The sequence below is a fragment of the Schistocerca nitens genome, chromosome 1, assembly GCF_023898315.1.
Source record: "Schistocerca nitens isolate TAMUIC-IGC-003100 chromosome 1, iqSchNite1.1, whole genome shotgun sequence".
NCBI classification, from domain to species: Eukaryota; Metazoa; Arthropoda; class Insecta; order Orthoptera; family Acrididae; genus Schistocerca; species Schistocerca nitens.
Genome location: NC_064614.1, coordinates 243844629 through 244998061, shown reverse-complemented (window position 1 = coordinate 244998061; position 1153433 = coordinate 243844629). Strand labels below are relative to the sequence as shown.

At 42.7% G+C, this 1153433-nt stretch overlaps 6 protein-coding genes and 5 non-coding genes across 20 annotated transcripts; 6 read left to right on the top strand and 5 right to left on the bottom strand.

The window, feature by feature from the left end:
* Positions 1-74727: 74727 nt before the first annotated feature.
* On the bottom strand, positions 74728-144632 carry LOC126246746 (mediator of RNA polymerase II transcription subunit 4). The gene is made up of 5 exons (XM_049948420.1): positions 144408-144632; positions 144054-144288; positions 120148-120319; positions 93869-93988; positions 74728-74989 (listed from the first exon to the last, which is right to left on the bottom strand). Exons 1-5 carry the CDS (start codon positions 144476-144478, stop codon positions 74817-74819), a joined length of 771 nt encoding a protein of 256 aa, XP_049804377.1. The 5' UTR covers positions 144479-144632; the 3' UTR covers positions 74728-74816.
* Trnal-caa (transfer RNA leucine (anticodon CAA)) lies at positions 115398-115472 on the top strand. The gene has a single exon. It is a non-coding gene; the product is annotated as a tRNA-Leu (tRNA).
* Positions 144633-144637: 5 nt separating the features above from the next.
* Positions 144638-187421, top strand: LOC126246720 (3-hydroxyisobutyryl-CoA hydrolase, mitochondrial). 2 transcript variants are annotated; one of them, XM_049948418.1, is made up of 5 exons: positions 144667-144789; positions 160345-160472; positions 182474-183488; positions 185946-186099; positions 187252-187421. In XM_049948418.1, exons 2-4 carry the CDS (start codon positions 160446-160448, stop codon positions 186074-186076), a joined length of 1173 nt encoding a protein of 390 aa, XP_049804375.1. In that variant the 5' UTR covers positions 144667-144789; positions 160345-160445; the 3' UTR covers positions 186077-186099; positions 187252-187421. The 2 variants fall into 2 exon arrangements, with proteins under 2 accessions (XP_049804376.1, XP_049804375.1); XM_049948419.1 differs by lacking the exon at positions 160345-160472 and having other exon boundaries at positions 144638-144789.
* An 18287-nt stretch (positions 187422-205708) lies between these two features.
* On the bottom strand, positions 205709-228090 carry LOC126246762 (GTP-binding protein SAR1b). The gene is made up of 6 exons (XM_049948421.1): positions 227945-228090; positions 227529-227579; positions 222492-222611; positions 220259-220324; positions 207104-207339; positions 205709-206795 (listed from the first exon to the last, which is right to left on the bottom strand). Exons 2-6 carry the CDS (start codon positions 227569-227571, stop codon positions 206679-206681), a joined length of 582 nt encoding a protein of 193 aa, XP_049804378.1. The 5' UTR covers positions 227572-227579; positions 227945-228090; the 3' UTR covers positions 205709-206678.
* Positions 228091-228326: 236 nt separating this feature from the next.
* Positions 228327-403791, top strand: LOC126246592 (uncharacterized). 9 transcript variants are annotated; one of them, XM_049948412.1, is made up of 9 exons: positions 228327-228512; positions 289138-289329; positions 303988-304105; positions 329433-329581; positions 356520-357402; positions 377571-377682; positions 387735-387854; positions 388221-388418; positions 402668-403791. In XM_049948412.1, exons 1-7 carry the CDS (start codon positions 228484-228486, stop codon positions 387770-387772), a joined length of 1521 nt encoding a protein of 506 aa, XP_049804369.1. In that variant the 5' UTR covers positions 228327-228483; the 3' UTR covers positions 387773-387854; positions 388221-388418; positions 402668-403791. The 9 variants fall into 9 exon arrangements, with proteins under 9 accessions (XP_049804369.1, XP_049804371.1, XP_049804368.1 ...); XM_049948414.1 differs by lacking the exon at positions 402668-403791 and adding an exon at positions 380028-380196 and having other exon boundaries at positions 388221-388238; XM_049948411.1 differs by lacking the exon at positions 402668-403791 and having other exon boundaries at positions 388221-388924.
* On the bottom strand, positions 399291-399710 carry LOC126239681 (protein enabled homolog). The gene has a single exon (XM_049947880.1). The coding sequence runs from the start codon at positions 399708-399710 to the stop codon at positions 399291-399293; it is 420 nt and encodes a 139-aa protein (XP_049803837.1).
* A 99483-nt stretch (positions 403792-503274) lies between the features above and the next one.
* LOC126246576 (uncharacterized) lies at positions 503275-1104179 on the top strand. The gene is made up of 6 exons (XM_049948405.1): positions 503275-503407; positions 841238-841298; positions 1005470-1005541; positions 1031377-1031513; positions 1057161-1057266; positions 1101803-1104179. The coding sequence occupies exons 1-6, from the start codon at positions 503320-503322 to the stop codon at positions 1101903-1101905; spliced, it is 567 nt and encodes a 188-aa protein (XP_049804362.1). The 5' UTR covers positions 503275-503319; the 3' UTR covers positions 1101906-1104179.
* Trnat-ugu (transfer RNA threonine (anticodon UGU)) lies at positions 997056-997130 on the bottom strand. Its single transcript has one exon. It is a non-coding gene; the product is annotated as a tRNA-Thr (tRNA).
* On the bottom strand, positions 997462-997536 carry Trnat-ugu (transfer RNA threonine (anticodon UGU)). The gene has a single exon. It is a non-coding gene; the product is annotated as a tRNA-Thr (tRNA).
* Trnat-ugu (transfer RNA threonine (anticodon UGU)) lies at positions 998304-998378 on the top strand. The gene has a single exon. It is a non-coding gene; the product is annotated as a tRNA-Thr (tRNA).
* Trnat-ugu (transfer RNA threonine (anticodon UGU)) lies at positions 998710-998784 on the top strand. Its single transcript has one exon. It is a non-coding gene; the product is annotated as a tRNA-Thr (tRNA).
* Positions 1104180-1153433: the final 49254 nt, after the last annotated feature.

Genomic DNA, 1153433 nt, shown 5'->3' with positions numbered 1-1153433 from the left:
AAAGACATCCAGCTGGAGACACGAACATAGGAGAACACTGATGAAAACACTGTAGCACACAACAGAGAAACACTGATGCACGGAAACACTGGTGACGATCATTGGCGAAGCACTCACAAACACACTGATGAAAGGGGGGGTTGGTTGGTTGCTTGTTTCGGGGAAGGAGACGAGACAGCTAGGTCATCGGTCTCATCAGATTAGGGAAGGATGGGGAAGGAAGTCGGCCGTGCCCTTTGAAAGGAACCATCTCGGCATTTGCCTGGAGCGATTTAGGGAAATCACAGAAAACCTAAATCAGGATGGCCGGATGCGGGATTTAACCGTCGTCCTCCCGAATGCAAGTCCAGTGTCTAACAACTGCGTCACCTCACTTGGTGAAAAGGGGAGCAGCCTGCCTCCAGGTGGAAGGGAGAGGGAGGAGGGCGGGAAGGATGGGGGTGGAGCCAGTGGGAGAGAAGAACGGAGGGAGGGAGGAGGGAGAGAAGGGAAAGAGGGTGCCCTGGAGGAAAAACATGGGAGGAGGAAGGGGAGGATGAAAGCTGGTAGGAGGGGTAGATGGAGGGGACAAAGGCATCATTAGGAGGAGGAGTTGGCGGAAGCCACTTTGGGCAAGGGTATGGAGTGTGGTAAGATTGAGAGTGGGTGGGATGCAGGTGTACAGTCGCGGCGGTGGACGGCGGTGGGAAAGGATGGGAGAGACAAGTGGGTGAGGGGGATCAAGGTTACGGGAGGTGTAAAGGATCCGTATCCATTCAAGAAAGAGGAGGAGGGTGTGGGAAAGGAATTAAGTCATAGAGGATCCGCATGGGGGAAGGGAGGCAGATGTGATAGGTAAGGCAGAGTGCATGGCGTTCCAGGATTTGAAGGGACTTTAGAAGGTAGGAGGGGTGGAGATCCAGACGAGATGGGCCTAACAGAGGATGGGGTGGATGAGGGATTTGTAGGTGTGGAGGATTGTGGAAGGGTCCAGACATCACGTGCGGCCAGAAAAGAACTTGAGGAGGCGGAGTTGGGAGTGTGCCTTGGCTTGGATCGTCCAGAGATGGGGGGTCGAGGATAGGCGACAGTCAAGGGTGACGCCAAGGTACTTGAGGGTGGGGGTGAGGTTAATAGGATGGCCATAGATGGTGAGATAAAAATCAAGGAGGCAGAAGGAAGGGGTGGTTTTGCCTGCAATGATCACCTGGGTTTTGGAAGAATTGACCTTGAGCAGCCATTGGTTACACCAAGTGGTGAACTGGTCAAGATGGGATTGGAGAAGATGCTGGGAGCATTGCAGGGTGGGGGTGAGGGCAAGGAAGGCGGTGTCATTGGCATATTGGAGAAGGTGTAATGGGGTGAAGACAGTGGCATGTCCACCGTGTAAAGAAGGTAGAGAAGAGGGGAGACGACGGAACCTTGGGGCACGCCAGCAGAGGGGGGGAAGGTATAGGAATCCGTTTTATGGACGGTGACATAGGAAGGATGGTGAGAAAGGAATGAGGCGATCAGACGGACATAGTTAATAGGATGGGCGAAGGTTTGGAGCTGGAAGAGGAGACTGGAATGCCATACACAGTCATAGGAACTCTCAATGTCGAGAGAGAGGAAGATGGCAGAGCGACAGGAATTTGACTGTTCAGAGATGAGGTGAATGAGGTGGAGGAGAAGATCATCGGTAGAGAAGGACGGACGAAAGCCACATTGAGTAGAGGGATGTAGGCGGTGCTGGTGGATGTGTCAGGTGAGGATGGATTCCAGGATCTTGCTGAAGACTGAGGTAAGGCTGATGGGAAGGTAGAAGGAGACAGCGGATGGCGGTTTATCGGGTTTGAGGAACATCGGGATCTGGGAGGTTTTCCACAGGTTGGGGTAGAAGCCGGTGGACAGGACCACATTATACAGCCTGGCCAGGGTGGAGAGGAAGGAGGCGGGAGCTTCGCGGAGGTGATGGTAGGTAACAAGGTCGTGACTGGGAACGGTGTTGTGTTTTGTGCGCAGTGTAGCTATGATATCTTGAGTGGTGATCGGGGTGTTGAGTTCAGTGTGTGGAATGTTGTCCAAGAACTGGAAGCCAGGAGCGAGTGGAGGGGCAGAGGTGTCAGTTTGATCACGGACATCAGGGAAGAGGGAGTAATCGAACTGGGGTTCATCAGGGATGGTAAAGATATCGGAAAGGTAGGAAGCAAAATGGTTGGCCTTACTAAGGTTATCAGGAAAGGGGTGGTCATCATGTAGGAGAGGTCATAGTTGTCAAACACATGATCTTATATGTGTAAGCCATGTAGAATCGACATTTGAGAATGAAACACCCTTGTACATATTTACAAGTTGAATCATAGTCATCAAAATTCCACAAATACATATGATGGGAAAGAACGATATTTTGTATGAAAGTAATGTTCTGCACCTTACTTGTACACCATATTTCGGGACGAAAAACTGCACTGCCAGCACTAACACAGTGCAGCGTCAAATGGTGGTAGGTCACTGTAGCATAGCCCTCCGACAGAGCACAGGCTGCTAGCTTCTACTGGTGGACAAAGTATTAATGCTACACCTCAAGAATGCAAGCAGAATTTAAAGGGAACGACATATGAAAGCTTAACCTACCACACAGTATCTCATAGGATTTGTACACACTGGCCACACCCCATGTAGCCCGTTGGGGAGGTGTTAGCATGATGCAAGCACAGACAGCGACCTTTAGGCCAGTGCACGCAGCTCTGCCAAACGCTCACACATAGATGAAACGGCTAGCCACATTTGCATCATGTCACAGAATTTTTATGGTGCGTACGTAACATCAGCCATCTCCATAGTATTTATAAATGGTGAAGGGAATCTTACATACAGCATGTTACTGAATTTTCACGTCAGTTTTATGATGAAATCAACGAATAACACATCGAAGGTGACATTATACAGGGTGGTGAACGAATACAGTGAGCCTTCCAAGAACGACATGGTATTTGCTAAGAAATCATGAGTTCTTTCATAATTCCCACATAAACATTTTGTATTATCCTCACGTTGTAACATCTCAGAAATCAACACCGAATTTTGTTGTGTTGGTCCACCACATTTCAGTATCACGGTTTTTTACATGGATTAGACAAGCTCTTGATAGGGAAGGATGTATGTTGTTATTCTGTCTCCAAAAAGAGCATAAAACTTAATCCACAACTGAACAGCCGGCTAGTGCTTAGCGATATAGCAGTTTGGTAGTATGAATCAATTCAATGATACTTCGCACAGTGTGTTTTACATTCCTGCTATACTTCAGAGTCAGTGAATAGGTGTCGCTCTGATCCATAGCAGCACTATCCATCGAGTTATCACGTTAAGGAAGTCACATTTCTGCTACAGATCTGAAACCACCACACTTTATAAGATGAACTTTCCACACACATTTCTGACGAGAAGTGCAATATTTGAACCAGTAGGCCATTTTATCGTCTTTCTCCATAAGCAGACATACAGACACGTGATGGTGGTGCAGAATACACACAAAGCGAAAATGCTGATGGTGATTTAACGCCATCCAGCAGTCCTTAAACATACATCCAGCTAGCAAGTTCCACACACTACAGTCATTAAGGGAGTGAAATTACTGCAATGGACACCAAATACGACATTGGTTCTGTCTGACACAACCCATTTATAGGTTCCTGAAGGTATCAACAGCAGCTGTTTACGAAACTCATACCCGATTACAATTCGTAAATTGCGGTGTGTTCACATCATCCACTATAAAATGACCGTCAGTAATGGTAAACGTATGTGATGAAACAGCAACGTCTTACGATAGTAACAGTCTGCTCCTTTCTTATCCACAACATTTCAATACTGAAAAACAGTCACCAGTGCTAGACCATGGCGCATTTAACCACGAACAACACTGTGTTTTTAACACCAACCAGAAGTCAGGAGCCCTGACTGTTTTCTAACAAATACTTGACAACATAATTGAAGAGCAGTTAAGATGTGTCCATCATAGATCGAATCTCTCCATAGCGATCCAAATTGTAGAGTACAAGTAACAGAGGTTCACCATAAGTGAACACTTAAAATACTGTACTTGGTAGAGGCATGTATTCGTTCTCCATATTCTAGATACGCAAGTGGAATTGCAAAAGGGGTCGACTAGTAGTGAGAATCCAAGACGGGGAACACTGGCACTGGTACCGGCTCTATGACATCACAATCCAGCTCATACCTGTTGGGCCATTTATAGCACTGTAGAATTGTGGCATACTGACCCAGACTTGAGATACTGACACAGGATCTGTAAAGTCTGAATCTAAGTTGCGTAATACTGGCACTTTACAGGAAAATGTACTATAATAGTTCATATGACAACATAATCGAAGAGCTGTTGTCCATCATAGATACTCTCTCCATAGCAATCCATATTGCAGAGTACAAGTCCTATAGGTTCACCACAATTTGAATGTTTACCTGTCAGAGACACATATTTCTTCACCCATTGCTCCATATGCAAGTAAACAGAAAAAGGACTAACTAGCATTGATATAAGATATCCTTCACAATGTTTTGTATGTAGGCTTACCACCCCTCAAAAATATATACTGGAGCAAGACAGCATCGAAGTTTTTAACACCACACACAACACACGCCAGAAACCGTATATCACACCTTTCATCGAAGAAATGTAAGGGTGTTTGTTCAAGAAAATGTGCTATAATAGTTCATACAGATGTGTTGGTCACTTTGGCTCAATTGGTACAGTACCATACTAACATTTGTAGTAGTAGATTCAGTAGATTCAAACAGTAGAGCCTGTCACAAATTCAGGTTGTCGTAGGTTCCCAATTAACTGTAGGATTCTCAGCCAGCAGCACCATAGCGACCCAGATAATCTTTTGATGGATAGCGATATAATTATTTTAACTGACGCCGAATTTCACTGTAGACATGCATTCATGTGATGGAAATTTGATATCAATGGAGATGGAACATTAAACTCCAACCATCCTTCCTATAAACAGAATGTGATGTAATGTCTGTGCTAACACTACATTTTTAAACGATTCCTTACATAAATTGTAAGTGTTTTACGTTTTACATAGGACATCCTAGATTTCCTGCGGATTTCTCTCCACTGCCCACCTGTAGCGTCCAGGCTTATTTCCCATTAAGAGTGAAGTGTGTGCTCTGAATTTCTAATATGTTTCTCTCATCTGACATTCCAACTTAGTAAAGCACTGAACAGGGTAACGGTATTTCCATGACAACAACCTGCATGACGTCTTTGAATATGTCAGAATCAAAGATGGCTGAGCTGGGAATATGAATGCAGTCCAAAATAGTTGCTCCATTTCCTATGGCGCTGCGATCCTTTCCCATCCCACTCACCCTCAGTGCAGGCTAATTAACCATCAAGCAAACCCACCACTTGTGCTCTGTACTCCATAGCGGAAGTTGATCTTCATCATCATGAACTGTCATAAGAGATCATGTCCAGGCAGAAGAAACTGACTCGCACAGTCGCTTGTAAAAATTAAATCATTCATTTTTCTCTATGTTTATTATTCACCATGTGTATGTACGCGTTTTTCAAGGTTTTGTTTTATTTCTCTCTCAGTTCAACAGTTCCATGATGTAGACCAGCGATTCCTAAAGTGGATACTGCGGAACCTAGGAGTTCCACGAAACTATATTTATCATTGAATCGTTCGATTATTTTAGGCTGTTAAGTAATTTCATAGTCAGGAAAATTACTTTGGAATGGCGTAAAAAAGTGTTGAGAAGAAACCACGATCGTAGTTTGTGAGCATTTGGTCCCAATGTACAGTGTGGGTGTGGCTGCGTTTGAATGATGTGAAAGTTTGCCACATATTAAAGATCGATGACAATACAATAATTTCATAACTTTGACTTAATCTCCTATACATGATCAATATGACAAATTTTTGGCATATTTGTGGAAATGGTTCGGTTACGAAAATTTCGGCTTGTACATGCCCCGGAACAACCGAGAATTTGGAATTGCGAATTTTTTCATTCGTGAAAAATTGGAGGAAAACCTGGGAATTTTTTAGAATTCTGGGAATTTTTCAGTGTTATAGTTTTCAGTAAAATGTTTTGTACTTTTTACTGGTAAGAACTGGCACTGCAACAAAGAAAATGCGCCTGTTAAAACAAAACACAGCAGACACACAAATGACTGCCAATAGTGAAATGTGTCAAAAGGCTTTAGGACGAAGACTATGCAATACTTCTAGCAACAAACTGCTTTTGACGAGTGTGAGTTCACAATTGTTTCTAGTCGGTGGTGTGCTTACATTTCTAAAGCCGTGTTTACACTACCACCAAAAACATGTTTATTTGGAAACATGTTCCCTGCTGTATTTTGCAACATGTTACCGACTTCGTTTCTTGTCTCCGTTTCTATCCACAATGGCGGCAAACATTTCTCGTTGTGGGTTCACATCGTCTACGACACATTTGTCGTATTGCTTTCGGATAGTGTGCTATGTTATGTCTAGAGCCGAGGAAACTGTAATGATATGTGGTTCTGCATTATTAATGCTCGAAGGTTTACGCTAAGAAAATGAAAGGCGTCGTCGTCGTTGGTGGACGGAAAGATACTATAAGAATTGGTGCGAATAATTTGCTTCGGTAGCTTTGTATGGAAGACGGTTCTGTAATTTTACTCGGATGTCACCCATCGATTTGGATTTCTGGCACGGGCGCATATTTCAAGAAAGCAGTTACAGTCAGCTAAAAACTCTCTGCTATTCTTCCTTCTTTGACAACAGTAAATGCATTTCAGAGTCTAGTGCATTTATGTCACATTTCAAAGAAATCTGTGATAGCCGACCTTATTTTATTTCTACACAATTTCTTTCCATTTATTCGAAAAAAAAAACTCAATATAGCTAACGAATATACAGTACCTAACAATTCTGTACAGCAGAGGACACAATGCGACTTTCACTGTCGCCTTGTAGCGGTGACGTGTGGTAGCTAGCCTGATTTGTCATTCCCTTTGATAAGTGCCGACATTGGTACGGATAGATGTTTCGAAACATGTTTCCAAACAGTAGTAATGGTCTAAACTGTGATTTTCCGATATCGGTGATTTCTGTGAATGCTACTTTTCAGTTTCTGTTATTCTTAACTGTGATTTGTCGCAGTTAAGAATCGCAGTTAACGAATCCAGGTCTTGTATCGCTCCGCACTCTATCACAGCAATTTCTGCGAATTCCGCGATTTCTGTTACTCCTGTGATTTCTGCGGTTTCTGTGACTCATGCGATTTCTGCGATTTATCACCTTATGAAAAAGTTACTCTTGTCCACACAGAAAATTGCATCTCAAAAAAACTGTCAGTAGTAAGTATGTTTTACATTAGTTCTTCCGCTGGTTTTAATTTTGAATTTAAGGAACAATTGTGAAAATATTAATAGTGTAATTAATATGTAAGTAGCCATACAGTACCGTAAGAGTTCGTGTTTAAAAATCGAATTCTAACGTATTGTTATGTTCACAGGTACCCGAACTAGCCTACATTTCAGTCTCACAGTATACCGATAATTCAAAATATCATTGTGAACAGATCTGGGGAAATTGCCACTGCGTCTTTACACTGTCTTCGTCAGACGAGAGGTTAGTTTCTAAGTGTTTCTATGAACTTAATTACTTAAGTGAATCGTTCTTGCAAACGTGAAACATCCCCCATTGAGTGTATTTCATTACAGAAAATATTAGCAAAACTATTCTGTCAATTACATTGCTTGTAACTAGTGATAGCAAAAATGTTTAATAATCCTTGTGATTTTGCAGACACAGTTCCGACTCTGATTACTGGTTGCTGTACGTATCTATCCACATCAAGGCTCTTGAGAGAGAATCATGAAAATTGAAGAAAACTCTTAGAGGATTTGCAGCTTAAAAGTGCATAATTATGAAATAAGTGTGCAGAATGAGTGATTGAACTTTGTTTAATTGAAGTTATTATGCGATTTTAAAGGAATGATAAATAAATGTTAAATACAGTGAGTGAATAATGAAAATCTCATTTTCCCCATGTTAAGCTGTCCTATACCCGTGAATTTTCCGCCATTTAGTTATTGCTAAAGACTTGATGGAGAGTGACTCCCCTCCCCCCCTTTCCACGCAATCTTGGTGTGGTGATGCTTACCTGTAACATAGCCCGAGGTCTAGAGTATGCGTTTTGAGGCTGTTGATATGAAAGTGGGAAGTACAGATCTTCCAGTAAATCAGGAATAGTTTAAGTGCAGTACTTGAAGGTAACACAGAAAAAGCTAACTTGTGCACGTGGTTGTAGTGTCGGCAAAAAGTTCTTGTGTGTGCAGTTGCCATGTAGAACACCAGATGTAAAATTTTTCTCCTAAGTCTTGAACTTTGTCGGAACGAAAGTGAGGCTGAATAATATTGTTTTCATTTCATTACACTTATACAGAAGTCTGAGCTCTGCTGTGTTAACATCACAAAGTCCTGTAGGCATGTGGAGTATTAACCGCAACTAACATACTGGAAGCAGAATCAAACACATTTTTTAGGTCACTTGACTCTAAATGATATTTTCAGGAGAAAAAGGCATGTTGCTTCTTATTGATATAATACAGTCAGAGTCATAGCTGTGTTTGACCAACCATAACTGGAGCTGAATGTGTATGTCGTCATGTGATATGCGCAAACAGTACTAGTGGAGGGCAGGAAATCGCGTATCTGTTAGAAATCACAGTGACTGAGAAGTCACAGATATCACAGTATCAACTTTACAGAATCTAACTGCGATTTCAGTCACAGTTTTATTTATTTAGCGTATGGCATTTAGACACAATTGTTATTACAATCAATATGCAAAATTGTAATAATTTGGCATTAGATATTCTTACAGTTATTACAATAGTTATACAGAATTATACAAAATTAAACAAAATTACACATAATACACATGTTACAGTAGTTATACAAAGTTATAGTAGTTTGGAAGTAATTACAAACAAACATCTAATGAGTTAATATATGCAATTGATTCTGGAGTCGCCATCAGGAAATCTTCTGGAGTCCCATCATAGGCTGTCCTGGGGCAGTCTTCTATTATGTGCTGGATAGTTTGATTTTCTCCACATTGACATAGTGGCGATTCTGTCATGCCCCACTGGTAGAGGGAATAGGCGCATCTGCCATGTTTAGTTCTAATTCTGTTTAACACGTTCGCTGCGGTCGCCAGTGCGAGCCGCTAACGCGCGAGGCGGACGCTTGTAAGCGCACGTGCGCTGAGAGCTGAAATCATAGCCCTGCGAAACCTGTAAGTTTGTGGCGAATAAACTAGATGCCGCCAGCTGATTCGTTTGGAGTTCGTACGCTGGCTACCAGAGGCGCAGCGTTCCACTCAGTCAAAACAGTTCGGGGCTAGCTGCCAGGAGCGCTGCAATCACTTCTCATTGCAGCCGCACGGCCTTCTATGATTTTTATTTCGAGGAAATAACTTTACATAGTTACCGACTTAGCTCGCCACTGTATCTTTTCATAATTCTTATGGATGAATAAAACTTTGTTCTGCAAGGGAAGTCAGCAGTTTCAAGTTATAATAAGATACTGCTGGAATTCATATTTCGTAATCCATACCTGGCTGAATACAAATTATGAACACGCCTAAATTTTGATCGCAAGACTAATGTCTAGTTTTGCGACAAATTCATGTTGTGCACGAACGTAATATTGGCAACGAATATAACGTCTGCGAAAGAGGTGCTAGATATAGAAATACAAGTACACTTTAGCTGCATGCCGATCATGTGATAAATGCTGCCTGCTGTCTGTCGCTTATAAGCGTTACATGCATTTATTGCAAACAATTCTAACAAAGCCCCTTATTTATTTATTGTATTGCTAACTGGACAGAAAATGCAATTCACACAAGTGACAAATCCACTCCATTGAAAAAGAATTAGTCGGAAAACACCAAAAGATTTATAAAACGAAGAAAAAGAAACAGGACTCGTCTGCAATGTGGTGCTATGGAAACCCAATCACAAATATATACATATTATAAAAATGACTGTATGTGTATGTATGTATGTTCCACATCTCCTCCTACTGGACCGATTTCAACGAAACTTGGTACACATATTCCTATTATCGGAAAACTATCACTGTAGGGGTAAGAACCACATACGACACATACGTCAGGAGATATGACGTCATGAACAATGTAATTCGTCAAAAACGGCCGCATCATGTGACGATATTCCACATCTGCTCCTAAACTAGTACACCGATTTCAATCAAATTTGGTACAAATCTTCTCTAAGGTAATGAATCATTTGCTATGGTAGCAAAAACTACTTACGATATATAGTTCAGGAGATATGACGTCATAAACAATTCTGTTCTTGAATAACCGCAACATCAGGTTTGTGATTTCTATTTATTATGTCATTACTACTAAAGCTATTCGCGACGAATTTTGCAGAGGATATGCATATATACCACTAAATGTAGCTTTGAAATTATATCATAGTATGACACGTAGTACAGGAGATATGACGTCAAAGCTATGAAACGCACGAAAATCCGTCCCACTATGCATGTGGTTGTAATGTATTACGTCTGTAATACCAACTCCATTCGCAACTCATTTTGCAGTTTCCTAATATTCTTCCCGGGGAACATGGAAAATCATATTCTTGTGGGACACATAGTACAGGAAATATTATCTCATGAAGATTGACCTGTGTGAAAACGGAACTGAGATGAATGGAAAATAGATAGCGATAGAACAGGAGGCGATGGACAGAGAGAGAAGAAGCAGATGGACTAAAATAAGACAGGAATGAATACACACCCGGGCAACGCCGGGCACTGCAGCTAGTAACAAATACGTTTTCAAGGTGTAGAGGTGATGTTTTTATAGCAAACCACAAATAAGTCCACATACGGTACTGTACAGAAACATCATATTCTGAGCAACCAATGTAACTATATTTACATGGCTATCAAATAAAACAAACACTTTACAAATCAAACACAAACAGATCTTCCTCTGTAGATACGACGTCCCATTACATTATGGATGTGTAATTGTGCAGCAGTTCAAACAGAATCCAGGTTGGTTTGGACACGTTATACACACGTATGGTGTATCCGTACGCTTGCCCCGTGCCGCGCACGTTTTACATCGCTTCCGCATAACTTGCTTCGTCCCTTCCGTTGCGTCCCGCTTTTGCACAACATGTGTGTCTTTACATTTGTTACGCACACCTTTTGTAACGTCCATTGGTGGAAGTAGTCCCTTTATTATTTGTATTCTATAATCATACAAAGTCATATTATGCCCTGAGTATTTATTATATAGGTAATGTGCATTGAACATTAGCATGTCAACTACATGGAAGAATAGTTTCTTTGGCCAGCGGATTGTCTTTCGTTCACATAAATAATAAGACAACATCTGGTCCTGCCTATCGGTCCCAGACATACAACTATTATATCTGATAATTGGCAGTGGTTTCGCGACTATTTGCTGGCGTGCATTCTGCACACGTTCCATTGTATTGGGGTATTCTGTGGAAATATAGGAGACCTCTCGTCTATCCTTCCATTTGCCGATCATTACCCCGTCCGAATATCGTGCTATGGTGTCCCCTTTCCCCAGCTTGGCGCATACCACGTCTTTAGGGGTATTTTTCCTATTTACCCTTAGTGTCCCGGTGCAATGTGTTTTTGCATTCAACAGGGTTTTAGCTAAGGCAAAGCTGTTGTAAAAATTGTCCATGTAAATGTGATGGCCAACATTCACCTTCTCTTCTAACAAATGCAATACTATCTTTTCAGCATGCCCTTTTCCCCCCATATCACCACGCATCCCCGTGTACACAGCGCATTTATTGATGAAGCCGTCTGGGTTATTTAGCATGTACAATTTGATGCCATACTTATTTCTTTTGTTTTTTATGTATTGTCTAAATGACAATCGTCCCCTCCAAAGAATCATTGATTCATCTAAAGAGAGATCCCTACCTGGATAATACACATTACACATTTTGTTGTTGAAATAATTCAATATAGGGCGTATCTTATACAGTCGATCATTTGGTTTCGGTTCTCCTGACTCTGGATTATTTGCAAAATGCAATGCGCGTAAGATCAGCAAATATCTGTCTCTGCTCATACTCATCGTTATTCCTTTATTTTCGAACAGCGGATCCCTCTTCCAGTAGTCTTGTAGTCGGGCACATTTGACATTACCCATATGTAATGAAATCCCCAGGAAGACAAGTATTTCTTCTATACTTACGGGTTTCCAATTACTAATTCTAGAGCCCTCTTGTGTATTTGCGCTCGCAAATATATTCCGTGCGTTATCATTTGTTTCGTCAACTATGAGCTGCAGTATGTCATCTGTAACCAGCAGCCTAAAGAAATCCATTGGCGTATTGCCAGCAGGCTTCATCAGCAAACATTCTGCTTTCGTAAACGGGTGATACTGCATCCCATGTGGTTCTTCATGCCACGTAACACCTGGTTTGCTTACCTCTGCGAGCGCTGGTTCTTTATCGTCGGCGATTTCCTCATCATCGTCGCCCGTATCGTCCGATTCCGAACTGTCACGAAACATACTGGACAGTTCTGCTTCCACACTGTCATCACTGTGGTCTGTTTCTGCAGTCTCCAAATGCCAGTCACCCTCATCTGGTTCGTCCTCTCTGAACTCTACATCACTATCTTCTAACACACGTAGTAACTCATGGTCAGTATATTGGTCACTCTTCCTACACTTTTTCGCGTTCGAAGGCCCCGGTGTCGGTTCAGTCGCCGCCATTGCAAACAATGCACAACACAGACGACAAAAAACGAAAACACACAACTGCAGACAGGAACACGTTACGTGATATGTCGTTGGTTACTTGAACTAACACGAGTGCACAGCCGAACAAACTAAACTGAGAACTCTGCTAGTGAACGCGCCGCTTATATGCGTTAGCCGCAGCGAACATGTTGACGGCGTAGCGTAATGGTCAAGCGCATTGCTCACGAAACAGTCGACCTGGAATCAATCCCAGGTGCTTCCTAATTTTTTTCAATTGTTTTCATTCTTATTTTCCTTGGTTTCGTCAGATTTTTCAACTATTTACCGTAGAATTTAAATACATTCAAGTAGTATATTTATATAACTAGGCGAAAGTTTTAATGAAAATAAAGATTTTAAAGATTCTTGTGATTACGTGCGCTACTTTTTATTCATTACGACAGTAGAAGTTTTGCCATTTTTATGGTGACATATCATAGAAACATGTGAAACATATATGTTTCACTCTAGGCACATTTTATGAAGGCATTGTTTGAGCAGTTACATTTCTCTGCAACATGCTTCATTGGAAAGCACACTTAATTCAAGTTTTAAAACTAAGGTGTTTCCTCTAATAGTTTGGATGCAAACCAAGCGTACTAGATCATAGGGGTGTCCACAAGAGCACTGAATTGATGCAGCACGGTCGAATGTATTTTAATTGCATCTTCTCTTGATGATACCTCTCGCTGTTGTTGGAGTTATTCAGGGGCACTTTGTAATCTTTTAATTAGATTTTTGACTTGACGATAGAAATATACATCTACCGTAAATAACCGAACACTCTGAAGATACGAAGTAAAATAAAAATGAGAAAAAAAAATCAGGACGGACCTGGGATTGATCCCAAGTCGCCTGTTTCGTGAGCAATGCGCTTGACCATTACTCTACGCCAATAACGACGAACAGAGCGCTAAATAGGGTATAGCCTCCTATAGTGCTATCGGAACAACTTTCGAGAGCATGTTCTCCTTTCCTATGGCCAACTCAGGCGAAATATTTCGGGCACGTTATGTGGAGTCCCACCTCTTTCTAGAAACAATTCGGACGAAATCGGCGTGTCCCAGTTGGCGACCTCCCCTAGTGAGAACTCAGCTAGCGACCGCACCGCTTATAAGTGTTACCCGCACTGGCTTGCTGATCGCGGCAACGCTTATGAGCGTCAGCCGCTCTGGCGTGTTGATCGCGGAAACGCTTATGAGCGTCAGCCGCTCTGGCGTGTTGATCGCGGAAACGCTTATAAGCGTCAGCCGCAGCGAACGTGTTAAAGTTGCCCAGGTTTTGCGTGATAAGTCAAAACCTGGAGGCTTCTGGGAGATACATGGAAGTTTGCTGATGTTCTTTAAGGACCATTCTTGGTGCCAGGCCCTGGTTATGTTGAATTCTTCCTCTGTTGCAGATGTGGCTATTGCGGTTCTGATGGGTGACCTTCTGGAGCGGAGGCGGCTTTGGGTGGCATCTTCAAAATTCTCATGGATGGGTAGATTCCGATTGCTCATTATCTTTTTGTACTCTCTTATAAGAGCGTTTGTGCGGCGTAGGTTAGGGGGTGGTATGTGGCTTAGTACTGGGAGCCATTCCACAGGTGTAGTCTTTATTACACCAGCGATCATTCTCATTGTGTTATTGAGCTGTGCATCGATTCTATGGGTGTGGGGGCTGTTTAGCCATACCGGCGCACAATATTCGGCAGCTGAGAAGACGAGACTTAAGGCTGATGTCCGTAACGTAGTAGCTGCCGCTCCCCATATCGTTCCACAGAGCTTCTGTATAATGTTATTCCTTGTTTTTAGTTTCTCTGCTGTTTTCATTAGGTGACCTTTGAAAGAGAGTGTTCTATCGAGGGTCACACCTAGGTACTTTGGAGTTTTATTGTGGGTAAGCCATGTGGTCTCGAATTTTATTCTGAGCTCCCTCTTAGCCGCTTTATTGTTTAGGTGAAAACATGATACTTCTGTTTTGTTGGCGTTAGGTTGCAGGTGCCATTTTCGGAAATATTCTCCCATCTTCTCCAAGTCAGCTGTTAGGGTCTCCTCTGCCCCTTCAAATGACTGACTTCTCGTTGCAAGGACCCAGTCATCGGCGTAGCCAAACTTCTTTGATCTTGTTTCCGGTATGTCTGCAGTGTAGAGATTGAAGAGGAGTGGTGCAAGCACCGATCCTTGAGGTAAGCCATTTTTTAATTTCCTCGGTGAACTAATATCTGAACCCATGGTGACTTGGATCGTTCTGTCATTCAGCATGTTGTTTAGTAGGCGAGCTGTTAGTTTACATGGGATTATGCGGAGGAACTTATAGATCATGCCTTCTCTCCAGACTGTGTCGTAGGCAGCTGACAGGTCTATGAATGCTGCAGAGGTTTTAAGCTTTCTTTGGAACCCAGCTTCAATGTACATCGTGAGTGAGAGAACTTGATCGACACAGCTGCGGTTTGGTCTGAAACCTGCTTGTTCGATTGGTATAGCATTGAGTATTTTCTGGCAGATTCTATTGTAGATGAGCCTTTCTAACAATTTATATATTACTGACAGTAGTGCTATGGGCCTGTAGCTCTTCGGTGAGTTTGTTGGTTTCCCTGGTTTTAAGATGGCTATTATTTTCGATCTTTTGAGGTCACTAGGCACATTACCGGTTTGGATGATGTCGGTGAAGAATCTCGCCAGCCAGAGTTTTGTGTATTTACCGCAGTGTATCAGGAGTTCTGGGTTAATGCTGCCGAGTCCTGGTGCTTTCCCTGGCTTGACCTCTTTGAGTGCTGTTTCTATTTCTTCGAGTGAGAAAGGGAGAGCGTATTCAGTTTCTGTCGCCTTATTCCTCAGATTCCTGAGTTCTCGTTTTATCTTGATCGTGTGTGCTCTGTCACTAGGGGCTCTGGACGTGGCCACTATATGAGATGCCATGGTGTTTGGGGAGACGTTTGCTGTCTGTCTTTGAATAGGTGCTCCACTTCCTAATTTCCTTAACAGGGTCCATGCTTGTCGGCTTGAAGTCTGGAAATTCAGGCTCTCCATTGCTTCTGTCCATTTACGTTGTCTTGCAGTATCAAGACTGTGGAGAAGGTCATCGGCCAGTTCTTTGTCGCCCGTCTTGAGGAAGCGCTGGTAGAGCTCGTCACTGTTTTTGGACCACCCTGGGACATACTCTCGTCGGTATCCCCTAGGGATGTGCTTCTTGGCAGTGCTTATTACTGCTCCGATGAATCTTCTATAGTTTTTATGGGTAGGTGGTATCCATCCTAGACATTTATCAAGGTCTCGAGAGTACTTTTCCCAATTTGCGTTCTTGAAATTCCATCTGGGGCAAGGCATGGAAGTCACCAGTGGGATTTGGCTGCCAATTTCAATAATGACTGGTCGGTGCTGGCTATGAGGAAAGTCGCACAGGACTTTACGGGTAGCTGGTAGTGGTTGGTTATTTCCGTCAGTTGAGGTGAAACATAGATCCGGGTTGTATTCCTGCTCCCAGGCAGCTGATCTGAATGTGTAACGGTCTTTCGCATCAAAGATAAGGTTAAGATTTTCATTTTCAGCCCATTTCACCAAGGTTTCACCATTAGCATCACACTCCTTATATTTCCACTGTTCGTGGTGGCTATTGAAGTCTCCCAGATAGATTGCTGGGTGAGGTTGAGCCTGAATTACTGATCTTGGCCATGGAGTGGTTGGAGGTTTATAAATATTTGCAACGGTTACGCTCCCAATTTTTACTGTGACATTATGGATTCCATCACCTGACGACGTGGAGATAAGGGAGGCATTTTCTATATCATGTCTGATGTAGGTTGCAACACCATGGGTATGGTGGTAAGTGGCACCAAGTAATTCAAATCCGGGTATTTTGCCCCTTTTCCGCAGTTGTACTTCAGTACTACAATGTGTTTCCTGAATGGCGATCAGATCAATGTTGTCTTTCTTCAGTAGTTTTGATAAGTATTGGCACTTAGAATAGCTTATGCTCTCTATGTTGAGATGGCAAATTCGGACCGTAGGTCCAAGTTTCCTTGTTAGCATATCCTTAGGAGGACGTTTTTTGTGTCTTCTTGCATAGTCAGGAGAACCTTTCACGGTTTGTCTGACTGCCATTATGTGCTAGCTCATTTAGCGTTACCCGGGGTGCACCACGTGGAGGCGAGCTAGCTTTACACCCCTCAGTCACAGTTAGCAGTCGCAAGTAGTATTTCACATTCAAAGACGTGAGCCATCTATTGGTCGAATTTAGCACTGCTTTCTGCGATTTCAGTGACAAGTCGCAACTAAGAGTCGCAAGTAGCAACTAAAAAGCGCGGTTAACAGTGGCATCTGTTGGTCAAAGTTCGTACTACGTCCATCTCTGCGGTACGCTATGGAGTCCAACTGCGATTTCCGTGACAAGTCGCAACTAAGAGTCGCAAGTAGCAACTAAAAAGCGCAGTTAACAGTGCCATCTGTTGGCCAAAGTTCGTACTACGTCCATCTCTGCGATACGGTATCGAGTCTAACTGCGATTTCCGTGACAAGTCGCAACTAAGAGTCGCAAGTAGCAACTAAAAAGCGCAGTTAGCACTGCCATCTGTTGAGCAAAGTTCATACTACGCTATTCGCTACCGAGTCAAACTGCGATTTCTGTGACAAATCGCAACTAAGAGTCGCAAGTAGCAACTAAAAAGCGCAGTTAACATACTTTTCCTAGTGTCATCTGTTGACCGACGTACGTACTTCGTTATGAGAACCTTGTGCCTCACGAGATCGATGTGCTGTGTGTGCATATGAAGGGCTTATTTCAATAGTGGTACAAGTCCATTTTTGTTCATTTTGAGATACAGAGTCGTAAAGTTAAATGAGCGCTGAAAAATCTGCAGTTGAGATACCAGAAATATTCAAGCATATGGCTTCTTGCTAGAGATGAACCTTTATTTATGTTTGTTTGGATCACTAATTTCAGAAGCATTATAGACAGAAAAGTGGAGATAATGGACTTGTACCACTATTGAAATAAGCCCTTCATATTATATGACGACATGCACATTCAGCATCAGTTATGGTTGGTCAAATACTGCTGTGACTCAATGTATTATATTAATAAGAAGCAACATTGCCTTTTTCTCCTGAAAATATCAAGTAACGTAACAAATGTGTTTGATTCTGCTTCCAATATGACAGTTTTGGTTAATACTCCACATGCCTACAGGACTTTGCAATGTTAACACAGAGGAACTCAGACATCTGTATAAGTGTAGTGAAATGAAAACAGTATTATTGGGTCATATGAATGCCTCACTTTTGTTCAGACACAGTTCAAGACTCGGGATAAAAGTTTTACACCTGGTGTTCTACATGGCAACTTCACACACAAGAACTTTTTGCCGACACTACTACCACCTACATAAGTAAGCTTTTCCTGTGTTACTTTCAAGTAATGCACTTAACCTATTCCTGATTTAAATGGAAGATCTGTGCTTCCCACTTTCATATCAACAGCCTCAAAATGCATATTGTAGACTTTGGGATATGTTACAGGTCAGTGTCACACCCAAGATTGTGGACACGGGCAGGGGGGGGGGGCGGGGGCGGCATGTCACTCTCCAACTAGTGTTTACCAGTAAATAAGTGGCGGAAAATTACGGGTGGGACGGCTTAAACATGTGGAAAATGAGATTTTCATTGTTCACTCACTGTATTTAACATTTATTATTCCTTTAAAATCGCACAACAACTTCAATAAAACACAGTTTAATCACTCATCTGCGCACTTATTTCACAATTATGTCACTTTTAAACTGCAAAATCTTCTAAGAGCTGTCTTGAATCTTCACGAGTCTCTCTCAACAGCCTTGATGTGGATAGATACGTACAGCAACCAGTAATCAGAGTCAGAACTGTGTCTGCAAAATCACAAGGATTATTAAACAATTTTTGCTGTCACTAATTACAAGTAATATAATTGACAGAGTAGATTGCTAAAATTTGCTCTAATGAAAGCCACTCAATGGGGTTTATTTCACATTTGCAAGAACGATCTCACTGAAGTAATCAAGTCCATCGAAACACTTAGAAACTAACCTCTCATCTGACTAAAACGGTCTAAAGATGCAGTGGCAATTTCTCCAGATCTGTTGACAATGATATTTTGAGTTATCACTTTACTGAGTGACTAAAATGTAGTTCGCGTACCTGTGAACATAACAATTTGGTAGAATTCATTTTATAAACACGAACTATTACGCTACTGTATGGCTACTTACATATTAATTACACTATTAGTATTTTCACAGTTGTTTCTTCAATACAAGATTAAAGCCAACGGAAGAACAAATGTAAAACATACTTACCAATGACAGGTTTGTTGAGATGCAATTTTCTGTGTGGACAGATGTAACTTTTTCATACGGTGGTAAGTCGCAGAAATCGCAGGAGTCACAGAAATCGCAGAAGTAGCAGAAATCGCAGAAGTAGCAGAAATCACAGAAGTCGCAGAAGTAGCAGAAATCGCGGAAGTAGCAGAAATCGCAGTGGCGGAGGGATACACGACCTAGGTTCCTTAACTGCGACTCTTAACTGCGACAAATCACAGTTAAGAATAACAGATACTGAAAAGTAGAATTCACAGAAATCACTGATATCGGAAAATCGCAGTTTAGCCCATCACTAAACAGTACATCGATCTCGTGAGGCACAAGGTCCTTATAACAAAGTACGAACGTCAGTCAAAACATGGCACTAGGCAAAGAATGTTAACAGCGCTTTTTAGTTGCTACTTGCGACTTCTAGTTGCGATTTGTCACAGAAATTGCAGTTGGAATCGATAACGAATTGCAGAGAAAGAGCGTAGTAGTACGAACTTTGGCCAACAAATGGCACTGTTAACTGCGCTTTTCAATTGCTACAAGGGACTTGTCACTGAAATCTCAGCTAATTCCATAGCATGACACCAGGTTTACAGAAAGCAATACGAAATTCGGCAAACAGATGGCACACGGCATTGAATGTGAAATGCTACTCGCGACTGCTAGTTGTGACAGAAATCGCAATTACATTCTATAAAGTTTTTATTGTGATACCTGTGGTTCTCAATGACTGCGATTTCTAACAGATACGCGATTTCCTGCCCACCACTACCAAACGGTGTTCACACCAAGTAGCCGGAAAAAAGTTTTGAAAACATGTTTCAAGCTCATTGTGTATGCGGTTAACAGGTCGTGGCAAAGTACTGCGGATTGTGGTTTTAAAAGCATTTTTTTTTCAAAATAAGCCCCCTTTTACGCAAGATGAATTGTGTTATGTACGAGAATGTGTGAAAAATTTCTTAAATTACGGATCGTTTGTTTCTCGTTCAGAACCTGCCACTTGGAAGAATTTAGGGCCCAGGAAACCAGTGCTATTAGTATTACTTATATTCGTGAGATATATCTCTGGTACATCTGTCAAAGAAAATTTACTGCTATGCTCATGTTTGAAAACCAATACAGCTGTGCAGGGTAGCCGAGTGGTCTGAGACACCTTGTCATGGTCCGCGCGGCTCCCCCTGTCGGAGGTTCGAGTCCTCCCTCGGGCGTGGTTGTGTGGTACTGTCCTTTTAAGTTAGTTTAAGTAAGATTAAGTATTGCATAATCTTAGGAACTGATGACCTCAGCAGTTTGGTCCCATAAGACCGTATAACAAATTTCCAAATTTACCAATGCAGCTGGGGAAAAAAATATTTAAAGTAATAGATTTTTACACAAATAAACACAACATTCCTTGATCTAAAGGAATTACATTTTCCAGGGGACACATGAGCCTTAATTTTATCTTCGCTAAGGATAAAACTGAAGTAATGAATTAAGATTCTGGAGGACAGAATTATAGGCCCCTATTTCATCGAAGGAAATCTTAATGATAATAAGTACATCACATTGCTGCAAGAAACATTAGGTCAGTTATTGGAAGAAATACCTTTAGGAGCAGCGAACAGAATGTGGTATCAACATGATGGGTGTCCAGCACATTTTTTGCTGATGGCTACAAATGAGTTGCAGAGACAATTCCCAAATCGTTGGATTGGACATGAAGGAGATGTGTCGTGGCCAGCTCATTCACCAGGCTTCATGCCTCTGGATTTTTTCCCATGCAACTTTTTTCCCACAAACTTTTCATTCCTATCATACTTTTGGATTTATTCTTGGTGCCAATAGTTAGTGACTCACTCTGTAAATGATAAAGTTTCTATCAGTTGTTAATATACAATTGATACTTTATGAACTGTGGTAAGTAAATCAGTATCATTACAAAATCATTCTCATTCTCTTTTTTCTACATCAACCTTATTCATCACTCTGTAATACCTTACAAATAATTATTTTTTGTGCTTCAAATTCACAATGTGTTCGTTACACTCCAACTGGAGCACTAGTAGATTTCAGAATTCCTTCTCTAAACTCCACTTCTACAGAATTTCTGTTTGTAGAAGTAATACTAGCAGACTTAGGTACAGCACACATACGGACACCTATACATACGGCTCTCGTCATTCTCATAATGAACTTTGTGTTCCAATAGATACTTGACAATATAATCATATCTTCACCACAGACTGAGTCTCTCCATAGGGGTCCATATTGCATTTTACAGATCACACAGGTTAGCAACACTTGGATGCTTTAAATATACACATTGCGTTGGGTCTTGAGATGTTAACTTCATAATATTACCCCCAAACATGTCGACAATGGATACATTGTTGCTGCAGAAGATATTGATGTCTCCAGGGAATGGATTGTTCTCAGCTGTCATGCAATCTTGATGTATTTCAGCTGGCTGCTCACCTGACACCACTCTATATCGCTGAACTGCATCTTTGTACCCTGTTTGGTATTCTCTACTTCCACAATAACTTTTAAGTCTATGTCAGCATAAATCAATATTGGCACACTTCGATCCATTGGCAGTCAGTTGATAAGTAGTGTTGAACAACAACCAATGGCAGATTTACAGTTTTCGCACCTCTAGGCACACCGTAATGTAAGCGCCACTCCAAAAACTTTTTTTAATAATAATTATATAGTTTTTAAATCACAGTTTGCTCTAAATTGCTAATAAGAACGACATTATAACCTGACATTTGTAACATTAATATGAAGAAATAAATAAAACTCAGTAGTCAGCAGAGTTTGCTTCTGGCTTTGATGGCAGAAAGCTCGTTAATGATATCTTCATATCTGAGATGGCGTCAAGTAGGAGGTCAGATTTAATGTGAAGAATGGACAAGGTGTTCAACATCGCCTCAGAAAGGTAGAACACAGGTTGATTTCAGCCTTTTAAGAGCTGTAAACCAGCGTTCTACCGATTTGTAAGTGTCGTACATACAAACATTCTAAGAGCACTGTCAATATTCAGTAACATAAATTATAACCCCCCCCCCCCATTTATAGAAAAGTACTAACATAGACGGGTACATAATTAATCTCATAGGATTTCAAAAGTGCTGCGAAATGTACACATTCTCTTGGGAAGGAAGTTCTAATTCAGTTTCACATGATGCTTGGAGTGTTCAGAAACATCGTCTTCTGAACTATTCGCAAGTTTACTGGAAACAATGAAGAAGTCTAACAGTTTCCAGAATGAGATTTCACTCTGCAGTGGAGTATGCGCTGATATGAAACTTCCTGGCAGATTAAAACCAGGAAGTTTCATATCAGCGCACACTCCGCTGCAGAGTGAAAATCTCATTCTGGAAACATCCCCCAGGCTGTGGCTAAGCCATGTCTCCGCAGTATCCTTTCTTTCAGGAGTGCTAGGTCTGCAAGGTTCGCAGGAGAGCTTCTGTAAAGTTTGGAAGGTAGGAGACGAGATACTGGCAGAAGTAAAGCTGTGAGTAACGGGCGTCAGTCGTGCTTCGGTAGCTCAGATGGTAGAGCACTTGCCCGCGAAAGGCAAAGGTCCCGAGTTCGAGTCTCGGTCGGGCACACAGTTTTAATCTGCCAGGAAGTTTCAAGTCTAACAGTGTTTCACCTCACTAATTCAGCATACAAAGTGTGGAGTATTGGGAAAAATGTTTCGACTCTAAATTTATCCCTATAAGTGAGAAGAACTTTTTTGGTGTTCACTTCTTTGACAATATGAAGTTTCCATTTCTTTAATCTTTTATATGTGTACTCGTGGTCCATATGAGTTGTAATCTCCATGGATTTATTTTTATAAGAGTCGAGCATGTAGCTAATAAACCCTACAAGTTATTCACATAATTCATGCGCTATTTCAGTATCAATAGATGCACTTTGCAATTTCGCATTTACACTGTCAAACCACAGGACTATGTCCTTCCAAACTGTCATCATGAATACCATTTGAATCAGTAAAGCTAAAGCCGCTATTTGCACCAATGGTTTCTCACAGATATTATTGGTAATATGTGTGAGTGTATTGATAATGCTCTCCCAATTTTCATTTAGACTTACACGTGCTTCCTCTCTTGCTGACCAATAAACTTCTAACTCTTTTGCTTTCTGGTTTCTTCATTGTGTAGAATCAGAGAAAAATTATAAGTCTTTTGTACTGAACTGAAAAATGAACATACTTCCTGACGACAGTTTGTGACACTAGTGCCGACTAAATTTAAGGACTGTGCTGCACAAGGCACATAATGCACTTTTCGGATTTCGTTCTTCAATGCTCACCTGCAAACCAGTGTAGTCTCTTGACCAAGGTCCTTGCATTTTCATATGACTGACCTCTACAGTCAATAATATCGATGGGATTTGTAGTCAGGCCTTTCAGTACAGCCTTGGCTATGTTTTCAGACTTGTGTCATGGGTTTAATAAAAACAGAAGGAAACGTTCAACAGGCTCACCATTCTTGTTCACTTATCTTAATACGAAAGATAATTGATCAATATGTGGAGTGTCCATAGTAAAATCTGCTATTGTAGAGAAATATTTTGGCCTGTTTGATGTCACTTATGATAATTCTTTTTGTTCGTTCAGAAAGCAACTTTATTACTTCATCACAGGTTGTTGAAGATAGATAACTTGCATGTCGTTGCCTCAGGTTACCATATCGGTCAAAGCGCTCTGTGAGAAAAGGATCGAACTGTGCTATAAGTTCAACAGATATCATACATTGACCATTATGTAATGAACTGAATTTTTCGTCCACTTAGGGACAGTCCAAGATTTGTTAGCTTCTTCATTGCTGGAAACTCCGTTTTCAACACATTGCACCAGTACATCTTATTTGTCTACACACATGACTTGAAATGGTTTTCTACCGCTCCCAGTGATTTTTTCTTGTCAAAAGTTATACTCAAAATTTTTGTGTTCAAGTGAATTATCATGCTGAGATAAAATATTAGAAACATTTCTCCTCTCAGAAATACCAACAGTAGCAATCGTGGTCTTACCTCCAAACATCTTACATGGTGCACGTAAATAGCACTGGTGCTACAGGAGTATATTGAGTAATCATTCAAAGTTGGTTCACAATTTTGCTCAAATATCAGGTATTACTCTTGACCTTCGTGTATTAAAACACTGTTACAAATGTGAGTAATGGTATGGTGTAAAAGAATACTGATTCATCAACACAGCATTTTGTAGGATCATTACTAAGGAGATCATTTGCTTTTGTAATATATTATTCGACACTTGGATCCTTATGAGACTTAAATGCAGGGACAATGTGTTTTTCTTCATTTTTAACTATATTTCGTTAGCATTTATGTCTTTCACTACAGATACAGTGCTAGACCTATCATCAACACTGCTTGAACTAGAAATCGAACCAACAATATTTTTTGTGAAAAATTTGTCTACTCTGCCAAGCATTTTTAGAACATTAGCTTCTCATTCTCGCTTCCACTCACTAATTTCCGAAATGCCGCGCCACTTAATTTTGCACATTTCTTTTGTCACTCTTATTTATGTTACAAACACTTACGAAATTGTCAGCCAACACCAACTCAAAGGAAAAGAAGTATGTAAATAAAACGTATCAGTTCAAAATCTTACCACACGCCAGAGGAGCACCAAGCTTCTTACTTTAAACACAACAATGATCAGCTGACTTGCTTGGATTACTTGACCGAATTCTGCTATGAAATAAAATTGTTGAGACAAGAACGGCGATGCAGAATAGCATAATTTCAACGTCGCCTCTTTCTCTATTCCCAATTAACAGAACTTAACAGCTGACAGCATTCTCGAAATAATAACGTTTCAAAGCTAGTATTGTTGATTGTTGTCCTGATAACTTACTTTAAAATATTATTGAACAACTTCATAAATCTGATTCCAGACAGAAATTGATTGTTTGAGTATCCACACAGTCATCAAGTAAACTAATAATATTTCAAAGCTTGTTTGGTTGATCGTCGTTCTTACAACTTGGTTAAATTACCAAGTTGTTTCACGATATTAATAATTTTTGTCATTAGTAAGTGCAGTTATTTTAAAAAGTAAAACATTAAATATAGTGCACAGATACCATGCTGTATAGCTACCACCTTGTGAGCCTATATGTAAATTCACCTCTGACAACAGAAGTCTATAGTGACTTATCTGATGCTCGATGGGTGGTGCAGACATTGGACACAGTGGAAAGTCGAAGACTGGAAACAATCCTGTGTCCTACTCCAATATATCACGAGTTGCATCAGGAAGTCTGTCTGGAAACAGTTCTGCAAGCTGACTTGACTTCCACGTCGTGAACTGCATCAGAGAGCTTGCCTCTTTGCGGACTTAATTTCTGCTGCCCGGATGTACCTGATTTCCCTTCCAGTGTGTTGGGAACTGTATCAGGGAGTGTGTCTGCATGGTGGCTTGATATCTGCTGTTGCTGCTCAACTGTACCAGCCATTCATTGTCTACATCATGGAGCTGTTGAACTGAGGGACAAATAAAAGAAAACTGTGAAAAACACGTACATGCACATACACATAAACATAGTGAATAATAAAAAATGAAAGAAATGAATGGTTTCAAACTTGCAAGCAAGTGTGCGGGCCAGTTTCTTCTGCCTGCAGGTGGTAGATCTCTGATGACGCTTCATAATGATGATGGTCAACCTGCCACTATGGAGTACAGAGCAGAAGTGATAGTTTGTTTGATGGTTAGTAAGCCTGCATTGTGGTTGAATAGTAGGCAGTAGACGATCCAATCATATCCACTTGCATATCTAGAATACGGTGAACAAACACATGCCTCTATCAAGTACAGTATTTTAAGGGTTCACTTGTGGTGAACTTGTGTGACATGTACTCTACAATTTGGATCTCTATGGAGAGCTTCAATCTATGGTGGACACATCTTGACTGCTCTTCAATTATGTTGTCAAGTATTTGTTAGAAAACAAAGTCAGCGCTCCTAACTTCTGGTCAATGTTAAATACATTATGTGCTGTGGTGAGGTTACTGTTTTACGTGTTGACGGGCACTCTCGTCTAGCACTGGTGACTCTTTTTATTGTTGAAATGTCATGGATAAGAAGGGAAAAGAGTATTACCCTGGTAAAACATTGCTGCATCATCACGTAAGTTTTATGTTGCTGACAATCATTTTATAGTAGATGACGTGAACACACCACAATTTCGAAACTGTAATCGGATACGAATTTCGTAAACAGTTGCTGTTAACACCTTCGGAAACCCATAAAAGGGTTGTGTTAGACATAATTAATGTTGTATTTGGCGTCTAAGGTAGTAATTTCATCCTCTTAAGTTTGCAACTGTAGTGTTTGGTACTTGCTAGCTAGATGTATGTCTCAGAATGTTGGATTACATTAAATCACCATCGATATTTCCGCATTTTGTGTATTCTGCACCCTTGTGAGCGTATGTGTGATTCTCAAGAAAGACGAGGAAATGATCTACCACTTCCAAAACTTGCACTGTTCGTCAGAAATGAGTGTGTAATGTCAGCTTCCTTACCTTAACGTGATAATTCAACGGATAGTACTACCATATGCCTGAGCTACACCTGTTATGTGAGTCTGAAGCTATACAGTAAAATCGCCTGGGACTAAAATAATTTTCCAAGCTGGACACGTTTCCGGATTACACAAAACTCACTGGGTTACGTAAAATTTCTCAGGTATCATGCCAAAAGCACAGTAAAAATTTTTAATTATGCATGTACTGTATTTACGTACCTTCACTCCAGCACAGTAGATGTTCATTTACTGTATAGTGGACAATATAACACGGGACTATTACACTAATTGATAAATAACACGGCATTTCTATACTTTTGCTCGAACTTTAAATTCTTTTACTATTGTATGCACATATGTACATATTATTCCGCCGCGCGCTCTAGGGTGCCTTGTCACGGTACATGCGGCTCTCCCCATCGGAGTTTCGAGTCCTCCCTCGGGTATGGGTGTGTGTGTTGTCCATAGCGTAAGTTAGTTTAAGTTAGGCTAAGTAGTGTGTAGGCTTAGGGTCCGATGGCCTCAGCAGTTTGGTCCCATAAGACCTTACCACAAATTTCCAATTTTCCATATTATTCCCATGATTATTTGCTTTACATTTCACGTTTTTCGTCACATATCAACTAGGGAAACTTGTTTTAATTTCCTGTTCAAAATTGATTTTCTAGACAATTTTTTGCACCATACAATAGTTCCAACAAGATGTGAGAATTTGGTGTGCTGCAAATTGCATAACATCATTTATGGATGCCATGGATTCTTCATGTGTATTAATTTTTCTAGGGACATCATTTTGCACCTCTACTTCTTCCTTTGTTTCTTCTTCATCATCCTCTGTGTTCCGGGTTTCTATTAAATCTGTTGATGAAGTGAGAGTGAAGTGAGTTGACAGAAAGTCATATTTCGAATGCAATCATCTGCACTACATGAAATGTTTCGCATTTTTATTAATTCAGCAATTGCTGCTGCATTTCTTTGAACTTCGATGGCCACAGAAGCGTCTTGTTCTTGACACCCAAACTCCACTTTGTTGGAGCACTTGGTGACAGTTTCCAAACTCCACTTTGTTGAAGCACTTGGTGACAGTTTCGGGTTTTATTTCCTTTACTGCCACGCCAATCCAAGTTATTGCACCCAGGACAGAAACAGACAGTGCAAGAGCAAAGGCACTTTCGGCTTCTTCAACACTGAGAATAAGAGATTGCATCAGTAATCGCATATAATGTCTCCCCCCTGGCCCAGGAGTTGTGTGAGGCTGGCTGAACCTGGAGGGAACCAAGCCAATATCACGTTTGATAACGTTACTTTCGAGTGGCAGGTTTCATTGTCTAGGAAAAGGAGAACTTGCTGATTTCCTATGTTCATTTTGGCAAGGAAAGAGGACATCCACTCTTCCATAAGACCACGCACCATCCACGGCTTTTTATTGCTTCGCCATGTGACTGGAAGCTTACTGACATCTACGTTTTTGAAACAACGCGATTTTGCCTCCTTTGCAACCAGCAGGGGCTTCTGCATTTCATCTGACATGTTTCCACACAGCAGTACAGTGAGTCTTTCCTTGGACATTTTTCCGCCGGTGCACCTCGAATTGCTAGCGATTCTGAAGGCAGTGCGCGATAAAACAGTCCTGTTTCATCGGCACTGAACACCTCTTTCGGGTCATAATTCACAATTAAGTTGGACAATATTGTCTTCCGTTCTGTTGCTACACTTTCCTGCACATCCTTAGCTTCCCCACAAACTTCATTCCACACGATGTTGTGTCTAGCTTTGAAACTGTCCAGCCATACTGTAGATGCCTTAAACACCGTAATTCCTAGCTCTTTAGCGACTTTCAAAGCCTCACTCTGCAACATGGGTCCAGATAAAGGTGAGTATTTTGCCCGCGCACTCACGAACCATTCCCACACTATTTCGTTAATTTCTTCATTTCCGCTCTTCTTCGCATTTCTTTTCATCTGCCTGTTACCTTTCATCCATCCGTCCCGAATCTTATCGTCGTTTCTTAAAAGTCTCATAAATTGTATTTTACCGCATTTGAAACGCAACGTAACTGCACGCACAAAGAGTTTGTCTTTCTGACTCGCCTCGATTAAAAATGATTCAAAAATGGCTCTCAGCACTATGGGACTTAACATCTGAGGTCATCAGTCCCCTAGAACTTAGAACTACTTAAACCTAACTAACCTAAGGATATCACACACATCCATGCCCGAGGCAGGATTCGAACTTGCGACTGTAGCGGTCGCGCGGTTCCAGACTGAAATGTCTCGTACAGTGGTAGAAACTAAATTTCGCTAGCCCTTTATGGTCCGAAAAATAAGGTATCAAATTTGAAAAACGATAATACCAATTTTTTTTTCATCCATGCTCTTCTAATTGAAATCAGGCACAAACTTCATTATAACTTCTTGCCACGCATTCGTTTTCGTCACTTTCTTGCTTAGTCATCGCTTTTCACATCCCAAATAGCAGGGCGACTTTCTACTTCACTTACAAAATCTTCCGTGTTAATCAAATCTAAACTCATGACTACAATGTGTACAGTATAATGTACAATGAATGTTTCGCGTCACTGTCTCAAAAATGAATGCCTGTCGGCTGGCAAATCTGCAGCGCTGTGTCTGTGATCTGTGTTCCAGTGTGAACACTCCAATTCAAACTAATGCATGTCTGGCGGTGACTGCTGTAAACACAGTTACCTCGTCCGTCACATGTGGCGAGGGTGAGTCACTGTTGGGTCACAGTGGCTCGGTGAGGCAGTGTAGTGTCCCGGTGTGAATGCTCCAGTTCAAACGAATGAGCCTCTGTCGGTGATCGTCGCAGGTGACCGCCACCAGTGTCCCAGTGTGAAACGGGCCGCTACTAGTCAACTGAAACTGCCAGAAAATAATGATCTTGCCGGGTAAAACGGTTGTTTAAAGGAACAATATCCATCTCTTTCACTGCGCACATTGCAGCAGTGTTGGTAGATGCGAAATTATGTTCCTGTATGCACCGACGACAAACAGAGCGCTGACGAACGAACCGTTTCCTTTGATGTACTGTACCGACATTGAGCGTAACTTATTCGTTGTTGCACAGAGCGGCGCAGTTACAGGTCCACACCAGCAGGGCCGCGCTGCGGTGGACCTCTTTTCTTGGTTTGGCACCGCTTAACAGAGGTGTTAAAAGTAACGTCCTTCTATAAACGCGAATGACTAATGAAATGTATACAGTAGTACTGTATAGGCTTTTTACCGCATTATACTAGGAATTATGAGGTATGTTCTAAGATTTGCTTTCCGTCTCCGCGTTAGGCACGTTCCGCTTTATACAAAAAAATCAGCATATAAAAGTGCACTGAATGCGTCGAGACTGAAGTACGTGTACGGTTTGGGCAGATTTCTGAACAAATTATACACGTGCCGATTTGAGCAACTTTTACTGTAGTAGTAATGTAAATTGTACTGTGTAAAGCGTATCAAGTTTATTCATACAACCAAATGTCTACATCGCCAGTGCTAGTGGGCTGTTCAGCTTTGTAGAATGCCTTATGTCCTTTTGGAGACATAATGACGTCACTCTGGACACACACTGTTCATGACCAGGCCCTGCTGTACTACCTGCTTGCACGACACTCCAGAAGTTGTTTTGCTCTCTTCTTAGCTGATGTAAGATGGAGTAGGTTGGGTTGTGCGGGGATAAGAGACCAAACAGCGAGTTCATGGTCTCATCGGATTAGGGAAGGACGGGGAAGGAAGTCGGCTGTGCCCTTTCAAAGGAGCCATCCCAGCATTTACCTCGACCGATTTAGGGAAATCACGGAAAACCTAAATCAGGATGGCCAGACGCAGGATTGAACTGTCATCCTCCCGAATGCAAGTCCAGTGTGCTAACCACTGCGCCACCTCGCTCGGTGATGTAGGATGGGTGCTGTAGTGTACTACAGAGGGGACAGCATAGAAAACTCTAGTATCATCAATTCTGGACTCTGATTTTAATAAATTTCACCAGTACTGGCTACACATCGTGTTGAACTTGCCACCTTTTTTCTCAATATACTTTGCAGCAAATGTGCAATACTCACATTTTTGAACAGCCCTAGCGTTTTAACTTATGTCTAAATGAGCTGTGGTTGTAGTGACATCACAAACAATAAACACTCAAAGACGAAAAAAAAGATGCATCATCAAGGAATTATCTGAATGGGTCAGAAATCAGTAGATGTGATGCACACGCAACAGCACAAAAAGCAGACCAACTGTGAATTCCAATATGTAGGCTGCACCTGACTGTATGCAAGCAACAGGGCACAGCTGTGTCGCAGATCCTCTAAACTCTCTACAGTGTAATCGTTTGAATATACACAGTCTGTACCATAAGAGACTACCAGAGAACACCGCTATTTAGGGCATTCAATCCAACTGTAAACCAGTACCATAATACAGCAAATATTAGAAAACCCAACACATAATTAGAGATGAGACAATCCTTAACACTTGTAAATTAAACTTCATTACAGTAAATAACACTTCAGAAGTCTTATCCCACTCATTAAATGATGTAATGATTTGTTGTTCGCAGTCCAAATCTGAACCCTCTGATCTCCACTAGGCATAAAGAGACGTAAATATCGAAATGTTCACCACTATCAATTTACAAGACCGAATGTCGGAATCTGGAAATAAATGACGATATGTTTAGCACTGCACTGGGAACCCCATGAATCTTGTATTGCCCCTGAGAAGTGACCATGAAAGGTACCTGATAAAGTGGAAAGCACAAGTGTGAGACGCCTTCAAGTAAAGTTGTGGTGACGGATGGGGAATTGAATCCAGTACCTATATGAATTGTTAACTAAGCACAACCAAACGCCAGATATTAAATATAGTCACCAACAGTTATATTGGAACCTGAAATGATGATGCAAATTACGTTTGTCTGGCACAGATTCGAGCCAGCACCTCTCGCTGTTACCTTATAGCTACAAATAGATGTTGTTGTTGTTGTGCTCTTCAGTCCTGAGACTGGTTTGATACAGCTCTCCATGCTACTCTACCCTGTGCAAGCTTCTTCATCTCCCAGTACTTACTGCAACCTACATCCTTCTGAATCTGCTTAGTGTATTCATCTCCTGGTCTCCCTCTACGATTTTTACCCCCCACGCTCCCGTACTAAATTGGTGATCCCTTGATGCCTCAGAACATGTCCTACCAACCGATCCCGTCTTCTAGTCACGTTGTGCCACAAACTCCTCTTCTCCCCAATTCTATTCAATACCTCCTCATTAGTTATGTGATCTACCCATCTAATCTTCAGCATTCTTTGTAGCACCACATTTCAAAAGCTTCTATTCTCTTCTTGTCCAAACTATTTATCGCCCATGTTTCACTTTCATACATGGCTACCCACCATACATATACTTTCAGAAACGACTTCCTGACACTTAAATCTATACTCGATGTTAACAAATTTCTCTTCTTCAGAAACGCTTTCCTTGCCATTGCCAGTCTACATTTTATATCCTCTCTACTTCGACCATCATCAGTTATTTTGCTCCCCAAATAGCAAAACTCCTTTACTACTTTAAGTGTCTCATTTCCTAATCTAATTCCCTCAGCATCACCCGACTTAATTCGACTACATTCGATTATCCTCGTTTTGCTTTTGTTGATGTTCATCTTATACCCTCCTTTCAACACACTGTCCATTCCGTTCAACTGCTCTTCCAAGTCCTTCGCTGTCTCTGACAGAATTACAATGTCATCGGCGAACCTCAAAGTTTTTATTTCTTCTCCATGGATTTTAATACCTACACCGAACTTTTCTTTTGTTTCCTTTACTGCTTGCTCAATATACAGATTGAATAACATCGGGGAGAGGCTACAACCCTGTCTCACTCCCTTCCCAACCACTGCTTCCTTTTCGTGTCCCTCGACTCTTATAACCGCCATCTGGTTTCTGTACAAATTGTAAATAGCCTTTCGCTCCCTGTAGTTTACCCCTGCCACCTTCAGAATTTTAAAGAGAGTATTCCAGTCAACATTGTCAAAAGCATTCTCTGAGTCTACAAATGCTAGAAACGTAGGTTTGCCTTTCCATAATCTTTCTTCTAAGATAAGTCGTAAGGTCAGTATTGCCTCACGTGTTCCAACATTTCTACGGAATCCAAACTGATCTTCCCCGAGGTCGGTCTCCACCAGTTTTTCCATTCGTCTGTAAGGAATTCGTGTTAGTATTTTGCAGCTGTGACTTATTAAACTTATAGTTCGGTAATTTTCACATCTGTCAACACCTGCTTTCTTTGGGAATGGAATTATTATATTCTTCTTGAAGTCTGAGGGTATTTCGCCTGTCTCATACATCTTGGTCACCAGATGGTAGAGTTTTGTCAGGACTGGCTCTCGGAAGGCTGTCAGTAGTTCTAATGGAATATTGTCTACTCCCGGGGCCTTTTTTCGACTTAGGTCTGTCAGTGCTCTGTCAAACTCTTCACGGCCGGCCGCGGTGGTCTCGCGGTTCTAGGCGCGCAGTCCGAAACCGTGCGACTGCTACGGTCGCAGGTTCGAATCCTGCCTCGGGCATGGATTTGTGTGATGTCCTTAGGTTAGTTAGGTTTAAGTAGTTCTAAGTTCTAGGGGACTGATGACCACAGCAGTTGAGTCCCATAGTGCTCAGAGCCATTTGAACCATTTTTGAAACTCTTCACGCAGTATCGTATTTCCCATTTGGTCTTCATCTACATTATCTTCCATTTCCAAAATATTGTCCTCAAGTACATCTCCCTTGTAAAGACCCTCTATATACTCCTTCCACCTTTCTGCTTTCCCTTCTTTCCTTAGAACTGTGTTTCCTTCTGAGCTGTTGATATTCATACAAATGGTTCTCTTTTCTTAAAAGGTCTCTTTAACTTTCCTGTAGGCAGTATCTATCTTACCCCTAGTGAGATAAGCCTCTACATCCTTACATTTGTCCTCTAGCCATCCCTCCTTAGCAATTTTGCACTTCCTGTCTATCTCATTTTTGAGACGTTTGTATTCCTTTTTGCCTGCTTCATTTACTGCACTTTTATATTTTCTCCTTTCATCAATTAAATTCAATATTTCTTCTGTTACCCAAGGATTTCTACTAGCCCTCGTCTTTTTACCTATTTGATCCTCTGCTTGTAACCTCCCCCTCTCTTATCGACCTTAATGGCAGTGGAAAATTAAACCGCGTGTACCTAATGGAAATTTGGGAAAAGCAATCGTCACTGAAGTTAATTTGTCGGTAAAGAGGGAGGATAGGGTTACATCTTAATGAAAGGAAAAATGCAAATGAAACTGGTGGAAATTAATTTTGAGAAAAGGGTAAAATTAATAAAGAAAGTAAATGTGCGGTCGTTACGTTAACAATTAATTGGCGTTAATTAGATATTTGCGATTTGGGGGAAATTACGGTCGCCATTCCTATGGACAATTACTATAGTAACTGAAAAAGAAAGGTTATTACACATATAATTAGCACTAGAAGCGTGGCAACTGAAGGTTGACACGTGTAGTGTGAAAACTGAAAGTTTGTCAGAAGTAATAAATTTCGCTACACTCTGACTTAATTTACCAAAAGAATTAATAAAACCGAAATATTGAAAGTTAGTTTAGTGACTGAAATTAATAGTGAGCTTTGTTTCTGAAGCACATCGAAATTCAGCAAAATACGGTTAGTCTTGGGCTACCTCAACAATCATTTCAAAAGCTACTTGAATCTACTCAGTTTAGAAACAAGAGATTTAACTTTGAACTTGAATTAAATGATTCTGAACAATTAAAAATAGTAAAATTTAGTATGTACCAAGCTGAGCTGCAGTCACAGGTAAGCTAAAATACGGTAACAAAACTCGCACTCTTAATTTGTGCTTGTGTAATCTAAATATTGTAGCCAGCTATGAATACCTTAACTGAACTTTGAAATTAAAAGAAGTGAAATCGAATGATACTACTTTAATGCTAGCGTTTGAATTTCAACGACACTCGGGTTCATTCCGGAAAAGGAAGGGACCCTGCTTGGTAATGCAATTGGGACAATGAGCAACAAAGGTTCATGCTACGTTGCTGTAATTTAGTGAGAAAAATTTAACTGTTTGAAAAGCTGAGGTCTGCCATACAGTTCTAAAACTTTACGTGCTACCAGTCTTCCTTGTTGGTTGATTGAAGGTTTGAAGTCGTCGATCGAGGAGGTGGCGACAGTCACTCATTGTCGGCCGTCGCTGTTGCAGAAGCTGGATGTTGGCGCGCCTTCTTCTCGACACGGTCTCCAGCCGAAACGGGCTCTTGATGTGTGCCAGCTAACGCTCCCGTCCGCGACACCGTGTCAGAAACTATCATAGCAAGCCGAGCGCAATTACATGCTGCCAAACCCCGAAAGCGCGAAAGCGCGGCAACTCGCGGTAGCGTCACACAACACACCTGCTCCACTGCCCTCCTCCAGCCAGACCCCTCTGCCCGCGCTACACGCGGCCGAGTTCACACTACCAAAGGTCCTAAACACTTTGGTTCTCCAGACGACCTATCAATGTATTCGTTCGATAGCATAGTTTTCCCTAGGCTTGACCCAGCGTAAAAGTACAAATAATATTTACAACACAAACAAATTATACATCGACATAAATGCATAGTAAATAAAACAGTAAAACAATTACAATACATATCTTCAGGTAACAAAATAAGGAAAAAATTTATAATACAATAGGTGAAAATAGGAGGATATGCATTTGCGGCGTTACACGTGCCCCACATTGTCTGAGGATGTTCGTGTAACCTAAACAGACTCAGAAAATGTCCCAGAAAGGAAAAAAAAAAAAAAAACTGCGGAAATGCATATGCTCAAAACATCAAGAAAATTTACCATTACGCTAATTATCCATAAACCAATTTTTAGACCATAATAATTGAATGGAGACACTCCTAATCCTGCCTCGGGCATGGATGTTTGTGATGTCCTTATGTTAGTTAGGTTTAACTAGTTCTAAGTTCTAGGGGACTAATGACCTCAGCAGTTGAGTCCCATAGTGCTCAGAGCCATTTGAACCATTTTGAACACTCCTAATCTTATTCCATTCTGTCATCTTACACAAAAGAAAACAGGTTGACAACATATTAAAATTCATAGAAAACATAGAAAATGGTTTAGCTATTGTAAAATCGTCAAAATTCCTAACAGTACCAAGAAATGGAATTTTATTTACAAAATTAACCAGAGTACATGGTCATAAAAAACAGATATATCAAAATACGCAAATTAATAATTAATTACATAGAATACACATTTCATATAACCTTTGCATAATTGATATTCTCGTCATGAGAGTCCACTTAACGCTAAACAAGAAAATAATATGCAGCAGATCGACAGAAACATAAATATTAACAGCAGAATCCTTTCATATCAGCCGTCCAGGAAGAAAAACAACTCCGCCTTCCGTACCCGCAAGTACAAAGAATGCCGACCGGCACAAGAGCCGACAGGGTCTACTCCCCGCCAGTACTGTTGCGCCCGCCTGTGCGGCACGCTTGGTCTCACTCGCCTGTGTAACGGCATTTCCAGAACGTCCGTTTCACTGAATTCTTTCGGAAAAACTCACTCCCGAGTAATCTCAAGGAGTCCATTAGCACTATCACAGTGGATAACTCAACACTGTCCATCATCACACGCATGTACTAGCCTGAAATTTAACACAGCGTCTAAGTACATCGGCAATGACTAGTAAAACACACATTCATGAAATCTTACAGCTAGTTACAAAATCATATTTACATTCCTTGATCTACTGTGACGCAGCTGAAAACTTAAACTAGCAGCTTGGATTTTTCGATTGATTAACAATCAGTTACTCTTAAATCATTTACTCAAAATTAATTACTTATTAATTACAACTTCTTTAATGTCCTCTTTGTCAGGCAAAAGCATGGCAATCTAGCAAATCCTTAAAATTTACACTATATTTACATACTGTACAAATTACCCATTCTGTGGTATTAATCAATCCTAGGTTGGTACAATTTCAAGTCTACAATGTTCCGTATACCTAATAGTTTTCCAGAGCTTGGATACTCTAAGCAATAAGCATTTGTGTGAGGTATACCAATGTCTTTATATGGTCCATTATAAACAAACTTAAATTTAGAGATTTCATTGTCTATCTCGCTCTATTTCTCATGAGCTTTTACAAGTACTAAGTCTCCGATTGCAAACTTAGCGTCATGACGACGTATGCGAGCATCGGCTTTTAGCTTCATTATTTCTCGCAAACGATCTTTTTTCACACCAATACTAATGTCAATCCGTGGAGGGAATTTGATTATCTCTACGTTTGACACACCGTCTACAATACTTTGCAATTCACTTTCTACACTATTGTCAAGGCTGAGATTCCTCTCGTTACAGTAGTTCAAATTCATACCTACGTCAATGGCATCCGGCCAGTTAACAATGTGTATAGGCTGGTATTGCCTATGCACACCGTCTCCTGCCTCGTCAAAACTAACTACTATTGTTTTATCTTGTGACGTACATGTTAAAGTTTTGCTTTCGCAATTTATCACTGCACGGTACTTTAATAGCCAATCTAACCCGATAATTACTTCCGTAGTTAAGTCTGGCACGACGACAAACTCTTGTTCAAATCGTGCCCCACATATCTCTAAGTTGACAGAAATCTGTTTTGTGACAGGTTTACTTGCCTTACCAGTAGCACCGATAATTTTCACTCCTGTTACTGGCATAACTATGATGCCAGGTCTGTCTTTCAGTAACTCAAATATTTTCCCAGATACGGCACTCAATTCTGCACCGGTGTCAATCAACACGTTTAGTTGTAGGACGTGCATATTAACAGACACTACTATCAGTCTACACTTGTCCTCGACTGTTTCTTTATTTTCCCACAATAAATCCTCGTCTATATCCAGGTCATTCCAGAAAAAACCATCAGGCTTTGATCCAAAATCCGGCTTATCTGGCGGCTTTTTCAGCCTCTGTTCACATACAGTTTTAATTTCAACACGTTTGTCCTGAGGCTTAGTCTGTAGCTTCGCCTCCAATACCGAAACCTTTTCCTGTAACTCGTCAACTAGTGAGTGTTGCTTTGCTATCAATTCACTAATTGTCACCTTCGTTGATTCCTCTTTGGTCAGATTGATCTCATCTGCCAATCTACCTGGAGGAATGTGCCCAGTAGTATCTGCAATTACTTCCTCTGGATCTGCGCAACACACACTGCTACCGTCTGACCGTATAACGTCAGCTCTAACCTCATACACGCTGTAATCTACGTGCTTTTCTACCAATCGTGTCCGGCTATCACTAAAATTTTCGTAATCTTTCTCCTTAATAATCTCGCAATGTTTAAACTGGAGGTTTGCGTCTACAACTGATCAACTACTTGTGGGCGCACTCCTCCTAACACTGGCACACTCTCCCGCCGTTGATTATTCCATATAGAATTTTCATAACGACGACACCTGGGTTTTCTACTGTTATTAGGCCGCCAAAATTTCTCCACGCCCGGTCGGCCCCTCACCGGCACAGCTAATAGTTTCCCTGTCTCGTCCCAGCAGATACGCTCCCCGGATGATGCTGAGGCGGCTGATCACACCCTCTGGCGTTATTACTATTCTGCGAAGCCCGTATCACGCTAATATGATACTGGTTTCCGTCATTCCTGTTATTATTTGCATTGTACCGATTGTCATTACGGCCCGAACCACTATTGTTATTGCTGCCAAGATTGCGGTATGCATTATTCCCATAGTTATCATTGTAGTGGTTGCTGTGGTACCCGTTGTTGTTACAACGGCCTCTACCACTGTCGCGATTATTGCGCCAATTGTCCTCGTCCTCAACTCTTTCCAGGAAATCATTGATTGTCCTGTAATTGCTTCCTACGTAGCGTTTTGTATCATCTGGAAGCTTCTTGTAGAGTTCCCAGATTATTTCGGATTCCGTGCGGCGATCACGCAAATATTCCAACTTGCGGATCCAGCCCTCACAAAACTCCTTCATCGACCCGCGCGAATTCGCATCGAAAGGCCTCGATACGACAAATTCGCGCCAGACACTTTGTTGTTTTTGCTCTGACCAGTATTCACCCAGAAACAAATTTTTAAACTCATCAAAAGTCAGGTTCGTGATGTTGAGGTTTAAGCCCCAACGCTTGGCATCACCAGCCAACACGTCAATAACCGCATTAATTTTTCTCTCATTATTCCATGATCTTGGTAAAACTCTTTCACAATTTTTAATGAAATCCGTCGCGCGTATACCGCCTTTATTCAAGGGGTCGAACCGCTCCTCTTTCGTCAACAATTCCGAACTATGTGCACAGATTGGCATATAGCTCTGTTTTTCGTCAAGTTTCTTTTCTAATTCCGACACTCTCGTAATTACATGGCAAATGGTTGTCGCAAGCGTTTCCACTTCCCTCTTTTTCTCTTCGCAGATATTAGCCTGCTTCCTCACTTTAATATCTACTTCGGACACTAAAGCCTTTAAAGTTTTCACCTTCTGTTGATCCTCTTTTTTCACTAATTGAATATGTTCCGTCGCCTTATTCTCGATGATCGGAGCAACTGCTTCTCCTACACTTTTCTCGATTCTGCTAATTTCGGAATTAAAACGAGTATTTATGCTCGCAATTTCCGCCTGAACGCCTATCATTTTCTGTTTAAGATTACCGATTTCGGTATTAATTACAACAATATCTTCTTTGATTTTATCAGCTTTTGTGTTAACAACTCCAACATCGTTTTTAACAACATTAATAGCTTTGTTCTGATTGTCTAGCTTCCGTTCAATTTTTTCAGACTGAGCTTCTTGCTTGGCAGACAGAACTTCTTGCTTGGCAGCCTCAGCTTTAATTTCTGTCGATCGACTCTTGATTTCGTTAATCAAAAGATTCAATAAATCAGTTAAATTCCGGGAAACTACCGGTTTTACTTCCGTAGCGGCTTCCTCTTTAATTGTCCCCCCGTATTCGTCATCAAGGGGTTCAGATTTGATTTTCACTTCCGATTCCGAAACATTTTCTAAAGTTTGGAATTCCATTTCTGCTCTTTGTTGCGTTTCGGCGGTCGCGTCTTTCATGCTAGCCGCCTGCCCATGAACAATAGGTTCCGCGGTGCGTGTTTCCCATTGTTCGACCGATTGTTCCGTATCCAAGTCTACCAAATTTTGGTAATTGTTGCCTTCATTCATATTAATAATTTTCAATATAAATGCCAAATCACAAATCTAATTTGGATTCGTCCCACTACTTATTCTCGCTGACGTAACTACCTGTTCGTAACCAGTACGTTGTTACGAGATTTGCACAATGCAAAATTCGTGTCCAGAACAACCTCAAATCCGAAGATTGTCCTGTCACCAGGTCGCCAAGTGTAACCTCCCCCTCACTTATCGACCTTAATGACAGTGAAAAATTAAACCGCGTGCACCTAATGGAAATTTGGGAAAAGCAATCGTCACCGAAGTTAATTTGTCGGTAAAGAGGGAGGATAGGGTTACATCTTAATGAAAGGAAAAATGCAAATGAAACTGGTGGAAATTAATTTTGAGAAAAGGGTAAAATTAATAAAGAAAGTAAATGTGCGGTCGTTACGTTAACAATTAATTGGCGTTAATTAGATATTTGCGATTTGGGGGAAATTACGGTCGCCAGTCCTATGGACAATTACTATAGTAACTGAAAAAGAAAGGTTATTACACATATAATTAGCACTAGAAGCGTGGCAACTGAAGGTTGACACGTGTAGTGTGAAAACTGAAAGTTTGTCAGAAGTAATAAATTTCGCTACACTCTGACTTAATTTACCAAAAGAATTAATAAAACCAGAATATTGAAAGTTAATTTAGTGACTGAAATTAATAGTGAGCTTTGTTTCTGAAGCACATCGAAATTCAGCAAAATACGGTTAGTCTTGGGCTACCTCAACAATCATTTCAAAAGCTACTTGAATCTACGCAGTTTAGAAACAAGAGATTTAACTTTGAACTTGAATTAAATGATTCTGAACAATTAAAAATAGTAAAATTTAGTACGTACCAAGCTGAGCTGCAGTCACAGGTAAGCTAAAATACGGTAACAAAACTCGCACTCTTAATTTGTGCTTGTGTAATCTAAATATTGTAGCCAGCTATGAATACCTTAACTGAACTTTGAAATTAAAGCAGTGAAATCGAATGATACTACTTTAATGCTGGCGTTTGAATTTCAACGACACTCGGGTTCATTCCGGAAAAGGAAGGGATCCTGCTTGGTAATGCAATTGGGACAATGAGCAACAAAGGTTCATGCTACGTTGCTGTAATTTAGTGAGAAAAATTTAACTGTTTGAAAAGCTGAGGTCTGCCATACAGTGCTAAAACTTTACGTGCTACCAGTCTTCCTTGTTGGTTGATTGAAGGTTTGAAGTCGTCGATCGAGGAGGTGGCGACAGTCACTCATTGTCGGCCGTCGCTGTTGCAGAAGCTGGATGTTGGCGCGCCTTCTTCTCGACACGGTCTCCAGCCGAAACGGGCTCTTGATGTGTGCCAGCTAACGCTCCCGTCCGCGACACCGTGTCAGAAACTATCATAGCAAGCCGAGCGCAATTACAGGGTGTTTCAAAAATGACCGGTATATTTGAAACGGCAATACAAACTAAACGAGCAGCGATAGAAATACACCGTTTGTTGCAATATGCTTGGGACAACAGTACATTTTCAGGCTGACAAACTTTCGAAATTACAGTAGTTACAATTGTCAACAACAGATGGCGCTGCGGTCTGGGAAACTCTATAGTACGATATTTTCCACATATCCACCATGCGTAGCAATAATATGGCGTAGTCTCTGAATGAAATTACCCGAAACCTTTGACAACGTGTCTGGCGGAATGGCTTCACATGCAGATGAGATGTACTGCTTCAGCTGTTCAATTGTTTGAGGTGGTGTTAGAACCCTTCTGGGGGCATTATACAGTAACCACTCCCGGGTTTTCATGGCGGTATGTTCTGGGTCGTTGTCTTGCTGGAAATGAAACACCCCAGTAAGGCCCAATGTCTGTGCACTAGCGTGTAAATTACATCGCAACACGTCGATGTATCTCATATGATCCATAGATTTCCAACGCCGGACGCCGCCATACAGCCCAAGACCATGATACCACCTCCACCGTGTTTGACTGTGGGGTGTATGTGTTTGATGTCGAGGTGCGTATTCGACTTGCGCCAAACTTTCTTTTTTGCATCAAATCCGAACACATTGAACTTCGATTCGTCGCTAAATATCACAGTGTTCCAAAACTCCATCGGCTTGCTGTTGTAGTCCTTGGCAAACTGCAGGCGTTTCTGACGGTTAATTTCCGGTACGTACGGCTTTTTCCTGGGAGAACGTCCATGCATGTCAGCCTCATTCAACTCATTTCGTATAGTTTGAACACTAACCGTCTTGTCGGACGTTGTCTGAACAACCTCAGCAATAGTTGCTGCACTTGTAGCAGATCATCGGTGTTTTTGTATGCAGCATAAGATACGAAAATGTTGACTTCCATTTGAGCTGTTGTGAGTAATCTATTCGTGATCGGTTAGTCAACGTCATTCAGTGCGAACACAAAGCTGTGAGATCAAACCCATCCTTTTCCTTTCTTTCTGAAGTCTTATTCCGTCTATGTGCTAAGTGTATCAGTCTGACAGAAGGTCAGACACAGTTTCGTCCGTTTTCTAATCAGGAAGTAATGGAAAAATCTTGCAGAAACATGCCTATGATAGGTGTCGTGGGTATCTGCTATGGTAAGACCAACTTCAGCGTCATCAGCCCGGCCACTTGATGCAGACCTCCGTACGCCCAAGTGATCGCGGCGCATCGGGCATAGAGCCTATGATTTCCATCTGACTTTTCTGCGCTCGAGTTAGCAAGTAAACATTATGTAACGTTGCGTATCGTATCACATAATACCATATTTAAGCATGCTACATGACGGGTTTTGCGTGGCATGTTTCTATAAGTGTATTTAACTATGGTCTTATTTTGTTCAAGTTTATGGTATAGCTTGTGCCATGACAACATGAATATTTCTCATTTTTGACATTGTGAGGAGTGTCGTTTATACACTAGAAAATGGAGTCTAAGAAAATAAAGTTCAGTATTTGTGACAGTGTATTCTTTTTGTGTTTAATAATAGGTGAAAGCAGTGGAGGAAATTCGAAACATTTGTGCCCAGTACGGAGTGTGTGCTGTCGAAACAATAAAATGTGTGAGGTTCTCCACATGAATACCAAAACAGTTCCGTTAAAGTTCGTTTACACGATAAATTTGTCTCATTTAAAGGTTGTCGACTCAACTAAATATCTAGGAAAGGAGTCGCCATTTTATATTTTTATTTTGACTCACAAAAAATATGAAATGCAACAGATAGGCATATATTATTGAAAAATCCAGAAAAAAGCTTATATTCAGTATTATTTTTTATTTTCACTCAGCAAATATTACATACACTAGATAGGAATATCTGTATTAAAAAATCAAAGGGAGAAATTGCCCCTGAGTCTTAAAGTTAGGTACATGTGGGGAGCAGTTTATGTGAATAGTGCGTCATCAAGGTGGGCGTCCCTTAGTCCTGAGTGATACTTGTTCTTCAAAAAATTCATTTTTGAAAATGAAATTTCACAAATATATGTTGAGCCAAACATAGCAGTCAGGTATATGCTGATTTTTTGCAATTTTTATACTTTTCTGGGACATGTTTACTCTAAAATTCTTCAGCGGATGCAGCTTTATACCGTTGTCTCTATTTGGAGTAAAGGCTTTGAAAGGCAGTACAACTTCGCAGCCACATCCGTCCATTCTGTCGCTGGAGAAACTTCAAAAGGCGATTTTTAACAATCGCATCAGCTTCTCTATCTATGAAACGTCTTGGAATCTTGCTGCAAATAGCTTCTTAAGATCTCATTATTTTTATATTAAAAATTGTTGGAAAGCGAAAAAAGTATTGACTTGCAATGTCTTTTTCAAAGGTATCCAGCTTTCGACAGCAAGAAGACACACTTTGTATCAAAACGCATATTAATTTCAAATTTCCTTGTAGCTAGCTATTGAGCTCATTTAAATTTTTCAGAGCGTCTTTCAAGAAAGCTGTAGCTAGCATACTGCATTCGTTTGCCGAGAACTCCAAATGGGCCGGCCGGTGTGGCCGTGCGGTTCTAGGCGCTTCAGTCTGGAACCGCGTGACCTCTACGGTTGCAGGTTGGAATCCTGCCTCGGGTATGGATGTGTGTGATGTCCTTAGGTTAGTTAGGTTTAAGTAGTTCTAAGTTCTAGGGGACTGATGACCACAGATGTTAAGTCCCATAGTGCTCAGAGCCATTTGAACCATTTTGAACTCCAAATGGTTTCTTGCCTCTTTTGAATCCAAATTTTTTAAGAAGGATGTTACTTCTTTTATTTTCCAAAAACCTCAGTCACGTGACTTGTACTTAGCCAACGAACATTGTTGTACTGCATTGCCGGCCGCGGTGGCCGCGCGGTTCTAGGCGCTTCAGTCCGGAACCGCGCGACTGCTGCGGTCGCAGGTTCGAATCCTGCCTCGGGCATGGATGTGTGTGATGTCCTTAGGTTAGTTCGGTTTAAGTAGTTCTGAGTTCTAGGGGACTGATGACTTCAGATGTTAAGTCCCATAATGCTCAGAACCATTTGATTTGTACTGCATTAAGTCAGAATGTGCCGAATCACATTCAGAAAGAAACTCTTTGAACTGTATGTGCTGAAGAGCAAAACAAGACCTCATACAAATCAATTTTATCAGCCCATGCATTACTTATTCCAAAGTCACACTATGTTTTTCACGAATGGCTGCACGATGAATTATGCACTGATACAGTATTAGTCCAGCATTCTTATCCTTGATTCTCTTTACTATTCCTTTTCCTTTGCCGAACATTGCTCCTTGTCAGTTAAAAGATACACCAGTTTATTATAAGTAATATCTGATTTTGTCATGACGTCATCAAAAGTCTTGAATAAAACTTCTCTTTAAGTCTTGCCTTCAGTGACAGTATTGTTAGCAGTTCTTCCCTAAATTATTTACTTTCAATATCCAAAAATCGCATGAAAATGCTCATTTGTTCTTCATCAACAACGCCGCATGACTTATCTAGTGCTATGGCGTAGCAAGGAGCCTTTGCAGAAGTTTAGGCAAACTACCTTTATTGTCAGCAACCAAAATTTCGGTTCTTCTTGTATTACTTCTTGCAGACAATGGAATACCTTCAATTGTGGCAACAACATCTTTTTCTCTTCAAAAATGCCACAGCCTCTTCCAACATACATTTTTTGACTAGCTTCTGGTGTTTATTAACTGTCCAGCAAACGAATCGCTGTTCCTGTAGCTCTTTCTTCTTCGCTATAGAGCGAACTAGGAAGGCCGTGCTTTTATGGAACTGCTGATGAGTTGTTTTTTAGAGTTGCTTTTGGCACATTGAACGAGAGCGACAGTTCTGTTGAACATGAAACAAATTGGAACAGCTCCAGGCCTGTCAGGCAGCGTAAAACAATATTGTTCATTCCATTCAGTCAAAAATTTACTGTTTCCATTACCAACTTCACGCTTTTTAGGATCCATATCGATGCAAAATAAACATTATAAACCTCGATAGTAACTAAACGCTCCGTTAAGAGATCGCAGCAACCACTGACGAAGTGGCGATAAAATTTGTGTACGTTATTTAGATCATTCTTTATAAATATTCCGGCGCCCGGCACACAGCACATGCCGACGAACAGCAAAGGAGACGCTTCCGTGTCATAATGTCTGCTGCCGCACACAAAGCACCTGGACCACAAAGGATCTGTATTGCAAAGAAGCCGCACTACAAAGGAGGCGCTTCGTTGTCAAATATCGCAGCTGCCAAGTGAACTCGCCCGAAGTTTCATGAAGTAGCTTTAAGCTGGTGTTTAAATGAGTATGCCTTTTCCGATTCAATAGATGCTTCCGGAGTCTGAAATCGATTTATAAAATTTCCTTGTTCATTAAATAAATTTTTTGTGTTCCATTTGTGTGAGCAGAGCATTTATGTGGATCGACATAACATGCTGCGCTGGCCAGCCAGCTTGCTCCAATCCACCCCCGCTCTTCAGCGCACTCACCTACGTTGCACAGCACAGCAACCATGTATTTAACCTACCCGAAATTAACCATTAAGAATTCTAATTAATCAGCAGTTAATTGTATCAAACTAGAGAAAAATATCGGGTAGCGCTCAAGCGAATAGTTATATACAGAAAAATAATTTTTAAACAAGTTGAGTAGGTAATTTATGCTTCCAAAATATTTTTGGTAGGTCAGTTTCTGACCTCCCGTGGTCCGGACCTGCACCGCAGTCCTCCAGTTGCCGACCGCTTATCTAGGAGCTGCGATCACCAACAACTTGGAACCGTCATATGGAAAATATTGTGGGGAAGGGAACACAGGCTGTGTTTTATTGGTAGAATATGCAACAAATCCCGCGTACAACACAGTTGTCCATCCTCTTCGTGAGTATTCCTGCACGTTACGGGATTCCTACAAGGTAGGATTGACACAAGACATCGAAAAAGTTCAAAGAAGGGCAGCACGTTATGTATTTTCGCGAAATAAGGATGATTGTGTCACGGATATGATAAACGAGCTAGGATGGAAGTCATTGATACGTAGGCGTTTTAGGCTGCGACGAGATGTTCTCACTAAATTCCAATCGCCAATCTCCTCTGCTGAATGCATTGATATTTTGTTTACCCCCAACAAACATAGGAGACATAACCATTGTGATATGAGATATTAGTGGTTGCACGGTGAGGTTTACTTGCTCATTCTTTACACGTGCCTTTTGAGAATGTAAGGTAGAGAAATAAAGTGACAGTGGGTCAAAGAACCCCCTGAAAGCACTAAATTGTGAATTGCAGAGTATTCATGTATATGTGGATGCAGACGTCAACTGAGGGGTAGCAGGAGGGAAGGAGGGATCTAGGACAGGATAGGAGTGCAGAAGTGCAAAATAAAAGAGTGAAAAGCTTACAAACTGTTCCTTACTTAGAAAGGAATGTTTCCAGAACGAAGAATAGATTATAGGTAAGAGGATATAAAAGAATACGGCTTCATAGATTTTGAGAGGGATGACAGAGGACAATAAAGAAAGCAGAAATTAAACGAGAATGTATAGTTCCCACAGTGCCTACCATTAACAAAGAAATGCAGTGTTAAGGGCAAACATGTATCTTCTCTGCACATAAAAGGTATTGGCACAGAGCATGGCTTCTCCGTATATTCCTGGGTTTTCAGGTACCGGAACTCCATCTGTTGACGCAATAGACACTGCGTGTTGCTGACGGTCCAGTCGCTAGTATGTTGCTGTATTGCGCGATAGTGGTCAGCATGGGGCCGAGGAAGAAGGTACATTCAGTGACATTACGTGAGAGAGTGGTATTACTCCATTCACAAGGGAAAAGCTATCGACAAATCGGAGCAGAGGTGTCTGTTAGCTACACCACGGTACGAGCCATCATAAATATAAAGAGACTGGGAAAACAGTGAATAAGTGCCGTCCTGGACGTCCATAAGTGCTTACAACCCGAGACCGTCGCCGTATCATCACACTTGCTCGGAAGGAATCTGCTACAAGTGCAGCAACTATTGCTGAGGTTGTTCAGACAACGTCCGACAAGACGGTTAGTGTTCAAACTATACGAAATGAGTTGAATGAGGCTGACATGCATGGACGTTCTCCCAGGAAAAAGCCGTACGTACCGGAAATTAACCGTCAGAAACGCCTGCAGTTTGCCAAGGACTACAACAGCAAGCCGATGGAGTTTTGGAACACTGTGATATTTAGCGACGAATCGAAGTTCAATGTGTTCGGATTTGATGCAAAAAAGAAAGTTTGGCGCAAGTCGAATACGCACCTCGACATCAAACACATACACCCCACAGTCAAACACGGTGGAGGTGGTATCATGGTCTTGGGCTGTATGGCGGCGTCCGGCGTTGGAAATCTATGGATCATATGAGATACATCGACGTGTTGCGATGTAATTTACACGCTAGTGCACAGACATTGGGCCTTACTGGGGTGTTTCATTTCCAGCAAGACAACGACCCAGAACATACCGCCATGAAAACCCGGGAGTGGTTACTGTATAATGCCCCCAGAAGGGTTCTAACACCACCTCAAACAATTGAACAGCTGAAGCAGTACATCTCATCTGCATGTGAAGCCATTCCGCCAGACACGTTGTCAAAGGTTTCGGGTAATTTCATTCAGAGACTACGCCATATTATTGCTACGCATGGTGGATATGTGGAAAATATCGTACTATAGAGTTTCCCAGACCGCAGCGCCATCTGTTGTTGACAATTGTAACTACTGTAATTTCGAAAGTTTGTCAGCCTGAAAATGTACTGTTGTCCCAAGCATATTGCAACAAACGGTGTATTTCTATCGCTGCTCGTTTAGTTTGTATTGCCGTTTCAAATATACCGGTCATTTTTGAAACACCCTGTAATTGCGCTCGGCTTGCTATGATAGTTTCTGACACGGTGTCGCGGACGGGAGCGTTAGCTGGCACACATCAAGAGCCCGTTTCGGCTGGAGACCGTGTCGAGAAGAAGGCGCGCCAACATCCAGCTTCTGCAACAGCGACGGCCGACAATGAGTGACTGTCGCCACCTCCTCGATCGACGACTTCAAACCTTCAATCAACCAACAAGGAAGACTGGTAGCACGTAAAGTTTTAGCACTGTATGGCAGACCTCAGCTTTTCAAACAGTTAAATTTTTCTCACTAAATTACAGCAACGTAGCATGAACCTTTGTTGCTCATTGTCCCAATTGCATTACCAAGCAGGATCCCTTCCTTTTCCGGAATGAACCCGAGTGTCGTTGAAATTCAAACGCCAGCATTAAAGTAGTATCATTCGATTTCACTGCTTTAATTTCAAAGTTCAGTTAAGGTATTCATAGCTGGCTACAATATTTAGATTACACAAGCACAAATTAAGAGTGCGAGTTTTGTTACCGTATTTTAGCTTACCTGTGACTGCAGCTCAGCTTGGTACGTACTAAATTTTACTATTTTTAATTGTTCAGAATCATTTAATTCAAGTTCAAAGTTAAATCTCTTGTTTCTAAACTGCGTAGATTCAAGTAGCTTTTGAAATGATTGTTGAGGTAGCCCAAGACTAACCGTATTTTGCTGAATTTCGATGTGCTTCAGAAACAAAGCTCACTATTAATTTCAGTCACTAAATTAACTTTCAATATTCTGGTTTTATTAATTCTTTTGGTAAATTAAGTCAGAGTGTAGCGAAATTTATTACTTCTGACAAACTTTCAGTTTTCACACTACACGTGTCAACCTTCAGTTGCCACGCTTCTAGTGCTAATTATATGTGTAATAACCTTTCTTTTTCAGTTACTATAGTAATTGTCCATAGGACTGGCGACCGTAATTTCCCCCAAATCGCAAATATCTAATTAACGCCAATTAATTGTTAACGTAACGACCGCACATTTACTTTCTTTATTAATTTTACCCTTTTCTCAAAATTAATTTCCACCAGTTTCATTTGCATTTTTCCTTTCATTAAGATGTAACCCTATCCTCCCTCTTTACCGACAAATTAACTTCGGTGACGATTGCTTTTCCCAAATTTCCATTAGGTGCACGCGGTTTAATTTTTCACTGTCATTAAGGTCGATAAGTGAGGGGGAGGTTACACTTGGCGACCTGGTGACAGGACAATCTTCGGATTTGAGGTTGTTCTGGACACGAATTTTGCATTGTGCAAATCTCGTAACAACGTACTGGTTACGAACAGGTAGTTACGTCAGCGAGAATAAGTAGTGGGACGAATCCAAATTAGATTTGTGATTTGGCATTTATATTGAAAATTATTAATATGAATGAAGGCAACAATTACCAAAATTTGGTAGACTTGGATACGGAACAATCGGTCGAACAATGGGAAACACGCACCGCGGAACCTATTGTTCATGGGCAGGCGGCTAGCATGAAAGACGCGACCGCCGAAACGCAACAAAGAGCAGAAATGGAATTCCAAACTTTAGAAAATGTTTCGGAATCGGAAGTGAAAATCAAATCTGAACCCCTTGATGACGAATACGGGGGGACAATTAAAGAGGAAGCCGCTACGGAAGTAAAACCGGTAGTTTCCCGGAATTTAACTGATTTATTGAATCTTTTGATTAACGAAATCAAGAGTCGATCGACAGAAATTAAAGCTGAGGATGCCAAGCAAGAAGTTCTGTCTGCCAAGCAAGAAGCTCAGTCTGAAAAAATTGAACGGAAGCTAGACAATCAGAACAAAGCTATTAATGTTGTTAAAAACGATGTTGGAGTTGTTAACACAAAAGCTGATAAAATCAAAGAAGATATTGTTGTAATTAATACCGAAATCGGTAATCTTAAACAGAAAATGATAGGCGTTCAGGCGGAAATTGCGAGCATAAATACTCGTTTTAATTCCGAAATTAGCAGAATCGAGAAAAGTGTAGGAGAAGCAGTTGCTCCGATCATCGAGAATAAGGCGACGGAACATATTCAATTAGTGAAAAAAGAGGATCAACAGAAGGTGAAAACTTTAAAGGCTTTAGTGTCCGAAGTAGATATTAAAGTGAGGAAGCAGGCTAATATCTGCGAAGAGAAAAAGAGGGAAGTGGAAACGCTTGCGACAACCATTTGCCATGTAATTACGAGAGTGTCGGAATTAGAAAAGAAACTTGACGAAAAACAGAGCTATATGCCAATCTGTGCACATAGTTCGGAATTGTTGACGAAAGAGGAGCGGTTCGACCCCTTGAATAAAGGCGGTATACGCGCGACGGATTTCATTAAAAATTGTGAAAGAGTTTTACCAAGATCATGGAATAATGAGAGAAAAATTAATGCGGTTATTGACGTGTTGGCTGGTGATGCCAAGCGTTGGGGCTTAAACCTCAACATCACGAACCTGACTTTTGATGAGTTTAAAAATTTGTTTCTGGGTGAATACTGGTCAGAGCAAAAACAACAAAGTGTCTGGCGCGAATTTGTCGTATCGAGGCCTTTCGATGCGAATTCGCGCGGGTCGATGAAGGAGTTTTGTGAGGGCTGGATCCGCAAGTTGGAATATTTGCGTGATCGCCGCACGGAATCCGAAATAATCTGGGAACTCTACAAGAAGCTTCCAGATGATACAAAACGCTACGTAGGAAGCAATTACAGGACAATCAATGATTTCCTGGAAAGAGTTGAGGACGAGGACAATTGGCGCAATAATCGCGACAGTGGTAGAGGCCGTTGTAACAACAACGGGTACCACAGCAACCACTACAATGATAACTATGGGAATAATGCATACCGCAATCTTGGCAGCAATAACAATAGTGGTTCGGGCCGTAATGACAATCGGTACAATGCAAATAATAACAGGAATGACGGAAACCAGTATCATATTAGCGTGATACGGGCTTCGCAGAATAGTAATAACGCCAGAGGGTGTGATCAGCCGCCTCAGCATCATCCGGGGAGCGTATCTGCTGGGACGAGACAGGGAAACTATTAGCTGTGCCGGTGAGGGGCCGACCGGGCGTGGAGAAATTTTGGCGGCCCAATAACAGTAGAAAACCCAGGTGTCGTCGTTATGAAAATTCTATATGGAATAATCAACGGCGGGAGAGTGTGCCAGTGTTAGGAGGAGTGCGCCCACAAGTAGTTGATCAGTTGTAGACGCAAACCTCCAGTTTAAACATTGCGAGATTATTAAGGAGAAAGATTACGAAAATTTTAGTGATAGCCGGACACGATTGGTAGAAAAGCACTTAGATTACAGCGTGTATGAGGTTAGAGCTGACGTTATACGGTCAGACGGTAGCAGTGTGTGTTGCGCAGATCCAGAGGAAGTAATTGCAGATACTACTGGGCACATTCCTCCAGGTAGATTGGCAGATGAGATCAATCTGACCAAAGAGGAATCAACGAAGGTGACAATTAGTGAATTGATAGCAAAGCAACACTCACTAGTTGACGAGTTACAGGAAAAGGTTTCGGTATTGGAGGCGAAGCTACAGACTAAGCCTCAGGACAAACGTGTTGAAATTAAAACTGTATGTGAACAGAGGCTGAAAAAGCCGCCAGATAAGCCGGATTTTGGATCAAAGCCTGATGGTTTTTTCTGGAATGACCTGGATATAGACGAGGATTTATTGTGGGAAAATAAAGAAACAGTCGAGGACAAGTGTAGACTGATAGTAGTGTCTGTTAATATGCACGTCCTACAACTAAACGTGTTGATTGACACCGGTGCAGAATTGAGTGCCGTATCTGGGAAAATATTTGAGTTACTGAAAGACAGACCTGGCATCATAGTTATGCCAGTAACAGGAGTGAAAATTATCGGTGCTACTGGTAAGGCAAGTAAACCTGTCACAAAACAGATTTCTGTCAACTTAGAGATATGTGGGGCACGATTTGAACAAGAGTTTGTCGTCGTGCCAGACTTAACTACGGAAGTAATTATCGGGTTAGATTGGCTATTAAAGTACCGTGCAGTGATAAATTGCGAAAGCAAAACTTTAACATGTACGTCACAAGATAAAACAATAGTAGTTAGTTTTGACGAGGCAGGAGACGGTGTGCATAGGCAATACCAGCCTATACACATTGTTAACTGGCCGGATGCCATTGACGTAGGTATGAATTTGAACTACTGTAACGAGAGGAATCTCAGCCTTGACAATAGTGTAGAAAGTGAATTGCAAAGTATTGTAGACGGTGTGTCAAACGTAGAGATAATCAAATTCCCTCCACGGATTGACATTAGTATTGGTGTGAAAAAAGATCGTTTGCGAGAAATAATGAAGCTAAAAGCCGATGCTCGCATACGTCGTCATGACGCTAAGTTTGCAATCGGAGACTTAGTACTTGTAAAAGCTCATGAGAAATAGAGCGAGATAGACAATGAAATCTCTAAATTTAAGTTTGTTTATAATGGACCATATAAAGACATTGGTATACCTCACACAAATGCTTATTGCTTAGAGTATCCAAGCTCTGGAAAACTATTAGGTATACGGAACATTGTAGACTTGAAATTGTACCAACCTAGGATTGATTAATACCACAGAATGGGTAATTTGTACAGTATGTAAATATAGTGTAAATTTTAAGGATTTGCTAGATTGCCATGCTTTTGCCTGACAAAGAGGACATTAAAGAAGTTGTAATTAATAAGTAATTAATTTTGAGTAAATGATTTAAGAGTAACTGATTGTTAATCAATCGAAAAATCCAAGCTGCTAGTTTAAGTTTTCAGCTGCGTCACAGTAGATCAAGGAATGTAAATATGATTTTGTAACTAGCTGTAAGATTTCATGAATGTGTGTTTTACTAGTCATTGCCGATGTACTTAGACGCTGTGTTAAATTTCAGGCTAGTACATGCGTGTGATGATGGACAGTGTTGAGTTATCCACTGTGATAGTGCTAATGGACTCCTTGAGATTACTCGGGAGTGAGTTTTTCCGAAAGAATTCAGTGAAACGGACGTTCTGGAAATGCCGTTACACAGGCGAGTGAGACCAAGCGTGCCGCACAGGCGGGCGCAACAGTACTGGCGGGGAGTAGACCCTGTCGGCTCTTGTGCCGGTCGGCATTCTTTGTACTTGCGGGTACGGAAGGCGGAGTTGTTTTTCTTCCTGGACGGCTGATATGAAAGGATTCTGCTGTTAATATTTATGTTTCTGTCGATCTGCTGCATATTATTTTCTTGTTTAGCGTTAAGTGGACTCTCATGACGAGAATATCAATTATGCAAAGGTTATATGAAATGTGTATTCTATGTAATTAATTATTAATTTGCGTATTTTGATATATCTGTTTTTTATGACCATGTACTCTGGTTAATTTTGTAAATAAAATTCCATTTCTTGGTACTGTTAGGAATTTTGACGATTTTACAATAGCTAAACCATTTTCTATGTTTTCTATGAATTTTAATATGTTGTCAACCTGTTTTCTTTTGTGTAAGATGACAGAATGGAATAAGATTAGGAGTGTTCAAAATGGTTCAAATGGCTCTGAGCACTATGGGACTCAACTGCTGAGGTCATTAGTCCCCTAGAACTTAGAACTAGTTAAACCTAACTAACATAAGGACATCACAAACATCCATGCCCGAGGCAGGATTAGGAGTGTCTCCATTCAATTATTATGGTCTAAAAATTGGTTTATGGATAATTAGCGTAATGGTAAATTTTCTTGATGTTTTGAGCATATGCATTTCCGCAGTTTTTTTTTTTTTTTTCCTTTCTGGGACATTTTCTGAGTCTGTTTAGGTTACACGAACATCCTCAGACAATGTGGGGCACGTGTAACGCCGCAAATGCATATCCTCCTATTTTCACCTATTGTATTATAAATTTTTTCCTTATTTTGTTACCTGAAGATATGTATTGTAATTGTTTTACTGTTTTATTTACTATGCATTTATGTCGATGTATAATTTGTTTGTGTTGTAAATATTATTTGTACTTTTACGCTGGGTCAAGCCTAGGGAAAACTATGCTATCGAACGAATACATTGATAGGTCGTCTGGAGAACCAAAGTGTTTAGGACCTTTGGTAGTGTGAACTCGGCCGCGTGTAGCGCGGGCAGAGGGGTCTGGCTGGAGGAGGGCAGTGGAGCAGGTGTGTTGTGTGACGCTACCGCGAGTTGCCGCGCTTTCGCGCTTTCGGGGTTTGGCAGCATGTAATTGCGCTCGGCTTGCTATGATAGTTTCTGACACGGTGTCGCGGACGGGAGCGTTAGCTGGCACACATCAAGAGCCCGTTTCGGCTGGAGACCGTGTCGAGAAGAAGGCGCGCCAACATCCAGCTTCTGCAACAGCGACGGCCGACAATGAGTGACTGTCGCCACCTCCTCGATCGACGACTTCAAACCTTCAATCAACCAACAAGGAAGACTGGTAGCACGTAAAGTTTTAGAACTGTATGGCAGACCTCAGCTTTTCAAACAGTTAAATTTTTCTCACTAAATTACAGCAACGTAGCATGAACCTTTGTTGCTCATTGTCCCAATTGCATTACCAAGCAGGGTCCCTTCCTTTTCCGGAATGAACCCGAGTGTCGTTGAAATTCAAACGCTAGCATTAAAGTAGTATCATTCGATTTCACTTCTTTTAATTTCAAAGTTCAGTTAAGGTATTCATAGCTGGCTACAATATTTAGATTACACAAGCACAAATTAAGAGTGCGAGTTTTGTTACCGTATTTTAGCTTACCTGTGACTGCAGCTCAGCTTGGTACATACTAAATTTTACTATTTTTAATTGTTCAGAATCATTTAATTCAAGTTCAAAGTTAAATCTCTTGTTTCTAAACTGCGTAGATTCAAGTAGCTTTTGAAATGATTGTTGAGGTAGCCCAAGACTAACCGTATTTTGCTGAATTTCGATGTGCTTCAGAAACAAAGCTCACTATTAATTTCAGTCACTAAACTAACTTTCAATATTTCGGTTTTATTAATTCTTTTGGTAAATTAAGTCAGAGTGTAGCGAAATTTATTACTTCTGACAAACTTTCAGTTTTCACACTACACGTGTCAACCTTCAGTTGCCACGCTTCTAGTGCTAATTATATGTGTAATAACCTTTCTTTTTCAGTTACTATAGTAATTGTCCATAGGAATGGCGACCGTAATTTCCCCCAAATCGCAAATATCTAATTAACGCCAATTAATTGTTAACGTAACGACCGCACATTTACTTTCTTTATTAATTTTACCCTTTTCTCAAAATTAATTTCCACCAGTTTCATTTGCATTTTTCCTTTCATTAAGATGTAACCCTATCCTCCCTCTTTACCGACAAATTAACTTCAGTGACGATTGCTTTTCCCAAATTTCCATTAGGTACACGCGGTTTAATTTTCCACTGCCATTAAGGTCGATAAGAGAGGGGGAGGTTACAAGCAGAGGATCAAATAGGTAAAAAGACGAGGGCTAGTAGAAATCCTTGGGTAACAGAAGAAATATTGAATTTAATTGATGAAAGGAGAAAATATAAAAGTGCAGTAAATGAAGCAGGCAAAAAGGAATACAAACGTCTCAAAAATGAGATAGACAGGAAGTGCAAAATTGCTAAGGAGGGATGGCTAGAGGACAAATGTAAGGATGTAGAGGCTTATCTCACTAGGGGTAAGATAGATACTGCCTACAGGAAAGTTAAAGAGACCTTTTAAGAAAAGAGAACCATTTGTATGAATATCAACAGCTCAGAAGGAAACACAGTTCTAAGGAAAGAAGGGAAAGCAGAAAGGTGGAAGGAGTATATAGAGGGTCTTTACAAGGGAGATGTACTTGAGGACAATATTTTGGAAATGGAAGATAATGTAGATGAAGACCAAATGGGAAATACGATACTGCGTGAAGAGTTTCAAAAATGGTTCAAATGGCTCTGAGCACTATGGGACTCAACTGCTGTGGTCATCAGTCCCCTAGAACTTAGAACTACTTAAACCTAACTAACCTAAGGACATCACACAAATCCATGCCCGAGGCAGGATTCGAACCTGCGACCGTAGCAGTCGCACGGTTTCGGACTGCGCGCCTAGAACCGCGAGACCACCGCGGCCGGCCGTGAAGAGTTTGACAGAGCACTGACAGACCTAAGTCGAAAAAAGGCCCCGGGAGTAGACAATATTCCATTAGAACTACTGACAGCCTTCCGAGAGCCAGTCCTGACAAAACTCTACCATCTGGTGACCAAGATGTATGAGACAGGCGAAATACCCTCAGACTTCAAGAAGAATATAATAATTCCATTCCCAAAGAAAGCAGGTGTTGACAGATGTGAAAATTACCGAACTATAAGTTTAATAAGTCACAGCTGCAAAATACTAACACGAATTCCTTACAGACGAATGGAAAAACTGGTGGAGACCGACCTCGGGGAAGATCAGTTTGGATTCCGTAGAAATGTTGGAACACGTGAGGCAATACTGACCTTACGACTTATCTTAGAAGAAAGATTATGGAAAGGCAAACCTACGTTTCTAGCATTTGTAGACTCAGAGAATGCTTTTGACAATGTTGACTGGAATACTCTCTTTAAAATTCTGAAGGTGGCAGGGGTAAACTACAGGGAGCGAAAGGCTATTTACAATTTGTACAGAAACCAGATGGCGGTTATAAGAGTCGAGGGACACGAAAAGGAAGCAGTGGTTGGGAAGGGAGTGAGACAGGGTTGTAGCCTCTCCCCGATGTTATTCAATCTGTATATTGAGCAAGCAGTAAAGGAAACAAAAGAAAAGTTCGGTGTAGGTATTAAAATCCATGGAGAAGAAATAAAAACTTTGAGGTTCGCCGACGACATTGTAATTCTGTCAGAGACAGCGAAGGACTTGGAAGAGCAGTTGAACGGAATGGACAGTGTGTTGAAAGGAGGGTATAAGATGAACATCAACAAAAGCAAAACGAGGATAATCGAATGTAGTCGAATTAAGTCGGGTGATGCTGAGGGAATTAGATTAGGAAATGAGACACTTAAAGTAGTAAAGGAGTTTTGCTATTTGGGGAGCAAAATAACTGATGATGGTCGAAGTAGAGAGGATATAAAATGTAGACTGGCAATGGCAAGGAAAGCGTTTCTGAAGAAGAGAAATTTGTTAACATCGAGTATAGATTTAAGTGTCAGGAAGTCGTTTCTGAAAGTATATGTATGGTGGGTAGCCATGTATGAAAGTGAAACATGGGCGATAAATAGTTTGGACAAGAAGAGAATAGAAGCTTTTGAAATGTGGTGCTACAAAGAATGCTGAAGATTAGATGGGTAGATCACATAACTAATGAGGAGGTATTGAATAGAATTGGGGAGAAGAGGAGTTTGTGGCACAACGTGACTAGAAGACGGGATCGGTTGGTAGGACATGTTCTGAGGCATCAAGGGATCACCAATTTAGTACGGGAGCGTGGGGGGTAAAAATCGTAGAGGGAGACCAGGAGATGAATACACTAAGCAGATTCAGAAGGATGTAGGTTGCAGTAAGTACTGGGAGATGAAGAAGCTTGCACAGGGTAGAGTAGCATGGAGAGCTGTATCAAACCAGTCTCAGGACTGAAGAGCACAACAACAATTTCAAAATAACTGAATTAAATTTTTGACGTTTACGGGGAGCGTAGTCGCTTGTCACTGATATTTCTTTTCTACACCGACAGATGGCGGGCGAGTAGTAGATTAGGGTTTGTGTCGTGTGAACTCACCACACCACATTTGCAGCGATCTTTTGCATGTACAGATATCTGCGCCGATTTTTGCGCAGACAGATCGTTGCGTGTGGACCGGGCTTTAACTGCACATCATTAAGCAGAGGCTATTTCATACGCATTCCTGCCAATTACTTTCTGTAAAAACTGTGAAATACAGCAGAAATCGTCATGGTAGATTGAATGCAATGGCTTCCAAAATCAACACAAATAATTCAAAGATCAAAACAAGGAACAGATTTATTTATTTTTTAAAAAAAGGACTCCAAATACATTTTGCATGGTTGCAAAGAAGGCAAAATAAAACAAAGCCGTGACGATTGAAATACATCACTGGACTCTAAGATCAATTTACTGTTTCGTAACGGCTGATATTTAAGGTGGTCAACGCACTCGGGCGTAAAAGCTAGAGTAACATTTTTAACGCAAAGAAAATTCTAATCAACATCCTCCTCCCCTACTTCGGCTCAGAGTATCACGGAATACAGCTCAACAAAGCACCTACATTTCCATTGTTTATCTAAGACGATGACATAGTGATAACATCCAAGTCTTGTAAAAATAATCTTACCTTGTTCACTGATTTGGTAATTGAATTTTCATTGCGTCATGTTCATGGCGTTGCATTCATAGGAAAAGACTTGTGTTTGTTTGTGGAAAGTTTATGTTTTTGGCTGGTAGTGGGGTACGGGCGTGGTAATTATGACGATAAATAATCATTCGTACTTCTGTCACTTACTATGAGCACTTTTATTCTCCCAGCATATGTAAGATATGTGTAGCGTACTACAGAGAACTGATCTGGCAAAGATACAGCTGTAGGGCAGCGAGATTATTGGCGCGTAGAGCTGCCCCCCCCCCCCCCTCAAAGTGCGGAGCACGGTGACTGGTATACGTCGTGATGCGTTGTCCCACTGGCGATGGCAAGGGCCGACATACCGTAGCCCGCCAGGTGCCTGCGGCGGTGTCGATGGGGCGCTGGCGGTATCCAGTGAGGTGCTGGTGGTGCATCGTCCGGTGTTTGTGAGGCTGTCGGTCCGTTGGCGGCGGTGTCCTGGGGTGTCAGTCGTCGTTATGAACTGCTCCGCAGCCAATACGACTAGGTAGCCGTCCAAAGAAGGAGTGGATTTCAGACTTGCTGTCTCAGTCATAGGCGGAAGAGCCGTGGAGTGTGACCTCCAGACTGCTGTAGCCCGACTGTCTATTGTCGAATTTGGCCACAACCACGAGCAGTCAGTCCTGGGAGGTAGTCTCACAGGTCTAGGCTGACCGTAAATTGGCTTAAAGGCCCTGGAGCTGGGGCTGGTGGAGGGTAAATAATGGGTGAGTCCACTAAAGTCTGCATTGGATTTAGGCGGTTCAGTGACACTGTTGTCGTTTTTCCAGTTTGTAATAGATCAAAAGTGTTTCGGCCTCGTTTCAACACCTTGTACGGGCCACTGTATGCAGGGTGGAGGATGGATTTGGCGGTGTCGGTTTTGAGTGAGACGTGTGTTCACAACTGGAGGTCCTTGTGCACAAAGATGGTCAGTTTGGCGTGGTGCACATGGTCCATGACATGTTTTACTAGGTCCAGCAAGCTGATGTCCACAGGGTCCATGGGATACGAATTCTGTTGCGATGGTGATTGGTTCCCCATAGTGCACCTCTGCCAGCGAGGCGTCCGGACCTTCTTTGTGGGCAGCTCGTATGCCCAGCAGCACCCAGGGTAGGGCTTCCGCCACTCCTTCACTCCTTGTCGTGGCATATGAGTGCTTTATTGAGTGTGCAATGCCATCATTTCATAAGTCCGTTGGATTAAGGATCATAGGCCATCGTGCAGAACCGGTGGCACACACAGAGGTGGCAAAGCTCGGAGAACATGGCTGACTCGAACTGCTGGCCCTGGTCAGTTGTCAGGGAATCTGGGCACCTGAGGTGTGCAATCCATAGTGTGATGAAAGCTCGAGCGATGGTGTCGGCCAAGATATCGGTCAGAGGTGTGGCCTCCACCCATCGAGATGTCCTGTCCATGGCTGACAAGATGTATCCGTCTGAATCTGGGAGTGGCCCCACCAGATCTAAGTGGACATGTTGAAAATGGCCCTTCAGGTTGGGGATTCTCCCAAAGGGTCGTTGGGCATGATGCACTGTCTTGGCCCATTGGCATTGGATGTTGGCTCTCGTCCATGCAACACAGTCCTGTTTAATGTTAGTCCAAATGAAATGTTCAGTTATGAGTTTCAGTGTCAGATGTACTCCAGTGTAAGACAAGTTGTGGGGGACATCGAAAATTGTCTTCCTGAAGTTCTGTGGGACAACTGGTCGTCGTCTACCATGGGATACGTTGCACTAAGCTTGTTTGGCTGTGTTTGCGATAGTGCACTGCCTGAGCTAGAGGCCCATTGTGTGTCCAGATAGCAGGTTTTGAAAGTTGGTGTCAGTTGATTGTGTCTCCACTAGTTGGTCGAAGTCAAGACGTGCCGATGTGGTGGTGAGTCGTGAGAGGTAGTCAGCCACCATGTTTTCTTCTCCCCATACACAGCGGACATCCGTCGTATACTGTGAAATCATGTCCAAGTGACAGAATCATTGAGGGGAGGTACTGGCTGGCGGCTTTTTAATAGCATCAGCCAGAGGATGGTAGTCTGTGTAGAAAGTAAGCAGCTGGCCTTTGATGTCATCTTGGAAGTACCAAACCGACTTGTTTATCGCCAAAAGCTCATGGCTGAAGTGTGACCACATTTTCTGGGAGTCGGTAAGTTCCCGTGAGAAAAACTGTAGGGGTTTGGTTACACTGGGGACTTCCTGCTGTAACACTGCCATGATCACCTGTTGTCGGCCATTACAACCATATGGGCGTCCAGTGATGGGAGTGCCAGGATGGTGGTCTGAGTGAGCTCGGTTTTGACGTTCTCAAAAGCTGCTTGTATATCAGGAGTCCAAGTGAGCATACGCTTCCCTGATGTGTTCTTGCCACGGAGCGACTCTGAGCGGCAGAAGTGTTTCTGCCACATGGGGGAGGTGTTGTTGGTAAAAATTAATTACCCGCAAAAGACGGCAAAACTCTTTATAGTCCATCAGGGGTGGTAGGTTACGGGATTTGTCTATCTTTTCCGGGGTGGGGCAGATGCCGGAGGTGCACTTGTCCTCATTGACCACACCACCACACTCTGCTAGACTGTTGAACATGGTTTGGAGGTGTTTCTCATATCTTGAGGTGTTGGTAAGAAGATAATTACATTATCCAAGTAACAATAGCAAAAGGGCACGGTAAAAAACAAGCCGCCAGTGAATCATTGCCAAATCTGGGCTGCGTTCGTTAGACCTAAGGGCATAAAGAGGAATTCAATAGGCCAAACGGTGTAATTAATGCCGTCTTTGGGATGTCCGCCACGGCCATTGGAATCTGCAAAAAAGCTGTTTTGCAGTCGATCATGCTAAAGGTGGTTGACCAACCAGATCCTGGGGGAAGCCCTGTATACAGGGCACAGGGTAACTATCAACGATGGCGTGCATGTTCAAATGTCTATTATCCCCGCACAGGCGCCATGTTTTATCTTTTTCATTCCCATAGTAATCAGTGCTGCCCCATGAACCATGGACCTTGCCGTTGGTGGGGAGGCTTGCGTGCCTCAGCGATACAGATAGCCGTACCGTAGGTACAACCACAACGGAGGGGTATCTGTTGAGAGGCCAGACAAACATGTGGTTCCTGAAGAGGGGCAGCAGCCTTTTCAGTAGTTGCAAAGGCAACAGTCTGGATGATTGACTGATCTGGCCTTGTAACAATAACCAAAACGGCCTTGCTGTGCTGGTACTGCAAACGGCTGAAAGCAAGGGGAAACTACGGCCGTAATTTTTCCCGAGGGCATGTAGCTTTACTGTATGATTAAATGATGATGGCGTCCTCTTGGGTAAAATATTCCGGAGGTAAAATAGTCCCCCATTCGGATCTCCGGGCGGGGACTACTCAAGAGGGTGTCGTTATCAGGAGAAAGAAAATGGGCGTTCTATGGATCAGAGTGTGGAATGTCAGGTCCCTTAATCGGGCAGGTAGGTTAGAAAATTTGAAAAGGGAAATGGATAGGTTAAAGTTAGATATAGTGGGAATTAGTGAAGTTCGGTGGCAGGAGGAACAAGACTTCTGGTCAGGTGACTACAGGGTTATAAACACAAAGTCAAATAGGGGTAATGCAGGAGTAGGTTTAATAATGAATAGGAAAATAGGAACGCGGGTAAGCTACTACAAACAGCTTAGTGAACGCATTATTGTGGCCAAGATAGATACGAAGCCCACACCTACTACAGTAGTACAAGTTTATATGCCAACTAGCTCTGCAGATGACGAAGAAATTGAAGAAATGTATGATGAAATAAAAGAAATTATTCAGATAGTGAAGGGAGACGAAAATTTAAGAGTCATGGGTGACTGGAATTCGAGTGTAGGAAAAGGGAGAGAAGGAAACGTATTAGGTGAATATGGATTGGGGCTAAGAAATGAAAGAGGAAGCCGCCTGGTAGAATTTTGCACAGAGCACAACTTAATCATAGCTAACACTTGGTTTAAGAATCATGATAGAAGGTTATATACATGGAAGAACCCTGGAGATACTAAAAGGTATCAGATAGATTATATAATGGTAAGACAGAGATTTAGGAACCAGGTTTTAAACTGTAAGACATTTCCAGGGGCAGATGTGGACTCTGACCACAATCTATTGGTTATGACCTGTAGATTAAAACTGAAGAAACTGCAAAAAGGTGGGAATTTAAGGAGATGGGACCTGGATGAACTGAAAGAAGCAGAGGTTGTACAGAGTTTCAGGGAGAGCATAAGGGAATAATTGACAGGAATGGGGGAAAGAAATACAGTAGAAGAAGAATGGATAGCTTTGAGGGATGAAGTAGTGAAGGCAGCAGAGGATCAAGTAGGTAAAAAGACGAGGGCTAGTAGAAATCCTTGGGTAACTGAGGAAATATTGATTTTAATTGATGAAAGGAGAAAATATAAAAATGCAGTAAATGAAGCAGGCAAAAAGGAATACAAACGTCTCAAAAATGAGATCGACAGGAAGTGCAAAATGGCTAAGCAGGGATGGCTAGAGGACAAATGTAAGGATGTAGGAGCTTATCTCACTAGGGGTAAGATAGATACTGCCTACAGGAAAATTAAAGAGACCTTTGGAGATAAGAGAACCACTTGTATGAATATCAAGAGCTCAGATGGAAACCCAGTTCTAAGCAAAGAAGGGAAAGCAGAAAGGTGGAAGGAGTATATAGAGGGTCTATACAAGGGCGATGTCCTTGAGGACAATATTATGGAAATGGAAGAGGATGTAGATGAAGATGAAATGGGAGATACGATACTGCGTGAAGAGTTTGACAGAGCACTGAAAGACCTGAGTCGAAACAAGGCTCCCGGAGTAGACAACATTCCATTGGAACTACTGACGGCCTTGGGAGAGCCAGTCCTGACAAAACTCTACCATCTGGTGAGCAAGATGTATGAAACAGGCGAAATACCCTCAGACTTCAAGAAGAATGTAATAATTCCAATCCCAAAGAAAGCAGGTGTTGACAGATGTGAGAATTACCGAACAATCAGTTTAATAAGCCACAGCTGCAAAATACTAACACGAATTCTTTACAGACGAATGGAAAAACTAGTAGAAGCCGACCTCGGGGAAGATCAGTTTGGATTCCGTAGAAATACTGGAACACGTGAGGCAATACTGACCTTACGACTTATTTTACAAGGGAACCTCCCCATCGCACCCCCCTCAGATTTAGTTATAAGTTGGCACAGTGGACAGGCCTTGAAAAACTGAACACAGATCAATCGAGAAAACAGGAAGAAGTTGTGTGGAACTATGGAAAAAATAAGTAAAATATACAAACTGAGTAGTCCATGTGCAAGATAAGCAACATCAAGCATGTTGTCAATTCAGGAGTGCCGTGGTCCCGTGGTTAGCGTGTACAACTGCGGAACGAGAGGTCCTTGGTTCAAGTCTTCCCACGGGTGAAAATTTTACATTATTTATTTTCGCAAAGTTATGATCTGTAAGTTCTTTCATTGACGTCTGTGTTCACTGTAATAAGTTTAGTGTCTGTGTTTTGCGACCGCACCGCAAAACCGTGCGATTAGTAGACGAAAGTACGTTCCTCTCCAATGGGGACCGAAAACATTTGATCGCAAGGTCATAGGTCAACCGATTCCTCCACAGGAAAACACGTCTGATATATTCTATACGACACTGGTGACGGCATGTGCGTCACATGACAGGAATATGTTGTCGACCCAGCGAACTTGTACACTTGGCGAATGGGTAAAAAGATTCTTCTACCTTGCCCGATTTAGGTTTTCTTGTGGATGTGATAATAACTCCCAAAAAAGTGTGAAAACATAAGAGTTTGTCACATAAACTGCAACAAATGAATGCAACAGATTCACAGTCATACAGATTTACCTGTGCTCTGTCAAAACATATGTTTCTAACATTTTCCAATTTTTTCCATGTGTAGACCGTCAATTCCTGCATATGTCCAAGCAAATCTGAACATGTCCTGGAATTTTCGAGAGCGAAGTTGATTGTGTGAGTGCCTGAACTTTGATAATTGACACACGTCAATTGCTAGAAAATAAAAAAGTTAAAATTATTACTCGAGGGAAGACTTGAACCAAGGTCCTCTCGTCCCGCAGTTGCTTACACTAACCACGAGACCACGGCACTCCTCAAACCACATTGTCCTTGATGTGGCTTATGTTCCACATCGACTACTCAGTTTGTATATTTTGCTTATTTTTTTCATAGTTTGACAAAACTTCTTCCTGTTTTCTCGATTGATCTGTGTTCAGTTTTTCGAGGCCTTTCCACTGTGCCAACTTATAACTAAATCTGAGGGGGGTGCGATGGGGAGGTTCCCTTGTTAGAAGGAAGATTAAGGAAAGGCAAACCTACGTTTCTAGCATTTGTAGACTTAGAGAAAGGTTTTGACAATGTTGACTGGAATACTCTCTTTCAAATTCTAAAGGTGGCAGGGGTAAAATACAGGGAGCGAAAGGCTATTTACAATTTGTACAGAAACCAGATGGCAGTTATAAGAGTCGAGGGACATGAAAGGGAAGCAGTGGTTGGGAAGGGAGTAAGACAGGGTTTTAGCCTCTCCCCGATTTTTATTCAATCTGTATATTGAGCAAGCAGTAAAGGAAACAAAAGAAAAGTTCGGTGTAGGTATTAAAATCCATGGAGAAGAAATAAAAACTTTGAGGTTTGCCGATGACATTGTAATTCTGTCAGAGACGGCAAAGGACTTGGAAGAGCAGTTGAACGGAATGGACAGTGTCTTGAAACGAGGATATAAGACGAACATCAACAAAAGCAAAATGAGGATAATGGAATGTAGTCGAATCAAGTCGGGTGATGTTGAGGGTATTAGATTAGGAAATGAGACACTTAAAGTAGTAAAGGAGTTTTGCTATTTGGGGAGCAAAAAAACTGATGATGGTCGAAGTAGAGAGGATATAAAATGTAGACTGGCAATGGCAAGGAAAGCGTTTCTGATGAAGAGAAATTTGTTAACATCGAGTATAGATTTAAGTGTCAGGAAGTCATTTCTGAAAGTATTTGTATGGAGTGTAGGCATGTATGGAAGTGAAACATGGACGGTAAATAGTTTGGACAAGAAGAGAATAGAAGCTTTCGAAATGTGGTGCTACAGAAGAATGCTGAAGATTAGATGGGTAGATCACATAACTAATGAGGAGGTACTGAATAGGATTGGGGAGAAGAGGAGTTTGTGGCACAACTTGACCAGAAGAAGGGATTGGTTGGTAGGACATGTTCTGAGGCATCAAGGGATCACCAATTTAGTATTGGAGGGCAGCTTGGAGGGTAAAAATCGTAGGGGGAGACCAAGAGATGAATACACTAAGCAGATTCAGAAGGATGTAGGTTGCAGTAGGTACTGGGAGATGAAGAAGCTTGCACAGGATAGAGTAGCATGGAGAGCTGCATCAAACCAGTCTCAGGACTGAAGACCACAACAACAACAGTAATCAGTGAGTCCCAAACGCTGTCTGATGGTGCCCTCGTGTAACATTTCCTCTACCACGGTCTTTGTTGCCTTTAGTTTGTGAGAGGAGAGGTGGTGTCCAACCGGTGGTAGTATTAATTCTGCATACAGTACCATCATGTACGATGTTAATCTTTATATAGGGCTGATGCAGAGTAGCAAGTGAGGAACACGATCCACTCATGGAGAGGATATCACTGTTTACACTCAACCTGCTCACGAGAGCAATATCACTGTTTTTGCGTGGCCCATTTGTGGGAGCATCGTCACCAGAAGTAAGAGGCACTGGACTGACTGACTGAAGGTGTGGTGGCATCTCGGATCGGTGGCTCTCATTGTTGCTGGTGTGATGACAGCTGTTGCCATTTGACGTGCAATTGTACTGTGAGCCCAGAGCAGCAGTTGTGGTTGTGTTCATTAGCTGCTCGTGAGCTGGCATTGGTGGGGCGAAGGTTGGTGTATGCAGTAGTCACAGTATTAAGCTCCTCAAACAATGCCTGGCACTTTAGCATGAAGTCCAGTACTGTTTCAGAACTAGGAAGAGCAGGTGGCGGGGTCTCGTCTGTCGGTAGGTGGTCACTCTTTACTCCACTGTTCAGTGTGCAGCCATCGCAATGTAGTAGTAAAGCCCTACACAGGTCTGGCAGAAGATTACAATGCCTCAAAAAATCTGATTGTAATGCCTAAAAAAATCTGCAAATAACACTGGCTCTACGGTGCCAACCAAAAAAATTTATGTGGGTGAGCGGTATGGTTGTCCAGTTGGACTGCAAGAGAGGCCGTGCTATGACGTGAGTCACTGAATTCTTCACAGTGCGTAGTTGTATATTGAATGGTGTACGTTTTCCAGGTGCCAGCATGCTAACATTGGTGCCAACTCGGAAGTACGCTCTAAGATGCTTGTCGTAGACAAAGTGCATTTAGAATGAAGATGTGGGATATGATGAGTATTGCCATGTTTTGTAGCGAAATGGCTTGAAGCAGGGGAGCGACCTGATGCGCCTGTGTCAGGTGGCTGTACTAGTTTGGGTAGCTGCAGGGTGGACGGCAGCACACATCGGCACCGAAGTGTGCATGGAACCCACAGGGGCAGTGCAGCCGATTGGGCACAACGTCCTGGCTAGGTAAGTTGTGATGGTTAGGTCAGGGTTGCCACAAATTTCCCCAACTGAAATTCCCTGCTTTCCAGCCAAGTTTTAGCGTTTTTTCCTGAAAAATTTTGAGATCTCAATGGGTAAGTAAAGACAGAAGTAGACAAAATATGAAAGGACTTCTGTATTTCTCCCCTGTGTGAGCAAAAATCCTACGTATTAACATCAACATCTTTTGTAATGAACTGTTTTTAGATGGAGAAAGCAAGGCAAATTGTATATGTGTTTCATTAAGACCACTGTTGTTATTTTATTTCAATAAAATGAAACACATTTGGTGACAAAAATATGCATTTTCTTGGAGTCGCATAACAGATTTAAAACAATTTCACCTATTCCTAAAACAACCTCATATAAAAGTAGGCCTCTTCAAAGAAGTGTAAAAGGTGGGGAAGAGTTCTGTAAAGCAACACTATAGGTGACCGCCAATAAAATGTTAGTTCGTGATTGTCAATTATTACTCACTGTGTTGTCTCGACTATTTTACAGGCATCGTGTGATTTTTCTTTCGAGAAATATATGAGTACATAGCATACTAACTGCCACAATTTTCTTCTTCTTATCGTCCATACTTTCTAATATATAAACTACTTTTGAAGTGCCAAACTGTACTAGAATAAATAAAATATCTATAAATGCTGCACTGTATAATGTACTTGCGATGAGACAGACGGAATTCCTGAAATCCATTGCACTTGGCCTCTGGCCAGCCCAGGAGCACTGCAGTCCGGGGTCCCTGGATGAACCACAAAAATCTGCCACATTATGTCACACAAAAACAGACCCGGCCTGCACACAGATCAGTGAGACTAGATCCGATGGGCAGGGCCTGCACATTAGTGGGAAACTATGGGCTTCAGATCCACTAGAAATACCCACAGCAATGACCAGTGAGGTTGGTATGTTGTGGAAGTCCATTCATGTGGCCAGCTATTCACATCACGGACACCATATTGATGAAATGAGAACACACTGATCAATCCATGCAACAGATAATTTGTGCAAATACTCAAAGAATCAATACTAATGAGGATAGGTAGTAACTCACCGTAAAGATGATCGCTGAGCCACAGATAGGCACACAGAAAAAGACTCGCTTTCACAACTAAATTTTCAGTCATAGCCTTTGTCAAAAAATAAGAGCACATACACATTCACACATCACTCAGACACAACTCATGTACACATAATCGTTGTCTTTGGCCACTGCTCTGAGAATCAGATCCAAAGAAACAACTCCTCACACCTTCCTGCCTCTCATCGGCAACTGCTAGGTTAGCAGCAGGTAGAGCGCCTGTATACAGAGAGAGTGGCCATAGGTGAAGTTGCCCGTGATTGGTTGATTAGCTCTGGCAGAAAAATGGTGCCAAACCTCTCACGCGCTTCCTATGTTCGCTGTGCTTTTGAGTTGAATTGAAGTTCAGAGGACTTTTGGAAACGATTAAAAGGTATTTGAATTATTGAGAGACTTGTTATGCGTTGTGCATGCATGTCTGATTTAGTTGTATCTCGTTTTTAGTACGTAATTAGTGTTTGCGACCTTAAATACGAGTTGAAATAATGAAGCATTTTGTCATGAAGTCGGTAGGCCTACATGTTTGAAGTAAACACATTAGTAATTGTACAGTATTGTTTTTGACATCTGTAATTCATTCTGCAGACGTTCGTAAACGATGCCAGGTTGTGCTGCATTTGATTGTTCCAATAGAGGCGAAGGTGGATTTCACATGTTAGCATTTCCACGCAATGAAGAAACACGAAAGCAGTGGGCAGTCGCAGTCAACAGGGCTGACATAAATCAAACAGGAGCCTCGTGGAAACCAACCAAGTACTCTTATCTATGTGAAGTAAGTCGTTTTTACTTTTAACTACATATAAAACAACTTGCAATGTACATAGTTAAATATGAAAACAGACCTGTAAATTGGCTGTGTGAAAATTATTATAACACATTATTCTTATAAACAAAGGCATTTAATGAATGATTTCGCCATATTGTCTTGTGCTTTTGATTCAGTGAGTGTGTACTTCACTACTGGCCATTCAAAAGTCCCGCCCGCAGTTTGGCAGAAAAATGGCCGCCGTATCGTCCGATTGGCCACTCTCTCCCTATACAGGCTCTCTAGCAGCAGGTAGTGGTGGCAGCACTGATTACAAGCGGAGGGGAGTGGTAGGAAGGGGAGAAGCGGTAAGAATGAGGGAGTAGGGAAGCGGCACATGTACTCAGGTGTGCCTGGCCAACAATGAAGCATGACATCTCAGTACACAAACCACTTCACGTGCTGAGAAAAAAACGAGATTTTCCAGTGTTTTTTTCAAGTTTCCCTGATACTTTCCTGACATGTTTGAATTTCCCTGATTTCCAGAACTTGTGCCAACCCTGTGGGTGAGGGCGGATGGTCAGGCGTGAATGCGGTAGGCGGTTGTTTACTTTCCACTACAAATATGGCGCCTGGGTCCATTGTGGTATCTGATTGCTGGTACCTTGCTGCAACGGAGTCTTGCGAGCCTGCTGTGGGCACAGCATGGAGGGGCTCGGCTGAGGCCAGAGCACCTCGGCAACTGTCAGTTGACCTGGCACTGCGCAGTGAGTGCTCCGTGGTGGTCTCCATGGGTACTGCCGGTGTGCAGGCTGGCTGTAGATGCAACCAGTGTTGAAGTCGGAGCTGGATCTGATATGAGTGTTTATCAAGGCGTGATATTGTGTGAGGGCAAGAATGCAGTCAGCAAGGTGTATCCGGGTTTCCAGTGGTTTGTCCTTGTGCATTAGCATGGACGTCTGTACATTATAAGACAGCTTGAGAAGCTGTAGTGACCAGAGAGCATGCTCCAGTAAGAGGTCTTGTGTCAACACAGAAGTGTAATCTGCACCTGAGCGCTGACGGGCTATTGTGGCCCAGCAGTGTCTCAGCAATGGCTAGGTGGAGTTCAGGTGAACGTGAAAGGTGCTGTAGTATGAGCTTCTTCACTGTCTTGTAGCTGTCAGTGGTTGGTGCGTGCAATAGAAAGTCACTGATAAGATCAGTGTTGGTGAGGAAGCGGTTCAAAAGCTCGAAAAACTTGTTGTGGTTGTCTGTGATCCCGGCCGACTACATCATGCACTATCAGAATGCGAACCATAATTGCGGAGAATCAACTTGTAGCAGCTGCAGATGTAACTTGCTGTGCAGCTGGTGGTAACCTGCCTGATGGCGGGGAGCAGGGACCAATACGAGGTTGTTGTAATCGTGCGAAGAACATGGTGCGGATTCATGAACACCATCTGGTGGCGCTGATAGAGGCGGCAGCTGGTGACGCAGTAGGTGTCTCAGTAATGCAGGTGTCATGACTGATTATCATGGGATGTGATGCGGGTGTCGTGGCCGGTGATTCGGTGTAGTAGTGGGGTACCAAGGAATGCAGTGCGGTGGTTGGTCCCGGTTGGTGGCAATTGTGGTGGGTGGCGCACTGGGTAGGTCACCCAATGCAGCGGCTATTGTAGGTACTCACTTGTGTTTCCACAGTCGTAGTTGCAGTCAGGCTCACCATATTGATATGCTGTGGTCGCAAGGTGTGAAAACTCTGCGCAGTTGCAGGTAGACACACTGTGCCTGGTTGGTGAGCGATATCACGTGGCAGGCATGGCCCGGAGCACAGTGCAGCTGTTGTTGGTGTGTGGTCATGATGACGTGATGCGGATCGCAGTACGGCCGTAACAAGTGTGACATCACCTGGGTGACGTACAGTATCGTGTGGAATGTAAAGTTCAGGCGTAGGCCGTGGAAAAACATGGTCTGGCACAGGGAGGTCACTTGTAGGACAGATTTGTCCATAGTAACTCATAAATACCAGTTCTCTGCAGTGGAAGGCAGTTGTATATGGTGGAGATTGTTTATCAACAATTGCGGTACTCTGGAGGGTGTACCACTTGGTACGCTGCCCACAGAATGTAGATACTCGCTGAGTCATTAGAATGAAAATGAGTGTGGTGTAGTTCATTAACACTGTCACCAATTGGTATATTAGTAGCACTGGTTAGGTGGGAGATGGGGACGGCGGCAGCCAGCCAATGTTCACCATGATGGTCACCATTGATGTAGCACTGTTAATTACGGGGGTGGCAGGTTCCATGTCACTGCTTCCACTGATAACATCCGAATTGACTTGTAATTTAGTGCATTTGTCCATTTGGCAACAGGTAACGATGCCCTGGTTCAGTGGTTGTTGAAACAATGGGAACATTGTCAACTGTTTGAGAACCACAGTTGCACTGGTTATATCGTTTGGGAATCGGCGAGCACACCAAATGGTTGCACAAGTAAATCGTCTGTAGTGATGCTAGGTGATGAAGCACCATCATTGGGCGTATTCTTCGTGGCGTTAAGTTTGTATCCCAGGTGATCGGCAGTGTTTTGGTGCAAGTATAACTCGGTATTTTGCGGTGCAGTTGAAAAGGACACAACAGGATCTCCACTGTAGATACTGGGGAGCAGGCTTAGTAATTACGGTGATAAATAATCACTTGCACTCCTATCACTTACTATGAATAATTTTATTCTCGTAGCGTATACACAACGTGTGTAGCTTAGAGCGTGTACTACAGAGAACTGATCTGACAAAGATACAGTTGTGCTTACTGTAGTAGGGCAGCAATATTATTATGGGGTAGAGCCAATGGTTCTACGTCCCCACATTTCATTTGTTAGTAATTTGGTGAATAAATTAACTCATATGTACTCTAGTATTGAGTTATACTTTGTTTAGGGATGATTGAAAAACACTGCACCCTGAAAATGCTGTGAACTTGTCCAACTGTGGGGGCAGTTCACATAATCCGTCTCTGTTACTGATGGTTTCTGTTGGGTCCTTCCATGTCGGAACGATGTAGGTGGCACTAGTCTCGAAAGAGTTGTAACAATAGGTTTGTTTAAGCAGCTGCCTTCAGGCTTTAAAAAACTGGCATTAGTGTGCATGCGCAGCTACGATAATGTAGAAACCGTGTTTGGTCTCTGCTCCGCTTGAACGTTTATCATCCAATTTCTGGATAGATTTCCACGCGTAGCGGTGGATGAACATCCAATATGCTTGCCTTAGTACTGACAATGAAGTGTACACATGAAATAGCGAAATGCGGGAACTACAATAGCTGTGAAACAATTGAAAAATGTGCCACACGTCATGTGAAGTGTAACCCTCACTCTAACTCAGTCAGCTGTGCGCATGTGCGAATCTGGTAGCATCTGAAAAATTTTCGGGGTAGAGTCTGGCTGGCTAGCGTTCACTGCTTGTACATCAAACAGCAATACTCTTAGTAGCAAGAATCGTGGGAAGGCACTGCATATACAAGATTTCAGCTCTGCGCATGCGGTTTGCTGTCTGGCAGCATGTCCTGTTTAAAAAACTGCTGTTGAAAGAATAATTCAGAACTGACGAAAACCCACCTTCCCTCTGAATTCGTATATTTTCGTGATTATGCTCTTTTTTTTTTTACTGAAAATCAGCATGTTAAAAAATCGCTACCAAGACAACCCAAAATTGTGTTTACAATTAACACTGCCCATGTCAAATCATCCACAGGAATTATCAACCATTATTACTAACAAAACATCTAGTACTTTTGGCAGATATTTGCAATTTTGTTTGTCAATGTGTATCTGGAGTAAGTCCAAACAAATGCTGCCCAGTGATGCTGCCTGTGTGATGCCCAGTGTTGATGGAAAGCATTGGTCTGTTTCCAGATACAAATAAAATTAGTTTTAAAGCATAATTTTATGTGCTCATTTGATAGAGTGGTTTCAGACCAATCTAGTGTGAGGTTTGTTTTATTGATATGTATTAACAGGGATCATAAAATATGAAGAATAACCAGTATCCCAGAATGACTGCAGCACTGCTGTACGGCGTAGCAGCCAGTGTGGACTAAGATGGTGCTGTCGCTGCTGGAGTACTGCTTATTCTTCAAGCTTTACCATACCTATTTCTGGTAGCGCCATTTCAAAAGTAAGAACCAATTCGTAATGGAGTAAGAGAAGCTTTATTTACGAACATAAATTGTATCACAAACAACAATATGCATATTTTTTTCACTTTTCAACATAGTCACCATGAACATTTACACATTTGTCAAGATGTGGCTCCAGCTTTTGCACACCAGAAGTCTGCCACCTGACAGTTAAACCAGTTAGTGACAGTCGCTTTCAACAACTCATCATTTCCCAAGCGCTTTCCACCACGAAATTTCTTCAGTTTTGGAAACAGATGAAAGTCTGATGGTGCTAAGTCACAGCTGTATGGTGGATAATCCCAATGAAACTTGTCCAGTTGCATACTTGTTCTTGCTGCAATGTAAGACTGACAATTTTCGTGAAGCATAAGAGTGCCACTACAGAGCAGTCCCCTCTGGTGATTTTGCATAGCATGCTTAAGCTTTAACAATGTTTCACAGTACCTCTCAGCATTTGTTATCATTCCTCTGGAGTACAGTGTGCAATCCACATTTCATCAGCGGTCAAAATGCGGCTCAAGAACTTGTACCCATCCTTGTGATAACAGTCCAAAATGGACAAAGAGCATGCCATTCAATTTGTTTTGTGTTCTTCTGTCAACATTTTCAGCACCCATCACACACACACTTTTTGGAGTGAAGTTTGTGATAACAGTGTGAAAAACTACTGAACTTGAAACTTGCGAAAATTTCTGATGCACCTCATCAACAGTGAAGTGCCTGTTTTGGCAAACTGCCTCATCAGCTTTTTGTGTCACATCTTCACTAATGACAATAGGCTGTCCAGATCATTCTTCATCATGGACATTTATTTGTCCTTCTTTCATTAAACAGCCAAATCCATTTACACACATTGCCATCATTCATTACACCTGCACCATAAACTTCAACAAGCTGCCGGTGAATTTCAGCAGGACAAACTTGTTTTGCATTTAAGAACCGAATAACCGAGAGCACTTCACAATCAGCAGGATTACTGATTGACATGGTGACAAATGAAGCAGTATAACCATACAACCAACACTGGCAGAGACGTGAAATGTAATGGTGGCGTACTGAGAAACTGGCCAGGAGTGGCACCGTGAACAGACTTCATGGGACAGGATGCACGGACATGATGCACTATTGGTTCTTAGTTTAAAAATGAGCCTCGTACATATCAGTTAAACAAATACCACAATAAACTAATCTGAGACCATTCTACTGAATGAGTACATAAAATTCTGCTTTGAAAATAATTTTGATTTTAACGGGAAACAAACAGGCACTTTCCATTGACACTGGGTGTCACATGAAAGACATGATGGGCAATATCTGTTTGGGCTGCTTCCAGCTATTCACAGCCAAAACATACAGAAAATGCATGTGATGACACATTATTTTTGGGCAAAGCCCGACTGGAGCTTGCCCTCTTTTCGGATGTGTTTTTCCTGTCATTGCAACGTACGCAGTTAACTCACAAATGCCTCTGTTCCCTGTACCACCAACAATGGAAACAAAACTGAAATAAAAATTCCAAGTTTTGGGAATTGAAGCACCAAAATTATATAAATAAGTAGTGATTTATTAATAAGCATACTATGATACTCATTATGAAAACAATTGTGACAATTGCATGAAAAATTACAACAATCACTGAGAATCACTTGATGAGCTGCTGCTCGAATCAGTAGACATCACTTCCACGTCTTCAGTCTCTTTATTATGATTTCGTGTGTCCATTGCTACACTTCCCTGACCAACAGACATATGAATTTCTCCAGATGGATGCCACGCAAACTGGCTTTGCTGTGATGCTGGAGGTTCTGGAACAGAAAATATATACTGTATTTTATATCAGAGCGGAATAAAAATTTTATGTTTTTTATTGACAGATCTTAGCAAGACAGATCATTTCATTTCATTATTATACCACTAACCCTAACGAAATGTTATGATTTCATTGCCACTACTGCCATTCATTTGAGAAATGTTTGGCTAGATATGATATTTTTATGCATTATTAAGGCCATTAGTGTTTCAATTTGTCTGATGGCATCCTCCATCCCTTTACAACCTGTGGTAACCTCTAGAATACAGCTGCATTTAACACCTAATTGCAAGTGTGCCATTTTTGATATTAGTGATAAGATGAGTTAGAGAACATGTCGTGCCTCAAGATATAAATTCGATATGGATGCAAGGCTTGTTATGTATTACAAGTTTGATAGTTATCTAGCCAATATTTTTAGAAGGTAGGTTACTGTTATACCTTAAAGGTAAACATATTTCATTAGTATATCCAACGCTTATAATTTTATATTATTAATATGAATTTGGATAAGAATGAACCATGGACCTTGCCGTTGGTGGGGAGGCTTGTGCGCCTCAGCGATACAGGTGCAACCACAATGGAGGGGTATCTGTTGAGAGGCCAGACAAACGTGTGGTTCCTGAAGAGGGGCAGCAACCTTTTCAGTAGTTGCAGGGGCAACAATCTGGATGATTGACTGATCTGGCCTTGCAACACTAACCAAAACGGCCTTGCTGTGCTGGTACTGTGAACGGCTGAAAGCAAGGGGAAACTACAGCCGTAATTTTTCCTGAGGGCATGCAGCTTTACTGTATGGTTAAATAATGATGGCATCCTCTTGGGTAAAATATTCTGGAGGTAAAATAGTCCCCCATTCGGATCTCCGGGCGGGGACTACTCAAGAGGACGTTGTTAACAGGAGAAAGAAAACTGGCGTTCTACAGATCGGACCGTAGAATGTCAGATCCCTTAATCGGGCAGGTAGGTTAGAAAATCTAAAAAGGGAAATGGATAGATTGAAGTTAGATATAGTGGGAATTAGTGAAGTTCGGTGGCAGGAGGAACAAGACTTTTGGTCAGGTGAATACAGGGTTATAAATACAAAATCAAATAGTGGTAATGCAGGAGTAGGTTTAATAATGAATAAAAAAATAGGAGTGCGGGTAAGCTACTACCAACAGCATAGTGAACGCATTATTGTGGCCAAGATAGACACGAAGCCCACACCTACTACAGTTGTACAAGTTTATATGCCAACTAGCTCTGCAGATGATGAAGAAATTGATGAAATGTATGATGAGATAAAATAAATTATTCAGGTAGTGAAGGGAGACGAAAATTTAATAGTCATAGGTGACTGGAATTCGAGAGTAGGAAAAGGGAGAGAAGGAAACATAGTGGGTGAATATGGATTGGGGGAGGGAAATGAAAGAGGAAGCCGTCTGGTAGAATTTTGCACAGAGCATAACTTAATCATAACTAACAGTTGGTACAAGAATCATAAAAGACGGTTGTATACATGGAAGAATCCTGGAGATACTAGAAGGTATCAGATAGATTATATAATGGTAAGACAGAGATTTAGGAACCAGGTTTCAAATTGTAAGACATTTCTAGGGGCAGATGTGGACTCTGACCACAATCTATTGGTTATGAACTATAGATTAAAACTGAAGAAACTGCAAAAAGGTGGGAATTTAAGGAGATGGGACCAGGATAAACTGACTAAACCAGAGGTTGTACTGAGTTACAGGGAGAGCATAAGGGAACAATTGACAGGAATGGGGGAAAGATACACAGTAGAAGAAGAGTGGCCACGAACCTACTACGGTGTCGTAGCAGGCGGAGAGGTGATACTCCGACGTGGCGCGTCCCAGGTGGCGGATAGGGGGGTCCTCACCGGTTTACCGGCGGACTTGAGCGAAATAAAATAGCTCTCGCGGACCAAACACTAAACAACCTCTATGGCTAACAACCGTAGTTGTAACTCGGAGCTTGCTCCATACAAGGTTGACTACCTTTGAAAGTCAAACATGGAAGGAAATCTTCCAAGGAATAATCCTCCGCTTGGCAATAACCAAGGAAGACTGCACTCGGATACAGTGGGCAGTCACCTGAAAGATAACTTGGATGAGTCGGAGCATCTGAAAATACCCAAAACGGACAGACGACCAAAACTCAAGACAGGACAAATAAACTACATTGCGACACACAATATAAATTCCCTCATACAACCAGGCAAACTCAAAATTCTGATGGATGAAATGGATCGCAAGGGGATTCTCATAACCGGACTTCAAGAAATGAGAAATACTGATCAGGAGCCGATAGAATCACAAGGATATAGGATTTATAAGGGAATACCAGGGAAAAGAGTCATGAAACAGTGTCCACAATTTGGAACAGGATTCGTGGTGAGTCTGAAAATAATAGAGTCCATAATAGAATTTAAAGCACAATCTCCCAGGCTCTCAACATTAACTCTAAAAGCTGCAAATAAAATGTACACAATAATAAATGCCCATGCCCCGACAAATGATAAAAATAATAAAAAAGAACACAGAGAAGAAGTAGAAAAATTTTGGGAGCTCTTAGATCAAACGACGAATAACATTAATAAAAATCACATCAAAATTTTAATTGGAGACTTCAATGCCCAGTTAGGAAGGGAAAAGAGATATAGAGACATAATAGGGAAATGGACAGCACAAAGAAGAACAAACAAAAATGGCATAAGACTAGTGGAATTTTGCAGAAACCATGACATGATCTCAAAGTCGACGTATTTTAAGAGAAGACCAAGTAAACTAAAAACTTGGAAACATCCAGACTGGAAAAAAGGAGAATGGCAACTGGACCATGTCTGCATGGATAAGAATTACCACAAGGAAATTTACAATGTGAAAGTACTGAGAGGGACAGATACCGGATCAGATCATTACATGATAAAAATTAAAATTAAATTAACCCCATTAGCAAAGAAAAAATCCCACCAGAAGAAGAAGAGAACCTATGACCCTCATAAACTGATACAAAATGAGGATTATGAAGCACAAACCAGGGATATAAAAATAACAGATGATCTGGAAGAAATAATTCCCAAATTGAAACAAATAGCTGAACAAGTTGCCCCTATAAATCCAAGGAAAAAACACCAGTGGTGGAATGATGAATGTGATGAAGCAGTGTTGGATCGACACCAAGCCTGGTTAAGGCATCAAAATGAAAAAACAGAAAAATCATATTTGGAACTCACAAAACAAAGGAAGACAACACAAAAAATAATAAGGAGAGTTAAACGTCAGTACCAAAAAGATATACTTCTAATGATAGAAACAAATAGTGAAAAAACAAACTCAAGAGACTATTACAAAATATTTGGCAGACAATTACAAAGATATGATCCTCCAACATTAATGTTAAAAGATAAAGATAATAACCTAGCCCATAGCAATAGTAAAAATACAGAAATTCTAGCAGAAACATTTAACAAGTTACTAAATTGTGAAGAGCCTCCAGAACTTCTTCAGATAAACACAGAAACCCCAATTAAAACACCAGCAGAAAATATAAATCCACCTACAATTAATGAGGTCTACAGAGCTTTGAAAGAACTCAAAAACTACAAAGCAAGTGGAGAAGATCAAACGTTTGCTGAACTTTGGAAATATGCAGCAGAACCAGTAAAGATAGCATTACACCAATGCATAGTAAAAATCTGGAATGAAGAGAAATTACCAGAAAATTGGACTACTGCTATAATACATCCATTACATAAGAAAGGAGAAAAATCAAATCCAGACAACTATAGAGGAATTTCCCTTTTGGACTGCGCGTATAAGATCATGTCAAGAATACTATACAACCGCTGTAAAGGTCAACTAGAACTGGAACTGGGAGAATATCAAGGAGGATTTAGATCCTGGAGAAGCTGCCCAGAACAGATAATCACCTTGAAGTTAGTTATGGATGTCTACAAAAGAAGGCAAAAACAACTAGTCATAACCTTTTTAGATTTCAAAAAGGCGTATGATTGCATCCATAGATCTTCAATGATGAAAATATTAAGGAATTTTGGACTTCATCCTAAATTAATAAAAATGATACAGTTAACCTTAACAAACACCAAATCCAAAGTAAAATTTAGAGGAGAAATATCTGAACCATTTACGATTAAAACAGGGTTGAGACAGGGAGATTGTTTATCACCATTGCTATTCAATTGTGCTCTTGAATATGTAATGAGAGAATGGTACAAGGAAAATCCTATGAATATTAAAATTGGAACTAAGAAAGATAAAATAAACCTAAATTGCTTGGGATTTGCTGATGACCTTGCATTACTAGCTAATAATATTCAGGAAGCCACGAAACAAATAACAAGCTTACAAAATATAGCACAAAAATTAGGACTCCAGATATCATTTGAAAAGACTGAAATAATGGTAACGGATCCACTTGTAATAGATTACATCACAGTGAACAATAGGGAAATTAAAATAGTGAAACAATTTAAATACCTGGGTGAAATTATAACACATAAATTGGATGAGAAACCTGCATGGCGAGCAAGAACTAATAAAATGATAAAAGCTCAAAAACTAACATGGTCTATGTACAATAAAAAATGTCTATCAATTAAAACAAAATTAAAACATTACAAGACGGTGGTTCAACCAGAGGTTACATACGGAAGTGAAACTCTTTTTAAAGTCACCCAGAAAAACAGAATTGACAAAATTTTAAAAGTGGAGAGAAGAATTGCTAGAACATGCATAAATAAGAAATATCAAAAAGCTGGGCAATGGCGGATAGTTCCAAATGAAGTGGTATACAGAGAACTGGAGCCCATCACTGATACTATACGAAAGAAAAGGATCTCTTTTTGTGGTCACATTCTGAGGACACCAGAAACCAGATTATCAAGGAAAATTATTGAGAAACTCTGGAAATTGAAACAACAAGGAGGATGGCTTAAGGAAATAAGAGAGGATATGGAAGAACTGGAAATAACTCTGGATGATTTGCAGAACAAAACGCCAAATTTAAAGAAGTTGAGGGACACAGAAATAAGATTTAAACCAAAAATTGACAAACAACATACAATGAAAAGGGTATTTACAGATAAGGAACGACGAAAAGCATCGGAACGAATGAAGAGATACTGGGCCACTCGGAAGGGGAAAATACCAAAGAAGAGGACCAGAAATGATTGACTGAAGTGGTCCAATGAGGCCGTAAAAGCAGAAGAAGAAGAAGAAGAAGAAGAAGAAGAAGAAGAGTGGGTAGCTCTGAGGGATGAAGTAGTGAAGGCAGCAGAGGATCAAGTAGGTAAAAAGACGAGGGCTAGTAGAAATCCTTGGGTAACAGAAGAAATATTGAATTTAATTGATGAAAGGAGAAAATATAAAAATGCAGTAAACGAAGCAGGCAAAAGGGAATACAAACGTCTCAAAAATGAGATCGACAGGAAGTACAAAATGGCTAAGCAGGGATGGCTAGAGAACAAATGTAAGGATGTAGAGGCTTATCTCACTAGGGGTAAGATAGATACTGCCTACAGGAAAATTAAAGAGACCTTTGGAGAAAAGAGAGCCACTTGTATGAATATCAAGAGCTCAAATGGGAACCCAGTTCTAAGCAAAGAAGGGAAAGCAGAAAGGTGGAAGGAGTATATAGAGGGTCTATACAAGGGCGATGTACTTGAGGACAATATTATGGAAATGGAAGAAGATGTAGATGAAGATTAAATGGGAGGTACAATACTGCGTGAAGAGTTTGACAGAGCACTGAAAGACCTGAGTCGAAACAAGGCCTTGGGAGTAGACAACATTCCATTGGAACTACTGACGGCCTTGGGAGAGCCAATCCTGACAAAACTCTACTATCTGGTGAGCAAGATGTATGAGACAGGCGAAATACCCTCAGACTTCAAGAAGAATATAATAATTCGAATCCCAAAGAAAGCAGGTGTTGACAGATGTGAAAATTACCGAACTATCAGTTTAATAAGTCACAGCTGCAAAATACTAACGTGAATTCTGTACAGACGAATGGAAAAACTGGTAGAAGCCGACCTCGGCGAAGATCAGTTTGGATTCCGCAGAAATGTTGGAACACGTGAGGCAATACTGACCCTACGACTTATCTTAGAAAATAGATTAAGGAAAGGCAAACCTACATTTCTAGCATTTGTGGACTTAGAGAAAGCTTTTGACAATGTTGACTGGAATACTCTCTTTCAAATTCTGAAGGTGGCACGGGTAAAATACAGGGAGCGAAAGGCTATTTACAATTTGTACAGAAACCAGATGGCAGTTATAAGAGTCGAGGGGCATGAAAGGGAAGCAGTGGTTGGGAAGAGAGTGAGACAGGGTTGTAGCCTGTCCCCGATGTTATTCAATCTGTATATTGAGCAAGCAGTAAAGGAAACAAAAGAAAAATTCGGAGTAGGTATTAAAGTCCATGGAGAAGAAATAAAAACCTTGAGGTTCGCCGATGACTTTGTAATTCTGTCAGAGACGGCAAAGGACTTGGAAGAGCAGTTGAACGGAATGGACAATGTCTTGAAAGGAGGATAAACATGATGAACATCAACAAAAGCAAAACGAGGATAATGGAATGTAGTCGAATTAAGTCAGGTGATGCTGAGGGAATTAGATTAGGAAATGAGACACTTAAAGTAGTAAAGGAGTTTTGCTATTTGGGGAGCAAAATAACTGATGATGGTCGAAGTAGAGAGGATATCAAATGTAGACTGGCAATGGCAAGGAAAGCGTTTCTGATGAAGAGAAATTTGTTAACATCGAGTATAGATTTAAGTGTCAGGAAGTCGTTCCTGAAAGTATTTGTATTGAGTGTAGCCATGTATGGAAGTGAAACATGGACAATAAATAGTTTGGACAAAAAGAGAATAGAAGCTTTCGAAATGTAATGCTACAGAAGAATGCTGAAGATTAGATGGGTAGATCACATAACTAATGAGGAGGTGTTGAATAGAATTGGGGAGAAGAGGAGTTTGTGGCACAACTTGACAAGAAGAAGGGACCGGTTGGTAGGACATGTTCTGAGGCATCAAGGGATCACAAATTTAGCATTGGAGGGCAGCGTGGAGGGTAAAAATCGTAGAGGGAGACCAAGAGAGGAATACACTAAGCAGATTCATAAGGATGTAGGTTGCAGTAAGTACTGGGCGATGAAGAAGCTTGCGCAGGATAGAGTAGCATGGAGAGCTGCATCAAACCAGTCTCAGGACTGAAGACAACAACAACAACAACAACATGAAGACAACCATCAAATTGGTCAGTACAACCGGCCCCTGAAAGCCTAGGGCTGAACCAAAATGGGTCTTGTATCTATTGTTTGGCACATTATTGTTTAGCCATGGTAGAGTACACAACTCATAACCCTTTGGCTGGATGTTGTGGCAGGTTGCATCTCATATACTTTAACAACAATAGAGTTTCAGAGGGTCCAAACACCTTTTCAGTTCTGATATTTCACAATTTACTTCATTCTTCCAGTTCAAAATTAATATTTCTTCTGCAGTTTGGTCTATATCTACTGTTACTTATGGTCTGGCATGATCGTGTTCTTCATATACTACTATAATTGCTATACTGTCTAAAACTGACTGGAAAGGGCAACAAGCCATAGCGGATCAAATGCAAACCTAATGTCGAGATTAGGGTGTGCAATGAGCAAAAGGGCAGTTCTTGGGGGAACTGGGAAAGAGAGAAAGAAAGAGAGAGAGAGAGAGAGAGAGAGAGAGAGAGAGAGTTTGTGTGTGTGTGTGTGTGTGTGTTGGGCAGGTAGACTGCAGCATTGCTTGCACTGTGCAGGATGTTGCAACTGTCCCTTTCTGTGGCTTGTTTGGTGTTGTAACAGGAAGCGGTGCAGTCTACATCAGGTACTCTATTTTGGCAATGTTCTGTAAAGGTTCACATCCCCCAAGTAGCAAAAATATGGTGAAACCAGCTCCAAGGCAAGAAAGTACAATTTCTCGTGAAGAAGCCCCCTCCCTGCAGATACCTACGCACATGACTATAAAAGTTCACAAAAATATGCCTAAAATTTAATAAATTTTGTATCAAAACTGCATTCCCAGAGGTTCCATTTCAATAATACTCATAAAATCAGTAGTAAAAACCCAAATTTACATTACAATAACTTAAATATACTTACTTTCACTGCCAGTGATCTCCTCGATAAGGCCACTACAAAAAAAGCCGCAAGTCAGTATCTCCTACAATCACGTAGCATAATCTCCACGCTGACTGCTGCTTTGACTGCTACAATACACTACATTCGTAGAAGTACAAGTGAGCTTTATGTGTCTCACCTTGCAGGACACGTAAGGTTGGTAGCACATTCAAGTCTCACCTACATATGTTCCGTACACATGCTGTGGTAGGGGTGGGTTACAAAAGTGTTGTGTGTGTGCTGCAGCTGTTAGATGTGTTACTGTACTGTTATTGTGTAAGCTGATTTTTAGTGAGAATGCTTACTATTGCACAGAGAGAATTTCTAGTGGAAGAGGTTTTCAGTGCAGGAGGAAACTTTACGGAGCATGTGAGGCGGCAATTTAGATTGCGTTTCCTGCTTGGAGGTGTCCACATCATGACACTCTATGTGATTTAATAAGCAAATTCCAGACAACATGTTCAGTTCATGATGCACCATGAAGTGAGAGGCCCACAATCTTCACAGAAGTGTCATTCCATGTCAAAGAGTCCAATATTAAAAAGTGTCCCCACTCTACCATCTCAAAATCTAATGAAATTTGGTGTGAAGGTTCTATATGGTCTTTGATGCTTATATACCAAATTTCAATCCAGTATCGTCAGTGGTTGAATTTTTGGGGGCTTGTAAAGAGAAGTTACTCATCTTCGCATCACATACAAAGATGCAAATGTGCCAAATTTACTAGGCTTTTTTAAAAGTTCCAGCACTTATTTGGTCATTTCCTTTAATATACATAGACAACTTTTTGTGTTGAATCACACTGTGGCAAAAATTTGGGATTTAGCCACACCTAAATATAGATACACGCCTCTGCAGTAGCTAAAAAATTCGACGTGCTATTCTGAGAGCCAAGGTTTGATCGTCTACTGCTGCTTTTCATATGAACTATCACAGCAAAACGTGAGAGGGTTATTCCTACCTGTGATGTCTATATACAGATCAAATTTAACTAACATTGGATGCCTAGAAGAAAAGACATGCATCTGCAAAGTTGGCCAAAATTTTCTATGTGCAAATTTTGGGGTATTTTTTGTTTAATCCTCTTTTTCTTGCCACAGCTTGAAAGAGCATGCTTTAAGCTTTCAAAGCTATACTGTTTAATTTCTGGACCTTGCATATTGATGAGTAAGAATACCTATTCAAAAGTAGGGAAAATGGATAATTGGTAAATACAAAAAATTAATACAATTTGAAATTGTAAATCAAATATGTGTAATTACAGTGTCTTTTAATAGTTTAAGATTTGCCTGCAGTTTAGGGAATGTAACTGTGCTAACCAGTATTTTTGCATTATTTTACAGTATAGAATATAAATATAACAAAACCTCTGAAAATGCTCTTAAGATCATAAAATCTAGATGATCATAATGGAATGCTATGTTGTTTAGAATGTTTTAACTTTAAATGCATGGTGGTGCATCGTCACTCAGTTTCCATCGAAATTATAAAGCAGCAGTAGTATTTTAAGGCTCTAGCCTTGCAGCAGTGGGACATTGCTGAAACATCACTTTCTACTGTTGCTTTCATTATTGCCAATTTTCACTGTGTCCATACAAGACTGAATCTTCTATGCTTCAAACATGGATATTCATAAGCTTTCAAAATTGATTGTTATAGATTAATAAACCATTGTATAAAACAACCAAGAGACCCCTTCACCCAGCTACTTTGGTGGATTAGATGGAGCTGATTGTCATAAGTCATCATCATCCTATTATGACAAAAGTCAACTACAATCAGTTATGGGCTTGATGTTACTGAAGGTGCCCAAATTTGTCCCTACCATAATGCCTTGTTGATGACAAAATTTCAGTTCCTGAAGAAGACTTGCTGCTACCCATTTGGTAAAGAAAAACATGTAATCAAGAAGGCTTTAAGAGCAATGACCATTGCAATATCCGGTAGGCTGAAGTTATTGACTAATGTTTTTAAATCTGGTCAGAAAATTTGTACCAAATGTAGACAAGAAGAGGCCTAAAAAGAATCATCCCACTAGATAAGCAAGAATCACCATCCACTGCAGACATGGGTGTCGTTGATGCTTGCTTTACTGCTAATACTTCATTATCATCACTTGTAGTGCCACCATTAAAGGTTCAGCAGATCAGCAAAAGGGGTTCAATGGGATATGTAAAGCACAAAGTTCTGAAAGCCCAAGTTAGCATTACTAAGGTAATTGCCACAGATACTGGTGTGAGCCAAGTAGATATTGCTCAAATACTACTGGAAGAGTGTTAAAAGTTTAAAGATATGGATATCTTAATTGAAGAACTTAAGCTCAAGGCTTCAAGAAATTGTAGTAAAGTTCAAATTTTGACACTGGCCCCAACTAGCTGGACTACTGAAAAAGTGGCTAAAGAATTTGCTGTTTCGAATAAAATGGATAGAAAGTCTAGAAAACTAAAGATAGAAGATGGGATTTTGGCAACATGTGCAAACCGAAAAGGGAAAAAGCTCAACGATTAAGTAAAACAAAAGGTTCTCACTTTTCTTGGAGATGATGAGTTTTCTTGTTTATGCTCAGGCTAAAAGGATTGTGTTGCAATAAAAATAAATGGGAAAAAGATTCACACGCAAAAACATCTGGTGCTTTGAAAAATTTGAAAGAAATGTTCATTGCTTATTGTAAGCAATATGGAAATCAACTGAGCTTCTCAAAATTTTGTAAGTTCAGGCTGAAATGGTGTACTGACGTTGGTGCTTCTGGACCACATTCAATATACGTATGTGCAATTCATCAAAACGTCAAATTAATGTTGGCTTCAAAAACATCCATCCAAGATGACTACAAGGTTTTGAGGGGGGGAAAAAAAAAGTATGCAGTTTGGAATCAAAAGATTGTATGCTGCAATGTTGTGAGTAACGTCTAGGAAAAATACAGGGTGATTCAAAAAGAATACCACAACTTTAAAAATGTGTATTTAATGAAAGAAACATAATATAACCTTCTGTTATACATCATTACAAAGAGTATTTAAAAAGGTTTTTTTTCACTCAAAAACAAGTTCAGAGATGTTCAATATGGCCCCCTCCAGACACTCGAGCAATATCAACCCGATACTCCAACTCGTTCCACACTCTCTGTAGCATATCAGGCGTAACAGTTTGGATAGCTGCTGTTATTTCTCATTTCAAATCATCAATGGTGGCTGGGAGAGGTGGCCGAAACACCATATCCTTAACATACCCCCATAAGAAAAAATCGCAGGGGGTAAGATCAGGGCTTCTTGGAGGCCAGTGATGAAGTGCTGTCACGGGCTGCCTGGCGGCCGATCCATCGCCTCGGGTAGTTGACGTTCAGGTAGTTACGGACAGATAAGTGCCAATGTGGTGGCGCTCCATCCTGCTGAAATATGAATTGTTGTGCTTCTTGTTCGAGCTGAGGGAACAGCCAATTCTCTAACATCTCCAGATACTGTAGTCCAGTTACAGTAGCACCTTCGAAGAAAAAGGGACCAAAAACTTTATTGGCTGAAATGGCACAGAAAACGTTCACCTTAGGCGAGTCACGTTCATACTGAGTTGTTTCCCGCGGATTCTCAGTGCCCCATATACAGACATTGTGACGGTTGACTTTCCCGTTAGTGTGGAAAGCTTTCTGTTGAGCGGTCGCCATCTTAGCATCAACTGACGCTGACGCCTAGTCAACAGCGCCTCAAGCGAATAAATGTACAACTAAATGAAACTTTATAGCTCCCTTAATTCGCCGACAGATAGTGCTTAGCTCTGCCTTTTGTCGTTGCAGAGTTTTAAATTCCTAAAGTTGTGGTATTCTTTTTGAATCACCCTGTACAACTAGTGGCTTTTCTCGAAGATGCTTTTAAAAACTATGACCCTGAAGAAACAATGTAATACCATCAATAGGTCCATACTGAGAGAGAGAGAGACACACACACACACACACACACACACACACACACACACACACCATACTGAGACACACACACACACACACACACACACACACACACACACACACATTGGAGACTTTGTCAGAGAACTGTTGAAGATTTCATGGAGACACTGATTTTGAAAATTACCGGTTTAAGAAGCCATCACTTTGTGACAAAACACTAGAGTTTATACCTTAAGCAGCTACTAATAAATCTTGCAGAAAATGAATCAATTATATTGGCGTGTTTTACTCAGAATTATTCATTTGTTGTTGACGATGCTGCACAAGGATTTCATTGGAAAAATAGTCAGACCACACTACTTCCATTTGTTATCTATTTTGATGGCAAGGAAGGTCACAGTATTAGCGTTTGTATGATCAGCGATTGTCTCCATGATGATACCATTGATGTCCATGCCTTTCAAATAAAGTTAATAGCATATTTCACATAAACAAGAAGATGTCCTCATCAGCTTTATGTACCCACCTGGTTCTGCTCGTTCCTTCCACTGGCTAGCTGCTAAAGACACCTGCTGGATTCCTGAGCAACATATTTTCATAACTTTAGAAGCACCATCACCAGCATCATCAGGAAGACAATAGTTTTCCTCAATCTGTCCTTGACAAAATTGTAGAACTATTTAACCAAAAATGGAACTGACTCTTTAGTGTTTTTGTTTTGCAAGTTTGCTGTGTTGTGTATTATACTTGTTTTATGGCATATGTTAAATTAATGCTTGAAACTGATTTATATACTAAAAAAAATTAATTGTGGAGCTTAATCAGGGTGTATACGCAGACAAGGAAAAAATTTCCCGGATTTCTCGGTTAAAAATACGCTTTCTCCTGGGTGAAAACATACTTTTTCCCTGACATTATATTTTCTCTCGGAACTGTATAACTTATCAGTCCTTTGAATGATTATGGTTTTATACTCGGGTGTAGAATTTCCTGGCACTTTAGAAAGCTAAACACAGGGAAAGAAACACCTTTTGGAAAGATCTTTGATGTGCAGCAACATGTACACTAGATATTTTCATATTACGAAAGTATAAATTCGAATTTCACCAAACACCGCATGTTACTTTCCAAAGCATTGAAATCGGGATTGCGATGCGCTTTTGTAAGCCAGTAATAGCTCATGTCACGTGAGCTCATCAGCTGATGACAGCGGGTATTCAGAGCTTAGGACACGTGATGTAGTCAGCCAATAGCAACATCACTGTTAAGTAGTGCGAAGACACAAACAGAAAAAGTTAATGGTTTAAATTAATATACGTAGTATTGCTATACGAAACGCAAAGCTTTCACATATAATATTGGTCTATAAAATTAATACGCTGCAAGACAAGCTAAGCTTCCACACATAATGTTGGTCTTTTATACGTGTATTACAATTTAAGATATATCACACAAATGTGCCAGTAAAATTTTTAATAACGACATAAATATCTGATCTTCTGGGCTCGAAATTCATCTAAATGGCTCGTCATCAAAGATCTGATTTTTAAATGAGAGTCAAACGCTCTGTGATTTAAGAAATTCATCGTACATTCTCGCACATAGTTCAACATCCGTAAAAGGAAATTTACTTTGATGGTAACGCTTTTCAAACCACCATTCGGAATATTTTCCCGCGACCTGTTAGAAACAGGTTAATTTCTGCAGTTGCCAGAGAGCGTCAGATGACAGGTGCCACTGCGCTTACACAGCTATGATGTTGTAGGGAGCCCGTATGTCCGTACGTGTAAAACATTAAAAGATCTTACATTATGTCATAAAAGAAACAAGACATCAGAGGATACTCCAAGAGGATCGGAATTTCGTGACCCATACTAAAATGTGCACATTTAAAATGCATATTTAAAGTGCACATTCGTATGTCTAGATTACCAGTGAAGTAGGCCACTACCTGACGATATACTTTTCAATGTGGTTTTTGGGATGTAAATTTTCTTGGAGTACCAGTGCTGTGTTATCTCATGTTTGGTTCTTTATTATGGCTTAATGCTATACATGCTAGAAGTTGAAAACGAGCACTTGAAATGCAGCGAATAGTGTGTGGAATTAAACATTTCGTTTCAAATATATTGTCTGTCTTAGCGGGAAAGATTAATAAAAGGAAATTTCTTCAGCTATCCGACAAAAATAACTTCATTGTTCCACAAGGCGAGGCAGAAAGGTGGAAATAAAATCTGCAACTAATAAAACATTTTAAAAAAATGGTTCAAATGGCTCTGAGGTCATCAGTCCCCTAGACTTAGAACTATTTAAACCTAACTAACCTAAGGACATCACACACATCCATGTCCGAGGCAGGATTCAAACCTGCGACCGTAGCAGCAGCGCGGTTCCGGACTGAAGCACCTAGAACGGCTCGGCCACCGCGGCCGGCAACACATTTCAGCCTTCCATAATTATGTGAATGTATTTTAATTCACTTGATACCTCCTGATCACAGAAATCTGTTTTGTTCTTATTTGACATGAGAGCACTAAACGAAGAGGAAACAGCAAAATCACTAAATGTAAACACGGGTCACGTGGAGACTACCCACTCCCTCATTGTAACTCAGACTGCTCTGCCCATCAGCCTCGGATCTACGATATTTCCGAACCTGGGCAATACACCGCCACTCCCTCGAGCATTTGAGATAGGACGTCAATAATTAGAAAAAAATCGAATTTCCAAAAATATGTTCATTTTGTACCACAGATCTTTCTGAAGAGTCTGATGCATAAAACATATGTGTTCGAGGAAATGTATGACATGTTATTTGGTGGTAAGTGTGCCAAAGTGCAGTGCGTTGCCTCCTCTCACAGCATTTTTCTGTCGCATGTCACTGTATTTCGCTCTTTGGAATTGAAACGTGTATTCTGTAATGGATGCCATCACACCATATTCAGGACAGTGGAAATTAAAATGTCCTGTGGTGCCTCTCCTGCTTATAGTTGGCCGGTTTGACATCCTGTCCCTCCTTCCCCCCCCCCCCCCCCCTCCCAAAAAGGAACTCTTCAGAAAATTTGCACTCTTTACTCCCTATCAGCTAACTACTTGCTGCTTTGTACGACATAATATTAAATATAGGTTACATAAACCCAATAAAGACATGAGACAAGCAAGACAATATACATTTCTTCAATCCTTAGCTCCTAGAATTTTTTCTCTCTAATCTTGCTACAGCTTTACATGGTGTGCTTTCCTTTCTACTAAAGAATCTATTACCTTATCAAAGTTCGTCAAACGTTTTGCTACATGAAAAATCGAAATATCGTTGTCTAACACTGAAAAAGCTGTTAATACAAAGACGACCCAAGACTGGTGTGGTTTCCCGATCTGATTACATCTATTTTGTCACTGTATGTCAGATAAAACCAAATAAGCCTTTCTAATACTGCAAAAATTGTAATACACACCAAATAAACAAGACTGTTTTGGCACAAACGGTCTTTTTTGTAACGACAAAATATAATTCACGAAGTACCAATATCAAATGCCTATTACGACTACTACAAGCAAAAAGCTTTACGTAAGGAAATAGTTTCACACTTCATTCATACACTCCAGTTTCTCAAGCATTAGATTGAAAAGTAGTAGTAAGAAATTTTTAAACTTCGAATCGTCATATTGTTCCATAATTTGTGTGATGTCCCCGCTTCTTCTCCTTCCTCATTCTAACAAACAGTCTTATTATGTTTATTTTGGGATTTAATTGCCGGTTAACTTAACTAACTCTGCCACAATCACCGGTTTAGTTATCCTGCGACTATTCTCCGGTTAGGTGTTGTTACATGTTCGTACAACGCGTTTTCCGTGCTTCTTCCAGAATAGAACTTAAGCGGCTGCTAGCCAGGCAATGTACAACTGGCCCTTACTAGTATAGCGATCTGGCCAAAAATTTTCGCTCAAAATTTCTTTTTCTTGGATACACCGAGAAGATAATACGTAATCTTTCTTACCTGTTATTCGTGGATTTCCACTCCGGTAGGCTGAATCTATGGATTTTGCTAGTAATTATAACAACGCTGATCATTTGCAAACCCTATCAACCACACAATCAGACAGTGGTTGGCATTCATCCGTTTGGCCTTACTCCGCTCAGCTCGTATAGCCCCTTTTGTCTGAAGGAAAGTTTGTTTCTACGTGCGACGAGGATTCCCCTAACAGAGACATCATGTAACTATGCACGCATTCACAAATCAACTTACGATTCACTCAGAAATCAACTTAGAATGTGTTCAAAAATGTTAAAAAACCAACAGGGATACGTTTCAAAGTCATATAAATAATCGACAGACTAACGTGCGCTGGATGCTAGTCGCTTTGTGAAACAAGGTTTTTTCCCCTCAAGAATATGAATATTATTAAAAAGACACTATAATTACACATTTTTTTATTTTTGAATAGGTATTCTTACTCATCAATATGCAAGGTCGAGAAATTAAACAGTATAGCTTTGAAAGCTTAAAGCATGCTCTTTCAAGCTGTGGCAAGAAAAAGAGGATTAAACAAGACACATTTGAGATATTGCCTCCCAAAAAATACCCTAAAATTTGCACATAAAAAATTTTGGCCAGCTTTGCAGATGCATGTCTTTTCTTCTAGGCATCCAATGCTAGTTAAATTTGATCTGTACATAGACATCATAGGTAGGAATAACCCTCTCATGTTTTGCTGTGATAGGTTCATATGAAAAGTAGCAGTGGACGGTCAAACCTTGGCTCTCAGAATAGCATGTCGAATTTTTTAGCTACTGCAGAGGCTTGTATCTATATTTAGGTGTGGCTAAATCCCAAATTTTTGCCACAGTGTGATTCAACACAAAAAGTTGTCTGTGTATATTAAAGGAAATGACCAAATAAGTGCTGGAACTTTTAAAAAAGCCTAGTAAATTTGGCACATTTGCATCTTTGTATGTGATGCGAAGATGAGTAACTTCTCTTTACAAGCCCCTAAAAATTCAACCACTGACGATACTGGACTGAAATTTGGTATATAAGCATCAAAGACCATATAGAACCTTCACACCAAATTTCATTAGATTTTGAGATGGGCGAGTGGGGACCCTTTGGTCCCCTTGACGTGGAATAACCCTGAACAGAAGCTTGACAACACTCCAACAGAGGGAAAATTGTGGAGCCCAGCAAAATCAATGAAGAAACATTCACATATGGCTAAAGTCTCTTGTACAACAGCAGCTAAAACAGTAACCAAAGAACTGTGGATATATCTGCATAATATTACTGCAGTGCAACAATTATATTGTATGGACCATGGGAAATGATTATTTCAGCAATTTGGTAACTGATGTGGAGTTGTATTTTAGATAGGCCTTTTTCACTGATGGGACTTGGTTTCACCTACCTGGCTAGACTAATTACCAAAATTCACAAATTCGGTCATCAGAAAATCCACATGCCTTAAGAGAAACCCCACTGTATGCAGAGGAAATCGTAGTGTGGGTTGCCATAACACGTGTGTGAATTATAGGCTGATCTTTTTTGATACTACCATCACTTCCGATGTCTGGGAAAACATAGACAATTTATCAATTTATTGCCCTGTTGAATGACATCAATCATTCTCTTTTCCAACAACACAACACTACTGCTCATACGGGGCACCAGTCCCTATGACTTTTAGATGAAATCTTTGGAGATAGAGTAATTACAAAAGGTCTCTGGCCCCTGCGCTCACCAGATCTGTCTTCGCCCGACTATTTCCTTTGGGGTGCATCTAAAACATTTGTATATCAAAATAACCCAACAGCAATAGATGAACTGAAGAGAGCAAAATCGATTATCTGCATATGATTATACGTGATACATTGATAAAAGGTGTTCACAAATAAATGTTAATGAGTTTGAACTATGCCTTCAAGAAAGAGGAAAACATTTCCAGCACCTTCTGTGATATTGGTAAGTACAATGTATTTAACTATAATTAATATAATTGTTTAATTTCTTTGTTTTAATTGTACTAATGATGAATCCCATCTCCCAACATGCCTGCAACCACTACCAGTGAAGCCTATGTCCGAGCTTATACCATGATATGAATGTGTTGCCAACCTTACATAAAAGGCTACAATCCATACAAATATCCTTGGTTATGCACAGTAACTGTGTACCTGACAAGTTCCCCTATGAGTATGGATACTACGTGACTTACTAACAGCAAAGGGAAGAGTGTGGTATAAATTACACAAATAGTATTCCAAGGATGCTGCAAGGAAGGGTCTCTGGCATGTGGAAAAAGGTCAAGGATGCACATTTTACCTAAGTGTAATATAATGAAGTGATTCAATGAAAGATTATAATACTGCAGTGACACTGTTAATTAGTAACACATTCAGTATTTGAGTAATGACAGAAACAAACAGAAACACGATTTTTTTCACTGCCTTACCAAGAAAAAAAGAAAATAATACTAGAACCGGTCCAATGATGATAACCTCTTAAAGGAAAGAGGACAAAATTGCCTAATTCCTGACTTTCTAATACTGATTTTACTAAGTATTTAATCAGTAATTTACTATGTAGCTTTGTTTATTCTTATTTCTATTTTTATCTTGAGAGATTTAGAGGATATTTAATCAGTAGTTTATTAAGTAACTTTAATTATTCTTATTCCTATTCTTATCTTGAGAAATTTAGAGGATAAATTAAATAACAAACTTTAACTACTATAATTACATACATTACTTATTGCGCTAAGCTTAGGATAAACATGTATATTATAAAAAGCACTTACCGACACCAGCTGCATGCGTTCCCCTGTGGAGATCAGAGAGACTTCCTTGTTGTTGCATAAGATGACCATTCATGGGTAGATCACTCAGTCTTCCAAGGAAACCAAGACGCATTTCTATATCTTTTTTTTCCAATAAAAATGTAACGTTATAAAATCATTAGGATTTATATTAACATTGAAACAATTATTTTCAACCTTAACTAAGAAAGTAATATTATGGTACAAACGAAATGGGAGTAAGAACCAAATGCTGGGAAGAATAAACTAGTAGACAATAACACTGATGCATCAACAGAAAGCAATTAATGCACAGTAATAAAATTTTGATAATACATTTGTCTAGGTAACATAATTAAGTAATTAAGATTGTAAGATCAAAGGTTAATGTGTGTGCATGATAAGCCATTGCAAATGTGAAACACAGGTACATTAATAACTGGTGTAACTGCCAGAATGTTGAATGCAAGCATTTGATGTGTTGTACAGGTGCTGGATGTCAGTTTGTGGGATGGAGTTCCATGCCTGTCACAGCTGATCAATACAGAGACGGTTAACACTCTTTGTGGATGACGCTTAAGTTGTCGTCCAATGATGTTCCGTATGTGCTTGACTGGAGAAGATATGGTGATCGAGCAGGCCAAGGCAACCTGTCAACACTGTGCAGAGCATGTTGTGTTACAACAGCAGTACATGGGCGTGTATTAACCTGTAGGAAAAAAACCCTGGAATGCTGTTTCTGAATGACAGCACAGCAGGGTCAACTCACCAGACTTACATACAATATTGCAGTCATCGTGCGTGGGATAACCATAAGAATGCTCCTGCTGTCAAATGAAATTGTACCCTAGGCCCTAACACCAAGTGTAGGTCCAGTATGTCTAAGCACACAGATTGGTTGGATGCAGGCCCCTAACTGGCCTCCTTCTAACCAATACATGGCCATCACAGGTAATGAGGTAGAACCAACTTTCATCAGAGCACACAAGGGACCCCACCCTGCCAATGAGCTCTCACTTGACACCATTTAAGTCGCAAACAGCAGTTGTTTGGGGTCAGTAGAATGCATTGTACACGACATCTGGCTTGGAGGCGTCTTTGAAGTAACCTATTTGTAACAGTTCATTGTATTACAGTGGTGCCAACTGCCGCTCAAACTGCTGCTGCAGATGCAATGGGAGCACCAGAGCCATCCATCAAACATGATAGTCTTCCCTTCTGGTTGTGCGCTGTGGCATTTTGGAGCCCAGCCTTTTTGTGACAGGACATTCTTATGACCACTGTTGCCAGAAATCATGAACAGTAGCTTTATTCCTGCCAAGTATTTTTGCAGTATTGCAGAAGGAACATACAGCTTTTCATAACCCTATCACATGACCTTGTTCAAACTCAGGGAGGTGTTGATAATAGCATCTTTGTCACCTTAAAAGCTTTCTTGATTAACAGCAACTCACCATGTCCAATCTCAAAGGTAACTAATGCTCATGACCATTTCTGTAGTGAGTACTTAAAGCAAAACTGATTTGTATCCTCATAGTGATGCTACTAGTGCCACTCTCATGTGACTAGAGTGAAATTTGAATAGACATCATCTTTCAGAAGTAGAAACGCACCTACCACATTTTGTTTATTTTGTGCAACTCCTTCCTGGTGTTGCTATTTCTTTTCCATCAGTGTATAAATATTATGAGATCCACGAGCAATAATGGATTAAGATTTTAGTCTCCAGCTTGCATACACTACACTGACAGGTAGTATCTGGTACAAGGTTTGTTACACCACCACAAGTTTTTGGTACAAACTTTGTTACATCACCAAATAATGAAAGCACTGACAACATATTTCATAAACATAGACTGAATAGGGAGATACTAATATTTAGTAAAGACTGCACTTAAATGTTGAATTTTTGAAACAACTTTCATTTCTAAGGGCATGGCACAGACGTAAGCATCTACTGCTAAACAGCATTTTGCAGGAAACTGGTCAATGTTATTTAGATCCTGAGTTATAAAGATAGCAAATATGTTCATTAATGTAGTATTTAATGTGGCTAGTGAGTATTAAAATAATCGGTACACAATTTAAACACATTTTAAACATACTACTATTTCTTTGAGAGAGAAAGATGAACAACTGAAGACAAACAAGTCAATCATGTCTGTAGCTGCAAGAGAATACAGACAAACAAGTCATCATGTCAACAGCTATGAGAGCAGCTCAGCTGAAACTGCAGAATAAAACAGAGATCTCAAACAATGTACACTTAATAAAGCAATAACGAAAACCTTTAAAATCTGAAAATTAATCACAAACAGCTACACAGTTCTGCTTAAATTCTGTATGCAACAGTAAGGTTATTAATGCTCCTGCTAAAACAATTTGAGTCGAATATGGTCAAAATGGAGGCAAGTGAAAAATATTTAAAAATGCAAACTCAGCTAGAATCGCAGTTACTCACTCTCATTTCCATTCATATCCACTGACCCATATGAATATCACACAGAATGTAAAACTATAGACATAGTCCAAATTCTACAACCCACATAAAATATGGATAAAGCAGTGCAGCAACCTGGTCCGGCCATGGTTACAGGTCAAAGAGCCCGGTTGGCGGAGTGGTCAAATGCTACACCAGTTGCATTTGTAACTCAGTGGTATCTGAAATAACATTTATTTGCCAAGATGGGTATCAGAGCATTAAAGCTGCCACGGTACATCATACTGCAGCTGAGACTCAGCACATGCTGTGAAGAGCTGCTTATATGCCTCATCAGCACGACGCACAACATGTCACTGCTGGTGCAGGTCAGTGGGCTGCATTCCATTGTGTTGTCATGTGGGGGGGGGGGGGGGGGCAGTGAGAGGACGGGCAAACAGTGGCCCCAATGTTGGTTGTCGCGAAGGATTGGCCCTGGTCACCCACCATGGGTCTACCAAGAAGTGGATGTTCAAGAGTTAGCCAAGAGCTGGGCGATCGCACCACGCCTGAATAGCGTGTAGATAACAGCTTGCAGATCGTTCATGAATGGCCCCTCGGTGGGTGGGAGGCTGGCTGCACACCAGTCTTCTACTCATCTGCGACATACCAGTAGGCAGCAATGGTGGACCACAACTATTGTAGATTGCATCAAGTTGACTGCATCTCGACACTGAAGTCAGCAAGCAGATAGCAGGCAGCCCAGTATTTATCAGCTTGTCGTGGCTTGTTTGGTTGGTTTGGAGATTAAAGGGCTATCAAGATATCTGTCCCTTTTTCTTCAGATTATCTGTCCCTTTTTTTTCAGTCACACAGGTCTCAGATTAAAACCATACCCCAAAGGACTCCAATCCCCTGAAATCCACGGAACGGACAAAATGCATAAAACTATGTATGTAACCACACTGAAGTAGAAAACAGAAGTATCAAAACAAAATTTAAAACATTAACTAAAAGGAAAAAAAGCAGTAAAAGTTGGTAAAATAATACAGCAAAGGCCTTGACTGGCTAACCGCAAGAATAAAAAAGGATGAGCCAGCCATTCTGCATCACACTAAAACCCCAGCGTAAAAAAACACAAAGCAAGAGAAACACTGATGGTGAAAGGACGGCCACCAAGGTGAACAGATAGCACCAGAAGGAGCAAGGAAGAGTTAAAATGCACAAAGGGTGAGGGCCTGGAAGATGAGGGTAAGGCACCCACCCTTCAATAGAATGATAAAGAAACCCTTCAGACGAAAAGTCCATTGCAGGGCACCTAAGTTAGGACAGTCCAACAAGATGTGGACCACTGTCAAGCGTAAACCACAGTGACACTGAAGTGGGTCCACGCAACGTCAGTGTGATTCAGGCATTAAAGAATGTGAAGGTGCTGTCAGTATTTTACTTAAGCTGACAAAGATGAGGAAGCCAAGTTAAGCGGGCATTGAAAACCAGTCCTGAAATTGATGAGTCCACTACATTAATGAGGTGGTCATCAAGATAAAGTTGTAAGTGCAGATGAACTGTCAGCTAAGTATGGCCGATGCGGAGCTGGCAAAGGACAATGAAGTTCTTGCAAGAGGTTGGCATGGGGAACCTCCACACATTCATTGTCTCCTTTACTATACGTAAGCTATGCAGCAACGCCAGGAAGCACCATTCTGTATTACAGAGGCCGAAAACCTTGCGGTGTGACACCAATCAAAGATCAGATTCCGGGATGACAATCTCCAGACTCGGTTTACAAGTAGCCTCTTTGGCTAGCCTGTTGGCAAGTTCATTTGCTGGGATTCCAACGTGTCCCAGGGTCCCTACACAGACCACTGACTATCCACATTGTTTGAGGACATGAACTGACTCTTGGATGGCCATTACCAAAGGATGGTGAGAATAGCACTGGTAAAGAGTTTGTAAGGTGTTCATGGAGTTGCTACAAAAGAGGAAGGACTCCCCGACACGGGAACGGATTTGCTCAAGAGCGTGAGGGACGGCTACAAGCTCTGCAGTGAAAACACTGCAGCCATCTGGCAAGGAGTGCTGTTTAGTATGTCCTCCATGAGCATAAGCGAATACAACGTGACCATCAACCATCGATCCATCCATGTAAACTACCTCTGAACCCTAGAGAGAAACACGCGGTAGAGGGCCGCAGGATGAACTGAGCCTTTTGGGACTTGTGATAGGTCCAGACAAAGCTGTGGTCGAGGTTGAGCCTTTTGGGACTTGTGATAGGTCCAGACAAAGCTGTGGTCGAGGTATGCACCATGAAGGTATCCGAGTGAACCCAGGGGAGAGGCAGTAGGGGGAAAATCTTGAGTTCAGTGAGAAGGGATTGGACACAGACTGCAATTGTAATCCCCACCATTGCGGGGAATGGATTGCCATGTTAGGGAAAAGGAGACAGTACTTCGGATGTTTCGGCAAGCTATGAATGTGTACAGTATAATTGGTCAGCAGTCGCTGCCACCCAATCTGCAATGGAGGGACGCCAGCTTCCACAAGTAAGCTGTTCACAGGGCTTTGTCTGAAAGCTCCCACTGCAGGTTGAATTAAGTTGAACTCCACAGTGGTGTATAAGTTCCATCATATGCAGTGCTGTGGACAATGCTGATCCACACACTAGACTCCAATTGTCAAGAAGGGACTGTACAACGGTGTTGTACAGCTGCAACAGTGTAGGGCAATCTGCACTCCAGTCAGTGTGACTCAGGCATCGAAGACTGTTAAGGTGCTGTCAGCACTTTACTTAAGCTGACGAAAATGAGGAAGCCAAGTTAAGCGGGCATCGAAAACCAGTCCTAAAAACTGATAAGAGTCCACTACGTTAAGGAGATGGTCATCAAGATAAAGTTGTAAGTGCAGGTGAACTGTACGATGGCAACAGAAGTGTACGACGCAAGAAAAGTGAAAACCATGGGTGAGGGCCCATGACTGCACCTTCAGTATGGCTCTTTGCAGTTGATGTTCAGCCACCCAAATAGTAGATGAGAAAAGGAAATGCAAAAGTCGTCAACAGATAAGAAGCGTTATACTGAGGACCCCACAGCCGGTGCCTGAACATTAATGACCACTAAAAAGAAGGACGCTCAGGACCCCATTCTCCTGGATATGGGGGCAACTGTGTGAAGCACTGATTCAAACTCTGAAGGTGCGAATCGACAAAAAGTTCCACATAAAAATCAGGAGTGGGTCCCAGAGACCCCATTCATGTAATGCAGTGAGGATGTGGTGTTGCCAAGTGATATCACAGACTTTTGTCAAGTCAAGAAAGATGGCAACAAGTTGATGATGGTGGAAGAAGGCCATTCGGATGGCAGACTCCGTGTATACTAAGTTGTCAACGGTGGAGAAACCTTGGCGAAAACTGCCCTGGGACGGAGCTGGAAGGCACTGTGACTCAAGGAGTCAATATATCTAGCGAGTCCTTAACAGGTTTTAGTATTGGTATGATGATACTTTCTTGCCACTGCAACAGGAATTTGTCATCGCTCCAGATGCAGTTGAAGATGGAAAGGTGGTGGTGCTGGTAATCTGTTGATAGATGTTTAATCATTTGGTGATGAATGCCATCTGGCCCAAGGGCTGTGTTGGGACAATGTGCAAGAGCACTGAGAAATTACCACTCACTGAATGGAGCATTATATGGCTCAGGATGGCATGTAGTAAAAGACAGGTGATGTCAATCCACCCACTGTTCTAGGGTATGAAAGGCAGGATGAAGAGGTTCGAAAACAATGCTCTGCAAAACACTCCGTGATTGCGTCTGCATCACTATATGCAGCTCCATGTGCGGAATCCCAGGTATACATGTAGAGGTCTGATGTCAGTAAAGGCACCTGAGCTTAATCGAAACCTGGGAAAGAGAGGATCGTGTTCCAATGGTGGAGACATACTGTTCCCAGCACTCCTGCTTCAATTACCTAACACACCCAGGCAAAGAGCCGTTTGAAGGCAATGACATGCTCCATCGATGGGTGCTGCTTATGAGGTCGAACGACTTTCCTACGATCTCTGAAGGCCGCAGCTACTTCCAGCAACCACTGGGACACCGTCTTTCCCATGGGCAACCTTAGGAACAGGGCACATTGCTGATTCAGCTGCAGAAATGATGGCTGTAGTAACAGTCTGAGTCAACACACTGAAGTTGGCATGCAATGGAGATCCAACGGTGGTGGAAAGAGGTGAAAGCGTCCCATTTAGCCTTGGTAAGAGTCCAACAGGGCAAGTGTACAGGTGAGAGATGCTGAAGGAGGAACAGGAAGAGAGGAAAGTGGTCATTACCACACAGGTCTTGCACTTTCCAGTGTATAAATGGTAGAAGGCCAGGACTGAAAACTGAGAGATCAATAGCCAAGAATGTGCCATGTGCCACACTTTAAACGATTGGGGGCACATGTATTTAGGAGGCAAAGGTCAAGATTAGTTAGCAGATGGCCTGTAATCTTGGTTCCACCCCGCAAAGGGTTAAGGGCCTTGATATCACCCAAAATCAGAAAATGTGGGGAGTTCAGAAATTAGTGTAGCCTCTATGTATTTCAGCATCTGGAGGAAAGTAGCCATTCAGATGGTAATTGCTTGCGTTGTCCTCACCCTGTCAGCCAAATCTTCTAAAGGTATATGAAGGAGCACAGGTTCACTACAGACAGAGGTAAGGACATATATAAATACTTCACCTGAGACCCTGTTACAGTCATTACCATTTTTATAATACACCTGATAGCCACAAAGGGTGTGGTCTGCATTGCTGAAAACCAGGTTTCCTGAAGGGGAACGCAGAAAGCAGGTGCAATGCTTAAGAACTGTCGTAACTCAGTCAGGTGGGGGGAAAAAAACATCGCAATTCCACTGGAGGGTGACACTTTCTGTAGTTTGGGAAGGCATGAAGGGACCAAGGAGACAGTTTACGCCTCATAGTCACCTACTACAACCTGTTGAGGGCTTGTAGTCTCTTTGTTGATTGGTTCTGAGGTTCCGGTGAGATCTAGGTCCTCGGAGGACACTAGGATCTCCACCTCAACCTCAGAATTGGAACTTGTAGGAAGCAGTAGTATGGCGGCCCCATGATCTCTTTCTTCTTTATCGTTTTCTCATTTTCTTTTTCCTGTCCTCACACTTCTATTTTGGTTTCTCTGGTGGGGAGGGCTGCTCTGAGTTTGTCTCAGGAACCAATGATCATTGTGAAGCCCTACATCCAGCAGCTTGTGGCTCCTTCAGCCAATGGCTGGTGTCCAGCTTCAAAGCAGCAGAATCTTTGGAAGGCAGCACCCTGAGGGACCACTTCCTTGTGAGAGGAGTTGTAGGAGAATGTTGCTTCTCCGTCTAAGAGATGGGGACCGATGTCCCCAATGGCTGGCGGGGTGTTGCTCCCAAAATAGATGTTTGAGGATCAACAGGAGGAGAAGCAACCCTAACCATCAAAAGTGCAGGCGTAGACAGGCCACCTGAGGACCCACTATACGAGGCACAGCTGGCAGGATGACCATCGCCAGAGCAGGTGACGTCCCTGTATTTTTGCCTCTGTGTAGATCAGTTTGTCCAGGGTCTTACACGCCATTCTTTTCTGCTCTTTCTGAGAAACAGTGCAGTCACAAACAGAGGAAATGGTGCTCTCCGCAGCTGACACAAATGGAAGGAGGAGTACAAGGAATGTTTGTGTGTGTTGGACGTCCACAGTCCCAACATGTGGGGCTGGTGTTACAAGAGAACATGTGTCCAAATTTACAACGTGCCCCAGGGAAGTGTGTTGGGATCCTTGCTGTTCAAGTTGTATATTAATGGTGTTGCAGACAATATTAATAGTAAAACCAGCCTTTTTGCAGAAATGCAGTTGTCTATGATGAAGTACTATCTGGGAGAAGCTGCATAAATATTCAGTCAGATCCTGATGAGATTTCAACATGGCACATAGATTGGTAACTTGCTCTAAATGTTCAGAAATGTAAAATTTTGCGCTTCACAAAACAAAACAAAAAGGCTATGATCATAATATCAATGAGTCACTGTTGGAACTGGCGTACTCATAGAAATACCTGGGTGTAACACTTTGTAGGAATATGAAATGGGATGATGACACAGATTCAGTCATGAATAAAGCATGTGGTAGACTTTGGTTTATTGGTAGAATACTGGGGAAGTGCAATCAGTATACAAAAGAGATTGCTTACAAATGACTTGTGCGACCCATCCTAGAAATTGCTTATGTGTGTGGGACCCGTACCAGAGAGGACTGACAGAGGATACTGAACACATACAGAGAAGGGCAGCAGGAATGGCCACAGGTGTGTTTAATCCACGGGAAAGTGTAACAGAGATACTGAGGGAACTGAACTGGCATACTCTTGGAGACAGATATAACTATCCTGAAAAAGTTTATTAACAAAGTTTCAAGAACCAACTTTAAACATTCACTCTAGTGATATACTACAACCCCAGTATATCGCTCACACTGGGATCGTGAGGATAAGATTAGAATAATTACTGTACACACACACAGAGGCATTCAAACAATCATTCTTCCCATTCTTCCTACGTGAGTGGAACAGGAAGAACCCCTAATGACTTGAATAGTGCACCTCTCTGCTGTATATTGGCGTACAGCTCGTCATCAGGCTGCAAGAGGAGACCTCTATGGAATATAATGTCCTGGACCATGTTAAGCTCTTATGGGGAGTGATGGAAACTGGCACATCACCCAGCTTGTCGCAGGCGAGCAATGCCCGCGACTGGGCAGGGGATGCTGTTTTCATCAATAATGACCCATTCTGCATTTTGTACATCCCTGCCACTATCCCAAATTTTTCCTCTCAGTTCTCTATAAAAAAAAAAAAAAAAAAAAAAACAGAGGCTATGTTGTTAAAAAGGATTCCTCATCAGACCTGGAACAAACAAAATGAGGAGAATACACCTGTCCGTGATCTTTAGCTCTCGTTCCTTCCATGGAGTAGCCAGGGAAGGGATCGGTATGCGATCTTATCTGTCATTATTGTACTGGCCTTTTTCTCACTTAGAGACTGCTGGGGCCATTCGACCACCAGCGGCAGACAACTTTATCCGCATCATAGTAGGTCATCCACCCTGATACCACCAACTCCAATCGGGGCTCTTGCCACGGGTGCCACCCAGCCACAGCAAAGGCCACCTGGCGTGATGGCCGTTGCTGAGAGTCCTGATGCCCCAAGAAGACGGGCATCTACTCCTTGGCATATGTGAGGAATTTGTAGCATAGGCATCAGCAGTGTAATCCCTCCCCCAACCAACTGGCTACCACGTTAGACATAAGGTACAAAAAGATCCATTATTATCATGGGTGTAAAGTATGCACTCTCCAAGACATCCTTGCCTAAAAGGCTGGATTACGGGTGCAATTAGATTTCCATTACAATAATATGTGCAGAAGGTGTCAGCCAAGTGTGTATACATGATGCACCGCATAAGGCATCCTTCTCCAGAAGTCCCGCACTTCTCTAGAATTTGGAAAGGTGGAGGTCGAACCCTCAAAGGGGACCAAAACTTTTTAGTCCAAAACGTAGGAGACTCCTTTTAGTCACCTCTTACAACAGGCAGGATTACCTCGGGTCTTTTCTAGGCCCCAAACCCGCAAGGGGAAGTTGTAGTTTCACTGATATTCAATAGATCGGTATTCTCTCTGCTTCTGGTGAGACGGACAGAATGATGGCACAACTAAATGTGTCCTTGAGCTCTGAAAGTCCCATTATTTAAGGAGCTGAGTCTGCACCTCAGGTGTGGTGGCTTTAGGGTATGAGCAAATTTGCCCTTGTTTATTGGTCTCATCAGCGCTCCCTGCCTCACTGTGGTGGTTCACTAATTATACTTGGTCACCGAGCTTGGGTCTTTTTGCAACTTTTGACTACTGCAGTGGTGCTCTGATGCTTAGAGGTACAGAATGTTGCTTCATACGGCCTGTTATGGTGTACTGAGGTGTTTGCTCTTTGCTTCTCTTGCTTGGAGGTTGCACGGCAGTACTTACCTAGTGCCTTGCCTTATGCTACAATGGTGGTACGCTATGTTGACATTCCGACTGGCACCCCGGCTTCAAGCTAACCTTCTTGGCTCTGAACTTGCCAGGTAAAATTTCATAGCATTTAGGCACGCACACCGAATTTATTCTGGGACACTCCCTTCTTCCAAAAAAATGGACACTTCTACACCTGAGACAGACACTTCTACGCCTGAGACAAATGTAAAGTAAGCAAACTGGTATCAGAAACATGGTAAAAATTGTGGTCTTAACGCTTATCGTTACAACATTTCGATGTTGGTTCTCCTCGTACTGCAGAATGTCTTGAAACATTTGAACAATGGAAATTTTCCCTTGCTGAGATGCAACTAGTTTATCTGAAGAGTATATGAGGTCAGGATTTAGGATGTTGTTAAGATAAAGGTATATTTTGTGCTGGCAGTACTTCCACTGGTTTCTCTGGTAAATACAAGTGGATTAGTTTGTGCACCGTGATACCAATGAGTGTGGCTGGGAGATGGGAGTTCATCCATGCTATCTCACATGTAGTACTGTTCAGCAAGATACTGTTGTCACCTAACTTGAACTTTACCATGTCCTTGGGTTTCCCATTCTCATAGCACTTCATGATCATGGTGTCTGTTGCAAAAACTGAAAATGAGATTGTGGGGTGAATATTTCCTTCTGGCAATTCGTTGCTTCTGCTTGCTCAAGGAACAGTTGTTGCATGTCTGCACAACAGTCTGCACCCTTCTGGCTGGACAAACGATGATTTTTTCCCATTGACACTCTTGTAGGTCCCCTAGTGACATAAGAGTGTGAGCATTTCCATGTTCAGAAATTATTAATACTTCTTGAGTCGTCACTTGTACCCAGTTACTCATCGGCCCCATCTTACAGGACAAGGGTAAACCATATGACACTGGTATCTTGTGTTCATTCCTACCACTGGTAGTTGGACCGATGTGTACAATCTCGCTCTGTCTTTACTCACTTCTATAGTTGCTATGTGGTAAAATAATGCCAAGCTCTTTTCCGCCACTTGAGGAAAGAAACTTTTATCACACCCTACCTCCTTCAGAAATGTGTATACAAAATAAAGCAACTATGAGATAACCTGTACCCAAAAATGTAATGACCTATGGTAAAGTAATGTAAATATAAAATCACATACACTTGAAGAGGAACAGACAAATGCATTAAATAGCACTTAGGAATAACATAATGAAACCCAAATGTTATTATCTGTCGCACAGTCTCAATATGTATGGTACTTTATGCGCATCACCCTCCACTGGTGTGGTAGACTGTAGTCGAGCTCATGGCTGTTGATTATATGTACCATGTACATCAATGTCCAAGGGTATCTCTGTCATCATTACCGCAGTGGTTCTCCCATTGAAACCTGCAATGGTCACTCCCTGTAGCATGGGAATACAGGATACATTTACCTAGAGGCTAACATGGGTGTAGTGCCTTCATACCAGAGAAGACATTTGTGCCCTTTCTTCTTTCATCGTTGATCAAGGTGTCGGTACAATCTGTGAATCTCTTCCCAGCAGAGGCACAATACAAAATTCTCAATGCTTTTGTGGCCACTAGTTGACAAACTGCTTCTTGGCTTCTGTCTTGTAAATTTCAGCTGATGTTTGTTTAATGATTTTTCTGACATTTTGCCAGCATGGGTGACTGGAAGAAGAAAGTGCGATTGATCGCTGTGATGGGGTGAGGGGGCCACAGTAAATTAGGCCTCAAGGTGAATGGATTCTGGATTGCCATGCTGTGGCAAGAGACTGTTACAGGCAGCAAGGGGAGAACCACAACAGTACAGACAATGGGAAAGCCCTTGGATGTTGGTGGGCCTAGTATATACAGTCTGCAGCCATGAGCTCATCTCCAGTCTGCCACCAGCAATGGAGGGTGAAGCTCTGACAATGCCAGCCACTCGTGCTGGTGGAATGTCAGAAAAAGAATCTGAGACAGGAGCCAAAAGGCAATTTGTCATAATAACTCAACATTTTAGAGATGGTTCTATGCACTCACTCCATTCTACCACTGGTTTGTCAATGGAATAGGCTTGTTTGTAACTTCTGGATACGAAGTACACAATGTAACTGTTTCATCAAGTCAGATATAAAATTCGTACTGTGATTTGTAATTGAGGTATCAAACACACCAAATTTAGGTATCCAGCTAACTAGAGTGTACACTACTGTACTAGTCTGCTGATCAAGAATCACCACCATTGCCAGGAACCTTGACAAATTATCTATACTTGTTACACCTTTTTTCGTGGCAGGCGTTCTACTGAATGGTCCCGAGATATCAAGTACAACAATCTGAAAGGATTCCAATGCCTCTAGTAGTCTTCGCAAAAGAATTGTTTGATGACTAAGATCAGCTCTTTGGACACAAGGTACACTGTCCATTACATATGGCTCAACATCACATTTTCTTGTTTTCCAACAGAACCTTTCCGTGACTCATCTGTCCGTCATTCTGCATCCTTCATGATATTTTTAACATATGGTCATGTGCATGTTGCAATACCTCACTGTCCACCAATGCCAGAACCACTAAGCATGGTCCACATTTCATCGTTCTGCAGAGGAAGCCCTCATGCAACTCTTACTGTGGTTGTGACCTGAATGCCTGACAGTCTTTGTCAGACACCTACACTTTCTGCCACTCCATTATACTTTTCCCTAGTGCAGCATTAAGTCTTTGAACAAGATCCCGAACATGGACTTTCCACAAAAGTTTGCTATCTATATGAACACCTAGAAATTTGAACTCTCTACTCAATATATCTGTGTTTGTGTATTTCCTACCCAGTTCATGAATCACCTCAAAATAAAACTCACAGAGTTTGAGTGCCCATGTTGTTATTTCTTTATTTACATGTCAAGTTCCGTACGACCAAACTGAGGAGCAAATCTCAAACGTCATTGAACTTGTCAGTACATGAAATTACAACATAAAAGTAATAATAGATAAAAATAAAATGTTTATGAACCCAAAAAAAGTCAATCATTAGTCTACGTAAACACAATCAACAATACAACAAGAATCAGCTTAACTTTTCAAGGAACTCTTCGACAAAATAGAAGGAGTGGCCCAAGTGGAAACTCTTCAGTTTCGATTTGAAAGCATGTGGATTACTGCTAAGATTTTTGAATTCGAGCAGTAGCTTATGGAAAATGGATGCAGCAGTAATACTGCACACCTTTCTGCACAAGAGTTAAGGAAGTCCGATCCAAATGCAGGTTAGATTTCTGTTGAGTATTAACTGAGTGAAAGCTGCTTAGTTTTGGGAATAAGCTAATACTGTTAACAAGAAATAACAGTAAGAAATATATATATACACTGAGAGGCTAATGTCAAAATACCCAGACTCGTGAACCGCGGTCGACAAGAGGTTCATGAACTTATGCCACTTATTGCTCGAACCACCCATTTCTGAGCCACAAACATTCTTTTAGAATGGGTACAGTTACCCCTAATATAATACCATATGACACAAGCGAATGAAAACAAGCAAAGAAGACTAATTTTCGTGTTGAATGATCACTCATTTCAGGTACCGTTCAAATAGTGAAAATGGCAGCATTAAGTCTTTGAACAAGATCCCGAACATGGACTTTCCACAAAAGTTTGCTATCTATATGAACACCTAGAAATTTGAACTGTTCAGTTTCACTAATCATATGCCCATTCTGTGAAATTAAAATGTCAGGTTTTGTTGAATTGCATGTTAGAAACTGTAAAAACTGAGTCTTACTGTGATTTAGCGTTAATTTATTTTCTATAAGCCACGAATTTAGGTCATATTTGAAACTGAGCCAATGTTGCACACAACATCCTTTACTACCAAGCTAGTGTTTTCAGCAAACAGAAATATTTTAGAGTTACCCGTAATACTAGAGGGTATATCATTTATATAAATAAGGAACATGAGTGGCCCCAACATTGATCTCTGGGGAACCCTTCACTTGACTGTACCCCACTCAGACCTCACATCACAGCCATTCTCAACATTGTGAACAATGACCTTTGCTGTCTGTTGCTAAAGTAAGAGGTGAACCAATTGTGAGCTACTCCCCATATTCCATAATGGTCCAATTTCTGGAGCAATATTTTGTGATCAGCACAAACAAACGCCTTAGTTAAATCAAAAAATGGGCCTAGCATTCGAAACATTTTGTTTAACCCATCCAGTACCTTGGAGAGAAAAGAGAATATAGCATTTTCAGTTGTTAAATGACTTCTAAAGCCGAACTGTAGATTTGATAGCAAATCGTGTGATATAAAAGGATCAATTATCCTTACGCACACACAGCCTTTTCAATAACTTTAGCAAACACTGAAGGCATAGAAATAGGTCTAAAATTGTCTACATTATCCTTTTCTCCCTTTTTATAAAGCAACTTTACTGCTGAGTACTTTAAATTGTTCAGGAAAGTAGACTGACCATTCCTAAAGGAAAAATTACAAATGTGGCTAAATACAGGGCTAACATGCACAGTACCTTAATATTCTGCTAGGCACTCGATCATATCCATGAGAGTCCTTAGTCTTCAGTGATTTAATTATTGACTCAATCTACTTGAATGGTCTTTCAGCACAGTCATTTTAATGATGTGTGATTGAACTTTCAGCCATATGCTACTGGATGTTTCTTTCCATAAATATTCTGGCTCACAGCCAAACCTCCAGGTGCCTGACACGCAGATTGGTACCAAATGTTGTATATCGACAGGGTATCAGCCAAAACTGCGATTTAGTTCGTACTAGGTGCTGTTGTCCTGCAGAATGGGTGTAAATGCTAATTAAAAGTAACACCAGAACTAACGAACACAGGAAAAGCATATCTGTGAGAAACTAATATTTATAGCTTCTGTACGGAAGTCGGTTGAGCGTCGTACCAAGGGTCCTGGGTTCAAATCCCAATGATGACAATTTGTTTTGCTGTGTTATGCGTAAAGTGTTATATGGGACAACATGTTCATACCATGTAAAAGGGCTATTTGGAGCACATAGCAATGTTCTCCTGGCAGAGTGCTTTCGCTTCATTTCTATGAAAGTAGAAAACCTATAGAGCACATTTGCAGTTTCACAGAATATACAGTCACAACAGAAAAATAAAAAAGCAACTGCATCACATGTGCGGAAGTAATAGTAGTAGTGGTAATTATAATAATAAACTATTAGCAGTTATAATAAACAAAATAATAAGAGCAGTAAATATGCACATAATGTTCAAAAATCAATGCAAACATGATGCCCCCCCCCCCCAAATCCAAACACACACACACACAACACACACACCACACACACACACACACACACACACACACACACACACACACACACAGTGCCATTCATTCAGGAAAAAAGGCTTTGCAATAATGGTTGTAAATGAAGAAGTGAGTGAAGCAAATTACTTTTGTACACCAAGCACATTTGATGAATCCCACATTTGCACATTCATCCTGTAGATTGCAGAATGAAAGTTTGTGTCTGAAACAGAACTTTGTTAAAGTTTCAAGGGGTCTGGTTCATCAATGGGTTTAGCCATTGTCCATCTGTGACAATGAGAATTATAGAAATGTGGAGAACACAACTGATTATATGTGAGGGAGTGAATCTTAAGAAGATTAGTCTGTTGTTGCAGACCAATCTCTTCCAAAGAATCTCCAGCAGCATTGGACATTTTACGAATTGTATGCCTGTACACACTGAAGAAATGAAGATCAAGCAATTGACAAATGTAGGTTGTGTTTAAAGGAATAATGGGAATTGTGATTTGGTGTTCTGGTAGGTTATTCTGAATGTGCAGGTCATGCAGAACACTAGCGTATTTGTGGGGGCTGTAAGGATCCAGTATTTGCAGGTTTCTCTCCACTGATTTGTTCCACTACCACTTCTTGTGGAAATGTCCTGAACAGTTCTTTGGTCATTTTGTCAGATGAGTGAGAGTGGACAATTAAATTTGGTGCTAGAAACACGGACTGAAGTGTGTGAGTACTCAAAGAACGAGTCTCCTGAAGGACAACAAACAGCCTTAAAGCAAGTTCGCCTGTCTGTGAAAGCAATGGAATAACTGTGTACATATGTGTTTTTGCATGAACACACCATACAACCACTACAATATTTTTAGAACCTCTAACTGCAAGAGTGTGGCCCACAATCATCTCCTTGCTGAATCCCTTTCATCGAGGCTGTAGATATTTGTCCTCGTGTAGGCCATCATGAGTGCGCGAGTTGCCTGTCGCCAGTCCTCTACCGTTTTCTCGATGTCGTTTCTGTTGAGGTACATTTTCACTGTAACAAAAGATTTGACTTTACAGCTTAAAAAGTTGTTTTTATGTTCTGGCAGAAGACCCAACTGTCACTGGCATCAAATCTTGGGAAATTAACTGTCTCGCTTTTGTTTCCACCCACAATTTGATGTCTACATCATGAACACATCGACCTTCCTGGTGATGGTGTTTGAAGGTCTCTATCACATGCATTGCAATCTGTTTGTACTTTTCCTTCACAGAAGTTAATTCTTCACTTTCCCACTGCCTTTTCCATTTGTACAACATACACCATGCATGACATCTAGTGCGAAATCTGTTTTTCATTGCAGGTATTGTATGACGTGCAAATGTTTGGGTTGGCTTTGGCTGCTTTTTGATGTTAAGCCAATATCTGAGCATTTCAATTTTCTTGTTTCTTGAATAAAACACTACCCTTTCCTCCTTCTGTGATATTTCATCATTTACATCGCTCGAGGACCTTCCTGGCAATGATATCGAAGACGTTGACTCTAAGAAACTTCCTGGCAGATTAATCATATCAGTGCACACTCTGCTGCTCAGTGAAAATATCATTCTGGAATCGTTTGCTCTAGCCTATTCACTTGGTCACAGATGAACGATTCCACTCCACTGGGTGTGCGCTCATCGATATCTAATGTTTCTCCTTCAGTGATGTTCGACACATTCCATTGACCAATTACATCCAGAACGAATTCTGCACACTTTCTCTCGTCTTCAGTTACTTTTGTTGCTGTACGTACACAACAGTCACTGTGCAACAGTTTGACAAAGATGTCAATAATGTTTCATGGATTCATGTTGCACAACAGCAGTACCAGTAGTGTACAGACTAGATAGCAACTGCAGACTCATTTGCCTGTATGCACAAACTCAAGACGAGCCAATGACCTGCAGTCAAATATTATTATTTTTACCACCACCACCACTTCTGTGAAATTACAAACGCACTAGCTGCTTCATCACAAGTGATGTCTGTTCTATCGCACTTGTCTGACAAAACCCACACCTATCTATACAGGTGTACTCTATAGGTTTGCTACTTTCAACTAATGAAGTGATAGCAAACTACCAAAAGAACATTGCTACAAGCTCTGAAAAGTCCTTTTACATGTCATGCTCCCAAAGTTCTCACATATAACAGTTTCACATGCAAACACTTAAAAGAAATTGTGCTCCATAGTTCTGGTGTTACTTTTAATTATCATTTACACATGTTCTGCTGGATGACAGCATGAGTTAAATTGGTGTTTTGGTTGATGCTCTATCCACATACAGTGTTTGGTACTGATCTGAGTGCCTGACATCTGCAGGTTTGGGCGTCAGAATAAAACAAACTATCCCACTGCTGGAGTCAAATGAGAGGATCAGTTCCTTTTCAAAATCAGGAAAGATCAGTAATGGATGCAATCTTCAATGTTTCAAACACCGCTTGATAATCTGCTCATCACTGGAATTTTACAGCCTTCCTCAACAACTGATTCAAAGGTTCTGAGATCTGTGCAAAACTCCTTATGAATCTGCAATGATAACTGCAAAACCCAGGAATGATAGCAGATGTTTCGTGGTCTGTGGCGTTGCAAAGTTCCAGTTTACTTCTGTTAGGTGAGGATCGGTTTGAACACCTTTCTCACTAATTACATACTGAACATAGTTCATCTATGCCTGTGCAAAAACGCTCTTAGCTACTAAGCATCAGATGTGCAGATTGTAGCCTGCTAAATACATCTTCCAAGCACTTCATGTGTCCTGGCATATCCTTCCAAAATACAAAACAGCATCCTCTGATACTGTAATTTCCAGGTGGAACTGTGAAAGTGGTCTTTGACCTATCTTCTGGGACCATTTGTAGTCAATGTTTAAATAATACTGGGAATGGGATTTGCATTAGTGACAGCTTTTGCACTCAAACAACAGTAATCTCAACAGAATCTGTACCTCTTAGTACCATCTGATGACTTTTTCAGAACAGGAAACATTGTCCCTCCCTTGTGCTCCATTATACGTAAAGCCAACTGTTGGTTTTTAAACTCCTCCATTATGGGTTGGAGATGGTTTGCTATGCAGTGGACTGGTACAATACTACCTGTAGATATATAGTGCTGGGTAACAGGCATCACTGGTAAGGGACCATTAATATTGAACAAATCCATAATCAGTATTAGCAAAGCTTCCATTGTCTCAAAGTCACTACTTGCAAGTGACCCTCTGTACACTGCTGCATCGATGCTTTGCTCGTGCTGGGTCATCGACATCCTCTTCATCTTATACCTCTCCCTCTAGACAGGCAATCATTCAAATTCATCATTAATACTACTTACACTTGGTATGCTTACACGCACAAAACAATGCATTTTGTCTAACTCTTCATTATCCACCAGTGCCTCTACCACTCTTAATGATTCATATGGTAAATCGGTATCAACAGAAATCCAACTAACTTACCATAGTATTTTCTCAAGGGAGCCAACCTTTAGCACACAGTCTCGCTTGCAATTATATTCCCCAATGGATACAGAATCCTACTGAGTTCTACTGTATACAACAAAAATTGATTTTAGCGCAATTCTTTGAAAAAATCCAACCCAAGAATCCATGAATATGCTTCACCTATATGCAGTAACTCTTCCATATGCTTACAAAAAATTTTAGCTCAAATATTAAAATTAAGCAGTATCGTACCTAACGACACTACATTATTGTTGCCTACTCCAGCACTCCCATTTGCATTTTACAGCTGCTTCTGCTAATGTCATTTCCTCTGCCTTCAATTACCAAAGTCCTGGGCACAGTGTCCAGTTTGTCCACACTTGTTGTATTCAGGTTGCCAACATTGCTTCTGTACATGACCTTTATGTCCACATCTATAGCACTTCACCTCTTAAGCAGAAACATGGTGGTCTGTACATACTTTTGTGGCAATGTCAATTGCTCCAGTTGTGTAGGGGCCTTAAGAGCCTTTCCCCACGACATCTTGGCAGAGATATTGAGAAGTGGCTAGTCCCTTGGATTCGCCTCCCTTTCATCGAACTGATCACAATTATGGGCAGCATGCAGATTAGGGCACTAATGTCACATACAGGAGGCACAGTGATCAATTCAATTAATCGTATAGAGGATTGATCATGATTAGGCACATGTTGGTGGTACTGTAATTTTTCATGCAGTATTTTGATGTGAAGGAATTGTGCTCATGTTGGAAATGTGTCTTCATAATGGACTGCTAAGGCTGCTGCTGGGGGCAACAGCAGCCACCAGTATAGACAGCACAGCAGCCACTTTATTGCTGGCAATTTGAAGAATTAAAGAATGCAAAGCTCTGAGCCCAGGTATACTGGGGCGACGGGTGAGGAGTCTTGGTCATCGATTCCCCCTGCAGGGAGGGGGGAGGGGGGTATGCGTGTGTTCAGCATGGATGTGCATTTAAGACAACACGGGCCTTTTCTGTGCAGAGGCCGGTGCCATCTGTGCATAGGCCGGTGCCAGAGTTTTTATGGCTCCTTTGCCAGATCACGACGGAACATGAAGCTAGTAAATTGATCCCTGCAGAGTAGAGAGTGCACCTCAGCTTTTCAGGCAGCCCTGACAATGTTTTTCTGTTAGCCTTCCCGAGAATGCCGTATCGACCTGTGAAATGAAACATTTCGCTTCGGGCGTCATAATGGGTCAGTATGGCATAATGTGCACTGCATAGGCATTCTAAGATCTGCTGAATCCTTTGAAGGACACATAGGCTCCCATGGTAGTGTTCCGATGTGAATTGTGAGTCTATGTCTTGATTTGTGAGCTGACTGTGATGTCAAGGCATGCACTGGAGGGCACCCATTTCGTGCCGAAATAGAGAAGACAGGTGGAAGAGGATCTGGCCATCTGCTGGAGGGAGGCAGTATTGGGTATAAAAAAAAAAATACGCTACTTGTGAAACGTACTGCCCACGCTCTGCCATTGGCGGAGTGTGCTTTTTGAAGGACCTACACATGGAGCACATAGTTTTTCGTAAAGTACTAATGAGGAGGGTGGCAGTAAGTAGCAGGAAGTCATGGTCAGACAACTGAAGCGAGACTTGTAATCAAACAGAAGTGTAACTGTTGAGCAGTAGCCACATGGCCCACCATACATTTGTTGATTTTTGGTTTTTTGCTGTGAGGCAATCTGAGTGAATTGTCTGACTGAGAGTCTTGGCTTGCATGGCATCACAATTTTGTGTCTGGTTTGGAGACACAGTTCTGTGACTTATATTGACGAATGGGCTACTTTGGTTGAGTCACAACTGTGGTGCACAGTTCACTGCACGGCAGACTCTACATACTGCATGGTAAACACTGGGCTGCTCCATCTTGATAGGAATTCTAGGTGAATTTCTCACTGCACACGGTGTTCGCCTCAGCAGTTGTAGTACCACATATATACAGAACATTAGCGCATAGTTTGTCTTTCACAATCTCTGTCAATCCAATGAATTTTCAGTCAGATAGTGTTATCCACATTTTAAGTGGGAAGTGTGGTGTATTAACTTCACCTATTCCTGAACTTTGTCAGCTGCAATGCAGCTCAACTAATTTCACCTCTGTGTAATCACACTTGATATCCATAATTTCATTAGAAGTCAGACTGTATTAATGCTGAAACTTCCTGGCAGATTAAAACTGTGTGCCCGACCGAGACTCGAACTCGGGACCTTTGCCTTTCGCAGGAGAGCTTCTGTAAAGTTTGGAAGGTAGGAGACGAGGTACTGGCAGAAGTAAAGCTGTGAGTACCGGGCGTGAGTCGTGCTTCGGTAGCTCAGTTGGTAGAGCACTTGCCCGCAAAAGGCAAAGGTCCCGAGTTCGAGTCTCGGTCGGGCACACAGTTTTAATCTGCCAGGAAGTTTCATATCAGCGCACACTCCGCTGCAGAGTGAAAATCTCATTCTGGAAACATCCCCCAGGCTGTGGCTAAGCCATGTCTCCGCAATATCCTTTCTTTCAGGAGTGCTAGTTCTGCAGGTTCGCAGGAGACCTTCTGTAAAGTTTGGAAGGTAGGAGACGAGGTACTGGCAGAAGTAAAGCTGTGAGTACCGGGCGTGAGTCGTGCTTCGGTAGCTCAGTTGGTAGAGCACTTGCCCGCGAAAGGCAAAGGTCCCGAGTTCGAGTCTCGGTCGGGCACACAGTTTTAATCTGCTAGGAAGTTTCATATCAGCGCACACTCCGCTGCAGAGTGAAAATCTCATTCTGTATTAATGCTTTTTAAATTAATTTATGTGGGAGATACTTTCAGCAGTTGAAAATCTGTTACATTACGTCCACTGCAATTTCAACACCAGGGCCAAAATATTGATTACAGTCAGATCTCCATTGTGCATAGTTTTATAGTGGTGCAGCTGAAGGTTGGTTCTGTCACATGATGTATTACTTAACAGACAGATGTAAGGAGTGGTATTCCATATTTATTACTCACCCCTCAGACCTTTTGTAGTATCATGCAGAAAAACAACCAATGTACAATTTTCACCCTGCTGCATTAATATTCTATCAGCTTTTGCATTCTGTGTCATTTCATACGCCTGCACATTGATCATTGGCATCCTATCTGAGAAGGACATCTGCAACTGATAATTAATTTAGAGAGATCTGCTTCAGCTGCAGTATATTTATTCAAACTACGGCTGGTTTCGAGACTTTAACATCGCATCTCCAGGTGTATGAAATTATATTATTTAGTAATAAAGGGCTATTCATTCAAAAAGAAGGAACAGATTTCAAACATTTATTGCTTCCAAATGACAAAAGATAGCAACACGTTCCTGGAAAGAGAAAAGTTCAAATTTTTATGCATTCAATGTGAGCACCAAAATGGTCACTCATTTCCTGCCACACACAAAGCAACTAGTCTCTCGTTATCAAATTCACAGCTTCAACAATGTGAAGTCACAGACTTCTAAGAGCGTCAGGCATAGGGATAAAAACACAGTCTTTTACGTAACTCAACAGATAAAAGTCACAAGGTATGAGGTCTGGAGACCTGGGAGGCCAGTGTCAATGAAGTTCATCTTCTGCTCCTCCTCTTCCAATCCAACGTCCTGGAATGGTGTCATACAGGTAATGTCAGAAGTGCTTAGAGAATTTTCTAAGTATTTCCAATGTTACCGGAATGACACCATTTCAGGATGTTGGATTGGATTAGGAGGAGCATAAGACGAATTTCATCACTGGTTGCCTCCCAGGTCTCCACACCACACACCTTGTGACTTTTATCTGTGAGGTTATGTAAAAGACCGTGTTTTTATCCCTATGCCTGATACTCTTGGAAGTCTGTGACTTCACATTGTTGAAGCTGTGAATTTGATAACGAGAGACTAGTCGCTTTGTGTGTGGCAGGAAATGAGCCACCATTTTGGCGCTCACACTGAATGCATAAAAATTTGAACTTTTCTCTTTCCAGGAACACTGGAATTGTGTTTCTACCTATCATAGTTTGGAAACAAAAAATATTTGAAATCAGTTCTTTCTTTTTGAATATCCCTGTACATAACTGTGGTCAGATCAGTCAATGCAAAAGTTCCAACCACTGCATGTTGGCAGAAACTGTCTACTTCTGGGCAGCCACATGGTACGAATGCCAACCGCTACTGTGTAGACAGGCATGCCAGAGCTCTGGCACTGCACTTCCAGATCTTTAGAATTTAATTACTAAAACAAATGATATGATGTACTCATCGCTGAAGAGAAGATAAAAGTCACAACAACAATGAATTAGTATGAATACAAGATTTGGAAAAGAAATTTGGAAGTCGTAAGGAACTTATGAGTAAAATTTTGTATCATTGAGCAATTTTTACAATATTATGCGTCATCCAAAAGGCCTTCTTTTGAATCAGAAAACACACACACACACACACACACACACACACACACACACACACGACCACTGTCTCAGGCTGCCGAGGCCAGACTGCGAGCAACAGTGCATGGTGGGAGGAGCAATCTGGATAGTGGGGGGTGGGGGTAAGTAGGAGACTGGGGGGGGGGGGGGGATAGGAGGTTAGGGGACGGTTAAGTGCTGCTTGTGGGAGCAAACAAGAATAACATGGGGAGAGGGTAGAGCAGCCAGGTGCAGTCTGGAGGTTAGACGGAGGGGTGAGGTGGGTGTGGGGATGGGGTGGGTGAGCAGAAAGGGGAAGAAGTAAAAAGATTGTAAATGCATTGATGAATTAGAAGGCTATGTAGTGCTGGAGTGGGAAAGGGAAGGCGATAGGTGGGTGAAGGACAGCAACTAAGGAAGGTTGAGGTCCAGAGGGTTATGGGAACATAGGATATATTGCAGGGAGAGTTCGCACCAGTGCTTTTCCGAAAGGCTGGTGTCGGTAGGAAGGATCCAGATGGCACAGGCTGTGAAGCTATCATTGAAATGAATAAAGTTCTGCTGGTGCCATCTGGATCCCTCCTACCAACACTAGCTTTTCCGAATTGCACAGGTTGGAATTCTCCATGTAATATATCCTACATTCTAGTAATCCTCCTGACCTCAACTTTCGTTAGTCACTGTCCTTCACCCACCTGTCCCCTTACCTGTTCTCACTACACAGCCTTCTATTCCATGTATGCATCTATAGTTTTTTTAATTTCGCTCATTTTCTGCTCCCCCCATCTAACCTCCAAACTACATCCAGCTGCCCTACCCTCTCCCAACCTCATCCCTATATGCTCCCACAAGCAGGTCTTCACTGTCCTCCAACCCCACCCTGCTATCGCTCCCCGTTCCTGCACCAGCCTCCTCCTTATCCCCACCACTAAGACTGCCTTTCCTAACATGCGTTGTTGCTGGCAGTCTGGCAATGGCTGGCAGCCAGAGACAGTGGTCATGTGTGAGTTGTGTATGAGTGAACGTGTGACGTGTGTGTGTGTGTGTGTGTGTGTGTGTGTGTGTGTGTGTGTGTGTGTGTGTGTGTGTGTGTGTGTGGGGAAGGGCGCGCGTGCATATGTTGTCTAATTCAGAAGAAGGCCTCTTTGTCGATAGCTTTGTTGTTTATCGGTCTTTTATGTGCCTGTCTGCAACTCAACATCTCTACCATATGGTGAGTAGCAATCTATCATTTTCACAATATTGTAATTATTCTATCCTGTGTTATTTTTACTTTCTGTTTGACTGGATTCTGTTTAGTGCAAAAAAATATTTCATGACAGAGACTGTTTGAATTTCCATGGAAGCCATAATGATTCTACACTAATTTTGAGCCATGTTCATTGTCAAGAGATATGTGAATATAACTGAGCTGGCAAAAATGCTTGAATTTGACACTAAAATTAAGTTGCTATAATACTCAGATCACTTCACTTACATTTGTATGTGTACTGCCTTACATGGTTGCTTTGACATAAATATGCGTACAAGCTATACGATTTGAATATGCAATTGTGAGTATGTAGATCTCTTGATATTAGTGTGATGCCAGTTAGGTATTCCTAGAGCAACAAAGCAGAGCACAACACACAAATCTATTTGTGACCTGTTATATGGGCAACTTATTTTATTTGTGTGCTTTTAGTTTAAATTCTCAAATTTCTTGCATTTTTGTGTATTTACAAGGCACAGTTCCACATTTTAGTAACTGTCTAGTGTATATTTCTACCATTTTTAACATGAATGTGGGCATTCACAGAAGGTGGGATTACTGGCAGCTGGAAACTTCAATGTTAGGTATATAATGGAGCTCAGTAGGGATGTGGCTGCCCTGGAGGGGACTGAGTCCATGGTGTACCCTGTGTGCATAACAGTGGGATGTCATCCCAGATGTGGAATGGGTGCTTCTGGATGCCACGAAGAGCACTGGGTCCAGCGGTAGCTCATGTCGGTGTTCATGATGCCAGTCGTTTTGGATTGTGATTATGATCATGTTTTGGATTGTGGAGCACTAAACTGCGCAGTTATCAGTGCCCGTACTAATTCCCAACTTTTACTCACTACTCTTTGGTACAGAGACACAGGGAGGGTTTGAAATGAGAGGGTTTGAAATGAGAGACTCAGGCAGTTTTGAAGCCCTGTAGACTGCAGATTTCTAAGACTTGAGACGTAAGGCAGTGGGGTTTCACATTCCGCTTAGTAGGAGTCCATTACACATAGGAGGCAACTATACCAGCACTGGGAGCTATGGGGAGAGGACTTGGCAGTTTTTCAGGTTAGAAAGTCTCGGGGAAACACTGCTGCTATCTACACTTTATTTTCAAAGTGGAATGAGTCACAAATGATGCCTCTCTATACTTTTGAAAGAGTATGAGTCACTGATTCGTACCGCAATAAAAGGAATATTATTTTCCAGCATCCTTTAGCATGTGCGCTAACTGACAGACTCATACTCCTTTAATGTCAGTTTGTACAGTTACAAATGTAATATCTGAAGCAATAGCACACTCATACTCCTCAAATAATGGATTGATATCCTTTAACGATTAAACTAAGATATAAGATGTACTAAGAGAATGTATGTTCGAGAATAGTAACTCCAGTAGTGATGCAATGTAGACACCAGTGCTGGAAAACTCACCTGTGGGATATGGTCTTCGGGGATCACCTTGCTGCCACGTCAATGGAGCGCAAACAGCATTTGAAGCACTAATTCGGTGAGCAAACTTTATTAAGTCCTCTGATGGAACAGGCCTTTTGTTGGCTCTTGCAATTGACTGCAGTTTTTGTTTTGCTTGAAATATAGCAGTGGCCTGTTGGATAAGAAAATAACACAATTTCAAATGAAAGGTATTATATTTACTTCTAAAAGACTGTAAATCAGTAAGCTACATAAAAAGTGAAAAGATGAAACATTCTCAACTCCTGTAAAACCTAAATACATCTATACTTCGAAAGGCACCTAACAGTGCGTAATGGTAGGCACTTTTGGTAAAAAAAAAAGAGGCACTCAACTGGATCCAAGTTAAGACACTATATCACAGTTATCAGACTGAAAACAGTTCATGGGAAGGGTGACTGTCAGTAGGCCTGTGTATGAAATCCGACAATATTGTGAAAAATACAGATTTTTAGTCATGATTTACAGGAGATATCGAGTCACAGACTTTCTAAACGAAAAGACTGCTAAAAAGGTGAGCTTTTGGAGAAATGGACTTCTAAAGTAGGTAAAACACACACACACACACACACACACACACACACACATGACCCCTGTCTTTGGATACTGAGTTCAGAGACAACGGCCATGTGTGTGTGTGTGTGTGTGTGTGTGTGTGTGTGTGTGTGTGTGTTGTCTACTTCAAAAGAAGACCTATTGGCCAAAAGCTCCCGTGTTTAGCAGTCTTTTTGTCGTGCCTGTCAGCGACTCCTCATCTCCTCCAACCTCAGCTGTTAGGCACAATGGTTGTGTGTGAGTTGGGCTTACGTGAATGTGTTTGTGATGTCTACTTTAGAAGGAAGCTCACACATTTAGCAGTCTTTTTGTTACGCATGCCTATGATTTAACATCTCCACATGGTGCGCAGAATCTACCCTTTTCATAATATTGTCATCATTCCATCCTGGATTTTTCATTGTTTGGTTATGTATGAGCTCTAATTACTCTGATTTTCCACCATAATCATTTTGTGAGTTGTCTATGAGGGAGAAGTAATATGGTACCTGACTTCTTGGAATGCCTATGTCCGAAATTTTAGCAGTAGTTTTGTGTGATGTGGCTTTTTGGTAGTTTTCGCCACTGAGTTTGATGGGCATTTGTGTGATGCTTTTCAACATACTCAACAAAAGCAAAAATGCCAAAATGCACCACTCTCCTACATATTTTCTCTATATCCTCTATTAATATTATTTAGTAAGGGTCCCAGAATAAGAAGTGCTCAAGACTTGGTTGAATGAGTGTTTTGTGAATCACTTCTTTCTTAGGTGAATTATACTTTCTAGGCTTCTTCTCTTGAATCTGAAGTTGGCATCTGTATTCAACTATTTTTGTGTATCATTTCTCTGTTGGTCTCGAAACATTACTCCCAGCATTTTACGGTAGTTGTTGTTTTCACTGGTTAATAACCAATCATGCAATCAAACACGAATGTGTGTCTGCCTATTTATGCACAATACATACATGAATAAATTTCTGTTGATGCTTAACTGCCAATCCCCACAACAAGCATCAGAGTTCTGCTCAGTTATTGGCAATGCAATTATTTCAATATACATCAGCACCATCTGCTAACAATTTCATCAGATTCCTGCACTGGCCTTTCAGAAGTCAAGGACTAGGCATCAACCTGGCCACGGTTATCTGGCCCTATGGATCTCATCAACCAATAAAGTGAGCAGAATTCCACGTCATTGTTTGTGGAATCAATGTTGATTCCTATCAAAAAGATCATAACACATGAACATAAAATATTTTTCATGAACTATCTGATAAAAAGTATCCGGCCACTAGTTCATGGACATTAATATGAGATATTTCCAGCCTTCATGATGTCTTGAACTCTACCGGAGACATTTTCAATGAGGTGGAGGAATGGCAGTCCAGTCTTCCTCAAGAGCTGAAACCAAGGAAGGCAGAGATGTTGGACAATGGGATCTGAAGTGAAGTCGACGTTCTAATTCATCTCGAAGGTGTTCCATTCGGTTCAGGTCGGGGCTCTGGGCAGGCCACTCCATTTCAGAGATGTTAGTGTCTACAAACTATTCCTTTCCAAATGCTGCTTTATGACAGAATGCACAGTCATACTGATACAAACAGTCATCATCGCCAAACTGTTCCTCTACAGTACACTACACACAATCCTGTACAATGTATTCATATCATTCAACATTTACCATTTCTTAAATGCAATAAGAGGATCACAAACCAAATATGACCCCCCTCCCCCCAATACCATAACACAAGCTGCTCCATACTTAAATGTTGGTAAAACACATGATGGCAATCAACTTTATCCAGACATTTGTCAAACCCAAACACTTCCTTTTGATTGCCACAGGGTATAGCCTGAATCATCACTCTTGCTTCCAGTCACTCATTGTGCAATGGCATCGCTCTACACACCACCTCAAGTCTTGCTTAGCAGTAACTCAGATGTGTGGTTTATAAGAAGCTGCTTGGCCACTACACCCCATTTGTTTTAACTCCCTATGTACAGACATTGTGCTAGCTGGACTGCTAGTAGCACTCTGGAACTTCTGGTGATTCCTTCTGCTGATTTCGAATGATTTTTTAACAACCTCCCTGACCGCCAGTAAATGAGTTCTGCCTACAAAGATAGGGGGTGGGGGTTGGGGGGGGGGTGAGATGGTGGAAGGTGGGAGGAAGGAGAAAGGCAACTGGAAAGGAAAGAAAGGAGGGGTAAAGCAATAACGAGGACAGGGAGGGTGGGACTGGAAAGAGGGGATGAGTGGATGAGAAGACAAAATATAGCGGATTATAAGAAACCATAAGCAGTATTACACAGTGAACCCATAATTAAAGTTAGTCAAAAGACCCTAAATAATCAAAATCCAATAGATGACTAGGACGTTTGGACAACATGGTTGTGGAGAAACAGCGATTGCTATAAATTAACTCAGTATTAAGGAAACAGTTTTAATCGGATTTTTTATTTATTTTGCACCGACCAGTTTCAGCCCATCGCAGGGGCCATCTTCAGGGCGAACATAAGGTCGACTGCTGCTGGCGTCACGTCTACCGAGGTGTGGCAGAAGACGACTAGGATGTTGAAGATATGTTTGATAATGGAGGTGTCTGCTTACTAACTCTTATAATCTGTACATCTTTTAAGTCTTCCAGTCTTTCGAGTAACTTTAATTATAGGATTGCTGTATAATTCTGCGTATGGTTTCTTGTAACAAATTATACAGTTTCTGTTTTCTCCTCCACTAATCCCCTCCTTCCAATATAACCCTCCCCTCTCCTCATCATTTTCTTCCCCTCCTTTTTTTCCCTATCCCACTCTCTCACAAACCATCACCCCCATCCCGTTCCTCCCAACTCCCCCTCAAATCTTTCTCTTATGTACTATCAGTTTGCGTCATATCCTGGTTCTTAGAGTTTGTATTTTATACATTTTGTGTAATAGTAAGTCTTTATACACAATGGCATATTAGTATCTTTTATATTTTTACCGTTATCTTGGCTACACAAATTTATAAATTTTTTTTATCTACTCTGTAGTAAGTGAGTCCCTAGGTCCAATCAGCGTACTGCTTTCTCAGAATCCAACAGTGGTAGATTGCACTCACGCCTCGCGCTCCTGTTGTTATCTGTGCACCACACTGGTTTACAGTGTTCAGTGGTCCACTGTTACCTGGACTCCACATTTCCACATTTCATCACAGAGGCTTCCTTTAACCCAGGAAGCCAATTCTGACAGCCTTACTACCATGCAGAATAAATGTTCATTCCTCACACACCAGTACCTTCTGATAAGCGTTCTCCTTAGGTCTTGTTTCCTTCATATTATTTATGATGGTGAGACACTTTGTCTCACAAAGACTTTCATTTTAGGAACACACCTACTATTTCTGATGACACATACATAGGTGTTGTCAAAATGGGAGCAGCAGACACTGGTGTATTCTTCGATGTCATCTCAATGTTCACATGTTCAACATTCTAGACAGTTTCACGTAGCACACGAGTCCAAGATTATTATTTTAATTATTCTTTCAGTTAGATCTACTTGTAACTCCTAGTTGACCTCCCTCACCCTAACTTTTATAACATTTTTATATTAGGGGCATTGGCACTCTCTGAATGTAAATTATCACTGACAACTGGCTTTATTCAGGTGGACTTAAATTGGTGGTTGTGTCAGTACTGCTCACTGCACTTTGGAATATCCATGGAGATATTTAGATAACATGTGACAATAGATTTTATAAGTATTTTTATAGTATCTGAGTGACTACAATAAAACTGCTAATGTGGGGAAACTGGCTCTCAATCAGTTTTACCAACGCAATTCAACGCCTCAGCATAATTTGATTTGTTTGAGTGTTCCTTTCAGTGTGTACAATTATTTTAGTTGTGGATGTCCTACTTATAAGACAATCTGCATCAAATATAAAATTAAGAATAATTTTTACAGTTGAAATCTTTAAAATTTAATTCCGTATATTTTAGAAATATGCTCAAGTACTAATGTCAGCCCTGTTTATTTCAAATAGTTTGGCCATCTTGTACAATGAGTGAGTGAGTAACCAGTCATGCACCTTAGCTTTGAAAATAATATAGGGCAATGTCCAAGCAAATATTGAAAATTTACAAGAAGCTGTGGGCATGTTATTTTGTGAGTTTGCAGTCTTTGTGAGTTCGTGTCTCGGCATAATAAAGTTCAGTTTACCTCTGGTATTGTGAGGGTGTATAGTCTCTCTACTGTTGAACTCACTTATGAAATAAGACAACACTGAGCAGATGTATAGACTAACAACAATTAATGTCTTGATAAAGAGTGGACAGCACTTTTCATTAGATTTCACTTTGCTCATTACTCTGATTACTGCTACTGCTACTTCTCCTCTTTCTTCTTCTTTTTTTGCTGACATGGTGATACGTTCCTCTCAGTTCAATTTCAAATCAATTTGAAAGCCTATCGCCTGATTTACGTTCCATAGCTGTAGCTAAGCCCAGAATTGATTCCTATGTTTTATTAAGATCATAGAGGAGTTCATTCGGAAAAAAACATACTTCATTGCAAGTTTTAATTTTTCCTGTTTTGCCTATTGCAGTTCTGCCATGTCATAGCCTGTTTTGAGCAGTGTTGCGTCATCTGCATAACACACAATGGAAACTGCTCCCACATGGTAAGTTGGATCATTAATTGCAATGATGAACAGGAAGGGACCTAGGACAGAGTCCTGTGGCACTCCAGTCCAATCTTCCTTCATAGAGGAGCATATATTTTTAACTGATTCAAAATGTGCCTCCTGTTGTTTGGATATAACTTGATTATAGTTAAAGTTGGCATGTATGCCATAAATGGTATACAGTCAAAGGCTTTGCTGGGACAACAAAGTGCACCTAATACCAGATACTTATGTTTAAATGTAATTAACACCTGGTTAACAACTTCAATGACAGCAGCAGTGGTATTTTTTCCATGTTGGAACACAAACTGCAGGCTGGAGAGGAGATCATGCTTTCCAAAATAGTTATTTAGCCGGTTGTACATTAGATTCTCAAAAACTGGAGAAAACTGGGACAATAGAAATACTTTTGGGACAGGTGATTATGTCCCTTTTGAAATATTGGTACCACTTTAGCAATTTTGAGTGCATCAGGGAAAACTCCAGATTCTAAACATACATAAAAGTGACGGAAAGAGGCTGACAGATATGATGTATTATTTTATTAAAATTACATTGTTAGAGAACCAATAACAGTCCTTACTTCTTGAGTTTGAGAACCTTGACACAGCTTTTATAATATCCAGGTGACAACATTCCAGTGGGAGGCATACATCTTATGAGGCTCGACACCTGGAAGATCTAAAGCACAAGTGCTTTTTGCTTAATTTTGTATTTCCATTTGTCCACTGAGGTTTGAATGTAAGCATCAACTTCTTCTAGGTCCAGCAATGCATATTGTGTGTGAGTTTGGGATTTTTCTGAGCTGATGATGTTCCATGCTGGTTTCCATTTGTTGGGAGCACCTTCAATGTAACGTAGACATTCAAGTTCTTTGGCCATGATCAGTTTGTCTTTACAGTTCTTTTTACACCATAAATAAGCTCTATAAGAAAAGCCATACTGCTCAAGACCTTATTTACAATAATTTTCATATATTCTGTGTAAGTCTGAGCATCTCTTCCTTACAGTGAGCCAGCTCAACCATACAACATTTTAGCTGTTTCTTTTTCTATTTATTCTTAGGGATAATTTTTATTAATGCAGAAGTAACATAATTGTGTGAGTTTCTGCGGGAAATTATCAAAAACTGCTTCTCAGTCACCCTTCCCAGGTTGTGTGTTCTATACAAACTCCCAACGAACATCTGCTACTATGTCAATAAATAAATTAATATAATCAAAAATAGAAAATTGAGGATGGAATGTAACAATATTATGAGAAGGAAAGTTGCTACTCACCATATAGTGGAGATGCTGAGTCGCAGATAGGCACAACAAAAAGACTCTCACAATTATAGCTTTCGGCCATTAAGGCCTTAGTAAACAACAGACACACATACGCACACGCACAAACACTCATGAAAATGTAATTCACATACAAGAATCGTGTGTGTGAGTTGTGTTTGCATGAGTGTGTGCATGTGCTTATGTGTGTCTACTGTTGATGAAGGCTTAATGGCCGAAAGCTATAATTGTGAGTGTCTTTTTGTAGTGCCTATCTGCGACTCAGCATCTCCACTATATGGTGAGTAGCAACTTTCCTTCCCATAATATTGTTAATAAATTAATCTATTCATATTTCTGGCTTCTTATCTGTGTAGCATTAGACTTGACGCTGGCTGATGTGTCTGACTTAGACAAACGATCACAGCAGAATGTTAAGAAATAGTGGGTCGTGATCCGCTAGTGCATCACTACCAAGTCTGACATCATCATACATATCTATAGAAAAATTAACTAAAATATCATCCAAGCAGGCACTATTCCCTGCAAATTTGTAATCGTAAAATTTAAATTTTGTAACGTGTTCATCATTTCAGTGTTAAACAACCACAGATAATGACTTTTGTTTTAGATTTTAAAATTTTCCTCATAAGCAGCTCAAATCTTTCAAAACATTTACATCTCCTTCTGGAGATCTGTACAAGCTATCAACCTGCATTAAGTCGTATACAGTTAAATTCTGCATCTAGTTTATCACAGTAAGAGATAAAACCTAGTGTAAACCATTTTAGAACCTCTTAAGGCTGGAGCTTCATCTGTGGTAATGCTTACAAGCTTGTGGATATGCATTTTCACAGTTAGGATGAATTGCTCCATGGCAAAAAAAAAAAAAAAAAAAAAAAAAAAAAAAAAAAAAAAAATCTTCTCTTGTATGATCTTCCAAATAAATCACTTTCAAAGGTTATTCTTTGACAGTAAATGTATTAAAAATCATCCTTACAGAAAACAGCAACTGAGCAGTGCCTGTTGCATTAGTGGACCCATCAATTGCATGAAAAACAGCAATACTCATCAAGGTCTCTTTTCACTTAGAAAAAACATCATTAGACATTGTTTAATCTCTTCTTATGACTGTTCTTAATGGAAGCTGAGGGGATTCAATGGCAGCCACTATTTCAGATTTGTTTTTGAAATTCAGAACAACTCACCAGCAGCTCAAAATGCTTCTTTTCAAGTGAATCACTTGATGTCTTTCTTCTGTTCAACTTTGCGCAACTATGTATGCACATTTGTGCATAGGCAATTTTCTCGAAATGGGAGGCTGTGTGTAAAAGCTTAGTGCTTCCTGGGTTTGGTGGGAATCTCTAGCACTATTTAGGGAGACGACAGGTGGCTGGGGACCATGTGTGTTTCATTTTGTAGTGTGTTTACGTTAAGTAGTGAGGTAATTTGTGTGCAATAATGACTGATGACTCCAAAGGAAGCATGCTTAAATTTATATATGACTACAGACATAGAGAAGTAATATGAAATGCCGCTTCTAAAGATTGTTTGAATAATAATTCAAGGTGTGATACCCTCAGCATCAAGGTTAGATAAAGAGTCTCCAGTAACATACTGTAAATTTTGAAGAAGGAAAAGAGAGAAGAACAAGCCAGAAATTCATGAAAACTGAATGTAAGAAGTGTGTGTAAAAAAAAGAGAAAAAAAAAACTAGAAACTGAAAAGAAGGACATTGATAATGCAAAAAATACAAAATTGGAAAACACAACCTCTATTCTAATGAATTCTGGCGTCAACGAAATTCCCAAATTTGTCGAAGCCAAGGGTGTTAATCGCAGTCTGGTCACTTTAATCCCCCAAACCAACCAACCAACCAAGGGTGTTAATCTACACATAATCTTTAATTATTAAAGTTGTGTAAACAACTTTTTGATAGAATAAAATACACATGACACGGTGAAACTTAATTAACCGTCACATAATGGATAAGAACCTCCCTCAAGTATTTCTCAGTTTCAGGGATCACTGAAATGCTTTGTTTTGAAATGGATAGTAAAAAGATCAAAATAGTACATAATTCACCAGTTACTAGCTACTGAAATGTTACTGTTCAGGTTTATTGCTGCAGTTTCTCAAGCAGCAAATCTGAAATTTGCAAACAAAACATTGTTGTCACCTTGTATTTGTTGTACCTCTGTTATTTAGACACTTTTTTACCCACAGTCACCTTTGAGTTTTCTTCTTCTGCTCTCTTTTCATCACAAAGTGCATAACACAAACTCCCAAGCAAAAAAGGGGATCCATAGCAGACTACCACTGCAATAAGGCAGTATAGGACAAGAGAATGTCCTTGGGTAAATGTGTTCTTTCCACAAATTTTTATGCATTCTCTTTTTTCTCATGCGTCTGCGATTGAACGTGAAGAAAAAGGTATCATGTGGACACGCCTTTGCAAATGCACCATCTTCAAAGTACTTCCTCCTTTTTGCCAGTACATTCAGAATATGATTTTAGGGAACAGCTCATAGGATTAACACAGAAACACAATAAGTCAGTAGAGGCGTTCTCTGACAGAAATCTTAAGTTATACCCGCAGAGTTACGAATTGATGCACAATGCGGAGATGGACAAAGTCTTCTTGTGGGAAGCAGAGAATAGGCCTTAGATGCTTTCGCTAGGAGTACAGTGAATATGTCAAACAGGTGAAGACGGAAAATCCTAGCGATTTTTCCTCAGGTATCAGAACTGAAACACAGCTGGAGGAGATCAATATTGCAACTGAGAAATGGAGTGCCGTGGTGTCTTCTCCTCTGAGGTCAAATGCAACAGATTTGGATGAGCGGACCACATGAAGAAGCAATGCTGTCAGCTACAATGCTTTGAATGTGATGAGATTAGGCATAGGGCATGTGACTGCAAATGTGGAAAGCAGGACAGCCGCAATAGAAAGAAGCACGCTTTAAAAGCAAACAGGGGTGCCCTGACCTGACCATCACAGGTCATTTAAAAAAGAGTACACTGCAAGGACTTGTGCAAAGACAGATTGTTGCTAGAGTCAAGACAGATTGTTGCTAGAGTGTTGCAGTGAATCATAAGAAACAAATTCTTGGTAGACACATATGCACATTTGTCAGTTTCAGTCTGGACCTGTTGGGTAGGAAGAGACTTCAGTCTCTACGGTACAGGTTAACATGGCGTATATGACAATGGCGTGAAATCAATGGGGACAAGATTGCTCACTTCTACCACTGGGTCTGAAACATTTAAGGAGCATACTGAGGTGTTGCCACATTTTGATGAGGTGTACTGGACAATTCTTGGACTTGATTTTCTAAATAAGCATCATGCGTATGATTGAGCTTGGTGGAGCTTTGTTTCCACTATGGAAGAGAGCTGATAGTGAAACAATGTCACAAGGTGCGCCTGTCATGAAGGTGTTGCCAGCTAAACTGCATACATGTATATCAAAGGTTAATTCATTGGATATCATACCAGTAGGTACAGGGAAATTGATCTAGGTTAGTGTAGGTAGTGTAGGTACCGACTCACCAAGGGAATTGTGCATGGAAGAGCCATCGGCCTGGAATGATGAGCTATATAAGTTGCACTGTATGGTGCGTAGGAGCATAGTGTGTGTTACAGATATAGATGGAGAATTTATGGTTCCTGCAACGGTAGTCTGCTAAAGGACCAAATGGTTGCCAGTTTGTCTTGGAATGGTTATTATATCATACAATGTATTACATACTCAAATCAAACAATGGAAAATCCAGGATGGAATGTAACAATATCAGAGAAGGAAAGTTGCTACTCACCATATAGCGGAGATACTGAGTCGCGATAGGCACAATAAAAAGATTCACATAATTAAAGCTTTCGGCCATTAAGGCCTTTGTCAGCAGTAGACACACATACACACACACTCACATAAATGCAACTTGCACACACATCTGCAGTCTCAGAGAGCTGAGACCACAGTGCGAGCAGCAACACGAGTGCATGATGGGAGTGGCGACCTCCTATAGAAAGATAACAACCATTTCCTCAACCGACTCTCCACAGTTCCTGTCCCTTTACCACACGGTGCCCTGCTCGTCACTATTGATGCCGTCTCCCTGTACACTAACATTCCTAATGCCCATGGCCTTACTGCTGTCGAACACTACCTTTCCAGACGCCCTATGGATTCCAAACCAACAACCTCCTTCTAGTCTCCATGACCAACTATATCCTCACCCACAATTACTTCTCCTTTGAAGGCATTACCTACAAACAAATCCGCGGTACGGCTATGGGCACCCATATGGCACCATCCTATGCTAACCTATTCATGGGCCATCTAGAGGAATCCTTCCTAAAAACCCAGAATCCTAAACCCCTCACCTAGTTCAGATTCACTGATGACATCGTTGCTATCTGGATTGAAGGTGAGGACACCTTATTCACATTTCTCCAGAACCTCAACAACTTCTCCCCCATTTGCTTCACATGGTCCTACTCAACCCGACAAGCCACCTTCCTAGATATTGACCTTCACCTCAGAGATGACTTCATCAGTACCTCCGTCCATATCAAACCTACTAACCACCAGCAATACATCCACTTCGACAGCTGCCACCCATTTCATACCAAGAAGTCCCTTCCGTACAGACTAGCTACACTTGGTCGTCGTATTTCCAGTGACGAGCAGTCCCTCTCAAAATATACTGAGGGTCTTACTGAAGCCTTCACTGACCATAATTATCCTCCCATCCTTGTACAAACACAAATCTCCCGTGCCTTATCTTTCCAGTCTCCCACCACCTCCCAAAGTCCCACAGTCTGGCCACAGAGGAGCATTCCCCTCATAACTCAGTACCATCTGGGACTGGAGCAACTGAATTACATTCTCCGCCAGGGTTTTGATTACCTGTCTTCATGCCCTGAAATGAGAAATGTCCTGCCCACTATCCTTCCCACCCCTCCTACCGTGATAGGTGTCGTCGTAACTGCCGTCTGCTGTGCAGCGAGCTACGTTAATTTAAGTATTAACTGTATTTTTCTTACTTGTCACTTCTTCTTCCGTGTGTTTTTGCTTTTAGGAAGCTTTAATTGTCGAGTGCTAGTAATAGTGTTCCATAGATTTTGTGTTTGTTTTGAATACAGTCAGAGAGAGTCCCTTTAGTCAACCATAGTGCAGTAGTGCTAGTGTTTGTTTTCAATACAGTCCAGAGACAGAAGTGTCTAGCAACCACAGTTTAGTCAACAATCAGCCGCCTTTAGTGAATTAGCAGTCTAGTTAATAGTTGATTAACTCTCTACAGTAAATTGATTTCTTAGGATGGATAGGCTGTGTGACTGCTGTGTACGGACGCAGGAGGGGCTGGCCACTATTCGCGAACAGCTGAGCGTGTTGATGGGCGCGGTCAGCCGTCTTCAGGCTGCTGCCTCAGAGTGTAGCGACAGTGAGGAGTCTGGTGCGTCGCATGGTACACCCCAGGTGTTACATGCTTCACCCACTGTCCCTGCTGTCGAAACATCTTCGCGGGTACCGGGTGCGGTTGCGCCACCCTCTCCCCAAGGGGAGTGGCGGGTTCAGCGGCGCACAAGGCGGAGGGTCAATGTGGAAACTAGCCGTGTGGCATCGCCCACCCTGGCTGTGAGTGGACATGTGGCCGCTCCTTCAGCAAGGTCCGAGCAGGCACACGGGGGGAGGGGTTTATTGGTTATTGGGAGCTCCAACATTAGGCGGGCGATGGAGCCCCTTAGGGAAATAGCGCAAAAGTCAAGGAAGAAGGCCAGTGTTCACTCTGTCTGCTTGTTGGGGGGTCTCATCCGAGATGTGGAGGAGGCCCTGCCAGCAGCGATAGAGAGCACTGGGTGCACCCGACTGCAAATTGTTGCTCATGTCGGCACCAATGACACCTGCCGTCTGGGTTCAGAGATCATCCTCAGTTTATACAGGCGGTTCGCGGAATTGGTGAAGGCAGAAAGCCTCGCTCGCGGGGTGGAATCTGAGCTAACTATTTGTAGTATCGTTCCCAGAACCGATCGCGGTCCTCTGGTTTGGAGCCGAGTAGAAGGCTTAAACCAGACGCTCAGACGATTCTGCGGAGATCTGAGGTGCAAATTTCTCGACCTCCGCTATCAGGTGGAGAAATGTAGGGTCCCCTGAATAGGTCAGGCGTGCACTACACGCCGGAAGCGGCTACAAGGGTAGTGGAGTACGTGTGGAGTGCACATGTGGGTTTTTTAAGTTAGAGAATTCCCTCCCTAGGCCCGACAATACGCCTCCTCAGACGCGGCAAGGTAGGAGTAGGCAAAATGTAACAGGGAATAACAATATTAGTGTGCTAATAGTAAACTGCAGGAGTGTCTATAGAAAGGTCCCAGAACTGCTCTCATTAATAAACGGTCACAACGCCCATATAGTACTAGGGACAGAAAGTTGGCTGAAACCAGAAGTAAACAGTAACGAAATCCTAAACTCAGATTGGAATGTATACCACAGACACAGGCTGGACAGTGAAGGGGGAGGCGTGTTTATAGTGATAAGAAGTGCAATAGTATCGAAGGAAATTGACGGAGATCCGAAATGTGAAATAATTTGGGTGAAGGTCACAGTTAAAGCAGGCTCAGACATGGTAATTGGATGTCTCTATAGGCCCCCTGGCTCAGCAGCTGTTGTGGCTGAGCACATGAAGGATAATTTGGAAAATATTTCGAGTAGATTTCCCCACCATGTTATAGCTCTGGGTGGAGATTTTAATTTGCCAGATATAGACTGGGAGACTCAAACGTTCATAACGGGTGGCAGGGACAAAGAATCCAGTGAATTTTTTTTAAGTTATTTATCTGAAAACTACCTTGAGCAGTTAAACAGAGAACCGACTCGTGGCGATAACATATTAGACCTTCTGGTGACAAACAGATCCAAACGATTTGAATTCTGTTCAGCAGAAGTGACAAAAAGCAGATTACAGAGTACCTGACGGCTCAACACAAAAGTTTTGTCTCAAGTACAGATAGTGTTGAGGATCAGTGGACAACGTTCAAAACCATCGTCCAATATGCGTTACATGAGTATGTGCCAAGCAAGATCGTAAGAGATGGAAAAGAGCCACCGTGGTACAACAACCGAGTTAGAAAACTGCTGCGGAAGCAAAGGGAACTTCACAGCAAACATAAACATAGCCAAATCCTTGCAGACAAACAAAAGTAAGCGAAGCGAAATGTAGTGTGAGGAGGGCTATGCGGGAGGCGTTCAATGAATTCGAAAGTAAAGTTCTATGTACTGACTTGGCAGAAAATCCTAAGAAATTTTGGTCTTATGTCAAAGCGGTAGGTGCATCAAAACAAAATGTCCAGACACTCTGTGACCAAAATGGTACTGAAACAGAGGATGACACACTAAAGGCCAAAATACTAAATGTCTTTTTGCAAAGCTGTTTCACAGAGGAAGACTGCACTGTAGTTCCTTCTCTACCCGATTGTCGCACAGATGACAAAATGGTAGATATCGAAATAGACGACAGAGGGATAGAGAAACAATTAAAATCGCTCAAAAGAGGAAAGGCCGGTGGACCTGATGGGATACCAGGTCGATTTTACACAGAGTACGTGAAGGAACTTGCCCCCCTTCTTGCAGCGGTGTACCGTAGGTCTCTAGAAGAGCGTAGCATTCCAAAGGATTGGAAAAGGGTACAGGTCATCCCCGTTTTCAAGAAGGGACGTCGAACAGATGTGCAGAACTATAGACCTATATCTCTAACGTCAATCAGTTGTAGAATTTTGGAACAAGTGTTATGTTCGAATACAATGACTTTTCTGGAGACTAGAAATCTACTCTGTAGGAATCAGCATGGGTTTCGAAAAAGACGGTCGTGTGAAACCCAGCTCGCGTTATTCGTCCACGAGACTCAGAGGGCCATAGACACGGGTTCCCAGGTAGATGCCGTGTTTCTTGACTTCCGCAAGGCGTTCGATACAGTTCCCCACAGTCATTCAATGAACAAAGTAAGAGCATATGGACTATCAGACCAATTGTGTGATTGGATTGAAGAGTTCCTAGATAACAAAACGCAGCATGTCATTCTCAATGGAGAGAAGTCATCCGAAGTAAGAGTGATTTCAGGTGTGCCGCAAGGGAGTGTCATAGGACCGTTGCTATTCACAATATACATAAATGATCTTGTGGATGACATCAGAAGTTCACTGAGGCTTTTTGCAGATGATGCTGTGGTGTATCGAGAGGTTGTAACAATGGAAAGTTGTACTGAAATGCAGGAGGATCTGCAACGAATTGACGCAAGGTGCAGGGAATGGCAATTGAATCTCAATGTAGACAAGTATAATGTGCTGCGAATACATAGAAAGATAGATCCCTTATCATTTAGCTACAAAATAGCAGGTCCGCAACTGGAAGCAGTTAATTCCATAAATTATCTGGGAGTACGGGAGTACGCATTAGGAGAGATTTAAAATGGAATGATCATATAAAGTTGATCATTGGTAAAGCAGATGCCAGACTGAGATTCATTGGAAGAATCCTAAGGAAATGCAATCCGAAAACAAAGGAAGTAGGTCACAGTACACTTGTTCGCCCACTGCTTGAATACTGCTCAGCAGTGTGGGATCCATACCAGATGGGATTGATAGAAGAGATAGAGAAGATCCAACGGAGAACAGCGCGCTTCGTTACAGGATCATTTAGTAATCGCGAAAGCGTTACGGAGATGATAGATAAACTCCAGTGGAAGACTCTGCAGGAGAGATGCTCAGTAGCTTGGTACGGGCTTTTGTTAAAGTTTCGAGAACATACCTTCACTGAAGAGTCAAGCAGTATATTGCTCCCTCCTACGTATATCTCGCGTAGAGACCATGAAGATAAAATCAGAGAGATTAGAGCCCACACAGATGCATACCAACAATCCTTCTTTCCACGAACAATACGAGACTGGAATACAAGGGAGAACCGATACAGGTACTCAAGGTACCCTCCACCACACACCATCAGGTGGCTTGCGGCGTATGAATGTAGATGTAGATGTATTCCGCCGTCCACTGAACCTACACAATATACTCATCCATCCTTACACAACCCCTTTCTCAATCCCTTACCTCGTGGCTCATACCCCTATAACAGACCTAGATGCAAGACCTGTCCCATACATCCTCCTACCACCACCTATTCCAGTCCGGTCACTACCATTACCTATGCCAACAAAGGCAGGGCTACCTGTGAAACCAGTCATGTGATTTACAAGCTAAGCTGCAACCTCTGTGCTGCATTCTATGTAGGCATGACAACCAACAAGCATGAACAGCCACCGACAAACTGTGGCCAAGAAACAAGTGGACCACCCTGTTGCTGAACATGCTGCCAAACATGGTATCCCTCATCTTAATGACTGCTTCACAGCCTGTGCCATATGGATCCTTCCCACCAACACCAGCTTTTCTGAATTGCGCAGGTGGGAACTTTCCCTGCAATACATCCTACATTCCCATAACCCTTCTGGCGTCAACCTTCGTTAGTCACTGTCCTCACCCATCCATCCCCCTCCCTGTTCCCATTCCAGCACTACACAGCCGTCACTCCACCGCCACACCCAGTCTTTTATTTTCCTCCTTTCCGCTACTTACCCCCTCCCCCCTCCGCACCTTCTCTCCTGCCCTCCGTCTCAACTACAACACTTGACTGTCCGTCACTCCCACCATATTATCCCTCCCCCTCCCCGCCTCCTCCTTACCCCCACCCAGTTTCCACTCCCATCATGCACTGGTGCTGCTGTTCGCAGTGTGGTCTCAGCTCTCTGAGACTGCAGATGTGTGTGGCAGTTGCGTTTATGTGAATGTGTGTGTGTACGTGTGTGAATCTTTTTATTGTGCCTATTGCGACTCAGCATCTCCGCTATATGGTGAGTAGCAACTTTCCTTCTCTGGTAATTTATTACATACTACCTGACTTCAGTATAAATTCAGTGCAGTAATGCAATCACTGTAAATGGATCATTCCATGTCAATTCAATGTACCTCTCAACCTGACCCTCTCAATTTTTTTTTTCAAATTTGGTGCATTCAATGACCCAGATAAGATATGGAAAAATGCCAGTTTGCAAATGTGTATTACAACTGTGAAGAAAGTTACAGGTCTGGAAAGTTTGGAATTTGTGCTAAATTTACATGTGTATGTCACAACATAAATGATGTAATTCTGGTTCTAATTCAGTTACAGCAATTAAAATGGTACCACTGGAAAGCTAACGAATAGATCTTTACATTGATATGCCACATGGCAGGTTTCTAAGAATTTTCATGCTAAAGGTCATTGACCTTGAATATCTCAAACACCTCATCTTAAATTTTTTTGAAAAAAAAAAAAAATTAATTGCTCCAGTATGTTACTATAAATATGGTAAATATCAAAACAGCACACCAAAGGCATCAGGCACAAGAAATTATTTTGTCAACTTAAGTACACCATCGACATGCAGAAAGCAGCTATGTATCCAGTTTTTTCTATAACACCAGCCAATAGCAGTTACTTTTATTCAGACAAGTTCTTTAATATTTCTCGCTGTGAACAGCCAATCAGAGAGATTTTTATTTCAGTCAATCAACATTACCAGCCTGTTTTAGTGAACAGCCAATCAGATAGACTCTTATTTCAACCAGTCATCATTAGTTCACTGATCTCTATATATTATGCAAATTTTGTTTCATGTGTTTTATGGCTGTGGCAGTGTAAATGTCTCATAAAGTAATATTTAGTAAAAAATGGATTTCAAGTCAAAATTGTATTGCTGCAATCCGTTTAGGGAAGAAGGCCATGCAAGAGTGCAGAAGAATTTAAGGAATGTTCAGGAGTGGATGATAAACATATATCCTAATGTATTGTAAGGTGGAAAAGTTTGCAGTAAATGTAGAAAAAAAAAATATATAGCAAAACCCAACAATCACTGCAGGTGTTGTCTCAGTTGTGCCAGATACTTCCGGAGAAGATTTAAGTGAAGATGAAGTAGCATCAGATCTGGCTTCAGTATTTAGGTGAATCTCCTGTGAAGAAAACAAGTCTTCTGAGTGAGAAAAAGTATCCAAAGTAAAACTGGAAAAAGAAGAGAGTGAAAATAGAGAAAGTGAAATTATCACCCAGCTGAAAGATAAGTTTCACAATTCAGACTGTATGTGTGACAAAACACAAATTGTAACTGCACTTCCAAAGAGCTGGAGTATAAGGAAAACTATGAAAGAATTTTCTGCTTCAGATTACATGGTACAGAGAGCAAAACAGTTAGTAGCAGTACATGGTATATTAGTGACACCAAATCCAAAGCCAGGTAAGACATTATGTGAGAAAACTGTTCATGAAAAGACTTCGCGTCTGTGTAAGAAAATTGTAATTACAATACATAAACAAAAGCAGCTAGTGTTGCACAACCTTAAGGAACTGTGTGCATATTTCAAAGATAAATACCTATATATAAATATTGGGTTCTCCAAATTTTGTGAGCTGTGGCCAAAGCACAGTGTTCTTGCCAATGCCAGTGTTTGTGTGTGTGTCTTGCACCAGAATTTCAAGTTAATGATTGAAGGTTGTAAACTTAAAGCACTAACATAGAGTGAAGAATACACATTACCATCGTACAAGCACTGTGTAGCATTTGTTACATGTAATTCTGCACTACCAGCATGTTTCTTAGGTTCATGTCCCTATTGTCCAGGTGTGACAAGACTAACTGATTATCTGTATGGTAAGAACTGCATTGACGAAATTGCATATAAGTGTTGGTTAGCTACAGGCAGAGTAGTTCTACAGGGCTATAACGAAGTCAACAGATGATTTCATTGAGGTGTGTGCACTGAGGTTACAACAGCACTCATTTATCTCCCAGCAGCAGTCACATTTCTGTAAAATCACTAAAGAAGGTCTCAAAGTAAATGAGTCTCTTGTTCTTTGTGACTTTGCTCCTTCACCATTCAGGATGAGGTACAAGGATTCCACTGGAATAATTCACAGGCTACATTTCACCCATTTGCAGCTTACTACAGAGACTCAGGCACTAATGAAATACAACATGTATCATACGTGGAAATATCTGATTGCCTTCGGCATGATACAGTGTGTGTTTATTCTTTCCAGACAAATTTCATCAATTGCTTAAAATGTCAGTTTTCAAATACAAAGCACGAAAGAACTTTATGAATCTGTCTTACCATCAAGAAGATTTTGATGTTACAGCAGAATGGCATTTTTCTGCTACAGTGCTTGGTAAAGAACCTTGTTATGGGGTAGCAGGGACTGTAAAGACATTATCAAGGCTTCCCAGCCTCAAGTGACCTTACGAAAATCCTATTTTGTCTGAGTGGTGCAAGGAAAATATTCCTTCATGTGTCTTCCATTGTACATCAGTTTCCAATCATGATGAAGATATAGCCAATTTGAAAATATTTCAAAAATGCAAGGACGATTCCAGGTGCCCATAAGTTTCACTGTGCAATACCTGCTAACAACGGTTTAGTAAAGACTAAGACATATTCTGCATATTCAGCTTCTTTAGTGAGTAGAGTAGAGTCAGTGATTGCTATGGTGAATGAAATGCTGTTAACAAATACACATGGATTTGTTGCCTGTCTGTATGGCAGTCATTGGGTGGGTTGCATATGTCTTACAAACATGTGAAGAACCAGGTGAAATAAAGGTCAACTTCTTGCATCCACATGGACCATCTCAGTCATTTGTTTCCTGCCAAACCAGACACTTGCATCATCAGAAAATGTGACATTATCACAAGAGTGGATACAGTGACACCAACTGGAAGGACATACAATCTCCCTGCATCAGATCTGGCAAACATTAACAATTTAGTTGGAGAATTGTGAGGAGTACTTATCATACAGACAGTAGGTCTCCCCTGATGAGTGGTTCTGCGTGACTTTCCCAAAATATACCTCTTTTCCTAGACCTTTCCAGTCCTTTCCCTTCACCCTTCTTCCTTCCCCTTCAACCATTCTGCCTGAAGAAGGAGCCACTGGCTCCGAAAGTTTGCCAACCACAACAATATTTTATGTATGTGTTCTGCCACCGCTTGGTGAGTAGATTGTTTATCCATCCAATTAAATAAATGCTGTAAATAAGAGTTGTAAAATAATATATGATGATTCATGGCTACAATAGCCCAAGAATCATCATATGTACATTAGTATACTGAACATTTACATGTATCATAACAAGTTTGTTGATACCTTTTAAATGAAGATGTACCTTTCATATATGATGTGTACCAAGAATGGAAAGATATTTGGCAGAACTTTGCTTCAGCATATTCTCGCCACATTACTGATCATACTAAATATGTGAATGGATTTGGTATTCACAGGAAATTGTGGATAACCGTGCATGAAGCCCGTACATGGCAGGGAAAGTGTGGGAATCTGTATGAATGGGAGTTCATGGACACTCCAATGTGTGACTGTAGGGTTGCTGTGCAAACTGCTCAAAACCTAACTGTAGAGTTTTTATTATCAAAATTTCATGGGGAACCCAGCAAACTGCCTTTGGTGACACTAACATGTGTGGGCTGGTTAAGACCTGTATCTTCAGTTATAAATTTTTTGTGTGTTTGCTTATAGTGCGAATTTTTAAATACATTTAACTATTTATTTATGATGAACCATGGACCTTGCCGTTGGTGGGGAGGCTTGCGTGCCTCAGCGATACAGATGGCCGTACCGTAGGTGCAACCACAACGGAGGGGTATCTGTTGAGAGGCCAGACAAACATGTGGTTCCTGAAGAGGGGCAGCAGCCTTTTCAGTAGTTGCAGGGGCAACAGTCTGAATGATTGACTGATCTGGCCTTGTAACATTAACCAAAACGGCCTTGCTGTGCTGGTACTGCGAACGGCAGAAAGCAAGGGGAAACTACAGCCGTAATATTTCCCGAGGACATGCAGCTTTACTGTATGATTAAATGATGATGGCGTCCTCTTGGGTAAAATATTCCGGAGGTAAAATAGTCCCCCATTCGGATCTCCGGGCGGGGACTACTCAAGAGGACGTCGTTATCAGGAGAAAGAAAACTGGCATTCTACGGATCGGAGCGTGGAATGTCAGATCCCTTAATCGGGCAGGTAGGTTAGAAAATTTAAAAAGGGAAATGGATAGGTTAAAGTTAGATATAGTGGGAATTAGTGAAGTTCGGTGGCAGGAGGAACAAGACTTTTGGTCAGGTGATTACAGGGTTATAAATACAAAATCAAATAGGGGTAATGCAGGAGTAGGTTTAATAATGAATAAAAAAATAGGAGTGCGGGTTAGCTACCACAAACAGCATAGTGAACGCATTATTGTGGCCAAGATAGACACAAAGCCCATGCCTACTACAGTTGTACAAGTTTATATGCCAACTAGCTCTGCAGATGATGAAGAAATTGATGAAATGTATGACGAGATAAAAGAAATTATTCAGGTAGTGAAGGGAGATGAAAATTTAATAGTCATGGGTGACTGGAATTCGTCAGTAGGAAAAGGGAGAGAAGGAAACATAGTAGGTGAATATGGATTGGGGGGAAGAAATGAAAGAGGAAGCCGCCTTGTAGAATTTTGCACAGAGCATAACTTAATCATAGCTAACACTTGGTTCAAGAATCATAAAAGAAGGTTGTATACCTGGAAGAATCCTGGAGATACTAATAGGTATCAGATAGATTATATAATGGTAAGACAGAGATTTAGGAACCAGGTTTTAAATTGTAAGACATTTCCAGGGGCAGATGTGGATTCTGACCACAATCTATTGGTTATGAACTGCAGATTGAAACTGAAGAAACTGCAAAAAGGTGGGAATTTAAGGAGATGGGACCTGGATAAACTGAAAGAACAAGAGGTTGTAGAGAGTTTCAGGGAGAGCATAAGGGAACAATTGACAGGAATGGGGGAAACAAATACAGTAGAAGAAGAATGGGTAGCTCTGAGGGATGAAGTAGTGAAGGCAGCAGAGGATCAAGTAGGTAAAAAGACGAGGGCTAATAGAAATCCTTGGGTAACAGAAGAAATATTGAATTTAATTGATGAAAGGAGAAAATATAAAAATGCAGTAAATGAAGCAGGCCAAAGGGAATACAAACGTCTCAAAAATGAGATCGACAGAAAGTGCAAAATGGCTAAGCAGGGATGGCTAGAGGACAAATGTAAGGATGTAGAGGCTTGTCTCACTAGGGGTAAGATAGATACTGCCTACAGGAAAATTAAAGAGACCTTTGGAGAGAAGAGAACCACTTGTATGAATATCAAGAGCTCAGATGGCAACCCAGTTCTAAGCAAAGAAGGCAAGGCAGAAAGGTGGAAGGAGTATATAGAGGGTTTATACAAGGGCGATGTACTTGAGGACAATATTACGGAAATGGAAGAGGATGTAGATGAAGATGAAATGGGAGATAAGATACTGCGTGAAGAGTTTGACAGGGCACTGAAAGACCTGAGTCGAAACAAGGCCCCGGGAGTAGACAACATTCCATTAGAACTACTGATGGCCTTGGGAGAGCCAGTCATGACAAAACTCTACCGTCTGGTGAGCAAGATGTCTGAGACTGGCGAAATACCCACAGACTTCAAGAAGAATATAATAATTCCAATACCAAAGAAAGCAGGTGTTGACAGATGTGAAAATTACCGAACTATCAGTTTAATAAGTCACAGCTGCAAAATACTAACGCGAACTCTTTACAGACGAATGGAAAAACTGGTAGAAGCGGACCTCGGGGAAGATCAGTTTGGATTCCGTAGAAATGTTGGAACACATGAGGCAATACTAACCTTACGACTTATCTTAGAAGAAAGATTAAGAAAAGGCAAACCTACGTTTCTAGCATTTGTAGACTTAGAGAAAGCTTTTGACAACGTTAACTGGAATACTCTCTTTCAAATTCTGAAGGTAGCAGGGGTAAAATACAGGGAGCGAAAGGCTATTTACAATTTGTACAGAAACCAGATGGCAGTTATAAGAGTCGAGGGGCATGAAAGGGAAGCAGTGGTTGGGAAAGGAGTGAGACAGGGTTGTAGCCTCTCCCCGATGTTATTCAATCTGTATATTGAGCAAGCAGTAAAGGAAACAAAAGAAAAATTCGGAGTAGGTATTAAAATTCATGGAGAAGAAGTAAAAACTTTGAGGTTCGCCGATGACATTGTAATTCTGTCAGAGACAGCAAAGGACTTGGAAGAGCAGTTGAACGGAATGGACAGTGTCTTGAAGGGAGGATATAACATGAACATCAACAAAAGCAAAACGAGGATAATGGAATGTACTCAAATTAAATCGGGTGATGCTGAGGGGATTAGATTAGGAAATGAGACACTTAAAGTAGTAAAGGAGTTTTGCTATTTAGGGAGTAAAATAACTGATGATGGTCGAAGTAGAGAGGATATAAAATGTAGACTGGCAATGGCAAGGAAATCTTTTCTGAAGAAGAGAAATTTGTTAACATCGAGTATAGATTTAAGTGTCAGGAAGTCGTTTCTGAAAGTATTTGTATGGAGTGTAGCCATGTATGGAAGTGAAACATGGACGATAACCAGTTTGGACAAGAAGAGAATAGAAGCTTTCGAAATGTGGTGCTACAGAAGAATGCTGAAGATAAGGTGGGTAGATCACGTAACTAATGAGGAGGTATTGAATAGGATTGGGGAGAAGAGAAGTTTGTGGCACAACTTGACTAGAAGAAGGGATCGGTTGGTAGGACATGTTTTGAGGCATCAAGGGATCACAAATTTAGCATTGGAGGGCAGCGTGGAGGGTAAAAATCGTAGAGGGAGACCAAGAGATCAATACACTAAGCAGATTCAGAAGGATGTAGGTTGCAGTAGGTACTGGGAGATGAAGAAGCTTGCACAGGATAGAGTAGCATGGAGAGCTGCATCAAACCAGTCTCAGGACTGAAGACCACAACAACAACAACATTTATGATGTCCTTAAACAAGAATTTAAAGTGGCCATGTAAGCCATACTACTACTAATAATAATAAATAAAATGAAAATATGATGACCTTTTAAAATATTCCACATTCATAACAAAAAATTGTCAAAACGATGGCATTAGTAAGCACAGTGAGTTAAATAAGCCAGGGCAAATAGAGAAGCAAAGTGGCGTACATTAATTAATCTGTGCCGTGTACTCTCACGACGCTCAAATGACAATCTCTTGAAAATGTCTGTGGCTGAAACCGGTCGTTGTGATTGAAAAAGTGGAACTGGTGCTGTCAGTTGGTTCCAGGCATTTAATTAATCGTAGTCAAGTTAGAAGGTCCTCAGTTGACGACCAACAAAGACAGCAATACAAAAAGCTGTCTGAAATCTGAGGAAATTTCAAGATTGTAACTCTACAACAAAGAATAAAATCTATGAAGGACTATTCATTGTTACTCACTAAAATCTGTTCAGCTTCTTTCAGTTGTCTCTGCAAGTTCTGAATGTACTGATCTTGTCTTTCCACTTCTGCTTTCAAGGCTTCCATTCTTTGATTAATTTTTGCTTGTTCTGCTGCCAATTTGAGCGTCTCCTTGAGCTGTTTGTCCTTTGCCAACAACAATTCCGTAATCTGTGCATGTTCTGAATTTGACAGCTTCTGGTGTTTCTGGACTATCGTATTTTCAATTAGCTCCCTTGAAATGAACAAATTATGAGGTCTACTATACAAAATTATCTTGATTAAAAAATTAACAATCTGATCGTTATTAAGGGCAGTTCTCGATAATAATTTATACACTACTGTGTTACATACTTTGCTATGATTTCTATGTCATCGATTAAAGCAAGTAAACTTTCCCCTGTGCTAATATTACAGGCAGTCATGACTGCTAACGTTTTTATGCCACTCTAACATCAACACCCACAACCTCATAACACCGCACTACCATCACAACATCAACAACACTGCAATTTGCACAATGCGTCTGTCGTCTTTCAAGATGCACTTTCTGCGCGTCCTACGCAGATGAAGATCTTTGGCGTAGCAAGCTGGTGGTGGGGAGATTGACGCCAACACCTACCACTACCAGATTGCCACTCGACGACTCGAGTATGAGCAGTTGAGTTCGAGGTGCACGTGAGAAGTTGGAATTGGAAAGTATACTGACGTGTAGTGGCAACGAAGAGCGAAGATGGTGAGGTTTTTTTGTGTTGGTTGCACAACTGTGAAATGCTTTCTGAGCGGCTAACAGTACTTATGCGTTTTGCTGCGGCAGTTGTTTGCGAAATTTTGTATTTGAAACGAATATCAGATAAACTGAAAGTTGAGATACTGTTTGTATAAACGTTTCAGTAAACCTTGCCCCTCATTCATTTCTGTGTGTGTTGTTGATGGCATGATGTGGCAGAAATTCGATGTTCGATATCCATCTGTCAACAGGAGTTGGACGCATCCACTTTTTCTTTGCTGAATGGGCGAATAGCAGCTGATACTATGTTTTTTTTTAAAGGGTGGTGGGGTGGTATGGTATGGTATGGTATGGTATGGTATCACCGTCACGTCCGGTTTATTTTTTAAGCCACGGTTTTGGCGATGTAATATGCCATCATCAGTCCCTAAACAACCAAATTACCAGCAATACTACCAACGCGAGTTATATAAAAAAAGGTACAAACTGTATATGCAAGAGAGTATATTTGTCATTAAATAGTAGTATCTGAGTAAGTGTGAAAACAAGGATACCACATACCGATATTCCACAAACTGTTTCTTATGTAATGTGATGGATAACAATATGAAAGTCTCTGAATGTGGATAAGCCGATAACGGAGTAGTTAAAATGTCCGTGACCATATAACAGATTTATGCAGGCAAGTTGACCTAAAAGAGTGTGCACTAATCAAACATAATAATTAGAACAGTGTACTGTGCACAGTGTTACACGAATTAAGGTCTCAAAATTACGTGCATTCCCAGCCACGAAGAAACGTTTCACACAGATACCCTTGTATTGTGGTTTAGGGCCCGATGACTGCGTATTATATCGCCGGAGCCGGCAGCCTATAAAATAAATTGGAGATGATCTTACAGAGCGCGGTGTTATTCATATTTTAAGGTAGGAATTTGTGCGGTTGAACGAAGCAGCCTTTGTGATAGCAAAGCACCCAACAAAACCATAAACATGACAGTAGAAAGCGGCACGTGTACAGCTCACGTAAAATTCAATTTTAAGAAGTTCGTATTACCCTTCTAAAAAACTGCTTGGGAGCAGTAGGATTGCAGATTTGTTTGCAGACCTAGCTAGCTCTCGCCACAAATTTTCACAAGAGTCCATAAACCTTTTACCCCAATTTTTTGTCGTTTTATTCGTTGTTGCAAATAAAATAATGTTTCATTTGTTTCTATAAATTTCATAAAATTGACCTTGTAGTGCCACCCTATAGCAATCCTATTGTTTTTGAGGTTAGATATGTGTGCATCAGTTTTGCGGTATGTGTATCACCGCAATTTATTATGAACATTCTTCAGCAGCAGTGTTCATTGATGTCATCTTACATGTTATGAACTCGGTGGAAAAGAGTGTGATCCTAGATAGATTGTGTACCTTGATGATAAACGTTTAAAAGCAATAAAGTCTGTAGTGTGTCAACAACTCTCTTTCACTTGAAGTTCTGCATTTTCAACTGAAATAAGACATTTAGAACAAAATATTAATTGAAACTGATTTACGTTCCTACATAGCCTTACAGTAGTTAACATTATATTCCTAGCAACAAAGGATTGACAGGTCAAAAACTTTTAGTTGGCTTGGTGAAACCGTTGACTCCTCCATATTATTATTGCACAGCAGAAAAATATTGTTGTGCAGGCTTAAACTTTAACCAAAATTCCACCAGGGAGCTTTGAACAGAGTACGTTAGCACTGGGCTAGAGTGCCAGTCGTTTGTCAACAAGGCTTACCACCAATGCAACAGACCTCAGAATGGGGTGGACAGTAATACAAGCACTGCTGTGCTACTTAACAAGGTACTGTGAGAAAACACTGTAACTTCTCCTCCCAAATGCCGCTACAAAATCGATCATAGGCAAAAACAATCGAGCTCAGCAACCTGGGATCATTACTGAAATTACCACAGCACTGATGGGTCTGATAATTAAAGACAACAGCACTCGTATATCCAGAGCCACTACGTCATAGGTCCACAGGTCAACCCATTAAATAGACAGACTTACAGAGGTCAAGAACGCATTCTGTTGTGCTGCCGTTCTGGCCATGTCTCTAGAACCACAGGGAGAAAGACAGTCTATTGAGTTTAAGTGAAACAACATAATACTGATCGATGATGGCCAGCTTGCTACATGCTTGCTGACTTCAGCATCAAGAGGCAGCCAACATGATAATTTCCGCAGCTGTGGTCTGCTGTTGCAGCCTGCTGGGTCATCGCAGGTGAGAAGATTGGTAAGTGGCCAGCCCTCCTCCACTACTGGGTCATCATGGATGCTCTGCAAGCAGCCATTTTTGTACCAGTGAAATGAGGTGCATCCGCGCAGCCTCCTGGCAACTTGCGAGCATCTGCTGCAGTCTTGGTCGATCAGTGGTAGGTGACTGGTGCCTAGCCTTCACGAGAACTGGAATCCTGGATGACAGTTGGCAATATACGCCTGAGGGCACAACAGGCTGTCATTGAGAGCACCTAGGTGGTAGCTGCACTGGGTCATCACAGCATGTCTGGGTGGGCAGCCCCTTCCTCACTCCGCTACTGTTACTAGCACAGCATGCAGCTATGGCACTAATCTGTGGCAGTGCTGGCACGACTTGCTCATAAGGCATCCTCACTCCTTCATGGCCCATGTCCTCACTGCCAACTTCAGCTCTGAAAACAGTTATAACTTTGTAAACTCAGCTCGGCCAATAAATGGTTTTACATCGCTTTATCACGGATGCCACGTGGTATGCACAGGACCACTTACCCTCGATGTTCTCTCGACATCCTGATCAGAAGACAATGGCAGCACTCAAGCTGCAACATTGGTGTCAGAATTGTCTGTCACCTCAAGACTACAGTGGCAGTGAATGTAAATCTACAGCTCTGTCTAGCTTACCAGCACAATTTGTTGTGGTTACTCACAATTTGTTGTGATGAGTAACCTTTTTTGTCATTGAAGGTATGTGGAGTGTTTTTGTTTTGGGCCATGTCAATTTACAGAGACAGCAGTAGCACCTTTAAGTTGTCGTTTGTTAAAGCACAAGAGCCTGCGGATTTGTGACTGTTTGAAGGAAATGTTAGGGAAAATGAAGAATTGGATGGAATACATTGCTTTGTGTGTAGAACTGTAGTGTGTGCAAGTTATATTAATCTGGAATTTATGGCTCCTGTAAGCCTGGTTAAGTTCAGCATGGACATGATTAGGCTGTCAAAGGGCCTACTGGTTGCCACATTAGAAGTATGAGATGAGGAACGTATTGGTAGATCATTTGATGGCCAGAGCAGCAAACTAACCATCAGTCCTGCAGTTTTAAAAGTAAAAGTGGGTCACTTGGAAGGCAGTGGTTAGCAGGTAATGAAAGTTTTATTACTGCCGTTTGTGGGTTTATTTCAAATGTAGGGTCCTTTACCAGTAACATCAGTACCCAACACCATATACCTAAAGGTAACAATGTGCCATTTCGTAGGAAGCCATACCACATAGCCAGGCACCTTCAGTCTGTAATAGAGGAATTTATAGGTCAGCAGCTGGCGTACAAGGTATTATTGAGTGCATTGACAGCCTATGGCGCCCAGATGTTTTCATTGTGCCAAAAGGTCAACAGATGTTATCAGAAAGTACAGATTCTGTAGCAATTACCGCTACCTAAATGCAAAGACCGTGACGGTTGCATATGTGGTTCCTAATAATACAGAAACATTAGATAACCTAGGAGGATACCTACCAGTACATTACAACAATGGATTTCAGAAGTGGTTACCACCAGCTGGAGGTAGTCTTTTAGGACAGAACCAAGATTACTGTCATGGCCACATGAGGACATTGTCAGTGTAAACAGATACCATTTGGATGAGGTTCTAAGTGAGTTGAAACTGAAAACTGTCATAGTATATTTGCATGATATCATATTCTCAAAGGATTTACCAGAGCATGTGAATAGCACAAAAGAGTATTCAACGGGCTGTGATCTCCACAACTGATGCTTAGTATAGATGAGTCCATTTTTGTGCAGATGCATGTAAATTATCTGAAGCATGTGATTAGCAGGAAAAATGTTGAAACCAATACTTGCCTAACAGAGGCAATCCGGAACTTCACATCACCACAAAGAACAAAACTACACTCATTCATGGGTTAATGCAATTATTATTGCAAATTCATAAAGGATTTTGCAGAGATTGTAGAAACCCTTGAATGATTGTTGACAAAGGGCATGAAATTCCACTGGTCAGCAGAATGTCAAGCAGTGTTTGAGGCATTGAAGGCAGTATTAATTTCTGATTTGCTAATAGTTTTTCCTGATTTTGAAAAGGAATTTAACCTCTCCCGTGACACCAACAATGGGGGGGCGGGGGGGCAGTTGGTTGTATTTTGAGCCAGAACATCGATGTGTTGAGGCAGTTGAACGAAGTGGAGCACAGCTGTTCCATTCTGGAAAAGGTGGTGTTGGTGATAATACGTGGGATAGTGTACTTTCAATGCTTCTTGTATGGATGGAAGTTGTCACAAACTACGCTTCATTAAAATGGTTGTTGGAACTAAAAGACATGTCTGGTAGGTTAACAAGATGGGCGCTCAAATGCAGCAAGTTTTATTTTGAGGTAGAATACAAACAGGACAAGAAGCACACAAATGCAGGTACGCTAAGTAGGAAAGTTGCAGTTATAATTTTAGGAAAATGTTCAACACACCTGCAGAGAGCACAAGTGACCAACAAAGACTGTCAGGCATTTAGGTCAAACCACAGTTTACGATACAAGTGAGCTTGCTCTGCAGAACAATGAAATGCGAACCATGCATAGTTGTTCCAACAATGTTCGAGGAAGTTCAAAGTGCTCAGCAGGTGCATGACCATGTGTTGACAGGTTGTGGAGGACACCAAACAACAGACAGACAGTGTAATGGAAAGATTCTGGCAGCAAACAAGGAAATGTGATGTCAAGCAATACATAAGACTGTATGTCTTGTGCACAAAGAGCTGATCTTAGTCCTCAAGAAACCCCACTGCAAATGCTACCAGAAGTATTTAAGCATTTTTTGATGATTGAACTTGATGTTTAAGGACATTGTAATAAGACACCTGCTGGAAATAAATATGAAATGACATTCATAGCTAATTTTTCAAGGCTCTTAATAATGGTGGCAATTCTTGATAAGAAAGCTAGTACAATAGGTAACAGCTGGATCTAAAATTTTGACTACCTAATACCGTAGTTACAGATCAGGACACATATTTTGGGGATTAGAGAAGTGTCCCATTCTACCCGTCTTTGACCCATGACATCATCAATATGATGGAAATGGTCATTCTAACAAGGGAACCTCCCCATCGCACCCCCCTCAGATTTAGTTATAAGTTGGCACAGTGGATAGGCCTTGTAAAACTGAACCCAGATCAATCGAGAAAACAGGAAGAAGTTGTGTGGAACTATGAAAAAATAAGCAAAATATACAAACTGAGTAGTCCATGTGTAACATATATAACAACAAGGAACGAGCATGTTCAGGAGTGCCGTGGTCCTGTGGTTAGCGTGAGCCGCTGCGAAGCGAGAGGTCCCAGGTTCAAGCCTTCCCTTGGCTGAAAATTTTAACTTTTTTTCAGTTTATGTGACAAACGCTTATGTTTTCATCAGTTTTTTGGGAGTGATTATCACATCCACAAGAAAACCTAAATCGGGCAAGGTAGAAGAATCTTTTTACCCATTCGCCAAGTGTACACGTTAGGTGGGTTGACAACATATTCCTGTCATGTGACGCACATGCCGTCACCAGTGTTGTATAGAATATATCAGACGTGTTTTCCTGTGGAGGAATTGGATGACCTATGACCTTGCGATCAAATGTTTTCGGTTCCCATTGGAGAGGCACGTCCTTTCGTCTACTAATCGCACAGTTTTGCGATGCGGTCGCAAAACACAGACACTAAACTTATTACAGTGAACAGAGACGTCAATGAACGAAGGGACAGATCATAACTTTGCAAAAATAAAGAAAATAAACCATTCACCCAAGGGAAGACTTGAACCAAGGACCTCTCATTCCGCAGCTGCTCACGCTAACCACGGGACCACGGCGTTCCTGAGCTCGTATTCTCCTTGATGTTGCCTATCTTTCAAATGGACTACTCAGTTTTTATATTTTGCTTATTTTTTCATAGTTCCACACAACTTCTTCCTGTTTTCTCTGTTGATCTGTGTTTAGTTTTTCAAGGCCTATCCACTGTGCTAACTTATAACTAAATCTGAGGGGGGTGCGATGGGGAGGTTCCCTTGTAAGCGTCTCCAATCTGGTGCCATGACGTCACTGCATACACACATCAACAAACTCAAAAATGCTCATAAATAAGACATTAACATCTCCCTCCAAAAACAGTCAAATTAATGGGACAACTGCAGGAAATTGGGGTATTAGGGTGGGGACATGCTAAATATAACAGTAAACACACACACACACACACACACACACACACACACACACACACACACACACACACACCAAGATCCGAAAACAAACAAAATGAGGAAAAAAAATTACAACATTCTGTTACACCAACAAAATATACAGGAATCGGACACTTCCCTTGACCTATATAGCTCAACCACAACTGTTGATACCACAAAAACAACACCTACATGTATGAAAATTGTAATTGGTCATTTCTCTTGGCCTCTATAGGTCAACCACAGCTGACACTACCAAAACACCAACACCTACAACTAAAACTACAAAAATGAACATTTCCCTCGACCTACATAGGGCAGCCATAGTTGACAGTACCAAATCACCAACACCTTCAACTACAAAAAATAAAATCAAAACCGCAACACCTCAAAAACCCAAAAATCAAACATTCCAACATGAATTAAAACACAATGAATACACCATAAATACGCAAAACAGTACAACTCGAAGAGAATAGACCCAAATAAACACACGCACACGCACACACACACACGACCCAAATTATTTTGTATCAGACTTGATGAAACAGGTCTGACATTACTTCATATCTGGATATTATGAACAAGCTCTTTCTATCCACAGACTAATTGAGCATGGAGCACTTACATAATATCATTTCTAAATTGTTGAGCTATTATGTGAACAACAGTCATACAGACTGGGATATACATTTGCAATACATAGTTTGCATATTTAACCCTTTAGGTTCATATCTGTACAGGTATCTCCCCTTGCAGGGAGGGGGGGGGGGGTACAGTAGAAAAATGCTGTCACTTTTTGATGTCATGATTCCGTAGTTAGGACTGGACAAGTAACTAATTAAGAAATTTGCTAAAAGAATATGGGAAGTATGGCAGAAAGAAAAGAAAGTCTATACTAAACCTTTGGAGTGACAGAAACAGTCAACACAGCATGCAAAATTATTGCAGTATCGAGTGGATCAGTAGATATTGGTCACGAACCCCAGCACACCGAAGGGAAAGATGACGAATATTTTTGATTAAGTATCAGAATCATTATCAAGTCATAGAGATGACTTCTCCAGTAAACATTTATTTTATTTTTAATTTATTTATTTATTCATTCAGTGATCATCTCACAATGATGTAGGAATTTTCAAGGTAATACAATGCCAGTCAATGGGCCAAAATAAAACAGTGTACATAACATGCTTTGAGAATAGGACAGTTGCTCAGCCATGGCCTTGATTAAAGCATCCTGACATTTGCCTTAGAATCCAGGAAAACCACCGAAAACTGAAATCGGGTTGGCTGGACAGGAGAGCTCCATCCTCCCAACAGCTGCACTACCTCATTCAGTAATTCTCTAATGAATACATACACACACAAATTGCTCTATGTAACTTGCCATACAAAACAATTTCCTCCTTCACCGGCCACACACTGAGGGCACCCGGTGATGACTCCTGACTGTTTCTAGTCACTTACTATGTAAAACATAAATGCAGTTTCCAACTAAAATGTCTATTTCCCACGTGAGTAGAGTTAAAACCTTTAGTTAAATGGTGGATACATTGGCACAAGTCATGAAGACAGAGTCAGGGTGCACAAAAGTTACTAGAGAGGTTCGGAAGCGTATACCAGTACACAAGCAGGATATGCGTAGCATACCCTATGTATTGTCATGTGACAAATTTTAGCATTTAAGTTTAGCTGTGTTATGTGTAAAAGTTGTTTTATTCTTGTCAAATGTATTCAGAGTTGTATTGTAGGTTGTTACAGGTCTGCAATTGCCACATATTATTTTTCTTTTATTTTTATTTATTTATTTATTTATTATTATTATTATTATTATTACTATTACTTAGGTGTTCTTGAAGAAGGGAGGAGATGATGGATGTTCCTTTTCGTAGCTGGTGAATCACTAGGAGCAACCTGATGGGTTGTGGTAATCCTAATGTTGCTTCACAATATGAATGCAGGAGCAATGCTTGCAGTTAACATTCTACCATTGGAGGCAGAGGTGTTATTTTCTTGACAATCATGTGTGTTGCTGACGAGTCACTAATGGGCATTGATATGTGGGAGATAGGGAATGATGTCTATAGATCGCAGGGAGTGTTCATACAGTTGCATGAGGAAGTGCAGGATAACAAACTTCAAAAATAGAAAACATTGTCCAAGTATGCTGTAGTCTGTTTATTATTTGTGCAATTAGCCAGTTTCAAATGTCAGTCACTTTCAAGCACATGTTTTAAGCTTCATGCAAAGTGAAGTGTAAAGCCTAAAAAATGTGCTTGAAAGTGACCCTCAGCTGAAATTGGCTAATTGCACAGATAACAAAATAGGTTACAGCTTACTTGGACTATGTTTTCGTTCTCAAATACAGCTAGGCTGTGGACTCCCTACAAAAATAAAATTTTAATAAAATCCTCACTGAGGCGCAGGGTGAATACGAGGAATTGAGGTTGTCATATTGCAAACTAAGAGTCTGACACAAATCACTCACATTGTACCACAGAAGGTAGTTCATAGGATGAGAGGGTGGTTGGACGCAGGAAAGAAAATATTAAAAACTTATTTCGAACAGCAGACAAGGATGATATCCAGGAGCTGAATAACATGTTTGGGCAGGTGCAAACTTTGGCAGGCACTACCAAAGCTATAGTAGGGTATCATACGATTAAGTTGTTGAACTTAGAGTGAGATGTTATGAACAACACAAAGATGGTACATGGCATTAGCCCAATACACCCAGATACAGTGAAAAACAGTAAACAGTGGTTTGGGAGAAATACAAAAACACTTGAGTTCGCTGAACAGCAAATTAGCAGCAGTCAGACTCTTACAAGCATCAGCAGATTGTCTCAATGATGCAGTCTACCATGCAGTAAACAAACAGTTGAGTTTGGTATTACTGAAGCCATAACAATTCTTGACAGGGTTGCAACTAGCAGAGAAAGAATTCCTTGCAGAACTATGACAAATGGCAAAAGTATTGGAGGAAAACTTAGCAATGTTTTACCACACATCGCACGTGGATGTAAATACAGACCAAGCAAAGTCAGCTCAGCTGCCAGAGATCCGAATGTACACGCAGTATTGATGTGACATGGTTCACCCTTATCCAAAAAGATGGACAGTGATGGGGAAATAGGTTCTAGTAAAGATATGAGAGGTGTTCCTTATTTCTGAGCACGGAGAAGCTCGTGCTTTTATGTCACTAAGGAACCTCCGAGAAAGTTTTAAGGAGGTCATCACCATTTTTTGAACCAGAGAAGTGTAGACTGATGCACAGACATGCAAGATGCAACTGTTTCTGAAGAGAACAAAGACAGCGGAATGTCAGACAGAAATATTGGCACCAAGCCAAATTTTCAAAAGATAGGAGGACATTGGATATACTCAGTTTTTGCACTAGAAACTATAATTATGGACTACTATAAGGAAAGGAAACTTCAGGACATTGTAAAATTAGAGTTACGTGATAATAGTATTTTGATGAAAGGCACAACTTGCAGGAAAAAGTTCTTGCTACCAGTTACACTCCCACAGGTAAGATTGTACTCCAGTTCATTCCCTCTGCATTGTGTTGCCCAGAGAAACTGTTTGAGGCTCTGCCAACACAAAATCTAACTTACCTAAAGACACCCTGAATCCTGATCTCGTAAATTTCTTGGACACACTGTTAGCATCTTTTGGGCAATTGTTGCAACATATTCAGCAATATCATGAGAACCAACTCTGAGATGATGTTGTTGTTGTTGTGGTCCTCAGTCCTGAGACTGGTTTGATGCAGCTCTCCATGCTACTCTATCCTGTGCAAGCTTCTTCATCTCCCAGTACCTACTGCAACTTACATCCTTCTGAATCTGCTTAGTGTATTGATCTCTTGGTCTCCCTCTACGATTTTTACCCTCCACGCTGCCCTCCAATGCTAAATTTGTGCCGGCCGCGGTGGTCTCGCGGTTAAGGCGCTCAGTCCGGAACCGCGCGACTGCTACGGTCGCAGGTTCGAATCCTGCCTCGGGCATGGATGTGTGTGATGTCCTTAGGTTAGTTAGGTTTAAGTAGTTCTAAGTTCTAGGGGACTGATGACCATAGATGTTAAGTCCCATAGTGCTCAGAGCCATTTGAACCATTTGCTAAATTTGTGATCCCTTGATGCCTCAAAACATGTCCTACCAACCGATCCCTTCTTCTAGTCAAGTTGTGCCACAAACTTCTCTTCTCCCCAATCCTTTTCAATACCTCCTCATTAGTTACGTGATCTACCCACCTTATCTTTAGCATTCTTCTGTAGCACCACATTTCGAAAGCTTCTATTCTCTTCTTGTCCAAACTGGTTATCGTCCATGTTTCACTTCCATACATGGCTACACTCCATACAAATACTTTCAGAAACGACTTCCTGACACTTAAATCTATACTCGATGTTAACAAATTTCTCTTCTTCAGAAAAGATTTCCTTGCCATTGCCAGTCTACATTTTATATCCTCTCTACTTCGACCATCATCAGTTATTTTACTCCCTAAATAGCAAAACTCCTTTACTACGTTAAGTGTCTCATTTCCTAATCTAATCCTCTCAGCATCACCCGATTTAATTTGAGTACATTCCATTATCCTCGTTTTGCTTTTGTTGATGTTCATCTTATATCCTCCTTTCAAGACACTGTCCATTCCGTTCAACTGCTCTTCCAAGTCCTTTGCTGTCTCTGACAGAATTACAATGTCATCGGCGAACCTCAAAGTTTTTACTTCTTCTCCATGAATTTTAATACCTACTCCGAATTTTTCTTTTGTTTCCTTTACTGCTTGCTCAATATACAGATTGAATAACATCGGGGAGAGGCTACAACCCTGTCTCACTCCTTTCCCAACCACTGCTTCCCTTTCATGCCCCTCGACTCTTATAACTGCCATCTGGTTTCTGTACAAATTGTAAATAGCCTTTCGCTCCCTGTATTTTACCCCTGACACCTTCAGAATTTGAAAGAGAGTATTCCAGTTAACGTTGTCAAAAGCTTTCTCTAAGTCTACAAATGCTAGAAACGTAGGTTTGCCTTTTCTTAATCTTCCTTCTAAGATAAGTCGTAAGGTTAGTATTGCCTCACGTGTTCCAACATTTCTACGGAATCCAAACTGATCTTCCCCGAGGTCCGCTTCTACCAGTTTTTCCATTCGTCTGTAAAGAATTCGCGTTAGTATTTTGCAGCTGTGACTTATTAAACTGATAGTTCGGTAATTTTCACATCTGTCAACACCTGCTTTCTTTGGGATTGGAATTATTATATTCTTCTTGAAGTCTGTGGGTATTTCGCCTGTCTCATACATCTTGTTCACCAGATGGTAGAGTTTTGTCATGACTGGCTCTCCCAAGGCCATCAGTAGTTCTAATGGAATGTTGTCTACTCCCGGGGCCTTGTTTCGACTCAGGTCTTTCAGTGCCCTGTCAAACTCTTCACGCAGTATCTTATCTCCCATTTCATCTTCATCTACATCCTCTTCCATTTCCGTAATATTGTCCTCAAGTACATCGCCCTTGTATAAACCCACTATATACTCCTTCCACCTTTCTGCCTTGCCTTCTTTGCTTAGAACTGGGTTGCCATCTGAGCTCTTGATATTCATACAAGTGGTTCTCTTCTCTCCAAAGGTCTCTTTAATTTTCCTGTAGGCAGTATCTATCTTACCCCTAGTGAGACAAGCCTCTACATCCTTACATTTGTCCTCTAGCCATCCCTGCTTAGCCATTTTGCACTTCCTGTTGATCTCATTTTTGAGACGTTTGTATTCCTTTTTGCCTGCTTCATTTACTGCATTTTTACATTTTCTCCTTTCATCAATTAAATTCAATATTTCTTCTGTTACCCAAGGATTTCTATTTGCCCTCGTCTTTTTACCTACTTGATCCTCTGCTGCCTTCACTACTTCATCCCTCAGAGCTACCCATTCTTCTTCTACTGTATTTCTTTCCCCCATTCCTGTCAATTGTTCCCTTATGCTCTCCCTGAAACTCTGTACAACCTCTTGTTCTTTCAGTTTATCCAGGTCCCATCTCCTTAAATTCCCACCTTTTTGCAGTTTCTTCAGTTTCAATCTGCAGTTCATAACCAATAGATTGTGGTCAGAATCCACATCTGCCCCTGGAAATGTCTTACAATTTAAAACCTGGTTCCTAAATCTCTGTCTTACCATTATATAATCTATCTGATACCTTTTAGTATCTCCAGGGTTCTTCCATGTATACAACCTTCTATCATGATTCTTAAACCAAGTGTTAGCTATGATTAAGTTATGCTCTGTGCAAAATTCTACAAGGCGGCTTCCTCTTTCATTTCTTCCCCCCAATCCATATTCACCTACTATGTTTCCTTCTCTCCCTTTTCCTACTGACGAATTCCAGTCACCCATGACTATTAAATTTTCGTCTCCCTTCACTACCTGAATAATTTCTTTTATCTCGTCATACATTTCATCAATTTCTTCATCATCTGCAGAGCTAGTTGGCATAGAAACTTGTACTACTGTAGTAGGCATGGGCTTTGTGTCTATCTTGGCCACAATAATGCGTTCACTATGCTGTTTGTGGTAGCTAACCCACACTCCTATGTTTTTATTCATTATTAAACCTACTCCTGCATTACCCCTATTTGATTTTGTATTTATAACCCTGTAATCACCTGACCAAAAGTCTTGTTCCTCCTGCCACCGAACTTCACTAATTCCCACTATATCTAACTTTAACCTATCCATTTCCCTTTTTAAATTTTCTAACCTACCTGCCCGATTAAGGGATCTGACATTCCACGCTCTGATCCGTAGAATGCCAGTTTTCTTTCTCCTGATAACGACGTCCTCCTGAGTAGTCCCCGCCCGGAGATCCGAATGGGGGACTATTTTACCTCCGGAATATTTTACCCAAGAGGACGCCATCATCATTTAATCATACAGTAAAGCTGCATGTCCTTGGGAAAAATTACGGCTGTAGTTTCCCCTTGCTTTCAGCCGTTCGCAGTACCAGCACAGCAAGGCCGTTTTGGTTAATGTTACAAGGCCAGATCAGTCAATCATCCAGACTGTTGCCCCTGCAACTACTGAAAAGGCTGCTGCCCCCCTTCAGGAACCACATGTTTGTCTGGCCTCTCAACAGATACCCCTCCGTTGTGGTTGCACCTACGGTACGGCCATCTGTATCGCTGAGGCACGCAAGCCTCCCCACCAACGGCAAGGTCCATGGTTCATGGGGGAAGTAGAGATGTGGCAACCATAAGTGTTATGACCACTGGTTATGCCATGTGATTGCTGTTTACATACTGTACTTTTGTCTTGGCCGTAGAAGTATAATCCTCCAGATTTACTGACCTATCAGATAACTGTCAAATGGTTAACTAGCATAAACTGAGAAACTTAGAAAAAGAGAACTGTAAATTAATTTAACTTGCAAGGAATGGAAATAAGCATGATGGAACATAACTGAAAAAAGGAGACTCAAACTTTAGAATGATAATGTGTAGTAAGGAGGTGGTCCATGTAAGTCAGCTTCAGAGAGCAACAAACTTTTGCATCATGTACAATTATGTAAGTAGATCTAAGAAATAGTGTAGAGGACAAACGGATAAAATTCAGGACGATTTTTTTGAAGTAGGGGAGTAGTGTTCCACAGCAGAATAATTGTACTGAGTAGGCTTAAATTTTTGTTTGTAAAGTTCCATCAGGTGAGCCCAGAACGGAGTATAGTTTACTGTTGGGGTTATGTCAATCACTATTTCAACAAGACACACCACAAATGCAGCAGACTTTGGAACAGGGAAGACAGAATTGCAAGCACTGCTGTGCTGCTGAAAAAGGCACTGTGAGGTAACAATATGTGACTGCACCACTCGGGCGCCACTACAAAATCAAACGTAGGCAGAACAAACCAAGTTCAGTGACCCAGAATTATCACAGCAAGGCCAAGGACCCTGATGGTTTTGGAAAGTGGTGACAAATGTGCTCATACACCCAGAGCTGCTATGTTATAGGTGTACCTCTTAAATAGATGGGCTTACAGAGCTCAAGAATGCATTCTGTCGTGCTGCCATTCTGTCCGTGTCACCATAACCAGAGAGAAAGACCGTCCGTTTTAAGTGAAACCACAACACGCTGGTCAACGGTGGCTAGCTGACTTAATGAGAGGCAGCCAACCTGATGCGTGCCACAGCTGTGTTCTCCTTCTGCTTCTTTTCCTTCTGCTGCTGCTGCTGCAGCCGCCACCACCACCTATTACAGGGTCATGGTGGATGTGGAGACTTGTGAGCGGCCAACCCTCCTCCAGTACTGGGTCATCATGGATAATCCGCAACGTGCCATCTTTGCATAGGCCAGACGAGGTGTGTCCAAGCAGCATCCTGGCTGAATTGTGAGCATCAGCTGCAGTCTTGATTAATCCATGGTGGATGACCAGAGCTTAGCCTTCATGACAATCAGAGTAATTGGATCATAGTTGGCTGTCCCCATGTGAGTGTATGATGGGCTGTCTTCCAGAGCACGGGAGAAGTATCCTCACGTGAGTCATCACAATACATTCGGGTGGGCAGCAGCGCAGTTGCTTATGCCCACCCCGCCAACTGCATCTCTGGTGAAGTTATACCTGTATAAACTCTACTCAACCAGTAAATGTTGTTACAGCTATTGCTGTATCACTAAAGTCCCCAGGCATGCACTGGACCACTCGGTCTCATTGTTTGCTTGATTTCCTGATCACATCACAACTCCAACTTCTCGAACTGCAACATTGGCATCAGGGAGTGGTCTTCTGATGACTGGATGCCACAACATTTACCACTTTGTTATATATTTATGCTAGAGGCAGAAGTTACCAGGTAGCCTTTCTATTACATTCAGTACTTTGCTTAAGAAACGACATAACAGAATATCCTAATACATCATGGAGAGCTGTGTCTGTGACAGCACATTATACAATGGCTCGGTTTTGTTCATTACTCACTTAAGTCACAATGTAGGATACAAATTATAATTTCATAGGGGTAGAAGGCTTCGAATGATGGTAGCTGTTTGGCTTTACATAATGAGAGCAATCAGACTGATCCTGAAACTGATCATTCTTGTTTCAGATTGTTTTACGTGCATTTCCAGTGAAATGATGGACTGATAAGCAAGATGTTTACAAGAATAGTACACATAAAAAAGGAAAAGAAAATTGAGGACTTGTTAGATGGAGTTAAGTTTGGCTTTTGGGAAGGTAAGATGCCGAAGAAGCAATTCTAACTTCTTGCTAGATAATTGAATCAAGAGTTAAGGAAAACCAAGACACCATCATAAGATTTGTTGACTAAGAAAAATTGTGTGATAATGTGAAATAGTGCAAGATGTTCAAAGTAACCTAAGACAGAATATTAAGAATGAAAGATAAAGAACTACATGCTCATATTAAAAAGGATGTAAGAAAGGGATGTAGTCTTGGGCCCCTACTGTCAGATTTGTGTGTTGAGGAAACTGTGCTAGAAAGATTATAAAGGTTCAATACTGAGATTAAAATTCAGAGTGAAAGTGTATCAGTGATAAGATTCACCGAAATTGAAGTAGTCTTGCAGACTTTTGTTGAATGGAATGAGCAGTCTAACGAGTACAGATTGTAAATGGAGATAAAACCCAAGAAAGATAAAAGTAATGAAGAGTAGCAGAAATGAGATTAGTGAAAAACTTAACTGGTGATCAAAAAGTGGGGCAAGATAAGGAATTCTGCTACCTTGGAAGCAAAATAACTTAAGACAGAGGAAGCAAGGATGGCGTACAAAACAGGTTAGCCCTGGCAAAGTGGGCATTACTGACCAAAATAATTCTGCTAGTATCATACATTTTATTTTTGAGGAAGAAATACCAGAGAATGCACACTTGGAGCACAGCTTTGTATGGAAGTGAATGATGGAATGTGGGGAAAATTGGAGAAGAAGAGAATGAAAGTGTTTGAGATGTGGTGCTACAGAAGGATGTTGAAAAATAGGAGGACTGAAAAGATGAAGTGTGAGGTTGATCTCCGCAGAATAAGCTAAAATAGGAAAATGTGGAAATCGTTGAAAGGAAGAAGAGACAGGATGATGGGGTGTTTGTTAAGATATCAGGGAATGACTTCTATGGTATGGTACTAGAAGAAGCTGTAGAAGGTAAAATGTTTGGGGGGGGGGGGGGGGGAGACTGATATTGGATTACATCCTACAGATTGCTGACTGCATAGGGTTCAATGCTACTCTGAGTTGGAGGTTGGCACAACAGGCCATGTCAAACCAGATAACACACACACACACACACACACACACACATATATATATATATATATATATATATATATATATATATATATATATATATATATATAACAGAGGGAAACATTCCACGTGGAAAAAATATATCTAAAAAGAAAGATGATGAGACTTACCAAACAAAAGCGCTGGCAGGTCGATAGACACACAAACAAACACAAATATACACACAAAATTCAAGCTTTCGCAACAAACTGTTGCCTCATCAGGAAAGAGGGAAGGAGAGGGAAAGACGAAAGGATGTGGGTTTTAAGGGAGAGGGTAAGGAGTCATTCCAATCCCGGGAGCGGAAAGACTTACCTTAGGGGGAAAAAAGGACAGGTATACACTCGCACACACACACATATCCATCCACACATACAGACACAAGCAGACATATATATGTCTGCTTGTGTCTGTATGTGTGGATGGATATGTGTGTGTGTGCGAGTGTATACCTGTCCTTTTTTCCCCCTAAGGTAAGTCTTTCCGCTCCCGGGATTGGAATGACTCCTTACCCTCTCCCTTAAAACCCACATCCTTTCGTCTTTCCCTCTCCTTCCCTCTTTCCTGATGAGGCAACAGTTTGTTGCGAAAGCTTGAATTTTGTGTGTATATTTGTGTTTGTTTGTGTGTCTATCGACCTGCCAGCGCTTTTGTTTGGTAAGTCTCATCATCTTTCTTTTTAGATATATATATATATATATATATATATATATATATATATATATATATATATATATATATATATATATATATATATATATATATATTTTCCACGCGGGAAAAATGTATATATCTAAAAACAAAAATGATGTGACTTACCAAACGAAAGCGCTGGCAGGTCGATAGACACACAAACATACACACAAAATTCAAGCTTTCGCAACCAACGGTTGCTTCATCAGGAAATAGGGAAGGAGAGGGAAAGACGAAAGGATGTGGGTTTTAAGGGAGAGGGTAAGGAGTCATTCCAATTCTGGGAGTGGAAAGACTTACCTTAGGGGGAAAAAGGACAGGTATACACTCTCTCTCTCTCTCTCTCGCGCACGCGCACGCGCACGCACACGCACACGCACACATCCGCACATACACAGACACAAGCAGACATTTGTAAAGGCAAAGAGTTTGGGCAGAGATGTCAGTCGAGGCGGAAGTACAGAGGCAAAGATGTTGTTGAAAGACAGGTGAGGTATGAGCGACGGCAAATTGAAATTAGCGGAGATTGAGGCCTGGCAGATAACGAGAAGAGAGGATATACTGAAGGGCAAGTTCCCATCTCCGGAGTTCTGACAGGTTGGTGTTAGTGGGAAGTATCCACATAACCTGGACGGTGTAACACTGTGCCAATATGTGCTGGCCATGCACCAAGGCATGTTTAGCCACAGGGTGATCCTCATTACCAACAAACACTGTCTGCCTGTGTCCATTCATGCGAATGGACAGTTTGTTGCCGGTCATTCCCACATAGAAAGCTTCAGTGTAGGCAGGTCAGTTGGTAAATCACGTGGGTGCTTTCACACGTGGCTCTGCCTTTGATCGTGTACACCTTCCGGGTTACAGGACTGGAGTAGGTGGTGGTGGGAGGGTGCATGGGACAGGTTTTACACCGGGGGTGGTTACAAGGGTAGGAGCCAGAGGGTAGGGAAGGTGGTTTGGGGATTTCATAGGGATGAACTAAGAGATTACGAAGGTTAGGTGGACGGCGGAAAGACACTCTTGGTGGAGTGGGGAGGATTTCATGAAGGATGGATCCCATTTCAGGGCAGGATTTGAGGAAGTCGTATCCCTGCTGGAGAGCCACATTCAGAGTCTGATCCAGTCCCGGAAAGTATCCTGTCACAAGTGGGGCACTATTGTGGTTCTTCTGTGGGAGGTTCTGGGTTTGAGGGGATGAGGAAGTGGCTCTGGTTATTTGCTTCTGTACCAGGTCGGGAGGGTAGTTGCGCGATGCGAAAGCTGTTTTCAGGTTGTTGGTGTAATGGTTCAGGGATTCAGGACTGGAGCAGATTTGTTTGCCACGAAGACCTAGGCTGTAGGGAAGGGACCTTTTGATGTGGAATGGGTGGCAGCTGTCATAATGGAGGTACTGTTGCTTGTTGGTGGGTTTGATGTGGACGGGCGTGTGAAGCTGGCCATTGGACAGGTGGAGGTCAAAGTCAAGGAAAGTGGAATGTGATTTGGAGTAGGACCATGTGAATCTGATGGAACCAAAGGAGTTGAGGTTGGAGAGGAAATTCTGGAGTTCTTCTTCACTGTGAATCCAGATCATGAAGATGTCATCAATAAATCTGTACCAAACTTTGGGTTGGCAGGCCTGGGTAACCAAGAAGGTTTCCTCTAAGCGACCCATGAATAGGTTGGCGTACGAGGGGGCCATCCTGGTACCCATGGCTGTTCCCTTTAATTGTTGGTATGTCTGGCCTTCAAAAGTGAAGAAGTTGTGGGTCAGGATGAAGCTGGCTAGGGTAATGAGGAAAGAGGTTTTAGGTAGGGTGGCAGGTGATCGCCAGGCCTCAATCTCCACTAATTTCAATTTGCAGCCGCTCATACCTCACCTGTCTTTCAACAACATCTTTGCCTCTGTACTTCCGCCTCGACTGACATCTCTGCCCAAACTCTTTGCCTTTACAAATGTCTGCTTGTGTCTGTGTATGTGCGGATGGATATGTGTGTGTGTGTGTGTGTGTGTGCGTGCGTGCGTGCGTGCGTGCGTGCGTGCGTGCGTGCGAGTGTATACCTGTCCTTTTCTCCCCCTAAGGTAAGTCTTTCTGCTCCCGGGATTGGAATGACTCCTTACCCTCTCCCTTAAAACCCACATCCTTTCATCTTCCCCTCTCCTTCCCTCTTTCCTGACGAAGCAACCGTTGGTTGCGAAAGCTTGAATTTTGTGTGTATGTTTGTGTGTCTATCGACCTGCCAGAACTTTCGTTTGGTAAGTCACATCATCTTAACTGAACACCACAGCCACAATTCCCTTATACACAAGAAATGTCTGGTATAAAGATATGACAACAATAAAAATTAAATTTGGGTAACAAAATACAGAAAAAGTGGAAACAGTGTGTCATGTTACTAACTTCAACAGGACACCTAACCCAGAAGCACTTAAAAATGAAATAAGTGGACTAATATATATAGTCAATTAAATTAGGCATTGCAAGATGACACATTCAGCTAATTCATTGTAACCATCTGTAAAGCAGAACACAGTCTGTTAAACAGGAGTATTTCACTCAGGGAGTCTTAATCGCAGGGCATGCAGCACAAGCTACAGGCACTGTCCAAGCACGTCAACCAGAAGATTTCCACAGGTACAGGAACAAAACTGACTGGAACCCTCCCATCGGCACTCCTTTCTCTATGTTGTCCTCCCTCTTTGACTGCCATTGGACTGCCCCATTGCTCATCTCATTCATCCTCACAATATGCCACCAGCCACCAAGTGTCTTCCCCGTGTCATTCCCTACAAAGTACAGCCCTTATTGCTGCCTAGGTGTCAGTCATTCTGCTGCTCTCTGCAAGACTTCACTCCTGTCTTTGTCTTGTGGACAGCAGTGATGCTAGCTGTGGGGCCTTTAAAGTTTCCAGTGCCTTGTCACCTACAGTAAGAAAACTGCCTGCTGATTTTTGGCATCATCTGCTGAACAGATTTGGACTTCCACTGAACCACAATTATCACGGGCCCCAATGAAACTAGTTTAGTGTCCCCCTTTTCCTGTTTTTAAACAAAGGAGGGCTGTCTCACTGTAATGCTAACATATCTCAGGTTGTTTTTAGTTCAGTTACAAATTACTTATGTTGCTATAAAGGTATAAGGAACTTTTCCAAAACTGCATCCAACATATGAATACACAAAGCACCTTACAACACATTCTATCAATCATCCAAGGTGTGTGCAAGTTTGAGCTGAGAAATATGAGCTCAAAACTTCGTTGCTAGTGCAGTTTCCTTTAGAACGGCCTGAACTGGGGCAATAAATCTTAGAATTTGGTAAGGCCCCCAAAACTATGGTAAGAACTTCTCCGACTTAACTAAGTCTGCAAAAATTTCTAGGGTAAACTTGATCCCCTATCTCATTTCTATTAGGGTATCTTCCTTTATTATAGTTCTTATATTTTTGCCATATGGGACCCTTAAATGTCTCTTCTGGCCTAATACCATTTCTCCAGACTCTCTTAAGAAAATATCTTGTCATGATCTAAAATCTGAATACTGGTTTGATGCAGCTTTCCTACACTAGTATATCCTGTACAGTCCTCTTTATCTCTGCATAACTATTGAAACCTACATCCTGCAAGCTACATCCATGTCAGCTGTACTGTGTTCATCCTTTGGTCTCCCTCTACAAATTTTACCCACTACACTTCCCTCCATTACCAAACTGACAATCCCTTGATCCCTTTAATATTTGTAGTATCAAATGGTCGCATCTTTTGATCAAGTTGTGCCATAAATTTTGTTTCTCTCTAGTCCCATTCAGTATGTCCTCATTAGTTATTTAATATTCCCATGACCCCATCTAATTTTCAACATTCTCCTATGGCGCCGCATTCCAAACACTTCTATTGACTTCTTGTCTGATCTGTTTACCATCCACAGTTCACTTCTGTATAAGGCTACTCTCCAGACAAATATCTTCAGAAAATACTTGCTAACACTAAGCTTTACATTAGATGTTAACAATTTACTCTTTTTCATAAATGATTTTCCTGCAATAGCCAGACCACAAATTAGATAGGGATTAATTAATCTGAAAAGCAAACAAAGCCCGATGGAGTGCCTCATGGTTGGCAGTGTTGAAGCCATTCATCAGTCACTGGAATGTCTCATCCTAATGAGTATGACATTGGCATTGGTAAGTGATGAACAGGTGTTTCAAACTGTGGTGACCTGGATGTTTCCATACGGGCAAATGATGATTTCCAAGTAGTATAATAACAAAGCTAAAACAAAAAAAGTTTGAATGACCCACGCAATACCGTCTTCTCACGTAAGGATAAACGAGAAAATTATGTCACTGAGATTACTAGTTTATTTTTTTGTAGTGAATAATATGTGAATTATTCTAAGTCATAAGCTGTTGTCTCTGAAGGTAATGTCTTGAAACAAACATCAAGTCCAAGTTCAACCATCCGAGGAGCTTAGTGTCTTTTGAGGCCGTGGTTGGTAGAGACAATGGCTGTGGTAGTGATTGCAGGCTGCTTGTTGCGGGGCTGCTGTGGATGTGGTGACTAGAACTATGGACATTGTGAGAAGTATACCCCATTGTGGCTCCATGAATATAACAGCCTTGCTATTTGCCCGGTGGCATCTTAAGTACACAGCCAGCGGACAGATAACCTGCTCAACACTCGATGTGGTGCACAAAGGTAAGGTAATTTTGTCAATGCAGTGCTGCGACAGTGATCTGCTGTAGGCTAACTTGTAAACTTTGTGGATAGTTGGTGTGTGTACACTGATCATATTTATTTACATTTAGCACATACTGGTCATTGTTGTGATTGACAAGCTGCACTTGCCAGCCCAAGTGAATCTATAGAATGGCAACCTGCTGGTATCGGCTATGTTGTCATGTAGTTGTAATCACAGGTGTGAGCCTGGGGATAGGGCATCCACTCCATCTTAGGGGAGAGATGGTGGAACTGCCTTGATGTTGGGGGGGGGGGGGGGCATCCAAATGGGACCTAGTAGGTGATGTCCTTGGGTCTGAGTGCCCTCATCGGTTGTGGCAATTACTGGACTAGTGGCCCTGAGGTCTTGAAGAGCCTTCCTACTATGGTCAGCCAAGATGTGGCCATGAAACTGAGGCTGGATTGGAGGAAACATATCAGAGCTGAACTGGGAAATAGAAAAAGTGCAGAATCATTGTCATCGAAGACCAAACCTTCCACGAAAGATTGCAACGGAGGCACTTCCTGGCAAGGGCCAGTGTTTATGCTTATTCCATGAGGGAGCAGCTGAAGGGCTGGGGAAATCATGCTGGCAGTCATCATATGTCATTGTGGTGAATAACAGTACCAACTCTGCATAATGTGAGAGGTGCCTGTGGTCGACCCAGCCGGTGTCGCAGGGTGTGAATTGTTGGGTAGCATGCTGTGTCTTGCAGAATCTTCCCCCTGAAAATAATGCAAGTGTATGAGAGGTGTTTGTTCATCAAATACTGTGTGACCTGCAGTAATGAAGTTGAAGAGCATTCCATGAATTTCTGCTTTGGAATGTCTGTAATAGAATCCTATGGTGACGAGGGAATATCCTGGAATAAGTTTGCTGAACTGTATTGATTCAATCAAAAGGTCCTTGGTCTGTTTGGTGAACATTAACTGAAGGAGTGAGTCAAGGAATGTTGGTCTGTGATAATGGAGGAGTGGGTAGGTGGGCACCACTGTTGAAAAATTGTCCTCTTCATCCCCAGTGTTACGAAGCATGTGCTTTGTTTCCCAAACAATGTAATATCCTGTAGTATCAAGTCTTGAATCTGTATAGTCATCACCACTCAACGCTGAAACTGACATTGGTAATGAATAGTCCTGAGAAGTTTCCAACACTTCGGTGATATGTAGGTCTGAGAGGCTATGAGAGCATAATTGTAACACTTGGCCATTGCTTAGTCCATGTCTGAAATGGCAGTCCTGAAATAATGCCAATTCAACACAGACATGGGCAGAATATCATCTGCAGGTGACAATAACAGTGTTATCAATAATGTCATTGGAGCCATCAAAAATTCTTTGGACCCAAGCGTATGAATCCATGAAAAGCATTCAGGTGAGCCATCTGATAGTGGAGCAACATCTAATATATTATGGAACGGGAGTTTCCATGGAGCCTGTGAGTACATCCACCATCATTGCTTCAGTGTCCATTTGGACAGACCCTAACCATTGGCTGTGTCACATTACACTGCAGGGAAGGCAGTAATTGGCACAGAAAATGAATCATCACAATTGATGGAAACTCCTTCCTCTGAGACTAATGTCTTGGAAGTGGTATCACAGGGGAAACATGGTTTAAACAATAAATGTGAGAGCCCATGTTAGTAGGAATTTGTAGATTTGTTCTGTCTGGAGGTGGATATGGTCCGTGTGGCAGCAGAAGTACCTTGGGCTTAAGAGTTTGCTGACAAATGTGAAAGACTTGCAGGAAATCCTGGAGCATCATGGATGGCATTACAGATTGTTTACTGTGCTTATGATCACTGAGAATGTGTGAAGCATAATAGGTGTTTAGTCAGGCCTTTAACTCATCATTTGACAGGTACTAGGATCTACACCAGGATTAAGTCTCTTAAGAATTTGATACATACCAGAGTGGGACTTGAACCCATATTTCATACTTTATGCAAGCACTCGCCTTAACCACTTTAGCTGTTTGAACAAGCTTTCTGGACTGACCCACATCTCCATATGTCACCATGTGTCCACCCCGTGCACTCACAGTTGCTGTGATTCCTGCCAAAGGAAAGACTTATTTGTTATTGTCACAACCTGTCTAGGCGTGTAATATTATTTTGTGATTAATATGACCATGCATGTAAAGTGGGATATCTGGGTTTGAGTCCCTGTCTAGCACAAATAAATTGTGCAGCTGAAGTCTAATTCTATTTGCAGTTGCGAATGCATTTCTTCTATTTCATGCATCTGCAGATTGTAGCAATGTCTGTTCCCTCAGATATGCATGCATGTCTGAGGGGCTTTTCATAATATACCATAAAACACAGATACTGAAAAAGAATAGGCTACTTGAAATGCAGAGGCAGTGTTGTCCTTACCTGGGGTAGGGTAATCTCCAGCTGGGTGAAAGTTTTCGGAAGTAGTTCCTGTTCTTGATGAAGTTGCTAGAAGGTGAGCAGTAACTGCATCAACATGTCCAGTTTGTGTTGCCATACTGGAATAAGAATATTTGATTAGTATAACTGGAAATTGTGCTGCCAAATTGTACTGAAGTTTTGAAAATGTCTTTGTATGAGCCATCTACTCTGGGAATGTATGTAAACATCGGAGTCCTAACAATCTCATCATCATTGAATGGTGGGCTGAAACTTCGGGTCCAGTTATCTTCATGGCCATTAATTGTAGTGACCTGATTGCAGCCACACTTGCAAATGATGATTCCCAAGTAGTGTAATAACAGAACTTTATTTCTGACACAAAGAAGGAATAGAAGTAATTCACTGTAAAATGCTCACAGTGACACCAAAAAAAGCTTAACTCCGTCCGACAGGCCTCAGAAGGCCCAACAGTACTGACCTAGCGTCGTGTCATCCCCAACTGTTAGGCATCATTGGATGTGAATAAGGAGGGGCATTTGGTAAGCACACCGCTCTCCCAGCCATTTTCAGTTTTTGTGACCACCACAAAGATACTAGTCTGTATAAATGTGAAAGACACATGCAATACAGCCTTTACAAATTGGGAGTCATAAGAAAATTATAAATCACTGAGGTTATTAGTGTGTATTTGTTGTAATGAACAACACTTGGATTATTCTAAGTCTAATAGGAAGGTATCTCTGAGGGCAGGACTTGACGCAAGAACCAAGTCTAACTTCTAAGTTCAACCAGCATACACCATCTAAGGTGCCCACTATCCATTGAGGCCATGGACAGCAGAGGCAACAGCTCTAGTAGCAATTGCTAATTTTCATTGCAGGGCAGCTGTGGAGCTTCTGTGGTTGGTGCTGCAGTTGGAACTCTGGGTGCTGTAAGTAGTAGATATCATTGTGACTCAGTAAATATAACAGCCTTACTAACAGCTTGGTGGCATCTTAAGTACACACCCAGCAGATGGATACCTGCTCTGTGCTGTCAATGGACACATGATCCACATAGATAATATGGAACTACAAATGCGGTATTACTGGTGCCAATCCAAGTGCCATGGATTATGATGCTGGCACCATTTGTTTCCAGGGAATCCGCTGTAGGCTGGTGTATAAACTCTTTCCTGGTTGTGTGTGTGTGTGTGTGTGTGTGTGTGTGTGTGTGTGTGTGTGTGTGTGTAGCAGTCTTTGCATCCATTTACATTTAGCGCACACTGGACAGTATTGTGAATGACAAGCTGTACCTGCCAGCCCATGTTGAGCTGTAGATCAGCAACCCTACTGGTCTCAGCTGTGTTGCCAAGTAGTCATAGTCAGTAGCTTGCAGATACAGCACAACCAACCAATGGCCACCTGCGGTGTAGCTGCATGGGTGGGAAACAGCTAAGAAAACCTTTAAAAGGCTTCCATGCAACGGACCAAGTTCTATAAATCTGTACCGTCACCAGAATCCATACCATTCCAAATATAATTATCAAGGATTTTGACAAGAGTTTTCTATACTGCTGTCAAAATAAGTTAGGCAGGGACTAAGAACTTCTGGCAGAGATCATTCCTGGTCATGCAATACAAAATTCCATCATTCAACAAATATGGTGTAGCCTCTTCTCCTCTGGATAACTTGTATGTTATCTGTCTCATAGTTTCGTCATTCTCTGATATCTGTTGGTTCATTCAAACAAAGCCAAAATGCTCCTAAAATTGGATTAATAATACGAGAATTCAGGAGCTGCTTCCTTCCCTTATGGCTATATCTACCTTAAAATCATCTGGTTCAGTCTTACTTTAGACTATCTGTAATTAGATTGTCAGTGACACTAACATGATTGACTTGCAACTGAAATTTTGAAATATGGGTAGTCTAGCTTGCTATCCTACCAGCACATGCATGGGTAAGCTCAAACCCAACTCAAGGCCTGATTAGCAGTTTTGTATGTCTGCAACTCATACACAATATTTTCCCTTAAGAGATGACAACCTAGAGGAGACATAGAATACAGTTCGCCCATCTTCTTGATTATCTTCAGTAGGAGAGCTGTAACATCAGTCAGTGAAACATTAGTCTGGTCACTGAATAGGGTGTACACCAAAGCTTTGTTAAGCACTTCAGAAGCATCTTTCTGAGACACCTTCCATTTAAACTTGTGCCCTTTTTTCCAATTCATACAGGAGCATGGCTTTCAGATTAAAATTTGGAATAAATTTTCGAAAGAGAGAGAGAGAGAGAGAGAGAGAGAGAGAGAGAGACTCATAATATTACTATTTTCTTTGGATTCATCAGCAGTGGGCTTACCCTTTATTGCCTCAGTCTGACTTAAGTCACCCTAACTCTGTCTAGGGCACCATATGACACAAAAACATCATCTATGTAAATGCAAACTCAACTTAAACAAGTTTTATCAATAAACCTGCTCTCACTTAATTGAGTAAACTCTTCCATCAGGTGATGTGTGTTCCCCCCCCCCCCCCCCCCCCCCCAAATTGCAGATGAAATTGCTCTATTGTCTAGGAAGCATATCTCAACATCTAAATTTGATATCCAAAGACACAAACTCCAGCAATTGGGACATAACAGAGGCTTTGATTGTGAGGCTAAAGTGTAATGGATTACATTTGAAGAGATCACAATTAGTAGTAAGTGTTGTAATATATTTGGATCCCCCATGAAGCACAATCTGATAGTAAGCTTGGTTGAGAGTCAAGGCAGAAACAACTTGTACACCCACAGACCAACAAAAACAGATGTGCATAACTGCAGTGGAATAGACCTAAGGACCACCTGCTTATTTAGCTCAGCCTTGATGTGCCAGAATCATTTGGCACCATGAAAATAGGCTCTGAACAGGGTGAGTTTGAGGGGTGGGTCATGCCCTATTCTAATGTTTCCTCTGTGACACACTTCCATTCTTTCATAATCGCAGGGGATAAATAATGAGGTCATTTTCTCGATGGAGTTGTATACATAAGCTCAATCATTAAAAAATTAGACTCAATAACCCCAGTTTTATCAGTCAGCCCATCTGTAAATTCAATAAATACACACAGCTATTTCTTCTAATCCAATAGCATATGATCCAACCTTACAGTACTATCAATACCTTCCTTTACCTAGGTAGAAACTGATGTTACCTAGGTAGAAACTGATGGATACTTCATATGTACGCAAAATAAAAAGGTGTGATCTTTGCAAAATTTAAATGTAAAGTAGTCCTCCCTCATTTGAGATTAACCTGGTATTGTGGATAACGTCTGAACCAAAGATGAAATCGGTAGACAACCCTTGAGCAGAGCTGTTTGTAATATAACAACACAGGTAAATTTTTGAATACGCAGTTTTATCTTCACCCAACCTAATGTGTGCACTGAAGTGGAATTAACTAGGACATATGAGACTGATGCTGGGTCCAACTTCGGCTAGCCACAGTCAGATTGGTGAATAAGAACAACTATATCGCAAGATGGGAGCAAAACTACCAATATTCAAAAGAGCACAAAGTGGCTTGTTATTAATTTCACCATATATGAATGGGGTCCAATTTTGCTGTTGAGCCTGCATCCCTTTACCCATACCTAGAGCTGTAATTGACACCCCTCATCTTAGTTTCATCCTTGATTCTCTATTATCTTGTCTCCCTTGCGGACAACACTGTCTAAAATGTCCCTGGTCTTCACACGACAAATAACTGACATGTCTCATGTACTGTAGGCAGGACCTTTCACCTACTTTACCCACAGTAGTCCCTACTCCCTGCCTGCCAACAATGACTGATGTACCTAATTCCATTCATTTTTTAAACCAAGGCTTCCAAGTACAATAAGCTCTTGGGAGGTTGGGCAATAATTAATGGCAACCTATTCAGTGTATAATTCCCCTCTCCACTGTCTAATGTTATGTCCTGTTCCATATATGAAAGACAAGGCACTTGCTGTGTATTTTACTCTGTTCATGTACTCACCAAAGTGTCCCCATCACATATTCACAACCATAATCCATAGCAATCAACTGTCATGTTGCACTTCTGGAAATTCCTCTTTGGAGATTTGTCTAGGGAACTTCCAACTGTTTCCTGTGATACAGTTGTCCTAGCCATTCCCTGGACTAACCTTTATTTTGGGTACTGTATCTGCAGGATTTCAATAACCCAAAGCCTGAACACTTCTTTATGCTCACTAAGTGGGGGGGGGGGGGGGGGGGGGGGGGGAAATCATCGTAACTGAAATAGCATCAACCAAAAATGTTTCCCCTTCCTTCATTATTCCCGAAAAGGACATGGTAATATTGAAAACTTCACCCCACTAATTAGTATCAACAGAAAGATCCCCTACTTCCTAATTGTGGCTATCTTCACCATCCTGCTCCATGTTTACCAAGGCCCTATTATCCTGTACTGAAATGATAGTATGCCATTTAGCATTAACTCTACCTGTGCAGCTGTTGCCTTGAGACACTGGGCTACATATCTTTGATTCCCCTCCTTACACAGTAACTTCAAAGCACACAAACATTCACATAATGTGCTATCCGACCTGCAACCTCCTCAGTTGGGACCACGAAGGCACTTTCCTTTCCAGAATGAATTAATCTCGCTCATGGCTAATTGAACAGCGGCACTGTTGTTCCACAGAGTTTAACCGAATTGATTCTGGCTAAGCTTACTGGATCAACTCAGGTGCCGTAATTCTAGGAGTCTGCCCATGAATTGATTGATTGGTTGATTGATTGATTTAGCCATGGAGACAAAACAATAGTGATCCTAGACACCTGTTACCCACACAGAAACTGTGTTTGTTGTACTAAATCTCTCTCTGTCAGTGGAGAAGAACCAACTAGTACCCTTAAAGAGTAGTGCAAGTCCCTTTCCTATATCTGTGTTAGCCACAATTTCTTCAGGAATTAATGACACAAAAATGTGGTGTCTTTTGGTCTCCAGTGCTTCACATCAGAAGATTAAATGTGGAGCAATTTCATCCCCCATACCATATAATTCACAGTTAGGTGCTACTTTTCTCTACCTATCAGGTGCAGATGTTTCCTGAAGTTCCCTCGGCCAGACATTAGACCTCCCATGAGTTTAATCTGCCTCCTGTTCAAGACCAAGATTTCAGAACTTCTCTTGAAACGTGATTTCAGCATCATTAGCTTGCTATATTTTTGTTTTTTCTGAGTTTTAGTGAAATATTTTGCATGCTACCTACTGATCCAGTTATGTAGCTTAGATTCTACCATCATCCTAGTGATAGTTAAGACAGGTTCTGGTTCAACAAATGGAGTTATTGCCCCTGTGCTGGCCCACCTATCAGCTTGTATGTTACCTGTAATTTCTGAGTGCCCTGGCACCTGCAGCAGGTTTACCTAATTGCTTTCTCCATCACAAGGATTTCATGGCATTCTACAATGATCTTTATTTAATTACAAAGGCTGATGGAGATTTCAGAGCTGCTTGGCTGTCTGAATGAAAGTAGATGCTATGATCCTTGTAATTTCTATGTAGATTCTGCTCTTCACATACTGTGATAGTGAATATCTCTACCTGGAATACTGTAGCCAGCTCCCCTAGGGAGATTGCACTCCATAATTGAGGCTGCACCTCATGTGCCTTTAGTCCAGCACTTTTGTCTGATTTTAACCCGTCAGTAAACCAGACCAAAGCTATCATGTATGTTTCACGGCTCCCTATTTAATATGGTTACAGAGATAGGTTTATTGAAGCAGCTGGAGTTCTTGTATAGCCTTGACCATGACCAGTGATACCATAGGCCAAGTCATTATCCCAAAGTCACTACATCTAAGGAACACCACTAACAGCCATATCTACAAGAGCACAGAGGCAGAAAGACACAAATTCTGCATTTAGTTTTACTCTATAGTTACACCACACACACACACACACACACACACACACACACACACACACTCACACTCACACTTTCCTTCTCTAAATATACCTGGTATTAATGTGTCACAATAATGACAATAAAATTTGCTCAAAGGCAAAAATTCAGGCAAAAAAAAAAAAAAAAAAGACAAGTGGAAGCAAGTTGTCATGCCACTAACTTCAGCAGGAAATCTGAGCCACAATCTCTATAAAATGAAATAAGTGAACTAAGATACATAATCATTTAACATTAAGCATGGCCAGATAGTGCGCTCATCTAACTCATTGTAATTGCAAAAAAAAAAAAAAAAAAAAAAAAAAAAGCAGGGAATTGTCTGCTAAACAGTAGTACTTCATTTGGATATCTTAAATACAGGGCACACAGCACAAAGGTACAGGCACTCCATTCACAAGAATCTTGCAGACACCAGGAACAAAATCAACTACATCATTGGTACTCTTCTGTGCTGTTGATGTTTTCTGCTGTTGCCCCCAGCTAAACTCTAACAGTGTAGGTGTCCAGTTCATTCCGTTGCTCTCTGCAAGTCTCCACTCAGTCGCTCCTGCCGCTGCTTTGTGGACACCCAGGGCACTAGGTGCAACCCCTTCTATATTTTACACTTAATCTCATCAGCAGTGAGAAAACTGGCTGCTGATTTTGGCACAGTGATTACAATAAGGATCCTTTTCCATCACCATGCAGGTATGGTATAGTATTTAAGTGATCTCTATATCATTGGAACTTTTGTTGGGTGACTCGAAAGTATGGGGATGGTGTTTTCAGACATCACTTACACCTCACCAGCATCTGCTGCAGGATGCGACATAATGGTAGTGTGTCTTGTAGACAGCAACAGTTCACAGAATAGCAACCCAGACTGCTGAATTCTTTGTGAATGTGGTTCTATGCATTTAGGTCAGTGGTGTTATACATTATCAACAATGTGCCACAATGTTGGAACATATTGGGCAGAGGAACAATGGAAACTCACTGAATAGAATGCTGTTTCGTTCTCTCATAAGTTCCAACTGTATCAGGAGACACACACACGCGCATTCATACACGCGCGCTCAGTACGATACAATACAAAACAATTTCTCATGTGTATACAGGGTAGTGAACTAATGGCATGGAAAGATAACTCAAAGATGTGCTTCCTGATTTAACTGTGTTCAAAATTGTTGTTTTATGACATAGATATTTATGCATAATAATATGTAACAGATCGTTCTGCTGTGTAATGTTATATTGTTCTGCTGTGTAATTTTATTATTGGCATTTCTTTCTTTCTAACCCCCCCCCCCCCTCTCCCATAAAGCTCAGTTAAAGGTGACAGTACCTCTTCTATTCTTTGACCAGATTACTCCTTGACATTCTGTCCAATGTGCTTTGGATTTACTGGGAGGATGCATTGCAGCTAGACCAAGTACTTCCATTACAGTTTCAGATACAAAGTCCCCACCGTAATTTGATTCCCTCACGAAAGGATACTGGAGTTGAATGTGGATTAGAAAATACAGGTTATTGAAATACACTGTTCCATTAATAGTTCTGTGTATTTATGGATTCATTTGTAGTAACAGCAACGCTCAAGCATTGAAGCTTCTGAATTGAACTAACATAGTTACACCACTCGATTAATACTGACATTTCAAAGCCACTCAAAAGGCTCACGAACAGATGGAAGGCCATCAGTTAATCTGATTATGTAAATTTGAATTCCATGTAAGATATGTTGACTTAATCTCACAATGTACTGTGGACATCCAACATATTGTTGGTGGTAAAAACATACCAGGAGACAAAAGGCCTTGGTTTTGAAGCCGTGGTCCATACTCAAGACGGAACTGATGAAGTAAAATCATTCCTTACTCCTACATCCTATCTGCAGCTTTGACAATTAAGAATTTCACTTAACAAATTCAGAACTGTATTGTGAGATTTCAGCTTTTAATAAACAACCATTTTTCACACCTCAGAGTAAAAGCAACCTCACTGTTGATAAAGCAAGCATTTGTTTAGCCTGACATAGACAAATTGTGGTCTACAAAGTAATATTTGTCAACAAAATGAGATACACCATCATGTACCAGCCCACTGTGGTATGTTCTTATGATTTCTTGCCAATCCAGCATTTTTGACCATACATGTGATGCTCGGCAGGAGTTGAAAATTTTTATATTTTTTGCATCAAGCCCATTTGATAGAAGACACCACAGACACAATAGGTGCTTAAGTTGAGTGTTCCCCCCCCCCCCCCCCCCCTCCCCTCCCATTGATGGATTGTGTGATTTGGTGTATGACCCGACTTCACAACAAATTGAAGTAGACTATTTGACTTCCATTTATCCGTAACTCTCAGAGAAATGACAAACTGCCTGTTGGTATCTGTCTTGGGGTTGTTCGATTGACGTGGTACTCTGGAGTGGACCTTGCGGCCCAGATTATATTTATCTGACCTGCCAATGCCCAAGGTCTTTTCTGTGGTCATTTCCACTGTGGTTGTTCCCTTGCTACCTGCAGTGGTTGTTTGCTGCAGCATAAGAATCCAGGATCCATTCACCTTGAGGCTTTCTTCTTTCTTGTTGAAATTGTTGGCACGTTTGTGTGTTTCTATAACTTCTCTGGAAAAGTGGGTGTGATATCTCATCTCTAAAGGAAAAATTTCTTTGTCTGCGAATTTTACTACGTGGTCAGTCTCTCTCAGCACGTGCTATGCCACAGTCGGTTTTGCACCTTGCCCAACCAGTATTGCTGCTTATGTTCAGTAATTCTGGGGTTGAGTGATCATTCGGTCATTTTAACATAGACTTTTCCACTTGTATATGGTATGCAGATATCCCCAACATTGAAATTTGGTCACTTTTCTTCTTTGCCAATCTGAGGCACTCTTTGATCTTCTTTATCAGTTAATAAATGGTTTTTATGCTGTGTTTGCACAATATACCATCGATTCTCTCTGTCACTTGGGAATATATGGCAGAAGGGCCATACCAGACATTTCTTTTTCCGATGTGTCGCTTCGCCAAGTGTTTGATTTGGGTGACTTCTTATGAACTGGTGGATTTTTTATACACACTGTCTCTCAAATTTTCGAAAGAGCCTGGTGATGCCATGCTGGAAAATGAAACTGATGCACTCCAGAGAGTTACTGAGTAGCACTTTGGTAAACAAGGAAATGGTGTCAAGACTGATCAGGGTGTTGTTTGGTCTAAGTTTTAGTTTCTTCAACTTCTAAGTGAAATGTCCTGAATTGTTTATGTATGTGTCAGTCTTTCCTATCTGTGGTTGGAGCAGAGAGGCTAAGTGTTTCGCCAGTTTATACATTGGTGAGCCAGGAGCACTAACAAAGTCTTAATGGGACATTACTCTTATGGATCTTTAGTAATCCATGCAGCTCAGGTGGTAGGGCTTGTATTTTGCACAGGTTCCTCTGTACGTTCACCAAGAGGAGGCACCTTCATTAACTAATGTGTATTCCATGTGGTCTGCTGCATCGGATCTGTGCTTAGTTTTCAGTATGTCATCAACTCTAATAGGTCTTGGATCTTATGCTCATAATCTTCGGTCTTCATTATGGCGGTCGCATTCCCCTTATCGGCAGGCAGTACCAGTGCACTCTTGTCAACATGAGGACCCTTGATAGCTTGTACCCCTTCTTTCTTCAGGTTAGGAGCTGGTGGTTTTGCTCAGCACTGTGTCCTGGCAGTTTCAGCGTGTGCTTTCTCAGCTCTTTCACAAGGAAGTGTCCAAATGGTCGCTTCGGTATTAACATGTCGTCGCCTGTAGGTATATCCTGAGAACTATATCACTTTGTCAACAAGGGGCCATGAAACCCTTAAAAATGTTGTCTCAGAAATATTTGGTAAGAACAGGATTTGAGAAATTTTCTACTATTCCACAACTGATAGCTTAGTGGAACATCTCTACTACCCATTAAAAGTTGTCCTCAGATGCCATGCCTTCAATTTCTGAACTGAAAATCTAGATATTGTCTTGCAGTTAATATGGATCTCTCTTGGCATTAACTTCAGTGCAGCATCTTCTGAACTGGGTATGTTAGCAATAACTATACCTTCTCAGGAGGATGTTTTTTTGATATGTGGAACAGTTCCATCAAAACAATATTGGTCCATTCAGTGCGACTACACAAAATGTGACAACTTCTGGCATAAGTGTACATGGAACCTTCACCACAATATGCAACAGCAGATGAATGTCTATTCTCACAGTGGAACTCGTGACTGAAATATATCGAAGACCATATGTAGGAACTCACCTATAGACAATCCTACTGAAATGCTGACAGGCTCCAGCCCTCCACTGAGAATGCTAGTGCTTTCAAAGTATTGTCCAGTAGTTGCATGCTCTGGATGGTGCTCATGCTTTGACCCAAAGTGTTGTTGGCAACTGAATCTACACATACCAAATATTGGCTTTGTCGTGTAAAGTAATGATGATGTGATGTCATTTGTGTATAAACAGAGAGAACAGAAGACTGTCAATATTTCTTTTGCATCTGTATTAGTTTGAGGAATGTAGGTTCTGGTGGCTGGTAGATCTACAGTGTAGCCCAAAGTCTAGGTTAGCTTGGAAGGTGACAGTTTTGTTGAGAGTTATCAAAGACAGCAAAAGTAAATACAAAATGTGAAATATGGCAACATACTCATTGTTAGTGTAGCCTCAGATTTTAATTAAGCATGAGCTGTCACATTCCACTGTTATCTTTAATTGCTTCATTGGAACTCCTCATTTGCACTTTGATGACAAATAAAAAAAAAGAATCTGCAGCAACACAGCAACTTCTATTTTTGCAAAATATGACTCTAAGTACTGCATATATTACCAGTATTGGTTGAGTGAAATGTTTAACTTCTTGTCAAATAGTACATTCTTGTGAATCCAATGGTAATGATATTCTGTGTTACTTGTGATTTTGTAGTCTTTAAATTTATTAGCCTTTGAACATTGATAGTAGGCAAATGCAGAGGTTGAGGTGTGTAATCTTGATGGATGGTAGAACAAAACAGTCTCCATATTTTAAAATCTCCTTGTTTTTAGCTGTTTTTGTTGGGCTACTGCTTTTAAGTGTGGGCTTGCCCCAGAATATTATCACACATGACATTGATGAAATAAAGTACACAGAATAAGCTCACCTCCTGATGCAGTCATTGTCATAGTCGGTAATTGCACGTATGGTGAATTTGGTTGAACTTCAGCATTTTAGAATTTGTAACAGCCAGTTCAAGTTTGTCAGTATACACATCAAAGAATTTTTGGACAAAAGGTTTTAGACATGTGCCGTCTGCCATGGTCTATTTTTAGCCCTGTTGTTTGTTATATCCTGCCTTGTGCAGAATTGAATGCATTGTGTTTCTACTGAGTGACACACCATTTGCTGAAAACAAATGAAGGCTTTTGATGAAAATTTCATTTATTATTTTATTTTGGTGCTTCTTTACTAGGCTTGATTGTGGTGCTTGTGTTATCAACAAACATAACTGTTTCAGCTATCAGAATTGGATGGGAGGTTATTTGTGTATATTGAGAGTGGGTTCGATTTAGAATCTCTAGGTGTAACTCATAATTAAGCCTATAGATCAAAATGGAATTGAATGATGAATAGTAACTGTTTTTATTACTCTTATTCACAAGTGAAAGCTATAACTTGACAACTAATAAACTGCTCTGTCAAAAACATTAAAACAAAATATAAATGAGTACAAGAAACTCATTATGTAAATTGGTGGTGGATGGATGAGAAAGGAAAGGGAAGGAACTATTGATGTCAGCTGCATCTGACTTTACGCGGAATCAGTGGCGACAAGTGAAAATGTTTGCTGGACCAGGATTTTAACCCAGGATCACCTGTTTACTATTCTGTGTCTGGGTGGTGTAGTGGTCAACTGCCTAGTAAGAAGAAGATCCCGGGTTCGAATCCTGGTCTGGCACACATTTTCGCTCATTGCCACTGATGCCGCATAAAGGCCTGATGCACCTGACATCAGTAGTTCCTTTCCTTTCCTCCACCTCCAACTTACATAATATGTATAACAGCTGCAGATTCTGCGTGGTATCTGTTCTTTTGGACATGCCAAAAGGAACAGACAACACATTCATGTAACAAAAACAAAGCCATTGGACCAAATAATAATTAATATTTCATTTGCTGTCTATAGCAGGTGTCTCCCACAAATCTATTGGAACACTAGGTGTTCCTCCCCCCCCCCCCCCCCCCCCTTGATGATACATTATGAAAACCATTTAACGTGACCCTTCGCGTCCTGTCAGCTTTTAAATATCGTATGAACCAAATACTCATTATACTTTGAAAGCCATAACTTTTTAAGTTTCTCAAAAAGGATCCTGCAATTTGCTTAGTCAGATGCCTTAAGCAAATCATTTGTAGTAGCCAAAATTTTGTTGTCTATCTGTTCCAGTGTCACTCAGTGATTTAGTGGGGTCAGTGTCAAATTAAAATTCCAAAGATCTCAAGTTGTCCTCAGTCAGTCCTTGATCTCCTCTGCTTCTTCCCCCCTGGCATGATTTATTTATATGAAGGATGCCAAGTTGTGTTGTAGTTCATAGTTGATATTGAACTGTAGGTTCCCTGTAAGTGGCTGGATAAGTCACTACAAAGCCTGAGGAATCATCTACAATAGGATCATGCCTATTAAAGCACTTTAACGTTTAAGCTAACTGTTGGATTGAGGACAGATTTTTAATTTTTAGTCTGTGAAGTGGTAGATAGCATGTTTGGTAGAATGGTCTTTTGGAATCCAAACTGTAGATGACTCAAAAATCATATTTGCAGATGTGTTGAATTATTGCTAAGAACAGTACTCTTTTGAAACTTTTGAGAAGGGCGTAAATAATTAAGAGAAGCGTTGCTACCTGTGTCAAAGAGGATATAGAACAAAAGCATACGTAAGCCTGTTTTGAGAAAGACAAAAAAAAAAAAAAAAAAAAAAAAAAAAAAAAAAAAAAAAATTCTGGGAAAGCAATGCATTACATGTGATTAAACACACCTATATCAGGAAAACATACTTTTTGAAATTTTTTGTGAAATGTAATCAACCCTTGAATACTTGGTTTCAAAAGCGTGAATGATTTTCTTGATGTCCATGGAAGATATTGGAGTGACCTTAAATCACTGTTGTCTGTGTTATATGAATTTGGACTGTTCTTTTTGCATTGCATATTATTGTTTATTCCACCAGTAATTGCTTGTTTCTTTGCTTTTCAGATCTGTACCTGCACTTTTCCCTTACGTCTCAGCAGGAAACACAATGCTATTCGTAAAATAGCATTGTGTCTGAGAAGACAGATGAGTTCTACAAGTGAAAATGATGTAATTATTGAATCTGTGGACGATAAAGGAGTCATAACACTTAATCGACCTAAAGCATTAAATGCTCTTAATTTATCTATGATACGAAAAATATTTCCAACTATGAAAAATTGGGAGAAAGAGAAGAGCTTAGTGATAATGAAAGGAACAGGTGAAAAGGCATTTTGTGCTGGAGGTGACGTAAGAGCTGTAACTGAAGCTGGTATAAAAGGTACAAACCTGGGAAGGGACTTCTTTCGTGAAGAATATACACTTAATTCTCTTATTGGCACATATCATATACCCTATGTAGCATTTATAGATGGCATAACCATGGGTGGAGGCGTGGGACTTTCAGTCCATGGTCACTTTCGTGTAGCTACAGAGAGAACTCTTTTTGCAATGCCAGAGACCGCAATTGGATTATTTCCCGATGTGGGTGGCAGTTACTTTCTTCCTCGATTAGGTGGTAAGTTGGGTTTGTATCTTGCATTGACAGGATATAGACTGAAAGGACTAGATGTTTTGAAGGCAGGCATTGCAACTCATTTCTGTGATTCCGGTAAACTTGTTGACTTGCTGGATTCACTTTTAAAGTGTCCAGGCACTCAGAATGCAGTAGAGGAGGTATTAAATAAGTTTTCAAAATCCAGCACGTCAAAGACATCTGAATTTAGTCTTACACCATACATGTCAATAATAGATTCCTGCTTCTCAGCACCAACAGTGGAGGAGATATTAGAAAGGTTAAGAGCTGAAGGTTCGGAGTGGTCTCTGAAAACAATAGAGACCTTAAATAATATGTCTCCAACTTCATTAAAAGTTACAAAAAAACAACTAGAAGAAGGAGAAGGCAAAAGTTTATTGGACTGTCTGAAGATGGAGTACAGACTTGCTGTTCATGCATGTGAGGGTCACGACTTCTATGAAGGTTAGTACCATGCTATGCGATCAAAGCAGTTCCGTTATATGAATTAAATGACAAATGTGTAGGATGTCATTATTATAATGCTTAATTCATAATAATACATCTTTTGTCCTTACTAATTTCTGCACACAATACAGCAACCTAATGCATGTATTAATCAGTTGCCTTAACAAGTGTACACCTTACCCAGTTGAATCCCACATTGTAAAACATGCACTATTTTCCATTTGCACTTTTGATTCTTCTCTGTTGTGGTATTAAATCCTCTGTAGCTTCATCCCATTTTCCATAGCACTCCACAGCCTTCTGAGGTATCTCTAGATAGATTTGAGCCCAAATGGAGGCTAACTGCAGTCGTTCCTCCAAAAACCATTCTAGATTTAGATGTAACCTGCTCCTCCACCTCTTTGGTAAGCCTCTCATCCACTCTTTGCTGTATCAGTCCTCACCTCTGCGGTGCCAGTTCCCAGAAGCTGGTCTGTCATTCCAGCTTGTAGTCTAAGTGTGTAGGCTGTGTTAGCCCATACATAATTATTGCAGCTTGCTGCTATACCTCATACATTCTATCATCCATATGGGACAATTATTAGAAATCAACATGCTGAAACTGAAGCACAACCATTGGTGACAACTAGCTTCTTTAAGTCTTCAACACCAGATTCCTCTTGACCTCTCAGGTCCAGATTCAACACCAGTTTCCTCTGTACCTCCCAGGGTCCAATTTTGTGTTGGAAAAATTGTGCAACTGTGTCACTTTATCAACATAAGAAGCTCTGAGATAGTTATGTGCAACCAGCTGCTAGTAGATATGCAAAAAGAATGCATACAATGGTAGGAAAGATCACTATGTGAACAGCCAGCACATAATGGGTAAGCTTCAAATTTCTGCCATATGTGGCAACTGCATAAAATTCAGAGTTTTATGAGAGAACAAGTCTCTCCCCGTAAGAAGTTGTGCATGGACAAAAATTTCTTACTCCCCTTAAAATTAGAGAAGACCTTGCGAGGTACAAACTTTCACAAAGATTTAAAGTCACTTACTTTGGTTCAGAATGGTGTCCACTATTCAGCTATACACATTTTCAACAACATGCCAGCAAACATGAAAAGTTTAACTAATAATAAAGTTCAGTTTGAGAAAAGTCTAAAGGAGTTATTGGTGGTCAACTCCTCTATTGATGAATTTCTTAGCAGAACTGATTGATGCATGTATGGTATTAATAATACCATAAAATGTGAATATTGCATACAATCTGACTTGTGTACGAATTTTGCCCAATTCTTATAAATAAGTGCTGTAAAATGTTTATTTTATTTTTTTGTTTGATGATGCATGTTTATGGTAGCCTAAGAATTATGATAGGCACCTAAATATATTAAATGTTTAATATTTGGTGAAAAGTTTTAGATACCTTTAAATAAAAAAGGCTCAAGGCCCCACCTTTTTTACCAATTCCCCAGCCACAGAGGCAATTTCATTTGGTATTTGTGGAATATACATTACTTTGTAAATATTTATTGTGTGCAAATTGGAATGAAAAGTACTTCTAATCTTTTCTCTCATTCTGGTGGCTCGAGAAGGAGGTTAATATTAAAGCCGTGGATTGACAGGAAGCTTCAGCGGAGACCACTAAAATTTTATTTTAAGTATATTGTGTGTTTCTGACCAACTTGTGTACACCTGAACGAAAAAAAAAAGGTCACCGACTGTACTTGACAGCACAGGAATAATTTGTGTTGAAGTTCAAGCTACCCACGATGATGTGTGAAAGCCAATCATGCTACAGAATAACCAGCACTGCCTGTAAAAGGGCGACACGTGTAACTGTGCATGTATTTGAATGAGATAATAGGGTTGCAGTTTTCTTTTTCAAACTGTGTAAAAAAAAACAAAGCATTCTCATCACTTTAAAAATGCCCTCCATTATACATAATACGGTTGTCCAATTGGTGAACTCAGGGTAGGAAATAATTTTTGCACTTATTGACAGTGATAGCTGGCAGCTCATCCCTAACATCATCAGATCGGATCCCTTCTGTGCACTTCATGTGCAGAAACAAGAAAAAATTATGCAGAATTATTCAAGTGAATAAGGTGCAAAACCAAGGGAGTCGCGCCAGTTTTTAGCCACAGACTGGTGCATGGTGACAACTGTTTGAGCAGACGTATTGTCTTGCCAGAAAATTGTTGCTCTTTTTTCCCCCTCTGATGCATTGTGTATGGTAATTGAAAAATGAAGTTATGTTTTACCCATTTGTCTTTGAATGTTTTTTGTTTATTTATTGTTTTTTATTTATGACAATTATTGGCAGCAAGTGCTTGCTTTCTATTCTTGGATTTCAGACAAATCTCTTGATACATCGTTTGATATTAGAGCTTTTGTGTTGGTGTGCTTTGCTAGGCTTGAGATTCTGAATATCACTATATATCTTTTATGGAAAATTTGTTATTTTACACAGGAGTAAAAGCATTATTGATAGACAAGGGACGAAAACCTAACTGGAAACCAAGCACTTTGTCAGAAGTTACAGATGAATTTGTAGATGCACAGTTTGCTCCATTATCCCCAGGTGAAGAATTGAAACTGTAAGATGTACAACACTTGTTTCACTGGTAAGTTTTAATTTGTATTAAAGTATACATACTTACGTGTGTGCGACCCCAAAACTATATTTAGGCAGTCAACATTATAGATTCAGTTCAATTTGCTGTGCGGTGTCAATTTAAAATAAGCAAGAGGGGCAATTTTAAGGTGTGTAGCAGAAATAGATGTAAACAGGTCCCATGAAAATGGTTAGCAGTGAGCAGAAATATAATAGTCACTTTTCTAATGTTCTGTCTTGGTGCTGTCAGAGATGAAAGATGACGATTTTCATATCAATTTTATTTCAGATTGATAGTATGCAATATATTGTTTGCTGAGGCGTCTATAGTAGAAAAAGTCTGACACTATGAGACACGTATCATGATGTACCATCAAGAAATTGTAATATACAGAGATTTTTTTATTAATTATTTGCAGAATAATGTTTGAATAAGTGGTCTCCTTTAATCTATAGGTGCTTGAAAATATTGATAAACATTTAACAGTACTGTTGCAAATCTCCCCATACTTAAGGATAACAGTAATATGTTAATAAATAATACAGCTGTATGTAAAGACTTGACACTGATATGTATTGTTTCATTATTTCTGCAGCCAGGTCTTCCTTTGTATTTTATCCAAACTAAATTCAATGTAATCTCACTCACCCAGGTCACATTTTTATGTTTATTTTTAGACTGTAAATATTAAGGAAACAGTCATACAATAGTTATGAAACAAGAAAAGACAGACCGCCACTCATCTAACAGTATTTTTTCCATTATTGGAACAATGAACCTCTAAAATTTACTTCAGGCAGTAGACTTGCATTCTGATGGTGTTGCATTTGCAGTGAGAAGCTAGGTGAGTAGTTTAATTGAAAGAGTAAAGTAATGAAAGAGATATATGAAAGTTGTTGGGATGCAAATGTGCTTGTAAACTGCAGTGGGCACCTTATGTAGAAATGTTCCAGATACAAATAACACATAAAAATCCTGAAAAATTTCATTTGTATTTGTTGCACAGCATGGAAATTTGTGCCTTACTTTGAATTGTACTCAGCTATTGTTTCGTTGATAAGCAAAATACCATTAAAAATTCATAGAGTACAAAAGTGTGTTCTAGTGGAGGAAAAGCACTCTGTTTTCATTCAGTGTATTTATGAATTTTTCTATTTGCAGGTGTGCTTATCTGAATGCAAATAACTGCAAGTTACTGGGGGCAAAAATGGGAACAGAAAATAAATGGTAACTTGCCATAATGCTGTGAGTGCCTCTGAAGAAATTTGTGTTGGCTTATTGTAAGCATTTTATGTATGTCAAAATAAATATATATTTTTACTTTTTTATAAGCGAGTTGTAGACTTTTTATTGCCTTACTCTCCAGCTGTTTTGCACAAATTGGTCCACGTCTGTGTATTTCTTTATACGGGGTGTTACAAAAAGATACGGCCAAACTTTCAGGAAACATTCCTCACACACAAAGAAAGAAAATGTTATGCGGACATGAGTCCGGAAACACTTACTTTCCATGTTAGAGCTCATTTTATTACTTCTCTTCAAATCACATTAATCATGGAATGGAAACACACAGCAACAGAACGTACCAGTGTGACTTCACTTTGTTACAGGAAATGTTCAAAATGTCCTCCGTTAGCGAGGATACATGCATCCACCCTCGGTCGCATGGAATCCCTGATGCAGCCCTGGAGAATGGCGTATTGTATCACAGCCGTCCACAATACGAGCACGAAGAGTCTCTACATTTGGTACCGGGGTTGCGTAGACAGGAGCTTTCAAATGCCCCCATAAATGAAAGTCAAGAGGGTTGAGGTCAGGAGAGCGTGGAGGCCATGTCATTGGTCCGCCTCTACCAATCCATCGGTCACCGAATCTGTTGTAGGGAAGCGTACGAACACTTCGACTGAAATGTACAGGAGCTCCATCGTGCATGAACCATATGTTGTGTTGTACTTGTAAAGGCACATGTTCTAGCAGCACAGGTAGAGTATCCCATATGAAATCATGATAACGTGCTCCATTGAGCGTAGGTGGAAGAACATGGGGCCCAATCAAGACATCACCAACAATGCCTGCCCAAACGTTCACAGAAAATCTGTGTTGATGACGTGATTGCACAATTGCGTGCGGATTCTCGTCAGCCCACACATGTTGATTGTGAAAATTTACAATTTGATTACATTGGAATGAAGCCGTAAAGAGAACATTCGCACTGAAATGAGGATTGACACATTGTTGGTTGAACCATTCGCAGAAGTGTACCCGTGGAGGCCAATGAGCTGCTGATAGTGCCTGCACACGCTGTACATGGTACGGAAACAACTGGTTCTCCCGTAGCATTCTCCATACAGTGACGTGGTCAACATTACCTTGTACAGCAGCAACTTCTCTGACGCTGACATTAGGGTTATCGTCAACTGCATGAAGAATTGCCTCGTCCATTGCAGGTGTCCTTGTCGTTCTAGGTCTTCCCCAGTCGCGAGTCATAGGCTGGAATGTTCCGTGCTCCCTAAGACGCCGATCAATTGCTTCGAACGTCTTCCTGTTGGGACACCTTTGTTCTGGAAATCTGTCTCGATACAAACATACCGCGCCACGGCTATTGCCCCGTGCTAATCTATACATCAAATGGGCATCTGCCAACTCCACATTTGTAAACATTGCACTGACTGCAAAACCATGTTTGTGATGAACACTGACCTGTTGATGCTACATACTGATGTGCTTGATGCTAGTACTGTAGAGCAATGAGTCGCATGTCAACACAAGCATCTCTTGACAGACAGCAAAAACAGAGATCATTGGAGGGATTATAGTAACTAGTGGGCTGAGGTACGAGGACTGCAGCCTCTGCAGCAGTGTCAGCAGCCTTGTTTCCTGGCAGACTGACATGACCAGGAACCCACATAAACGTCACAGTGGCTTCACCAAGGAGTGAGCAAGTGAGTTTTCCTGGACCCTTTGCACTAAGGGGTGGGCAGTGTACAGCGTACATGGACTCTGTGTCACCAGATGTACTCCGTGGCCTGATATAGGGTGAAGAGCTCTGTTGTAAATACTGAGCAGTATGCCAGAAGACAATATCGAAAGATGTGGGCACCAATGACAAAGGCACATCCAAAACCACGGTCAGTCCAAGAGCCATCAGTGTACACAAAGGTAATATCACAAAGTTCCATGCAAAGGTCATGAAACTGCAGGCAATAGAGTGAGGCTGGAGCAGTGTCCTTAGGCAGCAAATGAAGGTCAAGGTGAACACGGGCCAAGGTGGTGAAGGGCTCTCACCCACCGGGAAATTTGCAGGTAATGCGAAATGAAGCTGGCAGAACAAGAGCTGAAAGTGAACTCCAGGAGGTAACAGGGAAGAGGGCCGCACCCCATACAGGTGATCAAAGAGTCATCAAAGAAGTACACATAGGATGGGTGGGCACATTTGGTAGAAAAATGGCATGCGTACCTACCAAGGAGAAAGTCACGGCAGCAGGACAGTGGTAGTTCAGCAGCTTCAGCATAGACTCTCAGCCAGGCTAGTGTAAAAGGTGTCATTGGCCAAACAGTTCCCATGATGGTGGATAGTGTTGAGACAGCATAAGAGGGACAGATGTGCAGATGCATAAAAAAAAGCACGCAGTATAGTTTCAAACGGCCAAGGGAGCGGTACAAACGGAGAAGGGTGATTCGATCTGCACCCCAGGAAGTACCATTGAGAACACAGAGGACACTGAGGGACTGCGTACAGTGGGTTGCCAGGTAAGACACATGGAAGGACCAAGAGTGTTTCCTTTCGAGCACGAGCCCCAGGAATTTCGTCGTTTCAATGAATGTAAGAGCAACAGGCCCAAGATGTAAAGATGGTGGGAGAAACCAATTGTGCCACCAGAAATTCATACAGACTGTTTTGTCAGTGGAAAAATGAAAGCCATTATCAATGCTACAGGAGTAAAGGCGATCAAGACTATCACTGAAGATGAAGATGCCGGTCAGTGAGACAGGTCTGTGGAGAACTGCAGTAGATGGCAAAATCGTCAACAAAAAGGGAGCCACAGATGCCCGGTGAGAGGCCATTATAGGGTTAATGGTGAGAGCTAAGAGGACAACAGTCAGGACAGAACCCTGAGGCACACCGGTTTCCTGGATAAATGTGTACGACAAGGCAACAAGGCAGAACCCAAACACACCATGAAAACTCAGTCTTTTAAATTTCCTGAAGGAAACCAGGCAGGCAGCCACCAAAGCCCCATAAGTAAAGAGTATGGAGGATACCAGTTCTCCAGCAGGTGTCATAGACCTTGTACAAATCAAAAAACATGGCCACAGTCTGGTATTTGCGTAGAAAACCATTCGACGTGTGGACAAAGTAACAAGATGGTCAACTGGCGAACGCCATGCTCAAAATCCACACTGTCCAGTCATTAGTAAATTGCGAGACTCAAGCCATCATACCAGCCGGGCATGAATCATATGTACCATCACCTTGCAAACACAGCTGGTGAGAGAGATGGGGCGGTAGCTAGAAGGAAGGATTCCATCCTTACCGGGATTAGCTATGGGTATGACGGTGGCTTCATGCCAATGTCCGGGAAACGTGCCCTCTGCCCACATGTGGTTGTATGTACTAAGCAAAAAGCGCTTGCCTGCAAGAGAAAGGTGCTGCAACATCTGAATGTGGCCAGAGTCTGGGCCTAGGGTGGAGGGTTGGGATGAACTGAGAGCATGATCTAGCTCCCTCATAGTAGAGGTGGCATTGTAGCATTCACGATTCTGAGAAGAGAACAGTATCACTCGATCCTCCTCTGCTCGTTTTCGATGGAGGAAGGCAGGGTGATAGTGGGAAGAGTTCGAAATTTTTGCAAAATGACGGCCCATAGTGTTGGAGATAGCAATAAGGTGCATGATGACATCATCTGCTAATGTCAGGCTGCAAAAGTGGGGAATGGATCGTGGTCCCAGAGACCCGGCCAAGGTTGGCCCACACAACAGTGGAATGGGTGGAACCATTAAAAGAACCAGTGCATGAAATCCAGCTAGCTTTTTTGCTATCCCGAAGAATGTGATGACTCTTTGTACGCACCTGTTTATAATGAATGTAGTTTGCCATTGTAGGATGGTGGTTAAAAAAGCGGAGATCATGTTTCCACGCACAAATTGCATCGCAGCATGCCTTAGTCCACCAAGGACTAGGGCACGGCGTCGTGGTAGAGAGGAAGTGCAAGGAATGGAATGTTCTGCACCAGTAAGGATAAGGTTTTTGAGATATTCCACCTGGTCATCACAACTGGGGAAATCTTGTTCTTCAAAGGTCGCCAGGGAAGAGTAAAGCCGCCAGTCAGCCTTAGCAAGCTGCCATTTGAGTGTGCACACAGGTGGGGTAGGAGTCAGCAAATGGATAGCACATGGGAAATGGTCGCTCAAGTAGGTGTCAGAAATGACGGTGCACCACTCAAGATGATGGGCAAGCTGGGCAGTGCACAAGGATAGGTCCAAATGGGAATAGGTGTGTGAGGAGTTGATAAAGAATGTGGGTGCTTCAGTGTTAAGGCATCAGAGGTTGAATTGTTTAAGGTGGTCAGCCAAGAGGGCACCTCTCTGACAGGTTCTGGGAGAACCTTAAAGGGGATGATGCACATTAAAGTCACTGAATAGCAGAAATGCAGGACGTAGCTACCCAATAAGCTGAAGGAAGTCTGCCATGGTGACATTGAATGATGGAGGAACATAAATGGTACAGAGGAAAAACGTCAGGTGAGGAAGGAAAAGTCAACTGCAACAGCTTGATGGCAGGTAGTCAGGGAGACGGGTCAGCTATGAATGTCATCCCTTATGAGCAGCTCGATGCCCCCATGAGATGGAATCCGACCTCAGGGGGAAGTCAAAACATACTGGGAAGAAATGTGAAAGCTCAAAGCAGTCATGAGGATGCAATTTTGTTCCCTGAAGGCAGAGTACAAGGGGACACTGTGACGCTAAAAGCAGCCATAAATCCTCTTTGTGGGACCGAAGGCCATGAACATTCCATTGGAAGAGAGTCTTGATGAGGAAGAAATGAAAGTGGTGTCCCCCGGTAGCTGCCAAGTGACAGCCTGCGAACACTTGCTGCTGCACGGCACAGAAGCACAAGGAACCTGTTCCATGAGGTCCACAGAAGTATTGGCTTGCTTGTGCTGTTGATCTGTAGTGTTCAATGCAGAAAAGCTGGCAACACGGAGGCCAGGCGGGCTAAGATATCACGTGCTGTCGAAGAGGATCTTTGCGTCAGTGAAGGAGAATACCATTGGCCTTTGTTGGACTTCTTTTAGCCTTTCCAGTTAGTAGAAAAGACTCAGGTGATGGTTGGCTGGAAGGATGTAGGAAGTCTCCATGGAAGCACTCCTTCTGTTCTTTCCGGCCTACCAGTTGTGTAGCTGGTGGCTTCGTCCCTTCAGGTGATAGTTTGATGGCTTGCTGCACAGCTGGACAAGGGGATGATGATGCTACCATCATAGTAAGCGATTTCATAACCTCAGAGCTGAATCTGAGGTCGCACGTCTGCATGGTCATGTCCTCCATGTAGCAAGAGGTAACAAGACCAGAACTATAAGTGCCAGACGTGAGAACACAGGGTTTGCGACTAGTCAGTAACTTGCGAGCAACTGGGTAAGGCACTTTTTCCTTTACCCAGATCTCCTGGATAGCCCACTGCTCAAGATACATGGGACAATCCTGTGAAGTGGAAGCATGGCTGTCATTGCAGTTGATACAGTTTGGAGAGGGAGGCAGACAATCACACTCATGCACATCCCTACCACAGGTTACACATTTGGCTGGGTGTCGACAAGACGTTCGAGTGTGGTTGAAAAGATGACCCTGTTAGCAGCACATCAGGTTCGGAATGTACGGTCTGACTGTGATAATTTCATAACCTGCTTTGATCTTGGACAGAAGCACCACTCTATCAAAGGCAAGAAAAAGAGTGCAGGCAGGCACTAAAAAGGAATCTACCTTTTTCATCACCAGATGGATGGCAATGACACCCTGAGCAGAGAGGTAAGATTGGATTTCAGCCTTGGTTAGACCATCGAGCACCCTACTGTAAATAACACCACGGGAAGAATTCAAAGTTCTATGGGCCTCGACATGAACAGGATAGCTGTAGGGAAGCGAGGTGGCAAGCAGTTGTTGTGCTTGAGAATCAGAAGATCAGAAGTAGTCACCAAAAGCAAAGTGCCTTTCCGTAAATGAGAGCAGGATTTCACAGAGCTGGCAATGGCATCAACACTTTTCTGAATAATAAACGGATTTACCGTTTCAAAGGACTGACCATCTTCAGTACATAAAACCATAAGGAACCTTGTTGCAGCTAGAAGGGTCTTTGAATCGTTAGCCACATTCAGTTTATGTTTTATCGATATTGATTGTGTAGATAATTGGCTCATTGCAAGAAAATCCCCCATGATCGCATGTCTCCAATGAAGTGCTCCTTCCAACTGGGGGCCCCCTTCACAAGGGGCGCATTCGCCTTAGGTGATTGTTCACACCCCATGTCACACCTCCGAACATCTGAGACAGAGACCAGTTGGCAATTTGGGAAGGTAGCAGCTCAGGCAATCACCCCTCCCTGGGCCTGGTCTGTACCAGGGAGTACATGCAAACCCTACCTGTCTACCCAGGGCTGGGAATCAAGCGTTACCCAGTCACCTGTTAAGCATCAGAAGTGTGAGCCTGCTGTCAGTAGTGCACAGGGAGGAAGAAGAAAAAGAGGGAACTCAAACGTCAAAGCAGAGGAATGAGAGGAGAAAGGAAACAAAGAAAGGAAACTGGAACAAAAAACAGTGGTGAGACTATTCTTATGTCAGCGACAGACAATGCGGAACATCCAATAACACCCCAGACATGTTCCCCAAGGGAGGGGGGAAAAATAGCAAGAGGATAGACATGCAGCATAGAAGGGAAAAGATGCTGCAAAGGCTGGGGCCCCATGTTAGACAAGCACGAACCTGCCGATGAGTGGCGAGCCCCCTGAGGGGAGAGAAAGTAGTTGGATAACACAGGTAAGATTGGAATATCCCAAGAATGTGTATATGCTATCACTGCAATACTATGGTACAGACACCTGTTTGTACAGTATGGTGCCTCAAATGCTCATTCCTGACACGAAACAGCATTTTTAGCATGAGGGTAAAGGGTTTCCTAATAAGTCTGACAACTGATGAAAGCTGGTTTCACCATTTTGACCCTGAAAACAAGAGTGTCTCAATGGAGGTCTGCCACAAAAGTTTAAGACAATGCCATCAGCAGGCAAAGTCATGCTCACAGTAGTCTGGGATGTTCAAGGTGTGGTGCATGTGGAACGCACCACCATAATCTCTGCAAGGTTCAGTGAGACCATCAGAAAACTGAAAGCCCAAATTCAAAGAGTTCATCTACATGTGAAGGACTCTCTCCTTCAGCATGACAAAGCCAGACCACACTCAAGTGTTGCAACATCAAACACCTTGGGTTGACTGTCATTGATCATCTTCCATAAGGTCTTGACTTCACCTGTTTCCAAAACTTAATGAATACCTTCAAAGAATTTGCTCTGACTGATGAAGTGGTGCAAGCAGAGGTGAGGCTGCAACTCTGTCAACAAAATCTAACTTTCTACAAAATGGTATCAACAACCTGGCCTCTCATTAGGAGAAATGTGTTCTTTGCAAAGGTGACTGTGTTGAGAAATAAATACATAGATGTGAAGAATAAAGATGTAGAATATTAATAAACTTTATTTTAAATAAAGAGCTTTAAGAATTTTCACAAAAAAAAAACCAGAAGCGTTAATTTTCAGCATACCCTATTAACAAAAATGAAAAGAAACTGGATTGGACATATAATAAAAAAGGTGAGTCTCTGAGGGGTATGTGGAATGCAATATGTGGTGATCATCGTTTTCTGCCAAAAGGCATGTTTTCACATGGTAGTTCTCCAGGCTGTCCAGTCTTCTGCCATCCTCTTCAGGTCCACATTATTTCCTCTTCCCTTTATGTCGTCTATAATCGTGTATCTCCTTCTTCCTCTCAGTCTTCTCCAACAAAGCAGTCCTTCCAAAGCATCTGCTAGCAAGCACTCCCTTCTCAATGAATGTCCCAACCAGTTCTTTTTCCTTTCTCTTATAACTTTCAGCGGACATCATCTCTCACCAACCCTTTCCAATACTCTCTCTGATTACACACTCTTTCCATCCAGCTTATCCTCTCCATTCTCCTCCACATCCACATATCAAATGCTTCTAACCTTTTTTCATCCTCTCGTCTCAGCATCCATGTTTCTGCCCTATATAGTGCCACACTCCAGACATAACATTTGCCAAGCCTTTCCATTAGACCTTTATTTAATTTGCCACATAAGAGTCTCAACTTTCTGTTGAATGCCTCCTTCGCTATGGCAATTCGAATTTTCACCTCCTGGTGACATCTCAAGTCTTCAGTTATGTGCTTCCAAGACATTTAAGGGGCTCCGGAACGCCCTATACTTGCAATGTTAAAATAACGCTTATAAATTACATCTTTCCTCACAAAGTATTTGAGGTAGGAAGTTGAACTTTTTACAGATTATTTATTGGAATATGGGCTACAACTTAACACAGGGATTTTACAAAATTTTAGTTCAGTTATTAAAGATGATTGTTTTTCAATTGTAATGAAAATTCACAACATTTTTTTGCAGTTTTTTATTTATATATTCAAAAATATACAGTTTTTTGGAAAAAGGCTGTGTTAAATTATGCAGAAGGTACTGTGTAACATTTACTGAAAGTTTGAAACAAATATGTTTGGAAGATCCGTAGAAAACATGTAATTAGTATGAGAAAATAAAAGTTTTGGGAATCGAGTGACAAAGATTGGATTAACTTTTTAGTGCATTCCAGGTCCATAGGATGGATTATCTTCATCCTCTGCAAACTCCTCCTCCAGCTTCCTCTTGTTCCTCCTCCTGTTTACTCTTGCTTGTATTTCTAGACTCTTTACAGCCCTGTCTGCAGCCCAAAGGCGTTCCTTGTCTAAAGCAAGCATCGCTCGTACCATGTTAGAACCTATCTTCATTCCCATATTTCTAAATACCTTGCACCTTACAATGTTGCCATCATTGAAAGTCGCAACAGCATCATACACACCAAAGTGAAGTGTTTCTATTCCAACAAATACAGTCTTGGGGATTCTCGACCATATAACACTATTTACACTTTCATTGGGGTTTTGAGTTTTTCCGTGAATACACTTTTTCAACAGTTCAGGTGCTGCTAAGTCTCTGAAAATAGGTTTTATCACCTCCATTATTGCATGAGGCAGACTATGCTTATGAGTGTACACTTCACCAGTTAGCAATCCTTTGTTATATTTACACCAACTGTCTTCTTCTTTGGGACACAAGCTATGTTGGGGATTTTCATAGTCTTTATTGTTTACAGTAATAACACATACCTTTGGCTTTCCAACATTTCTCCTTTTCTTAAAAGCCTTCAGAGGATTTCTAATAACTTTACTTTTACTTATTATTATACTTCAACAAAACAGAGACTCAAGAAACAGAATTAATTACGAATATTTTCGAGATAACGACAGAGTAAATAAACATGAAACAATCGACAATCACACCAGCGATATATATTGAACCATCACAGGTTAGCCACAACACATACTTTATCTCACATCACTAAAATGTACCTGATGAACACGGATGTTAATAATAACACCATTTGACAGCAGTTTAACAGCGCCACAGTGGGTCACGCCCATGTAGAACACATTTCAAAAAAAATTTAAAAATAGTTGTAGTCTTCGGAATTGAATAAATTATATATCTATTAAAAGGTAATAGTCTGCAGATTCAGAAAACGCAAAAAAGTAAAAATTGAACTTTTCATGATTTTGAGCCTTTCCAGAGCCCCTTAAATGCACTTACTTGACTAATGGTAGCTTGTCCTATTTTAATACTGGACAGTCTGCATCTTGTAATGATGACCATTCTCTTTGTTTTTGCTGTGTTTATTTGCTTCCCATATTCCACACAAGCTTCATTCATTCAGACCTTTCAGCATGTTATTCACTGGCCGCTCACTTTCTGGCACTAATACCATGTCATCAGCAAATCTTATATTCTATTCTCTTTCCACCAATACATATTCCTCTTTTCCCATCTAAGCCATTCACAATCATCTCTTCAAGGTATGCACTAAACAACAGTGAGGAAAGGCAACAACCTTGTCTAACACCTCGTCCAATGCTTCTTCCTTCTGACATTTCAATCCCAGCCCTTATCCTTATTTTCTGGTGTAAATATAGATTCTGTTATCAGTTCTCTCTCTTTCCAATCTACTCCTTTCCTCTTCAAATTCTACTGAACTCTGTCAAAAGCCTTTTCTAAATCTATAAAAACAGCAAAGATTTCTCTACCCTTTTCCATATATCTTTCCCCTATAGTTCTAAACAGGCCAATAGCATCTCTTGTTCCTTTTCTTCTTCTAAATCCGAACTGCTCCTCAGCAATCCATCTTGCCATATAGCCTTCTATTCAACACTCTAAGCAACACTTTAGCTGCATGAGAAATTAAAATTATGGTCCTATGCTCTTCACATTTTTAGTGTTTCTCTATTGGTATAATAACTGTTGCAAGGAAGTCCTCAGGCCATTCTCCTTTGTCATACATCTCATTACAGAGGTAGACTATTTCTTTTCTTGACTTGTTTCCCAGACTCTTCAAAAGTTCTGCTGGCAAATCATCAATTCCACATGCCTTCCTATTCTTAATCTCCTTTTCTACTTCTGCTTCCAAGATGGTGAATCCCTGTCCATATTCTGGCACGTATTGGTCCTCTTCAACCTTAATTTTGCTTTGCATTTCATCCCCCTTATACAGACATTCAATATATTTTTGCCATCAGTTCAAAACCTCTTGTGGTTCTTCTGCTAGAGTACCATCCACTACTTCTATTTCCATATTATTCCTCTTTCTTTTATGTTCAGGGGACTGATGACCTCAGAAGTTAAGTCCCATAGTGCTCAGAGCCATTTTTTATGTTCAAAAACTATCTCACTAGCCAGACTATACATCTTCAGTTTCTACATTTTTCAACATTCTCCACTCTTCCATCTTTTTCAACAAGTTTTCTATTATCCTTTCTTTCCTGGTACTTTGGGATACTCTAATTCCTTGCATTTCCTTGGCAGAGTCCATGAGTCCTTCCCTTATTTTTAGCCATTTGCCATTAACACTTTCATCAACACTACCTCTTTCCCATTTTTCCTTAAATCTGTTTTCCAAATCTGATGCCTTTCCTACCTCTTTGAGTCTTTCTATTTTTAATCTTTTACCTCTCCAGACTTGCATTTCTTCCGCTGCTAGCTTGTGGTCTGAATTTATGTCTGCTCCTAGATAAGCTTTGGCATTTTAAAACAGTTCCTAAACCTTTTTTGTATCATGATGTCGTCCAACTGATATCTTTCCCCATTAAAATTCGATATCCATGTGTAATGTCTCCTTTTGTGGTGATCAAATTATGTGTTACCCACTGCTAATGAATTTTCTTTACAGAAACTAATTAGTTGTTCATCTCTCTCATTTCTTATTCCTAATCCAAATTTTCCTACTGTTTCTTTATCTCTTCCTTCGCCACCATTGCATTCCTATCACCCATGATGATAATGCAAGCATGTATATTTTCTTTCTCAATGAGTTCTTGTATTTTCTCATAATATTCCTCCACTTCCTCATCTCTACACTAGCTGGTTGGCATATATACTTGTATTAACACCAAATCTTTTGAATTACCCTTCAGTCGTATCATTATCAGTCTTCCATCAATATATTGTACCTTCATTACCTTATGTTCCAGCTTTTGCCCTATCAATATTCCTACTCAGTTTTCACCATTCTTGATTTCCCACGAGTGAAAGAGCTTATAATCTCCACTTTCTATCACCCCATTCTCTCCCCCATCTCATTTCACACAAACCAAGGGTATCTAATCTGTTCCTTTTCATCTCCTGTTTTGCACATATGGTGCGAGAGGAAGATATTTCAGATCTCAGATGATATGATGGATGGCAGCACGTAGTAGTAGTAGTAGTAGTAGTAGTAGTAGTAGTAGTAGTAGCAGCAGCAGCTTTATTCATCCATAGATATCTTTTTATATGGATATAGGCCATGTCAAAGTACTTACAAGTTCAGACCAATTTTAAATAAGCTAATTCGTATACCCATACATTTCCAGACTTCCAGTTAGAGGCAATCATTAGATTTACTGCTGGTATACAATACTTTTTTACAAATAACTTATTACATAATGTACCGCCACACTGTTCACTCATATCTCACTATTAGTCACTGCACACACTATACACACATTGTTTTGTAACACTTCACTCACTACACACGTGCACATCACGGTCGACGAAACTCTCCAGGCCACCGACTGCAGGAACACCAGATCCACCTCTTACAATGGCTACTGTAAGCCATCCATTGCCATGTGTAAATGTATCGTTCACATCAATACTGAAATTGAGTCTGCAACCACGAAACATACAGGGTCCTTCGAGAAGTTCACTAGCAGATATATTCTTCAACTTGTTACTCTTCTTGTCAGCAGCCGATGTTGTCATTTCAATGTTCTCGATAGTTTTGTAAACTGTGCGCGCGTGCGCGCGCGCACACACACACACACACACACACACACACACACACACACACACACTGGTGATCTCTGGGCCATTTTCTGTACCACAACTTCCCATTTGCTATCCTGAAAAACTGAGTCAGCATCCCTCCATAATGAGTGAGATGTTGAGCTCAGAAAGAGAAAGAGGTTTTAGTATACTGCTGCGCGTAGCTTGGAGTAAGTATTTCTAGAAAGGAAAAAAGAAGGGAAAAACAAAGTGAAGGTGTTATGTGGAAGGTTGGATGTTATAATTATTATCATCAATTTATTTGTATAACTTTTTTTATCAAACCCTTACTCTGTTTTATCTGCATAATCCTTAATGTATAAATGTATTGCATAACAGGTACTTTTTAGCAGCCTTTTTAAATAAGTGTATTTTTGCAATTTCTTTAATCTCTCTTGATAATTTATTGTAGTTTTATTCCTTGGTAGAAAATGCTGTTTTGAGTTTTATATTTATTTTTTCTAGGTGAATGTAAGTTGATCTGTCTCTTGTTGCACGGTCATGGACAGAGCTGTTTGTGCAGTAATTACCTATGTTATTTTTGATGTGTACAACTGACTGGTAAACGTGTTTGCATGAAGCAGTCAAAATCCCCAGTGATTTGAACAGATCTTTACACTGTGTTTGACTAGTATTTTTGGTTATTATTCTTATGGCTCTTTTCTGGAGTTTGAACATTGTGCGCGTTTGTTCCCCAAAAAAGAATGCCATAGCTAAGAATTGAGTGTGCATATGAATAATATGTAACTAAAAGACACTGCATGTTACCCACTGACGATAGGATTCTAAGGGCATAACACGCTGATGACATTCTGTTTGCACGTACCTTCGTGTGTTCACACCACTTCAACTGAGAATCAATATTCATTCCTAGAAATTTTGCATTTGTTACAGTCTAGAGAGGTGCCATCTACATTTAATTTAACACTGTCGTTTTTCATCTTCAAACTAAAATTCATGGCATTAGTTTTCTTTATGTTCAATGTCACTTTATTGCTTATGACCAGTCAAACTTCCATGAGAGTTTCACTTACTTTCTCTGCAAGGAGTTCTTGTGTTTTCTCAGTGACTATAATATTGCTATCATTAGCGAAGAGAATTTTTTCACCTTGAGTAACACTGCTGGGAAAGTCATTGGTGTAAATCAGGAATAGTATGGGTCCTAATATGCTACCTTGTGGAACCCCATATTAAAGTATTTTGGTTCTAATTAGTGTTTTACTAAATGTTTAGATGTATTTGAAGTATGTGTTCTCTACTCTTTGTACCCTATCTGCTAGGTATGATCGAAACCAGTCATTAGCTACCCCTCATATTCCTAATGCTTCTAATTTATTTAATAGACTCTTGTGGGTGACTGTATCAAAGGCCTTAGAAAGAAACAAAAATATGCCTGTGACACATTCATCTTTATCAAGAGCATCAAGTACAACTTCTGGGAATTCTGCTATGGCTGATCCATATTTTTGCCACTTTGGAAACCAAACTGTGATTCGCTTAAAAGATTGTATTTATTCATGTAATTCACTAATCTGTATTTCATAATTGCTTCTATTATTTTTGAGAATGGTGACAGGAGAGAAATGGGCTGGTAATTTTCTATGACATCTGCAATACCTTTCTTAAGCAAAGGTACAACTCTTGCCTGTTGTAACTGCTCTGGAAATGTCCCTGATGTGAAGGATTCATTTATTATATTTGTTAAGGGGCCTTGTATAACCTCTATGCATTGTTTCAGTACACATTGGTACTTCGTCTAAGCCTACTGACTTTATTTTTTAGTTTTTGAATAGTTTTATTGACTTCATTCTCTGTGGTTGGAAGTAACATCATTGTATTTAGTGCAACATTATTTACGGTGTTATATTTGTTTTGGGGAATTTTTGCTGTAACTTCTCTGCAATACTTGGAAATTCCTCATTTACATAGTTAGCTAAGTGTTGTGGATCATTTATTAACTTATCCCCCTCCCTTAGCAGTATGTTATTCTGTGTTTGTTTGCCTCTCCCCGTTTCCTTTTTTTTTTTTTTTAAATATAACATCCCAGACTACTTTGCTTTTATTCTCTGCATTATATATTATTTTGTCATTAAATTTCTTTTTTGCAGCAATCAGCACCTTTGTACAGATCTTTTTGTATCTCTGATAGAAACTTAAGATTTCTGGATCATTGTGAATCTTTTTCATGGAACTGAGGTGTTTAAGTGTTTGGGAAGACTTCTTAATGCCTGCTGTTATCCATCTGTTTTTGTGAGATGTTGATACAGACATGAATACTTTTGGAAATGCCTTTTCAAAGTTCAATTTAAACAATGTTGACAATTTAAAGAATTTCATATTCACATTGGTTTCCTTATACACTTCATCCCAGCTTTGTTTTTCTAGTTCTTTTGAAAAATCTTTTATTTTGATTTCTGATAGATGTCGTTTGTAGGCTTGAAGTTTCGGGTATGATCCGATGCCTGATTTTACCATTGTTATTTGACAGAGATAGTCTGATACTCCGAGATCTTTTACAACTACATCACATTTTTCCCTGTCCAAATTTGTGGCCACATGGTCAATTATTGACGCAGTCATTGTAGTAACCCTTGTTGCACTATTAACCAATAGGGACATGCCAAAACTTTGAAGGATATTTATGAAGGTGCTGCTGGATTCATTTATGACATTAGTGTTGATGTTAATGTCCCCACACAGAATTATGTTGACCTTTATACTTGGGACTTTATCTAGAACTTCTGTTAATTTATTGAAAAAAGTGTCCACACTACCACTGGGAGATCTACACACACACAAAATGATTAAGTTCTCGGTGATATCAAGCCCTTTTAATTCAATAGCATACAGCAACATTAAACTGGAAGCAGTGGATCACAGGAAATGGAGATGCAAGGAACCTGTTAACATGACAGGATACTGATTATATCTGTCTCTTACTTCCTTTTTTTAAATGTATTTTCTGAATAACTATTTTGGAAAGATAGTTTCAGATATTGACACAGCTTACTATGGAATGTATTGAATTTCACATTAGCATATCTTTCCACGTACACCTCATTCCATGCCAACTATTTTAAGAATGTCATATACATTGTTGGAGAATCTGTTCCAATGTAGCATGCAGTTATTTAAAAAATTAAAGATCCTTCCAAACAACAAATGAACTTTCAGAAGGCTACCAAGGAACATGATTGGCAGGTCATTTGTATGGCTCCAGATTTTAATGAGTAGCACTATCCTTAGTTTCTGCTTGAGTGAAATCAGGTAGGCAAGGAAAGTGTATAATTCAGTTGCTGTATATATTTTGTGTATGTGAGTACTAAAATGTGTGTGTGTTTCATGTCACATGGGGAATATGCTAGCAAAGCGATACAGCGGTGTTCTACCAACGCAGCTCTCGGAAATGCAAGTCACTAAAGGAAAGGGTGCCGAGAACATTGTGCTACCACTGTCACATCTGCTCTTCATTCTTATTAAACAGATGTTTGAAATTGATTTATAGAGGATGTATTAGTTCACAAGAGGTCTTTAACATGTAATGACCAATGTGTATTAAAGTGTTATCAATAAAATGTGTTAATTTAAATGTGTGTCAACTACTTGTGTTGAGTAGCACAGTGATCCTACCAAAAAGCATGGAAGAGATTTTTCAATTTTCCTGGTTTCTGAATGACAGTGAAAAGCCTTTGTATCATGTATATTTAAAGGAAAGGGCTTCAATTTTAACTTTTGTTGACCTGTTAACACTGCTTTGGAAGTTATTAGTGAGCAGTCTGTTTTGTAAATAATAGGAACACTGGAACCCATACTTAAAGTCATCCACGGACAATAAATGAAAACTAATGTGTTTGAATCATAATTCTAAAAAACAGAAAGAGGAAGGCCTTACTTTCTTTAAAGTGACTAAATTTGAACAATCCCTTGACATTGTTTCAATTAATTCCTTAAACTGAAAATTGACTGATGGTAACTCAAAATAACTTTGGAGAATAACAGACCATACATTCTCCCAAAAGTATTGATTGAAATTTTGTTAGAAAAACAGTTTGAAGTGATATACCTAAATAGTATCTGTGGCTGATAAGACTTCTATGGCACATCATTTTGTGACACAGCTAAAGCAATTCTTGGACTGTGGTGGTGATTTCCATGAAGTTTTCACAGCAGTCCCTTCTGTGCTACGAAGACTGAACAATCAGGTGGAGAAAAATTGTCATGAAATTTTAACCATGGATAGCTGATGCCAGGAGGAACCAAAATTACTAATGTTGTGTAGGTCAACAACGCACCATTTTTAAACTACGGAAACTTCGCACCACGCACTCCGATTGCCCTGTTGCCGGATGATCTGGACAACGTATGAGACAGGAATCTCTTTTTCCATCAAGAAGAACATACAATTAACACAGTCACTTATACCTACCAAAGAAGGTAGCTGAAGGACATTAACTCCATGGGATACTGAAGACAGGAAAGCATATAATTATTCATACGATCCAAGCAGTGTAAACAGCTGATGGAGTATATGATTGTGGATTATATTAGGACGGGATATGTCACATTCACCTTACATACTCACCAACAGAATAAACATGAAGCAGTGGACACGTATTTACTAAATAATCCTGATACACTCTGAACTCATTGGGGGGGGATCAGGAAATGAGCTCTCAGAGGTGCAGACACAAGTGGTGGCCATTTACCCACATAACTGACTGGAGCAGAATAAAAGAGAATTAAGAAATCACTGCAGGTAAGGCTATTCAAGATAAAGTAGTAGTCCACAAAGAACAGTGAGTGTAAAAATATTGTACAAGAGTGTGCAGAGATCTACTGTACGTAGTTAGTAGTGGGCGGAGGAGGCGTGAACAATGTAGAAGAGAGTATTCCAGAGGAATTCGCATAGTATGATTCAAAAGAGGCTGATGCCGAAGATAATTTAGCTTAATAATGGTTGAGAGATCAATTGTTGCGAATGACCATGTGCCGGTCACTTACAACAGTAAAGTCTTGATATCAAACTTTCAACACCAATGTACAAGCTTATATTAGAATATGCCTGGCAAGAGACAGATTTTGACCCTGTAATGGATACATCATCTGAAATATAGTTGTTTTTGATATTATATTCCTTTTGTACACAAATGACACTGCACGTGAAAAAAAAATTGCGTTGATCAGGTTTGTGTATTTATTTAGTTTCAAATTGGCTTCGATTACTTCACAGAAATCTCGACAGATAATGAATGGATGCCAAGGAATTAACTTAGACCTTTAGAAAAACATGCACAGTTCACAAAATTTTTCTGTTTTGTGATGAATGATGTAAACTGATTATATTATAACAAAACAGACATTTTTGTTCTGTTGTAGAGATATTTTGATGCATTTCATTATAAAAATCACAATTTTAAATTTTGAGTTAGGTTATAATTCAAATATCACTTGTAATAACCTGCACCATGTTGAAGCCTCACCAATTTTCTCCCCTTTTTCCCCCCCTCAACTGACCAGCTTAACACTTGTAACTTTCACATTTCATACATGAATTATGTCATTCAAACGGCATAGGATACATGTGTAACACTATCTTTAAAACATCTTCCAAAATCTGCAAATTTGTGTTTCCTGGCTTTAGTTTACCTTATAATGTATGAATATTGAAGAACTCCTTAGTTATTGCACAAAGCAACGTGACATTTTTTGCACTTTAGAATGTATGTACAACAAAGCTTTTTGTTATGTAGCTTCTCAAAATTTTTATCAGCTGTTTTCACTAGCCTTTACCTTCTGCAATAATGTTTCTACCTTACTGAGAAAGTAGAGTACACATTAGTTCTTTTGGGTTATTTCACCTCAACTATTTTAGTAAGACTAACATAATCATTCCAAGTCAAGACAAATATTCCATCACCTCAATGAATTTTACAACAACTTGTTACATTAAACAATTTAATATCATTCAGAATCTTACACATGCACACAACACAACAGTACTGCAACAAAATTTGAACTTTATCACTGATAAAGCTGTTCTACATGGAGATTTGGCCAACTATACACTATGGCATTTTACACAATTGTTACGCCTGTATAAAAAGTGATAACTCATTTGTTCTTGTTTAATGCAGAAGTATGTGTCAAAGTATGAACTACACATGAATGTTTTAGTATGAAAGCTCAAAGAACACTCCACAATACACAGGTTTGCTTGGGTACAAAAGAGAACTATATAAACTAACTAAAAATTTAACTTGCACTGTGACGCAGTACACTTGACAGCTGAGCTGCACTGTAAAATACTGTACATTTTTTCCCAAAAACATGTCTGAAAACTTTAATACTATACTAATGTCAGTAAATGTCAAACAGTTAGTGCAACTAAATGTTTTCAAGCTGACTGGTTTTTATTTAAGTTTGTCATTAACAATCCTATGAAAATCACATTGACAGTATATTTACCAGTTACAGCAAATGATAAAAACTGTTAATAGAAAATTGGTATATCAGTCATCACATATTCTCTACATTGATTAGTTTTACACATAAATAGTTACAACACACACACACACACACACACACACACACACACACACACACACGTGCACCCGCACCCTTTTTCCTTTACAAGTTAATGCAAAGTAACCTCAAATAGTTACCATCCTATCACACAAATTGGTTTGGATCAACAATTTCACAACAAATAAACATCAGCATCAGCTTAGAAATGATAACTGAGATGGATTTTTTTTTTTGAGCAGCAGATTCCTTAATGAAGCAACTGTCCACTTTAATGCAACTGATATATTACAAAATTTCACACGGTTTCATCTTAGAAATGAAATCACTATACTTCCCCATCACAAAATTTGCATGAACATTCCTTATCTGCAACTGCTGATTTTTCAGTCAATGTACTGAGCTAGCCATCTAAAGCCTTCTCCATAACCTTGTCTTTTCAATACAGAGCACATGAAAAGCTCCAAAGGGCGCCCAGGAAGTTCTGATCTGGGAATCTTAGCCTGTAAATAACACCAAATTATCAATTACTCTTAAATCACAAATAACATATGTAAATAAACAATTAAAAAAAATGGCTCTGAGCACTATGGGACTCAACTGCTGAGGTCATTAGTTCCCTAGAACTTAGAACTAATTAAACCTAACTAACCTAAGGACATCACAAACATCCATGCCCGAGGCAGGATTCGAACCTGCGACCGTAGCGGTCTTGCGGTTCCAGACTGCAGCGCCTTTAACCGCACGGCCACTTCGGCCGGCTAAACAATTAAAAATTTATAGTATTAGATCAGCAGTTTTTAAAATTTACCTTTCCTGTCGTCTGTCCATAAAGAGCAAACACGTTTCTTAACTCATCTTCCGAAGCAGCACCAGGTCGGTCAATTTTATTCCCTAAAATGAGAACTGGGCAGTTGCTTAACTGCTCATCAGTCAGTAGTGAATCTAGTTCTCTTTTACTTTCATTGAACCGATCTCGGTCACAGGCATCAATGAGAAAAACAATAGCATCTACAGCAGGGAAATAATCTTTCCAAACTCTTCTTGCTGGAAAATAAAGGTAAAGCAGAAATTAATTTTTTTAGTAGGCATTTGTATTAACTACAAGTGACTAATTTGTTTTTAGAATGACTGTTCCAGAACGTTACTGCACCACTATGGTACACAAGATACCATAAGAAGTGGCTAGGTAATTAAAGGGACCAAACTACGAGGTCATCTCTCCCTTGAGGAAGAAAACTTAAGATAAATCCAAATTAACTCAATTGTATCCAAGAACCAAGAAAACCAAGAAACAGAAGGAAGTAGAAGGGAGAAACGGGTAAAAGGGTGAAAGTGGGAGAGTTGCCTCACCCAGAAAGCGGCTGGAGGCCCCTGGGACACATTATGCAACTGGAAACACACCCTTTGCATCTGACCGGTGCTTCCACAACCATTGTTATCACAAAACTAGCTACACAGACAAGACAAAATTTCAGGACAGATAACAATGACAATGAGTCTGTCAACTACTGATGGATGTAAAAGAATAAGAAGAATTAAAAAGGTGAGAAGAGTAGGAGGCAGGTTGGATGACCGAGCAAGGGCAGTCTGCGCTCCTTGGGTCAGAGCAGGTGATGGGGGCACCCCTCCAATCCCTCATGCGGCCAACAAGGCTAATGTTCATGTCACAGAGAAGAGTAAAAGAACACTTTCACGGGTAAAATGTAAAATCTAAATCAGCCACTTTGGTGTCAACCAGAGGTACTAGTGTATCAGCAAGATTAAGGTTTTGCCGTAAGGTGACCAAATTAGGGCAGCCCAGTAGGTAGTTGGCCATCATTAGACGGCCACCACGCTGGCAGTGTGACGGCAGTGTGACGGATCCTCATGCCCGAGGATGTGGCTGTAGGTCAACCAAGTGGGGCCAATGCGAAGCTGACAAGACAGTAGATTTCCTGCAAGAAGCACAAATGGAAGACTGCCAAATGGTCTTGCTCTCTGTTATGGTTTGCAATCTATTTGTACAAACGATGGCCTCCAACAATTATTAGTATACAGTGGACCATAGGTCCGGTTCTGGTACCCCCACCATCTCCAAAGTCAACATCCTGGTAGCCAACTTGAACAACCGGTCAGCATGTTCATTCCCTAGGATCCCAACATGACCAGGCATCCATACAAAGACAACTGACCATCCAGCATGGTGGAGGTAATACAGGAGATCCAAGATAGTCACAACCAATAGGTGTCGTGTGTAGCACTGGTCGACAGCCTGAATACTACTCGAGGAATAACTGCTGATTCAGAACAACCTGCCAGTGCCAAGGACGAAGGTGGCCCAGGGCTCTAGCAATGGCCATCAATTCTGCAATGAATGCACTACATCCTTTTGGCAGGGAGCATCGTTCACTATATCCACACCATTTCATCCGTTTAACATATAGCTGTCAGTGTGTATCACATACTAGCCTGGAAATACGACGATGTCCAGGAATAGACTGCGAAAAACAATAGTGTCTACTGAGTCTATTGATCCAAAGGAGAGACTGCAGCAGATCTGAGGATGGGGGTACACAGCATGGGGGCATATGCAATTACTTCCTGACAAGAGGTGACAGTAGGGAAAGATGAAATTCAGAGCAGAGACTCTGTATGTGAACTGCAACAGTGACTCCAGATCTTGGCCTCTGTTGTGTGTGTGTGTGTGTGTGTGTGTGTATGTGTGTGTGTGAGAGAGAGAGAGAGAGAGAGAGAGAGAGAGAGAGAGAATCCTACCAGGAAAAAGGACACTATAATTCAGATGCTCAGGGGAGCAGCAAATGTGTACTGCACAGTGGAGCAGCAGTTGTTGGCACATAACCTGTAGGGAAGGGATGCCATCCTCCACAAGTATGCTGTTCACAGCGCTGGTCAAAAAGGCACATGTCAAGTCAGACCTCACAATGTTGTATTGGGGCCAGGATCCACAATGCTGAAGGCAATACTGAGCCAAACACTACACTCCCATAAGCAAGATGTGACATGATCAGAGCTTTGCAGAGCATTCTGCACCCCAGCCAGTATTACATAGACAGCAATAAGTATTAAGATGTGACCAGAATATTTGCTTAAGTTTGCCATGTCAACCAGGCATTGATGACAAATCCCAAAACATGATAAGACTCTACCACATTCAGCATTTGGTCCTCAAGACAGAGATCTGTTGGGGATGAACAGAATGAAGGTAAGACTAAAGCCAGGCAGACTAAATTGGCAGGAGTAGTGACACTCTCTCCCATTTTTGTGATAATAAAAAACATGCTGCCCTTCTTTGAACTTTGTCAATGTACTCCGTCGGTCCTATCTGATAAGCCAAAAGTCCCCCAACTGAAGGTACCAACACAGCTGTTTACTCACCATGCATTCGAGCAACTTGCAGATAATATTAGTGGGGTAACTGGATGATAGCTCAAAATTTAGAGCAGACTTCAATGCAAGATGCTTAAAACAGTTTCCACAGCGAAACTTTGTTTCGGAACCTGGCAGAAAATCCAAACAGATTCTGGTCATATGTGAAGTATGTTAGCGGCATGAAACAATCAATGCCCTCTCTGCACGATAGAAATTGAGATACTATCGAAGACAGTGCTGCCAAAGCAGAGTTACTACACACAGCTTTCCAAAATGCCTTCACAAAAGACAACGAAGTAAATATTCCTGAATTCAAATCAAGAACAGCTGTCAACATGAGTAACGTAGAAGTAAATATCCTCGGAGTAGTGAAGCAACTTAAATCACTTAATAAAAGCAAGTCTTCTGGTCCAGACGGTATACCAATTAGGTTCCTTTCAGACTATGCTGATGCATTAGCTCCATACTTAATCACATACAACCATTTGCTCAACAATAGATCTGTACCCAAAGACTGGAAAGTTGCACAGGTCACACCAATATTCAAGAAAAGTAGTAGGAGTAATCCACTTAATTACAGGCCCATATATTTAACGTTGATATACAGCAGGATTTTGTAACATATATTGTGTTCAAACATTATAAATTACCTCGAAGAAAATGGCCTATTGACACACAGTCAACATGTGTTTAGAAAACATCCTTCTTGTGAAACACAACTAGCTCTTTATTCGCATGAAGTGTTGAGTGCTACTGACAAGGGATTTCTGATCGATTCCATATTTCTGGATTTCCGGAAGACTTAATACTGCAACACACAAGTGGCTTGTAGTGAAATTGGATGCTAATGGAATATCGTCTCAGTTATGTGACTGTATTCGTGATTTTCTATCAGAGAGGTCACAGCTTGTAGTAATTGATGGAAAGTCATCGAGTACAATAGAAGTGATTTCTGGCATTCCCCAAGGTAGTGTTATAGGCCCTTTGCTGTTCCTTTTCTATATAAACAATTTGGGAGAGCAGCCATCTTAGGTTGTTTGCAGATGATGCTGTTGTTTATCGACTAATTAAGTCATCAGATGACCAAAACAAATTGCAAAACTATTTAAAAAAGATATCTGAATAGTGTGAAAAGTGGCAGTTGACCCTAAATAATGAAAAGTGTGAGGTCATCCACATTAGTGCTAAAAAGGAACTCGTTAAACTTCGGTTACACAATGATTCAGTCAAATCTAAAGGCCATAAATTCAACTAAATACCTAGGAATTACAATTACGAACAACTTAAACTGGAAGGAACACACAGAAAATGTTGTGGGGAAGGCTAACCAAAGACTGTGTTTTATTGACAGGACACTTAGAAAATGTAACAGATCTACTAAGTAGACTGCCTACACTACACTTATCCATCCTCTTTTAGAATACTGCTGTACCATGTGGGATCCTTATCAGATAGGACTGACGGAGTACATTGACAAAGTTCAAAGAAGGGCAGCACATTTTGTATTATCATGAAAATGGGAGAGAGAGTCACTGAAATGATACAGGGTTTGGGCTGGACACCATTAAAAGAAAGGCGTTTTTCATTGTGACGGAATCTTCTCACAAAATTTCAATCACAAACTTTCTCCTCCGAATGCGAAAATATTTTGTTGAGACTGACCTACATCGGGAGAAACAATCTCTACGATAAAATAAGGGAAATCAGAGCTCGTACGGAAAGAGATAGGTGTTCGTTCTTTCCGTGCGCTATACAAGATTGGAATAATAGAGAATTGTGAAGGTGGTTCGATGAACCCTCTGCCAGGCACTTAAATGTGATTTGCAGAGTATCCATGTAGGTGTACATGTAGATCTCAAGGGGGGTGTTCACTCAGTTACAGTACTGGTACAATCATGCTCTCTCGGTTCAGATACAGTTAAAAATGGCAAGTATATGATGTTGGCAATCCAGTGATGCATGTCTGAGCATTTGGTGTGGTATGGCTGTGGTGCCATGTCAGGGCAAAGGGCTAGGGCACTGGGGAATTCCCACTCACTGAAAGGAGCACTGTAAGGTTCCAGGTGATGTGCAGTAAATGGTAAATGACGTCTTTATGCCTGCTGTTCAAGGACATAAAAATGCGGGCTGATAATTCTCAGATGCAGAGCCTCAAGTGTTATAAAAAGCAAAATGTTTGGCAACAGTGTTTGGATCAGTGTAAACATCACAATTCACACAGATACAAGGTACAGCTACAGGATACTGGTGTCCATAGAGGCATCAAATCTTCATCCATAGAGGCGTCAAATCTTCATCCAAACCTGTGAAGGAGGGGTATATGGTCCAATAGTAGCAACATAACTATCAAAGCATTTTCATTTCTGTCATTTTGTGAGATGGTGGACCTGGGCACAGAGTCGTTTAACAGCAATGAGGTGTTCCATCAACAGATGTCACTTAATGGTGTTGGAAAGGCCGCCTGTGATTTCTAATAGTCCACCATGATTCGGCAACATAGTTTGGATAAATGGCTGAATCAGTCATGAAGACTGAAAACCTTTATTTTACAGACCGATTTCAGTCACTGTGTGACCATCTTCAGTACATATCCCAGAGAGCGGGCGTAGTTAAGTAGCCCGGATGGCCAGGTGTAGGACATGCGGAGGGCGATGGCACAGTCACTACAGAGGATGTCGTCGTCATAGTAGTAGCTTAAGTCATTGTCATATGTATAGGATGTAGATAATAATTCTTCTTCTTGGTTTCTTCTTTTGTGAGGCAGTGAAGTGTCTTGTGTTACTGGATTTTCTTTCTGCTATTTGAAAATGGTGCTGTCTGGTGAACAGGGAGAATCGTGCTCCCCACAGTTGAAATAGGCACAACAAGCATTTGTGTGCAACTGATGGACGCAATCCCTACAGAGGAGGCTACGAAGGCTGGACTTGCAATGCAAAAACGTGTCCAGATTGCATGCATTTGTAGCACTGCATGGGAGGGGGAATGTACGGTTTGCCCAGTGATAACCCATCACCTTTACCCTCCCAGGCAACAAGTCACCTTCAAAGGCCAAGATGAAGGCTCCAGTATTCACTCTGTTGTCTTTGGTCGCTGCTGGACATGACAAACACATTGCACACCTCATCATTCCAAATTAGTATCAACTTTTCATCAGGCTGTGAATTAAGATCTCTGTGGCAAATAATACCCTCTACAATATGCAGATTTCAATTGGAGGGGGGGTTTATAGTGACAGGAATATTACCAGCTTGTCACAGGTAAACAGTGTCTGTGACTGAGCAAGAGAGGCCATTTTGAGCAGAATGAAGCCATTTTTCTTTTTTTAAAATTGCTTGGTCACTTCCCCAAACCTGTCCTAAAGGTATTCAATGCAGAACAATGGCTCTGTAGTCAAATCCCTGTCTGTCCTAGAACTAATCAGTATTTGGAGAGAGGGGGGGGGGGGGGGATTATTTCTTGCCTTGTCTCTGAGCCCTATGTTTCGCCCATGGCATAACCTGGGAGGGGAACATTTTGGGGTCATACTTCTTCACACATTGTAATATGTCTTAGTTTCAAGACAATGCTGGTGCTGTGCGGCCACCAGTGGAAGAAAGTTTACTTCACTTTAGCTGCAAATATTCCATCTTGGTACCAACCACTCTAAACGGGGGTTCTCCCCTTGGGCACCTCCCACCCACAGCAATGGTTACCTGGTCAGTAAACCATTGCCTGGAGCCCCTGTGCCCCAGCCATGATGAGCACATACTTTTTGGCTTGCATGGGAAGTTTCCAGCTCAGGCAGTAACAGTGCAATCTCTGTGTGGTCACAGAGGGTTACCACTGCACAGGTATTTGACTGCCCCTCCCCCCTCACAATGGAATGCTGGGTTTTTGGCACAGTACCATTGCAAGAAAGAAAGATGCAAAGAGAGAAAGTCACAAGTCGGAATATTTGCCGCACTAGGTGACCTCCCCGCACAATCCACACTTACATAAAATTTAGAAAAAAAGTAGCAAGTCAAACCCAACAAGAGGACCACATAATTAGAAATGAAAAGTTTTAGAAGGCTGGAAGGCAGGAAAATGAGAGCCCTAAACACAAACCAGATCCAAGCACATTCGGCAATGAAGAGTAGAGAGGAAAAAAAATTGGAGGAAGAGAGACTTCCAGCATGGAAAGGAAGTAGTGATGCAAGGGTTGGGGCCTTGTGGGGTCCAAGCACGTACTCATGAAAGGTGGACAAGCACATACCCACAAAAGAGGATGTGACAGTTGGGATATTAACCTATGTCACTGTACAGACAATTTCTAAAAGTCACTTCCATCGCTGGGATCCTCTCACTCCATGATGTAATCTGGAATATAATTTACTAACACTGGAAAAAATCTTCCTCCTTTCAGCAAATAAAACACAATGAACAAGCAGCATAGGTCCCAAATTTGTTGAACTACATTCACCAGAGAACACTGATAGGGTGTATACATTGACAAGGAAAACAAATTCCTGGATTTTTCCCGGGGGGCGGGAGGGACAACTTTTTCCCAGATGACAATACACTCTTTCCCCCGATGAAAATATTTTTTTTGTATTAAATGACATAATACTTTCTCTCAGAACTGTAAAAACTATCAATCCTTTGATAGGTTAAGGTTTTATACACTGGCACAGAACTTTCCGGCACTTCAGAGAAAAACGTGTTTTGGGAAGATTTTTTAAATGTGCAGCAACATATAAGCTGCATATTTTTGAATTACAATTTTCTTTCGTATTACAAAAGTATAAATTTGAATGCCATGAAACACAACACGTTAGTTTCTGAAACACTGAAATCTAGATTGTTATGTTCTTTTGTAAGCAATCATGGTCATGTCACGTGATTTTGCCAGTAGATCTTCAGAGCACAGGACATGTGATTAGTCGGCCAATAGCAACGTCACTGTCAAGTTGGGCGAACACACAAATAGGAAATGTTAATGGTTTAAATTAATATATGCAGTGAAGCTACAAGATAAACTAAGCTTTACATACACTCCTGGAAATGGAAAAAAGAACACATTGACACCGGTGTGTCAGACCCACCATACTTGCTCCGGACACTGCGAGAGGGCTTTACAAGCAATGATCACACGCACGGCACAGCGGACACACCAGGAACCGCGGTGTTGGCCGTCGAATGGCGCTAGCTGCGCAGCATTTGTGCACCGCCGCCGTCATTGTCAGCCAGTTTGCCGTGGCATACGGAGCTCCATCGCAGTCTTTAACACTGGTAGCATGCCGCGACAGCGTGGACGTGAACCGTATGTGCAGTTGACGGACTTTGAGCGAGGGCGTATAGTGGGCATGCGGGAGGCCGGGTGGACGTACCGCCGAATTGCTCAACACGTGGGGCGTGAGGTCTCCACAGTACATCGATGTTGTCGCCAGTGGTCGGCGGAAGGTGCATGTGCCCGTCGACCTGGGACCGGACCGCAGCGACGCACGGATGCACGCCAAGACCGTAGGATCCTACGCAGTGCCGTAGGGGACCGCACCGCCACTTCCCAGCAAATTAGGGACACTGTTGCTCCTGGGGTATCGGCGAGGACCATTCGCAACCGTCTCCATGAAGCTGGGCTACGGTCCCGCACACCGTTAGGCCGTCTTCCGCTCACGCCCCAACATCGTGCAGCCCGCCTCCAGTGGTGTCGCGACAGGCGTGAATGGAGGGACGAATGGAGACGTGTCGTCTTCAGCGATGAGAGTCGCTTCTGCCTTGGTGCCAATGATGGTCGTATGCGTGTTTGGCGCCGTGCAGGTGAGCGCCACAATCAGGACTGCATACGACCGAGGCACACAGGGCCAACACCCGGCATCATGGTGTGGGGAGCGATCTCCTACACTGGCCGTACACCACTGGTGATCGTCGAGGGGACATTGAATAGTGCACGGTACATCCAAACCGTCATCGAACCCATCGTTCTACCATTCCTAGACCGGCAAGGGAACTTGCTGTTCCAACAGGACAATGCACGTCCGCATGTATCCCGTGCCACCCAACGTGCTCTAGAAGGTGTAAGTCAACTACCCTGGCCAGCAAGATCTCCGGATCTGTCCCCCATTGAGCATGTTTGGGACTGGATGAAGCGTCGTCTCACGCGGTCTGCACGTCCAGCACGAACGCTGGTCGAACTGAGGCGCCAGGTGGAAATGGCATGGCAAGCCGTTCCACAGGACTACATCCAGCATCTCTACGATCGTCTCCATGGGAGAATAGCAGCCTGCATTGCTGCGAAAGGTGGATATACACTGTACTAGTGCCGACATTGTGCATGCTCTGTTGCCTGTGTCTATGTGCCTTTGGTTCTGTCAGTGTGATCATGTGATGTATCTGACCCCAGGAATGTGTCAATAAAGTTTCCCCTTCCTGGGACAATGAATTCACGGTGTTCTTATTTCAATTTCCAGGAGTGTATAATACTGCTCTCTAAGATTAATAAGGTACAAGACAGACTAAGCTTTCACATATAATATTGATTTTTTTCTGTGTGTGTTACACATCAAGATACATCACAAAAAGGTGAGAATAAAATTCTAAATAATGACATAATGTCTGGTCTTCTGGCCTCAAAATTCTTCTAAGGGGCTGGTCCTCAGAGTGTTGAGTTTTAAATGAGAGTCAAACATTCTGTGGTTAAGAAAATCATCGCGCATTCTCGCACATAACATAATTCATGTTGCTTAAAAGGAATTTTGCTTCGAAAGTAATGCTTTTCAAACCACCATTCGCCATGTTTTCCCACAACCTGTTAGAAATACATTCTTTTCAGCAGTTGCTAGATAGCACCAGAAAACAGGCGTTACTGCCCACGTGCTGCTACTTTATGTAGGAAGCCCGTGGGTTGTTATGTATAAAGTATTAAGAGATCTTACACCACGTTATAAAAGAACAGAACATTAGAGGATACTTCACGAACTTCATAAACCATAGTAACATGCCTAATTTGTCTTAAAGTTCACATTCATTATGTTCAGATTCACAACGAAGTATGTCCCAACCTTGTATTAAGGTTTTCAGGATGTAAATTTTCTTGGGAGTACAAGTACTGTGTTATCTCATGTTTGGTTCTTTATTACAGCCTAACGCCATACATGCTAGAAGATGAAAACATGCACTTGAAATTCAACGAACAGTTGAAAACTAGCCAAATAAATTGACTGCCTAAGTGGAAAACATTAATAAAAGCCAAATTTCTTTAGCATACTGACAAAAATGACTTCATTGTTCTGCAAGGCAGTTAATGCTTGACTACCAAAAACGTGGAAATAAAATAAAATCGCATATTTTAGCCTTACGTAATTATGTGAACGTATTTTGATTCACTTGTAGCTCCCAGCCACAGAAATCAGATTTCTTTTCACTTGACGCGAGAGCTGTAAACTAAGATGAAACAGAAAAATTACTAAATGTAAACAAGGATCATGTAGACAGTACCTTCCTTCCCACTACAACCGATACTGCTCTGCGCACGCACAAATCCAGCAGCTTGGGTGCACCAGAAAAGTTTTTACAGGTAGCATCTGGCTGCTTGTTGTTACTACCGATACAGCTAACAGCCACACTGCAAGTAGCCAGAAGTGGGAAATCCAGCAGCTTGGGTGCACCAGAAAAGTTTTTCCAGGTAGCATCTGGCTGCTTGTTGTTACTACTGATACAGCTAACAGCCACACTGCAAGTAGCCAGAAGTGGGAGAAGGTACTGTTCATACACAACTCAACTGTGCATGTGCATGAGCCCACTGGCAACTCAAATAAACCTAATGTAAACAGTTATGACAAAACGCTCATCGGAAGCAGTTTGTTGTTATGAAGTCTTTGTCCTAAAGCCTACGACACATTTGGTTGGCAGACATCTGTGTGTGCAGTGCATTTTGCTGTTGTAAAAGGCATATTTCCTTTGAGATTTGAGTTTAATTTTTTTTCTCATGCATATTTTATTGTTGTTGTACTATTCTACAGTAGTGGACAACAGTACTATTTTTTTTGTTAGTGTATCAGTTCGTAGCAGTTAAAATTACAAAAATTTAACTGAAAACCAAAACAATGAAAAATTACCGGAATTCTAAAAAATTCCCCGATTTTCCCCAGGTGAAAAAATTCCCAGGTTTTTCCCGGTTGTCCCAGGGTGTATACACCCGCATGATAATTTACAGATTTAAAATCAACCATATGTAAAGTACCATGGTTTTTAAGCACTTGAGAAGCCCGGAATTTGGAATATCCAACCTCCACAAAATTTATTTCTAAGCATCCAAGGAGTCGATTTAGAAGAGAGAGGGGATCCGGTATTAGAATCGGAATTTAAAAGATCTTTGGAGGACTTACGGTCAAATAAGGCAGAAGGGATAGATAACATTCCATCAGAATTTCTAAAATCATTGGGGGAAGTGGCAACAAAATGACTATTCATGTTGGTGTGTAGAATATGAGTCTGGCGACATACCATCTGACTTTCGGAAAAGCATCATCCACACAATTGCGAAGACGGCAAGAGCTGGCAAGTGCGAGAATTATCGCACAATCAGCTTAACAGCTCATGCATCGAAGCTGCTTACAAGAGTAATATACAGAAGAATGGAAAAGAAAATTGAGAATGCGCTAGGTGACGATCAGTTTGGCTTTAGGAAAAGTAAAGGGATGAGAGAGGCAATTCTGACGTTACGGCTAATAATGGAAGCAAGGCTAAAGAAAAATCAAGACACTTTCATAGGATTTGTCGACCTGGAAAAAGCGTTCGACAATATAAAATGGTGCAAGCTGTTCGAGATTCTTAAAAAAGTAGGGGTAAGCTATAGGGAGAGACGGGTCATATACAATATGTAGAACAACCAAGAGGGAATAATAAGAGTGGACGATCAAGAACGAAGTGCTCGTATTAAGAAGGGTGTAAGACAAGGCCGTAGCCTTTCGCCCCTACTCTTCAATCTGTACATCGAGGAAGCAATGATGGAAATAAAAGAAAGGTTCGGGAGTGGAATTAAAATACAAGGTGATAGGATATCAATGATACGATTTGCTGATGACTTTGCTATCCTGAGTGAAAGTGAAGAAGAATTAAATGATCTGCTGAACGGAATGAACAGTCTAATGAGTACACAGTATGGTTTGAGAGTAAATCGGAGAAAGACTAAGGTAATGAGAAGTAGTAGAAATGAGAACAGCGAGAAACTTAACATCAGGATTGATGGTCAATGAAGTTAAGGAATTCTGCTACCTAGGCAGTAAAATAACCAATGACGGACGGAGCAAGGACGACATCAAAAGCAGACTCGCTATGGCAAAAAAGGCATTTCTGGCCAAGAGAAGTCTACTAATATCAAATACCGGACTTAATCTGAGGAAGAAATTTCTGAGGATGTACGTCTGGAATACAGCATTGTATGGTAGTGAAACATGGACTGTGGGAAAACCGGAACAGAAGAGAATCGAAGCATTTGAGATGTGGTGCTACAGACAAATGTTGAAAATTAGGTGGACTGATAAGGTAAGGAATGAGGAGGTTCTACGCAGAATTGGAGAGGAAAGGAATATGTGGAAAACACTGATAAGGAGAAGGGACAGGATGATAGGACCTCTGCTAAGACATGAGGGAATGACTTCCATGGTACTAGAGGGAGCTGTAGAGGGCAAAAACTGTAGAGGAAGACAGAGATTGGAATATGTCAAGCAAATAATTGAGGACGTAGGTTGCAAGTGCTACTCTGAGATGAAGAGGTTAGCACAGGAAAGGAATTTGTGGCGGGCCGCATCAAACCAACAGTAGACTGATTTTAAAAAAAAATAAATAAAAGCAGCAAGCATCTTGCTTGTAACAAGCTTTTGGCTTTGTTGGAACAAGCTCATAATACTGGCACAACAATGAACATTAAGTGAACACAGCAGTTTTACTGTCAACTTTTTTGCCTCCTGGGGGAGGAAGAATGTGACTTTCAATACAAAACCCTATCTTCCACATTTAAGCTCTCAGATTTTCAAATCTCATCCTGAGCAATATCCAACAATCAGACTTTCCTTCTCATGCCACCCGGTAAGTCACCCCTGACTCGGTGTTCTGGACCATTTTTCTGAATTCTACCCCTTTTTTTAAAAACTCTCCAGTCCTTTTTCTTCAATCCTCTTTCTTCCCCTTCAATCCTTCTGGCAGAAGAAGAAGAAGCCAATGGCCCCTAATAACTACAAATTCATGGAAAATTCAGTTAACATGCAATACCTGTTATATATGTGTTCTGCCGCCACTTGGTGAGTAGATTTTTAACCAACCCAATTACATTATAAAGCATACTTTAATGTTAAGGCACACAACAGCATGTACAGTGGCATAGAAGCAGTCATTCTTTACATAGCCCATCTCTGAATATGACAAAGACATCTCATGTAGAGAGTGCAAGAAGTATCCATGTGATGTACTTTGCAGCATCCACAGAGTGTAGATGTAAATGACAGGTGTGAAAAGGTACAATACTTGAATAATTAGTCATAACGACTGAAATAAAACTTAGTGATACACATCTCTGCTATCACTATGAATTTTTCCTCCAACACATGTATTCAGGATTTTTTAACTGGTCACTTACCTTGATGATGTCCACCAAGATCAAATGTTGTAAATCTCATATTACCTATGGAAAGTTCTTCTGAAGCTGAAAAATAATTTAATTATATTAGCTTTGTTGCATACACAATGGGGAATTTGCTAATTGTCCACATAGAAAAACAGAGGTTACACATCTAGCAATAGTTCAGTCCAAAACAGCAGCTAAGAAAAATGCTGTAACACGATTAAGCCATATGAAATCTAGAACTACAGTCAAGCAAAGAGCTATATGAAACACAAATGCTGTTACTCAGTGACAGATTAGTGATATATGAAATATATTCTGGAGGAAACACAAAAATATCAGAGCTAATTTCAATTTTGAACAATGGAATACAATAACTTACATGACAGTAAGTATTTTATTATCTTTACAATAATCTTGTCAATTTACAATAATCAGAGCCCTCTACCAACCGCTATAAATAACAGATACTAACATGACCTCTCCGGTTGTCTTCTGAAGCTGACACTATGCTATGAGTAATGCGTGCATTAAGTACTCTTGTGTCACCATTTTGAATTCCATGCAAACTCATAATGGCTGGCAAGAAAATGGCATTTGAGGTGGGTTAAAATGCTTCTCTTGTTCCAGAAAACAACTTAACTATCTTAGAGTTAATTGTAATCCCCAACATAGCTGAATGTTTACAAGTAAAACCAACAATAACGATAACCTTCCAGTCTTGGAAGACTGTGAGACTTTTACATGCAAAAATAGGCTTTTACACTAAGGTTCTCCATGTCTTTACCCTACAGATAATTATTGGGAGATTGAATCACCACCAAAGTATGTGTGCCTTCCATTCACCACTATTTTAAAGCATCACCATACTTTAGTTAATGCAGAAAAAAAGTCTGGTTTACATTTAAATGAACTTTTGTTACGTATCTAGCAGAATGGCTCAAATGTGAGTTTGTGTTTCACTTACAAGAAGTAAACTGTCCTCAGATACATATTCATCTCTCAACTATGGCACCTTAATGTAAGTCAACATCTGATGCTACTCCTGCACTTTGTCCTTTAATGCCTTTTACATCATCCTCCTCTTCTCCCATGTCTTTATGAATTGCATTCACACTATCTCAACAATCCATGGAGGGCAATTTCACAGTCCAAACACGGGAATTACATATCTTATTTTTTTGGTATTTCTGTGTTTACTTAAGAATGTATGTAGAATATTAACTACTTGCATTACTCTTGAAAACATGTTCACTGTAGATCTTGACATGATACCCATGCATCAAATCAAATGATCTGAGAACTTTTTCTTTCACTTTACTTATCCTTCTCCCCCCCCCCCCCCCCCCCCTCTCTTTTCAGATTACTCTTATTCACTTATTTCTCTATCCTCTCGCTTCTTAAAGGCTTGCTGATCAGCCTTACTTCTGTACTATTGTAGCTTTGTTTCACTCCACAGTAGGGTTCTTTTGAGCAGCTGACAGTTCCTTGAACCATCATTTATGCACTGGCCATTCAACACATAGCAAAAAGCAGTTATACACACACACACACACACACACACACACACACACACACACACACACACAAAGTGCACTCCAATATACTTCACACAGCTTCGTGCAATGAATTTATGAATGCCGCAATTTGCTTAATCGCTCGCTCATTCAGCTCTACAATCTGTGTGTAGGGTCTACATCAAAAGCTGTATATAGCAATGGAACAGTACAACTATTAGAATATTATTATTTAATTTCTGTTTTTTACAAATCATCATGACAAAGATTACAATAACAGTGTACCCAATTTACACGTAAGTGTTAGACAGTTCCAAGTTTGGTAACACCTATTGGTGTCAGGGAAAGAGGAGGAGCTTCTACATTTTGTTCCCTTTCAATGATTTAATAATTGTACTACATCTCTGATAGATTAACATGTAAGTCTATGCGCTAAATCCTTTCATGGTGTCCAGTAGACACTACAAAATTTATTACATGGCAAACAATTTTTACTAATCAATGTCTTAACATCAGTCAATACTATGAAAAAGAGTTAAATATATATTTCTTAGAATAAGTCACAATAACTATGTAGACCTACTGAATTTTAATCCAGCACATTAACTATTCTTTACTGTATTTGAAAGTGCTAAAGCAAACATAACATTTAAAAAATGAAGTAATTTATTTCTATTGAACAAAAACTTCAGTCTTTCCTACAGTTTCAAATAAATAAAGGAAGTTCTTACTTGGATGCAATGTGGGAACATGCTGAGCTAAACGATCATCCTTCAGCATGTGAAGAAGAGTGGTTTTACCAGCATTGTCCAATCCTAAGAAGAGCAGCTTGCCAGACTTTTTCCATAATCCTGTGAAAATGTTAATCATGCAGCTCTCATCATCTTAACAAAAATGTTCAATAAGTCAACTTACAGGTCAATGGAACAGGATCGACGAGATCTTCCTCCAACAACAGCTGCATTAATGTAGATTTCCCAGAGTTATCCAATCCTAAGACTGCATATATAGCCTTACGGCGGTTTAGGCCTTCCATTACACAAATGAAAAAGCACACCAAATAAAAATTGCAAGTGTAATTTTCAAAATGCACACCATTAAAATTTTATTAATGTTACAAATGACATACTCCATTTTAAATAATCAGGAGCAAAGAGCCTCCCTAAAATCAATACATTTCTTTGATGACAAACTTATTTAACTGCACTTGAAAACCAATTAGCTACAATTTTAAATTTATAGACAACTCCCTTAAATATTTCTCAGTAAGAACTCCCTCGCCCAACTCCCAACTGTAAGAAACATTTTGGAATCTAATCAATTAATTACAACATTAATCACACAAAAAATCAATTATCTATTTTTTTGTCGGGTGTGGCCTTATCTAAAGATATATTTCAAAAATTAGGAAGAATGTGTATCTAAGGTTAAGGATATACTAATTGTACATATTAAACTATGTATAAATTTTAAAATGACAGTATGTTCTTTCTTCCCCTGAAATACCTTTGTTCAGTAAACAAACATTGTTTCCAGAATAAATCATCTCTCTAAAGCAGAGCGTGCACTGATTTGTAACTACATGGAAGATTAAAACTGTGTGCTAGACTGGGACTGTTTTTAGGTTAGAATTAGGATTTGGACACTCTGTTTTGAAAAAAGTGAAAGCAACAGAGGAGCTGAAGAAAATGCTTAAGACTGCACAGGAAAGTAATGTTAGGTTGTTTCATCAAATTATTAGAGGATTGAGTAATAAGGTAGATGAGTTTCTTGTCTTTGAGGAAAACTCTGACAGCTCTGAAAAGCATCCTGTGCCTATCTGAGCAACAAATAACTGCAGGGTTAGATAAGTTGCCTATAAAAGGATACACTCCAGCAGCATACTCACGCAGAATATGGAAAAAAAAGAGGTGTTACAGATATTAACACACAACAAAAGCTCAATAACACTGAGACAGACAGATTTTGTGATGATCCGCACGTAGATGTGCGCACTTGCAAATTAATACGTACTGAAAAATAATTCACTTTTGATTTTAGTCGTATACAGACTCCCAGTGGGAAATTTTAAATTGTTGATGACAAATCTGGATTTGTTGATGTGCTATCCGTCAGATAGCAGCATGCAGTTGATAGTCCGATTTTCTGAAGGATTCTGACAGAAAAAAAAATCATCTGGAAACATTATTTGGTTCCTGCAATTTGATCTCAGTAATTAACTTTACAACACAGTGGGTAAAGACAACAGAACCCTACTTGATACTGTTTTCTTTGGTGAAGCTCAAAGCAAAAAAAATTAGTTTACCCTCTAGCAAATGCTCTCTCTGATCATGGTGCACAATTAGTTACGATAAATAACAGTGCCCTACAGTATGGGTACTCCTAAGTGGAAATTAGATAATTAATGACTCCACGATAAATATTTTTAAGAACAGTTTACAAGAGATGACCTGGGCTGAAATTTATAATGAACAAAATAGTAAAAGAAAATTTAACCTATTCCATGACAATATTATTTGAAAAAGCTATCCACATAAGCTAATCAGAAAGGGCATTTAATATCCATGCAAAAAATCATGGACTGCTGGAGGGATTAAAGTATCTTATGAAAGGAAAAGGGAAATATATCTGTTGTAGAGAACAAGCAGAGATCCTGCAATTATTACACATGATAAAAACTACTCAAAGTTACTAAGAAAGGTTATCAAAAATCAAGGAACATGCACACAGTGCCAGAAATCAGCAATTATGACAACAGACTTAAGGCTACATGCAATGTTGTGACACGAGAGACAGGACAACCAGCCACAGAACAGGAAAACATCACTACTGAACTGAATGGAATGGCTATAAATGAGGAGTCCCAGATAGCAATTATATTTAACAATCATTTCTTAATTTTAGTAGGAAGTATAAGGGCAAACAGTTCAAGAGAAAAATCACATCAGTATGCTGAAAAAGTAACTCATAAAATTCAACCATACGAATGTACCAGCAACTTGTCCTTCCTCAATAGGGTGCAATCTTAGGTTCGCTGTTGTTCCTTATACATGTAAACTATCTTACGTCTAGTATACAACAAGCAGAATTAGTTCTTTTTGTGAATGACACTCGTATTGTATCAATTCAAGCATACATAAGGCAGCAGAAGAAATTGTAAACAAAGTTCTTTATAGTGTCACTGCTTGGTTTTCTATAAACGGTCTCACTCAATTTTAATGAGACGCAACATATTAAGTTCTGCATATGTAGAGGTATTGTAGTACACCAATGGTAAGTGTAACATACAGTGAAGAAATACTAAACAGGGTGGAAACTTGAAAACTGTTAAGTGCCCATAGTGATGATAATGTGAACAGTTTAGAATTTAGTTCATCCACATTTGCACTTAGATTCATTGCATATGTTAGGGAGAGATAAACCAATAAGTTGACATATTTTGCATATTTTCATTCAATAATGTCATATGGAATAATGTTTTGGGGTAATTCATTTTTAAGAAATAAAGTCTTCATAGCTCCAAAACATGCTGTAGAATAACACGTGGTGCTTAGTCATGATCATTTTGTAGACATCTGTTACAGATTTGGGCATTTTGACTACTACTTCACAGTATATTTATTTCCTCGTGTAGTTTGTTGTAAATAATCCACTACAGTGCAAAAGGAACAAGGATGTAATAATTACAATACCACAAGGAAAAACAACATTTGTTAGTCCACATTAAGGTTATCTTTAACACAAAGAGTGGTGCATAATACTGCAAGTAAAATTTTTATTACTTATCCAGTGATATAAATGCCTGACAGAGCAAAGTAACATTTGTAAAGAAACTGAAAAAGTTAATTCCTGTCTCCCTGACAACTCCTATTCCATCAAAGAATTTCTGTTATTGTAATGTGTACGAGATGGTGTGTGTGTGTGTGTGTGTGTGTGTGTGTGTGTGTGTGTGTGTGTGTGTGTGTGTGTGTGAAACCTACAAAAATGACAGGAGGTAGTCATAGAAGTTAATGTGCAATGTGAATCATGTAAAACAAACTGTTCCACATCATTACAATTTATAGTGCAATATGATTTATGGAACATGAAACTAATTAACTAACTAACCTGCTACCTTTGGCTTTCGCAGGCAAATTATTTGATACTCAGCTGGCAGAACACTTTCCACAAAAGGCAATGGTCTCAGGTTCAAATCTATGTCTGGCATGTATTTTTCATCTGTTAGGATATTTCAACCTGATTCCCTCCTTTTGCAATGGAAAGATATATGGTGGAACATTTAAATTAAGACCATGGCAAATGAAATTTAACTCCACTTTCTAATATGACAGGACCTTTTTCAATTTTTAATTTGTGTATTGGGTGATACAGTTGAGAAACTTAATAATAAACTACGTCTACTGTTTTTATAGCATTTTAACTGTGCCAATATACACAATACACATTTTTAAGTCACAACATAATCACTGATTTCTATTGTTACGAAAGAGCCTTCACTGCTGTGTCAACGCGACAAACATTTACCTATGCAAGTTCAAGTGCATTCTTAACACCTATTCGTGAAAGCTTGCTGTAATATACACAGAATTTCAGAACAATATACATAGACTTTTGTTAAAACTTTTAATATATGGGTCTATCTGTGAATTTAGTGTACAATATGGATACATAAAAAATCAATTCAGCATGCAGTGGGGAAAACATGCCTAGTGGCTCCTCCTCTTGGCAGAAGGAAAAGAAAGAGGCATGAAGGGAAAGGACTGGTGAGATTTAGCAACTTAGAACCCGAGGTCAGAGGAGGCTTACATAGGTCCAGTAAATCTTCCCTGACCTGGTATTTAAGATGACTTTTCCATAGCTATCCCCATTTCATAAATCTAGCCAGCTCCTGTTCTTCATCTTTCTTCCTTTTCCCTTAAACATTCTGCCACAAGGAAGCCGCTTGTCTGAGAGTTTGCGCATTTCTATATCTTTTATACTGTGTTCCATAAATTTTGTATCTTTTGTATGGTTCACACAATGAAAAGCCTTAACCAATTTTATCAAACTCTTTGGTGGTTATTTGCTAAGTAAGTGTTCTGTCCTAAATTATCTAATTACCAGAAACAGATGATTAAAAGTTTTTAAATTTTGTAGTCATCTACCTTCAAAGAAATAGTATCAGAGCATTACTAGAAAAAGCAGGAATGAATTTAGGAAGGTTATGATTTAACATCCCATGGACTGTTAAGCCATTAAAACTCTGGTGTAAATTTGAATGAGACAAGGAACAGGCAATAAATTTTCCGCGGGTTATCCAAGAATCTATTGTGGAATTCACAATGAGTGATTTCGTGGTACCTTAGGAACTGTGAAGTGAAATGGTTAAAAAGAATTACTGAAACAATACAGTAACAAGTGTAGGCCTAAGTAGATTGACAAATCCAGACACTTTGAATGATGTTGCTGTAATCTATTTCCAATGTCAATTTCCATGTTTGTCAACATTTGGAATCATATAGCTTGGAACAGGGCCATTTAATTTTGATATACACCATTAATGTAAACAAAAAAGCAACTGTCATTGCATTACACCATATGCTGAGAGATTTAAATGTTTTCAAGTGACCCAGCTGCTACTTGAGGCTTAACAAAAAACATTATCATCGGATTCGAAGAGATTTAACTGACAATGCAGTGGTCCTCCGTTCTGATGATTCACCTCAGGCCTTGCAACGACACTACAGAAACTGACTACTATCAACATATAAGGTTTTTTTTTAACATACCTAAATATCCCAGAACACCAGTGAACCAATCCCAGAGAAACATCGCGAGTCCTGAAAATGAGCATATCAAATGTAAATTATACGAAACATTCATTTAAACGCCATAAAAATCATTAAATCGGGTAACACTGTTACACTACTTACTCACAGATTCTTTAAGTATATCGTTATTACAATGATCAATAGGATTTACAAAAAGGCGAAAAAAAATCAGTCAGCGCCCTGTCATTAATATTAACTTGGTATATACTAATACAATGCGTCAAAATTTGAATTACAAAAGTTCTTTAATCACAGGCATCTAAGTCAAGGGAAGAGTTTTCACGCATTGTCATTAAGATTAAATTAAACACGATAAAAAAAGAAAATGTAGAGGTATAACTCGTTGAAATACTGCTAACACAGGCGTGGCTTACCTAGACAATTTATTTACAAGTATAGGGAAATAATTTCAATAATTTTGTAACTAATCCGAATCAGAATAACCACGATCACGATGACTAGCAACCTCCAGAGGTGATGCTACAAGGTGCATGTCACACAGAAACAGTTGGCATGAGGATGACGTACACTTCCTGACGACATAAAATTATTCAGATCGCAGATTGTACAAACAACTTGTTTATTAAATATTCTATTTTTTAAAAGAATTAGATAATTATAAAAGGTTCAACTGAATGTCTGTTAATGGATAAGGGTACAATATAACATTTTAACCAGTCAGATATTTGGCTCGTATTTCCGGCGTGAACAAATGAATTACCAGTTGGACACCTGCGATGAAATCCTGCGAAGGCTTGCCCAGCTTCGGAAGAGATTGTTAGTAAACACGAATGAAAAAGCGATTTCAGCAGTGACAGTTATTAAGCCGGTGTAGCGAATATCTGGTCGTTTTAGAAGAAATGAAGACTGTAACATGCTTGTTGCGATCAGTTGTTAAACTGTGAATAATGCAATGTCCAAGAAGACGACGCGGCGTTTTGTGTAAGTATTTGTTCTCACTTCTACAATAAGGTGCTGAACTTTTGATACAGATTGGTAATGAGCTGACATTATTCGATGACCGTGAATGAAGCGATGTATTGTATAAACACGAAATTAAACTTCAGGATTTTGTGTCGTTCAATAAATAGCTTGATCAATCAATAATGCTTGCATTGTTTGATATTGTGTTTGCTATGCTGTTAACTAGTTACTAACCCGTGAAAGTCAAGTGATATCCGTCCAGCAGGGTATTAATTTCCCTCCATTATTTGAAAAAAAAAATTATTTGCATGTGCCGATTTGTTGAGAACTGGAAGGTAAGAGGTAGGCCTACTGAGAATTGTTACTGTGTGGATAGTTATGAAACAAACATCCAAAATAAAAGTGCCCCATTTTAAATGATTTCAGTTACGTGTTTAACTCAGTTTTATATTCTGCTTAGTGAAAAATTTTGCTTGTTTCGATTGAATGGAAATAAAGAAATGGGGGCTAACTTCTGTAACGTATACCGCGAGGTGTGGTGTCTGGGACCCCTATGTTGGAATCTAGATTTAAAGCGGCAGTCATTTGAAATTTTTAATTTAATTTGTATAACATTTATTTATACAGTTAGTTAAGTGTTGTCTAAATATTCCTTGTTGCATTTATTGCGCTAAATGAAGCCTGCAGTAGTTCACTTTGTGTCACACAAAATCACGTAGTACCTTGCGCCCCCCCCCCCCCCCATTTTTTGTACGCACAAATTTAATTTTTCGAGAACTGATTTCTACATTCTAAAAAATCATATCATCTCTGTAGTGACTAAATTTTCACTTGAAATTAATTTTAAAGTTTCACTTGAAATTAATTTTAAAGTTTCACATAAAATTGCATTTGATAGGTACAAAAAGAAAGTGCAAAACTGACATTTGATGCTGGGATTAATATTTGGTTTTAACTAATATTTAAATATTTTCCTATAGAAACAGAAAGGTCCACATCTCAATTGGCCTGAAGCTCTTTCTGTGCATGAATATCATGTTTGCTAGCATCACTGGCTATAGTAAAATTGTGAACTTATTCATCTATTTCTTGATCTATATCACCGACGTCGTCTTCCAGCCGCTGACCAACAGTTTCATCAGACTTAAGAAGTGTTAAAACTCTCTCGTTCCTGTGAATACATTTTGCTTTATATCAAAGAAAATAGGCACTTAGTTCAGGGAGGTGCAGTCTAGGAGACCCAACACATCAGTAACATGTGTCAACAACAAACAAAGAAGGGGATAATGCAGCCAGTAACAAAACATTGTAGGGTTGTCAATTTAAGGAGGATATAAAAGCAATCACCAGAACTAACCTTGGAGAGTGAATTTGAAAATTTTTGCATGGTCTGAGAGACCGCACCATGTGAGTTGAGGATTAAAAAGTAAATTCCAATAGTGAACAAATATGGAAGAGAATGGAGAAGCAGAGCAGAAAAATGAGTAAATCAAGACCAGGTAGACCATTACAAACAGATGATGCTAGTATTTCAGAGAATAGAATTTGAAAGTACTCATGCTAGGTGGAGAAAGAAAACTAACTGGAGAGGTGGAGGAAAAAAAAAAAAAAAACTAACTGGAGATTGGCATTGGTGAAGTAGTTAGTTTGTCAGTCATTCACACTGAATAACAGATTGGTAGGCCTAGTGGTATGCTGCTATAATATAAACAAAACTTTCAAGTTTATTGAATGTCACTGTTGTTGCCCCCTGTTATTTTGTATGTTTTGCCAGTGGAGCAGTCTGGAATATATGGTGCTGTAAGATATACAACAAAGCTTTTGTATGACTCTAAGAAATTAATAATTTTTATTGCCTTTGTTTTGCTAGATTTTACATTCAGTACCCAGTCATTCTAAGCTATGGCATGTGCCGCTGCATGCATGCTGAATCAATAGATCAAAGTCCAAGGGCAGTTTAGAGCCTGCACATTCTTTTAATGTCCAGTCAGGAGGCATTGGAGAGGGGCCATGTGACTGTTTGCTGCATCTGTCTGCAGAGGAGTGCTTGTCCACCCACTTATGTTGATGATAAGACTGACACATACAGAATGTAGGTTAACCCCAAACAATTCCTTTGTAATCCAAATCTGCAATAAACACAGTCATTATCTTTAAACATATGACTCCCTTTAGATGCCCACATCCTTCCACATCCTAACCAGGACCCACTGCAAGTCTTCACTTCGTTATGCATCTTAAACGTGGACAAGAACTATGATGGTAAGGAAGCATGAGAGAGAGTTCCAAGATTGCCAACAGGTGTATTATTGAGTCTGGACACTGGGTGAAGCTTACTTTCTTTACCATAATCCTTTAAAAGTTATCAATTATCAGTCAGAATTAAGATGTGGGAGTAAAGTGGAAATGCATCTTGGGCTGTTTGCCAAAAGGATTCTAGGGCATTTGCTCAGCACCAAGACATACATATGTCTCATATTTGTGCTGTGTATTATGGCACTAAAAGTGACAAGAATGATATTCAGTGTGATAACTAAATATTTCAGGATAGATAAAAATCTACTTGCCAAGCAGCAACAGGAAAACACACACATAAAAGATATTAAAATTTGCAAGCTTTTGGAGCTAATGGCTCCTTCTAGCAGAAGGGTTAAAAGGGAAGGAAGAAGGGCAAAGGAAAAGAACTGGAAAAGTCAACCAGAACCCCAGGTCGGGAGACTTACCAGATATGGTGAGAAGGAAAGACTGATAGTTGGGGACTGCGCCAGATGAGATTTGAAAATCTGTGGGCCACCTTTAAGGTGGAATATAGGTTAATATGCAAAGAATAAATTTCTCCCAAAACATTGTGCGCAAGTTAATAAATGCAAAAAGCTAAGTGCTTTGCATGTGATACAGGTGGGAGGGACGGCAAAATAATAGACTGGTCAGAAAAAGAAAGATATAGAAAACTAAAAGGGAAAGAGAAACCAGATGGCAAGTGTGGTGACACAGGCACCAAGGTCTGACTGTCACGTTGTACAGCAAGCTCTGCAACAGGGTAATGCATACAGCATACTCTCCTATAGCCATTCATCCTAACTGGCAACTTAAAAATGGTGGTCATGCCAATGTAAAAGGCCAAACAGTATAACACCTGGTATATGACGTTTCATTTCACAGGTGGCTCTCCCTTTGATTGTATATGTGTTGCCAGTTACATGAATGGTATAGGTGGTGGTAGGAGGGTGCATAGGGTAAATCTTAAAGCAGGGATGGTCACATTAATCTCTTTCTTGCATATGCCCTATCTTCCATTTTCAAGCTCTTCAGTTTTCAAATCTCATCTGGTGCAGTCTTTCCTTCTCATCGTGTCCCGTAAGTCTCCCCAACCTGGGGTTCTCGTTGACTCTTATGGATTCTTTCCCTTTTCCAAAAACTCACCAGTCCCTTTCCGTTGCCCCTCTTCCTTCCCCTTAAACCCTTCCTCTAGGAGGAGGAGCCACTAGCACCAAAAGCTTGCAAAAATTCGGCATTACAGAAGCGTCCGATTCCATCCATCTGCTTTGACCTATGACGTCACCAGTAAGGCAAAAACTGCTACTTCCAGCATGTACAAAATCGTAACAGTGATGTCACTAGATATGCACACCAACATACGTGGATAAAAATAAAAATGACACAATAATGTCTCACTCCAAAAATAAAATGAAACTAATGGACAACGTTAGAAAATTGAGGGTTTGTGGTGGGCACAAGCTAAATGTACTACAATAAAAAATACCACACCATCCCAAAACAAATCATGTAACAAAAAATTAAATTACAACATTCCGCTCCAAAAACAAAACCATGGGAACCGGACATTTCCCTTGACTAATGTAGCTCAACTGCAGAAATTGAGACAGAAACCAACACCAACAAGTCCAAAAAGTGGACTCTGACATTATCAGTACCAAAAAACCAGTACCTACAACTTCAAAAAATGGAACCAGAACCCCAACAACTCAAAAACCCAAATACATCAGCTAAAACGCAACCAACCTACCATAAATATATAATGGGCAAAACATCACTATTACTATAGAATAAAACAAAAACAAATTATTTACCAATAAAAGTCTCTGGTCATATCACCCAGGTTGGCCAACACACACACACACACACACACACACACACACACAAAAACCTTATTAACGCACCGAAAACTGTTCCACAACTCATGTTATTGCACCCGTTATCTAAACCCAAAACCATGTAGCACAATGCAACCAAAACTCAAATGAACCCAATACCACATGTTAAACTCAACATGTCCACATCCACCAGGGGGGCACCACCAAATACAACAACTCGGATATCCACAAACACAACCAACTCAAAATCACTGCACCGTGGTGACGTCACACACCACAACATGGGTCAAACCCGACAGGTGGAATTGGGCACTTCCACTGATGCCATACTTTAATACCTTTCGTGTGTGCTTTTTCCTGCCACCGCTTAATGAGTAGATATTTTTATCCATTTAGCTATATTATATTTTCAAAGATTGATTGTTATCGTTGAATGAAATATTTAAGATGTTCAGTTAATATTCTGAGGAAAGTAAGAGAGTTCAAGGGTTTATGGTATCTTCAGGAAGGGGTCCATTAAAAAAAGTTGATGCGAAACACCAAACTGGGACAATTGGGTTAAGATGATCTTGTAGCTCACGGGCATTGTCTCGCCACCCAGTATGGAAACATTACTTGCTGACAGTTCATGAGCCATCAAAATGTGTTTACTCAGCTGCCAGAAAGTGATGGGAAGTGTGATAAAATTGCATTAACTCACACTTTGCTAGCTCATGTGACAGTAATGTAGATGTTAGTCTCTATATTAAATGTAGGTATTAGGCAACATTTAGTTGCTTGATACCCTGCCCACCATGAATTGTGAAGAATTTTTCTTTTCAGGGTAGTTCTGCGGGAGTTTTCATTGATTGGCTTCACCAAGTCACATCCAGACACTCTCATTCTAATGTTACCTGGACTCCAGGTTTCGCTATTAGTCAGTCTTATCAGCACAACAATTTTTTTAAAGGCATCAAATAAATATGACAGGCAGTAAACAACCAGATCACTAAAAGTTACCTGACACTATCCATATCAAAAACAAATTAATCAAATCATATCTTCTGCTGAAATAAGTGATAAGATTTATGATAACATTAATGATTTGTCAAGATCAGCACTCAGCACACAATGTAAGAGTTTATGACATTGTAAGTGCGCTTTAGTCAACAGACCTTCAAAAACAGAGAACTTGATTGCTTTTCTTTGGGCTTGTACCACAGTGGCGCAAAATGTGTTGAACCTGATCATTTTCCTCCGTAGACTGTGATTATTATTTATTTTCTGCTGTTGACCAATTCTGGCTTGTGTGCATTTGAAGTAGTTAAATTATCACCATAATTGTAATGAGTGTCTTGCCTTGCATTATGAAACATTAGTTTGTAGACAAACAACAATTGGCTGTAAACAACGCAGAATGTTGGTCATTCAAAATCCAACTCACATTATTCTCACAACACATACTGAAAGCCGTGGATCAGGGCCGTCAAATAGTGCCTCAGGGAAGTATTTTGCACCCTTTGCTGTTCATGTTGTATTCTAATGGCCAAGTGGCCACTATTAATAGTAAATTTGGACATAATGCAGCTGTGTATAATTGATGTACTATCTGGAAAAGCAGATCTTAATTAGAAAGTGGCACAAAGACTGGAAACTTGCTTTACAAGTTCAGAAATTTAAAATTCTTCATTTAATGAAATACAGAAAAATAGTGTGCTACAACTATAACATCAATGAGTCACAGTTGCAGTCAGTCCATATGAAGTGATCCAATGAGGGTTGCTTGACCATTTTTAAATATTATGATTTTTTGTATGTTATTACCTTATAATTGAGAAGTCATTTGTAAGTGCGCGACGGTTTTTCAGTTTGGAGATGTTATGGTTAATTTGAATATCTCTGTGCTGGGTTAAGTTACAACATTGCAATTGACGTAATTGATTTTAGAAAAGTCTCCTCTACAACATTGTTTATTACACTGAATTCAAAAATAACATTTGAAATGACCTCCAAAGTTTGGCACTGAAAACTTAGAAAATCCAGAATGAGATTTTCACTCTGCAGCGGAGTGTGCGCTGATATGAAATCCACTATTTAGACCCAAAAATAACAACCAAGGAGTGATTTATCATAGTGTATCTTTTTCTGTAGTTAGATGTCATAAATTACTAGTCTTAAATAGAGTGAGAATGCTGACAATCGTTTCCTTAATTTTTTATAAATTTTTGGAATTTGAAAATCTTTATCTTTTGTAATGTTCAGAGCTAGTTATCTCCAGTGCACAGCTAGTTATCTCCAGTGGGACTGAATATAAAAATTTGATTTGTGCACCTATATGATAGCAAAGTACTGTAAAAATTTCCAACATTGATATTTGACTGTGAACAAAGACATGAATTTTTGAAAATGACAAAATAATTCACAAGCACATTATTACAGGTTCAAAATGTTGCAAGTAAAATAATAAAAATGTGAAATTTGTCAGTTGTTAAAAAGACTACAGTTTTGTGCATGACTTTAGTCCTCAAGACAAAAGTAACAGTAGCTCAGTGGACAGACTTAACAGATTTTAAAGTCTGCACAGGAGCCCAGTAGACAGTGACAAGTCTGTATATGAATTGTGCAGCACCACTACATTGGCTGGGTGTGGCATTGTTGTAAGCAGTTTGTTGAGAAACCTCTCTTAGAGCGGATGTACATACTCCATTGACAGTGCAGAATATTTTATCTGCTTTTGTTGTAAGTGTAATTTTTAATTAACTAAAATAATTTTAAAATTTAATAATAAATAAATTTGAAAGACTAACTGGAATGTGATAAAACGGATGAAAAGTGCTCTATTGGACATATAGTAAGTGTAGTGTGTCACAAAACAGTGTATGGTTCAGTTCCAAAAAATTAAAAAATGTTAATGACTTTGATGAAGATAGGCAAACTTTGTTAAAATTACAAGCAGTGTCCTCTGTTTCATCAGTTTGAGTATGATGAGAAAAATACACTCTGAAGTACAATCAGATTTTTGGAAAAAAATTCTCAGATACTCTCAAAGTTCATAAAAAGCCAGTTACTAAAAGTTTGAGGGAAATAAAACTTGAACATTTGTACTTGCTAGTTACAAGTAAAACTTAATTTGATTCCTGGAAATTTCCTGTGCCCAAATCGTTACTCAAAAATATTTATCTTGAATTCAGGACCAGAATCATGTAACCATGTTAATGTAACCTTGTTAATGTCATGTAGATTTGTCATGAGGGAGCTATAAGTAAATTGGATTTTGCTGGTTCTAATTTAGAGGTGTCTTCTGCTTCAAAAATAGGAAATAAGTAGCGGAAAAAGAAATGTAGTTACCAAATTTCAGACAAAATTAGAAGAGACTTAGAATCGTGCTTTAATAATGCAGATACCAATTGTACTTCAAGTAAGTGTTCAGTGACACCTAAAGAGGAAAAAGTGTGGCTGAGCGGTTCTATACGCTTCAGCCGGGAACCGTGCGACCGCTACGGTTGCAGGTTCGAATCCTGCCTCGGGCATGGATGTGTGTGATGGCCTTAGGTTAACTAGGTTTAAGTAGTTCTAAGTTCTAGGGGACTGATGACTTCAGATTTTAAGTCCCTTAGTGCTCAGAGCCATTTGAACAATTTGAGGAAAAAGTTAAAACACACACACAGTTCAAAAGTTCATAATTTCTGATTGTTTGGTTAGCTAAATCAAAAGTTAATGAAAGAGCAAGGCATTCTACCAGTTTTAAGAAAGAAGAAAGGAGTAGATGTAAGGGGAGAAATAACTGAAAAGATGCAGCAGTTTTTTCATGACAATGAAAGCAGTAGACTGCAAAGATAACAAAAGAGTTCTTATAGATGGAGTAAAAGTAACAAAGCAGAAACAACTAGTGCTGACAAATTTAAACGAATTTTAGGTAGCTTTCAAAATGCTCATCCTGAATGCAAAATTGGAAGGCTCAAATTTTGTGACCTTCTTCCTAAGTGGTGTTTTTGGCTGGTTCCTCAGGAGCCCACACTCTGTGTGTGTGTGTGTGTGTGTGTGTGTGTGTGTGTGTGTGTGTGTGTGTGTGTGTGTGTGTGTGTGTGTTTATATCGGCTTTGTTTATATCCAAATGTCAGACTGTTGACAGGAGGTGCAAAACTTGATGATGTGAACTACAAAGAGTTACTAGATTTAATGGTCTGTGGCACTAACAATTATGACTGCACAATGAGTGTGATGATAAATGCCATGGTGAAGAAACTGCTCTTGAATGGTTTAACAAATCTGAGGAGGAAATGCCCGACAGTGTTACCTTCAAACAGTGGGTCACAATGTACGGGGCTGAAATGGTATCAATGGTTAAATGTCAGGAAGAGTATTTCGAATCTTTGAAAATTTCAAAATCACTACTATGTTTCTAACATCCAAATACGTTTTTGGAGGACAAAAAGGCACAACTTTATGAAAGTGAATGCATAGCCCTAACAAATTTTTCAGAAAACTTAAAAGCTGAAATACGAGGGTACCACTGGATCTTTGACAAGGCAACAGTGCATCCATTTGTTCTGTACTTAAAAAATGAGAAAGATGAAGTTTGCAGTTCTTCAACTTGCATTCTAAGTGACCCTTGGAGCGCAACACTTCGGTTGTCCATGTGTTTCAAAAGTATGTAACAAATTACATAAAAGAAAAGTTGCCCAAGGTTGAGAAGCTCATATACTTTTCACATGGAATTGGTTGTCAATCTACATCTACATCCATACTCTGCAAGCCACCTGACGGTGTGTGGCAGAGGGTACCCTGAGTACCTCTATCAGTTCTCCCTTCTATTCCAGTCTCGTATTGTTCGTGGAAATAAGGATTGTCAGTATGCTTCTGTGTGGGCTCTAATCTCTCTGATTTTATCCTCATGGCCTCTTCGCGAGATATACATAGGAGGGAGCAATATACTGCTTGACTCTTTGGTGAAGGTATGTTCTCGAAACTTTAACAAAAGCCCGTACCGAGCTACTGAGCGTCTCTCCTGCAGAGTCTTCCACTGAAGTTTATCTATCATCTCCGTAACGCTTTCGCGATTACTAAATGATCCTGTAACGAAGCGCGCTGCTCTCCGTTGGATCTTCTCTATCTTTCTATCAACCGTATCTGGTACGGATCCCACACTACTGAGCAGTATTCAAGCAGTGGGCGAACAAGCATACTGTAACCTACTTCCTTTGTTTTCGGATTGCATTTCCTTAGGATTCTTCCAATGAATCTCAGTCTGGCATCTGCTTTACCGACGATCAACTTTATATGATCACTCCATTTTAAATCACTCCTAATGCGTACTCCCAGATAATTTATGGAATTAACTGCTTCCAGTTGCTGACCTGTTATTTTGTAGCTAAATGATAAGGGATCTATCTTTCTATGTATTCGCTGCACATTACACTTATCTACATTGAGATTGAATTGCCAATCCCTGCACCATGCGTCAATTCGCTGCATATCCTCCTGCATTTCAGTACAATTTTCCATTGTTACAACCTCTCGATACACCACAGCATCATCTGCAAAAAGCCTCAGTGAACTTCCGATGTCATCCACAAGGTCATTTATGTACATTGTGAATAGCAACGGTCCTATGACACTCCCCTGCGACACACCTGAAATCACTCTTACTTCGGATGACTTCTCTCCATTGAGAATGACATGCTGCGTTTTGTTATCTAGGAACTCTTCAATCCAATCACACAATTGGTCTGATAGTCCATATGCTCTTACCTTGTTCATTAAATGACTGTGGGGAACTGTATCGAACGCCTTGCGGAAGTCAAGAAACACGGCATCTACCTGGGAACCCGTGTCTATGGCCCTCTGAGTCTCGTGGACGAATAGCGCGAGCTGGGTTTCACACGACCGTCTTTTTCGAAACCCATGCTGATTCCTACAGAGTAGATTTCTAGTCTCCAGAAAAGTCATTATATTCTAACATAACACGTGTTCCAAAATTCTACAACTGATCGACGTTAGAGATATAGGTCTATAGTTCTGCACATCTGTTCGACGTCCCTTCTTGAAAACGGGGATGACCTGTGTGCCCTTTTCCAATCCTTTGGAATGCTACGCTCTTGTAGAGACCTACGGTACACCGCTGCAAGAAGGGGGGCAAGTTCCTTCGCGTACTCTGTGTAAAATCGACCTGGTATCCCATCAGGTCCAGCGGCCTTTCCTCTTTTGAGCGATTTTAATTGTATCTCTATCCCTCTGTCGTCTATTTCGATATCTACCATTTTGTCATCTGTACGACAGTCTAGAGAAGGAAGTACAGTGAAGTCTTCTTCTGTGAAACAGCTTTGGAAAAAGACATTTAGTATTTTGGCCTTTAGTCTGTCATCCTCTGTTTCAGTACCATTTTGGTCACAGACTGTCTGGACATTTTGTTTTGATCCACCTACCGCTTTGACATAAGACCAAAATTTCTTAGGATTTTCTGCCAAGTCAGTACAATGAACTTTACTTTCGAATTCATTGAACACCTCTCGCATAGCCCTCCTCACACTACATTTCGCTTCGCTTACTTTTGTTTGTCTGCAAGGATTTGGCTATGTTTATGTTTGCTGTGAAGTTCCCTTTGCTTCCGCAGCAGTTTTCTGACTCGGTTGTTGTACCACGGTGACTCTTTTCTATCCCTTATGGTCTTGCTTGGCACATACTAATCTAATGCATATTGGACGATGGTTTTGAACTTTGTCCACTGATCCTCAACTCTATCTGTACTTGAGACAAAACTTTTGTGTTGAGCCGTCAGGTACTCTGTAATCTGTTTTTTGTCATTTTTGCAAAACAGAAAAATCTTCCTACCTTTTTTAATATATCTATTTATGGCTGAAACCATCATGCCGTAACCGCTTTATGATCGCTGATTCCCTGTTCTGCATTAACTGTTTCAAATAGTTCGTGTCTATCTGTCACCAGAAGGTCTAATATGTCATCAACACAATTTGGTTCACTGTTTAACTGCTCAAGGTAGTTTTCAGATAAATCACTTTAAAAAATTTCACTGGATTCTTTGTCCCTGCCACCCGTTATGAACGTTTGAGTCTCCCAGTCTATATCCGGCAAATTAAAATCTCCACCCAGAACTATAACATGGTGGGGAAATCTACTCGAAATATTTTCCAAATTATCCTTCAGGTGCTCAGCCACAACAGCCACGGAGCCAGGGGGCCTATAGAGACATCCAATTACCATGTCTGAGCCTGCTTTAACCGTGACCTTCACCCAAATTATTTCACATTTCGGATCTCCGTCAATTTCCTTCGATACTATTGCAATTCTTATCGCTATAAACACGCCTCCCCCTTCACTGTCCAGCCTGTCTCTGCAGTATACATTCCAATCTGCGTTTAGGATTTCTTTACTGTTAACTTCTGGTTTCAGCCAACTTTCTGTCCCTAGTACTATATGGGCGTTGTGACCGTTTATTAGTGAGAGCAGTTCTGGGACCTTTCTATAGACACTCCTGCAGTTTACTATTAGCACATTAATATTGTTATTCCCTGTTGCATTTTGCCTACTCCTACCTTGCCGCGTCCCAGGAGGCGTCTTGTCGGGCCTAGGGAGGGAATTCTCTAACCTAAAAAACCCCCATGTGCACTCCACACGGACTCCGCTACCCTTGTAGCCGCTTCCGGCGTGTAGTGCACGCCTGACCTATTCAGGGGGACCCTACATTTCTCCACCCGATAGCGGAGGTCGAGAAATTTGCACCCCAGATCTCTGCAGAATCGTCTGAGCGTCTGGTTTAAGCCTTCCACTCGGCTCCAAACCAGAGGACCGCGATCGGTTCTGGGAACGATACTACAAATAGTTATCTCTGATTCCACCCTGCGAGCGAGGCTTTCCGCCTTCACCAATTCCGCCAACCACCTGTACGACCCCCCAGGGGCTCAGCATTCATTTGCTGGGTACGGGCTTGGCGACCCCGGGGTTCCTGAGCTGGGGACTGGTAAGCGCCGCCAGTCCCCTGTCACCGTAAGCTCTGAGCATACTTCAGCGACCACCGTGTGGCGCGGCGGTGGAACGTTGTGTGTCTCAGGGAATGGGGATCTTGGCTTGACCGCCCGGATCGCGAGGACGGAATAAACCTCTCTAAAAAACCCCTCAATCTCAAGGTGTGCTGCGCGCCGATGAGATGCATGGCTGTTGAGGTGGAACAGTCGTTAGCGGGCAACCTCTGGGGAGCCTGCCGCACCTCAGTTGTATAAGGCTTACCTAGGCACGCGGGGCTCTGTCTAGGTGGACTCCTAGTTCCCTAGCTGCTCGTGGGACCGAGATGGAACCCTCGAAGTTTTCTTCTTCTCCTCCCAGCGGAAAGGGTGGGCCGCTGGTAGGTTCTAACACCCAATCTCACAAGAGGGCTCGTGTAGCCAGTCCTCCTGATTCAGGTAGTAACAGAATGCATGCTGCTTCGCAGAATGTGTTTCTTGTAATTAAAAGAAAAGATGGGAGTTTCGAAAAAGTTTCGCCATTTTACATACAGAAAGGCTTAGAAGGTATTGCTGGTACATTAAAGTCTGTAAAGCGCTTGCGAAATGGCACCTTGTTGGTTGAAACATCTAGCTTCCAGCAAGTCCAGAACCTTCAGAAGGCACAATTTCTTGGGGAGTTTGCGATTGAGACTGAATTTCACAACACCTTGAACTACAGCAAGGGTGTTGTGACTTGCAGAGATCTCGTTGATATTCCCCTAGACGAACTGAAGGCTGAATGGTCCCGGGAAGGAATTGTCGACGTGCAACACGTTATGAAACGGGTGGATGGTGCTCTCCTGAAATCTGACTCGTTCATCCTTACGTTTAACAGCACCAAATTGCCCGAGCATGTGAAGGCAGGTTTCCTACGTCTCAGTGTACGGCCTTATTACCCCAACCCCATGAGGTGTTTTAAATGCCAACGCTTTGGACACACTACTCTCGGCTGTAAAGGGGAAGCCACTTGTGGGAACTGTGGTGGAGCTGCCCATGAGGGAGTTGGTTGCTCCTCTCCTCCCACGTGTGTCAACTGCTCTGGGGCTCACCCTGTGTGGAGTAGGGAATGTAGAGTTTTCCTTGAAGAACGGAAGATCCAGGAACTTAAAACCACCAAACGCATCCCGTACGGTGAGGCAAAGAAGATTTACAAGTCCCTGCAGCCGCCCACGTTCGCTGCTTCCTTTTCTTCCGTTCTGAAACAGCCAGTCTTGAAAACTGATGCCGCTACACAAACGGAGGTTGCTACTGTCAGCACTAGCACCTGCGTTTGTCAATGTACGTGTGCTGCTGCTGTTCCTGTGAAGCCTGCTGCTCCTCCCCGGCCTTCTGACCAGGCCGTGGTAGGTGACGTCGTGGAACTTCCTGCCCCTTCCCAGGTCCAATCTTGTGCAATGCCCAGCGCTGCTACACCCCCTACTGCTTCTGAGGTTTTGGCTCCACTGCCACCTCAGGCCCGAAAATCGAAGCCCAAACCAAAGGTGAAGACTCGACCGCTCAAGGAGACTGAAGTTCTACAGTCTGCTGATGTTGACGTCATTCTTTCTGACGTCTCTCTCGACTCCTCTTCAGAGGCGATGGAGGTTGATGTCAGACTGGGGCAATCATCTCGCCCCAAACCTGAGCCTCCACCTGTTGTGGGCTCTCCTCCCCGACAGAAAGTGAGAATGAAGGTACTCCCACCCTGATCAATGGCTCCCATTATACAGTGGAACATGAATGGATTCCGGGCACATGTGGAGGAACTGCACCTCCTAGCACGGCAACGCCCCCTGTGCTTGTGTTTACAGGAAACACATCTAAAACAATCTGATGCTCCTGTACTCAGGGGCTATACGTTGTATCGTAAAGATGACCTGACTGGAGACAGAGCCAAAGGCGGAGTCGCCGTGTTTGTCAATAATGACCACCACTCCTCTGCTCTCCCCCTGGATACTGACCTGCAAGCAGTTGCAGTTGAAATTCATTCCCGTCGAAGGCTTACTGTTTGCTCCCTTTATTTACCCCCTCTGGATGCAATGACCTTAGACGCTCTCACAGGTCTTATCGAACAACTCCCCCGCCCCTTTCTCCTCCTGGGAGACTTCAATGCCCATCATGTGCTGTGGGGCTCCACTTCTCTTTGCACTCGAGGTCGAATTTTGGAGAGCCTCCTAACATCTCAAGTGTTGTGCATCCTCAACACAGGTACTCCAACTCATTTCTCTGTTGCTACTGGTTCATTCTCAGCCATTGACCTATCTTTCTGCTCTCCCGCCCTCACCGACTCTGTTCACTGGGAGGTCATTGACGACCTTCATTCCAGCGATCACTTCCCCATCCGCATTCATCTCCTGGATGGTGTATTGCTGGAGCAGAGGCCGCCATCGTGGATGATTGGCAGGGCTAACTGGCCTCTGTTCACTCGATTGGCTGTCTTTGAACGCCACAACAGCGTACAGGAATGGGTGGATCACATCACACTTGCGATCCATCATGCTGCTGACCTGTCCATACCACAGTCTTCTGGCCCTCCTAAGCGGCGCCTTGTGCCTTGGTGGACGGAAGAGTGCCGTTCAGCCATCCGGGACAGGCGTGCGGCTCTTCGCCGATTTAAATGCCGCCCAACAGCAGCCAATCTTACCGCCTTTCGCATCGCGAGAGCCAGGGCACGCCGTGTCATTAAAGAGAGCAAGAAAAGGTCATGGCAGGAGTTCCTGGACTCCATAAACCGTTCCACTTGTTCCACAAAAGTATGGGAAGCCATCCGGAGGATTTCCGGTAAACGCAGCCGTCTACCAATAGCTGCAGTCCTGAACCAGGGATGCCTCCAAACAACACCCAGCGCCATTGCTCAGACGCTGGCAGAGCATTTTGCACAAAGTACTGCCACTGCAACCCAGGATCCAGCATTTCGTCGCTACCGTGCGACTGTCGAACGAGCGAAGTTGGACTTTCGGTCGAACAGTTCTGAGGCCTACAACTCCCCTTTCTCCATGTGGGAACTTGAATCGGCACTTACTGCGACTTCTGACACTGCCCCAGGCTACGACCGCATCCGGTACTCCATGCTTCGCCATCTGCCAGCGGTGTCAAAGGAAATCCTCCTCGAATGTTTTAATCTCATATGGCAGACAGGAGTGTTCCCCACCTCGTGGAGGGAGGCAATCCTCATCCCTCTCCTCAAACCAGGAAAGGACCGCACATGTCCCAGTAGTTATCGTAGTATCGCCTTGACAAGCTGTGTCGGAAAGACCCTGGAACGGATGGTTAACCGTCGTCTGGTCTGGCTGCTAGAGACCAGGCAGCTCCTTAGCCGCTTTCAGTGTGGATTCCGAAAATTTCGGTCCACAGTCGACAACCTGACACTCCTCGAGGCGGCTATTCAGCAGGCTTTCCTCCGTCAGCATCACTGTATCGGTATCTTCTTTGATATCAGTAAGGCATATGATACTGCTTGGAGACACTGTATTCTTGCACAACTGCATCAATGGGGCTTTCGTGGCCGCCTCCCCTTTTTCATTCGGTCTTTCCTGTCTCAGCGGTTTTTTCGGACCCGCGTTGGTAACACGCTGTCTGATCGCTTTGAGCAAGAGAACGGTGTCCCCCAGGGCAGTGTTTTAAGCGTTACCCTCTTTGCCATAGCCATCAACAGTATAACGTCTACAGTGAGGAGTCCGGTACAGTGCTCCTTGTTTGTGGACGACTTTGCTGTTTTCTGTTCCTCCTCCAGTGTTGCAACCGTGAGCCGGCAGTTGCAGCTAACAGTGCGGCGGTTAGAGGAGTGGGCTGCAAAGACAGGTTTTCGGTTTTCTGCCGATAAGTGTGTTGGTGTTCATTTTAATCGTTCTCGTCGTCTTTTTACTTTGCCTGCCTTGCATTTGGGGGATGCTGTCCTACATTTTAGAGACGCAGTGCGGTTTCTGGGCCTAATTTTTGACTCCAGGTTGTCATGGCTGCCACACCTACGTGACTTGAAAGCCAGATCCCTGAAGGCACTGAACATCCTCAAGTGCCTCAGCCACAGGTCTTGGGGAGCGGACAGGGCGCGTCTCCTTCAGTTTTATCGGGCTTTCGTGCGTTCACGGCTGGACTATGGGTGCACAGTATATGGGTCAGCGAGGCAGTCTTATTTGCGGATCCTTGACGCTGTCCACCATGCTGGGATTCGACTGGCCACGGGTGCTTATCGGACCAGTCCCATACCCAGTCTCTGTGCTGAGGCTGGCGAGCCGCCACTTACCATCCGGCGGCAGCTCCTTCTGGTGCGCCAGGCTTGTAAGTTTCTTGCGGCTCCCAGCTCGCCTGCTCACCGCCTTGTTGCCCATCCACCTCTGGACCGCCTTTTTTCCCACCGTCCCCGGGCTACGTTGCCATTTGGGATCCGTGTGCAACGTGTTCTAGAGTCGCTCGGTGTGGAGTCTGTACAACCCCAAATCCAGGGTTTTAACCGCCTGCCCCCCTGGTTACTGAAGAGGCCCAGAGTGATTTTAGATTTATTGCAGTACAAGAGAGGTTGCACTCCTGCCATCGTTTTTCATGCAGCGTTTTCTGCTGTTTTATCTGAGCACCACGACTATGTACCGGTTTTTACGGATGGGTCGAAACAAGGGGATTCCGTTGGTTGCTCAGTTGTTTTTCCGGATCGTGTCCTTAAGGTCCGACTGCCTCAGACTTTTACGGTCTTTGATGCAGAATTGTCTGCGATCTTGCGGGCGCTGGAGCAGATGAGACGTTCTTCCTCTCCTAAATTTCTTGTCTGTTCCGATTCCCTCAGTGCCCTTCAATCATTGCACCATTTGTATCCGGCAGATAAAGTAGTCCAAACCATCCAGGATGCCCTCCTCCGACTACAGCGACTGGGGAAGGTTGTAGCTTTCTGCTGGGTTCCGGGGCATGTTGGCATTGCTGGGAATGAAAGGGCAGATCTCGCAGCCAAGGAGGCGTGTCTTGATCCACACGTATCACAGTGTGCTATCCCCGTGCACGCACTCACCTCGCTGTTGAGCTCCCGAGTCATGTGTCGGTGGGAGGACGAGTGGCTGGAAGTGACTGACAATAAGCTCCGTCTAGTCAAGCCCACAACGCGTGTGTGGTGTACTTCCTTTCAGCCCCATCGACGGGACGAGGTTCTCCTCACTCGGCTTCGAATAGGCCACAGCCCTATGACGCATGGCTTCCTGCTCCGGCGAGAAGACCCTCCATTGTGTGGTGCTTGCGGCGTCCAGGTCACTGTGCGCCACGTTTTACTGGATTGCGTTTTATTTTCTGACCAGCGGGCCGCGGCTGACTTGCCAGCGGACCTGCCAACTCTTTTAGGCAACACTCGGACGAATGTGGATAAAGTTTTAAAGTTCTGTGCCATGTCAACTGTTTTTACAAAGATTTTAGGGAGAGGATTTTAATTTGCTCACTGTGTGACAAGCTCGCCCATATTTTATGTAAGTGGCCAGCCAATGACAATTTCCTGTGTCATTCTTGTTACTATATTTTCCCTTTCCTTAGGTTTTACATTCTTCTGTAGTATTTTCCCTCTTTTTCTGCTTTCCTTGAGTGTGTTTTTTCAGTTTTATTAGGTCTCTCCACATTCGTTCCTTTTCATGTGTGTCAGGGCGCTGATGACCTCGATGTTGAGCGCCCATAAACCCCAACACACACACACACACCTGTACGAACTGAGGATGACCTCTGAACCCAGACGGCAGGAGTCATTGGTGCCGACATGAGCAACAATTTGCAGTCGGGTGCACCCAGTGCTCTCTATTGCCGCCGGCAGGGCCTCCTCCACATTTCGGATGAGACCACCCGGCAAGCAGACAGAGTGAACACTGGCGTTCTTCCCCATCCTTTCCGCTATTTTTCTAAGGGGCTCCATCACCCGCCTAACGTTGGAGCTCCCAATAACTAATAAACCCCTCCCCCCCGTGTGCCTGCTCGGACCTTGCTGAAAGAGCAGCCACATGTCCACTCGCAGGCAGAGCGGGCGATGCCACATGGCCAGCCTCCACATTGACCCTCCGCCTCGTGCACCACGAATGCCGCTGAACCCGCCACTCGCCTTGGGGAGAGGGTGGCCCAACTGCACCCCATACCCGTGAAGATGTCTCGACAGCAGAGACAGTGGGTGAAGCATGTAACACCTGGGGTGGACCATGCGATGCACCAGACTCCCCACTGCCGCTACACTCTGAGGTAGCAGCCTGAAGACGGCTGACCGTGGCCATCAACACGCTCAGCTGTTCGCGAACAGTGGCCAGCTCCTCCTGCGTCCGTACACAGCAGTCACACATCCTATCCGTCCTATTTTAGAAATCATTTTACTGTAGAGAGTTAATCAACTTTTAACTAGACTGCTAATTCACTAAAGGCAGCTGATTGTTAACTAAACTGTGATTGCTAGCCACTTCTTATAGAAAACAACGAAAATAGCACTACCTCTCTCTGGACTGTATTGAACAAACACTAGCACTACTGGCACTATGGTTGACTAAAGGGACGCTCTCTGACTGTATTAAAAACAAACACGAAATCTATGGAATGCTATTACTATCAATCGACAGTTAAAGCTTCCTAAAAGCAAAAACACACGGAAAAAGAAGCGACAAGTAAGAAAAATACAGTTAATACTTAAATTAAGATACCACGCTGCACAGCAGACGTGAAGCAGACGGCAGTTAGGGCGACACTGGCACTATGGCTGACTAAAGGGACTCTCTCTGACTGTATTCAAAACAAACACGAAATATATGGAACACTATTACTAGCACTCGACAATTAAAGCTTCCTAAAAGCAAAAACACATGGAAGAAGAAGCAACAAGTAAGAAAAATACAGTTAATACTTAAATTAAGGTAGCTCGCTGCACAGCAGACGTGAAGCAGACAGCAGTTAGGACGACACTGAACAGGTACAATTTTTCAAATCTTTATAACATAAAGTAGGTTTCAGGTTGTAGGCTGAATGGCTCTGTTTTTGCCTCTTTACCGGTAAAAACGCATGCGGTGGAATAGGAGATACAACAAAATGTGAAGTGAGGAGAGCGAGCCTACAAAGAAAGACCACAGACCAAATTCTTACAATAGAGGATATGTATGTCTTTTGCAAGGATGATGTTAAAGGCATCACCTATTTTTTTTGTCAAGAAAGAAGAGGTAGTTCTTCATATCAAAATAACCCTTCAAACTAGATTTGAAAACTATACAGCAATGAAAGGGACAAAGCAATTTTATCGATTCCTTGACATTGCAGGAAACTTAGTTCGATGCTGTGTAACATCAGAAACCAAAATTTACGAGGATCATTGTGTCTGTAAAATTACCTGTCTGTGTAACACTGATTATTGATATAGTGGTGTGTGTGTGTGTGTGTGTGTGTGTGTGTGTGTGTGTGTGTGTGTGTGTGTGTATGATGGACAGTGTTGGCTAGCACAGGTTGAAAGAATAAGTTTGGGAACGATGATGTTTTTGTGCATATTTCCCACTCTGCTGGTCAAAGAACATCATTCAAGAAATCTACTAGTGACACCATCTAAATATCAATGAAAAATGTATTAAGGAAGCTTTCAGTGCTTGAACTTGCAACAGCAACTGGGCAGTCTTATTGTGTGTCAGTAAGAAGTAGTAGAAAATATTTATTTTAAATTTGTCAAGATAATATAAATGTTTAGTCGAGTAATTTTTCAAGTTTCTGCATATAATTCAGTATCTTAACTTCAGTAATAATTGATCACGTCTAACCAATATCACACTTGAATTAGGCAACAGTTACAAGATCAGTTGTAGTGTAATGTGAATTATTTTCTCATTTTGTAAAATTCATATCTATCTTTATACAGTCAAATATCAACATCGAAATTTTTACAGTAATTTGCTATCATATACATGTACAAAATGTGCAAAAATCAAATTTTTATATTCAGTCTCACCAGAGACAACTAGCCCCGAGCTTTACGAAAAAATAAAGATTTTTCAAATTTCAAAAATTTATGAAAAATTAAGGAACAATGATGGTAAACATATAATGTGAACTCAGGTCATGGTGGTTTTCTAATAATTATGGTCATCATCATAGCCACTTGATAGTTATACCTTTGACACTTATTGTGCCATCTATATCTGTCATGGGACTACTTTTTTCTAAACAAAGTTAGTTTGTTAGGCCCTAGTTAGTTAGTTAGTTAGTTACGTGTTCCATTGATCAGTAGCACGGAAAAACCGTTATGATGTGGAACGTGTCAAATGCACAAGAAATGTGCACAGGAAACAAGTTTTATTTTTTATTTTATTCATTTATTTTTTTAATTATAGTGTTATACTTAAATATTTCTATTATCTATCCCATTCCCTTAAATGGCACTAAACGCATATATTATATCTCCAGATTTATTTACGCATATTCAAGAATTCATCTATTGAAACTATTACTGCTGTCTGTCAGACATTTCGTTTCATCTGATAATTTATCAAAAAGGTTTATCACAGCATATTTTGCCCCTTTCTGTGCCAAAGATAGGTTAAGTAAAGGATAGTGTAGTTCTTTCTTTTTTCTGGTATTGTAATCATGACTGTCGCTGTTGATTTTAAACTGGTCCATGTTGTTGAGAAAAAATTTCATTACTGAGTAAATGTACTGTGATGCAGTTGTAAGAATTCCTAACCTTTTAAACAGATTCGTACAAGATGTGCGACTATGAACCCCACAAATTATTCTACCTACCTTCTTTTGAGCAGTGAATACCTTTTGCCTAAGTGTTAAGTTTCCCCAGAATATTATTCTGTATGACATCAGAGAGTGGAAGGATGCAAAGTATTTTAGCTTACTAATTTCTACATCCTCAAAATTGGCAATTATTCTGATTGCAAAAGTTGCTGAACGTAGTTGCTATAGGAGATCCAAAATATGAATTTTCCAATTAAGATTCTCATTTATATGTACGCCCAAAAACTTAATATGCTCTACACTACCTACTGACTTCTTTTGATGTGTCACGTTTATTGAAGGAATTATACTTTTTGCAACAGAAAATTGGATGTACTGTGTTTTTTTTTTCAAAGTTCAGAGCAAGCCCATTTGCAGAAAACCAATTAATAACTTTTCCAAAGACCTTATTTTTATGATTTTCTATCGGACTTTCTTTTACTGGATTAATAATTATGCTTGTATCATCAGCAAACAGTGTCAGTTCAGCATCTTGTTTCACATAAGGAGGAGGTCATTCACATATATCAAGAACAGGATCGAACCTTGTGGAACACCTAACGTAATTTCACTCCAGTTAGATGAGGTGGCAAAATCCTTTGAATCACTTGAAGCATATAAAGAGACTTTTTGCTTCCTGTTCTGTAGATATGACGTAAACCACTCATATGCTGTTCCATTTATACCTGAGAATTGTAATTTCTCTAACATAATGTCATGGTTCACACAATCAAATGCTTTGGATAAGTCACAGAATATTCCTACTGGTGACATTTTACTATTTAAAGACTATTATGTGGACAGTGAAATTGTATATTGCTGTCTCAGTGGAACAACATTTCTGAAATCCGAACTGTGATTTACTAAGTATCCCATTACTGTTGAGATGGCTAACCACTCTTGAGTACATTACTTTCTCAAAGATTTTTGAAAATGCTGTAAGCAAGGATGTTGTTGTTGTTGTTGTGGTCTTCAGTCCTGATACTGGTTTGATGCAGCTCTCCATGCTATTCTATCCTGTGCAAGCTTCTTCATCTCCCAGTACCTACTGCAACCTACATCCTTCTGAATCTGTTTAGTGTATTGATCTCTTGGTCTCCCTCTACGATTTTTACCCTCCACACTGCCCTCCAATGCTAAATTCTTGATCTCTTGATGCCTCAGGACATGTCCTACCAACCGATCCCTTCTTCTAGTCAAGTTGTGCCACAAACTTCTCTTCTCCCCAATCCTATTCAATACCTCCTCATTAGTTACGTGGTCTACCCATGTAATCTTCAGCACTCTTCTGTAGCACCACATTTCGAAAGCTTCTATTCTCTTCTTGTCCAAACTATTTATCGTCCATGTTTCACTTCCATACATGGCTACACTCCATACAAATACTTTCAGAAACGACTTCATGACACTTAAATCTATACTCGATGTTAACAAATTTCTCTTCTTCAGAAACGCTTTCCTTGCCATTGCCAGTCTACATTTTATATCCTCTCTACTTCGACCATCATCAGTTATTTTGCTCCCCAAATAGCAAAACTCCTTTACTACTTCAAGTGTCTCATTTCCTAATCTAATTCCCTCAGCATCACCTGACTTAATTCTACTGCATTCCATTATCCTCGTTTTGCTTTTGTTGATGTTCATCATGTTTATCCTCCTTTCAAGACACTGTCCATTCCGTTCAACTGCTCTTCCAAGTCCTTTGCTGTCTCTGACAGAATTACAATGTCATTGGCAAACCTCAAAGTTTTTATTTCCTCTCCATGGACTTTAATACCTATTCCGAATTTTTTTTTGTTCCTTTACTGCTTGCTCAGTATACAGATTGAATAACATCGGGGAGAGGCTACAACCCTGTCTCACTCCCTTCCCAACCACTGCTTCCCTTTCATGCCCCTCGACTCTTATAACTGCCATCTGGTTTCTGTACAAATTGTAAATAGCCTTTCGCTCCCTGTATTTTACCCCTGCCATCTTTAGAATTTGAAAGAGAGTATTCCAGTCAACATTGTCAAAAGCTTTCTCTAAGTCTACAAATGCTAGAAATTTAGGTTTGCCTTTCCTTAATCTATTTTCTAAGATAAATCGTAGGGTCAGTATTGCCTCACATGTTCCAATATTTCTACGGAATCCAAACTGATCTTCGCTGAGGTCGGCTTCTACCAGTTTTTCCATTCGTCTGTAAAGAATTCGCGTTAGTATTTTGCAGCTGTGACTTATTAAACTGATAGTTCGGTAATTTTCACATCTGTCAACACCTGCTTTCTTTGGGATTGGAATTATTATATTCTTCTTGAAGTCTGAGGGTATTTCGCCTGTCTCATACATCTTGCTCACCAGATGGCAGAGTTTTGTCAGGACTGCCTCTCCCAAGGCCATCAGTAGTTCCAATGGAATGTTGTCTACTCCCGGGGCCTTGTTTCGACTCAGGTCTTTCAGTGCTCTGTCAAACTCTTCACGCAGTATCATATCTCCCATTTCGTCTTCATCTACATCCTCTTCCATTTCCATAATATTGTCCTCAAGTACATCGCCCTTGTATAGACCCTCTATATACTCCTTCCACCTTTCTGCTTTCCCTTCTTTGCTTAGAACTGGGTTCCCATTTGAGCTCTTGATATTCATACAAGTGGCTCTCTTTTCTCCAAAGGTCTCTTTAATTTTCCTGTAGGCAGTATCTATCTTACCCCCTAGTGAGATAAGCCTCTAAATCCTTACATTTGTCCTCTAGCCATCCCTGCTTAGCCATTTCGCACTTCCTGTCGATCTCATTTTTGAGGCGTTTGTATTCCCTTTTGCCTGCTTCATTTACTGCATTTTTATATTTTCTCCTTTCATCAATTAAATTCAGTATTTCTTCTGTTACCCAAGGATTTCTACTAGCCCTCGTCTTTTTACCTACTTGATCCTCTGCTGCCTTCACTACTTTATCCCTCAGAGCTACCCATTCATCTTCTACTGTATTTCTTTCCCCCATTCCTGTCAATTCTTCCCTTATGCTCTCCCTGAAACTCTGTACAACCTCTGGTTTAGTCAGTTTATCCAGGTCCCATCTCCTTAAATTCCCACCTTTTTGCAATTTCTTCAGTTTTAATCTACAGTTCATAAATAATTGATTGTGGTCAGAATCCACATCTGCCTCTGGAAATGTCTTACAATTTAAAACCTGGTTGCTAAATCTCTGTCTTACCATTATATAATCTATCTGATACCTTTTAGTATCTCCAGGGTTCTTCCATGTATACAACCTTCTTTTATGATTCTTGAACCAAGTGTTAGCTATGATTAAGTTATGCTCTGTGCAAAATTCTACCAGACGGCTTCCTCTTTCATTTCTTAGCCCCAATCCATATTCACCTACTACATTTCCTTCTCTCCCTTTTCCTGCTGTTGAATTCCAGTCACCCATGACTATTAAATTTTCGTCTCCCTTCACTACCTGAATAATTTCTTTTATCTCATCATACATTTCTTCAAATTCTTCGTCATCTGCAGAGCTAGTTGGCATATAAACTTGTACTACTGTAGTAGGCATGGGCTTTGTGTCTATCTTGGCCACTATAATACGTTCACTATGCTGTTTGTAGTAGCTTACCCGCACTCCTAGTTTTTTATTCATTATTAAACCTACTCCTGCATTACCCCTATTTGATTTTGTATTTATAACCCCGTATTCACCTGACCAGAAGACTTGTTCCTCCTGCCACCGAACTCACTAATTCCCACTATATCTAACTTCAATCTATCCATTTCCCTTTTTAAATTTTCTAGCCTACCTGCCCGATTAAGTGATCTGACATTCCACGCTCCGATCCGTAGAATGCAAGGATACTGGCCGGTAATTATTGACATCTGTGGTTTCCCCCTTGTTTGTAGAGAGGCCTGACAATGGCATATTTTAACCTGTCCAGAAAAATGCCCTGAGTCAGTGATGCATTACATATGTGACTTAAAACATCAGCTGTAATTGCTCCAGATTGTTTTAATAACTTGTTTGAGATGTCATCTACCCCAACAGAACATTTATTTTCCAAAGATTTAATAATTTGCCTTATTTCACAAGAGGTTGTTAGATGAAACTTAATCTAAAATTTTTCAAAACTACCTCTTCCATGTACTGCCTGGCTTTTTCTTTTGAACTATTCTCATCCATTTTTTCTCCAGCACTTAAGAAGTGATTGTTATATATATTGGCTACCTGTGTACTGTTGGTTAAGGTGGTCTCATTCTCTTTAACATTAATACTAACTACCCTGGTGGTTACTTTTCCTGTCTCCCTTCTAACAACATTCCACATTGATTTGATTTTACTGCTGGAGTTGTTAATTTATTTTCTAACATACATATTTCTTGATTTCCTTACAACTTTTCTCAGTATGTTACAATAATTTTTATAGTGTAAAACTACTTCTAGATCTTTACTAGTTCTTGCTGTCTCATACAGTTTTATTTTTCTTTCTGAAGACACTTTAATACCTGTAGTAATCAAAGGTTTCTGTGAAAAGTTTGTGGTGTTACATTTAGTAAGTTTCTTTGGAAACAATGTTAAAAAAGAGATATAAATTTATCAAGAAATATGCTGCATTTATCATTAACATTTGGCTCATTATATACATCTTCCCAGTTTACATTTCCTAAACTTTCTCTGAAGTGATCTATAGATACCGGGTTGAGCACCCTCACACTTTTACTTAATGGTTTCTGAAGTGTACACCCTGTTAGGTTAATCAGTTGTGCATCATGGTCAGATAATCCATTTACCACAGGGAAAGCATGTGTTTGTTCTGCATCCTCTTGCTGTACAATTACATTATCTATTAGAGTACTACTGTCCTGAGCTATTCGTGTAGGGAAATTGAAAACTGATTCTAAGTTATATGTTGTTAACAACACTTCTAGTTCACTTTTCCTGTCAGAATTGCTTAGAAAGTTAACATTGAAATCACCACAGATTAATAACTTCTTCTTTTTGTCTGACAGACAGCATAATAGGGAGTCAAACTTTTTTTTATGAATAGCTTCCAATCTCTTAGTGGAGACCTCTCCACTGTTGCTAATATCAACACAACATTTTCAAGCTGAAGTTCACATGCACAAACCTCAAAGTGCTGATCAACACAAAATTTGCTTAATTCAACAGTTCTGTATTTATACCCTTGTTTTATGAAAATGGCAACTCCTTCTTTATCCATACTAGATGTACAAGTGTAAGATGCTAAATTATACCCATTTATACTGACATTTTCCATCCCCACAGTTGCATGGTGCTCAAACAGACAAAGTATATCGATCTCATTCTTATTTTTGAGATCATCTAAACACATTTCAACCCCTCCTCCTTTTTTTTATTCCCCTGAATTCTGGTGAAGTAAGTTGATACCACCCTTAGCGTTATCCCTATGTGGTGTGCATGAAGTTTCTTTTCTTCTATTTTCCTTGGTTGTTGTCTGTCTGGAATTTGGCTTTAACCTAAAAAACCTGTCTGCCTGGTCCCAATAACCACAGAGATCACCCCCTTGTGTGACTGTGCCCCCCCCCCCCCCCCTTACAGTATCTGCTAATAGAGAAGCTAACTTTTCTTTCCCCTTCCTATTAAGGTGCAGGCCATGTGTAGTGTAACCCCACCTGCCAATAGCATCAACTGGAACAACACTCATGTGAGACTTTGCCGGTGTCTGGTGCATCCCGTTCAGCTCAGTGTTGACACATCTTACAGCAGTGTTTACCCAGGGCTGATCATGGCGCTGAAAGACCTCCACAAACCCCATATTCGTGTGCCCAGTTTCTGCTCCTGTTTTATACAGGTCACTCCTAATACTATGTCTTGGATTCCTAGCCAGGCTGTTTCCTGCTCCCCCAACTATAATTACCTGATCTTCCTTCTCAGAGTCCTTGCATAGCTGACCTAAGTTTTCTGTAACCTAGGTAAGGCTAGCACTTGGTTTCACAAAACTTGTGACCTGGTACTCTGTCCCTAATATCTCCTGAAGCTGTTGGCCCAAACCTCTCCCATGACTACTACCTATAAGCAGAATTTTTCTTTTCCTATTCTCGTTTGATCCTGACCTGTCTTTTTTTTCTTTAAGCTAGTATTCTGCTTCAACCTACATTCAACTACATCTGGATGCGGCCCTTCCTGTACTACTTCAGACAGCGAGCCAAACTGATGTGCTAACTGAATTTCAGAAGTTTTGTCAATTGTTTCCCTTTTCGCCCTTTTCTTGCTACCTTTTCCCAGCACCCAGAGTCCTTTTCCTCCCTTAACTTACATAATTCCAAATTCGCAATTTCTAATTCAGCCTTAAGGGCACAAATCTTTGCCTCCTGTTCCGCAATTTTTCTGTCCTTTCTACATAACCTACACTGCCATGGAAGAGCCTCATTATCTACCCTCGTTTCCTCTCCGATGCACTCGCCCCAATGAAACCACAACCTACAGTCTATACAGAACACCCCCTCTTTCAAATTTCTACAGCAACCACCACACTTGTCACACATGGTTTGATAGTAAGACGTAACACAAAAGCAGAAAATAACTTCAACAACACAATAGTTTCATAACCCATACTAATACATAACTAAAACACTAATGTAAACAAACTTATAATCTTGCTTCTGAAACTTTTAACTAAACACACAAATTCTGGATGAGAGACACGAATTAATTTAACTTTGAAGTGCTAAGTCTAGTCAAAAACAAATATCTATGCTCATATGAAATTTACGCCTAAGTACTAAACAAACTCGCAACTGCCGGCCTTTACGAAATACTTCCTTTTCGTTTAGCAAAGCGAAACCTTCAATAGATAATTACGTGAAAAAAAAACCACGATGTATGAAATAAAAAATTCAAGAGAAGCATTTTGCATTTTACAAATACAACATACCTGTATTTTAAGCATATCGAACAAAATATAATCTGTTTTTCCTTCTCATCCCATTCTACTAACCAAGAATTCCGGGTGACTTTTCTGAACTCTAACCCTTTTCCTAATCCTCTCCAGTTCTTTTACCTTAACCCCTCTTCCTTCACCTTCAGCCCTTCTGCCAGAAGAACGAGCCACTGGCTCTGAAAGCTGCCGCCTCTTGGTGAGTGATCCAGTTTAAGACAGCTATTTTGCATTTGTCTTGAAAGTGTCTCTCCCTTAAGGATCATTAAGACATTAGACCCATTGCAGCATGCACAGAGACATTTAACCACTTATTCTTCCCACACCCTATGTCTGAGTGGAATGGGAACAAATCCTTGTATATGGTACAATGGGAAATACTCTACCATGCATTTCACAGTGCTTTGCAGAGTATGGATATAGATGTCAGAGAATATAACTTCAATATAATAGAGGAAAACATTCCACGTGGGAAAAATATATCTAAAAACAAAGATTCTATAACTTACCAAACGAAAGCGTTGGTACGTTGATAGAAACAATAACAAACACACACACAAATTTCAAGCTTTCGCAACCCACGGTTGCTTCATCAGGAAAGAGGGAAGGAGAGGGAAAGACGAAAGGATGTGGGTTTTAAGGGAGAGGGTAAGGAGTCATTCCAATCCCGGGAGCGGAAAGACTTACCTTGGGGGGAAAAAGGGACAGGTATACACCCGCGAGCGCGCGCACACACACACACACACACACACACACACACAGACATATGTAAAGGCAAAGAGTTTGGGCAGAGATGTCAGTCGAGGCGGACATCTCTGCCCAAACTCTTTGCCTTGACATATGTCTGCTTGTGTGTGTGTGTGTGTGTGTGTGTGTGTGTGTGTGTATACCTGTCCCTTTTTCCTCCCGCTCCCAGGATTGGAATGACTCCTTACCCTCTCCCTTAAAACCCACATCCTTTAGTCTTTCCCTCTCCTTCCCACTTTCCTGATGAAGCAACCGTGGGTTGTGAAAGCTTGAAATTTATGTGTGTGTTTGTTATTGTCTCTATCAACGTACCAACGCTTTCGTTTGGTAAGTTACAGAATCTTTGTTTTTAGAATATAACTTCAAATGAAATACTTTTAAGGTAATATTGGGTTCAGTGTAGAGGATGTGATATTAATATCTGGCATTCTCTAAGTATAACGGTTTGTGCTGACCAAGAAAATGTAAGTGCAGATTTGTCGTGTATTTGTTAGTTTTTTGTGGAGCGAGTTTGAGAAATACTTTTTCCTCAGATCTGGATCAAGAGCCGGAGTATAACATTAAGAACAATAACAGCAGCCAGTCATCATAGAAGATGATCTCATTTAATGCATGACCAATTTCAGGCTTGTGTCTATCTTCAGATAGTTTTACACTCAATTACATGTTTCAGTGCTCAATGTTGGAAGTCACTGTTAAAAAAAAGCAATGTGATGACTAAATAGATCCAACTGAAACAATTGGAAGTTGCTAACATGGATCTTCAAGCTGTATGTAATTAAAATAATGCTTTACGACATGTCACTTAGCCACTTTCAATTGTTTCAGTTGGATCTATTTAGTCATCATCAAATTTTGTTTTTTATTTAAACAGTTATCTCCAACATCAAAGCATTTAATGTAAATCCACTCGAAGATGGGCACAAGCCCGAAACTGGTTGTGAATTAGATAAAATTACCTTCTATTGTGAGTGGTAGTGGTTATTATTCTGAACTCTATAAAGAAACAGCCACTTAGTTCAACTGTGCCCATTATGGAAAAAATTCACTAAACATAATCATCATGTCACAGTGATAGACTGAATTGTAGCATAGCCGGTAGCCTAGGTTAGGTACGAAGGTGTCAGTTTGGTTGTGGGTTGATGAAGCCATTGCATGTTGTCGCAAGATAAAGCTATTTTTTGCTAAACGCTGTTTGTGGTGAGAGACGTGTTTTATAGACAGAGGCCTAGATTAGGTTGGAAGGTGACAGATTGATTGCGTGTTCATAAGACCAGCAAATGAGTCTGGACAATCTTTTACATACATTGCGCATTGTAGTTAAATTTACATCCCTAATGAGAACTCCTGTTTCCTCAAGCATTTAGTTATTTTTTTCAATTTTTTAAAGGCATTTACAACAAGAGCTTGCCTAGCCCAAAAACCCGTATTACTGTGGAGGTCCCATTAATTTGTTGGAGCCTATGTTAATACCGCTTTGTGTTGAGTGTTTTCAGCAAGGCTCCTACCACTGCCATGCCAGTGATGCCATCAGTCTGTCAGTGTAGTCTCACATTGTTAACTAATTCTGTTTCCTGTCTGTATCGACAAACTTTTGGTGTATTGTGGTTCACTTTCTGTTGACAAACTGGATCTTGGTACTTGTCCAGCCTTTACTAAAAGCAGTGATAACTGCCTGATTGTAACCACTAAAGGTAAAACAGTAATCAGCCTGAAGGTTGATTTGAACACCACAGTGCTTTATTAGGCATTGTCCTATTGGTGGAGGTGTGAAGTTGCCTACTTCCACCTTCTAAATTGAATTGACTTGCCCAGCGTGTTAAAGGGGAGCCTACAGTTTTTACATGTGTTCTGAGCCATGGTGCAACTTGGCATTTTTCACATGAACAAACATTTATGGAAGCAAAAGAAATGGTAAATGATGGAAATAATTGCTAGGACTGAGTGTTGATTGATTCTTGATTGCTTGCTTTATTTACGCAGGGATCGTCTTAGTGACATAGGATTTGTCATCCTAGTACAATGAAAATAAATAGCTCTACACACACACACAGTGTATATAAGCATGCTTTTATGAGGATGATACAGGGGTTTTGATGTGACCTTGATGAAGCATTTGCCTAAAATGGTGTAGGAAAATGATGGAAAACATAAATCAGGATGACTGGATAGAGAAAACACCTCTCAAATATGAGATCAGTCACTTAACAATTGTACTGCCTCATTTGGTTAATCCATATTGAACAATTTTCTCAGACTTTTGGATTTTTAATCTGGCATTTTATCACTGCACCACCAAGCACAGTACTTCACGATTACACTATGGTTACTATGGTCTCACCTACTGTGGAGTTGTGGCAGCAGCAGCATTTGTTGTTTCCATCTGTACCGCTTTAACAGTGGTGTTGCAGATGTCAGCTCAATATTTACCTGAAGTAATTTATGGAGTCCATGAAAGAACTAAATTGCAATGGCCGGATGTGGATTAGGGCCTCCATACTTCCAAATACAAGGTCAGTCTGTTAACAACAGCGCCGCCTTGGTCAGTTTATACCTAGTGAGCAGTTGGTCTCCTTTATACATTCTTACAGAACAATTATCTCGTCTTGTAAAAGGCTAATGCTACACTGTTAATGAATTTCTCTGTACCAGTCACTGTGCGCACCATCAGCTGTCAGAATCGTGACATTTAGTTTCCATTTAATGTATGAAAATTTACCATTTGCTTGTGTGACATTGAGTTATTATCCTTATATTATGAGTAAGATGTTGAGTTCACGAAGAAAATACGAAGCAGAACTTCAATATATGATTTTTCCGAGGGGGAAATAATAGTGTGTAAATACACTGTGAAATTCGGGGGAAATAATAGTGTGTAAATTCGCTGTGTAATAACAATTGTTTGACTGTCATTTACTGGGTTTAAATTTTTGTGTCAAACCCCCTACCATTTTGTTATTTTACTAATTCTTCATTGTGTAGCATGTATTGCTTAGCAGGTACTTTTAACTGCCTATTTAAATAAAATTGTTTCAGTAATTACTTTCATCTCCGTAGACATTTTAGTGTAAAATTTTATTCTCTTGAAGAAAGTGTTGTTTGTGTTCGTACATAATGATAAATGTATTTTCAGTCTAGATCTTGATTCATGAACATGGCGAGAACTGTGTTCTCTCTCTTTTTTTTTTATAAGGAAAATGTCAACAGGAATTTCCATTTCCTGTGAGATCAATATTTTTGTTGTGTTTAACTGATTCGTAGATGTCATTCCGTAGTGTAGTTAAAATCTCCAGTGTATTGAACATACCTTGACATAGAGCATGATTACTATCTATTTATTTTATTTTTTTTATTCTTTCAGTCCTTTTCTGTTGCTTGAAAACTATTTTCGTGTTTTGTGTATTCCTTCCCTAGAAAAGAATTCTGTAGCTAAGAACTAGTTGTACATATGAATCATTTGTAACTAAAAGGCTTTGGCCTGTACCGTATGGCCTTTTAAAAACCATGCTGAAGTGCTTACAAAAAGGCAACACTGTTTTGTTGGCTGCCTCAAAGCACATGCTGGATTACTTGTGTGTTTCGTTGTTGTCTTGTTTATTAGCTGAGAAATGAGAAGTTACCTTTCACGAAATAGCTCGTACTGATGACATATTTCTTCTGTGAACTTTGGAATTATAACAACTCTTTATTAACAATGAAGTGTAAGTATATTTATTGAAATTAAACTGTAAAATAATTGAATTAACAAAATGATGTGTTAGCTGTTAACATTTACTATCAGACTATTTTTATTGCACATGCTTGTAGCTTTAACGTAATACATTGGCTGATCTGATGCATCATGGTATGTATTGTATTTTTCGTTTTGTAGATGGCTCCAAAATATTGCATCCCAGGACGTTTCAGCAACTATGGAAACTCCATGAAAGAAACAGGCTACTGTATTCTGATTTGCAACTGATGAGGACAGGGCAGCTACATTGTATAAAGCTATTCCACAAAAAGACTGGAAACCTTCAAAATATGCAGTTGTTTGCATCAAACATTTTGGAGAAAGTGATTTCAATTATGTAGATGTATCTTGCAATGAGGAAGGAAATATTCAAGAAGTTGGTAGTAATAGGAACCTATTGCAACCCAGTGCAGTGCCAAGGATATTCTCAGGTTTACCAAAATGTTTTAATAATGCCAGTACTTCATCTTATGTTGTCATGGTATGAGAAGAGAGAGATAACTTAAAATATTGGAAGAAAAACTGAACCAGTGGTTGAAAAAGGATTCAAATTAGCAGTAAGATAAATGACAGCAGTGAAAATAGTTCCAAGTGAAAACTGCATGTAGAAAATTCTTTTGTGTGCTTTTGGGTTTTACGGTGTAAAAGTGATACCCCCCCCCAAAATTCCTGTTAGTGGTGGTATACAAGAGAATTTAAAAATTCAAATTTGTATTAATAATTAATTTCTTAGAGTATCACAGCTGTCTTGAATACTTCCTGGCCAGAAACAGCAGTGATGGTCCAGTTGCAGAACTGGTTGATTAGGTATGTTTGACACAGAAAATTTTGCTTCTAATATTTTAATATCTGACTTGGAAGGGGTGGCATTTGTATACAAAAAGATCCCATCTAGTGAGCAAACAACAGAAGAAAAACTATATAAGGAACTACTTTTTCTAGTGGGTCAAATAGTGCTTATCCTAAAAAAAAAGAGAAATTACACTTGTGAAACAATATCCTCGCATTCCTTTTGTATACACAGTCAGCCTTGTAATGTTTTAAGGCATACCATATTAGTTTTGCCACATCCCAAATACACTTTACAACATCCCAAGTACATGCAAAGTCTGCAAAGAAAGCTTTGTTTGTCTCCTAATGTTGCAAATGAAAACAGGAATTTAGAACCAACTTTCTAATACTAAGTGACAGAGATTAGCATGTTGTTGTCCAGATGGATGAAATCTATGTTCATTAGAAGCTTTCCTTTTGTAATGGCTCTATAATGGGGTTTGCTGAAAGTCAGCCTGTTTGTAGCACAAGAACTGTGTTGGCTTTCATGATTTCGTCTACATTTGGTCATTTGAAAGAAATTGTTAGTTTAATTCCAGTAAGATACCTCACACATTGTGAGTTACTGCAGCTTACATTAAAAGTACGTACTTTCATTTCAAGCTTTTGTTTCTGATAATTGCTTGAACGAAACATGTTTGTTATCTTGAACAATGAACCATCAGTTTAGGTCTGTATGCTTTTGATTTTGTACATCTATTCAGGTATATTAGAAACATCTGGTTATGAAAGATATTGACAAACAGAATCCAGTAGAAAATTTACATCCATATGCAAAGTTTCCTGCTATTAAAGACCTATACAAAAGTAAAAGTATTTATTTATTTAACATATGGCTAGAGATACAGCATCTGTCATGATTGAAAACTACTCTTGTATGTCTAGATTACGAATGTAGTCTATAGTTTGTGGAGTCGCGAGAGTAAAGTCACTAACACTGCCATTATCCTTTCTTGTCCTACATTCGGTGATGATGTGCTGGATCATCTGTTGTGTAGCCCCACAGTCACACTCAGGCATTGAACTTATGTTCCACTTGAAGTGGGAGGCTGCATAATTCACATGGTTAGTTTGGATTCTGTTTAGTGTCGACTATTGTCTGCGAGGGAGGCTGAAACCAGGTGGCGGCGTCTTGTTCACAGGCAACATTTGTCGTTAAGTCTCTTCTGCCACTCAATGGTAGTTTGGTAATTGCTGTTCCTCAAGTTCATGCCATCTCTTGTTGGTGGTTTCCTCAAATGCAGCCGACTAGCATTTGCGTTGCTGATGTCAGAATGTATCGATAGTTCTGGATTGTCCATTATTTTGTTGAATTATCTTAAGAGAATATCTTTATGTCTGAGATCTTGCGGAGGGGTATGACTTAGTACTGGTAGCCAGTGTATGGGAGTAGATTTGATTGTGCCAGTGATAAGACGCATTGTGGTATTTAGTTGGGTATCTGTGATATTTGTATGGGCACTATTGAGCTGGTAAGCAGCACAGTATTCAGCAGTTGAGTACACTAACCCTAGAGCTGAGCACCACAGAGTTGCGGCTGTAGATCCCCAAGTTGTTCCACATAGTTTATGAATTATGTTGTTGCGAGTTCTTATTTTTGTAGCAACATTTTGAAGATGATGATTGAAAGACAGCATTCTATCCAATGTGACCCCTAGGTATTAGGGTATCTGTTGTGTCTCAATTTATGGTTGTCCATGCACACCTTTAACTCCCTATTACCCATTTTGTTGTTGAGATGAATGCAACAAACTTAAGTGTTATTGGTGTTTGGTTCGAGTCCCCACTTTTTGATGTACTGAGTCAGCTTCTTGAGGTCTTCTGTCAGGATCTCTTTCGTTTGTTCAATGTTTTGTTTTCCGATAGCAAATGCCCAGTCATCTGCATGTCCGAATTTCCTTGAAAGCTTCTCTGGCATGTCTGAAATGTACAGACTAAACAACAAGGGAGCAAGAACAGACCCTTGAGGCAGCCCGTTGTTCAACGATCTTTTATTGCTTACATCTTTCCCCTTATACACACAATTGTCTTTGGCTCAACATGGATTTAAAATTCGTGCAGTTCTTCTACATGAGATAACTTTAAGGAGTGTGTAGAGTACTCCGTCTTTCCATACTGTATCATAGGGCGCTGTTAAATCTATGAATGCCACTGAAGTTTTGAGTTTTCATTGATAGCCTGCTCCTATGTAAGTTGTAAGAGACATAACTTGATTTGTTATATTCCTGTATGGTCTAAAGCCCACCTGTTACACTGGAATTATCTTGAGTATATCAGGACCAATTCTGTTCAGTAAAAGTATTTCCAGGAGTTCATATGCAATGCTGAGCAAGGCAATAGGTCGGTAGCTTTCTGGCTTTTCGCTTGGTTTATTTTTCTTCAATATAGCAATAATCTTTTTCAGTTTGAAGAGCATTGGTATCTGGTGTCTTTCAAGAATATCAGTGTAGAATTTGGTGGACCAGGCATGAGCCTGTTTTCCACAGTGAGCTAAGAACTCTGGGTGTAGGCCGTCCTCACCAGGGGCTTTACCTAATTTAGTGTTACTGATGGCGGTGTTTATTTCTTCCACATTGAATGGTTTGGGTTGTGTCATTGGAGAGCCACGTTTAAGGAGTTTCATTTCTTTCTTTATATCCTCAGTAAGATTTTTGCTCCTTTTGCTTTTGGAAATTATGACTATATACGAGGCAAGTTTGTTTGGATGGATTTCTGATGTCCGTGCAGTTGTTTTTCCATCTCCAAGCTTCCTTAGAAGAGACCAAGCTTCTCTGCTTGATTTTGTGTAGTCAAGTGATCTAACTTTATCTTCCCATTTTTTCCTCCTGGCTGCATCTAGGCTGTGTACATCTACATCTACATTTATACTCCACAAGCCACCCAACGGTGTGTGGTGGAGGGCACTTGACGTGCCACTGTCATTACTTCCCTTTCCTGTTCCAGTTGCGTATGGTTCGCAGGAAGAACAACTGCCGGAAAGCCTCCATGCACGCTCGAATCTCTCTAATTTTACATTCGTGATCTCCTCTGGAGGTATAAGTAGGGGGAAGCAATATATTCTATACCTCACCCAGAAACGCACACTCTCGAAACCTGGACAGCAAGCTACACCATGATGCAGAACGCCTCTCTTGCAGTCTGCCACTTGAGTTTGCTAAACATCTCCATAACGCTATCACGCTTACCAAATAACCTGTGACGAAACACACCGCTTTTCTTTGGATCTTCTCTATCTCCTGTGTCAACCCGACCTGGTACGGATCCCACACTGATGAGTAATACTCAAGTATAGGTCGAACGAGTGTTTTGTAAGCCATCTCCTTTGTTGATAGACTACATTTTCTAAGGACTCTCCCAATGAATCTCAACCTGGAACTCGCCTTACCAATAATTAATTTTATATGATCATTCCACTTCAAATCATTCCGTATACATACTCCCAGATATTTTACAGAAGTAACTGCTACCAGTGTTTGTTCCGCTATCATATAATCATACAATAAAGGATCCCTCTTTCTATGTATTCGCAATACATTATATTTGTCAATGTTAAGGGTCAGTTGCCACTCCCTGCACCGAGTGCCTATCCGCTGCAGATCTTCCTGCATTTCGTTGCTATTTTCTAATGCTCCAACTTCTCTGTATACTACAGCATCATCCGTGAAAAGCCACATGGAACTTCCGACACTATCTACTAGGTCATTTATATATATTGTGAAAAGCAATGGTCCCATAACACTCCCCTGTGGCATGCCAGAGGTTACTTTAATGTCTGTAGACGTCTTTCCATTGAGAACAACATGCTGTGTGCTGTTTGCTAAAAACTCTTCAATCCAGCCACAAAGCTGATCAGCAATTTCATGGTCATTGCTCTCAGTAAATCGTTGGTAAAGCTTTTCACTTTCTTCACTCCATCCAGGTATATATTCTTTGCGATACCCTCTAGGGACATGTTTATTTGCTGCAGATATCATAGCTGCTATAGATCATTCATAAGCTTCATTTGTAGGTGGTATTCAACATATGCAATTGTCAAGTTCTTTCGTGAAGCCAGGCCAATTGGCCTTATTGAAATTCCAATGTGGTTGAGGGCTGGATGTGATCAGGGGGATTTGGATGCCAATTTCGTGTATCACAGGTCTGTGCTGGCCATGAGGGAAGTCATTGAGCACCTTTCAAGTAGTTGGTAGAGGTTTGTTTCCTTCGTCTCTGGATACAAAGCATAGATCAGGACAGTACCCTCTTTTTCCAGGCTGCTGAGTTAAACGTGCTTCGGTCTTTGGCATCAAAGACTTGGAAGAGGTTGTTTCTGCCCATCCATTCCACTACTGCTTCACCATTTTCATCATTAGTTTTGTATTTACAATTCTGGTGGTGACGGTTGAAATCTCCAATGTAGACTCCTGGGTGTGGTCGGATGTCTACAACATGATTGGGCCACTTGGAGTTAGGAGGTTTGTAAATGTTTGAAACCTCAGTGTCGCTTACTCTAATGACAATGGAGTGGATGTCCTCCTCAGTGCTAGTAGACAGAGGAAAGGCTTTATCTATAGTATTTCGCACATATGTAGCATTACCATAGGCATGATGATATGTTGCTCCTAGAAGATCGCAGCCTGGTATTTTTCCTCTGGATTGCAGCTGCTGTTCCTCACTGGTGTGCGTTTCTTGTATGGCTACCAGATCAACTTCATGAGAGAGTAGCAGTTTAGATAAGGCTTCACTTTTAACACGACTAATACCTTCAATATTTAGTTGTCGCACACGTAGGGCAGAGCCCAGGATCCTACTGGTAGAAGGACCCTTTGAGAAATCATTCGTAACCGTCATAATTCCATGTTGTATCTTGATCAGGAGGTTAAAAGAGACTTTACGTCTGATCACATATTTGTTGTTGCTCCCTTAGCACCACCCAGGGGTCACATGTAGGTTACGTTAAGGTTAGACCTACGGACATGAGCAACATTGGACCCCCAAGTGAAAGGAATAAATTACTTAAACCTGCACAAAAATTTTGTCAGAAAACTTTATTCCAAAATACAGAGATACAGAAAGTTATTTTAGTAGATAATATTTTTCATGAAACTAACCTCTCTGCACTGAAATTAAGTAATGATGACTCAGGTACACTGATATTCCTATAAATTATTCACAAATGGTGGGAAAATTTTAATACGAGGGTAACACAGAAATTATCTGGACTTCCTTGGGGGAAAAAAAAACAATTTTTGCAGTAGTCGTACTGCATCCTGCAAATGGGTGCTTACAGTTGGTACTACTATGGTGACTGTGCACCTCACTTGACCTTCATCACAACAAGTGAGTCAGCAGTGGCAGTGTAAACATGTCCACCCTGCTAGCAGTTCGCACAAAGGAAGAGCAAAGGGCAGTGATAAGATTTCTTTTGTCAGAAGGAGTCAACGGGACAGAAATTCATTGCAGACTGTTAGCGCAGTCTTACTTACATTGCCATGGTCAGTCATTTCAAGTAGATCAGAAAGTTCAAAAGTGGCCAGACAAATTTGACACACAAAGGAAGCAGGGTCCCTTCATTAACTTACAAAATGTAGCAAGCTCAATTTATGGTTTTGCCAAATGAGCAGATTACCATCAGTGGCGTAGCATCTGCGTTGGTTCTGCCTGTACCATCATCCATGATGAATTTCGTTAAATTTGTGCATGATGAGTGCCACATCAGTTCACTGAAGAACACACTCAAACGTCTTGAGATCTGCCAGTGCTTACTAGGTGATTACAAAAGAGAAGTCAAATCATTTTTGGAAAGACTAACGACCTATGATGAAACTTGGGCTCATCACAATGAGCCAGAATCAAAACGCCAGAGTTTTTAGTGGAAGTACCCCAAATCACCATTGAAGAAAAAATTTAAGTCTGCGGCCCAGCGGGAAAGGTTATGCTGACTGTATTTTGGGACACAAAAGGGCTTATACTGAAAGATTGCATCGAGAAGGGAAAAACCATAAGAAAAGATGACTACTGTGAATCATTGACTAACGAACTTAAACCGGCAATTCACAGCAAACGGTGGTGTTTTTGTCATGGAAAGTGTTGTTGTTGTATGATAACACCTGTCCTCACACGGCTTGCTTTGTGCTTGAAACCATCCAGAAAATGAGTTTGAAGCTGCTGGAACTTCCGACTTACAGTCCAGATCTTGCTTCATCAGATGTTTGTTTGTTTGAACTGCTGAAAGATGCTTTGCGAAGTCACAAATTTTCTTCAGTGACAGAAGTGGAATATGCGTTGCATCGGTGGTTGCTGCAACCGTTCGAAAACCTTCATTTCAGTGGAATACACAAGCATGTGAACAGCTGGACCAAGTATATTTCAAAGAAGGAAGACTATATTGAAAGGTGTGTGAATCAAACTGTGTTTTTGAAGTAAATAAAGTGTTTTATGAAATGTCCGGATAATTTTTTTGACTTACTTGCTTTGCAGTCCAATGAAATGAACATTAAAGAGGAACCTGCTGGAACTGCCATTTTCATCTTCAGATGATGAAAGTTTCAAATTCACCAACAGTTTCCTAAAGTGGTCAGATGTGTGGAACAAAATGAGTGTTGCAAATAATTGCTAAGAAATTCTTGACAAGGGACACATTTTTTGCAATGCATGATGCAGCTAAAACAATTAGAGAAGCAATTATACACTTTTCAATTGAACTGAAAAGTCATGTGTTCTTCCATGTAAATTTAAAATTGATGGATTAGAAAACCACATCAGTTCATATTGCTGCATAAGAAGCTGAGTAGCACTGTGGTATAGTGGTTGTGATACTAAACTGTTGCGTGGAGGGTCGTGAGTCCAAAACTCACTTGGACTGTATAGTTTTAATTTCTATATTTGGTTCGAGTACATTCTAGAAGTATCCACAAATGTCAAGAATCATTGTACTGGAATGTTCTGTAGCTGTATATATACTGTATGTGTTCTGGCCGGAGGCAGTTCACTCCGCGCTCTTGTATGTGCAAGTGCTGAATAAACCTTCGTTAAGTGAAGTTAGTGTTCATCATTCATCTAATTACACCTTCCTCTACGTGACATTATTCTTCGCTGTTTAGAAGCTCCAGCTGATCACCTAGCCGCCGCAACTAAAAAAAAAAAAAAAAAAAAAAAAAAAAAAAAAAAAAAAAAAAAAAAAACTCTGCCGTTGATTACTACAAAAATGATAGGAAACTATGTTGATATCCTCATGGATGGCCGACCAGCCCAAGCTCTTGTGGACTCTGGAGCATCATATTCAGTCACTTCGGAGAAGTACCATCGCCAGTTACAAGAAACCGTATTTGTCGACAACAAAACATCACTGCTGAAGGTGGTTAATGCGAAATACGTAAAACCTACAGGAAGATGTACCATTCGTGTGGGTAGAAGTGGTCATACACAGCCCTTAGAATTCATCGTCTTACAAGAATGTAGTCATGACTGTCATTCTCGGACAGGGCTTTTTGAAAGCTGCTCAGGTAATTATAGATTGTGGTCGTTCGAAGATTATGCTAGACGAGATGAGATACTATTGACAGGAAGATGCGCATCTGAGTGTGTGGAGACTATGTGTGCTGGATGAAGTGATCATTCGTGCAGTCAGCGCTAGAAAGGTAACTGTCATGTGTCATGCCATGCATCAGCCCATGGATCTGGTAGTGGAATGTAAGAGGAACATACCACTGAAGAATAACTTGGTCATCCCAGCTTCTGTCATCTCGTTTGAGAATGGATTCAGTGAATTGTGGATAGTTAACTATCGACGAGAAACACAGATCCTTCCAAGATGCATGTGCGTAGCAAACGCTGAGCTGTTAATTGAAGAACAGCTGAGTGTCATTGAAACCTTCCATGCTGAGTCTGTGGGTGAAATTAGCGCTACCACTACGAGACAAGGTCTTCTAGCTCAACTATCATCAGATCTCACTAAGGAACAACAGAAGCAGCTACTTGCCATTCTTCAAGTTCTCTGAATGCTTCAATCTACAGGTGGAGAGCAAATTAGACAAATTGATTGTGAAGCACCGTATTAGCACTCAACCAATAAGCCAGAGAGCATACCGTTTGTCAGCAACGGAACGTCGAATAATTCGCGACGAGGTAGAGAAAATGATGAAGAATGACATCACTCATCCTTCACAGAGCCTATGGTCATCACCAGCGGTCTTCGTCAGGAAGAAGGATGGCAGTTGGCGCTTTTGTGTTGATTACAGGAAGCTTAATAAGATAAGTAAAAAGGTCTTTTACCCTCTTCCACGAACTGATGATACACTAGATTGTCTGAAGGGAGCTAAGTTTTTCTCAACCATGGACGTGTACTCGGGATACTGGCAAATCAAAGTAGATGAGGCTGATCATGAGAAAACTGCATTCATCACCCCTGAGGGCCTGTATGAATTTAAGGTAATGCCGTTTGGTTTGTGTAATGCACCAGCATCTTTTGAATGGATGATGGATAATCTTCTAAGGCACCTGAAGTGGACGATATGTCTTTGTTGTTTAGATTACATTATAGTGTTCTCAGAGACATTTGATGAACATATAAAAAGACTGAGGGCTGTTCTTAAGTGTCTCCAAAAAGGCAGACTGAAACTCAATCCAGGAAAGTGTCTCTTTTGGAGCAAAAGAAATAAAAATTCTTGGACACCTTGTGAAAAGGTGAGATCTATAACGGAATTTCCTATTCCTAAAAGTATCAGAGATGTGAGAAGCTTCCTCGGATTATGTTCTTTTTACCATCTTTTTATCAAACACTTTTGTACCAAAGCCAGACCACACCAAGAGTTGTTAAAAGCTGATGCTAAATTTATCTGGGGTGGTGCTCAACAAGATTCTTTTGATGTGCTGCGAAAAGCTCTGACGACAGAACATGTACTTGGTCTGTATGATGATGAGTGAGCACCTACAGAACTACACGCAGGTGCTAGCGGGTATGGGATTAGTGCTGTTCTGGTGCAGATTTCAGGTGGAAAAGAGAAGGTTATAGCCTATGCTTCTAGGACACTTACAAAAGCCAAGATAAACAACTCAACTACAGAAAGAGAATGTCTTGCTGTGATTTGGGCCATGTGCAAATTTCAACAGTATCTCTATGGAAGACCATTCACAGTTTTTACAGACCGTCATTCACTTTGCTGGTGGACAGGTCTTGAGGATCCAACAGGACGACTCGCCAGGTGGGCACATCATCTTGAATAGTATGACATTACCATAGTGTACAAAAGTGAAAGAAAACACCAAGATGCCGATTGTCTCTGAAGAAACCTTGTGCAAGACCATCAAGACTTTGAAGATAGTGACTGTCTCGCTGCACTCCAGGATATCTGTGCTGTGCAGAAGGAGGACGCCAAGATATCTCAAATTAGGCTTGCCTTAAATCGGTCAGAGGATGTGAAAGGACAATTTAAGGTAGTTAATGGATTACTTTGCATGAAAAACTTTGATCCTTTTGGAAAGAGGTGGCTACCAGGGATTCCTAAACTCATGCTCTTAGATGTTCTACAGAAATTCCATGACACACCTGAGGCCGGACAATTAGGATTTATTAAGACATGTGATAGGATTCACAAGAGATTTTTCTGGCCAGGATTATTTAGGAGTGTCCATCACTACACGTCGCACTGTTGAGAGTGTCAGAGGAGAAAGACAGTTCCTCAGAAACCGCCTGGCTGACTCATACCAATTCCACCAGCTGAAACGCCTTTCCAGCATGTTGGGATTGACCTCCTTGGGCAATTTCCAATGTATGCTAGTGGCAATAGATGGATTATTGTTTGCACTGAACCATGGACCTTGCCGTTGGTGGGGAGGCTTGCGTGCCTCAGCGATACAGATGGCCGTACCGTAGGTGCAACCACAACGGAGGGGTATCTGTTGAGAGGCCAGACAAACATGTGGTTCCTGAAGAGGGGCAGCAGCCTTTTCAGTAGTTGCAGGGGCAACAGTCTGGATAATTGACTGATCTGGCCTTGTAACATTAACCAAAACGGCCTTGCTGTGCTGGTACTGCGAACGGCTGAAAGCAAGGGGAAACTATAGCCGTAATTTTTACCAAGGACATGCAGCTTTACTGTATGATTAAATGATGATGGCGTCCTCTTGGGTAAAATATTCCGGAGGTAAAATAGTCCCCCATTCGGATCTCCGGGCGGGGACTGCTCAAGAAGACGTCGTTATCAGGAGAAAGAAAACTGGCGTCTACGGATCGGAGCGTGGAATGTCAGATCACTTGATCGGGCAGGTAGGTTAGAAAATTTAAAAAGGGAAATGGATAGGTTAAAGTTAGATATAGTGGGAATTAGTGAAGTTCGGTGGCAGGAGGAACAAGACTTCTGGTCAGGTGACTACAGGGTTATAAACACAAAATCAATTAGGGGTAATGCAGGAGTAGGTTTAATAATGAATAAAAAAATAGGAGTGTGGGTTAGCTACTACAAACAGCATAGTGAACGCATTATTGTGGCCAAGATAGACACAAAGCCCATGCCTACTACAGTAGTACAAGTTTATATGCCAACTAGCTCTGCAGATGATGAAGAAATTGATTAAATGTATGACGAGATAAAAGAAATTATTCAGGTAGTGAAGGGAGACGAAAATTTAATAGTCATGGGTGACTGGAATTCGTCAGTAGGAAAAGGGAGAGAAGGAAACATAGTAGGTGAATATGGATTGGGGGGAAGAAATGAAAGAGGAAGCCACCTTGTAGAATTTTGCACAGAGCATAACTTAATCATAGCTAACACTTGGTTCAAGAATCATAAAAGAAGGTTGTATACATGGAAGAATCCTGGAGATACTAAAGGGTATCAGGTGTATTATATAATGGTAAGACAGAGATTTAGGAACCAGGTTTTAAATTGTAAGACATTTCCAGAGGCAGATGTGGATTCTGACCACAATCAATTATTTATGAACTGGCAGGGGTAAAATACAGGGAGCGAAAGGCTATTTACAATTTGTACAGAAACCAGACGGCAGTTATAAGAGTCGAGGGGCATGAAGAAGAAATTGCAAAAAGGTGGGAATTTAAGGAGATGGGACCTGGATAAACTGACTAAACCAGAGGTTGTACAGAGTTTCAGGGAGAGCATAAGGGAAGAATTGACAGGAATGGGGGAAAGAAATACAGTAGAAGATGAATGGGTAGCTCTGAGGGATAAAGTAGTGAAGGCAGCAGAGGATCAAGTAGGTAAAAAGACGAGGGCTAGTAGAAATCCTTAGGTAACAGAAGAAATATTGAATTTAATTGATGAAAGGAGAAAATATAAAAATGCAGTAAATGAAGCAGGAAAAAAGGAATACAAACGTCTCAAAAATGAGATCGACAGGAAGTGCGAAATGGCTAAGCAGGGATGGCTAGAGGACAAATGTAAGGATGTAGCGGCTTATCTCACTAGGGGTAAGATAGATACTGCCTACAGGAAAATTAAAGAGACCTTTGGAGAGAGGAGAACCACTTGTATGAATATCAAGAGCTCAGATGGCAACCGAGTTCTAAGGAAAGAAGGGAAGAGAGAAAGGTGGAAGGAGTATATAGAGGGTTTATACAAGGGCGATGTACTTGAGGACAATATTATGGAAATGGAAGAGGATGTAGATGAAGATGAAATGGGAGATAAGATACTGCGTGAAGAGTTTGAGAGAGCACTGAAAGATCTGAGTCGAAACAAGGCCCCGGGAGTAGACAACATTCCATTAGAACTACTGATGGCCTTGGGAGAGCTAGTCATGACAAAACTCTACCATCTGGTGAGCAAGATGTATGAGACAGGTGAAATACCCACAGACTTCAAGAAGAATATAATAATTCCAATCCCAAAGAAAGCAGGTGTTGACAGATGTGAAAATTACCGAACTATCAGTTTAATAAGTCACAGCTGCAAAATACTAATGCGAATTCTTTACAGACGAATGGAAAAACTGGTAGTAGCGGACCTCGGGGAAGATCAGTTTGGATTCCGTAGAAATGTTGGAACACGTGAGGCAATACTAACCTTACGACTTATCTTAGAAAAAAGATTAAGAAAAGGCAAACCTACGTTTCTAGCATTTGTAGACTTAGAGAAAGCTTTTGACAACGTTAACTGGAATACTCTCTTTCAAATTCTGAAGGTGGCAGGGGTAAAATACAGGGAGCGAAAGGCTATTTACAATTTGTACAGAAACCAGACGGCAGTTATAAGAGTCGAGGGGCATGAAAGGGAAGCAGTGGTTGGGAAAGGAGTGAGACAGGGTTGTAGCCTCTCCCCGATGTTATTCAATCTGTATATTGAGCAAGCAGTAAAGGAAACAAAAGAAAAATTCGGAGTAGGTATTAAAATTCATGGAGAGGAAATAAAAACTTTGAGGTTCGCCGATGACATTGTAATTCTGTCAGAGACAGTAAAGGACTTGGAAGAGCAGTTGAACGGAATGGACAGTGTCTTGAAAGGAGGATATAAGATGAACATCAACAAAAGCAAAACGAGGATAATGGAATGTAGTCAAATTAAATCGGGTGATGCTGAGGGGATTAGATTAGGAAATGAGACACTTAAAGTAGTAAAGGAGTTTTGCTATTTAGGGAGCAAAATACCTGATGATGGTCGAAGTAGAGAGGATATAAAATGTAGACTGGCAATGGCAAGGAAATCGTTTCTGAAGAAGAGAAATTTGTTAACATCGAGTATAGATTTAAGTGTCAGGAAGTCGTTTCTGAAAGTATGTGTATGGAATGTAGCCATGTATGGAAGTGAAACATGGACGATAACCAGTTTGGACAAGAAGAGAATAGAAGCTTTCGAAATGTGGTGCTGCAGAAGAATGCTGATGATAAAGTGGGTAGATCACGTAACTAATGAGGAAGTGTTGAATAGGATTGGGGAGAAGAGAAGTTTGTGGCACAACTTGACTAGAAGAAGGGATCGGTTGGTAGGACATGTTTTGAGGCATCAAGAGATCACAAATTTAGCATTGGAGGGCAGCGTGGAGGGTAAAAATCATAGAGGGAGACCAAGAGATCAATACACTAAGCAGATTCAGAAGGATATAGGTTGCAGTAGGCACTGGGAGATGAAGAAGCTTGCACAGGATAGAGTAGCATGGAGAGCTGCATCAAACCAGTCTCAGGACTGAAGACAACAACAACTGATTATCTGACACAATAGCTGTGAAAACAGCCGAAGCATCCGAGGTAGCCAAATTCACTATGGAAGACATTGTACGAGGCATTTTTTAAGTAAGTACAGTTTTGTAATTAAAAAAAAAAAGGCGTGCTAAGATATCTCAATAATTTTATATTTACATGAAAGCTTGTATCTTAATCTACGCACTGACACCATCACAGTCTGATTCTTCGCCGACTGTGAAGTACAGGCTGTTATAAGCTTTCTTAGTGCTAAAGGCCTAAAAGCGATCGATATTCATTGTGAGGTGTGTGCAGTTTACGGAGAAAACATTGAGTGATGGAATGGTAGGAAAAGCATTTAAAGATGGCCGCACAAATGTGCTTGATGAACAACGGAGTGGGCATCCTTCGGTCGTTAATGAAAGTTTGGTGCAGTAAGTGTACAATAAGGTGAGAGAAAACAGACGCTTCATGATTTCTTCCTTGCGGGAGGACTTTCCTAATGTTTCTCGTAGTGTTTTGTATGGCATTGTGACCAAGCACTTGAATTACTGAAAATTGTGCGCACGTTGGTTACCAAAAATGTTGACGGATGTGCACAAAACCAAACGTTTAGACAGTGCATTGACTTTCCGTGAGCGGTACCACAACGATGGTGATGATTTCTTAAGCCAAATTGTTACGGGCGATGATACATGATTGGCCTATGTCACACCAGAATCAAAGCAACAGTCCATGGAAGTTGAGCAAGGGCATCGTTTTGATGCAAGACAATGCCCGTCCACAAGTGGTGAATCAGACCAAAGATTTCATCACATCTTTTCTATGGGAAACTCTTTATCATCTTCCGTACTGCCCGATCTTGCGCCCAGTGACTTAACATCTAATCCTGCACTTGAAGAAACACCTGGGCGGTCAGCGTCTTCAAGACGATGACGAAGTCAAAACAGTGGTCATGCAGTGGTTAACAAGTCAGGCGGCAGACTTCTATGAGGAGGGTATTCAAAAACTGGTACAACGTTATGACAGATGCCTCAATATTGATGGAAAATATGTAGAAAAGTAGATTAAGGTAAAGGCTTTAATGTAAAAATAAAATTATTGAGATATCTTGGCATGTCTTTTTATAATTTCAAAACGGTACTTACTTAAAAAATATGCCTCGTATTAAAACACGGTGCCCCAAGGTCGTTAATTACGTATCGTGGGAAAGTTTTTCAATTGAATTGAGATAAACCGTCAGTGCAACATTACTCATCACATGATGACTGCCTACCATCTGCAAACTAACAGGCTTACTGAATGCCTTCGTAAGACCTTGGCTGACCTGCCATCAATGTTCGTCAATGTTGAGCAGAGCAACTGGGATGAGGTGCTACCTTTTGTGATGTTTGCCTACAACACCGCCAAACAAGACACCACAGGATTTACCTCATTTTTCCTGGTGCATGGGCGGGAGGCGACTACGATGATGGACACTGTGTTTCTGTTATGTCCTGATGACGTGGACAACGTCTACATTGGCCACGTGTTAACCAGAGCTGAGGAAGATTGGCAGTTAGCTCTACTCCGCACGCTGCAGGCACAAGAAAATGATCGCTGAAGGTATGACACGAGCCACCACCCTGTTGTCTACCAGCCTGGCGACCTTGTCTGGATCTTTCATTCCTGTTCAGAAGGTTGGTCTCTCTGAGAAGCTCCCCAGGCACTACTTTGGCCCTTATAAGGTTGTAAGACAGTTGTCTGATGTTATGTATGAAATTGAAGATTTCGACCCTGACACAAGACGCTGAAAAATCAGAGATATGGTCCACATCCTTAGAATGAAACCCTATAAGGATCCTGCAACCCAGGGTAAATTTGAAGCTCCAGCGACAGGCAACAAATGGAAATGTGATGAAGAGTGTAGCGGCAAAAGAAGTTCTAAGAAGATCACCGCCAGGTTGAGAATCGGTCATCGGGAGTCGGAGTATGCAGGACCGATGACTCGTTCCCGGACTAGGATGATGTAACACCGAGATGCTGTTCTGTTGAGGAGGGAGCAGTGTAGCAGAAGAAGCTGAGTAGCTCCTGGACTGTACAATTCTAATTTCTATATTTAGTTCGAGTACATTCTAGAAGTATCCACAAATGTCAAGAATCATTGTACTGGAATGTTCTGTAGCTGTATATATACTGTATGTGTTCTGGCCTAAGGCAGTTCGCTCCGTTAAGTGAAGCTAGTGTTCGTAATTCATCTACTTACACCTTCTTCTACGTGATAATATTGACAGCTGTCAGGTGTGAATTACAGTGTTTCAGTTGAACTCTGAAAAGAAAATTAAGGTTAAAAAAAAAAAAAAAAAAAGCATTTAGGAATTCATTCTGCAGAGTATGGTAGATTGAAGTTTGAAGTCACCTTAATAGAATTTGTAAACACAGTGGAACCTAGTGAATTTGTTACCATAGAGCAAGGTTTTTTGGAGTCAACTGTAACTGAATATTTCGCAACAGATTTTGATGTTGATATGTCTGATGTTATTTGTATGAGTTGTTGTGTTGCACATAAGGTTGTACATTGCTAGTTGTAAAACTACTGCCAGCTGTTTCAGTTGTCTTAATGGAATTGGTTTGTGTTGTGAGCTATCAGAAGTGACATTGGAGTTTTATATATTTAAAGTATTCAGAGTATTGGTTAGACTACTTTTTAAATGCCCAGTTCTACAGCAAAATAATCATAAAGTGTTCTGAGCATGTGTTGTGAACTTATAAAAGTGGAAGAGGCTATACAAAATGATACTGTATGTATTTTCCATAACTCATCTTTCAGTGTTGTCAACGTGATGTTACCATATTTCAACAGTATTTTTATCTCAAATTACCTTAAGGTAATGAATGACAGTTGCAGGAATAAAAACTTGGGAAATAAAAGGAAACTTTCCAATCTGATGTAGTGTGCAATGTTTTTGATGTACAGTACTAAAATAAAAACAAATGTTACCCATTGCATTGTATTATTTATATATATATATCCCTTCTACTGTTCCCTTAATCTTATGTGACTAGTGCTGTAATTTAGAGCTAGAAATGTTTTTGCCCAGTGCAAACTGCATTGCAGCCACATGATGTTTGTCTGTTAAGTGCTTTATGGGTATTTTACAATTTACAAATATTGACTGAAATTGCTGATGGATTCCGTGCTCATTTTGGTGATGCTGGACTGTTACATCTTTTAACTCTAGTTCACACCCTTATTTGCAGTCTATTGTACAGGAAAACTTCAAAACACTTCTCTCCTCACACTATTAGTTTAGGTGTCATAACTTCATGCTTTTGATGTAGACTCAAGTAACAAGGAACTCTATAGTCTGGTAGATTTTTACACTGCTAGGATAAAATTTCTATTATTTTTCTCTTTCTCACAACTGGTATAAAACAGCAAACATAAAGTCAAGAAATAGAAAACACACACACGCAAATGTAAAATATGTATTGCTCCCCCCATTGTTGAGTGTAGGTCAGTGGAGCTACATCTTAAAGAATGTGTTTCAGGAAATACCAGAGCAGCCAATTTTGAAATATTTTTCTTAAAATGATGAGCATTACCAATGTGTATAAATGCATAAAAAGTGCTGGACACTATTACTTTTTAACTACTGGCATATTATTTCCAGAGGGTCTAATTTGTCTTGTCAAGTTTAAGAATTTCTCAGCATTGTACTTTCTACTGACGACCATGACAAGTGGCGTAGTAATGCTTAAATTAGATTAGTGGCAATGAATATTGTGATGTGAACTGAAAAAGACAAAAGTGGTACAAAGCTGTAAAGCTGTTAGTTTCTGCTTTACTGCTGGCTTAATTATACATATGCAATAAGTCGATGAAAATGTGGGATTGGAAAAATTATTTTGAAGAAAGAGGTTGGCACTGGTTATGAAAAACACTGCTTGGTATTTTTAAGCCTAATTGTACAATTTTGAGGCTAATGAACATTAATTAGAACTCCATTTATGCTTGATGGTGGTAGAGGGGTGTTGAAATTGGCAGTTAATTCTTTTAACATATGAATGTGCTTTAAATTACAGATACTAAAATTCAATAAATATTCAGCTGAAAAGGGACATTTGAATAAGTAGCGATAAGTACCCATATACCACAGCAAGTTTATTTGTATTTGGCAAATTCCCACAGTGATGTTTTCTGGCCACAGTAATTGGCCAACAAAAAGCAGCGAGCACGGCATTTCCCAACCAAACATTCCAGCCAATTAGTTGGAGGTGGCCATGTCTTTAAACACAATGCTGATGAAATTATGTTTCTAATAAGTGTCTCACAACTTTAGTTGACAATATTCATTCTTCGGAATTTTGCATTTGTCACACTGTGGGTAGCAATGGCATTTCATTCAAATGTAATTTTCCTCTTATAACTGAAATTCGTGACATATTTTGTTTTTATGTGTAATGTACAACAGAGCAAACTTCCTTGATTGTTTAATGTGTTTTTTGTTCTAGGAGTTGATTTTTTCCCCTCCAGTGGTTGTGATAATGTCCTGTAATCAGCAAAGAGAGTTATTACCTTGTGACCATGAGTGTTCGGGAAGTGGATTGATCTCTTATCACATTTAACGTTGCTTCTTATATGCTGAGCTGAGGAACCCTTACATTAAAAAAATATGGGACACAATTTCTGGCTAGCACTTCCCTTCAGGAGGCAAACAATTTAGTATAGTGCATGCAAAACACCATGGCTGGTAGATGCGCAGATAACAGGGCATGTGTGGGGAGAGTGGTGGTGGTGGGGGCTGCAAGTAGGTGTTGTAAGGGAAATGCTGAGTGCTGGAAAGGAAGTGCTTTTCTAATCAGAAGCCTACACTCACATTTTTTGTAAATATTACACGGGTCCCCTGCATAACCACATTTGCATGGTGACCATTCAGAAAGATCTGTCACAAAGTCTTTTGTTAGTATCTAAAAAGAATTCCACTGAAAATGTGGCTATTTATTTTCACCTGGTTCATTAACCATTTGCAACTTCCAGAGCAGTGCCATTTGTAATCTCCAGGGAAGTGTCACAAGTGGGGAATCTTAAGTAAAACCTATGCATTTCTGTTGTTGCCATGTTAAAATTTGCTTATTTTAGTGGAGTTTACACAGTCTCACCTCACTAACATGTTGCACAGATGCAATTGCAAGAGAATTCTGAAACAGTGGTTTATTACGTGAGGAACTGAGGAAAAGTAAGACCCGCCAGGGTAGCCAAGAGCGCTAATGTGCTGCTTCCTGGACTCGGGCGCACCGGCCCCGGATCGAATCCGACCGGCGGATTAACGCTGAGGGCCGGTGTGCTGGCCAGCCTGGATGTGGTTTTTAGGCGGTTTTCCACATCCTGCTGGGTGAATACCGGGCTGGTCCCCACGTTCCGCCTCAGTTACACGTGTCGCAGACATTTGAAACACATCTGCACTATTTCACGATTTACACTGGACGCAGACAGTTGGGATACACTGATTCCGTCCTGGGGGGTTCGGGCTTGCGGCAGGAAGGGCATCTGGCCATCCCTAAAGCTACCATTGCCAAATCTGTTGTAACCACGCTGACCCTGCGATCGCTGTGGGACTATGGCAGAAGCGAAAGAAAGAACTGAGAAAAAGTTAGGTCAGCATCTTATAAAAAAGCGTATCCTCAGTACAGAATAAACATTTAATGACTTCACTTATTTTGTTCCAAATCCCATAGCATTTCTCATATCATTAACTCTTTCCTTGGAAAAGTCAGTAGTTAGTGGAATAGCACATTAGGTAATGAAGTTTTGCATAATAACTATACGACAAAATACTCTCCTCTTTGTGTGCTATAATTTGCCAAAATCTCATTTCAATATCTCAAACTGTTTGTGAAATATGAGGAATGTTGTCGATATTTCAGTCTGCCTTTATTGCTGGTGCGGTCTGATTGCAAATGATTGCGCTACATCAAATCAACTTTATCAAGAATTGTGACAGACCTCCACACAGATCTAAAGAAAAATTCAATATGTTCGCTAAATTTAATATGCAGGAACACATTATGTAATACGTACCAAATGCAAAATCATACTGACACCTACTTTTCATTGTGAACTTTTTTGAATTACTTGCAGTGTCTTGCTTCCACATAAATATCACAATAACTATGACCAGTAATGAAATGATGGGCACATCATAGGGAACCTGACATATAAAGCTACAAGTAAAGCAAAAAAATTTTTTTTTACCCAGTAGTTTCCGTAAAATCGCTTGAGAAGGAGTGCAGGGCGTGCACATTGATTCTGTCATCTTTGACTGGCCAAAAGGTGGCAAACATGTGTCGGCCTCACCTTATGAACAAATGAATGAACGTGCCCAGCATTTTGGACGAAAACTGGGTACTGCGCATTGGCCACCATATCCTGTTTGACCTATACTGCTGTTAGACACACATATAAGTACACACATTGTTAGCCTTCTAAACTACTACCCTTCATTGTTGAGGAGAGAATAGTAGTTTAGGAAAGGTTAAAAAGAAAAGGCATGTCACTCAGACTGCAGAATGAGAGGAATCTGGTTGTTGTGAGGACCATGGGAGACAAAGAAGGGGGATTTATTAATGAGAGTAGGAGGTTGTAGATAGTAAGTTGGTGTGAATATTGTCGACTATTGTTCAGTGGTGGTGACAGAGAGGAGTAAGGATGGATTAGAGAAGGGGTGCTCAACCTTTTCAGGCTTGAGATGTTCTGCATGCAATCTGTTCATTTAGTGATCAACTGACTTAAAAATTCGTTAATGTTTAAGCACAAACCAACACGATAGACAAAATTAACAATTTTAATTGCACAAAATACATAAGTTAATTTTCTCTTCATCAAAGGTTGTAGGCCTGCTACTCAATTTTCAGGGTATTACACATGTGAAAAAAAAATAAAATGTATACCATCATAAATGGTGAAAAATGTTTAGTGAGATACTTGGCTATGCGTGTCATTGGCAAGTTTACAATAATCTCGTGAATAATTTGTCAGATAAAGTGTTGCACAGTCTGAAAGACGAGGACTGGTCTGTTTATTTCTTGCTATGTAAATCGTTGCCTCCCATAGGTATGCTGATCCAGAAAACAATAAAATGTATGATGGCACTTTTAAAATGTTAGGGTAGGTTTCTACATTCACTAATTTCCAGAAGATATCTTCATTGTATCGTGACTTTTAGGAAAAGTCATTTTGAACTGATTTATTTCCTTAAGGTTCAGTCTCACTGCATGAGAAAAGAGTACTCATTTCACTTGAAATATCTTCCACATCCAGTTTTTGGAAAGGTTGAGTTGTGAAAGCTAGAACAGATTCCACTGTCTCGAAATCTAAAAATTTATTTTCAGACTCTGTCTTCAGTGCTGTGAGGTTGGCCATATACTACTATGGAGACTTTTGCTCCAATGATTTTTGTTGATCTTTCAGGTGTGAATATATTTAAAGAAAGTGTGCACGTTTTATTTTCTGTAACTGTACTATTCGAAGGTCAACTTTTTGCATGAATCACCTTATATTTAGAATTATGATGGTTAAGTTTTCCCTTGAAGTTCTTTGTTTAACTCATTTAGCTAAAATGTTGTATCAGTTACAGATGGCAGGTCCAACAAGCAGCTCAACTTGTACAGTTATAAGTAATCTCCCTCTCTTTCAGACACAAAAGATTTTATTGCTGGCAGAAGTTCTCTAAATCTGTTACCTCTACTCAGCCATTAAACTTTGGTGCGGAGTAGCAGGTCTCCACATAGGCTAACCATCTCTTCTAGTAGCATTCTAAACTTTCTTCTCAGCAGTGATTGTGATCAAATTGAATTTACAATTTTTGCAAGAATACTCATAATGTGTGCCATTTTCAAAATGTCTCAGCAAAGCCCTTGCTGATGCACAGCACAGTCATACTTATAGGCTGTACAAAAAGTGATTGTTGTGATTGTAATTTACTTATAATATTAGAAAGTTTCTTCATCCTCAACTCACTACCAGCCGCTGCTTCCAGTTTGGAGCTTTTGTGAAGTGTTCTAAAATGTCATTCAGTGTTTCCCATTTTAGATATGACTAAAGCAGCAGTATGCATCTTTATGCACTGTAACAAAAAACTGTTCTCATTCCTCAGATAAGTGGTAAACTTTTCTGTGTTTAGCTGCATTTTCTTGCCAGTAACACATTACTAAGTGAGAAGTATAACTTGGCACATTGTAAAGCTCCTCACTTTTCTCATTAATGACTTTTCTGTTTATTTTTGCGCTGTCTGTCTGTCAGACTCAAGTATGGAAGGTTTAAGTAGAGATCACACGAAAATAACATGACCATGTGCCTTAAATGAAAATGTGTCACTTATACTTTTCAAATTTTATAGTTACTTAATTAAAGAAGAAAGAATGTCGCTTTGAAATAACAACAGTACAAGTCAAATTAGTTTATTGTTTCTTTTGCACTTAACACATTTCCCTAACAATGCCTACACTGATAAAGTCTCATTTAACAGTTATGTTTATTTTGCATTCACTCTAAACCATTAATTGCTGCATTGCATTTCCACATTAATGAAACATAGAAGCTTATTCATATACAGTTCGTTATCAATGAGTTTCTCTACCACGATGGCTGTGTTTCTCCATAACAATGACTGATCCTCAAATGTGAAGCTGTATCAACCATAAATCTCTAAATTATTCCCATGTGCTTTTCCATGAAATTATTGAAATACTTTGCTTCTATAAACCGATGTAACACTTTCAAATATACTGATGAATTCTTCTCTGGTTATCAGCTGGGTGATGGCGTCGTCTTGTTGCAACGTTTCAATGAGTTTTCCACCCATCACTTCGCCAGAAGATGATGGGTACGAAAGTCATTGAAACGTTGTGACAAGGCGACGCCACCATCCAGCTGATAACCTGAGAAGAAGTCATCAGTGGAATACGCCAAGAAAGACTACAATCGCATATACTTTCAAATATAAATTCCAAATTCTACTAGGTTCTACATGTTACTTATCTATGGCATGACAATGCATGACCACTCCATACAGAAGTTCGATACTATCTCTTCTCCCCATAAAAGATGGCACGTGACCCTCAGTGCTAAGGCTTTGTCTTTATCTAGCAAGACAGTGCTTTCACAGAGAAAAGGTGTACTCTGCTTCGAAAGTTCCAGAAGCCAGTGGTAAGTAAGTAGAATATCAATATGTTGTGCCATCAAAGATAGCAGTACTCCTTAAAGCGTAGACTCTCTATTTCCAGTCATTAGCATTAGGCAACGGTCAGGAGACTTCATGCTGTAATGGTTTGGAGATGTTCGTTGCCAGTTGTACAGCATACTATTTGCTGGTATTGATTGCAGTGTCGCTGAGCTGTGCTGGCATTGTGATGTGTATTGTACTATTTTGATCACAGTTGTTTTGAAAATGACCGATGAGGTGGTTATTTGGCATGTCAATACGAACAGCAATATCTATTTCCATAACACAAAGTATTTTACGCATCGCCACTTCCGTCATTCATATTGTTTGTTCATGTAAGATCAAACACAGAAGTTTGTGTTGCCTACTGGAGGCAGAGCTGCTTCCTTTCCTCCACCCCCCTCCCTCCCCTCCCCACCCCACCCCACCCCGCCCTCTCCCACCAGACCACCTTCCTGCACACTGCACCTCCTGACAGCAAACGCTGAATGCTTTCCCTGCAACCCTCACTCCCAAAGTGCCAAGTTTGTGAGTAGCAATCTTACCAAGCAGGAGGAAAGGCTGTTGCTTGGTGTGAGTGTTAAAGACAGTGAAATTCAGATGGAGATGAAAGAGGCAAAGACAGTGTTGTCAGTTTTATCTTCTCATAACATGTGCAAAATACATATTTTCAAAAAAACACTTGTTTTACAGAAGTAGCTTCTGCAAACAGAGTTTGGGCAAAGATCATGAAAGATCAGCTCATGAAGCCAAGCAGATTGACTGGTCCATTGTGATCAATGGGTTGAGCCGTTCTGATTTAGACGGAGGGAAATAAACTTGGGGTTTGCCACTAACACCATAGGACTTGGACGAGCAGTTCAATGACATGTATAGCATCTTCCAAAGGTGTTGTAAGATGAAAATCAATAAGAGTAATGAAATGTAGTTGGTGAGAGAATTAGATTGGGAAATGAGACGCAGAAAGTAGTAGATGAGTTCTGATCTGCTGAAAGCAAAATAATTGCTGGCAGAGGTAAAGATGATACAAATGATAATTTCGAATAGTAAGAACAGGTTTCCAAAAAAGAAAGACTTTTAACACCCAACATAAAGGAATTAATTTTGGAAATTTTTTGTGTGGAGTGTAGCCTTGTACAGAAATGAAAAAATGGATGTTAAACAGCACAGATAAGTAGAATGCAAAGTCCAAGAAGAAAATAGATGCTTCTGAAATGTAGTGCTATCGACAAAGTTTGAAGTCTTACCTTCATAACAGAGAACCTCATTGATTTTGTGTCACAGGGATGAACTCAACCTCAGAATGGGTAAATGTAAAATGGGGTCCCAAGAGAGTTGGTACAGGGCCTAGTCTTGAGCTTAATGTACATAAATTATCTTTCAGTGGCCTTAAGGTTGGTTCAAAAATTCTGTTTATGACAAAAACACACTAATCAACAGTGCAAAATCAGCTCTACCAGACAGCTCAGTGACAGCTAGAGAGACCAACAACTGGTTTACAACAGACTGTTTTAGTTTGGGCTGTCACATATGTACAAGTCTCAGATTTCATAATTACAGCGATGTTCTCAGACACGTTGTGACTTTAATCATTATTATTGGTAGACATTTGTGTCTCACAAATCACTTATCTCAGGTTTCTTCCAGTTCCAATAATAGCATTTCATCACCACCAGTATTGTAGTGTAGTGGCATTAAACATTTCTGAATTGCAGTCGTGTAGGCTGCAGCCTGGCTGTCTGACTGTGTGCCAGATGTTTGCCCACCTGTCTGCAGGAAGGTCTTGAGTCATTGCATTGCCTTGGCACTGCATCTGGACTGAAGTGATGACCTGTATGAGTTCCATATTGTAATGGCACAGGTCCAGGCAGTAGCCCATTGCCAAATTCAAGGCATTGGTTGCAGTCAACCGAAGCAGCATTTCAACATACTGACAAATTCCTCAGTGCCAACCCATTTCTCTGGTTATATCCAGCCTTCAAGAAGGTTCAAAGGCACTGAAGTATTCACGAGTACTTTTCTTCCCCATTAACAACCCCCTTTTCATGTATATATACTTCTAGGCTAGCCTAGTAGATCATTGATACAGTTGGGCTATGCAGTGACATCCATTGTGTCAGTCTCTGCTAAGGAGTCACTGACATTCTTCTGATGCATTTGTCATTGATGCTGCTGGTTTTCAAACTGACTGCTGCCTAATGGCCTAGCCATCATGTCACCTTCACATGGCTGCCATCTCCATGACACTGTCAGCTGGAGGTCCTCCGTCCACCACAGGTCCAAAGTATGGATGGAGATCATCCCAGTTCCATGCCACTGGGGTCCTATGATGCCAGATGCATCACCCCAGAGATCGGTCCAGGGTTTGTCATCTGGATGTTAATGCTGTCTCCACTAGGCTAGCCACTGGCCTACCTCACTCAGGACACCCAAGGCATGACCCTGTCATGCCATCTTGACTTGGTAACAGCCAGCTGCTCAGCATGCACTGATAACCAAAGTTGCTGGCTACCGGACTTACTCTTTGAGAAGCGCTTACAGGGGTGCATCCACACTAGTGTTCCTGAGTGCAAAGTTAAATGCTTGTTGTCTGCTTACTGCATGCGTGGTAGTTAACAATAAAGAACTTTTGACACCTGGCCCCTCCACCCACCTCCAGCAGAGAACTACTTGCCCATTCCATTCTCTGTATTAACTGTACGATATCAAACGGGAGTAGGCAATCAGAATTGAACAAATCAGCTGTGGTTTATTGCAGTATTTTATTTTGCCTCTTCTGTTGTTCATATGTATCTTCTGTTGTTCTTATGTAAATAAATGACCTGCCACTTGGCTTATCATAAGATAGCTGTTTCGTTCTTGAAGATGACACAAGTGTAGGAGTAAATAGTAGTGCCAGTCCTTTTGCTGAAAAGGCAGCAAAGTATTTGGAAAAAAAAAAATCTGCAAATGGTTCAAGTCAATTATTGATATACATACTCTGCTAACCACTGAAGATTATGTCAATAGAAAGCATCCATCATATCAAATACTAGGGCTTCTTCATATTCCAGTTTTATTTGGAGTGTGTGGGGAAAGATAGTTGAAATGCATTTGTGTGCTCTGTAAATTAATCTAATTTTGTCTGCAAAGTCACAGTGGGAGCAAACGATTCGTACCAGGAGGAATACAAGGGGGTGGGGGCTCTACTATATTCCTTGATTCTTCTGTTATTTATTTTCAGAATTGTGTGGATAGTATTGAACTTCTTCATTCACACTGTGAAAACCACTGTGAAGAGCATGACAGTGGATACTTCCTATTATCCCAGCAAGTTATTAAGGCTTCTTCCTGTTCCATTTGTGATGGAGCACAGGAAGAATGACTGTTGAAATGCCTCTGAAATTAATGCTGTTATTAATCCTAATCTTGCCATCACAATCTCTACTGCAGCAATACATAGATCATTGAAAGCCAGTTCTTGAAACTTTGTAAGTACTTTAGTGGGATAATTGCCGTGTACCTTCAAGCGTCTACCAATTCAGATTTGTGATCTTTTCTGTGAAGCTCTCCTGTGAGTCAAAAAACAAATTCTAGTTTTTTGACTGCTGCTTAACAGTATACACTAATGAACTAAAACAGTATAACCACCTGCCTAATAGCTTGTTTGTGCGTCTTTGGAATGAAAAACGTCGCCATTTCTGTGTATCAGGGATCTGACGGTTTGTTGGTAGGTTTGTGGAGGTATGTGGCAGTATGTGGCATTAGATGTCCATGCACAAGTCGTGTAACTTGAATAAATAACAGGCTGCTGATTTGCATATATGGTGATGGCACCTGGTGGTGACCAAGATGGCTTCAATATGACTTACATCAGGTGAATTTGGTAGCCGAGACATCAATGTCAGTTCACTATAATGCTCCTCAGACAACTGTAGCATGGTTCTATCTTCGAGACATGGACAATTATACTCCTGAAAGGTGATATTGCCATCAGGAAAGACACTGTGTATGAAGGGATGCAGATGATTCGCAGCTGTCAGCGTGTCTTCGATTACTACCACAGGTTCCATACAAGTGCAGGAGAATTTCTCCCATAGCACAATATTGGTCCCACCAGCCTGCATCGATGACGTGCTGTACGTTTCGAGCTGCGGTTCACCTTGATGATGACTTTTGTGGAGACAACCACCAACCTAGTGTAGCAAAAATGTGATTCGCTTGAAGAGCCGACATATTTCCATTGATCGGTGGTTGAATCCTGATGGTCCCATGCTGACTGCAATCGTAATTGACTTTGTCGTTGGGTCAACATGTCAACACATACAGGAGCTCCATGTTCAACAATGTACAAATAATGATGTGCTCCGAAACGCTTCTGTGTGCACCAGCATTGTGCTCTTTCAGCAGAGAAGCCACAGATCACCAATATCATACTTTATAGAGCAGACAAGTCTCTGAACCTCACGTTCTGTGAAGAGCCGTGCACATGCAATGATTTAGCGTCCAGTGGTAGTTTCAGTTCCTCCTACCTCTCACAGTAGATGCCACATTTGACGAGCTTCACTGTTTTCAAGATACTCATTCAGAGGCTCTGCGTAATAATTATCTGCTCTTGTCAAAGTGACTTGTCTCAGTGAATTTCCCCATTTGATGCCCATATCTTCGCTTGGGTTGTCACCTGCCCATGTCTGATCCACTTACAAACTTTTGTTACTGCATCTCGTTCCTGCAACGCCACCAAGCGGCATCCTATGTTGTGGTGGCAATGGTCATAAGGTTTTGGCTCATCAGTGTATGTATTCATTAATGCCATTTATAGTTACCAATATTTATATTTTCTCAAAAAATAGTGAAAAACTGTGATTGTAGTACTAGGACTTCAAAGAGGCTAACATTAAGAGAGAAAAGTCAGATACACATATACCGAGCGAGGTGGCGCAGTGGTTAGCACACTGGACTCGCATTCGGGAGGACGACGGTTCAATCCCGTCTCCGGCCATCCTGATTTAGGTTTTCCGTGATTTCCCTAAATCGTTTCAGGCAAATGCCGGGATGGTTCCTTTGAAAGGGCACGGCCGATTTCCTTCCCAATCCTTCCCTCACCCGAGCTTGCGCTCCGTCTCTAATGACCTCGTTGTCGACGGGACGTTAAACACTAACCACCACCACCATCAGATACACATATTCAATAATTTGCTGAAGTATATATGCCTTCTAGGGTTTTTTGTTGTAATTTATTATTGCTTGAATGTTTTGGCATTTGATTTACCATCATTTGTTTGTGTGAATAGTTTAAAGTTGGATTAAAAAACATTCTTTTGGGCACTTACAGTGGAAAGTAATTACTGATGAAATATTTTTTGCCCTGTACAGAACAAGTGAAAAAATTCAGCTTAGACACAGACAGCAACTTCCAGAACCAGTTGATGAAATGACAGCTGATGTTATGCATTATGCCTCGGATTCAAAGGATCCTTTCAATCTCTCTCATATGGCATTGTCAATGCCAGTAAATATTCATTATGGAAGTACAGCTGGTGCTAAACAAGAAGACAGTGATAACTCGTGAGTTTTATCTGCTTTCTTTAAATAATTAAGTATTAAAGCAAATTATTTTACCCGAGATATTGTGGCATGGAGCAAGTAAGTACACATTTTCTATGTGATCTGATGATAATTTTAAGTTGTTATGTTACTGCAGACCACACATTATTTTATGAAAAGAGTGGGTATTTGTGACTGTCATAGTTGCACTCCTGACAGGTCATAATTGCGCTGTTTTCTACTTTTAAATTAATTTATATTGTCATAATTTGACCACACAAATACATCTGACTAATAATGGAATGAATGAAATAACTACTTACACTGTAATTCATTGAAGTTGAACATAGAAGCTTAACATTCAAACTTGCACCCCAACCCCACCCACACCCACACCCACACCCACACCTACACCTACACCTACACCTACACCTCCTGACCCTTGGCTTCTGCCACTCTGCCCCTGCACATACTGTCCTTGTCCCTCTGCTCCTAGCTACTGTCTTACGCCTAACCCCCTCACCCCTAACTCCCACCACCATAGCCTCTACACCCCCAGTGTAGGTCCTACCCCTGCCACCATAGATCCTATCACACCCCATTGCCTCTACATCTACATAGATACTCCTCAAGTCACTGTAAAGTGCGTGGCGGATGTACCCTGTACTTCTATTTGTCATTTCCCCTCCTGTACCACTCACGAATAGAACAAGGGAAAAACAATTGTCTTTAATGACTTTGTATGAGCCCAAATTTCTTGTATCTTACCTTCATGCTCTTTACACAGAATGTGTGTTGGTGGCAGCAGAATCGTTTGGCAGTCAGCTTCAAATGCTGGTTCTCTAAATTTACTCAATAGTGTTTCTCGAAAAGAAGGACGCCTTCCCTCCAGGGATTCCCATCTGAGTAACCAAAACATCTCCTTAACACTTACATTTTGTTGAAACCTACCAGGAACAAAACTAGCAGCCCTCCTCTGAATTTCTTCAATGTCTTCCTTCATCCGACTTGGCGCGGATCCCAAACCCTTGAGCAGTACTCGAGAACAGGTCGCACCAGCGTCCTATATGCGGTCTTCTTTACAGATGAACCACTCCTTCCTAAAATTCACCCAATAAACCGAAGTCAACCATTTGCCTCCCCTATCACAATTTTCACATGCTTGTTCCACCTCATATTGCTTTGCAGCATTTGGCACAGATATTTAAATTGATTTGACTGTGTCAACAGGACACTAGTAATACTGCATTCGAACATTACAGGTTTGTTCTTCCAGCTCATCCGCATTAACTTACATTTTTCCACATTTAGGGCTAGCTGCCATTCAACAAACGCCAACTTTGTCTTGCATCTTCCTACATTCACTCAAGTTTGACTTCTTACCATATACCACGGCATCATCAGCAAACTACAGCAGACTGCTACCCACTCTGTCCACTAAATCATTTATGGATATAGAGAACAACAGCAGTCCTGTCACACTTCACCGAGGAACTCCTGACGTTACCATTGTTTCTGATGAACACTCACCATCAAGGGTAACATGCTGGGTTCTATTATATAAGAAGTCTTCGAGACGCTCACATATTTGAGAATTACTGCTATGCCTGTACCTTCATTAACAGCCTGCATAGGAGCACTGTGCCGCCCCCCCCCCACACCCTCCTCCTCCTCCTCCTCCTCCTCCTCCTGTCGTCACCATAGCCACTACCCACAATAGAGCATCTGCTCCTGCCCCTGTCCATAAGCACGTCAATCGTTGCTTCACTCTGCACTCATATGCACCACCCTTGTTGACTCTACACCCACCAAACCTCCTTGTGCCCCTAACCACCTCCTTGACTCTACACCCACCAAACCTCCTTGTGCCCCTAACCACCTTCTTGACTCTACACAACCTACCCCACCAATCACCCCTACAACTTTACTTAAATCTATACCCCCACCACAACCCTGTACCCCCACCACAACCCTGTACCCCCACCACAACCCTGTACCCCCACCACAACCCTGTACCCCCACCACAACCCTGTACCCCCACCACAACCCTGTACCCCCACCACAACCCTGTACCCCCACCACAACCCTGTACCCACACCACAACCCTATATCCTACTACCAAGCCACTACACCCCAACCCCTACTGTGCTGCCCAGCTGCTACCCCTCCTCCTACTTTCCCTGACCCAGCTACCCTCACCTCTCGCTACCCTAGCCCTTGCTCCCACCACTCGTGACCCCACTCCCCGCGCTATCGTCCCTGACACCCTCTTTCCCACCACTCGTGCCCCTCTGCCGCCATTGCCTCTGATGTCATTGTCCCTGCCGCTATCCCCCCCCCCCAACCCCCCCTACCCCCCCGCCATCCCTCTCAATGCCATCGATCCATCGAGCGAGGTGGCGCAGTGGTTAGCACACTGGACTCGCATTCGGGAGGATGACGGTTCAATCCTGTCTCCGGCCATCCTGATTTAGGTTTTCCATGATTTCCCTCAATCGTTTCAGGCAAATGCCGGGATGGTTCCTTTGAAAGGGCACGGCCGATTTCCTTCCCAATCCTTCCTTAACCCGAGCTTACGCTCCATCTCTAATGACCTCGTTGTCGACGGGACGTTAAACACTAACCACCACCACCACCACCGCCATCGATCCAAGCGTCCTCTCCCTTGCTGCCATTGTCCTCGCCCCCCGTCACCATTGTTCAAATGGTTCAAATGGCTCTGAGCACTATTGGACTTAACATCTATGGTCATCAGTCCCCTAGAACTTAGAAGTACTTAAACCTAACTAACCTAAGGACAGCACACAACACCCAGCCATCATGAGGCAGAGAAAATCCCTGACCCCGCCGGGAATCGTCACCATTGTCCTCGACCCCCTGTCACCATTGTCCTCGCTTCCTGTCCCTATTGTCCTAGTCTCCTGTTGTCTTTGCCCCCCCCCCCCCCCCCCCCCCCCAACCCACCAACCCACCAACCGCCTTTGCACACTGTCATCCATGCCCCTTCTGCCTTAAACTCCACTGCTCTCTCCACACTCACACTGCATGTCCACTCACCCTCGCCCCTGTCATCTATGCTCTGCCCTTGTTCGCTCCCACCACCCATGCACACCCATGCGTGCCCCTGCCACCATCACCCCATCCACGTCCCCATCAGCCTCACCCTGCCCACACCCTGCACATACCCAAGCCACCCTCGCCCTGCCCACAGCCGCGCCACCCCCGCCCTGCCCACAGCCCCGCCACCTCCTCGCCCTGCCCACAGCCGAACCATCCCCACACCGAGCAAGGTGGCGTAGTGGTTAGCACACTGGACTTGCATTCGGGAGGACGATGGTTCAATCCCGCGTCCGGCCATCCTGATTTAGGTTTTCCTTGATTTCCTTAAATCGCTTCAGGCAAATGCCGGGATGGTTCCCTTGAAAGGGCATGGCCGACTTGCTTCCCCATCCTTACCTAATTCAATGATTCCCCTGTCCTTGCTGTTAGGTCTCTACCCCTAAACAACCCAAAACTCCCCCCCCCCCCCCCGCCACCCCCTTGCCCTGCCCACACCCCCAAGACCCCTTCGCGCTGCCCACACCCCCGCTACCCCCTCGCGCTGCCCACACCCCCAAGACCCCTTCGCGCTGCCCACACCCCTGCTACCCCATCGCGCTGCCCACACCCCCGCTACCCCCTCGCGCTGCCCACACCCCCGCTACCCCCTCGCGCTGCCCACACCCCCGCTACCACCTCGCGCTGCCCACACCCCCGCTACCCCCTCGCGCTGCCCACACCCCCGCTACCCCCTCGCGCTGCCCACACCCCCGCTACCCCCTCGCGCTGCCCACACCCCCGCTACCCCCTCGCGCTGCCCACACCCCCGCTACCCCCTCGCGCTGCCCACACCCCCGCCACCCCCTCGCGCTGCCCACACCCCCGCCACCCCCTCGCGCTGCCCACACCCCAGCCACCCCCTCGCGCTGCCCACACCCCAGCCACCCCGCGCCTTGCCCACACCCCAGCCACCCCTCGCCTTGCCCACACCCCAGCCACCCCGCGCCTTGCCCACACCCCCGCCACCCCTCGCCTTGCCCACACCCCAGCCACCCCGCGCCTTGCCCACACCCCCGCCACCCCTCGCCTTGCCCACACCCCCGCCACGCCTCGCGTTGCCCACACCCCCGCCACGCCTCGCGTTGCCCACACCCCCGCCACGCCTCGCGTTGCCCACACCCCCCCGCCACGCCTCGCGTTGCCCACACCCCCGCCACGCCTCGCGTTGCCCACACCCCCCCGACACGCCTCGCGTTGCCCACACCCCCCCGCCACGCCTCGCGTTGCCCACACCCCCCCGCCACGCCTCGCGTTGCCCACACCCCCCCGCCACGCCTCGCCTTGCCCACACCCCCCCGCCACGCCTCGCCTTGCCCACACCCCCCCGCCACGCCTCGCCTTGCCCACACCCCCCCGCCACGCCTCGCCTTGCCCACACCCCCCCGCCACGCCTCGCCTTGCCCACACCCCCCCGCCACGCCTCGCCTTGCCCAAACCCCCCCGCCACGTCTCGCCTTGCCCACACCCCCCCGCCACGCCTCGCCTTGCCCACACCCCCGCCACCCCTCGCGCTGCCCACACTCCGCCACCCCTCGTCCTGCCCACCCCCCGCCACCCCTCGCCCTGCCCACCCCCCGCCACCCCTCGCTCTGCCCACACCGCTGCCACCCCCTTTCCCATCCACCCCCTCGCCCCTGGTGTTTATCATTCCCTTGCCCCGCCACCCTTTCTCCCCATCCTCACCTCAGCTGCCAAAGTCCCTCCGGCCTCTCGCTTGCTGCCACAGTCCCTCCGGCCTCTCGCTTGCTGCCACAGTCCCTCCGGCCTCTCGCTTGCTGCCACAGTCCCTCCGGCCTCTCGCTTGCTGCCACAGTCCCTCCGGCCTCTCGCTTGCTGCCACAGTCCCTCCGGCCTCTCGCTTGCTGCCACAGTCCCTCCGGCCTCTCGCTTGCTGCCACAGTCCCTCCGGCCTCTCGCTTGCCTGTGCCGCCCCGGCCTCTCGCTTGCCTGTGCCGCCCCGGCCTCTCGCTTGCCTGTGCCGCCCCGGCCTCTCGCTTGCCTGTGCCGCCCCGGCCTCTCGCTTGCCTGTGCCGCCCCAGCCCCTCCGCCGTCTCGCTTGCCTGTGCCGCCCCAGCCCCTCCGGCGTCTCGCTTGCCTGTGCCGCCCCAGCCCCTCCGGCGTCTCGCTTGCCTGTGCCGCCCCAGCCCCTCCGGCGTCTCGCTTGCCTGTGCCGCCCCAGCCCCTCCGGCGTCTCGCTTGCCTGTGCCGCCCCAGCCCCTCCGGCGTCTCGCTTGCCTGTGCCGCCCCAGCCCCTCCGGCCTCTCGCTTGCCTGTGCCGCCCCAGCCCCTCCGGCGTCTCGCTTGCCTGTGCCGCCCCAGCCCCTCCGGCCTCTCGCTTGCCTGTGCCGCCCCAGCCCCTCCGGCGTCTCGCTTGCCTGTGCCGCCCCAGCCCCTCCGGCGTCTCGCTTGCCTGTGCCGCCACAGCCCCTCCGGCGTCTCGCTTGCCTGTGCCGCCCCAGCCCCTCCGGCGTCTCGCTTGCCTGTGCCGCCCCAGCCCCTCCGGCGTCTCGCTTGCCTGTGCCGCCCCAGCCCCTCCGGCGTCTCGCTTGCCTGTGCCGCCCCAGCCCCTCCGGCGTCTCGCTTGCCTGTGCCGTCCCAGCCCCTCCGGCCTCTAGCTTGCCTGTGCCGCCAAAGCCCCTCCGGCCTCTAGCTTGCCTGTGCCGCCACAGCCCCTCCGGCCTCTCGCTTGCCTGTGGCGCCACAGGCCCTTCGGCCTCTCGCTTGCTTGTGCTGCCACAGTCCCTTTGCCCTTACCATTGCCTCTATTGCCTTAGTCCCAGTGGCATAACCCTTGCACCCTTCCACCCCACCTTGCCCCCACCTCTTTCCATCCCTCCATGCCCCTCCAGTTTCTCCCTGCCCCTTTCCTTCCTGCCCCACCAGTTTTCTTTGTACCCTCCCGTCCTGCACCATCAGTTCCTCGTGCCCCCTAATGCCCTGCTCTGCCAATTCTTCCATCCCCTTCCACCCTGCACTGCCAATTCTTCCATCCCCCTTCCACCCCGCACTGCCAAATCTTCCATCCCCCTTCCACCTCAGCTCGCCCCTTCTTCTCGACCTGTCCCTTCTTCTCACCTCACCATTTCTCGCCCTGCTATTTCTTCTCGACCCGCTATTTCTTCTCGCCCCGCTATTTCTTCTCGACCCGCTATTTCTTCTCGACCCGCTATTTCTTCTCGCCCCGCTATTTCTTTCTCGGTCCGCAATTTCTTTCTCGGTCCGCAATTTCTTTCTCGGCCCGCAATTTCTTTCTCGGCCCGCAATTTCTTTCTCGGCCCGCAATTTCTTTCTCGGCCCGCAATTTCTTTCTCGGCCCGCTATTTCTTTCTCGGCCCGCTATTTCTTTCTCGGCCCCACCACTTCTCCTCTCCTCACCCCACCACTTCTCCTCCCCTCTCCCCACCACTTCTCTTCTCCTCGCCCCACCACTTCTCCTCTCCTCGCCCCACCACTTCTCCTCCCCTCTCCCCACCACTTCTCTTCTCCTCGCCCCACCACTTCTCCTCTCCTCGCCCCACCACTTCTCCTCTCCTCGCCCCACCACTTCTCCTCTGCTCGCCCCACCACTTCTCCTCTCCTCGCCCCACCACTTCTCCTCTCCTCGCCCCACCACTTCTCCTCTCCTGGCCCCACCACTTCTCCTCCCCTCGCCCCACCACTTCTCCTCCCCTCGCCCCACCACTCCTCCTCCCCTCGCCCCACCACTCCTCCTCCCCTCGCCCCACCACTCTTCCTCCCCTCGCCCCACCACTTCTTGCCCTGTCCCTTCTTCACACTCCCTCCTCTCTTCTCGCCCTGCCCTTTTTTGCCTCGTCCCTTCTTCTCACCCAACCACTTCTTGCCCCGCTACTTCTTATCACCCAACCACTTCTTGCCCCGCTACTTCTTATCACCCAACCACTTCTTGCCCCGCTACTTCGTATCACCCAACCACTTCTTGCCCCGCTACTTCGTATCTCCCCACCACTTTTCGCACCGCCATTTCTTCCTGCTCCACCAGTTCTCCCTGCGCCGCCCCGCCATGTCACTTCTTCCTGCCCCACCAGTTCTCCCTGCATCGTCCCGCCATGTCACTTCTCCCTACCCTCCCACACCATTCCTCCCTGGCCTCCCACACCTCTTCTCCCTGCCACACCACACCAAGCCCTCAAAGCAACGCCACTTCTGCCAACCCTGCCCTGACACATCATGCCACTTGTCCCTACCGTGACCTGGCCCACAACGTCACTTATCAATGCTCTTTTCCTGGCCCACCATGGCACTGATCACTGCCCTGCCCTGCACTGGCCCACCATGCCACTTATCACTACTCTGCTCCTACTGCTCCACCCGTACATACATTTCTCCCTCTCATCTACCCACTGACATTTTTGCACTCCCATTGACCCTTCAACCCCACTCCCCGTCAACCCTTCCCCCCACTCCCTTTCAACCCTTCCTGCCCACTCCCTGTCGATCCTCCCCGTCCACTCCCTGTCGATCCTCCCCGTCCACTCCCCGTCAATCCTCCCGGCCAACCCCCCCCCCCCCCCCGTCGATCCTCCCCGCCCACTCCCCGTCGATCCTCCCGGCCAACACCCCCCCCCCCCCGTCGATCCTCCCCACCCACCTCCCCGTCGATTCTTCCATCCCACCTCCCCGTCGATCCTTCAAGCCCACCTCCCCGTCGAACCTCCCCGCCCACTCCCCGTCGAACCTCCCCGCCCACTCCCCGTCGAACCTCCCCGCCCACTCCCCGTCGAATCTCCCCGCCCACTCCCTGTCGAACCTTCTCTCCCACTCCCCGTCGACCCTTCCCCCAACTACCCATCAAACATTTCCCCCACTCCCTGTTGAACCTTCCCCCCACTGCATTGTCCCTTCCCCCACCCTTCCTTCATCCCCTCCCCCACCCTTCCTCCAACCCTCCCGCACCCCTCCCCCTCCCTTCGACCCCTTCCCCCTCCCTTCCACCCCTTCGCCCTCCCTTCCTTCGGCTCTTCGCTGTCCCTTCCTATAGACCTTCCCCTTTCACCCTCTGCCCTGCCCCCTCTCTTCCTTTGGACCTTCCCCTCTCACCCTCTGCCCTGCCCCCTCTCTTCCTTTGGACCTTCCCCTCTCACCCTCTGCCCTGCCCCCTCTCTTCCTTTGGACCTTCCCCTCTCACCCTCTGCCCTGCCCCCTCTCTTCCTTTGGACCTTCCCCTTTCACCCTCTGCCCTGCCCCCTCTCCTTTCACCCTCTGCCCTGCCCCCTCTCCTTTCACCCTCTGCCCTGCCCCCTCTCCTTTCACCCTCTGCCCTGCCCCCTCTCCTTTCACCCTCTGCCCTGCCCCCTCTCCTTTCACCCTCTGCCCTGCCCCCTCTCCTTTCACCCTCTGCCCTGCCCCCTCTCCTTTCACCCTCTGCCCTGCCCCCTCTCCTCCTTTGGACCTTCCCCTCTCACCCTCTGCCCTGCCCCCTCTCTTCCTTTGGACCTTCCCCTTTCACCCTCTTCCCAGCCCCCTCTCTTCCTTTGGACCTTCCCCTTTCACCCTCTTCCCTGCTCCCTCTCTTCCTTTGGACCTTCCCCTTTCACCCTCTTCCCTGCCCCCTCTCTTCCTTTGGACCTTCCCCTTTCACCCTCTTCCCTGCCCCCTCTCTTCCTTTGGACCTTCCCCTTTCACCCTCTTCCCTGCCCCCTCTCTTCCTTTGGACCTTCCCCTTTCACCCTCTTCCCTGCCCCCTCTCTTCCTTTGGACCTTCCCCCGTCACCCTCTTCCCTGCCCCCTCTCTTCCTTTGGACCTTCCCCTTTCACCCTCTGCCCTGCCCCCTCTCTTCCTTTGGACCTTCCCCTTTCACCCTCTGCCCTGCCCCCTCTCTTCCTTTGGACCTTCCCCTTTCACCCTCTGCCCTGCCCCCTCTCTTCCTTTGGACCTTCCTCTTTCACCCTCTGCCCTGCCCCCTCTCTTCCTTTGGATCTTCCCCTTTCACCCTCTGCCCTGCCCCCTCTCTTCCTTTGGACCTTCCCCTTTCACCCTCTGCCCTGCCCCCTCTCTTCCTTTGGACCTTCCCCTTTCACCCTCTGCCCTGCCCCCTCTCTTCCTTTGGACCTTCCCCTTTCACCCTCTGCCCTGCCCCCTCTCTTCCTTTGGACCTTCCCCTTTCACCCTCTGCCCTGTCCTGCCCCCTCTCTTCCTTCGGCCCTTCCCCTCTGTCTACCTTCGGCCCTTCCCCTCTGTCTACCTTCGGCCCTTCCCCTCTGTCTACCTTCGGCCCTTCCCCTCTGTCTACCTTCGGCCCTTCCCCTCTGTCTACCTTCGGCCCTTCCCCTCTGTCTACCTTCGGCCCTTCCCCTCTGTCTACCTTCGGCCCTTCCCCTCTGTCTACCTTCGGCCCTTCCCCTCTGTCTACCTTCGGCCCTTCCCCTGTGTCTACCTTCGGCCCTTCCCCTGTGTCTACCTTCGGCCCTTCCCCTGTGTCTACCTTCGGCCCTTCCCCTCTCCCTACCTTCGGCCCTTCCCCTCTCCCTACCTTCGGCCCTTCCCCTCTCCCTACCTTCGGCCCTTCCCCCCTGTCTACCTTCGGCCCTTCCCCCCTGTCTACCTTCGGCCCTTCCCCCCTGTCTACCTTCGGCCCTTCCCCCCTGTCTACCTTCGGCCCTTCCCCTCTGTCTACCTTCGGCCCTTCCCCTCTGTCTACCTTCGGCCCTTCCCCTCTGTCTACCTTCGGCCCTTCCCCTCTGTCTACCTTCGGCCCTTCCCCTCTCTCTACCTTCGGCCCGTCCCCTCTCTCTACCTTCGGCCCTTCCCCTCTGTCTACCTTCGGCCCTTCCCCTCTCCCTACCTTCGGCCCTTCCCCTCTCCCTACCTTCGGCCCTTCCCCTCTCCCTACCTTCGGCCCTTCCCCTCTCCCTACCTTCGGCCCTTCCCCTCTCCCTACCTTCGGCCCTTCCCCTCTCCCTACCTTCGGCCCTTCCCCTCTCCCTACCTTCGGCCCTTCCCCTCTCCCTACCTTTGGCCCTCGCCCTCTCCCTACCTTTGTCCTACGCCCTCTCCCTACCTTTGGCCCTTCCCCTCTCCCTACCCACTGCCCTTCCCCTTTATCTTCCTTCGGACCTTACCTTCTATCTACCTTCGGACCTTACCTTCTATCTACCTTCGGACCTTACCTTCTATCTACCTTCAGACCTTACCTTCTATCTACCTTCGGCCCTTCCCCTCAGACCTTCTGCTCTTCCCCACCCTCTGCCTTTGTCCCTTCCCCCTCATTTTCTGTCCTTGCCCGCCCTCTTCCTTTATTCCTTCCCCCTCGTTTTCTGCCCTTGCCCGCCCTCTTCCTTTGTCCCTTCCCCCTCGTTGTCTGCCCTTCCCCCTCGTTGTCTACCCTTCCCCCTCTTTGCCTCCCCCTCCCCCTCGTTACCTGCCCCTCCCCCACCCCCTCGTTGCCTGCCCCTCCCCCACCCCCTCGTTGCCTGCCCCTCCCCCTCCCCCTCGTTGCCTGCCCCTCCCCCTCCCCCTCGTTGCCTGCCCCTCCCCCTCCCCCTCGTTGCCTGCCCCTCCCCCCCCCCCCTCGTTGCCACCCCCTCCCCCTCCCCCTCGTTGCCTGCCCCTCCCCCTCCCCCTCGTTGCCTGCCCCTCCCCCTCCCCCTCGTTGCCTGCCCCTCCCCCTCCCCCTCGTTGCCTGCCCCTCCCCCTCCCCCTCGTTGCCTGCCCCTCCCCCTCGTTGCCTGCCCCTCCCCCTCCCCCTCGTTGCCTGCCGCTCCACCTACCACTCGTTGCCTGCCCCTCCCCCTCGTTGCCTGCCCCTCCCCCTCGTTGCCTGCCCCTCCCCCTCCCACTCGCTGCCCGCCCCTCCCCCTCCCACTCGCTGCCCCCCCCACACTCGCTGCCCCCCGCGTTGCCTGCCCCCCTCGCTGCCTGCCCCCCCTCGCTGCCTGCCCCTCCCCCTCGCTGCCTGCCCATCCCCCTCGCTGCCTGCCCCTCCCCCTCGCTGCCTGCCCCTCCCCCTCGCTGCCTGCCCCTCCCCCTCGCTGCCTGCCCCTCCCCCTCGCTGCCTGCCCCTCCCCCTCGCTGCCTGCCCCTCCCCCTCGCTGCCTGCCCCTCCCCCTCGCTGCCTGCCCCTCCCCCTCGCTGCCTGCCCCTCCCCCTCGCTGCCTGCCCCTCCCCCTCGCTGCCTGCCCCTCCCCCTCGCTGCCTGCCCCTCCCCCTCGCTGCCTGCCCCTCCCCCTCGTTGCCTGCCCCTCCCCCTCGTTGCCTGCCCCTCCCCCTCGTTGCCTGCCCCTCCCCCTCGTTGCCTGCCCCTCCCCCTCGTTGCCTGCCCCTCCCCCTCGTTGCCTGCCCCTCCCCCTCGTTGCCTGCCCCTCCCCCTCGTTGCCTGCCCCTCCCCCTCGTTGCCTGCCCCTCCCCCTCGTTGCCTGCCCACCCCCTCGTTGCCTGCCCACCCCCTCGTTGCCTGCCCACCCCCTCGTTGCCTGCCCCTCCCCCTCGTTGCCTGCCCCTCCCCCTCGTTGCCTGCCCCTCCCCCTCGTTGCCTGCCCCTCCCCCTCGTTGCCTGCCCCTCCCCCTCGTTGCCTGCCCCTCCCCCTCGTTGCCTGCCCACCCCCTCGTTGCCTGCCCACCCCCTCGTTGCCTGCCCACCCCCTCGTTGTCTGCCCACCCCCTCGTTGCCTGCCCACCCCCTCGTTGCCTGCCCACCCCCTCGTTGCCTCCCCCTCCCCCCGTTGCCTCCCCCTCCCCCTCGTTGCCCCCCCTCCCCCTCGTTGCCCGCCCCTCCCCCTCGTTGCCCGCCCCTCCCCCTCGTTGCCCGCCCCTCCCCTCGTTGCCCGCCCCTCCCCTCGTTGCCCGCCCCTCCCCTCGTTGCCCGCCCCTCCCCTCGTTGCCCGCCCCTCCCCCTCGATGCCCGCCCCTCCCCCTCGATGCCCGCCCCTCCCCCTCGATGCCCGCCCCTCCCCCTCGATGCCCGCCCCTCCTCCTCGATGCCCGCCCCTCCCCCTCGATGCCCGCCCCTCCCCCTCGTTGCCCGCCCCCCCCTCGTTGCCCGCCCCTGCCCGCCCCCCGTTGCCCGCCCCCCGTTGCCCGCCCCCCGTTGCCCGCCCCCCGTTGCCCGCCCCCCGTTGCCCGTCCCCCGTTGCCCGCCCCAGCCCACCCCCCGTTGCCCGCCCCTGCCCAACCTCCGTTGCCCGCCCCTGCCCACCCCCCGTTGCCCGCCCCTGCCCACCCCCCGTTGCCCGCCCCTGCCCACCCCCCGTTGCCCGCCCTCGCTCCCCCCGCTGCCCGCCCTGGCCCCCCCACCCCCTGCCTGCCCTGCCCCCCCGCTGCATGCCCTGGCACCCCCCCCCCCCCCCGCTGCCTGCCCTCGACACACACACACACCCGCCGCTGGCTGCCTTTGCCCCCTGCCTGCCTTTGCCACCCCATTGCCTGCCTTTGCCCCCCCGCCCCCCTTTGCCCCCCCGCCCCCCTTTGCCCCCCCGCCCCCTGCCCATGCGCGGCCCCCGCACCCAGCCCTTTAACCCCCCCTGCTCTTGCGTCCATCCCGCCGCCTGCCCTTCCCCACCCCCCACCCTCCCGCTGACTGCCCCTCCCCCTCCTTCGGCCCTCTCGCTCCCTCCCCCATCCCTCCTTCGGCCCTCCCGGTCCCTCCCCCATCCCTCCTTCGGCTCTCCCACTCCCTCCCCCATCCCTCCTTCGGCCCTCCCACTCCCTCCCCCATCCCTCCTTCGGCCCTCCCACTCCCTCCCCCATCCCTCCTTCGGCCCTCCCACTCCCTCCCCCATCCCTCCTTCGGCCCTCCCCCTCACTTCCCCATCCCTCACTGCCCCATCCCTCTTTCGGCCCTCCCCCTCCCTCCCCCCCGCCCTCCCACTCCCTCCCCCATCTCTCCTTCGGCCCTCCCACTCCCTCCCCCATCCCTCCTTCGGCCCTCCCACTCCCTCCCCCATCTCTCCTTCGGCCCTCCCACTCCCTCCCCATCCCTCCTTCGGCCCTCCCACTCCCTCCCCATCCCTCCTTCGGCCCTCCCACTCCCTCCCCCATCCCTCCTTCGGCCCTCCCACTCCCTCCCCCATCCCTCCTTCGGCCCTCCCACTCCCTCCCCCATCCCTCCTTCGGCCCTCCCACTCCCTCCCCCATCCCTCCTTCGGCCCTCCCACTCCCTCCCCATCCCTCCTTCGGCCCTCCCCCTCCCTCCTTCGGCCCTCCCCCTCCCTCCTTCGGTCCTCCCCCTCCCTCCTTCGGTCCTCCCCCTCCCTCCTTCGGTCCTCCCCCTCCCTCCTTCGGTCCTCCCCCTCCCTCCTTCGGTCCTCCCCCTCCCTCCTTCGGCCCTCCCCCTCCCTCCTTCGGCCCTCCCCCTCCCTCCTTCGGCCCTCCCCCTCCCTCCTTCGGCCCTCCCCCTCCCTCCTTCGGCCCTCCCCCTCCCTCCTTCGGCCCTCCCCCTCCCTCCTTCGGCCCTCCCCCTCCCTCCTTCGGCCCTCCCCCTCCCTCCATCGGCCCTCCCCCTCCCTCCTTCGGCCCTCCCCCTCCCTCCTTCGGCCCTCCCCCTCCCTCCTTCGGCCCTCCCCCTCCCTCCTTCGGCCCTCCCCCTCCCTCCTTCGGCCCTCCCCCTCCCTCCTTCGGCCCTCCCCCTCCCTCCTTCGGCCCTCCCCCTCCCTCCTTCGGCCCTCCCCCTCCCTCCTTCGGCCCTCCCCCTCCCTACTTCGGCCCTCCCCCTCCCTACTTCGGCCCTCCCCCTCCCTCCTTCGGCCCTCCCCCTCCCTCCTTCGGCCCTCCCCCTCCCTCCTTCGGCCCTCCCCCTCCCTCCTTCGGCCCTCCCCCTCCCTCCTTCGGCCCTCCCCCTCCCTCCTTCGGCCCTCCCCCTCCCTCCTTCGGCCCTCCCCCTCCCTCCTTCGGCCCTCCCCCTCCCTCCTTCGGCCCTCCCCCTCCCTCCTTCGGCCCTCCCCCTCCCTCCTTCGGCCCTCCCCCTCCCTCCTTCGGACCTCCCCCTCCCTCTTTCGGACCTCCCCCTCCCTCTTTCGGACCTCCCCCTCCCTCTTTCGGACCTCCCCCTCCCTCCTTCGGCCCTCCCCCTCCCTCTTTCGGCTCTCCCCCTCCCTCTTTCGGCTCTCCCCCTCCCTCCTTCGGACCTCCCCCTCCCTACCCCCTCCCTCCTTTGGCCCTCCCCCTCCCTCCCCCTCCCTACCCCCACCCTCCTTTGGCCCTCCCCCTCCCTCCCCCTCCCTACCCCCACCCTCCTTTGGCCCTCCCCCTCCCTCCCCCTCCCTACCCCCTCCTCCTTCTGCCCTCCCCCCTCCCTACCTCCATACTCCCTCCCTACTCCCTCCCTCCCTCCTTCGGCATTCGCCCCTCTCTTCAGCCCCTGAGCGCCCCTCCCCGTTGGTGCTTGCGTCCCTCCCTTCATGGCTCCTGCCACCGCCCCTTCGGCTATTCCCAACTCTCCCGTAGCTCTTACCCCTTGACCATTCTCCTTACCCTACTCCTCGCTGTTTCCCCCTTGCTCTCCACCCTAAGAGTTTGGTTCTTGCTGAGATACTTCGTGGGAACGGTATATTAATATGTACAATCTGGGGTTTATCAACGAATGTACAGTGAGTACTCTAGCTAATACCTTTACTAATTTTTTTCAGTGCTTCGTCAGATGATCCTTTTAGGGACTCTTTCAGCAAATTGCAAGATTTGGAGTATTTTGATACTGATTCATCTAGCTGGGATCAAAGTGCAGCTAGCTTCATGTCTTGGTCTGATGTAAGTTGTTATTGTTTGCATTTCTTTTTTGGTAATTTTGTACTTACCTTAGGTAGGAAGATAACTAATAAATTTAATGTTTTATACACTTAAATTGTTAGTGATAATGTAGGTTTTTGTGCATAAGCTTTCCAGGTTGGATACAACTAATTGGAATCCCAATATATTGTAGTGTACTAGATAATGGGATATGATTTAATTCCTGAAATTCTTGGCCAGCATTAGTTGAACTCAGGTTTTATGACTCAAGGAACTTCAACCATAAAATTAATTGAGGGAGGATCGGAAAGTAATAAACAATAATTTTTTATCCCCTGGTACTGCAGCTGGCATGTTGAAATTTCCTGACAATATAGTTTGAAGTCTGCACTATAGAGGGAATCTTGTTTTCACATGCTGCTCTAGCAGGAGAAGCCTGAGCTACAAAACAAAAATGGCGCACACGTTACCTTTGTCAACTTGTGAAGAGCTGCACAGTGTAGTTAAATATTCGTGGGCCAAAGGGCATAAACGAAGTGAAATTCAGAGGGACATGTGTGACATGCACGGGGATGACTGTGGATAAAAAAAAAATGTCTCCAGGTGGTGTCCATTCTTCCAAGAGGGCCATGTGAAACTTAGTGATTAATCACTCGCTGGGCAGCTGGTAACAGCTGCAAATCCGCAAAGTGTCAGACCCATTGAGACAGCAATTTTGAAAGACTGTCATGTGCAGCTGCGAATATTACTGCGAAAGTTCAACATTTCCTATGGTGCAGTGTACAATATTGGTCATGACGCATTGAAATTTTGTAAAGTTGTTTCTTGCTGGGTACCTAAGAACCTGACAGACAACCACAACGGTTGGGGAATGATGATAAATGTGGATCACTTAATGCATTCCCTACAAATGGGCATGACGTTATGAAAGGAATTGTCACTGGTGATGAGTTGTGGGCATACCACTACATGCCCTTAAACAAGCAGACTTCTATGAAGTGGAAACATGCCGGTTCCCAAGTATGAAAAGAATTCAAAGTGATTCAGTCTGTTAGGAAAGTGCTTGTGACAGTCTTCCGGGATGTGCATGGTGTGTTATTGGTGGACTTGGCTGAACGCAGCTCCGCTGTAAATACTACTGTCTACATTAAAACATGCTTAACTTGACAAATGACACAACTTTAATGCTGATGGTGTCAGACGTCATCATGACTATGCCCGCCACCATGTTGTTGCTCCTGTTCATGAGAAAATTTAGACGGGAAGTGCTCCAACATCCACCATACAATCCGGACCTTGCACCATTGGACTTTCATCTGTTTGGTTCCATGAAGAAATTCCTGACCGCCCGACGCTTTGCGATAGATGCAGAAGTGAAATCAGCAGTACACCGATGCCAATACTCTAACCAAACAAACTTTTACGAACAGGGAATATTGACATGGGGTGAAGCTGACCAACACAGATCTTTAATTTTCCAATTTGTCACAGCAAAAGGTAATAAAGACCAAAAGTTTTATTACTGCAGCTCAGTACATATGCTCCGATTATCTGTTGTGTGATGATTGCGGTTTGCTAGGTGACTTTAGTTGTTCTGAAACTTCATCAGTAATTGAAACATAAATATGGCATAATAATTAAATTTTAATACTAATTTCAGAGTAACATTCAATGAAAGTTTAAGAACAAAAGAATTGCTTTCTGAAATTCCAAAGAAACACCCACAAAAACATTCACTGTTCACTGAATTACAACATGTCGACAAAAAGGATAAAAATCCTTCATTCTTCTGACAACTCTGCAGATTCCTTACAACATCTAAAACACAATTGTGTCTCTCATCAGTTACAGGCCACACAAAATGAACTGTGTAACATTTAGCTGTTCTTGGCATTTTATAACAACTTTTGAATAGTAAGTAGGAGGATGGTTTGATAAGTCTGGTAAAAAAAGCAGGAAAAAAATTTTGTTTTGTAAACAACTAACCTTACTTCTTGACAGAGTCCCTGTGAGAGATATATGCTTGGTCCAGCAATCCTGCTGATTTTTTGTTCCATTGGAAAAGTAGGTTTTGTCAAACTCTGCAACATACTCATTGAGTGCAGTTATCACTTTAACATTTGATGAAAATTTCTTCCCAGCAAGCCAAAGTTTCAAGTTAGGGAAGAGGAAGAAGTCATTTGGAGCTAAGTCTGATGAGTAGAGTGGATGAGGAACCAATTCAAAGCCCAGTTCATGCACTTTTGCCATTCTTATTGCTGATGTGTGAGATGGTGCATTATCCTGGTGAAAGAGCACTTTTTTGCATGCCGACGGTCTTTTTTCAGCTAACACAATTTTCAAACAATCCGAAATGAAGCATAATAGGGTCCAGTAGGATTCTGTCTGTTTCCAATAATCTCTGAGAATTATTCCATGAGAATCCCAAAAAATACTGGCCATCTCCTAATCAACAGAGAAAATGGTCTTTGCCTTTTTTGATGCACTTTCATCAGCATTTGTCAATTATTTTGTGCCATTTTGATTCTGGTGAGTAGTGATGGATCCAGGTTTCATTAGGAGTCACAAACTGGAGCAAAAAGTCTTGTAGATTGTGATTAAACATTGCCAGACTTTGTGTTGAAATGTTGTGCCTGTTGTACTTTTGGTCAACTGTGAGCAATCAGGGCACCCAACTCGCACACAGCTTCTTTGTAGTCAGTTCTCTATGCAGGATGCTATGCACTTGGTAAGCTGAGATGTGTAAAGTCTCATGAATTTTTGTTCTGCAGTCTTGCATTACCATTTCATGGATTTTGTCAATGATTTCTTTTGGGGTGTCCTCAAATGGACGACCAGAGTGTGGTTCATCTTCAGTGCTTACCAGACCATGTTTAAATTCATTAATCTAAAAGAAAGGTCCTCAATGATATTGCAGAGTCTTCATGAACTTAATCCAGTTCTGTTTTGATATGTGCTGCAGTCCAGCCCTTCAAATGACAATGTTTCATAACAGCACAAAACTCGATTTTTTTTTCATTTCTAGTTGCAATTGATACGCTAACCAATATACACAGCTGTACACTGTACAGTGGTGAAATTCTTTATATGATCCTTGGAATAATCAAGCTTTCCAACCATGCAGGCACATAAAAAATGTTTCATTCTTTCATGGAAATTTACCACAATGTATTAAACAGGTTATATACGTCCCGGAACAACCAGGAAATCCAGGAAAAATTCAGAAACTTTTTTTCATTGCTTTAATTTTCTGTTAAATTTTTGTAATTTTGAATGATAAGAACCGATACTCCAACAAAGGATATTATTGTATCCCACTACTGCAGAATAATACTGCCACATTAAAACATGAACGAGAGAAAAAAATGAAAATGAAACTTAAATTGTAAAGGAAATTTGCCATATAAAATAACACAGCGCTCGTACAAGCGTCTGACCAACAGCAAAATGTGTCAAAGGCTTTTGGAAGACTATGCAGTGATTCATAACAACAAATTGTCTCCGATGAGCATGACATCACAATTGTTTACATTAGACTCATTTAAGGGGCTCCGGAACGCCCTATACTTGCAATGTTAAAATAACGCTTATAAATGACATCTTTCCTCTCAAAGTATTTGAGGTAGGAAGTTGAACTTTTTACAGATTATTTATTGGAATATGGGCTACAACTTAACACAGGGATTTTACAAAATTTTAGTTCAGTTATTAAAGATGATTTTTTTTCAATTGTAATGAAAATTCACAACATTTTTTTGCAATTTTTTATTTATATATTCAAAAATATACAGTTTTTTGGAAAAAGGCTGTGTTAAATTATGCAGAAGGTACTATGTAACATTTACTGAAAGTTTGAAACAAATATGTTTGGAAGATCCTTAGAAAACATGTAATTAGTATGAGAAAATAAAAGTTTTGGGAATCGAGCGACAAAGATTGGATTAACTTTTTAGTGCATTCCAGGTCCATAGGATGGATTATCTTCATCCTCTGCAGACTCCTCCTCCAGCTTCTTCTTGTTCCTCCTCCTGTTTACTCTTGCTTGTATTTCTAGACTCTTTACAGCCCTGTCTGCAGCCCGAAGGCGTTCCTTGTCTAAAGCAAGCATCGCTCGTACCATGTTAGAACCTATCTTCATTCCCATATTTCTAAATACCTTGCACCTTACAATGTTGCCATCATTGAAAGTCGCAACAGCATCATACACACCAAAGTGAAGTGTTTCTATTCCAACAAATACAGTCTTGGGGATTCTCGACCATATAACACTATTTACACTTTCATTGGGGTTTTGAGTTTTTCCGTGAATACACTTTTTCAACAGTTCAGGTGCTGCTAAGTCTCTGAAAATAGGTTTTATCACCTCCATTATTGCATGAGGCAGACTATGCTTATGAGTGTACACTTCACCAGTTAGCAATCCTTTGTTATATTTACACCAACTGTCTTCTTCTTTGGGACACAAGCTATGTTGGGGATTTTCATAGTCTTTATTGTTTACAGTAATAACACATACCTTTGGCTTTCCAACATTTCTCCTTTTCTTAAAAGCCTTCAGAGGATTTCTAATAACTTTACTTTTACTCATTATTATACTTCAACAAAACAGAGACTCAAGAAACAGAATTAATTACGAATATTTTCGAGATAACGACAGAGTAAATAAACATGAAACAATCGACAATCACACCAGTGATATATATTGAACCATCACAGGTTAGCCACAACACATACTTTATCTCACATCACTAAAATGTACCTGATGAACACGGACGTTAATAATAACACCATTTGACAGCAGTTAAACAGCGCCACAGTGGGTCACGCCCATGTAGAACACATTTCAAAAAAAATTTAAAAATAGTTGTAGTCTTCGGAATTGAATAAATTATATATCTATTAAAAGGTAATAGTCTGCAGATTCAGAAAACGCAAAAAAGTAAAAATTGAACTTTTCATGATTTTGAGCCTTTCCGGAGCCCCTTAATCAGTTACGAGCGGGCTCATGCAGATGCACAGTTGAGTCGCACCTTCTCCCACTTCTGGCTACAGAAATGTGGCTATTGGCTGTGTAAGCAGCAGTAGCAGCAACCACCCACATGCTACCCGGAAAAGTTTTATTGGTGCACCCAAGCCGCCACATTCACGCGTGCACAGCAGGCCCGGATCTAGTGGGGGGGGGGGGGGGGGAGGCAAACTGGGGTATCTGAACTAGGCGTCAGTTTCGGGGGAGGGGCAAAATTCATATTCTTGAGGAAAAAAACCTTGTTTCACAAAGCACCTAGCATCCAGCACACGTCGGTCTATCGATTATTCATATGATTTTGAAACGCACCTCTGCTGGTTTTTGAACACATTCTAAGTTGATTTTTGAATGTGTGCATAGTGTATGTGATGTTTCTGCCAGGGGAATCCTCGTCACGTTTAGAAATAAACTTTCCTGCAGACAAAACGGGACGGGGCTATACGAGCTGAGCACAATAAAGCTGAACCAGTGAATGCTAACTGCTGCTTGTTAATGTAGTTGATTCGGTTTGTGAATGTTCAGAGTTGTTTTAATTACTAGAGAAATCCATAGATTCGACCACCAGAGTGGAAATAAACGACTAACAGGAACAACAGGTAAGAAAGATTACGTATTTTCTTCTCGGTGTATCCAAGAAAGTGAAATTTTGACAGAAAATTTTTGGCTAGATTGCTACACTAGACAGGGCCAGTCATAGTCCCTGGCTAGCAGCCGCGTAAGTTCCATTCTGGGAGTAGCGCGGAAAACGCATTGTACTAACATGTAATTACACCTAATTAGAGAATAATCGCTGGATAACTAAACCGGAGATTGTGGCAGGGTCAGTAAAGTTAACCGGAGAATGAGTTTTGACAGTGGTAGGAATAGCTACAGAATTAGTGATGACAAGACTGTTTGTTAGAACAAGGAAGGAGAAGAAACGGGAACATCACATAAATTATGGAAGAATATGACGATTCCAAATTTATACAAAAATTTCGTTCTACTACTTTTCAGTCTCGTGCATGAGAAACTGTAGCATATGAATGAAATGTGAAACTGTTTCCTAACGTGAAGCGTTTTGCTTGTAGTAGGCCAAATGGTTATTTCATATTGGTACTTGAATTATATTCTGACGTATTATAAAAATGATCATTATTGCCAAAACAGTCTCACTTATTTGGTGTGTGTTACAATTGCTGAAATATTAGAAAGGCCTAATTTGTTTTCTCCAGTACACAGTGACAAAATAGACGTAATCAGATCGAGAAACCACCCCAGTCTTGGGTCCTATTTGTATTAAGAGCTTTTTCATTATTAGACGACATTTCTATTTTTTCATGTAGCGAAACATTTGACAAACTTTGATAAGGTAATAGTTCTTTCGCAGAAAGGAAAGCACATCATGTAAAACTGTAGCGAGATTAGAGATAAAAATCACTAGGACCTAATGATTGAAGATATGTGTACTGTCATGCCTGTCTCTTGTCTTTACTGGTTTTAGGTATCCTATATTTAATTTTATGTCACACACAAGAGCAAGTTACTTGCTAATAGGCAATAAAGAGTCCAGATTTTCTGAAAAGTTCTTGTTCTCCCGGTTACAAATAATCCTATCCAGTATTAATTGTGAGGTTTTTTTGTATATAAAAAAAAAGTGGGGCTGGATGTCAAACTGGCTGACTGGAAGCAGGAGAGGCACTACAGGACATTTTAAATTCCACTGTCCTGAAATAGTTTGATGGCATCCATTACAAAAATATACATGTTTGAATTCCACAGAGCGAAATACAGTGACATGCGTATGAGAATGGTGTTTGAAGAGGTGTGGCATTTCACTGCACACTTAAGACCAAATAATGTGTCATACATTTCCTCAGAGATATATGTTTTATGTATCTGACTCTTCAGAAAGATGTGCGCTACAAAATGAACTTATTTTTGAAAAGTTTTCTTAATTTTTGACGTTCTGATGGGCAGAGCAGTCTGAGTTATAGTGGTGGGGAGGAGAAGAGTCTCCACGTGACCCGTGGTTACATTTAGCGATTTTTCTGTTTCCTCTTCATTTACTACTCTCACATTAAATGAAAACTAGATGGATTTCTGTCGCTGGAAGCTATCAAATGAATTAAAATACATTCACATAATTAAGAAAGCCTAAAATATGTTACTAGTTTCAGATTTTGTTTTATTCCCACCTTTCTGACAGTCAAGCATTCATCGCATTGCAAAACAATAAAGTTATTTTTGCAGGTTTGCTAAAGAAATTTGGCTTTTATCAAGCTTTCCTACTGAGTTGGCTAGTTTCATCTGTTTGCTGCATTTCAAGTGTACGTTTTCATCTGGCATTATGCCATAATAAAGAACCAAACATGAGATAATACAGTACTGGTACTTCAAGAAAATTTACGTCCTGAAAGCCACACTGAAAAGCTTCATATCAGGTCGAGGCGTACATCAATGGGAATCTGGACATACGAATGTGCACTGTAAGGCGAACTATGCATTTTAGTGTGGTTCACGAAATTCCGACACTCTTGGAGTATACTCTGGTGTCTTGTGTTTCTTTTATGACATAATGTAAGATATTTTAATGTTTTACACATATGAACAAATGGGCTTCCTTTGTCACCATTGCTGCACAAGCGCAGTGACGCCTCTTATCTGGCACTCTCTGCCAACTTTTGCAAATTTATGTATGTGTACATATAAATAGGAATAATAAGAAAGGGTACATTAATAAAGAGATTAATAGAAATCAATTATTTTCAATTAATACCCAAATTTTAGTTTTTAGAGTTTCTCTCCTTTGAGTCCATATTAAGCTGAACTTAACTCCCTTGTAGTAGAGATCTACACACTCCATGTTAGATGCTTCTTCTTCTGACACCGCAAAGCTTATTCTTCTTGACTGTGTAGGTAACGTAAATTTCATTTATCGGACTTCTTCTATATACATGCAGGCTGCATTGGTGACATGACATTTACGTATTGCACGGAGGAAAGGAAAACTTTCGTGGTTTTGCACAAATAATCATTATTATTCATACAACACAAATGGCTACCACACACATCTTACAAAAAATATGTCTTCTCCCCTCAAGAACTAAAGACTGAGTCTCACTTAAAAAAAAAACGCAATTGTTTATCATTTGTTATCCGCCTTCTGGCATTCAAAATATACCTTTATTGGTGCTTACAGCGGCTGCGTGATTTTAAATTTTTGTTATAGTTTGGTGGGGCTTTTCCTTATGTACGTATACAATTGCCCCCACACTGTGACATGTAATGGAGGTGCACAGTGTTTTGTATAAACTCGTACAGCTTATTTAAGTTTGTGCCGAAGGGGGTACAATGACCTTTATTTGTCAGTGCATTTCTCTTTGTATTTTTGGGTTGGATATGTCAGCTTGTCTTGCTTACACATTATCTTACAGGAAATACATAACTTACATGTTGTTGTTTTGTTGTTGTTGTTGTTTTGTTGTTGTTGTGGTCTTCAGTCCTGAGACTGGTTTGATGCAGCTCTCCATGCTACTCTATCCTGTGCAAGCTTCTTCATCTCCCAGTACCTACTGCAGCCTACATCCTTCTGAATCTGCTTAGTGTATTCATCTCATGGTCTCCCTCTATGATTTTTACCCTCCACGCTGCCCTCCAGTACCAAATTGGTGATCCCTTGATGCCTCAGAACATGTCCTACCAACCGATCCCTTCTTTTGGTCAAGTTGTGGCACAAACTCCTCTTCTCCCCAATTCTATTCAATACCTCCTCATTAGTTATGTGATCTACCCATCTAATCTTCAGCATTCTTCTGTAGCACCACATTTCGAAAGCTTCTATTCTCTTCTTGTCTAAACTATTTATCATCCATGTTTCACTTCCATACATGGCTACACTCCATACAAATACTTTCAGGAACGACTTCATGACACGTAAATCTATACTCGATGTTAACAAATTTCTCTTCTTCAGAAACGCTTTCCTTCCCATTGCCAGTCTACATTTTATATCCTCTCTACTTCAACCATCATCAGTTATTTTGCTCCCCAAATAGCAAAACTCCTTTACTACTTTAAGAGTCTCATTTCCTAATCTAATTCCCTCAGAATCACCCGACTTAATTCGACCACATTCCATTATCCTTGTTTTGCTTTTGTTGATACCCTCCTTTCAAGACACTGTCCATTCCGTTCAACTGCTCCTCCAAGTCCTTTGCTGTCTCTGACAGAATTACAATGTAATCGGCGAACCTCAAAGTTTTTATTTCTTCTCCATGAATTTTAATACCTACTCCGAATTTTTCTTTTGTTTCCTTTACTGCTTGCTCAATATATAGATTGAATAACATCGGGGAGAGGCTACAACCCTGTCTCACTCCTTTCCCAACCACTGCTTCCCTTTCATGCCCCTCGACTCTTATAACTGCCGTCTGGTTTCTGTAAAATTGTAAATAGCCTTTTGCTCCCTGTATTTTACCCCTGCCACCTTCAGAATTTGAAAGAGAGTATTCCAGTCAACATTGTCAAAAGCTTTCTCTAAGTCTACAAATGCTAGAAATGTAAGTTTGCCTTTCCTTAATCTTTCTTCTAAGATAAGTCGTAGGGTCAGTATTGCCTCACGTGTTCCAACATTTCTACGGAATTTCTGATCTTCACCGAGGCCAGCTTCTACCAGTTTTTCCATTCGTCCGTAAAGAATTCGTGTTAGTGTTTTGCAGCTATGACTTATTAAACTGATAGTTCGGTAATTTTCACATCTGTCAACACCTTCTTACTTTGGGATTGGAATTACTACATTTTTCTTGAAGTATGAGGGAATTTCGCCTGTCTCATACATCTTACTCACCAGATGGTAGAGTTTTGTTAGGCCTGGCTCTCCCAAGGCTGTCAGTAGTTCTAATGGAATGTTGTCTACTCCCGGGGCCTTGTTTTGACTTAGGTCTTTCAGTGCTCTGTCAAACTCTCCAAGCAGTATCATATCTCCAATTTCATCTTCATCTACTTCCTCTTCCATTTCCAAAATATTGTCCTCAAGAACATCACCCCTGTATAGACCCTCTACATACTCCTTCCACCTTTCTGCTTTCCCTTCTTTGCTTAGAACTGGGTTTCCATCTGACCTCTTGATGTTCATACAAGTGGTTCTCTTTTCTCCAAAGGTATCTTTAATTTTCCTGTAGGCAGTATCTATCTTACCCCTCGTGAGATAAGCCTCTACATCCTTATATTTGTCCTTTAGCCATCCCTGCTTAGCCATTTTGCACTTCCTGTCGATCTCATTTTTGAGACGTTTGTATTCCTTTTTGCCTGCTTCACATACTGCATTTTAGTATTTTATCCTTTCATCAAGTAAATTCAGTATCTCTTCTGTTACCCAAGGGTTTCTACTATCCCTTGTCTTTTTACCTACTTGATCCTCTGCTGCCTTCACTATTTCATTCCTCAAAGCTACCCATTCTTCTTCTACTGTATTTCTTTCCCCCCATTCCTGTCAATTGTTCCCTTATGCTCTCCCTGAAACTCTGCACAACCCTTAGTTTAGTCAGTTTATCCAGGTCCCATCTCCTTAAATTCCCACCTTTTTGCAGTTTCTTCAGTTTTAATCTACAGTTCATAACCAATAGATCGTGGTCAGAATCCACATCTGCCCCTGGAAATGTCTTACAATTTAAAACCTGGTTCCTAAATCTCTGTCTTACCATTATATAATCTATCTGAAACCTTTTAGAGTCTCAGGGTTCTTCCATGTATACAACCTTCTTTCATGATTCTTGAACCAAGTGTTAGCTATGATTAAGTTATGCTCTGTGCAAAATTCTACCAGGTGGCTTCCTCTTTCATTTCTTAGCCCTAATCCATATTCACCTATTACGTTTCCTTCTCTTCCTTTTCCTACTGTCGAATTCCAGTCACCCATGTCTATTAAATTTTCGTCTCCCTTCACTATCTGAATAATTTCTTTTATCTCATCATACATATCCTCAATTTCTTGAGCATCTGCAGAGCTAGTTGGCATATAAACTTGTACTACTGTAGTAGGCATGGGCTTCGTGTCTATCTTGGCCACAATAATGCGTTCACTATGCTGTTTGTAGTAGCTTACCCACACTCCTATTTTTTTATTCATTATTAAACCTACTCCTGCATTACCCCTATTTGATTTTGTATTTATAACCCTGTAGTCACCTGACCAGAAGTCTTGTTCCTCCTGCTACAGAACTTCACTAATTCCCACTATATCTAACTTTAACCTATCCATTTCCCTTTTTAAATTTTCTAACCTACCTGCCCGATTAAGGGATCTGACATTCCACGATCCGATCCGTAGAACGCCAGTTTTCTTTCTCCTGATAACGACATCCTCTTGAGTAGTCCCCGCCCGGAGATCCGAATGGGGGACTATTTTACCTCCAGAATATTTTACCCAAGATGACGCCATCATCATTTAGTCATACAGTAAAGCCGCATGCCCTTGGGAAAAATTACGGCTGTAGTTTCCCCTTGCTTTCAGCCTTTCGCAGTACCAAAACAGCAAGGCCGTTTTGGTTAGTGTTACAGGGCCAGATCAGTCAATCATCCTGACTGTTGCCCCTGCAACTACTGAAAAGGCTGCTGCCCCTCTTCAGGAACCACACATTTGTCTGGCCTCTCAACAGATACCCCTCCGTTGTGGTTGCACCTTCGGTACGGCTATCTGTATCGTTGAGGTACGCAAGCCTCCCCACCAACGGCAAGGTCCATGGTTCATGGGGGGGGGGGGGGGGGGATAACTTACATATGGAATGATAATTTACCAAGTATATACTTGAGGGCAGTCCAAGAGCGGTTACTCATCTCTTTGCCAACATTGCTCGTCTCTGTGCGCATGTGCGCTAAATATGTTTGTTGACTGCGCAATAACCTTTAAATGTTCGACATATCATTGGGTACGGTCGTCCGCAATTCCACTCGCACTTTTAGTGTCATTTTCACTCTGAGTGCTGTACTATCCGTTGAATAGGTCGTTGGGACGTAGTTTTCAAACGTGGGTGCGATGCATGTGCGTTTACTTTTCAAGAACCAATGCTGTGGAAGATAATTCACCTTTCCTACGGCCTGGGAAGGATCTTCTCTGTTGTATCCACATTTTCTGTGGGGTGAATACTGCACATCAACACCTGACATCTAGGTAAGTGGTTCTAGCACAATTGTAGTTTGCTGATTAATATATGAGACATTGTGTAGCATGACATTACCTTAATTGATTCGTTGCACTATTGCACAAGCGTTAGGATACCACTATCTATTTCGTTGTTCACTTTGGCATGTGAATTGCTTTTAGTCCTCGAGGTTTTTTCCCTTTCTGTTAATTTTTCAACTTCATCTTTTACATATGGCTCAATATACACTTAAAATTCACATAAACATTTTGACATAACAATGCATATTACAATGGCTTACATCTAAGCCTGACACTCCACCCATTATTTGTATCAAACGTAGAAAATTCTTAAATACTAAAACATTACAAAATTCCTTCACCAGTTACAGTTACTGGTTGTTTGTTAACTTAAAAAAAAATTACAAGTAGTTTATTAACATTCCTTTACATTGTGTTACTATATGTGCATTTAATGCATCTGCATTTTTTATTTTCCAGTTATGCGTCCATCAGTTATGAGAGTTTAATATTTTCACAAGGAGAAACAGAGAAAAACAATTTAATCAGGATTTTACATTACGCATTGCTGTCTTAACTGCGCTTTGGCGTCGCTTCCTGCATTGGGGAGGGAATAAGGAATACTATTCTACTCATTTATGGATTACTAAGGAAATGCTATTCGTCCTTTCTTAAATCACTTATCAGGGAACTCCCTTTTCATGGAACCATAACATGTTAACGTCTCGTGTACTATATACCATTGTGTTGCTTATAATTATTTACGTGTAGCTTTGTGTTCGTAATGCAAAAGTTTTTGCATTACGCCGTGCTTACCTCTTTACGATTATGTGGAAATGATGTCATTTATATTCTCATGTGACATGATATGAGTTGATTAGTTTTATTTGAGGTCACATGCCTCCATGTTTATGTGCACTTTGTAGTCAGTAGGTAGGGGTATTTTGTAATTGCATTGCTACGATGTAGCTCATCTATTGCTGCTGGTATATTTTCGTAATCCTTTACTCCAGCACCGCAGCCAGCAGAGGAGCCACACCTGATCGCCCAGCCCCTCCCCATATAGTCTGTTGTGATCCATGCCGGCCAAGTAAAATGCGCCTCACTAACTGTTTGATCCACATGACTCCCCCCCCCCTCCCCTGGTGCAACAGTTTGAGTACTTCCTCCTGGAGGGACTGAGGAACCATTAAGTGAGCAGTGTCACTTTCTGAATGCTTGAGAAGGGCACCAAGTTTCACTGAGATGGCTCAAAGGTGCCCAAAATAGCGGGGTGCTACAGGATGGCAGATGTCCTTTTAATGCTAAGAGGCCACCCATCGTGAACAAAGTCTAGAGCTTTGCTCAAGCTGGTTCCAGTGCTGTTTCATTTACTACCCAGTTAAAAGCCACAGAGAAGCCTTCCAACAGATGAATCTCCTCAGATTCTATATGCAAGCAGGAGTCCTCTGGCGTACAAAACTTGACATTGGAGCCCACTGGTAGCTGGGAAAGGTGGTCTACATTGAGACCTTAGTATTGGACCGATATAACAAATCACATTAATAATTGGACAACAGTAAGCCCAACATGTCTTTGCTGTACAGGCTGGTACGGGCTAAGAAGAACTGAATAGGCCCGTTAACAGCCTGTGGTCTGTAACCAAGTACAAATGGCGCCCATACAAGTATTAGGGGAAGTTAATGACCCTGTACACAATAGCTAAACCTTCATTTTCCAATTGTCTATAATTGCATTGCACCTTGTTCAAAGTTTTGGAGCCAAATGTGATTGGCCTGTAGTGGAGTCCACCCAATGTGACAGCACCTCTCTGATACCATAGGAGAAGACGTCAAATGCCGGCACGGTAGCTTAGTGTGTTCGGTCAGAGGGCTGTGTGCTCTCTGTAATAAAAAAAAAAAAAAACTGAGACAAGGAATCAACGATCAACTTGAACGGTTGTCTTGTGACGTCTGCCCAGACCAAACACAACAGACTATATGGGGAAGGGGGGGGGGGGGGGGGGTGGAACCTTGTTGTGATAACAGATCATATGGCATCACGAAATATAACTGTATCATCCGAACCTCGAATGGGCCAGAACCAAACATGTTCGACTACTCGGACTGACAATACTCCAATCTGTCTTCTATAAATTTACCATCCCAAGAAATTTTAAGCTAAATGAATCAAGAATAATCAACCTTTCTTCAAATTGGCTGAACATATCATTCACTCATGTAAGTAATTACCCAAAAACTAGAACAATACGAATGATCACCCACGAAACCAAATCAAGTAGATTACCAGTGATGAAATATTCTAAACAAGCTGAACAACTCGTGGCGTGTCTTTACCTACAAATGCAATAGTGGTTAACACATAATGCATAAAATTAATCAACAGAGCACAATAATTCGTAAAAGATTAAATGTAGAACAGAAAAACATGAAAATATAGATAAACAATTACAGACTACATAAACAAAGAAACACAGGCAACTAAAAGCAAATGAAAAGAAACCAAAATGTTTAACTCTTGTCTCATTAGTATTAGTTACTATTGTTTGTCGGAAAGTAATGGGATTGCAAAGTTTGTATGGCTGTGAAAAGAAATAATTAATTGAATGAAACTAAGTTTTAACTATCGTGAATGTTTTTGAAAATAAAGCTGAACAGTATTACAATTTACAATTATGTAAAATGAATGACTAAGAAAATTTATTGTTTTTTCTATGTAAAGAATTTTTACATCACTGATTAGAACACTGTAGTTAGTGGTTTGTCTCCGTCCAAAAGGGGGAATAAAAATGTATATCAGCATGTAGTGTTACCTTCATACACTGCAAGACGAACAGGCTTGGTACAGTCAAAGTGTACAAGACATCGATCACTTAGAAGTTCACCTTTAAATCCTGAAAAGTGGTCTGACAATCAGTGGCCCAACCAAATGGAACACCCCTGTGGCACCTACGATTCAAAGGAGCCATGATCTGAGTGGCATGTGGTATGAAATGAATGTAGTATGTCTACCTTCCTCTGACTGCTTGCAGTTCTGATACATTTGAGGGAGCAGTCAAGTCACGAATGACTGCTAAATGTGACTGTGATGGATGAGTGTTGTGCACATCAATCACATTATTCAGATACTCCATTTCTGTGTTGAAAAATGAACACTTTGAATTGTTACACTTTAAACCTGCCTCCAATAACACTTTGAACAGTGCCTCCATGTTCTGCAAATTTTGAACTGGCATGTGGCCAGAGATGACTGTGTCATACAAGTAATTAGTACACATGGTGCTTGCAATGTAAGTTACTCCTACTACCTCTGAAAAATTGCTGGGTCCAGTGTGCTGCCGAATGATAAATACTGAAATTGGAAAAGATCCAGATATATGTTAGTTACAAAAATCTGTTTGGATCCCTTGTCCAAATGCAGTTGCAGGTATGCCTCTTGTAAGTCAATCTTTGGAGGGGGGGAATCTTGCCCTAGCTTAACCATTAAATCTTCTGGCCGGGGAAAAGGAAAAGAATCAACCACAGTTTTCGGGTTAATATTAACATTGAAATCTACAGGCCCGATGGCTTCAAAAGAACAACCAAAGTGAACGCCCGTTGGCTGGCAGACACTGGTTTAATGACATCATAATCCTGCAACCTCTGCAACCCAGTTGCCACCAGTCCCGTGAATTGGGGGGCACAGGATGGGCAAAAGAAAGCTTTGGCTGTATATTGTGTTGTAATGTGATGAGGGTCTCAGACCCTTGTGTCTTGTTCAACTACCACCAAACAAAGAACTATATTTATCAAACAAGGCACTGACAGAGGCAAGTGGCACAGCTGAATTTGCTTGCAGCACATTGTCATGAATTGATAATCCAAACAACTCAACTTATTCACACCAAAAATATTTTTTCAGTCACGTGAACATAGAACACGAAACAAAACTGTATTTGTAGAACCGCCGAAAGTGGCAGGCAAACTACACACATCTAAAACAGGATTGTTCTGCCCATTAAATGCTGAAAGTGTGGTACTGGCTGCTGTAGTGGAGGGCTACCTGACTTCATACGTGGCACTATTAAGTAGTGTAACAGTCACTCCAGTCTCTAATTGAAATTTCACATTTTTATTTGCCACATGCAAATGTAAGAACAGTATATTAGATCAGCTGTCTATCACTGTAGAATGTTTGTCCTGGTAAGCAAATTGAGCTATGAACTGATATTCGTGCACGGATGCAGCAGAAACAATATTCACTTTTGTTGGGACAGAGTTCAACAGAGACATGGAAAACTGACTGGCATCCAGTTGCTGAAGACACACTGTCTGTATGTTGTCCCTTTTGCTGTAAGTGAAACACTTTGCCTGCTGGCATATACTGTGCCCTGTCATGTGCATCGAAACAATGCGAACAAGGCTTCCTCATTTGCACGGGCTGTGTCAGCTGGTGGCACCTCGCAGCTCTCAAGGGGGTGGGAGGAGAGGTTGTGGGGAGGGGGTCTTTTTCCTCTTTCTTATTGGAATCCTGCAATGCTGTGAGGACATAAAGCATCTTTTTGGTGGTCAACGGCTGGAGCGTCGATATCGATTGTCAGCAACATTGCATGCCTTCCAAGAAAGTATTTAACTAAATGAATAATAGCATCTGACTCACTGATAATGATAGGTGTTGGCTGACTGACTTACACAACTGTCTGTTCATTTTGATAACTGAGGACCGTAGTTTACACTTTAACTCAGTACCAGCTACATGTCATTATCTTAATGAAAGATATCCTGCAACTGATTGGATCATGTTCCTGCAACTGACTGGATCGTTATCCTGCACACTTACTAATAGACATGTGTAAGAGTAGATTCAAATTTGGTTTCGTATATTAATTAATAATGTGAAAAAAAAAAATCAAAATCACATAACCCAGAATTATAATAAGCAAAAGAGCAATTTGGTTTCACTCTGAGCTGTATTGCCGGAAAAAAGACAAATTTGTACATAGTACACCATGTGATCAAAAGTATCCAGACACCTGGCTGAAAATGACTTACAAGTTTGTGGCGCCTTCCATCAGTAATACTGGGATTCAATATGGTGTTGGCCCACCCTTAGCTTTGATGACAGCTTCCACTCTCGCAGGCATACGTTCAGCCAGGTGCTGGAAGGTTTGTTGGGGAATGGCAGCCCATTCTTCATGGAGTGCTGCACTGAGGAGAGGTATCAATTTCAGTTGGTGAGGTCTGGCATGAAGTAGGTGTTCCAGAACATTCCAAAGGTGTTCTGTAGGATTCAGGTCAGGACTCTGTGCGGCCATCTCCATAACAGGGATGTTATTGTCATGTAACCAGTCCGCCACGGCCGTGCGTTATGAACAGGTGCTCGATCGTCTTGAAAGATGCAGTCGTCATCCCCGAATTGCTCTTCAACAGTGGGAAGCGAGAAGGTGCTTAAAACATCAATGTAGGCCTGTGTTGTGATAGTGCCATGCAGAACAACAAGGGGTGCAAGCCTGCTCCATGAAAAACACGACCACACCATAACACCACTGCCTCCAAATTATACTTTTGGCACTACAAACTCTGGCAGATGGCGTTCACCGGCCATTCGCCATACCCACACCCTGCCATCAGATTGCCACATTGTGTACCGTGATTCATCACTCCACACAATGTTATTCCACTGTTCAATCGTATGCTCCTTGCACCAAGCGAGGATCATTTGGCATTTACTGGCGTGATGTGTGGCTTATGAACAGCCGCTCAACTGTGAAATCTGAGTTTTATCACCTCCCACCTAACTTTCATAGTACTTGCAGTGGACCCTGGTGCAGTTCGGAATGCCTGTGTGATGGTCTGGATAGATGCTGCCTATTACATATTATGACCCTCTTCAATTGTCGGTGGTCTGTCGGTCAACAGATGAGGTCAGCCTGTATGCTTTTGTGCTGTAAGTGTCCCTTCACATTTCCACTTCAATAACACATTGAAAACAGTGGACCTACGAATGTTTAGGAGTGTGGAAATCTCGCGTACAGTCATATGACTCAAGTGACACCCAATCACCTGACCACGTTTGAAGTTCGTGAGTTTCATGGAGAACCCCATTCTGCTCATCTCATGATGTGGAATGACTACTGAGGTCGCTGATATGATGTACCTGGCAGTAGGTGGCAGCGCAATGCACCTAATATGAAAAACATGTTTTTGGGGCTGTTCAGATACTTTTGATCACATAGTGTATTTCATGTAAATAATTTCTGCTTCTGTGAGGATTCCCAGAGCATACCAAAAATGGATAGCAATGGAAAAGTTTTCCACACTGAATAATTAGCGAACGAGTTCTTCTAGTAGAAGTGGACATTTGTGGAATCCGAAAAATTAGGATTACACAAGTATGAGACTGAATTTCGGAAGTAATTGTAAATTAAGATTTGAACATTCTGGTACTCGGAAACTTCTATATGAATAGTTTTTGAAACAGGAAGTTTTTGGAAAAAACAAAATGCTAGTGGAGATAAGGGAAGTGGCTGCTTAAAAATTAGCTACACCAATTTAGCCAGAAAAATCTATTAGCCCACTGCTAATTTCATCATGTGTTCTCACTGCAAATTTCATCCTAACATGTTCCTGATGAACCTTAAATTAGAAGTATTTCATTATAAAAACCAAGTGCACTATTGCTCCTCAGCACTTGGCAAATTGCTCTATGAACAATAAAATTTCATGACCTGCTTGAGTAGTACCTTGAAAAGAGGTTAGAAGGCGAACATCAACAAAAATACCAGGAAGACAATGGAATGTTGTTGAATTTAATTGGGTGATGCTGACAGAATCAGATTAAGGAAATTATACACTGAAAGCAGTTGTTAGGTTTTGTTGGTTGAGCAGCAAAATAAGTGGTGCTGGAAAAAGTAAAGAGGATATAAAATGTGAACTGGCACTAGTGATAAAATCATTTCTGAATGAGAAATTTTGGTTGTATTGAATATAAACTTGTGTCAGAAAGTTGGTTTTGATGGTATTTATTCTGTGTACAGGGGTTGGACAAAAATGTGGAAACACTGTGAGAAATGCATGTTTGAACATAAATGTAGATGTTGGCCAAATCTGTTGGTGGCACTGTTGTATCAAGTGTCAGTTGTTGTCAAAACAGTGTTCTTTGTATTTGTGAGTGCATTATGTTAGAGCCAAGTGAATTCGAATGTGGGCAAATTGTTGGTGCTCGTATGGTGGATGCTTCTGTAGTCAAGGTAGCCAAAGTGTTTGGTTTTCAAGAGGCACTGTAGTGAAGATGTATGCTGTGTACAGGGAAAGTGGAAAAATGTCATCCATTAAGCCAGAACATGGACAAAGGTGTATGTTGAGTGATCTTGAGTGACGGTCATTGACGAGGATAGTAACAAAAATAAAATTATGTAAACAGTCACTGCAGAACTGGATACCACACAGGCAAACCCTGTCAGCATCAAACCAACATGAAGAGAGATCCAAACACACAGAATTGCAGGGAGGCTGGAATTTCCAGACCATGTGTCAGTGATGTGAATGACCACAAAAGCAGTGCAGAAGCCATAAAACCTGGACTATGGAGCAATGGAAGGAGGTTATTTGGCCAGATGAGTCTTGTTTCTCACTGTTCCCAACTTCTGGCTGAATTTATGTCTGCCGTGCACTGTCCAGAGCCTATAATACAGACTGCTTGCTGCCAAGAATAGAACATGGTGGGGGTTCAGTGATGGTTTGGGCAGTCATATAATGGTATTCTGTGGGCTCCATGGCTCCTCTGCAAGGTCACATTCCTGCCAAAAATTTGTGGAAGGTTTGGCTAATCATGTCCATCCCATGGCACAATATTTGTTCCTCAACGGTGATGTTTCAATATGACAGTGCTCGTACTCATACCGCTTGGATCTTTCAGGACTGGTTTGTGAGCATGAAGATGAATTGTTGCGTCTCTCCTGACCACCAGTCAACATATCTTAGTGTTACTGAGAGACTTTGTGGTCTGCTTTGGAGAGAGGGGTGTGTGATCGCTATCCAACTCAGTCCTCATTAACTACATTTGCCACTATTTTGCGGGAAGTTTGGCATAGTATTTTCTTGAAAACCAAACAGTACCAATATTTATCCATCCGAGATGACTGGAAGCTGCTTTGATTACCAACAGTTTTCCTACACCATATTAAACATGGTAATGAGTTGTGTTTTTGGTGTTTCCATATTTTTGCCATCTGCTGTAAGTGAAACATGGACTACAAACAGTTCAGATAAAAAGAAACTAGAAGTTTTTGAAATGTGGCACTACAGGAGAATGCTAAAGATTACATGGGTAGATTGAATTACTAATGAGGAGGTACTGAATCTAAGTGGTATGTTTTGTATAGCATGGCTAAAAGAAGGGATTGGTTGATAGGGTACATCCTAAAGCATCAAGAAATAGTCAGTTTGGTAACTGAGAGAAGTGTGTGTGTGGAGGAGGGAGGTAGTTGAAGAAGAGGCATGGGGACAGGAAGGGGAGAGGTACCAGGTTAGTTGCATCTGGGAATTTACAAGGATGTGGTGAGGATAGGATAGTGGTCTGCAAGATTTAGCATCAGAAGATATGTGCTGGAAGGGGGAGGGGGGGGGGTGGGGGAGAGAAGGATGTAGAGAAAGAGAAATGGCTATGCAGGTGAGCTGTGGTGATGGAAGGTGTTTGCGATGGTGGAGTGAGGACAGAGAAGTATGTAGAGACTGGTGTAAGACAGGGACTAGCTTAGTTTGAGACCAGTGAAGTTCTCAATTTCCCACCTGCGCAGTTGAGAAAATCTGATGTTGTTGGGATGGATCCAGATGGCATGGCATGTGCTGTGAAGCAGCCATTGAAGTCAAGAACACTGTATTGTGCTGCATGTTTGGCAACTGGGTAATCTAGCAGACTTATGGCTACAGTTTGGAGGTGGCCATACATACAGACTGAATTTGTTAGTATTCATGTCCACAATGAATGCTGCATAGTGGCTGCTACTAAGTTCGTAGACTACATGGTTGCTTTTGCAGGTGGCCCTGCCTCTGGTGGGGTAGGAAACGCCTGTGACAGGACTGTTGTCTCCCCAGTCACCTAATGTCTTCCAACCTGCTAACTGGCCACAAAGGAATGCCCCCCTCAAGACTCAGTCCACCCACGTATGAGGCAACTGAATCACATTCTCGGCCGGTGTTTCAATTACCTATTATCTTGTCCTGTAATGAGAAATAGCCTCCCCACTGTTGTCTCACAGTGGTACTTGTCCAAACTATGCAATATCCTAGCCTGTCCCTATTCGGATCCATCCATGAGATGAGATGGTCGAAATCAAAGAAGATGGCTCTTTGGACTGAGGAGAACCAGGTTGAGTGAATGAGAGATGATGTTGAGGTTCAAGAGAAATGTGGATAGGGTTTCCTCACCGTTGGCCTATGTTGTCATGAGTGAATCTGAACTAGGTGGAGGGTATGGGACACTGGGAGTGGCTAGGACGGCTCATTAATAGGTGGGCATCGGATGGTGGCTTATGAGTGCCCATGGCTGTAGTGCAGTTTTGTTTGTAGGCGATGCCTTCAAAGGAGAAGTAGTAATGAGGATACAACTGTTCATTGTGAGCAGGAAAGAGGTTGTGCATTTGGAGTCAGTCAGATTTTGGGAAAGGTAGTGTACACTGGCAGCCAGGAAATGGGCATTGGGGATGTTAGTGTAGAAGGAGATGCCAATGATTGTGATGAGCAAGGTTCTAGGTGGTAAAGAGACAGGAAATGTGGAGAATTAGTAGAGGAAATGGTTAGTGTGTTTCGTATAGAATAGTGGGTTGCAGGCAACAGGCTGAAACTGTTGGACTACAAGGGCAGAGATTCTTTCTATATGGATGCAGTGTCCATTAACAATGGATGGTTGAGTTTATTGTAGATCCATCCTGGAATCTCTTCTCCGAGTTTGTCTCCCTCCTAACCCCCACAGCTCACATGACTCTCACTTTGTATATGCTTCGTAAAACCCATCCACACAGGAGGCCTCATACCTTTCATTGCTGAAATCACACAGCCACAACCTTCCCTAGTTCCTGTTCTCCACATGCCTCTATCCTCTTCCCTGATCTCACTCCAGCCTCTCCCCCTCCCCTCCAACTCTCTCTCTCTCTCTCTCTCTCTCTCTCTCTCTCTCACACACACACACACACACACACACACACACACACACACACACAAACAAACAAACAAACAAAACCCAGTTATTCCTTCCCCCCTTCCTGCATCATCTGTATCCTCAAATAATGGCTCCAGCCAAGATTGCTGCTAGACCCAGTTGGGTCACAACACCTGGAGATAACAGTGTGCATGCATGTGTGCACGTGTGTGTGCAGTTTTTTTCTTTGTCTGTCTGATGAAAGACTTAGCTGAACCGTTTAACAGTCTACAATTCAGTGTGTCTGCTGTTCCATGCCTTCTCTATGTGGGGAGTAGCAATCTATTCCATACTCATGTTTTTAATAATTTTTCATACACAAGATGTGTAGAGGTCTATAAAACCCAGTTAATTTTTAACCGAAAACGTGTAAACAGTCTTACATAACATACTTCAGACGAGTCAGTTTTGTATACCAACTTATTGAGAGTGTAAGTAGCAAGAATCAAGCCTATCCTCTTCCGTGTCACTGCACCTTACTGGTGTTCAGTAAATTACTAGTAACCTCACATGTAAAAGAAATAAAGTCCCATAACTTTTGCCAGAATTATTATAAGTCCAACTCTCTATGCACCATAATTTGACCAAATCAGACAATTTGCGTAATTAAAATCAGTGCTAATATTGAGTTGACAAAAAAAATTTACAGTTCCAAGTAAAGTATGCAGCTGTTTTGCCACCCAAACCCAAACTTGACAAAGTTTCTGCATCTGACAACAGGAAAATCTTGATTGTCCCCATCCTCTTGTCTGCATTATAAACCAGTCGTTGATTTTCTTGCATCACTTGACCCACATCTGTCATTTCACACACACTAGCACAATTATAAAATGTATGGTATTAAAATTACAAAGGATTTATATTAAATGTGTGCCTCATACATACTGTTGCTTCATTGTTTCTTACATAAATGGTTAATTAAAGTACTAGTATATGATGCATACTTTGATAAGCAAAAGAAATGTCCTTAAATTTTATGTACAACATAAATGCAACAAATGATTTTACATTTCCTTTCATGTGGTGGCATTTGAATTATTGTGCCCTGCACCATTCTTCTTAATTGTATTAGCCTAATTAACACTGATTTATGTGAAATTAACAATTTTATAGTCTCATGTGTTAATAATGCCTTAGTCTAACATGTTTGTTTCCATTTAAGATCTGTCTGGGAATTGGTTATTTTATTCGTTATCTGTGTCTCGTTATTATAATTACAAAAAGACTGATTGTAGTTTCTGCCCATAGGTATCTCACTTGTAGTTGTCTGGTATTGTGAATTAGGTACTTTTATTGATTAGTGCTTTACTGTTGCAGACAACTTTATTACCAGTTGCCATAAAACTCAGCTTGTTGCAGCAACAACTTCATCTTTGAAGGCTCATTTAGAAAGAGTATATGCAGACGTGCCAACTCTCCTGATTTAAGCGGGAGACTCCCGATTTCCCAACAGTGAAGACCGATCTCCCGATTTTCAGAGCAGTTTCAATACTTTCCTTACTATTTGAAAATCCTGCGCCTTCGATATGTTAGTGGATGACAAGGTATGGCTGCTACTTGTCTATGTTAACTTGGTAGATTGGTGCGGTGGCTGTTGGGAACGGCAGTAGGCGTTGCTCGTGCTTCGTGATCATTTAAGAATGATTTATTCATGCAAAAACTGTGCTAATGTCAAAACAGAAATCTAATATACGTTAATTTGTTTCCTCGGATCGTAATTTCAAACTGTAGTTCTCTCGAGAGTGCTTCATTTGAATGTGTGTGAATCCAAAGAAACCTGCAGAGCTCATCATTCATATTGTTCAGCATCTTGAATGATAAATTATACAGTCCGAAGGCTCAGGTATGTCCATTATTTAGTATTTACATTATTTAGTATAATAAAGCAAATGTAATTGAATTGTTACAGTTATTGAATTATTGCAACTTTAATTGCCAGGGATGTGTTATAATTCACAATAGTACACCGTTAAAATTCTCCTGATTTTTCACTTTTGAAAGTTGGCATGTCTGTATATGTATTCTTTGCATCTTAACAGAATTGACTGCTTTCTTTGTCAGTTTAGATGTATTCATTGCTGTAATAGAGACTTAATGCTGACTTGGCAGACACATAGTCAACCAGCCTTCCTGCCTGGAACACCTATTTGCTACATGACAATCACATCCTTAACTACACTATTCACACTTTGACTTATTTTGCTCTCACCTTGAAGGATGATGCATCAGAATTACTTACTCACCCTACAAAACTGCCTGCCAAATTGTGCTATTTATTAAAGAAACTGGATTTTACTGTGTACTGTAATGACTCCTTCAGTGCTATGTCAGTTTTTTGGGTGTGGCCTCCAGCTAGGTTCTTCCCCTGAAAAGCACTTTAGCTGTCTTAGCATTTAACCTTTTGTATCTCCTACAAATCTTTGCATTTATGCTGTGACTGTCTTTGCTTATGACTCACTTATAACATTGCCATCAACACAACTGTTTAGGAAAACAATCAAAAACAATTTGCATATATGATTGCAACAGATTGTCGAGTCGGTGTGTGGGACTGTCTGTCCCTGCAATATCAGTGTGGTTTGGCCTCCAGCTAATCTGTATCCTCACTCAACAGTTTCAAACACTACCACCTTTCTGGCCTTTTACTCTTTCTTTAGCCTCAACAAATTAGTGTTGCTTGTACTAGCGTACTATCTTCTATTGTTGCACTAATTTTTCATGACACCTAGACCATGATGAAGAGAACATCCACACTTTTTTTCCTCCTGCTTTATTATTATTAGCTGTGTACTGGGAGGATGGAGGGTCTGGTGACTGTTCTCTTGCAATACTCACTATCATCTTTAACCATCACGTCTCATATAGACCATTTTGTTCAATTTACATTGTTTCTTGTTTCGTTGAGAAATGTTATTTTAAATCAGCTATTCTCATTTGAATTTTCTTTACCTGGTAAATGTTGTTGTTGTTGTTGTTGTTTATATTACATTAATTTGGGTTTCCAGCAGGAATTTGAATCAGCTACAACAGAAAGAATTCAGAAACTCATGGATGATATTGAATGCATCTTATACGATGAACCTTTGGAAACACCACCTAGCAAGGAAATTATTGATGAATGCCGAATGTGGAAGGAGGCATTTCCACATATGAGGTAAACACAATTTAGAAGTTTCACTGCATAATGAATAGTGCACCAGTAATTTTGTATCTTTATTTCTGATTGCAGTCGTGAAATCTCTAGTTCTCACATGTTTTCTTTTATTTCATTGCTGTCCCAGTGCACATCACCCAAATGTATTGTGCAGGTCTTTTGTTATTGCGACTGTTCATGTACCAGTTGGAAAGTCACCCCTGATGTTGTTTATAAACATATACACAGTTATCATGAGCGTTACCTATGGGTTGAACACTCCACTCAAATGGGCTGCAGAGTTTCAGTTGAAAGTAAAGCATCAGTAGGGAGCCATTATAGAAGTCTGCTGTACAGTAGAGTGAACATCCACCATGCAATGAAGGACAGTTGTGACCAATGTTCAGGTCGATATCAACACATTGTGTAAGGCTTGTTGGTCAGGGAAGCTGCTCAGTGTGTGGACTGGAACGGAAGTGATGTGTTGCAGATATGGTATCAGTTCCAGTTGACAGGTAGTGTTGAGAACTTACACTGCACAGGCCATCCTTTTTGTCAGGAGCTTGGGATGATTAATATCTACTACTTTTGAGTTGAAAGAGCTTTGGGCTGAGTGCTCCAGAACTGAATTTGGCATTAAAAATGGCTACGGGATGTTATTTATCACATCAAATTGTTAGGAGATGGTCACATGACGTGAATCTCCATTCCCACTGATCCGGATGAATACCACATTGTACACCACAGCACTGCGGATTCCATTACAAATGTGCAAGAAGTCATCCGAATGGACACCTGAGGAAAGGTGTCAGGTGTTGTTTATAGAAAAATCTTGGTCTGTTTGTACCCTGATAATCACAGACAGTGTGTTTGGAGACCGCCTCCAACACTGTGCCCCACATGTGCAACATGGAGGTTGTGGTGGTGGCGGTGGTGGTGGTGGTGGTGGTGGTGGTGTAGTGTAGTGTTCTGTGGTGGCATTACATGGAGCCGCCATACACCTCTTGCAGTTTTTGAGGGCAGTCTCGCTGCTCTGTAGCGGGCGGATGAGATTTTACAGCCAACAGTGGAACTGTATCACCAACATTTTGGTGACAATTTTATCTTGATGGATGATAAGTCAAATGCTCCTCATGGTGTTCTCATGAATACTTTTCTTCAGCATGCTAGGATCACCAGAATGGGGTGCCCTGCCTATTCCCTAGATGTGAACCCAATCAAACATATAGGGGATTGATTGAAATGAGCTGCATTTGTACACTAGGCAAGAAGTCATCCAGAATGGACACGTGAGGAAAGGATCACATACTGTGCATGATTTATGAACAATTGCCATTGAAGGGTGGGACAATTTGGTACAAAGCTGGCTTTATGATTTCATTGACGGTATGCCATGACAAATTCAAGCTTGCATCTGAACAAGGGGAAGTTTCACGACCTATTGACATTGTCCAGGAGTGCTGCGAACCTCCGCCCCAACCCCCTGCCTGAATGGGAAACACATAATTTTGTCATTACACTTTTTTATCATCTGGACACATTGCAAATGAATATAAACACACACTTCAAGAGCCAATTTTTGTTTTCTGTGCCATGGATTTCAAATTAAAGGGGTGATGCGAAACTTTTGTTGATATGTGTATATTAAAGGCAGTACAGTCCCTTGTTTCAGACCTTGTTGAGGGGTCTGGGAAGGAGTGTGTAGAACTTGATTGAAAAGAATGTAAAGCAAGTCTGAATGCCACTGTGTTTTGCTAGGCATGCTTCTATTGGGCATGGTATGGCCTTGCCGTCCTCCAACCTGTGAACTAACTTACCCAGTGCATAATAGGGGAACCTTTCAATTTTTCTTGTTCTCTTAACTGTGATGCAGTGTGAAATTTTCCATATTAACAAACATTGTTAGAGGTGAAAGGAATAATAAGTGACAGTATGGAAATTAAATTTTTGCAGGGTGTTTCATATAGATCAGGCCATAACATCAGTCACCTATTGTGTGCTGTTAAAGACCCCTCAGATGTCTGTCTAGAGATTTCATGGGTGCTGCTGTTGCAGCTGACTGCAGTTTATAATCACAGTAAGTGCCAAGCCTTTCAGCAAAGTTTGCTTCACACATTGGGGTAGATTTGCCACCATATTCCCTCTTCATTTAATGAATTTGAGTATGTATTGCTTTTATCCCTCTTCCAGGATGTTACTTATCAAGCATTGACAGAGCAACTATATGTGAAGTAGAAGAGGCAAGTACATGTCAACTCAATTGGTCTCTCCACTGCCAAAATTTCGTTGTATCCGTTTGAAGGTCTAGAGGCTGGTAATGTGGTCTTTCTTACATTCACCCTCTGATTTGTGAGACTTCCTCTTCGTGTTGGGCTATTTCAACAGTATGATGCTTCAGTACTAGAGTTTTACCATCTACTCTAAGCCACTTTCTGTACCCTAAATGATGTGATGATTTTTTAAAAGGCACAGTAGCCTTACTGCAGCCTGACACAATCTGATCTCAGTTGACAGATCTTATAGCTGTTAGTGTGTCACATCCTACTTTCATTGTATGAGGTGGCACAGTGGTAAAACATTAGCCATTTACTTGAGAAGAACAGGTTCCAAATGCAGCCATCCTGCCGAGTTTTCTAGAGGTTGTGCTTAAGTATGTTGGAAGTCCCATTATTGTTAGATTACTCAGTTGATGATCAGTGGAAATGGTGACAACTATAAAGTATGTAATATTATGCATTCAGAACAACATAAACTGCAGCAAGACATAAAATTAGTCCATGTCACTAACAAGAGATGCCAGGCTGAAATTGCGTAGGAAAATCACAAGGAAATTTATTTCATGAAAGAGGTAGTTAACAAAACCTTCTTTTGACTATTTCTAGAGTCATTCTTCCTGGATGAGGAGAGGAAGAAATGATAATGTGTGGCTTCACCTATCACTTAAGGTCTAAAAGCAATTAAATTCTAAACCCCCCCCCCCCCCCCCACACACACACACACATTACACGACAAATCCACCTTATGGATTTCATCAGTAACAGTGATGAATTACACTTATTGTAGTCCATTCCATGATATTGGTCCCAGGCTTCCCAGTGCCAAAGACAGTGTGTTTCATATACCAAGCAATAAGTCAAAGTATAACAATAATGGAAACTCCTGGATGAAAAGAATGTTAAGTAAGCAAAAGGCAACCACTTACCTATAGAGGACTGGTGTATGGCACACGCAAACATGTAACAGATAACAGTTAATACTAGCTTTCAAGCTCTTGTTCCTCTTCTAGTAAGAGCATACACATTCACACATGCAACCCCACAGAGACTCAAATGTACACACTTATGATAGTGATGAAGTAATAAGACAAAACTTGTTTCCATTTGGTCACATTTATTATATAAACACAGCTGCTGAGAATTCTTCCGGGTTCTATGACCATGGTCCATGGAACTCTTCTATCCCTGACATTTTGTCCAAAGCTACGTTGGACATCTTCAGAGGTGCTCCTGGTTGTGCTGAGTCTGCGAACTTGGACGAAACGTCAGGGATAGAAGAGTTCCATGGACCATGGCCATCCAACCCGGAAGAATTCTCGGCAGCTGAAACATCTGGTCATGAAAGCCTTCATTGTGTGTAAACATAGTTCACAGTCATCAAATTTCACAATAACAATGACCATTGGCCATGTTTTTCATGGTTGCCCATTTAATTTTTACAGGCCTCCACACAAATAAAGTACTGCAAGTCTTAACAGCTTATCTCAAAATTGACTCAATCATAACTGCCTGTGGTTTGCCTGTTCCCACCAGTTTCAATGACTGTCAGGTCACAAGAACAAATTACAAATATGTACTTCATAATGGGATTAAGAGGACACGGAATCGGATTTTGGGTGAAAAAATTGATTTTCGTTTTATTGGTTTATTAGATTCCTCCAAGTTTCCTCTTTCAAATGACACATTGTACATGGCTCTTCCAGAATTATAAATATTTTATTTTTATAGATTTGTGAGATTGGGTTTTGTGCTTTTTTGATACGTCTCTGTCATGGCTGACCATAAACTTTTTGGCAGTATATCCATGTGACTTGAATTCAAATATCCCACTTTCCAGCGGCTCTTTATACACCACTTGTGTGAAATTGTTTGTCTCTTCTTTCATGAAGTTACTCTTTGATTTTTTGACTTTGGATTGTTTGTTGTTGTGTTGAGTTTTTTCATATTTTGTGCTTCATTTTCCGCAGTGGAAATGCCTAGAGCTAGGGCAAAAGTGTTTAAAAAGCGTGTGAACTGGCAAAAGAAAAGAAACGATGATTCACTAGTAACAATGATTTCTTCATCATTGTTGGTGGAAAATGTGAGTCTACTTACTTTTAATTTGCAGAACGAATTCCTCAAAATGAAAACAGTTCTTCTCATTAAAAACTCAGATTTGGAAGAGAAATATAATTTATTTGATAAAGGGAAGTAATTTTTTGAACTATTCATACGAGTCTACTGAGCAAAGCTCTTGAAAACTGCTTGTCATGTTGTCATGGAAAGATTTCTCTGACAGTAGAATCCCATGTGGCCTGGCTGCCCAGTTTAATTTAATACGCAGTGTTTCTAAATACTGCTGTAAGTTTCCAAGCTCTGTTTCAGTAACTGCCAATAATGGATACAAGAAAACTGAACTTCATACTTTAAATCAAACAATGGAAAATCCAGGATGGAATGTAACAATGTTATGAAAAGGAAAGTTTCTACTCACCATATAGTGGAGATGCTGAGTCACAGATAGGCATGACAAAAAGACTATCACAAATATAGCTTTCGGCCATTAATGCCTTCGCCAACAATACACACACACACACACACACACACACACACACACACACACACTCTCTCTCTCTCTCTCTCTCTCTCTCTCTCTCTCTCTCTCTCTTTCTCTCTCTCTTGCACTCTCAGGCAACTGAAACCACACAGCGAGCAGCAGCACCAGTACATGATGGGAGTGGTGACTGGGTGGGCATAAGAATTAGGCTGGGGCAGGGAGGAGGAGGAATAGTATTGCGGGAGTGGCGGACAATGAAGTGCTGCAGGTTACTCGGAGGGCAGGGAAAGGGGGGGGGGGGAGTACCTAAAAAGGAAAGAAGCAAAAAGACGGAGTGTGATAGTGGAATGAAGGCTGTATAGTGCTAGAATGGGAACAGGGAAGGGGCTGGATGGGTGAGGAGAGTGACTAACGAAGGTTGAGGCCAGGAGGGTTAAAGGAATGTAGGATGTATTGGAGGAGGATTCCCATCTGTGCAATTCAGAAAAGCTGGTGTTGGTGGGAAGGATACATATGGAACAGACTGTGAAGCAGTCACTGAAGTGAAGGATGTTTGGCAGTGTGTTCATCAATAGAGTGGTCCACTTGTTTCTTGGCCACAGTTTGCCAGTGGCCATTCATGCAGACAGACAGCTTGTTGGCTGTCATGCCCACATAGAATGCAGCACAGTGGTTGTAGCTTAGCTTGTAGATCACATGACAGGTTTCACAGGTAGCCCTGCCTTTGATGGGATAGGTTATGTTTGTGAGTGGACTGGAGTAGGTGGTGGTGGGAGGATGTATGCAACAGGTCTTGTGTACAAAAACAAATCTCCCGTGTCTTATATTTCCAGTCTTCCACCACCTCCATAAGTCCCACCGTCTGGCCACAGAGGAGCATTTCCCTTGTTACTCAGTACCACCCAGGACTGGAGCAACTGACTTACATTCTCTGCTAGGTTTTGACCACTTTGACTGCTTTTCATCATGCCCTGAAATGAGAAATGTCCTGCCCACTATCCTTCCCACTCCTCCCACTGTGGTGTTTCACTGCCCACCGAACCTACACAATATACTCGTCCATCCTTACACAACCTCTGCTCCCAATCCCTTACCTCATGGCTGATACCCCTGTAATATACCTAGATGCAAGACCTGTCCCGTACATCCTCCCACCACCGCCTACTCCAGTCCAGTCACAAACATCACCTATCCCATCAAAGGCAGGGCTATGTGTGAAACGAGTCATGTTGTAACGCTGCGCTAGTGCACACGATACTCCTTAAAGCCTGTACTATAGTAAGTTGACGGGCTTCACCTTAAGAGAAAGGATTTTTGTATAGACATTGACCGCTTGTACCTGAATGGAGGCAAATCAGACTTACACCCACTCAGTAATAACAATGATACGTCAAGCAAGTCCGAAATGCAACTACACGTCAGGACGGACAAGAAACAACACAGAAGATGTTACCAATTTGTTAATAATACGGTCGCCAGCCTAATTAGGCATTAACTGAGTTTCTTCCTTGTACAAGTTGATGTACGTTAGAGCATAACAACACGTAGTAACACTGCATAATATGGTAAATTTTAGAACCAGAAAATCTACTGAACTGATAATTTCACTTTCTGTACCAATATGGGTAAACCATAAATACATAACATTACACTATAATGTTTACTACAAAACTTCGTACTGTCCATTGATCTGATTAAAATCGGGCATAGGTTACCCTAGAAATAGCACTTTCGAAACACACACACACAATATCAATTTTGATAAATGTAAAACACTGATAAATTTTGGTTTTTTGTATTGGCTTTAACTTTGCTGGTCTAATCAGTTTAGAACACTTCAGAATTCAAATGAATAAGAAAGAGGGGGGGGGGGGACACCCTGAAACTGTTACGATCACTGTATTAAAACAATTAATTTATTGGAATCATTAAGCACCCAAAATTTCCACTATATGAGTTACTACTCTTTTTAGCTTATTTCCTGCTCATTTAATTACCATTATATCTGCCTCAAAATAATTAAACTTCATTACTAAACCAATTTCGAAATTATCTTCCCACTTTGTCAGACCTTTGTTATTTACCTATAGATTCATTAACAAAACAGTTCTTTAAACATCATTCTAACATAGCTAGGTCTGCAAGTAATTATTATTAACATAAACCTTAAATCTTCATCTTGGGACACTCGGATTACACAACATGTGGAAAGGACCCTGTCTAGGTTAGTTGTGAGGATAATTAAATGATAGGACAATTCTGGTGAAATTTAAGTTTTTATTGAACAGTATGGAACAAAAGTAACACTGGTCCACATGAATACAGCACTAAAAGTTTCAACCTGTTCGTATCGATGCGGCGATCGGCAGGCAGCGAGATGGCGAGGCACAGGGCACACATACAATCACAGCAATGGCTCTTGACGTATCGGCACTTTGCTTCTTCTTAGCGTCGCAATTCTTTTCCATTTAGTGCCTATGGAATTTTGCCATGCTGTATAGGCGTCGGGACGGCACATCCGAGGCTCAATGAAACTACGTCTTCCAGGAGAGCCTCCTCGATCCAGAACATGTGGCTCAGACCAATGCCCAACTCCGACTACTACTGCTGAGCCCTTTATGCCGTGCAGCGCCCGTGTGTATTTTCCCGTGCTCGCCTGCCATCCACCTTTTACCGCTCCCCTACAGACAGGGTATTCACCAGAGGTTTTGCATTCTACATATCCCAATACATTGCCTACGTATGGACCAGACGCACAATTACAACTTTAACATCTTACAACAGATTCAACGTTTCTTACATTTCAATTCTGTTACAATATTGTTTGACATTTGACATAAACATTAATATTCACATCGAAATTTGTTTACAGTTTTCTTAACACAATGACATGAAAAGAAAAGAAATGAAATCAGAATATCGATTACACTAATTTATCGAAAATCAGAAGAAAAAAAAATTATATGTACAGTAGTACAGCATTGTTGTTGTTACACATGCCCCTGTTTCCAGTAAATTTCACTAAGTGCACATTTGATGGGAACACTAAATTTGATATTTATACAGTGGTTCTGAATCTTTGTGTGAATGTCCCATCCAAAATTTTATACCACAAACTTCCTTTCACTCACATTATTTAGGTCTATACTTTTTAACATATCAAGAACATTTACCTATCGTTTGCTTAAGTGCCTTTGGCACAGTCCAACCTCCTATCACAACATTATTTAAATAGCAAATTACTTATCATTATTAAATTTCTCAGAGAAATAAAAAATCAAATTCTGGAATACAAACCCTTAGCTACAAAAGCAAATACAAATACCTATATACACTATAAGACAATTTGTTGCTGCTTGCATTGAATGGCAGTCCATTTCCTTACTTACTAATAAACACACAATAATATTCAGAAAATTTACTACACATATTTGCTGCCTATTATTCAGATTTGGGCAGTCCATTTCGCACCCTTTTATCACATCTCCTGCATCACACTTACAATTCTCCTTTAACTATTTATCTGCCCTCTTTGATTTTTCGCAGTCCTTTATATTATGACTCATATAATGCCCACTTTGGTTTTCGGCAGGCCCATCTTTTATCTGGCTTACAGCATTTGCTATTTCTTTTCAGCCCTTTTCTCCATACATCTTTACATTCACAGTACATTTGGTAATCTGAAACTCACATAAGTACATTAGCACACTGATATTGGTATACATATATTTACAAAGATTTGTTACATTTGGAATAAAATAGTTTCAGCATAGGATACAGCACATTTACTGCAAATTGCTCTCTGAGTGTACTTAGGTCACTCACTCCTAGGAACATACAGTTTCAGGTCCACAACATTTCTTACACCTAAAGGTCTTTTGGATTTTGGGTAGATCAGGTAGTAAGCATTTTCGTGTGGAATGTTCTGTATTATATTCGGTCCATTATAAATATATTTAAATTTGGAAATTTCATGGTTCAGTTCACTAGATTTTTCGTGGTGTTTTAAAAGAACATAATCTCCAATTTTAAATTCTGAAACTTTCAGATTTTTATCATGTCTTTTAGATCTAGATTCAGCTTTTTGCTTTGCCCTTTTTCTAACTAAATCTTTCTTTTGACTCAACCCCAAGCTTGTACAAGGTGGAAACTCTAGTTTTTCCTCAATTAAACTTTTACTTCTGCTGCCTAACAAAATTTCTTCCGGTGGGAACCCAGTAGATTCATGATGTAAGGTGCTCATGACATTCTCAAAATCCGATATAAATCTACCCCAAACTCTAAATCATGCCCCTTCCTGTTTTTTTTTTTTTTCCCCCGCAACGCACCTTGGTCGACTGTGACATCGTCCCAAGATACGTTCCTGACCTGTGAATCATTTATATCTGGTGGCTTTCTCGGTTTCTGGGGTTCAAAGTCTTTGCTTACTTGAACTCTTTGCAAAATAAACACTGAGTCATCAGGTGGCTCTTTCTTTCTGCGTTCAGTCTCAACATCTGGGTTTTATTTTGAAACTTCGTCATCAGTAGGTACAATATCGCAATTAGCTGTATTCCCATTATTTTCACTAGTACCGAAATACTCGTCATCTGAACTGTCGTCCGAATCCGACCATTCTGGATCGCTTTCAGGTTCTAACATAAAAGCTTTTCTGAGACAGGCACTAAGTTCTTCCTCTGCATTTTATCAGGCTTTGATTTTAACTCAGTATCTTCTTTTGGCAAAACGGCCTCATTATCGGCTTTACTCACATCCACTGTTACTTCATATTTAGTGTAATCCCCGTGGACTTCAATTACTTTTAGGTAATTACCTGCCCCTTCCCCACGGTGCCTTTCCGTAGCAGTGTGTACTGTTGGCAGATCGTTAACAGAAGTTACTTCCTTGTCAATGCTTAGGATTTCATCCTCCAATTCCTTCCTATCTTTAATCATTGTCCCATCGGCAGCACGCGTACTTTGCGCGGCGCTGTTTACTCTCTCCTCTTTAAATTCGGGCCACGTCACCTTATCGACGTCCCTACTATTTCCATTTCCACTAATTAACTTCCTTGCCTCATACTCCTTCTTAAAATCCTCCCACTCACATTGCTTTAGGCCCTTGTACAGATCGTCGATCTGCACACGCCAATTACTTACATCCGCTAATTCATTCTCGCCATTTACTTCATTGCTAACACTGCTAACCGCACCTCTCTGTGTATCCACAGTTTCATCTATTATTTCCTTCGCCATGGAATTACCACTCGTAATGTATTCACCAGCTCTTACGACAATGTTCGTACCTAATGCTGCCGCATTGCTAGCGGCTTCTCTCTGAACAGCTGTTCTGCTAGGCTGGGCCGTTGACCTCTGATGCTCCACTCGCCTGTTAACATGTAGCACTCTGCGCAGCGAAGATGAGTCATCTTTGTGCGCACCTGACACTTGTTCCGCAACGACACATTGCGTTGTTCCACGCCTGTCTCTAACCTTTCTCATAATTTTACTGTCAGTCCGGTAACTTTTCTTAAATCGGGGCCGGTATGTACTGTCCGCTTCCGTTTGGCCCGCAACGTTCGCGGAAATCAGTTTCCCGCATCGTTATTATTTTGCGCGGTGTACCCTCTACCGTGACCTAGACAACTCCCTCTTCCTCTGCCTCTTCTTCTTCCTCTCTGTATCACGTTGACGCGAAACCCATCGCCGTCATTTCTCTCGTCATTGTTACGATTATTCCTGTTACTAAAATTTTGATAATTGGCACGACTTTCGCGCCAATGGTCTTCGTCTTCGACCCTTTCGAGAAACGCTTGGAAGCTACGATGATTGCTTCCCACATATCTCCTTGAATCTTCTGGAAGCTTTTTATATAGCTCCCATATGATTTCAGAATCGGATCTTCTCCCTCTTAAATGTGTCAATTTTTGATAACAATATTCGCAGAAATCTTTCAAAGAATTCCTGCCCCTGTTGTCATGTAGTTTAGCCATGATAAACTCGCACCACAAATGATCCTTTTTTTCGTTCGGACCAATATTCTTCTGTAAATTTTTGTTTAAATTCTTCGAACGTCATTTTTTCGGTATTCAAATTAATTCCCCAGTGCTTAGCGTCACCTGCTAAGGCGCTAATTACTACGTTTATCTTTTCCTGACCAGACAATGTTCAGGAAACATCCTCTCGCAATTTTTGATGAAATCTAACGGATGCCATCCGTTATGTTTCTTGGCGGGATCGAAGCGTTCCTCACCTTCCAACAGCTTCGTAAGTGGTGTGCCATTACAGACAACACCAGGCCTATCTTTGATTTTATTCTCGAGATCGATAATTTTGCCTTGAATTTTCGATGTATTTTGTTCACACTTTTGTACACATCCGGTTACTTTTTCGTCTAATTCTCTTTCAGTGTCTGAAACTGCCTTCTTTAACTGTGAGATTCCGTGTTGACATTCGTTTACGATCTCAGTTTTAAGACTGAAAACTTTTTCGTCTACTTTTGTTTCAACCAGAGGCTCCACTTTCTCTTGGATGTTGAGAATTTCAACATCAAACCTACTGTTAATGTTGTCAATTTCCCCCTGCATAGTATCCATATTTTTATTAATTGTGTCAATTTCAAACTTCATAGTATTTACCACAGAACTTAAATTACCCATTTTTTGTTCTACCTGTTCCATTTGTTTACTAATTTTAATTCCTTGTTCTTCGACCTGTGCTTTAAGCTGACCAACTTGTGTTTTGAGCTGCTGATCAATTTGTGTTTTAAGCTGACTAACCTGATTACTGACTTTTTTCTGAAGCTGATGATTCTGTGTTTTGATCTGCTCACTCTGTCCTGAAATTTGTTTGGTTAATTGTTCAAATAAATTGTTCATGCTTAAAATCTTCACACTGTTTTGTTCTACGGAATCGGTGTGTTCCGATCCTACCTCAAAATTTTCTTTCGATTCTTTCTTTATATGTGGTGAATCAAACACGTCAGTGGATTCGTTCACGTACCCACTATCATCTACAAAGTCATCCTCTACTTCCTGTTTTATTCCTTGCTGTGTTCTAGGCAATCTCGACATTTCAATCTGTTCGTTAACATGTTCATGATATTGTATGTACACCAATAGTCTTCCGCTAACGCCATCTGTTATCTGGCCGCGTACACTCCTGTCATTGACAGCCGCATTTTCCATTACGCTCGGCACATCTACTGTTTCTACGTTCCTGTCCATACTGAACGCAAATTACACCACACTGCCGTACTTGACGTTCACTGCAATTTACTTTACTAAATATTGTTGCAATTCGTGCCACTGAACATCCACTGTTCGGTATTCATATTAATTTGTGACCGATAACAACTGGATGTCCTGTCACCGGGAGCCACTTGTAACGCTGCGCTAGTGCACACGATACTCCTTAAAGCCTGTACTACAGTAAGTTGACAGGCTTCACCTTAAGAGAAAGGATTTTTGTATAGACATTGACCGATTGTACCTGAATGGAGGCAAATCAGACTTACACCCACTCAGTAATAACAATGATACGTCAAGCAAGTCCGAAATGCAACTACACGTCAGGACGGACAAGAAACAACACAGAAGATGTTACCAATTTGTTAATAATACGGTCACCAGCCTAATTATACATTAACTGAGTTTCTTCCCTGTACAAGTTGATGTACGTTCGAGCATAACAACACGTAGTAACACTGCATAATATGGTAAATTTTAGAACCAGAAAATCTACTGAACTGATAATTTCACTTTCTGTACCAATATGGGTAAACCATAAATACATAACATTACACTACAATGTTTACTACAAAACTTCGTACTTTCCATTGATCTGATTAAAATCGGGCATAGGTTACCCTAGAAATAGCACTTTCGAAACACACACACACAATATCAATTTTGATAAATGTAAAACACTGATAAATTTTGGTTTTTTGTATTGGCTTTAACTTTGCTGGTCTAATCAGTTTAGAACACTTCAGAATTCAAATGAATAAGAAAGAGGGGGGGGGGGGGGACACCCTGAAACTGTTACGATCACTGTATTAAAACAATTAATTTATTGGAATCATTAAGCACCCAAAATTTCCACTATATGAGTTACTACTCTTTTTAGCTTATTTCCTGCTCATTTAATTACCATTATATCTGCCTCAAAATAATTAAACTTCATTACTAAACCAATTTCGAAATTATCTTCCCACTTTGTCAGACCTTTGTTATTTACCTATAGATTCATTAACAAAACAGTTCTTTAAACATCATTCTAACATAGCTAGGTCTGCAAGTAATTATTATTAACATAAACTTTAAATCTTCATCTTGGGACAATCGGATTACACAACATGTGGAAAGGACCCTGTCTAGGTTAGTTGTGAGGATAATTAAATGATAGGACAATTCTGGTGAAATTTAAGTTTTTATTGAACAGTATGGAACAAAAGTAACACTGGTCCACACGAATACAGCACTAAAAGTTTCAACCTGTTCGTATCGATGCGGCGGTCGGCAGGCAGCGAGATGGCGAGGCACAGGGTACACATACAATCACAGCAATGGCTCTTGACGTATCGGCACTTTGCTTCTTCTTAGCGTCGCAATTCTTTTCCATTTAGTGCCTATGGAATTTTGCCATGCTGTATAGGCGTCGGGACGGCACATCCGAGGCTCAATGAAACTACGTCTTCCAGGAGAGCCTCCTCGATCCAGAACGTGTGGCTCAGACCAATGCCCAACTCCGACTACTACTGCTGAGCCCTTTATGCCGTGCAGCGCCCGTGTGTATTTTCCCGCGCTCGCCTGCCATCCACCTTTTACCGCTCCCCTACAGACAGGGTATTCACCAGAGGTTTTGCATTCTACATATCCCAATACATTGCCTACGTATGGACCAGACGCACAATTACAACTTTAACATCTTACAACAGATTCAACGTTTCTTACATTTCAATTCTGTTACAATATTGTTTGACATTTGACATAAACATTAATATTCACATCGAAATTTGTTTACAGTTTTCTTAACACAATGACATGAAAAGAAAAGAAATGAAATCAGAATATCGATTACACTAATTTATCGAAAATCAGAAGAAAAAAAATTATATGTACAATAGTACAGCGTTGTTGTTGCTACAATGTGATCTACAAGCTAAGCTGCAACCACTGTGCTGCATTCTATGTGGGCATGACAACCAACAAGCTGTCTGTCTCCATGAATGGCCACTGGCAAACTGTGGCCAAGAAACAAGTGGACCACCCTCTTGCTGAACATGCTGCCAAACATGACATCCTTCACTTCAGTGACTGCTTCACAGCCTGTGCCATACGTATCCTTCCCACCAATACCAGCTTTTTCTGAATTGCGCAGGTGGGAACTCTCCCTGCAATGCATCCTCATTCCCTTAACCTTCCTGGGCTTGACCTTCATTAGATAATGTCCTCACCCATCCAGCCCCTTCCCTGTTCCCATTCCAGCACTACACAGCCTTCATTCCACCACCACACTCTGTATTTTTACAGCTCTCCTTTTCCAGTACTTCCCCCCCCCCCCTCCCCACTTCTTCTCTGCCCTCCGTCTAACCTGCAGCACTTCACTGTCTGTCACCCCCACCATACTATCCCTCCCCCTCCCCACCCCATCCTCCTCCTTATGCCCATCCAGTCGCCACTTCCATCATGCACTGGTGCTGCTGCTCACTGTGTGGTTTCAGTTGCCTGAGACTGCAGTTGTGTGTGTGTGTGTGTGTGTGTGTGTGTGTGTGTGTGTGTGTGTGTGTGTAAGTAAGTCTATTGTTGGCAAAGCAGTTAATGACCGAAAGCTACATTTGTTGACAGTCTTTTTGTTGTGCCTATCTGCGACTCTTTATAGTGTAAATGTGAGGTTGGTTTATAGGTTGTGAGCAGTTGGTAAGGGCGGAGCAGTAGGTGATATGCTATATGGTATTCTAAATCTTCCCAGTTTACAATTATGTGCTAGGATCTGCAGTTGAAGATGTAGGATGGAAGTTAATTCAGGAAGCTTTGGAAGAAGCAGTGAATGAAAATGATGTTGCAGTAATGACCAAATACTGTAATGCATAGATAGGATGAAAAATGAACAGGTTGAACACTGTGTTGCTAATTATTATGGTAGTAGTGGAGGCATGGAGATTGCTCCCGTGGGGGGGGGGGGGGGGGGGATTATTGCTCTTCTGAGTAGTATAATGTTCGCTATGTCCAATATCTGGTGATAGTGACTCTTAACATATTTCTAAGAAGTCTTGGAAAGCAAACCATATGGGAACAGTGTAAATATAAGCAAACTTGAATATACAGGACATCTGCAGAAGAGAATGGTGTCAGGCTGAGAAGGTTGAAATCAGTTAAGAAAGGGAAAAATCTCGATGATGGGAAAACCTTGGAAGGGAAAGGAGGATTGATTGATTCCATGATAGACCACATTGCTGTGGCTTAGTAATTGGGCAAAATACAGACAATATTGCAGAAATGAGGAAAGTTATATGGGCTTTGTATCCTGACACTGCATCCACAGATGAGCATCCAGAGCACAGTTTCTGCCCCAAAGGTGAAAAGAGCTGGTGTAAATACAACAGGGGGCTAATTACTGGTGAGTTACAGTCATCACCACAGTCTACCAGCATCTATCATGGAAGAAATAAAGCCCATCTTCAGACATCTGACTGATAGAAGTCTCCTGATGATATTTCTGCATGGAAGAACGCAGAACCCCAACAGGCTCTTGAATAGTGTGATATGGCATCGCCTCCCAAAAACATCGTTTGTTGGAATTAATACACTGCATTTTGGAGTGTATAATGCTACGGCAACCTTCAGTCTTGGGAATATTACTAAATGCCAGATCCCTGAAAAGTTGGGTTTGCATGTTGGTTCCCGCACAGTACATGCTATGTTGACTTTAGATCAGCACAGACTAAGGCCTTGCAGACATTATAATCAAGACACTAGTGAAAAAAGCAGGGCAGGTGCAAAGGGATGCCAAAAGAAGACTTGAAGATGATTATGAAGACTGTGAAGGGGATGTTAACTATGGATCAGGAATGTTTTAATCTTCTTTCTCCATTTTTCGTAAGTTTAATTTTTACTTCTAGGAACATTATTTCAGCTGCCGTTGAACTTAGAAGTCTAAAATTTTTGTAATATAGTCACATTGGTTTCTTGTACATATTGAAACAATGATTTTTAAGTACTTCATTTACAAAAGATTTAGAGGTGATGATGTAGTGAAAAGTGGTGGACAGAATTAAATGTAAGGTAAATATAAACTCTAAAAGTAATTACTTTGGCTGAAAGCTGTTGTTTCAGTATTTTTACAACATGTCAGTGCACATATAGTAAACATTTTCTCTCTCTGTAACTCCAGTAGTTTGTGAGAAAATCTTCCCTATAGTAGGCATAATTTAACATTGAGGTGATAGGCAATTCTGTATCCCCTTAAGCTGCCTTGTGGCAAGCACTATTTCAATTTATATTAATTTTAACATAAAAGAGATTGTTCTGTGTACATCAGATTAATCTTAATGTATACAAATGTGGTAGCAACAATATTTAAGTCAATTATTCCTTTCACTCGTCTGCCATCTTAGCAAAATAAATTAAATGTAATATTTACAAAATTCAAAATGACTGTGAAATGATGTAATAGTAGCAGCAGCTTTATTGATCCACAGATCTCTTTTTACAAGGATATTGGACATGTCAAAGTATTCACAAATTTAGAACAATTTAAAATAAGCTAATTTGTATACACATATGTTTGCAGACTTCTAGTTAGAGACAATCATTAGATTTTCTCCTGGTAAACAATACTTTTTTTTACAAATAACTTATTAAATAATGTAATGCCACATTGTTCACTCACATCTCACCATCAGTCACTGCACTCACTATACACACATTGTTACATAACACTTCACTCACTACACACACACACACACACACACACACACACACACACACACACACACACTGGTGATCTCTGGGCCATTTTCTGTACCTCAACTTCCCATTTGCCATCCTGAAAAACTGAGTCAGCATCCCTCCATAATGAGTGAGAGAACAAGGTGTTAGTATTGTGCTTTGCATAGCTTGGGGGTAAGTATTTCTAGAAAGGATAAAAGAAGGAAAAAAAAAAAACATAAAGTGAAGGTGTTACGTGGAATGTTGGATATTTTATAATAATAATAATAATAATAATTATTATTATTATTATTTTGTATAACATTTTTTATCAAACCCCTACTCTGTTTTATCTAAGTAATCCTTCAATGTATAAAATGTATTGCACAACAGGTACTTTAAAGATGCCTTTTTAAATAAGTGTATTTTTGCAATTTCTTTAATCTCTTTTGGTAATTTATTGTGCAGTTTTATTCCTCTGTAGAAAATGCTGCTTTGAGTTTTATGTTTATTTTCTCTTGGTGAATGTAAGTTGAGTCTGTCTCTTGTTGCATGGCCATGGACAGAGCTGTTTGTGCAGTAATTACCAATGTTATTTTTGATGTGTTCAAATGACTGGTAAATGTATTCACATGGAGCAGTTAAAATCCCCAGTGTTCTGAACAGATCTTTACAACGAGCTTGACTAGTATTTTTGGTTATTATTCGTATGACTCTTTTCTGGAGTTTGAAAATTGTGTTCATATTTTGTGTATTGGGGCTGGGGAAATAGCAGGAAAGTTAAAGGGGGGAGGCACTGTCATGAGTGGTAAAATACCAGTGGTTATAGGATTCAGAAAAGACCCTTTTTTAGGGTAGGGAGGACACAAAGAAAGCAAATTTTAAGAGAGGTTAGAACTGAGACAAACCTTCAGTTTGAGAAAGAAATCAAAAAACATAATTCCAGCTTATTACATCAGCATAAACAGCCATTGGTTAAGAATTTTCAACTGTCAGCAGATATTTTAACTCCACCCAATTTTAACTCAGTCAATGTGAAATGTCAGCTATCTTTATTGCATCAAAATATTCGAGGACTGAGAAATAAAATTAATGAATTAACTATCTGCATAGATGAATCAGAGTCTTCAAACCCAGCTGACATAATCTGACTCTCTGAACATCATGTGACCACTGGTATAGAACTTTTAAGTGTTACAGGGTTTAGGTTAGCATCTCACTTTTGTAGATCAGAAATGGAGAAAGGAGGAGTTGCCACATTCATCAGGAACTGTCATAAATTTAAGAACATAGACATTCATAAATTTTGCCTAGAACAGCATATGGAAGCATGTGCAACAGAATTAGAATTTCACAAAAAATTCTTCATAATATTAAGTGTATATCGAGCACCTGCAGGTAACTTTAATCTGTTTGTAAACCACCTTGAAGCTGTACTCGCCCATTTAACAACCAAAAACAAAGAAATAGTGGTTGATGGTGACTTCAATGTAGATTTCCTTAAAGACTCTCCCAATAAGAACTTATTGGAGTTAATAACACTATCATTCAACTTAATTCCCACTGTAAAGTTCCTCACTAGGTTAGCCACTTGCTCACAAACAGCCATTGATAATATCTTTATAGAAAAGTCCAATGAACAAAATTATATTACAAAACCAATAGTCAATGGCCTCTCAGACCATGACATGCAGTTCCTTCTGTTAAATGTTAATACTGAACAGGATATAAAATCTGTTAAATCTGAGCTCAAGAGGGTAATCAGTAAGCCAAAAATTGATTATTTTAGGACACTCCTCAGAGACATTCACTGGACTGATGTTTACAGTGCTCATGGCATGAATGAAAAATATAACATTTTTGCTAATAAAGTGCTTACCTTATTCGAACACTGCTTTCCCCCAAAACTTACCAAGGTTAGAGTAAAGTCTACAAAGAAGCCATGGATTACTCGAGGAATAGGGGTATCTTGTAAAACAAAAAGAAAACTGTATCTGTCAATCCGAAACATTTCCAATGTTGATGCTATAGCACATTATAAGAAATACTGCAAAATATTAAAGACTGTAATACGGATGTCAAAGCAAATATATTACAAGGAAAAGATAGTCATATCAGATAACAAAATAAAGACAATATGGGATATACTGAAGGAGGAGACCGGTAGAACCAGACATGAAGAGGAACAAATAGCATTAAGAGTAAATGATACATTGGTGACAGATGTGTATAGTGTTGCAGAACTTTTTAACAAACATTTTATAACTGTTACTGAAAAGATGGGGTTGTCAAGTTCGGTAGATGCTGCTATGGATTACCTTAGACCAGACATTTCAAGTAACTTTCATAATATGAATTTGACCCTCACTACCCCAACAGAAATAATGTGCATCATAAAATCTTTAAAATCAAAAACATCTAGTGGGTATGATGAAATATCAACAAAATTAATTAAAGAATGTAATTCTGAGCTAAGTAACATATTAAGCTATCTGTGTAACCAGTCGTTTATCAGTGGAATATTTCCTGAATGGCTGAAATAAGCTGAAGTTAAGCCACTGTTTAAGAAGGGAGATACAGAAATAGCATCAAATTTCCGTCCAATTTCACTGTTGCCAGCATTCTCAAAAATTTTCGAAAAAGTAATGTACAGTCGTCTTTATAACCATCTAAACTCAAATAACATACTGTCAAAGTCACAGTTTGGATTTCTAAAAGGTTCTGATATTGAGAAGGCTATCTACACTTACAGTGAACATGTGCTTAATTCATTAGACAAAAAACTGCAGGCAGCTGGTATATTTTGTGATCTGTCAAAGGCATTTGACTGTGTAAATCACAATATCCTTTTAAGTAAACTAGAATATTATAGTGTAACAGGAAATGCTGCAAAATGGTTCAAATCTTATATCTCTGGCAGGAAACAAAGGGTGTTATTAGGAAAGAGACATGTATCAAGCTATCAGGCATCATCAAACTGGGAACTAATTACATGTGGGGTCCCACAAGGTTCCATTTTGGGGCCCTTACTTTTTCTTGTGTATATCAATGACCTTTCATCAGTAACATTACCAGATGCCAAGTTTGTTTTGTTTGCCGATGATACAAACATTGCAATAAATAGCAAATCAAGTGTAGTCTTAGAAAGATCAGCCAATAAAATATTTGTGGACATTAATCACTGGTTCCTAGCCAATTCTTTGTCACTAAACTTTGAAAAAACACACTACATGCAGTTCAGAACTTGTAAGGGGTGTCCCAAGAGTATATGTCTAACATACGATGACAAGAAGATAGAAGAAGTGGACAGTGTTAAATTCTTGGGATTATAGCTTGATAATAAACTCAACTGGGAGGAGCACACCACAGAACTGCTGAAGCGTCTTAACAAATCTCTGTTTGCAATGCGAATTTTGTCAGACACAGGGGAAATAAAAATGAAAAAGCTGGCATACTATGCTTACTTTCATTCCATAATGTCATATGGGATTATTTTTTGGGGTAATTCATCAAGCCAAGCTAAAGTTTTCCGGGCACAAAAACGTGCAGTAAGAGTTATATGTGGTGTTAACTCAAGAACATCCTGCAGAGGCATGTTTAGGGAACTAGGGATACTAACTACTGCTTCCCAGTATATTTATTCCTTAATGAAATTTGTCATTAAAAATATATCACTTTTTCAAACCAACAGCTCAATTCATGGAATCAATACTAGAAGTAAGAATAATCTTCACAAGGATTTAAAGTCACTTAGTCTTGTACAAAAAGGTGTGCATTATTCAGGAACACACATTTTCAATAACTGGCCAGCAGCCATAAAAAGCTTAACAACCAATGAAATTCATTTTAAGAGAAGCCTAAAGGATTTATTGGTGGCGAACTCCTTCTACTCCATTGATGAATTTCTTAGTAAAACCAACTGATTTGTATATAAGTACAACATAACTTCTGCACAATTTCAGTACAGTAATGTGTTCATTGAAAATTTGTGTGTGTGTGTGTGTGTGTGTGTGTGTGTGTGTGTAAGTATAATCTAACTTCTGCACCATTTCAGTGCAGTAATGTGTTCATTGTAAATAAGTATTACAGTAGTTGTATTACATGTTTATTACCTTATAAATAAATAAAAAACTTTTTTATTTTAAATTCAGTGCATTAGTATTTGTAAAATGACTCTTAGTGTTCATTAAAAAATGACGATCATTCCACTTGGGACCTGTGGAATGGTACATTAGCTTATTTGTTTTAGTTGTAAATATTTGTCATGTATTGTTGTTTTTCTGACATGTTCCACATCCTGGAGGACCTCCTCACTACGGATCAATTGGAATGAAAGTAAATCTACGCTGGCCGATTTTACTCAGTTGCCCATGCGCTCTTCAACTACTATGTTCTTAATTTTTATATGTCTGACAAACCCTGTTCTCAGGGCTATGTTTTATTTGGGTCAACTGAGTTATGTAAATGTTTGCAAAAATGACTAGGATACTTCACTCCATGTTACTCTAATATTGTAAGTATCAGCAATCCTTCTCACATGTTGTAATACAAGATTTTCCTAATATATGTTATACTTCATTCTTGACTCATGTATCTTACCTTAAATATAAATTATGATGTTCATTGTCCCCAGGCCGTCTTCTGAAGAAGATAGATTTATATCTATTGAAACCTAGGTAAAGATTACTTTATCCTTTGCAACTGGTCGGCTGTTTTTTAATCTTTTGACGTGGAACCGTTGCTGTAGCGCAGCTATGTTTAAAATATTTAAAATACCTAAATCTAATCTAATCTAATCTTTGATTCTCAAAAAGAATGGCATAGCTAAGAATTGAGTGGACATATGAATAATATGTAACTAAAAGGCACTGCATGTTACACACTGATGATAGAATTCTAAGGGCGTAACATGCTGATGACATTCTGTTTGCAAGTACTTTTGTGCATTAACACCACTTCAACTGAGAATCAATATTTATTCCTAGAAATTTTGCATTTGTTACACATTCTATAAAGTTGCCATCTACATTTAATTTAATGTTGTCATTTTTCCTCTTCAAACTGAAATTCAATGTCACTTTATTGCTAATTGACCAGTCATAAACTTCCTTGAGAGTTTCATTTGCTTTCTCAGCAAGGAGTTCTCATGTTTTCTCAGTGACTATAATATTGCTGTCATCAGCGAAAAGGGTTTTTCACCATGAGTAACACTACTGGAAAAGTCACTGATGTATATCAGGAGCAGTATTGTTCCTAATATGCTACCTTGTGGAACCCCTATATTAATGTATTTTGGTTCTGATAAGTGTTTTACTAAATGTTTAGATCTATTTGAAGTATGTGTTATCTCTACTCTTTGTACCATATCTGTTAGGTATGATTGAAACCAATCATTAGCTACCCCTCTTCTTCCTGATGCTTCTAATTTATTTAATAAAATCTTGTGGTCGACTGTATCAAACACCTTAAAAAGATAAAAAAATATCCCTGTAACACACTCATCTTTATCAAGAGCATCAAGTACAGCTTTTGTGAATTCTACTATGGCTGACTCCGTATTTTTGCCACTTTGGAAACCAAACTGTGATTCGCTTAAAAGATTGTATTTATTCAGGTAATTCATTAATCTGTCTTTTGCAATTGCTTCTATTATTTTTGAGAATACTGACAGCAGGGAAATGGGTCAGTAATTTTCTATATCTTCTCATTACCTTTCTTAAGCAAAGGTACAACTCATGCGTGTTTTAACTGCTCTGGAGATGTCCCTGATGTGAAGGATTCATTTATTATATTTGTTAAGGGACTTTTTATAATCCTTATACATTGTTTCAGTACACACATTGGTACTTCATCTAAGCCTACTGACTTTTTTTTTTTAGTTGTTGAATTGTTTTACTGACCTCATTCTCTGTGGTTGGAAGTAACATCATTGTATTTAATGCAACATTATTTATGGTGTTATATTTGTTTGGGGGAATTTTTGCTGTAACTTCTCTGCAATACTTGAAAAATGCTCATCTACATAGTTTGCTAAGTGCTGTGGATCATTTATTAACTTATCCCCCTCCATTAGCTCTATGTTGTTATGCATTTCGTTTGCCTCTTCCCGTTTTCTTTTTTATAACATCTCAGACTGTTTTGCTTTTATTCTCTACGTTATATTATATTATTTTGTCATTAAATGACTTTTTTGCAGCAATCAGCATCTTCATATAGATCTTTTTGTATCTATGATAGAAATTTAAGAATTCTGGATCATTGCAAATCTTTTTCATTGAACTGAGGTGTTTAAGTGTTTGGGAGGACTTCTTAATACCTGCTGTTAACCGTCTGTTTTTGTGAGATGTTGATACAGACATGCATACTTTTGGAAATGCCTTTTCAAAGTTCAATCTAAACAATGTGGTGAATTTAGAGAATTTCATATTCACATTGGTTTCCTTATACACTTCATCCCTGCTTTGTTTTTCTAGTTCTTTTGAAGAATCTTTTAATTTGATTTCTGATAGATGTGGTTTGTAGGATTGTAGGTTAAGGAATGATTCGATGCCTGACTTTACTGTTGTTATTTGACATAGAAGGTCTGATAGTCCGATATCTTTTACAGCTACATCACGTTTTTCCCTGTCCATATTTGTGGCCACATGGTCAATTACTGATGAAGTCATTGTGGTTACCATTGTTGCACTATTGACCAATAGGGACATGCCAAAACTTTGAAGGATGTTCATGAAGGTGCTGCTGGACTCATTTATGATGTTAGTGTTGATGTTAATGTCCCCACACAGAATTATATTGACCTTTGTGCTTGAGACTTTATCTAGCACTTCTTTTAACTTATTGAAAAAAGTGTCCACACTACCACTAGGAGATCTATACACACACAAAATGATTAATTTCTTGGTGATATCAAGCCCTGTTAATTCAATAGCTGATATTTCAAAGTGTTTTTCTTCACTTACGGTACTGAGGTCATGTCTTGATTTGAACTGTGTTCCTTTTTTGATATAAATGCATGATCCTCCTCCCCTTGAAGTAGTTCTGCAGTAAGAGTTTGCCTTTTCATACAATGAAAATACTGCATGTTGGATTTCTGTGTCTCTACACCAGTGCTCAGCAATACAAACTACTGTGCAGTTCAAAGATTGGAGCTCAACTTCTAATAGTTGTTTTTATTTTTTATTGATTGCATGTTTTGATGGAGGATTATTAAGTCTGTGAAATGCCCCATGTTACTTTTTCCAATGGTTTGTTTTTCTTTGTGACATCTGGTATATGTGATATTTGAGGTGTTAAAATCTGTCTTGTGAGTGATTGTTTCAGTATTTTTTAAAGTGTTGGAGATACTCTTTAGGCAGGGGAACCTGTTGTCTGGATGTATCCTAAAAAAGACCTACTTTTCCTACCTATGACAACAGGTATTTGACCATATGTGGCCCGAGATCCATCCCCTATACTTCCATGAATCAGCTGCACCAGTCTTCCCTTCCCAGTCCTGTTTTGGTGTAGTCCATGTCTAGTGAAACCTCATTGTTGATAATCCCGCCGGGCACCAGATAAACATGAGCAAAGTTGGCTGTCCTCAGAGACATCCCTAACCCCACATTGATTCGCCTCACAGCTCCATCAAGGTGTGGTTGATCATGACGCCAGAACAGCTGAACAAAGTGTATGCTGGTGCCATGAGTCAGGGAAGCTATCTTGTACAGATCACCACCTATGTCATATGCCCCATCCCTGTCCCAACTGTTTCCCACCCCACCCACTATCACTACATGGTCCTCTTTTGTAAAGTCCTTACATAAAGACCCTAGGTCCTCTATTACATGACTTAGCCCTGCATTTGGCTTGAAGATACTGGTGGCCTGGTACACTGCTCCTAAACTTTCCTGTAACTGAGGGCCTACACCTCGCATGGCTACTACCTAGCAGCAGCACTTCTTCCTAACACTCTGTACGTTCGTAGGCTTCTTGGCCTTGGTTGAAGTGTGCTGCACATTTCCTGCTCCTCATTCTACCTGAGGCTTTTCTACACTTAACTCTCTCAGTGGTAGATACCTGTTTTTGGTGTTGATACCTGTTTTTGGTGTTGATGATAAAACTGTCAGATGGCGTTCTCTTTCTTCCTATCCTCCCACCAGCTGCCAGTTCCCAACCACCCTCCTCCCCCTTATCTCCCTTGATCCTTATGAGTTCCTTCCTTGCTTCCTCCAGCTGTGCCTGAAGGAAATAGATTTTCCATTCCTGTTCCCCAGTGAAAATGTTCCTACTGCATACTCTGCAGTTCCAGGAGAGCGCCTCTTCTGTTCTCCCAACATTCTCCCCACTGCACCCCACCATTGAAAATATTTCCTACAAAACTGGCAACAAATCCCTCTACTCACTGCCCTATAACAGCTCCCACATTTCTCACTCATGGTGTCAGTTTCGAAAGAATAATTAAGTTTAAAGAATAATTTAAATTTGCCAAGGATGCGAGATTGGCTGAGTGTAAACAAAAAACGACACAAAGGTCTTATGCGCGGTGATTTTTTTTTTTTTTTTTTGTACTGATTTAGAGATACAATGATGGAAGAATATGAATTTGTTATTAATTTGCTTTTAGAGAATTTATGTTGTCAGGCATGTTTAGTCAGGTTTCTAAACATTTATAACTCAGAAAATTTAGGCCTAGATCGCATCTATCTAACTAGTAAACAGTATGAAATGTGTTAGTTAAATACAATTTAGAAATGTTTAATTACATTTTATTGCGATAATAGACACTGATGAAACTAGCTGCAGTCTTTTTCAAACGAATTTTGCACTATCAAGAAAACTTGAATAGAATTTTTCGTGTTTATGTCGCGCAAAATTTCGGTTATGTTGCGATTATCGGGGCTTCAGCTAAAGAACAAGTTTTTTCAAGAATAATTGCTGTTGGGACGCTAATATTCAGTTGTGTGACAATAACGGACACTACAACAAGTATAAAAAACAAAGAAAATTTAAATTTGACGCTATTCCCTCTTAAATAAATTCTTTTAGCGGACAAAGAAAATACCTGTGATCTCACTCAGCGGCCATCTTGGCATCCAGAGATGTATAAAGTGTTTCATTTTAAAGGAATTGTGCTGGGCTTAGATTTATTGAGTCTGTAATATTTCCAAAAACAAGGCGTATTTAATATTGTGATTAATATTTTATTAATGTTAATTCATCCAGTACATTTCGGTTCCAGTTGTATGTGTAAAATATGATCGTTTGGTCTCTAAGCAAAATATGAGGTAATGAATTTAACTTGTTTCAACATCTTAAGATGGATTTCATACAGGTATCCTAAAATACAATTCCAGAAGGATTGTATGGTACTTAGGAATCAGCAAGCAGTCAGCAGTGTTGTGCTGTTGTTAAAAACATGCCGTATGATTAAAAAAAAATAGAAGTTATGTGATATCAGTTTAGGTAAGGATCACAGAGTCTGTTGAGAGGTGTCACAATCAACTTTTCTTCAATAAGTGATAATTGATTACTTAAATTATATCTCAAGTAGCTCACAAAAGTAGCCTTTGTTGAACAGCTTAAAGTGGCTTGCAATGTAAAGGTGGAGATGTAGATGTTCTCTAAATCACTTGAAGTGAATATTTGGATGCAACTGATTTTATGTGCCTTCCTTGATCAGTATGGGCTTCTTTTGTCTGTAATGGACTGTTAATTAATAGTCCTGCCTTTTCCATACCTTCCTTCCCTGCTTCAATCACTGTCACTGTGAAAGATATTAGCCATACAGTTGTAAGAGTACTTAGCTAAGTGAGCATAAATAATTACAATCAGATTTTTCATTAACCCATCTGCATCAGTGTCAATGGACCACTCTACTTCAGTTTTACGTACTCTAACACAACTCATAAAAGTGAATGAAATGTGTAGCAAAAAGGGTGTATCAATTTTCCTATGTATATCACAAAAATAGAGGGGAAAAAAGAAGAAAACAGTCTGGAGCTTGCTGATTCATCATGAACTACTTGATATGTGGCATTTTAACAAATTTATAATGTGTTACTTTAGCATGTTTGTGAGATGAGTTTCCTGGGCAATTAATTACATCATATAGCACCTTCTTGTGATAATGAGTTGCTGCATTGTCTAGATATTGTGCTAAGAAAACTGAAGAAACTAGTGCAATTCCTGGGAGGACATCATACATCAAAAGCACTAATAATATGATATCTGGTAATTTAATCATCTTTTCTCTTGCAGAGTTAGGGGACATGGAATCAAGATGATTGCAGTGCCTCAAGAAGAGGAATCTCATGAAAGCATTATTCAAGAAGAGGTTTTTGCTGTTGATGGAGTTGTAAATAATGCCAAAGAGAGCAGTTCTTTAAAAAGAAGGGAGTCATCGACTGATAACTCTGCTGCCCATTGTAAGGAAGTTCCTGTAACAGAAGAATCTAAATCTTGCCAGCTTGAGAATATGGTGGAAAACTATGTGTTACAACAACTTGCTTCATATATACAGTCAGAAGTTATTAAAAAACTTACGTGTGATGTACAGAGTAGTGAATGTAGTTCAGGTAAAAAGTGTGACAAATTACCAGATGTATGTTTCCAAAATTCCGTTTCTCCACAAACTGTGGTATCTGTGCTAAGTGATTCAGAATCTGATGACACAAATTCAGCTCGGACAGTTTTGTCTAAATCATCACGTACTAGGGAGGTGCTAATTAGCAGTTCATCAAAATCAGAACTTCGTGTGCAGAATAATAATGCATTTTCCACACCTCGTTTGTTTGATGTTGGGAATTACACTGCAGAATATCCATCATTCTCTGTTATTGGTTCAGCACCAGTGAGCTTGCCACCACCTAGGACTGCTAGTTCATCAGTACATGAGGCACGATCATTTCATAGTGCCGCAGAAAGAAACAAAAGACAGTATGCTGACAGACGATTCAGTTGTGGATTTACAGCTCGAGGGAGATCTTCACACCAAGTCCAAGAAGCAGATGAAAAGAATCAAAAATATAAGGCATTGCTTTACAACAGCAATAATTCAAAGCAATTCTTACCACCAAATCCACAGGATAAATTAAATAAACGTTTAGTATTACCTCCAATTGACAAAGTGGAAACTCAGAAGGTAAATCTCAATTACCCCATTTATTTTATGTCTGTTTTATGTAAATCATGGCTGCAACCAAATCTGAAATGAAATTATTGTACTGTTCTTTGTTAATTTAATTGTAGATTATTCAGTAATATTCCTTCAAGAGTTAACAGCTTTTTTATAAAAGATATTATGTAAACATTTTTAGGCTTTCGTTCCTAACATTAGTCTGCTGCCTGCCTTCCAAAATACTATTGAGAGCAAGCAGCCATTCTCTATTACAGCTTCTTCCTTGTCAGACTCTTCCACTGCAGTGTCAGTTACTGTTTGTGAAGTACAATACTGGTATCGGAACGGTATACTGAAACATCTATGACAGCTGTGTTCTTTGCACTCTTGTACTTTGCTCTCCAAAATTCCAGGACATGTTCAGATTTGCTTGGACGTATGCAGGATTTGACGGTCTACACACGGAAAAATTTTAAAACGTTAAAAACATATGTTTTGACAGAGCACAGGGAAAACTGTGTGACTGTGAAACTTGCATTCATTTGTTGCAGTTTATGTGACAAACTCTTATGTTTTCATCACTTTTTTGGGAGTGATTATCATTTCCACAAGAAAACCTAAATGGGTTAAGGTGGTAGAGTCTTTTTACCCATTCGCCAAGTGTACCAGTTAGGTGGGTTGACAACATATTCCTGTCATGTGACGCACATGCCGTCACCAGTGTCGTATAGAATATATCAGACGCGTTTTCTTGTGGAGGAATCGGTTGGTTCAAATGGCTCTGAGCACTATGGGACTCAACTGCTGTGGTCATAAGTCCCCTTGAACTTAGAACTACTTAAACCTAACTAACCTAAGGACAGCACACAACACCCAGCCATCACGAGGCAGAGAAAATCCCTGACCCCGCCGGGAATCGAACCCGGGAACCCGGGCGTGGCAAGCGAGAACGCTACCGCACGACCACGGGATGCGGGCGAGGAATCGGTTGACCTGTGACCTTGCGATCAAATGTTTTCAGTTCCCATTGGAGAGGCACGTCCTTTTGTCTACTAATCGCACGGTTTTGCGGTGTGGTCGCAAACCACATACACTAAACTTATTACAGTGAACAGAGACGTCAATGAACGAACGGACAGATCATAACTTTGCGAAAATAAAGAAAATAAACTTTTCACTCGAGAGAAGACTTGAACCAAGGACCTCTCGTTCTGCAGCTGCTCACGCTAACCACAGGACCACGGTGCTCCTGAGCTCACTTTATCCTTGATGTTGCCTATCTTGCGCATGGACTACTCAGTTTGTATATTTTGCTTATTTTTTTCATAGTTCCACACAACTTCTTCCTGTTTTCTCAATTGATCTGTGTTCAGTTTTTCAAGGGCTATCCACTGTGCCAACTTATAACTAAATCTGAAGGGGGTGCGATGGGGAGGTTCCCTTGTCAGTGTTTACCGCCCAGGGCAACACGTATTTAAGTCCAGACAAAAGTGCTTTGGGGTTTTTCTTAAAAAACCTTATCTAATAACAAATACTTAGATGCTAAAATGGGCCTGAAGAAACCTAGATATTAAAACAATGGCATTCTGTGCTTTCATCATCATAATATATGTACCAATATTCATAGAACTGTTAGCTCACATCGTGGTGGTGCCTGCTGTGAGTATCCATCACATTTAGTTAGCTACACATGCGCCTGTGTTGAGCTGAAAAAATGATGTTAGCTGGCAAATACCTCAGAAAGCTATGGAAATCTTGGCAGAGTACCAATTTGGCAAACGTGGTTTTCTTATGTTGGAGGCAAGTCAATGCCATGAGTCCTTCGTAACAACAAGCTTTTGGAATATTTCATCAGACATGACATTGTGTGCTATAGGGCAGTGGTTGTCAAACTTTTATGCAGAAGAGCCAATACCGACATTGTGGGCTGTCATCTCAGGCCACGTATGTACCCATCGTATTATTAATTGATGACCTACATAATTTAGTTTGTTACGAGTCCCCAGTAGAGTAGCTATAGTAAGAGCACCATAAGTTGGCTGCCGGTCCCCAAGCACTGATTGTTAGAAAGTTGGTACCTTTCAAAACACTTTGTGTATACTGTTCTTTGTTTGAGAGTGCTGGTACCCTTAGCAACCTCAAAGGTGTGACAAACCAGACCAAGTGCTGTTATGCTGTGTGTGACAGCAGATCATTAATTTATGAACAGTAAAAGCACTTCTTTTTAAATGCTTTATGCAATAAAAGACAAAGCCGCAAATGTATTTTCATAATATTACAATAGTTATAATTTAATTTCATATTGCTTGCTACAAATAAATACCAAATTTGAAGATGACCACCTCTGTAACACGCATTCAAGAGTCCGTGTTACTTCCATTTCAAAATTTATATCACAGCAGTTGATTGGCACGACTCACTCATGCCCTATGATTTGACAGTACTGGAAGACAAACAATGGAACATTAAAGTCTGATCCTCTAACCCTGCAGTGGCCATGCTGAGGTAAGTGGCCAACTTTTTTCACAAGATGGACCATGCTTATTTGTCATAACTGATTTTGCCCAAATTTATGGTATACGCAGGGAGTGGCCAGAAATGAAAGTGACGGCAGTGAGACCTGTGAATGGCAAAGCATCTAGAAAAAAAGTATCATTTTTGGTGTGGATCGGCCGAGGCATTCATGTAGTTTCCAGGCAGCAGTTGGCGCAGCTGAAACAGTGCAGGATGGCAGTGTGAGGGTCGTGGTGTCGGTCCCTATGTGGAAACTTCTTTTATTTTTATGTTAGACTGCAAATAAACCAAACTCACAGTCGGTGTATTGTATGTATTAATATTCTCAAGAAGGCATGAAAAGGGAAAGGTAAGGGAAAATTTGGGATCATAAATAAATTTCCAGGAAGAAACTGTAGGGCATACATGAGAACTTCATGTATAAAATTAGCCATTTTTATTATTTTACAGTTGATGATATACATGTGCTAGATGATATTCATTGTAAAAACAGGGGAGCAGTAATTTTCTTGGCATCTTGTGCATGCTAGAAATGTTGCTTTTTACAACTACATGGTTGTTTTAAAGTTTCTGTAGAAAAACAAATGTGGTTTATATTCATAAAAGGTGTTCTCTCATCAGTCAGTTTGGCAGCAGACCAAGCATAATGCATCATTTCGCCAAATACTGATGAGGATAACTGGTGTAAGTACAACAGAATGTATTTTGATGCATTCTTCTTGGGATGTGATCTCTCTCTCTCTCTCTCTCTCTCTCTCTCTCTCTCTCTCTCTCTGTGTGTGTGTGTGTGTGTGTGTGTGTGTGTGTGTGTGTGTGATAAGAGCAGTTTTGAAGATTTCTGATCAAATTTTCACTTGATGATAAAAATAGATATCACAGAGCTGCACTAGCAGTGTGCATATGGGGGAAAACAGTTCAATACTGCATTTCTTCATCTTGACAAATCTTGTATAATTGTGGATTTGTTTGGCCTCCACACAAGGCAGTTAACAGAAAAAATTTGTTCTCCTGTGTGAGAGCTTTATTAAATCAATCAGAAATGATTGTATAAGACTGTTGTGAGTTTCCCCAAATTTTGATGAAGTAATGGTGACATTCCTATATTTTGCCACATACTATGGACTATTTTTGAATCCTCAGTCCAAACTTTTCCTTTTCCATTCCTGAAACATTCATGAACACATTATATTGAATATTATTTTAGATTATTCATTTTTAAGTAACATAAAATTAAAAAGTGTCCGCCTAGGGATTTGATCTCACGAACCTCGTATTATTGTTCTCTACCAGTATTATTTCCATTGTGCCAAGTGCTGCCTGGTAACTATGCTAACACAAATGGCTCATGTGTCAGCCGACACGTGTCAAAAATGTTAATTTCTTTAAATTTCTGTCACATTTATTTCCGGCAAAGTCCTGCATGAATACGGCTGAGAATCACAGGTCACACTGAGTACATGATTCAGCCGCAGTTTGATGACAACTGCTGTAGAGTGTGCGTATCTTGGCCTAACTACTCTATGATGATGGTGGTAGCTCCACATGAGAGCAACACTCAACCTCAATGTAGGCTTTGTGTTGTTAAGAGTGGATGGATGTAGAGGCAAAACAGTTGTTAGAAGGTAACATTGGAGACATCTGCCATGCATCAGTTTTATTGTTTTACTCAGGTATGTAGGATTGTGTCAGTATATTTGCATTGTGAAGGGACAGATCAAGATAAGATGGATAGTTTTTATGAGGCACTCAGTGATGTAGTTGTTAGAGTAAAGGACAAGGACAGTGTTCTGCTCATGGGTGATTTTAACGCCAGGATTGGAAATCGAACAGAAGGGTATGAAAAGGTTATGGGTAAATTTGGAGAGGATATGGAGGCCAACAGGAACGGGAAATAACTCTTGGATTTCTGTGCCAGTATGGGCTTAGTAATCACAAACTCCTTCTTTAAACATAAGAACATTCACCTGTATACTTGGGAAGGCAGGGGAACCAGATCTGTCATAGACTATATAATAACACATCAGGAAGGCTGTAAGGGACACACGTGTATTCAGGGGATTCTTTGATGACACTGATCATTATTTAATCTGCAGTGAAATAGGGATTGTGAGGCCGAAAGTGCAGGAGGTCAGGTCCATATGTAGGAGGATAAGAGTGGAGAAACTTCAGGATAAGGAAATCAGGCACAAGTACATAACAGCGATCTCAGAAAGGTACCAGTTAGTTGAATATAGTCAACTACAGTCATTGGAAAAGGAATGGACAAGGTACAGGGACACAGTACTAGAAGTGGCTAAAGAATGTTTTGGAACAGTAGTGTGTAAAACTAGGATGAAGCAAACAGCTTGGTGGAATGACACAGTCAAGGCAGCCTGTAAAAGGAAAAAGAAGGCGTATCAAAAATGGCTACATACTAGAACTCAGGTAGACAGAGAAAGTTATGTTGAAGAAAGAAACAAAGCCAAACAGATAATTGCAGCATCCAAGAAGAAATCTTGGGAAGACTTTGAAAACAGGTTGGAGACTATGGGTCAAGCTGCTGGAAAACCATTCTGGAGTGTAATTAGCAGTCTTCGAAAGGGAGGTAAGAAGGAAATGACAAGTATTTTGGACAGGTCAGGAAAACTGCTGGTGAATCCTGTGGATGCCTTGGGCAGATGGAGGGAATATTTTGAAGAGTTGCTCAATGTAGGTGAAAATACAATCAGTAATGTTTCAGATTTTGAGGTAGAATGGGGATGGAATGATGATGGAAATAGGATCACATTTGAGGAAGTGGAGAAAATGGTCAATAGATTGCAGTGCAATAAAGCGGCTGGGGTGGATGAAATTAAGTCAGAACTCATCAAATACAGTGGAATGTCAGGTCTTAAATGGCTACACAGGATAATTGAAATAGCCTGGGAGTCGGGACAGGTTCCATCAGACTGGACAAAAGCAGTAATCACACCAATCTTTAAACATGGAAACAGAAAAGATTGTAACAACTACAGAGGTATCTCTTTAATCAGCATTGTGGGTAAAATCTTTTCAGGTATTATTGAAAGGAAAGTGCGAGTATTAGTTGAGGACCAATTGGATGAAAATCAGTGTGGGTTTAGGCCTCTTAGAGGTTGTCAGGACCAGATCTTTAGCTTACGGCAAATAATGGAGAAGTGTTATGAGTGGAACAGGGAATTGTATCTATGCTTTATAGATCTAGAAAAGGCATATGACCGGGTTCCTAGGAGGAAGTTATTGTCTGTTCTACAAGATTATGGAATAGGAGGCAAACTTTTGCAAGCAATTAAAGGTCTTTACATGGATAGTCAGGCAGCAGTTAGAGTTGACGGTAAATTGAGTTCATGGTTCAGAGTAGTTTCAGGGGTAAGACAAGGCTGCAACCTGTCTCCACTGTTGTTCATATTATTTATGGATCATATGTTGAAAACAATAGACTGGCTGGGTGAGATTAAGATATGTGAACACAAAATAAGCAGTCTTGCATATGCGGATGACTTAGTTGTGATGGCAGATTCGATTGAAAGTTTGCAAAGTAATATTTCAGAGCTAGATCAGAAATGTAAGGACTATGGTATGAAGATTAGCATCTCCAAAACGAAAGTAATGTGGGAAAGAAATATGAACGGATTGAGTGCCAAATAGGAGGAACAAAGTTAGAACAGGTGGACAGTTTCAAGTACTTAGGATGCATATTCTCACAGGATGGCAACATAGTGAAAGAACTGGAAGCGAGGTGTAGCAAAGCTAATGCCGTGAGCGCTCAGCTACGATCTACTGTCTTCTGCAAGAAGGAAGTCAGTACCAAGACTAAGTTATCCGTGCACCATTCAATCTTTCGACCAACTTTGTTGTATGGGAGCGAAAGCTGGGTGGATTCAGGTTACCTTATCAACAAGGTTGAGGTTACGGATATGAAAGTAACTAGGATGATTGCAGGTACTAGTAGATGGGAACAATGGCAGGAGCGTGTCCACAATGAGGAAATCAAAGAAAAACTGGGAATGAACTCTATAGATGTAGCAGTCAGGGCGAACAGGCTTAGATGGTGGGGTCATGTTACACGCATGGGAGAAGCAAGGTTACCCAAGAGACTCATGGGTTCAGCAGTAGAGGGTAGGAGGAGCCGGGGCAGACCAAGGAGAAGGTACCTGGATTCAGTTAAGAATGATTTTGAAGTAATAGGTTTAACATCAGAAGAGGCACCAATGTTGGCACTGAATAGGGGATCATGGAGGAATTTTATAAGGGGGCTATGCTCCAGACTGAACGCTGAAAGACATAATCAGTCTTAAATGATGATGATGATGATCAGGTATGTAGGGCTATGCCTTGATTAACCTATATATCCCCATCTACTTGTGGGAAGTTTATTGTTTCAGCCGCAACCAATCCCAGTGGCATAGGTGTTTGAGCAATACTCAGACCTAACCAACCTAATGAACTTCAGAGAATAGCCCTCAAAGAACTAAAGTTTCAAGTAAGTGATGAATAAGAATGGAACAATAACAGAATATTTTTATTGTAGTTAAAATAATAACTCTTAAAAAGGTTTTTTCACATACGAAGCTTTACAATATGTCACTGACATTCTGCTATATATTAAAAAGCTTGTAAACTGTAAATTACTTCAAGAAACATTTATTCACTGTGAACTCAGCAGAGATCAAAACACAAGCATGTTTCATGAGTACCACACTGTAAAATTGCTCCACAACAACCTGAATTTCAGGAAGAGTATTGGTTTCTATATAATTCTTATGGGAATAGACAGAACAACTGATGGAGGAATGGCAATAAGTAGTTTTACCAGACACTGAAACTATCATGAAGATGTTACTCTGGTGAACTAGAGGAAAGAGCTACGTAGTAGCAAAGCAGTCTGTGGTAAATATGGAGTCGGGAACTCCACATTGATGACTCCACATTAATGACCCATAGTCTGTGTTAATTGGTCTGGAATTCATGCTGTGTGGACTTCTTGAAGTGCAGCTTTCATAGAAGAGAAAAAATTGAGGATGTGTAGATCATAAATTGCACTTCTTATATTGAAGCTAGAAAAATCTTTCAGGCGTTAAACCATCAGTACTATCTTCACCATTCACGTCAATAACAAAAAAATAGTGAATACAAAAACCATCGATGTAAGGAAAAGATAGATTACTACTTACCATAGAACTCTCAGTACATGCAGGCCTTGAAATGCCGGTCCGAGTTGCCAGAGATGGTGGTCATGTGTGCCTGAGGTGTGCTTGATTGTGTGACTGAATGTGCGTATGTTTCCTCTTCTGATGAAGGCTGTGGCTCGAAGCTATTGTGTAAGTGTCTTTTAGCTGTTGCTGTCTGCAACTTAATGTGGCATCTTTATGGTAGCAGCTATCTATCCTTACGTAGTTGATATTTCAACGTAGAGTTATCATTGTCTGAATACGAAAGCAGTTAATTTTTACTGTCTGATAAGAATATAGAAAACATTTCATTAATATGTGCAATATTGAAATATGTATACCACAGCTTAACAGGCAGATTTCAAACTGTAGCAGGAACATCACTGCCAATCAATTTGTTTCTCTAGTCACAGTGTATTGTCCATCATCTCCAGCTACCCTTCTTCTCAATAGCTTGTGACATTACTCTGTACATCAGCTTGCAACTTGGTGAGTGGTATGAGATAAAGAGAATAGATAAGAAGATATCTCCTTTGATTATGGGTCATTTGCTCAAGTGTACTCACAATTATACATCATTGTATTATACAGGATCGATTGCTTTATACTGTAACAAAATTGCAGTTTTGCCAAATATACAGGGTGTCCCAGCTATCTTGTCCACCCAAAATATCTCTGGAACAATAACAGCTATTGGAAAACGACTTTCACCGGTATCTATGTAGGGCTTGGGCCCATGAATGTACATATTTGGAAACATTCTAAAACAAAAGCATATGTGTTTTTTAACACAAACTTATGTTTTTTTAAATGGACCTCCTATATTTTTTCTTCAGCAATCCATAGCATGACAAAGCACACACATAATGGCGTTGATTGCATCGCAATATTCCCATTACATCCCGAGATATTGAGACACGAAGTTGATGCTTGAAACACCCGAACTCCATACTTATCAAGAGGTCCGAAACGAATAATACGGTCTGCTGCCATCAACTCTCATAAGCACGTAATGGTTTCCCTCTTGCATGTTTTACGTATCTACGTACACAATATGAACCAGTACCGATCGGTGTACACCCATCAGGTTGTCTTATTTATCCTTCACACCCAAAATAAGGTTTATCTAATGGTTATATGACCCATTGTGCCTGTCAGGCAGGGCCTGGCTCTACCTAGTCAAGTGTCCAACGTAGTTCCCACTACTTCCACAGTTACCACTTCGCCTTGTTTATGATTTGCGACCCATGCAAACTCCTGTACTCCACCACCCTCCGAGCATCCCATTTGTTGTTTCTTTGGCGTGCAGTACACCGCTTGCCAGTGTAGTCGTGCATCAGAGTAATCTAGTGACGGCACGGAGGTAGTACACATTGTGAATAAATGTTGTGTTGTGGAACTTATACTGTACAGTATAATGTACACACATGAAGATATGGTAGAAATGCTGCTGATCTATGGAGAATGTACGTTGACGGGAAATACGTTATGAGATTGCTTGCTTGTTGATAGTACTGTTAGCAAACATTATGATTATTAAGTTAATATGTCTGTTTTCTACCCTACTCTACATACCTGTACTGTACCCTGTTGTAGGTGGACGAAATGCTGTTCGGGCAGAACGACTGTACAGAAGATGATTCCCTGACAAGCCATCGCCTTTGCTCCAGATGTTTGGTCGTCTCACATCTCATCTACGTGAAACGGGAAGCTTAAATCCAAGACCTCGACATCGTCCTAGAACACGCACAGATGAACGTGCTGAAGTTGCTGTGCTCGCTACCATAGCTGTGAATCCTCAAATCAGCACACATCAAATTGAACGTGAAGTTGGTGTGTCGAAATCAAGTGCACAGCGTATTCTTAAACGTCATAAATTTCATCCTTACCACGTTCATTTACACCAGGATCTTCATGGAAATGACTTCCGCAATAGGGTAACATTTTGTCGGTGGGCTCAGCAAGAACTTCTGACTAATCCAAATTTTTTTTGCAGATGTTCACTTACCGACGAGGCATCATTCTCCAACAAAGGAATTGTCAATATGAGGAATATGCATTATTGGTCCGCAGACAATCCAAAATGGCTCCGTCAGGTAGAGCATCAACGTCCGTGGCAAGTTAATGTTTGGTGTGGGATTATTGGAGATACCATTATCGGACCTTTCTTTATAAATGGCATCCAAAATGGCAGACAATACTCCAGATTTATATGACACAATCTTCCTGTTCTCTTGGACACCGTACCTCTGAACCGGAGAATGGTCATGTGGTATCAGCATGACGGATGCCTTGCACATAACGCCTTACGAGCACGACGACTTCTGAACCGTAAGTTCCCTGGTAGGTAGATTGGACGAGGTGGCCCAGTTAGGTGGCCTGCCCGATCTCTGGACCTTACACCGCTGGATTATTTTCTTTGGGGAGCAGTGAAGGATCTGTTTGCCAACATGAACCACCAACACCAGAGGACATGAAGCAACGCATTATTGATGCTTATACAGCCATCAAAGAGGAAACAGTAGCACGAAGTAGGACATCCTTCATCCGCAGAGTGACCCTATGTATGTATGCCAATGGGCATCACTTTGAGCATGAAATGTGAACGCTATGTTTAGTATGTAGTGCTGGTATCACAGTGGAAGTTTCTACAAAGGGCCATTTTACCCAGTGATGTTAAGAAACATTTGTTTACAATAATTTGTCATTTAAAGCATTAGATAAACATAACATTGATAATTATGTGATGATAAAACTAGTTGGTTAAACATGTTTACATTCATCTTCTATGTCCTACCTGAACTTCCCAAATCAAAACATTTTTACCTAAACAACGGTAAAACTTTTAGTCCACTTGCTTGTTTCACTAAAACCATCAACATGAATTTTACTATTAGGAGTGAATGATTAACTGTCACTTGCGCTAGATCTACAGTAAAGTAAAGTTTTAACGTTGAATGGCATTACCTTTTTAGTAACGGATTAACGATAAGCGAAGTTAACTTTGTGACTAACGTTGCGGTACACAGATATGTTACAGAACCGCATCACCCCTAGCCTATGGGATAAATACCTGCTGGAATGTACGACGTTAATGCAGGATGGCAGTAGACCGTATAATTCGTTGCGGACCTCTTGATAAGTATGGAAGTGTGATTACGCATGTCAATCACATTGCGATTACGGGCAGCATGGGGTTCACGCCTGAGCCTCAGGACGTGCGCTAGCAGCGCATGTCGGGTGTTTCAAGCGTCAACTTCGCGTCTCAATATCTCGGGATGTAATGGGAATATTGCGATGCAATCAACGCCATTGTGTATGTGCTTTGTCATGCTATGGATTGCTGAAGAAAAAATATAGGAGGTCCATTTAAAAAAACATAAGTTTGTGTTAAAAAACACATATGCTTTCGTTTTAGAATGTTTCCAAATATGTACATTCATGGGCCCCAGCCCTACATTGATACCGGTGAAAGTCGTTTTCCAATAGCTGTTATTGTTCCAGAGATATTTTGGGTGGACAAGATAGCTTGGACACCCTGTATGGTAAACAAACCACTGGAGAGCTTTCTTTTCAGAAATATATCAGGTCTGTCCAGGCCTCTATAGAACTGCAGCCAACTTTTTGCTCCAATGTTGGCATAGGACGTTGTTTCCCACACCCATCTCTAAAAGGCAGCTCATTAGATGAATCATGAAAGGGTTCAGCCTCCTCAAGTGACTCGTAAAATGTTGCTGATTCGAGGCCTGCTGCCACAGGATGGTAGATCCGCAACTGTTCACTACTGAGGAAATTTGATAATTTCTTTATTTTGTCCATCTCAGTTGTGTAAGTATACATTGAGGTGACAAAAGTCATGGGACAGCAATAGCACATATACAGGTGGTGGTAGATCACTAACACAAAGTATAAAGGGGCAGTGCATTGGCAAAACTGTCATTTGTATTCAAGTGATTCATGTGAAAGAGAGAGGGCCAAAGATAGGGTACATGGATTGGGGTGGCAATCATTAAAACAAAGGCATTCTTCATTATAGTGGCATCTTGTCATGAAATTTCAATCACCATCTTTCTCCTCAGAATGTGAAAATATTTTGATGGCGTCCACTTACATAGGTATGAATGATCGTCATAATAAAATAAAAGAAATCAGAACTGCACAGAAAAACTTAAGTGTTTGTTTTTGCTGTGCACTGTTCAAGAATGGAATGTTAGAGAAATAGCTTGAAGGTGGTTTTATGAACCTTCTACCAGGTGCTGAATTGTGAATTGCTGAGTAATCATGTAGATGTAGATATAGATGTAGATGTAGATGAGAAGGTTTCCAAATGATGAAGGCTGCACTCACTTTGAAAACAGAATTGTAGTTGGAGCTAGATGAATGGGACATTCCATTTTGGGAATCATTAAGGAATTCTGTATTCAGAGATCCACAATGTCAAAAGTGTGCCAAGAGTAAAACATTTAAGGCATTTCTTCTACCTGTGGACAACACATTGGCTGTGACGACTTTCAATTAATGACCAAGAGCAGCAGTGTTTCTGTGGGGTTTTCAGTGCTAATGCATAAGCAACACTGTTTGAAATGCCCACAGAAATCAATGAGAGATGTGTGACAAATGTATTTGTTAGGACAGTATGGCAAAATTTGGCGTTAATGGGCTATGGCAGCAGACAACTGGCATGAGTGCCTTTGCTACCAGCACGACATTGCCTGCAGCACCTCTCCTGGGTTCATGATGGTAGCAGTTGTACCCTAGATGACTGGAAAACCTTTGCATGGTCAGATGAGTCCTGATTTTGTTTGACAGAAGCTGATGGTAGGATTCGAATGTGTCACAGACCCCTTGAAGCCATGGACCTAGCTTGTAAACAAGGCACTATGCAAGCTGGTGGTGGCTCCTTAATGGTGTGGGCCATGTTTACATGGAATGGATTGGGTCCTCTTGACGTTTGGCTACTTGGAGATCATTTGCAGTGATTCATGTACATTATGTTCCCAAACAATGATTGAATGTTTGTGGATGATAATGCTTCATGTCATCAGGTAACAATTGTTCATGATTGGTTTGAAGAACATAATGGAGAAGTCAAGCAAATGATTTGGCCACCCAGATCACCCAACACTGAATCCCATTGAACATTTATGCAACATAATTAAGAAGTGTGTGCACAAAATCCTGCACTGGCAACACTTTTGCAATTGTGGATGGCTATAGAGGCAGCATTACTCATTATTTCTGCAGGGACTTCTAAGAATTTGTTGAGTCCATGCCACTTAGAGTTACTGTACTACGCTGTGCAAAAGCTGGTGACACAATTTTAGGATGTATCCCATGACTTTTGTCACCTCAGTGTATAATTTTTGCTGCAGTTGTTACTGGTTTCGGGTTGACATGCCTATTCTCAAGCCACAACACCTGGTTTGGTAGTGTCAGTCAGGTACAACAGTAGACATATAAATTAATATTGATGAGAATAGTTATTACCCAGAGTTTGACTTTTGTATAGAAGTTATTTGTGCCTTTTGGGACCATATTGTAGACTAGTTATGGTTAATAATAACTACTGCAGCAAGCCTTTACATTCAGGCAACTGAGACAAACAAAATAAAGAAATTATCAAATTCTCTCGGTGATAAAAGATTCCTGAAGGGGGTATCGTTTATCAACCATTTTTACACAGTCAAAGTTTTCTTTGGCAGCTATAAAGACAGTTAAGATGCGTTTAGATTGACCATATTTTATGGCAATATTGGGCCGCTGTAGCGTTGCCATCACCATTGCTGCAGTGTGGCTGAAATGGAAGGCAATTTTACAGTATGGCTGAGCAATATTGTTGATGTTGCAGGTAGTTGGTGACGTATTGCTGACGAGTTGCCGGTGTTGTCCACCAATGGAGGAGAATACTTTGTGTTGCAGAGCAATATCTATCTCCATTCTTGTCTGTAAATGCTTTCCTCTCATGCTCACCTCTGTTTCCTGCTTCTCTCACTGACAGCACTTTAATCATATGTCTGAGTAAAAACAATATAATTTTGCTTTTGTTCAAAAGGTAGCACACATACATATGATCACATTTTGTCTCGAATGGTTGTATCTTCATGTGTATATGTGTATCACTTTAATATTCAATTTCAATTTTGTTATAGATGATTAGACCAGTGTGTGTGACTTGAAAATATTGAAAGTTTACATTATGTATAAACAAAAGTGTGGAATCCTGCCCACTCATATAACATAGGGTGCCTAGGAAGCCGTTTTCTCAGATAGCCAGACAACATTCAAGCAGATCTTATTAATGGAGATTATTACAGTAAAGTAAATTGACAATACTTAATTTAGCCTTTTTACTAAAAGGTGTTGCAAGCAATTGGCAACATGCAAATAATCAATGTCCTTCGATGTTTCCATGCAAGCAAATCACATACGTTCATAAGTCACTGCTATCAAGTTTATATCACACCTCGTCTTCTAGTGTGCCTCTTCTAGTGTGGCCGAGGCTAAATGAAGTGCCGCTTATATTCTCTCCGCATAGAGGCCGCTCCTATTGTGGTGTGGTTCTAGTCAGCATATTATTGGCTGACATCGTCTCAAAGCCTTATCAGCTGTTACTTTTCAGGCCGACATGCTGGCACTTGATGTTACGCCGGAACATTCCTCCCCCAAAGTGATGGACAGTCATCGTGTAGGAAGCGCAACAATGGCAGGTGAGGCCGGAGGGTGGATGCTGCACTGGGTTGGAAGCTGTGGCTACAGGGGACGTCAAGCTTCCGGATGTACCCCACCATCCAGCCTACGCTCTGGTGGAAATGTCCCCTGCCAAATGACCAGTAGCGTACACGCCCACCCCTGGAGGCCAATAACAAGATGTGTAAGACATCGGCTGCTGTGGTGTGAGTGGGTCCAGCTGCATTGGTAGGACGAGAGGAGGTGAAGGCTCCATCTGAATGAGGTCATCCTGTGGTATCATGACACCTTCTGGCAGCTGCTGTGGTGGTGCTGTCCTCTTGATCCATGAATCTGGGGAAAGAGACACAGAGGGATCACCTGGCACATGGAAGTGACGAAGTTGATTGTGATGTCGGCACTGCAAGTCTTCTGGGCTGAAATAAGATACATGCCAACGCCAAGTTGATGGAGGATCTCACCTCATGCCCACCATTTGCTGCCGCTCAAAACCCAGTAAAAGACAATATCATGCGACGCGAAGTGATACTTGCAGCTTTCCTGTGGCTCCGGCTGCTGAGGAAGGTGGAGCATGTGGAGCAGTGTCCGATGGTGGTGGCCGTGAAGCAATTCCACTGGTGATGGTCCATCTCGTGTCTGTGGAGTGAAGTTTGGCCATCTGTTGCCTGAAGTTTCTGACAAAATGTTCCGTTTGACTGTGGATGAAGCGGTGCACTTAGATTCTGTATGCCATCGTGTTCACAGAATGCAAAAAGTAGAAGACAACACCTCAATTGTGCTATGTGGCATTGTCAAGTTCATTGGCACAGCAAAAGGGAACTTGCTATATGAGTCAACCACAATCAACCAAAGAGTGTTCCAAAAAGGTCTTCTCACAAAGTCGTATGTGCACACATTGCCATGGTGGCTGCAACTTAGGCCAAGCAGAGAATTTTTGTGATGAAGCGGACTGGTTTTCTGCACATGCGTGACACTGTGATGTCATCCGTTCTATTTGGGTGTACATACCCTGCCAAGATAAGTGTTGACACACTAAATGTTTTGTACGAACAATCTGCCAGTGTCCTTGGTGAAGTAACTGCAACACTTCTTTATGCAAAGCTTTATGGATCAATACACTTGACTGTCCACTGTCATTTTGAACAAGAATCACTCTTTTGTGTATAGTGAAGCTATGCTAACATGCAAAGTGTCCTTCTTAAATTTTATTGGCAGATCTAGATTTCAGCTAGAAACTAGCCATTCTCAATGCACTATCATTTTTGATCAATGCATGTAATGCCTGTTGGTCGGGTTTCATCCACAGTTCATTGAATACTACTCAGTAGTCCCCTGCAGCCACAGCTTCCGATCCAGTGCACATATTACTAAAGTCAGTTTGCAGAAGAATTTTGGAACATATACTGTGTTTGAACATTATGAATTATCTCAAAGGAAACAATTTATTGATAAACAGTCAGCATAAATTCGGAAAATATCATTGTTGTGAAACACAACTAGCTCTTTATTCACACAAAATAATGAGTGCTTTTGACAGAGGTTCTCAAATTCATTCCCTGTGTCTAGATTTGCAGAAGGCTTTTGACAATGTTCCTCACAAGCTACTACTAATCAAATTGCATGCCTACACAGTATTGTCTCATTTGTGCAAGTGGATTCATGATTTCAAAGGTCACAGTTCATAGCAATTGGCGGAAAGTCATTGAGTAAAACAAAATTAATACCTGGCATTCCCACGGAATGCTTTTCCTAATCTACGTGAAAAATTTAAGAGAAAATCTGAGCAGCCCTTTAGATTGTTTGCAGATGATGCTGTCTTTTACCATCTTGCAAAGTCACCAGGTGATCGAAACCAACTACAAAATGATTTAGACAAGCTTATCTGTCTAAATCTGTCAACTACATCTACAACCACATCTACATCCATACTCCGCAAGCCACCTGACAGTGTGTGGCAGAGGGTACCTTGAGTACCTCTATCAGTTCTCCCTTCTATTCCAGTCTCGTATTGTTCGTGGAAAGAAAGATCGTTGGTATGCCTCTGTGTGGGCTCTAATCTCTCTGATTTTACCCTCATGGTCTCTTCGCGAGATATACGTAGGAGGGAGCAATATACGGCTTGACTCCTCGGTGAAGGTATGTTCTCGAAACTTGAACAAAAGCCCGTACTGAGCTACTGAGCATCTCTCTTGCAGAGTCTTCCACTGGAGTTTATCTATCATCTCCGTAATGCTTTCGTGATTCCTGAATGATCCTGTAATGAATCGCACTGCTCTCCGTTGGATCTTCTCTATCTCTTGTATCAACCCTATCTGGTACAGATCCCACACCAATGAGCAGTATTCAAGCAGTGGGCAAACAAGTGTACTGTAACCTACTTCCTTTGTTTTCCGATTGCATTTCCTTAGGATTCTTCCAATGAATCTCAGTCTGGCATCTGCTTTACCGACGATTAATTTTATATGGTCATTCCATTTTAAATCACTCCTAATGCCTACTCCCAGATAATTTATGGAATTAACTGCTTCCAGTTGCTGACCTGCTATATTGTAGCTAAATGATAAAGGATCTTTCTTTCTATGTATTCGCAGTACATTACACTTGTTTACATTGAGATTCAGTTGCCATTCCCAGTACCATGCATCAATTTGTTGCAGATCCTCCTGCATTTCAGTACAATTTTCCATTGTTACAAACTCTCGATATACTACAGCATCATCTGCAAAAAGCTTAAGTAAACTTCCAGTGTTATCCACAAGGTCATTTATATATTTTGTGAATAGCAACGGTCCTACGACACTCCCCTGCGGCATGACATGCTGCGTTCTGTTATCTAGGAACTCTTCAATCCAATCACACAATTGGTCTGATAGTCCATATGCTCTTACTTTGTCCATTAAATGACTGGGGGGAACTGTATCAAACACCTTGCGGTAGTCAAGAAGCACGGCATCTACCTGTGAACCCGTGTCTATGGTCCTCTGAGTCTCGTAGACGAATACCGCGAGCTGGGTTTCACACGATCGTCTTTTGAAACCCATGCTGATTCCTACAGAGTAGATTTCTAGTCTCCAGAAAGGTCATTATACTCTAACACGATACATGTTCCAAAATTCTACAACTGATGGACGTTAGAGATATAACTCTATAGTTCTGTACATCTGTTCGACGTCCCTTCTTGAAAACAGGGATGACCTGTGCCCTTTTCCAATCTTTTGGAATGCTGCACTCTTCTAGAGACCTACAGTACACTGCTGCAAGAAGGGGCGAAAGTTCCTTTGTGTACTCTGTGTAAAATTGAACTGGTATCCCATCAGGTCCAGTGGCCTTTCCTGTATTGAACGATTTTAATTGTTTTTCTATCCCTCTGTCATCTATTTCGATATCTACCATTTTGTCATCCGTGCGACAATCTAGAGAAGGAAGTACAGTGCAGTCTTCCTCTGCGAATCAGCTTTGGAAAAAGACATTTAGTATTTTGGCCTTTAGTCTGTCATCCTCTGTTTCAGTACCATTTTGGTCACAGAGTGTCTGGACATTTTGTTTTGATCTACCTACCGCCTTGACATAACACCAAAATTTACTAGGATTTTCTGCCAAGTCAGTACATAAAACTTTACTTTCAAATTCATTGAACGCCTCTTGCATAGCCCTCCTCACACTACATTTCGCTTCGTGTAATTTTTGTTTGTCTGCAAGGCTTTGGCTATGTTTATGTTTGCTCTGAAGTTCCTGTTGCTTCCATAGCAGTTTTCTAACTTTGTTGTTGTACCACAGTGGCTCTTTTCCAACCCTTATGGTCTTGCTTGGCACATACTCATCTAATGCATATTGTACGATGGTTTTGAACCTTGTCCATTGATCCTCAACGCTATTTGTACTTGAGACAAAACTTTTGTGTTGAGCTGTCAAGTACTCTGAAATCTGCTTTTTGGCACTTTTGCTAAACAGAAAAATCTTCCTACCTTTTTTAATATTTCTATTTACGGCTGAAATCATCCATGCAATAACCGCTTTATGATCACTGATTCCCTGTTCTACATTAACTGTTTTAAATAGTTCGGGTCTGTTTGTCACCAGAAGGTCTAATATGTTATCGCCACAATTTGGTTCACTGTTTAACTGCTCAAGGAAGTTTTCAGATAATGCACTTAAAAAATTCACTGGATTCTTTGTCCCTGCCACCCATTATAAACGTTTGAATCTCCCAGTCTATATCTTGTAAATTAAAATCTGCACCCAAAACTATAACATGTTCAGGAAATCTACTCAAAATATTTTCCAAATTTTCCTTCAGGTGTTCTGCCACAACAGCCACTGAGCCAGGAGGCCTATAGAGACATCCAATTACCATGTTTGAGCCTGCTTTAACCATGACCTTCACCCAAATTATTTCACATTTCGGATACAATTTCCTTCGATACTATTGCACTTTATAGTGCTATAAACATGCCTCCCCCTTCACTGTCCAGCCCGTCTCTGCAGTATACATTCCAATCTGAATTTAGAATTTCATTACTGTTGACATCTGGTTTCAGCCAACTTTCCGCCCTAGTACTATGTGGGCATTGTGACCGCTCATTAATGAGAGCATTTCTGGGACCTTTCTGTGGACGCTTCAGCAGTTTACTATTACCATATTAGTATTGTCAGTCCCTGTTGTGTATTGCCTACTGCTACCTTGTCGTGTCTCAGGAGGCATCTTGTTGGGCCTAGGGAGGGAATTCTCTAACCTAAAAAACCCACATGTGCACTCCACATGTACTCCACTACCCTTGTAGCCGCATCCTGCGTTTAATGCACGCCTGACCTGTTCAGGGGGACCCTACAATTCTCCACCTGATAGCAGAGGTCGAGAAATTTGCACCCCAGATCTCTGCAGAATTGTCTGAGCCTCTGGTTTAAGCCTTCCACTCGGCTGCAAACAGGGACCGCGATCGGTTCTGGAAACGACGCTAGAAATAGTTAGCTCAGATTACACCCCATGAGCGAGGCTTTCTACATTCACCAACCGCCTGTATGAACTGAGGTTGACCTCTGAACCCAGACAGCACGAGTCATTGGTGCCGACATGAGCAACAATTTGCAGCTGGGTGCACCCAGTGCTCTCTATTGCCCCTGGCAAGCAGACAGAGTGAATACTGGCCTTCTTCCCTGACCGTCCCGCTATTATATTAGGGATTACAGTTACAGATAACTTAAGTTGGCATGCTTACATAGATAATGTTGAGGGGAAAGCTAAGCAAAGACAGTGATTTATTGGTAGAACGCTGAGAAGAAGCAACAGGTCTTCTAAAGAGACTACGTACACTACACTTGTCCGTCCTGTTTTGGAGTGTTGCTGCGTGATGTGGAATCTGCATCAGATAGGATTGATAGAGGACACTGAAAAAGTTCAAAGGAGCACAGCTGATTTTGCACTGATGCAAAATGGGGAGAGAATGTCGCAGATATGATACAAGAGTTGAGATGGCAATCATTAAAAGAAAGCTGTTTTTCTTTGTGGCAGGATCTTGTCCCAAATTTTCAGTCATCAACTTTCCTATTTGGATACTCTAATATTTTATTCGTGTCCACCAACATAGGAAAAAATGGCCACTGTAGTAAAATAAAAGAAATCTAAGTTTGCACGGAAAGCTCTAAGTGTTAATTTTTCATACATGCTGTTGGAGAATGGCTGGGTAGAAAACTATCTTGAAGGTGGTTCGATGAACCTCTGCTGTGTATTTTAGTGTGAGTTGCAGAGTAGTTGTGCAGATGTAGGTAACAAAATATTTGTGTTGCTCAATTGTGTCACATATACTTTGTAATTTCTGTTTTCAGATGTCGGCATCCCATGGGCCAAATAAAACTCTCAGTGTTAATGGGTTTGGATTTTCAAGATCAGAATTTATTAAACCATCAGTAGCTCAGCATCCTGGAATGAGTAAATTTGGTAAATAAAAATCACCATGAGGAAATTTGGAATTGAGGGAGAAGGGAACAGATAGAGAATGGTTGTGGTTGTTATTTGTGTGTGTGTGTGTGTGTGTGTGTGTGAGAGAGAGAGAGAGAGAGAGAGAGAGAGAGAGAGATTTTGTGTGTGAGATTGTGTGTGTATGTGACAAAATCTTTAATATCTTTTAGAATGTAATGACCTCACTTGTTTTTGTTGTGTGTCAAGTTGTTGTGTGTCCAGAAACAATAATTGAGCCCTGTTTTAACCAAATTCCATATTCACCTGACTACACTGAAGTGACAGAAGTTATGGAATACTTCCTAATGTTGTATCAGACCTCCTTTTGCCTGGTATAGTGCAGCAACTTGATGTGGCATGGACTCAACAAGCTGTTGGAAGTACCCTGCAGAAACTGTGAATGTGTTGCCTGTGCAGGATTTTGTGCACAAACTGAGCTCTCGATTATGTCCCATGAATGTTCTATGGCATTCCTGTTGGGTGATTTGAGTGGCCATACCATCCACTCGAATTGCCCAGAATGTTTTTCAAACCAGTAGCGAACAATTGTGACCCAATGACATGGTGCGTTATGATCTGTAAAAATTCCCTCGTTTAGGAACATGACATCCATGAATGGTTGCAAATGGTCTTCAAGTAGCTAAACAGAACCATTTTCAGTCAATGATTGGTTCAGTTGGACTAGAGGACCCAGTTCATTACATGTAAACGCAGTCCACATCATTATGGAGCCATCACCAACTTGCACAGTGCCTTGTTGACAGCTTGGTTCCATGACTTTGTGGGGTCTGCATGCACTCGAATCCTACCGTCAGCTCTTAGCAACTGAAATCAGTGCTTGTCTGTCCAGGCCATGGTTTTCCAGTCATGTAGGGTCCAATTGATGTGGTCACAAGCCCAGGACAGGTGCTGCAGGCCATGTTGTGCTGTTAGCATTGGCACCCACATTGGTCGTCTGTTGTCATAGCTCATTAATGCCACATTTTGCCACCCTGCCCTAACAGATATATTCGTTGTACATCCTACATTGATTTCTGCAGTTATTTCACAGAGTATTGCTTGTCTGTTAGCTCTGACAACTCTATGGAAATACTGCTGCTCTTGATCGCTAAGCAAAGGCTGTCGGCCACTACATTATCCTTGGTGAGACGTAATGCCAGAAATTTGGTATTCTTGGCACACTCTTCACACTGTAGATCTTGGAATATTGAATTCCCTTACAATATCTGAAATGGAATGTCCCCTGCATGTAGCTCCAACTATAATTCAGTATCCAAAGTCTGTTAATTCCATGAATCACTTGTGTACAAATGACAACACGGCCAGTGCACTGCTCTTTTACACCTTGTGCATACAATACCAATGCCATCTGTATATGTGTATATTGCTATCCCATGACTTTTATCACCTTAGTGTATAAGACGATGTTCGCTCCCTAAATTCATCATTTGAAAAATGTAGAATCGTCTTACATTTGCAGACAAAGCCTTGGTTACTGAGGTCAAGGAGGGGTTGTCATTCATTTGCAGATGAAAATTTGATAATTGAGGTCACGAGCAGATATCATTTAAAGGTTTCAGAAAGGAGGGATGAGTTACAGTGGCTCCAGCCTGGCTGAATGTGGGCAGGTTAGAAGTGAACAGGCAGCAAATTTTATTATGTTATGACCCACGGGATTGCATCCCGCATAAATTGTGCCCTTGAACATCTACGACGTTTGAACTACAGTTCACCTGAATCTAAACTTTGGTGGAACTGAATGGACATTGCAAATGTACAAATACTCAGCAATAGTATACATTTACAGGAAACAAATTAATTCTTAACAAACTAGGAAAAGACAGATTGCTATGTACTGTAAAGAAGACATGTCATTTTGCAGATGGACACAATTAAAAGATGCTTTATTGTTCTTCAGTAAATCACACACACACACACACACACACACACACACACAAACTATTCACAACACACAAGCAAGCACACCTCACACACAAATGACTGCCAACTCCAGCATCTTGGGCTGGGCATTCTGGTCCGAGATGCTGGAGTTGGAGTTGGTTTGGTAGTCGTATGTGTATGTGTGTGAAGCATGTGTGTCTCTCTTTTACTGATGAACAAAAACTTTCTGTAAGTGTCATTTAATTGTGCCTGTCTGCAACTTGACATGTTTTCTTTATGGTAAGCAGCAATAGCAATCTGTCTTTTGTAATTCTTCAAGCTTTCCCGGCGAGGGGTTGTCATGTTGATTAATCGGGTTTCTGCCAGTTGTTCGTGTCTTTCCTGCACGGTATTTCAACTGCGTGACTCGCAGTCTTTTTCAGGTGCTGTCTGATACTGATTCCAGTGTGGAACGAGTCCGCTACTTATGCCTACATTGTGCTAGGCGTTCCCTCTGCCGTCCGCGCCGTGTCTGGCGCTCTGTCCGTGGTGTGTGCCAACCAATAGCAATGGCTGTAGAATTTTCTTCTAGCTGCAGCTGTTCCGAATGCTGTGCGTATACTTTGTGGTTATTACCTTTTGTCAGTATAGCTGAGTTAAGTTCTTAATGGTGTCCAAGCTGTGCTAGATGTTTTGTCTTATGATTGTCGTTATTTGAGTCCTTCTGTGAATTAGGACGTTCTGTTACCGTGCTGTGTCGTGTTAGGCATTCCGTCCAAAGTTCTATAAAGTTAAGCTTATTAACAATGCCTGGCACACAAAAATTGGCCTTATAGTTCATGATCAGATTGTTGCTCAGGCCTGGGCAAAAGCATAGTCTCTTTGGGAGGCCAGCTGCATTCAGTTTTTGCATTATCTGAATTTTGTATGGATAGTGTTGCAGCCCTTTGTGCAATATTTGCTGTACACTATGATACAATATATCAGGTTGCAGCACATGCTTGTGTGCAGAATGCCAGGGACTTCAGCTGAAGGCTTATTCCACTCTTGCAACATTTCAGATGTCTACTCAAGTTTTGCCCTTCCACCTCTCTTTCGCACTGTACCACCCCTTCCCTCAAAGTTCCATATTCACATTTTGATAACACGTGCCAACTGGACAGGGGAATGACGTGCAAGATTGTAATGAGCAAAAAATGTATGCTGTGCAGCCACATAGCTGTCATTCTTTTTGTAAAACACCTTCACAACAACAGTGCATTGTTCATTGGTCCACGACACCATCTCATCTTAAACGTCAGACAAGCATAGATTGTCACACAGAGAGGCGTTCGGTTACTGACAGGAATGACAAAAACTATAAATACTTAAGTTTTCAGACAAAATCCTTCCATAAAAGTCACAGTTACATCTTCGCACCTGGAGGCAGTAGGTCTTGCAGGTCTTCTGGAAAAAAGGGATGGGATCTGTAAATCTTGATGAAATGTTGAAGAAACCTTAAAGTTTTGAAAGATGCAAACAAGATTTTTGGAACATTTTGAAATTTTTTAACACAGCAGTTTTGCAAATGATAAATTGGTAAAGGGGCTGGCCATGTTGTAACTGACAATTTTAAATCGTTTTCACTGGGTGGGTCATTGGTATGACTAAAGTCTGGATTTCTAAGTGCAATAAAATAGTAAAATAGGCAGAAGAAAGGTGAAAATAAACACCAAAATGAGCAAAAATGAATACATGCAAATATGATAGCTTCACAGAGCTCTTCCGTTATTGAAGGGTGTTACAGTACATAGGGAGATCATCCTGAGATTTTCTTATGTAAAACTTCTGCTTCTATCAGTGAAGAATGACTGTGCAGTGAAAGTGTTCTTTCAACATTGTATGATGTCACAGTGCACATGAAAAACACAGTTCTTCTTCAGTGAATTCCTCTTCACCAGAAAGCTTTTTAAAAATTTGTCACTGTGTTTTGTCACTGTTTTGTAACTGGAATTTTTGTCTAGCAACTGATTCAGTGTCTCAAATGGAAGTCTTGTATCCTCTTTTGTTTCTGACAACAGTGTTACTGAAATCTAATCTATCAGAGAAAGTGAACGTTTCAAGGAATTATTTTGAGCTTCCAGCTGCTTTAAAATGTCAGGTGTTGTGGAGAAATGATTATGAATATCCTGTATCTTTTCTTGGATGTCACTTTTAGAAAAACATTCTTCGGCTGTAGCAATATTGACTGCACCTTTTACATTTAGGGAATTGATAACATTTTTCACTTCAGTGAAATGTTCCACTTAGTACGACAGCCTGTAACCACTTCCCAACTGAGTTAAAGTTGGCTGAGGAGGTAAAGCCAAATTTGGAAGTAGTTCATGGAAGTTTTGAATTCTAATGGATGGCTTGATAAACACTTTCTTCACACTAGAAAGAGACGATCCATGTCGTTATACTGACTTCTGTCAGTTTGAGCAACACAATATAAACTGTGAGCAAGGCATGCCAGATTAACTAATTTAGAGTGAAGAACCTTTAACCCAGTTCTTGCTTTAACGATATGTGGAACAGCACTGAGAAATAACAGTACACTGTCGTACCATATCCCTCCTAGCTACAAGAAAGCTTACGAGTTATTGACAAACTTAGCAACAGTGGGATGATTTACTTGGTTGAGTATTTTTGTATTAAGAAGAAATTATCTGCTCCCTGCTTTCATAGCAGCAACTACAGCACTAATACGCACCATCTCGATGCATCTGTGATTTCATCAATAGAAATCTACATGTTTTTGTGCTTCAGTATATTTCAAATATCACAAATTACATAACTGGTATAGTCATGTATATTCAAATACAGAGAGATGTAAAGAGACAGAATATGGTGCTGCGGTCAGTAACAGCTATATAAGACAACAAGTGTCTGATGCAGTTGTTAGATTGGCTACCGCTGCGTAGTTGGTGCACAAGCGATGGGATACTGCATCTTTGATGTGCGTGTACTGTGAATATCAGGAATCCAGTCAAACATCAAATTTCTGACATCGCTGTGGCCAGAAAAAAATCCTGCAAGAATGGGACCAATGAGACTAAAGAGAAACATTCAGCATGACAGAAGTCCAACACTTTCACAAATTGCTGCAGATTTCAATGCTGGGCCATCAGCAAGTGTCAGCGTGTGGACCATTCAATGAAACATCATTGATATGGGCTTTCAGAGTCGAAGGCCCACTCATATGCCCTTGATGACTGTGCAACACAAAGCTTTATGCCTCACCTGGACCCGCCAACACTAACATTGGACTGTTGACGACAGGAAACAAGTTACCTGATTGGATGATTCTCATTTCAAATTGTATCTAGTGGATGGACGTGTACAGGTATGGAGAAACCCCCATGAATCCAAGTGCCCCGCATGTCAGCAGGGGGCTGTTCAAGCTGGTAGAGGCTCTGTAATAGTGTGGGGCACCTGCAATTGGCATGATATGGGATGCCTGATACCTCTAAATACGAGGTGTGGCTAGAAAAAAACCGGACTAGTACTGGTGAAACAATAAAACGAATGCAATAAGGCTGAAAGTCGCGTGGCCTGTCACGTGACTCTCGCTCCGCCTACTGCTCGAGTTTCATCTGCCTCCTGCACTCAGTCTGCCCGTGGCATCTGTTTTAAGTAGTTGACGTTTTGTCTGTGCGTCGGAAAATGTTGAGTGTACAGAAAGAACAGCGTGTTAACATCAAATTTTGTTTCAAACTAGGAAAATCTGCAAGTGAAAAGTTTGTAATGTTACAACAAGTGTACGGCGATGATTGTTTATCGCGAACACAAGTGTTTGAGTGGTTTAAACGATTTAAAGATGGCCGCGAAGACACCAGTGATGACACTCGCACTGGCAGACCATTGTCAGCAAAAACTGATGCAAACATTGAAAAAATCGGTAAACTTGTTCGACACTTTCCTTGTCAACTCCTGTTAACTCAGACACTGCTCTGATTGTTCGACAAGATCGCCATTTAACAATCAGAGCAGTGTCTGAGTTAACAGGAGTTGACAAGGAAAGTGTCGAACAAGTTTACCGATTTTTTCAATGTTTGCATCAGTTTTTGCTGACAATGGTCTGCCAGTGCGAGTGTCATCACTGGTGTCTTCGCGGCCATCTTTAAATCGTTTAAACCACTCACACTTGTGTTCGCGATAAACAATCATCGCCGTACACTTGTTGTAACATTACAAACTTTTCACTTGCAGATTTTCCTAGTTTGAAACAAAACTTGATGTTAACACGCTGTTCTTTCTGTACACTCAACATTTTCCGACGCACAGACAAAACGTCAACTACTTAAAACAGATGCCACGGGCAGACTGAGTGCAGGAGGCAGATGAAACTCGAGCAGTAGGCGGAGCGAGAGTCACGTGACAGGCCATGCGACTTTCAGCCTTATTGCATTCGTTTTATTGTTTCACCAGTACTAGTCCGGTTTTTTTCTAGCCACACCTCGTATGTCTCTTGACAGTCGACATGTACGTAAGCATCCTGTCTGCTCACCTGCATCCATTCATATCTATTGTGCATTCCGATGGACGTGGGAAATGCCAGCAGGACAGTGTGACACCCCACATACCCAGAATTGCGACAGAGTGGCTCTAGGGACAGTCTTCTGAGTTGAAACACTTCTGCTGATCACCAAACTCCCCAGACATCAACATTATTGAGCATACCTGGGATGCCTTGCAACGTGCCATTCAGGAGAAATCTCCACCCCCTCTACTCTTACGGATTCATGGACAGCCCAGCAGGATTCATGGTGTCAGTTCCCTCCAGCACTACTTCAGACATTAGTTGAGTCCACACCATGTCGTGTTGCGGCACATCTACATGCTCCTGGGGGCGCTATATGATATTAGGCAGGTGTACTAGTTTCTTTTGCTCTTCAGTGCAGGTTTTGTGCAGTGTATATTTGTCAGGTACCATTTGTTTGTGTATTTTTCTAAAAATACATGAAGCTGAACATTATTCAGTTTCTACTACAAAATGTAGGAACCCACTAATGCCTAGCACAAGTCTTTGAAAAAATGTATCACTACAACTCGATTGTTCACCAACATTGCTTCTAATCAGCTGCTAGTTTAATTTAGATTTATTCTTAAACCTCTTCTACTGGTGTGTGGTATTAATGCAGTGCACAAGGACGCATTTTTTCCTTCACAGAAACACGTTTTTCACGCACCAAATACAATAAAACACATTTATCTTCATTGAATACATTTCTACCAAACTCATTTACATATTTGGGTAAGAATTCTGATTGAGAGGTTTTTGTAGGTGGCATTCCCTATTATGACAGCAAAGAATCATGCACACTTAAACTAACAAGCATTGCACAACATGCTGCAGCTAGGAACTAGGGGATTCACTTACAGTTCCAGTGACATCGTTCCAATGCGATAAACAAATGATGACCCACCCATCTGCCCAATCATAGCAAGTTTTTCGCCTTTTAGCAGTGTTTCATAACATCCTGGCTGTACTGTAGCTTTGCTTTCTTATGCATATGACAGAAGTTAATTTTTATAAGCTGATAGAAATGGAATCACTGCTTGAGAAATAACAAGTTGGATTGAAGTAATATAAGCTCTTTTAAAATCACAGTTTTTGGTATAATGTGCTGTTTTATTTAGAAATGATAAAATAAGTAAACAAAAATGTTTTCTTGTAAAATAAGCATAAATAAGCACAAATAGACATAATAAAAATTGCTTATCTAGGTGTGTCTTACGAAGCATAACTTTTCTTCTTATCCCTAAAAGTGTGGAAAAAATTTTGTTTTGCTTAGTAATCTGAACATTATTTATGACTGATTGGGAGAGCGGAGAGGGAAGAAAAAATACAGATATTATCAGCTTTGGATCTCACAATGTTCTGCAGTTCCTGGTTTAATGTCCTTTGATACTCTTAAAGTGCGCGTCATATATCTTGGCGGCCGAGTTTAGGTACGTTCTGCGCATCTGACGTCAAAACATACAGTCAGCCAATGAACAGAGAACAACGTTGCCAGATCTCGACTGTAGTACAGAGCACGGACGAGTGTCTTCAGTTTTAGAAACGTTCAGTCATAAAGTAATAGAACAAAAGCAATGTCTTGATAGCAGACTTTGTTTTTTGAAAGTTTGGAAAAACCATTATTTATGCCAATTGCTTCATTTTCTATTAATTAATTAAACCAAACAAGCAATAAGACTCTTAATTCAGGCGATAGCAAGGAAAGGTGTTTGTATCAATTTCACGAACCGCTTTTTCGCAATAGAGAACAGCGGTAATTGTTTATTTCCTATTGTACTTCTACGAAGTGCGAGTAATTCATAGGCATACCAACAGTGTTTGTCAGAATTTTGCGTGACGTGTTAGAGTCCTTATGGAGGGATTTTGCAGGACGAGCTGCGTTAGCGTAATGGTTAAGGTGTTGGATTAGAAGGCGATAGGTAACGAGTTCAAACCTTGTGCGATGCTAAATATTTTTTTTATTTTAAAACAATATCGAAGTGAACCCTTTCGCTGCTGCAGTCACGTGCTCCCCGCATTCCGCGCTGTGCGCGATTTTGTCATCACTGCACTGCTCGCCCGTGCAGACACATGGTGTTTCCACTACTTTGACACACTTATCATTCGATTTCACAAAAACTATTTGGCCCAAAAATTAGATTTTTACACATCTTCTTGACTGATACCTTCCCCCCATAAATGACTTAATTTTGTTTCGATGTTCAACCCAGTTATTGTGCAGCATTAAATGTAGTAAACCATTGCACGAAATTTTGAAGAGTTTGCAGAGGTAAAAGTCCATAGCGTATACTTTCTGTATGGTCGATTTTAGTTGCCACAATGTTGAGAATGAAATGTGGACAAGGTATCTAAATTTCATATAAAATTTACTGTATAACAATATCTAATTTAATTTAAGTACCACATAGGTGTCGTATGTAATATTGAGAAATATTCCGTCTTTCGCGACTGTAATAAAAGTTTTATTTACACCGGGCGCGTTTGGCTTTATTTTAAAGCACTTCAGTCAGTCAAAGGAAGTGGGGGAAAGGTATCAGTCAAGAAGATGTGTAAAAATCTAATTTTTGGGCCAAATAGTTGTTGTGGAATCGAATGATAAGTGTGTCAAAGCAGTCGGAAACACCATGTGTCAGCACAGGCGATCAGTGCAGTGACAAAGTCGCGCACAGCGCGGAATGCGGGGAGCACGTCTCTGTAGCAGCGAAAGGGTTAATGCGGCCGTGGTGGCTTTACTTCATAAACTGCGCGCTCCCCCCTAAACGTAAGCTAAACGTAAGCTTGCGAACTATACTGTACTATGGCGCTGTTTCTCTTGGCGCGTGCGTCGTGTGCAACTGGCAACGCAGCAATCTCCCGCGTCTGGGCGGGCATGCGCGAGCCGCCAAGATAAAAGAATTCAACTATAGTAATCAAGTCAAGCTCATTAAAAGTACTCTGATTAAGAAATTTACCTTGTGTTAATTTAAATATAACATTAATATAATAGAGGGAAACATTCCACGTGGGAAAAATATATCTAAAAACAAAGATGATGTGACTTACCGAACGAAAGCGCTGGCAGGTCGATAAGACACACAAACAAACACAAACACACACACAAAATTCAAGCTTTCGCAACAAACTGTTGCCTCATCAGGAAAGAGGGGAAGGAGAGGGAAAGACGAAAGGATGTGGGTTTTAAGGGAGAGGGTAAGGAGTCATTCCAATCCCGGGAGCGGGAAGACGGGATTGGAATGACTCCTTACCCTCTCCCTTCATCTTGTTTTAGTGATTGATCTGTGTTCTGTTTTTGAGGAGCTATCCGCTGGACCATCTTACCTCTAAATTTGAGTGGGGGCTGCGATGGGGAGTTTCCCTTGTCAGTAAGATGACGGATATTATTACTTCACTGTTGCTAACTCTTGGTTCTTGCTGTTGGAGACATAGCCACTTGTGAAAGAATGCCTCTTACCAGTAGTCTGTGTCAGCTCTATATAAAAAACATTTTTGGAATGTTGTTCTAAATGTTGACGTTGGATTCATGTTCAAAACAAATGAGGTTAAAATACAAATCCTTTGCAACTGAAAATATAATGCATTTAACGTCAGAGTTTTCTCTTTTTTTCAGGTAGGCGCAAGAATGAACAGCAGCTTAAGAAAGTTTAGTATCCATGATTATGTCAGTGCAGATGTGATGTGGCTCCTGAGAAGTCTTAATTTGATTCCAAATCTAACAGCATCTCTGCCAGTAAGTAAATATAGACCATTGAAAAGGTTTTACTTGATATTTATTACCAGATTTATGTGGCATTCTTTGTGACACAAAAACAGATGTCTATTGTGATTGGGGATTTTGTATTGAAGCAGGGAATTATGTATTGAAGCATTGTGTATTAGGATTACATAGGCTACTTGTAGTAGATATGCAGTGATGATGACACTGGCCAAATGTAGAAAGTCAAGGTAAAATAGGCAAGAAACATATTCTTGATAAATGTTGCATATTGTTATTAATCTTAAAGTGCTACAATTGAGGCATATTTTGTTGGAAAATGATACTTGACAACAAATTCCTAATGGTATATACTAAAAATGTCCTTGCTGAAATTTGCAGATTAGATGATTTCTCAACTGTGACAGACGATTCTGATGTGGGATGTATTTTGGATGTAGAAAAAGACAGCTATGAGTCATTATAACTTACTGGTGCATCTGTGATACTCAAAAAGAAAGAAAAAAGACACTGCATTTCACAGACTTAAAAATATAACCTGGAATCATACAAAGTGTTGTAAATGAAGCACTCACAGAGGTAAAATAAATTGATGGATGCTGTTTCAAATGTTCATGAAAGCTACAGAAAATTAAAAACTGTTATTACCCCATATCATAATTGAGATAATAAAGTTATAGAATTAAAATAAGTTGTCTGAAACTGATACAGTGAAAAGTCTGGGATGAAATAACAACAGTATGGAAGGGGTGAACTGCTACTCACCACGTAGAGGAGAGATTGAATTGCAGGCTTCCTAGTGTTCTTTTTCATTGTGCCTGTCTGGTACTTAATGCCTCCTTCATATGGTGAGTAGCAATCAATCATTTCCATGTATTCTGAAACTCATAGTGTTAACACATTTGCTTGTGTTTCACATGAACAAAAATAACCACCACTTTATTTATAATATACCACCAACAAATGTGTGCTAATGACATGTTCTAATTATGGACTTGAATGAATTCATAAAAGCCACATCTAAAATATTTTTACATTAATGCTCTGAGTAGATTTGTGTGCTTTACGATGAATAAAATTACATACATTTGAAGATATGTTTAAATATTTCACAGTAATGAAGTAAATTATAATTGTATAAAATGAAATAAAATAAGCAGAATAATTAATGGACGTGACATTTTACTGCTCTCTTAACATCCAGAACAGCTCCCATCTGAGGAAGTAACTTCTTCCAACTTTAAATGAAGTATTAGTCTCAACATGTTTTCCTTTATTAAGTCAAGTTAAGCAGCAGATGTTGCTGTTGAAGTATCTCTACAAGAAAGCTCAAAAGAAGGCAGTTCTTCTTGTATGCTCATTTTTTTTCTCTCTTTTAGTATGTAACACAGACAACATGATTTTAATTTAATCACAAATGAATTCATCAAAAAAGTAATTATGGTTTGGATTGACAAATCTGATAAATTTATAGAAGGAAGTGGGAATGCATATCTACGAGTATAGCTCTTGGAATCATTATGCTTACACTTCAAACAGGTGCCACATACAGTTGTTAGCTGACAGTTTATTTTGATTACCTGTGTCGTGTTTCATAGGAATGAATAAGAACAACTGTTGAGCAGGTATAAGTTCTTTTTATTTTAAAAACGGGAACTGTGATGGAGATAAAAATGCCATGTCATATTAAGGGGGCAAACCACAAAAGGAGGCTGTTTGACACTGATTTTTTTTATTTTTTTTGTGGGAAGAATTAATTAGAATTTAATCAAATTTTGACATCATTTCTTTCATATTTTGAACAGTTTTTGTGGATTTTTTTGAATAATTTCAGCCAAAAATAACAAAGTTATGCTGTGATGTCCGCTGAAGGTTGTGATTATAGTTGTCCAGTTGCTGAAGTGTAGCCATTCCGATTTTCATCTGAAATCAAACAGTTTTTGATTTTCTATTAATAACTTATTTTCTAAGAATATGAACCTCAATGGAGGTATAAACAATGAAAATCAAAAATTTTGCAGGCGTTGGAACAATATACTTGGATTTTCACAATTTTTTTCTCTAATTATGCAAAGAAAAATACCCTTAAAATCATATCATCATCTCACGAGTTGGTTCATATAATTTGTAATTTTATAAAGAATCATACTATCAGTTTTCATAATGATTGGTTGTATACTTTTTGAGTTAGACTGCACGGAAATGTGAAAAAAGTCATTTAGAGATAAACGCGTTTGAAAAATAAATTCTTGGAAACTAGAAATTCAAGGAAGTTAATAATGATGTAAAATACTTACCAATTAATCTGCGATTCCAGCACCATATTGTAAACCTTCTTCTTCCTCATAGGCTTCGTTTTGCGCTTTCCAGTTAAGTACGTCAGTTTTGCCGGTTCACGCCCTAGTTATCCATTTGTTCACTGTAATTGAAGCTTTGCATGTCTACTACAATTCCTGCCTTGTTCATGACCATCAGAAGGAATGAATTTCTTTCACTGAATAAGCTTGCTGCGAAATACGATTCCAACTCAACGGCTTTTAGTCCAGAGTGCAAGTGTTTAGGAGCTAATCGCCAAATAGTGGAATTAAAACTTTCATTCACATTTTGTGTGTGGCCACCTAAACATCTCTCCGAATAAAATTACCTTGCAACTGAAGGCTGAAAAAATTGTTTAATTGTAGTAATTTATCCCTTGATAAATCTTCATATATTGGAAGAATTTCCTTCTGTATGTCGGGGTGCAATGGAGTAGGGTGCGGTTCATGTTGTGTTCCATGGGCTGTTTGTTCTGCCACTCGCACCAGCTGTCTTCTCCCTCTGGGCAATACTTGTGTCGAGGATTTTCATCCATGGAAATCATATGATAGTATGTCGCCATAATTAATTTTTTCATGTCTTGCACACTATCTGTATGTCTTCGAATCACTAGTCCATAATAAGTGCTGAGCTTTTTCACTAATGACTCTGTGAGTTTGCCTTTTCCACCAAGGTTTTTAGTTTTTCGAATGTTTCAGAGTCGAGTCTCCATTCTCTTCTGGACGTGACCTGTACATTTGCTTTTTAAAACTTGATGATCATAACATCTAAACGAATGCAAATTTTGCTTTGAATGGTTAAGCTAATGATTTATGCAATAAAAAAATCGGATTTTTTGAACCTCCTAATGTGGTTTCCCTCCTTAATGAATATCGTGACTGAACATCTACATAAGAAGGAACTGAGCATACAAAGGTTATCGTGTTCATTGACTCCATACAATAACTGGGTGTGAAGAAAATTTTGAAACAGTATTTGGAAAAATTAAAACTTAATCCAAATGAGTTTTGGCATTAATAAATGATAGTGTCACACTGTGGGTCCATCATAACATACCAGACACAAGTAGATAATGAAAACAGTAAGCTATCAAAAAGTTAAGGACACGGAAAGAACTCAGAACTTTGGGAGAAGATATAACTGGCTTTTTTCACATGAGGCACAATATAATCATAATTTGGAAAATGATATAATTGTAGCTAACTGTTCATAAAAAAATTGATCCAACTATTTGTATTATGAACTGAAGACAAATGGGTTATATGTGCTTTAAATGAAAATTGTGTAGAGTTGGAAACTACTTTTCTGAGTGAATTAAGTATAAGACACATCCATAAAGTAAGTTTCTGTGGGGTTGTGAACAGAAACAAAACATAATTTAATTGAAAGATTTGTTGAAACAGATACATGAAGTGTTGAGTTATTTTTCAACATATTCACCACTGGAATTCAGACATTGTCATACCACAGGGACGAACTTTTGTATCCCTGTGTCAGAGAAGTCTGCTGCTTGTAGAACGTATCTGGTCCATAGAGCCATGATGTGTGGCCAAGCATTGTTGTGAGCAAGGCAACATCGGTACTAAACCTTCCGCACTGCTTGTTCTGAATGGCCTGGTGCAATTTATTTGTTGTTTTGCAGTAATGCTCAGCCTCCACCATCTCTTGATAGAGATTCGACTAGGAGAAGTCCCCTTCTGAGCCGGAGTGCCGAACACAACACTTTCTGTGCCAACACAGTTGGCTTGAATTTCGTATTGCAGGGAGAGCCATTGTGATGCCAATACACTGACTGCTGCTTTGGTTCTATGATGATCTGGTCCAGAAACTTGTCACTGTTGTCATGGTAATGCAGCAGGAAAGTTTCAACAATTCTCCATAATGCTTTCCTGCACAAGCTGCACAAGCTGGCCGGTAATGATGGATGGCCTCATGCTGCACTCCTCCTCATGAAGATTTTGGCGACCTGCCAATACAAGACTCCGTTTTCAACTGCTGCCATGAAGCTACTGTGAGACCTTGGAAAGTTCTGTTAGCACATGTGCCCTCCAATTTTATTACTCTGTCACATGTATGCACTTGCTCAATGATACATATGGTTAGCTAGTTGTGAGATTAGTGGAAAACTTAGTTTATGGATGCACCTCATAACTGGATAGTTGAAGTTAGTATAATAGAGACTGGTAGTATGTTAGATATATAGAAAACAATAATGTGAATGATGGACAGTGCATATGATGGCAAGTCATGACCAAAGAGTAGTTTCAAACAGAAACTCATGATTAGTGCCCACAATTGATGAACAATGGAAAAGAATTTTCACAAAGAACTGTGAATATCACACAACATAAATGATCTTACGCTGACGAGTTTCTGCTGTCACAGCCCAGAATGAACTGTATGCAAATGGAACATCCTTCATCTTTCTGCTAATGGAAGATTCTTTTCCTCAGAAGCAACAAGAGGTGCCACATTTTGCGACAGTCTGTTTTTAGACTTTCTTGGTTACAGTTTATGTAAACTCATTTCCGTTGATTTCCTACTGTTACTATCTCTTATTAATGATGATAATTCCCACACAGTATACTTTGATAAAAAAAAGTGCTACAAATTGAACAAATGGATAATGTATTGGTTCACCTCTGACTATTTTATGAGCAGTTATTCAGTTTGGCATTGATTGAGTGAGTTGTTGAATGTTCTCCTGAGGGATACGTGCAAAATTCTGTTCAACTGGCATGTTAGATTGTCAAAATCCGTAGCTGGTTGGAGGCCCTACCCATAATGATCCCAAGATTCTCAGTTGGGTAGAGATCTAGTGACCTTGCTGGCAAAGGTAGGGTTTGGCAAGCACGAACACAAGCAACAGAAACTCATTGTGGGGGTTGGCATTATCTTGCTGAAGTGTAAGCCCAGGCTGGATTGTTATGAACGACGACAAAACCAGGTGTAGAATATCGTCAATGTAACTTTGGCTGTAAGAGTGCCGTGGATGGCAACCAAAGTGGTCCTTCTACGAAGAGAAAAGGCACCTTAGACCATCACTCCCAGTTGTTGGGCCATATGGTGGTCAAAGTCAGGTTGATATCCCACCTATGTCCAGGGCATCTCCAGGCATGGGTTTGGACCAGAATATCTTTGATTGGAGTAGAGTTGTCGTCAGTGATGAGTTATGCTTCAAATTGAGCACTGATGACCAGCAAACAAGTCTGGAGACACCCCTGACAGTGGTATGATACCAGCCTGACTGTTGCCCACGATACAGCTCAACAACCAAGAGTGATGGTCTGGGGTGCCATTTCTTTTCATAGCAGGACCCCTTTACAAAACACCGGTATGTCGACAATATTCTACAATCCATTTTGTTGCCCTTCATGGCATGCTATCTTGGGCTTACATTTCAGCAAGATAATACCTGCCAACAAACGTCGAGAGTTTCTACTGCCTGTCTTCATGCTTGTCAACAATACCTTTGCCAGAAAGATCTCTAGATCTCTCCCCAATTGAGAACGTTGGGAGCGTCATGGGCAGGGCACCCAACTGGCTCAGGGTTTTGACTACCTAATCTGCCAATTGAACAGAATTGGACATGATGTCCATCTGGAGGACATCCAACAATTCTTATCAATCAGTGCCAAGCCAAATAACTGCTTGCATAAGTGCCAGATGTGGACTAATGCGTCACTTACTTGCTCAATCTGTGAAACTCTTTCTCTTGAATAATTAATCCAATTTTTCTGAAACTGTAATCAGTTATTTGTATGTACATGTACATGACCTTTACTATTTCTGTCCTCATTTTTTTCCTTCCCAGAATGCATTAAATGCAGAAAGTTGGCTGAAAGTGAAAGTGAATAGCAGCAAAATTCTAAATTGAGGCTGAAATACACTGAGGCGACAAAAGTCATGGGATAACAATATGCACATATACCGATGGTGTTAGTATTGTGTACACAAGATATAATGGGGGAATTCATTGGCAGAGCTGTCATTTGTACTTACGCGATTCATGTGAAAAGGCATCCAATTTAATTATAGCTCCCTGACCAGAATTAACAGACTTTGTACCTGGAATGGTACTTGGAGCTAGACACATGGGACACTCCATTTTTGAAATCGTTAGGGAGTTCAATATTCTGAGATCCACAGTGTCAAGAGTGTGCCGAGGATACCAAATTTCTGGCATCACCTCTCACCATGGACAACGCAGTGGTTGATGGCCTTCACTTAACAACTGAGAGCAACGGTGTTTGCATAGGTTTATCAGTGGGAACAGACAAGTAACACTGCATGAAGTAACCGCAGAAACCCGTGTGGGATGGATGACGAACATATCCGTTAGGACAGTGCAGCAAAATTTGGCTACAACGTGCATGGCAGCAGATGCGAGTTCCCTTGCTAACAGTACAACATCACCTGCAGCGCTTCTCGTAGGCTTGTGACCATATCTGTTGGACCCTAGATGACTGGAAAACCATGGTCTGGTAAGATGATTCCTGATTTCAGTTGATAAGAGCTGTTGGTGAGGTTCAAGTGTGGTACAGACACCATGAAGCCGTGGTTCCAAGTTGTCAACAAGGCATTGTGCAAGCTGGTGGAGACTGCATAATGGTGTGGATTGTCTTTACATGGATCATTGACTGGAAATGGTTATGTCCAGTGGCTTGGAGACATTTTGCAGCCATTCATGGACTTTATGTTCCCAAGCAATGATGGAATTTTTATGGATGGCAATGCACCATGTCACTGGGCCACAATTGTTCACTATTGGTTTGCAGATGATTTGATCACCAGACACGAATCCCATCCAACATTTATGAGACATAATCAAGAGGTCAGTTTGTACATAAAGTTCTGCACCGGCAACACTTTTGCAGTTGTGGACATCTGTAGAGGCAGTGTGGTTCAATATTTCTTCCAAAGACTTGTTGATTCCATCCCACATTGAATTGCTGTTCTACACTGGGCAAAAGTCAGTCTGACACAATATTAGGAGGTATTCCCTGACTTTTGTCACCTCAGAGTTCATATCCCAATGGTAGACTAGTGGTGGCAGCATGTTTATAGCTGTAAATAGCTGTAGTGTCTGTTAACCAATATAAGAAATGACGTTATTACAAATAGTAAAATAATGAGGTTGAAGTTACGCCAAAAATGGGTCAACTGTTATAACAAGACTCTTTTATAGACAATGTATTTTGGAGAATATTGTGTTTCCTGATCATAATACTATAGAATGGGAAAGTTATGTGATTAAAACTGATTCCAAAGACAAGAATTCGTGAGAGATTGTTCTGACTGTCTTAAGATTGCTCTTACCAAATATTTGAAGAAACAACATGTAAAGGTAATGTCTTAGACTCCCAGTAACTAAACCATGTAGTAACTAAACCTCCCAGTAATTAACAGAACCAAACTGGTAATCATAAAGCTGTGGCAGTATCAGTGTGACTACAGGTGTTAAAGATATGTTAAGAGAGGGACAGAATACAGATCACAGAGTATTTGAGTAGTCATCATCAAAGATTCAGTTCTGGTGATGAATGTGTGGAGGGCAAGTGGATAAAACTCAAAAGCATTGTACAGTAAGCCTTAGATACCAAATTTCTGGCATCACCTCTCACCATGGACAACGCAGTGGTTGATGGCCTTCACTTAACAACTGAGAGCAACGGTGTTTGCATAGGTTTATCAGTGGGAACAGACAAGTAACACTGCATGAAGTAACCGCAGAAACCCGTGTGGGATGGATGACGAACATATCCGTTAGGACAGTGCAGCAAAATTTGGCTACAACGTGCATGGCAGCAGATGCGAGTTCCCTTGCTAACAGTACAACATCACCTGCAGCGCTTCTCGTAGGCTTGTGACCATATCTGTTGGACCCTAGATGACTGGAAAACCATGGTCTGGTAAGATGATTCCTGATTTCAGTTGATAAGAGCTGTTGGTGAGGTTCAAGTGTGGTACAGACACCATGAAGCCGTGGTTCCAAGTTGTCAACAAGGCATTGTGCAAGCTGGTGGAGACTGCATAATGGTGTGGATTGTCTTTACATGGATCATTGACTGGAAATGGTTATGTCCAGTGGCTTGGAGACATTTTGCAGCCATTCATGGACTTTATGTTCCCAAGCAATGATGGAATTTTTATGGCTGGCAATGCACCATGTCACTGGGCCACAATTGTTCACTATTGGTTTGCAGATGATTTGATCACCAGACACGAATCCCATCCAACATTTATGAGACATAATCAAGAGGTCAGTTTGTACATAAAGTTCTGCACCGGCAACACTTTTGCAGTTGTGGACATCTGTAGAGGCAGTGTGGTTCAATATTTCTTCCAAAGACTTGTTGATTCCATCCCACATTGAATTGCTGTTCTACACTGGGCAAAAGTCAGTCTGACACAATATTAGGAGGTATTCCCTGACTTTTGTCACCTCAGTGTTCATATCCCAATGGTAGACTAGTGGTGGCAGCATGTTTATAGCTGTAAATAGCTGTAGTGTCTGTTAACCAATATAAGAAATGACGTTATTACAAATAGTAAAATAATAAGGTTGAAGTTACGCCAAAAATGGGTCAACTGTTATAACAAGACTCTTTTATAGACAATGTATTTTGGAGAATATTGTGTTTCCTGATCATAATACTATAGAATGGGAAAGTTATGTGATTAAAACTGATTCCAAAGACAAGAATTCGTGAGAGATTGTTCTGACTGTCTTAAGATTGCTCTTACCAAATATTTGAAGAAACAACATGTAAAGGTAATGTCTTAGACTCCCAGTAACTAAACCATGTAGTAACTAAACCTCCCAGTAATTAACAGAACCAAACTGGTAATCATAAAGCTGTGGCAGTATCAGTGTGACTACAGGTGTTAAAGATATGTTAAGAGAGGGACAGAATACAGATCACAGAGTATTTGAGTAGTCATCATCAAAGATTCAGTTCTGGTGATGAATGTGTGGAGGGCAAGTGGATAAAACTCAAAAGCATTGTACAGTAAGCCTTAGATAAGTATCTGCAAAGCAGGAAATGACCCCTGTGGTTCAGTAGCTGTGTTAGAAAACTGCAATGAAAGCAGAGAATGCTGTATCTCTGAATTAATGAAAGTTAAAGCATAGTTTACAAACAGTAGCCAAATGAAACAAATATGAGTGTGAGGAGAGCAGTGCAAGAAGCCCTCAGTGAATTCAAAAGCAAAATTTTGCCGATACACGAGTAAATATTCTAAAAGTTGTGGTCTTTTGTAAGTTAGTATGCAGATCAAAATCAACTGTTCAGTCATAAGTGACTTTACTCACCGCCTTCCTAAATTGTTTTACACTAGAAAATCTTTGCATGAATGCTGTAATAGATGTAAGATCCTGAAATAGAAAATCATCTGATATTCATTAAAATTCTGTACCTTCACACATGCCGCCCCAACTAAAAACGTATGCATGTTTCTGTTTTCTGAGCCATCTAATTCAAATATGAAATACCATGAGACAAAGCCATTCTTTGAATTATACAACAAATAACTGATTATTATTCATGTTTTCCTTCTCACTAATTAATTTTTAATCCCCTCAAAACATCCATATCATTCCTGGTTTGGTTTTGAAAGCTTCTAATTGATACTTTATAGTATAATCCGCATTTTTCCCTTGAAATAAAAAAAAAATTACTTTAAAGGCATCAGCTGTGCTAATGTCTTAATATCACTATTTAATCATTTGTTATTATCTTTTCTTTACAACTGAAACTTAATGTGTATCACATGCAACTAGGTTCTGCTTTAAAAAGAAGTCTTCTTGACTGTCCTATGGTCTTACCACAATCTTCCAATTGTTTCGCACTATTACATATTTGACACACACAGTATTTTCTAATTTAAGGATTAATGACATTTTCTGTCAACAAAAATGTTAAGTTCTTTCAGGTTCAATACTGTCATAATGCTGACAGTGCCGAAAATATTTCACTGCACAACATACATCACAGTTATTGGACAAGGGAAATTATGGGGAAAAGAAGGAGGTTGGGGAACACCATGGAACACATGTTCCAGTGAAGCAATGAAAAACCAAGGGGGGCAAATTTTCAGCAGTACAAACAATTTATTGACGTAGACACTACTACATTTCATTCAACATAAACAAAAAGGGAATATGCGATCTGTACACAGTTTAGGTATAATTTGGCAGTGCAGGTTCCCAGTTTATCAGTGCTGTTTATGTGTCTTGCTGCAAGTGGAATTTTCAGCTCAGGAAAGTGTAAGGCGGCTCTCCAGAGCGTCTTATGAAAACTAAAGGGAAAATGGTGTGCGAGTCATGAACTTCTGGATTTTGTCCTGCTTGGGAAGCTGTGGCAGTCGCAAGCTATCTGTCCTTGAATAGTCATCATGTGGTGGTCTTCATGTCCTCACTGAAAGCACTGGTCCCAAACAGTAGCACGATTCACAGCAAAAGGAGGAGCATTCATGCATATGGTGAATTGACAGTTCATCACTCATGAATGCTTGACTAACATATGGGTAGGAATTCTGTGTGGAAGCATCAGTAGGCAGATTGCAGTAGTGGGGGGAAAGACATTCCAGACAGTAACTGTCCACTAAGGTGCTGGTGCTTTGGACAGTGTGTAGGTGCAACTGTGAGGGGAGAGTGGTCTGCTATGTCACCAACTCCCCCTCCCCCCTTGGCCTCTCCTGTGAAAGGTGGACATCAGGGGTAACAACACTGAATGTAGCTCTGGGGTGTCAAACACTAGTGTGTGTCGAGTGATATGCATCGGTTGCAGTAGCACGTGTGGGTGACAGGCGGGGTCCATGGTGCCTGCCAGGCACTGTGTTGACAGAGGGGCGTGGTGGTGCAGCATGTGAACGGGGGAAGCAGGTGGCTGCTGCAGGCAGTCGGAGTGATATGATGGTAATGACGACATGCTGAGCATGGTGGTGAGCGGGGCAGTCTAGAACACTTGTCAGACGACCAGCAGAACAGTGTGCTGGACCGCATGGCTGAAGGCGCGGCTGGTGAGATGCGATGTAGTTGGGACTGCAACTCAGGAAACAAGGCGCTGTGTAGTACAGCAACAGATGCTGAGGAGGCATGAGGCAGGATGAGGAGCTGTAAAGCGGTGAGTCTCAATGAGTGTGGGGTGAGGAGGAGGCACTTGGGCAGGCAGGGCACATACGACATGGCACAGTGAGGTAGTGTGTGCTGGAGTGCGCATGCATTGGTGAATGCTGCTGCTGCTGTGTGCCAGATACACTAATGAGATGCTGGCATGTCAGCGGGGTATGGTGGTAACTCAGGGCGCTGGAGAAGTGCCACCTGCGACTATCTGGTGGTGGTGGTGGTGGTGGTGGTGGTGGTGTTAGATCCAACATCGGATGCCATGTGCTCAGTGTCAGGCTCCATGTGCTGAGAAGTGGAAATGGGAGGGAAAATGAAGGGGAGTGAGGTGGCTGCATCTGGGTTCCATGTGCCAGCTGGTGATTCAGCAACCCTGATCGGTATGGTGGTGGGGGCAGCGGCGCTGCTGGTGGCAGTGGCCGTAGCATCAGTGGTGTCAGCACAGGTCAAGAAGACCTTGACCATCAGCAGTGTATGGGCATTGTTGAGGGTGAGCACATAAGCTACTTTTAACCCATCAGTGGACACATCTGAAAGGCCGCCATGAAGATGCATGGTAAATATTTCTTTTTGTTTCATTGTAAAATGAGGTGACAACCCAGGTATTGTAGGCAGAGTGGGGATTGGCAGATGTCAACATGGAGCATTACATGAGTGCACAAAGTGAGGTCATGGTGCACAGAAGTCGAGTACTCAGCATGGTGACATGGATGTGTCGATTGGAGTCGGTCCATACAGTTTTGAAGCTGCTGGACATAAGCTGGGACACAGATAGTAGTGGTTTGTGGCTGGTAGTGCTAGAGGCTGCCCATACATCAGGCTTGGCGGCAAACACTTCCAAGTTAGCCTTGCAGGCCACCCACAAAGCTAACAGAATCAGTGGCAGGGTGACAGACAATTTTGTGTCGTAGTAGGTAAGGGATTTTAAAGTTCAATAGAAATGTTTCACCGTGCTGTTGGCTGCAGTATAGTAGCTGAAGGTAAAATGACTGAGGGTACTGCAAGTCTTGGTGTCTGTGGTTTGATGTTTGTGGCAGGGGCAGCTGAAATGCAAAACCCAGGCATTGATGAACACCACAGCAACCATTTCGGCCAAAATATCCGGGATGGGGACGTCTTCTGGAGAAATCGTAAACCAGTCTAGCACTGTGAGAAGATAGCAGCAGCTGTCTGAAGATGGAAGGGAGCTGATGATGTTGATGTGAGCATGGGAGAACCAGTACTTGACAGCGAGAAATGGAACCCAGGACATGTGGACATGATGTCCGCACTTTAATGCGCTGACACAGGTTGCATGTGTGGGCCTAAGTGCAACATTCCTGTTGGACGTAGGGCCAGAAGAAACATTCCTGGACATTCGCGATAGTACAAAACGTGTTGCCATTCTTTGAACTTTTTCGATGTACTCCGTCAGTCCTATGTGATAAGGATCCCACACCGCACAGCAGTATTCTAAAATAGGATGGACAAGTGTAGTGTAGGCAGTCTCCTTAGTAGGTCTGTTAAATTTTATAAGTGTCCTGCCAATAAAACGCAGTCTTTGGTCAGCCTTCCCCACAACATTTGCTATGTGTTCTACCAATTTAAGTTGTTTGTAATTGTAATACCTAGGCATTTAGTTGAATTTACGGCTTTTAGATTAGACTGATTTATCGTGTTACCGCAGTTTAATGAGTTCCTTTTAGCACTCGTGGATGACCTCACACTTTTCGTTGTTTAGGGTCAACTGCCACTTTTCGCACCATTCAGATATTTTTTCTAAATTGTTTTGCAGTTTGTTTTGATCTTCTGATGACTTTATTAGTCAATAAATGACAGCATCATCTTCAAACAACCAAAGACGGCTGCTCAGATTGTCTCCCAAATCGTTTATATAGATAAGGAACAGCGAAGGGCCTATAACACTACCTTGGGGAACGCCTGAAATCACTTCTGTTTTACTCGATGACTTTCCGTCATTTACTACGAACTGTGACCTCTCTGACAGGAAATAGCAAATCCAGTCACATAACTGAGACAATCTCCCAGTACATACTGCAGCCTGAAGCTTGCACAGGATAGAGTAGCATGGAGAGCTGCACCAAACCAGACTCAGGACTGAAGACCACAAAAACAACAACAACTGAGACGATTTTCCATAAGCACGCAATTTTACTACGAGCCGCTTGTGTGGTACAGTGTCAAAAGCCCTCCGGAAATCCAGGAATACGGAATTGACATGAAATCCCTTGTCAATAGCACTCAGCACTTCATGTGAATAAAGAGCAAGTTTTGTTTCACAGGAACGATGTTTTCTAAACCCATGTTGACTGTGTGTCAATAGGCCATTTTGTTCGAGGTAATTCATAATGTTTGAACACAATATACAGGGTGTCCCAGCTATCTTGTCCTCCCAAAATATCTCTGTAACAATAAAAGCTATTGGAAAACGACTTTCACTGGTATCAATGTAGGGCTGGGGCCCATGAATGTACATATTTGGAAACATTCTAAACCGAAAGAATATGTGTGTTTTAACACAAACTTATGTTTTTTTTTAAATGGACCTCCTATATTTTTTCTTCAGCAATCCATAGCATGACAAAGCACATACACAATGGCGTTGATTGCATCGCAATATTCCCATTACATCCCGAGATATTGAGACGCGAAGTTGATGCTTGAAACACCCGACATGCGCTGCTAGTGCACGTCCTGAGGCTCAGGCGTGAACCCCATGCTGCCCGTAATCACGATGTGACTGACACGTGTAATCACATCTCCATACTTATCAAGAGGTCCGAAACTCTCATAAGCACGTAATGGTTTCCCTCTTGCATGTTTTACGTATGTACGTACACAATATGAACCAGTACCGATCGGTGTACACCCATCAGGTTGTCTTATTTATCCTTCACACCCAAAATAAGGTTTATCTAATGGTTATATGACCAATTGTGCCTGCCATGCAGGGCCTGGCTCTACCTAGTCAAGTGTCCAACGTAGTTCCCACTACTTCCACAGTTACCACTTCGCCTTGTTTATGATTTGCGACCCATGCAAACTCCTGTACTCCACCACCCTCCGAGCATCCCATTTGTTGTTTCTTTGGCGTGCAGTACACCGCTTGCCAGTGTAGTCGTGCATCAGAGTAATCTAGTGACGGCACGGAGGTAGTACACATTGTGAATAAACGTTGTGTTGTGGAACTTATACTGTACAGTATAATGTACACACATGAAGATATGGTAGAAATGCTGCTGATCTATGGAGAATGTACGTTGACGGGAAATACGTTATGAGATTGCTTGCTTGTTGATAGTACTGTTAGCAAACATTATGATTATTAAGTTAATATGTCTGTTTTCTACCCTACTCTACATACCTGTACTGTACCCTGTTGTAGGTGGACGAAATGCTGTTCAGGCAGAACGACTGTACAGAAGATAATTCCCTGACAAGCCATCGCCTTTGCTCCAGATGTTTGGTCGTCTCACATCTCATCTACGTGAAACGGGAAGCTTAAATCCAAGACCTCGACATCGTCCTAGAACACGCACAGATGAACGTGCTGAAGTTGCTGTGCTCGCTACCATAGCTGTGAATCCTCAAATCAGCACACATCAAATTGAACGTGAAGTTGGTGTGTCGAAATCAAGTGCACAGCGTATTCTTAAACGTCATAAATTTCATCCTTACCACGTTCATTTACACCAGGATCTTCATGGAAATGACTTCCGCAATAGGGTAACATTTTGTCGGTGGGCTCAGCAAGAACTTCTGACTAATCCAAATTTTTTTTGCAGATGTTCACTTACCGACGAGGCATCATTCTCCAACAAAGGAATTGTCAATATGAGGAATATGCATTATTGGTCCGCAGACAATCCAAAATGGCTCCGTCAGGTAGAGCATCAACATTCGTGGAAAGTTAATGTTTGGTGTGGGATTATTGGAGTTACCATTATCGGACCTTTCTTTATAAATGGCATCCAAAATGGCAGACAATACTCCAGATTTATACGACACAATCTTCCTGTTCTCTTGGACACCGTACCTCTGAACCGGAGAATGGTCATGTGGTATCAGCATGACGGATGCCCTGCACATAACGCCTTACGAGCACGACGACTTCTGAACCGTAAGTTCCCTGGTAGGTAGATTGGACGAGGTAGCCCAGTTAGGTGGCCTGCCCGATCTCTGGACCTTACACCGCTGGATTATTTTCTTTGGGGAGCAGTGAAGGATCTGTTTGCCAACATGAACCACCAACACCAGAGGACATGAAGCAACGCATTATTGATGCTTATACAGCCATCAAAGAGGAAACAGTAGCACGAAGTAGGACATCCTTCATCCGCAGAGTGACCCTATGTATGCAAGCCAATGGGCATCACTTTGAGCATGAGATGTGAATGCTATGTTTAGTATGTAGTGCTGGTATCATAGTGGAAGTTTCTACAAAGGGCCATTTTACCCAGTGATGTTAAGAAACATTTGTTTGCAACAATTTGTCATTTAACGCATTAGATAAACATAACATTGATAATTATGTGATAATAAAACTAATGGGTTAAACATGTTTACATTCATCTTCTATGTCCTACCTGAACTTCCCAAATCAAAAAATTTTTACCTAAACAACGGTAAAACTTTTAGTCCACTTGCTCATTTCACTAAAACCATCAACATGAATTTTACTATTACGAGTGAATGATTAACTGTCACTTGCACTAGATCTACAGTAAAGTAAAGTTTTAATGTTGAACGGCATTACCTTTTTAGTAACGGATTAACGATAAGCGAAGTTAACTTTGTGACTAACGAAACTTCCTGGCAGATTAAAACTGTGTGCCTGACCGAGACTCGAACTCGGGACCTTTGCGTTTCGCGGGCAAGTGCTCTACCATCTGAGCTACCGAAGCACGACTCACGCCCGGTACTCACAGCTTTACTTCTGCCAGTACCTCGTCTCCTACCTTCCAAACTTTACAGAAGCTCTCCTGCGAACGTTGTGACTAACGTTGCGGTACAGAGATATGTACAGAACCGCATCACCCCTAGCCTATGGGATAAATACCTGCTGGAATGTACGACGTTAATGCAGGATGGCAGCAGACCGTATTATTCGTTTCGGACCTCTTGATAAGCATGGAAGTGTGATTACGCATGTCAATGACATCGCGATTACGAGCAGCATGGGATTCACGCCTGAGCCTCAGGACGTGCGCTAGCAGCACATGTCGGGTGTTGCAAGCGTCAGCTTCGGGTCTTAATATCTCGGGATGTAATGGGAATATTGCGATGCAATCAACGCCATTGTGTATGTGCTTTGTCATGCTATGGATTACTGAAGAAAAAATATAGGAGGTCCATTAAAAAAAAAAAAAAACATAAGTTTGTGTTAAAACACACATATGCTTTCGGTTTAGAATGTTTCCAAATATGTACATTCATGGGCCCCAGCCCTACATTGATACTGGTGAAAGTCATTTTCCAATAGCTGTTATTGTTCCTGAGATATTTTGGGTGGACAAGATAGCTGGGACACCCTGTATATTCTAAAATCCTGCTGCATATCGACGTTAATGATATGGGCCTGTAATTTAGTGGATTTCTGCTACTACCTTTCTTGAATATTGGTGTGACCTGCAACTTTCCAGTCTTTGGGTACGGATCTTTCGTCGAACGAACAGTTGTATATGATTGTTAAGTATGAAGCTAATGCATCAGCATACTCTGAAAGGAACCTAATTGGTGTACAGTCTGGACCAGAAGACTTGCTTTTATTAAGTGATTTGAGTTGCTGCACTCCCCCGAGGATATTTACTTCTACGTTACACATGTTGGCAGCTGGTGTCGATTCGAATTCTGGAATATTTTCTTCATCTTCTTTTGTGAAGGTATTTTGGAAGGCTGTGTTTAGTAAATCTGCTTTGGCAGCACTGTCTTCGATAGTATCTCTATTGTTATCGTCCAGAGATGACATTGATTGTTTCTTGCCGTAAACATACTCCACATACGACCAGAATCTCTTTGAATTTTCTGCCAGGTTTCGAGACAAAGTTTCATTTTGGAAACTGTTATAGGCGTCTCGCACTGAACTCCGCGCTAAGTTTTGAGCTTCTGTAAAGGATCGCAAATCTTGGGGATTTTGTGTATCTTTAAATTTAGCATGTTTGTTTCATTGTTTCTGCAACAGTGTTCTAACTCGTTTTTTATACCAAGGAGGATCAGCTCCGTCATTTGTTAGTTATTTGGTATAAACCTCTCAGTTGCTGCTGATACTATGTCTTTGAATGTAAGCCACATCTGGTCTACACTCATATTATTAATTTGAAATGAGTGGAGATTGTCTCTCAGGAAGGCATCAAGTGAATTTTTATCTGCTTCTTTGAATAGGTATATTTTTCGCTTATTTTTCGAGAATTTAGGGATTACAATATTCAATCTCGCTACGACAACTCTGTGTTCACTAATCCCTATTTCAGTTTTGATGCTGGTTATTAACTCAGGATTATTTGTTGCTAACAGGTCAAGTGTGTTTTCACAACCGTTTCACGTGGGCACATGAACTAGCTGCTCGAAATAATTTTCAGAGAATGCGTTTAGCACAATTTCGGATGATATTTTATGCGCATCTCCGGAATTAAACATGTATTTTCGCCAACATATCGAGGGTAAATTAAAGTAGTCACCCAACTATTATCGTATGAATCAGCTACATGTTTGAAATCAAACTCAAGTTTTCTTTGAACCTCTCAGCAACTGTATCATCTGAACTGGGAGGTCGGTAAAAGGAGTCAATTATTATTTTATTCCAGTTACCAACAATGACCTCTGCCCATACTAACTCACAGGAAGTATCTACTTCAATTTCGCGACAAGTTTAACTACTTCTAACAGCAACAAACACGCCACCGCCAACCATGTTTAGCCTATCTTTTCAGAACACCGTTAGGTTCTTCGCAAAAATTTCAGCTGAGCTTATATCCGGCTTTAGCCAGCTTTCAGTGCTTATAACGATTTGAGCATCAGTGCTTTCCGTTACCACTTGGAGCTCTGGTACTTTCCCAACACAGCAATGACAATTTACTACTGTTATACAAGTCGTTCCTGTACCTATGTTCTTCCTGTGTTCAGCCGGCACCCTTTGTGACTGAAGCCCATCTTATGTTTTCCCGAAACCCTCTAACCTAAAAAACCGCCCAGTCCATGCCACACAGCCCCTGCTACCCGCCTCCTGCGCTTAGTGGACACCTGACCTATTCAGCAGAACCCGAAACCCAACCACCCTTTGGCACAAGGCGAGGAATTTGCAGCGTACACAGTTGCAGAACCGCCTGAGCCTCTGATTGAGACCCTCCACTCGGCTCTGTACCAGAGGTCCGCAATCGGTCCTGTCGACTGTGCTGCAAATGGTCAGCTCTGCTGTCATCTTGCAAGCAAAACTGGCAGCCTTTACAACTTCTGTTAGCTGCTCGAAACTAGAGAGAATCTCTTCTGATCCAAAGTGACACATATCATTGATACCGATGTGAGCAACCACCTGCAGTTGACTGCTCCCTGTGCTCTTCATGGCATCCAGGAGGACCCTTTCCACATCTGGAATGACTCCACCCGGTATGCACATGGAGTGCACATTGGTTTTCTTACCCTCCTTGTCAGCCAAGTCCGTAAGGGGCCCCATAACGCGCCCAACTTTGGTGCTCCTAACTACCAATAGTCCCACCCTCTGCGATTGCCCGGATCTTGCAGGCTGAGTGGTTTCCTCAGAAAGAAGAACAGGTGTCAGCCACAGACAGCACTTGGAACCTGTTTGTCAGACAAACCGGGGAGGTCTTACGTGCGGCTGCCTGGGAAGTCTTTAGTGGCCTGCTTCACCCTGGGGCGACCTTCCACTTGACCACAGGTGAGGGGTCAGCCTCAGTGTGAGCAGTAACCGGGTTGGCCACTGGTGAGGACCAATCGGAGGACTCCGACGTGCTGGACGTCCGTTGGATACGTACGGCCGGCCCACAACAGTGGTGCCCATCCACTGCAGCCTCAAGCTGTGTAACCGAAGCCGTCACAGCCTAAAGCTGAGAGAGGAGTGTCACCAACCCGACTCACATCCATACACAACAATCACAGTCCTTGTCCATACCAAAGTCCATGGAAAACTAAACAATGCAGATAAACAGACTATTGGCACGTGCTGCGCAACTCTAATGTAGACCCTGACGAAAACGCACTAACTGTGTGTAGTAATCACAGATATTCAAGAACCTAACTACTGAAGCACTCAGGTGAAACTAAATAATTTGCCCTTGATAAGGAACTTTTAATATATCACAAAATCCATTTACTTTCTGACGCAAATGAAACTGTGAGAACTTTGGCTATTAGATTTTAAATTTACACGCAGAAACTCAAGAAACTAAACTATTAAAGCACACCATTGGTATAATAAAATTCACTCCTGGTTAGGAACTCGTAAATGTCACAAAAGTGGTTTACTTATCTGTTGCTGCGTCTGTCGCAGTCAACTACTACTGCTTGACTACCCTTTTATGGAAAGCCTATGGAGAGTGATGCAAGGTGCATGGTAACTCCGATCCATTATCTGAACCAGACTACAAAGGTAGACTGACTGTTGAACCGTACATTTAGTCCATTCTTAAATTTGTTAGGTGTAGCAAAAATGAGAATAAGAAATTCTCTAGGCATGGCAAAAATGAGAATAAGTTGACTGTTCATAATAAGTGAAACTAGCCACTATTAAACTATTAAAAATTGTACAAATTCAATCATATTATCATTACCTGTGAGACTTTCCCAAAAAATTCCCTCCCAAATCATTACTTGTCAAACATTTATTGCATCCAAGTACCCAACCACATTCCAGAGATCATAACGTTACTTCAGTGGCCAAAATTTCGAGATTGTTTCTATCATATATCTTGTGTGCTAAACATTCCCTTGACCTTTCCAGTAGTGAGATTGGCTAGCACCGTAACCTTGGATTTTCGTATACTGATAACTTCAAAGGCTCCATCATATAACTGATAGAATGTTTCAATTACTTTATCATTGCCTGTACTGTGCCTGTGGTTTTTAATACAAGAACTGCAAGTGGTCTCCAAGTAGCTGAACATAACCATTTACAGTCAGTGTTTGGTTCAGCTGGACCAGAGGACCCACTCCATTCCTTCTAAACACATTCCACACCATTATAGAGCCACCACCAACTTGCATAGTGCCTTGTTGATAACTGGGGTCTGTGGCTTTGTGTGGCCTGTGCTTGAACCCTGTCATCATCTCTTACCAATTGAAATCGGGACATCTGATGAGGTAGTGGTTTTCCAGTCATGTAGGGTACAACTGATAATGGTCACGAGTGCAGGAGATGCACTGCAGGCAATGTCATGTTGTTAGCAAAGACGCTGGTGTCGGTCATCTGCTGCCATAGCCCATTAATACCAGGTTTCACTGCACTTCCCTAATGAATACGCTCGTCATAAGTCCTACATTGATTTCTGTGTTTGTTTTTTTTCTTATTTTTTATTTTTAGTTTTATTAAAAAAAAAACACACACACACACACACCGTGTTGCTTGTCTGTTAGCACTGACAACTCCATGCCAACACTGCTGGCCTCAGCTGTTAAGTGAAGGCCATGGGGCACTGTGCTGTACATGGTGAGAGGTAATACCAGAAATTTGGTATTTTCGGCATGCTGTTGACACTGTGGATTGTGGAATATTGAATTCCTTAATGATCTCCAAAGGGAACATCACATGCGTCTAGCTCCAACTACCATTCTGCATTCAGAGTCTGTTAATTCCCATTGTGTGACTATAATTATAGTGAATTGCCTTCTATACACTATACTACCACCATCGGTTTGTGTGTTATCTGATGACTTTTGTCATCTCATTCTACAGCCATAAAATGTTGGTATACCTATATTCTTAAATAATGACCCTCAATTTATGTATTACAATATTTGGAGTAGTCCTTTTTAAAGGATATAGTTTCACCAATATACACCAACATTCAACTATCACAAGAATGCATGCCATTCCTCTGTAGTCACAAGGCAGTGGACTAAAAAGGTCCACAGCCATAAGATTCCAAAGGCCTTCTGATATTATTGGAAACAAAATAGTACTGTAGGGATCTGGTCCCAGACTCGTACAGTCATCGGGTGAGAGCGGAGCAAGATGCAGTGATGAGATACTAGTTATGCTGCAGAGCACCAAACAAACATAATTGACAATAACACATTTTTTAGGTAGTAATACAGGATTGTCTTCCAAGGCACTGCACCGAAGCTGGGCCAGTGGAGTAGTGCCTCTTCAGTGTTGGAAGGCCGGCTTGCGCTCGTCGTGCAGTATCCCCAGCACAGCAAAGCATTGGGTGGCAGCTCCTGTGTCATGGACAGCTATCGACTGTGGAATCCAACAGCCTTCAGTTCTGCATATCAGTCTCCAAAGTTTTCTTGTGGACATGGAAGATTTGCACTCAGGAGTCTCGCTCCAGGTCTACCTGAATTATTCACCGGCTCACAGGGGTCAGCTCTCAGTCCTCCTTTGGGGAACAGAAGCCAACAGCGTCAGTGTCTACCACAGCAACAGGATGAGCTGTAGTGAGGCACACACACTTGAAGGCAGATGATGGACAGTCTCCAGGTCAGGCAGATCAAGCCGCCAGCAGATCTCCAGGGTGATGGTGGCCTCTGTGCCCCATCAGCCTTGCGTCGGAAGCTGGCAGTGCAGCTGGCAGCAGCAGCATTCTTCAAGCCATACATGTGATTCCATAGATGATTGGTAGCTAGGCATGTCGAGGGTCAACCTCCATAGACTCCACTGTCAGTGTACAGCTGCAGCTGACAAGGGCTGAGACTGCTGTGCAGTTGGCAATCAGCATTCAGCAATTGGTTATTTGTTAAGAAGGACAAGGTATTTATGTTGGCACTTCCATGTGCTCTACGCTCGTGGGAATGGTGATGACATCATGTGTCTTTTTCTTGGTAAATGTTAGTTCAGTCCAGCTCTTGTTCCATGGTCATGGACAGAACTGTTTGTGCAGTAATTACCAATGCCATTTTTGATATGTACAACTGACTGGTAAATGTGTTCACATGGAGCAGTAAAATCCCCAGTGTTTCAAACAGATCTTTACAATGAGTTTGACTACTATTTTTGGTTGCAGTTCTTATGGCTCTTTTCTGGAGTTTGAAAATTGTGTTCATATTTTGTGCATTTGTTCCCCAAAAAAGAATGTCATAGCTAAGAACTGAGTGTACGTGTGAATAGTATGTAACTGAAAGACACTGCATGTTACACACTGATGATAGGATTCTAAGGGCATAACAGACTGATGACATTCTGTTTGCAAGTACCTTTGTGTGTTCACACCACTTCAAATCAGAATCAATATTCATTCCTAGAAATTTTGCATTTGTTACACAGTCTGGAGAGGTGCCAACTACATTTAACCCTTTAACTGCTCTGGACGTGTTAACGCGCGCGCCTTTGTACCTATCCCTGTGTGCTCTGAACGTGTTTACGTGCGCCACCAGTCCTTCTACCTAGTACTCTGAATGTGTCTACGCACACAGGGACAGGTACAAAGGCATGTGTGTTAACACGTCCAGACCAGTTAAAAGGCTGGTTTAACATTGTCATTTTCCCTCTTCAAACTGAAATTCACAGCATTAATTTTCTTTATGTTCAATGTCACTTTATTGCTTATTGACCAATCGTAAGCTTCCTTGAGAGTTTCATTTGCTTTCTCTGCAAGGAGTTCTCTTGTTTTCTCAGCGACTATAATATTGCTGTCATCAGTGACGAGATAATTGAAAACATCCTGAAGAAGATCCAAGCAGAGGGATCAAAGTGTTGATTGTTTATAAAAAGTATAAAAGTATAACAACCCAGAAGATTTTAACTTCAGTGACAGTGGCCACAAAAGCCTGCAGACTTACATAATTCATTAATAGTTAAAATAAAAGTATACTTGGAAGGAGAGACAGCATTGGTCGTATATTTTTGTTTATTATCGCAAAATCGATTTTCGGTCACTTCGTGACCATCTTCAGTGCTGTAATATATAACTTAAATTAGTAAGCACTGGTGATCACCGTAATGCTTATTGACACCAGTGCTTACTAATTTAAGTTATATATTACAGCACTGAAGATGGTCACGAAGTGACCGAAAATCGATTTTGCGATAATAAACGAAAATATACGACCAATGCTGTCTCTCCTTCCAAGTATACCCATTATCTGGTCGTAGTGCACAGGACACTATGGAGTCGCCAATCGATAAAATAAAAGTATAAAGTAGCTGATCTGCTGCCTGTGCTTACATAGTAAGTCTTTATCTTCTTGTAGCCATTGAAAACAGACAAATTAACATGACAAAATAGAGTTCTTCAAACTCAGTTTTCATCTTTAGCACTGTCTATTCATATTGCCCAAATAGTGGTATGATCCATGATTACAACTTGATTTTTGAGCACAGTTTCAAAGAATTGGAATCAGCAGTAGAATACTGGTGATTTGTTGTAGTATCTGACCACTAACCATTTTTGAAAAAAGCAACAAACAGTGTATGGCCTGAGTTTTCTTTCATTTGCTTATTTAATTTAATATTTTGATTTCATGTATCTTGAAAGTGAGGGAGTCAAAATTTTTCAAACTTTGTTTGATTTATACATTTATTACTGGAAATAATAGGAATAAAAAACTGAAACTCAGTTATCTTATAAATTGATTATTTTGAGGAGTTTTAACTGTAAGGTTCATCTGCCATTGGAAAATTCCGATATAACCGAAAATCCGTTGTTTCAGTGATAACCACCATCCCCAATGGCAGGTGGCAGAAAACCTCAGGGTCCAGCTTCATCACTATGTAGTGCACCTCATAGTGTCATGGTGCTCCTCCTTGGAGGGTGCTGGAAGAACAGATGAGGAGAGGGAGTTCCATGAGGAGATCAGCAAAAGAGGCAGAATAGGATAGCTGCTTGACAGCAAAGTGAGGGCTATGCTGGATTTGCAGGGGATGTGATTGTGGAATGTGCCATAAAAAATACAGCAATTCGCTAGGTCAAGGAGCAGGCCGTAGTGGCAAATTAAACTGGCACCAAGGATTGGATCTGTGATGTTGACAGTGGAGAAAGTCCATGGGAAATCTTGATTGTGGCCTAGGTCAACAGATTGGTTGTGGGAGCAGCAGGTGACAATGACTGAGCCATTAGCTGCAGTGAGGGGTAAGGGTGAATGTGGATGGCAGCTGGAAATTGGTAACAGCTTATGAGGAAAACAGGATATGTCAGATCTGGCATTGACTACATACACCACAGGAAGGAAATGTTGCTGTTATGTACAAACCAGTTCTGAAAGATCATGTAGCTGTCATGGTTACTTACTGCTGGTCGGCACTGATGTTTGGGTCCCATGGGCATGCTGCATGACAATTTGCAGTATTGCTGCCAAAACGTTCATGGTGCCAGCAGAGATCACAGTGGTCCTGAAAGTTGTGGTAGTCACCAAGTGGCTGGGGGGAGATGGGTGTGCATGCATGGATATTTGCACTAGCGGCTATCAGACTGGCGTCCATCGGGTGTACATGTGGCACAAAAGTCGCATGTCATACCCACAGTGTTCTTGGGTGTTGCACGATTGAATCAGGCCTGATGCATGGGTGGATGGGTGTACGAGTTTTGCCATTCATGTGCATCACTAATGGAACCGTGCCTGCGGGGAAGGGAGAAGTGCCTGAGTTTGCTGCATGTTTGGACAGCCCTGCAAATGACTGCTGCAGTCCTGGGCCATGGTCAGTGAAAATGAGCATGCGTGGAGGCTCTGGGTGGTGGTGGAAGTGGTTAGTGAGGGGTCAAGCATGTTGAAGTCTCTGTCCTCTAAAATGACCACCGCGCCAGTGTTCACATCATCGTGTGTGGCCAGATTGTGGCAGCAGATGTTTTAGCCATTTCAGGGATATTAGCTGTTCGGGCATTATGATGGACTCAGTACATGTCAGTACATTCTTCAGATGAAAACAGTGCATGTGTGCTGCAACTTGGATGATCCTAGTTGTGGTATCAAATGGTCTTCCAGTGTGCCAAAATGGTTGGGCTGTGGTTGGTTTGATGTGATGTCACAAGCCTCCACGGCATCTGTGGGCTCGAGTTGCAAGACCATCAATGTGAACTTTACAGAGTCACTGGTAATGGGGAAACCTGCAAATATTCCTTCAGTGGATGAAAACTGCAGCATGAGGTCATGAGCATTGAACAGCAGCAGATGGGTGGAGGCTCGGCCTGTATGGAGTTTTGAAGGGGTGGCCTGCATCTGAGCAGTGGTGCCCCCTGTGAGTTCTGTACAGTTAGTGATAAACACCTGAAACTCAGCCATTTGTGCTTGCAGGTCAGGAGTTGTGGAGGAGCGAGAGGTTGTTGTTGATCAGCTGGAACCTTACTGAAAGGGAATGGTACGTTGGTGTTGCCATCACATCCATAATTAGTGCTTCAGGTATAGAAGCATTGAATTGCGGGCCGTACTATGCACTCGAGTCAGTGGAGCAGGTCAGTGGCTTGGTGGAGTGCTGCGCACATGACATCAGCAGAAGTATGACACAGATGAGTACAGATATGGGGTGAGAAGGGTGGTTGGCGGTTGGCCATGGTGCTTAGCCTTGGCTTGGGTAATAAATGAAAGTGAAACTTTGTCAGTGCTGACTAACAGCACCCCATGTACGTCAACAAGCAAGACGCAAGACATGACGTGCGGAGCATGCAGCAGGGGGGAGGGGTTGCTTTCACTGAATGTAGGCCATTCACTGGGGTCATCAGTGTAAGAAATGGTTTTCGACTCGCTAGCAGAGCTAGAAATATCCTATAAGCAGATTTGCTGAAGGATGAGCATATCCTAGGAAAGGAGGAAAATGAAACTAAATGCAATGACGGGAATGACATATTTACTGAACGGGGTATATCTACCACAGGGGATATTTAATGAATTAACATGTGGGCATGCAACCCACAGTGTTGGTGAGAGTTATACAAAATTTAGGAGAAGACACATGTACGCCGGCTGAAGTGGCCGTGCGGTTAAAGGCGCTGCAGTCTGGAACCGCAAGACCGCTACGGTCGCAGGTTCGAATCCTGCCTCGGGCATGGATGTTTGTGATGTTCTTAGGTTAGTTAGGTTTAACTAGTTCTAAGTTCTAGGGGACTAATGACCTCAGCAGTTGAGTCCCATAGTGCTCAGAGCCATTTGAACCATTTGAACACATGTACTATGGCCAAGCTACCGTGTCTCAGCCTGGAAAAAAACACCATTAATGAGCCAAAACAAAGGCATAGTTACAGAGGGTGGGCTCACTGGTTCTCACTGTTTACTCGAATAGCTTGCAGTGCTCATGCTGCATAGTCACACGAGGCTGACTTACTGGTATGTAGTCTTCTGGCTGCTCGTACGCCTGCCTAGTAGCACTGTATGGCAAGTTGTTAAGTTTTCTGTTGTGTGATTAAACACTGCATATCACTCAGCAGTAGCATCCAGAATCACTTGCTTGTTGTCCATAAGTAGTGTGTGAGCCACAAAAAGGCAGGCAGGGAGAGAATCTATGCTGCCACGGCACTTGCTACACATTTAATATTTGGTGTCAGCCACATGACTTCTGCTGAAGCATTTGTGTCATCTGCTAAGGAAAATGAGTGGCAGGAGCTACATTGAGGAATGTGTCACCACAGTTGAAACCACTGTATTTGTATAAGTTTATCTTCAACATTTCTTTTACATATTTATTAGTAACAATATACACTGGTGAGTGATGGAATTTACAGTAGTTGTCATGTCAAAGTGCATTTCTTTTGTCCTAAATTGAGTGCTTTGGTACAATGTGCAACTGTCAGACTTCCAACTGGCCAGACATCCAAAAGGTGTATAGTAGCTGTGGCCAAATTCTTGAGGCCAAATGCATGGTGCTCTTTAGCTCTGTGAAACATTAGCAGCTACACAATAAAGAAAATTTTCTGTTATGGATATTGAGAACACCATACTACACAAACACCTTAGTTGGTTGCATGTTTGAGGGCACTGATATTAGTGCAACAATCCTGCCAATGGGTGCCCAAAGCAAGTAAGAAGGGCCCCTGGACCAATGGCCTGTGTTCATATACACCAATATAATGTATCAATTTGTTGAAAATGTACACAAGTTGTTGAATTTCTCTTGACAGCTTGGTAAATTTATGTCCTTTTTGTAGTATTATTAAACAAATTATACCCTTACATAAATCTGCTGTTACTCTTCACAGATGAAAGACACAGGAATTCACAGGAGAATGGAGGGCAACAGTTTGATCTCAATTAGTACCCTGTAAGAGATTTGTATATTTTGTGAGACAGTGCATCACATCATCACTTCTGAATTATTTTACAGTGGCATTAAACACATACAGATGTAATTTTGAGGAATATGTGCAGTTTGGGTCTTCAGTCTCAGAGAACTGCTGAGATGTCATTGATTTATGAAGGTTTCCTGGCATTTATGGTATTTTATGTGGTCCACATCACACTACTATGTCATTGCAAAATGTGGAGTTACACCCTCCAACATAAATATGTACTAGTTGCTCACTAATGTATACATATTTAACACTAAATAGAATTTTAGAAAATACAAAGGAAACGTGGGATAAATAAGGAATAATAATGGTTTACTGTAAACTGAGCCTCGTATACCCAAGTCTTTTGGGATGCCCAAACGAAAAAGTTTGTTTTTTGATTGGAGTAGATTCTGATCAACATTGTTATTGGATATGTAACTTACGTTGATGCGCCAAAACATTATGACCACTGCCCACTGCCAGACTGAATGCCATCTCGTGGCGTTGGGTGGCGTTGCAGGCACATGATGTGGAAAAGAGAGTATACAAGCTGAGCAGAGAGAAATGGGGAATCATTCTATTGGTGACATGGGCTCCAAATGTGGAAATCCACTGACATAAGACACTGACTAAGAGCAGATTGTTGTGGCTCAGCATCTAGGAATGAGCATCTCAGAAACTATAGAGTTGGTTGGCTGCTCCTATGCTGCTGCTTTGAGCACCTATGGAAAGTTGCTGAAGGATACCCATGCCTCATCCTGTAATGTGGAGGCAGTGATCATAGGCAGATCTGACAAAGTACAATACTGGTTCAGGCACAAGTGTTTTGGAGCACCATTCACAACACTTTGTAGAACAAGAGGCTCTGCAATACATGACTGCAGGGTCTTCCAATGTTAACCCAGTGTCAATGTGCAGTGGGCATGGGACCATCAGAATTGGATTGTGGATACGTATCATCTGATAGGATTAGTCACATTTCCTTTTACGTCATGATCATGTTCCTGTACACTGTCAACCAGGCAAACAGCTACTCAAAACATGCATTATACCGTGGACACAGGCCACTGGGAGTGGGGCAGTGGGAGGGAATATTATGCTATAGAGGATATTCACACAGGCTTCTGCAGAATACAGGGTAGTAATAAAAGGCACTATAAAAGTTATGGAGTGTGAGCAGTACTGCAGACCACCTGGAGCCTTTCATACTTGCTGTGTTCCCCAAGGGCAGCCACAAGTCTCAGCAGTCTGTCCATTTCACAAGGCCATGAGCATGATGGTGAAATTCCCCTGATGTCTTGGTCACCAAATTCACCTGATCTGAACCCAATAGAACACATCTGTGGCAGTATCAGTGCCACTTCACATCACAAACCATCAGCCAGTAATTTACGGGAATTTTGTGACCTGTACATAGACGTCTGGTGCCACGTTCCTCCAGAAACCTAATAAGGACTTGTGGAAGCCATATCATACAGAATTACTGTCAAAACAGGATGAATTACAGGGAGAGTTTCCAACTGCACAATTCAGAAAGTAGTGGAGGTTTAGAATCGCAGACAGACACAACTAAAATACTACTAAACACATAAGTTTTTGGCCAGAAGGTAGATTTAATTTTAATGATTGCTGCACAGCCTGTGCTGTCTGATCCTTGCCGCCAACTCCAGCTTTTCTGAAGTGCACAGGTGGGGACTCTCCCTGATGTTTATCCTATGTTGCTGTAACCCTCCAGGTCTCAACCTACATTAGTCATTGTCCTTCACTCACTCATCCCTTCTGTCTCCATTCGACAAGTGCACCCACTTTCTTTTTACTTTTCTCCTTTCCCACTCCCATCCTGCCCTCCATATAACCTCCTGACTGTACCTATCTGTCCTACCCTCTCTCTATCTCATCCTTGTATGCTCCAATAAACAGCACTTTACCATCCTTCATACCTACCCTGCTCTTCCTCCCCCTTGCTGCCCCAGCCTCTCCTTACCCCTCCATCCAGACTGCTTCTACCATCATGCGCAGTTGCTCGCAGTCTGGCCTCAGCAGCCAGAGATGGTCGCCATGTGTGTGTGTAAGCTTTTTTTTGTATGAGTGTGTGTTTTTATGTTGTCTATTTCAGAAGAAGGCCTTCTGGTGGAAAGCTTACATGTTTAGTCTTATTGTTGTGCCTGTCTGTGACCCAACATCTCTGTTATATGGTGAGTAGCAACCTATCCTTTTATTCCATCCTGCATTTTCCATTGTTAGAATTACTGCTGTATTACATTCCAAAGAGAAACTAAGACACTATTAAGCAGATGGTCATAATGTTTTGTCTCATTTCCCTTTTGTTTGAGAATGTTTTTTAATATTTGGTTCTGAAATTCCCCTTGGAACATTTACTGCCAGTAATTTTATGTATCTAAAATTTTAATACTTCTTGGCCTCAGTTTATGTAAGTATATTAGTCTGCAGCCTAATTTATTGTTTTGAAAGAGGCTATTTTTATATAGAATCATTTATTTATTTATTCATTCACTCACTCTTTGCCTGTGTACTTTATCTTTTGACATTGTATCAGGGCTTAGTTACAACAAATGTACATTTACAATAATGACATAGGATCACACTACAGCCACAAAAATGTTATATACCTATATGTATTATTCCATTGCAATGTAACATCTGAAATTTTACATTTTAAATACACACTCATTACACAAGGTGATCCATAGAGACCTGGCCTGGAAAATATTTACACTAATATAAATGTTTTCTAATGCATAACAGTGCATGTTCAGTGAGTTCACCTACCCTGACAGGCTGAAGAACATCACATCTAAAGAAATGAAACCTGAGAAATCGTAAGTTCTTATTCTACATCACTCAGAGGTCACCAGAAGAACTCAACATTTGAAAGTTCAATTGGATACAGTAACTCGTGCGTGGCAGTAAATTTGTGAGGATACAGAAGCAGATAATTTTTAATAGTGTTTTGCTCAATGGTTTTGTAATTCACACTTGCAAAGATAAACGGTATTAAGATTTCGTCAGACTTTGTTCAAGTCTTTTCTTCATTCAAGCAATTTTTTCTGGAATTCAGACTCTTTTTGGATAGTTACAATTCACATTCACTACAGACCCTGTCCCATGCCATTTTGCCACTAAGTTTTGCAATGCAGATTTTGCTTGAGATTTTGTCAAAACAGTTCAGATCTTAAACTCTTTTACAGACAGTTCCCAACACATTAGCATTACACTTTACAAAGAACATGTTTTTTTATCATGAGTTATCATTTTTGTGCTGCATTCCACTGCTCATCTCACTCATTCAAAAGTAATGACACGGTTTAGTACTCGGGACAAAGTATGTGGAAGATGTTTCCAGAATGAGATTTTCACTCTGCAGCGGAGTGTGCGCTGATATGAAACTTCCTCACAGATTAAAACTGTGTGCCCGACTGAGACTCGAACTCGGGACCTTTGCCTTTCGCGGGCAAGTGCTCTACCATCTGAGCTACCGAAGCACGACTCACGCCCGGTCCTCACAGCTTTACTTCTGCCAGTATCTCGTCTCCTACCTTCCAAACTTTACAGAAGCTCTCCTGCGAACCATGCAGAACCAGCACTCCTGAAAGAAAGGATATTGTGGAGACATGGCTTAGCCACAGCCTGGGGGATGTTTCCAGAATGAGATTTTCACTCTGCATTGGAGTGTGTGCTGATATGAAACTTCCTGGCAGATTAAAACTGTGTGCCCGACCGAGACTCGAACTCGGGACCTTTGCATATGCACAGATATGTGACATTAACTGAGTAGTGCATTGAAAGCACTGTTCCAAACATTTTCTGTGATGGGCAGTTCTCCTGTATATTAACTAGTGTCTGTTCTATGTAAGTCTTATAAATATATTCGGGGCCAGTTTTATTTACCCCACCCTGTGTGTGCTTATATGTGGTATACTCTCGTAAGCATTATTTTAATTCCTTAAATGAATCTGTATACACACACAATGCATACTCCCCCTGTGGGTCCGGGGTAAGAGTAGGCCCGATGTATTCCTGCCTGTCGTAAGAGGTGACTAAAAGGAGTTTCAAACGTTTCGGCCTTCTATGTGATGGTCCCCCTTGGGGTTTGACCTCCATTTTTCAAAATTCTACAGAAGTACGAGCCTTTTGGGGAAGGACGCCTTACGTGGTGTATCACTGGTCCTCCGTGCACTAAGACCTTGGCACTCAGCATTGTAACGGCGTTGTAACCATACCCACTATTCCTCAAATTGGGCCTAAACGCCTGATGGGTTGTACAAGTTACGCCCATAGTGCGTCCCCATCTGCACCTACGATCATGATGGACTTTCCATGGCACCCGAAATCCAGCACGGTAGCCAGCCCGTTGTGGTGGGGTCGTCATGTACCATCTAGGTTGTAGACCCCTGACAACACAGGCATCGTACTGCCGATACCTGAGCTGCACCCTCCCCACGTCGGCCAAGGAGTAGATGCCCGTCTCCTTGGGGCATCAGGACTCCCGGCAACAGTCATCCTGCCAGGTGGCCCTTGCTGAGGCTGGGTGGCGCCCGTGGGGAGAGCCCCTGGTCGGAGTGGGTGGTATCGGGGCGGACGTTTCGCAGATGAAACGTCAACATGTATCAGGTCGCTCTGCGGCTGAGTCTTTTAAAAAGAAAGGTACTGTCTCTGGTTCTGGTTCTCCTGCCCTTTCCCCCTTGGCCACTCCCTGGGAGGAAGGACAGGCCCGCCGGCTTGGGGCGAAGTACTTCCCCCGCTATTTGGTCTGTTCTCGGACCGATGGGGGGACGTCCGCCACCTCCAAGCCCATGTTCTTTGTTCAGCACATCGAGGACATCTTCGGGGAAATCGAGGCTCTCAGTAAAATGCGTTCGGGGTCCGTTCTTATAAAGACCACCTCCGCCACACAGTTGGCGGCGCTGCAGGCGGGCGACCGACTAGGGGACATCCCAGTGTCCATTGTCCCGCATCTGGCACTGAATAGGACGCAGGGGATTATTTTTCATCGGGACCTCCTGCTGCAATCTGATGAGGAGCTCAGGGCCAACCTGGAGCGCCAAGGCGTGCATTTCGTCCGGCGAGTCCAGCGCGGCCCCAAAGACCGTCGCATCGACACCGGGGCCTTTATCCTCGCCTTCGAGGGGGACGTTCTCCCAGAGAAGGTAAAGGTGATGTGCTACCGGTGCAACGTGCGACCTTACGTCCCGCCTCCTATGCGCTGCTTTCGGTGTTTGCGCTTTGGGCACATGTCGTCACGGTGTGAGGCTGAGCCCCTTTGTGGCGATTGTGGACGTCATCTTCGTGAGGAACATACGTGCACCCCACCACCTCGGTGCGTTAATTGTCCTGGCATCCACTCGCCTAGATCTTTAGACTGCCCCGTGTATCAGAGGGAGAAGAAGATTCAAGAACTCAAAACTTTGGATTGTCTCTCTTATTCTGAGGCCAGGAAGAAGTATGACCGCCTCCATCCCGTGACGTTGACAACTTCGTTTGCCTCAGTCGTGACTACTCCTTCCACAGTATCCTCACCCCTATCCTGTCCCCCCTCCACCTCCTCCCCCCATCCGGGGTCTATGCCTCTGCCTCCCAAATCCCTCCCTTCCAAATCCTCCTCCCCCGCGGCCCCCACCCCCTCTGCCCCAGGGGCCACCCTTCCTCCTCCTCCCCCCCCCTCCCGCCGCCGCCTGAGAAGCGATCCTCTTCTCAGGCGTCCATTGGGGAAACATTCTGGACCCCAGCTTCCGAGGTCCGGCGTTCCAAAACGGACCCCGCGCGTGGGGACCTTCTTTGGGTCCAATCCCTGTTCCTTCTTGGACTTCCAAGACGGCCTCCAAGAAGAAGTCTCTATCCCCCTCTCCACCCCGGCGCATTTCGTCTGATGCTCCATCTGTGAGTCGCTGCTCCCGGCCATCCTCACTTTCGCCGGGACGCTCAGCTGCCAGGCGCTCAGCTGGCCTCTCGTCGGCAAATGATGCTGCCCCTCCTACGCAACCCGGGACAACAGCCGCAGCTGGTGACGACTCGATGGAACAGGATCCGCCTTCCGCTGGTTGTAGCGTTGGTCCCTCGAAACCTGGCCCTCCGCGGCCGTCGAGGTGACCAGCTCTTCCCCCGTCTTGTTCCCCCCATTTTTCTGACTAGCGATGGCCTTGTTACATTGGAACATAAGAGGTATTCGATCTAATCGGGAGGAATTACAACTGCTCCTCCGCCTGCACTGTCCGCTCGTCCTTGGTTTCCAGGAAACCAAGTTGCGCCCAACTGACCGTATTGCCTTTACCCACTATACCTCGGAGCGGTATGACCTCACCCCTGTGGACGGTATTCCAGCTCATGGTGGGGTCATGTTGCTCGTTTGGGACGATGTCTATTACCATACCATCCCATTGACCACCCCACTCCAAGCAATAGCTGTCCGTATTACTCTTTCTGCCTTTACTTTTTCCGTTTGTACCGTCTACACTCCATCGTCATCCGTCGTGCTGACATGATGCACCTGATTGTTCAGCTTCCTCCGCCGTTTTTATTGTTTGGCGACTTCAATGCCCATCATCCCCTTTGGGGCTCTCCTGCATTCTGTCAAAGAGGCTCCCTCTTTACTCCTCCCTGGCGACCTTTCCGGACCACGATTTTCTCAGTTGTGACAGTCAGGTCGAATACCTCATGGCTGTTATCAATGCTGCCGAACGTTCAATTCCTCATACTACCTCTTCTTCACGTCGCGTTTCCGTCCCCTGGTGGAATGAGGCATGTAGAGACGCTATCCATGCTTTACGCACCTTTCGCCGCCATCCTACGTTGGCGAATTGTATTGGATACAAACGACTCCGAGCGCAATGCCGTAGAGTCATCAAAGACAGCAAAAAAGCTTGTTGGGCCTCTTTCACCAGCTCCTTTAACAGTTTTACTCCCTCTTCTGTCGTTTGGGGTGGCCTGCGCCGGCTGTCGGGCATTAAGGCCCACTCCTCGGTACCTGGCCTGACCTCAGGTAATGAGGTCCTTGTTGATCCTGTGGCTGTCTCCAACGCCTTCGGCCACTTTTTCGCGGAGGTTTCAAGCTCCGCCCATTACCACCCTGCCTTCCTTCCCAGGAAAGAGGCAGAAGAAGCTCGGCGACCTTCCTTCCACTCGCTGAATCTGGAAACTTATAATGCCCTCTTTACTATGCGGGAACTCGACGTGCCTTGCACTGTCCCGGTCTTCTGCTCAGGGGCCAGATTCCATTCACGTTCAGATGCTGGCACACCTTCCTCCGGCGGGCAAAAGCTTCCTTCTTCGTACCTACAATCACGTCTGGACCGAAGGTCAGGTCCCCAAGCGTTGGCGTGACGCCGTCGTTGTTCCTATACCCAAACCTGGGAAGGATAGACACCTTCCTTCTAGTTACCACCCCATTTCTCTTACAAGCTGTGTCTGTAAGGTGATGGAGCACATGGTTAATGCTCGGTTAGTCTGGATTCTTGAATCTCGACAGCTACTTACCAATGTTCAATGCGGCTTTCGTCACCGCTGCTCCGCTGTTGACCACCTTGTGACCTTGTCGACATTCATCATGAACAACTTTTTGCGAAAGCGCCAAACGGTAGCCGTGTTCTTCGATTTGGAGAAGGCTTATGATACCTGTTGGAGAGGAGGTATCCTCCGCACTATGCACAGGTGGGGTCTACGCGGTCGCTTGTCCCTTTTTATTGTTTCATTTTTAATAGATCGAAAGTTTAGGGTACGTGTGGGTTCCGTATTGTCCGACGTCTCTCCAGGAGAACGGAGTGCCTCAGGGCTCCGTCTTGAGCGTAGCCCTTTTTGCCATCGCGATCAATCCAATTATGGATTGCATTCCCCCTAATGTCTCAGGCTCTCTCTTTGTCGATGACTTCGCGATCTACTGCAGTGCCCAGAGAACGTGCCTCCTGGAGCGCTGCCTTCAGTGTTGTCTAGACAGCCTATACTCATGGAGCGTGGCAAATGGCTTCCGGTTCTCTGAAGAGAAGACGGTTTGTATCAACTTTTGGCGATATAAAGCGTTCCTTCCGCCATCCTTACATCTCGGTCCCGTTGTTCTCCCATTCGTGGAAACAACTAAGTTTCTAGGGCTCACATTGGACAGGAAACTTTGTTGATCTCCGCACGTCTCTTATTTGGCGGCCCGTTGTACACGTTCCCTTAATGTCCTCAGAGTTCTTAGTGGTTCATCTTGGGGAGCGGATTGCACTGTCCTGCTTCGCTTGTATCGGTCCATAGTCCGATCGAAGCTGGATTATGGGAGCTTCGTCTACTCGTCTGCTCGGCCATCCCTCTTACACCGTCTCAACTCCATCCACCATCGGGGGTTACGTCTTGCGACCGGAGCCTTCTACACTAGTCCCGTCGAGAATCTTTATGCTGAAGCTGCTGAATTACCATTGACCTACCGGCGCGACGTACTGCTGTGTCGGTATGCCTGCCGGCTGTTGTCAGTGCCCGACCACCCCTCGACCGTCAGTACGGGTTGTATGTGTCTGCCCTGCTGCCCCGTGGAGTCCGCTTCCACCGCCTGCTTCGACAATTGGATTTTGCCCTCCCTACCACCTTCAGAGAGGGTGAGAGCCCGACACCACCTTGGCTCCAGGCTCCGGTTCATATTTATCTCGACCTCAGCTCGCTTCCGAAGGAGGGTACTCCGGCTGCAGTGTATTGCTCACGGTTTGTCGAACTTCGTGCGCGACTTGCCAGTCACACCTTTATTTACACCGATGGCTCCAAAACTGACGATGGTGTCGGCTGTGCCTTTGTCGTTGGGACCGTCACCTTTAAATACCGGCTCCTCAACCAATGTTCCAGCTTTACGGCCGAGCTTTTTGCTCTCCATCAGGCCGTTCAGTATGCCTGCCGCCACCGCCATTCATCGTATGTACTCTGCTCTGATTCACTCAGTGATCTTCAGAGCCTTGGAGCTCCCTATCCGGGCCATCCCTTGGTGCAACGGATCCAGCAGTCCCTCCATTCTTTCGCTGATGATGGCTCTCCTGTCAGCTTTCTGTGGGTTCCCGGACATGTAGGAGTGCCTGGGAATGAGGCTGCTGATGCTGCAGCCAAGGCTGCAGTCCTCCTGCCTCGGCCAGCCTCCCATTGTGTCCCGTCATCTGATGTTAGTGGGGTTGTTTGTAAGAGGCTTGTGTCGTCATGGTGGGATACTTGGTCATCCCTTTAAGGAAACAAGCTCCGGGCAGTAAAACCGTTCCCAACTGCTTGGACAACCTCCTCCCGACCATCTCGGCGAGAAGAGGTCCTTCTAACCAGGTTGCGGATTGGGCATTGCCGGTTTAGCCACCGCTACCTGCTCTCCGGTGACCCAGCCCCGCAGTGCCCTTGTGGTCAAGCATTAACAGTGCGCCATGTTTTATTGTCATGTCCCCTCTTTAGTCAGTCTCGTGTTGTCCTGTCCCTGCCATCTACTTTACCGGATATTTTAGCTGATGACGCTCGAGCAGCTGCTCGAGTTCTTCGTTTTATAACTTTGACTGGCTTGTCAAAAGACATCTAACTCTTTTACTTATTTTATCTGCATCTTTGTAAGGACTTTCTGGTGTCTCCCCCCCTCCCCCCCTCCCCTTGAGTTTTACTAGATTCTATGTGCTCTAACAATTGTGACTGGGCGCTAATGACCTCAGTAGTTGAGCGCCCTTAACCCCCCCCCCCCCCCCCAAAAAAAAAAGGAGGAAAAAAAAGGAGAAAAAAAAAACCACAGTGCATACAGTTAAAATATTATCTTGTATGAAAGCTTGTCTACAGGACTGTCTGTGTGGCACATTTGCTATACACTTCATTCCCTTTTTTTTGAAGTGCAAATATTAGTTTTAAGTAACTGATTTGTGCCCTCATCCATGTATTAATTGAATACAATAGACATGGGATCACAAGGGTCGCTGTTCATCATTCTGAGAAGCTTCACTTGCCATTTTGTGGATAAGGAAGGTCTGGGAACTTTTCTTTTTACACAATACATCTGCCTCAAATCCCCCCTCCCCTCTCCCCTCTCCCTTCCCCTCCCCCTCCCTCCCCGCTCTCTGCAATCCCAGTTTTAAATGCTTATTGGCTCTTTAATTATTTTAACAATTATATAATACATTTTGTTCCGTTTGTTTTGAAATACACATACATTTTTAAGTCTGATTTATAAAAAGACAACTGACAAATCTGCCATTGCACAGATATTCATTTTGCCAATTTTGTTAGAAATGAAAACAAAAAATGAATGGTGTTAGTTGTACAATATCAAAACATTTAATTTACATGTATTCATGAAACCACCTTAGAAAATTACGTTTTTGTGTGTTATAATAGTTTAATTCATAAGTTCATTTCATATTTTAGTATGAGGGTTGACTGAAAAGTAATGCCTCCACCTTTTTAGCTCTTCAACAGTTGGTAGCATTGGTATGCGGCAGGTACTGGCTTGTTCCGTAGCCTCGTCTCTACAGCTCCAGTTGGTGGGAAGCCTTAGCATTGAACTGTTGTGTTGTTACAGTGTAAAGTATGGAAGCCTGTGCAGACGGTCGGTCAATGTGATTTAAGCAATGTGCAGTCATTGAATTCTTGACAGCAGAAGGTGTCACACCAAAGGAGATTCATCAGAGGATGAAAGCAGTATATGGTGATTGTGTTAATGTGAGTACTGTGCGTCGTTGGGTGAGTAAGTTTAAAGATGTTGAGGCGGGAACATCTGACCTGCGTGACAAACAAAGAGTTGGTCATCCTGTGACAGCAACCACCGAGTTTCACAAGCGAAATGTTGACAGATTGATTCAGGGTGATCATCATATCATTCAGAGAGAAATTGCAAGCACAATTGGCAGTTCACAAGAAGGTGTGGGTCACATTATTGCACAATGCCAAACCACACATTTCATGTGCCACTACAGCAGAACTTCAGAGACTGAATGGTATCCACCATACAGTCCAGAGTTAGCAATGTCTGACTTCCATCTGTCCCAGATAATGAAAGACGATCTGCATGTCGCCATTATGATTCTGATGAAGACACTGAGAGAACTGTGAGGCTGTGGTTGCGGAAACAGTGTGTTGACTTCCTCCATGACGGCTTCATAAAACTTGTTCATCATTGGCAGAAATGTATCCAATTGGCTGGTGATTATGTGGAAAAGTGAATATTGGTAATTAAAGATCACATTCTAAGGATTATTTCTGCATTTGATTTATTAAAATATTCCCTTCCAAACCCAATTAACGAAGGTAGAGGCATTACTTTTCATTCAAACCTCGTAGTTGAGAGTTTTAATATTGCATTTTAGCAATTGTAACATGTACGTTGGCACAGTCTGTAGCACAATAGTCATTTTTTTGTATGTTTTGTATGTCTTGGATGGCTGGTAACCACTGATTACAGCTCAGTCAGTCATCAGCCTTCATTGGTGAAGCACCAGGAGACTAGAAAGTCACATATTTAGCTTTTCTGTTTGCGTTCATAGCTTAATTCTTAACTTCTTTGTGTGTTTTTGTGTGCTTGCATAGTTTAATTCTAAAATTCATTGCATATACTTGTATTTGAGAAGGGTAGTATTGCATTTTTGTGATGGTGAGATGTACATTCACACAGTCTGTAGTGCAGTAGTCTTTTGTTTGTATGTTTTGGCTGGCTAGTGACCATTGACTCAGTCAGCAGCCAGCTTCCATTGATGAAGGACCAGGAGATTAGAATTCCACATATTTAGCTTTTTCTGCTTGTTTCCATAGTTTAGGTAATTCTTTAGTTAGTGGTAGGATGGATGGATGGATGTGTGAATGCTGCATGTAGGTGTAAGGGGAGCTGGCTGCAATTTGCGAACAGTTGAAGATGCTTATGGCCACAGTCAGCAGTCTGCTGTCTCAGGGAGCAGTAGCAATGTAGAACGTGGTGCACTGCATGGGACACCTCAGGTGTCACTTGTTTTTCTCATGGGCTCTTCTGTCGAGGCACCTTCCACTTGCCTAACATGAGGAATTTGCACTTACTGCAGGACGAGTGGTGGGTTGTTACGTGGTTGTGTTGCTTGGGGCAGAAAGTCAATGTGGAGACTGGCCATCTGTCCTTGCCCATTCACTCTGTGAAGGGACAGGTGTTAGCAATGGCCAAGCAGGCATGCTGGCAGAAGAGTTTTATTAGTTATCGGGAGTGCCAGTGTTACGCATGTTATAGAGCCCCTTAGGGTAAAAGCATCCAGGGCTGGAAAATAAATCCAATGTGCATCTAGTGTGTCTTCCAGAGGCCTCATCAGAGTATGGAGGACCTAGCCTGTCACTATCGAGGGTGCAGGGTGCAGCAGTCTGCAAGTTGTTGCTCATGGTGGCACCATTGACACCTGTCACTCGGGCTCTGAGGCCATCCTTGGTTCTTACAGATGACTAGCAGAAACAGTGAAGACCTCAGTCAAGGGGTGCAAGCAGAGCTGAAAATTTGCAGCATTGTACCCAGAGTTGATTGGGGTCCTTCAGTTGGATGTACAACAGGTCCTGCCTGCGGCTATTGAGTGTGCAGGGTGCAGTCGTTAAGTTGTGGCTCACGTCAGCAGCTGTGTCACCTGTCACTTGGTTTCTGAGGCCATCCTCAGTTCATGTGGATGGCTGGCAAAAATGATGAGGACTGCTGGCCTTGTGTACATGATGCAAGCAGAGCTCATAATTTGCAATATCACTCCCAGAACTGATTGGGGTCCTTTAATTTAGAGCAAAATGGAGGGTCTCAACCAAAAGCTCTGTTGATTCCGTTATGGTCTTGGCTGCAGATATCAGACCTGCATTATGGGACAGAGAATTGTAGGACTTCCATTGATAGGTCAGGTGTGCACTACATGAAGGAAGCAACTACTCGCATAGCAGAGTACTTGTGGAGTGCACATGGTTTTTTTTTAGGCTAGGCAGTAGTTTGAGGTCCTCTGAAGAATGCTTGCCAATTGATATGCACAGAACAAAATCATATCATGTACAAAGTAGAGACAGTTTGACTATCAAAATATTAACAAGAAATTGTTGAAATATTCATAACAAAGTTTCTGACTCAGTGCCCTCTGGGAAATTTTTCACACTCAAATTATTATTGGAACTAACAGCTAGCTGAAACCAGAAGCAGAAAGCACCAAAATATTTAATGAGGCATGGAACTGTATGGAAAGACAGATTAGACACCATAGGTGGGGGAATGTTACTGCTGTTGACAAAAATATTGTGTTTATTGAGGTCAATGTTGAGTCTGACTCTGAAATTATTTGCATGTGAGAAAGCAGGCCAAGGGTAATTAACAGATGTTTTTACCATCCACCTGATTCTGCCTTAACAGTTGTAGAATCATTCAAAGAAAGCCTATGCTCAGTAGTGAGACAGTACCCAAATCATGCCATATTAGTTGGAGGCAACTTCGGTCTTCTGAGTATATACTGGAATGTCTATGGATTCACTGTTGGTGGTATGGACAGATAGTCTCACACACACACACACACACACACACACACACACACACTATTCATTGTGTGTATGTGTTTTCATGGTATTCATTTATTTCATCATCGGAACAACAGCTAACTAACATAGATCAAGCATACCAGATACAATTGAACAACAGCAGAAATCAAGTAAGCGTACACACACACAGACACACACACACACACACACACACACACACACACACACACACACACACCATGCTGCAGCTCCAGACATGTTGGAATGGGAATCAAATTAGCATGCAGAACTGTTTCCTAGCAAGCTGCCTGATGCAGCATATCAAAGCAGGACACAAAATTGTTTCCAGACTTTGAGTTTCCACTGTATTCAACATATAAACTATTCACTGAGTTGCAGCAAAGTCATTTCAGAAGTTGCAGCAAAGTCATTTCAGAATGCTGCTGCTGTTCAGAACTACTTATCAACTGACTGGCAGTGAATGAAACATGTTAATGTCACTTTAGCACCTAACAAAGACTTTGAAGCTATGGTAAAGGTGGAGAAAGTCTGGCAAGGTACAGCAGTACAGATCACTGATATGGAGTTGGCTCACCTGTGCTGCAAGCTGATAAACGTTGAGGACTGCATGACAACTGGCAACAACTACTCTCTCAAGGCACTGATATTCTCAGCAGCATCAGCGCATCCATGTTTGAAGGTGATGTATCAAAGTTAGGACAGTGCTTATATCTGAAGCATCCAAATGTCATAAACCTGCACGGTTTGTATACTGCAATATGGATCGCCATGGATAAGACTCAAACTATGGTGAGCACATGATAAAGTGCTCTTCGATGATGTTGAAAGTATGCGTTGGAAAGTAAAGTTCATAGACAAGTGTATAAGGACAGGTAAGTGTGTTATACCCAAGTGTGTTAGTGTTATTCCTAAAAACAGGAATTCCGCACAAGCAGAGTTTACAGATGGCATACCTAAGTCTATTAGTGCTCCAATTGGTTTGAATGCAATACAAGCTGAATTTAAGGCACACATAAACCAGTTCTTTGGAAAACATTGCAGAGTGATGATGCAGAAAAAAAGAGTGACAATGTTTTAAAGACTATGATGTATTTTCTACAGTTAACAAAGTGAAAAAAATGTATATTAACAATGTATAAAAGTATATAATGTATATTATATATAATGTATATACATATATTGTAATAAATAATATTTTTACTAGTTGTAATAAATTATAGTCCATCTTACATATGTCCAATGAAGCTTAATGGTTTGGCTGTTGGATAGACAGTGTTAGCAGTTCATACATTTTTATTTACAGTCCAGTTGTCGTTATACTGAAGAGACTTCACACATTTTTTCATGAGGTGAAACTTAACATTTCAACTTTTTCAATGTCAGAGAGCAGTTCATATATTTTTCAGTTGGTTTTGGTCTTAGTAGTTCATTATTAGAATAGACAAAATGGCGAATGAAAATAATGCAGTTAAAAATTTTGTAATGGCAAACTACCACTGATACTGAATTTATTTAGACAAAACTGCTCTTACTCTATGTAAAATAGGATTCCAACATGCAGCAGATAACAAAATCAAAGGCTTACATTTAACACAGTCAGCAAAGTTTCTGTGTAGAAAGCATAGCGCTCCCATCTCTTCGAGGAACAAATTTTATACAGGTGAATGGTGTCAATAACCCTCATAGTCACATGCTGTTCTGTGATTATGCACTTGATGCTTTAGGACTAACAACCATTGGAGCAAGTTTAATATTGGCTGCATACCTTGTTCTAATTAATATGTATTGTTATGACAAGCCGTATCTATAAAATCTTGTTTAATATTGGCTGCATACCTTGTTCTAATTAATATGTATTGTTATGACAAGCCGTATCTATAAAATCTTTACTCTTCACAAGAATCACAAAGAAATACTTGGAAACCCAGAGAGCATGTTCAGCCCATAGATTGTGTGTTTCTGATCAACCTTTGAAGCACAATGGAACCACACAATTTGACATTTGTTTCAGGTATAAAAGAATTCACATTTACTTAGTTTGTCTGTGCACTGCTCATTAGCTGATAACCAAACATAGAAAGATGCTAGACTTGTCACATATGTATTATATGTAGGATGAGCGAACCCATTGCAGGTGGTGATGTCGTGTATGTTATGTGTTGAACTGCACAGTGCCATTAGGGCAGGAGATGTATTTACATTCTGCAATGGCTATAAAGCATCATACGAACACGGTGTAACAGCTGACTCAACACAGACATCTACTTTCATGTCATTATGTTTTTCATCAACTTTTATTCACATAATTTTTATGATGTATATGGCATTCACCCAGTGCAGGGGAGAAAATTTTGCACATGTCTTTAGGCATGTATGAAAATGACTACAATCATGGGCCACATGTTTCCATGGACCAACAGGTGCAGCACAGCAGGAAAAATTCTGTGCAGTTACTTTGTGAATTGCTCATATTTTTTTCTTCTTGTTAGACGAAGCAAAATGTGTAGTCATGATTAATTATAAGTATCAAACAGACTGGCACTAAAGTATGTGCAGGTAAAACATGCAGGATGTCTGTTGTAGTAGGGCCAGCTTCAGGGATTTTGCCATCCCATCTCAAAATTTCAAACGCCAATCCTCTCCCCGCCATCCATGCATTTTCAAAAATATTCAAACTTTTTCACAATGTCATTCATCCATGATGTCTTCTCTTCACATACATACTAACTCATTCATCTTTTTTGATTTGAATAAGTCATTCAAGACCTGAGCCAGGATAGGGCACCAGTCAGTGAAACAGAAATGATATGTTTACAGTGTAATACTTTTTGAGTTATAACTCCAGAATTAAGTTATGTAGCTTGCGGAGTGTATAACTAAAATCTGTCCAATTTTTCTCATTCCCTGAGCAGGGGGGGCATATGGTGTGGAGAGAGAAACATCATGATTGCCACAGGGAGAGTAACAAATGGAGAATAGAGGCAAGTATAGTTCTCACAGTATTTCCAACGCTCACATTTTGTGCTTCATACCAAATGTGGTATTTATTCATAGCACACCACAAAAACAAAGAAACAAATGCATAACTGTTCATTGCAGTGCTGAACAGTGGTAGATTGCATACATTAGCAGAAGCTGCAAAAGGCATGAAACATTGCGAATTAAGTCAACAAAATCCAAGCAGAACTGTTGGTTTCAGGTAATAAGACAAAGCAAACAGACTGTAGTATGTGAAATAGCATCTCCAACAGTGGGTTTGCAAAGGCATATGACATTTTGCAACCTATTTAGTTGTTAGACAAAACAAATGTAAAACTTCCTGGCAGATTAAAACTGTGGTTCGCAGGAGAGCTTCTGTAAAGTTTGGAAGGTAGGAGACGAGATACTGGCAGAAGTAAAGCTGTGAGGGCCGGACGTGATTCGTGCTTCGGTAGCTCAGTTGGTAGAGCACTTGCCTGCGAAAGGCGAAGGTTCCGAGTACGAGTCTCGGTCGGGCACACAGTTTTAATCTGCCAGGAAGTTTCATATCAGCGCACACTCCGCTGCAGAGTGAAAAATCTCATTCTGAAAACAAATGTAGGTCTGTCGAACAACTAATAACAAAAATTAATGATAAGCATATATTTAAACACTTACCTTTTATTGCTCATACTTTTTTTTTTGTTTTTGCATCAGTGAACCCTTGTATGACCTCATTTAAATCCACACATTCAACTAGCTCATCTTCAGTTGACACTGTTGCCAGTCCATACATTTGTGCCTGGCCCATTTGTGACTTTACATACTGATAATCATTTTAGGCTTTGAAAAACTTCTTTCTCCACCTGCCACTGTCACCCCTTGCATTAGCAGAATTCATAAGGCTACACTTACGTCAGATGCAAAGCCATACTCGTGTATGAGTTTCAAAGTTTCAGGTGGTGTGTTGTCAGGCTTTACCAACCTTGGGACCAACTAAAATTCATCTTTACTGTTGACAAGATTGATGTCCTTAGCCTGCCATTTACTAAAACTGTCACACAGCTTGGAACATTTGACACGTAGAACGTCCTGTGATAGATCTTTAATATCAGCAACTTCATAGAAAAAATCAAAAAGCTCACTGTGACTTTCAAGCTGTTAAAATCTCTCACTGAGAGTACATGGTACAACTCCCAGTACTTTAAAGTAAAAATCTATTTTGTGCTGGATTTCTGGATGTTCAATTTTCTCCTCTTCTCCCACATACTGGAATTGTTACTTGTTCCATATCTTTTGTATCTGCACTGTACGCTTACTGTTGGGTGTTCTATATTGAGTTGGGTTGCCAGTTTCTTTGCGTGTAGTAGATAATCTTAGAATTTAAGGTCCTCCTCATAGTTTGTGAAAATCTCTGTTGTCTTTTCAAGTAAGTCAATACCATTCGATATATCCATGGCAGTACTATGTAGGTTTTTGCTGACAAAATTAATACGGAATAATGTATCGCCATGGAACAAAAGAACCTAAAATTATCGATAAGGTCTGCCGAACTGCCAGCCTCATGTGCAACTATTCTGCTTGTATTTTGTCTTTACTTTTTTCAACCAGCAGATCAAAGGCCTCTCCTATGTTATCCTTAAGAACGGCAAATGCATCAGTCCTGTTCTCCCATCTTGTTGTACTCAGTGGCTTCAACATTAGGGTAGATTAAAGAGCAATCAAGACTGCCCAACGTCGCAAAGATGCGAAAAAGAAATAATAAATTTTTCTCACCATAACAAAAAAAGAAGGCACCCTGATATTATAATGCCTTTGCCACATCATTCATAACTAGATTTAGGGAGTGACTGTGACAGCAAACATAAAACATCTTATGATTTATATCTAAAATCTGATTTTATATTCCTGTGTTCTTGCCTTTCATATTAGAACCATTGTCATAGCAATGCCCCTCATATCCCCCATTAGTATTTTAATTTTCTCTAACTTCTTTAATTCTACCTCTGTAAGCCCCAAACCAAATGTACCTGTTATAGGTACAAAGCCAAGAAAATGTGACTTACATTTAAATCACAAATGTCAACATCAGTAGAACATGCATTAACCAAAAATGCATGCATGTCTGAAGGAAAAGATACTTTCAATAGTCTACAGCCAACAGCCATATTAAACACTTGAAATGTATTCACAAATTGTGAATATCATAATACATCAGCTGTACCATTTACTAGAAACACATGAAACTTTGTGCTGGACAGGGTCTCGAACCCGGATTTCCTGCTTTTATGAATGGTCACTTTAACCACTTTGGCCATCCAAGACATGTCCAGTACCAATCAAAACTTCCATATATTCTAGTGTCTCATCCCATACTGCTCACTCTTTATGTGATCCCTGCACAGGGGGAGACAATATTTTGCTCATCAGTTTGCCTTTTGCATTCATATCTGAAGAGTATTTCCTTCAAATTACACTGATACTGTAGAATACAGACACTGCAATACTTGTATTTCATGCCATGGCACAGGCGAACTATTGAGTAAAATACCGTAGTGTTTCTCACTGTGCAGGAATCACATAAAGTGAGAAGACACTAGACCATATGGAAGTTTGGATAGGTCGTGGAGGAGGCTCAGATAGCTGAAATGGGTAAGGTGACCACTCACGAAAAGCGGGAAATCCGGTTTCAAGACCTGGTCCAGCACGAATTTTCATGTTTTTTTAGCAAGTGGTGCAGCTGGTGTATAATTGTATTTCAATTTTTGAATACATTTCAAGTATTTAACTTAGCTGTAGCCCATTAACAAATAAAGCAAGTGAACACTGTTTCTCTACACCGAAACTGTCAACCGTTGGCTGCTAGCAAGCAGAAGGAGAGAGTTTGCAACACCATTGTGGAGATGGAGTGGCAGTACCAAGACAACAATTGCGACATGAGAGCTGTAGCAACCAGCACAGCTGAGTACTGCATTGTTGGCTGTATCATCGACGCTTCTGCTGTACAAGGTGGAAGGTCATAGGACAGTGTGTGACTTACATGTAAATGCTTTATTTGTTGGAAAAATGTGTATACATAGCCAGTAACTATTAAGTGTATCCATAACACTTAAAGAAAGAACAGCTGTGGTCAGATATTGAGAAGGCTTACTTTCTGACATAATATGACTATGATTATGACCATGACTTAGGGCTCAAAACAAGCATTTATTGTAGCGAAAAGTAATGGCTAAATTGTAAAGAAAGTTATTGTAATACAAGCAGTTTGAATATGTCAAAAACGTATACACAGCTTGTGCAGTGCAGTTTAGTTGTTTCAGTTCCAAACAAAAGGTTTGCTAGATTTTTTCTGTATGGTTTTAGTATCTATTGATTACTACTTAAACACTGAGAAAGAAAGAAAATGAGGGAAAACTTAAGTTACAGAAAAAGCAGAAAAAATTAGTTTAGAGGAGTTTGTCAAGAAGAAAGGAGATGTAAATGGCATTAATGGAAGATCCAAAGGAGTGGGAGTGGTGTGGGAGGGATGCCATCCATCTTCCCATGTGTAAATGCTGCTTAATCAGAATTGATGAGTGAAAAAACTATGGCATGTCAGGGCCAGTTCATACTTTACTTATGAAGTGTTTTTGTACTACTATAAGTGTTTAAGATAGCTATATAGCAGTATTATTTGCTGAGATTTATCTTTATTTCTTTATTACAAAGTTTTTTGTTTCTTCAGGGGATTTCAAGCCGGTGCATATAAATGCCAAGTGTTGTGTAGGTGCTTGATAGAAATTGAGTTTGCAGCACTGCCATTAACAAACTTTGCAATTTTGAAAGATGCACTCGAGGTGACCAACTCCAGCTCTTTGTCACCTGTTTCACAACCCCAAAGATAATTTCTGGTAAGACACTAGATTATTTGTAGTTCTAATTTATTCTGATATTTCTCCATTTATGAAAAACCTTCACTGTCTTATTTAGTTCATCCTTTTGGAGCCAGATTAAAATTTAAGATTTTGCCAGCCCCAAAAATCTTCTGCCCTGCAATTGTTTGCCCCCCACCTAGAGCCAGTAGGAGGGAGACTGGCTGTTTTGAATCTCCCAGAAATTTGTGAATTTTCTCCCATTTATGGGAAATTAGCCTTTGATGTCAGAGGGGCATGGGGTGGCAGCTGGTAGAAATTTATTTGCCAATGTTGCATGACATCATAAAAGAGGAGAAAATTTGGTAACAGTGCAGACTGCACTTGAAATAGCACAGCTATACTACTCTCCATATTGATAGGAAGATTGGACCAACCTATTAATTCACATAACTGTAGAATACTGGCAATAAATTGTACTGTTTGCCACTACAACCACTCCAGCGATTGGCAGCAGTTATAAAACTACCTGGTGGAAGACCTCCACAGATCATACAGCTGGACTGACATAATTTTGACATTGGCAACAAAAAATAACAGTACTGTTCATTCTACAATTAAGATATCACCAATAAATGTTCAGAATGTGGAAAAAGAAGGTAGGTTACAATTTAACATTCTGTTGGAAATGAGGCCATAGGGGACAGAGCAAGAGCTCAGATTATGAAAGGATGGAAAAGAAAATTGGCTGTGCCCTTTTCAAAGAAGCCACCATGACATTTGCCCACAACGATTTAGGGAATTCACTGAAAACCTAAACCTGGATGGTATGATGGGGATTTCATACATTTCCCAAGCAGATGCAAGTCCAGAATGTAGAAGTTGGGCTGGATGACCTCAAATGTGGATGGCGGAAATGCACTGATAGCAGTCAGGAAGGTATGCGGTTCACCAACCTAAGTGTGACTGCAGTGGCTTTGTGTGAAGACACTAGAAAATTGCCCTATGTCACGCCATAAAACTAGCATTGTTAAATATTCTTTTTATTCCATATGAAAATACAGCAGTTTTGGTAGTGCTGGATAGTGGCTAATGGCCTGACACAGATTGGGCTTGGTTGGCAAAGTGTGCTTGGCTCAGCAATGGCTTGTTGTCATATCGGCATTGCGCTGTCCTACTGGACAGCGAGCAGCAGCCAGGCAAGATGATGCATGCTCAGGTGATGCAGCTGGAACAGTGTTTATCTGCACAGTTAATGATACCTCCATGGCTAGATGATACTAGCTCAATCCAAAGGCTCTGAAAGTAGGTGGCAAGCAATGGCCAGAAGTTACCTACCCATTGGGTAGTAGGCACCAAGTCAACAACATTAGAATTTAGTGCAGACAGCAAGCCTGCAGCTAGTTATAACACATCAATTGATGAAACCACAAATGTGAACTCCTGCGTGTGACTGAATACTCCCTGAGAGACATAGTTATAATGATAACACAAAGTAATAGTTCTGCTTATGGACTCCTATGTAATAATTCCATATGTCTTTTCAATTAAGAGATTTGAGGACTTGTGATACCTATGCTGAGATGATAGGCTTCTTATAGTTGTCTTACAAGGAGGGTTAGTCTTTCCGAAAATTCGTATTTGTGAACTCCTGACACTGTACCAATCTTTGTTTTACAAACACGTAATTATGTCATCTACCAAAAAAGCAACATAATGGTATTTCTTTCTTCCCATCCATTGTAAAGTTTTGCCAATAATAATTGACGAGTATGTGATTCTCCAGATTCTTCCATCACATTTGCTGATCGAACATCCATCATATTTGCTGATAGAACATTCCATGCATGTACTGCCTGTCGATAGTGTCCAAAGGCCACAATATTTTGGTGATCAGACATGTTGCCATCGGCAGGTGCACTGACAAACCGAGCTCCTGAGAGTGCACCAACTGCAAGCCTTTCCCTCTGTGGTCCACACTGATGGATGCATGTCAGTCAGCAGTCATGGAGAGAGATTCATTGGCTTCTGTTGTAGCACTGATGTGGTTGCTTTGTTTGTCCTGCTCTCCAGATCATTGTGGTTGCTGGGTGTCTTCTTAATTAGTCCCAGTGCTAGTTCCCAAGCCTTGCTGAGATTATAGCCACAGTACGGATTGATAAGATTATCCATGGTGCGAATTTTGATGTCTTCTCTAGCGAAAACTTTTCCAGTGTTTGAAAGTCTGCACTAAAATGCTGGTACATTCATATTCCATTGCATGTTTCTCTGACAAACAGTACACTGTGACTATCAACTTGCTGGGATTCATTAGTTGAGTGAGCTGCTGGTGTTCTAAGCATTGATCTCTGGTTGTGTCTGTTTGTCCAATATACGTCTTGCCACATTGTCACAGAATCTAGTATACCCCAGCCTTCTGCAAACCAAGGTCATTTATGTCACTTCCCAATAATGCCCATGCTTTACTGGACAGGCAAAAGACAGTGCTTTTTCAGTATGCACCCGACTTTCCTCAACTGCTTGCTGGTGTGTGGTATAAGGACTATGGCTATGGCTACTTCTCCCTCCATGATTTCTTCCGTGTCCACAGGTTGTACTATAATGACGGGGTGAGGAGCGCGATTAATCTGCTATCCATTTCTTTGGAATACAGTTCTGAGATGTTCTGATTCTGGGGGCAGAATATATGTGCCTAAGATGTTGTGCACTTTGTGTACTCGTGTTTTCCAATCCATTCCATCCCTGTGCAAGGGTTGTGGCAGCTATCTGCGTGCAAACATAGGACAATGTGCATTTTCTTCTGGCGCTCACCATGGTCCAGGGGGCCATCAACGCTTCTCTTGACATGACTTCCAAGACTGGTGGCCTCCCTTCATCTTTGTACTTCATAGTGAAGTGATGTTGGGATATATGGAGTTCAGATGTACAAGGAAGTCAAGGAGTTGGCCCCTTCGATGGGGCCAGATGACGATTGTGTCAGCCATATAACGATAAAAGCAGGTGGGTTTCCATTTGGATGACATCAGGACTTCTTCCTCAAAGCTATCTACACGAAAATTCCCAACTACTCGCGACAATTGGCTGCCCATTGCGACTCCCTCCATTTGCACATAGCAATCTCGACTAAATAGAAAATATGTGGAGGTTAGGACATGCCTGAAAAGGTCGGTGGTCTTCTCATCAAAGTTCTGACCAGTGAGTTGTAGTGACTCATTTAGAGGCACCCTGGTGGAAAACCAAACGTCATCAAAGCTCCCCATGATATCTGAGTCATACAACCTGAAACTGTTGAGGCGTTTCACAAAATCCACAGAAGTGCGGATGTGATGTGGGCATTTATCCACATAGGAACTTATTATCTCTGTCATCAGTGGCGGCATTGGGCGTCGACGACCTCTGACGGCCTTGCGCCTGTGGGGGCCTCGCATAAAAGTTGTTCAAGCTGTTAAAATTTTAACTACTTAGTTGTCTGTCTCTATTTCCGCACGAATGTAGCAGTATTTGTGTAGGGTCGTCTGGCAACATCATGACAGTTCAGCCCCATTACAAGGTGCACCTAAGGTGTACACCTATGCGGCAGCACGCCAAGCGTACAAGTTCGGGACTGCAGATTTGTTCTGGTAGGCCTATAACGCTACACGATTTGCCCGGGATATACTTGTCGCGAATCAGCGCACGCGCACTGAACGGCAGTAATGCATGGAACTCGAAGGAGACTTGTTTTGTTGTAAAGTCGTTCATACAGACTAAAAAAAATTTGTAAAATAAATTATTAAATTATGTACTTAGAGAGCACACTGATCGCCATATTAAAGAAAGATGCATGTTAAACGGATACATTTACTTTTCTTTATACCATGTTCACAGCCTGCTTGGTATGCACGGTTTTTCCGAACTGACACTTCGATCCAACAAGTAAATGCAATAATGCACTATGGAAGAGAGAATACAGACAGGAACATTATCTTGGCCAGTAATGCCAGCTCTCTGAAACCAATCCTACCAAGTGACACTTCGCTTCTTCTTTTTTTTTTCCCCAAGTTATTGAACCAGTACAAGTGAACAAGTTTTTTATCGGTGAAAGTGTGGTGGTACCAATTTCAGCCATACATACTAAAGGCACTCCACCCTATCGTAGTCAGTATACAAATACATTTCTTGGCGTATTTATTTGGCTGCTATCATACATGACAGAATAAAATAAAATAAAAATATTCTGCCATGTATGATAATCGCACAGCCTGTTTGCTCTATACTATGACACTGAGTACCAGTACTTTAAGTACCCTATGTACTTATCAGCTTGCTTACCACAAAATTTTTTTTTAGATCATCATGTCTGGAGGACCCTCAAGAGACAGAGACATAGGGAGAAAATGAAAATACGATGCACCAAAAAGAAAAAGGAAGGGTGAGACGATTATATCCAACTAAGCTATGAGTTTGAGTTTGATAAAATTTTTAAAGAAAACTTCAGGGGTAACTGCTGCAGAAGCCACTGGTGAAGCTCTTATCCAAGTGTCTTCAGTTTCTGAAACAGAACCAGCTTCAGGGTCGATCGAATCTTTTACCCTTTCTGATACAGCATCAGAGTTGGGTGAAACTGCTGTGAACCGAGATTGTGAGCCGATTAAAAACTTCAAAAATGATGATCAAGAGCAAACCGTTCATATAAGAGAGTCATTTCAAGAACTAGATCCAGGAAAGTGGGTATTTCCAGTAACAGATTCGAAGCATCATGATTTAATTCAAAATGATCCCCAAAAAAGGCAACATCACAGATGGTTAGCTTACTCCATATCTCAAGACAAAATTTATTGCTTTCCATGTCGACCTTTTTAAAATTTGCAGACACAGATGGTAAAAGAAGGATGTTGTGACTGGAAAGATCAGAGTAGGAAATTGCAAAGGCATTAACAAAGTCAAGGACACATGGAGTGCATGATTAGATCGATTGAATTCTGCAAAGGAATCAAATATGGAAAAACAATACATAAGGAAAACGAGAGACTGTTTAGGGAATCACAAATGTAATGTTATAACTTGTTTGAAAGATTGATGGACATTATAAATTACAGGTTATTTCAAAATGAATATACGGATTTTAAGGCTTAGTAGCATTTATTACAATCAACTTATACATAACACATCAAATGAAAGAGCAACTCAAACAGATTTGTTTGTATACCCGTGCGCAAAGGGAAGAGTATGGAACGACCAAGAATGGTTGAAAAACATCTTGAACGAATGAGAGTCTATCATGCGTAATCCCAAGAAATCAGTTCGTCCTTGTCGTTCGCAGTTGTTACAAGCTCTAAAACCTACATTCTGCGGTTTACTTGCCAGCTCAGCAAACGAATCTGCATGAGATGAAGATTTTCTGGATTGGGTCATCCTCAGTGGTGAATCGATATTTCACCTAATTGGAAATGTGAACACACGTAGATTGTGTATCTTGGGATAAGCAAATCCCCACGAGATGGTACAGTTACAACGAGACTCCTCTCGACTTTTTCGGTGAAACAACTGTGACTGGTGTTTGTCAGCAGGAAAATGGTGCGCCATATCGCTGGCATAACTCAGCACGCGACTGGTTAAGCGACGTAGTACCCGACCGTTGGATTGGCAGCAAGGTGCCGGATGTCAGAGCTAGTTTTATATGATCATCATGTACACACATGATCTGACCCCATGCGAGTTTTGCCTTTGGGGATTCATAAAGGATGATGTGTATATGTCTCCGCTACCAGGTCATATATCCGACTTACGAAACAGCACTGTTACAACAATTACTTCAAACATAGTGATCAAGGTTTTGGAAAAACTCTCCTATCGACTCGATGTGTGACGATGGTGCTCACGTTGAACACTTTTACGAAAAACTGTTATAGTTCTTCTTTCATTTGATGTATTATTTATAATTGTAAGTTAAATGTAATAAATGCTACAAAGCCTTAAAACTCGTATATCCATTCTGAAACACCTTCTACTTAGCTTCTCAAAATTTGGCGTTTAGAGGGTGTCGAGAATCCTTTCACCTGAAGGGTAGCGTTAACAGTGGAAATTTTTTTAGACCTATTTAAATTGTTATCCAAATATGATCTAACACTAAAAGAGCACTTGCAAGATATTAACGATAAGCAGATTTGTAAGTATTATCTGAGCCACGACATACAAAATGAACTAATTACTTAATGTTCAAATCCGTTATCAACGAAATTATAAACAGAGTCAAACAAGCAAAATATTATGCCTTCATGCTCAATTGTACCAGGGATTCGAGCTGTGCTGAACAAATGTCAATAATATAAAGATTTTGTAATTCCTAAACTGGAAGAGAGAGAGAGGAACATTTCATTGGGTTTATTGCCGCCACAGAAACAATGGGAGAGTATTTAATAAATGTCATTTTATAACGGAACTAGAAAATAACGACCTAGACATCCAAAGCTGTCGAGGACAGGGAATGATAACAGTACCAATATAGTTGGCATTAATACAGGTGCTAGAACAAGAAGAATCAATATTAATCCACGGGCTTTCTTCTCGCCATGCGGGAGCCATTGTTAGAATTTGCTTTTTCTAGATACGGAATGGACAGTGTCTTGAAAGGAGGATATAAGATGAACATCAACAAAAGCAAAACGAGGATAATGGAATGTAGACAAATTAAATCGGGTGATGCTGAGGGAATTAGATTAGGAAATGAGACACTTAAAGTAGTAAAGGAGTTTTGCTATTTAGGGAGTAAAATAACTGATGATGGTCGAAGTAGAGAGGATATAAAATGTAGGCTGGCAATGGCAAGGAAATCGTTTCTGAAGAAGAGAAATTTGTTAACATCGAGTATAGATTTAAGTGTCATGAAGTCGTTTCTGAAAGTATTTGTATGGAGTGTAGCCATGTATGGAAGTGAAACATGGACGATAACTAGTATGGACAAGAAGAGAATAGAAGCTTTCGAAATGTGGTGCTACAGAAGAATGCTGAAGATAAGGTGGGTAGATCACGTAACTAATGATGAGGTATTGAATAGGATTGGGGAGAAGAGAAGTTTGTGGCACAACTTGACTAGAAGAAGGGATCGGTTGGTAGGACAGGTTTTGAGGCATCAAGGGATCACAAATTTAGCATTGGAGAGCAGCGTGGAGGGTAAAAATCGTAGAGGGAGACCAAGAGATGAATACACTAAGCAGATTCAGAAGGATGTAGGTTGCAGTAGGTACTGGGAGATGAAGAAGCTTGCACAGGATAGAGTAGCATGGGGAGCTGCATCAAACCAGTCTCAGGACTGAAGACCACAACAACAGATACCGCTAACACTTGTACAACAGCTAAAACGTTTTACAACTTCATCAATAAAGTTTATGTGCTTTTTACAAAATAAAGCTGGCGTTGCGATCTAATTGAAACTGACGTTGAAACCTCTGTCTGAAACATGGGAACGTAGAATAGGAGCAGTAAAAGCGATATTTTTGCAATTTGATGATGTCATCGAAAGTGTGAGTGACTTGAAAAATAGAACTGATGACTCTGAAACTCTTAGCGACTGTGAAGCAGTCTTGAAGGAAATGTTAACTTTTGAGTTTATTGTTGCAATACACGAGTGGTATGAGATTTTACTACATGTCAGCAATATAAGTAAACTATGGCAATCGGTTCAAGTGAACGTGAAAGTCGCTATTGATACTTTACGTTGATTTCGTGACTGGATTCAAGAATTCCGTAACACAGGATTGTTTGTACAAAAAAGTAGTTACGAAATTGAGTCTCAGTTTAAAAAGAAGTACAGCTCAGACAAAACGAATGTTCGGTTATGAACAAATTGATGAACCTATACAATCTGCCGAAATGCCGTACAGAATTAGCTTTTTAACACAATGTTAGAAGCTACAATAGTCGACACTGAATATCAGTTCAAAGTGCTCAACGAATATTTCGAATGATTTGGTTTTAATTACGATGTGAGTTACTTGAAATGGTTATCCAAGGACGACCTTCGCAAACATTGTAATGATTTAGGTACAGTACTTCGAGAAGGCGAAAACAGCGATATACAGCGTTTAGAACTTTATGAGGAACTCCAACTTTTAAAAATCCAACCTACAGGACTCAATCAAAGAAGTAAAACAACTTATTCAGTACACATTAGAAAATAATTTGGAAGAAGTATATCCAGATCTACACATAATAGTCAGAATAATGCTCCCGAGAGAAGTTCCTCAAAGTTAAAATTGATTAAAACATACTTTAAGAAGCACAATGTGCCAAGAAAGACTATCTGCGTTGTCAGCACTATCAACACATGCGGAAACAGCGGCTGGCATTAACTACGACGTAAGTTCAGTGAGGTGAAAGTCGAAAGTTTATTTTAATGTGTGTTTGTTTAATGTAATTTTTGTCATTGCAATAATCCCTGTATATTACAATAATAAAGATTGTGTATAATTATTATAATCAACCTTTAATATTTTCTTTCCGACTGTTCGTCGCCGACGTTCAGTTTTCGCCTAGCGCTGCCACTGTCTGCCATGTATTTTGCTAGCAAATATGTAGGAGCTGTTATGTTGCTGACAGTGGGATGTAACGACATTGCATCTTTCAGGACCTTGGGGAATCCATGAAGTTTTAGTGGTACAGACACTTGTGGTGACAATTACTTGATGACCCCTCTGATTACTCCGATGTTTTGAGAAGTGCCCTGGTCTTGTTTACTGCATTCTTGGTGGATCTTCATGTAGGACTCATCATTAAGCAGGCTCTGAATCTTCTCAGTGTAGCCCTTGTGGGAGAGAATAACAGTGGCACTGCCTTTGTCAGCATACAAGATAACCATCTCAAGGCGCGCTCTCAGGTTCCAAATGGCCACTCTCATTTTGCTGGTGATGTTTTACTCCATATTAGTCTCAGTTCTCATCAGAACATAACAAATTTCATGATGCACTTCTTCCGCTGCGCCGGCCGCTGTGGCCGAGCGGTTCTAGGCGCTTCAGTCCGGAACCGCGCTGCTGCTACGGTCGCAGGTTCGAATCCTGTCTTGGGCATGGATATGTGTGGTGTCCTTAGGTTAGTTAGGTTTAAGTAGTTCTAAGTCAAAGGGACTGATGACCTCAGATGTTAAGTCCCATAGTGCTTGGAGCCATTTGAACCATTTTTTCCTTCCACTGCTTCAGGCGGTAGTCGCATGGGAACCTGTTCAACTGCACTGACGATGTCCAAGGCCAATGTAAACATGTGGGCAGTGACAAAGTTATTTTGTCGCCACAAGGACCTGTACCCCCAAGATTTTATGGATTCCCCATGCTACAAAAAGAAAAGGTGCAGTTACGCCCCATTCTCAGCAACATCATACTGTCGAAATCGGCCATTACGACGTCGAAGGGACCTACGGTTTACTGTTCCTACAGCCGATTGTTGCACAAACCGGGTTTTTGCTTTGTTTTTGATAAAAATTTTGTATCTGTGAATTTTAGGCTACCATAGAGCTGACACTTCAAAAAGTAGCAGAAATACATTTAACCTACAGTATTTTCAATACAGTATTTGTGGAGAGGGACTGAAGCGGAATGTTTTTTCATGGTAATTCAGTACATATAGGAATAAAATGCCAGCAAAATGTGAAAACATTTAATAAGTGTAGAAACAAGTAGCAAAAATGTTAACTGTTCAGTAATGTCAAACATGGTCTTGGTTAATGAATGAGGTAAAAGCTGAGCAAGCTTGAAACTTACTGTAAGTGCTGTATAGTACAATAGTGATGAATGACACAACTTTCTCCCTGTTACTGTATTACAAAAAATAATCAACAGCACCAAAATGAAAAGACAGTATTATAGACATAATTAAATGGAGGCCTACACTTTCTACTATATTTCTCTTTAAAATGCTGTACAAATGTGTTGCACTATACCTACCACACTGAAATTATCTAACACAGATACCCACAAAACATCAGTAACAAATAACCTGATATTCCATTTGTGTAATTTGAACAACTAACACATATTGAAGTTTAACTTTCTATTTTTCTACAGTCACAGCAAAGACAGTGTTGTTTCGTTTTTTAACCAGCTACCTTAACTTTAAAATGCAATAGAGTAATGCACACTATAGTATACTGCCTTACCAAAGGTAATCAGCTACCTTCCATTGCTTTTTGCATTTAAGTTGTGCGAACACATTCTGCATTTGTCGATGTATTCATTTTAACATCTGATTTGAGACCAACAGTCTACTGAAAGCGAGACTTGGAAAATAAGTATTACATTATTGATAGTGTGGGGAGTCTGAACAATAATACTGCTGACGGACAATGTATACATTGAAACTTCCTGGCAGATTAAAACTGTGTGCCCGACCGAGACTCGAACTCGGGACCTTTGCCTTTCGCGGGCAAGTGCTCTACCAACTGAGCTACCGAAGCACGACTCACGCCCGGTACTCACAGCTTTACTTCTGCCAGTACCTCGTCTCCAACCTTCCAAACTGTGCTGTGAGTACCGGGCGTGAGTCGTGCTTCGGTAGCTCAGTTGGTAGAGCACTTGCCCGCGAAAGGCAAAGGTCCCGAGTTCGAGTCTCGGTCGGGCACACAGTTTTAATCTGCCAGGAAGTTTCATATCAGCGCACACTCCGCTGCAGAGTGAAAATCTCATTCTGGAATGTATACATTCTCTTCAGGAGCCATAGTTTGTGCACTCTGTGCTTTCGTATCGAACAGATGCTATGTATTGTACTAAGTGGAAATAAAATGGTGTGTACAGAACACAGTGTGGTTGTGATAATTCACTATCATATCGCGTAGACTGTGAAAACTCTCTGCATTGGTGAACCCGAGTCGTAAAAATGGGATTTGCGTTCGCGATCGTGATCACCCTCGCCGCGCTTACTACAGCCTCGTCTCGCCGAACATTCGACGTTGTGTGAAGTGACAGTGATTACTGACATAGTGGACAGAGTGTAAATCACGATCAACCTCAAGTTACTAGTGTATCTTGTGTGTTGAAAATGACAACTTGCAACAATAGTTACTCAACACGTCTGACAGTGCTCCACGTACGCATCGACGCAGTGCCCTCACTGTATAGAAAATTTCATGTAACAAATCGCATCTCGACCGACCACTACATCACCAAAGCATGCCACTAAACAACAACAATGGCCTTCCTCCCCTACATTGTCAACTCGTCTCCTTCCGACGGCGACTGCCACTACCGCCGATCTCAACTGCATAATTTCTCCTGGCAGCCGTAGCGATTATACTGAATTTCGCGTTTCTACAGACTCACCTCAGGTGGCATGCCATACCAAGACAGAACAACAGCAACTGGCAAACAACCGTGGCACCATGTTGCTTTACCCCACTGCAGTCGCCATCCAGCAGACAGCATAACAACTAGAAACTGCAACATGCTACCTGCATGCAAGCTGTCAGCATACCACGCTCCCTCACCAGGCTGAACGTTAAGCTGCCGCCATTCTTCGCGGACGATGCAATGTTATTATTTGCTACAGCTGAATGCTTTTTTTTTTTTTTTTGCACACCAAGACATTACAAACGACTCAGAAAAATTCGTCGCTCCACTATGTCGCTAAAGCGAGCATGCTGAACTAGCGGGTCACGTCATCCTGTCACCGCCGCCCTCCGATAAATATGAGATGGCGAAACGAGTGATTCTGAGAAGACACACACCAACTGCAAGAACAACTACATCAAGCTCCGTATGAAGCTTGCCTTGACGATGGCACTCTGTCACAGCTATGGCACCGCCTCTAGCATTCAGCTGATACAGAGCTCACTGACGATCGCACATTGTGGACCATCTCACTTGAAAACTTGCCGACTGCAGTCCAGACAGTACGGATAGTCCACGAGCAGCAACCGATAGAAGACTTACACTGGGTGACAGAATATACGTCGTCCTGTGTTGGGATGACCACCACCCAGATGAACTGCCCCAAGACAACACACCAAACTGCAGTGTCGGTTCACCACAACCCATTGCAACATGACGTTTGAAACGCCGCAGCACTATCAATGTTCAGCCGTCATGCCGAACAACCACACTTGAAATGGACACTGCTGACACTGTGTAATGGTACCACTGAACATTCAGTGATAAGGTACAAAAATGCCGATCCCCGTGCCGACACCCAAACACCACTGGCGGCCAGGAATAGGTGCACTCGCCCACCGCGCTACAAGTCACCCTCCGGCCATGATCACCCCAACTGGAGGTGGATGCATTTTCGTCACAGATGTCCTAGAGAACACCCACTTCCTGACTGACACAGTGCCAGATGTCAGTATACTACCGCAGCACCTCACATTGGCATGATCCACCCAGAACCCTCCACCTCCTGGGCACCAATGACATTCCCATATGGGTATGTGTCAGCATGACGAGAACAGTGACTTTCACTGATGGGGTACATCACGCATAGACTTTCTACGTAGCTAATGTCACGCAATCACTCCTCAGAGTGGGCTTATTGCGGCACATAAAATTTTCCATGACTTGCAGCACAATGAATCACCACAACACACATCATCCAAGGGGTCCTCACCTACTGTTACTACAACATTGGGATGTACTGCCGAAGGCCCACTGATCCATCCCCCACACCACTGCCACCTAATGCAAAAAATCTTCACTGCACTGGACAAACTGACTATAAACCACTTACAGCTCCTGGATGCACACGAAGAAAACCACTCATTTTGCCTATGCCTTCAATCACTTACACAGGAGTTCAACACAGCACACGCTACAATCTATGCATTAAAACAGAGATGGACGCAGTTCTAGTCTGCGATATGTCACTTGGAAAACGGCAGTCATTGGTTCCAGCATCCTTTCACGAAGCCTTTTTTCGATCATTGAACAATCTCTTCCATCCAGGAATACAGCCCACAATGAAGCTTGTGTGGCCAAACGTTAAAAGAGACTGCAAAGCATGGACACACTAGTGCACTGCCTGTCAACAAAGCAAAGTCGGCCGTCACGTTCAACCGCCACTAGACAAATTCACAGTTGTGCGGGAACAATTTTGTCACATTCATTTGCACTTTGTCAGCCATTTATCGGAATCATTAGGATAAAAATACATACTTCCTATAACTGATCATGTGACACAATGGGTTGAGATGACTCTGATTCTCGACATGAGGGCGAAAGCCAAAGCTACAGTGTTTGTACCCACACGGATTGCCTGGTTCGGCTGCCCACTCGTGATGATGGAACAAGGGCAACAGTATGAGGCCTTGCTGTTTGAAGCATTATGCAACATGTGTGGCATCGACCACTGGCATATGACAGCATACCACCCACAGAACAATGACAGCAGCGCTCATGTATCAGAGTGGCTAACGGGCAGAAGTGCTCCTATGGGTCTTGCTAGGGATGCACACGCCCACGAAAGAGGATCTACAGGCATTGCTTGCCAAAGTTCTTTATAGAGAGACTGCAACTACCAGCGGATCTTTTTGTGCCACCCAAGGACGACAAACCACAACTATTACCGGAACTACTACAAGCAGTATGGAGAAGAATTCAGCACATTGCCATCCCATCGTCATGGCCACACTCAGCACTGCCTACCTTCATACACCAGGCACAATCCGTCATGCTGCATTCTGCATTATGACACGGTCCCACCTGTATTCACACACCCCCACCCCCCATAAGGGACCATATCAAGTCATCAGCTGCAGTGAAAACACCTTCTGAATCAAGGTCAATAGCAAACCAACAACGTTGGCCATCAACCTTTTGAAGGCATTTTGGACCATGGGATATCTCTCCACCGACTCCACACCACTTTTGTCATCGCCACCTACATCAACAGAACATTCCGCACAATGGCTGACGACAGTGGGTGACAAAGTACCACTTCCCGCCTTGGTTTTCGGCTGACCACGATGCCTCTCATGACACCTTAGGGATTACGAACTCCCATAAGCAACACCAGTCATTCATCAGAGTGATAGTGCTTCCATGTGTGCTCTGCACTTCACGGGGTGGCTTTGTAGCGACTCTGAACAATAATATCACTGACGAACGATGTGTATACTCTCTTTGGGAGCCATAGTTAGTACACTCTGTGCTTTCATGTCGAATGGACACTATGTGTTGTACAAAGTGGAAATAAAACAGTGTGTACAGAATGCAGCGGGTTGGTAATGATTCACTATCGTATCGCCTACGCTGTGAAAACTCTCGACAATAGTAAACCCCAAACACATAACGAACAAAAATGAACATTGGAAGCTATAGCCGGTATATTTCTCCGAAAATCTGATAAAAATACGACATTTTATAAGATAAGTCGCAATAAGCGATGTTGTACTAAGCCATTTTTAAAATGCTTGTACATCGTTTACATAGCATTTAGACGAGAGCGTTAGATTTTGTTGTTGCAGCCAATACATCGTTTAAGCGAAGTCGCTATAAGCGGTGTCGGCTGTATTTGTTGGCAAAATACCTGACGGAGATACTAAGTGCTTATGTGGGTAAAGGCCTACAACACATCCACAGTTCTGTGGGTTTTGTGAAACACTTCAATAATTCAGGCTGGAGGACTCAGATATCATGGTGAGCTTTGATGACGTTTGGTTATTCACCTGGATGCGCCTGCAAGAGTCACCAGAACTCATTGGTCAGAAATTTGACAAGAAGGCCACCAACCTTTTATGGTATATCCTAACCTCCATATATTTTTTATTTAATCGACAGTACTATGTGCTAAAGGAGGGAGTCGCAATGGGTAGCCCACTCACTATTGGTTGCGAATTTGTATGTGGAGCTCTTTGAGGGAGAGGTCCTGACATCATCTAAATGGAAACCCAGCTGATTTCATCGTTATGTGGATGACACTTTTGTCGTTTGGCTCCATGGAAGGGACAAACTCCTTGGCTTCCTTGTACATCTGAAGTCTGTACATCAATTCATTATGGAGTCCAAAGAAGAAGGAAGATTACCCTTCCTGAATATTATGGTCAGGAGAAGAACTGATGGCACCCTGGGCTCCGGTGTATATTGGACGAAACCGCACGCTTACCTGTGTTTGCACAAAGATAGCTGCCACCACTCTTGTAGAGGAATCGGAAATTAAAAACACTAGTACACAGGGTGTGCAACATCTTAGAGACATATAGTCTGCAACCAGAACTAGATCATCTCAGAACTGTATACCATAAAAACGGATGGCAGATTAAGCGCACTCTTCATCCCATCATTATAGTACAACGTGTGGACACAGAAGAAATCACGAAGGAAGAAGTGGCCATAGCCTTTATACCACACGCCAGCAACTAACTGGGGAAATTCGGGCGCATACTGAAAAAGCAGAGTGTAAGAACTGTCTCTTGCCTGCCGAGTAAAACACGGACATTATTGGGAGGTATCAAAAATGATGGGTTTAGTTGGACCGTAGGACCCAGTCCATACCATGTCAACACAGCCCACACCATTATGGAGCCACTACCAGCTTGCACAGTGCTTTGTTTACAACTTGGGTCCATGGCTTCGTGGGCTCTGTGTTAAACTTGAACTCTACCATTAGCACTTCCAAACTGAAATCGGGACTCTTCTGACCAGGTCACTGTCGTCCAGCATTTAGGATCCAATCAATATGGTCACGATTCCGGTAGAGGTACTGCAGGAGATATACTGTTAGCAAAGGCACTCGTGTCGCTCGTCTGCTGCCACAGCCCATAAACGCCAAAGTCCGCCGCACTGTTTTAACTGATATGATCATCATATGACCCACATTGAATTCTGTGGTTATTTCACTCAGTGTTGCTTGTCCGTAGCACTGCTCACGCTCGTTAAATGAAGGTCGTTGGCAGCTGGGTTGTCCGTGGTGAGAGGTAATGCATGAAATTTGGTATTCTCTGCACACTCTTGACACAGTGGATCTCAGAGTATTGAATTGCCTAACCATTTGACAAAAGGAACGTCCCATGCGTCTAGCTCCAACTACCATTTCGCGTTTAAAGTTTGCTAATTCCTGTCATGTGACCATAATCATGTCAGAAATGTTTTCACATGAATCACCTGAGTACAAATGATAGTTTTACCACACACTGTCCTTTGTACCTTGTGTATGCAATACTACCATCATCTGCATGTGTGCATATCGTTATCTCATTTCCTTTGTCACCTTGTATTGTGCCTGTTGATCACTATGGATTGGCAGTACACCTGCGGACTGTTCGATCATTGGACCAGGATGTTTCAAAAATATGTTTTGTTTTGTGAAATGATCGAGCCGTCCGTTTTCCTTTTTTAAATATATGAAGCAAATAATGTCTGGCCACTTAATTTCAGTAGGAAGTGACTTGCTTGGTGACGCAATGATTGAGCGCCATAAGCTCTTCATCGTCATTCTTTTATCTTTTGAAAGTCGAGCCTGCATCTTTATTCAAACTCCCATTAACTTTTTACAAAGTAATTTCCTTTGTATGCATATTATCGATGTACATAATAATTCGTCACCAAGGTCTTCGCCTGCCAACAATGACCATTTAGTGCCTGAATTTAGCTCTCATTTTAGGTGGAAAATTTAATAAATCTGACTTTAATCAAACTGACAGTAATAAATATTTACACCAGTAAAAGAGAAAACTATTTTATGGTAGTAGGGCAAGGGGAGCGTCACCCCAAGTATCGTTAGCCAAGATGGCGGCCGTCACGCCAAGAGCGGGCGTCACCCCAAGTGCCATTATCCAAGATGGTTACCTTGACGCAAGTACGCGACGTCAGCTGATGATGCAATTGACATCAGCTGATGACACGAGTACCGTTATCCAAGATGGCGGATTTTGGTGGGAAGATAGTTCAATTGTGCTAACTCTACTAACCTAAGAAAGTGCCATGCCCCCCTAGCGGCAAGTTTGAATTTTGGAGGGAAGATAGCTCAATTGCGCTACCTCTACTAACCTAAGAAAATGGCGGGAAAGAAAGGGCTTCCTCCACTAACCTAACTCACCTATTCCTAGGAACTGGGCATAACTCTTTATTTAAACAACTAGAGGCAGTACCACCATTATGTGTGTTTGCCATCCTCTTCGAATCTCGAATTTTGCTCTAAGAGCTTAGTCCTGCAGCTGAGGCAAGTTAGTATGGTATTGCTGTTCAATTCGAATATAATTTTTATAAATGTGTTTAAATTTGCTTGAATTTGTTAAAATTAGTTTAAGTTTGATTAAATTTGTTTAAATTTATTTTCTACCTACAGCTTTAGTGTCGTGTTACCGCCCAAGACGCTTAGCTATCGATAAGCTGTATTACATGCACTCATTCAGCTCTGGACATAAGTCTTTATTTAAGCAATTAGAGGCAGTACCACCATCAAGTGTGTTCGCCATCCTCTTGCAAAATTAGACATTAATTTTGCTCTATGAGCTTATTCCTGCAGCTGAGGTGAGTTAATATTGTGTTGACTCCACTAGACCCTGCTCATTCAATTCGAATATAATTTGTTTAAATTTATTATCTACCTACAACATTTGTGTCGTGTTACTGTCACAAGAGGCTGAGATATTGGTGGCCGGTATATTACATGCACTCATTCAGCTCTACACATAAGTCTTTACTTAAGCAATTGGAGACAGTACCACAATCCTCTTGGAAAATGCACGTTAACTTCGCTCTAAGAGCTTACTACCGCAGCTGACGGGAGTTAGCATTGTGTTGCCTCCACTAGAGCCTGCTCATTCAATTCGAATATAGTTTGTTTAGATTTATTATCTACCTACAGCATTGGTGTCGTGTTACTGCCACAAGAGGCTGAGTTATCGATAGCTATATTACTTGCACTGCACATAAGTCCTTATTTAAACAATTAGAGCCACTACAACCATCAAGTGTGTTCGCCTACCTCTTTGAGAATGTTCACGAAATTTGCTCTAACAGCTTACTCCTGCAGCTGATGGGAGTTAGTATGGTGTTTCCATTCAATTCGAACATAATTTCTTTAAATTTTTATAAATTTATTATGTATCTACAGCATTAGTTTCATGTTACCACCACAATAGGCTGAGATATCGATAGCTGTATTCCATGCACTGAACATAAGTCTTTATTTAAACAATTACAGCGACTACCACCAACAAATGTGTTGGAAAATGTGTATGAATTTTGCTGAAGGGGGTTAGTATGGTGTTGCCCCCACAACAGGCTGCACATTCATATAGGCAAGAAAAGCTGTTCACTACGCTTCCAGATACTTAGTTTCATCTACTTTTCAAGGTCATCCAACCACATTTCTACGTATGTCGAATTACGGATCTCACCTAGTTTATTACGCGGATACAGAACACTCACCACGCCAGCGGTCTGGAGGGGAGGAAAATTGGTGTGTAAAAAGGAATCAGCTTGTTCTGGGTTGCTGGAAAGAGGATGGAGTGTACTTTATTTATTTTTTGAACAATTTATTTAGCTACAGATTTCACCTAATTTATTTATTACGCTGATGCAAAACACTCACCCTAACGTGCTTAGAGTCACAATATACAGCTTACAGACCTCGAAACTACTCCTAAATAATAAGACATCACACTGATGTGCCAAGACGCAAACAACTCCAAAATTACGGAGATGCGCAGTAGCTAGCACACTGGACTCGTATTCGGGAGGACGACGGTTCATTCCCACGTTCGTCCCCGTCCTGAATTAGGTTTTCCATGATTTTCCATGCAGACATGCAGTCTACTCGTAGATCACTGAAATAATGCATGCAAACACGCTCGCAACTCTTAATAACCATAAAATAATTCAACGCACAAACACTCACTGCAAGTAAAAAGCCCAACTTATCAACCACTCCCTGATTCTACTGGATGGAAAGCCTAAGTGCACCCCTCCCAACGCATGGAAACTGTCCAGATGCAGGAGAGGAAGGTTAGGTTAGCGTACTTTATTTATTTTTCTCGGGAAACGGACCCAAATATCCATCCTAATTAAATAACTAATCACAAAGATCAGTCACAGTTACACAACACTATGCATAGCGCTGCATAAGGACGGCTTAAAATCGCAAAAACTAACAATACAACTCATCTTATCCTGCTTCAATTACACAACTATATGCATAGCACTGCACAAGAACGGCAGTACTCAGCAACTCGTGTTACCCTGTTTGGAAAAAAATTGTACCACTCAAAATGAGTGACAGAAACACTTACACTCTACTGTACAACTACAGGCTAGGGGAGAAATGTTCAATTCACTAGATCCTGCTGTTCGACAGAGATGAGTTTGAGAATGTCTATTATTTCGAAGCATATACCATCTATCCCTACTGCTACACTACACACGCCTACTAAAAAGTCACCCTAACCAAAGCCAGTGGGAGATCCTTGTCCTAAAAGACTACCTTCTCATCCATATACAATCACAAACTACGAGATCGAGTTACTCCGCCTACAGTCTCATGGCACCTGCCTCGCCGAAATGCCTCGCCGCACTAGGCCCGCTTTCCTTCCAAATGCATCCTGTTCCTCTAAAAGTGTACCGACCCTAATCGCTACGAGCACCGCTCTCACAGCCCCACAACGCCTCATGTCCCCAGACTTTGTTTGACGTAAAGTTATACTCTCGAGCAGGGCTGGACGAGAGCCACCGTTCAGCGTTCGATTGTTATTTATTTAACATCAACTTCGCTCCTATAATAAAGCGAAATATTTCCGACCACAATAAAGTCCTATTTTTCACGAAAATAGACAAGGTCCATTTTTATGAGGAAAAAATCTATGTAGTTTTTCACGTTCGTCTTAGAAACTTATCACATCTGCGAACACATTTGCGTCGAAACCGATATTTCCACTCACGAATACAGATTTCCGTCATTTAGCAAATTCCAAATCATTTCCTATAATTTACAAAGTCAAATAACGTCTCTCTCATATATAGACAACCGGTAAACGTGTCTTCCACTTGCTAGATGCACACACCACATTCGGCCTCCTCTCACCAAAATAAGAAGTCAACAAACAATTTACATGATAACCGAAAAATGACCCAACGCAAACCCACATCTATATTCAATTTTGTCAAATTTCCACTTGATCACGAAAGCTGTCCAACACACACTAAGTATTAGACGGCTATTCTATCGTCTAGACGGCTACATGGTTAAGTCAAATATATTCCCACATTGCAACAACCCTCTGCATTTGGATGGCCCTCCGCCATTAGCGGGAACTTGAATCATTCCCACCACAGGCCATGCATAGTCAGAATCATACTAAGAAAAACGAACAGATATATATTTGACCGCTATACTTACAATTGAATGACATTCAACAATGAGCGAAGTATCCGAAATACACCCTGTGTACGGCTCTGGAAATAAAAATATCTGTACCATTCTTATCACTTGACATACTCTCTCCTTTGCTATCACAGTATTCTACGTCAAATCCAAGCCTTCCTTACCACTGGAAATAGTTTATCTCCGTTACACGTCTCAGAACACAAACACATACTTTATGAACCAGATGATCCCAATTTAGAAAATTATTCTGCTAAGGAACGCTTTGTGAAACTGTTATTTTCAACCCCCTCAAGCCACCATGTGTAGATAGTTACCCAATATTTGTAAAGCATTCTCTCTCTATGCCATGTCAGAAGTTTGGTGATACATCGACTGGGCTATGGGCGATGCTTGATTGAGAAGTCCTTTGTGCCCTCGGAGTCTTTCGCGACGGCATACATGAATAAAACGTTCTCGGTTTTCCAGCCGCGTCAGTTCGAATAAAATCTAAGAGCTTTCGATGGCCATCTCCGCCATCGTCGTCAGGGATTCACTGACTGCCGGGGCGCGCGCGCGGCCCCATTCTTCTGGACTGGGTGTGGAATAGCCCAGTCTATCTGGAACGTAGGGTTTACCGAATGGGCATTTCCTACCACTGCTGTGGATTGAAGGTGGTGGTGGACATCTTGTGTGATAGCATAAGTTTCAGAGAGGAGTCGTTGGTGGTGAAGCTGCGATGGTGACCGGTCTATTCAATCAGGGCAACGGACCGCCTATAATGGTCTTGATTTTCATTTGGTCGTCCTAGATGCTGGACGAGTGGGTTTTCGGAAGTGCTGGTGGTATTATAGAACCGGCGCGCCGCTTCTTGAAATCGTTCCCTTACTAGGGGTTCTTCTGATGCCTGGTGTAGGAGACGGTGAGGAAAGTCGTTCGGTACATGGTAAATGCGTCGCAATAAATTGTTTTGAAGTTGTTGTAGCTTCTGAATGTGTGAGGGGGCAGCGTTGCCCCAGACTTCACATGCGTAGTCCATGACTGGACGGATGCAGGTATGGTAGAGTCACAGACCATTTTCGACTGGAAGTGAGGAGGTTGCGTTGAGCATGGGGTATAAAGCCCCATCCCTCTGAGATGTCTTCTGGCTGACTGTGGTGATGTGAGCCTTCCAGGTTAGCTGGCGATCAAGGAGGACTCCAAGGTATGTGGCAGTCGTTGACCAGGTGATGGGCTGGTTACAAAGAACCAGTGGTTGCGCATCAGGTGGGTGACGGCGGGTAAGGATCATCCCCTGCGTTTTGGTGGCGTTGAAGTCGATCCTCCAGTCGGCAGCCCAACGCTCGAGGTCTTGCAGTGTGGTTTATAGATGTCAGAGGACGGCATCAATGTTCCAATATCGCAAGAAGAGGGCCATGTCATCTGCATAGAAGGCGCGACCAACTCTCGGAGAAACTGGCAGGTTGGAGGTGAATACGTTGTACAAGGTCGGACCAAGAACGCTACCTTGTGGTACTCCAGCAAGGACTTGGAGAACAGAAGAATTCGTGGTGCCAACCTGGACGACAAAAGTACGCCCCTCGAGGTAGCTGGCAAGTAGGCGGATGAAGCATGATGGGATGCCAAGATGGAACAGCTTGTAGAGTATGCCTTGGTGCCATACGGTGTCAAAAGCCTTTGACACATCAAGCAGAACAAGGCCACAAAACGCCCAGTTGTTGAAGGCCAGTGTTGCCTCCTCGACGATGCGGAGTAATTGCTGAGTGGTAGAGTGATGCTGACTGAATCCAAACTGCTCCCATGGGATGATGTTGTCTTGGTGAAGCAGCCGGCCGAATCTGGAGAGTAGGATTCTCTCGAATACTTTGCTCAACGTCGGGAGGAGGCTGATGGGGCGATAATTCGCCGGTAAGGTCCTGTTTTTGCCCGGCTTCAGGACCGCCACAACGACAGTCTTCTTCCAAGCTTCTGGGAACTGCATTTGTTCAAAGATGGCATTGAAGAGAGCGACTACACACAAGATGGCTAGCCTGGGCAGCATGCAGAGGACTTCTCCCATCAACGTTTTCATGCCCTGGGGCCTTCTTCTGGGGCAGTCGTCTAATGTGTTCAGTGACCTCCCGTTCCGACGTCGGTACAATGGTGACGTCACCATGGCCTCCATCGAGGAAGGCAGCAAGTCTGGTCTCAACAGTTTGGCCGTTCTCCAGGTTGACTGGTTCCACAAGTGGCTGGAAGTTTGCCTCAAAAGTCGTCGCCAGGGCCTCTGCTTTAGCGGCAGGCGTGTAGGCAGGTCTGTCTGTGGTTGTGAGTGGCGGCAGTTGTGGGTGATGCCGAGTGAGGGAGTGGACAATCTCCCACGTGTCAGCCCCAGGATCAACTGAGGCAAGCTTCTTCTCCCACTGGCGTATGCGGTGGGCAGCAAGTGCAGCCTTGATGATGTGGTGTAGATGATTGATGCAACACTTCAGCTGAGGCTGGCGTGTTTCATGCCAATCTCTGTTGAGGTGATTGCGTTCCCGGATAAGATCCTAGATGTCTAGAGGGAGAGTTGGAGCTGCCACAGTGGAAGTCCTTGGAGTTGGAGTGGAGTCAACAACAGCTGTGGTAAGAGCCATGGTCAGGGTGTCGAGAGCAGCATTGACATCTGTGTCTAGTGATGGTGGCTCTTCTAGAAGGTGATCCAGAACAAGCTGCTGGAAACGTGGCCAGTTGGTCTTCCTGGTGTTGAGCTTAGCTGCTTGAGGAAGTGGATTGATGTGGAGTTGGAAGAGCGCCGGCAGGTGGTCAGAGTTCATGGTATGGAGAACTTTGGGTGTGACAAACCAGTTTACACCTTTGACAAGACAAATGTCCAAGACATCTGGAGCGTTGCCGTCAGGTCCATAGAGGAAAGCTCGTGCCCTCTTAGCAGCATGATAAAGTCACCTCCCACTGATGTTCCGTGTCCGCGAATTCCAGATCTGGTGCTTAGCATTCATGTCTCCAGCGAGGAAGAGCTTGCCTCCAACGCGGAGAAGAGTGTCAGCGTCGTGAACAGTGAGGTGGCCTCTTGGCGGTCTGTAGATGGAGAGAAAGATTATTGTCCCGAGGGATGTATCCACTGCAATGGCCGTGCCTTCACAGAGGTCCAGTCGTGGTAGGGGGACACGATAGTGCTGGAGTGTCCGCTTAACATATATGGCTGTCCCACCACCAGCTGTCAGCCTGTCGTTGCGATAGCAGACATAATTGGGAGCGTTTGCTCGAAGGCCAGGTTTGAGGTGAGTCTCTGTGAGGAGAGACACGTCCACATTGTTGTCCTGGAGATACTGCCGAAATTCGAAAAGCGCAGGGAATAATCCATTCACATTCCACGTGACAGCCATGAAGTTCTGGAGACATCTACGGTTGTGGGCCATGTCCAGTGGTAGTGATCGCCGTGGTGGTGGGGAAGCTTCTGAGGGCTGCATGGACTGCAGCAGTGATTGCGTTCGGCAGCTGGGCCAGAGCGGCGGAGACAGCCACAAGGGTGGCCTGTACTTCTTTTAACACCGTGATAATATCATCAGCTGCAGCAGGAGGAGCAGGTCTGTCTTCAGTGTGTCTCGTAGGCTGGGCAGCAGAGGCAGGAGGAGGCGTTGTCCGGCCCTGGAGGACGTCTGCGTAGCCGAGGTCTGCCCTAGCAGCAAGCAGTCGCCGTTGGGCAGGTTGTCGCTGAGTAGCAGCAGGGGGAGCAGGTGGTGGCGCAGCTCGGCGCCGCATCTGCTGGCCGTCGGAGCGTGACGTCTGGCGCAAGGGAGGTAACCCTCGCTGGCGGCGGCTGGCTGCTTTGTGAACAGCACAACCACGGTAGCTTGCAGGATGAGCCCGCAGGTGGCCGGTTCTTCCCGTTTCCAGGTGCACTGCTGGCTGAGGTGACCTTCGCCGCATTTTACACATCGTGGCTTCATGCGACACAGGCGAGAAGTATGGCCTGGCTCTTGACAATTAAAGCATTTTATGAGGTCCTTCCGTGCACGTAATTTCTCGGCAAACCGGGTGACTTGGTATATTTGCCTGTTGTCAGGTGTATCAGGAAACTCCATCTCCATCAGAGGAATGGGTCGCTGCGTACCAGTCATCTTCATTCGTGTGGTAGCAGTAGTTGCAAAACCCATGTTGATGAGTCCGTCCTTAAAGACATCAGCTGTCATCTTCAGTGGTATGCCTCTCATGACAACTTTGAGAACCTTTGGGCGCACAGTAGGGAAGGTGTAGTTGGGAATACCACGTGCACCAACCATGTCCATGACAGCCACGTAATCCTGAGTGGTGGTGACTGTTAACTTCAAACGATCTTCGCCACAGTGTTTGGCTGTAAAGGCATTCTTCAGGTTGTTTTTAAGCCATTCTCGAAGCGTCATATAATCTTCGGGATATTCGATTGCAATCGGTGGCAGTTTAGGGCCAGAACGTTGTGTATTGTTGTCTGTCGCCGTTGGTGTAGGCTCGTCTGCATCTTCGGAGTCGACGCCATCTTGTAGAGCGTCGTACTCGTTAGCAGTAGGTACAGGTGCAGCGGTTGCGCGCTGTCGTTGAGCCGCCCTCTTCTTTGGCGGCGGTTTCTTAAATCCAGCATCACTCGCAGCAGAAGTTTGGTGTTCGTCACTGGCTGATGTGACAGCCGGTCTCTTGCGTTGAATCACCCTCTGTGGTGCACCATCAGTGAATTCTTCACTAGGTGGGTCCGTAGTGTATTCCATTTCATCATCCTGTTCATGCGTGGTCGTCATATAATCGTTGTCCGCCTGGGATTGCCGGGTCGTCATATGTGGAGCGTCTAATGGGGCCGCCGACGGCGCATGCGCCGCCTTACGGCGATCAGACTGCTCCGGCGCGGCGGTGGCGGCTGCCGCGGCCACGCCCGCTTGACATAGGTCTTGCTTGCTCGCCATCTCCAACTCGAATGCGTGACTGCCGGGGTTGTTAAGTTCTCTCACTTACATAAGCATGATGACATCATCAGCAGCCAATCAGATCGACCCAATGTGGCGCGCCCGCGTAAGTCGACCCGGGCAGCTAGCGGAGCTATTGCCCGTCGCAGGAGCCACGTTAGAAACAGCCGCTCCCGCGTCGCGCATCTGTCTCTGCTTTCTTTCGATGTCCAACGCCCGTCCCCATGCCCTGCTGAGTGTGTATCCCTGGTCTGTTGAAACTGTTGTTGTTTAAGCGAATCTCGGCCGCTTCCTTCTTAACTGAGTCCCAATATGTAGACGCATGAGCCAACACTTTCGTGCCGGCCGGAGTGGCCGAGCGGTTCTAGGCTCTTCAGTTTGGAACTGCGCGACCGCTACGGTCGCAGGTTCGAATCCTGCCTCGGGCATGGATGCGTGTGATGTCCTTAGGTTAGCTAGGTTTAAGTAGTTCTAAGTTCTAGGGGACTGATGACCTCAGCAGTTAAGTCCCATAGTGCTCAGAGCCATTTGAACCAACACTTTTGTATTTTCGAACTGTATTTTATGTCCGTTTTCTAGGCAATGCTCCGCTATGGCCGACTTGTCAAGCTCCCTTTGTTTTATATGGCGCTTGTGCTCAGTACAACGCTCCACAACCGTGCGAATTGTCTGCCCGATGTACATGCTGCCACATTCACAGGGTACACCATACACACCGGACACTCGAAGAGCAATGTCGCCTTTAACAGGGCGCAACATATCTCGTATCTTGGGTGCGGGCCGGAACACTGGTCTTAGCCCATGTTTCTGCAGCAGACGTCCTAACGTACTGCTAGTTGCTCCACAGTATGGCAGGAATACAGTCCGTTTGGCCTCTTCTACTGATTCACCAGGTGTCTTTCGTCGGCGGCCCTTGAAAGCGTTTGCGATGTCTCTTTTACTGTATCCATTTTCCCCGAAAACACGTTTTGAGTTCTGAAATTCAGACTGTAGGTGGTCATAGTCAGAGATAATCTTGGCTCTATGAACCAACGTGTTCAGGACAGCTTTCTTGTGTACAGGGTGGTAGAAACTATTGGCGTTCAAGTACCGATCAGTGTGTGTTGGTTTCCGGTACAATGAATGACCAAGCTGGCCTCCTGCCCTCCACTCAACCAAAACATCTAAGAATGGTAGCTTGCCGCGCTTCTCCAACACGACAGTAAATTTAATGTTGGGATGGACACCATTCATATGATCGACGAACTGCTGTAGTGTATATTCACCATGAGGCCATATCAGGAAGGTGTCATCAACGTATCTTAGAAAGCAAGATGGCTGTAATGTCGCAGTTTGCAGAGCCTGCTCCTCAAAGTGCTCCTTGAAGAAATTTGCTACTGCTGGAGACAGTGGTGATCCCATGGCTGTGCCGTCAGTCATCTCACAATATTCATCGCAGTACGAAAAGTACGTTGTCGTTAGAACGTGACGAAACAACTTAATGATTCCAGATGGAAAATGTTGGGCCAAAAGATCCAGCGTATCTTGTATTGGCACCCTCGTAAAAAGTGACACAACATCCAGGCTAACCATTAGGTCGTTTGGGCCTATCTTCATTCTCTTGAGTGTCTCAACAAATTTCTGCGAGTTGACAACATGTTGTTCGCAATGTCTCAGTTTTGGTACTAATAACCCTGCCAGATGTTTAGCAAGTCTGTAGGTGGGCGAACTGATTGCACAAACAATGGGCCTCAGGGGAACACTTTCCTTGTGTATCTTTGGTAATCCATAAAGCCTGGGAGGTCTGGCGGACGAGGCGTTATTACAACCACTAATGAATAATATTTCTAGCACTCTCATATCTCGAAACGACTCACCTTTCTCGACCCGATCTGCTACAGTAAAATTCCAACCTCGTTTTAGGAAGGTCCCCATGACCCGCAGTAGAGCCGAGTTAGCGTTCGAGTGTGGACCCTCCGCGTGTTATGGTTCAAATGGCTCTGAGCACTATGCGACTTAACTTCTGAGGTCATCAGTCGCCTAGAACTTAGAACTAATTAAACCTAACTAACCTAAGGACATCACACACATCCATGCCCGAGGCAGGATTCGAACCTGCGACCGTAGCGGCCACGCGGTTCCAGACTGAAGCGCCTTTAACCGCACGGCCACACCGGCCGGCCCGCGTGTTATATCCGGATCGATGTTGGGATGTGGAACCACAATATGGGTTTGAAGGTGGATCCGCCTGCTATCATCGGTGTGTGGCAGATCCACACTCGCACGGTAACTTCCGTGACACATGCATATACACAGTCATACAGAAAACAGTGCAAACGCTCTCCAAATATGGGGGTTACTGGATTCAATCGAGTACCGTGCTATAAAACGCCCCCCTCCCTCCCCCCCACCCTCACCCAATCAGTGTATTTGGACTATGTGTTGGCAGCTGTACTAAATTTAAAACCAATTTTGGAAAACAGAACTAGAAGTTATTACACGATCACATGGATAGAACTGACATAAAATAGATAGAATTGCGAAAAATGATGGGGGGATAGGTATAAATTGACTGAATATAAATGCCGCAAAATTGAGCAAGTACTTGCATATCTTCTGGTTGGTGCAGAACAATTTGTACATGGGGACAAGTATGTGGCAGCAAGAGGAATCCAAGTAAACGTCGACATGTAAGCAAAGGGAATGTGGGAAGCAGTCAATTTTTGTCCGTTGAGGTAGCATTATACTGTATGTCTATTGAGGTATCAGTGATAAACGCGAGTTGACTACTGTATCTGACACTTTTCAGGAAGACAGAGAACCATCCGTCTATAAACTTAAATGCATCTGCAATCGTGTAACATAGCCTGCGTTCGACTCGCATACAGCCGCGTGTTCTGTATATGATTTAAAGCACTGTCTACTTGCAATTGTTAACTGTAAACCTCTCCTTCATCAGAGGGCTTCCATCTCATATGTGATGATACGTGACTCTAAAGGAACTATGATTTATGTGATGTACTCCATCCCCCCTGTCGCATCTTGGGTGTAAAATCGAGACTTCAGTTTATAACTAAGTTAGCGATAGGTGCTTGTGAGGCACTGCAACCCCCTGTGTATACATTTGCCTGACAGATGTGCTGTTTACAGAGTTAGTGGCAGAATGACTTGTAATTTTCGCATGTCGGGCGCTGCTGCTATGCGTTTATCTGTTTCGTTGTAAGAGGCTTTCCCCGTTAATAACGGTCATTTTATATAGGGTTGATGCATGCATAGTATAATTTCTGAACCATTATCGGATGTGATCAGTAGTCGCTATACATCTCTGGAAAGCTATATTGTGCTCATATCACACAGAGCAAATGTTTTAAGAAAATAGTTTTTCGTTTTACGGTTCAATAACATAGTTTATCCTAGAGAAACTGGGAAGAAGGATGTATGTCATGCGCTTGAAATATATTTCTTACATTGGAATATTAACAGGGTTACATTCTATACGAGTGACAGGTTGGAAACTTAAGCGATCTAACATTATAGCCCATTTTAAGAAGGTGCACTGTAGCCTTACGAGTGCATGTTTATTTTATCTCTCTTAACAATACCTTCCAGCTACTGATCCTAGACTCTGGAATAATTGTTTAAAATTGGTGGCTTGGTTGATTTACGAAAAAAGGCCTCAAACTTCATCTGTCTGGATTTCCATCGCACATAAAAAACCACCCTATTCTAATTCATCTTCTTCTTAACTGTCTGCTATTAGATCACAACACTTTCAAATCTGTTACTACACATCGATAAGGAGTCCTAACCTCCTCGACATGGGCGCATCTCGAGAAATCTTATACACTTGGATGGGTGAGGACTCGGCGAGCTGTATCCATTCACAAGACGTGAAATGTAGCAGACTACTTTGGTCGGTTGCAGATTAAATAGGTACCAGTGCCGCAGGGAGGGTTGGTCAGTGACAGTGTGAGGGGGTCTTTCAGTCTCTAATTTTACCCTAAGACTGCACGAATGCTCTGTGACCCCCCATCGGCATAGACCTAGATCGTAAATTAAGCAATATGCTCTAGGTGTTAGAAATATGTAGAGCGCTGTCTGATATACTTTGATGATGTATGTTTTCAAGAATTAACAATGAATGGACGTACTGCACAGTCATCTACTCAGATTCGCAAAGTGAAGAAGGGGTGGTTTAGCTGTGATACTGAAATTCGGAAACATGCTCTCACAACTCTCGGAGTTGAAATTAATTATGATTGATAAAATTGTTCATATAATCAATTGCAATGCTTATTATTTAAGTAGATAGGCGGTGTCTTTTCCGTGCACTGGCACGTTGTTGGTTACCACATAATTGTGGTATAGATAGTAACGATGCCACATAGTTTCAAAGGTTGGCACTACCACGAGACACCGACGGCAGCGCCCTCTAGCTGGTGCTGTGCAGCTCTACGAGCTCCGCTACAGATTCTGCCTATTTCATCAGGTGCAGACAGCCAGGACACTTCGCTTCAACTTCGCACCACCTTGCAAGTTATTTAATATGTTTGCATATGTTTATCCGCTAGTCAAGGTGCTTAAACCGTATCTGCGTTACCGAGAAATTAGTATCTTTTCCTGTTCCTTACCAACGCGCCGACTCCCAGGCGGGATACAAAAATAATGATTGACTGGCAACGCTTGTCTGAGTTGAAGAAAAGGTTTTGTGGAAGGGTGACACCTTCTGGGGGTGCTAGCACTGAAACAGTGATCACGCACATGATTGCGATATGAGGAATCAGTCGAAACGGAATGCATAGCAATCAGATTCGCACTGTAGTTTGAAAACCCACGCGAACGCCGCAAAACTATTCCAATTTAGTTATCTTGTAACTGAATTTTATTTAAAATCATCGAGTTTGTGTGTGTGTGTGTGGTGTGTTACGGTAAAAGGTGTAACAAATTTATTTACGCCGTGCGAAGTCTAGAGGTGTCCCAGTTGACCTATTTCACCTCCAAAATTCAAACTTCCCACAAAGGGGAGCTTGGCAGGGAGGTGCGGCACTCGCCCGTGATCTTGGGTTGTGGGACTTGCGTCATTAGCTGACGTCACTCGCGTCACTGTGCGTGGTCTAGTTTTCTTTTAGAGGAAGTGTTAATGTCAGTTTAGAACCTGACACACACCTCGTAGTCGTGGCGGGAAAAATAAATAAAATGCTTGACAGTGTACAAAGCGTGTTAGAGCAGGGTCACAGTGCGCGTCTCTTGCGACTTACAGTATAGTCCTCGGGATACGATCATTGTCCTACGGTACAGGTGATACAACTTTAAACTGAGGTGTGCATTTGACCAAAACGTATACATTTAATAGGATCGTCACATGTGCTCGATGACTGCACGCATGCGATATTTTGTTTTCAATATATGGTAGGAGAAAGATGCGGTGAAAATCTTACCGAGTCGTCTATCGGATGAAGTTAGTGGAGCTTTTGTAGTTGGTAATATTTCTCTGTTGGATGTTACAGAAAAACAAAGACAAAAGTGAAAGGATGCAGATCTGTAGTGCCTGTATGTAGTTTGGGGGGCGCACCACAGTACGGTAGACAAAATCATTGTCCTTCTAGCAGTTCCGGTTTCCATTGAATGGTCAAAACACAGTCCTGTTGCAATAACTCAGGTTAGCCTGTTTCTACATGGGTTGCAGAAGGTGGCAGATATATATTCCCCCGACTCCTACACAGTTTCGATTTAAATTGGAATGATCAAATTCGTAAACCTGGAGAAACGGCAGCGGTTGCATGGGCGCTAACTGAAACGAGGTTGGAATTTTACTGTAGCAGGTCGGCTCGAGAAAGGTGAGGCGTTTCGAGATATTAGAGTGCTGGAAATATGATTCATTAGTGTCTGTAATAAAGGACTTCTCCATAGGACCCTACGCAGGTATGTGCTTGAATGCGAGGACTTGATTCAAAACGATACTGCATTTCTAGCAGATAGCGTAGCACTAGAGATCGGAAAAGCTAGTGTACATTTCTTACAACCTCAATCTGCACATCATACACTGTCTGTGATCCTTCTCAATCAAGCATCGCCTATAGGCCAGTCGATATATCACCAAACTTCTGACATGGCATAGAAAGAGAATGCTTTACAAATACTGGGTAACTATCTAGACATGGTGGCTTGAGGGGGTTGACAATAACAGTTTCACAAAGCGTTCCTTAGCAGAATAATTTTCTAAATTGGGATCATCTGGTTCATAAAGTATGTGTTTGTGTTCTGAGATGTGTAAGGGAGATGACTGTCCATTGGTAAGGAAGGGTTGGATTTGACTTGGAATACTGTGATAGCAAAGGGGAGAGTGCGTTAAGTGATAAGAATGGTACAGATATTTCTATTTCCAGAGCCGTAAGCAGGGTGTATTTAGGATACTTCGCTCATTGTCGAATGTCATTCAGTTGTAAGGATAGCGGTCATATTTATATATGCAACAGCCCTCTCCATTTAGATGGCCCGCCGCCATTAGCGGGAACTTGAATCATTCCCACCTCAGGCCACGCATAGACAGAATCATTCTACGAAAAGCGAACACACACACACACACACACACACACACACACACACACACACACACACACACAGAATCATCCTACCAAAAGCGAACACACACACACACACACACACATATATATATATATATATATATATATATATATATATATATATATATATATATATATATGTGTGTGTGTGTGTGTTCGCTTTTCGTAGGATGATTCTGTCTATGCGTGGCCTGTGGTGGGAATGATTCAAGTTCCCGCTAATGGCGGAGGGCCATCCAAATGCAGAGGGTTGTTGCAATGTGGGAATATATTTGACTTAACCATGTAGTCGTCTAGACGATAGAATAGCCGTCTAACACTTAGTGTGTGTTGGACAGCTTTCGTGATCAAGTGGAAATTTGACAAAATTGAATATGGATGTGGGTTTGCGTTGGGTCATTTTTCGGTTATCATGTAAATTGTTTGTTGACTTCTTATTTTGGTGAGAGGAGGTCGAATGTGGTGTGTGCATCTAGCAGGTGGAAGACACGTTTACCGGTTGTCTATATATGAGAGAGACGTTATTTGACTTTGTAAATTATAGGAAATGATTTGGAATTTGCTAAATGACGGAAATCTGTATTCGTGAGTGGAAATATCGGTTTCGACGCAAATGTGTTCGCAGATGTGATATGTTTCTAAGACGAACGTGAAAAACTACATAGATTTTTTCCTCATAAAAATGGACCTTGTCTATTTTCGTGAAAAATAGGACTTTATTGTGGTCGGAAATATTTTGCTTTATTATAGGAGCGAAGTTGATGTTAAATAAATAACAATCGAACGCTGAACGGTGGCTCTCGTCCAGCCCTGCTCGAGAGTATTACTTTACGTCAAACAAAGTCTGGGGACATGAGGCGTTGTGGGGCTGTGAGAGCGGTGCTCGTAGCGATTAGGGTCGGTACACTTTTAGAGGAACAGGATGCATTTGGAAGGAAAGCGGGCCTAGTGCGGCGAGGCATTTCGGCGAGGCAGGTGCCATGAGACTGTAGGCGGAGTAACTCGATCTCGTAGTTTGTGATTGTGTATGGATGAGAAGGTAGTCTTTTAGGACAAGGATCTCCCACTGGCTTTGGTTAGGGTGACTTTTTAGTAGGCATGTGTAGTGTAGCAGTAGGGATAGATTGTATATGCTTGGAGTTAATAGACTTTTTCAAACTCATCTCCGTCGAACAGCAGGATGTAGGGAGTTCATCTACATCTACATCTACGTGATTACTCTGCTATTCACAATAAAGTGCCTGGCAGAGGGTTCAATGAACCACCTTCAAGCTGTCTCTTTACCGTTCCACTCTCGAACGGCACGCGGGAAAAACGAGCACTTAAATTTTTCTGAGCGAGCCCTGATTTCTCTTATTTTATCGTGATCATCATTTCTCCCCATGTAGGTGGGTGCCAACAGAATGTTTTCGCAATCGGAGGAGAAAACTGGGGACTGAAATTTCATGAGAAGATCCCGTCGCAACGAAAAGCGCCTTTGTTGTAATGATTGCCACTCCAATTCACGTATCATGTCTGTGACACTACCTCCCCTGTTTCGCGATAATACAAAACGAGCTGCCCTTCTTTGTACTTCTTTGATGTCATCCGCCAGTCCCATCTGATGCGGATCCCACACTGCACAGCAATACTCCAGAACAGGCCGGACAAGTGTGGTGTAAGCAGTCTCTTTAGTAAACCTGTTGCACCTTCTAAGTGTTCTGCCAATGACTCACAGTCTTTGGTTTGTTCTACGCACAATATTATCTATGTGATCGTTCCATGTTGGGTTATTTGTTATTGCAATCCCTAAGTATTTAGTTGAATTTACAGCCTTCAGATTTGTGTGACCTATAGCGTAATCGAAATTTAGCTGCTTTCTTTTAGTACTCATGTGAATAACTTCGCACTTTTCCTTATTCAGGGTCAATTGCCACTTTTCGCACCATACAGATGTCTTATCTAAATCATTTTGCAAGTCGTGTTGATCATCTGATGACTTTACAAGACGGTAAATGACAGCATCATCTGCAAATAATCTAAGACGGCTACTGAGATTCTCTCCTATGTCGTTAATATACACTCCTGGAAATGGAAAAAAGAACACATTGACACCTGTGTGTCAGACCCACCATACTTGCTCCGGACACTGCGAGAGGGCTGTACAAGCAATGATCACACGCACGGCACAGCGGACACACCAGGAACCGCGGTGTTGGCCGTCGAATGGCGCTAGCTGCGCAGCATTTGTGCACCGCCGCCGTCAGTGTCAGCCAGTTTGCCGTGGCATACGGAGCTCCATCGCAGTCTTTAACACTGGTAGCATGCCGCGACAGCGTGGACGTGAACCGTATGTGCAGTTGACGGACTTTGAGCGAGGGCGTATAGTGGGCATGCGGGAGGCCGGGTGGACGTACCGCCGAATTGCTCAACACGTGGGGCGTGAGGTCTCCACAGTACATCGATGTTGTCGCCAGTGGTCGGCGGAAGGTGCACGTGCCCGTCGACCTGGGACCGGACCGCAGCGACGCACGGATGCACGCCAAGACCGTAGGATCCTACGCAGTGCCGTAGGGGACCGCACCGCCACTTCCCAGCAAATTAGGGACACTGTTGCTCCTGGGGTATCGGCGAGGACCATTCACAACCGTCTCCATGAAGCTGGGCTACGGTCCCGCACACCGTTAGGCCGTCTTCCGCTCACGCCCCAACATCGTGCAGCCCGCCTCCAGTGGTGTCGCGACAGGCGTGAATGGAGGGACGAATGGAGACGTGTCGTCTTCAGCGATGAGAGTCGCTTCTGCCTTGGTGCCAATGATGGTCGTATGCGTGTTTGGCGCCGTGCAGGTGAGCGCCACAATCAGGACTGCATACGACCGAGGCACACAGGGCCAACACCCGGCATCATGGTGTGGGGAGCGATCTCCTACACTGGCCGTACACCACTGGTGATCGTCGAGGGGACACTGAATAGTGCACGGTACATCCAAACCGTCATCGAACCCATCGTTCTACCATTCCTAGACCGGCAAGGGAACTTGCTGTTCCAACAGGACAATTCACGTCCGCATGTATCCCGTGCCACCCAACGTGCTCTAGAAGGTGTAAGTCAACTACCCTGGCCAGCAAGATCTCCGGATCTGTCCCCCATTGAGCATGTTTGGGACTGGATGAAGCGTCGTCTCACGCGGTCTGCACGTCCAGCACGAACGCTGGTCCAACTGAGGCGCCAGGTGGAAATGGCATGGCAAGACGTTCCACAGGACTACATCCAGCATCTCTACGATCGTCTCCATGGGAGAATAGCAGCCTGCATTGCTGCGAAAGGTGGATATACACTGTAGTAGTGCCGACATTGTGCATGCTCTGTTGCCTGTGTCTATGTGCCTGTGGTTCTGTCAGTGCGATCATGTGATGTATCTGACCCCAGGAATGTGTCAATATAGTTTCCCCTTCCTGGGACAATGAATTCACGGTGTTCTTATTTCAATTTCCAGGAGTGTAGATCAGGAACAATAGAGGGCCTATAGCTCTTCCTTGGGGAACGCTGTATATTACTTCTGTTCTACTCGATGACTTTCCGTCTATTACTACGAACTGTGACCTTTCTGACAGTCGCACAAGTGAGGCAATACTGCGTAGGCACGCTGTTTGGTCAGAAGACTCTTGTGAGGAACGGTGTCGAAAGCCTTCTGGAAATCTAAAAATATGGAATCAATCTGACATCCCCTGTCGATAGCACTGATTGCTTCATGAGTATAAAGAGATAGTTGTGTTTCACAAGAACGATATCGCCTGAAACCGTGCTGACTATGTGTCAATAAATCGTTTTTTTCTAGGTACGTCATAGTGTTCGAATACAGTATATGTTCCAAAACTCTACTGCAAATCGACCTTAGTGATATTGGCCTGTAATTCAGCGGATTACTCCTACTTCCCTTTTTGGGTATTGATGTGACCTGAGCAATTTTCCAGTCTTTAGGTACGGATCTTTCTGTGAGCGAGTGATTGTATATAATTGTTAAATATGGAGCTATTTTATCAGCATACTCTGAGAGGAACCTGACTGGTGTACATTCTGGACCGGAGGCCTTGCCTTTATTAAGTGATTTAAGCTGCTTCGTTACACCGAGGATATTTACTCCTATGTTTCTCATGTTGGCAGTTGTTCGTGACTGGAATTCAAGAATATTTACTTCGTCTTCTTTGGTGAAGGAGTTTCAGAAAACCGTGTTTAATAACTCTGCTTTAGCGCACTGTCATCAGTGACTTCACCGTTGTTATCACGCAGTGAAGGTATTGATTGCGTCTTGCCTCTGGTGTGCTTTATGTATGACCAGAATCTCTTTGGGTTTTCTACCAGATTTCGAGACAGAATTTCATTGTGGAAATTATTAAAAGCTCCTCGCATTGAAGTACACGCCATATTTCGAACTTTGCCAATCTTGGGGATTTTGGGTTCTTTTAAATTTGGCATGCTGTTTTCGTTGCTTCTGCAACAGCGATCTGACCCGTTTTGTGTACCGTGGGGGATCAATACCATCGCTTATTAATTTATGTGGTATATATTGTCGATACTACCTGTCTGAAAACGTTCCACAACTTTTCTACACTTACATGATCAGATCGGAAGGAATGAACACTGTCTCTTAAAAAGGCGTTAAGGGCATTTTTATGAGCTTTCTTAAATAGATATACTTTACGTCTATTTTTGATGGTTGTAGGTGTTACGGTATTCAGCCTAGCAGCAACTGACTTGTGGTCGCTAATCCCTGTATTTGTCACAATACTGACTATTTGTCCAGGATTATTTGTTGCTAAAAGGTCAAGTATGCTTTCGCAACCATTTACGCTTAGAATGGGCTCATGAACTAATTGTTCAAAATAATTTTCTGAGATAGCATTCTGTACAATTTCGGATGACGTTTTATGCCTGCCGCCGGCTTTAAACGTATAATTTTTCCAGCATATCGAGGGTAGATTGAAGTCACCACCGACTATATTGTATGAGCGGGGTACGTATTTGAAATGAGACTCAAGTTTTCTTTGAACTGTTCAGCAACTATATATTCTGAGTCGGGGGATCGGTAAAACGAAAAGCATTGTTCAACATAGTGGTGTTACTGTCAGGGTTCCTCCGAACCATAATCCTTAGGTAGCGGTCATCCACTGCAGTAGTAGCCCTTGAGCGGCCTGAACGAGGCATGTCATCGACAGTTCCTGTCTCTCTGTATCTCCTCCATGTCCGAACAATATCGCTTTGGTTCACTCCGAGACGCCTGGATACTTCCCTTGTTGAGAGCCCTTCCTAGCACAAAGTAGCAATGCGGACGCGATTGAACCGCGGTATTGACCGTCTAGGCACGGTTGAACTACAGACAACACGAGCCGTGTACCTCCTTCCTAGCGGAATGACTGGAATTGATCGGCTGTCGGACCCCCTCTGTCTAATAGGCGCTGCTTATGCATGGTTGTTTGCACTTTGGGTGGGTTTAGTGACATCTCTGAACAGTCAAAGGGACTGTATCTGTGATACAATATCCACAGTCAACGTCTATCTTCAGGAATACTGGGAATCGGGGTGATGCAAAACTTTTTTTTATGTGTGTAGATTCCTTGATGATATATGGCGGCTCCACCGAACAGTGTCACGTCGAAACCACAATCAAATCCACATCAGAAGGTAGGGTTGTCAGTGAAGCAATACACATAGAAATGAAAGCACGTTTATTACTGACACCAATGTCCAGCTGGAATAGATCTGATTTCCTGGAAGGAGAGTGTAGATATTTGTACAAAAAACGAATGTTGTATAAAATTAATACTTATACAGCCATCAAATATACCAAATGTACAAACACAAGATATTTCACGAACATTCTAGAAATGGTAAATATGAAGTAGCAAGTAATTGATGGTGGTCGGTTTTGAACAGGCATTCCTCAGCCCACTAGGCAATGACGAGAAACACTGCACTATAGTGATGGCATCAGAGCTTGTGGCAATGTTTCGTAAATTTCTTTTTGTCTATATATCCTGCGAGGATATTAATCATATACTCTGTTGAACTGGGTTTCTGAATGAAGCATGTTACTCTTTGTATGAACTTTGATCAGTATACAAGGTGAGTCACCTAACGTTACCGCTGGATATACTTCGTAAACCACATCAAATACTGACGAATCGATTCCACAGACCAAACGTGAGAAGAGGGGCTAGTGTAATTCGTTAATACAAACCATAAAAAAATGCACGGAAGTATGTTTTTTAATACAAACCTACGTTTTTTTAAATGGAACCCCGTTAGTTTTGTTATCACATCTGAACATATAAACAAATACGTAATCAGTGCCGTTTGTTGCATTGTAAAATGTTAATTACATCCGGAGATATTGTAACCTAAAGTTGACGCTTGAGTACCACTCCTCCGCTGTTCGATCGTGTGTATCGGAGAGCACCGAATTACGTGGGGATCCAAAGGGAACGGTGATGGACCTTAGGTACAGAAGAGACTGGAACAGCACATTACGTCCACATGCTAACACCTTTTTATTAGTCTTTTTCACTGACGGAAATGTACATTACCATGAGGGGTGAGGTACACGTACACACGTGGTTTCCGTTTTCAACTACGGAGTGGAATAGAGTGTGTCCCGACATGTCAGGCCAATAGATGTTCAATGTGGTGGCCGTCCTTTGCTTCAAACAATTGCAATCTCTGGCGTAGTGAATGTCATACACGCCGCAGTACATCTGGTGTAATGTCGCCGCAGGCTGCCACAATACGTTGTTTCATATCCTCTGGGATTGTAGGCACATCACGGTACACATTCTCCTTTAACGTACCCCACAGAAAGAAGTCCAGAGGTGTAAGATCAGGAAAACGGGCTGGCCACTTTATGCGTCCTCCACGTCCTATGAAACGCCCGTCGAACGTGTACCTCACCCCTCATGGTAATGTACAGTACATGTGCGTCAGTGAAGAAGACCAATAAAAAGGTGTTAGTATGTGGACGTAATGTGCTGTTCCAGTCTCTTCTGTACCTAAAGTCCATCACCGTTCCCTTTGGATCCCTACGTAATTCGGTGCTCTCCGATACACACGATCGAACAGCGGAGGAGTGGTACTCAAGCGTCAACTTTAGGTTACAATATCTCCGGATGTAATTAACATTTTACAATGCAACAAACGGCACTGATTACGTATTTGTTTATATGTTCAGATGTGATAACAAAACTAACGGGGTTCCAATTAAAAAAATGTAGGTTTGTGTCAAAAAACATACTTCCGTGCATTTTTTTATGGTTTGTATTAACGAATTACACTAGCCCCTCTCCTCACGTTCGGTCTGTGGAATCGATTCGTCAGTATTTGATGTGGTTTACGAAATATATCCAGCGGTAATGTTAGGTGACTCACCCTGTATATTGCATCTTAGTACAGTTAGGATTCTTAGAAATTTATTAGTCTCTTCTGTGGTCTTTCTTCAGTGAATCTTCCCACATGTTCCAGACCTCCACATGCATTCAAGTTCACTCGAGAACTAAATTTTCGAAATGTACCTGATTATTTGTAATTACATTTAAAGGTGGGGTGAAGCAGCCTGAATTAATCAATGTCCACCTTAATATGATGTAAGTATTTTCAGCTATATAGGTAATTCTGAGTCACTGTGGAACTATGAGGCCTATGCTGGAATCATTGAGATAATTTATGTCACCGCACAAGCTCAGCGTTTTTCAGATCATAGGGTAGTGCAGTGCACAGACGGCAAAAACTCTTGTCTTGCACAAGTTCTATCTACGAGGGCCGTTCAGAAAGTAACCTCCGGTTGATTTAAAAAAATACACCAAGTTAAATAAAAATATTTTAATATATACATCTTACAACTACATCTTTGCACTATTTTTCTACATAGTCTCCATAGCGATTGAGGCACTTATCGTATCTCTTCACAAGCTTTGAAATTCCTTCTGCATAAAAATCACCCGCTTGTGCCTGGAGCCAGCCTGTGACCGCATCTTTGAGCTCTTCGTCGTCATCAAACCGCTGTGACCCGAGCCATTTCTTCAAATGCATGAAGAGGTGATAATCACTTGGCGCCAGGTCTGGGCTGTAAGGTGGATGGTTGATAACGTCCCACTTGAAGGACTCAAGAAGGGCCGTTGTTCTGCGAGCAGAGTGAGGACGGGCGTTATCGTGCAAAAAAACGATACCGGAAGTCAGCATACCACGGCGTTTGTTCTGTATAGCCCGTCGTAACTTTTTTGTTGTTTCACAGTACACGTCTTGATTAATGGTCGTACCACGTTCCATGAATTCAACCAACAACACCCCTTTGGCATCCCAAAACACCGTTGCCATCAGTTTTCTGGCAGAAAAATCTTGCGAGGCTTTTCTTGGTTTGGTAGGCGAATTTGAATGTGCCCACATCTTTGATTGTTCTTTTGTCTCAGGGTTCACGTACTTAATCCAGGTTTCGTCACCGGTCACGATTCTGTTTAACAATGGTTCTCCTTCGTCCTCATAACGTGACAGAAAGTCTAATGCAGAGGCCATTCTTTGAGTTTTGTGGTGATCGGTAAGAATTTTGGGCACCAATCGTGCACAGAACTTACGGTAACCCAATCTTGCTGTCACTATCTCGTACAAGAGAGTCTTAGAAATCTGTGGAAAACCAGTAGACAACTCCGACATTGAGAAACGTCGATTTTCACGCACTTTTGCATCAACTGTCTGAACGAGTTCGTCAGTCACCAATGATGGTCTACCACTCCTCTCTTCATCATGAACGTTTTCTCGTCCACTTTTAAATAAACGTACCCATTCACGGACAACTCCTTCACTCATAACTCTTGGTCCGTACACGGCACAAAGCTCACGATGAATAGCTGCTGCAGAATATCCTTTGGCTGTAAAAAACCTTATGACAGCACGCACTTCACATTTGGCGGGGTTTTCTATTGCAGCACACATTTCAAACTGCCACAAAAACTAAACTAGCGCAGGTATGACGTTCACTCGACCACGGCTTGATGCCGACTGACCTGTTGAGTGCGTGAACGCACAGATGGCGTCGCTACTCCCCCCACAACCCGCACTGTGACCAATCGGAGGTTACTTTCTGAACCGCCCTCGTATAAGATACAGCTTCTATACAGACACAGTCAGTAGATGCATGAGGTCAGCAGCGAGGACTATCATTTCAGTTTTATCTTGGTAAACTTCGGTTAACCCTATTTCCTCTGTTGCGTTTTGTAAAAGTCATTGGCACTCTGAAAATGTAGTCATCTTAGTCAATTTGCATTTAATAACATGAGAGTCATATTAATAGAAAGGAGTAACATTTCAGGACATAAAACCAGGGTCATAATCTCTTAATAACTCTGAAGTTAAAGTTAAATAAAGGAGCTCACGCTTTCAAAATAAATCTGAATCTGGTGTCTGTTTTCCTCATGGCTAGCTGAATGGCTGACGGTCTTTGCCAGATGCCTGCACTCTCTCTCTGCCACTGGGTTACACTATTCCCTTAATGCGTACAATCCAATACCTGTTCTACTCAATGTATTTGCATTTGTGTACTTTCTACATGGTTTATGAGTAACATCACAATAAAGCTCACTGAGTTTGAGTGCCAACCTAGTTAATCTACTCAAAGGATCTTTCTCCCCTGACAACCATTTCGATGATGGGTGATCTGTTATTAGTTTAAATTTCTGGCCATATACAGGGTGAGTCACCTAACATTACCGCTGGATATATTTCGTAAACCACATCAAATACTGACGAACCGATTCCACAGACCGAACGTGAGTAGACGGGCTAGTGTAATTGTTTAATACAAACCATACAAAAATGCACGGAAGTATGTTTTTTAACACAAACCTACGCTTTCTTTAAAATGGAACCACGTTAGTTTTGTTAGCACATCTGAACATATAAACAAATACGTAATCAGTGCCGTTTGTTGCATTGTAAAATGTTAATTACATCCGGAGATATTGTAACCTAAAGTTGACGCTTGAAACCTCCGACGATCAGTTGCGTGTTGTAACAAACACGGGCCACGGTCGGCGAGCAGCATCTGCAGGGACATGTTTACGATGACGACCGTGTTTACGAGTGTGGCTGTAGTGTACTGTTGTGGTTTTGTCTAGCTGTAGCAGTGTCCGCATGTAGCGCTTGCTGCTATTGTTGTTTTGCATTCGTCTCCGCACGCAGACCAACTGTAGTACGCCGTGTTACCAGACGTCTGTGATAGTGTAGTTTTGTAGGAACTGTGACCATGGTGTATTCGAACTCTGAAACGGCGGAGATGATACTCATCTATGGCGAGTGTCGACGAAATGCACCTGAAGCTTGCAGGGTGTATGCAGAACGGTACCCGGACAGAGAGCATCCAACGTGCCGCACATTGCAAAACATCTACCGCCAACTGTATGCAACAGGTATGGTCGTAGCACGCAAACGGGTCCGTAACAGGCCCGTCACAGGAGAAGCGGGTGCAGTTGGTGTGTTAGCTGCTGTTGCCATGAACCCACACATGAGTGCACGGGACATTGCGAGAGCCGGTGGACTGAGTCAAAGTAGTGTCATGCGCATACTGCATCGTCACCGCTTACACCATCATCGAGTGCAATTCTGTCAATGGGCATTAACAGAGAATGCGTTGCAGTTCTACCTGTTTACCGATGAAGCGGGTTTCACAAACCACGGGGCAGTGAATCTACGCAACATGCATTACTGGTCCGTGGACAATCCTCGCTGGCTCAGACAGGTAGAGCGACAGCGACCGTGGACTGTAAATGTATGGTGCGGAATCATTGGCGACCACCTCATTGCTCCTCACATCATTGCAGGGGCCCAAACAGCTGCAACATACATCGCGTTTCTACAGAATGATCTGCCAACGTTGCTCGAAAATGTCCCACTGGAAACGCGTCGACGTATGTGGTATCAGCATGATGGTGCACCTGCCCATTCCGCAATTAGCACTAGGCTGACCCTTGACAGGATTGAGTCCCATAAGATTTCACACACATTTCAACATTTTCAACCCTTGACAGGATGTTCGACGGGCGTTTCATAGGACGTGGAGGACGCATAAATTGGCCAGCCCGTTCTCCTGATCTTACACCTCTGGACTTCATACTGTGGGGTACGTTAAAGGAGAATGTGTACCACGATGTGCCTACAACCCAAGCGGATATAAAACGACGTATTGTGGCAGCCTGCGGCGACATTACGCCAGATGTACCTCAGCGTGTACGACATTCATTACGCCAGAGATTGCAATTGTGTGCAGCAAATGATGGCCACCACATTGAACATCTATTGGCGTGACATGTCGGGACACACTCTATTCCACTCCGTAATTGAAACCGGAAACCACGTGTGTACGTGTACCTCACCCCTCATGGTAATGTACATGTGCGTCAGTGAAAAAGACCAATAAAAAGGTGTTAGCATGTGGACGTAATATGCTGTTCCAGTCTCTTCTGTACCTAAGGTCCATCACCGTTCCCTTTGGATCCCTACGTAATTCGGTGCTCTCCGATACACACGATCGAACAGCGGAGGAGTGGTACTCAAGCGTCAATTTTAGGTTACAATATCTCCGGATGTAATTAACATTTTACAATGCAACAAACGGCACTGATTACGTATTTGTTTATATGTTCAGATGTGCTAACAAAACTAACGCGGTTCCATTAAAAAAAACGTAGGTTTGTGTTAAAAAACATACTTCCGTGGAAATTTTTATGGTTTGTATTAACGAATTACACTAGCCCCTCTTCTCACGTTCGGTCTGTGGAATCGATTCGTCAGTATTTGATGTGGTTTACGAAATATATCCAGCGGTAATGTTAGGTGACTCACCCTGTATATAGCAATGAAAATAAGTGATTCCGTATATATCTGCTAGAATTTCCTTTTATGTAGAGGAATAATTACACTCTGCTTTGTTCGTCTGGTCCGCAGCTCGTCGTCTCGCGGTAGCGTTCTCGTTTCCCGAGCACGGGGTACCAGTTTCGATTCCCGGCGCGGTCAGGGATTTTCACCTGCCTCGAGTTGACTGGGTGTTGTTGTGTCTTCATCATCATCATTCATTCCCATTATGGTCGGAGGCTGGCCATGGCAAACCACCTCCACTAGGTCCTTGCCTAGTACGGCGGTGTGGGTCTCCCGCATCGTTCCCCTACGCTCTGTCAAGGAATATGGGACTTCATCATCATTGTTCATCTGACTTGAAGCATATGCTACTGGATGTTCCTGCCCATTGGTAGTCTGGCTCAGAATAATATTCTGGCTCAGAATACAACCAACCACCCCATTGCTGGTATCGCTTGAGAGTATGCATTCCTCTTAAAATCAGGAAAGATCAGTACTGGATCAGAATCAAATGCCGTTTGGCATTCCACTGACCATTGGGATTTCAGATCCTTCCTTAATGTCCAATTCAATCAATTTGTGATCTGTGCAAATTTTTTACAAACTTTCGATACTAATTGTATAAGACCAGAAATGACTGTAGTTGCTTCGTTGTCTGGGGCATTTCAAAGTTCTTGATTGCCGCTGTTAGATGACGATTGGTTTGAATATTTTTCCTGCTAATCACGTTTCCAAGGTACTTCACCAGTGTCTGCATACGACTGGCTTTTATTTATGCTGAGAGTCAGATGCATTTATTGCAGTCTGTTGTATATACTTTCCAAACGTTTCACATGTTCCAGCATATATTTCAAGAAATATCATCCAAATATACCATACAAGTTTTACGCTTCAGTCCATGTAGTACTCTGTCTAATAACTTCTGAAATGTGGCTGGCTCGTTTTTTTTTTTTTTATTTTTTATTTTTTTAGCCCAAACGGCATCTGGCATCTTATGGTACTAGTAATGACCCATGATACCTTAAAAACTGTAAACTGTCTTTGGTCTATCCTCCTCACCTACTTATAGCTTTTAGTGCCCACTTATTAGTTTCATCACTGTAAAGTACTGGCACTGTCCTAATTTGTCCAGCATTTCCATTACTAATCCCTTTGGCGGATTAAACATTTCCATGTCGAGGTTATCCAAGATTGTGGGCACCATTAATTCACTATTAACACTGCTGAAACATATTACGCTTCTGCACACAAAGTAATGCATTTTGTCTAATTCTTCGTTATCCATCAGTGGCTCTACCACATACAATGATTCATATGCTAAATCGGTGTCAATGGAAACCCATACTAACTTCCCAATGCCAGTCAGTGAACTATCTTGGGAAACAACCTTTAGCGTACATATTTGCAGTTTAGGTGGCAACATCTTCATGAGAGGTGTGCTTTATGACTTTTCCTCACTTGCAGCTATAACCTCAAAGAAAATGAAGCCCCACTGAGTTCTATTGTATTTCGCAAAAGATTGATTTAATATGATGCTTTCAAGATCATCCAGCCCAACGATCGCTGAATACCCTTCACTTATGTACAGTAACACTTCCACATGACCACAAAACTTTTTAATTTCAATACTAAAACTGAGCAGTGTTATACCTAACGACTCTACATCATTGTCACAAACCCCAGATAACTTACGGTGCAGAGACCTACGTCTTCTCCTGTCAGTGAGGTCCAAACTGATGACTGACATGTGCACATCCCTGTCTAGTCGAAACTTATGTTCCTTGCCCTCCGCCAAGCATGCCAAGCAGCATTCGTCTATGCTATTAGTGTTGTGTTGCGTCCTATAGTGAATATCTTCCAACGGTAAAATCGTTTATGAATATAATTACATCTCCAATCATTTTGCCAAAGAAAGGCGTTGTTGTGCTAACTTTTAGATTTCTGAGTAGCTTGTAAAACCTCATCCTGCCTCGTAACTTTTCATTATACTGCTCTTGCTGGGAATACACGGCCGGCCGGTGTGGCCGGTGTGGCCGAGCGGTTCTAGGCGCTTCAGTCTGGAACGGCACGACCATTACGGTCGCAGGTTCGAATCCTGCCTCAGGAATGGATGTGTGTGATGTCCTTATGTTAGTTAGGTTTAAGTAGTTCTAGCGGACTGATGACCTCAGATGTTAAGTCCCATAGCGCTCAGAGCCATTTGAACCATTTGAACCACATTTAACGATACGTGTGCTTGATCTGTCAACATCACCCATAGTAACAACATGTGTGTCTGGTATTTTGCGTAACCTGAAACTGTGGTGTAACACCACAAACAAATATCGTTTCACCGTATCATTGCCCAGTGAGACTCAAAACAGTCTTGTGCCAAATGTCCAAATCGCCCACAGATACTGCAGTTGGCTGCAACAGAACTGGTACATGGCAACTCATGCCTAACAAGTTACAAAACTTGCATCACATTGGCGTTAAAAATGTCTCTTTACAATTTCTTCTAAACTGCGATAAATCTGCAAGTTCCTGCGGCCTGACAAGAGTAACTTTAACGTTACAATGAATGCCCTTACGTACTACCATGGCGAAACAAAATACACGTACAAATCAAGAGGCCAACAATAAAGAAAAACTTTCAAATATCACATTGTGCCAGTACTGGAAGACGAGAGTCGATGTTGCAGACATGATACCTAAAAACCATTGAAATGACAGCTACCAGTGCCACCACACGCAGGGTCATCAGAGTATCTGACGACCACTTCCTGACGCCAAATCGCCAAATATAGTGATCCAGGTTGGCCAAGGACACTATGGGTCAGGGAGACGAGCGGTGGTGTGGGAGTCGTCAAGTGCTAATCCTAGAGTCGTCAGTTACGCAGTGATATTGGAAATGACGTTTTACTGACAGGATGAATACACACAAGTAACATAGCTTCCTCATAGGATCACCCATGCATGGCCTTCAGGGGTGCGATGGGGAGAACTGCTGACGCGCCTCATCAGCAAGTTGTGATGCTGATGCTGCACGTGAGTGAACAATGACTGGCATGAAGGAGTGCAGAGCAACAAAGACACTTACTAGACCGACAGGTAAATTAGATATCATTTCGTAACACCCATCTATCGATAGAACAGGGATGAGCTGCGTTTAAGAACCACGTCTCCCTCGCTGTCACTTGGGAGACACACTTCTGTTTTACCTCTAGTTACGACGAGACGCCTTTTCCATTACAGGTGCGGTAACCCTTTTGTAATATGTAACATTTAAGTAAATACCGTAAAATATATTTAAGTTAATTCAATCAGTTGTTCTAGTAATTAGTTAACATTAATCACCAGTATATTAAATAAGTACTCTTGTTTCTTATTACAGCTTTAAATTTCTATGGGACTATCGCCATATGCCAGCAACAAAGAGATGCATTTGGCTAGCGGAAATTGTCAGTGCTGTTAGTGCAAATCGCACGACCAAAATATCTAACAACTACGTTTTCTCGAACGTTTAGTTCGGGGATTTCGAAGTTCGATGGCTTCAAAATATTCTGTCAATATTTCAGTTTCAGATAACATGGTCAAGGCATCCCGTTGTTAAACAGGCAATGGCACAGCTGCTAATATTTTCTTAATACGGTTACAGGGCTTCCAGCCAGTCGCACGCGCTTACCCCGTTGCTTAAGTAAGATGCTTCTTTATAACTGATCCTCCCACTCGAGATAAATTTAATTGCAATCACTAATTCCGAAATCCAATATGCAACCACTAAACTTTCTACGTGATCTTCGGGTAAAAATCATTGCCCTTTTTTCATATCATCCCTTCTTAGTAAAAGAACAGATATAAACTGACGAAATATGCGAAGGAGGAAGGGGCAGTTACACTTTCCACATGTTGTTGTTGTGGTCTTCAGTCCTGAGACTGGTTTGATGCAGCTCTCCATGCTACTCTGTCCTGTGCAAGCTTCTTCATCTCCCAGTACCTACTGCAACCTACATCCTTCTGAATCTGCTTATTGTATTCATCTCTTGGTCTCCCTCTACGATTTTTACCCTCCACGCTGCCCTCCAATGCTAAATTTGTGATCCCTTGATGCCTCAAAACATGTCCTACCAACCGATCCCTTCTTCTAGTCAAGTTGTGCCACAAACTTCTCTTCTCCCCAATCCTATTCAATACCTCCTAATTAGTTACGTGATCTACCCACCTTATCTTCAGCATTCTTCTGTAGCACCACATTTCGAAAGCTTCTATTCTCTTCTTGTCCACACTAGTTATCGTCCATGTTTCACTTCCATACATGGCTACATTCCATACAAATACTTTCAGAAACGACTTCCTGACACTTAAATCTATACTCGATGTTAACAAATTTCTCTTCTTCAGAAACGATTTCCTTGCCATTGCCAGTCTACATTTTATATCCTCTCTACTTCGACCATCATCAGTTATTTTACTCCCTAAATTGCAAAACTCCTTTACTACTTTAAGTATCTCATTTCCTAATCTAATTCCCTCAGCACCACCCGATTTAATTTGACTACATTCCATTATCCTCGTTTTGCTTTTGTTGATGTTCATCTTATACCCTCCTTTCAAGACACTGTCCATTCCGTTCAACTGCTCTTCCAAGTCTTTTGCTGTCTCTGACAGAATTACAATGTCATCGGCGAACCTCAAAGTTTTTACTTCTTCTCCATGAATTTTAATGCCTACTCCGAATTTTTCTTTTGTTTCCTTTACTGCTTGCTCAATATACAGATTGAATAACATCGGGGAGAGGCTACAACCCTGTCTCACTCCTTTCCCAACCACTGCTTCCATTTCATGCCCCTCGACTCTTACAACTGCCATCTGGTTTCTGTACAAATTGTAAATAGCCTTTCACTCCCTGTATTTTACCCCTGCCACCTTCAGAATTTGAAAGAGAGTATTCCAGTTAACATTGTCAAAAGCTTTCTCTAAGTCTACAAATGCTAGAAACGTAGGTTTGCCTTTTCTTAATCTTTCTTCTAAGATAAGTTGTAAGGTTAGTATTGCCTCACGTGTTCCAACATTTCTACGGAATCCAAACTGATCTTCCCCGAGGTCCGCTTCTACCAGTTTTTCCATTCGTCTGTAAAGAATTCGCGTTAGTATTTTGCAGCTGTGACTTATTAAACTGATAGTTCGGTAATTTTCACATCTGTCAACACCTGCTTTTTTTGGGATTGGAATTATTATATTCTTGTTGAAGTCTGAGGGTATTGCGCCTGTCTCATACATCTTGCTCACCAGATGGTAGAGTTTTGTCAGGACTGGCTCTCCCAAGGCCATCAGTAGTTCTAATGGAATGTTGTCTACTCCCGGGGCCTTGTTTCGGCTCAGGTCTTTCAGTGCTCTGTCAAACTCTTCACGCAGTATCTTATCCCCCAATTCGTCTTCATCTACATCCTCTTCCATTTCCACAATATTGTCCTCAAGTCCTTCGCCCTTGTATAAACCCTCTATATACTCCTTCCACCTTTCTGCCTTCCCTTCTTTGCTTAGAACTGGGTTGCCATCTGAGCTCTTGATATTCATACAAGTGGTTCTCTTCTCTCCAAAGGTCTCTTTAATTTTCCTGTATTCAGTATCTATCTTACCCCTATGAGACAAGCCTCTACATCCTTACATTTGTCCTCTAGCCATCCCTGCTTAGCCATTTTGCACTTCCTGCCGATTTCATTTTTGAGACGTTTGTATTCCTTTTTGCCTGCTTCATTTACTGCATTTTTATATTTTCTCCTTTCATCAATTAAATTCAATATTTCTTCTGTTACCCAAGGATTTCTATTAGCCCTCGTCTTTTTACTTACTTGATCTTCCGCTGCCTTCACTACTTCATCCCTCAGAGCTTCCCATTCTTCTTCTACTGTATTTCTTTCCCCCATTCCTGTCAATTGTTCCCTTATGCTCTCCCTGAAACTCTCTACAACCTCTCGTTCTTTCAGTTCATCCAGGTCCCATATCCTTAAATTCCCACCTTTTTGCAGTTTCCTCAGTTTGAATCTGCAGATCATAATCAATAGATTGTGGTCAGAATCCACATCTGCCCCTGGAAATGTCTTACAATTTAAAACCTGGTTCCTAAATCTCTGTCTTGCCATTATATAATCTATCTGATACCTTTTAGTATCTCCAGGATTCTTCCAGGTATACAACCTTCTTTTATGATTCTTGAACCAAGTGTTAGCTATGATTAGGTTACGCTCTGTGCAAAATTCTACAAGGCGGCTTCCTCTTTCATTTCTTCCCCTCAATCCATATTCACCTACTATGTTTCCTTGTCTCCCTTTTCCTACTGACGAATTCCAGTCACCCATGACTATTAAATTTTCGTCTCCCTTCACTACCTGAATAATTTCTTTTATCTCGTCATACATTTCATCAATTTCTTCATCATCTGCAGAGCTAGTTGGCATATAAACTTGTACTACTGTAGTAGGCTGGGCTTTGTGTCTATCTTGGCCACAATAATGCGTTCACTATGCTGTTTGTAGTAGCTAACCCGCACTCCTATTTTTTTATTCATTATTAAACCTACTCCTGCATTACCCCTATTTGATTTTGTATTTATAACCCTGTAATCACCTGACCAAAAGTCTTGTTCCTCCTGCCACCGAACTTCACTAATTCCCACTATATCTAACTTTAACCTATCCATTTCCCTTTTTAAATTTTCTAACCTACCTGCCCGATTAAGGGATCTGACACTCCGCGCTCCGATCCGTAGAACGCCAGTTTTCTTTCTCCTGATAACGACGTCCTCTTCAGTAGTCCCCGCCCGGAGATCCGAATGGGGGACTATTTTACCTCCGGAATATTTTACCCAAGAGGACGCCATCATCATTTAATCATACATTAAAGCTGCATGTCCTCGGGAAAAATTACGGCTGTAGTTTCCCCTTGCTTTCAGCCGTTCGCAGTACCAGCACAGCAAGGCCGTTTTGGTTAATGTTACAAGGCCAGATCAGTCAATCATCCAGACTGTTGCCCCTGCAACTACTGAAAAGGCTGCTGCCCCTCTTCAGGAACCACACATTTGTCTGGCCTCTCAACAGATACCCCTCCGTTGTGGTTGCACCTACGGTACGGCCATCTGTATCGCTGAGGCACGCAAGCCTCCCCACCAACGGCAAGGTCCATGGTTCATGGGGGGGGGGCTTTCCACACACACACACACACACACACACACACACACACACACACACACACACACACATATATATATATATATATATATATATATATATATATATATATATATATATATTTTCGTTTGTGCTTCGTCCACCGTCCTGTCTCGATCCAGTCCTCAGTCGGCAGAAATCAGTAGCGATCGCAAGCAGCGACGGCGGTTGTCGCTGAAATAGCCGGTTTTCGGTTACATCGATTCTTTTCGTCTCCAGTTTAAACTGACGGTTAAAACGCCTTAGAGTAATCAGTTCCTCAAATAACTGATTTTCGCTTTTTCTTTATTGCTACTACTTCCAGCAAGGTAAAGGAGCCAAATATGACCCCTTATCCAAATATAGCCACCCTTTCTAAGCCCTCTAGCAAGTGGTGCACAACTGCAGTATTAGCGTGAACGTCTTCAGAGGGCGCTGGAAAGTCAACCAGAGTGCGTAAATAAGACGTTTTCTCTGTGAGAGTCATGAATCTTGTGTTTTCTTTTCAGAAAAAAGTTGAGTTTTTGGAACTTTTTAGCTACAGAACGTGTTTCACTGTGAAATATGAATATTAGAAGACCAGTTCTTAATCACAGAAAGTTAGCATTCTTTGCTTTATCTTTGGTTTGATTATTTTGTACATCATCTGTACATTTGGCAATTAAGCGCTATCTGCAATGCAGACTGTTCCCTAATATGTCGGCTCTGTATGGCCCTGGGTTCATATTTGCTTAAATATCTTAGCATGTCTTTAAGCAGTTTCTCTTTCTTTTTTCAGGTGGCAGAAAGACGAAACTGGGATCAAAATGCAATGTTCAGTGCAATTAATGATGATCAAGAGGAAAATGTGCTTGTTAAACAAGCGGTATGTGAATTTTAGATAGCGACAACAACACTGCGGACATATTTAAGACTCTGTGGGCACAAAATACTGAATCTGTAGATGTTTTGAATGCTGCACTACCTTATAAAACTCCCAAGATGGAGGCTCAGCTCGCCAAGTACTGTAAAACCATGGAGGGAAATGATCATGGTTTAGATGCAGATAACGTTAACAGAATGACTTTTCAGCTAGGCATTAGAAAGTAACCTCCGGTTGATTTAAAAAAATACACCAAGTTAAATAAAAATATTTTAATATATACATCTTACAACTACATCTTTGCACTATTTTTCTACATAGTCTCTATAGCGATTGAGGCACTTATCGTATCTCTTCACAAGCTTTGAAATTCCTTCTGCATAAAAATCACCCGCTTGTGCCTGGAGCCAGCCTGTGACCGCATCTTTGAGCTCTTCGTCGTCATCAAACCGCTGTGACCCGAGCCATTTCTTCAAATGCATGAAGAGGTGATAATCACTTGGCGCCAGGTCTGGGCTGTAAGGTGGATGGTTGATAACGTCCCACTTGAAGGACTCAAGAAGGGCCGTTGTTCTGCGAGCAGAGTGAGGACGGGCGTTATCGTGCAAAAAAACGATACCGGAAGTCAGCATACCACGGCGTTTGTTCTGTATAGCCCGTCGTAACTTTTTTGTTGTTTCACAGTACACGTCTTGATTAATGGTCGTACCACGTTCCATGAATTCAACCAACAACACCCCTTTGGCATCCCAAAACACCGTTGCCATCAGTTTTCTGGCAGAAAAATCTTGCGAGGCTTTTCTTGGTTTGGTAGGCGAATTTGAATGTGCCCACATCTTTGATTGTTCTTTTGTCTCAGGGTTCACGTACTTAATCCAGGTTTCGTCACCGGTCACGATTCTGTTTAACAATGGTTCTCCTTCGTCCTCATAACGTGACAGAAAGTCTAATGCAGAGGCCATTCTTTGAGTTTTGTGGTGGTCGGTAAGAATTTTGGGCACCCATCGTGCACAGAACTTACGGTAACCCAATCTTGCTGTCACTATCTCGTACAAGAGAGTCTTAGAAATCTGTGGAAAACCAGTAGACAACTCCGACATTGAGAAACGTCGATTTTCACGCACTTTTGCATCAACTGTCTGAACGAGTTCGTCAGTCACCAATGATGGTCTACCACTCCTCTCTTCATCATGAACGTTTTCTCGTCCACTTTTAAATAAATGTACGCATTCATGGACAACTCCTTCACTCATAACTCTTGGTCCGTACACGGCACAAAGCTCACGATGAATAGCTGCTGCAGAATATCCTTTGGCTGTAAAAAACCTTATGACAGCACGCACTTCACATTTGGCGGGGTTTTCTATTGCAGCACACATTTCAAACTGCCACAAAAACTAAACTAGCGCAGGTACGGCGTTCACTCGACCACGGCTTGATGCCGACTGACCTGTTGAGTGCGTGAACGCACAGATGGCGTCGCTACTCCCCCACAACCCGCACTGTGACCAATCGGAGGTTACTTTCTGAACCGCCCTCGTAATATTGAGCATCGTTTTAATTCTAAATAAGGACTTGCAGGTAAGAAATGCTTGCAAAGTTCATGAGACACCATCCTGTTATATGCTTCAGAAAACCACAGCTGCTATCTAAAGCTGGAATCCAGGGATTCGCAAAGGAGAACGTGGCCAATTTTTTTTTCGATTCCAAAAATAAAACATAATCCTATGAAAATCGTTAGTACTGATGAAACAGGCTTTACTTCAGTTCAACATCAAGTCAGAAAATTGTTACTGTAAAAGGCAAACTTCAAGTTCACCGATTGTCTTTTGCTGAATGCGGTTCACTTGTAACTCTTGTGGTGATTTTCCACTTAAGAACTTCAAGGGTGAATTATTCGACGGAAGTCCTCCAGATAAAATCGGAGCAGCTCATCCTCTCATCCTTCTTGGTGGATACATCTGGAGTTGTACACAAAATGGTTCCAGCGCTTCAACATTGTCAAACCATCCAACGACGGCCCATTGCTGCTGATTTTAGATGGCGGCATGACACACACCCACACCTTCGAGATCATTCAGCTTGGCCGTGATAATTGTATTTCCATAGTTTGCGTGCCTCACCATGCTGATAAAATACAACCATTGGACGTTTCTTTTATGTTCTTGCTAAACTCGTACTATGCCCAAGAAATTGGAAAATGGTCGGATACGGACGAAAATAGGGTTGTTACTTACTATCAACTAGGTGCTCTGGTGGGTTGTGCTTACACAAGAGATGCAAATATGTCAGCAGTCATCACTGAGTTCACACCCATCGGAATTTTTTCCTTGGGCGAAAATATCATCGACGCATATTTTATGTAAACAGAGCCTAGTCCTGAAGCTGACAGTCATTTCATATCCGCTCAAAATGGTTCAAATGGCTCTAAGTACTATGGGACTTAACATCTGAGGTCATCAGTCCCCTAGACTTAGAACTACTTAAACGTAACTAACCTAAGGACATCACATACCCGAGGCAGGATTCGAACCTGCGACCGTAGCAGCAGCGCGGTTCCGGGCTGAAGCGCCTAGAACTGCTCGGCCACTGCTGGTGTATCAGCTCAGGAAATTCGATCTATGCCTGCTACTGAACCAAGCACTTGCACCCTACGAGTTTCAGATACCCTTATCAAAGGCTCACCTCACAAAAATGTTATTGTTGAGTCACATCAGACGAAGCAAGACAAGAAGGAATCAGCTGCAGGAAAGAACGCAGGCTGTGAAAACCGGAGGAAAAGAAAAGTTTCTTCCTTTGAATGAAAATTTCGATTCAAATTCTGATGAAACAGATGTTGGTGACGAAAGTGACGGAGGTGAAGATGCAAAATGCCTAGTGTGCAATACGCTGTATTCGCAGGACAACAAAGGACAAAAATGGATTCTGTGCATAAGAGTGCTTTTTGAGGAGCTATGAAACATGCAATAAACGAATTTCACGTAAAACTACATTTAATTGCAATCTTTGTTTGAAAACTATATTTTTTAAGTTCTTATGTGTTTAGCGAGTTTATTACCAACTCTCAAAGTGTTGCGTGCTTTTAATACATAGGAACCATATTTGGATCACTTTACTCATAAATAAAGGAAAGCCACTTTTTTATATTCTTTGTAAAGGTGTTACGTAACTTGAACCTTAGCACAAACAGTAAACTTTAGGTAGCACTTGCAACCTATGTCCTCAATTATTTGCTGGATGTATTCCAATCTCTGTCTTCCTCTACAGTTTTTACTCCCTGTAGCTCCCTGTAGCACCATGGAAGGTACTCCGTGATGTCTTAACACATGTCCTACAATCCTGTCAGTGTTTTCCGTATATTTCTTTCCTCGCCGATTCTGCGAACAATGTTCTCATTGCTTACCTTATCAGTCCACCGAATTTTCAACATTCATCTGTAGCACCATATCTCATATGCTTCGATTATCTTCTGTTCCTGTCTCCCCGCAGTTTTTGTTTCACTACCATACAACACTGTGCTCCAAACATACATTCTCAGAAATTTCTTCCTCAAATTAAGTCCTATGATTGAGACTAGTAGACTTCTCTTGGCCAGGAATGCCTTTTTTGCAAGCGCTAGTCTGCTTTTTATCTCCTTGCTCCGTCCGTCATGGATTATTTTGTTGCCTAGGTGGCAGAATTCCAAAACTTCATCTACTTCGTTATCACCAACACTGATGTTAAGTTTCACGCTGTTCTCATTTCTGGCCGGCCGTTGTGGCCGAGCGGTTGTAGGCGCCTCAGATGTTAAGTCCGATAGTGCTCAGAGCCATTTGAACCATTTTTTCTCATTTCTGCTACTTCTTATTACATTTGTCTTTCTTCGCTTTACTCTTCTGTACTCATTAGAATTTCCATTCAGCAGATCCTTCACTTCCACATCAGCGAATCTTATCACTGATATCTTTTCAACTTGAATTTAAAACCCTCTCCTAAATCTTTGTTTTATTTCTGTCATCGCCTTTTAGATGAATAGATTGAACAGTGGGGGCGAGAGACATCATCCCTGTCTTACAACCTTCTTAATCCGAGACCTTCGTTCTTGGTCTTCCACTCTTACTGGTCTCTCATATTTCTTCAGTGAAAATCGTCGCTTATAAATTTTAAGCGTATTTTCGCACAGTCTCCGAGGGCCAACGTGAAGAGTTTCTGTGTATGAGTAGTAGTTCATTTAACTGTTTTTGTACCCTAGATGATTCTTTTTGAATGCTACTGGCTGAGTGCCCGGCGTTGCCCGGATATTCATTTATTCCAATCTTTTTTTAGTCCATGTCTCCCTTTCTCTGTCCATCTCTTCCTTCCACCTTCTCTGTCAATTTCCTCCTCCCCATCTCTGACCATCACCTCCCACAGCTCTCTCTGTCCATCAGCTCTTCACCATCTCTCTATCCATCTGCTGTTCCCTCCCCCTCTGTCCATCGGCACCTCCCCCATCTCTTTGTCTATTTCTTCCTTTGCCCTCATTCTGTCCATCGGCTTCCCTCTCCTCGCTGTCCATCAGCTCCTCTACTTTCTCTCTGTCCACCTCCTTTTCCATCTCTCTGTCCGTCTCCTCTTCTCTTCTCTCGCTCCTTCTCTTCCTTCCCCCTCTTCCCCCCATTTCCTCAACCCCTTCTCTTTCAATCTCCTCTTTCCCTCTCTGCTTGTCCTTTTCCTCCCTCCCCCTTCTCTCTCCATTACCACATTATCATTCCCACCCCCCAAAGGAAGCCGGAGGTTCTCACGACAACAGTATTTCTTTCCTGGCAGGAAGTAAGACGTTTGCCAAGTTCGGCTGAAATCGATCTAAGCCTTTAGGAGAAGCTTTTCCCCCGCAGCTTTGTCCAGTTTCGTACATGTACACTACCGGCCATTAAAATTGCAACACCAAGAAGAAATGCAGATGATAAACGGGTATTCATTGGACAAACATATTATACTAGAACTGACATGTGATGACATTTTCACGCAATTTGGGTGCATAGATCCTGAGAAATCATTACCCAGAACAACCACCTCTGGCCGTAATAACGGCCTTGATACGCCTGGGCATTGAGTCAAACAGAGCTTGGATGGCGTGTACAGGTACAGCTGCCCATGCAGCTTCAACACGAGACCACAGTTCATCAAGAGTAGTGACTGGCGTATTGTGACGAGCCAGTTGCTCGGCCACCATTGACCAGACGTTTTCAGTTGGTGAGAGATGTGGAGAATGTGCTGGTCAGGGCAGCAGTCGAACATTTTCTGCATCCAGAAAGGCCCGTACATAACGTGCAACATGTGGTCGTGCATTATCCTGCTGAAATATAGGGTTTCGCAGGGATCGAATGAAGGGTAGAGCCACGGGTCGTAACACATCTGAAATGTAACGTCCACTGTTCAAAGTGCCGTCAATGCGAACAAGAGGTGACCGAGACTTGTAACCAATGGCACCCCATACCATCACACTGGGTGATACGCCAGTATGGCGATGATGAATACACTCTTCCAAGGTGCGTTCACCGCGATGTCGCCAAACACGAATGCGACCATCGTGATGATGTAAACAGAACCTGGATTCGTGCACCCAGGTTCGTCGTTGAGTACACCATCGCAAGCGCTCCTGTCTGTGATGCAGCGTCAAGGGTAACCGCAGCCATGGTCTCCGAGCTGATAGTCAATGCTGCTGCAAACGTCGTCGAACTGGTCGTGCAGATGGTTGTTGTCTTGCAAACTTTCCCATCTGTTGACTCTGGGATCAAGACGTGGCTGCACGTTACAACCATGCGGATAAGATGCCTGTCATCTCAACTGCAAGTGATACGAGGCCGTTGGGATCCAGCACGGTATTCCGTATTAGCCTCTTGACCACACAGATTCCACATTCTGCTTACAGTCATTGGATCTCGACCAACGCGAGCAGCAATGTCGCGATACGATAAACCGCAATTGCGATAGGTTGCAATCCGACTTTTTTTTATCAAAGTCGGAAACGTGATGGTACGCATTTCTCCTCCTTACACGAGGCATCACAACAACGTTTCACCAGGCAACGCCAGTCAACTGCTGTTTGTGTATGGGAAATCAGTTGGAAACTTTCCTCATGTCAGCACCAGCGCCAACATTGTGTGAATGCTCTGAAAAGCTAATCATTTACATATCACAGCATCTTCTTCCTGTCGGTTAAATTTCGCGTCTGTAGCACGTCATCTTCGTGGTGTAGCAATTTTAATGGCCACAAATATATTTCACTCATATCTTACACATTTTCACCGGTGTCTGTAGCGAATTACGCCTTGAAGCTTCATTTTCGTGCTCAATATTCATGACGTCATATTTCCTGACTTATGTGTCGTACAGTGCCGGCCGCAGTGGCCGAGCGGTTCTAGGTGCTACAGTCTGGAACCGCGCGACTGCTACGGTCGCAGATTCGAATCCGGCCTCGGGCATGCATGTGTGTGATGTCCTTAGGTTAGTTAGGTTTAAGTAGTTCTAACTTCTAGCGGACTGATGACCTCAGATGTTAAGTCCCATAGTGCTCAGAGCCATTTGAACCATTTGTCGTACAGTGGTATAATTTTTCTTGTACATTCAGTGTATATGCAGATACTGTCTGCGAAATGTGTTGTGACTAGAATTAGTTGTAAAGAAGTAATTAATTAAGACATCCGTGATGATGCGGTGGTTTTTCTCGCATGTCCTACCTCCTGAACTATGTGTCGTACAATGATTATTTTTGCAGGTACATTCAGTGGTATATATGAATACTGTCTGCAAAATTTGTTGCGGATAGAGTTAGTAGTAAAAAAGAAATAAATTACTCTTAAAACGTCATGCCTGACACAGAAGTTTTAGTGCTTGAACAGCAGAAATGTAGTGAGTGGTAAGCTTTTTTATATATAATTTTGTGTGCGGTGTCAGCGAGAAAAAGTCACAAAAAGGTTTGAAGTTACGTTAAAATTTTGCTACAGGTCAATAAGCGGTATCATTGTCAAATACTGGATGTACCGATATATACTCTGGCTGTTCGCGTATCGTGAGCCACGCTTCTTTTTCACACTCAGCCCACCGCCTCAGTGGTTCGTTCCAGACAGTAAGTGATACGTGTGCCAAGTTTGGTTGAAATTGATCCAGTGGTTTAGCAGGACATGTAGAACATACATACATCCATTTCTATAGTATGCATGGTTCTTAGTTTATATTTGTTAATGTACCAGGTGGTTACGATGAAATTGCAGTTACTCATAGAGACCTGTGTAGGCTGTTAATTATTGTACGGCAGAGAAACATGGTAGATATTCTAATGCGTTAATGCAGAAGCGAATTACGAGGGAAACAAATTAGTTCCAGTTTTGGCCGCCGGGAGCAAACCTGTCGCTGTGAATGCTAGAAAGACATGTAGAAGTGTTTCCATACGTAATGGTTTAGTAACCGGATGTGGACAGTAAAAGTCAATCAAGTGAGAAACGGATGCAGTGGATTTTATTATTAACTGTCGCTTACACAGTTTGTTCAGTATGAGCACCGGAGACTTGGACGAGATGCTGTACAACGCCAGATTTGCATCTGGTGGCCAAAATTAGAACTATATTTTTCCAGCGTAAATCGGTTCCACATTAATGCATCAGAATATCTACCAAGGTTCGCTGCCATACGATAACTGAACCGACACTAAACCTCCGAGAGTAGGTGGACTTTAATTATAACAACCCAGTAGTTTGTAATTAGACCATACCTCCGTAGCTGAGTGGTCAGCGTAGATGGCTGCCATTCGGAGAACCTTTCGATTTCTGGTACTACGAAGGATTTTTCCTTGGTCTAAGGACTAATACAGGTGCGCTTAGCCCCGTGATGTCAATTGCATAAGCCTCATGATGCCATCTGCATGAGAATTAGCGGCTGCACGATCTGGAAAGTGGGCAAAACTGCCGGGAGAATGGAAGGTTCATCATATGCCTCTCTACATTGAGGTGAGAGAAGTCATGGGATAGCGATATCCAGATATACTGATGGCATTTGTAACGCGTAGACAATGTATTAAGGGCCATGCACTGGCGGAGCTGTCATTTGTACTCAGGTGTTTGATGTGAAAACGTGTTGACGTGATCATGGCCGCACGACGAGAATTAGCAGACTTTGAATGCGGATTGGTAGTTGGAGCTAGATGCACGGAACATTCCATTTCGGAAATCGTTAGAGAATTCAATATTCCGAGATCCATAGTGTCACAAGTGTGCCGAGAATACCAAATTGCAAACATTACCTCTCACCATGGGCAACGCAGTGGTCGTCGATCGAGGACAACGAGCACAGCGGCGTTTGCGTGGATTAGATTAGATTAGTTTTTCGTTCCATAGATCCGTGCTGAGGAGATCCTCGTGGACGTGGAACATGTCAAATTATTTTTTTAAGCTGAAATAACAATACCAATAGTATGAGTATATACAATACATCCTTTTTTAAAGCTGAAATAACAATACTAATGGTATGAGTATATACAATACATCATTTGTTTCTATTAAAAAATTCGTCAAAGGAGTAGAAGGAGTTGGCCTCTAGTAAGTCTTTCAGGCTCCTTTTAAACTGATCTTTATTTGTAACTAAATTGCCGGCCGCGGTGGTCTCGCGGTTCTAGGCGCGCAGTCCGGAACCGTGCGACTGCTACGGTCGCAGGTTCGAATCCTGCCTCGGGCATGGATGTGTGTGATATCTTTAGGTTAGCTAGGTTTAAGTAGTTCTAAGTTCTAGGGGACTTATGACCACAGCAGTTGAGTCCCATAGTGCTCAGAGCCATTTGAACCATTTTTGTAACTAAATTTTTTATGTTTGCTGGTAAATTATTGAAGACGAGTGTCCTGAGTAGTGGACTTCTTTTTGAACTAAAGTAAGTGCTTTTAAGTCCTTGTGCAGATCATTTTTGTTCCTGGTATTATATGTATGAACTGAGCTGTTTGTTGGAAAAAGAGATATATTATTTAGGACAAATTTCATTAAGGAGTAAATATACTGAGAGGCAGTAGTTAGTATACTCAGTTCTTTGAAGAGGTTTCTACAGGACGTCTGTGAATTTACTCCACAAATAATACGTATTACTCGCTTTTCGTCTCTGAAAATTTTTGCTTGACTTGAAGAGTTACCCCAAAATATTATACCATATGACATTATGGAATGAAAGTAGGCAAAGTATGCAAGCTTTTTCATTTTTATGTCGCCTATGTCTGCTAACAATCCCTTTTCAATCACTGCTTCCCTTTCATGTCCCTCGACTCTTATAACTGCCATCTGGTTTCTGTACAAATTGTAAATAGCCTCTTGCTCCCTGTATTTTACCCCTGCCACCTTCAGAATTTGAAAGAGAGTATTCCAGTCAACATTGTCAAAAGCTTTTTCTAAGTCTACAAATGCTAGAAACGTAGGTTTGGCTTACCATAATCAAGCTTCTAAGATAAGTCTGTAACGTATTACTATGTTTACGGTTTCTCGTAGAGCCATATACACTCCTGGAAATTGAAATAAGAACACCGTGAATTCATTGTCCCAGGAAGGGGAAACTTTATTGACACATTCCTGGGGTCAGATACATCACATGATCACACCGACAGAACCACAGGCACATAGACACAGGCAACAGAGCATGCACAATGTCGGCACTAGTACAGTGTATATCCACCTTTCGCAGCAATGCAGGCTGCTATTCTCCCATGGAGACGATCGTAGAGATGCTGGATGTGGAACGGCTTGCCATGCCATTTCCACCTGGCGCCTCAGTTGGACCAGCGTTCGTGCTGGACGTGCAGACCGCGTGAGACGACGCTTCATCCAGTCCCAAACATGCTCAATGGGGGACAGATCCGGAGATCTTGCTGGCCAGGGTAGTTGACTTACACCTTCTAGAGCACGTTGGGTGGCACGGGATACATGCGGACGTGAATTGTCCTGTTGGAACAGCAAGTTCCCTTGCCGGTCTAGGAATGGTAGAACGATGGGTTCGATGACGGTTTGGATGTACCGTGCACTATTCAGTGTCCCCTCGACGATCACCAGTGGTGTACGGCCAGTGTAGGAGATCGCTCCCCACACCATGATGCCGGGTGTTGGCCCTGTGTGCCTCGGTCGTATGCAGTCCTGATTGTGGCGCTCACCTGCACGGCGCCAAACACGCATACGACCATCATTGGCACCAAGGCAGAAGCGACTCTCATCGCTGAAGACGACACGTCTCCATTCGTCCCTCCATTCACGCCTGTCGCGACACCACTGGAGGCGGGCTGCACGATGTTGGGGCGTGAGCGGAAGACGGCCTAACGGTGTGCGGGACCGTAGCCCAGCTTCATGGAGACGGTTGCGAATGGTCCTCGCCGATACCCCAGGAGCAACAGTGTCCCTAATTTGCTGGGAAGTGGCGGTGCGGTCCCCTACGGCACTGCGTAGGATCCTACGGTCTTGGCGTGCATCCGTGCGTCGCTGCGGTCCGGTCCCAGGTCGACGGGCACGTGCACCTTCCGCCGACCACTGGCGACAACATCGATGTACTGTGGAGACCTCACGCCCCACGTGTTGAGCAATTCGGCGGTACGTCCACCCGGCCTCCCGCATGCCCACTATACGCCCTCGCTCAAAGTCCGTCAACTGCACATACGGTTCACGTCCACGCTGTCGCGGCATGCTTCCAGTGTTAAAGACTGCGATGGAGCTCCGTATGCCACGGCAAACTGACTGACACTGACGGCGGCGGTGCACAAATGCTGCGCAGCTAGCGCCATTCGATGGCCAACACCGCGGTTCCTGGTGTGTCCGCTGTGCCGTGCGTGTGATCATTGCTTGTACAGCCCTCTCGCAGAGTCCGGAGCAAGTATGGTGGGTCTGACACACCGGTGTCAATGTGTTCTTTTTTCCATTTCCAGGAGTGTACGTTATCTCGCATTTATAGCTGCTTCTCTCTCACAAATAATGATACAAATTCAGAAATTCAGGGTCGCCACCAGCCCAAGCCCTTCCTAACCATTTAGAAAATACGGAGCTGGAAAATTATTAGTTTAATTACTTTAATAATTTAATTGCAAGTACGCAAATTTCTTTATGCAGCCAGATAAATAGCACTCCATGTCGTGCGGAAAGCAACTTGATTAATTCAGGAATGGAAATCAGAGTAAGGGGGTAAGATCGACACCAAAGAATTTGTCTTTCACGTAAATTATTTATTGCAACTAAATATTTGGTTGCTCATCCTAACTACACATAACTGGTGCCTGTCTCGAAATATTTAAGTAAGAATTACGTGAGACTGAAACAGAGCACAATTTAACTACAGCAAGAAGAAACACAGAAGACGGGCATGGGAGACAATTATACTATCATCTCCTTTGCATTAATACCATAAAAATGTCTAAGTGAGATTTGCATTACGATTCTACGCATGCTCTATTCTGGACAGAGGTTTAACCAATGCACAAGGCTGTGCGATAATTATTTAACATACTAACTGCGTCTACTGCTTGCAAACGGCCGAACTAGAGCACATGGTGCATTCCGAATCAAACTGTTGTGCTGCTTTGTAGAAAGCGCACGAAAGAACAGATATTCTTACAGAAATTATAGCTCAATAAACAAGCAAACTGTTATAATAAAGCCTATTGAGGTGCCGTGGTGGACCAGAAGGGTCATTGATTACCAAACACGTGGCACAAAATCGACACACAAAAGACAAAAGCAATTTCTACAGAATATAATATTAAAAATCATTAAAAAAACTCGCTTCACACGCTTCAGATAAGCTAAAGTTCTTAAGTATTTCACCAGTTAAACATAACGAAGTCCTAACTCAACCTGATTCCTATCATCTGAAACGCACCTTAAGAGCTACGATCCGTACTCGCCAAGTGTTCACCGAAGAGTGCCCCTTTCTCTTTCGAGATTACTTAGCTCCCCGTGCAGCGTAAGCTACCAGAGGGGTAACCCTCCGTCACCAACCTCACACACAAAAACAGCCTTCGACACAGCCTTCGACTAAGATGGGTAAACCTCTCTGTTCCAGGTATTGGAAACCTAAGTTGGTCATCCTTTGAAAGAGAAGCAAAATCGTCTGCTCCCAGCAGACGATGACCAATTCAGCGATTCCCACAAAACAAAACCGAAACCCACATTAAAACACACATATAATAAAGAAACTTCCTGGTAGATTAAAACTGTGTGCCGGACCGAGATTCGAACTCGGGACCTTTGCCTTTCGCGGGCAAGTGCTCTACCAACTGAGCTACCCAAGCACGACTCACGCCCGCCCCGTCCTCACAGCTGTACTTCTGCCAGTACCTCGCCTCCCACTTTCCAAACTTCACAGAAGCTCTCCTGCGAACCTTCATTCACACATATAAAAATCAATGGGCCTTATTTGAGTGCTCAGTCATTCTGGAAGAATTCATACATTGAGCTAAAATCAGGTAGTAAAATGAATAGGTTGTACCGAATTCGGCAAGCGTCTTATGAAAGGACTTCACAGAGACATTTCAAGTCGTAGGGTCAGTATTGCCTCACGTGCTCCAATATTTCTACGGAATCCAAACTGATCTTCCCCGAGGTCAGCTTCTACTAGTTTTTCCATTCGTCTGTAAAGAATTCGCGTTAGTATTTTGCAGCCGTGACTTATTAAACTGATAGTTCGGTAATTTTCACATCTGTCAACACCTGCTTTCTTTGGGACTGGAATTATTATATTCTTTTTGAAGTCAGGAGCTTGTCATACGATAAAGGAAAAAATGAAATGAAATGCCGTGTGGCTAGGGCCTCCCGTCGGGTAGACCGTTCGCCGGGTGCAAGTCTTTCGATTTGACGCCACTTCGGCGACTTGCGTGTCGATGAGGATGATATGATGATGATTAGGACAACACAACACCCAGTCCCTGAGCGGAGAAAATCTCCGACCCAGCCGGGAATCGAACCCGGGCCCCTTTGCATGGCATTCCGTCCCGCTGACCAGTTTTTTTTATGCCTCTGAACATTTTATTGAAAAATAAAAGGAGAAAGGAAAGGGTATAATAATTAAGTAAATTTTATTTGTTGCTCATTTTGTTCTTATTTGGTCTCCTGCTCTCTTTTTTTATTTTTATTTATTTTTTATTTATATAGATATCAATGTGCGAACAGTCATAGTTAATCAAGCCTGGAAAACTAAAACAGAATGAAGACACCATCGAAGATAATAAACATAAATAACATGAAAATAAAGCTACCACTTCGTAGTTAGGCTTCCCAGCGACCGCGCCCACTGATAAAGATTGTTCAATATATGATCGTTTGCGGTTCGTTCTGACCTCATCTGCCACTGCCTGGAACATTCCAGCTACATGGTAGTTCTACATCTACATCTACATCTACATCCATACTCCGCAAGCCACCTGGCGGTGTGTGGCGGAGGGTACCCTGAGTACCTCTATCGGTTCTCCCTTCTATTCCAGTCTCGTATTGTTCGTGGAAAGAAGGGTTGTCGGTATGCCTCTGTGTGGGCTCTAATATCTCTGATTTTATCCTCGTGGTCTCTTCGCGAGATATACGTAGGAGGAAGCAATATACTGCTTGACTCTTCGATGAAGGTATGTTCTCGAAACTTCAACAAAAGCCCGTACCGAGCTACTGAGCGTCTCTTCTGCAGAGTCTTCCACTGGAGTTTGTCTATCATCTCCGTAACGCTTTCGCGATTACTAAATGATCCTGTAACGAAGCGCGCTGCTCTCCGTTCGATCTTCTCTATCTCTTCTATCAACCCTATCTGGTACGGATCCCACACTGCTGAGCAGTATTCAAGCAGTGGGCGAACAAGCGTACTGTAACCTACTTCCTTCGTTTTCGGATTGCATTTCCGTAGGATTCTTCCAATGAATCTCAGTCTGGCATCTGCTTTACCGATGATCAACTTTATGTGATCATTCCATTTTAAATCACTCCTAATGCGTACTCCCAGATAATTTACGGAATTAACTGCTTCCAGTTGCTGACCTGCTATTTTGTAGCTAAATAATAAGGGATCTATCTTTCTATGTATTCGCAGCACATTACACTTGTCTACATTGAGATTCAGTTGCCATTCCCTGCACCATGCGTCAATTCGCTGCAGATCCTCCTGCATTTCAGTACAATTTTCCATTGTTGCAACCTCTCGATACACCACAGCATCATCTGCAAAAAGCCTCAGTGAACTTCCGATGTCATCCACAAAGTCATTTATGTATATTGTGAATAGCAACGGTCCTACGACACTCCCCTGCGGTACACCTGAAATCACTCTTACTTCGGAAGACTTGTCTCCATTGAGAATGACATGCTGCGTTCTGTTATCTAGGAACTCCTCAATCCAATCACACAATTGGTCTGATAGTCCATATGCTCTTAATTTGTTCATTAAACGACTGTGGGGAACTGTATCGAACGCCTTGCGGAAGTCAAGAAACACGGCATCTACCTGGGAACCCGTGTCTATGGCCCTCTGAGTCTCGTGGACGAATAGCGCGAGCTGGGTTTCACACGACCGTATTTTTCTAAACCCATGCTGATTCCTACAGAGTAGATTTCTAGTCTCCAGAAAAGTCATTATACTCGAACATAATACGTGTTCCAAAATTCTACAACTGATCGACGTTAGAGATATAGGTCTATAGTTCTGCACATCTGTTCGACGTCCCTTCTTGAAAACGGGGATGACCTGTGCCCTTTTCCAATCCTTTGGAACGCTACGTTCTTCTAGAGACCTACGGTACACCGCTGCAAGAAGGGGGGCAAGTTCCTTCGCGTACTCTGTGTAAAATCGAACTGGTATCCCATCAGGTCCAGCGGCCTTTCCTCTTTTGAGCGATTTTAATTGTTTCTCTATCCCTCTGTCGTCTATTTCGATATCTACCATTTTGTCATCTGTACGACAATCTAGAGAAGGAACTACAGTGCAGACTTTCTCTGTGGAACAACTTTGGAAAAAGACATTTACTATTTCGGCCTTTAGTCTGTCATCCTCTGTTTCAGTACCATTGTGGTCATAGAGTTTGCGAAGCATTGTCGATGTCTGGTATGCCCGGAAATAGCATGATGTCTTTCTTGCAAATAGAGCCAGAAGTCAAGGAAATTCTTGTGTCCGTCACGACAGAGGAAATGGACCGCATGTCCACGTATCCAGGTGACGGAGTTGGTTCGAGTCTTGGGGTAAAATGTCTCATCCGGAAACAATAACGTGCGTGCAGATATATGCTCCGGCCTAACTTGCAAGAGATAAGCCAGCATCTGCCGCACTAGGTGCCAAACCGGCTCCGCCTCTCCACAGCTGAGGCGGTGCTCGTCAGAATCTACTGTATTACAACCCACACAATTGGGAGGTTCTGCCATGTGGATATTGTAGAGACGTTCTTGCGTCATCAGCTTCCCATTGGGAAACAACATCGGGATCAAGCATGGCATCGTGTACAGTCTTCCACATCACGCGCCACCGTACGTCAGGATATTTTAGTTCGACCACATGACCAGTCAGCTATCCAGGCGGACACGATAAAGGAAACAAAAGGCAGGTGGTCTTGTCTCAAGGAGCGAACTGCTGTGCAGCGGCTATGGAGGCCGGTGTATTTGGCGCGCCGCGTGGGCACGTGGCCCGAGCGGCTCGGCGCGCGCGCATCCCGCGGCACGTGGCCCGGCTGAGCCGCGGCGCGCTCCGCCCGCCGCCCGCCAGTGCGACCGCGACAGCTGCGCGCGACGGCCGCGACATGTGAGGTGCGAGCCGCAGGCATGTCGCCTTACCGGGAGTCGCGCTGCGCCGCCTGCTGGGACTACCTCGTGCCCTTCACCAGGTTCTGGGGCGCCTTCACCGCCGTCGGTGAGTCGCCCGGGCCTCGCATTTGCCAAGTGCGCACGTCCGCAGTTGGTTCGAGTGGAGTGCCTGAAGAAGTGTATAAGCTGTACTTTCTTCACGAGCGTGTGAATTTTATTTGACGTGCACAATAATCCGGCCGCCGTATTTACGTGGGTACTCGTAACACGACGTGTGTCGGACGCTGCATTTTCGATCCTGTCGCTCTGTAAGAACGCCTGACCATCACGGTCTTCACACGAAATACATGTGGAATAGATTAATATCTCTTAGAAAATCATGTTTTGGCGCAGTAGTTCTACGAATCTTTCTTAAAAGTACCGATTCACTCAAAATAGGCATAAAAATTGACCAGATGCGAGTAGGATTCCCACACTGAGGGTTCCGTCCAGTGTTAATTATATAGAGGCAGTTTATTCAGTCCAGAAATAGAGGATATTTTCGATTTTTGCGTGTTGTCGACATTGACACTGGCAAAATATCGGCCCCAGGATCCAAGACTATCGAGAATGTTTTAATTTCAAGTCGGATAACAAATGACAAATATTTTTTCCTGTAATGTAATTACAAATTAAGAATTGCAGATTTTTCCCTTTACTTGCACTGGGAAACCTTGCTTCTAGCCAAATTTCACGATTCGAAGTCAACGGGAAGTACGCCACAGGTTTTGGTGAGTAGGTTTTAGAGTATCAAAATATATGACATAAATGGTTCCATCTTTTGATTACATTGGCTCAGAAGATTAAAATTTTCACACCGCCAAGGGACCGTAGAACTTAATATGTGATATAAATTTGAACTTGATGTACCAAACTGTTCCAGAGAGAAACGGAGTTAACAGACAAACGGATAAAAAATGGTCAAAAATATTTTTTCGTATTATGTATCAACAAAGTAAGAATTTTCGGGTTTTTTCCTTTACTTGCACTGTGAAACCTTGCCAAATTCCATGATTCTAGGTCAAAGGGAAGTACCCTATAGTTTTTGCTGAGTGAGTTTTCTGAGTATCAAAATATGTGACGCAAACGATAATTTGACTGAACTGACTTAAATTTTCACACCACTAAGGAACCAGATACCTTAATATGTGACGTAAATTTGAACCTGATAGGTCTAATTGCTCATGATAGAAAGGCTTTTAACAGTCGCACAAACGGATACACTGACAGATAGACAACAAAACGATCCTACAAATGTTCTATTTTAAAGATTACGGCACGGAGCCCTAAAAACTATAATAAGTACAGAACATCCGTCCTATTGTGATTCTTTATACATAGACCAACGTCACACATTAAATGTTTCCAAATTACAGAATGCCGGAAATACCCTATTCATATATTACGATTGTGCTTCTCCCGGTCAAGAAATAGCTAACGTGTAACTCCGGTACTTTGCTGCATTCCGTAATTTTGATACACTTAAGGTATAACATCGAACTAGATGTAAGTGACCATGACTGAGCACACGTCCTGTAATTAGTTTAGTTTTGTATGGCTGAGCACTGTCTGTTGTTAGGGGCGAAATTGCTGCTTCTAATAAAGTGACGTAGAACTATTGCGCCAAAACATTATTTTCAAAAAGATATTAATTTCTTCCTCATACTTCTCGCGTAAATACCATGACCATACAATTTCAGAATTTTGATTACGGTAGATAGGCGTCCTTCCAGTGCGAAATGTATAGAAACTGTAGTCTGTCATTCACCGTATTAGCCCGTCCAGAGTATTTATTGTTGTTTTATATGCTTGACCATGATCTGAAGTATGACCGAGACTTCAGATCATGCTCAATGCACTTAGTGAGATGACATAAGCTATCGATATTTTTAGATATATTTAAAACCCGTAACTCATGGTCTCTTTAAAATAATTAATATCCTATTAACTCACCTTGGATCGCAAATTCCCGGAATTTCAGCAGTAACTGTACCTTGAAGCACGGCGTCATTTTAGTAGAGACCATGTATAAGTTTTGTGGCGGTCTCGCACCGATTAATCAAACCCGCCAGAACTCGTTCATATGTTCTCTACCTCGTCCGTTAATCCAGCCTGTTAAATGCTTTAAACTGACCAACAATATTCCAGAATGGTGTACAGAGAATTTCGTAAGTGGTGACATTCGTGGATGTATTGCGTAAGTGATATATATATATATATATATATATATATATATATATATATATATATATATATATAAGTGCTTTGAATGTCAGTGGCATTGAATGTTTGATGTACACTCATCTATCATCAACCACGCTCCCTGTCCAACAATTAGCAATGGCGCAACTCTTAACACGGAATGATACACGAAGATTTCAGTCCTAAATTCTCCAGTAGCGACATGTCAACGTCATGATCAAGTAAATATACAAGTAGCTTACTCGATTCAGTGACAAACTTACCTGCGCCAGTTACTACAGTCAAATTTCTAAACTATTCTTTTAAGTCTTCTTTTTACATTCTCACTTTTCTAGATATTAGAACAGCCGATACCTTCCAAACCTTTAAATTAGTACTTTGGACGACATGTAATACTGTCAACAAGTTTCGTAACAGCTGAGAACAACCAAGTGGACAAAATGCAAATGTAAAAACAGATGGTGCAATAATCTGCAAAACATGTTAGTTTCAGAATAAAAAGCATTCCCATTAATGATACCACTGCAGTGGCGAAACATGTTTGCCCGAGACTAAAGAAGCCTGTGTTTTGCGCCATACAACCATAAAATACTTCAACGGAAAAAAAGGGAAATTCTGACCTCCATTTCTCTTCCACTGAGGTCATGGGAAATTTACTGGTTAACATTTGATAATTAATGTGACATTTGAAATCATAAATCAAAATAGTCCTTTGGCATAGGAATTTCTCTAGGAACTCCCAAACAGTATAAACAACTAACTAAAACTTTTGTGTACAGAGAGTTGCGTGTTTAAGTTCACTATTTATGTTAATGTTCGTCGAGAGCAGCTTCCAGATAGATTTGTGTAACATTAAGAATTTTTAAGCTTATTACTTCACACCTGGATCTCTGATTCTTTCGCCACTACTATACTCCTTGAAAGTCACGGTTTCTTATCCATTTCTTTTTACAGGAGCTAAACGGTAAGCAGTGGCTCATTTTTAAAGTAAAATCAAAGTGGGCACGAAACTGCCCAGTGTATTAATGTGACTGTGCGAAATATGAACGTTAAGCTACAGAACATCTCATTCATGTACCGAACGATGCTTCTCGCGAGATAAATGGTGAGACGTCAACAATCAAAAAGTGGTGTAGTACCAAGTTACATGATGGAATTTTAGATTGTATTATGAAGAAGCCGTGGTAAATAGTCAAATCAAATAGAATGCGTTAATTAGTGAGGTATTTTTTACCTTCGGGTACTGGTTATTTAAATTTCTTTTTCAGTACTCATGTTCACGGTATTGATACAGTTATATGCTCTATAGAAACAATTTTAACCCATTATTCCAGAGTAGATCACGCCACAATGCAAGTGATTGTTTTCACATTTCGAATGTTCTCTTGAGTTTTATATCTTACAGATGCGTTGAAAAAGAAGAAATGTTATTTCAATCCAGTGGATAAGCCATAGAATGCACCAACCTCTGTAAATATTTCGCATAATTTTATCTGGAGATGGAGGTGATTTGCCATTTTAGTTCAAGCGATTTAAGCACTGTTCAAAGCACATTTTAAATTATTTTTCATTTTGTTGCAACTGTTTCAATGGATGGTATCTAATATAACTGAATCTACAACTTTCATCCATTAAACTTGAATTACAACATCTGAAATATTCTCAACAATGTTTCAACAAAAACGATGGAAACAGTTTGAGGGACTAGAAATGGTGAGTTCATCGCAGTAAATCTACGATTTTATTTTGCATACTTTAGTGTGCATTGTTTCTCATGTTTACGACGAAGGTATGCGCACCTATTGTATGGAATTTACTATGAAAATAGTGTGCGAGAATCACAGTCTTTCACTGTTAACGAAAGTGCTGAAGCTGATATAAGAAGAACCGTACAAGCTTATTTGGAAGAAGCGTAGTTCTTTTAAAGATACATTATGTGATCAAAAGTACCCGAACAGCCCGAAAAACATAAGTTTATCATATTAGGTGCATTGTGCTGCCACCTACAGCCAGGTACTCCATATCAGCGACTTCAGTAGTCATTAGACATCGTGAGAAAGCTCCGCGGAACTCACGGACTTCAAACGCGATCAGGTGATTGGGTGTCACTTGTGTCATATATTTGTACGCGAGATTTCCACACTCCTAAACATCCCTAGGTCCACTGTTTCCGATGTCATAGTGAAGTGGAAATGTGAAGGGACTCCTACAGAACAAAAGCGTACAGGCCGACATCGTCTGTTGACTGACAGACACCGCCGACAGTTGAAGAGAGTCGTAATGTGTAATAGGCGGTTATCTATCCAGACCATCACGCAGGAATTCCAAACTGCATCAGGATACATTGTAAGTACTATGACAGTTAGGCGGGAGGTGAAAAAGGTCGAGTGGCTGCTCAAAGCCACACACCACGCCGGTAAATGCCAAACGATGCCTCGCTTGGTGTAAGGAGCGTAAACATTGGACAATTGAACAGTGGAAAAAGGTTGTGTGGAATGACGAATCCCAGTGCACGATATGGCGTTCCAATGGCAGGGTGTGGGTATGGTGAATGCCCGGTGAACATCTGCCAGCGTGTGCAGTGCCAACAGAAAATTCGGTGGCGGTTGTGTTGTGGTGTGGTGTGGTCGTGTTTTAAATGGAGGGGGCTTGCACCCGTTGTTGTTTTGCGTGGCACTTTCACAGCACAGGCCTACACTGATGTTTTTAGCACCTTCTTGCTTCCCATTGTTGAAGAGCAATTCAGGGATGGCGATTGCATCTTTCAACACGATCGAGCACCTATTAATAATGCACGGCCTGTGGCGGAGTGGTTAACGACAATAACGACCCTGTAATGGACTGGCCTGTACATAGTCCTGACCTGAATCCTATAGAATACCTATGGGATGTTTTGGAACGCCGTCTTCGTGCCAGGCCTCACCGACCGACATCGATACCTCTCCTTAGTGCAGCACTCCGTGAAGAATGGGCTCCATTCCCCAAGAAACCTTCCAGCACCTGATTGAACGTATGCCTACGAGAGTGGAAGCTGTCATCACGGCTAAGGGTGGGCCAACACCGTATTGAGTTCCAGCATTGCCGATGGAGGGCGCCACGAACTTGTAAGACATTTTCAGCCATTTGTCCGGATACTTTTTATCACATAGTGTACATGTACACTTAAAGTAACTGATTTCTTGTATGTTAATCCTTGCTTTGTCGCCTCAGTTTCAGAGCATATGAAACAATATTTAGGAATATGCCGACAAACGTCTCCTACAGCTGCTGTTTGATAAATGCGGGACGCTATTTAAGCAGACGTATCTCGCATTGCGTCAGTTTCTGTTTGAGAGCAATAAAAACTTAAACGATACACAACTAAGTGCAATACTTTTAGTGTTGCAGTCTTTCCGCCATTCGTTGTCCTCTCTCGTCCGTCAGAAGATATTTAATTTCTTGGTCATGTTTCGAAACTGAGGTTTTTGCACACCTGAATATTAAACAAGACTGCAGAGCTTCAGCGGGACTAAGCTACACAGTGATGTGTTTGTTCTTGTTCTGTACTATACCACTGTTTGGAAAAAATGAAACACCAACACCGCGTGATGTGATCACAATGGAATTTATTGCACCGGTTTCGGACGTGACACTGCACATTTACTGAAGAGCCAAAGATAATGGTACACCTGTCTAATATCGTGTAAGGCCCCCGAGAGCACGCAGAAGTGCGGCAACACGACGTGGCACGGACTCGACTAAAGTCTGAAGTAGTGCTGGAGGGAACTGACCCCATGAATCCTTCAGGGCTGTCCATAAATCCAAAAGAGAACGACGGGTTGGAGGAGATCTCTTCTGAGCAGCACGTTGCAAGGCATCCCAAGTATGCTCAATAATGTTCACGTTTGGGCAGTTTGGTGGCCATTGGAAGTGTTTAAACTCAGAAGAGTTTTCCTGGAGCCACTCTGTAGCAATTCTGGACGTGTGGAGTGTCGCATTGTCCTGCTAGAATTGTCGGAATGCATAGTAGACATGAATGGATGCAGGTCATCAGACAGGATGCTTACGAATTTGTCACCTGTCAGGGGTCCCATATCACTCCAACTGCACGCGCCTCACACCATTACAGAGCCTCCACCAGCTTGAACAGTCTCCTGCCGACGCGCAGGGTCCATGGCTTTATGAGGTTGTCTCCATACCCGCACACGACCATCCGCTCGATACAATTTGAAACGAGACCGGGCAACATGTTTCCAGTCATCAACAGTCCAATGTCAGTGTTGACGGGTCCAGCCGATCACTAAAACTTTGTGTCGTGGGGTCATCAAGGGTACACGAGTGGGCCATCGGCTCAGAAAGCCCATACCAATGGCGTTCCGTTGAATGGTTCACACCCTGACACTTGTTGATCGTCCAGCATTGAAATCTGCAGCAATTTGCGGAAGGGTTGCACTTCTGTCACGTTGGCGATTCTCTTCAGTCGTCATTGGTCCCGTTCTTGCAGATCTTTTTCCGGCCGCAGCGATGTCAGGAATTCCTGATATTCACGACACAACCGTCAAATGGTCGTACGAGAAAATCCCCATTTCATCGTTACCTCAGAGATGCTGCATCCCATCGCTCGTGAACACCATGTTCAAACTCACTTAAATCTTGATAACCTGTCATTGTAGCAGCTGATCCAACAAGTACACCAGACACTTGCTGTCTTACGTAGGCGTTGCCGACGGCAGCGTCGTATTCTGCCTGTTTACATATCTCGGTATTTGAATACGCATGCCTAAACCAGTTTCTTTAGCGCTTCAGTGTATGATTAGTATTGCAGATCTGTACGTGCTCTGCGACTGTGGAAGTTCGGTACGGAGTAGAGCCAGAGCCGCTTGACGCGTGGTATGGAATCAAAGAGCACCTGGATATGCTGATAAGGAATACTCTGCCGTCCACAAAGCATCAACTGTGGCTGCAGGATGATCTGAACAAATAAGTTTCCGTCTGGCCACATCTCATACGTATTCGATGGGCGACATGCCAGGCGAACATGGCAGACCAGGGAAGCAGTGGTACCCGCCGTTCTTCATAGGTGACTTGCACATTCCTCGTGACATGCGGCTGGGCCTTGTCCTGCTGAAATATGGCATGTGGAACGGCCTGTAGGAGGGGCAGTGCCTCTGGCTGTACGACGTTTCTTATGTAGCGAGAACTGTTCTAATTGCCCACAAGACGTAGGACGCGAGATCACGTGCTACGCGAGATCCCCAAACTATCACACTTGTGCGCTATTCTGCAGGACTGCGTTCACCACAGCGGAGTGGAACGCATATGCAGCCCCCACTGTAGGGAATGAAGTGGGACTCGTGCGAAAACACTCATTCTGCCCCTCAGCAAGCCAATGTCGCCGTGAGGGTGCCCTTTGCAGTCTGCATCGTTAGTGGGTTCCGGTCAATGGAAGCCAACGAAATGGCAATCGTGCCAGTAGTTCAGCCCCCAGAAGACGTTGCCGAACCGTAGACGATATCATCCCCACACTCATTGCAACGCTCCAGCGTCGTACCAGAACTGTGGACGTAGCCTTTCTGTCGTTATTGCCATGCGGATTAGATGGCGGTCACTTGCGCTGTAGTAATATTGTGTCGTCCAGTACCCTTTTGGGGCCTTGGGCGACCCTCTCCTCTCCACTGGTTCCGCACACGCCTCACTTTTGAAGTAGCGTGTCATGTACGAACCGTAGTGTCACGGGACAACAGAGCCGCCTCCCGGAGACCAATAATTCTACCCCGTTCGAATGCACTCACATGCCGATATTCCACCCTGTGATGTCGGCGAGACGTAGTGGCACTTGGTTACACGTTTCCATTTCGTATGACGGCTCCGCACTAACCGAGCTGTCCGATCGCACAAAAGAGGGCGGTTTTGGGCCTACGTGCTCGCCACCTATCTGCCACATAAATTACTTATTATGGTTCCACTGTTCTACACACGTTGTTATCGTGGCGTGTCGCTGACTTTTGCGTCTGAGTGCTTCACTTTTTACAAACAGTCGTATACATGCCAAAGGGCCCCCGATTGTGATGTAGCCAAAGCAGTCTTCTTCGCGTTTGGACAGTCTCTTTGCAACAAATTTGTGACCGTGCATGTCAAGGTCAGTCACTGAATACTTGTCCGCCATCACTAACAATTTAACTTGTCATTTATTTAGAACATACACATACGTCCAAGGGTGATAGGTGACGTTATGGAGAACAACTTTCGTTAGAGACAAAATGTTCGCTTAAAAATGTCGGCGACGCTAATCGTCTTTTTGTTGAATTTGCCGGCTCTGGGACACCGAGGTTTCACCAAACTAGCAGCGCCTACCTGCTGTGCTGGATCTGCATAATACCTTCCCCAGTAAATTGATAGGGTAATTTTCAACAAAATAGCATATGGATGAGTGCCTCTAAGTAAAAAAAAGATATTTTAGAAGCAAATCAGAAACTTTAAATTTTTTCGGCCTAGCTGCTTTCACACAGAACAGATGACTGGATTATCGGCAGTACACACAGCATACGCACGGCACAGAGTGGTTACACCCTGCTGCCCCTCAGGAGAAACCGATAATAATAAATGCCTAGCGTCGAATCGAAACGTCAGCGAAATTTTGTCTCTAACGAAAGTTGTTCCTCACGACGTTATCTATCAAACCCTAACGTATGGTGAAAAGGCTTTACGTTATTTATGATACGAAATGACTTGACAGTAAGAAACAAACTTTCAAGCTGCTTTTAAATGTGTTTAATGTTTTCATATACAATCTAAGAAAAACAAAAATACGACGCACCACGGAGTAATCCACATGCGACGGACATAGGTAGATGTGGTGTACATGTAGAGACAAACAAATGGTTACAGTTTTTTAAAAAATTGGGTGTTTTATTCAATAGAAAAGCTTCACAAAATGAGGAAGTTAATAACTCATTTGTCCACCTCTGGTCCTCATGCAAGTAGTTATTCGGCTTGGAACTGACTGATGGAGTTGTTGGATGTTCTGCTGAGGATGTTGTTGTTGTGGTCTTCAGTCCAGAGACTGGTTTGATGCAGCTCTTCATGCTACTCTATCCTGTGCAAGCTTCTTCATCTGCCAGTACCTACTGCAACCTACATCCTTCTGAATCTGTTTAGTGTACTCATCCCTTGGTCTCCCTCTACGATTTTTACCCTCCACGCTGCCCTCCAGTACTAAATTGGCGAACCCTTGATGCCTCAGAATATGCCGTACCAACCGATCCCTTCTTCTAGTCAAGTTGTGCCACAAATTTCTCTTCTCTTCAATTCTATTCAATACCTCCTCATTAGTTTTGTAATCTACTCATATTATCTTCAGCATTCTTCTGTAGCACGACATTTCGAAAGCTTCTGTTCTCTTCTTGTCCAAACTATTTATCGTCCACGTTTCACTTCCATACATGGCTACACTCCATACAAATACTTTCAGAAACGACTTCGAGACATTTAAATCTAAACTCGATGTTAACAAATTTCTCTTCTTCAGAAACACTTTCCTTGCCATTGTCAGTCTGCATTTTATATCCTCTCTACTTCGACCATCATCAGTTATTTTGCTTCCCAAATAGCAAAACTCCTTTACTACTTTAAGTGTTGAGGATATCGTGCCAAATTCTGCCTAATTGGCGCGTTGGATCGTCAGGATCCCGAGAGTTTTGATGGCCCTGCATCTTAATGCTCCAAACGTTCACAATTGCGGAGATATCCGGCGACTTCCCTGGCCAGCGTAGGTTTTGGCAAGCATGAAGACAAGCAGTTGAAACTCTCACCGTGTGCGGGAGGGCAATATCTTGCTGAAATGTAAGCCCCAGATGGCTTGCCATGAAGGGCAACGAAACGAGGCGTAGAATATCGTCGACGTACTGCTGTGCTGTGAGGGTGCCGCGGATGACAACCAAAGGAGTCCTGCTATGAAAAGTAATGGCGACTGCTGGCTTTCGGGCCGTACGGCGGGCGACCGTCAGGTTGGTATCCCATCGCTGTCCAGGGCGTCTCTAGACACTTTTTCAGCCTGGAATATCTCCATCTGGAGTAGAATTATCATCAGTAATGAGTCCTGCTTCGAACTGAGCCCCGATGACCAGCGCAGACGCGTCTGGAGACGCCCTGGACGGCGGTGGAATACCGTCCTGATTACCGCTTGCTATTCGGCACGAAAACCAGAAGTGACTGTCTTGGGTTCATTTCTTTTCATAGCATGACACCTTCGTGACTCTTGAAAATTTCCCGGCCTAAAAACAATTCCATAAAGTTTCCGGATTGGAGCCGGATACATCGGCTTCTTGTCACGATATTTCGGCTGACAACCGATCAGGCACCTTCAGCTGAGGGTTTTGCTCTAGAGATCGCTACTCCACATCCCTAACATTATGCTACACTACTGGCCATTAAAATTGCTACACCACGAAGATGACGTGCTACAGACGCGAAATTTAACCGACAGGAAAAAGAAGCTGTGATATGCAAATGATTACCTTTTCAGAGCATTCACTCAAGGTTGGCTCCGGTGGCGACACCTACAACATGCTGACATGAGGAAACTTTCCAACCGATTTCTCATACACAAACAGCAGTTGACCGGCGTTGCCTGGTGAAACGTTGTTGTGATGCCTCGTGTAAGGAGGAGAAATGCGTACCATCACCTTTCCGACTTTGATAAAGGTCGGACGGTAGCCTATCGCGATTGCGGTTTATCGTATCGCGACATTGCTGCTCGCGTTGGTCGACATCCAATGGCTAATCTCATCGTGAGTTCTCAACCCTGTTCCCCTACTTTCATGAAATTTCGCAGATATGAAATTTGTTTGTTTCATATACTTCTTTATTTGTATTGTCTTTGGTACTTACTATCTCTCTTTCATATGATATGAACCAAAACAGTCTCCAAGATGTAACGCAACTCCACAAGACTTGCACATTAAGTTTATTGTTCTTTTCTTTTTGCTTTGTAACATACATGGGAGTTTCTTCGTTTTCGTTTATTGGTTTCGGAAATACGTAGGCGTATTAGTTGGTGTTGCTTTACGTGACCGGAAAGTCTGTCAACCGGATCGTGATGAGACGTACGCGATGTAGTGGCAACCTCCAAGTTTTGCTCCGCGCATTCATCGTAAATAATCGTATAGTCTCTTTCGTCTGCCACGATGAAAGGGCACAAGTACGTATATAAAAAAAAAGTTTTTGACGTGTGTAACTTACTTTTACCTTAACAAAACACAAACAGAATGCAAAAGACTAAACCGCTGTCGCCGGCCACTGAGCGATATTATGCACACGACACCACTGTGGTGTCGTCGGACGGCAGAGTGTTAATATGCTTTGTAAATAAAATATGGTTTTAATAAAGTGTTTAATCAATGTTTAAAACAAATTTAAAAGATTTCATTTTTACGCACTTTTACCCGACTACGGGGTAAACCCAACTTGAGGGGCAGGTAGGGGCGGGGGGTTCCTACCACATCTCACCAAGGAAGGAGAGGGTCCAGACTGTAAGGAAAACTCCTCACGTAATTAATGGACGTCCCTATAGGCGGCGATCTGTGGCAGATCTGACGACAGAGCACTTATGCCAGGCTCCGTCTTTGTATCAAGCCTTTTGAATGTATACCCAACAAAATGTATTCGTTTAAGCACACTCATTTCGATGCATAGCTTTAACGCGGAGAATGGGGACGTGTAAACAATGCAATATCTTCAAAGCGTCAAGACTTGCGAGCTCGAAACTGGGCTGGCACGGCCTGTGCTAGCGGAGCAGGAGTGAAAGGGGGGAGGGGGGGGAGGTTCAACAAGTAGAGTGGGCCAACCTGACCCACTTCCCGCCATCACCAGCTGTAAGGTAATTACGTCACGCAGCTGGGCACACTACCTCAAAGCTCCACTCTAGACCGGTCTCCATATCATTTCCTCAAGACCAGTTTTACGATATTAAATTAAACCGTCTCAGGTCTTACCTGTTCAAATGTGTGTGAAATCTTACGGGACTTAACTGCTAAGGCCATCAGTCCTTAAGCTTACACACTACTTAACCTAAATTATGCTAAGGACAAACACACACACCCATGCCCAAGGGAGGACTCGAACCTCCGCCGGGATCAGCCGCACAGTCCATGACTGCAGCGCCTCAGACCGCTCGACTAATTCCGCGCGGCTCTTACCTGTGAAGCGTTAGTTTGACTCGTGAACCGCACACATTACAGTACATCGAAACGTAATAACATTAGAATAATTTCTTTTGAATTTGATTTTTTACTAATGTGCAACGAGTGAAGGCTGTTCGCTCTTTAAAAATGTATACACGTTTAACAGCAAACTGGTAAATCTGAGAGACAGGTTAATGATAGACACACTTCTGATTCTCGATACTACCTCAACAAACAAGCTGTCCAGATTGGTCACCTTCGGGTCGAATTTCCATTCTGTTTTACCTTTCGAGGGTGCACACACATCTTCATACCAAAACAGATTATCGTCCCTTTAACTCCTCTTCATTTTTTTCTTGTCTTCACGGGGTCGGCATGTTAAATTCTAGATTTGGCAATATTAGAGGTTGAGTGGCAGGATACCTTCCCTGTTACCACCCCTCCCCCCCCCCCCCACTTTTTCCCGTTTACCCCTGCTTAACCCGTTAGAAAACAGCGCACAGGGACGCTGACAGTCGGGTACGACTCCATATTACGTCAAATTCCTTGTAATTTATCGTTCTAGTCATTACACGTAATGTATGTAGAGTAACTTAATACAAGAGCGTACTCTGAAATTTTTGTTGTGTTCTCATTATCGGTTGAGGTATTTTATGTTATGCATATTACTCGGTCGACTTTCCCGCTTTGCTGACTCAAATTGCTACCCCCTACCGTTAAGGGACTCCGAATTGTAGCATGTAACATGGCAGTGTGTAACGTAACTATGCGTGAGAAACAGCATGTTGTAATCGAGTCTCTAACAGCAGAAGAGTTCGTACACACATAGAGCACCGTCTCCTTTAGTATGACAATGCCAGATCACACAATGATTTGATATCTGCAACAATCCGACGCCTTCGGTTCATTGTCATCGATCATCCTCCATGCAGTCCCAACTTGGCCCCATCTGATTTTCATGTTGTTTGGTGTTATTGTTGTGGTTTGATGCAGCTCTCCATGCTACCCTATCCTGTGCAAGACTCTTGATCTATGAGTAACTACTGCAACCTACATCCTTCTGAATCTGCTTAGTGTATACACCTCTTGATCTCCCTCTACGATTTTTACCCACTGTGCTTCCCTCCAGTACTAAATTCGCGAACCCTTGATGCCTCAGAACGTGTCCTACCAACCGATCCCTTCTTATAGTCAAGTTGTGCCACAAATTCCTCTTCTCCCCAATTACATTCAGTACCACCTCATTAATTACGTGATCTACCCATCTAATCTTCAGCATTCTTCTGTAACACCACATTTCAAAAGCTTCTGTTCTCATCTTGACTAAACTGTTAATCGTCCAAGTTTCACTTCCATACACGACTACACTCCATACAAATACTTTCAAAAAAAGACTTCCTGAAACTTAAATCTATACTCGATCTTAATAAATTTTGTCTTCTTCAGAAACGCTTTCCTTGTCATCGCCAGTCTACATTTTATATCCCCTCTACTTCGACCATCATAAGCTATTTTGTGTCCAAATACACTACTGGCCATTAAAATTGCTACACCACGAAGATGACGTGCTACAGATGCGAAATTTAGCCGACAGGAAGAAGATGCTGTGATATGCAAATGATTAGCTTTTCAGGGCACTTACACACGGTTGGCGCCGGTGGCGACACCTACAACGTGCTGACATGAGGAAAGTTTCCAACCGATTTCTGATACACAAGCAGCAGTTGTCCGGCGTTGCCTGGTGAAACGTTGTTGTGAAGCCTCGTGTAAGGAGGAGAAATGCGTACCATCACGTTTCCGACTTTGATAAAGGTCGGATTGTAGCCTATCGCGATTGCGGTTTAACGTATCGCGACATTGCTGCTCGCGTTGGTCGAGATCCAATGACTGTTAGCAGAATATGGAATCGGTGGGTTCAGGAGGGTAATACGGAACGCCGTGCAGGTTCCCAACGGCCTCGTATCACTAGCAGTCGAGATGACAGGCATCTTATCCGCATGGCTGTAACGGATCGTGCAGCCACGTATCGATCCCTGAGTCAACAGATGGGGACGTTTGCAATACAACAACCATCTGCTCGCACAGTTCGACGACGTTTTGCAGCAGCATTAGCTATCAGCTCGGAGACCATGGCTGCGGTTACCCTTGACGCTGCATCACAGACAGGAGCGCCTTCAATGGTGTACTCAACGACGAACATGGGTGCACGAATGGCAAAACGTCATTTTTTCGGTTGAATCCAGGTTGTGTTTACAGCATCATTATGGTCGCATCCGTGTTTGGCGACATCGCGGTGAACGCACATAGGAAGCGTGTATTCGTCATCGCCATACTGGCGTATCACCCGTCGCCATGGTATGGGGTGCCATTGGTTACACTTCTCGGTCACCTCTTGTTAGCACTGACGACACTTTGAACAGTGCACGCTACATTTCAGATGTGTTACGACCTGTGGCTCTACACTTCATTCGATCCCTGCGAAACCCTACATTTCAGCAGGATAATGCATGAGCGCATGTTGCAAGTCCCGTACGGTCCTTCCTAGATACAGAAAATGTTCGACTGCTGCCCTGGCCAGCACATTCTCCAGATATCTCACCAATTGAAAACGTCTGGTCAATGGTGCCGAGCAACTGGCTCGTCACAATACGCCAGTCACTAGTCTTGATGAACTGTGGAATTGTGTTGCAGCTGCATGGGCAGCTGTACCTGTACATGCTATCCAAGCTCTGTTTGACTCAATGCCTAGGCGTATCAAGGCCGTTATTACGGCCAGAGGTGGTTGTTCGGGGTACTGATTTCTCAGGATCTATGCACCCAAATTGCGTGAAAATGTAATCATATGTCAGTTCTAGTATAATATATTTGTCCTATGAATACCCGTTTATCATCTGCATTTCTTCTTGGTGTAGCAATTTTAATGGCCAGTAGTGTAGCAAAACTCATCTAGTACTTTAAGTGTCTCATTTCCTAATGTAATTCCCTCAGCATCACCTGATTTAATTCGACTACATTTTATTATCCTAGTTTTGCTTCTGTTGGTGTTCATATTATAGCCTCCTTTCAAGACACTGTCCATTCCGTTCAACTGCTCTTCCAAGTCCTTTGGTGTCTTTGACAGAATTACAATGTCATCGGCAAACCTCAAGGTTTTTATTTCTTCTCTCTGGATTTTAATACTTATTCCAAATTTTTCTTTTGTTTCCTTTACTGCCGGCCGCGGTGGTCTAGCGGTTCTAGGCGCTCAGTCCGGAACCGCGAGACTGCTACGGTCGCAGGTTCGAATCCTGCCTCGGGCATGGATGTGTGTGATGTCCTTAGGTTAGTTAGGTTTAAGTAGTTCTAAGTTCTAGGGGACTGATGACCACAGATGTTAAGTCCCATAGTGCTCAGAGCCATGTTTTTCCTTTACTGCTTGCTCAATATACAGATTGAATGACATCGGGGATAGGCTACAATCCTGTCTCACTCCCTTCTCAACCACTGCTTCCCTTCCGTGCCCCTCGACTCGTACTGTTTTGGTTAGTTTTACAAGGCCACTTCAGTCAATGATCCAGACTGTTGCCCCTGCAACTACTGAAAAGGCTGGTGCCCCCCTCCGGGAACCACACGTTTGTCTTGCCTCGCAACAAATACACCTCCGTTGTGGTTGCACCTGTATCGAAGAGGCGCGGAAGCCGCCCCACCAACGGCAAGGTCTGTGATTCATGGGGGGCTGATTTTCATCTGTTTCCAAAACTTAAAGAACATTTCGAGAACTACACTTTGATCAAACTGTGCAAGCAGAGGTGAGCTTGTGTTTCTGTCAACAAAGACAAATATTCTACAGGGATGATACCAACAAACTGATGTATCGTTGGGAGAAATGTATTCGTCACCAGATGTTTATGTTGAGGTATAAATAAGAAGACATGAAGAATAAAGATGCAGAATGATAAAAACTTAGTTTTATTTCAAAAGCATTCCGAGGTTCTACAAAAAATTCTGAGGCAATACTTTCCAGCACGCCCTCGTATATTTCGTGATTTTTCTTGACAAAGTCCGTTCTCAGAAGTTACAATCCAGTGAAGGGATTTGCATGAATAACGAACCACGTAGCAAGTAAACAACCGAAATGCACGGAAACACCAAAATCTCTCTCTGTTGCTGCACACGTGTTTCTTAACTAAGAAGAGCTGGGCTGAATGACTAACAAGCTCGGCCGTCTTTTATTTTATTTTTTACTTTGATGACTGGCGATTGGTGTAAAAACCATACAGGCGGCAAGTCGTTGTCTACGTGGTACATCTGATGGCAAAAAAATTATGAGGACATACAGGACAGGCAACAGCAAGTAACTTATCGTTCTAATACTCAGTAGCAATTGGCAACAAATACGGTTCCTTGAGATTGCTTAAATGAGGTAAAGAATAATACAAATATATGAAGGTGTTCTAAAATTAAGTTGACGCCTTAGCTATTGGGTACACGACGAATTCCATAAGGCGCAGATTAAGCAACAGGTAGATTTGGTATAGAACAGTGTTCCAAACCTTTCTTAGACCGTTAGCCCTGAGTGCAATCGGATCTTAGCTATAACCTCGTCCACCTCCCTCCCCCCCTCCCCAGCACCCCACCTCCCGGCTATCTGCTTGACCCCCCTCCCCCAGTTTATATCCAATTTTAGCACTTAACTAAACTGTAGAATGGAAGACTTTTCTTGGAACACTTTCACTTTTGAAGTGATGAAAGATGAATGATATTTAGTGTGTGTGTGTGTGTGTGTGTGTGTGTGTGTGTGTGTGTGTGTTGGAATGAATGACGAAGGAATTCGTGATGCATCGCAAATGCTACCCACAACTCCTTCTCAGAACAGAAAACTAACTATCCACAGCGAGGGTACACACTTGTTGCAAAACATGCTTCCCCTGCATTACTCCTCTCCACTGCGGCACTTGCCTGACCTACACACTGCAACCCCATTTAAAATCAAACAGGTTCAGAGATGTGCACTACACTTTCTGTTCGTAAATCACTTCATCGCCGCGTTCCTTATTTCTGCTGGCAGAAATAGGACGACTTTGGGCTTTTAATGCTTTGTGTCTAACAGCTCTAGTAATAATAATAATAATAATAATAATAGTAATAAAATAATAATAATAATAATAATAATAATAATAATAATAACAATAATAATAATAAAACTGTGTATAGCACGGTAGTAGCCTTTATGTGGTTACTGCTGGGTCGTGCTGTCAATTCATTTCCCTGTTTGGAAGCAAGCAATTTATGAACTCTACAAGTACTATCTACAAATTGGAGAAGACATTTTCTTGAGATATGTAGCATTTGTTACGTATATATCTCACTTCTATCATCAGCGATGTACGGGACAAAACACAATATACGTGTGTAGTGGATGGATACTGTGAGGAACCTGTAAACTCCAGAGAATTAATGCTACAAATTGAGAAAAAGTATTTATTGATAACTTATATAATCAATATTAGAGCCTTGCAAAATTGTGATAAACGTAATGATATTTTGAAAATGAGTTAGTTTCGCGAGCCGCTCGTGGTAGCTGCGAGGTCTGGGCGCCTTGTCACGGTTCGTGCGGTTGCCCACGTCGGAGGTTCGAGTCCTCCCTCGGGCGTGGGTGTGTTGTCCTTAACGTAAGTTAGTTTAAGTAGTGTGTAAGCTTAGGGATCGATGACCTCAGCAGTTTGGTCCCACAGGATCTTACCACAAATTTAGTGACTGAAACAGAATCGAATCGTTTACTTTTTACCTCTGAGAAAATTTCATTTTACCCCTCAGGGGGTAATTACCCCCACGCTGGGAACCACCGGTATAGAAGCTGTCCACAGTAATAGTCACTCAGTTATATGTGTAAGTTATAGACTCAGAAGTCAGTGAGCCTTCTTTAAGTTACTAGACTTTCTGCTGTGACGATAGTCGTCACACCAGCGGAAAAATGGTGTTCCAATTTTCTTAGATTATTTGACAAAGTATCTTGCTTGTCACGATGCCACTCACACTAACAGAGTATGTAATTTAAATCACCTTCTGAAGTTGCGTCACTCGAACAATTGGGGGAGCCTATGAGGCTCCCCTGCAGCGGTAACTAGAGAGGCTTCCGCGATGGAAGTTCATGATGGATTTAGCTGCCGTCCGCTAAAAATCCGTAAATCTTCTGGGAGAATAGACTGTACATTGTGGTTCTTGTAGGATCTTTGCTATCGTGTTTCTTCCTTCGATTTTTTTCTACACATTATAAGTTCCCACTTTTAACGGATGTGGTCGGGTGCTTTTAAGTCATAGTGTGTCAACAGCTCGTCGTGGTCTTCCTTTTCGAGTAAGTCCACGTACTCATCTTTTTGAAAGCTTTGGTGCGTTTGTAATCATAGAATACGTGCGTTTGTTTTGAATACAGTACAGTTTAGTCAGCTATTAGCAGTCTAGTTAGAAGTTGATTAACTCTCTATAGTAAACTGATTTCTTAGCATGGATAGGATGTGTGACTGCTGTGTACGGACGCAGGAGGAAATGGCCACTGTTCGCGAACAGCTGAACGTGTTGATGGCTGCGGTCAGCCGTCTTCAGGCTGCTGCCTCGGAGTGTAGCGGCAGTGGGGAGTCTGGTGCGTCGCATGGTACACCCCAGATGTTACATGCTTCACCCACTGTCCCTGCTGTCGAGACATCTTCGCGGGTACCGGGCGCGGTTGGGCCACCCTCTCCCCAAGGGGAGTGGCGGGTTCAGTGGCGTTCGCGGCGCACGAGGCGGAGGGTCAATGTGGACGCCGGCCGTGTGGCATCGCCCGCTCTGCCTGTGAGTGGACATGTGGCTGCTCCTCCAGCAAGGTCCGAACAGGCACTCGGGGGAGGGGTTTATTAGTTATTGGAAGCTCCAACGTTAGGCGGGTGATGGAGCCCCTTAGGGAAATGGCGGAAAGGTCGGGGAAGAAGACCAGTGTTCACTCTGTCTGCTTGCCGGTGGGTCTCATCCGAGATGTGGAGGAGGTCCTGCCGGCGTCGATAGAGAGCACTGGGTGCACCCTACTGCAAATTTTTGCTCATGTCGGCACCAATGACTCCTGCCGTCTGGGTTCAGAGGTCATCCTCAGTTCGTACAGGCGGTTGGCGGAATTGGTGAAGGCGGAAAGCCTCGCTCGCGGGGTGGAATCTGAGCTAACTATTTGTAGTATCGTTCCCAGAACCGATCGTGGTCCTCTGGTTTGGAGCCGAGTAGAAGGTTTAAACCAGAGGCTTAGACGATTCTGCGGAGATCTGGGGTGCAAATTTCTCGACCTCCGCTATCGGGTGGAGAAATGTAGGGTCCCCCTGAATAGGTCAGGCGTGCACTACACGCAGGAAGCGGCTACAAGGGTAACGGAGTACGTGTGGAGTGCACATGTGGGTTTTTTAGGCTAGAGAATTCCCTCCCTAGGCTCGACAAGTCGCCTCCTGAGACGCGGCAAGGTAGGAGTAGGCAAAATGCAACAGGGAAGAACAATTTTAATGTGCTAATAGTAAAATGCAGGAGCGTCTATACAAAGGTCCCAGAACTGCTCTCATTAATAAACGGTCACAATGCCCATATAGTAGTAGGGACAGAAAGTTGGCTGAAACCTGACGTAAACAGTAATGAAATACTAAACTCAGATTGGAATGTATACCGCAGAGACAGGCTGGACAGTGAAGGGGGAGGCGTGTTTATAGCGATAAGAAGTGCAATAGTATCGAAGGAAATTAACGGAGATCCGAAATGTGAAATAATTTGGGTGAAGGTCACGGTTAAAGCAGGCTCAGACATGGTAGCTGAATGTCTCTATAGGCCCCCTGGCTGTTGTGGCTGAGCACCTGAAGGATAATTTGGAAAATATTTCGAGTTGATTTCCCCACCATGTTATAGTTCTGGGTGGAGATTTTAATTTGCCGGATATAGACTGGGAGAATCAAACGTTCATAACGGGTGACAGGGACAAAGAATCCAGTGAATTTTTTTTTAAGTGTATTATCTGAAAACTATCTTTAGCAGTTAAATAGAGAACCGACTCGTGGCGATAACATATTAGACCTCTTGGAGACAAACAGACCCGAACTATTTGAAACAGTTAACACAGAACAGGGAATCAGCGATCATAAAGCGGTTACTGCATCGATGATTTCAGCCGTAAATAGAGATATTAAGAAAGGTAGGAAGATTTTTCTGTTTAGCAAAAGTTGACAAAAAGCAGATTTCAGGGTACCTGATGGCTAAACACAAAAGTTTTGTCTCAAGTACAGATAGTGTTGAGGACCAGTGGACAAAGTTCAAAACCATCGTACAATATGCGTTAGATGAGTATGTGCCAAGCAAGATCGTAAGAGATGGAAAAGAGCCACCGTGGTACAACAACCGAGTTAGAAAACTGCTTCGGAAGCGAAGGGAACTTTACAGCAAACATAAACATAGATAAAGCCTTGCACACAAACAAAAATTACGCGAAACGAAATGTAGTGTGAGGAGGGCTATGAGAGAGGCGTTCAATGAATTCGAAAGTAAAGTTCTATGTACTGACTTGGCAGAACATCCTAAAAAATTTTGGTCTTATGTCAAAGCGGTAGGTGGATCAAAACAAAATGTCCAGACACTCTGTGACCGAAATGGTACTGAAACAGAGGATGACAGACTAAAGGCCGAAATACTAAATGTCTTTTTCCAAAGATGTTTCACAGAGGAAGACTGCACTGTAGTTCCTTCTCTAGATTGTCGCACAGATGACAAAATGGTAGATATCGCTCAAAAGAGGAAAGGCCGCTGGACCTGATGGGATACCAATTTGATTTTACAGAGAGTACGCGAAGTAACTTGCCCCCCTTCTTGCAGCGATGTACCGTAGGTCTCTAGAAGAGCGTAGCGTTCCGAAGGATTGGAAAAGGGCACAGGTCATCCCCGTTTTCAAGAAGGGACGTCGAACAGATGTGCAGAACTATAGACCTACATGTAACGTCGATCAGTTGTAGAATTTTGGAACACGTATTATGTTCGAGTATAATGACTTTTCTGGAGACTAGAAATATACTCTGTAGGAATCAGTATGGGTTTCGAAAAAGACGGTCGTGTGAAACCCAGCTCGCGCTATTCGTCCACGAGACTCAGAGGGCCATAGACACGGGTTCATAGGTAGATGCCGTGTTTCTTGACTTCCGCAAGGCGTTCGATACAGTTCCCCACAGTCGTTTAATGAACAAAGTAAGAGCATATGGACTATCAGACCAATTGTGTGATTGGATTGAAGAGTTCCTAGATAACAGAACGCAGCAAGTCATTCTCAATGGAGAGAAGTCTTCCGAAGTAAGAGTGATTTCAGGTGTGCCGCAGGGGAGTGTCGTAGGACCGTTGCTATTCACAATATACATAAATGACCTTGTGGATGACATCGGAAATTCACTGAGGCTTTTTGCGGATGATGCTGTGGTATATCGAGAGGTTGTAACAATGGAAAATTGTACTGAAATGCAGGAGAATCTGCAGCGAATTGACGCATGGTGCAGGGAATAGCAATTGAATCTCAATGTAGACAAGTGTAATGTGCTGCAAATACATAGAAAGATAGATCCCTTATCATTAACTACAAAATAGCAGGTCAGCAACTGGAAGCAGTTAATTCCATAAATTATCTGGGAGTACGCATTAGGAGTGATTTAAAATGGTATGATCATATAAAGTTAATCGTCGGTAAAGCAGATGCTAGACTGAGATTCATTGGAAGAATCCTAAGGAAATGCAATCCTAAAACAAAGGAAGTAGGTTACAGTACTCTTCTTCGCCCACTGCTTGAATACTGCTCAGCAGTGTGGGATCCGTACCAGATAGGGTTGATAGAAGAGATAGAGGAGATCGAACGGAGAGCAGCGCGCTTCGTTAAGGATCATTTAGTAATCGCGAAAGCGTTACGGAGATGATAGATAAACTCCAGTGGAAGACTCTGCAGGAGAGACGCTCAGTAGCTCGGTACGGGCTTTTGTTGAAGTTTCGAGAACATACCTTCACCAAAGAGTCAAGCAGTATATTGCTCCCTCCTACTTATATCTCGCGAAGAGACGATGAGGATAAAATCAGAGAGATTAGAGCCCACACAGAAGCATACCGACAATCCTTCTTTCCACGAACAATACGAGACTGGAATAGAAGGGAGAACCGATAGAGGTACTCAAGGTACCCTCTGCCACACACCGTCAGGTGGCTTGCGGAGTATGGATGTAGATGTAGAAAGGTCACCCAAGTTTCATACAGTTTAGCTCAAGCATCTTCTTCATTATATTCATAAAATGAACGTTGCTATTCCTCCATATTGCTGCCGCTTTGAGAGTCGATAGTAAACTTATCGAGTCAGACATTATCAGTATCTACCCCAGTAAACAGTGGCTTCTTCTGAAGGAGGGAGTGCGTCCATTGTATACTGAAGAAAAAGTGAACTCACCGAGTTACGGGTCATATTCGTGATTCAGTACAGGACTTCTAGAGATAGAACTCAATACGTTGTTCTTGACAGGGCTAAATCAACAAATATTATGGTCTTTTCGGGAGTGCGCCGAGGAAGTGTGCCATTGGTTACACGTCTTGGTCACCTCTTGTTCGCATTGACGGCGCTTTGAACAGTGGACGTTACATTTCAGATGTGTTACGACCCGTGGCTCTACCCTTCATTCGATCCCTGCGAAACCCTACATTTCAGCAGGATAATGCACGACCGCATGTTGCAGGTCCTGTGCGGGCCTTTCTGGATACAGAAAATGTTCGACTGCTGCCCTGGCCAGCACATTTTCTAGATCTCTCACCAACTGAAAACGTCTGGTCAATGGTGGCCGAGTAACTGGCTCGTCACAATACGCCAGTCACTACTCTTGATGAACTGTGGTTTCGTGTTGGAGCTGCATGGGCAGCTGTACCTGTACACGCCATCCAAGCTCTGTTTGACTCAATGCCCAGACGTATCAAGGCCGTTATTACGGCCAGAGATGGTTGTTCTGGGTACTGATTTATCAGGATCTATGCACCCAAACTGCGTCAAAATGTAATCACATGTCAGTTCTAGTATAATATATTTGTCCAGTGAATACCCGTTTAGACGCGCGGGAATAGCCGAGCGGTCTTGGGCGCTGCAGTGATGTACTGTGCAGCTGGTCCCGGCGGAGGTTCGAGTCCTCCCTCGGGCATGGGTGTGTATGTTTGTCCTTAGGATAATTTAGGATATGTCGTGTGTAAGCTTAGGGACTGATGACCTTAGCAGTTAAGTCCCATAAAGTTTTACACACATTTGAACAATACCCGTTTTTCATCTGCATTTGTTCTTGGTGTAGCAATTTTAATTGCCAGTAGTGTAGCTCCACTCTTATGCGACTCGCGCTAAATTTGAACACACATCTTTCAGATGTAGACCATGCCCACCAACTTTCTTTTATCTCGCACAACTCCTTCTTGGTATTGCGATTTTTTTACAGTCAGTGTAATTACTAGTAGCTATTCGGAACAACACAAAGTAGAGTTATCAGTTAAAAATAGGAAAAGCAGTTCCCAGGCTGAGACTCATTTTAAGAGTCGCAGGAAAAGTATGTCATCCATGAAAAAAGCGACTGACGAAACATTTTTAAGACCACTTCTAAAGTAGTACTTATCAGCCTGGGACCCTTAGCACGCAGAATTAACGGACACTGAAGATCCAACGAAGAGCAGCGCGTTGTGTCAGGGAGTTCTTTAGCATGCGTGAGAGCGTTATGTAGGCGATTTGTATCACGGAGGAGGTTACTGCTGGAATTTACGGAGCATATGTTCCACATAGGTCTTATTAAATGAGCTTGAAGCGAAAATCAGAGAAATTGGAACTCATACGGAGGCTTATCTACAGTTGCTCTTCCAAGCACCTTTCGTGAACGGAACCGAGAAGGGGGTAAATGGTAGTGGTATCAGGAGTACCCTCCGCCACGCGCCATAAGGTGGCTTTTGGAGTGTGGAAGTACATGTTTCACGTCCGAGTGTTGCGGCAGGACGGTTTGACGCTGCTCCGTGGGAGAGCAGGGTTGGGGCGCGGCGCAGCTCATACAGGGCTCTGTTGCCGGCGCTACTCAGCGCCGCTCGATGGCCGTCCACTCGACCACCGCTTCTAGGGTCAGCCCCAAGGCAAACTCCGGCTGGGGACCCGCTGCCACGGGGAGTATGGCGCGGCGCCACAACTCTGAAAATCTAAAACCGCCCACAGCAACATTTGCAGCTACACACATTGACGGGAACAAATCACAACACCAAGAAGGAGTAGCGCGACATAAACGAGAGTTGGTAGAGGTGCTTCTACAACTGAAAGATGTCTATTCTCTCACCAGACGCATAAGAGTAGCGCTAATAGCGCCACTATGAGGATGCAAAGCAGCTCTGCTTTAAATACGCACTGTAACGGTCGTGAGCGTTAGTTATCTTTGAGACAGGACGTGGTGAGTTGATGTTAATTAAGAATACCTTTCAGGCGAAAAAGAGGCCATCATCAACACCTCACTGAGTTTGAACGAGGCCGTGTAATAGGGCTACGAAAAACTGGATGTTCCTTCTGCGATATCACAGAAATACTTGGCGGGAATGTAGCCACTGTACATGGTTGCTGGCAGTGGTGGTCACGAGAATGTACGGTTGCAAGGAGACTGGTCACGTGACATTACCGAGAGGAAAGACCATCGTGCTCAGCGTATAGCTCTGGCGCATCGTATTGCATCTGCAGGAGCAATTTGAGCAGGAGTTGGTACCCCTGTGACACAAACAACTGTGACAAATCGGTTCCTTCAAGAACAGCTCCGAGCCAAACGTCCTGTGGTGTACATTCCACCGGCTTCAGATCACCGCCATCTGCGACTTAAGAGGTGTCAAGCGAGGGCTCGTTGGTGTTCAGGGTGGAGGTGTGTTGTGTTTCCTGCCTCGGTGCTAGAGATGGCCGTGTGTTGATTAGAAGGAGGTTGGTTGTAGGTCCTCAACTGCTTGCATTCTAGACACAATGGACCTACATCCAGAGTTGTGGTCTGGGAGCTATTTTGTATGACAGCAGGAGCACGGTCTTGGTTATCCGACGCACCCTGACGGCGAAATTGTACGTCAATATTGCGATTCTACTTGTCGTGCTGCCATTCATGAACAGCATTCCAAGGGGTGTATTCCAACAGGATAACACTCGCCTACATACCGCTGTTGTAACCCAACATGTTCTACAGAGAGTCGACATGTGTCCGTGTCCTACTCGATCACCATTTCCATCTCCACTTGAGCACTATATGGGACATCATCAGACGATAACTCCAGCGCCATCCGTAAACAGCTTTAACCGTCCTTGTACTCACCGACCAAGTCCAACAGGCATGAAACTTCCTCCCACAAACAGACATCCGGCACCTGTCCAACACAATGCCTGCACTTTTGCATGTTTGCATTCAACAGTCTGGCGGTTACACCGGTTATAAATGTACCAGCCTTTCACATGTGCAATGGTTTATCTGGCGCTTACTTTAACCTGTGATCTTGCAAAGTTAATCACTTAAATATGTTACCTAGACAAACGTATTCGCATAATTTCATTACTCTACGTTAATTATTTTGTGATGAAGCGATCTTTTTCCGTCGGTGTACATACACCCAATCCAATGTATGGCCCATGGCGGAAGAAACGTCATACCAATATTATCGATTAATAAATCCTATTAAGAAATCCAATGTGCACTAGAGAGGGGAAAAAACTGCCCCTAAAATCAATACCAGCATTTTAGTCTTGAATAAACGGTATTTTTCGGTAATTATTTGGTCTGTGTTATAAAAGATTTTTTCATTTTTTCTAATAATCAAATAAAAAAATAGAATATCAGTTTGACATATCAATGACGCTAAAATTTTTAATTGTTAAATAAAACTTTTTTAAAAACGAGTAATGTTCATTCGTAAAATCTCCATTGCTTTTGACCGAGCGAGGTGGCGCAGTGGTTAGCACACTGGACTCGCATTCGGGAGGACGACGGTTCAATCCCGCGTCCGGCCATCCTGATTTAGGTTTTCCGTGATTTCCCTAGATCACTCCAGGAAAATGCCGGGATGGTTCCTTTGAAAGGGCACGGCTGACTCCTTCCCCATCCTTCCCTAATCCGAGCTTGTGCTCCGTCTCTAATGACCTCGTTGTCGACGCGACGTTAAACACCAATATCCTCCTCCTCCTCCATTGCTTTCCAGTACTGGGTTATTATAGTAAATGGGAAAAGCGGCCACTGCTATTTTAATAACAACGCCATAGTTAGGAACAACCAATAAACAACTGTAGTAAGGATCAGTACAGTACTGCTGAGACAATAACGTACCTTTCGTTGCGCGTCGTGGTCTCTTAGACGGTACGCCTATTGCAGTGTCCGAAACTTGTCCACACCTGGTCTATACGGGAGTTTTTCACTGTCATCCTTAGAAATCGATTGTATTGCATAATGGCATCATGTCTAGCTCAGATATATATGATTCTGTACGAGCGCGACGGGTCCTCGACATTTTTTTCAGTATCGTCCCATGGGAATCAATAAATTGCGAGTAGGGGGTTAATTACGAGGAACATTGCATTGCGGCGTGCGATAAGATAAGAATCTGAGTCGGAGAGTAAGCGCGTCCGCATGGCCGAGACAGTTAAGGCAACACTTCCAGAGAAGCGGAGCGTCCAGGTTCGAGTCCGGGTCGGGCACAAACTTTCAACTTTCGCTATTGCATTACCACAGTTCCCTGTGCGGCTGGGAGTCACGAGTTACCTACCCATCCTTTCCCTTTCCTTCCCCATCCTCTGTTTCATATGAAAAGAAATACAATGCTTCATTTGCTTTAAAAGATTAAAAACGGGAGGAGGCACAACAGACGTGCGACGCCAGATAAAGAGAAGACGTTCACGCTGTTATCTGGAGGAGAAGGTAAAATTGATTGATATGCCTGTAGTTTTGTTGACATGCTATAAACCTGGGAGAATAACTGTACCTATAATATAAAGGGCATTCAAAAAGAAACGAACCGGAGAAATAATTACAGAAACCAGTACCTGTATGTTAGAAGTATTGACCCTGGCTGTTGAGACACTTGTCCGACTGTGACACAAGGCGGTGAGTTGCTGTCTCATAAAATTCCCTGGGCTGCAATGTTAACCAGTTCCGCATGTACAGCTGGACGATGTCGTCCGAGGTGAATCGTTTGTCCGTCAGAGCATTTTTAAAGGAACCAAAATGGCGTAATCACAGGGAGAGAGGTCCGGACTGTATGGAGGGTGGCCGAGAACCTCCCATTTGAATTTCTGCAGGAGTGCCGCGACAGTGTTGGCTGTATGAGACTTTGCATTGTCGTGGAGCAGAATGACCCCACAGGTGAGATTGCATGGTCGTTTTGATTTGGTCGCTTAGCGAAGGGTGGTCAAGGTTTGCGAGTAACGTTGGGCATTCACCGTTGTCCCGTGCTGGAGGGAGTGGATCAGAAGAGGGCTGTCTTGATTAAAGAATAACATCAGCATAACCTTTCCTGCACTCGTATGGATGGCCGCGGCTTTTTTTGGTGATGGTGACCATGGATGCTTCCACTGGAGACTTTGCCTGCCGTTTTGATTCTGATTCGAAGAGATGACATCCTGACTCAACCCCAACCACCACTCGTGCCAGGAACGCATTCCCTTCCCGAGCATAGCGCTGCAGATGAGCAAGACAGTGGGCAATTCGACATGCTTCCTGGTGTGGGCACACACTCTGCGCATGTGCAGTCGTTCCTTCATGATGTTGTGAACACTTCCGACGCTCAATCCGACCACGGTGGCTATGGCTTTCACGATCACTCGACGGTCCTGGGTAATGAGTGCATCCACCAGCTGAACGATGTCATCGGTAGTGCAGAGAGGTGCTCCAGACCGTACATCATCGGCTAACGACACCCGTCCTTCCCAGAATCGCTTGTCACGGCTTGACCCTTGCAAGGTACATGCAGTGCTCGCCGTACACTTGTGACATTTGTCGATGAATGTCCGTTCCTCTTACTCCTTCCGCTGTCAGAAAACGAACAACACCTCTTTACTCTTCTTTTGACGCATCCATGTCACTGTTTTCAATGCGACTGGCAGCGTTGGACGATTAATGTGTGCTGCTGCTAGCTCTGTATAGTCACGTGACGTGAACGCGTGCCATCTAGCGACGGGCTGTGAACTTTCACCATATGGTCGGAACCACACCTCGTTACACACGCCAAGAGATTATCCTCCTGTCATTTCAGACTCCGGCTCGTTTCTTTTTGAACGCCCCTTGTATTATGGTTGCTTCAGGTTAAAAACTGATACCTTGCAGAGGTGACGAAGCAGCAAAGTCATCAGCTTGTGACCATCCACTCTCGCCAACGCCGCGGTCGCCTCCTTCATCTTCGTCTTCTTTGCTGCAGACATTCAGACCTACTTCTTCCACAGCCTCAACCCCACATCGATCGAGATCTCCTACTCCTTAACATTCAGCAAACTTTTCAATCTTTTTCCGAAGTCTACGTATTTTACTGGAAATAGCAACAATAAAAAACCGAATATCGATTATTTCAGAATTCGGTTATTCTGAGAGCTTTTAACAGTCAGGTTAAGCGGGGGGTGAAAATAAAACGGTTAAGTCGAAAACCGGTTGTTTCAGCGATATCTAGCATCCCATCGTGCACTCGGTATGTCAGTTGGGGGGACTCATCCGAAATGCGGAGGAGGCCCTGTCTGCGGTTATTGAGCTTACGGGGTGCAGTGATCTGCAAGCTGCGGCTCACGCTTCCGTTCTGTGGCCATCCTCAGTTCATACGGGTGGCTGGCGCAAGACGTGAGGATTGCTGGCTTCGTGCGCGGGATTCTAGCAGAGCTCATAACTTCATCTACATCTACATTTATACTCCGCAAGCCACCAAACGGTGTGTGGCGGAGGGCACTTTACGTGCCACTGTCATTACCTCCCTTTCCTGTTCCAGTGGCGTACGGTTCGCGGAAAGAACGACTGCCAGAAAGCCTCCGTGCGCGCTCGAATCTCTCTAATTTTACATTCGTCATCTCCTCGGGAGGTATAAGTAGGGGGAAGCAATATATTCGATACCTCATCCAGAAACGCACCCTCTCCAAACCTGGACAGAAAGCTGCACCGCGATGCAGAGCGCCTCTCTTGCAGAGTCTGCCACTTGAGTTTGCTAAACATCTCCGTAACGCTATCACGCTTACCAAATAACTCTGTCACGAAACGCGCCGCTTTTCTTTGGATCTTCTCTATCTCCTCTGTCAACCCGACCTGGTACGGATCCCACACTGATGAGCAATACTAAAATATAGGTCGAACGAGTGTTTTGTAAGCCACCTCCTTTGTTGATGGACTACATTTTCAAAGGACTCTCCCAATGAATCTCAACCTGGCACCCGCCTGACCAACAATTAATTTTATATGATTATTCCACTTCAAATCGTTCCGCATGCATATTCCCAGATATTGTACAGAAGTAACTGCTACTAGTGTTTGTTCCGCTATCATATAATCATACAATAAAGGATCCTTCTTTCTATGTATTCGCAATACAGTACATTTGTCTATGTTAAGGGTCAGTTGCCACTCCCTACACCAAGTGTCTATCCGCTGCAGATCTTCCTGCATGTCGCTGCAATTTTCTAATGCTGCAACTTCTCTGTATACTACAGCATCATCCGCGACTTAACTTCTGAGGTAATCAGTCGCCTAGAACTTAGAACTACTCAAACCTAACTAACCTAAGGACATCACACACATCCATGCCCGAGGCAGGATTCGAACGTGCGACCGTAGCGGTCGCGTGGTTCCGGACTGAAGCGCCTAGAACCACACGGCCACTCTTGCCGGTCATCCGCGAAAAGCCGCATGGAACTTCCGACACTATCTACTAGGTCTTTTATATATATTGTGAAAAGCGATGGTCCCATAACACTTCCCTGTGGCACGCCAGAGGTTACTTTAACTTCTGTAGACGTCTCTCCATTGAAAACAACATGCTGTGTTCTGTTTGCTAAAAACTCTTCAATCCAGCCACACAGCTGGTCTGATAATCCGTAGGCTCTCACTTTGTTTATCAGGTGACAGTGCAGCATCGTTCCCAGAATTGATCGGGGTTCTTTGGTTTGGAGCTGAGTGGAAGATCACAACTAAAAGTTCCATCGATTCTGTGATGGTCTTGGCTGGAGATTCTAGACCTGCGTTATTAGATGGAGAATTGTAGGATTCCTCATGGTAGGTCAGAGGTGCAATACACAAAGGAAGCAGCTACTCTGGTAGCAGAGTACTTGTGAAGGCCACATGGAGGATTTTTAGGCGAGGCGGTAGTTTTTGAGGTCCTCTGATGAACGCTCGCCACTTGATAAGCAGAGAGCGAAATCAAACTGCGTACAAAGTAAAAATGCTTGGACTGTCAAGGTATTAAGAGTACACTGTCGAATTATTCATAACAAAGTTCCTGAATCACTGCACTCCAGGGAATTTGGAGCACTCAAATTATTCTCGGAATCCACAGCTGGCTGTAACCTGAACCAGAAAGGTCCTAAATATTTAGCGAGGCATGAATGTTTATCGAGAAGATAGATTAGACGCTATAGGTCAACAGAAATATTGTGGCTATCTAAGTAGAAATTATGATTGACTGTGACGTATCTGGGCACCTGTGAGCTCATTATAATTATCGGATGTTTTTACCGGCCACCCGTTTACGCCGTGGAAGTTTCAGAATCGTGCAAAGAAAGTCTGCGCTCAGTAGCGCAGAAATGTCAACAAGATGCAATATTAGTTGGAGACGAGAGTATAGACACTCTGGGACGTCAATGGATTCATTGCAGGTGGTACGGACAGGTAGTATTGTTGAACAAGTTTTCTGAAAACTGTCTTGTGCAGTGCAGTGTGGAAATATTTAAGGCCTTGTACCTTCAAATAGATCACACCCTATCGACGGTGCCAGTACAGAGACAGGGGTTAGTGATAATGATGTCATCACATCGAAAATGGTTACTGAAGTTAATAAATCTATCAAGAAGTTTAGGAGAGTATTTGTACTAGAAATAACTAATAAGTAGTTGTTCGCATACGACCTACAAAATGAATGGGTGTCATTTAGTTCCATTATGGTGGACGTAGAGGAAATATGGGCGAAGTTTAAACGGACTGTAAATCGCGTCCTGGAGAAATATGTGCCGAGTATGGGGTAAGAGGACTGGAAAGACGCACCGCGATTTAATAATAAAATTCTGAAGTTGTTGAGAAAGCAGACACTGTTGCACTCTGGCTTAAAAAAAGAACGCGCACATGGTGACAGACAAAAGTTACTAGAAACTTGTGAATATGTAAAAACATCGATTTGCGAAGTGCACAACATCTATCAATGTTGTATCTTAGCAACAGATCTTGTCGAGAGCCCGAGAAAATTCTGGTCTCACGTAAAATCGGTAATCGGGTCGAAGACTTCTTTCCTGTCACGCATTGACCAGTCTGCTGTTGCAGGAAAAGAAAAGCCGAAGTTTTAAATCTCGCATTTAAGAAATCATTCACGCAGGATGATGGTACAAACATAACGTTGTTTGACCGTCGCACAGACTCCCGTATGGTGGACTTGATAGTAGGCATCCCTGTCGTAGGCAAGCAATTGAAAACAAATAAGTCGGCAGGTCCTGCCGGAATCTTAATTCGGTTTTGCAGAGAGAACTCATCGTTGTTGGCGCTTTACTTAGCTTGCATTTATCGTGAATCTTTCGCCCAAGTAAAGTCCCAAGTGACTGGAAAAATGCACAGGTGTTTATAAGAAGAGTAAAGGAATGCACCCCCAAAATTACAGACCAGTATCCAATCTGCAGCAGGATTCTTGAACATAATATCATCGAATATAAAAAGTTTCCTAAGGACCCAAGAGCTCCTTTTCAGAAATTAGCAGGGACTTAGAAAGCATCGCTCGTGAGAACCTCAGGTTTCCGTTTTCTCACATTATGGATGAAGGGCAACAGGCGGACTCCATGTTCCTAGATTTTCCGAAAGTGTTCCACCCAATTCTCCTCCGAAGAAAATGGTTCAAATGCCTCTGAGCACTATGGGACTTAACATCTGAGGTCATCAGTTCCCTAGAACTTAGACCTACTTAAACCTAACTAACCTAAGGACATCACACACATCCATGCCCCAGGCAGGATTCGAACCTGCGACCGTAGCGGTCGCGTGGTTCCGGACTGAAGCGCCTAGAACCGCTCGGCCATAGCGGCTCCTCTGAAGACCGGTAACGAAGGTGCGAAGGACAACAGGCAGATTCCATATTCCTAGATTTCCGGAAAGTGTTTGACCCGGTGTCCCATTGAAGATCGATAACGAAGGGACGAGCATATGGAATAAATTCCCAGATATGACTGGCTCGAAGAGTTCTTAAGTAGTAGAGCCCTGCGTTGATATCGGCGTATGCACACAGGTCCGAAGGCACATGGCATCGTTCATCTGAACCACACACGCACCGCAATATCTTATCTAGCCGCCAAAAAAAAAAAAAAAAAAATGGCTCTGAGCACTATGGGACTTAACTTCTGTGGTCATCAGTCCCCTAGAACTTAGAACTACTTAAACCGAACTAACCTAAGGACATCACACACACCCATGCCCGAGGCAGGATTCGAACCTGCGACCGTAGCAGCAACGCGGCTCCGGACTGGAGCGCCTAGAACCGCACGGCCACCGCGGCCGGCGGAAACGCTTACTTTCCATGTTAGAGCTCATTTTATTACTTCTCTTCAAATGACATTAATCATGGAATGGAAACACACAGCAACAAGAACGTACCAGAATTACTTCAAACACTTTGTTACAGGAAATGTTCAAAATGTCCTCCGTTAGCGAGGATACACGCATCCACCCTCCGTCACATGGAATCCCTGATGCGCTGATGCAGCCCTGGAGAATGGCGTATTGTATCACAGCCGTCCACAATACGAGCATGAAGAGTCTCTACATTTGGTACCGGGGTTGCGTAGAGAAGAACTTTCAAATGCCCCCATAAATGAAAGTCAAGAGGGTTGAGGTCAGGAGAGCGTGGAGGCCATGGAATTGGTCCGCCTCTACCAATCCGCCGGTCACCGAATCTGTTGTTGAGAAGCGTACGAACACTTCGACTGAAATGTGCAGGAGCTCCATCGTGCATGAACCACATGTTGTGTCGTACTTGTAAAGGCACATGTTCTAGCAGCACAGGTAGAGTATCCCGTATGAAATCATGGCGGTGAATCGAGGAAGTACAGTACATACTGACGAAACTAAAATGAGCTCTAACATGGAAATTAAGCGTTTCCGGACACATGTCCATATAACATCTTTTCTTTATTTGTGGGTGAGGAATGTTTCCTGAAAGTTTGGCCGTACCTTTTTGTAACACCCTGTATAAGAATGACAGTTATCAATATGTACACACATACACCACCTAGTGACCGTTCATATAACGGCTCGCTCTGCCGTAGCTGTGTGCCCGCTCAGTTTTCCCTGTTATGTTGTTGGGCCACGACTGGGCGTTCTATTTGTTCATGTTCATTCCTTAGCACACAGTTGGTGCAATAGATATTTTATATGTTATTTTTTATGTGTTTGGCAAGACAACGTGGTGTCCTTTCCTGCGAATCGAAAGTGTTCTATTGTACCGATGGCATGAAGGCATGTTAAGCATTTTCCGAAGGATGAAACCTAATGGTTACGTAATTCCTATCAACAATATATTATTTTATACACAGTTATAAATTCTCTTTGTAATGCTTCTACTTTTGGTACATTGTAGATCCGATGACGACAACAATATTCTCCCGAAGCCGGTCATTGTGAAATAAAATAAATATAACAAGCGTCGGCCGCGGTGACCGAGGGGTTCTAGGCGCTTCAGTCTGGAACCGCGCGACTGCTACGGTCGCAGGTTCCAATCCTGCCTCGGGCATAGATGTGTGTGATGTCCATAGGTTAGTTAGGTTTAAGTAGTTCTAAGTTCTAGGGGACGGATGACCTCAGCTGTTGAGTCCCATAGTTCTCAGACCCATTTGAACCAAATATACCATGCGATCTTGACTGCACAAGATATTCCTATTCAAGAAAAACTTCTGTGTTGCAAATATTTATGGAGTTTCATACTGTATCTATGCAAGACTTACAATTTTGCCTTCATTAACGGACTGAAGCAGGGCAGGAACAAACCCAAAGAAAAATGTGCGAAATTCTCTGAAAACATAGAAATATAGTGCGCGCCGCATTCAGTCAGTCCTTGAAAGAGTGACCAGTTCACGTGAATATGGTATCAGATATTAAGCAACTGTATGTAAACAAAATCTGGGATTCGATGCTGGTTTTTTTCATGACAAACCATAAAAAAATAGAAACTGCGAATATAAATTACACACGTTGCAGACGACAGAATGATCAAGAACACCCTAAGGTCAAAGACACATTGGCGAACTCGGAAGAAAATAATTACTCAGAAAACATGGCGGTGTCCTCAGAAAAAATCGGGTCGCTGTTCAATGACAGTTTGATGTACTGGGTCTCCTTGCAGAAACTGAGGGATTCTTGATAGCGATATAAGGTCAGTTATGTAGTCGTTGAACAAACTATATACTTGTTGGAAACCACAGACTTGTTGGATGAGTTTTACACAAACTTCTGAATCGGGCTTTGTAACTCCATAAACCTGAATGCGAGTCCATTGTTCTGAATACTGCGCCACCTCTCTCCATTGCCCTGGGTACAACATACCTAGCCGCCTCTTTATGCTCTAACAGTGCAGCGGACGCAGTGGGTAACGCAAACTCAATCGCAGCGGCCGTTATGTCAACCTGAAACAGCGAAGGCAAACATGCGCCCACCGACGGCAGAACAAGACGTAAACTTTGGCTGGAATACGCCGGTCGCTGCAATAGCTGTGGTCCTGGGGTTGCCTACCCCTACCCCTGCCTGCAAACTTGGCTGGCAGTTCGCTAAGCTGAATTTAATGCCTCCAGCTCAAACTCCGCGTAGCAAGTGCCCCATATTTCAGACGACTTTTTCAGTACTAATTGCTGGACGGTCGGGTGCTCACCACTGTACTGTCTGCCACATTTCGCCGATGTAAGCAAGAACTCACAGTATCCTAGAGCGGAGAAAGATAGGACGTTGTTTTAGGTAACTCACAATGGTGCTTTGCCCGTCCAATTGCGTCAAATTTTCCGCTGATAATGATCATTAGGGAACTGAAAGTAACCTTTTTTTCAATCTCGACCGTTCATAGCTTTCTGTTTCACACCTACTTGCAGAGAGTTCCATTATACCTAGTTAGGAGACTGAGGAACGTGGAAAGAGGCTACAATACAGAAAATGTTATTATAATGAGGTTGCATTTATTGGAAAAAAGTTAATTCACACATCCGAGAGCAGCCTTCACAAATGTATACTGATCCTAAAAAAATGGTTCAAATGGCTCTAAGCACTATGGGACCTAAAATCTGAGGTCATCAGTCCCCTAGACTTAGAACAACTTAAACCTAACAAACCTAAGGACATCACACACATCAATGCCCGAGGCAGGATTCGAACCTGCGACCGTAGCAGCAGCGCCGTTCTCGACGGAAACGCCTAGAACCGCTCGGTCACAGCGGCCGGCATACTGATCCTACCTTCAAGAGAGAGGACGTATGCCGTGAAGTTAGCACAAGAAATAAAATACTGGATGGGTATACAATCTGTCCTTGACTACAAAAACGTATTTTTAAAGAAATCAATTCCAGTAGCTGCTGTGTAATATTTCTTTGCTTGTATCTAGATACATCTGCACGACAAGCTTACCTGTTTCGGCTTACAATGCCATTTTCATGTGCCCCTGTGGGGGTTGTGACTAATGAATCTTATTTACATGTTACATAAGATCAAGAACATAATTTAAAGATTACATTTTTTCTTACGTCTAGGTGGAGTTGATCATATGCTGCAGGTCCTATTGAGGAAAACAAATGTATTTCTAAGGAAATATGATAGATAAATCTATGCGGTTTGTTGCAAATGGTAGCTTAACTCATAAAGTTTTTGTGTGTACACTTCTACATCTGGTCTGACCAGTTATAGGAATTTCAACCGTAGATAGGGTTCCATCAGGACGGCGCACCGCCACTCTGCGGATTATTTGTTCGCCCGTTCTTAGACGAAACCTCTCTGGACAAATGGATCAGTAGGAAAGGTTTAAAATCATGCCACCACGTTCACGACACATATACACCATCTGAGTTTTGCGGGGGGGATTATGTTAAGGATAAAGTATTCATTGTGTCATGGATGAAGTGTCCAGTTCATCAGTTCCTGATATGCAGACTCTAACAGCTCGAACGCAAGGTCCTGCAGCGACAATGGCGAAAGAGATGTAGGCAAAGACGTGGAGAGAAACTGACTATCGTCTAGACGTTTTACCGACAACGAACGGAGCACACGTGGAAGTGTATCGATAAAAAGCTTCAAGCTATTATTTGCAACAAACCGCATAGCTGTATGTAGCATAGTTCCCTAGAAATAAATAAATTTTTGTAATCAGGAAAAGACTTTATGCTCACCATGATAATTACTTGAATGGACAGATATCACTGATACCAAAACTAGGTTTTAGTCACACTAAGGGGCAGACAACTTGCTGTCACAATGGCGCTACGTTCTTCTCTTATACTTGTGATCCTGTGGGGCGGGGGGGGGGGGGGGGTAACAGCGCGATAGATTAGGCAGATTAGAAAGAGAGTTGAAAGCATGAGGAAACAATTGAGCAATCAGAACAATAAGGAAGGAAGATTGGGTTTAGCTTCCCGTCGACATCGAAGTCATTAGAGACGGAGCACTGGCTCGTATGGTGTCAAGGAGGGGAAGGAAATCGACTGCGTTCTTTCACAGGAACCATCTCGGCATTTGTCTAGAGCGATTTAGAGAAATCACGGAAAATCTATATCTGGATGGCCGGACGCGGATTTGAACCGTCGCCCTCCAATCAAAGCAACAAAGGGGGGATGGGGGGCGTTAGTGGTGACTTCTTGCTACATGTCTATAGGGCGGTCGATTTGTTGCATTTGACAGGCTGCCTCAACGCACCTGTATCACGTAGTTGCGTTCGCCATGTCAGTATGGCGGCGTGTAATCTGAGGCTAAATTACGACCTTGTGTCCACGATAACGGGAAGTATGAACCTTGCCCAAGGCGGGAAGCGCCAACAGCTAACCATGATCTCCCTCGGCACCTTCCAAGTGCCCCATCTAACTGTAACCGCTGGAGTGGGGGGAAGTGGCTGAGGCAGTCCTGCAGTGGAGTGGAATTTCGGAACCTCTCTTCTGTAAACGTCGGACGTGAAGAAGAAATAGGTCTCGTACCACCGTTGGGAAGAGGAGTGACCAATTTTTACCTGCAGGACGTCACTGAGGTGACGAAAGTCATAAGATGACTCGTGTCGGATCTCCTTTTTCCCAGCAAAGTGCAACAACTCGTCGTGGCATGGACCCAACGAGTCGTTGGAAGTCACCTGCAGAAATACTGATCCATGCCGCCTCTATAGCCGTCTATAGCTGCGTTAGCGTTGCCGGTGCAAGATTTTGTGCATGAACTGACCTCTGAGCTATGTCCCATAAATGTTCGATGGGATTCGTTGCGGGCGATCTGCGTGGCCAAATATTTCACTCGAATGTCCAGAATCTTCTTCAAACCAATTGCAAACAGCTGTGGCCTGATGACATCGCACATTGTCATCCACAGAAGTTCCATCGCTGAATGATTGCAGTTGGTCTCCATTTAGACGAATATAACCATTTCCAGTCAATCATGAACCATGAACCATGGACCTTGCCGTTGGCGGGGAGGCTTGCGTGCCTCAGCGATACAGATGGCAGTACCGTAGGTGCAACCACAACGGAGGGGTATCTGTTGAGAGGCCAGACAAACATGTGGTTCCTGATGAGGGGAAGCAGCCTTTTCAGTAGTTGCAGGGGCAACAGTCTGGATGATTGACTGATCTGGCCTTGTAACATTAACCAAAACGGCCTTGCTGTGCTGGTACTGCGAACGGCTGAAAGCAAGGGGAAACTACAACCGTAATTTTTCCCGAGGACATGCAGCTTTACTGTATGATTAAATGATGATGGCGTCCTCTTGGGTAAAATATTCCGGAGGTAAAATAGTCCCCCATTCGTATCTCCGGGCGGGGACTACTCAAGAGGACGTCGTTATCAGGAGAAAGAAAACTGGCATTCTACGGATCGGAGCGTGGAATGTCAGATCCCTTAATCGGGCAGGTAGGTTAGAAAATTTAAAAAGGGAAATGGATAGGTTAAAGTTAGATATAGTGGGAATTAGTGAAGTTCGGTGGCAGGAGGAACAAGACTTTTGGTCAGGTGATTACAGGGTTATAAATACAAAATCAAATAGAGGTAATGCCGGAGTAGGTTTAATAATGAATAAAAAAATAGGAGTGCGGGTTAGCTACTACAAACAGCATAGTGAACGCATTATTGTGGCCAAGATAGACACAAAGCCCATGCCTACTACAGTAGTACAAGTTTATATGCCAACTAGCTCTGCAGATGATGAAGAAATTGATGAAATGTATGACGAGATAAAAGAAATTATTCAGGTAGTGAAGGGAGACGAAAATTTAATAGTCATGGGTGACTGGAATTCGTCAATAGGAAAAGGGAGAGAAGGAAACATAGTAGGTGAATATGGATTGGGGGGAAGAAATGAAAGAGGAAGCCGCCTTGTAGAATTTTGCACAGAGCATAACTTAATCATAGCTAACACTTGGTTCAAGAATCATAAAAGAAGGTTGTATACCTGGAAGAATCCTGGAGATAGTAAAAGGTTTCAGATAGATTATATAATGGTAAGACAGAGATTTAGGAACCAGGTTTTAAATTGTAAGACATTTCCAGGGGCAGATATGGATTCTGACCACAATCTCTTGGTTATGAACTGCAGATTGAAACTGAAGAAACTGCAAAAAGGTGGGAATTTAAGGATATGGGACCTGGATAAACTGAAAGAACCAGAGGTTGTAGAGAGTTTCAGGGACAGCATAAGGGAACAATTGACAGGAATGGGGGAAAGAAATACAGTAGAAGAAGAATGGGTAGCTCTGAGGGATGAAGTAGTGAAAGCAGCAGACGATCAAGTAGGTAAAAAGACGAGGGCTAATAGAAATCCTTGGGTAACAGAGGAAATATTGAATTTAATTGATGAAAGGAGAAAATATAAAAATGCAGTAAATGAAGCAGGCAAAAAGGAATACAAACGTCTCAGAAATGAGACCGACAGGAAGTGCAAAATGGCTAAGCAGGGATGGCTAGAGGACAAATGTAAGGATGTAGAGGCTTGTCTCACTAGGGGTAAGATAGATACTGACTACAGGAAAATTAAAGAGACCTTTGGAGAGAAGAGAACCACTTGTATGAATATCAAGAGCTCAGATGGCAACCCAGTTCTAAGCAAAGAAGGGAAGGCAGAAAAGTGGAAGGAGTATATAGAGGGTTTATACAAGGGAGATGTACTTGAGGACAATATTATGGAAATGGAAGAGGATGTAGATGAAGATGAAATGGGAGATACGATACTGCGTGAAGAGTTTGACAGAGCACTGAAAGACCTGAGTCGAAACAAGGCCCCGGGAGTAGACAACATTCCATTAGAACTACTGACGGCCTTGGGAGAGCCAGTCCTGACAATACTCTACCATCTGGTGAGCAAGATGTATGAGACAGGCGAAATACCCTCAGACTTCAACAAGAATATAATAATTCCAATCCCAAAGAAAGCAGGTGTTGGCAGATGTGAAAATTACCGATATATCAGTTTAATAAGTCACAGCTGCAAAATACTAACGCGAATTCTTTACAGACGAATGGAAAAACTGGTAGAAGCGGACCTCGGGGAAGATCAGTTTGGATTCCGTCGAAATGTTGGAACACGTGAGGCAATACTAACCTTACGACTTATCTTAGAAGAAAGATTAAGAAAAGGCAAACCTACGTTTCTAGCATTTGTAGACTTAGAGAAAGCTTTTGACAATGTTATCTGGAATACTCTCTTTCAAATTCTGAAGGTGGCAGGGGTAAAATACAGGGAGTGAAAGGCTATTTACAATTTGTACAGAAACCAAATGGCAGTTGTAAGAGTCGAGGGGCATGAAATGAAAGCAGTGGTTGGGAAAGGAGTGAGATAGGGTTGTAGCCTGTCCCCGATGTTATTCAATCTGTATATTGAGCAAGCAGTAAAGGAAACAGAAGAAAAATTCGGAGTAGGTATTAAAATTCATGGAGAAGAGGTAAAAACTTTGAGGTTCGCCGATGACATTGTAATTCTGTCAGAGACAGCAAAGGACTTGGAAGAGCAGTTGAACGGAATGGATAGTGTCTTGAAAGGAGGGTATAAGATGAACATCAACAAAAGCAAAACGAGGATAATGGAATGTAGTCAAATTAAATCGGGTGATGCTGAGGGAATTAGATTAGGAAATGAGACACTTAAAGTAGTAAAGGAGTTTTGCAATTTAGGGAGTAAAATAACTGATGATGGTCGAAGTAGAGAGGATATAAAATGTAGACTGGCTATGGCAAGGAAATCGTTTCTGAAGAAGAGAAATATGTTAACATCGAGTATAGATTTAAGTGTCAGGAAGTCGTTTCTGAAAGTATTTGTATGGAGTGTAGCCATGTATGGAAGTGAAACATGGACGATAACTAGTACGGACAAGAAGAGAATAGAAGCTTTCGAAATGTGGTGCTACAGAAGAATGCTGAAGATAAGGTGGGTAGATCATGTAACTAATTAGGAGGTATTGAATATGTTGTGTCGATTCCCTAAGGTCTCGACACAATGAGTGGCTAGGTGCACGCGAAACTAACGCAGACGGGCGTAAATTCTGAAACAGGAGACTGGATGAAAACTATAAAGAAAAGAAGAGAGATTTTAATATACTTAACTTTAATGTAGTCTTGTTCTTGTTGAAATACATCTCTTGCATAGTAGTAAGCAATTAGCAATGATACACATGGCGCCTTGCCAGGTAGTAGCGATGGACTAGCTGAAGGCTATTTAATCTGTCTCTCGGCAAATGAGAGGAAGACGTGATACGTGTGGTCGCAAGCTATGTCGTCCGTACAACTGGGGCGAGGTCAAGTCCGTGTCTTGTGACCTGCCATGTGGTGGCGCTAGGTTTGCGATTACATAGTGGCGACACGCGGGTCCGACATGTACTACAGGACCGCGGCCGATTTAAGTTACCACCTAGCAAGTGTGGTGTCTAGCGGTGACACCACAGAATAGGATTGGGGAGAAGAGAAGTTTGTGGCACAACTTGACTAGAAGAAGGGATCGGTTGGTAGGACATGTTTTGAGTCATCAAGGGATCACAAATTTAACATTGGAGGGCAGCGTGGAGGGTAAAAATCGTAGAGGGAGACCAAGGGATGAGTACACTAAACAGATTCAGAAGGATGTAGGTTGCAGTAGGTACTGGGAGATGAAGAAGCTTGCACAGGTTAGAGTAGCATGGAGAGCTGCATCAAACCAGTCTCAGGACTGAAGACCACAACAACAACAACAACAACAGTCACTCATCGGTTCAGCTGGACTAGAGGACCCAGTCTAGTGCATGTAAACACGCCCACAACGTTATCAAGCCACCACCATTTCGACAGTGCCCTGTTTACAAACTGGGTCCATGGCTTGGTAGAGTCGGTGCCACACTCGAACTCTACCACCAGCTCTTACCAACTGAAGCCGGGACTCATCCGATCAGGCCACGGTTTTCAGACATTTAGGGTCCAACCGATGTGGTCACGAGCCCAGGAGAGGCGCTGCAGGCGATGTGCTGTTCAAAGGTACTCGCTTCGGTCGTCTGCTGTCATTGTCAATTAACGCCAGATTTTGCCACACTGTCCTAACGGATACGTTCGTCGTTCGTTCCACATTGATTTCTACGGTTATTTCACACATTATTGCTTGTGTATTAGCATTGACAACCCTACGCAAACGTCGCTGCTTTCGGTCGTTAAGTGAAGGCCGTCGTCCACTGCGTCATGGTTAGAGGTAATGCCTGAAATTAAGTGTTCTCAGCACGCTCTCGACACTTTGGATCTCGGAATACTGAATTCCCTAACGATTTACGAAATGGAATGTCCCATGCGTTTAGCCCCATCTGTCATACTACGCTCAAAGTCTGTCAGTTCCCGTCGTGAGGCCATAAGCAGTCGGGAACAGTTTTGTATGAATCATCTAAGCACGAATGGCAGATACATCAATGAACAGCGCTTTTATGCCTTGCGTTCGCGATAATAGTCTCTATATGTGCATATCGCCATTCCATGACTTTTATCATCTCAGCGTACAATGTCGCACTCTGCAACTGACGCGGGTGTTGTTTCTCATATCACTACACCCGCGGAGACGAAGGAGCCGCTCAGATTTATAGAAGACTTTAACGCCTGTCATCATTTTGAGAAAATAAGTAAATCCTCTTATAATGATCATATCAGATTCCAGAACATGTTCCGCATTATAACATGAATCTATCATTGTCTCCTTTCTCTCAAATTTTTCTGATGATATAATTTATATATAAAGCTTTAATAGTTCAAAATAAACTCGATAAGAAAAGTAGTAATTCGCCAGCACTTTAGTCGCACAGAATGTATCCAGATTCTGTACGAATATATATGGATTTTTAATTAGTCTGGGATTTTGTACGTATTTGCAAATGTCTCATCGACCTGTATCACGTAGTTGAGTTCACTGTGTCAACAAGGCGGCGTGTAATCTGAGGCTAAATTACGAGCTTGTGTCCACGATAATGGAAATTATGAACCTTGCCCAAGGCGGGAAGGGCCAAGAGCTGACCATGATCTCCCTGGGCACCTTCCAAGTGCCCCATCTAACTGCAACCGCTGGAGTATAGAATGTATCCAGATTCTGTACGAATATGTATGGATTTTTAATTAGTCACACACCACACACACACACACACACACACACAATCATACACACGAAAATCACACACCCATGACTGTTCTAGCCACAATCTTTTTAAAGAGGGAGGAAATGTGAACAATGAATAATTATCGGCGGGTGGAATTTAGGGCATTAGATGCTGCACCAACAATCAGCGCGGTCACGTACCCATCTGTTGTGCGGAGACGAGATCATCAATACAGTGTGTCTCGGATATCGGAGCGTTTGCAGTTGTGAAGGCAATGGAAAGCACAGGTAATAATAAAAGTAAACAGCGCAACCATAATTAAGGTATACAAAAGGAAATATTGCTTGGACGACTCCACTTACGAATTAAATGTGATTCCTTTAAACTTTAGATTTTGATCGGATCGATTAATACACCCATAAGTGACGCAAATAGGTATTATTGATGAAACAACTACGTCTCCAGACAATCGAAGTACCAGATGCTGTTTGGGTTACAACCACGTAAGTCGGCAGATACCCCCAGAACTGGCACGTCAGAGTGACATCACGGGGAAGTATCACCGCTGTGAAACATGGAAGAATGAGTGTGGTGAACCTAATGTTTTGGGCTATGTAAGATGGCGGACGTCGGCTTCATGTCTGTGACGTAATGATTACTCTCTTCTTGTTTTAGCTCCATGGAATGCATATACAGTCGTGTATATCTTTGTGTTTATTTTTATAACAAAGGTTATACTACTACATCATAGATCATTACGATAATAGACAAATTAAAAAAAATTGTAACCAAACAGCATCTCTGGACTTGCTGTCAATCATAGCTGTGAAAACTACAACAATATATACCATCGATAAAAGACGTAAGCTGAACATTTCCCAACAACAGAAATCATAAGTAAATGGTAAACAAAATTAGGCTGCAACTGAACTTCCTTATGCAGCAATAAGGCTATAAGACAGCGAAAGCGCCTCGATGCAGTATGAATGTAAGTACAGTACTAACATACAAACAAAGAAAATTGTTATTGGTTATAATTTTGCAACTGTCAACGAAGCTTATTTGTCAGTAGATAGCCTGAAGATGGCCATAGAGCTGAATCTACAGCAATAAAAACATCAATTATAACAGCATTCTGGCTCATACTATTACTACAATGTATTCTGAAACTTTTGAAATAATTATGAGTAGCCCCATATCTTAATATAAGGAATCTATGGATGGAAATGAAAATTGAGGCGGTATGAGGTCGTGAATAACCAATGTGCATGAGGCTTATGCTTCATGACAAACAACTGCTTGCTGCATCGAATTTGTGGTGCTTCCTTGTAAAAAAAAAGTACAAAAAATTTCAGCTGGTTGCTGCTAACAAAGCTACATGATTGATAGACACGGTAAACTGCGCACTTCTCCCACTGGATGCGAACAGTTTTGTGTTATGTCTCCTGTGCAGAAGATTTCTTTATGTTATTAACATTTCGATTATGTAGCGACAGCTGTGGAATGCTGCTGGCGCTTTATTTTTAGGAAAGTCATCAACTTAGCATGCGTTGAGGCCACGAGACTGACGCGAGTAGCAAGGTAGTTTGTCTGTTGTTGTGTGAGCACAAGCCGCCCCCACTGAGACTGGCGCGTGGCCAGGGACTGCCGGTCCAGCTCCCCGCGTCAATGAACGCTGCCCTGCTGTGCGAGCTACATGCCAGAGGCCTTTGCCAGCTGCCGTGTTCCCAGCACACAACCAGACGAACAACACTTTCACTGAGGAAGACGGCAGCACGGTTTGCCTACAAGCTAAGGTCCCGCTGCTCCTTAAACCATTTTATGAGCAATAAAGCTTCGATGGAACGGAGAAGAGAAATTTAGCGTTTATGGTCCCGAAGGCGTCAAGGTCATTAGATACGAAACAGTAGCTGTATCGAGCTACGATGTGAGGCGTAACTGGCTTTGGTCTTTCGCTGCGGTGGTTTACAGTAACCACAGAAAACCGATATAGCTTCAGTGACTAGTAAATGACGCTTACAGTCACAAAGATTCATTTTTACTATATGTATGAAGATAGTAACTGTTCTCGAAAGAACAGATAGCATTGATGACCGTGCAGCTTCTCTAGAATAAATGATAATTAATTGAAACCCTCAGCTGCCGACAGGTGTTGTTGATATACCTCGATGGGGACAGCTTAAAATGTGTGCCCCACCGGGATTCGAACCAGGGATCTCCTGCTTACATGGCAGACGCTCTATCCATCTTTTTTTTTTATTATATACTTTTCTTAATCACATTTTGTTCGCTTTTGTTCGTTGAATCTGCTCGGGGCGGACGTCGTAAGACATCCGTTTAAGTTCGTTGTTAATCGATTAACTCAGTTTTTTATTACAGAGGGCAGCTAACCCTTTGACCGAACACGCTGAGCTACCATGCCGGCAAATCCATCTGAGCCACCGAGGTCATAGATGAATAGCGCGACTGCAGGGACTTACCCGTTGCACGCTTCCCGTGAGACCTACATTCCCAACTGTCCTCAATTTACATACGTAATGTACCTAATAGATATTTGCCCATCCACTCATTACAGGCGCACACTAAGGTGACGATTCCCGTAAGAGTTCGGGCAATGGCTGGGTAGCCTTTAACTATATATATGAAGATAGAGATGTTCTCGAAAGAACAGGTACCATTGATGATCGTGCAGCTTCTCTAGAATCGTCACCTTAGTGTGCGCTAGTAATGAGTGGATGGGCAAATATCTATTAGGTGCATTACGTATGTAGATGGTGGACAGTTGGGAATGTGGGTCTCACGGGAAGCGTGCAAGGGATAAATCCCTTTTTTTAAATTTTTTTATTGCGACTTAACTTCTGAGGTCATCAGTGGCCTAGAACTTAGAACTAATTAAACCTAACTAACCTAAGGACATCACACACATCCATGCCCGAGGCAGGATTCGAACCTGCGACCGGAGCGGTCGCTCGCTTCCAGACTGTAGCGCCTAGAACCGCACGGCCATTCGGGCCGGCGATAAATCCCTGCAGTCGCGCTATTCATATGTGACCTCGGTGGCTCAGATGGATTAGAGCGTCTGCCATGTAAGCAGGAAATCCCGGGTTCGAGTACCGGTCGGGGCACACATTTTCAGCTGTCCCCATCGAGGTATATCAACAACACCTGTCGGCAGCTGAGAGTTTCAATTAACTCTCATTTATTCATTTTTACTGTTTGAAAGTGTTTCAAACCTGTAAGTCCATGATGAGAAGCTGATTACAATTAAAACTTAATATGCTTTACCTCTTGCCCATTTCCTTGTCAGTTATGAAACAATACATAAATATGTTTATTACATTTAATATATCTGAATTTATAAGTGCAAGTAAACACGCTGCAAATATTTATTGCGTCATTTGTAGTCTTATTTAGTTACATTAAAAAGCTAAGCACATTAAACAGCTGATGTATTACCGTATGTGTCTTGCAGTATTTCTGAAGCATCACAACCTAGCTGTTTCTTTCCTCAGTCCAAGATTTACGGAGTCTCCACCTTGGACTGACTGTAGACATCTGATCAGATATGCTGCTGGCGTTGTGTTCAAACATATGGAGTGTTACCATTTACTAACACGCTTAACGTGACATATGTAAATGATACACAGCGCATCCATGTGTTAATTTGCTGTACGTTTCCCGGATGTTCTCGACATATCACATTAATATAGACCACAAACAGTCTACTATGGTGGCTGTCAAAGTTCTCTGCTCAAGAGCCAATAGTGATACTGTGGGGTGGCACATCGGGCCATGTACCGATGTTATTATTAATTGGAAATCTATATAAATTAGCAAGTCATGGGTCCCCAACAGACTATTTTAAAATTTTATTTTTGTGAGGTCCACAGCCTCAACCTGTTTTGAGAATGAAAACATGGTCCAAGTAGGCTGTACTCTTCTTACTGCATTATCTGTGCGAGTGGGCAGTTTCAACGTTGGGTCATTTTCAAAGTTAAAGCATGTGCTTGAAAATGAATGTCAAATGTGTCTGAAATCTAATGGGACTTAACTGCTAAGGTTATCAGTCCCTAAGCTTACACACTACTGAATCGAAATTATCCTAAGGACAGACACACACATCCATGCCCGAAGGAGGAGTCGAACCTACGCCGGGACCAACCGCACAGTCCGCTTGAACATGACCAAAGACTGAAACTGGCCGATCGCACAGATAATGCAGTAAAAGGAGTACAGCCTACTCGGTCCATGTTCTCATTCCCAATAGACTAGCTACAATTAGGGCGAGATAAATTGACATCTGGCCCCTAGTACTGATCGTTAAATGTCGGCACCTTTCGGAACACTTCGTTTCGACTGTTCTGTGTTTCACTGTCGCCACCCTCAGCGGCCCCAACACTGCTAGATTATATTGCTTGTCGAAGTGTTGTGTTGTTTGTGTGAGTGAATGATTAACTGATTAACAGTAGTAAATGTACATAAATTTAAATGCTTTGTACAATACGAGACACGACCTCAAATGTTTACTAAAAGTTGTCAGTGTAAATTTCCTTATACTCATTGTATTGTATTGTACTGTACTACATATGCTCATAAATTAAGGATAATTGCAGAATGTGGCCACACAACGTGGCACTGCACAAAAATGGCGCTGATAGCATAGGCACATAGGGAACACACACGACACAGATCTGTAAGTCCAAGGTATTGGTGATACGTTGAGAGAACTGTCCCGAAACACATGTGCTACAAAACGTCACTGTTTCCTGCGCATGAACCCCGCCATCAATATGGGATATGATCACCATGCACACGTACACAGGCCGCCCAATGGGTTGACATACTCTGGATCAGGTGGTCGAGCATCTGCTGGGTAGTAGCCTCCTATTCTTACACCAGTGCCTGACGGAGGTCCTGAAGTGTCGGAGGTATTTGAAGACGTGCAGGGATACGTCGACCGAGAGCATCCCAGACGTGATCGATGGGCTTTAGGTCTGGAGAACAGGCAGACCACTCGATTCGCCTGATATCTTCTGTTTCAAGGTACTCCTCCGTGCGTTATCATCCATCAGGATGAAGGTGGCACCCACTGCACCCCTGAAAAGGCGTCCAGATACACGTGATTTGTTACAGTTCCTCTGTCAAAGACATGCAAGGGTGTACGTGCACCCCACACCATCAAACTACGACCTCCATACAGGTCCCTTTCAAGTACATTAAGAGGTTGCATCTGGTTCCTGGTTCACGCCAGATGAAAACCCGGCGAGAATCATTGTTCAGACTATTGCTGGACTCGTCCGTGAACATAGCCGGGAACCACTGTTCCAATGACCATGTACTGTGTTCTTGACACCAGGCTTTACGGGCTCTCCTGTGACCAGGGGTCAGTGGAATGCATCTTACAGGTCTCCGGGCGAATAAAACATATCTGTTCAGTCGTCTGTAGACTGTGTGTCTGGAGACAACTGTTCCAGTGGCTGCGGTAAGGTCCCGAGCAAGGCTACCTTCAGTACTCCGTGGCCGTCAGCGGGCACTGATGGTGAGATATCGGTCTCCTTGTGGTGTTGTACACTGTGGACGTCCCGTTCTATAGCGCACGTTTCCTTTCTGCTGGAATCGTTGCCATAATCTTGAGATCACATTTTGTGGCACACGGAGGGCCCGGGCTACGACCTGCTGCGTTTGACCAGTCTCCAGTCGCCCTAGTATTCTATCCCTCATTACGTCATCAATATGTGTTCTTTGAGCCATTTTCAACACACAGTCACTATTAGCACGTCTGAAAACGTCTGCACACTTCTCGCTGCACCGTACTCTGACATGCACCAACACACCTCTGCGTATGTGGACTACTGTCGGCGCCACCGTGCGATGACCGCAGGTGAAATGCGCCGCATGGCCATACCCCGAGGAGATTTAAACCCGCTAACAGCCAGAGCGTTGTTTCACCATGTATTAGCATTATCCCTAATTTATGAGCATGAGTGTATATTACAACAAACTTACTTTTACTTCGTATTCCTTGGTAAAAATAAATACTGCATTTGAAGTGATCGTGTCTGTAGAGCGCATTCACGAATTGATGTTATTTCCGCGTCAAAATTTATACTATGGCAGCTGATCGGTACGACTCATGCACGAATGTGAGTTTTCAGTACTGGAAGAGAAACAATTAAACTTTCCCCCTCTCAGATCCTCTAACCCCATACGGCCGTGCTGCTTACACTCTGTCCCGGAGGTAAGCGGCCAACGTTACGTAACACACTTCCGAATTCACCAACATCAATTAAAATTAAGCACATCATAAAATATTACTGTCTCTGTAAGTATTTTTATTTGTTACTGAATAATTAAACTACACTCTGAAGAAGCTATTAACGTTAGCAGAGGTTTTTGGATTTGTCTGTCTGTTGCATATTATTACGTATAAAATACGGCTGAGAATCACAGGCCGCACGAACACTTGATTCGGGCCGCAGTTTGACCACTACTGGCCTCAGACAACTGCCGACGATATTACAAGCCAGGGTCGGCCACGGCGTGAAAAACGGCACGTGAGCACTATGTGCTGCACACGCGCGGTTCGACCCTCTGCTTGTCTTTGCCCTGTTCGGTCCTTTCCGGAAGTAATTCTTTACAGGGCGACTTTCATTTAGCATTGCGATGGGTCTTTGCCTGTCAGAACGATATCCTCTAGTTCGCCAGAACCGTGGTGTGAGGGTTGTTTATCCTTTGTTATTTGTTTGTGGTGTAAAGGAAGTGGACAGGTCCAGTGGATGTTTGCACAATAAGAGTCGTTCTACTGATCTATCGTGACAAGCCTTTAAAAATGAATGAGAAACACAGAAGAGAAGGATGAGAATTCTCAGTATCTATTGTGCAGTCTCATAATAGACACGTACCGCAGATTTACTGTGAAAGAGGTTCAAGATATAACTTATTAATAAAATATTTCACATACACTGAAAATTGTTTTGTGTAAATCGGGATATCTTGATTATTTATCATATTAAATTACTTTTTTATGTTTTATTATTTAATAGAAATAATTTTATTGAATTTATTGTCTTAGTACAACATCACGCGGAAAGAATTTAAAGATTTAGTTGATGATGAAAGGCCAAATAATTGCGATCTATATATGGGATGCGTTGTTCTGTATATCAAGAAGTACTCTGTGGTAAATTTTCAGGCATGGGGAACGCAATGAAATTGATGGTAGGAATAGAAAATTTTCTGAAGTCGCACGCATTATTAGACAGTCGGAACAGTTTTCAATGTAGTAGAATAAAGGCTATGGAAGTTTCATATATTGTTGCAAAGTGACTTGGTTAAGTTAAGGAGTGTGCTTGGAATGATTTTTCGATTTAAAATACGCTACTTGTTAAATTTATGAATGAAAACGGAAAATACAACATCCGGAATGGATCGCAGATCTAGAATTTAAATGGATTTGACGGCACAATGCTCACAGTGAGAAACTGCAAGGTGAGTTGATGGGTATGCATTTAAAAAGAAAATCGCATTGGGGTGGGGACAAGTTCTGACCAAAAAGTACCATCCATTTCCCTGAGCTCGCCAGTGTTAAGGAAGACTCAAGGTTTTAGGAATTCATTGCAGCCTTGAAAGGATTACGAGGATAGTTTTCTAAACGTTTTGAGGTCACTGCAGATATTGTATCTGTTTTCGAGACCATTTGCTATTTCAGTTGAAATCACTCCTGTACATGTGCGGATGGAACTGATGGATCTGCAAAGTAATTCCCGTTTAAAAGACGGATTCTATTACGTTAAAACTGCCTAGAATCTATATTGTTTACTTCAGGAACAGTTTCAGTGTCTCCATTTCGATTATGAAGGTGAATAAGTAACAATTAAATGGCAACCTGAGTGCGAAAATCTGTGAAACTGTCTTTGTCTGCACACATACCGACAGTCTGTGCCAGTTAAAAATTATATTATGTCTCCAGCGCGCTTAAAATAATTAAATAACACTCAAATTTTGTTTTGTTTATGATCTTTGTTGAGAAATATGAAACAGGCATATGCCGTTCGACTGCGTTGCCATCTAAATGTGGCGCGTTCGCAGTTTTTCCCTCTTCACCCTTCTCACGCTCAGACAGCGGCGCTTGCCAGAGGGGGGGGGGGGGAGGGGGGGAAGTGTGCGGCCAGGCGAGAGAGCTACACGCGTATGTCAGAGTACTGCTCACGTGCCGAATTTCCGGCCGTCCCTGCAATAATCATGTCACATTCCCATGTTACGAGACTGACACACATTCACACTTCCCTGAGACTCGCCTGGTCGTAATATTGTGTGTGAGAATGTTTCACCATTCAGAAATTCAGAACAAAGTATGTTCTACCTGTCTAAATCCTCAGACCAAATTCGTGTCTACCCCGCTGCTTCTTAGTTTCATATGTTATTTACCCAGCGATCTAACGGAAACGAAGCGAAGATTTTCCGAAAACGTAGATATAATTTGAGCCCGTGTGCCGCTGTCTGTGGCATGCTATGGCACACGAACAGTGAAAGGGAGGTCTACTTCCACATTGTCTCTGCCTCCGAAACCCGTGATACTTTCTACCGAGGCATTTTGTTCAGTCTCTTGGAAAGTCAGAATACTTCAGCACAAATTTGATACCATAATCCTGCAAGAACTTGACACGGAGCGAGGTGGCGCAGTGGTTAGCGCATGCACTCGCATTCGGGACGGCGATTCAAATCCGCTTCCGGCCATCCAGATTTAGCTTTTCCGTGATTTCCGTAATTTGTTCCAGGCAAATGCCGGGATGGTTCCTTTGAAAGGGCACGGCCGATTTCCTTCCTCAACCTTGACACATTCCGAGCTTGTGCTCCGTCTCTAACAACCTCGATATCGACGGGACGTTAAACCCAGTCTTCCTTCCTTAAGAACTTGACCTACATCATGGAACTTCGTTCCATATAGCATACCTGTGGTACTCATTAAAGAGGTCGTTGTCTGATATCTGCTTCTTTACCATCACCTTCGGAACCCGCGCATCTGATGATAAATATATCGGCAGAACGTCCTTCACGGTACCATGCCGAACCTCTGTAGCCAAGATCGGAGCTAAACCTTCTACCGACATTGTCCACTGAATCCCAGGTTTCAGTGTAGCATTGCAGTGACTGTTTGAGCGCCTTTAACACCACATTAATTCGGTGCGTAAACCTGCTCTGGCTGACATCAAAATATTCCTTTTAGGTGTAATAGCTTTCATTTCCAGTACTGTATATCTGTTTTGCCGACATCTTGTTTATACCTTATTGTCTTGTTTTCCTGTTATTCCCAAAAAATATGATGTTGTTAATATAAGACAAAATTCACTTTTTATTTTTCGTAACAGTAGGGCGAAATAGGCTGGCAAAGATGCAGGAAAGTGAGGTGAAAAGTATTGTCAATTGTAGACGACAATATGTGGCAGCACTCAGTTTCTGTTTTTATGATGTTGTTCAGATTCTGTAAGAATGTAAAGACAGCTCTAACATTATTACGTGTGCTCGTAACTAGTCTAGGAATTAGAAAAAAAAGACGAAACATTGAAACAACCGGCGACCCCCACTGGGGCACGACATATTCTGCGAAAGAAACTGTAAAGACTATGTGTAACAAGAGACGTTAAATATTGTGATGTTTAAAGCTTTCCCGGCGTACTGATTGTTCCATAAAAACACGGGAGAACTGCCGGATATCAGTAACTTCCTGCCACGATATTTCGGCACAGAGTCTTCTGGCCATCTTCAGGTGAATGCCACTGTAGTAGTACTGGCGAGTACGCGCTGAGCTCCGCTATTTAAAGCCTTCTGAGGTGACATTGCGCATGCGCTGCTCAGCGCGCGCGTTCATAACGGCTCCGTGCGCTGCGCCTCGCGCCCTCCACTGTGAAAGCCTGGCGTATCGGTATCAGGTCGATTTCCATCTTTATGCAGGTAACTACGTCGATTACGAAGTTTCTCTATAACAGGATTCCAAGCAGGGTTCAGCTGATAACCGCTATCTCGATTGATGAGAGTCTCGTTGTCAGACAATCTTATTTCCACAGATTCATTGATAATCGAGCTCCAAAAGTTTGATGTATGGGCCAAAATTTTTGTGTCGTTGTAATTCATGGAATGGTCAGTGGAAATACAATGTTCGGCGATTGCGGACTTGGTGGGTTGGAGAAGGCAAGTATGGCGTTGGTGTTCCACAATGCGTTCCTGCACAGTTCGTGTTGTTTGCCCTATATATTCAGTCACTAAAACTGCAAAGTAGTGATTTATTGGTCAGTTCTGATGTGGTTTCACTGTTCACAAAGGTGCCTCTGGTGGACTCACTACACCTCATTGGCAATATGTTTGGTGCAGACATTACAGCGTTGTTTGAGCACACTCTCTCCTCTACATATTTTAAATTTAACAACGAATTTTACGAACAATCTGATGGTGTCGCCATGGGGAGTCCTTTGTCTCCCCTGGGGGCCAATCTTTTTATGGAGGATTTTGAGGAGAGAGCACTCGACTCTGCCACTTTTAAACCGACAGTATTTTGGCGGTACGTTGACGACACTTTTATAGTGTGGCCTCATGGTCTGGACCGTCTCCAAGAATTTTTACGTCACATGAACTCCATACATGAAAACATAAAGTTTACCATGGAGATAAAGAGAGATGGTTGTCTGCCATTTTTAGACGTCTTGGTGCGACGGAAGAGTGACGGCACACTTGGTCACTCGGTGTACAGAAAGCCCACTCATACAGACCTGTATCTACAAGCTACTAGTTGCCACCATCCAGCACAAACAATGGGCGTTCTCAAAACCTTGGTCCACCGTGCCCATACTATCTCTGACGCCGACAGTCTTCAAGCGGAACTGGAACACCTGCAAAAAGTATTTTTGAAGAATGGCTTTTCACCTAGGCAAGTGAACAGTGATGAAGACCTACAAACGACGGAACAAGGAAGAGGAAGAAGCCTTCAGGTCGACTGTTTATCTACCATTTATTGGGAATATTTCTTCACAGATAGGCAGAATATTGAGAAAGTATCAAGTGAGAGTCATCTTTCGCCCTCCTTCCAAAATTTCATCACTGGTGGGATCCGTTAAAGACGACCTGGGCCTTCGTAAAACAGGTGTTTACAAAATTCCGTGTGAATGCGGCAAATCATATATAGGGCAAACAACACGAACTGTGCAGGAACACATTGTGGAACACCAACGGCATACTCGCCTTCTCCAACCCACCAAGTACGCAATCGCCGAACATTGTATTTCCACAGACCATTCCATGAATTACAACGACACAAAAATTTTGGCCCATACATCAAACTTTTGGAGCTCGATTATCAATGAATCTGTGGAAATAAGATTGTCTGACAACGAGACTCTCATCAATCGAGATAGCGGTTATCAGCTGAACTCTGCTTGGAATCCTGTTATAGAGAAACTTCGTAGTCGACGTAATTATCTGCATAAAGACGGAAATCGACCTGACACCGATACGCCAGGCTTTCACAGTGGAGGGCGCGAGGCGCAGCGCACGGAGCCGTTATGAACGCGCGCGCTGAGCAGCGCATGCGCAATGTCACCTCAGGAGGCTTTAAATAGCGGAGCTCAGCGCGTACTCGCCAGTACTACTACAGTGGCATTCACCTGAAGGTGGCCAGAAGACTCTGTGCCGAAATATCGTGGCAGGAAGTTACTGATATCCGGCAGTTCTCCCGTGTTTTTATGGAACGTTAAATATTATTTAGCGCAGAAGACTTGTTGTGTCTAGACCATACAGCCTAGACACAATGCTGTAGCCGATAGGGCACGCAAGGCTAACGCAGACGGGCGTGAAGTCTGGAACATGAGAACTTATAAATGAATAAGAAGAAAAGTACGTAGATGCTTGTTACTTAACTTTTAATTAGTCCTTGGAATACATCTCTCTTGAATATTAGTAAGCTATAGGCACTGATACAAATGGCGCCTTGCTAGGTGGTCGCCAGTTAACTTAGCAGAGGGCTACTCTACTGTCTATCTCTCGGCAAATGAGAGCAAGGCTTAGCACGTCCAATCGCTAGCTATGTTGTCCGTACAACTGGGGACGAGGTCTCCTCAGTCTCTCGAGACCTGCCATGTGGTGGCGCTAGGTTTGCGATCACACAGTGGCGACACGCGGGTCCGACATGTACTACAGGACCGCGGCCGATTTAAGTTACCACCTAGCAAGTGTGGTGTCTAGCGGTGACACCACAAGACTCATAACACATACTTGTTTAGGGTGGTTGAAAACTCCCAAGTTAGGAAACTGTATAAGGGGGGAAAGGATAGCGGAAGTAGCGTGACAAGCTATATATTGTATTTATTTGGATTTTATGTTGTCAAAGAGGCGTTTAGTTTCATATGTTGGAAAATTCCGTGACACTAGTGCACCTGTGATTGACCCGACAGAGCCCTGGGGAATCACGTAATGGAGGACGACTGAAAATTATTAAGAAAAAGTTAATTGGTATGTTATGTATTTCTGCCTCGTGATGACTGGGTATTGTGTGATGTCCTTAGGTTAGTTAGGTTTAAGTAGTTCTAAGTTCTAGGGGACTGATGACCATAGATGTTAAGTCCCATAGTGCTCAGAGCCATTTGAACCATTTTTTTGTTATGTATTTTTGTCAACATTAGAACAGAAGATGAAAGAAATGTAAGTATATTAGCGTATTTTCAAGCAGTCCCTTGGATTTAAAAGAAAAACTGCCGTTTTGCAGCTCAGGAACTTCATCTATACTGAGTTCATTAAATCGACTTGCACACTGTTATGCAACGTGAATTTGATATTCGTTTCGAGGAAGAACATGAGATGAATCGAGTTGCCTTCATTTTTATTTCACTCATGCCAATCTGGGCCGCGAACAGGAAACGTTAAACTGAATAACACCACTGAGGGCGGAATTTGTTATTCAAGAGATAATACCTGAACTTTTATATGTTCTCCATCCGAGGGAAAGCCGTGTGTTTCCAAGCATTCGAAATGAGAATTATCTGCTGTTTTTAATGTATAGTAGTGAAGCTTCTTTCTTACTAAGCGGTAATGTGAACTGACTCGGCTGGCCGGTGTGGCCGTGCGGTTCTAGGCTCTTCGGTCTGGAACCGCGTGACCGCTACGGTCGCAGGTTCGAACCCTGCCTCGGGCATGGATGTGTGTGATGTCCTTAGGTTGGTTAGGTTTAAGTCGTTCTAAGTTCTAGGGGACTGATGACCACAGATGTTAAGTCCCATAGTGCTCAGAGCCATTTGAACAATTTTTTGAACTGACTCAAGTACTCTCTATTCGGACTTTAACACAGTGATTCATTCATTTATTGGAAGTTCTGGTTGGACAGCTGAAAGAAGTATCGTCTATGAAGCAGGCCGGTTAACCTCGCGGATAATCAGTTGATATTTTTAACGATAAAAGAAATATCTCCAAGCATACCTAAAATTTCTCGTCTACTCAGTGCATTATATTGAATGTGCTATGCAGAAAGTTAATGGAACATGATGACAGTGATAACTTCGTCATGCAGGCGTTCATCAAAGTTGTTACTTGCATCGTTATTAACTGAGGAAGATCGTGCACTGTTAAAGCAAGTGCGCTCGCATTAGGGAGGATCGGAGTTCAAATCCTCGTACCGTCATCGACGTCTAGATTTTATGCGGTTTTTCTGAATCATCGCTTACTTCAACAAAGTCACATACCGTTTGCTTCTCCATCATTATCCAACTAAGATAGTGAAGATAGTGTTATGTCACTCTTGACCTTGTGGATAGAGCGTTAAACTCTACTCCTTTCATTTATTTTGCACCGAATTTTCTTTTCACTGCTGTCCTTTAAGACGTAATTTGAGGAAGATCAGTATTCTCGTAGGTAAGAAGAAGCGATTTTGTAACAAAGAAGTTTATGTTGAAGGTATTATTATTCTATACTCCATATGGTTCCCGCAGTGGCAGATATTTCATTTGCGCTGGTGTTTTTGGTATGTCGCGAAATTATATCCTTCCCCTCCTCTTCTTTTTCCTTGGAACGTTTGGGAAATATTTTAACTAAAAAATCAGTAGACGGATTTTTGGCCTTATACACTAATGGCCATTAAAATTGCTACACCAAGAAGAAATGCAGATGATAAATGGGTATTCATTGGACAAATACAGGGTGTTAGAAAAAGGTACGGCCAAACTTTCAGGGAACATTCCTCACACACGAATAAAGAAAAGATGTTATGTGGATATGAGTCCGGAAACGCTTAATTTCCATGTTAGAGCTCATTTTAGTTTCTTCCACCTACGCTCAATGGAGCACGTTATCATGATTTCATACGGGATACTCTACCTGTGCTACTAGAACATGTGCCTCTACAAGTACGACACAACATGTGGTTCATGCACGATGGAGCTCCTGCACATTTCAGTCGAAGTGTTCGTACGCTTCTCAACAACAGATTCGGTGACCGATGGATTGGTAGAGGCGGGCCAATTCCATGGCCTCCACGCTCTCCTGACCTCAACCCTCTTGACTTTCATTTATGGGGCATTTGAAAGCTCTTGTCTACGCAACCCCGGTACCAAATGTAGAGTCTCTTCGTGCTCGTATTGTGGACGGCTGTGATACAATACGCCATTCTCCAGGGCTGCATCAGCGCATCAGGGATTCCATGCGACAGAGGGTGGATGCATGTATCCTCGCTAACGGAGGACATTTTGAACATTTCCTGTAACAAAGTGTTTGAAGTAATTCTGGTACGTTCTGTTGCTGTGTGTTTCCATTCCATGATTAATGTGATTTGAAGAGAAGTAATAAAATGAGCTCTAACATGGAAAGTAAGCGTTTCCGGACACATGTCCACATAACATATTTTCTTTCTTTGTGTGTGAGGCATGTTTGCTGAAAGTTTGGCCGTACCTTTTTGTAACACCCTGTATATTATACTAGAACTGACATGTCATCTTCGTGGTGTAGCAATTTTAATGGCCAGTAGTGTACTTCGAGTGCATGAATATGGAATGGAACGGGGAATGGGGGGAAACGTACCGAAAGCACCTCCCGCTTGCGCAGTACGGATGTAGAACTAGAATTGTAAGATGAGCCAGAAACTGAGGACAAAGTTGTGAGTGAGCAGGGGTCACGCGCTGCTACTCCGGAAGACGCTGAGCGCTGGCGGTGGTGTCAGTCGCCACACCCGGCGACCAACTTTAATTGGGAGCAGCCAGGGCGGCCGGCAGCGGCCCGCGAGGGCCAAACTTGGTCCCGCGGCGCTGCGACACGGCGGGCTGCGCAGTCGGCCGCAGCTGCCTCTGCCTCCCGGGCTGCGCTCGCCGACCTGCACTGCACTGCTCGCCCGTTGTGCCCTCAACCAGTGATGGGAACAACGACCGAATGAAAACAGTCGAATCATACGATACTGCAGTGCCCGTCTTGTTCAGAAATACGATGCAGAGGTCCTTTTTGCATTGTACCTTTGAACAATGCGAGCACTGCAACATCTACCGAGACCGGGCAACCGACTTTCAATTAAAATGTCTCCCTTGTAAGGGAATATAGATAATGGATGTATGAGTGCAGGCTGACTTTATACCAAAGATCGGGTCTGCCCTAGCCTAATGGTAAGGCGACCGCCTGCGATAAGTGGGAAATCCGGGTTCGAGTCCTGATTCCTCACAAATTTATGTTCTCGTCATTCCATTATATAGCTAATGGTTGTCCACATCGCAACTGTGAATATATTTCATGTACAATCGATTCAGTCGGTTGCTGGAAAATAATCGACTCATTCAGGTGTTGTTTTAAGTATCGGCTGAATTGTTCTTTTAATCTTTTGAATGAAACCAGTCTATGGGAATATTGATTTGGTTTGATTCAGTGCTTATTTAGAGACCCGTTGCCTTACATTCTAGACGGCCGGAGTGACCGAGCGGTTCTAGGCGCTGCAGTCCGGAGCCGCGCGACCGCTACGGTAGCAGGTTCGAATCCTGCCTCTGGCATGGTTGTGTGTGATGTCCTTAGGTTAGTTAGGTTTAAGTAGTTCTAAGTTCTAGGGGACTGATGACCTCAGCAGTTAAGTCCCATAGTGCTCAGAACCATTTGAACCTTACATTTTATAACAGGTTGTTCATTTTACAGCTTTTCATGTAGATTACAAAACATATTCCATATTACAAACAGCAATTATTTTATTCAGTAATTACAATGGAAGTAATAATAAATGAAAAATACATTAGAAACTGAAAGAAAAAAAAACACAAAAAATTCATATTTTAAGAAGATATGATGATCGACGATAGGAAAGACATGGATAGTAAGAAGGGCAGAGAAATGTTACTCTACCTGAGCCTGCCTAGTCTGAAAGCTTCGGAACTACTTCGAGCCTTGCAGACCCGGTTCGCTACAGTTTAACTTACTGATTGATATTTTTAAACACTATTTACAAAAACACTGACTATTATGTACAGTGTGGAAAGCGCAGTGGTGTGTGAGTGTAAAGTATGTTATTTCTTGCGGTTATTAATTAACCTTTAGTGCCTACATTATGTAGGAATTTTACCTGTTATGTTGCTTATTTGCTTATATACGAGGGTTGGAACTTTAATAGTGGGTACTACTTATTTGCAGCTCGTACAAAATAGATATGTGTTTCGAAGTTTTACTGACCTTCAGAGTAGTCACCAGCATTGTGTACAACTCGTTGCCAGCGACGTGGAAGTCGTAGGATACTCTTAGCAGTGCCAGTTGTGTTGACAGTTCGAGCGGCGCGGTCTATTGCCCGGCGAATTTGTAGCAGTTCAGAAGCGAATGCCGTGAAGTGTTTCCATCAGTTTACAAATCCAGTTGAACTTACGAGGGCTTAAGTCAGTGGAGTGCAGTAGGTGATATAGCACTTAGTAGCCCCATCAGTCAAACAACTCAGTAACAGCTTGCACTGTACGTGCTCGAGCATTGTCCTGCAAAATGATGGTCAGGTCCTACAGAAAGTGTCATCACTTCTGTCTCTAAGCTGGTCGTAGGTCGTGTTCCAAAAATGAACAGCATAGAGACAGAAGTGATGACACTTTCTGCAGGACAATGCTCAAGCACGAACAGTGCAAGCTGTTACTGATTTGTTTGACTGATGGGGCTGCTAAGTGCTATACCACCTACTGCACTCCCCTGACTTAAGCCCTCGTAAGTTCAACTCGATTTCTAAACTGAAGGAAACACTTCAAGGCATTCGCTTCATAACTGCTACAAATTCGTCGGGCAATAGACCGCGACGCTCCAACTATCAACACAACTGGCACTGCTAAGAGAATCCTACGACTTCCACGTCGCTGGCAACGACTTGTACAAAATGCTGGTGACTACTCTGAAGGTCAGTAAAACTTTGAAACACATATCTATTTTGTACGAGCTGCAAATAAATAGTTGCAAATATTAAGGTTCCAACCCTCGTATTAAGTGTTCGGTTACGAGTGTTAGATCCCAAGAGCTGTGTAATGACCGCGGGTTCGATAAGCCTGCTGTTTATACTTAAACTAGAACAAATTTACAGTGTTTATTGCATTACACCATTTATTCTGAGACAGTTTAACTATTTTAGATGTTACGTATGGTTGTCTGTAGTACATCTTGGTGAAAGTGTTTGCTGTTTGTGTTAGTGTGTGTTTCGTTACTGATGTCTGCGTTGGTGCACGAATTGGGACTGCTCGCTGTGGCCGAGCGGTTCTAGGCGCTTAAGTCCGGAACCACGCTGCTGCTACAGTCGCAGGTTTGAATCCTGTCTCGGGCATGGATGTGTGTGATGTCCTTAGATTTGTTAGGTTTAAGTAGTTCTAAGTCTAGGGGAATGATGACTTCAGATGTTAAGTGCTTAGAGCCAGTGTTCTCGTATACGGCCGTGTCCGTTTGTATTCGTCAAGTAACGTCCTTGAGACCTCATCAGGGATTTTATGTACTGTTTCCCACACGTCTTTGTCTCTTATTGCCCGTATCGTGTCATTGCTGTACTGCGTTAGTGTCTCGTGTGCCGCTCTGTACTGGTGACAGTGAAAAAGTACGTGTTTTTGGGATATGTGTTCCCCACATGTACAAGCAGCACTCTGGCTGCGACCTACGCGATGTAAGTGAGCAGAGTAAGGGCAGTGACCTGTCAGAAAGTGAACGACACCGCAGTAGGGATTGATATGGATCAGTCTCAGACGTTCCCTGACCTCGGGGAAAAAGTGATTACTCTATGGGCCCTTATCCCTTAATTCCCATTCGCTTTGCCAGGTATCCACCCGCCATTTAACGAGTTGGTAATGTCATGTCCGTTAACCTCTATTACCTTTTCCGATCTCCCCCTCCTCATCCAGTACATTGTAGCCCGAAACCGAATGGTTATGTCGGTGGGGAATGTTCCAATCACCACGCAGAGTGATTCCACTGAAGTGGTGCTGAAAGCTCCTGACAGCCTTAACAGGGCACTTCTCTGCCCTCGCCGCACGATATTCCGATTCGTCACCAGACGTACTCGGTAGGCCCATTCACTCGCTGAAAAATAGACCACAAAACAACTGATAGCAAATTGTCGGTTCATTTGGTTGTAGCTTTACGTATCGCTTGCCTTCCTTTCGAGTGAATCAACTCTGTCGAGGAAACCGAATGAAAACAATCAATAAGGGCCTTTATGTTCAAATGTGTGTGAAATCTTATGGGACTTAACTGCTAAGTCATCAGTCCCTAAGCTAACACACTACTTAACCTAAATTATCCTAAGGACAAACACACACACCCATGCCCGAGGGAGGACTCGAACCTCCGCCGGGACCAGCCGCACAGTCCATGACTGCAGCGCCTAAGACCGCTCGGCTAATCCCGCGCGGCTAAGGGCCTTTATAGTTTTGCACATTGACTGATGAGGAGAATGCGGCAAGTGCCGTAACTTGATTTCCCAGAAACTTCACTCGATGGAAGGAGGATCAAAATAAGGGAACACATGTCTCGACTTATCCGCAGATATTCGACCGTTTATGAAACAACGACGGTAAAAGTTTACGAGGTACGGTATGTGCCTTTTAAGGACTAAAACAGTCTAACCGAAGCGGTGGCGCAGTGGTTACAATTTTGCGCTCCGTGTTCGAAACCCGATTATTATTTTTATTTTCGTTTTTCATTTAGCAGGCCGCTGTGGTCGAGCGGTTCTAAGCGCTTCAGTTCGGAACGACGCGGCTGCTACGGTCGCAGGTTCGAATGCTGCCTCGGGCATGGATATGTGTGATGTCCTTGGGTTACTTACGTTTAAGTAGTTCTAAGTTCTAGGGGACTGATGATCTCAGATGTTAAGTCCCATAGTACTTAGAGCCATTTGAACCATTTTTTTCATTTATCTACCCAAATCCGTAGAAGATTATTATGCGACTGTTTTCCATTGTATATCCTGTATAGAAATAACGGTGTCCTTATCCGTCTAGTGATTCTTTTTTTGGTGAATAAATAAAAAGATTAATAAAAACAATAACTGTGTGGAAAAATTATATGAAATGGTTTTTGGTGAAATTTTCTTGGTGTATCTTGATTTATAACCAACTGCAAGCGCCAGTTTTCGGAAACGCGATCCGTAATGCGTTGTGAAACACGTATGTTGTGCGGCAGCGATGCTGAGACATTGTAGAATCTCTGACCAGAGCAGTTGCGCTCGACTCGCAGTAGCGAGCAGTCAGTCAGTCTGCGGTAGTCAGTCCTCAGTAGTGCTTGGAGTCGGTTGCTAGCAGTAGCGGAGAGCAGTCGGCGGGCGTCGGCATCGCAATGGTCGAGATTCAGGACGAGGTATAATTTATTTAAATAAATAATCATGCAGCTTTGCGCTCATCAGATAATGTAACGAACAGTCATTGTAATTTAACTTTCAAAAATCGCCCCCAATAATAATTTTGATTTAAAAGCAATTTTAGAGACAATCATTCAAATTTCCTTCCATTTCCTTTTAACAAAGATTTTTAAAAGGTACTTCCAATGCTTTTCATGCAAGCTCCAGAGAACAATAAGAGCAGAATTTTGACATGCAGTTTCACTAAGGTAAGAAATTTATTCTCGTTTCGCACAGGGCAAACACCGACTTTTCGGTTGAATTGAGTTTAGGTTATCATTACAGTTTCATTATCATGGGATTAGCGTTCATTATTTAATGGGAACTTGTACTTGAGTCAGATTGCTAAATTTTGTTTAATTGTCTTTGTCATTAATATTTTTGCTCCATTTCTATTAAATATTGTCATTAATAATTTTGCGGGAAGGTTACACTTGGCTCCATTTCTATTAAGTATTGTCTTTAGAATTTGTTGTGGGGAGGTTACACTTGGCGACACCCGGTCCAGGATCGTATTTCGTTGAGAATTTTTTGAAAAACAGTCAGATATCTGCTCTTATTGCTTAAATATAATTAGAATTTGGCGCAACGCTTTTACTAATCTTGTGACTTTCTTTCTTCAGATCATCGGCAATTCGTTGCTCTGTTGTATTTGTGTGTTGCTTTTGCATTGTGCTTATTTCTTTTGTGAATATTTGTGTCTATTGTGAAAATGCCGCGAAAGACAGTGAATAGTGTATCGCGAGGCATTATGAATGAAGTTACCGACTTAAACAACGTGACCAATAGTACTAGTGACACGCAGTGTAATGATGACAATGCTGTGTTCACTAACAGTCAGTGCGTTCCAATCGCGAATGACGACTTTTACCTGAATGATGAACAAGAGAACTCAATTGTCTCCTCTGTTAATTTGACGACAATTGATGACGCGGGGCGTTCTGTTGGAATGAGCGCTGCCCAGCTTAACACACCCGGTTTGGAAAATTCAAATAACGTACAGACAAATTTCTCTAATGAAAATGAGCAGGATACACAAAGTACGCCGGATTTATTTAATTCCGAAATAGTGTCTGACAGTATACATCCGACTGATAAACCTTTTTGTAAATCTCAGAATAACCAATTGGTTACAGAAAACGCGACAATTGCAAATACACAGACAAACAGTACGGAGAATAGAGTAGGTAATGTTACCTTGGAACAAATTATGGCAATATTGGTACAACAGGCTAAACAACAGAATGAAAAATTAGATAACAATTCCAGACAGTTAAATGAAAAATTGGATAACAATTGCAGACAGTTAAGTGAACAAATTAGAGCCGTTGCCGCGCAGTGCCATGACACTAAGGTACAGTTACGCGAGGAAATCGAGGCTTGTTCAAAAAAAAGTAGCGAAGAAATTAAGTCTGTTGCTCAGGAATTAAGGGAATTGCAAACAGCTGCAACAGAAACACTTAGAGCGGAAATCAGTACAGTCGCTAAACAATGCTCTGAAAAAGCTACACAATTACGCGACGAGTTTAAAGCAATGACAGTAGAACTTTCGCGCACAATGGATGAAAAGATTGACGCGAAATTCGAACAACAGAACACTCAAATTAACGAACGTCTTAGTCTTCACATAGAAAACAGTAATACGCGTTTTCGTAAATTTATTGATGATCAAAATAAAGTAAAACGCCAGGTAATGGAAACAATCACTGCACAGAGACAAGAAGACAAACGTAAAATGTTTGCGAAGGCAAAAACGTATGTAGACAATAATATTGCCACAGTTTCGGACAAAATTAATACCATCGAACAGTCAAACACAGAATTACGTGACGAAATTTCTGATCTGAAATCGAAAACAGACACATACATAACAGATTTTCAAACAGTGACCGACAGACTCGAACAATTAGAACTAACACAGGATTCCGATGTCGTGAAAGCTGATGTTAAAAAACTGAACGAAACTACACGTAAATTGCAAAACCAGATTAATGCCAATGACACTAAAACCGATGATCAGGTAAAAATACTGACTGAAAAATGTGATGAATTGGCCAGTCGTATTGACGTCATCGAAACTACTAATGACAATAAATCAGACGATACTTCACCGGTTGCATTTAATCAAACACCGGAATTTCAAAATTTACAGCAGACAATTAATGAGATTGATTCGTCTAATAACACATTGCGTCGAAAACTGTCAAGTTTACAGCAAGAAGTAACAGAGATGAAAAACACTTCAGTTAATGACACAGCACAGCAGACACCACTTTTCGAACATTTGCCAGACTCACGCAGCGCGCATAATTTGGGTAATCAACAGAGAGTACGAGACTTAGATTCAGTAATGTCACAGACAAACAGATTCTCACACAAACCTGAACGTTTTCTTAAATTCAGTGATGAGAACGTAGATTACGAGCAATTTTTATCCGTAAGAAAGTGTAAGGAATCTAATAATGACAGAGCACAGATACACGATTTGCACTGTATAAGACAATTTATGTTTGTATTTTCACCGCTATTACCTGTAATGCAGAAACGAGCTTTGAACCTGTTACGACAATTTGCTATTGTACTTTTATCAGTGTTGCCTATAATGCAGAAATTGGAATTAGCAAGAATACAGCAATTTGTGTTTGAAATTTTACCACCATTGCCTGCAACGCAAAAACTAAAATTTATTTGCAGTGCGTAATAGACCTCAGGGGATTCATTGCGCTTTAATGAATATGTGCCGTAGCGAGCATAGGGCCCCGAGCTGTAGTAGTGCTGTTTCATCTTTAGTTTTCTGCACTGCTGCCTTCTCTTCTACTATCCTTTATATCTATCAAAATAGCTCTTTAACTATTGCTCTTCCTAGAATTAAGAAAAATGAATAATGAGAACCCGATAAGACAAAATTTTACCGAATGTGACAATTTTCATTAGGCACTCCCGTAATGACAACTAACAACGTAATTTTAATAACATAAAAATCGTAATCATCAGTATATGTAAAATTAGCAGTAACAGCAACCACATTTTTGGTAACAATAGACGTTTTCCACCACAACAGCATGAAAGTCAACCGGTTAACATGCCTAACCAACAATGCAGTCTACAAGGTCAACATAACTTTAATGTTTCGCCGCGTGCACGTATAGTCCCAGATCCAACAAATAGTAACGCACGGCAGCAGAGAAATAACTACGTACAGAAAACACACTATTTCGACTCGTATCGCAATGCGCCGTATAGAAGTGACTATTATGACAGACGTAAAATTAACGAGCACAATTTTCAGCGTACATTTCATTACAGTCGATCTTTTCAGCAGCAAGAATGTCAGCAACGAGATATAATCATGAATGAAACAGACAATAGGTGTCATCCATAGCGTAAGATGTCAGGAAGAAATAATAGTACAGTTTAAATAGTCAAAATACCACAGCATCGTCCCGTAAATAACAGCACGTACGACAGAATTTGACCAGACACAGTACAGGTAGCCTATTCCAGTAACGTAAGCAATACTTATTGACACGCAGAATTTTGTTCACGAGTATGTTATTTGAAATATGCTTTGTTGAATGCACCACTTTTATCGCACCCAGACCTTACTAGAAATTTTTCCATTGCCACCGACAGTTCCAACACAGCTTTAGGCGTACACATTTTTCAGGAAATTGAAGAAGATGGCTCAATAGTAATTAAAAACATCGCATTTGCAAGCCGCATTTTGTCACCTGCTGAACGAAATTATTCCGTTACTGAACTAGAAACATTATGTGTTGTATGGGCTTTTACGAGATTTCGGCACTTTCTTTATGGCAGACATACCACCGTTTACACAGATCACAGAGCTATACAATTTTTACTTTCAGCTAAATTTACTCACGACAGATTAAGCAGATGGAAACTGTATTTACAAGAATTTAATTTTACGATTGTTCACATTCCCGGCACACAAAATGTTATAGCAGACGCACTTTCTCGTTCTCTCAGCAACAATCAGCAAGACGTAGCAACCAACTTCTGCAAAGCAAATTTCAGCGTCATGTACATTCAACAAGTTGCATTTGAAAATTTTATTTCATCGTCATTACAGGACATAGCACGAGAGCAAAGCAAAGACAATGTGTGGAAAGAAATTAAACACCTTTGGCAAGATAAGAATAATGTTACGATTAGAAACCACTACACTGTACGCAATGACATTCTGTTTCGCCGCTCTCATCCAGACAGTAACAATTGGTTATTATGCATTCCTGACGAACTGGTTAACAAATTAATCTGGTACACTCATTTAAGCTACGCACATTATGGAGCAAGAAAATGTTTTCTGATACTGGGACAGAACTGTTATTTTGCAAATATGGAAAAACATATACGACGAGTTTTAGCGTCATGTAAAATTTGCCAGAAAGCTAAGTCTGACACCACTTCACACATTCCTCCATTATATCCCATTGTACCTGTTAAATTAAGACATATGGCCGCAGTAGACATTTTTGGTCCAATTCCGAGAACTAATAGAGGTTTTTGCTACATCTTTGTCGCTGTTGAACTCACTTCAAAATTTGTTACCTTCACTCCGCTACGCAAAGCTACTGCTAAAACTGTTTCGAAAGCATTTGTAAAGCATTTCTTATTTCATGTAGGGCATGTGATGAAAGTAATTTCTGACAATGGATCACAATTTCGTTCTGTCATATGGACACGCATGTTACGAGCTAGAAACATTTCTCCGATTTATATATCCAAGTACCACGCCTCTTCGAACCCTTGTGAACGACTAATGAAAGAAATTGGTAAACTGTGTAGAATATACTGCCACAAAAGACATGTTAATTGGGACACACACATACACTCATTCCAAGATGTAGTTAATTCCATTCCAAATGAATCCACTATGCTATCTCCGTCTGTTATACTGAAAAACGTTGAACCACCAAACAAAATCAAAGAATTAGTAACATTTCCTACATCTCGTCGATTACGACACCACGAAATAATTGACATTGCGCTGAACAACATCAAACGTGCCGCAGAGCGCCGGAGAAGACAGCAAAAACAGGTTTGTAGACACCGAGATTTTCACGTTGGACAGAAGATATTAGTACGTACACACTATTTATCCAGCAAATTAAAAGGTAAGTGCAGTAAATTTGAACTTCTATACGCAGGTCCATATCGGATTCGCAGCATTCCTCACCCCAATGTTGTACACGTCGAAACTCTGAGAACCAGAAAATCGAAAGGCAACCATCATGTGTCAAACATTAAACCCTTTATCGAATGAAACCACTTTACGATGTAACATGCTATGAGGCCGTTTACACATTTTATGACCACTTATGCAATTATATTCACATGACTAATTACTGATGATTATCGTATTTTTTCTTGGCAAGTGCCCGGCAAGGTAAGGTTAGCAGGTCGCTCTTCTTGTTGTTACACACTAGACCGTGCATTTTTTCAGATGAACTTACGCATTTTATGAATAATTATGTAATCCTCTGTAATGACGCATTAATTTTATCAAATTCTCTCTCCATTGAAGTCTTCAATTAACAAGCTGAGCACAACGAATATCACATTTTGTCTTTCTTATGTATGTACGATTGTTTTCATGTTTTGTTTGTATGCACTGTGAAGTAGTTAAGGTATAACACACACCATTTGACTTTGACATATTGCCTTGTGATATCTCAACATCGTGACTGTTTTACATTTTCCTTTTTTGCTGCTGCATTACGATATTCTCTGTACACTTTTTGCCTTTAAACACTGTCTGTGCTTTGAGATATTACGTTTTCTGTCATGTTATGTTGTATGCTTAATTGAGTCACCATTAACCAGTCACTATTTAATGGGTATATGATTTAAATGCAAGACATTAATCTTTGTTCATCAATTTCAGAAATAAATGATGCGTACAGGAAATGAATTAAACAGAAGTGGGAATTTCACCTATGGAATAAACGAAAGAAGATGCAATAAGCTAATGAGGACGAGTAAATGGATCAGAATTAACAAGCATTAACCAGAATATATTATACACATCGCAGAATAGCAGTCTTAACTAATTTTTTCTTTCAGAATACAAAGCGATTGATGCAAGCTGTCAGACAGAACTACACATTTTAGTTTTAAGTGATGAAATATGCTAGGGATTAGGAATAGTTGTGTGATGAATAATGAAATGATTTTTGCAGATGATAATGAATGCTGATAATGAACAATGATGAAGAATATGGTACTATGAATAATGAAGTTTTTGTTTACAGGTGATGATAATGATGGAGTTATGATGATATGAATAATGAAGTTTTTCTTTACAGATGAGGATAATGTTGAAGTTATGTATTTATGCTATGTAGTTATTTAAGTATTTGTTGCAGTTTACTTTGACAGCAGGTGTTATATTGCGTAGTAGGATGACTGAAGGTTTTGGAAAGGACAGCTATGGAACACATTTTTTATACACATTTCACTACCTGTTAATTCGAAGTTCACTACTTTTCAGCATAGTCTGCGTTTCTTCTTTCAGTTCAATAATCCATTTTGTATTTTTCTTTCAGGAGAAGCTTTTTATGATAGTTACTAAACTTGTTACTTATTATACCTGTTCTAGTACTTGCATTTTTCTTACCCACTTGTGTCTATCATTTATAAATGTGATAACCTTGCTACAGCTGACTCATGACGAATGACGTTACACAATCTTTTCATTTATAGGAACAACCTAGAAGCAATTTTTTTCTCTTATTTCTTCTTGCTTTTCCTTATAATTACCCAAAGCAATGCATTGCTAGCAGAAAAAACAAAATGTATTAACAGTCCCAGATAATGTCACTAGTTTATGATAATTCTGAATAACACTGATCAGCTCTGAATTGTATGTCACTTGAATAATGACTTCTTAATGATACCTAAACATAATTGCCACTATCTATGGTAATGAGAGTACTTATTATGCCCATGCTTATTAATGCTACTAATGTTTTGTAGTATTCAGTACTTGCTGGCCACTGAGTGCCCATAATTAATGTAACTTATAATGCCCATGCTTATTAATGCTATGACTGTAGTTAACTGATTTTTCTAATAATGATTTCTTAATGATATGAATAATACTGAATGATGAATAATGTTTTATACTATTCAGTACTTGCTGGCCACTGAGTGCCCATAATTAATGTAACTTATAATGCCCATGCTTATTAATGCTATGACTGTAGTTAACTGATTTTTCTAATAATGATTTCTTAATGATATGAATAATACTGAATGATGAATAATGTTTTATACTATTCAATACTTGCTGGCCACTGAGTGCCCATAATTAATGTAACTTATAATGCCCATGCTTATTAATGCTACTAATGTTTTGTACTATTCAATACTTGCTGGCCACTGAGTGCCCATAATTAATGTAACTTATAATGCCCATGCTTATTAATGCTATGACTGTAATTAACTGATTTTTCTAATAATGATTTCTTAATGATATGAATAATACTGAATGATGAATAATGTTTTATACTATTCAATACTTGCTGGCCACTGAGTGCCCATAATTAATGTAATTACTTATTATGCCCATGATTATTAAGGCTATGACTGTAATTAACTGATTTTTAATAATGATTTCTTAATGATATGAAGAATACTGAATGATGAATAATGTTTTATACTATTCAATACTTGCTGGCCACTGAGTGCCAATAATTAATGTAACTTAACGTTTTGTTAGTGTTTTCAATGATGACTTCCCATATTAATACTGAATGATGATAAATATCTTGTACTAATCGAAAGTTGCTAGGCCACTGAATGTTAATAGTTACTTGTAAATATGTCATTTGAATGAGGAAAAATGTTTTGTAATACTCAATACTTGATGGCGATTGATTACCACTCTTGTCTTTAAATTAATTAATGAACATTTTTCTGTAATACTACATTCATGGTACAGAAATGTTCAATGACTAGAGTATGGATACCGCAAACTACTTATGTAATCACTAATCAAGACTTGTGTGTTAGTTAATGTCCTTCACCTTCTGACCTAACTACCTGAAATTATTGTAACATCCATTTGTCTTGTCCATCCTCATTATCATGGAGCACTATATTTGGTTTTTGCACTAATTCTACGTTGGTGTGCCGCCTCTTAAAAGCGTGGTGTTGACACGACATGCTGTCCACCACTGTAGGCGAAGAAACTACTTATGTAATCACTAATCAAGACTTTGTTATGGAGCACTGTGTGCCGCCTCTTAAGAGCGTGGTGTTGACACGACATGCTGTCCACCACCGTAACCGATGAAGACGTTCTTCTGGTCCCACTGTTTGGTGTACCTGGTATACTGCCAAATGATAGTATGGAATACTACTACGACGTTTCACTGTCTTGATAAGCTGATAAATACTTCTGGGAACGGAACTGCAGATTGTATCACTTAGTTGTGATTCTGTGGAAAGATATGGACTTTCAGTGCAGCTATGTGCAAACTAAAGTGCTACAACCATGATGCAATCCTTCCTTTCCTATCATAATAGTGAAAATCATTTTTTTACTAACACCATTTATGTTCATGGCATATACATTTTTTCTCGATTTGTTGAACTCTAGTGCGAGTACACTTGTGTCACTTGTCGACATGATTTTTGCCGTTTGTTGTCAAAATACTAAAGACATTTTCGATTTGTTTTGAAGTGCAGTATGTGTGCACTCTTGTCATCTATATTGTATATACTTTTTGTGATTTGATGATTTTTTCTACTCTTGCGTTTATTTGTTATAAAAATGTCCAAAAGTTTTCAGTGCATGTGCACTTATGTGAATATGTTTTCAACTGAACTACAGTGCCTGTGCACTCTTCTCAATTTTCGATATGATTTGTGTTCATTCTGTATACCTTTTATGATTTATGTCATTTGTTACTCTTGTATATACATTTCGTCTTTTACTGATATGTTCTCCACTGCAGTGCATGTGCACTCATGACACTTGTCAACATGATTTTTTTTTTTTTTTGCCTGTTATGAAACTGCTAAAGAATTTTTTAGTGTGTGTACACTTTGTTATCTGTCAAATAATTTGTATATACATCTTTCCTGATTTGTTTTGTATTTATATTTTGTCTTGTCTGTAATGTTTTGTAATCGGTGCATGCGCATAACATTTAATTCATGTGATACATCTAAATATTTTGTTAATTAAAGGAAAAATTTGTTACGATGGCAAGTCCAAATGACTCACCATCGCTGCCAAATTTTTGCCCCCCCAGTGGAGGGTTATGAAACACGTATGTTGTGCGGCAGCGATGCTGAGACATTGTAGAATCTCTGACCAGAGCAGTTGCGCTCGACTCGCAGTAGCGAGCAGTCAGTCAGTCTGCGGTAGTCAGTCCTCAGTAGTGCTTGGAGTCGGTTGCTAGCAGTAGCGGAGAGCAGTCGGCGGGCGTCGGCATCGCAATGGTCGAGATTCAGGACGAGGTATAATTTATTTAAATAAATAATCATGCAGCTTTGCGCTCATCAGATAATGTAACGAACAGTCATTGTAATTTAACTTTCAAAAATCGCCCCCAATAATAATTTTGATTTAAAAGCAATTTTAGAGACAATCATTCAAATTTCCTTCCATTTCCTTTTAACAAAGATTTTTAAAAGGTACTTCCAATGCTTTTCATGCAAGCTCCAGAGAACAATAAGAGCAGAATTTTGACATGCAGTTTCACTAAGGTAAGAAATTTATTCTCGTTTCGCACAGGGCAAACACCGACTTTTCGGTTGAATTGAGTTTAGGTTATCATTACAGTTTCATTATCATGGGATTAGCGTTCATTATTTAATGGGAACTTGTACTTGAGTCAGATAGCGAGCTTTCATTTAATTGTCTTTGCCATTAATATTCTTGTGGGGAGTTTATACTTAGCTATGGCACCATTTCCAATAAATATTGTTTTTAAAATTTCTGTGGGAGTTCACACTTAGCTGTGGCTCCATTACTAATAAATATAGTTATATTTTTAGAATGTGTTGTGGGGAGGCTACACTTGGCTCCATTTCTAATAAGTATTGTCATTAATATTTCTTGTGGGGAGGTTACAGTTGTTTGCCGCGGAATTGTTTCCAGAGTGTGAAATCTTCAGCAATAGTAGCGACATTTCTTTCCCGAGTGACATTCATGTGAAGAAATATCGCTGTGACGAACCCGTCTTCGCACGATGCTCGTAGTGTTTGCGATATCTTCCAAGGAAATTCACCAAATCTTCCCGAAGAATCAAGATAAGAATAAAATATAATAATTAAGAATTGATATATGAATGAAATACAAAAATATGAAAACTTAAAAAGATTGTAACCACTAAAAATATCGTTCACATATATTTTAAAAGTATAACAGTTTTGTGAAACCCATTTGTAATTTTACAATTAGTATAACGCCCTTGTTTCCCCTAACTTGATAAGAAACATTTGTGTAGGACTTAACCTTCTACGGACATGGGTAGATTAATGAAAAAAAATAAAAAATAATAAAAAGGCAATAGTCGGACTTCAAACACGAGACGCAAAGCTAAAAGTCCGCGATACTAGCCACTATGCTACTAGTTGGGCTCAGCTCTATGCGCGCTAAAAGGCGTGTAAATTACACCGTAAACTTTGACGGTCGTTTTCTCTAAAACGACTGAGTATCTACGGATAAGCCGAGACACGTGTTCACTTATTTCGGCTCCTCTTCCTCTGAGCGAAGTTTCTGAGAAATCGGTTTATGGCACTTGTCGTATGCTCCTCGTGAGTTATTATTCATCCGCTTTTTTCAAGTGAGCCAGCCTGTAGTTCTTCCGTCGGTCGAACCGTGTATTCGTTTTTACAACTACAATCAGTTTTTAGCTTTTTATCTGGAAGGAGTATCCGTTCAGTCTTCTGATTGAAACCAGTCAACTGCAATATTTTTTATTGATTGAACTGAAGAAGTGGCATATAATAAAGGTACGTATACCCAAGAGTATATACTTAACCACAGGGTAAGAAGACATCCCAGGGAGTACAGAAAAAATTGAAATCAGCTTTATACATGTTCATTCAATTATGCAATGAATACATTCTTATTTTCACCACTTAAAGCTGATTAGTAATTAATATACCAGTGTGGACAGAATTGTTCCAGATGAAACTAACGCGAATCTAATTAAGTTCATGTATCATTGGTCTGGGGGGGGGGGGGGGGGCAGGTACAGTGTTGAAAATAAAAGTTTAGGGATACGAGAAGAAGAAACGAACATTGCCATTTTAGAGACAGTTTCAACTCCATTTTGATGGAAAAGTGTACTCTCCGTAGATTAAGACTCATTTGAATCCAGCTCTTAAACACTTATTCAGCCACTTATTCTGTCACTGGCTACGTACGTAGCACTGGAAAAGAGCCTATATGGAACATGAAGCATTTTGCAGTGAAACGCACTATTACCAACCTATCTGTTGGGGAACGTCTGGAAGAGTCAGATAGACGATTCTGTAGGACTTGATCCACATCTACATCTTCATCTACATCTACATTTACTCCACTACTCCGCAAGTCACCACAGATTTACCTGTACTCCTCAAGCCACCATACGGTGTGTGGCGGAGGGTACTTTGTGTGAAAGTGTCTTTTTCCCTTTTCCCTATTTCGCGGGAAGAACGATTGTTCGCAAGCTATGGACTCGAATCTCCCTAAATTTATCTTAATAGTCGTTTCGCGAGACATGGGTAGGACGAAGGATGTATTGACTGTCTCTTAAGCTCTCGGAACTTTAACAGTAGACCAAAGCGTGATGCAGAGCGCCAGTCTTGAAACGGCTGCCACTGGAGTTACCTGAGTATCTCCGCGACGCTTTCGCGTTTGTTATGGACAAAGAAGAGAAGCTTGTTCCGGAACCCTTCGTTCGCAGCGCTGGCATCTATGAAATGTGGAAGACGACGTAAGCAGTTTGGACGACACTAAGGAGAAAGGAGAAAAGGTACATTACTGTCAATAAACACCACTTTACAGAAGACCTCAATATAATCGCCACCAACTTCGATACGTTTTGTGTGTCGTCTAATGATGTCTTACCGAACCCTGACAAAGATTCGCGTCATATCACTGATAACTCCAGCTGCTACTCGTATTCATGCCACAGGATCTTGTGGTGACTCTATGTGTGTCTCATACACCAGGTTTTTCATGTACCCCCACAAATAAAAATCCATTGGCGTAAGGTTGGGTGAACGAGAGGGCCAATGGTTCGGCGAGACATCTTCAGGTGATACATCAAATGTTTTGAAGTTGGTAGCGGTCATGTTGAGCAGATTCTGTAAGTGATTAAACTGGTGTTTACTGCCATAATGTAGCTTGTGTGGTGCACACTGCCTACGTCCTCCCCCTCATTTCAGAGACGCTAGGACGCATACGAAGCGATTCTGAAAATACGTTTCAAAAATGTGTGTGAAATCTTATGGGACTTAACTGCTAAGGTCATCAGTCCCTACGCTTACACACTACTTAACCTAAATTATCCTAAGGACAAACACACACACCCATGCCCGAGGGAGGACTCGAACCTCCGCCGGGACCAGCCGCACAGCCCATGACTGCAGCGCATCAGACCGCTCGGCTAATCCAAAATACGTGTATTAGCAAAATATGTTCACAGGTAGTACTCATTTACCAACCACCACGCCTTGTAACATACCTTAAGATATATCCTGTGTACGATACGAGATACTGAAAAACGTCTGATGCTTGTACGTTCCTGCCGGAACGGAACTTGAACGCTGACCTTGCTTGTCTCAGATGATGGTCACATCGACCGAGATGTACGAGAATATCTCACTATTTTACCCACAGTTCCGTTTCTACCCACTTTCCAAACTCTTCATTGTCCAGACATGTGTAATCTATCCATCATATACAACAGACTACAGTACAATACAATACTCGGTTACGGAGTGAAAGATGTGTTGTAACTCTAAAGTGGATGAAAAACAGTCTTGACCGCAATAAAATATTTGTTTATGATAATAACCGGTTTCGGTCAGGATGTGACCATCTTCAGACACTTATGTGATGGTGGGTGGTGCGGTAAACGAAGTCGGTGTTGTGGCTTCACGAACGTCAAAATCAAATGAGCAGCTGACGTTCATAGAGCCACAACATCTGCTCCGTCCATCGCCACCGCCTATCACTACGGTGTATATCAGTCGTAGTCACACTTTTTTGTTCAGGAGACAATAATGTTATTGTGGGGAGGCACCACGGGCCACTTATGTACCGATCTTATTATTAATTGGTGTTCTATACATATTAATGCGTTATGAGCCCCCAACACACGAGCTGTAGTAAAGGCCTGATAAGTTGGCTGCCGCCCCCTTAAAAGTCGACACCATTCTAAACACTTCGTGTCGACTATTATCTGATTTATATTGGTACCACCGAAGAGGCTGAAGTTGTGACACTACAACTGCCAGACGAAGTGTTGTTGTGTTGGCTGTGTGAGAGGAAGATTAATTGACTAATAACACTAATTGTACTTACCTTTAAACGGATTATGCAATATGAGACACGACCACAAGTGTTTACTAAATTTTGTGAATGTAGTTTTTCTTCTATTCGTTGTGTTGTATTACAACAGCCAATTTTAATTATATATTCCTTACTCTAAATATGTATCGCATTCGAAGTTGATCTTGTCCATAATGCGAATTTATGAGTTATGTTACTTTCATCTGAAATTCATACCACAGTGGTCGATCGGGCACACCCGTGAGTTGCCAGTACTTGAAGTATACAAACACGTCTTGTGACCCCACAGAGGCAGCGCTACTGATCCCTCTGTCCCTGAAGTAAGCGGCCAACTTCACGTAGTTATGGCAAGATTCGTCAACGTCAGTTAAAATTAGACACATCTTAAGATATTACTGTCTCTGTAGGTAGTTTTGTATGTTACGGAGCAGCTCTGAACGTTAGTTGACGTTTATGGATTCGGCCGCTAGTTGATAGACGTGTATTATTATAAAACGGATGAGAACCTCATGATACACGAATGCTTGGTTCGGGCTGTATGTGGCCTGCGGGCTCCAGTTTTGACGACCGCTGATACAAGTGGTTTGAAGATGTTCACATCGGACCGAAACCGGTTACCATTACAAATAAATATCTTATTGCAGTCAAGACTGTTTTTAATCCATTTTAAAGTATTTTACGCGGACCGCTAATTTTCTCCAAGAGAAACGACCTCAAAAACAACTGCGTTGCAATTGTTTAAGAGATCCGAAGAAGGTGATGGAACATAAAACTAATAACAAAACACACGTTTTCGGTTGATTTACTGATAACCAGCACCTTTTCTATGACAAATGATACTTGCTTATTTGTAATATGCCGATCGGTTTTGAGGAATGCGACATCACTACGTATCAAACTAAATGACAGGCAAACCGTAGTTTCCGAGCATTTACACTGATGAGCCAAAACATTATAACCAGTTGCTTAATAACGTCTTGGTCCACCTTTGGGTTGCAATATAGCAGCGATTCTGAGTGTCATAGATTCAACAAGTCCTTAGTAGGATTTCAAAGATATGAGGCGTCAGACTCTATGCACAGGTCACGCATTTCCCGTACATTTCGTGTGAGTGGCTGTGGGAGCAGAGCTGGCGCCCGGTAGCATCCAAGGTGTGTTCCAAGCGGTTCAAATCAGGGAACTTTGGTACCAAAAGCCTCAACATGAGTTCACTGTCAGGCTTCTCAAACCAATGTAACATGGTTGTGGCCTTGTGACGTCAAGCACGAAGGAATGCAGTGTGTCTGCAATAATGTTCACGTGGACCACAGATGTCATTGCGTCTTCGATTGCTGTCATAGGACCCAATGTAGCCATAGTGAATGTCCATTATAGCATAATAATGCTCCCACTGGTCTGCGTCCGTGACGCGGTGGATGATCCAAGCAAACCACTCGCATGGAAGACGGCGTACCAGTACACGATCATAGAACTGGTGTCACAGCAAACGTGGGTCATCCGAAAAAGCCAATTTTTTTCACTGATCGCTCCAGTCTCGATGATCCCATGGCTACTGCAATCATAATTGACAATGTCGTTGTGCCAACATGGGAACACATAGGAGTCGTCTGTCGCGAGCCCCATGTTCAACAATGTGCGCCGAATGGTATGCCCTGACCTCCACGTTCTGTATTGAGAACACCTCGTCGCCTACTCGAAGTTTCGCCGTCCATCAACCACTTTCCATAGGTGCTCTCAGTAGTACCACTGGAACAGCCGACCACCTTCGCCCTTTCCGAGATGCTCGTTCCCAAGTACCATGCAGTAACAATGTGCTCTTTGTCAGAGTCAGTGGATTCGCCAATATGCGGACCGTATCATCTCAAGAGTGATTCCCCATTCGACTCTGCTTCGCTAATATACATTCGTTACCGCATCAAGTTTCCACTACCCCAACAGGTAGTGTTCATAACGTTTATGGTTAATCATTGTAATTTTACACTGAGTACGAATGATCATAGCTTTAAGCATAATACAAAAACACACTTGTATAGGTTATAATTCCTTAAACATCTTGGCTGTAGATTTCGGTTTGTATTGAACGTCGAACCGAAGCTTTCAACGGTATTCTACTCGATCACCGAGATCTCCTGATGAAAACCTTCACTCATCACTACTTTTGCAATCCAACTGTCTGTACTCACTAATTCACTTCTGCACAAAATCCACATAGTTAGCAGTTTTTTACACCGAAGAGACAAAAGTTATGGGACAGCGATGTGCACATATGCAGACTACAGATGACAGATGTATCGCGTACACAAGATCTAAAAGGGCAGTGCATTGGCGGAGCTGTCACTTGTACTCAAGTGGTTCACGTGGAAAGGTTTCCGACGTGATTATGGCCGCACGACGGCAATTAACAGACTATAAAGGCGGTTTGGTAGTTGGAGCTAGACGCATAGGACATTCCACTTCGGAAATCGTTAGGAGATTCAATATTCTGAGATCCATAGTGTCAAAAGTGTGCAGAGAATAGCAAATTTCAGGCGTAACCTCTGACCACGGACAGCACAGCGGCCGGCGGCCTTCACTTAATGACCGAGAGCAACTGCGTTTGCATCGAACTGTCAGTGCTAACAGACAAGCAAGGCTGCGTCAAATAATCGCAGAATTCAATGAGGGTCGTACGACGAGCGTATCCGTTAGGACAGTGCAGCGAAATTTGCCGTTAGGGGACTGTATGATATCAGACGATCGAAAGGGTGTCTTTGGTAACAGCATAACATCACTTAACAGCTCCTATCCTGTGCTCGTTACCCATGGATCTTAGATGACTGGAAAACCGTGGACAGGTCAGATGGGTCCCGATTTCAGTTGGTAAGAACTGATGGTAGGGTTAGAGGCAGGCGCAAACCCCACGAAGGCACTGTGCATCCAAGTGGTGGTTCCATAATCATGTGGGCTGCGTTTACCTGGATTAGACTGGGTCCTGTTGTCCAACTGAAACGATTATTGACTGCAAAGGATATGTTCGACTACTTGGAGACCATTTGCAGCCATTCGTGGCCTTCATGTTCCCAAAACAAAAATGGAATTTTATGGCTGACAATGCGCCATGTGACTAGGCCACAATTGTTCGCTATTAGTTTGAAGAACATTCTGGACAAGTCGAGCGAATGATTTGGCCACGCCACTCAGACCACCCTACATGAATCCCATAGAACATTTATGGGACTTAATCAAGAGGTCAGATCGTGAACAAAATCCTGCACTGGTAACACTTTCACGTTTATGGACGGCTTTAGCGGCAGCATGGCTCATTATTTCTGTAGGGGAATTCCGACGACCTGTTGAGTCCTTGCCACGTCGAGTTGCTGCACTAAGCCGGGCAAATGGAGGTCCGACACGATATTAGCGGGCATCCCATGACTTTTTCATCTTAGTGTAATTTATAAGGTAGGTCGCTACGATTGACTTGAATGTAAGACACGAAGGAATTAAAGACATTAGCTGCCACTTGGCACTGATTTATATGAATGGGGCAAGACGAAAATTTTTTGCCTGACCTGGATTCGAATCCACGTCTCCTGCTTACCAGGGAGATGCACTGACCACTATGCCATCCCGACACAATGGTCGCCACAACCACAAGGATTATCCTAGCAGCCGCGCGGGGTAGCCGCGCGATTCGAGGCGCCTTGACACGGTTCGCGTGGCTGCCGCCCTCGAAGGTTCGAGCCTCCCTCGGGCATGGACGTGTATGTTGTCCTTAGCGTAAGTTAGTTTAATTTAGATGAAGTAGTGTGCAGGGACCGATCACCTCAGCAGTTTGGTTCCGTAGGAACTTACCACCACCACCACCACCACCACCACCACCACCACCACTACCCCTACCCCTAGCAAGCCTCCTGTCAGACGCAAATTCTCATTTTATAGCCCACACTAATGATGTAATGCCCCTGCTCATTAGTCTCGTTACTCGCGGTATCTCGGGTATTCCCGCAAGAGTTCGACCTTGGTGTGGTTCTGCACTGCTCTTGCCATCCTCACTTTAATTGTATACAAGACGCTATGTTCCATCCGGAGGCTTGACATAAAACCTTGAACATCTATGTATTAGTAAATTGTGCCACAAATTGGAAAGAAATGCAAAAGTTCTTTCTGTCTGTGCCGAAAGTGAGAGGTCATTGTACCTGCTGCAAATAAATGAAATTCTTTAGGACGTGATTTGGGTAATTCTGCATGGTCTTTAGTTGTTCGATTCCTGTGGGCAATGTGATCCTACATGACGGCAATTCGAGATGAAAATATTTCTGCATATGCAAAAATCACGTGCAAACGACGGCTTCATTGGAGTTCCAGGGGCAGTGCCAGTGTAGTTGCCTTGACTCCAATTTCCAGCGAATGGATGACTACTCTTTTTCTTTGACAAAGCATTATGTTTGTTAGATCAGGCAGTTCCGTTGTTATAAGCGTTTCTAATGGAGCGATTAACGAAACACCTACTGAGATTGTGTGTGATTTGATTAGGAATTATGCTTAACATTTCCCTCTCAAACTGTTGCAAATGATATATGTATATATGAAGCAAATATCTTACTTCCATATAGGAAGAGCAGGAAAGCGGGATCAATAATTAGACTTTAAATGTAATTCATTATGAGGCTTTCCAGATGCATCACGTCAGCAGAGAGCGGCAAACAAATTATGATTACAGCGAAACAGTATTTCAGTTCTGTCCTTCAGTTCACGCCCTGCAGCTTTTTGCACAGCTGACAGGCCCACCCGTGCAACAGTGGCTCACCTTGACTTACGGCTGTGTAAAGCTGTCCCAGTTTTATGGCTTTTGTACGCCTCAAGTTTGCCACTCATTTATGGCCACTGTTTTTCCCCGGCTTAATGACCCGGTGAAGCTTTTTGCGTCCCGCCTGGAGGCAGCCTGCAGCATACCGCAAGACAGTGTTTTCTTGTAGAACATCGTTAGCGATTATCTACTGCAACGGCGGCAGCATTACAACATCGTTGTTTATGGTCAAAAAAATCTCGCGTGAGACACAGTCGTTCATATAAATGGAAAAAGAAATCAAAAGTAGTTGGTTATTTTTATTAGGACAGGAAAACGACAGCTTGATCTAATTTTATCATAGGTTGCCACATCACGACTCTGTGGCAAATGGACCAATAGTCTACTGGATAATGTCAACAGGAAGGTTGACAGCACACGGAAACTTTCTGCGGCAGTGAAAAGGACAAAGAGAACGCTGTAATATCAAGTAACTTAAAACCTTCAAACATTTGGATACAATTTGGTAGTAATACTCTCTGCCGTGACGATCACATTATTTGCTCCGTTTTCTTCATAGCTGGTATCACAGCAATGATCTTATTAAAATATGGTGTCTTTTCAACTTCTGACGTATTAATTTTATTTGTTCACGATTAGTTTCAGCCTTCTAGGCTACCCTCAAGTGATTTTTTTTGTTCTGTACAAAACAGAATATATCACATTACCTCCACGAAAAGAACTATGATTATGTGAATGTTTATATTTCAGATACATTTACCTGCAATAGAAAACTATGTCTTACATACTGAAATGACAGCGTCTTAAAATTTGCGTTTTCTATTCGTTTTGGTTCGCAAATGCCACAGAACACCAATATAGTGGCAAATGCTGTCTTGATGGTTTGACAGTGTGACAGCTTGACATTTACGAAGATATTATGTTCATCAAAGAGTAAACCTAAGCAAGGAATAAATGGAATAATACTTCCAAATTCTATGACTTCATACACTCCTGGAAATGGAAAAAAGAACACATTGACACCGGTGTGTCAGACCCACCATACTTGTTCCGGACACTGCGAGAGGGCTGTACAAGCAATGATCACACGCACGGCACAGCGGACACACCAGGAACCGCGGTGTTGGCCGTCGAATGGCGCTAGCTGCGCAGCATTTGTGCACCGCCGCCGTCAGTGTCAGCCAGTTTGCCGTGGCATACGGAGCTCCATCGCAGGCTTTAACACTGGTAGCATGCCGCGACAGCGTGGACGTGAACCGTATGTGCAGTTGACGGACTTTGAGCGAGGGCGTATAGTGGGCATGCGGGAGGCCGGGTGGACGTACCGCCGAATTGCTCAACACGTGGGGCGTGAGGTCTCCACAGTACATCGATGTTGTCGCCAGTGGTCGGCGGAAGGTGCACGTGCCCGTCGACCTGGGACCGGACCGCAGCGACGCACGGATGCACGCCAAGACCGTAGGATCCTACGCAGTGCCGTAGGGGACCGCACCGCCACTTCCCAGCAAATTAGGGACACTGTTGCTCCTGGGGTATCGGCGAGGACCATTCGCAACCGTCTCCACGAAGCTGGGCTACGGTCCCGCACACCGTTAGGCCGTCTTCCGCTCACGCCCCAACATCGTGCAGCCCGCCTCCAGTGGTGTCGCGACAGGCGTGAATGGAGGGACGAATGGAGACGTGTCGTCTTCAGCGATGAGAGTCGCTTCTGCCTTGGTGCCAATGATGGTCGTATGCGTGTTTGGCGCCGTGCAGGTGAGCGCCACAATCAGGACTGCTTACGACCGAGGCACACAGGGCCAACACCCGGCATCATGGTGTGGGGAGCGATCTCCTACACTGGCCGTACACCACTGGTGATCGTCGAGGGGACACTGAATAGTGCACGGTACATCCAAACCGTCATCGAACCCATCGTTCTACCATTCCTAGACCGGCAAGGGAACTTGCTGTTCCAACAGGACAATGCACGTCCGCATGTATCCCGTGCCACCCAGCGTGCTCTAGAAGGTGTAAGTCAACTACCCTGGCCAGCAAGATCTCCGGATCTGTCCCCCATTGAGCATGTTTGGGACTGGATGAAGCGTCGTCTCACGCGGTCTGCACGTCCAGCACGAACGCTGGTCCAACTGAGGCGCCAGGTGGAAATGGCATGGCAAGCCGTTCCACAGGACTACATCCAGCATCTCTACGATCGTCTCCATGGGAGAATAGCAGCCTGCATTGCTGCGAAAGGTGGATATACACTGTACTAGTGCCGACATTGTGCATGCTCTGTTGCCTGTGTCTATGTGCCTGTGGTTCTGTCAGTGTGATCATGTGATGTATCTGACCCCAGGAATGTGTCAATAAAGTTTCCCCTTCCTGGGACAATGAATTCACGGTGTTCTTATTTCAATTTCCAGGAGTGTATTTATGTCTGTAGTTACGGAAAGCTAAAAAATAAAATAGCGTGGAAAATAAAATAAACATTAATATATGTTGAGGTGAGATTCTATTTCAAATTTAATTTTATTGTATCGATGTTTTCTGATTGGTCATTAGCAGAATGTGACCGAAATTATCAAGGACTTTCTTGTTTTTAAGATGTTCTTGCTTATTAGGAGTGTACCAAGTTGACTTTTTAAATGAACGAAAATTTCAATTTCTTCTAAGACATTCATTTGCTTGCCTGTATTAGCATAATGCAAAATTTGGAGTTTTTCGTTAATTATTCCACAGACGCGGCACATGCAGGATGCGAATCGCGTGCCTCTTCTAGGTTTTTAATCATTCCATACTAAATTATAAAAGATATATACGAGGACTATTCACCCCCTTTTTTCTTGGTAATTGAGCTGAAAAAACTTTATTTTACTGCGGCGTACTGACGGCGCTTTATAATGCTGTACTTTCTTGTGACCGAAAGAAATTACGCCACTAAGATGAGCAGCATTTAAAAATATTCTTTTTATTGTCTTCATTCACTTCAGATTTCAGTAATTTTCCCTGTGTTTCAGAGTTTAACTACCGATGGTTTAGCAAGGACAGTTGTACAGAAGCATAATCTTTATGGTATATTTAAAACCGATCGTGACGCAAATAATAACACGTTGCTACTGTCATTGATTTTGCTTGCAAACCACCATGTACGCGTGAGGTTAATTATAGATTTTATTAATTTATTACTGTTTGACTTTTTTCGCAGGTATTTGAACCTCTCAGATACCCAAACGACATATAAACGATAACGTTCTAACTCCCAGAAAAAGCGTCATTGAAGTTTTCGGTAGTTGTTTGAGTTAGAGCGGACGAGAGATGAGTTAACAAAGGGCACAGCAGCTAAACTGAGTCATATACTAATTTGATTAAAACATGAAATAAAAATAAATCGGATGCCAAAAACGGATGGTCAATTAACGAATGTTAATGCAGAGATTTAGGCTTCTTTTGATGTCATTATCCGGAAGGCAAGGAAGTCTGCAACAAAATAATGCAGACTCTTTTTCGTGAGAAGATGGGATGACAGCACAAATACTTCGCTCTTGATGGTTCTTTCACAGGAAGAACGAGGAATATTACAGTTTAACTTCCAGTGGACGACCGTGTCATTAGCGTTTCACTGACGAAAGACTCTAGCTGTCGAAGGTCAGTGGGCCAATGCTTTATCGAGAGACCTGATAAAACTACTTCAGTAAGTATTATTACCATTATTATTAGCTTTACTACTATCGACGATGTTACTGCCATTAGCTCCAAGTCGGTAGTGTTATTGCAAGTGGCGCATACACTATGTGATCAAAAATATCCGGACACCCCCAAAAACATACGTTTTTCACATTACGTGCGTTCTATTGCCACCTACTGCCAGGTACTCCATGTCAGTGACCTCAGTACTCATTAGACATCGTGAGAGAGCAGAATGGGGCGCTCCGTGGAACACACAGACATCGAACGTGGTCAGGTGATTGGGTGTCACTTGTCTCATACGTCTGTACGCGAGATTTACACACTCATAAACATCCCTAGGTCCACTGTTTCCGATGTGACAGTGAAGTGGAAACGTGAAGGGACACGTACAGCACAAAAGCATACAGGCCGACCTCGTCTGTTGACTGACAGAGACTGCCCACAGTTGAAGAGGGTCGTAATGTGTAATAGGAAGACATCTACCCAGACCATCACACAGGAATTCTAAACTGCATCAGGATCCACTGCAGGTACTATAACACTTAGGCGGAAGGTGAGAAAACTTGGATTTCATGGTCGGGCGGCTGCTCATAAGCCACACATCACGCCGGTAAATGCAGAACGACGCATCGCTTGGTGTAAGGAGCCTAAACATTGGACGATTGAACAACGGAAAAACGTTGTGTGGTGTGACGAATCACGGTACACAATGTGGCGATCCGATGGCATGGTATGGGTATGGTGAATGCCTGGTGAACGTCATCTTCCAGTGTGTATAGTGCCAACAGTAAAATTCAGAGGCGGTGCTGTTATTGTGTGGTGTGTTTTTCATGGAGGGGGCTTGTACCCCTTGTTGTTTTGCGTGGCACTATCACAGCACGGGCCTACATTGATGTTTTAAGCTCCTTCTTGCTTCCCACTGTGAAAGAGCAATTCGGGGATGGCGATTGCATGTTTCAACACGATCGAACACCTGTTCATAATGCACGGCCTTTGGCGGATTGGTTACACGACAATAACATCCCTGTAGTGGACTGGCCTGCACAGAATCTTGACCTGAATCCTACAGAACACCTTTGGGATGTTTTGTAACGCCCACTTCGTCCCAGGCCTCACCGACCGACATCGATACCTCTCCTCAGTGCAGCACTCTGTGAAGAATGGGCTGCCTTTCCCCAAGAAACCTTCCAGCACCTGACTGAACGTACGTCTGCGAGAGTGGAAGTTGTTATCAAGGCTAAGGGTGGGCCAACACAATAGTGAATTCCAGCATTACCGATGGAGGGCGCCACGAAATTGTAAGTCATTTTCAGCCAGGTGTCCGGATACTTTTGATCACATATTGTATCTTACTAAAAATTTTTTAAAATTGTAATACCATTTTATTACTATATCTAATATAAAAATTAGTATCATTCTGTAATTAAAAATATGGTAAGAACTATGTGTGAAACCCTGGTCTGCCGGCCATTGTGGCTGATCGGTTCTAGGCGCTTCAGTCCGGAACCGCGCGACTGCTACGGTCGCAGGTTCGAATCCTGCCTCGGGCATGGATGTGTGATGTCCTTAGGTTCGTTAGGTTTAAGTGGTTCTAAATCTAGGGGACTGAACACTTCAGATGTTAAGTCCCATAGTGCTCAGAGCCATTTGAACCAATTTGAAACCCTGATCTGATGTCAGACAGACCTAAACGGGTATTATTTGATCAGATTAATTAAATAAATAAAAAGTATATTGCATTGCTGAAACAGGCTACGAGAGGGCAAAGTGTGTAGACTTCGCAGTCTGCAGTTCGTCATCCCTCGTTTCTGGGCAGTTCTCCCTCCCATACGCATGAATCGTGCCATACTTCACGCTGAGAGGTAGCAAACCATAGCCCTTGACTGCCACAATAGCTCATTCGTTTTCCTTTATTCTTACATACAGGAGAATAACAACTTTTCTTTGGACAAAAAAAGTTCTGGATATTCCTTATTTGCTTTCCCGTCGGATATATGCAGTGTATTTCACAGTTAGCACGTGTTCCATCTGTTCTAGTGGCCACAAAATTACATATAACTCTGCATCCTGAACCCCGAATTTCTTTGGTAAAATGGCCTTGACAACGCAATTAAGCAAAACTAGGAAGGAGAACCCAAAGTTGGATCTTTCACTGCTCGTAGACTCGATAGTTATTTTCACACTGAAACGCCAGTTTGATATTGTCGCGTAATTGTATGCATGGTCTATCATTTCATTTATGAAGGTTGTAAGAATAACTTTCGTTTCTGATTCAGCGTTGCGTATTAAGCGTTGAAAGAGTTAACAGTAAGTTTTCAGTTTTCCATTCTGGGTGAAAAGTATGAAATATTATGGTCAATTAGGAATTTAATTTGATTAAACGCCACTCACACTGTGTAACAGCTATAGCAGTGTAGACTTATATTACTTTTAGTGGTCTGGGTATTTCAATTAGTGTACTCAGCGCTCTTAATCGGAAAGGGATAATTTAATAATACAAGCTCTCTCTCTCTCTCCCTCCCTCCCCCCTTTCTATTTCACACACACACACACACACACACACACACACACACACACACACAGAGAGAGAGAGAGAGAGAGAGAGAGAGAGAGAGAGAGAGAGAGAGAGAGAGAAAGGGGAATGTGAGGGAGAAAGAGAATGGAGACGTTCTGTAATTAAAACCGCGTTATTAGTGCGCATAAAACGTTATTTAATTAAGTAAAAATGTGGTAGAGTACTTATTTCTGTTCATTAAAGACACGGGAAGTTGTCTTGGACAACTCTTCATAGCAGTTAGTTGCAGAGAAGGACAGTATTGGAATTGGTCCTTCGCGTGCTAGGAAATTCAGTTTATAGTTTGATACAGCGCCATGTGACATGTGTTTGATGTGTAACGTCGCAGAAGTTTGAATCAGAAAGCAACGCCCGCCATTCCCTTATGTTTCTTAACTAGAAAAGTGAATGCCTTATACGCAGGATAACAGCTACAATGTTCAAGATTAGTCACATTTCAATATAACCACCCTCCACAGTTTTTCCACCTTGAAACTAGGGCATGTATACATGTGCGATAAAAATCATGGCCCTGCTTCCTCAGCCACTGGCGCAACGAATTTTTCAGGGCCTCCGCAGCTTCACAGGGATGCCCGCGACGAGCGTACCCTGTATTTGAATATGCCGACGAGATGGAAGTCTGATGGTGAAAGGTCTCTTTATTCTGGTCGGTCAAACTCTTCGGTACCAAGCGTGCAAAAATCTTGAAGTAGCCCGGTGTTTCAATAGTGATCATCATACTACCTTTACCGATGGATAACTGACGACACAATTCATCATAAATTGGCCGACATGTTGGATGTTGCGTTAAGTCACTACAGTCGCTGGCTGGCCAACCCGCGTTGCACTAGTCAACTGAGCTTACCTTTAAGCTTTTCTACAGCGACGAACCCAGCGTGTAACGATGGTGACCTCATCAGCCTTTCATGAATGCCACTGAGTACGGAACTCAATAACAGAAACCAGTATTATATGTAAGCCAATGTTGGTCATTTTTTAAACTTACACAGTGCTACCATCTGTTGATGTACGATGCTGCAGAAGTGTCGAGAAAGTGCGCCAAATTCATGACCACTAGAAGCAGAAAAAAAGGACACATTATGTTCTGACTGACCTTCGTAACATGCAATTTCTCACTGATTCAGTACCAACAAATAAATGAAAATACCTCCAAATAAACTAACGTGGCTTCGCTGTAACATTAAATGCTACCTCAAAAATGCTTACACCGTTTTTTGCTAGGTGTCATTTTAGCACCAGGCACGTAGTCTACTTAGACAGTTTTGCTTTCATTAAAGTTTTAGGGCGGGCTGAAAAGAAATGCCTCCGAATTTTTTATGTGAAAATTTTATAGCTTTTTAAACTAACGTTCTACATCTTTATTCTTCATATCTGCATGTTTATTTCTCAGTATAGTTACTCTGGCGGCGAACACATTCTCCCAACGAGAGACCATTTTGTTGATACCGTCACTGTAGAATGTTTGACTTTGTCGACGGAGCCACAACCTTACCTCTGCTTGCACCGCTTCATCACTATCAAAGTGAAGTCCTCTAAGGGGTTGATGAAGTTCTGGAAACAGATGAAAATCGGATGGGGCCAAATCGGGACAGTATGGAGAATGATCTATGACAGTGAACCAATGGCACCGGATTGTTGCAGATATCACAACACTCATGGGTGGTCTGGTATTATCAGCTGAATGAGAGGGTGCTCCATGTGTGGACGATGTATCTGAATTCGTGCTTTCAGAAACTCGGTTACTGCGCTCTGCTTCTAATGCACCGACATACAACGAAGTGACAAAAGTCATGGGGTACCTCCTAATATCGCGTCGGACCTCCCTTTTCCCTGCGTAGTGCAGTAACTCGACATCGCATGGACTCCCAAGTCGCTGGAAGTCCCCTGCAGAAATATTGAGCCATGCTACCGCTATAGCCGTCCGTAATGGCGAAAATGTTGCCGGAGCAGGATTTTGAGCACCGACTGCCTTCTCGATTATGTCCTATAAATGTTCGATGGGATTCATCTCGGGCGATCTGGGTGGCCAAACCATTCGCTCGAATTGTCCAGAATGTTCTTCAAACCAAACGCAAACAATTGTGGTCTGGTCACTTGGCACATTGTCATCCACAACAATTCGATCGTTGTTTCGGAACATGACGTCCATGGTGGCGGCAAATGGTCTCCGAGTAGCCGAACATAACCAATCTAGTCAATGATAGGTTCAGTTGGTGTAAAACCAGCCCACACCATTACGGGGTCACCACCAACCTGCATTGACAACTTGGGTCCATGGCTTCGTGGGGTCTGAGCCACCCTCGAATCCTGCTGTCAGTTCTGTCCATCTGAAATCGGGGTTCATCTGACCAGGCCACCGTTTTCCAGCAGTCTAGGGTCCAGCTGATATGGTCATGAGTCCAGGAGAGTAGGTGCAGGCGATGTCTTGCTGTTAGCAAAGGCACTCACATCTGTCGTCTGCTGCCATTGCCGATTAACGCTAAATTTCGCCGCACTGTCCTGATACGTTCGTCGTGCATCCCACATTGATTTCTGCGGTTATTTCACGTAACTGTATGCAAACGCCGCTGCTCTCGGTCTTTGAGTAGTGGCCGTCAGCCACTGAGTTGTCCGTGGTGAGAGGTAACGCTTGCCATTTGGTGTTCTCGGCACACTCTTGACACTGTGGATCTCGGAGTATTGAATTCCCTAACTATTTCCAAAATGGAATCTGCCGTGCGTCTAGCTCCAATTACCATTCCTCGTTCAAAGTCTGTTAATTCTCGTAGTGCGGCAACCACCACTTTGGAAATCATTTCACATGAATCACCTGAGTACAAATGACAGACCGCGCGACCGCTACGGTCGCAGGTTCTAATCCTGCCTCGGGCATGGATGTGTGTGATGTCCATAGATTAGTTAGGTTTAAGTAGTTCTAAGTTCTAGGGGACTGATGACCTCAGAAGTTAAGTCCCATAGTGCTCAGAGCCATTTGAACAAATGGCAGATCCGACAACGCACTGGGTACGCGTTGCTACCGCCATCTATACAAATGCATAACGTTAGCCCATGACTTTTATCACTTCATTGTAGTTACATTACACACCGCCATGTTACGCGCAGCAGTTCGGAGCCCTCTAACGGCAGAGGGTCGCCACTCGCGTCAGAGAAGCGGGAAAGTCGACTGAGTAATATGCAAGGTATGTAATACCTCAAGTGATATTGAGAACAGAATAAAAAATTCGGAGGCATTACGTTTCGGCAAGCCCTCTTACGTCCGTGAAGATCACGAAAATGGAAAGTCTGCTTTCATTTTAGAGAATCGAATAGATAAATAGTACTTCTTGTATTGGTCAGTGTATTTTAGAAATTATGTTCAGCAGTAATTATTGAAAACAGTTGACATCTCCCACAGCAAATTCATACTGAGGAAGCCATTGCAGCAACCAATCAGCTTTGAAGTGTGTAAGTCTTATTTTATTAAACTTCCTGGCAGATTAAAACTGTGTGCCCGACCGAGACTCGAACTCGAGTCTCGGTCTCGGTCGGGCACACAGTTTTAATCTGCCAGGAAGTTTCATATCAGCGCACACTCCGCTGCAGAGTGAAAATCTCGTTCTGGAAACATCCCCCAGGCTGTGGCTAAGCCGTGTCTCCGCAATATCCTTTCTTTCAGGAGTGCTAGTTCTGCAAGGTTCGCAGGAGAGCTTCTGTAAAGTTTGGAAGGTAGGAGACGAGATACTGGCAGAAGTAAAGCTGTGAGGACCGGGCGTGAGTCGTGCTTCGGTAGCTCAGTTCCCGAGTTCGAGTCTCGGTCGGGCACACAGTTTTAATCTGCCAGGAAGTTTCATATCAGCGCACACTCCGCTGCAGAGTGAAAATCTCATTCTGGAAACATCCCCCAGGCTGTGGCTAAGCCGTGTCTCCGCAATATCCTTTCTTTCAGGAGTGCTAGTTCTGCAAGGTTCGCAGGAGAGCTTCTGTAAAGTTTGGAAGGTAGGAGACGAGATCCTGGCAGAAGTAAAGCTGTGAGGACCGGGCGTGAGTCGTGATTCGGTAGCTCAGTTGGTGGAGCACTTGCCCGCGAAAGGCAAAGGTCCCGAGTTCGAGTCTCGGTCGGGCACACAGTTTTAATCTGCCAGGAAGTTTCATATCAGCGCACACTCCGCTGCAGGGTGAAAATCTCATTCTTTCTTATTTTATTATTCGTATCAATTTTGGATGTGAAACCAAACTACGGAAGGTACACATTTAGATTTACAGTGGATTCAATAAATGTATCCCTTCAATAGATAGGTGTGAATACACTCGAAACCGGTAAAACTAAAAAAAAATATTTTGAAGACCTAAATAGTGACTGGTTACTGCAAAACCTTCCCCTGTGATATACGCTACAGTCACTGTAATTCTAAATCCAATATGAGTAAAGACAGGTATTTACAATGGACAAAGTCGTAGCATCACTTCAGCATATGAACAGGCTCAGCAGGGTCATCCTTAAGACAGGACATATGAGTACTGAAACCAAAACGGAAACGTCCTTGTGAGTGGCAATAGAAACAATTCAAACGCCTCGGACATTTGACGCTGTGCAGCTACTAGTGACGTCACAAAATACTGCAAGGTTTCCGCAGTTTCACTTTCTTCTGCCTTGCGGCGTCACGCGAATGCAGTATGGAGGGGCATGTGGTAGCACACCACTCTGCCGGACGTTTTACCCACTTTCCTGACCGTGGAGCCGCTACTGATCGTTCAAGCAGCTCTTCAGTTGACATCACGAGGCTAAGTGCACATGTCTTCCCACCAAGGGAAAATCCTTGGCAGTACTGGAAATCGAACCCAGGTCCTCCGCGTGGCAGCCATCTACACTACGAAGGCGGATGGAAATATACGCAAAAATCGTAGGATATTCTTATGTGTTGTTGTTGTTGTTGTGGTCTTCAGTCCTGAGACTGGTTTGATGCAGCTCTCCATTCTACTCTATCCTGTGCAAGCTCCTTCATCTCCCAGTACCTACTGCAACCTACATCCTTCTGAATCTGCTTAGTGTATTCATGTCTTGGTCTCCCTCTACGAATTTTACCCTACACGGTGCCCTCCAATGCTAAATTTGTGATCCCTTGATGTCTCAGGACATGTCCTACCAACCGATCCCTTCTTCTAGTCAAGTTGTGCCACAAACCTCTCTTCTCCCCAATCCTATTCAATACCTCCTCATTACTTACGTGATCTACCCACCTAATCTTCAACATTCTTCTGTAGCACCACATTTCGAAAGCTTATTCTTATGTTCCGTCGTTTATGTTGTTATGAAAATGAAGTGATAGTATGTCATCGTTAGCCGGGAGACGTCGTCTGATGCTGTATGGCCGCCTGGTGGAGGTCTTCCTACAGGGCGTCCTGGGAGGAAGGTCAGTATTCATGGGATTTGACGTTAATTCGAAGCAAAAACTCTGGTAAACATTGCCTCCACAATGCATACCTTAAGAGCTGTGAGCGCTTCTTCAACGTCGACAGTGTGGAACAAATTTCTTCTATTTCAAGCTCCTTTATTTCCGTATTTTGAGGTGACAATACTGTATGCGCCAAAACAAGAAAAAAATAGCCAGTAAACTTGGGCTCTAAAGCGCATACCGTAAGACCTACTGAAACATATCTGCTCTAGGAGTGTTCATAGTGTTTAAGATAAGCATTTTAGAGCTCTTTTTGCTTCGAGTGATCGTTCCTGTAGTATCTTCGACTACTGACCACTCCTCTTGAAATGATTAGGACATCACAATCAGTTATAGTTCAGTGATCGCAAGTAGATTCCTGACTATTGCAGTGGCTGGACACGGCATCTTTACGCTCCTACCTCAGCCTATAAGTTAACACGATTTTGTAAATGTGTCTATGGTAACGCGTCAATGTCGTCATAGCTCTGTAGACGGCTATTGTTTACGCCTGCATCCGTTTGCGCTTCGCAGTTGAAAGCTGGAAACAACGCTGCAAGCTGTCAGGGATCTTGTAACAGCGTTTTAACATTAGTCTCCGGGCAAAGAGAATCAACGACGCGGCAGGAAATGGAACCCGCGAACCCAGCGAATTAGAGCACCAACTCTAACCAACTAGCCACGAGTTGCGGACGCGTTGTTATAATAATCTGAAACTTTAAGGTTAATTTTTCGCAGGTTTAGTGATCTTGCACATAAATTATAAGCTGTTCTGGTGTTTTATTCGTGTGCTGCTTTATGTTTCGCGGGTTCGTCTAATCAAAGGTTTACTTAAATTGTTACGCTAATAATGATTTGTATACAATAATGATGGATCTACAACCGACTTTTACTGTAACGTTCATACAAACATCAATAATTAATGATAGTACGTCTTGAGTGTACGAAATCGAGATTATTGGCATCACTCACTGTGAAACTTCAGTGAGCGTTAAACATCATGCCCGCCGTAGTACTACCAGATGGCTATCGCATTCATCTCACTCCAAAATCATACATGTCACACGACTCTCGCTTCTCGGCGTTAGCAACAACTCTTGAGATCTCTGCAGACGTTTATAAAGCTTCTACATCAATTGATATTAACAATAAAGAACACCCTTCCTACTCTCCATGATTTCCTTAAATGGCGTGTTTGAGTTTGTGTGTGTGTGTGTAGAGAGAGAGAGAGAGAGAGAGAGAGAGAGAGACCAGCAGTGAGGGAGGAGGAGAGAGGGGGGAGGGAGAGCGCGTTCGTTTGGGAGTGGGAGAGGTTTACGAATATTACTTCAGTCAATACAAGACTTATGGACAGGCATTGTACTCATGAATCTTTAAGCGGAGAGCAGACTGAAAGATATTTCTCTAATACATATGTTACACTTTGTTATTATATATCGCTAACGCTCACGTTCTTCAACAGCAAATGTTTCATCTGGACCCATGTTGATTTGTACATAGTGTTCAGTTAGACTGAAGACAATTTTTAATTCGATTTTAATTGCATGTTTTCTCTGTATCAACAACTGGACAACGAAGTATATAACTTATCGTAGCATCGCTAATCACATTTTTTCCCCCTAAGAGGTGGAGCCACGCCCACACCTGCATGATGGCCAACACAAAAGGTCTACTGCCATCTCTGCAGAATGGTTAGGATGTGGGTATTGCGATGTCTGCCTACGTCTGTTTAAGATTAACCATTAATCTGCACTCATCTGGAGATGGATTGGGCATTCATCTGGAGATAGATTGGGTCGAAAGTTGAACGAAGGGTAGCGGTTTGAAGGGCAGAGGAAAAAATGTGCCAGGGCAAGAGCCAAGGCAAAAAAATCTTTGTAAGAGCAGTAGCGGTTTTCTTGCTGCCTGCGACAGGTCATGCAAGGGTAGACTTTTTTAGTAGTGGGTATCATGCAAGTCGATACCTTTCTCGTTGTGCGGTGGTGTTACTAGGCGGCTGCCGCTGGGTGCCGGTGTTGATTTCCAGGTCAGCGTCAGCATACGTGTAAAAGTTAGGTTCTTCATCGATTTGTGTCCGATAAGTCATATTTCAGATTCACAGTGTAGGGTCGTGTTGGCAGTTCGTTTGTGCGTCAGCGTGCGAGCTTGTCGGTTTCCCTGCCGCAGCCTGTTAGTCGGCTTTAATACAAGCTGGCATATCCAGTCAACTTTGCTGTCACGCAGGGGTTTGCCGATATTCTCGCTTGTGGATGTATATTAGCTTGCCATAGGTGGTTATGCCCTAGCTAGTAGAGTCTTTGGCCGCTTATGCTTCCACCTATGGTTGTGAACATAGTTTCCCAGAGTAAGGATGAAAGGATTGTTCGAGTGTCTCGAGTTACTGTATAGTCGCGTGGCGAGTTTTTTGAATACTTCCTTGAGGTCCTCAAGGCGGTATTCATTGTGAAGATCCACGGTGTGTGTGTGTAGCGTGGAGCGTTGCTAATGATGCGTGGCAATTTGTTCTGTAAGAACTGCAGGCGGCGCAGGCGTGTTGGAGCTGCTTATCCCCAGACTGGAGCTGCGAATGTCATCAGAGGTCTAATCAGTGTCATGTATATGGACCTCGACACCCTCCTATTCATTGTACTTTCCCTGTTGAGCATTGGGTAGAATTTGCTTGAGCCTCGCGTGCGCTCTGTTGGTAACGTAATCAATGTGGTCCTCCCACGTAAGTTTCCAGTCCAGCCTGACACCGAGATATCTGACTTTCTCTCGGAAACGTATTGGGCGTGCGATCGACAGTGTTGATGTTTGCGCAGTAGCTTCGGTTCGCGTGTGAACAGAATTGCTTCGCACTTGTCGACGTTTACTTTAATACGCCATCGTTCCAATCAAGGCTTGGCAGTTCTGAGTGCCGTCTGTATCCGTGAATTTATGTTCGACGGTTTCCAATCTTGCCCAAGGATGGCTGTGTCATCCGCGTAGATGGCTAACTTTGTGTTTTGTGTTGCTGGGAAGTCATTGATGTACAGGTTGAACAAGATGGGCCCCAGGATGCTTCCCTGAGTACTCCAGCTTGGATACCGTGTTGTGCCGATTGTTCGCCCTGCACGTCAGAGATGAAACATCTGTTCGTGAGATATGATTGTATGAGACGTATGAGTCCGTCGGGGAAACCAACATCGCTGAGTTTGCGTTATAAGGCCGTTGTGCCAGAGACGATCGAAAGTGTGGCGTTGCTCGTGTTGTAGCCGTGTGTTATATGTTCGACTACGCGGAGGAGTTGTGTTGAGTGGTGATTCCTAAAGCGGAATTGCTCCGGTCTTAGGGTGTCATTGGTGATGCAGTCCTATTGATGCGATTAAGTATTACCTTCTCAAAAATCTTGCCGAGCGAGCACAGCAGGCTGATGGGTCGGTAATTATGTGGGAGCGAGTGGTCTTTCCCTGGCTTCCTGAACATCAGGACCTTGGCCGCCTTCCAAAATGCGGGGGAGGAATGTGGTGTCACCGCCAGACACCACACTTGCTAGGTGGTAGGTAGCCTTTAAATCGGCCGCGGTCCGTTAGTATACGTCGGACCCGCGTGTGGCCACTATCAGTGATTGCAGACCGAGCGCCGCCACACGGCAGGTCTAGAGAGACTTCCTAGCACTCGCCCCTGTTGTACAGCCGACTTTGCTAGCGATGGTTCACTGACAAAATACGCTCTCATTTGCCGAGACGATAGTTAGCGTAGCCTTCAGCTACGTCATTTGCTACGACCTAGCAAGGCGCCATTATCAGTTGCTATTGATATTGTAAAGAATGTACAGACAAGAGCTACGTTCAACATTAATGGATTAAAGTTAAGTATTCCACCAGCTACATCCTTTTTTTCTAGTCTAACTTCCTTGTCCTGTTCCAGACCTCACGCCAGCCTGCGTGAGCTAAAACGCGTGCCTTTCGGCTTCCTCTTACATTAGTGGGTTGGCCCTCTTGCCAATCCACAACAAAAAAGTCAGGGGAGTGTTGGTGTTTTAGGATGGCATTCACTATGTATGCAAGGTATTCTACGGCTCTACCCGTGAACTCGTGGAGGACGGGTTTGAATGCCATCAGGCCCAGGGGCTTTCCTAGCGTTGGTATGCTTGATAGCCATAATTTCATTTGTGCTAGTACGTCTGATTTCGTCGCGCGAGGGCTGGACTACAAGTCGTGTAACCTCCTGGTCCGTTTCAAGTGTGAATACTGGATCTGAAGGAGCCAGATCTTGCATGAGAGACGCTGCAAGTGTTGGGCCATAAGCTCTGCCTCCTCCTTCGCGGAGTAGGCTGGGCCGTCTGTTCCCTGTAGCGTGAGAACGTGAAGTTTCATGTTTCCCCCTGGTGAAGTGTCTGGCTAGGTTTCACACGCCAGGACATGTGGTATCTAGCCTTGCGAGCTTCTGGCGCCATTGTTCGTTTCGAAATGTTTGTAGTTTATCTCGTATTATACCCTGGAGTCTGTTGACGTGCAGTTTATAGAACGGGCGCCTTGTAAGTTGCCAGTATCTCATGAAGCGGTTCCTCATTGAGATACGGCCCAGGATTTTCTGGGGCAGGGCCGTCGAGTGTCGTTTTGGTGTTGTAAGGGAATGGCATCAGTCATCGCTTCTTGGACAGCGGTAGTATGACCTCCACCGCCTCACTCTTATTTTTGGCTCAGTATCCAGGGAAAGTAACGATTTATGTTACGCAAAATCTAACAATGTCGTCAATCCTCTAATAAACTACTTTTTTTTGGACTTCGTTGTCACATTGCTTGTATGATAGTCACATCATATTCGTTCAAGATAGATCGTATTTGTTTTCCATGTCGAGATTCTAAAATGGAAAGAAACAATGTTACTTTCTAAATGATGACTAGCTGAGAACCTCAGCTGCCGACAGGTGCTCGATGTGGACAGCTGAAAATGTGTGCCCCGACCGGGACTCGAACCCGGGATCTCCTGCTTACATGGCAGACGCTCTATCCATCTGAGCCACCGAAGACACAGATGAATATCGCGACTGCAGGGACTTTTCCCTTGCACGCTTCCCGTGAGACTCACATTCCCAACTGTCCACAATTCTACATATGTATTGTACCTTATAGATATTTGCCCAACCACTCATTACTCGCGCACGCTTTGGCGATTCCCGTAAGAGTTTGGGCAACCTGTGCGCATTCGCACAGGCGAAGGTCACTGGCTGGGTAGCCTTTAACTATATATACGAAGACAGTAACTTGTTCTCGAAAGAACAGTTACTGTTGATGACCATGCAGCTTTTCCTGAAATAAATGATGACTAGCTGACAACCTCAGGTGCCGACAGGTGTTGTTGATATAGCTCGATGTGGACAGCTGAAAATGTGTGCCCCGACCGGGACTCGAACCCGGGATCTCCTGCTTACATGGCAGACGCTCTATCCATCTGAGCCACCGAAGACACAGATGAATAGCGTGACTGCAGGGACTTATCCCTTGCACGTTTCCCGTGAGACTCACATTCCCAACTGTCCACAATTCTACATATGTATTGTACCTTATAGATATTTGCCCAACCACTCATTACTCGCGCACGCTTTGGCGATTCCCGTAAGAGTTTGGGCAACCTGTGCGCATTCGCACAGGCGAAGGTCACTGGCTGGGTAGCCTTTAACTATATATACGAAGACAGTATCTTGTTCATCATTTATTTCAGGGAAAAGCTGCATGGTCATCAACAGTAACTGTTCTTTCGAGAACAAGTTACTGTCTTCGTATATAATGTTACTTTCGACTAGAAGGCGTATCGTGAAATATAGCGCAAATGTGAAAATATGGTGAATCATATTCACAGAATCTTCCGTAGGTTCTTGGTAGAACAAGATCATAATAAATGAAAAATACTAGTTTGCTTTTGTTTTACAATATTAATTTATTGTGTTAACCGGTTTTCGGCTTACAAGGCCGTTATCAGACATTTACTAGCTATTGTAGCCACTGCACCAGTCCTCATTATTAAACGTTCGTGACACTGGGTCTATGCGTTTTCATACCACGCTCTATGTGAAAAGTGAGTGCCGCCCCCCATACTCTTTTTACGTGGGTAATGTGGTTTTCGCAGCCTAGCGAACACTTGTGTGTTTTTTTGGGCGGGGTGGGAGGGGGGGGGGGGCAGCTGGTGGTGATAGAACTAACCGGGTTACCACGGATGTGTGGCGGCGCCAGCCAGTAAGCGGGAAAGAGATGGATCACAATAATGGAGAGGAGGATGGCAATAACTCTCTATACCGAGCGAGTGTGGCCGCTTAGGCCGTACGGCAGACAGGCGACAAACGGCCCGAGACGGACACCGCCGCCGAACGTAATTTATGGATGGCGCAAGAGTGGTCGCTTTATTTCCTAATTCCGTATCGGGAAGGAGCCTATCCGCACCCCATGAATATTTATATTGGTAATCCCGAGGCACGTGGCGCAGCGGGCGGGTTCATTCGCCGGCAGCCTATCGCCTATTTTGAATACCAGCATAGTTTCTCAGGTCTGCATGTGGTCATGTATTTACAAAATTTGTTCCTTATATATGAAGGGCTTATTTAAATAGTGGTACAAGTCCATTTTTGTTCATTCTGAGATACAGAGTCCTAAAGTTAAATGAGCGCGGAAAAATCTGCAGTTGAAATACCAGAAATATTCAAGCATATGTCTTCTTGCTAGAGATGAACCTGTCTTTCTGTTTGTTTGGACCATTAATTTCAGAAGCATTATAGACAGAAAAGTGGAGGTAATGGACTTGTACCACTACTGAAATAAAACCTTCATATGCCTTTTATTCCTGTAAAAATTAACGACAGTGTCGTTTCATTACTTCTTAGTGAAGAACTGAGGTAGATCTAAATCTCTAAACGTCAGTGCTGTCTTAAAATGGATTTGGATCCTCTAAAAGTTTCGGATGTAAATAGAAAAAATACTATTTAATTTCAGACAATATACACTGAGGTGACAGTAGTCACGAGATACCTACCAATTTAGTATCGGATCTCTTTTTGCTCGGCGTGATGAAGCGACTCGACGAGGCACGCACTCAACAGATTGTTGGACGTCCCCTACAGAAATATTGAGCAATGTTGCCTCTACAGCCGCCCAAAACTGCGAAAGTGTTGCCGGTGCAGGATTTTGTACACGAACTGATCTCTCGATTCGAGCGGTTCTAGCCGCTTCAGTCTGGATCCGAGCGACCGCTACGGGCGCAGGTTCGAATCCTGGCTCGGGCATGGATGTGTGTGATGTCCTTAGGTTAGTTAGGTTTAAGTAGTTCTGAGTTCTACTGGACTGATGATCTCAGATGTTAAGTCCCATACTGCTCAGAACCATTTGAACACAAGAGAAGTGGTCGGATTAAGAACAGTGTAAGACAAGGATGCAGTTTTTCTCTCCCAATGTTCAACCGATACAGCGAAAAGGCAATAACGAAAGTAAAAGAAAAATCCAGGAGTTGGATTAGAATTCAGGGTCAAAGTATAGCTGTGGTAAGATTCGATAATGATATGGTTATCTTCAGGGAAAGGAAGAATAACAGGACCTTTTGACGACTGAACTGTCTAAAGAGGGCAGATAACGGATTAAGAGTAAACCAAAGAAACACGAAGGTAATGAGTATGTAACACCTCCGTTTATTTATCCCGACCTGATCTGATCGAATAGCAGCCCAATAATTATTATTAATGTGACCGTGTACACAATGGGGCTGGCAATCGGAATTGAGTGCTACGGAAGTTGTTACTTTCCAGTTCGCCCTTCTCAATACTGTAATAATGAAATGTCTGGTAACAAGAAAAACACCAACACAGTTTCACTAATTACGAACCTACATTCGTCTCAAAAACACAAAAAGGAGAAGACAGCCACTGCCTTCGTCATACATATCTAATTACGGCTAATCTCAGCACAGGCTTCTTCATTTTCCATTATCATCACACGCTAATCCATCACTGCATCCAACACTGCAATCCAACACTGCAATCCAAGGTGATGCCGGCGCGGTAGACGCGAAACCAAAATATCGGCACTAGAAATGTCACTGACCACTTCCGTAATGATACTTCTTCACTTTCCCGGTATTATTTCTAGTACAAAGGGGTCTAACCACGGCGATGGCGACCCCCTTCTCCGTTAAAGCCTTGCATTACAACAACTGGCCTCCACCCTCGCTCTACCCGCAACATGGCACTCGCTCAACTCCACACTCGCTCTCGCAACACGACACAATCGATTGTTCGCCCTATCGACCTGTGCCGAGTGCAAATTTATAGTAAGGGCCTGCAGACTCCTTACAAGTAGCACCAGAAATGAGACAAATGTCAAAACTGGGCACCACTTAGTAGAGGAAGAGTACGAATTTTGCTACCTTGGAAGTAAAATAACTGAGGGAGTATATAAGGAGAAGACTGGCAGGGACGAGGAGGACGCTCCTCGCTGAAAGGAATCTGCTAGTATCAGTCTTGGGCCTTAACTTGAAGAAATTCCTGAGAATGTAGTCTGAAGAACAGCGTTGTGGGGTACTGAATCGTAGACTGTAGCAAAACCGAGAAAGAAGAGAATGGAAGAGTTTGAGATGTGTTGTAGAAGGATGCTGAAAATGAAATTGACAGATGAGATATGAGGGGATTCTCCGCAGAATCGGCGTGAAAAGGAAACTGTGTGACTAGAAGAAACGACAGTATGATTGGAAATGTGGTAAGAAATCAGGGAATAAGAGGAGCTACAGAGGGCAGGTACGTTAGGGAAAGATGGAGAGTGGAATATGTCCAACAGGTAATCGAGGAAGTTGGCAGTAGGTTCTACTCTGAGGTGAACACGCTGGCGCAGAGGAGTATGTCATCGCTGGCCGCATCAAACCAGACAGTAGACGGATGAGAAAGGGGAAAAAATGGGGAACCAGTTGTGTCCCCTCTCGGTGCCACTTAGCAGATGTAGGGGAGGGAGCGTAGTTGCAGGAAGGCCCCAACTCGCAACTGGGTCACAGTCTCCCGGCTGGCATCGTTCATAGCGTATTGTGACCAATGACGGCCCCCATGCGGCCTCGTCCCACTGCCGCTACGCCACCCTCCTCTCGTCACTCACCCTTTCCTCCATCCCCCATCACCACCTTTCCCCCACGCTTGTGACACTGAGTGGTGGCAGACTCCTTTCTGGTGCCTCCTGTGTAAATACCACACAGACAAATACCCCGCCAAATGCACAAGAGTCACAAAAAGCGTTGCATGGCATGTGTACCTCACCATCCAGTTGTTAAAGTCGATCTCTCCATCTCCCACATCCCGCCGGCTACATGTTCACTGACCCCTCACGTAGTTGCACAAGTTAGTTTTCCCTTGTATGTCTTGTTTGTCTTGTGTTAACTCGGTTTGTCTTACTGTAAATCCACCTGTATTTTCACATAAATGTACACTACTGGCCATTAAAATTGCTACACCACGAAGATGACGTGCTACAGGAAGAAGATGCTGTGATATGCAAATGATTAACTTTTCAGAGCATTCACACAAGGTTGGCGCCGGTGGCGACACTTACAACGTGCTGACATGAGGAAAGTTTCCAATCGATTTCTCATACACAAACAGCAATTGACCGGCGTTGCCTGGTGAAACGTTGTTGTGATGCCTCGTGTAAGGAGGAGAAATGCGTACCATCACGTTTCCGAATTTGATAAAGGTCGGATTGTAGCCTATCGCGATTGCGGTTTATCGTATCGCGACATTGCTGCTCGCGTTGGTCGAGATCCAATGACTGTTTGCAGAATATGGAATCGGTGGGTTCAGGAGGGTAATACGGAACGCCGTGCAGGTTCCCAACGGCCTCGTATCACTAGCAGTCGAGATGACAGGCATCTTATCCGCATGGCTGTAACGGATCGTGCAGCCACGTCTCGATCCCTGAATCAACAGATGGGGACGTTTGCAAGACAACAAGCATCTGCACGAACAGTTCGACGACGTTTGTAGCAGTATGGACTATCAGCTCGGAGACCATGGCTGCGGTTACCCTTGACGCTGCATCACAGACAGGAGCGCCTGCGATGGTGTACTCAGCGACGAACCTGGGTGCACGAATGGCAAAACGTCATTGTTTCGGAGGAATCCAGGTTTTTTTACAGCATCATGGTGGTCGCATCCGTCTTTGACGACATCGCGGTGAACGCACATAGGAAGCGTGTATTCGTCATCGCCATACTGGCGTATCACCCGGCGTGATGGTATGGGGTGCCATTGGTTACACGTCTCGGTCCCCTCTTGTTCGCACTGACGGCACTTTGAACAGTGGACGTTACATTTCAGATGTGTTACGACCCGTAGCTCTACCCTTCATTCGATTCCTGCGAAACCCTAAATTGCAGCAGGATAATGCACGACCGCGTTTGCAGGTCCTGTACGGGCCTTTCTGGATACAGAAAATGTTCGACTGCTGCCCTGGCCAGCACATTCTCCAGATATCTCACCAACTGAAAACGTCTAGTCAATGGTGGCCGAGCAACTGGCTCGTCACAATACGCCAGTCACTGCTCTTGATGAACTGTGGTATCGTGTTGATGCTGCATGGGTAGCTGTACCTGTACACGCCATCCAAGCCCTGTTTTACTCAATGCCCAGGCGTATCAAGGCCGTTATTACGGCCAGGGGTGGTTGTTCGGGGTAGTGATTTCTCAGGATCTATGCACCCAAATTGCGTAAAATGTAATCACATGTCAGTTTTAGTATAATATGTTTGTCCAATGAATACCCGTTTATCATCTGCATTTCTTCTTGGTGTAGCAATTTTAATGGCCAGTAGCGTAGAATTACCCATGTGTATGTTTTGTCAGTCTTGGCCTTATTGCAGCTATAAATTAACCAGTACCTATGTCTGTATGCAAAATTGTCTCCGCCTTTCTATACAAGTGTTATGAATTATACAATACTGTCAGCTATACAACTTAGCAGAATCTTAATGCATACTGGTTAGACACTGGACTCGCATTCGGGAGGACGACGGTTCAATCCCGCGTCCGGCCATCCTGATTTAGGTTTTCCGTGATTTTCCTAAATCACTCCAGGCAAATGCCGGGATGGTTCCTCTGAAAGGGCACGGCCGACTTCCTTCCCCATCCTTCCCTAATCCGATGAGACCGATGACCACGCTGTCTGGTCTCCTTCCCCAAAACCAACCAACCAACCATCTTAATGCATACACGTAGAGTAAACCAAAACTAATACTGTCATTAGCTATAGAAAGACCTAAAGCTAATATTATATTCATGTATAATACATACAAACAGATTAATTAAATCTAAGACTAATTTTTAAAATTAAGTAATATGCTAAACATAGTTAACAACAAAAATTGGAGAAAAATAACATGTCAAACAGACTAAGAAACAATAAAGAGGATGAAATGAATGGTGTAAAAAAGAAAAAAAAGAAAGAAAGTTTACAGTAATACTCATTGCAGCGTCGTGTCTTGTGACCTTGCTCAATACTCACGAACTTTACACGTATGTTTGTAATCTGTACACTGTGTAGTGGGTATAAAAGCAGATATTTTTATTGGTGACTGAGAACTGCGAGCTGAACAACATTACATTAGTATTTTCTTCATTTGCAGACTATTAATTATAACTATTAGTAGTAGCGCGGTTTTAAGCTGGTTAGTACCTCCAAGTACATGTGGCAAGAGCAAGCCATTAATGTTTATTTTCCCCTGGGCTGCAGGTTAGATGCTGAAGTGTGGACGCGTGTCTGTAAAACGGTTAGGCTGTACTGACGAACGTAGTCCACATAGTAGTGCAGTTAGGACCATGCAAAAAACATCGGGTAGTAAATTATGTTACTTGTTTTTGGAAGCCAGATGCAGAGAAAAAGCAGCCAACACACTCATGTGTGTACACATTGAAGTATCACATATAAAAATATCTGCTCTTATATCCATTACACCCTGTATAATTTTTTATTTGCATTTATATGTTACTATCTCATCACCGAAGTAAATATATCAATTCAGTCAAATGTTCTTCCTGACATACCTCCGTGATTTCAGACCCAGAGGTCTGACTTACACCACTGTTGTGAATTTGTCATGTTCACCTTAGCAATACAATCTAGTGCCTGGCTAACAGTTGAGTAATTCAATGTTGAGGCGGAGAGGGAATGATGTAAAGGATCAATTCATGACCTTGTCGAGGTCTGTTTGACTGTCATATAGTCTATGTAGATGTTTCGTATAATCATACGTATACTTTTGGTTTGCTACGTCTGAAAGGGTAGGAAGAGAATTTGAAACTTAGATGTACCAATGGGGCCCAGGCAGAGTGAAAGAGGCCACCCTATGTCTCAACTGCTGCCTGGCTCGATCAAATGCTCTGGAATCTCAGCACTCACAACAGCCACGTCCATCTACACCTACATCTAAGTGCTTACTCTGCAGTTTACACTCAAGTGCCTGCCAGAAGGTTCATTGAGGCGTCTTGGGACTATTTCTTTACAGTTTCACTATCGAACAGTGCACGGGAAAACAGAGCGCTTCAATCTTCTCGTGTGCAACAAAATATTTTCGCATTCGGTTGGGAAAGTTGGGAATCGAAATTTCGTGAAAGGATTTCGCCGCAACAAAAAGGGTATTTATTTTAATGATTTCCACGTCAACTCACGTATCATATCTGTGGTACGCTCTCCCCTGTTTCACGAGAATGCAAAACGAGCTGCACTTTTTTGAACTTTCTCGATATTCTCACGGCTTTGTGTTAGACTCGTCAAGACGACAAGAGTACCCTCTCCATAAGTCGTCATCGATCTCCAATACAGTTACTCATTAGTATGGGAACACGATATCATTTATTTATTTATCTATCTGCTACTTTCTTTAGTCTGTTACCTAGGTACAAGAACAGAACGAATATTGCATGTGAATAGGCGTAAATGTAACACACAATATTTTAGCAAAATTTCAGATGCATCAGGAGAAAAAATCTACATAAATGGAAAAAAGTAATTTTCAAAAAGGGAAAAAAGTCTACTTACTACCATTTGGCCATTGGCGCATAGATATATGTTCAACCTGTATCCAGAAGACACACGCTACTGATCTACTACGCTATGCTGCATTGCTGGATCAGAAATTTTGTAATTTACAACTCTGGGCTACACTAACATGTAACACTACACTACTAGGAACTACACTACATACACTACGCTTTTGCACTTGGTATCAGGACGAAGTTAGATTTCGTATTTGCCTGAATAGTTAGCCCCCAGCATGGTGAGGTACAACTCAAGATCCACAAGGGCTGTGCTATTGTGCTACCCAAAGTGTAGACAAGAGATGACTGACAGGTTCTCAGGAAATTCTCCCTGCTCCTCCCTGAGCCTTATCTCTTGACTGCTTCCGCAAGGTTGTTTTAGGTGGATGTTCTACCGTGGCGTGGCCCGTTGTCATGATGTACAGACTCTCCTTGGATTTCTCTCAGTCATTTAGGCCTGCAGTTGCTGTTATTTTGACTATCAGAGAGTTCAGCTTATGCCACAGTTTATCGTTATTTATTGTGTAACAGACTTTTGTATTACCAATGACGTTCCTGTCGTGGTCTGTAACATCTTATCTTATGGCACATTTTCAAACGGTGTGATCCGGGTTACCGATTGCTCCACATTCACAAGTGTCTGCGGTGCATTGTCGTATTTGCAGTAAGTAGCTGGGATATAGACCATATCCCGACAGGTAGTGTATAACTCCCTTGGTCGGAAGGAAGTATGACACTGTTGATCCTTTTTGTGTTTGGAAGGAAATGGTAAGTTCTTCTCCCTGTTTCTGCCCTGTCCCTGATAATCTGGCATTCTCTACCAATGGATGCCTTCTTTTCCTTCTGCCCAGTGTCTTCTGTACCTTGTCATAATCGTCCTTTCTTGAGCCAATATTGTACACTTCTCTTTCTTACGGCTAGATCTAGAGGTTTGCAAGCCTAGTATCATCAGAAAAAACAGGAGATAATGCCATTTTGTGAAATGCAGATATGAACTATGTGCCGTGTCAGAAGAAGGGGACGCCCAAAACAAGGGAATAATGCACCTCGCAAGACAATGACGCCCTTGGTAAGCTTCCATAAGCGCCATTGTAGTGAAGAGACGTCCTTCACACTTGTTGTTCATCTGCTGGTCAACAGTAGAGCTCAATGGTCGAGGCAGTTTTTATTTAAGGGACATAACCAATACGACTGAACACAGTGCTTGCCGACTGCAGGAGAGGTATCCGTGAAGCACACTCGAGTGCATTGACAGGAAACTGTTTTTGTCAAGACTATATATTCTTTAACAGAGGAGAAGTGGATGTTACTCGAGAGTAAAAATGATTGCTAACAAAGAATCCGGTTAGTGAGAGTCAAAACTTGAGCTAGCCAATCAGAGTTATGGCATGCTAGAGAAGATAAGAGTTTGAAATATTTTTCTGCTGTGGGACTTTTTATTGCTAAACCTGATATGGGGCATGTCGAGAACTGCTGGAAGGGGTCTCAAGACTTGATTATGGATGGAGGCAACGATGCTTGGTCAGTGTCAGTGTTGTTAAATGTCTGGTCCAGATAAGTAAGCCTGCCAACAGCAATCACACCAGCAACACCTACTGTCCCTATATGCTGTCGTCTCAATATTGCTGTGTGAAAACTACTCAGTGGATGACAATGCTATTACAACAGTCATTGCTAGAAAACTGTGTGCACTGTACTACTCCTGTGAAATTCCACCTACACATTTTCCATTAGCCTCAAAACAATTACTAAAAGCCAGGAAAGTGGCCTCAGTGTACCTGCTAGTAATTTTTGGTAGACGTTAATGATAAGGAAAGATTACCTGACCAACTCGCAGAAAATGTAAGAAGGGCCGCAAGCACACAAGACAAAACCCCTGTGATTTGCTTGAATCAATGGAACACATTTTTAGATTAGATTCAGGTTACAGATAGAGAGTGTTGAAACAAATTAGAATAGTACAAGACCATAACACATGTAACAGTTTCCAGTAAAATAAAATTAATTTATTTCAGCAGAACATTAGATGGTTGAAAAACAAGGTAGATGAGCTTGTTGTATGCCTAGAAGATCTGGAAAGTTTTGAAGGGTCAGGGATTATAGACTTGCATCATTTTCGTGTAGAGTTAACATGGAAAAAGGAGGAGATGCTACTTATGTAAAAGTTTGACACAAATTTAAAAATACGGAAACAAGTAGTTTTTGTGTTGATCAGAACCTAGAAGCATGTGCTTGTGAGTTGTTACTGTAGAATAATTTTCCGATAATTGTAACAGTGTACAGATCCCCTCTAGGAAACGTGCAGCTATTTATGAGAAATCTAGATGCATTATTAAGGTACCTGTCTGACAAGAAGAAACAGAAGTTTGTGGAGATCTTAATGTAGATTTCGTAAAAGATACGGACAGGAAAAATGAACTAGAAATATTATGTAGATGTTTCAATCTAATTTCAGTAGTTATTTTCCAACTTGTGTGCAGCAAAATAGTAGGACACTGCTTGATAACATTTTTATAGACAGTGCAACAGATAATGTGTACCCAGTTATTAATGGACTGTCTGATCATGACGCACAATAAATGGAAATAAACAGTATGACACCCTACACCCCAGAAGCAGGTTCATACAATGCAGTGAGGCTTATTAATGTGAATGGGATACAATGTTTTAAGAGTAAGCTGATAGGGGAGGTGCAGGATGAGGTATATGTAGGCAAAATGTTAATGTCAAATTAAATTTATTTCACAGTATATTTTTGTCAGTATTTGAAAGTTACTTTCCTGAAAAATTATCCAAAATATCTATTAAAAAACAAGTAACCCATGGATAAATAAAGGAATTAAAATCTCATTTAAGAAGAAGTGGGAAATTTTGTAAAGGCCAGAATAACTCAAGATCCATGATGATTTCCATGTTACAAAAATACTGCATTATTTTAAATAAAGTAATTAAAATTAGCAGAATTATGCATGCATTGACAGAAACAAATAATGCAGATAATCAAATTAAGACTGTATGGGACATTATCAAATGTGAGACTGGACATCTAGATTCCATAACAATTAAACTAAATGACAATGTTATGATAATTCACAAGTTGTAGGTACTTTTAACAACCACTTTCTAAACGTACCAGCACATACAGGGTTAAATGATTAATTTGAAGAGCAAGAGAATATATTAAATGCAAATCCACAAAACTAACAGCAACTAGAAGTAACACCAACATCCTTCACTGAAATTGATACAATTCTAAAAAACAAAAGCTCTTGTTGGATTGATGGAGTTTCAGAGAGAATTACGAAAATTTATTCTAAGTTAATAAGTAATGTCTTAGTGTTATATGCAATGCATCACTGGATGGGAGATTTTCCAGATAGGTTAAAATACATATGTAATTACTTAACCACATCATAAGAAAGGTGACAAGACAGCCATAAAAATAGCTTCGTCCAGTTTCCTTACTGACGTCTTTTTCCAAAGTATTCGAAAAAGTGGTGTATACAAGAGCAGTCGCTCACTTAAGTGGAAAAAATTTACTTAGCACGTCCGAGTACAGATTCCAGAAAGATTGATCGACTGAGAAAGCTGTTTACACATTCACTCATGAAATACTACAAGCCTTAAATAATGATATATCGCCAGCTGGTATTTTTTGTGATCTCTCCTAGGACTTAAGATTGTATAGATACTGATGCTCCTTAGAAAAACTGAAGTTGTGTGGAACTGATCGCTTCGCACACAGCTGGTTTGAATAATACTTGACAAACAGAGTGCAAAAGGTTGTGCTAAATAATTCAGACAATGTCGAAAATCTAGAAAATTTTAGTGACTGAGGTAATATTAGAGAGGGAGTCCTGTATGGTTCAATTCTGCGTCCATTCTTATTCCTTATATATGTGAATGACCTTTCCCTTACCCTTAACATTCAACAAGCAAAATTGATACTTTTTGCAGATGATATTAGTGATATAGTACACCCTATTACAGGGAAAGCAACAGGGGAGTTAGTAACTGATATTTTCCAGAGAATTATTAAGTGGTTCTCTGAAAATGGACTCTCCCCAAATTTTGGAGAAAAACACACTACATTCAGTTCTATACAACAAGTAGAGTCATATGGACCATTGATGTAGCACATGAGCCAGAGTCAGTAAGTAGGGTAGAATGCTCCAAATACATTACATAATGATGGAAACTTGAACTGGAAGAAGCATATCACTGACTTTTCAAACAATTAAGTGCATCTACTTTTGCTCTTCGTATAATTGCTAATCTTGGAAATAAACGTATCAGCCTCGTGACATACTTCGCACATTTCCATTCAATAATGTGCGCAATAATTTTCTGGGTAACTCAGCACTAAGAAAGAAAGCATTGATCGCACAAAAGTGAGCAGTGAGAATAATCTGTGCTGCTCATCCGAGGGCGTCATATAGGTATCTCTTCCAGGAGCTAGGCATTTTAAAAGTGCCATCACAGTACATGTTTCACTATCGGAATTCGTCATAAGTAATTCATCACAATTTGAGAAGAACAGTGATGTACATACCTACACACTAGAGGGAAAAATGACCTTTATTACCCCTTGTTAAAGCTGTCAGTGGCTCTGAGAGGATTTAAATGTGCAACGATGAAAGTTTTTGGTCATGTCCTCCAAAACATAAAATGTCTGACAGATAGCAAAGCAAGATATAAGTCTGATTTAAAATCATCGCTCTGGGACAACTCCTATAATTCTATTAATAAATTTCTGCTTAAAAACTGATAGCCAATACAAACAATGTTGTTGCATGATTAGAATTAAAAATAATAATGTGTTCATTAATGTTAACGCCAATCATGTACACATGTCCTTTAAACATTTCAATAAAAGAATCGTTTAAATGATCTATGGAACATGTAACAAACTAACGAACAGTATTTCAGAGTACTTAGATTTTGGTTATCCCTTATCAGGGAAAATAGTAACACAGTAGAAAACAGTAGCGTAGTACCACACAACAGTTAGTGTCTAGACTACAGTTGCAGAAGCATGATAAAGGCAGAAATAATCATATATAGTGTTGTTGTTTTGCGGAATGACAATACATCAGACAGTATTTTCAGATGACTCTTCGACTGCTCCACTGGTACGTCTTATCACCATGCCATATTGCAGTACTGAATGGAACAGCAATGCGCCGAAATTAATATTCTAAGATGAATCCTTGTTCGATGCAAACAGCAATTCGGATAATATCTGCGTCGAGGAATTTCAAAAGATCTGGAATGTGACAAATACGGCGGATGTAGTGTCTTGATCCGTATCACAAGTCTGCAGGACGTCAGCCGTACTATCTATTGATTTGTTATCATGCAATGGACAATGGTCATTCTCACGATCGCACTTTACGTTTCGTAAACTTACCATATTTTATCGAAATGCATCTGTCCGTACCGGAGACTGGATCGTCTAACATCTATAGTGGCGAAAATCCTGTTTGTTTAGTTTTTGTTATGCTACAACACTGGCCAATGAGAGATCAGATGAATTCGAATAATATCGTATATTTTGATTTGTAACGTGATTTTTACAAAATGGAGCATACGTGGCGCAATAAACTGGAGAAATTACAAAATTAAAACATCACACATGTAATTCTTTAGGTTTCTTAGAAACAGTGAGTAGTGTGAAACATCACATTACACGACTATTTGACTGCTATTCCTCTGCCAATGCTAAGCTACAGGTCACCTTGAATCGTCTAGCCCTCCATCATTTCCCAAAATATCTAGGAGTAACTCTTGATAGAACCTTGTTCTATAGGAAACATGCAGAAAACACTGAAACAAAGCTGAGACCGCGCAATTACATCGTAAAGGAGCTGAGTGGTTCCTCATGGCGTGCAAGAGCTAGAACGCTACGATTTCTTCCTTAGGGCTTGTCTACTCTACTGCCGAATACTGTGGTCTAATGTAACTTAACAGTTCACACGTGAGAAAAATCGATGTTCAGCTGAACACAGCAATGACGACAATAACAGGTTGCTTCAGATGTACCACTCTTCACTGATTATCAACCCTAAGCCACATTGCCCAACAGATCTTCGAGAATAGAATGCCGTTCTCAAGGAATATGAACAATTATTTAAAATTCCCCAGCTCCCAATCCATTCTCACGTACCCGCACTTAAAATGAGCCTCTTAATATTCAAGCAGTCTTCTGTCATACTGGCAGAATCGCTACAAGCAGTGGATTTCGACGTGAGGAGGAAGTGGTCAGAAACGTGAAAAAATATTGCCCATAAGGAATATCAGATCCTCATAAGACGTAGCACAAGACCAGCCGACATGGAATTACCTCGACGTGCTTGGAAAACAGTTTACAAGATTCGTACAGGCTATGGCATTTGTGCAGAAAGCCTCCAACGATGAGGAAAAGTTACGTCTTCTCTACGTGGCTGTCACAATGAACATCAGACCATCAACATATTGTAACAAGCTGTAGCAGAAGAACTTACCCTGGAAATCTGTAAGATTTCTTTGAAGTGACAGAGGAAGCTCTTGAATGGATTGAAAATTTAGATATTAATTTAGTTGTTCAGTTCAGTTTTTTGTAAAATTATGCAATTTGTGTATGTAAGCTGCAGTTCAGTTTGTACTGCCATATGCCAAAGAAAAAATGCAGCCTAATGAAGATCAACGTTTCTCTGTAGGAGCAGTCATCGACTATGCGGCTGGTCCCGGCGGAGGTTCGAGTCCTCCCTCGGGCATGTGTGTGTGTGTGTGTGTGTGTGTGTGTGTGTGTGTTTGTCCTTAGGATAATTTAGGTTCAGTAGTCTGTAAGCTTAGGGACTGATGACCTTAGCAGTTAAGTCCCATAAGATTTCCCACACATTTGAACATTTTTTCTGTAGGAGCAGGAAACGACTATTAGATAACAAGAATATATGACCTTCTACGAAAAAACTATAATGAGGAGATTTTTTCGCTGCTCTTCGAGCGGAACTACTTTATCAACGCCATCACAACAGTCGTACACATAGTCGCAATAATGAAAGTTAAAAGCAATAAAATTTACTACATAGAGGAAACCAATTCTAAGATTTGTTTCTACATGAAAGCCGGGAATATCAGACCTCACAGACATCAGAATCTTCAAAACAGGCGTCTTTTGAAGCCGAAGCAGATCAGGATGCAATTGGAGGAAAAAAGTTCGGCAAGTTGGAAAGACTAAAATAAGGCTGGAGATATATCTTCACGACTACGTTGTAGCTTATGTCATTTCATTTATGAATTTTACTCCGTGGCGTTTATTTTGCGACCATTCACGTCTTTTGACGTATTACTAGCGTTTCGTTAATTAGGTAGAAACTGAATTAAAAACAAATATTACTTCTTCGCTGAATAACATTGTAAGATATGGAAGAGACAACATTCTGTCGAAACATCGCTAAATGATGTACTAAACTTTCGCTACTTGAGCCAGTGTAGACGGAAAACTATTTACCGTACGGGTACCCAACTTTAATGATGTTCAGACTGTGCGTTGCAGGATCTGCTTTGTTGGTAGCTTTAGTGTCATGTCTTGCTGTTAGGCGACAGCACTGGTACGGCGACGTAGGGTGAAACACAAGCAACAGAGTGCACTACAGTTGCAGACATTCAACATGGTTGTGGACAATGTTAGCAGAGTTTTACTTGTGAAGCTGACTCATAAAAAACACAGCAGAAGTGTTGCTGCTTTTCGCGAGTATCGACGCATTAAAGGAATATGGAGAGGTCCTCCTTCAGTACCGGGTCTGAACAACACGATTTGAAGAACACGATTCGGAAGTTCGAATTACTGGCGATTTGGGAATTGTTCCTGGGAGAGGCTAATGGATAATTACGCCACAAATTATTGAAGTTGCTTTTGCCTTGGCTGGCAGTGCTGGACGCAATGTGTGATCTTCAAACAGTGTGCGAGCTGTCACGACAGCTGAACATTCCATGGTCCACCGTTCGAAAAATGCTGCGAACAACTGTGAAATGGCATTTCTAGTGCTGTTCCACGCTGTCGTGGATGCAAGTAATCGTCACAGCTAGCAACGTTTGGAACCTGGAACGTAAACATGATACGTAAGTAACAGATGTTACCCTCTCAAGTGGAAATTACAGTGGTTGTCTTTCAATCGTTTATCCGTTATTTCCCGTCTGCATGTCCTTGAATATGTTTCTACAAAGTTTTACTGTCCTAACATCATTCGTTTTTCATGGGGAACCTCTCCAGTAACGAAAATTTACTTACAATCACCCTTTACTATGAACTTCCATTAATTCCATCGCAGTCACGTTCTACGACACAATCATAATCGGATTCAGTCTACATTGGCCATCTTCAGATGCTACTGGTCATGGACCGGCATCAAATATTGGTAAGCGCATATCATGTTCACCATTTGCCACCGATGACGAGTAGCATCTGATGATCGCCAATGTAGACCGAAACAGTTTATGATTGTGTCATAGGATGTCATTGTGTCTAAAATAAAAGGAAGTTTACGGCGATTGAGGCGCTAGCGTCGCTTCAGCTGTCAGACGGTAACAACTTCCCCAGAAGTGAGTGTCACTTACCCAAAAGTGAGTGTCACTACTGTGTGTGTTAAGGCTGTGGTATCATGTGAACATTAAGAATACACTAGGACTCCACTTTTAAATGTAGAGGAGAGAGCGGATAGGCGAAATGAGTACACGAAGTCATCTACGAGAGGGAAGACTTCACTGATGCAGTGATAGAAGGAGAAACAGGAGTTGATGGGGAATAGAGAGGGGATCCAGTATTACAATCAGAATTTAAAAAAGACTTGGAAGACTTAAGAAGCTCAAATAAGGCAGAAGGCATAGATAACATTCCATCGCCATTTCTAATATCATTGGGGGAAGTGGCAACAAAATGAGTATTCACGTTGGTCTGTAGAATGTATGAGAGTGGCAATGTATCATCAGACTTTCGGAAAGCCGACAAGCGAGAGAATTATCGCACAATCAGCTTAACCGGTCATGCATCCAAATTGTTGTCAATAATAATACACAAAAGAAAACTGAGGATTTGTTAATGACGGTCGATTTGGCTTTAGGGAAGGTAAAGGCATCAGAGAGACAATTCTGAGGTTGCTGTTGATAACGGAAAAATCGAGACACATTCACTGAACTTGTCGTCTTGGAAAAAGCGTTCGACAGAGTAAAATGGTGGAAAACGATCGAAATTCTGAGAAAAATAGGGTTAAGTTATAGGGGAAGATCGGTAATATACGATATCTAAAAGAACCAAGACGGAACAAGAAGACTGGAAGACCAAGAATGAAGTGCTCGGAGTAAAAAAAGGCGTAAGGCAGGGATGTAGCCTTTCGCTCCTAGTGTTGAAGTTATACATCGAAGGAACAATGGAGAAAATAAAAGAAAGGTTCAAGAATGGGATTAAAATGCTGGGTGAAGGGATATCAGTGGTAAGATTCGCTGGTGATATTGCTGTCCTCAATGACAGTGAAGAAGAATTACATTATGTTTTGAGTGGAATGAACAGTCTAATTAGTACGGAATATGGTTTGAGAGAAAATCGAAGAAAGGTGAAAGTAATGAGAAGTAGCAGAAATGAGAACAGCGAGAAACTTAACATCAGAATCGGGGATCACGAGGTAGATGAAGTTAAGGAATTCTGATAACTAGGCAGCAAAATCAGCCATGGTGGAAGGAGCAAAGAGGACGTAAAAAACAGAGTGGCAGTGGAAAAAAGGGTATTCCTGGCTAAGAAAATCCTACTACTATCAAACATTGGTCTTGGCAGGAAGAAATTTCTGAGAATGTACGTTTGGAGCACAGCAGTTATGCTAGAGTGATATGGACTGTGAGAAAACTGCAACAGAAGAGAATCGAAGCGTTTGAGGCTTGGTGCTACAAAAAAAACGTTGAAAATTAGTTGCACTTAAGGAATAAGAAGGTTCCGCGCAGGATCGGCGAGGAAAGGAACGTATGGAAAACACTGTCAAGAAGGAGGAACAGGATGATAGGAAGACATCAGAGAATAACGTCTGTAGTAGCAGAAGGGGCTATAGAGGATAAAAACTGTAGAGGAAGACAGAGATTGGAATACATGCAAACAAATAATTAAGGACGTAGGTTGCAAGTTAGACTCTGAGATGAAAATATTGGAATTCGTGGAGAGCCGCATCAAACCAGCCAGAAAACTGATGACTCAAAAAAAAAGTATAAATGAATACAGACGAGGTAGCCACAGCTGCTCATATGGATTTTTCATGTCCCGGTAGTATACACGTACGAAAAGTGGCTGTTCTTAGCAACTATCAACCAATGTACGTAAAAACATTATAAAACGTAAGGGAAATAAAAATTAACAGCCACGGTAATGAGCCATACTGACAGATACAGAACCTCGCAGCCACGTGTTCCCTGCTGTAGCAGCGCTGCCCTCGCCCTGTTGCGCGGGTGTCTGGGTAGGCAGGGCTATGCGGCTCGGAGGTCTGGACGGATTACGTGGCCCCGCCTACCTGTCGGCGCGGCACGTTCGCATATCGATTGTGGTGACGTCCGGCGTCGCCGCGTATCGGACAGGCCAGGGTGCTTAGGTGGTCCGCCCCAACGCCAAAGCTGTTACCAGTAACAAGGAATCATTAAGCAGGAGGAAGGCTGCAGCTGGCAGCTTAAATGTCTTCACGACTCAGTAAGGCCTCATGACAGTTCTGAATGCAAAAGGAAGCCTCTGACTGTACAGTGTGGAACAAGTTGTTTGAAATGCTTCCGGGCATGGCGCTAAGGAATCACACGAGTGACTTACATCATTGATAAAACGAAGTAAAGATAAGTAAACTCAAAATTAAATGAAGCACGTTAGTCTTGTCAAATAACTTTCGCGAATGCAGCCAGAACAACCTCAACAACCCTTGATGTTTCTACAGGTAAACACCTCGTAATTTTCAATTCTGAAATGAAACATAGCTATGAATGACAGTTTAAACTGTCGATGGCTGGGCCTACGACAGCCACGAACCAGAAGACGGCGTGTGGAGAACGACAACTCACATCGTAAGCAACTAGCGCCACCACACAACGTTGTCGCCTGTATCCTTACATATTTTTGGACAATAAACGTGTAGAATTAATGTTCGCATTGCAGTAACACTTGTGTTTTTATCATTTCTGATAGGTGACTTGTGTCTTGCACTACGTGTGGAAACTATGTCATATATTCATAGTATGTCCTGAGTGTATTACTTCATTACTGGTTTTCTTTGATATATAATACTGTATAAATGAAACTATATATATATATATATATATATATATATATATATATATATATATATATACCCCCTTTGTTTCATTTATACATTACTACGTATGGTATTTTATTATGTGTTTGTCTGAAGTCCTGTGATTTTAAGTGTGTACGGCCTGAAGATAACTATTGGGGAGTTGAAACAGGAAGCCTAAATAAAAATAGTGCCTATTGCAATATTATTGTTACAACACAACAAAAAGATGAGGAGTGTCAGACGTTATCAATAATGAAATATTAACTAACAACGGATGAGTAACTAGCGCTAACTGTGCTCCTCTGTACTTTAACCAGGGAGAGGGTAGAACGCCGTGCAGAATTTAAGCAAAAGCCTGTATCATTTTCATTGATATTCATGTACTGTATTATAGTTACTAAACATCCGCAGCATATAATTAGCCCACTGCATCTCCATGCTTTTCGTGAAAGTTGCAATCCAATATACATCGTCCGCGACACATTCTTCTCTAGTTCTCGTTCGCCTCTATCCTCCACGATCTCAATACACAATCTGATCAAAAGTATCTGGACACCTATTAGTGGACATTAATATGGAGGGTGTTTACCTTTGGCCTTTATGACGGCTTGAACTCTGATGGGGACACTTTGATTGAGGTGTCTGAATATCTGTGGAGGAATGGCTGTCCATTCTTTCTCAAGAGCCGAAACTAGAGAACTTACTGAAGTAGGACAGTCGGGTCTGTGCAGTAAAGTTGACGTTCTAACTGAACCCAAAAGTGTTCCGTTGGGTTGAATTTTATTGTCTGTAAACCATGCATATACAGATGCTGCTTTATGACAGGGTGCATTGTCGTGCAGATACAAACTCCATCTTCTAACTGTCCCTATACTGTATGCAGTACACAATGCTGAATTTGGCCTATTCTTAAAGTAACAAGGGGACCACACCCTAGACACGAAACTCATCCTCCTACCATAACACCACCTCCTCCGTACTTCACTGTTGGCACTACACATGATGGCTGTTAACGCTCTCCAGGCATTCGTCAGATCCAAACTTTCCATCGGATTGCCACAGGTTACAGCATAACTGATCACCCAAAATCACTCGTTTCCAGTGATCCACTTTCTCGTTCATCGCTCTTTACCTCAGACGTTGCTTAGCGTGACTACAGAAATGTGTGGGTTATGAGGAGTTACTCGACCACTGTGCCCAATTCATTTGAACGCCCGAGGCACAGTCATTGTGCTAGCCGGACGTCAGGTAACACTTTACAACTCACGAGTGATTCCTCCCACTGATTTCATGCAATTTTTTGCAACCACGATCCGCAATGGCAGACGGTTCCTGTTGTTCAGGACATGTGGTCTGCTCCTTGGCCTTGATTTAACTGTGGTTGTTATTTAGGTTTCCACTTCATAATCACATCACCGGTAGTTGACTTGCGCACCTTTAAGAGGATTGAAATAGCCCTGATTGTTTTGTTGCTAGGCGACATTCAAGGACCAGCCCATGTTCGAAGTCACTGAGCTCGATTGATCCACCCCCATTCTGCCGTTACTGCTTCTCTACTGACAACACAATATTTTCCGCCTCCTTTTATATGGGAGGATCCTCCTGTCGTTACGAACAATGGTCAATTTCCCATTACATAAGGGTCTCGATACTTTCTCGGATAGTGTCGGTCTAGGGTTTCGCCTCATCATTCTTCTGTTAAAACTGTCAAATGGTTATATCAACGATAATGCTGCTTGAACTCGGTGGCTGTGGATTAAATCACTTGGAGGAAAAAAAAAACTCTTAACGACCAGTTTTTTCATAACTTAAAAGGTAGGATACGATTCAGGTTTTCAGCTATCTACAATTGACGTAATACATTTATATATTCACATCCATTGTGTTTATTTTGATTGAATTTAGAATACTGTAGGTGCCCTTCATGCTATTTCCTGCAGCTCCTTGTTTCACAGTTACGTACATATGACACACGCTTTAACACACATCAAAAAAAGTTTTGCGACTCCCCGGTTCCCAGAACTCCTGAAGACAGACGTTGACTGTGGATTTTGTATCACAGACAAACTCCCTATGACTGTTCAGAGATGTCATTAACCCGCCCAAAGATGTAAACACTCGTGCATGAGTAGCGCTTTTAGACGGAGGGGGTCTGACAACCGATCAGTTCGTCATCCCGCCAGGAAGTAGGTACACGGCTCTCGTCTGTAGTTCAACCATTCCCAGACGGTCAACACCGCGGTTCGATCGCTTCCGCACTGTTACTTTGTGCCAAGAAGGGCTCTGAACTAGGGAAGTATCCAGGCGTCTCGGGGTGAACCAAAGCGATGTTGTTCGGACATGGTGGAGATACAGAAAGACAGGAACTGTCGATGACTTGTCTCGCTCAGGCCGCCCAAGGGCTGCTACTGCAGTGGGTGACCGCTACCTACGGATTATGTCTCCGAGGAACCCTGACAGCAACGCCAGCATGTGAATAATGCTTTTCGTGCAGCCACAGGACGTCGTGTTGCGGGGCGGCGGGTAGAAAATTTACTGTTGTATAAATGTTTGAATGTAGAAACACTGCAGATGCATTTCCCGGCCGATGCACCATATGTGGGGCGGCTGGTTGAATTTATGTTGTTATATAAAATGTTTGAATGTAGAAACACTGCATTTCCCGGCCGATTAACCATATGTGCGGCGGCGGGTGGAATTATTGTTGTTAAATGTTCCTATTATTTATGCTGTTGTTTTGCCGTTCTCAACACTGGCTCTCTAACTACAATATTGGCAACCAGAAAGTGATTAGCAAAACGTGAAGCCTGTAATTAGAATTCCTAGTGCCCACTTCATCTGAAAGTTACAGATGAAAAAAAGAAAGGAATCCACACAATCTGACTAACAGAGCAGTTCAGAGTCTAATGCGCTGATGCAACTATAACTGTCCAAATTAAATGTTTAAGTGAATGCTCGCCATAATTTGATGATTAGGTTCATCAAACGCCACGCTAAATAATGGTAGAATGTTTGTCCCGCGGCGGCACATGAAAATACGACATACGCAAACTGAAGATAGATTATTAAAATCATCCCAGAATTAACACTTCACTCGAAAATGATTTCATGGTTACGCGTATCCCGAGTAACTTACTACGGCATCCGAGGCTGTTTATAGCAATGATACCGACGCGACGCGACTCCCGACACAGATGGTGTGCTATTCAGCGTCTGGAGAGAACTGGGGCCTTGCTTCCTCGCGCAGCGTTCTTATATATAAAGCCGCGGTGCGGACGGCTAGGGGAACGCCTGATCAAATCGGCTCTCCCGACTAGCCGCTGGGCTAGTAATGCACCACATCAAGTTATCGAATAAATCATAGCTTCTTTTGCTGATGGCAGATGAAGCTCTCAATTTAAATGCGCAATCAGCACACAGGTAAGTAATCATAATAAAAGTTTGATGTGGCTAAGTTTAATATTTTGGGCGAGAGAATTAATTTAATTACATTGCACACAGATACGCTATCGCTATAGTTTTATAGTTATTCAAATGAAACTTCTCACATCTTTATGGTTATAGCGGATCTCCATTCTACTTAAATATAAACATCCTAGCCTTATTTATTAGCCTACTTAATCTATCTTGCTTCCTTAATTTTTAAGACAAAAACCAGAAAATTATGAATTTCAACTAAAATCTTAATTTGTGAGATCCAAAGTACTGTTTCTATTAAATTATTATGGAAAAGGAATCTAAATATAAATTTTTAAATCTCTAGCTCTTTTCTGTTGCGCCAATGATTTTTACAGAAAAACGTCCAAATTTCGAAAATGGTTTAAGTTATCGAACTGATATTCAACACATATTAATTTAGTATTACTCCTGACATGCTAGAACCGTTTCAGGTTATTTATTTGATTTTAAAAATATTGCGCAACATTTATGACGTCAGAGCTAGTTACAGCAGACTGGCTGGCACACAATGGAAAGACTGATGTGAATTTACTACGGCGTGAGTAGGCTGCTTCCCTACAGTGTTACAACTCAAACTGTGCGCAATAGGCTGCATGATGGGCAACTTCACTCCCGACGTCCTTGGCGAGGTCCATCTTTGCAACCACGACACTACACAGCGCGGTACAGATGGGCCGAACAACATTTGGAATGGGCCGCTCAGGATTGGCATCAAGTTCTCTTCGCCGATGAGCGTCGAATATGCTTTCAATCAGACAATCGTCGGAGACGTGGTTGGAGGCTACCAAGTCAGGCTGAAAGCTTTAGACACACTGTCCAGCGAGTGCAGCAAGGTGGAGGTTCCTTGCTGTTTTGGGATGGCATTATGTGGGGTCGACGCACGCCTCCCGTGGTTATAAGGCGCCGTAACGGCTGTACGATACGTGAATGCCATCCTCCGATCGATAGTGCAACCATATCGGCAGCATATTGGCGAGGCATTCGTCTTCATGGACGACAATTCACACCCCCATCATGCATATCTTGTGAATGATTTCCTTCAGGATAACGACATCGCTGGACTAGAGTGGTCAGCATGTTCTCCGGACATCATCCCTATCAAACATGCCTGGGACAGATTGAAAATGGACGACGTGACCCACCAACCATTCTGAGGGTTTTACGCCGAATCGCCGTCGAGGAGTGAGACAATCTGGACCAACAGTGCCTTGATGAAATTGTGGATAGTATGCCACGACGAATACAGGCATGCATCAGTGCAAGAGGACGTGCTACTGGGTATTAGAGTTACCGGTGTGTACAGAAATCTGGACCACTACCTCTGAAGGTGTCGCTGCATGGTGGTACGACATGCAATGTGTGGTTTTCATGAGCAATAAAAAAGGCGGAAATGATGTTTATGTTGATCTCTGTTCTAATTTTCTGTACAGGTTCTGGAACTCTCGGAACCGAGTTGATGCAAAACTTTTTTGGCGTGTGTGTTAGAATATTACGCACGATTCGCTATGTGGCTGACTTTATGCAGGGTATCCCAAGAGGAATGGTCAGTATTCATGCATACGATAGGAACGATCATTCGAAGCAAAAAAGTCTAGTAAATACGGGCTCTGAAACGCATACATTAAAAGCTATGGTGGTTGTTCAGTAGAAGACATGTGTTTTCTGTAACGAGAATGAACAAGTGCTCATAGTTCTTAAGGTACGCATTTTAGAGCCTATGTTTGTTAGATTTTTTTGAGTTTGAATGATCGTTCCTGTGATATCCCTGAATACCGACCATTTCTCGTGGAACATCGTATATTTAGGTAAAGTCGAATACTATGAAAAATGCACTTACTATTTTGGTTACTGGATTTTACGAAAACGAAGAACATGAGATGAAATAAATGAAATGTCTGTGGTTCTCGTAATTTTAAGAAAAAATTATAAACGCGTGTCTGAAATGGCGACGTGCGTTGCTAAAAGCATCCGCTTAACTGTGGCGTTGTATATTACACTCATTGTTAGTACGAAATTCGTGTTTCGTAGCTTGTATGACGACGAGGACACCAGTCAGCGTGTCTCCATTATATCTACCGCTTCTGGCAGAGTCCTCTGCATAACGAGCATCGTCCACCCCAACGCTGTGCGCGTTGCTTAATTACTTAGCTGTGTGTGTGTGCCATTTCGAGCACCCTCGTCTGCATTGTCCACTCATGAGAGCGCATTTATATCTAACAATGCCACCTTCCTCGTTAGCGTTAAGAATATTATTCTCTATCTACCCGTAACATCTTACACAGTCACATCATTACAGAGTATACACCCCATCTTGCTGCTTTACAGCTTTGTTGAAATCAGGATGTAAATACAAGGTGAAAGGCTCTATAGTCAGAAGATATACTTTCGCGTTCCGTAAAAGTATTTACCGGACGTTATTTAACAAGTGTTTCATTAATCCTATTTCAGAAACTCGGAATACGAGCAAACTTTTAATGCTACTGAATAGCACTGTCATATACTAATCATTCTTTGTTTCGATGATACGCTTCCAATACGGTGACTGAAACCATTTACGCCGCTTTTCAGAGTATAGTTTCACAAAATTTTAAGTATCTTGGAGCACGTACTGCGTTCAGAACTACGATATCAGTTACGAAGAAGCTGAAAAAACTTAAAAAAAGAAGTTGGATACATATAATTTTCAGTTAGAGAGGGACATCCTACGTCGCAGTCCGCTGAATAAGAAAGTGTGTGAAATATTCCACGTATCACTATAAAGAGTGACGCCGAGGGTAGTCTAGTATAGTGTACAAACCTTTCTTCACGTTCTACTTACAGACAATACAACAAAGTGGAGGAAGGTGATAAATCGTTGGACGAATTTTGCAAGTGTAGCCAGTCTGTACAAACCGTAAGTTACTCGATGAAAGGAAAACTAAATTAAAATAATACCGTTACCGTTATGTTTACAGGAAGATAATACACGAACCGTCTACACTTGTCTCTGTAAGAATCAGAATATGTTTTAAAATTAGTAGCTTTTTTTTCTAATTTAGATCTTTACATATAAAAGGAAAACGAGGAGATTAACGCTGAATATTGTTTGTTTTAGTGGACCCAAAGATTTGATGATACCATTACAATGAAGTGACAAAAGCGATGGGGGGTAGCGGTATGCACGTATACAGATGGCAGAAGTATCGCGCACACGTGGTATAAAAGGGCAGTGCACTGGCGGAGCTGTCATTTGTACTCAGGTGATTCATGTGTAAAGGCTTCCGATGCAGTTGTGGCCGAACGACAGGGATCAACAGATTTTGAATGCGGAATGGTAGTTGAAGTTAGACACATGGGACATTCCATTTCGGAAATCGTTAGATAATTCGATATTCCGAGATCCACAGTGTCAAGAGAGTGCCGAGAATTCCACTTTTCAGGCGTTACCTCTCACCACGGACAATGAAGTGGTTGTTGGCCTTCACCTAACGACCGAGTGCAGCGCCGTTTGCGTAGAGTTGTCAGTGGCCACAGACAAGCAAGACTGCGTGAAATAATCGCAGAAATCAATGTGGGGCGTACGACGAATGTATCTGTTACGACAGTGTGGCGAAATTTGGCGTTAATGGGTTACGGCAGCAGACGGCTGACGCGAGTGACTTTGCTAATAGCACGATATCGCCTGCAGCCCTCTCCTGGGCTCGTGACCTTGTCGGTTGGACCCCAGGCGACTGGAAAATCGTGAGCTGGTCACATAAATCCCGATTTCAGTTGTTAAGAGCTTATGGTAGAGTTTGAGTGTGGCACAGACAACAAGAAGCCATAGACCCAAATTGCCAAGAAGGCACTGTGCAAGCTGATGGTGGCTACATAATGGTGTGGACTGTGTTTACATGGAGTGGACTGGGTCCCCTGGTCCAACTGAGCCGATCGTTGACTGGACATTGCTATGTTCGGCTACTGGAAGACCATTTTCAGCCAAACAACGATGTAATTTTTAAGGATGACGATGTTCCCTGTCACAGGACCACAATTGTTCGCGTTTCGTTTGAAGAACATTCTGGACATTTCATGCGGATGATTCGACCACCCAGATCGCATGAGATGAATGCCATTGAACACTGAGACAGCAATATACAATTTCACTGTCCACATAATAGAGTCTTTAAATAGTAAAAGCCCGCATCTCGTGGTCGTGCGGTAGCGTTCTCGCTTCCCACGCCCGGGTTCCCGGGTTCGATTCCCGGCGGGGTCAGGGATTTTCTCTGCCTCGTGATGGCTGGGTGTTGTGTGCTGTCCTTAGGTACGTTAGGTTTAAGTAGTTCTATGTTCTAGGGGACTTATGACCACAGCAGTTGAGTCCCATAGTGCTCAGAGCCATTTGAGACAAATAGTAAAATGTCACCAATAGGAATTTTCTGTGACTTGTCCAAAGCATTTGATTGTGTGAACGATGACATTATGTTACAGAAATTACAATTCTATGGTATAAATGGAATAGCATATGAGTGGTTAAAGTCATACCTACAGAACAGGAAGCAAAAAGTTTCCTTATGTGGGTCAAGTGATTTAAATAAGTTTGCCACTTCATCTAACTGGGGTGAAATTACATTAGGTGTTCCACAGGGTTCAATCATGAGATATGTGAAAGATCTCCCTTCCTGTCTGAAAAAGGAAGCTGAACTGACACTGTCTGCTGTTGATACAAGCATCATTATTAATCCGGTAAAAGAAACTCCAATTAAAAATGATACAAATAAGGTCCTTGGAAAAGTCATTAATTGGTTTTCTGTAAATAGGCTTGCTCTAAACTTTTAGAAAACACAGTACATCCAATTTTCTGCTGCAAAAAGTACAGTTCCTTCAATAAATATAACACATCAACAGAAGTCAGTAGACAAGGTAGAGCATACTAAATTTCTGGGTTTACATACAGATGAGAATCTTAATTGGAAAATTCATATTTTGGATCTCCTAAAGCGACTAGGTTCAGTAACTTTTGCAATCAGAATAATTGCCAATTTTGAGGATGTAGAAATTAGTAAGCTAACATACTTTGCATACTTCCACTCTCTGATGTCGTATGGAATAATATTTTGGGGTAACTCAACATTTAGACAAAAAGTATTCACTGCTCAAAAGAAAGTGGTTAGAATAATGTGTGGGGTTAATAGTCGCACATCTTGTAGGCATCTTTTTAAAAGATTGGAAATTCTTACAACAGCCTCACAGTAAATCTACTCACTAATGAAATTTGTTCTCAACAACATGGACCAGTTTAAAAACAACAGTGACATTCATGATTATAATACCAGGAAAAAGAAAGACTTACTCTACTCACTAATGAAATTTGTTCTCAACAACATGGACCAGTTTAAAAACAACAGTGACATTCATGATTATAATACCAGGAAAAAGAAAGACTTACACTATCCTTTATTCAACCTATCTTTGGCACAAAAATTTTCGATAAATTGCCAGATTAAATAAAATGTCTGACAGACAGCAGTAATAGCTTCAAAAATAAATTGAAATCATATCTCCTTGACAACTCCTTCTATACCATAGATGAATTCTTGAATAGGAATAAATAAATCTATAAATATAGTATAAGCATTTTGTGCCATTTAAGGGAATGGGGTAAATAATAGAAATATTGAAACTTCCTGGCAGATTAAAACTGTGTGCCGGACCGAGACTCGAACTCGGGACCTTTGCCTTTCGCGGCCAAGTGCTCTACCAACTGAGCTACCCAAGCACGACTCACGCCCCGTCCTCACAGCTTTACTTCTGCCAGTACCTCGTCTCCTACTTTCCAAACTTCTCCTGAAAGAAAGGAGTGCTAGTTCTGCAAGGTTCGCAGGAGAGCTTCTGTAAAGTTTGGAAAGTAGGAGACGAGGTACTGGCAGAAGTAATGCTGTGAGGTGGGGCGTGAGTCGTGCTTGGGTACCTCAGTTGGTAGAGCACTTGCCCGCGAAAGGCAAAGGTCCCGAGTTTGAGTCTCGGTCCGGCACACAGTTTTAATCTGCCAGGAAGTTTCATATCAGCACACACTCCGCTGCAGAGTGAAAATCTCATTCTGGAATAGAAATATTAATGTTTAACTCTGTATTGTAATATATATTATTAAAAAATCTAGTTTCATATGTGCATTTCTTGTGCACTTGACACGTTCCACATCATAACGGCTACCGTACCGTGCGATTGATCAATGAAAACGCAACCAACCAACAAACTAACTAACTAACTAAATGGGACATAATCGAGAGGCCAGTTCGTGCACAAAAACTGCACCGGAAATACATTCGCAATTATGGACGGCTACACAGGCACCCTTGCTCAATATTTCTGCAGGAGACGTCTGACGACTTGTTGAGTCGGTGCCACGTCGGGTTGTCGTGCTACGCTGGGCAAAAGGACGTCCGACACGATGTTAGGAGGTATCCCATGGTTTTTGTCACCTCAGTGTATTGCATACATTACGTCAACGAGTGACCTAGTTATCTCCGTTGGGTGTAGTAAGAACTGGATTTGGTCCGGACGCACGAGCCACTACTTCATAACTTCTGATACAAAGACGGTAAAGGTGGGGTGGTAGACAATAACAAATGGATAACTTGTTCTCACAGGTTACTAATAGTTACAGTGTGTTGATGCAATTCTACTCATACGCGTAAATAATTGCCCCAGTAATCTTGACAATTCGTTTTATCGCATCAGACTGACCAGAAATAAAATACGCCGATGTTAATCAGGGTGGTATCTTTCGTTTTTAAACATGTATACCATGCAGGGTCCATGACTTCATGACGTTGTCTCCATATCCGTACACGTCCATCCATTCAATACAATTTGAAACGAGACTCGTCCGACCAGGCGACGTGTTTCCAGTCATCAACCGTCCAATGTCGGTGTTGACGGGCCCAGGCGAGGCGTAAAACTTTGTGTCGTGCAGTCATCAAGGGTACACGAGTGGGCCTTCGGCTCCGAAAGCCCATATCAATGATGTTTCGTTGAATGGTTCACTCGCTGACACTTGTTGATGGCCCAGCACTGAAATCTGCAGCAATTTGCGGAACGTTTGCACTTCTGTCACGTTGAATGATTCTCTTCAGTCGTCTTTGGCCCCGTTCTTGCAGGATCAATTTCCAGCCGCAGCGAAGTCGGAGATTTGATGCTTTTCCGGATTCCTGATATTCACGGTATACTCTTGAAATGAAATGGTCTTACGGGAAACTTCCCACTTCATCGCTACATCGGAGATGCTGTGTCCCAACGCTCGTGCGCCACTGTAACACCACTTTCAAGCTCACTTAAATCTTGATAACCTGCCACTGTAGCAGCAGTAACCAATCTAACAACTGCGCCAGACACTTGTTGTCTTACATAGGCGTTGCCGACCGCAGCGCCGCGTTCTGCCTGTTTACTTATCTCGGTATTTGAATACGCATGCCTACATCAGTTTCTTTGGCGCTTCAATGTATATTTTTTACTCGCTTTTTCATATATGACATATTGTGTGATGCATGGTTCAAATGTAGACTTGTTGTCGAGTCTAAGTAATGTTCAGGGTGTTTGTTTTAACTTGAGGCAACCAAATATCTCGAAAACGACGCATCAGGCAAACAAATGTTATAGTTGAAAATTTAATATTAGTAAAGGAGACAACTGTCTGTGCTAGGAATGGGCAGCTCCTCACCACACCTCCTGCGTGGTCGGGATCATCTTTGTATTTTCAAATGGGAACCCCCCAATTTTATTGGATATTTGGGCCCTATCTCAAAAAATACTCATGGTTACTCAAGCCATTGTTTCCCATTCGCAGTAGATGGCACGGTAATCGACAAATATCGAGTGTTTTTGTAGTTAAGGACCAACGCATTTGATTCTACTCGTACATTTCATTTACGACGTAGATGTAAACCTTTGTGTTCAAAGGGTAGACATTTATGTTCTAAATTGGCAATAGTGTTCAAATTGGATTGTACAAACAGTATGGTTAGCCGTTTCACTGTCTCATTAGAAACTACGCTTAGCGTGATCCAGCAGTAACATGGATGCAATAGCTTTATGTTCCCATTGTGAAGTTTGAGATCGGTGATTCCCAATGCCTCTCATCATTAGCGTGCTTGATTTCGGTGAGTATCCATGGCAGCTGCGCCTGCCATTATAACTTCATGGACATTTTACATTTTTACAATGATTGGTGTTTGTATTCTGCCGGTAGCCGCAGTAGTAGTCAGCTCGAGTGTTACTTCGGTTAAATGAAAACCAACACCGAAATCAGGCTTCCTGATGACGGGGTTCGAGGGCGGCCGCCGAAATCAAGACTTAAGATGGTTTGGGGACTAACCACAATCAACCCCGAAGGGAACATAAAACCACGTTACCAGACAAGTAGCTTATTTTCCAGAAATGTCAATGTGTATTCTTATTATTTGTACTATACAATGACATTTGCGACACTCAAGTAACATTTGAACATCAGTATCATCCGTTAGAACACAAAGGCTTACATTTATTCATCATTTTGATTTGCAGCTCCTTGTGTTGGTCGTGTTTGCAGTTGAAATTGTTGGTTGTGAGGTCCACCAGTTATGCAAAACATTGTTTTTTCTCAGTACCCAAACATGTTTCGACACCACTGTGCCATCATCAGTGGATTTTCGTTTTTATTTATTCTTTACATTTGGTGTGCATGAATTTCCCGGATCACTTGTTTGTTAATTACTACAGGCAGCTTGTCATGTTTTCGTGTGGGAGGCACTTTCATTCTCCGCTTCATGGTGAAGTGTAGTGATGCACACGTAACTATAACAAGTATTTTCGACAAATAACGTAGTAAAACACTTTTCACTTCACCAAAACACAGTGCGATTGTGGTTTACATTTATATCGTAAATGAATTGTAGACTCAGATGCGTCGGTTCTTAATAGCAAAACCAGGCACACTTGATATTTGTCAATTGCAGCGTCGTCTGCCGTTAATGGGAAACAACGGTTTGATGAAACCGTACGTATTTTGTGGCGTAGAATCCTAACTTGTAATAAAAATTTGGGCGGGTTTCCCATTTGAGAATACGAAGCTGACTCCTCACAGGAGGAGTGGTTAAGAGGTGACCAGTTGTTGCACAGGCAGATGTTTCCTTTATCGATATTAATTCTTCACGATCAACATCTTTTCCGTAGGACGCATCATTTTCAAGATATTTAGTTTTTTTATGTTAAAACACATACTCTGTATACAAGGTGTCGTTTGCTTGTGTTCAAACCGGATAAATAGCTTCCTTTACCCAGGACAACGACAAACGAAATGTGTACAAATGGCCTGTTTTTCTCTTACGTACATCATTACTTACGCGTTGTAGACGTCGCATCTATAGAAAGCAGTCACAATAATGCCGCTTGACAGTGTGTGTATTCATACGTTGTGAATATTACGAAGATAAGGAGCATTCAGTTCCCATTAGAGATGGAAAGGATTAAATATCGTAAGCCTAGAAGATACTGATGGAGACATGGTATGGCTGGTATTCTCTGCAGCCCCAGCAGTCTTTGTTTCCAGTGTGAGCGCGGCAGTCCTTCTCGTTAGTGCATCGCCGGGCCGCAGTGTCGTAAGTTTGTGTTGCAGCCGTCTCCGCCGTTGGTTGATACCTCTCCTCCACATGCCCTCGCCTGCTAAGTTTAGATCGTGTGGTCTCCGATTCACGGCCCCTATTCATAGCTGTGCGCCATCTGCAGTCTAGCGCAGTTTGCATTCCACGACTTGTTCCTTGTTCTAATCTTGCTCTTCCCAGAACTTGCAAAGAAGTCAACGTGGATACAGCGCATACCGGAAACTTTCAACGTCGTTCGTCTATAGGTTGGCATTTGGTAGACAGACCGTTTGAGAAGACAACAGCAGAACGTAATGTAGGGAAGTTTACACCGATATTTTTCGGGACAGTTTTTCCGTATATTCATAAAACACTCTTTTGCATTTTTCTTTCGTCTGAAACAAAACAATGTTCTCTTTCAATGACAGTCGGACGAAGTTGCAAAATGACTCCTTTAATTACTTGATGATAACTAGTTTCAGGTTTTTAATTCATAACCCATTCTCAAATCATCCTGTGAAACAAAAAGCCAAAATTACAATTTGTTACTTTAAGTACTAGACAGCCAATGCGTGTCACAAAGTTCACTGTCTTAAGTATTAAAATACGTACCATACAACCAAGATAAATATTACTACACACAGCAAAAAGTCACGACGATCTTTATGCAAAAGAGTACAATGCAAGTGATCACGAAACCGAATATAAACAGAAACTGACAACACGAGGAAATTTTGCTGCAGGTGGCGCCTCTATCGGACGTTTCTGGAAGTCTTTATTATATACCATAATTATCATCAATTCAACAGAATAATGAATGCATGAGTGTGTAGGTGACACTGCTAAGAAATTATACGTTTTTTTTTGTATAGAGTGTGTAAGTGACACTGCTAAGAAATTATACGTTTTTTTGTACAGAGTTTCTCAAATCGAAACAGGAGAGTAAATAAGGCAACACACACAGCGCCACACTCTGCATTACATTGAACCATCGTTTACAAACAAGCAGACCAAAAAAATACAGTAGTCTAAAACAAAACTTTATAATAAAACCAACTTTTTATCTTTTCTTAATGAAGAGGCCGTCGTACTTTAAAATGAAAATCAGTTACAATCATCAACACCATCAACAAACGTTAAGCTCTTAAAGGCTTACAACATATTATGCAAAGCGTTTTTCCCTCGTGGCCTAAATCGAAAACAAGCCCTTTTTTTTTATTCTGCCACCACGTATCAGTATGGAGAGATATTACCCCAGGTACCAATAGAAAGGAAGAGAACAGAGTAACGGTTACAACGACAATAGTTACATGGCATACTGCAGCACGAAATTCTTAAAGCGTTATTAACTTAAAAATAATCGTCACTATCTGATTTTGACTTTGACAATGTTGACTGGAATACTCTCTTTCAAATTCTGAAGGTGGCAGGGGTAAAATACAGGGAGCGAAAGGCTATTTACAATTTGTACAGAAACCAGATGGCAGTTGTAAGAGTCGAGGGACATGAAAGGGAAGCAGTGGTTGGGAAGGGAGTGAGACAGGGTTGTAGCCTCTCCTCGATGTTGTTCAGTCTGTATATTGAGCAAGCAGTAAAGGAAACAAAAGAAAATTCGGAGTACGTATTGAAATCCATGGAGAAGAAATAAAAACTTTGAGGTTCGCTGATGACATTGTAATTCTGTCAGAGACAGCAAATGACTTGGAAGAGCAGTTGAGCGGAATGGAGAGTGTCTTGAAAGGAGGATATAAGATGAACATCAACAAAAGCAAAAGGAGGATAATGGAATGTAGTCAAATTAAGTCTGGTGATGCTGAGGGAATTAGATTAGAAAATGAGACACTTAAAGTAGTAAAGGAGTTTTGCTATTTGGGGAGCAAAATAACTGATGATGGTAGAAGTAGAGAGGATATAAAATGTGGTGCTATAGAAGAATGCTGAAGATTAGACGGGTAGATCACATAACTAATGAGGAGGCACTGAATAGGATTGGGGAGAAGAGGAGTTTGTGGCACAACTTGACTAGAAGAAGGGGTCGGTTGGTAGGACATGTTCTGAAACATCAAGGGATCACCAATTTAGTATTGGAGGGCAGCGTGGAGGGTAAAAATCGTAGAGGGAGACCATGAGATGAATACACTAAGCAGGTTCAGAGGGATGTAGGCTGCAATACGTACTGGGAGATGAAGAAGCTTGCACAGGATAGAGTATCGTGAAGAGCTGCATCAAACCAATCTCAGGACTGAAGACCACAACAGCAACAACATCTGATTACCAGACACCGCCAGCTCTGCGCTGGTAGTGCGTTAGGAATGTGATTTCTCCGTAAAATACTGTGTCGAAAATACCAGTGAACTAAAACAAATCCATTTCATCGTTTTACTCAGAATTAAATTTAATTTAGTTATAGTAATCTCCCTTCTCCTTTGTGTCCCTGAACTCCTCTCCTCCTCTCCCCTTCAAAAATGGTTCAAATGGCTCTGAGCACTAAGGGACTTAACGTCTGAGGTCATAAGTCCCCTAGAACTTAGAACTACTTAAATCTAACTAACCTAAGGACATCACACACATCCATGCCCGAGGCAGGATTCGAACCTGCGACCGTAGCGGGCGCGCGGTTCCAGACTGTAGCGCCTAGAACCGCTGGGCCACACCGGCCGGCTCCTCTCCCCTACCCACCTTCCATTCCTATCTTCAGTAGCAGGTCTATGAAGGAAAATGGGGTTGACATTCTGTGTTTCTATGTCAGATTCTCCTCGAAGGATGGCTCCTTTCGACGTATTCACGAAAACACAGTAGAGAATCCCACCTCCCTCCAACCAACCAGTCCCGCACCCTGTTAGTGGCCGCGTTTCCATTCTTTTAATTATATTTTTCTGCTGATTCAGTTTCAAGGATGAAGCGTATTTTTGGATGAACAGTTATTGACGTCTCTGCGTAACTATGGCATCCGGTCATGTGTTTCATCTATTAAGCAAATTATGTCATCAACATTAAGGTACTAATATATTACTTTATACTGTTTTGGTTTATTATTTCTTCACAAATTTTGTTTTTAAGGTAATTAAGGAAGACGTTGCATGATTCATATATATCGTCTCATATTTATTTATTTATTGCTATTACGCCAGTAGTAATCAGACTGTTACAGTCTTATTGCGAAATTATGTCATACTCTTAACTACTGACAGTAAATGACATTATGCGGGAGACAGTGGACGGAACCTCCACTATTTAACTGCAAAAGGGCGTGGCATCGGTCAGAAATGTTTATCGGCACTACATAGCGGGCTGCTCCTTCCCCACACTCACTCCAGATGTCATCATAGGGAGATATGGAAGCGTAAGAAACCTGTCACCTCATTAACAAATTTTAAAATTTCAACAAATTACGTGCTGTTTAGACTCTTTTTATTTAAAAAAATTATTTTAATTTTGATCGCTGTTTTCCCAGAAATAATGTTCCAAAAGATATTTCATATTTCTTATTGGTCGTATTTAAAATTTTAAAATATCAAAATGTGCTCATTAAAAAGATATATAGCATGTTAAGGGCTTAACGCTGTAAGGAAAATATTACACTCAGAATTGTGTATTTGTCTTGAGGAAGAGTAACTTACGGTGCGGAAAGACCCAAAGTATATTATTCAGTAATTGAGAATGAAAAAAAACTTTACACATCATTTGAAATCTTTATGAAAATTTTTCTCAGTGACACCCTCCGCAAAATGATGAAAGGAAAAAAGTTTATCGCTGTTTACATTTTAGCTATTTTTGTAGTATAATTTCATAATCAGGCATATCGTTTTTATTTATATGTTCTTTACTACTAACTCTATTCGATACAAATTATGCAGCCAGTATCTAAATATACCACTGAATGAACATTCAGAAATATATCATCGTACGACACAATAGTTAAGGAAATATGGCTTCATAAACATTGAGCTGCGTTACACAGTAGCTATTGCTCAGAACGGAGCACAAAACACAGACTATATAGATATAGTGTTTGTTAATGAGAGCACTTAGCGTCTTCCAACAAACTTTAAACATAATTTCAAAATTTTCTAGCCTGTATGGTTAACGTTAAATATTTCACACATTTACTCGTCTTTAAAGTAATCTATTGGATTTAGTTTCTTTAGAGAAGCGTTAGTTTAGTGGTTTCACCCAAACCTACAGTCGGGAAGACAATAATTACCGTGTTGCGTGTAAAATTAGTACTATCGTAGTTGGCGTTTGACGCCACTTCTGCGGTTTACGTGTCATTCTCGCTGTTCTTCATTCATGCAGCTTCACATTTGATCTGAACTGCCCTGTTCTTTACACTTTCATGCCCGAAAAATTCAAAGCAATGCTCTATAATCGAACCCGGTCTGAAGTCTCCACTGCCCCTTTATTCTCGTAATGGTATCTTGCCGGTGAAACGACCACCTAATATGCTCGTGTACCATAGCTTCAGTATCAGTGCCCAAAGTGTTCCATTGGAACTCGTAAACAATGAGATTCCCTGCAGAAAAAGAGAAATAGAAGCATGCAAATATTCACAAATCCTCTTATTACTGTCTTTGTCGTATTACACTCAAAGCACAACGACGCCAATCATTAACTTCGTACACCATTTTAAGAGAACTCAATACCATAAACTGGCATATAAGTGTACATATACAGTGCCAAGACTACTAAAGCACAGACCAGTCAACACAGTCACTCATTACTGTTTGCTAATTTAGCGTTCGAACTGCATGAATACTATTTCAGACAATACAGTTATATATTTGTGTACACTGATGCAAAACTTCAAATCTCTAAGTGTAATCCTTATTTCAAGTTTTACGCATACTTACAAAGTCTCTTTTTTGGTGCTGGTTTCAATATGTTTTCTCACTGAAAAAAAATTTGTGCAATATAGTAGTCATATCCATTGCCTTACATAGAACTCTCGTTTTTTTTTTAATTTTTTTTATAAGCATCCATATTATCTTGGAAACAATGAAGTAAAATGTAGTGCCCACAATGCACTGAACTCCCTTATGGAATAACTATGACAGCCAAATTAAATATGTAACTTCAGTATAACCAATTATTTCTTTATCTTTCATAAAATCACAAAGAATTTAAAACTATGGCGAGATCGCAGTGTACGTTACCGCTTATGTATAGTGCTCGGTGGTCTTCACTTCTGTGACGAATTCCAATTCATTTCGAATTACGGGATACAAAGGCTGCAATAACACTTCACAGCTGTTATTCCTGGCTGTCCTGTCCATATTCGTTTTTGTTTTCCGTGTGTAATTATTTTAAAAAAATTTTTGTACGTGATGCGAAGTTTCCCAAACAATCTGAAACTGCACCAAAGAGTCTCTCACTCCCGACCGCACCACAGACTCTATCTGCTACAAAGCATTGTTTTACTGTTTTTCTGCCTTCGTTGCCACTTTGGAATACTAATATTTTTGCGGAATGTAACTAAATTGCAACTAAATTGACGAGAACAAATATGAAAATAACAAACGAAGTTACGTAACATTTTTGTTTAAGGATGAATAGCAAGTTCACTGTTTTTGTTTAACTGATTTTTGTTTCTTTCAAACTACTTTTAAATTTATTAGGCCATGTTCAGTAAACAACTGACCATCACCTAGTTCTTAGGTTACCAAATGCTATTAGCAAAGATGCAATCTCTTCCATAAACTGTTGACATCAAAGTTTTTTTTTAAAGTTGAAATTACACTCCACGCAGCAGACAATGCACAGTAAATAATTAAACTACACAATATTACAGATTAAACGGTTATAATGCTAAATTTTGTGAGGCCTGACATCGGTTGAGGAACTGTTATGTTGTACAAAAAACACGTATTTTAACAGTGGACAGTGGACAGTGTTATACACAATAATTAATACACATAATCTTACGTTCTTACATGTTACGTGGTTATGATGCCATAGTTTGTAAGTATAAAAGAAGATTGCTCAGTTTAATAGTTTCTCAGCCAATGTCAAGACCACACAGAATTTAGCATTATAACCATTAAATCCGTAATATTGTGTGGCTTAATTATTTATTGTACGTAACATTGTCCATTGTGTAAAATGTGTTTTCAACGTTGAGAAACAAGTTTGATGCACAACATTGTATGCAAGTGACTTACCTTCGGTCACAATGTTTGGTTACCTAAGACCTAGTGTTCTTTCAGACGCCAGTTGTTTCCTGAAGATGGCTTAATAATCTGGGATCTAGTCTGAAATAAACAAAAATTAGTAGACCAAAAGCAGTGTACTTGTCAATCAACCTTAAATTTGGAATTGTTCTCCCAAGAAGTAATGGAAGAATCCTCAGTAACATTTACGTGTATGAATGCTGTGTATTTTTCCTGTTTAACTTGGTTAGTATTTTATAGGTAGCTGGCTGGACTACTTCCGCCAGCAATAGACCAATGGGAGCCGGTGGGCTCTACCTTAACACTCAAACTGCACAAAAAATTGTGTGCGTCAAGTCTCAAGTAGTTAACTTATACTGAACGCGAAAATTCCATTTTAATAAAATATGTAATTCCAACCCTAATTAAAATTAACGACAGGCTTTTGACATGCATAAATACGCCATATAGACCTAAATCGTACGTTAATTTCAGAATATGTAACATGATTTTTGTACAAGACAGACTTTAATGAATTTTTGAATATAAAAGATATGGACAAAACTTTCACAGCGTCCTATTCTACGTCTTATGAAGAGTAAAAAAGCAGCTGTTAAGGTTATTTTGGATGTGATTGAGGACGTATTTCCATCCAGATTGATAGATGCCGTATTTTTGGGTTGTACACATTGATTGATGATTCCATTTCGATACACCCGGCTGGAGATTCGAAAATATACTGTGTATATGTCCAATGGCACGCCTCCCTGCCTCCCCATTTTAATGCAGCTCTGTATAAATAAACCATTTCACGTTCAACTGAATCACCCAAAAAAGGAAACGTGTAATACTCGTTACCGTGCAGCACCGAACAAGTAATTTTACTAGTCTTATGAACTGGTGACGCTACTCATCATCCACACCTGTGTGATAGTCAAAGCATGTATCAAAGTATATAAGTCTGAGCGAAACTCGAGTGTTTCAGCACGTAATGTAAGTACAAGAAATCGTTTTCAGTATCGCAGTGTATCTAGTAGGGAACCATGGGCTCAAGCTTACCGGATTCTTTTTCTCATTTTGCGAAATCTACAATAATCTAAAGGAAATCAATATTTCGCTTGTAGTGAATATTACTATGGTAATACCATGGTATTTGGCAATGGATCTTGAAATAGTCATATTAGCTAAGAACCTCGGATAGGGTAAGCGAAATAATGCCGAGTGAAATAATCACCTTCAAAATGTAATGGAAGCAACAGAAAAATAAATAAAAGTAGAAATAGAGGGATAGTGGTAATCAACCTGAGTATTTTATGAAAAGTACAATTATTTCCAAGATATTCAGCATTCTCTTGTGATGGATGTTAGAAATACGCTTGTACACAGAAACGCTGATTAAAAACCATGAAAACTTGGAAGGAGTTGTGTTATTTGTTAAGGACTTTTCAGTACGACAGTAGATGCTAAATTCCGCCCCAGGAAAGGAACCATAAGTTTAGCAAGTTCTAGAGCATTTCACTGTTTCCTCCCTCTATTGTGGACGACAACTTACTAGTAGTCACAGATAAAAAGAGTAACATTAGCACGCTCCGATTGGGATATGAACTCCATAACTATGCACAAATAACAGATTTTTTAAGAGGAAAGTAATATTTCATCATTTAACGAAAACTAATGCAAAATATTGCGTCGGAGGTGAGCATGTATTTATAGTTCAAACGTCAAAACCCATCGACCTACTTCCTTGAATAGTTAAAAGGATCATAAGTTTCTCTAAAATCTGCTCGAGTGGTACTCTCTGAAAACTGGGGGAAGATTCCTTTAAGAGGATGATCTACGCCACCCTTGTGAAAACTTTCCCGAGTTCTCATGTCACCCAGAGCGGTTGCCACCACACTTCCAAAGCAGCTAGCACCCGTTGACACCCCGGAAGAGTCTCGCGAAGTTTGTTTCTGCTCCAAGTTTTACTTAATTATGTTCGTTCAGACTGAGTGCGGTTAATGGGATTTAACTTAAACCTCCGGTACTTAAGGGCATTGAAGGCGGAAGAGATTCGCTTATTCAGCTGTTTAATGCAAACGCCGTAAGCTTTCGGGAAAACTTGTGCTAATTGGCACTTGCTCAGCTGTCTCTACGTGATAAAGACGACATAGATCATCTGTAATTCAGTAATACTAGTTGAAAATAATGGGACGATCATGTTTTGTCTCCAGGTGTTTCTCGAAAGACTAGAAGCTACATATTTTTACTGTATACAGAATGAAAATTCCAACTTTCAGCTGATGTATATTGAAATGATGCTTCATTACTTTTTATGTATTTGTTTATTTATTCATTATACTCCAGTCACTGGAAAACAAATATGGACTGTTACAGTTTAAGTTTTGTTATGTAAGAATTTAACATTACACTTTCAGTTTAACGTGCTTTTCTGCGCTAAATATTAACCTAAATTCACGAAATGTTTCAAATTAAATGTATTGCCCGTTTTGTAAATGGTGGACACGGTAACAAACTTGTTCAATGTATTGTTTTTGTCTACTACTAAATATATCACTGTAACATTCCATTCACTAGCTATACGCATATCTTAATGTATTCTCCTACGGCGTTTTCTGTAACAAATCGGGCATCTTTTTTGTGTCACAGAATAGAGCCATGAAGTTTATAAAATCACTGTCCGTTTAGACTTATTTTACGTTTAGTTTACAATCTTGTACTTTAGGTGGTATCGGAAGAGTAACGTTTGCAATAACTAATTATTATGTTACTCCTATAACTACTACAACAATTATCATGAAAAGCTGGTTACTATCGCCATCACCTTCGGTTTGCTGCTTTAACAACTACTGATCTTCAATTTATTACTTCAACAACAACTACTAATATTTAGACTGCTAATGGTAATACAATAGGCATACTAAATATTATTTTACCTTACCAGCGTTTGTTTTACTTTAGGTCAGTGCAACAGAAATCACCTTCCAGTAAGGCATCCTATAGTCTCACAACACTATTTTTCTTTTCACATTAATACGAGGACACCGCACACTCTTTACTGTCTTAGAGACCAGTTACTCTGAACATTCGGAGCCAGGTCGACGATACTGCCAAGACGAGCAACATTCTGGTGGTTCCACGTCTTACGGAGATTGATCAGAACGCTTGCTCTCTGTTGTGCCTGCTTCCCTTCACGTTTCAGTCACTGGGTCACGCGTAGAACTATAAAGTTTCTTTCTAATTCACATGATTGGGCTGTTGGACATCCTATTCTTTGCTGTGGTATCTATTGACGCCTTGCTTTTCCTGAGACGCCACCGCCCTGAATATTTAGAGTATCAAAGTTACCACCTCGTGCCAAAGCAGTGTACCAACTCTGATCTTTGCTTTTGACGGGGAGCGCTCTCACCAACTGATCATAGATATCCATCTTAACCTCTGCCCATCCCCCACATACTCTTCTAAGTACGCACTCAAATCTACAAGCTACTACTACAAGTTCGTAACAACATTTATTTGCCGGGGGTAAACACCTCAATTCGTGTTCCCGTCCAACACATACTCTGGAAATTTAAGTTTCAAGCCAATATCACAGCTTGTCCGACTTGCTCTATAAGTTAGTTAAAGCTTTGCGCTCCTCATGCAAATACACTTTTGTCCAAGGAGTTATCCACTCCTTTCCCCTTAATTTTATCCTTGTTAGTTGCAAGAGAAAATGGTACTCGAAGTTCTGTAGGAGTAGGAATACACTTAAGAAAGAGTTAAACTTTTCGTTAATATTATTTTCTTTTTTAATTTCGTCTAGTGTACACTTGTTCTGAGATAAACCCCTACACTGTGGCTAAGTTTTTCTTCACCACATTTCATCTTCTACTAGTGTAAACACAGCAAGGTATGGAGGAGAACTATAGTGTTCAGTTTTTGAAAACGGACAATGTTCCCTGTAACATTTACTTTGGGCTTCAGTTTTAAAGCTCTCTCATAATATAAGATTTGTCATGTCATTATGTTCTAAGTTAGGATCGTATTTTATCTGGAACAGTTTCTTGCGCATCACTCTCGACTTGGAGTAATTATTATAGCGTTGATGGAATTTGAGAGTGTGACAGCTATCTTTGTTTCCTGTTCTTTTCAGTTTTCATCACAGCTATATTGCTGCTGTTCAGAAAATAATGATTTAAAATTAAAAAAAAAAGATTATTGCATTACACTTTTACCCGTCAAAAATCCATGTAGTCTAGCTAGGCAATGATACTGATACGAGTGTCTGTTGATGTTCTAACGAACCACAGCTAATTTTCTGTCCCCAATAGCATAATCCCCAAGGGCGCAAATCGCATTGAGTTCTGTTCTGTGACGTTACGGCGGGATCACATGCCTGTTTGTTCGGGTGCAGGTACAGTATTCTCCCGGCGTCTTTCGATTTCTGACGCACACCGCCAGGGAATGTCACATGTTTTTTCCTCGTTTCTGTTGCATTTCTCACGAGACATGTTCGTTTCGCCAGCTTCGTTAGATTCCGTTCGACCTTTCCATAAAGAAATATGATGAAATGACTCATATTTAGCTGTATGTATGTTTCACTAACTTATTTCTCACATTTGCACTGTAAACTTCCCTTTCACGTCAGCCTTGCAATTTATACAGTACTTACTCCTCTTTCCAACCTTCACTTTCATAATCAAGTTTTGCAACAATGTTAGGGCCTCATTATGCTGCTTTTGTGATTACCGTGAGTGAAAAACGTTAAAGCGCGCTCCGTAAATAAAGACAGTCTTTAATATTATGTACCATAGAAAATGAAATTTATCTTCACTTGGCTAATTGTGTTTTCTCATTTCTATATGCAGTAGGCACTGATGCTTCTGATTACGCTAGGACATAATAGAAACTGCACGTTGATATTACAATTCGGGGGAGGAAAGATTAGATTTTAACGTTCCATCAACCAACAGGTCATTCTACATTTATATTGTAGGTAAGTTGGTATAAAGATACTGACAGTTCATAACATTATTTACCTGGAATGTAACGTCAGCTCAGGCATTATAACCAGTAGCTTACAAACAGATGGCCAGTTTCGATATAAGCAACTGAATGACGTAAAATTTTCGGAGTAACTGTTATAGAGGCTGCAATAATCGTTACTTTGCGAGTAAATTATGCAATAATCGTTTCCGTGGCTAAAATCACTATATTTTAAGGCATTCTTTCCCAATATGCCAGTACTTAAAAATTCGTGAGGGAGGCTAGCTTATTTATGCAAGGAATTATGAACGAGAACAGCACGCGTTGATGAATTTAGCCGTTGTTGAAACATATTTTCCGGCAGTAAAGTTTAATGTAATGCGAAAACTTCACAAACTGTGCGGCGTTATTCAGCCTATTATAATTTTACGCGGAGTTGAAATATAGTGGTCTGAAAGCTATGCTTTGCGGATTTATCAGAACTGCGAAGAAACATTCTAAATGTCACTTCGATCAGTGCTGAAGATATGCCACAGACAGTGGACATAAAGTACAAAGACAAAGAAACATTTTGCATTTTGTTATTCCTTGCATCGTCGATTCATATGACATAATGTCAGCATACAACAAAATATTTAATAAAAGATAAACCACATTATGCATAAATATCTGAAATACACCGCTGTTTACACGATTGAAATAGATATACTGTAACGTAGGTATACAAATACGCTATAGACCTTCACACAGATAAAACGCATTGTTCGCTCAGTCTTTATATACTAATGAGTCAAAAGATTATAACTAGCTACTTAATAGCGTGTTGGTCCGCTTTTGGAACGTAATACAGCAGCCATTCTGTTTGGCATAGAATCGACTATCCCCTGGTCGGTTTCGGGATGTATGTGATATCAGCTTTCTACGCATAGGTCACGCAATTTCCATAAGTTAGTGGACAGAGGTTTGCTAGAGAGGAGCTGTCACACGATACCGTCTCAGATGTGTTTCATCGGGCTCGGATCTGGCGAATTTGATATCTATGACATCAACGTGAGTTCACGATTCTCATCTTCTGACACGGACAGTTATCGTGCTGGAAAATACATCAGAACAGAAAGAGGTGCGGGTACTTCGAAATAATGTTAATGTTGTCCACAGCTGTCATAGTGACTATGATTGCTACCACGGGTCACATGACGTCCAGCTATTCTCCTGGACGACGACATATCCGGACACGATCATCGGCATGGTGTAACAAGGAATGTCATTCGTCCGATCGGGCGACACGTTTCCATTGATCCAGGGACCAATCTCGATGATGTGGTTGTCCACCACAGTCGTAACTGACGATGCCGTTGGATCAACATAGGGAAACATAGAGGTCACCCGTTGCTGAGCACCACGTTCAACAATGTGCTGTGAACTTTGAGGTCCGAAACACTTGTGCCTGCATCAGCACTGTTCTGACGTCAGATCTACCACGGATCGCCGCCTGTGCTGCTTTGCAGAGCGGGCAAGCCTCCAACCTCCACATTTTGTGATGTGGTATGAACGTCCAGCACTTCGTCGCCTATTCGTCGTTTCACCATTTACCAACCACTTTCCACGACAGCACGCGAATGGCCACCATATTCGCTGATTCCAATATGCTTATTCTCGGGTACGCGCCATTAGAATCTGCCCTGTGTCCAAGTCGCTATGTCAATGTATTTCCCCATTTGGAGTTGTACTGTCAGTAGAATCAATCCTCATTTCCCTCAGTTCTGTTTATATACTTTCGTTTCCAAGTCACGTACCCACAACGCCACCATGCTGCATTCAGTGTTGCGGTGGTCAGTAGTCAAAATGTTTTCGCTCATCTTTGTAAATAATGCACACACGATTTTCCAGCAAAATGTAGTATCTCCCCTCTCTTTTTCTATCTCCTCCAGCTCCCCATCTCTGTGCGTCACCTGTACATCTTGTCTTGTCCTCCCCCTACCTTTCTCCACCTCCTGCACTGCACTCTCCTTGTCAGTGTCCACCCCCCCCCTTCTCCATATCTATTTCCATTTCTTTTCCTGTCTCTGTAAGTATCCTCTTCTCTCCCTCTCTCTGATCTTGAACCTTGTTTATTGTTATTACCAACAAAATCTTGATTGGGAATTGAAGTCGCTTAAAATGAATGGGTAAACTGGATGGGATAATTGGTATGTCGATTATGCTGCTGGACCTTCAATAATATATTTAGCGTAGTTTTACTCTGCAAATTTGTTGGTAAAATAGATAAACTGATAAGCTGAAAATACAGTTTTCCTGTTTCCTATTAAAAGCGACTGTGAGGAAGAAAAGAAAACAGCACATTGCTGTGTGTACAGTTTGTTTAAAATTATATATAAGAAGAAAGAATATACATATATGGAAAAGAAACACTTTACTAAGTGGTAAATTCCTAGCTATCGTAGTTAAAACTGACTTCGAGAGAGGAAAAAAAAATCGCCCATTTTCACAGCACAACATAGCACAGCATTTTCATTCTTGCAGTCTTGCAGTTTGTTTTGGTAGAACCTGTACATTGTTGTTCGAAGCAAATATCTTCAAATGTTCTTGATCGATTGCTTCGACAACGTAGAGGCCGCAGAGCTCGGCTGATATACATCTACAGAGAGACAAGTTAAGTGTTTATTTTTTTCTCTTGTCTTTTATTAAATGTCATGCGTGTCGTTCTTTTTTAAGAGGTTTAATCTCACGTTTTTGTAAGGATAGATTCATTCAGTCTGTACCGTAGTAGTTGCTCGTTGAACAGCCCATTAACGCATCAGCGTCCACTGGTGACACATCAGGAGGGTACCAAGTTGCATATCTGCGATTCTGTCTCCTTTTGTGGTTTACTTCCTTATTTAGTCTTGCTACGGTGATCAGGATGTGTGCATGCTGTGTGCGGACGCAGGAGCTGGCCGCAGTTTGCGAACAGCCGATTGCTCTTTTGGCAACGGTCAGTTCAAATGGTTCAAATGGCCCTGAGCACTATGGGACTCAACATCTGAGGTCATCAGTCCCCTAGAACTTAGAACTACTTATACCTAACTAACTTAAAGACATCACACACATCCATGCCCGAGGCAGGATTCGAACCTGCGACCGTAGCGGTCGCGCGGTTCCAGACTGAAGCGCCTAGAACCGCTCGGCCACCCTGGCCGGCTGGCAACGGTCAGTCACCTTCAGGCTGTCGCCTCGGGGTGTAGCGATGGCGGAGTATCTGGCGAGTCGCATGGGACACCTCAGGTGTCGCTTGTTTTGCCCATGGGCTCTGCTGCCGAGGAACCTCCTAGTGTACCAGACGCGATGGATCCACCTTCATAGCAGGGTGAGCGGCGGGTGGTAATGTGTTCGTGTCGCTCGGGGCGGAGGGCCAATATGGAGACTGGCCGTCTGGTCTCGCCCCTTCACGTGTGAGTGGACACGTGGCCACTGTTTCAGCAGGGTCCGAGCAGGACACGGGCGGAGAGGTTTACTAGCGACAGGGAGGTCGAACGTTAGGCGTGTTATGGAGCCTCTTAGACAGAAAGCGTTCAGGACTGGAAAGAAAGCGAATGTGTGCTCGGTATGTCTACTGGGGGGCTTCATCCGAGATGTGGAGGCAGCCCTGCCTCCGGCTATCGAGCGTGCAGGGTGGAGTTGTCTGAAAGCAGTGGCTCACGTCGCACTAACGACGTCTGTCGCATGCGTTCTGACGCCATTGCCAGTTCGTACAGCCGGCTGGTGGAGATCGGAAGACTTCTGTCCTCACGCGTGGAATGCAACCAGAGATCGCAATTTGCAGCATTATTCCCAGAGTTGATCGGAGTCCTTTGGTTTGGAGCCGAGTGGAGGGTGTCAACCAAACGGTTCCTCGATCGCAGATTTGTAGACCTGCGTTATCGGGTGGGGATTTGTGGGATTCTCCTCGATAGGTCGGTGGTGCACTACACGAAGGAAGCAGCTACTCGGGTAGCAGAGTTCAAAATTGTTCAAATGGCTCTGAGCACTATGGGACTTAATATCTGAGGTCGTCAGTCACCTAGAACTTAAAACTACTTAAACCTAACTAACCTAAGGACATCTCACACATCCATGCCCGAGGAAGGATTCGAAACTACGACCATAGCAGATGCGCGGTTCCTGCTGAAGGGCCTAGAACCGCTCGGCCACCAAGGCCTGCAGGTAGCAAATTATTTATGAAGTGCACATGAAGGTTCTTCAGACTAGGCGGTAGTTTGAGGTACTCTGATGAACACTCGCCAGTCAATATGCAGCAAGGGAAGTCAGACCACGTTCAAAGTAAAGACACTCTCAGTATTTTATCATCAAACTGTCGAAGTATTCGTAGTTAAATTACCGAATTTACTGCCTCCCGGAAAACTTTCGCACTGGAACATGAAGTGGAAAGCTCTGAAGTCCTTAGCCAGTCGTGTAACGTATGTCGTAAAGACAGATTAGAAGCCATAGGAAGGGGAGTGTTCATAGCAGTTGACAAAAACATTGTCTCTATTGAGGTCGAAATGGAGTGCGACAGTGAAGTTATCTGGTCGCGTATAACACGAGTAAGTGAAACCAAGTTAATTTCTGCATGTTTTTACCTTCTAGGAGCTTCAGTCCGGAACCGCGCTGCTGCTACGGTCGCAGGTTCGAATTCTGCCTCGGGCATGGAGTGTGATGTTCTTAGGTTAGTTAGGTGTAAGCAGTTCTAAGTTCTAGGGGACTGATGACCTCAGATGTTAAGTCCCATAATGATTAGAGCCATTTGAACCATTTTTGATGTTTTTACCGGCCACCCGACTCTGCTCAGACAGTTCTAGATTCATTCAAAGAAAGTCTACGGTCAGTAGCGCCTAAATACCAAGATCATGCAATACTAGTGGGAGGGACTTTAATCTACCAAGTATGAGCTTAAATATCTATGGATTCATTGTGGGGAATACAGACAGACAGTCGTGAAAAAACTTTTGAACAAATTTTTTGAAAACTGTCTTGAGCGGATAGCTCGGCAGTCCACACACAATGGGGATATCTTAGACCTTGAAGCTACAAATGGACCTTATCTTATCGACAATGTCGGTATAAAAACGGGGATTAGAGATCATGATGCCATTATAGCAGCTATGGTTACGAAAGTTAATAAATCACTTGGAGAAATGCATGGTAATAAATCAGTCAAGAAGGCTAGGAGAGTGTTTCTGCTAGAGAGAGCAGTTAAGCCGTTGTTAGCTTCTCACTTAGAGAGTGAACTGACATCACTTAGTTCCAGTAAGATGGACGTAGAGGAATTTTCTGCAAAGTTCACGCAGATTGTAAATCGTGGTCTGGAGAGTTATGTGCCTAGTAACTGGATAAAGGATAGAAAAGACCGACCATGGTTTAATAACGAAATTCGGAAAGATGCTGAGGAAGCAGAGGCAGTTACTCTCTTGGTGCAAAAGAGAGCGCACAAATGATGAGAAGCAAAGGTCAGCAGAGATCCGTGCGTTTTCTTCGACCGTCATACTTTAACAAAAGATCTGGCAGAGAACCCGAGAAAATTCTGGTCCTAAATAAAATCACCAAGTGGGTCCGTTGTTGACTAGTCTGGTGTGGCAGTTGAAGTTAGTAAAACGGAAGCCGAGGTTTTAAAATTCGCGTTCAAGAAATCGTTCACACACGAGAATCGTACAAACATACCGTCATTTGATCATTGGACAGATCATGTGACCATCGGACAGACGTCCGTATGGGCGACATAGTAATGAGCATCCCTGGAACAACTGAAATATTTGAAAGCAAATAAGCCACCAGATGCGGATGGAATCCCAATACTGTTTTACTCTACGGCATTGGATCCTTACCTAGCTCGCATTTATCGCGAATTTCTCGTGCAACATGAAGTCCCAAGTGACTGGCAAAAAGCGAAGGTGACTCCTGTGTATAAGATTGGTTAAAGAACGGACCAGCAAAATTAACCAACATCCCTACCCTCGTTTAGCTGCAGAGTCCTTGAACATATTCTTCGATAGAATGTTATTAATTTTCTTGGGGCTGAGAAGCTTCTGTCCCCGAAACAGTATGGTTTTAGAAAGCATATTTCGTGCGAAACTCAACTTTCCTTATTTTCACAGGACAAACTGCGACCTATGGATGATGGGCATCAGGTAGATTCCATATTTCTAGATTTCCGGAAAGCACTTGACACAGTGGCCCATTGCAGGTTGTTAACGAAGGTACGAGCATATGGAATAAGATCACAGATATGTGAGCGGCTCGGAAGACGTCTTAAGTAATAGAACCCAGTACGTCGCCTTCGACGGCGGTACATCAGGTACAATGGTTTCGTCAGCCGTGCCCCAGGGAAGTGTCATAGGAGCGCTGTTGTTCTCTATATACAATGATTTGGCGGCCAGGGTGGGCAGCAGCCTGCGGTTGTTTGCTGATGATACTGTAGTGTACGGAAAGGTTTCGAAGCTGAGTAACTGTCGAAAGATACAAGACGACTTAGACAAAATTTCTAGCTCTTGTAATGAATGGGAGCCAGCTGTAAATGTGGGAAAATGTAAGTTAATGCGGATGAGTAATGCAGCATTACTAGCGTGCTGCTTGACACATTCGTCTAAATACCTGGACGTAACGTTGCAAAGCGATATGAAATGGAACGAGCATGCGAGGATTGTGCAGAGAAGGGGAATGGTAGACTTCGGTTTATTGGGAAAACTGTAGGAAAGTGTGATTCATCTGTAAAGGAGACCACATGCAGGTCGCTGGTGCGACCTACTCTTGAATAGAGTGTCTGGGACCTGTACCAGGTCAAACTGGAGGAGGACATCAAAGCAATTCGGACGCGAGCGCTAGATTTGTTACCGGTAGGCTCGGACAACACGTAAGTGTTATGGGAATGCTTCGGGAAGTCAAATGGGAATCCCTGGACGTAAGACGACGTTCATTACGAGAAACACTGTTGAGAAAATTTAGAGAAGCGGCATTCGAAGCTGACTGCCGAACGATTCTACTGCTGCAACTTGCATCGCGTGTAAGGTCCATGAAGATAAGATACGAGAGATCGTCTCCCTCTCGTTGGCATTCTGTCTCTGGCGCTCTTCCTCTGACTCTGCCGTGGTTATCAGATCGCTCTTCGTCTTCCAGGTCTGTACGCCTGTATAATGTGTTATTAATTGTGAAATAGATTTTTAATTTAAACTGTTATTTAAGGCTTTCATTTCATGGTTGTAATCGCCCTGTGTCAAATAAAAAAGCATGTATAGCAATTCTAGCACGCTGGGCAGTCAATACAACATAGCATGGCAGGAGGTACAAGATAGCCGCCTTTAGTTTGAATTTTAACACTTTTTTTTTACAGTCACGCAACTGCTTGCGCAACTAGTATAACATTTCTATTTAATACGAGCCTGTGGACCTGGAGGAGCGTTTATTTGCATAGAGACAAGTCGGTGTACAATAAAGGATTGATTTTCCAGCTGGCCTGGCTACGAAACAACAAAGACGTAATTTCAAGTCATGTTATAAAGGAAAGGTGTGAGACTATGCCCTGTTATATCATTATAGTGAGAAATATTAATACTGATAGTCATTTACAGTGACATAGTTGATTTTGTGGTGCTAAAATAGGTACTTTACGTAGTAGTAATTACGGACTCTTATCGACACGAGATTGTTTTTCTCTTGGTCATTGCATATAATAGCATTTACGCCACGCAATCACAATAATTTGATGCAAGATTCAGTTCATGATTATTAAAGTAAATGTGTCTAAGAACTGTCCTAACAGGCTCAGAACCCATGCAATATTTTACGAGCTAATTTGCAAACATTACTTGGATTTAGTCAAAGAAAACCGTAAAAGCATTTAATTTCAAAAACACAAAAATAATTTTGGAACTCGAGACACTACAACGAGATAGCTACCTGCTCTTCGCAAGAAATAAAGCAGGAACAAAAGAAGGATTAAAGAGTGAAAGTAAGAAAGAAATAATCCCAGTGTTTGCGTAATTTCCAACGAAAAGTAGTAACTTTGTTTTTCGTTATTAATAAATGTTTAGTGTGATGTTAACAATGGTAGTCATAAAGAGCGCAACAAATAGTCTCTGATTTATACGGAAACTTCACGAGTCTATAAATGTAAAAACTCGAGCACACTCAATTTTGGCGAGAGGCAGAGGTGACGAAGTCGGTGTTTTCAGATGACCACGCTTCTCTCCTACAATGCCCCCACGAACTCAGGGGCAAGCAGATCGAAAATTACTAGAGGGTAGCTGTGTTAACACAAATTCGTTAGGAAGCTCGACCGGAAGTTCGGACCGATGTAATTCTCACATTACTTACCTGTCTGGCGTTATGGGAACTTCTCTGATGAACAAGTCTCAAGAGTAATGTAGTTATTAGTTTCTTTTCTTTCCCTCCAGTAAAGAAAGAGTAATCAGTTGCTTTCAGCACTTCCACATCATTCTACGTTGCAAAAAGCTGCTGACAGAACATTCAAGAAGTTATGGAACGATTCCCTGAACTTCCTGAAAATGCTAAGGGCTTCTGCACAAAGTGACTTACCGCTTTTTACTAGAGGTGCATATGAAAAATTGTTGTCTATGCATCTTTTACTTACAAATCCATGTTACGTTATACATGAACGCCAAAATGTTATACAGTATGTCTATACCGCAAAAAATTCACAAATGTAATTGATACTGATTAGGTGTGATGCTCAAGTGTAATGGTTGTACTTGGTAGGAGCACCTATATGTCAAGAGATCAGCACTTTCATAAAATTTAGTTTTGAGCAAAGTGTCAGTGTATTTGTAAAAAGCATGCCGAACGTGTTCATTGACCTGGACAAAGTACGTATGCAAATACAAACTTCCTGAGACTAGCCAGTTAGTCATGAGCAAAAACAACTCCACCAAGGATCGTAAGTAGTGAAAATAAAATTGTGTAAGAGCAGCAAACCACATAACGCTTTTCTTTACTTACTCTTCAGACGCGAGTATATACAGAAATTTAATAGCCAAGCGAGCCACGTTAAGTACAGAGTAAACTAGAACTTCACCGCCAAACTTTCAAAAGTTTTTAGGGACACCTTCTGAGTATTTTGGCATAATGGCGGCTCATTAGAGAATAATATTGTGATCATGATTTTTTTCGGTTTGTTACCGCAGTCACATTTCTTTTCGTGAAAATACCTTGACGACAGTGAAGTAGCCTGTAATACGCAATAACCAAAACGTACAACACAAAACACTGAGTAACACAACAACTCTCACGCAAAACACGTAAACTTTTATCACACTGAGTTCAAAGTGCTCTGTAAGCGTACAGTATCGCACATAACAAATGTATAACTGTTTTCTAACAGGTATTGCCCAAATTGTTGTCCACCTTGATCACGGTTGAGTGTACACCGACGAACCATCGACAGTCTTACACCCTCAAGAATTCCAAGAGTTTAACGTACTACTTCCGTTGCTGCGATAATCCTAGCTACCAAGACCGTGAAAATATTGACCGGAGTCTAGGCTCTTCATGTGCTCCCAGAAGTAGAAGTCTATTGGTGTCATGTCTGGTGACCAACCTGGCAGTATGGTTCCTAATATAGAGTGCAAACTGTGCCGGCGTCCGGTCACGTTGAAACCATATAAACTGGAATTGTCAATGACACATATTCTACCAACTGTGGGAGAACATGTTGAACTATAACAAAGTAGCAACGCCAGAAGATAGTAACGATTTGCGGAATGATCTCCAGAAAACTGATGAATGGGGCAGACTCTGGCTGTCGACCTTGAACGTAAATAAATGTAACATATTGCGCACACATGAGAAAAGAAATCATTATGGATGACAAACCGCTGGAAACAATATCTACCGTAAAATATCTAGGAGTAACTATCCAGTGCGACTTTAAGTGGAATGTCTACATTAAAAAATAGTTGGAAAAGCAGAAGCGAGACTCAGATTCATAGGAAGAATTTTAAGTGGCTTGTAAGGTGCTTGTTCGACTGAGTCTTGAGTACTCCTCAACCATCTGGGATCTTTTCCAGGAAGGACTGATAGAAGAGATAGAGAAGATCCAACGAAGAGCGGTGCTTTTCGTCAATGGCAGACGTTACAAGAAAGGCGTTGTGCATGGCGGAGAGATATACTATTGAAATTTCAAAAAAAAAAGTTCAAATGTGTGTGAAATCTTATGGGACTTAACTGCTAAGGTGATCAGTCCCTAAGCTTACACACTACTTAACCTAAATTATCCTAAGGACAAACACACACATCCATGTCCGAGGGAAAACTCGAACCTCCGCCGGGACCAGCCCCACAGGCCATGACTGTGGCCGAGCGGTTCTAGGCGCTACAGTCTGGAACCGCGCGACCACTGCGGTCGCAGGTTCGAATCCTGCCTCGGGCATGGATATGTGTGGTGTCCTTAGGTTAGTTAGGTTTAAGTAGTTCTAAATTCTAGGGGAGTGATGACCTCAGAAGTTAAGTCCCATAGTGCTCAGAGCCATTTCAACCATTGAGTCCATGATTGCAGCGCCTCAGATGAAATTTCGAGAGAGCACTTTTCGGGAAGAGTCGGACAATGTATTAGTTCCAACCACCCACTCCCCAACATACATCGTGTAATGACCACGGGGAGAAAATTCGAGAAATGAGACCAAATACAGAGGCTTACCGACAATCGTTCTTCCCACGCGCAATTCGCGAGTGGGACAGGGTTGGAGGACCCAACTAATGATACAAAAAGTACCTCCGCCACATACCAGTAGGTGGCTTGCATAGTGTGATGTAGATGTTGGTACAGGGTGCCGTGTAAGACTGGAGTAAATACACGGTCCAGTCACTTTAACGTGACCACCGCCTATATTGGGCGTCTACGTGCAATAACCACCCACAGACGGCGGGTGGCATCACTAGCACTGGAGGGTACGTCAGGGGGACGCGGAAAACAGTATAGTCGTGGCCGTAATGTTGTTGTTGTTGTGGTCTTCAGTCCTGAGACTGGTTTGATGCAGCTCTCCATGCTACTCTATCCTGTGCAAGCTTCTTCATCTCCCAGTACCTACTGCAACCTACATCCTTCTGAATCTGCTTAGTGTATGCATCTCTTGGTCTCCCCCTACGATTTTTACCCTCCACGCTGCCCTCCAATACTAAATTGGTGATCCCTTGATGCCTCAGAACATGTCCTACCAACCGATCCCTTCTTCTGGTCAAGTTGTGCCACAAACTCCTCTTCTCCCCAATCCTATTCAGTACCTCCTCATTAGTTATGTGATCTACCCATCTAATCTTCAGCATTCTTCTGTAGCACCACATTTCGAAAGCTTCTATTCTCTTCTTGTCCACACTAGTTATCGTCCATGTTTCACTTCCATACATGGCTACACTCCATACAAATACTTTCAGAAACGACTTCCTGACACTTAAATCTATACTCGATGTTAACAACTTTCTCTTCTTCAGAAACGCTTTCCTTGCCATTGCCAGTCTACATTTTATATCCTCTCTACTTCGACCATCATCAGTTATTTTACTCCCCAAATAGCAAAACTCCTTTACTACTTTAAGTCTCTCATTTCCTAATCTAATACCCTCAACATCACCCGACTTAATTCGACTACATTCCATTATCCTCGTTTTGCTTTTGTTGATGTTCATCTTATATCCTCCCTTCAAGACACCATCCATTCCATTCAACTGCTCTTCCAAGTCCTTTGCTGTCTCTGACAGAATTACAATCTCATCGGCGAACCTCAAAGTTTTTATTTCTTCTCCATGGATTTTAATACCTACTCCGAATTTTTCTTTTGTTTCCTTTACTGCTTGCTCAATATACAGATTGAATAACATCGGGGAGAGGCTACAACCCTGTCTTACTCCCTTCGCAACCACTGCTTCCCTTTCATGTCCCTCGACTCTTATAACTGCCATCTGGTTTCTGTACAAATTGTAAATAGCCTTTCGCTCCCTGTATTTTACCCCTGCCACCTTTAGAATTTAAAAGAGAGTATTCCAGTCAACATTGTCAAAAGCTTTCTCTAAGTCTACAAATGCTAGAAACGTAGGTTTGCCTTTTCTTAATCTTTCTTCTAAGATAAGTCGTAAGGTTAGTATTGCCTCACGAGTTCCAGTATTTCTACGGAATCCAAACTGATCTTCCCCGAGGTCGGCTTCTACTAGTTTTTCCATTCGTCTGTAAAGAATTCGTGTTAGTATTTTGCAGCTGTGGCTTATTAAACTGATTGTTCGGTAATTCTCACATCTGTCAACACCTGCTTTCTTTGGGATTGGAATTATTATATTCTTCTTGAAGTCTGAGGGTATTTCGCCTGTTTCATACATCTTGCTCACCAGATGGTAGAGTTTTGTCAGGACTGGCTCCCCCAAGGCCGTCAGTAGTTCCAATGGAATGTTGTCTACTCCGGGGGCCTTGTTTCGACTCAGGTCTTTCAGTGCTCTGTCAAACTCTTCACGCAGTATCGTATCTCCAATTTCATCTTCATCTACATCTTCTTCCATTTCCATAATATTGTCCTCAAGTACATCGCCCTTGTATAGACCCTCTATATACTCCTTCCACCTATCTGCTTTCCCTTCTTTGCTTAGAACTGGGTTTCCCTCTGAGCTCTTGATATTCATACAAGTGGTTCTCTTATCTCCAAAGGCCTCTTTAATTTTCCTGTAGGCAGTATCTATCTTACCCCTAGTGAGATAAGCCTCTACATCCTTACATTTGTCCTCTAGCCATCCCTGCTTAACCATTTTGCTCTTCCTGTCGACCTCATTTTTGAGACGTTTGTATTCCTTTTTGCCTGCTTCATTTACTGCATTTTTATATTTTCTCCTTTCATCAATTAAATTCAATATTTCTTCTGTTACCCAAGGATTTCTACTAGCCCTCGTCTTTTTACCTACTTGATCCTCTGCTGCCTTCACTACTTCATCCCTCAAAGCTACCCATTCTTCTTCTACTGTATTTCTTTCCCCCATTCCTGTCAACTGTTCCCTTGTGCTCTCTCTGAAACTCTCTACAACCTCTGGTTCTTTCAGTTTATCCAGGTCCCATCTCCTTAAATTCCCACCTTTTTGCAGTTTCTTCAGTTTTAATCTACAGGTCATAACCAATAGATTGTGGTCAGAGTCCACATCTGCCCCTGGAAATGTCTTACAATTTAAAACCTGGTTCCTAAATCTCTGTCTTACCATTATATTATCTATCTGATACCTTTTAGTATCTCCAGGGTTCTTCCATGTATACAACCTTCTATCATGATTCTTAAACCAAGTGTTAGCTATGATTAAGTTGTGCTCTGTGCATGATTAAGTTGTGCTCTGTGCAAAATTCTACCAGGCGGCTTCCTCTTTCATTTCTTAGCCCCAATCCATATTCACCTACTACGTTTCCTTCTCTCCCTTTTCCTACACTCGAATTCCAGTCACCCATGACTATTAAATTTTCGTCTCCCTTCACTTTCTGAATAATTTCTTTTATTTCATCATACATTTCTTCAATTTCTTCGTCATCTGCAGAGCTAGTTGGCATATAAACTTGTACTACTGTAGTAGGTGTGGGCTTCGTATCTATCTTGGCCACAATAATGCGTTCACTAAGCTGTTTGTAGTAGCTTACCCGCGTTCCTATTTTCCTATTCATTATTAAACCTACTCCTGCATTACCCCTATTTGACTTTGTGTTTATAACCCTGTAGTCACCTGACCAGAAGTCTTGTTCCTCCTGCCACCGAACTTCACTAATTCCCACTATATCTAACTTTAACCTATCCATTTCCCTTTTCAAATTTTCTAACCTACCTGCCCGATTAAGGGACCTGACATTCCACGCTCCGATCCGTAGAACACCAGTTTTCTTTCTCCTGATAACGACATCCTCTTGAGTAGTCCCCGCCCGGGGATCCGAATGGGGGACTATTTTACCTCCGGAATATTTTACCCACGAGGACGCCATTAACATTTAATCATACAGTAAAGCTGCATGCCCTCGGGAAAAATTACGGCCGTAGTTTCCCCTTGCTTTCAGCCGTTCGCAGTACCAGCACAGCAAGGCCGTTTTGGTTATTGTTACAAGGCCAGATCAGTCAATCATCCAGACTGTTGCCCTTGCAACTACTGAAAAGGCTGCTGCCCCTCTTCAGGAACCACACGTTTGTCTGGCCTCTCAACAGATACCCCTCCGTCGTGGTTGTACCTACGGTACGGCTATCTGTATCGCTGAGGCACGCAAGCCTCCCCACCAACGGCAAGGTCCATGGTTCATGAGCGATTTATCTGACGTCCGAAAGGGCATGACCATTGGCAATAGGTCGAAGGGTGGGGATATTTACCGAATCGACTGGTAGTATGCTGCAGTGGTTAAAGTACACCTTGCGTGGGAAAATGGCCCTAACCAAAACCGGCCCTGAGGCAACAGATAAGAATTATGAATGACGGCTGCGGCGACGTGAATGGGCGTATTGTCGTGCAACTGTTGTGCAACTGACCGCCCAGACGAAACAAGGAGATACCAACACTGTCTCTCCATCGGCCATTTTGCTGCGTTTGGGCCTCTACTGAGGCACCTGTGTCATGAACCCATGCCGACTGCTGTTCACTGAGACGACGAAGGCTGAAATTTTCAAGCCAATACCACAACTGGATGTCCACCGAGTGACGACAGGTGGCCTTTTCAGATAAATCATGTTTCATTCTCCACTGGACAAATGGCTGTTGGCTAGTACGGCGTGGAAAGTCTGAAAGCAAGTAACGTGCAACAATCGTCGGAAGATTCTAGGCCGGAGGAGGGAGCGTTATGGTCTAGGGAATGTTTTCGTGGCAGTCCCTGGGCTAGCTTGTCATTCTGGAAGGCCTAGTGGATTAACACAAGTGTGCACCTATCCTACATCCGAGTGACGGGTACTAATCCAAGACAGGAACGTCTTGTCTAGCACTGTTTGCTGAACTGAAACGGTGATTTTATTTATTTAGCGTATGGAATTACATATGAACAGCAACTAAAAATTGTAGATTACATAATTTTACAAAATTTTACAAAAATATATTAATTTCACAATTTATTATTTTAAAAAGTAAGTTATAAATTAATATCTAATTTGTCGATCCATTCAAGGGCTGCCTCCTTACTTCAAAGAAATCTTCCAAGTTCCCATTGTAGGTTCTTCTGCTACAGCTTGTTACAATGTGATGGATCGTCTGGTGTTCATTTACACAGTCACACTGAGAAGATGGAGCCCTTCCTCGTCGGTAGAGGTTTTCAGCACAGATTCCGTGGCCTGTGCGGACCCGATTAATTGTTTTCCAGGCACGTCGCGTTAATTCCAAATGGTTCAAATGGCTCTGAGCACTATGCGACTTAACTTCTGAGGTCATCAGTCGCCTAGAACTTAGAACTAATTAAACCTAACTAACCTAAGAAGGACATCACACACATCCATGCCCGAGGCAGGATTCGAACCTGCGACCGGAGCGGTCGCTCGGCTCCAGACTGTAGCGCCTAGAACCTCACGGCCACTCCGGCCGGCCGTTAATTCCATACCGGCTGGTCTTGTGTCAGGTCCTTGGAGGGTCTCATGTTTCTCATGGGCAATAGTGTTCCACATTTCTGTCCACTTTTTGTTGATACCGAAAGTAACTGCCTGTAGCGATTCTGCAAATAGGAGAGATGGTTGCCTAGATTTTAAACGGTTCATTCGGGGCGCAGTAACATCAGAGTGCATTGGGATTTTAAGTAATTTTTGATATTCCTTGAGAAGGGCATTCTGCCTTCGGAGTTCTAATGGTGCAATGTTGCTTAGAGGTGGTAACCAGTATAGAGGAGTAGATTTGATGCAGCCTTTTATTGTCGTCATGGCTGCATTTAGCTCTACGCCAAGTTTTCTCACATGTATGCTATTAAGCCACACTAGACCTCAGTATTCAGCAGCAGAATATACCAGCCCTAACGCAGCGGATCGCAGTGTCGTAGCTCTTGCGCCCCAAAGGTACCACTCAGCTTCTGTATGATGCTATTGCGTGATCTCAGCTTCGGTGCGGTGTTTTTTATGTGCTTCCTGTAAGAGAGGGTTCTATCAAGAGCTACTCCTAGATATTTTGGAGAGTCTTGGTGGTGAAGGACCTGACCACCAAAGGTGACATTCAATTTCACACTGGCCATTCTGTTGTTAAGGTGAAAGCAGCTGAGTTCAGTCTTCGTTGGATTTTGTATCAGTCTCCACTTTTTGAAGTAGTCATCTATTGTGCTTAGATCTGCGGACAGGATCTCCTCACCAGCTTCAAGAGTTCTCTGTTGGTGGCCAAGGCCAGATCGTCTACGTAAATAAACTTCGTTGACTCTGCTTCAGGGAGATCAGATGTGTACAAGTTGAACGGTGATACAAATGCTTGAATGAAAATAAAAGCCCGTTCACTTGCACTTATCCATAAGGACTATTGAACCGTCATTAGCATTATACACAGTCGGGTCACGTTAATGAGACCACCTGTCAAAAGCCGCAATAACCACCCTATATGCAGTTTGTTATCCCTTACCACAGTGGCATCTGCCGGCCGCTGTGACCGATCGGTTCTAGGCGCTTCAGTCTGGAACCGCGTTGCTACTGCGGTCGCAGGTTAGAATCCTGCTTCGGGCATGGATGTGTGTGATGTCCTTAGAACTACTTAAATCTAACTAATCTAAGTATAGGGGACTGATGACGTCAGATGTTAAGTCCCATAGTGCTTAGAGCCATGTGAACCATTTGAACAGTGGCATCTACCAGCTGGACAATGCGTCGCACAGCTCGCAGTGTACGTGCATGGTACGAAGGATGAGTTAACTGTACTCCCCTGTCCGCCGAACTCAGCGTATTTAAGTCCAGTGTGGGAGCACCCGGATTGGGCTGTTCGCGCCATGGATCCTCAACCGAGAAACCTGGCGCAGCTAGCCAGGGAACTGGACTCGGCATGGCTCCACATCCCTGTCGGTTCCTTTCACGATGTCATTGACTCTCTTCCTACTCGTCTTGCAGCGGTGGGTAATGCAAAATGAGGTTATTCAGACTTTTGACAAGTCGTCACATTAATGTGACAAGACGGTTAATAATCCTTAAGGATGAATGTAAGTGAACGGGCTTTTATTTTTATTCAGTCATTTTTATCGCCTTTTCAATTCAGCAAATAGTGCTATTCAAGACCTTGCCGTCTCGGCATACTGTGCAGTGTGTGTTTACTTCTTTTAGCAAGGACGAATCAAGAATAAAGGTAATACCTATTCTCTCCTCCCTAGGAACCGCAGGAATGACAATTTCTGTCTACATCTACATCTACATACATACTCCGCAATCCACCATAAGGTGCGTGGCGGAGGGTACCTCGTACCACAACTAGCATCTTCTCTCCTGTTCCACTCCCAAACAGAACGAGGGAAAAATGACTGCCTATATGCCTCTGTACGCGCCCTAATCTCTCTTATCTTATCTTTGTGGTCTTTCCACGAAGTGTAAGTTGGCGGCAGTAAAATTGTACTGCAGTCAGCCTCAAATGCTGGTTCTCTAAATTTCCTCAGTAGCGATTCACGAAAAGAACGCCTCCTTTCCTCTAGAGACTCCCACCGGAGTTCCTGAAGCATTTCCGTAACACTCGCGTGATGATCAAACCTACCAGTAACAAATCTAGTAGCCCGCCTCTGAATTGCTTCTATTTACTCCCTCAATCCGACCTGACAGGGATCCCAAACGCTCAAGCAGTACCCAAGAATAGGTCGTATTAGTGTTTTATAAGCGGTCTCCTTTACAGATGAACCACATCTTCCCAAAATTCTACCAATGAACCGAAGACGACTATCCGCCTTCCCCACAACTGCCATTACATGCTTGTCCCACTTCATATCGCTCTGCAATGTTACGCCCAAATATTTAATCGACGTGACTGTGTCAAGGGCTACACTACTAATGGAGTATTCAAACATTACAGGATTCTTTTTCCTATTCATCTGCATTAATTTACATTTATCTATATTTAGAGTTAGCTGCCATTCTTTACACCAATCAAAAATCCTGTCCAAGTCCTCTTGTATCCTCCTACAGTCACTCAACGACGACACCTTCCCGTACTCCACAGCATCATCAGCAAACAGCCGCACATTGCTATCCACCTTATCCAAAAGATCATTTATGTAGGTAGAAAACAACAGCGGACCTTCCACACTTCCCTGGGGCACTCCAGTTGAGACCCTCACCTCTGATGAACACTCACCATGGAGGACATCGTACTGGGTTCTATTACTTAAGAAGTCTTCGAGCCACTCACATACTTGGGAACCAATCCCATATGTTCGTACCTTAGTTAGGAGTATGCAGTGGGGCACCGAGTCAAACGCTTTCCGGAAGTCATGGAATATGGCATCCGTCTCATACCCTTCATCCACGGTTCGCAAGATATCATGTGAAGAAAGGGCGAGTTGCGTTTTGCAGGAGCGATGCTGTCTAAAGTCGTGCTGATGCATGCACAGCAACGTCTCTGTCTCAAGGAAATTCATTATATTCGAACTGAGAATATGTTCGAGGATCCTGCAACAAACCGATGTTACGGATATTGGTCTGTAATTTTCAGGATCCGTCCTTCTACCCTTCTTATATACAGGCGTCACCTGCGCTTGTCTAAACTGCTCCATCTCGAGCCAAGGACAGGCTCGTCATTTTCAGCGTCAGCGGCATACCCTCCTTCAGTAGCCATCACTCAGATTGTGTGCAGCTGTGAGCTAACCTTGACTCTTAGTGCGGCGCCCCGTCCCTGGCCTTTCGCCTCGCTGAGTAACAGCTGGAAGCTCGCTTTACGAAGGTGGCGTCGTCGTCTCGGACAGAGGGCGGCTGCTGCAGCTGCTGTTGCCGGCAGACGGCGCTATGAGAGGCCAGGCGTCGCGACGCCTAGCGTCGGATCAATGGCCGCGGTGCGGCGGCGCCGGACACAGGGCGGGCCCTGCTGGCGCGGCGGCAGCGCAACAGCTTTACTGGGCCCTCCTCGGCGTGCCGACGTTGCACCCTACATACCCAGTCACAGCAGTAAATATTGTTGCTGGACCACGGCTCAAAATTTTTTCCAGTCACTTGAACAATGTTAACTGAAACTAACAACTGTATTATAAGTTAAACGTCATTTATTCAAAACACGCTACCAGTTTCGGCGCCAAAAGGCGTCATCTTCAGGACCCAAGCATAAACTGCCATCAACGTACAAACCATAGTGACAAAGACCAACGGAGTCGTCAAATGGAAACTGTGTAGTTTATTATGCATGTTACGCCAGCATTTGCAACCAACAAAATCGAGAACAGTGCGGTCAAAATCAACTGGATAAACTATCTTCGTAGCAGTAATAAGCCGACCAATGATCAGATGACAACTGAAAGTCCAAGAGACAAGGCCAAAGATTACAAATAAACGAAGTAGGATTGCAATGAAACTGTTGGTTTCCTTTATCATTATTCACGTACTTCATGTCCAGCTGATGTCCCACTGCCCTCGATGGATTACCAGATAATTTCATCACTGCGGTTATAACCGCTCCAGTCGAGGCAACTGCCTAGTATGTCTATTATTCCTGTCTGTGCCTGTCGGATCGACCTCTTTGCAACTGCGGACATCAGAGCCAGTTTCTAGGATCCGAGGCTTTGTGGTTGGTGCCTAATAAGCAGTCTTAAGGGCTACTGAGTGTCCTATGAACGCACTTCTAGCAGTTTTTGGAAATAAATGTCTGAAAGCCCTAGCAGGTAACAGCACTTTGCAGAACAGACTAGTGCTGTTAGTAGCAATAAATGGCGTATTGGAAGACCTGCATTCAGCTCCTGAAGGTGATTGGGTGAAAGGCCTGAATGTTAAAAGGATTTTGTGGAACTGCTTGTAGCTCTCAGGATCGAGGGGTCAGCAGAGCGCCCCTGCAGGTGTAGGAGACAATCGGTGGGAGGTGATATACTCGAGTCGACAGGGAGTCACCCTCATTCATCAATGAAATTGCACTGTCAGTAGTACAGAAAGCATGAAACAATTTGTAATTACGTTCCTTTGTGTGGAGTAAAATTCTGCTCAGTTACTTTCTGGTTTTCTCGGTGAGTTTAGTGCCTTAGCGAACAAGAACGTGCTCGGTAGGAAGACTGATAGGAGAGCGTAGAACCATTAGCTGGCTCGCCGGCCGGGGTGGTCGAGCGGTTCTAGGCGCTACAGTCTGGAACCGCGCGACCGCTACGGTCGCAGGTTTGAATCCTGTCTCGGGCATGGATGTGTGTGATGTCCTTAGGTTAGTTAGGTTTAAGTAGTTCTAAGTTCTATGTGACTGATGACCTCAGAAGTTAAGCCCCATAGTGCTCAGAGCCATTAGCTGGCTCGATTTGCTGTCGAAAACCAAATAAGAGAAAGGTAGATACAAAAGCACACAAATAGTTCAAATGATATAGGGGAAAGTAATATGTACAAGACAGCTGCATACAAACTTACGAATAAAGAAAATGCTAGTCAGAAATGCGTGACTCCATGACCCCATTCCGAGAACTGCCTTCCTAACAAGTTTCATCAACCACCTTTCTATCCTTTCCTATCTTTCTGTTATTTTCTTCTCAATTACTAATATTTTAATTAACACCTTCAAATTCCTTTCAGTAATTTCAATTTATATTTTGTTTAAATTTCTTTGTAACTCATTGTTAATATGTAGATTTTTCTTCGCTGAAAACCTCATTTGTTTGCAATATGGAGTCGTTTATGAGATTACCTGATGAAAATTACAAAATATATCACATGTTTTACGGTGTATGGTAACAGTGATTTAAATATGCATGAAATGAAATAGAATAACAAATGATATGGGATGTTTAATGAAGGAGGCGCATTTGGTGAGGTCAATTTGAAGTAAATAAGTTCTAATTATATCTGAGGTAACTTTACGTGTGTTGTTTTTATGTGTTTTTCTAACCTACTGGCGTGACTAGTATTCGTACAGTAGAAAGTCCAGGTAAATGTATCAACGATATTATGAAAGGGATAGATTTCTACTCGCCGTAAAGATGACACATTAAGTCGCACACAGGCACACTTAGATTTCAGACCAAGCCTTATTCAGAAAAAGACGTACACACATCCATACAAGAACATCCACACTTGACTACTATCTCTAGCCTCTATAGCCAGAATTTAGGGTGGCGCATCGAACACAAGCAGCAGTCTATGATGGGGAGGGGAAGGTAGAGGAATAGCAGGTTACAGTTCGGGTAGAGGAGTTCAAAATGGTTCAAATGGCTCTAAGCACTATGGGACTTAACATCTGAGGTCATCAGTCCCCTTGACTTAGAACTACTTAAACGTAACTAACCTCTGGACATCACACACATCCATGCCCGAGGCAGGATTCGAACCCGCTACCGTAGCGGTCGCGCGGTTCCAGACTGAAGCGCCTAGAACCGCTCGGCCACACCGGCCGGCGGGGTAGAGGAGTCAGCGCTTTCTGGCAGAGCATGTAAGGACTAGATGGTAGCCACACACGGCTGCCAGGTGCAAAGTCGGGAGGCTATGGGGATGGGAGGGGGGGGGGGGGGCAGGAAGCAGGAAAGGAGAGGGGCAGAGAAAAGAAAAAAAATGGCTCTGAGCACTATGGGACTTAACATCTATGGTCATCAGTCCCCTAGAACTTAGAACTACTTAAACCTAACTAAACTAAGGACATCACACAACTCCCAGTCATCACGAGGCAGAGAAAATCCCTGACCCCGCCGGGAATCGAACCAGGGAACCCGGGCGTGGAAAAAAAATTGGTGCATTGGCAGAGAGCAGAGCACTGTGAGGATGTGGGGACACGAATTGAGAGGAATGGTGACACGTAAACAACGCCCTCGTAAAGGATGTGATTCAGTTGTTCCAGTTCGGAGTGTTATTGGGTGACAAAGGGGAGGCTCATTTGTACCTGTCTCTTGGTGGTGGTGGTGGTAGGAGGATTGGGGGTGTGTGGGGATATGGCATGAAATTTGTTTGTGAACAATATCTGTGGGACAATGCCTTTCTGTGAACGCCTTTGTGAGACCTTCATCATACTGGGCAATGGAGTTCTTGTCACTGCAGATACGCCATCCCTGAGTAGCCAGGCTGTATGGGAGGGTTATTTTGGTGTGGAGGGGATGGTAGCTGTGGAAATGCAGGTACTGTTGGAGGTTGGTGAGTTTAATGTGGACAGCTGGAGACATCAGAGAGGAGGAGTTCAACGTCCAGGAAGGTGGCACACTGTGTGGAGGCGAACCAGGTGAAACATGTGGGAGAGAGAGGATAATAATGTTGTGAAGAAACGAGGATAAGATATCTCGGACCTGAGTCAAAAAATGGTTCAAATGGCTCTGAGCACTATGGGACTCAACTGCTGAGGTCATTAGTCCCCTAGAACTTAGAACTAGTTAAACCTAACTAACCTAAGGACATCACAAACATCCATGCCCGAGGCAGGATTCGAACCTGCGACCGTAGCGGTCTTGCGGTTCCAGACTGCAGCGCCTTTAACCGCACGGCCACTTCGGCCGGCGGACCTGAGTCCAACTCATGAAAACATTATCAGTTAACTTGAACCACAGCAAGGGTTTGGGGTTTTGAGATGCTAGGAAGATTTCCTCTAGATGGCCCATAAACAGTGTGACGTAAGAGGGTCCTATGCAGGTACCCATGGCTGTGCACAGATTTATTTGTATATCGTCGATTGAAAGGAGAGTCAGGATAAAGTTAGCAATACATATGAGGAAAGAATTAATTGATTTTGAATGTGAAGGACATTGGGAGATATGTGTTAAATAGTTGCAAGACCATAGGCACGAGGGATGTTGGTGTATAGGGAAGCGCCACCACCAGTGCCGAGTAGGGATCCTGGAGGTAAAGGAGTGGGGATGATGGAGAGACAGTGAAGGAAGTGGTTGGTATCTCTGACGTGGGAGGCTAGATTTCGGGGAATAGGTTGGAGATGTCGTTCAATGAGGGTCAAAATTCTTTTGGTGGTGTCGAAAAACTAGCTGCAGTGTGGTGTCCAAGATTGTTGGGTCTGTGTATTTTGGGGACCATGTAGAAAGAGGGTGTGGGGGATGTCAAAGTGCTAAGGAGGAAAAGGGATCCCGAGGAGCCATAAGGCTTTAAGCACGGACTGGAGGCTACTTTGGACTTCTCAGATGGGATAACTTTGGCTTATTCTACCCCACAAAAGGCTGGGCTACCTGTGAAACCAGCCATGTCATATACCAGTTCTACTGCAATCATTGGAGAGTTTTTTCTATTGGTATAACTACAAACTAGCTGCCAACTCCAAACTGTGGCCAAGAGCTGTCTGACATTGCACCTGGTAGCCTTGTCTGGCTACCATCCAGCCCCTGCACGCTCTGCTATGCAGCGCTGATTTCTCTCCCATGCCTTGCTACTTCACCCCCTTCCTCGCCTCACTCTGGATTGCTGCTTGTGTTTGATGCGACACCATTGCAATCTGACCATGGTGGCTGGAGATAGCATTCATGTGAGCGTTCGGTGCCTGTGCTAATGCGATTATGTGTGTGTTTTCGTTTCTGAAAAATTCTGGGGCTGAAAGCTAAGTGTATAACAGCTTTTTCATTGCGCATGTCTGCAACTTAACGTATCATCTGTGCACTGTGTAACAATCTATAATCTTCATAATAATGTTGAACTCTATTTGTGTCTCTCTGGAGATTAACAGAGAAATTGGTAGGATCCACCTGGAGGTAGTGCATCAGCTATTGTCAGTGTAAATTTGTAATGCATTGGGAGAATCTCAGAATATTTTTGGTTGTTGTAAGATAACAACCGGATATTAGTTATTGGTCTTGCAGCTGTGACGTGTTTAACCCTGTGTTGCGGGTCAAAGGAAGATTGATGATATTAACTCAGTTTTTCTGTAGACCTGAGAATTAATCTGGGTTCACAGAAGAACGTTTTCGAATAAACCTGCTGAGAAATACGTGGCATAATTTGTCTCGCGTGCCACGCATCGGCTCCGATGACGAACCGTGAGGGACGTTCCAAGTTCCCGTGCTGCAAGCAATTTATTTCGCAAATAATTGGCCAGTGGGCTGCGACGGCCAATGTCTGTACGCCAGACTGTGGGCAAGTGTTCTTCATTAATTACTTTCCCTCTTCTCAGTGTAAACATTGCAGTGATGCAGTGGTTAAGATACTCGACGCACACTCTGCAGCATAGCCGTCAAAATTACGTCAAACCATCCAAATTTAGATTTCTCATTGCTTTCATGTAGCTTTACGGCAAATACCGGGATGATTCCCTTGTAAACGACATGACCGAGTTCGTTCCCAGTCCTTTTCAAATCCGAGCTTGTGTCCCACCTCGAACAACTTCGTTGTCGGTGAAAAGTGAATCCTGTGTGGCACTTCCTACACATTCCTGAAGAGCAGAGCCCAAATACCCATCTGGTCCCCAGTTTTAGGACGTCCGTGGGTACTCTAGGTGTCTTAAAGCAAATGCCACAATGGTTTCTTAGAAAAGGAGTCGACAGATTCACTTTCTTATAATTTTCTGTGTTTATGCCTCTCCTCTGATGGTGCACTGGAATGTGTCGTCGTTCAGTGACTGCAGGAGAACACAAAATGACAGATAGAAATGCTAGATGATCTGATGAATGGCAGCTTGCCGTCAATGTAGAAGACTGTAAACTAATGCGGATGAGTAATGAAAACAGTCCTGTAACGTTCGAATGCAGCGTTAGTAGTGTGCCGCTTGATACAGTCACGTTAATTAAATATTTAGAGGTAAAGTTGTAAAGCGACATGAAATGGAAAGAGCTCGTTGGGTTGCTAACAGGGAAGGCTAATGCTCATCTTCGTTTCATTGGGAAAATTCTATGACGGTGTAGCTTATAAAGGAGACGGCATATAAAACGCTAGTGTGACCCATTCTTTATTATTGCTCCAGTGTTTGGGATTCCCACCATGTCGGATTAAAGGACGACATCCAAACAATTCAGAGGCGTGTTGCTAGATTTGTCACCGGTAGGTTCGGACAGCACGCAAGTATTACGGAAATCCATCGTAAACGCAAATGGGAATCCCTGGAGGGAAGACAACGATCTTTTATCGAGGCTCTGTTGCGAAAGTTTAGAGAACTGTCGTTTGAGATCGACTGCAAAACGACTCTACAGCAGCCAACGTACATATGAGTAAGGACCAGTAAGATACGATGAGAGCAATTAGGGCTTAAACGGAAGCTTACAGACAGTCGTTTCCCCTTCGCTGTACCTGCAGGTGAAAAGGAAAGGAAGTGACTTACATGATACCTCCGCCATATACCGAACGGTGGCGGAGTATCTATGTATATGTAGATGTCCTAGTTGTCGAGGTGACTTTAGACTCTATTTTTCCGCAGAGCTGTACCGAGTTAAACCTGCTACCCTGACAGAACTGCCAAAGCTGAGCGCTCTCACCCCAATCCTTCCCCAACAACTGTAGAACTGTAGTGGTACCAAAAAGTACTGGCACAGACACCTTTTTGCATCTGATACAACATATAAATCTGTTTAAATTGAGGAAATAATCTGTGTATTAAAATATTTTACCAACATAACAGAAACACAAGTTATCAATTAAACGAGGCATTCTGCTGCTCAGAGACGTGTTGGTACACTGTACGATGTTTGATGTTGTGCTACAGCGCCGGCCGCAGTGACTGAGCGGCTCTAGGCCCTTCAGTCCGGAACCGTGCTGCTGCTACGGTCGGAGGTTCGAATCCTGCCTCGGGCATGGATGTGTGTAATGTCCTTAGGTTAGTTAGGTTTAAGTAGTTCTAAGTCTAGGAGACTGATGACCTCAGATGTTAAGTCCCACAGTGCTTAGAGCAAACTTGAACCATTTTTTGTGGTACAGCGCCTTCCGTAGCAGATCTGTGTTGTCGGAGTTGACAAACTTTTCAGTCGCTTGCCTGATGGCCAGTGTAACAGGAATCACTTGTCACGGTGAGTCTGAACGAGAAGCAGCATTCCGTGTCGTTCCGCAACAATGTGGTTTTGTTGCATTCGCAGGGTAGAAGTTACCGTGAGATTGGTAAGGAACTTTCTGTTAACTGACAGTGTGGGCTATCATCAAGAAGTTTCAAGAGAGTGGTACAACAGACAGTATACGCATATCCGAGTGTCCAGTGGTTCTTACAAGTAGTGAGCGTCGAAAGATAGTTCGTCTTGCACAAAAAAGCCCTTTAAAAGTGCAGGGTCGCTTGTCTGGGACATCCAGTCTACGTGCAAGAAAAAGATCAATGTTCAAGCTACTATAAATCCTTTCAACGCAGCTGGTATTCATGGCAGATCTCCCAGAAAGAGGCCATTTATTTTGGAAGTTAACTGAAGAAAAAACTTGCGGTTCGCCAAAGATTATGTCATTAAATCGATTGAATTTTGAAATAATGTGCTATTATCTGACGAATCCAAGTTAAACTGCTTTGGACTGAAGGAAAGGAACAGTGTGGTGCAAACCAAATACAGAGACCCAGTCACAACATGTCGCAGTTACAGTCAAACATGAGGAATAAAGCGTAATGGTTTGGGGATCCATGGCAGTTTCTGGCGTTGGTGACTTGACAGTTATTGAAGGTGTCACGGATCATCGTAAATATATCGACGTGTTGTGAGGCCATCTACACAGTAGTGCAATGCAACTGGGTCTTGATAACGTCTTTTATTTTCAACAAGACAAAGATCGTAAACATATAGGTCTGAGAATTCATGGGTGGTTATCATATAATGCTCCTAGCAGGGTTTTCACTCCGCCACGGAGACCTGATCTTAACCGGATAGAGCAACTTTGGGAACATTTGGGAACAAAGATTCTAAAACGTCGTTCTTTAGGGACCCGGAGTTTCAGACGGCTGGCCGCTGTGGCCGAGCGGTTCTAAGCGCTTCAGTGCGGAACCACGCGGCTGCTGCGGTCGTAGGTTCGAATCCTACCTCGGGCATGGATGTGTGTGATGTCCTTAGGTTGGTTAGGTTTAAGTAGTTCTAAGTCAAGGGGACTGATGACCTCAGATGTTAAGTCCCATAGTGCTTTGAGCCATTTGAACCATTTGAAGTTTCAGACGGTGTTATTAGAGGGATGGTCGAAAATATCATCAGATGTTATCTCGCAATTTATTTCACTCCATGTCAAGACGTATGCAAGCTGTCATTAATGCCAGCGATTTGCACTTAGGCTTCTAGAATTGAGTCTGTGAAGTGTGCTCGGATAGCCGAAGTGATTAAGTCGACCGCTCGCGTTAAACGAGAAATCCGGGTTCGAGTTCTGGTCCGGCAGAAATTATCATTTGTTTCCAGTAAGTTGTATAGCTGCGGTGATGACCTGGAAGAACCCATGGCGGTAGGGGAGGTTGTTCCACCAAGAGCTTAAGGGAGTGAATCCATGTGACCAGGAATTGACTATGTTAAAACTGCAACTCTTAATATTCACTGAAAATACTAAAATTACTTCTAGGCATGCTACAAAAATTCTAAAGACCGTGTCGAACTCGCGACAGCGAGACGAGCTCACTAAAATTATTAACATGTATATAATGTACAGAAGCCACCAGATGTTTGTGTTGTGTCATTAGCGACATCTAGTGAACTTACAATACAAACATCTTGTGGCTACTGTGCGGCAGCTTGTTTTGAACAGTAGTGCTACTGACAACATGACTCGTACATATGATGTTATTTATATATATTTGACGATGTTGGTGCTGATTTTGCATTTAACATTTGACGATGCCACTATGGCTGCAGTACAGTAAGACTTTGTTTTTATAAAACAGGTATGACTCTTCATACTTATAGCGCACGGTAGTACTTTTCATTATAGTCTATTTATCGTTTTTAAGCTGTAGACAATTTGCGAGTGTATTTATGTTTTTCCCAATTTTTGCTGCAGATCTGATGATGGTCATTATAGACTGAAACCGGTAATCTGTTAACCAAAAGTTTGTGACCATGGACGTAAATTAAAGGAAACTTAATATATTTAGGTATCTTGCTTCTGAGATTGTAATTTGTAATACGACTGTGTAAATGAGACTTGCTTATGAATAATAAAACTTATGAGAATTTATTGTACAAATATCCTATTAAAAATAAAAATGACTGATATATCGATTCACAAGTAAAGTTGTGGTAACGTTGAAGCTCCTCCACACAGGGAGGCGCGAAGACGCCAGTGGAAAAGCTACGAGTATGAAAGCGCGCCACTTGTCGTTCTGACAGGAGGTGCTGAGCGGCGAACACGCTCTCAGAATGTTAAGGTTAGGGAATCTGCGAAACTTAAGTTGCACAGATTAATTATTTTAATGAGCGATTTTACTGATTGTGAGAGTTATTGGATATAGGTTTCGTCTCTTACTCAAAACACTGTTTTTTCTCTTGTTACCCAAACATGTTTCGGCACCTCTGTTCCATCATCGGTGGGCTTTGTTTATTGAAAACTGTAGAAAATGAACATGCAGTTTTTGTTTGTTTTTGTTCTTATCGCTATTTTACGTTATATGGTTTTGCTGGACCTTCTGTATGGTGTCCTGTACTGATAGCTTGTCGTCTGCAGGCCAAATGATGTAAATGTGAATTTTATCGACGAGTTAACAAATCCATTGATCTTTAAAAAAAAAACGTGATTTTGGTATGGAAAGAAAGCTACCTGCCATGTGTACTCCTAACAATGAAGTAAGAGAGAGGTGGTGTTACGGTATTAGGTTGTTTTTCTTGTTACAGTTGGTCTGTTTATTGCGTTTAAGAAACGCTAAATGCCGGAGGATATATACATGTTTTATAGCATTGTTTACTGCGAAGAGTGGAGCAATAGTTTGGAGATGATGATGGTTTACATCAGCACGACAATGCATTTAGGCAGCATCTTTGAAGCAATGGTTCGTATGCAACAACTTACCGGAAATGGATTGGTCCGCCCGCAGTCCCAACCTGAACCCAATGGAAATTTAAGGCTGAGTTACAACGTCGGCTAAGTTTGCAAACCGCAGTGTCTAACAGCACTATTGTCATCGCTATTGTCTCTGATTTCGGCTCTAAAGAGAATGGGCTGCTACCTGCCACAGCTCTACAGATATTTTGACACGTTATTGAAAGTGTCCCCCGTAGAGTTCAAGCCGAAATAAGGGCGAATGGTGGACGCAACGCATATTAACGTCCACTAATAGCTGTCCAGATACTTTTGATCAAATAGTGTACGTATAGATGTACACTGAGGTGAGAAAAGTGATGTTATACCTCCCGGTGCGCGGGGTAGCCGCGCGGTCTCAGGCGTCTTGTCACGTTTCGCGCGGCTCTCTCCGTCGGAGGTTGGAGTCCTCCCTCGGGCATTTGTGTGTGTCGTCCTTAGCGTAAGTTAGTTTAAGTTAGATTAAGTAGGGTGTAAGCTTAGGGACCGATGACCTCAGCAGTTTGGTCCCATAAGATCTTACCACAAATTTCTAAAAATGTCCAAATTATACTTCCTAATATCGTGTGGGACCTCCTATTGCCTGGCGTTGTGTAGCAACTCGACGTGATATTGACTCAACAAGTCTTGGACGTCCGCTGCAGAAATAATGAATGAGTCATGCTGCCGCCCATAATTACGAAAGTTTATCCGGTGCAGGATTTTATGCACGAATTGACCTCTCAATTATGTCCCCTAAATTTTCGATGGGATTCACGTCGGGCGATGTGGGCGGCAAGATCATTCGCTCAAATTGTCCAGAATGTCCTTCAAACGAATCGCGGACAATTGTGGACCGGCGACATGGCGCATCGTCATTCTTAAAAATTCCATCGTTGTTTGGGAACATGAAGTCCGTAAGTGATTGCTAATGGTCTTCAAGCAGCCGACCGTAACCATTTGAGTCAGTGATCGGTTCAGTAGGAACCAAGGACCATTCGCCGACAGCGGTGGCCGAGCGGTTCTAGGCGCTTCAGTCCGGAACCGCGCGACTGCTATGGTCGCAGGTTCGAATCCTGCCTCGGGCATGGATGTGTGTGATGTACTTAGTTAGGCTTAAGTAGTTCTAAGTTCTAGGGGACTGATGACCTCAGATGTTAAGTCCCATAGTGCTCAGAGCCATTTGAACCATTTTGAAGGACCATTAAATTCCACGTAAACACAGCCCACACTATTTTGGAGCCACCACCAGTTTGCACAGTGCGTTGTTGACAATATGGGTTCATGGCTTCGTGGGGTCTGCGCCACACTCGAACCCTACGATCATCTCTTACCAGCTGAAATCTGGACTCATGTGACCAGGCCACGTTTTTCTAGAGTCCAACGGACATGATCTAGAGCCCAGGAGAGGTGCTGCAGGCGATGTCGTGCTGTTAGGAAAAGCACTCACATTGGTCATCTGCTGCCACAGCCCTTAATGACAAATTTCGTCGCGTTGCCCTAACAGATACGTTCGTTGTACGTCCCACATTGATTTATGCGTTATTTCTCGAAGTGTTACTTATCTATTAGCACTGACAACTGCTCTCGGTCGTTATGTGGAGGCCCTCATCTACTGCGTCGTCCACAGTGAAAGGTAATGCCTCACGTCTGGTATTGTCGGCACACTCTTGATACTGTGGATCTCGGAATACTATATTCCCTAACGATTTCCAAAGCGGAACGTCGTATGCGTCTAGCCCCAACTACCATTCCACGTTCAAAGTTTGTTTATTCTCATCGTACAGCTATAATCAAGTTGGAGCGCTTTTCATACGAATCAACTGAGAAAGGTTCGGTTCCAGGCCGGATCGGAGATTTTCTCTGCTTGGGAAATTCATCATCATCGACACGTAAGTCTCCCATTCTGGCGTCAACTGAAAAGACTTGCAACTCCCAAAGATCGATGCCATACGATCATTTCATTTTTTTTTCCACCTGATGCGGCGGCGCGGTTCTTTCCGTCCCTTTACGACGTACCAGCAACTACCTGTGAACATTGTCTCAGCATATCATCAGTAGGAAAGCTGAGCGAAACCTACTGTACTTCGACGTGAACCAGGCTGCAATTAAAGTCACTAATCTACGTTTCGGGAGAAGGTTTTCAGACGAAATGAAAGGTTGGAAATTTTGTCCTCAATTAATATATTCTGAAACTTAGGTGAACAAGTATCACTGTCAAGCGCGTGCAAGTCTTAACACAGTCACTCACAATCCCTTTCACTCACACCAGCAAGTTTGTGGTGTTGCATTTCCCGAAAACGTAATAGCTACAAAAATACTGATTATTTTTGATTGAGAATTCTCGCCAAATATTAAGTCTGTCGGTACCAAATGCAGTCACAGTTTTCAGCCACCGACCTGCTCAATACGCCACGCGGAATATATGTCTTTTCTCGTCAGAAAATTGACTTAAAATTCCGAAATTTCTACACGCCCATCGGAATAATTACGCCGTCACTTTACCACACTTTTGATGTATGAAACACTGCTAGATCCGGCAACTTATTGTTTCCATCGGAACTACTACTACACACATCCGAACTGTTTCATGGCTAGGCTCCCACTCTTCTCTAAAATACTCTAAGCCTTCTCTACTCGCAGAGAAAGGCGCGCGAAGAATATTGCTCTACCATTGGCCAGTTTACTCAAAAGCCAATAGCAATACAACATTCTCCCGCGTCAGTCCGCGCTTTTCACCAATAACCAATTGCAAAACAGTAAACCTAACGACTGCACTTTTTACCGACGTAATTATCTAATATGCTGAAGTTTTGCTTATGCATCAAGTTATTTACTATTGTTATTTATACCTGAATTAACTTTCCCTTTACCATAAACTTACTTTACAAATCTATTCTACAAAAACCCCCTTTGTCCATATCCATACTTCTTCGAAATGTTCCCACACTAAATCCTACTACATAACTCGTTAAACAATTATCTTCATATTAACCTTAAACCACACTCACGCATCATTCATACTGCTAAAACACATTTATAACATTTTACATACACAAAAAGACATAATAACACTTTATGAAAATACTAGAACAGTTTATGAAAAACATTCTGTTACTTTAGTGTACTCTAGTGAGCACAATCGAACTAAAATCACAGTCCCCCTATCCAATATTGTCCTCTATCGGCTGATACATAAACTACATGCGCGTCCAGTCTCGCGTCACCATCTGTCACTATCCAGCTCTGAGACACATCTCCCACGTAACCGCCTCCAAGGCAGGATCGGTATACGGCACTACGCCTCATTGAGAACAAATGACAGCTCCGCCAATGCACTGTCCTTTTATACCTTGTGTACACGATACCACCGACATCTGTGTATGTGCGTAACGCTGTTCTAGGACTTTGTCACCCACCTCATTGTAGATCCAGGTGAAGATTTAGATTTCGGCAGGAGATAGGGTAATGATGTCTAGGTCGGCATGATCAGTACAGGTGGAAATGGTGCAAAAGGTAAGATTAATGTCTGAAGTACTTCAAGTTCGAATATCAGTCGCTCACTTGTTTCACACAACCAAGTTCTTAATAATGCGAGCAGTCTCGCTCGTTGTGTGACTTGGTTACGCATCCTTATGAAATACTCCTGCAGTTTTCAGTCATTGTGTCTGTAAAAGGAAGTGGTCTATCTGAGGCTGGTGGAGCCGGTCCACGTGTCGTGAGAGCAAGGGAATCAAAGCGGAAGTGAGTGACGGCAGCGTTCAGCGCGCGTAGCGCCGTTTGCTGGTACGGTGCCCCGTTCCCATTGCTGTACCCTTTCCGCGCCCCCTGTAACGAAAACCTCCCCGATGAAACCATAAAAGAAAACGTCTTGGCGGCCGCTTGCTAATATGCAGATGTGAATGCGGGCGCGCTGCCAGATGGAGCTCCCCCTGCTCAAATATTTATGCTGTATGGGGCGGAATCCTTGTTCTCCGACGTCCCGGGGGAAGATAATGTACACAGCGATTTAATGCTGCTTTATAACTCTGGGACTAATTACATTCGTCATCAACATTAGTTACTTCGGAAAACTTCTTAATTGGACTGCACTGTGTGTATTCGACATCAAGGACGTATTTTAGCGACGGTAGAGAAGAGCCTGATGTTACCTCCGTCTGCTTGACCTAGAACCACAATGCTTTCAGTAGCAATTCTATTATTCCGTGACCGATCTCTTCATGTATTTGCAAGTCAATTTTTTAACATATTTATTCATGTTACTAGTTCTCTTCCTCTATTGCTCTTCACATTGAATTTTCTTTCCATGTTGATACTTCCAGAGAACTATAAATTTTCAGTGGAATGAAGATTAACGCTGACTAAAAATTTATTGTGTGAGATTAATTATTTGTGGTTTTGAAATTACCTCTCCTGCCACGAGCGCGTCACCAAATAATCTACTATGAAATGCGATTTTGTATCCTTAACGAGCTATTTTCTGAGTTAAGAATAAAATTTCCAATCTGCAGGGAACTTATGATCTGATGAACATCTAGACTTTTTAAAACTTGTACGGGAATACTGAGCCGCATGCTTTCTTTTCCCCGGAAATGGTTTTCGGTTTCAATTCAGACGCTAGTTCTTACGATAATGTTTTACGTTAACAGTGACAGAAGGTGGTAGATAGATTATTTAATTCAGTTTGCTTGGCTGCTAAGCAGTGCATTGGAGTACGAGTAAGGGGAACAATTTCTGTTAACTTAACTGCGAAAAAGCAGTCATAGGCAGGCATACGATAACAAGGAAAAACATAATGTATAACTGCACCATCCCTGTTGAGAGCCAACAGTGGAAATCACAAAATGCAAACGTTCCAAATTAACAATACGAAAAGGTTCAAGTACATTGACAGCGAATGTGAAGGTAACCATTTAAAGTAAAATATCAATCATTCTCTCTGTAGCGTAGTGTACGCTGTAATGAATCTTTTGCACTGGCATGTAGAGCTGCATAAATCAGTCTTCAGCCTAAAGGCTACGACAGCAACAGGTCGCAGCTGGTACTGAACCTTGCTTTTTGTGTCGCGCGGGATTTCTCTCACCCACTGAGCTTCTCCTACGCGTCTCAAAGCTCAGTTGGAAGTTTCAGCCTGCCAACCTTCTTCCTGCTTTCTGAACTCCGCAGAGGTTTTCTTCTGTGGCTCGCCTAGCAATAATCTCATTGTAATTCCAAACTTTAAAATTCACTTTACAGCGGAGTATAAGTAAAGATACTTCCTACTAAATTTGAACGGAATGTAAGACGGAAACTTAAGACAAGACCGTTGCCTCTTGCGTCCTCTTGTCTTCTACTGTGATAAGTTTTAGCCGGCAGCTGTGGCCGAGCGGTTCTAGGCGCTTCAAACCTGCTACGGTCGCAGGTTCGAATCCTGCCTCGGGCATGGATGTGTGTGATGTCCTTAGGTTAGTTAGGTTTACGTAGTTCTAAGTCTAGGGGACTGATGACCTCAGAAGTTAAGTCCCATTGTGCTTAGAGCCATCTGAACCATTTTGATGCGTTTTAAAAATACGACAATAATTCCTCTAGTCAATTTCCCGACATCTCTAGGCGGTCACTGTTGGAGACAACTACCAAGCAGTAACTGCATGTATTCGCATGGGGAATGATGATGTTCGAGGACAAGTGGCGTATCTGTCAGATATTTTTTATTTGATCGTTATTAGCTTTCCCCTTTCCCCTCACAGCGGGCAAATTACCACTGTTCAGCAGGTATATTACAAAATTTACGGTTTTAATATAAAAATTAGAAAACCTTTTACTCTTCAAAATTACTTTCACAAAGTTTGGGGATAGGTTCCTTTCACCGAAAGAGGAATAAAAGCTAATAAAAAAATCTGCCCCTAAATTCTTGTTTTCAAGTTATTGATGAAAGTTGACATTCAATGGGTTTCTTGGTACAATCCAACAATTTCTCTCACCTATGCATTGTATTTTAGATGGCGTTGGGTTGCCCGGGAGACTTGTTTACTTCCGTCTTTCTTCTATCTTCAACGTGTTCATTGTGTACATGTACTACTGGTAGTAAGGTAACTGAACTTCGAACAAGGCAGGATATTCGTTTCGTGAGCACACGGACTTGACGTTTATATACGGCTGCGCGAGTGATGATGGACATGAGGCTGCACTGCTACATCAGATGGTATTTCGAGGCCGAAGACAGCCGATTCATCCAATCTTTGGTGCTGTTTATTGTCGCATTGCCGAAACAGGTTCATAGCACCTCAGACTGTTGACCTTGGGAGACCGTGTGTTGTCGTGCGCCTCGCCAGGAAGAGCAAGTCCCAGGTATCGGCGCAAGACAACTGGCCCAGGGATATGGTATATCACCAAGTTGAGCCTGGAGTATACTTCACGAGCAACTCATGTAACCGTATCATCTTCAACGTGCGCGGGACCCAATGCCTGCCGATCACCCACCACGGGAGAACTTTTGCGTACAGTTCGTTGCAAAAACTGCCAATCCGTTGTCTGTGCGTTTAGTAAATTTTCCACCGACAGCCGCATGCTCCACTAAGTTCGTTGCAGGATGTTGTGCAGCACTGTGAATTCATTTGTGTTTCTTGATTAAGTTGACACCGGTGCATATCGTAGTTACACTATGTGATAAAACATATCCGGACACCCCAAAAATATACATTTTTCATATTAGGTACATTGTGCTGCCACCTAATGCCAGGTACTTCATATCAGCGACCTCAGTAGTCATCGTGAGAGAGCAGAATGGGGCGCTCCGCGGAACTCACGTACTTCGAACGTGGTCAGGTGATTGGGTGTCACGTGTGTCATACGTCTGTATGCGAGATTTCCACACTCCTAAATATCCCTAGGTCCACTGCTTCCGATATGATAGTGAAGTGGAAACGTGAAGGGACACGCACAGCACAAAAGTGTACAGGCCACCTCGTCTGTTGACTGACAGAGACCGCCGACAGTTAAAGAGGGTCGTAATATGTAATAGGCACACATCTATCCAGACCATCTATCCACAGGAATTCCAAACTGCATCAGGATCCACTGCAGATACCATAACACTTAGGCGGAGGGTGAGAAAACTTGGATTTCATGGTTGAGCGGCTGCTCGTAAGCCACACATCACGCCGGTAAATGCCAAACGATGCCTCGCTTGGTGTAAGGAGCGTAAACATTGGACGATTGAACAGTGGAAGAACGTTGTGTGGAGTGACGAATCACGGTACACAATGTGGCGATCCGATGGCAGGGTGTGGGTATGGCGAATGCCCGATGAACATCTGCCATCGTGTGTAGTGCCAACAGTAAAATTTGGAGGCGGTGGTGTTATGGTGTGGTCGTGTTTTTCATGGAGGGGCTTGCACCCCTTGCTGTTTTGCGTGGAACTATCACAGATTGATTTTTTAAGCACCTTCTTGCTTTCCACTGTTGAAGAGCAATTCAGGGATGGCAATTGCATCTTTCAACACGATCGAGCAGCTGTTCATAATGCACGGCCTGTGGTGGAGTTGTTACACGACAATAACATCCCTGTAATAGACTAGCCTGCACAGAGTCGTGACCTGAATCGCATAGAACACCTTTGGGATGTTTTGGAACGGTGACTTCGTGCCAGGCCTCACCGACAGACATCGATACCTCTCAGTACAGCACCCCATGAAGAATGGGCTGCCATTCCCGAAGGGACCTTCCAGCACCTGACTGCGAGAGTGGAAGCTGTCATCAAGGCTAAGGGTGGGCCAATGCCATACTGAATTCCAGCATTGCCGTTGCAAGGCGCCACGAACTTTTAAGTCATTTTCAGCCAGGTATCCTGATACTTTTGATCACATAGTGTATACATATTTCTTTTGTCATCTGTTATCCGATTTCTAACTTAAAATTAAAACATTCCCGGGACTGGTATCTTGCCAGTATCAGTGTCGATAGCAGGCAAAAATCGTCGATCTTCTCGACTCCCGGGATCGATGAACTGTCTATATACATAATTAAGTTTGTACGGAGCCCTCAGAGCGCAAGTATTGCTGACATCTGGCCAGGTTTTAAAACAGATACAAAATTCAGATTTTAAGCAAACAGATCGTGTCAGATTAAAATTAGTTTGGTGTCGGCGATTGTACATTCAAGTGCTGTGTGCTGTTTTGGTCTAGAGAGCTTTGGTATTAACTCAGGCTTTGTCATTTTATTGTTCTTCTGGTCTTCAAAAAATGATTTCGTGCAGCTCTCCAGATTAGTCTGTGAAAGCCTCCACATTTCTGCTTAACCGGTGCAACCTACATCCATTTGAACTGTAGTCAAATTTTGGTCTCTCTCTACAGTTTTTACCCCCATCCCCAAGGTTTTTCTCTCTCTATTTAGTGTTTAACGACGAGCTTGGTTTGCTGCAGTACGCCATTCACCTCTTATGTCTGCCTTTCTCTTCATTTCCTTGTATGTAGTGAATCCCACATTACTCATAATCTGCTGCATTTACGACACCCTTGGTCGTTTCCGGCAATTATTTCCCTCAATAGCTCCTTCTGCTATAGTTCTAGTGATGTTATTGTGTCTCAAAATGTGATCTACGAGTTTGTCCCTTCTTATTTGGATGTGTCTCGTAATCTTCTAGAATGGGCGATCAAAAATTTTCCGTTTGAAGGCTGTGCAGTGCAGAATCTGTATGCCTGTCAGGCAAAATAGCCGTGAGCATTGAGTCAATCATCCCACAGGCACACCAGGTTGAAGATGCCCTTTTGGTAAAGCACTGTGCCCTGCTGCATGAAGAAGTCCGTAACTGTCTGGTGCACTTTCCGGTCCGACAGGAATCGTCGACCCTTCAAGGCCTTTTTAAAGAAACCGAAGGCGTGATCATCGCATGGGGAGATGTCAGGACTACACCGTGGGTGCTCGAATGTCTCCCAACTTGAGCTGGCGTTCCTTCTGCATTGCAACTATGGTTGAGGTTGGCCTTCTAGATCTACTGCCGTCTTGTGTCGAATCGCGATCAGCACAGAGTTTGGCGCACCATTCACAGTGGCTTACGACAGACATGCTACCCCATAAACGTTCTCCGTTCTCCTATGGATGTCTATTGGTGTTTGTCTTTCGACAGCCAAGAAAAGCACGTTGGTCCTATTTGGAAGCATTTGGTAATAGCATCGCCGTATTTCACGTCGTCGCACTTATTGCATGCATCTCGGAAAAACACGAATGCCACACTTATCCGTTGTCTTCATTTCGACGGTTATATACCCGCATCAGAGTCGCACTATGTTGCATATACCCTGCAGCAAGCCCCTCAAACGGTAAATTTTTAATCGCCCCTTTTACATTGTTCTGTGGTGCCACATTCTTCCTGTCTGAGTTGTTTATAATCCAAGTTCCACTTTCGTACGCGGCTACACTCCAGACAAATATCTTCAGAAAAGACTTCATAACATGTAAATTTATTTTGTATGTTAACATATTCCCGTTGTTATGAAATGCTTTCCTTGCCATTGCAACGTGAATTTTATGTCTTCTCTATTTCGGCAATCTTCAGTTTTTATGACACCTAAATAGCAACACTCATCTACTACTTTTAGCGTCCCACTTCTTAATTGCAGCATTAGAAAATTGCAGGATTAGAAAATTGCAGCGAAATGCAGGAAGATCGGCAGCAGATAGACACTTGGTCCAGGAAGAGGCAACTGACCCTTAACATAGACAAATGTAATGTATTGCGGATACATAGAAAGAAGGATGCTTTATTGTATGATTATATGATAGCGGAAAAAACACTGGTAGCAGTTGCTTCTGTAAATTATCTGGGAGTATGCGTACGGAACGATTTAAAGTGGAATGATCGTATAAAATTAATTGTTGGTAAGACGGGTGCCAGGCTGAGATTCACTGGGAGAGTCCTGAGAAAATGTAGTCCATCAACAAAGGAGTGGCTTACAAAACACTCGTTTGACCTATACTTTAGTATTGCTCATCAGTGTGGGATCCGTACCAGGTCGGGTTCACAGAGGAGATAGAGAAGATCCAAAGAAGAGCGGCGCGTTTCGACACAGGGTTATTTGGTAAGCGTGATAGTGTTACGGAGATGTTTAGCAAACTCAAGTGGCAGACTCTGCAAGAGAGGCGCTCTGAATCGCAGTGTAGCTTGCTGTCCAGGTCTCGAGAGAGTGCGTTTCTGGATGAGGTATCGAATATATTGCTTCCCCCTACTTATACCTCCCGAGGAGATCACGAATGTAAAATTAGAGAGATTAGAGCGCGCACGGAGGCTTTCCGGCAGTCGTTCTTCCGGCGAACCATACGCGACTGGAACAGGAAAGGGAGGTAATGACAGTGGCACGTAAAGTGCCCTCCGCCACACACCGTTGGGTGGCTTGCGGAGTATAAGTGTAGAGGTAGAATCAGCATCGTCTTATATAATTCGACTACATTCCATTACCCTTGTTTTCCTTTTGTTGATATTCCTTAAATAACCTCTTTTCAAGACACTACCAATTCAGTTTAACTGCTCTTTCAAGTCCTTTGTCATCTCTGATAGAATTATCGTGTTGTCGAGAAACCTCAAAGTTTTTATCTCTTCTCTCGGAACTTTAATTCTTGGTTTCATTCACAGCGTGCTCAGTATACAGATGGAACAACACCAGGGCCAGGCTACGAGCCCGTTTCACTCCTTTCTAAATTACTGCTTTCCTTTCATATCGTTCGATTCTTAAAACTGAACTCTCATTTCCGGAAGAAGTTGAAGACAGGTTTGGTGTTGGTAAAGCTTCGCGTGGGTTAAAAACCCACACCGAATTTTTTTAATTGACCGCCATCGATTCACGGGTTGCCTTATTGTAACTTATTATTCCATGAAAGTTCGTTTCTTGCAGACCTCTCGAGAGATGAGAAAATGAGACAAGGCTGTTTTTTATTGTTTGCATGTAACTTTTCTGATGTTTTACTTGAACAATGTATAATGTATGGTTTGAAAAGAAGAATCAATGAATTGCTCGTTGACACTGCTGCATTTAAGCTTTAGTTTCGCGAAGAAATAACTGTCCCAGTTGGTCCCCAAAATCAACAATGGCGCATTTTTCGGGAAATGGCGAAATGGGATAAATCCCCGCAGGTATGTTTTTGGGGTAAATTACCGCAGCTCCAACAATGTAACGACAGTTCTTCAATGAATATCCCTGCAATATAGGAATCACCTGAAGATATAAATCCTATATCTAAAATAAAGATTTAGGGGAAATGTTCTGGCAAAGCATTGAAATCTGTGCCTCTAAAGTGGACACCTAGCAAGGAGGAATGGAAAAAAAGGGAAAGAAACAGGTGAAACTGCCACTTGATTTTTTCCGCAGTGTCAGATGGACACATCTCACATCATGACAGTGCCTCAGATATAGATATGGACTTACTATTTGGCGTAGAAGTATCCGGAGAAGAAGAGCCTCGGACTTCGAGGAATTACCTGGTTTCTCTATCACTCAATGGCTTCGCTGTAGTAAAAGAGCAGGAACAAACCAAAAACTCATTCCGTTCCAAGTGGTTTTATTATACACCCATCCTTTTTTATCCATGTTTACATCAAATGAGACAGACACACACTGCGGAGCTTTGCTCATTTTTTGGGGTAAAACACCGCGAGTTTTTTCTTTGCTAAGCTGTAATTTTTTTTTGTAGTTAATAATGAGACAGAGCTGAAATTTGGACAGGTTGTAGGTAACAACCAAATCTATGACTTAAATTTGAAACTGCGTAATAATCCACACCTCATTGTCTACAATGTTAGGAAAAATGAAAAATTCTGGGTTTAACCCCTACCTAACATAACTTTTCACTCCCCGTGTTTTATCCCGGCTACCTTCAGAATTTCAAAGACTGTATTCCAGTCTCCATTCGAGTCAGCATTGTCGAGAGCCTTCTCTGAATCCACAAATCCTGTTAATGTAGGTTTGCCGTTTTCATTCTCTCTCCCAATATAAGCTACAGCGTCAGCAATGCCTCACGTGTTCCTATATTTCATCGGAATCCAAAATAAGCTTCCCCCAGGTTGGCTAATACCAGTTTTTCCATTCTTCTGCAAATATTTTGCAACCACGATTGTCGCACAGATGACAAAATGGTAGATATCGAAATATATGACAGAGGGATAGAAAAACAATTAAAATCGCTCAAAAGAGGAAAGGCCGCTGGACCTGATGGGATACCAGTTCGATTTTACACAGAGTACGCGAAGGAACTTGCCCCCCTTCTTGCAGCGGTGTACCGTAGGTCTGTAGAAGAGCGTAGCGTTCCAAAGGATTGGAAAAGGTCACAGGTCATCCCCGTTTTCAAGAAGGGACGTCGAACAGATGTGCAGAACTATAGACCTATATCTCTAAGGTCGATCAGTTGTAGAATTTTGGAACACGTATTATGTTAGAGTATAATGACTTTTCTGGAGACTAGAAATCTACTCTGTAGGAATCAACATGGGTTTCGAAAAAGACGATCATGTGAAACCCAGCTCGCGCTATTCGTCCACGAGACTCAGAGGGCCATAGACACGGGTTCCCAGGTAGATGCCGTGTTTCTTGACTTCCGCAAGGCGTTTGGTACAGTTCTCCACAGTCGTTTAATGAACAAAGTAAGAGCATATGGACTATCAGACCAATTGTGTGATTGGATTGAGGAGTTCCTAGGTAACAGAACGCAGCATGTCATTCTCAATGGAGAGAAGTCTTCCGAAGTAAGAGTGATCTCAGGTATGCCGCAGGGGAGTGTCGTAGGACCGTTGCTATTCACAATATACATAAGTGACTTTGTGGATGACATCGGAAATTCACTGAGGCTTTTTGCAGATGATGCTGTGGTATATCGAGAGGTTGTAACAATGGAAAATTGTACTGATATGGAGGAGAATCTGCAGCGAATTGACGCATGGTGCAGGGAATGGCAATTGAATCTCAATGTAGAAAAGTGCAATGTGCTACAAAATAACAGGTCAGCAACTGGAATCAGTTAATTCCATAAATTATGTGGGAGTACGCATTAGGAGTGATTTAAAATGGAATGATCATATAAAGTTGATCGTCGGTAAAGCAGATTCCAGACTGAGATTCATTGGAAGAATCCTAAGGAAATGCAATCCGAAAACAAAGGAAGTAAGTTACAGTACACTTGTTCGCCCACTGCTTGAATATTGCTCACCGGTGTGGGATCCGTTCCAGGTAGGGTTGATAGAAAAGAAGGAGAAGATCCAACGGAGAGCAGCGCGCTTCGTTACAGGATCATTTAGTAGTCGCGAAAGCATTACGGAGATGATAGATAAACTCCAGTGGAAGATTCCAGGAGAGACGCTCAGTAGCTCAGTACAGGTTTTTGTTGGAGTTTCGAGAAAATACCTTCACCGAGGAGTCAAGCAGTATATTGCTCCCTCCTACGTATATCTCGCGAAGAGACCACGAGGATAAAATCAGAGAGATTAGAGCCTACGAGACTGGAATAGAAGAGAGAACCGATAGAGGTACTCAAAGTACCCTCCGCCACACACCGTCAGGTTGCTTGCTGAGAATGGATGTAGATGTAGTAAACTGATAACATAAGACAGCATTTTCTAACTACTTTCACCACATCGTCCAGACTTCTAGTGACAGTCTGAAACGCTGACTGGACACGCTCCGTTCGTTGGTAGCTGCGCCGCCTGATGGGCGTGACGAAGACATCCCGAAGTGCGGCGCCGTCTGGGGCCGTCTGTTGCCTCTCACAGCGGCGGTGGCTGACGGCTGGGGAGCAGCCGGATCTCCCGAATTGGATCGAAGGGGAGGGAGGCGAGGGGTGGCGTTTGGCGCCGGGCTCTGCAGACAACAGCCGCGCTGCTGGCGCCAGACCATCTCCAGATAATTTGTCGTCGCCACCCCCAATAAATCAGCCGCAACCTGTCCGCCGCCATTGTGCCGAGTGCCGACTCAGCCGCCGCCCGTCGGCTCTCTGCCGAAAATGGCGGTATCGCAGATCTGTCCAAAAATAACCGAGTCCATACTCACCCCACCAAGTGTTTCAGTGAAGTCGAAATTAGTCTGTCAGAAGTTACCAAATTTCGACGTGAAGACAGAAGGAAAAACTAAAAACCGTGGACATGCATCCGTTAGTCTTATCTACAACTCAAAAGCGGAAATGTCACACGTTCTAACACCCAAACTTCCAGAGTTCAGACAGTCACATCTGTACAAAAAGTTGTATCTCGATAGAGTATCAACCAAAACACCGATTTAGTTAGTGATATGTGCTGTCGTCTAGTCGAGCATGCGTAAACGTCACTTAAAAGTAACAGTAGAACTACGGAGCACACGAAAGGCGTATCTGTGATCGACGGCTGTTCTCCGTAAGAAGAGGCCTGAAACTGTACACCTCCTGCAGCGATTACGAACTTATAATGAAATACTGGAATGAATAATGAATTTCATGTACGTCTTTAAACGCGTAGTGAGTCCGCTGTTGGCCACTCTCGAACGACTTTCACTTTAATACTATGAGTTGTAACGTTATTTTCGTGGTCAATCTCTGTAATATCGTTGGTGTGAATAAACCAAGTTAAAAAAAAAAGTTGGTAGAGCGTGAGGTCATCGTGCCAGGGTCCAACGATCAAACTCCACTGATGACAATTTGTTTTAACTATTTACGCGTGACACTGTTATTTGGGAGAATATTTTCCTGACATTGAAAGGGCTTTTCGGAGTTCGTACAAATGTTCTTTCGGCAACCTGTTTTTGCTTCGTTAGTTGAAAGTAGCAAACCTATGGAGAACGTTTGTGTAGATACGTGTGGCGTTCTGTCGGACATGTGAGACCACTCATGAAGCAGCTGGTGCATTTGTAGTTTCACAGAGTAAGCATCTACAGTCGTAAGAGTAGAATAAAGAAACAATTGCATCACACGTGCGGAGGTATTAATAATCCCATATAACACTTTTACGCAAAATCTAGTGAAAAAAGTTGTTATCATTGGGATATGAACCCAGGATCCAACGCTCTACCAACTTCCCCACGGAGACAATACGCGTTAGCTACTCACAGATATGCTTTTTTTGTGCTCCATAGCTCTGATGTTACTACACTTCTGGCCATTAAAATTGCTACACCACGAAGATGACGTGCTACAGACGTGAAATTTAACCGACAGGAAGAAGATGCTGTGATATGCAAATGATTAGCTTTTCAGAGCATTCACACAAGGTTGGCGCCGGTGTCGACACCTACAACGTGCTGACATGAGGAAAGTTTCCAATCGATTTCTCATACACAAACAGTAGCTGACCGGCTTTGCCTGGTGAAACTTTGTTGTGATGCCTCGTGTAAGGAGGAGAAATGCGTACCATCACGTTTCCGAATTTGATAAAGGTCGGATTGTAGCCTATCGCGATTGCGGTTTATCGTATCGCGACACTGCTGCTCGCGTTGGTCGAGATCCAATGACTGTTACCAGAATATGTAATCGGTGGGTTCAGGAGGGTAATACGGAACGACATGCTGGATCCCAACGGCCTCGTATCACTAACAGTCGAGATGACAGGCATCTTATCCGCATGGTTGTGACGGATCGTGCAGCCACGTCTCGACCCCTGAGTCAACAGATGGGGACGTTTGCAAGACAACAACCATCTGCACGAACAGTTCGACGACGTTTGCAGCAGCATGGACTATCAGCTCGGAGACCATGGCTGCGGTTACCCTTGACGCTGAATCACAGACAGGAGCGCCTGCGATGGTGTACTCAACGACGAACATGGGTGCACGAATGGCAAAACGTCATTTTTTCGGTTGAATCCTAGGTTGTGTTTACAGCATCATGATGACCACATCCGTGTTTGGCAACATCGCGGTGAGCGCACGTTGGAAGCGTGTATTCGTCATCGCCATACTGGCGTATCACCCAGCGTGATGGTATGGGGTGCCATTGGTTACACGTTTCGGTCACCTCTTGTTCACATTGACGGCACTTTGAACAGTGGACGTTACATTTCAGAAGTGTTACGACTCGTTCCTCTACCGTTCATCCTGTCCCTGCGAAAACCTACATTTCAGCAGGATAATGCACGACCGCAAGTTGCAGGTCCTGTACGGGCCTTTCTGGATACAGAAAATGTTCGACTGCTGCCCTGGCCAGCACATTCTCCGGATCTCTCGCCAACTGAAAACTTCTGGTCAATGGTGGCCGAGCAGCTGGCTCGTCACAATACGCCAGTCACTACTCTTGATGAACTGTGGTATCGTGTTGAAGCTGCATGGGCAGCTGTACCTGTACACGCCATTCAAACTCTGACTCAATGCCCAGGCGTATCAAGGACGTTATTACGGCCAGAGGTGGTTGTTCGGGGTACTGTTTTCTCAGTATCTATGCACCCAAATCGCGTGAAAATGTAATCGCATGTCAGTTCGAGTATAATATATTTGTCCAATGAATACCCGTTTATCATCTGCATTTATTCTTGGTGTAGCAATTTTAATGGCCAGTAATATTACTGTTTACGCTTGAATCTGTTATTTGGAAGAACGTTTTCCTGACATTTAAAGGGCTTTTGGGAGTTTGTAGAAATGTTCTTGTGGCAGCCTGTTTTTGCTTCGTTAGTTGAAAGTAGCAAACCCATGGAGAACGTTTGTATTGGTACGTGTGGCGTTCTGTCGGACATGTGCGACAGAACAGACACCATTCATGATGAAGCAGCTGGTGCATTTGTAGTTTCACAGAGTATGCATAAACAGTCGGAAGGATAGAATAAAGAAACAAAATGGCTCTGAGCACTATGGGATTCAACTGCTGAGGTCATAAGCCCCCTAGAACTTAGAACTACTTAAACCTAACTAACCTAAGGACAACACACACATCCATGCCCGAGGCAGGATTCGAACCTGCGACCGTAGCGGTCGCGCGGTTCCAGACTGTAGCGCCAGAACCGCTCGGCCACCAGCGGCCGGCAATAAAGAAACAATTGCATCACATGTTCGGAGGTATCAATAGTCCCCTTATAACACTTTTACGTAAAATATAGTAAAAAAAGTTGTTATCATTGTTATGTGAACCCAGGATCCAACGCTCTACCAACTTCCCCACGGAGACAATACGCCTTAGCTACTCACGGAAATGCTTTTCCTTTGCTCCGTAGTTCTGATGTTACTTTTAGTGAACGTTTACGCCCGTTATGCAGGACAGCAGCACATAGTACGAACTAAATCTGTGTTATGGTTGATACTCTATCGACATTCGACCTTTAGTACCGATGTGAATGTCTGACATGTGAAGGTTTGGGTGTAAATACCATTTTTTCACAAAAAGCTTCTTCGGTGCTGTTATGTTCTCGGAACTCTGTTGCATGTCCCTAAACTTTTCCAAGTCCCAAATCAGGGAGGAAATGTTTCAGCCACCAGTTACTATATGGAGAATAAAGGTACACACGGCCTTTCTTCCGCAAGACTGACACAAGACTGTTGCGTTCCATGTAATTCCAATGCACACAACTGAAGTCTTTGATTTTAAAAATGCTGCTTAAACATCGTAGTGAACGCAGGCATGTAAGATTCCCAACTGCAGCGCGATAAAAGTCCATTCGAAACATATGGTCGAATCACATTAATGTGACCACCGCCTATTTTCGACGTCATTGTCAATAATCACTCACCGACGGCAGGTGGTAGCACTAGCAGTGGAGGGTGTACAAAGCATAGTCGGGAAGATGCAGAAAACAGTGCAGTCGTTGTCGTAATGCGGAAACGGAGCTGTTTATTTGACGTCTGAAAGGTCACGATCATTGGCTTTCAAACCAAGGGTGGAAGTATTTCTGGAACGCCTAAGTTTGTAAACTGTTCGCTGCCGCCGTGATTGAAGTATATCGTGCATGAAAAAGTGGCACTATCCGAAACAGGCGCCGAGGTAGCTGTGGTGTACCCCAAGCCATAGATCACAGGGGCGAATGACGGCTGCGGAGATGTGCACGGGTGAATATACGTGCGACTGTTGAGTAAGTGACCGCCCAGATGAACCAAAGGGCTACCAACAGGGTCTCCTCAACGGCCCTACGGGCCCTCCGCAGCAGACTTCTGGTTCATGCATCCATGCTTACTTCTGTTCATTGGCGACAAAGCTTGAAATTTGCACGCCAGTACTGCAGCTGGACGTACTTTGAGTGCGACAGGCGACCTCTTCAGATGAATCACGTTTTATGCTTCATTGCACAGATAGCCAGTGGCGTATACGGCGTGAAAAGTCTGCAAGCAAACACCCTTCAACAATCATCGCATCGTTACGGTCCGGGTAATGCTGTCCTATCGCTATCTGGGTGATGTCGTCGTTCTGGTAGTCACAATGGATCAACAAAAGTCTGTATCTCTACTTGGGGACCATGTCCACCCTTACACACAGACTGTTTTTCCTCGGCACAGCACCAAAAGGGCAATGCAATGTGTCACTCAGATCGCAGTGTAAGTGCGTAGTTCCCAGAGCACCGGGATGAGCTTATCGTACTCCCTTGGCCACTAAACTCCCAAGAATTAAACCCACTCTAGAATTTGTGGGGCCTCATCGATTGGGCTGTTTCCGCCATGGAACCTCAATCGAGAAACCTACCGCAGCTGGCCACAGCACTGGAGTGCTGTGGTTAAACGTCACTGTCGGTAGATTAGATTAGATTAGTTTTCGTTCCATAGATCCGTGCTGAGGGGATCCTCGTGGACGTGGAACATGTCAATTTTTTTAAAGCTGAAATAACAATACTAATAGTATGAATATATACAATACATCATTTGTTTCTATTAAAAAATTCGTCAATGGAGTAGAAGGAGTTGGCCACTAGTAAGTCTTTCAGGCTCCTTTTAAACTGTTCTTCATTTGTAACTAAATTTTTTATGTTTACTGGCAAATTATTGAAGATGAGTGTTCCTGAGTAGTGGACCCCTTTTTGAACTAAAGTAAGTGCTTTTAAGTCCTTGTGCAGATCATTTTTGTTCCTGGTATTGTATGTATGAACTGAGCTGTTTGTTGGAAAAAGAGATATATTATTTAGGACAAATTTCATTAATGAGTAAATATACTGAGAGGCAGTAGTTAGTATACCCAGTTCTGTGAGGAGGTTTCTACAGGACGTCCGTGAATTTACTCCACAAATAATACGTATTACACGCTTTTGGACTCTGAAAACTTTTGTTTGACTTGAAGAGTTACCCCAAAATATTATACCATATGACATTATGGAATGAAAGTAGGCAAAGTATGCAAGCTTTTTCATTTTTATGTCGCCTATGTCTGCTAACACTCGAATTGCAAATACAGATTTGTTAAGGCGTTTCTGCAGTTCTGTGGTGTGCTCTTCCCAATTGAATTTATTATCAAGTTGTAATCCCAGGAATTTAAGACTGTCAACCTCTTCTATCTGCTCTTCTTCGTATTTTATGCATATGCTGGGTGGAAACCTCTTACAGGTTCTGAATTGCATATAGTGAGTCTTTTCGAAGTTTAATGTCAGTGAGTTGGCTTTACCATTTATTAATATCCATGAAAATATCATTAACAGATCTTTCTAGAACTACATTTGACATACTATTTATTGCAATACTTGTGTCATCTGCAAACAAAACGAACTCTGCTTCTGGCAGTGTAACTGATGAGAGATCATTAATGTACACAAGAAAAAGCAATGGCCCTAAGATGGATCCTTGTGGGACACCACATGTAATTTCTTCCCATTCTGGTGATGACTGGTGACTTAATTCACTAGTCCCTTGCACTGACACCCTTTGTTTCCTGTTAGTGAGGTATGGCTTGAACCATTTTGCAGCACTGCCCGTGACACCATAGAATTCTAATTTACTTAAAAGGATGTTGTGGTTCACACAATCAAATGCCTTTGACAAATCACAGAAAATACATGCTGCTTGTAATTTGTTATTTCATGAATTAAGTACATTTTCACTGTAGGTGTAAATAGCCTTCTCGATATCAGAACCCTTCAGAAATCCAAACTGTGTTCTTGAGAATATGTTATTTGTGGTCAGATGGTTGAACAGCTGCCTGTACATTACTTTTTCTAAAATTTTTGAGAATGCTGGCAAAAGTGAAATCGGTCTGTAGTTTGATGGTATCTCTTTATCCCCTTTCTTGAATAGAGGCTTAACATCTGCATATTTTAGCCAGTCAGGAAATGTCCCAGTTATAATTGACTGGTTACACAAGTAACTTAGAATTGTACTAAACTCACAAGAACATGCCTTAATTAACTTTGTTGATATTTCATCGTACCCACTGGAATGCTTTGTTTTTAAAGATTTTATTATGGACGTTATTTCTTTTTGTGAAGTGAGTGATATATTCATGTACTTGAAGCTATTTGTGAAGGCTAGTTTCAGATATTCAAGGGCATTATTTACTGATCCTGAAAGTCCCATTCTATCAGTAACGGATATAAAGTACTTGTTAAATAGATTTGCCACACTATACCCATCAGTTACTAATGTGTCATCTACCCTTAGTGCTATTTGCTCCTGTTCGTTTCTGGTTCTACCAGTCTGCTCTTTCACTATATCCCATATTGTTTTTATTTTGTTCCCTGACATTGCTATCTTCTTCTCGTAGTGCATTTGTTTAGACGTCTGGATTACTTTTTTAAATGTTTTACAGTATTCCTTATATTTAGCTAAATCATCAGCATTGGAGCTATTCTTGGTCGACAGATACATTTTCCTTTTTGTCTTACAGGAAATCTTTATTCCTTGTGTAATCCATGGTTTTACTATAGACTTCTGTTTAATTTGAGTAACTTTTAGAGGAAAACAGTTTTCAAACATGGTACTGACATTGTTCATGAATGTGTTATATTTTTCATTCATGTCATGAGCATTATAAACATCTTTCCAGTTCATATCTTTGAGCAGTTTTCTAAAACACTCAATTTTTGGTTGATTGACTACTCTCCTGTACTCAGATTTAGCAGTCTTGATAATCTGCTTATAATTTACATCTAAAACAAGGAGCTGCATGTCATGATCTGATAGTCCATTTATAACAGGTTTTATGATATGATTTTGTTCCTTTGATTTGTCTATAAAAATGTTATCAATGGCTGTCCTTGAGGATTTAGTGATCCTAGTTGGAAAGTTTACAGTGTGAGTTGGATTGAAAGACAACATTACTAACTGCAGTGAATGTTTACTGGAAGATTGCATTAGAAAATCTGTATTAAAGTCACCAGTAATCAAAATTTCTTTGTTTCTTCCTGTTAAATAACCCAAAAGAGCTTCTAGATGATCTAAGAATAGATTATAATTTCCTGCAGGTGCTCGGTAAATAGTTATTATTATATAGGATCTGTTATGGAACTCTACTTCTGTTGCACATGCTTCTAGATGCTGCTCTAAACAGAATTTATTAATGTCAATGTTTTTGAATTTATGGCAGTTTTCGATAAATGTGGCAACTCCTCCTCCATCCATATCTACTCTGCAGAAGTAGGAAGCTAGCTTAAATCCTGAAATGTCTAACATATCTGTATCAGTGGTCAGAGAGGCAGATTATGTCAATTTGGTTAGATGAATTCATTTCATCGATACAAATGAGTAGTTCATCAACTTTATTTCTAAGTCCCGGAATGTTCTGGTGTAATAAAGATAACTGATACTGCATACTAATGGGATTGTAACTGCTTTGGCGAAGATGAACTGGCAGTTTCTGATTACTTTCCGTCAAACACTGTTTAAATGGAGGCTGTATGATACAATCTGACTCCTGTTCATCTGTTTTCTCAAACTGAGTGTGTCTGCCAATCTCTCTTAAAACTCGTTTCCTTTCCCCCCTTCCCTATCCTAAAAAAGGCATCCCTCTGACACCTGTGATCACTGGTATTTTACCACTTGTGCCAGTGTCCCCTTCCAGAACCGCACCGACTTTCACCCTGCACGTCTTACAACTGTCCGCGCTGAAAATATGTGTACTCAGGCTTTTAACAGGTGGACAGATTAAAGTGACTGGACAGTGAACCTATGTAAAAATTTTTTACTCTGAAAGACCATGGCTGATGTATGCCACGCTGTTCTTCATCTGAAAGACCTACAATGTTCATCAATTGCAAAACAAGAAGAGCTGTTGACAGTGTTGCCATTACTTCCTCGTGGAGCTCTACAACAAAAATTTGTAGCACCTGATCCCTTGAATGGAGTTGTATAGGGAAAAGAAGTCAAAACTGAAAAAAAAACCTTGAATTTAATTTTGTTATTCACTGGTAAAAAATTTGAAATATATGAAAAATGGTTTTCGTTGACTACAGTTCTACTGATAAAAATTACTGCTTTATTTCCGCACCTAAAGAAAAACTTCCTTGTTGGTATTTAGAACCAACGAGTTCCTGGTATGTCACTTAGAACGTTCTTAATAAATTATTTACATCTTCATCCACATGGAAACTCTGCAGATCACATTTAAGTGCCTGGTAGAGGGTTCATCGAACCACCTTCACAATTCTCTATTACTCCAATCTTGTATAGCGTGCGGAAAAAACGAACGCCTATATCTTTCCGTGCGAGCTCTGATTTGCCTTATTTTATTATGGTGAGTGTTTATTTCGATGTAGGTCGGTGTCAACATAATATTTCCGCATTCGGAGGAGAAAGTTAGTGATTGAAATTTCGTGAGAAGATTCCAGCGCAACGAAAAATGCCTTTGTTTAAATGATGTCCACCCCAAATCCTGTATCATTTCAGTTACACTCTCTCCACTATTTCGCGATAAAACAAAACGTGCTGCCCTTCCTTGAACTTTGTCGATGTACTCTGTCAATCCTGTCTAGTAAGGATCCCACATCGCGCAAAGTATTCCAAAAGAGAACGAACAAGCGTAGTGAAGGCAATCTCTTTAGAAGATGTGTTACATTTTCTAAGTGTCCTGCCAATAAAATACAGTTTTTGGTTAGCCTTCTCCATAACATTTTCTATGTGTTCCTTCGAATTTAATTTGTTCGTAACAGTGATTCCTAGGTATTTAGCTAGATTTACTGCCTTTAGATTTGACTGATTTATCGTGTACCGAAGTTTAACGGATTCCTTTTAGCATGTGGATGACCTCACACATTTCGTTATTTGGGGTCAATTGCCAATTTCCGCACCATACATCTTTTTGAAATCTTTTTGCAATATGTTTTGATCTTTTGATGACTTTACTAGTCGATAAACGACAGCGTCATCTGCAAACAACCTAAGAGTGGCTACTCAGATTGTCTCACAAATCGTTTATATACGTAGATAAGGAACGGGAAAGGGCCTTTAACACTACCTTGGGGAACACCAGAAATCACTTCTGTTTTACTCGGTGACTTTCCGACACTTCAATATGTGATCTCTCTGACAGGAAATCACGAATCCAGTCATATAACAGACGATATTCCATAAGCACGCAATTTCACTACAAGCCGCTTGTGTGGTACAGTGTCAAAAACCTTCCGGAAGTTGAGAAACACGGAATCAATTTGAAATCCATTGTCAATAGCACAAAGAGCTAGTTGTGTTTCACAAGAACGATGTTTTCTAAATCTGTGTAGACTCTGTGTCAATAGACCATTTTCTTCGAGGTAATTCATAGTTTTCGAACACAATATATGTGCGAAAATCCTGCTGGATATCGACGTTAATGATATGGGCCTGTAATTTAATGGATTACTCCTACTACCTTTCTTGAGTATTGATGTGGACTGTGCAACTTTCCAGTCATTGGGTACAGATTTTTTGTCGAGCGACGAGTTGTATATGACTGCCAAGTATGGAGATATTGCATTCACTCTGAAAGGAACCTAATTGGTATACATTCTGGATCAGAAGACTTGCCTTTATTAAATGATTTAAGTTGCTTCACTACTCCGAGGACATTTACTTCCACATTACTTATGGTGACAGCTGTTCTTGATTCGAATTCTGTAATACTTACTTCGTCTTCTTTGGTGAAGGAATTACGGATGGCTGTGTTCAGTAACTCTGCTTTGGCAGCACTGTCTTCGATAGTATCTCCATTGCTATCGCTCAGAGAAGGCACTGATTTTGTCTTGCCGGTAGCACACGACCAGAATCTCTTTCGATTTTCTGCAAAGTTTCGCTGTAGAAACTATCAGAGGCATCTCTCATTGAAGTCCGCCCTAAGTTTCGAGCTTTCGTCTGTTTAAATTTGGCAAGTTTTTGTTGTTGTTTCTGCAACAGTGTTCCGACCCGTTTTGTGTACCAGGGAAGATCAGCTCCACCGTTTGTTAATTTATTCGGTATAAATCACTCAATTGTTGCCGATACTATTGCTTTGATGATGGTTCAAAAAATGGTTCAAATGGCTCTGAGCACTATGGGACTTAGCATCTGAGGTCATCAGTCCCCTACAACTTAGAACTACTTAAACCTAACTAGCCTAAGGACACCACACACATCCATGTCTGAGGCAGGATTCGAACCTGCGACCGTAGCGGTCTCGAAGTTCCAGACTGTAGCGCCTAGAACCGCACGGCCACTCCGGCCGGCCTTTGATGATGATGATTGGTTTGTGGGGCGCTCAGCTGTGCCGACATCAGCGCCCGTAAAAATTCCCAATGTTTACACAGTCCATTTTCTTTTCACAATACAATCTAGTCACTCTCACAAATGATGATGATGAAGAAATGATAAGGACAACACAAACACCCAAATGCCCAGCAGAGAAAATCCCCAACCCGGGTGGGAATCGAACCCGGAACCCCCTGATCCAGAGGCAGCAACGCTAACCCCTAGACCACGAGCTGCGAACGCACTAGTGCTTTGAATTCAAGCCACATCTGGTCTTCACTTCCATTGTTAAATTGGATGGAGTGGGGATTGTCTCTCAGGAAGGCGTCAAGTGAATTTTTATCTGCTGTTTTGAATAGGCATATTTTTACTGCAGTACACCCTGAGGAAGGCGCCTTGCAATAGTCGCCGAAACAATATATAGTTGACAATGCGGTCCCAAATCCAGAAGAATTTTATGGACTGTGACAACGGCTGCGGAAGCCTAGGTTTACATGATTGTTCATTATTTATACCTCTGATTAATATTATTTTGTCTCCCTTTCCCGCGTTCATCCATTCATTTTCTCTTTGTCTTTTCTGTTTGTCAGTGAAGATACTTTTGCATTTTCTTTTCTTCCTTTTGAGGTCCTGGAAGATTTTATTTTTTTCAGATGATTAATAAGTTTTATTTCCTCTTATCAAGTGCGGGGTAACTTGTGGCGTGTTTGATGATCTACTGAGGTTGGCACAGATTTCCACTTTAATAAAAATTAAATTAACAATATTAGCTGGAATTGAATTTGAAAACCATTTTTCTGGAATACGACTTCACCGACCTAACTGTTTGCTCCAGTGCGGTTGGTGGCACTATATCTTCATTATACGGCGAGTGGGGGAGGGTTCTTCTGCTACGACTGGGGTTTCCCTCTTTGGTGTCCTATATGCGAATGGCGCTACCAAAGAAAGATAGTAAATTTCTATATTTTTCCCGTCATATAGTGACATGTGGTCATATGCTTTGTGTTTCCCGGCTCTTCTTGTATGATACAGTGTAGAAACATAACAGTAACTTCTTCGTAACAGTGCAGCATTACTTGAAGGATGTCGTCTCTTTTTATGTATGAATTATTTCAAAGTATTTTCCTTGCTCGAATGTGCGCTCTTTTATTAAAGAAATATCCCACGTTGTCTACGAAAAATGTAAAACAAGTGTATGAAGTGTAAATTCAGATCAATGATATCAGAGAAACAATTCTGTGGCTGAAACGAATCGGAGGAATCGTATTTTCGTACGTTTTAGAAAAAGCATGGAGCGAAGCTCCTCTCAGCAAACTGAATCTCCCCAGTTCTCATATCTCCATCGAACTGAGCAGACGTATTTTGTGTAAGTTCCTCTGTAGTACATATAGATTTGATTTTCTTCCAATCCATATGTGGCATACAGCAAACCAGTGCTTAACAGTATTGGTTAAAAACGGTCTTGGTTGCAATTTTATTTTTTTTATTTTTCAACTACGCGTTTCGCCTTATTTAGGCATTTTCAGGTTATTTTAGTTTGGTATTTCTTAGAAGGATCCTTTAGTCAGTGCAGCCAAAGGACATCGTCGAATATATCAGGCCATCATCGCCTTCTTTAAACTTAGTAATCTACAAAAGTTTTTACTGAGTTTAACGAAGGCGATGTTGACCTGATACATTCGACGATGCCCTTTGGATACACTGACTACAGGATCCTTCCAAGAAATACCAAATTAAGTAACCTGAAGATGCCTAAATAAGGCGAAACGCGTAGTTGAAAAATAAAAAAAAAACTAAAATTGCAACTAAGACTGTTTTTAACCAATAATATAGATTTGAGTTTTAAGTAAATATGTTGAAAACGTTTAACATTCTTTTTATCACTTATAACTAAAAGTTCTCCCCGTAATTATTAAGTTGTACATGAACTATGGATTTGTAATAACCGGCCGCGGTGGTCTCGCGGTTCTAGGCGCTCAGTCCGGAGCCGCGCGACCGCTACGGTCGCAGGTTCGAATCCTGCCTCGGGCATGGATGTGTGTGATGTTCTTAGGTTAGTTAGGTTTAAGTAGTTCTAAGTTCTAGGGGACTGATGACCAAAGATGTTAAGTCCCATAGTGCTCAGAGCCATTTGAACCATTTGATTTGTAATACCTGTTTCAGAAAAGATAGCTGTAACCGCGAGCTCAGCAGATCGGGAGAGAATGTGCCAAATGCAACTCGTGCACAATTTACGTATTATCTCCGAACTGTGAATCCGCTCTTTCGCTTCTGTCAGATACAGGCCCCACATAGTGATGGTGGTGTTAAATTACTATGGCACGTAAATGGTGAAAACTTCAGGAGCCAATTTTATTCTGAAATCATTGCATTCTTTTTAGATGCGTATGAGATGCAGAAAGAAGAAATCGCGCCATAATCAACAATAACCGTTTTTCCATTGCTCAGTGACAAAAGGACTAAATTCATTTAACAATTTGACTATTACAAATTTCGCTACTTTATTAAGATGGAAGTTGGAAAAAAATGAACATTGTTAAAACCAAGATAATGATCAATGAATGGACACCTAGGGGAAGTATATCAGTTGGAAGTACACAACTTCAAATAGTCACAGGATATATCTATCTGGGTCAACTGACAGACGTCCGCCGCCAGTAGCTGAATGATCAGCGCGACGGAATGTGAATCCTAATGGCCCGGGTTCGATTTCCGGCTGGGTCGGAGATTTTCTCTGCTCAGGGACTGGGTGTTGTGTTGTACTAATCATCATAATTTCATACCCATCGACGCGCAAGCCACCGAAATGGCGTGAAATTGGAAGACTTGCACCCGGCGAACGGTCTACCCGACGGGAGGCCCCAGTCACACGACATTACATTACAACTGATAAACATTAAAGGACATTTAAAACCAGAAATATTACGACGAATTAAATTGGGCTGGCAAGCTTATGGGAGACACTCTTCAATTTTGAAATCTAAGATGAGCTGAAGAAATCTGTTTTTGACCAATGTACACTACTGGAAATGGAAAAAAGAACACATTGACACCGGTGTGTCAGACCCACCATACTTGCTCCGGACACTGCGAGAGGGCTGTACAAGCAATGATCACACGCACGGCACAGCGGACACACCAGGAACCGCGGTGTTGGCCGTCGAATGGCGCTAGCTGCGCAGCATTTGTGCACCGCCGCCGTCAGTGTCAGCCAGTTTGCCGTGGCATACGGAGCTCCATCGCAGTCTTTAACACTGGTAGCATGCCGCGACAGCGTGGACGTGAACCGTATGTGCAGTTGACGGACTTTGAGCGAGGGCGTATAGTGGGCATGCGGGAGGCCGGGTGGACGTACCGCCGAATTGCTCAACATGTGGGGCGTGAGGTCTCCACAGTACATCGATGTTGTCGCCAGTGGTCGGCGGAAGGTGCACGTGCCCGTCGACCTGGGACCGGACCGCAGCGACGCACGGATGCACGCCAAGACCGTAGGATCCTACGCAGTGCCGTAGGGGACCGCACCGCCACTTCCCAGCAAATTAGGGACACTGTTGCTCCTGGGGTATCGGCGAGGACCATTCGCAACCGTCTCCATGAAGCTGGGCTACGGTCCCGCACACCGTTAGGCCGTCTTCCGCTCACGCCCCAACATCGTGCAGCCCGCCTCCAGTGGTGTCGCGACAGGCGTGAATGGAGGGACGAATGGAGACGTGTCGTCTTCAGCGATGAGAGTCGCTTCTGCCTTGGTGCCAATGATGGTCGTATGCGTGTTTGGCGCCGTGCAGGTGAGCGCCACAATCAGGACTGCATACGACCGAGGCACACAGGGCCAACACCCGGCATCATGGTGTGGGGAGCGATCTCCTACACTGGCCGTACACCACTGGTGATCGTCGAGGGGACACTGAATAGTGCACGGTACATCCAAACCGCCATCGAACCCATCGTTCTACCATTCCTAGACCGGCAAGGGAACTTGCTGTTCCAACAGGACAATGCACGTCCGCATGTATCCCGTGCCACCCAACGTGCTCTAGAAGGTGTAAGTCAACTACCCTGGCCAGCAAGATCTCCGGATCTGTCCCCCATTGAGCATGTTTGGGACTGGATGAAGCGTCGTCTCACGCGGTCTGCACGTCCAGCACGAACGCTGGTCCAACTGAGGCGCCAGGTGGAAATGGCATGGCAAGCCGTTCCACAGGACTACATCCAGCATCTCTACGATCGCCTCCATGGGAGAATAGCAGCCTGCATTGCTGCGAAAGGTGGATATACACTGTACTAGTGCCGACATTGTGCATGCTCTGTTGCCTGTGTCTATGTGCCTGTGGTTCTGTCAGTGTGATCATGTGATGTATCTGACCCCAGGAATGTGTCAATAAAGTTTCCCCTTCCTGGGACAATGAATTCACGGTGTTCTTATTTCAATTTCCAGGAGTGTATATTGCCAGTAATAACTTATAGCTGTGAAACATGGACATTAAATGAGTTAATTATTAGGAAGCTAACAGTATCCCAAAGAGGAATGGAAAGATCAATGTCGGGTTACACGAAAAAAGACAGGAAGAGAGCAGTTGAAATAAGACGAACAATGAGGGTCACTCACATAATGGAAAGAGTGAATACATTGAAATGGCAATGGGCTGGTCTTGTTGCTCGAACATAACATGGTAGATGGTCTAAACAAGTCCTATACTGGAGCCAAATTTACCAAAAAAGACCTAGAGGAAGACCAGCAGACAGATGGGATAGAGATGTAAATAAGACAGTGGGATTCAATTGGCAACGGGAATCTTAGGATCGGAAGAAATGGAAGATCTTACTGGGATGCTTTGTTACACGCAGACTCAAAGAGGCCACATCATTAAAGCGATAGAACTGAATGATGATGATGCTGATCATGATGATGAATAAGATATAGGAACTTAAAAAATAGAAAAGCGTCAATGTACAAGCGAAGCTCCTCTCATCAAACTGAATCTTCCCAATTCTCATGTCTCCATCGAACTGAGCAGACGTATTTTGTGTAAGTTTGTGGTGTCTGCCATTGCCGGCCGGAGTGGCTGTGCGGTTCTAGGCGCTTCAGTCTGGAACCGCGTGATCGCTACGGTCGCAGGTTCGAATCCTGCCTCGGGCATGGAAGTGTGTGATGTCCTTAGGTTAGTTAGGTTTAAGTAGTTCTAAGTTCTAGAGGACTGATGACCACAGATGTTAAGTCCCATAGTGCTCAGAGCCATTTGAACCATTTGTCTGCCATTGGTGTTTGATGTACATCTCTATGGCGATCTCATGCTAACTAGAGGACCCCCTGATCATCTTTGCACCTCCTCTGTCTTCTCTAGCTCGCTTGGTATGGCTCCCAGATTGACGAACAGTGTCCAAGAATCGGTCTAACGAGGGTTCTGTAACCAACTTCTTTCTAAATGACACCAATCAGCACCTAGCGTCGTGGCCATAATCTTGATCTCGGAAGGTATTACCAAGCTATATTTTCAGCGGGTAAAAAGTCTGAAGAAAATATTACTCGGATTGTCATTGGAACGTACCGCGTTTCTGATTTGCGAGGAGCAGATATCGATCAGACGCTGCCGAGTTCTGTGACGGCGCGCGGTTGCTACCCAGAAGGCGGCAGCAAGCAGCCCGTGTTGAGAAATGAGTCGTGGCCCGGTGTCCGGACGCTTGTGACGTCACAGAGCACTCGGGCCAAGGCTGCTCCGCAAAATAGAACCCGCGGCGCCTGCGGGGCCGTGTGTTGCGCACGTGGCACCCGCACGGGCGAGACTACTGCCACCTGCTGCGGGTTACTGTCTTTAAAGCGATTGCACTGCTGCTGCAATGCTCACGTAAATGATAACTAACTGAGTCAAGACTTTTCAGATCGTATTGCTGTTAATTGGAAACTAAAGTAAATATGGCTCTGAGCACTATGGAACTTAACTGCTGAGGTCATCAGTCCCCTAGAAGTTAGAACTACTTAAACCTAACTAACCTAAGAACATCACACACAACCATCCCCGAGGCAGGATTCGAACCTGCGACCGTAGCGGGCGCGCGTTTCCAGACTGTAGCGCCTATAACCGCTCGGCCACTTCGGCCGGCTAAAGTAAATAAAAACGCGCTGCAAGACGGAGTCACGTCATCAAAAGATCTTTAGTTAAGCTCGGAATATTACACAAATAACTGATCACGCTGAGAGCAAGACACAATATACGGTCTGAAAAAAAAAAGTACCTGGAAAGACGACATCGATTTTGATCCGATAATGGCATATACCACTTGGGGATAGTAGAAGTCCTGATAATGCTTTCAGTGTCGTCCGCCAACAGATAACGTAGTAGCATAGCTACCAGAGCGCCGTCTGTGTCTTACAGCCAGAAGGCTCAGTGTGGTGCAAAGGTATGAAGCAGGCAACCATGCCGTGGAGTGGCAATCATGCTTCCTACAGCCAACTGAGCGAGTTTTAAAGAGGTCAAATTTTAGCCTTCCGAGTGATGGGTTGGTCCTTTCAGAGAATTGCTACGTAAGTTCGACGTACTGCGTCAGTTGTGCAACGATGCTGGTATCAGTGGTCACGTGAACATTCTCACACCCACAGGACAGGTTCTGGACTTCCACGCACCACAGACGCCAACATGATCTAAATTAGATTCAGAATTATATATTAATACCTTCAGCTTCTGTCGGGAGTTGATAGATATCAACGGGGACAGGTGAAAATGTGTGCCCCGACCGGCGCTCGAATCCGGGATCTCGTGCTTATATGGCAGACGCTCTATCCAAAATGGTTCAAATGGCCCTGAGCACTATGGGACTCAACTGCTGAGGTCCTTAGTCCCCTAGAACTTAGAACTAGTTAAACCTAACTAACCTAAGGACATCACAAACATCCATGCCCGAGGCAGGATTCGAACCTGCGACCGTAGCGGTCTTGCGGTTCCCGACTGCAGCGCCTTTAACCGCACGGCCACTTCGGCCGGCACGCTCTATCCATCTGAGCCACCGAGGGCACGGAGAATAGTGCAACTGCAGGGACTATCTCGCACACGTCTCCCGCGAGACCCACATTCTCACCTTGTATGACCACACACTACATTCGTAGCGTCCCTACCCGCCGGCCGGTGTGGTCGAGCGGTTCTAGGCGCTTCAGTCTGGAATCACGCGACCGCTACGGTCGCAGGTTCGAATCCTGCCTCGGGCATAGATGTGTGTGATGTCCTTGGTTAGTTAGGTTTAAGTAGTTCTGAGTGTTAGGGGACTGATGACCTCAGAAGTTAAGTCCCATAGTGCTCAGAGCCATTTGAACCATTTGAAAGAGGAGGAAGTCACCTGGTGCAGTGTCAGGAAAGTAGTTCTAAGTTCTAGGGGACTGATGACCTCAAATGTTAAGTCCCATAGTGCTCAGAGCCATTTGAACCATTTGTCAGTACCCAACACACTCGCCCATACGTGTCAATATGTACTGTTGCCAACTGGTTGTTAGCAGTGGGACTATGGGTACGCTCACCTCTAGCCCGTCTTTCACTCACATCACAGCACCGACGTGCATGGCTCGACTGGTGGCGTCCGAGGATCACTTGGAAGGTGTAACGGCACCGTGGTCTTCAGCGATGAAAGGAGATTATGTCTGCGTGCAAGTGATGGTCGTTTGCGAGTACGATGTAGACCTGGTGAGCATTGTACCAGAGTTCGGTACATGCAGAATGTCGTTAGACGCCTTATTTTGCCGTTCTTGCAAACAACACGGTGATGTGTTTTTCCAACAGGGTAATATTCGCCCAAGCACTCCCCGTGAAAATCTGCGTGCTCTGTAAGACGTGAAGCTACGTCCCTGGCCAGCCCGATCTCTGGACTTCGCTCCAATAGAGCACTTGGGGGATATGAAGGGATGAAAAGTGACTCCTACGACTCATTGTTGTCTTAAGAACTCACACCTAACAGCAACAACTTCAGCTCGTAGGATGAGTTAAAAATGATGACCAACGGCATTGCCAGCTCTATGTGGATCCAATGACGCAGTTTTTCGCAAGTTTCCACTCATTATGCTAGAGTTCTTCCAATTATGGTGACACTTGTTGCAAAATCCGATGTTACATGTGGCTACACCACACAGTAACTACGTATCTACAAGTTATGGTAATGAGTAGAGTTTCATGTTCAACAATCGGTCTACACCTACATCTATATCTACATCTATACTCAGCGAACCACTGTGAAGTGCATGGCAGAGGGTACATATCACTGTACCAGTGTTAGGACGTTTTCTTGTTCCGTTCGCGTATAGAGCTTGGGGAAAATGATAAATGCCTCTCTGCATGTTGTAATTAGTCCAGTTTTGTCCTCGTGATCCCTATGGGAGCGATATGTAGGTGGTAGTCGTTTATTCCCAGAGCCACTTAAAACCCCTTCTTGAAAATTTATAAGTATGCTTTCTCAGTATAGTTTACGGCTGTCTTCAGGCATCTGCTAGTACAGTTTCTTCAGCAACTCTGTGACACTCTGCTGCTGCTAAAAAAAAAAAAAAAAATAAATAAATAAATAAAAAAAATCGGTGATCATTCACGCTGCCTTTCTCTGTATACGTACAATATCCCTTCTAGTCCTATTTCGTGTGGATTCCACACACATGAGCAGTATTCTAGAATGGGCCACACGAGTGTTTTGTAAGCGATCTCCTTTGTAGGGAAATTGCATTTCCCTTCAGCTGCAACAACCAATCTACACCTACATCTGTGTCTACATCTATACTCATCGAACCACTATGAAGTGCATGGCAGAGGGTACATACCACCGTACCTGTATTAGGGCGTTTTTCCATTGCATTCGTGTATGGAGTATAAGTAGTAGCAAACTCCATTGTGGATACAGACAGTAGTATGTTCTTTCTGAAAGTATCGCCACAAACAACGATCTGAGAGGCGTGGATTGTTATGAAATTATCTGCCTGACAAAAAAGTGACGCATCCAGGAAACACTGTCGGATGTCAGTGTAACATCGTACCGTAAACAGTTCTCTGTGACATGTAAAACGGCCACCGGGGTGTGTTAGTATTGTTCGTATTTAATCTCCTAACCACGTCTGGTACTTTGTATAAGAGGCGTGAACGGCGCCGGTTGTTGAGTGATCAGTGATCACTGAAGGACACGGAGATGCCACGTACTCGTGTGAGATGGCGTTACCCGTACCTGACAAAGTTTGGAAGCTCAGTGTGGTCCTCCATTTGGCCGGCTGGTAGAGTCATGTAGTATACAGATTTTTTGGGCATTCTGATGAGTGGCCCAGCATTGGACTACATGGGAAAGTGAAGGTAGACATACTCATCGTCATGGTTCCAGTGGACCACATCTGACCACCTCAAGGCAGGATCGTTGTATTGTGTACCAAGCCCATCACAACAACTTCACATCTGGCCTGCCATCCGAGAATAAGTAATGGACTCCCTGCAACGTTCTGTCATCCTGTATCATTGGTCGGAGAATAACAGCAGCCGGACTAGGTAATTATCGTCCCATGCTTTGGCTGACGTGAACACCAGAAACGGCTGCATTTGGAGTGGTGACGTGACCAGGAAGCATGGACTGCAGATAAATGGCGTCGCATTGTGTTCACCGATGAGATTTGGCCCTGTCTGACTACCCCCCTGAAGCAGATCGTAGGATTTCTTAATTCTATAAATTACAATCTAAACATAAATGAATGATGAAGGCCACTAATCCTACTAAATGATAAATGTTGTTCCTGTTTGTATATTTATTGTAGATTAAAAAATCCTTTATATTACAAAGTTTACATTTCCTAAGTAAAATTACTAATCAACTGCCCAACTTTGCCCCTTATTATGAGTGCGCGGTCTACTATCAATAACGCGAAATGACTGACATCATCTACGTACCAAGCACTACTTTCAAAGATGATCTACGGTGGTGTGGAACCTCAGTGTAAATAAATTAACGTGATTACCAGCTGTTTAGCTTTTATAGCCCTAATAAGCCGAAGTAATTTGCGATATCGCCGTATGTACTGCGTCCGGTGCGTCGAAGTGACGGTTCTCGTTCTCGTCTGCGACGATGGAAGAACTCCAGCCACAAATAAACTCTTTCAAACACTAGGACGGTAGAAGGCGGTCTCCTGACTAATGTACTCTAATACTGTCTTCTCCTCTCTGTGTTCTACAGACTACAAACGCGAACTCTCAGCCACAAGGACGGAGTTCAGATAACGGCTCAACGTGGGTATAGGCAGAGGAAGTGCTCTCAATTACTGAACACTGCGTACTCGACGACGACTTCCAACCCACAGGTGAAGTCCAGAATCGTATAGGTTCGCAAAGTACAGTGCCTAACTGTTCTAACTATAAACTCTGCTGAGACCAAAGGCAGCAAGTCCGTCTGTACCAACAAAAGCTGATATCGAGCGACCGTCATACACGGGCGCTCACAATGGAAGACCACGTCTCTCTACCGCTGGCCTCCCAGCTAGGATCGGCTCCCTACCATCGTAATTCCGAAAACGAATCATTTTCCCGAAACCACGGAATATTCTCCCTCTCTACAGATTCTCCCGAACGCCGACCAACCATATTTTAGTCTTTTGTCGTCCAGCGAGGTGCCGCTTCCTCTTTCCTCTCTCCTGCGTCCAAGATTTTCACCGTTCGGAAGTATTATGCGGTTATCCTTCCGGCCTCTACTACAATAGCGGTCAGCCGTCACCCCATTGTGCACCAGAGCTCAGGTGCCACGACGTCCGTCAAGCTACTTCCTGTGTTTAAGCAGGACCAACACCTGTGCGGGCCTTCCACCCAGAGCTTGAGCTCTGCCTGCCGTTTCATCTCCACTGGCGTTCCAACCTCTACTAGTATATGCACTCATTCATTACGCCATTTTTATAATAAAGACACTCCGTCACCTTACATGCAATAAGCGTTAACAATTATTTACAAGACGCACGTGACAATGTCAGTCTCCTTTTTATATTCATATATACGATGTACAACCTATCACATGATACCTAATTGTCTTTGTAGATCACGGCAAAGTATGTGGATGAGTTCTTTTTAAGGTACGAAATTATAGCCACCTTACAACTTCAGGTCACGTCTGATGGTGATTAAGGGAAACTTGACGGCATAACCGTACATAATGGGCGTCTTTCGTCCTCATGTGTTACCTGTCATGCGACAGTATAGTCTTGCCATATTTCAGTAGGAATGTGCTTGTGCACACATGGTATTGAAGACAAGTTGCAACAGTCGTGGACCAGCTTGCCTCGGGAAAGAATAGCACGGCTTCATGACATCCTGCTCAGCCGAATCACTGCGTGCATCCAGTTATTTGCAAATTTTACTCGATTTTGTTTGTGATGACTGAAATAACATCACGTACCCTCTCGACCCATGAAGTTTCGTTTCGTTTCCTGTTCTCCTTCTCGGTGCTTCACATATTTTGTCAGGCAGAGTGAAAGCAGTTTACCAACACGTGCCTCATAAGCGTTACTCGTTGAAGATCGTATCGCCGGGAATATTGACTGTTGGCTACTGGTCCATCATCTCAAAATAGTTTAGGACCGTCTCTAGTGTAATAACTTAACCTACACCCTGTCAAGCTGGGACTGCGCTGTTGTTATAAACGACAGTTTCAGGGAACCATGAACATTTTGGGGAGTGCCCTTGACCTAGGGTCCAGAGGCACACAAAAAACGTCTCAAGTTAGACGTGCGCGAACTCACAGCGATGCCGTCACCTGCTGTCGTCGTGGCCTTCAAAGACTTCAGCTACACTCGTCTAATTACCAACACCTTCTCAGCAAGATGACACAGCATTCTGACGGGGGGGGGGGGTTCGTAATTGTGTGGACTTTGATTCCACTTCCGATACGGCTGCCTCGTTTTAAAGCTCCACTGGTTTTCCCCCATTCACTTCGCACAAATTCAAGGATATAGCTCTTGCATGAGCTCATTTCTTTGCTTCCGCAAGTGGTCTCAAAACACGTTAAGTACTTGAAACGACAACGTTGTTGTAGCATACAGTGGTGTGAGATAACATACAGGGTGTCTGCTTCAACCTGGGACAACTAAATAGCTCGAAAACGACGCATCCTAAGAATAGGTGAAAAGTTAATATTACTAAAGGAGCACCTCCTAACCACCCTTCCTGCGTACGCGGGGTCAACTTTGTATTTTCAAACGGGAACCCACCCCCTCCCCCACATTTTTATTGCATATTCGGAATCTACGCCAAAAAAATACTCAAACTATTATTTCCCATTCATAGCAGATGGCGCTGTAATCGACAAACTGTTTTTTGCAACTAAGAAACGACGCATTTGATTCTACATTTCGTTTACGACATAAATATAAACCTTTGTGTTCCGACGGTTTATATTTATGTCCGAAACTTAATGGTTCAAATGGCTCTGAGCACTATGGGACTTAACTTCCGAGGTCATCAGTCCCCTAGAACTTAGAACTACTTAAACCTAACTAACCTCAGGACATCACACACATCCATGCCCGAGGCAGGATTCGAACCTGCGACCATAGTGGTCGCACGGTTCCAGACTGTAGCGCCTAGAACCGCTCGGCCACCCCAGCCGGCTCCGAAACTTAATTAAGTGTTGCAAATCTATTGCACAGTACAATACGATTAGCCGTTTCAATGTCTGGTTGGAAACTACGTTTATCGTGGTGCTGGAACAACTGCGTGGATGTAATCATTTTCTGTTCCCATCGGGGTGCTTCATATCGCTGAGACCCGTTTCCTCTCACCACTTTGAGCGCTTTATTTCGTTGAGTCCCATTGCCTCTCACAGTAACCATAATTCACTATGCTTTTACGTTGTGTGCATGAATTCCATGCACGATTTAGTAAATGTGTTAAAATGTAAGGTCGTCAGTTTGAGCATTTATTGTAAATCACAATTACGGTGAGAGGCAAGGGGCTCACCGAAATGAAGCACCGCAATGGTGAGAGACAGCGGGAGTCAGCGATATCAAGCATCCCGATGGGAACAGAAAATGATTACATCCACGTCGTTGTTCCTAAACTAAAAGTTTCTACCACAAGCTGAAATGGCTAACCATATTATATGGTACAATCAATTTTTCAACACTAAAGTAGATTTCGAACATAATATCAACCATTAGAACACAAAGGCATAATTTACATCGTAAATCATACGTACAAAAAAATGTGTCGGTTCTTAAGTGTAAAAAGAGGCAAACTTGATATTTGTCGATTGCAGCGCCATCTACCACGAATGGGAAACAATTGTTTGAGTAAACTGTAGGTATATTTGGCGCAGAATCAAAATATGCAATAAAACTAGGGGGAGGGGGTGGGACCGGTGGGGGGGGGGAGAGGGGTTCCGATTTGAAAATACAAAGTTGATCCCGCCGATGCGATACTGTGGTTAGGAGGTGGCCAGTTGTAGCACAGGCAGATGTGCCCTGTACTAGTATCAACTTTTCACCTAAAATATATTTTTCGTGCGATGCATCGTTTTCGAGATATTTACTTGTCTCAGCTAAAAATACGAGTAAAACCCTGTCCAGTCGTAAGTTTCTCTTATTTCCACTTCATGTAGAGGACTCTATATGGGAATATCACTGCTTCTGTTGATTAGACCACTGCTAAGACTGCAATCGCCTTGAATGCATGAAAAAGTGGGTTTGAGTGAAACGAAGACTGGCAGTATTAAAAAAAAAAAAAAGAGAGAAATACGCTACTTGGATCTAGAGTAGTATCACAAATCAGAGGAAAAGAGATATTTCCTCTAACTGGTTTAGTAAATGAATACTTTTCTTTTAGATATAATTTCTTTTGTGTTACAATACTCCAGGCACTTACAGTAGGGTGTTCCAAAAGAGTTTACATAATGAGGTACATAAATCTTATCTTGACTGAAATGAATGAGAACTTTCACTAACTGTCGGTGATTTATTTATTTTATATCCAGTATGGATGTACGAGTATAACCCCCCAGGGGGTCCACAACTCTTTTGTGGATATGTACGTAGCGAGCACGGGACCCCGAGCTAATGTGGCCCTCCTTCCTTTCCGGGCTGCATACCTTCCTTTTCCTCATCCTTCCCTATCCCCCATCTTCGCCCCCCTCCCCTCACCTCTGGCTCTTTCCTTCCCTTTCTCCCCCTCTGGGAGTATGGTTTGTGCCTACGTCCAGAGACGGACGCTCATAAATGTAACGCATTCTTTGCCTTCTCTGCTTGTATGTCTTCATCCTTCCTTTGTCCTTCTCTTTACCTTACCTCTTCTCTTTACCCTTTTCTCCGCTGCGGCGTTTGAGACCTCTCTTCTTTCCTTTCCCTTTCTTTGTTTTTGCCTTTCTCTTTCTTCCTCCCTGTGTGTGTCTGAAGGCCGACCCACGCATTTTCGTGTGTAGCCGGTGACGGGGCAACGCGTAATTTCCCGCTCTGGGTAGACAGGTAGGACACGTACGTACCCCCTGGTAACGGCCAGGCCCAGGGAGGGGTGATTACCCGAGCTGATACCTTCCGAAAGTGCCGATTGGTCCCTCCATCCGTTTGTCGGGAGGTGTGACCTGAGGTGTGAACAATCAGCTAAGGCGGGAGTGCCCTCAGAGAGGGCCCCCACAAGGGAGGAGCGCGCCATCGGAGACGCCGGTAATCATGGGTGATTCTTCCACAATGGTTTCCTCATCTTCCACTATGTCTGCCCACAAGCGTAAGTTCACTGAGTCTCACCCACAGACAGTTCTTCCATCGTTGCCACAGTTCCTTGTTATTTCTCGGTCTGACGAAGGTCACGACTTCTCCACGGTCAACCCTTCCGTTATTCAGAAAGGTGTCGACGCAATTGCAGGTCCTGTAAAGTCTTGTTCCAGATTACGGAATGGCACCTTGTTGTTAGAAACAGTCAGTGCCCTCCAGGCACAAAAATTGCTGCGTACTTCACTGCTCCACACCTTCCCTGTCCAGGTTGAAGCGCACCGCACTTTAAATTTCTCGCGTGGAGTCGTTTATACACGCTCCCTCGACGGATTGTCTGACGAAGAAATTCAGCACTACACTGTCTGACCAGGGCGTAACGGCTGTTCATAGAGTTATGAAAAGGGTTGACACGAACATCATTCCAATCCGCACTGTCTTCTTGACATTTGACAAAGTTCAACTCCCATCGAAAATCAAAGCAGGCTATGAGATAATTTCCGTTCGCCCTTACGTCCCAAACCCTACGCGTTGCTATCGGTGTCAGCGGTTCAATCACACCAGCCAGTCCTGTTCCAATCCGGCCAAATGTGTTACGTGTGGCAAGGATGCCCATGAGGGTGCTTGTCCACCTCCATCCCCTCATTGCATTAACTGTATGGGTGACCACGCTGCTTCCTCTCGAGATTGCCCCATTTTTAAAGACAAAAAGCTTATTCAGGAAATCAGAGTGAAGGAAAAGGTGTCCACCTTTGTTGCTCGAAAATTATTCGCCAGTCGACAGCCCACCGTGCCTCAGACAGGAAAATACAGCACTGTCCTTGCTTCTCCTCGGCCAACAAAGGAGGTGGCCACGCAGACTTGCGACCTCACCTTTAGTGCCACGGTTGTCAGATCGGCCAGCGCAAAGATCACCCATTCAACCTCACCACTTTCGCCTGCCCACTCTATGGCTTTGTTCTCCCCCATTTTCAGTCCGTCCGATTTGATCTCCCCTCTGTTGAAGGCACTCCAGCTCATGGAGGACTCATGATTCTTCTCCATGATACTCTCCATTATCACCCAATCCTCTTAAACACTTCCTTCCAAGCTGTCGCTTTCCCTTTATGGATATCCTTTTCTCTTTGTACTGTATACATTCCATCGTCCACACCAATGGCACGAGCTGATCTCCTTCATCTTCTTGGTCAGCTTCCACCCCCCTATTTGCTGGTTGGGGACTTCAATGCCCACCACCCGCTTTGGGGATCTCCACATCCTTGTCCACGTGGCTCACTATTGCTAGATGTCTTCCACCAAGCGGATCTAGTTTGCCTCAACACTGGGGTCCCTACATTTTTGTCTGCCTCCACGACAAATTTCTCTCATTTGGACCTTTCGGTCGGTACTGTTCCGCTAGCTCGGCGCTTCGAATGGTTCGCCCTTGATGATATACACTCGAGTGACCACTTTCCATGTGTCCTTAGACTGCAGCCTCAACTGCCATATATGCGCCCGCGACGCTGAAAGTTTGCCCAAGCCGATTGGACACTTTTTTCGTCTCTAGCGACATTCGATGACCGTCACTTTCCTAGCGTCGACGATGAGGTCACACACATTACACACGTTATTCTTACAGCTGCGGGACGTTCAATACCACGCACCTCCGAATTGCCGCGGCGCCCCCCAGTTCCTTGGTGGAACGAGGCATGCCGTGACGCAATACGAGAGCGGCGACGTGCTCTTCGCGTTTTCCGCCACCATCCTACTTTGGCCAACTGTATCCGCTATAAGCACTTCCGTGCGCGATGCCGTCGCGTCATCCGCGATAGCAAGAAGGCAAGCTGGAAATTCTTTATTAGCTCATTTAACACCTTCACTCCCTCCTCGGAAGTTTGGAGTCGGATTCGACGGTTATCAGGTGCGCCTAGTTTCTCCCCGGTCTCTGGGCTCACTGTCGCGCGTGATACGTTAGTAGACCCCGTCGCAATTTCTAACTCATTCGGTCAGCACTTTGCTGGGATTTCGAGCTCTTCAAGTTACCCGCCAGCGTTTCTCCCGAAGAAACGTGCAGCGGAAGTGCAACCTCTTGCTTTCTTCTCTCAAAATCGCGAAAGCTATAATACTGTTTTCTCCATGCGGGAACTCGAACATGCACTCTCTTCTCGCTCCTCCGCCCCAGGACCGGATGGTATCCACATCCAAATGTTGCTGCATTTATCAAACCATCGTCTGCGTTACCTCCTTCGCCTCTATAATCGAATTTGGACCGACAGTACTTTTCCCAGACGATGGTGGGAAGCTATCGTCGTTCCCGTTCCGAAACCTGGAAAGGACAAACATCTCCCCTCTAGCGATCGCCCCATTTCTCTCACGAGTAGTGTATGTAAGGTTTTGGAGCGTATGGTGAATTGCCGTTTAGCTTGGTGGCTGGAGTCCTGCAGTCTTTTAACACCTGCCCAATGCGGTTTCCGAAAGCATCGTTCTGCAGTTGACCATCTTGTTGCTCTCTCCACTTATTTCACGAACAATTTTCTCAGCAAACGCCAAACGGTAGCAATATTTTTTGATGTGGAGAGGGCATATGATCGCTGTTGGAGGACAGGCATTCCCGGCACACTGTTCTCTTGGGGCTTGAGAGGTCGGCGTTCCTTTTTTGTTCGTGAATTTATGACAGAGCGCACATTTAAGGTGTGGGTGAAAACTTTCTCCTGTACTTTCTCCCAAGAAAACTGGGTATCCCAGGGCTCCGTGCTAAGTGTTGTACTGTTTGCCATTGCCATAAATCCAGTTATGGATTGTCTCCTTCCTGATGTCTCGGGCTCCCTCTTTGTGGACGATTTTGCGATCTACTACAGCTCACAACGGACCAGCCTTCTCGAACGTCTTCAAGGATGTCTCGATCGCCTCCACTCTTGAAGCATCGAAACCGGCTTCCGTTTTTCTCCCAGTAAGACCGTTTGTATTAATTTTTGGGGACGTAAGGAGTTTCTTCCACCCTCCTTACATCTAGGACCTGTCACCCTTCCGTTTTCGGACGTCGCTAAATTCTTGGGTCTTATTTTTGACTGAAAACTGTGCTGGTCCTCCCACGATTCCTATCTTTCGGCTCGCAATCTGCGATCCCTCAACACCCTCCGTGTCCTGAATGGTACCTCCTGGGGAGCGGACCGAGTGGTCCTTCTCCGCCTCTATCGCGCCTTAGAGCGCTCGAAATTGGACTATGGAAGCATAGTCTACTCCTCTGCTCGGCCGTCTATTCTTTGGCGTCTCAACTCTATCCACCACCGTGGATTACGTTTAGTGTCTGGAGCTTTCTACACCAGCCCTGTGGAAAACCTATATGCTGAGACTGCTGAGCCTCCGCTGTCCAATCGGCGAGCAGTCCTTCTGAGTCGTTATGCTAGCCATCTGTCTTCCATGCCTGCTAATCCAGCGCATGACATTTTTTTCGACGCCTCCTTGGATGTAGGGTATGCAGGCCGCCCTTCCTACTACCACCGGGAGTCCGCTTCCGCTTTCCTAAAACCTTCTTGACAACTTGGGGTACAGCACCGCCTTGGCTCGGTCACCGGATCTGCCTGCTCCATGATCTTTGTCAATTTCCCAAGGATGGTACCCCTTCACTTGTTTATCGTCGGGCACTTGCTGCTCTATGTGCACAAATGAAGGAAGCCACATTTATTTACACTGATGGCTCGAAAACATCGTTAGGTGTAGGGAGTGCCTATATTGTTGGCGACACCCCAAATCAATTTCGGCTTCCCGACCAGTGTTCGGTTTATACTGCGGAGCTTTACGCTGTTCTCCAGGCTGTCCACTACATCCACCGCCATCAGCGGCTACAGTATGTTATCTGTTCAGATTATCTCAGCTCTCTCCTGAGTCTCCAAGCTCTTTACCCTGTCCACCCTCTGGTCCACCGGATTCAGGACTGTCTGCGTTTGCTCAACCTGGGGGGCGTCTCGGTGGCGTTCCTCTTGCTCCCGGGACACGTTGGTGTCTGTGGAAATGAGGCGGCCGCTATAGCGGCCAAGGCTGCAGTCTCTCTTCTTCGGCCAGCTATTCAATCGATTCCCTTCGCCGATCTACGGAGCGTTTTATGTCGTCGTGTTGTTCTTTTATGGCACGCACATTGGTCGACACTTCCCCATAATAAATTGCGGGACGTGAAAGTTCTTCCCTGTTCTTGGACCTCTTCCTCCCGAACGCGTCGTCGGGAGGAGGTAATTTTAACTAGACTCCGGATAGGGCACTGTCTTTTTAGCCATCGACATCTTTTAAGCGGCGATCCTCCCCCCCCCCCCCCCCTGTCCCCACTGCTCTCAGCTGTGGACGGTAAGACACCTTTTAATTGAATGCCCCTATTTTACTCCGTTACGCGCCTGTCTACAGCTGTCGCCTGATATATCGTCAATTTTAGCAGATGACACGCGCTGCCGGCCGCGGTGGTCTAGCGGTTCTGGCGCTGCAGTCCGGAACCACGGGACTGCTACGGTCGCAGGTTCGAATCCTGCCTCGGGCATGGGTGTGTGTGATGTCCTTAGGTTAGTTAGGTTTAAGTAGTTCTAAGTTCTAGGGGACTTATGACCTAAGATGTTGAGTCCCATAGTGCTCAGAGCCATTTGACCCATTTTTTTTGACACGCGCTCGGCCGATCGCGTTCTCGAGTTTATTAGTGACAGTGCGACGACGTCAGTCATTTGAAGCTTTTTTTGGGGACAACCAACCCCTTTCTGTAGTGGATTTTTAAGCCTTCCTTCTGCTTTTAGTTTCTCCAATTTTTTGAGTTTCGTTCCCATTGCTGCTGGTTTCCATTTTCGGTTTTATACTGGTTCCTAAGTCACGGACCGGGCGCTAATGACCATAGCAGTTTTGCGCCCTAAAACAAAAAAAAAGTATGGACGTATTTTTATTCCGTAACTGGTAGGAAACTATGCTGGCAGCTTTTTAGCACGTCTTCGTGACCCTTTCTGTAACACGATTCACTTCAAACGTTGACTAAATAACACTTCTTAGTAGGTTTTGAATACTTCTGAAAAGTATGATAACAATAAAAGAACCTCATTACCATCAATGCATCTCAGGGGAAAAAGTTCCTAACAGCTGTATTAATCTCACAGCAAAATACTCATCATTTTTCGTTCTGCTACTTATTTAAAAACCTTGTTTAGTTTCTTGAGCCTTTTATAAAATATTGCCATGATTTACTTAGAGTACTGTCAGTCAGCAGGTACGCCCGCAATGCGAGTTTTTGCGCTTAGTACTGGGGAGAGGGTGAGAGAACCTCGAAATAGTCGGAATTTCAATGCAAATGTTTGCTTTTTCTATAGCGTTTCTGAAAGAAAAGCGGGAAATTCTAATTTCATCCATAATAAAAAAAACCAGCGACAGTTGCAAGGAGGCGATGCTCTGGGTTTCGCTGCAACCGGATTGTTCGGAAACCAAAGTTTCACCAACAGAAGAATGGAGCACATCTTACTTTCTGCTTCGAAAGCCTCTTACGCTCGGATAGGAAGTAGCAATGGTATTCTATTACGTTTCACATGAGGAATGCACGAAAAGCTTCTTCCAGCGCAGTGGAGGCCTCTGAAAGGAAATACATTTAGACCACGCGTTGGCGCTGGAGACAAAGCCGATTTTGTATGTTCGCAGCTGAGCACAGTGGTGTATCGCGGATAAAATTTTCTCTGTATTCCACAGGTGTGTTAGCAAATAGCTTCAAACAGTTCACCAACTTGGCATATCAGTACTCAAGATTGGCAAAATTCACAAGCTTGTGTTCTAAGTTACTTGTCTTTATTTAATATAGAGGAGGACGACACAAGCTGATGAGACAAAAGATTGGGACCACCTGCCTAACAATGTTTTGGGCCACCTTCATAACACAATACAGCAGCGATCCTGCTTGGCATGGATGCGACAAGTGCTTGGTAGGTTTTCGGAGCTATGTGGCACCAGCTGCCTACGCAGTGTATAACACTACCGTCTGTTACTGCTATAACATAACCTTAAAGGGGGAAGTAGATCGTAAAATGGAACTACTTTTGTTAAGAGTAATTATGGTATAAAGCAACAGAGCAGTGTTACCCACTGAGATGAATTTTGTTTGTGTGAAATACCGAATGGAGGTGGCTTATCGGAAGTGAAAGTCAGAATTACGTAAATATTTAAACAGTAACAAACAATATGTTACCTATCTACACTGTTCAAAGAATAAAGAAAACGGTCGCCAGCCTAATTAGGCAAGAGAATGATTGACATTCTTGTTCAAGAAAATGGATATGAGTTACTTTAACGGGCAAACACAACCTATACTTTGCCACACGCGAGTGCAATGAACTCTGGCACCTGAATACAGTATGTTCACGGTAAGGTTGGATCTGCCAGGGCAGAACAAACTATTTGCATAAATATAACAGATAACAATACACACTATTTCTTTCAGGGCTTATTCAAACTGAATGGTCTTTATAACGTTACTATTAATATTCACTGTAGAATCATAAATTGGACATAGGTTCAGTATTACCTTTCAAACATTTTCCTAGCTGACATAAAATTGTAAATGTAGTTCACTGCAAAATTATGAGCTGGTCACAAGATAAGTCTCTCTCAGCTAAATACTTTTCTATTTAGAATGAAATTTAAATGGAATTCACTAACAGATTACTTCTCACTGTCTTTTGAATAAAGAAGTTACTGTTTTCATAAATAGTTGTCTTTCTATTAATCGTTATGTAGCATGAGCACAATAGACAAACTGTTGATCCTGTTACACCATTAATATGCACTTTTAATACACGAGGGGAGTCCAATATTGTACAGAAGTTCACTTGAATAGGAAGAGTAACTGGAAATTGCTATAATTAAGTAACCCTGTGCATTTGAACTACTTTCAGTGGAGGGGGGGGGCCTTAATCTTGACCACTGCAGCAGAGCATACTAAACACACTTTCAATATACTAAAGAAACAAGCCCTTAACAAGTATGAACATGTAACCTTCAACAGTATTAGTTTTCAACTCTTACTGCAGTAGAACACAACTTGATGTGGTTATTAGACAATAGCTCACCTTTGGTTGATTTTCAACAGACTGCACTGTGATCACTTACTATACAAAACTTTGTAAGCCTCAGTTTTGAGAACTTTCACTTTAGAAGTTGGCAACAAAATCTTAATAAGCAGTTTTAATAGAAAAATTATTTTCAGCAAGTATTATTCACTATATTACTCAGCTCTGCTAAAACACTGAGATTTACTGTTCTTTCAATAAGGACACTCGGTGATCACTTTAGCATGGGAAGGACCCTAAGTGGTTGTGTTACTAGGGATGAAAAAATCAAGGTAGGTATAAGAGTTCGAGTATATCTTATATTTGTGCACACTAAAACATCCAATGAGCTGATCCTTCACCATAAATTTCTACTATTCCTTGGTTCCTTTTCAGTGATTGCGCAATTTGGTGGCGATTGCATATTGGTAGCTGGATTTGCAGGTAGAATTGCCGGACGCTGTCATTTCTTGGTGACGATGATAGACATCAATTCCAGAATAGTTCCAGCTCTTTATCCATCCGTCCGAGGCATTGGAAAGCGGCACGGAAAGCCTCTCTCGGTACCAGCACAATATACAACTTTTACATGAGCAGTTGACAGTTTGGTAGCTCATCCCCGACTGACTCTTTGTTCCACCTTTTCTACCTAGGCCAACCACAATTTGTACCCGCTACACAGTTCCGTTCCCGAGGGGAACCACACCACCTTTTACATATAAAATAACTAAGAACCCTAAGTGAAGGTCAGCAGTTTACATAACAGCAAATAAGCATTTTAAATAAAACAGAACATTTGCACATATTGGTATTTTTCCAAAAAATTTCTTTAAACAAAATTATTCAATCTCAAAGATAACCAAAGACATTAAGTGAGAAAGACAAACATATCATTTGCTCATGTCGTATATATTACATAGGTCAAACTTCCCACATTCTAAAAGACGTCAAAGTTTATAACAGAGAAAAGAATAAACACACTCATGGTATCGATTCAATCCAACAACATTTACAGATACTCAACGATGTAACACTAAACAAAACAAAAGGCAAAATAAATCAGTAGAATATTAGAGCTATAGTGTTACAAGTGGTCAAGAAACCCCATAAATTACAGACTGATGGTTTGTGGGCGTGAAACTGTCGCCAGATAGCGTCCCAGATGTGTTCCGTCGGTTTCAGAACAGGCGATTTTGTTGACCAAGACATCAGTGTGAGTTCACTATCGTGCTTCTCAAACCATTGAAGCACGAATCTGGTTTTTGACAGGGACAACTGACCAGGCATGCAGGGATATAGGTGGTGATCAACACTGTTTACGTAGTCCTCTGCCGTCGAGGCCCCTTCGGTTACCACCACATGTCCCACTGAAGCCATGTCCGGAACATCAGCCCTTTCCTCCGACGCTTACCGACAATTACCGAACTGAAATCGTAGCGATGCCAACATATGCAACAATGCGTGGAGCGGTATTATTGCAATAGGTATTTCATAATAAAGAACATACGCAGTCTAACAATGCGTGGTGCTATATTATAAAAAGTAGGTATTTCATAATGAAGTAGCCACACATGTCTTATTTTTGGTTTTATAACATGTCAAATGCATGATAAATGTACGTGGTTTGAAAGCCAAAGTACGAGATTTTAGTTGTTTATGTACGAGGAAAAAAGTTATATGGTTGGCAACCCTGCTCGGCAGCTCGCTGTTCAGTTTACGGACAGACTGCCGTCCTCGCTTCGTTGTCATTGTAGCAGTCTTCTTGTATTTTATAAAGTGCCAGAATGGAGCGTCTGGACAGTGAAATCATTATTATGGAAGTGCAGAAACATCCGTGGCTGAACAATACAAGGGATCCGGAATACAAAATTAGAGAAAGAAAAAGAGAATCGTGGCGAGCAGTTACAGCGGCCGTTCTGGGAGAAAAATGGGATGGAATGGATAACAAGCAAAAATCAGATCTAGGTAGTTACAGACAGTAAATATTTTATTAATTGCTATAAACAGTGTACAATGAAATTTATACATGAATAAAATGTTAACAAGCCAATACAAAAATTAGTCTACATCCGAAGAAGTTTGCATAATGATCTTGCCATGGTACAGATCCTTGAGTGGAACAGAAGTAATCAGCAAAATGATCTCTGATACTTTTGCCACTGACCGTTCCTTTTGTCCCATGTGCCGGAATACTTTCCATTGTGCAAGTCAGTGTGTCTTCAAAATTGTAACCATCATGTTGTCTCACAAAACTGTGAAGTACACAACATGCTTGAACAATAGTATCCGCCACATCCACGTTAACATCGATTGGACGATGGAAAATCCTCCATTTATTGGATAAAATGCCAAATGCATGCCGCGTGAGAGAGGCGGCCATGTGGCCGCGCGTGTTACGTGAATTCTGGCAGAAACGCGCGTGGAAAAAACGCTCGTGTGGCCGTAGCCTAAAGTCGGCGTGAACGCCGGCAGAAACGCGCGTGAAAAAAACTCTCGTGTGGCCGTAGCCTCACAGAGCGGGCAAGCGTCCGACCTCCACGTTCTGTGATGGGGCGTGGACGTGCAACACCTTGTTACCTGCTCGTGAGTTCACTGTCCTTTAATCACTATCCGTGGATTCTCACGACTCGTAGCACGCGAACAGCCGACCAACTTCGCCGTTTCCGAATTGTTCGTTCTCAGGCGCTGGGCCATAGCAGTCTGCCCTTTGTGAAAGTTGCTTACTCTTAGAAAATTTCCTCATCTGTGGCCCGTATCATCGCTAGAATCGTTCCTGTATGTCTTTACTCCTTTGCTTGTGCCAACCCTTCAGTGATCCACTGATCTACATTTTACGTGTGTATTTTGATTATGTACGTGAATAATAAGCTTCTTCCTTCAAAACAAACATAGAAACACAGAAGGTCGCCAGTTTCCTTTTTTTTTTTTTTTTTTGCTTGTCTAAACTTGAAATGAGTCAAACGATCTACAATTCGAAATCTCCCTCGCGGATTTATTTTTACGATCTGGTGTGGCGCACAGGCACTGCGAGGTATCTTTCCTCACAACATTTTCCTCTGCTTTTACCTGTGAGGTTAATATGACGTTCTTCCTGTTACATGTTTAAAACATTTTTAATGTTAGCAACTGCAGGCAACGCAAGCCTTAATGTAAAGATAAAAGCCACAGATCGCGTATTATTTGACTTATTTTGACGAGACTAGCTCGTCAGAGAAGAGTTTCCACATATCTTCACTGTCCTGGCAGCAACACGTTAGAGATTGAAAGCACCAATCGTTACCACTGTCAACACGACTCGTTCGCAACTCCTTCTTACGCGAGGCATAACACAATCTTCTCACAACTAACCAACATTCATACGCGATTTATGAATGGGAACCCATGGCGTAATCTTTCCTTACTTACAGAGTATAGATAACTGCTACCAATATTTTGCGGTTTGCTGACATGCCAATCATTTGCCTGCCCCAGCATAAATTACACTTCTTACCAATTTGACTGCTTTTACATGCCGTCTTAACGATGCAATTTTAATGGCCAGCAATGTTCCGTAGATTAACTGCCCAATACACTTTATGCGAATGATATACTAAAATAAATTATCCACATTATTCCAAGGTAATCTTTAAATAATATCGTAGAGCAATTTCTGAAATAAACCAGAAATCACTGCATGAAATTACAGCAAGCCCACTTGCCTGTGAATGCCTGCAGAAATGCTATCAATTTTCATAAATTTTACGTGGCTGCAACTGAAAAACATGAACACTTGGTAAGATTAAAATTATAAGACAAAAGGAGTGTCTCCTGCTGTACATTTTGATATTTATTTAATCACTCTAGTACTCCTGTTGACTTGTTTTACATTTCTTTCTGAATATCAGCAAATGATTTTTTTGCAGTTCTCTTCTTTGAGTCTATGCACTAGCTGTATTATTTAGATGACTCAAACTATAGGTACACACTAACAAAACTTCTATTAAAATTTCGACTACAATATCTTTTTAGTTACAAGTTTTTAGTCTAGAAATATTCACATCTGATGATAAAAATAAAGATTACTTTTTATAATTTATCGGTGTGTATTTCTCTGCATGTCAATAGTAGGACGATGTATGGTTTACTTTTCTGCAGATGGTGTTCTAAAAGTCCCCAAAAAATTTCAGTGTCTAACTCAAATATTGTTTTTAACGCGTAAAATAAACGTCAGAAAACATAATTCATTGCAATGTATTATGTATTTATGTATTGTGTATTCCTCGTCGAAGCTCTTGAGCAGTTCCTTGGTCGCATGATCACTGTGCACCCAAACAAAAGGTTCGCTATCGAGAGAGAGAGAGAGAGAGAGAGAGAGAGAGAGAGAGAAGGAAAGTTGCCCTTCTAGATTTTTTAGTGCATAGAAAGTAGCATGGACGGCTCGACCACTCTGTGTACCGCCAATCAACACACACAGAGATCTCAATGCCCAGAATTTCCACCATCCAGTACAGACAGAGCAGCTTTAGAAACATTGATACAGAGCTAAAACAGTTTCTGACTAGGACCACTTGCATTTTGAAATTAATCGTCTGAAGTATGTGTTCCGAAAGAATGACTCGGGGACAAGTGAAATAAAGTTGGCGGTCCCCAAGAAACGGAAAATATTGAACAATCAAGTGGCGAGCCAGTGACTGTGCTCCTTCCTTTTTGCGGTGTTACATCCAGCGAGAGAGGCAGGGTCCTGGGAAGACGCGAAATGGTAACTATTTTGTTACCACCTAAGAAGATAAAGACAAAGCTGCACTGTCGTTAATGACAGTCACGGCCTCAGGATCCCTAGGATGTATAATACCTCTTGAGAGAGCGGAATCGGTCAATCCATCTGTACCTTTTCCGGTCGCTGTGCAGTAATATCAGTGGCACAACAAAAATCAGAAAGTTGAGAAATCAGCAGTTTAAGAGCACATCCTCACACATACAGTATCCACAAAATACTATTTGATGAAACGGAAGCTTTGTCCCAGGCTTCTGCGTATTGGAATTCTGTTGTTAAAGGGACTGTAGAGACTGAAATGTACAAGGACAACTATAATTAGGACAGAGGGCAAAATCTTACTGGTGTGTAGAAGCGAGCTCTCGGCGCTGTGGAGGGACAGAAATTCGCCGCAATGTTTACGCTACTAAAGGAGCGCCGGCCGCGGTGGTCTCGCGGTTCTAGGCGCTCAGTTCGGAACCGCGGGACTGCTACGGTCGCAGGTTCGAATCATGCCTCGGACATGGATGTGTGTGATGTCCTTAGGTTAGTTAGGTTTAAGTAGTTCTAAGTTCTAGGGGACTGATAACCACAGCAGTTGAGTCCCATAGTGCTCAGAGCCATTTGAACCATTTTTGAACTGATCACCTAAGATGTTAAGTCCCATAGTGCTCAGAGCCATTTGAACCATTTGAACTAAAGGAGCGGTGGGACGACCAGCGCAGACGTTGAAATCATCTGTGACAGCGTGACGTAACTGCCGACCAATCAGAAGCCGTCGATGGGGTGTATAAGGCGCCCAAGGAGCAGCCACGACGGTCAGTGGCTCCTGACGAAGGACAATGGTGTCAGAAAATGTGAGGAAACCTCGCGAGCTTAAAACCCGATCGACTGGAGAGTAAAGCCTTGCCAGTTAACGAAAATGGTGCGCTGTGCTTCTACAGGACATTAGGATCTTATATATCTTCCGAACCCCTCCACTGTACCACGATTTAGATGGTTTGGTCACTGAACTGACTTTCTTTTGATGTGAATCATGTAAAACGTTCCAAATGCCTTGGCATAGTGTTAACATCGGTTCCCGTCAGACCACCGTAGTTAAGCGCTATGGGGCTTGGATAGCACTTGGATAGGTCACCGTCCGGGTCTGGCGAGAGATGTTGGCTAGAGGGGTGCACTCGGCCTTTGTGAGGCCAATGAGGAGCTACTTGACCGAGAAGCCGCTAGGCTTTGTTCACGAAAAGATGACAGTGGCCGGTAGAACAATATGCTGACAACAGCCGGCCGGTGTGGCCGAGCGGTTCTAGGCGCTACAGTCTGGAACCGCGCGACCGCTACGGTCGCAGGTTCTAATCCTGCTTTGGGCATGGATGTGTGTGATGTCCTTAGGTTAGTTAGGTTTATGTAGTTCTAAGTTCTAGGGGACTCCGAAGTTAAGTCCTATAGTGCTCAGAGCCATTTGAACCATTTTGCTGACAACATGCCCTCCATATCCGCACCCAATGACGCCTATCGGCTGAGGATGACACGGCGGTCGGTCTGTACCGTTGGCCTTTCCGAGGCTTGTTCTGACAGAGTTTAGTTTTGAGTTTTAGTGTAAGGCATAGAAATATGCCAACCGACCGAAACATCGTACAGAAATCAATGCGAAACCTATCATTGTAGGCTACAATACTTGTTTCCTCATCGCCGTTCTTGATCTCCAACAAACTACGCGCAGGATGGCGGGGCTCGTGCTTCGGTGGCCGCTGTCTCATTAGGCTCCCCGATGAGGAGCTTCTTTGACAGCGTCGGCGCCGGCGCGTCGCACACACCCCGCGGGACGCGTCGTCTCTCTTTGTGTCGTCAACGCCCCGCTGTTCTTCTTTGTGCGCCTTTGCGCGGCCTATTGTCATCGCAATGTCCATAGTGTCCGCCACCCCGGAGATTTTCTGCCACCGATCGAACCAGGCCTTGTTTCCTTCCTCTGTCACTGATCATCAAAGCATTTCCTGAGTGCCTAAAACTCCATCGTACTTTTCAACCAGAACACGGGCGCAGAACAATAGGCACCGTTTTGAAGTCGAACACGTTTTCTGTTTTTTATTCAAACGCCTCCAAACTTAAATTGGAATTGTGGACGTAGGCGGCTCATAATACCATCTCTGTTAGTTCGCTCTAATCTGGTGTCAGTTTACTCATTGCCTTTTTCACTGTTTACATATAGAGTGAACAGCATTTTGTTTTGAGAAATGTGAGATAAGAACTGCATCTCCCATCCTCTGTTTAAAAATATGAACTAAAATACTGGAATTAAAAAGTTATTGACAGTTGCAGGAATGAATGGGTGACGTATGACGAGCCCCTTCATTCGAGCAATTTTACGTGATTATTGTAAACTGCCTGACAGATAGCCTAGTAATTTCACTAAATTATCCGCTACTTTTACTTTTACTCCAGTAAGTCTGACATTGTCATTATAGTAAATAGTAATTAGGCCTAGCTACTTTTAAAGGTTGGTGCGAGGAAAAGGGTGCCAATTTGGCCCTTTAGGAATAGGTATGTCAAGTTTGCCGTCAGTCCCATGCCAGAGGCACAACACCATGGCACGTCCACTGCTTTTTGCGCTATTTGCCAACTATGAGAGATGCCTGGCTTTGACTTGCATGTGGTTAAAGTCAGGGGTGACCATCTGTTTGAGTTGGTAGCCAGAACCGTGCTGTGGGAGAGCAGTTGAACCAACGAATGTGGATGGCGAAACTAAAAGACCAACAGGGTACCATTGTTAGAGAGGCGGTTGCTCAATTGCTCAACCTACCTCGGCCATCGACGCTGGAAGTTCGTCTACAGTCCCGCCATCATGTGAGGAGCTTTCTCACGTGAACTGAGCCCGTCTCATCACTGATATCCTACCTGCATATTCCATTCTCTCAATGTCTCTTAAACCCCTGCTGGTTTATTAAGTGGCCGACCAGACGCTGAAAAGAAATGTTTTCTTTCTGTGTATTCCTTAAGGCGTATGTGTGTGTGTGTGTGTGTGTGTGTGTGTGTGTGTGTTTGTGTCTGTGTGTCATCTGGTATTATTTTGCTTAATTTTAAGACGCTTTTCCCAGAGCTAAGTGCTATCATTAACCTGAAATATACGGTTCCATCACGCCAAATTTCACTGCGACGCCTCTCTTAACAAACACAATATTTCTTTTGTCAGCAGACGCCAGGAAACTCGTTTGCTCAGCTATTAAATAGTGTCAGCCGAGCTATACGTGAATATATCGTGAGTCCGCAGCTCGTGGTCTCGCGGTAGCATTCTCGCTTCCCGAGCACGGGGTCCCGGGTTCGATTCCCGGCGGTGTCAGGGATTTTCTCTGCCTCGTGATCACTGGGTGTTGTGTGTTATCCTTAGGTTAGTTAGGTTTAAGTAGTTCTAAGTTCTAGGGCACTCATGACCATAGCTGTTAAGTCCCATAGTGCTCCGAGCCATTTGGACCATTTTTTGAATATATCGTGACTAGTGGTACAATTTCATTTCATCTTCGCTGATTTCATCTTAATAATGTTCCTATGTTTCAAGTGAGTGATCACAGGTTAGTTGACATTATAAGTGGTTTACCATGCATTGTTCATACATCGTTAAGTTACATCAAACTCTTTGGAATGGAAAGGCTGTGTTTCTGTCATCCAAGTCGATACCCCGGGATATCCACTATCAACAATACACTACCAACAACTTCTACGCCGGCCGGTAAGAGACGCCAATGGGTATTGTATGGGTCTGACCTGACGTCAAGCTGGAAATAAAATCTGGCTGGAAGACACTTTGTGTTCTGATGTGCTAAAGTATCCAGCTCGCTACACCCTACTTTCGTGACGTGGATGTTTACTGGATTTAAACTGTACTACGTTTTTGACAGTCGTCGTAGGGAATGTTGAGCGATTTGCTTGACCATTGATTCTTTGGGCTATTCTCTTGCCGTGTTCTACAATGTACGACGAGTTTGCGTCGACTGGAACCGTGAAGTATCAAGCGATTACAGTGTGTCCATATTTTCTGTGCGTTGCACCGTGTAATAGGGAGTGTTACACCGTGAAGTCCTTGAATGAATGCTACCAAACTGATGCTCTAGTATTTTATTGCCTCCAATGTGTGTTGATTAAAATTTTCAATACAGACAGAAAGCATTAGTACAAATGACGACTTACGTGTGTGTCAGTGTCGGCAATAAGTAACGTTATTGGAACTTTTCGGGTGGAGTCCGCAACACGGAGGACGTGAAGAAGCAGCTTTCAGACTGAACAAGGTCGAATGATTAGTATGAGGGACACGGGAGTACGATGCTAATAAGTCGCGCAGGCAGCTGGACATAGTGCAGTGACTGTAGAACGAGCAGCGTCGAGATGGAGTGAGGACGAAAGTGTGGCACACGTCCTTCCAGAAGATATGCAACAGGAGGAGATCGTAATATATGCACTGGCTCTGGAGAGTAGATGGACGACAAAACTGAAATAGGGGGAGATTATGCGCAGAGTGTCGTCATGAACCGCCGGAACAGATGATTGTAAATTGTATTGAGATGTCGAGTTGCTGCGCGTCATTTGCCACCGACGCCATGCCACAGACAACATACACTACTGGCCATTAAAATTGCTACACCAAGAAGAAATGCAGATGATAAACGGGTATTCATTGGACAAATATATTATACTAAAACTGATATGTGATTACATTTTCACGCAATTTGGGAGCATGGATCCCGAGAAATCAGTACCCAGAACAACCACCTCTTGCCGTAATAACGGCCTTGATACGCCTGGGCATTGAGTCAAACAAGGCTTGGATGGAGTGTACAGGTAGAGCTGCCCATGCAGCTTCAACACGATACCACAGTTGATCAAGAGCAATGACTGGCGTATTGTGACGAGCCAGTTGCTCGGACACCATTGACCAGACGTTTTCAATTGGTGAGAGATCTGGAGAATGTGCTGGCCAGGGCGGCAGTAGAACATTTTCTGTATCCAGAAAGGCCCGTACAAGACGTGCAACATGCGGTCGTGCATTATCCTGCTGAAATGTCGGGTTTCGCAGGGATCGAATGAAGGGTAGAGCCACGGGTCGTCACACATCTGAATGTAACGTCCACCGTTCAGAGTGCCGTCAATGCGAACAAGAGGTGACCGAGACGTGTAACCAATGGCACCCCATACCATCATGCCGGGTGATACGCCAATATGGCGATGACGAGTACACACTTCCAATGTGCGTTCTCCGCGATGTCGCCAAAAACGGATGCGACCATCATGATGCTGTAAACAGAACCTGGATTCATCCGAAAAAATGACGTTTTGCCATTCGTGCACCCAGGTTCGTCGTTGAGTACACCATCGCAGGCGCTCCTCTCTGTGATGCAGCGTCAAGGGTAACCGCAGCCATGGTCTCCGAGCTGATAGTCCATGAAGCTGCAAACGTCGTCGAACTATTCGTGCAAATGATTGTTGTCTTGCAAACGTCCCCATTTGTTGACTCAGGGATTGAGACGTGGCTGCACGATCCGTTACAGCCATGCGGATAAGATGCCTGCCATCTCGTGTGCTAGTGATACGAGGCCGTTGGGATCCAGCACGGCGTTCCGTATTACCCTCCTGAACGCACCGATTCCATGTTCTGCTAACAGTCATGGGATCTCGACCAACGCGAGTAGCAGTGTCGCGATACGATAGACCGCAATCGCGATGGGCTACAATCCGACTTTGATCAAAGTCGGAAACGTGATGGTACGCTATTCTCCTCCTTACATGAGGCATCACAACAACGTTTCACCAGGCAAAGCCTGCTGTTTGTGCATGAGAAATCGGTTGGAAACTTTCCTCATGTCAGCACGCTTTAGGTGTCGTCACTGGCGCCAACCTTATGTGAATGCTCTGAAAAGCTAATTATTTGCATATCACAGCATCTTCTTCCCGTTGGTTAAATTTCGCGTCTGTAGCACGTCATCTTAGTGGTGTAGCAATTTTAATGGCCAGTAGTGTATATTTGCGAGCTGTAGAGACTGAGTCAAATGGGACAGTAACTGGTATTCTGCGGTGTTCAATCAGTCCCACGTTTGTGGCGCTCAGATAGACGCCAGCAAGGTCGTAAACGACTTCACGAATTCTCACAGACTGTAGCGATTTTCGAGACTCCTACTTCTGCAACTTGTGCAATCGTGTGGAGCTACTGAATGTATAAACAGGAATGATTTGGAGTATTTTGAAGGGAGGCTCAATGTTGTGGCAAGGATAGTAAACTCAGTTGTCATACCCTGTCCACATGACCAGGATACCAAAGGGCATATTCCAGGAGAATAATGCAAGTCTCCTGTACATCTAAATCTACATTTATACTACGCAAGCCACCCAACGGTGTGTGGCGGAGGGCGCTTTACGTGCCACTGTCATTACTTCCTTTTCCTGTTCCAGTCGCGTATGGTTCGCGGGAAGAACGACTGCCGGAAAACCTCAGTGCGCGCTCCAATCTCTCTAATTTTTCATCCGTGATCTCCTCGGGAGGTATAAGTAGGGGGAAGCAATATATTCAATACCTCATCAAGAAACGCACCCTCTCGAAACCTGAGCAGCAAGCTACACCGCGATGCAGAGCGCCTCTCTTGCAGAGTCTGCCACTTGAGTTTGCTAAACATCTCTGTAACGCTATCACGCTTACCAAATAATCCTGTGACGAAACGCGCCGCTCTTTTTTGGATCTTCTCTATCTCCTCTGTCAATTCGACCTGGTACGGATCCCACACTGATGAGCAATACTCAAGTATAGGTTGAACGAGTGTTTTGTAAGCCACCTCCTTTGTTGATGTACTACATTTTCTAAGGACTCTCCCAATGAATAAGTAACTGCTACCAGTGTTTGTTCCGCTAACATATAATCATACAATAAAGGATCCTTCTTTCACTGTATTCGCAATACTTTACATTTGTCTATGTTAAGGGTCAGTTGCCACTCCCTGCACCAAGTGCCTATCCGCTGCAGATCTTCCTGCATTTCGCTGCAATTTTCTAATGCTGCAACTTCTCTGTATACTACAGCATCATCCGCGAAAATCCGCATGGAACTTCCGACACTGTCTACTAGGTCATTTATATATATTGTGAAAAGCAATGGTTCCATAACACTTCCCTGTGGCACGCCAGAGGTTACTTTAAAGTCTGTAGACTTCTCTGCAGTGAGAACAATATGCTGTGTTCTGTTTGCTAAAAACTCTTCAATCCAGCCACACAGCTGGTCTGATATTCCGTGTGCTCTTACTTGGTTTATCACTGCAGTTCATACCACAAACGCCTTGAAGCATCTCTGAATCCGTAACTGTTCTGCCCGATCCGCTGACTTGTAAGGTATAGAGCAGATCAGGGATGTGATGGGAAGACGTATGTGTTCATAATAGCCCCGAACCACAAATCGTCACGAATTGGCACAGCATGGGTCTCAGGCTAGGGAAGAAACGCCTCAATATGATGTTTTGATGATGAACGCCAGTTTCATTAAATACCCGTTATGTGATTGAACGTCTTCACAAAGTTAGATAAACATTGGGTAGCTGCTTTGTGGTGTACTATTTTCTGATTCCGTCGGAGGGTAGGTTTTCACATTAAAATACTTAACAGTTTTGTGCAAGAATCGATCACTGTATGCTGAACGAGGAATAAGCCGGAGGATCGGACAAAAGCACTACACGGCGCCTCCGCTGTGTACTTCGGTACAGGCTGGAGTAGCCTTTTAACTGTGGCGTCCACCAGGAATCGGAACGGCACGCTCGCTGGCTGGGGGTGTGGCGCCCATTGTCCGCGCAGGGCGGCGCGGGGAAGCAATTCCGGGGCCCCCCTGGGTCCGACGCCCGGCCGCCGCACACCCGGCGGGCTTCCTGCTATCCGAGCCGCCGCGCCGCGGAAGGAAGGAAGCCCAGCGCTGCGCCACTTCTCATCCGCTCCCTCTCTTCTCTTAGGCAACAGTCGCTTGCTCAGAGCTCGGGACCAGCGTGTAGAGGCACGTGCACTGTCGCTATCGTGTATGTACACAGGGTACCAATAATTTTTTAGTTATCACCTCGAAAAGTTACAACCATAAATCATCTACATCTACATCTACATACATACTCCGCAATCCACCATACGGTGCGTGGCGGAGGGTACCTCGTACCGCAACTAGCATCTTCTCTCCCTGTTCCACTCCCAAACAGAAAGAGGGAAAAATGACTGCCTATATGTCTCTGTACCCTAATCTCTTACATCTTATCTTTGTGGTCTTTCCGCGAAATGTAAGTTGGCGGCAGTAAAATTTTACTGCAGTCAGCCTCAAATGCTGGTTCTCTAAATTTCCTCAGTAGCGATTCACGAAAAGAACGCCTCCTTTCCTCTAGAGACACCCACCCGAGTTCCTGAAGCATTTTCGTAACACTCACGCGATGATCAAACCTACCAGTAACAAATCTAGCAGCCCGCCTCTGAATTGCTTCTATGTCCTCCCTCAATACAACCTGATAGGGATCCCAAACGCTCGAGCAGTACTCCAGAATAGGTCGTATTAGTGTTTTATAAGCGGTCTGCTTTACAGATGAACCACATCTTCCCAAAATTCTATCAATGAACCGAAGACGACTATCCGCCTTTCCCCCAACTGCCATTAAATGCTTGTCCCACTTCATATCGCTCTGCAATGCTACGCCCAAATATTTAATCGACGTGACTGTGTCAAGTGCTACACTACTAATGGCGTATTCAAACATTACGGGATTCTTTTTCCTATTTATCTGCATTAATTTACATTTATCTATATTTAGAGTTAGCTGCCATTCTTTACACCAATCACAAAACCTGTCCAAGTCATCTTGTATCCTCCTACAGTCACTCAACGACGACACTTTCCCGTACACCACAGCATCATCAGCAAACAGCCGCACATTGCTATCCACCCTATCCAAAAGATCATTTATGTAGATAGAAAACAACAGCGGACCTACCACACTTCCCTGGGGCACTCCAAATGATACCCTCACCTCCATCATGGTGATGGTATTACGCCACATCCAGACCTGCATATGTACTTCACAAGCCACCGTATGGTGCACTATGGATGGCACCTTTTGATACTACTACAGAGTTTCTTACCTGTTCCACTTGCAAATAGAGCGAGGGGAAAACGACTATCTGTATGTCTGTGTACGACGTCTAATTTCTCTTATGTTCGCCGCGCTGAGTGGCCGCGCCGTTTGAGGCACCATATCAGGGACTGCGCGGCCCCTCCCGCCGGACGTTTGAGTCCTCCCTCGGGCATGGCTGTGTGTGTTGTTCTTAGCGTAAGTTAGTTTAAGTAATGTGTAAGTCTAGGGACCGATGACCACAGTAGTTCGGTCCCTTAGGAATTCACACATATCTGAAATTTTTTTCTCTTATTTTCGTTGGCCTTACGCGAAATGTACCTTGGAGGCAGTAGAATTGTTCTGCAGTCACCTTCAAATGCCGGTAATCGAAATTTTGTCAATTGTGTTTTGCGGAAAGAAGGTCGTCTTCCCTCCTGAGATTCCCATTTGACTTCACGAAGCATCTCCGTAATACTCCCGTGTTGATCGAACTTACCGGTAACAATTCTAGCAGTCCGCCCCTCAATTGCTTCGATGTCTTCCTTTAACCCGACAGAGTGGGGATCCCAAACACTCGATCAGTACTGAAGAATACGTGGCGCTAGTGTTTTTTATGCGGTATTTTTTACAGGTGAACCACACTCTCCCAAAAATATCTCAATAAACTGACGTCGACCATTCGCCTTCCCTACTGCAATCCTTAAGTCCTCATTCCACTTCATACAGCTTTGCAACGCTACGCCTGGGTATTTAATCGATGTCACTGTGCCAAGCAATACACTATTAATGCTGTATTCGAGCATTCTGGGATTGTTTCTCCTACTCATCTCCATTAACTTACATTTTACTACACTTAGAGCAAGCTGCCATTCGTCACACTAACTAGACATTTTATCGTCACCTTGTATCCACGTATAGCCACTCAACGACGACAGCTTCCTGTACACCACAACATCACCAACAAACAGCCATAGAGTGCAGCCACTATGTCTGTAATTCCTATCTCTCTTAATATAGGGGAAGGCGGAGCAAGATGGGGAAGCTAACTTTAAACCCTTACAAAAGGGACAAAAATAAACAAATTCAAGTAGGTTTGATTATCATTTGTTTACTTAACCATTGGATTGCAATAGCATGCAAAGAAACCTGCAGACTTGTTATATTTAGTTAGAAATATCTCGATTTAAAACATAAACTACCAATTCCCCGTCTTGCCCCATATGCGGGCTAAGATGGGGAACTAGCATGAATTCATCTCTAAAGCTTAAATAAGGACTGGAATAACGAAATCATGTGACGATAAGGTTTCGAAACATGGTTCTGCGAATTGTAGAATCAGGTATTACGTTTTTTTTAGCCCTCTTACTTTCACATAGTACCCAAGTGTGGACAGTCTCGTCATCATCACTTTCGATCCCTGCACAAGTGTCGTGGGCCCAGCGTCCGCAGCTAATACGCCGTATCCAGCCTCCTTCAGAGAAGTCATACCAGTATAAACATTCTTCACTCTCTTCCTCGTTGTCATTCGACCTCAGTTTATTATCCCTTGAGCATGAAGGAGTGGTTAAGACGTCAGTAACGTTCGTCATTTTTTCGTTGTCATTATGTCCTTTTGGTGATATCCCAGGTTTATTAAGCGTCTTCGAGAAGAGTTTTCGTTTACATGCATCACGATTGGGGACTCCCTTTCGTTTAATTTCTTCAGATAGTTCACTCCTATAAGGAGATTAGGTTAAAACAAAGGGTTTTTCACGCCTGTTAGATGGTTTCCTTTTGGTTTTTTTTATCCACCTTTGGAATAGCTAACACCATTTCAGGGCTGACAACCTGAAAGTTAGGTGAAACAGAGGCTTGATCGTCAGTTGTTAATTGTTCAGCTGTTTTACGTCTTTACAACATCTCTGGTATTTGGTCTTCCGTTTCAGTAACTTCAGATGTGTGAGCTTGATGAATGTCTGTAGTTGAACAGGGAAGGTAATCACTTTCTTGAAACACATTTCTGTTTACAGGTCAAATACCTGTTTTCCGAAACCCGTACACTGCTGTGGACGTTGTAGCTGAATGAATGAAGGCTTTGTCGAATAAACTTGCGATCTGATGCAGCGTAACAACTTTTCCAGGATGGGTGCGATGCCACGATCTTACTTCATCTTCGTAAAATTTACTGAGAGGTTTCATAAATGCCACGTCCAATGGTTGAAGACGGTGTGAGCAGTGTGGTGGCAAACACAGCAAGACAACCCCATTTTCGCGGGCCACACCTATCAGTTCTAAATTTTTGGTGTGCATTTTGTGGCCGTCCAATATGATAAGTATTGGTCTTTCCTTTGACGCTCCAGTGAATACAATAAACTTCTTAAACCAAGTCAAAAATAGTTCTTTCGTCATCCAACCAGTTTCTTGGACTTCTGCCCAGGCACCAGCGGCAGGCCAGTCTCAAACGCTTGTTGCATTCGTTTTCGAGGGTAAATTAACATAGGTGGTACGTAGCACCCCGACGCTGAAACATAGATTTCTGCAGTCACAGTCTGGCCTATTTCTGCTGAAGTAACTGCTCCCACCTGTCTGCGCCCTTTCAAAGCAACCACCTTTGTATGACCTTTTGGAATGACTGTTAAACCAGTCTCATCGCAACTGAAAATTATGTCTCCCGTAAACTTGAATGTGTCTAATTGACTTTCTAACAGATCGAAAAACCGATCTACAGCAACTCGATTAAACCCCATTGGTCGTGCGATTGATGTGGCCTCTGGTTTTCCTGTTGCTAAGGTATTATTTCGTGCAAGAAGCCCATTTAACCAATCTCTTCCAGCAGATTTGGCTGCAGTATTAAATGGATGTTTGATGTTGTTTCATTCAGCTAGCTGAAAAGCGAGTTCACTAAGTGTTAGGCCAAAATACTGTCCTTCCATGTGTGTTAAGTAGTCTTTAAGTTCTGCCTCTTGTTCTAAGGTAAACACACTAGTGATTGGTCCTAACCTTTTCACAACTGTATAGCCAGGATTAGCACGTTTCTTTGCCACATGTAGTTCAGTCGTTGTCTGTGGCACGTTGAACCGTCGAGCAGCCCTGAAAGAACCCATATGACCTTCTATAACAGCATTTACAGCGCCTTCCATTGACTCCAATGACCAATCGTGCCTAGACGTTTGTCGCCGATACTTGCGAACCATCTGAAATAAAACACGTGGAACGTACTATTGAGTCAGATCATTCCTGGTAACCTATATTATATAGTAAATACCATATTTCCAATAGTCAGTCGTTAAAGCATATGCAAGAATACTGACTTTGCAAGTTTTGAGTATTTTTATTCACCATATAGCCTAAGGCATACTTTGTAATTAATTAGGAAACGTTGGAATAACGAATACCACTCTATTTACAACTGTATTCAACGTATAATGTACGTGTTCAAAACCCGCAGCGAGGTAAACACATGAGACGATAAGAACGTAATGGTTGGACAAATAGTAGGGGCGAGACGGGGAAGCTCCCCATTTTGCCCCACCCTGTCTTGCCCCCTACCATGCTATCAGGTTATGTTACGCCTACATGAACACTATTTAGTAAACATTGACTACTGACACAGCAGTTTACTGTTAATAAGACGTACTATTCAGTGCTACATATACAGTCTGGACAAATGTTCACGAAACACATGTTTTAGGACCTCGAAAGGTGCAAAACATTGCAAATCAGTGTAACAATTGTAGGTACCTTGCAAATCTCACAGAAACCGCCGCGAAACTAAGGTTCAGCAATGTCAACGCACTGGGACCTGTGTATTGATGATGTTGACGTAACTATCCACAGATGGCAGCACTCTAACTGTAGCTTATAGCCCTTCCCCGTCTTACCCCACCTACCCGTCTTGCCCCGCCTTCCCCTATATAGAAAATAACAGCCGCCTTGTTACACTTTCCTAGGGCACTCCTATCTCTAATGAGCACTCGCCGTCGAGGACAAAGCAATGGGTTCTGTTATTTAAGAAGCCGTCGAGCCACTCACATATCTATGAACTTTAACGTATGGTCGCACCTTCGTTAATGGTCTGGAGAGAGATACCGTGTTAAACACTTTCAGGAAATCCAGGAATACAGAAGCTGCCTGTTACCCTTCAGCCATGATTCGCAGGGTGAGAAAAGGGCAAGCTGGGTTTCACACGAGCGATGCTTTCTAGGTCCATACCGATTTTTGGACAGAAGCTTTCCGTCTCAAGGAAATTACATTCGAACTGAGAATATGTTCAAGAACTCTGCAGCAATCCGACATTAATTTTGAGGATCCGTTCTCCTACCCTTCATGTATACAGGAGTCACCGGCGCTTTCTTTCAGTCGCTTGGGACTTTGCGCTGTCCGAGAGATTTGCGAGTAATGCAAAATATACCTCTGTACTTGATTGATCAGTGGGTCTGGCTACCATGTGGATGATCCAGAATCAATACCCGGTGCTGTTAGGTTTTTTCATTAGTGGGAGGGCTGGAACGTGGCCCAGTCGACCTAACGATGCCAGCTGGGGAACTGCTTCAAGGTCTGGCAAGCTGACAACGGCCAGGGGAGCGGTACGCTGACCCCACGCATCTCCATACCGCATCCGAATCCCGCCATACGCCAGGGGATGACAGGGTGGGTGGTCGGTGTCGCACGTCCTCTGGGCCTGATGGCAGAGTGCAGCATTTTTTGTTTCTTACTTTGTCTGTCTCTATATATCCACCCATCAATGGGACACAGTTTTCCTGACGATGGATGACTTGACCGATGCTTAGTTGTAGAAGTCTGTATATTGATTGTTCGGAGTCGTTCGAAAATCCCCTCGTGGTCGTTTTGGAAATTCCTGTATGCTTGCCACTCAGCAGCCTTTCCATCCGAGGAAAGAGGAGGAGCCGGCCATGTTTTCCGAGCGGTTCTAGGCGCAACAGTCTGGAACCGTGCGACCGCTACGGTCGCAGGTTCGAATCCTGCCTCGGGCATGGATGTGTGTGGTGTCCTTAGGTTAGTTAGGTTTAAGTAGCTCTAAGTGTAGGGGACTGATGACCTCAGATGTTAAGTCCCATAGTGCTTAGAGCCATTTGAACCATTTGAAAGAGGAGGAAGTCACCTGGTGCAGTGTCAAGAAAATATGGCGGTTGAGACAATATTTTAAATCCCAAAAAAGTACCATTTGATACTTTGTCATTTGTCGTGGAGCAAAGATATCCCTTTGAACAGTCTCCTACGATGCCTCAACGGCCTCCTATAATCTGGTCAGGAGATTTCGGCTGTATGCTCCTGTTCCGGTTTGCCCCTTAAGCCGTCGGCACATTGACCGTGTGTTCGAACGTTGAGCGTGCCGAATTTCTGACGTCACAGCGTGAGAAAAGAACGTTGTGAAGACTTCCCGATCGTTTAGGACAACATATAGCATTTCAGGTATTATGAACGTGTGTTTGAACATACACCAACGAGATGGAACAACATCAACTATGCAAAACGATACCACCCACTCTTCAGTACAGAGTCTCGAGACGCCATTGTCGCTTTGAATTGAAATCCATATGAAAAGATGGGGTCTCTAAGCGCTAGCAAAATAAAGATCTCTCGAAAACCTGTCGTTAATTCTACGATTTGTTGTAATAAACGACGGGAAACGTCATATTGGTGGTTAAGGAATTATTGTATCTTGCGTATTATGAAAGTACGCCGTTTCAAGGCAACGGAATGTTGAGGATTCAGCAAAAACGCATTGTTTTGGCACAATTTTCTATACTTAAATATCAATTAATAACATATCTACGATTAAAGCTTTCAGGAGATAGTAATATGTTAAGTATGTTTGCAAATCATGTATGGTAGGTGTAACGTAGTGAGTAGTGACGCACCTAAGTATTACAAGTGATATGTTACTAATACGCGTCCAACTTGATCAAAATATATTTTTTACAGCCTTCGGGTTTTCTAATAGTTTCGATATTTTCTTATCAATGTAACCGAAGAATATACTATAATATTAGATGTTACTCAAATTTAAGTGCACTTTATCAGGAGTGAATGTTTTCGATTGGCTTTATCTACAAAACAGTTTGCTCTGCTTACAATAAGATACGTTGTACTTTCTATTTTCAAGTTTTGTGTTTGACATATCGTAAGGATTCCTGAATAGGAACAGAGAACAAGTAAGACTGACGCTGGGGCTTTATTAAAAAGTGAGAATGATGAAATAATTTTTAAAGGTTTCAGGAATTGCTGCAACCAATCGCTGTTTTTTCTTCAATTTTCATTTATTCATGACCGGTTTCGAATCGCCTGGCGATTCATCGTCAGATGATACAATTTAGTTTGGATTATTGTGTGCTTCGTGCATCTGTCGCAAATACAGAGACGAAAAAGTGAGCAGTATGTGCAAAGAATATTACGATTGTAAGATTAATTTGATGGTATTACTCACTGTTTTTATTCTTGTGGTAAGCACTGCTCTGGAAAACCTAAATATCAAGTGAAACAGGCACTTTTCCACCGATGGCGACTCCCACGTACTGTTGTTGTCTCCAAAGAGTTTTGTGGAGGCAGAGATTTTCTTTGCTCATTTTTCGTTTTGTGTGGCATTCGTAATAAAATATATATTTATTACTTTCTTTATAAAAATTATTATGTTTTTACATTGCAAAATTTTCTTTCGATGTTAACAAAATCTACAGCAAAGTGTTTAGGACAATATTTCTGGTAGTGAAGTTATGTTTGGCATGTTTCTCATTGCTCAATAAACAGGATAGTATACGTATATAGGAGGGTGGGATGGGAGAGGGGAAAGGGAGAGAGAGAGAGAGAGAGAGAGAGAGAGAGAGGGAGAGAGAGAGAGAGAGAGAGCGATTGTGTGTATGTTTGTAAAAAGATGTAGAGAGGATGATGTTTAGGTGTGGTATGAACGAGGTGAGGAATGGGTATGGGAGTGGATGAGTACAGTATTTATTAGTTTTTCAGATTTAAGTACTCTTTAAAATTTTGGAAGAATCAGTTGTTTGCTAAATCAATTTGTTCATTTAAGATGGTGTGCGGTGTTTTATTGTTATGTATGAAAATTTCTAATTGTTCCAAGAGGTCCATTTTTATTCCTTTGTCTACAGTGTGTAGAATGTGAAGGTTGGTTTTTATGTCTGTGATTGAATGACTATTTTGGACTAGATGGGCTGCAAAAGTGGATTTATTTAAGTTTTTTAAACGGAGTGCGTCAGTGTGCTCATTGTATCGGATTTCAAATTTTCTTCCTGTCTGTCCTATGTAGTAGCAAGAACAGCTGTCACAAGTTAATTTGTCTCTACCTGATTTACATCTTTATCTTATGTGGAGAACTGTTATAAATTTGCATCGCATTATTTGCAACGGAGCTTTTATAAGCCGATATCCTTACTGACTGGACGTGGTAGGCCTTATTTCCCTTTTTCCCTTGCACCATGTGCATGGACTCTGCAGCTTTTGTCTATGTGTACTACAGACAGAACAGCATGAATAGCATATGGACAAGAGAGGAAATGTGCGTTGTAATATAGCTAACGTAGGTATTTTACGCCCGTCATTTTCGTAAAACAGTGTGATTTTCGAACCAGCTACAGCCTACAAATGCCGATGCGATCGCGTGTACCACGTTGAGGCACACATACCGTATGCAAATCTCGCATCGTTTCTGAGCGTTCAGTAGCACGTTGAACTAGGCACGCTCAACGTTGACGTTCGAAAGCACGGTCCGTGTGCCGATGGCTTTACGTGAACAGACTGGTAATACAACACCATGACAGCCTCAAAGATACGCATCGTCTCTGCATATTGTTGCAGTCTGCTTATATTACTTTCAGTTTTACAGTTATACTAGTTTGCTTATACATCAATATTCACGATGGATACAGCGGTAAATACTTGTCCCCAGTAATGCCTTTAAGAATGACAATCTCACAGTACAATATCAGACAGCACGCGTAATCGTAACCTTCGATGTCACAATGTAGTATCTGAACAAAAGTATTCTGACACCTATTACTATGGGATATGTCCACCCTTCACCTTTATGACGACTGAAACTTTGCTGCGGACACTATGAGTGGGATGTCTGAATGTTTATGGAGGAATGACAGTCTATTATGCCTCAAGGAGCAAGCAGTAATTTTGGGCGCTGGAGTTTGGAGCGAAGCCGACGTTCTATCTCATCCCATACGTGTTCCATTGGGTTCAGGTCGGAGCTCTGGAGAGATCAGTCAATCACGCGTGTTATTGACCACAAATCATACCCTCAGATATGTTGCTTTATAACAGGGTTCACTGTCATGCCGATACAAAAAAATCATCGTCCCCAAACTGTTCCTCTACTGAACGCAATACATAATGCTGTAAAACGTGTACATGTACTCTCATGCTCATAAATTAAGGATAATTGCAGAATGTGGTGCCACACAACGTGGCACTACACAAAACTGGCGCTAATAGCATAGGCACATAGGGAACACACATGACACAGTTCTGTAAGTCCACGGTATTGGTGATAAGTTGAGGCACACAGGTGCTACAAAACGCCACTGTTTCCTGCGCATGTACCCCGACATCAATATGGGATATGATCACCATGCACACGTACACAGGCCCCACAACGGGTTGGCATACTCTGAATCCGGTGGTCGAGAAGCTGCTGGGGTATAGCTTCCCATTCTTGCCCCAGTGCCTGTCGGAGCTCCTGAAGTGTCCTAGGGGTTTGAAGACGTGCAGCGATACGTCGACCGAGAGCATCCCAGACGTGCTCGATGGGGCTTAGGTCTGGAGAACAGGCAGGCCACTCCATTCGCTTGATATCTTCTGTTTCATGTTACTCCTCCACGATGGCAGCTCGGTGGGGCCGTGCGTTATCATCCATCAGGAGGAAGGTGGAACCCACTGCACTCCTGAAAAGGCGGACATACTGGTGCAAAATGACATCCCGATACACCTGACCTGTCACAGTCCCTGTGTCAAAGACATGTAGGGGTGTACGTGCACCAATCATAGTCCCACCCCACACCATCAAACCACGACCTCCATACAGGTCCATTTCAAGGACATTAAGGGGTTGGTATCTGTTTACTGGTTCACGCCAGATGAAAACCCGGTGAGAATCACTGTTCAGACTATACCTGGACTCGTCCGTGAACATAACCTGGGACCACTGTCCCAATGACCATGTACTGTGTTCACGGGCTCTCCTTTGACTAGGGATCAGTGGAATGCACCTTGCATGTCTCCGGGCGAATAAAACATATCTGTTCAGTCGTCTGTAGACTATGTTCCAGTGACTGCGGTAAGATCCCGAGCAACGCTACCTGCAGTACTCCGTGGCCGTTGGCGGGCACTGATTGTGAGATGTCGGTCTTCTTGTGGTGTTGCACACTGTGGACGTCCCGTAATGTAGCGCCTGGACACGTTTTCTGTCTGCTGGAATCTTTACCATAATCTTGAGATCACACTTTGTGGCATACAGAGGGCCCGTGCTACGACCTGCTGTGTTTGACCAGCCTCCAGTCGCCCTAGTACTCTACCCCTCATAATGTCGTCAGTATGTGTTCTTTGAGCAATTTTCAACGCACAGTCACCATTAGCACGTCTGAAAACGTCCGCACACTTACTCGCCACACCGTACTTAGACATGCACCAAGACACCTCTGCGTATGTGGACTGCTGGCAGCGCCACCGTGCGACGACCGCAGGTCAAATGCAGCGCATGGTCATACTCAGAGGTGATTTAAAACCGCAAGCCGCCCGCCAGAGCGTTGTTTCACCGTGTATCAGCATTATCCTTAATTTATGAGCATGAGTGTACTTCCATTCTAAGGTTTTCTTAAGTGCAATAAGAGTTCGAACCCCAATGGCCCTACACTTGATGACAGTTACGGTTCTTCAGGCGTTCACCAAACGCTAACACTTCCATTGGATTGCCATAGTGTATATCGTGATTCATCGCTCCAAATCACTCGTTTCCTATTATCTACTGTCCAGTCGCGTCACTCCTTACACCACCTCAAGTGTCGCTCATCATTAACTTCAGGAATGTGTGGCTTATGAGGAGCTGCGTCGACCAATGAACGCCCCCTATGCACCGTCATAATACTTGTGCTGCAAGTAGCAATTTAGAACTCATGAGTGACTTCTTCCGGTTTCATGTGATTTCTTACAACACTGTCCATCAGGCCTGCCTTGTCTCGGTTTGGCTGTAGTTGTTTCTTCGAGATTCCACTTCCAATCGCAGCATGAGCAATGGACTTGGGCAGTTTTGGAAGGGTTACAATGTCCCCAATGGTTTTTTACTCAGGTGACATCCACGTTTGAAATCACTGAGCTTTCCTGGCTGATTGACTCTCTTGTTACTGTTTCTCAACTGTCAGCAATACTCCCCGCCTCCTTTTATACTGATAAATCCGCCCCTCGTGACATCTAGTGGTCTGAGGGTGGGCGGTCGTCTTAAATCCCCACCCCTCGCGAGGCGTTCTCTCCGCGGTCGGCGCCCGCGCTGGCGTCGGCGTCTGTGATGGCGTCGGTGTAATTGCCTCGTCCGCCATAGTCGCCCGTTCGTTTCCTTTGCTGAGCGTCTTTTTAATTAGATTCAGTGCTGGTTCCCATGCCCTGCTGAGGTTGTAGCCGCAATCTCGGTTGATGTGTCCGTCTCTGGTACGAATTTCGATAGCCTCTCTAACGACGCTGTCCCAGTATTTAGATGTCTTTTCCAGAACCCTGGTATGTTGGTAGTCCATTTCGTGATTTTCGGACAAACAGCTCTTTGCGACCGCCGACTTGTTGGGGTACCCAAGTCGAGTGTGCCTCCGATGTTCTCGGCAACGATCTTCGATGGTGTGTACTGTATGTCCAATGTAAGTCTTCCCACATTGACAGGGAATCTGGTATATGCCGGCCTTCCGCAAACCGTAGAACTCTATTTTATTCCCGACAGCGGATAATCTATAGCGTTGTAATCGAATTCCATTATATATTTAATTAAAATTATTCATCCTTTTCACTGGATAAATACCTTCCGTTTTATTTTCTGTATACCATGAAACCAATTCCTCTACATAAAAAGTAGTGACCTTATTGCTAAGTGAGTGGTAGCACCATCCTTACCGAAGTTCTATACACATTTCTTTAAGATGTTGTAGTAAAATTTCCTTTACTTAATGCGTCTAAAATTTCGGAACATGTGCCACAGCTTTTGGCTTATTGAGAACTCGTACTTTGGTGCACAATTAATGTGCAGCTATTTTGCATTTTTAAGCAGTAAATATCTTTGGGATGCCCCGAATGTTGTAGTAAAATTTCCTTTACTTAATGCGTCTAAAATTTCGGAACATGTGCCACAGCTTTTGGCTTATTGAGAACTCGTACTTTGGTGCACAATTAATGTGCAGCTATTTTGCATTTTTAAGCAGTAAATATCTTTGGGATGCCCCGAAAATAAAAGTATGTATTCTCAATTTCAGTACAGCTCCTTAAGGTTCTGCTGATTGCCAAGTACACTACTGGCCATTAAAATTGCTACACCACGAAGATGACATGCTACTGACGCGAAATTTAACCGACAGGAAGAATATGCTGTGATATGTAAATGATTAGCTTTTCAGAACATTCACACAAGATTGGCGCCGGTGGCGACACCTACAACGTGCTGACATTAGGAAAGTTTCCAACCGATTTCTCATACACAAACAGCAGTTGACCGGCGTTGCCTGGAGAAACGTTGTTGTGATGCCTCGTGTAAGGAGCAGAAATGCGCACCATCACGTTTCCGACTTTGATAAAGATCGGATTGTAGCCTATCGCGATTGCGGTTTATCGTATCGCGACATTGCTGCTCGCGTTGGTCGAGATCCAATGACTGTTATGAGAATATGAAATCGGTGAGTTCAGGAGCGTAATACGGAACGCCGTGCTTGATCCCAACGGCCTCGTATCACTAGCAGTTGAGATGACAGGCATCTTATCCGCATGGCTGTAATGGATCGTGCAGCCACGTCTCAATCCCTGAGTCAACAGATGGGGACGTTTGCAAGACAACAACCATCTGCACGAACAGTTCGACGACGTTTGCAGCAGCATGGACTATCAACTCTGAGCCCATGGTTGCGGTTACCCTTGACGCTGCATCACAGACAGGAGCGCCTGCGATGGTGTACTCAACGACGAACCTGGGTGCACGGATGGCAAAACTTCATTTTTTCGGATGAATCCAGGTTCTGTTTACTGCATCATGATGGTCGCATCCGTGTTTGGCGGCATCGCGGTGAACGCATGCTGGAAGCGTGTATTCGTCATCGCCATACTGGCGTGTGACCCGCCATGATGGTATGGGGTGCCACTGGTTACTCGTCTCGGTCACCTCTTGTTCGCATTGGCGACACTTTGAACAGTGGACGTTACATTTCAGATGTGTTACGACCCGCGGCTCTACCCTTCATTCTATCCTTGCGAAACCCTACATTTCAGCAGGATAATGCACGACCGCATGTTACAGGTCCTGTACGGGCCTTTATGGATACAGAAAATATTCGACTGCTGCCGTGGCCAGCGTATTCTCCAGATCTCACACCGATTGAAAACGTCTGATCAATGGTGGCCGAGCAACTGTTTCGTCACAATACGCCAGTCACTACTCTTGATAAACTGTGGTATCGTGTTGAAGCTGCATGGGCAGCTGTACCTGTACACGCCATCAAATCTCTGTTTGACTCAATGGCAAGGCGTATTAAGGCCGTTATTACGGCCAGAGGTGGTTGTTCTGGGTACCCAAATTGCGTGAAAATGTAATCACAAGTCAGGTTTACTATAATATATTTGTCCAATGAATACCCATTTATCATCTGCATTTCTTCTTGGTGTAGCAATTTTAATGGCCAGTAGTGTATATCAGAACCTCCCCCACAGATATGCTACCAAGATTTCATTCATACATATTCAGTCCAAAACATTACTTTTGAAATATATGTTTTATTATTCCAAGGAAAGAGGCTATACGATTACTTATCTTGTAAATGACATCAGCGTCTATATGTTTGCGTCCATTGAAAATTTTGAAAAAAATATAAGTTTCCAGGTATTTTTTGGTATGATAAAACGTAAGCATTATGTTAACTTTTTAGTTTTAACACTTTTTATTTTATGTTTACTCATAACAAAACTGTTCACAAACATTACGTAGACATTGCCGTATAACAGTTTCAACGCAAGGGAGAAACATTTTCATGCATACTTTCTCACAATAATTGAACAAAGTCTAAATGCGATGTATATCATCAGATTAAGAGCGCACATAAAATGTCCGCGCTGTGAAGAGGAACTGAAGCGACTGAACTAAAGAGGCCCCTTTGACACGAATTACGTCGTAGTTATAAAACAGCACTCTTTCCAGAAACGTCTAGAATCTTCTATAAGTCAAATTATTAAACGGCGTGATTTCCACTTTTAATAATACCTTGGAAACAAAAGATATTTATATACTTACGAAAATTCAGTACTTCAAATCAGTATATATATATAGGGTGTTACAAAAAGGTACGGCCAAACTTTCAGGAAACATTCCTCACACACAAATAAAGAAAAGGTATTATGTGGACATGTGTCCGGAAACGCTTAATCTCCATGTTAGAGCTCATTTTAGTTCTTCCACCTACGCTCAGTGGAGCACGTTATCATGATTTCATATGGGATACTCCACCTGTGCTGCTAGAACATGTGCCTTTACAAGTACGACACAACATGTGGTTCATGCACGATGGAGCTCCTGTACATGTCAGTCGAAGTGTTCGTACGCTTCTCAACAACAGATTCGGTGACCGATGGATTGGTAGAGGCGGACCAATTCCATGGCCTCCACGCTCTCCTGACCTCAATCCTCTTGACTTTCATTTATGGGGGCATTTGAAAGCTCTTTTCTACGTAACCCCGGTACCAAATGTAGAGACTCTTCGTGCTCGTATTGTGGACGGCTGCGATACAATACGCCATTCTCCAGGGCTGCATCAGCGCATCAGGGATTCCATGCGACGAAGGGTGGATGCATGCATCCTCGCTAACGGAGGACATTTTGAATTTCCTGTAACAAAGTGTTTGAAGTCACGCTGGTACGTTCTGTTGCTGTGTGTTTCCATCCCATGATTAATGTGATTTGAAGAGACGTAATAAAATGAGCTCAAACATGGAAAGTAAGCGTTTCCGGACACATGTCCACATAACATTTTCTTTCTTTGTGTGTGGGGAATGTTTCCTGAAAGTTTGGTCGTACCTTTTTGTAACACCCTATATATATATATATATATATATATATATATATATATATATATATATATATATATGGCATTTGTTTTGAATGATATCAAGAAGAAAACAATTAAAACTAGATTTTGTTATGCATCGGTACATATTCTTTGTGATTTTAGGTCATTCAGAGGCGAAATTTTTAGAGCAACTAATTTCCATAGCATAAATATTATCACACACAAACATGTCAAATTATTATTACGTAATGGACAAATTTTGAAAGACACAGAACTTCGGCACTGCACCATTGCATTGCGTAATTATGTGAGAAACATGAATCTCATATTGTACAGTAATATGCTCATTTTCCAAAATATATGCTTCGTAAGTGAATCACAGGACATGGATTTTCCAGTGTTGTGAGATTTATTCATATTTTGTCTGTCAGAGTGCGTAACAGAACTTTGAACATAATACTACAGCAAAATACTTGATATTATTAGGAATTCCTCCTTTGCAACAGATCGTCTGATGTTAAGCCATCGTCAGGAACGCTGTGTAAATAAACACTGTGAAATCGACGCTGACTGGTTAATTCCAAGAACAATCTTAAAGAAGAATAAGTGATCGATCCGCGACTATGAATTAAAACTTATTTCATAGAAATCTGGAAAAGATACTTTCGACTTAAAAGAGAACAAGTTGAAATAAAATGATTTTTTATTATTTTTGAAAATGAAGAAACAAACAATACTTACGTACCAAATCCGCTAGATCGATCCAAAAGCAGCATTTACCTTCGTGTTTATATTTATTTGTGGTAAACTATTACAATGGTAAAAGTTTCAAAGGTATTCGTGTTTTAACCTCGTCGATAACTTACTTGGAAAATGTCTCGTTCAAAAGTGGCCACCATCTATTACCCATTTTGCAATTTTCTGCATCTTATCGAGTAAGAAAAAAAACTTTTAAAATACACACATCAAAAAAAGGTTTGCTTCACCCCGGTTCACAGAACTCCTGAAAATAGACGTTGAGTGTGGATATTGTATCACAGATACAGTCCCTTTCTCTGCTCAGAGATGTCATTAAACCCGTCCAAAGATCTAAACAACCATTCATGAGCAGCGCCTATTAGACGGAGGGGGTCCGACAGCCGATCAGTTCCAGTCATTCCACCCGGAAGGAGGTACATGGCTCGTGTTGTCTGTAGTTTAACCACGCCTAGACGGTCAATGGCACGGTTCGATCGCGTCCGCATTGTTACTTTGTGCCAGGAAGGGCTCTCAACAAGGGAAGTGTCCAGGCGTCTCGGAGTGAACCAAAGCGATGTTAATTGTCGATGACATGTCTCACCCAGGCCGCTCAAAGGCTACCACTGCAGTGGATGACCGCTAGCTATGGATTATGGCTCGAGAAACCCTGACAGCAACCCCACCATGTTGAATAATGCTTTTCGTGCAGCCACAGGACGTTATGTTACGACTCAAACTGTGAGCAGTAGATTGCATGATGCGCAACTTCACTCCCGACGTCCATGACGAGGCCCATCTTTGCAACCACGACACCATGCAGCGCGGTACAGACGGGCCCAACAACATGTCGAATGGACCGCTCAGGATTGGCATCACGTTCTCTTCACCGATGAGTGTTGCATATGCCTTAAACCAGAAAATCGTCGGGACGTGTTTGGAGGCAAACTAGTCAGCCTGAACGCCGTAGACACACTGTCCAGAGAGTGCAGCAAGGTGGAGGTTCGCTGCTGTTTTGGGATGGCATTATGGGGGGCCGACATACGGCGCTGGTTGATATGGAAGGCGCCGTAACGGCTGTACGATACGTGAATGCCATCCTCCGACCAATAGTGCAACCATATCGGCAGCATATCGGCGAGGCATTTCCCGCCCCAATCGTGCACATCCTGTGAATGACTTCCTTCAGGATAACGACATCGCTCGACTAGAGTGGCCAGCAGTTCTCCAGACATGTTCCCTATCGAACATGCCTGGGATGGACTGAAAAGGGCTGTTTAAGGACGACGTGACCCACCAACCACTCTGAGGTATCTCCGTCGAATCACCTTTGAGCAGTGAGACAATCTTTACCAACAGTGCCTTGATGAACTTGTGTATGCCACGACGAATACAGGCATGCATCAATGCAAGAGGACGTGCTACTGGGTATTAGAGGTACCGATGTGTACAGCAATGTGGACGACCACGTCTGAAAGTCTCGTTGTATGGTGGTACAACATGCAATGTGTGGTTTTCATGAGCAATAAAAAGGACGGAAATCATGTTGATGTTGATCTCTAATCCAGTTTTCTGTGCAGGTTCCGGAATCTCGGAACCGAGGTGATGCAAAACCTTTTTTGATCTGTGTATTTCTTGTGACATTGTCGGCTGAAATGCCTTGAGGGGCAATTAAAGTCCTTTAGAATTAAACTTCTTTCGTAGGGTTCAAAGGCACCCTATCTTCACGAAGTTCATGTGTTGTATTTTTAATTTATTTGTTAAGATTACTTGACTATGATGTGTGTTTATGTAAAGTGGTTATGGGATGTGAGAATAAGGAGACAATGAAACCCATATGAAAGCTGAAATCTAGCTTCAGTTACGTATTAAGGAAAATCGTATAAGAAGGACATTCGGTAACGCTACCTTCGTTTGAAACTGTGTCTCTTCGTCTTAGCATATGGAATTTAACTCCTATCCCGCCACAGGGCACACAGTTGACCATATCTGTCAACATCTAGATGTTTGACAGCAGGTTAATCTGACCACAGGTAGCTAAAAGGATACTGTTGTACAGTCAGATTTATTCCCCGTCTACCTATCCGTACATAGTTCCTCCGTGAAAGACAGAATAATTGAGCAAGGAACATTGGCAAATGTATGGCGACGATAACATTTGAGAAAAAGAATTTTCCTTGTAGCTAATTGTTAATTACTTTTGGAAAGTGACAAATAACAATGCCATAAAAGTAACATTTAGCTATAGGTTACTGGGTATTATAAATGTGAGGGTGTATTTACATGTGATTCAGAAGTTATAAATAGTGTTTGCTTAGCGTAACTGAACAGGAATTTTATTCGTTTAACATATGACGTAAACATATAATCTAACCTTTTACTAGAAAAAGTATATCTGAAGTTTCTGACTATTTTATCATCATTCTTTGTCTGTTATTTTCTCCATACGAATGAAAACAGCTAGTAAATTGCCGAAGAGACTGCAATTTTGCAACGCTGTAACTAGGGAGATGGTGATCTTCACTCTATAGTTTTTAAAATGGTAGCACGAGCGTATACAGAAGACGTAAGAGAAAGTGAATTCATGTATGTGAATGCATTGAAACCGGCTACTGTATGCATGCGTTTCTTTTTAGTTATTTTTAACCGTAGGCACGGAAGCCTTGATAATTACAGGCTTCATTAGCTATTCATTACAGTTTGCTTTGTGAAAGAGGACTCTTTACTGGGTTATTATCCTTGCCGCAATGCAGGTATTCTGCGAGTATGAATGTTGCTCAGCAAACTCATATTTTCTTCTGAATGAGGTATTATTTACAAACAATGGCGCTTGGCTGCCCTTGCAAGAACCTTTTAAATTGAAAAATGTCATTCACTTGTGAAAGATTTGATATCACGTCTGTATCTGCGGAGACACTTTTATCATTATAATGATAACGATCGAAAAAAATGGTAAGGTAGCAAACCACCGAAAGGGCACGAAAAGTCGAGTGAATAAATATAAATTTTTTGAGATTTTGAACATGGCTGCGTGGTCAGCGGCCATTTACAAAATAAAATTAAAGAATAGCAGCCCTCGGTCGCAAAAAAGGAGTCTTTTGATCTAGGTTTCGGCACTGCTATGAGTGTCTTCATCAGAAACAAAACTCTCAAATTGGCACATATAAAACTAAATATCATGCGATGAAGCCTTAGTCACAATTTTTTTTAATACAGAATATATAGAAGGCAAGCCACTATGGGCTGCTCACATGCGTCGAGTTACGGTAGCTCGACGCATGTGAGCAGCTCAGAGAGGCGTGCCTTCTATATATTCTGTATTAAAAAAAGAAAAAAAAATATGACGAAAGCTTCATCGCATGATATTTAGTTTTCTACGTGACTTGCCAGTTTGAGAATTTTGTTTCTGATGAAGACACTCATAGCAGTTGGCAGAAGATCTATGCTAAGAACTACTGTAGTTGAAAGTCTATAAAAAGTAATGCGTATTTAGCAGTAACTTGGTGAAAAGTGCACAGTCAGACGTGGTGTGTTGGAGATACGACAGAAACGAATGTGCACCAATTTTATTCATTAGAGGAATGCGACCAGTCTTGCCCTGGAAAAAAGGTGACCGTAATCCTTAATGGAGTAGAACCGTTTAAAAAAGGGAGGGTTCTGATATCTGGAATTTGTATAAACTGTCTTATCGAGATACAGTTTGATAAATTCGTGGAATAAATGAGTATCAGGCAAAGGTGAATTTAATTTCACCAGTCGCTAAACTGTGTGAGGTATCTCTCTCATTAAGCTCTGTAGAGAGTGCTCACGGAACGGAATGGGCTCCGACTTAGCAATTATAAAACTCACTGTCTTCCTAGGGCTGCTTGCACCACATCGACCTGTTAGTAATACGGTGGAAGTATGCACATCACATGGGATTTTAAATGTTACTTGCATTGGTTTTATACAGTTGGTGACTACAGGATCTTATAATATATCCTAAGGGGTGTTTTCTGATAAGCTGTTTTTAAGATTTTTTCTCATTCTCGACGTTTCCGTTCCATACTGGAGTGTCATTTTTTGGATGGTATTTCCCGTGTACGATGTTCGCTAATTTTTAGGCATTTTATCCCCGTTCAGAATAGTGTCCCATTCATTGTCCACGGCCCCCCCCCCCCCACCGCGTTTTTTTTTTTTTTTTGAAGAGCATCTTCCCGATGTATTCAATTTTATTATGACAGCCCATCAATTTGGTTTGACTCTTAACGTGAATAACTTCCCGGAAACTGAGACTCTTTAATTGTCCACTTACATTATGGAAATGTAACAACTGTAAGTACTCGTCATTGTTTTTTGTTGAGTGCCAACGCTGTGGTTATGTATTTCTACCATTTCAAAAATTTCACATACTTTTGTATTCTTGGGGGATAAATCTGAAGATGTGTCTATACTGATTTGAAACCAGTAGGTGCGAATTTAGCACCTTCATATAGCTATGCGACTTTTGGAAACCTCATCACTCTTGACTTTTTAATTGTTATAATTTTTATGATAATTTGAATGGCTATTATTATGGTTACTTAAATACTTGCATGAGGCCGTTAAGATACACGAAATTATTATCATCATTATTATTAGCCTCCTCAGAATACGCGTAGTCAGGCATCTGCTATCCGTACATCAGAAGATTATCTTGGGAATTTGTCACCGTATAGAGTAGGGTAAACATAGTCACGTGTAGGGACTGTGGTTGTTGTGAGCGGACGCAAGGAGAATTGGCCACTCTTCGGGGGCAGGTGGAGGCTTTGTCTGTTAGGCTCATCGAGCTCGAGGCGCAGGCGTCGGCTCGTAGTGGCGTTGGGGCAACTGTGGTGAGACCTATGCCTACTTCGGTGGCCTTGGAATCACATGGAACCCCTGATGTCGCTGCGTCTTCCGGCAGTGAGCATCTTACCGGTCAGCCATCACTCCAGGGTGAATGGCGGACAGTGGTGGGCTCGCGCGTGCCTGGCCGAAAGGCGAAGGTGGGATCTGGCCGCGTGGCGGCTGCCTTACCCCTTTCCAACAGGTACGGGGTGCTTCCTAGTGGTGATGACATCGTTTCCGAGCCACCACAGGATGCCTCGCCTGTTGGGCCAGTGGCCGATTCTCCGGCAAGGTCCCGACAGTCACAGAGGGCGGGCCTATTAGTTATAGGGAGCTCCAACGTTAGGCGGGTTATGGAGCCCCTCAGGAAAATAGCGGGTAGGTCGGGGAAGAATGCCAGTGTGCACTCGGTGTGCTTGCCGGGGGGTCTCGTCCGTAATGTGGAGGAGGCCCTTCCGGCAGCTATTGAACGCACTGGGTGTGACCGGCTGCAGATAGTAGCACATGTCGGAACGAATGACGCCTGCCGCTTGGGTTCTGAGGCCATCCTTGGTTCCTTCCGGCGGCTGGCCGATTTGGTGAAGACAACCAGCATCGCACGCGGAGTGCAAGCTGAGCTTAATATCTGCAGCATAGTGCCCAGAGTCGATCGCGGTCCTCTGGTTTGGAGCCGTGTGGAGGGTCTAAACCAGAGGCTCAGACGACTCTGCGACTATAATGGTTGCAAATTCATCGACCTCCGTTATTGGGTGGAGAACTGTAGGGCCCCCCTAGACAGGTCAGGCGTGCACTACACACCGGAAGCAGCTACTAGGGTAGCAGAGTACGTGTGGCGTGCACACGGGGGTTTTTTAGGTTAGAGGGACCCCCCCTTGGGCGAAACGATAAAATACCTGACGGCTTACCAGAGAGAACATCAGCATCGTTGATAAAGAACGTCCGTCCTCAGAGACCAAAAACAGGAAAAGTTAACGTAATATTGGTAAACTGCAGGAGTATCCAGGGCAAGGTTCCTGAATTAGTATCGCTTATTGAAGGAAATAGTGCGCATATAGTATTAGGAACGGAAAGTTGGTTAAAACCGGAAGTGAACAGTAACGAAATCCTAGACACAGAATGGAATATATACCGCAAGGATAGGATAAACGCCAATGGTGGAGGAGTATTTATAGCAGTAAAGAATTCAATAATATCCAGTGAAGTTATTAGCGAATGCGAATGTGAAATAATCTGGGTTAAGTATCAAAGGTGGGTCAGATATGATAGTCGGATGCTTCTATAGACCACCTGCATCAGCAACCGTAGTAGTTGAGCGCCTCAGAGAGAACCTGCAGAACGTCGTGAAGAAGTTTCGTGATCATACTATTGTAATAGGGGGAGACTTCAATCTACCAGGTATAGAATGGGATAGTCACACAATCAGAACTGGAGCCAGGGACAGAGACTCTTGTGACATTATCCTGACTACCTTGTCCGAGAATTACTTCGAGCAGATAGTTAGAGAACCAACTCGTGAAGCTAACGTTTTAGACCTCATAGCAACAAATAGACCGGAACTTTTCGACTCCGTGAATGTAGAAGAGGGTATCAGTGATCATAAGTCAGTGGTTGCATCAATGACTACAAGTGTAATAAGAAATGCCAAGAAAGGAAGGAAAATATATTTGCTTAACAAGAGTGATAGGGCACAAATCGCAGAATATCTGAGTGACCACCATCAAACGTTCATTTCTGAGGAAGAGGATGTGGAACAAAAATGGAAAAAATTCAGAAACATCGTCCAGTACGCCTTAGATAAGTTCGTACCGACTAAGGTCCAAAGCGAGGGGAAAGATCCACCGTGGTATAACAATCATGTACGAAAGGTACTACGGAAACAAAGAAAGCTTCATCATAGGTTTAAGAGTAGTCGAATCATAGCTGATAAGGAAAAGCTGAACGAAGCGAAAAAGAGCGTAAAGAGAGCAATGAGAGAAGCATTCAACGAATTCGAACATAAAACATTGGCAAACAATCTAAACAAGAACCCTAAAAAGTTTTGGTCATATGTAAAATCGGTAAGCGGATCTAAATCCCCTATTCAGTCACTCGTTGACCACGATGGCACCGAAACAGAGGACGACCGAAGAAAGGCAGAAATACTGAATTCAGTGTTCCGAAACTGTTTCACTGCGGAAAATCGTAACACGGTCCCTGACTTCAGCCGTCGCACGGACGCCAAAATGGAAAATATTGAAATAAACGATATCGGAATTGAAAAACAACTGCTATCACTTAGTAGCGGAAAAGCATCCGGACCAGACGAGATACCCGTAAGATTCTACAGTGATTATGCTAAAGAACTTGCCCCCTTTCTATCAGCAATTTATCGTAGATCTCTGGAAGAACGTAAAGTACCTAGCGACTGGAAGAAAGCGCAGGTCGTTCCCATTTTCAAGAAGGGGCATAAATCAGATGCGAATAATTATAGGCCTATTTCGCTTACGTCAATCTGTTGTAGAATAATGGAACATGTTTTATGTTCTCGTATTATGACATTCTTAGATAATACAAATCTCCTTCATCATAACCAACATGGATTCCGCAAACAGAGATCATGTGAAACTCAGCTCGCCCTATTTGTCCAAGAAATTCACAGTGCCGTAGACACTGGCGAGCAGATTGATGCCGTATTCCTGGACTTCAGGAAGGCATTTGATACGGTTCCGCACTTACGTTTAGTGAAAAAAATACGAGCTTACGGAATATCGGACCAGGTTTGTGATTGGATTCAGGATTTCCTAGAAGAAAGAACACAACATGTCATTCTTAACGGTTCAAAATCTGCAGATGTAGAGGTAATTTCGGGAGTACCGCAAGGAAGCGTGATAGGACCTTTATTGTTTACAATATACATAAATGACTTAGTTGACAACATCGGTAGCTCCGTGAGGCTATTTGCAGATGACACGGTTGTCTACAAGAAAGTAGCAACATCAGAAGACTCGTACGTACTCCAGGAAGACCTGCAGAGGATTAATGAATGGTGCGACAGCTGGCAGCTTTCCCTAAACGTAGATAAATGTAATATAATGCGCATACATAGGGGCAGAAATCCATTCCAGTACGATTATGCCATAGGTGGTAAATCATTGGAAGCGGTAACGACCGTAAAATACTTAGGAGTTACTATCCGGAGCGATCTGAAGTGGAATGATCACATAAAACAAATAGTGGGAAAAGCAGGCGCCAGGTTGAGATTCATAGGAAGAATTCTAAGAAAATGTGACTCATCGACGAAAGAAGTAGCTTACAAAACGCTTGTTCGTCCGATTCTTGAGTATTGCTCATCAGTATGCGACCCTTACCAGGTTGGATTAATAGAAGAGATAGACATGATCCAGCGAAAAGCAGCGCGATTCGTCAAGGGGACATTTAGTCAGCGCGAGAGCGTTACGGAGATGCTGAACAAGCTCCAGTGGAGGACACTTCAAGAAAGGCGTTACGCAATACGGAGAGGTTTATTATCGAAATTACGAGTGAGCACATTCCGGGAAGAGATGGGCAACATATTACTACCGCCCACATATATCTCGCGTAATGATCACAACGAAAAGATCCGAGAAATTAGAGCAAATACGGAGACTTACAAGCAGTCGTTCTTCCCACGCACAACTCGTGAATGGAACAGGGAAGGGGGGATCAGATAGTGGTACAATAAGTACCCTCCGCCACACACCGTAAGGTGGCTCGCGGAGTATAGATGTAGATGTAGATGTACATGATACTTCATTCTTCACAGTCAGTCTCCTGATATTTCCACTCTTATTGTTATGTTATTACCGACAGTAATACACTCCTGGAAATTGAAATAAGAACACCGTGAATTCATTGTCCCAGGAAGGGGAAACTTTATTGACACATTCCTGGGGTCAGATACATCACATGATCACACTGACAGAACCACAGGCACATAGACACAGGCAACAGAGCATGCACATTGTCGGCACTAGTACAGTGTATATCCACCTTTCGCAGCAATGCAGGCTGCTATTCTCCCATGGAGACGATCGTAGAGATGCTGGATGTAGTCCTGTGGAACGGCTTGCCATGCCATTTCCACCTGGCGCCTCAGTTGGACCAGCGTTCGTGCTGGACGTGCAGACCGCGTGAGACGACGCTTCATCCAGTCCCAAACATGCTCAATGGGGGACAGATCCGGAGATCTTGCTGGCCAGGGTAGTTGACTTACACCTTCTAGAGCACGTTGGGTGGCACGGGATACATGCGGACGTGCATTGTCCTGTTGGAACAGCAAGTTCCCTTGCCGGTCTAGGAATGTTAGAACGATGGGTTCGGTGACGGTTTGGATTTACCGTGCACTATTCAGTGTCCCCTCGACGATCACCAGTGGTGTACGGCCAGTGTAGGAGATCGCTCCCCACACCATGATGCCGGGTGTTGGCCCTGTGTGCCTCGGTCGTATGCAGTCCTGATTGTGGCGCTCACCTGCACGGCGCCAAACACGCATACGACCATCATTGGCACCAAGGCAGAAGCGACTCTCATCGCTGAAGACGACACGTCTCCATTCGTCCCTCCATTCACGCCTGTCGCGACACCACTGCACGATGTTGGGGCGTGAGCGGAAGACGGCCTAACGGTGTGCGGGACCGTAGCCCAGCTTCATGGAGACGGTTGCGAATGGTCCTCGCCGATACCCCAGGAGCAACAGTGTCCCTAATTTGCTGGGAAGTGGCGGTGCGGTCCCCTACGGCACTGCGTAGGATCCTACGGTCTTGGCGTGCATCCGTGCGTCGCTGCGGTCCGGTCCCAGGTCGACGGGCACGTGCACCTTCCGCCGACCACTGGCGACAACATCGATGTACTGTGGAGACCTCACGCCCCAGGTGTTGAGCAATTCGGCGGTACGTCCACCCGGCCTCCCGCATGCCCACTATACGCCCTCGCTCAAAGTCCGTCAACTGCACATACGGTTCACGTCCACGCTGTCGCGGCATGCTACCAGTGTTAAAGACTGCGATGGAGCTCCGTATGCCACGGCAAACTGGCTGACACTGACGGCGGCGGTGCACAAATGCTGCGCAGCTAGCGCCATTCGACGGCCAACACCGCGGTTCCTGGTGTGTCCGCTGTGCCGCGCGTGTGATCATTGCTTGTACAGCCCTCTCGCAGTGTCCGGAGCAAGTATGGTGGGTCTGACACACCGGTGTCAATGTGTTCTTTTTTCCATTTCCAGGAGTGTAGATGCAGTGTTACTGAGGTAAGAATTTATCAGGTTTAATTATTTCACAGGGCCGAAGGTCAGCGCAGCTGCCCTTATAAAATTTATCAGGTTTAATTATTTGTGTTGAGATGTTACATTCAGTTCACGGTTCATTATTTAATTAATATTATTGTGGGTTTAATGAGCAATCATCTTAACGTTAATTTTGTGGGGAGTTTACATTTGGGCCATTATTATTCTTTAATTTTGCAAGGAGGTTACGCTTGGCACATTTTCATTATCATGGACTTTTATTTCTAATTTTTTGCGGGGAGGTTACAACCAAACTCGTGCTATACGAGCTCGTAATCCGTCTGTAATGACTTTGTCATCACTGGGACGTTAAACCTTAATCTTTAATTTTTTTTAGTCATTTTTCTCTGCTTTGATACGGACCGCTAAGAACTCCTCTCTTGTGCCGACCTCTTCATCTCAGAGTAGCGCTTGCAACCTACATCCTCAATTATTTGCTGGATGTATTCCAGTTTTAACTCTACAGCTCCCTGTACTACCATGGAGGTTATTCCCTATGTCTAACACATATCCTATCATCCTGTCACTTATTCTTGTCAGTATTCTCCATATATTCCTTTCCTCTCCGATTCTGCAAAGAACCTCCTCAGTCCACCTAATTTTCAACGATTGCCTGTAGCTCCATCACACAAATGCTTCGATTCTCTCCTGTTCCGGTTTTCCCAGAGTCCGTGTTTCACTACCATACAGTGCAGTGTTCCAAAACACTTTCTCAAAAATTTCTTCCTCAAATTAAGGCCTGTGTTTGATGCAAATAGACTCCTTTTGTCCAGGAATGCCATTTTTTCCAGTGCTATCCTGCTCTTGATGCCCTCTTTGCTCCGTCCATCAGGGGTTATTTTACTGCCTATGTAACAGAATTCTTTAAACTCCATCTACTTCGTGACCATCAATCTTGATGTTTTTATTTCTGCGACTTCTCAGTACTTTCGTCTTTCTTCGATTTCCTCCCAGTACTTATTCTGCACTCATTAGACTGTTCATTCCATTCAGCAGATCCTGCAATTCTTCTTCACTTTCACTGAGGATAGCAATGTCATCAGCGAATCTTATCATTGATATCTTTCACATTGAATTTTAATTTCCTTGTTGAACCTCTCTTTTATTTCCATCACTGCTTCTCCGAGGTATGGGTTGAACAGTAGGGGCGAAAGATTACATTGTGTCTTACACCCTTTTTAATCCGAGCACTTCGTTTTTGACCCTCCACTCTTATTATTCTCTCTTGCTTCTTGTGTCTCTTCCTATAACTTACCCCTATTTTCCTCAGAATTTCGAACATCTTGCACCATTTGACATTGTCGAGCGCATTTTACAGGTCGTCAGATTCTACATATATGTCTTGATTGTTCTTTGCTCTTGCTTCCAATATCAGCCTCAATGTGAGAACTGCCTGTCTGGTGCCTTTACCTTTCCTAAAGCCAAACTGATCGTCATCTAGCACACGTTCAGTTTCCTTATCATCCTTTATGTTATTGGTGTCAGTAGCTTGGATTCATGAGCTGTTAAGCTGATTGTGCGATAATCCTTGCACTAGTCAACTCTTGCAGTCTTCGGAATTCTATGGATGATATTTTTCCGGAAGTCAGATTGTATATCGCCAAACTCATGCATTCTACACACCAACGCGAGTAGTTGTTTTATAACCACTTTCCCCAATGATTTTAGAAATTCGAATGGATTGTTATCCATCTCTTCTGCCTTATTTGACCTTAAGTCGTCCAAAGCTCTTTTAAGTTCTTCTTCTAATACAGGATCCTCTATCTCTTCTAAATCGCCTCCTGTTTCTTCTTCTATCACATCACATACATCTTCCCTCTCATGGAGCCCTTCAGTGCACTCGTTTCATCTATCCTCTCCGTCCTCTACATTTTAGTATGCAATTCCCGTTGCACTCTTTATGTTACCATTCTTGCTTTTAATTTGTTCGAATGTTGCTTTGACCTTTCTGTATGCTGAGTCAGTCCTCCAGACAGTCATTTCTTTTTCGGTTCGGTTTCTTCGCATTTTTAACGTAGCCACTTCGTCTTAGCTTCCCTGTACTTGCTATTTATTTTATTCCTAAGCGACCTGTATGTATGTGTTCCTGAATTTCCCTGAACATTTTTGTACTTCCTTCTTTGAGCGATCAGCTGAAGTATTTCTTCTGTTACCCATGATTTTTTTCGCAGTTACCTTCTTTGTATCTTTGTTTTTCTTTCTAACTCCTGTGATTGTTCTTTTTAGAGACGTCCATTCCAATTCACCTGAACTGCCTATTGAGCTATTCCTTACTGCTGTATCTATAGCCTTAGAGAACTTCAAGCGTACCTCTTCATTACTTAGAGCTTCCATATCCCATTACTTCGCACATTAATTCCTCCTGACTAGTCTCCTAAACTTCAGCCTACTCTTTGTCACTACTAAGTTGTGATATGACTCTATATCTGCTCTTGGCTACGCCTTGGAATCCAATATCTGATTGCCCGCATCTCGTGGTCGTGCGGTAGCGTTCTCGCTTCCCAAGCCCGGGTTCCCGGGTTCGATTCCCGGCGGGGTCATGGATTTTCTCTGCCTCGTGATGGCTGGGTGTTGTGTGCTGTCCTTAGGTTAGTTAGGTTTAAGTAGTTCTAAGTTCTAGGGGACTGATGACCATAGATGTTAAGTCCCATAGTGCTCAGAGCCATTTGAACCATTTGAACCTAGACTACGGTTCCTAATGGAACGTTACAATAAAACACTGATTTCCCTCCTCTAGTGCAGACTCGATGCAAACACTGACAATGGACACTGACTAACAGCTACGGGTTTCATAATCCCGTAGGAGGCCTTACAGATGCCCAGTCTCCATCGCTGGAAGGCAACCGGAGTTTCTGGATGGCAAATCCCTCGCCAGTAAGCTCTGTTCTGCCTGGTCCCAGGAAACCTCTGTAGATCTGCAGATGGAACCCTTAGCACTGCCTCTGTTCCTGCTTCAGGCTTTCAAAATAGCGCCAACGTAGACCTTAACTTCCAGTGAGACTACAGGTTTACTATCTGGAGTTTGGTCGCTGGACAGTACCACACACAATTAGAACTTGCGATCGCAAGGATATCGCTCCAAGCCGGAGGCGTTGGCTATTGGCTGGTTTACCAACAAGAAGAAGATTACTGTTGTGCTTGTTTTCGAATAAGATGCGCCACAGAAATTTCACAGTGGTCTATCTGAACAGAAATCAAACTGGCCACAAAGAATGTTTGTGAGTCATATTGTCTTTATTCGTTAGAACGCCTAATATTGGGATCTTTTTTTTTCCTATTTGAAAAGCTTAATGCAGCATCATAGCTAGTTCATAATCTGTTTCTCTCGTCGCTAAACGGCTTCAAATTAAGTTTCTGGAGCAAACCTAAGTTTTTTCCTTTATCGCGAAAAACAAATTAACTGTGAAGAATCCGATACTCATACCGGTAAGGTAGGCCAGCCTCCATTCTCACTGCTATTTCAATATACTATCTCCGCCAAAAGAGGAAATGGTATGCCGATGTAAAAACTACAAACAAAATTTGTAATATTCTCTTTATCAGACACCCATCCCAAAAAATGGAATTTCGACATTTCATATTAACTATTGTAATATTTTGCAGCTTGATCATGCGAGGAATTCGTCATAAATTTTTTTTATCGTCGCTAAATAACTTCATAATACTCGTAGAATTAAGTTGAAATGTATTTCGAGATATAGATAATATGGGGAACATCAGTGAAGGTGTATTTGGATGGCAAAAAGATAAATGATAGTAGATGAGACATATATTGCTGGAAAAATGGTCCCAAATAATACAATTATGGTGCGCCTCTGTCTGGAGGAATTAAGTAAATAATACACAGAATAAAAAATGCTGTTCAGCTGAGTAGTATATATCTCCTGGAGTACACGCTTGCTGTCTATGAGATGATACGACAAATTAATTTAAATTTTATTCCTTTGGAATTATCACTTCATATTGTCACCTGAATATTCACAACAAACAAGGAACTTTGTAAAGGAATGGAAAGTAATAGTATAGAAAAGCTGAACTATAGAATGCAAAAGAAAATAACAATTAAAACAATAATATTAAAAACAAATTTTCACGTGAATTTACAGAGCTTAATGACGCGCAAAGAAAATGGAGGTGACAGGAGTGACCAATGTACGATTGTAGGAATCCTCCTCGCTTTTGCTTCAAATCGTTTGAGAAAACCCAACTCAAGTAACCAAGCCTGGACACATGAACAAATGAACACATTTTTCTAATTTTGAATGAATCGCAATGAGTTATTATTACTGTAAGGTAAGAGGTCCTGAAGTATTAATACATACACAGTACTTACTTTGCCATTCATTTCGCTGAACTGAATATCGTAATCCTAAAATATTCTTCCAAGAGGGATGAATTTGCCATGGAAAAGTCTTCAGTTTGGACGTTAAAAGAAGCCTTTTGTATCCAACAGTCTTCTGTTCTTGTGGGAGCTGTTATTATTTTTACCTGTTGGTTTCCGTAACTATTGGAGATAAGCGGCCCCCCCGTGCTACTTCACACGCACTGTTCTGCGAATTTTAGAGCATATGATGGAACATTTAGCACTGACAGGTTTCCGATAACCCAAAAATGTTTATATCATGCGCTTGTTTCTCGTTGTTTTATTTTTAATTATTACGGGATGTCAAAACTTTTGATAACTGCTCTATACTACTATCAGGGAACCCTCAGTAATAATGTACCTGCTTGCTGGAATATATTTTCCGTTAGCAAATAGGAGAGTCAATCCTTTTCGTATGAGTCTGTGTGCCGCAGACGAAAATACTTTTGTAAGCAGTCGCACAGATTGCAACGAAAGTAGCGATACAGACTCTGGCACGAATATTTAAATACTTCACATCACAATTAGTTTATCGCTCTCCTACGGTGTGGCTTCTACTTGAACATACACTCTACAACTATGCTCTTTAATTTTAGCGACGATCACAAAGGTTATTTGTGTATTTACTTTGGCAACAGAAAATGCCCATTGCGGCCGCGCACTATTGCGCATCAGCCGTCACTTTAATAACTGGCATTATTGTTTTCAGCGGAGCACGCCAACAGCGACATCTGGAAATTTTTGAATCAAGAGAAGAAACCATATTTATTCTTCTTCGTACATCCATATTTAAATTGGATTATGGTGGGACACAGCTGGTATAATTTTTATTAAAAATGAAACTCCTCCATCTGTACTTAAAATTTTATATTTATTTGGCTACTAGTTTCGACGTTGCATCAACGCCATCTTCAGGCCCGTACTCTTTGATGAAATCAGTTGTGTGTGGATGAGTACTAGAAGTCCGCGATAAGATCAATACGTGCTCCACATGGATGGCGCCAGTTTTCCTAGTCGTGGCTGTATGTGTTACGTATATGATCTTTATCTTCCTGACTTCTATCCAGACAGTATGTCACCTAGAGTACATCGCGTGGCCAAAGATCTAATTGCTGAACGCTCTCCTGACAACAGGCTACGCGTCAGAGGAAATAATGTCAGACGTGCTCCTGACCTAAAGAGTGAAAGAAGTCGACTGAGCGTATCCGCTGGGGTATGAATTTTCGGACAAACGTGCTATGTACTGCGTCACATGAACAAATTGCCACGGATATTTGTCAAGTATTGCAGACTACATCCAGTACTAATTTAGATCAGTGAGTAAATCTATAAAATAACTCGAGAAATAGGCAACGAAATAATAATACAAGTTACGTTGCAGAATCTATGAGATTGGCGACGTACCATCAGACTTTCAGATATATATCATCCACACAATTCCCAAGATAGCAAAGACAGAAAAGTGCGAGAACCATCGCCAGTCAGCTTAACAGCATGCGCTTCCAAGTTGCTGAGAAGAAGACTATAGATAGTAAGAAAAGAGATTTGAAGACCTGTTAGATGACAAACAGTTTGGCTTTAGAAAAAGTAAAGGTGCCAGAGAATAGTTCTGCCCTTGCACTCGATAATAGAAGCCTAAGCTAACATAGATCAACACATTTTATAATGTTTGTAGACCTAGACAAGGCATTCGATATTGTAAATTGGTATAAGATGTACAAAATTACCAGAAAAATAGGGGCAATCTTTAGGAAAAACCGATAATATTCATTATGTACAAAATCCAAGAGGGAAAAATGAGAATGGAAGACAAAGTAATTGGATTAAGAATGATCTAAGAAAATAAATGAAACAATTTGAAGTGGGACTGAAATTCAGAACGAAAGGATATCAGTGATAAGATTCACTAATGATATTGCTATTATCAGTGAAAGTAAAGAAAAATTACACGCATTGCATAGAAAGAAACTGAAGAAAGATAAAAGTTATGAGAAGTAGTAGAAATGTGATTAGTAACTTGCGATCAAAATTGGGAACCGTGAAGTAGGCGAACTGAACGAATTCTGCTATTTTGGAAGCAAAATAACAAAATGGTTCAAATGGCTCTGAGCACTGTGGGACTTAACATCTGACTTCACCAGTCCCCTAGAACTTAGAACTACTTAAACCTAACTAAACTAAGGACATAACATCCATCCATGCCCGAGGCAGGATTCAAACCTGCGACCGTAGCGGTCACGCGGTTCCAGACTGAAGCGCCTAGAACCGCTCGGCCACATCGGCCGGCCCAAAATAACACGTAACTGACCTAACAAGGAGGGTATAAAAAGCAAAGAGGACACTCCTGGCCAGAAGCAGTCTGTTAGTGCAGTCAGAAACAACAATCGGCTTTAATTCGAGGAAGAAATACGTGAGAATGTGCATTTATTACATGTAAGTGATCCATGGACAGTGGGAATACTTAAACAGTGATCCATGGAGACTTTGAAATGTATTGTTATAGAAAAGTGCTGAAAATCGAACTGATAAGAAAAGACAATGATCATTGCAGAATCGGTAAGGAGAGAAACGTGTGGAAAACGCTGACAAGAAGAAGGGAAAAGCTGATAGGACATGTTTTAAGACATTAAGGAATAACTCAAAAAAATGGTTCAAATGGCTCTGAATGTTGTGGCGTAACAAGCTAGTCACGCCACACTGAGGAGGAAGCCGAAAGGCACGCGTACACACACGCCGACTGGCGTCAAGTCTGGAACTGGATAAGTTATGACTGCTATAACGAAAATACGTAGCTTTGGAATATACTTAACTTTTAATGCTTCCTTTGGTACATCTCTCTTGACTATACAAATGAGACTCGTAAGATACATGCACTGATACAATTGGCGCCTTGCTAAGTCGTAGCCATTAACTTAGCTGAAGGCTATTCTAACTGTCTCTCGGCAAATGAGAGCAAAGGCTTCGTCAGTATAGTCGCTAGCAACGTCGTCGTACAACTGGGACGAGTTCTCGTACGTCTCTCGAGACCTGCCGTGTGGTGGCGCTCGGTCTGCGATCACACAGTGGCGACACGTGGGTCCAACATGTACTAATGGACCGCGGCCGATTTAAGCTACCACCTAGCAAGTGTGGTGTCTGGCAGTGACACCACACTGAGCACTATGGGACTTAACAGCTATGGTCATCAGTCCACTAGAACTTAGAACTACTTAAACCTAACTAACCTAAGGACATCACACAACACCCAGCCATCACGAGGCAGAGAAAATCCCTGACCCCGCCGGGAATCGAACCCGGGAACCCGGGCGTGGGAAGCGAGAACGCTACCGCACGACCACGAGATGCGGGCAAGGAATAACTTCCATGGTACTTGCGGAGGCGGTGAAGACAGAGTGTGGAGGACGTAGGGTGGAAGCACCACTCTGAGATGAGGAGACTGGCGCAATAAGTCATGGTTGGCCGTATCAAACCAGTCAGAACCCTGTATGGAAAAAAAAAAAAAAAAAAAAACTCTGAGCAACAACGACAACGAGAAAAAATGCGCCTTGTCATGTAGATTTTCTATAGAGTGTCGAATCATAGGTATGGGCTTGGTCGATGTTTTCGGAGAGACATTTATCTAATGGTGTCACCAAGACAGTGAAATTAGGTTGCGGTGATGATATCATCTGAGGCTGTTTTCCATAGTTTTTAACTTGTAAATTTAGTTTTGGTCGATTGAAAAATAAAAGTAGGAATTTATGATAACATTTTATAGAATAGTATGTATCTCACACTTTGGTCACAGTTTTGACTCGGAACTTTCCGCCGTCGTTATTATAATGTCGCTGTGCAGGAAGAAATGATAATTGTATCCAAGTTCGAAGAAACTCAGGAGAGGTAGAGTGATGAAAAAAACACAGTAAAGTCACAGTTCTAAAAATCAGTCTTGGAAGTGATTATCGGCACTAAGCAAATGAAAGTCCAGCCAGAATATAAAACAAACCATGTTCAAGCAGGTTAAGCGGAAGTTTTATAGAATAGACGGACGGAGAGTAACAGCAAAACAGCAGCACTGAACATTCACGGATCTGTCTTTTGCTTGTCAATCCGATGTCAATAGCTGCTCTGGAGATGGCAGGATCCCTCCACTTGACATGGCGTGTTGTAGAGGGATGTGTGTGTCGGGCAGTGCGGCGTTTTCGATGAAGTGGGCCTAGTGCGCCGCTGCCGGTGCATTCTGGCACATCATATTTCTGCCTTCAGTACCGAACTTACTGCCATGTATAACATCAGGGGGTGAATTTGGTGGAATGAACTGATGCAAGCACCGACCTCTATTCCGTAAAATATCTCTGTGTTGAAACAGAGCGTCGGTACTTCCCTCACAAATTTGGCCACAGTCTCGGTTTAGCAATGTACCAGTGCTTCAGGAAAAACTAAAACAATTCCACTTCCAGCTGTATCAGAACTTCGTGGAAAGCTTTCTTGTTGATTAAGTGCTGATGAGATGACGAGGCCGTAGAAACTGTTAGTTACCTGATTTGCGTTTCTGATACCAGCGGCAACGTTTGACCAAAAACTTCTGGTCACATGGCTTACAAGGGGAAGGCCTCATACACGGCCAACGGATTCGGCTCAAATTTGGCAGGTCGCTTGTGTACAACCTAAAACGAAGGAATCTAAGTTATTTTGGGTCAACACCTCCGCGTTTTTGAGAAAATCACCCCTAAAGGTTGTCAAGAGCAATCGACTCAAAATTGGAGGGATCGATAGATAATTGTAAATAGAGCATTTTTCATCATCGGGTATGGGGCCCGCAAACGCAAACTTTTCCAGAAATCGAGGAAAGAAACTTATATAACTGCCGCTTCTGTACCCAGATGGTAAACGCTGTTCGGCGACAGCCCTGATAGCGCACCGGCCAAGGTAACTGGCTGGGTCTCGAAGAACCCGGGTTCGAATCTCGAAAGATAGGACACCACAAACAATAACTAGTCACTACAGCATAAACAGACGAGCTAATTACTACAAACTACATACAGTACTCGTCATGTGTTACTTACGGAAGGGCACTGTATTCATTCACAAAAGTATTTAATTCGGTGCATTAACGATGGAAAAATCACTACATGTATCTGCGAGGTTCGCGGCAGCCTAATGACGGAAAACAACCCTTTCCGATTGACTTCTATAAGGTTCGTGCTGGACACCTTCACTCTTCCAGGTTCACAACTATGATATGACGAAGGGGCAACCGGGACAACATAACTCTGCGCGTGCATTCTGTTCCGTGCCTCGCTGTAAACAAGCGTCGCGCGGTTAGCTATCTGTGATCCCTCGTGAGGAATTAGCAGCACTCTTACTCGGAGTTGTTTTCATGTGACAAGGCTTAAAAGTTTGATACTTTACTAACTCATGGCGTTTGGGAAATTAGTTTGCCTACCTTATTATTATCATTCCTTATTGATTTACTTATCTTATTAACCCTCCTATCCCTATCAATTGAGATATGGAAAGATACAAACGTAAAGAATAACATCCGCTAGGTTTCTTCGAGATTCGAACCCGGGTTCTCCCATTCCGAGCCAGTTACCTTGGCCATTGTGCTATCGGCGCTGCCGGCGAAAAGCTTTTTGCATGTCGGTGCAGAAGCGGCAGTTGTAAAAGTTTCTTACCCCCATTTCTGGAAAAGTATGCGTTTTCGGACCTCATACCTGATGATGAAAAATGCTCTACTTACAATTATATACCGATACCGCCAATTCTGAGTCGATTGCTCGTCATTACCTTTAGGGATGATTTTCTCAAAGACGCAGGGGTGTTACCCAAAATATCTTAGATTCCTTCGTTTTAGGTTGTACACAAGCGACTTGCCAAATTTGAGCCGAATCGGTTGGCCGTGTCTGAGGCCTTCCCCTTGTTAGCTGCAAAATATTAGCTGACTCGAAATTTTGGTAGATTGCTTGATTCTAGTGTTTAATATAAATGACGTAATCGGTCTTTACGTAAATACAGTGTTCCGTGACTTTTGTCACCTATTAGCAGAACAGATCAGTTGGAGTATTCTTTAATAATATGGAAACAATTGATTTTTTGAGCATCCTTTCATGGTCATCACGTAAAATAGACTGGATTAAGTATTTCTGTAGCATACTGATTTGTGTTCTGTGGTAAAGTGCCTAGACGACGTTAGACAGTGGTTTACGGGCAGCAGCTGCTGGGATGTCAAAGCACTTCCGGCTCCCCGACTTGTGCCGATGAGGAGCGGAGTGTGCTGCTTGGGGGGGGGGGGGGGGGGGAGTGGCTACGGTTGCTATCGACGACCCGAGTTTCTCAACTGCAGTCGGCGAGTGGCCCTGTTCGATGAAGTCCCGTCTGCAACTAGCGGGCGGTGTAGGACACACCAGATGCGAGGGGTCGTGGACAGTGAAACTGAGAAGGGAAAGGCTCAAAATACTTAATCGATATCATCAGCTACCTTATTAGTACGTTCCATAAATAAATAATATTTCATATCTTATCATGAAATTTGATTCACAGATGGCGACCTTGTTTCAAGTGAACTCGTTCCATGGAAGACAGTGGAGAACAGTTCATAGTTAAGTAACAGTTTTAAAATGTTATTATGAAAGTAGAGACGGCTGCATGGCAGATTAAAACGAAGTCGAATCTCTGCTGCACAAAAAAAGAACGAAGGTAAAACGCAGGTAAAGACTCGTACGCTAGACGTATTTAATGAAATCTGAATCAAGATCTTCAATGCGGTGAAAGTGTTTTCGAAAATTTTTCTCGTACATAAAATCGGTCAATGGACAAAGTTTTCTGTCCAGATATTCTTTAATTACCATGGCAGCGGTACAAAAGATGACAAATGAAAAGTGAAATGCTAAATTCTGTCCTCTGAAATTGCTTCCGTGAAGAATCTCATAGCATAGTTTCAACTTTCGTGGGTGGAACAGATGTTCAGACGTGGCAGATGTGGAAATAAGTGAACGTGGAAATTAAAATCAGAACAACTCACTCGTTAGACGAAAAGCGGAGGGGGTGACGATGATATTCTGTATCGAATATGCGGAAGAACTGATCCCACACCTTGCCGTGAAATCAATGAAGCGTGGTACGTGACTCAAAGGTGCAGTTTGTTTTAATCTACACCGCTGGTTCTTTTAAAAGTGCAACACCAGGAACGGTAATGGCTAAGAAAATTATTCTTGGTGTGTGTGTGCAGTGTACTAGGACGAAAACTTGATTAAATTTGTCTATGATTTGGGGGTTTACAAGGTGCGAAATCTCTATAATTATATGAAAGGCAATATCCGGACTGACTGTCTCATTCACCGACTTATCATCGCCCAGCTCAAACCGCTAAGGATAGAAACTTGAAATTTATGCTGATTCTTGAACTTTTTTAAACCGGCGTTTCGCGGGGTAGCTCACGTGTATTTTCAATCATCTGCCATTTCAAGTTATTCCACTTCTCACTCTGGCGCTTGAGTCAGGCAAATCTGTATATGCATTCAGCATACCCCGACAGTCCTGTCTGTTGCAGGTCCCACACACTTCAGCAATACTCTACGAAGAGTGACACGAGTGTTCCGTAAACTATATTATTTCTTGACGAGTGCATTTTTCCAATATCCGACCAATGAAACGAAATGTGCCACCTGTTTTACCTATGGCTGGGCCTACAGATTCGTTGGAGTTCATATACCTAAAAATTGTTAGACTCTAGTATTTGTATGAACTAATTGACACTGAGGTTAAGGATACTATTTTTTCGTTTTGTGGTGTACACAATTTTACATTTTTGAACATTTTAAGTAAGTTATCAATATTTGCACCACTTTGAAACTTTGTCCATATATGACTGAATATTCGCGCAGCTTTTTTCTTTACAACTAAGTGCATCATCTGCGAAAAGTGGCCGGCCGGGGTGGCCAAGCGGTTCTAGGCGCTACAGTCTGGAACCGCGCGACCGCTACGGTCGCACGTTCGAATCCTGCCTCGGGCATGGATGTGTGTGACGTCCTTAGGTTAGTTAGGTGTAAGTAGTTCTAAGTTCTAGGGGACTGATGACCCCAGATGTTAAGTCCCATAGTGCTCAGAGCCATTTTTTTTTTGCGAAAAGTGTGTGGTTACTATTAACTCGTTGCTTATGTTACAGATCGTTTCGTTACTCTCTGTATATTGTATGTCCCTTGGGGAATGATCAGTATTCTGAGATATGAGAGGAACGATCATTCGAAGCAAAAAGGTCTAGTAAACAAGGGTTCTAAAATGCATACCTAAAGAGTTGTGGGCATTTCTTCTCTTTTCTACTGCAATCTCTTTGCTTTCCATATTTTGGGAGGAGGTAGTATGGGCCAAAAGAAGAAAAAATTCCTAGTAAACATGGGCCGTAAAACGCTTATTTTAAGGGCTATGACCATCTGTTCAGTGGAAGAAATGTGTTTCACAGTAGCGAAGATGGGCAAGTGCTCATAGCTCTAAGTTAAGCATTTAGAACCCATGTCTACTGGACATTTTTATCTTGTTTTGGTCCATAATATCACTTCTCAAAATATTGAAAGGAAAGAACTTTCAGTAGAAGAGATTTGTTTCACAGTATCGAAGATGAAGTGTTCATAGCTCTAAAGGTATGCATTTTGTAGCCCATTTTTACTACACTTTTTTGCTTGGAATGATCGTTACTGTCATATCCATGAATACTGATCATTCCTCGTGGGACACCCCGTATAATACCTCCACTACAAAGAGTGGGAAGTAATTGATATCTTGTTTGTCTTGGAATTTATTTCCACAAACTGTATAGATTTCATTTATTCACGGTAATAGGCTACGTTTATCCTCTTTGCGGCGCGTTGCAGGACCGAAGGTTCCATCTCTAGGCTCCGCGAGAATCTAAATTTACTTACGGTCTGGGACCATATATTCCGAGACGAGTAGCAAAGACCAGTATACAGTAATTTATATTTAAGCAGGTCCGAATAGTATTGTTAAGCTTTCATCATTGTGAAACAATGAATATTATACGCTTTTAACCAGTATTACTCCTTAATTCCTAGATAGCAGATAGGACTACCGTGTGAATTCCTCCTCGCTGCTTTATGTGGTGACCGGACTTCCTAACTGTGTGCGATGTGTTTATAATTCATTTGCTCTTAGTGAGAAGAAGAAACATCGTCGATAATTTTCAAGTTGTGTGTATCTGCCTATTTAAAGTTTTCTATGAAAGAGAACGGGTCATGCCTCTTATGGACCAATTAGTTTTTTTCTACATGTGTTAGCAAATATGCGTTTCGTTTTAAAGGTGAATAGTGGCCTTTCCTATTAATCGCTGTTTCTGTTCTATTTGGAACAGCTTTTGTACAATTTTTGAGAATCGGCTTTATGACGTACTTGCTACTGAGAGTTCAAAAACATACGTGTTGAATAATGTCGTTCTTCTCGGGTTGACAATTACCTCTGTCATAACATGTGGAATTTGAGAATTCGTTAAAGTTGTGAATAATGTCGTTCTTCTCGGGTTGACAATTACCTCTGTCATAACATGTGGAATTTGAGAATACGTTAAAGTTGTGTGGGCACTGACATGAAAGCTGCGCTGCAAAGCTGCCAGGTTCTACATGTTTTACATGTGGTACCGAGCCCAGACGAGGAATGATATTAACGTATATATGCTCGGCTGCCCTGTAATGTGAACGCCCTAAACAGCCGGTCTAAATGCTCTTTGGCGAACCTCCAAAGAAAGATAGACGTCCTCTGCTAGAGAGAGAGAAATGTGCGGGCATGCAGTCCTCTCCCGTCCACTCGTCGTTTTTTCTGCCTCCTATCTCTTGCTGTTTGCTGGCACCGTTCTGTTGACAGAGATTGGATGGAAATTAAGCAATTTCCAGAGGTTCATCTTCTACTGTCATTCCGAATTAAACAAATTCTCATGTTGCATGAGCAGGAAATTTAAAAAAACAGTAGATATTCCCTATTTACGTATTTCAGTTCTAGTCGCCGCCGAATGAAATGCGAAATAATGTCGGAAATTATGCACCTTCACTGATTTTTTTTCTCTACTATTTATGGCAGTCGTTTCGAAAATATTTTCTCATAATCATTGATTTTCCTTGTTGCCTTATTATGGCCTTCAGTGGTTGGTACTAAGACAATCGCCGGCACGATCGGCCGTGCGGTTCTAGGCGCTGCAGTTTGGAGCCGAGCGACCGCTACGGTCGCAGGTTCGAATCCTGCCTCGGGCATGGATGTGTGTGATGTCCTTAGGTTAGATAGGTTTAATTAGTTCTAAGTTCTAGGCGACTGATGACCTCAGAAGTTGAGTCGCATAGTGCTCAGAGCCATTTGAACTATGACAATCCTACAGTCTAGCGGTTAGCACGAACCCTCGCATCACGTCTGTCAATCTATTTAACAGTTATTTGCAGTCTATAATATTGTGAATCGTGGAGTTTTGAATGTTACAGAGGGTGGGGGTGGGGGGGGGGGAGGGGCGGGGGGTTAGCGAACGTAGCGAACGCAGAGTTTACAAGTTAAAGCAGTGGTTTCTTTTGCACTTCAAATCTAGTCCTGAACTGTGAGGGACTAGAACATCGTCATGATTGTTCAGAAATGGTGCTGTAAGTCCGGTTACAGCCGTCCAAATAGCACCTTCTGCTGAATCTTGCTAGTTCGCCGCTCATCAGGGCCAAGCATATTTCTCAGCGACCCCGGAACACAGTACCCCATATTAAGCCTCCAATGCAAACCCTCCTTTCTCCCCAGAAATTCCACCCGATCCAACCGCCAAGTACGTTCCACACTTTTACCTAAGGCAAGGCTCAGAGACTGTAATACATAGGTGGCAACCTCGTGTTTCTGAGTCTATAGTGCAAGTAACCTTCCGGTAAGACGTCACAAGAAATGTGTTGACTCTCTGTAAGAAGAAGTGTTCTTCCGCTTCAATACCTCCAACAGCGTTTCCGTAGAAGCTGTACAGAGATACAGGAATCTGCACAAAACCTGATAAGTGATTGACGTATGCATTACAGTTTATTCATAAATATGTTTCAGAATTAGAATTAAACTGTGTGCTTGAATGTGCAGTTACAACTCTGTCATTAAATACACTTTACATAAAATGATGGAAATGATTCCGTGTGTTCCCGTACGATGCACTCATTATTTCTGTAATGGTAAGCCCGCATCTCGTGGTCGTGCGGTAGCGTTCTCGCTTCCCACGCCCGGGTTCCCGGGTTCGATTCCCGGCGGGGTCAGGGATTTTCTCTGCCTCGTGATGGCTGGGTGTTGTGTGCTGTCCTTAGGTTAGTTAGGTTTAAGTAGTTCTAAGTTCTAGGGGACTGATGACCATAGATGTTAAGTCCCATAGTGCTCAGAGCCATTTGAACCATTTTTGTAATGGTAAAATACTGTTATACGTACAGGCAACGTATTCGAATATTAATCTGTGTTTGTACAGGTTTATGGAGAAGGGCTGATGAAGAAACATGTTGCTTGTAATATGAGTTCATTATTTCCAAGAACGTTAATGACATAATTTTCTTCATAGATAGCTACCACAATTTGACATTGCCTGAATCCTGACGAATTATCACTTAAACGTTACGTGTTAATTTTAGTATTATAACTAAAAAAGGGAGGTATATTAATTTTTGACACGTTCATGGTCTTTGTTTACTACGGGTATGGTGTTAAGTTGAAAATTCGTATGCGTTACAACGCTATCCTCAGATCACACATTTTGAGTCTCCGTACGACGGATATCGACTAAGACGCATCTGTCATGAGCGTGCGTTCGAATAGCGCGTTATAGAAAACTGTAAGACAAACTGGCACTGGCACCATCCAGTAAAGTTTATAGTTTACGGTGGCAGAGAAGAGACTCTTTGTTAGTTAAGACTGAAGGAATGGCTATTTTATTTTTGATGCGTGGATCGTCAACACTGACGTTTCACAGTGAAAAAGAGCTACAGTGATGACTTACATTGCCAGACTATGCATAAATTATTTTATGTCTCATTAAGACAGAGCATCTTGATCGAATTATCATGGATAAAAAGGAATGAAGTATGAAAAATATACACTCTGCAGAGCACAATTTATATGTGCTGCTTAGGAATAGGATAGATAAGAACGACCCAGTAGAAGGAATATAGTCAGTTGATGATCAGTTTGTAAGAGTTTATGTTTTATTTAATTTTTCATATATCACAGTGAACATCGGTGTCACATGATCAAAGAATGTCGAAGTCACTGAAAGGTAAACCTAGTGGGGACTATTTAAATGATTGATTGTGTTGGCTTAATTTTAGTTTTCTAACAACATTTATTTTTCTTTAAAACAGACATAAATTATGCTAAATAAGTTGTTGATTGAATACAATAAACAACTAACAGGTGATTACACTGAACAAGGACCCTGCTTGGCAGAGGCAGTATTACTAGTGGAGTGAGTCAGGTACTTTGCCCCTAAAAATGTGGATAACGCAATCTGAATTGATCTGACGCTGAGCAGACTTTCATTGATCAAATCTACTGCAGTTTCTTGAGAGCAAGTGGCGATTGAGATCTGTACGCCCTGACAATGCCAGAGCGGCAGTACGTTACCCTGTTTGCTTCGTGCGAGATGTGTGTGGCGGAGGTAGACGTGGAGGCGGCACCTGTGAATCAGATTTGCCACAACACCAACGAGGGAAGTGCGTGATCTCGAACGCTCAGAACCGCATGGATATGTGCTTAGAATATATATATCGATCATCCCAAAAACAGTGGTATGACACTTTCGCATGCAAAATTGCACGACTTACCATGAGAGGTATTTGAATGATCGCCTGTTCAAGATCTAAGGAACTTTGTTAATGCGAAGAAACAAAAAAATCAATATATTCATTTCAATGCCTTCACTTATTACTGTCTTTCCCTCTGCTTCAAACAATTAAGCCAGGTGATCAGGAAACTTTTTCTGCTGAAAATGGACCATTGGTGGACCTGTTATTGGAAGTTACGGAATCAAGTAGATTTTGGCCACGCTGCACTCGACTTCGTTAGTTGCACAGGCTGGCGTAACACACTAAATAAGCCGTAAGGTTTCCATTTGAAGGCTCCGTTGGTCTTTGTGACTGTGGTTCGTCCGTTACGCCAGATTACGCTTGAGGCCTGAAGATGACGCTTTTACGGATCGAATCTGGTAGCATGCTTGAGTAAACGACATTTGAGTTATAGCACAGTTTCAATTTTAATTACTGAAGTATTTTATTTATTCGTTCTATTATACCCAAAGGCAATGTCTAAATTTCATGAAGACTGAATAGCGTTGCTGTGCATTCCGAAACTGTGTCTGTGTGCTTTTTGAGGTTGGGGTTTCGGATGTTGTCAGCCTCTGACTAGTGTCTCCCTAATGTTTCCTCCCACCCACACCTTGGGTGCTACCAGAGGAAACGAAGTACAACGAATAACATGATGACATCGCAGCTACCTCTAATGTGCATGAACTACTAACAGTGCCAACTATGATGAGTTCCTTTGCAAACTATGAAATTCCGATGTAGATGCGTCATAAAACCTGCACCCATGTTTTTTTTATTTTTATTTTTTAATTTTTTATCATCGGTCTTCTGACTGGTTTGATGCGGCCCCCCACGAATTCGTCTCCTGTGCCAACCTCTTCATCCCAGAGCAGCACTTGCAACTTACGTCCTCTATTATTTGCAGGATGTATTCCAATCGCTGTCTTACTCTACAGTTTTTGCCCTCTACAGCTCCCTCTAGTGCCATGGAAGTCATTTTCTCATGTCTTAAGAGATGTCCTATCATCCTGTCCCTTCTCCTTATCAGTGTTTTCCACATATTCCTTTCCTCTCCGATTCTGCACAGAAACTTCCTCATTCCTTACCTTATCAGTCCACCTAATTTTCAATATTCGTTTGTAGCATTACAATCTCAAATGCTTCGATTCTCTTCTGTCCCGGTTTTCCCACTGTCCAAGTTTCACTGCCACACAATGCTGTACTCCAGATGTATATTCTCAGAAATTTCTTCCTCAAATTAAGGCCGATATTTGATACTAGCAGACTTCTCTTGGCCACGAATGACCTTTTTGCCATTGCTAGTCTGCTTTTGACGTCCTACTTGTTCCGTCCGTCACTCGTTATTTTACTGCCTAGGTAGCAGAATTCCTTAACTTCATCTACTTCGTAACCATCTATCCTGTTCATAAGTTTCTCGCTGTTCTCATTTCGACTACATCTCATTACCTTCGTATTTCTTCGATTTACTCTCAATCCGTACTTTGTAAATTAGACTGTTCATTCCATTCAGCAGATCATGTAATTCATCTTCACTTTCACTCAGGATAGCAATGTCGTCAGCTAATCATATCATTGATATCCTTTCACCTTGAATTTTAATTCCACTCCTGAACCTTCCTTTTATTTCCCTCATTGCTTCCTCGATGTACCGTTTGAACAGTAGGGGCGAAAGACCACATCCTTATCTTACACCCATTTAATAAGCGCACTTGGTTCTTGGTCGTCCACTCTTATTATTCCCTCTTGGCTGTTGTGCATATTGTGTATGACCCGTCTCTCTGTATTGCTTACCCCCTATGTTTCTCAGAATTTCGAAAATCTTGCACAATTTTACGTTGTCGAACGCTTTTTCGAGGTTGACAAATCCTATGAACGTGTCTTGATTTTTCTTTAATCTTGCTTCCATTATTAACTACAATGTCGGAATTGCTTCTCTCGTGCCTTTACCTTTCCTAAAGCCAAACTGATCGTCATTTAGCGCATCCTCAATTTTCCTTTCCGTTCTTCTATATATTATTCTTGTCAGCAACTTGGGATGCATCATCTGTTAAGCTGATTGTACCATGTTCTCGCACTTGTCAGCCCTTGCTGTTTTCGGAATTGTGTGGATGATGTTTTTCAGAAAGTCAAATGGTATGTCGCCAGACTCGTACATTCTACACACCAACGTGAATAGTCGTTTTGTTGCCACTTCCCCCAACGATTTTAGAAATTCTGATGGAATTTTATCTATCACTTCTGCCTTATTTGATCTTAAGTCCTCCAAAGCTCTTTTAAATCCTGATTCTAATACCGGGTCCCCTATTTCTTCTAAATCGACTCCTGTTTCTTCTTTTATCACATCAGACGAATCTTCCCCCTTATAAAGATTTTCAATGTATTCTTTCCACCTGGCCGCTCTCTCATCTTCATTTAACAGTGGAATTCCCGTTGCACTGTTAATGTTATCACCCTTGCTTTTAATGTCACCGAAGGTTGTTTTGACTTGCCTGTATGCTGAGTCAGTCCTACCGCCAATCATTTCTTTTTCTATTTCTTCACATTTTTCATGCAGCCATTTCGTCTTAGCTTCCCTGCACTTCCACCTCGCGGGGTAGCCATGCGGTCTTAGGCGCCTTGCCACGGTTAGCGCGGCTGCTCCCGTCGGAGATTCGAGGCCTCCTTGGGTGTGGATGTGTGTGTTGTTCTTAGCATAAATTAGTTTAAGTTGGATTGTGTGTAAGCCTAGGGACCGATGACCTCAGCAGTTTGGTCCCATACAACTTACCACAAATTTCCAATCTTTTCCCAGCACTTCCTATTTATGGTTTTACGGTTCTCTTCAAATTGGACTATTGGTACTATGAAGAAGCAAGTGTGCAGGTGTCACCAAGAAGTAACGTTTGACTGGGAACGATATCCTACAAATCTACCAAGCGTCCATCTATCACTAATCAATGCAGCGTGACTATTTGTCAGACTACACTACTATCAGAATAAAGTTCATAGTATTATGCGGACGTTCAAGGAGTGTTGCCAAAGCAGGTGTGATTAAATCCTATAACCAAAGCAGACAAACGTTATTTTTACAAGGTGACAAAAGGCAAATGACCTCTCGTACTCAACAAGCACTCTACTTACTATCATATTTGGCAGAAATAGCGCGTCGTAAATTGTTCTTAAACGAAATTTCAGGCTGCCACGATCGACGTTTGACCAAAAGGCTAACAATTGCTCCGGGCGTCTGCAAGTCTCCTGACCACCGAGCGTTAACAAGTAGATCGAGAGACACGTATGAATTTATTATGTGATGGGGAGCGTTCGTTCAACGGGAATTAAATAGCACGTTGTATCTGTATGTGTAAGGTGTAATATTTTCCAGTTGGTGTTTTACGCCAGCCAAATCCCATAATGTTGGAGTCGAGGAAGGAGGACAGATACAATTATCGACAAATCTGGAGTTTCGGCATGGTTGGAAAAGCTATAGCTGCGAAATAATGCAATTAAAGATAACAAAATATCCCTGTGTCGAAAATATCAATGTTTTGAAGAACACATGTTGACATTTATCCTTCTATATTATACGTACTTCCGATATATCGACGGTATCGATACATCTCCAATATACCCCGTGTCTATCTTTTAAATCTTCCCCCATGAAAAATGGACCTTGCCGTTGGTGGGGAGGCTTGCGTGCCTCAGCGATACAGATGGCCGTACCGTAGGTGCAACCACAACGGAGGGGTATCTGTTGAGAGGCTAGACAAACATGTGATTCCTGAAGAGGGGCAGCAGCCTTTTCAGTAGTTGCAGGGGCAACAGTCTGGATGATTGACTGATCTGGCCTTGTAACATTAACCAAAACGGCCTTGCTCTGCTGGTACTGCGAACGGCTGAAAGCAAGAGGAAACTACAGCCGTAATTTTTCCCGAGGACATGCAGCTTTACTGTATGATTAAATGATGATGGCGTCCTCTTGGGTAAAATATTTCGGAGGTAAAATAGTCCCCCATTCGGATCTCCGGGCGGGGACTACTCAAGAGGACGTCGTTATCAGGAGAAAGAAAATTGGCATTCTACAGATCGGAGCGTGGAATGTCAGATCCCTTAATCGGGCAGGTAGGTTAGAAAATTTAAAAAGGGAAATGGATAGGTTAAAGTTAGATATAGTGGGAATTAGTGAAGTTCGGTGGCAGGAGGAACAAGACTTTTGGTCAGGTGATTACATGGTTATAACTACAAAATCAAATAGGGGTAATACAGGAGTAGGTTTAATAATGAATAAAAAATAGGAGTGCGGGTTAGCTACTACAAACAGCATAGTGAACGCATTATTGTGGCCAAGATAGACACAAAGCCCATGCCTACTACAGTAGTACAAGTTTATATGCCAACTAGCTCTGTAGATGATGAAGAAATTGATGAAATGTATGACGAGATAAAAGAAATTATTCAGGTAGTGAAGGGAGACTAAAATTTAATAGTCATGGGTGACTGGAATTCGTCAGTAGGAAAAGGGAGAGAAGGAAACATAGTAGGTGAATATGGATTGGGGGGAATAAATGAAAGAGGAAGCCGCCTTGTAGAATTTTGCACAGAGCATAACTTAATCATAGCTAACACTTGGTTCAAGAATCATAAAAGAAGGTTGTATACCTGGAAGAATCCTGGAGATACTGATAGGTATCAGATAGATTATATAATGGTAAGACAGAGATTTAGGAACCAGGTTTTAAATTGTAAGGCATTTCCAGGGGCAGATGTGGATTCTGACCACAATCTATTGGTTATGAACTGCAGATTGAAACTGAAGAAACTGCAAGAAGGTGGGAATTTAAGGAGATGGGACCTGGATAAACTGAAAGAACGAGAGGTTGTAGAGAGTTTCAGGGAGTGCATAAGGGAACAATTGACAGGAATGGGGGAAAGAAATACAGTAGAAGAAGAATGGGTAGCTTTGAGGGATGAAGTAGTGAAGGCAGCAGAGGATCAACTAGGTAAAAAGACGAGGGCTAATAGAAATCCTTGGGTAACAGAAGAAATATTGAATTTAATTGATGAAAGGAGAAAATATAAAATGCAGTAAATGAAGCAGGCAAAAGGGAATACAAACGTCTCAAAAATGAGATCGACAGAAAGTGCAAAATGGCTAAGCAGGGATGGCTAGAGGACAAATGTAAGGATGTAGAGGCTTGTCTCACTAGGGGTAAGATAGATACTGCCTACAGGAAAATTAAAGAGACCTTTGGAGAGAAGAGAACCACTTGTATGAATATCAAGACCTCAGATGGCAACCCAGTTCTAAGCAAAGAAGGGAAGGTAGAAAGGTGGAAGGAGTACATATAGGGTTTATACAAGGGCGATGTACTTGAGGACAAAATTATGGAAATGGAAGAGGATGTAGATGAAGATGAAATAAGATACTGCGTGAAGAGTTTGACAGAGCACTGAAAGACCTGAGTCGAAACAAGGCCCCGGGAGTAGACAACATTCGATTAGAACTACTGATGGCCTTGGGAGGGCCAGTCATGACAAAACTCTACCATCTGGTGAGCAAGATGTATGAGACAGGCGAAATACCCACAGACTTCAAGAAGAATATAATAATTCCAATACCAAAGAAAGCAGGTGTTGGCAGATGTGAAAATTACCGAACTATCAGTTTAATAAGTCACAGCTGCAAAATACTAACGCGAATTCTTTACAGACGAATGGAAAGACTGGTAGAAGCGGACCTCGGGGAAGATCAGTTTGGATTCCGTAGAAATGTTGGAACACGTGAGGCAATACTAACCTTACGACTTATCTTAGAAGAAAGATTAAGAAAAGGCAAACCTACGTTTCTAGCATTTGTAGACTTAGAGAAAGCTTTTGACAATGTTGACTGGAATAACTCTCTTTCAAATTCTAAAGGTGGCAGGGGTAAAATACAGGGAGCGAAAGGCTATTTACAATTTGTACAGAAACCAGATGGCAGTTATAAGAGTCGAGGGGCATGAAAGGGAAGCAGTGGTTGGGAAAGGAGTGAGACAGGGTTGTAACCTCTCCCCGAAGTTATTCAATTTGTATATTGAGCAAGCAGTAAAGGAAACAAAAGAAAAATTCGGAGTAGGTATTAAAATTCATGGAGAAGAAGTAAAAACTTTGAGGTTCGCCGATGGCATTGTAATTCTGTCAGACACAGCAAAGGACTTGGAAGAGCAGTTGAACGGAATGGACAGTGTCTTGAAAGGAGGATATAAGATGAACATCAACAAAAGCAAAACGAGGATAATGGAATGTAGTCACATTAAATCGGGTGATGTTGAGGGGATTAGATTAGGAAATGAGACACTTAAAGTAGTAAAGGAGTTTTGCTATTTAGGGAGTAAATTAACTGATGATGGTCGAAGTAGAGAGGATATAAAATGTAGACTGGCAATGGCAAGGAAAGCGTTTCTGAAGAAGAGAAATTTGTTAACATCGAGTATAGATTTAAGTGTCAGGAAGTCGTTTCTGAAAGTATTTGTATGGAGTATAGCCATGTATGGAAGTGAAACATGGACGATAACCAGTTTGGACAAGAAGAGAATAGAAGCTTTCGAAATGTGGTGCTACAGAAGAATGCTGAAGATAAGGTGGGTAGGTCACGTAACTAATGAGGAGGTATTTAATAGGATTGGGGAGAAGAGAAGTTTGTGGCACAACTTGACTAGAAGAAGGGATCGGTTGGTAGGACATGTTTTGAGGCTTCAAGGGATCACAAATTTAGCATTGGAGGGCAGCGTGGAGGGTAAAAATCGTAGAGGGAGACCAAGAGATCAATACACTAAGCAGATTCAGAAGGATGTAGGTTGCAGTAGGTGCTGGGAGATGAAGAAGCTTGCACAGGATAGAGTAGCATGGAGAGCTGCATCAAACCAGTCTCAGGACTGAAGACCACAACAACAACAACATCTTTTAAATAGTCTATTTTCTGTATTATTCTACTGGGTATTTGCTGTATGTAATTATAATTTTTTACCTATCCTGTGAAGTAAACTTAACGAATATTCGTTAAGTGTGTGTATTGATATATGACAAGTAATGAAGAAGATGAGAGACTTAAAATTCATATTAAAGATTTGAGATAAGAACAAAAATGTGAGGAACTGTGGAAGAAGAAACGTTGCAATTCGGACTTGATGCGACATTGCACTGAAACTCCACGTTCCACACCATGGTACGATTTTTAGATTAATCAGACATTGTCCGCGGAGTTCTTATATGTAGGCCTCAGTGTCCTTTTACTTAGACTGCTACGGAGTTGGAACTTTTAAAGAATTATTATTTGACAGGAAAAATATTATGAGAAACCCATGTTACAACAAGTATGGAAATTTCATTACTAAATTCTTCCCCTAATCAACATTTACATATTCTCGAAAATTAAGTTTGACAACCAACTTGAAAGGTCTTATTTTGAAAGTATTTGATACAGCGTGTAAGCATGTGCTCTGCTATATCTGTGGAGCTTTTTGGATTCAAATTTATCATCATGAGTAAAATGGATTTAAAATCTCGTTGCATCGCTGTCTGGAAAGGAACGATTATCGGAGTCAGATACAGAACTGGAAACAGTAAGAGGTTTCACGGATACATTGCATGAGCATATCACAAACTGCTCGCATTGAACACAGAGAAGTAATTGGGTACTGGTTTGTTCTGCGCTGCAAGCCTTGAGTTAACAGAACTTGTTAGCTTCTGTAGTTGTCAGTCACAGATCGAGTCCTTTAGAAAGATTAGAAAATCTCAGCCACGAGTTCCCGACGCACTGTCTACCATGACAGTACGTGTGTATTGTTGCAAATGCGGTGCTAGAGGCTATTTTCAAAGGCCAGCAACACCATCTCTGACAAAAGCAACAGATTAGGTGGCAATATCCTTTTTTGAATCGACTGCATCAGCAGACATCTCAGAGGTAATAAATCATGATACGTGTTAACATTTGCAACATTGTTTGCAATTTAGAACTGTTATCTCTCAAGTCTAAATTAATTTAAGTCCGACGTAATAAAGCAGCTCTATACATTTTCTTCATTACAAAAACTATCAAAAGTTACTGATTTTTAGGTATAAAATAGAGGCGAATCTTCTGAAAGAACCTGTGTATAAGTCAACAGTTACACTTATTTCACAGAACTAATTTAAATAATAACATACTGTCACAAAAGTAACAACTTTTCCAAATAATATTCGGTCTTCTCGATATATTATAAATTAAATACATGAAAAAATCAATGTTTTGCCTCTTATATATCGGCGGTATAAATTTGGCGTAATGTTGATCCGTAGATACTTTAGAAAATTTAGCCATCTGTAGCTTAAGTGCAACGGAGTGGCAAGTGAGTATCTATCAATAGTGGAGCTTAGGAGATTTGCAGATACAAAAAAAAAAAAAAAAAAAAAAAAAAAAAAGGCTCAGGCATCATTCATTACAGTTCTTAGGCCAATTAATAAGTATCTACAGGGTGTTTCAAAAATGACCGGTATATTTGAAACGGCAATAAAAACTAAACGAGCAGCGATAGAAATACACCGTTTGTTGCAATATGCTTGGGACAACAGTACATTTTCAGGCAGACAAACTTTCGAAATTACAGTAGTTACAATTTTCAACAACAGATGGCGCTGCGGTCTGGGAAACTCTATAGTACGATATTTTCCACATATCCACCATGCGTAGCAATAATATGGCGTAGTCTCTGAATGAAATTACCCGAAACCTTTGGCGGAATGGCTTCACATGCAGATGAGATGTACTGCTTCAGCTGTTCAATTGTTTCTGGATTCTGGCGGTACACCTGGTCTTTCAAGTGTCCCCACAGAAAGAAGTCACAGGGGTTCATGTCTGGCGAATAGGGAGGCCAATCCACGCCGCCTCCTGTATGTTTCGGATAGCCAAAAGCAATCACACAATCATCGAAATATTCATTCAGGAAATTAAAGACGTCGGCCGTGCGATGTGGCCAGGCACCATCTTGCATAAACCACGAGGTGTTCGCAGTGTCGTCTAAGGCAGTTTGTACCGCCACAAATTCACGAAGAATGTCCAGATAGCGTGATGCAGTAATCGTTTCGGATCTGAAAAATGGGCCAATGATTCCTTTGGAAGACATGGCGGCCCAGACCAGTACTTTCTGAGGATGCAGGGACGATGGGACTGCAACATGGAGCTTTTCGGTTCCCCATATGCGCCAGTTCTGTTTATTGACGAAGCCGTCCAGGTAAAAATAAGCTTCGTCAGTAAACCAAATGCTGCCCACATGCATATCGCCGTCATCAATCCTGTGCACTATATCGTTAGCGAATGTCTCTCGTGCAGCAATGGTAGCGGCGCTGAGGGGTTGCCGCGTTTGAATTTTGTATGGATAGAGGTGTAAACTCTGGCGCATGAGACGATACGTGGACGTTGGCGTCATTTGGACCGCAGCTGCAACACGGCGAACGGAAACCCGAGGCCGCTGTTGGATCACCTGCTGCACTAGCTGCGCGTTGCCCTCTGTGGTTGCCGTACGCGGTCGCCCTACCTTTCCAGCACGTTCATCCGTCACGTTCCCAGTCCGTTGAAATTTTTCAAACAGATCCTTTATTGTATCGCTTTTAGGTCCTTTGGTTACATTAAACCTCCGTTGAAAACTTCGTCTTGTTGCAACAACACTGTGTTCTAGGCGGTGGAATTCCAACACCAGAAAAATCCTTTGTTCTAAGGAATAAACCATGTTGTCTACAGCACACTTGCACGTTGTGAACAGCACACGCTTACAGCAGAAAGACGACGTACAGAATGGCGCACCCACAGACTGCGTTGTCTTCTATATCGTTCACATCACTTGCAGCGCCATCTGTTGTTGAAAATTGTAACTACTGTAATTTCGAAAGTTTGTCCGCCTGAAAATGTACTGTTGTCCCAAGAATATTGCAACAAACGGTGTATTTCTATCGCTGCTCGTTTAGTTTTTATTGCCGTTTCAAATATACCGGTCATTTTTGAAACACCCTGTATTTTCAGGCATTGATGGTCTTCTAAGGAAGTTAATGGAGAAGGACGAGGCTTTTGTAAATTCCATTCCGGCTACGGGCGGGGTGGTAACACCATACAAAACCACAGAACAAGTAAGTCAGCGACTTTTCTGGAATATAACGTGTCGAAGTTCAGAATAGTAGTTCACGTATTTCCAAGTGAATTGTGCTTAAGAATTACGGAAGTTCAGTAGAAGACAGGCACATGCTTTCATGTTGAAAAATTTAACAATTTTGAGAGTCATCATTGCAATAATATATGTGAAAATGGAAGTTGTTAGATGCGAACAAACTACCTATGACCGGTAGTGCCAGTTCATTGATGAACTGTACTACTAATGTACTGTCGTCCCAGAGTTTGCATTCACTATGGCTTATAGAGGTCTCTGACTCCAATGGTCCCATTACCGATGGGTCGTTAAACTCTAGTCTTTCTTCCTTCCCTCTTTCGGGAACACACTTTTACGTAATCTCCAATCCTTGTGTGTGTTAGGACATATTGCATTTCTTTCAGTGCTCACACGTCTTAAGAAAACTGTAAATTCCTAATTCTCCCCTACTCCCTTAGTTGTGAAATTAAAGCAATAAAGGAGTTGCAGTTGCATTAAGTAGGAAAAAAAAGCCAGTAATAACGATCTTTCAGAACTCGATATCGGAGATACATTTCTCATAATATTACTGCGGATGTAAACATACAGTTTCTCGCAGATGTGGTTACAAAAGTCGTTCAAAACCATTGCAAAAGACAGCCACGACGCCAGGAAAGAATGCAGTATTCTTAAAACGTGAGATTTCAGAGAAAGTAATGCGGCACTGAAAATGCAGACAGAGGACAATATCCACTTGCAAGAATACTGCAGTTTCTTTAGAAATGCTCGTTTAGAAAGCGCGAAGCAGAAAAGCGACCGTAATTATGCTCTTTATCTGCACAATCTGAGTGCAGACATGGGCGGCGGTATGGAAATCAGTCTCGCTGCCTCTCGCGATCTTTTCGTTCAAAGGAAATGAAGCGCGAAAGAGAGAAATAAATCCGTGCTCAAGTTGCAAGGTAGGAGAGATGGCTCGCCGGCTTGTTAAGTAGCTTAAATCGGAGAGCGCGAGCTGTGAGTACAAAGGGTCAGGCGCAGCTTCGTACGTCGTGTGCCATCATACCCTGCTCCCCTCTCTATTCACTCCTCCTCCGTTTTCCGCCTCTTTTGTTTATGGACAGTGGACGGAGATGGAGAGAAAGAGAAGGAAGGGGAGAGAGAGAGAGAGAGAGAGAGGATAGAAAGTGAAACCGAGGTGAAAGGCGAAAATAAAGCGACAACAACTCCCATAGCTACCTGAGCTGTACTGCGGGTGGTGGGGGAGGGGAGGGGGTAGGTTTCAGTCAGATGTCTGCCGCCACGCCGACAGGAGAGATAGTGTGACTGTGGGATGCTGGCTTGTGTCTGGACTAACTGCCGTTTGTAGGGCACTCTCGCGCTTCCCCCAACACAATGGCCACAGCCCTTTCAAATACTTGGGACATATTTGTCCGACTTATAAATCTCCTTAATAATTGTACTGTAATCACACTAGATGCAGTACAGATGTTCTACTTAATGCAAGGATGATTGTTTTCTTTAATTTCGTTGATTTTTTGGTGGAAACAAGTAATATAACTGCCACCAATTGTTGGTTATTGCTGGTGATTCTTGCTTCAAGCGCACGTGCATATTTATTCACTTATTATGTGTGGTTTATGATTTCTGCCTTACCTTCAAAGCTTGAAACAATGTTCAGGTAATTAACTTCCCGCAGTCGGGGATCACAGTCATGTAGACGTTTTAAACGACATCATATTGGCCGTTGACTGTAGAAATTATTTATTTTAGATTTGTAATTTCATGTTTTGGCTACTGCAAAACTAAGAATTACAAAAATGAAGCGCAAATTGTATATAAATAACTGCACAAACATGTTATGCAGACAGTACTACATTTAAAAAACTGTGAAAATGATACATAACTTACATTTCTTTGAGCACATGTTAGGCTTTAAAGTCCTTTTTTTTCACTGTAGAAATACAGTAACAGCAAACGAGTGCGAAGTTCTCTACATCGTGAAATGATGTAAACTACGTGAATTGTTACCAACGTTAAAATCCTTCACATAAATCGCTACAAATCGATTATCTAACACAGTGTTTACACGTGAACTAAGGCTGTTCTTACGAAAATACACTAACAAGTCAGACTGTCTGTACACTTATAAAAGAGAGTACATTCACAGATAACAAATGTACGCTTCACATCATATCACCTGTTTTCATTTGTTGACAATGACAGATTATTAGGTCGTAGGACCGTTGCTACTCACAATATATATAAATGACTTTCTGGATAACATCGGAAGTTCACTGAAGCTTGTTGCGGATGATACTGTAGTATATCGAGAGGTTGTAACAATGGAAAATTGTAGTGAAATGCAGGAGGATCTGCAACGAATTCACGCATGGCGCAGGGAATGGCAATTGAATCTCAATGTAGACAAGTGTAATGTGCTGCGAATACATAGAAAGAAAAATCCTTTATCATTTAGCTACAATATAGCAGGTCAGCAACTGGAAGCAGTTAATTCCATAAATTATCTGGGAGTAGGCATTAGGAGTGATTTAAATGGAATGACCATATAAAATTAATCGTCGGTAAAGCAGATGCCAGACTGAGATTCACTTGAAGAATCCTAAGAAAATGCAATCCGAAAACAAAGGAAGTAGGTTACAGTACGCTTGTTCGCCCACTGCTTGAATACTGCTCACCGGTGTGGGATCCATACCAGATAGGGTTGATAGAAGAGATAGAGAAGATCCAACGGAGAGCAGCGCACTTCGTTACTGGATCATTTAGTAATCGCGAAAGCGTTACGGAGAAGATAGATAAACTCCAGTGGAAGACTCTGCAGGAGAGACGCTCAGTAGCTCGGTACGGGCTTTTGTTGAAGTTTCGAGAAAATACCTTCACCGAGGAGTCAAGCAGTATATGGCTCCCTCCTACGTATATCTCGTGAAGAGACCACGAGGATAAAATCAGAGAGATTGAGCCCACACAGAGGCATACCGACAAACTTTCTTTCCACGAACAATACGAGACTGGAATAGAAGGGAGAACCTATAGAGGTACTCAAAGTACCCTCCGCCAGGTTGCTTGCGGAGTATGGATGTAGATGTAGATGAACATAAAATAAGCCAGACACTTTATACATGCAAGACATAGCTGCACAGAACCCCCCGCCCAAAGAAAAAGAAGACTTCTCCTACAAACTAATACTCATTTTCTTACACAAAAAAAAAAAAAAGTAAATTTAAAGTAAGAAAAAGAAACACTATCTTCTAAATATATAATAACAAACAGAAAATACTTAAAAATGTAGAAGTTGCCACTCTCGCTTTCTCAATCAATCAATAAGTGAACGACCACTAACACCGATCTCGTGGACACGGACGAGCTACAACAAAAGTAATAAGTGAAAGAAATGTTGTTGCGGATAATGGGCCTAGATTTTTCTGATGAGAATGTCACAAATTCACCTTCCCACAGCGTCACATACAATCATCGCTGCTGCAGGAAGGAAACACTTTACAGCCGTCTGCATTTCTTACATTTTGCTTGTTACACCACACCGTGCTTCTGTAGGTAAGTTATGGTACTCGGTATGTCAGTTATGCCCTCCGTCAAAATACGGCTGTCCACTGTCGGATCCATCATACAACCAATACCCAAAAATTTTCCTGTCATCGATATTTACAAGAGAACACTATCTCAAAACTTTCAACTACACCGTCGGCGAGGTACATATGAAAGATAGGTCGTGGCGCGTAGGTCACAGCACATGACACTGCAGGTCGTATGAGAGCCGGCAGCCGTCTCCGGCTGGGAGCGAGTAACTATTTCAGACGAGTTTTATAATTCTTGACTGTTCTCTGTAGCATACAACAAAATTAAGACAGTTAGTGGGTACCTTTTGAATTAAATATTAATTTCCTGTGGGTCCTTGCGTAGAGCCGAGCGTTCGCGAAGCGTGGCGTACAGGCCGACTAGTGTGACGTCACAAGCTCGTTGCAGGGCCCATGTATTTCTTTGGCCCCGACCATACGTATTTGACGTCACACTCCACAACAGGGGCCCACGGGAAATACGAGCCCATAACGAACTAGTCGCCTTGCCGGATATACTTCGCGAATGATGCAGGGCTCACGTGAAATCAGTATGTCAATGAAATGTAATTTTGTCGTATGCGTGAGCTTGCATGCATTTAAGCATTGTTAAACTGGTCTGGAATAGTTGCTCGTTCCCCGTCTGTAGTGTCAAATGACGCCACGTGCGCGCCGCGTCCCGTCTTTCTCATAGGCCTCGCCACATCATCATTTCACCGACGCCCGCTCCGATCGCTCTGATCCACACACTGCATCGTCCGCTCCTCGACACGTAAATGCCGCCACCAGCTAGCTCGCTGTCTCACGCCTGTATAATCGGTGTGTTATCACACTCGCTCGATCTGCTGTTGACGCATCTGGCAGTGTTGATTGATGTGAAGTGCGTGGGGGATAGAACGGCGAATAGGTTGCGGGAAATGAGATGAGAGGGGGGAGGGGGGAAGTAGTGTGTTCGCATGACTGCTCAATCGCCCATTCCCGTGTCAGGCCATAGAGCCGCGGCGCGGCAGTGATAGCGAAGGTGGTGCGGGAGTTGGTGGAAGACTGCCACGGGGCGGTAATTACCGGGGCGCAGAATTCACCGCTCTGGGGCCTAATTGCCGGGCTTAACGGAGTGCAGCGGTGGCCGTTGTCGCCTCCACGAATGGCTTCGCCAATACCTGCGCCAGAAAGGGCAGGGAGGCGGACTATCTGCGTTGCCGGATAACGGGCCGCGAGCGAGATTGCTACGGTGGAAATCGGAGGAGGTGGCCGCCAAAGTTTCCTGAGAGTGTAAATAAGCCACATGATTAGACACTTTTCAGTGAGCATCATAATTCTGATTCTTACAGCCGTGTTAGGCTCCCACGTGAGTAGACTTTTTGCCGCTTAGAATCCACATCAATAACTTGGTTGTCAGTATTCGCCAATATTGTCACACATAATCTCCGACAGTAAACAATATATGAATGGGCGAAACTCTAAAGACCTAGAGGCTTATTAGCTGAGGTTATGGGGAATTTTTATCGTGATAGTTCACTAGGACACGCTGAACCATTTGACAGTATATGAACAACTGTCTTGAAACCATTCACAATGCGATGCTTTTTCCTTACTCGCCACTGTAGCTGTTTACTGTAACGCCGCTGCTTGTTTCAGACAGCGACCACGGGAGGTCAAGTGCAATAATATCGTGGTCGAGTAGTACCCGAATAAAAACTAGAGAACCAATCAGGATAACCAATGGCTAATTCGTCCCAGAAATCTATGATCCGAGAGAAGAATGGAGAAATCAATGGACGTCCTTACATGATCGTGAGAAGAAAGGTAGAACAGATCGCACAATCCAATCCTCGGGAGTGACTCATCCAAGAAAAATATGGAGCTCCCTCAACCGTGTCCAAACTGGCCACATCATAACAGAAGTATCGCTACATACCTATAAGTGAGGAATGATCGCTGATGACCAACGTGACTGCGGAATATCAGAGCAAACATTGGACCACATTTTGTTGGGGTGTACGGGCGCTCAACAGCTCGGTTATCAGCGACTACATTTTGCACGAGTGCCCAAATTCATGGGTACCTCTAAAGACTGCAACGGCAACATCTGCAGCAACTAGCTGGAGTCTTTGAATATTCAGGTATGATGGAAAATTACTATCCGAAGCCCTTTTAGCTACTGCCAGTTCTCCAGTCATCTGCTTTTGCACTTTCATATTATATTACCTCATCTCGTATCAATTTAATGTATATACTTGCAATAATTCAGTAAGTCATTTACTAAACAAATAAGCGAGTCCCATTTTATTTTATCACCTGTGGTACGTTTACTCTTTCTGTATGTTTATTCTCAACTGGAATGATGAACTGGTTTGTAACACTTTATTTTCCTGTTCTCCTTTTTCAAGGAGACAAAACGTCAGCACGGAACGTCTTTTAGAGTCTACCAGTAAGCTCCCGATTATTTAAAGAATTGAATATGGATGTATAAAACATCTTCATACGACTGATTACTTTGAAAATGAATTAATATGTTAAATATTTCACGTGAAGCATGCAATCAGGAAAAAAGTTTAGAAAAGGTTCGAAACTATGTTTAAAGTTTGTTAGAAGTCGCTGAGTGCTCTCATTATGAAGCCCTGGGTGAATACAGTCTGGGTTATATGCGCTGCATTTTAAGCAGAAGCAAGTTTTTCACTCATTTCAGTGTTTATAACGTAATACCTCCGGAACTATGTGTCGTACAATGATATAAATTTGCAGGTACAGTCAGTGACATATGCAGTTAGCTATAAATCTTGCCTCCTTAGTACTTTCTTACTTCAGTTCAAATGTTAGATTCTGTATAAATTTTTGCCTGACTTGAGTTTATTTTTATACTTAAATTAGATATTCCACTATAAACATAACTTTGCACATATTTGATCACCAAAACGCAATTTTTCTGTTAATATCATTTTAATTCTCATATCAATCCATTTAGAAACATCGATGTTGTACCATGAAAATTAAATGAGTCAAAGACCCCTTTACAATGAAACTAATATTATTACGCTTTAGTTTTCATGTAAACAAAATTTCTGTTTCTATTTTACTATAGCTAATTCAATAGACTGCTATGCAAAGACAAAAAGCTGACAGGTTTTATATCGTCAAAATCTGCAACCTTCATTATTAATTATTAGGTTCGTAAATCTTTATATAAACAATTATTTCCAGCAAACATTCTGTAAATTATACCTGAAAAGTAATTTCAATTAATGGTCATAAAAAAAATTCTCTTGAACTGCATCTGGTCTAGAAAGATCTACAAGCCATGTAAGTAATACTTATAGATATGTTAGACGCCAAACGCTCCATAATAGTTCCATTTGTTGTCGAGATTGGTCAATGTAATTATCACATTCTGTGCGTTGTGTTGAAATGTTTCAGAATATAGTTAGTTGACAAGTGCTGTTGTAGAAAGTATCAAGAATTTGTGAATAAATACTGATGATGTCAAAAAGCAACAATATTCCAGCGATTTTTACTGAAACAAAGAGCCTTGGATCTGTTAATTGGAAAGCATAAACAGGAACCGAAACCCTAGACAACGAGGCAGCTACAGTTATTTAAGTAACATTTATCTGCTAATGCAGTATTTCTTCCCTTATAAAATTATGTGAACGGTGACAAGACTAGAATAATTAGTTCAACATTTGGATATTTGCTTCATGGACAACTACATTTTGATAGTAAGGGGTATGTAACAATATAAGTTACTGTCTGCAAGGAGTGTTGTCAATCGAGTTAGCAGTAAAGAAGTAATCACCTGAAACGTTATGCCTACGTTGATATTTTAAGCACAAGCTAGTTTTCCACGCATCCAAATGTTTATGACGTCATATCTCCAGAACTACATGTAGTACAGTCATAAAGTTTGCAGATATTGGTATATGTGGATACAGTCTGAAAACTGTGTAGCGATTATAGCCGGTAGTAACAAAATGCTAAATTAAAATGTCATGTCTAATACTGCATGGACAGCGAAAAACTATAGCTATAAACTTTTTTCCTTTTGTTATTTTGTGTTTGTGAAAGGGCGAGGAAGGAGGAAGGTGGAAGTGTTAGCAATAAAAAGTTTCGTGAAGGCTTGAATGTTGTGTAAAATTTGTTGGAAGTCGTTAAACTTTCTCATTCAGAAATACTGGATGAAGAACGTACGGATAATTGGGGAATGTCAGTTACGTTGCATTAATAAGAACTAGTACTTTCTAACTGTCAAACCTGTCTTATTGTCCTAAACTTTTAACATAAGATTAAACCTCTTAATGACTAGTTTACAGATTTTAATTTTCTAAATTCTACCAGTAATCATGAGAAATATTGAAAATCAAATTTTTGTTGCCCCTGGAAGCTCTTAAATAGGCAACTTGTAAATGGTTTCCTGTTGCAGGCTCCAGTATAGTCGCTTATACACCCTAAGAGAAAAAAAGATGAAGGTGAGAAAATCGCATTTTAGACTTTCTGACATACATAGTCCAGTTCTCTAGGCTAAGTGTAGTTAAAGAAAACGCGAGGTTTGAAGAATTCGTAGTGGTCTTGAAAGAATTACAAGAATGATTTTCTAAACGTTTTTAAGACACTGCCAATATTACATCTCTTTGCAAGCTGTTTTTCAGTCTGTTCTCCTGAGCATGTGCAGATGTAACTGATTTATCTGCATTGTAATTCCAGTTTTAAAGACTCATCCTATTATGTTAATACTGTCTAGGAAGTCTTCGTTGTTTTCCTTGGGTAGAGTTTCCACGTCTCCATAAGGAAGCTGCAAAGTTGCTGCAGTATTTCCGTTAACATGTGTGAAAGACCTTTCTTTGATTATGAAACTAAATAAGTCACAATTGCGTAGCAAACTGAATCCGAAAATCTGTGAAATTGTCTGCGTCCGTTCGTATGACGACAGTTTGTATCAAGTAAAACTTATATTGCGTCTTCATTACGCCAAAATAATTAAATAAAACTGACAATTTGTTTTGTATATGGTCTTTATTGTTGAGAAATATGAAATATTGCCACCTAAACACAGTGTGCTTGTTATTTCCTCCTCTTCCTGCGCCGACAGTGTGGCGTAGCGGTGGGGGTAGGTGTGCTGCTTGGCTGAGCGCTATGGCACACGAGCCATGGCGTGGATCGCAAGCCGAATTCTTACCGGCCTTTGCACTATGGGATGAAATGGTTTTCCTAGCCAAACTGGAGTTTCTCAGAAGCCTACCAATAACAATCGCATAACAGGAAAAATTCTCTACATGTCGCCGATAAATAGCAAACTGCGAAAGGCATCCTTATAAAGATAAAAGATTTGCGATGGGATCACCTGAGTGATCGTTCTGATTGTATTAAGACGCTGTTACGGAGATATTAGTTTCATAGGTCGATACAGGCAGTTTGTGGGCGAAGATAGAAAGAAAAACTCAGCTTTGTGACGGACAAACGTGGAACAGTTATGATGAATTTAGGCGATCTTTGCGGAAAAGTCCAATTTCAGTATCTTCTTCTGTTGCAATGGTGCGCTTTCATGTGGACGAAATCAAATCTGGACTTGTCTGAAACGGTGTGAAGGAGATTCTCAACGTGTTATGGAAAGAAAAGTCGTATGACATTTTTCCTGGGAGACGTTGAGGTTGGGAGACCCTGATCAAAAAGGGCTTTCTTCCTCTGGACACAACGTCCCCAATCTTCGATTGCGTGACAGTTGTTCATTAGTTGACTCTGTTGAGTGTAGGTGGCTGTAATGAATGTATATTGGGTATCTGTATTGTTTGACGATCAGAAAAGGGTGAGATCCAGTATCGTACTCAGCCTACTCCTTTCAAATAGCGTCAGAGGTGGTGACGAGCTTGGCTTTCCCACCCGACGGACGAATCATCACCAACAGTTCTGTAAGTCATTGCGGAGAGGTTTGAAATTTGATTCGTGATATTGACTCAAACTTTGCTGACCAGTAACTTTACGTTTCAACTATACTATCTAGTAGCTGTTCAAATACTGATAGTGTAAATGTATTCCATCCGCAGGCTTCGAACCGGCTACTTTCGAGTAGAACTCTAATGCATTGGCGTGCTTCAGCAACTTCGGCTATCGAATCACCTGCAAATGCAGTGTATGGACAGAAAGTTGGAGCCGACCGGAGTGGCCGTGCGGTTCTAGGCGCTACAGTCTGGAACCGAGCGACCGCTACGGTCGCAGGTTCGAATCCTGCCTCGGGCATGGATGTGTGTGATGTCCTTAGGTTATTTAGGTTTAATTAGTTCTAAGTTCTAGGCGACTGATGACCTTAGAAGTTAAGTCGCATAGTGCTCAGAGCCATTTGAACCATTTTGGAAGAAAGTTGGAAAGTGCGGGTCTCACGGGAGCGTGCCCCTATAGTCGCACTATCGTCTGTGTCCTCGGTGGCTCAGTCGGACAGAGCGTCTGCCATGTAAGCAGGAGGTCCCGGGTTCGAGTCCTGGTTTGGGCAAACATTTTTCAGCTGTCCCCGTTGACATTTATCACCGCCTGTAAGCAGCTAAAGGTCTAGATTTCATTATAATTCCAATGCATGACGGGGGAAGCGCTATAGTTTCTCTCTGTACGTAGGTAAGGGGTGTCAGAAAACAGTTGTTATTTCCCCCTCTTCCCCACACTCAGACAGCGTGGCTGTGGCGGGAGGTGTGCTGTGGCACACGAGCCATGGCGTTGACTGCAAGCCGAATTCTTACCACCCTTGCATTGTGTTAGATGGCGACCCACTAAATATCCCAGTGTCTTAATATTCAGACGAATAATTACGTAAACACAGTGCTACGAAACTAGAGCTTATAAAAAGCTTACGGTATCACAGGGATAGTTAACCTAAGCGTGTCAACGAAGCTGTAAGATTGTGGCTGCTTGACAAAATTTATGAGGTGCTGCATAATTTTATTGAATCTGCGAGTAATAATCAACATGTGGAAATTACGGATACAGAAATAAAACCAATTCATTTGAAATAGTATTTATAATGGAAGAAGAATGAGTATGCCAGTTTGGTGATTTAATTTGGAACTTGGCAATGTTTACGCCCTGTAGGCTCCAAAATAATATATACAGAAGGGAATGCCTACGCTTTACTTACTTGTTATATTCTCTCGTAATACCCGAATGATGTTTTGGCAGAAAGATATTTACATTTGATATTATGCGGTACGTGTTTATATCTTTTACTTTTTCCGTCCTTACATGTAAATTTCAAGCGCAGGTTTGACACCGACTGCAGCCACGGCAGCGTTAAATGCGCTCCGAAATGAGGACGGTACCGAGACCCTATAAACGTTCGTGTAGACCAGTATTAGGTTGAACAGGGGAGACTACTTCACAAAAAAGATAATCGTCTACGGAGTTTACGGCTTCAGTTATCCGGCAAACTGTGTTTTTGAGGCCGAGAGCAGTTGTTCTGTATGCCAGCCGTCAATCAGCTTGTATCTCGCTCATGACAAACAGTAAATACTGCGGAGTTAGCAACATCGAGCAGAGCAGCGCCGACACTGAACCACTAATGATCGAACAAATATGATTTTCACAGACAAATCTTGCTTGAGTTTTCAAAGTGATTTATATCAGTCATTGGCGTTTAAGGAAACTGATGGCCACTGTAATCATGGAAAAGTCATGGAAAGTCATCAGGTTGGTCGTGATTGGATTATAGTGTATAGAGGCAACATGTTGTATGAGCTTAAGAAGAATAACATTCTCGTTGGTTTTTTTTTTTTTTTTTTTTTGCTCTGAGCACTATGGGGCTTAACATCTGAGGTCATCAGTCCCCTAGAACTTAGAACTACTGCCCGAGGCAGAAGTCGAACCTGCGAGCGTAGCAGTCGCTCGATTCCACACTGAAGCGTCTAGAACCGCTCGGCCACAGCGGCCGGCATTCTCATTAGTGGTTGAAGGAATAAATATTCGGGAGGACGACGGTTCAGATCGCCACATTGGTTTAGGTTTTCCGTGATTCACTTAAAGCGAATCTGGGTGGTTCCTTTGAGAGGACAAGTCAGAGTTCCTCTTCTCTTCTTCCTCATTCTGTCTCTAATCACATCGTCGTCCGCAGGACATTGAAATTAAATCTCCCTTCCTTCGAAGATAACTGCTAACGCCCAGCCGTACAAATACCTACTTCAACAACATCTGAGAATTTTCAGGGATGAAATTTGTCCACATTTTATATTCACGTTATATAAAATATCCTCCCACAGCGAGCTGTGTGTCCAGCTAGTCCAGTTATCCACTGCATGGAGTGGCTACCGACGTTTGCCAATCTTAATTCTGTCGAGTATGTATAGGATTCACTAGTGAGACTATAGGGTAGATTGCCGATAGAGCTCTTGAACCACCTCACAAATGGTTCAAATGGTTCTGAGCACTATGGGACTCAACATCTGAGGTCATCAGTCCTCTAGAATTAAGAACTACTTAAACCTAACTAACCTAAGGACATCACACACATCCTTGCCCGAGGCAGGATTCGAACCTGCGACCGTAGCGGTCGCGCGTTTCCAGACTGTAGCGCCTAGAACCGCACGGCCACTCCGGTCGGCTCCAACTTTCTGTCCATACACTGCATTTGCAGGTGATTCGATAGCCGAAGTTGCTGAAGCACGCCAATGCATTAGAGTTCTACTCGAAAGTAGCCGGTTCGAAGCCTGCGGATGGAATACATTTACACTATCAGTATTTGAACAGCTACTAGATAGTATAGTTGAAACGCTCGGCCACATCGGTCGGCGAACCACCTCACACAAAGCATGCCGTGTCGCTGCCAACTGTGTATGTGTATGTGTTTCAGACAGGCTCAACCATGTCCTCTAATATCTGTTTTGTTGTTGTGGAAGAGTGATTTTGTTTTCTCGACACTGTTGTATGCCACATGAGTTTGGGATTTATCTAGTTCTGAAGCCTTTCTCATCCAGGACATATGCTGTCATTTCAAGAGTTTGCTTAATTTTTGGACAGTGCGTTAGTAGTCCTAAAGGCCTGTTAAAGATGAGGGAATAAGGAAACTACCATGGCGTCTTGGAACAAGGTTTTTGTTACTCACCTCAATAAATTTAGTGGGAGAATCTTACGAACACTTTGCCGCAGGACAGTGTTTATCTGGACGCCTCTTTCCCAGAATGTAACTAAGTGTTGCATCTCCTGACTTGGTGTTCATCTAGATTACAAGTGTTCTTTGATGGCAACAACGGTAAGGTATTCACTTTGAAACAAACTATCCATGCCAAGTGCTTCTAGGCTTCTGCCTGAAGTGATATTTGCATAGATCTCAGACGTTTCGCTTCATTTTCTAGAATGTGCCTCCCTGATGCTCGTGGAGTTTACTAAACGGTCAGAAGTTCTTCACTGATTCACTTATGGGCTTGCAAATGATGGCCGATTGGAAAATCTAGAACTGTTGAGGCTTTCACTGACGTATCGGCTGTTGGCGTCGTATCGGGATCTACAGCGGACTGTCGCTTAGTGTCTTTTTTCGTTTCTTGTTCTTCTTTTTCCCCCAAGGTTTTGCCAGCACGAGTGGCTAGCATTATTAAGTATTCATCCTGCAGTGTTGGTGGCGGACTGGAGTCGAGACCGCTGCCGGAAGCTGTATTTACTTGCCGCGCCAACGTCTGCGGGCATTTCCCGTCATTACAGCTGTGGCTTTCCACTTGTTACATGCGCGGTCGTTCGCAGCAGTGATGGGATCCCGGCTCTGTTTGTTTTAAAACTTCCCTTTTCTTGTTCGACCTGTTATCTCGCTTGTGAATATCGATGGCTTCCTTGAACAAATGGATGTGGCAGTTCTTCTCGATAGCGAGAACCTACGTATCGGCCAGTTTTATTACGTGCTCTGTCTCCCATAGGCGTGATTTGCCGCGACCGACTTTTCCGTCACTCCCGATCCATCACACTATTTACGTTCATTAATTCTGGTATCGATGGACCGACCTGTCTCTGCAACATATATTGTATACGGCCGAGATTGCGAGTTTTTCCTGCGCCATCAGCGTTATTCTCTAAGCTTCTTGTTGGCCCTGGAAGCTCTTAAATAGGCAACCCGTAAATGGTTTTCTGTTCCAGGCTCCAGTATAGTCGCTTATTAATACACGTACGCTCTGTTGTTGTTGTTCTTGTTGTTGTGGTCTTCAGTCCAGAGACTGGTTTGATGCAGCTCTCCATGCTACTCTATCCTGTGCAAGCTTCTTCATCTCCCAGTACCTACTGAAACCTACATCCTTCTGAATCTTCTTAGTGTATTCATCTCTTGGTCTCCCTCTACGATTTTTACCCTCCATGCTGCCCTCCTATACTAAATTGGTGATCCCTTGTTGCCTCAGAACTTGCTCTACCAACCGGTCCCTTATTCTAGTCAAGTTGTGCCACAAACTCCTCTTCTCCCCAATTCTATTCAATACCTCCTCATTAGTTATGTGATCTACCCATCTAATCTTCAGCACTCTTCCCTAGCACCACATTTCGAAAGCTTCTATTCTCTTCTTGTCTAAACCATTTATCGTCCACATTTCACTTCCACACATGGCCACACTCCATACAAATACTTTCAGAAACGACTTCCTGAAAACGACATGTTTAACGCAATTTAGCGCTGATTGTACGCTGGGACTTTATGAAAGAAAGGCCGTGTTCTACTTCACCTGACATGTCGTTCGTTTCACAGGGAGGTAGGCTTCTTGATAAGAAGTAGGGTGAAACTTGGGCCACGCATCAACTCCTCTGGCAAATAATCAGAAATACCACTAAGAAATCGGCTGAAAATACCGAGACGAACGCCGTCAAGGAACACGTAGTTGAGAGAAAATTATTTTCTCTCTTTCATATCATGCTGACAAGTGGACTGCTCAAACTTCCCTCACCGATTTGATTTGTAATGATAGGACGTGTAGGGCACCACTACAATTTGAATAAATGTAAAAAGGAAGCCGCAACTCTCAGATGTTTTCGAGAAAATCGAGTTTGAATATTTTACCCGTATTTATGTATTTTGTATGGTCGCTATTGTTTGGTTAAGAAGCTGCAACTGGGCGTGTTAAGTGGTTAGTTTCAGGAGCACGAGGTCCATGGATCGAATGTCCCTGCCTGCACTTTTTTTTATTCCCACGTATTTATTATTACTGTGCAAACAGTCATTATTGAACGATTCATTTAGTATTTTCATTATATTTTTCTTGAAAAAATGAGAAAAAGTTCTCGTAACCCGATTGAAAAAATTTTCTGCAAGAGGAGAACTTTCAGTCAGATCAGTGTAATGTTTTTTTTTATATTGTTTTATTTACGTGTGTGGCAAGTGTAATTGTGTAACCTATGGAGCGCTGTACGAATCAGGACACGAGAAACAATATTTTTGGCGACTTACAGAAACTGTAACGAACGCCGAATCTTTTTCTTTCAGTGTGTTTGTTGCAAAAAGAAAAGAAAAAAAACGTAAGTGAGATTCGATCCATAAAGTTAAGCGCTTACCCAGTTGGCTATGGAATCCTTGATTACAAGCGACAATACGAACTATGTAAGCACATGTTAAGTGTTCAGACCTGATCTTTTCAAAAACGGTTGAAAGTTGCGTTTTGCTGTTTACATATGTTGAAATCAGGGGCGATTCTAGAAGTCGGTCAAAAGGGGGGGGGGGGGGTTGGGGGTATGGAATATCGCTTAACGAAAGGAGAGTTGGGGTCCTCCACCGACAAATTGGTAAAATTTACTGTTACTTAAAGTTGTTTTTGGTAACTGTTTTGTAGTTCATGGTAAAAATGTATCTACAGAATGTGTGTGCCCGGGAAAATAATACGATTGGACCCAGACGTCCGGCTATTTCGAAGTTTTCGTCTGGGGTCATCAATTTAAGTGCTGGTAGACGTAGCCGGCATATTTAGCTTTCTTGATTATTGTAAGTGGTACTCGTACATTAATATACATCCACTATATATTAATAAATAATAAGACGCCCATTTTAAGGTAAATGATATTTATTGATTTAGATACAAGGTGTACAACTTTGCTTCCGTCGTTTTTTCGCCAACATTTGAGGCTTTAATGAAACAAATTGGTTACACATGTATCATTAAAATTATTTTCCATCGTTGGTCAGTACTTTCTCCCATCTTTCGGGCAGTCAACGAATCCGACGTCGAAAAAATTGTTCATCTTTTGAAGTGATCCACGAATCGATCCAATTTGTGACTTCTTCATGAGATCGGAAGTGTTGGTCAGCCAGGCCATGTGCCATTAATCTTAACAGGTGATAGAGGGAGCAATGTCTGGAGGATACGGCTGGTGGGTAGGATTTCCCGTTTTAACGTTTCCAAGTACGTTTTGACCCCTTTTACAACGTGGGGTCGAGCGTTGTCGTGCTGCAAAATCACTTTATCGTGCCTCTCACTGTATTGCGGCCGTTTGTCTTTCAATGTTCAGCTCAAACGCATTAATTGAGTACGATAAAATGTTCAACTCAAACGCATTAATTGAGTACGACAACGAGCACCTGTGATTGTTTCACTTGGTTTTAACACCTCATAGACGCCGAGCTGGTACCTCCAAATGCAGAGCATGATCTTGGAGTCGTGAATATTCGGTTTGGCTGTTGACGTGGAAGCATGTCCGGGATATCCCCATGATTTTTTGCGTTTACAATTGTCATAATGAACCCATTTTTCGTCCCCGGTCACAATGCGATGCAGAAATCCCTTCTGTTTTTGCCTCTGAAGCAACTGTTCAGAAACACATAAACGCCGTTCAGCGTCTCTTGGTTTCAGCTCACACGGGACCCAAGTTCCGTCTTTCTGCCCATAGCCTTGAGACGTTTTGAAATGGCTTGATGTGTCACTCTTGCCAATCCTTCTTGAGTTTGATGTGAGTCTTCACTCAGCAATGTCTCCAATTCTGCATCTTCGAAAACATTCCCTCTTCTACCACTATGCCGGTCTACGTCGTTAAAATCACCGTTCTTGAAGCGTTGAAACCACTGATGACACGTTCTTTCACTAATAGCGTCCTTAACATACGTACCTGAGAGCATTCGATGACACTCAGCCGCTGTTTTCTTCATATTGAAAGAAAACAGTAATACCTCCCGCAAATGACGAGAATTAGGCTCGTAAACTGACATATTCAATCAAAAACAACTTTATGATGCAGACACAAATCGACTAATGTTTTAATAAGGTTATGTTGACAAAGGTCCAAGCTAACAGCCTGACGTCTGCGATCTGTTTATTTCACCACCTATCGGCAAACGGAAGAAGCAAAGTTGTACACCTTATAGTAAGCTATTTGCTGCTCTTATTCTTTTGTTAACATATGTCTGAAATACATTGCAACCTATTCTTATTTTGCTTGTCCCTTTGTCCCACGGTTTCACAGGGTCGGCAAGGTTAGGGTCAGATTTGGCAAGGTTAATTTAAGGGTGGCCGGATGCCCTTCCTGTCACCGCCTCGTAACCCCCCCCCCCCCCCCCCGGGACGGAATTAGTGTACCACAGCTATCTGCGTCTAGTGTAATCCATGGAATAGGGCGAACATGTTCAGATGTCTGCGAGTTGTGTAACTGAGGCGGGCCGTAGGGACTAGCCCGGTATTCACCTAGTGGGATGTGGAAAACCGCTTAAAAAACCACATCCAGGCTGGCCGGCACACCGGCTTTCGTCGGTAATCCGCCGGGCGGATTCGATCCGGGGCTGGCACTCCTACCCGAGACCAGGAAGCAGCGCATTAGTGCTGTCGGCTAACCCGGCTGGTAAATAAATTGCAACCTACATTGCTACATAATTATATTAAAAAAAATGATTGAATCTTTTGAGGTAATATATTTGCTGATTTCTGAAGTCATTTTATCCAGTGTAATATGATACGCCATTGGAGGGGGGGGGGGGGCTATAACCAGCATAACGCCCTCCCCTTGCCACCGCCCATGGTTGAAATCCTAGTTGCGCCCTAGACAGCCTGTTAATAAGAATCAAGTCGATGAGGGGAAGTTCATACAATCCCCCTGCCAGTTACGTACATGTCGACAGACAGTGGAACAGGGGCAAAACATTGAAGAAGTCGTGTGAACAATTTAAAGCCATATTGATGTTTCCTTTCCATTGCACGGTAGAGTTGATTGTGACATTGTATTTTAAATGTTCCCTGAAAATTTATGAAAATTGGTTAACAAAATCGAAGAAGTGATTTAAAAGTCTTTATGTGAAGAGCAGACCGAAAAGCGAAGTGAATATTCCTTCATACGTCGATGGAAAAAATCACAACACCGAATAGTAATTAACGTGGAGTAATGAAATTCCGGGAATAAATTTATCTAGGTAATATATTTAAGTGATTAACATTGCAAGATCGCAAGTTTATGGAAGCGCAAGATAAGCTATAGCAAATGTGAAATGCTGGTACATTAATAAACGGTATAACCTAAAGAATATTGAATGGAAGCATGCAGACGTGCCAGACGTCAGTTTGCCTGTTGCACTTGGACAGTCAGTACAAGGACTGTTAATGTTGGTTGTGGATGACTCTGTAGTTGTCGTCCGAGAATGTCACATTTGAGGTAGATCCGGTGATTGAGCAGGCCAAGGCAACAGTCGATACTCTGTAGAACAATTTGGGTTACAACAGCGGTATGGGTTCGAGCGTTAGCCTGTCAGAAAACACACTCTGGAATGCTGTTCATGAAATGACAGCACAACTGGTCGAATCACCAGGATGATGTATAATTTTGCAGTCAGCGGACGTGGGATAGCCACGAGAGTGCCCCTGCTGCCATACGAAATCGCACCACTAGGCCATAACTCCAGGTGTTGGTCCACTGTCTAGCACGCAGATAGGTTGGTTGCAGGCCCTCAATTGCCTGCCTTCTAATGAACACATGGCCATCGAGACAGATCGAGCTCTCATCCGAAAACACAATAGACCTCCACCCTTCCCCCCAGTGAGCTCTCGCTTGACACCTATGAAGACACAAATGGCGGTGGTTTCGGGTCAGTGGAGTACACGCTACAGGACGTCTAGCTCGAAGCTGTCCTTGATGTAACCGATTTGGAACAGTTCGTTGTGTCACTGCGGTGCCAACTGCTTCTCAAATTGCTGCTGCAGATGGAGCACTATGCGTCAGAGCCACACGCCGAATGCGATGGCGTCTCCTCTTGATAACGCCACGTGGCCATCCAGAGTCCTGTCTTCTTGCGACCGTTCACTCTTGTGACGACCGCTGCCAGCAATCATGTACAATGGGTACGTTACTACCAAGTATTTCTGTAAAATCACAGAAGGAACGTTCAACTTGTCGTAGCCCTGTTACACGACCCCGTTCAAACTCTGTGGGTGTTGGGAAAAGCATCTTTGTCGCTTTAAGGGCATTCGTGACTAACATCAACTCATCACATTCGAAATCTGATTTGCATTCTAAAAGAGGCCCTGCTGTCACCACTCTTATTCGGCGAGTGTGAAATCTGAATAGACGTTATCTTTAAGATGTAGAAACACACCTACCAACTCTGGTTTATATCGTGCAACACATTCCTGATACTACGATTTTTTTTCGTCAATATAATACACTACTGGCCATTAAAATTGCTACACCAAGAAGAAATGCAGATGATAAACGGGTATTCAGTGGACAAATATATTATACTAGAACTGACATGTGATTACATTTTCACGCAATTTGGGTGCATAGATCCTGAGAAATCAGTTCCGAGAACAACCACCTCTGGCCGTAATAAAGGCCTTGATACGATACGCCTGGGCATTGAATCAGACAGAGCTTGGATGGCGTGTACAGGTACAGCTGCCCATGCACCTTTAACACGATACCACAGTTCATCAAGAGTGTATTGTGACGAGCTAGTTGCTCGGCCACCATTGACCAGACGTTTTCAATTGGTGAGAGATCTGGAGAATGTGCTGGCCAGGGCAGCAGTCGAATATTTTCTGTATCCAGAAAGGCCCGTACAGGACCTGCAATATGCGGTCGTGCATTATCCTGGTGAAATGTAGTATTTTGCTGGGATCTAATGGAGGGTAGAGCCACGTGTCGTAACACATCTGAAATGTAACGTCCACTGTTCAAAGTGCCGTCAATGCGAACGAGAGGTGACCGAGACGTGTAACCAATGGCACCCTATACCATCACGCCGGGTGATACGCCAGTATGGCGATGAGGAATTCACGCTTCCAATGTGCGTTCACCCCGATGTCGCCAAACACGGATGCGACCATCATGATGCTATAAACAGAACCTGGATTCATCCGAAAAAATGACGTTATGCCATTCGTGCACCCAGGTTCGTCGTTGAGTACATCATCGCAGGCGCTCCTCTCTGTGATGCAGCGTCAAGGGTAACCGCAGCCACGGTCTTTGAGCTAATAGTCCATCCTGCTGCAAATGTCGTCTAACTGTTCGTGCAGATGGTTGTTGTCTTGCAAACGTCCCCATCTGTTGACTCAGGGATTGAGACGTGGCTGCACGATCCATTACAGCCATGCGGATAAGATGCCTGTCATCTCGACTGCTAGTGATACGAGGCCGTTGGGATCCAGCACGGCACTCCGTATTACCCTCCTGAACCCACCGATTCCATATTCTGATAACAGTCATTGGATCTCGACCAACGCGAGCAGCAATGTCGCGATACGATAAACCGCAATCGCGATAGGCTACAATCCGACTTTGATCAAAGTCGGAAACGTGATGGTACGCATTTCTCCTCCTTACACGAAGCATCACAACAACGTTTCACCAGGCAACGCCGGTCCACTGCTGTTTGTGTATGAGGAATCGGTTGGAAACTTTCCTCATGTCAGCACGTTGTAGGTGTCGCCACCGGCGCCAACCTTGTGTGAATGATCAGAAAAGCTAATCATTTGCATATCACAGCATCTTCTTCCTATCGGTTAAATTTCACGTCTGTAGTACATTTTTGTGGTGTAGCAATTTTAATGGCCAGTAGTGTAGATTTTCCTTCTCTTTCTCCCTGTGATAACTACAGTAGACGCCAAGAGTGTACAAAGTAACTTTAATATTCTGTGTATATGTACCTTTGGTAAATCTACTCTGACGACGAGGTTTGTATCTTGATACATGTTGCTCCATCAAATAGTTTAAGCAATTCAATAATTTTTTGCGGTCTCTGAGAAGCCTTTTCACTAGTCATATGGAGCTTATAGCCGGTCGAGGATCTGCTTGGGCTGTCGAGTTGGAGGGTTCTGAACGTCGGAGTCCGTGGAATACTCACACCATAGGCAGCCAAACGTCTGAGAGTGGAGAGACGGTTAATGGTGGGGCGAAGGGGGGGGGGAGGAGAGGGGGCGCGCTGGGGGTTGCAGCTGGCGCACGCCCAGCCGCCAGCCGGCAGACAGGTGCTCGCCGCAGGCACTGCCGTTAATTAAAAGCGGGATATACTGCCGGGGCCAGGAGGAGGCACCTCTTCCGCCGCCACTCCATCTCTGGTCCAGGGCTGTGGACTGTTCTCTGCGGAAGCGCTCCCCTGATTGGCCTCTACCGTTACTGGGACGGAGTCCACTGCGCAGTGACGGAGCTCGTTTCCTGCCGTAGAAAGATCGCTACGGCGTCAGTCACCTTATCTGCGGCTCCTGTGCAGTTTTCATCGGGTTCCCATTGTTTCTTTAGTCAGGACAGGAACCAGCCCTCCGTAGAATTCAGGGCAGTATCTACGAGGGGCTTTCAGTTAATAATGCAAAACACTTTTGTTCCCAAAGCTGGTTGGTTTTATTTAGGATTACAATACACCATATTATTCACCGCTCTTTTGGTCACAAAATAAAAAAAAATCTTATGGGACTTAACTGCTAAGGTCATCAGTCCCTTAACCTAAATTATCCTAAGGACAAATACACACACCCATGGCCTAGGGAGGACTCGAGCCTCCTCCGGGACCAGCCGCACAGTCCATGACTGCAGCGCCCTAGACCGCTCGGCTAATCCCGCGCGGCGGTGACAAAGTACTATTTTTCAACACCATCTACGTTCAGTGCGACGGACTTACACCACCTTGGTGGGAGCGCCTGTATGCTACCTGGTACCACTTTACACTTCTGTTGACACGCACACCCTGAAGTCGTTTCTTCTGTTTCCTGAGGATAGCACAGTACACTTCAGAGTTGATCGTTGCACCATGTGCGAGGACATCAATCGGAATAACCCCTTGAGGGTTCCAGAGGACCGTCACCGTGGCTTCACCGGCAGATGGTGTGACTTTGAACGTTTGCTGCGGAGGAGAGCTGGTGTGGCGACACTCCACGGATTAAACTTTTGTTTCCGGTTCAAAGTGACAATCTCATGTTTCATCGTCTGTGACGATGTTAGACAAAAAAATTGTTACGATCATCCGCGTCACGCACGAGAAATTCCGCACAGATGGGCCTTTGTTGCTCTTTATGGTCTTCTGTTAGACGGGGAGGAACCATGGAGCACGCACCTTTGAGAACCCTAATTGGTGGACGAGTCTCTCAGCACTACCAACAAAGACGTCCAGTTGTGCACCGAGGTCTTTGACTGCGATCCATCGATCACGTCGAATGAGACTGTCCGCACGTTCCAGATTGCAGGAATCACAGCTATGTGCGTCCGGTCAGTACTCGGGAGATCAGACAGGTCTGAGCGGCCTTGTTGCGATAATAGCCTCGAGGAACGACTCACCTTGTGTGTTTGTTCACTTCCAGAGCTCCGTTGACGCCCTCCATGCGGCTGTGGATATCTGCGACGCTTTGGTTTTCCACCAAAAGAAACTCATTGACAGCTCTCTGGTTGGAACGCATCTCCGTTACAGACGCCATTTTTAATGCTACGTACTGTATATCATCGCCACCTATTGGCACTTAATGAAACTATAGGAGCTGAGGCAGGGACTGAAGCCGAAACATTCCACGATGTCCCACAACAAGTTCCGCATTTCTTCAACCGAAAAGGGGAGAGAAAAAAATGTGGCGCATTTCTTATTGAACACCCCTCGTGACACCGGTAACCCTCCGGCCGAAACTCCGTGCCTGTTGAAGCACCGCTTCCGGGACGGGGAATTGTGGCGCCCATCGCATTAACGACGAGGGTCAGAGTGTCAGTCAGCCTGGATTTGGTTTTTAGGCGGTTTCCCGCATCCCACTACGGGCATAACGTACTGATCCCCAAGTCTCGACTCAGTTACACTATACGCAAACATTGCGGAAACTATGTAAGTCGGTAGGCTTTCGTGCGCGTTGCCACTCAGGGTAAAATCTTGTGGGTTGTTATGCTGCGCGGTGTTTCGACCCCACTGCTGGGTTCTTCTTCAGGACCTTCTGGTGTCCACGATTGACTGAGCAAGTAGAAGAAACGTGATTTGAGATAACAACCCTGCAGATTTTACCTTCATTTAGAAAACTTTCGCTAACTTTCACATGAATAACACTACACGCAGACAGTATTTAGGGTACAAATATTCCGTCTGGGGAATAGCGGGTGGGGGATATAGGGTGGTTACAAGAAGGACAACTGGCATACCCATGAAACTAACCACACGACATCCGTAAATATCCACGCCACTCCTGCGCCGATGTGGGACAAAGATACAAGAAAAAGATGATTTGATTGATTCAAAGAACATTTTTATCTGCACTCAACTATGTCTTGGTGTAACTAAAAAACGGAGCGGAGCTGTAAATGTACAAATTACGATATGGTCTTTATCTTGATGCGTACAAGGGAAGCAATATACACTGCTGGTCATTAAAATTGCGGCATAATGTGGGTGACATGCAACAAACGTAAAATTTGCTTGATTTGTACTACACAGCCTACCTGAATATGTAAATTATAAGCATTTCAGTGCAACGCCATTCTCGTTTATTTCATATTGAGGTATCGCATTGGAATGTAGGTTTGCCATTTTTTCCTGTTTTCCGTCGTTCCTTAGTTGCTTCAAAATTCATGGAGGTATGTTCCGTCTATGTAGTTAAATGAAGGGCTGTTTTCTTTATTGCCATACGCGCTTCGCTTCTTTTATTTGTGAAGCATCTTCAGTAGCCTGTAATACATGTTTCTTTTTATACATATAATATATGTATTATGTTTTAGTTACAATATGTTACTACGTTACATTTTTTCATATTTTTCTCTTGTTTCTTTTTCAGATTAGAATCAACTTTTGTAGCACAAAGTTTCGTGAGGTGAAATTATCGTTCGGTGTTACGATTTCCAGTGGTGTTAACCATAAGTGTGGTCCTGGAGATGTGCTTATTAGACCCCATGCTCCAGCTGGCCGATTTCCGGCGTTTTCTAACCCACATTTGTTACACCACATCTCTTACATCACTTGCACACATGGACATGAATCATCCAACATGGAACAAGACATGAAAGTTATTAGAATGAATAATCACAACAAAAAACTTCTGGCATTACAAAACCTTTCACATACAAAGAGCCCTTGCAATGTAAAACAATGTACTTAATGACCAAATCCATATAAGCAATAACTCTCTGATCATGTTAGCCACTAAAACATTAACAACAGAAATATGAAACATAATAAGAATAAATAATTAATGAATCTTACTCCTCCCTTCTCTCTCTGTCTCTCTCTCTGTCTCTCTCTCTCTCTCTCTCTCTCTCTCTCTTTCTCCTTCCCTCTCATACACACACACACACACACACACACACACACACACACACACACACACACACACAAAACAAATGATCGGTATCAAACCACAAACGCGACACAAGCGAAAGATGAAAGATAAACACTCAGCGACAGTTGTCAACACTACACACTGTAACCACACGTATGTTGATCACAAACTGAAAAGTGCAAATGATGTAAGTAAAGTGGCGTAACAAATGTAGGTGGAAAAAAACGCCATAAATCGAGAAGCAGGAGCACGGAGACTAATGAGCACCTCTCCAGAACCACACATATGGGCTAACAGCACTGGAAATCGTAAGTAATATCAAACGATAATTTCACCTCAAGAAAATTTGTACTACAAAAATTGATTCCAGTCTGAAAAAACACAGGAAAACGTGACAAAATGTAACACAGTAACATATTGCAACTGCTACATAATACGTTTATTATACACACACCAAAAAACTTTTGCATCACACCGCTTAACAGAACTCCTGAGGATAGGCGTTGACTGCGCATATTGTATCACAGACACAGTCCCTCTGACTGTTCAGAGATGTAACTAAACCCGCCCAAAGATGTAAACAACCATGTATGAGCAGTGCCTATAAGACGGAGGGGGTCCGACAGCCGATCAGTTCCAGTCATTCTACCAGGAAGGTGGTACACGGCTCGTGTTGTCTGTAGTTCAACCACGCCTAGACGATCAACACCGCAGTTCCGATCGCGTCCGCATTGTTACTTTTTTGCCAGGAAGAGCTCTCAACAAGGGAAGTGTCCAGGTGCCTCGGAGTGAACCAAAGCGATGTTGTGGAGGAGATACCGAGAGACAGGAACTGTCGATGACATGCCTCGCTCAGGCCGCCCAATGGCTAATACTGCAGTGGATGACCGCTATCTACGAATTATGGCTCGGAGGAACGCTGACAGCAACGCCACCACGTTGAATGACGCTTTTCGTGCAGCCACAGGACGTCATGTTACGACTCAAACTGTGCGCAATAGGCTGCATGATGCACAACTTCACTCCCGACGTCAATGGCGAGGTCCATCTTTGCAACCACGACACGATGCATGTCGGTGCCGATGGGCCCAACAACATGCCGAATGGCCCGCTCAGGATTGGCATCACGTTCTCCTCACCGATGAGTGTCGCATATGCCTTCAACCAGGCAATCGTCGGAGACGTGTTCGGAGGCAACGCGGTCAGGCTAAACACCTTAGACACACTGTTCAGTGAGTGCAGCAAGGTGGAGGTTCCTTGCTGTTTTGGGATGGCATTATGTGGGGCCGACGTACGCCGCTGGTGGTCATGGAAGGCGCCGTAACGGCTGTACGGTACGTGAATGTCATCCTTCGACCGATAATGCAACCATATCGGCAGCATATTGGCGAGGCATTCGTCTTCATGGACGACATTCGCGCCCCTATCGTGCACATCTTGAGAATGACTTCCTGCAGGATAACGATATCGCTCGACTAGAGTGGCCAGCATGTTCTCCACACATGAACCCTATCGAACATGCCTGGGATGGGTTGAAAAGGGTTGTTTATGGACGACGTGACCCACCAACCACTCTGAGGGATCTACGCCGAATCGCCGTTGAGGAGTGGGACAATCTGGACCAACAGTAACTTGATGAACTTGTGGACAGTGTGCCACGATGAATACAGGCATGCTTCAATGAAAGAGGACGTGCTACTGGGTATAAGAGGTACCGGTGTGTACAGCAATGTGGACCACTACCTCTGAAGGCCTCACTGTATGGTGGTTCAACATGCAATGTGTGATTTTCCTTAAGAATAAAAAGGACGGAAATGATGTTTATATTGATCTGTATTCCAGTTTTCTCTAGAGGTTCCGGAACCCTCGGGACCGAGGTGATGCAAAACTTTTTCTGATGTGTGAATGTATAAAATGAAACATGTATTACAGGCCGCTGAAGATGTTTCACAAATAAAAGAAGCCAAACGCGTATGACAGTAAACAAATGTGCCTTTCGTTTAGTTGGATAGATGGAACACACCCTAATGAAGAAACGTAGTTTGTTGTGAGAAGATTGTCTTATTCCTCGTTTTGGAAGGAGAAACATTTACCAACGAACGTAGGAATTCGCCAAAGGCAGGATTGTGAATTACAGAAATGGCTATCATTCTCCAATAATATTGCTAGCATTTGTTGGGATCACACAACTGTCTTCTATATAGGGAAACTTATTCAAGGCCATGCAGGATCGCAACGGCCCCACGCAACCAGAATTGTTCGCTCAGATATGTAGGATCGTACAGCCATGTCACGTATCTTTATATAGTCTTATATGTCGCAAGATACTGACAGTATCTGGAGCTTGATAAGACGGTATGCACGGCGATCATTCTTGGGGCTTTTCTGTGTGCAGCAGCAGGGCGGGACGTGCGAAAATTGTGGGCACCACTCTATTACTCTACACTAGACTGGAGCCGTATCATCCTTTCTGAGTTCTGGTTCCATACCTTGAGGAGAACTAACATTTTCAGACTGCGTTCATCAAAGTCGTATGACCCCAGCAGCTGGCTTGATGTTATGGGGTGCGACTGGGTACACAACTTGATCACATCTATTTACTTAAGCGCTGATTTAAACATCAGGCGTTACCGTAGGCGACTTGTCAAGGAAGGTAATTGTCTCCATGATGTTACCATTCAATATTGTAAACAAGATAGCGCAAGTCTGCATTGCCTCTGGTACCCTCACTAAACTCGACATACAAGGGGCAATCAGCCGGCCGCTGTGGCCGAGCGGTTCTAGGCGCTTCAGTCCGGAACCGCGGTGCTGCTACGGTCTCAGATTCGAATCCTGCCTCGGACATGGATGTGTGTGATGTACTTAGTTAGGTTTAAGTAGTTCTAAGTCTAGGGGACTGATGTCCACAGATGTTAAGTCCCATAGTGCTTAGAGCCATTTGAACCATTTTTTGAGGCAATCAAAAGAAAACGAGACAGACGGAAAAAAAGTAAGTAAACTGTTGCACGCCCGGTTAGCCGTACGGTCTAACGCACGGCTTTCCGGATTGGGAAGGAGCGCCTGGTCCCCGGCACGAATCCGCCCGGCGGACTTGTGTCGAGATCCGATGAATGGCCAGTCTGTGGATGGTTTTAGGCGGTTTTCCATCTGCCTCGAAGAACGCGGGCTGGTTCCCCTTATTCCATCTAAGCTACACTATGTCTCCTACCTGTTACCAACTGTTCGTCTAAAATTATGAGCCATATGTTTGTAACTATTACAGTGCCATCTATCACAAAGCGAAAAATTGGTCTAACTAAAACATTCATATTTGTTTACGTACTACACGAATATGTAATAAAAATGTAGTGACCCACCCCAACACACTCATTACTCGTGGAAGACATTCTTACCAATTCACGTAAGAGTTCGGGGAATATGTGTGCATCCGCACATGGACAAATCCGAAAGAACAGACGCCATATTCATATAAGTTTATAGTTCTGGCAAGAATGTCTTCCACGACTAATGAGTGCGTTGGGGTGGGTCACTACGAATGTAGTGTGTGGACACACAAGGTGAGAATGTGGGTCTCGCGGGAGGCATGCGCGAGATAGTCCCTGCAGTCGCTCTATCCACTGTGCCCTCGGTGGCTCAGATGGATAGAGCGTCTGCCATATAAGCAGGAGGTCCCGGTTCCGGGCACACATATTCACCCGTCCCCGTTGGTCTATGTCAACGCCCGTCATCAGCTGACGGTACTAATATAATTCCAATTTCGTTAATATATTTAGCGCACTGGTCACTGCCTCCACGCAAAAATGTTTGCGCTGCCTACGGAACCACGACTGTACCCAGGCGTGCAGCTCTTAATCTGAAGCAAATCTACTGCCACGAACGTCTTTCTTCGGGGTCCGAAAATATGAAAATAATTTTCGGAGAGATCGGGACTTTATGGAGGATGTGTGAGTGCTTAGCACCGAAATTACTAAAGCGTCGTCGAAACAACAGTTATGATGACCTTTTTCTTTGACTGCATGGGCCTACTGTCATTGACTTTCTGGAACGTCACAATTAACGTACAGCGGTGTGTGGACACATTACAAAAATTGAAGCGCACCGTCAAGTCCAAACATCCAGGAACTTTGATAGACGGAATAATTCTGTCGCAGGACGATGCCCGACCACACTGCTACCAATGTTGTTTTAGAGTACGGTGCAGAAGTTCCGCTGCGAAGCTCTTACACTTCCTCCATACACTGCCGATCGCTCCCCACACGATTTCCGTATTTTTGGAGTCCTGGAGGAAGACATTCGTGGCCGTTTATTTGCTTGCGACGATGAGGTGCACGCCTGGGTACAGTCGTGGTTCCACAGGCAACCAAAAAGTTTTTCCATAAATGCATTCACTGTCTTTCCTCCCAGTGCGATAAATATATTAACAGTGACGTCGATTACTTTTGAAATAATAAACAGTTTACTTGTACTGTTTTGTATTGTATGTTAACCGGAGGCCTAGAAACGACGGAGAGGCTCCGTCCCGGCCGCAGCCGCAGTGGTCCACAACCCCACGACGACTACCGCAGTCCACTTCACCCCTCCGCAGCCCTACACTGAATTAATCTAAGCCGGTTGTGTCCGAACAGTGTGCCTTGGTTTGATGAGGCCTCCAAAACAGCGCTAAAATGTGATATCTGTTACACCGACTTGCTATGAGAGCTAAGTGAGACTGGGTACAGGGAGCGTCTGACGGTAGTCGGTGGACGAGAGTGGAGTAAGGGAGCAGCGCCGCCCACACCTCGCCCCGCCTCGGATATCTGCAGGGAGGAGGAGGTGGGGGGTGGAGGCGGAGGCGTGTGCTTTGCGGGCCGGCCGCCCGCCGTTAATGGAGGGCGCGTGATCCGTCACGTGACGGCGCAGGCGGCGGCGGCGGCGGCGGCGGCGGCGGCGGCTGCGGTCCGCCTAATCGGCTTCCAGAGGCGCACAGTGGCCCTGGCGTGGCCTACCGCGCTCGTCGCGTTTCACGGACGGCCGGCGTCCTCTAGGTAGCAGCGCCTCACCACTTAAAGCAGTGCTGTGCACGAAACGGGCGCACAGTGTGAAATGACTAGGCACTAGGGGTCGCACCTACTAGTCGTCACTGATTTCCTCTACATTTACGGCAAGAGGGTCCTTCAATAAATAATGCAACCGTTTTTGTTTTCTGAAAGCTGGTAGCTTTTATTCAGAATACCAAAACATCCTATTATTCTCTACTCTTTTGGCCACAAAACTCAAATTTTCAACGCAATCGCCATTCGAAGCGACGGCCCTACGCCACCTTACTGGGAGGGCCGATATGTCCGCACGGTACCACTGTACCGGTCGACGTCGCAGCCAACGTCTTGCTCCATCAACAACCGTCCCGTGGGACATGTACTGCTTCCCGCAGGTTGCATCTTACATTGCGCCAAACACATGGAAGGCGGAAGGAGCGAAATCCAGGCTGTAGGGTGGATGTGAAGGAACAGTCCAATGAAGTTTTGTGAGCTCCACCCCTTGGGTGTACAGACTTCTGTGAGACCTTGCGTTGTTATGCACAAAGAGAAGTTCGTTTGCATTTCTATCGACACGCACACGCTGAAGTCGTTTTTTCATTTTCGTCAGGATAGCACAGTACACTTCAGAGTTGATCGTTGCACCATGTGGGAGGACAGAAAACAGAATAGTCCCTTTTGAGTCCCAGAGGACCGTCACCGTGACTTTGCCGGCTGACGGTGCGCCTATGAAAGTTTTCTGTGGAGGAGAGGTGGTGTGGCACCACTGCATGGATTGCCGTTTTGTTCCGGTTGGACGTGAAGAAGCTGTGTTTCATGGCCTTTCTTTTTTTTTTGGTCATCAGTCTACTGACTGGTTTGATGCGGCCCGCCACGAATTCCTTTCCTGTGGCAACCTCTTCATTTCAGAGTAGCACTTGCAACCTACGTCCGCAATTATTTGCTTGACGTATTCCAATCTCTGTCTTCCTCTACAGTTTTTGCCATCTACAGCTCCCTCTAGTACCATGGAAGTCATTCCTTCATGTCTTAGCAGATGTCCTATCACCCTGTCCCTTCTCCTTATCAGTGTTTTCCACATATTCCTTTCCTCTCCGATTCTGCATAGAACCTCCTCATTCCTTACCTTATCAGTCCACCTAATTTTCAACATTCGTCTATAGCACCACATCTCAAATGCTTCGATTCTCTTCTGTTCCGGTTTTCCCACAGTCCATGTTTCACTATCATACAATGCTGTACTCCAGACGTACATCCACAGAAATTTCTTCCTCAAATTAAGGCCGGTATTTGATATTAGTAGACTTCTCTTGGCCAGAAATGCCTTTTTTGCCATAGCGAGTCTGCTTTTGATGTCCTCCTTGCTCCGTCCGTCATTGGTTATTTTACTGCCTAGGTAGCAGAATTCCTCAACTTCATTGACTTCGTGACCATCAATCCTGATGTTAAGTTTCTCGCTGTTCTCATTTCTACTACTTCTCATTACCTTCGTCTTTCTCCAATTTACTCTCAAACCATACTGTGTACTCATTGGACTGTTCATTCTGTTCAGCAGATCATTTAATTCTTCTTCACTTTCACTCAGGATAGCAATGTCATCAGCGAATCGTATCATTGATATCCTTTCACCTTGTATTTTAATTCCACTCCTGAACCTTTCTTTTATTTCCTTACCTTATCAGTCCACCTAATTTTCAACATTCGTCTATAGCACCACATCTCAAATGCTTCGATTCTCATCTGTTCCGGTTTTCCCACAGTCCATGTTTCACTATCATACAATGCTGTACTCCAGACGTACATCCTCAGAAATTTCTTCCTCAAATTAAGGCCGGTATTTGATATTAGTAGACTTCTCTTGGCCAGAAATGCCTTTTTTGCCATAGCGAGTCTGCTTTTGATGTCCTCCTTGCTCCGTCCGTCATTGGTTATTTTACTGCCTAGGTAGCAGAATTCCTTAACTTCATTGACTTCGTGACCATCAATCCTGATGTTAAGTTTCTCGCTGTTCTCATTTCTACTACTTCTCATTGCCTTCGTCTTTCTCCAATTTACTCTCAAACCATACTGTGTACTCATTAGACTGTTCATTCTGTTCAGCAGATCATTTAATTCTTCTTCACTTTCACTCAGGATAGCAATGTCATCAGCGAATCGTATCATTGATATCCTTTCACCTTGTATTTTAATTCCACTTCTGAACCTTTCTTTTATTTCCATCATTGCTTCCTCGATGTACAGATTGAAGAGTAGGGGTGAAAGGCTATGACGATGTTAAACAAAAAATTGTCACGATCAGCTTCGTAACGCGGAAGCAATTCCGCATAGATGGACCTTCGTTGCTCTTTATGGTCTTATGGAAGGAACCATTCGGTATACACATTTGAGAACCACAATTGGTAGACGAGTGTCCCAGCACTACCAGTAGAGACGTTCACTTGTACAGAGAGGTGTTTGATTGTGATCAATCGATCACTTCGAATGTAACTGTACGCAAGTTCCTTTGTTGGGTGATGATGATGATGATTGTTTTGTGGGGCGCTCAACTGCATGGTTATCAGCACCCTACAAATTCCCAACCTTTGCTCAGCCCAGTCTCCCCAATTTCTTGAATGATGATGAAATGACGAGGACAACACAAACACCCGGGAATCGAACCCGGGACCCCGTGCTCGGGAAGCGAGAACGCGAACGCGAGACCACGAGCCGCGGACTTTATTGGAGGAGTCATAGATGTGTGCGGCCGGCCGGCATGCGGGAGATTGGACAGATTTGCACATCCTTGTTGCGGTGATGACTCACTGTGCTTTCGTTCACTGCCGTCTTTCCGTAGACGTTCTAAAAACGCGTATGAATACCGGCGATTCTCTGGTTTGCTGCCGAAAGAACGACAGCTCTCTGGTTGGAACGCACCTCCGTGCAGGCGCCATTTCGAAGGCTATGTGTAGAGTCGCCACCAGCCGAAACTTCGCGGAACTATAAGGGCTGAAACGGAAATATTTCACAATGTCCCACGGCAAATTCAGCATTTTTTAACCGAAACTGGCCGAAAGAAAGTGCTGCAGTCCGTATTGAATGCCCATCGTATGTGCAGGGCTTGGCTGGAAAGTGATAGTAGTAGTCCAGATAGTCAAGTATTTAGAAAAAAAACCACTTGTTTTTGTTTCTTGTCAGTTGAGACATGAGCCATTTATGTTATTTTAGCTTGAGGCAGTGGGACCAACTTCTGTACTTATACAACCTCATATCCTACCAAATCAACAACCGCAAATCCGCCACTTTTATCTCCCTAGATCTTGTGAAAGCTTATGACCATGTATTCTACGCTCCTCTTTAAGCTCCAGACCAACACCTCCCATAAATTATCTCCACCTCATTGCCTCCTTTCTCTCCATCTCATATCGCCATCAGCAACACCATCTCCCATATCTTCCATCCCATTGCAGGTGTGCTCCAATGTTCTGTCATCCCACCTCTCCTGTATGTGCTCTACAATGCCGATGTGCCGAAGCCTCTCGTCCTGTTCATTTCCTCCAGTACCGGTGAGAGTACCTTCTTCACCCTCTATGCCACCCTCCAGAAATCCCAATGATCCCTCCAGTTCCATCTCAATCAGTTTACCTCCAGGTGCAATCAGTGGCTCCTCAACATCAACCCTACCAAAACGCAGACAATAATTATAGGCCAAACCACCCAGAGCCTCCATCCTCATGATTTTTACCTAACCATTTACAAGTCCTGTGCAGTTGACTAACACGTTAAAATACCTTGGACTAACACTTGATGATGACTAACATGGAGGCCTCATCTGCTAATCATTCAACAGGAGGCCCACGCTAGACTTAAACTACTAAATCTATTAAGTGGCTGGACATGGGGATTGCACCCATCCACAAACCTTCACATCTATAAAACCCATCATCTACTATGCCGATGTGGCTCCTCCTGTGGCTCCCCGCTCCTTGTATCACGCCATACAGATCCTCGACCGTCCTGCACTCTGCCTAGCCTTTTGGATCCACTTACCCACACCCCACCTGCCTACTCTTCCATCTTCAACACCTCCAAATATAATGTCTTACCTGTAAAGTTGATGCTACACATTCCCTAGTATCTCCACTGCTCAGTGATCGTGGTACACTGCTACACTCTATCACCACATTCTCCCAACACTACACCTCCGTACCCTCCATGCCTTCTCCCAATGAAATTTTAATTGCCTTCCCTTACCAGACCGTGAAATCTATCCTGATTTTTGCCCATTCTATCAGATCTAGGAGATCCCTACCATCCCCCACCCCTACCCCCTCTCGTCAGGGTTCCCTATCTACCAGTCCTTGACTTGGAACCACATCCTTCTCCACTCTTACCCCAGCCTTTCTCCACACATCCACTTACGAACCCCCTCCCACACTACCTTTAAATGCTACATTCCCCTGATACCCTTCTCCCTGCGAGTCTATTTCCACTCATCCCTTCACTCATCCATCTATCTCTTTTAATAACTTACACATTGGCCTTTCCATTTTACTTTACGCAGCTATCTATCTGTTTTTATATCTTTCTGTACGAAACTCATTTTCCATTCATATGTGTCTATGTTTTAATTAATCATCGAATCAACAGTAAATATTTTAACTTACGCAACTGACGATCTGTCTTTTTATTTTTGTCAAATGCCTTGTTCAGTTTTTATATTTGTACACACACACACACACACACACACACACACACACACACATATATATATATATATATATATATATATATATATATATATATATATATATATATATATATATATCGTGAGTCACTAACTATTGCCTCCGAAAGTATGATAGGAACTGAAAATTGTGTGGGACGAAAGTTGCATGGGACAACGGGTGCCATAATATGACATTGGTTTTTTGTTGCTACATGTGGTCGCTTCAGAGATGTGAAGGTCAACTTTTTTTTTTAAATGGGATGCTATAGCTTTGTACTTATTTACTGATAGCGGCTATCGAGACGAATCCAGTGATGTGTAAAAGTAAGGACTTTGAAAGTCAAAGAAGGTCAGAGAAGTGGCATGAACGTCCATTTACAGAAGGTGCTCGAAGTGATGGCCATTGGTATCAATGCAGTGCTGCAATCTTCTTATCATGGATTGAGTGGTATTTCTTATCACATCGGCACTTATTGATGCACATGCTCTGACAATTCTATCTCGTATATCATGCAAATAGTAAATATTCGCCGAATACGGCGTATCCATCTACCGTGCCATTGACATCTAAACACCATTCGACGGTTTCGCAACACAACACTAATAAGAACGGTAGGACTAGTATCGGAATGAATGAATGTGAATGATGTATTCCATCGAAGAACAAGTCGACATGCTTCTCATTTACGGAGAATGACAACGAAATTCAGTGAGAGCTAGAGATTTATACGCTGAAAGATATCCTCAACGTACTCACCCTACACGTCGTACTTTCAAATGTGTGTATGATAAATTGAGAAAATCTGGATCTTTAACGCATTGGAAACACACGCGGCAAAGGAACGTTGCTAACGAGGAAACGGAAATTGGTACTCTTTCACTGTGGTTAGAGAGCCATGTGTTAGTTCGCGTCAAATCGCAAGGGAATCTGGCATGAGGCATAGTAGTGCTGTTCGTGTTCTGCATCGCCGAGCGCTGTTGGCAAGCGGGGTGCAGTTAGCGGCTGTGTGGCCAACTGAGGAGCTGCTTGAGAATTAGCGGCTCAGGCCACGAAATCTGACAACGGCCGGGAGAAGAGTGCGCTGACAGCGCACCCTTCCATATCTGCATCCAGCGAGGCCTATCAGCCGAGGAAGCACGGCGGCCGGTCGGTACCGTTGGACCTTCCGAGGCCTATTCGAACGGAGTCTAAGTTTTTGATTTCTAGAACAAACAGGTAGGAAATTTTTGACAAGGTACATCGAGCATACAGACCCCTTCAGACTGGGCAGCTACTGCAGATCGGTGCTTGCCAAACTTATAAATGGGTTAGCTCCTAAAAGGTTAAGAGGATTTATAGGTGATGCATGTAGTTAAGAAAGGAAAGGAACTCGACCTGCTTGAGGAACTTGGAATAATACTTCACCAGGTTTAGTTCGATAGTGCATGTCGTATACAAAGTGTTGATAACGGTAATGCCTTCTTCAATGTTCTATTTCATTATATTTCTTTAATGTTGGCGTTAATACGATAAATGTGAACGATTTTTCACAGACAGCCATTGGTATGGCGTATCCATGTTATTTGTAATATCTTTCGAGTGTTACTGAACGGCTGCTGGCTCAGTGTAGTCTGGCACAGCTGTACACATATTTGTGAAGTAGAGATGCGAGGAAAGGATTCTGGTGTGACCGGAGTTAACTGCTTTACAGAAGGAACGCCTTGGTGGATGGACGATAACAGGGATAAGCAGAGAGTCTGGTGGTACCATTTTTAAAATAATACGAAGGCTTCATGTCTAAATAATTCAATTTGTTTTTATTTTTTGACATTATGTGCATTTGAAGTGCATATTTATGTAGTATTAACTTAGACAGCCAGATGATGGGAACTGACTCCTGAAACGCGTTGCTGACAATTGTGTTCCTAATGTTAGTGGTTATATGCTAAAATATTTATAACTATTATCTTAACAACCAGTACCGCAGGTCCTTAAGGCGGACAATATCGGAATACGATACTGCAGTACCCATGTTATTCAGAATTACGAAGCAAATTTCCTTCGGACGTGCATACCTGCATACAATGCGGCGAATGCAGCCGTCATGAAATACATGAAATGTTTTTGCAGTTGCGAATATAGATTACCGTAAACTGCATAACGAAATGACGATAGTGACAATTTGTGCTGGGCCGAGACGCGAACCCAGATTTCCTCCTTATCGCGAGCTGTCTTCTTAGCATTTGGCTATCTCTGCGCGACTGACGGCCAGACTCGAACTTTCGTACGTCGTCAACCACGTCTCCACAACCTGTACTCGTACATCCTTTATACATATTCCCGTACAGGGGAGATATTTTACTTGAGTGTCGCTTGTCCGATGTCGGCGAATAAATAAGATGTTGCAGTGCCTTTATTATTTTGAATTACGTTGCAAAGTTCCTTCGAACATGCTTGCACATACAGGTTGTAGACAAATGGTTGACGACATATGGAAGGTTGTGTCTGGCCGCGAGTCCTGATCGGGTAGCCAAATGGTAATGCGACTGATCTCGACAAGCGAGAAATCTGGGTTCGATTTCTGGTCCGGCACAAATTTTCACTGTCGTCATTCCGTTATACAGCTGAAAGTAGTCCGTATTCTCAACTGCGAATACATTTCAAATATTATGACGATGTTTGGTTTGGGGACGCTCAACTGCGCGGTCATCAGCGTTCGTACATATTCCCAATCTGTACACAGTCCCATTTATACACTTACATGAATGATGGTGGAATGATGAGGACAACACAAACACCAAGTCCCCGGAATCGAGACTACAATTATAACAGCCGAAGGGCACGAAAGGTGGGAAGTACTTGAGGAGAGAGTGAGACAGGCTTGAAGCCTAGTCCTACGAATTGAGTACATTTCAAATACGAATACATTTCAAATATTATAAAATTCGAAACTATGGCAAGTATACAATACAGGCAGTGACAGGTAATGTACGATGGGCGTTCCGTAAGTAATGCAACACTTTTTTTTGATAGCAAGTTGGTTTTATTCAGGAGTCTAATACTTTCTGTTATTCCCCACTCTTTTGGCTTCAAAATACGTTTGCTGTCGGAACGTTGTGAAACTATAGGGGCAGGAGTCTGAATATCCACGATGTCCCACAATTTTCAAGTCCGCAGCTCGTGGTCTAGTCGCTAGCGTTGCTACCTCTGGATCACGGGCCCCAGGTTCGATTTCCAGCCAGGTTGGGGGTTTTCTCTGCCCGGGGACTTGGTGTTTGTGTTGTCCTCATCATTCCACCATCATTCATGTAAGTGAATAAATGGGACTGTGTACAGATTGGGAATATGTACGAACGCTGATGACCGCGCAGTTGAGCGTCCCCAAACCAAACATCGTCATTATCAATTTTTCATCTGAAACTGGCCGAAGAAAATATATCGCATTACTTATTGAATACCCCTTGTATAACGTGCATGGAATCGAGACTACAATTATAACAGCCGAAGGGCACGAAAGGTGGGAAGTACTTGAGGAGAGAGTGAGACAGGCTTGAAGCCTAGTCCTACGAATTGAGTATCACCATTTAGGAAGCAGTAACGGAAATGAAAGAAAAAATTTGAAAAGATATTGTCATTCTGGGAGAATAAATCATGTATCTGCTACTCTTCATTACTTTCGTCTTGCTTCGGTTTAGCCTTAGAACACATTCTGTGCTCACTTCTCGTACAATGCTCATTCTGTTCAACAGGGCTTGTAATTCTTCCTGTTTTACTTCACCGAATCTTATCAACATCTTTCAGGTCCTGTAGGTATTCTCACATTCACTGAGGATAGCAATGTCATCAAGGAATCATATCAATGAATTCCTTTTATCGTCAGTTTTAATCCAACTGTGGAAGCTATCTTTTATTTCCGTCGTTACTTCATCAATGTACAAAATGGGCTGTAGGGGAGAAACATTGCATCCTGACATTACCCCCTATCCAGCCTGAGCTCTTCTCTCATGTTCTTTCATTCTTATTGTTCCTTCTTCACAATTATACGCCAACAAGGCAATGAAGTTAATTCCTTTAAAATTTATGTAGCTTAAAACTACGTATTTTCATTTCCGTCTTTTCTAAATCCGAAGATGCTTGTTTAATAATCGAAACAGGTAATCTGAAATGTAATTTATGGTGAATGCGAATAAAATTTGTATTTAGTATACCAACTGTTGCCAAATAGTTTAACACTGTTGATTTAGAGACGATCATTTGAGCCGGCCGCTCTGACCGAGTGGTTCTAGGCGCTTCAATCCGGAACCACACTGCTGCTACGATCCAGGTTCGAATCCTGCCTCGGGCATGGATGTGTGTGATGTCCTTAGGTTAGTTAGGTTTAAGTAGTTCTTAGTTAGGTTTAAGTAGTTATAAGTCTAGGGGACTGATGGCCTCAGATGTTGAGTTCCATAGTGCTTAGAGCCATTTGAACCATTTTAAGCTGGACAGCCGTCTGTTGCAAATACGGTTGTGGTAGTCGAGCCACCAAGACATCTCTTAGCAGCTATTTCAAAGTTTTAACTGCCCATTGGCTTCTCTCCGATGCATCCGAAGTGCACAGAGGCTCTTCAGCGGTGCTGTACTACTAGCACCGAAAGCGTACAGCGAAGAATTTGACTTCGGTTCTCACTAAAATGAAAATCAAGGGAGTTCGGCTGAATAGCGGGAGAGCCACTGCATAGTTTGAAATGAACGGAGAATGGCCAAGTGTGAAGATTTGGTACTCTCTGCAAAACATGGTTGAGAGACTCACTTGGACGAGAGATCCTTCAAAAGCATTTCTAGGCGTCTAGCAAACAGTTTTAATACGTGGCAAAATGTTGCATGCTGTCGAAAGTATAAGGACTTAATCTCAAGACAAGGAATTTCATCAAAATATTCAAGTGTCTGAGTGTGGATAATAGGTAGTACACCATTGTTTTCCTGTAGCCTGCCTGCTGCTATTTGTCGCTGAACTGATGTGTGCAACTTGTGAAATTTACATTTGGGCTCATACATTAGTAATGGTAAATGAAGAACACATCTATCACAGTGTTATAGAACGCACAATGAATACTTCATCATTTCCATGTTGGACTACTGATATTCATAGCTGTTTCTCAGAGCAGAAATAGAGTTATCAGAAAGAAATCTGAGAGGAGGATCTCGTTGTTAATGATCAGAAACATGTATCAGAGTATGTACTAGGTCAACTAAAAATCATCTTGAGTGGTGGCCTTCCGTCTAAAAGGGCTACTTCATTCGGCGTCCCTTAAATATAAACATTACTTTTGCCACGAATATAGAGAATACTGAGCCACGGCTGATCAATGATGCATTGTCTGCGTCATGTTAACGTTTGATAACAGGATCAGAGATTGTCAGACAGCCTCGAATATTCCATTTTTGAACTATATCCAAACTGTGTTTGAAAATAAAGGATATTAAAGATGGTGACTATATTCTAAGGTGGTCATTTGCTCCACGATGCTGTGTGACAGTCTTCCTCAATTTTCGATGATCAGCATTACTAAGGATCCATGTTTAGCACCTCACTTTTACAGCGTCGTATCACAGCTTTGAATACTGCTGCTCCCGCCCAGAGAATCGGAATGAAACAACTTTACATAGTCAATATTGGTATAAACTTTTTACACAAGACCAAATATACTATTAATACACTCACGTGCTCAGAAACGTTTATTGGACGGGAATGAAACTATACATAACCATGTGTCTCGTGAGATACGTGAAAAATAACTAATTTCTTCTACACGAGGAACGTGTAGTCAGCTAATACTGTGTTTCGTGGCTGGCAGGAGGTTGGGAGAGGCGCAGTACATGCAGCGCACGTTACATAAAGCTCAAACAAAAATATCACAACAGTTGAGATCGGATGACCTTGATGACAACTTGCGAAACAAAGAGCTTCGCTAGTCACGTGTCCAAGTTAGCACAGAGGCGCAAATTCATTGAGGTAATTTTGCACTTTGCAAACAAAACTTCCAGAATATTCTTTGTCATAGTACTCTACACAATTCTCCGTCGCATTTATTTCTTCGTGGACGTTGTGGAAATTGTGTCGCCATCACTGACTTGCCCTAAAAAGTAAGGTTAATGAACAAAATCATTTCAATGTTCTGAAAAACTAACCGTTTGTTTTTTTTTTGGTCATCAGTCTACTGACTGGTTTGATGCGGCCCGCCACGAATTCCTTTCCTGTGCTAACCTCTTCATCTCAGAGTAGCACTTGCAACCTCCGTCCTCAATTATTTGCTTGACGTATTCCAATCTCTGTCTTCCTCTACAGTTTTTGCCATCTACAGCTCCCTCTAGTACCATGGAAGTCATTCCCTCATGTCTTAGCAGAGGTCCTATCATCCTGTCCCTTCTCCTTATCAGTGTTTTCCACATATTCCTTTCCTCTCCGATTCTGCGTGGAACCTCCTCATTCCTTACCTTATCAGTCCACCTAATTTTCAACATTCGTCTATAGCACCACATCTCAAATGCTTCAATTCTCTTCTGTTCCGGTTTTCCCACAGTCTCCAATTTACTCTCAAACCATACTGTGTACTCATTAGACTGTTCATTCCGTTCAGCAGATCATTTAATTCTTCTTCACTTTCACTCAGGATAGCACTGTCATCACCGAATCGTATCTTTGATATCCTTTCACCTTGTATTTTAATTCCACTCCTGGACCTTTCTTTTATTTCCATCATTGCTTCCTCGATGTACAGATTGAAGAGTAGGGGCGAAAGGCTACAGCCTTGTCTTACACCCTTCTTAATACGAGCACTTCGTTCTTGATCGTCCACTCTTATTATTCCCTCTTGGTTGTTGTACATATTGTATATGACCCGTCTCTCCCTATAGCTTACCCCTACTTTTTTCAGAATCTCGAACAGCTTGCGCCATTTTATATCGTCGAACGCTTTTTCCAGGTCGACAAATCCTACGAAAGTGTCTTGATTTTTCTTTAGCCTTGCTTCCACTATTAGCCGTAACGTCAGAATTGCCTCTCTCGTCCCTTTACTTTTCCTAAAGCCAAACTGATCGTCACCTAGCGCATTCTCAATTTTCTTTTCCATTCTTCTGTATATTTTTCTTGTAAGCAGCTTCGATGCATGAGCTGTTAAGCTGATTGTGCGATAATTCTCGCACTTGTCAGCTCTTGCCGTCTTCGGAATTGTGTGGATGATGCTTTTCCGAAAGTCAGATGGTATGTCGCCAGACTCATATATTCTACACACCAACGTGAATAGTCGTTTTGTTGCCACTTCCCCCAATGATTTTAGAAATTCTGATGGAAAGTTATCTATCCCTTCTGCCTTATTTCACCGTAAGTCCTCCAAAGCTCTTTTAAATTCCGATTCTAATACTGGATCCCCTATCTCCTCTAAATCGACTCCTGTTTCTTCTTCTATCACATCAGACAAATCTTCACCCTCATAGAGGCTTTCAATGTATTCTTTCCACCTATCTGCTCTCTCCTCTGCATTTAACAGTGGAATTCCCGTTGCACTCTTAATGTTACCACCGTTGCTTTTAATGTCACCAAAGGTTGTTTTGATTTTCCTGTAAGCTGAGTCTGTCCTTCCGACAATCATATCTTTTTCGATGTCTTCACAGTTTTCCTGCAGCCATTTCGTCTTAGTTTCCCTGCACTTCCTATTTATTTCATTCCTCAGCGACTTGTATTTCTGTATTCCTGATTTTCCCGGAACATGTTTGTACTTCCTCCTTTCATCACTCAACTGAAGTATTTCTTCTGTTACCCATGGTTTCTTCGCAGCTACCTTCTTTGTACCTATGTTTTCCTTCCCAACTTCTGTGATGGCCCTTTTTAGAGATGTCCATTCCTCTTCAACTGTACTGCCTACTGCGCTATTCCTTATTGCTGTATCTATAGCGTTAGAGAACTACAAACGTATCTAGTCATTCCTTAGTACTTCCGTATCCCACTTCTTTGCGTATTGATTCTTCCTGACTAATGTCTTGAACTTGAGCCTACTCTTCATCACTACTATATTGTGATCTGAGTCTATATCTGCTCCTGGGTACGCCTTACAGTCCAGTATCTGATTTCGGAATCTCTGTCTGACCATGATGTAATCTAATTGAAATCTTCCCATATCTCCCGGCCTTTTCCAAGTACACCTCCTTCTCTTGTGATTCTTGAACAGGGTATTCGCTATTACTAGCTGAAACTTGTTACAGAACTCAATTAGTCTTTCTCCTCTTTCATTCCTTGTCCTAAGCCCATATTCTCCTGTAACCTTTTCTTCTACTCCTTCCCCTACAACTGAATTCCAGTCTCCCATGACTATTAGATTTTCGTCCCCCTTTACATACTGCATTACCCTTTCAATATCCGCATACACTTTCTCTATCTGTTCCTCTTCAGCTTGCGACGTCGGCATGTATACCTGAACTATCGTTGTCGGTGTTGGTGTGCTGTCGATTCTGATTAGAAGAACCCGGTCACTGAACTGTTCACAGTAACACACCCTCTGCCCTACCTTCCTATTCATAACGAATCCTACACCTGTTATACCACTTTCTGCTGCTGTTGATATTACCCGATACTCATCTGACCAGAAATCCTTGTCTTCCTTCCACTTCACTGACCCCTACTATATCTAGATTGAGCCTTTGCATTTCCCTTTTCAGATTTTCTAGTTTCCCTACCACGTTCAATCTTCTGACATTCCACGCCACGACTCGGAGAACGTTATCCTTTCGTTGATAATTCAATCTTTTTCTCGTGGTAACCTTCCCCCCCCCCCCCATGAACCATGAACCATGGACCTTGCCGTTGGTGGGGAGGCTTGCGTGCCTCAGCGATACAGATAGCCGTACCGTAGGTACAACCACAACGGAGGAGTATCTGTTGAGAGGCCAGACAAACGTGTGGTTCCTGAAGAGGGGCAGCAGCCTTTTCAGTAGTTGCAAGGGCAACAGTCTGGATGATTGACTGATCTCGCCTTGTAACAATAACCAAAACGGCCTTGCTGTGCTGGTACTGCGAACGGCTGAAAGCAAGGGGAAACTACGGCCGTAATTTTTCCCGAGGGCATGCAGCTTTACTGTATAATTAAATGATGATGGCGTCCTCTTGGGTAAAATATTCCGGAGGTAAAATAGTCCCCCATTCGGATCTCCGGGCGGGGACTACTCAAGAGGATGTCGTTATCAGGAGAAAGAAAACTGGCGTTCTACGGATCGGAGCGTGGAATGTCAGATCCCTTAATCGGGCAGGTAGGTTATAAAATTTAAAAAGGGAAATGGATAGGTTAAAGTTAGATATAGTGGGAATTAGTGAAGTTCGGTGGCAGGAGGAACAAGACTTCTGGTCAGGTGACTACAGGGTTATAAACACAAAGTCAAATAGGGGTAATGCAGGAGTAGGTTTAATACTGAATAGGAAAATAGGAATGCGGGTAAGCTACTACAAACAGCATAGTGAACGCATTATTGTGGTCAAGATAGATACGAAGCCCACACCTACTACAGTAGTACAAGTTTATATGCCAACTAGCTCCGTAGATGACGAAGAAATTGAAGAAACGTATGATGAAATAAAAGAAACTATTCAGATAGTGAAGGGAGGCGAAAATTTAATAGTCATGGGTGACTGGAATTCGAGTGTAGGAAAAGGGAGAGAAGGAAACGTAGTAGGTGAATATGGATTGGGGCTAAGAAATGAAAGAGGAAGCCGCCTGATAGAATTTTGCACAGAGCACAACTTAATCATAGCTAACACGTGGTTCAAGAACCATGATAGAAGGTTGTATACATGGAAGAACCCTGGAGATACTAAAAGGTATCAGATAGATTATATAATGGTAAGACAGAGATTTAGGAACCAGGTTTTAAATTGTAGGAAATTTCCAGGGGCAGATGTGAACTCTGACCACAATCTATTGGTTATGACCTGTAGATTAAAACGGAAGAAACTGCAAAAAGGTGGGAATTTAAGGAGATGGGACCTGGATAAACTTAAAGAACCAGTGGTTGTACAGAGTTTCAGGGAGAGCATAAGGGAACAATTGACAGGAATGGGGGAAAGAAATACAGTAGAAGAAGAATGGGTAGCTTAGAGGGATGAAGTAGTGAAGGCAGCAGACGATCAAGTAGGTAAAAAGACGAGGGCTAGTAGAAATCCTTGGGTAACAGAAGAAATATTGAATGTAATTGATGAAAGGAGAAAATATAAAAATGCAGTAAATGAAGCAGGCAAGAAGGAATACAAACGTCTCAAAAATGAGATCGACAGGAAGTGCAAAATGGCTAAGCAGGGATGGCTAGAGGACAAATGTAAGGATGTAGAGGCTTATCTCACTAGGGGTAAGATAGATACTGCCTACAGGAAAATTAAAGAGACATTTGGAGATAAGAGAACCACTTGTATGAACATCAAGAGCTCAGATGGAAACCCAGTTCTAAGCAAAGAAGGGAAAGCAGAAAGGTGGAAGGAGTATATAGTGGGTCTATACAAGGGCGATGCACTTGAGGACAATATTATGGAAATGGAAGAGGATGTAGATGAAGATGAAATGGGAGATACGATACTGCGTGAAGAGTTTGACAGAGCACTGAAAGACCTGAGTCGAAACAAGGCCCCCGCAGTTGACAACATTCCATTGGAACTACTGACGGCCTTGGGGGAGCCAGTCATGGCAAAACTCTACCATCTGGTGAGCAAGATGTATGAAACAGGCGAAATACCCTCAGACTTCAAGAAGAATATAATAATTCCAATCCCAAAGAAAGCAGGTGTTGACAGATGTGAAAATTACCGAACAATCAGTTTAATAAGCCACAGCTGCAAAATACTAACACGAATTCTTTACAGACGAATGGAAAAACTAGTAGAAGCCGACCTCGGGGAAGATCAGTTTGGATTCCGTAGAAATACTGGAACACGTGAGGCAATACTGACCTTACGACTTATCTTTGAAGAAAGATTAAGGAAAGGCAATCATACGTTTCTAGCAGTTGTAGACTTAGAGAAAGCTTTTGACAATGTTGACTGGAATAACTCTCTTTCAAATTCTAAAGGTGGCAGGGGTAAAATACAGGGAGCGAAAGGCTATTTACAATTTGTACAGAAACCAGATGGCAGTTATAAGAGTCGAGGGACATGAAAGGGAAGCAGTGGTTGGGAAGGGAGTAAGACAGGGTTGTAGCCTCTCTCCGATGTTATTCAATTTGTATATTGAGCAAGCAGTAAAGGAAACAAAAGGAAAATTCGGAGTAGGTATTAAAATCCATGGAGAAGAAATAAAAACATTGAGGTTCGCCGATGACATTGTAATTCTGTCAGAGACAGCAAAGGACTTGGAAGAGCAGTTGAACGGAATGGATGGTGTCTTGAAGGGAGGATATAAGATGAACATCAACAAAAACAAAACGAGGATAATGGAATGTAGTTTAATTAAGTCGGGTGATGCTGAGGGAATTAGATTAGGAAATGAGACGCTTAAAGTAGTAGAGGAGTTTTGCTATTTGGGGAGCAAAATAACTGATGATGGTCGAAGTAGAGAGAATATAAAATGTAGACTGGCAATGGCAAGGAAAGCGTTTCTGAAGGAGAGAAATTTGTTAACATCGAGTATAGATTTAAGTGTCAGGAAGTCATTTCTGAAAGTATTTGTATGGATTGTAGCCATGTATGGAAGTGAAACATGGACGGTAAATAGTTTGGACAAGAAGAGAATAGAAGCTTTCGAAATGTGGTGCTACAGAAGAATGCTGAAGATTAGATAGGTAGATCACGTAACTAATGAGGAAGTACTGAATAGGATTGGGGAGAAGAGAAGTTTGTGGCACAACTTGTCCTACCAACCGATCCCTTCATATGGTCATGTTCTGAGGCATCAAGTGATCACCAATTTAGTATTGGAGGGCAGCGTGAAGGGTAAAATCGTAGGGGGAGACCAAGAGATGAATACACTAAGCAGATTCAGAAGGATGTAGGTTGCAGTAGGTACTGGGAGATGAAGAAGCTTGCAGAGGATAGAGTAGCATGGAGAGCTGCATCAAACCAGTCTCAGGGCTAAAGACCACAACAACAACAACAACCTTCCCCTTGGCAGTCCCCTCCCGGAGATCCGAATGGGGGACTATTCCAGAATCTTTTGCCTATGGAGAGATCATCATGACACTTCTTCAATTACAGGCCACATGTCCTATCGATACACGCTACGTGTCTTTAATGCAGTGGTTTCCATTGCCTTCTGCATCCTCATGTCGTTGATCATTGCTGATTCTTCCGCCTTTAGGAGCAATTTCCCACCCCTAGCACAAGAGAGTGCCCTGAACCTCTATCCGCTCCTCCGCCCTCTCTGACAAGGCCGTTGGCAGAATGAGGCTGACTTCTTATGTCGGAAGTCTTCGGCCGCCAATGCTGATTATTTATCAAAATTTAGGCAGTGGCGGGGATCGAACCTGGGATCGAAGACGTTTTGATCATGAATCAAAGACGCTACCCCTAGACCACGGGTACAAACCATTTGTTATATTGTGACAAATACACTACTGGCCATTGAAATTGCTACACCACGAAGATGACGTGCTACAGACGCGAAATTTAACCGACAGGAAGAAGATGCTGTGATATACAATTAGCTTTTCAGAGCATTCACACAAGGTCGGCGCCGGTGGCGACACCTGCAACGTGCTCGCATGAGGAAAGCTTCAAACCGATTTCTCATACACAAACAGCAGTTGACCGTTCTTTCCTAGTGAAACGTCGTTGTGATGCCTCGTGTAAGGAGGAGAAATGCATACCATCACGTTTCCGATTTTGATAAAGGTCGGATTGTAGCCTATCGTGATTGCGGTTTATCGTATAGCTGCAATGCTGCTCGCGTCGGTCGAGATCCAATAACTGATAGCAGAATAAGGAATCGGTGGGTTCAGGCGGGTAATACGGAACGCCGTGCTGGATCCCAACGGCCTCATATCACTAGCAGTCGAGATGACAGGCATCTTATCCGCATGGCTGTAACGGATCGTGCAGCCACGTTTCGATTCCTGAGTCAGCAGATGGGGACGTTTGCACGACAACAACCATCTGCACGAATAGTTCGACGACGTTTGCAGCAACGTGGACTATCAGCTCGGAGACCATGGCTGCGGTTACCCTAGATGCTGCATCACAGACAGGGCCGACTGCGAAGGTGTACTCAACGACGAACCTGGGTGCACGAATGGTAAAACGCCATTTATTCGGATGAATCCAGGTTCTGTTTACAGTATCGTGATGGTCGCATCCGTGTGTGGCGTCATCGCGGTGAACGCACATTGGAAGCGTGTATTCCTCATCGCCATACTGGCGTATCACCCGGCGTGATGGTGTGGGGTGCCATTGGTTACACGTCTCGGTCACCTCTTGTTCGCACTGACGGCCCTTTGAACAGTGGACGCTACATTTCAGATGTGTTACGACCCGTGGCTCTGCGCTTCATTCGATCGCTGCGAAACCCTACGTTTCAGCAGGATAATGCACGACCGCATGTTGCAGGTCCTTTACGGGCCTTTCTCGATGCAGAAATTGTTCGACTGCTGCCCTGGCCAGCACATCCTCCAGATCTCTCACCAACTGAAAACGTCTGGTCAATGGTGGCCGGGCAACTGGCTCGTCACAACACGCCAGTCACTACTCTTGATTAACTGTGGTATCGTTTTGAAGCTGCATGGGCAGCTGTACCTGTACACGTCATCCAAGCTGTTTGACTCAATGCCCAGGCGTATCAAGGCCGTTATTACGATCAGAGGTGGTTGTTCTGGGTACTGATTTCTCAGGATCTAAGCACCCAAATTGCGTGAAAATGTAATCACATGTCAGTTGAACTATAATATATTTATCCAATGAATACCCGTTTATCATCTGCATTTCCTCTCGGTGTAGCAATTTAATGGCCAGTAGTGTAGTTATCTACACTCATAGGCGGTGCATTTATGGTGCTCATGGCAGCTTCGTTGCACATGATCGAAGTAATGTTCTCCAAGCAATTTATGTTTTGTCTCATTATCGCATGGCCAAATGCATAATACATCGCTTTGAGTTCTCCAGCTGATCCTACTTTACTTTTGTAAAAAAGAGTTCAAAGTGTGCGAAATTTCTGCGAGATCACTTTTTAAAAAGACTGTGTTCTGAAACAAGAGGTATTTACGTCATTTTAATAACGGTTTCGAATTATGCCGCTTCAGTTTTGTTTACCAGACTAATCTCCGTACTTGGTGTCTGCAGCTCGTGGTCTAGTGGAACCGGCAGGGTAACTCAGAGTGTTCGCTCAGAGGATGGTTGGCTGAGTGAAGTATTCAACAATGTGCTGGAAGGGGTATCATGTGACGTCCGACCAGACCAGATGACTAGGACAAAGACGAACAAAGTGGAGAAAACAATGTTTAGCGCCGCTGCCTTCGTATCACAGAGCCCCGTGTTCGATTCCCAGCCGGGTCGGATATTTTATTCGCTCAGGGCTGGGTGTTTGTGTTGTCCTCATCAGTCATTCCATATTTATGGACACGCTGGCGTCAAACACACTTGAAACACAAAGGATCACTTTTTCGAAACCTTGTAATAGTACCACCATTGCGACGCACAAGTTTCAAATTTGCCTCAAAGGAGAGTACCACTCTTCCCTGTAGTGAGGCAAAAGCTCGGCGCCCTACATCATCACCCTCGGGCTTGGTTTCGCTTGAAACAGCAAGGTGTCCACACATACAAGGAAAAGACCAGAGCTCAAATGCTCGAGTGACGTGTAAGTTGGGTTAATGATATCACAATGGCATCAAATTTCACCACAATTCTGCCCAACGCCATCGTGGACATGTCACACGATGGGGAGGTCATCAAACCCGCTCTCGCCTGTATTTCATCCCTTTTTTTGACACATTTGCGATGGAAGGAAGAACGGCTTTGAAACCACGCAGTTTTCTTACAGGTGGTCTAGTAAAACATTTCTGACACCCCACCACTCAGAATCGACACGAAAAGGCCGCAGTGAAACCATTCCTTTCTTTGAGGCGTTGATTCCCACACATGTCACGTTCTAAAATGAAGTTCGCCGTGAGATAAGCTACAGGGCGACGTTCTTGATAACCTCTGACTCTGCTGACTCCCCCGACGTTTCAACCCTTCTCCACGGAAGTCGTGGGTCTGCCTCTCCACTGAACGAAATTGCACCTTTCGGAGTACAGGGCGACCGAAAGTTTTGCTCTCGTGTCCAGGTTGGAACCACTAGGGACCGTTCAAAGCCATTCGACGAAATTTGATGCTGATAGGAAGTAGCAAAGGATGTTTATGCATATTCAGCTCTCCGTTCATGTGGCGCGATCACAGGGGAATGCTTTGACATATGAGTGAATAAAACGGGGAAAAGCCCTTCTAAGATTCTACAGTTCAGCAACACATTTATGGAGAATTTTAAAAATGTATCTTCAGAGACAACCTGAGAAATAGTCTCAGGCGCCTGCTGGCAGGCATCTGGAATCGGAGGACTGTAAAGGGGTTGGCTCCGTGTGGGCGTCTAACGTGTGTTACTGGCTGTCTCTATACAGATACATTTTTAAAATTCTCATTGAAGATGGGCGGTGTGCCACCGAAAATGTTGTTGAACTGGGAAGTCCTGTAGGTACCATTTTACATTTTATTCACGCCACAGGAGGGCGCGAAATAGGAGAACTGCTGGTTGTGATCATGTTCTAGTTTCGTCGAATGGTTCTGAACGGTCCATAATGGTTCCAAACAGTGCACGAGAGCAAAAATTTAGTTCGCGCTGTACTTCAAAGGGGATACGACCACGATCAGTTGAGATGCAGCCCCACAATGTCCTTAGAGAAGTGTTGAAAGTCAGGAGGTGTCAGTAGTGTCAAAGCTAGGCAAGTGCATCGTCCACTTGCTCATCACACATTCGACCGGAGAATACGTGGGAATCAACGCCCCAAGGAAATGGATGGTTCCATTAACGCTCTTCAAATCACCCCCTAAAACCTTTTCATGCCGCTTCTGAGCGGCGAAATGTCAGAAATATTTTACTCGGCCACTCACAAGAAAAACTACGTGATTTCAGCACTGGTTGTCGCCGTTCTGACTTCCATTGCAGAGGCGTCAAAATAAGCGGTGAAAGGTGGGTAAGATGATGTGTGACGATCTTGCAATCACCTGACAAGTCCCCTGCGGCTCGGAAAGAATTTTGGTGAACTTTGGCGCCAGTGCGATATCCTTAACCCAACTTACATGTAAAATGAACTTTTGCGCTGGTACTAAACGCACATTTACATGATAATTTTTTCACCTTCCATGAGTAACCATACTGGGAACTCTGTTATCGTTATTGGATTAAAATTTGAATCATATATTGTCGTATATGTTCGTGTGTTGTAAACTACGGGTGGTTGTCGATGGGAGGGGTGGGGTGAGGAGGAGGGGGTGGGGGGTAGCTCAAAGCGTAAAGCGTCCATGGTATTTTCCATAAAGCCACACGTGCCCATGTGTCGTTCTAAATGACGATTACCTGAGGGAGCTCAGCATTCGAATGCTCGGTACGGGCTTGGCCAACCCGGGCTCTTGAGCAGTCGTCTGTAACCGTAAGCTCTGGGCACGCCGTTTAGCGACCGACGCGCGGCCTGACAGTGGAATGTTGTATGTCACAGGCAACGGGGATCTTTGCTTAACCGCCAGGACCGCGAGGATAGTAAAAACCTCTACAAAAACCCTCAATCTGAAGGTCTGTTGCGCGCTGATTAGACGTCTGGCTGTTGACATGGAACAGTCGTTAGCAGGCAATCTAAGGAGAACCTGCCGCATCTCAGTTGTATAAGGCTTACCCACGCAAGCGGGGCTCTGTCTGGGTGGACGCTTACTTTTCTAGCTGCTAGTGGGACTTCCATGCAGCCTAAATCACCTACTTCTACTCCCAGCAGTGTGGGTGGTCTGTTGGGCGTTATTAACATCCAAATCCTAAAGAGATGCAGTGTCAGTAGTCCACCTGAGACGTCTGCGAATTTCAGTGCAAGCAGTAATAGTGTAGGACACATGTTTTGGTAGACAATTTGTTTGTTGTGAAATGCATCGAAAATTCACTTGAAAAATTGTCACCTTTCTACAAAGATACAGCTTGCAGGACAATTTAAGTCTGTCAAGAGGCTTTGCAATGGTACAGTCCTGATCCAGGCACTGAAAGCTACCCAAGAAAACAAGTTGTTAAACGCCAGTCTGCTTGGAGAACAGACTACCAACGTTGTGCTGCCCGCTGGACTAAATTATTTTAAAGGAGGTGTAACCTACAGGAACATTACGGACACAGGTATCAATGAACTTTAACAGAAATGGGAAAGCCAACGTATCACTAAAGTACAAAATTTAATGAAAAGTGTTGGTGGTGAGTTCCAGAACTCAGCAACTTTTATCCTGGCTTTCAGCTTATCGAAGTTATCTGTTAACTAACTAAAAGTTAGGCTCTGAGTACCTAATCAAACTCTTTGCTTAAAGTGGCAGCGCTTCGGTAACTTCGCCACGTGTTGTAACGGTCAGGCAACGTGTGAAAGATGCGGCTTCGCTGTCTACGAACCAGATATTCAATGTGTTGCTTCACTCATGTGCCCATCGAGTACGGACCAAGGAATGTGCTGCCTTCGCAGATCTAGTCTGAAGCCATCAGACCATGCGACCTTGGTCCTATCTGATGGATCACGCGACAACCATACCATCGATAGTGTGCACGTTGATGTCTGCCTAAGGGAACTGGCAAGTCCCTCAAGTAACCTTCCCCTCGATGCAATCTCCCAACCACGCAAGAACCACGGAGGAATGACAGAGAAAAACCTCACCGTTAAGGTACCTTTCGTACTTCAGTTGAGCCTGAATGGTTTCAGGAATTACTTCTATTAGCTCAGGGTTGACCACTGTGTCTCTGTCTTCAGGAAAATGGAAATGGCTCTGAGCACTATGCGACTTAACATCTATGGTCATCAGTCCCCTAGAACTTAGAACTACTTAAACCTAACTAACCTAAGGACATCACACAACACCCAGTCATCACGAGGCAGAGAAAATCCCTGACCCCGCCGGGATTCGAACTCGGGAACCCGGGCGGCGTAAGCGAGAACGCTACCGCACGACCACGAGCTGCGGACTGTCTTCAGGAGATACAGTTTAAATTCCCCACCGTCCTGGAGCGACGTTGCTGTATTCTCCAAAATAAGGATAACCTTAGGGAGCAGAGAGCTTAAGGAGGAGTGGCAGTTTTCGTAAACAAAGGCCTGCCACTCCTCGTTTCTTTCCCTCACAAAGAGCCGGAAAGCAGTCTCTGTATCGGTGCGTGTGCATCATCGGTTGACAATATGTTCACTCTGCGTGCCCCCATATGAGGTGCCAGACTCAAAGACTCTCCGTGACCTCTTGACTCAGCTGCCCCCCCCCCCCCTCCCCACACACACACCCCTATTCGTCATCTGCGGTGATTTTAATGTATACCATGTGCTTGCGGATCTGTAACCACCTTACCCAAAGGTAGAGCAATTGAGAGCGTTCTCATGTCTTTAAGTGCCTGTTTATTGTACAGGGTTAGAGCACGCGCTTCAGCACTCCAGCAGGGTCTTTCACTGCTGTCTATCTCTTTTTACGCTCTCTGGGCCTTCCACACACCGCTCAGTAGTAAGTGGTTGATAACGTCCACTCAACTGATCACTTCCCTAGCTGGATTCACTTGCCGGATAGTGTGGTGCCCGAAAGAAAACAGCCACGATGGGTGCTTAATAGGGTAGAGCAGACGCTTTACTCCCAACTTGCTCTGTTTGACCGCGAAGACAGTTTCCAGCAATTGGTGAATCATGTTACTCAAATGATGTACGGTGCCTCTGAAGCATCCATTCCACAAACTTCAGGCTAGCTGGAAAGGCGGAGCCACGAATGTCGTCCTGAAATAAGGATCAAGGAGGCGGCTCTGCGTAGGTTCAAGTAGTGGCCAAATGCAGAGAACCTCACGCCTTTCGGGTAGCAAGGGCGAAATGTCTAATTATTAGAGAGAGAAAAAGGAGATCGTGACAACAGTTCCTGATCATTATAAATCGTTCCATTAAAAGTGCAGTCGTCTGGGAGATCACCAGAAGCATTTCTGGGAGAGGAGATATCTGCCCAGTGGCTGCTGTAATGGGGAATGGAAGTCCCCAAGACTAACACGTGGTTCATTGCCCAAACTATTGCGGGTCCTATTACCTCAGTCACTGTCACTGCCAGCCAGGATTCAACATTCCGACGCTACAAAGTGATTACTGAGAGGGATATCTGGTACTTCAGTTCCACCACTGACGAAGAATGCACCTGTTCTTATCTTGTGGGGCCTGGGTTCTACCTTATCTGCAGTCCGTGACACATCTGATCACAGTGGGGTCCATCATACCTCAAAGGGCGCAGCAAGGAAATCCTCCTTGTGCTGTTTAACCTCATCTGGTCGTCAGGTCACTTTCCTGACTCGTGGCGGGAGGTAATTTCAAAATGGCTCTGAGCACTATGGGACTTAACATCTGAGGTCATCAGTCCCCTAGAACTTAGAACTACTTAAACCTAACTAACCTAAGGACATCACACACATCCATGCTCGAGGCAGGATTCGAACCTGCGTCCGTGGCGGTCGCGTGGTTCCAGACTGAAGCGCCTAGAACCGCTCGGCACAACGGCCGGCTGAGGCAATTTCAATTCCACTTTGGAAACACGGGGAAGACCACCAACGCTCGCGTAGTTACAGTGATGTCGCTCTCATTAACTGCGTGGGAAAGACCTTGAGATGGGTAGTCAACTGCCGCCTAGTCTGGATCTTATATCCAGGCACCTTCTTAGTCGCTTTCAATATAGGTGTACCTTTGATAACCTAGCTCTCTTGGAATGGACTATACCACGGGCTCCTGCGCCGGCATCATCTCTTGGGTATATTTCTTGACATCGAGAAGACCTACGACATTACTTGGCGGTATATTATCCTCGGGCAGCTCCATGATTAGAGTTTCCGAGGATGTCTTCCCATGTTCAGTGCTTCCTTTCACAACGCTGTTGCAGACAGCGAGTTGGTGACATCCTTTTTGATCGCTTGGAGCAGGAGAACAGCGTCCCTCTAGTAGTGTTTTAAGTGTGACTGTGTTTCTATCGCTTTCTCCTTTTTTAAAGTTTTAGACTTGATATAATGCATACTGCTCGTATTTCTGTGTGTGTGTGTTTCTGTGTGTGTGTGTGTGTGTGTGTGTGTGTGTGTGTATACACATGTGTTGCTGAGTTTTATTATTAGCCGGCCGTTGGTGGCCGAGCGGTTCTGGCGCTACAGTCTGGAACCGCGCGACCGCTACGGTCGCAGGTTCGAATCCTGCCTCGGGCATGGATGTGTGTGTTGTCCTTAGGTTAGTTAGGTTTAAGTAGTTCTAAGTTCTAGGGGACTTATAACCTCAGCAGTTGAGTCCCATAGTGCTCAGAGCCATTTGAACCATTTTTTTTGAGTTTTATTATTTTTGAAATTGTAGTTGAAATTTTATAAGGTTGTGAACTGCATTTCATGGGTGGCGATGTACCTAATGGACAAGTCCAGCAGGGATTACGGAAAAAGTCTAATACTTTCCTGTTTACCAAAAAAATATAAAAAATAAAATAAATGCGGTGGTGATGCATTACAGTGCTTTCGACGTCGTTCTTTTCTTTTCGCCAGGTTAAGGCTCAGATGGAAGACTCCTTTTTGATACACAATCATTGCGGACAAAATTACTAAATTGTTATAGCAGTGGTAACAGAGAATACCAACGAAAGAACGTATTGCACGATACATACATTAAGAACAGATCTATAGCCATACAGATAAAAGAAAATATTCCGTCTTTTGTCAAATCATAAATTAGAACATAGTTATAAACTATGACAGATTTCGTATTTTAGTGGCACTAACAGTGTGCTTTTTACTCTTACAGTCGTGTTTGGTGTTGGGGTTGATGTGGCCTTCCACCATCATGTCATGGGAATATACGTCACGTAAGTACATCTAAACACAATTAATTCCTTTTTAAATATTTAAAATATTTAATACCCTGGCAACGAAATGAAGTAAATGCCTCCAAAGTGGTAATTTTTTAAATTCTTTTCTAGAAAGATGCTCCTGTTTGTGATAAACTTAGACGGGAACATAATGTATGTGTGTGTTATGTAAAAAGCATAAAGTTCCAGTGCAACACTAATTTTGCAGAAACGAAATGTTGCTACGTTCTTTCTGTGTGTTGTCTCATAGAGTGAAAAAGTATTCGATTCTTTGTTATTCGTGACATACTGTTTCATTCTTACTCTACGACTGGTTGGTACCGACTTCTGGAATATACTAATGCGGCTTTGGAAAAGCAACAATATCTCGTAAATGTTCCGTCGACCAAAGAATACACTACAAATGCTAAGGTGCGAAGGCAGCTTGTGAATTACGCATAGTGGATAGTTGACAGCCGTCCAGTTTGAAAAGTATTCCTAGCAGCGTTGGGAAATGTGTTCATGAATACGGCCTCTGTATCTACCTTGAAATGACATTTGCTGAGAAAGCTGTTACCAACACACGCCGGCTTGGGTTGCGGATGATACACACAAACGCCTGACGTCGTACATCGTCTAGCAGACCACACATTTGCGGACTGTAGTGATGATACAGTACAAAAGAAGCCCACCACTGACGCATTAGCTTATTGTTCTCAGGTACTGTTTCCGGACGAGTTTCAGTAATATCAACTAATATAGTTTAGTGATGATTCAGTACTAAAGAAGCCCACCAGTGACGTATTAGCTTATTGTTGTGAGGTACTGTTTCTGGACGAGTTTGTCATATCAACTAAAATAGTTTAATGATGATTCAGTACTAGAGAAGCCCACCACTGACTTATTAGCTTATTGTTGTCAGGTACTATTTCCGGACGAGTTTCAGTCATATCAACTAGAATAGTTTAGTGATGATTCAGTACTAAAGAAGCCCACCGCTGACGTATTAGCTTATTGTTGACAGGTAATGTTTCCGGACGAGTTTCAATCATATCAACTAAAATAGTTATGACATACTGCTTCTATTCGGTTGGACCATTCATCTTTTATGTTACCACACCGTATGTTCTGTATACCCTCACCTAGCAATCAGCCTACTAATTTCAAAATGATGAGAGACTCTAGTAATAAATACTACGGTACTAGACCATGAAGTTTTATAAATTTTATTCCAGAATTTCGTGGCTTTAAAAAGTACTATCTTTATACCAGTTGTGTCGCTTTGATGGCACCAGCCAAGAAGTTGCGTTGCTATTGCAACATAAATTCTCATCTGATTATTTTTTCTTGCCATTTAATTTTTACAAATGTGCATGTGCTAACCAGAGAGCTGTGCTTCAGCAGTATTAGTTCTGTGCTCACAAAACCCCCAGTATTCTGGGAAATTCAAATCAACAGCTCCGCAATAACTTAACAGCGAGCACCATATCAACCCACTTTTCTTAAGAGACAGTAAAAGTAATCGCGCCAGTCAGAAACGTTTGTTGGTAAAACTCTAGAATTATTAATGATAATTTTTTCCGTTAAGGACGGCATCATGAAAACTATTGACAATTTTTTTTACAGAATTTGGCCAGTTATAGGCCGCTTTGAGCCTAAGGTATAATCTTTTCGTTCTTCCCAGAACTTTTTCATGCGTTGGCTAATGGCCTATCTCTGTTCATTGCACTATATCCTCTGAAGCTGTGGTTTTTGATGTTGGACAGGAAATTTTGCAGTACTGATCAGTAACCTGAAATTTTCTCTGTCGCGTATGGTGTCTTCTGTGACGTTGAGTTTTCTCAAATCCTTTCTCGTTTCTTCCACTAATCCCGTGGTACTTTTTAATTTGCAAATGAAATTAAAAATTTTCTTCGTCAGCCTAATGTCATTTATTCTGTAAATATGATCGTAAAACTTTAATCTCCTCTTCCTGTGTTTCTGTATATTTTTTCTGTCCGTACAGTTGTTATCTTTTTATTCTTTTGTGGTCCTAAAATTTTTCTAGTTAATTTCCTTTCTTTATTTTTCAGTTGTTCTTGTTTGCATCTTTTATTCAGCGTTAGGCATTCAGACTGATAAAGTGCTTCCGGTTTAGTTACTGTTGTATAGTGTATAATTCTTGCCTTGAATAATACCTATCCTTTTTTGCATCGGTTTTGGGCGAAACTGTACTAATTACATTTTCATCGATCTCTCTTTACTTGTGGTATTATCTAATCCACTTGATTGTATCCATTCTCCCACTTACTTAAACATATCAACTCTTTTGATGTTTCCGTGTTCTGTTTGTGTTTATTTTTCGTCGTGTGTTTATGTTCAGTGTATTCCGTTTTCTCATACGCTATTAGTAATCCGATGTTAGCTGCACTTACGTGAAGTATTCGCATCTTTACCTTTGCATCTGTTTTATCCTTAGAAATTACTGCAATATCGTCAGAAAAAATGAAACGTTTCACTCCACATCTTCCTCTTTTTTGCCCTAGATGGATTCCTTCTCTTACAGTTCTTTATCCCACTTTCTCATCACCTTGTCTACGGCCAGGTTGAAGAGAATCGGAGAGAACCCATCGCCCTGCGGAAGACCTGTGTGAGTTGTGATAGTTCAGAAACTTCTCCTATGAATTTAACTTTTTGAGTTGTGTCTCTGAGTGTCTTTTTAGAGTAACTGTTTGGTACCTGCTTCTTCCAGCTTTAGGAATACTGTTTACAGACAGAACCGTAGATTTTTTTTGGAATCGATGAATGTTAACGACCATGTTAAGGTTCCTCATTGTTCTGATGTTGAAAATTATTTTCATGTTAAAAATTTGTTCTGGCCACGGTCTGTTTTTTCTAAATCCTGCTTGGTACAAGCCAGTTGTGTGTTCTGATTAGTCTTCCAACTTATTCAGTAGTTTTTTGGGTATAATTTTGTAGGTGACAGAGATATGCCTCGGTAATGGCTGGTGTCTCCCCTGTGTCTCTTCTTACATAGTGGGTGGATTATGGCTTGTTTATACTCGTAATCGTCTGGTATTCGTCATTTCTCCCAGCAACCTTTAACAAGCTCATGCTTGGGTTCAGCTGTCTACTTACATCCCAGTATCAACATCTCAGGTAATATCCCGTCTTCATCTGGCGTTCTATGTGTTTCAGCCCGCCAATGTATTGTTCAATTTGATGCAGTGACGGTAGTTCTGAAAGTGGATTTTTCCTTTTCAAACTGTCTGATAGTCGTTGTGTTGTTTCCTCGCAGTTTAGAAGATTTTTGAAGTATACTTGTCTTTGTTGTTGGTTTGCCTGTTGAATCTTTGAAGTGTAGGCTCACTGGCTTGTACCCTGTCATTTCTTTTTTGAAAACTTTGTAGAAGTTCGTAGTATTGTTCAGTCTGAAATTTGTGTCTGTTTCTCCTAATCGTTTTTGTCATACTTCCGTTTTTCTGTTCAAATAATTTTTGATGTCTGTTTCCTGATCTCGACGAATGAGTCCAGTCTCCTTCCTTTCAGCAGGAGTTCCATTTTTTCCAAGCTGTTAGTGTATGCTCTATCGCTTCGTCACATGTCTTATTCCACCACCTGTGTTTCCTTCTTCTTCGTGATTGTTCTAGTTCTTTCACCGTTTCTATCAGTGCTTCTCTGGTTTCTTCCCAATTTACCATCTTTTTTGCCTGATGCTTTTAACAAAGTCGTCCCTGTTGTCTGATATAAATTTCATGTCAATTCTATTGACTCTTTTAATTTGTGGGGTTTGGTTTTTTAGGTTGAAATTAGGCTTCGATTTCTGTTAAAAATGATACGAATCTCTACCTAGTCCTCTTCTGACCCGTATGAATTCTGTACGGTCTTGTTTGGATCAGATCATGTTTCACCTTGGTAATCTGCTGAAAAAAATTGACATTAGTTTTAAGTCGAAATGTCTGCAGAAGTTGATCAGCCTTTCTCAAATCTTAGTGTTTCGTCTGTATGCTGGATAGTTTCCCATTGTTGCCTTGTACTTCTCTTCTCTACCAACCTGTGCGTTGAAATTTTATGTGGTGCCTTGGTATTTTTGATGTCTGATTTTCTTGTGTTACCCAGAACTGCTCGACTGTTTCTGTATTTTTTCTGTTGGCATTTTTGATAGGTGCATGTGTATTTGTGATGGTATAGCCATTTTTTGCTGATCTTTAAGAGAGAAATGATATTTGCTCCGATGGGGACGCAAAACATGTTATAGATTCTGTTACATCCCGTTTGATCATGAAAGCTATTCCAAGCATAGTGACTGTTTATTCTTTGTGGCAGGTTTCCCTTCATAAATCTTGTAGCCCTCTCCTTCAAATGCATTCTCAGCTCCGTAACTGGTTTCCTGAAGTGCTAATATAGGTATGTTGCGTATGTTTAATACGTCCGTCAATCATTTAAGTCTCCCAGTCTCTTTTAAAGTGTTGAGATTCGACGTGCCTAGCAGAATTTTTTCGCAGGCCATATGCGAGAAGTTTCTAGGAGCTCAAACTCTTCCTTACATGAAGTTCTAGGCTCTCTGAAATCCTATGGCCTATTTACACCATTGTTACCAATGATGAACGATTGTTTACCTTCTGGAGTGCTCATCAGTTCAGTGTTTATCATCAAGTCTTGGTTGAAAGTAAATTAAGAATGGGTGTTAACTTCTTCGCGGGATGTTACATCTATGATCATATCGCCAGATGGGTTATAACAGCCGCCCAGTATGAAAACAGACGCCTTTCGTAACTGACCGCTTTGGTAAAAGATGCAACTGGTTTTTATAGCAGCCATCAATATGCAAACAGACGCTGACTACGTAGTTGCTTGCTCAATTCAGACGTGACGTGGATTTTCGTTCTGCTTGGTGGGTTGCCTCTTCTGATAGATCCGCCGTTCTGAGAGTCCATCATTTCCGCCTCTACTAGCGTTGATTTATCAATGTCAGGACAAATTGACTCATCTGTCTTCTTTGCTCTGAGATTAATATCTTCATCCGCCTCAAAAGCCCTTTTATCTTCTTCACCACATCTCCCATGTTGCCGACTAATTGGCTTCCTCTCTCCTCTTACCAAGCGACCAGCTACTAGAAATAGACTGTCCCCCATTGGCAGTCTGTATCATTGAGTACTGAGCTCCCCGTCACTTCAAGGCTCAGTCCTTGGAGGGGCTAATGACAAATATATATAAACAAAGCAGATTTCTAGATCAGTCTTTTATTTGGTATACCACTTCGCTTTTAGATGCTTTGTATCATCATCTTCAGGTGGAGAATTACTTATTTACTTTGTTGGTGTTAGCGCAGGCCACAGATGCCTATTGACAGCAGCAAGCCAAGTCAAAAACTGATTATGTCACTTCTTTTGTTGGTTACGATAGTTATTTTTTCAGAAACAGCACTACTGCAGTTAAAAACATAAATTATGCAAGAGTAGTAAGAGTAGCGTGTACCTACTGGTAAAGTAAAAACAAATAGAAGCTGCATACTGTTATACGTGCCCTTTAGTGTACTTACGCCGTTACTTTCTTACATCACGTACCCCTGAGAGGAAATGAAAAAAATAGAAGTAAGCAGCATCTCTTTGGTTCTACTTTACCAATAAATGCACTACAATCTTCCGTAATTGATTTTTGGGCCTTTAGCAGTGCTGTTGCCGAAAAAAAAGAAGTATCGCTGGCAAACGTTACACGTTTTTCAATACTACTGTTACTGCGAAAAGGCTTCTGTGCTTCGCACTAATAACAAGGATGTAACTTCGTAATTCTCCCTCTGAAGATGGTGTAATTTTTCGTAAAACGTAGTGACACAATTAAAAAGTGACTGACGCAGAGAACTGTTATTTGTTTGTAACGCTCGAATTGTTTCGAAATAAATTCTGGCTTAAGACGCAAATAACTAATAGATTCGTATTAGGTACACATTGTGCCTCCTTGAAAATTAATACAGAGACATATATACAAATTTCGCACAAGCATATTAGTGACACAGGAAACATTTAGTGAGACAAATACCAGGTACATGACTTGCCTAGAAACAAAGTCAGTAATCTCCACTATGGAAAATTTACATTAGAAGAAAAGAAACTGTACAGGCGTCTATGGGACGAAAATTCGATTATGTTTACTGAAATTAGCAAAAACAGTTTTACATAGTATTTTTGCCTTGAGGTAGCTGTCACAACAGATAACGCTTTTAATTCGGAAAGTGCTGTTTCTGCTTCCGACTTGTGAATTTTACTGATTTTGCATCTCAGCCAGGTTTGTAGATAAATGTGTATTTGGAGGCTTGAAATTAAATATGGATAACAAAGATCGTTATTATATTAACGATAAAGCATACTACCACAGATATATATTTTATTTCTCATTAGTGAAGTTATAAAGAGATTAAAATGCTGGAGACTCTTTCATTGGTTCACATTCACAGTCATTATTGGCTGCCACGTTAGGGATATCGGATGGCAGGACGCTGTAAATTAGAGGTTGATAAAAATCCCGTTTCTGACTCGGACTCCGGTTCTCACCAAAATAAATTTGGAGGAAGCGTGATATCGGCCAGATTCTCAAGATTGACAAGATGTTGTTGCAGTGGTTGAATGCGCTACTGGAAGCATTTGAGCAACATGCGTGACTTTTTTTTATATTTATAGGTGTCTATGTTAAGCATGTAGAATTTCTCACGTCTTAGTAATGTATTGCACTTGTTGTTGGTTGATCTCTTCAGTAACTATCTTTTACAGGGAGAAAAGTGGAAATACCAAGCACTCAGAGCCTTCAGTATCTTTTCTACTTCAGATTTTTCTCCGTGCTGTTCATTTCACAGTGTATCTCACGGTATAATAATAGGTACTATTGTAAAAATCTCGATGGAAGTACCATTAACACAGGGCATGACAATTTAATGCCTTGCTGTAGTTTAACAAACGAAATACAACGGCTGGATTTTACATGGACAGCATGCGGTCTCTGACTGGCCAATGAGGGTGTTGCAGGCTTTGTTACTCAGACTGTAACAGATGATCATGGAGATTGCAGCCTTTGCTTCTAACCCCAGTTTTCAGGAGGGAAATAAACCCATTTATAGTAGTTTTTGCTTCTTTTCCTAGAAAACACCAAGGTGAATCCACTTCTACCATAACGTAACTTTTGAAAAAACTGGAGATTGCTGACTTTGCTTCTAGTTGCCTCACATCGTACACTATTCACGGCACACGGCGAGTATAACAGCCAGCCCACTATGTCAACGATATTCAGGTAGGCAGTTTCACAGTCGGCTATGAACCAGTGAGCAAGGGAGCAGCCCTTCCTAGTTTATATATTCATCTATTTATATGTCTTGTCTCAGTTGATAATAGGAACTTATTTCTAAATCATGTCGTGAATTTTTATCCATGGAACTTTGCAACTGAAGATTTACCCATATGGCCTGCTAAGAACATCGATGTTTCCAGATTGAAACGTTAATCAGATCAATAAAGTGAAGGTGTTAGTTCATAGAAAAAATCATAAACCGTCTCTGTTTTCTTCTTTTCTGTAAGTGAATGTTCGTTTAACTTGGTTAGAAACTGAGACCCAATTATAATGGACAGATGAAAGTAGATTTGTTGAAGGAAAAACTCGGCATTTACTCTTAATGAGTCAGGCAATACACAGAAGCAGATTACAGCCTCATTCCATGGATATGTTACCATTATGACGTCTTGCTTTGTTACTTGCGGTACGATGAATCTGATACTTTTCATGTCAATTAGGGCCGTTAGTTTACCCTAAAGAGTTGTAACGCGCTTACGTGTTACAATGCGATGATGTGTCTTGGTTACAATGTAGTTTATGTTGACTTAAGTACACGTGGGTTTGTGGCAGCCACATGAAACGAAAAATCAGATACTATGCAATGCACAAATGGCATTTCTACTCAGAGGTTCAATTAGCTGCAGATGTTCACCTGCAGCAGTATGTAACACTTATATCGATTAGAAAGTAGGCTTATATTATGTAACTGTGTACCTGCAGTTATGGAGTGTGTATTCTGATTTATTTAAACTCCGTGATATGTAACAAGAAAATTAAAGTTTTGTAATATATTTACGAAAAAAGCAGAAGTATGTGTTAAATAATAAATTATTATAATATGTGTACGTTCATAAAAAGAAAATGTTTATTGAAAGTTGGTTCATGCTTAGGGCACTTGTATTTAAAACATGTAAAAGCTGTAGGGAAGTCCCCCCGCAACGGAAGTGGAATGGCGCGATGTAAAAGATGGTTTTGGCGGTCGAACTGGGTGACTCCTTGGTGTGAGCGGTACGCAATGTGTGGCTAGCCGTAGCACGGTACACTTCGACGGTGCTAAGAGAGGCAATTGGAAGCTGCTTTACAAAGCATTTGCCTCGGATGTGGAGCTGGCTATTATTTGGTATTCTCGACATAAAGGAATGGCTCTAATATGGTGAAAATCCACCGCCAAGAAGAGATTTTGTAGAGCATTCGAACATCAAGAGCAGTGAGTACAGTTAGCCACCATGTCGCTTGCCCCCCAATCTTAGCCACTACTTCATTAACTTCATACATTCAGTAATGTATATGGGCATAGAGCAGCTAATTTGTGCGTGGTTTTAATAATAATCACAACATTATAAATCAGTGTCCAGAACCATATTTTCTATCCTGAGCACGAACCTATGCAGGGTCCTCTCCTAAGTGCTACTAAAACCGAGTATCCTGATTTAAATGAACAATTCTGTATTCAAGTACTTAAAAGAGATTTTTTATCTAATACAAAGGAATAGTAAAAGTTAAAGTTAGAACCACAAAAGTGAATTTGGATAGGCTTTTGCTATAGTATCCTTAGTTTATTACAAAATATACTTTTGTAGGATTACAGTGCAAGAATGTGTAATTATTACTGTCTAGAATATCTGCTTCACAGGTGATAAAAAGGCAAATAAGTTAAGCTCATTTTAAAAATAGTGTGGTTTTGATTTCTATCACGAATGGTTCCTTTTTTGAAGTTAATTAAGCCCAGTGTTCTATTTTATGGTCTTGCAAAGTAAATTATGAACTACTCCAAGTGAAGTGAATGATTAGGCGTTTTAATTAGTTTATTCTACTGTAATAATCAGAGAGCGTTGACTAGTGAAACCATACTAGTTTATGGGTTCCCATCATATTCTCCACCTATTCGAAAGAAAATTGAACTATTACTGTTGCCAAAGAAAACTCAATATGTAGAGGAGTTTAAATGGTGTATTTACGATATTATTAATCTTTTTTTTCATATCAGTTAAGATAAAAGCCCCTCTTGTCCAAATTTAGTTCTGCACTTAATGCAGTAACATTTCAGTGTTTGATCGAGTAATGATTTTGAGTGTAGCTGTCTATAGTATGGCCTTGGTGAAAAATCAACTCCATATAATTTACTGGTGTGTGTGTTATTGGTAACTGCTGCTACACACAGTTCAGAGTGCACTGTTTCAGTTTGTTCAAATGGCTCTGAGCACTATGAGACTTAACTTCTGAGGTCATCAGTCCCCTAGAACTTATAACTACTTAAACCTAACTAACCTAAGGATATCACACACATCCATGCCCGAGGCAGGATTCGAACCTACGACCGTAGCAGTCGCGCGGTTCCAGACTGTAACACCTAGAACCGCTCGGCCACCCCAACCGGCTGTCAGTTTGTATCCTATTTGCTATTCAAAGGGAAATTTCAGCGAAAGTAACTTCAATAACCAATTTTCAATTTTCTTAAACATATATTTCCAAATTAATGTGCCTAATTGGGCTAGCGGCCGTTCATTTTTTTCATTCACTTATGATTTTACCACTTACATTATCTCCCAAGGTTAAAGTCCATTTAGTTTTCTGTTAATTTCACCATATTCAAAATTATAGTCCGATACCTTTGTCCATTAGACACACGCGCTGTCAAAATTCGAAATCCTCTCAGAGGGTAACATTAGCGTGTTTCACGGCACATTAGTGTTATTTGTGGCTTTTCCCGCGACTGGGCTAAAGTTTCGGTTGTTAGGGAAGAGTGAAATACACGCTAGTGCGTTATAAGCAGTGCAAGATTTTAGAACACTACTAGGAGCGACTTTATTGAGGCTGAAGCAAGAACTGGTAGGAATATACAGTATCTGCAGTGAAATAGCTCTGAGTAAATACGAAGGACACACGTTTCATATCTATATACTTTATAACATCATTGAAGAAAATCCCCAAGAATTCTGTCAGTTACATAAAGTAGATGGAATCAAGAAACAAACCTATGATTGGAGAAACACGGATGCAAACGGAATAGCGTTTCGAATGAAGAAAAAAAAAGACATTTTTATCATAGACTGACAGTTGTTAAGCTGAACTCATTGCAGTGCTACAAGGTTCTGTCTAGAAGACCATGATCAAGCCAAGAAAGTATCACTTTCGCACTGATATAAGAACATGTACTGGTGAACACTGCGGCACTGATAATTCCGTCTGAACGTAAGACGCAGGTAGAATGTACGACGTGCTCTTCCATTTGACAACAAAAAAGAGTTAGAATCGATTTTGCGTTTCAAATTAAGATGTTTAGGCTTTTGAAACTGAGATGTTTACTGACACCTGTGAGATATGTTAAATCCGTAATTTTGTTCATATATGACGTCTTAAAAACAGTAATTTAGAAGTAGATTTGACTTCAAATTCGAGACAGTATGTTCATTACCTCAATCACGATGTATACATAGATACAGAGGTGATGTTATGTGGCCTGATCTTGTAGATCGGAACTAGTTGTTGCGAAATGAAAAGTTCCATTTATCAGCCATCGAGAAGCTTTCTGAGATGGTTTTTGCAACGTTACAGCCGTGGAACACCGCCGATCAAAAATATTTTACAAAGTTGTTATCATAGTACTATCCGGAGATATAAAATAGTTTTCGTCCTCTGTTTCCACCACGCCTTATGTAGGGCAGATATCTTTCATAAGTTTGTTTCGCGCAGTGATTTATATGATACCATAATTTATTTCATCTTCACTCGCGAAAGTTTTATGTTCACCTCAGGTGTGCATAATTCCTTGCTTGCAACTCTTGTTTATGAAAAGTGGAAATGTTGACGTCAATATCGTCTAGTCACTTGGAATAAGTCATGTGAGGACCATTATAATAAAGGATGAACGGTATTATTAGCGTGAATTCCATCCATTTTCTTACTTGGCGTATCTTACAGCGTGTTTCTTGACTTCCGCAAGGCGTTCGATACAGTTCCCCACAGTCGTTTAATGAACAAGGTAAGAGAATATGGACTATCAGACCAATTGTGTGATTGGATTCAAGAGTTACTAGATAACAGAACGCAGCATGTCATTCTCAATGAAGAGAAGTCTTCCGAAGTAAGAGTGATTTCAGGTGTGCCGCAGGGGAGTGTCGTAGGACCGTTGCTATTCACAATACACATAAATGACCTTGTGGATAACATCGGAAGTTCACTGAGGCTTTTTGCGGATGATGCTGTGGTATATCGAGAGGTTGTAACAATGAAAAATTGTACTGAAATGCAGGAGGATCTGCAACGAATTGGCGCATGGTGCAGGGAATGGCAACTGAATCTCAATGTAGACAAGTGTAATGTGCTGCGAATACGTAGAAAGAAACATCCTTTATCATTTAGCTACAATATAGCAGGTCAGCAACTGGAAGCAGTTAATTCCATAAATTATCTGGGAGTAGGCATTAGGAGTGATTTAAAATGGAATGATCATATTAAGTTGATCGTCGGTAAAGCAGATGCCAGACTGAGGTTCATTGGAAAAATCCTAAGGAAAAAACAAAGGAAATAGGTTACAGTACACTTGTTCACCCACTGCTTGAATATTGCTCACCAGTGTGGGATCGGTACCAGATAGGGTTGATAGAAGAGATAGAGAAGATCCAACGCAGAGCAGCGCGCTTCGTTACAGGATCATTTAGTAATCGCGAAAGCGTTACGGAGATGATAGATAAACTCCAGTGGAAGACTCTGCAGGAGAGACGCTCAGTAGCTCGGTACGGGCTTTTATTGAAGTTTCGAGAACATACCTTCACCGAGGAGTCAAGCAGCATATTGCTCCCTTCTACGTATATTTCGCGAAGAGACCAGGAGGATAAAATCAGAGAGATTAGAGCCTACCCAGAGGCATACCGAAAATCTTTCTTTCCACGAACTTACGAGACTGGAACGGAAGGGAGAACCGATAGAGGTACTCAGAGTACCCTCCGCCACACACCATCAGGTGGCTTGCGGAGTATGGATGTGGATGTAGATGTACATGTAACGTATTGGACGCCAGAGTTGAGGCACAACCGAAATCTCGAAGTTAGTCTGGTACACCGTCCACCTTACATGTTCCTTTCAGGCTAACGACAGTCTATTTCTCCATCTCCACCACTCATAGTTTATGCAATAATACACAGAAGAGAGCATCCGCTATCAACAGATAAACAGATCACAAGATAATCCTGTCGTTTTATTAAAGTGTGGTGTCAGGTAGGCCATGCTACAACAGATGCAAATGTCGCATCCATATTGAACAAAAAAACCTGAGGAATGGTGTCACACTCGACACTCCGTTATTTGTCCACAAAATATGATAGAGGTGTGATGGACACATACAAAGACAACCAGTCGAAACAAATCCATAAGCACAGTAATTGTCTAACCAAACAGCAGTCCAAGAAGTTCAGTAAGAATACTGTGTGGAAACACACAGGCCACGGAGCAAGTCACACGTGTACCCGTCCAGTGCCAGTTAATGCACAGACCCTCAGTTATATTTGCACCACTTAAAGATCTGCCAAGAGCTGACCTACGTGCCAGTCGATCAGCACTCAATCCCTCTGGCGCTCCCGTCCCTCCCTCCCAGCCCCCCCCCCCCACCACACCGCCTCCCTCCACTTGTTTTTCTCAAGCAATACTCTAGTGGCGTGCCCCGTAAGAGGCTGGTAAAGTTTATTGAGCTTATAGGCCGGATTCCTGTCTGACGACATCCTTCGCTGCCGAAGACAAATGACGAAAGAACATTGGTGTGCAAAACTTAAGGATGAAAGTAATTTTTCATGATTTGTCAGGGGTCAAATAACATAGCTCGATGAGACTTGGTTCCTAACTGCGAGAAATACACGATGAGACAAACAGAAATAACAGTTTTAGTCAAAGATCATAATTACGCTGAAATCACCGCGATTTATGATGGTCCCCTGGACAATACAAAAGGTGTGACATGGTTCATTATGAACAAAGTTCATAACAGGTTGCGCGATCACACGCTCCGCAACGTACCCCTATGCTGGCCACAAGGATGTTAAGGAGTTCATCTGGTAGGGGGTTCTTTTCCTCCACCAGCGTACTTGACAACTGCGGGATGATCGGTGGTGCATGTGAATGTGCTGCAGAACGTTCCGTAACGCATCCCACAAGTGCTTGGTGGGATTTAAGACAGGGTATCGACAGGCCAGTCCACCTCCTTCCAAGAGCTCCTCCACCCACACTGTACAGAAGAGCTCCTGGTACGAGATGATATTTGAGGAATACGTTGGTCTGCCCGTTCCTCCGACTTGTATCCCATGTAGTACGAGTGAAGTGCTTCGGGGGGACGTACGGCAGCGTTCACATGCACCAACAACCATCCAATAATTGTCAGTCGCGTTGACGGATAAATGGAACGCCCTGCCACAAGAACTCCTTACCAACCTCCTGGCCAGCATGGGACCGCGTTGTCGAGCATGCATTTCCGTCCATGGTGGTCACCCTATTAAGAACTATGTAGCCCTTTGTATTGTCCAGGGACCATGATAAATCGGGGTGATTTCAATTTGATTAGTGTATTTGAATAAAATTTACCCTTCTGTTCGTATCATTGTGCATTTCTTTCAGTTACCTTCTGTACTATACTAGCAGTTGTTTCTTTATACAGTTCGAGTTTTATCGAGCCTTGACATATCTTTCCAAAGTTACTTTTGCTCCGAAGTTTCGTACACGAGTGTATTTCTAGTTTACTACAACAGATGAACCATAGACCTTGCCGTTGGTGGGGAGGCTTGCGTGCCTCAGCGACTCAGATAGCCGTACCGTAGGTGCAACCACAACGGGGAGGGGGGGGGGGTTATCTGTTGAGAGTCCAGACAAACGTATGGTTCCTGGAGAGGGGCAGCAGCCTTTTCAGTAGTTGCAGGGGCAACAGTCTGGATGATTGACTAATCAGGCCTTGTAACATTAACAAAAACTGCCTTCTGTGCTGGTACTGCGAACGGCTGAAAGCAAGGGGAAACTACGGCCGTAATTTTTCCCGAGGGCATGCAGCTTTACTGTATGGATAAATGATGATGGCGTCCTCTTGGGTAAAGTATTCCGGAGGTAAAATAGTCCCCCATTCGGACCTCCGGGTGGGGACTACTCAGGAGGACGTCGTTATCAGGAGAAAGAAAACCGGCGTTCTACGGATCGGAGCGTGGAACGTCAGATCCTTAATCGGGCAGGTAGATTAGAAAATTTAAAAAGGGAAATGGATAGGTTAAAGTTAGATATAGCGGGAATTAGCGAAGTTCGGTGGCAGGAGGAACAAGACTTCTGGTCAGGTGACTACAGGGTTATAAATACAAAATCAAATAGGGGTAATGCAGGAGTAGGTTTAATAATGAATAGGAAAATAGGAATGCGGGTAAGCTACTACAAACAGCATAGTGAACGCATTATTGTGGCCAAGATAGATACGAAGCCCACACCTACTACAGTAGTACAAATTTATATGCCAACTAGCTCTGCAGATGACGAAGAAATTGATGAAATGTATGATGAGATAAAAGAAATAATTCAGGTAGTGAAGAGAGACGAAAATTTAATAGTCATGAGTGATTGGAATTCGAGAGTAGGAAAAGGAAGAGAAGGAAACATAGTAGGTGAATATGGATTGGGGCTAAGAAATGAAAGAGGAAGCCGCCTGGTAGAATTTTGCGCAGAGCATAACTTAATCATAGCTAACACTTGGTTCAAGAATCATGAAAGAAGGTTGTGCACATGGAAGAACCCTGGGGATACTAGGAGATATCAGATAGATTATATAATGGTACGACAGAGATTTAGGAACCAGGTTTTAAATTGTAAGACATTTCCAGGGGCAGATGTGGACTCTGACCACAATCTATTGGTTATGAACTGTAGATTAAAACTGAAGAAACTGCAAAAAGGTGGGAATTTGAGGAGATGGGACCTGGATAAACTGAAAGAACCAGAGGTTGTAGAGAGTTTCAGGAAGAGCATAAAGGAACGATTGACAAGAATGGGGGAAAGAAATACAGTAGAAGAAGAATGGGTAGCTTTGAGGGATGAAGTGCTGAAGGCAGCAGAGGGTCAAGTGAGTAAAAAGACGAGGGCTAGTAGAAATCCTTGGGTAACAAAAGAAATTCTGAATGTAATTGATGAAAGGAGAAAATATAAAAATGCAGTAAATGAAGCAGGCAAAAAGGAATACAAACGTCTCAAAAATGAGATTGACAGGAAGTGCAAAATGGCTAAGCAGGCATGGCTAGAGTGCAAATGTAAGGATGTAGAGGCTTACCTCAATAGGGGTAAGATAGATACTGCCTACAGGAAAATTAAAGAGACCTTTGGAGAGAAGAGAACCACTTGTATGAATATCAAGGGCTCAGATGGAAACCCAGTTCTAAGTAAAGAAGGGAAAGCAGAAAGGTGGAAGGAGTATATAAGGGGACTATACAAAGGCGATGTTCTTGAGAACAATATTATGGAAATGGAAGCGGATGTAGATGAAGATGAAATGGGAGATATGATACTGCGTGAAGAATTTGATAGAGCCCTGAAAGACCTAAGACGAAACAAGGGCCCGGGAGTAGACAACATTCCATTAGAACTACTGACAGCCTTGGGAGGAAAAAATGATTCAAATGGCTCTGAGCACTATGGGACTTAACATCTATGGTCATCAGTCCAGCCTTGGGAGAGCCAGTCCTGACAAAACTCTACCATCTGGTGAGCAAAATGTATGAGACAGGCGAAATACCCTCAGACTTCAAGAAGAATATAATAATTCCAATCCCAAAGAAAGCAGGCGTTGACAGATGTGAAAATTACCGAACTGTCAGTTTAATAAGTCACGGCTGCAAAATACTAACGCGAATTCTGTGCAGACGAATGGAAAAACTAGTAGAAGCCGACCTCGGGGAAGATCAGTTTGGATTCCGTAGAAATATGGGAACACGTGAGGCAATACTGACCCTACGACTTATCTTAGAAGCTAAATTAAGAAAAGGCAAACCTACGTTTCTACCATTCGTAGACTTGGAGAAAGCTTTTGACAATGTTGACTGGAATAATCTCTTTCAAATTCTGAAGGTGGCAGGGGTAAAATACAGGGAGCGAAAGGCTATTTACAATTTGTACAGAAACCAGATGACAGTTATAAGAGTCGAGGGACATGAAAGGGAAGCAGTGGTTGGGAAGGGAGTGAGACAGGGTTGTAGCCTGTCCCCGATGTTATTCAATCTGTATATTGAGCAAGCAGTAAAGGAAACAAAAGAAAAATTCGAAGTAGGTATTAAAATCCATGGAGAAGAAATAAAAACTTTGCGGTTCGCCGATGACATTGTAATTCTGTCAGAGACAGCAAAGGACATGGAAGAGCAGTTGAACGGAATGGACAGTGTCTTGAAGGGAGGATATAAGATGAACATCAACAAAAGCAAAACGAGGATAGTGGAATGTAGTCGAATTAAGTCGAGCGATGCTGAGGGAATTAGATTAGGAAATGAGACACTTAAAGTAGTAAATGAGTTTTGCTATTTGGGGAGCAAAGTAACTGATGATGGTCGAAGTAGAGAGGATATAAAATGTAGACTGGCAATGGCAAAAAAAGCGTTTCTGAAGAAGAGAAATTTGTTAACATCGAGTATTGATATAAGTGTCAGGAAGTCGTTTCTGAAAGTATTTGTATGGAGCGTAGCTATGTATGGAAGTGAAACATGGACAATAACTAGTTTGGACAAGAAGAGAATAGAAGCCTTTGAAATGTGGTGCTACAGAAGAATGCTGAAGATTAGATGTGTAGATCACGTAACTAATGAGGAAGTATTGAATAGGATTGGAGAGAAGAGGAGTTTGTGGCACAACTTGACAAGAAGAAGGGATCGGTTGGTAGGACATGTTCTGAGGCATCAAGGGATCACCAACTTAGTATTGGAGGGCAGCGTGGAGGGTAAAAATCGTAGAGGGAGACCAAGAGATGAATACACTAAACAGATTCAGAAGGATGTAGGCTGCAGTACGTATTGGGAGATGAAGAAGCTTGCACAGGATAGAGTAGCATGGAGAGCTGCATCAAACCAGTCTCAGGACTGAAGACCACAACAACAACAACAGGTCAAAAATAAATAAAACTTTACAAACTAGTTATAGGAAATACGGTTTAATGTTCGTTTTGGGAAAAGAATTTTGCTGTAAGTAAATGGCAGTGTTATATAAATTCTGATTTTAGTTAGCACTGTATGTTAGCGCTGGAGAAAATAGTTGCTTTGTTATTTCTAGCGCTCATGAGCCATTCAATAAACTACAAAAAAAAAAGCATTTCTGAGTAAAAAGAACATAAAAATCAGTGGTACGTTTTTTTCATTAGAAATGACAGTTACTCACATCGCACTGATCTGAATGTGTACTAACAGAATTTCATTATAGCATCTGTAAAACATAAGGTACAGATATATTACGGTTCACTGAATATGGTCAGTGATTTTTGTGGGTTACTGATTACCCAGTGTATTCAACAGATTTTGAAATTTTGCTCTGCTGTTTATGGTAGAAAGTGCCGATATACAAGATGATAAATGTAGCATATTGTAAGTTTGAGGGAAATTATTGCATGGAAAAGAGTAAATCAGTTGGAAAACTGCTGAAGTGAAGTGAATGCGTAGCATATTTGACTGTCATGTGTTCGATCGAAAAGAAACCAAAACCTTGTAGTCTCTACAGATATAAATTGAATCCACGTACTGCCGCACGTCTGTGTATGCAAGCTAATCTCAGGAATTGCTGTAGAGGTTTTGATCTTGTTTAGATTTCGTAAATACACTGATTCAAGAGGGAGGTTTTTTATATAATTACAAATATTTCGTAAAATGTTTCTGAATTATGGAGAAGTGAAATTGAAGTTGTGAGAATAACAACACTGACATCTAGCGAAGAGTCATCAAAACGCGAGAGAGCAGCAGTGCCTCGAGAACGCAGCAGGCGAGCTGGAATTTGGATTTAGTTGTCAGTCCTGCATTAGCAGCTGTGCAGAGCGGACGTGATATGTGTGTGTGTGTGTGTGAATTCCTAAGGGACCGTACTGCTGAGGTCATCGGTCAATAGACTTACACACTACTTAAACTTACATAAAGTAATTAATGCTAAATGCAACACACGCCCATGCCCGAGGAAGGACCGAATCTCCGGCGGGAAGGGCCTCGCAATCCGTGAAATGGCGCCTCAGCCCGCGCGGCCACTCCTTGCGGCACGTGATGTATGTTTCAGCCTGCAACGCGAAATCGCTCACCATGTTTGCTTCCTCCTGTCGACGACAATTCGACCCCGAAGTGCTACCAGAACATTTCGAATCAATACTAGAAATCAACACTGAATTTCACGTACGCCTTCACTAGAGCAAAAGCACTTTTAAAAGGAGTTCAAAATCGCAGTTGCCGACATCGTCGGCATTCACTTTTCAGTCGTATGTAATATGTCCTATATGAAGCTTATTAACGATGCTACATGCGACAAAGTTCTTCTAGAGATGAAATAAGGACTTCATTTCTACCAGGCCGACGGCAATCTTGTCAACATCGAGGTTGACCATGCTGGACTGGGACTACAGACTATGCGCGTTTTCGAACTGCCCTTCGAACTCCCAGCGGCACACGTCTTGGCAGCGCTCCGCCCCTACAGCATGATGCAAGAACATGTGGCAGAAAAGTGGATCCAATTTAAGATATACCCAGTCCTCAATGGAGTACGCCAAGTACTGCTACGGCATGTACCATCATACTTCCAGATAAGAGGCTGCCAAACCGTAATTATTTATGATGACTATCAGAAAACATGTCCTGGATGTGGTAAGGAAGGTTATCTATGTTTCGAGCGGCTCCAGCATGGAATCACACACCTACCTACGCAGAATGTGGTACCTCCACTGACGCCGTCGATCCTCCCAGTGACCTATGCGGCGGCGCTCGCAACGTCTTCGCCTGACCAGACACAACAGACCATCGTTGATCTACCGGGGCAACTCACCGTGGACCGATCAATCAGCCTAGCAGACTAGCCAGTGGCAGAACTCTAAATGACACCATAGTTATCACCGAATACTGCAGGCACTGTCGACAGCAGGATGACAAGCAATTCACTTATCATGCCCACAAAAGTCTTTGTGCCAGCGAGTCATGAGTCAGTGCCATCGTCTGACACGGAAAGCCGTACACGAAACCTGCGTCAATCAAAACACCGAAAGCGACGCCACAGGAAAGTTCCGGAGGAAGAAGAACTGTTCCTACTAAACGCCAACCACGAGGGTGACGTCGTTGATAGCTACTATACCTCCGCAGAACGGACGATAAGACTTGCGGCGCCCGTTGGGCTGTCTTCTGTGGCGAAGAACGATGAGCAAGAAGGCTTCGGGGTAGGCTGCAAAGTCACATGGTTCCTTTCTTTCAGCCATTACTTTCCTATAGAACATGAACAGATTTCCACACCCAAGCCATGGGCCGAGGACGCTGAGACTGGGCAGGCCCCTGACCCAGGATTCGCTGAGGTCTGAACATAATTGGGAGAGCAGCCGTCAGCGGGGGTGTTATGTCACTCGTGATGACCGCTTCTCTCCACCATCACCATGGATAACGCTGCCCAATCACCGCGCCACCAAGCTTACTGCTTGACTGCGATGAATATCAACATCGTTAGGTACCCTGCCAAGATCCAACTCCTCAATAAATGATCCCCCGGTTATGCAACGTATATGACGCCTGGTGGTCCTGCACACATTGGCGTGGTGATTTTAGTGCGAAACGGGATCGAAGCCTCCAAAATGATGTATCTGCCTTCTGCTCGAGAATTGGCAGTCGTGGCACTCGACACCAAATATTTATGCTCTGGAACACCACCAAACATCGTACTGGACCAGGTTCTACTCTGTGGACAGAGCTCCATTTTTCTAGGACAGTATGAAATCAGCATCTTCGCCGACGATTTTAATTGTCTCCTTCATCCGAAGGACCAAATTCCGCACTACACTCCTTGCATGGAATGGGTGTAACGATTCATGCACTTGCGTGACACTTGGAAAAAGTACATGGCGAAATCTCTTGACACACGTTTCTTAACAGTCTTTTGGCGAGCCTACTGGATCGCATATATGGGTCACAGGTATTACACAAAGAGCTGTGGCCGCCGAACGATGGCATCTGGCCTTCTCCGATCACCTATATCTGCACGATGCATCTCCACCAGCCGCACGTCTGGTGTAGAAACGACTTCTGCAAGGTGAGCATAATTGACCTCCAGGAACCGGACTGCCGCTGCAACAAGGGTAGACTGTGATCAACGTCACTCCCGATACCCCTCCATTTTGCCGAGGTGGTTTCTGTGCCAAACCGTCAGTCGCAAGACACCCAAACAGTAAACAGTTTTTGATGTTGCTGAGCAACAATCATACAATATTTTTTAAATGAACACACCACCATTTGACTGTAAGCCAATGTTGAACCTTGTGTCCTGCAATTTATGTTAATAACATAAACTCAATCACTTGAAAATGGCTTAAAAGGCCTATACCTGAGTCGTAATTAAATAAACAACAATACAGACAAATGGCGGAATGTTCATAAAAAAAAACCATTTACACAGTTTGACAAGGGCAGGGTTGCATCTCACTGACAGACCCTAGATTTTCACTATGCGACATTCAGTGACCCCGATGCTCTATTGCCATCGATGGATAGACAGCGTAAACAACACTTAACAAGGCTCACATTCTATCATTGACTATGCACCTGTTAGAACCTGCCGTAGCCTGTATGCACTGACACGACTGAATGAGCGCAGAGGTACCTACTATGCACCGCATTGTGGTGGACATGCGCCGACACGGTTAATCGAACGCCTTACAGCCCGAGACGGTTGCTCCAGAACTACCCAAGCAACCATAGTGAACTCCATGGAGGTTCATTCTCTTATTCTTTACCAGAAAAGAACCGTAAATGACGGAACAACTGTGACGTGCACTATTGACAGAGCAACAGTGACGGCGTTAATGAAGGAAGTCTTACCTGAAAAGGTGGGTGACGCATTGGACAAGGATAGGGTCAGTAAGTCTCCAGGGTCTAAAGGACTACCAGTTGAGTTTTACCAGAATTTCCGTGCCTTTACGTGCCCCAATGGGTTACCATATTCTACGAACTCGTGTCTTTGGACTGCACTGTATCACCTACTTTTGCTGAAGGACTTCTCATGCTGGTACACAAGCCAGAGGGAGGGCAAACGGTCAATGACTATCAGCCACTTTATAGTTTCGAATGCTGAATATAAGAACTTCGCCAGGCTTTTGTCAGGCAACAGACACTGCAGGGGGGATATGGCAACATACAAGTGGCCACGGGTGACTACAGGGACTTAATAGTGATCGCTCGATCGTCTCCTTAGATTTTGATTGGGTCTTCGATAGAGTGTACCACAAGTTCCTCCTCCAAGTCAAGGACGGGATTTCCTCCAAGCCTCACTGACACCCTGCAGCGCCTTTTGACAGCAGCCAGTTCTCAGACATAGTTCGACAGATGGACCGTGCGTCCAACACCCATTGAGAGGTCTCTGCGATAAGGTTGCCCCTTGTCTACATACCTTTATGCAATAGCACTCGAGCCGCTCCTTGGGGGTCTCAACCAAAATCTATCTGGCATCACACTGCAGGACATCACCTTTGTCTATAGGGCGTACACCGACAACATGCTCCTGCTGGTTTGTTCCACCGATGAAATCTGCAGTGTACTAAATTGGATTGAGAGTTACGGACAGGCCGCGGGCAGTCTTGTGAACATCAATAAGTCGGTGACATGGATATCGGGCGCGTTCTTGGGCCGAGTGCTGTCCTCACCTCCCGCTATTTACTGAAATTAGATATTTTGGAGTCACGTTTACAAAGTACGTGAGCAGAACGGCCGCATTGAGCTATCGATGGTTACTACAGACCTTACGCATGATGGTGCGCCAGGAACTGCTCTGGGACTTGAACTATCTGCAGTGCGTGAGATACCTGAACCTCTATGTGGCGTCAAAACTCAGTTACGTGGCAAATGTCCTCCCCTGCCGGCAATGACAGGTTGCAGACTTCAGGCAGACTTGGTTATTACCTATTCACAGAAGATGCATTTGAAGTACGTCAAGCACTCTCAGCCTCGTCTGAGCTGTAGTGGGCAGGGACTTGTTAACGTCTGGGCACAGGCAGCTGCCCTCTATATGAGCAATATGTGGAAATGATGGACCAATCAACAGTCTTCCCTCGTGAGTTCTCGTGCCGGTCTCTCACGCCCCCACAGGTCGCGAAACAGCTCTTTCATGTATCGACATTCATTCTCGAACACAGCTATGTGATATCGCATCTCCTTGAAACTCATTCGGCGAAGCGAAAGATTTTTTACACACCCTTCTGCTGTACACAACTATTCATTGGCTACGAGTGTGGAAAACGATACACCACCACTTTCTGACCACCACAGTGGCGCATGACGTGGTAGCAAGTCAAAATATACGACGACACACTGGCTCCACGCTGACCGTATTAAAGAAATCCCCCCCCCCCCTCTTTTCCGCTGACTGTTGCCTCCTAGGCACCGATGAGCGTCATTTCACGGCGTGTGGTCGTCCGGCGTTTGGTGACTGACAGAAAATCTTAGCTTGTTACCTCTGCGTGACACCTACCGTTATTGAACCTCAGACCGTTCTCTGTCTGGAGGACTGCCCCCCCCCCCCCCCCGTCCCCCTTCCCGCAAAAATCCGTGCGATTTACATGGTTCAAGAGAATGATCATCGACTATGTCTTCGGCGAAGGGGAGAAAGTGGAGTTTGATTATTGGTCGTACCAGCAAACTGCTCACAGTCCGCTCGAACGTACACCAAGTTACCTTATGGTCTTTGTAAATTATTTACGCATTGTTTCCGTTAACACCCCCCACCCCTCCCTCTCGTCTTCCCCTAGTTGGGGAGTGCCAGGGGCAGTCTGACGTTCCACGCAGCGTCACATTGAAAACAAAGTACTGAATTGTAAACACTGAAAAAGAAAAGAGATTGGCTCATGGAAAGCTCCATTAATTGAGAATGAGTGTGTTGTAGATATTTTGCACGGCATTGTTGGAGACAGGAGACGCCGAATACAGTGGACAAAGAACATCCTATTGCACCATTTCCGGAAGAAAGATTCTCTTATTTGAAATTGTACAACAATCTACAAACGTTATTTTTGGTTTATACTGAATAACATGTAACTTTATGTTTTACAGGAGTTTCATTGTTACACATTTACTAATTACAGTCAGGTAAAAAATTACATATACACTCCTGGAAATTGAAATAAGAACACCGTGAATACATTGTCCCAGGAAGGGGAAACTTTATTGACACATTCCTGGGGTCAGATACATCACATGATCACACTGACAGAACCACAGGCACATAGACACAGGCAACAGAGCATACACAATGTCGGCACTAGTGCAGTGTATATCCACCTTTCGCAGCAATGCAGGCTGCTATTCTCCCATGGAGACGATCGTAGAGATGCTGGATGTAGTCCTGTGGAACGGCTTGCCATGCCATTTCCACCTGGCGCCTCAGTTGGACCAGCGTTCGTGCTGGACGTGCAGACCGCGTGAGACGACGCTTCATCCAGTCCCAAACATGCTCAATGGGGGACAGATCCGGAGATCTTGCTGGCCAGGGTAGTTGACTTACACCTTCTAGAGCACGTTGGGTGGCACGGGATACATGCGGACGTGCATTGTCCTGTTGGAACAGCAAGTTCCCTTGCCGGTCTAGGAATGGTAGAACTATGGGTTCGATGACGGTTTGGGTGTACCGTGCACTATTCAGTGTCCCCTCGACGATCACCAGTGGTGTACGGCCAGTGTAGGAGATCGCTCCCCACACCATGATGCCGGGTGTTGGCCCTGTGTGCCTCGGTCGTATGCAGTCCTGATTGTGGCGCTCACCTGCACGGCGCCAAACACGCATACGACCATCATTGGCACCAAGGCAGAAGCGACTCTCATCGCTGAAGACGACACGTCTCCATTCGTCCCTCCATTCACGCCTGTCGCGACACCACTGGAGGCGGGCTGCACGATGTTGGGGCGTGAGCGGAAGACGGCCTAACGGTGTGCGGGACCGTAGCCCAGCTTCATGGAGACGGTTGCGAATGGTCCTCGCCGATACCCCAGGAGCAACAGTGTCCCTAATTTGCTGGGAAGTGGCGGTGCGGTCCCCTACGGCACTGCGTAGGATCCTACGGTCTTGGCGTGCATCCGTGCGTCGCTGCGGTCCGGTCCCAGGTCGACGGGCACGTGCACCTTCCGCCGACCACTGGCGACAACATCGATGTACTGTGGAGACCTCACGCCCCACGTGTTGAGCAATTCGGCGGTACGTCCACCCGGCCTCCCGCATGCCCACTATACGCCCTCGCTCAAAGTCCGTCAACTGCACATACGGTTCACGTCCACGCTGTCGCGGCATGCTACCAGTGTTAAAGACTGCGATGGAGCTCCGTATGCCACGGCAAACTGGCTGACACTGACGGCGGCGGTGCACAAATGCTGCGCAGCTAGCGCCATTCGACGGCCAACACCGCGGTTCCTGTTGTGTCCGCTGTGCCGTGCGTGTGATCATTGCTTGTACAGCCCTCTCGCAGTGTCCGGAGCAAGTATGGTGGGTCTGACACACCGGTGTCAATGTGTTCTTTTTTCCATTTCCAGGAGTGTAGAAACCTGGGAGAAATTTTGGACATGGTTAGGGGTCAGGTAAGGATAGCTTTGATTTTTGTTTCTCTTTTTTATATTAAATTTAGTTAGACAAGTAGATAGATAGGCGGAAAAAAATGGTAGATCGTGTGGCGGAAAAATGAAAGGTTGTGGGATCGAATCCTGGTAGGGTCACGTATTTTCACTTTGCCTTTTAACCTAGTAATCACCTCGCAATGATGTGGAGATGCGCATTTCGAAATATAGCGACAATTTCAGACTGCCGATTTCTTGTTTCCTCGGATTAAAAACCGCAGTCCTTCGAACAATGGACAGTGAGTTACTCAACTCTGAAGAACCGTGATAAATATAGCGAAAAAATAACCACCCCATAATCAGACTGTGATGTGACACCAACAATTTGAAATAATCAAATATTATTAACCAATAGTTTCACTGCATTCGTTTGAGAACAGAGGCCTAGGCGATGCCACCCGCCACCTTTTCTTCCCATGGCGTCATTTGGGTGGCTTATAGAAGGGCATGAGGTCAGCACCCCACTCTTTCGGCCGGTAAGCCTTTCAGAGTTCTGTTCAATTGGCCACAAGTTGCTCAGCATACCCCGTCTCAGTCCTCTCAACTAGGAAAAATTCCTGACAGTACCGGGAATTGAACGTTGAACGCGCTTCTTCCAGACGACTATCAGATACGGTGACCGCTCAGCTACGGAAGTGGTTGCTGTTCAGTTATTATTGTACCATATTGTTGCGAAAATGAGTAAGCTGTCTATCATTTTTCCGTACAAATATGAACACTAGATTAAAATCAGTGTCTGTACCGTCGTTCGTGAATTGTTATTTCCATGGAGACACTCATTTGCTTTCTCCCGGAGCCAAGAGCGCTATGTGATACATGTTACTGGCAGATCGAGAAGGTGTCATACTGTAGAGTCAAAATAAGGGAAATGGCAAGGAAAATTATTATAAGGTTCATGGAGGAATGTTCCGTCCTTGCAACTAAATGACAGACAGGTTGTTTTTTGCCATACGCGTATCGCTTCTTTTATTTATGAAGCATCTTCGGTGACCAGTAGTACATGTCTGTTTTTATATTATAACAAATGCGTTATGTGTCAGTTACATGTATGTTACTCTCCATTTTTAGGTTAGAAACATCGTATGCAGTACGTATTGCTTACAATTTCCAGCCGGCCGGAGTGGCCGAGCGGTTCTAGGCGCTTCAGTCTGGAACCGCGCGACCGCTACGTTCGCAGGTTCAAATCCTGCCTCGGGTATGGATGTGTATAATGTCCTTAGGTTAGTCAGGTTTAAGTACTTGTAAGTTCTAGGGGACTGATGAACTCCGCTGATGAGTCCCATAGTGCTCAGAGCCATTTGAACCATACAATTTGCATTGTTGCTAGTCCGTGTGTATGTGGTTCTGGGGATATGTTTACTCGGTCCCCATATTCCATATGGCCGATTTCCAGCGTTTTTTCACCCACTTTTAACACAGCACTGCATTTTCACTTTTCATTGTGTGTTGAATGTGTGTGTATTTTCAGTCCGTAGTGTTGCCAAATAACCCTCTGTGTTTATCTTTCGTCTTTTGTTTGTACTGTGTGTGCGGTATATTCATTCATTTGATTTGGGTGTATGTGTGTGTGTGTGTGTGTGTGTGTGTGTGTGTGTGTGTGTGTGTTTGAGAGAGATAGAGATAGAGACTTGAGACTGAGAGAGGGCTGATGATGATTGGGTTGTGGGGCGTTCAACTGCGCTGTTATCAGCACCCGTACAAAGTCCCAAGTTTTATACAGTCCAGTTTGTACACAATCCAATCTAGCCACTGTCACTAATGATGATGATGATGATGAAATGATGAGAACAACACAAACACCCAGTCCCCGGGCAGAGAAAATCCTCAAGGCGGCCGGGAATCGAACCCGGGACCCTATGATCCAGAGGCAGCAATGCTAGGGGTTCATTATTTATTCCGATTATGTGTCACGTTTCTGTTTCTTATTGTTTTTACAGGCTAACAGTAAGCTATTGTGTATATTGATTTGGTCATTTATTGCTTTCTTTTTCATAGTAAGGGTATCTTGCACATGAAAGTCTTCCAGCATCTAAGGAAGGACGAAAAAAGGAAAAAAAAGAACACGATGATTATAGGGATTTTACTGCAGATGCTGAGTTTTCACGTGCAAGCAACCTACCAGAAAAAGACATAACCTCAGAACTCGTCTGCGAAACAGTACAGTATGTCATGTTTATGGTAAACGGTTAGTCGCTCAGCTGACTAACGAATCTCGTAAAGTGAGAGGCTTCACCGGCAGCTGGTGAGCTATTTCAGAGCGAGGACGCGCAAACAGCTGCTGCGGAGCGCCAAGGGGCAGAGTCACTGCCAACCGGAGCGAGGTTCCGCCTCTCTGATCCTAAAAAGAATGTAAGCGCTGCTTCCAGCAGCAGAGTTGTAATTCTAGTAAAATAACAATACGTCGGTCATTTAACTCATACTGAAAAGTGAATAATTTATCATTTTCACCTATGAGTAATAGATATTGTGTATAAGGGTCAGTCAAATCAAAAGGACGTAGAGGGAAAAAATTAGGTAGGTGCGAGCAGGACTCACGCACCGAAGACTCCGTGCTTTTTTTTTTTTTTTCTCCTTGGAGGCATCTTTTCTGATTGGTCTAATGCGGCCCGCCACGAATTACTCTCCTGCACCAAACTTTCCATCTCAGAGTAGCAATTGCAATCTACGTCTTCAATTACTTATGGGATGTATTCGAATATCTGTCTTCCTCTACAGTTTTTACCCTCTGCAGCTCCCTCTAACATCATAGAAATCCCTGATGTCTTAACAGATACCCTATCATCCTGTCCCTTCTTCTTGTCAGTGTTCTCCATAGATTCCATTTCTTGTCGATGCCGTGAAGAGCCTCCTCATTCGTTACCTTATTAGTCTACCTAATTTTCAACTTTCTTCTGTAGCACCACATCTCAAATTCCTCGATTCTCTCCTCTTTCGGATTTCCCGCAGTTCATGCTTCACTGCCATACAGTGCTGCGCCAAACCTACATTTTCAGTGCTAGTCTGCTTTTGATGTCCTCCTTGCTCCGTCCATCATGGGTTATTTTGCTGCCCAGCTAGCAGAAATCCTTAATTTCGTCTTCTTCATGATCCCCAATTTCGGTGTTAAGTTTCTTGCTGTTCTCATTTCTGCTACTTCCCATTACTTTCATCTTTCTTCGATTTACTCTCAATAAATATTCTATACTCAATAGACTGCACATACTGTTCAACACATCCTGTAATTCTTCTTCACTTTCGCTGAGTATAGCAATGGCGTCAGCGAATCTTATCATTGACGTCCTTTCACCTTGAATTTTAATTCCGCTTTTGAACCTTTCTTTGATTTCCATAATTGCTTCTTCGATGTATAGGTTGAACAGTAGGGGCGAAAAACTGCATCCCTGTCTTACACCCTTTTTAAGCCGAGCACTTCGTACTTAGTCTTCCACTTTGATTGTTCCCTCTTGTTTCTTGTACATATTGTACATTAGCCGTCTCTCCCTGTAGATTACCCCATTTCCCTCAGAATTTCTAACATCTTGCACCACTTGGGATTGCCGAACACATTTTACAGGTCGCCAGATCTTAATTTTTCTCCAGTCTTGCTTCCATTGTCAGCCGCAACGGCCGGCCGTTGTGACCGAGCGGTTCTAGGCGCTTCAGTACGGATCCGCGCTGCTGCTACGGTCCCAGGTTCGAATCCTGCCTCGGGCACGGATGTGCGTGGTTTCCTTAGGTTAGTTAGGTTTAAGTAGTTCTAAGTCTATGGGACTGATGACCTCAGATGTTAAGTCCCATAGTGCTTTGAGCCACTTGAGCCAGCCGCAACATCATAACTGCCTCTCTGGTGCCTTAAACCAGCCAAACTGGTCGTCGTCTAACAGAGCCTCAACTTTCTTTTCCACTTTCCTGTATGTTATTCTTCTCATCAACTTGGATGCATGAACTGTTAAGCTAATTGTTCGATAATTATCGCACTTGCCGGTCATTACTATCTTTGGAATTTCGTGAATGATGTTTTTCCGAATGTCTGATTGTACATCGCAAGTGTCATACACTCTACACACGAATAGTCATTTTCCCCAATGATCGTAGAAATTCCGATGGACTGTTATCCATCCCTTCTGCCTTATTTGATGTCAAGTCGTCCAAACCTCTTTTAAATTTTGATTCTAATACTAGGTCTCCTATCTCTTCTATATCCACTCCTCTTTCTTCTTCCATTCCTTCTCCTGTCTCTTCTATATCAACTCCTCTTCCTTCTTCCATTCCTACATCAGACAAGTCGTCCCCCTCAGAGAGGCCTTCAATGTACTCTTTCCACCTACCCGCTCTCTTCTCTGCATAAAACAGCGGAATTCTCATTGCACACTTAATGTTACCACTCTTGCTTTGACTTTTCTATATGCTGAGTCGGTCCTTCCGACAATCACCTGTTCTCGATTTCTTCACATTTTTCAAGCAGCCATATCGCCTTAGCAACTCTTCACGTCCTAAATCTTTCGTTTGTTAGTGACTTATACTTCTGTATTCCTGAATTTCCCTGCATATTTTTGTATTTTCTTCTTTCGTCGACCAACTAAAGTATTTATTCTGTTATCCATGGTTTCTTCGCAGTTAACTTCTTTGTACCTATGTTTTCTTCCCAACTTCTGTGCTTGCGCTATTCATGGATGTCCATTCCTCCTCAACTGAACTGCGTTCTGAGCTATTCATTATCACAGTATGTATAGCCTCAGAGAACTTCAAACATATCTCTTCATTCCGCAGAACTTCGGCATCCCACCTCTTTTCGCATTTATTCTTCCTGGCTAATCTCTTAAACGTGAGTCTACTCTTCATCATTACTAAATTGTGATCTGAATTTATATCTGCTCCTGGATACGTCTTACAATCCAGTACCTGATTTCGGAATCTCTGCCCGACCATGCTCTAGTCTAACTGAAATCTTCCTGTATCTCCCGGCCTTTTCCAAGAGTACCTCCTCCTCTTGTGATTCTTGCACAGGGTATTCGCTGTTATTAAATGATATTTATGGTAGAACTCAGTCTTTATAGTTCTTGCAACCAAGCCCATATTCTCCTGACACTTTCTTCTGTTGTTCCACTTACAACCGCATTCCTGTGACTATTACATTTTGATCTCAATTTGTAAGCAAACACGGACAGAAGAGCTTCAACCTCAGATGATTATTTTCATCTCCTTTTACGTACTGAATTACGCGATCAATATCCTCATATGCTTTTTCTATCTGTTCACCTTCTACTTGCGACGTTGGCATGTATACCTGATATATTGTTGTCGATGTTGGTTTACTGTCGATTCTGATGAAAACAACCCTATCACTGCACTGTTCACACTAACTCATACTCTGCCCTACCTTCCTACTTACAACGAATCTTGCTCCCGATGTACCATTTTCTGGTGCTTTTGATATTATTCTGTATCCGTCTGATCAGAAATCCTTCTGTTTTTCTCATATCACTCCACTGAGCTCCACTATATCTAGATAGAGCCCCTGTGTTTCCCTTTTCAAATTTTATAGCTTTCTTGCCACGTTCAAACATCGGTCATATCACGCGACGACTCGTAGAATGTCATCTTTCCGTTGTATATTTAGTCTTTTTCTCATAGTGACCTCCCACGTGGCAATCCCCTCCAGAGATCGGAGTGGTGGACTAGTCCAAAATCTTGTGCCAACGGAGCGGTCATCGTGACACTTTTTTAATTACGGGCCACATGTCCTGTGGATACACACTACACACAATGTGTATTTAATGCACTGGTTTCCATTGTCTTCTGCATCCTCATGCCTTTCATCATTGCTGATTCTTCCGACTTTACGGGCAGTTTTCGGCCCAAGGGCAAGAGAGTGGCCTGAACATATGTCCGCTCATCCGCTCTCTATGACAAGGGCGTTGGCAGAACGAGGGTGACTTTTTATGCCGGAAATCTTCGTCCGCCATTACTGATGAAGTTTACCCCAAATTTAAGCAGATGAGGTTCGAATGCAGGACGGAGGAGCTTTTGATAACTAATTAAAGTCGCTACTCCTAGACCACGGGTGTTTTAATTTCGAGCATAAAGTCGGATAACAAATGACAAAAGAAATACTTTTTCGTGTGATATAATTTTAAATTAACCATTTTCTGATTTTTATCCTTTAGTTTTACAGTGAAACCTTTCTTCTTGGTAAATTTCACGATTGCACATCAAGTGGAAGTATCCCACCGGTTTCAAAGAGTGAATTTGCGAGTATCATGATATGTTACATAAATGGCCGTATCTTTTGATTGCTTTGGCTTACAAGTTTAAATTTCTTGCACCTCGAAGGGACCGTAGACCTTAGCACGTGACATAAAATTCACCTTGATTCGTTTCCCTGTTTCTGAAAGATTGGGTGTCAACAAAAGGTCGGACAGACCGTCTGATAACAAATGACAAAAAAGTCTTCATGTGATATATGCACAGATTAACAATTTTCAGATTTTTTCCCCTTGATTGTAATGTGAGAGCTTGTTTATTAACAAATTTCATGATTCGAGGGCAAAGGTAAGTACCGTGCGGGTTAGCCCACCCGGCTAGCCAAGCGATCTAACGCGCTGCTTCCCGAGCGGGAAGAGGTGCCGGTTCCCGGCACGAATCCGCCCGGCGGATTAGTGTCGAGGTCCGGTGTGGCGGTCAACCTGTTGATGGTTTTTAAGGCGGTTTTCCATCTTCCTCGGCGAATGCGGCCTGGTTCCCCTTATTTCATCTCAGTTACACTGCGTCGCCGAATGCTGTGCAAACACCGTTTCCACGTACGCGTACACCATAATTACTCTCCACGCAAACATTTGGTGTTACACTCGTCTGGTATGAGATGTTCCCGGGGGGTCCACTGGGGGCCGAACCGCACAATAACCCTGGGTCCGGTGTGGGGCGGCGGCGGTGGGGTGGGTGGACTCCCGTGGCCTGTTGTGGGGTTGTGAATCACTGAGGGTTACGGCGGGACGAAGCCTCTCCGTCGTTTCTAGGCCCCTGGTTTCATACATACATACATACATACCCTACAGGTTGCGACATACGTGTTTTCGAATATCCAGATATGTGACATTAATGGCCAATCCTTTGATTGCATGCTTTATTATTTTATATCGGAAAGGGGCCGTAGACCTTAATAGATGACATAAATTTCAGCTTAATACGCTTACCCGTTTCCGAGAAAAATGGGTTTGAATAATCGAACAAACAGACAGACAGAAAGACAGATAGATAGATAGATGGACAACAAAGTGAACCCTTAAGGGATCCGTTTTTCCCGACTGAGGTACAGAACCCTAAGAAGTAAGTAAACAGTTTATTGTTTCAAAATGAATCACCATAACTGTTAATGGTGAATGCCTTCTTGGAAAAGTTTGCGATTGCCTATGTAGCTAGGCGTGTAGCTCTTCGTCCGAAGCAAGTCGATGGCCGCGGAAGTCTTTCTCCAGCGCTCCAAAATTGTGGAAATCATATGGGGGAGAGATCGGGACTGCATGGAGGATGTGTAAGGGCCTCCCAGCTCGACTTCTGCAACACGTGGGCAGATATTATCCTGAAACAGAATGATGCCGTTTCGACTGCGCTGCAGAAGTTTCGCTGGGAAGCCCTTACATATCCCCCATACAGTCCCGATCCCTCCCCAACCGATTTTCATATTTTTGGAGCTCTGAAGAAAGACGTTCTTGGCCGTTGATTCACTACGAATGAAGAGTGGCACTCCCGGGTACAATCATGATTCCGTAGGCAACCGCAGATATCTTTAAAGGAAGGCACTGACCGTCTTGACGCGCAGTGGTATAAGTGAAGTAGGTCATGGTGATTACTTTTTCCATCTGTCTCGTTTTCATTTGACTGTCTTTTACAGCATCCATACTCACTCGTTTCTGTAAACTTTGAACATTTTAATTTTCTTTGTCATCACAGCCAAAAACATTATGAAGTACCTCGAACAAAACGATTTATTGACATATAGTCAGCACGGATTCAGAAAATATCGTTCTTGTGAAACACAACTAGGTCTTTATACTCATGAAGTAATAAGTGCTATAGACAGGGGATGTCAAACTGATTCCATATTTTTAGATTTACAGAAGGCTTTCGACACCGTTCCTCACAAGCGTCTTCTAATCAAACTGCGTGCCTACGGAGTATCGCCTCAGTTGTGCGACTGGATTCGTGATTTCCTGTCAGAAAGGTCACAGTTCGTAGTAATAGACGGAAAGTCATCGAGTAAAACAGAAGTAATATCCGGCGTTCCCCAAGGAAGTTTATAGGCCCTCTATTGTTCCTGATCTATATTAATGACATAGGAGACAATTTGAGTAGCCGTGTTAGATTGTTTGCAGATGATGCTGTCATTTACCGTCTTGCAAAGTCATGAGATGATCAAAACGACTTGCAAAATGATTTAGATAAGATATCTGTATGGTGCGAAAAGTGGCAATTGACCATGAATAAAGAAAAATGCAAAGTTATTCACATGAGTACTAAAAGAAATCAGCTAAATTTCGATTACGCGATAAGTCACACAAATATGAGGGCTGTAAATTCAACTAAATACTTAGGGGTAACAATTACAAATAACCTAAATTGGAACGATCACATAGATAATATTGTGGGTAGAGCAAACCAAAGACTGCGATTCATTGGCAGAACACTTAGAAGGTGCAACAGGTCTACCGAAGAGACTGCTTACACTACGCTTGTCTGCCATATTCTCGACTACTGCTGTGCGGTGTGGGATCCGCATCGGGTGGGACTGACGGATGACATCGAAAAAGCAAAATGAAGGCAGCTGGTTTTGTATTACCGCGAAATAGGGGAGATAGTGTCACAGACATGATACGTGAATTGGAGTGGCTATCATTAAAACAAAGGTGATTTTCGTTGCGGCGGGATCTCATGAAATTTAAATCACCAGTTTTCTCCTCTGATTGCGAAAACATTCTGTTGGCACCCACCTACACAGGGAAAAATGATCATCACGATAAGATAAGAGAAATCAGGGCTCGCACAGAAAAATTTAAGTGCTCGTTTTTCCCGCGTGCCGTTCGAGAGTGGAACGGTAGAGAGACAGCATGAAGGTGGTTCATTGAACCCTCTGTCAGGCACTTCATTGTGAATAGCAGAGTAATCACGTAGATGTAGATGTAGAAAAATTAAATTCCACCTTTAGGTGTTATTGCCTTATCGAGTAGGCGTACAGACTTACAATATGGATACACTTCGTTTGATAGTGAGAATTGAAACAGCTGTTTGTCAAACCTCCGCGAGAGGTCTAAAAATGTTACTTGTAGCACTATTACGTTCTCAAAGGTGGGTGTTTTGCAAGGTTATGGTACAAGACTCATATACACAATACAAGTTTGAAGTAGGTACAAAAAAAAAAAAAAAAAACAAAAAAAAAAAAAAAAAAACAACAGACTGTATGTATGACTGCCATATTTCTTCAAAAGAGAAACTGTGTATTTTTCATTATCCGAGGGAAGTAAGAGGATCGTGCAAGGACATTCCCTCCTGGTGCTAAGTGGTACGCTATAATTTGGCAGAGAGTAAATAGCACCACACGCACTGTCGGTGCAGTTATTAAGCTCGCTGGTGGCGTGCGTATTACAGTCCAGTGGCGTGCATACAAATGAGAGTAAGCTCATTACTGAAAACTCTGATTTTAATGCAGCCTGGATGTTCTGCTGCGAAACAGAGCTGACGCTACCCTCGGCAAGCAGTACGCTGGGCAGCCTGCATAGGTGCATGCCTTGACACACATTATAACAGTTAGGTAGCTAATTGTCACACCGTGTATCAAGATACCTACGTATGCAGGCTCTCCAGCGCACGGTTTTCTGAGCGGCAGTAACCAGTTCCTCTTGAAGAAGGCGAAGGTGGCAATCAAAAGCTCAAAGTTTTATTCTGAATTAACGCGATGTGATGACCCAGAATATTTTATAGATTATACATTAATTTGTTTATCGTGTCTTGTATTGATGTATGTCCAAACAGACCAGTTTTCCATGTTTTTTTTATTATACAATAAATAATAAATAAAGCGACATAAAAAGGCAACTAGCCGTCTGCAATTTATAACACCTGTAATATTTATGTATGCCAAACTGTCTGTCACTATATAGTTATTTGAATGTTAGGTGAAGTGATAATTAATCGAAACCCTCAGCTGTCAACAGGTGTTGTTTATGTACCTCAATGGGGACAGCTGAAAATGTGTGCCCCGACCGGGACTCAAACCTGGGATCTCTGCTTACATGGCAGACGCTCTATGCATCTGAGCCACCGTGGGCACCGAGGATAGAGCGACTGCAGGGATTTATCGCTGGCACGCTCCCCGTGTGACCCACATTCCCAACTGTCGACAACCTACATTCGTAATGTTCCTAAAGAATATTTGCCCATTCACTCATTACTCGCGCCAACTTAGGTGACTAATACCGTAAGAGTACAGGCAAAGTGTGCGCATTCGTATAGGTGGAGGTCAATGGCCGGGTAGCCTTTTAACTATATGAAGATAGTAACTTAGGTGAAGCTCGTCCGATATATACAGATCACTAATAATAATACATGTTTCAAATGTATAATTCGAAAATACTTCACAACGGAATGCTAGTAATATTATTTATGAAACTACAAAAGTATTTTCAGTAAAGAATTTTCCATAGTTCTATTAAGTAACATAAAATTTAAATTAGTACCATTGAATAAAGCCCACGAAGAGATTATTTACATCCCGGCAACTTCTTGGCGTAATATATAGAATGGATCACCGAGAACTTGAACCCCAGATATTTATGAAATGAAGCTATTATTTATGTGCTGTTTTCACTGAAATAAATTGCAGTTCGCACCCAGACTGTAATAATTACTGGTATATATTCTTATTTTAGAAAGTTACATTCTTTAAATAGTACAATGCACACTGACACTAACAAAATAAAACTAGAGTAAATTAGAATGTCAGCAGTGTTTTTTCAGGATTTTAGTACATGTAGTCCACGAGTAATGGCGGTTTAGAACTTCCAAGTACACCGTTAATATGCCGGATTTTTCAGCATTTAATCAGTTGCAAAATCATAAAAATTTTAAGAATTTTCCATGAAACTTTTTAAACTTTCAGAATTTTTCTATATATTGTCTCAATCGCATTTAACATTCAAAAATTGTTTACAGAGTGACGACCAGTTTTGGTAGCTTAACTATCATCTTCAGATCACATGTAGTATTACAAATGCACTCGCAGTGTACAAGACCATTGCATCGTCAATAACATACTTATTATTAATTTCCAGGTAAAATGTACTATGTACAACCACGTTATATATGACAGCAATTGAAACAAAAAGCCTGTAAGCGTTGTAAATTTTTTATACTTTTTGAAGCGTCCATGCAGTTACTTCCGTTACAGTCAATAACTGCAAGTAGGGATCTGACATGTAAGTTGTACATGAAATCAATAGTATAATATAAGATACATATACAACATCGCCACATTGGGTAACATGACCAAACAGTAATAATATACAGGGTGTTTCACTAAATGTCTTTGCCTCTGTATGTTACTAAGTAATAGGCGACGGAAATATTTATTGCGGTAGGTCACCACAAGAAACGTTACACTGTCTGCGGAGATATGAACATAGTTTATTGCGTTATTATCCAAAGAGTTACAGCAGAATGATACAATTTTTAAATGGAACAATAGTTGTTTCTATCATGCACTGGAATCAGTAACACCAGCTGTATATACATCAATTTAAATTACATTCCTATCACTTTTGGTTTTGGAGCTCCAACCCTTCAAAGTTTCAGGGGAAGATACCATACACACTGCGCATAGCGCAATGCGCCTTCGAAATGTGGTGCTGCCGAGTTGTAACGTCGCTGGTGTCACGGAGCGAGAAGCTCCCTCGATGCGCTGTTAGACTGCCGACTGTCGTCGCACACGGCCGTATACCCGACAGTTCGAGCCACACAAACAAACGGGGCTCAATATACCACAGTTACTGACATCGGATGAAGATGGCATACACGAACAACGAGTACGTTGACATGTTGCTCATGCTCGGCGAGTGCCGACACGATGCTACTGAAGCAGCCATGGCGTACGCCGTGAGATATCCTAGGCGAAGAGCTCCGGCAGCCATTATGTTCTTACATGCTGAACAACGACTTCGGGAAACAGGCAGCTTGGTAATGTGCCGCAGTAACAGACGAAGAACTGCAAGAAGTGAGGAGACGGATGTGTTTGTTTTAGCTGTAGTACACCACGATCCTCACGTCAGCTTACGAGCCGTTGCTGCAGTCGCTGGTGTCAGTCTCACATTTGTGTGGCGTATAGTAGAGGGCCACAGGTTTCACGCGTGCCGCCTGTCACTGACCCAGGAGCTGCATGGGAACGATTTCCTTGCGAGAATTACATTCTGAGAATGGACCATGCGTAGTTTCACACTGGAGTCTTTACAAGGTGTTATGTTCTCTGATGAGTCCACGTTCACAAATTATGGTGCAGTGAATCGCCATAACGTGCACTGCTGAGCCGCAGACAATCCTTGGTAGGTACGACCTGTCGACCGTCGACGTAGGTGGTCTATTAATGTATGGTGTGGAATCCTTGGGGATGAAATCATCGGTCCACACTACTTCCGAGGTACACTGACAGGTGAGCTATATCGCGCGTTTATAGTCGACAGTTTGGGTGGTCTCCTTGAACATGTGTGTCTACACCCGAGAGTCCATATGTGGATGCAGCACGATGGTCACCCAGCCCATTCTCCGCTTGCTGTTATGGAAGAACTAAACAACAGGTTTGCAGGAAGGTGGTTGAGGCGCCATGGGCCTCATTCATGGCCCGCAAGGTCGCCCGATTTAACACCATTAGATTTCTTTTTGTGTGGATATCTAAAGGATCGTCTTTATGTCACTGAGCCTACATCCCCAGGTGATGTAAAACGGCGCATTGAGGACGCATGTTGCTCCGTGACACCGGCGATGTTACGTCTCATCCGCAGATCCTTAAGAAGGCGCATTGCATTGTGGCTTCAGGAACATGGACACATATTTCGCCAGAATATCCGTCACCCACCACAAAGACATATGTTATGTACAGCGTGTGGTTACCTGCCCCTGAAACTTAGAAGGGTTGGAGCCCCCAAACGAAAAGTGATAGGAATGTAAATACACAGCTGGTGTTACTGATTCCAGTGCATAACAGAAACAACTATTATTCCATTTAAATATTGTATCTTTTTGCTGTAACTCTTTGGATAAAACACAATAAACTATGTTCATAGCTCCGCAGACAGTGTAACGTTTCTTATGGTGACCTACCGCAATAAATATTACCGTCGCCTATTACTTCGTAACTTACAGAGGCAAACACATTTAGTGAAACACCCTGTATGTGCACTGGGTGACACTTGACCGTCACGTACTCATAGTTACAGCAGTACTGACCATTGTGTTTACATGCCAGGGGCTAGTTAACAGTTACAGCAGTGGTAAATACCCTCTTCAACCACTTCTTGAAAAATCACGAAATTACTGACAAAGAAGCATCTAAGAAATTAGTGTAACGTAAAGAAAACAATAACATGAACATGACAGCCTCGTAGCTGAGCAGTTAAATGGAGTTGAGAATTGTCTGTATTTGTGCGCGTCCACTGCAGATTAGTAGATTATTTGATGCAGCCCGGCACGATTCCTCTCGTGTGGCAACAGTTCGTCTCAGACTAGCACTTGCAATCTAAGTCCTCAATTACTTGTTGGATGTATTCCAGTCTCTGTCCTCCTCTACAGTTTTTACCCTCTAGAGTTCCCTCTAGTAGTGTGGAAATTATTCCCTGATGTCTTAAAAGATGTCCCATTATCATTTCCCAGTTTCATTTCGATGTTTTCCGTATACTCCTTTCCTTGACGATTCTGTGGAGAACCTCCACATTCCTTATATCATCAGTCTGCGTAATTTTCAACATGTAGCATCACATCTCAAATCTTCGATTCTGTTCTGTTCAGGCTTTCCCACTGTCCATGTTTCGGTACCAAACAATGCTGTGCTCCAAAGGCACATTCTCAGAAATTTCTTCCTTAAATTAAAGCCTAAGTTTGATACAAGCAGATTTCTATTGGCCAGGAATGCTCTTTTCGCCAATACTAGTCTGCCTTTTATGTCCTCTTTGCTCCACACATTATAGGTTATTTTGCTGCCTACGCCATCCCAGCTTCCATTACTCCATTACCACAGTTTGTGGTGACACTCTGCATATAACTCTGTCTGGATTTCACCTACAGACATGCGTCTGTTCGTCAGAGCCAGTCGCATAATCCTACGATCTCCTCGTTTTGTAGTCCTTCTGGAAGGATCAGATCCTACTCTTCCTGCTACACTTTTGTTCTGAGTCTGTCTGGTTACCACTCATTCCACTAAAGCCAATTGTCTCTGAGATCTGCCAGTACGTAATTCGCACGCCCCTCGTCCCGAAGTTTCGACCATCCTCAGTTTGAAAGATCTCGATAACCTGCATTTGCGAGTCGTTTGAGCATGCTGTGTTCCGGTCTCCACCTGAAACTTTCCAGTAACGTTACACACACCCATCAGCCGTCACGTTTTCACATCAATAATCATCTGTAAGAATGACTTATTTCTGTACTGAAAATATTGATAAGAAAATCATTTGAGGATGAAAATTTAAGCAACATACGTCAATGGCACCACTTTGGCAGCATTAGGTCCACGTGTTAATAGTGTAGCACTTTCCATTTCGGTCAGTGCATGTGGATATCTCACCAGTGAACAGAGTGCCAAAAATGTCTAGTAAGATTTTCGTTTTGATGAACTGTCTACAGCCTGAAGTACAATCCGGTACGCATTTGACCTATAAAAACCTGAATTTCAACGAAAGTATTATTTGAACATTAGAATTAGCAGCAGTAGATAATAATAAGAGTAACTATATATGTGTTTATTATGTTCTTTTTATTTTATTTATGGTAAGGAAACAATGCCTACTAGTCCCAACATGGACAAATTCATTATTATTAAGAGAACTGCTTGCCTGATGGGAAATATGAATGCAGCAATGGAAAGCTGATAAAATTCTGGTCTAAACAGATGTTGTTGTTGTGGTCTTCAGTCCTGAGACTGGTTTGATGCAGCTCTCCATGCTACTCTATCCTGTGCAAGCTTCTTCATCTCCCAGTACCTACTGCAACCTACATCCTTCTGAATCTGCTTAGTGTATGCATCTCTTGGTCTCCCCCTACGATTTTTACCCTCCACGCTGCCCTCCAATACTAAATTGGTGATCCCTTGATGCCTCAGAACATGTCCTACCAACCGATCCCTTCTTCTGGTCAAGTTGTGCCACAAACTCCTCTTCTCCCCAATCCTGTTCAGTACCTCCTCATTAGTTATGTGATCTACCCATCTAATCTTCAGCATTCTTCTGTAGCACCACATTTCGAAAGCTTCTATTCTCTTCTTGTCCAAACTATTTATCGCCCATGTTTCACTTCCATACATGGCTACACTCCATACAAATACTTTCAGAAAAGACTTCCTGACACTTAAATCTATACTCGATGTTAACAAATTTCTCTTCTTCTGAAACGCTTTCCTTGCCATTGCCAGTCTACATTTTATATCCTCTCTACTTCGACCATCATCAGTTATTTTGCTCCCCAAATAGCAAAACTCCTTTACTACTTTAAGTGTCTCATTTCCTAATCTAATACCCTCAACATCACCTGACTTAATTCGACTACATTCCATTATCCTCGTTTTGCTTTTGTTGATGTTCATCTTATATCCTCCATTCAAGACACCATCCATTCCATTCAACTGCTCTTCCAAGTCCTTTGCTGTCTCTGACAGATGTATAATACATAAATGTAAAGTAGAATTTAGTAATTTTAAATAATCCGAAAAAGAGAGTTCATTAATTTAACTTGTTTCTAAGCGAGGCCAACTTTATCGAGGATTCGGGAGATTTTCGGGACAGTCTCGTCTGGACTGGTTGGACATGCGTTTAGTTATAGTGTGGACGTTTTATAGCTATTGAGTTTGGGTCTTGTCCAGTACTGCGAAATACAATATTTTCAGCCAGTGTTGTAGGTTGGAACATAGAAATACTTTCACGCAAGATAAACTTTATAATTTTTTGAGAACAGTTATAAGGTACCGCGAAGTAGGATAAATACACGTAGCCAGTGGTAGGCTGTCGGCTTTGTCGTATTTTCACTTCAAGTGAATATTGAATTTATTTTACGATTATTGCTGCAGTTTGAACTTGCAGTTTTCGAGATCAATTGCCCACGTGAATCTTTGGTTTTAAAACTTGAGTTCCAAGTAATTTTGCGGAACAGTTAGCAGATTTTACGTGAGATAACCGCCAGGTTAATTACGCCCTCTCTCTTTCATGATATTTGAGACTGTGTGCGTATCAGGTGTTGTAATAATGTTCTACAAAGTGATTAAACGCCGTTTAGTGTTAAAACTACAGACATTGGTAGTTGCGTTGTGATTTATTCATGGCAATAATTCCTGCTTGAATTTTAGTTGTGTGACTAATTCTATGGTAATTACGGCGGGAGTTTAGTTGGCACGTAGTGGCTCTGAGCTATTTTATTAGAAACAGTAACCTTTAAATATGGTTCAAAGCAGATCACTGAGCAGGGCAAAACCGTCACACATTTTTTCTGCATTTCTTCGAAACGGTCGTCAGTGAAGCAGCACATTGGAGGAGCCAGTTGCAGTCCATCGGCGATCGAGAGTGAGAGTTGTTATTCTCTTCAGACAGCGACGAAAATAGGCGGCCGAGAGAGCGCGTCCTTGTCCGCCTACGAATAACAAGAGGATACAGAAATGTACTTATCCCACAGCGACTGTCCTAGCGCCACTGAAAGCAATCAGGCGGTCTCCAGTGGTCAGATCGGAAACCAGCTTACTAACGTTCTGCACTTTGTGAGATAAAATTGCTGGAATTGTCAGCTTCCGTTAATAAGGCTGTTAGCATAATAATTAGGTCATAGATCTGGGTCCTTGTGTTTTGTGTGATACGTAGTTGAATGGATCGCGTTGCAAGAAGGTGGACCGGTGGACAACGCTGATAACCCCATGACTATATTACTAAAGCATAAACCTTCGTAGTTTGCAGATTTTTTCGTCTTCTGCTAGGAATATATTTATCAGTTGTAGGATTAGTATACACTAAGTTTTATTGTAAATACGATCGTAGCCGAAAAAATTCTCCGCCTCAGTATCAGCTGCGACTGGATTATAAGGAGCAGCTTGGTATCTCCAACGATATGGAAATGGCCGTCCGCCCTCTACAGGAAATAAGTGCCAGGCCTGCGGGTCGGCAGTATGTATCTCATCATGAAAGCGTTCGTTACGCCCATTCTCGAATACAACAGTGAATTCGATTTTCTGAATCTGGGATTTATTTGGATTTTGTGTTGTTCTGAAAGTCGATTCTCTCTTTGTTTGCCGAAACTGATTTCCGCTCAGGTTATTTCCAGTCGTAACGTTTGCTCTCTTTCGGGTATCAACTTACGCCTCGATTTTGGTTTCCACGCGGTACATGCAGCAGTGACATACGTAGACACTGTCAAGCTGCTACACAAAGGTATGAAGAAATATTCTGAAACACAAAAGGCGCTATATCTAACTTAAACTGACTAAGCAGTAGATTAATAACTAACCACTAATTTTTGGTAAAATATGCGGATAAAAATTCTAGGTGAAGACCACTAAAGCTCGTTTACTGATTACTAGTTTCAGCTAATTGAAGGACCATTTTCAGTTCTAAAATACGGAAAATTGCATGAAAGAGATGAAGAACACTATAATACATTTTATATTTAAACTTCACTGTATGATACATCCAACAAAAATTATTACTCAATTCCCTGTGTGTCAGCCATCAGGCGGTACGGATTGGCCCTGTTTGCTTCTCACGAGCACCTGAGGATCATATTCACTTCTGCTACATCACGAAGTTTCAAAGAACAGCATGAGAAACTATTTTTCATTGAGTGCAGGAGAACAGGAGAAGAATTTCACGACACTCCCTTTAGGAACAGTTCCGTTCAGAATAAAAATTCACGGAAATTTTTGGTACCTCATATTTACGCCACCATATCAGTACCTATCATCATTACATCTCTCCCCCCCCCCCCCCCCACTCATCTCATTCAAGCTCTGAGACAGGCTCACTCATAACAGAATCTGCTCAGCCATCAACAAACAAGTCCCGATAGAGCACGTAGGGTTTAAAAGCAGGAAGGGGGTGTGAGGAATAGATGCTAACAATAGCAGCTCATACTGATAACGACTTTTAGAAGCAGAAGATAAACTGCAGCCGCTGATACCTTATAGCATAAAAGACTTTTGCTTATCAGTGACATTCCGTGGCGGAAACTAATTAGTCTAATTGGCAACATGTTGAACAATAGGTACTTCCAGCTTCTCTCAGAGAGCTCTAAAATTAAGATTAGATAAAGTTCCGCGTTCTGGTCCTAGACGGGCCAATCGGGCCCCACCGACCGCCTTGTCATTCTTTGCCAATGCCGTCACTTGATGTGGTATGGAGGGGCGTATGCTCAGCACACCGCCCACCCCGTCGTTATCGGATTTCTTGATCTTGGAACCACTGCCAACCGATCGAGTAGCTCCTCAGTTGCCCTCACGAGACTGAGTGCACCCCGTACCAAGCCTCCCACCGAGGAGAATCCCTGCCACTACCGGGAAACCTAGGTCCTCGACATGGCTGTCAGTCGTACTGACCATTCAGTTACAGAGGCGGACTGAAACCTAAAAGCAGACTTCCAAAATAAATGATGGTGTCCTACAAGGTTCTGTTTTGACCCCACTCCTATTTAATTTGTATGTGTAAGACTTTCCAGAAACAAAGTCTAGGAAATTTATTTACGCTGATGCTAGTTCAGGATCAAAGTTTTAGGCAAGCTGAAGCATGTTGGATGAATACTTCAAATATAATCCTCAATAGATCGTCGAATGAAGTTCCCACCTGCGGAATAAACAAGCAAATTACAAACCTAACTTCAGATTTAGAGATTAGACTCTCCAATACTGTAACATCCAAAATACATAATAACGATATGTTAGATGGGTTGCAGGTCAGGACTGTACAGACAAAATTAATAACAAGTGATACTTGCCAATTAAATCGTTGCAAGGGAGTAGGACGAACTGAGACATAGTGCAGGAAGAGGATAGTACTCAGGTGAGAGAACTCAGACAATTAGGGGTCCCATGTGTTGAGACTGGAAAGTGAGGTAAACATTTCGCCAGTTAGACGTCAGTTTTACGAGGGCCTTGTGTGGGATATTTGTCTGTCTGCTGTCCTATGTGGCAACAAAAAGGTGCCAGACTATGTGCTCACTGAAGTCCACTTTGACAAGGTATGCTTGTTTTATTTAGGAATTTTTGTGTTTCATTTGGACTTTTAATTGTCTGATATTCCAGTCGTTATCACACCTTCTTGGGCGGACGGGTGACGATGAGTTTTGTGGGGGGAAATTTGTCCGGTGAATTAGCACACTGAACCACTTATAAATTCTTAATACTCTCAGCTATTCGACCAGTACTGCTCATGCGCTCCGATAGCGCTAGAGAGCGCACGTTTCTGTGATCGCAGTACCACGGCGAGGCGAGAAGCGGCGTGGAGAACAGTAGTGGGCAGTCTAATGACCACAACAGTAGCGGCAACATGAGCTTGGAGTCCGCGCAGCGCATTGAAGAGGGGGGGGGGGCGAGGTCGGGGGAGGGGGAGAGAGGCGTAGTTGACAATGGACAAGTCATCGGTGCGGCACGGAGGATATGTACGGATTGCCAGCTGAGTTTGTTTGTGTATCGGCATGGATAGCCCTGGGAGTTGCCAGGGACAGCGCGGTTCTGTGTAGTTGGAGACAGACATGTTTGGTGGAGTGAAGAAGTTGTAATTGACCAGCGGAAGCGAACAGTTTTGGCAAGTTGGGGTACGGAAGCAACCTCGCAGACGAAGTGGGAAGCGTGGTGTAGCAGCAACGCAGCTTGGTGGATTTACGGCAAAGGCTGACTGTGGTTTGCTGTCAACAAAATGGACTATTCCAACTGGAGCAGCGGACTGTGTTTGGTTTCGGGTGTCCAAGAAACACGACACAGTTGGGAGTGTGGAAGTGCTTGCTGTACGGTGTTTCCTGCTATGACAGTTAGAAGAGTGTGTGTTTGTGGTGACTATTGCTATATTGATACGGAAAAGCTTGAATCTGTTTTTAATGATTAAATTGGCTTTCAACAATGGAACAAATGACAGTTTGATTCGACATTCGGAAGTCATTAGCAACAAGCCATACCCTGCTACGCACTTTCATGGGCCTACATTTGTCATGTGACGCCATGCAGGCGATTTTTCGCGTCAGTTATGGCGGTACGAAAATAAGGACAGCACAACGCCCAGTCCCCGAGCGTAGAAAACCTTCCACCCGGCCGGGAATCGGATCAGGGCCTCTTCGGTTAGCAGGCTGCCACACTGACTCCGCAGCTGCAGAGGCAGACTTAAATGAATTTTGCTTAGGACGAGTTTTGCATGTTTCTGCTGTTGTTTAACATTCTCTTTCTAGCTACAGGGTGTACATATGGTTACTTCTTACTGTTGATTGCGTTGAATTTTGTTGTCTGTTCAGTTTTAACTTGGTTGGATGCATTTTATGATTGGGTGCTGGACAAAGATCCTCTTTTGCGTATCCTTGTGCTCTATTTCTGTGTGTGTTGTTATTTCGGTATATTAATTCGTGCCCACTTTACCTGAAGTTTTGTTGATATTGTGCGCTATTATCTTAGGTTAGTTGAAAATGGTTCAAATGGCTCTAAGAACTATGGGACTGAACATCTGAGGTCATCAGTCCCCTAGACTTTGAACTACTTAAACCTAACTAACCTAAGGACATCACACACATCCACACCCGAAGCAGGATTCGAACCTGCGACCGCAGCAGCAGCGCGGTTCCGGACTGAAGCGCCTAGAACCACTCGGCCACAGCGGCCGGCATCTTAGGTTAGTATTTTGTCATTTTGGTATATATACCCACGACCCCTTTTTTTAAAATGATCAATGCAGTGGAATACAAATTTTTATATTTCATTAAGGCTGTAGTGTCGTTTGGCCAACTGAGCGCTGTTTTATTGTTCATTTCTTCCAGTGTATGCGCCCTGATTTATTATACTGTTTGATAAATTTGATTGACACCCATACAAACCCCAGCCATTTTCGACTTCCACTGTTCCCCGCACCACAGTGTAACATTTCCTGAAATTAACTAACTGCTTATGTTTCTGAGTTATCTTGTCCCTCCACAAGCTCGGCTAATGATAATGTGATAGGCAGATGCGACAGATGTCGCCTTGGAAGATATAGGGAGGTGACCATGAGAGAAAGATTGAATAATCAACGAAAGGATAACGTTCTACGAGTCGAGGCGTCTGGGGCCAGAAGCTTGAATGTGGTAGCGAAGCTAGAAAATCTGGAAAGGAAAATGCAAAGGCTCAATCTAGATATCGTATAAGTCAGTGAAGTTAAATGGAAAGTAGACAAGGATTTCTGGTTAGATGAGTGTTGAGTGATATCAACACCAGCAGAAAATGGTATAATGGGTGTAGGACTCGTTATGAATAGAAGGGTAGGGCAGAGATTGTGTTACAGTGAACATTCAGTGATAGGGTTGTTGTAGTTAGAATCGAAAGCAAACAACACCACAACTATAGTTCAGATTCACATGCCGACATCTTAAGCTGAAGATGAAGAGATAGAGAAAGTATATGAGGATATTGTAAGCGTAATACAGCACATAAAGGGAGATAAAAATCTAATAGTCATGGGGGACTGGAATGCAATTGTAGGGGGAAGACGTAGAAGAAAAGGTTACAGGAGAATAAGGGCTTGGGACAAGGAATGAGAGAGAGGAGAAGGGTAATTGAGTTGTGTAACAAATTTCAGCTAGTAATAACGAATACTCTATTCAAGAATCACAAGAGGAGGAGGTATACTTGGTAAAGCCCGAGTGATACGGGAAGATATCAATTAGATTACATCATGATCAAAAAGAGATTCCGAAATCAGATACTGGACTGTAAGGCGTACCAAGGAGCAGATATACACTTAGATCACAATGTAGTGGTGATAAAGAGTAGGCTAAAATTCAAGAGACTAGTCAGGAAGAATCAATATGCAAAGAAGTGGGCCACAGAAGTGCTACGGGATGACGAGACACGCTTGAAGTTCTCTAAGGCTCTAGATATAGCAGTAAGGAATAGCTCAGTACGCAATAGAGTTGAAGTGGAATGTACATCACTAAAAAGGCATTCACAGAAGCTGGGAAGAAAATCATAGGTAAAAGGAAGTTAACTACGAAGAAACGATGGATAACAGAAGAAATACTTCAGTTGACCGATGAAAGAAGGAAGTACAAAAATGTTAAGGAAAATTCAGGAATACAGAAATACAAGTCGCTGAGGAAGGAAATAAATAAGAAGGGCAGGGAAGCTAAGACGAAATGGCTGCATGAAAGATGTGAAGGAATCGAAAAAGGAATGATTGTGAGAAGGATTGACGCAGCATACAGGAAAGTGAAATCAACTTTCGGTGAAACAAGAAGCAAGGGTGGTAACATCATGAGTGCAACGGGAATTCCACTGTTAAATGCAAAAGAGAGAGCGGATAGGTGGAAAGAGTACACTGAAGACCTGTATGAGGGGAAAGATTTGTCAGATGTGATAGAAGAAGAAACAGGAGTCGATTTAGAAGAGATAAGCGATCCAGTATTAGAATCAGAATTTAAGAGAGTTTTGGAAGCTCAAATAAGGCAGAAGGGATAGATAACATTCCATAAGTATGTCTAAAATCATTGGGAGAAGTGGCAACAAGACGACTATTCACGTTGTTGGGTAGAATGTATGAGTCTGGGGACATACCGTCTGACTTTCGGAAAAATATCATCCACACAATTCCGAAGACTCCAAGAGCTGACAAGTGCTAGAATTATCGCGCAATACATGAGCTGTTAGCTCATGCATTCAAGTTGCTGACAAGAACAATATACAGAAGAATGGAAAAGAAAATTGAGGATGTGGTAGATGACGATCAGTTTGGCTTTTGAAAAGGTGAAGACACCAGGGAGGCAGTTCTGACGTTGCGGTTTATAATGGAAGCAAGACTAAAGAAAAATCAAGACACTATGGTTTGTCGACCTGGAAAAAGCGTTCGACAGTGTGAAATGGTTCAAGATGTTCGAAATTCTTAGCAATATAGGAGTCAGCTACAGGGAGAGACGGGTAATATACAATATGTACAAGAGCCAAGAAGGAATAATAAGAGTGGACGACCAAGAACGAAGTGCTCGAGTTAAAAATGTGTAAGGCAGGGATGTAGTCTTTCGCCCCTAATATTGAATCGGTACGTCGAAGAAGCAATGATGGAAATAAAAGAAAGCTTCAGGAGTGGAATTAAATTTCAAGGTGAAAGAATATCAGTTATACGGTTCGCTGATGACATTGAGTGAAAGTGAAGAAGAACTACATGATATGCTGAAGGGAACGAACAATCTAATAAGTACAGAATGCTGATTGAGAGTAAATCGAAGAAAGACGAAAGTAATGAGAAGTAGTAGCAACAGCAATTGAGAGATTCATACCTCATAAATTGGTAAGAGATGGAACTGATCCCCCGTGGTACACAAAACAGGTCCGAACGCTGTTGCAGAGGCAATGGAAAAAGCATGTGAAGTTCAGAAGAACGCGAAATCCCGAAGATTGGCTAAAACTTACAGACGCGCGAAATTTGGCACGGACTTCAATGCGAGATGCCTTTAATAGGTTCGACAACGAAACATTGTCTCGAAATTTGGTAGAAAATCCGAAGAAATTCTGGTCGTATGTAAAGTACACCAGCGGCAAGACGCAGTCAATACCTAATCTGCGCAGTGCCGATGGTACTGTTACCGACGACTGTGCTGCTAAAGCGGAGTTATTGAACGCAGTTTTCCGAAATTCCTTCATCAGGGAAGACGAATGGAATATTCCAGAATATGAGTTTCTTAGAAGTAGATACCTTAGGGCAGGCTGTTCCAGCTCGTGGGCTCCGTTGTGAGCCGCGGAGCGCTCCCTGCTCCAGGGAGCCGCGTCGCTCGCTGCGACCATTCAAGGGGCCGGCACGCCGGCACGTGGCAGGCGGCAGGGCAAGCGTTTTGATGTGCCAGCTGCGTCTTACAAGATCGGAAACCTCATACACTTAGCTGCTAAGATGTGGTGACATGCTACACCAGTAAATACGATGTTCAGGAAATAAACAAGAAACAACTGTTATACAAGAAATTGCATACTAAATTTATTGGGCCCTTGTAGCTTGACATTTTCTTTTCATTACAGGATCGGAAATATCAGGCGTCAAAGTGTTCGCAGCGTTAATGCGGAGGATGGCCTTCATTGTTGCATCCTGAAGAAACGATCGTCCTTTACTTTTTACTCTTTTCATTGCTGAGAAAAGCTGCTCACAACAATACGTAGATCCAAACGTGCACATGATCTGACCGGCATTCTTGTGAAGCTTGGGAAATGTTTTTTGCTGTAATGAACGATACCATCGTGACAAATCCAACGTGTTGTAGTACCTCGCTTCCAACAAAGTTGAATTTTGCAAATCGATAATCTCCAATTGAAGTGACGATGACAAGCCATCGGGGGAAACTGAAAAAGGAGAACACTTTAAGTTTAATTTCCAAACTAGTGAGGTCTCGGAATCGTATTTCAAACGACGTGATGAGCTGCTTTAACTTTGGTTGGTAATCGCCGAAAGCAGTACCTTCAGGTAGTTTTAAAGAAGCAAGATGATTGAAGAACGTTAAATGTTTATTACTCATCTGCCTCTCAAATAAACGTAACTTTTCCAGGTCAACGATTAGCTGCCCTTTGCCCTGCAATGACAGATTTAAATTATTCAGATGCATAGTTATGTCAGCTACGAACGCCAGGTCTGATATCCATTTTATATCTTTCAGACAACGCAGTTCTTCCCCTTTTATTTCGAGAAAAAGGGATATTTCCTCACGAATGGCAAAGAAAACATCAAGAACTTTTCACCGACTCAGTGAACGAACTGTACTGCGGTAAGTTATATCACCATACTCCGCTTCCATATCTTTCAGGAATCCTTTGAATTGGCGATGATTCATACCGTGACGCCGCACAAAATTCACACACTTCACGACGTCTTTCATTACGCCACCTAGCTCTACTGTTTCAGCACACAGTGCCTCTTGGTGAATAAAACAATGAAGAGTCAAAATGTCTCTCCCGAATTAGTTCCTGAGTTTATTTTTCAAACGAGAAGCAAAACCTTGGTGACGCCCGATCATTTGTGGTGCACCGCCTGTCGCTACAGAATGGAGCTTATCCTACAGCAAATTCATATTGTCCACCGATTCAGAAACAGCTTCAAAAATGTCACGTCCTGTTGCGGTGTAATCGCGTGGTACCACATCCAAGAGTTCTTCCGTTAATTGCAGCTCCATGTCGACACCATGCACGAAGACTGCAAGCTGAGCACAGTCAGAAATGTCGGTGCTTTCGTCAAGCGCTAGCGGAAATGCAACAAAGCTGTCCGCCTTTTTCCTGAGCTGTGTCTAACTCCGCTGCCATGTCCAGGATTCGACGAGACATTGTTTCCTTCGACAGGCAAACCCCTTTAATTGCCTGCACCTCCCTTGGAAACAAACATTCTGCAACTGCTACCATGCACGATTTTACGAGTGGTCCCACCGAAAACGGCTTGCCACTCGTCGCAGTGATGTGAGCGACCCTGTAGCTTGCTCGAATTGCAGATTCAGTAGTGTTTTCTCCACTCTCATTCACCTGAAAATTATAAACGCATTACAGAAGACGTACTATGTTGCATGTTTTGATACTCTCCGTATTAGGAAACCGTTTTTAAACTTACGTCTCCTGGTATGTCGTTCTTAAGCCGGCTACCAGTTCTCTGCGTGCAACGCCTTCTACCTCATTGTAGTGCGCTGCGTGAAGACGTGTATAATGTCGTTGTATATTGTACCTCTTTGCAGAATTAAATACTTTATGACATAGAAGACACTACGGACGACCATCCCTCTCAATGAATAGAAAGGTATCCTCCAATAGAGGTACAGGGCTCCCGCGGCTAGTGATAGCTGTCATTGAACACGGACTATAGCGTCAGTTGCGGCTGCATTCGCTTTCCCCCTCCACGCGGGCTCCGAGCTGCCGCAGTGAGCGCTCCGGAGCGCTCCGGCTCCCTGGAGCTCGGTTGGAACAGCCTGCCTTAGGGGTTGCGAAGCAACTCAAATCGCTTGATAAGGGCAAGTCTTCAGGTCCAGATTGTATACCGATTAGGTTCCTTTCAGATTACGCTGATACAATAGCTCCCTACTTAGCAATCATATACAACCGCTCGCTCACCGATAGATCTGTACCTACAGATTGGAAAATTGCGCAGGTCGCACCAGTGTTTAAGAAGGGTAGTAGGAGTAATCCATCGAACTACAGACCTATATCATTGACGTCGGTTTGCAGTAGGGTTTTGGAACATATACTGTATTCAAACATTATGAATCACCTCGAAGGGAACGATCTGTTGATATGTAATCAGCATGGTTTCAGAAAACATCGTTCTTGTAAAGCGCAGCTAGCTCTTTATTCGCACGAAGTAATGGCCGCTATCGACAGGGGATCTCAAGTTGATTCCGTATTTCTAGATTTCCGGAAAGCTTTTGACACCGTTCCGCAGAAGCGACTTCTAATCAAGCTGCGGGCCTGTGGGGTATCGCCTCAGTTGTGCGACTGGATTCGTGAATTCCTGTCAGGAAGGTCGCAGTTCGTAGTAATAGACGGCAAATCATCGAGTAAAACTGAAGTGATATCAGGTATTCCCCAGGGAAGCGTCCTGGGACCTCTGCTGTTCCTGATCTATATAAATGACCTGGGTGACAATCTGAGCAGTTCTCTTAGGTTGTTCGCAGATGATGCTGTAATTTACCGTCTAGTAAGGTCATCCGAAGACCAGTATCAGTTGCAAAGCGATATAGAAAAGATTGCTGTATGGTGTGGCAGGTGGCAGTTGACGCTAAATAACGAAAAGTGTGAGGTGATCCACATGAGTTCCAAAAGAAATCCGTTGGAATTCGATTACTCGATAAATAGTACAATTCTCAAGGCTGTCAATTCAACTAAGTATCTGGGTGTTAAAATTACGAACAACTTCAGTTGGAAAGACCACATAGATAATATTATGGGGGAGGCGAGCCAAAGGTTGCGTTTCATTGGCAGGACACTTAGAAGATGCAACAAGTCCACTAAAGAGACAGCTTACACTACACTCGTTCGTCATCTGTTAGAATATTGCTGCGCGGTGTGGAATCCTTACCAGGTGGAATTGACGGAGAACATCGAAAGAGTGCAAAAAAGGGCAGTTCGTTTTTTATTATCACGTAATAGGGGAGAGAGTGTGGCAGATATGGTATGCGAATTGGGATGGAAGTCATTAAAGCAAAGGCGTTTTTCGTCGCGGCGAAATCTATTTACGAAATTTCAGTCACCAACTTTCTCTTCCGAATGCGAAAATATTTCGTTGATCCCAACCTACATAGGTAGGAATGATCATCAAAATAAAATAAGAGAAATCAGAGCTCGAACAGAAAGGTTTAGGTGTTCGTTTTTCCCGCGCGCTGTTCGGGAGTGGAATGGTAGAGAGATAGTATGATTGTGGTTCGATGAACCCTCTGCCAAGCACTTAAATGTGAATTGCAGAGTAGTCATGTAGATGTAGATGTAGATGTAGATGTAGATGTAGTAGAAACGAGAACAGCGAGGAACTTAGCATCAAGGAGAAGAAGTTGAGGCAGCAAATTAATCAATGACGAACGGAGCAAGGAGGACATCAGAAGCAGACGAGTACTGAAAATGTACGTTTGGCGCAGCACTGTGTGGTAGTGAAGCATGAACTGCTGGAAAACAGAAGAGAATCGAAGCATTTGAGATGTTTTGCTACAGGGGACTGTTGAAAATTAGTGGGCTGACAAGGTAAGAAAGGAGGAAGTTCTGCGCAGAATCAGAGAGGAGAGGAATATGTGGAAAACACTGACATCGGGAAAGGGACAGCATGATAGGACATCTGTTAAGACATCAGAGAATGACTTTCATGGTACTAGAGGGAGCTGTAGAGGGCAAAAACAGTGAAAGAAGACAGGGATTAGAATACATACAACAAATAATTGAGGATGTAGGTTGCATGTGCTACTCTGAGATGAAGGGCTTGGCACAGAAGAGGGTCGCATCAAATGGGACAGAAGACTGATGATCCCCCCCCCCCCCCCATCCTCCAAAAAAGGGGGAATCCAGCATTATAGTCTGCCAATATTTAGAGGACTCGTAAGCATATCTGACTTTTGGAAGCATATCCTCACGGACAGTCAGCTTGACTCCTTAGGTATACATTTTACGGTCTACAATAAAAAGCAAAGGAATGGAAAAAAATTGAAGATCAGCTTGGATTTAGGAAGGAAAAAAGCACATAAGGAGCTGATAATGAAAGCCAGCCTTGAGAAAAATTGAGACACTTTAATTGGATTTGTTAACCTGGAACACGCGTTCGATGACATAAAGTGGTGGAAGACGTTTAAATCTTCAGAAAATTAGTATACACTGTAGGGGAGTACGGGGATAACAGTTTGTAAAAGGAGCAAGAGCGACCAACAAGAACAGAAGTGCAGACGAGAAGTTTTCGCATTAAAAGTATAGAACTCATCATTTCGTTTGCTCCTTTCCCATTCTCTTAGGATTTCACTAATTCTAAAGTTTCTTCTGTTCAGTCAATAATACGCTATCTGTTTTTCAAAAAAGTGATGTAAATTTGCTAAAGATAAGTAGAAGAGCGTCTGTAGGGAACGGTGGTTAATGTTCCTGCGCACTTCACTCAGTATTCTGTTTTGCACACTTGTAAAAATCATCATCGGTTGAAGCCAATGTAATTTCTGTCCCCAGATACTGTACGCATATATTTTAACCCAATAAAGCATTTTGGTATAGTTCCGTTAAAGTGAGAGCTAGATCTAATCCTCTCCTCCAGTATTTACGATTTCGCTCAGTATAATTCCTACATCTCTGCCTACAACAACCGTGAGTGTGCCGAGAAGTTGCAGCGAGCATCGAAGCATGTGCTTGTACAACGAATTAGAGCAATGCAAAGATTCCGAAATTTCGATATTCTTACGAAACGTTCGTTCTTTGCCGTGCACCTGATTTTCTGCAGTGAACTTTTTCGTTAGCATTTAGTGCGCAAGTTTTCAGTTGCTCAGACACTGGTCTCGTACATTTTTCCAATACAGGGTGGTCGATTGATCGTGACCGGGCCAAATATCTCACGAAATAAGCGTCAAACGAAAAAACTGCAAAGAACGAGACTTGTCGAACTTGAAGGGGGAAACCAGATGGCGCTATGGTTCGCCCGCTAGATGGCGCTACCATAGGTCAAACGGATATCAACTGCGTTTTTTTAAATAGGAAAACCCATTTTTAATTACATATTCGTGTAGTACGTAAAGAAATATGAATGTTTTATTTGGACCACTTTTTTCGCTTTGTGATAACTGGCGCTGTAATAGTGACAAACGTATAAGTACGTGGTATCACGCAACATTCCGCCAGTGCGGACGATATTTGCTTCGTGATACATTAGCCGTGTTAAAATGGACCGTTTACCAATTGCGGAAAAGGTTTGATGCTTATTTCGTGAGACATTTGGCCCGGTCACTATCAATGGACCATCCTGTAGATATCAAAATTTTCCGTTAGCATTTAGTGCGAATGTGTACCAGACTCTCAGACACTGGTCTCGTACATTTCTTCACTAGACATCAACTGTTTCCTTAGATTAATTACATCATTTACATAGACTATGATTACCAAGATACCATTTATTCCAGAATGTGTGTGGATTGGAAGCCCACAAGTTGAACCTTGAGGACATCCTGGGCGGATATTATAAAAGGATCACAGTGAACGTAAAGAGCATTCTGATCTGACAAGCCGTACAATTTCCACCTCTCTCCCGCCCATCCCAACCATATTCTCGCCGCCGTTTCATAGACGTTCCTAATCGTTGCCGCCAGTGTGACGCTAGCAGGGAGATGGAACGGTCGTTTTACCGCTTTTTGTGCGATTTTAAAATGTATGACAAAATTAACGATCCTGTCAAGTGTGAGGTTTGTAGTGTGATATGAAATATGAATGCAAAGAAAGGGCCGGCCGCTGGTGGCCGAGCGGTTCTGGCGCTACAGTCTGGAACCGCGCGACCGCTACGGTCGCAGGTTCGAATCCTGCCTCGGGCATGGATGTGTGTGATGTCCTTAGGTTAGTTAGGTTTAAGTAGTTCTAAGTTCTAGGGGACTTATGACCTCAGCAGTTGAGTCCCATAGTGCTCAGAGCCATTTTTTTGCAAAGAAAGTCCCCCTGCAGAAATCTACAGGCCGATAACGGAAGTTTATGGAAAAGTGATGAATGAAGCTTTAGTTCGAAAATGGTACATCATGTTTAATGGCGAACGAGAAGCATCCATGTCGAAGAACGATTGCGATGATCTTAAGTAGGGACTGAAGGTGTCAAATCAAGAACTGAGTTAAAAATACAACAGCATAGCCTTTCCTCTGTTGATGGGAGGAGCTTGTGCTTTCTTGAGATTTCACGATCATTTCTTGATCAAATTGTGAGTGATGATTTGGAATACAAGAAAATTTTCCAAATCCATTCCTTGACTTTTGACAGATGCGCGCGTGCGTGAGTGCGCGCACACACACATACATACACACACACACACACACACACACACACACACACACACACACACACACGACGTATAGGACCGGCACGATATTGATGATGAAGAGGTTTTGAACAATATTGCTACTCGTGACGGGAACAGAAACTCTACATGAGCGCTAGTTCTGCAAGGTTCACAGGAGACTTCTGTGAAGTTTGGATGGTAGGAGATGAGGTACTGGCCGAATTAAAGCTGTGACGACGGATCCTTGGGTAGCTAAGTCAGGAGAGCATTTGCTCGCGAAAGGCAAAGGTCCCGCGTTCGAGCCTCGGCCCGGCAACAATTTTTATCTGCCAGGAAGTCAACGTACACTCCGCTGGAGAGAGAAAATTTCATTCTGCGAAAAGGTTATGACCGCAGTGTTTTGGGGCTGAAAGTGCATCCTCCTACACAGGGAGTGGCCTACTGTCAGACCCTTACGCGACTTCGCCGCGCCGTACAAAATAAACGGCGCACTGTCCAGCGGTATGGTGCTCCTTCAGGATAACACTCCCCCGCATTCTACTGCATTGACGAAGGATTTTCTTCGGCAATTTGAGTGGGAAGTTCTTGGAAACACCACAAATTCGGCCCCGAGTATTTACCATTTTTTCCTAAATTGGAGAAATTTTTTGGGCGGAGAGCACAATGGAAATGACAAGGAACTGAAAGAGAATGTTAGTGACTGATTCAGCAATCTGGCGAGAAGTGAGTATGCAGCAGACCTAGGAAACGTAATGAACCGCTACGTCAAATGTTTTAAGTTTGAACGGCGACTACGTAGTAAAATAGATAATATATCAAACTACGTTGTAAAATAAGTTTCTTTATTATGTTGAATGAAACTGTGTAGAGAAACAATCTACGAGGATCATTCAATAATTAAAGAGACAAATTGGTCTGGCGTAGAAAAGCGTTAAGTTTACAGAACAATACTTTTTTTACTTTTCAACTTAATCCCCTTTAACATTTAAGCATTTGTTCCAACGGGCTGCAAGGTTTTTTATTCCGCCTGTAAAGGACTCTTTATCTTGATGTTTGAACCAATTTCCCGCAAACTTTTTCACGTCCTCGTTGTCCTGGAACCTCATCCCACGTAATACCTTCTTCAGCGCACCAAATAAATGGAAGTCACTAGGTGCTAAATCAGGACTGTAAGGGAAGGGGGTATGAGGCAGTACCTCCCAGCCCACTTTGTCGATGGTTTCACGGTTTAGTTGAGCAATATGAGGACGTGCGTTGTCTCTCTCTCATGGCTGGCTTCACCTTGTTTAGAAGCAAATTCTGGTAGTATTGTCTATTCATTGTACGCTGATCTTCGAGATAATCACAAAAAACTGGACCTTCAGAATCTCAAAACACCGCCAACATGACTTTTACTACTGATGCTTGGGTTTTGAATTTTTTCTTGACAGGTTAGTTGGTGTGCTTCCACTCCATGCTTTGTCTTTTCCAAGTTTCATCACAAGTTAAAATTTTGTTGAGGAAGTGCTTACCTTCTCTGTCATAACGTTCCTATAGCTCTGTGCACACTGTCAACCTTGTTTCCTTGTGTAGCCGCGTCAACTCCTTTGGGATCCATCTTGCACATGTTTTGCGATACTTCAGCTTGTTACAGATAATGTTATGAACTGTACCAGTACTAACTTGAAATTTATCAGTTATAATTTCCACAGTCACTGAGTCGCGACCAATTTTGAACTGCTCTACCCACTTGTAAACATTTTGACTATTCACACAACCTTCACCATAAACTTTAGACATTCTACAGTATATTTTCGCTAGTTTCTCGCATTCAGCAAGTAAAAAACGAATAACAGGACGTTGTTCAACTAATGTGGAGTTTCAAGCGGACTGGCCATCTTGAGATGTATTTTTGAGGTTGTAAACAAAGCAGTGTTGATACACCAACTGATCAGAGCTCATCCCAGTGATGCCATAAAAGTACGAAACTTGCCCTACTAACAGTTTTTTCCCCAGACCTATTTGCCTCTTTAATTATTGAATGAGCCTCGTACGTTTGATGTTAGTGATAACTACCTCAGTTGCATTTGCGGAAGTCAGCCACGGGGCACAAAATGATCAAGATAATCGTTGTTTGCTTTCAGAATGACTTGTATATGAGTGACGGTTTTTGTATGTCGGCTTACTATGTTGCCTTGTTGGCGCACGCTCGCTCTTATAACGCTGCCGCCAATTCCCCCACCATTCCCCCACCCTCCCTCTCTCTCTCTCTCTCTCTCTCTCTCTCTCTCTCTCTCTCTCACACACACACACACACACACACACAGAGAGAGAGAGAGAGAGAGAGAGAGAGAGAGAAAGAGAGAGACATTTGTGAGCTCGTGTGTAGTTGGAAGCAGTGTAATTGCTGCGCCAGCATACGCTGAAGCACGCTAGTTGCGCAAATAAACTTGAGCAGGGGGATGCAGTTAGGCACTGTAAATGGGCGCATGTCAGTCCAGAGCCGGCCGAGCGCTGTCCCAGAGCTTGGTTAGCTGGTGCGTCCCAACGGGCGGGCGTCGCTCGCTGCTTTGACCGGCCGCCCGTGGCCGCTACCGACCTTCCTCTCTTTGTGCTCTCGGCTTCCGTTCTTTGCTCTCCGCCACTTTCATCTCGTTCCCTAGCGGTTCTGTTCGCATCCCGTACAGAAAAAGAAAGAAAAAATGTTGCACGACAAGACTAATGAAATCACAACAGCCCTCCGCTTCCCATTACAACAGCGCGAAGCACTTTTACGAGGAATGCAACTGATTTTCATCAACTGACTCACATTTTACGTCTACAATGACAGCTGAGTGACCGGCCCTGTCGACTGTCACGAGGAACACCTGGGTTCGAGTGCTGGTACAGCCAGGGATTTTTCCTTGGTGGGAGGACTGGAACAAGGTGTGCTCATCTTCGTGTGACCAGCTGAGCAGCACCAACTTCAGTGGACGAAAACTGACCACGGCTGAGACAGCGATGTGCTGACCACATGCCCCTCCATACCTCACCCAATGATGTCATTGGCAGAGGATTACACGGTGGTCGGTTGGAACTCAGTGGACAGAGTTTACTTTCCAACAAGCATTCCATGTGCCTCATCTTTGTCATCGTACATTTAGGTTTGGCTCTCGAACTGTTCCAGTTTCATTACTCACACTGTCACTTGTGTGATCTGTCTGCGTTTATTTTCTCATTGCCACGTGAATTATATGAAGAAACTTGGTTTAGAAATGGTTTCACATTCATTTCTTCTTTGGTTTAATTATTTGGGATGCTATTTTAGTGACTAACTCATTTGACAACCCGTCTCTGCTATCTGAATTTCAGCTCATCAGTTTCGTGAATGATGTTTGTTTTATTACCCTATAGCAGTGTTGAAATTACCGTAGTTGGGCAAATTTAAATTGTCTTCCATTGAATGTTATGTATTTTAATGATTTCAATGAAGTTTCTGATATTATGTGAAACATATTTAGCATTTCATAGTGAATGAGACAGCAAATATACTAAATGTGAAACTTATTCAAGTTCTTTTTATTTAAATAAATTCTAACGTCCTAGTTGTTTGCATTGAAGGCAACAACTTTGGAGTTTTCTACTGAGATGTTCATTTATAATTGAGACGTTTTATATACGTATTTAGATCATTATAGATTGTCCTTTGTTTCTTGTATGTTATTTAATCGTCAGCAAATATATTATCTACTGATGCTAATTTACTAAACGTTAGTCGTTCTTAAACTCTCTTTTTACCATTCCGTTCAAAATGAACTACATATATAAAAAGGAAGGAGGGAGAAAACTTCCTTGGCTTATACCCCATTTGAGTTAATTTTTTTCAGCCTCTGTTTCAGTTTTTGTGGTATTATACATTAGCTTCACAGCTTCGATAGCTTCAGTCTCAATCTTTTCACAAAAAATGTATAAAATAATCAAAACTTTTTGAAACTTCGTCTCTTTCTAAATTAGATTATCTGTTTCTCTGTTATTTGTTTTAGAATAAAAACATGGTTTTTGTGTTCTGCCCTCCTGTCCCCCAAGCCTCCCTCTAAAACCGAAAAAAACTGTTTGAGTAAAAAGTATTATATAACAAATGTTGTGTAGTATTTCATCATACACTTCTATTTTTCTGTAAGCAGTATTTAGGAAGCTTATTCTCAGTAGTTCAGACTCTTGTGTCTTTCCTTTTGTAATACTTATGCTTTTGTTACGTCATATGCAGGATGATAGGTTCCTAGCGGTTTGCTGATTGATTGTTTCAGCTATGTGATCGTGCCTGTTCGTAATCTCAATACACATAGGAGAATCTTATGACAATATTACCAATGCCAATAATCTTACTATGTGTCACGTAACGAAAAGAACTCCAGGCATTTTCGTATGACATGGAATGAGATGAAGCTACAAGCATCTGTTCGGAGAATGTGTGTTTGTTTTTCCGGGTGTGAGATGGAAAAAAAAAAAAATCGAGTGACTGACGTTAAGAGAAGGAAGTGTTGGATTTCGCAGACGTATCTCAGTGGAGCTTCCTACAATTTTACAAGCAGGGGCAGACATCAATGTCTGCGGCGGTTTCCCGGCGAATCTGCAGCCGAGATGCGATCGTAAAGGACCGTGGTCGCCGCCGTAAGTCCCGGCTCGTTGTAAACCGCCTCGCTACGACGCAGGAACTGCTGTAGGAAGGCAGTGCTGGTCCATCACGACCAGTTTCCAACGGACAATGTAGTCTCGTGGACGTCTTTTAGAGAATTGCATGGAAGGAGTCCTTTCGCTCTTATCAACACAATTTCGCAATTCAGTGGTGAAAAAACACTAACTGTCGACTAGGAAGTATCTCTATGATTAGCTGTGTTGTTTTCATCAGACGTGAAGAAACTATTTGAGAGTACTGTGTGCAATGTGTTTTGCTATAGGAGGTATTTCGTGACATTTTTGGTTTCTTGGAGAAAGGAAAACTCGTTCTTTCACCGGAATAACACGTATATTGGCTTTAAAAAGATACACTGACGCTTTAAAGAGCTACACCGAGCTAATTTACTGTCAGATACTGCGCGTTATTTTAGCGAGGCTCGTACCTACAGTGTCTTTTTCTTTTAGAAGATGACAATTCAACTTCATATTGTCTAAAACAATGAACCGTGGCTACTTAGTTTGAATAACAGGTTAAGATGGCCGTCTCTGATGTGGATGTTCATGTGTATGCGAATCATCCTCATTGTTTTATGTAAATTAGTTGTTTGCCAACAGCACTTAATGGTATGTTGACGTAACAGGTTAATCTAATTGCGTTTCTGTTTGGCCTTTCTTTGTTTTGGATGTGTCAGGCAGAGTATCAATTTTTAATTTAATTTAAACTAAATATAAATATTAAGACAGGTTAAGGTTTGCCAACGCGACGTCTTTTATAGCATATATACAGGCTATGGAATTCCATACATAAAAAAATTTCTCACAGAAACAATCAAACACTGGAAATCAACCATAAAATCTACGTATTATAGCCTCTCTGAGGAAACTGTGAAACCGCCCGGAACAAAGAGCCAAAGCCGAGAGTGCGACCTAAGCAAACTAGCCGATTTGTTCAGATTGTTGTGGTTACAATGGTCGGATATTTATTTTCCCCTCACTTCCATAATTTTGTCTGGCCAATGACATCGCGCATCACAGCTGTTAGTCAGGCTCATGAAATTGTACACCTTTTGTGACGTCTGTGATTGATGTCTAGTAGATTAGACTCAGCAGTCGGATTGTTAACAGTACTACTGTCAAAAGAGAGATTGACATTGACATTGCAGATGAGGCTGAAAACTATCATCTGCTCTTTCAAGTCGAGATAAACAGCAGTAGTACCGCTATGCTGTTTCGTATACGGCGTCACAATCTCTGTCGTTAATATCTGAAATAATTCTAAATTCACGGCATTCATTTATGACAGTCTTCTTAGTGACTACTACTGGACCAACGGTTCTGAAAACTAATTTCAACTCGTGCCAAGAATTTTCCAATATTGGCTACAAGAAACCACAGATCCACATTTTTAGCGCTCCTGTGAGGCAACTTTACTCGATGGCTGCCTCAGGAAACGACAGCGGCTTCATAATAAAGGGCAACAAATGTAGAGTGTTAGCCATTTCGTTCAATAAAAGAGAGAAAGTTTTATAGACTTGAAAAACTGCCGACTGACTCAGCGTAACCACGAAACGAATCTTACACCTGTTCCACATTAACAGACATGACACCTTGACTCTGTTCTCGAGCCGAAGGACCCGAAATTCATGTATATTTCTGCAGAAGTGGAGATTCTTTGTTCTTCAACGGAGGAACGCCTTATACTTACAATATGTAACGGACTCGGTAGTAGGCTGGATGGACTATATCTTCAGTTACATTAATCAACTTAAAAACATAAAAATAAAAATGTACACTACTGGCCATTAAAATTACTACACCAAGAAGAAATGTAGATGATAAACGGATATTCATTGGACAAATATATTATACTAGAACTGACATGTGATTACATTTTCACGCAATTTGGATGCATAGATACTGAGAAATCAGTACCCAGAACAATCACCTCTGGCCGTAATAACGGCCTTGATACACCTGGGCTTTGAGTCAAACAGAGCTTGGATGGCGTGTACAGGTACAGCTGCCCATGCAGCTTCAACACGATACCACAGTTCATCAAGAGTAGTGACTGGCGTATTGTGACGAGCCAGTTACTCGGCCACCATTGACCAGACATTTTCAATTGGTGAGAGATCTGGAGAATGTGCTGACCAGGGCAGCTGTCGAACATTTTCTGTATCCAGAAAGGCCCGTACAGGACCTGCAACATGCGGTCTTACATTATCCTGCTAAAATGTAGGGTTTCGCGGGGATCCAATGAAGGGTAGAGCCACGGGTCGTAGCACATCTGAAATGTAACGTCCACTTTCAAAGTGCTGTCAATGCGAACAAGAGATGACCGGGACGTGTAAACAATGGCACCCCATACCATCACGCCGGGTGATACGCCAGTAGGGCGATGACGAATACACGCTTCCAATGTGCGTTCACCGCGATGTCGTCAAACACGGATCCGACCATCATGATGCTGTAAATAGAAACTGGATTCATCCGAAAAAATGTCGTTTGGCCACTCGTGCACCCAGGTTGGTCGTTGAGTACACCATCGCAGGCGCTCCTGCCTGTGATGCACCGTCAAGGGTAACCGCAGCCATGGTCTCCGAGCTGATAGTCCATGCTGCTACAAACGTCGTCGAACTGTTCGTGCAGATGGTTGTTGTCTTGCAAACGTCCCAATCTGTTGACTCAGGAATCGATACGTGGCTGCACGATCCGTTACAACCATGCGGATAAGATGCCTGTTACCTCGACTGCTAGTGATACGAGGCCGTTGGGATCCAGCACGGCGTTCCGTGTTACCGTCCTGAACCCACCGATTCCATATTCTGTTAACAGTCATTGGATCTCGACCAACGCGAGCAGCAGTGTCACCATTTGATAAACCGCAATCGCGATAGGCTACAATCCGACCTTTATGAAAGTCGGAAACGTGATGGTACGCATTTCTCCTCCTTAGACGAGGCATGACAACAACGTTTCACCAGGCAACGCCAGTCAATTGCTGTTTGTATATGAGAAATCGGTTGGAAACTTTCCTCATGTCAGCACGTTGTAGGTGTCGCCACCGGCGCCTACCTTGTGTGAATACTCTGAAAAGCTAATCATTTGCATATCACAGCATATTCTTCATGTCGCTTAAATTTCGCGTCTGAAGCACGTCACCTTCGTGGTGTAGCAATTTTAATGGTCAGTAGTGTAGTACAATGAAACAAGTTATAATAAAAATATTTCCGGTTACTGATTTACGAGGGGAGCTCGGTATGTAATGCAACAGATTCTTTTATCTCAGCCAGTTGCGGCTGAGAAAGTGCGAAACTTGTTGTGGACATATTACAATGTTTCCACTTCAGCACCTTTAGTTTGATGAAGTTGCGATAGGTGGCGGCGCTATACGTAGCATTCAAAATGGCGTCTGTAACGGAGATGCGTTCCAAGCAGGGAGCTATCATGGAGTTTCTTTCGGTCGAAAACCAGAGCATCGCAGACATTCGTAGGCGTTTGCCCAATGTCTACGGAGACAAAAAAACACATTGCGCCGTTGGATGAGAAGTCTGTCGTCATCACAATAAGAATGAGCAAACCTGTCCGATCTGCCGCATGCCGGCCGTCCGCGCGTAGCTGTGACTCCTATAATGTTAAAACGTGCGGACACTCCCATTTGAAGTGCATCTCCGGCGGTAATCCGGAAGGATACCGCCCTTCGATTGGCCTTTCGGTTCTAATCGAAGTGTTAGGTATATTGCAGGTGCCAGCCACCCTGCAGCGGTCCAGCCAGCAGCCAGCAGCCAGCAGCGGTCCCAGCCAGCGTCCAGCAGCCAGCAGCGTCCAGGAGCCAGCAGCGTCTAGCAGCCTCCAGCAGCCAGCAGTGATCCCAGCCAGCAGCAGCAATAGCGTCCCCACCGGCCGGTCAGCCAGGTCGCCTCCCCCGCGAGCAGCAGCAGAGTGGGGCTTCGGCCCCAGTCTCCTTCATAGTTTCTCCGTCCTTTCTACTATGTGTTTCTCGTCGCCTTGTCCGTCCCTCGTTTGCTTCTTTGTCCTGTCCTGTGCTTTTCCCCTTCTCGTAATGTCGACCCCCACCACCACCACTACTGCCACCACCGCTGCCATCGTATACACATCCCCCTCCGCCGCCGCCACTACCACGTGGTGTGCCGCATCACTCCCACCTCAGTCCATCCCCCCTCTCCTCACTCTCCCATCACCTTCACTATTTGTCGCCCCATCCCCGGCTCCTCCCTCCCGCGCCTCCTCTGATCCCTTCCCTCCACTCCCTCCCTCTGCTCCTTCCGTTTCTGCGGCCCCCGCTAGGGTGGTCGCCCGGCGGGCTATGGCCAACGCTCAATTCTCCCCTTCGCCTTCTTCATCATCGTCTTCACCGTCGCCTTCGCCATCGCCCTCACCGTTTCCGGCGCCGACTCCAGCACCGGGACCTGCCACTCCACGCCACCTTCCAGTCGCTCCCATCCCCCACACCTCCTCCGCCACCGTCAAGCACCCCAGTGGCACCCCTGCCTCCTCTACTCCCAAAAAGGCTCCACCTCCTCCCCCTTCCCCAGCCCATGATTCCAAGGATGTCTCCCCACCTGTCCCTGCCCCCTCCTCCTCCTCCACCCCCTCCTCCTACTGCTACCTCCTCTCCCGTCCTGATCCCTCCATTCTTGAGGCCTGGAACCTCACCCTCTTCCTTCATCAGAATTTTCCTGCTGCCCCATCTCCCTCCTCACTCCTCGCCATGATTCGGTGCTCATCTCCTCCCCCAGCCCTACCCTCCACACAGATCTCCTTTCCCGCATCCCTGTCACCCGGTTTGGCCCTAATGCCTCCCTCACCCCTGCTCCTTCCCCGCCTCCCTCCCTCCAACCCCAACCCCTGCGTCGCCCACTGACCCTCACCGCCGTGATCACTCAGCTTAGTCCGGCGATCACGGAGGAGGAGATGTTGGCGGAGCTCAAGGTGCATCCCCATCTGGAGGTGCGTGCGGTTCGCTGCATCCATAACTCAGCCGGCCCCACCCGCCTTATGCGGGTCTTTTCCGAACACGCCCCCTCCATCGACTGTCTTCCGCCTACCACTCCTGAACTCACCGTTCCTGTCCACCCTCTGGACGCCCCCACCCCTCCCGGCAATTCCCTTCGCCCACCCCCTACCGCTGAGGACATCAGCAGATTCCTCACCATCGTCCTTCAGAATGTTCATCCTTTTCAGCGCCCCCGCACCCTCTAACACATATCCCTCGCCGCCCGTTCCGTTTTCCAACTAAAAATTTACGCCACCTAATCCAACAACCAGGCCCATTTCACCTTCTCCCATCTTGACACCCTCGTCTAAATCCCTGTCATGGCGCGACAGCACCGTATCCTTTTCAACAATATCCGCTCCCTTCCCGCCAACAAGAACCTCTTCCTGCACACCCTTGCCACCCACCGTGTGGATGCCTTCCTCCTCAATGAAACCTTCCTCCAACCCCACCACACCGTCCACACTTCACCCTACCTCCTCCACCACTCCGATAATCCCCTCCCGATTTTGTGTGGCGGAGTTGCCATTCGTCACCACCACCAGATCCCCGTTCGGCTCCAACCTCTCCTTCCCGACCCCACCGAACATCTGATCCTTAGGCTCTTCTTCCCCGCCTTACCGTTACCTGGGCCACTACCTACGTCCACCCTAACGCCCCTATTCCCTTCGACTTCCTCTCCTACATTGACCGTACTTTCTCCTCCTACATGATCGCCGCCAACCTCAACATCCATAGTCGTTCCGTGGCCCAGTTATGGTGGTGGCATCGGTTCCTCTCCTCCCTTCAAGGCGACCTCATCCTCATCCCCCAGCACACCCATCCAGAATCCAACTCCACTCCCAATGTTATCCTTTCCTCCCCCAACCTCCTTGGCCGCATAATGGTGGATGTCCTGGAGCCTATTTGTAGCGACCATCTCCCTGTCCTCCTCACCATTTCAGACGGTTGTCGCCCCCGTCCCGACCCTCATAATGACCCTCGCCCTAAGTACGTCCATGACTATTCCTGTGCCAACTGGAATGCCTACCGGTATACCCTCTCCACCTAGGTCGATAGCCACCCCTTCACCTACCACCACCATGACGATGTCACCCATGCCGCCTCCTTTCTCCAGCAGACCTTGTCTGAGGCCGTGGAGGCCCACGTCCCTACTGTCGCCATCCACCCCCACCGTCCTACCTTACCCCCACAGGCCGTCCTCCTCCTCCATGAATCCCTCTGTCTCTACCGTGCCTTCCTCCACACGCTTGACCTGGACACACTACGACGGCACAGGCAACTCCAGCAACACATTCGTAATATGCTCGCGGCTAAGAAACGCCGGGACTGGCGACAGACATGCACCTGTTTAAATGCTACCCTACCTATCAACTCGTCCAAGTTCTGGTCAGCCTTCCGTTGCCTTACCGGAACTAAACCCTCCCCCTACTATCCTCTTCTCCATGATGATCACCCCTTCCTTGTCACCCTTAGTAAGGCCAATCACTTTGCCTCCTACCTCTGCGTTGTATTTTCCATCCCCGATGATCCCCAGTTCGATTACTCCCTCTTCCTGGATGTCTGTGATCGAACTGACACCTCTGTCCCTCCCCTCGCACCTGGTTTCCAGTACTTGGACAACACTGCACACACGGAACACAATGCCCCTATCACTACACAGGATCTCATTGATACACTCCGCACAAAACGCAACACCGCTCCTGGTCACGATCGTGTCACCTACCGTCACCTTCGTGAAGCACCTGTCTCTTTCCTCTCCACCCTGGCCAGGCTCTACAATGTAGTCCTGTCCACCGGTTACTACCCCGACCTGTGGAAAACCTTCCATATTCTGATGTTCCTTAAACCTGGTAAACCGCCGTCCGCCGTCTCCTCCTATCGTCCCATCAGCCTTACCTCGGTCTTCAGCAAGGTCCTAGAATCTATCCTCACCCAACGCATCCACCAGCATCTCCGCCAGCACCGCCTCCTTCCCATTACCCAGTGTGGCTTTCGGCCGTCCTTCTCTTCCGACGCCCTTCTCCTTCACCTCACACATCTCCTTTCTGAACAGCTTAATTCCCGTCGCTCCGCAATCTTCCTCTCCCTGGACCTCGGACGTGCTTATGACCGCGTATGGCATTCTGGTCTCCTCTTCAAGCTCCAAACCTTCGCCCTTCCCATTAACTACGTCCATCTGATCGGCTCCTTTCTCTCCCACCGTCCTTCCTACATCACCATCCATAACACGGATTCCTACACCTTTTTTCCCTCCGCCGGTGTGCCCCAAGGCTCCGTCCTCTCCCCCCTTCTGTACCTTTTCTATATGGCGGACATGCCGCCGCCGTCACCCCCCATCCACCTTCTCCAGTTTGCCGATGACACCGCCTTCCTTGCCCTTGCCCCCACCCTGCAGCGCTCCCAACATCATCTCCAATCCCATCTTGACCGGTTCACCGCTTGGTGCAACCAGTGGTTGCTCAAGGTCAATCCCTCCAAAACCCAGGCGATCATTGTAGGCAAAACCACCCCTTCCTTCCGCCTCCTTGATTTCTATCTCACCATCTATGGCCGTCCTATCACCTTCACCCCCACCCTCAAGTACCTTGGCGTCACCCTCGACCGTCGCCTCTCCTGGACCCCCCGTCTCCAGACAATCCAAGCCAAAGCATGCTCCCGACTCCGTCTCCTCAAGCTCCTTTCCGGCCGTACGTGGGGTCTGGATCCCTCCACCATCCTCCACACCTATAAATCCCTCATCCGCCTTATCCTTTGTTACGCCCATCCGGCCTGGATCTCCACCCCCCCCCTACCTTTTATAAATCCCTTCAAATCCTTGAACGCCATGCTCTCCGCCTCGCCTATCGCATTCGTCTCCCCTCCCCCACGCGGATCCTGTACGATCTCATTCCGTTCCCCCACCTCCTCCTTTTCCTTGAAAGGATACGGATCCTGTACACCTCCCGCAAACTCGATCCTCCTCACCCGATTGTCTCGCCCATCCTCTCCCACCCCTGCCCGCTGCTGCGCCTGTATTCCCACGTCCCACCCGGTCTCCATCTCTCCACCCTCCTTACCCTCTCCCAAGGTGGCTTCCGCCAGCTCCCCCTCCCTGATGATGTCCTCCTCCCCTCCATCTACCCCTCCTATCAATTTTGATCCTCCCCGCCCCCACTTCCTGTGTCCTTTCCCTTAGGCACCCTCCCTCCCTTCTCTTTCTTTTCTCCCGTCCCCTCCCTCCACCCCTCTTTCCCCGGGCTTCCCTTCCCCCTTCCTCCCTTCCCCCTATCTCCCCTGCCCACGGCATCTGCTCTCCCCTCTCCCTCTCCCACCCCCTCCTCCTCTCTTGGCAGGTCCCCGGACTCGTACACGGTTATTGAACATTCGCGCGCCAGAGATCAGCGCCTCGTGTTCTGTGTGTGCCGTCGTTTTGTGCTTAAGTGGTTCAGTGTTATTCGTTCTGTGCACCTATGTTCGCGTGTGACAATTTTCGTCTATGTATGTGTCCAAGTGTCTGAACAAATTTTATCTTGGACTCTACGCCCGTGAACGGCTCCATGTATTTTAAAAAGTGTTTGTCTCCGTTTATAGGTCCACCATATTTTTGGCTCACATTGTCTTCATTTGTATCTTTTGTGTTTCTCTGAGGCCAAAGAGCGGCGTAGTATGCTGCTGCAGGCCTGCCTGTAAACAGGTTTAAAAATAACAATAAAGAAAAAAAATCATTCGAAGTGATCAACACCTCGCTGCTCAACTGGACGTCTCTGTTGGTAGTCTACCAGGTGCTCAAAGGTGAGTACCCGCTGGGTTCCTCGCCGCGCAACTGAAGACCATAAGGAGCAATGAACGACCATCTGTGCGGAATTGCTTGCGCGCTACGAGGCTGATCGTGACAATTTTTTTGTTGAAAATCGTCACAGGCGATGAAACATGGGTTCATCATATTGAGCCGGAAACAAAATGGCAATCGACGGAGTGGTGCCGCACCACCTCTCCTCCGGAGAAAAAGTTCAAGGTCGCATTCTCAGCCGGTAAAAACCGAAGGGTTTATTGTGTTTGATGTCCTCGCTCGTCGTGCCATGATCAACTCTGGAGTGTATTGTGCTACCCTAAGAAAATTGAAGAAACGACTTCAACATGTTTGGCGCTACAAAAATGCAAAAGAATTTCTTCATCTCCATGATATCGCAAGGCGTCACAAAAGTCTGCGCATCAGAGGGGAGCACACAAAACTTCGGTGGTCTGTTCTTCCTCATCCACCCTACAGCCTTCATCTCGCACCTTCCGATTTCTACCTCTTTGGCCCAATGGAGGCTGACTACACGGTAAGCAGTACGTGGATGATAGGGAGGTTATGGATGCAGTAAGATGTTGGCTTCGAAGTCCAAGAGTACAGTGCTACCATGCGGGCAAACAGTCCCTCCAGTAAGGTGGCGTGAGGCCATCGCATTGAACAGAGATTATGTTGAAAAATAGGATTTTGTGGTCAAAAGAATGGAGAAGGATATGGCGGATTGGAATCCTCAATAAGGCATAATGCTTTCAGAAAAAAATATGTTCGAATATTTATAGAACGTCCCTCGTGAGAAAAACGATTCTGACTACGTAGTTTTTTGGGAATTAAAGCCGCTGCCACGTTGCTACCTGTCACGGATCACGCATTAGCTTATGCTATAAAGACTTGTAGAAGTCCTTGATATGTTTCCAGAGTTGTGTGGCATCTTATGTCTACGTACAGGCCACGAAATTCCCGTAAATTGCAGGCCAGTGGTTAGCGGGTGCGGAGCTGCAGCCCGATGGCGTCTGACATGTGTTCCATCGCGTTCAGATCAAGAGAATTTGGTGGCGAAAACGCGAGTTTTTTATCGTGGTCCTCAATGCACTGTAACATGATTCTAGCCTTTCCTTCGTGACTCTGACAGTCACCCTACTGGAATATACACAAGCGTGACGGGGTCGCGGGCGACCGGAATAATTTTCATGTTGTCCATAGTTAACACAAGTCCCATGAAAGACCAAGGAATGACCCCTATCGCATAATATTGCCCCCAACAGCATGCAACCGCGGTGCGGCACATGTTTTTTCACCGATGTGCACTGCATGGTGTGCACGAAAATACTTAAAGGTATGCCTGCACTAGGATTGTAATCTCTCGTCTGGTCTGCCACGAATCTCCCCCTCCCCCCTCCTGTCCTGCTTTATAGAACAGGCAAGTCTCCGACCTCCAAGTTGTGTAATGAGACGTGGACGTCAGATACTATATCAGCTACTCGCAGATTCACCGCAATTCAACCACTTTCTACAGATGACCACGGCACTAGCACAGGGAAAGCCGACTGTCTTCGCCGTTTCAGAGTTGCTCGTTACCAGGTGTCGGGCCATTACAATCTACTCGTCGCTTTTGTAAGTGGATTTCCCCACTTGCGACCCGTATCATCGCTAGAATGATTCGTGCCTGCTCCGCCTGAACCCTGTCCTTCCTGAGGCACGTGCCCGCAACACAACCAGGCGCCTGTCAGCGTCGCGGTGAGCAGTAATCACAATGTTCTGGCACGTCTGTGTATTTATTTTATTACTTAGCTTTAGTAATTAAATGCACACTGCGTAAAGTAATATTTATTTCGTGATTAGTGCCGCCTTTGGAAAATATCCGGAAGCTTCAAAAAAGCCTGATTCTGCAACTAAAGTAGTCTGAGAAATGGCAACAGTAATGAATGGGTGAAATCATCATCAATATTAAATAATATAGCATTTTTGTCATTAAGCGTATATCAATCGTTTTAATCTGTCTGGTAACAGAATGTTTCAGTACGTCATAGACTCTGGTGAGAAGTTGAAAATTCATTCTGAAAGTATTAACCCAAGTAAGTGTTGGTGATAACTTGCGAGTTGTTATCAGCACGGTAACCGCTTATAGCGCAGTCGCTTCCTGAAAACACTGATGGCCGAGTACACCATCCTCGGTCAGAAAGAGAGATAACCAGGGTCCCGTGACCACTGTTAAAAGTGAACTGCATTTAAAATGTCTCTGCTGTGCGCAAATATTAATCGCTGGTTAGCAAACCGTTGTCCGCCAGCCGTGCATTTGACTGGGGTTAACGCCGTGTATTGCAATGGAAGGCGCCCCGGATGTGCACAAATCTTAATACAGATACGAATTTGCACGCGGTTGCCTATATACTCTAGTTTTCTAGACAACTGCTGGTGAGTGACGTCATTGTCACATGCTCTCGCTGAAGTCAACAAGCAGAAATGTGAATTCGCTACTAGTCCGTTCGGCTGCAGTATAAAAAAAGAAATGTACAATGTCACGTTTCGCTCTTTTTTTTTAAGTTTTCTTCCGTGCAGTTCGAATATCTAGGTCATTTAAATACAGATGCCATCAAATTTGTACTAACTAACACATCTAATAGTCATTTTTTATGAAAAATGCACAACTTCTTATTTCCAACTATATACTGAACACAAAAATCTCGTTTTCGTTGAAAACAAAAGTGCTTACTTATCGATCTTTTATAAAATATTGTTAATCAAGACTTTATAATTGAAAAACTTAAAATTAATTTTTTCTATCTTTTGCATTATGTGCTTTTCGTAAATGCCCATAGAACATGCACCTTCATTAAATATTAAAATCCACCTGAAATCGAATCCAGTCCCCTCACGCAGCTAACAAGGACGCCACCACAGAGCCGCACTACCTGTCGATAAATATCTAAGACATGGTCGGAAAACTGAGACTTTGCTTTTCTAGAGAATCTTTGGGAGTTACATCGCACTGGTTTGGGAGGGATATATTTCAGTTTTGAACTTCACATGCCTTAAATACAAAAAAAGTTGCAAACACCCTATTGTCGTGTTGTCCCCATGTTAGAGAATGTGATCACATATGGAGGCATAATTTAGTTCTTCTCCTCGTAACTTTGATTCATAAATTAATACATTTTCTGGTTTCAGCTTATGTATAGTATACGGTATACGACGCCCCGAGTCTGTCTCTTCTTTCTTTTTCTTCTGGTTCCTATCCGTTCCGGATGTTGGCAACCATCTTGGCAGTGCTTTTCCTGTCACTTGCAGCTCTAAATAGATCTGTAGATGTTTTAGAGGTCCACGTTCTGATGTTCTGTGTCACTCTGTCTCAGTATATCGAAATGCGCCGCCATCTTCATACCGTACGCTTGTGAAAGCCTGTTGATCTCCCGAAAATCGGGTCTGAGCCACGGTCAAATTTTACAACACTCAATTCCACCGTTTAACTTTGATGTATAAGAATTTTGCGTTGAACAGGGATAGACGTCGATTTTGCTGTGGTTAACGTTTAGTCTAAGTTGGAGCACACTACGGTGGACGCAGCTCCTCAGCGAACTCACAAGCGCCTGAGCTGTCGGCAACCCGCCGAACTTATGCGGCATTATATAGATTCGACTGCATTTCGCGCCTGCACCTCGCTATTGCAGCCATCTCACTGGCCGAACCTCAAATCGGGCGGGGCTCACTTTAAAAGACGTCTTGGGATGAGTATTCAACCACAAGCCTTAACCACAAGCCAATAGGAAACCTATATTAAAAGAAATGTAACTGTTTTCTTGTAACCGATACCAATACTTGTTGTGTATAGTATAACAATACTTGACCTTTGTTCCTTTGTCTCGGCATTTACACCAGATAAAACTATTAAACTGCTTCCAAGCAGTTATGGTAACTCGCTAGTCGGTATTTATTATTGGAGATACCAGTGCCCGTAACCACTGTCTCCGTAAGCGAGAACGTATCAGCAAAAGACTCTAGTCCTCCATAAGTAACTACGGGTCTGCGTACAGTAACAATTGCCATCTAGGTGCTTTCTCAATACTTCGGAGTCACCAACAATGCAAACTTACATCCTATAATTACTGAACGGACCCAATGGTCTGTTGACGAAGTTAGGCGTTGAATATTGACCTCCGTAGCTTTCAAAATACTGTATACATTGAAACAGCGTAACCAGTTATTACGACACATTGATAAGCCAGCTAACGCTGTGACACGCTACATTTGCGATGGATGCCACTGCATTTGTAAATACGACGATCCGTTCGCCTACCATCACTAATGATAACGTCGGGCAGAGACGACCAACTTGCCTACAGCCATGCCCACAAGTACGTTTACACTCCACGAACCATCTTATGGTATCTGGCGGAGGTTGCTTCCTGTACCACTATCACTTACTCCCCCTTCCTCTTCCAGCCGCGAGTGTTACATTAAACGAACGACTAATACAGGACTCCATATGATCTCGAATCTCTCTGATTTTATCGCCATGGTCTTTTCGTGAGGCGTATGTAGGAGGAAGTAATATAGTAAGTAAATGACATCGCGATTCGCAACGACTCTGTTGCAACGTTTGCTAGTAGGGTCGTATGAGCATCTCCGTGACGCTCTCGGGACTGTTAAAGGAATCTGTGACGAAATGCGCTGCTCTTTTTTAGACCTTCTCTATTGTATCAATCGCGTCTGGAAAAGGTCCGAGGCTGACGAGTAGTACTCAGATGTCAGTTGAGCGACAATTTTCTAAACTACCCCTTTTCCCGGGAAGAATACGGTTCCTGTGGATTCTTTTAAGGAATCACAGACTGACACCTGTCTTTGCTGCGATTGGTTTGACATGATCATTCCACTATAAATCGCATACTATATGCGTGCTTCCAGATGTGACAGTCTCCAGGGTTTGTTTGGAAATCAAATAATCATACAATAATGGCCTCTGTGTCGTATTTGTGTACAATACATTACATTACTGTATTTTGTGGGTCAATTTACCACCAATCCCTGCATCAACCATCTATCCTCCGCCGGTCTTCGTCCGGGGATATCCGGCTCCATAGCTGAGGTCGGTAACGCACACCTCTGTGGTGGGACATGACGCGGAGGTAGCTGGTTCAAATACAGCAAATGGAAGACATTTTCACAATGAGAATCTGGCCAGCAAGAAGGGCAGGGGACGTGGGGAGGGGGATAGCTAGTGGCATAAGGCTCTTAATCATCGCAATCACCAGACTTAGCGCCAAGCTCTTGGATTAAATTCCAAACCGACGTGCAGTGTTTCGTCGTGGTGTTACACCTCGCCTGTCCACCGCTTTCGTTAACAAATGGCGTGCCTTGTGACCTCTGAAATATCTGACTCGATCCCACTTGCAGGTGTGATTCAAGCTGTCACTTTGAATATGGATTAAGGTAATCATGGGGTTGTAGGTGAGCGAGATGTGTTGTGCCACAGTCACAGCACACAGCAACGAGAAGAGCCCAAATTCGACTCCACAATTGATTTATATTCAGCATTCCAGATTTAAGATTTACAAGGTAACACAAAAAGAATACTCACTTATTTCTTTTCCTTATATCTTTGTCCCACTGTGCGGCTCTCCCCCCCCCCCCCCACGTAGGTTCGAGTTCTCCCCCGAGCATGTGTGTGTGTGTGTGTGTGTGTGTGTGTGTGTGTGTGTGTGTGTTGTCCTTAGCGTAATTTAGTTTCATTAGTGTGTAAGCCTAGGGACCGATGGCCTCAGCAGTTTGGTCCAATAGTCCTTACCACAACAATTTGTCCCACTCTACCGTAGGGTCAATATGGTTATTTACGGATTTGGCGTTTCCCAAGATTAATTTAAGGTGTGGCCAGATGCCCTTCCTGTCACCTCCATCTTACTCCCTCCCCCGTCTTCCCCCACGACGGAATGTGTGTAAGTCACGTGAAAGTGAGTGAAAGATTTATAAGTATTTGTGAATCGTCTAACTGAGGCAGGAATTGGGTACCAGACCGTTATTCACATAATGGGATGTGGAAAACCGATTAAAAGCCACATCCTGGTTGACCTGCGTATTGCCCCCTCGTTCTTAATTCGCCGAGCGGATACTACCCAGAGTCGGCACACCTCCCCTGCAGCACAGTTTTAACATACAAAACTATACGGACGGGTTAGCACAAAAAGAATATTATTCACCTAAATTGGGGAAGAAGTTCTTAATATCAAGAAGACGTATTCAGTATCATGCTCATAGGTTATGGAGTATCAGAATCAGTGCATGAATGCATGGTTTCGCGGCGATATGAATTAATAAAATTTTCTCGGGCTTCCAGCCGCGTCAAGTGGTTAAAATCCCACAGTGGGGGAGGGGGGGGGGGTTTAATCACCTGACGCGGCTGGAAGCCCGAGAAAATTTTATTAATATCAGAACCAGTGTTACGAAACTGCGATCGCTGAAATTCCTGTGAGATTGAAAGGAGCGAGAGAGACGAACTCTAGGAATGAGGAGCAACACTGGAGCACCGTGTTACGTATACTCTTGCCGTCGTGTGATATTAAGTGAGAGTGTGTTACTGTTAATGGTGAACCTTCTGTGGGACGGGAACGTAAATTCTGGCATCGCCATTAGCGGTATTCGAGTAAACTAGGCTGTGTGTCCGCACTAGGTCCCGCTTTCTTCCTGCTAATATCATCATAAACCCATACGTGTCATAACACTAAGTTACGCTCAGTGGAAATTCTGGAGACACAACTCTCACATACCTCGAAAAAAGAAAACATTGTGCACTGAGGAAGAAAAGGCTTCTCGATGAGGTAATTGAAACTAACTCTCGGGATCTCCCAGTTAAGAATATCACACGACCTTTACTTCTTTCATGCAGAACTGACACAAAAGTTTGGTGGCTACTACCGGATAACTTCTCCGAGAACGGAATTATAAAAAGTCTCGACACATCTGACAAAAGAAAAAAAAAAGATTTTTCATGAAATAAAGTCGGCCGCTGTGGTATCACAGCGGTATTGATCGGTGGCTAGCCCCTTGTTCGCTGGTGGTACATTATCTCAGACATTTTCCAATATATCAGCTTATGAAAGTTTGATGCTCTTATTATTCGAGAAAGTGGTCGTAGCGGCCCGACAAAATACGGGCGGAGCCAGGGGGTGGGGGTGGTGGGTAACAGTAGCTGGAAGAGGACGGCGGCGGTGCGAGGGATGATCTCATTCTTATGATAATACGCGCCCATTAGCATTCCGACGAGTCGGGAGCCAGTAAGTGAGGGCGGCGCGGTTCCCGGGAAAGCGCTGTAATCAGGGCATTAGGCGCCCCCTCCCTGTCGCTGTCTCCCAAAGCACAGCCAACCACCGCCGTTAGCGACTTCACTTTCCCCTGCTGTTTTACCCTCGCTAAAACGCGGCCAATCGTGATCTGGAAGCGCACAAAGCTTTCCCATGAACGGAATAAGCTGTTGGTGGAAGTAATGACGGTGATGTGTTTCTGAAAGCGAATCCTTAATCTCTTCAAATATCTATGTCGTAATCACCTGACACTGTCAGTGTTGCAGGAGGCGATCGTTAAATATATTGTTGTAACGTTCCTTATAAAATCTTGCAAAGATCGCAAGCAAGGATACATCGATTACTAGTTTTTCCAAGTAAATATCCATCTTCAGATCACATAATAGAAGGCGACGTAGACACTGCTTTCTATTAAGTAGTCTGGTTCAAATGGCTCTGAGCACTATGGGTCTTAACTGCTGAGGTCATCAGTCCCCTAGAACTTAGAACTACTTACACTTAACTAACCTAAGGTCATCACACACATCCATGCCCGAGGCAGGATTCGAACCTGCGACCGTAGCGGTCGCGTGGTTCCAGACTGTAGCGCCTAGAACCGCTCGGTCACTCCGGCCGGCTATGACGTAGTCTGAAGATTGCCATGTAACTGGTCGAAATCAGTGATCGGTGTATTATTCCTTGTGATTTAGGCAGATTAAGTTTTTCTAAAGAAGACTACAACCCTATAATCTTTTTGTCGTTGTTTAGTGACTGTAGGAGGAAACAATATGACTTTAACTGAATCTCTATTTAGTGAGACCCGCCCAGAAAGCAGGCCGAGTTAGTACGTCGCTTCTGGAACGCGGGGAGTCGAGCCTGACGCTGATCGAATCCGCCTCGCGGATTATCGACGAGGGTAGGTGAAACGGCCATACTCGATGTAGTTCTTAGGCGGTTTACCACATACCGCTTGGTGAATACTGGGCTGATACACATGTACCATATGAGATACACTCCTGGAAATTGAAATAAGAACACCGTGAATTCATTGTCCCAGGAAGGGGAAACTTTATTGACACATTCCTGGGGTCAGATACATCACATGATCACACTGACAGAACCACAGGCACATAGACACAGGCAACAGAGCATGCACAATGTCGGCACTAGTACAGTGTATATCCACCTTTCGCAGCAATGCAGGCTGCTATTCTCCCATGGAGACGATCGTAGAGATGCTGGATGTAGTCCTGTGGAACGGCTTGCCATGCCATTTCCACCTGGCGCCTCAGTTGGACCAGCGTTCGTGCTGGACGTGCAGACCGCGTGAGACGACGCTTCATCCAGTCCCAAACATGCTCAATGGGGGACAGATCCGGAGATCTTGCTGGCCAGGGTAGTTGACTTACACCTTCTAGAGCACGTTGGGTGGCACGGGATACATGCGAACGTGCATTGTCCTGTTGGAACAGCAAGTTCCCTTGCCGGTCTAGGAATGGTAGAACGATGGGTTCGATGACGGTTTGGATGTACCGTGCACTATTCAGTGTCCCCTCGACGATCACCAGTGGTGTACGGCCAGTGTAGGAGATCGCTCCCCACACCATGATGCCGGGTGTTGGCCCTGTGTGCCTCGGTCGTATGCAGTCCTGATTGTGGCGCTCACCTGCACGGCGCCAAACACGCATACGACCATCATTGGCACCAAGGCAGAAGCGACTCTCATCGCTGAAGACGACACGTCTCCATTCGTCCCTCCATTCACGCCTGTCGCGACACCACTGGAGGCGGGCTGCACGATGTTGTGGCGTGAGCGGAAGACGGCCTAACGGTGTGCGGGACCGTAGCCCAGCTTCATGGAGACGGTTGCGAATGGTCCTCGCCGATACCCCAGGAGCAACAGTGTCCCTAATTTGCTGGGAAGTGGCGGTGCGGTCCCCTACGGCACTGCGTAGGATCCTACGGTCTTGGCGTGCATCCGTGCGTCGCTGCGGTCCGGTCCCAGGTCGACGGGCACGTGCACCTTCCGCCGACCACTGGCGACAACATCGATGTACTGTGGAGACCTCACGCCCCACGTGTTGAGCAATTCGGCGGTACGTCCACCCGGCCTCCCGCATGCCCACTATACGCCCTCGTTCAGAGTCCGTCAACTGCACATACGGTTCACGTCCACGCTGTCGCGGCATGCTACCAGTGTTAAAGACTGAGATGGAGCTCCGTATGCCACGGCAAACTGGCTGACACTGACGGCGCCGGTGCACAAATGCTGCGCAGCTAGCGCCATTCGACGGCCAACACCGCGGTTGCTGGTGTGTCCGCTGTGCCGTGCGTGTGATCATTGCTTGTACAGCCCTCTCGCAGTGTCCGGAGCAAGTATGGTGGGTCTGACACACCGGTGTCAATGTGTTCTTTTTTCCATTTCCAGGAGTGTATATGTTTTGTTAACATTTGTAACACGTTTTCACACTTGACTTGTGATGTACTTTACACACAAAGAGATGGGGTACACGGAGTCCGTCCACAGGAGGAAGTAAGAGATTGACGTTAGATGTTTACTGCCTTCAAAACCCTTAATCGGCAGCAGTCTATTTAATGTGATACATGTCAGTTTGCGCCAAATGTGGAAAAACGTAAGCTGATACAGATGGGTGGGGAAATGGTCGAAAATAGTGTTAGTCACAGTAGGAAATTCAGTTAGAGAGGAGCGGACTTGTCTGAGAAGGGCAAACGCTGGACTAGCAAACATAGGTAGAAGGATGGTAACTGCGAAGAAACCTTGGGTAACAGATGAAATACTTCAACTGATTGATGAAAGAAGGAAGCAAAAAATTATTCCGGGAAAGACAGCAATATATCAGTATAAAGCCACCGGGATCAAATAAACAGCAAATACAGGGCAGCCAAGTCGAAATGGATGCAGGAGAATACTGACTCACGATATAGAAAAGCCAAAACAACCTTTGGTGAAATTAAACACAAGGTTGGTAACATTAAAAATACCTCGAGAATTCCACTGTTGAACGCAGAAGAAAAAGCAGATAGGTGGAAAGAATACACTGAAGGTTCCTATGAGGGGTAGGACTTATCCAGTAACCTGATAGAAGAAATTGGAGTCGATGTAGATGGCATAGGGGATCCAGTATTAGGGTCAGAATTTGAAAGAGCTTTGAAAGACTTAAGATCGAATAAGTCAGCAAGGATAGATAGCATTCCATCGGGATTTCTAAAATAGTCAGAGGAAGTGGCAATCGAACTACTGTTCAATTTGATGTGTAGAATCTATGAGATGGCGACGTATCATTACACTTTCGGAACAATATCCGGAGATAGCAAGAGCAGAAAAGTGCGAAAACTGTCGCACAATCAGCTTAACATCTCATGCATCCAAACTGCTGACAAGAAAAATGTAGCGCATGATGGCAAAGAAAATTGAGGGTTGTCAGATGACGATCCGTTCGGTTTTAGCACAGGTAAAGACACCAGAGAGCCAGTTCTAACGTTATTCTAGATAATGGAAGCAAGGCTTAAAAAAGTAAAGACACGCCCATAGGATTCGTTGACCAAGAAAAACCATTCGACAATGCAAAACGGTGCAAGAAGTTTGAAAGTCAGAGGAACATAGGAATAGGACATAGGGAAAGACGGGTAGTGTACAATATCTACAGGAACCAAGAGAGATCAATAACATTGGAAGACCAAGAACGCAGCGTTCTGTAAAAAAGGCGTAAGGCAGTATATACACTCCTGGAAATGGAAAAAAGAACACATTGACACCGGTGTGTCAGACCCACCATACTTGCTCCGGACACTGCGAGAGGGCTGTACAAGCAATGATCACACGCACGGCACAGCGGACACACCAGCAACCGCGGTGTTGGCCGTCGAATGGCGCTAGCTGCGCAGCATTTGTGCACCGCCGCCGTCAGTGTCAGCCAGTTTGCCGTGGCATACGGAGCTCCATCGCAGTCTTTAACACTGATAGCATGCCGCGACAGCGTGGACGTGAACCGTATGTGCAGTTGACGGACTTTGAGCGAGGGCGTATAGTGGGCATGCGGGAGGCCGGGTGGACGTACCGCCGAATTGCTCAACACGTGGGGTGTGAGGTCTCCACAGTACATCGATGTTGTCGCCAGTGGTCGGTGGAAGGTGCACGTGCCCGTCGACCTGGGACCGGACCGCAGCGACGCACGGATGCACGCCAAGACCGTAGGATCCTACGCAGTGCCGTAGGGGACCGCACCGCCACTTCCCAGCAAATTAGGGACACTGTTGCTCCTGGGGTATCGGCGAGGACCATTCGCAACCGTCTCCATGAAGCTGGGCTACGGTCCCGCACACCGTTAGGCCGTCTTCCGCTCACGCCCCAACATCGTGCAGCCCGCCTCCAGTGGTGTCGCGACAGGCGTGAATGGAGGGACGAATGGAGACGTGTCGTCTTCAGCGATGAGAGTCGCTTCTGCCTTGGTGCCGATGATGGTCGTATGCGTGTTTGGCGCCGTGCAGGTGAGCGCCATAATCAGGACTGTATACGACCGAGGCACACAGGGCCAACACCCGGCATCATGGTGTGGGGAGCGATCTCCTACACTGGCCGTACACCACTGGTGATCGTCGAGGGGACACTGAATAGTGCACGGTACATCCAAACCGTCATAGAACCCATCGTTCTACCATTCCTAGGCTGGCAAGGGAACTTGCTGTTCCAACAGGACAATGCACGTTCGCATGTATCCCGTGCCACCCAACGTGCTCTAGAAGGTGTAAGTCAACTACCCTGGCCAGCAAGATCTCCGGATCTGTCCCCCATTGAGCATGTTTGGGACTGGATGAAGCGTCGTCTCACGCGGTCTGCACGTCCAGCACGAACGCTGGTCCAACTGAGGCGCCAGGTGGAAATGGCATGGCAAGCCGTTCCACAGGACTACATCCAGCATCTCTACGATCGTCTCCATGGGAGAATAGCAGCCTGCATTGCTGCGAAAGGTGGATATACACTGTACTAGTGCCGACATTGTGCATGCTCTGTTGCCTGTGTCTATGTGCCTGTGGTTCTGTCAGTGTGATCATGTGATGTATCTGACCCCAGGAATGTGTCAATAAAGTTTCCCCTTCCTGGGACAATGAATACACGGTGTTCTTATTTCAATTTCCAGGAGTGTAGTCTTTCGCCCTGTTGGATGCAGAGTAAGGATTAAGAGTTTACCGTGAAAAGACAAAGGCACCGAGATGCAGCAGAAATGAAAATAGCGAAAAACTTAACATCCAAGTTGGCGATGAGGAAGTAAAGGAAAGTAAGGAATTCCGCTATCTTGGAAGCAAAATTACTTATGACGGACGAAGCCCAAAGAAGACATAAAAAGCAAGGAGTGTAATCCTGACCAAGAGAAGTTTACTGGTATCAAACGTAGGCTGTAATTTGACGAAGGAAATTCTGACAATGTACGTTTTGAGAGCAGCCTTGTAAGATAATGACTCAAAACTGGAAGAGAAGAGGATCGAAGGGTTTGAGATGTGGTACTACAGAAGAATGCTGAAATTTAGATCTACTGATAAGATAAAGAATGAGGAGGTTCTCCGTAGAATCGGCGAAGAAAGGGACGTATGGAAAATAATGACAAGAAGAAGGGACAGGATGGTAGGACACATGTTACGTCATCAGGGAGTAATCCGTATGATACCGGAGGGAGCTGCAGAGGGTGAAAACTGTAGGGAAAGACAGAAATCTGAATACTACAACAAATAATTGAAGATGTAGGATGCAAGTACTACTCAGAGATGAAGAGGTCAGGGCAGGAGAGGAATTGGTGGTGGCCCGCATCAATACAGTCAAAAGGCTGATGACTCAAAAAAAGCTGCAAAGCAACGTGAAATAGAACGAGCACGTGAGATCGGTAGTAGGGAAGGCGAATGGTCGACTTCGGTTTATTGGAAGAATTCTAGGAAAAGTGTAACTCATCTATAAAGGAGACTACTTACATAACACTTGTACGACCCATTCTTCAGTACTGCTCGAGTGTTTGGGATCCCCAGCAGGTGGTATTATAGAAAAACATCGAAAAAATGTTGAAATGTCCTATTAGACTAGTTACCGGTAGGTTCGATCAACACGCAAGTATTACGCAAGTGCTCCACAAATTCAAATGAGAATTCCTGGACAGAAGGAATTTTTTTTTCGCGAAACACGTTTGAGAAAATTCAGAGAACTGGTATTTGAGACAGAGTGCCACCAACGTGCATCTCGCGTGAGGACCACGAAGACAAGATAAGATAAATTAGGTCTTATTCGGAACCACATAGATTGTCGTGTTTCTCTCGCTTCATCAACGAGTGGGACAATAAAGGGAGTGACCAGCAGTGGTACAAGTTACCCTCAGCCATCAGCGTATGTATGTATGTATGTATGTAAATCTAGATGTTACCGAAACCGACCTCTCTCCGGGTGTCTACAGTGGTTACACCAGTAATCTAATTTCTGTGAATAAAGTGATATCATGTGTTACGTTAGTAAGAGTACTGGGCGCAGAGGGGTACTGTATAAAAAAAATAAATGGTCTCTCAGAAAGGTTCAAACGCGTGAATTAATATAGAAAGTTGAGGCTGATTTCAAGCAACGCACCGAAAGTAAACTTTTACCTTGTTAACAGTGTTTGAATTTTGTGTACAGAAGCTCCACACTGTACTGGCCTGTAAGACAGCTACCGAACGACTACTCTACCCGTTGCCTGATAAATTGACTGCCAAATATGAAAGGCTCCTGCTCTAAAATACTAAGGGTATTCCCCAACCAAACAATAGGTTTACAGAGAGTAAAGACGAAAGAATCTTAAATTTAAACACCAAATCTAAACAAATACACAAAACAGTCAAAATTATCCCCCAAAAAATAGATATTTAATCCTCACTCTATCTAAAACACTCACACGACAACATTTAATTAAATAATAACTTGTTTCTTTTAGGTCAGCAAGTTAATGTCATCAAAACTAAAAAAAAAATCCTAGATAAACAGTTTCTATAACATGATACCTTAACTATAGCTTCATATGAAGTTATAAGTAGATATAATATAATCCCTAACTCTGTTTCGTATTACAAGAAAAATTATTATGGTTTTTAAGTAAACTTTTGTATTTCTGAAAGTGTTGTAGATAGTGGTATGAAATTTTACCAGTATAGTTTTACAGGCACCAGAATACTGTGTATGAAGTATGAAATAAAGTGGGTAGGAATAATAATATTTCTTTAGATTCATAGAGAGTGTAAATAGACACTTCGATTGTACGCCAGGATGACTCAGTGCAAGTTGCACTCAGCGTAAGTTGCCCGCAAGCTTAGAGCAAAGCTCGCTGCGGGCAGTAGGACAAAGCACGCTCTAAGATCGCATGCGGAGGTGGAAAGATAACAATACATGTCTCAGGCATGCAGAGATATGGCTCCAGCAGCAAGATGGATCAGTCGTGTTGTGGACCGGTGTCTTGTACGTGTGTTGGACGCCTGCTATTGCTATCGAGGGTAATTTGAGGGCCCTGCTCCATTGGGACTGTATCTTACAACCTATTGCCAGGCCCTACCACCGTATTTAGGCGATAAGTTCGTCTCCAAGACAGAAATACACTGAAATTAAATTTTTGTCATCAGTGCAAAAAAATTTCTGAAGGTGTTTTCGTCTCAAGAGAACAGCTGATAATAAAGTAAAGAAAATATTACATGAGGTTTGGTGATTTACTGTACAGTAATTTGTACCTGTCACTGTTCATTGCAAGCGTTGCCTTAGTTTGGTGAGAATATTTGCACTTGATTTATCTCCTTGCGATTCAGTAGCAAAAGAAATTTCCGACATTCGACTACAGCGTCGCAACTCTAACAGAGTTCTTGAATATACAATTACTTGGACATGACGGGGGTCTATTAATACAACGTGAAAAACAATGAAGGGATTTCAAGGGCTACAGGGAGGCGAGAGTATCATTTTCAAAGATAGCACTGACTGGGGAGGCGCAGTTAAGGCACTAGACTGTCGTTCGGGAGGATCAGGGTCCGAATCTTCCTGCGACTTTACAGATCTGTTTCTCGTGGTTTTCTAAATCTAGTAAGACGAAAACGAGTGTGGTTACTTTGAAAACGACACGGTCGATTTCGTACCCGTTTCTTGTTCTGTCTGAGATTTAACTCACTTCGAACCTTCGAACGTAGGGCCGCCTCACACAGTCTGTGTGACATCATTTGGACTCGCAGCGGAGTGGGACTGCTGTGATCTGCCAACTCACATACATGCATGCGTTATTTATCCAAACCTCCGGGAAGTTATGCAGTCTGCCATGAAAGTCGGGCGTCGTGCAAATATTAGAAATTACTACTTCTATTCTTAACGATGACCGGGGCTCCAATCGTCCAAAACTCGAGGATTTTATTTTAATTGACACAACTTGAAAACTGAGGAGGGGTTTGTTTTGATCATCCAATCGAACTGAGACGCCCCACCACCGTGCTTGACGCAAAGAGGCTAATCAATCGAAGAAAGACTGCTGTAGGCCATTTTGTAAGCCAAAATGAGAAATTTCTGCTAAGTTTTCTAGTTATTTTTTTCCCCACAAAATAAGCGTTGGCAGCATCACTGAATCGATCCTTCCACGTGAAGTGTGCTGAAAGTAGGTAGTTGGAGGACGGAGAACAGTTTCGTGGCATTCGTGATCCAACTGTCGTGCAGTTTACATTTACATTATACTCCGCAAGCCACCCAACGGTTTGCGGCGGAGGGCACTTTACGTGCCACTGTCATTACCTCCCTTTCCTGTTCCAGTCGCATATGGTTCGCGGGAAGAACGACTGCCGGAAAGCCTCCGTGCACGCTCGAATCTCTCTAATTTTACATTCGTGATCTCCTCGGGAGGTATAAGTAGGGGGAAGCAATAAATTCGATACCTCATCCAGAAACGCACCCTCTCGAAACTTGGACAGCAAGCTACACCGCGATGCAGAGCGCCTCCCTTGCAAAGTCTACCACTTGAGTTTGCTAAACATCTCCGTAACGCTATCACGCTTACCAAATAACCCTGTGACGAAACGTGCTGCTCTTCTTTGTATCTTCTCTATCTCCTCTCTCATCCCGACCTGGTACGGATCCCACACTGATGAGCAATACTGAAGTATAGGTCGAACGAGTGTTTTGTAAGCCACTTCCTTTGTTGATGGACTAAATTTTCTAAGGACTCTCCCAATGAATCTCATCCTGGCACCCGCCTTACCAACAATTACTTTTATATGTTCATTCCACTTCAAATCGTTCCGCACGCATACTTGCATATATTTTACAGAAGTAACTGCTACCAGTGTTTGTTCCGCTATCATATAATCATACAATAAAGGATCCTTCTCTCTATCTCCTGTCTGCCGTCTGGTCCTGATGGGCACAGACTTTTGCTGATTGTAGGGAAATGTGAGTTTCACAGTCTGTGGTAGCGTGATATGTCCTCTGAGTGGTGCGCCACTTACTTCCTGTGGCACACAACTTGAGTTCCCTCGTTTGAATGTAATTAGTGAGTTTTCCTCATTAACGTTGACTTTACGACCCACCTGGATAAGGATAACTTCTTGTCTTAATCCATGCAGTCTTCGGTATAATTTGATACCTTATCAGCGTGTTAGCTTGATTTCTATTTGGATTCAATCAAGAGTTGTAGAAAACGTTGCTCTCTGTTAACTACTTATGTGTTGAGTCCAATAATAACTACAGCAAATAAAAATCTGTTATAGTCAGACTTGATTTAAGTTACGTATCCTTTAAATCATCCTACAACTTTTCCATGGTTAGGCGACCGATTAACAACAAATATAATCTGCTGTACGCCTAAGCTTGTTGTTCTCACTGTTAGGTGTTTTACACAGTGTGCAAACTCAATGACAAGTTTCTTATTATTCACTGCATGTAAAGTACATTACTCTTGCTCATATTGTTAGTAATAAGTCTGTTTATTGACTAGGGAGAGCTGTGTTGATTTCGCCTCGGATTATTACTATGTGTTGTTTGTGGCTTTTTGGCTAGCGATATTTCAGTATTCAGACGTAATGAGCAACAACATTTTGTAGCAATGTTATGACATAACACAAGTCAAGGGTAATAGAAAACACAAACAGCCGAAACTTTGAGTACATTGGTAGTGGTACACATCTCAAGATAAAACTACTATCGAAAGATGGACTATCTCATCAGACTGTCGGAAGAGAGAGCATTTTATCATCTCAGCTGTATAATTTTTACGAGGGAGAACTCAGTAAGGAAGTCAATCATAAGAGGTATGAATGTACAATGAAAATAATGGTGTTATTCGTTGTTATGACAGAAAGAGAGATTTATTTTGTTAGAGGAAAAAACTTAATGCACGGTTTCTGCACATCCTGGTGAAAAAAAAAAAAACATCACAAAGGCGTTAATATTGGGTATTGGAACGAAAAGTAGTGTAGCTGTAAAAGAGGATGATGCTGTACAACTAGTCAGAGAATTTCAGTATATTCCATGATAAAAAAAAGATGTAGAGGCAACTTCTGCCACTGAATGTAACAGCAACACCAAACGAAGTGGTAAGAGGTAGAAGGCACCGTATTAAGACTGGTCTGAGCTTTCCAAGTGATTTATTGTTTCCCAAAACAGTGCCCCCATTCCTCTCAATCTGTGTCACTGGGTCCTGCAATGCTGAAGACACCACTTTGCTGTCTGTGGAATGGCTTGATGTGGAATGGCTGCCTCAGCGATCTGTGCACGCATTGCAGTCAGCCTTGTACGGCAGCAGAGTTGTGTCGTCGTCAGGATGCCAGCATTTGACTCAGCGGTCTGTACCCCAGCTGACATCAAGCACCCGCGATCCGGCGTCCGAATCTGCGGCCCTCGCCTCGGTATGCCTCCAGTGAGTGTTGGAAGCCAGGACATCTGCCCGCGGTAGTGGCTACGGACCCCACGTCGGCCTCAGAGGGTCGAACCAGTGACCCGCCGTGGACTGGAACGCTGGCGCCCGATCTGCTGCTGCATGTAGCTGGTGGTGTGACACACCCTGCCATCCAAGAGAGCTGCCATACTTGAATGAATCTCGTTAGAAACCAGCGCCTATTTATACGTGGCTGTGCACCTCTGTTTTGCCATAGGCACTGCTTCATGTCACGTACTTATAACACGCTAGGTTGTCCAGTGGGCCCCTTCTGCCTGTGATTTGCGACATGCAAAACCGCCATGTATACTCTTTCAGCAATTTGAGGGCTCTGTGGCCTCTATTCTACTTCGCAACTGTTGGTATGCCTAAATCACTGTAATCAGGCCCGCACCTGGCTATAACTTGTGCTCATAATATTGCACAAAACTAACTTTTCCTATCCTTAACGGTGGTGCCTCAAAGGGAAAAAGACGCACCATGACGGATTATCAGAATTGGATGGAAATCGGTAGACGTGATGTAAATTTACAGACAACACATGATTACAATTTCAGAAAACTGGACGATTTATTGGCGAGAAAGCCATTGTCATCCTGAGGGTTACCATGCCAACTTCTGTCAAATTGGCTCTTTAGATCGTCAAAATCACTGGTTGGAGTGCAATGCCTGTAATGCTCCAGAAGTTCTCAACTGGGGAGAGATAAAGTGACGTTGGTGGCAAAGATAGGGTATGGCAAGCACCAAGACAAGCAGTAGAAATTATCGCTGTGTACAGGCGGGCATAATATTGCTGAAATGTGTACCCTGGATGGCTTGCAATGAAGGGCACCAAATCGGGGCACAGAATATAGTCAACGTACCACTGCACTGTAAGGCTGTCGCAGGTGACAACCACAGGGATCCTGCTATGAAGTGGCACTCCAGACTGTTACGCCTGCTTGTCAGGCTGTTTGACTAGTGACAGCCAGGGTGGTATTCCACCACTGTCGAAGTCGTCTCCAGAAACTGTTTCACTAACCATCGGGCCTCAGTTCGAAGCGGGGCTCATCACTGAAGACAATTCTATTCCAGTCAATGAGATTCCAGGCCCAAGACAGATCTGGAGACACCCTGGACAGCGGTGGGATACCAAATTGACTGTCACCCGCCATACATTCCGATAACCAAGCATGATCTGACCTGCAGTTTCGTTTCATGGTTGTCGTGTTGTATCCTTACAGCACACAAGTACGGCGACAATATTCTATGGCACGTTTTGTTGCCCTTTTTGGGAAGCTGCCCTGGGATTATATTTCACCAAGGTACTGCCTGGCCCACACATGGCGAGAGATTCTTATTGCTTGTCTTCGTGCTTGCCAAACCCTACTCTGGCCAGCAGTGTCGCCGGATCTCCCCCAAAATGAGAATGTTGTTAAGCATTATTGAGAGGATCCTCCAGCCTACACGGGATTTTGATGATAGGGCAGAATTGTCACGATATCCTTCAGGAGGAAATCCATAAACTCTATCAATCAATGTCACACAATAGCTACTTGCATAAGGCCCAGAGCTGGAGCAACACATTGCTGACTGCCTGAATTTGTGAAGCTCTTTCTCTTGAATAAATTATCCAATTTTTCTGAAATTGTGTTCGTACGTCTGTGTGTACATATACGGATTTCCGTCCCATTCGGGCAATTCATTCGTTGTGGGTCATTTTTAGAGTGTATATCAGATGGAAGATCCGCAATACGAGAGATAATCATGAAGTTGTAAAGAGTTCCAAAAATAAAATAAGGTAATTAAATTTTTGTTTGTATGCAGTTGCAGCCTTGGCAGATACTGGAATCACAGCTAAACTGTACCGTAGAGAGCGTCTGCTGGAGCCAAACCAAACTGCCCGCCTTATGAATGGGCTGCACCATTTTGTTAGGGCTCTACTAGCGGCATTCCACGCCACGGTGGTTCACGGATTTCAGTGTGTGCTACGACTGCAGACATGTAACTGTAAACAAACAAATTAATTACGTGCATCTAGTTTTGGTGCTGCCAGTTGAATCGCCGTTTACCCCTCGTAAATACGACGGGCGTTCAATAAGTAATGCTTTTTTCTGAAAGCAGATTGATTTTATTCAGGATTCCAATGCACCATGTCATTCCCCCACTATTTTTGCTCAAAACCCTATTTTTCAATATAATCTCTGTTCAGTGTGACCACTCTCTATTGGTCGACGTCGGAACCAACGTCTTGGTTATCAATAACCTCCCCATCAACCACGTACTGCTCCTAAGGAGTGCATCCTTCATGGGGCCAAACAGGTGGAAGTCGGAAGGAGCGAGATCAGGACTGTAGGGTGGATGAAGAAGAACACACCAATGAAGTTTTGTGAGCTCCTCTAGGGTGCTCAGACTCGACTGTGTTATCATGGAGAAGGACAGGTTCTTTTGTACTTTTGTGGCGATAAAAACGCTGAAGTCGTTTCCTCAGGTACCTGAGGGCAGCGCAATACACTTCAGAGTTGATCGTTGCACCGTGAGGGAGGACATTTAACAGAGTCCCAGAACAGGATCGCAATGACTTTACCGGCTGGTGGTGCGACTTTAGACTGTTTCTTCGGAGGAGAGGTAGCGTGGCTCCACTACATGGACTGCCGTTTCGTTTTCAGTTCGAAGTGATGACTTTCATCGCCTGTGACGATTTTCGACAAAAAATGACACGATCAGCCACGTAAAGTGTAAGCAATTCAGCATAGATGGTCCTTCGTTGCTTTTTATGGATGAGTGTGTCATCACTATCAGCACAGAGGTCCTGTTGAGTAGCGAAGTGTTTGTGATTCGTCGATCATGAGTGTTGGCACATGTGTCAACATCGCCGGAGTCACAGCTGTGTGCGCAGGTCGGCACACGGGAGATCGAACAGGTTTGCGCGACTTTGTTGCGACGATGACAGACGCCTCGCCCAACGACTGCTAGGTCTCCGAAGACATTCTGCAAGCTCCTATGAATATCTGCGATGCTCTAGTTTCCCGCCAACCGTAACTCAATGACAGCTCCTTGCTTGGAACACACCTATGTTACAGACACCATTTTGAAGGCTACGAGTAGCGTTACCGCCAATCGGAACTTCATGATAGTACAAGGGCTGAAGCAGGAATATTCCACCATGTCCCCCAACAGCTTGCACATTTTTCATCAAAAATTGGCCTTGAAAATAAATATGTTGCATTACTTATTGCACGCTCCTTGTATTTGGAATAAAGCCCTATATGAAAGAGAAAATCAGAGGAAAATAAGATGATAACATTTAAACGTATACAGAAAGTGGAAAATGAAGCTTTCCATCTTTGCTACGGGGATGATAAACTGTGCAACAGAGAGGAAAATTCCAGCATTCACAGTCCACATAATCTACGCCTCCCCATATTTGTGTGCGTGCTCCAGTAATGCTAGGAAATAATAATAATAATAATAAGTAGATGTTGAAACGGACATATGTGCAAATCTGGGGAGTGTGAGAGATCTAGTAACTGTGGGTGGGAAGATGGAGCAAAAAGTAATTTGCTTCTAGTTGTCTTTTTTATATACAAGTTCGAATTAAATAAACTGTAAACCGTAATACAGTATTTACTTGCGTCCTAAAAAAAAGTGTAAGTATTAGCAAAAGAACACCGGGGAGTAATAATCAGTTCGACAACAATGTTGGCATACGCCTCCCATTACGACAGGAATAAAGTATTTTAGTATGATGATCAGGCTAAACATAATTTTTAGACTACTTTTAGATGGAGGCCTAATAATTATTATTTAACAGTGCAGTGGCCATTGTCTCCAATATGTTCGTTACAAACAGCGAACTGCAAATGCACATACTTGTTTGGGAGGATACTGCAATCAATAAACCGCAATTAATGGACTCCCTGGGTACTTCGCTGCATGTTTCACGAACCGACGAGCTTCCATAGGCTAATAATATTACTGACTCCATCCCGCGTTTGTCATGGGTCAGACGCGGTGCAATCGCTGCATCAGTGGCTGTCGTCATCGCCTCCCAAATATTAGGGTCACGTTTGGGGACAATTTTGTCAAACAGAAACACTAATACAAATTATGGTATTTGTGAATGTATTAGTTACGACAATGATGACATCTGCAGTCAATTAGACATGCATGCATAAAACATATATCCTACATACAGATTCTCATTGAAAAAACTATCAAAACTACATTCGGTTACATGACATCTTCGACATTTCATCTTCTGAACTATTCATTACGTTGATGAGCTGTCTTTAGACAGTTTATACTTCATAATTTTCTAAATATTATAAAGGGAGGAATGTCATAGATAATTCTAGCGCTGAAGTTAAGAAGCACCACTGCGTTTCATATGTGTTATAATATACTCATAACGTTCCTGGAAGTATGGAAGTTTTCATTTACGGTTCTGCGATACTGCTTACAGAAGTCAGTACTATCAGAGAGACCGCAGGGCCCGAAGGAACTGTCTACCTCTACAAATAAAAGGCAATGTTTCAACTAACTGAGTCACTGACTCATTATCGGCCAGCCCGAACCACTAAGGATAGAAACTTGACATTTGCAGGGAGTGCCCATCTTACACTGCAGGCGCCGCTTAAGAAGACACTTTTTGATATTTCGTCCCTAAGGGGACGAAATAGGGGCTGAAATGTTTTTTCAAAATACGTTACCACTAAAACAATTTGAAGCTAGACCTAAAAAAATGGTATTTGGTTTCTCGGTAAGAAATAAAGAAACACCTGATTCGATTTTTTGCAAATTTAAACCCTATGGGGATGAAATAGTAGGTGAAAGATTTATTAAAAATAAATCATTATTAAATTACTAAAGTACCTTTTAAAGCTACATCTATGAAAATATGGGATGGAAATTTTTGTACAAATATTTAATTAAGGAGGTATTTTTGCAGATGACTCTAAGAAAATTTGTATTTGGCTTCTCCGTTAGCCCCCCCCCCCCCCCATGAACCATGGACCTTGCCGTTGGTGGGGAGGCTTGCGTGCTTCAGCGATACAGATGGCCGTACCGTAGGTGCAACCACAACGGAGGGGTATCTGTTGAGAGGCCAGACAAACGTGTGGTTCCTGAAGAGGGGCAGCAGCCTTTTCAGTAGTTGCAGGGGCAACAGTGTGGATGATTGACTGATCTGGCCTTGTAACATTAACCAAAACGGCCTTGCTGTGCTGGTACTGCGAACGGCTGAAAGCAAGGGGAAACTACAGCCGTAATTTTTCCCGAGGGCATGCAGCTTTACTGTGTGGTTAAATGATGATGGCGTCCTCTTGGGTAAAATATTCCGGAGGTAAAATAGTCTCCCATTCGGAACTCCGAGCGGGGACTACTCAAGAGGCCATCGTTATCAGGAGAAAGAAAACTGACGTTCTACGGATCAGAACATGGAATGTCAGATTCCTTAATCGGGCAGGTAGGTTAGAAAATTTAAAAAGGGAAATGGATAGGTTAAAGTTAGATATAGCGGGAATTAGTGAAGTTCGGTGGCAGGAGGAACAAGACTTCTGGTCAGGTGTGTACAGGATTATAAATACAACATCAAATAGGGGTAATGCAGGAGTAGGTTTAATAATGAATAAAAAGTAGGAGTTCGGGTAGGCTACTACCAACAGCATAGTGAACGCATTATTGTGGCCACGATAGACACGAAGCCCATGCCTACTACAGTAGTACAACTTTATATGCCAACTAGCTCTGCAGATGATGAAGAAATAGATGAAATGTATGACGAGATAAAAGAAATTATTCAGGTAGTGAAGGGAGACGAAAATTTAATAGTCATGGGTGACTGGAATTCGAGAGTAGGAAAAGGGAGAGAAGGAAACATAGTAGGTGAATAGGGAGAGCATAAGGGAACAATTGAAAGGAATGGCGGAAAGCAATGCAGTCGAAGAAGAATGGGTAGCTGTGAGGGATGAAATAGTGAAGGCAGCAGAGGATCAAGTAGGTAAAAAGACGAGGGCTAGTAGAATCCTAGGGTAACAGAAGAAATATTGAATTTAATTTATGAACGGAGAAAATATAAAAATGCAGTAAATGAAGCAGGCAAAAAGGAATGCAAACGTCTCAAAAATGAGATCGACAGGAAGTGCAAAATGACTAAGTAGGGATGGCTAGAGGACAAATGTAAGGATGTAGAGGCTTATCTCACTAGGGGTATGATAGATACTGCCTACAGGAAAATTAAAGAGACCTTTGGAGAAAAGAGAGCCACTTGTATGACTATCAAGAGCTCAGATGGAAACCCAGTTCCAAGCAAAGAAGGGAAAGCAAAAAGATGGAAGGAGTATACAGAGGGTCTATTCAAGGGCGATGTACTTGAGAACAATATTATGGAAATGGAAGAGGATGTACACTCCTGGAAATTGAAATAAGAACACCGTGAATTCATTGTCCCAGGAAGGGGAAACTTTATTGACACATTCCTGGGGTCAGATACACCACATGATCACACTGACAGAACCACAGGCACATAGACACAGGCAACAGAGCATGCACAATGTCGGCACTAGTACAGTGTATATCCACCTTTCGCAGCAATGCAGGCTGCTATTCTCCCATGGAGACGATCGTAGAGATGCTGAATGTAGTCCTGTGGAACGGCTTGCCATGCCATTTCCACCTGGCGCCTCAGTTGGACCAGCGTTCTTGCTGGACGTGCAGACCGCGTGAGACGACGCTTCATCCAGTCCCAAACATGCTCAATGGGGGACAGATCCGGAGATCGTGCTGGCCAGGGTAGTTGACTTACACCTTCTAGAGCACGTTGGGTGGCACGGGATACATGCGGACGTGCATTGTCCTGTTGGAACAGCAAGTTCCCTTGCCGGTCTAGGAATGGTAGAACGATGGGTTCGATGACGATTTGGATGTACCGTGCACTATTCAGTGTCCCCTCGACGATCACCAGTGGTGTACGGCCAGTGTAAGAGATCACTCCCCACACCATGATGCCAGGTGTTGGCCCTGTGTGCCTTGGTCGTATGCAGTCCTGATTGTGGCGCTCACCTGCACGGCGCCAAACACGCATACGACCATCATTGGCACCAAGGCAGAAGCGACTCTCATCGCTGAAGACGACACGTCTCCATTCGTCCCTCCATTCACGACTGTCGCGACACCACTGGAGGCGGGCTGCACGATGTTGGGGCGTGAGCGGAAGACGGCCTAACGGTGTGCGGGACCGTAGCCCAGCTTCATGGAGACGGTTGCGAATGGTCCTCGCCGATACCCCAGGAGCGACAGTGTCCCTAATTTGCTGGGAAGTGGCGGTGCGGTCCCCTACGGCACTGCGTAGGATCCTACGGTCTTGGCGTGCATCCGTGCGTCGCTGCGGTCCGGTCCCAGGTCGACGGGCACGTGCACCTTCCACCGACCACTGGCGACAACATCGATGTACTGTGGAGACCTCACGCCCCACGTGTTGAGCAATTCGGCGGTACGTCCACTCGGCCTCCCGCATGCCCACTATACGCCCGCGCTCAAAGTCCGTCAACTGCACATACGGTTCACGTCCACGCTGTCGCGGCATGCTACCAGTGTTAAAGACTGCGATGGAGCTCCGTATGCCACGGCAAACTGGCTGACACTGACGGCGGCGGTGCACAAATGCTGCGCAGCTAGCGCCATTCGACGGCCAACACCGCGGTTCCTGGTGTGTCCGCTGTGCCGTGCGTGTGATCATTGCTTGTACAGCCCTCTCGCAGTGTCCGGAGCAAGTATGGTGGGTCTGACACACCGGTGTCAATGTGTTCTTTTTTCCATTTCCAGGAGTGTATATTAAGATGAAATGTGAGTTATGATACTGCGTGAAGGGTTTGACAGAGCACTGAAAGACCTGAGTCGAAACAAGGCCCCGGGATTAGACAACATGCCATTCGAACTACTGACGGCCTTGGGAAAGCCAGTCCTGACAAAAAACTACCATCTGGTGAGCAAGATGTACGAGACAGGTGAAATACCCTCAGACTTCAAGAAGAATATAATAATTCCAATCCCAAAGAAAGCAGGTGTTGACAGATGTGAAAATTACCGAACTATCAGTTTAATAAGTCACAGCTGCAAAATACTAACGCAAATTCTTTACAGACGAATGGAAAAACTGGAAGAAGCCGACCTCGGGGAAGATCAGTTTGGATTCCGTAGAAATGTTGGAACACGTGAGGCTATACTGACCATACGACTTATCTCATAAGAAAGATTAAGGAAAGGCAAACCTACTTTTCTAGCATTTGTAGACTTAGAGAACGCTTTTGACAATGTTGACTGGAATACCCTCTTTCAAATTCTAAAGGTGGCAGGGGTAAAATGCTGGGAGCGAAAGGCTATTTACAATTTGTACAGAAACCAGATGGCAGTTATAAGAGTCGAGGGGCACAAAAGGGAAGCAGTGGTTGGGAAGGGAGTGAGACAGGGTTGTAGCCTCTCCCCGATGGTATTCAAAATGTATATTGAGCAAGCAGTAGAGGAAACAAAAGAAAAATTCGGGGTAGGTATTAAAATCCATGGAGGAGAAATAAAAACTTTGCGGTTCGCCGATGACATTGTAATTCTGTCAGAGACAGCAAAGGACTTGGAAGAGCAGTTGAACGGAATGGACGGTGTCTCGAAAGGAGGATATAAGATGAACATCAACAAAAGCAAAACGAGTGATGCTGAGGGAATTAGATTAGGAAACGAGACACTTAAAATAGTAAATGAGTTTTGCTATTTGAGGAGCAAAAGAACTGATGATCGTCGAAGTAGAGGGGATATAAAATGTAGACTGGCAATGGCAAGGAAAGCGTTTCTGAATAAGAGAAATTTGTTAACATCGAGTATAGATTTAAGTGTCAGGAAGTTTTTTCTGGCCGCCCGCTGTGACCGAGCGGTTCTAGGCACTCTAGTCCGGAACCGCGCGACTGCTACGGTCGTAGGTTCGAATCCTGCCTCGGGCAGGGATGTGTGTGATGTCCTTAGGTTAGTTAGGTTTAAGTAGTTTTAAGTTCAAGGGGACTGATGACCTCAGATGTTAAGTCCCATAGTGCTCAGAGCCATTTGAACCATTTTAGTCTTTTCTGAAAGAAGAAGGGACCGGTTGGTAGGACATGTTCTGAGGCATCAAGCGATCACAAATTTAACACTGGAGGGCAGCGTGGAGGGTAAAAATCGTAGAGGGACACCAATATATGAATACACTAAACAGATTCAGAAGGATGTAGGTTGCTGTAAGTACTGGGAGCTGAAGAGGCTTCCACGGGATAGAGTAGCATGGAGAGCTGCATCAAACCAGTCTCAGGACTGAAGACCAACAACAACAACAACATTCTCCGTTAGAAATAAAAAGTACAGATTTCACTGTGAAGGCATTTTGGAAGCTAAATCTTTGAAAACTGGTATTTGTCTTCTCGGTTCGAAATGAAGAATTATATGATTGATAGGTTTTGGACATTCAACGCAAGCGGGTGAAACAAGGTCGGACTGAATCAATGACTTACCATCTCCCAACGAAATCCGCCGAGTATAGAAACTTGAAGTTTGGAGAGGGTGTGGATCTTACTCTGTAGGCATCGTTTAAGACGGGGTTGTTCGAAATTCCTCTCACTTGGGGGTAAAATAGGGAATAAATTTTTTTTAAGAAAATATTTCGTTAAGAAATTTTAAAGCGAAAACTATAAAAAACTGGTATTTTACTTCATGGAGAGATATAAAGAATTATGTGTTAGGGAATGAAAGTTGCTATGGAACACAGTAAAAATTCGATTACAGAAAAACAAAAAAAACCAAAAAATCCGTTGAGATCATACAGTCTATATTCGGGAAATAGCGGGCGCTAAGTTAGTCTGATACTATACATAATTTGCAGCTGAATTAACCACAGCCGATAAATCCTTCAAATAAATGTGCGCAGTAGTTGTGGGAATGCGCAGCTTATACCGTCTACGATAAACGTAGCACAAGTGGTCCATAAAGCTACTGTTCAGTATCGTTGACATGCACGTCCCGTAGGATCTTAAAACATATTTTGAGGTTGTGGAGACGGGCTAATACTGAACTTCATGAACATGATGTATTCTTCAGCAACACAGCCGGTTCTCAATCGACGGATGAGGTTCTCCATTTGAGAAAACCTGTAAAAAAACTAGCTGCACTATATGTGCAGTTCATTTCGTTTTAAGACTCTGAAAGTTCACGATTATGACTGCACAGTGCGTCACGTGTAATTTATACCTTTCGAAAGTGAGCCTCAGTTCTCACAAAAAAATTCGAGATTTCCGAAAGAGTCAGTTGCAATATTTTAGGGAATAATGTGAGCCCTCTGAAAATAAATATTGCACAATATTAACAAAAATGGCTAGAGCTCCAAGCTACAAGAGGTCGCACAGCCCGTGCTGGCCTCGAACCCTCCTAGAAAAAAACTTGCGAAATCATACCCTTGATACATAAGTGCGCGAAAGAGATGCTCTCTGGTTAGCCTAATAACACGGTAGCCAATCAGATTCTTATTTCAAAGCATAAAACCTGGTACTCTCCCTCATTTCCCAATCCCCGTTCCGAAATCTGTCTGCACAAAAATCGAAATTAAAAGTTTCAAAAAGCAAATAAAATAAAAAAAAACACATCCTCACTCATCTGAAGCCTCGAAGTAAACAATAAATTATTAAAATACAGAAAAATGGCTAGTTTAAAATCATCATATTCTCCCATGAATGTGGAGTTATATCAAGGTCATACCCACTAACTTAATAACAATTTGGATGAGTCAGTCTTCATATACATGCCGCATTGACTACTGTTTTCAGTGAGACAATAAAGTAAATGAAAAAATGCTATTCAGCAGACAAAATAACAGTGACTGAAATGGGAAACATCACGTAAATTTTAGTTTTTAACCAAAATGCTATTTACTTACTTATTCTCTGATAAAATATATAGTTGCTGCTCTTAAGTTACTTTCACACAAACATGTCAGGAAGTTATCGTGATAGATAGTCATAATTTCTGCGTTTTAGGTGATTGTGTATTTGAGAAGTTATTTCAAATATTAAACTGAAATTCATCAAGCCGTTAACTATTATCATTATGAAATTCTATACAATCTTTCATAATAGTTGGTTGCTAGAAATAACAATAATTCGTATTGATTTACGTAATATTTGCTCCTATAAGGCTTGACGAACTGGCCAGTTCTCTTGTAACATACGCTACTCCCAACGTGAGCATGTTTGTTTTTCTGATTTCCGGGCATATTTTCCAGATATCTTTAGATCCTGGTATCTGAAAGAATTCCAACTGGCTGCAGCAGCCCGTTTTCAATCGTTGTATTAAGACAAATATAAGATAACAGAGGTGGTTGTAAATAATACAATTTAATTAATTCGAAATTGTCACGGAGGGCTAGTAGGCGGATGACAGCTTTGTACATAGAAGGGTTTAGTAGCCGGTTTCATCTCTTGTATTACGCATGTATTTTGGAAGCTACTTACTCTTATGGGGGTGAACACGTTGGCTACTTTGCCCGTCGAGTAGTGTTGCCACTTTTCCCGCTCGGACGCGATGTCGACATTAGCGATCCGCAGGAGATACTACCAAACTGAAAAAAATAACAAGGAACTACGTTTATAGGCCAAAAGATGTTTAAACGTTGATGCACAAGTGAGGTACATACAAATAAGATAACAAGAATAACATGGATGATTAACCTTACATCAGAGGATTCACAGTTGTAAAGGTTTTTACTAAAAAGTAACGGAACTATCTTCCTTTTTCAGTCTCACTGACAACAGTGCTGATGCATATTAGAACTAGTCAGATCTCTGCTCGGCAGGCAGCAGGGCTGTTCGGGGGAAAAAGTTTGCAGTGGCCACTTTTACCGTCCTGGCCACTTCACCACACCTTCACCTTCCGATCTTACTGTTAACTCGTACACCTACATAAATTATTATGCCATATTAATAACAGAAACTGCAATATGAGACACGATCAGGTATGTTTATTAGATGTTTTGAATGTCATTTTTTTTCTACTCATTACGTTGTATTAAAGCAAGCTTAATTTGATTTCATATTACTTGCTACAATCTGGTCCCTTCAATCCCACAAACCAACCAACTTGCTACAAACATGTACCACATTTGAAGATGACCGTGTCTATAATGCGCTTTCAAGAATCCATCTTACTTCCTTTTGCATTTATAACATAGTGCTTGATAGTGCGTGATCGCAACGAGTTGCGGACGTTCGTGAGTTTTCAGCGCTCGAGGACAAACAATAAAATATTCCTCCTCTCACTTCTATTAACCTCGCAGTGGCCGCGCTACATACCACTCTCCCCCTGAGGTAAGCGGACGAATACCCACCAACGTCAATTAAAATTAAGATTATCTTAAAATGTTACAGTCTCAGTAACTGTTTTTATTTGTTACTAACCACGAAAATACACTCTTAAGAACCTGTTAATGTTCATTGACGTTCTTGGACTCGGATGTTAGTTGCTAGACGCACATTATTATAAAATACGATTGAGTACCGCAGACGGCACGAACACTCGATTCGGGCCGTATGCGGCTCACGACCCGCAGTTTGACGACCACTGACGTTAATTTGGACCGCTCTAAGGAATGGATTCGTAAAATTCTGCTTTAAAAAGGATTTTGTTTGTAACGTGAAACAGGCCGACGCTTTCCGACGACACTGGGCTTCGCATGAAAGAGATGATAAGCTGTATTTGTTTGGGCTGAGTCCAACTACACGTTGCAAAAACGAAATTGCAAATCAAATGCTAAAGTTTACTGCAATCTGTCGCAAATGATATTTATTGTATATCTAGATCTAGGCCGCTGTGTGGCCGTCTTCAGTGCTGTAAAGATGAGTTAAAATATTAAAAATACTTGCATATGAGTTTTATCTCACCCTCTGACATGAAGAGTCCAGTTGGGACTAAATGCATATACACGTGGTTCTGATGTTTTAACTCACATTTACTGTACTGATCATTGCTGTACCCTTTACTACTTGAAATGAACACAGTCGTTGGGCACAAATGCTTCTCTGTGGAACCAAACCTGATGAAATTGCAAGTACCTGCCAAACACCAAGAAAATACGCATGACGACTCATACAAGAGATGCCACGCCTACTCGTCATCAGCGATTCCGTACAAATATATGGTCAGAAGTGAAAGTGACAGAATTGGGAGCTCCATATAGCCAAGTGCTTACAGAAATTGTATTTTTGCTGCAGATCGGCGAGACAGGAGGGATTTATGTTATGGTTAGCTGCGGAAAAAATACAGGACGGTAATCGGAAGATCATGAGGTCTCTTCCCTACACCGAAACTTATATACTTTTTAATTTTCAGTTTTTACGATAATTACGCGGCAAATAAACCTAAATAATGCTCAGTGTATTGTATGTATTAAGATTTTCGTAAAAGGCATGAAAAGAAAAGGCAAAGGAAAATTTAGGATTGCAAATAAATTTCCTGGGAAGGATTATAAGGCATTCACGAGAACTTTGTATACAAAATAAGAGCATTTTGTGATTTTTCAGTTGCTGGGCGATACTGTAAAAACAGTGGAAGCATTAATTTTCTTGGTATCTTATACAAACGCCGCATTTTTTCATTTACGTGGTTGCTTCAAAGTTCCTATAGAAAACAAACTTGGCTCCCATTAATGAAAGATTGTCTCTTAGCGGACAGTTTGGCAGAAAACCACACGTAACCATTTCGCCATATGTTGGCGAGGATAACTGCCGATGTACAACGGACTGTGTTTTGCTGCAATCTCCTCAAGATGATATTCCTTTCTCTTTCTCGATGACAGCAGTTTAGAAGCATTTTGATCAAACTGTTTACCTAGTGATGAAAATAGTCCTCGCAAGGTTGCGTTAGGAGAGTGCATTTTGGAGCGGGGAAATAGCTTTAATACTGCGCGTTGACAATCCTCCCCCTTCTTGAAAAATCTCGTCGTGTAACTTCGCATTTGTTTGCACACCCAGCGGGCAGTTACCAGAAGAAATTTGTTGTCCTCTATTCACAGCTTCATCACATCAGTCAAAACTTTTTGTATGTGGTTATCGTAAGATTTTGGAGTGTATGTAACGTAACGTAAACACTGGATATCAACGAGAAATTTTCGAATAGGGACTCAAGCCCAAGATACTCGCATTACCGTTCTGTGCTCCTTCTGCTGTGACAAACACTGCCTGCAAACGAAATAACATAACCCACGCCAAAGGTACTTTCTTTCTAAGACATTGGACATTTATTTTTATTTTATTTTTATTTATTTACAAGTCAAGTTCCGTAGGACCAAATTGAGGACTAAATCAACAAGGTCATGGGACGTGTTGTGGGGCGGCTGGTAGGAATTGTTATGGTGGTTTATATAAATATGTTTGAATGTTGAAACACTGCATTTCCTGGCCGATTAACCATATGTGCGGCGGCGGGTGGAATTATTGTTGTTAAAAATGATCCTATTATTTAGAATGTTATTTATGCTGTCTTTCGCAGTTCTCAACACTGGCTCTCTAACTACAATATTGGCAACCAGAAAGTGATTAGCAAAACGTGAAGCCTATAATTAGAACTCCTAGTGCCCACTTCATCTGAGAATACACTTATAGTTACAGCTTATAGCTCTGAGGAATTAGGAGATTGTCTGGGATTTATAATCAAAAACAGTCGTGAAAAAACGTCCTGTATTCTGAAAGTCACAGATGAAAACAAAAGAATCCACACAATCTAACTAACAGAGCAGTTCAGAGTCTAATGCGCTGATGCCACTATAACTGTCCAAATTAAATATTTAAATGAATGCTCGCCATAATTTGATGATAATGTTTCATCAAACGCCACGCTAAATAATTGGTAGAATGTCTGTCCCGCGGCGGCACGTGAAAATACGACAATACGCAAACTGAAGATCGATAAAGTCAACCCAGAATTAATACTTCACTCGAAAATGATTTCATGGTTACACGTATCTCGAGTAACTTAATACGGCATCCGAGGCTGTTTGTAGCAATCATACCGACGCGACGCGACTCCCGACCCAGATGGAGTGCTATTCAGCGTCTGGGGAGAACTGGGGCCTTCCTTCCTCACGCAGCGTTCTTATATATAAAGCCGCGGTGCGGACGACTAAGGGAACGCCTGATCAAATCGGCTCTCCCGACTAGCCGCTGGGCTAGTAATGCACCACATTAAGTTACCGAATAAATCATAGCTTCTTTTGCTGATGGCCGATGAAGCTCTTAATTTAAATGTGCATTCAGCACACAGGTAAGTAATCATAATAAAAGTTTGACGTGGCTAAGTTAAATATTTTGGGCGAGAGAATTAATTTAATTACACTGCACGCAGTAGACGAGCTCTGAACTGGCCCTTTGGAGATACGCTATCGCTATAGTTTTATAGGTATTCAAATGAAACTTCTCACATCCTTATGGTTATAGCGGATCTCCATTCTACTTAAATATAAACATCCTAGCCTTATTTATTAGCCTACTTAATCTATCTTGCTTCCTTAAGTTTTAAGTTAAAAACCAGAAAATCATGAATTTCCATTAAAATTTTAATTTGTGAGATCCAGAAGACTGTTTCTATTAAATAATTATGAAAAAGGAATCTAAATATAAATTTTTAATTTTCTAGCTCTTTTCTGTTGCGCCAATGATTTTTACAGAAAAACGTCAAAGTTTCGAAAATGGTTAAAGTTATTGAACTAATATTCAACACATATTAATTTAGTATTACTCCTGACATACTAGAAACATTTTAGGTTATTTACTTGATTTTTAAAGTATTGCGCAACATTTATGACGTCAGAGCTAGTTACAGCGGACTGGCTGGCACACAATGGAAAGACTGATGTGAATTTACTACGGCGTGAGTAGGCTGCTTCCCTACATCACCCTCTACTTAAATTTTTTGTTTATGAATGTTAATGAACAAAAAAAATTAATTACAGAAAGGGAAGCAAGAGTATAGCTTAACTTCCTATGACAAATTTAAAATTGAAATGTAAACATGTAGAAACATTAAATGAAAACTGATTACCTACATTAATTATTTAAATTGCGGGCATGTTCACTGCCTCTTAAGCAACATTATTACTCAAAATTTAAGCAAAGTCAGTGAAACACTTTGGCATACATATTGCCTTAGACAAACAAACACATAAAATATGTAAAATTATGAAAATCTTAAATCCATTAAATACATTTTTACATACACAAATTCAAAGAAAATAACATGATACATAAACAGCTGATTATCTCTTAGCAGTCTTTTCTAAACCTGAAAGAAAATTTCACAAATCATTTTTACACACGTGGTTGTAGCCGCTTTGGCTGGCGTCCTACACTTCCATTCACAAGGGTAGAGGAGGGGAAGTTGCTATGGTGTGCGTCCTTCACGATCACTCTAAATTACATGGGGAAAGGGGAGGGGTCACTGTGAGTTGTGTCCAAGTAACTCCACGCCTTCACGCAGCTACCAGGCTGCCCTTATCTGGTTTGTCCTGTAGAAAAAACAAAAAGAGTGCCTCAGACTCTGTTCACTTAACATCTAAGGGTGGGTCACAATGAAATGGGGATATATACATTTTATCCTTCAATATGTTGCTGGAACAAAGTTAACAGAACTTTTTCAATTTTACTCTCACGGTTACTTAACTGTCATAAAATCGGTAAACAAATCGCTCAAAACGCCGTTAGTCACGTACTAGAGAAAATTTATGCTCAAGGCATACAATCATGAATCCTATTTAATTTCAATATATTATTTCTGGGCCGGAACACTGAACCAATGCTCGGTACATTCCTGACAAATCTGTATTTTATTCACTTAGCTGACTTATCTTTGATTACCTTATTCTCAGAGATAGTATGAGTATATTTGATTAGTAGTTTTCTCAGCTTCTTTGTACATGTGAGTAACTTTTGGTAATAGGACAGTTCTGAGTGTTCAAAACACACTACGTTTAGTTGACTACTAAATCCACTTATTGGTCCTCTGCTGCTGTGTCACTTCCACATCTGCAATTAGGTACTTACTTACTTTGAAGTGTATTTATGCTGAGCTATAAATAATGTTTTACGTCTGCCATTAGGTTACTCAATTACGTTGCTAGTGTATGTACTTATTTAACTCACTGTATTAACATTTAAAACATAGGATAGCACATTTATTTCATATCTAGAATGTATTGCAGCTGATCAGTTTGCTCACGTGGCAATCCATTTCCACTCGATCGGATGCTGAAACCACAGGTAGTCTCTCTCGACCTACCACTAAAATGCATCAAGTAATTATGGACGAGCGTAATGCTAAATTCCTTAAACCTATAGGACACCAGGAGCTGCTCCGTCTCATCTAACATAATGGTACCTATGGTCGCATTCACGCCTCCAACTCATAACCTCAATACGTGTAGGTGTGTTCTGTCACACACTACACCAAATAACGGCCAGCTCCAACCTTATAAATACTTCAGGGACGTGTCCTTCACGTCTCAACCACAAACACTGCTCACTTCTATTACACTGCCATTCCTTGCTACCCGAGGTGAGTTTATTCTTTCAACTTATCTGCATATTTTTCATAACACTAAGCTTTACTCTTATTTAGTTAGCTCTAATGCATACACTAGGTTTCACTGCCACTTCAGATCCTGCTTATACACAAATTAGTATATCTTTTTAAATTACTATTGTGGGGCCATTTCCAATAAAACAACACTTTGTACTTACAATATTACCAGGGTTCTATACATAATTGTTACTCAATACATTTATATCTTAATTACGTCATACTTCTCTATTGTTTGTCACTATTAGGTTTGTCACATTAGGTATTTTTCTTCACTAATCGGTGGATAGAATGGTTACAGAACTCATGGCTGGATAGCCATGACAGAAAATTTTTGTATTGCGAAGAAGGAGTCGAAACTTTGGTGGATAGGAAAGATGAAGAATGAGTGAGATCTGAATTCTGAAAGAAGATCTCACACAGCTGGGACTGCACAGCTGCCACACTGTGTAGAGGTTACAGAACAACCTCCTCCCTACAGCATTCATTAGTTTATTATTGGTTTGATAACCATACCGGAAAATTTAGTATTTGAGAGTAAGCGCCGAAATTTTGGGTGGATAGAAAAGATGAAGAGAGAGTGAGACCTGAAAAGGAAAGAAGATCTCACACAGCTGGGACTGCACAGCTGCCACACTGTGTAGAGGTTACAGAACAACCTCCTCCATACAGCATTCATTGGTTTCAGAAAATTTTCATATTGGAAAGAAGGGGTCGAAATTTTTGTGGACAGGAAAGATGAAGAATGAGTGAGACCTGAAAAGGAAAGAAGATCTCACACAGCTGGGACTGCACAGCTGCCACACTGTGTAGAGGTTACAGAACAACCTCCTCCCTACAGCATTCATTAGTTTCAGAAAATTTAATGTATTGGAACGAAAGGGTCGAAATTTTTGTATGGATAGGAAAGATGAAGAATGAGTGAGACCTGAAATGGAAAGAAGATCTCACACAGCTGGGACTGCACAGCTGCCACACTGTGTAGAGGTTACAGAACAACCTCCTCCCTACAGCATTCATTCATAACCTTTGACCACGCCACGTCGATCTGAAAATACTTTATGATGCCTTTTTAGAACCTGTCTCAGTTCTTCCTTCTGATTAGCTGAAATTTTATCGATTTTCTGCAATTTAGCTTCTATTTTGTCTAAAATAATTGCTTCTTCTTCTTCTGCGTTCAGCCTACTTGTATTAAGATTAACACCTTCGTCCCAATATCTCCTATTTTTCAGAACTCGTATAGGCAGTTCCCAAGTTTCATCCTTAGTTATTACATGTTTATCACTAAAAGGTACTGTAATTACTCCGGTTATCGGCAAGACCATTTTTAACTGGCTTCTTTCAAAGTCAACAACACTCTGATATTTTGACAGGAAATCTATGCCAATTGAAACCTCAATACTGAGATTGTTTACAATTAAACATGGATGATCAATTAAATTACCATTAATGTTAAAGGGCAGCAAAGCTTCTTGCTTTACCGTTTTTGACACCTTGCCAGTAGCACCAATTATTCTTAGTCCTGATACCCTCATTACTGTAAGCTTGTCTTTACCAGGTAATGCATCAAAGAAGGACTGAGATACCGCACTCACTTCACTTCCACTGTCTAAGAGACAACGTACATTGATACCCAACATATTCACTATTATTATAGGGTGGCTTATTCTAGGTTGTACAGGTGGTTCCTCAAACTCATCCAATAGTTCCTTTTTGATTTGTCTCCAACTAAAGTGATCGACATCTGTCTTCATTACATTTAGGTCAAAGTGTGTAGGGGTTTCCTGGATTACATTTTCAGCTGCCTTTTCCAGTCGGTCTATTAATTTCAAATCGAAACACCGCACGACTTCATTACATTTAGTTTGCTGAACATGACCCAAATTACTGTAGTCTGAGCGATTCTGCGCCTCCAGACCGGGCATAACACTAGTTACAGCTAAACCACTTTCACCATTATCGTCGGTTTCCTTCTCAAGTGACAACTGGTCACAGCTACTGGGTTCATCGAGCCCCAACAGGCTACCCTCTACATTCTCACTTACCTCCTGCCCTAAATTTATTAGTATAGTATCAACTTCCTGCACAGGCACTTTAGATAAGAGCCCATCATCCTCATCGTAAATATAAGCATGAATTTCTTCTGCTTCTTCACCTGACAATTCAGTATTTTGTAGCTCTTCCCCATCGTTACACTGCTGCGCCTTCTCTTTCTCTTCCAACTTAGAAAGCGTCTCTAACACGGTATCTATCAAATACTGTGAGTGATCTAATATTTCTGTTGTATCCTTAGATGCTACCGACACTTCATCCACATGTTCAGTTTGAGTATTCTGATCTGTCTTACCAATTATTGTAATTACTGGCTTAGGAAAAGTAACCGCCTGGTGAGCGCCAGTGTCCTCATAGACGGGAACTAGTTTTCCTGCCTTGGTCTACTACTGTTTCCTTTATTTCCATTATAGTTAACTGGCACAGCATTGCTTCCCTCACTGTTGCTTACCTGTATAATTTTGTTTGGAACAAAATTACTATCATTTGGATGCCATTGTTGGTTCTGATAATTATTTCTCCAATTCCTACCTCTCTTAGGATGGCGAACACCTACTGTTCTGATGTTTACATTGCCATTCTGCTCCTGCCTAAAATTACTACTATTGTTATTAGCATTTCTGTTATTACGTGCTTGCTCCTCATTGTCAGCAACACGTTCTACACGTTCCAAATATTCAATGAAACGATCCAGATTGTCTCTAGGGGCAGATATAATTCTAGTTTGCCAATACCATGGCAGTTTGGCTTCAAGACCTAGTATTATCATTTCAGGTTTTAATTTTTCGGCCAAATGTGACAAACGTGAGATCCATGACCTAGCAAACTCTTTAATAGATTCCTAGCCTGCATTGAAGCGTTTTCCACTCCAAAATTCTCTCAACACTTCATTTTGCTTATTACTAGACCAATACTCATTAATGAAAGCTGTTTTAAACTCCGCTAATGTTTTACACTTCAACATAACATCAGCTGACCAACGCATGGCGTCACCTGCTAAATGGCTTCTAATAAATGAGATTTTCTCTCGTTCAGACCAAGTTGGTGGAATCACATCTTCGAAATCGTTCCAGAAATCTAGCGGGTGGATATTTTTATCTGGATCGAACCGCAAGAACTGCCGACACCCGATAAAGGCAGCGTTTGCAGCTACAGTTTGTTGCATACTACCATTACCAGAAGTTACTGAAGCTACTTTACTCTCAAGGTTAGCAATGTTAGTACTAATATTTTCTACTCTTATTTCGACATTATCTACTCTTTGCACAACATGAGTAGTATCAGTTTTGATTGCATCTACTTCTGCTTGACATATGTTTACTTTTATATTAACATCTTTAAATCTATCTGAGCACAGTTCAGATTCTGCCTCGATCTTTTCTGTTAACTTGTGCTCCAGCTTCGCATCTTCCATTTGGAAATCCTTGCGAACCTCAGAAACTTCGGATTTTACTGTTTTATACATTTCAGAAAATTGTTGAGCAACCTTTTTCTTAATATCCTCATGATTGTAATCAATTTTATAATTCAAACTGTCTAGATCCTCTTTCAACTTATTGCAACCAGCCTTGAAGGTATCGCCCATTACCTCCAATCGTTTATTAAAATTGGTTTGACTGGCCACAATCCTGTTATTTACCTCAATTATATTAGATTTTAATTCAGCATTACTGGCTGACAATTTTGCATTACTGGCAGCTGTTGCTTGTAATATAACATTTAAATCAATAGCCCCAGTATCTTTGGGTTGCTCACTAGCTGGCTTTTTATCACACTCAGGTGACAAAAAACTAGCTCCAACACCAGAATCATCAAAACTAAATGAAACTTCTGATTGATCAGTCATATCTAACTTATCCTTTTTAAACTCTACCACTTCTGATGGCGGTTTCGTTTTAAACTCATCAGATAAACTATTATCCAATAAATTAACAATTTCTAATTTCTGCTTTACTACAGGGGTCTCTATTATTGAAACATTGCCTCTTCCCACACTACTTTCAGGAGACAATACTTCATATTCCACTTTAACGTTACTACTTTCATGCATATTTACACTTGAACCGTTGTCTGGATTTACAGTTCCTTCAACATACATAGGTTCTGATGTAAGTTTAACCTCAGTTTCTTTTGGCGGTTCCATCACCGACAGTCTTTTAGTGCAGGTTAATAAAATTTTTTACAGCTTTTCACTTAACTTAGTTCCTTCTGCACGACGTATGGCGTTGCTGGCGCGGCGTACCAGGATTACTGACGCGACGCAGCTCGCTCAACTGCAGACAGCACACCGACGGCTGTAGTGTGTTTGCGTGGCCCGCAACTGCTGGCGCGACTCCGGCTGCTCTAGCGGACGACTGCGGTGAGGCGAAACTGGCTTCTCGCGATGCCGGCAGCGCCGCTAGACTCAGTGCCAGCTCCGTCAATCCAGATGCGTTGTTAATCCAATTGCGTCGTCCACATGCACACGTCACTATCACTATTTTATTACTCAGTTGCGTGTCGCATTTCACTCGCGAATCCCAATATTTAAAAATCACTTTCACTTTACTCAGTATTTTTCCCGGCCGATGCACCATATGTGGGGCGGCTGGTTGGAATTGTTATGGTGGTTTATATAAATACACTCCTGGAAATGGAAAAAAGAACACATTGGCACCGGTGTGTCAGACCCACCATACTTGCTCCGGACACTGCGAGAGGGCTGTACAAGCAATGATCACACGCACGGCACAGCGGACACACCAGGAACCGCGGTGTTGGCCGTCGAATGGCGCTAGCTGCGCAGCATTTGTGCACCGCCGCCGTCAGTGTCAGCCAGTTTGCCGTAGCGTACGGAGCTCCATCGCAGTCTTTAACACTGGTAGCATGCCGCGACAGCGTGGACGTGAACCGTATGTGCAGTTGACGGACTTTGAGCGAGGGCGTATAGTGGGCATGCGGGAGGCCGGGTGGACGTACCGCCGAATTGCTCAACACGTGGGGCGTGAGGTCTCCACAGTACATCGATGTTGTCGCCAGTGGTCGGCGGAAGGTGCACGTGCCCGTCGACCTGGGACCGGACCGCAGCGACGCACGGATGCACGCCAAGATCGTAGGATCCTACGCAGTGCCGTAGGGGACCGCACCGCCACTTCCCAGCAAATTAGGGACACTGTTGCTCCTGGGGTATCGGCGAGGACCATTCGCAACCGTCTCCATGAAGCTGGGCTACGGTCCCGCACACCGTTAGGCCGTCTTCCGCTCACGCCCCAACATCGTGCAGCCCGCCTCCAGTGGTGTCGCGACAGGCGTGAATGGAGGGACGAATGGAGACGTGTCGTCTTCAGCGATGAGAGTCGCTTCTGCCTTGGTGCCAATGATGGTCGTATGCGTGTTTGGCGCCGTGCAGGTGAGCGCCACAATCAGGACTGCATACGACCGAGGCACACAGGGCCAACACCCGGCATCATGGTGTGGGGAGCGATCTCCTACACTGGCCATACACCACTGGTGATCGTCGAGGGGACACTGCATAGTGCACGGTACATCCAAACCGTCATCGAACCCAACCTTCTACCATTCCTAGACCGGCAAGGGAACTTGCTGTTCCAACAGGACAATGCACGTCCGCATGTATCCCGTGCCACCCAACGTGCTCTAGAAGGTGTAAGTCAACTACCCTGGCCAGCAAGATCTCCGGATCTGTCCCCCATTGAGCATGTTTGGGACTGGATGAAGCGTCGTCTCACGCGGTCTGCACGTCCAGCACGAACGCTGGTCCAACTGAGGCGCCAGGTGGAAATGGCATGGCAAGCCGTTCCACAGGACTACATCCAGCATCTCTACGATCGTCTCCATGGGAGAATAGCAGCCTGCATTGCTGCGAAAGATGGATATACACTGTACTAGTGCCGACATTGTGCATGCTCTGTTGCCTGTGTCTATGTGCCTGTGGTTCTGTCAGTGTGATCATGTGATGTATCTGACCCCAGGAATGTGTCAATAAAGTTTCCCCTTCCTGGGACAATGAATTCACGGTGTTCTTATTTCAATTTCCAGAAGTGTATGTTTGAATGTTGAAACACTGCATTTACTGGCCGGTTAACCATATGTGCGGCGGCGGGTGGAATTATTGTTGTTAAAAATGTTCCTATTCTTTAGAATGTTATTTATGCTGTCTTTCGCCGTTCTCAACACTGGATCTCTAACTACAATATTGGCAACGAGAAAGTGATTAGCAAAACGTGAAGCCTGTAATTAGAATTCCTAGTGCACACTTCATCTGAGAATACACTTATAGTTACAGCTTATAGCTCCGAGGAATTAGGAGATTGTCTGGGATTTATAATCAAAAACAGTCGTGAAAAAGCGTCCTGTATTCTGAAAGTCACAGATGAAAACAAAAGAATCCACACAATCTAACTAACAGAGCAGTTCAGAGTCTAATGCGCTGATGCCACTATAACTGTCCAAATTAAATATTTAAATGAATGCTCGCCATAATTTGATGATAATGGTTCATCAAACGCCACGCTAAATAATTGGTAGAATGTCTGTCCCGCGGCGGCACGTGAAAATACGACAATACGCAAACTGAAGATCGATAAAGTCAACCCAGAATTAATACTTCACTCGAAAATGATCTCGAGTAACTTAATACGGCATCCGAGGCTGTTTGTAGCAATGATACCGACGCGACGCGACTCCCGACCCAGATGGAGTGCTATTCAGCGTCTTATATATAAAGCCGCGGTGCGGACGACTAAGGGAACGCCTGATCAAATCGGCTCTCCCGACTAGCCGCTGGGCTAGTAATGCACCACATTAAGTTACCGAATAAATCATAGCTTCTTTTGCTGATGGTCGATGAAGCTCTTAATTTAAATGTGCATTCAGCACACAGGTAAGTAATCATAATAAAAGTTTGACGTGGCTAAGTTAAATATTTTGGGCGAGAGAATTAATTTAATTACACTGCACGCAGTAGACGAGCTCTGAACTGGCCCTTTGGAGATGCGCTATCGCTATAGTTTTATAGGTATTCAAATGAAACTCTCACATCCTTATGGTTATAGCGGATCTCCATTCTACTTAAATATAAACATCCTAGCCTTATTTATTAGCCTACTTAATCTATCTTGCTTCCTTAAGTTTTAAGTTAAAAACCAGAAAATCGTGAATTTCCACTAAAATTTTAATTTGTGAGATCCAGAAGACTGTTTCTATTAAATAATTATGAAAAAGGAATCTAAATATAAATTTTTAATTTTCTAGCTCTTTTCTGTTGCGCCAATGATTTTTACAGAAAAACGTCAAAATTTCGAAAATGGTTAAAGTTATTGAACTGATATTCAACACATATTAATTTAGTATTACTCCTGACATACTAGAAACATTTTAGGTTATTTACTTGATTTTTAAAGTATTGCGCAACATTTATGACGTCAGAGCTAGTTACAGCGGACTGGCTGGCACACAATGGAAAGACTGATGTGAATTTACTACGGCGTGAGTAGGCTGCTTCCCTACAGTGTCAGTACATGAACTTACAACATAAAAGTAATAACAGGTAAAAATAAATGTTCATGAACCTGAAAGAAAATCAGTACATAAGCTTAAGCAAACGCTATCAGCAATACAATGAGAATCTGCTTAGTTTTTCAAGGAACTCCTCGACAGAATAGAAGGAGTGACCCATGAGGAAACTCTTCAGTTTCGATTTGAAAGCGCGTGGATTACTGCTAAGATTTTTAAATTCGAGTGGCAGATTATTGAAAATGGATGCAGCAGTATACTGCACACCTTTTTGCACAAGAGTTAAGGAAGTCCGATCCAAATGGAGGTTTGATTTCAGCCGAGTATTAACCGAGTGAAAGCTGCTTATTGTTGGATATAAACTAATATTGGTAACAAGAAACGACAATAAGGAATACATATATTGAGAGGCCAATGTCAAAATACCCAGACTCGTGAACAGAGGTCGACAAGAGGTTCGTGAACTCACACCACTCATTGCCCGAACCGCCCGTTTCTAAGCCAAAAATATCCTTCTAGAATGGGAAGAGTTACCCCAAAACATAACACCATACGACATAAGTAAATGAAAATAAGCAAAGTAGACTAATTTACGTGTAGAAGTATCACTCACTTTCGATACCGTTCGAATAGTGAAAATGGCAGTATTAAGTCTTTGAACAAGATCATGAACGTGGGCTTTCCACGACAGCTTACTATCTATCTGAACACCTAGGAATCTGAAATGTTCAGTTTCACTAATCATATGCCCGTTCTGTGAGATTAAAACGTCAGGTTTTGTTGAATTGTGTGTTAGAAACCGTAAAAACTAAGTCTTACTGTGATTTGACGTTAGTTTATTTTCTACAAGCCATGAACTGAGGTCATGTACTGCACTACTTGAAACCGAGTCAGTGTTTCACACAACATCCTTTACTACCAAGCTAGTGTCATCAGCAAATAGAAATATTTTAGAGTTACCCATAATACTAGGGGGCATATCATTTATATAAATAAGGAAGAGGAGCGGCCCCAACACTGAGCCCTGTGGCACTTGACGGTACCCCACTCAGATCCCACATCACAGGCGTTATCAACATTGTGAATAATGACCTTTTGCTGCCTGTTGCTAAAGTAAGAGGTGAACCAATTGTGAGCTACTCCCCTTATTCCGTAATAGTACAGCTTCTGGAGCAATATTGTGAGATCAACACAGTCAAATGCCTTTGTTAAATCAAAAAATACGCCAAGCGTTCGAAACTTTTTGTTTAGCCCATCCAGTACCTCACAGAGAAAAGAGAATATATCATTTTCAGTTGCCAAACGACTTCTAAAGCCGAACTGTACATTTGACAGCAAATCGTGTGATATAAAATGATCAATTAACCTTACATACACATCCTTTTCGATAACTTTTGCAAACACTGATGGCATAGAAATAGGTCTAAAATTATCTACATTATCCCTTTCTCCCTTTTTATAAAGCGGCTTTACTACTGAGTACTTTAATCGCTCAGGAAACTGACCATTCCTAAAGGAAAAATTACAAATATGGTTAAATACAGGGCTAACATGTGCAGCACAGTATTCTATTAGACACTCCATCATAACCATGAGAGTCCTTAGTCTTCAGTGATTTAATTATTGACTCAATCTCCCTCTTGTCTGTATCACAGAGGAGTATTTCAGACGTTAATCTCGGAAAGGCATTTGCTAAGAAATTTATATGATTTCCTGTAGAAACTAAATTTTTATTTAATTCACCAGCAATGCTCAGAAAATGGTTGTTAAATACTGTACATATATCTGATTTATCAGTAACAGAAATATTATTACTGCGAACTGACTTTATATCATCAACCTTGTGCTGCTGACCAGACACTTCCTTCACAACTGACCATATGGCTTTAATTTTATCCTGTGAATTAGCTATTCTGTTTGCATACCACATACTAGAACTCCCGCTTTAGTCACTTTCTCTTTTGGCCAAACCTTCCATATACCATAAAGTTCGCCGAAATCGGTGATGACGGGTATGCACAGTCCCATTGTTAGATGGAACACCCATTATACAAAAAACTGGTACACCTGCGTGTAGGGCCCCTTCAACCACGCAGAAATGCCGCAACACGACTCGGAATGGATTCGACTAATGTCAGAAATAGTGCTGGAGGGTACTGACACCATAAATCCTGCATGGCTGTCCATAAATCTGTAAGAGCACGAGGGATGGAGATCTCTTCTGAACAGCACGTTGCAAGGCATCCCAGATATGTCCAATAATATTCATGTCTGGGGAGTTTGGTGCCCAGCGAAAGTGTTTAAACGCAGAGAGTGTTCCTGGGGCCACTCTGTAGCAATTCTGGACGTGTGGAGTGTCGCATTGTCCTGCTGGAACTGTTCAAGAACGTCGGAATGCACAATGGATGCAGGTGATCAGACAGATTGCTTACGTACATTTCACCTGCCAGAGTCGTATCTAGACGTATCAGGGGTTCCTATCACTCGAACAGCACATGCTCAACACCATTACACAGCCTCCACCATCTCGAACAGTCCCTCGCTGACATACAGGATCCATGGATTTATGAAGTTGTCTCCATACCCGTACACGTCCATCCACTCGATACAATTTGAAATGAGACTCGTCCGACCAGGCAACATGTTCCCAGTCATCAACAGTCCAATGTCGGAGTTGACGGGCCCAGGCGAGGCGTAAAGCTTTATGTCATGCAGTCATCAAGGGTAAGCGAGTGGGCCGTCGGCTCCGAAAGCCAATACCAATGATGTTTCGTTAAAAGGTTCGTACGCTGTCAGTTGTTGATGGCCCAGCATTGAAATCTACAGCAATTTGCGGAAGGGTTGCCATTCTGTCACACTGAACCATTCTCTTCGGTCGTCGTTGGTCCCGTTCTTGCAGAGTCTTTTTCCGGCCGCAGCGATGTCGGAGATTTGATGTTTTGCCTGAGTCCTGATATTCACGGTACACTCGTGAAATGGTCGTACGGGAAAATCCCCACTTCATAGCTTCCTCGGAGATGCTATGTCCCATCGCTCGTGCGCCGACTATAACACCACGAAAAAACTCACTTGGATCTTGATAAGCTGTCATTGTAACAGCAGAAACCGATTTAACAACTGCGCCAGACGCTTGTTGTCTTATAAAGGCGTTGCCGTATTCTGCCTATTCACACATCTGTGTTTGAACACGCATGCCTATACGCATATACCAGTTTCTTTGGCGCCTCAGTGTGTGTGAAGTTTTATTTTTTTTTAATTTTTTTTTACAGCCTCCGATCGGTCGCGAAGTGGAAACCACAATCAAAATCAAAAACGTTTTATTTTCAGCATTTAGCTACAGTTTCCACCTATTTCTCTACATAGTCGACTCTCCGACTTATACAATTGTTGTAGTATGGTACCAACTTTCCGATACCTTCGTCATAGGAGGCTACCCCCTCTACTTTCTGCCAATTCCCTACGCTGGCTCGCTGTGCCAAAAAGCTGTCTTTATGGCGATCATAACCAAAGCTCCATCTGAACTAAGAGATGAAAATCAGAGCGAAAATCAGAGGGTGTCCAGCTGTAGGGTGGGTGAGCACACTTCCAATGGAAAACGTTGCAGGAGCGTCTTCATTGCACCTGCAGCACGCGGCTGAGAATTGTCATCAAGAAAGAAATGCATGAGATTTACATAACGTGGGCTGCGTGAAATCAGCTAAAATCTCTCAGTGGCTCTTGAAACTTGGTAGGAGGCACTACTCTTTAGGCATCTTTACGTGCTCACTGTGTACTCAGAACTGAAAAGAGCAATGTCATGTGGTAAACAGGCATACTAGAGACACCGAAAAAACACATCTACACAAAGTTTCACTAGGTTTTCACGACTGATCGGAGGTTGGAAAAAAAATAAAAAATGAAAACACCGTTCACGTAAAAAATTTTCTGTTATATAAAATTGCTACACCAAGAAGATGACTTGCTACAGACGTGAAATTTAAGCGACATGAAGAATATGCTGTGATATGCAAATGATTAGCTTTTCAGAGCATTCACAAAGGTTGGCGCCGGTGGCGACACCTACAACGTGCTGACATGAGGAAAGTTTCCAACCGATTTCTCACACACAAACAGCAGTTTACCGGCGTTGCCTGGTGAAATGTTGTTGTGATGCCTCGTGTAAGGAGGAGAAATGCGTACCATCACGTTTCCGACTTTCATAAAGGTCGGATTGTAGCCTATCGCGATTGCGGTTTATCAAATGGCGACATTGCTGCTCACGTTGGTCGACATCCAATGACTGTTAACAGAATATGGAATCGGTGGGTTCAGGACGGTAATACGGAACGCCGTGCTGGATTCCAACGGCCTCGTATCACTAGCAGTCGAGGTAACAGGCATCTTATCCGCATGGCTGTAACGGATCGTGCAGCCACGTCTCGATTCCTGAGTCAACAGATGGGGACGTTTGCAAGACAACAACCATCTGCTACACCAAGAAGATGACTTGCTACAGACGTGAAATTTAACCGACAGTTAGAAGGTGCTGTGATATGCAAATGATTAGCTTTTCAGAGCATTCACACAAGGTTGGCGCCGGTGGCGACACCTACAACGTGCTGACATGAGGAAAGTTTCCAACCGATTTCTCACACACAAACAGCAGTTTACCGGCGTTGCCTGGTGAAAAGTTGTTGTGATGCCTCGTGTAAGGACTAGAAATGCGTACCATCACGTTTCCGATTTTGATAAAGGTCGGATTGTAGAATATCACGATTGTGGTTTATCGTATCGCGACACTGCTACTCGCGTTGGCCGAGATCCAATAACTGTTAGCAGAATGTGGAATCGGTGGGTTCAGGAGGGTAATACCGAACGCCGTGCTGGATCGGAGACCATGGCTGCGGTTACCCTTGACGCTGCATCACAGACAGGAGCGCCTGCGATGGTGTACTCAACGACGAACCTGTTTGCACGAATGGCAAAACGTCATTTTTCGGATGAATCCAGGTTCTGTTTGCAGCATCATGATGGTCGCATCCGTGTTTGGCGTCATCGCGGTGAACGCATATTGGAAGCGTGTATTCGTCATCGCCGTACTGGCTTATCACCCGAGGTGATGGTATTGCGTGCCATTGGTTACACGTCTCGGTCACCTCTTGTTCGCATTGACGGCACTTTGTACAGTGGACGTTACATTTCAGATGTGTTACGACCCGTGGCTCTACCCGTCATTTGATCCCCGCGAAACCCTACATTTCAGCAGGATAATACACGACCGCATGTTGCAGGTCCTGTACGGGCCTTTCTGGATACAGAAAATGTTCGACTGCTGCCCTGGCCTGCACATTCTCCAGATCTAATACCAACTGAAAACGTCTGGTCAATGGTGGCCGAGCAACTGGCTCGTTACAATACGCCAGTCACTGTTCTTGATGAACTGTGGTGTCGTGTTGAAGCTGCATGGGCAGCTGTACCTGTACACGCCATCCAAGCTCTGTTTGACTCAATGCCCAGGCGTATCAAGGCCGTTATTACGGCCAGAGATGGTTGTTCTGGGTAATGATTTCTCAGGATCCATGCACCCAAAGTGCGTGAAAATGTAATCACATGTCAGGTCTATAATAATATATTTTCCAATGAATACCCGTTTGTCATCTGCATTTCTTGTAGGTGTAGCAATTTTAATGGCCAGTAGTGTAAATCAAACTGTGTGTGTGTGTGTGTGTGTGTGTGTGTGTGTGTGAGTTTCAGCATTGTGGGATTTCTAACTTCCTCGCTCCATTAGGAGATACTGACAAGAACGTGTTTTTCCAGCTGCTGGCCTATAGGTTATTCTGCACGACAGGTGTCTTGTGTGGAAACAGTATCAGCCTGATTTGCTGGATAGCCTACATGGCAGGGGAAAGTAATGGTTCTCTGGCTTCATAGATGTAGGCTGCTTTGCATGAGGGGTACATTGCGGTATTAGTGTTGTCCTGTTTTATCTACTTGCTTTGTATAGCAGGCTGTCTGTGAGAAGCAGGTAAATGATTTCAAGCGTGTCAGATGTAGCCTGCCCTGCATGGCAGTTGTGTTTTGTGAGTAGTATTGGCCTGCTTTAATGAACTCTATCACGTGGGTGACACATGGTGATGAGCATGCCTTGGGAATTGGCTGGTTGAGATGGACAGGGAAGGGGATGAGTAAAGAGTGTCTGAGGAGGAAATGGACCGAGAGAGGGGGAAGGATGATGAGATGCATGAGGCAGGTGGAAGATGTAAAGGGGTAATGGGAAGGTGGGAAAGGAAGAGGAGGAGGTGGGGACGGAAAGTGCGATGAAGATATTATTAGAGAGAGTGGGAGAAAGCTGTTGTCAGAGAGAAGGGGTGGATGAAATGGACAAAAATAGGGAAAACAGCAGATAAAGAGACAGTATTGATGAGGTGCACCGACAGATGGAGGAAGAGGAAGGCACAGAAAGGGAGAGGAGGAGATGTGTTCAGTATATGTGTCAAACACACATATATGGGTTAAGCTACAGGGAAAAGACTAGTGCATGTGTGTATATTTAGGGTGTTCATTTCAACTAAACACGTTGAAACATATCGAAAACTGATTCAGATTCGTTTGTTGAGAAGGGGGGGGTCATCCAATGATACCAAACATGACCTATCACCACAACCCACACATGGGAGTTGGGGGCAACTTTAAAGTCTTCAGTGGGAACCATAGTTTATTTTTAGTGCAGATTAAGATTTTATGGAAAAATCTACATACATTTTGTCTGAAGCACTTTTTTCGTTTCGCCACAGATGGTGCTGTAATCGGAGGAATATGAATGGTTAGACAATAGTAATTTATGACATGCTGTTCAATGGCTCTTGAATATTCAGTGGCGCATGGAACCCCAGCTCTATGCTGCGAAGGTAGGATGGGCCATTATTTAATAACTTCTAATTCGAAATTTAATCGCAACATGGTATTCCTCCGACATATCGGATGAGGGACTACTCGACGTGCCGCCATGACCACGTAGCAAACTACGACGTATCGTAATGGGTACTGCACTGCGAACAGAGCATACGTATCGTGCAAACATAGAACATATAGCGGCTCTAAGCATTACAGTACTTCTGTATGTTTATTGGCTGCACACCTACCTATCATTTGACGAACAGACGCTCAAGTGGACCATAGAAAAAAAAAAAAAAAACTGAAATGATCCTGGTATGTGGAGAACGTAGGAGAAATGTTGAGGTTTCCATTGGCTCATATGGCGAGTTTTTTCTATAGTGAGCTTGCTCTCGGTCCTTCTTTTACAACGTTGTGAACGCCTTTAAGTCTGTTGGCAGCGTACAGACCAGCAAAAGGAAACTAAGCAAACGTGTAACAGGAAAAGATAATAAAACAGCTGTACGAGCGGCACTGCACCACAACCAGGAAATTACAGCACGATTCCGGTTATGTCCGTAGGTAGTATTGTCACAATACTGCATCGTCATAACTGTCACCCATACCACGAGTCACTGTATGAAAGCCGTGCGGGGTAACCGTGCGGTCTTAGGCGTCTTGTCACGGTCTGTGCGCCCCCCCCCCCACCTCCTGTCGGAGGTTCGAGTCCTCCCTCGGGCCTGGGTGTGTGTGTTGTCCATAGCGTAAGTTACTTTAAGCTAGCTTAAGTAGTGTGTAAGTTTAGGGACCAATGGCCTAAGCAGTTTGGTCCCGTAAGATCTTAACACAAATTTACACAATTTTTCATTGTATCAGGAATTCATGGCACTGAGTTCCACAGCCGGGTGGCGTTTCGTGAATGGACCGTCAACAGATGCAAGCGACTCTTTGCCGAGGTACTATTTTCTGATGAGTCAACATTCACAAACTATGGTAGCGCTAACCGGCATAACTTGGAAACAATCCCCACTGGTTACAGCAAGTTGACCATCAACGTCCTCTGTCGTTAACATACGGTGTGGCATCATGGGGAACAAACTCATTGCTCCGTATTTTATTGACGGCGCGTTGAACCGATCCAAATATCGAACGTTTTTGAAACAGGAACTACCGGTACTGCTACAGGATGTTGCCCTGGACGTTCGACAACGTATGTGTTTTCAGCATAACGGTTGCCCTGCGTATTACGCAGTTGACGCACGGTTTGTATTAGACCGTGTTAACCCTGGACGGTGGATCGGCATGTGTGGCCTTATGAAGTGGCCGGCTAGGTCACCGGATTTGACGTCGCCGGAATTCTTTCTGTGGGGTTATTTAAAAGATAAGGTGTACCAGCAAGTGTCAACAGGCCGTGAAGACATGGCCGACCACATCAGAAAAGGTTGTGCTGGTATTCCCGTGTATATGCTTCTGTCCTGTGTTTGCTCATTTGTAGTTGGCGGTACTACTTTTGAATACTTGCTCTAACTGGAAAAGTAGAGTAGCCTTTGCCTCGAGCTACGGCGACAGTGGCACTTCTAGTAGTCCCCAGTTCGATATGTTGCGAATGGGGTTTCCAGTTAGAGTTTATGAAATACTGGCCTGTCCTACCTTCGCAGCATGGAGTTGGGTTACTCCGTGCCAATGGATATTCAGGGGCCATTGAATAGCATGTCGTAGATTAAGATTCTGTACCAATTTCTATTCCTCCGATTACAGCGCCATCTGTGGAAAAATGAGGAAGATGCTTCAGACAAAATGTATGTTGATTTTGGCCTTAGAACCGTAATTTACAATAAAAAAACCGAAGTTACCATTGAAGTGAAGCTTTCAAAGTTCAAAGTCCCCCCCCCCCCCCCGGCCCCCTTCGCCAACCCGCCAACCACGCACGAGCGAGGTGGGGAGAGGGGTTGAGTGTGGCATCTACATCTACATGGATACTCATCAAATGACATTTAAGTGCCTGGCAGGGAGTTCATCGAACCACCTTCACAATAGTTCTCTATTATTTCACTCTCGTAAAGTGCGGGGAAGGAACGAACACCTATACCTTTTCATGCGAGATGTGATTTCTCTTATTTTATTATGTTGATCGTTTCTGTCTATGGAGGTCAGCGTCAACAAAATATCTTCGCATTCGGAGGAGAAAGTTGGTGATTGAAATTTCGTGAGAAGATTCCGCCACGATGAGAAATGCCTTTGTGTTAATGGTGTGCACCCCAAATCCTGTATCATTTCAGTGACACTCCCCTATATCGCGATAATACAAAACGTGCTGCCCTTCTTTGAACTTTCTCGATGTACTTCGTCAATTCTATCTGGTAAGGATCCCACACCGAGCGGCAGTATTCCAAAACAGGACGGATAATCGTAGTGTAAGCAATCTCTTTAGTAGATCTGTTACCTGTTTTAAGTGTCCTGCCAATAAAACGCAGTCTTTGGTTAGTCAACCCCACAATATTTTCTGTGTTGCTTCCAGTTTAAGTTGTTCGTAATTATGATTCCTAGGTATTTAGTTGAATTGGCGGCCTTTAGATTTGACTGCTTTATAGTGTAACTGAAGTTTAACTGATTCGTTTTAGCACTCATGTGGAAGACAGCACACTTTTCATTCTTTAGGATTATTGTCAATTTTTCCTCCATATAAACAGCATCATAATCTGCAAAAAACCTAAGACGGCTGCTCGGATTATCTCCTACATCGTTTATATAGATAAGGAACAACAAATAGCCTATAATATTATAACATTACGCTCGGGAACACCAGAAATAACATTAGTATTGCTGGATGACTTTCCATCAACTACTACATTGGATGTCCCCACCGCCGGGCGTTGTGGCCAAGCGGCTCTAGGCGCTTCGGTCCGGAACCGCGGGACTGTTACGATCGCAGGATCGAATCCTGACTCGGGCATCGATGTGTGTGATGTCCTTAGGTTAGTTTGGTTTAATTAGTTCTAAGTTCTAGGGGACTCCACTCACTCCTGCCTGATGATAAAGTGGAAGAGGACACAGAAGAACAACGCCTAATTAGACAGGCTATGCAGGCAGACTACCAGAATAACATAATGGTGTACCCTTTCTCAGAAGAGGAAGTGGCAGCACACATAAAATCACTAAAGAAAGGAAAGGCCCCGGGACCAGACGGCATAATCGCGGAGGTGGTGCAATACCTCGCTTCTCAACTGGTGACACCTTTAGCAAGAATTTACAATGAGGCCCTGCGCCTCAGAACATTCCCCACAATCTGGAAACAGGCAAACGTCGTAATTATCAAAAAAGGGCAGGACAAAGACCCTAAAGAAGCAAAGTCCTATAGACCTATCTGTCTGTTGGACCTGTTAGGCAAATTGCTGGAGAGGTTACTAGCTGATAGACTGACAGCACACCGAGTGCTGTGCGGGATGAGTGACAGACAATTCGGTTTTCGGCAGGGGCGATCCGCGTGTGACGCAATTGCCCTCGCGTCCGAGGTCTGTGAGTCGTCTCCGCACAAGTACATAGTTGGCATCATGGTGGACATCAGTGGCGCCTTTGACAACCTGTGGTGGCCTTCGCTCTTCTCCTGCCTGCGGCAGAAGGAGTGTCCAGGGCCGCTATACGGCTGTCTTAGGAGCTATTGTATGGAAAGAGAGGTCTGGCTATCGTCCCCTATCGGGCGAATTGGCAAGAAAATCACGAAGGGGTGTCCACAGGGCTCTGTCCTGGGGCCACTCTTTTGGGATATAAATATGGAGCCTCTCCTGGAGAGCTTGGTGAACAGTGTGGATGTGCTAGAGGCGATAGCTTACGCTGACGACCTCCTTCTGCTGGTTGGCGGCCGAAGTCGCGAAGACCTTGAACCCAAATTCAATAGAACACTAGCAATTCTCACACAGTGGTGCCAGAACACAAGAATGACAATTGCTCCTAACTAGTCGACATATCTATTACTGAAAGGCCAATTGGCCAGGAATCCAACGGTAAGAATCGAGGGCTCACCGGTGATTCGGCGTCGTGAGGCCCGGTATCTAGGAGTAATAATTGATGAAAGGTGGAACTTTGCCAAACATATTGAAACAGCAACGCAAAGATCACTAGAAGCCCTAAACAGTTTGATCATGATAGGACACAGCAGATTCCATCTTCCACCAGAACTCATAATGCTGTACCATAACACCACTCTTGTTTCCATCGTGGGTTACGGATCCGGAGTGTGGGCACACAGGCTCACGAGGGTCGTGCCCGCTATGTCTGTGAGGAGGGTGCAACGTAACATGCTTCTACGCTCCACTGGAGTATACAGAACATCTCCGGGAGGGGCACCACTAATACTCATGGGGGTGTGTCCCCTGGACATTAAAATCCGGGAACAGGCAGCTTGGTATTGGGTGAAAAGGGGAGATGTAGAAAAGACAGAGAGCATCTTGGGAGTGCGGGTGGGGGACAAGTTTGCAATCAAGAGAAGAGGAGAAGAGCTATGGCAAGAACTCTGGGACACAGAGGCAACAGGCCGAAGTACTTACCAACTGCTCCCAAACGTCAAAGAACGCCTCCAACTTTCGCATTTCCAACCGAGTAAGGGACTGTTGCACTTCCTTACAGGTCATGGACCGTATCCGGCATATCTTTGCCGATTCGGGAAAAGGGCTACCCCCTCGTGTGACTGCGGAGCCGAACAGGGGATTCCGGATCACGTGATCTATGACTGCCCTGTCTTCGATGACGTAGCCAGTGATTTAAGAAACCAGCTACCTAACAACAACACATATCAGCTAATCAGAGACCCTACTACATTCAATATAATAAACCGCCTTGCCAGCGAGGTATCAGCAAAGGTCCTGCGAGAATATCTAAGGGAAAATATATGAACTACCAGACATGACATGACTTAAAGCGACCCATCCCATTCCGCCGGGGCGTGGACTGGCCAATCGCCGTGACGGTAGGAACCCGCCACGCTTTGGAACATGGGGAGGGGGCGCTAACACCCAAATCAGACAACTGCGCACAGATAGTGACTTAGCAGTTATCTAACCTTCACGTAGATAGTAGAAAGATGACCCCAAACAGAACCTGCAGCGATCTTCTAAAAGGCCAGCCCAGTGCCAGGGGCATGCTCACTGGGATTAGCTCAGTGGCCACGGCCACATAGTAGGTTTATATGCAACAACTGGCACGCTTGTAACGCTGCAGGAAGTAGCCCCTAGATTAGTTAGTTAAGCCGAGACACTAGATCTTACCCATTAAGAAACTGACTCATTATTTGCTGTAGCAAGTAAGCTTACTAATACCTAGAAATAAAAGTATAAATGTTGCTAATACTAATAAAATGTAATGTAGATTGAAGACCCACTAATGTATAAGGTGGTGGGTTATGATGTATGAAATAATTGGATAGAAACAAAGAACTTTTTTTTAAAAAAAAAAACGTTCTAGGGCACTGATGACCTCAGATGTTAAGTCCCATAGTGCCCAGGGCCATTTTTTTGTCCCCCACCGAGACAAACAAATTGGAATTATAACTTTATTTGATCCGATGTGTAGTTTTCGATATATTTCAACGTCTTCAGTTAAAAGAACACCCCGTTAATATATAAGTGTATGTGTTTTTTTTTCTCATTGGTTTTCGTTGGTGAAATTAGTTATATTGTTTTCAAATGGATCAAATAGATCTGAGCACTATGGGACTTAACTTCTAAGGTCATCAGTCCCCTAGAACTTAGAACTACTTAAACCTGACTAACCTAAAGACATCACACACATCCATGCCCGAGGCAGGATTCGAACCTGCGACCGCAGCGGTCGCGCGGCTCCAGACTGTAGCGCCTAGAACCGCTCGGCTACTCCGGCCGGTTATTGTTTTCCGAACTGCTGTTCACCATATAAAGTGCACGATTAATGAGCTGCTTAAAATTAACAGCCAAAGTGCCTGTGTTATGATCAGACGAAAGTACAGTTTTCCAGCCATAGCTTTCGGTCTTTTGACGGCTCTGTGAAGTGCCTCATAGGTAGTAGAACATTACGAAATTTTAGTTGACTTTATTACTCGTAGTAATACATAATAAATGCCATCCAAAAACATATGTATTGTTAAAGCAAACACGGACAAGCAAGCTTCAACTCCAAGATGATTACTCGTAGTACATTAATGGCCATTAAAATTGCTACACCAAGGAGAAATGCAGATAATAAACGGGTATTCATTGGACAAATATATTATACTAGAACTGGCATGTGATTAGATTTTCACGCAACTTGGGTTCATAGATCCTGAGAAATCAGTACCCAGAACAACCACCTCTGGCCGTAATAACGGCCTTGATACGCCTCGGCATTGAGTCAAACAGAGCTTGGATGGCGTGTACAGGTACAGCTGTCCATGCAGCTTCAACACGATACCACAGTTCATCAAGAGTAGTGACTGGCGTATTGTGACGAGACAGTTGCTCGGCTACCATTGACCAGACGTTTTCATTTGGTGAGAGATCTGGAGAATATGCTGGCCAGGGCAGCAATCGAACATTTTCTGTATCCAGAAAGGCCCGTACAGGACCTGCAACATGCGGTCGCGCATTCTCCTGCTGAAATGTAGGGTTTCACAGGGATCAAATGAAGGGTAGAGCCACGGGTCGTAACACATCTGAAATGTAGCGTGCACTGTTCAAAGTGCCGTCAATGCGAACAAGAGGTGACCGAGACGTGCAACGAATGGCACGCAATAGCATCACCCCGGGTGATACGCCAGTATGGCGATGACGAATACACGCTTCCAATGTGGTTTCAACACGATGTCGCAAAAAACCGATGCGACCATCATGATGCTGTAAACGGAACCTGGATTCATCCGAGAAAATGACGCTTTGTCATTAGTGCACCCAGGTTGGTCGTTGAGTACACCATCGCAGGCGCTCCTGTCTGTGATACAGCGTCAAGGGTAACCGCAGCGATGGTCTCCGAGCTGACAGTCCATTCTGCTGCAAACGTCGTCGAACTGTTCGTGCAGATGGTTGTTGTCTTGAAAACGTCCCCATCTGTTGACTCAGGGATCGAGACGTGGCTGCACGATCCGTTACAACCATGCGGATAAGATGCCTGTCATCTCGACTGCTAGTGATACGAGGCCGTTGGGATCCAGCACGGCGTTCTGTATTACCCTCCTGAACCCACCGATTCCATATTCTGCTGACAGTCATTGGATCTCGACCAACGCTAGCAACAAATGTCGCGATACCATAAACCGCAATCGTGATAGGCTACAATCCGACCTTTATCAAAGTCGGAAACGTGATGGTACGCATTTCTCTTCCTTACACGAGGCATCACAACAACGTTTCACCAGGCAACGCCGGTCAACTGCTGGTTGTGTATGAGAAATCGGTTGGAAACTTTCGTCATGTCAGCACGTTGTAGGTGTCGCCACCGGCGCCAACCTTGTGTGAATGCTCTGAAAAGCTAATCATTTGCATATCACAGCTTCTTCTTCTTGTCGGTTAAATTTCGCGTCTGTAGCACGTCATCTTCGTGGTGTAGCAAATTTAATGGCCAGTAGTGTAGTTTTCGAGATATTTCAACGTCTTCAGTTAAAAGAACACCCCGTTATTATATAGGTGTGTGTGTTTCTTTCTCATTGGTTCTCGTTGTTGAAATTAGTTGTATAGTTTTCCGAACTGCTGTTCAACATCTCAAGTACACGATTAATGAGATTCTTAAAATTAACAGCCAAAGTGCGTGTGTTATGATCAGACGAATGTACAGTTTTCCGGCAATAACTTTGTGTCTTTTGACGGCTCTGTGAAGTACCGCACAGGTAGTAGAACATATGAAATTTTATTTCACTTTATTACTCGTAGTAATACACAATAAACTCTATCCAAAAACACATGTAATGTTAAAGCAAACACGGACAACAGAGCTTCAACTCCAAAATAATTACTCGTAGTAATACTCGAGTATGTTGACTGTTTCAGCTGAGGTCACGAACTGGCCAGAGCTCGTCCGACTTCCGCTCTACATTGTGCTCAGTACGAGGGCTCTGCTGTTTTGAAAGAGAGGCTTGTCTTCTGGGACGCCTCTCATAAGTTGTTGCAGACTGTAGCGAGCCATCGCTAACGTCTGTGGTATCAATATGCCTTGTCCAATTTGGTACTGCAGTCTCTGGACGATACAACAGAACGTATTACAGGGTCTTCTTGAAGCTGAGCCATTGCTCAGTGTGACACTACCGCGTATTGCGATTTGAATGAAGTATGTGCTAAAAATGTCGGTAGCACAATGGGGCCCGTTGCAAGTGCATCCAGGCAGGCGGTGGCTGTTGTGCATCGCCGTCGCCGGCTGAGAGAGGCGCCGGGCAGCGGCACAAAGTGGCCGCCAGCCGCGGGCGCTGCGCCGTCCGGGGGCGGCGGTGCGCACCGCCGGACAGCCGGCAGCAGCGGCAGCGGCGGCCTTAGGTATATGGCGCAGCGAGGGCGGCGCAGCGCACGCCCGGCTGAGCCTGCCTGCCTGCCTCACGCGCGGGGTCACTGAGCAGCTGCCCGCTGGCGCCGGGGCTCGCCGAATGAAATGCGGTCGCCGTTCAGCTACACCACTGCACACAATGAGCTGCACCACCGCAGGGGAGAGGCCGCGTCAGTAAAGAACCGAAGTAATGGTATTCCAGGCTAGCGGTCCTATAAATAGAAGGCTCACTGCTTCTCCCAAATCACCTAAACTAGTGGTATTAGTAAGAAGGACGATGAGGGAAAATTTACGTGCTATAGAAGCAAACATTATGAATTACCTCGAAGAAAACGGTCTATTGACACACAGTCAACATGGATTTAGAAAGCATCGTTCTTGTGAAACACAATTAGCTCTTTACTCCCATGAAGTGTTTAGTGCTATTGACAAGGGATTTCAGATTGATTACGTATTTCTGGATTTCCGGAAGGCTTTTGACACTCCACCGCACAAGTCGCTTATAGTGAAATTGCTCTCTTATGGAACATCGTCTCAAAAACTGGCTCTGAGCACTATGGGACTTAACAGCTGAGGTCATCAGTCCCATAGAATTTAGAACTACTTAAACCTAACTAACCTAAGGACATCACAAACACCCATGCCCGATTCAGGATACGAACCTGCGATCGCAGTGGTCGCGCGGTTCCAGAATGTAGCGCCTAGAACCGCTCGGCCACAATATCGTCTCAGTTATGCGACTGGTTTCGTGATTTCCTGTCAGAGAGGTCACAGTTTGTAGTAATTGATGGAAAGTCATCAAGTAAAACAGAAGTGATTTCTAGGGTTTCTCAAGTGTTGTAACTCCGACCAGGACGGTCACGGGGTAGCAATGACAGAAAGCGCAGCAGGACCCATAGAGAGGCCTGCGAACAAAAACACAATGGAAGAGGATGGACACGACCAACGAAGGACAGAACGAATACAACAAGACCGAACAACAGAGTCACCAGTAAACAAACACATCCACTAGTACACGAACAAGGAAGTAGGCTGCCTAACGCAAAGCGAGGTGTAAACCGACGTAAGCGAGATTAGACTGACTGGCTGAGCTTTTTTTTTTTTTATTGTGATTTCATTCCCCTGCCCCATATGGGCAGGGGAGGGCTGTCAGCGGCACAATCCGCCGCTCTTCAGCCGAGTGACACTACAACTAAAACAATAATAAAATGATACATACATAAGGAGATAAAAAAGGGGAACATAAAACAGAGTAAGGGAGAAAATGGAGGTAAAATATACACTGACATGGAGACGTTCATGGGGGACAGTTAAAAAAAGTCACCAGAAAGTTAAAAACACAGTTGGCGATTCTTAAAACACAGAGAAGACACTGAATGCGCAGGCACAGGTTAAAAGTCGGCCACAGTAGTAAAAACACTCCTGAACAACACACTTAAAACCCACTTGGAGCACACACGACGAAGAATAAAACTGCCAGGTGGGACCTGCCGAGGGAAAAGGTCGGAGAGGATGGAAAAGGAGGGGAGAGCATGGGGCAGCTGGGGAAGCGGCGGGATGAAGAGAGGAGGGGCATCAGTGGGTTCACGAAGAGGCAGGAGACACGTGGGGTGGGAGAGGAAGAGGGAAGACAGGGCAGGAGGGAGCGCAGAGACACTGAAAGGAGGCACAAGAGATGGAGGGGGAGTAGGAGGGGGTAGCCGCTCAGGAGGAGCGAGGGGGAGGAGAGGGAGCCCTGAGGAGGAGGCAGGAAGAGGGGGTTAGAGTTGGTAGGAAGGGTAGATGTCAGGGCGAAGCTCATCATCCGGGAGGGGTAGACAGTGGAAGTTGTGTTGGGAAAGGAGATGGAAGGTGTGGAGATGGAGAGAGGGTGGGACACAACGGTAAAGGCGCGGCAACTGGTTGGGGTGGAGAGGATGGGAGAAACCAGGGAGTGAGGGGGATCAAGGCGGCGGACAATATATAGTGTGCGGATGTGTTCAAGGAAAAGGAGAAAGTGGGGGAAGGGGATGAGGTCGTACTGGCTGAGCGAGAGGCCGGCGCTTAAGTACGCTATCGGGGGCGTCGCTATTGGACGCTGGAACCACTTGTTCCACTGTGGCGCCCTCACACTAAAAGAGGGCCAGGAGGCGCGCGCCGCCACAGCTTACGGCGCGATGGTGCAGAGACCTCTATGAGTCTTCGACGTCCATGACGTCTGGAGCCGATTCAAATTCCGCGGCGCGCGGTACCAGATAAAGGTAGTGCTACAGGCTCTTTGCTGTTCCTTATTTGTATAAACGATTTGGGAGACCATCTGATCAGCCCTCTTAGGTAATTTGCAGATGACGCTGTTGTTTATCGACTAATAATCAAAAGATCGAAACAGGACGGCCGGTGTGGCCCAGCGGTTCTAGGCGCTTCAGTCTGGAACCGCGCGACCGCTACGGTCGCAGGTTCGAATCGTGGCTCGGGCATGGATGTGTGTGATGTCCTTAGGTTAGTTACGTTTAAGCAGTTCTAAATTCTAGGGGACTGATGACCTCAACTGTTAAGTCACATAGTGCTCAGAGCCATTTGAACCATTTGATTTTTGATCAAAACAAATGGCAAAACGATTTAGTAAAGACATCTGTATGGTGCGAAAATTGGCAGTTAACCCCAAATAACGAAAAGTGTGCATCATCCATATGAGTGCTAAAAGGAATCCGTTGAATTTCAGCTACACGATAAAGCACTCAAATCTAAGGGCTGTAAATTTAACTGAATACCTAGGAATTACCATTATGAACAATTTAAATTGGAAAGAACACATATAAAATGTTGTGGGGATTGCAAACCAAAGACTACGTTTTATTGGCAGAACACTTAGAAAATCTAGCATATCTAATGAAGAGACTACCTATACTTCGCCTGTTCGTCCTCTTTTAGAATATTGCTGCGTTGTGTAGGATCCTTATAAGATAGCATTTACGGAGTACATCGAAAAAGTTCAAAGTAGGGCAGCACTTTTTGTATTATCGCGAAATAGGGGAAAGAGTGTCACTGAAATGATACAGGATTTGGGATGGACATCATTAAAACAAAGGCGTTTTTCTTTGCGGAGGAATCTTCTCACGAAATTTCAGTCACCAACTTTCTCCTCCGAATGCGAAAATATTTTGTTGACACTGACCTACGTAGGGAGAAACGATCACAGTGATAAAATAAGGGAAATCAGAGCTGTAGGGGAAGATATAGGTGTTCGTTCTTTCCGCGCGCTGTACGAGATTGGAACAATAGAGAATTGTGAAGGTGGTTCGATGAACCCTCTACCAGGCACTTAAATGTGATTTTTAGAGTATCCATGTAGATGTAGAAAGATCAAATAAAGCAGAAGCGATGGATAACATTTCATCGGAATTTGTAAAAGCATTTGGGAAAATGGCAACCACAGGACTACACAGGTTTGTGTAGAATCTATGAGAACGGATACGTAACAACAGACGTTCAGAAAAACATTGTTCGCGACCGCTACAGTCGCAGGTTCGAATCCTGCCTCGGGCATGGATGTGTGTGATGTCCTTAGGTTATCTAGGTTTGAGTAGTTCTAAGTTCTAGGGGACTGATGACCTCAGATGTTAAGTCCCATAGTGCTCAGAGCCATTTTGAAAACATTGTTCACTCAATTCCGTAGACGGCAAGGCCTGATAGGTTCAAAAATTATCGCATCATTAACATCTCAAGCATGCAAGCTGGCGACAAGAATAATTTGGCTTTAGGAAAGGTAAAGGCACCAGAGAGGCCGTCCTGACTTTGCGTTTGTTAATGGAAGCAAGACTGAAGAAAAAAACAAGATACGCTCATAGCAAGTGTCGATCCAAAAAAACGCGTCCGGCATTGCAAAATGGTGTAAGACGTTTGAAGTTTTAAGAAAAATAGGGGCAGACTGTAGGGAAAGGTGGGTAATATACAATATGCAAAAGAATCAAGGGAACAGTAAGACGGAATTGCCAAAAACGAAGGGCTGTGCTTAAAAAGCGGGGTGCAGCCTTTCGCCATTACTGCTCAGACTATACATACTATAAGCAATAAGGAAAATAAAAGTAAGTTTCAAGGGAGGGATTAAAATTCAGGGTGAAAGGATGTCAGTGATAAGATCGCTGATGACATTGCTGTCCTGAGTCAAAGACCAATTACAGGATCTGTTGAATGGAATGAACAGTCTAATGTTTACAGAATGTGAGCTGAGGGTAAACTGGAGGGAGAAAAAAGTAATGAGAAACAGTAGAAATCAGTATAGCGAGAAACTATACACTAAAATTGGTGGTCACGAAGTAGATGAAGGAATGCTCCTACCTAGGCAGCAAAATAACGCATGACGGAAGGAGCAATGAGGACATAAAAAGTAGGCTAGCAGTGACAAAAAGGGCGTTCCTGGTCGAGAGAAGTCCACTAGTATCAAGCATACAATAGATTTTAATTTGAGGAAGGTACGTTTGCAGTAGAGCATTGAATGGTAGTGAGACGTGGACCGTGGTAAAGCCGGAAAAGAAGAGAATCGGAGCATTTGAAATGTAGTGCTACAGAAGAATACTGAAAAAAAGAAGGGGGACTGTTGGGATAAGGAATCAAGAGATTCTCCTTAGAATGGGCGAGGACAGCACCACATGGAAAACATTGACAAGAAGAAGAGACAGAATATGTGTTAAGTCATCAGGGGAAACCTCCAGGTACTAGAGGCAATTGCAGAGGGTAAAAACTGTAGGGGAAGACAGAGTTTGGAATACATACAGCTAATACTTTATTACGTAGGGTCCAAGTACTAGATTGATATGAAAAGGTTAGTGCAGGAGAAGAATTCGTGGCGGGTCGCATCAAAGTAATCAGTAACGTAAAGTAATCAGTAACGATGAAACACTGAATGATCCGTCGTGGCAGCCACTTCTTATAGATGGGAGGCGTCTCTGTGGCATTTCTCTGGCTCCCAGGGCATGTTGGCAACCACGGAAATGGGGCAGCCGATACAGTGGCAAAGGCTGCACTCTCTCCCTCGGCCCGCTGTTCGCATGGTTCTCTTTTCCGATCTACAGAGCGTTTTATGTCGACGTATTCCTCTTTTATGGCACACACATAGGTCTGCAGTTCCTGATAATAAATTACGGGACGTCAAACCTCCTCCCTGTGCTTGGACCTCTTCCTCTCGTCCTCGTCGTCGAGAGGAGGTAATTTTAACTAGTCTCCGGATAGGGCTCTACTTTCAACCGTGGACGGTGAGACACCTTTTACTTCAGTGCCCATATTTTAATCCGCTACGAGCCAGTTTACAGCTGTCGCCTGATATATCTTCCCTTTTAGCAGATGACACGCGCTCAGCCGATCGCGTCCCTGAGTTTATCAGTGTCAGTGAGATGACGTAGGTCATTTGAAGCTCTTTTCCGGGGAAAACAATCCACCTTCAATAGCAGTTTCCTAAGATTTTCTTCCGTATTTAGTTTCCCTCCTTCTTGAGTTTCGCTCCCATTACTGCTCACTTGAAATTTGGTTTTTTACCCTTCACTAAGCCACAGAATGGGGCCTATGACTATAGCAGTTCTGCGCCATAAAACCATAACAAAAAAAACCTTCCTATAGCCTTCGTGTGTTATCACCAGCAGTTCCCTCGTTCTGAACAAAATGCAGATACCAGGATCCTGATAGTGTACGCTGAATGAAGAAGAGCCCAACAGTACGTAAAAGGGGAAACGAAGGATTTCGTCCAGGTTGCGTGTCACTCATTCTGCAAACTGAACCCTACTATCTGGAGAGTCCTCGGTGAGGTGCTTCTTAAATCTATGATTTTTATGTGGCCACAATTTTCATTATTGATATACACCTGATGGCAGTTTACTCCCTTGTGGGGCGGGTACTGCGCTCTAAAATCTTACTAATGGATTTTAGAACAGCGGTTGACGTTGCCTGGTCCCCAACGGTTTTTGATCGTCCAGTCTTCGTTGCGTCACAGTCAATTTCACGGAATTTCGCTAGCCTTTTAACCACCTGTGAGGTAACGGTCGAGTTGTGGCGCCCTGGAAATATTATATGTTCGGAATTGGGGCGGCCGCACAGGATGCTCGTCAAATCCGGGGCCCGGCAGCAAACACGTGGTGGCAAACGTTAGCCGGAGAGAACATGGTCCAGCCGCGTGGCTGGGAATTCCGCTGTGACGAGGATGGTGATTTCTGTCAATGAAAGAGACACGTCGTGAGTGTCAAAGATGGCGGAGTTTGTGAAACCTTACTGGCAGACATTCCACTGTTCGTTTAGAAATTAATAGCAGCCAGATGAATCATGATACCTCAAAAAGAAACATGTACACTCTTTGACATAAAACTTGACCGGCGGCCGGCCGCTTCAGAGGCTAAGTCCGCGCCGATCGCGACACGGGACAAAAAAACTGGCCAACTCGCTAATTCTCTAAGTCCGGTTATCTGCACAATCTGGCAACACTGTAGACTGCGGCACTTCCTGGAGGAAAACTTGTCCCATGATAGAGAAGCTGTAGGCTGATTACGCCTGTGGTCTAGCGGTAGCGTGTGTTGTTTCTGTTCATAATGTCAGTGGATCGAGAGCAGCTGGCATAAAATATTTTTATAGCCTCTTCTGTCTGAATGCTGAAGACGTGAATGTAATTGTAGCGCAGATTCAATCTATTTCGCTTTGTGACACACCGATATCAAAATTTTATCCAGTAACGATTTTGCGGCAGATTTCCTGCAGACTGTCCTCCTCTGGACGCCGTATGCGGCAAAGCTCCGGGATCCATTTGCTGGCTACTGGCAGCGGCCGTGGCGACAGCAGCGGCGCTGCACTCCCCGTTCTTTATCGAAAGCGCCTGCTACCGCTCATCGCTTTTGATGATTTAAAACGCTTTATTATTAAATGTTGCTCCACAGAAAATTTCTACAATTTCCATTCACGCTCAAAAGCAACGGAGACAGACGCCCTGACTAGTAGGCGGGTATTATATTACATTAATCGGCAAGAGCTGAGTATGGTCCGAAATTAATTTTATAGACTGGGACGAAATTAAACCACCTCACTACATTCGATGAATTTATAAATGCTTCATACCTCGTTTCTTTTCCTTTCAAACTCAATTATTTGTGCAACTTTTGGTCAATGTTTGGATGTTTTCGTCAAGCCAGAGTGAGCGTCTGTGGTGTAAAGTGTGTTACAGTTCTTGTTTCATTCCTTATGGTAAGTCTATGCGATAAACTGTGTGAATACCTTGCAATGCATGCTCTGTAGCAGTGCAGGAACACTGCACATTTGGAGTTCCATGTATGGGTTCATGAAGTATTTATTGTTGATCGGAAGTGATAGTTAAGGTCATCAGATTTAAACCAGAAAAATTTGTCGTTTTGAAGGTTTCAGAGAACGGAAAGGAATTGCTAACGCCGGTGTTAGAAAACGTCTACAGTTAAATGCTATTGCAAAAATTTAGAAGAAGGGAACTATATTAATGAACATGTGCACTTCATAAACAACCTTCTGACATGTTAGACCTATATGACGAACAAAGCTCAAATTTATATCGTTGACAGTCGGTTTGAATCTTTTCAGGGTCTATTTTACAGTGAAGCACCTTGGAATTTGCAAAGCAGAAATCCATGATATTAACTTAATTTACTAAGTCGAAATCGGACGAAGATTGATGTTTAAAGGCATTCTTCAGATTTCGCATAAGAAATTTTTACTAGCACTTTGCAACTCCATTAATTAAAATGGAAAATAAAAGGTTGTAGTCAGCGGCTTCTACCGTGATTCGAACTGCTGTCTTATAGTACAAGCACGGCAACGCACAAGGGAACCTCTGAGCTAACGACACACTGGCGGCCAGAGGCGAAATATAGTCACTGCGATGTTGCCTGAGCCTCAAAACGCAACCTTAAACACACGAACAGAGGAGGTGTAGATTACTGTTTTAACGTCCCGTCGACAACGATGTCATTAGAGACGGAGCACAAGCTCGGATTAGGGAAGGATGGGGAAGGAAATCGGCCGTGCCCTTCCTAAGGAACCATCCCGGCATTTGCCTGAAGCGATTTAGGGAAATCATTGAAAACCTAAATCAGGATGGCCGGGCGCGGGATTGCACCGTCGTCCTCCCGAATGCACACACAAACAGGTGTTACTTATGTGAAGAACGCCGTTCTTGGAGTCCTGAAATTAAATATACTTTCTAATTGTGTCATCTTGCAGTGGATTATATCGTACGAGTCTTCGATGTGGAAAACGAATGTCAAGTGAATTTAGCGAGGTAACGCCGACCTACACCCGGAAGTAAATGCACTATCAGAGTGTTGACAAATACTTGCTAGGACGCTGCCATTTCTAGGCTCTCTGACGAGGCAGCTCTTCAGCGAAATGCTTGCCGTGATTCTCCGATACGGTTCTTCAGAGTGAAGACGCGCGCGCACGTTTGGTTTTTATGCGGCGTTCTCCCCTGATGGTTTCTGACGTCGCCTTGTGGGCTATGTATACATATGAGACATTCAATTATCATTAATCCAGAATGATACAAGTTTCAGCTTCCGGCGTGGAAGAAGGCTGTTGACGCCGACATTATATCATTTCAACGTAGGGAAAGCAAAACGGATCATTCAATGTTTCTCATTCAACATAAAGCATGTGAGATAATTTTCCGTAACGTTCATAATCATCTAAAAATACAAACGAAGTAAAAATACACCGGAAGCTTATTCGAATTGAATATGCTTTGCACCTCGATGTCGAATTTGTCCACTTGCAATCTTTTGCAGCACACACATAGAATGTCATGATTACCACGAGAATGAAGAAATATGTTGGTAAGGATGGAAGCAAGAAGAGACGCAGTCAACAAATATTCTATTCCTCATGGCATTCATTTCATTTGACACGTAAGAAGAGGTAAAGCTGGAATTTACTTTCGTTAACACGAAAGATATGCCGCACATATTGATAACGAGGAAGTCTGCGTCTTCATACGTTTCCTCCTTGAAATCTGTATGCTCTATTATATACTAAGTAGCCCGATCATTGTTTCAGTAATGTTACCCTCTTGTTTGACCCCGTAACGATGAACAGATTCCAAATGCATGTCTCCCTTCCTGGGTTGTTTTTGTGTTTTATTGCTTGGAATTCCTGAAGCAGACCACTGTGCCTTCCCCCCTCGTTGGTTAGGTCTCAAAACTAAACCGCTTTGTATCCAATGGCATAATTTATTCAGACAGCATCAGCATAAGACTATCAAACAAAGCCTTCCATTTACAGTTGCAGCACTCTAACCAGCACTGACCAAAGTGTAATCCACGGTCATGGTCCTAAATTACCAGCTGTCTGCTACTGTGGCAAAGTCCGTACTACACTTTCGATTCCGCAGCACCATTTTATCTGGTAACACTGTGTAGTTGCACAGTTGTGCTACCAGGTCTGTCCTCACACTGTCAACTTTATGTATCTTACTTCTCCTGTAGCGTAGATCACGAGGAGCCGAAGTAAATGAGTGTATTCTGCATGACGTAACATTCAGTATTCCCTTCTTTCATAGCCACTCTTCATGTGCATCGATACCAAATAGTAATGCGAAAACTCTTGCGAGTGAGAGAATGACAATAACAATCGTAACAAGAACAAGCAAATAATGAATTATGTTTATTCCAACGCAGAACGAGAATGGCTTTAAATATAAAAATCTGTATCTATATCTATATCCATATCTATTGATCTTTGAGTTGGCACAATGCAAATATATTCTTAGCATTTAGTTACTGAATTTAGTTCTGGATGTTTGCAGAGAAAAGGAAAAGTCGGTACTTCTCGCTAGTGTAATATAATGTGAACCAGCAACTACCCTTTCCTTAGAACACGACTCAAGCAGGTCCTCAAGTAGGTAGCAAGGCACTGCTGCATTCTGTTCCCTGACATTGCTCTGATGACGGTTAATGCAGATAGTTCCGATTATGAAATACAAAACGTATTGCAGGTTGGTTCCTAGGATAGTAACATTAAATTTGCGTTGTAGACGGCACATGAACGTGACGACTATCCATATTACTCATCAATATAAAAAGACAATATTTTGGGAATTTAGCAGGATTACTCAAAATGAATTCTGAAATTGGGTGACTGACTGCACAGGTGCTAAACGTCGTCAAGAGTATACGATGTCCTAATCGCATTAGGAATATGAAGATCGTCTTCGACAGCTCGCAACTTTCACATTGCTATCTCCACCCTACTCCAGACAGCCCTCGGTGGAGTTGCACTACGTTGCCGATGTTATGGAAGGCCTTCAAACCGACAACAGACCACATATTGAAAAATACAAGCGAATTCTCTTGCAGCGTAAGCTTATTGTAACTAATCTAAAAATTATTGGAGAGGAACATTGTCCTATTCAAAAAAAGTAAAATGTTACACACTGTTGACGTCAAACGGACATTATCTATGTCCTGTCTTGTGTCCTACTCATCTATAATATCAAGTGTACTATGAAAATGATTATATATAATGGATGATAGGGTAATGCATTGATACCAGATGGCGGGGGCCGGCCGGTGTGGCCGTGCGGTTCTAGGCGCTTCAGTCTGGAACCGCGTGACCGCTACGGTCGCAGGTTCGAATCCTGCCTCGGGCATGGATGTGAGTGATGTCCTTAGGTTAGTTAGGTCTAAGTAGTTCTAAGGTCTAGGGGACTGATGACCTTAGAAGTTAAGTCCCATAGTGCTCAGAGCCATTTGAACCATTTGAACTATTTAACACAAAATGACATTAAAAATTAAAGTTATTCACGAGCAGCTAGTTGAGAATATGTATGAACATTAAATGACACGACGAACTGAAATAATATGACGAAGAGTTCAGCGCTCACTGGGAATAGAGCCCCACACATATCGTTGTTGACTACACACAAAGAGACGTCAGCTACCGAATTTTTCTCCACCAGCTGCTCAGAATAGCATCTTGAACTTACAGTCATCTCGCAAATAGTTCTGTGTCTCACTGGGAGTTAAAAACGTCAGATATCGTTAGTGTTGACAACGAATGAAAATACATTAAAAATCAAAATTATTATCCACCAGCAGATAGGTGTTCTCATGATAGAGCTTGATAATACATAATTAAATCTTTAGTGACGGGCCAGGATTCGATCCCATTCACGCGTAATATGTGAAGGTGTTGAGGAATCTGCAGTTTTGAACAAACAACAAATTGTAGCCGAGCTGTATTGCCACGAAGGGATCAAATTCCGCGTTAAGGGCGGTCTGAGTTGCATTCCCAGTTTGGAACCAATTTTATCGACATACAGAAGCTCAAATAAAAGATGGAATAAGTGTCCTGTGACCATACATAGCGTTTGTGTCGTCACTTGAAATAAATAACTAGTATAAGAAAGGTTACTGGTGATAGAGTTTCTACATGTCGCCACTCCAGACTTTATTGAGGTTCAACCTACCGTCTACTTGGTAAAGAAGGAATATCATCTTTAATGTGAATTTTCAGACCACGCAGCCATTATATCTCCTTCACTTGGTGTAGCCAGGAGAGAATGGAATCTGTCTCTCCCTATCTAAAATCATTGACGGAAGTGGGAATCGAACCCAGACCATAGGTATAACAACCTACCATCCGTCCAACAGACCGCGAAATCCTCTTCTCTGCGAGTCATTTTTCTATCGTAACGCAGTTGCGCCACACTGGATGAGAATTCTGACACACAGGCTCCCTGTAGTAATTTGCAGCATGTTCAGTAAATTCATTTACTTGGTTGACCGAATCACCATGAACTAGCTGCCTCGGCTACCCAGTGCATACATTCGACTATTTTGTAATCACAGAAATAAAATCACGGAACTGCCACCTACACACAACTGCCAACAGTGTAGGATGCAGAAGTTTAAATAGGAAGTGTTCCTTTCCACTTGAGCTATTCTATTGCGCTATCTGTTACTAGAAAACGTCGTTCAGTCCAAAAGAAAATCTGTAACTGTTTGTCTCTCAGAAGTCAAGACCTGGCCATATGCATAATCTCACAGTGCTGTGGAATCCAAAAGTTCTGGAGGAATAGTTGCCGAGCTCTGGAGCTGCTGTAGCTACGTGTCAGCTTGTAGCACAGATAAGATGTCGCGAGTTCGAATACATTCAGTGCTACATTTTTTAAAACGCAATTCTGCTCTCTGCTGAAGGTATCAATCTAATGGAACTTTGAACATAATTCCCTTCACTTCTCAACCCAAAGTAGTCGCATGTGGAAAAAGGGCTAACTACTGTGACATTTTGTTCTATTCAGGTTTAATAGACAGCAGGCAGCAGATGCATCTCGAAGATGTGCAGGGAGAGCGCATCGTGCCATAATATGTCAGAAAAGTATTTTCTACATTAGCCGTCGTGTGGTAGTGATATTTTATTCTTCTTCAAACTTTGTTTGACAGCTTTAACTCAGAACAAGTTTTCTACATGCATGTAATCAATAAACTGCATGTGCATTGTCAGACTGTCATAGGTAACATCAGAGAATTCGCATATATCGTTGATGATTAATTTCTCTCTCGTGTTTACTATTGTTTTAACAACACTAAAGGAAACCTTACGAAAATTGTGCACTGTATTATAAGAAATGAAATAAAACTAACCATGATAACCTTACGACGAAAGTATCTGTACACAAGCATGCCTCTATCGACACGAATTAGTAAAATACTACTCACTTAGATTTTGATTGGGTCTGTGTTTAATTGGTATGCTGTGTCATACTCAAGAGGTATGCAAATGTGGCATTTCATAAATATAGTTACGTATTCCTAGAAATCCAAAATTCGCTTGGCAGCAGCGGAAAGAGGCCTTACCTGTTGTGCAGCATTGTAAGTTTTTCAACATTGCACTATGAGCTGAAAGCATTTTCTTGCGATTTCCTTATTGATGTTTGATCTGACTGCTTGTAGCTCTTTCACAGAAGGGATAAAAACGTTAGAGTCAGTGAGACTGGAACTGCGAACCGCAACAGACGCTTTTTCACAGGTCAGCACGTTACCACAGAGCTGGCGAGGAGGTATGGGTCTTAGCTTCCTATTACGAGGGCAATAGTAACTAAAACTCGTAAACCGCTATTTGAAGGTCGAGATTAGTTGCGGTTTCCACCTGCAACGACTTTCCTGGGCTGAAAACCGAAAATTTTCAATCTTTTGTTACCCTTCAAGCGATAATAGCTCAGATTATTCAATGGAAATGACAGGTAAAATCAAGTGAACTTTGAGGCTTAATTCCGTGCACACCAGGAAGTAACTCGTCGATCACAGAGTTGCCAAACATACGTTGCCTTGTTGCCAAATCTCAGTTACAGTACTAGCAGGAAGAAGACGAACCGATGTGATCCTACAGCGGTCTGGGAAGTGACCATAGCTGGTGTCTCCAAGTCGCGGCTGCTACGGCCTGGAATACGTAATGCGTCTGATTCGCTTTCTGTAACTAGGTTTAGGGACTGGAGCGTAGTTACTAATAATGCTCAGAACTGACTGCAAACTGAGCATCATAAATCAGTAACTCTCATTGTTGTTTTTATATTTCTTTCGTAAGTGTACTCAAATCTAAGAAAGTCATTCACAGGCGTTTTCGTGCCTCGCCGATAGTCGAGCACAACACACAAATAAAAATAAAAAAGAATGTGTGTGTGTGTGTGTGTTTGTGAGAGAGAGAGAGAGAGAGAGAGAGATAAATAAAAAGCAATGAGAGAGAGTGTAAAAAATTGTTGTAAAGAAATTGAATCATGGTATTTAAAGAAATCTTTCATTAAAATGACACGTTCCACATCATTACGAAATGTTGTATTCATGATCTATGGAACAAGAGTTAATCTAATGTAATCTAATCTAATCTAATCACATCATATTGATGATTAGCCATGAAGAGTCATGAATTACCGAAATTTTGGCCAATACCAGTAACCAAATCTAAACTTGAAAATAAAAGACGACAATTTTTGTAATAAACCGTGACTCCTATCAAGACCCTTTCGTCCCTGTTATCTAACCACGAAAGATGTCTGATATACCTCCATTCTGAAGTAACAAAGTGTGCATGCATTTAAAGATGAAGTGCATGATGTGAAGTTCTGTGACGGAGATACGAACCCAACACGTAATCCGATTGTTAACTAAGAAAAATCAAATGTTACGCATCGGTTTTTCTTACGAGCCGCTAGGTGTCTGAATGTAAAATAAGGATACAAACTTTTGTGCCTAAGCGACAATCGAACTGCACACCTACCGTGCATCCACGAATATAGCTTAAGTATCAGTTGCTTACTCATGAACAGTAAGATGTGTGCGTGTTTGACCAGAAATAACGACACCTGTTGCGATTGTTGGAAACACATGAACAGACATTGAAATTGCGCGTTAATTTTCACTAGCAGGTGGGTGTGCACTTGATAAAGCTAGAAATCAAATTATGAATATTTTTGTACTGGATCAGGTTTCAGACCCACATACTTACCTTTGGAGGAGACCTAGAGAAGAGTGCAGTCTTGGGAAAAGGAACGAAATGACTGAACTATACTGTTCCGAGAGATTCAGATCCTCGAAAGAGGAGATACGAATTCGAATCACAGTCCAGCACCAAATTTTTAAACGTCTCTAGTTCAATCAAGTACAAGTAAAATAAGAGCCCTGTCCCTTTAAATGGCTATCGGTTCATCAAATAAAATAAAATTTTCTAATGTAAGTAAGCTTACTGGCGACTGTATTTCTGTTTACCATGACTTCCGCTGTGTCATTTCCCAACGTAAACCGGCTCTGCCCAGTTGGTAATGAAGGAACGTGATGTTTAATGCGGATTCTGGATTATAACGTCTTTCTCTTGAGGTTACCAGAGGTAAAATAAATCTGTTTGTGCCTCTTAAAAGTAAATGCCTGAACCCACGCATTGCACCTGTGATAGCTCGTTCCACCATACCATTGTGGCCACATTACCCAGCCCCAAGAATGTGCTGTAACGAATGATGTGCTTAGCTTACAAAATTAGTCACGGTGGAAAAAATGCGAGTCTATTAAATGGTCAAGTAGAAGCAAGCTTCTGACGCAGAGATTATGCTATTCTCACGTCAGCAGGATGTAAAGACTCTTCTAGGCATCATAGGCTGGATGTGAAGCCATTTTGATTTTTCACAAATTCAGCAAATTTCTTAAGTCGAGAAAATCCACTGTGAAGTGTGAAGTTGCCGGATAATTCGATTATTACTGTTATTATTAATATCATTTTATTCATACCGCTGCTGTAACACAAGTGTTTGAACATCATTTAATGCCTTTTGGTCACTATAGATGTAGTTTCCCAAGAACAGGTTCTTTCCCTGTCTACGGAATCCTTTTCATGTTAATATCAAACACCAGCAATTACTCGTAGATTACTTTAAAACTAAAGTAATTGACGAATACGTTACTTGGTAACAAAAACGCACTGCCTTTCTTCATTTACTTTCGCCTAGAAATGGCTATCGAGTACTGACAAACCAAAAGGCAAGAGATCTTACTGCCTTCCGATATACGTTGCTGTTAGTTCTTCCACATGATTTGGTCGACATGACCTGTTTCAAGTTGTGTATGACAGACAGTGTTTTAGAAAATCTATTGTTTCCCTTTGAAATAAACAGAAGTATTTTCATTCTAAGCTGTCCAAGTACAAAATTTTCGCAATATTAGTTCAAATGTAATATTCGCTTCTATAAGTAGGAAAGTATTTCACAGTCGCAAAACTCGCATCCGAAACGTTGACCTTGTACTTAGTCGCTGACCATAAATTCTAGCTCAGAGTGACACCAGTTGAAATTACCTAATGTAGCGAAGACTGTTTGCCAGTGCTCTTTCTCACCGGAAAATACGCAATTCACTCATTTGGCTCCATAAGTACACTGTAACAGTAATTTCTGTGTGAAATTTGTCAGTAAGCTTTGGCCTTCCAACCGGCAAAATACGGCAGAGTACGGCCGGTAAACAATTCACAAACCACGATTTAGTGCCAATAAGACGATTTCTTTAAACATTGTCGAAGCTGAGGGAATTTAGTTTCTGCTTAAATCGTCTTAAGCAGCAACGTTCACAGATATCTCAAATAGGAAAAAGCTGAATATCCAGGTACAAAGGTTGTAAAACAAACTTCCCACAGTTTGTGTCAGGTTGATCTTTTCGTCTGATAACACTGCTTAAGTATTTTGTCTAAGAGGTATCACAAGTAGTATCCCTGTAGCTGTGGGAATCATTGGTTGAAAACGAGTTTAACACCAATGGGTACAGTGCTGCTAAATTTTCACAATTATTATCAACCTAAGTCTGAGTTCATCCACAAACTGAGGCGTATTTATAATATTGGAGCTAGACTGTGTATCCTTGTCTTTCTTGAGTGGTCATTGGAAGGCGTTTACACACACGTATACAATACTATGAATACTTCGAACGCTATGGTTAACGTTGCTCTCATAAACTACTTTTTTTTAAAATTCTTCTGGGTCTTCAGCGTGCAATATGTGTTGTAGATACAGTCTCAGACCAAAAAATTGACCGCCGAGTCGTTCACGCAAGGTGGACAATACAGTCGTGCTCCTCGCAGAATTCTATGTCTGGCAATATGCTCGATCTAGCAACATGTGGACTGCGGCACTTCCCAGAGGAAGTCTTGACTCCAGTCTTAGTACATTACTCTTGACTACGACCGTAGTCTTGAGGTAAAACGCGAGACCAGCTAATATGATATTGTAGATTCGCTTGAATTACACTCATAGCTTCAGCACCGAGAGGAAAGGGGCGATAAAAATTTTGTCGATAAGTGCTTTCGGTCGCCAGACGTCATATTAGCTGGTCTCGTGGTTTACCTGAAGACTACGGTCGTGTTCCAGCAGCGGTATGAATAAAATGATAGTAATAATAACAGTAATAATCGAATTATCCGGCAACTTCACACTTCACAGTGGATTTTCTCGAACTAAGAAATTTGCTGAATTTGTGAAAAATCAAAATGGCTTCACATCCAGCCTATGATGCCTAGAAGAGTCTTTACATCCTGCTGACATGAGAATAGCATAATCTCTGCGTCAGAAGCTTGCTTCTACTTGACCATTTAATAGACTCGCATTTTTTCCACCGTGACTAATTTTGTAAGCTAAGCACATCATTCGTTACAGCACATTCTTGGGGCTGGGTAATGTGGCCACAATGGTATGGTGGAACGAGCTATCACAGGTGCAATGCGTGGGTTCAGGCATTTACTTTTAAGAGGCACAAACAGATTTATTTTACCTCTGGTAACCTCAAGAGAAAGACGTTATAATCCAGAATCCGCATTAAACATCACGTTCCTTCATTACCAACTGGGCAGAGCCGGTTTACGTTGGGAAATGACACAGCGGAAGTCATGGTAAACAGAAATACAGTCGCCAGTAAGCTTACTTACATTAGAAAATTTTATTTTATTTGATGAACCGATAGCCATTTAAAGGGACAGGGCTCTTATTTTACTTGTACTTGATTGAACTAGAGACGTTTAAAAATTTGGTGCTGGACTGTGATTCGAATTCGTATCTCCTCTTTCGAAGATCTGAATCTCTCGGAACAGTATAGTTCAGTCATTTCGTTCCTTTTCCCAAGACTGCACTCTTCTCTAGGTCTCCTCCAAAGGTAAGTATGTGGGTCTGAAACCTGATCCAGTACAAAAATATTCATAATTTGATTTCTAGCTTTATCAAGTGCACACCCACCTGCTAGTGAAAATTAACGCGCAATTTCAATGTCTGTTCATGTGTTTCCAACAATCGCAACAGGTGTCGTTATTTCTGGTCAAACACGCACACATCTTACTGTTCATGAGTAAGCAACTGATACTTAAGCTATATTCGTGGATGCACGGTAGGTGTGCAGATCGATTGTCGCTTAGGCACAAAAGTTTGTATCCTTATTTTACATTCAGACACCTAGCGGCTCGTAAGAAAAACCGATGCGTAACATTTGATTTTTCTTAGTTAACAATCGGATTACGTGTTGGTTCGTATCTCCGTCACAGAACTTCACATCATGCACTTCATCTTTAAATGCATGCACACATTGTTACTTCAGAATGGAGGTATATCAGACATCTTTCGTGGTTAGATAACAGGGACGAAAGGGTCTTGATAGGAGTCACGGTTTATTACAAAAATTGTCGTCTTTTATTTTCAAGTTTAGATTTGGTTACTGGTATTGGCCAAAATTTCGGTAATTCATGACTCTTCATGGCTAATCATCAATATGATGTGATTAGATTAGATTAGATTACATTAGATTAACTCTTGTTCCATAGATCATGAATACGACATTTCGTAATGATGTGGAACGTGTCATTTTAATGAAAGATTTCTTTAAATACCATGATTCAATTTCTTTACAACAATTTTTTACACTCTCTCTCATTGCTTTTTATTTATCTCTCTCTCTCTCTCTCTCTCACAAACACACACACACACACATTCTTTTTTATTTTTATTTGTGTGTTGTGCTCGACTATCGGCGAGGCACGAAAACGCCTGTGAATGACTTTCTTAGATTTGAGTACACTTACGAAAGAAATATAAAAACAACAATGAGAGTTACTGATTTATGATGCTCAGTTTGCAGTCAGTTCTGAGCATTATTAGTAACTACGCTCCAGTCCCTAAACCTAGTTACAGAAAGCGAATCAGACGCATTACGTATTCCAGGCCGTAGCAGCCGCGACTTGGAGACACCAGCTATGGTCACTTCCCAGACCGCTGTAGGATCACATCGGTTCGTCTTCTTCCTGCTAGTACTGTAACTGAGATTTGGCAACAAGGCAACGTATGTTTGGCAACTCTGTGATCGACGAGTTACTTCCTGGTGTGCACGGAATTAAGCCTCAAAGTTCACTTGATTTTACCTGTCATTTCCATTGAATAATCTGAGCTATTATCGCTTGAAGGGTAACAAAAGATTGAAAATTTTCGGTTTTCAGCCCAGGAAAGTCGTTGCAGGTGGAAACCGCAACTAATCTCGACCTTCAAATAGCGGTTTACGAGTTTTAGTTACTATTGCCCTCGTAATAGGAAGCTAAGACCCATACCTCCTCGCCAGCTCTGTGGTAACGTGCTGACCTGTGAAAAAGCGTCTGTTGCGGTTCGCAGTTCCAGTCTCACTGACTCTAACGTTTTTATCCCTTCTGTGAAAGAGCTACAAGCAGTCAGATCAAACATCAATAAGGAAATCGCAAGAAAATGCTTTCAGCTCATAGTGCAATGTTGAAAAACTTACAATGCTGCACAACAGGTAAGGCCTCTTTCCGCTGCTGCCAAGCGAATTTTGGATTTCTAGGAATACGTAACTATATTTATGAAATGCCACATTTGCATACCTCTTGAGTATGACACAGCATACCAATTAAACACAGACCCAATCAAAATCTAAGTGAGTAGTATTTTACTAATTCGTGTCGATAGAGGCATGCTTGTGTACAGATACTTTCGTCGTAAGGTTATCATGGTTAGTTTTATTTCATTTCTTATAATACAGTGCACAATTTTCGTAAGGTTTCCTTTAGTGTTGTTAAAACAATAGTAAACACGAGAGAGAAATTAATCATCAACGATATATGCGAATTCTCTGATGTTACCTATGACAGTCTGACAATGCACATGCAGTTTATTGATTACATGCATGTAGAAAACTTGTTCTGAGTTAAAGCTGTCAAACAAAGTTTGAAGAAGAATAAAATATCACTACCACACGACGGCTAATGTAGAAAATACTTTTCTGACATATTATGGCACGATGCGCTCTCCCTGCACATCTTCGAGATGCATCTGCTGCCTGCTGTCTATTAAACCTGAATAGAACAAAATGTCACAGTAGTTAGCCCTTTTTCCACATGCGACTACTTTGGGTTGAGAAGTGAAGGGAATTATGTTCAAAGTTCCATTAGATTGATACCTTCAGCAGAGAGCAGAATTGCGTTTTAAAAAATGTAGCACTGAATGTATTCGAACTCGCGACATCTTATCTATGCTACAAGCTGACACGTAGCTACAGCAGCTCCAGAGCTCGGCAACTATTCCTCCAGAACTTTTGGATTCCACAGCACTGTGAGATTATGCATATGGCCAGGTCTTGACTTCTGAGAGACAAACAGTTACAGATTTTCTTTTGGACTGAACGACGTTTTCTAGTAACAGATAGCGCAATAGAATAGCTCAAGTGGAAAGGAACACTTCCTATTTAAACTTCTGCATCCTACACTGTTGGCAGTTGTGTGTAGGTGGCAGTTCCGTGATTTTATTTCTGTGATTACAAAATAGTCGAATGTATGCACTGGGTAGCCGAGGCAGCTAGTTCATGGTGATTCGGTCAACCAAGTAAATGAATTTACTGAACATGCTGCAAATTACTACAGGGAGCCTGTGTGTCAGAATTCTCATCCAGTGTGGCGCAACTGCGTTACGATAGAAAAATGACTCGCAGAGAAGAGGATTTCGCGGTCTGTTGGACGGATGGTAGGTTGTTATACCTATGGTCTGGGTTCGATTCCCACTTCCGTCAATGATTTTAGATAGGGAGAGACAGATTCCATTCTCTCCTGGCTACACCAAGTGAAGGAGATATAATGGCTGCGTGGTCTGAAAATTCACATTAAAGATGATATTCCTTCTTTACCAAGTAGACGGTAGGTTGAACCTCAATAAAGTCTGGAGTGGCGACATGTAGAAACTCTATCACCAGTAACCTTTCTTATACTAGTTATTTATTTCAAGTGACGACACAAACGCTATGTATGGTCACAGGACACTTATTCCATCTTTTATTTGAGCTTCTGTATGTCGATAAAATTGGTTCCAAACTGGGAATGCAACTCAGACCGCCCTTAACGCGGAATTTGATCCCTTCGTGGCAATACAGCTCGGCTACAATTTGTTGTTTGTTCAAAACTGCAGATTCCTCAACACCTTCACATATTACGCGTGAATGGGATCGAATCCTGGCCCGTCACTAAAGATTTAATTATGTATTATCAAGCTCTATCATGAGAACACCTATCTGCTGGTGGATAATAATTTTGATTTTTAATGTATTTTCATTCGTTGTCAACACTAACGATATCTGACGTTTTTAACTCCCAGTGAGACACAGAACTATTTGCGAGATGACTGTAAGTTCAAGATGCTATTCTGAGCAGCTGGTGGAGAAAAATTCGGTAGCTGACGTCTCTTTGTGTGTAGTCAACAACGATATGTGTGGGGCTCTATTCCCAGTGAGCGCTGAACTCTTCGTCATATTATTTCAGTTCGTCGTGTCATTTAATGTTCATACATATTCTCAACTAGCTGCTCGTGAATAACTTTAATTTTTAATGTCATTTTGTGTTAAATAGTTCAAATGGTTCAAATGGCTCTGAGCACTATGGGACTTAACTTCTAAGGTCATCAGTCCCCTAGACCTTAGAACTACTTAGACCTAACTAACCTAAGGACATCACTCACATCCATGCCCGAGGCAGGATTCGAACCTGCGACCGTAGCGGTCACGCGGTTCCAGACTGAAGCGCCTAGAACCGCACGGCCACACCGGCCGGCCCCCGCCATCTGGTATCAATGCATTACCCTATCATCCATTATATATAATCATTTTCATAGTACACTTGATATTATAGATGAGTAGGACACAAGACAGGACATAGATAATGTCCGTTTGACGTCAACAGTGTGTAACATTTTACTTTTTTTGAATAGGACAATGTTCCTCTCCAATAATTTTTAGATTAGTTACAATAAGCTTACGCTGCAAGAGAATTCGCTTGTATTTTTCAATATGTGGTCTGTTGTCGGTTTGAAGGCCTTCCATAACATCGGCAACGTAGTGCAACTCCACCGAGGGCTGTCTGGAGTAGGGTGGAGATAGCAATGTGAAAGTTGCGAGCTGTCGAAGACGATCTTCATATTCCTAATGCGATTAGGACATCGTATACTCTTGACGACGTTTAGCACCTGTGCAGTCAGTCACCCAATTTCAGAATTCATTTTGAGTAATCCTGCTAAATTCCCAAAATATTGTCTTTTTATATTGATGAGTAATATGGATAGTCGTCACGTTCATGTGCCGTCTACAACGCAAATTTAATGTTACTATCCTAGGAACCAACCTGCAATACGTTTTGTATTTCATAATCGGAACTATCTGCATTAACCGTCATCAGAGCAATGTCAGGGAACAGAATGCAGCAGTGCCTTGCTACCTACTTGAGGACCTGCTTGAGTCGTGTTCTAAGGAAAGGGTAGTTGCTGGTTCACATTATATTACACTAGCGAGAAGTACCGACTTTTCCTTTTCTCTGCAAACATCCAGAACTAAATTCAGTAACTAAATGCTAAGAATATATTTGCATTGTGCCAACTCAAAGATCAATAGATATGGATATAGATATAGATACAGATTTTTATATTTAAAGCCATTCTCGTTCTGCGTTGGAATAAACATAATTCATTATTTGCTTGTTCTTGTTACGATTGTTATTGTCATTCTCTCACTCGCAAGAGTTTTCGCATTACTATTTGGTATCGATGCACATGAAGAGTGGCTATGAAAGAAGGGAATACTGAATGTTACGTCATGCAGAATACACTCATTTACTTCGGCTCCTCGTGATCTACGCTACAGGAGAAGTAAGATACATAAAGTTGACAGTGTGAGGACAGACCTGGTAGCACAACTGTGCAACTACACAGTGTTACCAGATAAAATGGTGCTGCGGAATCGAAAGTGTAGTACGGACTTTGCCACAGTAGCAGACAGCTGGTAATTTAGGACCATGACCGTGGATTACACTTTGGTCAGTGCTGGTTAGAGTGCTGCAACTGTAAATGGAAGGCTTTGTTTGATAGTCTTATGCTGATGCTGTCTGAATAAATTATGCCATTGGATACAAAGCGGTTTAGTTTTGAGACCTAACCAACGAGGGGGGAAGGCACAGTGGTCTGCTTCAGGAATTCCAAGCAATAAAACACAAAAAACAACCCAGGAAGGGAGACATGCATTTGGAATCTGTTCATCGTTACGGGGTCAAACAAGAGGGTAACATTACTGAAACAATGATCGGGCTACTTAGTATATAATAGAGCATACAGATTTCAAGGAGGAAACGTATGAAGACGCAGACTTCCTCGTTATCAATATGTGCGGCATATCTTTCGTGTTAACGAAAGTAAATTCCAGCTTTACCTCTTCTTACGTGTCAAATGAAATGAATGCCATGAGGAATAGAATATTTGTTGACTGCGTCTCTTCTTGCTTCCATCCTTACCAACATATTTCTTTATTCTCGTGGTAATCATGACATTCTATGTGTGTGCTGCAAAAGATTGCAAGTGGACAAATTCGACATCGAGGTGCAAAGCATATTCAATTCGAATAAGCTTCCGGTGTATTTTTACTTCGTTTGTATTTTTAGATGATTATGAACGTTACGGAAAATTATCTCACATGCTTTATGTTGAATGAGAAACATTGAATGATCCGTTTTGCTTTCCCTACGTTGAAATGATATAATGTCGGCGTCAACAGCCTTCTTCCACGCCGGAAGCTGAAACTTGTATCATTCTGGATTAATGATAATTGAATGTCTCATATGTATACATAGCCCACAAGGCGACGTCAGAAACCATCAGGGGAGAACGCCGCATAAAAACCAAACGTGCGCGCGCGTCTTCACTCTGAAGAACCGTATCGGAGAATCACGGCAAGCATTTCGCTGAAGAGCTGCCTCGTCAGAGAGCCTAGAAATGGCAGCGTCCTAGCAAGTATTTGTCAACACTCTGATAGTGCATTTACTTCCGGGTGTAGGTCGGCGTTACCTCGCTAAATTCACTTGACATTCGTTTTCCACATCGAAGACTCGTACGATATAATCCACTGCAAGATGACACAATTAGAAAGTATATTTAATTTCAGGACTCCAAGAACGGCGTTCTTCACATAAGTAACACCTGTTTGTGTGTGCATTCGGGAGGACGACGGTGCAATCCCGCGCCCGGCCATCCTGATTTAGGTTTTCAATGATTTCCCTAAATCGCTTCAGGCAAATGCCGGGATGGTTCCTTAGGAAGGGCACGGCCGATTTCCTTCCCCATCCTTCCCTAATCCGAGCTTGTGCTCCGTCTCTAATGACATCGTTGTCGACGGGACGTTAAAACAGTAATCTACACCTCCTCTGTTCGTGTGTTTAAGGTTGCGTTTTGAGGCTCAGGCAACATCGCAGTGACTATATTTCGCCTCTGGCCGCCAGTGTGTCGTTAGCTCAGAGGTTCCCTTGTGCGTTGCCGTGCTTGTACTATAAGACAGCAGTTCGAATCACGGTAGAAGCCGCTGACTACAACCTTTTATTTTCCATTTTAATTAATGGAGTTGCAAAGTGCTAGTAAAAATTTCTTATGCGAAATCTGAAGAATGCCTTTAAACATCAATCTTCGTCCGATTTCGACTTAGTAAATTAAGTTAATATCATGGATTTCTGCTTTGCAAATTCCAAGGTGCTTCACTGTAAAATAGACCCTGAAAAGATTCAAACCGACTGTCAACGATATAAATTTGAGCTTTGTTCGTCATATAGGTCTAACATGTCAGAAGGTTGTTTATGAAGTGCACATGTTCATTAATATAGTTCCCTTCTTCTAAATTTTTGCAATAGCATTTAACTGTAGACGTTTTCTAACACCGGCGTTAGCAATTCCTTTCCGTTCTCTGAAACCTTCAAAACGACAAATTTTTCTGGTTTAAATCTGATGACCTTAACTATCACTTCCGATCAACAATAAATACTTCATGAACCCATACATGGAACTCCAAATGTGCAGTGTTCCTGCACTGCTACAGAGCATGCATTGCAAGGTATTCACACAGTTTATCGCATAGACTTACCATAAGGAATGAAACAAGAACTGTAACACACTTTACACCACAGACGCTCACTCTGGCTTGACGAAAACATCCAAACATTGACCAAAAGTTGCACAAATAATTGAGTTTGAAAGGAAAAGAAACGAGGTATGAAGCATTTATAAATTCATCGAATGTAGTGAGGTGGTTTAATTTCGTCCCAGTCTATAAAATTAATTTCGGACCATACTCAGCTCTTGCCGATTAATGTAATATAATACCCGCCTACTAGTCAGGGCGTCTGTCTCCGTTGCTTTTGAGCGTGAATGGAAATTGTAGAAATTTTCTGTGGAGCAACATTTAATAATAAAGCGTTTTAAATCATCAAAAGCGATGAGCGGTAGCAGGCGCTTTCGATAAAGAACGGGGAGTGCAGCGCCGCTGCTGTCGCCACGGCCGCTGCCAGTAGCCAGCAAATGGATCCCGGAGCTTCGCCGCATACGGCGTCCAGAGGAGGACAGTCTGCAGGAAATCTGCCGCAAAATCGTTACTGGATAAAATTTTGATATCGGTGTGTCACAAAGCGAAATAGATTGAATCTGCGATACCATTACATTCACGTCTTCAGCATTCAGACAGAAGAGGCTATAAAAATTTTTTATGTCAGCTGCTCTCGATCCACTGCCATTATGAACAGAAACAACGCACGCTACCGCTAGACCACAGGCGTAATCAGCCTAGAGTTCCTCTATCATGGGACAAGTTTTCCTCCAGGAAGTGCCGCAGTCTACAGTGTTGCCAGATTGTGCAGATAACCGGACTTAGAGAATTAGCGAGTTGGCCAGTTTTTTTGTCCCGTGTCGCGATCGGCGCGGACTTAGCCTCTGAAGCGGCCGGCCGCCGGTCAAGTTTTATGTCAAAGAGTGTACATTACTATTATTTGCACGACGATTCTGATGGTGTAATAAGATTTTCAATATCTCTATTAGTTTAAAGTTTAGAATCTGACGGTAAATTATGTAAGTAACACCCAGCAACGAATTTACAAGATCCAAACGCTTCATCCGATTTCGTCGCCCCATGTGTCTTTAGAAGCTATTAGTGTAAACCTAAATTCGTATGAATTACAGGCATCTTGAATAGTACATGAGTTATTGGAGGTCGAAGTGGCCGATTACTATCGATCGCCTCAGGCCATAAGTACTCCACTCTTCCACGATGAAACGGTAGCCGCATGCTTATAAATATATTTATTCATCTATGTCTTAGTTTATATGCGATACATACTATTCATGAAGAAATTGGTTAATTATTTACTGTGTTTTAGAAAGCACAGAGACATTAGGCTCCTGGCCTACCTTTTGCTTCTTTTCTTTTGATATATGTTTATTTAATTGTTTATGTATTTAATAATGTATATTAGAGCGTGTTTATCGCCCAGCCGTAGGAATATTTATTTAATTGCAAGTCATTTAAATGTAAATCCAGTATTTCGAATGTGTTTCAATATGTTTGTGACTGTGCGTTGGCATGAAGACAAGGCACGAGCGCTCTAGCCAATCACAGCGCTCGTGAATGCGGAGACTGGATGGAAGCGAGTTTCCGGAGAGGACACGGGGTAGTTCGGGAGAGTGCGGCGCGAGGGACAGTCGCACAGGACACGAGAAGTGCTGGACGCGACGGCGCGACGGCGCGACGGACGCACAGTCGCGGGAAGGACTTGGAGAGTGGAGCGGTTTGGCGTGGTCGCGGCAGATAGAAATACTTCAGAGTGCCGACTTGTGCACGTGTGAGATTTCCTTGGATTCTACAGTGAAGACGTAGTGTGCGTTTAGAAGTGAATATCTCGCGAGCTATGTTGCTGTTCATAGCTAATTACGTGCAGTAGGAATCTATTGTTTCCCTGTTATTCAACTTATATTTTATTTAATTGCCGGACCATCGACACAATAAGTGTTTTGCAGAAATATACCAATTCTCAGAAGTACTTCTATTGTACTCATCATTTAAAGTCGTTAAGATAGTACCTGCTGATTTTATTTAATTGCAATCTTTCATTTATAAACGTCTATGTTACGTTCAAAATTCGCGATTGCCGAGTGATAGGAACTTCGACCGATCGATTAATGTGTGTATTCGTATCGTATACTGTAGACTCAGCAGTATTTGGCCTATAATGCGTCAACTACGTGTCCCAACCCCTAGACAACGAAACCAGCCAAAACTTTCAACGTTGAATCGGAGGGTGCGTAGTTGTTTGTAAGCCCGCACACCGCACAGCGAGTAACGGGCGATCTCTGTCTTGTTCACGCTGTTTGAAATCTGATAACACGGATTCTCCTCTTTCCTGTTATCAGAACAATATCATTGTCATCTGATTATTTTAACGTCATCAGCTTTCATGTCACCTTTAAGAAAGTGACATCAGTCATAACTCGAGAATGAATGAAGTTACCCTCAGATGGAAAGAACCAATCCTTTTCTCGTGTAGTGTTGTATCTCTTTGATATATCGCAGCTTACAAAATGGCTTTCATGTTAATAACATAGCCTCCCTCTCTCCCATCTTCGTTAAATTTCTGTTTGTCCACCTGTTTCGATTTTAGAACGATGGTTCTGTATCTACGTACATATATGTATATCAAAGTACATAAAAAATAACAGAAAAATAACTAAAACCAAACATTTTAACTATATATGACCATGCAGCTTTACTAGAATTGAAATGATAATTAAATGAACACCCTAGCTGCAAGCAGGCGTTGATACACTTCGTTGGGGACATGTTGAAAATGTGTGCCCCGACCGGGACTCGAACCCGGGACCTCCTGCTTACATGGCAGACGCTCTATCCATCTGAGCCACCGCGGGCACAGAGGATAGCGCGTCTGCAGGGACTTATCCCTTGCACGCTCCCCGTGAGATCCACATTCCCAACATGTCCACAACACTACTTTCGTAGTGCGCCTATTAGATGTTTGCCCATCATACTCATTACTCGTGGCAGAGTAATCTACCAAGTCCCGTACGAGTTCGGGCATAGCGTGTGCGTTCGCACACAAGAAGGTCAAAGGCTGGGAACCCATATTTATTTTAACTATATATGACCATGCAGCTTTACTAGAATTGAAATGATAATTAAATGAACACCCTAGCTGCAAGCAGGCGTTGATACACTTCGTTGGGGACATGTTGAAAATGTGTGCCCCGACCGGGACTCGAACCCGGGACCTCCTGCTTACATGGCAGACGCCCTATCCATCTGAGCCACCGCGGGCACAGAGGATAGCGCGTCTGCAGGGACTTATCCCTTGCACGCTCCCCGTGAGATCCACATTCCCAACATGTCCACAACACTACTTTCGTAGTGCGCCTATTAGATGTTTGCCCATCATACTCATTACTCGTGGCAGAGTAATCTACCAAGTCCCGTACGAGTTCGGGCATAGCGTGTGCGTTCGCACACAAGAAGGTCAAAGGCTGGGAACCCATATTTATTTTAACTATATATGACCATGCAGCTTTACTAGAATTGAAATGATAATTAAATGAACACCCTAGCTGCAAGCAGGCGTTGATACACTTCGTTGGGGACATGTTGAAAATGTGTGCCCCGACCGGGACTCAAACCCGGGACCTCCTGCTTACATGGCAGACGCTCTATCCATCTGCCATGTAAGCAGGAGGTCCCGGGTTTGAGTCCCGGTCGGGGCACACATTTTCAACATGTCCCCAACGAAGTGTATCAACGCCTGCTTGCAGCTAGGGTGTTCATTTAATTATCATTTCAATTCTAGTAAAGCTGCATGGTCATATATAGTTAAAATAAATATGGGTTCCCAGCCTTTGACCTTCTTGTGTGCGAACGCACACGCTATGCCCGAACTCGTACGGGACTTGGTAGATTACTCTGCCACGAGTAATGAGTATGATGGGCAAACATCTAATAGGCGCACTACGAAAGTAGTGTTGTGGACATGTTGGGAATGTGGATCTCACGGGGAGCGTGCAAGGGATAAGTCCCTGCAGACGCGCTATCCTCTGTGCCCGCGGTGGCTCAGATGGATAGAGCGTCTGCCATGTAAGCAGGAGGTCCCGGGTTCGAGTCCCGGTCGGGGCACACATTTTCAACATGTCCCCAACGAAGTGTATCAACGCCTGCTTGCAGCTAGGGTGTTCATTTAATTATCATTTCAATTCTAGTAAAGCTGCATGGTCATATATAGTTAAAATAAATATGGGTTCCCAGCCTTTGACCTTCTTGTGTGCGAACGCACACGCTATGCCCGAACTCGTACGGGACTTGGTAGATTACTCTGCCACGAGTAATGAGTATGATGGGCAAACATCTAATAGGCGCACTACGAAAGTAGTGTTGTGGACATGTTGGGAATGTGGATCTCACGGGGAGCGTGCAAGGGATAAGTCCCTGCAGACGCGCTATCCTCTGTGCCCGCGGTGGCTCAGATGGATAGAGCGTCTGCCATGTAAGCAGGAGGTCCCGGGTTCGAGTCCCGGTCGGGGCACACATTTTCAACATGTCCCCAACGAAGTGTATCAACGCCTGCTTGCAGCTAGGGTGTTCATTTAATTATCATTTCAAAACCAAACATACTTTTTGGACATATTAATGAAAATAGATTGACAACAATCCAGTTTTTAAAGTATTTCTGAAAAAAACCCATTGATGCCAGAATAAAGAAATTAAAAAATTAAAGAGTTGCAACGTGAACGCATGAAAGGCAGCACAAAGACATATTTTAGAGTTGGAAGTGTGTGTATGTGTATGTGTGTGTGTGTGTGTGTGTGTGTTTGTGTGTGAACGGGAGGCTGGGGGGGGGGGGGGGGTTGTCTTTCGATTTGATTCTTCGTCGTTGTGTCGTCAGTGGTTCTTACAGATTCTCAGATACTATCGATGAGAACTTTATCCAGTTTTTAGCATTCCGTACTAAAGTCGATAGAAACGATTCACTTTAATTGTTTTGTAAATAAAACAGCTTTTCCCTGCTGTCACTTAATTTATTTTTCGAAGACGCGTTTCGCCTTTTTCTTGTTCTAAGGCATCATCAGCGGGATCTATAACGATACAGTTCTGATATGTTTAGATTATCAAACATATCACGGCGAGATTTTTTTATATAAAAAAGTAATTACTTACGCTTTTCTGATCTGCGTTTCCTCTCATCTGGTCTAGAGATCGCGCTACCTTTTTATTACCAACATATCAGCACAACTTTGAGTTCTGACATTTTTCAGACTGTTCACCATGTTTCTCCCTCTTTTTTGTGGAGTTCTATTGTTCTTTTGTCACTCGACATAACTATTTCTTCGGACACTGCTTTAAACAACGTAAACAATGCAACTCCATTACGTGTTTCCTCTACTTTGGAGTGTTGACTACTTGTCGCCAACTTAACGAAGTATAGGTTCAAAACCAACTTCGATTCAAGGTGTTTATACCTTGTGTGTGTATGGAAGAGAGAGAGAGAGAGAGAGAGAGAGAGAGAGAAACTGAAGAGTGTTTTTCTGTGTTGGGGGGGGGGGGGGAGGGGGTAGAGGGTTGGCGGTTTGAATTGTATGGTGTTTTATATGAATGTACTAGCTGCTGGCGAGTGTTTGAAAGCTTTGGTGAAGTTGATTTGACTTTTCGTTTCAATATTCTGTGGAGGGCGCATGGGTGAGTGAGTGTAAAGATGTTGGGTGGTATTATTATTATACTGGATGGTATTATTATATTAATCCTCTTTGGGAGCGTTATTCTATTATTTTATCTATTAGCGTAAACAATGAATTGCTTGGCACGTGTACTTGATCACTGAACAGGGTTATCCTTTTTGCTTTGGTTTCCTGTATGTGGTAATTTTCTTGCAGCATTAGGAGGTGTTTTTATTGTTGATTCTAATTATTTTCATGTCTTCTCTAGTGGTTGGTTTGTGGTCGTGTTCTCTTAGGTGTTCTGCAAATGTGGAGCGGTTTGCCCCATATTTCCAGGCTCCCGTGTGTTCTTTGTATCTGACATCAAATGTCCTACCTGTTTGTCCTGTGTATCTGCCTTCACAAGTGTTACACTGTAGTTGATATATACCTGCTTTCTGGTATATGTCTCTGTTTTTTATCAGTTTTGGAATGTGTGCTGTTGTGTATGCTATGTTTATCCCCTACTGCCAAGAAGCTCCACAACTACGTCGTTTATAAAAATAACTTGCTCACTATCTCGGTTGAGGGATGATTGTAGAGCACATGTCTGCGGGGCTGTGGGAGTAGGAGGACCGGTCCCATTTAAGAATACGGTATAACAATACCTTTATTTACCACAACATAATAACACGGCACACTGGTATCAGCTTATACATTCGGACGGTTCTTAGCCCGTAAATTTTGCTTAAATAAAATGTAACAATAAAGTCGAAAACAAACTGACAATATATTAAATTTATTGTTCAGAGACAACGGCGATTAACCATTGACATATGACACACAATAAATAAAAGCGTAAATTCTTAAGAAAATTAGAATATGTATGTATGAATGCCTCAACGTAAAACAAAATCACCCTTCTAACGTAAATAAATAGGTAAATTTCAGCTTCAAAAAAATCTCAGTTCTGTAAATGTTATTCATCACAAAGATACAACCAATCCCTTGTCAAGGGGACTTGAAGCATGACCCAGTATCACAGCATTTAAACCAACATATCTTAGACAAAAACAGAAAAAAAAATCTTTCAAACAGCAATTTTAGTTTGTCTATGCTGCAGCCTGGTGGACCCAGTACAATCAGTATCCTTCATTTCTTCTCATGTAAAATAGAAAGATTAACAACTAAAAATTTTTCTTCAGGAAGTTGCTTTCTGATCAACACTGTGTCATTGCACTGCAGTGCCTTGAGAGAGCGTAGGCCCCACTGACAGCACCAGACGGCAGCAATAAGCAAGGCAGACTCGGACACCACACAGACGGACAAGTTGCATTCTACAACATAAGGAAAAACCAATAAATTTTTTGCCAAGCGTTGTGACTCTTGTGAAGACGTCAACCTTTTACTCAGCACTAATCTAAGATAGCAAACATTGAACTGACCGACCACAGGAACCAGTCCTGTCAGTAAATCACACGTAGCCCATATTTTGCCTCATATAGACAAACTTTCAGACAAGGAGGTGAAATTTAACTATGACTAGTCAGCTTCTGCTTTTACTTTTTACAGAACCACAGCGCAAGTGGACAGCGTATTAGTGTTTAATTACACAACTCAAGTTACGGAAGCACTGAGCGATTAAGAGGCTTGATTACTTAAGTAACACCGAATATCGGTATCGTGCTGCGAACAGATTTGAAATTTACAGTGTTTGTACTGACAGTTCCCAGACTGAACATTGTTGAAGGATCACTAACAGGACTACAGGAACTTAGCGTTTTTCACTGGCTTCACGTTAAAACATTTTAAATGGCAAGAGCCTGGCACAACCGCAGAAAACTCATTTAAGAGCACAACAAACTGATTTAAATATACAGGGTGTAAATTTTAAGTTGACAAATCAGATCATCTGACTAGCTAACTAACTAACCAAACGTCCTACTTACTAACGAGTGAACTCATTAACTCACAGAGTATACAAAGTAAAAGACTGAGGAAAAGACTAACCCACTCGCTAACTAAAGATGAACGTATTCGCGTTTACGATTTGGTGGTCCTGTAAAGGAACGATTGGTTTCGTTTTATTGTTGATTATTTTCAAATACTTGCAAGTAAATGAATTTTTTTGATAATTAAAAGTTGTGTGGCCTCATGACCACGAAACAAACAAAACTTATCAGGATCTGCGGAAAAATTATTATTTGGGTTAACATTTGTAAAACTCTAATTCCTCTCTCTCAAACCCCACCCTATGGGGGGAGAGGGAGAGTTTTAGTTTTAGCGAATCAAAATTTACTAAGTAATTAAGTATTTTTTAATTATCCGTAACTATTTTCTACGCAAAAATGAGAACATGGATTTTCTTGAATTACAGCGCCAACTACGAAGAATCAAAACAAATGTTTAAGACAAAATGTACGTAGTTTTTTATGTAGAATCTGATTCTGCAATAAAAAAATGGGGATTTTCATTTGAAATTTTGAAGTTGCCTCCCACCCGACCCCCCCGGGGGCTGGAGTGGCGGGCTAATTTTAACACCACCAGATGACCCCCTCGAAAATAATCAACTTTGGATTCTACACATTTTTTCGTATGAAGCTTATTTTTCGAGTCATTCTGGTTTGTCAACTTAAAATTTACACCTGTACATAGCAGTATAGAAGGGCCAGAACTCGGGCGCTACTTAGCCAGGAAGTAAAGTAGTGCAATCACAACATGGTGCGTTTCTCTTTATTGTTATTTTAACACCTTATACAAGGTAGGCCGGCAGCGGCAATACCACGCCGCTCTTCGGCCACAGATAGTACAAGCGGAACATTGGAAGACATAAAAAAACAAAACAAAATGATGGACAAAAAACGGTAGACAACCTAGGTAAAAAACATGGAGCCGTTCACAGGCGTCGTAAAATAAAAAAAACGTTCAGCACTGGTACATGAACACAGATGACTGAAATGACACACGTGAACGATGGAGCGTGGGCGGTGAAACACTAAAGCACTAACACGATGGCACACACAAAAAACCGATGGCGATGATCTCTGGCACGCGAATGTTCACTGTACGTGTACGAGTCCGGGGACCTGCCAAAGGGGAAAAGGTGGGGGAGGAAGAAGAGGGCAAGGTGTAGATGCCAGTGGCAGAGGAGATGGGAGGGGGAGGAAAGAGGGGAGGGGGGTAGGGGAAGCCCAGGGGAGAGGAGGGGGGAGGAAGGGAGGTGGGAGAGAAGAGAGAGAGGATGCCCTTGGGAAAAGACACAGGGGGTGGAAGGGAGGATCAAAGTTGGTAGGAGGGGTAGATGGAGGGGATGAGGGCATCATTAGGGAGGGGGAGTTGGCGGAAGCCACCTTGGGCGAGGGTATGGAGAGTGGAGAGATGGAGAGCAGGTGGGACGTGGGAATACAGGTGCCGCAGCTGATGGGGGTGGGAGAGGATGGGAGAGACAGGCGGGTGAGCGAGAATCAAGCTTATGGGAGATGTAGAGGAGCCGTATCTGTTCGAGGAAAAGGAGGAGGTGTGGGAATGGAATGAGGTCATACAGGATCCACATGGGGAGGGGAGGCGGATGCGATAGGTGCGGCGGAGCGTATGGCGTTCTAGGATTTGTAAAAGGTAGAAGGGCGCAGATCCAGGTGGGATGGGCGTCGCAGGGGATAGGGCGCATGAAGGATTTATAGGTGTGCAGGATGGTGGAGGGGTCCAGACCCCATGTGCAGCCAGACCTGGCAACCCGTCTTAGCATGCTCGTTTTAAACTTCACGGGGCCAAGCAAGCCACGGCAAAGCAAGCTAAGGCGATAAGCCGACTCACGGTTGGCGCCTGAAATAAAGTGAAGGTGCCACAACTGATTGCTTTATAAAGGTGTTAACAAGTTTAACAACGCGTACTGTCATTTGCCAGAAATGTTGTTTTGACATCTTCAGCTGTTAACGAAATAAAATGGTGCTCTACTTTAGTCTACTTGTATAGCTTAATTGCCATTGGACACATGCTCGCAGAATCTGCAGGGAAAGCTTTTACGTGAAGCATAGTGCTGGAGGTCCATCCGAATCTCTTTGAAATTCTTCCACTGAATAAGTAAACATGATGAAACACAGTTTTCTGTAAATTCTTCCAGCTCTCTATCAATCCTGTTTATTAAGGATGTTATTGATGAAAAACTGTGTAGCTCAGTGAAACACTGATGTTGCCAATCTAAATACCACAACTGACGGAAAGTGAAATAGTCGCCGATCAGATTCTTATAGACATGTCTACGTAGATGGAGTACAACTCTTCTTTAAGACGTGCACTGCTAAAAAAAACTCAACAGAGTGTACAGTCATCTCCAATGAATATTATCACATTTATGGTTCCTTTGTGGCACGCCTATAGCTGAATGTATGCCATCGTCTTAGAATGGCCTTCAATCGACAATGAGAAGCGTTTAGTAGTCGAGTTTAGTTCAACACACTGTAACCTTCCCATATTTAAAATTTTCCGGGTACAAAATTGACTGCGAATTGAAACTGATAAATTTTGGACGTAAGCAGCGCTACGTCATGGCCCTGTGAAATCAACCTGAATAAACTGAAAAATTCTTACCTCATAATGGTGTCGCCGGATAACGCTGTCTATATATTGCTCCTAAATGGCACAGCTTAGTGCAATGCTGGCCTATCTACTACTACTGAACAACATTTCTCTGAGATTTGCATTATTAGAAAAAAAAACTGACTTTGCTTGTTGATACAGCTGCATAGCTAGTCCTCTGATTATTAAACAACACATGACTATGATCTGGGAAAATTTGTAAAATATATAAATACAAGTGAATGACTGGTAAAAAATTATGTTCTGAAAAACCTTATTATTATTTCTGCAAACCATTACATAAAAAATTGAACATTACAAATCTGACTTAATTAGTGTTGACAAATCATAAAAGGATTGGAACAAATTCATATTAACATCTCAGACAAAAAATTTAAGTACACACACGGCGATGAAGAATAATAAAGTCTACTTTACACTACATGGCAATGAACTGCGCTGCACCAGCGGCGACTGCTATTGCTCTTACGTCGCTTGCAACTGTACTGTAGCTATGGTGAACTACTACGACTTGTTCGTAAGAGCGAGCTATTGCGACTGCTTCATAACAACGAACTATAGCGACTGCTGTGTAGGAGCGAGCGATTATTACTGCTGCCGACACTGCTCTGACCTGCGTTCTATTGCAGTAGAGATGTTTTATATCGCAGGCAACGCGTGAGCAATATATCGAAATTACATTTGCTCCAGTAGGGTAGTGAAAAGTAATCCTCTTACATAACGAACCCCTTACAACACACTTTCCGACTGCATGAGACAGTCCGAGTCATAAAGAGACCCACCAAACCTGTACTGTTTGCTAACGGTGACCAAGGCTAATCGCGGAACCTAAGGATTGCAATTAAATGCGTTTTTTGCCTCATAATGTAGCTCATGACTTTGTTAGGAGGTTTCGGCTGTATTATTATTATTATTATTATTTTCCTATTTGTCTTCGTCGTATCAGTTTCGGATGTACATCTTTCGTCTCTTTCATTTCAGGATCGGTGCGGTGATCGTGTTCTTCCTGGAGATCACGTGGGCCATCACACTCTTCCTGCAAGTGTGCCTCAGGTTGGTTTACATTTTCTATCTAATATTTTTGCTGATAATTTTTGAAATTAACGTCAGGAACGGCAGAGATCTATTTCATTCTAATGAAAATAGTCAGTTGTGATCGCAAATGATGTTTTATTTCATTACTGGTGACTGGTTTCAGTAGACCATCTACAGAACTGTGGGGGAACCGATTGGTGACGAGCACAGATGATAAGTAGAGCTGTTACCCATGCCGGGAGCCACCTGTCGTCCATTACTGAGTCTAAATTCACATCTGTGGCCTTGGTGGTTTAGTGGGTAGAGCACTAGATTTCAGTCCTGGAGAACCCGGGTTCAATCCGTGGAGAGGACAGGGCTTTTCACTCATTCCACTCCCTTTAGGACTGGCCCAGTCTATTCAACCTGTTGTAAAATGAGTGCGAGGGATCTTTCCCGGGGGTAAAAGGCGGCCGAGGTGATGGCGCTGCCACCTGCTCCTTCCCAGTGTTGCGGCAAAGAAAGGCTGTACTCTTCCAGCCATCAGCCCGGTCACGGGCTGGTGCCACATACTTCACGTAAAACTCAAATTAGGCGCATCGTATTTCTTCTCATTTTTAATATGTAAAGTAAATGTAGGAAAATATGTAGAATACGGCCTCTTGTATAAACTGAATATGTTCGGGATTAGAAAATGTATAGCACGGTCATGTTGGCAAAAATAGTCCATATTTTGTTTCATATCTTACTTTAGAAATTCATTTTATGTTATGAGATTTGAGACAGTAGTTCGTTTGCCCATACAATCCTGTACGATTTATAACCTTTTTGTGAGTGTACTAACATGAGGACCGCTCCCAGTCGTCATCACCGATTTCGTCCATATTTATGGTACGTACAGAGCTTGGCCGAAAACGAAAGTGGCAGATGTTGGTACCACCGATGCTCAAGCGTTCAGAATAAAGAGCACTTTTGATAACAGTTGGGTGATACATTAGGCATTTATGTTAGCTAATTTTCCAGGCAGCGGTTGGCGCTGAGGGAAGAGTTCGGTATGGTAAGTAGGCCGTGGGATAGAAACCCAAAACGAAAATTTTAATTTGTTGTTTTCAATTTTTACATTACCTACATGGCAAATAAACTGAGCTGATGCTCAGTGTATTGTGTCTGATGTGCTGGAACTAGGGTTATAAAACTACTCTAGGCTACTGTAGACTCTCATGAGCAAGCATAGTCCGTGGCAGTTTTCCTATTATCTTTGGTCTGTATTTGATTACGCGTGCCTATACCAGTTTCTTCGGCACTTCAGTGTGTAAAGGGACTCATAAACTACGCAGCATTTTTGTTCTACGTATTTATCCTCCTGTCTGTTACTTAAAAATAAACAGTATTTATAGCAAAATTGAAACTGTTAGTGATTAAATAAGATTTTATTCGAGAATTGTTGTTTTGTAACATGAAACAGAGGGAGGTTACAGTTAAAATAGAAGACAATACCGGTTTACCACATAGGGCTAGAAATCGCAGTTTCCTCAAAAACCAGGAAAATTAAAAAATAAAATAACAAAGAAAAAGAAGAAATACCGCTTCAATACATCGTCGAGCTTATGTAAAATATGTTTCTGTCATTCATAAACAACTTTCACACGTATCAATGATAACAGAAAGCTTTTGCTTCTGATCTTGATGAATAACATTCTGCCGGCCGTGGTGGCCGAGCGGTTCTAGACGCTACAGTCTGGAACCGCGCGACTGCTACGGCGCAGGTTCGTATCCTGCTTCGGGCATGGATGTATGTGATGTCCTTAGGTTAGTTAGGTTTAAGTAGTTCTAAGTTCTAGGGGACTGATGACCTCAGAAGTTAAGTCCCATAGTGCTCAGAGCCATCTGAACCATCTGAATAACAGTCTATTGAGCACTACATTATAACATTAATTACATATAATGTAGGCTTTCACGGCCGGTGTTGGCTTCACTTAAAACTTCCGGGCTAAGAGGCCGTGGTCGATGTATAAAATTTCCACCTGACGTTTCGTCTCCATCTGCGGGAGACATCTTCTGAGGTCGTCCGGCTACTGCCACTGAGGCTCCAGGCATTTATAGAGCGCATAGAGGGCACCACCATTCGTCACGTCATGCCGACGGTATGCCTGTCTTTGGAAGGCGTCATCATTCTCGATTAAGAGTAATCGATTGTCATTCTGCTGGCGCAACGTCGACATCCATAATTTGTCCAACTTTAAAATTTCCTCTTTTCTATTGAAATTGTTGTGCTGTTTGTGAATTTCTATAGCTTCTCTATACATGTGCGCATGATAATGGGATGTTCGTGCTAGAACGCTTGTCTCATTAAATTTAATTTCGTGATTCCCATCCCGAAAAACATGCTCAGCTACGGCCGATTTTTCGGTGTGTCCTAAGCGACAGTTTCTTTTATGTTCGGTTAAGCGGGTGTTTACACTTGTTTTCGTTGTTCCAATATATACTTGTCCACAACTGCATGGAATTTTGTATACCCCAGGTGTTGCTAGGGGATGTCGGGCGTCTTTTGCAGTTCTTAAATATTCCTTAATCTTCTTGATGGGTCTGAAGGTTGTTTCGATCCCATACTTGGCCAGAACTTTCCCGACACGGTCCGTAACCTTATTAATAAACAGCAGGAAAACTTTTCCAGTAAGTGACCGTTGTTGCTCTGTACTTCTGGCTTCTTTTCTTCTTTGATGGAGGGCTCGATCAATTTCGTTGCTGGTATATCCGTTTTTGATGAAGGCTGACCGTAGGTGATTCAGTTAAAGTTGGACAAAATATGGATGTCGACGTTGCGTCAGCAGAATGACAATCGATTACTCTTAATCGAGAATGATGACGCCTTCCAAAGATAGGCATACCGTCGGCATGACGTGACGAATGGTGGTGCCCTCTATGCGCTCTATAAATGCGATAGTACCTGGAGCCTCTGTGGCAGTAGACGACGACCTCAGAAGATGTCTCCCGCAGATGGAGACGAAACGTCAGGTGGAAATTTTATACATCGACCACGGCCTCTCAGCTCGGAAGTTTTAACTGAAGACAACACCGGCCGTAAAAGTCTACATTGTATGATTAAATGCCTCTACGGGGAGGAAGTGTCAGTTTAGGTTCGGCGACTGGAGGGACTGCGCAAGACGAAAGCACAACTGTGTACGCTTACTTTCCTGCTACGCTGCCGGGACACCGCGACAGTGCCGAAGTTTCTGAAGGCGAGGAGAATGTTTCACTCGGCGCAAGCGCACCGTATTTACAACCGCATGGAACTAGCGATGTTACGGGAACGAATTCACCATACGCGGCGAGAACTAGCGGAAACTAGCAGTAAGCTGTTACATCTCCATTTATATATCAGTAACATAATGCAGTGTTATGACTGGAATAAGGTGGTCTGTCTAACGTTCAGGACCTTGGAGCTCAGTGCAGAAATGGCAACTAATAGGCAAAAGAGGAAATTCGATGGCCTAAAGAAAGGCAGAGGTGAAACATCAATCGCTGGCAACTCTCGAACTGTGATTAACATGTCTGGGAGAAAATTAACAAAAGAGGAACATTCAGTTCTGTCGAAAGGAGGCAACTTCGCAGTCACGCCACTAAAGGTTCCTACGGAGGACATTATAGCGAATGTGGAGGCAGGAATCCGTTTGTTATCATCGCATTCCGCGGATGAAATCAGGACCGAAACAGGCAGAATATTACGCCAAGCGAAACCACCTACCAGCAATTTGTCTCAATCGGAAAGGAGGGCACTGAGGGAGATCAATGCGGATAAGAGCATTATTGTACTTGCAGCTGATGAAGGAAATGCTATGGTTTTGCTGAACACCGAGGATTATCACAAGAAGATTAGTGACCTTTTGGATCTCACTACGTACAAAAAGCTTCAGAAGGATCCAACAACCAAAATTTTGAGAAATACCAATCAACTGGTGAAACAATCTTCTCTTTCTTCGGATGATAAAAAACAACTCTGCGAAACGGAAGCTTATCCACACAGACTTCATGGACTCCCAAAGGTACATAAACCACAGGTCCCGTTGAGACCGATTGTGAGTGCCATAGAATCTCCAACACAAGAGGTGGCCAGATATCTCGCCTGCTTGCTGCAACCACACATCGGCAGAACGGACAGTTACATTAAAAACTCGGCGCATTTTATTGAAAAACTGAGGGAGATTAACGTCAACCCAAGTGATATTCTTGTGAGCTTCGATGTAGTGTCATTGTTTACCATGGTACCTGTAAACGAAGCTATTTCATATATAGCAGATATTTTTACGACTGACATAGTGGCATTATTTAAACACTGCCTGACGACAACTTATTTCCAGTATACCAACGAGTTTTACGAACAGATAGACGGGGTGGCGATGGGTTGCCCTCTCAGCCCAGCTGTTGCCAATTTATTTATGGAGATCTTCGAACAGCGAGCGCTGCAGACTGCCAGTAAAAAGCCTGCTAAATGGTACCGCTATGTTGATGACACATTTGTAATGTGGACTCATGGTGAAGAAGAGTTGGATGTCTTCTTGGTGCACCTGAACAGCATTAACCCGAAGATACAGTTTACGATGGAGAAAGAGAACAACGGTCAACTCAATTTCCTGGATGTGTCGGTAATTAAACGGGTGGATGAGACGCTGGGCCACAAGGTATATAGAAAGAACACTCACACGGATCGATACCTCCACAAGGAATCTAACCATCATCCTAGGCAAAAAAGAGGTGTCATTAAAACCTAGGTGGACAGAGCCAACAAAATCTGCGAGCCGGCTTACTTACAAGATGAACTGAATCACCTACGGTTAGTCTTCATCAAAAACGGATATACCAGCAAGGAAATTGATCGAGCCCTCCATCAAAGAAGAAAAGAAGCCAGAAGTACAGAGCAACAACGGTCACCTACTGGAAAAGTTTTCCTACCGTTTATTAATAAGGTTACGGACCGTGTCGGGAAAGTTCTGGCCAAGTATGGGATCGAAACAATCTTCAGACCCACCAAGAAGATTAAGGAATATTTAAGAACTGCAAAAGACGCCCGACATCCTCTACCAACACCTGGGGTATACAAAATTCCATGCAGTTGTGGACAAGTATACATGGTGAGTCACCTAACGTTACCGCTGGATATATTCCGTAAACCACATCAAATACTGACGAACCGATTCCACAGACCGAACGTGAGGAGAGGGGCTAGTGTAATTGTTTAATACAAACCATACAAAAATGCACGGAAGTATTTTTTTTAACACAAACCTACGTTTTTTAAAATGGAACCACGTTAGTTTTGTTAGCGCATCTGAACATATAAACAAATACGTAATCAGTGCCGTTTGTTGCATTGTAAAATGTTAATTACATCCGGAGATATTGTAACCTAAAGTTGACGCTGAGAAGATTGCATCAAAGTACATTCCGTTGTACATCACCAGACCCAGACCCGGACCCATATCAATGACTTGCAATTTGCAGTAGGATTTTGGAGCATATGCTGTACTCGACCATTATGAATCACCTTGAAGAAAATGACTTATTGATACATAACCGACACGGATTCAGAAAATATCTTTGTTGTGCAACACTTTATTCCCATGAAGTAATGAGTGCTGTCGACAAGGGATCTCAGATCGATTCCATATTCCTAGATTTCCAGAAGGCTTTTGATACCGTTCCTCACAAGCGACTATTAATCATATTGCGTGCATATGGAATATCGTCTCAGTTGTGTGACTGGATTCATGATTTCCTCTCAGAGAGGTCACAGTTTGTAATGATAGACGGTAAATCATCAAGTAGAATGGAAGTGATATCTGGCGTTCCGCAAGGTATTGTCATAAACCATCTGCTGTTCCTGATTTACATCAATGATCTAGGTGATAATCTGAGCAGACCCCTTAAATTATTTGCAGATGACGCTGTAATTTACCGTCTAGTAAAATCATCAGACGATCAATTCCAATTACAAAATGATCTAGAGAGAATTTCTGTATGGTGCGAAAAGTGGCAATTAGCACTAAACAAAGAAAAGTGCGAGGTCATCCACATGGGTACTAAAAGAAATCAGATAAATTTAGGGTATGCGATAAATCGCACAAATCTAAGGGCGGTCAATTTGACTAAATACCTAGGAATTACAATCACGAGCAACTTAAATTGGAAAGACCACATAGATAATATCATGGGGAAGGGGAAACAAAGACTGCGCTTTGTTGGCAGAACACTTAGAAGATGCGACAAACCCACCAAAGACACAGCCTACAATACACTTGTCCATCCTCTGTTGGAATATTGCTGCGCGGTGTGGGATCCTTACCAGATAGGATTGACGGAGAACATCGAAAAAGTGCAAAGAAGGGCAGCTCGTTTCGTGTTATGGCGCAATAGGGGTGAGAATGTCACTGAGTCTTCTGACTGGCTTGATGCGGCCCGCCACGAATTCCTCTACTGTGCACCCTCTTAATCTCAGAGCAGCACTTGCAGCATACGTCCTCAGTTATTTGTTGGATGTATTACAATCTCTGTCTTGCTCTACAGTTTTTGCTCTCTACAGCTCCCTCTAGTACCATGGAAGTCATTACCTGATGTCTCAACAGATGTCGTTTCATCCTGTCCCTTCTCCGTATCAGTGTTTTCCACATACCGATTCTGTGCAGTAGCTCCTCATTCCTTACTTTATCAGTCATCAGTCCACCTAATTTTCAAAATTGGTCTGTAGCACCCCATCTGAAACGTTTCGATTCTCTTCTGTTCTGGTTTTAACACAATCCATGTTTCAATACCATACACTGCTGTTCTCCAAACATACATTCTCAGAAATTTCTTCCTCAAATTAAGTCCTATGTTTTATACTAGTACACTTCTCTTGGCCAGGTATGCCCTTTTTGCCAGTGCTAGTTCTGCTTTTGATGGCCTGCTAGCTCTGCCAATCACTGGTTATTTTGCTGCCTAGGTAGTAGAATTCTTTAACTTCACCTACTTGGTGGCCATCAATCCTGATGTTAAGTTTCTCGCTGTTATCATTTTTGATACTTCTCATTACTTTCGTCTTCTTCAACTTACTCTCAATCCATATTCTATACTCAATAGACTGTTTATTCTATTCAGCAGGTCATATTTCTTCACTTTCACTCAGGATAGCAATGTCATCAGCGAATCGTATCATTGATATCCTTAGATCTTGAATTTTAATTCCATTCTTGAACCATTCTATTATTTCCATCACGCTTCTTCGATAAACAGATTGAACATCCATGTCTCACATCCTTTTTAATCCGAGTACTTCGTTTTTGGTCGTCCTCACTTATTATTCCCTCTTGGCTCTTGTACATTGTATATAACCCGTCTGTTCCTTTAGCTTTCCCATATTTTTCTCAGAATTTCGAACATCTTGCACCATTTTAGACAGTCGAACGCTTTATCCAGGTCAATCAATCCTATGAACATGTCTTGATTTGTCTTTAGTTTTGCTTCCATTATTAACCGCAACGTCAGAATTGCCTCTCTTGTGCCTTTCCCTTTTCTAAAGCCAAAGTGATCGTCATATAACACATCCTCAACTTTGTCTTCAAGTCTTCTGTATATCATTCTTGTCAGCAACTTGGATGCATGAGCTGTTAAGCTCTCTGTGCGATAATTCTCGCAATTGTTAGCTCTTGCTGTCTTCGGTATTGTGTGGATGATATTTTTCCGCAAGTCATATGGTACGTCGCCAGATTGATACATTCTACACACCAACGGGAATACTGGTTTTGTTGTCACTTCCCCCAACGATTTTAGAAATTCCGACGGAATGTTATTTATAGCGTCTGCCTTATTTGATCTTAAGTCCTCCAAAGCTTTCTTGCCGGACGCTGTGGCCGAGCGGTTCAGACGCTTCAGTCCGGAACCGCGCTCCTGCTACGGTCGTAGGTTCGAATCCTGCATCGGGCGTGGACGCGTGTGATGTCCTTAGGTTGGTTAGGTTTAGGTAGTTCTAAGTCTAGGGGACTGATGACTTCAGATGTTAGGTCCCATAGTGCTTAGAGCCATTTGAACCAACCAAAGCTCTCTTAAATTTTGATTCTAATACTCGATCCCCTATCTCTTCTAAATCGACTCCCGTTTCTTCTATCATATTAGGCAAGTCTTTCCCTTCACAGAGGCCTTCAATGTACTCTTTCCACCTATCCGCTTACCCCTGTGCATTTAGCAGTGGAATTCCCGTTGCACTCTTAATGCTACCACCCTTGCTGTTAACTTCGTCGTAGGTAGTTTTGACTTTCCTACAAGACTTTCCTGTATGATTTTCCTATTTTCCTATACGATGATTCAGTCCTTCCGATAACCCTTCCTTTTTTCGAGATTTTTGGCAATTTTCACGCAGCCATTTCTGCCTGTTCACTTCATTCCTCGCCAACTCGTATTTTTGTAGTATCCTGAATTTCCCTTTTCATTCCTCTTCAACTGAACAGCCTAGTCAGCTGTTCCTTATCACAGTATCTATAGCGATAGAGAACTTCAAGCGGATTTCTTCATTCCTTAGTACTCCTTTGCTAATTGATTCTTCCTGACTAATCTATTAACTTCAGTCTACTCTTCATCGCTACTGAATTGTGATTTGAGTCTATACCTGCTCCTATATCGCTGGAGATGTCGGTCTCCTCCCAGGAGACAGTATGTGTCGAAAATGGTTTCCATGTGTCTGCCTCAACACATGCGTGTACGTGCCGAAGCATTTTCTGCCTCACACACAAATATCGGGCACGCTGCATCCGAACAGTGTTAAAGGCAGCATGAATACGTTGCTCCAGTACCTGCACATCTGGAATGGACTCTAAATGCACGATAATTTTGAAATGTCCCCATGCAACATCGTGCAACAGCCACATAACCCTTCAATTCATTAATGGCACTTCTTACAGCAGGGGAGGCAAAGTCACGCGCAAGAAAGGCCGATAGTTCCGGCCTATTAGGCGACGTGGAAGAAAGACTGACCCAAAATACGGTCATCGATTCTTCTGGCCCACACATTCCGGCTTCACAGATCCTGATGATTCGGTGTCACCATACCACGTGAGTTCTGCATACTATCGCACCACATATGACTTTTATGAAAGTCGAAGGTACCATTCCGCATAAAGGTGGCTTCATCTGCGAACAAGATAAAAGGCACAAATCTTGGAATCGTGGTTGCCTGGTCAAGAAACCAGTGACAAAACTGCTTCTGACGTGGAAAATCTGTCGCTAGTAAGCCCTGCACACACTGTGAGTGATAAGGGCAGTAACCGCTACGGTCGCAGGTACGAATCCTGCCTCGGGCATGGATGTGTGTGATGTCCTTAGTTTAGTTAGGTTTAAGTAGTTCCAAGTTCTAGGGGACTGACGACCTCAGATGCTAAGTCCCATAGTGCTCAGAGCCATTCTAACCATTTTGAAACACAGTGTTAATCACATTTTCCTCCAAGTCTTCTGTCCGAAAATTTCGGGTACGCCCTTCATGATTTCCTTCTTCCTGATTTGACCCTATATCCGACAAACGGCGAAACTCTGTTGTAAACATTGAACGCTGTGGTTGTTGTCGGCAGGGACAGGTCTGCTGACTAAACCTTACTGCCCACCGTCCGTTGCCATTTACCGGTTCAGTGGAATACTATCAGAGATGCGCTCTCATGTCGCGACAGACACAGAAGGGGAGGCAACCGCATCAGACGCAGGCGGGGGGTCTGTCGGTGTCTGGAGGTGGACGCTGACTCGAGATAGAGGCGAGGAAGGACGTCGCGTCGTCAGGTGTCAGGGCGTCCGAGGACAGCGTACCATGAGTGGCAGGGTCGTCATTCTGTGTGCACATCCAACGGAGGCACTCATCAGAAGGGGTACGGTCTTGTCTCTTCCGTTTCCTTGCTGTTCCGTGTAGGATGGCGGGCGGCTACCGTCCGACATGTGGCCGGAAGGCAGAAAAGCGGAGGTCGGTACAGCTCCATGATCGACAACCTTGGGGCCGGGACAGAGAGCTGTGCCTGCAGACGGTCATTGTTCATTTGTACTGTCTCCGGCAGGAGTGCGCGAGGGACAGGCAAAAGGTCCATTGCGTCGTCGAGAGGAGTCGACGCTGGTACCGACTGAGTCAGAGAGGGCGTAGCAGGCAGCACCGCCGCAGTCGCGTAAGGTAGAGGTAACACAGTGGCCGCCGCAAGAAGAGGGACGTCTCCGATCAGCATCTGAACCAGTCTACGTCGGAGACATTCAGAACTTACATGGCCCTCCCGGCCACAGTGTGAACAGCTGCGCGGCTGCCCTCTGTACATGACCATACTCCTGCGGCCTATAATAACCAAGTAGGAAGGCCCGTTTTTGCGTAGTTCAGTTTTTATCTGACGGACACCATTGAGGACACAGTATGTCTCGAACGTCTTCCAAGTTTCACCAACGTGACTGAAGACATTGCCGTTAGGTTTAAAGACGGCTACCCTAAGTCCGACGGTACCTCAAACGGCAATGTTAGGAGGCCAAAACCAGCATGATCAACCGCGACAGTCCTTATGTGTTTGTCAGAGAATCGGAACTCGAGAGCGTTAGCATGGTGCCGCACAACGTCGGCGTACAGGTCATTCGCCAGCTCTATGTACTCAGTAGTAGTGAGGATCTAAAAACGGATTACCAGAACATCTTGTGGCGGGAGACGGGTTTCATACCGTATAAAACGTTCTACCTCGTACGTCTTCGGTCGTTCGTGATCCAAAGGAAAAGTTAATTTAATTGTTGCTTGGCTGTAAGAAAAAGTTACGATGGTCGAAGAAGTCGGACTCTGAGACAGCCGCGACGCGGAATTGAAAAAACGCGCGCTCGTTCGCGAGCAGCGCATCAGGCGAGACTCAAACAAGGTGTGCGCTCCCCACCACTGCCCGCAGATGCATTGATTTTTGTTGTGCTAATCTGTAATATTTTATAGCTCTAACTACTGGTTATCAGTTGTTTTAAATTACAACTTTAATATGTCTCTCTTTTTTAATTATTGTAGTCCCCTTCATTACATTGTACTGCCGCCTGGTGGCCGTTTTGTTAAGGTGTGAGGTCAATCTGTTTGCTAGTTAGATCCGGTTAACGTTGGCTGACGCTGTGGACGGGCATGATGATCGTATCTCATGTCACACACGACAAAGACGTTTGTGCGAGATACTCGTACTTGCGAGCCTTTGTACACAGAATCAGACATTGTGGCTGCTATTTTGATGCCGTTAACTTTGACACTGTGTCGGGCATGATGACCGTATCTCGTTGCGTATACGACAGAAGGTGTTTCTCATGCGTGTGCTGTAAGTACGAGTGTAAATTAGGTTTTTCATTATACATTTGTTGCAAGTAGTTTCGTGCCATTGACGTTTGATCCCATCCGTATGTGTTTACATTATTAGCAGTGTCAGTTCCTTAAGGATGTTAGAACTATAATGACAAAGAGCCGTATGTTTGTATTCTGGAAAGCACTCTTAACAGATTTTGCATAATTGTTTATGGTCAGTGCTGTTATATTCCAAAATAGTTTTTGCTTGTAATCTTATTAAAATTTTCATATCGGAAGATGACTGTTCAAACGCTTGAAACCAAGGATTAGTGTTCTCTGTTTTGCGATCTTTGCCAAATAAAGATTTTTAACGAAATCTGTAACAGTCAAATAAGTAACTAATTGGAAAAGGTGTCGACGGCGCCTAATCAGTTACTATTGGTTGCACAGTAAACACATACACTTTATTTAAGGAAATAATTGTCTAAAAACAATTTTTTTTTAAAAAAAGTTGACTGTAACACAAGTTACACTAACGGCTGAAGGCCTCATTAAGAAAGAATTCAAATTATTTGTCGGCTGAAGGCCATGAGCAATACTTCAGAACAATTAGCAGCTGAAGGTCTGAATTATAAGTGAGGAAGACAACTACACGTTGAAAATACCAAAATAATTTTTAAACAATCATTTAAAAAAATTGATTGTAACACACGCTACACTGACGGCTGAAGGCCTTTTTAAAAAAGAATTCAAATAACTTGTCAGCTGAAGGCCACAAGCAATACTTCAGAACAATTAGCAGCTGATGGCCTGAATTACAAGTGGTTGAAAATACCAAAATAATTTTTAAACAATCATTAAAAAAATTGATTGTAACACAAGCTACACAGACGGCTGAAGGCCTTCTTAAGAAAGAATTCAAATAATTTGTCAGCTGAGGGTCACAAGCAATACTTCAGATCAACAGCTGAAGGCCTGAATTACAAATGAGGAAGACAATTACACGTTAAAAATACCAAAATAATTTTTAGAACAACCAAATAAAAAAATTGATTAACACGAGCTACACTGACGACTGAAGGCGTTATTAAGAAGAATTCAAATTATTTGTCGGCTGAAGGCCACAAGCAATAGGAATGATTTAAACAAAATATTCTTTTTTACACCATTGACACAATCAGACCAAATAAAAACGGGAGTGACCCACAGACAGTGCTCCAAGTATCGACCTGGAAAAGTCCCTCAAACGTAAGGTGAGACAGGCAGCTCAGTGTTATACTCACTTAACAGGACGGCAACTCAAACCAGTCACAGTTAAACGCAAGACGAACACTCTCGCAAAATTTACCTAACGTCCGAAGCTCAATACACGATAGAATAACCCATGCCAGGCAGACGAGCGGATTGCCCTCCTGACGTCGTAAAACGACAAACATTATGCAAGAGAACATGTTCAAACGCAAAAATAATCGTCCCAGTATGAATCGCCAACTAACAGCTTGTTACCATATCACTTCGGCGGACGGACACACACACACAATGGTGGCAGTTTCACTACTCGGATATAATGATCCATTCAACTTCAAGTAGCTGAATCCGGTCCTTGGCGTGGTCGTGCATGTATTGCCAGCTGTCCCGGCGAGTCCTGGGGCTGTGCAGACCTCACTGGTCCTCCGTCCCAACCGAACTCCGACACACGACGACCCGGAAATACTAGATAGCGCTCCAAAGATAGAACCACAGTACTCGCTATCGATAAACGCCGCTGCTGCCACTCATGGACAGACAACCGAGCAAACGTAGTGGCGCCAGTGAACGGACTAAGAAAACTAGAGGTCACAATCCGAATACACGACGCCAATCTGTCAACGGCACAAACACGAACCGGAGAACGGCTGACTAATTAAAATACATATAAACGTAAATAAATTTAGCCCTGATGATTATGGCTGTGAAAGTAATCGAAAGCTCGGAATGAACCAGCAAACAACAAGGTCAGGAAACGCTATGAAAAGTTGGTTCTAATTATGTAATTTGTTAGTGAACCTCTCTGACGTAACGCATTCGGGAGGACGACGATTCAATCCCGTGTCTGGCCATCCTGATTTAGGTTTTCCATGATTTCCCTAAATCGCTCCAGGCAAATGTCGGGATGGTTCCTCTGAAAGGGCACGGCCGACTTCCTTTCCCGTCCTTCCCTAATCAGATTAGACCGATGACCTCGCTGTCTGGTCTCCTCCCCCAAACAACCCAACCCCAACCCTCTCTAAGTCTTGACGGTAAAATTATTGTAGGTGCCATTCAGTTGTATGAAATTAGCGCGAGATGGAGGTTAGATTTAGGAGCTACCGTGCTTGGATGTGCCCATAACCACGCCACGACTGACGTTGCCCGATTTGTACTAACACAGATTGTTCAAAACGTCTACCAGGAGAATTGTAGCACGTGTAACACAGTATAACAACAGTGGTTGTCAAAATATTCTAATTCTAAGGGACCGGAGCGAGTGTCACTCTTTGCCAATGGCAATCGGTTTCAAGCCGTACAGGAGTTGCTACCGTCAGAGATTGCAGGTCCCTCTAACAAGTTTCACTCTGAAGATTGTGAAAGGAACTGCATGCAACTTACATTTGGAATCGAGCACTTCAGAAAACGCCGTTGACCGCAGCTCCACATACGGGTGCACGTCTACAGTGGGCCAAACAACACAGAAAGTGGACAGTGGATGACTGAAGGCGCGTATTGTGGTCCGACGAGTCACGACTCTACCTCTTTTCAAATGATGCGAGGCGTCGAGTGCACCGACGGCCCCCCCAGTGAAGCGTTCAACCTGCCCTGTGATGTGTCTCTGACATTCTGGAGGAGTTTCTCTTACATCGGTTTGGGTCCACGTCTGCTCACACGTTCCTTGTTTGGTGAACATCCTTCCGCACCTCCACTGGTCTGCTAAAACAATGTGGTTTTGCGCCACAGTCACATTATACTTCTTAAACCAAAGTTCCGCCATTTGAGTGTATAGATTGTTTATTCTATTGTACATTCATAATTTCGGCCTTCGGCCATTTTCAAGCATGACAATGTTGTGCATGATCAGCCTTGTGTAAACGAATTCATCGTCAGAATAATATTATTCGATATTTCAAAAATGTGTTTAAATGGCTCTGAGCACTATGGGACTTAACATCTGAGGTCATCTGTCACCTAGACTTAGAACAAACCTAATTAACCTAAGAACATCACATAAATCCATGCCCGAGGCAGGATTCGAACCTGCGACCGTAGCAGCAGCGCGGTCCCGGACTGACGTGCCTAGAACCGCTCGGCCACAACTGCCGGCATTCGATATTTCGACGATGACTTCATTTATAGAAATCTTATCACAACCCGCATTGTGGTAACTGAAAATGGCAGAAGGCCGAAATTATGGTCATACAATAGAATAAACGATGTGTACAGTCGAAAGGCTGAACTTTGTTTAAAAAGCTCAGTCTTTGGATTCAAATTCTTTAGGAGCTTAAAAAGCTCTGTCTTTCAGCCAGTTTTGGTCTTCGGGTTTTTTTTTTTTTTTTTTTTTGAGTCGAGCAGTAGTCATGCCTGTCCTCGCAATTATCATGACGTCTCCTGTAGGTGAATAACTGTCCACAGTGGTTATATTCACAAAAACTGGTTTAAATTAGATACTAAATATTTTTCCCAATTTTTGGCTCTTTGCATATATCTTTTTGTTGTGAATACGCGTGTCACATAGAGATACATAGCGCTGTAAAAACAGGAATTGAATTTGCGAGAACCAGCACTCAGCTACCTGACAGACCTTCCTATTTCTGTGGCATCCGTAAACCACTTCATACGAATGCCAGCATGCCTAATTCGAAACCTCCACGTCCATCTACCTCCCTTATCTTACACATCTCATTTCACTTGGCGTGAACGCATACGTAACGTCAAGTTCTGACATAGTTTTGCACTATACCTGACTATATAGGTGCAACAGTGTAACGGCATTCTGTTAGTTTGTGGAAGTTTATTAGTACACCTTATGTTTCTGTGGATATTATGTTTCGAATTTACGCTTTCCAGTAAGCTATGCGAAACGAAGGAAAGAAGATACTGTGACTCAGTTCATAGAATTATGCCGAGCAAAGCAAAGCAGTGATTTAGGGCTTCGGCAGGAATATTCATCCGATCTTCCTGATGATTTTCCCGATTCTCCTAATTCACTCTTACTGAATAGTGTGGTGGCTCCTTTAGAACTACCGTGGCAGATTTAATTTCTCTTCTTAAAAGTCTATAACGATCTCATTCTCAACGACACGCCAAACTGTAATATTTTTGCCCGCATCTCGTGGTCGTGGGGTAGCGTTCTCGCTTCCCACGCCCGCGTTCCCGGGTTCGATTCCCGGCGGGGTCAGGGATTTTCTCTGCCTCGTGATGGCTGGGTGTTGTGTGCTGTCCTTAGGTTAGTTAGGTTTAAGTAGTTCTAAGTTCTAGGGGACTGATGACCATAGATGTTAAGTCCCATAGTGCTCAGAGCCATTTTTTGTAATATTTTTGCCTTTCTTTTAATCAAAGTACATCTATCATTGTATAATCTCCGAATATAGACATTACACTATCGGAAAACCTGGATTACATTTTTATCATGTTTTCGCATCACGCCTCTTAAATACCCATCGTTATCGTCAAGTCGTTACATACGGTGAAACTGTTGACATGATATACAAAAAAAAAAAAAAAAAAAAAAAAAAAAAAATGGTTCTGAGCACTATGGGACTCAACTGCTGAGGTTATTAGTCCCCTAGAACTTAGAACTAGTTAAACCTAACTAACCTAAGGACATCACAAACATCCATGCCCAAGGCAGGATTCGAACCTGCGACCGTAGCGGTCTTGCGGTTCCAGACTGCAGCGCCTTTAACCGCACGGCCACTTCGGCCGGCCATGATATACACTAATCTGACAGAACACAATGACCACCTAGCTTTTAGCATGTATGTCCACCTTTGGCACAGATAACAGCGGTGATACATGTTGGTACGGAAGCAATGAGGCCCTAATAGGTCGCTGGAAGGAGTTGGTACCACATCGCCGGCCGAAGTGGCCGTGCGGTTAAAGGCGCTGCAGTCTGGAACCGCAAGACCGCTACGGTCGCAGGTTCGAATCCTGCCTCGGGCATGGATGTTTGTGATGTTCTTAGGTTAGTTAGGTTTAACTAGTTCTAAGTTCTAGGGGACTAATGACCTCAGCAGTTGAGTCCCATAGTGCTCAGAGCCATTTGAACCATTTGGTACCACATCTGCACACATGAGTCCCCACATTCCCGTGAATTCCGGGGAGGGGGCCGATGAGTTCTGACGCCACGTTCAATCACATCCCAGATGTGTTCGATCGGGTTCAGATCTGTGTAGCTGGGGGGCAAGTACTGCATTCGTCGAACCACTCCATCCACTTCTGGCCTTGTGACTTCGCACATTAACTTGTTGAAAAATGCTACTGCCTTAGGTAAACATGATCGTCATGGAGGTGTGTACGTGGACTGCAGCCAGTGTGTGATACTCCTTACCCGCCATAGTGCTTTGCACGAGGTCCGCTGAACCCACGGATGCAAACGTGAATGTTCCCCAGGGAACAGAGGAGCCGCCGCCAACCTGTCTCTGCGCGCAGTGCAAGTGTCATAGAGCTGTTCCCATGAAAGAAGACGATTTCGCGCCCTCCCTTCGGCATGATGAAGGTATCGGGATTCATCAGACCCCGCAACGCTCTGACACTGCGCTAACGTCCAATGCCGATAGCCACGTTCCCATTTCAGCGGTAGTTCCTATTTCCGTAGCGTTAACATTGGCACATGCATGGCTGTTGAGGCCCGTCGTTAGGAGTGCTCGGTGTACTGTGTGTTCACACCCACTTGTCCTCTCCCCAGAATTAAAGTAGATCTTAGTTCCACCACAGTTCGCCACTTGTCATGCTTTACCAGTCTGCACAGGCTACGACGTTCGACATCTATGACGATTGGTGGCTGACCAACTCCACGACGTCTCGACGTGATTTCACCTTGGTTTAGCCATGTGTTGAAGACACTTATCACAGCACTCCTCGAGAACCCGACACGTTGTGCAGTTTCCGAAATACTCGCGCCGAGCCTCTGTGCCATCACAATCTGTCCTCGGTCAAACTCAGATAGATCGCGGGCCTTCTCCAATCTACACACCGACAGCACGTTCACTTGTAACTACACTATCGGCCATTAGAATTGCTACACCACGAAGAAATGCAGCTGGTAAACGGGTATTCATTGGACAAATATATTATACTAGAAGTGACATGTGGTTACATTTTCACGCAATTTGGGTGCATAGATCCTGAGAAATCAGTACCAACAACAACCACCTCTGGCCGTAATAACGCCCTTGATACGCCTCGCCATTGAGTCAAACAGAGCGTGGATGGCGTGTACAGGTACAGCTATCCCATGCAGCTTCAACACGATACCACAGTTCATCAAGAGTAGTGACTGGCGTATTGTGACGAGCCAGTTGCTCGGTCACCATTGACTAGACGTTTTCAGTTGGTGAGAGACCTGGACAATGTGCTGGCCAGGGCAGCAGTCGAACATTTCCTGTATCCAGAAAGGCCCGAACAGGACCTGCAACATGCGGTCGTGCATTATCCTGCTGAAATGTAGGGTTTCGCAGGGATCTAATGAAGGGTAGAGCCACGGGTCGTAACACATCTGAAATGTAACGTCCACTGTTCAAAGTGCCGTCAATGCGAACAAGAAGAGACCGAGACGTGTAACCAGTGGCACCCCATACCATCAAGCCGGGTGATACGCCAGTATGGCGATGACGAATACACGCTTCCAATGTGCGTTCACCGCGATGTCGCCAAACACGGTTGCGACCCTCATGATGCTGTAAACAGAACCTGGATTCATCCGAAAAATGACGTTTTGCCATTCGTGCAAACAGGTTCGTCGTTGAGTACACCATCGCAGGCGCTCCTGTCTGTGATGCAGCGTCAAGGGTAACCGCAGCCATGGTCTCCGAGCTGATAGTCCAGGCTGCTGCAAACGTCGTCGAACTGTTCGTGCAGATGGATGTTCTCTTGCAAACGTCCACATCTGGTGACTCAGGGATCGAGACGTGGTTGCACGATCCGTTACAGCCATGCGGATAAGATGCCTGTCATATCGACTGCTAGTGATACGAGGCCGTTGGGATCCAGCACGGCTTTCCGTATTGCCCTCCTGAACCCGCCGATTCCATATTCTGCTAACAGTCATTGCATCTCGACCAACGCGGGCAGCAATGTCGCGATACCATAAACCGCAATCGCTATAGGCTACAATCCGACCTTTATCAAAGTCGGAAGCGTGATGGTAAGCATTTCACCTCCTTACACGAGATATCACAACAACGTTTCACCAGGCAACGCCGGTCAACTGCTGATTGTGTATGAGAAATCGATTGGAAACTTCCCTCCCGTCAGTACGTTGCAGGTGTCGCCACTGGCGCTAACCTTGTGTGAATGCTCTGAAAAGCTAATCCTTTGCATATCACAGCATCTTCTTCCTGTCGTTTAAATTTCGTGTCTGTAACACGTCATCTTCGTGGTGTAGCTATTTTAATGGACAGTAATGTAGTTTCTTTTATCAGCTTGCCGCTTGGATGATCATTTCGGAATTCGTAACTGCCTCACATCAAATAATATCACAATTTATTGATGACTCAATTTCGTTTATAGAAAATTAATGTTCTTCTCCTGGCCACGGAGAAGAAGTAAAAGATTTGAGTGCCTTTTGGTTCAGTACGCACAAAAGGTCATGAAAAACGCAACATATAGGACGTTAACGTTTGTTTTTGAATATGCGATGCAGGCTTCCTAAGCGCTCACTTTCTTCCAAATCGACATTTAAAGGAGAAGTAATACTTTTCTCCATTTTTTTGGCTGCAAGAGCGTGTGCAATTAGTTACCGCCCGAGCCTTTCACAGTACTGCAATCAAACCGAATCAGTTAGTAATGGCGGAATATGATGGAGTTAAAATTTAAAATTTTCTCTCAAGACGTCAGGTTAGCTTTTAGAAGCGGACTCAAGTGCTAAGACTTTTTATGAATCTAGAGGATGGAAATTAAAAAGCATTTTATTTCTCTTTTTACCTGTAAATTCTCAACGAAAGGATCTTTTAAAAGGCAAACACACTTTAATGAAAATGTTAAAGCAAACTTAAAGGCCATTTTCTCTGATGGTATTAATACCGACGTACTTGTGTGTAAAGCGCTAGGCCAGTTTAAGTTTATGATTGCTTCTGTTTTTATGTGTCTTTAATATAAATTGTATTTCTTTGAAAAAATATAGACTTTCAGCTTATTAAGTATTTTTCCGTTGGTTTTCTTTATTATACTTCCGAGCCAATAATAGCGCTACAAAGGAGGAACAATGCCAACAACTTCTTCACAGACTTCGCTCTTCTGCTAAATTTTTTATGAAAATCGTATGAAGCAGCATTATAAAACGGGCATTACCCACTTATCAGCCAGAACATTATTACCACCGACGAGTATCGACATAAAGCCTTCCAGGCGATAGCAGCGCCACGTGGCGAGGAATGACTGCTAGACATACGCACGGTGTATGTACACTACTGGCCATTAAAATTGCTACACCACGAAGATGACGTGCTACAGACGCGAAATTTAACCGACAGAAAGAAGATGCTGTGATATGCAAATGATTAGCTTTTCACAGCATTCACACAAGGTTGGTGCCGGTGCCGACACATACAACGTGCTAACATGAGGAAAGTATCCAACAGATTTCTCATACACAAACAGCAGTTGACCGGCGTTGCCTGGTGAAACGTTGTTGTGATGCTTCGAGTAAGGAGGAGAAATGCGTACCATCACGTTTCCGACTTTGATAAAGGTCGGATTGTAGCTTATCGCGATTGCTGTTTATCGTATCGCGACATTGCTGCTCGCGTTGGTCGAGATCCAATGACTGTTAGCAGAATATGGAATCGGTGCGTTCAGGGGGGTAATACAGAACGCCGTGCTGGATCCCAACGGCTTCGTATCACTAGCAGTCGAGATGAAAGCATCTTATCCGCATGGCTGTAACGGATCGTGCAGCCACGTCTCGATCCCTGAGTCAACAGATGGCGACGTTTGCAAGACAACAACCATCTGCACGAACAGTTCGACGACGTTTGCAGCAGCATGGACTATCATCTCGGAGACCATGGTAGCGGTTACCCCTGACGCTGCATCACAGACAGGAGCGCCTGCGATGGTGTACTCAACGACGAACCTGGGTGCACGAATGGCAAAACGTCATTTTTTCAGAAGAATCCAGGTTCTGTTTACAGCATAGAAAATGTTCGACTGCTGCCATGGCCAGCACATTCTCCAGGTCTCTCATCAATTGAAAGCGTCTAGTCAATGGTGGCCGAGCAACTGGCTCGTCACAATACGCCAGTCACTACTCTTGATGAACTGTGGTATCGTGTTGAAGCTGCATGGGCAGCTGTACATGTACACGTCATCCAAGCTCTGTTTGACTCAATGCGCAGGCGTATCAAGGCCGTTATTACGGCCAGAGGTGGTTGTTCTGTGTACCGATTTGTTCAATGAATACCCGTTTATGATCTGCATTTCTTCTTGGTGTAGCATTTGTAATGGCCAGTAGTGTAGATTAATCTGTGCCGGAATGGCGGAAATTTGATGCGGTTTTGGGTGAAGAATAATCGCGCTATATTTAATCAGATATGGCGACTTTTGTTTCATGACGTGGCTATACGTTGTGGCATTAAATCCACGAGGCATCGAATATATTGTATAGTCAACGTGGTCAGTGATTACCGAGACACCACCAATAAACGGATATTGGTCAATTCTGGGTCCAAGGCGTCCCAGTTGTGCTTAGCAGGGATGTCCAGGACAGTGTAAGGTTGTTGTTATCCGATTCAGCCAATCCTACCGGAATTTGAACAATACATGTACCGGAATGCGAGCATAAGTATCACCAAAAGTCCTGGGCGTGCACAGTTCCCTTAACATATTCCCACAGATAGCAACCAATGGACTTAAAGCTGGGGACCATGGCGGCCGTTCCACCGGCTTCTGGGACCTATCCATCTCCGCGGAAACTGGATATCGAGGTATGTCCGGACCACTAACCTATAATGCGGTGGGTACCATCATGCTGAAAGAAAGTTAGAAGTGCTTCGTCTTCAGCCAGCAGCGACGACAGCACGTCTTCGTCTAACACAGCTCTTGATGTACTCTGAATTAAGAAGAGCCCAAGAATAAGTGGATCCCACAATCCACGTCAAACAGTCTCTTTAGATGCGACAACCACCTTTGATCCATCGAGCGAAGGTTGACATCTAACTAGTAGATGTGACTCTGTTTATTTACCTCTCTGGTCACATAGGAGTTAATTTAATCCTTATACAGTACTTGTGCGAACTAAACACGACGATCTGGGTTGTCTTCAGTGAGATGATGTAACTTTTGAATTTTGTTAAGGTGCCTTTTATGTGCGGCCAAAATTCTCATTATTGATACTCGGCTGAACCAAGTGTCCTGCGAGATGCTGCAAGTACACCGCTCTGAAGTCTTACTAACTGATACAATTATATATATATATATATATATATATATATATATATATATATATATATATATATATATATATATGTGTGTGTGTGTGTGTGTCTCTATAGTTTTATACATATATCTCGACTGACATATGACTATTTCAATGCGAATGCATATTACCGTTCGTCCCCTTGCGGGAATACAGCTAGGCTGCGAGCAATGGGGAAAATGAACGGGTCACAACATCAGTAAGGAGCAGTGGTCGACGTCAAGTGTGTCCGGGTGGCCGAAGGGGTTAAGGCAATCGTTCTAGAGAAGCGGAGTATCTAGGTTCGATTTCCGGTCAGGCACAAATTATCAAGTGCAACTGTTGAATTATTTCAACCCTCAAAGCAGCTATGTCATGCCAATTTCCCTTATGTAATGTCAGAACAGCAACTGATGTTGCCTCATATGTAGCCGTTTTCGATCGTCCAGATTTCGGCCTGCGACAAAGCCAGTTTTACGGAATTTCTTCAGAAGTTCTGACTAGGTGGAGTTGACTGAAATCCTCTGTGATGAAATTGGTGCTCCTCTTCCAGATATGAGGGCCATCTCAATGTGTTCGGCTTGCGTTATCGCCGTCAGCTATCACGTCAACCGTTAAGAAGAAACATCGCTCACAACTGGAGAATGAATCAGGCTGTTCTCGAATGAAGTATACCATAGTTCCTCTCGTGTAATTCTCCATAAGTCTGATTAGTCACTTACATTTTATACAGTGCCAGAAAAAAGAATTATAGGACGTCGATTTGGATCCGATGAGGGCATATGCCACCAGGTGGACAGTTAATGTATTACGAATGCTTTGAACGTCGCCCACCAACTGATAGCGTAGTGCCACACGGCTACCAGAGCGCCATCAGCGCCCACCGTGTAGCAGGGAATGCTCACAGGCAAATGGCTCAGTGTGGTGCAAACGCGTGAAGCAAGCAGCCATCCATATCACAGAGACTCACTGACTTAGAAGGCTCTATTTTGTACAGAACGAAGGGATCGGATACCTTAGCGCGTGACACTAAGTTATATACGATACCTGTACCGAATCCTGAGAGAAAGGAGTGCTATATGATGGTCGGACATTACGACAGGTCGAAAATAAATGATAAAAATGGATCGTTGTCATAAGTCACGTGAACATTATCTCTCTCTGAGCTGTGCTGCGGCTCGGGTTGGTGCCTTGTGTAGGTTTCTGCCAGACCGTATCGTTTAGTTGGCATGGTTGCGTTGTTTGTCTTCTTCTCGTGTTCACTGGCGCCACTCGGCTTCGTAAGTCTTGCCTGTCCGCTAGTGGCAGCAGCGGCGTTTATCGATATGTAGTTCTGCTGCCCTATCTTTGGGGCGACCTGGTGCTTCTTCCGTGTGGTGTGAGTGTGGAGTTCGGTTGGGGACGCAGGAGCAGCGAGGTCTATGCAGAGCGATAACACGCCGGTACCGCTGGCGGCGTGTATGGACTGCCGGACCTAAGGGCAGTGGTCACGAGGGTGCACGACCTCGTCGAAACCGGATCCTGCATGTTTAAGTTGAGTGCATTGCAATTCGCGTAGGGAAACCTCCACCATTGTGAAATCTCGCGGTTCTCCTGTGACTCTGGTTCGTGTTGCTGCTCGTAGTGTCACCGAGGCGAAAAGTAGCAAGTGGAGTACCTGGGGAAGGCAGATCTGATTAGCCTTCCTGAGCTTCTAATTACTATTTACTATTTTGAGCTTCTTACATTGTTAAGTTCAACCAGCGGCATTTTTTTGTCTTGTGGCCGCTAACGCCCCAATTACCTGCCCTGGGGGTTAGTGTATGTAACGGCAGTGTACATTTCCTCATCTTGTAGCCGCTGTCCGGTGAGGCGTGTAAGTTTGACAGCTTCTTGATTGTAGGGCGCGTAGGGCGTTCTTCTACCTCAGTGGTAGTCATTCCTTCTTGTTCCGGGCGCTGTAAGCACAGTATTCTGCGGGTGGAGCCCAGACCGGCGGTTCCGGCTTTGGCGTAATTTTACATCTTGCATTTGTTTTGTTGGATGTCAGGTAACCTCACCAAGATTATCATTAGTCGCTCGTTAGACTGCCACTAGTCAAAGTTACCACCTTGTTATCTGAATGCAACTCTTGGCTGCCTTTCTCATAATTCGCGAAAGAGGTTTTGGTGTGACCTACCCATCTGTCACTTGCCCTTGTGTTTTATTTTATTATTAAGTTACCATAATTTGTCTCACCTGTTGGGTGACCTGTTGTTTGATGTTTTTAAATTAACTTTTGCTATGCCATTCACCGTTTGACAGTATATTTGCTAAATTTTTTATAATTGCCATTTTGGCGTTCAAGGCCTTCAGCTGTGATTGTGTTACTTGCTTTAAAATTCTGATTACGACCACATTGGCTTGTTTTCAAAAATTATTTGCTGTCTGTATATTACATATTTGTTAAATTTTAAATAATTGCCATGTTTGGTGTTAAAGGCCTTCAGCTGTGACTGTGGTTACGTGGCGTAAAAGTCTCATTGCGACCTCATTGGCTTGTTTCAAAAATTATTTATTAAAATAAATGAGTGACATTGCAAGGCAAACCAACAGCAATTGATTCGGGCCCCGTCCACAATTTTAACCCAATCCTGCCTTCCTTAATGACCAGGTCTCACTCTCGTAGACGAGGTTCTGGACGTCCACGCAGCACAGCCGCCCGCCAGGATCGTCGTACTGTAAGGGCAGCAGTGCAGATCGTACAGCTACTACAGTGCAAATAAGAGGGCTTGTGAGCCGAGATGTGTCAACACGAACTGTTGCTAACCGATTATTAGAAGTGGGACTACGGCCTCACACACTTCTAGCTGGTCTTCCACTCACGCCACGGCATAGATGTACACGTCTCGACTGGCGCCGTCAGAGGATCTCATAGAAGATGGAATGGCGCGCTGTGGTCGTCAGCAGGTTCTGCGTGCACGCAAGTGATGATCGTTTGCGCAGGCGACACAGACCTGTTTAGCAGTGTCCATTTGAGTGCATTCGTCCGAGACACTTTGGCCCCACCCCACGTCCATGGTATCGAGACCGATAAGCTACAAACCTCGTTTACCTTTCGTGTTTGTTGATGGGATGCTAGCCAGCGCTGGGTACATGCATAATGTTGTTCGACCTGTTCTTTTGCCGTTCTTGCAAGAGGAAGGTGTGCTCGCCCCTAAAACTCACCGTGCTCTACAATATGAGCAGAAACTTCCCTGCCACATGATCTCCAATCGAGCATGTATGAGATGTGATGAGACGAGAAGCGCCTCGTGCATCTCGTCAACCAAATACTATTGCAGAACAACGTGGACAGCTCGAGCAGGCGTAACGTGTCCCAGGACAGTATTCGCCATTTATACGATCGACTGGATCCCAGACTCAGCGCTTGCATTACCGCCCCTGGAGGCTACCCCACGTACTAATATGGGTTTCAGCGTGGGTTCTTACCTGGAACCACAGAACCGCTAGTGCTATTGGTTTGTAAGTGTAATCATTTCATGTACTCCGTATGCAGTGTTGTAACAATAAATGTTGAGTGAATTGAAAACCTATAAGAGGTTGCACTAATTTTTTTCCCGGTAGTGAACTAGAAAATTATGAAACTTCCTGGCAGGTTAAAACTGTGTACCGGACCGAGTTCGAGTCTCGGTCCGGCACACAATTTTAATAAGCCAGGAAGTTTCATATCAGCGCACACTCCGCTGCAGAGTGAAAATCTCATTCTAGAAAATTATGATTTGCATTCAAAGTGGCGGCACGCAAAATAGCCGCCATCTCAGTAACATTGTCTCACAGCGTTTCCCCCTCTTCTACCATACACTAGTTTAAATTTGTGTTTATCCGCCTGTTTTTGTTTTATAGGGTGGCTCTACGTGTACGGACTTGTTTGGTGTTACTGTTAGAGCTGTTAAAATATTACTCAGACGGATGCTTACTGGAACGACGTCGTTGTTGTTGCAGGAACGAGTACAGCCCCGTGTTCCGATGCTGGGACTGCGTGCTGTGGCTGGACCGCTGGAAGAAGAGCCTGCTGTACGCCGTCTTCGCCGCAGTGCTGCTGCTCAAGCCTCACAGACTATGGCTCTCGTCCGTTGCAGGTAGCCGTAGCCCACGAGGCAGACTGGTCATTTATTGCTGCCACAGTCACTAGCTTCCACGATCTACAATTGCTGCATTTCAGTCTGCTGCCTACTGGTTCTAACGCTCAGGGCAGAGAAAGTGACTCTCCCTCATACGCTGTTTCGTCCAGAATTCTTAGGTGCACTACTGTCCATTAAAATTGCTACACCACGAAGATGACGTGCTACAGACGCGAAATTTAATCGACAGGAAGAAGATGCTATGATATGCAAATGATTAGCTTTTCATAGCATTCACTCAAGGTTGGCGCCGGTGGCGACACCTACAACGTGCTGACATGAGGAAAGTTTCCAACCGATTTCTCACACACAAACAGCAGTTTACCGGCGTTGCCTGGTGAAATGTTGTTGTGATGCCTTGTGTAAGGAGGAGAAATGCGTACCATCACGTTTACGACTTTGATAAAGGTCGGATTGTAACTTATCGCGATTGCGGTTTATCGTATCGCGACATTGCTGCCCGCGTTGGTCGAGATCCAATGACTGTTAGCAGAATATGGAATCGGTGCGTTCAGGAGGGTAATACAAAACGCCGTGCTGGATCCCAATGGCTTCGTATCACTAGCAGTCGAGATGACAGGCATCTTATCCGCATGGCTGTAACGGATCGTGCAGCCACGTCTACATCCCTGAGTCACCAGATGTGGACGTTCGCAAGACGACAACCATCTGCACGAACAGTTCGACGACGTTTGCAGCAGCCTGGACTATCAGCTCGGAGACTATGGCTGCGGTTACCCTTGACGCTGCATCACAGACAGGAGCGCCTGCGATGGTGTACTCAACTACGAACCTGGGTGCGCGAATGGCAAAACATCATTTTTTCGGATGAATCCAGGTTCTGTTTACAGCATCATGAGGGTCGCAGCCGTGTTTGGCGACATCGCGGTGAACGCACATTGGAAGCGCGTATTCGTCATCGCCATACTGGCGTATCACCCGGGGTGATCGTATGGGGTGCCATTGGTTACACGTCTCGGTCACCTCTTGTTCGCATTGACGGCACTTTGTGCAGTGGACATTACATTTCAGATGTGTTACGACCTGTGGCTCTACCCTTAATTCGATCCCTGCGAAACCCGACATTTCAGCATGATAATGCACGACCGCATGTTGCAGGTCCTGTACGGGCCTTTCTGGATACAGAAAATGTTCGACTGCTGCCGTGGCCAGCACATTATCCAGATCTCTCACCAATTGAAAACGTCTGGTTAATGGTGGCCGAGCAACTGACTCGTCACAATACGCCAGTCACTACTCTTGATGAACTGTGGTATCGTGTTGAAGCTGCATGGGATAGCTGTACCTGTACACGCCATCCAAGCTCTGTTTGATTCAATGGCTAGGCGTATCAAGGGCGTTATTACGGCCAGAGGTGGTTGTTCGGGTACTGATTTCTCAGGATCTATGCACCCAAATTGCGTGAAAATGTAATCACATATCAGTTCTAGTATAATACACTCCTGGAAATTGAAATAAGAACACCGTGAATTCATTGTCCCAGGAAGGGGAAACTTTATTGACACATTCCTGGGGTCAGATACATCACATGATCACACTGACAGAACCACAGGCACATAGACACAGGCAACAGAGCATGCACAATGTCGGCACTAGTACAGTGTATATCCACCTTTCGCAGCAATGCAGGCTGCTATTCTCCCATGGAGACGATCGTAGAGATGCTGGATGTAGTCCTGTGGAACGGCTTGCCATGCCATTTCCACCTGGCGCCTCAGTTGGACCAGCGTTCGTGCTGGACGTGCAGACCGCGTGAGACGACGCTTCATCCAGTCCCAAACATGCTCAATGGGGGACAGATCCGGAGATCTTGCTGGCCAGGATAGTTGACTTACACCTTCTAGAGCACGTTGGGTGGCACGGGATACATGCGGACGTGCATTGTCCTGTTGGAACAGCAAGTTCCCTTGCCGGTCTAGGAATGGTAGAACGATGGGTTCGATGACGGTTTGGATGTACTATTCAGTGTCCCCTCGACGATCACCAGTGGTGTACGGCCAGTGTAGGAGATCGCTCCCCACACCATGATGCCGGGTGTTGGCCCTGTGTGCCTCGGTCGTATGCAGTCCTGATTGTGGCGCTCACCTGCACGGCGCCAAACACGCATACGACCATCATTGGCACCAAGGCAGAAGCGACTCTCATCGCTGAAGACGACACGTCTCCATTCGTCCCTCCATTCACGCCTGTCGCGACACCACTGGAGGCGGGCTGCACGATGTTGGGGCGTGAGCGGAAGACGGCCTAACGGTGTGCGGGACCGTAGCCCAGCTTCATGGAGACGGTTGCGAATGGTCCTCGCCGATACCCCAGGAGCAACAGTGTCCCTAATTTGCTGGGAAGTGGCGGTGCGGTCCCCTACGGCACTGCGTAGGATCCTACGGTCTTGGCGTGCATCCGTGCGTCGCTGCGGTCCGGTCCCAGGTCGACGGGCACGTGCACCTTCCGCCGACCACTGGCGACAACATCGATGTACTGTGGAGACCTCACGCCCCACGTGTTGAGCAATTCGGCGGTACGTCCACCCGGCCTCCCGCATGCCCACTATACGCCCTCGCTCAAAGTCCGTCAACTGCACATACGGTTCACGTCCACGCTGTCGCGGCATGCTACCAGTGTTAAAGACTGCGATGGAGCTCCGTATGCCACGGCAAACTGGCTGACACTGACGGCGGCGGTGCACAAATGCTGCGCAGCTAGCGCCATTCGACGGCCAACACCGCGGTTCCTGGTGTGTCCGCTGTGCCGTGCGTGTGATCATTGCTTGTACAGCCCTCTCACAGTGTCCGGAGCAAGTATGGTGGGTCTGACACACCGGTGTCAATGTGTTCTTTTTTCCATTTCCAGAAGTGTATATATGTCCAATGGATACCTGTTTATCTTCTGCACTTCTTCTTGCTGTAGAAATTTTAATGGGCAGTAGTGTAGTTTGCTGCGTTTCGACAACACGAGTGCGTTGTAAAAACACTACAGTGCAGTGCATAGTGTTATTTGGTCCAGGTGTAGGTCTCAAGTATCGCTTAAAGTAGGGAAATATAATTGGCCATATTTTATTATTACTATTATATTGTTATCTGCAGTTTCATAGCTATGAATTATTATCACAATCGCGTGAAAGTGCGAATAAATAATAGGGACTCTGAATATAGATCGGTTACCAAAATAGGATGGTAATATTAAAATTGGAGGATTGAGAAAAGCAAGTTCGTCTTGAATAAGTGTTTAGGTACGTCTGCGGCTTATTACTTTCGTCGGTGTACCTGGAAGTAGCAACGAAAGGGTAGAAAAATAATTTTGAACAAAAATAACAGTGCAGTCGGGAAAAGGTACCCTAGTAAAGAATTGCTGACATCATAGGACTTCTGTCTGAAACAAAGAACACTGACGGAAACTATTCAACGAAATGAACTATCTTCACATCACATAACTTGCATTTAAGTTAAATAAGGCGAAAACGAACTACAGAAGAATAGGACACTAAATGCGGACACAAAATTTATAGGTATTAGAGCTACAGAAAGCTTTGTAATGTAAGAAGTAACGAAATTCTCATATCGTTAAACTAGCGTAACATAGGCAAAACAAAGGCAATATAAAAACCTAGTGGTGAAGGCGAGGGAATCTTTCTTAAAAAAAATTACACATTGGAGTATAGAAAAAAATTCCTTAAACTATACCTCCGGAACATATCATTACATGCAAGCAAAACGTGTAAAATTAGACACTAACACAAGAAGCAACTGGAAACATTTGATACCAATTGGACAGAAATACCAGAAAATGAAGAATTAGTAGGAAGAACAGAACAGATCCTTACCGCAAGAAATGAAAAGGTGTTGAGACAGTCACCGCAGCTTATACTCAGAGGAGTAGAAGGAAAAACTGTAACAACACACAAAAAAATTAAATGGACCAAATTTTCTAGGATGTTAAATATGTTAAGTACATAGATATGAAAAGATTAGAAGATGGTCTCAAACTGCACTGATGATTAAAAGAATGTTTGAGGGTATGGTGACTATATGCCTCTTCCTATTTCAACATGACTTGTAAGATACCTTCCTCTAGGGCGAGATACTGCATTAACGAAATGTGTGTGATATTGAAGGGAGACTGTCTGAAATGGTTTCACCTGACCACAATAAAGCAGTACTGACTGCTGGAGGACACTATTGCCCAGTGGCTACCAACATTTTTGTACACGGTACCCCCGTTTACAACCCCACAATATTTCCTGTCCCTATGTTTATGTTTTACTTTTTATTTTCGTATTGATCAGCTTATTGTTGTCTCCTACTTTTGTATTATTCCTCCATCTTCTCCCCGTGTCGTCTTTTCCTTTCTTCTGTTTATGATGTTGCCGGTTTATTGTTTCTTGCGTATTGAAAACTTCCTAAATTTCGTTTTTAAGTCTCAAAAATGTTTCTGTATGTTACTTTCGATTGTACTTTGTTGTTTCTTTCTAGTTCTTACCTTATTTATGTAAATCACACTGTTGTCGATTTCTCCTTCCAGCAATAGAGGAACATTTCATTCGGTAGAGATATTCCTTTAGCCATTACTTCTGATGTTTCCTCTTTATTTTTATAGATCTCCTCATTACTTCTCATTTTGGCGCTGTTATGTTTCTAACAATCCCTCTTTCAGGTACCTATATTTCGTCCAGCTCATACTGCATCGTTATGCGTTCACATGCATATACGAGGTGTAGCTAGAAAAAAACCGGACTAGTACTGGTGAAACAATAAAACGAATGCAATAAGGCTGAAAGTCGCGTGGCCTGTCAACGTGACTCTCGCTCCGCCTACTGCTCGAGTTTCATCTGCCTCCTGCACTCAGTCTGCCCGTGGCGTCTGTTTTAAGTAGTTGACGTTTTGTCTGTGCGTCGGAAAATGTTGAGTGTACAGAAAGAACAGCGTGTTAACATCAAATTTTGTTTCAAACTAGGAAAATCTGCAAGTGAAACGTTTGTAATGTTACAACAAGTGTACGGCGATGATTGTTTATCGCGAACACAAGTGTTTGAGTGGTTTAAACGATTTAAAGATGGCCGCGAAGACACCAGTGATGACACTCGCACTGGCAGACCATTGTCAGCAAAAACTGATGCAAACATTGAAAAAATCGGTAAACTTGTTCGACAAGATCGCCGTTTAACCATCAGAGCAGTGTCTGAGTTAACAGGAGTTGACAAGGAAAGTGTCGAACAAGTTTACCGACTTTTCAATGTTTGCATCAGTTTTTGCTGACAATGGTCTGCCAGTGCGAGTGTCATCACTGGTGTCTTCGCGGCCATCTTTAAATCGTTTAAACTACTCAAACACTTGTGTTCGCGATAAACAATCATCGCCGTACACTTGTTGTAACATTACAAACGTTTCACTTGCAGATTTTCCTAGTTTGAAACAAAATTTTATGTTAACACGCTGTTCTTTCTGTACACTCAACATTTTCCGACGCACAGACAAAACGTCAACTACTTAAAACAGACGCCACGGGCAGACTGAGTGCAGGAGGCAGATGAAACTCGAGCAGTAGGCGGAGCGAGAGTCACGTGACAGGCCACGCGACTTTCAGCCTTATTGCATTAGTTTTATTGTTTCACCAGTACTAGTCCGGTTTTTTTCTAGCCTCACCTTGTAAACGTTCTGATCGCACCATAGGGATATAGCGTTTTAGTTTTGTTTTTCTAAATATGCATTTCTTGTTGTAAATATACTTTGTCAAACCGTATGTCTTGTCCATTTTGTTAACTCTTATACCCACTGCAAATTTTTCTAGTTTCTTTTGTTGTGTAATTTCTGCAAGACTCGTTGTACACTGAGGCCATAAAAATTATTGGATTGCGATTTCTCCAAGATTCTCTCTACACTGAGGTCATAAAAGTCATAGGATAGCGATATACTGCGGGAATATTCCGTACACAAGATGTAAAAGGGCAGTGCAGTGCTTTGTCGGTGCTGTCGTCTATACTCAGGCGATTCATGCGAAAAGACTTATGGCTATACGACGGGAATAAACAGGCTTTGAACGCGGAGTGGTAATTGGAGCCAGACACGTGGGACATTCAATTTCTGAAATCATTTGGGAATTCAATATTCCGAGAACCACAGTGTCAAGAATGTGCCAAGAATACCAAATTTCAGATATTACCTCTCTCCACGGACAACGCACTGGCCGAAAGCATTCACTCAACGACCGAGAGGAGCGGCACTTAACGTCGAGTTGTCAGTGCTAACAGACTAGCAACACTTCTTCCAATAACCGCAGAAACCAATATGGACGTACGATAAATGTATCCTTTAGGACAGTGCGGCGAAATTTGACGTGGCAATGGCATCAGCATATTGGGGGACTGAAATGCAGTCGTAGGGAAAGGAGTGGAAGAGAAGATTACAGGAGAATATGGGCTTGGGACAAAGAATGAAAGAGGAGAAAGACTAATTGAGTTCTGTAACAAATTTCAGCTAGTAATAGCGAATACTCTGTTTAAGAGTCACAAGAGGAGGAGGTATACTTGGAAAAGGCCGGGTGATACGGGACGATTTCAGTTAGATTACATCGTAGTCAGGCAGAGATTCCGAATTCAGATACTGCATTGTAAGGCGTACCAAGGAGCAGATATAGACTCATATCGCAGTTTAGTAGTGATGAAGAGTAGGCTGAAGTTTAAGAGATTAGTCGGGAAGAATCAATATGCAAAGAAGTGGGATACGGAAGTACTAAGGAATGACAAGATATGCTTGAAGTTCTCTAAGGCTATAGATACAGCAATAAGGAATAGCTCAGCATCCAGTACAGCTGAAGAGGAATGGGCACCTCTAAAAATGGCAATCACAGAAGTTGGAAAGATAAACATAGATACAAAGAAAGTAACTTCTAAGAAACCATGGGTAACAGAAGAAATAGTGCAGTTGATCGATGAAAGAAGGTAGTAGAAAAATGCTCAGGGAAATTCAGGAATACAGAAACATAAGTCGCTGAGGAATGAAATAAATAGGAAGTGCGGGGAAGCTAAGACGAAATGGCTGCAAGAAAAATGTGAAGAAATTGAAAAAGAAGTGATTGTCAGAAGGATTAACTCAGCATGTGACCCGGTCAAAATAACCTTCGGTGAAATTAAAAGCAAGGGTGGAAACATTAAGAGAGCAACGAAAATTCAACTGTTAAATGCAGAGAAGAGAGCGGATAAGTGGAAATAGTACATTGAAGGTATTTATGACTGGGAAGATTTGTCTGATGTGATGGAAAACAGGAGTCTACTTTGAAGAGATAGTGTATCCAGCATTAGAATCAAAATTTAAGAGAGCGTTGGAGGACTTCAGATGAAATAAGGAAGAAGGGATAGACAACATTCCATCAGAATTCCTAAAATCATTGTGGGAAGAGGCAACAAATCGACTATTTACGTTAGTGTGTAGAATGTATGAGTCATCATCAGACTTTCGGAGAAATATCATCCACGAAGACTGCAAGAGCTAACAAGTGGGGGCATTATAGCACAATCAGCTTAACAGCTCATGCATCCAAGTTACTGACAAGAATAATACACAGAAGAATAGAAAAGATAATAGAGGATGTGTTAGATGACGATCAGGTTGACTTTACGAAAGGCAAAGGCACCAGTGAGGCGATTCTGACGTTGAAATTGATAATGCAAGCGAGACTAAAGAAAACTCAAGATACGTTCATAGGATTTGTCGACCTGGAAAAAGCATTCGACATTGTAAAATGGTGCAAGATGTTCGAAATTCTGAGAAAAACAGTGATAAGCTCTAGGGGAAAAAAATTGAAATTTGTGGTAAGGTCTTATGGGACCAAATTGCTGAGGTCGTCGGTCCCTAAGCTTACGAACTAGTTAATCTAACTTAAACTAGCTTACGCTAAGGACGACACGCACACACATGCCCGAGGGAGGACTCGTACCTCCGACAGCGGGAACCGCCCGGACGGCGACAAGACGCCTCACACCGCGGCATATACAGGGTGTTTCAAAAATGACCGGTATATTTGAAACGGCAATAAAAACTAAACGAGCAGCGATAGAAATACACCGTTTGTTGCAATATGCTTGGGACAACAGTACATTTTCAGGCGGACAAACTTTCGAAATTACAGTAGTTACAATTTTCAACAACAGATGGCGCTGCAAGTGATGTGAAAGATATAGACGACAACGCAGTGTGTGGGTGCGTCATTCTGTACGTCGTCTTTCTGCTGTAAGCGTGTGCTGTTCACAACGTGCAAGTGTGCTGTGGACAACATGGTTTATTCCTTAGAACAGAGGATTTTTCTGGTGTTGGAATTCCACCGCCTAGAACACAGTGTTGTTGCAACAAGACGAAGTTTTCAACGGAGGTTTAATGTAACCAAAGGACCGAAAAGCGATACAATAAAGAATCTGGTTGAAAAATTTCAACGGACTGGGAACGTGACGGATGAACGTGCTGGAAAGGTAGGGCGACCGCGTACGGCAACCACAGAGGGCAACGCGCAGCTAGTGCAGCAGGTGATCCAACAGCGGCCTCGGGTTTCCGTTCGCCGTGTTGCAGCTGCGGTCCAAATGACGCCAACGTCCACGTATCGTCTCATGCGCCAGAGTTTGCACCTCTATCCATACAAAATTCAAACGCGGCAACCCCTCAGCGCCGCTACCATTGCTGCACGAGAGACATTCGCTAACGATATAGTGCACAGGATTGATGACGGCGATATGCATGTGGGCAGCATTTGGTTTACTGACGAAGCTTATTTTTACCTAGACGGCTTCGTCAATAAACAAAACTGGCGCATATGGGGAACCGAAAAGCCCCATGTTGCAGTCCCATCGTCCCTGCATCCTCAAAAAGTACTGGTCTGGGCCGCCATTTCTTCCAAAGGAATCATTGGCCCATTTTTCAGATCCGAAACGATTACTGCATCACGCTATCTGGACATTCTTCGTGAATTTGTGGCGGTACAAACTGCCTTAGACAACACTGCGAACACCTCGTGGTTTATGCAAGATGGTGCCCGGCCACATCGCACGGCTGACGTCTTTAATTTCCTGAATGAATATTTCGATGATCTTGTGATTGCTTTGGGCTATCCGAAACATACAGGAGGCGGCGTGGATTGGCCTCCCTATTCGCCAGACACGAACCCCAGTGACTTCTTTCTGTGGGGACACTTGAAAGACCAGGTGTACCGCCAGAATCCAGAAACAATTGAACAGCTGAAGCAGTACATCTCATCTGCATGTGAAGCCATTCCGCCAGACACGTTGTCAAAGGTTTCGGGTAATTTCATTCAGAGACTACGCCATATTATTGCTACGCATGGTGGATATGTGGAAAATATCGTACTATAGAGTTTCCCAGACCGCAGCGCCATCTGTTGTTGACAATTGTAACTACTGTAATTTCGAAAGTTTGTCCGCCTGAAAATGTACTGTTGTCCCAAGCATATTGCAACAAACGGTGTATTTCTATCGCTGCTCGTTTAGTTTATATTGCCGTTTCAAAAATACCGGTCATTTTTGAAACACCCTGTAGGAAAAGTCGGGTAACATACAACATGTGCAAGGGCCAAGAGGGAATAATAAGACTGGACGACCAAGTACGAAGTGCTCGGATTAAAAAAGGGTGTAAGACAGGAACGTAGTCTTTCGGGTCTACTGTTCAATATGTACATCGAAGAAGCTGTGATGGAAATGAAAGAAGGGTTCAAGAGTGGAATTAAATTTCAAGGTGAAAGGATATCAATGACACGATTCGCTGATGACATTGCTATCCTGAGTGAAAGTGAAGAAACATGATCTGCTGAATGGAATGAACAGTCTAATGAGTACAGAATATGGACTGAGAGTAAATTGAAGGAAGACGAAAATAATGAGACGTTGCCGAAATGAGAACTTAACATCACCATTGCAGATCACGCAGTAGATGAAGTCAAGGAATTCTGCTACCTAGGTCGCAAAATAACCAACGCTGGACGGAGAAAGAACGACACGAAAAGCAGACTAGCACTGGCAAAAGGCATTCCTGGCCAAGAGAAGGTGACTAGTGCCAAACAAAGCCCTTCATTTGAGGAAGAAATTTCTGAGAATATATGTCTGGAGCACAGCATTGTACGGTAGGGAAACACGGACTGTGGGAAAACTGGAACAGAAGAGAATCTAAGCATTTGAGATGTAGTGCTACAGATGAATATTGAAAATTACATGGACTGATAAGGTAACGAATGAGGAGGTTCTGCGCAGAATCGGAGAGGAAAGGAATATCTGGAAATTACTAACAAGGAGAAAGGAAAGGATGATAGGACATCTTTTAATACATCGGGGAATGAATTCCATGGCACTGGAGGGAACTGTAGAGGGCAAAAACTATAGAGGAAGACAGAGGTTTTAATACACCCAGCAAATAATTGAGAATGTCGGTTGCAAGTGCTACTGTAGATTAATAGATTGGCACAAGAGAGGAATTCGTGGCGAGCCGCACCAAACCAGTGTGAATACTGACGGCTCAAAGAAAAAAAGGGCTCGTGACCACTTCCATTGGACCTTAGACGACTGGATAACCCTGGCCTGGTCATGTGTGTCTTGATTTTAATTGGTAAGAGCTGATGGTAAGATTCGATTGTGACGCAGACCCCACGATGTAATCGACACAAGTTACCAACAAGGCACTGTGCAAGCCGGCGTTGGCTTCATTTGGTGTGAACTGAGTTTACATGCAATGAAATGGTTCCTCTGGTCCAACTGAAGCGATAATTGCTGGAAATTGATGTTTTCGGCTAGTTGGAGACCATTTGCAGCGGTTCATGGACTTCATGTTCCCAGACACCGATCGAAATTTTGTGGATGATAATGCGCCATATCGGCGGTCCACATCTGTTCACGGCCTTTGAAGAACGTTCTGGACAATTCAAGCCAATGATTTGGCCACCTATATAGCTCGACATGAGTCCCATCGAACATATTTGGGACATAATCGAGAGGTCAGTTCGTGCACAAAATCCTGCACCGGCAACACTTTCAGAATTATGGACGGCTACAGAGGCAGCATAGGTCAATCTTTTTGCAGGGGACTTCCAATGGCTTGTTGAGTCCATGCCACGTCAAGTTGCTGCACTATGTCCGGCAAAAAGAGGTCGGACACGATATTGGGAGGTATTCCATTAATGTATTTTACCTACTTTTTTCTATGAATTTTGGTGCATCTTTAATTTTTTTCTGGGACCAGTTCTATTTGCTACTTCTTCCAGAAGATTTATTTTGTTAGCTACGTCTGTTACTTCTGAAAGTATTACGAAATTGTCTGCAAGAGACAGATTTTTTTTACCTTAATTCCATTTGTTTTTCTTTCTAGAGTTATTGGATCAATTATGTGATTTCTTTGTTCCAAATTCCATATCGTTAAAATTTCTTCCGGAAGGCAGTTGGATAAATAACGAAAAGTGTGAGGTCATCCACATGAGTGCTAAAAGGAACTCTTTAAACTTCGGTTACACGATAACTCAGTCTAATCTAAAAGCTGTAAATTCAACTAAATACCCAGGTATTACAACTACGAACAACTTAAATTGAAATGAACAAACAGAAAATGTTGTGGGAAAGGCTAACCAGGACACTTATTGGCAGGACTCTTAGAAAATGTAACAGACCTACTAAGGAGACTTCATACACTACGCTTGTCCGTCCTCTTTTAGAATACTGCTGCGCGGTGTGGGATCCGTACCAGGTAGGACTGACGGAGTACATCAAAAAAGTTCAAAGAAAGGCAGAACGTTTTGTATCATCGCGAAATATGGGAGAGAGTGTACCGGAAATGATACAGGATATGGGCTGGAAATCATTAAAAGAAAGGCATTTTTGTTTGCGGCGGAATCTTCTCACGAAATTTCAGTCACCAACTTTCTCATCCGAATGCGAAAATATTTTGTTGTCACCGACCTACACAGGGTGGAACGATCAGCACAATAAAATAAGGGAAATCAGAGGTCGTACGGAAAGATATAGGTGTTCATTCTTTCCGCGCGCTGTACGAGATTGGAAAAATAGAGAATTGTGAAAGTGGTTTGATGAACCCTCTGCCAGGTACTTAAATGTGATTTGCAGAGTATCCATGTAGATGTAGATGTAGATAGTCTAGATGATAAACCAACCCCCTGTCGAGCAATAATTTTTATTTCAAATGACTGAAATACTTCTCCCATAAATTTAACTTTAGATATCGTATTTTTTAGAGTTTTACGAATCATGTTTGGTAGTATTGCTTTAACACAAAATTCTCTAATGTTTTTATTCATTGTTTCTCAGCCAGTCGAATCAAATGCCTCGTTGAAATCAATAAATGATACTACCATAGGTTTATTTTTTGTTAATACTGTTGTTTCGAATATTTACATTTACGAGAGCTTTTGAACTTGAGTAGGCATGATTTTTTCCTTATTCCTACAATCTTCCTGAATTCTCTTCATAAGCTCATTGTGTTCTTTCTTGCGTTCTTTCGACCATGTATTTCCTATCGTCTTTTCTGTGAGTCTTTGTGAGTGAATGTTTTTTATTATGTTTATGAACTGTTCTCGATTGCTCATGTTATTTTTGTATGATGATATGATTGTCATTTCTTTAATATCATCTTATGTTTCAGTGATCCATTTTGTCTTGTTGTTGGCAGTATTTACTATCTGCCTTATAATCTTGATCTTGTTCACTGTGTGGATATGTCAGTAGAACTTCATCCTTCTTTTTTTAAATGTGTCCGTTATTGCTTTTGTCTCAAGATCTCTCTTGACGATCTCTTTATCCAAATTCTTCCACGAAAATCAGGTCCAAATATTTTCCTGAGAATTTATTTTTCCTGCTTTTCAACCCATGTTATTTTTATTTAACCATGCAATGCCATGGTTTCTGCAGCGTAGAGTGGTTCCCGTAGAACTACTCTCTTCCGATGCGTTAATTTTGGGTTGACAGAAATATGTGTTTTATTGTAGTGACTCCACTTGAACTAAAATGCTTTTTTTAGTTTTATCAGTATATTATTTCCTGAATGGCTATTGTGATCTTTCCTGATAGCTGAATGATCTCTACTAGATATTTAAAGTGCGTAATCTGTCACAGTTTGTCGTACCGATTTATAATTGAGAGATTGTCTACACCCTTGCTTTCATGTATTGTGAATTTTCAGTTTTTAGTGAAACTTCTCCAGAGCATATTTCGCATCTCCTCTATTGTTTGTAAGAATAACGAGATCGTCTGCGAGAGCCAGACATTTTACATTGAATCTCTGCTATTTTTTAGTTACGAGTTGGATTCCCTTTATTAGCTTTTCCCATCCGTCACAGTTTTTTGCGGAATTATTTTAAATAGCAACGAGAGTCCGTATTTGTGGCGAACACTGGTGTGGATTTGAAATGATTCTGAAATATCTCTCATGAATTTAACTTTAGAGGTTGTATCCACTAACCTCTCTTGGCTAACTGCCCTTATTTTCCCGTCGATTTTAAATTCTTATTCAATAGTGTTTGTTTATCTATCGAATCATAACACTTTTTGAAGCAGATGAAACTTACCACGGTATTCATACATCTTCCTTCTTGTTTACAAAACTGTCTTTGGGTGTTATATCTATTCTATGAGGAATTCTGTCTTACACCATTGTGTTAATGGGACTGTCTGTTCTTCCAGCCAACTTAACATGGTGTATGAAAGAATTTTGAACACACGGGGAATATCGAGAATCCCCTATAATTATTCTGATTGGCCTTCCTGCTCTTTTGTAAAGAGGATGAATTAATGCACATTTCCACTCTGAAAGTATTTTCTCAGTTTCCCAAATGTTTGATTTAAATCTGTGGGTTGCTTGTGTGAGATTAGTGTCATTTAATTTCCACATTTCTGCTATTTTTTTGTCTTTCCCGGGAGTTTTTTTTTATTTTTCAAACAATTGGTTATTTCCTTTAGTTCTCAGGAGATAGTTTATCGGCAGATGATGGTTTTAAATCGTGATTGGATGGAGGTTTTTCAAAACAAGATTTTTCTATCGGATACTCACAGTTGAGCCATAAGTACTTAGCTAAAAGTTGACAGTTATTTTTCTTGCTCCTCTCCAATGATCCGTCGGACTGGCTGAAGCAAAGGTGAGGTAGTTGATGCCCTGTTAAGTTTTCTCTAAAAATTCAGTAAAAGTTTTTTGCGGTATTCTGATAAAGTCTTGTTCAATTACTTTAAGCCGGTTTGTATCATACCTTTGATCTTTGTTTTTCTCTTCTTATTGCCTTGGGAGATTCTTCCCGCGTCTTTTAAAATTCCTGGTACTTTTCTGTGACTTTGTTGCTACTGTAAGTCTCCCATGCGTATATTCTCTCCTCTACTGCCTGATTACAGATAATTCCACCGCCTGTTTTTCCTCATTTCTTTCTAGGGAGTTGGCCCAAACGCATAGTGTTTTTCAGCCTGTCTGCAAGTTCCTTCCAAAACGTGATATTTCCTGAAGAATTGCTTCCTTGGTGAGTTACAGGTAATTTGGATCTGTTCTGAGTGTTTTGTTGATTTATGTTCTCTTTCTGTTAGGTTGTTGTCTAAGACTGTGGTCTTACTCAAAACATTTCTTTCTTATTCGTACGTTATGGATTTTGTTAGTCTCTCGCATCACCGTTTTCATTTGTTCGCTTTTGAGACGTGAGAACTGTGGTTTTCCTGAATTTTAGCTTTGTTGAGCTGTCCATTGAAATGTTGTAATACACATTCACAAGATGTTTAGAGGTTTTATTTGTCGTGTCCTCCAGTGACCGCCGAGTGGTAAACGCGACAGACTCTAATCCGGGGCTTGGGTTCTGTTCCCGACACTGCCAGGGCGTTTTCCTTGGTGGGAGGACTGGACCGGGTTGTCACCTGTCAGCTGAAGAGCTACAATATTGAGGCGTAGCGCCTCCAAATTTGAAACGTTGACAATAGTTGGGAGTGTGATGTGCTGACCCCATGCCCCTCCATAGCGCGCTCGATGATTAATGACTGAGGATAACAAGGCGTGCGGTCGAGTAGAACGTGGTCTTCAGGGCCTGACCGCGAGCTTTCCCAGAAGTCTCCTAACGCATATGAATCTCATCTATCGTAGTCATTTGCTGGACCACGTCCACTTATCAGAATGTAAGCCTTGTTCCAAGTTTGGTGAAATTGTGATTTTTCATTCTAAAGCTGAGTTGAAATTTATGTATGCTATCATTCAAGATCAATGTAAAACTTTCAAAAATATGATTGTTGAGCCGGCCACTGTGGCCGAGCGGTTCTAGGCGCTTCAGTCCGGAACCGCGCGACTGCTACGGTCGCAGGTTCTAATCCTGTCCTTAAGTTAGTTAGGTTCAAGTAGTTCTAAGTTCTAGAGGACTGATGACCTCAGATGTTAAGTTCCATAGTGCTCAGAGCCATTTGAACCTTTTTATGAATGTTGAACAAAGAAAATATCTGCAACAATGCGGTCAAACTTTTCGGTTTGTTTACATCTTGTACTACACGTAGGAGTTATTACCTGTGCCTAAGTCTGTTCAATGTAATCAACATGACTGTAAAATATAAAATTTACAAAGTGATTGCTGCCCAAAGATTGAACCCATTAATTCAAATAACTGTAAGTAATGCCACTAAGACTTCTTTATGCTGTAAATAATGTCAGATGGCTCGCCACATTCAGTGTTTACTTGTTTCGATTTTTCTGGCTTGTCACAGCTACACAACGACCCCCACAGTACTACAAACAACCCCCAAACACTGTGCATCATCATATACTGAGTTGCTAGGTGACTTGAAATCGGTAATTGTAAAATATAAATTCTACCATCGCAGGAGTCGACTGGTTTATTTCTGAAAATCTTAATTCTCTGAATATATTCTGCCATACTTGCACCATTGAATGGATTAAAACTTCCGTTTATTTTGTTTTCATTACTGCACAATTTCAGCTGTGTTCCCATATTCGAATCATTTTATAAAAAATTAACATAATCAAAATCGCAAAGAATTCCACATTTTTATACACGGTCCAGTCACATTAATGTGACCAGCGCCTGTGTTAGGCGTCAACTCGTAATAACCACTCACAGACGGGAGGTGGCAGCACTCTCAGTGGAGAGTATATACACTGAGGTGACAAAGTCATGGGATAGGGATATGCACATATATAGAAGGCGGTAGTATCGCCTAGGTATAGGAGGTATAAAAGTGCAGTGCATTGGCGGAATTGTCATTTTTACTCAGCTGACTCGTGCGAAAAGATGTCCGACGCGATCATTGCCGCTCGACGGGAATTAACAGACTTTGAACTCAGAACGGTAGTTGGAGCTAGACCCATGGGGCATTCCCTTAGGAAAATCGTTAGGGAATTCAATTTTACGAGATCTATTGTCAATAGCGTGCCGAAAATGTCATAATTCAGACTTTACCTCTCACCGCACCCATCACATTGGCCGACGGCCTACACTTCACGATCGAGAGCAGCGGCCCTTGCGTAGTCAGTGGTAACGGACAAGCAACACTGCGTGAAATAGCTGCAGAAACCAGTGTGGGACGTACGACGAAAGAATTCGTCAGGAGAGTGCGGCAAAATTTGGCGTTAGTTGGCCGTGGTATCAGATGACCAACGCGAGGTCTTCTCAAAGAGCACAACATCGTCTGCAGCGACTCTCCTTGGCTCGTGACCTTATCGGTGGGACCCTAGACGACTGGAGGACCTTGTCAGTCCCGGTTTCAGATGGTAAGAGCTGATGGTAAGGTTAGAGTGTGATGCAGCCCCACGAAGTCATAGACCCAAGTTATCAAAAAAGCACTTTGCAAACTGCTGGTGGTTCGATAATCATAATATATGTGCTATTTGGAGACCATTTGCAGCCATTCATAGACTTCAAATTCCCAAGCAACAAAGCACCATGTTACCGGACCACAACTGTTCGCGACTGCTTTGAAGAATTCTGGACATTTCGAGTGGATGAGTTATTTTGCCACTCAGATCGCCCAACATGAATCTCATCGAACATTTATGGGATATAATTTAGAGGTCAGTTCGTGCAGAAAGTCCTGCACCGGCAACGCTTTAAGAATTATGGGCGGGTATAGAGGCAGCATGCCTCAGTATGTCTGCAGGGGACTTCCAGCGACTTGTTGAATCCATGCCACGGCGAGTTGCGGCACTATGCCGGGCTAAAGGGGACCCAACACGGTATGAAGTACTGTCTCATGACTTTTGACACCTCAGTATATGTTGTAGGCGTCATTTATGAAATGATTTTTGGAAATTTCTCTCCTTAGGCAGTGAAACAAGGATTGAAAGGGTTTTTAAAATATGCCGCTATTAAGGAAATCTCGAAACTAGAATTACGAAAAATGGTATTTGGTTTGTCGGTCAGAAATAAAATTAAAAAAAAATTGACGAAAGAAAAATCGCAACACCAAAAAATTATTGATGTAGGATAATGAAATTTTGGGGATACTTTTGTGTAGGTAACATATTCAAGTGATTAAAATTGCAAGATCTCAGGTTAATCTAAGCCGAAATAAGTTATTGCAAATGAGAAATGGTGGTAGATTAATAACCAGTGTAACCAACAGAAAGTGGAATGAGAGCATGCAAACGTGCACGCATTGTGTTGTACAGATGCCGGATATTAGTTTGTGTGATGGAGTTCCATGCCTGTTGCAGTTGGTCAGTCAATACAGGGACGCGTAATGTTGTTTGTGGACGACACTGGAGTGGTCGTCAGATGATGTCACATATGTGCTCACTTGTACACAGATCCAGTGATCGAACAGGCCAAGTCAACATGTCGACACTCTACAGAACATTTTGGTTTGTGATAGTGGCATGTGGGCGAGCGTTATCCTGCTGCAAAACACCTCCTGGAATACTGTTCATAAAAGGCAACACAACAGGTCGAATCACCGTATAGTTTTTGCAGCGAGGGTGTGTGGGATAACCACTACAGCATAGAAAATGGAACCTCAGACCATAACTCCAGGATTTGGTCCAGTGTGTCTTTCACGCAGATAGGTTGATTGCAGGCTCTCAACAGGCCTCCTCGTTATCAACACATAGTCATCACTCGCACGTAGGCTGAAACAGCTTTCATCAGCAAACACAACAGATCTCCACCCAGCCCACCAATGAGCTCTCGCTTGACACCACTGAAGTCTAAAATGTAGACTTTCACGGCCGGAAATATCATGTCCATTATAATTATCCGGGCTGTTATGCCGTGGTCGGTTGATGAATTCTGTGATGATTCCCAACGTTTCGTCTCCGACTGCGGGAGACATCTTCAAGGGGGTCCGTAGCTCGATGGAAGGTCCAACACACCCACTGGCTCGCTACTGACTGCCGCTAAATTCCGTGTCCGCGCGCTCCCGCGCCGCGGCGTGACGTCACGTGTTTTGAAAACGTCAGTGCAATTGGCCGCTGTCCGTCGCCGTCGATCGCTGTTACCATCACCCAGTAGTGGACGGGTGGTACACATCTTCTTTAACACCGGCATCCATATACCGTTTAATTTCACGCCCTCCTCCTTTCGATTGAAATTATTTGGGTGTTTAGCGATTTCGATTACCTCCCCGTAGAGCCTTTCGTAATATCCGCTTGTGGCCGCTAGTACTTGCGTCTCCTCGAAACGAATATTGTGGTTCCCTGGCTGGAAAGCATGCTCCGCAACAGCTGATCGTTCCGTTTCTCCTCTTCTACAATTTCCCTTGTGCTCTTCCAAACCTTTAGAAACAGTTCTTTTGGTGGTACCCACATAAACATCACAACAGCTGCATGGGATCCTATACAGTCCAGCTTTTTCCAATGGTTTGCGAGCGTCCTTGGCAGGCTTAACGTATTCCTGTATCTTCCTGGTGGGCTTGTAAATTACGGTAATATTCCGCTTCGTCAAGATCCTCCCTATTCTTTCCGTTACATTTTTAACAAACGGCAGGAAAACCTTATATTTTTCAGTAGCCTGTACGTCAGTATGATTTCTGCGTGGCTGCCTCAACGCACGTTTTATTTCGTCGGACGAATATCCGTTCTCCTTTAGTGCATTGTGGAGATGTTCCATCTCAGCGTCGAGCAACTCAGGTTCACAAATATTTCTAGCTCTGTCCGCTAACGTCTTGATAACACCCCGCTTCTGTTGTGGGTGGTGGTTCGAATCCCGGTGCAAATAACGGTCCGTGTGCGTGGGTTTGCGGTACACTGAGTGGCCCAAACTACCATTTTCGTTTCTAAAAACCAGCACATCGAGGAAATGTAATTTGCCGTCTACCTCCTCCTCCATTGTAAACTGAATTCTCGAGTTTATACTGTTCAGATGTTCGTGGAACCGGCTTAGTTCCTCCCTACCATGTCTCCACAGTACAAACGTGTCATCCACGTATCGGAACCATACATTTGATTTTTTGCTGGCAGTACCTAAGGCCTGTTCTTCGAATTTCTCCATAAAGAAGTTTGCAATTACGGGACTTAGGGGGCTTCCCATAGCCACGCCATCCGTTTGCTCATAAAACTGTTCATTCCACTTGAAGTATGTGGTCGTCAAACAACACTTAAACAGTTCTAAAATATCGGCAGGAAAAATTCGATCCAGCTGTTCCAATACATCGTTAAGTCGAACCACGGTAAACAGCGATACCACATCGAAGCTGACCAATATGTCCTCCGGCTGGACCACTATGCCATTCAATCTGCTGATGAAATGTGTCGAATTCTTTATATAAGAGTCCGAACGGCCCACATGTGGTTTTAACAGAGTAGTCAAAAACTTGGCTAACGAGTAGGTGGGCGAACCAATGGCACTTAGTATCGGTCTTAACGGCACATTTTCTTTATGAATTTTGGGCAATCCATAAAGCCTCGGTGGTAGCGCAACCAAATTGCAGAGACCTTTCTGTACACTCTCTTCAATGGAGGACTTTTTTATTAACCGCGACACAGTTCTGAGAACGTTGTTAGTGGGGTCCTTGACCGATATGTGTTCTTCGAAAAATTCATTTTCGAGAACGACGATTCGTATATATATGTCAAACCAAACATGGTGGTCAGATTGATAGCTACTTTCTTACAATTTTCATATTTTTCTGAAACATGTTTACGCAAAAATTCTTCATTGGATACAGTTTTAGACATTTGCAAAGAAATATCTTCTTGCAAGTCGATTATCTCCACTTGAAGTGAAGACTTTGAAACGCTGAACAACTTAGCATCTACATCACTCCATTCTGCCGATGCATCAACTTCATAAGGAAATTTTAGGAGTTGAGACAGCTTTCCAATTTTGCAAAGTCTTGAACTCATGTAGCACATGCGTCCCTTATCAGACAGAAATCTTACATACACTGCAATGTCTTTTTCAGATTTCTCTTTTTTATACTCAATAATTGTTGGGAAATGAATAAATTTGTGCCTTGCAATATCTTTGTTTAAAAAATATCCAGCTTACAACGAAAAGCAGACACGCTTTGTATCAGATCACATATTAATTTCCCATTCCCTTGTAACTCTATGTTGAGCACATTTAAATGTTTCAGACTATCCTTCAGAAAAGCCACAGCTAGCATATTGCGCTCGTTTTTTATGAACTCTAAGTGATTCTTTGCTCCCTGCGTACCCAAGATTTGCAAGAAGTAGGTTACTTCTTCCTTTATTAACCAGAAACGTTCAGCAACTTGACCTTTACTTAACCAACGAACATCGTAGTATTACAATAAGTCAGAATATTCTGCATCACATTCTGAAAGAAACTTCTTGAACTTTCGGTGTTGAAGAGAAGAATGAGATCTCACAAAATTAATCAACTGCACCAAGCTGTCCATTACTTCTTTCAGTGTAGCACTGAGTTTTCCACAAAGGGCAGTCTGATGAATTATACACAGATACGATATTAGACCTGGATTCTGATCCCTGATTTTCTTTACTACACCTTTTTCTTTGCCAATCATCGCTGGGGCTACGTCAGTAAAAAAGCGATACTATTTTATCATAACGAATGTTGGAATTATTAATAAATTCGTCAATCGCTTTGAATAAATTTTCTCCTCGAGTGTTACCTTTCAAAGGCGATATTGCGAGCAATTCTTCCCTGAATATCTAATTTTCAATGTCGAAAAAACTCACGAAAATAGAGATTTGTTCATCATCAACAATGTCACATGATTCGTCAAGTGCAATGGCGTAGCATGGTGCCTTTTACAAAAGTACGAGCAGAATGCTTTTAATATCAGTAGCTAAAATTTCCGTTCTTCTTGTATTACTTCTTGCCGACATTAGAATACTTTGAATTGCAGCGACAACACCCTTTTTTTCTTCAAAAAGTGCCGAGGCTACTTTCAACATACATTATTTCATTATTTCAGAATCTGAAAATGGTTTTTGGTGTTTACTAAGTGTCCAGCACACACGTAACGCTGCTTCTGCCGATTTTTCTTGCTCATTCATGTAGCGAACCAACAGTTTCGTGCTTTTTTCGTAAGAAGTGAGATATTCCTTTATTTGAATTTAAATTTTATCGTGATGAGTTTACAAAGAAGCTATACATATCACATTTATACATTATCTAAAAGAATTATATTACCTGTAGTTTTTCTTTACGAACCTCACTGCCAAGAGGAAAGTTTTTGTGGAATTGCTGATGAGTTGTTTCATTGTGTCACTTGAAATTACCGCTTTTAATAACAGCGACAGTTTTATTACATATTAAGCAAACTGGAACCGCTTGAGGCTATCAGGCATCGTAAAACAATGTTGCTCAGTCCATTCAGTCAAAAATCTCCTATTTTCAGTTTTCACTTTTCGCTTTTTAGGACCCATTATTAATGTAGGTATCTATGCACGAAAAGGTTTTTCACACGACAAATTGTAAAACAAATGAATAATTGCTCTGCGGCCTGCATGCGATTGACGAAACGAATACCGACCGCCAACTGTAGTCTCTTTGACTAAAACGACAGGTTCGGACTTGTTTAACAAATGAACGAGTGAGCAGTGACGCGTGGTGGGAGGCGCTACTCGCCGAGAAAAGTAGAATGAAATAGATAGACTTGACTCAATGATTTGCTAATCTACTCGACAAAATTTTTGTTTTTCAGATACGTTTAGTTACTACATTACTCAGTACTCGACTAAATTACTAGCCTAGTGAGAATGAGGCGCCGGGATTCTTAGTTGGCCGTCGGACTGTACTTAATAATATTTGGCGATCCGAGGTGCGACCTTCATGGGTCCGTATACGGACCGCGGTTCGCCTGTTGCCCATCTCTGCCCTAAGGGATGAAATAGTGGGTGAAAGTTGTTATCGAACATATATCATTGTTAAAGAACTAGACAAGTAACTTAAAAACTATATCTATGAACATTAACATTTGACTTCTAGCTTATAAATAATAAAATACATGTTCCTGTGTTTTTGGAAATTGAACCCGTAAGAGATAACACAGTGGATGAAGAAATTGGAAATTTATAGGAAGTTCTTATGGGACCAAAGTGCCGAGGTCATCGGTCCCTAGGCTTACACCCTACTTAATCTAACTTAAACTAACTTACTCTAAGGACAACACACACGCCAATGCCCGAGGGAGGACTCACACCTTCGAGGAGGAGGGGGGGGGGGGGGGGACCGTGGCAAGAGGCCTTAGACAACGCGGGTACAGTGGATGAAAAGTTTTATACAAGTATTTCATTGAGACAACATTTTTAAAGGTAAATATATGATAATTTGTATTTGATTTCTCGGTTAGAAATAAAAAACTACGTGTTTCAGTGTTTTTGGAAATAGTACCCGTAAAGGGGTGAAATAGGAGATGAAAGTTTTAATGAAAATATTTCATTATATTGAAACATTTTTAAAGCTAAATCTATGAAAATTGTTATGTGACTTCTAGGTTAGAAATAAAGAAATATGTCTTAGGGGATAAAAGTTTTTGTGGAAGTATCACCACAACAACTTAAAAGGCACGATTAACAAAACCTCCAACTCCAGCAACTAGAATATCTTTTTGATCAAGTACGTTCGGAAAAGACCATGCTTGTATGGCCTTAATCAGCGTGAAAAGTTTAGAAAGTGTTGCAATTTGTGAAGGAAATCAAAGAGCGATATTTAACAATCACCACGACGAATCTATTTTGTCACAGTAGCCCAGAAAAAGAAATGAATTTTTAATATATTAATTTTTCGGTAAGCGTAATATATGTTTATCGAATTATTCTTATTGTAATTACTACGCAAACTAATCATTACTGATGGCAGCATAGATACCAAGTTCAAGTGTCATTCCACGTACAGGAATATCCATTTGAGACGGTCACGTGCACTATTAGTAGATTGTTGATTTGTATGTAATCAATATATAAATTGAATTATTTTTTTTTAAAGTGTGCCAATATTATACGAAGAATTGCTTCATTAAAATTTAATATCCCGTCTGCAGCTTACCTTGCATTGGCTAGATACACTGTTTGCAAAGTACCTAGATTAACACATGGACAATGATACAAACTTGATTACAGTAAAACAAAAAATCTGTGCGGGCGATACTGTCTATGTGACCAAAGAAGTGGGCTCTAAGCTCTTTTTTTTATATATACATCAGTCTTCTGATTTGTTTGATGGGGTCCGCCAAGAATTCCTCTCCTGTGCCAATCTTTACATCTCAGATTGGCACTTGCAACCTATTTCCTGAATTATTTGCTGCATGTATTCCAATCTCTGTCTTTCTCTATAGTTTTTACCCTCTACAGCTCCCTCCAGTACAATGGAACTTATTCCGTGATGTGTTAATAGGTGTCCTACCATACTGTCCTTCCTCTTGCCAGTGTTTTCCATGTATTCCTTTCCTCCCCTGATTATTCAGAGAACCTCCTCATTTCTTACCTTATGAATCAACCTAATTTTCAACATTCTTCTTCAGCACCACATCTAAAATGCTTTGATTCTCATCTGCTCCGGTTTTCTCACAGACCATGTTTCACTACCATAAGATACTGTGTTCGCAAATTAAGTCCTATGTTTGGTACTAGTGGTCTTCTCTTGGCCAGGAATGGCCTTTTTGCCAGTGTTAGTCTGCTTTTGATGTCCTCCTTGCTCCGTCCGTCATTGGTTGTTTTATTACCAAGGTAACCGAATTCCTTAACTTCATCTACTTCGTGACGGTCAATCCTGATAAGTTCCTCCCTGTTCTCATTTCTGCTACTTCTCATTACTTTCATCTTTCTGCGATTTACTCTCAATCCATATTCTGCACATATTAGATTGTTCATTTCATTCAACAGATTCTGTAATTCATCGTCACTTTCACCGTGGATAGCAATGTAATCAGCGAATCTTATCATTGATAATCCCTTCACCTTGTATTTTAATCCCAATCTTGAATCCTTCTTTTGTTTCCATCATTACTTCTTCGGTTTATAGATTGAAAAGTAGGGGCAAAAGACTACATCCTTGTCTTGCGTTCTTTTTAATCCGAGCACTTCGTTCTTGATCTAAGGTAGCCGAGAATATATGAAATGCTGTTGACCCCACGAAACCAGCAATAAATGAACGGCAGCAGCGAATTGTGGGTAACACTGCGAGGTGCGTGGATCAGTATCCCTCCACAACGTTTGCAACACCATATAGTGTTCACGCCCGCAGCTCGTGGTCGTGTGGTAGCGTTCTCGCTTCCCACGCCCGGGTTCCCGGGTTCGATTCCCGGCGGGGTCAGGGATTTTCTCTGCCTCGTGATGACCGTAGATGTTAAGTCCCATAGTGCTCAGAGCCATTTGAACCATTTATAGTGTTCACGTCTCGACGTCTGACTTAAGTTTTGAGGGCTCGCGGGAGAGCGACTGGCACATGCAGAGCCATCTCGTGACTTTTGGCCACTCTACATCTGCATCTACATCTACATTTATACTCCGCAAGCCACCCAACGGTGTGAGGCGGAGGGCACTTTACGTACCACTGTCATTACCTCCCTTTCCTGTTCCAGTCGCGTATTCTTCGCGGGAAGAACGATTGCCGAAAAGTCTCCGTGCGCGCTCGAATCTCTCTAATTTTGCATCCGTGATCTCCTCGGGAGGTATAAGTAGGGGGAAGCAATATATTCGATACCTCATCCAGAAACGCACCCTCTCGAAACCTGGACAGCAAGCTACACCGCGATGCAGAGCGCCTCTCTTGCAGAGTCTGCCACTTGAATTTGCTAAACATCTCCGTAACGCTATCACACCTACCAAATAACCCTGTGATGAAACGCGCCGCTCTTCTTTGAATCTTCTCTGTCTCCTCTGTCAACCCAACCTGGCACGGATCCCACAATGATGAGCGATACTCAAGTATAGGCAGAACGAGTGTTTTGTAAGCCACCTACTTTGTTGATGGACTACATTTTCTAAGGACTCTCCCAATGAATAAGTAACTGCTACCAGTGTTTGTTTCGCTATCATATAATCATACAATAAAGGATCCTTCTTTCTATGTATTCGCAATACATTACATTTGTCTATGTTAAGGGTCAGTTGCCGCTCCCTGCACCAAGTGACTATCCGCTGTAGTTGGTGGTTCGCGTGTTGAGACAGGTAGTGAGAATGCTGTACCCTGGTGTTGCAGGGTCGATGCTGGTGCTGCTGGCGCTGCTGTACCTGGTGCTGTCGTGCCGGGCGCGCTCCGCCACCAAGGAGACGCTGCTGCACAACCGCGAGGAGAGCTTCGACAGGTAATGCCACACTCCTCTCCTCTATTCTCCTGTTACCTGCCGTAGCTGCACACTGGCAACACAGACACTGCTCATGACGAGTGAGGATAGCAATGTCATCTGCGAATCTTATCACTGATAGCCTTACACCTTCAATTTTAATTCTACTCTTGAACATTTTTTTTAATTCCGTCATTGCTACTTCCATGTATAGACTGAACTGCAGTGTGTGCACAGAGTGGAGACCACTGCCGTATCTGAGGCAGCTTGGGGCAAACGGGCAATGAAAGAAAGTACTGCGAGAAGACGAGGTGTGAATGATGATTCCTAGCTCTTTGCCAGATGCACACATCTTCATCTGATCGCCTCGCAGTTCAGTGAAATAGTACACCAATGTGCGCTGGCACCAATGTTTAGAGAGCCGGGTGATATGGATCCAGTCTTTCTAAACTGGATCCATATCACCCGGCTATGGGCTGAAACTCAGTGCTAAAAGTACAAGTATCTCCATACCTGTCCACATATCATGGTACGAGGGTCGTTCAATGAGTAATGCCCCACATTTTTTTCTCAGAACATATTTATTGTTAAGAGTCAGAATTTGGTGACAATATACAGTACATCAACATGTCTTGTCCAAGTCCTATTTTTCTACGTAGTCTCCATCGCGTTCTATGAGCGTACGCCAACGTTGGAAAGATCATGTATTCCCTGCTGGTAAAAGCTCTTGTCCTCTAGGCGTTGCCATGTTTTCATTCCATGACTGACACTCTCGTCATCTTCAAAGTATGTTCCCCGTAGAGAATCTTAAAGCGGCCCAAAGCGTATAACGGCATCCGCATGATTCAGCAGGTCTGAAGCAGTGGCTATGACAGGGCGTCCAGAGCGTGGCTGATCAGGGAGCTGTGTTTCTGCATTTCCTGAGGCTGTAACTTTCTTTACTCATCGCCCAGCTGTACTCCTATCAACTGCAGCATCTCCGTACACTGCACACAAACGTTTATGGATGTTCACCACGGTTACTTTTTCTGCACTCAAGAATTTGATAACAGCACGCTGCTTCTAACGTGAGTCGTATGTAGAAGATTTTTTGACGCTGTACTAAGGCTCTGACATCTGCCATAACGGTTCGAAACTTCACCGGCGCACGGGACAAACATCAAATGTGAAGCACCAATAAGGACATTTGTCTATGTATGTTAATGCTTTTTTAAAAAAGAAATGTGGGGCATTACTTATTGAACTTGATGTAATATTACTGAATAGTAAATGTTAGTAATATTATTACAATGCCTTAAATATATGTAACAGAGCACAGAGAGCTCAACCGAGCGAGGTGGCGCAGTGGTTAGCACACTTGACTCGCATTCGGGAGGACGACGGTTCAATCCCGCGTCCGGCCATCCTGATTTAGGTTTTCCGTGATTTCCCTAAATCGCTCCAGGCAAATGCCGGGATGGGTCCTTCGAAAGGGCACGGCCGACTTCCTTCCCCTTCCTTCCCTAATTCGATGAGACCGATGACCTCGCTGTTTGATCTTTTCCCCCAAACAACCCAACCCAACAGACAGCTCAACAATATTAATATACATTTAGCATATATCGTAATTCTAACTTAGTTATGGTATAACAGTACGCTACCATATTACCTCAACACGTAGTTACAATTTACTAAAAGACTGACGCGACGCAACTGGTTAAAATTCTCACCTTGCTGAGTATAACACATCTACAACAAAATAAAAATTGTTATAAAATATGTAAAACGACCTGCTATAGTACCTAGACAACAGGTCCAGCCAATGCCAGCAAATAAATAAAGAAAATAAATGCTCAGTAAATGTACCTTTGATGAATTGATATAAAACCTGAGCATGATTTTCTGTCACTCCGCCAAGATTCTAAGTTCGCTGTAATGGTCGCAGTAAGCATTCGTATCGAATATTATAAACTCTGTTGTTCTCCACACGTTTTATTCTACTTCTCTGATGCAGAATCAAGTAACAATAAGTCCCAAAGTTTCTTATACTTCTCCATCACGTCGTTATTAGTTTTCTCTTTCTTAGTTTTTATCACGTATGGATGGATTCAGCCGACATGAACTAGTCGTCCGTTAAAAGCAGGGTCTTTTCCGAACGTACTTCTGATCAAAAATACTGGTAGGTGTAGTTGGAGGTTTTGTTAATAGTGCCTTTTAAGTTGTTGTGGTGATACTTCCACAGAAACTTTCATCCTCTAACACATATTTCATTATTTCTTACCGAGAAGTCAAATACCAATTTTCACAGATTTAGCTTTAAAAACGTTTTAGTATAATGAAATGTATTCATTAAAACTTTCCTTGCCTTTACTTTTTATGCGTGTTTCAAAAAATATTAATAAGGACAATATATTGAGTACTGTTTCGGTTTTTTTTGCATTGTCAGCATCGTAAAAACTGAAAATAAAGGAAAGCTTCCGAGTTTGGACTTGATCCAACGACACTCTGATTACTCTTCTGAATGTGAGCTTTTTCCAAAAAATGAAATTTGTTCATAGGCGACAATGTTGTTCCTCGAGCATAGTGTACCTAGATACACACGAAGCTTTTTTGTCAGTGTTTGTCTAGTGACTGGTTCTAGAAACACATGAAGGACTGCCCGCTAGAAACTTCCCCAGACAGCTTTTTGGATATAATGTTTTTGCGGTTGTGAGACATGAGTTTTGTGTAGCATTTGTAAGTATTAAGATTTCTACATTTTGTAGTGCCATAGAATGTATTGAAAATATTTGAAGTACGTTGTTAACTCTTCAATGACAGATTTCTGTGTTGAGTAAAATTCAGTGGTTTCTTTTTTTTTTAGACTGGCGGCATAACGTGTAGATGGTTAGGCCATATTTCGTCGGTCGTGCACCATCTTGTACCTTGAAAAGGAAGAAAGTGTCTACCTTGGAACACGTGATGTTTGCAAATGAAATGAGCTCTATTAATGTCTTAACGATATTACCTGTGTTGAAAATGGATATTCGTGTTAGTTGCCAACACCTTACATTTCAAAATGTTTTTAACTTGTAATTGGTTTTTGATAGTACCGCTTCTTAGTTTCAAGTCACTTACAGATTACTGGCGCGTAGTAGATTAATAATGTAACACTTGGACTAGTAAATACAGTACTGACAAGATTTACTAGATTGTGACACGTTAAAGTTTGACTTGAACACTTATTTCTAGGTACATCACGATGTCCCTTCGAATGGTTTTTACATTTGGAAAAATATTGCTTTTCCGGAGTATTTTTTGTAATTTCAGATGAAGACTGCAGCACACTTAAAGTGAATGATATAATTTCAAAACGGAATCTATTAAGCTCCCTTTACAACAAGGAAAAATTGAGATTGTAAATAAACTTCCAAGGAATGATTGTGCAAGGGGCGATCAAAAATACCGCACAGTCCAGAAGCGATATGCTAGTCAGACAGAGTCGCCATGGGCATTGAGGCAACCATCCCGCCGACGTTCCAGGTTGTAGATACTTGTTTAGTAAACACCGTCTCCTGGTGCTTGAAGAAGTTCGTTGGTGCCTCCTTCACATCTTCGTTCGACAGGAATCGTCGACGCTATAAGGCCTTTTTCAAGGGACCGACGGCGTGCTATTCGCTTGGAGGGAAATCAGAACTGCAGGGTGGGTGTTACAGTGTCTCCAACTCGAGTCTCCCAGTTGAGACTGGCATCCCAGGTCGAGCGACGTCTTGTGTCGATTCGCGACCTGCATGGAACAATGGTAGTTTGCGACACATTCTTTATTCTCCAATGTATGTCTACCGGCAGCCAAGAAAAGAATAACAGCATGGTAGTCCTGTATGGACGCATTTGGAAATAACATCGCCATAATTCACGTTTCCACATTTGCTGCGCGCAAGCTATTTTTTTTTTTTTTTCTAGACGCTTGGCCACTGCAGATTCCACTTATGTCACTTTCATTTCTGACCAAGCCCCGGACATACAGTAAATTTGGACGAAATCGATGTTGACAAATAGGCACAGGCCCCTTATGAGCTTCAAACGACCTTTCGAAGCGTGCTGACAGACGGAGCAGTTCACACAAGCCGCATTGCCTCGTGCACAGTTGGAGACATATTGCACTCTACTGAACCGCAGTGAGGGGAACGCAAGCTTGCGTTGAAGTGGAGTGGGGAATGAAAGAAACATGCTCAGTAAACCAAAAAGTTAACTGCGAAACAAAATGAAAACAATAGTCTTGCATTTATCGCTAATCTCTTGCCCAGGACAAAGTCCCAACCGACTGCTAAAAAGCGCAGTTGACTTCCGTATGTACAGACAGATACTACTTAGGAGAAGAAGAGCTGCGGCCGAAGTGGCCGTGCGGTTGGTTCTAGGTGCTTCAGTCTGGAACCGCGTGACCGCTACGGTCGCAGGTTCGAATCCTGCCTCGGGCATGGATGTGTGTGATGTCCTTAGGTTAGTTAGGTTTAACTAGTTCTAGGTTCTAGGGGACTAATGACCTCAGAAGTTGAGTCCCATAGTGCTCAGAGCCATTTGAACCATTTGAAGAAGAGCTCCTTAGCCAGTATCGCTAAAAAAGCTTTGTTGTAGATAACCGGATTCGGTAAAACTAAGTTACTATCTTCAGATCTTCATAAAGGTTACCGTAAATATATTGTGCCAGCTACACACAACATCTTTTCATTGAATTCCAGGTACATAATGTAAACATTTTGTGTGTAACTGGCACATGATGTTTGTAGTAACCTCTATGAAGATCTGATGATGGTAACTTACTTTTACCGAAACTGGTTGTGTACAATAAAGTTTTTTGTAGCGGTCTCGGCTAAGAAGTTCTTCTCCTAAGTAATCACTATAGATGGCCCCTTCGCCGGCCGTTGTGGCCGAGCGGTTCTAGGCGCTTCAGTCCGGACCCGATCTGCTGCTACGGTCGCAGGTTCGAATCCTGCCTCGGGCATGGATGTGTGTGATATCCTTAGGTTGGTTAGGTTTAAGTAGTTCTAAGTGTAGGGGACTGATGACCTCAGATGTTAAGTCCCATAGTGCTCAGAGCCATTTTTGATGGCCCCTTCGAGCTCAACATGAGTAAACTAATAGACAGATATCCCTACCATCAGTTCGCTGCACAATTCCTGAACGCATTCTGAGTTCGAACATCATAAATTTACTTGAGACAGAAAAGTCGGCACTGATTTAGAAAACATAGCTCGTGCGCGACTCAGATTCCTCTTTTCTCGCATGATATCCTACTTGCCACGGATGGAGGGCAACAAACAGATTCCATATTCCTAGATTCGGCGAGTGTTCACCGGAGACAAAGGTATCGTCAGGAGTTCCCCAGGGAAGTGAAAGAGGATCACTCTTAATTTTCTATCTACATAAACGACCTGGCGGACAGGTTGTATGGCCTACAGCGGTTTACGGCTGTTTGCTGATGACTTTGTGGTGTACGGAAGTGTGTCGTCCTTGAGCTGCTATAGGGGAATATAAGGTGACATAGACAGACTTTCTAGCTGATATGATGAATGGCAGATTGCTCTAAATGTTGAAAAACGTAATTTAAATGAGTGGGAAAAACAATCGTGTAACGTTCGAAGTCAACACTAGTAATGTACTGCTTGACACAAATGGTTAAAATGGCTCTGAGCACTATGGGACTTAACATCTGAGGTCGTCAGTCCCCTAGAACTTAGAACTACTTAAACCTAACTAACCTAAGGATATCAGACACATCCATGCCCGAGGCAGGATTCGAACCTGCGACCGTAGCGGTCACGCGGTTCCAGACTGCAGCGCCTAGAACCGCACGGCCACACCTGCTTGACACACTCACATTGATAATGTATCTAGGCGTACTGTTGCAAAACAGTGTGAAATTCAGTGGGCATGTACATGTGGAAGTCAGAAAGGGGAATTGCCGGCCGGAGTGGCCGTGCGGTTCTAGGCGCTACAGTCTGGAACCGGGCGGCCGTTACGGTCGCAGGTTCGAATCCTGCCTCGGGCATGGATGTGTGTGATGTTCTTAGGTTAGTTAGGTTTAATTAGTTCTAAGTTCCAGGCGACTGATGACCTCAGAAAGGGGAATGCTTGACTTCGGTTTATTGGAAGAATTTTGGGAAAGTGTATCTCATCTATAAAGAAGACGGCGTATACAATGTTTGTGCAACCCATTATTGACTACACCTCGATTGCGATTCCCACCAGGACGGATTAAATGAGGACATCGGGGAAATTTAGAAGCTTGACTTTAAATTTGTTATGGATAGGTTCGATCAGCATGCGTATTAGGGAAGCATTTCGTGAACTCAAATGGTAATTCCTACAGGGAAGACAACGCCGTTTCCGGGAGTTATTACTGCGGAAATTTAAAGAATCGACATTTTAGGTTGACTGTAGATCCATTCTGCTCCGCCTACTCACATTTCGAGTAAAAACCACGAAGATAAACTGAGAGAAATTAGGACTCGCACGGAGGCTTATAGACAGTCGTCGTTTCCTGACTCCATTTGCAAGTGTAACAGGAAAGGAACAAGTAATGGCGGTACATGGCACTCTTCCCCGCGCACGTACAGTGGCTTGTAGAGTATGTATGTTGATGTGGAATAGAAAATGAAAGGGGTCTATTCGAAAGGGAACGTCTTTGCACGCCTTTGAACCTGTTGCAGGATAACATTCAGTACCGTGGTTTGTAACGTTGTTGAATTCTTCTTGTAATACCATTTACAAGGTGGTCGAGACGTAGCTGTTCAAGCCTCTCCCACTCTATCACGGCATCAAGAACATACGAGGCTGCACTCAGTGGTTTCCTGTGCACAAAAGAGTCCATAAAGAGTTTCCTATCAAAACACCACAAGCTATACAAGTCGTGAGGGCGTTACAAAACCTGTTTTGGGCAGTTTATTTGGCGGCATCGATACAGATCTCAGGTACATGCAGGGCTCGGTTTCCCAAGTTTATCACCGAAGATATGCTTAACAACTTCCTGATATCATTTGAAAATTTCTCCTAAGGTCGAACTAGAGAGTCGTGATGTACAAATATTGTTGATAAAAGCTTACAGTTGCAATGGAAGCATATTTTTAACAGTTAACGTAAGTACAGCTGGCAAAGTGTGTGTCTACCACACTGAGGATAAATCATCCTGATGCTGTGTAAAACCACCTTAAGTCTCTATAAAGGCCTCGAAGCGTCTAGAAGCCTACAGGTTTGATGATGATATTTGGTTTGTGGGGTGCTCAACGGCGCGGTGATCAGCGCCCGTACAAAGTCCAAATTTTTACGCAGCCCAATTTTTTTCACAGTCCAATCTAGCAACTGTCACGAATGATGATGATGGTAACACAAACACCCAGTCCCCGGGCAGAGAAAATCCCCAACCCGTTCGGGAATCGAACCCAGGACCCCGTGATCCAGAGGCAACAACGCTAACCACTAGACCAAGAGCTGTGGACTACCTACAGATTTGTTTGGGTGCGCCATATTAAGCTGGAGCCACACAATCATGTTTAGGTCCTGTTGAGATAGGAAAATACAGATATGTTGACTCCTGCCTTCCACCCGCTTTCCAAATAGTCCCAGACATTTCCTGGATATTTAGTGGGCCATTGGAGATGCGATAGGACATCTGAGTGTTCGTCAAGCCTGGATTGTATGCGTCAATACGGGTGTCGTCGTCTTGGATATTCGCCACAATTACAGAGCAACATTTTATACTTCTACAATAATGATGTAGGTTGAAGCAATGAATTAAAATATTTACCAGCACTGGGACTCGAACCGAGGTCTCCTTGCTTACTTTTTTTATTTTTTTAGTAATCTTTATTGAACAAACTAAAAGTACATGTATATTCACTATGCAAGAGTTCTTCAAGGTACCATTTAAACGTATACAAATGACTTAGTTAAACAAAAAACATTAAATACAACAAAATATAACATATTCTGTCTTCTTCCTTTTTTATTTGTTTTTTTTTGGTCGATTCATGAGAACGTAGTAAGGGTGTTGCATCATGTGACAGGTAGGCATGGCACACCCCCACTTTGAGGGGGGTCAAGGAAGACGCTGCGGAGATAACCAGCAAAAGTTTGTCGGTAAGATGGTTTTCGGGTGAGGGTGCTATGCGCGGTCACAACTTTGTACCAGAAGTCAAGGACTGTATGCGGACCACTCTGGAAGAGGTATTCTAAAGCCTGTCCTCTAAACCAGATTAGGGTATGGTGCTTAGCAAGAGGGTAGTGAAATGTCTGGGGCAACAACAGGAAATCCGGGGTTACCGTCGTTGGCGGGGCACGGAGGTAAAAGCCCACGATTCGTTGGATGAGGAGCCATACGTTTTGTTTCAGGGGGCACGTAAGACGGTGCTCGTCGATGTCTTAGAGCTGACAGTCAGGGCAGAGTGGGGAGGTGGCCAGTCCTATGCGATAAAGTCGACTGTTAGTCGGGAATTTTCCATAGACTAAAACGTACCAGAGTGCAGACACAGAGGATGGTAAAAAGGGTGCATGCACACACCCCCAGCCGGCCGCGGTGGTCTCGCGGTTCTAGGCGCGCAGTCCGGAACCGTGCGACTGCTACGGTCGCAGGTTCGAATTCTGCCTCGGGCATGGATGTGTGTGATGTCCTTAGGTTAGTTAGGTTTAAGTAGTTCTAAGTTCTAGGGGACTGATGACCACAGCAGTTGAGTCCCATAGTGCTCAGAGCCAGTTGAACCATTTTGAACCACACCCCCAAACCGTTCGCCAGTTAATGTCAGGATACTGTAGCACCATGGGGTCGCAAGGGTTGGACAGCATAAACAAACGATAATAATCTTTAGTATGGGGAGGACGGGTGACTGGAAGATCGGCCCGAACGTAGCTGAGTTCTATGAAACAATTGACGACGTGGTACAATAATGGAGAAATAGGTGCCACATTGACCGGTGGATCGAGAGAAGCTGGTCGGAGGATATCTAAGAGACTGCGTGTTAAGGACGGGACCGACCCTTGCCAGTGCCGCAACAGAGTGTGGACAAAGAGTGCAGAAGATCGTGCCCGCACATCGACGAGTCCGAGGCCACCTTTTGCAGGAGGCAGTGTTAAAGTGTTGTAGCGGACTTTGAAAAGTGCCCCTGCTGACACGAAATATCCAAAGGCTGATTAGATGCGGCAGCCAAGGAGTAACGGCATTGGGAGGATCTGGGCGACGTGTACCCGTTTAGGGGCGACATACATGTTGACATAGGACACACATTGGAGTTGGTTTAAGTTACGGTACACTTGACCGCGGACATGGTGCCGAATCGACTGCAAAAGCCGCCGGTAAGCCAGGGCCACTGTGCGGTGTGTGGAGCTCTTAAATTCGATACCCAAGTAACGAAGGGTGGTACTGACTGGGAGGGGGGTCGGCACCATAGCCGGGAGGCCGCGCCCAATGTGCATCATAGTCGATTTACGGACATTAAGAATGCTACCAGAAAGACATCCATACTGGTGGATCCGTTGTATGGCGTCATTGAGTTCCGTGGAGGAGCAGGTGAGAAAGAGGAGGTCGTCCGCATAAGCCCTGCAGTGAAAGGTGTAGTCACGCAAAGTGAGACCCTGCAGTTTAGAGGTAAGACCAGTGATGAGGGGCTCAAGTGCAATGGCATATAGTAAAGTAGACACAGGGCATCCTTGACGCACAGAGCGGCGTATAGGAATCGGTCCTACAAGCCTCCCATTGACTTGTACCATCGAGACCGCGGTAAGTAGTAACCGGCGAATGGCACCGACAAAAAGTAATGGGAACCCCATACGTGTCGCCACCATGAGGAGGCATGGGTGTCGAACGCGATCAAAGGCACTCGTGAAATCGACGGATACCAGTGCTGCACGAAGGCGACAAACCGACGCCAGTGCGATGAGGTCACGGCATTCTCCTAGGGCTGTTTGTAAGGTGGCCCCACAACCACGTGCAGTCTGCTCCGGTGAAAGGACCGTAGGTAAGACGGTGCGTATGCGCGCTGCTAAGAGGCGTGCATAGATTTTATAGTCTGCATTCAGTAGTGTAAGGGGGCGATATGCAGAGACATGAGACCCTCCCTTCGGCTTAGGCACATGTAGAAGAATGCCAGTGATGAATTCAGGTGGAATTGGGAAGGACGGAGTAAAGAGTTCCTGAAGCATTTCCGTCCAGCGAGGAAGCATTAAACTTACTTGGCAGATGTGATAACCATTGCGCCACAGTCTCGCTGCAGCTACCACTCCTGCACGGATTACTGTAGCATGTCTCCCTCACCGATGCAAATTCCAATTCATGCTTCACTCCGGTGCTGTTCCTCTTCTAAATTCGTATCAGTGTTGCAGAGGCTCTTCAATATTGGAATAGCAACTTAAGAATGAGCGAAATGGGAACGTCAACTGGGTATAATTAATATATCACTTGCTAAATTGCAAATTAACACTCATGGTACCTCAATGAGTGTACTCAAGTCATTTTTCAAAAAATACGCCGAGAACATTACAGAAGTACCAACAGCCTGAACTACAGTCTCCGTACGCTGCGGTTAAACGTCTCCTTGGGGTGTAAGTGCACTCGACGCCTTGCCTCATTTGAAAAGGGCAAAATCGCAACTCTTCAACATGCCTTCAGTCAACTACTGGTGAGTTTGTAAAAGTAGTAAAAAACAGTATCGATCATACAGTCATTTATTAAAAATATGATAGGTCTTGGCCTCTAGTGGTAGGTCACCTTCAGGTAATATACTATATCTGACGATGATGACGCTTGGCTCAGCTATGCTGACCGCAATCAGCAATTTTGCGACTAGGGTCAGCACAGCTGTTCCAAGCGTCATCATCGTCAACCAGATGGTGCATTATCTGAAGTGGCCGACTACTTGAGGCCGAAAGCGGTCATATTTTTAATAAATAACTTTACACTCGAGACTTTTTTTTTACTAATTTTACTTTACTGAAAGATCCGTGTTAACTCTCAATAATGCTATCTAAAATATTGTGAGTTTGTGTTTGGCCCATAGAAGACTAAGTAACATTCTTTCTTAGGTAGCCATATATAAATATCCACTGCACATAGTTCCCTTCCCATTGCTCACTTGGAAAATGGTTTAGATGATCTTCCGTTACTGATAGCAACAGTTCATATCGGCTTCGAAACCGAATGTCGCTAGCAAAGCATGGCACTCTTCTCTGCTTCTTGTTCGTGAGGATCTTCTTACAGCCACTGCTACCACGTTATGTGTGTGTACCTTCGAGGTAATTACAGACGGAGCACAAGTTCAGAATTGTCAAGGATGGAAAGGAAATCGGCCATGCCATTATCAAAGAACCTGGCCGCATTTGATTTAGGGAAGACGCGGAAAACCTAAATCTGGACGGATGGCTGCAAGTCTGAACCGTCGTCCTCCCGAATGTGAGTCCGGTGTGCTAACCATTGCGCCACCTTGCTCAGTACTGCGTGTGGTATACCATGTCTTGTAGTCACATTGGAAAGTCTACGTAGATGCACCAACAAATCGGGACACTTCATTCTCACTGTGGACATGGTAATGTCAAACACAATAGATCCTTTTTGATATTCTGTAGCATCTGCACTTCGACCCATCTATCTGCACTGATTAAATACACTACTGGCCACTAAAATCGCTACACCAAGAAGAAATGCAGATGATAAACGGGTATTCATTGTACAAATATACGAGGGCTATCCACAAAGTACATTATGTTTTGGAATTAAAAATAAATAAGGTATTGGAAATTTTTTTTATTATATACAGATGAAAGCCACACTTAAATACTACTTTTCTACATAGTTGACATTTAAATTAAGGCACTTATCGTAGCGATGGACGAGCTTGGAAATTCCTTCGTCGTAAAATTCGGCCGCCTGCACCTTCAACCACGTGGTTACCTCTTCTTTTGGGTCAGAAAAGGTGTGATTTTTGTGGATTTCCTGGAAAGAGGCACTTCAATAAACTCTCAAAGGTATTGCCAAACTCTGCACAACCTCAGAAGAGCAATACAAAACAAACGCAGGGGAAAGTTGGGCTCAAAGATCTTGCTGATTCACGACAACGCCCGGGCCCACACGGCGAGAAGTTCTCGAATCTTTTAAGTGGGAGTTGTTTCCTCATCCGCCGTACAGTCCCGACCTGGCACCGAGCGACTTCCACTTATTCCCAGCAATGAAGAAGTGGTTGGCTATGCAGCGTTTTGATGACGACGCACAGCTTCGAGAAGAGGTAACCACGTGGTTGAAGGCGCAGGCGGCCGAATTTTACGACGAAGGAATTTCCAACCTCGTCCATCGCTACGATAAGTGCCTTAATTTGAATGGCAACTATGTAGAAAAGTAGTTTTTAAGTGTGGCTTTCATCTGTATATAATGAAAAAATTTTCCAATACTTTATTTATTTTTAATTCCAAAACGTAATGTACTTTGTGGATAGCCCTCGTATTATACTAGAACTGACTTGTGATTACATTTTCACGCAGTTTGGGTGCATAGATCCTGAGAAATCAGTACCCAGAACAAGCACTTCTGTCTGTAATAACGGTCTTGATACGCCTGGGCGTTGAGTCAAACAGAGCGTGGATGGCGTGTACAGGTACAGGTGCCCATGCAGCTTCAACACGATACCACAGTTCATCAAGAGTAATGACTGGCGTATTGTGGCGAGCCAGTTGCTCAGCCACCATTGACCAGACGTTTTCAGTTGGTGAGAGATCTGGAAAATGTGCTGGCCAGGGCAGCAGTCGAACATTTTCTGTATCCAGAAAGGCCCGTACAGGACCTGCAACATGCGGTCGTGCATTATCATGCTGAAATGTGATGTTTCGCAGTGATCGAATGAAGGGTAGAGCCACGGGTCGTAACACATCTTAAATGGAACGTCCACTGTCCAAAGTGCCGTCGATGCGAACAAGAGGTGGCCGAGACGTGTAACCAATGGCACCCCATACCATCGCGCCAGGTGATACGCCAGTATGGCGATGACGAATACACGCTTCCAATGTGCGTTCACCGCGATGTTGCCAAACACGGATGCGACCATCATGATGCTGTAAACAGAAATTGGATTTATCCGAAAAAATGAGTTTTACCATTCGTGCACCCAGGTTCGTCGTTGAGTACACCATCCCAGGCGCTCCTGCCCGTGATGCAGCGTCAAGGGTAACCGCAGCCATGGTCTCCGAGCTGATAGCCCATGTTGCTGCAAACGTCGTCGAACTGCTCGTGCAGGTGGTTGTTGTCTTGCAAACGTCCCCAACTGTTGACTCAGGGATCGAGACTTGGCTGCACGATCCGTTACAGCCATGCAGATAAGATGCCTGTCATCTCAACTGCTAGTGATACGACGCCGTTGGGATCCAGCACGGCGTTCCGTATTACCGTCCTGAACCCACCGATTCCATATTCTGCTAACAGTCATTGGATCCCGACCAACGCGAGCAGCGATGTCGCGATACGATAAACCGCAATCGCGACAGGCTACAATCCGACCTTTATCAAAGTCGGAAACGTGATGGTACGCATTTCACCTCCTTACACGAGGCATCACAACAACGTATCACCAGGCAACGCCGGTCAACTGCTGTTTGTGTATGAGGAATCGGTTGGAAACTTTCCTCATGCCAGCACGTTGTAGGTGTCGCCACCGGCGCCAACCTTGTGTGAATGCTTTGAAAAGCTAGTCATTTGCATTTCACAGCATCTTCTTCCCGTCGGTTAAATTTCGCGTCTGTAGCACGTCATCTTCGTGGTGTAGCAATTTTAATGGCCAGTTGTGTCCTCGACAGGAAATTGTAGTATCCCGACTCAATACCACCCCACGGCACATCAAGGTTGGTAATGGAATGGCAAGTTTGTGTGTGACGCCGTTAGCAGTCGCGCGGGATCTGGCAGACCCAATGGTGCGCGTCTGCTGACCCACACCTCCTCCGGCTCTGTACTACCACCGCCCTCTGCCACCAAATGTAGGATGGCTGGGTGCAGCCGCTCAGCTCACTTGCTCTTGGAGTCACTACACTGTAACACCTTCTTTCGTGCTTCATCCTTCTTGGCAATGAGATATCTGGACTCCGTTTCTTGCTATGATATATGTCATGAGACTTCGTACACTTTGAGAAATACTATGTAATCCTTCTGTCTGTTGTGTTAACTTGGTCGCTGATCATTTCCGCTGCTGTCCAGCTCTCCTATGACGACAGTTGCCGCACGACTCTGTAGCCCGCCCATCCTTACCGTTGTGTACAAGCTAGTATTCAACAAATATACCCACCATTTCACTTTCATGACTTTGCCACGTTGGAGGGTCACATCGCCGACTGGTAGTACCAGATCGCACCATCTACAGCGCCTCAAAGCGAGCGCTGTTTTCCATTAAGAGGACGACTATGAATTTGTTCGGTGAGCTTATTTGGATAGATTGTTCCTCCGAAGTTTGACACAAAGTCGAATATGCAAGGAGGGTTTTAAGGATTACGAGTAGAATTACGAAGGGAAACATTTTGAACAACGTTATCTGACTGTTGACATGTGACCCACAACTTTGCTACTGAAGTCTCCGTGTCACTGAATCTGTGCATCAGCTGCTACTCGTTGTTTGAGAAGGAGCAATCATGTTTTGGTCTTCGAATTTCTTCTATTTAAACTATCGTCGTCGTCTTCTTTGAAAGCGATGTTACTAAAATTCAGTATTTCTGATGTATTCGGCACGTAGCACCGCGTGATAATGACTTAATGAGTAAATTCTCTGTCTGATAAACGTTTGAAAAGGGCGTTACTGGTTAGAACAGAAAGAAAAGAAACAGTTTTCCTTGCTCTTATACTCCAAGAGTAATTGCCTTTAGCTAGAATTTTGTACAGACCCCTTTACTATTTTGTACAGGCGGTCTGGTGATGTGTAGATATTCCTTTTCTTTCGTCATGCAATTTGTTTCTAAATTCTTCACTGTTTTAATTTGAATCATAATGGACAACAGTTTGACGGAATCAGTAATATTGATACAAATATCTAACGTAGAAGGCGGGCATACTGTCATTTACCTGAAAATTAGAAAACAGAACGAAGAGAACGATACATACATGTAGATAAGTGGAGCACGCAGTTTGGTATATCGACTTCAAAATATGAATGCTCTTGGACTAACAAATTTCAGAGTAACGAAAAATATATTTCCGTCAGTTCACGCAATTCGTTACAGCTCTGAGAGCCTCTAGTTTTATGTATTACAACGTACGAGGGACGTTCAATAAGTAATGCAACAATTTTTTGCGCCCAATTTCGGTTGAAACAATGCGGAGTTTGTTGTGGGTCATAATGGAATATTCCCGGTGCAGCCTCTAGGGTTTGATGAAACTCCATAGGTGGAGGCGCTATACGTAAAACCAAAATGGCGTCTATAATGGAGGTGCATTCGGAGCAAAGAACCGTGGCTGAGTTTCCTTTGGTGGGAAACCAGAGCATCACGCATATTCAAAAACGCTTGCAGAACGTCTAAGGAGATCTGACAATGAACAAAAGAACGGTGAGTCGTTAGCTGAGGCGTCTGTCAACATCGAAACAAGGTCGCGCATACCTGTCCCATCTCCCACGTGCCGGCCGAGTGCACGCAGTGCAGTGTTGGAACGTTCGGACACTCTCATTCGAGGTGATCGGCAGATCACAATCAAACATGTCGCTACACAACTGGCCTCACGCAACTCTGTGTACCCGAGAGAAACTCACAAAATTCATTGGTCCAACCTACAGCCCGGATCTCGCGCTTTCTGGCTTCCATCTGTTTGGCCCAATGAAGAATGCAGTCTGTGGGAAGCAGTAAATGGATGATGAGGAGGTTATTGATGCATCAAGACGCTGGCTCCGATGTCGACCAGTAGAGTGTTACAATGCGGGCCTTTGAACAGAAATTATCTTGAAAAATGGAATTTTGCAGCCAAAAGATTGTGGAATAATGTGAAGTACTGGAATCCTGAATAAAACCAATCTGCTTTCTGGAAAAAAGGTGTTGCATTATGTATTGAACTCCTTTTCTGTTGTTTCATGCGAAAGCACATCCAGTCTATGATAACGCGGTTTACATTCTTCGTTTCAACAGAATATACACTAATGGCCATTAAAATTGCTACACCAAGAGGAAATGCATATGATAAACGGGTATTCATTGGACAAGTATATTATACTAGAACTGACATATGATTACATTTTCACGCAATTTGGGTGCATACATCCTGAGAAATCAGTACCCAGAACAACCACCTCTGACCGTAATAACGGCCTTGATACGCCTGGACATTGAGTCAAACAGAGCTTGGATGGCGTGTGCAGGTACAGGTGCCCATGCAGCTTCAACACGATACCACAGTTCATCAAGAGTAGTGACTGGCGTATTGTGACGAGCCAGTTGCTCGGCCACCATTGACCAGATGTTTTCAATTGGTGAGAGATCTGGAGAATGTGCTGGCCAGGGCAGCAGTCGATCATTTTCTGTATCCAGAAAGGCCCGTACAGGACCTGCAACATGCTGTCGTGCATTATCCTGCTGAAATGTAGGTTTTCGCAGGGTCGTAACACATCTGATATGTAACGTCCACCGTTCAAAGAGCGGTCAATGCGAACAAGAGGTGACCGAGACGAGTAACCAATGGCACCCCATACGATCACCCCGGGTGATATGCCAGAATGGCGATGACGAATACAAGCTTCCAGTGTGCGTTCATCGCGATGTCGCCAAACACGGATGCGACCCTCGGAACCAGGATTCATCCGAAATAATGACGTTTTACCATTCGTGCACCCAGGTTCGTCGTTGAGTACACCATCGCAGGCGCTCCTGTCTGTGATGGAGCGTCAAGCGTAACCGCAGCCATGGTCTCCGAGCTGATAGTCCATGCTGCTGCAAACGACGTCGAACTGTTCGTGCAAATGGTTGTTGTCTTGCAAACGCCCCCATCTGTTGACTCAGCGATCGAGACGTGGCTGCACGATCCGTTACAGCCATGCGGATAAGATGCCTGTTATCTCGACTGCTAGTGATACGAGGCTGTTGGGATCCAGCACGGCGTTCCGTATTACCCTCCTGAACCTACCGATTTCATATTCTGCTAACAGTCATTGGATCTCGATCAACGCGAGCAGCGATGTAGCGATACGATAAACCTCAATCGCGATAGGTTACAATCCGACCTTTATCAAAGTCGGCAACGTGATGGTACGCATTTCTTCTCCTTACACGAGGCATCAGAAGAACGTTGTACCAGGCAACGCCAGTCAACTGCTGTTTGTGTATGAGAATTCGGTTGGAAACTTTCGTCATGTCAGCACGTTGTAGGTGTCGCCACCGGCGCCAACCTTGTGTGAATGCTCTGAAAAGCTAATCATTTGCACAACACAGCATCTTCTTTCCGTCGGTTACATTTGGCGTCTGTAGCACGTCATCTTCGTGGTGTAGCAATTTTAATGGCCAGTAGTGTAGTAGCGCCACTATGAGGATGCAAATAACGTTTGCCTTAAACACACACTAATTTTTTTTACCGGTAGCCAGTATAGGTTTATTTAACTGACTATTTTGGGATTTTTCACTACCAGAGTAACAAATTGTGTTTATTAACTATATTGTATAGCATGATGTTACTGACATAGTGCCACATCACACTTTCGTGTGACGTGTCAGCTTCGACTACTCAAAGTAGAAAAACTATTTTTCACTGATGCGGAGCTTAGCCATTGTGACCGTCTCTGTCTTAGTGGGCACTACTTTTGAAGATGAGTAGCGAACTTGTTCGAATTCGGCTGATAACATGAGTTCTTATCAGTGTAATTGTCCTAGGAAGCCTACAGATTGATTCCCCTCGTATGTCGTCTTCGACTTAGATGACGGCCACTGTCAGCTGGAGCTTTCTTTGATCCATCTGTGAGTCTGCGGGGAGGGCGGAATGAGTCGCGCTGAGTGGAACGAGGGCCCAGAGGCGCCTCCGGCTGATTGGTATGCGTGCGGCGCCGGCCGTACGCTGATTAAACCGGGCCGTCGCTCGGCTGGCGACTACCAAACTACAGGCGCGAGTTCCAGCCTAACCTACTAGCAGGCTCCGGTGACGATTCAGCGGACGTACCGCGCCTCATGTATGACCCAGAAATATTCTCCCCTTTTGCAAAATATGTTAATCGCTGTATTTTGTCTTCAAGATTCCACTAAATTCTGACCGTGATGAACCACGTTTAATACGTACATGTCGGTTTTGAGAATTGTGTTTATCGCTGTGGGGCAGCACACGTACTCGAGCTTCCTTCATCAGGTTCTACATCTACATCTACATTTATACTCCGCAAGCCACCCAACGGTGTGTGGCGGAGGGCACTTACGTGCCACTGTCATTACCTCCCTTTCCTGTTCCAGTCGTGTATTCTTCGCGGGAAGAACGACTGCCGGAAAGCCTCCGTGCGCGCTCGAATCTCTTTAATTTTACATCCGTGATCTCCTCGGGAGGTATAAGTAAAGGGTAATCAATATATTCGATACCTCATTCAGAAACGCACTCTCTCGAAACCTGGACAGCAAGCTACACCGCGATGCAGAGCGCCTCTCTTGCAGAGTCTGCCACTTGAGTTTGCTAAACATCTCCGTAACGCTATCACGCTTACCAAATAACCCTGTGACGAAACGCGGCGCTCTTCTTTGGATCTTCTCTATCTTATCCGTCAACCCGACCTGGAACGGATCCCACACTGATGAGCAATACTCAAGTATAGGTCGAACGTGTGTTTTGTAAGCCACCTCCTTTGTTGATGGACTACATTTTGTAAGGACTCTCTCAATGAATCTCAATCTGGCACCCGCCTTACCAACAATTCAATTTATATGATCATTCCACTTCAAACTGTTCGGTATGCATACTCCCAGATATTTTACAGTAGTAACTGCTACCAGTGTTTGTTCCGCTATCATATAATCATACAATAAAGGATCCTTCTTTCTATGTATTCGCAGTACACTAAATTTGTCTATGTTAAGGGTCAGTTGCCACTCCCTGCAGCAAGTGCCTATCCGCTGCAGATCTTCCTGCATTTCGCTGCAATTTCCTAATGCTGCAACTTCTGTGTATACTACAGCATCATCCGCGAAAAGCCGCATGGAACTTCCGACACTATCTACTAGGTCATTTATATATATTGTGAAAAGCAATGGTCCCATAACACTTCCCTGTGGCACGCCAGAGGTTACTTTAACGTCTGCAGACGTCTATCCATTGAGAACAACATGCTGTATTCTGTTTGCTAAAAACTCTTCAATCCTGCCACACAGCTGGTCTGATATTCCGTAGGCTCTTACTTTGTTTATCAGGTGACAGTGCGGAACTGTATCGAACGCCTTCTGGAAATCAAGGAAAATAGCACCTACCTGGGAACCTGTATCTAATATTTTCTGGGTCTAATGAACAAATAAAGCGAGGTGGGTCTCACACGATCGCTGTTTCCGGAATACCTGTTGATTCCTGCAGAGTAGATTCTGGGTTTCCAGGAATGACATGATACACGAGCAAAAAACATGTTCTAAAATTCTACAACAGATCGATGTCAGAGACATCTCCTCGACGACCCTTCTTGAAGACTGGGATTACCTGTGCTCTTTTCCAATCATTTGGAACCTTCCGTTCCTCTAGAGAGTTGCGGTACACGGCTGTTAGAAGGGGGGCAAGTTATTTCGCGTACTCTGTGTAGACTCGAATTGGTATCCCGTCAGGTGCTTTTCCTGTTTTTCCCTGTGGAAAGGCAATCATTTTCAAATACCTAGGCTACCATTTGTAGACTTCTAAAAAGCTTTTCACAGTGTTGATTCGCTTTGAAATTCTGAAGGTGATAGAGGTAAAACACAAGGAGCGAAAGGCTATTTACAACTTGTACAGAAACCAGAACACAGTTATAAGAGTCGAGGGGCACGAAAGAGAAGCAGAAGGGAGTGAGACAGGGTTGTAGTTTCTCCTCGATATTATTCGATCTGTACAATGAGCATGCGGTAAAGCAATCCAAAGAAAAATCTGGAGAATGAACTAAAATTCTGGGTGAAGGAGAAGAAAAAAAAAACTTTGAAGTTTGATGACGACGCCGTAATTCTGTCAGAGACAACGAAGGACTTGGAAGAGCAATCGAATGGAATGGATAGCGTCTTGAAAGGATGGTATGAGATGAATAGCAACAAAAGCAAAACGAGGATAATGGAATGTTGTTGAATCAAATTAGGTGATGCTGAGGGAATTAGAGACACATAAAGTAGTAAATGAGCTTTGGTATTGGGCAGCAAAACAACTGATGACGGCGGATGTAGAGAGGATATAAAATGTAGACTGGCAATGGCAAGAAAAAGACGAAAAGAAGAAGACGAAAAGTTTGTCAACGAATATAGATTTACGTTTTACACAGTTTTTCCGAAGGTATTTGTATGGAGTGTGGCCCTGGATGGAAGTGAAACATGAACAATATACAATTTAGAGAGAAGCGATCAGAAGCTTTTGAAATTGGTGTTACACAAGAATGCTGAAGATCATACTTTAAGATTGCGTAACTACTGGGGAGCCCGCATCTCGTGGTCGTGCGGTAGCGTTCTCGCTTCCCACGCCTGGGTTCCCGGGTTCGATTCCCGGCGGGGTCAGGAATTTTCTCTGCCTCGTGATGGCTGGGTGTTGTGTGCTGTCCTTAGGTTAGTTAGGTTTAAGTAGTTCTAAGTTCTAGGGGACTGATGACCATAGATGTTAAGTCCGTAGTGCTCAGAGCCATTTTTGAACTACTGGGGAGGTACTGGACAGAACTGGGGAGAAAAGAAATTTGTGGCACAACTTGACCAAAAATAGGGATCGGTTGGTAGGACACATTCTGAGATATCAAGGGATCCCATATTAGTACTGCAGGATGATGTTATGGTGGAGAGCGGGAGGGGGGGGTGGGGGGTGTAAACGTAGAGGGACACAAAGAGATGAATAGAGTAAGCAGATTCAGAAGGATTCAGGTTGCAGGATGCAGTAGTTATTCAGAAATCAAGAGCCTTGTACAGGATAGAGTAACATGGAGAGCTCCATCAAACCAGTCTTTGACCTGAAGATAACAACAACAACAACAATAAGCACCACCATTTTAATATAGTGACTTCTATGTTGCAAAAGCCTTTAAGTCCAGTCCAGTGGAGTTCACGTAAAATAAGTTTCCGCTAGATTAATGACAAATTACGTGATGCCTGATATGTTTAGAAAGCTCTCTCGTTGAAGGGTCACACAAAATTGTAATCACAACTGTTCGTTGCATCTAGCTGACAGGAAATACACTATACGCTAGTGTCTTGCTGGTAGCGTAAGTGGTGGAGTTGAGTGTGTGAGACCGTGGCACACGTCGCCCGAAGGAAGATCTAGTGTGAGCCACGAGTGACACACGCTAGCATGAATGAGTAGAAAGACACGAATTCCCAGTGTGAAAAGTAGCAGATAAAAATCTTCAAAATTTAATGTAATTTAGAGTTTATATGAAAATACTACACCGAGATGGAGAACCGTAGTTTCGGATCGACAACTTTCTTTCACGTGTGTAGTATTGGGCAGTAGTTTTGTTGTCATTCGTTATGGGAAGGGCAGAACGAGAGGCCGAAACTCAGTGCTGATACGGTCAGTTTGCACCAGGTCGGATACATTGAGGGACCTATGAAATGAAGAAAAACCGGAGACTACAGTTAAACGATTCGTTGCTGCGCGTGGCAAGGCGCCTCACACCGCGCGGCAACCCTGCGCGGCCCACACAGTGACCTTTTCAGGATGAAGTGGTACTGTTTGATTGGCGTGTGGATCTTCCGTTGCCCATATTCCACAATTCTATGTATTGACATATCCTGTCAGATGGAAGTGGGCTTCGCCTGTCCACCGAACCTTCCACGACCAATCATTGTCCACTTCCATGGGAGCAATAAATTTTAAAGCAGAGATCTCTCTTGCTAGCAGGTCAGCGGGAAGCAACTCGCGCACAAGGGTAATTTTGAATGGACAGTAAAGAAGGATTTTTCGCAAGATTTTACGCACCGTGCTCACGGGTATGTCCAATATTCGGGCAATTCCCCGTGCACTACACGTTTGCACAGCACCATTCGTCTCCTGCATTGCTGTGGCCACTGCTTCCACTGACGTCGCATCAATTTGTTTCCTCCCTCTACTAGGTTACACACCAGAAGAACCCGTCCTTTCGAATTTCCGAATCATTTCATCCAGACCCACGGCAGTCATCGCACCAACTCCTTTTTCAAACCCTTCAGTGTCCGGAACTTCAGCAGAGCGACATGTGCACAGTCATCATTCTTGTAATACAGCTTTACAAGCAGAGCGTGATCCTGCATTGAAACAGTCATGGCGAACGTCGCAGACGCGAAAGGAGGAAAAGCCGCGAACCCGGCGTGTTTATACCAACTTCAGTGGGTCGTCCGCACGACATATGTTTCATTTACGTATTATGACACATACAGCGCAATCTAATGATCAACTTTCACACTATTTTTTTCTTCTGCCATACGTTTTCCCCCTTCTCCGATAATATTCCGTTGCAGTTGGACGTCATTCTGACCAGTGGTGTTATTCCTACAGCGTTTTGAAAGTTTAATTATAATCGCCCTGTAATGGATGTAAGGACTATGACTTGTGTCTCGGTCATTTCAAATGATAGTTCAATGATTTAACTTCACTAGGTTCTTTCTGGTGGTGGATCATCATCGTTATGATAGTCGTGTCCTACTCCACACGAAACTGCGGAAGGGACATTAGACGCACTATCAAGTGATGAGTTCTTCGCTGCGAAAGCGTCTCTGTTTCTGAACCAACAACTAAAATGTCTTCTGTACCCAGTGTTGCTGCGACTTATGTTCAGGTATAACCCCCTCAACAAAGTTTAACTTTCCACTTATTTTAATTGTTCTGTACCTACAGGGAAAGATTAAGGATAGGAGAACTTCGTACAACAAAACATTATGAATGGAGATGCACTCAGAAACTAATTGGTTAGTTGTAAAGAAGCGCCTTATACCATGCGGGAGGTAGACAAATTCGAGTCAGAAGTTTGAACTAGTGCAAAACCGTTTTATACCCAAAATCGTGTTATAATCGTTTTTAGTGTACTGGATACGACGTACGCATTAAGGAAAGTCATTTTCAATTGAAATGAGAAGAGTCGTATTCACCAGAAATGTAATCGATCCATATATACTTTCACCGTTACAGGCATACCAAATAAATTGTTTTACTTTTTGTAACACTACCACAATACGCTTTTTACAATGCCATAATCGGTTCTGATCATCAGACTAAAGGCACATGCTGCAAGCGATGACTAAACGTTCTCGTTGCTGAAATGCTTTTTTATTGTGTTATAAGAAAAATAAAAGTAACACAGTCAATCTCAATGGATAGCACGCCGTTTTTTCAGTCTACAGTAAGGTTCGTGAAAGACCAAGAAGTTTTTGATAATGAGTTATCAGTGATAACTAGATATTTCTGAAAAAGTTGATTTGAAAATTGTTATTTTAATATGGATTTAAAACTTTTCAATACTTTCGTGAAACAAACGGCACTTGACAAAAGTATTTTGTTAGTGATAATTACTTCTAGTCATTGTTTCTCACACTGAATCTTGGAAAATGCTATTTTTAGTTTGTTTTCGCTCATAGTATTGCAATATATTTTTCCTCATAGTGAATAAAAGCTCTAAAAGCAGCAACTCATAGAGGAACTATGCAGCGGTTCTTGCCATGAGGTGTGATAAGGGAGTCACAAACTTGAAGCCGGCGTTGGCTGTAACAGTTGCCCCAAACATTAACTTCTGGTAGCAGTGTTTTGATTAAAATTGCCAACTTGCATCATTTACGGCTGCACTAATTAGTCTGAGTTACATTTCATTCTAAGTGGACCTGTACAAGCAATATTTTCTTTTATTTACATGAATTTTGATTGCGCTGTTTACTTTTCTGCAGTTGTTTTATTTCTATCATTTACTACCAATCCAGCTCTAAAAGCTCTCTGTGTGACCGCTGCGAGAAAGAAAGACTGCAAAACTAGCAAAATACACTCCTGGAAATTGAAATAAGAACACCGTGAATTCATTGTCCCAGGAAGGGGAAACTTTATTGACACATCCCTGGGGTCAGATACATCACATGATCACACTGACAGAACCACAGGCACATAGACACAGGCAACACAGCATGCACAATGTCGGCACTAGTACAGTGTATATCCACCTTTCGCAGCAATGCAGGCTGCTATTCTCCCATGGAGACGATCGTAGAGATGCTGGATGTAGTCCTGTGGAACAGCTTGCCATGCCATTTCCACCTGGCACCTCAGTTGGACCAGCGTTCGTGCTGGACGTGCAGACCGCGTGAGACGACGCTTCATCCAGTCCCAAACATGCTCAATGGGGGACAGATCCGGAGATCTTGCTGGCCAGGGTAGTTGACTTACACCTTCTAGAGCACGTTGGGTGGCACGGGATACATGCGGACGTGCATTGTCCTGTTGGAACAGCAAGTTCCCTTGCCGGTCTAGGAATGGTAGAACGATGGGTTCGATGACGGTTTGGATGTACCGTGCACTATTCAGTGTCCCCTCGACGATCACCAGTGGTGTACGGCCAGTGTAGGAGATCGCTCCCCACACCGTGATGCCGGGTGTTGGCCCTGTGTGCCTCGGTCGTATGCAGTCCTGATTGTGGCGCTCACCTGCACGGCGCCAAACACGCATACGACCATCATTGGCACCAAGGCAGAAGCGACTCTCATCGCTGAAGACGACACGTCTCCATTCGTCCCTCCATTCACGCCTGTCACGACACCACTGGAGGCGGGCTGCACGATGTTGGGGCGTGAGCGGAAGACGGCCTAACGGTGTGCGGGACCGTAGCCCAGCTTCATGGAGACGGTTGCGAATGGTCCTCGCCGATACCCCAGGAGCAACAGTGTCCCTAATTTGCTGGGAAGTGGCGGTGCGGTCCCCTACGGCACTGCGTAGGATCCTACGGTCTTGGCGAGCATCCGTGCGTCGCTGCGGTCCGGTCCCAGGTCGACGGGCACGTGCACCTTCCGCCGACCACTGGCGACAACATCGATGTACTGTGGAGACCTCACGCCCCACGTGTTGAGCAATTCGGCGGTATGTTCACCCGGCCTCCCGCATGCCCACTATACGCCCTCGCTCAAAGTCCGTCAACTGCACATACGGTTCACGTCCACGCTGTCGCGGCATGCTACCAGTGTTAAAGACTGCGATGGAGCTCCGTATGCCACGGCAAACTGGCTGACACTGACGGCGGCGGTGCACAAATGCTGCGCAGCTAGCGCCATTCGACGGCCAACACCGCGGTTCCTGGTGTGTCCGCTGTGCCGTGCGTGTGATCATTGCTTGTACAGCCCTCTCGCAGTGTCCGGAGCAAGTATGGTGGGTCTGACACACCGATGTCAATGTGTTCTTTTTTCCATTTCCAGGAGTGTATTTACTCTGCATTTGCGGAAAGAGGACGTAGAACACTATCAGTTCTGTCACTCCGTATTAAGGTGAATGATGTCTTACGAAAGCAGCCTTGTCACATTACATATTTCTCTTCTTGTTTAGTCGAGACGTATAGGAAAATAAACTTACATTAAGCCGGCCGCTGTGACCGAGCGGTTCTAGGCGCTTCAGTCCGGAACCGTGCTGCTGCTGCGGTCGCAGGTTCGAATCCTGCCTCGGGCATAGATGTGTGTGATGTCGTTAGGTTAGTTAGGTTTAAGTAGTTCTAAGTCTAGGGGACTGATGACCTCAGATGTTGAGTCCCATAGTGCTTTGAGCCATTTTTTTTAACTTACATCAATGACGATAAATAGTCCGTGTCACTGGATTAAATATGTATTTAAGACGAGAAAAAAGTTCGAAGATCCTTTCCTGACACTATGTTATTGTCTAAAGCATTGTTTCACTTTACTGTTTAAAACAGATGTTGCGTGTGCACGACAGGCCTTAAGAACAAGAAGCAATCGTCAGCAGTAGTCTGCTAATGTTCTAATGTTTTTGGGGCATCCAATATGACGGTTGCGGCTGCATACAGCAGAAGTGTGTTGTGTTTATTATTTTTGTATAACGTTCAGTAATTATAAATACCACCGTTAAATCCCAGGGAAACCTCACATCCGTGGTAAAATATACTGTTTTGTATTTTTCTGCCCGCCTGTGGACCTCACCTGATACGACTGACATACATCGGACAGAGAAGATCCGTCAGCTGTGGTGAAGTCAGTTTCTTTAGGGGAATAATAACTGAAATCAAAGTCCCTGACCTCCAGGAATAGAAGTTTAGCTAGATGGTAGTTACCTCTACTAGTATAAAAAGTTATCCACATACAAGATTCAGCGATAAAGAGCTAGAGAGATAAATATTATGTCGATCATAGCGTGAAAAAGCACAGGAAGAAAGGCTATGGAATATAGGACAGCTTAAAAATAGCAACTTGTTATTTCAGAGAACTCACCGACGAAGAATCTGAATTAGTTAAAAAATAAAAGACAAGGAAACAGATATTCTGGCTGCAGCTGAAACGAAAAAAAAGTCTGCTGTGGAAGCACGGATGATTCTCTTTTTATTTCATCATCTTTAGAATACTGACGCAGTCTAACTATGACGTCACAATCCAAGACGGCCGATCCAGAACGCGGCACAGTCTAACTCCCCTCCTCCTATCGACTGGGAATTCAAAAATTGGCTAGAAATTCAAAAATCTGAGCGAAAATTCAAATTTTTTCCTCTATCTGTGAAACATCTGAGTTGGCGAGGGATAGTTGCCATTGATCCGCACTAGGAAGTAGCTATAGCCAATTTCATCACTAACTGTTGGATATAGAGAGGATATTTTATATATTCCACTTTTACTCCTAAATCAATGCACCGATTTCAACCAAACTTGGTACACATATCCGTTACTGTCAGCAAACAATCGCTGTGAGGGTAAGGACCACCTGTCTGCCGTAGTTCAGGACATGTGACGTCATAAACAATGAGTTGCGTGTAAAGCTGATCCATAATGCGTGGCATTGAAGTTTATTTCTTGTGTACTACTAACTTTATCCACAATAAACTTTCGGAGACAGTCTAAATGCAGTTACAAAATTTACCATGATACCACACATAGTTCAGGAAATATGACGTTGTAAACACTGAGATGCGTGGAAAAAATGCTGCATTAAGCATGAAGTCTTAATACATTTTTTCCTTGCTACTACGACATTGCTACAGTCGAGTAAGCATAAGGAAATCCCTGACACCTGAAAGCACTTAAGAAGCTTTCAACTTCGAAGAGCAAACGGCTGTAGTCAGAAACACTAGCCGTCTGTAGAACTATGAAGACACGTTACCAAAAAGAGCTGAATATAAGATATATGCAAAAATTTTAACTCTAAGGCTAAGAGCAAAAGTTGAAATAATTTTATTTGAAGACCGAGTGGATTTAGTTTTCGACAAACAATGGATAATGTATTTTATTTAAAGATATTGATAAAGAAAGAAGAAAATTTAATAATGAGGTACACAATAGGTTTTATCGACTATCTCAAGCCGTTTGCAAGTTTAAACAGGACAAACTCTGGTCAATATTACAAGAAAATGGCAATCCAGGACATTTGATATTGGCCACAAGACGTTTATGTAATTAAACTAAATTTGTAATAAAAACAGGGAACGAAGTAAGTAAGAATGAAATCATAACTAACCAAGGAATTAACAAGGTTGCTGTCTTCCTCTAATTTTATTCAGTTTATGTATAAACGACATGATTAAAAATGGGAACGAAAAATAACAAAGAGAGTAAACTGGATTAGAATCATTATCTATAAACATTAATCTATGCTGATGTCAAACTGTAATAACCACTTCAGAAGACGAATTACAAAGAAATATTTGTACACTGAACCATACTGGCCAAAGTTATGATTTCCAAATATTTATGGAAAAGACAAAAGGAATGGCATTCCGAGTAAAAAAGTAGGTGCGCTCAAAAACAGTCACATAAAACAAAATCATCGAGCAAGTAGGTCATTTTAAGTACCTGGGCTGCGACATTTCTTTCGATTATGATAAAGATATAAAGAATAAAACATCAAAATTGCAGTGTGTCGGTGGAACAGTAAAAATAACATTAAACAAAAAGACAACGAATGGGACGTAACTGAAATTCTACAAAAACGCTAACTGTTCCAGTGCAGTACAACGGATCTGAGACTTAAATAGGAAGGATGGCATAAGTCGAATAGTGAATACCTGCATTGCCTGCTTTGGTGAAGGAATTTCGTAAACTTAGTAACTCCACTTTAGTGGCAGTATCGTCGGTAATACCACCTTCGCTATCGCGCAGTAAAGGTATTCATTGTGTCTTACCGCTGATATACTTCACATACAACCAGAATCTCTCTGAATTTTCCTCAGATTTCGAGAAAGTTTCGCTGTGATAACTATTAAAAGCACATCGCACTGAATTTCGAGGGAAATTTCGGGCTTTTGTAAAACATAGTCTACGATAGAACTTTAAGAATTCTGCCGCATTATGACTCTTTTCGTGGAACTGAGACACTTACGGATTTGGGGTGACTTCTTAATAATTGTTCTTATCCATTAGTTTCCGTGAGACACTGATACTGATGTGACTGCTTTTGGAAAAGCAATATCGAAGTTCAATTTAAACAATGTTGAGAACGTAGAGATTTTAAGATGTAGTTTGGTTTCTCAAAATACTTCATCCCAGCTTTACCTTTCCAGTTATTTTGGAAAGTCTTGTATTTTGATTTCTGATAAATGTCGTCTGTAAGCTTGCAGTTTGCGGAATTTTTCCATTCCCAGTTTCACTGATATGATAGTCCAATATCTTTTACAACTGCATCAGACTTTTTCCTGTCGATGTTTATGGCCACATGATCAATTACTGATGTAGTCATAGTAGAACCCTTGTTTCACTTTTGGCCAACGGGTAGTGCTAGAACTCTAAAGGATATTCGTGGGGGTCCTACTAGTTTCGTTCAGAATATTTGTGTTTATGTTTAAACCCTGCTCAGAATTATTTTAGCTTTCGTGCTTGAGATTTTGTTTAGAACCTCTGCTAATTGAAACTTCCTGGCAGATTAAAACTGTGTGCTGGACCGAGACTCAACTCGGCAGTTTTGCCTTTCGCAGGCAAGTGCTCTACCATCTGAGCTACCCAAGCACGACTCACGACCCGTCCTCGCAGCTTGGGTAGCTCAAATGGCAGAGAACTTGCCCGCGAAAGGCAAAGGTTTCGAGTTCGAGTCTCTGTCCGGCACACGGTTTTAATCTGCCAGGAAGTTTCATATCAGCGTACACTCCGCTGCAGAGTGAAAATCTCATTCTGCTAATTGACTGATAAAGCTGTCCGCACCACGACTATGAGATCGATACATACACAAAATGAGTAATTTCTTGGTCTTAAAAAGGCATGTTAATTCAATAGCTGATGTTTCAAAGTGTTTCTCTTCACTTATTGTACTAAGATCATGTCTTGATTTGAACTGTCTTCCTTTTCTGATATAGATGCATGCTGATCCGGCCCTTGAAACAGTCCTACAATCAGAGTTTGTCTTTCCATACAATGAAAATAATATATGGTGGATTTCTGTGTCTCTACACCAGTGTCCAGCGAAACAAACTACAGCACAATTCAAAGATTGGGACTCAACTTCAAACTTTTGTATTTCAGTTTTTATTGATTGCATGTTTTGATGGTTTGGTAAGTCTGTAAAACTTATGAGATTGCTTCTTCCAATTTTTTTTTTTTGACGTATAGTACGTGTGCCATTCAATGTGTGAGAAGCTATCTTGTGAGTTATTGTTTTAAATTTTTTAAACCGCTGGAAATACTCTTTAGGCAAGGTAACCTGTTGTCCGGATTTATCCTAAAAAAGACCTACTCTCCTATCCATAATAACAGGTATTTAGATATTAGACCATGTGTGACTCTTGATCCGCCCTCTATTCTTTCATGAATCAGCTATATCATTTTCACTTCCCAGTCCTGCTTACGTGTAGACCATGCCCAGTGAAACCCCATCCATTGATAGTCCCGGCAGGCACCAGAGCAACATGCATAGTCGACTGCCATCAGTGGCGCCTCTAACCACACGCTAATCCTGAGACTTCATTCTAGGTGACAGTCAGCTGTTTATTTTTATACTCAGTGCTACCTATTTCGATCGATAGACCATTATCAAACAGAAGGAAAGCGTAACTAGCTTGTCAGTACAACATTTGAAGTGAACAACTTCGATATAGGTCGACCTTCCTTACCATGTTCAAACTTCTGACATCTCACGCCTCGACTCTTGTAAAACCTTTTTCTCATGTTCTTCGTCTTGGCAGTAACGACCTGGAGATCTGAATGGGGGACTATTCTTGCCAGCGGATATACGTTACGTGGGGCGAGAGAGTGCCTGTACCTCTGTCCACTCCTCCGTCTTCTTTACAAGGACGTTGCCAGAGTGAGGGTGACTTCTTGTGCCAAAGCGGATGACTTATATTCAAAAATTAAGGATTGGTGGGGTTAGAACTCCGGACCGAAGATGTTTTGATTACAAATCGAAGACTCTACCTCCAAACCACGGGTGTTTATACTATTAAAATTAATTGCATAGAATTTTTAATGTTTATAACACGCATAATTCGACTACTTCGCGAATGTCGGGATTTCAAATAATACGAGGTGTTTTTAAGAGAAAGCACAACAGGAATGCTAACTGTTCGCTTGTGTAACAAGAACTGACACCGCAGCGAGTATGCAAAACAAAACGAATTTAAATTTAACATTATTTACTTGTAAATAAGCACTTTTGAGGAGAAAACATACCTGTGCATCTCACTCGTCGGACATCTTGGAACATAACAGCAATTATCACAACAATTATTTTCGTAAATTTGGTACGATATAGTATTTACTATTGGTATTATTACAGGACGTTTTGGTGCCTTTATTTTACTGAAATTTCCAACAACGCCATTGAAACCTATTTCATTTCAAACTCGTATTTCAGCTGATAAAATGAAGAGATGGGCTAGTCGTTCTTCATTCCTTGCAGAGCGAAGATAAATTTTTATTAGATTCAATTTAGAAATCACAAAATGCGACTGAGGTGAAAATAGTAAATAAGTGTTGGATATTAAGTCATCTGCAGGGTGATGATTGACTGAAGACTCATTTAATTATAAACTGAACGATTTGTTGCGCTTTCCTTCTCGCAGCAACGTGCACACCAGTATCGGTTGTGCGTATATGACTACAATACCTTTTTATTTCTTTCAGCTCCTGCTCCTCATCGAACTCATAGTAAATGTCTACCGGATTCTCCAGTTCCTCAGACAGAGCGTCATCGGAAGCTTCAAGCATAAAATTTGTTTCAGTCATTCGGAAAAGTTTGGTGATTTCCTTCACTGCTATGTATCGCTGTGACAGATCTGATACAAATCACTTTTGCAGTCTAACATTGATCGACGAACTACTTATTTGTCTCCATAATTATAATAAGCCCTGTTTTATCTGAAATATGTAATGCATCACTAGCTCAAGGCATTTTTGAAGAGAAACTGGAATATGACGTTCTCAGATCCCTGTTTAACAAAGATGGTAGGAGACATTCACTGCAGACGTCATTTTCGAAAATTTTTGAGATGGTGATGTATTCTAGAATAATATCTCAGCTGGGCAACTCGAGTAAATCACAGTTTGGATTTCAGAAGAGTCGCTGTGCTGAGAATGCGATTTACACATTCTCTCACCAAATTTTACAAGCATTCAATAACGGAATAGCGCCGGTTCGTATTTTCTGTGACCTATCTAAGGGATTTGACTGTGTGAATCACAGTATTCTACATCTACATCTACATTTATACTCCGCAAGCCACCCAACGGTGTGTGGCGGAGGGCACTCTACGTGCCACTGTCATTACCTCCCTTTCCTGTTCCAGTCGCGTATGGTTCGCGGGAAGAACGACTGTCTGAAAGCCTCCGTGCGCGCTCTAATCTCTCTAATTTTACATTCGTGATCTCCTCGGGAGGTATAAGTAGGGGGAAGCAATATATTCGATACCTCATCCAGAAACGCACCCTCTCGAAACCTGGCGAGCAAGCTACACCGCGATGCAGAGCGCCTCTCTTGCAGAGTCTGCCACTTGAGTGTATTAAACATCTCCGTAACGCTATCACGGTTACCAAATAACCCTGTGACGAAACGCGCCGCTCTTCTAGTAGATAAATACTTAAGTCTTATGAGATTGATGGCGTAGCCAACCAATGGATAATGTCATATCTAATCAATAGAATGCAGGACTTTGTTCTTAGTAATTCAACCAATGTAGTCCAGAAACATTATTCTGACTGGGAAGAGATCATAATTCCATGGGATACCGAAGGCTCCCATTAGGTGCACTAATTTTTCTCATATATGTAAATCTTCTTCCGTCTTATATACACAAGAAGAATTAGTTCCTTTTGCTGATGATTCTAATATTGTAATCAATCCAGTCATGCATACAGCAACAGAAGAAATGGTATACAGTGTTCTTAAAGAATCATTGACTGATTTTATACGGATGGTTTCACCCTCAATTTGGAAAAGGCACAACATATTCAGTTTTGCACATCTAGGGGTACTACACCAATGGTAAGGGTAACAGATGGCAAGGAAATTATACATGTGGTGGAAAACTTTAACATTCTTAGGTATCCATATTGATGAGAATTTTAACTGGAAAAATCGCATTTTGGAACTCCTAAAACGACTTAGTTCAGCCAAATTTGCATTTAGATTCACTGCAAATCTTGGAGAGAGACAAATCAGAAAGTTGGAATAATTTAGATATTTTAATTCAGTAATGTCATACGGGGCAATTCTTCTTTAAGAAAGTCTTCATTGCTCAAAAACGCGCTTTAAGAATCTCGTAGACATCTGTTTAAGGCGTTGGGCATTTTGACTACTGCTTTACAATATATTTACTCCCTTATGAAGTTTGGCGTAAGTAATCCTCTGCGTTTCAGAACGAACAATGATAAACATAGTTACAATACCGGAAGGAAAAATGACATTCATTGTCCAACATTAAGGTTGTCTTTAGAACAAAAAGGGGTGCACGATATCACAACTAAAATGTATGATAACGTAACCAGTGATATAAAACGTCTGACGAACAGCAAAGTGATATTTAAAAATTGAAAAAGTTCCCCCTTGCCGACTCCTTCTATTCTGTAGAATAATTTCTGTTATTGTAATGTGTAAGAGGCAGTGGGTAGGAATTACTCACAGTTGTATATTTCATAACAAAAAATTTATTAGTGTTCAGCATGTAGCCATATTAACGACTTACTTTGCAATATGAATGTAAAATGACTCATTCAACATCATTACGATTTATAGTGCATATGAACAAATGATGCGTGGAAGATAAAACTAGCTATCTAACTAACTACCCAATCGATAATCCAGTTTCATCAGCTAGCTCACCTGGTCTAGTTTGATTTATCCTCCTTTTTCCTCGTCGGTCACGTTAAAGTCCATATCACTGCATTTTTAGTGCCAAAAGTAACTTAATTGTCTATAATTGTCATTCGTTCCGCCACTAAAAAGTCATTCAGGTTTTTACATAGGTGAGTCCTTTATCCAAAGTCATTTTTGGAGACTGTAGATATCATTGGACTGAATTTACTTCCTGTAATACCGTGTGCCAAAAGCTGATGCGAGTCAAAACGGATAGCTGGAAGGAGCACGTTTGCTGCAGAGACATTATCACCGTTTGCCTTGAATGGATCTTTCACCTTCTCCAAACTGCTCAAAGTTGTTTCCTCGTTTTCTATTACGACCTTAACTGAGTTGTAATGAGCACACCAGCCAGTGTTAGACAACATTTTCAAACTTTTTCCTGTTTATTTCTACAAGTACTTCCCATGTGTCTGTAAAAGACGACAAGAATGAATACAACTTCCCTACAGCTCCAAAACTGGTAATGCTAGTGGGAACACACGAGACTGTATGAAGTCCACAAGCAGTTAAGGAGTGATAAGCACAGGGACTGGACAAAGATTTTGGACTGACTTCTTGCTTTTATCGTTGTACTCGTCCATATACACCTGACATTGACGCGGCACTGTCGTGACCTTGCGTCCTGTACAACGAAATATGCAGCCCATATTGTACCAGCTGCTGTTGAATATCTTTTGACATTCCCTCTGCAGTCCTTCCCGACATAAAAAAATAAGGGTTCTCGAACTTCCACAATGTTGTCTTCTGTACCAACGTATCTAAATAACTGACTCATTTGGTCACGTATGCTATCATTGAGAGTGCTATCAAAAATTATTCCCTAATATTTAGTCTTTTTTTTGCTGTAAATTTTTGCTTAACATTTTCACCCAAAAAAATTAATTCATTTTGTACCCCTTTTGCCAAATAAGAAGATGCTCTTTCAATATTGGATTATACTTCGCTGTCAGCTGCACCAACTCTCAGAAATTTCCTCTGTTTTCCTACGAAAAGTCTTCACAATGACCGCAGAAAGTAAGGTTTTCACGGGCTAAAAATAGTGTGACATCAAAAAAGCGATATAAAATGTTTCTCCATTTCCTGGTCTTTATTAAGAATCTTCTGATTATTTTTGTCAATAGAATTATTAAGTCTCAAGCCTCATAGACCACTGAGCGAGGTGGCGCAGTGGTTAGACACTGGACTCGCATTCTGGAGGACGACGGTTCAATTCCGCGTCCAGCCATTCTGATTTAGGTTTTCCGTGATTTCCCTAAACCGCTCCAGCCAAATGCCGGGATGATTCCTTTGAGAAGGCACGGCCGACTTCCTTCCCCATCCTTCCCTAATCCGATGAGACCAATGATGTCGCAGTCTGGTCTCCTTCCCCAACAACCCAACACAACCCCTCATAGACCGTGGCTTCTATTTTTCTAAATTTGATAGATGTTCAGATATTTCATGCTCTTATATCTTAAGAGTCAATTTCCATCACTGACAGATTTTTTTAACGTCCTCAGAGGAAAATAATTGGCAGCAGAGACAGTACACTTTCTTCGTCGATGGTGAGTATAGGATCCATTTCCTTAAATATTTAGTCTCGTTCAAACGCGAATAAAACTGCGACAGGGTTAAACTATGGTGTGTGCATTTCACATGGCCTTTCTACTGAATCAAAAGGTCCCTCCTTGTTTTGATCACTGACATTTTCAATAATCGCAATTCTGATATGCTCTGGAACAAGTAATGGGCAATGTGCAGTATCAGTGGATGAAGTGGAGTCTGTCGCACCCAGATTCAACAGTCTGATTACTGTTGCATTCGTCTTGGTTTCTCTTAGAGCGGAAAGGTTTTTGGATAAAGATCCAGTGAATGATTTAACCTCTTCAGTCTTAGCTCTCTTTTACGAAATCCAGACTTGGGGGGAGGGGGGGGGAGTTTCATTAAAAGAAAGATTCGCAAGATTATTGTGGTGACAGATCATAGTCTACACGTACATTAACAGCATTTCTTTCTCTCCGTGTGCCTGTAGGCTCGTAGTAGAGAGTAAATACAGGGGATGGACAAAAATATGGAAACAACAAAAAAGTTGACACATTACCGTGCCAAAGAGGGTGTAGGAAACCTGTTGGCATTCAAAATGGGTTCCAGCCGTCTAGGAATGGATAAATACAGGTCCCTTATGGCTTTAAAAGGATTCTCATACCATTCTTTCTGCAAAGTTGTTGCAAGTTGAGGTAACGATGATGAAAGTGAACAGTGATCACTCACCCTTCTCTCCAAAACAGACCATGAAAGTCAGTAACGTTAAGATGTGGTGACTGTGTAGGCCAGGGGAGACGCGACAGTTCGTCTTCGTGCTCACAAAACCAGTCTGGACGTTGCGAGCTGTCTGTACAGGAGCCCTGACGTCTTGGAGAACAGCATCGACATTGGGGAACAAACATTTTACCTAAGGATATATCTGATCAGCCAAAATAGTCACGTAATCATTAGCAGCAGTGCGGCCTTGCAGAGTAACGAAGCGGCCCATTGAATAATGCGATATGGCTGACCAACTTGGCACCGAATCCCACACAATTTATCTCTCTTGGGACGTAAATTCCGTCAGAAGTTGCAAACAGTATGAAATATGATTAATCCAACCAAATGACTTTCTTCCATTGCTTCATAGCCCAGGTTTTATGACTTTGGCATTTGCATTACTGATGAGTTGTTTTGGAATTCCGGCTCGTCCTGCAATTTCCAGATTATGGAACTCCCTTAGTGTTTTTTTGGTGCAGACGGGGTTCGCGAGCGTAACATTCAGTTATTCAGAGACTTTGCAGCTGTCGTACTTTTAATTTTGGTCATGGTCCTCTTCAGTAACCGTTTGTTATGATCACAACCCACAACGTCGTCCGCGTTGTGACGAAGCGGATGTGGTTTTCCTGCTTTCCCTCTACAGATAAAATCTTCAGTACACTTCGGCTACTTTGGTCACAGAAGCATACACCATCCACGCACAATTTTCAACCGTTCGGAATCACTTAGCGCCGACAAATGCACTCACAATAAACAGAACATTGTTCTGACCGTGAGTGACAACGTATTGAGGACATTGCACATGCTTTGCCAGCATCTGCATTTATGTTTAAGCATGCATTTCCCTTGGTATTTCTATGTATTTGTCCGACCCCTGTAAATACCCTCGTGATCATCAGCGCATGGTATTATTCAGATGAATTTTTTGTGTAGGGTTTATATAGCAGCTGATAATAGTCAATGGTTCAAATGGTTCAAAATGGTTCAAATGGCTCTGAGCGCTATAGGACTTAACATCTGTGGTCATCAGTCCCCTAGAACTTAGAACTACTTAAACCTAACTAACCTAAGGACATCACACACATCCATGCCCGAGGCAGGATTCGAACCTGCGACCGTTGCCGTCACGCGGCTCCAGACTGAAGCGCCTAGAACCGCACGGCCACACCGGCCGGCGTAATAGTCAATGTTTTCAGTGGATAGATAGATTATTTTTATTTTACTATTTGATAAACCGTTATTTATTTGTGAAAAATCACAGTTTGTAACACATTTAGATATTATAACAAAGTGTTATTTGCTGTAAAATGGTGTAAAGAAGGAAGATGATGTTTGTTTATGGTTATAGAAATAGAAGTGTCCATGCATTTCGCATGCAAAATGGCTCAAATGGCTCTGAGCACTATGGGACTTAACAGCTATGGTCATCAGTCCCCTAGAACTTAGAACTACTTAAACCTAACTAACCTAAGGACAGCACACAACACCCAGCCATCACGAGGCAGAGAAAATCCCTGACCCCGCCGGGAATCGAACCCGGGAACCCGGGCGTGGGAAGCGAGAACGCTACCGCACGACCACGAGATGCGGGCATTTCGCATGCAGATAACACGTAAAATTTCGAGATAATGAGAACTTAATTAGGAAGAAAACCTCACGTATCATACAACAAAAAAATGGAAAAAGTTACGTTAATTACGAAGTATTTCTAATCAAACTTTATGAAAAACGATATGAAATGACGTTCACATGAAACTCAAGATATTCTAGAGCAAACTATTTGCAAACTTGTGCAAACTATTTGGGTTTTCCTCATTCTGTCTGGAACCGCGCGATCGCTACGGTCGCAGGTTCGAATCCTGCCTCGGGCATGGATGTGTGTGATGTCCCTAGGTTAGTTTGGTTTAAGTAGTTCTACGTTCTAGGGGACTGATGACCTCAGACGTTAAGTCCCATAGTGCTCAGAGCCATTTGAACCATTTTTCCTCGTTCTGACTGTTATTCCCCTTGAGTTTCAAATGGGAGTCGGTGGGAACTCCCACAGCGGCTACTGTCTTTATTATTTGATCTCCTAACAAGTTACAAGTTAACGTAATTTTACAACAACAAGGTTCATACTGATTTCCCCCGATTCTGGTGTTTAATAGTTGCGTTCTTCCTTTTACGTAAGAAATAATCATGTAATTTCTCTGTAGTTCAGATCTATTATTCATGTTTCGCACCGAAACTGGCACAGAGCGAGCACGTCTTCAGGGCGATGCTTATAACTAGATAAAGATTCATGCGATATTGGACGTATTCATAAAAAAAAATAACAAAACTTTTTCTACCGTTAGGTCCAGTGTGTAAAGTATAAATGATTTTGGTGCTAATCTTGATGTCTTCAGTTGATAAAAGCAGTTGCTTAAAAGTATACGACTGTATCTCATCTAGTTGGGTTTTGATATTTATAAAATAAATTGTATAATAATTACGTATAGCCTTTGAAAAGGTACTTGCCAAAATGTAATACTTAACTTAAAAAGTAATAAATAACTAGTAAACACTTCACTGCTCTTATTCGCGTATTTTTAATCTTTACTTACAGTAAACCTGTGTAGATGATACAGGTATCAAAAAATGCTTCATGTCGAGTAATTGTGTCTAGCAGAAAACTACTGGTTATCGTATTTTCAAGTCTCATGTATCGTTTTACAAAAACTGAAAAAATTCTGAACACTCTCATTGATACTTGCCGTGACCTCGAACTCCGAACCGCCTCTTATTTACTTAATATATTTTAGCCTTGTTTGGGGGCCTCTAAATCTCGAGGGCCTCGAGATATAGCCTCAAAAACCAGAAGTCCGCCACCCGCTAAAGTTTTTGTGTTTACTAACTCTAACAGTTAAAGTAATAAGGTAATAATTCCATAGTACGACGGTGGATACAGACGATATCTCTGTGTGAAGACTGTAGCACTGGAGCAAAATTAACTTACAACGCACATCCCAGTCCCCACATTCCAGATGGATGATCTGACACACTGAAGAGCAGAATTACTTTCTTTATAGGATTATAAATAACTATAAAATAAAACCGATGATATAAACATAGGAATTCGTCTCTGGGAGAATAATAGGAGTGGAAACTTGTCACATAAAGAAAATATTTCGTAAGTTATTTATTTATTTGCATATTTAATTTGAATTATTTTTATCTAAATGGTATGGAACAAGTAAGTTTACAAAATATGTATACATTAGTTTTGACATGAAGTAGCATATCATTTTTCAGTCCTAAAAATGCAACTAAACTTAATACTAGGTTCCCTATCGAACAAAAGGATTTTTCCAGAAGAAATGATTTTAGTTTAGGATTAAAACTTGATTTATGGCCTGTCGTACTTTTTTGGTATTCGAGAAATGATCAAACATTTTTGTTTGTATATATTGCGCTCCTTTCTAAGATAATGTCAGCTTTAGTGACGAGTAATTAAGGTAAATTGCGAAGGTGCAGTTAAAACTCAAAACTCCTCAAGAAGTACGTTCAAGAAGATTGTGGGTGAGCACCACATATTATTCTGCTTGCTTCTGTGCAATCAATATTTTCTTTCTAAATGATGAGTACAATTATGCTAGCAGGCTGATCCATTTGTTTTCAGGACTAGCAATTATACGAAGAACAAAAATAGCTAAACTAATCTGGATCGTTCCACCCTGTTTACTGGCTCCTGTTCGTTGTTGTGTTGAATTAAATACCATGCGTTTTCTAAAACTAAGGGAGACTTCATTTTCAGAGAATCGCTTAACAATTCTTTGAAAAACATCATTAGTAATTTCTTCTGTTGCTTTCTCTCTGATAGAATTTGTCAAAACATTAATATAGTTTGCGAAAAGTAGTTATTTTGCCTGATGAACGTCAGGTATAAGGTCTTCATGTGTATGAAGAACAGGAGTGGATTCATAATTGAATCCCGTGAAATTACTTTCATAATTTGTCCCCAGTCACAAGAATGTTATTTCCTTTTAACCATGTTTGAACTGAAAGTTCCTCGTTGATTAAAATTGTGCACCGGGGCGATATTCGAACTCTAGACCTTTACCTTTCGTGGGTAAGTACTCACCAACTAAGGTATCGAAGCACGACTCTCGGCCCGTCCTCACAGCTTTACTTCCGCCAGTATCTCGTCTCCTACATTCCAAACTTCACAGAAGCTCTCCTGAGAAACTTGCAGGACTAGCGCTCAAGGAAGAAAGATACTGCGGGGACAAGGGTTAGCCACAGCCAGGGCTATATCCTTGGGTAGCTCAGTCGAAGATCACTTACCCGCGAAAGGCAGAGGTCGCAATTTGGAGTCCGGGCTCGGCACACAGTTTTAATCTGACAGCAAGTTTCATATCAGCGCACACTCCGCTGCAGAGTGAAAAGTTCATTTTGGAACGTTTGAACAATTTTGGCTACGCGTGCACACTTCCCGGACTGACATAAATATCATATGTCACACTGTCTACATCGTTATATCGTAGTTCACTGAATTCATGACCTAACGCTCGCAACGTTACTTGGAGTCTGGCAACAGGGAGAATGAGACAACGGGGAGTCGAGACCAGTGCTGCTATCGTCGAGTGCCCACCTAAGCTTGTAACAGTTACGTGCACGCCTTAAAGAACGGACACCGTTAACAATATATTACTGTACGAAATAATTCGAAATTAATTCACTGAATGCGAATTCCCTGGCATCAGCTGTATTAGGTAAAGGTCTGATACCCAGTAGTGACACATGAAAATTCGTGCCTGACTAGGACAGGAACCTAGATTTCCCCGTTATCGCGAGTGGTCGTCTTAACCACTTTAGCTATCCGTGCACGTCTCACGCCTCCCGGACCGACCCAAACCTCCTTATAAAACATTCTCCAACCTTATAGCCGAAATGGTTAAGACGACCGCTGGCGATAAGCGGGAAATCCGGGTTTGTGTCCGACGCAAATTTTCATATACTCCCCGGACTTAAGTCCTTGTGACTTTGATTTGATTCCGAAGGTGAAGGAACCACTTCGAGGCATTCGCTTCAGAAATGTTACAGAGAGTCGACAGGCAGTAGACCACCCCATTTGCACCATCAACAGAACAGGTTCTGCTAACGGTATACTACGCCTTCCACATCGCTGGCAACGGGTTCGACACAACGATGGTGACTACTTTGAAGGACAGTAACAGGTGCAAACATGTAACTCTTTTGTATCGGTTATGAATAAATAGTTGCCACTATTTAAGTTCCAAACGTCGTATATAAATGATTTAAGAGACAATCTGAGCAGCCATCTTAGGTTCTTTGCTGTCGTTTATCGTCTAATAAAGTTGTCAGAAGGTAAAGAAAAATTGCAAAACGATTTATAAAAGATATCCGTGTGGTGCAAAAATTGGCAATTGACCCTAAATGATGGAAAGTGTGAGGTCATCCACATGAGTGCTAAAAGAATCCGTTAAACATCGATTTCACGATAACTCAATCAAATCTTAAGGCCGTAAATTGAACTAAATACCTAGGAATTACAATTACGAACAATTGAAATTGGAAAGAACACACAGAAAATATTGTGGGAAAGGCAATCCAAAGACTACATTTTATTGGCAGAACAGTTATAAAATGTAGCAGATCCACTAAAGAGACTGCCTACCCTATGCTTGTCCGTCCTGTTTTGGAGTACTGCTGTTTAGTGTGGCATCCTTACCAGACAGGGTTAACGGAGTACATCGAGGAAGTTCAAAGAAGAGCAGCACGTTTTGTATTATTGAGAAATGGCGGAGAGTGTGTCATGGACATGATTTGGTGTGGACATCATTAAAACAAAGGCGCTTCTCGTTGCGGCGTGATCTTCTTGCAAAATTTCATTCACCAACTTTCTCCTCCTGTTGCGAAAATACGTAGGCTGAATGAAAAGTAACGCCTCCACGTTAGTTAACTGGGTTTGGATGGGAATATTTTAATAACTAAAGCGCAGAAATAATCCTTATATTGTGCTCTTTAATTACCAATATTCACTTTTCCACTTAATAACCAGGCAATTTGATACATTTCTGCCAACCATGGTTCAAATGGCTTTAAACACAACATCTGAGGACATCAGTCGCCTAGACTTAAAACTACTTAAAACTATCTAAGCTAAGGACATAACACACATCCATGCCCGAGGCAGGATTCGAAACTGCGACCGCAGCAGCAGCGCGGTTCCAGACTGAAGCGCCTAGAACCGCTCGACCACAGCGGCCGGCTGCAACAATGAACAAGATTTCTGAAGCCATCACGGAAGAAGTCGACACTCTCTTTCCGCAACCACAGTCTCACAGTTCTCTCAACGTCTTCATCAGAAGCATTATGATGTCCCCCCAGATCGTCTTTCATTGTCGAGAACAGATGCAAGTTAGACGGTGCTAAATCTGGTCTGTGTGGAGGATGCCGTACGGGGGTGAGTGGCACGCTGGTGTGGCACGTGAAGTGTGTGGTTTGGCATTGTCATGCTGCAGGAAAATGCTGTGAACCACACGTTCTTGTGAAATGACGATTGTGCTTGCAATTTCTCTCCGAGTGATACGATCGTCCCGAATCAATCTGTCAACATTTTGCTTGTGAAACTCGCTGGTTGCTGTCACAGGTCGTCCAACTCTTTGTTTGTTACGCAGGTCAGATGTTCCCGCTTCAACATCTTTAAACTTACTCGTCCAACGACGCACAGTACTCGCATCAACACAATCACCCTAAACTGCTTTCATTCTCTGACGAATCTCCTTTGGGGTGACACCTTCTGCTGTCAAGAATTCAATGACTGCACGTTGTTTAAATCGCATTAACCGACCGTTTGCGCAGGGTTCCGTACTGTACACTGTAACAACACAAACTTTCAGTGATAAGGCTTCCCGCCAACTGGAGCTGTAGAGAAAAGGCTACGGAACAAGCCAGTATCTGCCGCATACCAATGATGCCAACTGTTGAAAAGTTACGAGGGTGGAGGCATTACGTTTCAGTCAACCCTCGTATTTTGTTCACGCAGACCTACATAGGAAGAAACGATCATGATAATAAAATGAGGGAAATCAGAGCTCACTCGGAAAGATATAGGAGTTCGTTTCTTCTGCGAGCTGCTCGATAGTGGAATAATAGAGGATTATTGTGAAGGTGGTTCGATGAACCCTCCGGCAGGGTCTCAAATGTGATCAGCAGAGTATCTATGTAGATGTATCCGCAGATGCGGAATCGGCACACACCTGCTGTGGACACCTAGAAACACTACTGGCCATTAAAATTGCTACACCAGGAAGAAATGCAGATGATAAACGGGTATTCATTGGACAAATATATTATACTAGAACTGACATGTGATTACATTTTCACGCAATTTGGGTGCATAGATTCTGAGAAATCAGTACCCAGAACAATCACCTCTGGCCGTAATAACGGCCTTGATACGCCTGGGCATTGAGTCAAACACAGCTTGGATGGCGTGTACAGGTACAGCTGCCCATGCAGCTTCAACGCGATACCACAGTTCATCAAGAGTAGTGACTGGCGTATTGTGACGAGCCAGTTGCTCGGCCACCATTGACCAGACGTTTTCAATTGGCGAGATATCTGGAGAATGTGCTGGCCAGGGCAGCAGTCGAACATTTTCTGTATCCAGAAAGGCCCGTACAGGACCTGCAACATGCGGACGTTCATTATCCTGTTGAAATGTAGGATTTCGCAGGGATCGAATGAAGGTTAGAGCCACGGGTCGTAACACATCTGAAATGTAACGTCCACTGTTCAAAGAGCGGTCAATGCGAAGAAGAGGTGATCGAGACGTGTAACCAATGGCACCCCATACCATCACGCCGGGTGATACGCCAGTACGGCGATGTCGAATACACGCTTCCAATGTGCGTTCACTGCGATGTTGCCAAACACGGATGCGACCATCATGATGCTCTAAACAGAATCTGGATTCATCCGAAAAAATGGCGTTTTGCCTTTCGTGCACCCAGGTTCGTCATTGAGTACACCATCGCAGGCGCTCCTGTCTGTGATGTAGCGTCAAGTGTAACCGCAGCCACGATCTCCGAGCTGATAGTCCATGCTGCTGCAAACGTCGTCGAACTGTTCATGCAGATGTTTGTTGTCTTGCAAACGTCCCCATCTGTTGACTCAGGGATCGAGACGTGGCTGCACGATCCGTTACAGCCGTGCGGATAAGATGCCTGTCATCTCGATTGCTAGTGATACGAGGCCGTTGGGATCCAGCACGGCGTTCCGTATTACCCTCCTGAACCCACCGATTCCATATTCTGCTAACAGTCATTGGATCCTGACCAACGCGAGCAGCAATGTCGCGATACGATAAACCGCAATCGCAATATGGTACAATCCGACCTTTATCAAAGTCGGAAACGTGATGGGACTGATTTCTCCTCCTTACACTAGGCATCACAACAACGTTTTACCAGGCAACGCCGGTCAACTGCTGTTTGTGTATGAGAAATCGGTTGGAAACTTTCCTCAAGTCAGCACGTTGTAGGTGTCGCCACCGGTGCCAACCTAGTGTGAATGCTCTGAAACGCTAATCATTTGCGTATCATAGCATCTTCTTCCTGTCGGTTAAATTTCGCGTCTGTAGCACGTCATACTCGTGGTGTAGCAGTTTTAATGGCCAGTAGTGTATTTCCTTACGGAAGTGACGAGAGCGCGCCGCTTGGGTGGTTGCAGGTTTGACGACGCGGCCGACATGATGGACGACAGCGTGCCCGGCCCGCTGGGCGAGTCGCTGTCGGACAGCCTGGTGGAGCAGGACGTGATGCTGGAGATGTGACCCCCGCTGCTGCAGGACAGCGGGCACTGGAGCGAGCCGCCGGACACCTTCAGCAGCAGCAGCAGCACGGGCAGCGCCTGCGTCTGGAAGTGACGTCACGCTGTGTGTCCGCTGCGAGGCCTTCCTGGAGGGGGTCGTTCTGACTTGCTGTGAGGTGGTTGCGAGTGAGGTGGTCCGAGCAGACGCTAACCTGGACTTCCTAAGGGTGTCACTGCTGCTGTATCGTGAACCGAACATTGGAATCTACGGTTTTATGAGTCTGGCTCTGACATCTGTGTACATGTACTTTCTTTTACACTAACGTCCGTTATTTCTGAGACCGAGAAACTAAATTATAGGACTCCTTTTTTTGTCAGTGACGAGTATTTTATTTAGGTGCAAAATAAGAGTTGTTTGGAGAAGAGGAAGGGGCTGCTTGACCAGTAACGTACTGCCATTTGTAGCTTCCGTTAGTACCGAGGTGCAACGGAGCACACCTGGCGCTGGAATTCTTTTGTGTAACTTTACGAATAATTCAAACGACTAATCTGTCGTGAAAGTATCGGCGACAGCAGGAGCATAACAGCAATAAAGTTTACAATGAACATTACTTCCATTCATTTCGTTCTCGTTACCATGAACGTGAGTAATAGCTTTCATTCATTTCGTTCTCGAATTCAAAGCGAAATACAATTGATTACAGATTAGTTTAGATATCAAATGAAGCAATATCGTAATACAGCGCCGATCGGGCACGTAACCTCCATAAGTTAGATACGATGAAAACTTCTTTTCCATAGCTTTCATCCGATGAAAAAAAAGCAATAATTTTTCGTATAACTACACAACTTGGCTGAATATGACGGAAATATCATCACTCACGCACCTCGCTTTTGGTTACAATTCGTGATATTTTTCATGTCTCCGACGTGCGCGGTTATGAGCTTTCCTGTTAAAATTTATAGTGTGGCTCGCGACAGGTAAATATTATAGTCCTTACGTCTTACGTTTTACACAATCCAGTACTCCTTTTACTATGTGCCCTTCATAAAGAGTAACTTTGGAACAGGAGATGTCATCACAACCGAATTTTCTCCTCATCACACTAATTCACACGCAATAACGAAAACGATTGGGAATACAGGAAACATTTTTGGCTCTTAGTTCGATTTCGGCAGATTCTGAAGGGTATGTATATCCGTTAGCGTGGGATACGAGTTTTGTTAGTCAGATAGTAAGCGAAAACACATGCTGAGTAACGCCACAGGACAGCTCGACCACGACGTCCCTTCGATGACTGACATTCAAAGTGCAAGCGAAGTGCCTCCTCAGAAGAAAAGTAGTTTAGCGTAAATACGTGACACTAAATTAAACAGTGTTGTGTCAGAAATAATTCCATATAGTTATTGTTCTAACAGTGACATTTGTGTTGTCGGATGGAAGGACCAGAAACAGAAAAAGAGAAGGGAATGTTTTGATAAAGCTTTTAAAGAACAGCTCCGTATACGTATGGTTTTAAGCAAAGTGTATTTAGGTCTCATTTCTAACGATCCGTTTCAGACTAACAGCCGTATTTTCTGATAGAATTAACGCTTGTTTTTCATAATAACGTTTGGAAACAATCGTAAGTCTATAGAGACTGATTTCGGATTTGTACTGGATAACATTTATTGCACGGGTATTTGTGGAGGCTGTGCGCACTGCTGTAGCATTTTTGTAATGCTTTTTGTATAAGCTTGTTTGAATCGATTTCAGCGATTACCGTCGTCCTGTTTAACCGGAAAATGTGCGATGGCATGTGCTACAAAATGTCCAGATAACTCAATTATAATACACAGTAAAACGTCACTGAAGACAAAATTACGTCAATTTTCAATCATCGAAGAATTCGTAGCTTTAACTGGTGTTTGTAATGTTGTGTTTCATTAACAGCAGAATACTTGAGAACTGTGTTTTCTACGTGAAGCAATTTAATGTGCGCGCGTCAAAATTCGCCTTGAAGCATTAATGAAACAAATGCTGAAAGTTAGGTTTTTTACGCAGCCTGCGTTTTGTTGCGAGAAGAACTGAAGATGCATCATTTCTCTCCAAGAAATGAAATTTGACGAAATGGAATTCTTTTTTGTTACAACAATAGTTGGCTACAATGAATATGTCATGAAGCCTATTTTTATTTTTTTCAAGTGAATTTTCCTTGCTTCTCACACGGGAAACTAGTAAGAGTGCTGTGGATCCTGCAAGTTAACTGTGCTGTTCTTGTATATATTTGAAATAAATCTTTTTATTAATTAACAATGATCGACTTTGCCTTACCTCAAATAAGTTCTTCTATAACTGTCTAAAACATTTTTTATGCTTACCGTTATTTTCAGCAATAAATCGATTAGGAAAAATGTTGTATTGAAAGGACGAACTATAAAGACGTCTGTCAAGCTCCGCTCTGCCACGAGAAACTGCGGCACTGAACCCCCCCCCCCCCCTTCCACCTCCCCTTCTTCCTCCCCCCTCGAGATGCTGTTATCAGATAGTAATTCAACTCAATGAAATCTTGACTTTTTGGTTTTTGATATTAACAATCGCCCAGAATACAAACAGAATATAGTACGTACTTATCAATCTTTTACCTGACTGTATGTTTTAACACAATCGGATGTAAGCAAGACTGTTAAATACACATATAGCACTTTCCAGTGACACTGATTAAGCAGGACGCAATTAGAAAGTAATGTGGGCGTACACATACAGCTTGATATGTGCACGTAGCTGTCCATATATAGATCCCTTACGACCGTACCATTTCCAGAGACACGTAATAAGGGCTGTTCGAGTTTCGGACATTGACATTACTTGTTCGACACATGCCTGCGGAGCGAAATGTCATACTTCTCCTACCGAGCGAGGTGGCGCAGTGGTTAGCACATGGACTCGCATTCGGGAGGACGACGGTTCAATCCCGTCTCCGGCCATCCTGATTTAGGTTTTCCGTGATTTCCCTAAATCGTTTCAGGCAAATGCCGGGATGGTTCCTTTGAAAGGGCACGGCCGATTTCCTTCCCAATCCTTCCCTAACCCGAGCTTGCGCTCCGTCTCTAATGACCTCGTTGTCGACGGGACGTTAAACACTAACCACCACCACCACCACCACCATACTTCTCCTGGTAAACTCTTTATTTGTGTGGCCGTAGTGTCCGTAGTTGCTTTATAATTCTTGAGAGTATTTTTGTTCTGTAGTTTCAACCACAAACCCTACCTTTCTCGTGTTTTAAGTAGCTCGCGAAACAGCAGTCATCATAGACTACAATTGGCAGCATATGCGGTGTTGACAGAAAAACACGACGTAAACGAAAGTTTTGAAGAGAAATGTACTGAAGGACTTGGAGGTAAGTGATAAAAGAAGTGCATGAACTATTTACGGAAATGATATTTTAATCATTCATGCTGAGAAAAGACAAAAAATAAAGAGACTAATGGCTATGGGAACATATTACAAAAGTACGAAGGTAAGTCAATTATTATCGGCAATTTAGTTACATTTATGTTTATTTTGGTAGTACTGTCGTTTATGTTGATGATGCATGCTTCGTTTATTTGTTGTTATATCTTTGCAGTTTTCAAGCTGCTAGATTAGTTTCGGTATCGGTGCCGTGCTGTTAATCATGGCTGCTCGGCTGTCTGTTTGCACCAAAGAAGAGCAACGTTCAGTGATCCGTTTTTTGTGGTCGGAAGGCTTATCAGTGGCCGAAATTCCTCGAAGACTTTCGGTACAGTGCGGGAACAGTGCTTTGCCACAACGGAGTGTCTACGAATGGATTGAAAAATTCCGAAATGGTCGCACAAGTGTTACGCACGGTGAAGGAGCCGGACGACCGTTTACCTCCACAAATGAACGATTGGGGGTTCACGTGAAATGATTCTGTTAGATACACAATTAACTATTGACGAAGAGCAGGTCGTCTGAAAATTAGTCATGGTTCTGCCTACGAAATCATCCACAGCAGACTTGTGTTTCATAAAGTTTATGCAAAATGGGTCCCGAAACAACTCACAGAGTTGCATAAACAAACGCGTTTGGACATCTACAAAAAACATTTGGATTGCTATGGAAACGAAGGGGACAACTTCTTGGACAGCATCATTACTGGTGACGAAACATGGATCCATCATTACGAGCTGGAGACTAAGCGGCAGAGTACGGAATGGAAACATCCAAATTCGCTGTACAAGAAAAAGTTCGAGACCCAACCGTCTGCAGAAAAACCAATGCTTACGGTTTGTTGGGAAGCACAAGGTCCAGTACCGGAACATTATGGGGAAAGGGGCACAACAATAAGCAGTGTACGTTACAGTGAGATGTGTACTGCCAGGCTAAAGCCTGCAATTCGAAGCAAAAGCCGAGGATTGCTGTCAAAAGGTGTTGTGTTGTTGCACGACAATGCCCGTCCGCATACTGCTGCCCACACTGCTGAAACGCTCCAGAAACTCAAATTTGAGGTACTGGATCATCCTCCATATAGTCCCGATCTTGCCCCTTTCGACTATCACTTGTTTGGTCCACTGAAAAAAGGCATTAAGAGGCCGTCGATTTGCCTCGGACGTAGCAGTGACAGAAGCGGTGCATTCCTGGCTCGGAGCCCAACAAAAGAACCTTCTTTTATGAGGTCATCAGGAAGCTTGTACAACGATGGACCAAGGGCGTTGAAACGCAAGGAGGCTATGTCGAAAACTGATGTACTCGTAAGTTTCATATTTGATTACAATGAAATTTTATAACTACTTTGCGGATAATTAATGACTTACCCTCGTAAGAGCGGAAATACGCATTCTTTAATTGAAATCCAATAGTTTCTCGCAAACCAACAACGATTCAAGTTGTGGTAAGATAGTTTTTCTTTTTTTGCAGTTTTATTATTTACAGTTTCCCATTAGTGGTGACGGCTGGTAGCGGTATAATATACCATTCTTCAGCTTTTTAATAAGAAGATAAGAAATACGTAGGGACTTAATGATCAGAATAAAAACGGGTTTCTTGGAAAACTTTATAAGATCACCATTTTTTGTATTCACATATTTCATTAACGCTCTGAACTGAAGAGAAACAATATATTGCTGCTAGCCCAGCTCTGATAAGCGAGGTAATGATATAACACAGAAGAAAGAAAGAAAAAAAATACTCTCATCACTGCGAGTGAGTGTATGACAGGTCTACCTCAGTTAGGGAATACATTTTCTACGGTAGTTCTGTGTTAGTATAATGATCCTTTGTGGGTGCCATTGAAATAATCTGACAGACAAACTCGGGTAAGACAGCTCGAGTGCAGCCGGATGTAAATACTCACACCACAAAAAATTAAGTTTGAAGACTTTCTTTTTCAATGGAGAACTCAAATACTCTCTCACTTGACCACGTAATTAGAAAGTGACTCAATATTTCTACTGAAATGCAGAAAAGAACAAAACAAAAAATATAGAATAGATCCTTTGTTTATCAGCAACGAAAACGGAAAGAATCATTAGCTCCTCATGTAACTACAAAACTAGTTTGTCATTTATCCTTCAAATCAAGGAAAGAATTGGAGAATGTGGAACGTCCATTTAGGCGGGCGGGAGTGGCCGAGCGGTTCTAGGCGCTACAGTCGCTACAGTCTGGAACCGCGCGACCGCTACGGTTGCAGGTTCGAATCCTGCCTCGAGCATGGATGTATGTGATGTCCTTAGGTTAGTTAGGTTTAAGTAGGTCTAAGTTCTAGGGGACTGATTACCTCAGAAGTTAAGTCTCATAGTGCTCAGAGCCATTTTTTTCGTCCATTTAGGAGAGGTGCAACGTCGGTAGTACCCGGCTCATATTCTACTGATGAAGGAAAAATGTGGCAGGGGTGGGGGGGGGGGGGGGGCATGGGGTCGGATAAGATTCCCGGCTACCAATGCTTGTAGCAGCAACAGCAGCAGCAACAACAACACATACGCTAATCTAAACTACACATGACTCGGCACAGTCAGCTAGACGAAAGAGTTCCAACTGCAATCCCACAATCCCAGAGATGCAAGACGTCCGTAGTTCCTCAAATGGAAAGGCGTCCCATGAGCAGATAACTAAAATGAGGCGCAAACAAATTTACCATTAGATCTTGGCGATGCGTACTTGTTGCCCCCGGATATCTGCTCACTCCTTTACCAAGTTTATGTAAAGTAAAATTATATTAAAAATATTCAAAATTCCTGAAATATTTGTCATTTGTCAGTCTACGAACACTAAGTACGTAAAGCTTCTGACGATGACACATCCAACAAGAATCGTACATACTCTGGTCTAAACTAAAACCGCACTCATAACAGTCAACTACACGAAACAGTTCCAGTTGCTTGTCCCAGACGTACAAGACGTCCGTAGGCCCCCCAAATAGGACAGCTTGCACAATGCCGTGAGCGCCACGAGCAGATAAGTAAAATGAGGCGCAAACAAAGTGAGCATTACATTATGGTGACACGTACATGTTTCCCCTGGACATATACGCAACTCGTTAATAAGTTTATAAAATTACACTCAAGTCTCTAAAATTTCTGAAGTGCTTATCATTTCTCAGCTACGGACACTAAGTACGTAAACATTCTGTTAAAAACACAGGTGATTGTTCCAAAATGTTAATTGTATCTTGTGGACGGTGGTTCTTTTGCGCCTAATATTTCTATCAAGCGATGTGCTTCAGAGGAGTTTGTGGGAAGTTATCTTCGACTTGAATAATTTATAGTAATGGGATGCTCTGGGTTAATGTTGAGGAAGAATAGCCATTGGGAAGTATAGATACTGGTGCTGGCATCAAAGTATAACTGTTTGGCACTGCATCGCTACACATGCAACCATCGTCATCGAAATGAACTCGTAAGAGCAGTTAACGTGCAATACTATCGGTTGGGTGGTAACAAAACACGCCAGAGTTGCATCCCTCATTACTTGTTAAACTCTTGTCTGGCTTTCATACACTCAAAAGATGTCTATTGTAAGCAAACTGGGAAGAGACGAGGGATGTTTTTTCTCAAAGTAAGAAGCTAAGGTTAAAGCAGTAGTTATTCATATAACCAAAGATTTGTTGATCAGATTATATAAAAATCCTATGAACAGTCAAGTATTTCGCACTGTCAAGACACTATGAGTGTCATACAGGGATCTGTCACTTGATATTTAGTCTGTATACCACAGCAAGCAGATCCCTTTCTTCTGTTTATAACCAGACCAAATACGAGCACAGGACGCAGTGTTTTACAAGCGGGTAATGCACCGCGTCCTGTACTTGTCCAACGTGGTGCTCGAAGTCATAGCACGAAGTTATAACATCAGATTATGGGCGCATAAGAGCTCTAAACCAGTCGTGCTCTAAATAAAAGAACCTTACAACTGTAATGATACTTCCAACCTCTAGTATTACTTATTGTGTCTGTATTTATTATGTAGGTAAGTACACCAATTTCACTACGCTTCAGTTGTCTCCGACTTCTCACGACTTTTTTTTTAAATTTTTTCTTTCCTAGCAATTTTGAGTGTATTTCTTGTGTGTACGAATAATGCTACACATATGAAACGAAAAATTACACTGTGATTTATGTGAAGCACTGCATTTTCTGTTTTAAATTCCTTGTGCCTATTTTTCCAGAAATACTTAATAGTGAAATGATAATTAAATGGACACCCTAGCAGGCGTTGATGCACTTCATTGGGGACATGTTGAAAATGTGTGCGCCCTACCGGGACTCGAACCCGGTATCTCCTGCTTACAAGGCTTAGGCGCACTACGAATGTAGTGGTGTGGACATGTTGGGAATGTGGATCTCACGGGGAGCGTGCAAGGGATAAGTCCCTGCGGACGCACTATCCTCTGTGCCCGCGGTGGCTCAGATGGGTGCCGGCACGGTAGCTCAGCGTGCTCGGTCAGAGAGTTAGTTGCCCCCTGTAATAAAAAAACGGAGTGAATGAATCAATAACGAACTTCAACGGGCGTCATGTGACGTCCGCCACGAACAATTGAAACGAACAATAACGAACAAAAAATGAGATTACAAAAAAAAAAAAAAGAAAGATGGATAGAGCGTCTGCCATCTAAGCAGGAGATCCCGGGTTCGAGTCCCGGTCGGGGCACACATTTCCAACATGTCCCCAATGAAGTACATCAACGCCTGTTTGCAGCTAGGGTGTCCATTTATCATTTCATTTCTAGCAAAGCTGCATGGTCATCCACGGTAACTGTTCTTTCGGGAACAGGTACTACCGTCATATATAATACTTAATAGCCTCCCTTGTGGTTTGATATCGTCATATCCTTTTATCAGCATCGAACCCTTAAAGTCAATATGCCTTCTTGGTAAAAAAAAATATTTTTGTGTATATCATATACATAGGTACGCGCAAACTTTTTCTAAGGGACGATCACAAGTCTCCGTTCGAAGGCCGTGCAGTCCATCAGTCCAGAATCGATATTCCAATGAGGCAGAATTAAAAAAAAAAATAAAAAAAAGGTTCAAATGGCTCTGAGCACTATGCGACTTAACTTCTGAGGTCATCATTCGCCTAGAACTTAGAACTATTAAACCTAACTAACCTAAGGACATCACACACATCCATGCCCTAGACAGGATTCCAATCTGCGACCGTAGCGGTCGCTCGGTTCCATCCTCTGTGCCCGCGGTGGCTCAGATGGGTGCCGGCACGGTAGCTCAGCGTGCTCGGTCAGAGAGTTAGCTGCCCCCTGTAATAAAAAAACGGAGTGAATGAATCAATAACGAACTTCAACGGGCGTCAGGTGACGTCCGCCACGAACAATTGAAACGAACAATAACGAACAAAAAATGAGATTACAAAAAAAAAAAAAGATGGATAGAGCGTCTGCCATCTAAGCAGGAGATCCCGGGTTCGAGTCCCGGTCGGGGCACACATTTTCAACATGTCCCCAATGAAGTACATCAACGCCTGTTTGCAGCTAGGGTGTCCATTTATGATTTCATTTCTAGCAAAGCTGCATGGTCATCCACGGTAACTGTTCTTTCGGGAACAGGTACTACCGTCATATATAATACTTAATAGCCTCCCTTGTGGTTTGATATCGTCATATCCTTTTATCAGCATCGAACCCTTAAAGTCAATATGCCTTCTTGGTAAAAAAAATATTTTTGTGTATATCATATACATAGGTACGCGCAAACTTTTTCTAAGGGACGATCACAAGTCTCCGTTCGAAGGCCGTGCAGTCCATCAGTCCAGAATCGATATTCCAATGAGGCAGAATTAAAAAAAAAAAAAAAAAAAGGTTCCAATGGCTCTGAGCACTATGCGACTTAACTTCTGAGGTCATCATTCGCCTAGAACTTAGAACTATTAAACCTAACTAACCTAAGGACATGACACACATCCATGCCCTAGACAGGATTCGAATCTGCGACCGTAGCGGTCGCTCGGTTCCATCCTCTGTGCCCGCGGTGGCTCAGATGGGTGCCGGCACGGTAGCTCAGCGTGCTCGGTCAGAGAGTTAGCTGCCCCCTGTAATAAAAAAACGGAGTGAATGAATCAATAACGAACTTCAACGGGCGTCAGGTGACGTCCGCCACGAACAATTGAAACGAACAATAACTAACAAAAAATGAGATTACAAAAAAAAAAAAAAGATGGATAGAGCGTCTGCCATCTAAGCAGGAGATCCCGGGTTCGAGTCCCGGTCGGGGCACACATTTTCAACATGTCCCCAATGAAGTACATCAACGCCTGTTTGCAGCTAGGGTGTCCATTTATCATTTCATTTCTAGCAAAGCTGCATGGTCATCCACGGTAACTGTTCTTTCGGGAACAGGTACTACCGTCATATATAATACTTAATAGCCTCCCTTGTGGTTTGATATCGTCATATCCTTTTATCAGCATCGAACCCTTAAAGTCAATATGCCTTCTTGGTAAAAAAAATATTTTTGTGTATATCATATACATAGGTACGCGCAAACTTTTTCTAAGGGACGATCACAAGTCTCCGTTCGAAGGCCGTGCAGTCCATCAGTCCAGAATCGATATTCCAATGAGGCAGAATTAAAAAAAAAAAAAAAAAAAAAAAAAGGTTCAAATGGCTCTGAGCACTATGCGACTTAACTTCTGAGGTCATCATTCGCCTAGAACTTAGAACTATTAAACCTAACTAACCTAAGGACATCACACACATCCATGCCCTAGACAGGATTCGAATCTGCGACCGTAGCGGTCGCTCGGTTCCATCCTCTGTGCCCGCGGTGGCTCAGATGGGTGCCGGCACGGTAGCTCAGCGTGCTCGGTCAGAGAGTTAGCTGCCCCCTGTAATAAAAAAACGGAGTGAATGAATCAATAACGAACTTCAACGGGCGTCAGGTGACGTCCGCCACGAACAATTGAAACGAACAATAACGAACAAAAAATGAGATTACAAAAAAAAAAAAAAAAGATGGATAGAGCGTCTGCCATCTAAGCAGGAGATCCCGGGTTCGAGTCCCGGTCGGGGCACACATTTTCAACATGTCCCCAATGAAGTACATCAACGCCTGTTTGCAGCTAGGGTGTCCATTTATCATTTCATTTCTAGCAAAGCTGCATGGTCATCCACGGTAACTGTTCTTTCGGGAACAGGTACTACCGTCATATATAATACTTAATAGCCTCCCTTGTGGTTTGATATCGTCATATCCTTTTATCAGCATCGAACCCTTAAAGTCAATATGCCTTCTTGGTAAAAAAAAATATTTTTGTGTATATCATATACATAGGTACGCGCAAACTTTTTCTAAGGGACGATCACAAGTCTCCGTTCGAAGGCCGTGCAGTCCATCAGTCCAGAATCGATATTCCAATGAGGCAGAATTAAAAAAAAAAAAAAAAAAAAAGGTTCAAATGGCTCTGAGCACTATGCGACTTAACTTCTGAGGTCATCATTCGCCTAGAACTTAGAACTATTAAACCTAACTAACCTAAGGACATCACACACATCCATGCCCTAGACAGGATTCGAATCTGCGACCGTAGCGGTCGCTCGGTTCCATCCTCTGTGCCCGCGGTGGCTCAGATGGGTGCCGGCACGGTAGCTCAGCGTGCTCGGTCAGAGAGTTAGCTGCCCCCTGTAATAAAAAAACGGAGTGAATGAATCAATAACGAACTTCAACGGGCGTCAGGTGACGTCCGCCACGAACAATTGAAACGAACAATAACGAACAAAAAATGAGATTACAAAAAAAAAAAAAGATGGATAGAGCGTCTGCCATCTAAGCAGGAGATCCCGGGTTCGAGTCCCGGTCGGGGCACACATTTTCAACATGTCCTCAATGAAGTACATCAACGCCTGTTTGCAGCTAGGGTGTCCATTTATCATTTCATTTCTAGCAAAGCTGCATGGTCATCCACGGTAACTGTTCTTTCGGGAACAGGTACTACCGTCATATATAATACTTAATAGCCTCCCTTGTGGTTTGATATCGTCATATCCTTTTATCAGCATCGAACCCTTAAAGTCAATATGCCTTCTTGGTAAAAAAAAATATTTTTGTGTATATCATATACATAGGTACGCGCAAACTTTTTCTAAGGGACGATCACAAGTCTCCGTTCGAAGGCCGTGCAGTCCATCAGTCCAGAATCGATATTCCAATGAGGCAGAATTAAAAAAAAAAAAAAAAAAAAGGTTCAAATGGCTCTGAGCACTATGCGACTTAACTTCTGAGGTCATCAGTCGCCTAGAACTTAGAACTATTAAACCTAACTAACCTAAGGACATCACACACATCCATGCCCTAGACAGGATTCGAATCTGCGACCGTAGCGGTCGCTCGGTTCCAGACTGTAGCGCCTAGAACCGCACGACCACTCCGGCCGGCGAGGCAGAATCGCCGTGAGCAATGACACAACCGTCCCGCCGATGCATACGCGTCTCAAAACGCCGTGTCCTGCTTCTTGAAGAAATTCGTAACTACTTGCTGCACATACTTGTCCTACAGGAGACGCCGACCTTTTGAGACCTTTCTTAAGGGAAGGAATCAAAAGCGTGACAACAGCACCGAGAGGGATCAGTACTGTGGGCAGGCCCTCGAGTGTTTCCCACTTGAGATGGCGTAATTTCTGCGTTACGACATTTGCGATATGGGAACGTGCGTTACCACGAAGCAGAAGCACCCCTTGTCGCACATGCCTACTCGGTGGTTTTCGACAGACAAACTGTCTCATACACTTTCTTCGTAATCTGATGTATGTCTACCAGTGTTCGTCCTTCTGCAGTCAAGAAAAGCATAACAGCATCGACGCTCTCAGACGAAATTTTTTGATCGCCCCTTATATTATGCGTCCGCATTCTAGCTACGCATAATAATGGACATCCGTTTATAATCTTCTTGAAGGATATTGTAAAAATGATTGTGTTGAAGAGAATAATGAAGAAAATGGTTTACGGTTATACTTTATTTGACACACTGCGTTTGGTTTTTTTAAGTTTCCTCCTTCATGTGGAAAATAAAGATTACAGCACATAAAATAACAGGCCAATGAAGCATTTTCTAGAGAGCCCCAAAAGCGGAAATATCAAGGTGTCCAAATGCTTGTTGCAATCAACACTTAGTGTGACCATATTGAAACTGGTCCAGTACGGTTTAGTGACAAAGTAATCTAATCAGCAACGACATCATTAGGAAACTATCGTTATGGAGCTCGAACACCAAGAAAACATTGCCCAAGGGAAAGATAGCATGCAGTAAAGCCCAACAAAAGTGTAAGGCCGATTGGCTAAGAAATGTAAGAAATCGAAGCGTTTCCAAGAAGAAGCTGCAGTTTTTGCCTCGAAAATTTTCCTTTGAGCCAGAGTTCAAGCTCCCCATTCGGATACCCTGCAGTGGGCTGCCAAGGGGGAGAGGACCATGAGGAAGAGATGGAATAGCCAACAACGGGATAGCATTCCACGAGTCGGAGCTTGGAATATCAGAAGTTTGATCGTAGTCGCAAAGCTAGAAAATCTGAAAAGGGAATTGCAAAGATACAGTTGGGTCAGTGAAGTGAAATGGAAAGAAGATAAGGATTTCTGGTCAGACGAATATAGGGTAATATGCAGGAGCTATAATGTATGTTAGGTAACGGGGGTAGCATTTGTAATGAATGGGAAAGTAGGGTAAAAGTGAGCTACTGTGAACAGTGCAGTGACGCGGCTGTTCTCACATCAAACCAACACCGATATTTCAGGTGTACATGCCAATGTCGGAAATGGTAGGTAAAAAGGTTAAGAAACTATATGAGGATTAGTTCAGTATGTAAACAGAGATGAAAATCTAATAATCATGATGGATTGGAATGCGGTTATAGATGAAGAACAGAAGAAAGAATTACAGTAAAATATGGGGTACGCAGTTGGAATGAGAGAGGACAAAGACTAACTGACCTCTGTAATAAATTTCAATTGGTTGTAGCGGATACTTTCTTAAAGTATCACAAGAGAAAGAGGTATCCTTGGGAAGGACCTGGAGACACTATAAGACACCGGCTTGATTACACCATGGTCAGATAGAGATTACAAAATCAGATATTGGATTGTAAGGCGTACCCGGGAACAGTCAAGACGAAGTGCTCGCTGGAAAGATGTGAAGATATTGGAAACGAAATAATGACCGGATGGACTCATCTACCATATAGGAAAGCAAAAACCAACTTCGGTGAAATTAAAAGCAAGAGCGGAAACATTAAGAGTGCAATGGGAAATTCCGTTGTTCAGCGCAGAGGAGAGAGAGCGGATGGATGGAAATAGGACAGTGAAGGTCGTTATTAGCGGGAAGGCTTGTGTGATGAAGTGATGGAAGATGAAACAGGAATCGACAGGGAAGAGTAGGGAAGAGGCAGGGCCTCCAATATTAGAATCAGAATTTAAAAGAGCTTTGGACGACTTAAGATCAAATAAGGCAAAAAGGATAGCTAACATCCTCACAATTCAGAAAATAGCAAGCGCCGACAAGTGCAAGAATTATCGCACAATCAGCTTAACAGCTCAGGCATTGAAGCTGCTGGCAAGAATAATGTACAGCAGAATGGAAAAGAAAATTGAGGATATGTTAGATGACTATCAGTTTGGCTTTAGGGAAGGCACCAAGGAGGCAGTTCTGACGATGCGCTTGATAATGGAAGCAAGACTGAAAAAAAAAAAAAAATCAAGAAACGTTCATAGGATTTGTCGACCTGGAAAAGCGTTCGTCAAAGTAAAGTTGTGCAAGATGTTCGAAATTCTGGGAAAAATAGGCGTAAGCTATAGAGAAAGACGAGTAATATACATATGTGCAAAACCAAAAGGGAACTATATGCGTGGGAGACTAAGAACGAAGTGCTCCGATAGCTCACAAGTGTCAGTGGGGATCGAAAAACAGAATTAACTATATGTGGTCTCAGTCATATATTCTACTGAAATTTCAAAGTGTTGTGAAAGCTGCGGGAGTCACGAGATCAGCAAGAGCAGCCTAACATTGCCCCTCATTTACATAATTACGTGGTGGACAGCTATTATATCACAGCAGAATGTATAATATTTTTTTGATTATTATGACTGCCATTATAGGTCTTAAATGTAGTGGTTTTGAAACAAATCGTCTGTGTTTTTAAGTTCAAATTTCGATTAATTGTATGTTTAGCGATATTTTGTGGCCAGCGAGAAAAGCGTTCAGTTTGTCACCTTCAGAAACGAGAGAGCACCTATGGCAATGCTAGAATACGTTATGCAGTTCCGAATAAAGCAGATGGTATTTCTCAGAAGTACCTTCGTGCTTGGTCATAATCTCCAATAATTTCAAAACATTATCAGCACAAATGATAAACAATCAGCAAAACGAAAGTGGATCGGATATCTTACTTCGTTTCCTTTTTTTCCTACAAGCATTAGAATAGTATTGATGATTCATAACTTCTTGTCTGAATTGTCTTTCAGTTTTAAATTTCTCTCTATCCAAATGATGTGGAGTTGACGTTCTTCATTCACTGATACAGGATGAACTGGTATATTCCTATGTGGTTTGTTAAGTTTTTATTCGGATTACCTACACAGAGTATAACGAAATTTGCAACCACGACTTGCACAATTTATTTCAGCAGTACTAAAAATACCGTATTTTGCATAGTAACAAATCTGTCGTATGATTTTCATACTGATTTATCTCCTTCTTATTTACGTATTAATCGAAATGACTCTGCATTCGTCACATATGCGATATTACGTAAAGATAATGAGCATGGATTATTAGGTCTGCATATTTTACGAATCTGTAACGATGCATTATAGGACCACGAATAATAGGTTAGCCGTTTCATAAAGAAGAAATAAATTGCTTTCACTTGATATTATGACTGCCTGTATGTAATGTATCACATAATGAATGAAAATGAAAGTCGAAGAAGATCAAGACTATTTTCAAATAACGAACTTTGTAATTGCTGTGTTTTCATTTGTTAATGCAATGCTTTCTATTTTTTCCGGCAAAATATTAGTTTACTAATATGCTAAATGTTCAGAGTATTCAAACTGATAAACTGCTTTTTAGAACTGCTCTTAAAGTAGACCACTAGGGTACATTACACTACTTCTTGTGAATTACTAAAAGTTATATGGAGGCAATTGGAAGAAGAGTTGTTGAAATATGTTGTAGGTGTAATTTATGTATTTGCTTGTTTCTATATCATTTATACCTTTTTTCTCTAAATTCCTCGATATCTTAGTACCACTTTTACTTAGAACGCTCATTAAACGACAGAATCACACGCGGAGGACGAATTCTTTCACTGTTTGTAATTTACATGGATTTAAAACGAGAAGATATCGTGTACTTTATACATCCATATCACATGTGACTTCTCACCTGAAATGTTGTTAGTCATCTACAATAGCAGTTGAACTGGAATTCATTATGAACAGGAAAAAAGACGTTAGATTTGTATTTCTGATCGCTGAAAGTGCAGCCGAAGAATAAAATATTGTAATTGCAAATATTTTACGATAAAAAAAGCTCTATACACCGGTGAACATTAATAAAACCGAGAAACTGAGGGACAGATTCCTGACTGGAAAAGGAGGAAAAATTCCTATGAACACGTGTCCGGATATACATAATTGCCACGGTAGGTGGCGCTGATGAATGAAAGTTCTTCTCACCACGTCCCATGTGTTCCTTGTGTGTTGCAGGCTGTGCGCTTGACGCAGCGTGCTGTAATCAGCAGAATGGTCCGGTGTTCATGTCTGGAACAAGCCGAGATGGTGTTTGTGTACGGCCAAACACTTGGAAACGGTCGAGAGGCAGCACAGTTATACCAAAACAGGTACCCTCACAGACACCAACCACATCACACAACATTTTAAGCCCTTTTGGGGAGTTTGTGTAATCATGAGTCCTTATAGAGAGACGAAGGTGCAGGGAGGCGGCGAACTGTGCGCTCACCAGATTTAGAGGAGCGGCTTCTACAGTACATTGAGACGAACCCTGGTACAAGATCCAGGCACGTGGCCCGTCGGCATGGTGTAGGCCAAAGTATGATTATGTGTATCCTGCAGCACAACGCGTGCATTGCATCCAAGCGAGACCACTTTTAACATCTGCTGCGACGTGGAAGAGATGAAGCTCTGCTCTGTGTTCCGGGACGGTTGTTGTCGTTGCACGCACACCATCAGTTTCTGGGCACAGGTTCATAGGACCGTTTTCCTCCACTTCCAGTCAGGAATCCGTCCCTGCAGTTTGACGGTTTCATTAATGTTCACCCTGTGAATAGCGTTTCGAAAATTTTCATTTAGTTTCAATTTATTAATTAATTTCAATAATGGTCTGACGATAATTAATGAATTGTTGCCAGTATTATCAAACTTTATTGGCATATAACTCATCATTACTGGAGACTGCAGGCCACATATGACAACATGACTACATTATCTGACAGCACCCAAGAAGATCATCGTCGCAGATGACGTATTTTGCTTAATACTAGTGTATGTACAGTGGCAATACTGAGCGTTGTGAATTTTTATCAGTACCAATTGACAGAAAATTGTAATATCGTAGGAGATGGTATTTTTACGAAAATAAATAATTTCTGATTGTGGCTGGTGTCAACTGTCTGTTGATGAATTCACTTTAACTGCGGAACTTTAGGGTTTGGATAGAGCTGGGTTTGGGCTTGGAGGTTGCACGAGCATGAGTTTACTTTGAAATAATCTAAAATTAACTACCACGTATTAGACCTATAACAGAAAGGACAAATGACATCAGTTAGATATCATCCACAATTTAACATTAAAATAAACTACATTCTGCCCAAGATTAATTCTTGCTTAAGATGGGCATATAAAATAACGTTTTATTGATAATAATAATAACACAAAATAATTTAACCTAAGTAGATTCACATATTCCTAAACAAAACTCATACTCAGCCCAGGAGACAAATTATTCTATATCTATATCTACATATATACTCCGCTAGCCACCAAGCGGTGTGTGGCGGAGGGCAAAATTCGCGACAAAGTCATATTTCCCCCTCCCCCCTCTGTTCCACTCGCGGATCGCTCGAGGGAAAAACGAGTGTCTGAACGCCTCAGTACGAGCTCTTATTTCCCTTATCTTTGAATGATGATCATTACGCGACTTGAAACTTCGTGGTAATAATATATGCTCTACATCCTCGGTGAAGATTGTATTTCGGAATTTAGTGAGCAGCCCCTTCTATCTGCAAGTGTGTCCCACTTCAAACTTTCTATGAGATTTGTAACGCTCTCGCGATGGCTAAATGTACCAGTCACGAATCTTGCCGCTCTTCTTTGGACCTTCTCAATCTCTTGAATCAGACCCAACTCGTAAGGGTCCCATACAGACGAACCAGCCGGCCGCGGTGGTCTCGCGGTTCTAGGTGCTCAGTCAGGAACCGCGCGACTGCTACGGTCGCAGGTTCGAATCCTGCCTCGGGCATGGATGTGTGTGATGTCCTTAGGTTAGTTAGGTTTAAGTAGTTCTAAGTTCTAGGGGACTGATGACCACAGATGTTAAGTCCCATAGTGCTCAGAGCCATTTTGAACAGACGAACCATACTCTAAGACTGAACGAACAAACGTATTGTAAGCTATTTCCTTTGTTGAAGGACTGCATCGCTTCAGGATCCTACCAATAAACCGCAATCTAGAGTTCGCCTTACCCGTTATTTGTGTAATCTGATCATTCCATTTGAGATCATTTCGAATAGTGTCCCAAACTCTTGACTGATGTTACCGCTTCCAAAGACTGATCATTTATTTTGTACTCATACATTAATTGGGATTTTCGCCTTGTTATACGCAGCAGGTTACACTTACTAATATTGAGAGATAACTGCCAGCCATTGCACCACGCATTTATTTTCTACAAATCCTCATTGATTTGTTCACAACTTTCGTGTGATACTACTTTCCTGTAGGCCACAGCATCATCGGCAAACAGTCTAAGGCCGCTGTGAATACCATCAACGAGTTCGTTTATGTAAATCGTGAAAAGCAGAGGACCTATTAAGCTGCCCTGGGACACACCTGAAGTTACTCTTGTTTCTGTTGAAGTTACCCCGTTCAGGACGACATACTGCTCCCTGTCTGTTAGAAAACCTTTTATTCAACCACATATGTCATTGGATAGACCGTACGTTCGCACTTTTTCTAGCAAGCGACAGTGCGGAACTGAGTCGAACGCCTTTCGAAAGTCGAGAAATATGGCATCAACTCGGGAGCCGGAATCAAGAGCATGTTGTATATCATGCACAAAGAGGGCCAGCTGTGTCTCGCATGACCGCTGTTTTCTAAAACCGTGCTGGTTTCTGCAGATGAGCTTCTCAGAGTCTAGAAAGGTCATTATGTCTGAACACAAAATATGTTCCATGATTCTACAACAAATCGATGTCAGTGAAATTGGCCGGTAATTATCTGCGTCCGATTTTCTGCCCTTTTTATATATTGCTATGACCTGGGCCTTCTTCCAGTCCCGTGGAACTTTCCGCCGTTCCAATGATCTCTGATAGATGACGGATAAGAATGGTGCTATATTTGTAGCATAGTCAACATAAAATCTTACAGGGGTACCGTCTGGGCCAGATGCCTTTCTGGTGTCTAAAGATCTTAAATGTTTTACAATCGCAGATACACTGAACACTATGTCAGCCATCCTTTCGTTTGTTAAATAATTGAAAGGGGGAATGGTGCTGTAGTCCTCTATCATAAATGAGTTTTTGAAAGCTAGGTTTAGAATTTCGGCCTTCTGTTTATCATCATTAGTTACACCAATCAAGAGACAGATACCACAATATCAGCCCATGGTAGTTCTATAAGCGTGCAAGAAGGAAATGAAAAACCTGCCACTGACAAGAGCTACGCCAAACCCACAACAACCTCCACCGACTACCCAAGTAATCCAAGTAATTCTGTGCAAAACGTCACTACACTGAGCTACCTACTATACTGAAAAGGTAGCAAAACAAAAAATTGTTGCTAAATATAATGACTGAATCACAACCATGCCGCACGATACAGAAATTCCATTGTACAACTTGTAACGCCTTCACCGGTTTTGAACACACCACTATAGGTAACACCAGTCTTCGGCACGTCCGGCATCGGTCGCACCACAATTGAGTCGGACAAAACCTATCCATCACCCACCAATGGTTGTGGGTGCCAACAGTAATTGCTGATCTTTGCAATTCTTCAGTAACCAAACTGTCCGAAATTCCTCGTATCTGGCAGTGGGCTGCCATCTACTCCCCGCACCACTGAGAACTACTGACCGGCACATCCAGGGCCACCCCACCGACAGAGGCAACCTCGGCCGTCACGACAATGCCCGTCCACCAGCAACACAGCACAGAATAGTCAGCTCCTTTCGCAGCGGCCACAGCATGGCTTTCAGATGATGTCAGTTCCCTTTTCACACTGCGTTTAGACACTTATTATGGTGCTATCAGGTTTCCTTTACGTGGTGAACAATGCATTGATCTACTCAGAACCGTAATCATAAAAAAAACGAAATTTATAAATTTCGGTTTAGATGCCTTTCCGCAGTGAGCGAATCATGTGAAGCAAGCACTTTTACCTACCAGGCACTCCCCGGTCAACTGAAAGCGCCATGTCATGGATGATATATCGTTTTCGCGAAAAGAATTTTCTCGAACCAGCATTACCAATAACGCGTCTTAGGTGTGGTGACTTTCAGGTAAAGAAGAGTCGTAAATACGGTCTTTATCATAGGACTGAAGGAGCGTTAAGAAATGAAAGTGCACAACTGAATACCATCTGCAATAGTGTAGCAGAAACAATGTTAATCACCTAAGAAACACCGTTAATACTTGAAAACGTAATAAGAAGAAAATATTAATAAATCGATACTGTGTAATTTCTTCTTTCTCAAAGTAGTAACCAGCAGAGACATGTCGCTTCAAACACAACTGAAAAGATAAAAGAACACAAAACTTTTCATTTTGACTACTTTTTACTTAGTTCAGCATACTTATGAGTTATTTATCCTAACATGGCACGGACCTTCTATGCACACCAGGAAATTATTCAGCTAATCAGACACGTTGTCACCCCAGTAAAGTGAAAACCGATATTCTCCGCATAGACTGATTGACGAGCACAGAAAAGCTTTTAGCAACGAAGGTGAGTGTAATTCATTAAACTAAAAAGTAGGAAGTGGGTGAGGCAGTAACGATCTTATTTTCTCCTTTTGCCTTCATTTCGGCTGAATATATTAAAAGAATGAAACTATACACATGTCTGAAGTCATAAAGCTACAATTAGCTCAAGTAAATTCTAAGAAGAATGGAAGACAGAGAGTTTTTCTGATAAGTTGCAACGCAGAAACAAACAAGAAAGTAACTACTGTAATGTGGAAGATTTATCATTGACTGTACGAGAATGCCGGCCGGTGTGGCCGATGGGTTCAAGGCGCTTCAGTCTGGAACCACGCGACCGCTCCGCTCGCAGGTTCGAATCCTGCCTCGGACATGGATGTGTGTGATGTCCTTAGGTTAGTTAGGTTTAAGTAGTTCTAAGTTCTAGGGGACTGATGACCCATTGTGCTCAGAGCCATTTGAACCATTTTTTAGGCAGTTTCTCGCGCCGCGCGTCGCGCGAGCACTGCGGGAGGGGTGAGGCGGGGAGCGGGAAAGCAGTTCTGCTATATGCTCACTTCCGCATAGCGCATATGGGCAGTGGAAGTATGTATTGCCCGTGCGAAAAATCAGCATTACGGTGTACTGAGTTTTATTGTCACTGAATAGTGTTTCGTTTTCCGCCGTTTAAGCGCTCCATTTATTTTCGTTAATTTTAATAGTTTTCAGTTACATATATCAGTATACTTTTTGTTTTGCTTATTCTTTTGTCAAGAACAATGCACAGTTCAATAACTGCCTCCACAATGTTTTCAGATCCTAAGAAGGGACAGACGATTCATCGTGAGGGTAGTGAATATGGAATATTATAAAATCATGTGATCTTGAAGCAGGGCAGGAAAGTGAAACGAGGTTATATACTTGCTGCCTGTTATGCTGGAGTATCTTTACAATCTGTTACAAAAAGTCGAAAAGCCGTAATTTCCATAAGTATGACCCCTTTGTGCTCTTGGTAAAAAGCGTCCGAAATATGAAGTACATAAGTTTCACTATTATTATTTGGATGTTATGAGAGATATTATACTACGTACATGTGGACATCACATTTCCACTGAAAGCTAGAAACAGTCGATAAGCCTTCATGAATAACAATGTTTTAATCGGGTCGTCGCGACGAGAAAAAGCATTTCAGTGGTTGCATACACACTATCAGCATTAATAAACTAATTATACAACAGGCTACACAATTGAAGTAGTGGTTGGTATTATTACGAAAGTATGAGTATCGCGAAAGAGTGTGGTGATATGAGATATTTAATTTGTTGAAATGTATTGCTGATAAAGGCAGATCTACGTTCATGAAAATATTTTTCGAACGACGTGAACTCTTCCTCTCACAATGCACACTTGGCTAGCTTGTGCATTCCTGTCGCGCGCATTATTTTCAGCTGCTGACGATACACTGACCATTGTGTTGTGCCACGTATCAATTGTTTACTTCTATCAACAACAACTATTTTATTCGCGAATCACGCATTGTCAGTTTGGCAAGGTGTGGGTGAGTAACCAGCATCAGGCATGTGCGTGTCATTCCGCCTGAAGGGTACGCTCATCATGACTTTGATACTGCTCAGACGAAGAGAAGAAATAAAATCCTTTGGTAAGTTTCCATTCCAGTCGCTCAGTGTTAAAATATACGATGTCGATTTATTTTTGTCTTAATTGTAAACCGTTTCTCATTCAAATGGTTCAAATGGTCTTAAGTACTGTGGGACTTAATATCTGAGGTCATCAGTCCCCTAGACTTAGAACTACTTAAACCTAACTAACCTAAGGACATCACACACATCCATGCTCGAGGCAGGATTCGAACCTGCGACAGTAGCAGCAGCGCGGTTCCGGACTGAAGCGCCTTGAACGACTCGGCCACAGCGGCCGGCGTTTCTCATTCGAAGAAGCATCATCATTTACCAGTAACGACCACATTTCTCTTGTTGACAGGTATGATAGTACTTCTGTTGCCAAAACACAATATAATTTGCACAAACTCTCTTTTGCAGCAGCTATTGTGACAGAATTCTGAAACATTGACTCATTAAACAAGTAATTGCCGACCAGAGAGCTCAATAGCTTACGAAAAACCTCATTGTGTCGGTTTGTGGTTCCATAAGAGAAGTGGTTTCATGTTTATTTTCATACTAGGAAACTCTTGTCTCACTAGCTGTCGATAACTCTTAAAGAATTACAGTCACTGGAATGAAAAAATAAAATAGACAGTACTTCTGATACATCGTCGTAGATAAAAGAAAATTTTGTGCTCTTACGAACTGGTAAAGTACTCTCCTACTTGTGTACCATTACTTTTCGATGTCTCGAGCGGTTTAGGAGATATGAGGGATGTAAGAATATTTCATTCCGTGGGCGTGAGATCGGGAGTGAATGCGCTACATAGGATCCATTTTTTGAGATCGGCGACAGATAGAGACCTCCTCCCAAGTACAAACAAAAATTCAAAATGTCAGATAATTTCAGAGGCAGCAACATGTGGTGTAATACGCACCAAACGCAAAATCATAGCCACCCCTAACACTCGTTTCAAACTTTTTGTGCTTTGCGTTCTGTCTTCCTAAACTGTGTACATCACAATAAGCATGACCATTAGCGAGATGATGGGCACTTCGCCACGATTCTGACATATAACGCTACAAGTAAGGCAAAAATCAAATATTTTCAGTGAATATTAATCTGTCCTGCGAAACTCTATATTGTGCAGTAAACTGAATGCTACACTGCTCCGCACTCCGCATTAAAATCTGCCAATATACTGTGGAAAACTTTTTTAAGTCCACGAAATTATACAGGAATCTAAAAAGTCATTAACACCACTCTGCTGTTCAGACTTTAAGTTCACCAAAACGACTGTGCAAAATTTTTCTAAGTCCACAGTCTCATGAAGAAATTATTGCAAGTACAGTACATAGGCATGTCGCACCAAGAATTTCTAACATTTTTAGCAGCGACTGACGCGCCGTACTTCCGCACAGGTCTTACCACGACGAGCTCAAGACCAGAATGGCCGCCGCCCCCTTACACAGCCTTCTATCTGTGGCTCAAAAATTGGCAAAAATTGATTTATTGTGCTTATTACTGCTAAAACTATACATCCAAAGATTATTACGTAACTCGTGGCTGGGAATGTTTTAGTGGCATCACTGGGTGATCTCATCGTTTTGTAAGACACAATTGATAAATACCAGTGTGCATGTGTTCTTGGTGATCATGTCAATCCCTACATGCAATTTGTTTTTCCTGAGCACAAAGGCATCTAGCAGCAGAACAACGCAACTTGTCACACAGCTCGCAGTGTATATATGTGCTTACGTGCTCCGAAGAGCACCAGGATGAGTTAACTGTACTCCACTGGCCACCAAACTCCCAGGATTGCAACCTAATCGAGAATCTGTGGGACTACTTCGATTGGGATGTTCGTGCCATGGATCCTCAGCTAGAAACATAGCGCAGCTCCACATCCCTGTCGATATCTCCCACACCCTCGGCGAGTCTCTTCCTGCTGCAAAAGGTGGTTATTCAGGCTTTTGACTGGTGGTCACATTAACGTGACTGTACAGTGCACATCATTAAGAGCTACAATATCATCAGATTTTACTTGGTGCTATGGCTTTTTTGTCTCTCATTTTTATTTAGTGGTTAAAATTAACGTTGTTCACCGTTAACTACTTAAACCTTATGTTTTTTATATCACTACAGATAGCTTTCCTGATTTGTTGTCCCACTCTGCTGTATTTTTACTGTTTTCTTGTAATTATTTTATACATAGATATTTTTAATCTTCAGAATGTCAATTCTGGCTCATTATACAAATCGTGTGCTTTAGTAGAAACATCTGATACTAACTTTCGATAATGATGTTCGAGAGTTGTCAGGAGATACCGTGTCTGCCATATCGCTTAAGGCGTTCTTAAGAAATTAATTTGCAAAGTAAATGGTACATCTAAAGCTTCCAGTTTTGAGCTACAGCGTGAATCTTTTCTCTTTCATGTGCTGGTATTACCTGTTACGTAGTATTGCTTTTACCGATAACGTAGCCATGAAACAATATGCGCCCTCTGAATTTGCACAATATCGACTCTCTTACGCCAATCTGCACCTTCATTCACCCACAGATCTTTTCTGTTTATCTACCGGCCTTCTGAGTGCTGCAGTTTACCTCGTAATTGGTACAGCCCACCAATAGTCAACTCAGGTGTAGTCTACTCCAACACGCTACCTTCTCAAAACTGAGCCCATAGTGTCAGTTACAAACACACCTGTTACCCATGTCTTTCTGTTGTCTCGTACTCTCATAGCTTTTGTTTTATATCCTGAAATGGAATGTGTTGCACAGTGGACAACTTAATTGAACGTTGCCAGTCTGACACACTCCAGTATATCTGTTACTGTGGGACATGTTGATGAAAATTTCATTCTGATGTGAGGCTGTTAGCATTTTCAGTACAGAGAAACGTCACACCTACAGATGATTAATGTTAGGAAACGTGATGGCTATTGGGTGTGTCTAACGTTACTAGAACACAGCATCCGCATGTAACATGCACAGGCAGCTTACTGCCATCTTTCAGGCTGAGAAAGGTCAAATCATCGGTACAAGGGATGAGGGAGAATCATACTGGCAGATTTCACAGATAGTTGGTTGCAGTGCATTGTCTGCAGAACGATGGGCGAAGAGACGGACTCATGGCAACAGTATCACAAGAAGACCCAACGTGGGTCCTTCTAGAAGGACTACAGCACAAGAAAATCGTACGAATATTCGATTAACTCAGACGAATAGATGGATGCAACAGCTGAAACTGGGCAGAAGTTAAAGGAAGAGTATAACCACAAACCGACGAGAAGATATTACTGGAAGCTGTGTTGAAATCTCGAGTTAGCACAAGTCGTTTGCTGCTAACACCACACCGCAAACGACGGAGACTTAACTCGTGTAGAGTCAACTGAGAAACGGAGTGGCGGTGTATGGTGTTCAGCAACGAGTCTCACTTCTCTTTGTCACTGAAAAATCGACTCCAACATGTCCGTGAAAGATCTGACGGACGGCCACAAGAAGGAGCCATGCTCCATTTCTGAAGCATGGTATGGGGCATGGGAATTTATCCAAGAGGGGTCAAGATAACAAAACGTATCATTGGTTTTATATCCATGCGACTGAAAATGGTGTAGTGCCTCAAGACCGAGGTCTTGCAAGACAAATAGGTAGAAAGCTCATTTTTCCCCATAGAAGTTATACCTAAAAGGTAAACATATTTAACTAGATATGTGGAATAGATATTTTTAGGTTATTAATACTATTCTGGATTCTTGAGATAATGATTATAACTCATATCCCTATATAATAAAATACAGGAAATTCATCGAATTAGGAAGTAAAGAAAATAAATATTTACAAAAGGTAGTATACTCACATACTAATAATTTGAGGCCAACCGTGAAATTAAAAAACTAAAATGAAAAAAAAAAAATTAGAATGACAGAAATTATATCAGTAAGAACAATTAGAAAAGTATATCATTAACACTCCGTAAAGTAACATAAAGTAATCTTTAAAACACGCTTTTTCAACTTTCTCTACTTTCCATGAACATATTAATGACTTTACTGAATTATTTTCTTACACTCTATTTTTTGCTGTCAACTGACAGGATTAAAGTTTTGGCTAAATATGTTGTTCAAGCTACGTTATATTTTAGATTATTTGTGTAAAGTAAATCTCATTCCCAACATTCGACAAGAACCTAAGATTGAATCTAGATCGTCCTGGTCTCACCAGTATGCAATAATATGTAGCGATGCCAAGAAGGATACAGAATCAATAATTCAGCTGATGCATGTTGCTCTCCGTAGACATCGAGTATGTGGCAACTTCAGGATAGACCATCTCTGAACCTGAAATTCTTTTTCTCTTGATCCACATATGAGGCGTAGTTAATCATACTTACGATGTATCATAGTCATTTGCGTCAGGGGCTGTTTCAAACGTTCTACCAAGTGATACTGAGTTTACTCTCTGTAAGCCATCACGGTTTTGTTCGGCAACGGACAAGGCGTAGACTAATCTTGCCCTTTTGGGAATCGGGGACAGATATCGGAATTGATGTTGGAATTCGCGTTAGGTGTCGATTCGTTGTTTTTCTGCAGACCAATAAGACCTATGCGAGCAAGTGTGACAGAGAAAAGTTTGAGCATTCCTTCCGCTCTGTGTTGTAAAGGATCGCATTCGCACTGACTGCGCAGAAACCGCCTCCATGTCAAGCAAACTTCATAATTTCTCGTCAGTAGCATGAAAACGAATCAAATACCACTGATATATCGATTTTTAAAGTAGGTATTTTGCGTCGCACTCGGTTATGCTAAGTCTAGGGTTGTTTATAATCCCAGTCTTTCGTTGAAGCACGCTAGAACTCTAAAACGAATAAAAAGTTATCCCCCAAATTCCAGGAGGGGACACGCTGCGGACATCTATGCCTTGGGGAGAGGGTTACTGAATTTAAAAAAAAGAAAGACATTTGGTATTTTTTGAAAGGAGTTTTAATGTTCGCCAGTATGTGACAAGGATGATAAACCGTGTCGGCATACCATTCATGACATGGGTACCAAGTGGAATATTCCAGCATGATAATGCGAGACCCCACAATCATAATATAAACGCTTTGAGGAATGTACTGGCGTGCCAGATCAAATGGTTCAGATGGCTCTGAGCACTATGGGACTTAACATCTATGGTCATCAGTACCCTAGAATTTAGAACTACTTAAACCTAACTAACCTAAGGACAGCACACAACATCCAGTCATCACGAGGCAGAGAAAATCCCTGACCCCGCCGGGAATCGAACCCGGGAACCCGGGCGCGGGAAGCGAGCGTGCCAGATCCCTTGCTTTGTCGGCTAAAGTGCACGTGTGGGGTGAAGTGGAAAAACGTATAACTTCGCTCCAGCCAATAATCTTCATGAACTGACACAGCACGTGTTTCAGGGCTGACAAGAAATTCCTCAAGTTGACATTCGGAGACACATAGCTCTGAAGTTTTTATCTACTCTCTTAATGCTGCTGCATACACTACTGGCCATTAAAATTGCTACACCACGAAGATGACGTGCTACAGACACGAAATTTAACCGACAGGAAGAAGATGCTGTGATACGCAAATGATTAGCTTTTCAGAGCATTCACACAAGGCTGGCGCCGGTGGCGACACCTACAACGTGCTGACATGAGGAAAGTTTCCAACCGATTTCTCATACACAAACAGCAGTTCACCAGCGTTGCCTGGTCAAACGTTGTTGTGAAGCCTCGTGTAAGGAGGAGAAATGCGTACCATCACGTTTCCGACTTTGATAAAGGTCGGATTGTAGCCTATCGCGATTGCGGTTTATCGTATCGCGACATTGCTGCTCGCGTTGGGACCGAGCGAGGTGGCGCAGTGGTTAGCACACTGGACTCGCATTCGGGAGGACGACGGTTCAATCCCGTCTCCGGCCATCCTGATTTAGGTTTTCCGTGATTTCCCTAAATCGCTTCAGGCAAATGCCGGGATGGTTCCTTTGAAAGGGCACGGCCGATTTCCTTCCCCATCCTTCCCTCCCCCGAGCTTGCGCTGCGTCTCTAATGACCTCGTTGTCGACGGGACGTTAAACACTACTCTCCTCCTCCTCTTCTCTCGCGTTGGTCGAGATCCCATGACTGTTAGCAGAATATGGAATCGGTGGGTTCAGGAGGGTAATACGGAACGCCGTGCTGGATTCCAACGGCCTCGTGTCACTAGCAGTCGAGATGACAGGCATCTTATCCGCATGGCTGTAACGGATCGTGCAGCCACGTCTCGATCCCTGAGTCAACGGATGGCGACGTTTGCAAGACAACAACCATCTGCACGAACAGTTCGTCGACGTTTGCAGCAGCATGGATTAGCAGCTTGGAGACGATGCCTGCGTTTACCCTTGACGCTGCATCACAGACAGGAGCGCCTGCGATGGTGTACTCAACGACGAATCTGGGTGCACGAATGGCAAAACGTCATTTTTTCGTATGAATACAGGTTCTGTTTACAGCATCATGATGGTCGCATCCGTGTTTGGCGACATCGCGGTGAACGCACATTGGAAGCGTGTATTCGTCATCGCCATATTGGCGTATCACCCGGCGTGATGGTATGGGGTGCCATTGGTTACACGTCTCGGTCACCTCTTTTTCTCATTGACGGCACTTTTAACAGTGGACGTTACATTTCAGATGTGTTACGACCCGTGGCGCTACCCTTCATAGGATCCCTGCGAAACCCTACATTTCAGCAGGATAATACACAACCGCATGTTGCAGGTCCTGTACGGGCCTTTCTGGATACAGAAAATGTTCGACTGCTGCCCTGGCCAGCACATTCTCCAGAACTCTCACCAATTGAAAACGTCTGGTCAATGGTGGCCGAGTATCTGGCTCGTCACAATACGCCAGTCACTACTCTTGATGAACTGTGGTTTTGTGTTGAAGCTGCATGGGCAGCTGTAACTGTACACGCCATTCAAACTCTGTTTGACTCAATGCCCAGGCGTAACAAGGCCGTTATTGCGGCCAGAAGTGGTTGTTGTGGGTACTGATTTCTCAGGATCAATGCACCTCAGTTGCGTGAAAATGTAATCACATGTCAGTTCTAGTATAGTATATTTGTCCAATGAATACCAGTTTATCATCTGCATTTCTTCTTGGTGTAGCAATTTTAATGGCCAGTAGTGTATTTTGCAGTGTCCATGCACTTGTGACTCCTTAATACGAAAGTAAGAACATAACTGAGCATTTTCTAATTCATGGATTACCGAGATCCAGATCGCTATTTCACTGAAAGAAAATATAATTACCAGGTTCAACACAACAAAGATTTCCTGCTCGGAGTATACGATTATGAATTTGATTCTCTTAGTAAACGTGCGAATGTAAAAAGCTGTGCCAAAAGTATTTCGGCAGGTCGTTAAGAGTTTCATCAGACTGGAACGGAGGGCAGCCGACGAGTGGCGGCTGATGGTGCTTCTAGCGATACAGCCGTCCTGGAGCGGAGCGGACGCGCGAAATTCCTTTGCTGCAAGGCTGCGTTAACGGCGAGGGTGGTTACTATTTAGAGCCGCTGAATATCAACCTTCCGTGCGCGCAAATACACGAGACGTGATATTTCCAGCAAATTGACCTGTCGTTTGCAAGCGTCAAGCCAGATATTTAAAAAGAAAAAAATGTATATTGAACCAACAAATATTTACCTCTGGCGCTACGTTCCTGTACGCATAACCTCAAACTCACGTATCAGTTTGTTACCGAGTTCCATGCTCTGGATGTTAAAAAAAAGTAATAATTTATGCAAGAAACAATGATGTTTGCTGCCGACTAACACTGCTGATTAATGACTGTATGGTAGATCGTACATAGTGTCAGAAATACTTAAAGGCTTTCCTCACACCAGAAAAATAAAAAAGTCTATATAAACATTTACACGAAAGCCACTCGTTTTTGAGTAATTAATGAAGTCTCTAATCAACCATTAACATTCATGATGTAGAAGTAAAGCAGCTCCAACTCGTATAACTTCGAATGGGAGCATCACCTAGGTTGATTTGTATCAAGGGATATTATCGGTACAGCTCAAGCTTTTGATGCACTCAAAGAAGTACTGCTATGGAGAAATTTTTACACATAAAAGTTGTCTACTTTCGAGGTCACTCTGTCGTGAGTGTTTAACGTGCGTAGCTGTAGTGAGTCATCTGATAATAACAGCAGGATGTTTATTTCGTGAGTTAGCTGGCTAAAATGATTCAAATGGCTCTGAGCACTGTGGGACTTAACATCTATGGTCATCAGTCCCCTAGAACTTAGAACTACTTAAACCTAACTAACCTAAGGACATCACACAACACCCAGTCATCACGAGGCAGAGAAAATCATCCCTGACCCCGCCGGAAATCGAACCCGGGAACCGGGGCGCGGGAAGCGAGAACGCTACCGCACGAGCACGAGCTACGGACTGAGTTAACTGATATGATTTTTGTGTATCGCTGAGCGAACTGTAATGGATGCGAGACTGTACGGCTCAGCATTATCTCTGGCACTCAGGGCAGATGCCTTTCCTTCATGACGGGTTGACCTAAGAGAAGGGATGGCGTGTTTGCAAAATTTTCACACGTTGTGCGAACTCTCTTTGAGTGCTTTAACGATATGAATGTTGTCGTGATCTGTGACAATAGTCCGCTACGGTCACAGATCCGAATCCTGCCTCGGGCATGGATGTGTTTGATGTCCTTCGCTTAGTTAGGTTTAAGTAGTTCTAAGTTCTAGGGGACTGATGACCTCCAATGTTAAGTTCCATAGTGCTCAGAGCCATTTGAACCATTTTTTTGTGACAATAAGCGCCAGTGCTAACATGGATGAAGACGAGAGACGAAAGCATAAGGTCGAATGATGCTGATGAACAAACAGTAGCAACGCCAATGCTACTTCTGTGGGTTTCCATCCCCCCATCCTCCCCTCCCCCCCTCCCCCCTCCCCCGAATACGCTCAGCAGACAAAAAGTTACTGTTCGCCTCACTGTCTCCTAATGACGTCATGTGAAAGGCGGTGGGCGCAGCCTCTTCTACTTAACACAGAGCCTCTCCACACTATCCAACTGTTAACGTTCGTCTGTCAATGGACCATACTTGCTTCGTTCAACACCTCCGCCTACCAACATTAGGTATATTTTGTTTTAATTACAATTATTCTTGTGTTTATATGTTTCAATTTCAAACTCTTGTTGTCAGATGTCCCTCCACGTCCGTAGCTGTAATTTTGTTTCAGACAACGATCTGTAGATGCTCTAAAGGTAGACTGGAACCGATCACCATTGTAATAAATGTTTTTATACGATCAAGACTGTTTTAGTTTTTAACTTTTGAAGAATCTATACAAATTCACCAATTGCTGTGGCGTTTGGTATCCTAAAAGACTGGCTCATCTGAAATCTCGGGTAATAAAACTATTAGAGTGGAGGCATTGTGGAGGTTTTCTGCACCAAATACCTACTACCAGGCTTAATAAGTGCGTTATATCACGTACAGCAATTGGAAAATTAAGGTACCTTTTAGTAGTCCTACTTCGAGAGGGTAACATGCTTACTCATACCTGATCATTATCGAATGGAGACATTGTTAAAAGCAGCTACAATTTGAGCACACAACTCACAGATTACGACCATCACAAGGCATGATCCACAATTTATGTATGTAACTGTGTGCCAGAGTGAAATTAGAGAAGTGTTTGGTTATTTGAAGAACATAAAGTCCAAAGATTTTAGTGTTTGTCATTTAACGGAAAGTACCCGATTAATCCTTTCAGTTGAGATAACGCAGTGTCTGATACAATGAACTTTTTTTGTTTAAATAAATAAGTTATATTTTGTACTGCTTCACAGTAAGTGAGAATAGTGTGCAATCTCATTCTGGAAACATCCTTTCTTTCAGGAGTGCTAGTTCTGCAAGGTTCGCAGGAGAGCTTATGTAAAGTTTGGAAGGTAGGAGACGAGGTACTGGCAGAAGTAAAGCTGTGGGTACCGGGCGTGAGTCGTGCTTCGGTAGCTCAGCTGGTAGAACACTTGCCCGCGAAAGGCGAAGGTCCCGAGTTCGAGTCTCGGTCGGGCACACAGTTTTAATCTGCCAGGAAGTTTCATATCAGCGCACACTCCGCTGCAGAGTGGAAATCTCATTCTGTTAACATCCCCTAGGCTGTGGCTAATCCATGTCTCCGCAATATCCTTTCTTTCAGGAGTGCTAGTTCTGCAAGGTTCGCAGGAGAGCTTCTGTAAAGTTTGGAAGGTAGGAGACTACTGGCAGAAGTAAAGCTGTGGGTACCGGGCGTGAGTCGTGCTTCGGTAGCTCAGCTGGTAGAGCACTTGCCCGCGAAAGGAGAAGGTCCCGAGTTCGAGTCTCGGTCGGGCACACAGTTTTAATCTGCCAGGAAGTTTCAGTTTACTTCTTATTCAGCCTAATGAAAGTTGCAAGAAATGCAGAGTTATGTACGTAACAGAAGTTATTTTTGCTATTTATTTTGATTGTTTGAAAGTGAACACCACAGAGAAGGAATGAAATTATCCTCAGCTAGTCTTTGCTGCTTAACAGTTAAGATGCCTACACATTTTGAAATTAGCGCACGTACCCATGTTAAAGGTAATGTGTGACTTCGCTTTGGTTACGCTAGACATGTCACAGGGATTCTCTGCCAAACTATGAAGTTTGTTATAGCTTCATATTCTTGTCACTACCACTAAATCCACATTGTTAGTAGTTTAATAAATTAATACTGCGAAGTAATCGTAAATTACACATGTTATTTATATTGTATTATTTGAAACAGTGTTAGATTTTAGATAAACAACAGTACACTGTTTTCCTACGTTTTAAGACAACAATACAGTTCTCCAAAGTTGTCAGGGTTTATACTAATTTACAGAGTATTTGCATTGCTTTTCAAAAGTATAGCTAACTTCAGAAAGCAGTTTCTGGCAGAGCCAATAGACTAAAGCCAGAAACTTTCAGTGCATCGTTAGATTAATTTAAATTTCAGACTGAACATGTAATGGTAAGTACTGGCTCCTGTCTTAGCTGCGTTTACTCCACTGCTATAAACTGTATTTCAGAAGAATAAGATGAAGCAGGTAAGAAGTAAATGTTTTGGACAAACAACCACTTTACTGCGTGTTTTGTGTCTTAAGATACTGACTGCCTACAATTTTAGCTAGATCAGGTTCTAGACACACTAAGTATTTTACTAATTAACTAGTTAGCTATTGCATACATGACATAGCCATAGTCTGTTTTTTTTCATAACCAGAAATAGTTCATTGCATTACTTTTCCATTATCAACGAAGTATTTCTTCAAAACTACTTTGTGAAGGCGGCTGTAAATTTGAAACCAATGAGAGTTATCAATGAGTGAAGTCAACACAACACTAATTAGTTAACTGAAAACAAGATAACTTTGAAGTCAGTTTCAAAATAAAAATTAGACGGTGAGAGGAAATGTCAGACTTGGTTTCTCGGTGACAAGACTTATTAAAACTAATGTAAATCTCGTTAAGCTTATTGCTGGGCTGATTGATCGAATTTCTTCTGAATTTGGGTTTAGTATTTCGGTGAACAGGGCAAAAGGAGCAAAGCCATTAGAAACTGGCACTGGAACCCTTGACGTCACCAACAGAGACCAAATATTAATAAACGTATTGAGTGGCTCCGACCGGGAAACTCAACCAGACATTTCGAGGAATGAAATGTAAGCTCACCAGACAAAAAAATAGTCACCCAAGTGTACACAAGTAGATGAACTGTTAAACCTATCCAGCGACCAAGATTGTTTTAATTTCTAACTATTAAAAAATTTTGGGCTGTTCTTCCAGTATTGTTTACAAAAATCATTAGTAGGGATCTGTTACAACTTGTAGCAGGCCTTCTGTAAGCACACGCCTCCTAGTTTTAACAAGTGTGAGGTCATAACCGAGCAGTCTTCTAGGCTTCGACATGCCGAGTAAAAGCATTAAAACAAGCTCCTCCCTCCCCTCCCCCCTCCGGCAAAGGAGAAGTAACAACAGTCAGCACCCTAAAAGCCGTACAGGAGAAAAACTATTGATGTTATTAATAAGAAAAAAGGCGTCACACGAAGGGAGACGAGCACACTTCGGATACTTCCGTGACTCTATAGGAGATCCGTCACGTGGTGTTGACTGCATGACGCCACCTAAGGGACAGGTGGAGAAGAGAGATCCTAGCCCATAAAACCCCATGTTTGTTTGAACAGACAGTTCTCTCGGCGTCATATTTGGGACGCACGTATGACGGTCAGTTTTCGCCCCGTGATTTCGAACTGTTCATTTTCGTGTCCCGCCTCCCCGTAAGAAGCGAGGCAGCACTATGACTCTTCTATAGTTTCTTATGCTCAAAGACTGGAAGTACATAACTTCTGAACTTCAGAGCTGGTTCCTTAGGATATCCCTTTTTCGGAAAATTTCTTCAATTAGCCTAGGCCAATACACGTTTCACTACCATAGGGCACACAGCCACCTCAATTTTCAGTGTTAAACTTACACCACATAAGTGTTGAACGCTCGCAAAGCGTAAAGGTGATGCACGGACGTTCTGCTCACAACAGTATTGTGTTGCTAAGGCGGGGAACCAAATTTCCGTCGGCCTCGGGGTCAAAACCCTCCACCGCTTAGATTTTGACTAATAATAAGCATTGGCGGCCGAAGACTTGGGGCATAAGAAGCCATCCTCAACCTGCCAACGGCCTTGTGAGAGAAGGCAGAGGAGCAGACAGAGGTTCAGGGCACTCTCTTGTCCTTTGGGTGGGAAACTGCCCCTAAAGGCGGAAGAATCAGCAATGATCAATGGCATGAGGATGCAGAGGGCAATGGAAACCATTGCATTAAGGACACAAAGTGTATCGACAGAACATGTGGCCTGTAACTGAAAATGTGTCATGATGATTTCTCCATTAACAAAAGATTCCGGAGTAGTCCCCTATTGAATAATCAGCGATAGAATAAAGCTTTACGAGTCGGGGCGTGGAATGTCACAATCTCGAACGTGGTAGGGAAGCCAGAAAATCTGAAAAGGGAAATGCAAAGGCTCAAGATAGATACAGTAGGGGTCAGTAAAGTGAAGTGGAAAGAAGACGAGGATTTCTGGTCGGATGAGCATAGGGTAATTTTAACAGCAGCAGAAACCGGTATAACAAAAGTAGCATTCCTTATGAATAGGAAGGGAGGGTTGAGAGTGAGTTATGTGAAGTTAAGTGATAGGCTTGTTCTTATCAGAATCGACAGCAAACCAACACCGGAAACGTTAGTTCAGATATCCATGACAACGTCACAAGCTGAAGATGAAGAGATACAGAAAGTATATGAAGGTATTGGAAAGATAATACAGTATGTAAAAGAAGATGAAAACCTAATGGTCATGCGGGACTGGAATGCAGTTGTAAGGGAAGGAGTAGAGGAAAAGATTACAGGAGGATATGGGCGTGGGACACGGAATGAGAGAGGAGAAAGATTATTTTAGTTCTATAATAAATTTCAGCTAGTAATAGCAAATTCCCTGATCAAGAATCAGCAGAGGAAGGGAGATACTTGGAAAATGCCGAGTGACACGTGAAGATTTCAGCTACATTACATCATGGTCAGGCAGAGGTTTCGAAATCGGATACTGGATTGTAGGTCTTACCCAGGAGCAGATATAGGCTCAGAGCACACTTTAGTAGTGATGAAGACGAGGTTGAAGTTTAAGAGATTAGTCAGGATGAATCAATATGCAAAGAAATGGCATATTGAAGTATTAAGGAATGACGAGACACGCTTGAAGTCCTCTAAGACTGTAGATACAGCAATGAGGAATAGTTCAGTAGGCAGTACAGTTAAAGAAGAATGGTTATTTCAGAAAAGTGCAGTCACAGAAGTTCGAAAGAAAAACTTAGGTACAAAGAAAGTAAATGAGAAGAAACCGTGGGTAACAGAAGAAATACTTCAGTTCATCGATAAAAGAATGAAGTAAAAAAAGTTCAGGAAAATTCACGAATGCAGAAATACAAGTCGTTGAAGAATAAAATAAATGGGGAGTGCAGGGGAACTAAGACTTTCTGCGTGAAACATTGAAGAAAAAATTGTTGTTGGAAGAACTGACTCAGCATATAGGAAAGTCAAAACAATCTTCGGTGAAATTAAAAGCAAGCGTGGTAACACTGCGTGTGCAACGGGAATTCCAATGTTAAATGCAGAGGAGAGAGCGGATAGGTGAAAAGAGTACATTGAAGGTCTCTACGAGAGGGAAGATTTGTCTGGTGTGACAGAAGAAGTAACAGGAGTGGATTTAGAAGAGATATGGGATCCAGTATTAGAATCAGAATTTAAGAGAGCTTTGGAGGACTTAATGTCAAATGAGGCAGAAAGGATAGATAACATTCCATAAGAATGTTTAAAATCATTTGGGGAAATGGCAACAAAACGACTATTCACGTTGATGTGTACAATGTTTGAGTCCGGCGACATACCATTTGACTTTCGGAAAAATATCATCCACACAATTCCGAAGTCTGCAAGAGCTGACAAGTGTGAGAGAGTTATCACACAATCGGCCCTCCAGCTCATGCATCCAAGTTTCGGACAAGAATAATGTACAGAAAACTGGAAAAGAAAATTGAGTGTGTGTTGGATGACGATCAGTTTGGCTTCCGGCAAGGCAGCAGAGAGGCAGTTCTGACGCTGCGGTTGATAATGGAAACATTACTAAAAAAACCGAGACGTGTCCATAGGTTTTTTCTACCTGTAAAATGCGTTCAGCAATGTAAAACGGTGCAAGATGTTCGAAATCCTGAAAAAAATAGGGAGAGACGGGTAATATACAATATGTACAATAGACAAGAGGGAATTATAAGACTGGACGACTAACAATGAAATTCTCAATTTAAAAGGGTGTAAAACACCCTTACTGTTCAGTCTGTACATCGAAAAGCAATGATGGAAATAAAAGAATGGCTCATGAGTGGAATTAAAATTCAAGGTTAAATGATTTCAATGATAAGATTCGCTGGTGACATTGTGGTCCTGAGAGAAAGTGACGATGTACCGAATGGAATGAACAGCTTAATGAGTACGGAATGTGGATTGAGAATAAGTCGAAGGAACACGAAAGTAATGAGAAGAAGGAGAAATGAGAACTGGGAGAAACTTACAACCAGGATTGATGGTCACGAAGCAGTTGAAATTAAGGAATGCTACTACCTATGCTGCCAGGTTAATCAATGATGGAAGCAGCAAGGAGTGGATCAAAACCAGACTAGCACTAGCAAAAAGGACATTCCTGGACAAGGCAAGTGTACAGTTACCCAACATAGACCTTAATTTGACGAAGAAATTTCTGAGAATATACGTTTGGAGCACAGCATTGTATGGTAGTGAAATATGGACTGTGAGAAAACCAGAACAGAAAAGAATTAAAGCATTTGAGATATGGTGCTACAGACAAATGATGTAATTTAGGTGCCGGCCGGTGTGGCCAAGCGGTTCTAGGCGCTTCAGTCTGGAACCGCGCGGCCGCTACGGTCGCAGGTTCGAATCCTGCCTCGGGCTTGGATGTTTGTGATGTCCTTAGGTTAGTTAGGTTTAAGTAGTTCTAAGTTCTAGGGGACTGATGACCTTAGCTGTTAAGTCCCATAGTGCTCAGAGCCATTTGAACCATTTTTTTTTTTTTTTTTTTTTGTAATTTAGGTGGAGTGATAGGGTAAAGAAAGACAAGGTTTTGCGCAGAATAGAAGAGGAAATGAATATGTGGAAAACACTGCCAGGGAGAAGGGACAGGATGATAGAAGTAGTAGTACAAGGTTCATACCACCCCATTCTCCATTATTACCAGATGTATCTAAGATGGCGTCGATGACATAATCCAAGATGGCGGACTGTAGAGTTGTCAACGGCACGTGATGTCATCCAAGATGGCAGTCTTGACGTCAGCTGATGATGCCAGTACCGTTATCGAAGATCCGGCTCCCTCTGCCACAAACCCCTGGCAGAAAGCTTGAATTTTGGCAGGGAAATTGAATTATTTGCTTATATGGGTCCCCCACCCCAAACTTTCCGACTTTTTGCATGATGGTGCGTCATCCTCTTCGACAATGGGCGGTAAATTCTGATTTTGGAGGGAATTTTGCTCAAGAGCTTACCCCTGCAGTTGAGAGTAGTTAGTATGGTCTTGCCTCCACTAGATAGATGCAATTATGACAGATATTTCTGATTAATTACGTAATTAGGATCGATATTTGCGTCAGTTTCCCGACTAAAATAAATAAAGTACATTAACCTAACTTTCTTCTCTCACATCTGGACAGTTTCCATATTTTAGAGGGTGCACTTGAGCTTTCTATCCAGTAGAATTAGAGTTTGAGTGGTTGATATGTCGCGTTTTTTATGTGCACTGTGTGTTTGTGCACTTCATTATTTTCGGTTGTTTATGTGTTGTGAGTGTGTTTGCACAGCGTTACACGTGCATTATTTTGGTGATCTACGAGTAATTTGCACGTCTGTATGCTGTGAACTGGATTATTTCGGTAATTTACTAGTTGTTCGCGTCTCTGTACATCAGTGTACTGCATTATTTATGAGTAGTTTCCAGGTCTGCAAACTGTATATTGTGATGTCAAGCACGTCAGGGTAGATTTGTTTGTATTAGTGTAATAAATAAACTATCCGAAATCCGTCCCTAAATAAATTGTTGCAAAAATAAATGAAGTACACTCCTTCCTCTCTCCTGCAGCCCAGAACAAGCTGATTCCACTTCCCACCAATGTTCCCCTCCAGGCAGTCAGGGAAGTGAGGAGGCTGGAGCAGCTGTGCAGCTGAGAAAAACACGTGATGTCATCATGGTGCTGTGCTCCTATTGACTAAACTGCATGATCACGTGACCTATCACAGAGCGCTCTATTGGTGAACTAGCGAACTAGCTCAGTTCTTTGGTCTGTTGGATTGGAGGCAGTTATCTCTTGTGGGGTGGGAGCTTATATGTAGCTTTTTATGTTGGTTTTAGAAATTGAAGACAGTTCCAGCAGAGACACATGTTTCTATGCATTGTGTAATGCATCTTCAATGCAAAGCATTAATTTGTAGAGCTGTATTCTTCCTCTTCATATAGTCAAGCATTAATGCTCTCTTCCATTCTTCGTGTAGGAGGCTATGGGGACAGTCCTCAGCTGAATGAGGACATGTAATACAGCTATTACAGCTCCCCCCTGTCTGCCACCGATAGCTCTTCGATAGAACACATGATCCTTCCACACCAACAGCTCAACAAGCGCAGATATCACAACATCTTGTGATGGTAACACCACACTAAGCCACTAATGCTGTAGGTAGACAATAAACTTAAACAAATTTAAACAAATTTATACAAATTTAAACAAATTATATTCGAATTGAATCACATCATGAGCAGCCTCTAATGAGGACAACACTGTACTAACTCCCCTCAGCTGCAGGAGTAGGTTCTTGAGCAAAATTCCCTCCAAAATTCGAAATTCTCGCCCATTTTCAAAGAGGATGACGCACCATCATGCAAAAAGTCGGAAAGGTTGGGACAGGGGAGCGATAGAAGCATATAATTCAATTTCCCTGCCAAAATTCAAACTTACCGCCAGGGGGTTGTGGCAGGGCGTGTGGCAATTTCCCACCAAAAGCCAACATCTTGGATAACAGTACTCGCGTCATCAGCTGACGTCACGACCGCCATCTTGGATGAGGTCATGTGCTGTTGCCATCTCTACAAGCCGCCAAATTGGACGACGTTATCACCGCCATCTTGGATACATCTGGCAACAATGGAGAGTGGGGTGGTACGAACTTTGTTCTACTACTGATAGGACATCTGTTAAGACATAAGGGAATGACTTCCATTGTACTAGAGCGAGCTATAGAGGGCAAAAACTGTACAAAAGCTGTAGAGGAAGACAGAAATTGGAATGCATTCAGAAAGAAAAAAAAAAAAGGGCAGGGAGCCAGAAGCATCGATAGTCCGACACACGGATTGTATACGTCTGCGGATGACTTTCCTGTCTCAGAAGTAAATTTTCTATGTGGTGCACATTATTAGAACGTCACGTGATTGTAGTGCATATGCCATTCAAACACAGAAGTATACTCCTGTGAGTCAGTTAGATGCTGGTATGCTCTTTAGATGAGTAGAAACGGCGGACATTTCAAGAACAGTAGGCAGTTGCCATCTAGACACTTGCAACATCGTGACTCCAGTGTGTCCAGGTACAGCATTGCCTTCTGTGTGCAGACAGTAACATTTATGTGTTTATTACAGCAGCGTAAACAGGTGACAAAAACATTATGAGGTCACATTTTCTGCAAATTGCTCACGCGAATTTTGCGTGTTTTAGATCTTAAATTCTAAATTAACTACATGACGTGTGTTCTATAGTGTGTATAAGCATTTTGATCGCTTCGAAAGTTGTGTCGCCAACCCTTCTTAACCGTTACGTGCCTGCTTTTACCTTTAGGTGCAACTTTAAGAGAAATGTTTCTACACTGTGTTCGTCGCGAGTAGAGTATCTGCAAGCGAAAGCGCTAAATGTCTGCAACCCATTGTCTTGCAACAATAATGTGAAATCCCAGTGATGGTAATGATTTTATCAGCTTCATAAAGGAAGTTCGATGAACCGAGAATTTACTTTCAAAACTTTTTCTTAAGAATTTACTTTATTTACTAGCGATTCATCAAGAACGTTAACACATTTTACCACACTATGTGAGCGTGGAAGTAGTTGCCAGGGAGTAACTGATGAAATCAAAATCAAATTACTTTTAACAAATGGGAGTTTTATTCCTAAAAGCTTTTTTTTAGAAACAGATTTAAAATTATAAGCAGAAAGCACCCTCTAAATACCAAGTTACAATTTATTCAGAGGCAGAAAGAAACAAATTTTTGAGTGTATGAGCTTTCGGGCTGAGAACCTTGCCGCTCCCTTTTGACACGGCCGTAGTCACAACTGCTCACAGCAACCTCTGAAAGACTACATAGGTGCTAATCTGCAACACACCATATTACCTTAAAGTAAAAGTTTTAACAATTCACACAAGCACACAAACTATGCACCCCGTAGGAGGGATGGAAATGGTACAAAACACTAAAATTAAAAGATTAACTTGCCACCGAAGGTGCAACTTGATTTTAACTTCTAAGAAAAATCTTATGGTGGAAGGGTGGCAACTTTATGTACTAAAATGACCATTTAAATAAAAGCCCATGAAATGCAATCTTACATAAAATTATACGAGGTTGGCCAAACATGCTCTACGGTACACATATACTGCCTCTCAAGATGATAGGCAAGATAAAAACTTATTTCAGGAATTAGGCCGTTACACTTCAAGCAATAAATTCTTTAACACACCGAATCCGACAAACATGACAGAGGCAGCTATTAACGTACGGCAGATTGATAGGGAGATTACGGACAACCCGAACCGCAGGTTGCTCTAACCGCACCTACTCCACATGGGAAAAACGGGCCACCCAATTCATAAATAACCACCTTCCCGCGGGTGGGCAAACGGAGAAGAATTGTGGAACGACCCCAAAACAATGCGGCTGGTGACCTCACCAAGAAAACAAGTAGAATTTAACAAGCAAATGTGTCATAAAACTAAAATGACTATCGCACCTAATAAGTCAACTTATCTGCTGCTCAAAGGCCAACTCATAAGAAATCCTACCGTTAGAATAAATGGCCTACCAGTCCTCAGGCGCCGTGAAGCCCAGTATCTTGGTGTCATCGTCGACGAGAGGTGGCATCGCATATAGACACAGTAACACAAAGATCACTCACAGTACTACACAACCTAATGGGAATAGGACATAAAAGATTCCACCTCCCACCTGATCTTATTAAATTATACCATAACAGCATCCTCACATCCATAGTAGGCTACGGGTCAGCGGTCTGGGCACACAGGCTCACGAGGGTCATGCCTTCCGTGGCCGTAAGAAGAGTGCAGCGAAATATGCTCCTACGGTCAGGAGAACAACTCCAGGAGGGGCACTTTCAGTACTGATGGGGCTATGTCCACTGGACATAAAAATTAGGGAACAGGCCACCTGGTATTGGATGGATAAAGAAAAATCGAAGGGAAAAAATAGAAGAAATCATAGGGATATATGTAGGGGACAAACAAAGCATCAAAAGAAGGGGAATGGAATTATGGCAAGAACTCTAGGACAGCGATGAAACTGGCCGAAGAACACATGAACTGCTTCCAAACATAAAGGAACGCCTAAAACTCACCTACATCAAACCGACAAGGGGATTGCTGCACTTTCTTACCGGGCACGGACCCTATCCGACATATCTCTGTCGGTTCGGGAAAAGGGCAACATCAGCGTGTGACTGTGGAGCAGTGCTGGGCACTCCAGACCATGTGGTGTACGAGTGTCCCCTCTTCGACGATGTTGCACAACAACTTAGGGAACAATTGCCGAACAACGACACGTACCACTTGCTCAGGCACGAAAACACATTCAACGTCCTGAATCATCTAACAAACGTAATATCGAGCGAAGTCCTCAAAGAATATTTTGGCAACAATCGATAAATAAACACCAGACTTGTCGCGTACACCTCCCTGTTCCGCCGGGACGTGGACTTGGCCAGCCGCTTCACGGCTGGAATCCGCCATGTTTTCGGAATAGGTTGGGGGGTAGTACATCACCACCGGACTTGACTATGCACCGATCATGACATTAGATATAAGGTTAGTTATAAGATCAAACTAGGATCATAGAAATAGCATAGAACTGCAGCGACTACGTCACCGGCCAGCCCAGTGCCAGGGGCACTCCCACTGGGATTAGCTCAGTGGGAATGGCAAAAAAAGTTACGTTTGTATCTATTCTGGCACACTTGTAACGCTGCAGGTAGAGTAGTCATAATAATAACCATTTGCAAATAGTATCCTAACAATAGAAGCTAAAATCAAAGAACACTAGACAAACAATAACATAGTATAGTGTAGTATAGTAGATTAACCCCCATAGTGGTGATGGAGTGTAGTAAAAACCTGTAGTGTTAAACATCATAATAGCTGTAGATAGAACTTACAAATAGTTAAATATAGGACCTACTAATGTATTTAGGTAGTAGGTTACACTGCAACATGATAATGATCAAATAAAGATTTTTTTTTAAAAAAAAGCAAATGAAACCACATATCACCAATCACTTAACCTCTAATAAACTGCGATTTCTGGCGAAGACCTGCCGCAGAACCCCCAAAACGCTCTCCCGAACCGTCCGCTGCCAGGAAGGCACGCCGATCTCCCGTCTCACGGCGTCGCAGCTCGCACCGGACAGACCGATGTCGTGGGTTGACTCCTGTTGCTCTCGTGTCGGCCGCGAAACACTACCCCTCGCTATACGGTGCTGCCCACTGGACTCACGTGGCGGCCTCACATGCGCCGACGCTCAAGACGGACAAGTCACCTTGTGTCTCAGTGCGCGACCTACCAACCGATCGATCCAACCGCCAATGACCGTTGCCTGAGCAACTCGAGCAGACTGGCGGCCTAACCCGCAGACTCAGATGCAGGACCTAAGCCCCCGACCGGGCGACCACTCGTTGAGTTCTCTCACTGCACCACAAATTCGGACGAGAGACAGACTAGCAAGCTGGGGACGAGAGACTGACCCCAGACTGACTCCACGCTTACCGAAACCGACCAACTGGCGAGCTCATAGCGCCGCTTAAATGCACGTGAACAGGCAACCTTTCCCCTTTCCCACAAGAGGGAGACACCAAAGCTGCGGTTGCCACAGCGGCGCCACCACCAGAAACGGAGGGCGACTGCTTCACACAACGCGCTGCGGCGTGCTCTTCAAAACAGCCATTTTTACCACGGTTCAACCTCCTCCCCTCAAACTAGAACAGGTGCCCGAACTCAGAGACTTCACCTACCGGTCTGATCATGTCTGACTAACAGGTTAACTGGTCCCAACACACGGAGCACCGTGCATCGACCTATAAAGCGGGGTGTGAACTTCCCTACTCGGCCCCCCATCCTCCCTAGACCCTGAACATTCTTAATATAGACTTGATCCCCCGATTTTCACTGATAAGGACGCCTACAGCGGTTGTACCACACGGCTTGACGACCATGGGCAGCCTCTATATTGCGACGAGCCCGATTCCAGTTCTTTCTAATTAACCCCAGGGATACCCGCTCAGGAAGTAAGTCTTGGATGCGCCATAAGTTAGACAAAAGCGAATTGATAGGATAGGCTAATAAGAGAGAGGTCTCATGAACCGCAGTGTTGAACGCAAAATTAATCCAGGGCAAGTTAGTATCACACTTACTTGGTTTAACTGTATGGTAAATTATTAAAGCTGATTTTAGATTGCGATTCACGCGTTCAGCAAAGGGCCCCTGAGGGTAATATGGTGTTGTGTTTATGTGCTTGATGCCATTCCCGAAACAAAAGGCCTTAAACTTATCTGACACAAAAGCAGGGGCATTATCACTAATCAAGCTCTTAGGAGTCCCAAAGATCGAAAAGATTTTAGTAAGGTGAGAAATAGTTACGTTTGTAGTACTACTTCTACTGGGAATAAGCCAAGTAAAGCGAGAAATGGCATCAATTACCACCAAAATATACATATTCCCTCTATTGGAACGTGGCAACGGACCCTCATAATCGATATAAAGACGATCCATCGGATAATTTTCACGTTCCGAAGACAATAGATCTTGCTGTAGGGCATTGCTAGGTTTCGCGGCCCAGCACAAATGACAACCGGCTTCTAATTTCTTAATGTCACGCTCAAGATGAGGCCAGGTCACATACTGCTTAATATTCTGAATCGTTTTATACGTGCCTAAGTGACCCCCCATCGTAGAGCAATGATAATACTTGAATATTGGCTGAATTAATATTTGTGGCAGACAAATTAGGATGTGGCGCCCTCGACCCACTGCCTTACACAGAGTACCTTTCCTCAAGCTGTAACCTCCGACTACCTCACCCGACCTAATCCGCTGTTTGATGGAACCCAATTCAACATCCTGTTCCTGGTCTTCTTCGATATTACTAAATAGTTGCGGTACTTCCCCCAAAACCAAAAGCTGACCCTGAAGTGGACCCTGGTGGTGCTCCTCCGAACAATCGGATGGTGGGTCAAACATCCGGCTGAGGGCATCAGCGACCACATTCTCGGAACCCTTGATGCGGCTAACCTTAAATTTGAAGGCTGAGATTCTCACAGCCCAACGTGCGATCCGACCGGTCTTATGTGGCCTAACCAAGACCCATCTCAAGGCTTGATTATCAGTCTCCAGCAAAAAAGGTTTGTGCTCAAGGGAAAACCGGAATTTTTCAAATGCAAATACGACCACCAAGGCCTCACACTTGTAGACTGAGTATTTTACCTCAGCATCATTCGAAAGGCGCGAGGCATAGGCCAAAGGTTGCCGCTGACCTTGCCATTCTTGTAATATGACGGCTGACACACCCGCACTCGACGCGTCCGTCTGAATTATAAAAGGCTTGTAAAAATCAGGCACCCCAAGCACCGGTGGATTGGCAATGGCGGTTTTGGTCTGTTCGAAGGCCGCTTGCTGGATGGGACCCCAAGTAAATTTAACTCCTTTTTTACGAAGCTGATTCAAAGGGGCAGCTAAGGCCGCAAAATTCGGAACGACCATCCTGAAATAATTTGCCATGCCAATAAACTTAGCGACTCCCCGATTATCAGTAGGAGGTGGGAGTGCGCGCAAGGCTTTAGTGCGCTCTTGATCGATCCGAACCTCATCGCCTGAAACAATATGGCCTAGAAAGGAAATCTGTGGCCTCGCAAGGGTAACCTTCGAGAGTTTAACGGTTAAACCAGCCTGCTGAAGCTTAGTAAATACTTTATGTAAATGACTCAAATGCTCTTCAAACGATTTACGATATGTCGCAAGGTCATCCAAATAGTCACAAACAAAACGCAATTTAAATTCATCCAGTATACTATCTAATAAACAATTTAACACAGCAGCTCCTATAGCCAGCCCAAATGGGACCCGGTTAAATTCGAATAGATTCCAACCTGTGCAAAACGCTGTAACATGTTTACACTCCTCGGTCAACGGAATCTGATAATAAACTTGAATTAAGTCAAGAACGGTGAACCAAGACGCGCCTGAAAACCAAGTAAAGGAATTGTGTTGATCAGGCAACGGAACTGACTCCAACACCATCTTCTCATTCAAGCGACGGTAATCGACCACCGCCCTGAAATCGCTACCCTGATCCTTCGGTACCAAGAATATCGGAGAGGCATACGGAGAAGTCAAGGGACGAATAACCCCTTGATTCAACATCTTCTGTACCTTTTCCCGCAACACTTTCATCTTAGGTGGTGAGAGACGATATGGGGACTGCCTAACCGGAATATTGTCAGTCAAACGAATATGATATTCTAATTTATTCGTTACTCCAAGTTTATCGCAAAATAAGTAAGGAAAAGCCTCCAGTAACTGATGGACCTGTTGAACCTGACTCGGGGAAAGATGATCAAGATTGACATTACCGAGAGTAGTGACCGACAAGGAAGAAGGCATAGATGACACTGCCGCTCGACATTCACAAAGTCCGAACTTCTGACTTGGCACAAATTAAAAAAAAAAAAAAAAAGAGTTACCCCCTGAATAATCCAGAACAAGTTGGGTGCCGGCCGCGGTGGTCTCGCGGTTAAGGCGCTCAATCCGGAACCGCACGACTGCTACGGTCGCAGGTTCGAATCCTGCCTCGGGCATGGATGTGTGTGATGTCCTTAGGTTAGTTAGGTTTAAGTAGTTCTAAGTTCTAGGGGACTGATGACCACAGATGTTAAGTCCCATAGTGCTCAGAGCCAACAAGTTGAGTATTAGAAATGAAGTCACAACCCAGCACCATATTTACCGACAGGTTAGCAACGATAGCAAAGGTCACTGGCCAAGAGAACCGTCGTACCGAGACACTACCCTTAACCCACGCCGCCAGAGGCAACACCTGACCATTGGCCATACATCTCCGAAGCGGGATCTTTTCAGGTTAGAGCCTGGTAAGACTGCCATATTCCAGAACCCAAGCCTCATTAAGCAAGGAATAAGTGCTACCCGTATCCAATAAGGCGCAGAGGGGTTCCTGACTCAAACTCAGACAAACAGAAGGTCGACATAACCGGGAATCAGCAACTACGGCACGCCCCTCACTAAACAATAAGTTACTCCTGGAAACGTGCCGCCTGCCCTTATGTCACTTAGTACTTCTTTCCCCACGTAAAACCGGACAACTCCTAACCAAATGCGTACTAGCCCCACATCGAAAACATTACCTGTGTACGCCTTGATAATTACTACTTGGCCGATCTCTCACCACTCCAAAATTTTCCTTCGCCTGTCTCATCACACTAACATTCCTAGAGTCCTCGCTTAACTTTAGCGCAGATGCAGAAGTAACAACAACAGAGAGTTCTTCCCAGGTCTTCTGGGGTGACTTGAAAATAAAATTTATTTTGTCAGCAGCCGCCATCCCTTTCAAAACTATTGCTTCACACAACGCGCTCCGGCGCGCTCTTCAAAACAGCAATTTTTACCACGGCTCATTCGTAATTGTGACATAAAGTCACGCAGGAAGAATGCTACCTTATTGTAATTCAGTATTAATAGTGCATAATTGCTGCATTGGTCACTAAATAAGAAGTACAGCTGATAAACCAATGACTTTATTTGACGCGTTGGAATACGCAGTGCTATACTAGTTTCTTTGGCACCTTAGTGAATAAAAAGAGTGATTTACGTACAACATGCATGTAATGACAAATTAAACCGTTTTCCTCGAATAAACCAATTTCTCGTTTTTTGGACATAGCCCCTTTGATAATTGAAAGGTTCAGGCATACAGAGATATTTCTTTACATATGTAACATAGCAAGGTCTTACAATCTGAGAAAATCTCGTCATCCAGCCTGGAGAACCCGTCTGAAGGTGCCAGTCAGCGCATTCAGTGTGGATTCTGCTGCTAGGCCGGTCATCTTCACTCTCTAAGGGCTCCTGCAATGGAAAACCCGCCTTTAAAACTTCCACGTTTCAACCTTCCTCGCTCCATTTGGTAGAAACGCAATCAAATCAGACGTGGGCCAGAGAGCTACTCTCCACATATGGGATGGAAAACGAAGATGTTACTGCAACGAAGTGGTCAGGACTACCCCAACGTGCGTTTGACAAATCCTTGGAAGACGTACATTAGTCTTGCTCTGAAGTGCCTTTAAGACGTGGGTAGTGACCGTTAATTTTTCTTATGATTATTTGACGCGATCTCTATATTAATATCTTTTAATTATTAAGGTGCCACAACTTTGTTTATTTGCGACTGGCCATGAACATCAAATGTTAAACAAAATAACTTCCACAAGGATAACGAAAATGATTAAACTCATCATCTACTATGCCCAAAATGCAATTTCTCGCCTACCATTCTCTGGGAAATAAAGGAAAGTACTATCAAATTGGGAAAACATTTTACTTTTCTTATACAGGGTGTCACTCCTAAGAGTCGGCAGGGGCATGCTCTGTGGTGTTTCAGCAGATACTTGCAACTTTGTGTTTGCATTGTGTAGCTGGAGTCAATCCAAACAAATAATGCTCATCATGTTTTTCATGCGATACCCAGTCTCGACGGAAAGCGTCAGTTTATCTCCCATTACAAAAAATAATTGAAAGGGGAATTTTATCTGCCAATTCGATAGAGCGGTCACAAATTAGTCTAGTGTGAATCTTTTTTATCGATGTGCACTAGCAGGGATAGTAAAACACGAAGAATAACCAGTACTCCAACAGCGACAGCACTGCCCTGGTCTGCGTTGACTTCCACACCAAGCAACTGACAATGAGTCGCTGCTGGAATGTTGTTTATTCTTCATATTCTACCATCTCTGTTAATATATGTCGACAAAACGAATATCGGAACATACTAATTTGGGGACACACTATCGAAGGGGAACGTAACTACCCGATATAAAAATAAATTTGTTTGTAATGAGAAACAAACCAACGCTTTCTGTTGACAATAGGCGTCGCATGAAAAACGTAACGAGCAATAATGGTTTCAGCTGACTTCAAGTAGACAATACAAATCGAAAACTGCAAATATCTGCCGAAACATCAGAGAAAGTGAGCCTGACGATTCCTGGGAGAGACACTGGTATGTAGAAGGCGAATCTCTGTTACTAACGTATGCTAACATTTCACTGTTAACTGTAAAGAACCTAAGACATCTGTGTGAATTATATCTACTGCCATTTAACTACTACCTTCTTGAACAAAAAATGCAGATATAACGCTGTTATTTGACATTTAGCTTACGGTGGTTTCAATTAACGCAAATGAAGTGTTAGGAGTAGGAACATTATTTTTCATTAAATACAATTAATTTAAGAACTTTTTTGTCTACTTTTCCTTTTGAATTGATACTAAAAATCTATTCCTTTTGAGGAAGATCTTTACTTTGCATACCAGTTTTGACAGAATCATTGCATCTTTAGACAAATGATTCATGTTTTAGTAGACTTTTTTCAATATATTATCCTCTGGACGATACTCTGAGTACTGTTGCATTACGCGCGGCTCCATTTATGTGTTAAATACACGATGGTAATGAGCAGTCAACAAGTATATTAATACGAATTTTCTACTTCAACAGCAGCGCTCTTCTGCAGTCCAAAAGCAGGAGCTGCTGAGACGCTGCAGGATGTTATTGACTACTGCTGTTACCGTAATCAGTTAGCCCCACAATCGCTCAATCATAATTCTAGTTGGCTCAGAATTTCTGCCTGAAGAATAATATTGTCATTCGCATTAAATCACCAATTTCAGAGTTTTGGAGCGGTGCTTCTTGTAACCTTTATAATGTTTTACATGTTTATATCCTGCCGTTTTTGAACATGAGCCACTGACGATATATTTCATATACACGTTACTTATAAAATGATAATTTGCTATGAACTTTATACAGTTTATTAAGTGGCTTTAAGTAGCAATACGCGTAAATAATCATTCATATTTTATCTGACAATGGGACACGAATATAATGAAAAAAATAGTCGTTTTGTGCGCAATTGAAATTTTAGTTACGTGCTACAGTCCAGTTGTAAGACTTTCTCATTGATTTCTTTTACTCGCTTGTTCTTCTTTGTATCTATCATTTCGTACAGTTTAGCTCTTATTTTATTTTTTAATGTTCTTCTATAACAACACATTTCAAATGATCCCCCGTCTTCTATCCTAGTTTTATTAGAACTGATGCATCATTTCCGTACGCTGCTACTCTTCACACGTCATCTTTCAGTAATTTCTTGCTTTGGTTTTTCTCAATATTTGCCAACGCTACAGGCCTTTTATCGAAGAAGAACATCTTTCCTGCAAAAAATCTACATTTTACGTTTCCGTAGTTGCAGCCATGCTATGAAATTTCACCATTTTACTACTTTTCATCTCTTAAAAAAAAAAGAAAAAATATGGTTTAAATGGCTCTAAGCACTATGGGACTTAACATCTGAGGTCATCAGTATCCTAGACTTAGAACTACTTAAACCTAACTAACTTAGGGACATCACACACATCCATAGCCAAGGCAGGATTCGAACCTGCAACCGTAGCAGCAGTGAGGTTCCAGAATGAATCGCTGAATCGCCTAGAACCGCTCGGTCACAACGGTCGGCTCCTCTCTATCATCTTTGCATTATTTATCCTTGTTTGAAATTATATGGCAAATAGGATGTCAAATCCACGCAAAATTTCTTGATATGTCGTTTTTATTTTAGGCCACAAGGATTCTACCGTCTGCTAACCTTTGCGTTGCTAAATGTTCACTTGCACTTTTGAACCGTATCCTAAGCCGTTCATCCGGGTTCTTTGCCGTTTCCTACTCAATTAAATAACGGTACAATAAGTCATCTGAGAATGAAAATATGTTTCACGATTTTGCATTTTTATTACTAGCGCATTCAGATGCTCATAACTGACTCCACAACGTACACTGCCCTACGAAACGTAAGGAGGAGATATGTAATGTAACATACCGTTAACAGCTCGCTGGAAATGAGTGAGGTCTCCTTGTCGTGCACAGAGAGTTGGACGCCAGGTGGCGTGAGGTCAGCGTGACTACAGCGCCAAATGCGGCTGGCCCCACAACAAGGGGCTGTTGAAAGGACGGTAGGAAAGGTAATGTGTTAGTCATCGAACAATTGGCCGGCGACAAAATGTAGATGACTTCATACATAGAAGATTCATCGG

Coding starts and splice junctions, on each gene's coding strand:
- LOC126246746 (XM_049948420.1), bottom strand. CDS start 144,478: ATGACTGCCTGTAATATTAGCACAGGGGAAAGTTTACTTGCTTTAATC. Junction 120,320..144,053: donor AAGAAGCTGAACAGATTTTA/GTGAGTAACAAT, acceptor CTTATCCAACAG/GCCACTGCTATATTTCAAGC. Junction 74,990..93,868: donor AACGCATGCAGCTGGTGTCG/GTAAGTGCTTTT, acceptor TTTCTGTTCCAG/AACCTCCAGCATCACAGCAA.
- LOC126246720 (XM_049948418.1), top strand. CDS start 160,446: ATGGAGTTAAGTTTGGCTTTTGGGAAG. Junction 160,473..182,473: donor TAAGTTTGGCTTTTGGGAAG/GTAAGATGCCGA, acceptor TTTGCTTTTCAG/ATCTGTACCTGCACTTTTCC. Junction 183,489..185,945: donor GGGTCACGACTTCTATGAAG/GTTAGTACCATG, acceptor TATTTTACACAG/GAGTAAAAGCATTATTGATA.
- LOC126246762 (XM_049948421.1), bottom strand. CDS start 227,571: ATGTTTCTCTGGGATTGGTTCACTGGTGTTCTGGGATATTTAG. Junction 222,612..227,528: donor TGGTGTTCTGGGATATTTAG/GTATGTTAAAAA, acceptor ACATTTTCACAG/GATTATGGAAAAAGTCTGGC. Junction 207,340..220,258: donor TCTTGGTGGACATCATCAAG/GTAAGTGACCAG, acceptor TTTATTTTCCAG/CAAGAAGAGTTTGGAAAGAT.
- LOC126246592 (XM_049948406.1), top strand. CDS start 228,484: ATGTCCAAGAAGACGACGCGGCGTTTTGT. Junction 228,513..289,137: donor AAGACGACGCGGCGTTTTGT/GTAAGTATTTGT, acceptor TGCCCTGTACAG/AACAAGTGAAAAAATTCAGC. Junction 304,106..329,432: donor GCTTCATGTCTTGGTCTGAT/GTAAGTTGTTAT, acceptor TTGGGTTTCCAG/CAGGAATTTGAATCAGCTAC.
- LOC126239681 (XM_049947880.1), bottom strand. CDS start 399,710: ATGCTACGGCCACTGCCACCAGCAGCGCCGCTGCCCCCACCACCATAC.
- LOC126246576 (XM_049948405.1), top strand. CDS start 503,320: ATGTCGCCTTACCGGGAGTCGCGCTGCGCCGCCTGCTGGGACTACCTC. Junction 503,408..841,237: donor GGGCGCCTTCACCGCCGTCG/GTGAGTCGCCCG, acceptor TTACTCTTACAG/TCGTGTTTGGTGTTGGGGTT. Junction 1,005,542..1,031,376: donor TTCCTGCAAGTGTGCCTCAG/GTTGGTTTACAT, acceptor TTGTTGTTGCAG/GAACGAGTACAGCCCCGTGT.